At 46.6% G+C, this 1,103,016-nt stretch overlaps 3 protein-coding genes across 11 annotated transcripts; 2 read left to right on the forward strand and 1 right to left on the reverse strand.

The window, feature by feature from the left end:
* Window positions 1–28,172: 28,172 nt before the first annotated feature.
* On the forward strand, window positions 28,173–858,868 carry TBC1D14 (TBC1 domain family member 14). Of its 9 annotated transcripts, none has more exons than XM_078678510.1 (15): window positions 28,181–28,262; window positions 101,262–101,504; window positions 198,243–198,951; window positions 375,184–375,301; window positions 536,863–536,981; window positions 668,765–668,847; window positions 716,981–717,098; window positions 741,234–741,340; window positions 741,463–741,543; window positions 742,833–742,927; window positions 750,455–750,526; window positions 750,971–751,099; window positions 780,009–780,118; window positions 830,406–830,664; window positions 855,635–858,868. In XM_078678510.1, the coding sequence occupies exons 3-15, from the start codon at window positions 198,260–198,262 to the stop codon at window positions 855,698–855,700; spliced, it is 2,049 nt and encodes a 682-aa protein (XP_078534636.1). In that variant the 5' UTR covers window positions 28,181–28,262; window positions 101,262–101,504; window positions 198,243–198,259; the 3' UTR covers window positions 855,701–858,868. The 9 variants fall into 9 exon arrangements, with proteins under 9 accessions (XP_078534634.1, XP_078534636.1, XP_078534635.1 ...); XM_078678509.1 differs by having other exon boundaries at window positions 101,262–101,414; XM_078678511.1 differs by lacking the exon at window positions 101,262–101,504 and adding an exon at window positions 136,223–136,414 and having other exon boundaries at window positions 28,218–28,262.
* A 28,637-nt stretch (window positions 858,869–887,505) lies between these two features.
* On the reverse strand, window positions 887,506–889,756 carry CFAP184 (cilia and flagella associated protein 184). The gene has a single exon (XM_078678998.1). The coding sequence runs from the start codon at window positions 889,690–889,692 to the stop codon at window positions 887,623–887,625; it is 2,070 nt and encodes a 689-aa protein (XP_078535124.1). The 5' UTR covers window positions 889,693–889,756; the 3' UTR covers window positions 887,506–887,622.
* Window positions 889,757–1,022,191: 132,435 nt separating this feature from the next.
* TADA2B (transcriptional adaptor 2B) lies at window positions 1,022,192–1,047,426 on the forward strand. Its single transcript, XM_078678517.1, has 2 exons — window positions 1,022,192–1,022,600; window positions 1,040,764–1,047,426. The coding sequence occupies exons 1-2, from the start codon at window positions 1,022,331–1,022,333 to the stop codon at window positions 1,041,754–1,041,756; spliced, it is 1,263 nt and encodes a 420-aa protein (XP_078534643.1). The 5' UTR covers window positions 1,022,192–1,022,330; the 3' UTR covers window positions 1,041,757–1,047,426.
* Window positions 1,047,427–1,103,016: the final 55,590 nt, after the last annotated feature.

Raw genomic sequence — 1,103,016 nt, forward strand, 5'->3', positions numbered from 1 at the left:
ACTATCACATTCCCAACCACAGTTACGATGATAAAAAAAAACGGAAGTCAGGCGCTTTTGCCTGAGACGGGGGCGGGGCCTGCAATCCGGCAGGAAGTCCCGCCCGCCGCCGAGGAAGAAGTGGAGCCGGCCGACTGATGGCCTCTCCGCAGCCCGGGGCTCCCAGGTGCTGGAGGGAGCCCCGGAAGTGAAGTCCTGCCCCCTGGTACCAGCGCTGCCGTAGATGAGACACTCAACACGCCGAAAGAGCCCGGTAAGTGGTGGGTGTGGGGGTGGAGGGGTGGGGGTGGGGTGGTGGACGCGCGTGTGTCTGTTCGAATGTGTCTGTGCGAATGTGTCTGTGCGTGTGTCTGTGTGTGTGCGCGTGGGTTTGCGTGTGTGTATGCAGTGTGTGTGTGCCTGTGTATGGCTGTGTATGTGCGCATGCGTGAGTGTAGAGTGTTTGCGCAAGGGAATGAGGCAGGAGAGGGGCACGGCGCCGTGCGCGCTCACGAGGTCAAAACTGAGCAGATCTGCGCTCGTGCACCCTCTCCTGTCCACATTCCCAAAAACGGGTAGCAATAGTTGTCGAAGCACTGCAATCAATGCTTGCGCATTCAATGCAGGTCGTGCTTTGACCTAAAAAAGCAAACACTCATAGGGAATACAACTTAAAGCTTTTACCATCATCATTTTCAGAAATCAATGAGTATTTTTGCTTGAAAAGCTAACAACATAAAAAATAAAAGTAACGCTTCACTGGCAAAATCTGTAAGGTGGCGCTAATGTTTTTCTGTGTAAATGAAACCAATCCGGCGACTACTCTGTCTTGCTTTATTTAGTGATGTATTTATTGTTTATATTTAAAACCTTTTTTCTCTCCTCCTGAGGCTGCATTTTGGAGTAGAAAAATGTCAGACAAAGACATTTGCAGCAAAAGTGTTTCTTCTTTTTTTGGATCCATTTCATTGTGGTGTTTAAACCGACTTGCCTCTTGCCTCCTTTCTCAGCCCACCACAATAAAGCTCTTTGTTTGTTTCTCATTTTTTTTAAAAATCCTTTCTCGAAAACTTCTCTTATTCCCCCCGCATTCCTGGTGGGAGTCTGGTGAGGAAATATCTCGTGGCCTTCATGACCCTTCACCTGACCTGCCAATGACAGGCCACATCGCTGACCATAGCCACCCGCCCCCAAAACCAGAAGACAGGGACACCTAACACCTTGTGGTAAATAAGAAGAAGAATGTTACAAATAAGACGTTTCTATCACAAGAGCAGTAAATAAAGAAGATGCCAAAGCTGCGACCACTGTAGAGACAACGGCAGTGACCAGAGGCGCAACAGCTGCCACACAGCAGCTGCTTTGGTTATCCATATCGGTTGGAGCAAGGACAAGAGATTTTGTCACTGCCATAGTTGTTACTGCTGTATCCAGGCGTCGTGGGTGGGGCCCGATGATGAAGTATGTCACCAACTAGGTTGGTGAGTGAGGGCCTTACTATAAACATAATGTGTTTCCTTTCTAAAACAAACATATGGTAGGAGCACCCCCTCCAGAGCTAGTTCTCTTTGATAAAGCATATATACCAGGGAAAGTGAACTGGCTCCAGTACCTTTCCTCCCTCTCCTTTTGATTCTTTTCATGAACCAGCTTATACCAAAGACCCAGAGGCTGTGTCCCGTGCATATCCAATAACTGACTTACAGATGATGCATTTCGGAAAACAGTCATTCCTATCATACTACCAGGATAGTATTTTTTAGAGAGTTATGTAGCCTCTTTTCCTGAAAGATGGCAAACACAAGAAATCCACACTATGTATTTTTTAAAGATTTTATTAAATATTAAAGCACGTTCTAGCGCGGATAATACGAATACGCTTTTTGGCAGAAATAAAAATAATGAAAAGCAAAAATGTGATGCCTGTAAATATAAGATAAAATGGCAAATTATCCTATAATTGGTGGAACTAATCTGTTTCAGAACCCCTCCCCTCTGAACCTCTAGCTAATATATATATTAGTACCAAAAATGCAGTGTAAACAAGTTTCCTTGATTACATCTTTACACACATACCTTTCACTCATTGACTTTTGGTGTTTCTCAGTCTGCAGCAAGCAAGGCCAATCTCTCTTATTTGTCATAGTTTCTTGAGAAAGTGACAGATAGTTTCAGCTCATGCAAGTGTGTCCTACAAACAAACTATTGATTACTTTGATGCGCTCTCATAATTATGCAGAAAAAAAACAGGCCTCACAATTTGCGATGTCAGTTGTGAAATAGAAACATGAACTTCTTCTGCACATTTGCCAAAAATACTGTAATATAGTTTATTTAATTCAAGTGCTTAGTCAATTAAAACCTTTGCACTAAAATACATTTGTTAAAAAACGTTTTAAAGCAAAAGAATCATTGTGCAAAATTTAAATATGCAAATATAAACAAAAACTGTTGTGCAAGATAGAGTCAAATTAAAGTGCTTGATGTGCCGGACGTGTCCGTGATGGAGCAAATCAGCTTCAGTCAGAGGCTTTTACATTTTTGATAAAGTGGTAGTGCAGTCTGGATTTTATGTGAGCAAGGTCATAATACTTATGTATTTTCATGCGTTAGCCACTGACTTCTTATATGAAGAAATTCTTTACAGAACAAATCGATATGGCAAAAAATTCCAGTAAACAACTTTACAAGATCACTAATCAGTTGGCTGGAAAGGTCCCAGGGTTAGTACCACCACCTTGCCAATTACTCTGTGATGCATCGGCAAACTTTTTCTTTACGAAAGTAAATGAAATATACCAAGCCTTCTCTTCCGGAAATGATCCTTTCTACAGATTTCAAATACGCCCAGTATAGGACTACTAGGGCCCCACAACAGGCTACCTATAACAATTTCTTCGAGCCTGTCTGTAGTTGTGCACCACACTTCACATAGGTCCTGAAGAAGTGCAACCCGATTCTTTCCGAACACCCTGGCATGAAACATGTCGACCCCACTTTAGAGACTGCCCGCTAGAAACATTACATTCCCACGTACACACAACCCCCACGGTCCCCATACCCGCACGCACCCAACGGGTTCCTTTAAAAGATCTCCGACAAAGAGCCCTGGAAATGGTGAGCCCGTCGAGCATTGCAGCGCCGGCCCGACGAGGAGCAAGGCCCAATGATGAAGCTTGACACTTTTCGGGGTGTGTGAGGGCAACATGACAAATGCTTTGTCTTTTCCCCTTTCCCCTTCAACACCCTTTAGGAACTGCACCCCCCTTTTTGCTTCATGTTCTCCTTGGAGCCACGTGTGCAGGACCTGCTTAAAAATTGGCTCCCGGTCCCACCCCTCTCTCTTTCAAGTACTCCCCGAATATCCCTCATGTAACCTTCAGCAGAGTTCATGGAGCTGAGCTGTGTGCAGGGCAGTTAAAATGATGTTAGTGAATTTCCCAACCCTCGCTAGGGTTTGAGCAGTGTTGTTTGTGAAGTACATGTCTGATGCTTCCCTGCAGCGTCTGAGGAAATTGCCCCTGCAAAATGAGACCAGAAGGCGACGTTGGTATTTGGAAAGGTGGGGGCAACAGCATAGCAGATGTAGCCAGGACTCGTGGTGATAATTACAAGGCCTGCACGTTCGTCCATCCCTCTGTGCCCAGAGTGGGTTAAAGTTGATAATTGGAAGGACCAACAGCCTCATGTGAGTGATCCTGATGCATGACTGAGGTTGAAGATATTTGAAGTATGGTTGGGCTTTCCCCTTAATGTATGAGGCATCCAGAGCTATAAAGAGGGACTTTTGCTGCAGCCTTGCAATGTCTCTCTCGTATGATACTTGAATAATTTGTTTTTGGGTCTTGCCTGGCGTTAGCGCTCATTCGCTCCTCTCGCCATGAGAGGGCTTCTTGTAATCAATACGGTTCCAGAAGTTGTGTGTCCGCTCCGCCTTCAAGTTTTATTGGCATGCGTCGTTTCTCGTCATTAAATATGCTAAACCTACTTCGGTGATTGCACTAGAGGGTTTTTAGTCCTTCCTGGTGGCCACCCTGTCCGCCTTAGGCCATGCCCACCGGGATTTGATCTTTTACTTGCGGCGGGACACGGCCTCCTTCAATTACTCGTTAAGCACTATATTTGCTATCTCCGGGAAGTTACTTGCGCGGTCTGCTTTCATTTTTGGGACCGCGAGCCCTATATATATATATTTTTTTTTAGTAAGCACTATATTTGTTATTTTTGGTAAATTACATGCGCGGTCCGCTTTCTTTTTCGGGACCACAAGCACTATATTTGTTTTTCTTTTTTTAAGTGTCAGCGCGTGTTGTCGGGTAGGGAGGGGCAGCAGAAAGGGGGCACGGCTGCACTTCTCCTGACCAATACCCTTTTCCTTATTTATATTGTAAGGCGCTGACTTGTCATGGGGACACTTTGTAGCGCTATTCATGTTCAGACGTTTGGCTGTGGCGCCTTACAGACTTAAAGGCTAAAGCATCCTGCTTTCACTGACTGTCCTTGCTCACTTCTACGCCAGGGTTCACAGTGCCCTGCGAAGTTCAGAGGGGAAGCCTTTACAAGAGTAAACAGTTCCTTCACATCGCACAGGTGGGTTGCAAAGCTCTCCTCTCCTGGTCGGGTTGGGCCACAAGACCTCTTTGGCACTACATAGTGACTGACATACGATCCCCAGACCTCTTAACCCAGAAGACCCTCCCCGGCCTTGCATCTACTGATCTTTGCTAACATGAAAGGCCTCTGCAAGCTCTGTTCAGCATCAGTTGTGCTCCTGACTGCTGAAGAGCAGCGCGCAGGCCTGAGGGACTGAACACTCACTGAGCCGAGCTCTGCTAGAAGCCGTTCTCAGAGGACGCTGGGATGAGGCGCAGAGTAACCTTTCCGCCATTGCCACCTGAGAAACAACAAGCATTAATAAAAATGCAATATGTCTCGCCTTTCATTAAGTTAAAGCCATTTGCTTTGCTATAGAATACCATTAGCAAAGCAAATGGCTTTAACTTAATCAAAGGCGAGACCTATTGCATTTTAAATGCTTGTTTATTGTTCTGTTCCACTTTGGCAAGGGAATGTCTGGATTAGACAGGTTTGTAGTTTCGATCTTTAGTGTACCAATAGCGAAGTGCCAGGGGGAGAGTTCGTCAGCAAACATAGATTGTAGTTATGCTTTCAAAGATTGAGCAGGAGCACGCAGGATACGGATGCATTGTTTCACAAAGTCGCCTAGACAGTAGTGGTCTTCGCTTGCAAGCCCAACTCCAGCCTCAGTCTGGCCCTCCTTGTATGCTGGGAAAAGGAAAGAACTTTCTTATAGGCCGTTATTTGATAGTTCGCAAGATATTGGCCCGTTTTACCTGGGAAGGCTAGGTGGCCGTAGGACAGAGCTGGCAGCAATTTGACACGTAAAACGTTTAATATTGGCTCGAGAGTGGGGCTGTGCAGTTCGCGATTTATGCGTCTCAGGCTGTGTATCACCCTGGCTCCCTTGGCCATGAGATGTTCGATGTGGGCAACTTGGTTTGCCCTTTCATTGAACCAGACTCCTAGATAGTTGTAGGTAGTCCAGGTTGCGAAACGCCTATACATCAGGGCAGGGTTTTCTTCTGTGGATGATGGCTGAAAACCATTACTTTGGTTGACTGGTTCACCAGAAGTTTGTTCATTGTGTTGTACGTATTTTCAGCGTTGAGGCCTCTTTGTAGACCCGTTCTTGTTTGGTCCATGATGACGATATTGTCGGCATATTGCATGGTCTGAAGACATAAGCCCCCAAGCTTTGGGGCAACCAGGATAGCGCCAGCCAAAGGTTTATGCAGATCAGCGGTGTAAAAGTTGAAGAGTAACAAGGTTAATACACAGCCTTGTTTAAGGCCGTTTGTTGATGGAATTTTTACAGATACTATTAAAGCGCTGGTTTTGATCTTGATCCTCACACAGGTCTCCTGATGAAGTGACATTACTGCTGTGGGGAGTTTGGAGGATATCCCCCAGGAGTTTAGTTTGTGCCATTGAGTTCCCCTGTCGTACGGCGTGCTATAGTCCATGAAGCAACAGACTAGAGGGAGCTGTTTGTCCTGAGTGGCTCTCCACAATAAGTATGCCAGCGCTGTTATGTTGTCTGTTGTTGAACAACCCGATCTAAATCCTGACTGGGTGTGGGGAAAGATACTTCTTTCTGTGGCCCTGGTTTCTAGTTCGGCCAGTAGAATACGGGTGTAGGCCTTTGCTTCGATGCCCAATAGTGCAATTAGCCGGTAATTGACGTGGTTTGAATGTTTGCCTTTTTATGCATTGGATGCAGTATTGAGCCCTGCCATGTAGATGGAATGGTGGCAGTGAGAGATGCATAATTAAAGAGCTGTGTGAGGACCCCTTCCTAGAAGGTTTGGTTTGATTTAAAAACTGCTGCAGGTATTCCGTTGGGTCCCGGTGCCCCATCTCTCCTCATTTGTTTCATGGTTTTGATTACTTCAGCTTCTAGAATATCTGGGTCCTGAGTATTTGGGGGATTTCATATCTGACTAAAGTGGAGGGCTTGTGTTGCACCCATCTTGCCACTGTAGAGCTGTTTAACGTGGTTGAACTGGCCTGAACTGGCTGCCTTTTGAAGCCAGAATACAGCTGAAAATCGCCTGCATGACACACAAGGCGGTACACCTAAACTCACCCGGCTACCTCGCTCAGAAACTGACAATCTCTGGGGGAACTAGAAACACGAGAGGCACAAACAATCTTCTGCTGAAACCTCGAAGATTCCGGAAGGAAAAAACTTACAAGCGCTCCTTCTCAGGATTGGCGCCTAGGATTTGGAACTCACTCCCTCCCGAAACCAGGCTTATCTCTTCCACTACACTCTTCAAAAAAGAAGTAAAAGCTATCCTCATGGCTAAATACACTTGATCTATCATCTCGAACTCTGTCAACACCTTGCACCGATCTGTCTTGCATGTTTGACTCATTTACTTATCTGTATGAGTTGTTTTATTACTCACGTGATGGCTTGCAGCCACCTATTTGTACTATGTGATCTATTGATTTATTGTTTGACTATGTTCCCTCATGTACCCCTCTATGTAAAGCGCTCTGATATCTGTGAAGATCTTGTTCGCGCTATATAAAATTTTGAAAATAAATAAATTAAAATAAACCCATGCACTATTTGGTACTCCATTCTCCTTAGACTACCCTTGGTTGCTAAGTTGGTTGATGTAGTTCCATAGTGAAGCAGGGTTTTTTTCCCTTAAGAAGGGAGAAGATTTTGAACCAGACGGCTTCTATCCGTTTGCTTGTTGCTCCCATACACATTTCTTGTAAGCAGCATGGAGGGAACCAATGATACTTTATATAAATCACATTATTAAATACACAACAAATAAGTTATTGATGCACCATCAATATATAGCACAGCATCTCCCGATGAAATGAATATAAGCAATAAAATAATGACCAAAATCATGCATTGTTAGTTAATATTGCTATGGTGGGCTCAAAAACAGAAAAAAGACCATAACATAGTAGGACAATACCAGGAACCATAAAAATACTTTATTCCACTACAGCAGCTTTACAAGATATTTCTGAAAGTGATTTGGAATGCCCCACAATTTCTTGGAGGTTTCAAGATCCTTTCAAAGATGAATCTGGTAACGCAGGTAAGTCCAAATGTAGTTCTCAAGATGGAAAATATAGATATCTAGTCTCCTATTGAGTGATTCCTCCCCTGGCTTGTTTCCTTGGTGTATTTGTTTTCATTATGTTTATGTGCTTCCATGATATATTTGTTTTGGTTGACAGCGGGGTACAACTTTTTATGTGCGATCACATATCACTGCCATAATGAATAAGACCGTTTACACTGTGTTAGAAATCTACTAGCCATAGTACACAGTGTCAGAAATATTATCATTGATTTGAAAGCTTCACTGACAGATACCTTTGTCGTACTGTTTCTTCCGGACTGCCTGACTGACGGTTTTGCATATTTGCTTGAACCAAGGGTATACTTTTGTGAAGCCAGTTTAGTCGCAGCATAATTAACTGTAATCATACTGTAAATTCCTTTCAAGTGGAGATGGGTGGGGAGGAGATCAATAGGGCTGAATGACCAGGCTTTTCAAATTGTGTTGAAATGCTATCGTAGAAAATCCTCCAAATGTTGGTGGATTTTTTTGTGAATAGTTTTAAAGCATAATTGAATCTTTCCATCAACCAGACTAATTGAGTCTGATCGGGACTCACCCTGGGAGCCTTGATAAGAAGTGCCTTCTCAATTTTGCTTCATAACCTTTTATTGAAATGAAAGAGGGTCTTTCATCTATAAGAATCTCTTTTGAAAACTCAGTCCTGTGTAACAGAGCTAAAAGTGTGACGAAGTTTGAGGCCATTGTGATGGATTGAAGAAAAATTGCTTAGCAAAATTTGGTGACCTAATCCAAAATTGGTATGATGCATTTATAACCCTTAATGTGGCAATATAGAAGTCCTAAACAACCTGTGACCAACATGACAACAGTTTTAGGTGCACGGCTGCTGAAGGGGGGCCATAGGCCCATGTAACTCGAAGTACGATTAAAGTTATAATTTTTATCAATTGTGTCAGTTCAATATTTTTATTAAAGATTTGAATCTCCAATGAGGTCCACATAAAATATACATTCGATTATTACATAATAAATATAGAAAAATATAAGCTCAGTTCATTTCACAGTCCATTGTAAAAATATTGAAACCCTTCATAGCCAGTCTTAAGTTCTGCCTTGCATGGTATAGATGAAAAAATGTCCACAAGCAGATGGATGTAATCGATTGCCCCAATAAGCGAGGTGTAAATAAAGGTTATCATTGAGACAGATAAGCAGGCTACAATACCCTTAATAAATCCTCTACCAAAACAAATAGCTCAAAGTTAGAACCATACTATACAATAGCAGCTTCATAATAGATTCAATTTTAAATAAATAAAGTGCATCACAACAGCTACAATTTAAAACAGGAAAATATTCTAAAACAGCCAAAATATTTGTATAAACAATACATTTTCCTTTACCAACAAAACCTAAAAGCTAAATATATTCTACTTTTGTGCAAAAATGCTTTGAAATAGCAACTACATGTGCAAATTTCTAAAATATTATTCAGCATTGTACCGTAGCAGCTTCTTAAAAAAATCTAATTTTAAATAGCAGCAAACGATTAGGAGCACAATATATCCCAGTTGTGCAAAAAACAGTTGAATGGCAGCTATCGCATGTGCAAAATCAAATCTAAATATAATGCTAAAACTCCTTTGACCTGAAAGATGCCGAGGCCCAAAACTTAAAAGCATGATTGGAGGGAGAGCCATGAATCTAAAAAGAGAATCTGTTTAAAAGGCATTGGATCCCGGGCCCCCGTGGTGGTGAGTGGACAGTGGCAGTGTCCCAGCTGCTTACGGCGCCAGCGTGACCTGTGACTAGTTTTTAATTGGTTTTAACCACAAGGGGAACAGAGGGAGGAGAGCGATTAGGCTCCCTCTGTGATTGCTGTTTGTTTTTACCATTTGTGCTCATCCCGACTGCAGAGGTCTTCTGGCAGTCGCCCCGGAGTCATTTTAAACATCTGCGGGTGGCACCGCTGCTCTGCCGAGGTCTCCTACCTGAAGGCAGCAGCTTGGCATAGAGGGGCTGGTCTCGTTTCCTTTCTACCTGCCCCGTTCTGACGCCGGTGATTAGCACCGTTCGAGCAGAGGGCGTGGTAGGTCCGAGCCAGTCACTTCCGGTGCGTGGGGGAGGACGGGCAGCGCTCTAGTGTTGCGAGGCGCTGGGGGTGTTAAAAGGCGGATGTCTGCTCGGCAGCGCAGCGGGCGCGCCGGCGGCGTGCCAAAGGCGAGCGCGCCCGTCCGCGGGCCAGGGCCCCAACCCCTGGTCCGATGGGAGTCCGCACGGAGTGGAGCAGTGATCAACTCCTTAGCCTCCGCATTCTGAATCCTAACACGTGCTTACATGGCATGAGAGTGGAGGAGAATGTGAGTTGGAAACACTGTCAGTATGTTTTTAGCACAGGAGGAGAGGATAAGCAGGAGCACCCCAGTATTAACTGTGGTCTGCTTAACGTTAGATCCCTGCGCAAACACAGGCTAGACATCTATGACCTGCTCACGGAAAAACAATTGGATCTCCTGTTTCTTACAGAAACATGGCTTGACACGGACTCGGATCCAGATGTCATTGAGGCCTTACCAGAGGGGTATCTGATGGCCAGGCTAGACAGGCCCATCGGCAGGGGCATTGCTATTGCATTCAAGCAACCGCTTACCTGTCAAATGGAGCATATTACCATTATGGACAGTGAGGCTGGGGCCTTTACCATTAGTGTTAATGGTGGCACCACCGTGAAGGGTTTCTTGATTTATAGGCCTCCGGGTCCCCACTCCAGGTTTGTAGACAGCCTGGTAGAGGGAATTACTGAAGCCGCTGTTCGAAGAGATAATTTCCTTGTGCTAGGGGATTTGGACATGCACTTGGACGATTCCTTGGATAGAGGGGCGGCAGGGCTTTGCCAAGAACTACAGGCACTCCAGTTGGAACAGAAAGTGAAGGCCCCCACACACCAGCAGGGCCATCTATTGGACCCGATATTCGCTAGCTGGGGGAATGTAGAGACCAAACCCAACATCCCGGTGCCCTGGACAGACCATCTTCTTGTGCCCTTCGTGGTGCAGATGCTGGGTGCCAGGATATGGGAACAGGCACCCCTTAACTATCCCAGCCGGAAGTGGGCAAAATTCTCGCAGACGAGTTTTGACGAGGCACTCACCAAAGGAGGGAGGCTGGGTGGGCTGGATGTGGAAACAGCCAGTAGTAACCTCGACAAGCGCATCATAGAGGCACTGGACTGCACTGCCCCACTCTGTCTGGTTAAGTCAGGTCGCCGCACACATAGAACGGCTACATGGTACAGCGATGAGCTGTGGTTGGCTAAGTCGGAATGTAAGCGCGCGGAGAGGCAGTGGAGGGTGGCCTTTTCGAGCCAAACCAGACAGGAGTATTTAGTGAAGAGGCGGGCTTACCAAGGGCTGATTAGGAAATCGAAAGCAGCCTACTATGCAGGGAGGATTAGGGAGGCGGAGAATTCCGCGAAGGAACTGTTCCAAATTTATAAATCCATTTCGGTGGCTAAATCCTCCGTGGTACAGGGGGATTGCTCGTTGGATTCATGCAACCGGATTGCAGACTACTTTGCGGAAAAATCTATCGATCCTTCCCTGCCCAAATTACAACAGGGTCCGAGTTTGTCGAAGCTACCGGGGAAGTTTTTTGCGGACAGCTTGATTTAACCAACTTTACAACCCCCCCTCCGGAGGCGCTCAGACAGATCTGCAGATCGGTAAAATCTGGCTCCCCGAGGGATCCTGTATCACCCAAGCGGCTCGTTGAAAGCCTGGAGATCCTGGAGCCCTACATTCGGCATCTGTTGGATGTATCTTTCAGGACCCACACTGTACCCATAGGGTGGAAACAGGCGGTAGTACTCCCTCTCCAAAAGAAGCCGAACATCAGTTTGAGAAATTGGAGAATCTCCGCCCCATATCACTCCTACCCTATATGGCTAAAGTAGCGGAGAAGGTCGTGAATATCCAGCTGATGGAATTTGTGGAGGAGGCGGCCCTCCTTCATGCCACTCAGTTTGGATTCCGGCCTCGACACTCCACTGAGTTGGCCCTACTCATGGCAGTCGAGACCATTAGACAGGGGGTGGATGAGGGCCAAACCATGGCCCTGATTCTGCTTTACCTAAGTGCAGCATTCGACACTGTAACACATACCACCTTGCTACAGTGTCTGAATAAAGGCGGGATCTCAGGCGCTGCACTGAAATGGATCCAGTCCTTCCTGGTGGATAAGGGTTTTCAGGTTAGGCAGGGGGACTGCTATTCTAGAGTGGTCAACTTGGGTCAGGGCGTTCCACAGGGTTTGTCCCTGAGCCCAACCCTATTCAACCTGTACGTCTCCCCAGTGGCTACCATCATGAAGGGCCATGGGCTGCGCATAGTGTCCTATGCTGATGACACGCAGCTGGTCATCTCCCTATCGCGCGCGCCGGGTCTTGCTGCGGACAGCTTCAGAGCGTGCATGCAGGAACTTGCAGCCTGGATGTCTTCTAACTGCCTGAGGCCGAACGGCAGCAAGACAGAGGTGCTCGTGGTGGGGGGGCGTCTGTGTGGAATTCAGCATGGTGGCCATCCTGTTTGGGGTTGGCACTGATACCTCGTCAGGAAGCCAAAAATCTGGGTGTCTGGCTTGATACTGACCTGACGTTTAGGCCCCAGATTAACAGAGTGGTGGGGGTGTGCTTTGGCGCTTTATAAACCTGCCTATTATTATTATTATTAAATAAGATATACTGGAGGTTAAAATATGTTCACAAACTCCTTAAAAAATTGAATAATTTTACACACTATGTTTTAATCTTTGGACCAAAAAGAAATTAATGGGCTGATGTTAAATTTTTGATATAGTTTTGTAAAAACATCGGTTGATGCGAACGATGACGACACAAAACTAATGATGGGCAAACAAACAAGACATGATCCAGGTTCTGAATGCCCAAATGACATAAATTGCAAATTTTTTCCATTTTTCGTGGAGTGGGACCAATTTGCTGTCATTTAACGGTAAAAGATTCATTTGGGGGACTATCCGGGATTCATATAAACTGGTCTAAATCTCAAATCTTCCCCCTTTAAAGCATCAATCCCGGAGTTTCCTCTGCACTTTCCCATTGTATGGTGTGCTGAGGAGGTTAAGTATCTCTGCATTTACGTCTCCGCGAACTGCAACGAATTGATGCGGCTCAACTACGGTTGTGCTCTGGATGGGATAAGAGACAGTGTCACACGTTGGATTGCCCTTCCGCTGTCCCTTGCAGGACACATATCCCTGATCAAAATGGTGATTGTTCCTAGACTCCTTTATTTATTCCTGAACATACCTTATAATCCAGGTGGAGCCTTTTTCACGATGCTCCGGACAGAGCTGGTTCGCCTTAATTAGGGTGGTAAACAGCCCAGAATACAATGGCACGTTCTCACTCTGGCATACTTGCAAGTGGGGTTTCGACATACCAAATTTCAAACTCTATTACACATGCGCACAGGCACATTATGCACACTTCTGGTTCCACCCCCCCAGATACATGCCTCAGGTGGCCGCCGAACATTGGTTATCCGATCCCATTCCATTAGAGGGTGCCATATTCACAGACACTGCACCGCACGTTACTGACCCCTCTCCAATCATCAGTACTGTGAAGGCATGGAAACACATTGTTGCCAGCACACAGGCCCCCATGCTCTACTCACCCCGACTTCCCCTGGTGTATCACCTGAAAATGCCTGTCCTACAGAACGGCGTGTTTAGGAAAACTCAAGTCAAATATGGCATTAAAACCTGGGGGGGGACCTCTACCTTCATGGTAAATTCCAGCACCTCGCAACAACTGTTCTCCACACAAACACCTTCCCCCATGGATATTTTTTTATATATCCGATTGCGCCAGGGACTTAAGGAACATACCCCCACTTTACCTCGGGAACCCCTGGAAGTTACTTCTTTGCGCCTTATGTTAGATAAAGATGTGGCGCCCCACCTGGTTTCTTCCCTATACCACACTCTGTACACCACTCAGAGCATTACGCAGACTACTGCTAGGGACAAATGGTCAGTAGAATTGGGACTGGTCATTACCGAGGGGCAGTGGACCTATTGTTGCAAGCAGACGGAACACAGCATGTCCAGTTGCCGCCTCTGTATACTTCAGTACAAATTTCTACACCGCACATATTATACACCTGCTAGACTTCATCGCTTTAAATTGTGTGACAATGACAGATGCGACCGGTGTGGGATCACAGGGGCGGACTTCCTTCACTTAGCCTGGGATTGCCATGCTGTGCAGGAGTATTGGTCCTGTGTGCTCGAAGCCCTGGACCAAATGACCTCGCTACACCTTCCGCACACACCCCTTTTCGCTCTCCTTGGATACACTGAGGCCCTAGCAGTAAAACACGGGACATTTGTCTCATTTAGCCTCCTTCTCGCCAAACGGTGCATAGCATGCCGGTGGGGTCGGGCGGAGCACCTAAATTCTAGGATTGGATCCAGGACATGGTATTCTGGCAGGACACCTTTGCTGAAATGCTCCCTCTTACTTCCCGCCCTTGAGATAAATGGGGCCCCCTCACGGCATACCTACTGACACACCCTATTGAGGGATCCGAAATAACCAGGCTGATAATGTGGCATCTCCCTGAGCTCTCCATGTGGGTTATATGCTTCTGCCACCTCAAGACTGTATGCTGCCGCTGTGTGTACCAATAGTTATCGTCATTATGTCACCTCTGATGTTTCTTTTGTTCATGGATACATTGCTCAATGTGTTTTTTTAGCCTTAAATGCTAGATTCACTATTTAGTTGTATCGGTTTAACCTGTACACATGTCATGATACATTGCCTGTATTTATGTCTGCCTTTTTTCCTTTTCTTGAAACTGCATTAATAAATAAATAAATAAATGTAAAGGTAAAAGATTCATGCGGCATAGAGTAAGCCATCGTCAAATACCATGTTCTAAGTTCCAACATGAATATTTCTGAGAAATTCTCTGTGTATTCGACATAGCTTTTATCTTTAGCCTTTCTTTTGAACTACTAAATGTAACATCTCTATTGTAGCTAATCATACAACTTGTGGTTTTTAAAAAGCATTCATTTAAATTCTAGAAACGGGAGGGAAATCACTGACTCTTCCAGTTCAAACCAGATGAAACATAGATATTCATGTTTTCAAGATTTTATTAACGTTGTGATGTTTCCAATAAGTGACAATCCAAAAAAATTATTCCATTACTTATGACAGTGTGACTTAACCGCATAGTAAAAGTATATGCGATGCATTTCGAGAACACTCTTCTTCAGGCGTAACTGTAACATAAGAATTAAAAAAGAAGAATTCCATTATAACCATCACAATACAATCATGCATTGCACCTAATAATTAACACCCGATGTGACTTCACTATACACATACTGTTACTAAATCCCTAACTCCTCCACCCCCCAGGAAAAAATAATAAGTACCTTCTGTTGCTTCACGCTCCAGCTTATTACACACCATCACTTTTCGCACATTTCATCTCCTTCCATCATCTAGCCACACACTGTTACCCACCACCTTAGTGACTTGTTTGGGTTTGGACCATTTAGATAATCCCACTCTCTGACTTCCCACCAGATATGTCCTTACCCAATCAACTGCCGTGAACTTGCGTTCACAGCTCTTTACCTTGTCGTTATATCTGCATATATACTTTTCTTGATAATCTTGCACCCTGCGTACCAATTCATACCATCCTACACATCTATGCCGGTGTCTCCTTGGTAAACGGCCCTTAAGAAGACTAAACAGAGTTTCCTTTGTAGCCGTGTGGAACTCCAGAACATCTCCTTCACAGCACTTTTACAATCCACACCAGGCGTATCGGCCAATTGCACAAACTTTATTAACACATGGTTAAATCACGCCACCAGGCCATTTTCCTGGGATTATAGACTGCAGTGGTAAAGTCTGCCACCCCTGACCTTTCCATGTTTTTCTAAAACTCACCAGCAACAAACTGTGGCCCATTGTCCGTTATGATACACTCAGGATATCCCTCCCTGAGAAACACATCCTCACAGAACTCTATCACATTGGAGTATTTTGTCTCCCTCAAAAACACACCTCAGGCCACTTGGCAAAATAATCCACCAGAACCATGGCATATTTATTGTCTAAGCACCCAGCATTGAAGTGCCCACAGATGTCCACTGCCAGGGTTTGTCCGGCATAATTGTAGGTGATATAGTAGATTCCTGTGACTTGTCACTTCACATGCATGCCACACAAATACGTACACATCTCTCTATCTCTTTGCCCATACCTGGCCACCAGAAATCACACACAGCTCTCCTCTTCATTTCAGACAGGCCATTGTGTCCCTCATGTAACAACTCTAACAATCTGACATGTATGCCTGCAGATACCACTAACTTATCCACCCTCATGATGATAACATCCACAACCGATAATTCTGTCCACACCATCCTATAATCTGGGAGTTCCCATTTTATCAATGTATCTTGTCCAGTGTTTCCTCTCGGCCGCGCGCGCACCTCCCCTGACGTCAGCGCGCACCACCTAGCGTGGAGCGCGCACACAGGACGTCCATAGAGAGTCGTGCCGCCCACCGCTTTTAAAAAGCGAGCGGCGCGATCATGAGGCACTTTTCCGTGTGGTGGCGGAGCGGGCGTGAGGAGTTCAGGTAAGGAGGTGGGGGCGGGCTGGTGGCGATTGTGGCGCTTGCGGCGCTTACTGCTGTGTGGGAGCGTGGCAGACTGTGGCCTTTTGTTTAAGTATTGCTGATAATCAGAGTCCCTTCACAGGCTCCGATTAACAGCAATACTTAAACAAAATGCCACAGTCTGCCTCGCACTTTACTAACAAAAACGTAGACACTTTCCAAACACAGCGTGTGCTAAAGTGGTGAAGGGGCTCTGATTATCAGCAATACTTATACGAGAGGCTACAGCAGCTGGGGAACGAGCGGAACAGACGGCAAGATGGCATAAAGGCACAACAACGAGTGGGACAAAGGGCATAAAGGCACAAAAACGAGTGGGATAAAGGGCATAAAGGCACAAAAACGAGTGGGACCAAGGGCATAAAGGCACAACAACGAGTGGGACAAAGGGCATAAAGGCACAACAACGAGTGGGACAAAGGGCATAAAGGCACAATAACGAGTGGGACAGAGGGCATAAAGGCACAACAACGAGTGTGACAGAGGGCATAAAGGCACAACAACGGGTGGGACAGAGAGCATAAAGGCACAACAACGAGTGGGACAGAGGGCAGAAGGGCACAAAAACGAGTGGGGCAGAGGGGCACCAAAAACGAGTGGGGCAGAAGGGCACCAAAAACGAGTGGGGCAGAGGGCAGAAGGGCACCAAAAACGATGGGACAGAGGGCAGAAGGGCACCAAAAACGAGTGGGGCAGAGGGCACCAAAAACGATGGGACAGAGGGCAAGCGGGCATAAAGGCACAACAACGACAGGGACAGATTGCATTAAAGGCACAGCAACAAGTGGGACAGAGGGCACCAAAAACGAGTGGGGCAGAAGGGCACCAAAAACGATGGGACAGAGGGCAGAAGGGCACCAAAAACGAGTGGGGCAGAAGGGCACCAAAAACGAATGGGGCAGAGGGCAGAAGGGCACCAAAAACGAATGGGGCAGAGGGCAGAAGGGCACCAAAAACGAGTGGGACAGAGGGCAGAAAGGCACAAAAAATGAATGGGACAGAGGACAGGAGGGCACCAAAAACGAGTGGGACAGAGGGCAGAAGGGCACAAAAACGAGTGGGGCAGAAGGGCACCAAAAGCGAGTGTGACAGAGGGCAGAAAGGCACAAAAAACGAGTGGGACAGAGGGCAGGAGGGTATCAAAAACGAGTGGAACAGAGGGGCATTAGGGCACAAAAAACGAGTGGGACAGAGGGCAGAAGGGCACCAAAAACGAGTGGGACAGAGTGCAGAAAGGCACCAAAAAACGAGTGGGACAGAGGGCAGAAGGGCACCAAAAACGAGTGGGACAGAAGGCACCAAAAACGAGTGGCATTTGGCGCCGCAGACACGCGAGGTTCAGTTCCTTGCGCACATAGCCATGGTTGCAGCGCACAGAGACCCTCCACTGCCGCACACAGAGGAAAAAAATTAGAGGGAACATTGATCTTGTCCTGTTTTGTTGGACAACCCCTTTATTATCTGTTACATCACATCCTCCTCCGAAACTGCCCGTTTCCACTCATCCTCGCTCACAGCCCCTTTACACGATTCATCAACAGTTGCCATTAAGCACGCCTCCTTTTCATCACTTTCATCTTGATATGGTAATGGCAAACTAGATAAACAATCAGCATTAATGTTTTAATGTCCTGGCACACACCTTAGTTGGAAGTCATATTCTTGCAACCGGTATATCCATTTTGCAATTCTAGGAGTTGCTTTTCCAGCACCCTTTGTGGTGAAGATGTCAATTAAAGGTCTGTGATCAGTTCTTAGCTCGTTTGTTCCTCATACATATGTTTTGGAATAAATGACACCCCTCCAGCAAGCTAATGCCTCTTTCTCAATAACAGAGTAAGTTGCTTCTGTCCCTTTGAGTGTCCGTGAAGCAAAAGCTACTACCCGCTCCAGTCCATCTTTCCTGTGCATAAGTGCAGCGCCTAACCCATATGCTTCCACTACCACTCTGGACTTGTCATGAGGATCATATGGTTTGAAGGCTAATGCCTTCGTTATATCTGCTTTTATACCTTCAAAAGCCAGCTGACATTCATTGGTCCACAGAAACGGTGTTCCCTTTTTCATTAAAAGTCTCATATTGCGTACCTTGTTTGCAAAAAGCTGAACAAATGTTGAGTAATATTCAGCTAGCCCTAGGAAGGAACGTCATTATTCCGTGTCTGATGGTGATGGAGCACCCTCAATGGTCTAAAGTAGATTCTTCTTGGGCTTGACACCATCCCCAGATAATGTGTGCCTGAGGTAATCAATCTGCATCACCCCAAACTTGCACTTCTCAGCACACACAGTCAATCTTGAATCCTGCAATCTCTTTAGGACATCCTTCAAAACACTATCATGATTGTCCATATTCTCGCCCCAAACTAAAACGTCATCTTGAAATACTCATATTTGCAATTCCTTTTAGAATACTCTTCATGAGTCTTTGAAAAACCACAGAAGCGGATGCCGATACAAATGGCATACGCAAAAATGTGAACGCTCCTTCAGGGGGTATGAATGAAGATAAATGTCTGGACTCAGAATGTAACTTCACTAGGTGATATGCATTGGATAGATAGATAGAATGCTAGCTACCATCTCATTAATAAGTGGTAAAGTATGGCGATCTACCCAGATGTTCCTGTTCAAGTCCCCACACATGCGCAATTTGCCATCGGATTTGCGTGCCAAAACAATGGGACTAAGCTACTCCGACATCTCTATTAGTTCAATAACTTTGGCCTTACATAATCTGTCCAATTCCTGCCTGAGTTGTGCATGCAAAGCAACTGGCAAATTCCTGACTTTGTGTACAACTGGAATGCATCCTACTTTCAACACAATGCAGTGCTCAAATTTGTTTAGACAACCAAGTTTGCTATTAAACAATTCCGGATACTTCATATGCAACTTTGATCTTTCAGCGTCTTGAGTTAGCAAAACTTGATCAGGATGGTTAGGTTCAAGTACAATGCCCAAACTTCTCTGCTCTCTATCCTAAAAGAGCTCTGCCATTTTCTACTGCGTACACCTTTCCATATGCGCTCCTGCTTCTGTAAGATGCGACACATGAACTGACCCAACAATGGTAATTTTACACTACAGTACCCTTCGGGTTCTATATCAGGTGGTGATATATTGCTCATGTCTATACTCTCCCACATTTTTCTGTCAATTATAGTGTATGGGGAACATGAGTCTGCCCACATTGATACCTTGACTTTGTTCATCGTCAAAGACCACTTGGGCGGGTGATACCCTTATGATATTTCATTCACCGCATTCTCCCAAATCCCTAATACTTCAACACCATTGTCTTGTTCTTTCCCTTAATATTCTCCATTTTCCTTCACAAGATTCACAGATCTTCTCCAAGCTTCACTATTCCCAGACCTACACATTCTAGAAAAATGACCCCTTTTTTTACATTTTAAAAAACGTGACTTCTGAAGCAGGGCATCTTTCAGCTTCAGCAGTATGTCTGAAACTTCCACACCAGAAACATGTGCGTCTGGTTTTGCTAGTTGGTGCTTTTTCAACAAAAGATTTAGCTTGACTCTGAATTTTTGGATCCTCTACCACTTTTTTAGTTTTATGAATAACAATGATATTATTAGAATCACTTTTGTCCCTTCCCTGTTCACCATGGAGTTCCTTGACATAACTAGATGTATTTTCCACTCTTCTTGCTTTGTCAATGGTCTTTTGTAATGATGGATCCTTTAATTCTAATAACCTTTCTTGGACTTTGCAGTTATTAGTCTTATTGATGAATTGATCCCCAATACTTTCTTCGTGCAAAACCCTGAACTTGCATGCGTCAGCTAACACTCTTAACACAGCCACATATTGTACAGCTTCATCCACTAACTGTGCTCTGGAAAAGACCCTAAGCCTCTCTACAACTGTGTTTGTTTTCTTTCCATAGTTATTCTAACATTGGCATTGCAGACTCCGCGTGGGACTGGATGAAATCCTTTTTGGAAGAGCGTACCCAGCAGATTTGGATGCCTCCTCTTTCATCGACTGCCAAGAAAATGTCCACCGGAGCCCCTCAGGGTTCTATTTTGAGCCCTTTGCTCTATAATATTTATTTGACTCCTCTGATTTTTCTGTCTGAGGAACTGGGTGCAAAGTAATCGCATATGCTGATGACACCCAGCTCCTATTTACCTGGAAGGACTCCGACCTGTCCACAAATATTGCCCAGAACTGTCTCTCGTCTGTGATTAAGTGGTTGGCCCATGCCCAACTGAAATGCAACGAGGAAAAGTCCGAGGTCCTTCTATATGGTCAGTTTCCACCTGCCTTCAGAGAAACTTTATGGCCTCCAGACTTCCCTCGACCTAATTCAGAGGGTGCTCCAGCAAAGAACTTGGGGGTCTGGTTTGGTGAAGACCTGCGGTTTTCGGTGCAAATTAAGAAACTCACTGGGGTTTGCTTTGGCACCCTTAAGTCACTAGGAAGGTTCTTCACCTTGCTTCCGAGGCCAGCCAAGGAAATGATCGTTTGTGCTCTCATTCTCTCCCGCATAGATTATGCCAATGCTCTGTATATGGGTATTCCTGGATATTTGCAAAAACAATTACTGACCCTACATGATTCCGCGGCTAGACTTCAACATCTCTGGAAGATCTAGCGTAAAACAGCATTTACGCGATCTGCATTGACTTCCTTTGGCTCCGAGAGTGCAATTTAAAGCTCTTACCCTGGCGCATAGAGCCCTGCACGATCTTGGACCAATGTACATCAGGAAACGTTTTGCTTTCTATGTCCCTAATAGATCGTTGCGCTCAGCCACCCAACGATGGATGGAGATCCCCCAGAACGTGGTTGGGGGCCCAGTCTCTTTCTGTCAAAGCAGCTATGGCATGGAACTCCCTGACCCTGGAATTACAGAACACTCAGGACCTCAGACTTTTTAAAAAGCTACTTAAAACCTTCCTCTTCAAGCAGCCATTTTAAATTTTTCGCTCCACCAGGTCACTGTTATTTTGTGCGCTAGGACACTCTTGAGTATTTGTGCGCAGTATAAATCCATTATAACATAACATAACATCCTCCAATGCCTTTAAGGCCTCTACATATTCCTCAACAACTGATTCTTATGAACCCAACCCATCTTCCTCACCTTCACCTTCTTGGTTAGTTGAAGTGGCACATATGGGTTTTGGTAGAGTTTTCAACACTTTTCTACCATCTACGTCTAAATTGTGTTTTAACAATGCAAGTTGCCAAAAAGGTTTCCCCTCCTATGGCTTCCAGATATGTCTCAAATGATTTGCGCCAATCTTCCCTTACCATGGATGGAATTACTGGATTTTGTAAAAATTTGGGCGGAGCTAGTACTGATGTAGTATCCATACTTGTGCACAATGTCAAAAAATAATGGTAACTGCATTGGTAAATTCCCAAATTAACTAAGCAAATAGATATTACACGTGGTGACTATGTAGTAGGTGCCACCTGTCTAGCATGAATATTCAAATCAATGCAATAAGTTAAACAAACAAATACAGTTTATGCATGACAACTGAAATAAATGAAGTGGATGACGTAGTCACACTCTCAATGTACATCACTTGGCAACACAATAAATCAAAATAATTAAAGTCGTCACCGCAGTCTCCGTGCACACCATTGACACAGTCACCAATAATCTAGCTATGTGGCACTGATCACTTCTCCATGTCACGAAGTCCCTAATTGATGCAGTACAGAATCCGTGCTGCAGACCCAGCCGATCCACAAAGATGCACTGCGTTGCACTCTCCGCTCAGACGCATCTCCAGGCAACCGACTGCAGCATATGTCGCAGTCCGCGTCTCCTAGCAACTGACGCTTGACCTACGTCGCTGTGCTCTCAATCCCATATGCCACTACACACTGGAATGGCAACACGCTGGATGCCTGGTAATTCACAAGATCCCACTGAGCCGAACACAAGGTCCTGTACTCAAGGTTCCGCCGGCTCAGTTCCATGAGCTAGCCACTAGCTCATCAACAACAAGGTAAGCGCGAGCGTTTGAACACGCACAGACCTCGCGCATAGGCCTCGCCACTCTTCAAATCATAACAAGTAGACACAGACTTGGGATGTACTCCTACCTCCCTGGACCAACACCGGTCCAGTCAAATGATGTCTCAGGAAGTCCTGTCTGTATTCCACATGAATGCGCAGTTTGTAGGTTGCTCCCCCACGTAAACGGTAACAACACGTCCCAGGGTTTGTTAGACTCCTTCAAGAACACTAAAATAAGGTTCTCATCCTTTCCACTTGGTTGGGGTGCACATAAGGTTTCCCATCCTCGTCGCCACTCTTAAAGTGCACAGGAGACAAGTTGTATAGATCAACAAGTTTATTTGTAAGGCACAACAACCCCAGAGGTCCTACTTACCCAGCAACTGCCTGTTCTCTGTCCCCTGGATTCCACACTCCAGAATCTAGTGGCGATGGCAACCAGATGCGGAGGTTGCTAAGATACAACACCTTCGAACCCCCAAAACTAACCCTAGAATTTAAGACAATGAAATGCAAAGATAAAAATGAAAATAATAAAGTCAGCATCATCCTCTTATCCCATTTAACTCCAATGCCCGAGACTAAAATATACCTGAGAAAGAATCCACATTAACACTGCATCTAAAAATAAAACGTGTATAAAACATGCACCGTAGTGCAATGACCAACAGTGGAGAAGTGTAGCTCAATGGTTAGAACGGCAGACCCTGATGCAGAGGTCTAGCCCGGGACCAGGGTTCAATTCCCCGCCTCGGCGGGTCTTGGGCTCAAAAATTCCACGGACCTGATAATTATCGCCTCGGTGCCTATTCCAATCATGGAGTCCCACCCTGCAACTCTGGGCAATAGCTTGCTTAATCTCCACAACGGCCCCCACAACGCTAAGGATGCCTGGCCTCCACCTTGGGGGTGCCCAGGAGTGGACACCTCACAGGGAAAGCCAGGATGGGTTCCACAGCGGTATTCGTACAAGCGCCTTGAGACCCTTGCGGGTGAGTAGTGCGCTATACAAGTATCAATTTACATTTTACATTTACCAACAAACAAAAAGTGAAAAAATGCTCCAACTAACGAAAAACTTCAAGCATACATGCAAATTTAGAATTGAAGGAAATGTTCCAATTCTAAAGAAAAGCTCTGTTAACAGCAGGGGTAACAAAGTATCCTACGGTGTTTTCAAAAGAAACTCCATAAAATGTAAAAGCATCCACAAATGTGTGAGCCCACCCCTCGTCTTTCTAATACACACATACCGCCTGGGCTTTTGAAACCCAAACAATCAACACCACGAGCCCCACAGGCATAGTGAAAATATATAAAATGCTATTGCCCCCCAGAAGTCCTACCAGGTCAATCGCAATCAATCCTGAAGATTTTATAAACCAGCAATTATGGTCAATGCTCTCCCATATGCTTGTATATTATAATCTTCTAGAAACATGAGTATTCTCTTCAACACAGTAAGGTTTCTAACTTAATCTTTGGAGTCCTGTGTGTTGTGGATAAGTGTTTAACAGCATGAGAGTAGGTTTCATCCTCCCTCTAAGTAGAGCTGAGCGACATGGTCTACTCTTTTTTCTGTTTCTTTAGGTTCAGGCTGTCTATTTTCTTGTGGGGTTTGGGGGCGGGGAGGGTGGAAAAGGGTGCATTTTCCAGAAAAACGTTTAGATTGATAGATATTTTGACACAATAGGTTCGTCATATGTGACACTTCTGCCATAACAATGCACTGACCTGTGTTCTCTGCCCAATGTTAAGTTAGTGTGTGTCTCTTCAAGAATACTGTGGGCATTCCCATGCGTCAAACTGTAGATATTAAATCTTTCCAAGCAAATCTTTTTTCATACCCGCTTCGAATTACTATTCAATCTTTGGTGTCCAGAGGACACTCTCATGCTGTATGTTATAATTCTCCACAATCAAAGTATTGTGGTCCATTACTACAGGTCTTCTCCCAGTAAATAATCCAAAACAGGTTTTGTCCGATGGGTACAATTAGGGACCTCCTGGTTGCTTCTCTGAGGTATCTCGGATACAAAGCCTTTTTCAGTAATGCCAGAGAGCCAGCAGGGTTAGCCGGGGGTGGCATTCCCGAGCTACCCCAAAGCAAGAGGCAATGTGGGGTGCAAGGTCTGGACCGAGCACCCCCAACTACATTTTCTTTAAAAAAAGGAAAGTTGTGTGGCATCTCATCATATATTTATGCTCCCCACGAGGGAGCACCCCATAAGGCCCTGCAGGTGAGTTTTGGCAAGGAGTCTACTGCATGTCATGACCCCAGGATGGCAGGGCCACCCCCAACTGCAAAAAGGATAGTGTGTGGGACATGGCCCTATGTTTCTAGTGTTAGATGATGAAGTCACCTAAGCCCCCCACCCGCCCTTCGTCTTTCTCAGCTGAAGTTCAACATTTCCAAGCAGGAACTTTTGTTCAACATCCTGGAAGCATAGCGATCTTTATTGGATTATTCTGTGGCTGTAGATTTTGGTGCTTAAGCGGAATAGTGACGGGTATAGACACATGTATATGGTTTTACAATGCTTTATGCCAAATGTGTTGCTGACTAATGATTTTTCCTGAGTGTCTGAAAAGCTTTATTGCATGAATTATAATAACTGCAGATGGATTATGGATACAGAAGTCAGTGATCGACTGATGCATTATAATATGTGGTGCTCGGTCTGTAAATGTGATACCATTAATAAAGCTGATAGGCTTCCTTGATTTAGAGTGACACCATCCTAGATGGTTCTGTGCTATATTCTATGGTAGGGGGTACTGTGATTTTTTTGGATCATGGCCGGTTAGGGGGTCAAATATAATGTTTTAAAGGTATTTCCACCAACCTTATGTATATTTCTAAATTATTGTGTAGTATTATGAAGTGTATTTGTAATAAATGTAGTTTTGCTTTTCTAAAGAAAACACACAGACTGCACAATCATTTAGTGGGTTTTTCTTACTGTGTGCCAGTAAATGGTGATTACTAGACGACATCACCTCCACTGAGTAAACTTTGGACTGATCTGCTTTGCTTCCCAGAGACAGTCAAGAGCTACACTGGGGTGCTTGGTTCCCAGTGAGGGGGTTACTGTAAACCTATTACTTGTGCAAGGCTAAAAAATAATGGCCCATTTATTCACAATTGTGATAACTGGTCCCGTTTTAAATCTCTTTATTCTAACAATCTAGGCAAGGGCAGGCAGTAGATTCATGTTCAGGAGTTTTGGGGATGGCTAGAATTGTGAGAATTCGTACTTATCAGGCTTCATTCCGAGGTATATCATGGGGGTAAGCATACTCTGTCACAATGCGACTTAGTATGCTCACTGCCAAGATAATGGTCCAACCAGCCGATTTAGATGCAGGTGGACAATAGGTTTAATCTTGGCAGAGACTATATTGTCTCTGCCGTGATTAAACCTCTCCGATGGCCCTGTGGTGAAAGGGCCATCGAAGGAAGACCTGTAATTCCACTGACCTCATTTAAATGGGCAGAATTAGAGGTCGGTTTTCACTGTCCGTCACTGCCAGGAAAAATAGGGCAGAGAAAACTGCTATGTGCTCACCTCACCATTGGGGAGGACTCCCATGGTGCGGGAGCATTGTCTATTTTATTTTGAAAAAGAAAATCCAGTTTTGGGATTTTCTTTTTTAAAAGAAAAAATAAGTGTTTGGTGCTGGGCTCCATCATGGTGATGTAGCCCTGCTCCAAAAAGTGAAACTGGAACTGCCATGACTGCGGTTCCTGTCAATGCTTTATAAATGACCGCCTGCTTGGCGGTCATTTTTAAATCTGGCGGAAAGTGCAGGGATGACACCCACGTTGAAGGCATGGAAGAAAGACTTAGATTGGTGCCAAGAGGCGGAGCAAGTGAATTATCAGAGTTGGGGATGCCAACGTAAAGGAGAAAAGATATGGGGGGGGTGTGGGCAAAGTACAGAGGCCAATGGACACTGCTGTAAGGTATGTTACAGAAACTGCCAGGATGACCAGATGTTTACATACCCCTCGAGTGTATAGCTGATACCAGCTAGTAATTGATCTAGATATGTTATACCTTGGGTTACCGGTGGCAAATGTTTATCCTGTACAATCTCCATGCATATGATGATTATCTGAAGCCTGTTGTCATGTTCAATAAAAAGAATTAAAAACATTTTTTTTTTTTATCTGGCGAAAATCCTCCACCAGGGCAAAGACGTAATTTACTCCGTTTCCCTGGTAGAACAACGTGCCGTCTGCCAGAAAATAAATCAGGCCCAAAGTGATTAAGCCATGTACCTCACTTGGTGCTATGCAGGAGGCTCCTTTTGGTGCATGCAAGCAGAATATCTTCTAGCATAATGCCATGAAGTGCCTTTGCCTATTGCACTAGTGTCCGCGTCCACTGCGGCAGATGGGAATAAGCTTTATCAAAGGTCTTTGAGAAAGTTGTCCACAAAACAGAGTCTATGCCAGAAAGAGCAGTGTGGCACAAATAAGGCAGCCAACATAATACAAATCCCTTATGTTCCTGTTATTCTCTCTTTCTGAAAGAGTCACAATTATAAAATATCGAATATACTTATCTCCCACTAATAGGCACATGCATCCCAGAAAAAATGTACTTATAAATTACTACAATTCTTGATTATGCTCTAAATTTAGGGTAGCATAGTTTCCCCTTTATTTCATAGCATACAAATAGCAGCAAAGAAAACAGTACTTACAAAAAAATTCTAGCTGAACATGGCGTTGAGTAGTGACAGATCATTTCTTGAATGTTCTATGTACTGCATGCTTCAAATAAGCTGACTTGTGTTGTGTAAATTCTCAGCATGGACTCTCACAGAACCCACGTAATTGTTTCACGCTCACTACTACTGCTAGTATCTCTCAACGTTTAAAAAATAATATTTAGCTAATATGTCACAGTGCTGGCTCTAGTAAACATAAATATTATTATATACGACTGGTAGGACAAGTATGCATAGAATTAATTTAAAGTAATGGAATTCGATTTTAATAAAAAGCGTTATATTCATGTTTACATTTTTTAAAGTTTATTAAAATGTGTTAAAATGTTTTCTTTTTCGATAAATATGTTATCATTAAATGAAATGTATTTAGATCTTTAAGTATTTAAAATATACTAATTTGACATTTACGCCTGGAGTTCTAACGCTGTTATTTTCTATGGGAGTCTTTTGTAGTATCGATAACTGCCCACCAGTGGGTGCTGGTCTTACTACAGCTCATTTTAGTTGAAGTAACTTTATACTAGTAAATTTTGTTCTACCCATTTTCATGGGATAAATGCATTTAAGTCTACCATTTTGAAGAACTTTACACTCTTAAATAGTGAATAGCCAAAAATAACACGCATAAAGTGTAAGCGTAAACCATATATGCCAATATACCTGATTCAGGTCGGAGACTCCCGAATTTTGCAGCCAAAAAATAGCTTTATTTTGGCTGTGTGGAGTTCCACGAGAAAATGCCTCTGCTTTAATAGAAGTCAAAGAGGGAAATACATTCTCCCTCCCCATTATTATTTTTAAATCTAAGACTGCCCTCTTCTAAAGCGCTGGCATGTGTGTATGTAAAGACGTGTGGATTTACTCTTGTGACTAGACATTAGTATATCCACTGAAGGATGTGGCTGGGTTGCTGACAACTATCACAGCAGGTGTTCCAATAGGTCAGGCAAGAACGGTGTCGCACCAGGCACAAAGTGCTACAGGCTCTCTCCCGCTGCCTCCGCTGCAGCGGCCAATCACCGCCCGGCTCCGGACGTGTAAGGTGAGTCCTGCTGTCAGACACCTGCCGCTGTTGCCGCTCGATGCTCTCGGCTGCTCGATTACTCTGCCACCTCCCCGGGGACTCTCAAAATGGCTGCAGGTGACTGGGCGCAGGTAGGAGACGGTTTGAAAACCGGCGTGGGGTGGAACTGTAGTGCCGCCTGTGTAGCACACTGGGAAGGACGGCCAGAGGGGCGCGAAGAGCTTGCAGCGAGCCCCGTGACGACAGGAGCGGCTCTGCACGAAGCCGGTCACATGTTCCCTGGAGCCACTAAGTAGAGCAGGGAGCAAGTCGCTGGTGGGTGGGTTGTTGCCTTTAACTTCCGGGGGCGGGGGATGCGGTGCTGCCAAGCAGTAAATAAGACTGCGTGTAGCGCTATTTCTCATTGCTAATATGGCTGGTCCGAGCTCAATGGATCCTCCTGTTTTTTATTGTGTATTACGATCTTCCGTATTTTTGTGGCACAAACTGTCTGCGCAGTTTTCTGTGCTCGTCTTGCTCTGTTTAGTCACTTGTGTGACTGCCTGCCCCCGCTTTAAGTACAATGCTTCATGGCCCTCCGCTTATTTATTAAAGCGTGTCGCCCATTTTTGGACTCGAGTGCCTGTTCTTTGTTTCCGGGAACAAACGCAAGCTTCGTGCACCCTTCTTTGAGCTCTGCTACTGCTGCGTTTGCGCAGGGTTACGGCCAGATTTGATATTTAAAAAAAGTTTTTACGTTTACTGTAGTTTCTGGTTCGAGGTTGCTCCGACACGCCCCCCTCCTCTATTTGTAGTCACGATGCCCCGCACTCTTATCGCTGGTTTGTGTCCTGCATTTGAAAAAAATGTATTCCCTATCGCTCTGGGCACTTGGGGCTATCCAATACTTGTAGAAAGAAGGGAACAGTGGTGGGGTGCCCAAATAAATATTTTACAAAACGCGTGGCCTATGTAATAAAGAGCTTACCTTGAAACTTGTAAACTTAAAAATTGTGCTTCACGCAGCTAGACAACTGACCAGTGTTTGGATCCCTCTCTATGTTTGAGCTTTTTGTTATTTCATCCAGACATGTCTCACATGTACCTGGAAAAAGCCAAAACTATTAGCTCTGCCAATGCTTTTACAAGATACATGAACTGTAAAGATTTTGTTGTGAATAATCAGAATTCAAAATGTTTAAATTCTGAAAATGAGACAATAAATTAAACATTAACAAAGTCTGTGGCTGGGTTAGCAGTTTTTGGAGTGTCTGACAATCCTGTTGTCCACTTCATCAGCAGCCAAACAGAATATTGATTTCCTCACAGAATCCTGGGTACACCATCATTAGACATGATAGACCTAAAAGATCTGGTGGTGGTCTAGCCATAATTCACAAAATAGGAATACAACTTTACACATTAAGTAAAGGCTCACCTCCTATCAAATTCCACACCATCTACCAACTTCCTGGTGATTGCGCCCTCTTCGCAGAAGAGTTATCTGACCTAATTACTCGGTTCTCCTTACAAAGGATGTGTTCTTGGGCGATTTCAACATTAATTGGAACAACTCAGAAGACCCCTCAGTCCGGCTACTAACGAACTTTCTTGAAATTAACAAACTTAATCAACTCTGCAATGAACCAACACACATCAAAGTCTCCACTCTAGATGCTATTATCACTAAAATGACCTGGTCTCCCTCAGCTCCATCTCACCTATTGACTGGTCAGACCACTATCTAATTCTTTTCAGTATCAATACCCCAGTCAGACCCCTCCTAAATGTTACAAAGAAACCTAATCAAGTTGACCAGAAATATCAAACAAGTCCCAGTTCTTGAACTTGAATCCATGATTCGTGAACTACAGCGTCACCTCCTCGCGTACACTACTGGTGATCTCACTACAACACATCGATTTAGGATGTTCTCGATCAAGTGGCACCTCCTAAACTAAATCAACTGAGATCAATCAAATCAAAATTGTGGTTTAATTCAGATAACAGCGAAAGAAGACAACTCAGACAAGCAGAAAGGACATGGAGACAAAACCCCTCGACAAAGCATTTAGCACTACTTAGAACTACATGCTTATCATACAAGAAACGCATCTTTAGAGGAAAAAGCCTCCTTCCGCAACCAATTGGACCGTGCAAAGAATAGTCCCAGGGAGCTCTTTAAGACTGTCAAACGACAAACCACGGCTTCACCCCTCATGATATAATTGCCATTAATGAACGATGTGAAGAAATTGCTAGCTTTTTCTCTGACAAAGTTGCCAAAATTAAGTAATCATTCTTTCAACTCTCCAGTCTTCCCTCCGTCCTTACCACCTTCACCGATTTCCCCCCCCCTCCCCCCCCCCGAGCTTCACTTCCAGATCCCATTATTGACCAAATAACCCCTAAAGGAACTAATGGCTACCTTAGTCACTCCAAACTGAAAAACAACGCCAACTGGTCTGACTTCAAAGACTTGACTGAAACAGAAGTCTTCAATATAATGACAAAATTAAAGCCATTGGCCCACACTGAGGATCCCCTCCCATCCACAATGTCAAAAAATCTCAACCACATATTTGTCCCGTTCTGGACTATAATCTTCAATACATCTCTCACCTCTGGCTGTGTACCAGACTCTCTCCAACTAGGACAAATCACACCCATTCCCAAAAACCCCATGGCTGACCCTAATCTCAACAACCTCAGACCTATCTTCAACCTCCCGTTCCTAGCAAACTTTGGAAAAATGTGTCATACATCCACTTAATCATCATATACGAAAATTCACCTTCCTGGACATCTTCAATCCGGGTTCAGGAAAGGCTGTAGTACTGAAACTGCCATGCTCAATATCTCAAATGACATCCACAGATCCTTAGACGAGGGAGACACTTGACCTATCTACAGCTTTTGACGCTGTTAATCACCCAGCCCTACTTCAATCACTGAAGTTTCGCTTTGGTATCAATGGCACCATCTTAAAATGGTTCACATTTAGATACACCGATCGCAACAAATCAAAATCAACTCAAGTCTATCAAAATCTTGGTTTAACTCTAACCACTTAAAGCTAAACCCCAACAAAATAGAAATAATTCTATTCTCCTCAGAAAGCAACCACCTACCAGTCCACAATAGGCTCAGTGAGCTGAATGCTTTAAATCGTTCTCTCATTCTATCCAAGACCGCAAAGTCCCTTGGCTTCTTCCTGGACAACATGTCAATGAAAGAGCACATAAAAAATTCAGCCAAAGGAGCGCCTTATGCACTAAAACACCTCAAGAAAATTGAACCATTTATTCCCTCCAATGATTTCAAGACTGTGGTCCTCTCTAAACTGGACTATTGACATGCCATTCTCACCGGGACACCGGAAACTCACCTCGCCCCTTAGATCTGTTCTGAACATGGCAGCCTGGCTCATTACAGATGTTAAATGGTTTGTACACATCACTCCTGTCCTCAAGAGCCTCAACCATCTTCCCATCGAAGGAAGATGTACTAACAAGACTGCCTGCATCACCCACAAAGCCCTACACTCTCATACCCCTAACTACTTAGAAAACAAGCTTATGTAAGCTGGGATTACCAGATATTTGAGAAGCTCCAATGATATTTTTGCTCCAACCGCTCAAACTAAAAAAAAAATCGACCGAGTCTCGCTCTTTTTCTGGAAATGCACCGAGCATATGGAACTCTCTACCTAGCGATCTACTATGCAACACCTCCTTCCCTTTTTTCAAAAGAGACCCACAACTCCTCCTCCTCAACAAATACTTTAACTCTTAGCTTACTGAACTTGGTTAATTATCTCTTGTACAGGACTAGACCCTTGTCATAGTAGTCTATTTGCTTATGCTGTCTTTTATATACTCTCAAACTTTGCTCAGTTTTTTTCTTTGATGTGTACTATAATCTATTGAGTCTCCCTTCATATGTTATTACGTTCTTGATTTACTGTTTTCTTCATTTACTGTTTTCTTCACAATCATGTAAAGTGTTCTGATACCGTCAGGTCTAGCTAGCGATATATAAAAAAAAATCCACTTTTTCTTGCAGTCTCACTTTAAGACAATTATGCCCTTTTACACTCCATCTTTCCAGAATGCTCCATCTGCATATTTCCAACCATTACCATTGGCACATATGCAACTATAGCTCAGTGTGCCGTACAGAGGTCCACCTCAAATTCAGAGCATGCAATCCTACACAGTTATAAGCACCCAGCCACAGCCTGAATTCACTAGAACACCTAGAAGTGAATCTGTTCAAAATGTGCACTATACAAGAGTCAAACAAAATGTGAAAACAGCAGAAATGAAACGCCTTGGAAAGTCAAATACTTTTTGGGAATGCAAGATGAAGTGAAATGTAAAGAGGGATTTCATTGCTGAAGCACAACACCTCAGGGGTTTTTATGGTCTGGTTTAACAGCTCAGCTGCGGCCAGATAATTATGTATAACCAGGGAAGGGACTTAGGCCCCACTCACATGTTGTGAGCCATCAGTGTGTGTTTTGATTGGGCTGAATGTGTGATTTCACAAAAAGTGCCACCCCTCGACACAGCTGTGATCATTTGTATTTATCCAGCTGTCTGAGCTTGAACTTTCAGGGTCACACACGACATTCCTGCAAACAGTCTCAATTGGGTTATATTGGAGAAGATTAGAACTATTAAGGTATTCTAGATTGTACCTCCTACCAAAGGAAAATAGTTTTTTTTTTTTTACAGTGGGCACACATAAACAAGGTCTTATTGACGAAAATACCATGTGAAAATGCCATTTAGAACATTCTTTAGTGACTGAGGTAGTTTCTACCTGTTCATTTTCCCTGGTTGTTTTTTACTTGAGAAATAGGGTTGCTTCATGAGCATCTGGATGTAGACAGTTTTTTTGTGTTTCCATCTGGATCTTGTATTATGAGTTGCTTTGTTCTGTGCAAGTAGAAAATACTCCTGTTTCAGTTTGGTATCATTGCTTTTAGATGGCTGCTGCAGTAGCGTCGTGAAAAGGGCTAACTCATATCTTGTAATACCCTGGGTGTGTATTTCATAATATTTATTTGTTCCCAGTGAATAACAGGTTATGTATAGCAGTTTGATTCTGTACAATCGAGAAGACCGTCAACAAACAGCTGGCCGCCTTCCTCGAGTCAAATGGATCCCTCGACCCCTCACAGTCTGGCTTCCGAGCCAACCACAGCACCGAGACCGCCCTCATCGCTGCCACCGATGACATCCGAGCCCTGATGGACAACGGAGAAACAGCGGCCCTCATCCTCCTAGACCTCTCCGCGGCATTCGACACTGTCTGCCACCGCACCCTAGTGCAGCGCCTCAGCAACGTCGGAATCCAGGAGAAGGCACTGGAATGGATCACCTCCTTCCTCGACGGAAGAACACAGAGAGTCCGCCTACCACCGTACAAGTCAGAGGCCACCGAAGTCATCTGCGGCGTCCCTCAAGGATCCTCGCTGAGTCCCACCCTCTTCAACGTCTACATGAGCCCCCTCGCGGCCATCGCACGCCAACACAACCTCAACATAATCTCCTACGCCGACGACACCCAGCTGATCCTCTCCCTGACCAACGACCCCGCCGCCGCCAGAGCCAACCTGCACGAAGGGATGAAAGATGTAGCCGAGTGGATGACGACCAGCCGCCTGAAACTGAACTCAGACAAGACGGAGGTCCTCATCCTGGGCTCCTCGCCCTCCGCCTGGGACGACTCCTGGTGGCCCCCCGCCCTGGGCACCGCACCCAAACCGACGGACCACGCACGCAACCTGGGCTTCATCCTGGACTCCTCCCTCTCCATGACCAGACAAGTCAACACCGTCTCCTCGTCATGCTTCAACATCCTGCGCATGCTACGGAAGATCTTCTGGTGGATCCCCACCGAGACCAGGAAGACTGTCACCCAGGCCCTCGTCACCAGCCGACTGGACTACGGCAACGCCCTCTACGCCGGAACCACCGCCAAGCTCCAGAAGAGACTCCAGCGGATCCAGAACGCCTCAGCCAGACTCATCCTCGACATCCCACGAAACAGCCACATCTCCGGACATCTGAGAGACCTGCATTGGCTCCCCGTCAACAAAAGAATCACCTTCCGTCTCCTCACCCACGCACACAAAGCCCTACACGATCAAGGCCCGAGCTACCTCAACAACCGAATCAACTTCTACGCTCCCAAACGCCACCTCCGATCAACCAGCCACGCCCTAGCCGCCGTCCCCCGCATCCGAAGAGCGACAACAGGAGGAAGGTCCTTCTCCTACCTGGCCGCCAAGACCTGGAACTCCCTCCCGACCGACCTGCGCCTGACCCAAGACCACCTCTCCTTCAGGAAGAAGCTCAAGACCTGGCTGTTCGAGCAGTAACGGCACCCCCCACCCCCCAAGCGCCTTGAGACCCTACGGGTGAGTAGTGCGCTCTATAAATGTCTTTGATTGATTGATTGATTACAATGAGGGGCTTCTTGCATTGGAAGTGAAAAATACCTCTGTTTTTTAAATTTACCTCTGCCAGTCCAAGATGTCCGGCATAATAAAGTTAGTCTCAGGAAAGGCCTTAAGGCTCATCCACTATGATGCAATAGCGGTAACAGATATGTAAGGCACTTCATAAAGGAAGGTCAAATCTTTTGCTTCTGGCATAGTGAGATTATTGTGAATCCACACCATGTTGTGACTCTGTAGCGGTGAGGCATATAGGGATTGACAAGTTGTTTGATTGGGGTGGCTGCACTTGATCTCTCCATATTTTTTGTGATTATTTGGTAAAAGTTGGTACCAGTATTTCTTAAGGTGGCATGGCGGGTTTGCCAAAACATTTGTATTTTTTTTTGGTAGGAACATCGGTTTGTTCATACGTAGTGAGATACTATATGGTGAACAACTGGGCTGAGCATAGGAACTATATTTAGGACAGTAGATGCTTTTAGTAGAGGCATGCATATTGGAGACATACTTTTTGGAGGTACCTTGATTACTTTAGATTAAAAAAAATCATTCTTTTTGTGTATGTATGATTGGGTGGCTATGAGGTATAATGGACTATGATTATTTTTACTCTAGCCACCTGAATAAATAGGCAGGAAGCTTATACACGTAAGCCCTGGCGTGATGAGAGTAAAGCAAGGTCTAAATTAAGTGAGATTTCTCGAATGAGTAGGCGAGGTATTTATGTATGTGGTTGTTAATGGTACAGATAGTTCTATAAATGTTAGTAATGTTTCACAAAATGGTATACACTTTGTTGCATGTATGTATGAGCACGCTATGAGGTGATATAGTGATTTGAAAAAAGCGCAAATCGGTAAAGGGAGTGTTTTATTTTTTTGCTTTGTTGTTAAATTGCAATTGGAGTCTTCTGAGTGAATTTATTTGGAATTATTATATTTCGAGGTAGTTGTGAAATCTTACATGTCAACCATGGTTTGTTTTTAGGTGGGTAGTTGTTGGTGCCCTGAAGGTTTACAGTGTCAGACGGGTTTCCCCAAAACATGCTTTGGACACATGACTTGAACAACATCAAAAAGACATGAAGTTTTGATGTAACCTGCACAACACTGTGATTTATAGTAAAAAAAGACAAAATGACTTATATGTATTAGTGTAGATGTACAGGAAAAATACTTGATCTAAAGAGTCTATACTGATGTACAACCTTGAACAAATAATGAACATTATTGGTGTTGGTAACCTGTATGTAAAGAGTTTTTAGATGCATTATATTATATAAAAGATATGTGAGTGGTGGTTATGTATTTTATGAATGTATGTGCGGTTGGAGAAGTATATGTAATCACTGTTTAAATTGAAAATCAAAAACAACAAATTTCCTTTTCCAGCATTTTGCACAAAAGGATATGCTCCTGATGGGCCTCTATCTCAAAACAGTATTACAGAAATTCATACAATTTCATCAATTAAAAAAAAAGAACAAACAAACTGTCAAAACTGTAAAATTGATGAAAATTTATGAATTTCTGTAATACTGTGTAATGGTGCATGTTTTTAATGAATTTTTATGAATATTATGTTTTGATTTGTTTTGAATTATGATATACAAGGTATAATCAGCAAGCTCTGCTGTTTTTTTTTAACAAAACAATAACTCTAATAAATTGATGACATTTTAACACTCATGTCCTTTGAATACACTTATGTTGATTATTGCTGTTTTATATAAGCCTGTAAATTTGGTAACTCACGCATAGACCAGATCCAACATCATTGACCCATATTCTGTTTTGAGATAGAGGCCCATCAGGACCATATCCATTTGTGTAAAATGCTGGAAAAGGAAATTTGTTGTTTTTGATTATAGACCCATTCCTTTTCCGGGTGAAAGGGTAACTCCCTCCTTATTGTGGATCACTGTTAAATTGCACTCAATTATGATTACAAAAAATTAAGTATATTTTTTTACTTCAGAAATATGTCCTAATAAAGGAGCCTTTTTGATAATAGCAGATAAATCCAAATGAAATCAAGTTTGGTATAAGGAAATCTTTGGTATGAAGTAACTATATACTAATTTGTAAGGATAATTTTTTTAAGGTAGGTGTTATGTTTTGTTTGTACTGGCTTGACAGGGCATTCACAAGGCAGATATATTTGGATTGTCAAAGCTTGTGATAGTCTTTGTTGAGAAATCAATTAATCTTTTTGCCCATTAACTGAAGGACATGAAAAAAATAGCCTAATTGGGAACTGCTTCAAAATTCAGGCCACTTAAAGCCCTGTCTTGCTAGTATGGTCCCTTGAGGAAGAGGCAATAGATTAGAGGAGTAGTCTGCATTAGGTAGGTGGATATTGAATAGGGGGCAGAAAATACAGGCTGATGAGGACGAGTTTTAGTTTATTTTTTGAAGCAGGAGCTTGTGTGAATGGTAGTAGGATCTGAGTTCTAGACCCTAGGTCCGTGCCCTGAGAAAGATTAAAGGTTTTGTTGAAAGCCGGCACTTCTAGTAGTAAGGATTCAGACCTGTAGGGATGGTGAGTGCCCCCAGAGATCTTCAGTTTGTTGGTCAATTAGTGGAAGTTATCAGAATGGATACGTTTGTGAACTATGCAGGCCAATTTGTAGGTGCATCTACTTTTGATGGGAAGCCAGTTAAGAGAGTGCGGGACTGGGGGATATGATCTGAGCAACCAACCCCAGAGATAAGTCTGACAGTAGTGTAAAGGGAGAGTCTGAGAGGAGCAATATGCGTTTGAGGATACCAGATAAGGCTGGATTCTAGTAGTCTAATCTAGATATGACTAGTGCTTTGGTTACTTCCTTGAACTCTTAGTCTAGGAGGAAAAGTTTGATCCCCTTGACTCGATCATTATAATTTCTAGCTATTCTGTTGAGATTATTGTGATGGTTTAGTTTGTTATCAAGGATGTAGCAGAGCGATTTGGCAGTCTAACGATTGGCGATGTACAATCTAGAATGTTGATGGAAGCAAGCCATTACTGCACTGGGATGGAAGATGCTGCTGAGAGGAGTAGGAAATCTGTTTTATTAGGGTTCAGTTAAGAGATTAAGGACGAACATTCAGTACTGTATTTTGACTAAGGTAGGTGTAAACTGGGCAATATCATACAGAGTTGATCTCATCCGGTGCAGCTGGGCATCGTCTGAGTATTAATGGTAGGAAATGCCAGATTTTGTCAGGATGTCACTCGGGTGCGCAACAGAGATTGCAGGGCTGATGCAAGTACAGAGCTTATATAAAGAGACTACCAGCGTCCAATTAGAAAGTAAGTGGTTGGCTTTGACCATTTGTGACCATTGTCTGGATCGGCAGGCAGGAGTTCCCATTATCAAGACCCTACAGAGCAGCATCAGAAGTATGCAGAATGGCTGCCTCTGACTCTGATTCCAGACTGGAAGTCATCAAGAAGATTGTAATTAATGAACTGTTCCATTTGAATATTAACACAGCTTTCTAGGATTTTGCATAGAAATGGTAAGCCCCCAATAGGTTGGAAGTTGTTTAGTTTTCTCCAATCAGCAGAAAATTATTATTTGGTTTACAAAGGGAGACACTTCAATAACTTCAAGTCTGTTTGGAAATAGTCTTTGAGTTAGGTAGAGATTGCAGGTAGCTGGGTTTCTGTTGCAGTAATCCCCCACCTTTTGCCTGATTTCAGATGCACTTTGACTTGATGTGCCCTGGGTCCCTGTCAATCAGGTTCCCAGGGCATGTGTTCTTTCCAAAGACTGGACATTGGTACTCGCAGTCGGCACTTATCTAGCCACATGTAAGTCCCTTATAAAAGGTACCAGGGATACCAAGGGCACTGTGACCAGGGAAGGCCTCTAAGAGCTGTAGCCCATATTGTGCCACCCTTATAGGTCCTGTACACACCCACACTGCCATTGCTTTTTGCTTTTGCCATTTTGCCATTCCTTTTGACACTGTGTCTCATGACATTCTTCTCGGCCGATTGCAGAGAGTGGGTATTGGAGGATTGGCACTGTCCTGGTTGGAGAGTTTTCTCTCTGGACGCTCACAATCTGTCAGCGTGGGACCCTATCGTTCCATCTCTAGGGTGCTCACTAAGGGGGTGCCACAGGGCTCATTTACTAAGCCCCACATTATTTAATGTGTATGTGGCCCCCTTGCAGACATTGTGAGAAGGTTTGGGTTCACCCCAGTGTCATACGCTGATGACACCCAGCTGCTCTTTCCCTTCCATTCCCTCACACCCGTTGTGAAGAACAATTTTGCCAAGGGCATGAGGGCAGTGTCCAACTGGATGGCTACCAACTGCCTCCAGTGCAATGTCGGGAAGACCGAGGTAATGCTTTTTGGGAAGGCCAGCATGCTCTGGTCTCCCGACTGGTGGCCTTTAGATCTTGGACCTGTTCCATGCCCAAAGCCAATTGTTAAGAACCTGGGGGTGAAACTTGACCAAAATCTGAGCTTAAAGGAGCATGCCAATTATGTCACAGGAGCTTGCTTTAGAACAATTGGCCAGTTAAGGTGAGTCTTCCCTCTGCTGCCTGACATCCACAGGAAGACTCTTGTACAGGCCCTGGTGATAAGCCGCCTGGACTACTGCAACGGCCTCCTCATATTAGCAAATGAGGAGGCGCTCAACCGTTTGCAGGTAGTCCAAAATACGGCGGCCAGACTAATTTTAAATGCTCCTGCAAGAACCCCGTCCAAACCCCTGCTAAGTTACCTTCACTGGCTGCCCATACGACAACGTGTTAGATTTAAAATCTGCTGCTTAGTGCACAAATGCCTTTATGGACAAGGCCCTAGATACTTGGCACAAAAATTCCAGATATACAAACCTGAACGCCTCTTACGTTCTAGCAACCAGTGTTTACTGGAAACTCCCTCTATAAAAAAAGTCAGACAAGGTGGACGCGCCTTATCATTTATAGGTCCGACCATGTGGAACAAACTTCCATCCGACCTAAGACACAACACCAACCATTTGTGTTTTAGGAAAGCCTTAAAAACACATCTGTTTCAGGAAGCATAACCCACCCTGTGGTACTCCACAGAGGCAACGCATCCCTGTACTTACGCGAGCAAAGCGCGGAGATACCCCATGGGTCGATTCTGGCGCGATACAAGCAATTAAATAAATAAATAAATAAATAAATTGCAGGCTGCTTGTTTTTGTGCACAGAAAAATGAAGTCGACATGTCACACATACTTGTGTGCCATGCCTTTAACCCACTGCCTATGGTATTGGTAAGACACCACTCTAGCTGGGTACTCTCTAACACTGGTGAGGGTACAGTTGCATGAGCACTGTACCCCTACGGCGTCTAAGTCCATTCTTAGACATTCTAAGTGCAGTAAAGCCATAAAAGTGTATATGGTCTAGAATTTTGTCATTGCGAACTCCACAGCACCATAATGACTTTACTGAATTCTGGGAAGTTTGGTAGCAAATGTCTCCGCATAAACCCACACTGATGCCAGTGTGGGATTTATTATAAAATACACTCAGGGGGCATCTTAGAGATGCTCCTGAAAAACGACCAACCTCCGGTGGGTTCCCTGACTGGTAAACACCAGCCTGCCACCACAAGACATGTTTCTGGACCCCTGGGGGAGGGGGGGGGCGTGGGGGAGCCTTTGTTCCCTGGGCCTAGAAACTAAGCTGTTCCTGAGTGGAGGTGTACATATCTCCACCAGGTCAGGAACAGCCATCTGTGACGGGGGAGCTTCAAAGGCCTTGCAGCCTTTGTAACATGACCCCCAGCCTCTCCTGCTATCAGAAGCAGGCCCTCTTCCTGTCTCACCCCCTTTTCGGCAGGAAGACAGGCCGGAAAAATAAGAGCAGCCCAGATGGTGTGCCCACCTCTACCATCCCACCCTTCAGGTGGGGGAGGCATGCTGAAGCCCACTCTTCAGCTTCCGCCATCTTGCAGATGGCAGGCACTCTCCAATCAGGATTAGGATTGTGCTCACTCTCCCACGTGGGGTGAGCACACCAAGGGTGTAGTAGCCCTAAGGTGAGTAACTTATTGACTACTGACCTCAAGACCCCTAAAAAAGCCCCCAAAATACAGTATATAGGGGGCAGCCTTGAACCCAGAAGGCAGATTCCTGCGATCTACGAAGAAGGACGAAAGAAGACTCCCAGCAGAGGAGATTACAGAGAAGAACTGACTTGGTCCCAGCCCTACCGGCTCTTCTGCAGTTTCCAGAGATCCTACATTAAAAGCCGCCTTGTCCTACAGCCAACGACCTCCAGAACCCCTGGGAGGACTGACTGCCTTCAACAAAGACCGGATCGCCTGTGAACACAGCTCTTTTCAAAAGAATCACCAAATAAAAACTCAGAGCCTGCTGAGGACAAAGAAACCCAACCCTGGAACCACCAATGCAGCCGACGGCTATGACCAGAGTTCCAGTGGCCCACCGGTCCCAGCGAGGTCAACCAGCATTCCAGAGTCCGAGTCCACCATGTGTTGACCCCCTCCAGGACTCTCCAATGTCACTTGTAGCGTCTGCACGGAGACCCCCCTCTCTTACCCCAACCGCGAGTGGCCCAGTAGGGTGAAATTCAACCTCAAAAGGCACCCCTGCAGCCGACCGCCCTGGAGAGGAGGACCTGAGGTGCACCTACGTCCCGAGCCCTCCAACTTACCTGCCCAGCTTTTGGTTTCTCCTGGAAGACTTCCTGGACTGAGCCTACAGCCAAATCCCCAACCAGCAACTCCCATTGAAAACAAGTGGGCACCCGACGCCAAATTAGCACCCGGCCGCCCCTGTTCCGCTGTGGGTGCATCTTGTATGCTAAATTGGATGCCCCTTTGCCCTGAGCTAAACCCTAGGAGCTTTGCTCCTACATCCAAGTGATGTGCCCGTGAGCAGCTATCAACCAGGGGTCTCCCTATCCCCCGTTGGATAACATTGGGCCTCAGCACCCGGCCGCCCTAGTGCCCCTTAGGGTGCCCTTGGAGTGCATCCCTGACTCTGGGGGAACCCTTGTGCTAACCCTAGAAACCAACTCCTAAAACCAAGTACTTACCTGCAAACCGATAACTTCATTTCCTTCCATAGGATTGGATTGACTGCTTTTCCATGAAAAATGTTTTAAGTGTGGGGTTGGAAACTGTATGAAAACCTAAGAAACTGATTTACTTATTTTTTATTTAGGAAATGTCAGTGTTATATCTAGGCATATCGCACTGAGTAGAAAAAGTAATCTGAAAAGTAATCTAAAAAGTAATTAAACAGTAATTGCAAAGTAACTTAAAAGTAATTTAAACTGTTTCTGAATAATTGACCTACCTGTATCCAAACCAATTACATACATCTGCCTTCAACTGTATTATTCCTGCTAAGTGTTATTTCACTTACCTGCACTAGGCCTGGCTTGGTTCTAGAAATAAAATACAACTAAATAATATTTTTATACAAAACGAATTGGCCAGAGTTTAGTCTTTGAGTGTGTGACATAATTTCTTGCCTGAGTGTGTACAATAAATGCTTAACACTACTCTTTGATAAATTACTGCTCGCCCACACTACCACAAACCGAGAGTAAGGTAGTATCTACTTTTACCTCTGTAAACCTTTGGGGATCTACTGGACTCTGTGCACATTATACCTTACTTTGGTATAGTATATACAGAGCCAGCTTCATACAGAGATTGAGGGTCAGCCTGTAAGGGGAAAGAACAGGCTACATTTCTTTGGCTAGTTTGCAACAATATGGTCTGCAAAGGGGTTCGATTGATTGAGTTTGAAGATGAGTCTCAGAAGTTCAATTGGAGATATTTTTCTGAAGATGGGCCAGAAATTTTGCGATTTTCTAGGGGGAAAAATAGCTGGACGACAAAAATTTCTAGGCGTGAAAGGGACACTTCCATCATCTTTTCCTTCATTTCACAGGGAAGGGCAAATTCTTGGCAGGATCAGTTATTTTAAGAATTGGTATAGGGTTTGCGATGCATTTGACAACCTCAAAAAAAGTCATGTTATTCTTTTGGCAAGATGAATTTTAGATTTGAGGGTCTGTAATTTCACTACAAAAGTTTTTTTTTTTTTAAATGTTGTTCTGGCTGTGGAGAGGCTTACAAGATTTTCCCTGGTCGGGTGCTGTCTCCATTCATGTACTATTAATTTGAGACCTTTTTTCTGCTTTAAGTTTATTAGTATACCCTGGAGTGGATAATTTATTCTTGATTCTTTTCTCCTTTAATCGGGTATAGTCAAACAGGATGTCTGCCATAGTGTCATTAAAGTTTATAGCTTCGTTCGCAATTTGATCAGCCAGGGGAAGGTGTAAACAGGAAGCAAAACAATAGGTGAGAGTTTGTGGCTGAGATTATTAGTATTCCTGATTGGAGTGATGGGCCTCTTCTATTGACCACAAGTCGATGTATTTGGGAAGGACATGAGAGAAGGAATTGGTAATAAGACCAGTCCACTGGGAGTAGGTCTTCTGCCTGATATAAGTACTTATTCAGGATAATCAAGTCTAAGTTAGCCCCTTTAAATATGAGTGGCTTTAAGGGAATTTTGTGTCTGATCATTCTTCTATAGGAAAGAGGGGAGTAGTTGGCAAAAAGAATCAGTAAGTTTGCCTCAGGAGTGTGTGTAGCCTCCAACGATGCTGTTATTCTTGTACGGGATTAGTGAAGAAGTTATATTTTCCTTACAATGTTCAACAAAGGCATGATTATCTCCTGGGGAATTGTGGAAGATTTGATTTCAACTAAGACATTGAAGGGTGGGGAATGATTCAGTAGCCGCTTGTCGAGTTACTCTATATAATAGCTACTTTGTTTCTCATTCTAACTTCTCTATCAAGATGGATAATGGCAAAGTCAGGTGGATGAGTAATTCATGTGGAGTTGGGAATCATATTAAGCATTGTTTCAGTTGGTATTATGAGGCAAGTTCTAAGTCGACAATGTCTGCAGTCTCAATTTGGAGCTTCACGGCCAATCTGCAATTGTGCAATGAACATCTTTGTGTTCACACATGTCACTGAACACTCTCTTTTAGGTCTTTTGGGTCCCTCTCTACCCAAGCTCTCACTGTAGACAGCAGTATCAATACACTTGATCTGTAGAGCTCTGGCCTTCCTTTCTTTGGGTATTCCTAACTGCTTTGTCTCCACGTGGATACAGGTGTATACTTGGCGTCTGTTTTTGGGTACACATGTCTAGTTTCCTCTCATAAGGTGTACGTTTATTTGGTCCCCTCCCTAGATACCAGTTTCCATTTTCAATTTGCCTGACTAGGTATAGAATTCTTAGGTACTGGTTGGGCACATTTTAGTCCCCTCCCTGTGGATGCAGGTCGCCATCTTCTATTGGCTAGTAAAAGTTATTTGTCTCCTATTTTGGGCTCCCATTCATTTCCCAGCGTTAGGCTTGTCTGTGTATCTGGAACGGAACAGCAATCATTTCAATTCTTCTTTTTTTGAGCACAGCTTTGTCAAACTATGTTTGGAAGCAGCATGAGTCTCTTTTGGTATGCTCTGTAAACACATGCTACTACCAGTGATCTCCCTTTAGGCACTTTTCTTTGTCCAAATTGTTGTATTTAAAAAAACGTTTTTATTAAAGCTTGGCCATAGCGTCATGAAACATGTATATGAACACAGGCATTTCTATTGCATTGTCCAGAAGTAAAAGGTTGACCATGCTTAATTTCCTCTTTTCGAAACCAGAAACAACTTATTTTCCCTCCCACTCCTTCCATAATCAAATCAATAAGAAATAACTTAAGATCAGAAAGAACACATATCAATATTTTAAGTGAGTGTGAAGCTCTGGGCTTATTCAAACGGGCGCAATGTAGCAAGCCTCAGAACACATTGATTCTTGGCTTTACACCCACATACATGCTAGGTACACTTAGGTACATCTAGTTAGGGTCACATCGTAGGAGTACGCATTTTATTGCCATGTATTTTATATACTAGCCTGTAATCATTGTTTTAGCATGATGGTAGAAAGCTACCATCCTTTTACTCTGTTAGGGCTCATAATAATTTATATCTGTTTCTGTCTAATGGTTGTTTCAGCACACCTATTTTACACTACAATGACGCTGGTTTCAATAAATGCTCATTGAAAAACGTCCCCACCGTTTATTCTGTGTATCTTTCTGAGACTAAGTGAGCACGAGTTACTGATCGAAAAGTAATACACTGTTTCCATGATCCCTGATGGGACAGGGTTGTCATGCTGGATAGTTGCCAAGACTATTCTCTCCTTGGCAACAGGGGTTTCTAGTGGCACTGTGAGCTAGCTGGTATACAGGCGAACATACCCAGTAGGGGTGTCTAGAATCAGTCTAACACCAATCCTATAGTGTATGTTGTCTAAACGTGCAGGTCCTATATGAGACATTGGTCTATCCCACCCTCCTTAACCCTAACCAATAACTGCAATCTTGTCCTTAATTAAAAGAACAAAGAGAAACATGACCACAGTTTTTGGAAGTCTAGTACTGAGAAAGCCCAACAGACCATGTCACTATCAAGAGAGAGAGACAGAAAAGGGGGGATCAGTGGCTGTGTCGACCAATATCCTTGTCCTGGTCTCCCCGCCCGGCGCAAGGATAGCAAGTGGATGTGTCTGGAGAGAGCTTACTAACCCCGCCAGACTCAGAGGAGCTAAGTTTCAGTCACCTGACTGGGCCACATCGTCTATGGAGTGGCCGAGCTGTTCCAGGAGCTGGGGTTAGGGCGAATTTGTCCACCCCGTCTGGAGACCATTTGCCACCCAGAAGTCGACATCCAGAATTGAGACCCAACTGTAGGCGCCTACCCCTCCATCTGCATCCTTAGCACATGGGTCACCTCTGCCAGGGTGGTGCATGCAAGGGTCTGGTCCTCCCAGGTGAAAAGGAGACTAAATGGATTGCACCTTCGGTATTTGGTTTGATGGGTCGTGAGAAAGTCCTTTGCAGGGTTGAGGGCATGCCGCCTGGCCAGCGTGGCTGGTGAAAGGTCTTGGAAAAGTAGGAACTGGACGCTATTGAATTAAATGACCTTACTGCACCTTGGACATGATCGATTCCTTGTTGGTGAAGCAGTGGATACGGGCTAGAATGTCCGGTGTGCGCTTGTCTGTCCATGGGGATGAACTCCGTGCTCTGAAAATAGCTTGAAAATCGGCAGAATGCAAATGGAGATGCTCCCTTGAAACTCTCCTATAATTCTTCTTTGAAAAGAAAATACAGATCTAGACTTCAAAAATATAAAATGGCTATCGAAGAAGCCAAGTACTGCCGTTATTCCAAGAGGATCGGCAACAAACAAAACGTTTTTGAGAGTCATCGCTTAATGTTCCACTATCGTGTTTTTTTTGTTTTTTTTAGAAATATTTTATTTGCTTTTTCAACCAAACAACCAACGTGGTACACATGGTCACTCTCACACCCAAACACCCTCCCTCCCCCCAACCGCCTCCCATAGCATCATTTCCATGACATATTACCCACCAAAGAATCAGGTCGACAACCGGCAATACATTTGAATGTCCCATCCCCTCCCTACCTGTCCTCCCCCAGGGTCTAATACTTATGCCCCCTAGCAGTCTCGTGCCCAGCACATAATAAGGGTCGAAGTCTGACTATTCAGGGTCCAACCCCCCCATCCAGACCATGATATTTCCTCCACTTCCCCCATACCTTATGGAACTTTCGGGGGCACTCTCTTGCCGGATCTACTATCATTGTTGATATAAATGACCACTTTTGCTCCCCACAATTCTGTGACAAATTGTCAACCTTTTTTTGTCTAGGAAATCAAGAAAATCTATAAATTGTATTCTAAAGAATCCTTTGTCAATTCTCCTTCTCCTTGCTCAGATTCCTTATTTGCACAATATTGTCGTTTTTCCTCTTTCCGTTGATACATTACATCAGTTACTAGCACAATACAAGTTAGGCTTCCCTGTGGACCCTATGCCGGTTAAGTTCCTGCCTCTTATAAAAGACTACTTGACACACATTCGGGGAAATTCTTTACTTTTCTCGTTACAAAGGGTCTATCCCCAGTACACTCTATCAGCAAAACAAAGCTTGGACCCTCAGCTGCCAGCTACTTAACATTCAAATACGCTTCTACAGTGGTTGTCAAACATTTTAAAGCATTTATGGCTAAACCTCTTTGCCCATTTTTTTTTAACTTATAAAATCCAGGAGGATGTCCAGGCTGGATTTCTTTCCCAATGCAGCTCTGAATAAACCATGTTGGCAGTTGGGGGATAATATTTGCCAGGTGGTAAACAATGACCGTACCAATGCGCTGATATTATAAGATCTGTTGTCCACATTCAGCACTGTTTACTGTGGGATCCTGGTAAAAGTGGTAAAGTGCTAGGTTGGTCCACGTCCTTGTTTAAGTGAGAGAACCCAAGAGGTGTCATTGGGACAGTATCACTCCCCTCCCACCAAAAGCACATGTTCAGTCTCTTGGGGCTCAGTACCGTTGCCCAGAGGCGTCTATTCTTTATGTGAGACCTTTAGCAGTCAACATTTGGTCTTTTGGTCTCTACCTATACACTTATGCCAATGATACCCAGCTTTCATTCAGGTTAAGGAATGCTTGCAAGGACGTCCTTGCTTTACGTGTTTGTCTTTCAGCAATGCACAATTGGATGGTACTCCTTTGACTCAAAAGTAAACCTGGTTAAAAAACAATCTGATTCCTGGTTGCAACAGCTTGGGCAGTTTTCACTCTGGCAAACAGACTTTGGCTCGTGTCCTAAGCATTCAAGACTGTAAAAAGCGCGAGAGACAAAGCTGAGACTTTACTTCTGATCGGATCTTGAGTGCCTACAATCATAGTTTGTCTTCCGTATGAGCTATCTTCTCTCATTTCTAACTCTGGTTTCTCTTGAAAGCAGATACACTTGCCTTTTGACGCTGATAGGATTTAGACTGTTTGTTTTATTGCTTAGTCTCCTCTGTTTCAGTCTGCCTATATTTCTCCTGAGTCTGCCCACTGTCCCTTGTTTTTGTCCACTGCTATCTCACCGTGCTCTGTTCCCCAAACAACCCGTTCTCCCCCTCCCAGGTATCCGCAGTTCCCCTCAGTCTGCTCGATTTAACCTAAGACTTCCTCTTCTCTGCAGCCTGCCCCTTTCCCCTTCTAGTCGGTATGTTACCACTTTCTTCTCAGCCTGCCTGCTTTGAACCAGACAGCCAGTCTTGTTAAGAACTCCAACACAATGGTCAGATCAAGTTCTATTTATTATACGAACCAACACGAGTGCTCCTACAGTGGTTGGAGCGAACTGCCGCCAGCTCGGTGATCAGCTGATAACTGTCAGAAGTGACCGTTCCAGCTGATGACCTCACTGTCGTATGGTGTCCCGCAGGGACACTAACCTGAACAATTGATACGGTGTCCCAGGAGGGACACAAGTATCATAAGCATAACACACCCTCCCCCTTAAGGAACAAGAAACAACAAACACAAGAAGGAGCATGAAGCTCCACTATTCACAAACATAGTCCTTTAGTTTGGCAGGTGGTCCCAACAGTCTTCCTGCCCTGCTTCTGTCGATAGGTTGTGCGGGCCCACATGGTGGGACACAAGTATCATAAGCATAACAAGTCCGCTTTCAGTCTGCCCAAATTCCAGAGTCTGCCTACTTACCCCGCAGCTTGAATATATCGGTAAAATACTACGCACGGTTCAATTCACATTTTCTTCCATTGTCTGCATTATAACTGATCTCATTTTTAGAAAGTAAACGCCTGAGCGAAATCCTCGGTTGAAATACAGTTCCCAAAGAAAAAACAAAACTATATCTGCCTTGCAAGCCAGTTACGGTTTATGAACCCTAGTTAAAAAAAAAAAAGCTTTGTATGAATCTATTCACATAGGTTACATTTGGCACACGTTGCTTCATCTCCACTGTCTTAGAACACTGGTGTCTCCTTCTTGTCTCTCTCTACAAATATGTCCGTTCTGAACCATCATTGTTACTTCCTGCAGGGCCCGTTGTGTGGTAAGATTCGCTTTCCTTTTTCAAGCTGCTTTAGTGTCCTGTTCCTCTCTTTGGCATAGTTGCCACCTCTGGTGTCAAATGTGTCTCGTCTATTCCCAGCTGTCTCCTCACTATCATGAGAGGGCTCATTCTTCTATTTATAAAGAGCTCTACTTCTTTTTATTAGGTATATGTGTTTCTTCTGTGCTACCCCTTTAACCTCTCCGTAGGCCTGTATTTGTCTTGCTACTCATTGTTCTGGGGTCTCCTTCAGTCTCTTGTCACATGTATTTCCTGCCCATCTTTGGGCATATGTGTGGCTTACCCCATTTGTTTGATAGTACTTGAGTTGTCACATCACAATGTTAGGACAACTTGATTCTGTTGCTTTATTTTAGCGTATTTCTATAGTCCTTCTTCACCCAGAGGTATTAGAGTGCTGTACATTACAATAGTTATATTTCATTTAATATACTATGTATAGAAATAACATCATATTCAACAACAGGATAAAGGTGTGATGGGGAAGGGGCTAGGAGATAATGGGGAAGGTAGGAATAAGTATATCTATGATGATGCAGTATACCGATTTGCTGTTTTACATCTGGGAAGTGGGTTGAACTGACAGTTTGAGAAAGGGGCAGTACATGAAAGTAATGACATACAAATGTTTTTGAATAGGAAATTCTCGAAATGTTTTCTGAAGGAGATGTCAGTAGCCATTCTTAACTGCTGAGGCAAGGAGTTCCGAATTGTGGGCGCAGAACTGGGGAAAAATTGCCTTTGACCTAGTGAGGTTTTGAATTTTGTAGGTTTTAGTTAGTGTGAATCTTTGCTGCCGGATTTTCTGGTACCACCTGAAATTTTCAGCAGTTCATTGAGGTAGCTGGGTCTTCCTGTGAGGGGCACTTTCAAGGTAATGCATCCGATTTGGAATTTGATTCATGCTTCTAAGTGAAGGCAGTGTAGGTCTCTCAATATGGGCATACTGTGGTCGAACTTATTTTGTCCGAGACTAGATGAGCTGTGGAGTGAAGAATCACTAAGTGGAAGGAGTGCTCTCAAATGAATAACATAATTGCAGTTAGAACATACAGAAACCTCACTAAGGAAACCATAAACTCCCTCCTTTTTCCGTGACTTGAAATACTGAAAGCTCACCTTGATTCAAGACCTTAACTAAAAGCTGTTCAAAGATTATAAAAAACATTATTTGGATTATTTCGATTATTTGGAAACAACCCAGAAACCTACAGCACACATCATGGTTCAACTCCTGTATCATGAGCGGATTCAACCCTGACTCCCGTATGCCACTGGGTCAAAGCCGAGAGCAGCGCCACCTCCTTTGGTCATCCAGCATAATTTAATTGATTCAGCACACAATGCCACCTGCACTGAAGACCAGTACCTCTGCTGATGCGGACACCGCTGCAGCCACTATATCCACCTCTGATGGCGCCGCATCTGCAGGAGAGTCTACTACTGATGCCCCACCACACCAGAAGAGAGGTTCCGCGTCTCTTAGAAGAAGGCAGGTATTTCTTTGGGGGAATCAAACTCTCAAGAAGACCTCAGTGCAGTTGGTGAATTAGACTGCTCATTGGACCCAGACTTTGTGGAATTAAAGAATGCCAGAGGGATTGATAACCTGACCGGAGTGGGAACTTCTGTCTCTGTTATGTTATTAATATCTTACAGAGCGCACGTACACCGAGAGGTTCCATGGCGCTAAATCTAGCATGTGCCGGGGCCAGCAAGGATTATACGTGGGCCTGTGTGAATAGCCATGTTTTGAGCAGCCTCCTGAAATGTAGGAGATTGTTACAGGACCGAATCTCCAAAGGAAGGGAGTTCCAAAGTCTGGGGGCAAGAGTCGCGAACCTGCGCCTGCCCTGGCGATGGGGCTTGAAGGAAGGGGTGGCCAGAAGATGGAGATTGGCGGAACGGAGGTTGCGGGAGGGGATATACCTAGATAGAAGGTTATTAATAAATTGGGGCTGCGGCCATGGAGGGACTTAAAGATGATGCAGGCCGTCTTGAAAGCAACTCGTTGGGGAATTGGGAGCCAGTGAAGTTTTTTTAACAGGGGTCTGGCTGATTGCCAACGTAGTTGCCGATGGATCAATCTGGCCGCCTGATTTTGGAGCAATTGGATACGTTTGCCGAGGAAGAGTGGGAGGCCTAAATAGATAGAGTTGGCATAGTCCAGGTGCGATAGTGCCAAAGCCATCACCACCTGGATCAAGGCCGATCGGGTGAGCATCCGACTGATCTTGCGGAGCTGGAAGAAGCAGGAGGACACAATCGTGCCTACTTGGGCTTTTAGGGAGAGATCCTTGTCAATGATCACTCCTAGGGGAGTTATCTATTGTGAAAATTAGTTGAAGATCATCGGCATAATTGAAAGTGATGGCCTTAAATTCCTTCAGAGACTGGATCAGGGGGGACAAATACAAGTTAAACAATAAGGGGGACAGTGAGGATCCCTGAGGGACCCCACAGGATGTGGGGAGTTTAGGAGCAGTGAAAGGGGCTAGGCGGACCGCTTGAGTGCAGTCGCTGAGGAAGGACCTAATCCAACTGTAGGCCGAGTCGCGGATGCCGGCCTGTTTGACACGGTCCAATAAGATGGTATAATCGACCGTGTCAAACGCGGCCGAGAGGTCCAGGAGGACCAGGGCCTGTGGGATTCCTTTTATCTGCGTTTCCTCGAACGGTATCCATGACTGCAGTGATGACTGTCTCGGTGGAGTGGGCGGGGCGAAACCCAGCTTGGTGGGGGTCTAGGTAATTGGACTGTTCTATGAAAGTGGAAAGATGAGTGGTTACGTGCGCCTCAAGGACTTTAGCTAAATAGGGGAGAAGGGAGATGGGCCTGTAGTTTGAGGGGTTTAATGGGTCTGCTCCTGGTTTTTTCAAGAGGGGGACAACAACTGCCTCCTTAAAGGCTATGGGGACCCTACCCTAGAGCAAGGATTGGTTAAGGAGGGTCAGGACAGGAGACGCGAGGACCAAGAAGGTGTCCTTTAAGATGTGCGGGGGATAGCAGTCCCTGGGAGAACCAGATTTTACCCTAGCCAGTAGAGCCTATAGAGAGTGAGCATCTATGGGTGGGATGTGGTCAAGGGTGTGGGTGCTGGGCATCATGGCCGGGGAATCCGCCTCAGGACCAGCGACTGGGATGCTAGCTTTAATGGTGGCGATCTTATCTAGGAAATATTTATTGAGGGAGTCGCACAGTTGTTGAGTAGCCGTGGGTTTGGGGAGGATTCTCTCATTATCGGACAGCTCGTTCACTATAGCAAAGATGTCTTTTGATTTATTATTTGATTTTTCGATTTTTTCCGAGAAGTAGGCGGCTTTGGCTGAGATGATGGCTTTTTTATAGTCTGTGCGGGCAACCAAATATAGAAGTTTAGCATCCGGGGCATAGGCTGCCTCCATTTCCGCTCTTTTGGGCGGGTGTCTAGTTTTCGAGCCCTAAGGTCAAGGGAGAACCATTTCTGGGCTTCAGAGCGGCAGGCGATTTTGAGTTTCTTAAGTGGGGCATGTGTATTACTCGCTGCTAGTAGTCAGTCCGAGATGTTGGCTTCGGCTAGGTACACATCCAGAGTTTCTTCGGGGGTGCAGCTGGCTAAACTGTCCAGAAAAGCTAGTTTATCAAAGGTGCTCCACTTTCTGACCAGACCCCCCTCGGATGCCGGGGGCTTGCTGCAGGTAGGGGTGGAAATGGTGAACTTGATTAAATGGTGGTCGGACCAGATACAGGGAGATATAGTTGGTGAGATATAGTGGGTGTGGAGACTGTGACGTTCGTGTTCCATACCTGGTCCAGAGTGTGGCCTTTGATATGTGTGGCAGAGGAAATATGGTGACTAAGATTGAGGTTAAGAAGGAGTTCCATTAATTCAGTGGCATGGGGGCCGCCAGAATCATCGTTGCACCAATAATTGGGGTCGCCGAGTAGGAGTATTTTAGCGTAATCTGTGACCAGAGAGGCCAACTGCTCACTCAATGCGAGAGGGAATGAGGGCATATGTTGAGGGGGTCTGTATATTAGGACACAAATAAGTGGACCAGCATTTGAGTCAAGTTTGATAATCCTATTGTCTACTGCAGGGAGGTTTAAGGGAGACATAGAGGTCAAGGCATGGTCTTTGTGGATAATGGCTGCTACTCCGCCTCCCACTTTCCCTGGGGCCCGGTTGACATGTAGGATGTAATACGTGTCATGAAGGGCTGCCAGGATATCAGGGGTGGAGTCAGCGTTCAGCCATGTTTCCGTGATGAAGAAAATATCTGGTTTATCCGATAGAAGAAGAAAGATGTCTAATTGATGTTTGACTAGAGAGTGAGTGTTAAGATAGAAAATACGTAACGAGGGATCTCTGGCCTGCACAAAGGTGGGCCTCTGAGTTTGGCGGGAGATAGTAGGCAGGGGTCCTTGACGTACATTGTGCTTTTGAACAATACCTAGATTTTTGAGGCGTGTGTGAGTGGCAGGGCAGAGCGAGAGGTCTAACTGGTATAACCTTCTAAGATCTTCCGAGAAGTAGGCGGCAGTTCGTGCAGGGGGACTGGACCCGGCCTGGCGCGGACGGGCGCAGACGGGCTTGCCGCTGGCGCGCCACCGGCGCGCTCGCTGCGCTCCTGCGCTGTGTGCGACATAAATGCAGTTACCCGCCTCTGACTCCTCCCCCAAACGACGTGATTGGTTGAGGCCGAGGGGTGGGCTCAGGAGGGGGCGAGCGATCAATGCGTATAGCGTGCAGGTAAGATTTTAAGTCGTCAATCACTTGAAAACATAATTAGCAGCAAGATTTAAGTACAGTTTTACACAAATGCTAAAAAGAGATTCAGCGCAAAACTCAGCGGTCCACCGGGTAGCGGCACCGTAGCTAGAGTGCCGGTCTTCCTTTGGTGGAAGTGACCTCCTATCACTCAGTAATCAAGAGGACAGCGAACACGTTAGACCTGCTCCTAGGTCAAATCCAACATCCTCACTGAGGTCCTGCACTCCACCTCCCACACAGCAAAACCATTTCTTCCATTTAATGAGGTGCTGAAAGAGCCCATAATAGCCATATGGGATAAACTGACAACCTCTTGCGCTCTATCAATACGGATTGCTGGCAATATAAAGCAGCATGGGAGATCCCACCTTCTTATCAACCAACTCATCTCTGGAGAGCTTGTTGGAGTGGGCCTCTTGCTCCTCTAAAATGGCAGTGAGCTCTTTTCCCTTTACACCAGCTGACAGGAACTCGAAAAAGCTTGAGCAATTGACAAAAATAATGATTTCTGCAGAGAGTACGGCTTTCAGATCTATTAATGCCTGCCACCTGCTGTCTTGGTAGATATGTGCATGCTGTTAGATTCCACAAAGGCGGTCATCCCCATTCTTTCTGATGACCTGCAAACACACTTCACAGAGATGGTCAGGCTGTCACACAGCAGGTGATACAGTTTGGCCTGGATACTGTGGATTCAGTGGCAAGAGTAATGGGGACCTCCATCTCCCTACATCGTCACACCTAATTAAGAAATTCATGCTTTTCACCAAACACACAGCCCACTGTAATGGACCTTCCATTCAAAGTATTTTTGCTCTTCGGTGCCAAAGCGTACTCTGCACTGGAGAGGTTTATGGGCAGTAAAGCAACGGTCAGATCCCTGGGTCTCCATACGCAAACTAGAGACTACTTAGTTTCTGAATGTTTATGACTTCAACAGGGGCTTTTATTTTGAGACTGACAATAGTTTGCAACTCAGCAACAACATCAGACAAACTCTATCTACAAACACTAAAGATGACGAGGCAAGGGCTGAACATAAGCTATCCTGCACCCTACGACTCCTCTTCCCCAGCCACTGCAGGGAAGCAGACCTAGTTATTCCTTACCCGTAAACATACGGGCCGTTAATCCTAATGGGTGCAGTAGAGTTGATCTCAGAGCTACTCCGGGTACTTCCTGGTTTCTAAAAAAGGACGAAGGTCTACGCCTGACCTTAAGCCTCAGGCTTCTGAACTGGTTTCTCAAAAAGGAAAAGTTCACAATGTTGTTACTAGATCAGGTTCTACTTGTGCTGAAAACTGAAGACAGGATAGTGTTTGTCAACCTGTAGAATGCATATTTCTTCATCCCTAATCTGAAGTAACGCAGGAAGTTTCTTTGCTTCACGGTCTGAGCCGAACCAGTTTGCGGTCCTACCGTTTGGCCTCTTCCGCTCCTCACGAAGGTGATGGCAGTCATCCATCTCACATGGGTGGGAATCTCTGTATTCCCTTACCTGAACGACTGTCTCATCAAAGTCAGCTCTTTAGAGATGGTGTGTCACCAATTGCAGCTGACAGCCATGTTTATGTTTCTCCTGGACATTTTGATCAGCAAACCAAAATCTCTCCTGTTGCCCTCGATGCATCCTGTTCATGATGGCAGTACTGGACACCACATTGAGTCGAGCCCTCTCTATATGATTCAAGATATTAAGGCTATGATTCTGATGTTTCAGAGTGGAGCGATCATTCCACTCATGACGGTCTTTCGCCTGTTTGGTCTGCTAGACTCCTGCATTCTGTTGGTTCCCAATGCATGCTGGCACAAGAGGGCTCTTCAGTGGTGCCTCTACAATCAGTGGTTCCAATACAGTGGAGATCTACAAACTCTATATCAGAATCTCCAGAGACACTGCAGTGTACCTACAAAAGTGGAGTGTGAACAGCAACTTTACACAAGGAAAGCTGTTTCATCCTCTCTCTCCAGAGAAAACAGTGGTCAAGGATCCCTCCACCCTAGGGTGGAGGGCCCATCTGGAGAAACTGGAGATTGGAGTTCTCTGGTCTCCAGAAGAACAATTATTGCACATCAGTCTGTTAGAATTGTGGTTGATTCTTCTGACTCTCAAGGTCTTGCTCCTTTCCATTCAGTCATTCTGTCCAGATCTTGATGGACAGTACTACCACAATGTGGTTGGTACATCAACAAGAAATTGCAGTAGGATTGCATCTCCTCTGCTGAGAAACTCTGCTGCTGGGCTCAGCTTAGTAGCATATCACCTGACTTGAGTGGTCAAAGTGCGGCTATAGGAAACTCCTCAGCTAGGCCCATTTGCTGCGCATATGAACAGAAGAGTGCCAAAATCTACAATACATTTGACTGACGAGATACTGATATTAACTCCGCTGAACAACTGACATCCCCTTCATTGCTAAACAGCAGCTAAGCAACTGGATGCCCCTCACGAATGAAGGAGCCCCCTGAGACCCATGCCCCCACTTCACATTCTTGGATGAACCATAATCTCCCCTGCACTTATTGCTATCATCAACAACGCCACGTTCCCCTGTTGCTGGAAAAATGCAGAAGTCCCCACCCTATTGAAGAAGCCAACGGCTGACTGACATTCTCAACAGCTACAGTCCCATCTTGCTCCTGGCTTTTTGCAGCTAAAGTCATTGGGAAAGTCATCAATATCCAACTCGCAGACCAGCGAGAACTCCATCAACTCCCAGACAGCTCTTAATCAGGCTTTTTAACCAATCGCAGCACAGAGACGGCAATCATTTCAACCAAGGAGACATGGCCGTAATCAATCTTCTCGACCTCTCTACAGCTTTCAACACGGTCTCCTACCAGTCACTCATCACAAAGCTTGAGCACTTGGGATCAGCAGACTTGCCCTTAAGTGCCTATCCTACTTCTTCATGGACAGAACTCAGCGAGTTAGACTCAGAACCACACCTCAGAACCCAAGAAGTTCATCTGCAGAGTCCATCAAGGATTGTTACTTAGCCCAACACTCTTCAACAGCTATACAATGCCCCTTGTGGACATCGTCAAACTTCGCCAACTACATAAACATTGTTGCTGCCTGGATGATAAACAACTGCCTCCATCTCAACACAGGCGAAACGGAAGTCCTTATCTTCGGCAACAAACACTCCCCCAAGTACGCCTCATCGCGCCCCTCCGAACTTTGTCCCCCACTCACCCCTGCGGACCATGCCATAAACTTCTGGATCATCCTGGACACCAACCTCTCCATGAGCAGACAGTTCAATGCCGTCTCCTCATCATGCTTCCACATCCTGTGAATGCTACACAAGATTTTCAAGTGGATCCCACTGAACACCAGACGTATGGTCACTCAGGCTCCTATCACTAGTAGACTTGATTACTGAAACTCCTACCTCGGAATCCCAGCCCATGTCCTACGCTGACTCCAAACTACCTAGAACACCACCGCCAGACTCATCCTGAACATCCCACGAAATAACCACATCTCTCCACAACCCAACAATCTCCACTGGCTCCCAGTCTGGGAAAGATGTAAGTTCAAGATAGTCAGCCATGCCTACAAAACTCTCCACAACACCGGTCCAGCTTACCTCAACCTCCTCCTCAACTTCTACCAAGCCACCAGACAACTTTGATCTGTGTCCCAGGCAAGAGCACACCTTCCTCTCATCAAGAAGACCAGATGCAGAGGATGCTCCTTCTCATACCTTGCAGCAAGACCTGGAACAAACTCTCAAAACACCTCAGAACCTCTCCCTCTCTCATGGACGTCTGAAGGAACCTCAAGACCTGGCTCTTCCAGATGAAGCAGTCATGATCTCCTACTCCTACTCCTCAAGGCCGGATTGGCCATACCGGGCATCTGGCATTTTCCCGGCAAGCTTGAAGGTTGGGTGGCTAGTTTTGTTACTGGGGGGGGCGGTTTTGCAGTGCTGCACAGTAAGCCCCCAGTAACAATCAGCAGACCACCATAACCAGCACAGCACTCCCTTTCGTGTCCAGTCTCTCTGTTTTTAAAGCGGTGGCTTCAGAGTTGTTTGTATATAGAGCAACAATAAACGTGCCAAGATATCTCTGAAGATTAATCTTCCTGCTAAAGTGAGCTGGAGTTTTGTCTTGTGGCAGTTTTAACTCCTCAATAAAGTAGCGCAAAGGGTTCATATGCCTTCTGCAAAGAATGTGTACCACACAGATCACATAAATGTATTTTATGTGCATAGCTCTGTGGGTTACTGCTTTTGTCGCAAAAGATCCTTTTGTTTCTGTGCAGTTCATATGTTACAATAGTAATGTAGTACAGTGATCTAAGAACTGCCATCAAAGAGCTTCATGAAAACTAAATGGTACAGCTTAGAAATATGTTTTTTCCGTCTTTCATTATCTTAATGTTGCAAAAAGGGTTTGTTTGGGTATAAATAAATTCCCATTAGTAAATGTAACACTAACCACTGTAAGTTTTGAATCCAGAGTTTGGGCTTCTCCAGCCCAAGCATTATTAAAAAATGCCTACACCTCGTAGTGCCCTTGCCTTATATAACATTTCCTATACACAGACTTACACATATATTATTCATTGTCTCTCAGTGTGTTTGATGTAAAGTGCTCTGACACCATAATTTGGTATGAGAAGCACTACAAAACAAATAAAATACATGAGAGAGAGGCTATAGAGAGATGAGGGGCATTGTTGAAGGGTGATAGTGAAGAAAGCATTAAAGGGCCCAAATAAAGATTATTGTATCCTGGTGCACTGTAAGTCTTTCATTGCCTATGCGTTAAAAGCTAATTCAATTGAATATATGTTGAAAAATATGTTGTAGAACGGATAAAAATGCTGCATTTTCCCCAAGTTTCCTTCCACACACCCTACTTGTAGTGGTGCGGCTTGCTAGCTGCGCAACCTATGGGGGATGGTTTGACAAAATCTGCCAGGTCTGCGCTGGGTTTCAGGTCCATACATGCTCCTGCTCCCTCAGACCTGCCCTATGCCTGAATACCCTCAAGGGTGATTAGCTGTGCTCTACAAATTGACATAACATGAGAATACTTACTGCCTGAAATTCTGTGCCATCCAGTAGCCGACGTAAGGAGCACTCAGTGACACATTTCGCTTGATGTAGAACATTCTGCTTCACCTTGCACTTCCTCTCATACCCTTGATTCCTCGTGTTTTTAAGATTATTCTCAACCAGGCAAAAGTACTCCTATTTGCCCCAGACTGCCCATCCAAGGTATGGCATTCAGACCTCATTCAATATAAAAAACCTCAGGCAACTCTTAAATACTTTCTAGCAGATTGTACAATCTCAGAATAGAGATAAAGTATATAATAACAGATAGACAAGGCACAAGATGTATGTGAGGAAACATAAAAGTTATGTTGAACGGTTATGTTTTTTATTTATATATAAATGCATCAATATATTTCTGAGTGTAAAAAAGTACATACTGTAATCATAATATCATTAGACGTGTCATCAGTAACCTTTTATTCATACTCCATTCACATCAGCCTCAGAAAAACCCCACACATACATGCTGAAACTAACTCAATCATGTATGGTCAAAGACAGTTTATGTAAAACAAATGATATCTGAGGTGTTCATCAGTCACTATTGATACAATATTATTGGCAACAGTAAATTCTTGTTGTGGCTAGTTGACAAATGTCTTCCAAATTCATCTAAGCGCTTTTCAGTACAAGAGTTCCTTCTGCAGGAAAAGCCACTAGTAACCACTGTGTCAAATACTATATATGATGGAAGTAATTCAATAAACTCCAAAGCTGCGGTATTCTTGAGCTTAATAAACAACCTGAGTAAATGGTACATGAATGTCCATGTATAATATACTGCACTGAAGGGATCACAGTAGGGATGATGGTGAAAAAAGCAGCAAGACTGATGATCTATCCGATTCAGGATATTGGATATACATTCCACAGCGCCACGTGTATGAGAAAGAGGGAGAGTGACGCCAGATGGAGAAATATATTGATACATTTATATATAAATAATGAAAAAACATTATCATTCAACATATCTTTATCTCTTTCCTCACATACACTGTGTGCCTTGTCCATCTGTTGGTATTATATTCTTTTTTATCTCTAGTCTTAGATTGTACAAACTGCTAGAAAGTATTTAGGAATTGCCCTAGGTTTTTCATATTTATATATTTTCACACCTCTAGGTATGCATATTCTTTTGCAGGGGGTCCCTCCTCTTTAACTTGCAGACCTCATTCAACTTTCCCTGAGTCCTCTGCTCCACCTCCCTTACTAGGTAGACATCTTCTTGCGATTGCATGGTCTGGGTCTACACTCTCGCCTTCAGAGCCTACACCTGCATGCTTAGAGATTGAACGTGGCAGCCAGAGTTATTTTTGCCCACCCTCTGAAGTGGTGAATGTTATACTCACAAACGCAATCCACCAAAATGGTCTGTTCAGGCAGCTAGAACAAAAATGTCATATGGTGTTCTGATAACGTCATAGATCTCTTCAGGCCCGCTTATCTGATATTCTATGAATCATCCTCTTGCTGGCGCGACAGGACTGTCTGCTGGGCACTGTTAAAGGTTATTTATCTGTTTGATCGGCCTTTCAATGTTTGCCTGATCAGCTGTCCCTTGTTAAGTCACTTTTTGTTCTCAGATTCTTAAAGGGGCTTACTACCCAGTTTCACCATACTCCATTTCTTTATACCCCAATGGGCCTCAACCTTGTTCTAACATTTGTGTATCCCCCTTTGAGCCATTCATTGCACATTTGTCCTTTAAGACTATTAACTTTTTAATGTATTAATATTCGGGATCAGGTTGTGAGTGATCCTATGACGAGTAGAGCGTTAGTTTTAACTGAATATTGTATTGTAAAAAAAATGAAAGTGTTTCTATAAATAAAAGACCACTTTTAAGATGGGCTTTCTGAATACTACTATTTCAGTCAGGCGTGTTAGTGAGTTAGAGGTCTTATTTCTGGGGAAAAAATGTCTTTCTTTTTTTTGGTGCCAAACAAGCGGGCATTGAGAACCAGGGCTGCCTTTCTGCCAAAGGTGGGTTACCTCATTCCACCTAGTCCAGTCCACTCCCCTTCCAGCGTTCTGTCTCCCACCAGTGAAGGCGGAAGAAAGACTTCACCATCTTAACCCCAAGAGAGCAGTCAGCTTCTACATGAACTGGACCTGTGAATTCAGGCTATACAGTGCTGTGCATAAAATGACATTATATCATTGTCTCAACACCCACTACAATATCTCACAAACCACACCTGTACAACATTCTACCACACAACGGCACCTTCACTCGCATTCAAAATACCACTCTTTCCTATACCATTAACCAATCTACTCATCACCAACACAACCCAAATCCACACCATATCCCGTCTATATGATCTATCCCCAACTACATCCCATCCAGACACGCACACACTTGCTCTAATTACTCCTAACTGTCCCTTTTCTGTCACCAACAAACACATAGTCTGCTATTCCTCTTTTTATCCACCAACACCCTCCTCTTTTTAACAAAAACAACCCTTAGACTTTACTGCACCACACATTACCTCTTTTAGCAAACAAATCTCACACAAACACTCTTAACTTTTGTTCATCCTCTATCACACACTGCATACACTCTTTTCCAAAACACCTCACCGTCCCCTTTACCTTGCAGCTTCCACTCGCCAACAATACTTTACATACAAATAATTCTCAGAAAACACATACATCATTAAACACTAACACAACAACTCTCATTCAACCGCCTCTCATCCATTGGACAATTTAGAACCTTACAACATGACCCTCATTGTATTCCACCACCCCTAACTCATACACATTCCACCCTAAATAAACTAAAAAAAATAAGCATCATGCCACTATTCACAACTTTGTATCTCCATGTCTACTGCACAACGAGGCTACTCTACAAAAACAACACCGCTCACCAACTCACTCTCAACCACCATCTTCACCACTTAAACAAGCAGACCCATCAAAATGCCTTGTTAGCCTGCTGGATGAGGAATGCGATACAGAACAGCTACACTATTGCTATCCTCATACAGCTAATAGCAGCACTAAGAACACACCTGCTACAAGTTTACAAAATACTACTCACTCTTCTACAAAACAAAATCACACCATCACCAAAGCACAATCTCTAAACTGCCTTCTAATAAATGCTCAATCATTTTCTAAAAATAAGCATCACATCTTCGACCTTCTCACTGACACACAGCCTGACTTACTCTTCATAACCGAATCATGGTTGGGAGAGGACATGGTTTATTTGCATCGTAAGGTAAGTTCTCTGTTACCTCATCAAGGATCGAGGCCTACATGGTCTATCCCATAGAAGCAGATGCATGTATTTGCGCTTGTGCATTACGTTCTGCTGCATGTACTGGCATGGGTATCTGTTATCTCCTTGTTTGCGATCTCTAAAGTGTTTACTCATTTTCTCTTTTAGTGCCCTGATTTTGCTTCCCACATAGATGGGTTTGCATTTATATTCAAAAATATAAACCACATATTTAAAATTACAGTTAATATTCAAACGTATATCAAATATCGTCCGATCTCCTCCATTGAATTTCTTTTTTTTGTCTTGTGCCCATTTACACATGCCACAGTATCCACATTTGGGGAACCCCAATGTGTATTGGCTTATCCACTGTTCTTGGGTCTTGTAAATTGGATCACTGGGGCTTAATAATGACCTCACCGTTCTGCCCCATCATAATGTAATCTCTGGTCTCCCTGATGTGAATTCTTCTAGAGAATTTTCAGTACGTAAAATGTGCCAGTGTTAACGCATACCTCCCAATTGAACCTTGGACAATCCATTGTAGTCTCTTACCAGCTGTACTTTACTTGGTGTACCCTTTTTCTGTGTTCTTTCCCTCAGTGTCTTGCCTCTTTATTTTGGAAATCTTATTTTCCGCTAGTCTTATAGTTTGTGTATCCTCTAGCAGAGAGGTGTGCATTCATGTCCTTAATGCGTGTCCTTAAGTCTGAACCTTCACTACAGTTTTGTCTCTCCCTTTACCAACTAACCATATGATATAGCCCTGATCTGGTGTCTGGGGTGCACACTAGAGGCATGTAGGATAAAGTTACATGATGATGGTTTGCGGTATAACCCTGCTCTGTATTTGATTATTCTGTTTGAATAATTCCACATCCAAGAACATAATGTTCGTACAGCTAAGTTGATGTGTGAATCTTCTATCCAAGTAGTTTGTGTTTAGGTAGTCACAAAATTGTTTACGTTTATCCATTGTCCCAGATCATAAAGCAATCAACTATATAGCATCCCGAGTATATGATTGAGTTACACCACTCTATTCCCTTCAGGCCCCTGATCCACTTCTCCTCCAGCCACCACATAAAGAGGTTAGTTTAAGAGGGAGAAAATCTGGGGCCCATGGCGGCACCTTGAATTGGTCTATACCAATCTTTATTGAAGATGAACACGTCGTTGTTCAAAATCAATTCAGTCGTTGCCACTAGCATTTCAGTGTGTTCCCATTGGGTGGCTGGTTTGGTGTTCGGAGCCTACCTTAGTGCTCTTATCCCTAGTTCAGATCTAATACTTGTATAGAGGTCCATGACACCTAATGTCACCAATATCATGCTTTGTTCCCACGTCAAATCTGCTAGACTACTCGTAATATGTTTAGTGTCTCTAATAAATCATGGGAGGTTGCATACTAAGGGTTGAAGGAAAAATTTCCTGATAGTGATAAACTCTCAGTTTGACCCCCCAGGGCTGGACACAATAGGTCTCTCTGGTGGAAAGGACAAGTCCTTATGTTTTTTGGGTAGAGTATATAGACATGGAAATCTGGTTTGGTCCACCCTTAAGTACATGTATTCCTCATTGTTAATCAAACATTTGTCATGCCATTGTTTTAGGGCCCAATTGATTTTATCCGTAAGTTCCCACATAGGTTACCTTTTAGTTTTTCATAACAGGTGGGGTTGTTTAGTTGTGACTTAATTAATCGAAATAATCATGAACAAGAGATTATCACAAAATCCCCCCCCCCCCTTGTCTGCTTCCCTGATCATAATGTCGGTATCTTCTTTCAGCTATCTTAGTGCAAACCCTTCCCCTTTGTTAAGGTTGTCTCTATTCCTGGATTTGTGTGTAATCTGTTTATAGTTGTATTTATCCAAGTCCCCAGTGATCCGGTTATGACAAATATTTATAATGTTCCCACTTTAAAGAGTCGTGGTCCATCTAGATTTTTTGGGGACCCACTGGAGATCAATAGATCTGTGTGTATATTTAGATCATCCAAAACTTACAAAGTCGTTATGGGATCACTTACCAGTTCAGTAATAGACAATAACATTACTGTGCCATGTATTTCCCGGTATTAAGATAGGAATATTATCATTAAGTGACTGCTTTTGCCGGGCATCATGGCCTAATATGGATTTTAAATACCACACATCTATATTTGAATACAGGACTGAACCTACAAGCTAGTGACAGAAAAGACAGGTATGCAAGGGGTATAAGGGTGATGCCGCACTTGATTTGCATGACACAAGATGGATTTCTGTGTACTTGAGAGTGTACCACGCCTTGCAAGACTTGACTTTGAATTATTCACAAAAGTGTTTGCCTCACTGTAACCTACACATGTCTAAAATAGGTCTATAAAACTAATACACTAGTAATGCTTGATACAAATATGTCAATGTGCAACTTAAACATGGGTTTCCGCATACTATTACCAATGAAGATATTTCATAATAGAACTAAAACACAGGTGTGAATTGTTGTGTGCTGGCCACACACTGCAATTAGTATGTTGTCTTCTATTATATTTTTTAGCCCTAAAGAAGTTGTGGGGTACACCCTTCACGACGAAACACGTGTTGGCTAAAAAGAAGAAAGAAAATAAAGAAACTGAAAAAAAGAACAAATGCTGTTTTTCCTAATTGTGCTTGTAATATGATTTATAATTAAGTGTGTGCTTGGGGATTGATACAATTGTCAATATTTTAGCCATGTTGCTCAGCAGTGCGGCTGCTATGCATCATGGATAAAAATGCATTTTTTAAAGAAGCACCATGACTACGTCTAGCACATTTTCTTTTTGTTGCTGGCGATAGGGATCTATACCCTCTCTGTACAGCACATCTTTCCTTCCTCTGAGATGCAACCACTTTAAAAAAAAAATGCTATGACCCAGCCAGTGCTTGCCACGCCATAGCACTTTTTAAAAATGTGATATTTTTCAGCCGTGCTGGCAAAGTGAATAGCTTGAATAGGTGAGACCTATTGGCTTTGCCAGTGCTTGTTTACAGATGTCTCTTTGTCCTCTCCACTTTCTCTATTTATTCATCAGCGACAGTCTCAGTTTACAAGTCTTTCCATTTCTGTTTTAAGTTCATTGGTGGTGATTATTCCCTCTATATCTTTTCACAGGTGTGATACCCCTTTCTGTTTTTTAGGTCTTCTCCTACTCTCATCATGCTTAGAATATGCCATCTTTTGTTTATTTGTCTTCTGACTCCTCTCAAAGGCCTTTCTTGTATACTCAACCCGAGGTATCCTGCCAACAGTCTCCGAGAGCTCTGCCTTTTTTTCCATGCGTCTCTTATACCTTTTTCTGTTTGCAGTATCCTTTACCCCCACTTAAATCTGCAGATGACTTATCTTCTTCTTTGCTGCCCTATGTCCCTTTCTTGGCTCAAGGTGTCTCATCTATCAGTACTTGTTATACCTAAAGGTGATTTTTCCCTACACCTTTAACTTGTCTACTGGCCTGTTGACCTGGGTGGGTGACGAAGAAGTATGGGGGGGCCAAGAAGATGAAGGGGTGAAGCCATAAAAAACTACAAAGGGTTTTAGGAATCCTTTTGGCATTACTGATAAAACAAGCACCTCTCGACCAGCTATATAATTTTCTTTCCCTGTTTCAGTCAGTCAGTCAAAAAATTCTTTATTTCGGCATGAGCCATAAAAGAAGCAGCAAGAATAAACCATTTAGCAATATTTAAAAGATTAAAAACCAGGGAAATTCCATTTTTACAAAAGTAACAATAATAAATAATTAAAAAATCATCCCGATGTAAATTTTTTTGACCTTGCCCACCACATACGGCACAAAAACCTGGAGACTGCAAATACAATATGCAAGTCTGTATTTGTTTTTAAGAGTCTATAGACTTCCTTGCAGTGCCCAGAGCCCAAGTTCTTGCACAAGTTTATAAGCTCTTTCCGACGTATTTTGCAGTACCCTCGGCAGAAAAAGAGCATGTGCAGGTCCGTCTCCTACTTGGCTGGACAAGCAGGGCAGCCCAGGTCCCCCCCCCCCCCCGGGTACCCATTGATTTGTGTATGCATTGAGCGGGAGACAACCATATCGAAACTGCAAATAGAGTTTCCTAGCCAGGGTTGGATAAATAACGTCAAGTACAGTCTCCAACATGTATGTACATTTCACATCTAGGAATATAGACAGCCTGGAGCCGGCCCTAGGACTGAGATACAAATTACCCATTTGAACATCCCAGTATCATCTTATCAGGACCTTCCTGGTAATGCTTACACAGGCCAATCTGGGGTTCTCCCACAAATCACAGAATCCTAGAGCGATTAAACAGTTTTTGACATACATGAGCCATGGAAACTTTCAGTTCCCCGAAGTGCTAAGAATCTCCTCTAGCTCAGTTCTATACACAGCGAGTTCCGGGGTAGCCCATATCCTTTGCCAAAAAAGGAGTGGCCTACATCCTACAACCTGGGTGATTGGTCTTACTCCTAGGTCCATGCGGAGAGAGAATAGAGGGGTGCCCACCGGAAGACCAACTATTTGTCTTAGAAATTTGTTTTTGGTGATCAGCATTGGATTGATATTTGAGTGACCCCATATCTCAGCACCATACAGTGACGCACTTCTCACCTGAGTTTTGTAAATCTCTAAGACAGGGCTCATAGGTTTAGGATGGGTATCCCTAAAAACTTTGGCCAAGCCCCCCGAGATTTGGGTTAGTCTGAGATTGGCTTTAGTGACCTGGGGCCCCCAGGTCATTTTTTCATTTAGGGTGACCCCGAGGTACTCAAATTTGCTAACCCTCTCTAGGGGTGAGCCATTCAGGCAGGGGCCAGAATGAAGAGATTTCCCGGGGTTGAAAACCATATATTTGTTTTTTTGTACGTTTATCTCCAACCTCCTGTCCTTACAAAAAAGTGAAAATCCATCCATTATTCTTTGTAGCCCCATAGGGGACTTAGACAGGAGTAGTGGGTCATAAGCAAACATCAACGCTGGCACACGACCCCGAGCCAACTTCGGGGCATCGATGTTCTTGCATTGGCTCAGGGCGCGCACCAGGCCGTTGATGTAGATACAAAATAAGTTGGGGGCCAGGACGCACCCCTGTCTAACTCCCCTATTTTCCCTGTTTCAAGTAGCCCAGCCTTGCAGTTCAGGCTTTGGGGAAGAGGAGGTATGCCGCTTGTTGAAACGGGCACAATAACGCAAGAGTGCAACATGTGTTAGACTATGTGCTGCAGCAGAAAGGTTACAATTGGCACACACAGACTTTTTGCTGCTTTATATTTAAAAGAAAAACCTCAGGGACCCGCTCGTCACAAAGCTGTGGAGTTATAAAATTTGAAGCACTAAGCTATACAACTAGTGACGCACCCCAATTTAAAATCATAGTGTGTGTGTGTGTGTATCTATCACACACACACTTTGTTCACGTGAAATAGAACAAGACGCCAGCACTCCAAATTCGTCCAAGAAATGTATTCGCATATAAAATGGAAACGTCCACGTGTTTCAGCTGTACAACACAGCTTTGTTCAGGACCATGAGTGCCATTTTGTGATAAAATGTTATACTCAGTGAAAAATGGACATGGTAGAAGGAAAATATCTTAAAATTGTGTTTGGGGATTTCTTGTTTTCGCTGTCGCCATCCTTCAGCATGATGTTTATACACCATGAAGCTACATTATTCATTCAGTTCCTGTGTGGCACATTCTAAAAAGCATATTAACTATTTCAAACAACCGAAAGTATACAATTTAAATATATATACATATATACCCTCCACTACCCGCTGCTCCACATACAAGCCACAGGCCCTGCGGAACGGGCCGGTGTTTAGGGAATGGAGCCTCTCGTTGATAAATCCAGCACCACCTTCTTCTCTCCAACAATGGCTCACCAACACCAGCTAAAGGCTGCTTTAATTGCTTTATTAAAACACAGAGTAGGCACACAAGTAAAAGGAAACCCAACGTGTTCCTTTTGACTGACCACGTTTTAAAAACCGCAGTCCAATCATGCTTCAGAGTGCACAATTTCAAACCGTTGTATTCTTTTTCTTTTAAAGAGAACAGTGTAATTTTAAAATTTAATTTTAATGTCCAAAACGCTGTGCTCATAAATTTTAATTTATATTGTTTGATGCACATATTAAGCTGTAAACTTGTGTAATTCTGCTTTTATCTCCCCACGCAGCATTCTCCACATTTTAGCCCACAAGTAGATAAACATCCATCTTTCATTTCCTTGCCTGCTCCAATACAAATTTAATGTAGGATAACTCATGTCTTTGTTGCATGGAAAATAGGCAGGCCAGGCTCATACAGTTTTATTCACCATCCGCTGCTCCACATACGAGCCCCAGGACCTGCAGGGTGGGTCGGTGTTTCTTTTATCTTTAATAATTCCAAAACTACTGAACAGATTTACAGCAAATTACAAAAAGAAATATTTATGGACCAAGATCTAGCTTTCTGCCAAATTTGGTGTAATTCAAGTGGTTCGGCATGTAGTCGTGTCTAAAATCCCTGTGGGAAATTGCATGGGGAAAACAAGTTTTGGACCCCCTTTTTCTCTGACCTGCTTGACGAATCACCCCAAAACTTTCCAGACCGCTGCTGGAGTGGCAAACTAATTTACTCTCAAGGACGCCTGCTCTTCAGTTGCTGCCCACGGATTATCGACCACAGCTAGCGGAACCCGCTCCACGGGTCCCGCGTCGCAGGAGGGGGATAACTCCGGCTGTTCCTTGCTGGGCGGTGAGTGTGCGACAGGGCTGCGAGCTGCAACCCGGACTCAGTCTCCCAGGAGTCCCGGGTTGTCCAGGCCGTTCCAGCTGGCCTGCTCTCCCTGACCGCCCCGCCCAGCCCCACCCGCCTCATAACCAGCTGTAATTACCGTTTGCTCTGGGACTCTCAAGGACGCCTGCTCTTCAGTTGCTGCCCACGGATTATCGACCACAGCTAGCCGAACCCACTCCGCGGGTCCCGCGTCGCAGGAGGGGGCTAACTCCGGCTGTTCCTTGCTGGGCGGTGAGTGTGCGACACGGCTGCGAGCTGCAACCCGGACTCAGTCTCCCAGGAGTCCCGGGTTGTCCAGGCCGTTCCAGCTGGCCTGCTCTCCCTGACTGCCCCGCCCCACCCGCCTCATAACCAGGTGTAATTACCGTTTGCTCTGGGACTCTCAAGGACGCCTGCTCTTCAGTTGCTGCCCACGGATTATCGACCACAGCTAGCCGAACCCACTCCGCGGGTCCCGCGTCGCAGGAGGGGGCTAACTCCGGCTGTTCCTTGCTGGGCGGTGAGTGTGCGACAGGGCTGCGAGCTGCAACCCGGACTCAGTCTCCCAGGAGTCCCGGGTTGTCCAGGCCGTTCCAGCTGGCCTGCTCTCCCTGACCGCCCCACCCGCCTCATAACCAGCTGTAATTACCGTTTGCTCTGGGACTCTCAAGGACGCCTGCTCTTCAGTTGCTGCCCACGGATTATCGACCACAGCTAGCCGAACCCACTCCGCGGGTCCCGCGTCGCAGGAGGGGGCTAACTCCGGCTGTTCCTTGCTGGGCGGTGAGTGTGCGACACGGCTGCGAGCTGCAACCCGGACTCAGTCTCCCAGGAGTCCCGGGTTGTCCAGGCCGTTCCAGCTGGCCTGCTCTCCCTGACCGCCCCGCCCCACCCGCCTCATAACCAGGTGTAATTACCGTTTGCTCTGGGACTCTCAAGGACGCCTGCTCTTCAGTTGCTGCCCACGGATTATCGACCACAGCTAGCGGAACCCGCTCTGCGGGTCCCGCGTCGCAGGAGGGGGCTAACTCCGGCTGTTCCTTGCTGGGCGGTGAGTGTGCGACAGGGCTGCGAGCTGCAACCCGGACTCAGTCTCCTAGGAGTCCCGGGTTGTCCAGGCCGTTCCAGCTGGCCTGCTCTCCCTGACCGCCCCGCCCAGCCCCACCCGCCTGAATAACTCATCTATAAGAACGAGTCTTACACGCAGCGCGGGAGCGCGCGAGAGTGCCCGGGGTAAGCCCGGGACAAGGGCGGGACCGTCTGTGGCCGTCTGTGGCCGTCTGTGGCCGAAGGAGGCCGGGCTGGGCCCACCTTCTTTCGCCTCAACCCAGCAGGACTGTACTACAGGATTTAGCCATGCCTTCACCGGCCCAAGGTGAAACTCCATCAAGGGCAGGGGGTAGTAACACTGGGATCTGGACAAATTTTTTAAACCAGCGAAGGGGGAAGGGGGAAAAGAAAGCTCCCTAGAGAAGCGCAGGGGCGAACGCCGTCGCTCCATTGAGTCTATGAAAAAACGACCTATTAGCGAGATAATCCCCTACCCTATCTCCCAAGAGGAAAGTCCCCGTCATGGTACTCCGGACATATCAAATCAAGAGGGCGTCCCTATACTCTTACGGGATATTGTTTCTAATCCCGACACACTTCTTGAACAGTCCATGGAGGCTACCCCACCACCAATTGATAGTAGCGTGACGGTTGACTTGTTTACCCAAACACCTCCGGCAGCTAAAACTAAGAAAACCAAGCCTAAGCATTCAGTTGTGGTGGAGGTACATGGCCCTCCACCCAACAAGCGTAGAAGAAAGACAAGGGGCGGGCAGGGGAAAATTAAAATTCCCCACTCAGACTTTGGGAAAAACCATAAGCCGGTGCACTCCCCAGATAGGCCCAGAGTGAATGTACAAGTAGCTGCTCCCCCAAGGGCAACAACACAACTACTGCCCTTAATAACAGTGACCCAGGGATTAATTTACCTAATATAACATCTTCTGCTGTATCCCTCGGGAGCATAGAATCTTTATTAAGATCACTTCTGACGCCTATTAGTGAGAGTCTAAAAAAAGTAGAGACCAGGCTCACTACCTTAGAAGCCACCCTAATCAGTCTGAATGCTGCGACTAGCAAACTGACTAAAACTGCCGGGCCCAATCCTATTTCAGGGACCCTTCCCCATTCACAAACACCCCACCCCAATGTGGGCTTCATACAGGGTACTCCCATAGTTGCCCCATTGCAACCACTCATGTCTATTCAAGTACCACCCCCATTGAGCATCCCTAATATTGTCCCTCTTGAGAAAGCAGCAGCAGCCCCCCACGGTCCAGCCTTTGGCACAAACCACAGAACCCAACCAAACGTTAGCACTTCTCCCCCTCTGGCAGGAAGGCCCGCTCCTAGAACCAGGAGACCGGACTTGCCCCCGGAAACAAATAGCTTTATGGTGGTACTGGCGGGTGCCCCTTCCCTTGAAAGTGGTGAAAATGAAAATTTCTCAACACTTAAGAGGAAAGTCATCAAGTGGCTTAATTGGAACAGGCCCTTACCTCCCCATTTTAATAATGAGATCACCATGGTTAGAAGGGTACCTTGGTTGGGGAGGACGAGGAAAACAATAATGGGGGACTGCATTATGGTGTCCTTTCGTGACCCAGGCACAGTTTTACATATTTGCGCAGGGACGAATAGATCATTGGACTCCACTATACAGTCCCTGCCAGTCTCCTTCTTCTTCCCTCCCACCCGCATGCACCATGAGCCAGTACAAGGCAACTGGACAAGGGTAGAGCGGAGACCCAGATACAAGGAACATGCTGTACGCCCAGTTTATCAACTGCCGGATACACCTTTTTTTCCACTATAATCGGTTTAATTGTTTGGGGGGGTTGGAAGGGGTTGATTGACTGTCTACAAACACAGCTCCGGAATCTATGACCCTGGAAAATGGCCCCAGCGTTTCCCCTGAGCCAGTTGGATCTATTGCAGACAGCGCACCCGAAGTAACAAACTTTGATCTAACTGAGCCGGCTCTACCCGATATTCCCCCCCCCGCAACTTCGACCACTGAGCACCTGAGACTTATTAGCTGGAATGTCGCTGGACTTGCCAACAAGCTGTGCACCCCTGACTGGATTACATATATTGAGACAGGGGATGTTTGTATGTTTCAGGAGACCTGGGCAAGGGAGGAAGATACCCATCAGGGATACCAGTCATTCTTTATCCCGGCCAGGTGGGAGGGCAAAGGTCGTCCTTCTGGTGGATTAACAACATGGGTGGCATCCTACCTAGGCTGTGAGGCCTCACGCTTATCAGTACTATCGGACGATATCCTTGTGGTCCTACTGTCCTGGCCAAATCAAGTAAAACGTGTCCTAATTAACATCTATTCTAGGCCAGTGGGAGTTACTAGGGAGTCATCTACTATTGACGAGCTTGCAGCTTATTTAGCTGAAATACCGGGAGATTTACCCTACATAGTGGGGGGGGGGGGGACTTAAATTCCCAATTTGAGCCACTGCCTGGCCTCCTAGAAGGCTTCCCGATGGAGGAAGAGGCCAGGTGGTCAGTACCTCTGGTAGAAGCCCCTCCCCCGAAGGCATGGACTCCCGTAGCGTTACAGATTACAGCCTTAACCCTAAAGTTTGGAATTAGAGCCTGTAATGGGCGAACCAAGTCAGATGTACCTAGTAGAACAACTTTTAATAGAGCGGGAAGAAAATCCCGCTTGGACTATGTTTTGGTACAGATAACCAACTGGCCTACTATTTTGGATTTTAGGGTTACTGAAAGGCTGGAAAGCGATCACAACGCTCTAGAACTCGATCTCATCCACCCTGGCTTTCAACCCCCTGCAAAAACTAGAGAGGGAAATATACCTGAATTGCTACTGGCCAATAACAAAAAAAGGATCAGGTGGGAAAAAATAGTTGCGAGCCAGGAGAAACTCCCGAAGCTTTACGCTGGGCTAATCCCTATTATAGAGAGTGTAGGAGACCTGGACATTGAGAGGGGTAATACAGAAACACTTGGCAAACTACACCGGGCCCATGAAGATCTTATAAAGGGTGTGGCTCCCATCCTGTTTAGTAACGCACACAATTCAAGGAGGGGGCAACCACATAAATCTTTGTGGTATAACACAGCCTGTAAAAAAGCAAAACGAGAACTTCTTAGATATATTAAGGAGGGCTCAGGTGGGGAGAAAGTAAGAGAAAGCAGACGGGCTTACAAAAAATTACTCGCCCATGCTAAAACTGAATGGGAGGTGAACCAATGGGAGGAGCTCAATAACTCCCTTGTCGGTGTTGCTGGGATTGGCCTTGAGAGCAGAGCATTGCATAGTTGCGGGGGACTTTAACATCCGAATGGACGATCTGTCTGACCCCGCTGCTATAAAGCTGTCCAACACCTTGACTCCGCTGAGCTTTATCCCCTACTTGAGGGGGCCGACTCATGCTAAGGGGCACACGCTTGATCAGGTCTTCTCCACTTCGCCTCTGGTGGTGGAAGAGATTCTCCCGGTTGTGTGGTCGGATCACTGCCTTGCCAAATTTTCTATCACTGGCAGTGTTAGATCGTCCGTCCCTGCCCCTCAGCAACGGGCTGGTGTTGCCAGAGCGTTCAATCGAGTGACCCCTGAGATGTTGGCTCAGGCCGCTGTGGATCACCCCTGCCCGCTTGTCGGAGACCTCGAGAGAGACCTGGAGTCCCTGCAGGAGTGGCTTGCGGATAGGCTTGAGGATCTGGCCCCGGTGTTGCCTCCCCGCTTAACATCTAAGCGGGTCTCGGCCCCTTGGTTTACTGCAGCACTGCGGGCTACGCGGCAGCAGTGCAAGGTTGCCGAAAGGGCCTGGCGGGCACACTATGACATTGTGGACAGGTCTGCCTACAAACGCGTGGTGAATAACTACCATCGGGATATCCGCCTTGCAAAGAAAATTTATCTTGCGGACAGAATCGACGCAGCATCGAACTCTAGTAAGGAAATCTTTACTATTGTGAGAGAATTTACTTCTCCCCGGACCGTCACGTCGGAAGAGGTGCCCCTAGAGTCCTGGGCGGCGGACCTTGCCTGTTTTTTTACGGCCAAGATAAAGCTTATTCAGGATTCTTTTCCATCGGGAGCGCCTGAGGAAACATCGTCTATTTCCGCGGCTGGCCTTCCCTCTCCCGCTTGGCAGGGCGCCGTTTTGGCCGAGTTTCCATCTCTGCCGGCCACTGCCTCCTTAGCACTTATGGGCAATTTAAAATCGGGGTCGCCACTTGACCCATGCCCAGCTAAGCTTTTGGGTAAGTTGGCGGAGGTGGTTAACCCACTGGCGAACCCTCTTCTCAATCTTTCGTTGAGTCAGGGAGTGGTTCCGCCAGGATGGAAGCAGGCGATGGTCATCCCGCTGCTAAAAAAACCGGGGCTCGACCCGAAGGTCCCAGCCAATCATAGACCGATTTCGCTGTTGCCGGCCCTTGTTAAAATCCTGGAGAAGCACGTCCAGTCGGTGCTCTCCAATTACCTGGAGTCTCATGAGATCTTGCACGACTCCCAGTCTGGCTTCCGCACTAATCGTAGTACCGAAACCGCGCTCCTTGAGGTTTCTGAAACCATCAAGGGAGTGTTGGATACCGGGGGCAAAGTCATGCTGGTGTTGCTGGATTTGTCGGCGGCTTTTGACACCGTCCCCCATGATGGCCTTCTCGCAAGACTCTATGAGATTGGCCTGCGGGGGACGGTGCTCAAATGGTTTTCATCCTTTCTTGCCGACCGCCGGCAAACGATCTGGACGCCGCCTGACACCGCTGTGATGCCGCCATTGGGAGTCGGGGTCCCTCAGGGCTCTATTTTGAGCCCGACCCTCTTTAATATCTTTCTGTCCCCCTTGGCGGCGGTCGTGGAGTCTTTCGGTGTCCGGATCGTGTCATATGCCGACGACACCCAGCTCCTCTTCTCTTGCGAGAGAGGGGCTGACTTTGACGAGGAGAGTATCCGGAGTTGCCTTGGGGCTGTGTTTTCATGGTTCCAACTGCACAGCCTCAAGTGCAACTCCGATAAGTCCGAGGTACTCTTTTTCGGGTGCGATGCGGAGCCTAGCTGGCAGGCCTGGTGGCCCATTGACATGTTCCCTCCGTCCGGCTCTTCCCCTGTGGCTAAGAACTTGGGGGTTAAGATGGATGGGGGACTGTCAATGAAAGCCCAGATTTTTGGGGTGACCGGCACCTGCTTCGGCCTATTAAAAATGCTGCGGAGGTTCCTGCCTCTTTTGTCGGAGGAGCATAGGAGGCTGACAGTGCAGGCCCTGATAGGCTCCAGGTTGGATTATGCCAACATTCTTTACCTGGGCCTACCTGAGTACCTGCTGCAGCGGCTTCAGGTCGCGCAGAATGCGGCGGCCAGGGCCATTTTTGGTCTAAACAGACGCGCCAGTGCCTCTGGGTTAATTAGGACTTTGCATTGGCTTCCGATCCGTAAACAGATCGCTTTTAAGGCCATGATATTGGCCTATAAGGCACTCCACGCAGTAGGAGCTAAACATCTCCAGAAGAGAGTGGTCTTTTACCATCCGGGCCGCTCTCTGCGGTCTGAATCGCTGCTTATGGCGGCCGTCCCTCGCATTAAGAGAGCTCGCCGGGGCGGCCGTTCTTTCAGTCTGCTAGCCCCACAGATGTGGAACGCGCTTCCACTCTCACTTCGGGGAGCGACTAGTCTTTTGGACTTCAGGAGAGGTCTTAAAACCTGGTTGTTCACCCAGTAGGCCTCACTAGCTGCTCTTTTTTGTTTCTTTGTGTGTGCGTTGTCTTTTTGTGTTCTTTTTTAATTGCGTTATGTTATTCTGAATCTGTTCCCCTTACCCAAAGCGCCGGGACACTCTTTTTGAGTATCCGTTGCGCTATATTAAAAACATAAATAACATAACATAACAAAAGGAGATCACAGAATGTTCTGGAGAATAGTGAATGGGGGGTCGGGGAATCTTCTTTCAGCTATTGAGCCTAACATTGCAGCTGGGGTTTGGCAGGCTCATTTTCAAACCCTTTATAGCTCGAAGGGGGGAGACAGCACGAATGATACTGGCAGTGCCCAGGTGGCATATGAGGGGGAACCAATAACCGTGGGAGAGGTTAGGGCAGCAATAGCGGGCTTGACCTCGGGTAAGGCGCCAGGACTGGATGGCCTGCCTGGGGATCTATTCAAGCAGGAACCCGATGTTTGGGCCCCATACCTTGCCGTTTTGTTCAATGGAGTCTTAAGCGGCATGGAAGTCCCAAGTACTTGGCTGGGGGCGGAGGTGGTTCCCATATTTAAGAAGGGCTCGCCCCTGCTCCCAGCCAATTACAGACCAATTAGTCTGATTGATGTACCTCAGAAGCTCTTTGGGAGGGTACTGCTTAATCGGCTTCAGGACTGGGCAGAAGAAATGGGAGTCCTTAGTCCCTATCAGGCGGGATTCAGGAAGGGAGTATCAACGGTGGACCAGGTCTTCCGTCTGAACATCATTTACTGGTGGGCAGTGGTTTACGACGGTGGCAGCTTATACACAATATTTGTGGATCTTAGAGCTGCCTTTGATCTGGTGCCCAGAGGCAAACTCTGGAGTGTCTTGTCCGAGATGGGTGTACCTGCGGACATTTTAATAATCTTACAGAGGTTACACCACAACAACTATGCCCGTGTGCGGTGTGGGAAGTCAGGGGAACTGACGGACAGATTCCCCGTTGACAGGGGGGGTTAGGCAGGGATGTGTGCTTGCACCGACCCTGTTCTGCCTCTTTGTCAACGGGGTAATCACCCACCTGAACGGTACGGAACACACTGACGCTCCAAAATTGAACGGCAGCAGGGTGCCTGCAATCATGTTTGCAGATGACACCCTGCTGCTGTCCAAAACCCCAATGGGGATCCAGCGGATTCTTGATTCCTTTGTGGCCTTTTGTACGGACAGGGGCCTAGAAATTAATGCTGCAAAAACTAAATTTATGGTCCTGAATCCTAGTAAAAAATTGCGCCCGAATCCACTACTGGGAGAGTCACGGTTGGAGAGAGTCTCCACCTTCGAATACCTAGGTGTAACCCTGAATGAGACTATGTCATGGGGGGCACACAGGACCAAGGCCAACCTTAAATTAGTACAGACCACTGGGGGTATCGCGCGGATGCTGAAAAACTCTACTCATCGGCCTTTGGGACCACTCATCCAGATCTACAAGGCACAGGCCAGGGGCGCCACTATGTACGGGGCGGAACTGTGGGGACATACACCAATTCGCAGTCTGTCGGTAACTGAGAACAATTTTATCAGACAGATAACTGCACTCCCGCCAAGCACTCCGCTCCTTCCCCTGAGGCTAGATCTGGGATTGAGACCAATAGCCGATGAAATAGGACTCAGACCCATAGTCTTCTGGTGAAGACTGTGGAGCAGTGAAGCACTCTCTGCCTATAGGGCTGAATTAAGGGAGTTGTTATCCCATCCGAAAGCGTTACAGATCCCTTGGCTAAAACATATTCAAAAACTATGTATGGTACTGGGGTTTCCCGATCTTTGGTCTGATCCTGCTGATGCCTCACTAAATATCTCACGTAGAAATTTGGTTAATGCCTATCGCGCTCAGAAACTATCCACTGCCATGGAGTACCACCGAGAGGGATCACTGACATCTGTATTTATGCTAAGTAAGGATATATACAGGATGGAAAGGGTGCTGGACGCTATGTTCCCCGTGTTGGCCAGGAAGCTGTTTCTTCAATGGAGATACGGCATTTTGCCCCTGCGGGCTTTTACCAGCTCCTGGACAAACCCGCCCTCCTCTAAGCAGTGTCCAACATGTTCTTATGTGGAGGAAAGCGACCTGCATGTAGTTCTGTTCTGCCCCACTTACTCGAAAGCGAGGAAATACTGGCTTCTCCCACTCATTAGAAATCTTGGTGGTAGAGAGTATTTCCCAATGTATAGAATTTTAAAAACCGATCTTTCGAGTTCAACCGTGTTTGCACTGGCTAAATTTCTCACTAATGTCTGGCACATTCGTACTAGTTTTCTGAAGTCACAGTCCCTGAGTTAGCTCCAAGCCTTTTCTAAATGTAATCCTGTTAGTCTTAACCCACAGATATGAATGATTTTACAATGTATAAATATGTATTATTGCTATTGATGATGTTTTTATGGTGTATACGTTTTATCTTGTTGTATATCTTTGATGGCCGTATGGTCGAAATAAAGATTAAGAACTTGAAATTTTGAAAAATTCATAATGATTCATCAAATAGTTCCAAAGTTATTAGTAAAAACAAAAAACGCCTTTCCCATCAGTTGGTCTGTGTGTATATATATATATATATATATTTTCATTCATTCACTGAAAAAACCATAGGTTTCAGGGGCGTTATAGTTAGTTGGACATTTCGCTTGTACAAAACCATTGAAATTCCCCTGTTATAGTTAGTTCAGCTAAATATAACTTGTGCGCCGGCAATGCAAAGCTGATGACGTCAAATATTACATCACTCATGACATGGTCAGTGACATCACTAATGAAATTTCAAATTACATCACGGATGACATCACTGATGACATTATCCAGTGACATTGTGTTTTTCTGAAAATTAAATATGTTTTATATATGTATATCTCAAGGTCGATGGAAGAATAAATGGGTATATGTGTCTAAATGGATGGTTTCTTTTTTGTAAAATTGATTGTATAACGGACTGATTAAGTGTATCTTAGTGAATACATGGGTTAGTGAGTAATGTTTAAATATGTAAATATCTGTATCAGTCTCTCACTGTGTGTATAAGTGACTTCATGGGTTGGTGAGTAGCTACATGAGTGTCTCTATGGGTTATTACTTGGTTTTTCGGGTATCAGTATGAGTGTCTGAGTGTCTGTATGGTTCAGTGGAGGGTATTACTTAGTGCATAGATGCATGAATGAGTGACTCGCTCCTCGCCTACAAGCTGAGTGGTCGCTCCCAGTGTCTCTTGCAGGCATCTGGTTTTATCGCGCTGCATTGCTAGAAGTTTGAGCTTAAAAGCGCCTTTCATTTGCTTTCATATCGCCTGCTGTATAAATTATTTATTAGCGCTGCCTGTGTGAACTGCTTTGTGACATTCCGCCTGCTATATTAACTTTTACGTAGCGCTGACCTGCCTGCACTGCTTTAATTGTGTAATTGATTTGGACACTTCATCTGCTGTGTTGAATATTGCCGCTTTGATTCATTAGCGCTTAACTGGTTATTTCCACAGTGCTTTCAGTCCTATTAGCGCGCTAGACTGTAGCGCTACGCTGTGCCCCCCCCTCCGCCTCCATTTTGTTTGTTGTTGTCCTCGTGTGCCCGCCCCGCCTCCCAGCTGTGACGCCCTCGCCCCTCCCCCTCCACCATCCATATATGACAGGAGTTCCCGCGCGCAGCGTCTACGCGCAGCGTCCGCGCCCAATCCGCGCCGAAGGTGCGCCAAAGGTAAGCCCGTCTACGCCCGTCCGCGCCTGGCCCGCGCCCAGCGCCAGACCCCCTGCCCCTCGCACTACCCAGCCCTCCCGCATTACCTATGATGCCGCCTCCCTCCTAGCCCTTAACCCCGGCCGCGCCCCCAACTGCGTCCAAGCCGTTCCCGGACACACCCATGGACCATTCTCCTGCTACTCCTGCAAATTCATCGGCACCAACAACACCTCCGCTACGACCACTCCACAGATTCCCGACCCCAACCACCTTCAATGCATCCTTCTCAACACCCGATCGGTGCACAGGCACGCCATTGACCTTTGGAACTTACTAGACTCCTTCTCTCCAGACGTCGCCTTCCTAACAGAAACATGGATGAACGCTTCCTCCGCACCAGACATCACCATTGCCATCCCTGAAGACTACAAGATCACCCGCAAAGACCGTACCACCCACACAGGAGGAGGAATCGCTATCGTTCATAAGAAATCTATCCGCATCTCAACCAGCTCTGACGCCAACCTCGCCAACTCCGAACACCTCCACTTCCAAATCCACATCGACCCCAAAACAACACTCAGAGGCACTCTCCTCTACAGACCACCAGGACCCCGCGCAAAATTCAGTGAAGACATCACGGACTTCATCACCCCACACGCGCTCCCCTCCAAAGACTACATCCTCCTGGGGGACCTCCACTTCCACCTCGAAAAGATCAACGACCGCAACACCGCCACCCTCTTAGACAACCTCGCCAACCTCGGACTTAAACAACTAGTCACTTCCCCCACCCACATCGCAGGTCACACACTCGACCCCATCTTCACATCCAGCAATCATGTCTCTTTCAGCCACACTACGGATCTCCTTTGGACCGACCACAGCTGCGTTCACTTCACCTACAACAAGCCGAAACCCGTCAACCACTCCCATCCTACCCTTCAAAGAAACTGGAACAAAATCACCACGGACCAAATCTCCACATCGCTCCTTCGAAACTCCCCAGCCTTCTCTTCTAATGCCAACGAAGCCGCCGCCAACTTCTCCCTATGGTTATCCAACACCGCCGACACATTAGCCCCACTGAAAAAACGTCAAAACAAACCTGGCAGCAAGAAAGCCTCTTGGTTCAACGATGATCTCAAGAAGTCCAAGAAACTCTGCCGCTCCCTTGAAAAGGCCTGGAAAAAAGACCCAACCACCTGCACCAAGGACGCCTTCAAAAGCGCCACCCGCACTCACCACCAACTGATCCGAAAAGCCAAGAAAACAGCATTCAAGGATCGACTTGACAACAACGCCCACAACAGCAAGGAACTTTTCAACATCGTCAAGGAATTTTCCAATCCCTCGGCCAACTCCAACGACATCACCCCTTCTCAAACCCTCTGCGACTCCCTAGCCTCATTCTTCCACAACAAGATTGCAGACATCCACAACAGCTTCGACAACCAACCCGGAAACCAACCCACCCCACCATCTGCTGACCATCTTCCCCCCGCGAACACCCTTAACGCCTGGAACCCAATCTCCACTGAGGACACCATCCGCCTGATGAACTCCATCCATTCAGGATCCCCCACAGACCCATGCCCCCACCACATCTTCAACAAAGCAGACTCAGTCATAGCACCGCACCTCAGAGACGTCATCAACTCCTCCTTCAACTCCGCTACCTTCCCAGAAGGCTGGAAACACGCTGAACTCACCGCCCTTCTGAAAAAACCAACAGCCGACCCCACCGAACTCAAAAATTACCGCCCCATCTCGCTTCTTCCATTCCCGGCCAAAGTCATCGAGAAAGCCGTCAACAACCAGCTCGCCGCCTTCCTCGAAGCCAACAAATCCCTCGACCCCTCACAATCTGGCTTCCGAGCAAAACACAGCACTGAGACCGCCCTCATCGCAGCAACAGACGACATTCGAACTCTTCTGGACAATGGAGACACAGTCGCCCTCATCCTCCTCGACCTCTCTGCAGCATTCGATACAGTCTGCCACAGCACCCTTCTACAACGCCTCAATAACATCGGAATCCAAGGAAAAGCACTTGAATGGATCACCTCATTCCTCACCGGAAGAACCCAGAGAGTCCGCCTTCCTCCATTCAAGTCAGAAGCCTCTGAACTCATATGCGGAGTACCTCAAGGATCCTCACTCAGCCCCACCCTCTTCAACGTATACATGAGCCCCCTCGCGGCCATCGCTCGCCAACACAACCTCAACATCATCTCCTACGCGGACGACACTCAACTGATCCTATCCCTCACCAACGACCCCAGCACCGCCAAAACTAACCTACACGAAGGAATGAAAGAAGTTGCCGAATGGATGAAACAAAGCCGTCTAAAACTGAACTCAGACAAAACAGAAGTCCTCATCTTAGGTACATCCCCCTCTGCTTGGGACGAGTCCTGGTGGCCGGAAGCCCTCGGAAAAGCACCCATCCCGACAGACCACGCACGGAACCTTGGCGTCATCCTGGACTCTTCACTCTCAATGAACAGACAAGTCAGCGCCGTATCCTCTTCCTGCTTCAACATTCTTCGCATGCTCAGAAAAACATTTCGCTGGATCCCCTCCGAAACAAGGAAAACAGTCACCCACGCCCTGGTCACGAGCCGACTGGACTACGGTAACACCCTCTACGCAGGTACCACCGCCAAACTCCAGAAGAAACTCCAACGAATCCAAAACGCTTCAGCCAGGCTCATATTAGACATCCCACGCAACGAACACATTTCTGGTCACCTTAAAGACCTCCACTGGCTACCCGTCAATAAAAGGATCACTTTCCGACTGCTTACCCACGCACACAAATCACTCTATGACATCGGACCAGATTGCCTCAACTCTCGACTATCCTTCTACACCCCCTCCCGCCAACTACGCTCTTCCAGCCAAGCCCTCGCCACTGTACCCCGCATCAGCAAGACCACCATGGGAGGCAGATCCTTTTCTTACCTGGCTGCTAAAACATGGAACTCACTCCCCGCTTACCTTCGCCTCACCCAAAACCACCTAGCGTTCAGAAAGCAGCTTAAAACATGGATATTTGACAAATAATCTTCCTCCCCTTCCGAAGCGCCTTGAAACCCTCTGGGTATGTAGTGCGCTATACAAATTTCTTGACTTGACTTGACTTGACTCACTGTATGTGTTGAAGGCAGCATGTGTGCAGGACTGTATGGGTGTATGAGTGTGTGTATGGGTGTGTTAGTGAGTAAATGGCTGTCTCAATAGTGTCTTTATGAGTAACTACATATGTTTTAAACTAGTATTTGTGAGTTTTGGTGTATTATAAGTGAGTATATGTGAGCGTGAGAGATTGGAAGAATTACGGTATAAGTTAGTCTGTGTTTCTATAAGTGATTGTTTAAGAGAGTAAGTATGTATAAGTTTCAGTAGCAGTAAGTGGTGGTGTGTGTATAACTGTATATGCAATCTAATGGATGTTTGATACTTTGCATGTGTGACTACGTGTGTGAGTAACTATGGATGGGTGTCATTGTGTAACAGGATGTATAGGTGTATGAGTACATATGAGTGAGTACATGTATGAGTGACTGAATTGGACTGTTGGTGAATGAGTGGATGTGTGTGTAGATCTTGGAATTACTAAATAGGTGTGTTGTGACTAGTATTGGTATGTCCATTGTTTTGAAAATGTTAGTTTCTATTTTTGAGTGTGTGTATTAAAGGTTATATTAGGGTGAGAGAAGGTCTGCCACTCTATCACAAGGATGATGTCATCAGTGATGTCACTGACCATGTCATGAGTGATGCAATATGTGACGTCATCAGCAGTGCATTGCGGGCGCGCAAGTTATAGTTAGCTGAACTAACTATAACGGGGGAATTTCAATGGTTTTGTACAAGTGAAATGTCCAACTAACTATAATGCCCCTGAAACCTATGGTTTTTTCAGTGAATCTCTAAGGTTTTTTAAATGCTAGTTTCTGCCGAATGCCTACAAAAGGTACGACATGTGAATAAAGAAAAAAAACACACAGAACGAAGCAAAAGAAATGCAGAAAGAAGCAACAGAAGTCCTCAAAGACGAAGAAAAGTGCAGGAAGAAGTGCAGAAAGAACAAAACAAAGGAGCAGAAAGAGGCCTTGTTGCAAAATCATCCTGTACCCTCAATTTTTTCAGATGGGTACTGGTGGTAACTGACTGACTAACCAGTCCTAGAGCCAGTGCAATGCTAAAAGACACTTAGAATACAGTTAAAACACCTATATACACTAGGAACACTATGCGTCGGGGTACCCCTGTGATTACCATGGCCTCCTCTGTAAGCCGCTAGTACATAACAGGGCAGGGGGATTAAAGCTACCTCTTTGCACACTGGTGAAGGGAGTGGGTGGGGGGGGGGTTAAGGTGGCGTGTGCAAACACACCCTGTGGCCGTGTTAATTTCGGGGATATTCCCCTTGAATCCTGAGGGTCCCTAGGTTCCAACTAGCCCACTAGGTACCTCCAGTAAGCGCCACAGAGCTGTGTTGCAGAGAGGTGTAAAAAGGGGCACGGCCTGGACCACCTCCCTGCAGCGCAGCGGCAGTTACTGGAAGCACCTGGTGGGCTAGTTGGCCCCGATGGGCCCTCAGGATTGAAGGAGAATTATTTCCCCAACTTAAAACGCGCCACAGGGCGTGTTTGCAAACGTCACCTCAAGCTTAATCCTGATCCTAATCCTGAGGGTCCCTAGGGTCCAACTAGCCCACTAGGTACCTCCAGTAAGTGCCACAGAGCTGCGTTGCAGAGAGGTGTAAAAAGGGGCGTGGCCTCAGAACACCTCTCTGCAATGCATCTCCCTGGCGCATACCGGAGGTATCTGGTGGGCTAGTTGGCCCTCAGGGACCCTCAGTATTGAAGAGAAATTAATTCCCCAACTTACAACTCGCCAGGGGGCGCATTTGCACAATGGTGAAGGAAGGGGGCGGGGCCTGAGGTAACATGTCTGCAAACACACCCTGTAGCACGTTTTAAGTTGGGGAATTAATGTCCATCACTGTTAGTACAATTCTGGCCAAAATCAGGACAGCAAATCTCTTTAGTCATGTGTGATGTATAATGGGAATGAATGTCTCATGCAGCTGGATGAATATTTTTTGACTTCCACCATGGCACTTGGTACTATCGTTTTGCACTATCATTGGTGATGGTTGATACATAGTGATGTCTTTTCATTATGACTTCTCAATCAAGAATGAGGAAGTTTTCTGATGAATCATCTGACTTTGAGCTAAAATAAAGTCAGAATGTTCTTGAAGTACAATGCTAGGTGGTAGGCCTGTTTTAATGGGGTATGGCCCCTTCATTATTGAATGAATACAGGAAAGTACCACATCCAGCAGTCAAGGTATAGAACAAGCTCATGCAATCATATGGCGTGCTCAAAGAAAAAAGGAAAAATATTTCCCTGGATGTAGGGAGTGTGAGAAAGTGCCATCTTTCTTGCACTGGTATTTGCAGAGAGGTGTTCAGAGGCCACGCCCCTTTTTACCACAGGTGGTAGGTGTAGGATCTGAGAGAAAAGGGGGGAGTCTGACCCGCTGCGTTCTGCCGGAGAGGAAGGAGCGGACCCAGTCGAGGGCCTTGTCTTGGATCCTTGCGTCATGGAATCTGCGTATTAGGGTGTGGTGAGAGACTGTGTCGAATGCCGCTGATAGGTTGAGGAGGATGAGGGCTGCTGTTTCTCCTTTGTCCAGTAAGGGACGGATGTTGTCTGTTGTGGCAAGGAGCGCGGTTTCCGTACTGTGGGTTTTTTCTGAAGCCGGATTGGGAGGAGTCGAGGATGTTGTGCTCTTCGATGAATGTGGCGAGTTGGCTTTCTCGATGACTTTCGCTGGAAACGGGAGCAGGGAGATGGCTCTGTAGTTTTTGAGGTAGGTTGGTGTGGTCCGCCGAGGGTTTCTTCAGGAGGGGGTTGATCTCAGCGTGTTTCCAGTCGTCGGGGAACGAGGCGGTTGATGGTGTGGCAGAGCATGGGTGCGATGGTGTCGGCGGCTCTGTTAAAAATGTGGTGGGAGCAGGGGTCCGTGGGGGCCCCTGAGTAGATTTACTTCATCATCTTCAGTGTGTCTTCGGTGCTGTGGGCTGTCCAGTTGTCTCTCGCTGGCTTTAGAGTGTCGGTGGTGGTTGGTGAGGGTTCAGTGTGTTGGTTGTCTTCGAAGTTGTTGTAGATGTTCTTGATTTTGTGCTGAGTTTGTCACAGAGGTTGGACGAACTCCTTGATGATGTTGAAGAGTTCTTTGCTGTTGTGTGCATGAGTGGAGATTCTGTCTTCAATAGCTTTTTTCCTCGTTTTTCTGATGAGTTGGTGGTGGGCGTTGGAGGCGGCTCTTAAGTTGTTGTGGACTTCTGTGAATTTGGTGTTCCTCCAGGCCTTTTCGAGGTGCCGGCAAGTGCGTCTGGACTCTCGAAGTTCGTTGTGAACCATCTAGCTTTCTTGGCATGGGTGTTGTTTTTCTTGAGGGGGGCTATGGTGTTGGCGCTGTCGGAGATCCATCTGTGCAGGGTTCGGGCTGCGGTGTTGGCGTAGTCGTTTTCCGCGATGGTTGTGGTGGATGTGCTGAGTGATGAGTTTAGCTGGTCGTCGGTGATTCTGGTCTAGTTTCTTCGTGGGAGCAGGTGCTGGTGTCTGTGGATGGTGGATGTTCTGAAGGTGAAGTGGACACATTGACGATCAGTCCATAGGAGCTTGGTGGTGTAGATGAACGTGATGGAGTTTCCTGTTGTGAAGAGGGGGGTCGAGGGTGTGTCCTGCTGAGTGTGTGGGTTAGGTCACGATCTGGCAGAGTCCAATGTTGTAGAGGTTGTCCAGGAGGGATGTGGTGCTGGGGTCCAGTTGGTTGTCGAGGTGGAAGTTGAGGTCTCCCAGTAGGGTGTAGTTGGTGGACGCGATGGCATGCGGGGAGATGATGTCCGTAGTTGGCGAAAAGTCTGCGGGGTCCAGGGGGTTGGTAGATGAGGGTTCCACGGAGGGTGGAGGTAGGGCTGGCCAGTATCTTGAAGTGAAGGTGTTCCATCATGTCTGTGGGCTCGTCAGGGAGTGTGCTCAGGCGGAGGGTGGATGTGTGGACGATGGCGATTCCTCCTCCAGGGCGGGTGGGGCAGTCTTTCCTGGAGATCTTGTATCCTTGGGGAATGGAGATGGCGATGTCCAGTCCAGAGGTGGTGTTGGTCCAGGTTTCGGTAAAGAATGCTACGTCCAGGGTAGTGCTGTCGAAAAAGTCCCCGATTTCAGTAGCGTGTTTGTGGTGGGATCGGACGTTGAGGAAGATGCATTGCAGGGTCTTCGGTTCAGGTGTGTTCTTGCGGGCGGATTGCGCTGGGTCAGTGGTCTTGGTGGCGCTGCAGGTGTGCCGGCAGCGGTAACAGCTGAAGGGTCCGTGGGTGTTGGCTGGTGATGTAAGCTTGCATTTGTTGTTGCACAGAATGTTCTTTCTTTAACCCATTGTCAGTGCAGGTTACAAGGGTATTTAGCCAGCTCATGTATCCGGCAGCTGATTATTATTAATCCAGGCCGACCCTAGTGAAATGTGCTGAATTTGTTGGCAGTCATACACATTCAACAGCGCCTGTTTGTATACTTTCTGTTCAGAGCACCAACCTACAATAATTGAGGGGGGTCCTTATGTTCACTGAAAGGGCCACCAGCCCTCTTTTTGTTGAAGTTCTAGCCTGGCTGGGCGATATATGGAACCTAACACCTAGATCCAATGCAGTGGTAGTAGCCTGTCTTTGTAAGTAATGAAAACAACGAAAGAGTGTGCCTTCTTACGAGAAGAGCAAGCATGAAGAATCTTACTATATTCTTTTGAAATCCCTCACTCACCAACCTAGTTGGTGACATGCTTCATCTTTGGGCCCCACCTGGAGAGGCAGAGTGCCTCTCCGGTGTGCTTCAACGCCAGAATTACTGCGGAGCTGGATTGATTGGGTGACAGTGAAACCGAAGGTTGTGGGCCATTTTCCATGTACAAATTGCAGCGATTGCCAACTAACTACACACACCAAGGTCCTCAATCTGGAACAAGGCAAAACATGGACACAGTGTGCCCACACTAACTGCAACTCCCACTAATGTGGTATATCTTATCACATGCCCTTGTGAGTTGCGGTATGTGGGCATGACTACACGTAAGGTATGAGCAATAAGTGCGCTGTTAGGGAAAGCGACATGTCTGAGGGGGAGGGGGAGGTAGGGTTAGGAGGAGGGAGGTCGGGGGGGGGGGAATTGAGTTGAGGGGGGGAACGATGTTCTTTGTTCTCTGCTCTGAAGCATAGAGGCTGACAGTGCTTGCATAAGCAAGGAGCAACCCAATTCAGCCCTGTAGGACTGTACCTCAGGTCAACTGGGATATGGCGCTTACTATAGGAAAGGCCTCACTCCTTGTGTGGAACAGACTGACGGACTAAACAAGTTTAGGCGAGGCAAAGGCAGGCTGTGGGCACAACTATCGGACAAGTGTTGCAAGGCCAATGTATTGTGTATGAATATGTATGAGAAACGTTTGTGCATATTATGAAAACTTAATAAAATCTGTTTAAAAAAAAAAAAAGACTACACGTAAGGTGAAACAAAGACTTTGTGAACACAGAAGTAACATTAGGTGTGGAAGAGCCACAACTAAAATGAGTGAACATCTCCTTCAAACAAACCACACAACAAATGATCTGAGATGGACAAGCATCGAACAGGTTAGATCAAAGAAAAACACACAACAGATCCTATTCGAAAAGGAACAAAGGTGGGTCTACCGCCTGGGCGCGCACACACACACACACTCGGACTGAATGATAATATTCCTTGGGGTACAGCTTTACTATGCTAGTAACCCGCCCTTAGCTTTTTGGTTTCACTGCTAAGAGTAACATTTACATCCCCTATTTTGCATAACACCTGGGAACAGTTTATTGACTGAATTATAAATATATGAGACAGTACTTCCTATGCAGAAGGCCATCCCCTTCTGCATTGACAACCTTCTCCTTATTTTATTTTATCTTCTCTGTATCCACACCCTGAAGGCATTCACAATTTATGCATGCCTATCAATTGTCCTTTAACCACGGTAACTGCTGACAAAATGTGTCACCCTTGTAACCCTAACCCAATCTGCTTTGACAGTTATCCCTTTATCCATCACCCAGAGGCATTTACAACTGTTGCATGCCTCCCTTCTGTTTTTACCTTCATCTCTAGCTGTTTAGCTAATACTACTGTTTGATAATCTTTTCGAGTAGTTAAAATTACATGTAAAGCCCTGATGTGTGCTTGACACAGCGCATCACTAAAGTTGCATTCAAACTAGACCCAGAAAATATACGGTCAAGTTTTTCTGGCCGCAGGCTGATCACCAATTGGTGTACTTTTCTCAAAGCTCCAATACACGCCCCATGATTGGTCGCGTCTGTTACAATGTCTTACACTAAGACGCGATGACTCGCATTGACACGCCTATGGCCTCACCAGGGCTGCCTCGCTCCTTTATTAGACCGCGAGGGAACCGGACTAGTTATCATCGGGTTCCGGTTCCAAAGGGCAGAAGCAGGTACCGAGCGGGTGCCAGGCAGTGAAGATGTAAGTGAACATCGCGTGCCTACATAAGATAAGTAACCTTTTAGGGGGACACAGCTTTGAGTTTCCTGTTTTCTTTCTACTTACAGGGTGTATATTAACAACAAAGGAGTGACTGTGATTGAAATAATATCGAAAATAAAATAATGGGGTGTGATATTATTCCGCTTTGTGCCGCAAATGTGATCAATGCTCACACACGTGCAAGCACCTAGCAAGGAAATGTCTGTCTCCCTGTGTGCGCCCAGTAGGTCCTCCTCTGAGGAAGAAACCTGGTGGGCCTAATAATCACCCAGTGCTGGAAAGAAGGAGAAAGAACCTTACTTGTTAGAAGGACCCTCACTCACCACTAGTTGGTGACATGCTTCATCATTGGGTCCCCGCTGAGGTGACCGAGTGTCCCCCCAGCGTGCTACGACGCCTGGTTACAGCGGAGCAGGATGTGGTGAGTGCAACAGTGCCCAAATTAGGAGGTGACTAAGAGTGAATGTGTAAGTGTATTCAAAAATGCAAGGTTGTGCCTTTACAAAAATCTTTAATAATGGCCAGCCTGCATTGAATAAAAACAAAGTGGACGGACTCTACAGGTTCTGAATTAAGGAACCGGAGTCCTGGTCAGGATCAGAAATTGGTCAACATGTTTCTGCTGTAAGTTGCATTTAGCTCAGCATTCGTCAGGACCTTAGCAAAAGTCCTCCGGTGGTGTGCGCGCGCTAAGGCGTACCCTCCCAGGAGGCTCGAAATGTGAAAAATATATACAGTGTTGAGAATCAGGATAGTTTCCGTGATTTAATCACTACAATTTCAGTAGAGATACATAAAAAAACCTCCTTAGAGGCAAAATCATGCCCCTTCGGAACAGACAGCGTGGGACATCTTCACGCGGTGTAAATTTTGACCTCCGCGGCTCGCCTCTGTATACCTGCTCACTCGGCTGCTGTCTTCCGGGAGACTTTGTTTTTATTCAATGCAGGCTGGCCATTATTAAAGATTTTTGTAAAGGCACAACCTTGCATTTTTTAATACACTTACACATTCACTCTTAGTCACCTCCTAATTTGGGGACTGTTGCACTCACCACATCCTGCTCCGCTGTAACCAGGCGTCGTAGCACGCTGGGGGGACACTCGGTCACCCCAGCGGGGACCCAATGATGAAGCATGTCACCAACTAGTGGTGAGTGAGGGTCCTTCTAACAAGTAAGGTTCTTTCTCCTTCTTTCCAGCACTGGGTGATTATTAGGCCCACCAGGTTTCTTCCTCAGAGGAGGACCTACTGGGCGCACACGGGAGACAGACATTTCCTTGCTAGGTGCTTGCACGTGTGTGAGCATTGATCACATTTGCGGCACAAAGCGGGATAATATCACACCCCATTATTTTATTTTCGATATTATTTCAATCACAGTCACTCCTTTGTTGTTAATATATAATTAATTGGGGTACAGGAGTGCCTACTCATGCCCTCCCTCTCTTGTTGTTATTGATTACTTACAGGGTGTGCCATTTCTGCCACCACACCGCTTCCGAGACCCATGGTGTGATAAAAGATTACACCGCATGTGAGATTTTTTAAACATGGTGTTTTGTGTATTGTGTGTGGGACACTTGCAAAGCCGTACCGGCTCACTCGTTAATATTAGATTAGTATTGTCCACAATATAAATGATACCGCTAAACACCCTAGTAGGCGTGCAGGTGAAATAGCAGTCTAGCCAGCTTTAGTTGTATAGGTACTTCAGACATAGCGCTAACTATAATGCAAGGGAATGTTACCAGTCACCTCAATATACATTTGCACTCTGATCGACGCAGAAAGTGCACTATGAAGAGCACCTGACAATGATAATCCTGTGACAACAAACGCGCATAATGACTAATAATTTTTCACTCTGTGTGTTTGTCATCTTTCTTTTTTCCTATTACAAGTGCAATCTGGTTTCTCTAAATAGAGCAACCTTTTCTTTGATTCCATTGTTTATACTTTATTTTTCACATTCACGTCCTCTGGGGAGGGTGGGCCTTAGTGCGCTCATACCGCCGCGGTACCAGTCTTTGGTCCTGAAGAATGCCTGGTAAATAGCACCACTTAGGCAGAAACATGTTGACCTTACACAATGGGTCATAACTGAAAAGTCTCTCCCGTTTTCGCACCCCACTTTCTTTTTTAGCTTGTCTGGTTTAGACATTTTAACCACCACATTTTAATCACTACACTTACACTTTCACTGTCACCCAATCAATCAATCAATCCTGCTCTGCAGTAATTCTGGCTTTGAAGCACACTGGGGAGGCACTCTGCCTCTCCTGGTGGGGCCCAATGATAGTAAGATTCTTCATGCTTGCTCTTCTCGTAAGAAGGCACACTCTTTCGTTGTTTTCATTACTTACAAAGACAGGCATCTGACATTCTTACGGTGCATGCATCGTCACTCACAGGGGTCAAACAAAGTCAAAAGCCTTGCCTCCAAATCACAGTTTCTCTTAAGCACTTTTGACGAGATAACAAGAGAAGTGCCTTTGTTTACTACCACTGCATTGGATCTAGGTGTTAGGTTTCATTACCTTGACTGGGGGACCAAGAGTGCTCCTTAAATAATTTTCCCTCTCTCTCCTGTTGATAACAAATGTCTTTGTAAGTAATCGCTGTAATAACGACTCAAATAGCACTCAATAATTTGTCTATTTAATTTCTTTTATAGGGCTACTCAATCCAATGTAGGGTGTGGTAGAGGGTAGAAAAAGCTTTATTCGAGTTATACACTCATAAAAGCACACACATATAAATTCATACATTTCTTAAAAACATCAAACATTCTATAACAATTAATTTGTGGTTAAAAATACCTAATACATAAACATAAAAATCATTTATCAATTGGAATTAAAATAAGCTTTTTCATAATATGCGGAAACTAGATGCATGTTACAATATAGAAACCTCCGCGTTACGGACCATTCCCGAGTTTATACAATAAAAACTCATACCATACGTGTTAGCCGCATTTTAAAGTTAAAATTCATATATGTCTCCCAGTTGCTATCTGCAAAGATAAATCATACATAGGAATATGTAAAATTCAGAACACATTAGTGGATAGAGCCCTCCTCCTTATTGACCATGCCCACCCCAGATATTTGGCAGTTCCGACTACGATGGACATTTCAGTGGAGGAACAAATAATTCTCAGCCCCTCAACACCACTTAGGACACCAAGGTTCCTACAAACTGGAGCCAACCAAGATCTTCTTGGAGTTACATAAGCCACACATAAAAAAAGAAAGTGTGCGATGCTTTCATTGGGGGCCCCACATGACGGACAACACGCGCTACCTCCAGTTTTCCACCTGGACGTCATACACCTCAAGGGGAGAGAGCCTGCCCTTAACTGGAAAAATAATTTCCTATCTATTGGGACAGTTATATAGTCCCAGTACTTTTCTAAGGATGGTTTTTGTTTAATTTCCATGAATCTACCCCCCATGGATTCCGAGGTTACGCTCCTCCAAAGTTTTTGATCAATGTGGTTCCAATATAGTTCTTTAATACTGGATTTACTAGGGAATACTTCCCCGAGGGGGTTTTCCCACAATTTGGAGAGCCCAAGCTCTGCAAGGACATCCCTTAACGTTTTTAGCCAAGTGATTTTATGGAAAACATCTAGTTTGGCTAATGCTAAGAACCCCTCAGCATAGTGTCTTATTTCCACGGTTGTCCATAGCCGTCTCCAATAAAGGATAGGTCTCAGTCGGGCACGGTCACTAAGCGATCTTCTACCTAAATCTAAACCAAGCGGTATCAGTGGGGTACTTTGAGGGAGACTAGTTATCCCTCTCACAAACCTGTTCTCAGATCTTTGAAGGGTGGTAAGACTCTCAAAGCCCCAGACTTCAGCCCCATAAAGGGTTGCGCCCAGGGCTTTTGCGTCATAAACCATGAGAACAGGTTTTATAGGCCTGGTTTTGGATTTTACTTGCTCGACCCTGAGTGCTCCAGAAATCTGCTGGTGTTTCAACACCGCCTTCTCTATGTGTCTTGACCAACCAAGTTTACTTGATATCTCGACCCCGAGGTATGTAAAAACATTTACCAACTCTAGTTTGATATTGTTCAAAGACACATTGGGTCGAGATTGACGCTTTTGCCCAAAGGCCATCAACTTGGTTTTATTTACATTAACCTCAAGACCCCGTTCTTTACAGAATGAGTCAAAAATGTTTAAGGCTCGCTGGAGACCCGACGGGGTTTTAGACACGATCAAAGTGTCGTCAGCGAACATCAGAATCTGAACTCTGATGCCCGCTAACGAAGGTGCGTCAACCATTGCGTCCAATATCCTATCTACAATGCCATTAATGAACAGGGAGAACAGCAGGGGTGCCATAGCACATCCCTGCCGGACCCCCCGCTCGACTGGGAAGTTGGTGGTGGATTCCCCATTCCTCCCCCACTGAACCTTTGCATAGTTGCTTTCATGCAGACGCATTATCAGCGTGAGCAAATCAGGTGGGACCCCTATTTTGTACAGAACCTCCCACAGCGTGCGCCTGGGCACCAGATCAAAGGCGGCCCTTAGATCTACAAATGCTACATAGAGCCTACCTTTGCCCAGGAGTACAGTCCCCCACCGCAGCATGGTGAAGCGAAAAATGTGGTCGACCGTACTAGTTGCACGTCTGAATCCTGCCTGGAAGGGGGATAGAGCATTGTTGTCATCTACCCAGGCCATAAGTTTGTCAACCAACATCTTCCCCACCACTTTTTGCATGGTGGCCAACAAACTTATTGGTCTATAATTTGCCGGGAGTGACCGATCGCCTTTCTTAAAGATCGGTATTATTATTGCCCCCTTCCATATATTTGGGATTTTTGCCCCTTTCGCTAGACCATTTCCCAACAAGGTCGCGTATTTTGCCCACTGGGCCTTGTCGTGTTTGAAAATGTCTGAGGGGATTCCATCTAGCCCAGGGGCTTTCCCCCCCTGCAAACTTGCTATTACGAGTTCCGCGTCCTTGTATGAAAATAAATCACCCTTGCAGAATACCATAGGGATTGGTTCTATGGCCATAATATCCCTACTCTCAGCATACTGGGGTTTAAAATACTCGACCCACAACGCCTCATCGACATTGTAGGGTGTGTCAGAAAGCTTTATATCACTCATATATTTGAATGATTCATTGTCTCATTATATTATAAGTCAATGTACAGGAATTGTTACATAAAACAGTGAGTTGAAAGGTGTAGAAGTTGCATATTATCCGTAACAGTAGGTGTTATAAGTGTGGTAGGTCTGGAGAAAAAAAGTCAGAATTTTAAAAGTAACTCAGTGGTTGATGTTGTCGATACAGATAAGATTATTATTACCCAAAGGAACCCTTTTAAACCTAAAAATAATGAAAGATTGAGTAAAAAAACAACACTGTTCTAAACTTGTGCCTTGCAGCTTTGCCTTGATGACGGTTTATAGCTCACTGTGTCATATTTGGATTCTAACTTATGCATTGCAAGTAAAAAAGAGGTTCTTGGTAAAAAAAAAGCAGTAACTAATTAAGCGATATATGTAAAATATACATATCTGCTTTCCATGTTATACTTTGTACTTTACAGCTGGCACATTAACCTTTTAAAAAAAAATGTTTTTGTTGTGTCCTCATACCACCATAGTTTGCAAAGTCTAGCCAGCCAGCCGACCTGTACCGCTACAGGCTGTTTGCAATATCCTTATAATCCTGCGTACCAGCCCACCCAGTTTCCTGGTTGCTAGTTCCACGCAGGTGTAATCATAGGACTCCAAAACTTTTTAAGTTCTGATGGTACCATTCCAATTAAAAAATCATCCCATAACTCAGAGTGTGCACTGTTTTGAAGTCCTATGTCCATTTTGCAAATGCATTTTACCACCTGGAGCCATTCCATCCCTAGCGGCGGTACAGCGCCTGTGCATTTCTTACATATTTCTCTCCTTGCGAGAAGACACAAGTAAAATAATAAGGCCTGCCTTTTCATTGATAGGGGTAAAACCGGGTTCTCCTCCACCCCCATAATAACCAGAATTAAACTAATTTTTATGTTGGAGCAGAGAATTTCATTTATTACTTTCTCCACAGACATCCAATAATCCTTAATTGAGGGGCATTCAAAGAACATATGCTGATCACCCGTACTTGGCATTCCACGTCTATGGCATCTTGGGGCTACTGCTGTTACGAATTTTAGCCAGTTTTTTCTCTGTGTCCAATATAATCTATTAGCTGTAAAAAAAAGTGGTTCCTTTTCAAATTTGCTGGCTTAACCACTTTATACAACAATTTAAAAGAAAGTTGCCACATTCGCTGTGGTTTTGTCAGCTGAAGATCACCTGCCCAGATCTCATATGGTGCTTTCAGCTTCTTTTCTTCTGATATCACCAAGGTCTGGTACCAGACAGATACTTCTTTCTTTTTCTGGGCCTCATTATGTATTTCCTTCTCAAACTCCCAGCTGCCTCCTCCAATCCCTCCCCTGTTTGCCTTCCCCCAGGATAACAACTGCAAGTATGTAGCTGGCACATTAACCATCTAGAGCTGGGTGAGCTTAAAAATTAACAGAGAGAGCTGAGCCAGAGCAGGGGTCTGGCTCGGATCTTGGAGCCCGTTTACGAGCTAAACCCTGAAAATGTTTGCTATGTAAATCATAAAATAAGTATCACGTAAAATATGACCATGCCTTTTCAAGATTCAAAAAAGTGTTTTGATGTGGAAACTTCGACATTAATCCATCACATTATAGCACTGCACCAAAAGTTCCAGTTACATTACACCAGATGACGTTCATTTTTTTTTATCCCTGGAACATTAAGCGATTTGACCAGAATCATAGTATGGTGAGCCGACGCCAAGACTCTAACCTGATTTCCCCAGATCCAAAGTCAGTAACTCTGGCTGTAATGTCACATTCTGGGTAGCCGTAGGTTGGCAGCCTATAGCCACTTGCAGTTCAGCTTGTTGTGGGTTTGAGGTTCCTTCAGCCTGAAACCACACTTCAAGCTCGAGCTTTTAGTGGCTCGCCCAACTCTATAATCATCTATAATACTTTATAATAACTCAAAACTGTGACTAGACAAACCTATCTCTCGCCAGCAAGTCCATTAAGTATCAGAGTTATGTTACTGTCATTATCCCCTGAAATTGCTATACACACACAGTTCTCTACAGCCGGTGCCATAACCCTGTATGGTATTTTAAAATGCAGCCTTTTTGTGACCAATTAAGTAAGCCAGAACATATTGTCACATTTGTGGCTGGCAATTTCTTTGTGGCAGAGTTGTAAAAACATAAGGGTATAAGTTGACCTTCCGATTCAGCGTTTCATGACTGGCTGCAACTACATACCCCTAATATATGTGAACTCAGAGTAAATATTTGCTATTTCCTGCACTGCCAGTTGTTATGACACAACAGTTCCTTTATTTATTTCTTTTATTTTTAGGTCTCGCTTACTAGGCAGCACAAGCTCTTTTGGTTATGAGAGACCATTTGTGAGCTTAGCAAAAACTTACAGTGGGCTTAGAGCTTGCCAGTTGCTCAACACTGATTCGCTTAGTCACTCCTATTTGGTTGTTTCTTATTTAACGGCCTGTCTTCCTCATCTTGTGTTATTCCCCCCCCCCCTGGAGTGGATTGGCTGACTTCCACTGCTCAGTTTTAGGGAACTATGTTTTTTCTTTTTGTGAAGCAGACCGTGAGAGTGCATGTGTGTACCAGCTCTCTCACTCATGGTCTTCTTCGTTAAACACTCCATGAGTGTATGTGTTCCGGCTTCAGCCCTTGTGTGCTTCTCCTTCCTCCATACTATGTGCTGCATTCCACCTCGCGTCCTGCTCTCTCACTTCCTCGTGCTTTTCCTTCTCCCATCACCTTGTGCAGTGTTTTCTCACTCATGTGCTGCTTTTCACCTCCTCTCTCCACCCGGCTTTATTTTAAATTCATCCCAGTTCATCAGCTCCTCCTTTACTACGCTACCTACTCCAGTTTTGCTCCCCTAACAGACATTTACATTCTTTATTAAAACTTGTATTTATTTGTTGTGGGTGTCTGGCAGCTGCCATTTGCTCTGGGCTGTTTGTTACACAAAAAGCGATTTTCATGCTCTTAAACAATTTCATTTCTTTTACGTTTACTGTAGTGGTGTATGCCATTTTAGATAGGCCAATTTGGAAATAAGAGTGCCTGCGTTACCCCATAGGGCTAGTCCGTGAATCATGCACATGCATACTTCATAATGCATGTACTTGGCTAAAGAATAGTGCAGGCAGCAGCAGTAGCATCGTCACCAAAATTCTTTTCTTTTTGTTAATGATGTTCAGCACCAGCAAAAATTATTGAGACAGCCAATAGATTTACAAGGCAAGGCCTATTGGCTTGGTCAATGCCACTTCATGTAGTGCTGCAAATTATGAATGGCCTCGTAGGAGTAATAAAATGAATCAAACGACTACTAACCCTTATATTGTAATTGTTTGTACATCCTTTAATAGGGAAGGCAAATACGCATTTGTTTGATTGTTTTCGAATCCTAAGTAACTTTTTTTAGATTTTGCTTAGGCAGTGCTTGTGCGGTCTCTGTGAGACATGCTGTATTCAGAATATGGGCTTTAAAAGCTCCGCCCATTTTCAAGGACTGCCTGTTACATGTGTACTCAGAGCTAGTGAGCACTATTTCTTTAAGTTGAAGCACTGGATGTCAGTGCTTGTGGTTTACAGAGCTCTGTTGTAAATAGAGGTGTAAATCTTGCTCTTTTCTTGCCACATTTGCTGTGCAATCAAAGACCACGGTCTGTTTTAGCTACTGCTGCTTTCTTCTTCCTCCTGCTTTTGAAAGAAACGGCCCGGCCTCACGGTCCCTGTCTTCCTATGGCTAAATAAGCCTTTGTAAGCAGGAAGTCTCGCATTTGCAAGAGTTTGAGCTATTGACATGGTAAATGACAATGCCTTTTATATAAATGTTTTGAAAACCTGCAAACTGTGTGTAAACACGCACTTTGTACTTCTAGTCCTTGCTTACTGCGCCTTTTTTTTACTGCCAGCCTTGCTTCTCGTAAGGAAGGACTATACGCTTTCAGGTTTTCAAAACACATAAATAACAGGCGTTGTCATTTACAATGGCAAGAGCTAAAACTCCAGCAAATGTGAGACCTATTGCATTGCAAATGCTTGTTATTATAGTGGAAGTTTCGCATGATACCGCTACTGTTCATTTGTGCACGATGGCAGCTGCCTTCCTAGATGACTTTAGTAGCCTAAGTGATTGGCGTTTATTATGAAAATGTAACTATTAGGCAGAGACAGCGGGACTGCAAGGGATTTTTGCGAATCTAAATGGTGCAAGGGACATTACCCCATCAATTGATGGCCTTCGTTTAAAATGGAGGGGAGTGGATTGTGGGGCTATTCTAGATAGCATACAAACACTACATCCACATCTGATTGATTCTTGTTTGTTCCCAAGCGATAATTACGACCAACTAATTGCTGATTTTGAAGCTTTGTGCTCAACCATTAAAACCCTTTTGTCAGTCCCATTACCTAAGGAAGGTAAAGAGCCAAGGTGGTTTGATTCATCTTGCTCCGTGGCTAATAGAGAATTAAGAAAGGCTCTCTCTACAAAACCTAGGTGCAAAGTTACCGTACAATTAGCTAGGAAAAATTATAAAGCTAAAATACTTGAACGGAAATCTAATTTGCTTACTGAACAATGGGACTCTTTGGTAATTAGTGCAAACTTGGGTGGCAGCGGCCCGTTTTGGTCAGCTGTCAGAAAAACGAGGGAAATGGGAAAGAAGCTCACCCAAATCAGTTGTAATATAACAAGCTCAGCTTGGGAGACTCATTTTTCCAGAATTTATGCTGCCCCCCTAGAGGAGCATTCTCCTCTTATTTTTGGTCATTCAAATGGTTTACAAATTTTGGAACATGAAGTCAGATTAGCTATAAAAGAAAGCCTGGGTAATAAGGCGCCCGGACCTGATGGCCTGCCCATTGATATTATTAAATATGATGTTGACTTATGGACACCCATATTTCTTAATATCTTTAATAGTCTTCCAAAAACAGGCATGCCGACCACATGGGCAACCAGCATTATTGTTCCAATCTATAAAAAGGGAGACAGGTCTGACCCTGCAAATTATCGCCCTATCTCCCTTTTGGACAAAACGTTAAAAGTGTTGGGTCGCATAATATACCACAGAGTACTTGAATGGGCAACTGATACTGACTTTTTAGACCCTTGTCAGATGGGGTTCCGCAGTGGGGTAGGCACAGTGGAGCAATGCCTAAATTTCAAACTGATAATTGACAAATATAGTGTTGCCCGCTCCTGCCCCACCTATCTCGCGTTCATGGATCTCTCATCTGCTTTCGATCTTGTGAATAGATCGAAGCTTTGGTCTATCCTTTCAATCAATGGTCTTGATATCACCCTTGTAAGTTTTCTAGCCTATCTCCATACCGACCTGAAAGCACGGGTACGTATCGGGATGGGTGGAGAGGTATCGGGAGCCATTGATATAGGTAGGGGGGTGAGACAGGGGTGCGTTCTAGCACCCCTGTTGTTCATTATTTATATTAATGGCTTATCCACCTGCCTGAAAAAAGTCACTACAGATGTTCCAATGATTCTAGGGAAACCACTTCCAGTGCTTCTATACGCAGATGATGCGGTGCTTATGGCCCGCACTCCTAATGCCCTTCATCTGCTTGTAAATAGTTTTGTAAATTTTATGAGGGATTTGGACCTGAGTGTAAATTTTAAAAAATCCTTTATTATGTCCTGTGGCCCAGGCAAAAGGAAACTCAATACCATTCAGTTGGGTATAGACAAATTGGAATCTGTCCCCAAATTTCCTTATTTAGGGTTGGTTTTCGCTGCGAACGGCTCGTGGAGTGGGCATTTGGCCCACGACACGAGCAAGTTCTCGAAAGCCAACAACTCTGTTTTGAGTCTCCCCCGCCCAAAGAGAATAGGTGCCACTCGGGCTATTTTAAAGATTTTTAAATTACAGTGCTCACCTGTTGCCACGTATGGAGCAGAGGTGTGGGGATCAGAAAATAGCTTCTGCATTCAAAGGGAGGAAAATCGCTTCTGCAGAAAAGTGTTGGGCGTACCAATCTCCTCACCCAATTTTACTTGTCACAATGAATTAAACTTTCCACACATAAGTGACTTCATTAGAGCAAGACCAGCACTGTTCTGGATCAGAATCTGGAGGAATGATGCTGCTGCTCTTACACAAGATATTATAAAAGACTGCTTAAGTTGTGTACACGGAATGAAGATTCCATGGATTCTGGAAGTTTCTAAATCACTTAATGAATTCGACAGAGGCACTTTGTTCACTGATCCTATGACAATAGAATCAAAGGACAAAGGTGAGGTTAAACATGCACTATATGCACTTTATAATAGCGAAAGGCTACGAAGCGAATCACAAAAATCAAGTGTTAGAAAATATTTAGGAAACGGACTGTGTAGCCAAACACTGCCGCCCTACCTCTCCCTGCCTATGACTGGCTGGGAGCGATCACTACTGTTTCGTCTAAGGGCAGGCACTGTAAAATTTATGCTGTCTTTTCCATTGGGATATCGCCACAGTGCTGACTCTATTTTATGTCCATGTGATGTGTGAGCTTACAGGATGATTTGCACTTTTTATTTTTCTGTAAATTTTATCTTAAATTCATCAAATGGTTTTTAACTCCGTATTTTAAGAAATTCAGACCACTGTCACTCAAAGATTCATATAGTATGTTAATTGCTCTGGACAGTGACGAATTAACTTTTCGTACCAGTTCTTTTTTAAGACTGGCTATACAAGCACGTAAATCGATGGAAAATCCCTGAACACAGTAATTAATTTTTGTCACAATGGAAACGTATGATGATCTGATGTATATTGTATTGTCACTGTATGGAATTTAATGTCATATGTTATTTTATCATTTGTATGTATATATATTATTATTATTCTGTGTTGTTATTGTGATCGGTAGTTTTATGAATTTTAAGAAATTCGAATAAAGGTCTTTTGAACTTGAACTTGGGACTGCAGGTTTTTCGGTGAAGTTTAACAAAAGCTGGTTGACCTGTTGTTCACCTGCCAAAACTCTACCCGACCCCCCTCCTCCTACACCCCCCCAACCGACACCAGCCCCTCCCTCTCTCACTTCGCAGCTGCTCCCGCTGTATATCGTTCTCTAGCACGTATTCTCTTACTTCGCAACCCCCCTTTAATTCGGGTCTCTCGCATACCCCCTCGTTCTATCCCCTGTTAAATGTTCAATTGCTCTCACTTCCCCCGGTATCACCTCCTTCATGTCTCTCGGTTCTCATTTCTTTGTTATTTTCGGGGCGGTCTCCTCGTGCCGCCGCGTTCCCGCGTGTCTGCAGTCTGTTAGCCCGTGCATCCGCTCTCATCACGCGCCTGTGCCCTCCTGTCAGCCGCTTCGCAGGTGTGTTTCGTGTACTCCTTCCTTAGGTGTCCGTTCTTGTCGCAGGTGCCTCGTCCTTTTTGTCTCTAACCCTCCACTTCTCATTCGCTCCCCTCCCCTAACAGGTGCCCCTCTCTCTCCCTGTTCACAGGTGTCGGCCATGGTCCTATCCTCTCACTGGTGTCTCTTTAGCCCCTCCCTCCCGTCACAGGTGCTCGCCCTCTGCACGGTCGCCCTCCCTCCCCTCGGCACGGTATGCCTCGGTACCCCCGTTGATTCCTCGCTCATCTGCTTCCTCCTTCTGTCCGCAGGGTGCTCTGTGACCTGGAGGAGGCGGAGCGGGGGATGAGCCGGCAGCAGACCCCGCCCCCGGCGGCAGCTCCCGGTAGAAACCACGCTGAGGGGCCGGGCCATGGCGCAGCATGACCGAGAGCCGGAGGGCGGCGACCACCAGGGCCCCTAGGGCCAGGGTACCGCCTCACTTCGTGGACCCGGAGGTCGAGGCTGCCGCCTTGTCAGAGGCTCAAACATATCCTTTGTGGTAACTTCTTTAGGTATGACCGTGTCACTCATCTGCCTCGAGCAGGAAACCGGACCCTGCAGCCTACCACTGCACATCCCCGGGCTCGCATTACAGCTCCCATTCGAGCGTTTTACTCCCTGTTTTCAGGACTGCCTCAGAAACCACAAAAAAATCGGATGTGCGTTGTTAATTCTAAACCTAGTAGTGGGGTGCACAGGCCTCAACTGGCATTCTCATGTGATGTATTGAATCTGATGTGTGGCAATCCATATGTGGTTTGCAAACTCGCCCATGTCTGTCACATGCTCGGAAAAGGGTTTGTTTCTTCCTGTTCCTGAGTGAAGGATAAGCGGCCCTAAGTTTCGCTTTTGCAACTTTATCATTTCCTTCGCCATCTAAAAGAAGAAGAAACGTGTCTCGGAGAGTAACATTTTTGCCATTTGCAGCTAGTTGGTATACTTAAATGGGTTACTGTCCGATATCTGAATTGACTGGATGGGAATAAGCGTTGCTTGATGGAGGTTGATATTGTATTGTAAATTATGAGGTAGGGAATTCACAGTATGAACATGTAACACACAGTAGTTGAGTAGTACGTACCAGCACCGTTGTGCACCAAGAACAGTTTTAAATACAAAAAAGTCGCACCTGCCACCTAACTTCACCTTTAGGCATAACGTAAGTAAATGCATAAATTAAGTAGTGAGGATTTCCCTGGTTAGGGTTAGATACATTATTTAAACTAAGATTAGACCTGTCAGTCTGGTAATACCTTCATACTTTAGCCTACCTGCGCTTTTAGTCGGTCAACTGATAACAGAGAAGGACAGCCTTGTATGTTAAGGTATTGAAAATCTTATCAACAAGATGCAGGTTCATGTAGCAGTCTCGTAGAGCAATTACTGTAATTTGTTTTGGATGTCTTTTATATGCGCCTAATGTAAGCGTTGGATTTTGCCAATACGTTTAACATTAACTACATACACTATGAACAATACAACGTTTATGATTTGTGGTGACCTGGGTTATTTGCATCCACAGAATCAAGCTGTTGCTAACATTCAGCTGTTTTAGAGTAGAAAACAGCCTTTTGTTTACTGAGTGACTGAATTCTCTTGCGATCCTGTAATTTTGTTTGCCTTCCAAGTTACTTAGGTGGTCCAGCACATCACATTGTAATGAGCCATCACAAACTTGGAGGTTTCATGCTCAATTCTAAGTTCCTAAATCTGCAGATAGTTACAGCTTCTTCCTGACAGTCCTTACTTAGTACTAGCATTTAAAGCAACTATACAGAATGTGCTTCTTCTGTTCACCAGTTTAAAGCCTCCACCGCAGTATTGATCAGTAATCCTAGCACTGGTTCCCAGAATACCCTGTGAAGTCATTTGAGTTTTTTAAGGTGGTCCCCGTTGCACTATGTATGTTTAAACGGCACCTAGAACAACTGGGTGTTGATCAATATCAGGCAAACGTTTTACAGCATGCTCTTGCTGTACCCATCTTTAGGTGCTTAGTCCAATGAAAAGAGATGTCTAGTTCTGACATGCCCAGGCAGTACTTCTCCCACTAGTGGCTATCCAGAACTAATTTATTTTTGCTTCTACTTAAAAATTCTTATAAGTCATGCAGGCTACACAGTTGTTTGGCAATCCGTTATTCCTATCCTTCTGGCAATAGTTAGACTGCACTTGGTTCTAGATGGGTAAAGGACCACCAGGTATTCACAAAATGGAAAGGAAGTGGAGTACAGTTCTCTGAGTGCTGACAACCCCCCTCCCCAGGGAGAATCCTGACATAAAGCTTGTGAGAATGGTGAAACAATCCTCAATAAATGGATACGTAACTTAGACCAGAGAGTAGGTGTTTGCAACACTGTCAAATGCAGCAAGAAATTCTCAAAACCTGGTTCACCCTTTTATGGTATTATAGACAAAGCCTAGAAATCATACTTGTGTATTTCCAGGGTGTATTCAAGAGAGCAAAACAGTCACTCAGAGTCTCACCACTTGCCCTCCGGTCTACCTGTACCAGGCTATAGAGGACACAAATATTTGGCAGAGATTGCCCATGACATGTCTAATAGCAAAGGTCAGTCCTTTTGGTACCCTTCTTTAATGTAACTACAGCTATTGCCTAATCACAATTGTTGTCTTTATCATAGATTAGTTTGGTAAGTTAATTTGTGAATTCTCTGGGTGACCCTATGCTGTCTTCTCTCCAGCTATGTCATCCAGCAAGCAGGATGTGACATTTCTCAGATGCTGTAGCTAAATATAAGGCGAGAACTTTAGTGAGCGAGAATTAGCCCCACATCATTTGAAAGACTTGCATTAACTTTTATGAGAACATTGAAATGTTATAAAAAGGTCCTTGCAATGCTGGAGCAGGCTTTTAATAGCCTGTAAAGCCTGCTACGGCAGGCTCTTAGGCTATATTAGTACATTGGAATGTTGAAACTTGCTCGGAGACCATGAAGTAGATCAGGGTTCATAATGGCTGGCTTTATAATGGCAGGTATAAACCTTCTGCTCCAACAATTCAACGTTTGTCTTCATGTTTCTTACTCTTTAATTTAGACCATTCTACCCTTAGTTGGTGGAAAGTTCTAATAGCCTTATAGCCCTTCTTCTTCAGGCTATACATGTTGTTAAAGGCCTCTCCCTCATTATAGGCCCTCTCCTGCAAGTTGGGCCTATTGCTCTGGCTCAGGGCCTTTAACAACCGATATAGCTCTCAGCAGTAGCTGTAAGGCTATATTAGAACATTGGAATGTTGAGAGCGCCATTGAAGACAATGGAGTAACAGCTGCCTATATAGAGTGGTATAGGCCCTCTGCTCTCCACATTTCAGTGTCCTAATGCACAGCTTCTGCCTCTCTTTCCCATGACCCTCAAATATATTAACTAGGCAGAGACCATGCAGGAGGGGACACAGCCTAAACATTTCTCACCTCCTGTAGCTTAGTTGTACTAGGGCTACAGAAGGTGAGACGATGGGATGCTGCTCAGCTCCTGGGTCACCCTGGCTTGGCTGAACTACGAAAAGCAGTTCAGCCAAGTCTGGAAGAACCAGGGCCTAAATTAGGCCCTTTTCACAGCTGTTGCCATTAAAGGGGGGTCCTACCTTGCATGCTGCTCCACTTGACTGACGCCACAGACCTCTGCTTTCTGCTTGGGGGCACGCCGCATCTCTCCTGCTCATTCTCCTCCTGCGAGGACTGCCGCACTTCGCGCCACTGGGGCGCTGGACTACATCACCCAGAAGCGCTTACAGGAAGGGGTGGCTCCCGGTCATGCTTTAAAGGCTGCAAGGACATACGCGACATGGGACACGCGCAGGCGGCGCGGTGCTAAGCCCGGACCCGTTTGAGCCCATTAGAGACCGAAAGAGGCCGGGGCCCCCCCCTCTAACTCCAGCGGTCCAGCAGGTCTGTTTGAAATCCATCTTATGCAGTGTTTTTGGGATACTAACATTTTGGGCTTTCTTGTGTTTACTGCACTTAGCTTGAGATGAATACGTGAGCAGGAAAGAGTAGATTTGCACCTTCAGGGGGGAAGCGTCGCAGGGACTCTGGACCAATTTTTAATTAGGCCTAGTTCTGTTCTTGCACATGAGATCGCTCTGACCGAGCGTCGTCTATCCTTAGATGTTTTATAAACTAAACGCTCATCATTGGGCGCCCTGACATCTGCGCTTACACCTGAACGCTGCTTGGTCACAGGCTCTGACTCTTGTGGCTTAGTCGAAGGTGTTAGTCAGTCTTCACATGCCTCGCTGGATTTATCGGCAACAGTGGAGGTCCCAAATACTGCCCCTGCCGATGATTTGGCCCGTGAAGGTACATCTGTTGGCACCCTAACACGTGCTGCTACAAGGACTGTGCCCAAATCCAAACCTCAAACTAAGGAACCTATGGTAACTATGCCGAGTGTACTGTGCAATCTTGTAATCTCAAAACCCCCTTCGCCGACTACCTCAATATCCAATCCTAGGTTTCCATCTTCGAGTAGAATTGGCAGAGAAGAACCAGCTCCTGTTGCGGGGCTGGTTGCTCCAGGCGGTCAGTTGGATGAGGATTGGAACATTTCTAGTGAATTTGCCCAGTTAATACCGAGTACACCAAGGGGTAGTTCCCCGGGGTAGTTCAGAAAGTAACATCACACACAATCGCTCTAATCGAGGCATAGGCACTCAATTAATGCTGGCCAATGGACAGTCTGGCCGAAATCCCCTTCCCATGCATAATGGTTTGGCCAATAGCTCTGTCGAGGATGGTTTTTAGGGCACTACCCCTCCCACCAGCCGCTGCCCTTCTGGTAGTGGTCTTGAGGAATGTACCGACCTTGCAAGCCGGGCAGCTGGAATCAACTGACCAGCTACTGGCCAAAACTATGCACTGGCCTATATCGCAACTGAAGCTAGACGGGGATAGGGGCTGGGACATCTGCAATCAATTGATAATGGCAAGACGGGCTCCATGGGTTGGACACTCTATGAAGGATGGGGTGGCTGATTGTGTAATTGCCAACTTTAATAACGAGCAGGTTGTTAATTTCTACTGGAGCACCTAGGGAGTAGAAGGCAAGGGTGTAATCGTGGGGAAATCTCCCTCCTACCTCTAGGGGTTTTCTATAGACCCGGCCATCCTTCTCTGCTGGTGGAGATGATCCAACTGGCTATCTTATATAAAAACATTCGATATAATTGCCCTCCAGGAGACCTGGGACAGGGGGGATAATTTCTTGTTAGACGGTTTTAGCTCATACTTATTACCTGCATGTCCAGCTTTAGTGGGCAGAGCAAAAGGTGATCTTTTGTTTCTTCTTTCCTTGGACTTAAGGGGCTCTGTAAAAAGGTTAGAGATAGACTCTCCCCATTGTCTGATATTGGAGCAAAACCATCCAAAGCTTCTATTAGTGAATATCTACAACTCGGGGGAATGTGACTATGTAAATCAGCACCTAAGTACTTTGAATTATTTTCTTAATGAATATAAATTAAAGCAATCCACTTCTTATTATGTTTTATTAATGGGTGATTTTAATACGCACTTGTGTGACTCACATTGTTTATTTGAAGATCTGCATGGCTTTAATAACGCCACGGCCCCACAATTTGAGCACACTACACCGGGCGAGGGCCTTGAGTCCCTTTCAACTGATGCCGATCTTTTCGAAGTTAGTTTTGCTAACCCTCAAAATCGGTGCCCCATGCTTAAAGCCAAGGTTAGAAACACCATTATAGATTATATTTTTATGTCCCCTGTGTTATTGACCAAGGTCAATTTTTATAATGCTCAGGAATCTCCTTTGAGCGATCATAATCCGGTTATTTTAATCTTGGATATTACCTGTGGCATCCTGGGCAAAGGAGGTAGGGATTGGGTTCCGAATAAGGTGCTACCTTGTGATCAAGGGAAGGAGGCTTAGATGGGCCAATGTAAACCCGGATACATTCCTCCAGGGCCTGTGGGAGAAATGTACAGATAGCATCACTATTTGCACTGACCCTCTAAGCACTAAGGATGCACCACTTGGAGCTTGTGAGGGCATTTGTACTCAGATAGGCCATGACCTAACTATAAAATCCAAACCGAGAACCACATGTGGCCCAAAGTGGATTGATGAGAAATGCGCACCGCTCCTTAATCTTAGCCCTGAAAAAACAACCTCTGGATAGGAATCTGATAGCCGGGTGATGGAAGGAGTATAAGCAAGTACTTCACAGTCGGAAAAAAGTGTTCAAGGATGAGGCATGAATTCATTATTGTCCGTGGAGGTGTTAAGGGATAGCTCCAGGTTTTTGGCTATTATAAGTACCCCTTTCTTTTCTGGGGAGGATACTAAAGCTCAGGATTGTAATATCACAGACGCCCAGTGGCGCTCTCATTTTGAGGCGATTTATGAGTCCAGGGGGGCTTTGGACTGCACCCCCTGGCCCTCGCTCCATCAAGCTAGCACCCCAATTGAGTTTAATGAGGGGGAAATAGAGAAAGCCATAAGAGATACTGACAGCAATAAAGCGCCAGGCCCAGATGGCGTTCCTGCAGATCTCTATACAAGTAACCCTCAATTCTGGGCTAAAATCCTTGCAAATGTTTTTAGTGCTGTGGGTTCAGCAGGGTTCCCGGCCTCTTGGTTAAAATCAATTATTATTCCTATTTTTAAAAAGGGGCAGTGAGGGGATCCTCGGTGTTACAGGCCGATATCCCTCATTGATTCCTCTGTGAAAATTTTAGGAAAGGTAATCCTAACTAAAATTACAGACTGGGTAAGTGAGACGGAGATTTTGTCTAATATGCAATATGGATTTAGATGTGGGAGGAGCACTATGGACCAGTGTTTAAATCTGCATCTATTAATAGGCAAATACACTATGGCTAAGGAAGGTTGCCTGACAATGGCATTTATGGATTTATCCAGTGCGTTCGACCTGGTTAACAGGTTGAAGCTTTCGAACATTTTATTGGAAAAGGGACTTGACCCTTGTCTAGTTTATTTTTAGCTAATCTTCATCAAGACCTCTCTGCTTCGGTTAGGATATCCCAGGCTGGTGACAGCACCAGATCTTTTAATTCGGGCAAGGGTGTCTGGCAGGGATGCATTTTAGCGCCCCTGCTTTTTATTCTTTATATTAATGATTTGGACAAATCACTGGTGGAGGCAGCTCTGAATATTCCGTGTTGGAAGACTACCCAATCCCTGTTATCCTATACGCGGACGACGCAGTACTTTTAGCCCGTACTGCGGTGGGCCTTCAGCGGCTCTTGGATGCCTTTGGGGCGTACATGCACTCACTGGACTTGATTGTAAATAATGGAAAGTCACACACTATGACAGTAGGTCACAGAGCTAGAAAAACATTTTACTGTAATGGCGTGGAAGTTTCCTCCGTGTCCTCCTTCACTTACCTGGGAGTCCTATTTGATGATAGGTCATCCTGGGTTCTGCAACAAAAAGTTCAAAAGAACGCAGTCATACGAGCTTCCTCATCTCTTCCAGGGTTTGCACAGCATTTGGGGGCTAGAACGAGAGGCTATCCTAAAGGTTTATAAAGCCAAGTGCCTGGCTATTACGGCCTATGGATCCTCTATATGGGGCTATAAAGATCAGGCTGGGATACAGATAGCTGAAAATAAATTTCTACGGAGTCTTTTGTCTGTACCACAATCTTCCCCATCGTATGCTATACATCAGGAGTTGGGGCTAGGCTATGTCACTGACATTTTGAGTACAGCTCCGTTGCTTTGCTGGCTCAAAACTTGGCTGAATCCTGATTTAACCCTGAACCACATGATTTTACGGGACTGTGTTAAGTTAGATAAGTCCTCTAAAATCAAATGGTTGTCGTATGTTAAAAGCATGTTATCCAAAATAGGACGGCCAGAGCTTAATGAGGACCCTGATGAGATTCGGAAGGAGGATGTGATGTGGGTAAAATTGAATTTTAAGAATTTTTTGATGCTGGGCGAGAAGAACAGGAGCTATGTAAACCTTTAGTTAGGGCCCATTACTTGTTAAAAACATCTATTAACATGGAACCTTACTTGTCAATTGTTAACGAGCCTTATCATCGATGGCTCCTAACTAGGCTCCGTTTCAATTTGATTCATCTAACATTGGGGGATTATCAGGGATGGTGTAATCCTGATGATGCCGAACCCTGCCAATGCGATAATTTCTTATCCCAGGATACTTTACATTTTAAGATGTTCTGTGACTTTTATTCCAATATTTGCATGAGATTTCTGGTACCTAACCTGAGAGGAAGGGGTTTCTCTCAGGTTAGACCAGCGTTAGTTTTTCTACAGTCTTTGTGTAACCCTGGTGATATTGTTTAATATTGTATCTTTTCTGGTAGCGGCAGTGAGGATTAAGAATAAGAGAAATTTGATGATGATTTCTTTCTAAATAAGAGTTTAAAGTTTACTATTATTTTTTTAGGACAAGGGGTTTGACTCGGTGATAGTGTTTTTATCTAAATGAATAGAAATATCGTCTGTATTTTAAATCTTATGTTAAATGATTTGTAATATTGTCTGTTTGTGTTTTGTTTTATGTACTTTTATGATTTTAACTAATCGAATAAAGTGGATTGAGTTACTGACATTAAAGGCCCGCTCCCTTGTTAATGGACCTAGCCTTCAGCTCTGGCATTTTATTAATTTAAAACTTTTTTATGGGTTTTAAACATTTCAAGAGCAATACAGTTTGTTGTTGTGTATGATTACATATAAATAGAGTTGGAGATTGAATCGCACATGCCGTATCACAGTTACAAAGAGCAGCTTTGGGTACAGACATAGTGCTGGAGATGGGCGATGGCACACAGAAACTGATACTACCCACTGTGTGTCTCTGTCCTCTTGCAGTTATGCCCTCTAGTAGTATATATTAAGGAAGAGGATCGTTGCGGGGAATAACTGTAAGCGGGAGAGTATGACCAACGAACTCGGAGACTCACTGGGGAGGGTTAACAGATAGAGGTGGTGTAAGCATTTTGCAAGTGTTCTTGTTCATGGGGTTACGGGCGTAGATGAGGCGCAGTCTTGATAGGCCTCAGGGTGAGCTGGCTGTGGCAACCACTGGTGTGTGCTATATTGGAGACTTTGGGGGTGGGTGGGTCTGCTTGTGACCCTGAGAGGGGGTGTGCAATGTGGCGCCTCTGGCGATTGCAGTGGTGTAGGGGAGGACTTGGTATTTTAGATTGTGTGCCTGAAGCTCTGGAGGAGCGAGGCCCATTCAGTGGAGATGCGTTGTTCTCAGGATGAAAGAAAAGAAAAGATGTCTTTAGATTTAGCAGCAAAGCACAGAGTTTAATTATTCGATCGAGATGTAAGAATAGACAACTCCTGCATAGCTGTGACCTAAAGCTTCCTGTGGTACATGAGTACTCAGTGAAGTATATACTGTTTCATTTCAAAGGTGAATATGTAATGTGCATAATTATTGATGGAAACTTCCAGCAGAAGTCTTTGTTAAAGGCAATACTATTCTACAAAAATCACGAATCACATAATTTTAAAAGTTTGCACTTGGGGGTTGCTACATTTCTACGCTGACTTGGTCTCCTTTGCTTGTCTGGGTCTGAAGTGTTAGGTACTATTCCTACATGTCTGGGATTCTATGAAGCCTAACATCCTTGCTGCCTTGCACATCTATTCTACTCATATCAACATATTTTATTAAACATGTGTTCCCTACAAAGCAGGCCTGTGGCCTTCACCGCTACGGTAGCTGCCTAAATATATTTCTGTAGTCTACAAAAACATGGATTTACTTTTCTCCCTTCAAATTTTAACCCTATTGGTGCTGTTTTTCTTTCTGCTATTGTAGCAAGGCTAGCCCTGTACTGGTCTTTCACTACATACATTTGTACACATTTTCCAGCTGAGGTTTGCATTGAAACATACTCTTTCTCCATTATTTACACTTCTCTCCCTATAGTTGAATTTTCAACTACTTCCTCACCTTCCTTTGGCATAATTAAAGTGTGTACATTCTCTTCAACATCCTGCATTTTATTATCCACTCTATTAGTGACCATCCCTCCTATCTTCTGACTAACCCTCTTGTAACATCCTATCACAAAAAGGAAATATTGTATACATACTTTTTTTATTAATGTTAATAGACAATTCGATAAAAAATATATCATTAGCTACATGCGTTTAGACAATTCACATTTTGTATGTGTGTATTAAAAACATTGTCAATTCATGAACATTTTAATAAAATACATTGTTGTTAAAACAGAAGAACAAACTGTCAACAACGTGTTTTATTAAAATGATCATGAATTGAAAATGTTGTATACAATATTCCCTTATAGATTTTATGATTATGTTTTGATATTACTTCTTGATATTGTTGGTTTATTGTTCTGTTTATAATAGTTCGTAATTTAGAGACCTGGAAATTTCATTTAGAGCACGGTTTGATTGCGAATGTCTGGTAGGTCAGTCAGGCCATAGCACCAATGACATTTAAATCACAAATTTCATTTCAGGAAAAAATAACTTTTGTGTTTGTCTACGTATACCCATCCCTTTTCCAAGAAGTAGGGTACCTCCTTTACATTTTGAGCCTGTATTTCTAGCCATGGTTTAGCTTCTAGTCCCACTACTCCATCTAGCTTGCTTGCACCTCTGTGGGCAGGCCTCACTTCAACACATTACAAAATAACATGACATTTTCTCCAGTGTTTTCCCAATTGCAACCTACTTCTTGCACCCACCGTTCTTTCATTCTGGTAATGAATACTGCAATGTCTTCAGTTGGTTTCATACTTTCTGCCATAAGAGCTCCAATATCTGTTCTATCTGGATATGTTTGCCTTAGTGCATTCCACACATATTGTCTGATATTGTTAATAGATGATCCATCATATTGTGTGTCTATCGAGGTTATTTGAGGAAATCTTGCTTTAATAAAAATGGTATTTACCTCATCTCCTGCTAAGGAACTTAACAAGCTTTTAGCATCGGCCAAAGCACGGTTAGCTCTTGCAGTGTTTCTCTAAACATCGTATTCACTTTCCTTCTTCATCAGATAATGGAAGCAACACCCTCTTCACATTATCCTTATCTATTTGAGGCCATGGTTCATATGTGGGCACTGGCCCACCCTTAAAAATGAGGGGCAGGGGGGAGGAGCCAAGATGGCGATCGGAACGGTCGCATAACCGCCTCGCTCCGTGATCTCTTCCTCCCCGCCACCTATCCTGTATTTCATCCTGTTCGGGGTGTTCCGAATTTGGTCACTGAGGAAGAGCCGTCACTTACCATCCTTTTCCGGGGCTCTGGCGTGCAGTGATTCCGGCGTTCTGCCCTGGTCACTTTGTTGGCCTTCCCGGCCCTGACGCCGGGGCCTCGAGTGCTGTGCCTGCCCGGAGATGATCGGAGTGCCGGCGGTCCGGAACCGGTGGAGAGACCCGATGGTGGGAGCCTGAGAGCCGCGGGCCGGGACCCCCGGGGCAGACCCGCCCCCGCTGGTGGGCCACCCCGCATGTCCGTTCGCCTACCGGCCCGAAGAAGAGAAGCCGCGCTGTCCGGCACCCCTCAAGTGGGAAACCCACTCCTGTTGTTAGTCCCGCCCGGGATCCGGTGCTGGGCTCCCCCCGAGTGCTGTGGGGAGCACGCCCGTTCTTCTGGTGACTCTCCTTTCTCCGCCGAGCGCCATCCGCCGCGGTTTGGCGGTGAGCCCTGGGGCCGCCGGTGCTCCTGATGGACTTGGAAGAACCTGCGGCGATGGCGGAGGGTGCTGTACTTAAGATTGCGGATGGCCCCTCGGGGTGTCTTTCTCCTGGAGACAGGGAGGTTGCCGCATTTGCTTTCTCTAGCCCTCGTTTGGTTTGGGCGGCCCCTACTCGGAGTGCTATCTGGTTTGCCCTGTCTGCTCTGCGGATCGACCTGTCCTTGAAATGTCGAGCCTTGGAGTTGCGGATAGCTGCCATGGTGGCTCCGCCATTTTGTGACGAAGTGTCGTCTCCCCGAATTGTACTGCCTGAAACTTCGCCGGCGGCTGTGCTGGGATCTCCGGCTGGGTGCTCGATTCTATGGGATCTAGCGGACCCGTTGCCGATGCTGCAGTGCTTTCTACATCCTGTTTTCTTTGCTTCGTGCTGGACGGCCCAGATACTGTGCTTGACCACGTGGATCTTTGAGGAACTTTTCCATTCTGACTGTTGCCGAGTTCTCCTGGTTGCTTCTAGTTTGCCGGGACGGTGTTTTGCGGAGATCCCACCGGCTTTTCCTGACTGGTATGGACCCACTGTGTTCTGCTGTTTTTTGGCTGTGGCGGGGTTGGGAAGCTCGACTCTTCATAAAAGTGGACAGGGGTGATCGTGCCCGGATGCCTGTGGGACCCTTTTTACATGGCATCTCCGGGCCTCGTTATTCTGGATGGTTCCTGTTTACATCCTGGTGTAGGCTTTTCTTGACTCTCCTTTTCGACCTCGATTAGTGCATTATTGTTGCGGGGGGGGTAGTGTTTTATGTCTCGGTCGCTGGCTCCTCTCCTCTCTCTTTCTTCCTTTTCCTCTCCTTCCTTTTCTTATTCCCCTCTCTTTCTTCGTTATAATTCCCTTTCTCTTTTTCTATATTTCGGGTGACTCTGGGCGACAGGCACGCTGTTTAGTGGGGTAGGCCGAAGCCATTACAGTGATGTAGGGTGGGGGGGGGTGTTTGTTATTTTAGTTTGTTTTATTCTATGGTCTCTTTTTTGCCTTTTTCCAGGGGGTGGGCTATGTCCCTTGGTGTTTACTCCTCTGTTTCGCTAGCGTCTGCACTTTTTCCTTTTTCGGGGCGGGTGGGCTGTACGTGTGGCGTCCACTTTATTTGTTTGCTGGTATTCTTCCTCTATTCTGCACCTGGTATGGGCGTGTGAGGTCTTTGGGCTTTGCCCTACTGTGGTCGTCTGCTTGCGTGGGGGGCTATTTCCCTCCCGCCCCCCCCCTTCTTTTCTGTATATGTTGCATGACGCGCTGGTAGATATGGTTGCTGCCTCCTTTATATAATGTAAAATGAAACCTCTTTTATCCTGGCGCTGGCGATGTAACGACTTTATTTGCATCCATCCTGTATTCACCCTATCGTATACATTGCTTTGTTATTTTGATTCTCCTGACTTTGCGGCCGGCCCCTGTGGTTGTAGGCCAGCGCTTGTACTTATACGTGTCTTTCAATAAAGGTTTTTAAAAAAAAAAAAAAAAAATGAGGGGCAACTGAGTTATTGGTCGGTGACTTGTTGGTCTAGGGCCTAATCTTGGATCTGGCCTATTACTCCTGATCATTTCAATTGGTGGGTCTTTAACATACCTTTCCCATACTGAAAGGCATTCTTGCTTATAGGGGTAATCTCACTGTGAGATGGCGTGTCCCTGCCTTATACAATCTTCGGCAGTTGCTAAATCAAAGACCCTTGTGGTGGCCATTGCTTCCTGCCATGTCTTTTAGTGCATTTTACTAATTTATCAGAGATGGCCTGACAAAAATAACTATCCTCCTTTCATTCTATGACGTCTGTAGGTGTTCAGTCTGACCTTCTTTGATCCTTGTGATGTGTCTCTTAATGTCATAAGTGTCCCTTGCACAGGGCGTGGACGAAAATTTACCTGTTGAGCTGTACCTCTGTTCGATCTGTCATCCCCTTCTCTATCTTCCTCTGCTCCTCCTACATCTTGTAACTCATCTGGAGGTTCATAATACTGTGGTGTCTCTGTGTCCCTCTCCCATCCTTCTTCTTCATCTCTTTTTATTCACTCTTCAGCTGCTGCTCTCAAAGTTTCTGCAGATGTGTCTCCCAGCCTGAGAATAACATGTCCCGTGGTCCATTGCCCTCTAAGGGGGGGGACAGAACTTTACGCTCTGCTTGTCTAACAGTGTAATGTAATTATTTTATAAATCTGTCTCTTCGTTCGGGGTTTTGGTTGGTCAGAGGAGTTGTATGGTGAGGTAGGACTTTGTATCCCCTCCCTGTGAAGTTTGTCCCTTCTCGTCAGGCTAAACTCTAATAGGGTCTTGGTACCCCACAGCTGGCAGGACAGGGTAGAGACCATAAGGTGGGGGCTGCTCGGGGGACTGTACCACTTCTGGTGCTGTTGTTTTTGAATCTGTTTTTGCTCAACGGAATACCCTCCATATTGACAGGGTGGCTTCCCTTTTCTGTCTTTTCTTCCTACTATATTTAGAGTGCATGTAAGTCAATTATGTCTTCATCAAATGTCCCATCCTTTGGCCATTGTTTAGCCTGGCCCTTAGTACCATTATGCCATTGTTTACAATATTTCTGTATTTTCTTCTGATTTGAACGAACGGTTTTTATCATGTGTTCTAGAGGAGTCTCCATGGTCCTCTGTGGAGATATGTCACCTTTTAGTTCCTTATCCTATGTCCCTTTTAACCCTGTCTTCTTCTCTAATCTATCTGTGACCTATAACCATCACTAACTTATAATAGTGAAAACACGTGCTGAATTTTATGGATGGTACCTGATTTCACATATATTACAGTGAGGCCAAAGCGATGAACATCAAGTGCGCTTATTGCTAACCTGTGTAACACTTCTTCCATAGTTATATCTGGAGCTAGGGCATTAAAGGGGGGTCTAAGTGGATTTGTGCCTGAACAATACATTTCAATACATTATCCTGAATATAAACCGCTATTTGGGATCCTGGTGAATGTGATGTCCCATTCATTTTCAAACTCCTGACTCATAAATAACAGTATGAAATGCATCAATAAGGGCCTCTAATATGATGGGAGAGTCTGTTGCGATATGGATTCTAGGGCTATCACATGGACACATAGGTTGCCCGTGGGCCCACTGAAAGGTTAAAATGTAATTCAATCTCATCCGCTTGTTGCCACGGTAAATTATCAGCTTCACTCATAAGGAATTGTTTATTACTGTTTATCTTGGGACACTTAATACTGACTCTCTGTGATTTTATCTGAAATAATGTTTCCCCAGTTCCAGGATACCTTTGGGGTCTGAGTTTTGTTTTTGATTTCAATAACTTTTATTGGTTTTACAAAAGCAATACAAATAAAGAGGCAAGACAAAGGAAACGAAACTGCAATACCACTTCAAAGGTCAGTGTGCATATACGGAAGTAGATCTGGTAGTGCCCTTGGGCATAGGTTATTACAAATGGTACAGTAGTGATGGCTGAAATAGCAAACAAAACAGATAAGAGTACATATGTTTAGCTGTCTGTTGTAGTCTGGTTACAAATAGTGCAGTTGAGATTGCAGCGATAGTTTACCAAAACCATATAAGTGTACTCATGCTGGCTTGTCCGTTGCAGTCCAGGGTCCATCAAGCCTTTTGGGTAGGTCTAAGTAGTGACCGTGGAGTCCGATGTAACAATTGTACCAATAGTGAAAGCATGTAACATAATATTTACCATTCATGGTAGATATCCTCTCTCCTCCTTTAACCCCTTGCGTGCGCGCGTCAGCCAATGGCCATCGCGAGCACTGCCTCGGTAGTGCTACGCACGTCCGTTTGCTGACGCGGCCCCGCCCACTCAATTAAACTCCCGCACCGTGCGGAATTCACGCCAAGGTTTAGGCGTTAAGCATATAAAGAGGTTAAAAACAAAAGTAAGTAAATAATTAACTAACTGAATAAAAGAGCTAGCTCTGGGCCAAGGGGTACTCCTACTAACTATTTGGACCGGTTATTAAGCTGTACATCAGTGAGTTTCAAGGGGGTTTAAAAACCATGGAGGTGGAATCCAGAGATTTCCATATTTTCCTATCTTTAGGTTTGCATGGGGCGGTATGTAGGGCAATATTGTGCCCTCCTCTTATGAAGGTTAGCTATTCTTGACCCGTTTTGAATGAGATTTTTTCAAAACATGTCCTGTTACACAGGACTATTTTACATGCCAAAGTAAGCATTAAATCCATCAGAAAGCGTTCAGCTTCTCCCTTTAGTTCTGGATCTTGGAAGCTGGCTAAGATATGATAACTCTTTAACTGGGGAGATATTGCATGTCTGAGTGATGTATTTGAAGACTTTGTTGTCCAATGCTACAAAACGTTTGGCACAGAGACGAATGTGTGATAGGTCACCTGGTTGAGAGTTGCAGTTCCAGTATTGTGGGGACCGGACTAGATTAAGCTTATAGAGTCTGGCTGGGGTCCAGTAGTTCCTGTTTATGATCATAAACTTTGTTTGTGATAGAATAGGTGATATATTGTGTTTGAAGGGCATCATGTGGATTCATACCCAATCTATTTTAATTGCCTTACTGTTCGCTTCCGCTTCCCATTTTGCTTCATTACTCATATGGTTCTTGCGGGGTTCAGGGAGTAATGACTTGTAAATTCTTGAGACCATTTGACGAGTGTTAAACAGTTGGGTCAATTTGGAAGGGAGCGAAGGGGTGAATGGATTATTATCCAGTTTAGAGATTTGTACTTTTAGTTTCAGGAAGTTATAAAAGTCTAATTCAGTTAAACCGGTCTCTCTTTTGAGGACAGAGAAGGGGAAGGGCAAAGTCCTATCATAAAGGTCTTTGATAAAATTGATGCCTTTTTGAGACAACTCTCTCCAGTATATTGTATTCCTGTCTATTTTTATTATAGGGTTGTACCAAATCGTCATTGCATTTGAAGAGCCAATTTTTGTGTTGGATAATGTGTCAAGCCATGCTAGAGCTTTTTCAATATTTAATATGATGTATTTAGGATGCGCTAACATAGAGACCTGCATTGTCATGATTGCCGGGAGGGGGATATCCTTGATCAGATGTAATTCTACGTCTAGCCATTGGGGTCTGTACTCCAGCTTATCCATAAACTATTGTGCACCTTGTTTGCATAGGTAAGCTGTTTGGTAAGTCTTGAAATTTGGTAGGCACACTCCTCCAGAGTTCTTGGCTAGTCTAAGTTTACCTAAGGAAATCCTTGCTTTTTTCCCCTTGCCATAAAAATGTACTGATAACTTTATCTATTTTATTTAGAAAGGTGTCTGAGAGCATAATAGGTAGCATACTGATAAGGTAATTTATGAGGGGCGTTATTGTCATCTTGACAGTTTCAACTCTACCCCACCATGTTAAGAGTTTAGGTGACCAACCGTCCAGTAGATCCAAGATTTTTTAAATGCATAATAGTTTTGTTTTCCTCAATTGTGCCTGTCTGCCACGTTAGTCCTGGGTCCCCCAAAACCTCTCTGGTACCGCATAAGTTAAGTAATTTTACTTCTGTCTTATCCTTGTTGTGGGTGTAGCCTGATACTTCTGCGTAATCATGAATAGATTTCATAAGGGCTGGAATAGCTAGGGCAGCGTCTTTTGATACCACCAATATATCATCTGCATAGGCTGCAACCTTAAAAATGGTCTTGCCAAAGTCTATGCCGGGAATATCTTGATTCGCCCTTAGATATTGGAGGAAGGGTTCAATAGCCAAGAGAAAAAGCAGAGGGGACAGGGGGCAGCCTTGTCTAGTACCGTGCTGTAACAGAAAGGAAGGGGAGAGTGCTCTGCCTGCTCTCACTCTAGCTTTTGGGCTATGGTATAGTGCCATGATCATTTGAATCAAGTTATCTCCTAGATTGAATTTCCTAAGCGTTGCATGTAAGAATGTCCAATCCACTTTATCAAACACTTTTTCCGCATCAAGCGATATGGCAACAGTTGGGGAGCTAAGTAATTTGGCTTTTTCAATTGCATGGCAAAAAATTCTGGTTTGTCACTGGCACTGGTTTGTTTTAGGAAGCCAGTTTGGGAAGTATGAATAAGTTTAGCAATGTTTTTTTTTATTTGATTGGATATAATCATGGCATATATTTTACAGTCCAGATTAATGAGAGAAATTGGTCTGTAATTCTTACTCAGTAAACCATCTTCGCCCTCCTTTGGGATAACAGTAATTATTGCTTCAGCTGGGGTACCAGTTATTTGTCCAGAAGAAACAAATTGGTGGTAAAGAAGTAACAGTTGTTCACACAGGCGTTCCCTAAACGTTTTTCAATACAGGCAAAGCGCCATCTGAGCCCGGAGCTTTGCCTGTTTTGAGCTTCTTAATGGTGGCCTCAAGTTCTACCTGCGAGATCGGGCAGTTGATAGAGTACCTTTCCTGGTCTCTTAGGGGATTATGTGATGCCTCCTCAAGATATTTCTGAATCTTGTGAAGTTTCACTTCGGGGTGGGGGCTATATAGGTTTTGGTAAAATTCTTTAAATATGTCAGCGATTTTGTGTGGGTTTGTATGGATATTTCCTTTTTCATCCTTAATAGCATTGATCGTGTATCTCTGGCATTTGTATTTTAAGTAAGAAGCTAGCGTCTTATCGGCTTTATTAGGCCTCCCATAGACTAAGACTTTTTTGCTTATTTATCAAAATACCCGCGCTCGTACTAATTATCGTGTTGTATTCATATTTTTTATTTAAGTTCTTTGTCAGATTTCTTGGGTCATTTTTATGGATATGCATTTTTTTCAGATTGGAGCTATCCTTCTCTAATTTCAGTAACTGTGAGTTTGTCTCTTTAGTCATGTTAGCTTTGATTTTTAGAACTACTCCAACAGTGGATTTTAACGCCTCCTATCTTGTAAGGTGAGAGGGGTTATTCTCTTTATTCTCAATTAAGTAGTTATTAATCGTGTCTTCAATTACTTTTTTATTTTTAGGAGAGGCTAGTACCTAATCGTTGAATCTCCAAAGAAGTTCCTTGATCTATGTGGTTGGGTCTGTGTGTGTTCGTGTGAGACAAGAGTGATCGGATACCACTCTTGGTTCTATTGTTGATTGATCGACCCTGCTTATATCGTTCCCTGAAATTAAAAAAGTAATCTAGACGGTAGTATGAGTTGTGAGGGAAAGAGTAAAATGTGTAATCCCTTTTCAGTCTGATTTTGCAATCTCCAGGCATGTTGAATCTATTCCAGAGATGTTTAAGCTCTTTTTGTGATTTGTTTGGTTTGAATTTGCAGGAAGAGTTCCTATCTATACTCTGATCTAGTGGGAGGTTAAAGTCACCTGCAATAATTGAGAATAAAGAGACACTGAAAGAAAAATCAGCCTCAACAAGCACCAGACAATTGGGAGATCACAGCACATGATACGAGATGCCAAGGTCAAATACATATAATGCATGGGTTTCCACCTTACAGAGGAGATAGTATTTTTCTCCTGTCCGTATACATTTTCAGAATGGGTGACTACACAGTGGTGAAATGCCAATTCACCATGTTTTTGAAATAATGTGAATTCAATATTTTGTTGATATAGGTATTATCATGTTTCTTTAGCGGGGTAATCCCCTGTCGACGAAACACGTGTTGACTGTACGTAGAAAATCACAATCAACGCTTCTCTTTGTAAAATTACTGAAAATGTAATGTAATGTTGATACATGCTAGTGCATCGGATTGAGAATTAGCTTGAGGGTCTGTACTGAAATACCAAAAGTATCACACTGGTCTAGCTGCCTTTCTTTCTTGCACATGCTAGACTGTATAGCTGCTGGTGGGGAGCTCTGCCCTTTTCTACAATGTGTCCCTCGTGACTGTGGAGCACTGTACTTTTTCATTCATGGAAAATATCTACTTCCCCTCGTGCTTTTGGATTCACAGGGGAAAGCCAGTTGATAGCAGCAAATTGCTGTCCCTTTGCCTAACTGTCAAATTCACCAACTGATGCCACAGTTTTGGCTGCTCCTCCCTAGAGACCCCTTACAGAAATGTGGGGTTATAGGAGCTGAGCGTCTGACTCCATCAGAGTAAGGCTTGCCAGCACTGATAAAAAAAATTACTCTCTCTTTACCTCATCAGAACTCCTACACTTGTGACCCAGTCCTGTCACCATTGCTGTACTGATTCTCTAGGGCAGCTAGATCACCCCCCAAAAAGAGTGTCTCTTCCAGAAGCTTCCTTCTGGGTAATGCACGGAGCCTGATGGAGCACTTCTAACCGGAGAGTCCCTTCCAGGAGCAGTCTACTGCGCAATTCACTACTGCCCATGCATCAGATCACGCCCCACCCCAGGAGTGTCTCTTCCTTTCTATCTCAAAGGGAATTTCACACTAGCTAGTCTTCCAGCAAATACTAGGAATCACCATACATTTATAATTGTCACTAGAAAGACAAAAGAATCGCATTCATATTTATCATACAAAAGAGAAAAGAAAACCCCATGCATGCATTTTACATTTCTGTGATGCAGCTGCCAAAACCTCATGTAATTTAAACTGCAAGGAACCAACTTCGTTTCCCCCTTCCCCCCCCCCTTTTGTAACAGCAACGTGGGTCTTACCTGCTCGTTTCTGAACAGACTGACTTAGCGTAATACTCCGTCGTTTCTTACCTGATATTGCGCAGCCTCTGTTCAATCAACGGCACGCAGCTCTAGCCCGGAGACCGTCGGTTGTCAAGATGAACTCCTGGCCTGGTTCAGTCAAAATGTTCTCCGGATGAAAGAAAAGAAAACATGACTTTGATTTTAGAGGCAAATCACAAGTTTATTTACTCGATCGAGGGGGGAAGGATAGACCCCACTGCTCAGCTGTGACCTAAAGCTTCCTGTGGTACATGAGCGTGTAGTGAAATATATACTGTTTAATTTCAAAGTTAATTACGTCACATGCATAATTATTGATGGAAACTTCCAGCAGAAGTCTTTGTTAAGAAAGGCAATACTATTCTACAAAAACACGAATCATGTGGTTATAAAAGTCTGCACCTGGGTTTGCTACATTTCTATGCTAACTTGGTGTCCTTGGCTTGTCTGGGTTTGAAGCGTGAGCTACTACTACATGTCTGGGGTTCTATGAAGCCTAACATCCTAACTGCCTTGCACGTCTATTCTACTCTTATCAACATATTTTATTAAACACGTGTTCCCTACAAAGCAGGCCTGTGGCTTCACGACTACGGTAGCTGCCTAAATATATTTCTCTAGTCTACGAAAACTTGCATTTACCTTTCTCCCTTCAAATCTTGACCCTATTGGTGCTGTTCTTCATTCTGCTATTGTAGCAAGGTTAGGCCTGTATTGGTCTTTTACTATATACATTTGTATTTGTTTTCTAACTGAGGTTTGCAGTGAAACATACACACTTTCTCTATTTACAGCATCGTTTGCACATTCTTCTTACCTCTTTTTGCCTGAGCGCATCCTCCTGGGCCGCTCCCCACTTATGGACCGCTCCCATCCATGCCGCCAGAGGGGGCCCTGCAGGTGCTCACCAATGCATGGCGATACCTCATTTCACCAACAGGAGGGTCAGGGATGTGAATCGTGTTTGGACTTAGCAGTGTTTTCGACATCGGAATACACTTAATGCGCAGGCTTCCCATCTGCGCAAGTCTGTGAGGCCTGTGCGGGCTAATACTTGCTACCCCTATGTAAACCTGCCAGCTGTAGCGGGGGTGTGCAACAGAGTTTCTCGAGATAAGTGGTGGATTCTTATCATAAAGGACCGTGCCACTGTCATCTATATCGGGTAAGTTGAGACAGGTGGAGTCCCCCGTAGGAGCAGACGTCTGGTCGCTGATATCGGTAACGCCCTACCGTCCAGCGCGAAAGCCACTGGAGCTGAGCCGCCGCAAAGTATGCTTCGAATTCTGGGGCTCCCAGTCTATCAATAATTGCAATTTAGCCAGGGCGACCTGTTGGCGACTGCTACCCCAGATGAGGAGGCAAAGCATTGTGTCTAGTTCCTGAAAGAAAAGGCGAAGGAATGGCCAGAAGGTTTGCTAAATGATAGAGGCGTGGGACCTAAACCATCTTTGCTAAAGTTATTTTTTTCCTAAGGGGGCTAATGGGAGGGTCTTCCAAAAGCTAACTGAGGCTTGAATGCCCGCCAATACCATAAGGTGATTACCTTCATACAGATCTTGTGGAGTATTTTAAAGCCGTACGCCTAGGTAGCGTGGAGCCTGAGCACTCCAGGGGAGACTGACGCCCACAATGCATACATCTCGTGGGGAGAGGTTGGGGCTAAGTGGGTATGTAGAGGATTTTGTCCAATTGACTCTCAGGCCGACTACTGTAGCGAAGTCTGCAAGAGTGGTCAGGATGGGTTTGAGATTCATTGTGGTATCGTGCACGTAGAGTAGCAGGTCGTCTGTGTACTAATATACTGTGGGTGGCGGCGGCTATTGGGACATCCCATTCCATACCCTCCTCCTTAAGATGAACCACTAGGGTTCCATCGCCAGGATGAAAAGCAAGGGGGACAGCCGACAGCCCTGACGTGTACTCCTAGACACCGGAAGGGAGGTGAGATGCGGCGACCCAGTCGAACTGTAGACGTGGGATTTTTGTATAGTAGTTTTGCGTAGGCCCATAGTGTAGGGCCCACCCCCATGCGTTGGAGTACCACAAAGAGATATGGCCAGGACAAGGTATCCAAGGTCTTCTCCAGGTCCATGATCAGGCAAGCGGCCCGAGGAAAGCGGCCCTGTACCTGATCCTGGACATGAAATAATCGGCAGATGTTCTGGGAGGTACACTTGCCTGGGACAAACCCACACTGGTCCGGTTGTACCAGTGCTGGGAGGACTTGGGCATAGCGGTCTGCCAGTATCTGATCGAAAATGTTATAGTCTGCCGACAACAGTGTAATCGGTCTGTAGGAGGTCAGCTGTTTCGGATCTCGGTCTGGTTTTAAAAATGACACTAACAGTGATTCGCAAAGTGAATCCAGGCGTTCACCTTCTTTTTTGCACCGCCCCATTCAAAACTGCTAAGCAAGTGAAGAAAGTACAATAGTATTCTAACGGTAGGCCATCTAGACCTGGGGCTTTGTTTCGGGCCAGGGCTTGGATCGCCTGTTTCACATCTGTTGATGTGATCACCGCATCCAGGGAGGTCCTGTTGGGCTTGGCTATTTGGGGCAGAGCAAGGATGGTGAGGAATTTGGTCTCCTATTTCCAGGGCAGCCTGTCCCGGGGCCCTCTATGCTTCAATGTAATAGTCAAAAAAGGCCTGGATGATGTCTGCTTGAAAGCAAACTGTCGCCGCAATGGGAGTGATTATTTCCATTATGGGGCATGTGTCAGCGTCTTGCTGAATAAGCCAGGCCAACAGTGCTACCCCTCTGTCTCCCTCGCCATGCACCCTCTTGGCGTGAGCCCTAAAGTTGTATTGTCTCAGACCCGCTAATACTTCTGCATATGCAGTTTTTGCTTCCACTATCTGGGTTGATGATGCGCCATCAGCGTCCTCTACCTGGGTCAGGGTTGCCAATTTGCATTCCGTCTCTAGTATTAGTCACTCAAGTATAGCGTGGATCTCAAATATCTTCTGAAAGCATGCCCCTCTTATGACGACTTTGAAGGCTTCCCATTCTAGCATCCTTGTGGATGCCGTGTTGGTGTTTTTCTACAAAGTAGCTCCGAATGTTTTTGTCTTTCTCATGATGGAATACTTGGTCTTCAAATCGCGCATAAGTTGCCAAGTTGGGGGATGGTGGGGGCAATTAACAGTGATATGGTGTGCATCGTGGTCGGAGAGGACCTGTCCCAAATAATCTGCACACTGGATCATGGGAATAACTGCGGGCGAGCAAAGGACACGGATCTAGTTGTACCTGGAGCTTGTATAGGATGGAATGCATATAGTTTGTCCATGGAGAGATCAAGCACCCAGTTGTAGAGTCCTCCCAATATCCACAGCAATGTGGTGAACTGGGCTAGGATGCCCAAGAGGGAATCCCAGAATTTTCCCTGCTCGGAATTTGGTGCATAGATGTTGCCTATGACTATCGGCTGGCCATCCAGGAGTCCCCCAGGCGAGCAAACCGTCCATCTGTATCAACTACCCTTCGAGTTTCCTGGAATGAGACCCCCGGCTGGAGCCATATTAGTGCCCTGTGTGCGTATGCTGAAAATGTTTGCACAGACGGTGCCTCGCCATAGCTATGTGGCTATCTGTGCTTGTTGTTGATTGATGTATGAGTAAACGGCCTAGCGATTGCACACTGTGTGCGTGCCACCCACATTTAGAGTGTGGAAACTGGTAAATGTAAATGTGTTTGTATTTATATAGCGCACTTCTACCCAGAGGTCTCGTAGCACTGTATTCATATCGCTGTGGAACCCTTCCTGGCTTTCCTGTGAGAAGTCCACACCTGGGCACCCCCAAGGTGAAGCCAGGCATCCAAGCGCTGCTGGGGCCGTTGTGGAGATTAAGCAAGCTATCGCCCAGAGTCACAGAGTGGGACCCATGATTAGACTAGGCACCGAGGCGAGAATTATCAGGTCCGGGGAGATTGAGTCCAAGAGCCGCCGAGGCGGGAATTGAACCCTGGTCCCGGGTCAGACCTCTGCATCAGGGTCTGCCGCTCTAACCATTGAGCCACGCTTCTCCACAATCCGCTATGGGTGTCATGATGGAGCTTTGGTAGAATGGAAGGGAGGAGGCATGGGGGGAAAATGCCTTGCAAGCCTCACACGCTCCACAACTGTTGTGGATTTTTAAGGACTGTGGCACTTGCCCCCCTTGTGGGTATGGTCAGTATGTAGGGGATGGTGGAGTGATAGGGTGTAAACTGGGGATCGAGGGGAATGCTCTCAATACTGGGGACCTAGGGCAACAGGCAGTACGTCCAAACCAAACATGATGCTAGCACTCTAGTGTAGTGTGGGGTGAACCGAATTTGCTCTCTATCTAACAATGCAGTAGCCTATGGGGAATCTGGGAGGTTGGTGGGGCTGAAAGCTAGACTAAACTATACTACTGGTGGTGTAATTTTGTCTTGAAATTATCACAGCTAAGGTAGGATACTTTTTGGGGTGTTAGTTACTAAGGCTGACATTTTAAATGAGCATGTCCTCAGTTTGATGGGTCACCAAAGGTGGAGTCATTGATTTTGCTTGAGTTGTTTGTGTCACTAAGGTCTTATCCTGATGTGAAAATGTGTGTGCGCCTCTCGTCGTCTGTTGCCACTGAGGTTGGGCCTATGTCCACCGTCACCTGGAGGGCCTTCCTGCGTTCTGAGATCTGTTCCAGATTGGGGAATCCTATGATTGTGCGCTGCGGCAGGGATCTGGAGCGTTTCTTTATTTTCTTTCTAAAACCACGCCTGTTCCTAGGTTCTCTCGCTTGTTCAGTTCGCCCTGGTTCCTTCTGTGGAAATTCCTAAAGCTGCTGCTCTATCAAGTCGAACGTCTCGGCAGGGTCTGTAAAGAAGGTGGCGGTTCCGTCATATATTATCTTGAGACGTGTTGGGAATAGCAGTGAGTACTGTATCCCTCTTAAGCGGAGGCGGTGCTTTACTTTCAGGAAAATTGATCGTTGGCGTTGCACTACTCTGGAGTAGCCTGGGAAGAACAGGATATGTTTGTCTTCCACTCTTATGGGCCATTTTGCCTGGCTGCTCCTAGCACTTCATCTCTATCGTGGAAGTGAAGGAGCTTCACCAGTAGTGGTCGAGGTGGGGACCCCAGGGGCAAGGCAGCATTGTGGCACATGGTGCGCTGGCTCTATCCAAAAGGAAGGCTTTTAGTTGTGAGTCAGGTGGGAAAGATCTAAGCCATATCTCCACGTAACTAACTAGGTCTGATCCTTCGGCTCCCTCTGGTAGGCCAAGGACACGAATATTACTCCTCCAGTAGCGTCCTTCTAGGTCATCTGCTCGTTCCTCCAGCATCACAACTTGACTTTGTATTTCTCATAGTGTTTCTTGTTGCGACTTTGCCAGGGGCTGCAAAGTGGAGAGCGTTTTCTCACCATTTGCGACGTCGTCCTCCAATTTCCAGTGGTCATCACGTAAGAGGTTGAGGTTTGTGGCTAGGGCCCCAAATCTATCCTTCATGGTGACCCTAGAATTTTCGATGGCCGCTAGTAACTTATCCAAGTTGTCAGACATGGAGAGGGTGGCCTGTGCCTCCGTATCTCCTTGCTTTCTTTTTGTGACTTGAAAGTGGCTGTGTATTGGGGCATCCGATATTTGAACGAAGTGTCCCCATTTTCCACTGGGATGAAAAGAGGACACCAAGCTGTGTTCCGCTGTGCTGATATGCTGTAGCACACTCTCTCCAAAGGATGGTAGCTTGTTCACTTCACCAGAGTCCATTGGGGCCAGGTCTACTGGCTGGTGTCTAATTGTGGGCAGGGTTTCCTCCTAGTAGATCACAATGAGGGTATTGCTTGAGATCACCTCCTGTGAGGGACAGGGAAGGTGTCTGCAGTTGGTGTTATATGTGGTTTTGTAAGTTTGTAGGTCTGTGGTTTTTTATGGTCTCTAATCTGACCCTGCGACGCAATAGCGGTGCTGACTTAGGGTTTGAAAGGAGGGCACACTCGTGCACCTCCTAGCCTGGTGTCAGCATTGATGTGGGGCACTAGGGGGAATTGGACGGGGGGAGTTAGAGGGGTTCTGAGTTCGGGGCCTTGGTCACTCTGGTCATGCCCCCCTCCTGCTGCTGCTTCCGCCTCGCAAAGTACAGCCGATTACGCCGCAGCTCGATTATGGTGCAGAGCGGCTGGCCCACTCGTAAGGTGCTCCCTCCTGCGCTCTTCGCTCTGATGAGTTGCAGGGGGCCCAGCCGCTGCCTGGAGGCTCATTGAGGGACCCTGGTCAGGGGTGCATGGCTGCACATCTGGCTTGGAGGGGGAGGAACCACGTAGTTTCTCTGTACTAAAGGTAGGGATGGCCATCATGAGTGTACAGGTGTGCCACCGCCGCTTTATATATGGTCTCTCCCCATTACCAGCGGTCCATCAGTGGGGGGCCTTTGTATCTGAGTATTTCCTTCAGCCCGTGCTTCTGCCTCCCTGCTGCTTGTGGCATCGTAGTAGCAGCAACCGGGCTCGATCGCTGGCTCTCCCCACATGACCCAGGTCTGGCCACATGGTCCTCATCTCCTCTCCTCTCCTGCCACTTGCGTGTGCAACCTGCTGGGCCGGGGTCCTGTCGATCTTGCAGAGGCTCCGCACTCCTCCACTGAGTCGATCGCTGGACGCTAGGCACTTTGTCAGGTGTTGTGAGCTTTTGCCCCAAAAGCAACCTTGCATAGTCGGGTCTGGCCTCTCCTTAGGCGGTGCTCTGTCGCTCCTCGTGCTGCCATCTGCAGCCTTGCTCAGCTCAGGGTGCTTTGGGGAACCAGGTCTCTGCAGCTTTGCTTTGCCTTTGGGCGGTGTTACTATTCCTCCATCTGGGTGTGGAAATCTGTGGCGGTTTGCCACTACGTGTCAGTCTTGCCCCACAGTTCAGACCGTAGCATTCAGTCTGAATCTCTTTCCTCTTTGCCAACTGGGGCTCACTGTGATGTGAGGGGAGAGAGGGTGGTGGGCTTGGGTGTCATCGGCTGCTGCCTCTTCTCTGGGTTTCTCACCAGCCGCTGTCATGATGGTTAGGGCTGCTCTTTGGTAATTCCTCACTGCTCACTGTATCATTATCCCCAGATCTCGGCGTGGACGGATATTCTGTGTTACAGTGGCTCTGTTTTGGGGCCCCGCCAGTGCGGATGGTGGATGGCGGTCAGGCCGACCGCAGAGCTTCAGGCGAGAATGTCCGCCATCTTGGCCAGCGTATCCACACCCCTACCATCAGCTCTGGCCTTCAACACTGGAGCGGGCCTTTCCTAGATTAGACCATTTGAATGTTTAGCACTTCATTGAAGTCTTCTGCTTCAACATTCTAATGTTTGTCTTTCCATTTCTCCCTTTTTAATTTAGAACATTTTGCCCTCAGTAAGTGGAATGTTCTTATGACCCTTCTGCCCCAGGCTATACTGGTGTTAAAAGCCAATTCCCTTGTTATAGGCCTGAGCCATAGGGTTTAGGGCCTGCAACAACCAGTATAGTTCTCGGGAGTGGTCTATTAGGTTATAGTGGTCCGTCCTAACATTCTAATCTTCGAAAACCATTGAAAAGTTAAATGAAAATGCTCAGAAATGAGGATGATCAATTCCTTTTGTATCTCACGATCTTCCTAATTAGTACTAATGCTATGTGATGCAACACACGTTTATCGCAAGACCTACTTTCTCGCTTGGATTGTTAGGCATGAGAGGTTGAATTCAGTGGAAAGTACATCTCCACCCCCATCAACCTTCTGTTGTCTTGGGGAAATCAACCATATTGATTGGAAACCTCCTTATTTTAATATGTATTGGATGGTCCCCTTTCTTGTTTTTAAATGTTTGGCAATAAGTACAGTGGTTAAAGCAACTATGTTAAATGTTTAGTGAAGGTAATAGTACTAAAACATGTAAGCATCCAGGGATGTGGCATTCCTACAGCCTAACGCCCAGGACATATTGTTAAGTGTCAAGGGCAACAAGTTTTCATGTGTATTTTGTCATTGGTACAAGTAGGCCTGACCCTCCTGCAGCACAAACCCTTTGGCTGCCAGTTTGCAGTTCCACATTATGGGTCAGGGAACGGCACTGTGTGCAGTTAAGGTAATATTTTTGTCCATATGTTAATGCTGTTCAAACTTGTATTTATGGTTCATTAGTTGAAAGCCTTTATTATTAGGGCGAGTGCTCCAAGTAAATATTGTAAGCTCTGACTGCACTACTGAGAGTGGTTACAGTATAAAAATGAGTGCACACATTTTCAAAGTTTAGTAATATGAGGCTATGTATAATGCTCCCAGAATGCTCTCTGATTTGATGCAAATATTTGCAGAAGCTTGAAAGCAAGATTGTTGATTCTCTGCTTTCAAAATAAAATGTTCATAAAAAAATGAAAGCAGGAAAATAACATTTAGTTAAACTACCAGGTACCATTTCTTTGCAGTATCATTTAGTAACATGTGGTGGTGCATGCTAGTATTTCCCAAAAATATTCACAATGGAAAATCAGTGTAACCAGTTTCAATAAGATTATGGGAAGCAAAAATAAACTAGCATTGGCAAAGCCAGTAAGTCTGTTTTTTGTAAAAACCTTATTGGCATGGGAGCTGGTGAACCCTCGCCATTATAACAAACATTGGCAAAAACAAAAATCGTTTTTGGTCTTGAAAAGCACACACTACCACCGTAGTTACTGGCACTGAACAAAACTTCTTTGTGTGCCAATATGATCCTTGTGAAAGAGAAGAGTGCTGTCACTCACAGTGAAGTCAGCCGGTAGAGCAAGAGAATTTTAATACACGCAAAAGTCCGTGATCAACGGCAGACCAAATTAGGGGCCAGATTATTAAAGAAACTCTCAAAAGTGCACCCATGGTATATGTCCTTGCATTAAGTGCCGCTGTATGGCTTTCGTGAAGTCCCACGAATTTACAGAAGTAGGGCAAGAAAAAGTACTCCTAGAAAATATTTGGGAATTACATTTTAGCATGAGCAAATATGCATACGTAGATTTGCTCATGCAAGTTCAATTTCCCTCCAACCACTTATTTCCCAACTCTGGAAGAAGGTTTACGTCTGCCATGGTCAGGAGTAAATTTCCAACATTTCTCAGTATGGAAAAAGATTAGAGAAAAGTTGTTGAAAACCCTTAAAAAGTGCGAGTTAGTAGGTTTTGAACAGACTCAAAAGGGCATTCTAACCCTGGAACTATTGCTTACCACTACCTTCAGCCCCAGAATGTAGATCTGTGGAAACGTGACAACATAAGGGGATTGCAAGTATTCAAACACTACTATGTTATGAGCCCTGGCTTAATCAAGGATGCTATATCAGAGATCTTATATAATTAGATTGCTGCTATAATTTGTTGCCGCACTACATGGCACCAAAGGGACAAGTGGATTTTGTTACAGGACAAATAGATTTCTGAAGCAGCCTGCCCCATGGAGAAGATATATTTTATTAAACTCCACACCCCTGGCATCCCAGTCCATTACTTTCGACATTTAATCAGTTTGCTTGCTCTGAGGCACACTGACATAGTTTCTAGTATTCGTTAATAACCTGGACTCCATTTTAATGTGGTATTTCTAACCGAACAAAGAGGCCCCATACATTGTTTACATTTTTAATTAGGCGTTTAGTAGTAGCCACTATCTCGTTCCAAATTTTGGGTTGCCATACATTCACAGAGGCACAGAGGAAGCTTCTAGGGACCTTTAAGCTTGTAAAAGAACGAGGTGAGAAATTAGTTTGCTGGCTAGGGAACCCCAAGTATGTATGTTCTCTCTTATCTAGTAACGTTGGCTGTGGATTATTTATCGTTCCGATCCATTGTAAAACTGCCTCTCCAGAATAGCTGCGCCTTGTCACATATATACCAAATATGAAGCGTTGTTTGAAAAACGTTGCAGATCTCACCAAAACACTTAAGACATAATTTTTCTGGATTTGCAACTCTGATGGAATTTGACTTTTTTTAAAGTGCTGAATACGGCTATGGATTTGGAACAAAGATCTTTTATATACTGTGTCTTTCATTTAGGAGTTTGAGTTAAAAAAAATATATATATTTTGTGCCTGCCATTATTACCTGACTCTATTCTTATAAAATATGGTGCTGTCGCTATTGGACTGTTGATGCGAGTTGAGAAATGTGTTTGCTGGTTAGGAATGCCAAAGAATATGTTCTCCTGTCAGCTGGTATCCTGATTGAATTTAAAAACCCACTCCCAGAATAGATGTGATTTGTGACGAGTACACCAAATATCAAGTTATGTATCTGGTTGTTGGCATGCATTTCAGCATGTTGTGTTCTAATATATGGAGCCCCTTTTCCCAGTAGCCATACATTGGAAAGCATAACTCATAGATACTTCCTTTGAGTGACCTGACCTCTGGTCACTCCCCACGCCGCACGGCTCCCCCTAGTTGCCCGTGTCTGCCCCTGCTGCTGCTGCCAAGGGTTCGCCGCTGGTGTGCCCTGGTACCTGTCTCTGCTGTTTATTTCTTCTTATTGCTGATTGTTGCCCTGCTTTAATTGTTGGTTGCCCCTTAGTTTGCTGCCCGTTCTGTGCCCTCGCCCTCTGTGCCACCCCCCGCTCCCCACTGCTGCTCCCCTGCGCCCCGCCCCCTTTTGCCTTCTGTGCCCCGTGCCAGTCGCCCATTGGCCACCCCGCTCCCAGCTGCTCCTCCCTCCCACTTCGCCTCTTATGGAAGGCGCCGCGCGGAAGCGCAGCTGACACGCGCAACGGGCTTGCCGCTGGCGTGCCGAAGGCGCGCCAAAGGCAAGCCCGTCTGCGCCTGGACCGTGCCCACGCCAAAACCCCTGGCCCCAGCCGTTGCCAGGGCACCCGACTGAGGTACGACACCGCCACCCTCACCGCACTCAACACAGGACGGCCTGCCACCAAGCCACCCCGAAACGCACCCACGGACCCTTCACCTGCCAAGCATGCAAATTCTCCTGACTCCGAACCTGCGCCCCGCCCACCAAACACAGCAACGACAACAACCACCACTTCAAGTGCATCCTGCTCAACACCCGCTCCGTCCACAAACACGCCGTCGAACTCTCGGAACTCCTTGATACAAGAGCACCAGACGTCGCCTTCCTCACGGAAACCTGGATGAACGCCTCCTCGGCCCCCGACATTGCCATAGCCATCCCGGACGGCTACAAAATCACCCGGAAGGACCGCGTCAAAAAAACTGGAGGAGGAATCTCCATCATCTACAGGAACACAATCAGCATCACGACCAACGCCGAAAACACACTCACCGCCGCCGAACACCTACAATTCCAAATCCACACTGACCCCCAGACCACCCTCAGAGGAACGCTCATCTACAGACCCCCGGGCCCACGGACACAATTCAGCGAAGCCATCGCCGACTTCATCAGCCCGCACGCCCTAGCCTCACCAGAGTACATCCTCCTAGGGGACCTGAACTTCCACCTGAAGAAAAACAACGACAACAGCTCCACCACCCTGCTCGACAACCTCGAACTCAAGCAACTGGTGAACACCCCCACCCACTACACCGGCCACACGCTCGACCCCATCTTCTCTGCCAGCAGCCATGTTGCCTTCAGCCACTCCACCTGACTACACTGCACCGACCACAGCTGCATCCATTTCACCTTTAAGAAGACCACATCCCATCACCACACCCTACAGATCCCCCGCAGATGCTGGGGCAAAGTCACCACAGACCAGCTGACCACATTGCTGAGCCAGAACCCACCTGCCGACACCCCTGACACCAACGACACAGCAGACAATCTCGCACAGTGGATCACCAACTGCGCCAATGACCTCGCTCCACTGAAGAAACCCCCCCGGCAAGACTAGCAACAGAAAAACCTCATGGTTCACAGATGCCCTCAAAATCGCTAAGAAAGCTTGCCGAACCCTCGAAAAAGCTTAGCGCCACAAACGGACTTCAGAAAACATGACAGCCCTCGAGCGCCACCCACGAATACCACCAGATGATCCGCACCACCAAAAGGACATCGTTCAAAGAGCGGCTTGACAACAACTCCCACAACAGCAAGGAACTCTTCAGCATCGTCAAAGAGCTCTCCAACCCCAGCGCCAGCAACAACGACATCACACCTTCGCAAGACCTCTGCGATTCCCTAGCCGCATTCTTCCACCGCAGGATCGCAGATATACACAAGAGCTTCGGACCCCAGACTCCGCCTCCAGCCACCAAACCAACGACCCACACCACTAGCCTCAGCGTATGGACGCCCATCAGCACTGGAGACACCACCCGCGTCATGACCACCATCCACTCCGGCTCCCCCTCCGACCCATGCCCTCATCATATCTTCAACAAAGCAAACACCATCATCGCACCCCACCTCCGGAACATCATTAACAGCTCCTTCACGTCAGCCACCTTCCCTGGAAGCTGGAAACACGCAGAAATCAACGCCCTTCTGAAGAAACCAACAGCGGACCCCAAAGACCTCAAGAACTTTCGCCTCATCTCTCTTCTTCCCTTCCCGGCTAAAGTCATCGAGAAGACCGTCAATAAACAGCTGACTACATTCCTCGAAGCAAACCACTCGCTCGACCCATCCCAGTCCGGATTCCGAGCTAACCACAGCACCGAGACCGCCCTCATTGCAGCCACCGATGACATCAGGACCTTGATGGACAACGGAGAGACAGCCGCCCTCATCCTCCTGGACCTCTCGGCAGCCTTTGATACCGTCTGCCACCGCACCCTAATAACCTGCCTCTACAACTCTGGGATCCAAGGGAAGGCCCTGGACTGGATCACATCGTTCCTCTCCGACAGAACCCAGAGAGTCCGCCTCCCTCCCTTCCGCTCCGAGGCCACCAAGATAATCTGCGGCGTACCCCAGGGCTCCTCACTCAGCCCGACCTTCTTCAACATCTACATGAGCCCCCTCGCCACCATCGCACGCAAACACAACATCAACATCATCTCCTACGCCGATACTCTCCCTCACCAAAGACCTTCTCACCGCCAAAGCCAACTTCCAGGACGGGATGAAAGATGTCGCAGAATGGATGAAGCACAGCTGTCTGAAGCTCAACTCGGACAAGACGGAGGTCCTCCTCCTTGGACAATCCCCATCCGCCTGGGACAACTCCTGGTGACCCACGACGCTGGGCACCGCACCGACACCCATGGACCACGCTTGCAACCTGGGATTCATCCTGGACTCCTCCCTCACGATGACCAAGCAAGTCAACGCAGTCTCGTCCTCATGCTTCAACACCTTGCGCATGCTCCGTAAGATCTTCCGGTGGATCCCCACTGAAACCAGAAAGACGGTCTCCCAGGCCCTCGTCACAAGCCGACTGGACTACAGGAACACCCTCTACGCAAGAACCACAGCCAAACTTCAGAAACGGCTTCAGCGCATACAGAACGCCTCCGCACGACTCATCCTCGACATCCCTCGCTGCAACCACATATCCGCCCACCTGAGAAACCTGCACTGGCTCCCCGTCAGCAAGAGGATCACGTTCAGGCTGCTCACCCACGCACACAAAGCACTCCACAACATGGGCCCCAAATACCTCAACAACTGCCTCTCGTTCCACACCCCCACCCGCCAGCTCCTCTCCACCAGCCTCGCCCTCGCCACCGTCTCACGGATTCACAGAGCCACCACCGGAGGAAGATCGTTCTCCTACCTGGCAGCCAAGACATGGAACTCCCTCCCAGCACACCTACGACTGACCCAGGACCATCTCACCTTCAGGAGACACCTCAAGACCTGGTTATTCGAGCAGTAGCGGCACAACCCCCCCCACCCCCCCGCCCCTCCCACCCCTCTTCAGCGCCTTGATACCCTCACTGGTGAGTAGCGCGCTCTACAAATGTATTGATTGATTGATTGATTGATTAGAGCTGGGAGCATGTTGAGGAACTAGCAGCCCTCCTCTAAAATACACTTTTGTGTGCCTGAGATGTCTTTGTTTAAATCGGGTTTGAGGAAAGGAGTTAAGAGTAGCTAGAGTTTTATATAAAATGAATGTGACCCTCCCAGTGATGCCCTTAATCAAAATGTTTAATTCGGGTGAGATTTTGCAATTGTGAAACCATTTCCCTCTACCTCACCTTCAAGTTGAAATCTTTTGTACAGGAAATGAGATCCAGCAGTAAGCCATCAACATGAAGTCTCTTCAGGTTCTACATCCTATTGTGTTCGAAGTGCCAAAGGCCTGAGCTATCTAAGTTGGTGTGAAGTCTTGATTATTTTAATTTGGGTATGCAGGGATTGAAATGAAATAACACAATAGGGTGTTATAATTTTGGTTCAGTATTATAGACCGCGCCACTGGAATTTTTCACCAAGAAAAGGCAAATGATGCAAACCTTTGTGTGATACTATTTCTTTATTATTTTTACTCCTGTTAACACTGTATGATCAAATGTTTCACCTCATTAGTACCAGGTTAACACCCAAACAGCCCAATAAGCAACTGAAAGTGACCACTTAACCTTTGCGAAGGATCTTCCGCTATGCTGCTACATGTGTTGCTGCATTTTTAGTAATTTATAATCCGTTCAAGCTAGAAAGAAGATGAAATCTGCAGATTATGCAGCAAATGATTAATCGCATGGCAAATTCACAAATATGTGAAAAACACCAGAATTGCATAATTCCAGTGGCTGACTATAAGGTGGTGTCTATAGCGGTCAGTGGCTCTCCAAATTGATTACTATGTTTGTCTGACAACAAAAGATTACCTAGTGAGGTAAAATTCCAGTATTTGCTTACAGCTTTCTCCATCCTTTCTACAGATACCTTTAATTGTGATGCCATGACATAGTAACCAATTTTGAAAGCATTAAAGGTATGTAGGTATGTGTGTGTGTGTGTATGTATGTATATACATGTATATGTATATATGTATGTATATATGTATGTGTGTGTATATATATATATATATATATATATATATCTATCCCTATCCCTGCAGGCTCGGAGCCCCCAGTAAAATGGAACTCTTTGTGGCGATTTAATGAGGGGGATGAGCCGCTCACTAACGCTGCCAGCCGCAAAAGGATTTCCAGAGGCTACGTGGCAGTTTGTTTGAGTAAGAAAGGGAGAGGTGCCTTCCTCTCGCCTGCAACACCCCAGCGTCAGCATTTATTTGGAACACTACAGCATGGTGAGATTTACCTAAAACTTATTTCCATGCACCCAGCTGATGGCAGAATGTACTGTTTTAAGGGATAATATCACGCTATTGGCAAGATGCAGAAGTTCCTATTTACAAGCGAAATTACCTTGCTGGTGCATTCTGGGTCCCGTAGTTAGCATGCTGCGGGCCAAAGTCCACTTGGAACATATTGTGAACACACCCACCTGTGAACAAGGCGGAGTATCGCTGAAACGCGTCAGGACCAATCAATGTGTGTTTAACAGCTGCAGTGTTCCTGACGAAATAAAAGTCAGCTTTTGCATCAGTCGGTGTTGGGCTCCATGGTTGTTGTTCGTGTGGCATCACTAAGTGACAGGATTTCCATTCCTGTGTGAGGAGCCTGCCCTGCAGGCTCGAAGCCCCCAGTAAAATGGAACTCTTTGTGGCGATATATATATATATATATATATATATATATATATATATATATATATATATATATATATATATATATATATATATATATATATATATATATATATATATATTATATATTACATATTGCACACTCTCCTTCTGCGGGACCGGTGAGTTGCTTGAGATGCCAGAAAACCTTCCTGTGGTCACAAATCGGTGCATTCACAGCGGGAAAAAAATGTTCTTAAGGGGGGATTAATTAACTCTAGATCTCTGCCCAAACATGCACTACATATCTATGATCTATTAACTGAAGAAAATTTAGACTGTCTTTTTGTAACGGAAACGTGGCTCAAATCATGGTGTACTCCCGACATAGTGCATGCTATGCCACCGGGATACTGTATACAAAGGGCGGACAGAGAAAATAAACGGGGGGGGAGGATTGGCCATTATTTACAGGGACTCCCTTAATTGTACGGTGGTTGAACTACAAGATCTTAAGGAGGCTGACGGGATGGGCTTTCTCATCAAGATTAATGACACCTTCACATTTGCTGGTGCCTTAATCTATCGTCCCCGGGCTCATGTAAGGGCTTCCTTGAGAGTATTGGGGAGGCTCTGAGCACCCTGGCACTCCGGTTCTCCAACTTTACAATACTAGGGGATGTTAACATACATCTTGATTCTTCCACAGATGTGTCTGCAATTTCTTTTAGGGACACCATGGATGTGTTGGGGCTAACTACTCTTACCACACAGCCCACTCATGAGGCAGGCCACACTATTGATTGTATTGCTACTAATTTAACTGCTCTCAAGGCCAACGAACCCAGGGTCCAGACTTGGACAGATCATGTGCTGCTACCCTTCACTATATCATTAGAAGGGACTAAGAAATGCAAGCAATCGGGAAAAAGTAATCTGGTTAGACAAGAGGAATGGAAAGCCGCTTTGGGCCATCTGGAATTGGCCAAACTGGCTGGGGATTGTAGGCCCCACTTGATAGGACACCTGGATGTGGATAACAACACCTTTTAGGGAATGGATGTCCGAACTTAAAGACAAGGCAGGTCCCATGAGAAGTAGAAATAGATCAGGCCATAAGAGACAATCCGCCCCGTGGTTCGACCAATCGCTTAAAGCGAAACAAGGGGAGGTGCGCAGAGCTGAGTGTAGATGGCGGAAAAAATACCACGATGTGGAGCGCGGTAAATACACATCAGTTAGGAGCGCATACCATATAATGATTAAACAAGCGAAAAGGAATTTTTATACAGCAGCGATAGAATAGGCTAGGAACAAACAAAAAGCCATTTTTAAGATCGTTGACTGCTTCAATAAGCCCAAAATATTAGTGCAGGAAATCCCGCCCTTGGAGAGTTTCTGTGATACCATCGCAGACTACTTCGAGGAAAAAATACAGGGTATTACGAAGGACTTTGCAATCCCTGTGCTAGAATCAGAAGAAGGGAGCCAGAAGGGGAGTCAAGCGATGGATCAGCTAGCGGTTTTCCATCCAATTAGCATGGAGGAGACACATGGGGCAATATTGGCGACTAAATCTGGGTCTCCATTTGACCCGTGGCCCATTTCGCTCCTACATCGGATTGTAGAAGTAGTTAATCCTGTGATATATGAAATCGTTAATGCCTCACTGGCCACTGCTAATATTCCCGTTGAATGGAAATTAGCGGCAGTTAAACCACTGCAAAAAAAACAAATTCCCGATCCTAACACGCTGTCCAACCCTCGGCCAATTTCATTGCTCCCCCTACTGTGTAAAATCACAGAATCTTTTGCTAATCAACAGATTACCAAGTTTCTGGAGGACAGTGAGGCTTGGCACTCGAACCAATCTGGTTTCAGAGCACAGCACTCCACTGAGTCAGCGCTCCTATTTACCACCGATACCATCCGTATGGCGCTGGACCAGGGTAAGAAGGCCGTCTTGATACTATTAGACCTGTCGGCGGCCTTCGACACGGTCTCGCATGTCATCTTGATCGACCGGCTAATAACATCTGTCATTACTGGGACAGTCCTAGAATGGATTAAGAACTTTCTGAGTGGTAGGAGACAAGTGGTTACCTTGGGCGAATTTTGCTCAAAGGAGAAACCACTTACTATGGGAGTACCGCAAGGGTCCAGTCTGAGCCCGACATTGTTTAATGTCTATACCACCCCTCTGATTAGGCTGATATCATCATTTGGCATTGATGTGGTGGCATATGCCGATGATACCCAACTGATCCTAGTCCTTGATAATGACAATCAGGACTGGGAAGCCAATTTCTAATGTTGCCTGACTGCTACCTTTGAATGGATGAGGAGAAACCACCTGAAATGTAACACGGGAAAGACTGAGATCATACCGATGGGCCCGAAAAACGAATTTGTCCCCAGACTATGGTGGCTGGAGAAGGCAGAAATACCGCCTCACACTACAGACTCTGCTCGTAATTTGGGGATTAACTTTGACTCTGATTTGTCCTTCAAGCAACAGGCACTGAAGGTAGCGGGGACATGTTTTGGTATCATATGGGGATTAAGGAAGTTTTTTGATCTTTTGCCGCTGGAGGCTAGAAAAACGGTAACAGTCGCCCTTGTGACATCAAGGATAGATTACTGTAATAGCCTCTATGCTGGTACTAACAAAGTGGTTACCCATAAACTCCAGATGGTGCAGCATGCAGCAGCCAGATTGGTGCTGAAATGGCCGAAGAGATCATCTGCAACTGCTGCACTAAAAACCCTGCACTGGCTACCCATAATCAAAAGGGTCCTTTTTAAAATACTGGTCATCACCTTTAGACCTGTTCACTCCTCAAGGCCCAAGTACCTAAGGAAAAAGTTCATCAGGTATCATCCTGCCCGTACCTTGCGTTCCTCAAATGCTAATCTGCTGTCTGTTCCAACTTTCAGGCTTAGTACGAGAGGGGGTAAATCTTTACCAGTTCTAGGATCAAAAGCCTGGAATACTCTTCCTCCTTACCTTCGGGCACTGGAGAGTGAAACTGAATTCAGAAAAGAACTTAAAACTTGGATCTATAAGCTACAGGACACCATAGCTAGGACTTTAGTGTGAATGTTGGATTAGTTAACATTAGCAGCCGGACCGTTTTACATCATTGGTCATTCTGTTGGCGCCTAGATGCTCCTTGGAGCGATAGTAGCGCGGTATAAAAAAACCCTTACATTACATTACATTTACAGAAAGAATTTGGATCGCACTCCAGCAACTGGTTACAGGATAACAAATGTTTTATTCGCAAAGGTTTCCAAACGTCAAAAACACCAACGCGTTTCGAACGCCCTCATGTTTCTAGTCACATTTAAAGGTACCATGTTTGCATTGAGTTAGAAACTGACATCATCACATGGGGCATGATGGTAAATGTAGCACTCATATTTACAATACTAAAAGTCACTCTTATTTACTAATAAAATAATTGTGCACAAATTATTATAAAGTGAATGTGTAACACTAACATGTTAAACAATATGTAGAAGACCTGATCTTGGTTACAAGGTTTCATACTTATTGTCAATGTAAGTTGATATCAAAATAGGAACTATCATTGTTTTGCGGGGGTTTGTTGGGAATTTGCGATACCTTTAAATCGCTTCAGGGACAGCTAACTTTCCCATTCCAGATTGTGCACCGCATTTTTCTTTCATAGTATATATAGAAACCTCTGGTGGTTGTATAATAAAAACAAAATAGATTGCGGTGTCACACTTTATACAATTAAATTTCATTGTCGTTGTGCCTCTAGTGGCTTGTTCTCAACCGTTCTCCATCCTCCCACTTTCCTAAAACTATAGATACAAAAACTGCACTTTCCTCAGGTCACTTATTATCAAGTGATTAATGTACAAAAGGTTAAAGAAAAAATTGGTTTCTAAAATATTCAATTAACTTGATGAAAAAAGATCCCACCTATTCTTATACACTAGCTCAATCATAACTGCCCAATATTGTTGATTTAACTATTTCATGTTGATATCTACAAATGTATATACATTTCCTCACTCTGATTCAGTCCATGCGGGGTCATTGATCGTAGACTGAGAATATATCTAGATTATTTTCTTCTCAGAAATGTTTGTTTGAACCTATAGCTAACTACCTGGATTTCTTTTTGCTTCCTTATGTGTCAAAACTAAGCTCATTCATAAAGGACACGACATGCTGAAACAAATAAATGGAATTCCTGGAAATCAACATACAGGCTGATAACGATGGACGTGGTATCATTATACACAAACATTGATCCCGAAATTGGAATCACAGCCTGCAAATTATTTCTACAAGAAAGAAATATTCAGTTCTCTCACCACAACATCATGCTAGAGGAGATGATGAGACTATGTCTTAATCAAAATGTATTCCACTATGGAGAAGACAAAAGGGACTGTTATGGGATTTTCCTTTAGCCCTAGTTTTGTCTGCCTCACCATGGGATGGTGGGAGCAAAAGTGGGCCTGGCGATCTGAAAATGACCCACTTCTGAATAATGTGATACTTTGGTTGCGATTTATTGATGACCTCCTACTGGTGTGGGATGGATCAGAAAATGAATTTAAAGATTACTTTGAAATCCTTAACAAATCGCCTGCGCACTTCAAATTTACATACGAGATAAGTGATAAAAGAGTAATCTTTCTTGACACAGAAATTTACATTGAGTCAAACCAAGTACACGCTACTTTACACCGAAAAAAACCATCCACGAATGCAACCTTGCATGCCAGTAGCTTCCATCAGCAGTGTCTGTTTGAAAATATTCCATATGGAGAGTTTTTGCGACTTCGAAGGATTTGCTCGGAAGAAACACAATGGGAACAACAAAGCGCATCCACAGCAAGAAGATTCGAACGGAGAGGATATTCAAATAGTCACATAAATAAAGGTTGGGAAAAAGCAAATCAAAAAAACAGGGAGACCCTGTTACAATCAAGGAAAGAAGTATCTAACATTGAAGATTGTGACAAGGATGCTATAAGATTCATAACAACATTTTCCAATGAATCGAAACAAATCAGAAATATCCTAAAGAAAAACTGGAATATCTTAAAAATGGATGCCACCATTGGCCCAATTGTGGGAAACACACCACAGAGAACATACCGGCGAGCACCTAATCTAAAAGATCGGCTAACTCAGAGTCACTTCCATAAAGAAGAAAAGAAACCATGGCTGAAAGGAATAGGCTTCAAAAAGTGTTACAATTGTAAAGTGTGTCAGATTGCCAAGCCGGTGCAAAATGTAATTTTGTCAAATGGAAAAATCTGGAACATCCAAGAACTTATCACGTGCAAAACACAGTATGTTATTTATGTAATTGAATGCCCATGCAAATTGAAATACGTGGGAAGCACAAAATGCGAACTAAAAAAAAGGATTTTAGAACATGTAAGGGCAACCATACACCAGGACAGAAGTAATGCAGTTGCCAAACATATGGAGTCTCATCATGATAGCAACTGGAAAAGCTTATGTTTCTATGGAATAGACACTGTGAAGAAACCGCTGAGAGGTCAATCAATCAATCAATCACAGCATTTATATAGCGCGCTACTCACCCGGAGGGTCTCAAGGCGCTTGGGGAGGGGGGGTCCGCTACTGTTCGAACAGCCAGGTCTTGAGCTGCTTCCTGAAGGGGAGGTGGTCTTGGGTCAGGCGGAGGTGGGTCGGGAGGGAGTTCTACGTCTTGGCTGCGAGGTAGGAGAAGGATCTTCCTCCTGTGGTGGGTCTTCGGATGCGGGGGACGGCGGCGAGGGTGTGGTTGGTGGATCGGAGCTGGCGTGTGGGAGTGTATAAGTTGAGGCGGCTGTTGAGGTATCTTGGGCCTTGGTTGTGTAGGGCTTTGTGTGCGTGGGTGAGGAGTCGGAACGTGATTCTCTTGTTGACTGGGAGCCAGTGCAGGTCTCTCAGGCGTCCGGAGATGTGGCTGTGTCGGGGGATGTCCAGGATGAGTCTTGCTGAGGCGCTCTGGATTCGCTGGAGTCTCTTCTGGAGTCTGGCAGTGGTTCCGGCGTAGAGGGAGTTGCCGTAGTCCAGTCGGCTGGTGACGAGGGCCTGGGTGACAGTCTTCCTGGTCTCGGTGGGGATCCACCGGAAGATCTTGAGTAGCATGCGCAGAATGTTGAAGCATGACGAGGAGACGCCGTTGACTTGTCTGGTCATGGAGAGGGAGGAGTCCAGGATGAAGCCCAGGTTGCGTGCGTGGTCTGTTGGTTTGGGTGCGCTGCCCAGGGCGGGGGGCCACCAGGAGTCGTCCCTGGCGGAGGGCGAAGGTCCCAGGATGAGGACTTCCTTCTTGTCTGAGTTCAGTTTCAGGCGGCTGTTCTTCATCCACTCGGCTACGTCTTTCATCCCCTCTTGTAGGCTGGCTTTGGAGGTGGCGGGGTCGTTGGTGAGGGAGAGGATCAGCTGGGTGTCATCGGTGTAAGTGATGATGTTGAGGTTGTGTTGGCGTGCGATGGTCGCAAGGGGGCTCATGTAGACATTGAAGAGGGTGGGGCTGAGCGAGGAGCCTTGAGGAACGCCGCAGATGACTTCGGTGGCTTCTGATCTGAATGGGGGGAGGCGGACTCTCTGGGTCCTACCGGCGAGGAAGGAGATGATCCAATCTAGTGCCTTCTCTTGGATTCCGACGTTGCTGAGGCGCTGCTCGAGGGTGCGTTGGCACACAGTGTCGAAAACCGCGGAAAGGTCCAGGAGGATGAGGGCCGCTGTTTCCCCGTTGTCGAGCAGGGCTCGGATGTCATCAGTGGCAGCGATGAGGGCGGTCTCGGTGCTGTGGTTGGCCCGGAAGCCGGACTGCGAGTGGTCGAGGGATCCATTCGTCTCGAGGAAGGCGGCCAGCTGCTTGTTGACGGTCTTCTCGATGACTTTGGCCGGAAACGGGAGGAGCGAGATGGGGCGGTAGTTTTTGAGTTTGGTGGGGTCCGCTGATGGTTTCTTCAGTAGAGCGCTGAGTTCGGCATGCTTCCAGCTCTCAGGGAAGGTCGCTGTGTCGAAGGAGGTGTTGATGATGTCCCGCAGGTGGGGTGCGATGATGGAGTCGGCCTTGTTGAAGACGTGGTGAGGGCAGGGGTCGGTTGGAGATCCGGAGTGGATGGAGTTCATCGTGCGTAGGGTTTCCTCGGTGTTGATCGGGGTCCAGGCGCGGAGGGTGGTGGTGGGGGGTGCAGGTGCCGTCGTGGGGTGCGTCGGCTCTGTGCTGAAGCTGTTGTGTATGTCCGCGATCTTGTTGTGGAAGTAGGAGGCGAGGGAGTTGCAGAGGTCTTGTGATGGGGTGATGTCGTTGCTTCCGGCGCTGGGGTTGGAGAGCTCTTTGACGATGTTGAAGAGTTCCTTACTGTTGTGGGCGTTGTTGTCCAGTCGTTCCTTGAATGCGGTTTTCTTGGTGGTGTGGATCAGTTGGTGGTGTTTTCGAGTGGCGAGCTTAAGGGTGGTCATGTTGTCTGGTGTTGGGTCTCTGCGCCAGGCTCTCTCGAGGGCTCAGCAGATCCTCTTCGAGCTCTTGAGTTCGTCGGTGAACCAGGGTGCTTTCTTGCTGCCGTGTCTGCTGGGCGGGGTCCTCAGTGGGGCGAGGTCGTCTGCGCAGTTACTGATCCACTTCGTGAGGTTGTTGGCGGCCTGGCTGGGGTTCGCTGAGCTTGCGGGGGGGTCCTGGCTCAGGGAAGTGGCGAGCTGGTCGGCTGTGATCTTGTTCCATCTTCTGCGTGCAACCTGTTGCTGGTGGTGGTGTATCGTGTTCTCTTTGTAGCTGAAGTGGACGCAGCTGTGGTCCGTCCAGTGGAGTCCGGTGGCGTGGCTAAAGGAGATGTCCTTGCTGGAGGAGAAGACGGGGTCGAGTGTGTGTCCGGCGTAGTGGGTGGAGGTGGTCACCAGCTGCTTGAAACCGAGGGTGGCGATGTTGTCCAGCAGGGTGGTGGTGTTGCGGTCGTTGTTGTTCTCCAGGTGGAAGTTGAGGTCCCCGAGGAGGATGTAGTCAGCGGAGGGGAGAGCGTGTTGGCTGATGAAGTCGGCGATGTCTTCGCTGAATTGTGTGCGTGGTCCCGGGGGTCTGTAGATGAGGGTGCCTCTGAGGGTGGTCTTGGGGTCGGTGTGGATCTGGAAGTGCAGGTGTTCGGCGGTTGTGAGGGTGTCGTCGGAGTTGCTCGTGATGCGGATGGTGTTCCTGTGGATGATGGCGATGCCTCCTCCGGTCTGGTTTCCACGGTCCCTCCGGATGATCTTGTAGCAGTCTGGAGACAGGGAAACATTTCTGAGAAGAAAATAATCTAGATATATTCTCAGTCTACGATCAATGACCCCGCATGGACTGAATCAGAGTGAGGAAATGTATATACATTTGTAGATATCAACATGAAATAGTTAAATCAACAATATTGGGCAGATATGATTGAGCTAGTGTATAAGAATAGGTGGGATCTTTTTTCATCAAGTTAATTGAATATTTTAGAAACCAATTTTTTCTTTAACCTTTTGTACATTAATCACTTGATAATAAGTGACCTGAGGAAAGTGCAGTTTGTATCTATAGTTTTAGGAAAGTGGGAGGATGGAGAACGGTTGAGAACAAGCCACTAGAGGCACAACGACAATGAAATTTAATTGTATAAAGTGTGACACCGCAATCTATTTTGTTTTTATTATACAACCACCAGAGGTTTCTATATATACTATGAAAGAAAAATGCGGTGCACAATCTGGAATGGGAAAATTAGCTGTCCCTGAAGCGATTTAAAGGTATCGCAAATTCCCAACAAACCCCCGCAAAACAATGATAGTTCCTATTTTGATATCAACTTACATTGACAATAAGTATGAAACCTTGTAACCAAGATCAGGTCTTCTACATATTGTTTAACATGTTAGTGTTACACATTCACTTTATAATAATTTGTGCACAATTATTTTGTTTGTAAATAAGAGTGGCTTTTAGCATTGTAAATATGAGCACTACGTTTACCATCCTGCCCCATGTGATGATGTCAGTTTCTAACTCAATGCAAACATGGTACCTCTAAATGTGACTAGAAACATGAGGGCGTTACCGTGAGCAAGATCTCAGAGGGAGATCGAAACGCGTTGGTGTTTTTGACGTTTGGAAACCTTTGCGAATAAAACATTTGTTATCCTGTAACCAGTTGCTGGAGTGCGACCCAAATTCTTTCTGCTGACTAATGTTTTTCCCCTCTGAGGCGGAAGCCGGAGGTTAGCTTGCTCACTTGCACTGCTCTTTACAATTTGTGGAAACGATTGAATACTAATCTGTTGAATTTTAAAAATTGTATATATTTTAATCTGGTGCTATTTTACACCTCCGCCCCCCACCTCAACGCGAGATTAATTCGCTGAGGCATTTGATTTGTACATTGGCTCCCACAGCGCCGCTGCTCTCAGGCGCTGGGAAGCTTCGTCGAGCACTTTGGTCGCCATCTTGGTTTGGGAAGGCTGGCCGGTTTGCTCTGAACCCTCCCCACCCTCCCTGTTCCCGCCCAAACCATGCATAAAAATAACAGTTTTGCCCGGCCGCGCCGAAGGCGCGCCAAAGGCGAGCCCGTCTGCGCCCGTCCGCGCCTGGCCCGGGCCTAGGGCCACCCCACCTGGTTCATCTCCCCTGTCCCCTCGTATATATTACTCGGCCGACCAGCTTCAGCGTCTCCGCCCCAAGACCAGCCAAACCTGCACTATTTCCCACCCTAACTCTCTGCTTTCCAACTCTGTCACCTTCTGCCCGGGTTGTCATACTAGGATATTTCCTATCTGCAAAGCCCAGAGTGACAAGATTCACCCCATGAAATCCCATATCATAGCTCTTACCAATGTCCGTTCGCTTGGCAAACATAGCCAAGATATTCATGAGTTAATCCTTGACCACAAAATAGATCTTCTGTTCATGACAGAAACTTGGATGGGCCAAACTTCCGATCCGGACCTAGTTATAGCTGTCCCGTCAGGGTTTACCACCCATAGATTAGATAGGCAAACCAAGAAAAAGGGAGGTGGGATTGCCATCATTGCCCGTGACACCTACACTGTAAGGTTCACCATTATCCCACAGACTTCGTGCGAAGCCATAGAATTTGCTATTAAATTGTCCCCCTCATATACCTTCAAAGGGATACTCCTTTATCGCCCCCCAGGGCCTAGACACAACTTTATTAGTTCTTTTAGGTCCTTTCTGGAAACGTCTGTACTTGACAATTCTTTCACCATTTTGGGAGATTTTAATTTCCACTTTGATGCCCCTGACAACCCTGATACAGCTACGCTATCAGCTGACCTGGCTACCTTCGGCCTTACCCCCTTGGTCCACTCTCCCACGCACGAAGGAGGTCACACCCTAGATGGCATTTTTTCCAATGCCACAGACTTTCAAGTCAAACAAATACTTCCCCTAACTTGGTCTGACCACCACCTCATTCTGACAACTTTGTTAATACGCGATTCCCTGACCACCAAATCAAATCCCAACCCTCGCCAGCCTTATTTGGCATGGGATGATATAGATGAAAGCAGGCTAAAAACTACGCTCAACGATACCTTCCCCACCTTATCTCCTAACCCAAACATTGCCACCACCCAATATCACAACTGGATCAGCACCGCAGTCAAAGACCTGGTTCAAGTTAAACAACGGTCACGTAACAGATCCACCCCATCGGCCCCGTGGTATACAGATGAAATACGCACACAAAAGCAACTGTGCCGAAACAGAGAGAGACACTGGCGAAAAGACTATAATCAGGAAGCTAAATCCCTGTATAAAGAGTCGGTAGCTATATACAAAAATCTTATTTTTGACGCCAAGAAAAAGTACTACAGTAGCAAAATTGAAGCCGCTCAAAATTCAAATAAATGCCTTTATGAGACTACTAAACAACTAGCTGGTTCTTCTGTGGATCTTACACCTCCCCCGTCCCAAGCTCTCTGTGATGCTCTGTCAAAGTTCTTTTTTAGCAAAGTTGACGATATTTATCGGATCTTTGCCAATTCCTCAACTAGCTCTCACAGGCCCCCCACCCACCTTGATGGACCCACGTTTCATCAGTTCAGAGAAGTGTCTCGCTCTCAGGTATTAAACATCACCTCTACCATCAAATCGGGGTCAGCCCTGGATCCCTGTCCCATGAAGGTTTTACGACCTATCATGGAAACAGTTCTTTCTGCCATTACCGAAATCTGCAATTCCATGTTTTCGACAGGCACCTATCCGGATACCCTTAAGAAAACTCTCATAAAACCGCTCCTCAAAAAGCCCACCCTGGATAAAGAAGAACTAAAAAGTTACCGACCCATTGCGAGTCTGCCACTATTAGCCAAAATAGTAGAGAAAAGCATGAACGAACAACTCTCCCTCTTTATAGAAGAAAACAAATGTCTGGACGACTCTCAGTTCGGTTTCCGTCGATTTCACGGAACCGAAACCGCCTTGGTCAAGGCGGCGGATGACATTAGATCCATTCGGGATGCGGGAGGCACTGCTGTCCTGATCCTACTGGATCTATCGGCGGCCTTCGACACGGTCGACCACACCACCTTGGTCGACCGTGTCGAGAGTATAGGTATCCGAGGCAACGCTAAAAATCTTCTTGCCTCCTTCCTGGCTAACAGGACCCAGGTTGTCACTGTAGGACCATTTGAATCACCTCCTTTGTCACTGCCATGTGGTGTTCCTCAAGGCTCATCCCTTAGTCCGACACTGTTTAACATTTATGTGTCGGACCTTGCCAATGTCATCAGAGCACACGGGATGAGCCTAACATCCTACGCTGACGACACCCAACTGGTCCTTTCTGTTAAGAATGACGGGCCTCAAAAAGCTGATATATTCAATCAGGGTATGCAGGCAATTGGGAGCTGGATGGCCCACAATTGCCTGAAATTAAACTCAGATAAATCAGAGGTCGTTATCTTTGGCAATCTTTCCCCGGAATGGTCGCCCTTATGGTGGCCCTCATCCATGGGTCAGCCCCCAGAACCGGTTAATAAGGTGAGGAACCTGGGTGTGCTGTTCGACGATCGTTTGAACTTCCTCCCCCACGCCAACCAGATCTCCTCTTCTGCCTTCTACAAGCTACGGCTTATTAAGAAAATTCTGCCTTTCCTGCCCGAAAATGCCGCCAAAACATTGGTTAGTGCCCTGGTTCTCTCCACCCTAGACTATTGCAATGCTCTGTTCCTAGGTGCCCAGGAGAGAGTGTTAATGAAAATGCAGGCCATCCAGAACGCGGCAGCCAGGCTGCTAGGGCGAACCACAAAATACCAATCAGTGTCCCCCATCATAAGGCAACTCCATTGGCTCCCAGTGAAGAAGAGGATCAAGTTCAAGTCATTGTGCTTGATCTACAAGGCCTTACATAACGCTGGACCAGTGTTCTTCACTCAGAATCTGACCCACTACTGCCCTTCTAGAACACTGCGTTCCTCCAGTTCCTTTGACCTGGTGGTCCCCCGAACCAAAACGGTTCATTGGGGTGACAGACGATTTCTTGTAGCGGCACCGAAACTGTGGAACACTCTTCCACTTTCTATCAAGGCCAGCACTTCCCTCTGGTCTTTTCGAAAAAACCTGAAAACCTGGCTTTTTAACTTATGATCCTGACTCTCACCTAGGCACCCCTTGTGGGTTTAACATTTCAGTTATCAGCGCCGAGATGCCCTAGGGCCTTCGTTCGCGCTCTACAAATGCTGTTATAAATAAATAAATAAATAAATAAGGAGAGTGTGTAATTTTTGGTGGTCTGCCCGACCGCGGGGTGCCGCACGGCTGTGAAGCAGGGCCTGGACCGCGCCACGAGCACAAAGTGATTGAATATATATATATATATATATATATATATATATATATATATATATATATATATATATATAGGCGCTGCTTGACAAATATTCACTACATTTTATCAAACGTTCCCTTTTTTGGTTCAGCTGCTGGTGTAAATTTCGTTTTTTTTTCTTCAAGCAGGAGCCGAGAAAAAGGGGGGATCCCAAAACGTGTTTCACCCTGTCCATGAGGCCTTTTCATTTTTTGAACACTATTACAGACCGAACGCTGAATGGAATTACACCAAATTTGCCACAAAGCTAGATGTTGGTCCAGGAAGCGTGCTTTTTGAGATTTGGCGCAAATCTGTTCGTTCAGTGGATTCAGAGATATGTACGTTTAAAAAATTTAGATATCAGGGAGCCCAGCATCCTACTGAAATTTGATTGGCTGCCAACACTACAACCAGGAAATGTTGGCAGCCATCTTTGGACCAATATACATGATCGCACCCTATTGAATGCATTGTACTGAATGGCAGGTTTTGAAGGTCACAAAAAGGAGACTGTATAAAGTGTGATAACAGATTTTAGTTGCAGTATTAATCAATTATGGATGGTACCATACTCCTTTTAGGAATTGTAATGTATTCTAAGAAGATTTTACCCTGTGAAAACGCCTTGTGTAGGGATTTCATTAATCCCATAGAGGTTATTGAAGGTGCTGCAGAAGCTGAGAACAAGAGCATAGTTTCTGTAAATTTACACTCTTTCATCAGCCATATGAGAATGAAGTCTGACATTCTCAGTAAAACAGGTACTTCCAAAAGGAGCAACCTGTCAATTTATTCCGTTGTGTTCTACTGCATCCTCCCAGAGTGTTCTAAAGAACAGATATAGCGTTAACGGTATTACTTACCTATATATACCTATCTGAATGATGCCCTGAAACTGACTGTTCAATGGCTCGCCGACAACCAGCTCAAACTGAAAGCCCAAAAACTTAGTTCCTTCTCATTTCCTCCCACCCCTCAAAAAAAATCAAATGACATCCAGGAAAGGACAACTCAATCACAGCACTCAACTGCACCACTACCATAGTGGATTCTGCCAAATCTCTCGGGATTGCTTTGGACAGCAACATGAATATGCTTGAACACATCAACTCGATGGCCAAAACAGCCAAATTCTATCTGAGCTACTTGAGAAAACTAAAACCCTTCCTTGATTCTGCCGACCTAAAAACTGCAGTGCAGGCTTTAGTTCTCTCCAGAATTGAATACGGCTGCTCCACACTACCTTGCCTACCTAAGACCTCGACGGCCCCCCAAAACCTTGCCTCAACACAGCAGCTAGACTCTTATCTGGCTCAAGAAAATTTGACCACATCTTACCACATCGGAAGGGCTCGAACTGGCTTCCCCTTGAAAGCAGAATCCAACTCAAGCTGGCCTGCATCACTCACAAAGCATTGTACACGAATTCCCCGGCATATCTCACCCAGAAAATTGTGATATCTGGGAGATCCAGTAACTCCCGGTCCGCCAGAGACCGTGTGCTCTAGCCACCCCGCTTCCGCAATGTAAAAACATATAATCGAGCATTCTCTGGGGCTGCAGCAAGAATCTGGAACTCGCTTCCTTCCTCCATCAGAAGAATACCTTCTCTGGCGCTCTTCAAAAAAGAAGCCAAAACCTTTCTAATGAGAAAATTCTTCCAATAAGGCTCCTTTATTGTGCATACGCCTTTTTCTTGCTCTGTTTCTGTGCTTAATCTCCTTTATAGCTTGGCCTTCTCTGTGCACCAATTCTCACTCCTTCCAATGTTCTGCCGGTTCTCTCCGCCTTTCGCCATCTTCTGTCCCTTCGTATACATTTGCTGGTATTCTCTTGTGGTGCTGACATGTCGCTCACTGATTTTGGAACTCTACTGTTTATTGTATATATCGCTTGCTTTTGTCCTATTGTAATCATTTCGCTCGCTGATTTTGGAACCGTATTGATTATTGTATATATATCTGGCTTTGTCCCACTATTGCCATTTTCCTAACCCCCATCCTTGTATTTTGCCTATGCCATCCCGTACATAACTTATTTTTTCCAGTAAAGCGCTCTAATACCTTGGGTCATGTTCGGGCTATATAAAACATCAAATAAATAAAAATTACTTATGACAAAAGTATGGCACACCTGAAGCCATGTTGATTGAATCGTTCAAACTTGTAAAACCTAAACATTTAATTTAGAAAGGATCAAAATGAGAGTTCAATTTATCATAGAAATTATAGTTAGTGCTGTAGGAAGAAAAATTAGAACATTAGAACTCAGTTTAAGTCAGTTCTCAAATATCTTCCTCTTCTATTTCATTTAAACATTTTGACTAAGCCTGGACGTAGTTTGTGGAGTTTTGTTACGCAGAACTCTGCGAAGATCCGCAAGTGGCAGTGTAGTGCGAACTGCCGTTCGCGCTGGTCTTCTGCCGGTAGGGTAGAAATTCTACCTGAGAAGCAGCTCGCGAACTTACCGTTCGCGGAGGCGAGCTGGGAAAAAACTCTGCTGCACTACGCGAAGTGGAGTTTTATGCACTCTGTGAGCTCCACGGAGTGCAGAAAACTCTGCAAACTTCACGAAAGGAGAGGAGTACACCGCCCAAGCCTAATTTTGACATGACGACTGAAACTTAATATTTTGTTTTTTCTGCAGTTTTATATACTGCAGACTTGACCCAAAGGTATAGGAGTGCTTTATATGTGCATCAGTTACATTACACAAGGACATATTTATTTTGGTTTCAGGCATTGGGAGATTGTGATTTGCCCAGAATCACAGAATGGCGAGTTGAGGCCAAAATTCAAAACCTGGTTCCCCAGTTGCAAAGTTTGTAGCTCTGGTTGTAACTCCACATCCTCTCCCTTAAGTGTGAAATATAATTAAGTTATCAACTGGATAAAAATAAAGATAGCAGATTATTTAAAAGGGCTTTGTTGCTATTTGAGAACTCAGAAAATGTGTCCTCATGTTTGTTGTTTAGAGCACTAACCATAATTTCTAATGGAAAAGACCCTCTCATGGTGGAGGGTGCAGAGGCAACAGGTTGACAAAGCTGAGCAGGTTGGAGGGGCAGTGGTAGCACAACGGAACATCGAGAACAGGGAAAAGGGGTGCAGGGGCAACAAACCAGCCATGCAATACAAGCAAGAGAGGCCTTGGCTATATAAAAGTCCATTGAGGGCAGAAGGAAGAGGCAGTTGCAGGAAAACCTTACATGCCAACAGACCCGAGATTCAGGCTGGAGACACAAATTTAAAAAAGGGCTTTTTTAAATTTGTTTCCTGCCTAAAATCTCCTCTCCTTCAATGCAAGTCAGTGAAGTCAGTGGGGAAAATCAATTCCCAATGTTTATTTTCTTCATGTTCTCCCTCTTGCAAAGTTAAAAATGTTGGGAAGTTTGGTACATTGAATCACGGAGAGCATGAGGAATGGGGAAGGTACATAGACTCAGATGAGAGAGGGCAGGAAGGAGATGGGCAAGGGCACCAAACGGACCTTACAGGGCAGGCGTTGGGGTTTGCAGCAGCACAATACGTCACACAGGGCAAGCGGGACAGCCCTGCAGCAAACATACCATGGAAAGCAATAGGGAGGGAACAGGGCTACCCACATGAACAACAGAGAGCAGAGGGGAAAGAGGCGAGGGCAGCAAACTAACCATAGAAGACATACAGGAGGGACTGTTGCAGCATAACGGACCATGAAGGGCAGGGGAATGACAGCGGACCAAGCAAGGCAGGAAGGGGGGGGATAGAGGTCTTCATATGGAAAATGGTGGGCAGGGGGCAAGGGGGCAGGGCAGGAAAAGCAAGCTGATCGTAGAAGGCAAGTGAGATGGGCACTGGAAGCTCAACACACCATTGAGGGCAAAAATGAGACTATAATGCTATATCCAGAGTCAACGATGGGAGGGGGTCAGGGGCAGCAAACTGACCATACAGGGCAGGAGGGAGGGGCTGTGGCATCACAGAAGACCATGCGTGGCAAGCGGGCGGGTAAGTGGCAGCACAACAGCCATGGTAGGCAAGATGGAGGGGGCAGGGGCATGCACAAAAGACCATGGAGGACAGAATAGAGGGGTAGGGACTAAATGTAGACAGATGAAGGCAGGGGTAGGCACTTCACAACAGACCATGCATGGCAGACAGGAGGAGCAGTTGCAGCACAACAGAGCATGGAGGGCAGAAAGTAGTGGCAGCAAAATGGACCCTGGAGGACAGGTGGGAGGAGGTAAGGACATGGAACTTGGAGAGGCATGGTGGAGGTGGCAGGAACAGGTGGCAGCTATCTGACCATGCCAGGCAGGTGGGAGGAGCAGTGGCAGCTTAACAGAAAACTCAGAGTGAGGAGGAGGGTGGCAGGTCCTTGGAATATGGTGGGCAGACAGGAGGGAGTAGGGACATGCACACACAAATCAGAGGGCAGGGGGAAGGAGAGTAGGGTCAGCAAGCTAAGCAAAGAGGCTAAGTAGGAGGACAATGATGCTGCATAGAATAGGGGAATGGAGGGCAGAAAGAGTGAACAAGGATAACGAGCTTAATGGAAGGCAGTGGCAGCACTTCGGCTCATGCAGGGCTTGAGAGAGGGGCTGGTGTATGAACTCGGACAACAGAGGGTAGGCATTAAGGTGGATGAGGCTGCAAGCTAACTGTTTAGGGCAGGCCGGAAGGGCTGTGGCAGAACAATGGCCACACAGGGCTGTAATGAGGTAGCAGGGTCATGGACAATAGATGGCAAAGAGGAGGGGGGCAGGAGCAGTAAGCTTGGGTGGGGCCGCACAATGCCAGGCACTGCGTTTAACCCCAACCCCACTGTGCATTGCAAAGGCCATCTTGCTTCATGTTTAAAAAAAAAACCTTTCAAAAGTATTGTGTTGCATATTCATCCTGTGCCCTGGGCACCCCCCAACTTTTTGCTGACTGATACTGGTAGTAACTGACTCTGACTGACCTTGGGCTCTGCCTAACCAGGCCCAGGGCCAGTTCTATGCTGAAAGAGACACATTAAATACAGTTAAAACACCTACATACACTAGAGTACACGATGGTTTGGTGGAGTAACCATGTGATTGGCATGACCTACCCCATAGGCCCCTAGTATATAATAGGGCAGGGGGATTGAAACTACCTAGAAGTCTCCAGTACCCTCGGGCATGGCAGTTTAGAGGCCAGCAGCCTTTTTCTGCACTTGCATGTGTGCACTGCTGAGATCAGCTTAAAAGCAGCCCTGGGCGCCAGGACTGCTTTTAAAAAGTAAATTGTGCCCAAACTTGACTTAGACGTTTGGGGCACTCAAAAATGGATAACCTACAATGTTGTGGCATATTAGGGACCCCCTGGGTCTCCCCTAGTTATCCCAGGGGTGGTGGTCGGCGGGAGGAGGGGGGGGGCGCAGGTATTTATAAGGTACACCATTATAAAATGAGTTTTGATATGCCTAGTGTTAGACCTGTCTGGCTTTCTGCGTAGTCCCTCCAATTTATTATTTATTTTGCCCCTTTTTTGCCCCTCATACCTTAATTAATTTTTGTGTCCACTAACTTTTTCTAGGTGTTGGTCAAGGGGATAGGTGTTCTTTTCCCCCCTCATAGTTTTTCACCTCAGGCCTAGAGGCCTGTTCTGACAGGAATATAGTTGGAACCACAAAATGGTGGCTACCAACTGCCCTAACTGCCAAACCCAGAACTTGCCCATAGACTAGTATAGGGCGTTCCAGAACTTTCTGGTCCCTTCTGGACTCCTGAGGGTCAGCCTATAAAAGGCGGAATGCTGGACAGCCATTTTGTCTGTCAGTGAGGAGCAGTTAGAGTGAAGGCTGAGGTCTGGTAGGGGTAGGATCCTGAAGGGTGGATTGCTCTACAAGAGTAGCCCTCTGTCAAGGCTTTCCCACCGCCCATTCCTGTTGTCCTAGCCAAGCTAGTTCATCCTGCTGACCCTGGACAGTTAGGTGTAGGGGTTAACTTTCGTGATCTGGGAACTGAATTAAGAGGTCTCCTGTGCCCCTAAATCTGTCCAGTAAGGAGGGCTGGTGGTCTAGTGCTGAAAAAGTGCACTGTGGCTTAATCCTGTGGGAGCCCCCTTTTGATCCCCCCTCCCTCCCTAGGGCAAGTAGTAAGCTCCTGGCCTGGGTAGCGCTGGGCTCCTCTTACCAGTATCTGGACTTGAAGTGAGCAATCACTCTCCCAACTGTCAAGGTGACGGAGAGCGGAGAAAGGTCCCATTATGCCTGGGCAGTCTTGTGAGGCTATCGCTGTGATCGGGACCCCGGGGGCGCCTTCCGCGCTCTGTGACAGCGCCCGGCTGGATCAGGAGAGTGAGAGCGAAGTGCTCATGTCCGGCGCCAGCGCGCTAATTTCCCACTGAATTGGGGACTGCCTTGCAGGAGGGGCCTAGGGCCGAGCAGGCCCGGTGCGGAGACACTATACCTCCGCGCATGCGCAGAAGAACCCGTGTGTGAGAATCGACGATTTCCGCCGCTGAGGAGAGCTGAGAGGAGGAGGCGGCTTCGTCGAGTGGCTGGGGACCGATCCGAGCGCCGAGGGACAGATCCTTGTCGGTGAGGAGCAGCCCTGTTGAGTGGCTGAATCACCGTGACAGCGCCTCGGTTTTGCTCCTTGGAGGGCCTCCGCTCCTCTGTGAGGGGGCGGGAGGGCCGATCAGCTGAGGAGAAGCGTCTTGAGGCACATAGGGTGAGCGGAAGAACCGCCTGCTGGCCACCCTCGCAAGTAAGCAGGGAAGAGTGAGGGGTGGCGAGGGAGAGCTGGTTAGGCCTCCTGTTCGTCTGGCTTCCTCCTCACACTGGGCAACCCTGATTGAGAGGAAGAGGGTGGAGGGCCTGAAAAACGAGTGACATAACTTCCCAAAACTGACCGATTCAAGAAGCCTGGCTTTACCTGTGGGGTGAAAGGAATATAAAGGCCTCATTTAACCCCTGGTTCTTGACAATTAGTGACAACTTGCCCCCCCTGATGGAGTAGAATTATGGAGGAGTAAAAGCAGAGTACATTGTGTAATTATCTGATCTATGAAAATATTAGTGTTACCTGCCAGACATGGTTATAGTGCTTGACTAAATGTAATGTACTGAAAAAGCTAGTTGATAATTTGCTTAGCAGTTTATAAGGTATATTTGCTATTTCCAAGACAAACTGAAATGTCCTAAGCTGTAAATTTTGGAACAAAAGAGCAGAGATATTATTTTCTTTTTTATAAACCAGTACATATTTTTACATACATTGGTGTAGTGTCTTTTTTTGTGTGCTATTGCGTGGATTTACTGTTGGGTGGTTTGCAACCTTCACACTTAAGCCTCTAGTATTGTGTCTTACCCTAGGCCAGGCTACCCTAGGTAACCTGTCATCCCAGGTTCCAACACCTAGGTAAAGTGAAATTTCACTCCCTACATTGTGGTAAAGTGCTGCTCAAATTCGACTTTGATGCTAGGAGCACTGTGGAGGGAGACTCTGCAATATTTCTACAGATTCAGAAACCCTAGTTGCGCATGGGGTGGGGTCCCTGTAGATATAAGACAAGCACTTATAAAATATGTTTTTATAAGTCCTGGTGCTGGAAAAATTGTCATTTTTCTCATTGCAAATCTCCTGTTACATAGGTTAACATGGTAAGAAGTTATTGATTAATAACTATTGATAGGAGGGGGATAGAAATGCCATTCAAAGACTTCCCAGAATGATATTAATAAATCCAATAATATTAGGTAGTTGAATTTCCCTTAAAGTGTACATACAAGAAGTCATAAGACTTTCTTGTTTGTAAGTCCAAATTCAGCCTTCCAGTGGTCTTCCCTGATTGTTCAGAGTTAAGTGGATTAGCCATGCTGCCTTGTGGAGGTGACCAAGAGCCCCTGGGGTTAACCAGCTCTGCTGGCAGGGCAGTGTGCTGGTCCATAGGAATGCCAGGCCAGGGGGAGGAGTCGTAAACTATGTTCCTTAAAGAGGAGAGCAGAGACCAGTGTCATTGACAGCTCTGAAATTCCCACCTTAGGCAGATGGTAGGATTAAGGAAGGTACGAGCAGATGCAGGGGGGAGAGTCTAAGTAAATTAGCCATCCTAGGGGTGTGTTTAGCCAGCTCTTATCTCCTTGCTGGAAAATCAGCCATCATAGATTTGGAAGATTTGATGCACTCTGGGACAAAATAATGCCACGCTCTACAGGATGTGGTCATATATTGGAGGAGTTACCCTGCTCCCATTGGTCAGAAGTGACCTCCTGCTTGACCCAGAGAATTTGGAATAAGTATCTGAGAGGGGCAGGTCCCTCCAGATTTGCTGCTTGAAACTTACTGTGCAAAGATTTCTAAGGCCTGACCTCTGAAAACTGCACCATCTGAAATTACAGCCCTGTGGATTATTTTGCTGAAAAAGAACTAAAGAGTGGACTCCCTGAAAGCTACAGGTTAAAAGAGCTCATCTGGAACATCACCAAATAAATCCGCACTTTGGAGAACCACCAGTGGATTTGTAAGGGCTTTGTACCAGTGGATTGTGGAACTGAAGTCCAACCAGGTTAGTCTCGCTAAAAGTTCCATCGCTACAATTTCCCGAGATTGACTGGGACTACGGAAAATCTGAAGCTGGTGAACCCTTACTGGATCGGCTACATGAGGAGCATCGAGAGACCCCGCGAGAGAAAGCTCCAGAAAAGTTTCTAAGTCTGCTTGTAGAATAGGTGACCGGGAGCAACCGCGAAAGCCAAGCCGCCTGCCTTCCATCGTGTGCCGGCCTGGATTCCTGGGTTGCCCCGTTGAAGCAATCTTGAGAAATGTTCTAAGTGCGCTCCAGGGAAGTTGACTGGGACATCATCACAAGTCAAGCTGGTGAACCCTCACCGAATCCGGACTGGCTCGGAGCTTCGAGGGGCCTTGAGGAGAATACTGAGACCATGACCTGCTGTGAGCTGTAGCCGCTCATGGCTCCATTGCGCCCGGCCTAAAACTTTGACTTTGCCCCGGTCTATCGCGAGCAGGTATTACAATATGGTGCTATAATCTTCTAAGTGCTATATTTGAAAATTCATGTCTCCAGTTCCCTACATTGGATCTTTGTCGTTTTGGTGTAATTTTAAAGATAAAAATATTTCCTATTTATATAAATTGGTGTTGGATTTTTATTATGTGTTGTGTCTTAATTTTTTACTGAGATGGTGTTTTTTTTTTTTTTTTGTAAAATTTTTTATTTTGATTTGCAAAAAAAAAGAATAAACAGACAAACATCGGGCTGCGGAGGAACCGCACATTACTCCAGAACAGGGCAAATCATTGTGCATGCATCAGCAGTGACCCAGACTATATTACAAGCATATCCAGGCCAGGAGCGAGACCACATAGTAATTAGGACCACAGTACCAGTGGCCTACAAGCCTAGCAGTAGGCCAGGCCATCCAGGATAACCAGAGCTGCAATAAGCTGGGCCCCAAACCTCCAGGTTCCATACAAGCGGTGCAAATAAGCAGCCCGCGGACCCTCCACAGCCCATAAACCATGACAACCAACTGCCCCATCCCACCCCCACCCTCCCCCCTGGTAGTGACGCCATTCACTCATCATTCATTCCACATCCATATTACACTTGAAAGAGGTGCATCGATCTCAATGAAGCCGGACATACCGCCGAGGGTAACCCCTTAGAGAGAAAGTCCACCAGGGGACCCCACTGATATCGGAAGTTCTTATACTGGCCAAGGAAGATGTCCGCCACTCTTTCCAAACTGAGCAACCTCCAAAGTCGTGCATGCCATAGTGACACTGCCGGGGCATCCTTCTTTTTCCAGGCCGCAGCCAGCGTGAGTTTCGCAGCACCTAGGCATAGCCACAAAATCTTCTTATCGGCCCTGGTCTGATAGACAAGGCCAGGGTCACGCAGCCCCAGCAGAACACAAGCCATAGACTCATCAATGGGATAAGTCAGCACTTCCTTTATATGTGAGAGGATTTCCTCCCAGTACGGACGGATCACCGGGCAGTCCCACCAGATGTGGCGGAAGTCCCCCAAAAGCCCGCAGCCCCTCCAGCACTTATCCGAGGTCGCCGGGAAAATGCGGTGAAGCCTAGTCGGGCACATATACCATTGCATGACCGTCTTGAGGTGGGCTTCCCTCAGGTGCAAGGAATGGTTAAAGGTCGTCAGGTCTCGCCAAAGCGCCGACCATTCCACATCCGAGATATCGCGCCCCAGCATTTCTTCCCATTGCCCCATATAACGAGGTCGGGGAGCTACCGTCGATTTGAGCAACAACCGGTATATGAAGGAAATGGCCCCCTTCATGGCGGATGTGCGTAATATAAAGGTTTCAAAAGGAGTCGGCGGTCTCGTAGCCGCCTCCATCACCCCAGGTGACGTGGCCCAGTGAAGCAGCTGAACATGCCGGAATCGTTCAGTCTGGGGGACCCCATAATCTCTCACACAGTTAGCGAAAGTTAGGGTGTCCAGGCCGTGGAACAAATGGGTCAACGCCCGACACCCCCCCTCCCTCCACACCGCAAACGGCCCTTCATGAAGCGCCGGAGGGAAGGCCGGGTTGTAATGCAAGGGCGTAAAGGGCGAAGGGAACGTGGTCCAACGGTCGTCCGCCGCTAGCGAGTCCCACACCTTCAACACTGTGCTCGTAGGAGTGCATATATATGCGTTGAGAGGTCGGTCCTTCTTCGGTTTCCAGGCTAAGTCCCAGATCGACCTGCCGGCAACGCATCGGTCCATATGGAGCCAATGTTTCTCGGAGGTCTGTTGCGACCACTCCACCAACACTCGCAGTTGCGCCGCTTTGTAATATAACTGCAGGTCAGGGAGCCCGACTCCACCCTCAGGTCTCGGCCGACGGAGAACCGCATAGGAGACCCGTGCCTGACCCCCTTGCCAAATGAAGCGCAGTACTTGAGTCTTGAGCCGTCGAAAGAAATCGCTGTCTATGGGGATAGGCAATGCCTGGAACAAATATAAGAATTTAGGGAGGAGAACCATTTTCACGGCATGAATTCTGCCCAGCCATGACAGAAATTTCGGTTTCCACCTGTCCAATTCCGTCCGGGTCTTCGCCAACAAAGATGGGAAATTGGCCTGGAACAGCCCGCCCACTGTCGGAGTCAGATGGACCCCTAGGTAGACGATCGAACCAGTGGCCCAGGCCAGCGGAGTCAGCGGCCGTACCCGGTCCCTCTCGGCCTCCGAAAGGTTAAGATTCAGGATGTAGGACTTGCTATAGTTGACCTTAAAACCGGCCACGGCCTCAAACTCCAGTAAGACCTCCCTGATGAACTGCAGCGAGGTTTCCGGATCAGTAATAGAGAACAAGATGTCGTCTGCAAAGAGCGAAATCTTGTGCTGTTCCCCCGCGAACGGCAGACCTCTGATCCCGACGTGCTCCCGCACCGCTACCGCCAGCGGCTCGATGCTCAGCGCGAACAGCAGGGGGGACAGCGGACAACCCTGTCTAGTACCCCGAGCGTGAGTAAAGAACGCCGACGTATGACCATTCACCGCCACCCGGGACCGGGGGCAGCAGAAATTAGCCTTCACCATAGTGATGAAAGCCTCCGAGAAACCAAAGGCAGTCATGGTATTAAACAGAAACCCCCAGTCCACCCTATCGAAGGCCTTCTCGGCATCCAGGCCCACTAGGACCGCCGGAATACGAAATCTTTCTGCCTTTTCTATTAGATGCACCACCCGACGAGTGTTATCATGCGTCTGGCGCCCCTTGATGAAGCCAGACTGGTCTGGATGGATTAGCGCCGGCATAAGGTCTTGTAGCCTACGCGCCAGGATCGCCGAGTATAGTTTGGCGTCCAAATTAAGAAGCGCTATCGGGCGAAAGGAGGCGCATTGCGCTGGATCCTTCCCCGGCTTCGGCAAGACCGTAATCATCGCCTCCGCCAAGGAGCCAGCAGAGGAACCGGAGGAGGCCATGTCATTAAAAAGGGTGACTAAGAAGTCGCAGATCTCGGAAGCGTAGGATTTATAAAACACAGCGGTGTAACCGTCTGGGCCAGGTGCTTTGTGAAGCTTCAAGTTCGCAATAGCATCTAACACCTCCTCCCTGGTGATCGGGGCCCCTAAAAGCTCGTTCCATTCCCTGGACACCTGCGGAAGGTGCATACGCCCCAGGTACTCCCTCTGGGCAGCTGCTCCCAGCCTTTCCCCCCCGTATAGATCCGAGTAAAAGCGTCCGAAAATGGCCGCCTTTGTTTCGTCCCGGTGCTGCAACTGACCCACAGAGTCGCGGATCCCCCCAATGTACTCACGTTCCCGCCTGTCGCGAAGCTGTCGGGCCAGGTGCCTCCCCACCTTGTTACCACAAGAGTAGGACTGTCGGCCCAATCTCAGTAGCGTGAACTCCGCCCTGTTATTGTAGTGCGCCCTCAACTTCCCCCGTACCGCCGTGAGAGGCCGGAGGGTCACCCTCGAGGGGTTAAGTTTATGCGCCCGCTCGAGAGATGCCAGTTCAGCCTCCAGTGCCTCCCGATCCTTGCGGCGCAACCTGTTGAGGTGTGCGTTAAGGCTCAAGCACGTGCCCCTAACGGACGCCTTAAAGGCATCCCACGTGTTGGATACAGAGGTATCGGATGGCGGATTGAGGGTAAAGAACTCCCTAATGGCCACCCGCAGCGCCTTGTTAGACTCCTCGTCCCGAAGTACCGAAGCTGGGAAATACCATTTCCGTTGCCCGGTATCTGTCGACGACCAGCGCAGCGTAAGCACTAGCATGCTGTGGTCCGAGACCGAGATGGGCAGGATGGTGGAGTCAAGAACATCTCCTCTAAGAGCCTGGCTGAGGAATACATGATCCAATCGTGAATATGAGTGGTGTACATGAGAGAGAAATGTGTAATCTCTTGACGTTGGATGCATAAACCGCCACCCATCAACCAACCCCATTTCCGTAATCTTTTGCCGTGACAGCTCAGAGAACACACCAGTATCCGCCCTGCGAGCGCCTGAACAATCCAGCGCCCTGTCCCACACCAAATTACAGTCCCCCATGAGGAACAACCGCCCTTCCACAAAATCACTCACTTTATGCAGCAGGTCTTGCAAGAACTTATTCTGGCCAGTGTTAGGAACATACGTCACAACAAAAGTACAAAGCCTCCCCTGCACCAGCCCTTTCACCATCAACCAACGGCCCTCCCTATCCGTGCGTACCGCCACCGGTTGAAAAAGTAGCGAAGTATGGAAGAGGAGGGCCACCCCCTTATGCTTTGTGGACGCAGAGGATCTGTATATTAGGGGATATGCCTTATGCTTAAGACGCAGCTCATCTTTGCGTGCAAGGTGAGTCTCCTGAAGTCCCACTATGTCCAACTGGTGGTCAGTTATATACTTCCACACCTTTTGCCTCTTCTGCGGGGAGTTCAGCCCCTTAACATTCCAGGTCCCTAAGCTAACAGGCATCGTGAGACACCAAACTAGACTCCTCTATGACTCTGGAACCCGCCCACCACCCCCGCCAGAAGGAACCCTGGTCACAGCACATAAGAAAAGCATACTCCCGCCAACCCTCCTCCCCACATTCCCAACCTCGAACCCCACACCAAATCACCCCGCAACTCTCAAACCAACGGCGCCTCCCATCCACCCTCTCACCACCACATGATACAAGCCACAACACGTCCGCGTCACCACCAGAACCCCCCCACATCCCCAACCCCAACACCCCAAACAGCCCCCCCAAGACCCTCCCCCCCCCGGAAACCCCCACACACCCCATCCAAAGTCCACAAAAGTCCTCCCAGGGCTGGCGAGGAGACAGCAGCCGAAGTCCCCTGTAGGCCGAAGGAAAGGGAAACAGTGAAAGTGGAAACAAAACAGAAACAGAGAAGAAAATACTCATCAGTCCCAGTGGTCCACAGGTCACGAAGTTACGACCACGTCTGGGACCGGTCGGGAAGACCATCCCGGTTCCTCCCAAGGTCACGGTCTGGGGAGTCTTCTTCGAAAGTACATCCATTCACCCAGACCGGGGGGGTCCATGCCCCTCCAGCGCCGATCCGTAGTTTCAAGTCACCGTCACGCCGCTCCAGAGCTGGCCTGTGACGCCGGCACCGTCGCTGAAACCACTGATGCCACTGCACTTCCCCTCTCCTGCTGGCTGGCATCGCGGTCCGGGCGCCCCCTCGCCGGAGAGGACCCTACTCTATGCCACGAGGAGGACCGACGTCGCCTCCGAGATGGGGATGCATTCGACCCCTGGGACGGGGCAACCTCCTCCAAACCCAAGAGCTCCTTTGCCTCCCGAAGGGAGCGCATCTGCATCAGCCGATTCTGCCACCTGAAGATGATCCTGAACGGGTGCCCCCAAGAGTAGGCGATGTTGCGTTCCCGCAAAAAGGAAGTCACCGGCCGAAAATCCCTCCTCTTCTGAAGTGTAGACGCTGCAAGGTCCTGGAAAAGCTGAGGATGATGGCCCCTAAAGTGCAGCGAATCGATGGCCCTAGCCTTCCGGAGGATGCGCTCCTTCAATTGAAAGTCATGTACACAGACAAGGATGTCAGGGGGCGGCCCCCCCCCTCTCCTGGGCAAACCAACGCGATGAACTCTATCCATCTGGATATTCTTCACATCGTCCTCATCCAGAATCTGCAGCAACAGCTCCTGCACATAGCCTCGCAGGTCTCCCGACTCACCATCCCACGGTACCGCTTTAATGCGAATGTTATTCCGCCGGGAGCGGTTCTCAAGATCTTCCATGTGTGCCTGCAGGTCCAAGTTCTGCTCCGTGAGGCGAATGACATCTTGCTGGAGTAAATGGACATCATTGGCCGTGCTCAAATCATGGTCCTCAAGAGTCGCCACCCTTTCTCCAATCCCATCAACATCTCGCCGTACTTCCCGGAGATCAGAGGCCAGTTGCGCCCGCAGCTCAGAGATGTCCTCCTTAATGGAAGCAAAAAGTTCGGTCATAAAAGCCTTAGTGGCCGGGGCCTCGTCATCGGACATCCCGGCCGACCCACCTGCTCCGGGGGATGCCGGCTGCTGCGACGATCTAGCTGCGCCGTCCTTCAGCACGCGTCCCTTGCGGGCCTGGTTAGCCATAATGAATGCCGGGCGCCTTGCACCAGAGCAAACGCTCCACTGATCACCACCAGAACCAAGCAGCACCCAGATCCGGGCCTGCAGACGCAGCAGTTGGCCCCGGCGGGCAGTCCCACTCTGTGTCCGCCACACAGCTCCTGGCCAGAGGCTCCCAGCGAATCCCCGGCGCCCAGACACCAGGAAGTAGGGGTGCGCAAAGCCCAGTGGTCAAGAGGCCCCCAGTCAGCTACGAAAGCCCTAGAGAGGCGGTACACGAAGGCAATCCAGACAGCAAAAGTCCATGAGCGAGCGCCATGCACTCAAACAGCCGACTGAGCCAGGCAAAATGGCGGCGCCACGCTCCTCGACCAGAGCACCTCCGGGCCTCCAGGTATGCACCCCCAACAGCACCCCTAGTCCGCACCAGCTCGCAGCGTAGGACCGGAGCCTCCCCTGGAAGTCCTGGCACAGGCAATGGAGTCCAGCAGCTCTTGACCTGGCAAATGCGGCCTCTGGGAAGCGCCCGGGGCCTCTACCACACCTCCTGGCCGGTGCTCCCGGGCCCCCACACTTCTCGCCAGTCAGGACCTTCCGCCGCGCGGGTACACCCCCACAGCCAAGCGGCGCCGTGTCAGTCCATAGAAGGCCTCCAGGGCATGCACCACCCCAGGGGCAGTCACTAGGTCGCCGCCACACCAGGAGCCGGCAGCTCCCCCGACATGTCCCTCGATGGGCCCCTTCGGCCGGCCGGGCTCCCTCCGCACCTCCCCCGTCCAGAGCGGGGGGTCACTCACCAGGACTAGGTTTCCTGGGGTCCTCGCGGAGCCCGGTCCTCGCTGCTCCACAGGTGCACCTCCGGACCCCGGCGGGCTCAGCGGCGCCTCCCCACACCGAGGCCTCCGGGACCTCTCTGCTCTCCAGGTCGCCACTCGCCGGCACCCTCAGGCCCCACCGGAGATCGCAGCTGCCCCTCGCCGCCTCCGCCGACAGCCCGCAGCCCAGGCGGTCCGATGTCAGATGACCCAGGGCGGGGCGGGGCGCAAAATGGACCTCCTCCGTCGCGGTAGGCCCCGCGACTCGCCGGGCCGGCCTCCGCAAATCGAGACCGGGGATCCACAGGCCGCAGAGCTCCGCCGGTCCCGCAGCCTCCCTGAGCGATCTCTCTCCTCGCCGACGGCACCGCGCTCCACCGCAGTGTACCGGCGACCCCCGCCACCGATTAGGGGCCGAGCTGGGCACCAGGTGCCGCGCTATTAGCTGCTTTGCCGGATCGGCGCCGGAGAGACAGGGAAAAAGCGTCCTACTCCGACGCCATCTTGGCCACGCCCCCCTGAGATGGTGTTTTTAAATGATTTGCATACTTGTCTTTGAAGTTAAGCCTGTCTGCTGGCAGCCACGTTACCAAGGGTGGAGCATAGGAATAATTTTCTTAGACCTATGCTGAGTCCTATCATGTGTTTGTGGCCTTATTGCTAGTGGCAGACCTACATTTGCCCCTACCAATAACCCATTTTCCAACACATAGGAAAAAACAAAGGTTACAGGGACATTATAGTTAGGCTTACATTTGAATTGTACAAAACCAGTGAAATTTGACAGTTCTAGTTAGCTGAGATAACTATAACTTAAGCACCTGCAGTGCCCTGCATATGACCTCAAACATTACATCATTCATGACATGGTCAGTAACCTCACTGATGACATATCAAATGAAATCACTAATGACATCAGCCACAAAATCACCAATGAACCCACTCACACCCCCATAGAACCTTTCATACACCCACGCAATTCACAAACCCATACCAGGACATACACACTGACTCACTGATTCATAGATCTACACACACATCCTCTCACTCACCTATACAGCCACTCGTACACCCACTCACTAATACAGCCACTGACCTATCCATTTGTACACCATACAGCCACTCAGTCAGTCCCCCATAAAGCTACTCACTCACCCATGCAGTCAATCACACAATACTTACTCACCTATACAGTTACACATACACCCGCATACTCATACATATACAAACACGTGCTCACTCACCTATACAAACACTGACACAAGCCACTCTCACATTCACTCACTTAGCCATGACTCACTCATATACCTCATCACTCACCTTTACTGCCTTTTCACATACCCAATTACTCACTCATTTACCACTGAGAGACACTCACTAACTCATCTATCCAGGCCGTCTCACCCCCCCTAACCCTCACACACAGCCACTCATACAGATACTCGTACAACCAATCACCCATACAGACTCTCATACATCTACTCGTACACCAATCACCCATACAGCCACTCATTTACTGACTGACACACCCAACCAGCCACATAGACACCAACTGTCAGACTGATGCAAACATTCACACAACCAGTCACTCACCCATACATTCACTGAGACACCAAATCTCTCTCCGTTATACAGTCAGGCATGCACCCACTAAATCATCCACACAGGCACTCGTACACCCACTGAATTACCAATACACCCTGGTATATATATTTAACACTCGTAAAATAAAAAAAAACACTCAGTCACTGGATGATGTCATCAGTGATGTCACTGACCATGTCATGAGTGATGTAATATGTGAGGTCATAAGCAGTGCATTGCTGTAAAATAAGCTATAGTTAGCTCAGCTAACTATACCTACTGAATTTTACTGGTTTTGTATGAGTGAAATCTGAACCTAACTATAATGTCCCTGTAACCTTTTTTTTTTTTTCTGTGAATATTACCATTTGTTTCTGGATTTATGTGAGGAAGTCCATATTCTTAATAGGCAAGTAATGAGCAGTGTTGATAACAGAAGAAGATAAACCTGATACAGTTAATATTGCCTAACCATGAAGTGTCAAGTTTGCTTATTCAAGTTGTGGTATAACACCTCCATACGAACAGGGAAGTTACTTTCATAAATGTTCAGTCAATTTAAGTAGATCCTCACCAAGATATTTTCACTGGTGATTTACGCGTTGTTAGTCCCCTGCAGCATCATTCTTGTCAATGGCTTTTTTAGCTTCTGCTATGTTTAATTTTTTTTTCCAATGTAGATTGCTCTGTAATCCTAATCTCTTCAAAAGTTATTATACACATGAAGACCTTTCAGGGAGAACTCAGTTTGGTGCCTATATTTAGATTTATAATGGGGGGGAGCATGTTCTCTGACTAAGCTGTGATTCCCTCTGATTACACCTTGGGGTCCCAATTCAGCAGCAGGTTGGCTGCTTATGAACTGCAAAATATCCGCTCACTATCTGGTTCAGAGCTACTGTCATTGAATCAGTCACTTTGCTAGTTTACAGCGGAGCTAACTCCTTTGACCATATTAATGCTAAAAGTGAAGGCATAGCATAATGACATTGTGTGTGTGTTTTTTTAAGTCATTTCCAGACTTTTTTTTAATAACTATTCTCATAAGCTAGAATATTTTTGTTGGTCTCTTTGAGCAGAAGCACTCCATCTTGCTCCTCGTAGGGTGCTCTGTATGTTCTACAAGATCTGTAGCTTTGTGTTGGTCTGCACCAACCAACGTATTGTATGCAAGATCATAGTGATTGAAATTTGGTATGGGAGAATCTTGTTGCCTTTAACCACAAAATCAAATAGATCCAATAACACCAAGCTTATCAAAGTAAACTGTTCCAGTCTTTCTGTGAGTTGTGAGTTGGCAATGCATATATCTGAAGCCTCAGAGGCCAGGCCACAGTGATGGTGCAAGCTCCGGTATTTCATCCCTCGTCCTTGGAAATGGATTCATGGTATGCCTCCGCTATGAAATTTGGGTGCCTGTGTTCTACTAACCCACTGAAGGCTTCTCAAAGACTAGATGAACCCCAGAATATGATATAGCAGCATACTGCCCAAAGTTTGGGTAGTCCCTAACTCCTCTGCTACCATGTAGAGCACACACCCCTCCATCCACTACATGTCCATCTACACTTTCATCCTTGTCAAGGACGCCATAGAAGTTGATGGCTTCTACACAACCACTCTCCTGACCTTACCCAGACATAGCATTGGCTAGCCCTCCCTGGTACAAAATTGCCAGGCAAGACAAAATCAACAAACCGAGAGATTGACTCTCCATCATCTACTGTTGGGGAATCAACTGCTGCATCACCCTCAGCTGACTCTGGCAAATTTCTGGAATACTTGGCCTTCAAAATCTGCTTCCAATTTTAGGAGGAGCCCTTTCTGACATCAAGCAACTTGTTGGAATACATGGCCTTCAAAATCGGCATCCCATCATAGGAGTAGCACTATTCTTTAGCCCCTCAACAGGAGCCCCCCAACAGGAGCCCCCCCGTGCCCAGATCCTATTTTAGCTCCACACTCACAGACATTATCACTCAACCTGACATTCGCATCCATCTCATTCATCTTACTCGGTGACCTTAACTTCCACCTACAGGACTTGACTGACACACCCCACCACCACCCTGATGGAAGACCCCCACATCTTGGTACTCACCCAATAGGTGCACTACCCCCTCCACCCTATCTTCATCAACTTCTCCAACATTACAGTAGGCAAAGCCATTACCTCACCTGGACAAATCATTCCCTCATCCACTTCAGTTTGCACCTACCCAACCCAGAACTGCCAACACACAGACTTCCCAATCACTGAAACAAAGTCCCCAAAGACATTTGGATCTCTAAACTTCCATTTTGGCACCGGTCTCACCATGCTTGCCTAACTGATGCTATCACAAAAATCAATAAAAGTATCCCCCAATCCGCCCTCCATGCCACAGTCCACTTTGTACAACAAGTACCCCCGACCAATGAAGCGCCACTACAGGCTGTTTGAGCGACTGTGGCACCAATCCCGTATTAACACCAACTAAGGCTTCTACAGATTAGCTCTCTGGATTACCACCATGGTTCTAAAACTACCAAGTGCCTAGCACACACTGAGCAGATTTGGAACAGCAACAGCTAAACTCCACCAAAGAAATCTTCTCCATTGTTGAAGTCACAACCCCCTCTCCCGTTTGCCAGTGCCATCACTATTAACTCCTTCCAAAAACTCTACTCTAAACTATCTAACTACTTCTCAGAAAAAATCTAAACCATCTACTACAACTTCGCTAGCCAACCACCCCCGCCCCCCCACACTATTGATGACCTGTACTCTGTAGTCCGCAATACACAGAAACCAGCCTAAACTGTGGGACAACATCAGACACTCCACCCACTCAGGAGCCCCCTTGAACCTATCCCCATATAGCAACATCGCCAGGGGCATCAAACCCTACTGCTCAACCTCCAATCCGATACTCAGCCTATCAGAACTTGTTAGTGAAACTGTTTCCCTTCTCGCACAGCTCTGCCTGGTAGCTGCTGCCCCTTACCCTTGCTGGGTGGTGTTCAAGGCCCTCCTCCACCCGCTTTTGGCTCATCCCTGGTGATCCAATGAGGAGCTTCTCTAATCTTCCCTCTGTCTCTCTGCTTTTCTCTTTCCCTTCTTTAATTTTGCTTTGCTTTTTATTTACCTCCTTTCATTAATTTGTTAATTTCTGCCCATTGATGAAGACAAAATATAAAAAAATGCAGAGGGAGTACTACAGAGAAGTTCGCCTCTCCAAAGCCGCCCACTACAAAAATCGGATCGATGAGGCAGAGAACTCCTCGAGAGAGCTTTTTAAAATCTTTAAGGAGATCTCTGTACTTTCGTCTGAGAATACGTCGCCCAGTGACTCTGTAGACACCTGCAATCGGATTGCGAGATACTTTGCGGGAAAGATCTCGGACATCTACGCAAGCTTCCCTGGTAACCTTACCACCACCCATGACCTCGGGGTAAATAGCGAGGTTAGCCCCACGGAGTTATGTTTGCACAGTTTCCTGGTCCCTCCTCCAGAGGTATTGGTAAACGTGTGCCAAAGTGTCAAATCGGGCTCTCCCCGTGACCCTGCTCCTCCGAAGGTTCTGATAGCCAGTCTGGAAGTACTCGAGCCCCATTTTAGGCACATCATCCAGCTCTCGTTCTCTTCGGCTTCCCTTCCGGGAGACTGGAAGAAGGCCATAGTGTTGCCTATAAAAAAGAAACCTAACATTAGCCAGGACATACTAGAGAACCTAAGACCCATCTCCCTCTTGCCTTTCCTTGCTAAAGTGACCGAAAAACTGGCTAATATACAGCTCATGGACCATCTTGAGGCTAACCAGGCACTTCACAGCTCCCAATCTGGCTTTCGAAAGAACTACTCGACCGAGACGGCCCTCCTGCGAGCGACCGAGACTCTGCGGATTGGTGCAGATGAAGGGCACACTATGGCTCTCATTATGCTGGACCTCAGCGCTGCTTTCGACACTGTGGCTCACTCCATCCTGCTACAGTGTCTGAGCAGTGCTGGGGTCACCAAGGCGGCTTTGGGCTGGCTTAAGGCCTTCCTCTCTGACCGCAGTTTTCAGGTCCAGAGAGGCACGTTTCTCTCTGACAGCATAGCCTTAGAACAGGGGGTGCCCCAGGGCTCTGCCCTGAGCCCCACCCTGTTCAACCTTTATATGGCTCCATTAGCAGAGGTAGTCCAATCATACGGCATAGAATTAGTATCCTATGCCGATGATACCCAACTGCTCATCTCCCTATCACAGTCACCCACGTTAGCTGCGGCCAATTTTAAAGCCTGCATGCAGGCGCTTGCAGGCTGGATGAACCAACACTGCCTGAAGCTTAATGGCTCTAAAACTGAGGTGCTAGTGATAGGGGGAAAGGATGCCAGCTGGACTCAGGACTGGTGGCCCCCATGCCTTGGCCCTACGCCTATCCCTGGCAGGGAGGCTAAAAACCTGGGAGTCTGGGTGGATCCGAAACTGTCCTTTGAGAGCCACGTCAACAAAATTGCAGGGAAGTGCTTTGGGATAATGAAGACCCTTAACCGCACCCTGGACCTCCTGCCCCTGGAGGCCAGACGGACCATGACCCAAGCATTAGTTACCTCCCGCATTGACTATGCGAATGTACTGCTATTGGGGACTACTGAGAAAAACATTAGGTGGCTCCAGGTGCTACAAAACACTGCAGCACGGCTAGTTCTCAGACTCCCCAAAAGAACGCCGTCAAAACCCACTCTGTCTGCCTTGCATTGGCTTCCTAAAAAAAAAGGATCCTGTTCAAGGCATTGCTATTCTGCTACAGGATTACCGTTTCAAAAGCCCCTGATTATCTGAAGGACTTAGCCATCCCCTACCAGCCCACCAGAGCACTTCGCTCCTTGGGCATGGGCCTTCTGAAAGTACCACGTATTAAGAAGGCCAGAATGGGTGGTCGCTCCTTCCGAGTGCTGGCAGCCAATCAATGGAACAGTCTTCCCATCGACATTAGGCTGGCCACGACCGAAACGGTATTTAGGAAGCTTTTAAAAACTCACCTGTTCACTCAGTAGCCTCGGATGTGGCTTGCTCCGTCACTCTCTCCACAGCGCGGGGACACGCCGGGATGGCGTCACCAGTGCGCTTTATAAACCCCTTTATTATTATTATTATTTCATTTGCTTTGCTTTTTATTTGTATCGATTCCAACCTTCCAACTGTCCAAACCTCCCCCTCACTCTACTTATTGCGGCTGCTGTCTGGCCACTCGCAGTGGGTGTGCCAAAGGCGCGCCTGTATGTACCCATATGCACCCGTCCACGGACTCCGATTCTTGGACCGTCCACTCCTATGATGCCAACACTCTCCACGCTCTCAACACCAGATGCCACAACGCCTGCCGCTGGGCATTGCCGAGGGTCACCCAAGGCACTTTTTCCTGCCGAAATACAGCTGCACTTCCGCACGATCAACAAACACCGGTCCCGGCAGCCTCAACTACATCCGGCTAAACACACTTTCCCTTCACAAACACACCTTGGAGATCTGGGACCTGCTTGACTCCGTCAACCCCAACATCGCCTTCCATGGAGAAACCTAGATCAACTCTGCCTCGGACATCGCCACTGCCGTCTTCGACGGCTACAAGATCATCCACAAGTACTGCGTGAACAAACCATCGTGCACAAAAGCACCCTCTGCCTCACCAACCACATGGATGACTGCTCGGCAAACACGGAGTACCTCCGCTTCCAGGTTCACACCAATCCGAATACCACCCTCTGCGGCACCTTAAACTGCAGAACCCCCAGGACCCTGCCCACCTTTCAGTGATTCTATCATCGACTTCATCGCACCCCACGCTCTCGCCTCCACAGACTACATCCTTCTCGGCGACCTCCACTTTCACCTGCCAAGTCCTGTGGCACAAACTCCGGGTCCCTCTTGGAGAACCTCACCACCATCGGACTTAAAAACAACTGGTCACCTTCCCAACCCACTCAGCAGGACACCCGCTCGACCCCATCTTCTCTGCCACCGACATCACCTTTAGCCACACCACTGAGCTCCAGTGGACCCACCACCACTGCGTCCACTCCACCTTCACCACCACACCCACCACTACCCTTGCAACAGTTGGAACAAGGTCACTGAAGAACAACTCGTAACCTCCCTCAGCAAAACCCCTCCACCAACATCCACAGACGCCAACACCACAGCACTCAACCTCCACCGATGGATCTACGACTGCGTCAACACTTTGGTTCCTCTAAAGTAAGACCCAAGCAAGCGACACTACATCAAATGCAACTGGTAGACGACTCTAAGAGATGGAGGAGCAGCAAGACCCAGAACAACCTCTCCGCCTTCAAGACTGCTCTCATCGCACACCACCATCTCATCAGAACAATGATATACTGCTCACACAAAGTTCTGCTTGGGTTCTGGTTACAGCGATGACAGGAGGCCCATTACCCTTGGCTGTTTGAGTGTTGGGGAAGACATATCCGGTGGAGGAATTCCCTCTGCGATATTCCTCCATTTCCCATACAGTTCCTTTGGCTTGGGGATCTCCTTCCTCATCAGGGTAACACACCCTGTTTAATTGGGCATTGAGTCTTCCTACATCAGCAAAAACCTTTTGACTTATTTCAGAAGCCCACAACAATGCAAACCAGGCTCTACAGGAGCCATTATGTGAAAATGGCAAGGGAATAAAAGGCGTTCCTCCCTTCTGATGACCTGGCATCATTCCACATACCCAGCAGTTAGTAGTAGTCGTAGCGTTGTGGGTATGATGTGGCATTTGTATGAAAGTGTTATTGAGGTAAGACATTTGGTGTTTTTTCTCATGGTAGGGAAGAGTATAGTAAAAATGTTCTGTGGGGACAGGAGTAGTAGCGGGTAATAGGGTTCGAGCCCAAATTACTTTTTCCATTGTCCAAAAAACTGCTGCCAATATTATCAATAGTATGATCAGAGTCACCATACACAGTCTTATCTTTGTTTCGCAAATGCAACTTGGATCCCAATTTCTGCATCTTTCCCTCTCGGTATAGATACAACCACAGGTCGGAGAGAGATCAAGGTAGGCAACACTGAACACGTATCACAACCCCCTCTGAACATAGTTCAGCCGATTCTGGGATCCTACCGTGTCACAGCCGAACCATTCAACTAATTGAAACCGGTCCTCCGGTATCTGTATCTGCTCCTTCCCTTCCTTGGTCGTAAATCGCACCTTGTTGCTGAAGGCGTAGCTTGATCAGGAAACAAAGTATCTTCATTCAGAGGAGCAACACTTTTCTAAGTGTGTAAGATATCTTTCAGATCGTTTCTGCCTTCTGGCTGGAGAACAGTTACAGGGATTTGCTTGCAGTGCCCCACGTTCATCCAGTGGCGTCTGTTGGTGTTACGGACAGCAGTTCGAGTCGCAAGCCGGATCCGTTATGGATTCTTCCAGGGAGGCTCCAAATTCTTAGAACGCTGGAAGTTCTTTATAAGAACACATTTTCTTTATAAGAACAAATTCTCCAGGTTGAAGACCATGGGCCAGACCCTCTGATTTGTCTGAAATAGCTTCATGCACCTGCTGATGAATCAGAGACCGTTTTTCAGTCAAGTTTTTAAGGTAATAACTCAAAACAGGGTACTGTATTTCTTTAATCATATTTGGCCTTGGGGGTCCCCATATATTCATAGGCCTACCAAAGACAATCTCGTAGGGAGAAAGTCCAATCTTACTATGTGGGATGGAACAAGCATATAATAAGGCTAATGGCAGGGCATCTGGCCAATTAAGACCCGTTTTTGCTTGTAGTTTAGCTAATTTTAGTTTCAATGTGGCATTGTACCTTTCTACCAAACCTACTGCCTGAGGATAATTAGCAGCATGAAACTGCTGCTTTACCCCTAAACCCTTCATTAGTCTTGTGGGCAGATCATTGATGGCTGAGGAAACCTCTTCAAAGATACAACAGAAAAGGAGATGGATGCTGCTCCTTGACATAACAGGCTCACCTTAATTCAGCAGACTGGAACTGGCTTGCCCCCACTCTCAATCAAAATAAAATAGTTTGACACAATCGGAATTTCTATACTACATATAACCAAAGATGTTCAATTTTCCTCTGGGAAAATAAGCCTTAAATACAGCAATTCTCCCCGAACAGAAATTAGTTCATTCAAAACTTCACAATGAAAATCAAGTTAATAAGGCCCCTAGGTCAGCAACCATAATTTCATTTTTTTTGTCAAATCTATGTATTGGCATTTATATATTTCAACATTACATTGGGTGCACCATTATAAGTAAGACAGCTCTTCAACCTTGCTAAGCTGACAACGCACTGGCAATGCGGCATATCAGTGAGGCGCTACAGCAGGTACACAAAATAGCATGCAAGTGAATCTTGGGCGCCCAGGCATGCCCGCAGTATAAAAGAGTCAATGCGTCCCATATCTGTGCGGAGAGACAAATCTTACATGTACAGTTCAACTGCAAATAAAACATTTGCGATAAACAGAAACATCAAACTGCTGCACTGTCACCAGGATACAGTACAAATCGTCCCCATTCCCATCCCTTAGGCCCGCCCACCCGTCTAGTGTCCCACCCCCGCTCCCAAAGCATGCATGCCTCTATTTCTATTGCTTCCTTGCCTCGATTACATGTTGTGCACCAGTCAATGTGCCAGGTGTGCCGTCCGCTGCGCATCTCCCCCTTCCACCCACTGTACCTACTTAGTCCCCCGCCACCCCCTCGCCTGTGTTGCTCGCTGCCGCCTGCAAAGCGTTAAGCATGCGCTCCCAATGCTCCGCCATAGGTTCCCTGCGGAGCCCCACTGTTTCCTCCCTCCGGATGGCAGTCCATTCTGCTCGGGCACACGATAAGAGGGACAGAATACATGCCCGTACACTGGGCGGGTCACTCGCCTTCCATCTCCTAGTGAGAAGTCTTGCCGCTGTTAAAGCGGGACGATGCCTTATCCTTGGGCGACCGCCTGAAGTGGTGTAAGAGATATTCAGGCCAGTTACAAGGGACAGTACGACCAGTGCACTACGTGAGCAGAACACTAATGTCCCTCCAGTAGGTGCCAAGTCCAGGGCAGTGTCACAGCACATGAAGGAGGTCCGCATTCAGCTCGCCACACCTAGGGCAAGACGCGTCCGTCCTGCGGAAGTATTTGTTTATTAAGTCGGGGGTAAGATAGGCCCTGTGGACCATATATACTTGGATTTGGCGAAAGCTCATATTTCTGGGGATGCGCACCGGGCTTTTAAGGATCTTTTCCCATTCTTTGTCCACCAGCGCTCGCCCCATGTCCCGCTCCCACTTTCCGCGGAGCGGGGTCAGGTCTAGTTCCGTGTGTATCCGTAGGGATGCAGCAAACCACTTTATTAGATGCCTGCCCATGACATGCAGATATTGCACCGTCAAATGTTGCGCTGGCTCCTCTGCAACATCGCCCCATTTGGCTGCCATGTGGGCCGTGAGGGAGCGGTGCATTAGGAACCCCCCTGGGGGGTAGCCCAATGTCTGCGACTAGTGTCTCAAAGGGAATCAATGTTCCATCTTGGTACAAGTCGCCTAACGTCTGGACATCCGCCTCTTGCCACTGCTCCAGCATGTGGTGCGTGAGGACCCCCTTGCCCCCTGGCGAGCCTTCCAGCGGCACTGCAGGTGCGTATGGGAGCACCTAAGGTGCAGTGCCCTGCGGAAGCATTTGTATGCCACCGCCAGCAATAGTGGGGTGGGGCGCGTCGGCGCCGCTAGCGGGTGAAATAACGCGGTGATCTGCTCCAGTGTGTAGGGTGGCTCGTTCGTGGCGGTGTCTTCTCTTCCCCTGTCCGCTAACCAGCGGGCAGTCCATTGGAGCTGCGCTTCCAGGTAATCGTGTTCAAAACAGGGAGCGGCCAATCCACTTTTGTCTGTGGGTAAGAACAGTTTCCCGAGAGCCAGACGGTGTCTGGACGCGCCCCAAAGAAAGTCACGCAGGATTTTGTTAAGTTTGGAGAATAAAGACGCGGGTATGAACAAGGGCAGATTCGCGAAATAGTATAAAAGGCGGGGGAGCATCACCATTTTGGCCAGGGCTACTCTGCCCGTGGGCGTCAGGGGAAGCGTGGACCAGAAACCGATCTTCGTTTTGAGCGCCGTCACTGCTCTTCCTAGGTTCCCGTCCAGCAGGTCTGCCGGTTGGCTGTAGATCTGGATCCCCAGATACTTAAACGTGTCCGCCCGCCACTGGACTCGTGTGCCATGGAGGCTATACTCCGGATCAGCAACCTGACTTTTAAAGGCATAGAGGCACGACTTGCCTGCATTTACGCGGAGCCCCGAAAGACCGGCGAAGTGGCTTAACAATTGGGCCAGCAGCTCCGGTGTGCGGCCCACATCTCGGACAAAGACCAATAGGTCATCGGCGTATAGAGACACCTGATGAACGCCGTCTCCCAGTGGTATACCATCTGCCAGGAGTTGTCTCATGGCCGCAGCTAAGGGTTCCATGGCCAGCGCAAAGAGCAGCGGTGATAGGGACACCCCTGACTAGTGCCCCTACCCACCGCCACTGCTTCCGAGATATACGGCCCCAGCCGGACACGGTCCACAGGGTTCCTATACAAGAGTCCCACCATCTGCAGGAAGTTAACTTCCAGTTTGTACGCCTCCAACACCGACGACAAATAGCCCCACTCAAGGCAATCGAAGGCTTTTTCTAAGTCCAGCACCAGACACCCCGCTCTGGGCCAGGCCATTGTCGCCTCTGCCGCTACCCTGAAATACCTCCTGAGGTTCAGGGACGTGGATCTCTCTGGTACGAAACCGTTTTGGTCCGGGTGGACCAAATGCGGAACAGTCGGCGCCAGACGCTCTGCAAGGAGTTTGGCGAGTATCTTGTAGTCCGTGTTAAGCATCGCCAGTGGGCGATAGGAGCCCAGGGACATGGGGTCTCTGTCTGGCTTAGTCAGGGACACCAAAAACGCTTCCCTCATTGATGGCGGGTGGTGGCCCGCCTCAATCGATGCCCTGTACACATGGAGGAGCCAGGGCGCTAGGATGTCCCTGTTTGCTTTATAGTATTCGGCCGGTAGGCCGTTTGGCCCCGGTGTTTTCCCGGTCGCCAGTGCTTGGATCGCATCTCCCACTTCCTGCCGCGTGAGCGGGGCGCCAAGCTCTGCCTTCTGGCTCTCCGTGACAGCAGGCAGCGTAACCGACGCCAGGAATTCAGCCACCGTATGGGCATGGCCAGTGCCTCGAGCTCTATAGAGGTCCCGATAGTGATCAGTCAGCGCCCGGTGGATCTCGTGCTGCGTGTACACCACTGTCCCGTCCCCTGTGCGGATGGCACCAATCTGGGTATTGCGCTCTGCTTTCTGCACCAGCCAGGCCAGCAAACGGCCAGCCCTATCCGCCATAGCATGCGTCTTGGCGGTATGCGCTGCATAGTTATGGCATCTCAGTTGCTCGAGAAGGACCGCATGCTCTCCGCGAAGTTCCCCAAGCTTCAACGCATGTCTGCCAGTCCCTTCCCCTTCCCTCTCATAGCTGAGGAGCTCGATCTATGCGGGCCAGGGACGCAGACACCTGTGCGCGGATGTTCCATGTGGCCCCTATGCAGTGCCCCCGTATAGTCACCTTGTGGGCATCCCATTCCACCATGGGGTCGCTCGCTGAATCCTCATTCTCTTCGAAATAGGATAAGCTGCTGCTCATAACTCACCTGAGGCGGAAGCCGGGAGGTGTTATCAGATTTGTGCTTTTAAAAACTTTTACCTTTTCACTTGGTGTGCTGATCCTTTGTGTCCGCTCCCCCCCGTCACGTTGTGCTCACCGACCTTATCGTGGCGTTCTCTTCATTTTAACTACACCTTGCTGTGTCATGGGCAATTTATTTACTTTGCACACTGCTCCGCTGATGCAATTCTAAAGCCCCATATTCACGCACCCTGGGCGGTTCTCGGCCGATCTGAGGGCTGAGTCTCCCGGGCTGCGCAAATCGACAGCGGCCATATTGAGTAGGTCACCCCAGGCTCGGCGTTCTAGTCGCCAGTATTTAAGAAATCCGCTATGGCTCCGCGCAGCGGACGCGATCAGCGGTCGCGCCGCATTCGCACCGGAGTCGAGCCAGAGTCCAGCCCGTCTGCGCCCGTCAGCGACAAAGAGGCGCCAGGTATGCTGCTCCCCTGCTCTTTCGCTTCAGTGGAACCCCTATACTCTTTCTCTGCTCTGCGAGCATTGAAACCCTCCAAATTGCCCTGCCATCACTCCTTTGCCCCTGAAACGCTTAGAAACGTTCTAGTCTGCGGATGTAATGACATAGTTATCCAACATAACGCCTTGGATACGGCTAACTGACGCCCCTCCTCCAGTATGCCATTTCCTTCGCCTACCGCTGTTCATACGGGTTTCCTCATTAATTCCCGCTCGCTGGATAAAAATAATATCTCCTTTAGGGAATTCATCTCACAGAGAAAGCCCTCCTGGGTTTTTATTACTGAAACTTGGGCTACGGACTCCTCTGAACCGGATTTACTAAATGCCTTCCCCGAAGGGTATTCTCTGGCTAGAATGGACAGAGTGGGCCGAGTGGGAGGAGGTTTGGGGATATTGTACCACAGCTCTATAAAATGCCGGACTGTCCATCTGTCCTCCCCGCTCGAAAGTTTTCAGGTGATGCATTTCACTTTGAACCCCTCCCCCACGATCTCCTTCACTGGAATATTGATCTACAGACCCCCTGGCCTCAGGTCCGCTTTTAGCCAAGAACTCCTTAAGATTCTTGAGCCCTATATTGATAGACCTAGTTTAACTATTCTAGGGGACCTTAATTTCCATTTGGAAAACTACAGTTCCCCTGACACGGTCCATTTGTTGGACTCCCTAGCCTCCTGTGGCTTGCCGCAGTTAGTGACTAGTCCCACCCACTTAGCTGGGCATACCTTGGATGGGGTATTTAGCAACGACTCCCGTCTCCAGACTGGCATCCCCCTTCCCACGTCGTGGTCGGACCATTTCGCTGTTCCCCTTGAATTTGCTTTCTCTCTCCCCACGGGCCTCAGCCAGACCACACCAAGTGGGTATTGAGGAGGAATTTTGGGGAGATTAACAATGACACTCTTACTCCTTTTTTATCCATACTTAAGCCCCGACCTAGAGGGGATGCTCACACTGCGGCCCTTGACCTCTCTAACACCCTGGCGGAGGCTGTCGATTCTCTTGCGCCAGCCCTGCACCACTATTCTGCCAGGAAACGGCCTTCGGCCCCCTGGTTCTCGGAATCCCTTAGGATTCTTAGACCAGGATGTAGGAGGCAGGAAAGGCTTTGGAGGGCACACTTGGACCCCATAGAGAAGGATAAACATAAAATCCTTCTCAAAGGCTATAAAGCTGCAGTGCTGACAGAAAAAAAGGCGCACTACTCTAAATTAACGGCCTCGCTTAAGTTACCCAGGGATTTGTTCAAAATAGTTGATAACCTTTCCCTCATACAGACACCTGACCCTATAGCAGCCTCCCAAGTTCTGTGTGATCAGTTCTCCACGTTCTTCCATACGAAGATCCTGGATATTTACACAGACCTGGAAGCCCTCAATTCCAGTTCTCCATCCTCCACCCTTCCAACTGTAATTCCTTAAACTCAAACGCCTGCCCCCTCTCACTCCCTCTCCCAGTTCCCCCCCCTCACTTTTGATCATCTCAGTACGCTGCTGGACAAGCTAAAGTCCGGGTCACCGCTTGACCCCTGCCCTTTAAAGGTTCTTAAAGATTGCAGACAGGTTATTCTACCCCCTTTGGTGGAGGTCATGAATCTGGCCATTTCAGAGGGGGTTTATCCCCTTTCCTGGAAATTGGCCGTTGTCAAGCCCCTATTGAAAAAATCTACTCTGGATCCTGAGATATTAAAGAACTTTCGGCCCATTTCTTTTTTTTCTGCCCCTGCTAAACTCTCGGAGGCACACCTTAACCTTCACTTGAGTGCCTTCCTCGACAGTACCAACTCCCTGGATCCCTCACAGCACTGAGTCGGCGCTCACAGTGGTTGTCGATAGCATTCGGTCCAAGGTCGACACCGGCCAGACCACCTTACTGGTGCTATTAGACCTCACGGCGGCCTTCGACACCCTGTCCCCTACCATTCTGGCCAGCCGACTCAGTGCGCTGGGAGTCGAGGGTTCTGCACTCAGCCTCTTAACATCCTTCCTTGACCAACGGAAGCAAAGGGTCAAGCTAGGCGATTATAAGTCACCCATTAAGCCTGTGAAGTGTGGGGTCCCTCAGGGCTCTTCTTTGAGCCGGACGCTTTTTAACGTCTGTCGCCCCACTCGCCAGGCTCATAAGATCTTTTGGGCTAGAAGTTCTTTCCTACGCCGACGACACACAGATTATGGTCTCCATATCTAAATCTGTGAGCATAACTGCTCATAACTTTAAAAACTGTGTGGAGGCGGTCGCTGGATGGATGGTTAAGAACTTCCTCAAGTTGAATGGGGAGAAAACTGAGGTCCTCATTTCTGGGGGCAAAAACGAGATCTGGTCAATGGACTGGTGGCCTCCTGTCCTTGGCGCCTGCTCCTTGCTGTCCCTCTTTGCCCGCAATCTTGGGGTCATTCTGGACACCACTCTCTCGTTTGACAAACAAGTCAGCAGGACTGTGTCTACCTGTTGTAATGCTCTAAGGAGTCTAAGGAAAATTGTTCATTATCTTTCCCCTGATGCACGTAAACAGGTTGCAGTTGCGCTTATAGCAGCCAGGTTGGACTATTGCAATGCGCTGTATTTGGGCATTAGCAATGGTCTGGTCCAGCACCTTCAGACTGTGCAGAATGCGGCTGCCCGGTTTGTTGTGTACGCCCCTAAGCGCTCTTCGGGCACGGCTATCAGAAAACAACCTGCACTGGCTCCCCATGCAGACGAGGATCAACTTTAAGGCTCTCTGCCTCACGCATCGTGCCCTTAATGGGACTGGGCCTGAAGCCATTCGTACTCTTGTATCCTACTATACCCCTGGTAGGGCACTTCGCTCTTCTAGCAAAAACCTGCTGGCTGTCCCCCGAATATCCAAGGTCAGATGGGGTGGAAGGGCCTTTCGTTTCCTTGCGCCTAGACTCTGGAACACGCTCCCCAACGACCTCAAGGGCAACCCATCCCATGCCCTGTTTCGTAAAGCACTCAAGACTTGGTTATTTCAAGAAGCATATTTGTAACTCATCCCTTGGTGACTTCTGAGCACTCAGTTCACCATCGTTCAGCGCCTTGACGCCTACGGGTTTAGTTGCGCTTTATAAATTTCAATAAATAATAACAATAATAATAATAAGATAGCCGTGCTCAGCGAAGATCTAAACTTGGTGTCTTCTAGCGCGGCCGGCTGTAGCCGCCACGTGGGCACCGGGGGTCGGTCCGCCTCCCAGCTAATCTCGAACCATAGGGGGTTGTGATCTGAGTGCGTTCTACCTAGATATTCCGACTTGAGCGGGAGCAGGGACTGGGAGCCTACTATTCGATCCAGGCGGGCATGGAGATTGTGTACCGCCGAGTAGTATGAGTATGTAGGGTGCTGCGCGCGCCAAAGGTCATGAATATCCCAGTTTACTAACCAGTCCCTTAGAGCCTGCGCTGTCGATGTCGCTGCCACCGCTCGGAGGGGCGGGAAGTAACGGTCCAGGTGTGTGTCTGGTACCATATTAAAGTCTCCGCCTAGCAGCCAGGGAAGGCCCGCGTACTGCTGAAGGATGAGATTTAAGGACGCCAGGAAGGCAGGCTGATACGTGTTAGGGGCATATATAGAACCCTAACAGTATCTCCTGTCCGTTGAGCCCCCCCCCTTGCAAAGGAGTACCTCCCTTCTGGGTCTACCTTGGTGTCACTGCATGCAAAGGGGACGCCTGCCCCTACCCATATCAAGGTGCCGCGCGTGTGCGCTGAGTATGTCGTGCCATGCATCTGCCCCCTCCATCGTATGTGGAGCCGCACCAGCTCGGGACATGCGAGTCTCCTGGAGAAGCGCAATCCCCACCTGGTGTCGCTGCATATAGGTGAAGACAGAATACCGACGCGACGGGGTGTGCATGCCGCGAATGTTCCAGGTCGTAATGTTGGTGCACGCCATGTTTTTTGCTGTAGTGCAGTCACTTGGGGGGCCAGGGGGTTTGCCATGCTGGGCCAAGGGACGGGCTCACGGTCGGAAATCTCTAAGTGTCGCTTTTGAAACGTGTAAACTAGAACTAACATTGTAACATTATCGACGAATTCCCAACGGGGCATGCGTCCAAACTGGGTAATGTGACTACCTTTTAATGTGACGTGTCCGCAACTCAATTGTATGCGGTGAAGCGCGCAGCCAGTTATGCCATCAGCGTGCTCCCTCACCTGGGGCCCTTAGAGCTTCTGAGGTGTGTTCTGTGTAACAAAGCAGTGAAGCGTACCGGGCTAGCATGGGCCACCCATGAGGACCACCCCTCGTGTCATGCGGTAAACCTCCCACATATTGAGGCTCAACTGTGTACCTGCGTCGCACTAGCGACTCCTAATTCTAGGCCTGCGCGGGGCACCATAGCCAGCAGCGAAACATAACAGCATGTTGCAGTGGACATATAAAGGATACAATGGACTGTTTGCTGAACGCAGACAGTACAGCAGTCTATTTCAAGTCCGCCATCAGCTACATTATGAAGTCAGCTGTCTGGGGCGTCACCACAGGCAGTGTAGTGTCATCCGACATCACTGTGGATGGTTAAGTCGATCCACTTGCATCGATATCGCTCTGTTGTCGGTGATCCGGGCCTCCGTTGACATTCACCGCTCCCAGCGTTGCGACCGCTTCGAGAGCCTCCTGGCGCTCCTGCCGCATCTTCTCTGGGCTGGGTGCAGCCTGTCCCAGGCCCTCTCCTCGCTGGGCCCCTCTCTTCCTCTTCCACCTCCTGGAGCGCTGCTCTTGCCGTCCGCCTTCTCCTGGGCCCGCCGGTCTCGTCCCCGACCACTGCCCGGTCTCCTCCAGCCTGTTCCAAACTTCCGACGGAGCCTCGAAGAAGCGAGTGCCCTCCTTGGTGACCACAAGCAAGCGGGAGGGGATCAACAGTGAAATAGGGCAGTTCCAGGTCCCGCAGCTGTTTCTTCACTGCCATATATGAGCCACGCCTCCTCTGCACTGTTGCTGTGTAGTCCGGAAAGAACATCACGTGGCTATTGCCCACCTGGAGGTCCCTCATCTTCCGAGTTTCTCGGAGTACCGCATCCCGGTCCCGATAGTTGAGGAGCTTGAAGAGGAACGGTGAGGCCGAGCTTCAGGCCTCTGGGCTTGCGCCGGCACCCTGTGCGCCCTTTCCACCACAAAGTGCGGAGACAATGTTCCAGTTGGTAAGAGTGTCTGCAGCCAGGCCTCCGTGTATCGTTCAGGGTCTTTCCCTTCTTCTCCCTCTGGCAGGCCTACCACTCAGACATTGTTGCGCCGAGAGCGCCCTTCTGCATCCTCCACGCGGTCCTCTAGTGCGTGAACTCAGTCTATCAGATCTTGTAGAGCTGAGGCATGGCTATGCACCACTGCAGTTCCTGGACCGTTTGGCGTTGCGCAGCAACTGACTCCGACAGTTTACGGTGGTCCGCATGCAGCAGCGTGAAGTCAGACGTGACTTTATCTATCCTTACTTCCAGAGAGGTCTTAGTTTGCTCTAGGGTAGTCCCAATGCGTTCCACTGCCGCTAAAACAGTGTCCATTTTGGCCGCTAGAGTGGCTACGGGCTCCATGACCATTCGTCACTGTTCCTGCGGGAGGTCTGGGCCGCTCGCTTCCTGCTGCTTCGCCTGAGTTTTGTCCCTAAGCCTGCCCATTGCAAGCTGCTGCGCCGTGGGCATCAACACGTCTGGCTGTGGGTCCAGTGGCAACTGTAGGAGGTTGCTCCTTACAGCCAAATAGTCTATGATGTGCGATGACTAGGAGGAAATCAGCTGAGTTGGACCTCCACCGCCAGAAGCCGCCGCCTGGGCGCTCAAGGACAGTTCTTCTCCCAGTCCGGCTCCAAGTCTCCTGCATGAGCCCTCTCCCACCGGGGCGCGCGAGTGCAGGTAGCGATCTTCCCTCGAATGCTCCTTGGCTCCAACAGTGCAATGGGGGCGGGGGGGAGGGGAGCGGGGGGGGAAGAACCCCCCCTCCTCCGTATCTCTGTCGTGGACGCGCCGCCGGTGTCTATTGGTATCAGCTCAGGGGTAGAGGCCTCACAGCGCAGGGATGGACAAAATTGCGCCTGGTGCAAAATGGTACTCAAGTACCGAGTGTCTTGGTCTGACTCGCTCTCCTTGCCCCACAATCCACAGTCTTCAGTACCTTTCTGCGCCTCCCAGGCCCAGCTCCACTAACCGGAGCCTCCGCAGTTAGTAGCGTTTCCTATGGCAGGCCACATCCCCGTTTCAGTGCCCCAGCAGGCGGCAGTGCACAGCACCAGAAGCGTCGGGCGACAGCCTCTCGCTCCGGCCGACAGTCACTCTCTGGTGGCAAGCCTCGCCCTTGGCTGTGCGGCGCTTCGTGGGCCTGTTTCAGCGCTCCGCGGCTCCCTAGGCTTTACTGCGGCTGGGCGCGTGTATCACAGGCCGCGGTGCAGGGTCTCTCCACGCTGCCAATTTAACTGTGGCCAGTGGGCGGCCGGATCTCCACCTCCGCCGCCCACTCTATTAGAGTTCTTGAGGGTGTGCCAGGTGGGGGCCTCACCACGCCTTACCGCAGCTCTGGTCGGTCGCAATGTGCCTCCGCCAGCTCCAATCACCCCAGGGCCTGCCGCTTCAGCCTCAGCCGCTCCGGACCCCGCACTCTGGCCCCCTCTCGGCCTCCCCGGACGGCGCCTGGCAGCTCCACTCACGCTCCGGGTCCGCCGTCTCCTGCCACAACATGCCACGGGAGCCTGAGGGTCCGGGCTCAATTCCCTTCCGTCTCCTTCTCCACTCCAGCTCTGGGAGTCGCTCCGTATGCTAGGTCTCGGGCGAGTTTCGCGCCTTCCGGCTTCCCCGCCCCGCCGCTGCCCGATGGCCGCTCCTCCACCGCCGCCGCTTCTATGTTCGCCAAGTCTCGTATCGCCAAGGTCCCCAGACGGTCCTGCGCCTGTTCCGCCCGGTGCGGGGAAACTTTACACACTCTCCGAGGATAATTTCAGGAGAATTCAGGGCCCCACGAACGGAGCTCTAGAATGTTGCGTCCGCCATGATGCCTGGCTGGCCACGCCCCCAACAACCATAATTTCATGGAACATATCAGGCACAACTACTTTCAGATCCCAAACTCGAAAAATATCTGAGGAATTTTGATACTATATACCTGCAAGAGACGTGGAATGAGGGGGAATAGCCATTAGGAGGTTATGCGGAAACTCTTTTTAGCACAAAAAGCAAAGAAAAGTAGTCATCAGTGTGTCACTTGATAAAAGCTTCTCTTATACTTGCCTCTCAACTAACGCACCATTCATTTAAGGCATTATGATAAACAATTGGAAGTTTGGATATACTATGGGTCCAATTATAATTTTAAATATACTTGTTCCCCCAGTCCATTACACAAAAGAAGGAACATAAAATTCGTACAAAATCTATTTATGGAACTGGGAACCTCGAATGGCGGTATCTCACGTATAGTCACAGGCGATTTTAACTTGAATCCGGCTAATCACTTGGAAAGATGTGGTAACCTAAGAACAACAGATATGCATTGAGGAATCCCAATCCGAATCTCCAAATTTGGTTGTCAGTAAACTAGACCATGAACTATTAAGAACTTGGGTGGCCCTTAGACTCCGGGCACTAAATGGTCGCATACAAGGCCACCCCCCAATGACCTCGACAAGAAAATCTAGTAAAATGGAAACCGTCGTAGATTATACATTTGTGTCTCTCGAGTTTTTTCATGCGATCTCGTCATATAATATAACATCAAGGTGTGAGATCGATCACTCCTCACGGTCCATCAGGATTACAAATTACAATGTGAAGTATCTGGTTTACAAACCAATTGGTATTCAAGAACCCGGCACAAACTGGAAAAAAGTTAGCTGGAATAAACTCTTGTCTGCCCGCTGTGATGCCTGGGAATGATCAAGCCCCAATTATGACATTGTGCAAGACGCAGGATGAACTCAAAGCTACTCTCACAACAGCAAACATTCAACCTCCATTCCTATCATGACAAAAGAATCAAACCTGCTACTCGAGTGCTCTTGAACAACAACGAAGAGCACTGGATAAGGAAATGATATCCATCAATCTCCATCCTGACCCCCAGGCACAAATAACATTTCGAGAACTACAAAACTCTTAGGAAAAAAAGCAGTCACCTAAGCGAAAAGGACCCTTACCAATCATGACTGGTTTAACACAGTGCAAGCTTGCAAAAATAATTATAATTCCCTATGGTCACTAATAAACCATTTAGACAGATACCCTACTGGTCAGTAGGTAATAATGCAATGGAAGAAGTCGTCTCACATACACTCCCTATATGACATACAAGATGTGCATATACCGAATATAACTAAAACTTGATGTGATATACCTTTAACTTTTGCTCAAAGCGAAATCATAAAAAAGTTAGGGAAAAGCAGAGGCAATGGTGTGCCCGGCCCAAATGACCTCCTTGTTGCCATATTTAAAGAAGGCTGGGAGTTCTGAATCAGCCGCATCCATACCTTGTTTAATTTTTTTGGGCAGCAGAAGCAATGCCTGAAACATGGTGTGGCTCCATTTTCCAGCCAGTATATAAGAAAGGCTCCTGTAATTCTCCAGATGGCTATTGGATGATCACTCTTATGGATACAGTTCCCAAAATATTTCCAGGCCTGATATTGGCTGAATTGGAAGAAGGGTCTGAAAGTGGTTTTTTTTTTCAAAACAACTTCTATATACATGCTTTGTGGGTTTCTCCAAAGCCTTCGATCATGTTAACCAAAATCTACTATGGAAAAATGTTATCAACTGGAATATTCCTACAAATCTATTGCATGCAATGCAGCTCTTATATTTAATCACTGTGTTCAGGTCAAACTAGGTCAAAACAATGGCTTACAGGAAAAAATCCCACTAAAGAGAGGCTTGAAGCAAGGCTGCGTCTTGGAGTCAATTCTTTTTAATCTCTTCTTGGTGAATCTAAGTACATACCTAGATGCAGCAAATTCTCATCCTCCAAGCCCGGGTTTTCGAGAAGTGGCTTCACTATAATATGCTGATGCCTTAGTCCTGATGAATCCGACTGGGATTGGACTCCAAAGTTTACTTAACCATCTTAATTTCTACTGTATTAAAAACAAAATGACTATCAACCTCACAAAAACTCAGGTTGTGTTCTTTTACAGAAAAATCAACAAGAAGGGAAGTTGATCTTTCGATGGGCAACCAATCCTTTGAGGCTTGTCCTATAAATTTCTTGCCATCTAGCTACCACATTGGCTATCGCAACAACTCCACCAAAACTCACTGAAACCATGAATTTCTTCCTTGATTTCAGCGTTTCAATTAATACGTCGAAAATTACGTAGTCTGATTTGTCTGCCACTACTTACAGCAATAAAAGCCCAGTTTGCTATGGTACAGAAGCCTTTTCAGGAAAGTTTGGGGGTTTTCTTAACTGCACACAATAAGGTTTTCTGTCTCTTGTTCCATCTTCCCCGGAATGCGTTGCCTTCTCAGATTTGACTTAAATTTAGCCTGAATTGCCAATATCTAACTCAAAAAGGCTCATTTCACAAATATGTCGTATTTAAGGTATTCTGGCGAAGCCACACTATGCGCACTGTTGTGGAAAGCTATCTAAACGGGCTCTCAGTCAAATTCACATAACGGGACACATGCCCTCAATGCTGCACTGAAAGACCAGAAGGCAAAAGAGCTATGGGATCTGTCATTGCCTCTCAACTCCTCTAAGAATTATTGATTCTTACGAACAGTCTCATCCACTGACCTCTTTAACAACATTACTTGGATCTTACTTTTTTTGTTTTTTTGTTTTTGTTTTAGTAGTCCTCATATTTGACAAAGGCTATGAGCAAGATCTTCCTGAAGGTCTGCGAGATCTGAGAGCCAGGTACCTTCTAAGATCTATGCTGAGGCCTTTTCCACACACAGTTGATAAAGAAACTGGTGGTATCCACCACCGATCTCGTCAACCCATTGAGCTGGTCTTAATCCTTGGACAACAAAACGAGAAGAAAAACAAACACAAAAAAAAAATGATGTCATGCATGCTCATAACTACTTAAATAAGCTACTTGATCCGCGATTTGATGTATGTCAAACACAGGAATACATCCCTAAATGGCAGCTGAATTTACAGAGCACCAAGTGTAGACTGTTATTTATACGAAGAAAGCTTGCCTCACACTTTGATTTGTCCCATTCTTCAAACAAATGCAAGATAATATTAAAAATAATTTTCAATCACAATGAAATTAGAACATGTCGGCATGCCTTACTTTTTTGTATGAAAGGAGAAACTCCACAAATAATAGCTGCCTTTATAAAATTCTTTCTCGAAGCAAATCTGTTATTGTCAGCAAATGGCCTGATGATCGCCACGTAGTTTGTTAGTCTAACTTGATTTGATATATCTGCATTTTAGATGTACCTTGTGAATTGAATGGCACAATGTTATTTCTAACAACTTTTTTATCAGTATTGCTTACATCTGGCGGCGGGCTAAGGTAGTTTTAGGGGATTTTGCACGAACATGCTTGCACTTTAACCTGATGAGTCTTAACTCAAAACTCTCATATACTTTAGGTGATTTTGCTCGAACACGTCCTCACTTTGACCTGGAAAAGAGGTAGAACAAGCATTTACAATGCAATGGTCTCGGCATTATTAAAGGTAGAGCTATTGGCATTGCTCATGACATTTTCTTTCTTTTTTTTTAAACATAAATAAATGGTATTGTCATTTACAATGGCAATAGGTGAGCATTAGAGAGTATTCGCAGACACAGAGGAACACACCACACAGTGGATGCTTACATCAGTAAACCCACACTGTCCAACTCCATACTGCCCAGATGCTCTTAACCGCCCATGCGAGAGGCTCCAACCCATTTCCACATGCGTGGAGATTATGAAGACATAGTACTGTAAAAATAAGTCAAAGATAACTCACTGTGTTTCTTAACGCTTTCTTCAACTGATGGACTCGCACTTCCTGAGTTTATGATACTGTTATTAAGTTCCTATGTTACTGTCACCAGTAGTAGAACTGCCTAATAATATTTGATCTCTTCTGCTGCAAGACCTTGTTCATAAAAACCTTTCATGATGTGTCCTGATCTGGTGCGAGGCTTTATTCACACAACTTACAACAGTCAGTGTCCTGCCTGGCTGTAGAGACCTCTCCTTTTCTCCTGTGATATTGAGTTTTGCAATTACACCTGGCACTGGTCAGAGCTGCACCTGGAATGGGACCTTTGGGGCGAATTATTTGCTAGAGTACTTGCTTTTTTCTTACTATTATTTCAGAAACGTTGTGTAGTGACAGCGCATTCCAAAGCATTGATCCCACATTCTACTGAACAGCCAACGGTACGGTAATGACGAGAAAGGGAAAAGGATGCGGCCTAGAAGGTATGTGTAGAGAAAGAGAGGTGAGTTAGAGGCAGACAGGTAAAATAGTGAGGGATGTGTAGGGTGGTGCAAGGTAATAACAGCAGTGAGGTAGAGAGCAGGGCAAAATGTAACGTGGCATACACAGACATGGTAGAGAGAGTAGTGAGTGAGAGAGAGAGAGGGCTGATGAACAGAAAGAGGGGGAGGGGATACAGAGAGACAGAGGTGAAGCGGAGAGACCGAGATGAGGCAGAGAAAGAGTGGTAAGGTTGATACAGGTGTAAAGAGAGGGTGATCAGGTACATCATGCAGGCCCAGCGGGGCAGGGAGCCCCCACACCTCACAGGGCCCCCTCTAAACCTCAGAACTATGCATATCTGGGAGACAACAGAGATGCAGAGAGAGAGAGATTGTGGAGGTAGAGACAGGGAGAGGGAAATGCACTAAGAAAGGAGTAAGGTAGTAAAAGCGATGAAGTAGAGGGAAGAGCAGTAGAACGAGGATGGCGAAGCAGCGAGTGAGTGGAGAGAGGTGCAGCAAGAGGTTTGAGGAAGAGGTTAGGCAGAGAGGGTAGATTGAGGGGTAAAGATGTAGGCACATAAAGTGGCAGAAATGAAGTTGTGTGAGGTAAAACATACTGAGTTTCAAGAGGCATTTTGATAGTGAGTGATGAGGAGACATAAGTGAGCTAGAGAGAGTTGAGATGGGGTAGAGATGTAGAGAGAGGTAAAGTGTGAGGTAAAGCTAGAGGGGTGAGGCTGAATATGTGAGATGTAGTATATAGAGAGAGAGAGGGGCTAAGATTATTTTTAACGTATTTTTTTTTAACTACCTGCGAGCCTGAGGGTTTAGCTTGAGTAGGCTGGGCAAGTCCAGGTGCAAAGTTAACCAGCAAACGGCATTCCCAATCCCACGAGTGAGACACTAAAACATAATGTCCCATGTATAGGCTTACGGGCAGGTTGCAGGGTTAGTAGCAACATACCTGTAAGAAACAGGCAGGCTAAGGCAGGTGCGGCCAGCCAGAGCGTCATGGTCAACGCGAGCCAGCCGCCCTCCCTCTGTCGCCATGGGCTCGTCCTCTCACCGCAGGACCGACAGCAGCCCTCCATGAGCCGTCCCACTCATCGCGTCGCCCTGTGCAGTTCAGGGCGTGTTGCACTCCTGACGGGTATGCGGAGTCTCGCATGCCACGGGGTGCTGGGAGGCTGCGGGATACCCGGGGTGCTGCACGGCAGGAGGCAAGGATCAGGTGCCGCGCGGCAGTGTGCAGGAGTCATGTGCAGTTATTGAGGAGGCTATTGGTTTGGGCAAGGGATGTCGCGCGACAGTGCCATGGACACACAGACACAGCTCCCTCCGTACTTGCATGCTAACAGCCCAGGAGGGCAGCCGGGCGGGCAGCTCGGTAATACCCAGGCGGCTGCAGTCAAGCAGGTCCCCGGAGCAGGTGCAGTTCGGTGGGCAGGACGCTGAGGTGGCAAGTCCGAGCAGAACGAGGACCAGAGGGATCAGCATCCTGGAGGATCCGGCGTCGGGCTTCGCGCTGCGGGGCTCACAGCATGGCGGCGAGCATCGGGGGGGTACACAGATCCGTGGCAATGTCTAACGTGGAGCGGCAGAGAGCACGCCTGCGCCCCGATCTCAGACCTCTGGGGCACGGATCCTGCCAGCAGCAGACGCGTGATGAGGACAGCAGTGCTCTGTCTGTCACAGCTCTCGGTAGAGCCCACAACGGGCTACTGGCCAGCCGTGCTGCATGGCAGCTCCCGGGTGAGCAGTGCGTCTAGCTGCTGTCCAAACGCACACCCCTGCTGCACGGGCCGGAGTTTCAGCTGGTTCCCCGCTGCCTCACGGCTCCTGCCCCCTCCCGTCAATCCGGCTCACGAGCCTCTTTCTTGCCCAAGACAATGCTCGCTTCGCACCACAGCCTACAACGAGCCCTGCCAGGCGGGACCTGAATTACAACTAGGAGCGCAAGAGGCGAGAAAAGCGCGCGCCTCGCGCTCAAACAACAACAACAACAACAAAAATGGCTGCCGCAAACATCCGAAAATTTCGGATTCGGGGGCGTGTTTTTGGCGTTCTGAGTGACGGATGACGTCACAGTCGAAAGAACGCAAAAAAACACGCCCCCGAATCCAAAAGAGACGGGGCTTGAAAGGAGTGATGCCCCTCTCCTCCAATGTCTGGCCTCCGTTTAAGAAGCCAGCCAATGGAGGAGAGAGGCGAGTTCAAGCCCCCATACTCAAAATCATTAAATCTCCTCCCGGAGGCTGCGCAAGCGCAGCCTTCGGTCCTCGACCTAAAAAGGATGGGCGCAGCATCCCTTTAAAACAAATCGATAATTCTGCTGACTTAAGGTGACTTTGAACAACATGCCAGTGCTATAACTGGAAAACAAAGCAGAAATGGATGGGCTCAGCGTCACTCTAAACATCCCCAGAACTCCAAATGTATCTGCTATACTGTGTTATTGGCTCACGAGAATTGCTGCGGAGCACTAAACAAAGCAAAAGTAAGTTCGGTGATTCTAGTTTGCACCTGATGCTTACTGCATTCAGATATGAATTCTGTTATAATTTTTAATCTAAAGAAATGAGGAAAAGTTGGCGCTCATGCTGGCACACACGTTTATATACAATTTTTAGCCTCTGTATTTGAAATAGAAATGTGTTCAAAATTATACGTTTTAATGTTGAATTAAGTCTTTTCAGTACCCAGTGATTTTTAGCCTTTCATTGATAATATGGTTGTGATTAACTGAAATAAATTTACTTTGACTTTGGTGTGAATGCTGCACTTAGGAAGGTATATTCAGGATTACATTTGGCTTTTCGTACTGGAGTGTATGGAGCCTTCACAGCACAGTCAATGTTATCTGACACAATATTTCTCAATACCTGCTACTGGAAACGTATGCATCAGATTGAAAATTTCGACAAAATTAACGATTGAGCAGAAGTTCTCACAAGAAAGTGTGAGAAGACTAGATTCTAAAATATAAGCAAGCACGGACTCCATTACTTTTTGTAACTCGTGTGTCATGATGCCAATCTGCAGGATAAGGCTGTACTACTTAGACAGTGCAGTAAATGTGCAGTTGTAAAACTCCGAAAAACATAGCTTCTAGGAGAAATACATGAATCTTTACAAACATATTAGGTTTCTTTACACTTTAGGTTACAATGAGAACAATATTGTGATTCAGTCATGGAACATATTGCTACATTATAAAGAATACATGAGCATTGGTGTGTTCATAAAGTACTGGCTATAAAGCACTAAAATTAATTATTCCGTTTTGTTAGGGACTTGACCTGTTTTATGGATCCTTGTTTGTTTTTCGTTTTTTCGGTCGAGCCTAGAGCAACGCATGTGCTGCTTTCTCGACTTTTAGTAAGGGGGTTTTCAAAGTGCTACCCACAAGCTTTTCCTGGCGCATGCCCGCGCGCAGCCGCCATGTGGGTTTCTGTCAAGGCTCATTAAGCCTTGCATGCGCCTCTCCATGCTTCAATTCCCTCCCCCAGTACAGATCGCGTCACTCTGCTGGCCTCCTCTCGTTTCCTGACACTATTGGTCTGCTTTCTGATACTTAATATTCCTGCTTATGAAGCGATATATAAATACTACTGATTATAACATTTTTTCATTATTCTTCCTTTCTTTTTTTTTTTTATTCAAACCACGCTATAAATTGAAGCTGGTTGAACTGCAGCGTGAAAATAAAAAATCTGAGCTTAATCATGGCGTCTCTGCCTCCGCACTGTGTGGTTTTGAGCAAATTCTTTTTCACTAAGCCGCTTTTGTGTACCACATATGACTGCACCTTCAAAAGCGCTAGTTCAGAAAGTGAGCTATGGAAAAAAAAAACTCTCGGATTTTATTTAATAGTTCAGTATTAAATCGTAGAATAAATATCTAGCTCTAGGTTGTAGGAGAGTAGGGTCTGCTATCCTATAGTCACCCCATTTTTTGCTTTTTGCTTCTTGCTTCACTGGTTTTCGACTTAATGTGGCTGTGGGCCTGCTAATCAGACCCACAGCCCTGCTGTTCTCTCTCTAAATTCACACCATGTACTTTAGGTACATCACCAATTGGGATTTGGGTCACTCTTATGAGTCCCTGTACAGTGTACTATAGCTACCCAGGGCATAGGTGCACCCAAGGCCTACCAGGGGCTGCAGCATATCTTTTGCCACCCCTGGCTGGCCATCCAAACTGACACAACTGTCTGATCACTCAGCTGGGGCAAGGTCGTGTAATCACCCCTTGCTCAGATATAGTATTCCTATGTCTAACCTTAAATCTGGACACATATACACCTATAAGTCACTCCTAAGGCAGGCCTTAACAATCCTGAAGGCAGAGTGCTTGGTTTTATGTGAGATGGTGCTCTAGCATGAGCTGAGCCTGTCTGCAGCTTTCGGAACCATGTCCTTATAGCTGTTCCAGGATATTGCCATACCATATACTCTTTAACTGCATTATAATCCTCACGGTTATTGCTAACTTTGGTTTGGCTTTATCAAAACATGTCGTGTAAGGTGTCATACGCTTTGGAATACTACCCCCTTGCCAGTTCTGGCGACGGGGGTAGCATTCCACCCTTCTAGATGGAAAAGACATGTTACTTCCATTAATCCCGGTTAAAGTTAACCAGAGCCTCAGCATCACAAAATGGATGCTGCTGCCACAGACACAAGTCTGACCTCGTGCTGCTGGGAGTACTTCCAGCGAGGGAGGCTTGGACAATAGGTTTCCTGTCCCATGGAGGTGCTATTACTACCCCAGACAGGAGATAGTGGATTGGGGCAGGGAGGGCTGAATGAAATGAGACACTGCCTGGGGCACACAAGGTGTCCCATGCATAGTCCAGTTCAAACGGTGCTGGGGCACTCCAGCCCCAGCTCTGGCGCGAAACTGGACAAAGGGAAAGGGGTGTAACCACCCCCTTCCTGGGTCCCACCCATAGGAAGGACCTAGCAGGTAATCCAGCCCCTTGATTTGGAATAAAGGTAGAAGCTGTGTCCTTAGACTTTAGATCATCCTGACGGACACTGATACGAAACTCTGGACCCTTCGACATCCTACTCGGCGTAGAAGACTGAAGAATCTCCCTTGTGGTCAAGGAGTGACTACCCTGTGCAAGCAGGCACCGTCAAGCGCTCAACGGTTTGCTTTGTTGTTGCTCCCGCCGGTGCTTGAACACAGAGCCTGACAAGACCCGGACTTCCAGACTTCCTTCGACCCGATCCACAGCCACAGCAAAGCTGAGACCCGTGGAGGCAACGCGAGACGTGGGACCGGCCATCTTGGAAAGCCCGCGAATTGCTTTCCGTGCAACTTCTGAGGCACCCTCGATGTTGTGCATTGGGGATTGAGAAGCCCCAGCCCCAGCCCCGAGCACCAACTGCACCGAAGATCACCTCTCCACACTCACCGAGTGCTGCGTGGGGCCCTTTTGCATTTTCCTGCTCGATATTACTGTCCAGTCCCTCTTGAGTTTAGCCTAAGACTGCTTTCGTCCATGCTACCACTAGCATAGCTGGTCTATAAGGTTGACTTTACAACCATCACCATGAGGGTTGTTTGGACTGGTGCAAGGTGCTCACTAGAATAGTGAACATCATATACCAGGCCAACTTCTCACATAGGTAGACCGCAGGGCGACTGACTTTCATCTAAGGTCTAATTGCATTGTCATTCCGGCAAGGGCAGGAATGTTTCTCAGTTAATATTTATTAAAAAACTCACTTTTAATAAACACTTTTCTAGCACAGAGGTAATCTGTAATGCTCTGAAATGTGCCCACATGTTACAGAAATGCATTCTTTTAACTTTAAAGACATTTGATCATGTATTTGTTTTTTGTGTGATTTACATGCCGGAGTCTCAGGGCCGGAGCAGGCGCCCGCCTCAAGACTTAGCATTGCCTCGCCTCTCTGTGTTAATTTGTTGGGTCACCACCTCTCAGCATCCCTCCTCGCTGTGCCACAGCTCGCAAACCTTCACCCCCTTCCCTCGCTGGCTCTCTCTCTATTCCCCGCCTCCCCTTTGCTTTCTGCCTCCCCTCACTTCCCCTTCCATCATCTCCTCCACCGCCTCGCGCTCGCTCTTGCCCTCCCCTCCTGGCAGAGAGGTATTACCACCACCTGCAGGGCCCGCAGAGGATGCAGCTAATGAGGAGAGATTGTTGTCATTGAGCAGTAATTACTTCATTGAGCTCGGCGCCTGCATTGGGGAAACAGGGTGGTGCTGCCCACTAGGGGTCCCTGGCATCCGTGACGTCTGCAAGTCGCTATTGTGGCATCGTTGGGTGTCTCTGCTGTTAACAACCTTAACGGCCCCTGCTGTGAGCCCCCCCCCCCCATCCGCACGTGGTCGCTGGCTATCACGACACACTGCTGCTTCACAGCTCTGACGCTAAATATAACAACAAAGTCTGATAACTGATCTTTGAAAAGCACTCCAGAGCTTTACATGAAAAGTATAAAGAGAAAGGGGAGCTTAAGACCATGCAGTGGGATGAAGCAGGAGGGCAGCTACCACATCAGTCAAGGGGTTTAAAGCGCGTTACTCACCCGTGAGGGTCTCAAGGCGCTGGGTTTAATGGATTTAATTTATCACCTCTACCTAGACCGTCCTCTCTCCCTCTTGCAACATTGCTTATGCTACTGTATACAGGTGCATCTCAGTGATGCTTCCAGGCGCTATTTAGGTGTTATCTGTGGTTGCTGGAGATGTTGTGGGGTGTATATGGGGATACACCATTTATCATTTTCTCTCCCCATCTGTTAAAATGATGGCCCACACTGGTTACTGGCGGGGTCATTCAGAGTCCCTTCCCAGCGAGTTCTCTTCTTCTGCCAGAGGTTTGGAAATGAGTTCAAACCTCTTTCTCCTGACCATATTTCCTTCTATACCGATCTTCCTTTGACCCGGACAATGCAGAATTTACTAGTAACAATAAATCTACGGTTGAGTAGCAAATTATGCATGCACATTAACTTTATGGCGGTCCAAAACCACAAATTGCACATCACCTGTACCAAATGCCTGTTATAACGTACAAATTTAAAAATAGATTACCCGTTTCCAAAATATGCTGATTCTTAGAGTTTGTGACAAAGATACTGGCCCAGTTTATTGTACATTCTACAGGTAAAGAGAGCGCTAATTACAAGCTTTGTGATGTTCTCAAAACGTAGGCATACATGAGCGAATGTGTCTACCTTTTCAAGATTTTCTTTTGGTGTAATTCAGGTCTGAAATGATTATATTGTTTTTCCAATATTTATTGAAAAATCTGAAAGGTTAGATTTCAAAAGGTCCTCTACAGCAAAAATGAATAACAATTTGTATCTCCGAGCCTAGTTAGAACCTTTCATTTACACTTCACCAGTGCAATCACTGAAATCTGAGCTAGATCCGATACTGAACGTATTTTTTCACACTGTATATGTATTTGCAAAGTGAAAAGATCATGATTGAAGGGGTGTGAAATGTTTGCACTTAATTGTTACTTATAAACAACTTTGGTCGCTTATGGCATTTGAAATTCTTTATCACTTTTATGAATTTATAAATTAGTGTTTTATTAAATGTGAAAAGTTATACTTTACAAATACACAGTAAAACGTTCTTATTTGTATTTTTTTCTAGTTACAACATCGTCAAGTATGAATGAAATAAATGCATCTAACAATGTTAAAAGATCAAACTTGAAGGCGATTCAGGCATCCAGTGTGGACAGCAACATTCGTTCTTTGGAGAATCTGAAATCAAAGTGTCCAAGATCGCTGTCCTTGCCAGACTACCAACCCAACTATGATCAAACCAGCCTCAAGTCTGCAGATTCTGGCATTCCAACTCTTGAAATAGGCAATCCAGAGCCTGTGCAATGCAGTATTTTACCCAACAGGACCAACAGCCCCGAGATTGGCATGGTTGAGGAAAAAACATTCCAGAGTGAAAGCACACTCCCGTCATCTGTTCCAACACTTCCTGTAAGCACAGAGTATGACAATGGTGTGCGGAAATCTTCAACTTTTCCACGAACTGGATATGACACTGTCAAATTGTACAGTCCATCCTCTAGAGTCCAGACCAGAAGTGATGATATTTCAGTCTGTAGTGTCTCCAGCCTTAGTACAGAACTATCAACAACATTGTCAATTAGCAATGAGGATATTGTGGATTTCATGGTTACAAGTAATTCCAGTGCAATCGTGACTCTTGAGAGCGATGAAGCACAATTTTCTGATGTTACATTGAATTCCACTATTGAGAGCAACGATCTGAGTTCCTGTCAGGAAAATTACCTGGATAGCAGAATGAAAATCTTGGGGCCGTTCTCTAGCTTCTTTGCCAGGTAATATGATTTTAATTAAATAGCGGCGTACTACTAATGCATGTACATCATTTACTGGCTACTTCAAGCCCTCTGGTATGCCTGTTTCTATAGTCCAATGTCCTGTGCAAACACAGTTATTTCTCATTTTACAGTGGATAGGCAGAAAATCATTTAGGGCTTCCTATAGTATAATAAATGGTATCTTTACTTCTTTTCAGTTCAACGCCAAACAATCACAATAGATGTTAGAATGATAATGTTTCATGTACCATTTCAGCCACCAAAACAATGGCAAAAGACACAATTGATGGACGGGACCCACGTCTGGGCATACCCGGCGCACTTAGGGCGGGAAAGCAAAAGACTCACAATTGATGGACGGAATTCAGAACAAATCAAAACATTCACCCCCATACAAGAGATCTGAGTTAAATCCATCATTCTTTTGCTCACCATGCCACCCCAGTTTAGACCTGGCCATATGCAAATCAGTCTTGAACTTGTGCCTCCTGGGAGCAGTCCAGTCCAAACTGCTAAATGACATTGACGGCAGATGTATATTTTGATGATGTTACATAGATGATGTCAGCTGATGCATATACGTGGTTTCCTGTATTCCAGAGTGCCTCAATCCTGTATTTTTTACTGGGGAAAGAAACCTCAAGGTCATAACTGCAGGTGTTTGCCCTTGGTAAACAAGACTGCAATCGCGAGATTACATGCAGCAATCAAAGCAGTAGCACGGAGCCCACATGGTATTGCCAATTACACACTGAACTGTAGGAGATCAACTTGAGATCCCTTGATAATATCGAGACCCTGGTGTTACAGATACTCCTAGTATTGGTAACATCAGGTGGTGTGTTAACATCACTAATGTTAGGACCATTTGTAATAACTGCTTCCTATGCCGACATAAACTTGTTGAAGGCATTGGCCATGTGGCAGCGATAAGGATGCAAAATTGGTAATGGTGGAGATTTAAACATGAAAGGAGTGGTACAAAGAGCTTTAGATGGAAAGAGCGATAAGGTGAGCTGGTAAGACTAAGGAAGGAGTAAAGAAAAAGATAAAAATAGATCGATAATGTGAAAGCAAGTAGTATGGCTTCTCGTCATGGATAGAATAGGAGAAAAAAAGGTTAAGAAGGGGGCGAGATACAAAATGTGCACCTGGAATGTAAGAGGCATGAGCTCAATCCATAAAAGGCATAGGGTGCTAGCGCAACTCAATAGGAGGCGTGTTGCTGTGGCATACTTGCAGGAAACACATTTGAATAGGGATGAAGGTGCGAAACTGCTAAAGAAATGGAAGGAGCAACTGTTTGCTACTACTTACTCAGTGTTCTCCCGGGGGGCGGCGATATGGATCAGGAACTCGGTCCCTTTTAAAATGATGGAAGAGAGGCTAGACCCTGAGGGCAGGTATGTGCTTATCAGAGGATTGTTGGATGATTCCCCTGTTGTGCTTGGCTGCGTGTATGCCCCAAATACGGGACAGTTGGGTTTTTTAACCACGCTTAACAGAGTGCTAGCTGACTGGTCGGAAAATGTGTGGATTATTGGAGGGGACTTCAATGCAGTCCTAGACATATCACTAGATAGATCGCACCCACCACTGCAGGCTACTGACAGCAGGAGACAGGCAGAAGCACTCTCTCAATGGGCAGCGGGTTGGGGGCTGGCGGATATTTGGAGATGCACGCATTTGTCGGATAGAGAGTATACCTTTTTCTCCCCTCCCCATAGTCTGCACACGAGAATAGATCACATGTTTTGTAACACAACACTGATGGGGGAGGTGGTAGCCTCGGAACACATGGGCAAGACCTTTTCAGACCACAATCTGGTGGAAGTCATGATGAGATGGGGCAAGATACCCACACCGATACCGACATGGCGTATGTCCCCGGAACTGCTTGAAGACACTGTTTTTAAGACAACCATTGCGGAAGCAATCACACAACATTTCCACATTAATGATGGCACAGCTAGCACGCGTCAAATTGAATGGGATGCCTTTAAGGTGTCCATAAGGGGGGAAGCAATGAACACACGCTCGGGCATGAGGCGTATGGTCATGGAGCAGCTTAGCGAGGTGGAGGGCCGTCTGGCCATGTTGGAGAGGGAGGCTGCAGGTACGAATTTGCCTTTTACGCCTTTGCAGGAGGCACACATTCAACACGCTGAGCTGTTGGAAGAACTGCGTGTCCTGGATTACAAGGAATATACATGTAAACAACATACCCACGCTGACAAATCAGGGCCTCTACTGGCCCGATTGCTGCGAGATGCCCCTGCCCCTACTCCAATATTGGAGGTTATGGACCAAACTGGGAAGCTGGCTGTGACACAGTTCGATATAAACGCCGCCTTTCGTGACTATTATGAGTCACTGTACGGTCCACATCGACGTATGTCGGACGAGGCATTTGAGGAGTTCATGACGGGACTTGAGCTACCGCGCCTAGAAAGGACCCAGAGTGAGGACTTGGCGCGACCCATTACGGTTGCGGAGATAAGACAGGCAATACGAGCACTCCCGAGGAACAAGACCCCAGGAACTGATGGCCTACCGGCGGAGTTTTATGGGGCGTATATAGATTTGTTGGCCCCGCGATTACACGTGGTGTTCAACGAAGCGAGGAAAACCAAAGGGTTACCGCAGTCCTCACTGCAGGCTCCGATTGTTTCATTGCCTAAGCCGGGTAGGGACTGTTTACAATTAGCTAATTACAGGCCGTTGTCCTTGTTGAACACCGACCACAAGGTGCTGAGCAAGGTGTTAGCGACGAGGCTGGCACAATATATTCCGGGCCTAATCCACCCGGACCAATGTGGTTTCGTGCCTGGTAGAAGCACGGCGATGAATCTGAGGAGGCTTAGCCAACTCATGTTACACGAGCGTTCACCTATGGCAACAGAGGGCTGTATTTCGTTGGATTTGCGGCAGGCATTCGACTCACTCCGGTGGGATTATATGTTTGCAGAGCTGGCACGGTTCGGGATCCCGGCTGACTTTATTAATTGGATCCGATTACTGTACACCCGCCCCACTGCTAGGGTTCGCACGAACAGATGCATATCGCCACAATTGGACATAGCGAGGGGCACGAGGCAAGGTTGCCCACTATCCCCCCTATTGTTTATACTAGCACTGGAACCACTGCTGTGCAAACTTCGGCTTCAAGCGCAGCACAGAGGCATCAGGAGGGGAGGCGTAACTCATGTGGTATCGGCATACGCTGACGATATCATCCTCTATTTAAGGGCTCTGCACGGGAGTCTGACTCCCATTCCTGAGCTATTCGAGGACTTCAGTGTGCTCTCAGGCCTCACGATCAGCGAATCTAAGTCATATGGGTACTGCTTTAATGCCCTCGAGACAAGTGCCCCCTTGCCCTTCCCGCCCCATAGTTTTGAAATGGCGGAAACAACCCTCCGCTACCTGGGGATACAGATTTATAGAAGAGTGGCAGACATGCTTGATGGTAACCTGGGTCGAGCTGTAGCAGCACTGAGGTCGCAGGTACAATTCTGGACCACACTACCGTTATCGGTGGCGGGCACGGTGGCCATCTCTAAGATGGTAGTGCTCCCGAGACTTCTTTACTACTTTACGAACTTGCCCTTTATGGTGCCAGCTGCTGTATTTAGAACTTTGAATACTATGCTAACGGAGCTGGTCTGGGGACGGGGTAGACGCCGCATAAGTCTGGCAAAACTACAGCTACCTACAGCGGCTGGCGGGATGGGAGTTCCGGACTTATTGGCATATAACTATGCATGCCAATTGCAGTGGCTGGCTTATTGGCTAGCGGGACGCAACCTGCATGAAATAGGCATGTCCGAAGCGGATAGGGACAGGGGTGCCATACACACTCTTTTGCTGCCTAACGCTGCGCTCCCCGGGCGATCTCCTCCCTTGCTCAAGATGGCCATCACCTGCTGGAGGAGGGCTGCACGATACACGTCCCCCGCCTCCTCCTACACTCCCACGATACCATTGCTGGGGATCCCGCTGGGGACGAGAATATTGTCTACACGGGCGCTCACCACGTGGACCGATGCCGGGGTATCACAGGTGGGCGATCTATTCAATGATGGGCATCTGATGTCCTTTGGAGACTTCTGCACAGCACACCACACACCTGGGGGGATGTTCTTATTACATGGAGGGGTGCGCGGCTACATCACACGGAATTGGGCACCGGAAGGTAACGAACCAAATATAAACCCACTACACACGATGCTATACCTGATGGGTTCAGGGAGCAATTTAACAAAATGGATTACGAGTGGCATACGTGCCGGGAGGGCGATGTCGTTGCAGCCATTACGAGAAGTGTGGGAGAGGGATGCAGGCCGAGTGTTTCGAGTTAAAGAGTGGGAACGTGTCCTTAAAGTCCCCAAGAAAGTTTCGCGGAACCCAAAATTTAAATTCATCCAACTCATGATTCTACACCGCGCATACCTCACACCTCACCGATTACATGTAATGTTCCCCACCACACCAGATTCTTGCCCCCGGTGTGGCATGGAGGATGCGAGGATAATACACATGCTATGGGAATGCCCGAAATTAGGATATTTTTGGGCAACGATACACACCGCCTTACACAAAGTGTCCCCCAACAGACAGTACGACACTATAACCTCTAGCTTACTGGGACTGAGACCCACAGAACGTAAAAAAAGTGTGGCCACGCGGTTTACTGACCTCGCACTGCTAATGGCCAAGCGCACTATTACCATGAGGTGGAAATCGAGCAGGCCACCTGACCCAGAAGTGTGGAGGGCGGAAGTAGTGAGGTGGGGTAAGGCGGAAAGTATGGCACTGCAGACCGAAGAGCGTAAAGGCTTGAGAAGGATTCCTATATCACTCGAATGGAACGCTATAATGTTATCCTTTGAAATGTTAGATGGGGGTGCTACCTCTGTGAGGTCGTCTATGGGTGACTGAACTGAGTTGAATGCTTTAGGAACACCGCTTGCTTAGACTCCCTCATACATCCGAATGGCAAGGGAAAGCAGCTCATGCACAGGCACAGGTGCACTGTATAGGAAGACACTCAGATAGGGCTGAAATGTATTGTATAGGGACCTAGAGGGCTCTGCGACAAAGGATTGGATTAACAAAGAGTACACTGCAGATTGTACCGCCATGTAAATACAACATGCTATGCCTAAATAGAAGTGCCTGGGGAGGGATGTTGGGTGGGGGGAGTTGGGCGGGAAGTGTTGGGGTCGTGGAAGAGTATGAAAATAAGAAAAGGTAATATGAGCAAGTACAGTATTATCGGAGTATATCGCTGGAACATATGACAAAAAACAAAGAACAAAATTGAATGTACTGTAATACTTGTGCAATTTTATCCTGCAAATAAACAGCTTAAAAAAAAAAGGGGGCGAGAATAAGAAGAAAGTGTGACGGGGACGAAGAGACCTGAAGGTTACAAGGACGTTTTAGTTCATAGAACCATAACAAATTCAGCAGTTATAGTTCTCAAGAAACTAACTCGTACCCTAAGGTAACTATAACTCACGCCCTCAACATGCACTGCTAATTACCCCTCGTATTGCATCAGTCATGACATCTTCTATGACATCTCACTTATATCACTTTATAAAATTATTGAAGAGAAAACTGTACATGGCAGAGGCACAAATTATAGTTACCTTAGGGCATGAGTCGGGCGGTTTCTTAATAGGGGTGGGTGGGCTGCGCCCCTACCCCTTTTACCTTAATTTTTTTGTAATTAAATAAGTGGCTCCTACCTACTGCAGAAACCATCATCCTGCATATTTTCTCACCCTCTCTGTGAGCGAGGGTCAGGCAGCTTCAGACAGGCACATGCTCTTACTGCGCATGTGCGTTGTCGCAGGTTTTTCAGGGCTAGGGTGGCTTCAGCCCTAGTTTGAATCGTCGGTCAGAATGTAATGCCACTCCTGCTGCCTCACGTATTCCACCCTCGGTGACTGACTGCATCTTGGGTGCTTCAGGCTGCAGCCTGTGAATCAAAAATTAGCTAACTTGCGCGCCAAGAATTTTCAATTATATTAAGGACACGGAGGCGAGGGTTATGCTATCTCTTTCTGTACTGTCAAAATCACAGCAGCCAATAAACACAGTTTAATATACAAAAACTACATTGTCCATGATGCTTAGCCTTAGCCACGCCTCCTTAGCCCTCATAAGAGCCCTGGTAACAGTCCCAGCTTCCTCTTTCTTTGCTCGAACGTGCAGAAAAAGTCCAACAACCAAACAGTCTTAATATTCTCCAACATGGAAATAACTGGAATTCAGATCCAACTTAAATCTTCAACGGAAGAATATTCATTCTTTTTGCTTGTCAGCGCCTAGAAAAAATAAATATGAACAACCCGTTACTTCTGTCTAATATCAGCATAAGCTACATCACAATGGGCGGGTAAGCATGATCAAACATTGAACATATGGGATAATCCTCGCCTCCGTGTCCTGAAAATTCTTGGCGCGAAAGCTAGCTAATTTTTGATTCTATTACAGGACCGGAGGCTTCGGATTATGCTAGTTTAACGCTTTATCAAAGAGAACAGATGTATTGTCTCCCACCGGCTTATAATAAAATTGCTTGAATGTCGACTCAGACGGCCAGTCTGCACAATGCATAATATCTTGAATGTTAGCTCCTAACAAATATGACTTGGATGCCATGGCACCACGTACCGAATGTGCCCCAAACAATTGAACATCAGTACCAGCCTCTTTCATGATAAACTTAAGCCACCTGGCAATGGTGGCCGCTGACACAGGTTTGAATGGTTTTTGCACAGCAATCAAAAGTTGGGTTTCACCAGTCGGTCTCAGAGAACGAGTACATTCCTCGTAAGTCTTCAAGCATTGGACACACATAGTTTGGTATTATTGGGGAAAAGCATTATATTCAACATGCCTAGATAGAGTTTTTGTACGACCAGTAATAGTAAAAGCAACTCCTTCCGGAGTAAATACTCTACCTGTAATCTCCAGTGCGTGAACATCTGACAAACGTCTGCAAGCCGACAAACATAACAGCATAGCTAACTTTGCAAACAACTATTTTCTTGATAGCAGGCCGTTAGAAGGCCAAGATTCGAAGAGTTTGATCACTAAGGAAACATCCCACAACCCAGAATACTTGGGCTTAGGAGGATGTGCCACTTGTATGCCCTTAAGCAGCTTGCATACCAAAGGGTGCATACCCACCAGTTTCCCGTCAATGTGGATGTGCCCCGTGGAAATGGCCGATCGGAAATTATTCACTGATCTATAGGCCAGACCGCCTGCCACCTTTTCCGACAAAAAATTTACAACATGGGAAAGTCCTGCCCCCATGGGATCCAAGTCCCGTTCCACGCACCAACCCATCCAGCTTATAATAAAATTGCTTGAATGTCGACTCAGACGACCAGTCTGCACAATGCATAATATTTTGAATGTTAGCTCCTAACAAATATGACTTGGATGCCATGGCACCACGTACCGAATGTGCCCCAGGCTGATGAATATCGCTTCCTTGTGGATGGGGCCCAAGCCTGTTTGATGAAATCAGAAGCTGTTCCCGAAACTCCAGGCAAGTCCCTCTGTTGCCTGAAAGCCTCCATGCCATCAGCGACCGGCGCTGTGACAGAATCAACTGGTGTTGTTCCCCGAGAGGTCCCAGGAGAAGAGACTCCGACCAAGGGAGCATTCTGGGAAGGTCGCAGCACATCCCCAACAGAACCGGGAACCAAGGCTGCGACCTCCACAGAGGCGCCACTAATACAACCTCTGCTCTCTGCTTGAGAATGTGAGAAGTCACTCGTGGAATGAGAAGGAAAGGTGGGAATGCGTAGTTCACTGCTCCCGACCACTCCTGCAGAAAAGCGTCCGTCGCTGCAGCCGCTGGATCCGGCCTCCAACTGAAAAATCTGGCGAGTTGCTGGTTCAGCCTGGACGCATACAAATCGATCTGGAACGGACCTCACAGGTCCCGCAACCATTGGAACATTCTGGGAAGAAGCTGCTAATCGCTGTAATCCCTGAGATGTCTCGAATTCCAGTCCGCTACGACATTGGACTGTCCCGGAATGTACTCCGCTATCACCGTGATCTGACGATTGAGGCAATAGTGCCAGAAGTCCTTGGCTATCTCCACTAACATGGATGATCTCGCCCCCCCCAATTTGTTTATGTACTGTACCGCAGACACGTTGTCCATTCGAAGGAGAATGCAACATGAGGTCTGCTGGGGGGGACAGGGTCCGAATCACGAACAACCCTGCGAGAAGCTCTAGACAATTTATGTGTAAATCGAGCTCCTGAGGCGACCACCTGCCTCCTGTGGAAACATCGCCAAAGCGCGCTCCCCAGCCCGAACGGCTGGCGTCGGACTCTATAACCACCTCGGGTTTAAAGCCGAAAATGGCTCTGCCGTTCCATGCCTCAACATGGAATAACCACCAACGCATCTTGTCTCTTACCTCCTGCGACAGAGGAACTAGATCCGTGTAGGCCAGACCTCTCTCAAGATGTTGTATCTTGAGCCTCTGAAGCGCCCTGTAATGAAGGGGCCCCGGGAAAATTGCCTGTATGAACGACGCCAACAACCCCACTACTCTGGTGAATGTTCTGAGTGAGACCATCTGTTTGCCGAGAAGAGATACAATCTCCTTCAGGTCCTTCAACTTGGACTTTGGAAGGCTCAATTGAGCCGACAGGGAATTGATCACAAAACCCAGAAAATCCGTCGACTGTGACGGTGTCAGAACCGACTTGGTCTGATTGATCACAAATCCTAGGTTCTGAAGCAATGAAATGGTCATCTGCAGATGTTGGGCTACCAGCTCCTGACTGTGAGCCATGATCAGGATGTAGTCCAGATAAATTATCAAACGCACTCCCCGTTCCCGGAGATGTGCGACCACCGGCTTCAAAACCTTGGTGAAGCACCAAGGAGCCAAGGAAAGCCCGAAAGGAAGGGCCAAGTACTCGAACCACCGACCGTTCCAGTGAAACTGAAGAAAACGGCGGTGAGGGGGATAAATGGGAATGGACAGGTAAGCATCCTTGAGATCTAACCTGACCATCCAATCGCCTTGTTGCAGTAAATCTGCCAACAGATGGATCCCCTCTATCTTGAAATGGTTGTAAACCAGGAAGTAGTTGAATTCCCTCAAATTCAAAACCAGTCTGTGAGTTCCACCTTTCTTCTGAACAAGGAAGATATTGCTGCAGAATCCGTGTGGACTGTAATCGCACACCGCTATGGCGTGTTTTTGAAGCAATTCCTCTATTTCGTGGTCTATAAAAACTCTCTCTTGTTGGGAAAAATGGAGATCCCTCGGTGGTATATTCTGCCTGGGCGTTTCGTAAAACTCTAAGTGAAACCCCTGAACTGTCTGCAAACCCCACGCGTCCTGAGTAAGAAGACGCCAGTTGTGAAGAAAAAACTGAATGCGACCCCCCAATGGTAAAAGACAACAGTCTAGAGTGCTCACCTCATGAGTTCTGGGCGTGGAAACCAGCCCTGTTGCCACCTCCTTGGAACCTTCCTTTGGAAAATTTGCGTCTGGTGGGATGAAAGGTGCCTCCTCTCGTAGAGTCCCAGTCTCCTCTACCACGTCCATATCCACCTCTGGGGGGATCCTGATTGGCGAAGCGGCCTGGCGAGCGTCCCCTGCCTCGCCCGGCCCTGTTAAAAAGGTCCTGCTTGAATACGCGCTTGATCCCTGATTGCGCTTTACCAAGGGAGGTGAAGGTGCCCACGTACTTGGAGACATCTTTCACAAAGCGCTAGCCCTAGTGTTCGTGAACCCATGTCGTTTAGTGAAACTTTCAAGCTGCTTGGTGATTGGTTTCAGAGCAGCTGCCAATGCTTGATGCACAGTCGCAGGCACTGCGCTTTCAATTGCCTTGTTTACTGAGGATTGGACAGAAGCGTCCAGAGCCTCCACAATCTTATCCTCAACAACAGCCCCAGGCTGTTCCTCAGAATATCCATCCTCATCATAATACACCCACTCCTCCATAACCTATACTACAGTGGGGCAAGATAATATTAACAATGCTCACAGGAGGAAGGCAACTGGAGGAGTAATGGGGGGGGGGGTCAGCCCAACTGCACACAATTTGTCAGAATAATGAAACCAGTACCAGACCACCTCAGCAAAGCTGTAATCAAATTCTTGCAGCCCCAGGAGGGTCTAGGAGCCAAGAAACAAATATAAGGAGTGTGTGCGCACTCCAGAATAGGCAAAAATGATTGTGGCAACCAGTCAGGTGTCTTTCTCCACCAGCTCGTAGCAAAACGCGGTGAAAAAGTATTAAACCGGACAAAACCAGCGTGTGCAGCCCAACGTGCGCCCAAATCCCACCAAAAAATAGCCCTATGGGCGCGCGTCACGCTGCAAGCGCTGGCCGGGTGGTTTGCGGCTCCAGAAGTGCTTACGGGCGATTGGGGAGAGCCCACGCGCCACCTACTGAACGGCGGACCCGCTGACAGCAAGGAGAACGACCGCACTGCAGCCCGGTACCCAACGCGCTGAAGCACGACCTGGAGGACACAAGAACACGGAGCGGAGCTCCGAAAGTGAGCGCAGGAGCGCTCGATAAGATGCCGCGCCCAGCGGCCCCCACACCAGATGAAAGGCAGCAACAGCGCGTGAAGCACTCGCAATAAACAGTGAGTAAGCACAAAACAATTGGGTAATAACAAAAAACGGAGAATCGGGCAACAACAGCACAGCAAAGCAGTGTCAAATATAAGAGCAAGGCGCAAGAATCACACTACAAATAGGAACATGCCAAAGCAAGTCAATATAAGCAATACGAGTCGAGCACTTTTCTCGTGCTGTGAGCAGCAAAGAAAGAGGAAGCTGGGACTGTTACCAGGGCTCTTATGAGGGCTAAGGAGGCGTGGCTAAGGCTAAGCATCATGGACATTGTAGTATTTGTATATTAAACTGTGTGTTTATTGGCTGCTGTGATTTTAACAGTAAAGAAAGAGATAGCATAATCCGAAGCCTCCGGTCCTGTAATAGAATCCCAAGAGTGTGTGTCAATCAGCGAGGGTTCACCTTTCCCAGCTCGTCACATCATTAGGTGGATCAGCAAGCCTCGCTGATCCCACCCTTCTGTGACGAGTTGGGAAAGTGCGGCAGCTGTAGACGCAGAAGTTAGTGACGGTACTGGAAACAATGCGGAGCAAACGATGTTTGCTGAATGATACGTTAGAGCGAGCCGAGTAACGCTACTGCATGTTCAGCTCGGGTCCGTGCAGCAAATTTGTCTTCAGTCCTCTGTGACACGTGAGCAGTCTCCAAAAACGGAGGTTTTTAGTCATCCTGGGTGTCGGGTTGTGTTCATTTCGCCTGTAGCTAGAGGTGGCTTGGGAGGAGGGGCTCGAATCTTGTTGAGAACAGAGTTGGAAGTGGGAAAATTCTTCTGAATTGCCTAGAGTTATTTATGTTTTTCAGACAGCAACACAACGTGGAATACAGAATTGCTTCTTTATCACGATCTAATTTTTCATGTGCGTGTTTTGAAAAGTGCATTGCTTGTTAGTACGTGATCTTTGCTTCCCACGGTTACGAATTAGGCAAGGCGAGCAGTATTCTATATTTACTGCGTGTCCCGAACCATTCACATTCTAACTCAACACGCACTTGCTGACTTGATTTGTTTAAGTTTTCGGCTTGAAAGCTGTAAATTTCAGGCAGATCTGAAGGACCTTTAGTTTTATGGAATCTGCCACCAGTAGCAGTTACCTAGACACAGATTTTTAGGCCTGGATTCGTGATATAAAAGTCTGTTAAATACTGCCTTTTTTTTAGTCCTCACAAAAATGTATTTCCAAACGTTGGGCATTATCTTCCTAAATATTTTATTTAAGAGACATTGTTACCCACATTTCTATGTTTTAATACTGTAAGTAATTCAAGGTAAATATTGTTTGCTTTATTAAACCTGACTTCTTTGGTGACCAGAACATTATACAGATTGTAACAGTACTTTAATCTAAGAGTGGTGAGAGTGCACATGATGTCTTTCTACTGTAGAAATACAACTATAAGACAACCTAATGTCCCCAAGAGTGTTGTGTTTGACTACTGACGGAGTTTAACACAGTAATGCTGAGGTGGATGGATGAGGGGGCTTTTGTTGGGTGAGGGTTGTCTTTGTGCACTTTTATGGATCATCCTGAACTGGATGCCTCTCTCTCACACTTAATCATAGAGATGCAGCGTGCACGTTTAATTTTCACAGAACCATGCACACTGTATCAGTTGCATCTACATTTAATTCCATACTCTTACGGATGTTTACCTGATGGACTAGCCTGGAATAGCAGGTGGCGGACAGAGGCAACAAGCAAAGTGTTTCATCTCAGAGCAGTGGGATTGTTTTCATTCCCACATTTAGCCAAAGAATTGGCAGCTCAGTATCTGCTGCCATTGACCTGCAGCTGACATGTCCTTGAGGATGAATTAATTACATCTTTTAGGCTCAGATTAGGCAGAATTATGGGTGTTATAACATAAAGCAGAACATTGTTACCATTAGCTCAAGTAGAACAGCGCAAGAAACAGTTTATTTGCATGAATTACGATTCTGTTGCCAATCATTTCAGGCATAGCCATTTTGGCTTACGTTTTAAATAAAACAATTTTAACATTAAAATGCAAACTGTGTCTGATATGTACAGCTTGCACATTAAATGTTTGCATTAATCCATTTTGTAGATGAGGTAATTACATTCAACGTCTGTTCTTTAGAACATTGCTAAACCCAACTCAGCCTGATCCCATTATGCTAGTTTGGCACATGTGTTTTTTAGGTCTTGTGGCGTTAACCGCGCGAAAGCGCGGTCTCGCCAGAGACCTATTGTTACCGACGCAGCTTTCCAGGAGACAGGACCTGGCCACGCGCATGGCGATTGGAGAGGGCCACGCGCTCGAGAACGCGCTCGATGTGGCCATCTCCTGGGAAGCTCCAACACACACGCATGCGCACACACAGACACACGAGCGCCTATACACGCACACATACAGAGACCCCCCCCGCCGTCGCACACATACACACACGCGCGCGCGCACACACACACACACACACACACACACACACGAGCGCACCGAGACCCCCGCCGCCCCCTACAACTGAAGCCCACTTACCGCCACTCCGGACTTCTAAAGCAGCTACAACTCTCAGACGGGATACCAAAGAACGAACCCCGGAATCTACTTTTCGCTGATATTATTGCGCAGGCACGGCCCTGCTACCCTCAACCTTAAACAGCGCATGTGCACTCTCACGGTGTTTTTTAACAGCACATGCGTAGTTTGTTATTGGTACTAGTTACTTTGACGCATGCGCAGTGTTATTGTACTAGCTGGTAGGTGGCGCTGTATCCAGCTCTCCATGCGATGCTTGAGCCCTCCCAGCCTCTCTCCGCTAGACTGCCTAACTCGGGATTTTCTGAGTAAAGGACCATAGAGAGGACGTGACTAGAATCATGGGCTACAGTGAAATATCTCTAGTCTGAGTGATGTGGCGAACTGTTCTAGCTCCTTGCATTTTGGGCCATAGCTTCCAGATAAGTCTGTATTATGTGTGACACCAAAAGTATTTGTCGTACATTGACGTGAGCATCTATCACCATATTTGGAAAAGGAAAATCAACAACTTAAGAACGTAAATTGCCTGAAGGTGCCATACATAAACGGGTCCACTGGTGTGCTATGTTGTGACCTGTAGTTTTATTTTTAGCACAGTAAGGAGTGCTGGGAATGGAAGAAACGGGTACGATTCTGAAAGTTGAGAGGGAACCGGGATCCAAGGTAATCTCTACGAATTGACTTATCTGTGTTTCAGTGCTGCATGCCAGCAGCTGCATATTCTGTTTGCTCATGTGGACCTGTAGAGAGCTCATTTTCCTTTCCTGCACATAATGCACATCAGTCCTGAGACATGGAATGCAACAGTAAACAACATGAGTTAGGGGCACAGAGAAAGGGAATATAGAATGATGTGGTCATCAATCTGTGGTTAGGGCATAGAAAGAAAAACATGATGACATACTTTGCAGTATTCTAGCAAAAGCCTGAAAGAGAGGACAATTGAGAGGAGGGCTAGATAAGCCTCGCATACTGAATTCTGTGATAACCGGCCTCTGTTGTGGATCGTCTCGGATTACATTTAGTTACTGGCCTCAGTTAAAAAACATAGAGCGGAGGATAAACCAGCATGAGCCAAACACTTCATGTCCATGCTGTTGTGGTTAGTTATTCCTTTTACAAACATCCTAAAGTAGAAGTGGATATGCATTGAATCTGTGAACACCAGAAAGGTGTAGTACAACAGCCTTTGAACGTTTGGTAAGGACTCCAACGCAGCTCAGTTTGTTTTCTCGTTGGTGTTGGTATTTGCCTCTCTTTTAAGTTTCAAGGGAGGCTCAGAAATACAGGCACTTTCAGGAGGCGTCAGCCCCATGCGTGATGTGCATCATCAGAGCTGTTTGAATAATAACTGCGTCAGCCCCGTGCATGAGGTGCATCATCAAAGCTGTGTGAATAATAACAGCTGTGAGCCCGTGCGTGAGGTGCATCATCAGAGCTGTGTGAATAATAACTGCGTCAGCCCCGTGCGTGAGGTGCATCATCAGAGCTGTGTGAATAAAAACAGCTGTGAGTACGTGCCTGAGGTGCATCATCAGAGCTGTGTGAATAACTGCGTCAGCCCCGTGCGTGAGGTGCATCATCAGAGCTGTGTGAATAACAACTGTGAGCCCGTGCCTGAGGTGCATCATCAGAGCTGTGTGAATAATAACTGCGTCAACCCCCGTGCGTGAGGTGCATCATCCACATTCCTCAGGTCACCCAAATTCCTGCACTCTACCACACTGCTTTTAAGAACAGCATACTCTTGCACACACTCTCACTGCTCACCAATTCAAAGTTGGCTAAAAATTTTATGCGACGCATTGTCCTACACAATGTCAATAATTCAAACTTTAATGCCACGAGACCTATTGCATTGCAAATGCTTGTTGTTTGTGTAGCCATTCAGGGTAGTTTTTTTCTGAGGCACTCCTTCCCTGGAGCCTAGGTCTGCGAGCTCATCATGGAGAAGGAGCATCATGGTGAGAGAAGCGTGATGATATAGGTAAAGTGTGGGAGAAGTGGAAAGAGACTGATGGAGGCGTAAGGCAGATGCCTTGACATAGAAACAAGTGGACAGCAAAATATGGGAAAGGACAGTAAGAAGTGGAAATAAGGATGAGAACAGAGCTAGATAGAAATAACTTTAAGGAAGCTTTGGACATCTGAGGAACACATAGGCAAATTTATAGCCAGTCACTGGTTCAAGTGAATTTTAGGTCTCAGCTGTCGAAAGCAGCGCATGCGCTGCTCTCGGCATTCAAGAGCTTCTTGGAAACAATACAGATTCCAAAGCTCTCGGAGGCAGAGTTGAAGCCCCGCCCATCTACCTCATTGGTTGGCTTCATCCTGCAAGCAAAACGCAGGCTCAGCATTGAAAACTCCTGCCTCGTCTCCTTTTAGCCCCCGCCCACCGGGATTGGATCTCACTCCCGGCCTCACACACACTCCTTCATTACCTGCCACGCACTATGTAGTAATTTGGTGCCACAGCACAATGCGACGCTTTGTACACTCTCGCTTCGCTCTGCTGCAACAGACTCACGCTGCACAATGCGACGCTTTTTCCACTCTCGCTTCGCTCTGCTGCAACAGACTCATACATATTTAATAACGAGCTGGCAGGTAATGTGACTAATGGAACAACTTCCGTCACTCTGCCACTCAGTGGATGCTGTAAGCGATGATCGGTGCGGTGGGAGTTGCAGTAGACGATTCACACACCCAGTAAACCGACACACAGAGCCCCAGTCTTGGTGTATCAGACGTTGGCAGTGCCTGGACAGTGCAGCAGATGCTGTGCGCTACCGGTGCAACAGGCGCTGTAGGTGCAGCGGACGTTGCAGCAGTCATTGCTGTGTATGGGCAGAGGGGCTGACAGTGGCATCTTTTAATGGTGTCTCGGGCCCAGGGCTCCTGGTTACTGGATCTGCCAGGACTGGAGGGGAGGGGAGTGGAGGGGAGGGGGGGGGAGCTGGGAGCGCAGAGAGTTTAACTCTTTCCGCGCTAAGATCATGAGTGGAATCCAATATGCTGCAGGAAGCGGAGGGTGTGTGCGAGGGAGGGCATGGCTTCTAGTCTCTGGGAGATGTTGGTCTCTTCCTCCCAAGGTCAAGTGCAGCCGTCAGAGACTGTGACATTATTTGGAGGTTTTTGCCTATTACTGATGGAAAGAGAACAGGCGGTTCTTCATGCAATACAACACTCCCAGCTTCTACATATCATGGTATGGCGAGAAATAACGCGGGGTAGGGGGGTGAGACTGGGGGAGGGGGCACTCGTCGTGTCGTGGGTCACCACAGCGGACTAAGGTGGCGTATGTGGCTGGTTCACGGGTTTCCCCCTATAGCCCACCCCTACAAATAGCTGCCAGGGAAGAGATTGCTGAGGAGGCGGGGTAGGGGTTGCGGGGAGGGAGCACTGGACGTCTTGGCGCAATGCCCCAGACACTGATAGCCGTACAGAGAGGGTGGGAGTCGGGGGCCACCACGTGAAACTCTCAGTTCCAAAGATGGGTTTGGGGAGGGGCTTCTGGAAGGGAGCCGTGCCCATGTATCATATCCCAAAACAAGAGAAGCGGGCAGCGCCGCAGCCCTCCAGCCCCTGCGCCGATCGCTCATCTGTAATGTGCATTAGAACTGCCAGACCTGAATGATGCAGATGTGGAAAGCTCATAACTTGGGTTGCAGGCAACAGTCGCTTTGCGGTGCCCTCCTATTGTCACATTGACAATGAGAGTGATCTTGGCAAAGTCGACGCCTCCCTCAGCGTGCAGGGGTTTAATCCAAATGGAATGTTGAACACCAGAAAGGAGCCTCACCACCACTGACACTTCATACATTTTATGAGTCACAGAATGATAATCTTATGGACAACACATGGTGGTAGGGCGGCAGCTGCCACATACTTAAGTGAAGGAAAAAACACAACCAATCAAAAAAAGCTGTAGGGTCACAGGTTCAAACCCTTGGTGGACCCACGATGTGTTAATCTTTTCCGGTGCTGTGGGTCGACGACTTATTGCAACAGAAAGATAAGACCAAGCGTACGCAGTGTCTGCGGGGGGTCGTGCGTGACGTCATGAATGATGTCATCAGCACAAATATCAGGACTGCAGTTATGTTATATGTGATGCCATGAATATGAACAATTATTTTAAAGATGTGTAGTGCTGCTGTTTCAGAATGTTGTGGTGACACAGTGGTCCATATTGCTATCATATCTCCTCTGTCCACTTCAGTGCATGTGTGATGCCAAGTGATTATGTATTTTGTGATGTCACCCGTGATACAATCTCTAAGAATAGAGGTACTTTGTAAAGGTGCCTGCTGCTAAGGCAGATTATGCTGGCGTTCGAGTTGCTGCATTTTTGTTGCCTGTACTGTGTACAATAAGTGATGTGTTTGATGATGTCACCAGTACATTGAACAAGCCTGGCTAGAATTTTTAAATGTCCACGAAAAAGCCATCAATTAAAACCACAACAGCCACTTTTTATATATTCAACGAACATCTTTATTTGACTCTGTTTTATGTGCTGTGGACACTGTGAGGGCTTTTGTCTCTTTCACTAATTGAGATATATGAGCGGCGGTGGCAGCCATCCTTTCATGGAGGCAGACAAAAGTTGTTCGGCTTCTACAACAAGCATAAAAAATGCAATAGGTCATGCCTTTCATTAAGTTTAAGCCATTTGCTTTGCTATGCAATACCAGTAGCAAAGCAAATGGCTTTAACTTAATCAAAGGCGAGACATATTGTATTTTCAATGCTTGTTTGCTTTTACCTTGAGCAATTTCTTTAAACAGTGTTCTGTTACCTATGGGTCTGCCTTATGCAACTCTAAGTAAAATAAAGGAAGGTTGGTGAAGTGAAGGCTAGAGCGAGGATAAAGGATATGAGGACGAGGAGATGGAATTAGTTTACTATGTGTAGAGGGTTATAGAAAAAGGAAGAGAGTCATGAAGGAAAAAAAGGAAATAACAGCGCATAGAGGGCACGAAAGAAGGGATTTTATTTCTGAATACCATTCACAAAAATATTGTGCTCAGGAAATAGCCAGGCTATTACCTGCCAAAATATACTTCGGATAAGTATATATAGATGAGTATAAATTTACTATCCTTAATTCTAAACCGACATGCGTTGAGACACCCACACATAAAGTCCTATGGTGACAGTTGCACCTGCATGCTACATTCGTTCACACAGTCTAATTTTGGACTTGCTCTAAGCATCACCACTTTCAAAATTCACCAGCCGCCACTGGCACGAGTTCTAGTTTCTTGAGATAACTGATGAATTTCTGTGGTTTTCTGTGTGTAAAATCTGAACCTAACTATAATGTCCCGGAAACCTTTTGGGTTTTTAGTAAACAAAAAAAGGATATATCTATGTATCGATCTACATATATATATCTCAATAAGTCTTTATCCAGAGCAGTAATGTCCAAGAGTTCAAAAAGTATAATGGTCCAAAATCGTCTTCTTTATTTTCAAACGTTCACTCCATGTAGCTTGACAGTCAAGTCCGACAGTACAGTTGTTTCACTATTGCTAGTACAATGGTTTTTATAGTCGCAACCTACTGATGGACGTAGCTGCTAGACGTAGCTGTATGTAATACTAGTATGTCTAAGTACATGGTGTTCTAATGTTTTATCCGCATCTAGAAGGTGCCTCTCGTGACTTGACTCTTGCAACACATAACTCTCTTAACATGTCAAAGTTTCAACCGTCCTCTAATTACCCCTCACTCATTCCACCATCTCCCAAGTACCAACATTTCGGGGTCTATTTATGACAACTATATCCTGGATAAATCGGAAAGGTTTGTGTCCTCCCCTCCCAAACAAACTAACAAAAGATAACCAAAACTGTATCTGAGATCAACTATTCTCCCTTAACTTTCACTCTGATCCAGAAGAACTATTCCTCTCACGTCAATCACTCGCTAACTTAGTCGTTCTGTGTTCAGACACTCCTAAACACACTCACACTACCCCAATTCTCCGCTATTCCAGAGTTGGGTGGGGAGGGGGGGAAGGCCGACTAGCTTCTCTCTAAAGCCTCCAAGGGAGTCCATCTCTTGGGAGAGGGGGGCACCCCCTGAACATTTATCTGTTTGCCATGTTGCCAGAGTCTGTCGTTGATGTCCCCTGTGCTCTCTCGTGGCCTTGTCTCCTCAGGATGTTGGATTCTCAGTTTAGTCTTGCGTGATCTCCAGTGGATTAGTTTCTCATGTCACGATCTCAAGTTGTTGGCGTGTCTCTGCAGTGTTCTTCTCTCTGGCATATTATCTGCCTTCTCCAGTATCACTTGTTTGCTGATGCCCCTTCGAAGGGTTTCCTCGTCTAAGGTGGAAGTTCAGCCATCGCCTGGTCTGCCTTCGGGAAGTCTCTCCTGTGTTGACTTTCTCGCTTTCTTCAGTCGGGTTTGTTTACGTTTAACCGAAGTCCACGTCTTGGTTCTGACATCCAGTCTGCATCTGGTCCAAGGAGAGTTGTCAAGTGTTTGCGGTGGCTTCAGTTGTGGTCTCTCCTCTACCAGCTCAATTACTCTTCAGGTGTACTGAAGAAGTGTGACCTGTCATTGTATAGCACCTTCAATTTCGCTGTAAGGAGCAGCATTTATTCAAGAAGCGTAGCTTGGGATTGACTGAATAAAAGGTTTGTCTCTGGACCTCCCAAGAGTAATCGGGAAATATCATGATAGTGGATGATTCATATTTAAGAGGTACCCATGTGTCTTGCTTCTCTAAGGAGCATGTCTATTTCTTGAAAGTTCAGCAGGCGGGCTGTGATGGCTCTTGGGGCACTCCCCGATGGTGGTTTTTCTGTCAGTGCTCTGTGTGCTCTCTGTCACAAAGCAACTAGACAATTTCCCTGCGGTGAAGGTGGACCTGTTCAGTGGCTGAGGAATCTCATTATGTCCCTTTTTTCCACCTCTTCTGGGAAGCCCAGCAATCTTATATTGTTGCGTCTTGCCATATTTTCTTCATCATCCACTCTCCAGAGGAGGTCTTTGGCCACTTTCTTTTGTAGCTCTTTGACATCATTGGCCACACTCTGTGCCATGTCTTCAAGTTCATATACCCTTTCCTCTGCTTTTCAGAAACGATCTGCCGCAATGTGAAGGTTTTGGCACATTAGAGAGACTTCTGATTGTACTGCTCGGATCTTGGTCTCCAGTAGTGAGTGCCCTGATGCGGCCCACTGTTCTTCACCCCCCTCCTGCGGCGACACCCCTGTCAGCAACTCCTCTCCTCAACTGGGAATCAGGGGAGAGGGGCATTTACTGGGCACAGACTGCTCCCAGAGTCTCTGGTGCAGCAGAACACCCAGTCCCACAACATCTCCACGTCACCTCGTGGGCCGCTGCCTCAGGCCAGGGTGGGTCCTCACTCTTTTGGATCTCCACTGGTGCAGCCCTTGCTTTCACCCACCGTGTCACCACGATGGGGCTTCAATGCCTCCACACCGGTAAACAGTGGTCTCTGGCGCCACGTTCTCGGTCCTGACATCTGCCATGTTGGGACTAGGAAACTGCAGGACTCGTTCCGCTGAATTCTGCGGGTTATGTGTGGGTCGTTTCAGGAGTGCAGGACAATACTTAGTTACCTGGACAACTAAATTCGGGGTCAACGAGGCTCAGCAGGTGAATGTAAAAACAGGATAATCATTAGCCCATGGGGAGCTCTGAGACAGCACGTCTATTCTGCCATGTTGCTGGCTCTGACCCCACTTTCACCTTTTTTATATGCTATTGAGATTGATGGCACAGAAAGCCATAGTAAAACTTAGGGTACACAAATATATGATGCATATAGTCTGTGTGCTTCTGTGTGTCGGGACTATCCAGAACCTTGTACCATCTCTCTGCACCATAAGTACTAGAAGATCTCTAGATTCATAAGGACCTTGACTTGGAGAGAGGCCTGGAAGATTAAGAATTCCAAGATGGCCGATGCTCTAACAGAAACGACGTTCTAGTCTTTCTGAGCTGACTCTGGAATCCTATGTGAAGCGCTCAACTTAAAACGTTGGCGCACTTCACCTGGATTCGTCCCTGTTCGGTTGTGTTTGCCATTGTCCCTAGCTAGTTTTAGTCAGGAAATTCCCTAAGGGTTTGTATCACCAATTCCATACCTTAACGTTTCTACGAAGTCAGCCGGAGTTCATGGTACACTCGCGTTCATTGCGAGTTACGTTCCGATACCTTTTTTCCCTGTATGAAAACGTCTTGTTCGAGCACATGCGCATTAGGTAAAAGCTCGTAAAGATTCTAGACCGCTATGCGGCATCAGGAAAGGAACACATTTCCCTGCAGGAGAAAAGTCTTCTAGGAGCCCATGCGCAGTTGTGTGAAAGACCGTAAGGGCACGCAAGATTCTCCAGTATTGGGGTGTCTTTCATAGATTCACATGCTTGAATATTCCCCGTTGTCTAAGTGGGAGCCCCACGGTAAATAAAATAGCAATAACAAATATCATATATGTATAATAAAACATAATTACATACATCCCAAAACCATAAATACTCATAAGTACCATAGGTTAGCATAAACACATAGAACTTCATTAAAAGAAAAAGGCACTTCAAAAGCCTATCCATGTCGTTATGATAGTCCAAACTCCAGCCAATCAGGCATCAGCACCCTCTAGAACCTTCTCCCCAGAGGCTCAGGCCCTCAGACTTTCTACCGCACGCCGTGTGAAGGGAGTCTCCCTAAGCTCTGCTCAGTTTTCTCTACTTCCTTTTGGATTTTTCAGCTTTTAGGATGTCTTCAAGTAAGAAATCTCTTTTTCGACCATGTGCTTCTTGTGGGAAGTTGCGGCTCTTCTCTGAAGACCCTCACAAGAAGTGTATTTACTGCCTCTATCCAGAACATGAGGTAGGCATGTGTAAGATTTGCAGGACTTTTTCCACCAAAGACTCTTAAGGACAGAGAAGGGCGTCTCCTTCTGTGGTTACAGAGGCTGTTGGATAAGGAGGGCCCTCTTTCGGACGCAGAAAGTCTTGCGTCTGGGATGTCTAGAGCCACTTCTAAGCGTAGCAGTGTGCAAGAATTGCCCTCTCCTTTCCTTAAAAAGAGGAAGCTTCAGCTCCAGGAGGCTCCTGCAGTGTCTCCACCTCTTCCTGCTACGCCTACATCCCCGAGATCTGACTTTCAGGCGTCCACGGCTCCTTCAGAGCATGTTTCCGCCAATAAACGTGCCAAATCGTCGACAGGATCATCGACGATCTGTCAGACGACGAGATCTGCCGTTTCTGGCTCTTCGACGACAGTGACGATGATGTCTGCCAGAAGGTCGTCGACGACGGATGCGTCGACGTCTTCAGCGTCGACGTTGGTTTCTGTGAGGATCAAATCAGTCTTGTTAACGATTCCTATTTCCTCATCATCATCTAAGAAGGGGGTCTCGTCGACGTCCATGTCTTCGTCGACATCTTCTGGGAAGAGAGCCTCTTCGTCGGCGGGAGCTTCGGTGGCTCCGTCGATGACGGCCCCGTCGGCGGTGGCTTCGTCGGCGGGAGCTTCGTTGGTTGTTCCGTCGACGGCGGTGCTGTCGTCGACGGCTACTTTTGCATCACTACCTCTGGTGCCAGTTTCCACGTCCGGCTCCAGGACACCTGCCGTTGACCCTCCTGACCAGCGTAGTCATGTGTCTTTGGATCAGCTTCCGCTTCCGCGACACTCTCAGCCTCCATCACCTCTATTTGCCACGGGTTCGGAGCATGACTCTGGTTCTGATGAGGAGGAAGATGCTAGGTTCCGGGCAGCTCGAAGTTCTTCGGAATTGGTCATCAAGTGTCAGGATTATGATGACGATCTGGAAGATCATCACTTTCATGAGGAGGAACATTCTACACAGGTTCCCACAGCACAAATACTGCTTTCCCTAATTTCTAATCTCCAGTACATGTTGGAGGATTATAACAGACGTTTTTTACCGTCTCACCACGGCTCTCCTCAGATTATGGTGCCTGCCACTACAGCTGCTCCTTCGTCTCCTGCGCCGCTGGGGCCATCTGCGCCTTCAGTTCAGATACAGGCAGCTGATGAGGATGATGATGATGATGATGATGTTCTCCCGGATAGGGAAGACGGCGAAGTGGACGATCAATCAATCAATCACGACATTTGTAGAGCGCGCTACTCACCCGTAGGGTCTCAAGGCGCTGGGGGGGGGGGGGGTGCCGTTACTGCTCGAACAGCCAGGTCTTGAGCTTCTTCCTGAAGGAAAGGTGGTCTTGGGTCAGGCGCAGGTCGGTCGGGAGGGAGTTCCAGGTCTTGGCGGCCAGGTAGGAGAAGGACCGTCCTCCTGTTGTCGCTCTTCGGATGCGGGGGACGGCGGCGAGGGCGTGGCTGGTTGATCTGAGGTGGCGCTTGGGAGCGTAGAAGTTGATACGGTTGTTGAGGTAGATCGGGCCTTGGTCGTGTAGGGCTTTGTGTGCGTGGGTGAGGTGTGGTAAATAAATAAATAATACCCTATTTTTGACTAGACTTATAGCATAACAGATAGCTCAATAAATAAGAGTCAAGATTCGAGGTAGTAGGAGTTTCTGCAGGTTTATTACAGCATAAGGACAGGATCAGGACAACCTGCATAGGAACAGAGTGACAGGGCCCAGCAGGACAACTGGGGCCCAGCAAGGGAAAAGAGGCCCAGCAGCTGCTGGGGCTAGGTCTGGGATGAGCGCGCTAACATTCAATAACAAAACACAGGCATATATACATAGCGCAAACACATAGCATTACATTGCAGTAGGCGTAGCAGTGGGTGGAGCAGAAGGCGTGACGCGTAGCAGTCGCGAAAGATAACAGTAAAAGAGGTGTAACTGGGCGTATACATAGACATGTGATGCAAATGTAACAGAATATGTCATGAATGGGCGGAAACATAGGAGGGGGCTACCTAAGGAGCCGGGACCTCTAACCTAATGGTGCGCGAAAACTGGCAATGACGTGTTATTAGGAGAAACTGGGGGCTACGAACTCTGTGCTAGGAGCAGAGACTAGAGTCTGGAGGGTCGGAGCGACATGTACCTAAACCCTATCTGGTATCTGATGTTTAGGGAACATGTTGATATAAACTAGGAGTCATGAAGGGAGAGGCTAACTTGACTCTAAGACTGGACCATGCATTATTCTACATGAAATGCGTGATGAAGAATACTAAATGACCATTAAATACAGTATTTCTCTAACGTGGAGACGAGAAGGCTAGACAATGACGGAAACTATTGATGCAGTTCAGTAGCTTAGGAATGCAGAGAGGAGGACTGAACTGATAACTGGAACTATAACATACTTTTGGCAGACTCAGAGGCAGAGCCGGGCTGCACCGGGCACTGCGAGGCAGGAAGTAAGTGAAGGGTCGAGGATACAGGTGGGGGCTGTATCGCTCCTCAGCGAGGCTTTCAGGAGACAGGAGCTGAATCCAGGGTCCGGGCCCTTTTGAGGCCTAGAAACGGGGACTTTATAACGGAGTAACGTGCACACTGGGAAACGTGGCAACATTACTTTACATAGGCCTGATATTCGTAGTATTCACGAGGACTGGAAAATGACATATCAGAGGTGGACACAACTGTAATTGCGCCTTTAATCGGACATGGGGAATAACATATGCATATTGGTCATGCACACATAACATATGATGGATGAGGCGTAGGGACACAGAACATGGCAAAATTTACTTTTCCACATTCCCTCCTTGTCACTACGTTTCCATCAGGAAACATCAATTTTCATGATACCATCTATCATTTCATACAGTACCATTTGTTCGTCTCGAATTATCTTGGAACGGGATTTGGAACGGGGCTTGGGACTAGGAATACAAGAGGTAGCACACATACTGCAAATCGCAGGGCCACATTGTATACAGAGGCAGCAGCTAAATATGATCGCTACTGCAATACCTAGAAAGGACAGGACTTTCCATCCCCATGCGGAAATTATATTCCAGAACCAACCGGACCATGTCCAGGTGCCTGGATCTTGATGTAACAGATGGGCAATTTTATGGAGTCTGGTTATAGCTGAATAAACAGACGGCGCGTTATTTGGAATGAAAATGCAGCAACTAGATCCGATGACTCTACAGGCCCCGCCCCTATCGGCCAGTATGACGTCAAGGACGAGACGATTTTGCAAAACGACAAATCTCATAGCAGATTGTTCTTCGGTTAGGTTACCTAGAGCAGAAGCAGTCTCATTAACTACAGCTTCAAGGGTTCTTGTTAACCTACGGATCAGTTTACTATTCTGGACAGGTCCTACAAAGAAGAAGAAACCTTTATTGAAATCTGTATACTGTTCTAGAGTAGTTTCAGTATAATCGACAATTGGGGACTCCCTTCTATGTCTAATGTGTACTAGATGTGTGTTTCTGTGATAATCAGATGGGGCTAGGAAAACAGGTGGCAGTAGGAAGGCAATGTAACAGGTTCCCTCCCAATCGAGGGGCAGACGGACATATGCGGTCTGACCACAAATAAAATAAGAATGACGTGAAGCTTTGAAAACCGATTTCCCACTGTCACTATACTGGATAACAGTAGTACATTCACTATGACCTACATGTACAGAACCATAACTACGGACACATAATTCGCCTTTGACTGGTAGTACTGAAATAGCAGGTAAGTCTGGAGTAGTATCAGACTGAACATTCAGGACCATGAAATTCGACGAATAATTACCTAAATTATATACTTCGTTTTCTAGATCTAAACCTGTTCTGTGGGGGAAACCTTGCTTGTCTGAAAAACATGTACTGTTAAGAAAAGACATATCTGTTGAGGATGACGTTAACGTGGACCATGCTCCACACGAACCATTATGTGAGAATGGATAAGGAAACAGTGGCAGAACTCCCTTCGGTGTCTGGAAAGGGGGGAGTCGACCACACACCCAACAATTAGTGGCATTGCTGGTCTGGTGTGAATAATGTAACATACGGATAAATGTGTTGTTACGCATAGCGAGGCGGTATGAATATTCGTGAGGAGGCAGATCACTAAACGTGTGCTCTACTGTAGCATTAGTAGACATATTAGCATGAGGAACTGGAAAACACAGGAAAAGTGCGTAACTAGTGCAGGAAATCATTATGCTGAGAAATAATATGAAACTCAGAAAAATGATACATTGGAGTGAACTTCGACTGACTCTCTCACTATGGGGGTCTATTTTATACATGTCAGAAACAGTCCAACCGTTTCACCTAGGGGAGGACTTATACAATCAAACTGACTGACTTATTTTACTAGACCTGAGCTTTAACTTATACTCCTGCTGCGGAGTTTTCTCTAATAAGGGAGGGGTTGTAATAATGTCTTGTGCGGGACAGTCCTTTAAAACAATGTTCTGGCAATCTTTCGAATCCTGGAAATCCTTGGAAATGTTCTTGGAGACTGGTTTCAATCCTTTGAAAAGTTTTACATGAGAAAGGTGGACCCACCCCTTCCTGCCTTCCAACTTGACGGCAGTACGGGTGGTCAAGAGGACCTGACGTGGCTCCTTCCAACGTGGTTCCAGCGGACTTGATCTGTCAAAATTTCTGATCATCACAAGGGAGCCTGGAACGATCTCGTGCGGTGCCACCTCGGTATTGTCTGGAAATGCGGCAGCAACCTGTGAACGACATGAGTTGAGGGCAGACATCAAGGAAGCTAGGTAATCTGTCAGCATATTACATGAAACATCGGTAATACTTCGGGGTCTAGGAGTACCCCACATGTTAGGGGGGCGGCCGAATACGACCTCGTACGGGGACAGACCTGATCTGGAATGTGCGACCATGCGCATATAAAACAAAGCGACTGGCAGAGCTATTAACCAGTCCACACCTTTGTCTTTACAGACTTTTGCAATGCGGATTTTCAGAGTCTGATTATGTCTCTCTACGAGTCCGGCTGCTTCAGGATGGCGTACACAATGAAACTTCCACTGGTACCCTAACAAAAGGGAAACGTGTTTCATGAGTTCAGATGAAAATGGCTGGCCGTTATCAGAATATACGACTCTAGGGAGTCCGTATCTAGGGAAAAATTCACGAACCAACTGCTTGGCAGTGGTCGCGGCTGTGTAATCTGGGACTGGATATGCTTCTGTCCACCTGGACAAAGCGCATACAACTACAAGGACATACTTGAAACCTCGACATCGCTCCATTTGAATATAATCCATCTGGAGGACCTCAAAAGGGTGGTCAGGGGGCTGGAAACCACCTTGTTCCACCGGGACACTTTTACCTGGATTAAACTGACAACATATCATACAGGTGCGGACTTTCTGCTTGGCTGCAGCTCGTAAATGCTTGTTGAACCAAATGTTCTGGATACTGTCTAACATAGCTTTTTCTCCTAAATGTGCTGGACTATGTGCGGTATTGATAATGACTTGAACCATAGAATCGGGGAGAAACCATGTGGCTCTACCCTTCGTTAACCATCCTTGATCTGTCTGGACCCCTCCTTGTTCAGACCATTTCTTGATTTCATCGGGAGTAGCATGTAACTGTATATCTATGACATCTTGTGTAGGGTCCTTAACTGTCATGCATGTAATCAGATCTGGAGTACGTGTCTGATTAACTGGAATGTCTGGAGTCTGTGCTGTAAGCTTGGCTGTGCGGTCTGCTAGATCATTACCTTGGGAAATAATGTCTGTAACCTTCGTATGTGCTTTGCATTTCATGATAGCAATGGATGTCGGTAAATGTATGGCATCTAACAGGGCTTGAATAAGGAGACCATGCTGAATCTTGGTTCCATGAGAAGTCATGAAACCTCTCTCCTGCCAGAGCACTCCGAAGTCGTGTACAACTCCGAATGCATAACGTGAATCTGTGTAAACATTAACTTTCAGGTTCTTGGCATGTATACAGGCTTGTGTCAGAGCGACTAGCTCTGCTGCTTGAGCGGACAGGGTGTCAATACGGTGTGTTTCAATAACTTCAGTGTCAGTAGTCACTGCATACGCGGCGACTAGTTCTCCTGTACTAGTTCTCATACATGAACCATCCACATAAAGTGTCAGGTCCGGATCTGATAACGGAATATCTGTCAGGTCTTGTCTTGGCTTCGTCGTAATATTAACTACTTCCACACAGTCATGTGGGTCTGGATTTGAATTAACTGATGGTAACAGTGTAGCGGGATTCAGAACGTTGCAGCGTCTAATTTCTATGTGTGGCTGGAACAGTGTCAATTCATAACCTGTTAAACGTGCAATTGTCAAGTGCTGTGTTTGTGTTCGGTTTAAAAGAACTTCTACGAAGTGTGGAACTTGTACTGTCAGGGAATGTCCTAAAACTATGGAATCACTTTGTCTGATAGCTAGAGCTGTGGCTGCAACTGACTTGAGGCACGCAGGCAACGCCTGGGCGACTGGATCTAATGTGCTCGAAAAATAAGCACAGGGCTTGTATTGTCCTGCTTGATCTTGTGTGAGAACAGATAATGCTGTACCTTCGCGTTCTGTAACAAAAAGTGTAAAAGGCTTACTGTAGTTCGGTGTAGCTAGAACTGGAGCTTGACATAGGGCTTTCTTTAACTCGTTGAAACTAAGTGTATGTTCAGATGTCCAAGGGAGGACAGTCGATACGGCTGCCTCCTGTGTCGTTAACTGTATCAGTGGCTTGGCTAGAAATGCATACTGGGGAATCCATTGTCTACAATAAGAAGTAAGGCCGATAAAGGCACGTACCTCCTTCTGGGTTCTGGGCTGGGGAAGACTCGCTATTAACTGGATACGATCGGGTGTCAACTGCCTACCCCTCTTGGACAGCAAGTGTCCTAAGTATACCACTTGCTGGACACAGAATTGAAGCTTCGAAGGTGACACCTTGTGCCCCATCTCGGCTAGAAAATACAGAACTGTAAGGGATGCTCGTTCGCAGTCACGTTCAGAACGGGCAGTGATCAGTAGATCATCGACATACTGGAGCAGGGCAGTGTCAGTTGGCATGTGAATATTGTCTAGTTGTCTCTTAAGTGCTTGACTATAAATACTAGGACTTTCTGTGAAACCTTGAGGAGCGCGTGTAAACATATAGCTCCTTCCATTTAAACAAAATCCGAAAAGAAACTGGCTGTCTGGATGAATTGGAACACTGAAAAATGCATTCTTGAGGTCTATGACAGTGAAAAACATGGCTTCGGAATCAATGGCTGTTAACAGGGAAGAAATATCTGGGACAACTGGGTACTGAGGAATAATACATTTATTAAGCTCTCGTAAATCAATCACTAATCGATATACTGGGGGTGCATTCGGATCAGTACGTTTCATGACTGGAATGATCGGAGAATTGCATACATTGGAGTCAGTTTCTACAACTACTCCTTGAGCCATGAGCTCGTCAATAATTTTGGATAAGGCTGCTACAGCCTCGGGTGGCAATCTGTACTGTCTGATTCGTGGTAACACTACACCTGGCTTGAGAGTCACACGATGGGGTGTGATTTGCATGTAACCTACATCAGTTGGACCTTGCGCCCATAAATGCTGTGGAACATTAGACAATCTTGAATCAAAATCTCGTAATACATAGTGACCCTTAAAGTCACGTAGGAACAGACGTATTCCCTCTGGGGAACAGCAAATAACTGCACCTAATTCTTTCAGTGTCTTAATGCCTAATAGATTTTCTGGACATGACTTAGTAAGTAACAGATCAGTAGTGCGGGACAATGGACCTACTTCTAGAGTGACTGGCTTTGATATCTCGTTAACTATTGGTTTTCCTGAAAATCCAAGGGAAACATTTCTTGAGCCTGAGAGCGGAGCCCCTGGAACTTCGGCATGACTAATTGTGGTCCTACTTGCCCCTGTATCAATCAAAAACTTTCTGTCTTTCCCTAATACTTGACTGTGAACATAGGGACCTTCTTGATCTACAGGTATCTCGATGAGAGGCAAGCCTACCTCCCTCTCTAGGCTGTTTCATGAATATGACTGGTACTCTGGATACTCAGACTGTGCATACTGGTACATCTGCGATGTAACATGCTGTGTTGCAGCAATAGGCTGCGGTACTGAAACTGTCTGTTGTGCATTCTGTGGCTGAGGAATCTGTGAAACTTGTTCTTGTCTAGGCGGACGTGGTCTTTCTTTAGTCTTACCAGTAGCTATATTGTGTTTCAGAACTGCACACTCGTTTATAGAATGACCTGGCTGTTTACAATAATTGCAGTTCCCTTTAACGGAAGCTGCAGGATGACTGGCTTGATTCGGACCCCTCTTCTGACTGTCTTGAGGAATAGATTGTGCAACTAGCACTTTCATTTTCGTGTCTTTCATACGTTTTCTTTCGTGTTCTTGCTCTTCTCTGATTCTATTCTGGTGGTACTGGAGCATCTGGAGCATCTGGGACGGAGTATTTGCTTGCCAGGTGCTTTCTACTTTCAAGACTCGATTTTTAATTTGTGGACTTGAATTCTCGACTAATTTGGTAACGAAAAGATGAGGGTATGACTCACTACTTGTCTTGAGACCACTATTAATACTGAAGCATTTTTCGAATCTAGAATAAAAATCACTAATATCTTCATCTTGTTTCTGTTTACAGGCTGAGATTGCATCCCAGTCTTCTTTTCTCGTTGTCAATAATCTGGGTAAAACTTGAATCAATAATTCTGGTAATTCTTTACATTTATCTCCAAGACCGGTACCTGGTACTCGTGCCTTGTCTTCAGCTTCTAGAGCTGCCCAATCGATCTTTTTCTCTCCCACCTCCCATTCCTTTTCCTTTAACTTTTCATACACCCCTGCGGGTAACAGGACCTTTAACATTTTAATGATATCTGGGTAAGTGTATTCTCCCATACGGAGCATGTCTTTTAATTCTCTATGGAACCCTGCTGGATCTTTGTCATGACAGGGGATTAATTTCTTCATTTCAAGAAGTTCCATCTTCGATATTGGAGTGTATACAAACACTCGTTGCATTACGCCACCCGCCCCTTGGACTGGGTGGACTTCTCGTAACGGATTCTGTCTGTCTATGTAGAATGGTTTACTTTCTGGGGGTGAGACATGAACAAAATGCGGGTTCAGGAACGTTCTATATTTGTGGCGCTGTTCTAGAATGACACTAATTAAATCGGTACCTAGACCTCTCCATCTATACTGGAGTAACTCGTTCAGGACATCGTGTAACGGACCTGGATCAGAATGTTGACCCTCATACAGAGTAATGAGGTACTGGATCATATACATACCCACCAGTCGTTGCTCGGCTGGGGGCAGTTTCAGAAACATTTGTACCACTATTTCGTCTGGAAAAGTGGTAGAATCAGTAATCCATCGGACTGCTGATCGGGCTAGTTCTTGTTCATGCATAGTACTTAATTCACTGTAACCGATTCGTGATTTCAGAATGTAATCGGTAGCTTGAAATACTTGTTCTAGAGAACCTTGTTCTGGCGCTGAATGATGAAAAATAGACTTGGGTTCTAGACGTAAATGGCGATCTGGAAATCTGGATTTTCCTACATACGCTATTCTGGCGGGATTCTCGTTCTCTTCCTCTTCAGGATCAGAGATACTTTCTTTCTCGCTTACTTGTGCTGCTTTACGCTGGTCGTGTAACCTTATTATTTCTTTACGAATTTTCTTGTACATACTCTCCATGGCACTGACGGTCTTGTGCTTACCCTCGGCTATATTATCACTCCACCTTGTCAGGATTCTCATTTCGGCGGGATCTTTAGACGGGTAATCTTGTTCTCTTATTAGACAATTGATCAGGAACTTTAATATCATGAGCTGAATCTCGGCTTTCCTTTGAGACATAATCTCGCCAATACTTTCTGGATCATCCCCTGTACGGATGAAACAATATATTCTGTCTAGATCTTCTTTCATATTCGGTAAGGTGACTAGATACTCGGTCACTCTCCTTACACGTAAGGAATATAAAACCATAGTATATTCGCCTGGAACTGGATCATAGACACATTCGTTAAGGGCTTGCCTGATTTCTGTAACAGACTTATTACTTTTAGGAGTACGCTGTGATGCTTGAGCATGTAATTCGAGTGCTGATAAACGCTTGTGTGGCGGCGGGGTTTGAGGAGTAGCTCCTCCTGCGGCCCCTAGACTGGAGTCGTCTACTGAGGCTCTACGTCCTGGCAGAGTGGGAAATGGAACTGTAGGCTGGACCGGGGGTACCGTAACAGGTACTCCGGTGTCTGGAGGAACATGAATTACCTGGTTTACAGGGACTGGCGGAGCGCGAACAGGATTGGCATATTCGGGGACTGTGTCGTCCAGATAGGACGAAATAAAAATATCAGCTGCGGTCGGTTTGTGACGTAGTTTGGTCGGAATTAATGGTGGCTGGAAATTACTGGATGCCTCTGGGGTCGCTTTTGGCACTCCTTCGGCAAGAAGAGGATACATACCCTTAATAAGGGCATGCCTCTGTCTGTCTGACTGTTCGGCTTTGACTTGTTCACCTATCTCGATTAATTCTCTTTCTTGAGCTCGTTCTTGGGATTCTCTACTTAACTCTGACTTTCTGACTTCCTTTTCCGTTCTTCTATGCGCCTCTTTACGCCATAACTCGATGGCATCTTTCTGTGACTGTCTGGCTTTCTTTTTCCATAATGCTTCTTCTACTCGCATGATACATTCAGCATCCCATGTACCCGATACGGGCCATCTATACTTTTCTTCTAACTGTTTGGTATACTCTACCCATAAATCTAGATACATTATGGCGCTTATGCCATGTTTCTGATACATAAAGTGACCTGGACTGTCCCTAGGCGGGACAGGAACCGCTTCCTCTAACAGACCCTTTCTAGTTTTTAACTGACGTAACTTGGAAAATATAGGCATGACTGAACTGTAATCTGGACACAATACAATACACAATAAAAACACGAAATCACATCGCACTCATACCACAACATTAAAATACATAAAGAACATTATAAATAACAGTTCGAACAGAATATTACCTGGAATACTGAGAACAGAAATAGAACAGATTTTCTCGAGAACGGAACAGACTAGAATTACTGGATGCACTGCTGTGACAGTACGGAACATACCGGTCCCATAAAGGGACGCATCAAGACCCGTATCCACCTAGGTGAACACTTCGTTTGTGAGTCTGGGCACCACCAACCCACGGACCAGGAGTCAATTTAGATTGGTCCTGTCTAGATACTACCCCAGCAATGGTACTCACCGGGCAGCACGGAACGGAAGGCCTCGGACGGGACTGGACGACGGACGACGAACTTCGGACTTCAGACTTCAGTTACAGGTGGGCCTCCGGATACCTCGGACCTTGGACTCTCGGCTTGGGCTCTGGTCGGGACTCGCCGCGTTCCTCCACCGTCTCGTTCGGATGCTGGACCGCCTCCTCCGTCTCCTCCGTGGGCCTGAGGGATACTTGAGCAGAAATATCTGCCACTGCGCAGAAGAGTTCCGTCACGACTGCAGAGGGTCAGGGGGTCGGCGTGGCTTCACCGACGCGTGGGGAAAGGGCAAGTCCCTGTTCGGGCGCCATTATGTGGTAAATAAATAAATAATACCCTATTTTTGACTAGACTTATAGCATAACAGATAGCTCAATAAATAAGAGTCAAGATTCGAGGTAGTAGGAGTTTCTGCAGGTTTATTACAGCATAAGGACAGGATCAGGACAACCTGCATAGGAACAGAGTGACAGGGCCCAGCAGGACAACTGGGGCCCAGCAAGGGAAAAGAGGCCCAGCAGCTGCTGGGGCTAGGTCTGGGATGAGCGCGCTAACATTCAATAACAAAACACAGGCATATATACATAGCGCAAACACATAGCATTACATTGCAGTAGGCGTAGCAGTGGGTGGAGCAGAAGGCGTGACGCGTAGCAGTCGCGAAAGATAACAGTAAAAGAGGTGTAACTGGGCGTATACATAGACATGTGATGCAAATGTAACAGAATATGTCATGAATGGGCGGAAACATAGGAGGGGGCTACCTAAGGAGCCGGGACCTCTAACCTAATGGTGCGCGAAAACTGGCAATGACGTGTTATTAGGAGAAACTGGGGGCTACGAACTCTGTGCTAGGAGCAGAGACTAGAGTCTGGAGGGTCGGAGCGACATGTACCTAAACCCTATCTGGTATCTGATGTTTAGGGAACATGTTGATATAAACTAGGAGTCATGAAGGGAGAGGCTAACTTGACTCTAAGACTGGACCATGCATTATTCTACATGAAATGCGTGATGAAGAATACTAAATGACCATTAAATACAGTATTTCTCTAACGTGGAGACGAGAAGGCTAGACAATGACGGAAACTATTGATGCAGTTCAGTAGCTTAGGAATGCAGAGAGGAGGACTGAACTGATAACTGGAACTATAACATACTTTTGGCAGACTCAGAGGCAGAGCCGGGCTGCACCGGGCACTGCGAGGCAGGAAGTAAGTGAAGGGTCGAGGATACAGGTGGGGGCTGTATCGCTCCTCAGCGAGGCTTTCAGGAGACAGGAGCTGAATCCAGGGTCCGGGCCCTTTTGAGGCCTAGAAACGGGGACTTTATAACGGAGTAACGTGCACACTGGGAAACGTGGCAACATTACTTTACATAGGCCTGATATTCGTAGTATTCACGAGGACTGGAAAATGACATATCAGAGGTGGACACAACTGTAATTGCGCCTTTAATCGGACATGGGGAATAACATATGCATATTGGTCATGCACACATAACATATGATGGATGAGGCGTAGGGACACAGAACATGGCAAAATTTACTTTTCCACAAGGAGACGGAAGGTGATTCTTTTGTTGACGGGGAGCCAGTGCAGGTCTCTCAGATGTCCGGAGATGTGGCTGTTTCTTGGGATGTCGAGGATGAGTCTGGCTGAGGCGTTCTGGATCCGCTGGAGTCTCTTCTGGAGCTTGGCGGTGGTTCCGGCGTAGAGGGCGTTGCCGTAGTCCAGTCGGCTGGTGACGAGGGCCTGGGTGACAGTTTTCCTGGTCTCGGTGGGGATCCACCAGAAGATCTTCCGTAGCATGCGCAGGATGTTGAAGCACGACGAGGAGACGGCGTTGACTTGTCTGGTCATGGAGAGGGAGCAGTCCAGGATGAAGCCCAGGTTGCGTGCGTGGTCCGTCGGTTTGGGTGCGGTGCCCAGGGCGGGGGGCCACCAGGAGTCGTCCCAGGCGGAGGGCGAGGAGCCCAGGATGAGGACCTCCGTCTTGTCTGAGTTCAGTTTCAGGCGGCTGGTCGACATCCACTCGGCTACATCTCTCATCCCTTCGTGCAGGTTGGCTCTGGCGGCGGCGGGGTCGTTGGTCAGGGAGAGGATCAGTTGGGTGTCGTCGGCGTAGGAGATTATGTTGAGGTTGTGCTGGCGTGCGATGGCCGCGAGGGGGCTCATGTAGACGTTGAAGAGGGTGGGACTCAACGAGGATCCTTGAGGGACGCCGCAGATGACTTCGGTGGCCTCTGACTTGTACGGTGGTAGGCGGACTCTCTGTGTTCTTCCGTCTAGGAAGGAGGTGATCCATTCCAGAGCCTTCTCCTGGATTCCGATGTTGCCGAGGCGTTGCACTAGGGTGCGGTGGCAGACAGTGTCGAATGCCGCGGAGAGGTCCAGGAGGATGAGGGCCGCTGTTTCTCCGTTGTCCATCAGGGTTCGGATGTCATCGGTGGCGGCGATGAGGGCGGTCTCGGTGCTGTGGTTGGCTCGGAAGCCAGACTGTGAGGGGTCGAGGGATCCATTCGTCTCGAGGAAGGCGGCCAGCTGTTTGTTGACTGTCTTTTCGATGACTTTGGCCGGGAACGGGAGGAGTGAGATGGGACGGTAATTCTTGAGTTCGGTGGGGTCCGCTGTCGGTTTCTTGAGTAGAGCGCTGAGTTCGGCGTGCTTCCAGCTCTCAGGGAAGGTGGCGGTGTCGAAGGAGGTGTTGATAATGTCCCGCAGGTGGGGTGCGATGACAGTGTCGGCTTTGTTGAAGACGTGGTGAGGGCAGGGGTCGGTCGGCGATCCGGAGTGGACGGAGTTCATTGTGCGGACGGTGTCTTCGGTGCTGATCGGAGTCCAGGCGCGGAGGGTGGTGGTGGGTGGCGTTGCTGCGGTTGTGGCGTGCGTCGGTTGGATGCTGAAGCTGTTGTGTATGTCCGCGATCTTGTTGTGGAAGTAGGAGGCGAGGGAATTGCAGAGGTCTTGCGATGGGGTGATGTCGTTGTTTCCGGCGTTGGGATTGGAGAGCTCTTTCACGATGTTGAAGAGTTCCTTGCAGTTGTGTGCGTTGTTGTCCAGCCGGTCCTTGTAGGCGTTTTTCTTGGTGGCGCGGATCAGTTGGTGGTGTTCCCGGGTGGCGAGCTTGAGGGTGGTCATGTTGTCCGTTGTTGGTTCCCTTCTCCATACTTTCTCGAGGGCTCGGCAGTTCTTCTTGGAGCTCTTGAGTTCGTCGGTGAACCATGGGGCTTTTCTGCTGCCGGGTCTGCTGGGCGGGGTCCTCAGAGGGGCGAGTTCTTCCGCGCAGTTGCTGATCCACTTCGTGAGGTTGTCGGCGGCCTGGCTGGGGTTCGCTGAGCCGGCCGGAGAGTGCTGGCTCAGGGAGGCGGTGAGCTGGTCGGCTGTGATCTTGTTCCAGCTTCTTCGGGCAGCTTGTTGCTGGTGGTGGTGGATCGTCGTTCTTTTGAAGGTGAAGTGGACGCAGCTGTGGTCCGTCCAGTGGAGTCCTGTTGCGTGGGTGAAGGCGATGTCTTTGCTGGATGAGAAGACGGCGTCGAGTGTGTGTCTGGCGAGGTGGGTGGGGGTGGACACCAGTTGCTTGAGTCCGAGGTTGTCGAGCAGGGTGGTGGTGTTCCGGTCGCTGTTGTTCTCCAGGTGGAAGTTGAGGTCCCCCAGGAGGATGTAGTCGGCGGAGGGAAGGGCGTGCGGGCTGATGAAGTCGGCGATGTCCTCGCTGAATCGTGTGCGTGGTCCCGGGGGTTGGTAGATCAAGGTGCCTCTGAGGGTGGTCTTTGGGTCGGTGTGGATCTGGAAGTGCAGGTGTTCGGCGGTGGTTAGGGTGTCGTCGGTGTTGGTCGTGACGCGGATTGTGTCCCTGTGGATGATGGCGATGCCTCCTCCCGTCTGGTTGGCGGTGCGGTCCCTCCGGGTGATCTTGTAGCCCTCTGGGATGGCGATGGCGATGTCGGGCGCTGAAGAGGCGTTCATCCAGGTCTCCGTGAGGAAGGCAACGTCAGGGGCTGTGGTGTCGAGGAGGTTCCAGAGTTCGACGACGTGTCTGTGGACGGAGCGGGTGTTGAGCAGGATGCACTTGAGGTGGTTGCTGCTGGAGTTCGGCTTGGAAGGCGCTGGTGTCGGGTAGGTCCGGATGCAGGTGAACTTGCAGGCATGGCAGCTGAAGGGTCTGTGGGTGTGCTTCGGGGTGGCTCTGTGACATCCCGGGATGCCGCCGGTGTTGAGTGCGAAGAGGTCGGCGGCGTTGTAGGTTCGTCGGGTCGGCTTCCGTTGGCGGGGGCCAGGGGTTCTGGCCCTGGGCGCGGTCCAGGCGCGGACGGGCGCAGACGGGCTTACCTTTGGCGCGCCTTCGGCGCGCCCGCTGCGCGTTCGCACGGTCGCGAGGCAGTCAGGCAGGGCAGGCACACACAGCAGCTGGTGGCCGTGCGGCGCGGGGGTGTCCTAGAACTAGGTCACACTCACCTGCGTCGCACGGTCGCCATATATGGCCAAGTGCGCGGGGGGGCGGAGCAGCTGGGAGGCGGGAGCGGGGAGGGTACAGAAGGCAAAAGGGGCGGGGTTAGCGGCGGTGGCGGGAAGCGGGGAGGGAGGACGAAGGGCGGCAAAACCCCAGGCAATACAAAAGGAAAAACACAGTAAACTGGAAAAGAAAACAGGCACAATGGACAGACAAAATATCAGTAAAAACAGCAACGCCGACAGGGGCCGGTCAGGCGAGCACGGACCACGCCGCTCGGAGGCAGGGGGCGTGGTCATGCGGCGGTAGCGAGGCAGTCAGGCAGGGCAGGCACACACAGCAGCTGGTGGCCGTGCGGCGCGGGGGTGTCCTAGAACGATGATGATGGTACCATGGCGGATTGGGACAATTGCCAAATCCAAACACCGTCGCCGCCTCCTTCGGCGCCCATTGATATCGCCAGTTTTTACCAATTTATGGAAAGGGTGGCACAACGATTCAAACTCCCTATGGTCCTAAAGGATGAGGATTGTTTTCTTTATGACTTTAACCACTTCAGCGCTAATGACAAGGGTAACTCGTCATGGACTTTCCATTGATTTCAATGGAAAGTCAATGGAAGATCATCAGGTGCCTTAGCAGCCAAGTGGTTAAGAGTCAGCCTCTTAAACAAGTCCGTGCGGTGCCCATTATTGACTTCATCTGGAAGGAAGGCGTCAAACTGTTGCAGACTCCAAATTCCATTCCGGCACTTCTTCCACATTTGGAGAAGAAGTACAGGGCACCCGAGAACTCTCCAGCTTGCCTTGTAGAGCAGCCTATACCAGACTCCGTGATTACACAGGCTGTGCAGCACCGTTCCAGAAATCCTTCTTCCCCTGTTTTCGCACCACCTGACCGTGAGGGTCGTCGTCTTAATGCCATTGGGGTTCTACCACCGTGAGCGCTGCAAATTCATTGGCCATTCTGGGTTGTTATGACTACCAAATGTGGTCAGACATGTCCTCCTTTATCAATCTCATTCCTGAGCCTTCCAGAGCGGATGCTCTCAAGATTCTTCAGGAGGGGAAAGAGCGTCATCGGAGATCATCGACTGCTCTGTGGACATTGCGTGCACTGGTTTTCGTCAGCTAGCTGGGGCAGCTGTTTTGCGTCGTCAGGGCTGGCTTCGTTCCACCTCTTTTCACCAGGAGGTCAAGGTGAAAATCCTCGACATGCCCTTCGAAGGCGAATCGCTTTTTGCCAGCATGTGGACGAAGCGCTTCTAACCATTAAGAAAACACTGAGACGGCTTGTGCCCTAGGCACTTTGCAGTTTCGCAAGCAGGCTTTTCGTGGTGCGCGTGGACGCGGCACCTCCTCTTCTTTTTGCGGTGGATCCAGCCTGTACCACTCCTATAATCAAGGAAACCAAAGATATTCCTCTCAATCTCAACAATCTTATCGACAACAGTTCACAAAGTCTTACAGAGGAAAGTCTTCCTACAGAGGCTCCACTTCTAAGAAGCAATTACTTGCCTTCCCCTCTCAAAGTTGGTGGTCGAATCTCTTTTCTTTTCCAATTGGTCTCTAATCACTTCGGGCCGTTGGGTGCTAGGCATTGTGTCAAAAGGCTATGCCTTGGAATTTGTCAAGTTCCCTCCAAACACTCCTCCAACTGGCCACCTCCGGCTCACCTCAAGGCGCTCTTTCAACAGATTTGTCTCATGATTTAAAAAGGTCCATCGAAGTGGTTCCCAAAACTCAGAAGGGGCTCGGATTTTATTTTAGTTTTTTCCTAGTCTTCAAGAAGTCCGGAGAGTGGTGCCCGATCCTCGACTTGCAGGCCTTAAACAAGTTGAAATGTCAATCTTCCGCATGCTCACACTCACAGAAATCCTCCGCCTTCTCTCGAAGGAAGACTTCCTGACCACCATCGATCTCCAGAACGCCTATTTCCACGTGCCGATACTTCCAAGGCACCGGAAGTTCCTGCGCTTCCGGATGGGGAACAAGGCGGCACCAAGTCACCACTTCTCTCTCAGCTAGCGCAGAGAATCTGGGATTGGGCTCTCTGTCACCGCATTACCCTAACAGCGGTTCAGCTCCCAGGCATCTCCAACTTCCTGGCGGATTCGCTCAGCAGGTCCGTGTCCTCGACCCACGAGTGGAAGTTGCATCAGCCGACTCTGGACTTCATATTTCGGCTGTGGGGTCGCCCGAACCGGGATCTTTTCGCGAGCCCTGTGAACCGGAAATGCCCGTCCTATGCAAGCTGGCTTCCCCACCGCGGGTCGTGTGGAAATGCCCTTTTGATGGACTGGTGCAATCTATTTGCCTACGCCTTTCCGCTGATCCCGCTGGTTTCTTGTGTGCTGTGGAAAATGCGTAGACAGCCGTGCCACATTCTCCTGATCGCTCCCAGATGGCCTCGTCAAGCGTGTTTCTCGGAACTGCTGCTCCTCTCACAGTGCGAGCCCATCCTCCTTCGTCCTTGAGCGGATCTCCTCACAATGGACATGGGTCAGATCTGCCATCTGGACCCCTCCTCTCTCAAATTATTGGTCTGGATCCTCAGCATCTTGAATTTGCCCACTTGAATATTTCGCCGGCATGTAGAGACGTTCTTGCCAATGCGAGACCTCCGTCCACAGTAAAGACTTAAAAGCTAAAGTGGAAAAGGTTCTGTCACAGGTGTGCATCGGCCAACATCCATCCAGTGCATTCTTCTCCTGCTCAGCTTTTGCCGTTTTGTCTGCAATTGGCACAATCGGGACTTTCCCACTCCACTTTGAAGGTCTTCCTAGCGCCGATATCTCTTTTTCGACAGGACGGTTCTTCTTCTCTCTACTCTTCCAGAATCATTCGGCAGCTTTTCAAGGGGCTGTTCAGGATGTTTCTGCACATTCGGCGTCCTCCTCCTACCTGGCATCTCAATATTGTTTTGGCCCAATTAATGAAGGCGCCTTTTGAGCCCATCCACAAAGCTGATTTGAAATTTTTGACCTGGACGTTTTCCCTCCTTCTCGCCCTGACCTCGTCACGTCGCGTGAGTGATATCCACGCTTTCACCATTCAGCCTCCTTTCCTTCAATTCAAATCGGACTGTGTTGTACTTCGCACCAACCCAGCATTCATGCCTAAGGTGGCAACTGATTTTCACCTCAATGAACCAATGTTCGTTTTTTGTTTTTTTTGATAATCAACTTTATTGGTTTTACGTAAACAAACAAAATTCATTGGTTGCAGCTCAATAATTAGCACATGTAGTAGATCAAAGATGGTGGATGATACAGGTAGGGTCAGTCCATTCCAGTCCAACACAACACCTTGTATATCAGTTGCAGCATGACGTAGAACATATGAAAAACAGAAAATCATGGTGATATTATATTGAACCATTTCCCCCACATTTTGTGAAATATTTCCGGGCACCCCCGGCTTCAAATAGGGCCTCCTCCTGGATCCCGCACCAATCCACACCCCTCCTCCACCCCTTCACAGTAGGTGCCTTGGTCTGTGACCAGTGCAGCGGTATGTCCCTCTTGGCCACCGCTACTGCCGTCCCCAAGAGGCGTTTGTCCATCCTAGAACCGTCTAGGCCGTCTCAGACCCCCAGCAGCATCCGCAATGGGTCGTGTGGGACCACCCACCCCAGGGGGCCTGGGTGAGCTCCTGCTCCACACCGCCATCCCCCCCCCCCTCCAGATTGTCACTATCGCCGGGCAGAGACACACCATATGGTAGAAATCAGCAGGGGCCATGTTACATCTCGCGCAATCCGAAGAGGGTCGCAGTCTGGCTCGGAACAACCGTTCCGGGATGAGGTATGCCGCATGGAGGTAGTATATCTGTACCAGGCGCAGCTTGGAGGACGCGGTCAGGGTTCTGGGCGCTATGTAGGCATCTCTCCAATCCGCCTCCTCCAGGGGGCCCACCCACCCCTCCCAGCGGGCCTGAAGCCGGTCTAGGGAAGCGGGCCATTATTCACCAGGGAGCGGGCCATTATTCACCAGGGAGTGGTAAATGCGGGTCACTCCTCCTCTGCCCAGATTCCCCATCATCACCTGGGCCTCTAGTGGGTTAAACTCTGGAAGGGAGACAGGTGATGAGAGATGCGTGTAGAGGGCGTGGCGTAGTTGTAGGTATCGAACGTGCTGGGCGTGAGAAAGGGCATGGCGTTGCTGTAGATCCGCAAAGGAGCAGAGGTGGTCCCCCACCCAGACATCTCCGAGTCTCCAATAAGGTCCCAACGTTGGAACCCCTTCAGGGACGAGACCTCCCGCAACTAGGTCCCATGCCAGAGTGGCGTCTGCCGAGTTAGTTTCCGGTCCCACCCCACGTGTCGCAGGGCAGTACGCCAGGCCAGGAACACCGTTCTAGTGACTGGGGCCATCGTCTGTGGCACTGAACTGCCGTACAGAAGTGCCTGAACCTGTGGGAAGTCCATCTCGTTGAGTTCCACCCAATAGGCTGGGTCGGACCAGCCGCCCGCATACCAGTCGTGGATGACGATAAGTTTTGTGGCAAGGTAGTTAAGGTGGAGGTGGGTCACCCCCATACCTCCATCAAAGGGGGGAATGCGGCAGTGTGCCAGGGATATGCGCGATCTCCCGCCTCCACAGAGAAACCGGGCTAGGGCCCCGTCGAGTTCTCGGAACCAACTGCGCGGAAGTGGGATCGTGATGTTCTGCAGTATATAAAGGAAACTGGGGAGGACCATCATTTTGAAGAGCGTGCTCCTTCCCAGGGGGTTGAGGGGAAGAGCCTGCTACCTCTTGAGTTCTGCCTTCATCCGGACGACCAAGGGCGTGATGTTCAGGACCCACTCAAGCTCCGGCAAGAAAGCCACCCATACACCGAGGTACTTGACCGAGTGTCGACTGAGGGGAATAGACGACTGCCTGTCATAGCATTCCCTGGAAGGGTGTAGCGGGACCAAAGTGGACTTGGCAGCATTGAGACGAAGTCCGGAGACCTCCTCAAAGGCCGAGAGGACCTTCAAGCACCTGGGGCCCGAATCCGCTGGATCCGCCAGGTAGAGCAGCACGTTGTCTGCATAGGCTATTTTGTCCATGTGGCTCTCGTTCCAGGCCCATCTCTGAATATGAACCAATGCCCTTAAAGACATTCTTTGCCAATCTCCAATCTCCGGCAGAGCGAAGCTTACATTCATTGGATGTGAAAAGATGCCTTAAATTCTACATCAACAGAACAGCACTCTTTCGTAGATCTGATCAACTTTTCGTTGCTTACGGACGCATGCACAAGGGGCGTTCTGTTACCAAGCCAACTATTGCACGTTGGATTTCCTCAGCAATCTCGTTTTGTCATCAGAAGGCCGGCAAGCCTCTTCAATCTACAGTTAATCTCATTCCACCAGGGCGATTTCATCCTCTACTGCCCTGTTTGCTGGTGTGCTGATTCATCAAATATGTCGGGCAGCTACGTGGTCCAGCAGGCACACCTTCATGAAGCACTACTGCCTAGAGACGATCAACGAAGCTGATACAGCAGTGGGCCAAGCGGTGGGTGCTTCACAATCTCTTTAAATAAGGTGAGCCTCTTTCTTTCCCTCCGCCTGTATGAGTTGTCATCTGTCTGGCAGTCTTATGTTAGATCATTACATTTTCTGCCACTGCACAGCTATTACTGCTCACTATTCTATTCAAGCATGTGAATCTATGAAAGACACACCAATACTGGAGAAGAACAATTGTTACTTACCTGTAAACGGTGGTTCTCCAGTATTGATGTCTTTCATAGATTCACATGCGACCCACCCACCTCCCTTCAGATGCTCTCTCTCTCTCTCTCTCTCTCTCTCTCTCTCTCTCTCTCTCTCTCTCTCTCTCTCTCTCTCTCTCTCTTCTCCTCCTAGACTCTTTTATCACTCTTGTGCTGCGAAAATCTGAGGGCCTGAGCCTCTGGGGAGAAGGTTCTAGAGGGTGCTGATGCCTGATTGGCTGGAGTTTGGACTATCATAACGGCATGGATCGGCTTTTGAAGTGCCTTTTTCTTTTAATGAAGTTCTGTGTTTATGCTAACCTATGGTACTTATGAGTATTTATGGTTTTGGGATGTATGTAATTATGTTTTTATATACATATGATATTTGTTATTGCTATTTTATTTACCGTGGGGCTCCCACTTCGACGACGGGGAATATTCAAGCATGTGAATCTATGATAGACACCAATACTGGAGAACCACCGTTTACAGGTAAGTAACAATTGTTCTTCCTATGCGGTACCAAAAGGAAGAGGCATCTGCAGCAATCCATCGTCTTCATGGATTTGAACACCGGAGAAGAGAACCCTCCGAGATTCAACAGGACGAGCAATTCTTCGAAACTACTACTCACGACAGCTAAGTTATTCGTTAGAGTGTACAAGCAGAATATAAATCGTTCAATGAATGTTGAATAATTAAACTATACTTACAGATGATCCAGGCTTGAGTTCAGAACCTAAAAGAGAAAAAAAACACAATGTTAAAGGAAACATATCTTTTTCTGCTCTACTGAGCAGAAAAAGATATGTTAGGTATGTTTAAAGACTGTTAGAAAGATAAAAACGAAGAGGCATAACTGTTAAGCAATGTAAATAAAATTATTGATGTTTCGTGACAGAAAAGAATAGATAGAAGATTATATCAATCCAACACAGAAAAAACAGAAGAGAGGCACAGGCTGTAGTAGACATTGGTGGGTTATTCTTAAGAGTATTGGAGAAGAATTATAAAAGAAGACATAGAGAGAATGGGTTCTTATAAATGTTGTTTTATATCTAGCCTCCGGTAAGGTCCATTAGAAACCAGAAAAGCTGAAAGAAGATTGGAGAGGAAGCAAGACCAACAGCAGTCTCTTCTCTCTCTCTCTCTCTCTTTATTATTTTATCCACTCCCCCTAACCCCCCAGTGGAGACATTTAACGTATTGTTCTATCGTGGTGTGTTGGTGGCTCAGCGGAGGTGATATCTGGATTAAGGCATCTCTGTTCCTGCGCAAGATTAAAAGAAGTGGCTTTGACACTGTGTATGCAATCTATCGGCCATACCCGTTGATTTTGTAGTTAAGAGTATAGAAAAAAAAACTTGATAGCAAAATAGAATTTTTGGTTTCTGCGATGCATGTTTTTCTCACAATATTATGTATGGTATAAAGTGAGCTGACGGATAACCGCTCTCACGTTGTATAGAGGTCCAAACACTATCTGTTTTTAATGATTTACCAGTAGCCTTGGGGACCATAACAGGTTTTTGCATATAGCATTGCTCTTCCGTCGAGAAAAGCGATCCTCCCATTTTATTATATATTGTCAAGCCAATTAGTTGACATTTAATTCCATTAGTGACAAAGATTGACATCCAGCAATAGAATATGTCCTAAATCAAGCACCTTATGAAGACCCTTCATTTAATCATGTGTGCATTTGATTTCGTGCCAGTGGCACGTGGGACTTGAATGTGTCCAGGAACAGCAAGATTGTGCGGGTGCCATCTTTAGATTTTTAACCCGTTCTGTGCATCAGACGTCCGGGAGCCATCCGATGCCACACACAGTGTTTATGTACATAGGACGGCTCCCGGCCGTCCTCGCACATTGCACAAGAAATCCCTCTGGTACGGGTACCAGAGGGATTTCCTTTCAATCAAAACACCCTTCGGGAGCTGGTGAAGAGCTACCCCCGCTCCTGAGGGTGCTCTGATTGTTTCTCTAAAATGACGATCGGCGCACATGTGTTGCCCTTCATTTCAGAGAAACTGAAACTTAAACTCCGGTTCAGTTTCACTGCCTCATTGCTCAGGGGGCTGGCTATCTCAGCCCCCTGAGCACCGAGGCAGACAAGAGCGGTGTCATTGGAAAGGGGAGAATCTGCCCTTTACAATGGTACTCCACCCTAGCTAGTGGATCCCTGCTTGGGGATCGCCTCAGGAGGGCTGGCACAGAAGAGCACACTCGGCACCAGGGATTTTTTTTTATGTATACAGGGGTGTGGGTTCCTCCAAACAGGCATGCCAATGCCCCCACCCCCCAAATAAATTTGTCTTTCTGCCCCCACCCACCCCCTGGAGGCAGATGAGCAACAGCCCCGATCTGCCTTTCGGGGGAGGGGGGGGCAGAAAGCACACTATGCATCAGGTATTTATTTTTTTAATGTATATAGAGGTGGGGCTGGCCAACTTGGGCATGCCAATTCCCCCCCCCCCCCCCAACAAAATTCCAGTCTTTCTGCCTCCCCTCGGAGGCAGATGGGTGTAATAGCCCCTGATCTGGGGGGAGGTCAGAAAGCACACTAGGCACCAGGGATTTATTTTTAATGTATATTAGGAAAGGGGGGGCTGCCCAAAATGGGCATGCCAATGCACCACCCAAATAATTCTACACTTTCTGACCCTGACCCTAGGGAGGCTGATAGGAGCAATAGCCCCTGATCTGGGGGGAGGTCAGAAAGCACACTAGGCACCAGGGATTTATTTTTAATGTATATTAGGAAAGGGGGGGCTGCCCAAAATGGGCATGCCAATGCACCACCCAAATAATTCTACACTTTCTGACCCTGACCCTAGGGAGGCTGATAGGAGCAATAGCCCCTGATCTGCCCCTCCACCCCGGGGGCGGGAGAAGGGGAGGCAGAAATCCCACCAGGCACCAGGGATTATGTTGTTTATTTGTACGTAGGTGTGGGGGCCGCCCAGAATGCCCCCAACCCCCAAAAATGAACAGTCTTTCTGCCCCACCTGGAGCAAGATGGGGGAAATAGTCCCTTATCGGCCCCCCTGGGGGGGGCAGAAAGCCAACTAGGCACCAGGGACTTTGCTTTTTTATATACGTAGGAGTGGAGGCTGCCCAGAACGGGCATGCAAATGCCCTACCCCACAAACAAAATTGACAGTCTTTCTGCCTCCTTGGGAGGCAGGTAGGGGCAATAGTCCCTGATCTGCCCCCATGGGTGTAGAAAGCCCACTATGCACCAGGGATTTTTGTTTGTTATATGTAGGGGTGAGGGCTGCTGAGAATGGGCATGTGAAGAGGTGGACCCACATGAAGAAAGGCAAGTAGGCGTAATCTTAAGAAATAGGTCTTTAATGTAGCTCCTTACAATGAGACCTCATCCTTCAAGCAACAACTCCAACTGACCTTCAGTTTAAGTAGCAACATTCTATATAGATGGTATTCTAACTAGGAACGTGAGTCCATGGCAACAAGGGTGAATGGTATTGTAATGGTAACATAACATCAACTCCCCCTTTTCAGTAACAGAGACTAAAATAAACAGTACATAATTACATGAAATGAACATACATGAAATGCACTAAACACAATCTTGAAGACAAAGAGGAACTTTCCTCAACCTATAAGGTCTCCTTTCATCAGGATGTGGAAAAGCAGCAGGTATGCAGGAGGAGTTCTCCTCAGCACATTTGGAAGGGCATTTGACAATTCTGTTGAGGTTCCACACCCTATGATCTTGGGTTCTTACCGCATTACCCAAGAGTTTGATCACTTTGATTGGTTGACCAAACTTGGACTTTCCAACTCTTCTTTCAGGAAGTTTGACCCAAACCCAGTCACCAACCTGAATACCAGTTCTTTTCACAGCCTTTCTCGCATCAAACTCCTTCTCTCCATTTTCTCCAACTCACGGCTTTTCCAATCCACCGTGCAGTCAACCACACCACCAACTTCCATCCTTCTAGAGGTCACCCAAAGAGGATTGACTTGCGAACTAGGCACCCTTCCTTTAAATAACGTGAAAGGTGACACACCTGTAGAAGAATGAGGGGTGAATCTGTATTCACACACTTTTTTCCTGACAGCCTCCTCCCAGTTATAACTAGAGACAAGAGCCAATTGCATGGCTTCCTTGAGAACTCTTACAAACCTCTCAACTACACCATTTCATTCTGGATGATATAATGCCGCATGTTTGTGCGTGATCCCCCTCTCACTCAAAAACTTTTCTATTGCACCAGAGGTAAATTGCACTCCTTTGTACGTTAAGATGGAACCTGGTAACCCCTCACTTGCAAAAAGATCTTCTAGAAAACGGATCAAAGATGACGAATCAACTGTATTAACAATTTTTATCACTGGCCACCTGGAAAACATGTCTACACACATAAGTAAATAATGGTCTTGAGTCCTGACCTTTACCGGACCCAGGATATCCACTGCAATATCTGCCCAAGGACCAGAGGCTTGTTGCCTGATAACCATAGGTTGAGTTCTGCACTTGAGGACTTTGTCACTATTGTGGAGGAGTGTGGCTCAATGGTTAGAGCGGCAGACCCTGATGCAGAGTTCTGGCCCGGGACCAGGGTTCAATTCCCGCCTCGGCGGGTCTTGGGCTCAATTTCCTTGGACCTGACAATTCTCGCCTCGGTGCCTATTCTAATCATGGGCCCCACGCTGCAACTCTGGGCAATAGCTTGCTTAACCTCCACACCGGCCCCAACAGCGCTAGGATGCCTGGCTTCACCCTGGGGGTGCCCAGGAGTGGACACTTCACAGGGAAAGCCAGGAAGGGTTCCACAGCGGTATGAGTAATAGCGCCAGGAAACCGCTTGGTGGCAGTGCGCTCTACAAATACCTTGACATTTACATTTACTATTAGCACTTTGAGAACAGCGTTCCTGCCTTTCTATCTAGACATCTATTGCAGGCGACCAACAAGCCTCCCTAAGCCTTTCTTTTGTTTTGCTATCCCCATATGACTGGAATGAGCATTCACTACCAATTTGTCCCGTAGAATCGAAGGAACAACAAGTCTACTCCCTCTGAAAAGTAGTCCATTAGAAAAGTACAATTCCTCTTTCACACACCAAAATCTTTTGACCTGATCATCACATTCGCACCACACCACCCATAACGCACATAGCATATGACTTGCTGTAAGTCTGGGTCATCTCTTAAACTTGCATTCCATTCTTCTTCAGTCACCACACCCTCAGTAACCACGCATACTTTTAAATCTTCCCCAGAGTCCTCAACAGCAAGACAGTATTCATCACTCACTATCACCAGGAATAGCTGGACCACTGATCCTAGACCAACAATCCGCAAGGATGTTGTTAGCTCCTGGTAAATAGGAAACATGAAATTTTAAAATCTTGTAGCACCACAGCCCATTTCCTTGTTCTAGGGGATACACAATCAATCCCTTTCTTTTCAAATACCTCTTTTAGAGGCTTGTGATCAGAGACTACAGAAAAGTGTTTGCCCCACAGAAACTTTTTAAGTTTGCGAACCGCCCAACAAACCGCCAAAGCTTCCTTCTCTATTACAGATTAGTTGCACTCGGCTCCTCTAAGTGGCCTGGAGATGAACAAAATGGTGTTGTCGACCTTTTCACCAGGTTGGAAGAGAACAGCACCTAGTCCCTTACAACTAGCATCGATCATGACGAAAGACTCTTTTGAAGGGTCAAAACTGGCCAAATTAGTTGCCTTATTCAAACAACTTTTGATGAGATCAAATTCATCACAACAGGACTTACCCCATATGAATTCACATCCCTTTTTCAACAGATCTGACATTTTCTGTTTTTTGTGCAAAACCAGGGACAAATTTATTATAAAATTCTGCCATTCCTAGAAGTTCATCCTTGTTCACCGGATAGTTGAGATTGGAGATGGCCTCAACTAAAGATGGTTTTGGTTTGATCCCTGATCTAAGTGACCAAGATATTCAATCTCTTTGACATCAAACTTACATTTATCTAGTGTGAGAGTAAGTGCTGAGTCTTGCAATTTGGACAAAACTTGCTTTACCCGTGAATCATGTTCTTGCAAACTTACACCATGAACAAGAACATCATCCTGGTACACCTTGACACCATCAGTGTCAGCCAAAATATTTTCCATCACTCTTTGAAATACAGATGCGGCCGATATCAGACCAAACGGCATTCTGAGAAACTTAAAAGTGCCAAAGGGTGTGATAAAAGTCGTCCGATCTTGGCACGAGGGGTGGAGGCTGACCTGATGGTAGGCCGAGGAGAGGTCCAATGTTGAAAAGTGAGTGGCACCACCTAGAGAGGACAACATTTCAGCAATGTTCGGAAGAGGGTAACGATCAACAACTACAGCTTTGTTGAGCTCTCTTAGGTCAATGCATAACCTTGCCTCTCCGTTGGCCTTCAGGGCCATCACGACTGGAGAAATCCACTCAGAAGCTTCAACCTCTTGAGTGACCCCATTGTTTAGTTTGTCTAACTCAGCCTTCATTTTGTCTTTAACCTGCAATGGAACATTTCTCACTTTGGCTACTTTAAGCACAGAATTATTTTTCTCCAGTATTACATCTTTCATAGATTCACATGCTTGTATCTTCCCCGTCGTCATGGTGGGAGTCTCACGGTAACAGAATGACCAAGCAGTATCATAGAGAAGAAAAACTGCATAGAAAATCCCCATAGGGGCTGTATTATTTGGTAACCAGACCATATCTTTGTTTGGACCAAAAGCCAGCCAATCAGCATTGCTGCCCTGCCCTCACACTCCCCAGCAGAAGCTTCCTGCCTCAGATTTCCAACCACCTTCGTGTGATAAGGAGTCTCCCTGAGCTCTGCTCAGTTTTCTTTCTGTTCCTGAGTGAACTTTTGACCCTTTGGAATCTTGTTTCCTGTCGACTAGATTGAGGTATTGTGTGTACTTATTTCTCTCATGATGGCTGACAGCTCTAAAAAGAGGCTGTTCAGGCCATGCAGGTCCTGTGGGAAGGCCAGACTTTTCTCTGAGGACCCACATGAGGACTGCCTTTACTGTCTCTACCCTAAACACCTGGTGAAAGACTGTAAGCTTTGTAGAAAATTTTCTGACAAAACTAAAAGAGACAGAGAGGCTAGACTACTGTTATGGCTTCAGAAGAAGAAGGCCACATCAGGCTCAGATTCTGAGGAGGAATCTTCTCATTCAACTCCCAAGAAAAGAAAGGCTTCTGTTTCTGTGGAGAGAGTGGAGTCTAAAAGGAGTAAGCCTAAGGAGAAATTAACCTCATCTCTTCCTATTACTCCTCTGGAGAAACAGTCCAGTCTTAAGGAACCTGGGTCTGCACCTTCTACCAGCTCGCTGGCTTCTGCTCCAAAGCCTGTGGTGAAGACTTTAGCTCCGTCGACGACAACTTCGTCGACGACTATGGCCTCGTCGACGATAAGATCTAAAGCTACGTCGACGACTGCGACGTCTACATTGACAACATCGACAAGTAAAATCTCACTGTCGACGAAAAGGCCGTCGACGACAACCACGACGACTCCGTCGACGACAGGTTCGACGTCGAAGATGTCGACGGGGGCCCCGTCGACGAAGGTCCCGTCGACGAAGGTCCCTTCGACGAAGGTCCCGTCGACGATGGTCCCGTCGACGAAGGTCCCGTCGACGAAGATTCCGTCGACGATGGTTCCGTCGACGATGGTTCCGTCGACGAAAGTCCCGTCGACGACGGTTCCGTCGACGAAAATCGTGCTATCATCTGCAAAAGCGTTCAAATCACCGCAGTCGAAGACCATGATCTCGATCCGGTCGTTTCAGTCGACAAGAGGTTCGTCTACCATCAGTGAAGCTGCAGAGTTCACCTCATGGACAAAGATTTCTCCTTTGCCGCCATCCTCATTGCTGGAGCAAGACTCAGATGGCGAGGAGTCCTCAGGTGCCGCCTACAGTCCTTCTCAGCTTCAGATAAAGAGCCAAGACACGGATGAGGAGGAGGTTTATTCCTTCAAGGACAGACCACAATCTTCCAGATATGAGTCATTTCATGAATCTGGTGATTACGATGAAGAGGAGGAGGAGCAGCATGAGGACTCAAGGGAGGAGGAACGTCAAGAGACGATTTCTATACCCATCACCCTTGTCTCTGATCTTAGGTTGATGTTAAACGACTACTACCGTCGCTTCCCAGAGGCGAATTCCTCGCAACCAGCTAGGCAGACGCCTTCCTCGCAGACACCTGAAGCACCTGCTTCCCAAGAACAAGGGGTGAGATCGCCGCAGGTTGTTACTATAAGGGACGACCTAAAGGAATCCGACGAGGAGGAACAGCCCGAAGAAGGAGAACTCGTTCATGATGCTTCGGGGCAGGAATGGGACGAATACGTTTTACCATCGGCTGCATCGCCTGACCCACTCAAATCTACCTCCCCTCCTCAAGACATCGGAGGCTTTCACGATCTCATGGAAAGGGCGGCCAAAAGATTCAGTCTGGATGTGGAGGTACAAGAGACGGATTGTTTCTTGTACGATTTCAAAGATGATAACAAGAGGTCGCTTCGCTCAATTCCGATTATCCCTCACATCTGGGAGGAGGGACTAAAGATTCTGAAAACACCTGCGTCTATAGCGGTTTCAGTTCCCCGCATTGACAAAAAATACAGAGCTCCAGAGTCCACAGCAGCCTGCCTCATTGGGCACCCCAGGCCAGAATCAGTTGTGACGCAGGCGGCGCAAAGAAATTCAAAGAACCCGGTGGCTACTTCCCTAGTGCCACCAGACAAAGAAGGAAGGAGAATGGATGGGGCAGGTAAGAGGTTTGCGGTCATGGCTGCCTCTACCATTAAAGCGGCAAATGCTATGGCACTGATTGGACGCTACAACAGACAAATGTGGTCTGATATTGCACCCATACTTTCTGCACTCCCAGAGGATAGAAAGGAGGAAGCGGCAGCCATACTTAAGGAAGGAGCTAAATCTGCTGCCGAATCTATCGACATCGCCATGGATGTCTCATCTATGGCCTTCAGGCAGATGGCTGGAGCGGTTTCGCTTCGCAGGCAGGGCTGGCTCAAGGCGACTTCTTTTCGTCCAGAGGTGCAGGCGAAAATTGTCGATATGCCTTTTGACGGTGAAAACTTATTTGGGAAGCATATCGATGAGGCGTTGCAGGGCATAAAGTCGGACACGGATACAGCTAGAGCGCTAGGATCTCTTCAGCAAGGAAGGTTTCAGTCCTTTCGGAAGAGGGGTACAAGAGGTCAATTTAATCAAAGATCCTCTTTTCAGTCCAACCGATATCAGCCGTATAATCAACAAGGATATCGACAGTATAATACTAACAACCAATTCAGGTCCTCCAACTCCTCTTACCAACAACAGTCCAGAGGCAAATCTAACACCAGAGGGAAACCTCAGCAGTCTAATAGACGTCAATGATTTCAGGCCGGCGCTCCCCACACAACAGATCCCGGACAAAGACCACTATCTGTCTCAATATTACACCAACTGGATGTCCATAACATCGGACAAATGGGTTTTAGATGTCATAAGCAGGGGCCACATTCTGGAATTTGTGGAAATACCTCCGGATCACCCCCCAGTACTCAGGCTCAACAAACATCGCCAGGAAATGCAGAAGGAAGTTCACTCGCTTCTGCAAAAGGGAGCCATAGAGGAAGTGCCGCAACATCTCAGAGGGAGAGGCTTTTACTCGCATTTCTTCCTCATCAAAAAGAAACAAACCCGGAAATGGAGACAGGTATTGGACTTAAGGGATCTAAACCAATACATAAAAAAGATACCCTTCAGAATGTTATCGTTACAAGAAATCCTACTACTGATAAAAGAAAACGACTACATGGCGTCCTTAGATCTCATGGATGCGTACTTCCATATTCCCATTCTTCGGAAGCACAGGAAGTATCTCAGATTTGTCGTGGAGAGTCGCCACTTCCAGTTCAAGGTCCTGCCATTCGGACTCAAGTCAGCCCCGAGGGTATTCACCAAATGCATGGCCCCGGTGGCGGCCCATTTAAGACTGCAAGGGCATTACATTTACCCATATCTGGACGACTGGTTGGTGACAGGTCCATCTTTCAGGGACGCAGCAACATCTCTTCAGAGCTGCATCCGGCTGTTTCAGCGATTGGGCCTGAGGACCAACTTAGAGAAATCCTCGCTGACTCCGGCCAAGGGCATCCAGTTCCTGGGGGCATGGATATGCACCAGAGCAGGGAAAGCCTATCCTTCCGAAGAACGAATGGGAAAGATCATGAGGCTAACGGCATCACTTCAAGCAAAAAGGTCCACTTCCGTGAGGATATACAAATCCATGTTGGGGATGATGTCATCCTGCATCCCACTGGTACCAAACTGTCGGCTTCGAATGAGGCCTTTGCAGGAACAACTGGACGAGCAGTGGGTCCAGGCCAGAGGAACCTTCGAGGATCGCATTACCATCACGAGCCATATGAAGGTGGCAATGTCATGGTGGAAGATTCAAAAGAACTTGGATCAAGGCTTGAGCTTTATTCCTCTACATCACGACTTCGTGATGACAACGGATGCTTCGCTGAAAGGATGGGGTGCGCATCTTCAGGAGCTGGAAATTCAGGGCCTTTGGTCAGACTGGGAAGCTCAGCTTCACATAAACATGTTGGAGCTCAAAGCGGTGTTCCTAGGCCTTCAAGCATTTCTTCCCAGAATACGCCAATCGTCAGTACTTATCCAAACGGACAGCACCACGACCATGTTTTACCTACTAAAGCAGGGCGGAACGAGATCCAAACAGCTGTCGACATTGGCGCAAAGAATCTGGAAATGGCTCATAACCAACGGAATTTCAATTCAGGTTCAGCATATTCAAGGAGTCCTCAACACACGGGCGGACGCCCTGAGCCGTACTACCAAGGCGACGCACGAGTGGGAATTACACAACACTCAGATTCGCTCCTTGTTTCAAAGGTGGGGCACTCCCACATTAGATTTGTTCGCAACGCAAAACAACTCAAAGTGTGTTCAATTTGCGTCCAGATACCATCAACAGGGCTCCAAGGGAAATGCATTCCTCATGGATTGGACAGGAAGGTTTGCATACGCGTTCCCTCCCTTCCCGTTGATAGCGCGAATACTGCGCAAGATGAGATTGGAACCGTGCCGGATCATATTGATAGCACCAGCCTGGCCGAGACAGGTGTGGTTTTCAGACCTACTTCTATTGTCGAGGGGCGAAAAAATCCAGCTCCCGACATTTCAAGACCTCATCTCCATGAAAGAAGGGCAAATTCTGCATCCGAATCTGCAATCACTAAAATTGTCAGCATGGAACCTCACGAGCGGGAGTTTCAAAATCTAGATATTTCGCAAGAATGCAGACATATTCTCTCACAAGCTAGAGCTGTATCAACAAACAAAACATATGCAGCGAAATGGACCCGTTTCTGCCATTGGTGCAGCAGACAAAACTTGCATCCGTTTGAAGTACAACCTGAAGGTATCCTTCCTTACCTGCTGTCACTATGTAAGGCAGGTCTGTCGCATGCCTCGGTCAAAGTACACTTGGCAGCAATATCGCGCTTCCGGCGGAAGCCAAATGAACCATCTCTCTGGTCCTCCAGAATAATAAAGGAATTTATCAAGGGACTTTTTAGGGTTTACCCACCCATCCAACGCCCTCCTGTGCCGTGGCACCTCAACACAGTCCTATCGCAGCTTATGAGGCCTCCTTTCGAGCCTATTCACAAGTCAGACTTACAGTTCCTGTCATGGAAAACAGCCCTCCTTCTCGCCTTAACATCAGCAAGGAGGGTTAGTGAAATCCAGGCCTTCTCAGTGGAGGAACCCTTCTTACAATTTCGTCAAGACAGGGTTATATTAAGAACAAATCCTACCTTTATTCCCAAGGTGGCAACATCTTTTCACCTCAATGAACCCATTATTTTGCCTACTTTTTTCAGCAATCCTTCATCGGAAGCAGAAAGAGCCTTACACTCTTTAGACATTTCCAGATGCCTAAAGTTCTACATTGAACGGACAAAAACGTTCCGCAGGTCCAAGCAATTGTTCATTGCTTTCGAAGGGCAAAGGAAGGGTCTTCCTTTGTCAAGACTGAGTATTGCCAGATGGATCTCCTCAGCTATCCTGAAATGTCATGAAAAAGCGGGGAAGCCGCTAGATTCTAAGGTGCATGCACATTCCACAAGGAAGATGGCTACTTCGATGGCCTTGTTTGCAGGAGTGGCGCTGCCTGACATCTGCAGAGCAGCAACGTGGAAGAGCGTGCACTCATTTACGAGACACTACTGTCTGGACACTGCGTGGAAAGAGGACACGGCAGTAAGACAAGCTGTTCTGAAACGTCTATTTCAGTAAGGTATGACATAATGGCATGATTTGTTGTCTATGCAGTACTTTGATTTATGTGTCAACATGCATTTATCGTATTTCTTATATACTGATGTGTATTGTTATACCTTTGTCTTACGGCAGAGCTTCCTTCTTAGTTCTGTCCTGGAAACGCTACAAATTTGGTGAGCACTGCTTACTACTCTGATACAAGCATGTGAATCTATGAAAGATGTAATACTGGAGAAGGAATTAGTTACTTACCTGTACACTATAGTTCTCCAGTATTATCTTTCATAGATTCACATGCGCCCGCCCGCCTCCCCGTTTCTCAGGCAGATCCTGTTTCTCGGTATTTATCCATGTCTCTCACTCGGGGACGGAAATCTGAGGCAGGAAGCTTCTGCTGGGGAGTGTGAGGGCAGGGCAGCAATGCTGATTGGCTGGCTTTTGGTCCAAACAAAGATATGGTCTGGTTACCAAATAATACAGCCCCTATGGGGATTTTCTATGCAGTTTTTCTTCTCTATGATACTGCTTGGTCATTCTGTTACCGTGAGACTCCCACCATGACGACGGGGAAGATACAAGCATGTGAATCTATGAAAGATAATACTGGAGAACTATAGTTTACAGGTAAGTAACTAATTCCTTCAGCTTGATTGGGTGTATATCATTTTTAAGACAACCTAATTTGTTATCAAAAGCTTGGGAAAATTAGCAATCCAGGTGTTGCGATCAGGGACAGAAGCAACAGAGGGTGGTTCTCTTAAACACACAGAGGGAGACTCATTAGGATCAAGGTAAACTCCAAGATCACGTTGATGAGACCAACTCATCAGAGAATCTCCTTTCAGTGATTCATATATTTTCACTGCAGTGATCCTACCTTTGAAATCTATAGTACCCATGAAGTAACCCAGCAGATTAATAATTACACCTCCATAACCTCTCGGTACTATGTCTGGTTTAAACAGCTTAACTTTTCCAGATACGTGCTTCTCATAAAATATTTTAGGCACCAGAGTGATTTTTGCCCCAGAGTCAAAGAACATCTCAACAGAATTATCATTAATTTAAACATCTTCCATGGGACCATCATTGACCCGATCATTAACCTGACAGACAAAGAAATTATTGTCATCTTGATAATAAATATCTACTTCCCTTACTTTCTTTTGATCCCTGTTGGATCTGCAACATTTAGAAAAATGCCCCTTTCTTTTACAGATGGAGCAAATTGATTTCCAGCCAGGACAATCTTTAAAATTAGCTACATGTCTTGTATTCCACAAAGGAAGCATTTTACAGGAAAAGATTTAGTACTAAAAGTAGAACATATTGATTTCGAGGCAATATAGGCGCCCTGTGGAGAAATTTGAGTGACTTGCCAGAAGGGAGAGTTTTAATCTTTCACGTCAGTAGTGGAACTCTTATGATTGTCTGCGTCTTTGCGAATAGCCTCAACGCAGGCCTTGGCGTGCTCATGGATTTTTAAGGTAGTGATCACATCTTGAAGTGGATGATTATCCTTCTGCCAAAGAGTTTCCTTAGCCTCGTCTATAGAGGAACCTAACATGAGTTGGTCTCTTAGCCTCTTATCTAGACTCCCAGTAAAAAAACATGTGGAAGCAAGTTTGCGTAAAGCTGTGACATTGCTCAACAGATTCATCTTGCCTTTGTATCCTCTTCACAAAGTGATAACGTTCTAAAACCATGCCCATCTTGGGAAGATAATACAAGTTCATTTTTTAATGCAGATTTCGTATTCATTAAGAGAGTCTGCTTCACCATCAGGAAGATCTGGTAGGTGTTCAAAACTTCCTGTCCCTTCGATCCTAGACAATGAAGGAACAGGGAAGACTTCCTTTCTGCACTTAGAGACGTACCACAAACCCTGGCATAATTAATAAATACTTTTTTCCATTTCAGCCAGGGTATGGTAGGTTCTCCAGGAGCAGACAGAAAAAATGGAGGTGGAGTAACCTTTTGCATGGCAACAGAAGAAAAATGATACAAGGTAATAATGTAAGAATTAATGTAATAGCAATACTGGAGCTCTGCTGACCAGCGTAGGACCAGCAGCATCAAAATCACCATGTAGCGTAGGTTGCGTAGAACAGGGAAATACTTTAAACTGAACAGTAAACAGGTAGCAGAGTGCCAGCTGTGCTGATCAGCGTAGAAAGTGCAGCACCTAAAATTACTTAGAGGGGAAACGCTGTACAGATCAGCCCAACAATCAATACAATAGAATTTGTGACTCCAGAGTGTAGTAGAAACAAAGAATACATTTCTACAATATACAACTAATGCACACAAAACACAGCGACCTTATAGCTACGCTAATCAGCGTGGAATCTGCAATACAGGTAACTTCGTAGTAAACGACAGTTGTGCAGATCAGTGTGATAAATAGGGCTTATACCTTCAGAAGAAACGTATGTCTCACACAATGAAACCTGATATCCTGCGGGATCAGTTAGTCTTGTTTTCCTCTGTGTGATCACGCGGGATCAGTCAGCCTTGTCTTTAGTTGTACTAACGTTGATTAAGACCACTTCAAAATGGCTGTGCATGCAGACGTTGCGTCTTGACGTAGACGTCCCGCAACAAAGCGTGATGGTTGTCAAGGCTGCACCGCTAAGAAAATGAAGAAGCCAAATCAAAATGGCCACTCAACGTCTCGTCCTGACGTAGGCCTGTGTGATGATAGTCAATCAGCGTCGTAAGATCGAAACAGTAACGGCAGGCATAGTCAGGCAAATCCGGTTGCTAGGCAACAGGAACCGGTAAGCCGATTTGCCTTTGTACCCAATCCACGAAGAGAAATGGAAACAGGAAGAAACTGCTGAGGCCGTGCAGGGAGATACAATGAGAACTGCTAGACAGGCGTAATCTTAAGAAATAGGTCTTTAATGTAGCTCCTTACAATGAGACCTCATCCTTCAAGCAACAACTCCAACTGACCATCAGTTCAAGTAGCAACATTCTTTACAGATGGTATTCTAACTAGGAACGGGAGTCCATGGCAACAAGGGAGAATGGTATTGTAATGGTAAAAACACCACATCATGCTAATGCACCCAACCCCAAAAATTTCTTTTTGCCTTGTCCAAAAGGCAGATCTGGGGCAATAGCCCCTTATCTGCCCCACCCCCCCATGGAGGGCAGAAAGGCCTCTAGGCACCAGGGATATGCGTATGGGCATGTCAGGGAGAAGCCCCGTAGGCAAGGGTCACTACCCTCTTTAGGTCTCGCCTGCGTTGCAGCACATGCGCTGCTTCGCCTTGGAGAGATCTATTGTTGTTGCTTTTGTGTCCGGCTTCTCTGGAAACGGGGTTGGTGTCCGCCCTGTCTCCATTAGGCCCTGCCCACCTTGACTGGCTATTTTTCTAGACTTGCTCGCGCTTTTCAGGAAGCATTCTGGGCATTCGTTGGTGTCAGCCCTTTCTCCATTAGGCCCGCCCTCCCTGACTGGATATTTTTTGCCGTGCGCTTGTTGTGTTTAGGAGGGGGGAAAAAATTATTTCAACCCGCCCACTATTTACCATTCTTATTCGGCAGCCTTGTAAACTTCACTTTCTTTTTAATCTGATTCATGGAGTAAAGTAAGTAAAGATTAATTTATTTTAATGGGTCTCTCCGCTGCTCATACTTTGATTTGAGATAGTATTTCTTCTCAGTAGGAAAACGTTGGGGAATCCATGCAAGCCATACCTCCCCAGACTCCCCCTGGTGTCTAGTTTTCAGAAATGTCTGGGTTTCGGTAGATGGCTTGGGCCAAAAACCCAGGTGAACCCCCTCCCCCTTGCAAAACCAGGTCTTTTTGATTGTTACATTTGATGTCCCCACAATACGTTTTGGGCCCTTCCCTGCCGCGGGCACTTGGCCCACCCACACAAGTGAGGTACCATTTTTATCAGGAGACTTTGGGTAATCCTGGGTGGGTGGAAGTTTGTGTCTCCACGCAGATTCCAGAAATTTCTATCACAGAGATGTGAGGAAAATGTTTTTTTTTCTTTTTACAAAGTTTGAGGTAACGGAACCTGGTTAGAGACCACACAAGTAACCACATCCTGGATTCCACTGGGCGTCTAGTTTTAAAAAGAGTACAAGCTTGCTAGATTTCCCTAGGTGCCGGCTGAGCTAGGGTCCAACATCCATAACTGGGCACGTGAAAAAAGGGTCAGTTTTCACTAGAGAAATGTGATTTATCCATGTTGCGTTTCAGGCCGCTTCGTGAGGTACCATTTTTATCGTGAGACTTAGGAGAACACAGAATTGTAGAACAATGGTTATTAACTATTGACATTCTATGCATTTCTGCCTTCCAAATGTAAGACAAGTGTAAAAAAGAAATCACTTTGAAAAATGTCCTCTAATTCACATGCTAGTATGGGTACCCACAATTTCGGAAATGTATAAATAAGTACTGCTTCCAAATGTAAGACAAGTGTAAAAAAGAAATCACTTTGAAAAATGTCCTCTAATTCACATGCTAGTATGGGTACCCACAATTTCGGAGATGTGTAAATAAGTACTGCTTCTAAAATCTATATTTAGTTCTCATTTCGGAAATACATAGGTGTCCTTGATACCTATTTTTCACTCTTTATATTTTACTAAATTAATTGCTATATACATTGGTACACAATGAAAACCCATTGCAAGGTACAGCTCCGTTATTGGCTCTGGATACCTTGAGTTCTTGGTGAACCTACAAAAATTTGGTTGTCTGAAATGTCTGCCTGTTCCTGAAAGCTGGGAAGATGGTGTTTTCAGCACCACAGCACCTTTGTTGAAACTATTTGCAGGGGAAAAAACAGACGCTTTTTTCTGCAGCTTCTTAGTCCCCTCTAGGGGCATCCGCAAACCCTGGGTACCTTTAACATCTTCAGGATGTTGGAAGAAAAGGACACAAATTTGGCGTGGATCCCTTATGTGGACAAAAAGATACAGGGGCCTAAGTGCGAACTACCCCAAATAGCCAAAGAAGGCTTAGCACGGGGCCGAGGCCTAGCAGCACAGGGCTTGGTGCTTGGTGAGCTACTGTAACCACTCTAGGAATCTGTTTGACCTCATGATCACAGGTTGAATCATATAACTTACCTTTCATCCTTCCGAGGAGGATAAAATGAGTACCATTTACTTAAGTAGCTATAAACATCTGTTATGCCCCAAGTGGTGACTGTGATTTACAAATGCACCTTAGTCATTGTATCTGAAAGAAACAGGTTAGTGTTAGATTCCTTACCTTAGGATATCCCCAGGCGTCAGACTGGATCCGGAAAGTTTTGCATAGCAGTACCCCTGCGCGTCGGTAGGCGTCGTCTGACGCTCCGCATCCGTCGTCGGCGATGTTGGCGCCGGGATGACGTAGTTGGAGTACTTAGACGCCGCCCTCGCGCGCTGACATCAGTTCTACTTTTTTCCGCGCCAGCAAGCGCAGATCCGGAAAAAGCAGTACTCCTTAGTCACTTTTTGACTAACTTTTTCGATCTTTTTGATCCTGTTTCGAGTTGTAAGACTATCGGTGCCGTTAGGGATGCCTGGGTTCAAGCACTGTGCCGATTGCAACCGACTGATGTCGGTTACCGACCCCTATCGCCGGTGCCTGTATTGCCTTGGGGCCGACCATGACGACAAGTCGTGCCCCGACTGCTGGGCCTTGGCGTCGAAGGCTAGGCGGGAGCGGTCCCGTAAGCGCCGCGAGCTCTGGCAGTCGATCCCGCGCCGTTCATGGTCCAGGTCGAGGAGGAGGTCGAAGGACAGGTCGTGGGGCCACAGTCATCGAAGCTCGGCGAGTCTACACCATTCGTCGGGCTCCAAGTCCTCAGGTAAGAGGCACAAGAAGTCGAAGAGACGACATCGCTCTTCCGACTCCCCCGCGATGCCGCCGGGGGTTCGGGCGACACTGCCCACGCGGCTCCGCCGGAGCTGCTGCTAGCTCCATACCCGCCAGTCCCTGGGCTGAACGCGACCCTGGAGGAGATCGATGCCTTCCTCGTGGCCATGAGGTCGCTCTCTCCTCCGTCTGGTCCCGCTGTGGCGCCTTCGGGCCCCGCGGCCACCACTGGGAGCCCAAGCGGGCCGGGTGCTCCGGCGCCGTTGACGACTCTGGTCCCGATGCCGCAGGGCCCCACCGGATCCAGGTCGCTGCTGGTCGACCTTACGACCCCTCCGCCGGCGCACCCCCAGGGTGTCGCCCCCGACACCGTCCCAGGACGACATCGTCCCCGGTCCCTCCCTCGGTCCGGATCCGGCGTCACTCGACGCAGAGAGAAAATCAATTCTTCTATGATCCGGCCCCATCCTTTGAACCTGACTATCAGGAGATGGGAGGCGAGGGGGATTGGGAGGGGTCTGAGGACCCTCTGGCACGAGAGTGCCAGTCGTTTCAGGACTGGGCAGTGGATCTAGGGGAGGCCAGTGGTTTGGACACTTCGCCCGACACTGGCTTTGTCTCCCCTCCTACCGTGGCTACGGAGGAGGGGGGCTACTTACAGCGTGGCAAGTCCTTGAGCTCCCCGTTGCGGCCGTGAGCACTAACCTCCTCACCGAGGTCCTTAAACCGCAGGCAAGCTCTTCTGAGCCTCTACTGCCATTTAATGAGGCCCTTACTGACGTTCTGTTGGGCACTTGGTCCAGGCCCGCTACAGGTACCCCTGTCGATCGGAACGTGGCCAGGCGCCAACGCCCGGCCCCGGGTGACCCTAGCTTCCTGTCCACTCACCCCACCCCACCCCAGAGAGCCTGGGTATCCAGGCCTCTAACTCCCAGACCGCATTCCCGACTGCACCACCTGATTGGGAATCCAAAAGATATGAGCTGTTCGGTAAGAAGCTGTTCTCCTCACTTAGTTTGGGGTTGCGGTCGGTCAACACTGCTTGCCTTTTGGGCCGTTAGACCCACTCTCTGTGGTACACGGTTGCGGACGTGCTGCCAGCTTGCCCGGAGGAGGGTCAAACTCGCTCAAGCACTTGCGGAAGGGCGGGATGCAGCACGGTATTCTATTCGATGTGGGCTGGATACCACGGACTCGCTGGGCAGGGCGATTTCCACGACGGTGGCGGTTCACCGCCACGCCTGGCTGCGGTCCGCCAACTTTTCAGCTGATGTCCAGAATTCCCTCATGGACATGCCGTTTGATGGCCGTCGCCTCTTTGGCGACAAGGCAGACAGTGCGCTTGAGCGTTTCAAGGACTCCAGGGCTATGACCAAGTCCTTGGGCCTGTCGGGCCAGCAGACTTCTGCCTTTCGCTCCTTTCTTGGCCACGGAAGGGATGTCCCCTCACGTCCTGCCAGCAACGGGCCGCAGACTAACATCCAGTGCGGCGGCGGACGTGTTAACCGCTGTGGCGGTGCCAGGGGACAGCGACGAGGCCAGTCCACATCCACCCCCACAGCATCCGCCTCAAAGCCTTCCTAGTCCGAGCTTTCAAGCCCATTCGACGCCAGTGGGGGGCAGTGTTCGCCATCACCTCCTCCACTAGCGCTCCATCACATCCAACAGGTGGGTGCTGCAAATCGTCCGAAGGGACTACTCCCTCCCCTTCGAGGCGACCCCTCCAGCCATGCCACCGCAGTACCACCGCGTGTCGGGGGATCACTTGCAACTTATGCAAGAGGAAGTTACGGCCCTCTTGGCCAAGGGTGCCATTGAGCACGTTCCTGGGCCAGAAGTAGGGTGTGGTTGTTACTCCCACTACTTTCTGGTTCCCAAGAAGGGCAAAGGGGCCCGCGGCCCTATCTTGGACCTGCGGAACGTCAACGGCTTCCTTCGGAAGGAGAAGTTCAAGATGCTGACTTTGGCTAGGGTCTTAGCTGCCCTAGACCCAGAAGACTGGATGGTAGCGTTGGACTTGCAGGACGCATATTTTCACATCCCCGTCCTGCCGGCTCACCGGCGTTACCTGCGGTTCATGGTAGGCCGTGAGCACTTTCAGTTTACCATGCTCCCCTTCGGCCTTACCAGTGCCCTCAGGTGTTCACGAAAGTGATGGAGGTGGTTGTAGCCCATCTGCGCAGATTAGGGGTGTCAGTCTTACCCTATCTCGACGACTGGTTGTTGAAGGCGGGCTCGCCCCAGACAGTCGTCAGCCACCTCCAGACTATGGCCGACCTCTTGCACCTGCTGGGGTTCTCCATCAATGTGCCGAAGTCACACCTGTGTCCCTCTCAGAAGCTCCTCTTAATCGGAGCGGTTCTGGACTCGGCGCTGTTTCGGGTTTATCCTCCCGAACAGCGGGTTCGGGATATTCAGCCTCTGATTCCGATCTTTTGGCCTTTATCCCGAGTCTCTGTCTGGTTGACACTGCAGCTTCTGGGGCTGATGGCCTCCTGCATCCTTCTGGTGCATCACGCCAGGTGGCGGATGCGGGCTCTGCAGTGGGACCTGAAGTTTCAGTGGGCCCAGCATCAGGGCAACCTGTCCGACCACGTCCTGATCTCGGAGGGCGCTGCGAGACAGTTGCAGTGGTGACTCACGGACCACGATTGGGTCTACGGCAGATCCCTCTCCCTACCCCAACCGGAGCATGTTGTAGTGACGGATGCGTCCCTCCTGGGCTGGGGGGGGCCACATGGGAGAGGCGGAGATCAGAGGCCTCTCGTCTCCGGCGGAGTCCCGGCTCCATATCAACCTTCTGGAGCTGCAGGCGATCCGACTTGCACTAAGGCATTCCTTCCCTCTGTCCGTCGAAGTGTAGTGCAGGTGTTCACGGATGTGAGAAGTTGGTCTGATGTATGATGTCTCCAGTTCTGGGGGGGCACCTTATATCAGTCCAAACAATCCCTTATGGTGGTGGTTGTAAGTCAACCTTATAGACAAGCTATCCTAGGGGTAGCATGGACTAAGCAGCCTTAAAGACTTAACTTCAGAGGGCGAGTGAAGCGAGCTGTTTTACCATATGCAATCCTGTAATACCAAATGAAAGGACACCACACAAGTTATATATTATCAAAATATATGTATTTATTCTTAGAATAATCCCCACTACTCTTTATGAGCAATGAAGCACAAGCGTTTAAATAAAAGCACAGTATAACATAGACAAGTTGCACGTTTTGGATGAGGCCGGTGGCCACTCAAACCATATATCAATAAAGTGGTATAACAATCACTAATCGATCGGGGGTAAGGCCTAGGGCCTTGGGAATCGCTTGAACTACGATGCACTAACAGTAGTTAGGACGGGAGTAGCCCGCGGGAGTCGGGTGCAGTGCATAAAGCACAAGCTTGCACCAATGTAAAGTCAATGGTGCGTAAAAGTTATCGAGTTACAGTTTTAAGAGTCTTCCGACTGGACTAGAAGGACAAAACTTTAGAGTTAGACACTAGAGGTGTAAACCACTATAGGAGCACCGGCGTTCAAGAGTTACCTCACCCACAGGAAGCGGGTGCACAGGTGCAAAGATGTGTCGGGTTTCGTCACGAAGATCTAGGGTGCCTGGAGATGAAGATGCTGCAGGCGTCCAGAAGAGAAGTGTCCGTTGCAATCCAAGGGTGGATCGAAGTTGTAGAGTACCTGAAAGCAGAGGGGACAGAGTCTGGGTCACTAGCCAGTGACCAGGAAGGAACCAGGCAATGCCGGGCGCAATCAGGTCGATGTTGTGTCGCTTCTCTCCGCTGCCACGTGGTCTCTGGGGCACCGAGGATGTCCTGGAGTGAATCACGAGCTGTCCCACGAAGGCTCTCGCTGTTGGCTGTGTCTGCTTCAAGATCGGAGTCAACAGGCTTTGGCAAATGCAACCCACGCAGGATTCGAAGATGGCTTAATACTCGGACCAGCAAGGTCTGAGCGGGTGCTCCTTTTTAGGGGAGCGAGGGCCAGTCTGGAGCAACCAGACTAGCTGTGTAAATTCAAGGTTTCGTCGGTACTGGGGCCACTAGCCAACAGGCAAGCGACCGGACCCACGCGTCTAGCAGGAAATGCAAAAGGGCCCCACGCAGCACTCATCGAGTGTGGAGGGGTGAGCTTCGGTGCACAAGCTGCTCGGGGCTGGAGCTTCTCAGACTCCAATGCACAGCTTCGAGGGAGCCTCGGATGCTGCACGGTCAGCGCTTCGTAGTTCCTCCAAGATGGCCGCTCCCACGCTTCAGGTCGCCTCCACGGGTCTCAGCTCTGCAGGGACTGTGGATCGGGCTGTTAGAAGGCAGGCATGCTGGGTCTTGTCGATCTCTGTCGCTCGAGTTCCGGCGGGAACTGCAACAAAGCAAACGTCGAGGTGCTGGATGGTGCCTGTTTGCACAGGGTGGTCACTCCTTGACCACAAGGGAGATTCTTCAGTCTTCCACGAGGAGTGGGATGTCGAAGGGTCCAGAGTTTCGTTTCATAAGTTTCAGTCAGGATAATCTGCTGTGCATTGGCACTAATCCCACCTATATTCCAAATCTGGGGGCTGGACTACCTGCTAGGTCCCTCCTATGGGTGGGACCTGGGAAGGGGGTGGTTACACCCCTTTCCCTTTGTCCAGTTTCGCGCCAGGACTGGGGCAGGATGGCCCCAGAACCGGTTTGACTGGAATCTGCCCAGGGACACCTTGTGCGCCCCTGGCAGTGTCTAGTTTCATTCAACCCTCCCTGCTACAATCCACTATCTCCTTTCTGGGGTGGTGTGACACCTCCCTGTGACAGGAAACCTTGTCCAGGCGTCCTCGGCCGAGTTTCGGTCAGCAGGAGGAGGCCAGCCATGTGTCTGTGGCAGCAGCATCCATTTTGTGATGCTGGGGCTCTGGTTAGATTAACCGCGTTTTCAGTAAGTATTCCAATGTGTATGACACCAAACACGACATGCTTTGATAAAGCCAAACCAGAGTTGCAATAACCGTAAGGATTATATTGCACTTAAGAGTATATGGTATGGCAGTATCACTGGAACAGCATTAAGGAATTGGTCCCAACACTGCAGACAGGCTCAGCTCATGCTAGAGCACCATCTCACATAAAACCATGTACTCTGCCTCCAGGACTGTAAAGGCCTGCCATAGGAGTGACTGATAGGTATAGATGTGTCCAGATATAGGTTTAGACATAGGTATACTACATCTAAGCAAGGGGTGAGTACACCTCCTTGCCCCAGCTGTGGGAACAGCCAGTTGTGTCGATTTAAGTACCAGCCAGGGGTGGCAAAAGATATGCTGCAGCCCCTGGTAGGCCTTGGATGCACCTATGCCCTTGGCACCTAGTGTGCACTGGATAGGGGCTGACAAGGTGTCCAGTACCAAATTGGTTATGTACCTATAGTACATGTCTGTGCATTTAGAGAGAGAACAGCAGGCTGGGGTCTGATTAGCAGGCCCACAGCCACATTAAGTCGAAAACCAGTGAAGCAAAAAGCAAAAATTGGGGTGACCATAGGATAGCAGACCCTACTCTCCTACAAACCCCCCCCCCCCCCCCCAAACGCAGGGACATTAAACTTAACCTTGACCAGATAAGTCTTCATGTTCATGTTCTAAGTGGAAGTACCTGGAGAGAGACCATCTGCATTACCATGGTCAGTCCCTGGGCGGTGCTCCACTGTAAAGTCCATCCCCTGTAGGGAAATGGACCACCTGAGTAGTTTGGGGTTTTCACCCTTCATCTGATTGAGCCACAAGAGGGGCTTATGGTCTGTCTGAATTAGGAAGAGATTACCAAACAAGTATGGCCTCAGCTTCTTCAGGGCCCAAACCACAGCAAAGACCTCCCTCTCAATGGCTGACCAACGTTTCTCTCTGGGGGTCAGCCTTCTGCTAATGAAAGCAATGGGCTGGTCTTGACCATCTACATTAAGTTGTGAAAGCACAGCTCCCACCCCCAACTCTGAAGCATCTGTTTGAACAATGAACTGTTTGGAGTAGTCAGGACTCTTAAGGATTGGTGCAAAGCACATGGCCTTCTTCAGGTCATCAAATGCCCTTTGACAGCTAACTGTCCACTGAACCTTTTTGGGCATCTTCTTGGATGTCAGATCATTCAATGGTGTCACAATGGACCCATAGTTCTTTACAAATTTCCTGTAATACCCAGTCAGGCCCAAGAAGGCTCTGACTTGTGTCTGGTTAGTTGGAGGAGCCCAGTCCTGTATGGCCTGGATCTTGCTCTCCAATGGTTGAACTTGGCCTCCACCTACTAGGTGGCCCAAGTACACAACCTTGCTCTGCCCTATCTGGCACTTGGTAGCCTTGATAGTCAGGCCTGCCTTTTGCAGGGCCTCCAGAACCTTCTTCAGGTAGATCAGGTGATCCTCCCAGGTAGAGCTAAAGACAGCAATATCATCTAGATATGCTGCACAAAAGTCATCCAACCCAGAAAGGACTTGATTCACCAACCTTTGGAAGGTGGCAGGTGCATTCTTCAAACCAAAGGGCATCACCACAAACTGATAATGTCCACTGGGGGTAGAGAATGCTGTTTTGGCTTTAGACTCCTCAGCTAACCTGATTTGCCAATAGCCAGCTGTCAAATCAAATGTGCTCAGAAATTTGGCAGAAGCCAACTTATCAATGAGCTCATCTGCCCTTGGAATGGGATGAGCATCTGTCCTAGTGACAGCATTGAGACCTCTATAGACCACACAAAATCTCATTTCTCTCTTTCAATCTGTGGTATGAGGTTTTGGCACAAGGACTACTGGGCTGGCCCAGGGGCTCTCTGATGGCTCAATCACTCCAAGGTCTAACATTTTCTGCACCTCAGCCTTTATACAATCCCTGACATGGTCAGGTTGCCTGTAGATCTTATTCTTCACAGGCAGACTGTCACCAGTGTCCACCTCGTGGGTGCACCAGTTAGTTTGACTGGGTGTAAGTGAAAACATGTGTCTATGGGCTTGCAAAACCTGTCTGCAGTCCATCTGTTGCTGGTCAGTGAGGCTGCCTGCCAAGGCTACTCCATCAACTAAGCCATCATCAGGGTTTTGGGAAAGCGGGTCTGGGAGAGGGTCAATCTCTTCCTCCTGATCTCTCAGCGCCAGGATGCCCTTTGGGTGACAGTTGCGCTTAACAAGCAATAAATACATCTGTAGCCATGAGCAAGCCCATGTCTTCCCTGTCAACAAATGCTTTCAACCTGTTTACATAGAGCACCCTGTGGGGGCTCCTAGGGTTCCAAGATCCACCAAGTAGGTGACCTCTCCCTTCTTTTCCAGTATGGTGTAGGGTCCAGACCATTTCTCCTGGAGAGCTACTGGGCCCACTGGCTCCAACACCCACACCTTCTGCCCTGGCTGGTACTCGGTCAGAACAGCCTTTTGGTCATGCCAAGCTTTCTGTAATTCTTGGCTGGCCTCCAGGTTTTTGGATGCTTTCTCCATGTATTCAGCCATCCTGGAGCGGAGACCAAGTACATAGTCCACAATATCAAGTTTAGGCTTTTTGAGAGGTAACTCCCATCCTTCCTTCACAAGACACAATGGACCCCTCACAGGGTGGCCAAACAAAAGTTCAAAAGGGCTGTAGCCAACCCCCTTCTGTGGGACCTCTCTGTAAGCAAAGAGTAAGTAGGGTAAAAGGATATCCCATCTACGCCTGAGCTTTTCAGGTAATCCTATTATCATTCCCTGTAGGGTCTTGTTGAATCTCTCCACAAGCCCATTGCATTGAGGATGATAGGGTGTGGTGAACTTATAGTTCACACCACACTCTTTCCACATTGTTTTTAAGTATCCAGACATGAAGTTAGTACCTCTATCTGAAAGTACCTCCTTTGGAAAGCCCACTCTGGAGAAAACTCCAAGTAAGGCCCTTGCCACAACAGGAGCTGTTGTGGTCCTCAGGGGAATTGCCTCTGGGTACCTTGTGGCATGATCCACTACCACCAGTATATATCTGTGCCCAGATGCTGTTTAGGGATCCATTGGTCCAACAATGTCAATCCCAACTCTCTCATAGGGCACCCCCACCACAGGTAGAGGTATAAGGGGGGCCTTTGTGGTGCCACCTGATTTGCCACTGGCTTGGCAGGTGACACAGGAGCGACAAAACTCCTTGGTATCTTCTGACATGTGAGGCCAGTGAAAGTGAGGGACAAGCCTGTCCCAAGTCTTGTTCTGGCCTAAGTGTCCTGCAAGGGGAATATCATGGGCCAAGGTTAGAAGTAAGCCCCTAAATTGCAGAGGTATAACCAACCTCCTGGTTGCACCAGGCTTGGGGTCTCTAGCCTCTGAATAAAGGAGCCCATCATCCCAATACACTCTATGGGTACCTTGAGCATTCCCAGCAGCCTCAGCAGCAGCCTGCTGTCTGAGGGGTTCAAGTGAAGGGCAAGTCAACGGAGCCTGCCCCAGGTCTGCCCTTGAGGGTCCCCTTGTCCCCAGAAACTCAACCTGATCAGGTTCAAGCTCTTCAGAGACAGTCTCCTCTTGGATCACAGAATCACCCTCATGTGAGGTCTGATCGTCAACCTGGGGCAAGTGGGAAGGCACTGCCTTGACCCTGTTGCTCCTTCTCTTGGTTTGTGGTTGGTCTATTGTTTCAAGATCCACCACAGGTTCAGGTAGGCACTTCTTGGCCTGGGACCTGGTTACAGCAAGGACATGGGCTGAAATCCCTAGCATTTCTGCGTGAGTCCTGTACTCCACTTCTGACCATAAGGCTTCCTCAAGATCATTGCCCAACAAACAGTCAACTGGGAGGTCTGCACTAACAACAACTTTCTTGAGGCCAGTTACCCCTCCCCAGGAGAAGTTAACAACAGCCACACTATGTGTAGTAGTGGCATTGCTTGCGTTGGTCACTAGGTAATTCTCACCTAGTATCATTTGTTCAGGGTCCACAAAGTTAGGTGTCACCATAGTGACACTGGCAGAAGTGTCCCTGTAGGCCTGAGCCAGCTTCTCATTAATTAAAGGCGTCTGTCTGTACTTGCCCAAGTTATTAGGACTTATAGTAGAGGACATAGCTATGTCCCCCTCACAGATCAGAACTGCCTGAGTAGGGATTCTGACTAAGCCAGATTCCATCTCAGTACCCAGGGTTAACCCCACTATAGCCTTGGGTTGGGCACTATCACTGCTAACTGTACTAGGGGGTGCAGGTGTCTTAGGGACTGCAGTGGTAGGGGCTGGATTTCTCTTAGTGCATTCACTTCCCCAATGAGAAGTGGACTTGCAAAAGTTGCACCAAGGTTTCTTTGGGCCATCATTCTTCTTTTTCTTGTTACCATTTTGGGAACCACCCTCCTTATTACTATTTTGGGGGCCTGTAGAAGACTTCTGGTCTTTTTCTTTCTTATCTCCACCCTTCTGGTCTGCTTTCTTCTGATCACCTCCTTGGTTCTGGGGTTTCTGCTTAACCCTTGTTCTGACCCATTTGTCTGCCTTCTTTCCCAATTCTTGGGGAGAAGTCAGATCAGAGTCTACAAGGTGTTGATGCAACAGCTGGTTTGTACAGTTATTAAGGATCTGTTCTCTCATTATAAGATTGTACAATCCTGTATAGTCTGAAACTTTACTTCCCTGCAACCAACCCTCCAGAGCCTTAGTGGCACAATCAACAAAATCAGTCCAGTCTTGAGTCTGTGCTTTTTGGGTGTCTCTGAACAACAACCTGTATTGCTCAGTGGTTAGGCAAAACCCTTCAATAAGAGCACTCTTCAAGACAGAGTAGTTTTAGCATCCTCAGGTCTAACTGTGAGGAGCTTATCTCTCCCTTTCTCAGAAAAGGAGAGCCACAAGATTGCTGCCCACTGATCTTGGGGGACCTGCTGTACCATGCAAGCCCTCTCAAGAGCAGTTATCCATTTGTGGATATCCCCATCTCTATAGGGGGGGGCACAATCTTACTCAGGTTTCTATGTTCATAGGACCTGTCTTTATCCCATGGGATAATGCTGCCACCAGTGGGGATCTCCCCACTCAACTTCTGCTCTCTTGCAAAAGCTAGTCTAGCTTCGGCCAGGGCTAATTCTTCTCTTTCTATTTGGAGATTAACTGCTCTCATCCTGGCCTTATGCTCTCTTCTTTGAGGGGGAAGTCATTCCTCTCTGTGATTCTCTTGAGGCACTAGAAATGTGAGAATCCCTGGAAGGGGTTCTCTCTCTCCTATTGCCTGGGAGAATTCTGCTATTGGGTCTGGGGAAGTGTCCTTCGCCATTCCCATGTAGGGCCAAGTTGGCTTGGCTAAGCCTTACCACTGGCACCTGGGTATCCCTCTGACCATGATCTGACTCTTCACCTTCTGATTCAGGGTCTGCCTCCTCATTGTCTACTTCTGGGGAGGTGTTCTCATTATCTGGGGGATTCACTCCTTCTCCTGACACTGAGGGAACTATTCTATTTCTCTCAAGATCATCCTTTTATAGGATGGCTATCATGATAGGAATGGTAGGGTTGTGACCCTTTCTCAGCTTCCTTGCAGTGCACAAGGCACTCAAGTCTCTGTGGCTGAATTTGTCATAGTTGGAGGTTGCCTGTGGAGGGTCAACCGTCACAGGTAGAGAGCCTGTAGCTTCACCTGTGCCAGACATGACTCTAGTGTGGTGTAAGTGATGCACCTACCTACACTAAGTGTTTTCCTACTGTACCTTGCTAGTGAGATGTTGTCAGGGTGTGCTAAGCCCTTCTACCTACAACTACTAAGTTCAGTAGAAATTAAATATGCTAAGCTTTTATTTATATGTACCTATGGTACTTAATGTGATCTTTCAATTTGATATAAGATTGCAAAGGTAAAACAGCAAAGCTCGAATCCGTACCGCTGCTCACCAATGTGAGAAGTTGGCCTGATGTATGATGTCTCCAGTTCTGGGGGCACCTTATATCAGTCCAAACAATCCCTTATGGTGGTGGTTGTAAGTCAACCTTATAGACAAGGTATCCTAGGGGTAGCATGGACTAAGCAGCCTTAAAGGCTTAACTTCTGAGGGTGAGTGAAGCGAGCTGTTATCCAGTATTTGGGTGTCTTTCATAGATTCACATGCCTGAATCATTCCCCGTCGTCAAGACGGGAGCCTCCGGTATATAAAAAGTAATGTCCTAAAGACATACATAGAAAAGAATAGGCCCAAAGGTCTCACCTTAGTAGCCTATCCACGTCCTTTTGCAGGAAGGACCAAACAGAGCAGGCCCCAAGGGTCCCACCTTGGTGGCCTATCTGGGTCCTTTTGTAAAAAGGACCTGTGAGAAGTTGGCCTGATGTGCAGTGTTCACTATTCTAGTGATCACTATATATCAGTCCAAACAACCCTTATTGATGATTGGTTGTAAGTCAACCTTATAGACCAGCTATCCTAGTAGCATGGATACGAGCAGTCTAAGGCTAAGACTCTAGAGGGCGTGTTAAGCCAGCTGTTTTACCATCACATTACCCCTTGAACACCCAGTGAAAGGACACCACACAAGTGTTATGAAAATAAACAATGTATTTATTAGAATCACAACAACCCTGTACTCTTTATGAGGACAGGGTGCTAAGCACACAACAAAACTCTTACGAAAATACTTTTAAGTTAGCACGTTACACAAATGCCCGAGGGGCACGAAAAACCATATACGCTAAAAGTGGAATGCGAATTACTAGCAGGTAAGTAACGATTCTCAGAGGCTTTGGGATCGCTAGGACTGGACTACTGAACCTTTAGATTACTAGCAGGAGGCCTAGGGAACTCGGGTGCAGAGTGTGCACTCTCACGCGGGATGCGGGACAAAGTCTATGGAAGCTAGAATTCACAAAGTTAGTGTTCACGGGCGAACCCGACCTGGTGGGAAGAAAACGACAGTGGATCCTGACCCTAGGATAGTGAGGCTATGCTGGGACACCGAAGTGCCGAAGTTACCTAGCCCAGGGGCTGCAGCTGCATAGGTCTGAAAAGACGTCGGGGATCTCGTTGCCGGACCAGGAGCCTGGAAGAAGAAGTTGCTGGCAGGCGACCAGTGAAGGAAAGTTCGATGGATCCAAGCCTGGATCAGGGAAGAAGAAAACCTGAAAGCAGAGGGGACCAAGTTCTTGAATCACTAGCCAGTGATTAAGTGGGCACCAGGATGGCACCGGGCGAAGTCACCGCAGTCAGGTGAGTGGGCGCTGCTGGGCTCTGCAGTCTCTCGGACCAGGAGGCGTTGTCGGCGACCAGGATGGAGGTGCGAGCTGTCCCACGAAGGATGAAGTCTTTGGCGTCGAAGTTACCCAGGATTGGGCAACAAGCCTTGGCTAATTCAAGCCCACGCGGTGGACTCAAAATGGCGTCTTGAGTGGACCAGGAGGGTCCGGGGTGCTCCTCTTCTGGAAGGGAGCAAGGGCCAGTCTGGAGCAACCAGACCAGCAGCAGAAATGTCGTCGGGCGTCGTCAGGAAGGCCACAAGCCAACGGGCTAGTAGCCAAACAACGCGGTGAGCAGCGGAAAGCAGAAGGGCCCCACGCAGATCGTGGAGATGCTGGGGGGCTGCACTTCGGAGCTGGAGCTGCTCAGAGTCGGGGCTTCTCGGACCCCAAAGCACTCACCAGTGGAATACTCGGCGGGCTTGCTGTGCAGAAGTCGTGCAGTCTTGGCGATGGCCGGTCCCTCGAGGTCTCGTCGCACCCACGGTTCTCAGCTGTGCTGTAGAGGTGGGTAGAGGTCAGAGGTGCCAGGGAAGCCGGGTCTCGTCGAGCTGGGCAGTCGGATTCCGGAGGAAGGACGTGCAGCAGACCGCAGTGTTCTGTAGATGGTGCCTGCGGGTGCAGGGTGACTACTCCTTAGTCACAAGGGAGAAATCTTAGGAAGAAGTCTTGAGTTCCTTTCGCAGAAAGTAGTTTCAGGATTCAAAGATGATCTGATTTGGAAGGGGGCCAGTCTCTACCTTTATCCTGTAAAAAGGGGCTGGCACGCGACTAAGTCCTGCCCTATGGGTGGGACTAGGAGGGGGGTGGTTACACCCACTTCCTTGGCGGGCTTTTCCCCAGCACAGGGTCTGGAATGACCCTGGAACTGGTTCAAGCCGGCCTATGCATAGTGAGCACCGGGGTGCTACTTGCAGTCACCTTCCTCTAAAGCCCTGCCTACCTACAATACACAAAACCCTGTCTGGGACGGTGCTGGCACCGCCCCTGGCAGGAAACCCTTTGTCCTTATCTCCTGCTCTGGGAGGACTCCCAGCAGCAGGAGGGCAGACTTGTGTCTCGGTGGCAGCATCCATTTTGTGGATGCTAAGGCTCTGTCTGACGTTTAACCGGGTTATAGGTTACAGGCATGTCGTGTCCCTCTAGAAGGGTGGAATGCTAACCCCGTCGCCAGAATTGGCGAGGGGTTAGTATTCCAATTCGTATGACACCTTACTCGACATGTTTTGATAAAGCGATACCAGAGTTGGCACATAACCGCGAGGATTATAATGCACTTAAGAGTATATGGTATGCGATATCATGGAAACGGCTAAGGGATGGATCCCGAAAGCCGCAGACAGGCTCAGCTCATGCCAGAGCACCATCTCACACGATTCCAAGCACTCTGCCTTCAGGATTGTTAAGGCCTGCCATAGGAGTGACTGATAGGAGATCTGTGTGTCCATTTTAGGGTTAGATATAGGTATACTATATCTAAAGCAAAGGGTGAGTACACCACCTTGCCCCAGCTGTCGTGCAGCCAGTTGTGTCAGTTTTAGTTAGTCAATCCAGGGGTGGCATAATACATGCTTCAGCCCCTGGGAGACTTCTGGGTGCACCTCAGCCCTGGGTACAGGGACTTGGAGAGGGCCCAGTGCCAATTCAGTACCTGGGTACAATTTGGATAGAGAGAACAGCTAGGCTGTGGGTCTGATTAGCAGGCCCACAGCCAGGGAAAGTCGTAAACCAGTGCAGCAAAAAGCAAAAATCTGGGTGATCATAGGATTGCAGACCCTACTCTCCTACATGACCCCCCCCCAAACTTTGGGACAATAAACTAACCTTGACCAGGTGAGTCTTCTTGCTCTAAGTGGAAATACCTGGAGAGCCCATCAGCATTGCTGTGATCAGTCCCAGGTCTATGCTCCACTGTAAAATCCATCCCCTGTAGGGAAATGGACCACCTAAGCAGTTTGGGGTTTTCACCCTTCATCTGATTTAGCCACAAGAGGGGCTTATGGTCTGTCTGAATGGTGAAGTGAGTGCCAAACAAGTAGGCCCTCAGCTTCTTCAGGGCCCAGACCACAGCAAAGGCCTCCCTCTCAATAGCTGACCAATTTTTCTCTCTGGGTGTCAACCTCCTACTAATGAAAGCAATAGGCTGATCATTACCATCAAAATTCAGTTGAGACAGAACAGCTCCCACACCCAACTCAGAAGCATCTGTTTGGACAATGAATGGCTTGGAGTAATCTGGACTCTTGAGGATAGGTGCTGTGCACATGGCCTGCTTTAGGTCATTGAATGCTTTCTGACAGCTTGCTGTCCACTGAACTTTCTTTGGCATCTTTTTGCTTGTCAGGTCATTAAGGGGGGTCACTATGGACCCATAATTTCTGACAAACTTCCTATAGTACCCAGTCAGGCCCAAGAAAGCTCGAACCTGAGTCTGGGTGATTGGAGGAGTCCAGTCCTTGATGGCCTGTATCTTACTCTCCAGTGGCTGAACCTGGCCTCCACCTACAAGGTGGCCCAGGTATACAACCTGTGACTGCCCTATCTGGCACTTTGTGGCCTTGATAGTGAGGCCTGCCTTTTGCAGGGCCTCTAACACTTTCCTCAGGTGGACCAGGTGATCCTCCCAGGTGGAGCTAAAGACAGCAATATCGTCAAGATAAGCTGCACAGAAGTCATCCAGCCCAGTGAGGACTTGATTCACCAACCTTTGGAAGGTGGCAGGTGCATTTTTCAGTCCAAAGGGCATTACCACAAATTGATAATGCCCTCCAGGGGTAGAAAATGCTGTCTTAGGTTTGGCTTCCTCAGCTAACCTGATTTGCCAATACCCAGCTGTCAAATCGAATGTGCTTAAGAAGTTGGCAGAAGCCAATCTATCTATAAGCTCATCTGCTCTTGGTATTGGGTGGGCATCAGTCTTAGTGACTGCATTGAGGCCTCTGTAGTCTACGCAAAACCTCATCTCTCTCTTACCACCCTGGGTGTGAGGCTTTGGCACTAGAACTACTGGGCTAGCCCAAGGGCTATCTGAGGGCTCAATGACTCCCAGTTCCAACATTTTCTGCACTTCAGTTTTGATGCAGTCTCTAACATGATCAGGCTGCCTGTAGATTTTACTCTTGACAGGCAGACTGTCTCCAGTGTCAACATCATGGGTGCACCAATCAGTTTGGCTGGGTGTCAGAGAGAACATATGTCGAAAGGATTGCAGAACTTGCCTGCAATCCTGTTGCTGATGTTCAGTGAGGCTGCCACAAAAGACAACACCATCAACTGACCCATCATCAGGATTCTGAGTGAGCAGGTCTGGGAGAGGGTCACTCTCTTCCTCCTGTCCCTCATCTGTGGCCATGAGCAAGCTCATGTCCTTCCTGTCATCATATGCTTTGAGCCTGTTAACATGGAGCACTCTGAGAGGGCTCCTGGGAGTTCCAAGGTCCACCAAGTAGGTAACCTCTCCCTTTTGCTCAATGATGGTGTGGGGCCCAGACCATTTGTCTTTCAGAGCTGCTGGGGCCACTGGCTCCAGCACCCACACCTTCTGTCCTGGCTGGTACACAGTCAGTACAGCCTTTTGGTCATGCCAAGCTTTTTGAAGTTCCTGGCTGGCCTCAAGGTTTTTAGATGCCTTCTCCATATACTCAGCCATCCTGGAGCGGAGACCAAGTACATAGTCCACTATGTTGGTTGCAGGCTTTTTGAGAGGTCTCTCCCATCCTTCCTTCACCAAACACAGGGGTCCTCTTACAGGATGCCCATACAGAAGCTCAAAAGGGCTGTAACCAACCCCCTTCTGTGGGACCTCTCTGTAAGCAAACAGGAGGCAGGGGATCAGGACATCCCATCTTCTCCTAAGAGGTTCAGGTAGTCCATGAATCATCCCTTTCAGGGTCCTGTTGAATCTCTCAACAAGCCCATTGCATTGTGGATGATAGGGTGTGGTGAACTTGTAGTTCACACCACACTCCTTCCACATGGCAGTCAGATATCCTGACATGAAGTTTGTACCTCTGTCAGAAACGACCTCCTTAGGGAAACCCACTCTGGAGAACACTCCAACTAGGGCTCTTGCCACTACAGGGGCTGTAGTGGTCCTAAGGGGAATAGCCTCAGGATACCTGGTGGCATGGTCCACCACCACCAGTATAAACTTGTGTCCTGATGCTGTCTGGGGTTCCATTGGACCAACAATGTCAATCCCCACTCTTTCAAAGGGAACCCCCACCACAGGTAGTGGTATGAGGGGGGCCTTTGTTGTGCCACCTGACTTGCCACTGGCTTGGCAAGTGACACATGAGCGACAAAACTCCTTGGTATTCTCATTCATATGGGGCCAGTGAAAGTGTGAGACAAGCCTGTCCCAAGTCTTTGTCTGACCTAAATGACCTGCAAGGGGAATCTCATGGGCCAAGGTGAGAAGGAAACCTCTCAGAGACAAGGGGATGACCAGCCTCCTGGTTGCACCAGGCTTGGGGTCTCTTGACTCAGAGTACAGGAGTCCATCTTCCCAGTATACCCTATGGGCACCTGTGGCATTCCCTGCAGCCTCAGCAGCAGCCTGCTGTCTGAGGGGTTCAAGGGAAGGGCAGCTCACTTGTTCCTTCCCCAGGTCTGCTCTGGAGGGTCCCCCTGAGCCCAGAAACTCAACTTGATCAAGTTCAAGCTCTTTAGGCTCAGTTTCCCTCAGCTCTGCTAGATCAGCCTCCTCAGAGACTTGATCCTCGACCTGGGGCAAGGGGGAAGGCAAAGCCTTACCCTTGCTGCTCTTCTTCTTGGGAGGTGTCTGGTCCATAATTTCAGGATCCAGCACCTGTTCAGTGGGGCATTTTCTGGCCTGTGACCTAGTCACAGCAAGCACATGTGCTGGCAAGCCTAACATCTCCATGTGAGTCCTCTGCTCCACTTCTGACCATTGTGATGACTCCAAATCATTGCCCAACAAACAATCAACTGGGAGGTCTGAACTGACTACAACTTTCTTTTGTCCCTTCACTCCACCCCAGGAGAAAGCCACAATTGCCACACTATGACTAGTAGTGACATTGCTGGCATTGGTCACCAGGAAATCAGTACCTGGCATGATCTGTCCAGGGTCCACAAAGTTAGGTGTCACCATGGTGACACTGGCACAAGTGTCCCTATAGGCCTGAGCCATTTTGCCATTAATTAAAGGTGTCTGCCTGTATTTGCCCAAAGTATTGGGACTTATTTCAGGGGACATATCCATATCCCCTGTACAGACAAGGACAGCCTGAGTGAGTGTGCCAACTAAGTTGTCAGACCCCTCAGTACCCAAGGTTAACCCAACTAATGCCTTGGGAGTGACACTACCACTACTGACTGTACTAGGGGGTGCAGTTGCTTTAGGAGCTGTAGTGGCAGGAGTTTGTCCTCCTCCTCTTTTGGTGCACTCACTAAACCAGTGAGATTTACTTTTGCAGTACTGGCACCACCTTTTGGACTGGCCTTCTTGAGTCTTCTTCTTCTGGGAAGCCTGACCCCCACCCTCTTTGGTTTGTTGGGGACCTGGTGAAGACTTCTGGTCATTTTGCTCATTCTTAACATTACCCTTCTGGTCTGCTTTCTTCTGACCACCCTGGTTCTGGTTCTGGTTCTGCTTGATCCTTGTCCTGACCCATTTGTCTGCCTTCTTTCCCAATTCTTGGGGAGAGGTCAGATCTGAATCAACAAGGTGCTGGTGCAGCAACTGGTTCTGACAATTGTTCAAAATTTGTTCTCTCATCATTAGATTATACAATCCTGTGTAATCTGTAACCTTGCTACCCAGCAACCAGCCCTCCAAAGCCTTAGTGGCACAATCCACAAAATCAGACCAGTCCTGAGACTGAGTTTTCTGGGTGTCTCTGAACAGCAACCTGTACTGCTCAGTGGTTAAACCAAACCCATCAACCAGTGTATTCTTCAGGACCTGGTAATTGTTAGCATCCTCCACTCTTGTAGTGAGGAGCTTATCTCTACCTTTACCATCAAAGGAGAGCCACAGTATAGCTGCCCACTGACTCTGGGGAATGTTCTGCACAGTGCAGGCCCTCTCCAGAGCAGCCATCCATTTCTGGATGTCATCCCCTTGCTTAAAGGGGGGCACTATTTTAGTCAGGTGTTTAGTATCTAAACCCTTCTCTCTATCTCTTGGGAGATTGCTGCCACCAGTGGGAGCTAGCCCACTCATCTGCTGCTCTCTTGCCAGGGCAAGCTTCTCTTTGGCCAGGGCAATTTCTTCCCTTTCAATCCTCAGTTCAGCTTGTCTCATCCTAGCTTCATGCTCCTTTCTCTGAGGGGAAGTAAATCTCCTCTGTGGAGGATTCCTTCTCCCCTGAGAAGAGGCATTAGAGTGCAGAGATCTATTGGAGTCCCTAGAAAGAGATCTATCTCTCCTAACTCCAAGGTTAGGCCCACTTCGGGTTAGTACTGGGGGGCCCCCAGATCCTAGCCCAAGTAAGTCTAAGTTGGTCCTAGTTAGCCTTCTGACTACCTCAAGACCCTTGTCTACCTCATCCCCAGAGAGTACCTCCTCATCCTCCTCCTCAACTGCTGAATCAGTGTTGGGGAGGTCTGGATCCCCAGAGGTTCCCTCTAAGGCTGGCATGCTCTCATGTAACTGAGAGAGCTTTCTGGCATCATATGTCTCTAAGAGACCTATCAGAAAGGGTAGGGTGGGGTTAGACCCCTGTTTCAGTTTCCTGGAGACACAGAGTTGCCTCATCTCCTGGAAATTGAGAGCTGCATATCTTGAAGTGACCTGTGGAGGGTCAACACTGACCAGGGGAGTCTCAGCAGAGTCCCCCTGAGTCGACATGCTTTTCTAGTGAGGTGTAAGTGGTGCACTTACCTACACTATATGTTTGCCTACTGATCCCTTGCTAGAGTTGTAGTTTAGGGTGTGCTAGGCCCTAGGAGCTACAACAGCTGGTTCAGTAGAACTCAGAGTATTCTAAGCTAAGTTATATGTACCTTTAGTACTTATGTGATCTTTCACAAGATATTCTTAGGGCATGTGTGGTAAAACAACAGCAAGCTCAAATCCCAACCGCTGCTCACCAATGTGAGAAGTTGGCCTGATGTGCAGTGTTCACTATTCTAGTGATCACTATATATCAGTCCAAACAACCCTTATTGATGATTGGTTGTAAGTCAACCTTATAGACCAGCTATCCTAGTAGCATGGATACGAGCAGTCTAAGGCTAAGACTCTAGAGGGCGTGTTAAGCCAGCTGTTTTACCATCACATTACCCCTTGAACACCCAGTGAAAGGACACCACACAAGTGTTATGAAAATAAACAATGTATTTATTAGAATCACAACAACCCTGTACTCTTTATGAGGACAGGGTGCTAAGCACACAACAAAACTCTTACGAAAATACTTTTAAGTTAGCACGTTACACAAATGCCCGAGGGGCACGAAAAACCATATACGCTAAAAGTGGAATGCGAATTACTAGCAGGTAAGTAACGATTCTCAGAGGCTTTGGGATCGCTAGGACTGGACTACTGAACCTTTAGATTACTAGCAGGAGGCCTAGGGAACTCGGGTGCAGAGTGTGCACTCTCACGCGGGATGCGGGACAAAGTCTATGGAAGCTAGAATTCACAAAGTTAGTGTTCACGGGCGAACCCGACCTGGTGGGAAGAAAACGACAGTGGATCCTGACCCTAGGATAGTGAGGCTATGCTGGGACACCGAAGTGCCGAAGTTACCTAGCCCAGGGGCTGCAGCTGCATAGGTCTGAAAAGACGTCGGGGATCTCGTTGCCGGACCAGGAGCCTGGAAGAAGAAGTTGCTGGCAGGCGACCAGTGAAGGAAAGTTCGATGGATCCAAGCCTGGATCAGGGAAGAAGAAAACCTGAAAGCAGAGGGGACCAAGTTCTTGAATCACTAGCCAGTGATTAAGTGGGCACCAGGATGGCACCGGGCGAAGTCACCGCAGTCAGGTGAGTGGGCGCTGCTGGGCTCTGCAGTCTCTCGGACCAGGAGGCGTTGTCGGCGACCAGGATGGAGGTGCGAGCTGTCCCACGAAGGATGAAGTCTTTGGCGTCGAAGTTACCCAGGATTGGGCAACAAGCCTTGGCTAATTCAAGCCCACGCGGTGGACTCAAAATGGCGTCTTGAGTGGACCAGGAGGGTCCGGGGTGCTCCTCTTCTGGAAGGGAGCAAGGGCCAGTCTGGAGCAACCAGACCAGCAGCAGAAATGTCGTCGGGCGTCGTCAGGAAGGCCACAAGCCAACGGGCTAGTAGCCAAACAACGCGGTGAGCAGCGGAAAGCAGAAGGGCCCCACGCAGATCGTGGAGATGCTGGGGGGCTGCACTTCGGAGCTGGAGCTGCTCAGAGTCGGGGCTTCTCGGACCCCAAAGCACTCACCAGTGGAATACTCGGCGGGCTTGCTGTGCAGAAGTCGTGCAGTCTTGGCGATGGCCGGTCCCTCGAGGTCTCGTCGCACCCACGGTTCTCAGCTGTGCTGTAGAGGTGGGTAGAGGTCAGAGGTGCCAGGGAAGCCGGGTCTCGTCGAGCTGGGCAGTCGGATTCCGGAGGAAGGACGTGCAGCAGACCGCAGTGTTCTGTAGATGGTGCCTGCGGGTGCAGGGTGACTACTCCTTAGTCACAAGGGAGAAATCTTAGGAAGAAGTCTTGAGTTCCTTTCGCAGAAAGTAGTTTCAGGATTCAAAGATGATCTGATTTGGAAGGGGGCCAGTCTCTACCTTTATCCTGTAAAAAGGGGCTGGCACGCGACTAAGTCCTGCCCTATGGGTGGGACTAGGAGGGGGGTGGTTACACCCACTTCCTTGGCGGGCTTTTCCCCAGCACAGGGTCTGGAATGACCCTGGAACTGGTTCAAGCCGGCCTATGCATAGTGAGCACCGGGGTGCTACTTGCAGTCACCTTCCTCTAAAGCCCTGCCTACCTACAATACACAAAACCCTGTCTGGGACGGTGCTGGCACCGCCCCTGGCAGGAAACCCTTTGTCCTTATCTCCTGCTCTGGGAGGACTCCCAGCAGCAGGAGGGCAGACTTGTGTCTCGGTGGCAGCATCCATTTTGTGGATGCTAAGGCTCTGTCTGACGTTTAACCGGGTTATAGGTTACAGGCATGTCGTGTCCCTCTAGAAGGGTGGAATGCTAACCCCGTCGCCAGAATTGGCGAGGGGTTAGTATTCCAATTCGTATGACACCTTACTCGACATGTTTTGATAAAGCGATACCAGAGTTGGCACATAACCGCGAGGATTATAATGCACTTAAGAGTATATGGTATGCGATATCATGGAAACGGCTAAGGGATGGATCCCGAAAGCCGCAGACAGGCTCAGCTCATGCCAGAGCACCATCTCACACGATTCCAAGCACTCTGCCTTCAGGATTGTTAAGGCCTGCCATAGGAGTGACTGATAGGAGATCTGTGTGTCCATTTTAGGGTTAGATATAGGTATACTATATCTAAAGCAAAGGGTGAGTACACCACCTTGCCCCAGCTGTCGTGCAGCCAGTTGTGTCAGTTTTAGTTAGTCAATCCAGGGGTGGCATAATACATGCTTCAGCCCCTGGGAGACTTCTGGGTGCACCTCAGCCCTGGGTACAGGGACTTGGAGAGGGCCCAGTGCCAATTCAGTACCTGGGTACAATTTGGATAGAGAGAACAGCTAGGCTGTGGGTCTGATTAGCAGGCCCACAGCCAGGGAAAGTCGTAAACCAGTGCAGCAAAAAGCAAAAATCTGGGTGATCATAGGATTGCAGACCCTACTCTCCTACAGGACCAAATAAAGTAAAACAGCCAATCAGCTACTACCTCCTTCTAGAACCTTCCTGCCAGGAGCCCAAGTCTCTCAGATTTTCTACCGCACGTTGTGCTAGGGAGTCTCCACCTGAGTTCTCCTCAGGAATTTCTCTTTTTCTTCAAAAACCACTTTAATTATTCTCTACAGTTTTGTCTGATAGTCAGAAGAAGGGTCTTTTCCGGGCTTGTTCCTCCTGCAGCAAGAAAAGACTTCACATTGAGGATAAACATGAGACATGTTTATATTGCCTCTACCCTCACCACCAGGCAAAGGACTGCAAAATATGTCGGACCTTCTCCAACAAGACCCTCAAGGACCGAGAAGGTCGACTTCTGTTGTGGCTCAACAGGCTCAAGACCAAGACTGATGACTTGGTGTCCGAAGGTGAGAGTGTGTCTGGAGTGTCGCATTTTTCCTTGAAGAGGCCAAGGGTTTCTTCCCCTAGCCCCACAGACACCCCTCCTATGAAGACTTCTAAAAAGTCCTCAGAGGGCAAGCCATCAGTGTCTGGCAAGGACCTGCCTGTCCCCGGGAAGCAGCCACTGGTCCCGGCGACGACGACGACAGCGTCGATGGTGCATTCAGCACAGAAAACCGTCTCGACGTCGACGACGACAGTGTCGACGACGACGGCCTCATCGGCTTCCTCGACGACGAGGAGGACGCCTTCATCGTCGGCGAGTAGACCTACGCCGTCGACCATCCCGGTCACTCCATCGACGACGAAGATATCGTCGTCGACGACGAGACCCTCGACGAAGGCGCCGACGACGACGACACCGTCGACGAGAACAACGTCGTCGACGAAGTCTACCTCGTCGACGAGGATCATCCCGTCGACGGTGGGAAAGCCGTCGACGATGAGTACACCGTCGACGGTGGGGACTTTACCGTCGACGAAAATGACGTAGAAGAAGACATCGTCGTCGCAGCCACCATCGACGACGACTAAATTACCGTCGACGAAAATACCTACCACGACACCGTCGCTTCCAGAGTCGACGTCGACAGGACCCTGGAAGGAGTCTGCACTCCTATCCCACGCCATGGATGCCTTTCCACCGCAAGTGAGCCATGTCACTGTGAAAATTACTAAACGGCCTATTACGCCGCAGCAGACCTCGCCCGGTAGGATACAACAACTTCCTCCGGCCTGTCTACTACAAGGTCAGGAGTCGGACGAGGACTCCTTTACGCAGGCTACTAGTCCATCGGACCTAGTCCTGAAATGCCAAACCACAGACGAGGAGCCGGAAGAGGAGGAAGACCTTCTACAACAACAGGTCCAACCTCCATCCCAGACACAGGTTACTCCTATGGTGTGTCTCCCCACATCCATCGTCTCGGACCTACAATTCCTCATCCAGGATTATAAGGAAAGGTTCCCGGAGAAACATTCTGCGTCAGCACCTCCAGCTGCACAGGCGCCAGCTCCTTCATCTCGCCATAGACCAACTCCCCTGGTCATTGAAAAGACACAGGTACCAATTCAGGACGCTCCCTCATCTGAAGATGAGGAGAGGGAACAGGAGGAAGGTGAAGTCGATGACGACCAGTCGGACCCGGATGCAGACCAAGATTATTTGGCACATTCTCCAGCATCTCCGGATCCACAGACCTCGGAGTCTCCACCCGCAGACATCGGTGGATTCCACAACATCATTGAGCGGGCTGCCTAGAGGTTCCATATGTCCATGGAAACTCAGGAAACTGAATGCTTCCTTTATGACTTCAAGGAGCCCACTAGGAAGACTTCAAGATCAATCCCCATAATTGAATACATCTGGAAGCAGGGCAAACAAATCATGCAAGCACCTGCTTCTATACAGGTGGTGGTGCCCAGGCTTGATAAGAAATACAAGGCCACCTCCACGGCACCGGCATGCCTGACAGGTCACCCCAAACCAGATTCCGTGGTGACTCAAGCGGCGCAGAAGAACTCTCGAAATCCAGCCTCGCCTCTATCGACGCCACCTGATAAGGAGGGCAGGAAACTGGATGCTGTTGGCAAACGCTTTACTACCACTTCGGCCATGACGGTCAAAGTGGCTAATTCAATAGCCCTCCTGGGCCGTTACAATCGCCAACTCTGGGCGGACATTGCACCCTATCTTTCAAATCTGCCGGAGGATGTCAGAGAGGAGGCACATTCACTTCTCTTGGAAGGACAGACCTCTGCCTCAGAGCTCATCGATTGTGCCATTGATGCCGCCATGACTGGTTTCCGGCAACTGGCAGGGGCTGCAGTCCTGAGGCGACAGGGCTGGCTCAAGGCCACCACTTTCCGCCAGGAGGTGCAAACCAGGATATTAGATATGCCTTACGATGGCCAGCATCTGTTTGGGGAACAGATTGACGCGGCCCTTACCACCATAAAAAAGGACACGGATACTGCCAAGGCTCTGGGTACTTTACAATTCCGGACCCAGTCCTTTCGTGGCAACCGGGGAAGAGGCCAACCTGCATACAAAGGTTCCTATCCGAATCGGTCTTCGTACACATATTCACAGTCCAAGCCGCAGTTTCAACAGCGACAACCTAAACAAGGACGACAGTCTTCCTACGGCAAGTCCAATTACCGGGGAAGAGGCCAAAAACGACCTGCTGGCAACAGACAATGACTTGTCTCTCTCGCTAGCCCCTCCACCACTACATTCTTTAAGACTTGGAGGGAAAAATAAATAATAATAATAATCCACATTTGTATAGCGCACAATCACCCGTTAGGGTCTCTAGGCGCTGGGGGCCGTCGGGAAGATTAAGCAAGCTATTGCCCAGAGTCGCATGGTGCTGGGCTAATCTGCCGCCGGTGCCGGGGATCGAACCGTGATCCCCAGATTCCAGAGTCAGTCGCCCTGGCCGCGGCGCCACACCTCTCCCACCTCAATACTTCCATCGCAATTGGCAAACTATAACAACGGATCGGTGGGTACTCCAACTCATCCGATTTGGACATTCCCTAGGATTCACCTCTATCCCCCCAACAACGCCACCGTGCCAGCGATCACACAGGCACCTACGATTACTTCTTCAGGAAATAGCTTCCATGCTGCAGAAGGGAGCGATAGAGAGAGTTCCACGGGCCCACAAGAATCAGGGTTTCTACTCTCACTTCTTCCTAATCCACCAAAAAGGAAAGAAATGGCGACCAATCCTGGATCTCAGGGCACTCAACGTGTTCCTAAAGAAACAATCGTTTCGTATGGTGACTCTGCAAGAAATCCTTGGTCTGCTGGAGAAAGGGGACTACATGACGTCCTTAGACCTCCAGGACGCCTACTACCATATACCTATTCTCAAAGGGCACAGGAAGTTCCTCAGGTTTGCGGTGGCAGGACAGCACTACCAATTTCGGGTCCTTCCATTTGGCCTCAAATCGGCCCCGAGGATCTTTACCAAATGCCTATCACCAGTGGCAGCATTTCTTCGTCAACAAGGCCACCAGGTATTTCCATACCTGGACGACTGGCTGGTGAAGGCACCGACGGCGGCCGCCGCAGCTTCATCCTCCAGCGCCTGTCTGGATATTTTCCACCGCCTAGGACTGACCCTCAACACCGCCAAGTCGACTCTGGAACCAACCAAGGTCATCACGTTCCTTGGAGCGACTCTGGACACGGACCGTGTCAAGGCTTTCCCCTCTCAGGAGAGAAAAATCAAACTCATCTCCTTGGCCAAGGCAGTGGCTTCGCGGAAGACTCTTCCGGTCCGCACGTTCAAGTCCCTCCTTGGCATGATGTCTTCATGCATACTGCTCATTCCACACTGCCGCCTAAAAATGCGTCCACTTCAGGAGGCACTGACAAAGCAATGGACTCAAGCCACAGGTTCTTTCGAGGACCGCATACGAGTCACTCGACCCATTATCAATCATTTGCAATGGTGGACATCTCTCCACCATCTGTCAAAGGGTCTGCCGTTCCTGCTCCCAGCAGAGCCACACGTAATAACTACGGATGCGTCCCTGGAAGGCTGGGGAGCAGTCCTCCAGGAACTCCAGATCAACGGCAAATGGACGACACAGGAAACCAAGCTCCATATCAATCTGTTGGAGTTACGGGTGGTTTTCCTAGCTCTACAGGCGTTTCTTCCACTCATTCGTCACTCCCCAGTGCTCGTCAGGACGGACAACACCACGACGATGCACTACCTGAACAAACAGGGGGGGACGCGTTCCATCTCGTTATCTCGAGAATCGCAAAGAATCTGGAACTGGCTTCTGGCACATGGAATAGCGTTGAAAGCGGAGTACGTCCCGGGCAAGGACAACGTCTTGGCGGACGCACTGAGCAGGGAGAAGTCTCCTTCCCACGAATGGGAACTGGACAGGGAGGTGCTGGACCGTATCTTCCAGGAGTGGGGCACCCCGAACATAGACCTCTTTGCCACCAGAGAGAACGCCAAATGCCCAAGCTTCGCAAGCAGGCATCACCACTCAGGAACCCTCGGGAATGCATTTTCCATCGCATGGCGCAACGTCTTTGCGTACGCCTTTCCGCCATTCCCACTGATACCCAGGGTTCTCAGGAAGATGAAATCTGAACCCTGCACTCTGATCCTCATTGCTCCGTCCTGGCCGAGGCAGCACTGGTTCACGGAGCTTCATCGCCTCTCTGCCCGGCCCCCTCTTCGCCTGCAGCAGTTTCCGGCCCTGATCACGATGTCTCAAGGGCAGGTTCTCCACCCGAACCTGAGCTCTCTGAAGTTATCAGCCTGGCTCCTGAATACCGCGAATTCAGCCATCTGAACATCCCGCAGGATTGCAGAGATTTCCTTGCGAAAGCTAGAGCGGTCAGCACTAACAAAACCTACTCACTAAAATGGAAGCGATTCTGTTCCTGGTGTGTGGATCAAGGCTTGCACCCCTTCCATGCCACTCCACAGCAGCTGCTACCATACCTGTTACACCTTGCGCAGTCAGGCCTTGCGCATACATCCATCAAAGTGCATCTAGCGGCGATTTCAAGGTTCACAAGGACGGCTGCAGGCCCATCTTTGTGGGCGGACAGGCTCATCAAACAATTCCTAAAAGGTCTATTCAGGTCCTTTCCACGACCTCGGCCTATTCCTCCATCGTGGCACCTCAATGTGGTTCATCAACTAATGAAGCATCCCTTCGAACCCATCCATAAGGCAGAGATCAAGTTCCTCTCTTGGAAAACGGCCCTCCTCCTGGCACTAACCTCTGCCAGAAGGGTCAGTGAATTGCAGGCTCTATCCATCCAGGATCCTTTTCTTCAATTCAGAGAGGACAGAGTCATTCTGAGGACTAACCCTCGCTTCATTCCAAAAGTCCCCTCGGACTTCCATCTTAATGAACCAGTGGTGCTTAGATCGTTCTTTCCGAATCCTACCACGGCAGCTGAAAGAACTCTACATTCTCTAGATCTAAAGAGATGTCTTAAATTCTACATCGATAAGACACAACACTTTCGAAAGTCATCCCAGCTCTCTATTGCCTTTAGTAGACCAAGGCTGGGAATGCCCCTCACAAAGCAGAGCATCTCAAGATGGATTTCTTCTGCGATCACCTTTTGTCACGACAGCCTTTAGACTCACGAGTCAAAGCTCATTCGACTAGAGCCATGTCCACGTCTGCGGCGCTGTTCGCTGGAGTGCCGATATTGGACATCTGCAGAGCGGCGACATGGAAGTCCCCGCACACCTTCACCAGGCACTACTGCCTGGATACTGAGGTGATGAAGGATGCAGCAGTGGGCCGAGCAGTGCTTCGCCATCTATTCCAGTGAGGTGAGCCCTACTACATCCCTCCATCCTTTACGGGTATGCACATTCTCTTACTGTATTTATATGTCATTGCATTTTGTGCTTTATAGTCATGTGATATGTATTATCTGCATGTTCATACCTGATGTTCATACAGAATGTGCATAATGTATTGCTCGCTACTCTGATTCAGGCATGTGAATCTATGAAAGACACCCAAATACTGGATAAGAAATGCGTTACTTACCTGTAACTGCAGTTATCCAGTATTAGTGTCTTTCATAGATTCACATGCACCCTCCTGCCTCCCCTGGCTGGGCTCACCTTTCTCTCTAATGAGTTTACGCCTAACTAGCTTGGTGCGTACGAAAATCTGAGAGACTTGGGCTCCTGGCAGGAAGGTTCTAGAAGGAGGTAGTAGCTGATTGGCTGTTTTACTTTATTTGGTCCTTTTTACAAAAGGACCCAGATAGGCCACCAAGGTGGGACCCTTGGGGCCTGCTCTGTTTGGTCCTTCCTGCAAAAGGACGTGGATAGGCTACTAAGGTGAGACCTTTGGGCCTATTCTTTTCTATGTATGTCTTTAGGACATTACTTTTTATATACCGGAGGCTCCCGTCTCGACGACGGGGAATGATTCAGGCATGTGAATCTATGAAAGACACTAATACTGGATAACTGCAGTTACAGGTAAGTAACGCATTTCTTTTACCATATGCAATCCTGTAATACCAAATGAAAGGACACCACACAAGTTACATATTATCAACATATATGTATTTATTCTTAGAATAATCCCCACTACTCTTTATGAGCAATGAAGCACAAGCGTTTAAATAAAAGCACAGTATAACATAGACAAGTTGCACGTTTTGGATGAGGCCGGTAAACCTATCAATAAAGTGGTATAACAATCACTAATCGATCGGGGGTAAGGCCTAGGGCCTTGGGAATCGCTTGGACTACGATGCACTAACAGTAGTTAGGACGGGAGTAGCCCGCAGGATTCGGGTGCAGTGCCTAAAGCACAAGCTTGCACCAATGTAAAGTCAATGGTGCGTAAAAGTTATCGAGTTACAGTTTTAAGAGTCTTCCAACTGGACTAGAAGGACAAATCTTTAGAGTTAGACACTAGAGGTGTAAACCACTATAGGAGCACCGGCGTTCAAGAGTTACCTCACCCACAGGAAGCGGGTGCACATGTGCAAAGATGTGTCGGGTTTCGTCACGAAGATCTAGGGTGCCTGGAGATGAAGATGCTGCAGGCGTCTAGAAGAGAAGTGTCCGTTGCGATCCAAGGGTGGATCGAAGTTGCAGAGTACCTGAAAGCAGAGGGGACAGAGTCTGGGTCACTAGCCAGTGACCAGGAAGGAACCAGGCAATGTCGGGCGCAATCAGGTCGATGTTGTGTCGCTTCTCTCCGCTGCCACGTGGTCTCTGGGGCACCGAGGATGTCCTGGAGTGAATCACGAGCTGTCCCACGAAGGCTCTCGCAGTTGGCGGTGTCGGCTTCAAGATCGGAGCCAACAGGCCTTGGCAAATGCAACCCACGCAGGATTCGAAGATGGCTTAATACTCGGACCAGCAAGGTCTGAGCGGGTGCTCCTTTTTAGGGGAGCGAGGGCCAGTCGGGAGCAACCAGACTAGCTGTGTAAATTCAAGGTTTCGTCGGTACTGGGGCCACTAGCCAACAGGCAAGCGACCGGACCCACGCGTCGAGCAGGAAAATGCAAAAGGGCCCCACGCAGCACTCGTCGAGTGTGGAGGGGTGAGCTTCGGTGCACAAGCTTCTCAGACTCCAATGCACAGCTTAGAGGGAGCCTCGGATGCTGCACGGTCAGCGCTTCGTAGTTCCTCCAAGATGGCCGCTCCCACGCTTCAGGTCGCCTCCACGGGTCTCAGCTCTGCAGGGACTGTGGATCGGGCTGTTAGAAGGCAGGCATGCTGGGTCTTGTCGATCTCTGTCGCTCGAGTTCCGGCGGGAACTGCAACAAAGCAAACGTCGAGGTGCTGGATGGTGCCTGTTTGCACAGGGTGGTCACTCTTTGACCACAAGGGAGATTCTTCAGTCTTCCACGAGGAGTGGGATGTCGAAGGGTCCAGAGTTTCGTTTCATAAGTTCCAGTCAGGATAATCTTCTGTGCTTTGGCACTGCTCCCACCTATACTCCAAATCTGGGGGCTGGACTACCTGCTAGGTCCCTCCTATGGGTGGGACCTGGGAAGGGGATGGTTACACCCCTTTCCCTTTGTCCAGTTTCGCGCCAGGCCTGGGGCAGGATGGCCCCAGAACCGGCTTGACTGGAATCTGCCCAGGGACACCTTGTGCGCCCCAGGCAGTGTCTAGTTTCATTCAACCCTCCCTGCTACAATCCACTATCTTCTGTCTGGGGTGGTGTGACACCTCCCTGTGACAGGAAACCCTTTGTCCAGGCGTCCTCGGCCGAGTTTCGGTTAGCAGCAGGAGGCCAGACATGTGTCTGTGGCAGCAGCATCCATTTTGTGATGCTGGGGCTCTGGTTAGGATTAACCGCGTTTTCATTAAGTAACATGCCTTCACCCTCTAGAAGGGTGGGATGCTATCCCCATTACCAGGACTGGCAAGGGGATAGTATTCCAATGTGTATGACACCAAACACGACATGTTTTGATAAAGCCAAACCAGAGTTGCAATAACCGTAAGGATTATATTGCACTTAAGAGTATATGGTATGGCAGTATCACTGGAACAGCATTAAGGAATTGGTCCCAACACTGCAGACAGGCTCAGCTCATGCTAGAGCACCATCTCACATAAAACCATGCACTCTGCCTCCAGGACTGTAAAGGCCTGCCATAGGAGTGACTGATAGGTATAGATGTGCCCAGATATAGGTTTAGACATAGGTATACTACATCTAAGCAAGGGGCGAGTACACCACCTTGCCCCAGCTGTGGGAACAGCCAGTTGTGTCGATTTAAGTACCAGCCAGGGGTGGCAAAATATATGCTGCAGCCCCTGGTAGGCCTTGGATGCACCTATGCCCTTGGCACCTAGTGTGCACTGGATAGGGGCTGACAAGGTGTCCAGTACCAAATTGGTTATTGACCTATAGTACATGTCTGTGAATTTAGAGAGAGAACAGCAGGCTGGGGGTCTGATTAACAGGCCCACAGCCACATTAAGTCGAAAACCAGTGAAGCAAAAAGCAAAAATTGGGGTGACCATAGGATAGCAGACCCTACTCTCCTACAACGGACAACACCACCGCCATGTGGTACTGCAACAAACAGAGCGGGGTGGGGTCGTGGACCCTTTGTCAGGAGGCTCTGCGCCTCTGGCAATGGCTGGAACACCAGGGCGTCACCCTGGTGGTTCAACATCTGGCAGGTTCCCTGAACGCCAGGGCGGACTAACTCAGCCGCCGGTGCATAATGGATCACGAATGGTGTCTGAACTCGGACGTGGCGGAAGGTCTCTTTCAGCGATGGAGAGAACCTTGGTTAGATCTATTCGCCACCGAAGAGAACGCGCAATGTCATCAGTTCTGCACGTTGGAATTTCCAAGGCAGCACTCGCTCGGAGGCGCTTTTCGTCGCGAGTGGAGCTGCGGTCTATTGTACGCCTTTCTGCCTACCGGGGATGGTATTGCTGGGGTATCTATTCTAAGGTAAGGAATCTAACACTAACCTGTTTCTTTCAGATGTGCAAGTTACTTACCTTCGGTAACGATATATCTGTAAGAAACAGAAGTTAGTGTTAGATTCCCTACCGCCCCACCCACCCTCCCCGTTTTGCTAACCGATATCTAGGGTTAAGGTTCTTCCCTTTGAGGGCCCTAGTTTCATGGCACCAGTGTCGGTTTTTATCACGGCTCTGCGTTTCTGGCGCGGAAAAGCTGTGTATAAGACCTGATGTCAGCGCGCGAGGACGGCGTCTAAGTACTCCGACATCATCCCGGCGCCCCAACAGACGCAGGGCCGTAGACGATGCCTACCGACGTGCGGGGGTACTTCTACGCAAAACTTTCCGGATCCAGTCTGACGTCTGGGGATATTCTAAGGTAAGGAATTTAACACTAACTACTGTTTCTTACAGATATATCATTACCGAAGGTAAGTAACTTGTGCCACTGGTTCATTTAGGGTTGAATGGGCTGTACTGTACTGTGCTTCTCTGCTTGAAGCAGAAATATGGGAGATATATAGGAAGAGTAATTTAGATTCTCCTCTACTGGAGAGTCTGGCTGCCTGGTCCTGTTGGTGTGCAGTTGGGATTTTCCCTGCAGGGAGGAGCAGTCGCTAGTATGCTTTAGCTGGAGATACTACAGAGTCTGGTTACAGGTCCCTTATGTGCAGTTGGAATGTAATTTACGCAACAAATGCACATTTCCATGGTTCCCTCCATATATTCTCTTATGCTAAGGAAATGGTTGCTAATAATCTTTATTAACCAATCTTTAGAGATCAGAGCTGTTAAGAGACCCTTTGTAACCCACCACACCAGGAACAAGGTTAACCAATTTTCCACGCGGGCATGCGTTTCCACCTTTGTACTTTGTGTTCTACTATTTACATGTAATGGCTGTTCGTTGGTAGTGCTTATATTGCATTACGTATGATCTCACGATGGAAGCTTTGATTATTTTTTAAACTATTTGCTATTTTACTATCTCTTTCGGTGTTATCTGAATTTTATTTCTGTTACATCTTAGCTGGTTACTTTTAGCACTAATCGGGTTTGTGTTTTTTCTGTGTATGGCAATGCTAGCAATTATGTTGATAAGGGTTTATGACCACATGGGAGGTGTTACTGTTATTGAAAACCTATGTATAGGTGCGCCAATTGCTTTACTACATTTCCAAATTATCCAGGGCAATGTGCACAACTCTACATAAGCCTAATGTGTTGGACAAAGTAGCAAGTGGTAGGAGAAATGGAGGTGTTATGTTTGTGAAAGTTTTTTGTTAGGGTTATATTTTTTCCGCATTATATTTAACATGGAGTATTAATGATGTTTGAGGAATGCTATATGTAAACAATGAAATAGTACATATGCAGCCAAAATGATTTTAACATAAGATTTAGAAGTGTTCTCGTGTACTAGGAGAGTGATAACATTCAAGGTTTTTTCCTCTGTGTTTTTGTGGCAAAATTAATTTCAAACATTGATGAATAGTTTTTGTTAGATGTTGCAAGTTATATTGCAAACTTCTCCAGAAGACTGCATCACTGGTATGCATCCTGCTTACTTAGAAAATCGGTTAGTGCTAATATATAATGCCATTTACGTGATATATTCTGATTTGCCAGACTAAATGTTACATGGATCACGCCATGCTGAATCTGTGCTTCTAGCTTAATCTTGTTTGCAAGAATTATGTAGAAGAACCCCTAATTTGGGGAATGAGACATATTTTCCTTGCAGACTTTCCTATTCTGTTGGGGATGCTGTCTGACATCTGCTGGATTTTGTTGCTCATTTGATACTTCTACGGAGTAGTCAATAAATCAGTATAACTTTGCATTTTTAAGCCGTCCTAGCATTATTTTGTGATTTTTGTAATAACGCTTTTACTTTCCCCTGATCTAGAACTCCATTATTCAGTGGTCTTTATGATCTACTATGTTACTCTGCTAAACTCATTCTGGGTTTGGTGTTCTCTTACGCAAGATCAACCCGAGTGGGAAAGCCTGAGGGAAATGGTGATGAAGATTTTACATGTTATGATTATTGGGGTACACATCCACTTCCACATATGGGAACTGGTTAATTCATGATAGAATTTAATGGGTGGTGGTTGGAGATTGATGGGTGGTTTTTTTTTTACTCTTTTTATTAACAAATGACAAAAATCAGACACAAATAAAACCAAAAAAACCATCAGGTGATACAGTACATTTTCCTCCCCATGGGTCCTTATGGACAAAGTCAGAATCACAAGATCAATGTTTCACACTTGGATCATAGGGATTCCTGCGCCTCCAGTTCCGGACCTGGCAGCGGTGGCTCACAAATCTCTCCTCTGTGACCATTCCACGCCCCCCAAATCTTCCCCCACTTTTCCGGGCAGCCCCTGGCTACGTATACTGATTTCTCCCTAAACATACACCAGTCCAGGTCCTCGGCCCACTTAGAGACTCGGGCGGCTGACTTGCACCCCAAAGCTGAGCAATGTTTCGTTTAGCCACCATATACGCCAGCGTCACCCATTGTTTCCGATATACATTCAAATCTGTAGGTTCCCATACATTCAATAGGCATCTACGGGCCTCTGGGCGGATCTCCTCACCCAGCACCTCTTTTAATTTGTCATGTATCTTTGTCCAGAACATCTGTATCGCCACGCAATGCCAAAGAATGTGCATGAAGGTGCCAGATTCTCTCCACACTCTTCTGCACGTCCCACTCTCCCCTCGCCCCATTCGCACCAACCTGGGTCCAGTTATGTATGACCTATGCAGTATCTTCAGTTGCACCAGCCGGAGCCGCATCTGAATCGCCACTACTTTTGGGGAGGAAACTGCCTCCACCCAATCTTCATCGTCTAGTTCTAGACCGTCTGCGCACCACTAACTCGCCCAAGCGGGCTCTCCATATTGTTTACCAGTTTCCTATATATCATAGAGATAGTTTTCTCAGGTATGTGTCCATCAAGCACACAGTCCTCAAGAGGCGAAGCCTCCGGGAGCACCGTGCCCCTAGGTATGTGAGCAAGGAGAGAATGTCTCACCTGCCGATATCGGAAGTGTTCGTTATCATGTAAACTATACTGCTTTTGAAGTGACTCGAATGTGCGTACCGTGTCTCCTCCCGAAACATCCTTTATCTGAGTAATCCCGATGAGGTCCCATTTATCAAACCCCTTGGTTCTCCACAGTTTCCCTAATTTCTCTGAATTCAAATGGGGTGTAGCCAACGTCAACTTGCATTCCCAACCTAGACATCGATTGGCGGCATGCCACACCTGTATTGCATGCGCAGTCGGGCCACATAGAGCAAACTTCCCTGGCTTGTCATATAACGCTCTATCCAACATTCCACCCGGGGCCAGTTCCCGGTCCATGGCGTACCCCGGATCGCCTGGGGCCCGTAAACAATGTGGTTCACAGCGGCTAGCTGTGAAGCCCAGTAGTACTTTCTCAAATCTCGGAGTCAGATTCCACTATCGTACCACGGTAGTGTCAATTTAACGAATGCTATTCGGGGTCTGCCCTCTCACAGAAGCTGCCTCTGAAGTGACTCAATCTGCCTGAAATAGGAGGCTTGTACCGGGTCCATTGAATTCTGCAGGGCATAGAGGAATCGGGGCAAAGCCATCATTTTAAAAAGGGCGGCTCTTCCAAGCAAAGAAAGTGGAAGGGTCTTCCAGCGTTCCACGTCCTTCTTACATCTATTCAGCGGGGAGGCCAGATTTTTGGCATATTGTAACTGCGGATCAAGCGTTATGTAAATTGAAACCGACTATCTCAATCTGGATTGGGAACTTCTGCGGGATCCTCGGCGGTTCTCCCACTAACACAAAAAGCACCGACTTTGACCAGTTAATTGCTAATCCTGAATATCTACCAAAAATGGTGAGCACATCTAGAAAATTCCCGAAGGACTCTCTAGGTTTAGTACGATAGGGCGTGGCTTGGACGCCGATCGGGATGGCGGCGTGAGCTCGTAGCTCCGCGCAGGATCCCGCTAATTCTCCTGTTTTCGGAACCCTGGGCGGCCCGGAGACGACTCTCCTGCCCTCTGAAGTGTGAGGGGACAGCTGGGTGCACTTGATGAACTGCTGGGGGACTGCCGCCCCCGAGGAGACCGTGCTGAAGCAGCGGCTGAGGTGTTGCCGAGGGTGCGAAGAAAATGGCGGCGGGGAGGTCGGAAGGCCCCGAACTTCAGCCCTGAGCCGAGTTGTCGCCGACTGGCGAGGGATCCTGGCGAGAGATCCTGCAAGCCGCTGACTGGGGCGCTAGGGTCGGCGGGACTGTGATCTGAGGCCGTGGTGCGCTGCCTTGGCTCGTCCGGAGCTTGGGGACCCTAGCTGGATACCGTCTTGGGACTTCTCCTCTTCCCCTCAGGCTCCCGTGGGGGCGGCCGAGTGGAGTGGGCGTCGCAGGCCGTGGCTCTTGTGCCTGTGAGTGTCGGTGGAGACATTGCACTGCCGGCGACCGGTGCTGCCCACGGGCGCCGACGGTAACCGAGCTCCTGGACTTGTAACGCAGCACCCTGGAATGGCGGCGACGAGTGGGTCGATGGCCGCGGGATGCACTGAGGGGGACTCGGCACCTTCCACCCAGCTGGGCGAGAGTCCCTCCTCGGAGCTCGATCGGGACCAACGGCTGAACCAGCGACTAGATGCCATACTTGATGCGATCGCCTCGACTAAGGACGTGTTGCACCAAGACATCGCCCAAGTGGCCGTGGGCCTGGGGCTGCTGCGCGCAGATCACGCGAAGCTAGCGGACAAAGTTAAGGACCATGACCAACTATTGCTGGACCTGAAACCGTCGGTGGTGGCCGCGGAACATAAGATCACTGATATGTTGGCCCGGTTGGACGCGTTGGAACGGAGGGCGGAGGATGCAGAAGGCCGCAATAGGCGGAACAACGTGCGGGTCGTCGGCCTTCCGGAACGGATTGAGGGGGAGGATGCAGTGGCCTATATGGAGAACTGGTTCCGCACTGTGGTGGCGCCGGAGGGGCTCACTCCTTTCTTTACGCTAGAGAGGGCCCACCGGGTACCTGCCCGCCCACCGGGGCTTGGTCGCCCCCCCCGCCCGATGGTGGTGAGACTCCTCCACTACAAAGACCGGGATCTTCTCATTCAGCGGGCCAGGATGTCGGGCCCCTATGACGTGGAGAATAGTAGGGTTACGATCTTCCCGGACTACACCCAAATGGTCCAGAAAAACCGGGCGTCGTTCCTGGCAGTGAAAAAGGAGCTCAGGGAGGAAAGCATTCAGTACTCCTTGCTCTACCCAGCTAAGTTGCGGATCATGTTGGATGGGTCTACGCACTTTTTTCAGCCTCCGGACGAGGTTTGGCAATGGCTGGAGTTGTACAGGGCGGGTACGGACAGATCGCATAAAAGCAGGCGAGATGAGCCCAAGCAGCCCCGGGTGAGACAATCGCAACGCATCCGATCCCGCAACAGGCGCCAACGGGAGAGGCGGGAGGCCCAAATGGCGGCGGAAAAGAGGGATGCACTCGCAGCGACGGCGGCCATTACAGGGTCGCAACAGAACAGTGAACGTGCGGACACTGACTCGGGAGGAGAAGGCGGCAGGTCGGGAGAGGAACTTTCAGAAGCGGACAGTTCGAAGGGGCCGGAGGTGACCCCACAGACCTCGGATGGTATCTTTTGCGGCTGACATTGGGTTGGATTGAGCTAGATCGGGACTTCATGGTGGGGTGGTATCCTGTTGATAGGGGGCCGGGACGCCGGGAGGGGGGGATCTGTGCTTCAAGAGGGATGGAGGCGCGGGGCGTGGGCTCCGCTCGCTGAGGTCTGCGGTGACTCACCCCCCTTGGGCCCTTAAGGCCGCCTGTGGTGGAGACCACAGGGTTATGAGTGTGAGAAGTTGTTTCAAGGTTTGGATGGGGGCGGACATTGGGTTCGTGTGCTCTGTCCTGGGGAGCGGGGTTTGGGAAGTTTTTCTGTTTTGGGTGTGTTTGGGGGGGGGCAACTGCACTGGGGGGGTTATGAACATTCGTTATTTGATTTGGACTGTACGAAGTTGGAATGGGGACATTACCTAATCTGAAATGCCTAACGTGGAATGTCCGGGGGCTGCGAACTATGGTGAAGCGTCATAAGGTCCATGCATATCTTGTACGCAGGGGGGTTCAGATTGCTATGCTTCAGGAGACTCATCTCACTAAGAAGGAATGTACTGCCTTGCAGAAAAGATGGCGGGGCCAGGTATTTGGCACCACCTACTCAGCGTATGCCAGGGGGGTGCTGATCTGGGTGAGGGCGGGGATACCCTTTCAATTGCTGAATCAAGTAGTGGATCCGGATGGCCGGTTTGTGGCGGTGGAGGGGAGGTTATATGGCCGGGATGTGGTTTTCTGCTGTGTGTATGCGCCAAACACTGATCAAGCTCGATATCTTGATAGCCTCTCAGGGGCGTTAGCCTCCTTCCTGGCGGGCCCGATAGTGCTAGGGGGGGACTTTAACTCGATTACTGATGTGGCTCTGGATAGGTCCCATCCCCCTCTGGTGGACTCCCCGGTGCGCAGGCTGACCGCGCACAGGAAGGACTGGCAGGATAGGTGGGGGCTGCTGGATGTCTGGAGGGAGCGGCACAGGGAGACCAGGGATTACTCCTTTTACTCTGCGCTTCATGACCTGCATGTCAGGATTGACTCGGTGCTCTGTGGTGGATCCCTAGCTCCGTTGGTCTCCCATGCGGAGTACTTAGCTAGGACTATCTCAGATCATAATCCCCTATTGGTGCACATTCAGTGGCAGAGGGAGCGCTCAGTTATACCAACGTGGCGGCTTCGGCCGGAGACACTTGAGGATCCTGTCTTCCAAGACGTGGTTCGGCAAGGCATTGATAGCTATTTCGGAATGAATGCGGGCACGGCCACGAGTAGGTCCATTGAATGGGATGCAATGAAAGTGGTGGCGAGGGGAGTGTGTCTGGGCAGGTTCTCGAATGCTCGCACGGCTGTGTTGAATGACCTCGTGACAGCGGAAGATAGGTTGAGGGACCTGGAGCGCCGCAGGCCGGCTAGACCGGACTTACAAGCCCAGCTATTAGAAGCGAAGGAGGTGGTTGCCACTGAGACGGAACGTTTGCGATGCTATGACTATAAGCAGTATATCGTCAGGGCGCATGCGGAAAGGGACAAGGTGGGTACCCTCTTGGCCAGGCTGGCCAACCCGGAACTTAGGGGCTCCCCGATCCTCGGCATTCGCACTGCGCAGGGGGAGATGGTGTACAACCAGGCAGCGATATTGGAGTGCTTTAGGGGGTACTATGAGGAACTGTACCAGAGTCAGCTGGCGGTGGGGGTCCAGGACATTGTGGAATACTTGGGGGAGAGGCAGCTTCCGGTCCTTGCTGAGGAGGACTCGAAGGAACTGGGCGGCCCGGTAACGCTCACGGAAATACGGGCGGCCATAAAGCATATGGCCCGCAACAAAACGCCCGGGGTGGACGGATTACCGATTGAATTTTATCAGCTGTATGCGGATATTTTGACACCCAGATTGCTGACGGTGTATGCTGAAGCATTCGAGGCTGGGGCGCTGCCCGGATCCATGCGGGAGGCCTTGATTGTGCCGCTCCTGAAGCCAGGCCGGGACGCAGCGGACGTGCGGTCTTACCGCCCGCTGTCCATGCTGACGGTGGATTATAAGATTCTGAGCCGGATACTGGCCACCAGGCTGGCCCCGTATATGACGGGCCTGGTACATAGGGACCAGGCCGGGTTCATACCCACGAGGAGCACGGCGCTGAATGTTCGCCGACTGGTGGGGATAATGGACGCCATCTTGGACGGGGAGGGTGCCCCTGCGGTCCTATCTGTAGACATCGAGAAGGCCTTTGATAGTTTGGAATGGCCGTTCCTGGACGGAGTTTTGGAGAGGTTTGGTATGGGCGAGGGGTTCCGCAGGTGGACAAGGGTCTTGTATGCATCGGCGACGGCGAGAGTACGTTTGGGCGGCCTGGTGTCTGCGGCGTACCCGGTGGGCAGGGGCACGCGGCAGGGGTGCTCTCTGTCTCCCCTGTTGTTTGCTCTGGCAATGGAACCTTTAGCGGTCCATGCGAGGTCGGGTGTCGTGTACTTGGGGATAGCCAGGGGCGAGCAGTGGCATTATATATCGCTTTATGCGGATGACTTGCTCCTGTACCTGGCTGACACCTCCCGGGCGTTGGCCGGTGCTATGGAGCTGCTGTCGGAGTTCGGCCGGCTGTCGGGCCTTAAGGTCAATTGGGCGAAGACTTGTGTGTTCCCGCTGCGAGCGGGTTCACCTGCTCCTGACGGAGACTTGGACGTGGTGTGGGAACCATCTTGTTTCACCTATCTGGGTGTTCGCATTTACCACGCTACCGCAGACCTATTGGAGGGCAACATTGGTCGTTGTGTCCGGGCACTGCGGGGCAGCTTGTCTTTCTGGTCGACCCTCCCGCTGACGGTTCTAGGCAGGATTGCCCTTCTGAAGATGGTGGCACTCCCCCGCTTTCTCTATTATTTCCGGACGCTGCCCATATGGATTCCCCAAGGGGTCTTCAGAGACCTGAGGTCGATGATTATTGGCTTTCTGTGGGGGCATGGCCGCCGTAGAGTGGCCCTGTCCACGCTCCTCCGCCCGAAGATGGAAGGGGGTATGGCTGTGCCTGACTTTGAGCTGTATTACCTAGCGGCACAGCTGCAGGTTCTAACACAGAACGTGGCTAGGGTGTTCAGGGGTCCGGAGGAGGACCGGGATCGGGGGATGCAACGCCATGTGTTGTCCTATATTATCATGCAGCAGAGGCTTGAGTTGCGGGCCCTCACCGTGGAGGAAAGGACGCTCCGTTTGTGTTGGCAGAGGAGCCTTCGGAGAGCGAGGGCTTCGCGGCCTTATGCACCGGAGATTCCGATCGGCATGTTGACGGCCTTGCCGCACGGGGGTGATTGGTCCCCGTTGCTGGCTTGGGAAGAGATGGGATTGCAGGTGGTGGGCGACCTGTACATAGATGGGGCGTTGGCACCGTTTGAGGTGCTCCGGGACCAGTTTGGGCTGCCTGACGGGGGGTTCCTCCTACACGCGGCAGTGGTGGCTGCCGTACAGAAGCACTGGAAAGGGGGGCTCGTAGAACCAACGACGACTATGGCGTGCCAATATGTGGTGATGGCAGCTGGTACGGTTAAGGCTGTGACGTGCCTCCATAATAGGATGCTGCATGAGGGTCTGGAGCCGCTCCTGGGGCTCAAGTCTAAATGGGAGGAGAGTGTGGGCCGCCCCATACCGGATGCGGCGTGGGGACACATCCTGCGGCGTACGTGGAAGGGCACGAGAAATGCGCGCTTTCAACAAGTGCATTTCTATGTGCTTCATAGGGCCTATTTAACCCCGGAGAAATTACAGCGGTACTTCCGGGTGCCGGATGCCCGATGCCCACGGTGTTCGTCTTTGGGTGCGGACATGGATCATTTGTTTTGGGGGTGCCCGCAATTGGGGACCTACTGGGCTGAGGTAGGGGAACTCCTGAATGAAGTGTCTGCCAGGGAGGTGGACTTTGATATGGCGGCGTGCCTGTTGCTCTGGTTCCCGCACACCAAACGCACCAAGGTGACGAGCAAATTTATTGACCTGGGTCTGATACTGGCGCAGAGGGAGATATCGTGGCACTGGAAGTCCAGGGGGGGGCCCTCGCTGCGTAGGTGGAGGAATGAATTGCTGCGGTGGTCTGCTTGCGAGAGTGTGCTCCGGATGAAACAGGCTGTTAAGTTGGGGAATGAGAGGGTTCTGGACGCGGCGCGTGCATGGGAGCAGGTGGTGCAGGCCTTGCGTGACTCTATGGTGGATGACGGGGATGGAGAGAACTGAGCCGGTGGACACCACGGGGCGCACACAGAAGAGCTAATTTCCGCGCTGTGGTAGATCCATCCAACTCGACAGGGCGAGGGGTACTCCTAGCAGTTGCCAGGGGGGGGGGGGGCCTTGGGGGGGACTGGTTTATGGGACTTGGGGTGGGACGGAAGCCATTAGGGGGTGGCTAGCCTGGGTGCCTAGGCTCTATTAGGGAGGTTGCGTGCTGTGGCAGTGGGGGAGGGCTGGGGGAGCGGCCAGGCGAGTTGGGGCGGGGGCGCTTAGGGGGAGCCCCGAAGCGCGGGATGTTACTGCATTAGTTTTGGGATGGCTGACGGAGATTTTGTTGTGGGGGGGGGGGTAAAAAGCAGATACGTACGATGGCTCTTCGACCATGGTCCCTGTGGGACTTGCACTGTGATTTTCTCCTATTGCTTGGATCAACATGCCGCCCGGCCTCCGGGATGCGGGCTGAATGGCTGTGTACAGTTTGGATTTATTATTGGACAGTGGGGTGTCGCGGGGGCACGGGTTGATTGTTTGTATCCTGTGGTTTCTAACTCTGCAATAAAAATATGTTTAAAAAAAAAATAAAAAAATAAAAATAGGTTTAGTACGATAAAGCAAGACGTCATCCGCATATAGCGAGATCTTCCCATTCCGGTGTCCATCGCAAGCCTTGTATCGATCTATCCCATCTGAACCAGGTCGCCAACGGCTCCATGGCAAGGACAAAGAGCAACGGGGACAGCGGGCATCCCTGTCTTGTGCCCCTCTCCAATGTAAAAACATTCGACCTACAATTATTGACGACCACCCTGGACAGGGGCTTCACATACAATAATCGCACCCAGCCAATAAACTCACAGCCGAAACCCAATTTTGCTAATACTGCAAACAGATAATTCCATTTGACCCTGTCAAACGCCATCGAGGCGCCCAAGGACACCAACACCGTTGACTCATGTATTTTCGAGGAGCCCCCAAGGATACCATGCAGCCTCCGCAAATTCAACGCCATGTTCTGACGCGGCATAAAACCAGATTGATCCGGGTGTATCAAATTTGTGATTACTTTTACCAGCCGAGTAGCAAGCAGCTTCGCCAGAATTTTGGGCTCTGCATTAAGGAGCGAAATAGGCCTATAAGAGGCGCATTGTGTCTTAGGCTTACCCGCTTTATGTATGACAATTATCGTTGTATGTCGTTGATCATATGGGAGCTGGCCCTTTTCCTTGCTCTCCCGAAACATGGCTTGTACATGCGGGGCGATCCTATTGGCATTTAATTTATACAGCTCAATCAGTATCCCATTAGGGCCAGTCGCCTTACCGGACTTTATCTGTCTAATAGCCTGCGCCACTTCATCATTAGAGAACGGAGAGTCCAAATAGGACCTATCGTCCTCCGACAACTCAGGCATAGCAATATCCCTAATCATTGTGCTGTTTTCAGCCTCGGTAAACTCACTGTCAGCGGCATAGACCTTCTTATAATACTCAGAGAATGAGTCTGCCACAGCTTGTGGTTCAGTAACTTTATCTGACTCCGGTCCCTCCAACTCTGGTACCAGCCTCGATGCCCACTCCCCATGCTCAAGCCACGCAATCAATTTACCGGCTTTATCGCCATGCTCATATATGCAGCTGTGTACGGCATTATTTTGAGCAATCGCTCTGATTATCGCTAGCGCTTTGTACTCTTCCTGCCGGAGTCGCAATAAGTGGAGGTCCGCCGTCGGGTGCAACCTAGCAGCTCCCTCCTCTAAAGCTATGACTTCGGCCTCCTTCTGAATTAACTCCGCCTGTCTTTTCTTCTTTTTCCCCGCAACCAGAGAGAAGACCTCCACTCTTGCGACCGTTTTGTAAGCTTCCCAGAGGGACTTCGCAACAGTCCCCTCATTTTCCAGGAAGTAGCGTTCTGACATTTGGAGCACCTCTTTCTTAATGGCCGGATCTCTCAACTGCCAAGCACTAATGGGAGCTACCCGACCAGCCGTCTGCCGTCCGAGAGTGAGCTGCAACCATAACGGAGAATGATCAGAGATACCCCTGCCCAGTTATCGTGCGTCTTGAATCATGGTGGCCATCGCTGCCGGCAACAATATGTAGTCCAGCCTTGACCAACTATTGTGTGCTGCTGATATGTGAGTGAAATGTGTCTGCATTGGATTACGGACTCGCCAGCTATCAACCAACCCCAGCATCTCCAGGAAGTCTGGGAGCCATCTCTGTGACTGTCTAAGCACTCGTGGCGGGCTACGGTCAACCTCCCCATCCAGTACGGCATTAAAGTCGCCTCCCAAAACTGATTGATGGGTGTTTAAAGGCTTTGAGAAGATAATTGTAGCTGTTCCTAGTATTCTTTTGGCGTTTGATGTGCACATAGGGATTTGAGAATAAAGGAGCGTCTGTACTTAGCGAAGCCATTCTTTTGAATTAGTAAATTCTGTTGGGTTACTGTACGTGTTTTTCTGTGGATAATGTAAGTGATGTGTATTTGATATAAAAGATTTTATAAGCAAATGGGTTGCTAGTGGGATCAGTGGTGCACCAGCCACCAGAGATCATTGCCTCCGCCGGTGGCATTCAAAATTTTAACCAGACAGATGGACACTCAGAATAAAGTCTTTCGTCTTGTACCCTACCTGATCTTTTTTTAATAACTTATCTTTTTTCATTAACACCTGCACTTATCTACAGCTAGGGCTCTACACGGGCACTTCTCATAACTGCCTTGGATGAAAGATCTGTGCTAAAGAGCCCCCTTTGAGGGTGCCAGTCGATTATTGCAGCAGCATCCAATGAGGAGCTAAGGCCCTATGATGAAGCATGACACCATGTAAGGGTGTGTGAGGGGTCTAATTCCAAAAAGGAACCACACCCCTTGTCTTCGTACACTACTCGACTTGTTAGGTGTACTCTAAACGTTACTTCTATTTTCTACAGGAATTACATACCTTTGAGACTACTAGCACACCTGATACCCATAATTGATTGGATGTTTGCTCCGAGAACTCATCCAACCTACATATTAGAGAGGACCTGGTTACTGCCAAGCACTATCTAGATGAGGGGACCGGTAGGAGCAATTTGCTGCCGGCTACACAGGTGACACTTAATGCTTGGAAAAATGCCAATAAGGCCATTGATTGAATGTCTAGGAGTCAATGCTGTGGAAAGGCGACTTGATGAAAGAACTAGAGAAATTACGAGGCTTTGAACCCTGGGATTTAATTGGCATTTCTAAGGCAGGAGATGTATTAGAAGGTGGAAACTTAATACCCTTCCCCTCTTAGCAATGGGAATATCACCTTCATCAGAACCAATATCTAAAATTTGCAGAGCTCCGGCATGCGTGGTTGGCCAAAGGGTTAGGGGTTAGACACTGAAGACATTCTGGAATATCTCTCCTTGAAGGTCGGCTGCTCATGGGGCAGTTTGGGAGCAAGGCCATCTCATATACCTACAAAACTATGAATAGCCATATTCCTGACAAGCTTGGTAGGCTCTGAGACTGATGGGTGGCAGACATTGGGAAGATTGAAGCTACAGATTGGGTGGTGGCCCTGATGCATCTTTGGGAAGTGGCAGTAAAATCACGACTCAGCCTCATACACTTCAAGATACTTCATCGGGTCTACTATGGAAGAGCCAGGTTGCATTGGATGGGTAGGGCGGCCTCCCTGTGGTGTCTGCGCTGTGCAGGGACTAGAGGCGATTTCCTCCACACACTTTGGGGCTGCCCACACATACAGACTTACTGAACCAGAGTGATCCAATGTGGGGTCTCTCGGTGATCTACTATGGCTTGGGCCCCGAGGTAGATGGGGCAAGTGCAACAAAACCAGATGCTATGGGCACCCAAATGGTGATGTTTGGCTAGAATTCTATCCCCAGATGAGTGAATTCTGGTCTCTTTATTTTCTTTGCTGTTGGGGCATTGGTGGGTGTGGCTGCTGACACGGATGTCTTCGGGAGAGGTACTGTTGATCCTCTTTCTCCTCCCCTCCCCCTCTGATGTTCTTTATGCCATTGCAGTTTTTGACATAATACGCTTGCTGTCTTGATAAAAATGTATCCTTTGACAGCACCATTTTGGGTCCTAAACGATGCCTCAGTTTGTTGGTTTTCAAAAGCAAATATAAATATTTCAAATCAAAAAAAGAGTGCGTGGGGTAGTGACAACATGACAGTCCAGTGGAATAAGTGTAGTATGGGGAAGAGAGGCCACGAGGGGGACTCAGGCGCAGAATTCTCTAGCTGGCGGGCTGCTACCCATCGGGCCACCTATTGAGGTGTGGTGCAGCTGACTTCGGAGCACAGGGTTCACGGTTCGATCCCCGGCTCCGGCGACAAAGTCAGCACCATGTAACTCTGAGACCCATGAGGGTGAGTAGTTCGCGCTTTACAAATATTGATTTTAAGCTGGGAGTCTAGATAACATTGTTCCAAATTTGGTACGCCTAGGCGGTCTTGTTCAGTAGGGAGGTAGAGCTAACTAGCGCCACCCTTCTCCGCTTGCTGTGCCATATGATGTTGCCGGTTAAGTATAGAAGGTATAGGGAGGTGTAGGTTGGCAAAGTAGTATAGCAGTCACAGCAGCACTACCAATTTGGTGAGAGCTATGTGGCCTGCATATGATCGTGGTAGGGTCTGCCAAAATATCATTTGTGAGCACAGGGAGTTGACTGCCTGGCCAAGGTTATGTTCCAGGAGGTCCGCCGGGTCATGGGAGATGCATATTCCCAAGTCTCGGCATGTGGTAGGCTACCATGGTTGTGGAGTCTATTGATCTGGTGACTGGTGTTAGACATGTTGGCAGTGAATGGGCAGAGTCTTGACATGGTCCAATTGACTCTGAGACCTAAGCGAAGCTGAGTAGTGTACTTGTTATTGTGTCCAGTACCTCTTAGATGTCCTTAAGGTATAGAAGCATGTCGGCCACAAAAAGTGACACTGCCTGGATGCTGTCGCCTATAGGTATTCTCCAGCATTGGCCTTGCTTGCATAGAATATGGTCCAGCTGCTCCATGGTGAACAAGGAGAAGTGGAGATAGTGGGTATCACTGATTGGTGACACGTTGTATCTGTAGTGGGGCGGATGGAGTTGCCCTGTTTTGGTCCTGGTCTAGGTGTTGGTGTAGAGAATATTGACCAGGCGATTAAAGCGGCCCATAACCCATGGCAGGTGAGTAGATCAAATAAGTAGGTTCCTTACAGGGAATCATAGGCCTTTTCTAAATCGAGTGCAAAGCACCTTGCATGAGGCCACTGAGTAGGGGTGTATTCGAGTACTCTAAAGAATCAGCTGAGGTTCAGGCAGGTGGTCCTGGCAAGCACAAATCCATTTTGGTCTGGGTGTACTAATTGTTGGACCATGGGGGCTAGACTATCCACCAGTTTTAAGCAAGTATTTTGTAATCGGTATTGAGGAATGCCAGTGGCATATAGGATGCCAACTCCGCCAATGCCTGTCTGGCTTAGGCAACAAAATGAGCAGCGCCTCTCGTCGGCCTGGTCATATAATGTTTTCAATCTAGGGGCCAGTAGTGTTGAGTAGGCCTTATAGAATTCAAGCAGTAGCCAGTCCGGGCCTGGCGTCTTACCGGTGGCCATGGCCTTTATGGCTCCCTCCATCTCTGCTAGTGTGATGTCTCCGTTGAGTTCCTCCCTTGCCTCGGGTGGTACGTAACAGAGTTTCACAATGGCCAGAAAAGGCTCCAGATCCGTTGGTGTGGCAGTGGTTTCTGACCTGTCCTGGGGAAGCATAGTGTTCAGTGAATGTATCGTGGATGTCCCTTTATGGGCCATCTCCCTTCTAGTGGAGATTCTCTCACTCTCTACATGGTCCAGTCTTACCTGTTTTAACTGGCGTTGTTGTAGTACTGTCTCATAGCTAGAAAAAAAACTCTTGCTACTACTCAAAAATAACATCACAAAGTGAGAGAAATAGGTGTTTGATCTTTACCCTGCTCTTTGTAGGCTACCCCTTCTCTGCTTCACAGAAACTATGTTGCCTACTCGTTCATCCATCCAAACTTTGATTCATGGTCATATACAGCCACACAACCACAAAAAAACTTGCCTTTTAGAGAATAACCACTTTCACCTATAAAATTGCCAGGCACAGTTGACTTTGCCATTGAAGAGAGGGTAAGACCCAATAATAAAAGACTGGCAAAATTCCACTCTTTAAACGCATATCTAAAATAAACCGATTTCTATAATTATGGATTAAGTGCAATTATGGATCTGCCAAAAATCCATTATTGCCTACTTGTGTCAGTTATGGATTCTTGGCAGATCCACAATTGCCAAGAAGGCCCATTGATCTGTGGGGTAGGGGCATACCTATAAGAGCAAGATGTGTCCCTGTAAATTTAGAACAATGTGGGGTCTCTCGATGAACTACTATGGTGTGGGCCGGGAGGTAGATGGGGCAAGTGCAACAAAACCAGATGCTAGGCTACCGTTTCTTTCTATGGTATTGAATCTGACTGATGATCTCAGCCCCACCCTCTTCAACGTCTACATGAGACCTCTCGCTACCATCGCACGCCAACACAACCTCAACATCATCTCCTACGCCGACGACACCCAGCTGATCCTCTCCCTCACCAGAGACCCCGACACCGCCAAAACCAGCCTCCACGAAGGGATGAAAGACGTCGCCGAGTGAATGAAGAACAGCCGCCTGAAACTGTACTCGGACAAGACGGAAGTCCTCATCCTGGGACCATCACCCTCCGCCTGGGACGACTCCTGGTGGCCCCCAGCCCTGGGCACCGCCCCCAAGCCAACAGACCACGCACGCAACCTGGGCTTCATCCTGGACTCCTCCCTCTCGATGACCAGACAAGTCAACGCCGTCTCCTCATCATGCTTTCACACCCTTCGCATGCTTCGCAAGATCTTCCGATGGATCCCGACCGAAACCAGGCGGACGGTCACCCAGGCCCTCGTCACCAGCCGACTGGACTACGGAAACACCCTCTACGCCGGAACCACAGCCAAGCTACAGAAAAGACTCCAACGCATCCAGAACGCCTCTGCCCGACTCATCCTGGACATCCCCCGACGTAGCCACATCTCCCGCCACCTGAGGGACCTGCACTGGCTCCCCGTCAACAAGAGGATCACGTTCAGGCTCCTCACCCACGCACACAAGTCTCTCCACGACCTGGGCCCCAAGTACCTCAACGACCGCCTGACCTTCTACACGCCCACCCGCCAGCTACGGTCTACCAGCCTTGCCCTCGCCACCGTACCACGCATCCGAAGAGCCACCGCCGGAGGCAGATCCTTCTCCTACCTGGCGGCCAAGACATGGAACTCCCTCCCCATCCACCTTCGGCTGACCCAGGACCACCTCGCCTTCAGAAGACAACTCAAGACCTGGCTGTTCGAGCAGTAGCGGACCCCTTCCCCCAAGCGCCTTGAGACCCTTCCGGGTGAGTAGCGCGCTATACAAGTGTTATGATTGATTGATTGATTGATTAAGAGTTTATTTGGCTGATTGCTGTGATTTTATTGCAGTTATTTTAAGTTTGCTGTGATTTCTGAGATTTAAAAAAAAAAAGTATATTGCACCTGTTTGAAGGGGGGCTCACCTTTTTTAATTGCCTGCATTCTGGGTCACAAGCACAAATCCCCGGTCCCTCACGGCTTCAGTGTGCTGCTTGAACGGAGGGACGTCACTCCGCCCCTCTTACTTCCTCACTTCCCGGTCCGGCACCTCTATATTACACACGTGGGCGCCCGGATGCGCAGCGGGCGCGCCATAGGCAGGCCGGTCCGCGGCCAGCGCCAGCCATAATGCACGGCGGCCCACTGGCCTGGTGACCTGTTGATCTAGGGACGCTTTGCTGTCGCTGAGAGGCAGGTCATATACTCGGGCCCATGCTATCAACCTTGCCGTAGATAGGCGGCTTGCTCTTGTATGGACTGCTCATGGGAGCTTGGGGAGTACACAGGACTTGGTGGGAGTATTGATGAGGCAAGAGTTATTCAAGGGCAAGTCGGCATCTCGGCCAGGATCAAGGCATGCTTGATAAGTTGTAGATCATTGTCTAAGCATGCCGAGGATATATGGCTTTTGCTAAAAAATAATGTGTGGGATGCCATGTTTTTAACAGAAACATGGCTGGACACAGATTCTGTTGTAGCAGTGGCACTGGCCGTCCCTACTGGTTTTTAAATGTGCTAAGCTAATCGGGAGACTCCTGTGTCTTAGCAGCATCAGCACCCCTTAATCTGGAGGCGATAGAGGGGCTTAACTTTTGTTAGCAAATTAACCCTTCAACCTCCTTCTCAGGCACCCTTATCTATAGGCCACCGGACTGTGTTCCTAACATAATCCATGAGCTGTGCAATTATATTGCCCAGAAATCACTAATGTACTCAAATTCCACTGTTGGGTGATTTTAACCTACATGTTAATGACACTTCCTGCACGCAGGCAGCTAATTTAGTGTCATCACTCAGGGGTTCCAATTTAACGCGACACGTTATGTCCCCCATGCACAAGGCCGGACACACCCTGGACCTCGCTTTCTCTAACTTGGCTATTGTGTGCTTAACCGCCCCTATCAAACTGGTCGGACCACTGTTTGATTCCATTTTTCTTTCGGGTGGACAGATCATATCAGTGTAAGGGTAACCAGGCTTATATCAAAAGAAGCTGGAAAATCCTGACTGCAGCGTCCTTGGACCCTATCCTACAGGCCAGCCAACCCATACGATCCAAATGCGGACTCCTTGGCTCTAAATCAGTGGATTTCGACAGTTGTTGAATCCGTGGCCCCGGCCAAACCCGCTAGATCTTCTAGGCTCTGCCCCTTGGTTTTCAGAATCACTTCGGTCTGCCAAGAGCAGTTGTAAATGACTGGAACGGCAGTGGAGGGTAAATTAGTGTGAGGGGGCCAAGTCCACCTATATGCTTTGAAGGAGTTGCACGGCCTGATGAGGGTAGCTAGAAGGGATTACCTAGCTAGCCGCATTTAAAAGTCTGACAACTCTACCAAGGAGGTGTTCAGGGTGGTCAACTCCTTTCTCAAACCTAGAGCAGCAGAGATCGATGTGCAACGTTCCCTCTCCCTGTGCGAAAGTATCTCTGTCTTCTTCGACAATAAAATTATGGAAGTGTATAAGGCAGACAGAGCAATCTGACAGCAGGGAAGGTTGCAGCCGAGAGGCGGCACTTACAGACTTTATCCCTATCTCCCAGCAGGATGGGCTGGCAGAAATTATGAGGTGTAAATCGGGGCACCCGATGATCCCTGTTCCCCCAAACTTTGGAAAGTGATGGCACACTCTATAAAGCACGTGCTGACGCACATATGGAACTTTTCCCTTAGGTCCGGCTCCTTCCCAGAGTTCTGGAAACATGCCACGCTGATCCCCTTGAGGAAAAAAAACAAATGTGGATCCATGGGATTAAAACAACTACAGACCTATCTCTCTGCTGCCAGCATTAGCAAAGATGCTGGAAAAACTGGTGCAGCGTCAACTGACAATCTTTATTGAGAGTAAGGGCATTTTACATGATACTCAATCTGGCTTTAGGTCAGGCATTAGCACCAAGACGGCCCTTTTGAAGGTGGCTGAGTCGGTAAGACAGGCGGTGGGTTCAGGGGCATCCGCAATGTTGGTGCTTTTGGATCTATCAGCCGCACTTGACACCGTCGATCACACCTCGCTGTCACGGAGATTGCAGGAGATGGGCATTAGGGGTACGGCACTGGCCGGGCTGAACTCCTACCTGAACAATCGCTCCCAGAAGGTTGTGCTGCAACCCTTGTGTCTAAGCCGAAACAGCTCTGGTGTGGAGTCCCCCAGGGTCAGCACTGAGCCCGCTCCTGTTCAAACTGTACCTGGTGCCTCTGTTCTCCTACATAGCCAACTGGGGGGTAAAAGCAATTTTCATACGCCGATAACACCCAGTTGATCTTCGCTTTTAAGGAGCTGTTTGAGGTAGCCGTTGCGCTTTACAAGTATCCGTATTATTATTATTATTATTATTATTATTTATCAGGTGTGGCTAAAAGATGCGTTGAGAAGCCCCGATTTGTGACTAGGATAACATTCCCTCTCCCATAAGTACACCCACTCTTCTCAACACAGCTGTAGTGTGACCAGCACTATAATTGTGAATTCCTGGAAGGACAAATGATCAATGGTTCTGGAGTTCGGTGCAGCTACTTTTATTTGGGGAAGTCCCACCTAGTCCACGAAACCATGCTGGTTTCAAATAACTGCGGTGTTACTTGGTGTGGAGTTGAGCATATATTCACGAGACTGAGAGTGACCTTCAATCCGCGAGGCTCTTACATGAGAAGTTTAGCAAGCAGGAATTTTATCTAGGAAACCGTGGCAGGGCGCTTACTGAATTTATCAAGTATTCTGGTATCCTTGAGGCCAATCCTCTTCGTCAGGCACGCGCAGTGCATGTGCAAAGAATGTAACCCGAGAGGTGTAGTACAAAGTTTTCAGAGGGCGTGTCAGTGTTGGTTCTTTTGTAATTTATCCACTCCCTCTGACTAGTACAGAGTGCTGCTATGAGCCATTTCTTCCTTCCTTGTTGACTGAGCAACTGCAGTCGCCCAGAAGCAGCGTCTCTTTGCCTCCTGCATCTAACTTTAGTTTTGTGCTTGGTTGGCCCCGGGATCTCGCATTCGAGCAATAGCCATTTCAGCAAAAACACCTTTTGAAATGTAGTTCCGAACAAGCCCCTGACTACATCCGGCCGTGAAGCTCTTACCGTTCCTCAGTGAAGCCATGGCAGCTCCGTCATTGCTTCTATTTACCGACAGGTATGTACACAGTGCAACCTTGTAATTTCATAAAAGCCAGCTTCCAATGCAGTATTTCATTTGTGCGTTTGCCTTTTTTTTTTAGTAGTTCCAATAATTGCACACATTTTCGAAAGCGTTTGGCAATCAATCGTATATATCGTATAACTGAATGGTGTGAATGCCCTATACAAATTCACTGTACCTTACGTACAAGCAAAGTCGGGAAGCTCTGATTTTTGTTGTTGCCTTTTTTAATTAAGTTTGATAAAGTCTGTTAATGTTTCACGATTCCTCGACATTTTACCTTAGTACAAGTAAGTTTAAAGGAGATTGCTCCAGAGACGTTACATGAACTGTTTGCTGTCAAGTAGTGGACTCAATATTTCTATAGTTTATTTTGCATGTAGCAACCGGTTTTAGATTACGAATGCTAGAAATTTCAGCTTTTGACATTTGGTGCATATTACCGATTGTTCTGTTAATACAGTTTTTCTACATTGACATCTGATTGATTTGTATTGCTGTGCTGTGCTTGCTGTACAAACTAATCCGTCTAGCACAGTGCCCGGCTGCTATAATTCACTAGTCACACACGGTCCTGTTCAAACTTGTAAAAGGTTTCCTATGGCAGGAACGTCTGTCATGTTCTCTTTTGGTATTTAGATGTCAGTCGCTAACTCTTGGGTAAAGTTATTGCATTACAAATTTTCCCTTATGTTATATATAAAACCATAGTTCAGTATTTTGAGGCCGGTTTGATGCACAGTATACATTTCATCAGTGCGCCAGCCTGTATCGATTTGCACTTTTAATTCTCCTGAATAATAGTTTAGATTGAAAATCATATGGTATAATAATGTTTAAATAGCTGGCTCGTAATTGCTTGCCCATAACGTATGTGCCTGTTTGTCTGATAGAAGCCTCTTTATGAGTGTCTTTGTTCACTGTGTTATGACCTTTGTGGATGTCATCTTTTGTCTATGTTTTATATACCATTAATTAACATCTTCTGTGATTAATTTGTTAAATTTAATCTATTTGTTGTGGTTATTAAGCTGCTGTTGTCGAAAACTGTTTGGTAGGTCTGCTGTTGGCTAAGACCTTTTGATTGTACTAACCTTGTGAGTGTGTATATGTGTTACTTTATTTCTTATAAGGGCTTTCACCCATTCACTTCATCCATTAGTCTATCATATTCCCATTACCCCTACCACCCACATTACATCATGGGGCCGAGGGTCAGCCACTTGAGCCATTGGTTCCTTTGTGAGTGACCACATTCTACTGTTTCACAGGTGCACATCCAAAATGTGGTTCCTTTTAGTACTAGAGACTACTATGAGTGCTATTGAAGAACAAAATAAGTTTTGCTTTTAGATTGTTATATATACGTCCAAAGCGCAACTTCCCTTCCCTGTGACAAGGACGCATTTCGTCGATCGAATCGCCTTGTTCACAGGTAACATGAAACACATCACGTGTTGCTGTGCCCATACCCAACACTTTCCGTGGTGATTGCAGTAAACCTTTTGATGCAAGCAGCTGAGAGTGTGCGTATTCCTTTCCTTTAGGAAAAATTGGCCTTTGGATTTGCATCGGGTCTCATTACTGTGTGCTCACTGCTGCTGCCCGGGCCAGGGATCATTTTTGAGGAGGAGGCTTGAATAAGAGATATATATATATATATATCAACAATTCCGTTCCTCTCCACACAGTCTCCAGGGCAACAAGCATTGGCATAGCCCATAGGTCTCGCATTTGGGACCTTCTAAGTGTTTAGCAGTGCAACGGTTGATGTTGTTGCACCAAGGATATTGTGCTGGATAACTAAACACTTATAAGGTCCCAAAGGCGAGACCTATTGGCTATGCCGATGCTTGTTTATAAAGTCTTATATAGCGCAACCCACATCAATGGCAACAACGGTGCTTTACAATGAAGTGACCATACATATAAACAATCATTTTAAAACAAAATGTGTTAGGGTCAACTTGTATTAAAAATAAGATTGTAGATATGATATGTTGCAGAGTGCATGTACAATTATGCAGTGTAATGCAGCACATTTCAAGTCTTAAAAGAGCACCATTGTGTTGCCGTCTGTAGAATTTTGGCATTTGTTCTGGGAACTCTGCCTCACTACCACTAATATATGCGCATTTGTAGTTGACATTTTTTATGTTTTATATATTTAATCAGTTTTAGAGTATTGTCGTAAATGTTCTATAATTAAGTCTTTCAGTGTGTCACAACTGTTCCGTAGTGTTTATTGGAACCAGCTCAGGGTAACTACAAAATAGGAGGGGCTGTATCATTGAGAGCACATATCCATGAATGTGTTGGGATTTTGGGAAGACTGTTTAGGTCAGTCCAAAGTATTTTATTACACATTCGTCACACTGGAATCCCGCCATGGTGATATTTCTGAAGCATGTTCAGTTAGTCTTGGTAGTTACATTGTACATGTTTTAAACTACTGTTTATGTTGCAGTTGCCAAGGCCTTTTCCATGCATGCCTCTTAATCATATACAAGTAATAGGCGAAACCTAAATGCATTTACCAGTGCTTGTTGCATTCCATTCACTTAAAGCCCTGTCCGGGGGCGCAGAAGAAACGCACGACGGACACCTACAAAAGAAGGATAGAACTAAAAGAAACATCATATCCTAGCTGAAAGGCAGAAGAAATACCCATTCAGTGCATGCAGGATTTGGCGAAAGGACTACTCCTAACCTGCCGGGATGGAGTTTCACAGGAAGCATGCAAGCATTTGCTTACACATTTTTTGAAACTGCTGTGTTGGAAATGGGCTCGGGGAAAAGGCAGACATAAGCAAATTTGGGCTCTGTGTGCACAGCGCCGCGGTGCCTTTTCTTGAATGACAAAGGACGAGTCTTAAAGAAAATCTTTGTATGAGAATGAAAAGGTCAGCCGCTTTGACCTTTAGAGAACCCAGGCTTTGAAGCACTAATCTAGCCCCTCCAGTACATATGTTGTGACTGAGGAACTACAGCTTTCATTCCCTCAATCCTACATGACAAAGGAAGGAGGGCCAGTTTGGCAATAGCATGAATGGATGGATGTTTGCAGTGATGCCAAGCCAACATGTCTGGTGTGCAGTTAACAAGGACACTTAGAGGGTATTTGCCAATGTTATGTTCTCGTAGTGCGCAAATCATTGCATTGATGTAATCATTATGAAAGCCCACGGTTGGAGAGCAAAGTTGCGCCACACTGCGCAATCCTTAGTAGATCTAGGCTTAAAAGATTTGTTTCATCAACGTGAGCTTCAAGGGCGAAGACTACATAAGTGCAAACACCGACACACTGAAAACCCACTGGGGCTTATTCTCAAGTCCCTTGCGCCGTCAGTGCCTCACTTTTAACATGGGGAAAAAGTGATCTACCGGTGGCGCAAGGAGCTTGTAACTAAGCCCCTCTGTGCTTCCATTGTGAATTGATATTTGGCAGACTTATAGATCACAATCTGATTGGGAATCACTACACTAAAGTAGGGAAAAAGTGTATCAGTACTCATTTACATATTGAAAAATCATAAAACTGTCACACCCCATCAAATGATATAGCTTCTTAACATCGTAATAAAAAAAAATATGTGATGAAAATGCATGTTGTGTGTACAGAAAATCAGAAAACACGCCAATTCTGTTATTATTTAATACTATTTTAAGAGAAATAATACACCCCATTCTTACCACAGGCTCAACAGCCAGAAATTTAGGAAGAGCTGAAGTGAGAATTCAGACCTGTTTTTTATGCGGATGCTATTCAGAGCGGTGCATTGTAAAGTTTAAATTGGATGCAAGAAATTGTATCTAGTACTGCACCTGTCTGGTGCTGGGAGCCATCCTAAACTAGCATTTGCTGGGCAGATTGATTTACTAGCTTTTTTTGTCTCCTTTCAAAGATGAGCAGGGAGATATTTATAGCTGAACGCAGGTTTAATTTAATGGGCTTGTGATATAAAAGATAATTATTAAAATAAACAAATTAAAAACTGCATTACCATATGCACTTTGAATGTATTTTCGTGCACCAGGCAAAGCAAACACATTGGAATGTCTGAAAGAAAAACGTACTTGTTGCACTGCTAGGTCGGTGGAAATGTTTTACCAGGTAAAATAGCTCAGTGAGTTAACCACTGTCTGTGACCTGCAGATTTGTAGTCCGAATCCTGGCAAAACCAGCTCAAGTCTTCCATTATTCCCCATGTCACCTAATTGGGAATCATTATATTACTTTAAGATATGTAATTTACAGCGCTTCAAACTACAGGAATGCGCTATGAAGTGCCATATTTAAAATACTGCTGGTGCAAAATTTCACGACAAGACTTTCTCTCTATCGAAACTGGTCCCCAAAGACTTTTTTATTTTATTTTAACAGCGACCGGTAATTTGGCATTGAAATGTGCACCACTGACTGAATTTGGTCCTCAATTTTTTTTGTCCAAGAAAAAGAAGGAACTGTGAATAAAGTAACTTAAAAAATAATCATATTTTAAAGGTATAAAAGTATATTTTTTTTATTGGGACTTTTTAATGTAGTATTACCAAAGTAACACTCGATCATTCGGAATTCGATAATTGATTTGTTATTGTTTACAGTCACTTCTGTACACAAAGGCTACAGACAGGTACCTAACTGGATACGATTGCATTTGACTCAGAGGGCCCATTAAGAGGGCCGCTTTAGGCAAGGGAACTCCCACAGAGTTATATGTAACCTAGTTTGAATTCTCAGTACAGCATTCTCCACGGGGAGGGGTAAAGTGCTGGCTTACACTTGTGAGCTAATGCACTGTTGTAGTGATGTATTAACATTCTGTATGCAGACCCTCTCCCCAACACTTGTGCAAGATGGTGGCAGCTGATCTCTTCCTGCACTTGACAAACATGTTATCTTATGTCAGTGGGGTGCCCGGGAGGGGTGAGGGCACCCCATGTCGAGACCTGCTTTCAGAGAGTGTGTGACGCATTTGTAATTCTGTTGGCTGCTGGTGGCGCTTAATGTCTCTCACTAAGCTTCCTTGTAATTCCTCTCAGCTTCCCTTGTTATTGCTTTGGAAAAACGCGACTGGATTCGTACAGTTGGACTTCCTGCCAATTTAAGGTGACCGTGACTGCGATTATCTTCTGTGTTGTAAGGTTCTTGTGATAAACAGAAAGAGAATAAACTGTTTAAAAACAAGCCCGGGATTGATGCGCGCGCACTGGGGAGAGTAGTCTGCTGTTTTTCCAAGCACATACTCATGCTTGTGGCACGCCGCTGCGCACTACCTCAAGGCGTATGCCACCGCTAGCACGAGTATGCGTTCAGAAAAACAGCTGCACGATGGCTGAAGGTCTCCTATGCAGCAAATGCGCACTGCGTAGGCGAGACCCAAAAACGGATACGGACAACAATAGTAGGTGCCGATTTTAATTTTTAATGGTGCATATCGCCATGACTCGTTTCACCCTTCCTCGGGGCTTGATCACATGACAAAGTATAACATTGTCATAGGATTTTTAAAGTGACGAGTGCAAGTTGAATCATTGACACGTAACTTTTCCAACAATAAATATTAACAAAAGACTTTGTAATTCGAGGTGTTGTAGAAAAAGGCATTTCATAAACAGTGAATACATAATATAAAACCTTTTATCACAATTTGACCCTACATTGTTTTTATCCATTTTCGTTTGCAATACCAAATACTGTAATTGTTTTATTTGATCAAAGATATGCAGATATTCGGTAAATTAAATTTTTGTTTTGTTTGATTGTGCCAACAATTCCCAAGCTGTGCAAATTACTTATAAAGTTCAAATGAAAGGGCATAAGGTTTCTTAAAATATTGTAACATCTAATAAATCGCATGAATGCTTTATTGTGTTGTTTTTTTAGATTTGTTTTTTTGCGTCTATCTTTATGCAACTACTGGTCCTTAGTTTGTTTCCACTTTTTACTTTTTTGTACGGGGGCCCCAGCTTTCTGTACTGTGCAGTTAGCTTTAATAGTGTTTTATATTTTGTTATACTCTAGTTCCTTGCAAGTATACCATTTCTTGCAGTTTAAATACCTGATTTTTCACTATGCTATTATTAACGTCTTTTATTACGTGTAGTATCCTAGTTGTAAACTTAATGACATTATTTCTGTGTTCATAGACATTCAATATATATATCGCCACACCTCTGATTTGTCTTTATAACAGGTTGTTAAACATAACTACGTTGTTCATTAGACGTGATTCAACCATCTCAATTAACATAATTTTGTGTTCAACTGTACTGTCCAATTGTTTTTTTTTAAACATTTTATTTTTGAAGACTTTTTGCCATTATACATACAATATCAGTATAACAGATTCATCCAACTCAGTACATTGCTTACACAATTCTTAAATACAATACAAAGTGAAACAACGATGCAAGTGATCAAGGGCAGGTCCGGCCATTTAACATCTTTGGGACGGCAGACCATCATGCAAGGGGGCATTCTAGTTCTCCAGTCTTAATGATTCCGTAGGAGCGACATACAACGTGATAGCTCCTCAAACAACATTATGTAACACTAGGTCTCTTGATGGTATTATACAGTTATGGAGTAATACCAGAGGGCAGATATCAATTTCGTAAAAAACACTTTTTCTGCAGGGGCACTATTACCTGGATAAACATACAGCATTGAATAAAGATTACATGGTCAGGTCTCCAGTCTTACCGTCTCCGCAGTCACACCTTCCTCATTGCTCATCGAATAAGACTGTAAAGGACCCCATACATCCTTTGGCCTCGAGGACATCGGTAGCAGTTTCGCATATATAGAAGACTGTTCCTGACATTATATAAGCTCATGTATCCAATCTTTAAATTTCGGAGCTCTCCCCCGCCCCCACCTACAAGCAATTCTACATTTTGCCCATAGGAGAGCAATATCGAAAAAATATTTAGTCTGTTTAGGAATATGCACTGTGTATCCCAATAGCATCACCAAGGGGTCCATGTCAAATGTAGCGCCCACCATGTGTTCAAGTGCCTTATGAACCTGTGACCAATACGCATGAATAGCTGGACATTCCCACGCCAGATGTATGAATCCCGCCCCAGGTCTCTGACATCTTACACACCTGTCATTATCTGATAAGTGAAATCGATATTTCTTGGCAGGAGTGTAGTACACATGTTGCAGAAATTTATAGTGTATAACTTTGAATCTACAGCTAGCAGATACATTTTCTGTGATACTACAGCAATATCTCCATTGCTCGTCTGATATCTCCTGACACAGGTCTTCCGACCAGTGAAGATGACCTGAGCCGGCGATACCTGTCCTGCCCGCCCGTATTGTTTTGTACAGTTTCGACACTAAGTGTTTCCCGTCAGGGGAACTAAGGATGAGGTGCAATGGGGCAAAAGTCTCCAGTTCAGAAGGAAACTCTGGAAGTTAATCCGCATTCCCTGTCGTAGTTGGGCATATAAAAAGATCTCCAACAGTGTGGGAGGAGTATCTTGGAAAAGTGCTCCCTCGTCCGAAATTGGCCATCAGAGAACATATCCCACCATGTAGTAACATGTAGGCGCTTACACATAGCACGGAACCCTGTTTCCTGCATTATGACCATGCTCGGGTGGTAGGTAAGGGGAAGGCGCGGCAAATACAAAAGGTGCAATCCCATGATGCGCGCTATGCGTCGCCAGCCACCTATTGTACAGGTGACCGTTGTAAAAGGTGTTTCCACGGCGCTGAGTGGACCATGAATTATGCCACTAAGTGGGATCCAGCGAGCCACCCAATCTTCAACAGCTTGCTGGGGCATGAATGGTGTAGGCGCCATCCAGTGATACGCATAGTGTGTTTGCGCACTGAGATAATAAGTCTCAAAATCCGGGTTATGAAAATCTCCTTTCTCATATGGCTGTGTGATGATTGCCCACTTGAGACGAGGTTGACGACCACCCCACACCAAACGTAGCAATTCAGATGGTAACGTCTTAAAAAAGAAGGTACCACGGTAATATGGGATATTGAGAAAGAAGTACAAAAATGGGGGAAGTACCACCATCTTCACCAGCCAGCGATAATGGCAATAAGATCCACCGGGTGACTCTAGCCTCTAATTTAGTTATTGCTGTGGCATAATTCAATCTAAGCGTTTCCTCCCGATCTCTGGATACCTGTATCCCTAGATATTTAAGGTCACCATCACACCATTCCAAAGGAAAATCGAAGGGGAATTTAGCAATGGCAGGCGTAAGCAGGAAGAATTGTGATTTTCCCCAGTTAATGTTAACCCCTGAAAGCTGCCCAAAGACTAAGAACTCCCGCAGAAGGGGGTTCAGATTTCGCTCAGGGTCCCCCACATAGAGTGTAATGGCATCAGCATACAGCGATACCAACAGTTGTCGCTGATAACACTGGAATGCTTTGTCATTATGAAACTGTCGCAGCCTGGCCGCTAATGGCTCAATCGTTCTTGCAAAAAGCAATGGTGAGAGCAGGCATCCTTGGCGCGTGCCCCTGGTGAGTTCTATAGTCGAGGACATATGACCATTTATCACTATCTTAGCTGACGGCTTATAATACAGCAATTTGAGCCATGACACAAATATGGGCCGGAACCGCATTCTCTGCAGCACTTTAAACAAGTAGCTCTATTCCACAGAATCAAATGCCTTTGAGGCATCTAAAAAAAACTGCCGCAACCGGAAATTTAGGATCTATCGTTTGTATCAATGAAAATAGAGTGCGTAAGTTGTGAGTTGTGGCCCGCCCCGGGATAAATCCCGATTGCTCAGGGAGAACTATCTTATCCATTAGTAATGTTAACCGAGCAGCTAAGACTTTCGCCAGAATTTTGGTATCGCAGTTGATAAGCGATAAAGGTCTATAGGAATCCGGCTTCTGTGGAGGCTTCTCAGATTTGAGCAGTGATGTAATGATCACCTCCCTCATCGAGGAAGGCAGGACCCCTACCTCCATTGATTCCTCAAATATTTCACGCAATACCAGTGCCATGATATCCACAAAGCATTTATACGATTCGGTTGGCAAGCCATCCAGCCCCGGTGCCTTCCCATTTTGTAAGGACATGATCGCCTCCCGGATCTTGTCAGTTTCTAAGGGAGCTCTCAGCCAGCACAGTGCCACATCCCCTAAAAAACCCTCTAGGTCTACTTCATCATGCCTTTGTGTAGTGTAAAGAGCTGTGTAGTGCGCCTTAAAGGTGACTAGTATTCTTTCCGTGTCGTGCCGTAGACTGCCCTCATGTGTTTCTATCTCCAAGACAGTGTTGTTGTATCTTGGCCATCTAGTAATCTCTGCTAAAGCCCTCCCCGGGCGCTCCCCCTCCCCGTATCTACGTGCCACCCAATGTCTTCCTCTAAATTTAGCTTCCCTGGTGGCCTCTTTCTCATATGCAGACAACTTGTCCCTGAATCCACCCAGTAGTGTCCCCACCTCCCCCCCACCATGTGATCCTCAATATTCTTCATATCGCGTTCTAGATTCCTTAATGTACGTTGGATATCCCTCAGTACCCCAAAACTCTTGAAGATGCAGTAGCCATGTATGGTGACTTTAAAGGCCTCCCAAATACTTTCAATACTGTCCACAGATCCCTTATTCCTAACTAAAAAATCCTTTATCTCCTCCTCCAATTCTGTTCGGAACACTAAATCAAGCAGTGCTTTCGGTTGTAGCTGCCATGTAGGCCTTGGTCTATCGAGCCCAGGTATATTGAGAGTGAGTTTCTCTGGAAAATGGTCCGATTATGTACGAGGAAGGTGCAAATCATTCACCAGGCCCATAACCATTCCCCTAGACAGCAAGCAATAATCCAGCCGTGCCCACCATCCAGTGTGTGATGTAAAATGTGTCCCCTCCCTCCTATGTGGGTATAGTCACCTCCATCCATCCACCAAGTCCCCCTCTGTCATATCAACCAGCAGCTCCCGGGATCTATTATGGTAATGCTCCGTTCTATCCACTGCAGGAGCCAAACTGACATTAAAATCACTACCCCATATTATATGCACAGACCCTATGTTAACTATTTTCCCCCATAACGTGGCAAAGAAATCCGGGGTTTCTCCATTAGGAGCATAGCAGTTGGCAAGCGTCACCGTGTCTCTGCCCAGCCTCCCCCAACATAACATATCGACCCTGAGGGTCAGACAGTGAACCTACCGTTGCAAAGGGAACACCCTGTTTTATCAAAATAGCAGCCTCTCTGGTATATGAGGAATAAGATGAGAATATACGAGACGATGCCCACCTAGTAGCAAAGGTATTCTGTGACTGGGGGTGTAAATGTCTCCTGCAGCATCGCTATCTGGATTTGCTGTCTATTTAAATACGCCAATATCTGTCTACATTTACGTGCATCATTTAGCCCCCTCACATTCCAAGATAAAATATTCAAGTCAGAATCCTTACCCCACCCCTCCATGCACCCAGTCTCCCTCATATCGATAATACAGCCTCTCGTTGTAGCGCATCCAATACCGAGTCCATACATGCAATGTCTCTTCTTCATTACAACCAAGCCTAACCGCAACAAAACTCCCCCCCCGTATCCCGACATCCCTCCTCCCACTGAAGCATCCCAATCATGCCAGTAACCCCCATTCCCCCCCCCCACCCCACCAACAACGAAAAAAGACATCTTAGTAGGGGTATTCCCATTGGGGGAAAGACCTCCTGGTGGCTCACGTGTTCCTCGCCCCAAGACAGGAGAGCGTCGTCACCCACGCCACCTCCCCTTGTGCCGTGCGGTTGTCCAGCTCCAGTCTCAATAGATTCCTGCGCATCCATCTGATAAGAAGACAACAGCCTTCACAGCAGACATAATCTGGTGTGTAGAATCATAACAGTGTGATTTCCAGAGTGACTGGTGGGCCGTTACATTCCAAATTTCCGCCGGTTCAGAGCAAATGGTGGATTTCATTCAACATCCGAGAGTTGGGTATCACTGGCGGCACCCTGCTCCGTAGTCGCTGCCTTCTGCCGTTTCAATGTCCGTATGAAGTCTTCCACTTGTTGCGGTTTAGTATAAATCGTTTGCTTCCCCTGGAAAGTAACTCGCAAGCGTGCAGGGTACAGCAGGGCATATTCCACCTGTGCCTGTCGCAATTTTTGTTTAACAGCAGTGAGCCTTCGGCGCTCTTCGTGTACAAGTGGAATAAAGTCTGAGTAGACGGTAAAAGTCACTCCATCATAATTAAGTTGTCGTTTCTCTCTGGCCACTCGTAAGTACCGCATCCCGGTCTCTATAATTAAGGAGACGAGCGATAATGGGCCTAGGTGTACTTCCTGGCGGAGGTCGGGCCCAAGAGATCGGTGGGCCCGTTCCACTACAAAATGCGGAGATAGAACGTCCTTGCCAAGCACCGCTTCCCGCATCTGTACCACATACCCATCCAGCTTCCTGTGTTTGTGCTCTCCGGCACGCCTAAAATTCGAATATTATTTCTTCGGTTGCGAGCTTCAACGTCCTCGTTCTTTGCATTAATAATTTTCATCAATTTGTCCATCTGGGAGACGGCGGTTTTCAGCTGCGTAGTGGCATCTTCCGTGTCCGAAATCCGTTGCTCCACTTCTTTCAATCTCATGTCATGTCCGTGCAGCGTGCGAGCAATGGCATCCATGCGCGTTGTGACATTGTCTATCTTGTCAGCCATCGTCGCAAACCCTTGGCGCATCTCACACAGTATGGTTCGCATGTCACTAGACATTTCAGCAGCTTGCTCTGTGGAGGTTTCTCCTTCACTCTGCACAAAGTCAAGCCAGAGGGCATCCAGGCTTTTTAGTTTCGAACGTCAACCGTGGCTGACGGGCCATCTTCCGAGAGTCAGGCCCACGACCCTCGCCAACAGTCTATTTTAGATAAGACGTCCCGCCGCAGCAACAGCTATAGATTTCGACCCCCTCTCCTTAATGCATGTCCACCGCACCTCCTTACTTCTGAAGCAGGCCACACATTACCCCTCCGAAGTTATGTCAACAGCAGCGACCTTCAGCCAAAATTCACCACAAATCTCCTCGTTGATCCTCCTCCCGGAGTAGGCAATGGTTATTGACAAAAAGCACATTCAGGGAACTCCGCAGTTTCCTATGAGGAGCACTCCAGAGTGTATAATGCCACTTACAGCGTTCAAGGCACCCCCCTACCACGTGGATTACGGGAGCAAAGGCCGTCGCATATACTGCTATGTGAGGTCCAAAAGAGTATAGGTAAGCAGGCCGCCAGCAATCACCCAAACAGTCCCAAAGTGAATTTGAGGCGACTTAAAACGCACCACTGTCCTGTGTGTCTTGCACCGGCCAGTCCTTATAACACACACTCCTATCGATATGTCAATTGACCCCAGCAGAGTCCCAGCCACAGGTCTGTCGTCTAGACCTCTCACCCTAGAGCGCTGAAATCCACCATTTTATAGTCAGGTGCCCAGGAGGAATCCCCCACTCCTACCAGCGAGCCGTGCAGCATCAGGGTCCGCAGCTGTAGTCAGGGCCGCTACTGCAGCCGAATTGGGTACCTCCTCCTCCTGTCAGATAGTTCCCGGTGGCTCTCCTGGTGTCCTTCTTCCGGCGCCTCCAGTCCGTCTATGTGCGCTGCGCGGCCTTCCAGCCTCGTGGCAGCCGCGGCGCTCCCGTAGCTGCACGGCCCAGATTCAGCACTAGGGCAAGCGCATGGACGTCCCGGTCGGAACAGAGCGGCAGCCGCGGGTCCACACTCACTGCTCCTCTGCTAATGGGATCGGCACGGCAAGCCGCCCCGATGCCTCCTCAGCCGCTGCAGGGATATCGGCAGCAGTAGCACATCAGGAATTTAGGATAATTGTAGGATTAAGTAGCCGGACGTCGGGTGCCTCACAGAAGTGCGGCCATTCTGAGCGTGCACCACCTAGCACCCCCCAACTGTACTGTCCAATTGTCTATCAAGATAATGGCCTAAAGCTCGCAGTCCATCTGCATGTTGAATGCTAGTATATATCGAACTTACATCAAGTGCTATAAACAAGTAGCTCTGTTGCCATTCAGTCTTTAAGTTTCCTCAAAAATTCGCTAGTGTCCCTGACATATGAAGGCAACGATTTGACCATATCTTGAAGAAAATGATCCACGTATGGGGACATGTGTTAAAGTAGACTTTTTTTGGCAGATATGATGGGCCTGCCTGGAGGATTCAATGCATTTTAGTGGCCTTTCAGCATATAATATATTGTTGGTACAACCGGATGGTAATTCTTTAAAAATTTGAACACCTGTACAGTAATCAGATTGTTGTTTTTCCATGTTGTCAATTTCTTGTAAAAACTTGCATACACAGTTTTAAATTCCGATGCTTTGCTTTTCATATAGCATGTTCTGTCATTAAGTTGGTTGTAGGCTTACTTAGTGTAATTTTCCTTGGACATAAGAACAATATTCCCTCCTTATCTGAGTTGCGAATTAAGATCGTATTGTTTGCTTTTAATTTTTTCATGAGTTCATTGTAATCATGGTTTTGTTTATTGAATTTCATTTTCATATTATTTGTCTTTATTTTCAGTTCCTTCAATTGCTCTGTTATCCTCTCATGGAATATATCAATAGAAACACGTAGCCATAATTGGATTAAATGTCGATTTCGGTTTGAATTGGGTTGATGGGATCTTTGTCGCTACATTGCTATATTGTTGGGATAATTGACCTGCCCCAGATAACGATATATCAAATGTGTCTTCCTCGTAATTTCCTATGGTTTCATTGTCTTCCCATAATTCCTGCATTTCATTGGCAAATGTTATATCAGTTTGTGTTAATGGGTTTGAATCCAAATTTTGTATGTTGATTTCCCCACTTCTTGTTGGATTTGTCTTGATCTCATCTTTTTTGTTCATCAAATGACATTTTTTGAGTTTTTTAATTTCCTTGTACTCATAAAATATCCAATCTAGTTCTCGAATAGTTGAAATTTCTTGCCGGTCAGTATGTCAAGCTCAGATTTAAGACTCTATTTTGTCATTATCACTAAATTACACATTTGAAAGATTTACAATTGTCTTATTGATGGTCTCCATATCCGTTATTTTCCTCTCCTCCATCCCCCTCTTTTCCTTTGATTGTTTCCTGTTTCTGTTGGCCTTCTTTCGTTGTTTACGTTTGCAGCTTTTGTTTGGCGTAATTTGTTCTTTGCGCACGCAGGCAGAGGGTTTGCCTCCTGTCCTCGCATAAAAAACTTAATTCTTCGTCCAATGTATGTTTTTGTCTTGTTTGATTTATAATGGGTTCTTGTTCAGATTCAATATCCGGAGACGAGCTTAAATTAGACTGTGAAGTGCTCGAGGTGGCTTCACCTGATCTTAATGTGTTCGGTCTCATTGTAACAATGTTTTTCCTCCATAGATCTTAAAGCCTCATATTTTTTTGAGAACGTGAAAATTTGCCCTACATCGTAGTCCTGTTTTGTCCCGATGAAATTGTACGTCTTGCGCTCCTTTATTTTTTCCTCCTCTTTTCTTAGTCCGATTGCCATTTCCTGGCGTAATTTTGTTATTTCTTCAGTCTGACCCATGTTTTCCAATACCTCATTAATTTTAGCTATCTCCTCTAATAAAGCCACACGGTCAATGTCAGCATATTTGATTAAAATTCTCATTAACCGCTTTGAGGACTCCAAATTGCACTCGGCCCATTCTTGCATCATTAAAGGATTTGGTGATTCATAACTGGGCGCTAGGAGAATCCTTAGTCCCTGTGGAACTCTATCAACGTCCAGGTATCTCTGCAAGGAACGTAACTCCCACCATTTGCTCTGCTCAGAGCCCATTTTCTTCTCTAATTTTTCTTTAATTGAAACATTTTGCTCAGTAGTTGCCGTAGCTGTACTTGTCTTTGTGTTCGTCACTATTCGGCAGTCATCGAACATCTCTAGAGCTGCCGCTTCTCTTACCCTCACTATGTCAGCCGACATTGCACCGTTCTAATTTTAATTTTAAAGTTACAGCGGGAAAGTCGTATCTGACCATGCAGTTTTGTTTTCCCTACACAACCGCACACCTCTCACCCCTTCTTCGCCTTCTTGTACACGTACCTGAGTATACACTAGATTCACTGATTCCTTCGGTCTGCTCCAGTTCACTCAGGGTTTGTTTGTGTTTCTCAGCAACGGGGGGGTCCGAAGCACAACTCCTTCCGGGTTACACTTTCTCCTTTCTGGAAGACCTGGAAGCCTTGTCTCTCCTAGTGCTTTGTCCTGTTTCGAGAGGGGGTCCGGTCCGTAAATATGCCGAAATGAGACTCCGTCGGCTTGCAATATCAACAATTCCGTTGCTCTCCACACAGTCTCCATGGCAAAAACGGATACGGACCACAATAGTGGGGGCTGGTTTAAATTTTTAATGGTGCAGATCGCCATGACGCGTTTCAGCCCCTTCTCTGGCCTTGATCACATGACATAGTATAACATTGTCATAGGCTTTTTAAAGTGACGAGTGCAAGTTGAATCATTGACATGTGACTTTTCCAACAATAAATACTAACGAAAAACTTTGTAATTCGAGGTGTTCTAGAAAAAGGCATTTCATAAACAGTGAATACACAATCTAAAACCTTTTATCCCAATTTGACCCCACATTGTTTTTATCCATTTTCGTTTGCAATACCAAATACTGTAACTGTTTTATTTGGTCAAAAATATACAGATATTCGGTAAATTAAATTTTTGTTTTGTTTGATTGTGCCAACCATTCCAAAGCTGTGCAAAGTATTTATTTATTGATATATAATCTGCTTGCGGTCACCAGTAGGAAGTCCTAGTTATGTTCAGCTGCTGTGTTGAAAGTTTTGGGATCCGTCAAGCGGGGGCTGAGAAAAGGGGAGGGGGGGGGACAAAAAGCTTTTTACCCATGCATATCCCCATAGGTATTTTGAAAACAACTACAGCCCAAACTGCTGAACGGAATGACACCAAATTTGGCAGAAAGTTTGATTTTGGTCCTGAAACCGTGCTTTTTCTGATTTGATGTAAATCCGTTAAGTAGTTTTCGAGATCTCAAAGGGCAAAAAATATGGACATCTAGAGATGCGGATCCACAGTCCCCAGGCTGACATCTGATTAGCTGGAAGAAGGGGTTGTATTTGACCCAGTTTGCAGAGCCATAGTAGTATGGGCCACTGGACTTAAAAGATAAACCACTACGTCCAAGTTGTAATTCATCTCTCATTTTGGAATATGCATTTTTTGGCTCATACAGTCAAGAGTTTCTTAGGATAGCCTCTTGTTGGGGATTTAGTGATTATCTGTTCTTTCCTCTAAATATATTGACTGAGTACTGGAGCTGCCTTTTACTCTGATAAGTTCTCCTTGTGGAATACTCTTACATTTAGTAGATTGAAGCTATTGACATGGAGAAAGTGTTTCCTGTTTTTTCAGGTGATTAACCTGTTTCTGCCTCTGCCAGTCTTGAGTCCAAATCAGTTTTGTTGCTGATCAACATCTGTGCAAGGATGGTTAACGCTGTTTGTCCCAACTTCGTACATTGGGTTCTGGGTCTGGTAGTCCGGACAATTTTTTGAGGCTACAGTCTTGTTCCACTCGCACTGGCAGTCCGCAGCCTCGATAAAAAAGAGCTGCGGACCCAAAACACCTAAGATGGCATCCATATTCCATGGTCTAGCTGTCAGAGTCCCAGATTACGGGTTCCATCATTAGTGTATAGAGTTGGCCGCAGACTACTAACATTTTAGGTTCACTGACTATCATGCATGGTTACAAATTTTAATTTACTTTTAGCTAAGGAAGGGGTCTTTGAGGTCACACCTATGCTATGGTCGGAGCAGCCTGGTGTGTTTTTCTTGCAGCTTTTTGTTGCTATTACTATCATTTTCTGGAGGCAGGTACCATGACCCATGTCCTTATTTTTTCTTAATTGAGCATTCCATGTCAGTGCATGTAATTTCTGGCTATCACCCTTGTTTTCCACACACACCAACCACTTTCTTTACTCTTTTTATTTTCTCTCTACCAGTTTCCCAGCCCACTCCTCATCTGTCTAGACCGTCTTTTTAGTTTTTTGAGGATCCGGCAACTGCAAAGTGCTGTTAGTTACCTTTTTGCACGCCTTGATGGTATTCATAGACTGTGTTTTTTGTTTTTTTATTGAAAACACATTCCAAGATTGCAAGCCAAGGTTTTGGAGGGTGCAAGGCAATAGTGTAGTAGTGCCCAATGCGTGGCAGCATGCAGAACCTAGTATGTGCTGTGAGGGTGAGTGCAAGAGTAAAGACTTTGAAGGCCTCTGAAAATGACCCAGAAGTGGAAGTGGAGGTTACAGCTGTAGACCATGAACCTGGACGGAGGTGAGGTTCTTAGACACTGTGTACAAAGGTAGCATGGGGAAGAAAGGGGGAAAGTGTGTGGAGGGCAAAAGGGCAGTGCTCCAGTTCATTAAAAACGGTATCCCTTATGTGTGCAGCGAGTTAAGAAGTGAATGGCAGGGTAGAGGTTGCCTAAGTAGTGGGGGGAGTGGAAATGACTTCTACGGGTTTGCTTGGTGGCCATAAACTCTGAGCCTGAGCTCCAGGGAGGACAAAGCCTGCTGTGCTTTGAGTTGTAACTTGGAAGAATCCTTGAAGAGATGATCTGAGCGTGTAAAGGAGACCCTTACATGTTACATCGGTTGGAAGGAGGTGTGGGACTTTCTAGCTTTATGGTTGAGGTTCTTCTAGGGGTGCACAGTGCATTGAGATTTTCACAGGTGAGTTCTGAACCTGGGAGGGGGTACACCTTATAGCAGCATGGGATAGATTAGGCATGGAGGCCACAAAGCATGGTCAACTACAGAGGGACCTTCAGTCTGGGAAATGATGGGTGGAACCAAAGGCATATGGGATTGGATCCCTGGGCACCATGACTGAGGCTGGCTACTCTAAAAGCTGTGGGCTCTGTAGAGGATGGGAATGACTCGTAGAGGAGGTGACCGGAAAAATCTCTTAAAATAAGGCATGATTGAGAGACCATGAGTTTGTGTGGTAGGTAGAGGAGGTCCCCAGACACTGAGTGCTCATTGTAGTTGGATGCAAGGTGGAGTGTGGGATTCATAAGGTATAAATATGTGCGAGCGTGACGGAACCCAAGTACGGGTGGAGACTGAATGACCTGGTTTGAAGAATAAAGTTACACCCAGTGTTACACGGCATTTCGCACCTGATTTTAGACAGTGGGCACATTTGTGAGCATGGAGAGAGTTGTCAATGGCTCAGGCAGGTGTTTAACCTATTTACAAAAGAGAAGCAAGGACACTCGTCTATTAAAAATAAATAAAAAATTATGCTTTCCCAGCTGCTATCAAAACTTTTGCTGCCACTGAATATGTACAGCAATGAGAAAGATTTGTCAAATGAAGCCCTCTTTTGGTGTCTGAAAGAATTCAACTCAGATAGGAGATCTCAAAAGGTAGTATCAATTGTATAAGGCGTGCAAGGAGGTGTTCATTTTCGGTAAATGAGTCCTCTCCCAGAATAGCCAGTGGACATCTTGTCCACAGTGCAAGAAAAACTGGGACATAGGGTGGTGACTTTATAATATAATGTAATTTTACGAAATATGCAGGACTTGGAGTATCTTTCTAAAACAAATTATTTCCAAATAAGAAGCGGTGGAAGCGAATTACAATCTTATGTTTAGATGGCTTGGGCAAGCTATTGCAGAGTAGTCTGTGATGAAGGGCAAGGAAGATCCTTCGAATGGATGAAGAGGGTAATACTGGAAAACAAGAGTCAGCAGCAGCTTCTTCTAGCTTTGCAGATGATGTGCAATAGCAAGCCACCCAAAAAAGAAGCAGAGATACGGTCTGTGCCAGGCCAAGGCTAAACACAGAAAAGCACTGATTGGAGAACTTGGAAGATGAACAATTAAGCTTGTTGAGAATGTGATGACATTGGGGAGCAACCTTTTGATGCCAAAATAAAGTTGCTAGATTCATGAAGTCTGGGAGGAACGTGGAGGAATGGGTGTGATATCATTAGCTGGTACATTACTAGTCTGAATTGAATATTGTAGAAGAATAAGGTTGGGGGAGGGCACATCTGTTGTCCTCATGTTACTGTATTGGGCTGTGGAGCCAAATTGTTCTGTTCCTGTTATGTTTATCAGCTTACCTTAGATCACGTATTGACACTTGGAGACTGATGACCGTGTATAAGCGAAACACTTGCCAAAGAGTAGGCCAATGAATGTCTGTGACTGGCCGGCGTATACAATCGGTAGAAGTCAGGAGAGTTTTAAGACTACTTTATTATCTTTTTTTCTTTTGTTCCCCTCTGTAAAACCACATAGATATAAACAATAAAGTGTCAAACCAGTAAATTCATAATATATGGAGTAAAACTCCAATTACATTACATGTTACAAAGGTAAGACATTTCTGACTTAGCGCTTTAAGGAAACTGGAAATTGCAGAAGAGATTAATTAGAAAATATTTGCAGATAAATAAAAGCTGGTCTGACTTGTCTGACTTGTCTAAAATTCAAATTCTATAACCGGTAATAAAAATTATGTAGATGGTTTAAAAATAAAAAAACATAATTTAATGCAAAGTTGATTGTACTCAAACATAATCAGAAATGCAGGGGGACAATTAATCTTCCGATGCCCAACCGTTAGGGAAACTCTTCCGCAGAACATATGAATGTACTGTCTATTTTTGAAGGTCCGTTCCCTTCCACAGTCTAAGGTCATGAAAATCCGATTTTGCCTAGAACAGCTCATGTTTAGTCATAGGTCTAGTCTGGTTTTAAGATGCCTGAGTCAGGTAATCCAAAGTTCCCCATCAAGGGGTAGGCAGTCTGTTATTGTTAATCTATTGAGCTCCGTTGTGGGCATGGTCGTTTTGTATGGTTAAGTCTAGGGCAGTAGTACTCGAATCCCCACAAATGGGAGTATTGACCAACACCATAAGACCCCACTGTTAGTAGGCATGACCTCCACTGGCCTGAAGTGATGCAGTTAGATAGAGCCATTTTTTGTGGACAGACAGTAAACAGGAATAGTAGGTTCCCTAGTATTATAAAGCAAAAGGATAGGGTTATAGACCGCTCTCAATGCGATCACCCATATCAGTCTATTTGTGCTTTAGATGGATGCACCCAATCTGATAGGAAGTACACCTGTGCTCTGTGTGTCTAAAGAGGAGGAATTGTTAAAAAAAAATAAAAGAAGGAAAAAAAAAGTACAAAATTAGTCTCACTCGCAGTTAAAGGCTTTAAACCTGCCATGGATAGAGCCAATAGTGCTCAAAGTTACTACACTTGTTAACTGCATAATCCAGAGGTAATCCTTCCACAAAAGAAAAAAAAACAGTCCAACAGGGAATGTAAACCTACCAAAATCTTCCATGAAATGAGAACAGCAAAAAAAAACAGATTGTTTCAAAAACCAAAATCTGCCATGCTGAATCAGCATCTGACTTCATTCCTCTGGTGCCTAAATAGCCTGTCTGTTTTACGTATACATACACCACAGTATGGTGAGCTGAGGCATCTAGTTGACCATCATACTGTCTCACCCCGTCTTCCTGCCCATCTACTCTCCCTACAGAGTGAGTGCTGGAGAGTGCACTCTTGTGGACCAGGTAGACATGGTTGACACAATGCTGTGCCAGGGTAGTAAAAGATTACTGGTAAATGCTGGGAGACCCAGGGACAACATTGAGGTCTGGGGCTGCCAATGTTAAAGAGATTGTTTCTCTTAGACATTATATTTTGTTATCTTTGGGGTGGACAGTTTGGAGAGGTGGTGGCAGTTCTCTCACTACCTTGGAGTTGGCTAGGGTTGTGCTTACAACCAGTAAGACGTATCAAAACATTGAAATATTAAAAACATTGCAATATTCAGTTGTACTTTAGATAGTCTGATATTATGTTTATATTCAGGTTTTGACCAAGAGAGTTGTTGTTGTGCATGTGATGATCCAGTGCACATTAGTAATTGTTTGCCATTACTGCAATAACACCTAATTTCTCGTGCTGTAACACCGCCTAGCACATTTTTAACTGGACACTAGGTCTTCTAATAATATTTTATTGCCTACTTCTGCAAGTAACTATATGTAGGTGCAGTGCTGCAATAATGGGGCACATATACGTTTTCTGCCACTCTTACTTTTTGAGACCATATAATTATTGCTTTTGTTTAATGAATTAAATATTGCACAAACCAGCGGTGAAATGCCACTGAACTTTGGAACATACAGTCAATATAGAAAACATTCATACTAAAGTCTGCATCCACTTCTATCTCAGTTTGTTGGATGTTTGCTGATCTTGTACTTTCTGTGCATGACATCTTAATATTCTTGGCTGTTCTTCGAGATCCAGTGTTGTAAGATAGCTCATCAGGTACTACTTTTATGCAATTAAAACTCATTCAATGTATTAGTCATCGGATTAATTAATAGCATAATCGAGCCACTCTTGGATTCAGGCTTCTAAGTTGCGTAACTTTTTCCTCTCAGAAGCCCTCCTTCTCAGAATTCCATTCCCTGTCTGGCAAGCCCAGCAGGGTTTGAAATTCACTATATGACAAAAAAATATATATTGCACCTTGTCAGACCAGTTCTGTGGCACTCTGAAACAACTGGCCAATCCTTGTGACACGTTTTACCGGTTAACCCTGAAGCAATGGGAACCATATACAATTATGAGCTCAAATATTTGTTGGACTGTCATGGAACACCAGTAATACATAGTTAACACTCATTATTATCCAGTCAGTGTTATTTTTTGTGTGAAATAGGCTTGTATTTCAGTTGGGTTCAATTGCTTAGAAATAATGGTGTTGTAGCTTACAGTAGGCAGTGTTACATTTCAAACAAGCATTGTTTGGGGGAGCACTCTTAATACTCTATGCATATTAACAAATACCGGTAGAAGTGGGATTACATGTTTGAAGCAGTCTAAATGCAGTGTCTGTTCTGAGTAAGAAAGGCATAGCGTGAACCTGAGTGTTAAACAGTCTTCTTTAGTTCAGGCGCACATCCTAGTGCAACCAAGTTTCCAGTGGTAACCCCTGCTCAGTGTTGGCTTGTAGTGGATAGAGGATGCGGCTCCTGTCAGACTGTCTCTGTGACAGGGGCATCTTTAGTTGCTAGATGGGCTTCTTGGCACCTCATGAAGGAGATGTGCATGCACAGCAATGCTTTGGTTACTGTGGTCGCGTCCCACCAGGCTAGCAAAGCTGGTCGTAAGCGGGGAAAGGTCAGCAGAGCACATAATATGCAGGAGCCAGGGACAGAGGAATGAAGAGTTGCCTCCATGTGTCTTTAATCATGGTCCTCCCTACAAGGGTTCTTGAACTCCTCCGTCACTCACCATGCAGGTGGGTATTAGATGTTTATATCTTCTCTTGCAGAGATATGGACATTATGTTGAATACTTTGCTCTTGTTGATCAGTCAGCGACATCATAGGCAGACGTCAGGCAGCACTTTGAGCTGTCCCTGTAGTTAGGGGCTAAATAAAGAAGGTCCTCAGTCTGTCAGGCGGTCTCCCTTCTCTTTCCCGTCTCTGTAGCAGCCGGTCATGTCTGCAGTCCTGGAAAAGGATGTTTCCTAGCCCTTGAGGGGTCATGGTCAAGACTGCTGTCTTTTCTTAAGCCTTTTCATCTGTGGTGGTGTGCAGGGCTCGTTGAAATTCATAAGTGTTTCTGCACGCTTGGCTCACAGGACAAGCTCATATGCGGAAACTAAGACAGTTTTGGACAAGACTACTAGGTTAGGATAGGATGAGGATTTATAAAGCACACTAAAGTGCCAAGGCGCTGGGCGGTAGAGAGGAAGAGAGGAGAAAGACGGGCTGCTGACTAAACTGAAAAAAGCCAAGTCTTCAGCACTTTTTTGAACACCGGAAGCGATTCTACCTGGGAAATCAAGGAAGGTATGGTATTCCAAAGTTGTGCTGCCGCCACTGAGAAGGAACGGCCGCTCATCTGGCTTTGCGGAATCTGGTGATGATGAATTTTCTCTAGTCACCTGAATTGAAACCTAAACATTTGTAGGGATCCAATCATTGCCAATACCTCATTAGCCCCAAATAGCTGCATTAGATGAACATTATCCCCATTCACAAAAGTCAGAAAACCAAATGGGTAGGCCATGTCTGATTACAGATTTTAGTGTTTAATCCAATTATTATACAGATAATGGTCTGTAAATCATCAATGCATTAAGCATACTTTTGGTAAAATTGTATTAACCATTAACACAATACATTAATTAACTTTTATTTAATTGGGTACAAAAAGTGTCCTTACACAAATGACAGATACAAAAATATATTTGAGCAAAGAAATTGAAAGAAGCTTCAGGATTAATTGTTCAATATTTGATTAAAAATGTGGGGGCACAAAAGCAGGTAACCTGGATTGGAGAATAAAGAACATTACAATAACAAATTACATTGACCAAATGTTGCCCCCACTCCATCTTCCTATACCACCTACAGTCACAATTCTCTTCATCGGCTACAAATGGTTGCATTAGGCCTGTTTTCAACACTGAGTTAACCTGACTCAACAGAATTGTGCAATTTCCAGGCAACCTTTTATTACATAATTGTTCCAAATAAGCAGGGTTATCACCCAACCTGTTACATGTTTAACAAATACACTTTTTCCCAATCATGTTCAAGACTTGGAGGTTGGATAGCACCAGTGAAATATTATGTCTTTTACTTCAAGAGCAGAAGCAACTCTAACTGGGATTTCAACATCTAAGGCAGTTTCTGAGGAGACCAGCCTACGTCGTGGAAGTTTAGCAAACTTGCAAAAGCTGTTAACTTTATAAATCTTACTTTTTCTGTGTCTGTTTGTGTAACAATATTAAACGTTGTTTGTAAGTCAGCCCTGACCAAGAACTAAGGGCAAGTCCCTGCTCGAATAGTCTTTACCATAGTACTCCAGGGCAGATATAAAATGTAATTTAAGCACTTGCCCTAAGATAAAGTAGGTTTGTTAGTTCATTCAGGCGAAATGGCTTACTGTGTTTCTTATTACCAAAAAGCAGAAATGTATTCTTCACTGTATTTACAATTGGATTATTCCCTACCCAATGGTTCTGCAGTAGATCGAATATCCCTTGTATCACCACCCAGATATAATCAATGACTACAATGTTTGCTACATACGTCAAACATGCCCGCCAAATGGCGCATCATCATTATTATTATTGTTGTTTTAAAGTGAGTATTGAGTAATCATTGGGGTAAACAAACTAAAATAAAAGGTCTGTCTTGTTTTAGATTTTCACACAAATTCATTGTAACAAGTGACCAAAGGAACTGATCTCAAGTTGCTCTCAAGTATCACTATGTAAAGTGTGTAAAATAAATAAAAGGCCAGGAAAAATATTGGATGTCTACAACTCATTCCAAAGTGCCACTCGATCAACTGAACATAGGCCACCCAAAAGTCGATAAAACCACTTCATAAGTGATTAGGTGCGTTGTTGAATAAAGCCCACTTGATCCGGCTCGATGAGATGGGGCTTGTGCATGCTAAGTCGTTTCGCCAGAATTTTGGTATATAAGTTGAGATCTGTATTTAACAGAGCAATAGAGCTGAAGGAAAAGCAGAGTGTGTGGTCCTTCCCAGGCTTTGGGATGAGGGCAATTTCTGCCATTGCCATATCTGGGGATGGCCCGAAAGCGTCTGTAAAAGAGTTAAAAAGGCGTAGCAGATACATTTGGAGTTGCGGCAGGAAGGTGCGATAGAACAAAACTGGGAGCCCATCCGGGCCAGGCGTTTTACCGAGTGGGAATTCTTTCAGGGCACTAGTTAGTTCCTCCAACGTAATTGGCTCCTTCAAAATCCTGGAGTGGTAGTCATTCATGGGGTCCCATTCGCAGGCGTCCAAGGCGGTTGATATGAGTTCAGGGGTGGGCGGATCTCATGCGTATAAAGACGCATAGTAATCTTGGAACATTTGGAGTTTGTCGGATTCTGTGATGGCCCATGATCCATTCCCTAACTTTAGTTTTGCAATGTGAGCTTTGGCTGCCCGCGTTCTCAGACGATGGGCTAAAACCATACCCACCCTCTCCGTCGTAGTAGCGCTGACGCAACGCAAGTAAAGCGCGTTCCGCCTTGTTCGTCCTATGTGCCCTAAGCTGGCCTATGAGGACAGCCAAGCGCCGTTTGTGCACCTCCAAAGGGCGTTCCTGATCCAATTTCTCCAAAGTTTTGATTTCACGCATGAGTTTGGTCTCGTATAAGCGAGCTTCCAGCGACCTAGCAATAGATGTAAGGGCACCACGGATCGTAGCTTTAAATGCATCCCACAATACAGGGAGGGGCGTTTCCGGAAGATCATTAGTTTCAAAATAGGATGAAATGGCAGTTTGGAGTTCATACCTATCCACTGGGTCCCTGAGGTTGTGGGGCGGAAATCTCCATCTCGTAGGGCACTTGGGGTAGGCGAAGCGCTTGTGAAGGAGAAGTTCCACATGCGTGTGGTCGGAGACTGAGATATCCGAGATGTCCGCGGAGAGGGTATCTTTAACCAGGGAATGCGACACAAAGAGAAAGTCAATGCAAGAATAAGAGCGGTGCGTGCGGGAGTAGTATGTGTAGTCGCCACTCTCAGGAGAGTGATAACGCCATGCCTCTATAAGGTTTAAGGCAGTAAAAGATTTTTTTGTTGCTGCCGACATTGCACCCACCCCATGAAACGCTCCCCCACTGCGATCCAGCTCGGAGTCCCATACCAAGTTTAGGTCTACCCCACTATGAGGTCCGTACTCACCGGTACTACATGCTCCTGTAGGATCCCGCGCAAGAAAGTGTCTTGGCCCTGGTTTGGCGCCTACACGTTGCAAAGAGTAAGTGTGCGATGCCCTCTCCTGACCTCCACCTTAAGAAATCGTCCCTCAGTGTCCTGGACTACCTTAGTGTCACCTTGTGGAATGCCTGCCCGGCAAAGGATGGCTATGCCCACTGTCTTGGTGGCTGCAGAGGACCAGAACTGGAGGGGGAAGCGCGGGTGGGACATGCGCTTTACATCAGTCCTGAGGAGGTGGGTCTCTTGCAAGAAGATTGTCTAGGTTTTGCAACAACAGGTACCTCCATATTTGACGCCTTTTGTTGGGAGAATTTAGTCCCTTCACATTAAGGGAAAGAACTTTCAGATAGGGTATGGAGGCCATAGTCCTCTACCTTCAGGTCGCGACGCTGTCTCAGACAAATGATCTATAAGGCTAGGTATCAGCTGGGAGCACTCCCAGGAGTCCAGGTGCCCCCCCGCCAGGGAAATGGGTAGGGAAAGGTAGAAATAGTTGAAGCAACATAAATACTGCAACGGCCAACATGGCCAACACGTTCCTAATTCAGTTCAGGGAGTAGCCAGGCACTCCGGCACAGGCTGTCCCGGAAATGTCACTCTTCCAGGAATAGGAGTGGGGGGGTCGGTCATCGCACTGAAAAGTGTTTCAGAACACTCTGGATCGCGGCCCCAGGCCGCCGCCGCTTTAGTGGAAGCTAGACGTCCATCTGTAAGCCTGCCTAAGTGCAGGCGAGATGGGTGTATCGGTTACCCATTGGCAGTTCAAAACCTATCCCCAAGCACAGAGTAAGCATCGAACATGGCAATTAGGGTTGGAGTAGTTCGAGTGGCAACACACGTATGCAGAACTGAAGGCGATGGCCCGCTATCAAGGGATCCTGCTAGTTGTAGTACATCCTGCTATTTATGGCGCAAGCTGCCACAGTCACTCGCGGGCGTGTGTCCGGCATGTCATGTCGCATGTCCTGATAGTTGCAGCGGGGGGCTCGGGGAGGTCCCCTGCAGGGCTCACTGAGGGAGCATCGGGGAAGTGTAACATCTGAGCTGACTCTTCGCCAGATCGCAGCACCCACCGAGCAGGAAGGGAAAGAACATTGTGACTCTAACCTCATGAATAAGAAACCCCCCAGAGACAAATAACGGGCATTCAGGGTATCATCACAAACTTCAGCTTAGGCACTTGGTGGTAGAATCTTGTGAACCTGCGGGGGACGGCACTCCAGCCAGAAGCCATGTATACTGAGGTTTATCCGGCTTACGTTACGCAGTGTTGCTGCAGTCATTTGCAGGTGAAAGTCTGGTATGGCACGTTGCGGTCCGCTCCCGCCCCGGCTGGGCTCGGTCTTATGGGAATATGTGCACAGGATTTGACAGTGGGGCAGCCAAATAGTTGTAAAGTAGATGGTGGGGGGAATCTCCCGTATGGCGAGGAGTATATCTTTTGAGTTGAGCATCAATCAAAGGGTCTAGTTACTTGATGGCAGCTGTTTGCGAGTTTGTGGGTGAGTGGCCTCCTTCGAAGGTTTTGATGTGTTGTATTATGTCCTGCTTCTCTTGGCAAGAACTGCTGCGATCTCTGGAGGAGAGGGGTGTCACGCATGGCGCACCAAGTTCCACTGTGGCTTTAGTGGGACTTGGGCCTCAGCAGGCATTTGGTTGGGACATTGACAATTGGAACAAATTGATATGCATTTGGGAAAAAAATATATATATATAATTTAATCATTACAACCGTGTTGGAATTATCAGCGGTTTTGCGGTAAGTGCACACATTTCTGTTTAGTTTAAATATTAGGGTATTTACATGACTACATTATTGTCCGTTTACCTTTTGCTTAAACTAGCTCCATTTTGCCTTTTCTCATTAGAATTTCCTTACCCCATCTTCCAAACTTACAGATATTTTATATTTTTTTATCCGTGAGCTAGCCTCCTGCACGCATTATTATCAGTAGGTCCCTGCTACTCCATTTGACCAATTTCTCCACTACACTTCTGCTTTTCCCCCTCAGCGGTACTCTTTTGTTCTGCCCTTTTCGCAAATCTAGCTTTCCTTTCTCCATAATTTTGATCCCTCACCCTCTATGTCACGCCATTTTTATCGGACATGTCGAGCATTTACAGTCTCTTCATTTGCCGAAAAAGTCACATATATTTTTCGAAATGCATATCAATGTGTTCCAATTGTCAATGGGCACATTCTTGAACGAGTGCTTTTTATGTTTCTGCCTTTTGATAAAAGTACTGTTACAGTCTCGCTTTACATTACCTACATTTAGCCTATCAATATTTCTGCATTTTTGGTGTTCTTCGTGGACGTTTTCTTTTCTCTTCTGTTATGTTTTCCATCCTTAGCCATCATCTTGTTGCCTTTGTCACCGTTATCGTGATAATCAAATATTTGTTAAATGGTCACTGCTACAGAACTTGCGTTCACTTTTTGTATTTTATTAGTTTACCTGAAGAAGCATTGTTTACCTTTATCACCTTAAGTACTACTTCTGCACATTTACGCTGGTTTATTTCAGGCTTGCCACTGTGTGAATTATTTTGTCTTCTTTTAGATTGATGAACACTTGTGCGCAACCATCAACTTTTAAAATTTTACTTATGTTGCACACCACTCACCCACGAAATTGTTATCTATGTGATAAGATGTCACCTTGTCAATGTACTTTATACACCATAGGGTTTCCACGTGTTGACAGGTGCATTCAGTGTGATCACCCGTGCGTATCATATCTCTTGTTCTTTGAAACAATGCACCCCTTAACATTTCTCTTTTCTTTTATTTTTTTTATTTGTTTATTTTGTCATTCCCAGCCCTGAAGAATCACAATTGTACCACTTTGTGACGAAACACGTGTCGGCTGGTTTGTTTTCTTTCAGTACTGACCTGGATTGATATATAAATCCTCCTACATGAAACTCCTGATGTCGACCTTTTTTATTTTCTCAAGAAAAATTCAGTAGTAATTGGGTTTTTACATTAAAACCTACTATCCACATACGTGTGCACAGGACTTTGCTCTTGGTCCTGACGATGACAGCTAGCCCCGGTCGGGCCGTGCTCCAAGATGTTGTTCGCTCCGGGACGTTTCAGAGCGGGTGGCGCAAAATGGCAGGCGCTCTCCTGCCGAGCGTCACCAGCAATCTCCCTCCAGGGCGCCCCCAGCAATATTAGCGAGAGAGCAGCACCGGTCTGACTCAGCTCTCGCCAGCCCTCGCCAGAGACTCCGGGGCAGCACCTCCGATATTCGGCGCTGAGCTACAGTGTGCCATCAGGGATCACCCACTCGGGAGCACCCAGGCATCACAAAATGGCGGGCGCTCCCTCTAAGGCTGGAGCCCTCTCCGTCCCCCACAGCTCCCGCCGCTGTCCGCCAGTCCAGGGTGTCACCAGGCCCCAAGGAATCAGCCTGAGTGTTTCCTTCAATCAGTCGTCCCCAGGTAAGGCCCCACCGGCTTGGATTGCAAGCTGAAAAATGCTAATTTCACCAGCGGCGGACAGGAGCTCTCAAAGCGTATGTCTCACTCCATCTGTAGCGAGACCACGCCCCACAAACATACTTTTAATAGAATCCCAGCACTGAGTACTCCTTTTACTATTCTCTTGTTTTTAAAAAAAAAAAAATTTTGATTGGTCAAACAGACCCAATCAAGGGAATCAATCATCCAGTGTATTTTTTAAAAAGATTTTCTAAACCAATCCCTTCAGTGGGTTTTGTGTTTGCATTGCATATCTCCTGATGGAAGATCGGATTGCCCTATTATGTGTTACACTGCTGAAGCTCAACATAGAGAAGATGAAGGTGGTACTCTCGACAAGAGCTCCTTGCTGTGCACTCCACCTGGTGGCCTGTCTAACTTGGACCTCCTTCCCCGATCCTGGCAATCCATGCAAAGAACCTTGGAATAGTAATCAACAACCAACTCACCTTGACCATCCAAGTGAATGCTGTCTTTGTCGGCACACACTCAAGATGCGCAAGAAGATCTTCAAATGACTCCCCACCAACACTCACAGAACCATTCACTCAAGCACTTATTACCAGCAAACTGGACTACAACAATGCACTCTATGCTGGAATCCTAGTTCAACTGTCCAGCAGACTCCATACCATACAAAACTCGACCAGGCTCACTCCCACCACTTACTCATATCATCCTACACCTCAAATTGACCACTGGATCCCAGTCCACAAACAAGCACTCTTCAAACTCCACACACATACTAAGCCTTACATGACATTGGCCCCTCTTACTGCATACCTTCCACAAACCTACCAGACACCTCCACTCGGCTGGACTCCTACTCGCACACCCCATGCCATCACACCCACATACGCAGAACCAGATCTGGTGGTTGTGCATGCTCCTAAAGCCTGGATCAACCTGCCCTTCACAATCGAGCCTTCTCAGTTCTTGAATTCCTCAAAGTGAAGACCTGGCTTATCACCTAGTGAAACCCTGACTCTGCCCATACAGCTCCCTGGTTCAGTGTCTGGATATATTTGAGAGAGTTGTGCACTATACAAATGCATATAACCGAAAAACATTGAAAAAAGGAGAGCAAAACAATTAAAAAAGAACCTGCGGGAATGAGATAAAGTGGCAGGGAGTGTTGGTGGTGAATTAAAGAGGCATAATGTGGATTCAAGACTGTGTATTTGGTAACCCGACCTTTGACATGGCTGTGGGCTGCTGAACAAAATTGTGGGGCCCTGCACTTATACTTTAGCAAATGAAATACTGCTAACAAATGCAGTACTGAAGTGAGATCTGTGACATTATTTGTACATAGTATTCCTAAAGTTGGCATTTGACCAAAGCTACATACCCAAGAATAACAAGGTAATGAGTTCATTTCTTGAACTTGCGGGTTGTGAAGCTAAGTTCATAAACGATTTCCATCCTCTCAAGGAACTGATGAAGAAAGGTTGTAAATATTTATGATCAGATGAGTGTCAAAGACAGGAGTGATGAGGCACCATTACAGCGGTAGGATGGAAGTGGCTATGAAACTTTCAAAAACGTTTCTATGAAGAAAGGGTTAGGATTAGCCTTGTCATGGGTAGTGTATGGAAAAAAAAACAGGTTGTAGCTTTTTTCTTCAAGAGCTCTTAAGGGGGCAGAAAGCAGTAATTCTGTTATGGAACTGGAAGCTTGATGAAATCCTTGCATTTTTCTGCTTATGTATTTCCTAACAACCTCGGCTGCATTTCGTATATGTCATATATTTATTGTGCATGCTTTTAATTTATGAACTTATATCGAATTCAAGTCTGTCTGCACATGTATAACATATAAAATGTCCTTCGTTTTAGGTTGATAGTGCCCTGCCCTTTTCAAAATACCTAGAAACGCGTATTTAACCTGGACACAGTCAAGTGCAAGGCAAAGAAAGTCTTCATTCTAGGAGACAGATTGAGCAACCAGAAGCAGTAAACACCCTTTGTGAAGCCATCAGGCAGGCAACTGTGAGCTACTCTGGCCTTATCGGGTTGCTAGGACGCCAAAGCTCCAGAGCTAGACAACGACCTTCTTCATACAGAACAACACTTCTGTTCCACTATCACAAATCATTTGATTAACTGTATGAAGCAACAACAATACCCCTAATTACTATCGTACAAAATGTGAGCTGAAATACCAGCACTGCTTCTCCTGATTGCTTCTACCCCTGTGACCGGTGCAAAGGGCACACTTCAACCAGTACAGCGCTGAGCTGCTTCCACTCTGACAGGTAAAACATAAGGCGGTGTTTAGAGAGTTTCTTGCTGTACAAAAACATTTAACAAGAATCAGTAGATGCCAATACAAAGTCCATTGGAAGATGCGAACTTGAACTGACCTACAGGTTCCCGCTTGTTATACCAAGTAGTGAACTCATACATGAGTGGATTGTAGCCCTAACCTTTCCTGCATTACCATGTCACTGTAGGAAGGTGGTAGCCAGAGTCACTATTTTACACTACTCTAGATAACAGGAAATCTCACCATTGAACTAAGTAATATTTATTTGTACATGATTAATTAAAATCTTTACAAAAATATAAAATACCAGTAGCAACATTAAAAACCATACTGTAATTAGAATTAAAAAGAATACTGCATTACTGTGAGCAGATCAGAAAATGTCCTCAGGTGCTAGTGAAGAACTTCAAACGATGTCAAGTCTTTTTTTTAATGAGTCAAAGAACTTCACGACCTGGCAGTTAAATTTTGTGTTGCTAGAAGTAAAGCATAGTATAACTGCCTGCCTACAGGTCCGTACAGCATGTGCCTTAAAAAATGGAAGCAGGAGATTGCGCCTCAGGTCCCTCAGTCTGGAGCATATACATATCACGTGGACAATATCCTCCGTGCCAGACTTGTACAGGCGACACTGTTGCAAAGCGGGTGGTCTCACCCAGGGGGGAGGTGTGGCAATATCGGGATTACACCGAGGCGCAGTTTCAAGAACTTTTCTTTGACTTGTATTTTCATCCCGATGTTAAGGTATGCTTGTGACTGTATTTTACCATATCCACCCAGGGTTGTCCATCCGTGCGCTCTGTTTGCTAGGACTTTCTTGTCTTCAATCGCAGAGATGATGCGTGCTGATTTTTAGCCAGTTTTTTAAAAGACTGGAGGTCTGTAGACGTATCCCAGGTGTCAGACAAACCTAGGACTTCAATTGATTCAAAAAGATAAACTCTATGCAGCGACGTGCGGTGCCGTAGTAGCTCAGACCATATGTTGGCGTTTAGGGAGTCGGCTTCTGCGTTGCGGATTTTGCGCCAGGTTGCTACATACGCACTCCGCCTTTCTAGAGTATGTTTGATGATGCTGAATTCCAAACTAATCTGGGCAGGGGAGACATATGTAGGAAGGTTGAATATGGCCCTATAGGAGTTGGCTATGACCGTGTCAAGCAATTCGGCATCCTTCCCATAAAGTGATTCACTCCCATACGTGAGAGTTGATTGTAGTTTCGCACGCAAGATTTCAAGAAATGGTTTTAGTGTGAGATCAGGGAAGTTTTGCCTTTAGAGATTTTAATGCCAGGTAAGTCATTGTGGCTTTCCCTCGGATGGAATGGAGTTGAGGTCTAGAGTTGTTGTTTGAATCCAAGAGGACACCCAGATATTTATATGAGGCTACCCTATCAAGTTTTTCTCCATTCAGACACCAGCAAGGGTTCAGTTTTTTCCTATAATTGACCGTCATGGATTTTGACTTATGAAGATTTATTTGGAGGGCGTTCTTTGTTGAGAAGGCATAGGTTGCGTTCAGGAGGTGCTGGAGGCCTATTTGGGAGCGGCTTATCAACACAAGGTCGTCGGCGTACAACAGATTTGAGAGGGTGATGTTCCCTAACTTGGGTGCGTGATTACGGCATTTCTCTAATTCTGCAGGCAGATCCGCTAGAAAGAGATTAAATAGGATGGGCGCTAGAAGGCAACCCTGTTTTAATCCCTTTGTCGTCCTGATCGGCTTCGAGACGTGTGTGCCAGCACCAAGCTTGATTTTAATCCAGGTATTGGAGTGGAACAGTATTAGAACGTCTAGGAGGCGCTTCGGAATGCCCCAGTTGTAAAGTTTCAGCCAAAGTTTGTTGCGATCAACGTGATCGAAAGCTGCAGAATAATCGATAAATGTAAGGAATAAGGGTGACTTAGCTACTTTTGCTGCGCTCATCAAAAGGGACAGAGCCATGATGTTGGTTATGGTCCCTTGACCTTTGCAGAAACCCGTTTGGTTCAAGGGAATGATGGCATTTTCGGAGGCCCATGATGTTAATTCCTCCAGGATAAGTCCTGCAAAGTATTTTACTTCAACGTCAAGCAAAGCAATGCGACGGTAACTATTTGGATGGCTCTTGTTCCCGTGTTTGTAAATAGGACTTATGACGGACCCATGCCATGAGTCCGGAAGTGTCAAAGTGGAGTTTATGTTGGTAAATATTGGGGCCAGAGATGCACTCCAAAAATCTGCATCTGATTTGTACAACATAGATGGTATTCCATTTGGCCCTGGCGCTCCATTAGGTCTCCCTTTTTTTATTTGCCGACTGATGTATGCTGGGATAATTTTCATTCGCTCTTGCTCGGCACCCTTTGCTAGACTTTCTTCCTCTTTTAGATAGTCAGATTTCGTTGGCCTTATTACATCACTCTCCCATGTTTCCTGTATGCTCGCGATCTCGTGGTAATTGAATTGTTCCTTGTTCCCAGGCCTTAAAGGTGTTAAGCCAGGAGGCATTGTTGCCGTGACACCTAAAGCGTCATTATCATTGAAGTGTGATGATAGGTATTTTGTCCATACTTCCACAGATATATGAGAGTTGGTTCTGCAATCTTTTCACCATTCGCCAAAACCTGGAGCTGTTTTTCTGCTTCCCCTCGTGGACAAGTTTTATCCAAAAATCGTCATTTCTTTGCTTTCGACTTTCCCATTTCATCCGTTTAAGCTGTTTTTTAGCTTCCCGGAGAACTGTTTGCAAGCTACAGTTTGCCTGGTCCTTTCTCATTAGTCTCAAGGTTTGATTTATTATTCGTTTTTGTACTTTCATGTCCATGGTTAAGTGGTTCTCGATCGAAGAACCCTTTATTTGTCCTGGGTTTTTGGACGCCATACCTTTCATTTTCTCCATCATGGCGTCGCAGAAGTTTTGCCAGATGCCCGTCAGCTTGGTGGAGGACCCAGAGATTTGAGAAAAAAGGGTTTTCGCGATGAGGCTGATGGACACTGTGATGGGTGTGTAAACTTTAGGCATAGGTTTTAAAGGGACCTGTAGCTGAGCCCAGGTACTGTGTGTAATATTTTGTTTTCCTGTTCTCTTAAAGGACTTCTCTTTTTTTAAGATGAGCACTGAGCTGAACAGCCTATCTGGCCCCTGGACTACTTTCTCGAGAAGCCTTTGACTGCTTGTATTCCATAACCTGAGAGTGATGTGCGAAAAGGGTGCACTTAACCCAGTTTGCAGAGCCATAGTAGAATGGACTCCAGGACACCAGAGGCAAACGATCCCAGCCACCTGTTTGTATCCTAGTAGCCCCTGGCTGCCCAATGCCCCCCCCCCCCCCCCCCCCCCCCCACCACCCGAACAGGATTTGACCCCCGTGTTTCTCTTTATGTTCCTCCGTGTTTTTTTTTCACTATTCTGCCATCTTTGTTTAAAAAGATCTAATAAAATTACAGCTCTTCTGCCTTAGGCTATTCATGTTGTTAAATGCCCTATCTCCCTTTAATTGCCTCACCTCCAACTCGGATCTATATTTCAGAGAGAGAGCCCTCTGCATTTGCATGTAACACCATAATTTGCAATGTCATTCACGTTTAAGAGATATTATGGTTGAATTCGCTTGGTATATACCTGTGCTAACAACTATGAACTGCAGAGGCACTGATCAGTCATTGCATGGGTTCTCGTCAGCTAGTTATTACTAAACCCACACGTTATTAGAGGATGTCAAACCTAGAGCTGAACGTGTTATGGAAATGCGTCATCCCTGTGATTCCTGTACTTCAAGAAAGTTGGTAGAATCTGTCGTGGAGTTATTAGCTTGTTGTCAGAATGGATTCTTTACTTAATGTGCATCAACACTGTAACAGAATTCAATAAACAAACATTTAAAGGTAAATTAACAATGTGTGGTAAGAGAATAAAGTGAGAGTGGGACAAATTGCAGGGAAGATAAAGTTTTCCCTGGTGGAGAAAACGTTAAGTGTCAAAGCAAGTTTCTTTTACTCTCACGTATATGGATTTTCCACAGGTCTACGTTTATTAGTAGAGATGTAATTATTGAAAACTACAACTTGAAATTGATTCCGTTACATATTCTTGGAGATATGAGAGTCCTAAAAGTTAGAAAGCTCCTTAACTTGTAAACCAAAGTCTTCAAGCAGAATTTTGACCTTTATTGTAGTAGCAGAGCCCTGATGCAAATAAACGTCCAAACCAGGAAAAATACAAACAAAGGACATGAGAGGGAGCCCCCACAGGATAAGTAAAAATTGGACAGTAGCTCCAAAAATGAGTAAAGGGCACCCACAGATCAGTTCAAAAAAATATTTATTTATTTATCATCATTAGTTATATTTAGAAAGGAAAATAGAAAAACGTGTTTCTTTATATATAATAAAGTAAACATACATCCTACAAACAATAATATATAGACTACATCAATCCTCATGAGACAGAAAAACAACCCACAGAAACGATTAACAAAGGCTATACACACTATATGGACATCTAACTAATTAGCAAATAGATCAAACACATACATCATGGACATAATCATATACAACTACCAAAAAAATGACACAATGCAGAACAATATACAATAGAAGAATAATGCATACATAACATCTAAGACATACAAAACAACAAAGGAGAAAGGCGCAGACGCACGTTACAAGGATAAAAATAGCAAAGGCTAAAAACGTCACATTGATCAAGAAGTTCCATGCTGAAAGGGATATGCGTGAAAGTGGAGAAAAATGATTCAGAACAACCAAGTAAAGAATTATTCTAAAGCCCAAAAAGATGACGTGAAAACATAACCTTATGGCCCAAAAGAGTGAAAAACAATCACGATCCCCGTACACTGAGAAGGCAGGAAGCGGGGCTACACTTTCCGGTGGAGGAGTGTGCGAGACATAACGGTGAGCGCTATTGTGTGCAGCGGGCCGGTTTTTGTCCAGTAAATTCAATTCCTCAATATATTTGTGCACTATGGCCGCTGACGCTGTGCGGAGCCTTGAGGAGGCGGCAGCAGGAATGTTTGACGATCTTCCGATCACGGAGGTGCCGAGCAGGGCACTTTCCAATGCTGTTTCAACTGGGAGTACTGAGTTAAAGGACACATTCAGATTGCTAGAGAAAGCTAGGCGCACGGAGCAATTGAAGTGGTGGGAGCCTAGGTCTCTCTCACGCTACCTGGAGGTGGGACGTATTCCACGCGGCCTCCGGATCATGCTGGCTCCCAGCTACGAGAATCCGGACCTTAAAAAGCTGGATGAGTGGGCAGAGTGTAACCTTGAATCATCCTGCCATCTGGTCAAAATTTTAATAAAATATGCGGAGTGTGACCGAGCCTCCACACAGATTAAAATTGACGAGCTCAATGAAAAGATTTCTAAGTTGGGTGATCCCGCCTTAGAGAAAAAATATCGTGAAGATGTGCGGGGGCGCCTTGCAAAGGAGGAGGAAATTATAAAAAAGCGTAAGGCTTTCAAATTTCAGAGAGACAAGTTGGACTATCAGAATGGGCAAATATTTACCTTTGCGAGGAAATTTGACTCTCTTAAGAAGGCCAAGATGACAGCACAAACACAGCTGGTACCTGCAAATACAAATGAGTTGGTGCAATCATCATGATTTGAGCTCTATACCTGGGAGTGAATCTGAAAATTAATCAGTCTCATCCAGCTCATGGTTGGGGTTTACAAAATTTTCCCTGGCGCAGGAGATGGACTGCCTGCGCCAGGATCACAGACAAACCCTTAGACCACGCGCCCCGAATTCACAACAACACAAAGAGCAAACATCAAGCGCCGCCAGCGCAGAAAATGCCGCAAAAGCCAGCACCAGCGGGAAGCCCAGCACCTACAAAAAACCACAGAGGAAATGGAATCGCAAATGAACGACAACATGGGTGACTCACTCTCGATAATCAATCTGACTGACATGCATCTCACTGATAATGAAAATAAGATTCTGTCACTAGGCTTAACATACTGCCCCCTGAACGATTTTGACTATGCGCAGACGCGCATTGACTTGTATAAATACACACGCAAGCTAAAACTGCGAAAGTTCTTTTTGCTCAATAAATCTAAACCACCGATGGCACAAGAAGGTGCAGCAGGGGTATTGGTAAGTCCTCCTTTAATGACTGTAAATGAGTTTGAGTTACTATGTGACTTACAGGATTTGAACAAAGAGGGCTCATTAGATGACACTATCACCAGTACCATCGCTAAGCCATGATTGGATATGCCGGGTTTAACCAATTTCAAACCTTAGTCAACTTTCAACCCCATCAGGCTCCACGATAATATTGATATCTACAACGATTTGGTGACTCCTAAACTCAAAAGGTAACATGTGTCGACCTTACAAACACAACAGCGATGTCGCAGGCAGAACAACTGCTATGGCAGCCTGATGAAGAAGCTGCAGAGTAACAACAATGTAGTAGTACGCCAATCTGATAAGGGGGGCAACATTGTCCTGTGTCCGAGAACATTGTATATGGAGGAAGCTCTTCTTCATTTAAATGACGGACAATGTTACAAGCGCAGTGACTGGCATACTGTGAAAAGTGCTTGGAGTGAGTATAATTCCAAATTGTTATCTTGGAAAAGTGCCGGCCTTCTTAGCAACGACGAGTTCAAATTTCTCAAGGTAAATCATCTGGCCATTCCAGTTTTTTATCTGATTCCAAAAATCCACAAAGATCCCAAATGACCTCCGGGGATACCTATAATCTTCGCAAGAAATAGCTTATTGGAGAACACCTCTAGATACATTGACTTCTTCCTTCAGGAGCATGTCAAAAATCTTCATATTTGCAGGATACGGGTGATTTCCTGAGGAAGATCAAGACCATCAAATGGCAGGACGATTACTTACTAATAACTCTGGACGTTACAGCCTTATACACTAGTATTCATCATAGGGATGGTGTCAAGGCAGTTGAATTTTTTCTACGGACAAAACCTTGCTACATGTCCAAACACAACAAAAGGCTATCTGACATGATCCAGACCTGCTTAGATAACAATTATTTTTTGTTTCAGAGCCAGGTGTTTCAGCAGCTGAGGGGTGTGGCGATGGGGGCTTGCTTCTCCCCCAGTTACGCATGTTTACACATGGGACTGTGGGAGGAGCAAGTCCTCAAAGCAGGATTTGACTGCATTCTGAAAGAGCGTATAGTGACTTGGTATCGTTACATCGACGATCTCTTCCTTGTTTGGAAGGGGTCGGAGTCAGCAGCATCAGTGTTTATTGAGGAGATTAATGTCAACAGTCTCAATCTGAAATTTACTGGTCATGTCAGCAAGGTTTCTGTAAACATTTTGTATGTTGAGGTGTATGTTTCTGATAATTGCCTGGCATCTCGGTTACACCGCAAAGCTACCTCCGGCAATACGGTTCTTCATGCCCCTTGCCATCATCCGGATCACCTGATACGCAGCATCCCCTATGGGGAGATGTTGCGTATCAGAAGCATCTGCAGTGTTGACTCTAAGTGTGTGAAAGCACAGGGTGAGAGCAAGCTTAGATTCCTAGCCAGGGGTTATTCTGCCAACACATTGGACATAGCAATCAGAAAAGTGAACAATGTCCCTTATGCCACCGCTCTCAGCCCGAAACTGGTAGGGGTACCTGCGAGTCAGTGATATCTTGGAACTCCCCTGGTTAATCACACAATTCAGTCGCTAGCACAACAAATTGCGTACGATCATTAACAGCAATTGGTTGGTTGTTCAGAGTGATCCGGTCATTGGACATACCCTTCCTAGGAATCCGGAGTTAACTTTCCGTAAGGCACGCTCCATGAGCGATATGCTCGTTAAGAGCAGCCCAGAGGCAACCCCTGCCAGTTCTTGGTTATAGCAAACTAAAGGCTTTATTAAATGTGCTTCTTGTAAAGCATGTAAGGTGGGAAAGAACAAAATGACGTACAAGAGCCCCTTTAGTGATGATCCTAGGGTGATCTGCAAGAAACTCACGTGCAAATTTGATTATGCTGTGTACGTACTGGAGTGCACGTGTGGCCTGCAATATGTTGGCATTACCAAGTTGCAGGTCCACAAACGTGTGCTCCAGCACATGAGGGCCATTCGCAACAACGATGCCACATATTCAGTGGCCAGACATTTTAAAGAGACCCACAAGAGTAGCTTGGAACATCTTAGCTACTTTGTGGTGGACATGGTGCCCCTCTTCGCCAAGGTGGGGACCGTGAGGCCTTACTCAGGAAGCTGGAAACCGATATATCCTCGAGCTGGATACTAAGAGCCCGAACGGACTCAACTCGAGTGAGGATTTTTATACACACTTATAATTCTCCTCCCAGCTTCATTGCAGGTGATAGACATTTGTTGTTACTGATCCAATGCTATCTGTCTCACTGTAACGTGCTTTTGTAGACCGTAGATACTCTTCCCGTGTTCATGTTTTAATCACTTTTCCCTCTTGTTTACATTTCACTCCTCCTGTTTTTTACATTTATCAACATGACCTCAGTGGATCTTCTTGGGTATTGAAGCCATATACGGGTTTATTCAGCTATCTCGGGATGCACATGATGGAGTTTCCCCATGATTTGCCCAACATCTTTTTGATAACGCGATGTTTACACTAGGCCTACGGCAAGATATTTAAAAAGAACCTGACTCTCCAGGAGTGAACCAGTTGTAGTGGCTTTGTGAACAACGCAGCTGGTCTCAAATATGGCATGACCAAGTAAGGTAAGTTAGTGGAGTTACATTAAGGTGAAGTAATGTTGAATTTCTACAGTCCCTTGACCAGGCATTCTGCAGGGTGTATGATGCCTTTCCGCCACCCTCCAGATGTAAGAGTACGGGGGCCTGGTGCCAGTTCTGAGAGGAATAGTTACATTTTCTTTAGTAGCCATAGCTGGTATCAGGATGCCTTGGTCTTTATGGTGATGTGTTCCTTGAGGGAGAAGTTGGTGTTTAAGGTGAATACGAGCAATTTGGCCTTTGGATGTAGGTGCGAGATAAAGCTGTACAGATTGAGGTTGTCCAGCAAGGTTTGGGCTAGCTATTTGTTGGCCAAAAAGAGGGATTTGGTCTTAGTGGAACAGAAGATCAGGAACATTCTACATATTGAGTACTGAATGAGCTACAGGCAGTTCATGAGTTGGTAAATGTATTCATATATTTTATCTTTTAGGTGTTGTTTTGTAGCGTGGGCCAATCCCAGTGGGGTGACAGCGCTTTACATAAGATTACTTTTATACATAGGTTAAATATATTTTCTCACTTGCCAGATAGTCCATGGAGGATTGAGGGCATCTATACATGAAGTGTATCTCTGCCTGGGCAAAGATACAGCTGTGAGTGCAGCCACACTGCATGAACTAGTGTCTCAGCGATGTTGCCCCAGTAGAAGGCTAATCATCAGTACTCAATGCAGGTAACTCAGTGTTCATCTTAGTCTCTCCTGGCTAGACTAATTGTTCATTGGCCGACGGGAGTCACCCTAGCACCTGCTCCAAAGTTCCAGTTCAAGAGACCGTGCAGAACATAAAAGCAGCCTTTGCATACAGGGACAGATTCATTTTATGTAGTTTCCATTGCTCAAAAAACAATAAAGAAAAGGGGAACCAAATTTGCACTATGTTTACGTACTGTGGAATACTGACTTGTATGCAAGTGATCACATACAAATACATTAAAAAGCACTGTCATTGATATCAAGCAGAAGTGTAATTAGAAAGCGTTTAGGTAGAGGTGTGTGGTGTTGGAATATTGTCATTGATGAGTAGAGTTTCAAAGGGCTCTGTGCATTCCCCTCTAGGCCCAGATCAGTCAGTCCAGCCTGAACTGCCAGGACAAGTCCTCAGATCAAGACCGGGATTTCAAGCCTATAAAGGACACATAACTTCATTGGCACACGCTTTAGAAAATTCACATGCTAGGTAATTAATTCAGACGTGTGCGTCATATAAACAGGAACAAAAAAGCAGCGCTGCCCACAAAGGATATTGTGCTGCATAACTAAATACTTATAAGTTCCCAAAAGCGAGACTTATTGGCTATGCCATTGCTTGTTTCTCTCTGTCAATTCTCCCACCCTTTCAGAACACCGGCAGAGTGTTGAGAGGTGACTCAGGAGAGTGGGGAATGGGGTGGAGTTTGTACTAAGAACCATATAAAGAAGTGTGGTAAAGGGTCAAAAGAAAGGGCCACCATCTGGAGAACGTACTGTAGTATTCCAAGAGGCAAGGCAAACGCGGTCGTCATCTTGGAACTAGAAAGAAGCTGGTTCGTTTCTTTAATCAGCTCCAGCTGGCAGGAAGGAACTGCAGGATTAAATCACCTTATACAAAGGAAGCATGGAGGATCTGAGACCAGATTTTGAAAAACTAACAGCTCAGTGCATACTTTGAGCTGTTGACTAGTAACGGCGGAGGAGCAGAGAATCGGAGACTGAAATGGATCAGTGCAAGGATGGGGCAGCAATGATGGCACGAGATGTTCTGCAAAACAGCTTTTTTATAGTGGTACCCCCAGCACAACTGCCTGTTTCACCTTGAAAGTAGGAGGCAGTTCATAAAGGTAGACTTCATAAGGGAGTCCTGTGTGGCTTGGACAGCAGTATTGCTCTGGGTTGCAGAGTGGCTTGGCTTGTGGGAGGGAGTGCCTCGAGTAGAACAGTGCATAAATGTAGACCGAGCACATGAAGACATGATCTCAACTGGACGAGGACAGACTGCTCCAGTGATTAGCTGCACTATGGAGAGGAAAGCTGCACACAGCGGGCGTTCCCGCCGGCACAAAAGGGGACTGACATTACAGACAAGGGAAAACACTGAATAGAGCAGCAGGGCCTCAGAATGTTCATGAGCAAATTACTAGAGTAGCTTAGGGGTACGACATCAGCAGAGTTGAACCATAAAAGACTAGCCGCTTTAGGTTACCTAAAGAGAAGTACACATTGGGGAAGATTCTATTACTAAAGGGGCAGAAGATATTTCATACCCACAGGAAAGGTGCAGATCAGAGGGGTAGTTCTTTCTAAGCCGCTGCCCCACCCAAGGGCACTTGGATGGTGGCGCTGTGGAAAGGGGCAAAGGTTATTTGAGCAATATATGACTCAAATCAGTTGTTTGTTAAGCGCGATTACTCACCCGCAAGGGTCTCAAGGTGCTAGTGCTGTTGGGGGAGGGGGGTTTGCAGGTTTCAGTCAGTCAAGTAGGGGGTCTGTCGAAGAGCCAGGTTTTCAGGTTTCTTGCGAATATGGGGAGCGATGTTATCTGTCTGAGGTGGAACGTTCCAGGCACTGGCCATGCGGAAGGAGAAGGAGCGGACTCCCGATCTGGTCTTTCTTGTGCGGGGGACCACGGCGTAGGAGAGCTGGGCTGATCGTAAGGTCCTTTGGGGTGCGTGGAATTTGAGTTGGCTGTTAAAGTATGCTGGTCCGGTGTCGTGGAGGACCTTGTGAGCATGGGTTAGCATCTTGAAGGTGACTCTAGCTTCGATAGGGAGCCAGTGTAGTGTGCGCAGGTGCTGGGAGATGTGGCTTGGCAGGTTGGGAAGCAATCTAGCGGCGGCGTTTTGGATGTTCTGTAGTTGCGGGTGAGGTTTTAGAGTGTGTGGCCGTAGTTGAGCCTGCTGGTGACCAGGGCGTGAGTGACGGTCTTTCTGTGTTCGAGGGGGGATCCATTTGAAGGTCTTAAGTAGGAGGCGGAGGGTGTGGAAGCAGGAGAACGAGACTGAGTTGATCTGGTAGTCCATTTTCAGCTCTGAGCCCAGGATGATTCCCAGGTTGCGTGCGTGGTCCGTGGCTCTGGGCGGGCTTCCAAGGGCGGAGGGCTACTAGGTGTCGGTCCAGGCGTCTGGGTTTGGGCCCATGATGAGTACTAGCATTTTGTTTGTGTTTAGTTGTAGGCAGCTGTTTTTCATCCATTTTGCGACGTCTTCTCGAAAGTTGTGTCTGACGGTGTTGGGTTCATTTGATAGGGAGAGGATAAGTTGGGTGTCATCTGGGTATGACACAATGTTGAGTCTGTAGGTTCTGACGATGGGGGCAAGCGGAGCTATGTAGACTTTGAAGAGGGTAGGGCTGAGGGAGGACCCCTGGGGGACCCCCCAGTTGGTAGCTGTAGGGTCTGAGAGGAAAGGGGGGAGTCAGACCAGCTGAGTTCTGCCGGATTGAGAGTGGATCTAGTCAAGGGCCTCGTCTTGGATCACTGCTGTTGTGTGCATGAGTGGAGATTCTATCTTCAATCGCTTTTTTCCTCATTTTTCTGATGAGTTGGTGGTGGGCGTTGGAGGAAGCTCTGAAGTTGTTGTGGGCTTCTGTGGATTTGGTGTTCCTCCAGCACTTTCGAGGCGGCGGCAAGTGCGTCTGGACTCTCGAAGTTCGGTGGTGAACCATCTAGCTTTCTTGGCCTGGGTGTTGTTGTTTTTCTTGAGTGGGGCTTTCGTGTTGGCGCTGTCTGAGATCCATCTGTACAGGGTTCGGGCTGCGTTGTTGGCGTCGTCGTTTTCCGCAATGGTTGGGGTGGAGTTGCTGACTGATGAGGTTAGCTGGTCGTCAGTTATTCTGGTCCAGTTTCTTCGTGGGAGCAGGAGCTGGTGTCTGGATAGTGGGTGTTCTGAAGGTGAAGTGTACGCATCGATGGTCAGTCCATGGTAGTTCAGTGGTGTGGCTGAAGGTGATGGAGTTTACTGTTGTGAAGAGGGGTTCAATGGTGGGTTCGGTCTCGATCTGGAGGCATCCAATGTTGTGGAGGTTGTCCAGGAGGGATGTGGTGTAGGTGTCAAGTTGGTTGTCGAGGTGGAAGTTGAGGTTTCCCAGTATGGTGTAGTTGGTGGACGCGATGGCATGCGGGGGAGATGATGTCCTTGATGGAGTTGGCGGGTCCATGGGTTTGGGTGATGAGGGTTCCACGGAGGGTGGAGGTAGGGTTGGCCAGTATCTTGAAGTGAATGTGTTCCATCAGGTCTGTGGGCTCATCGGGGAGTGTGCTCAGGCGGAGGGTGGATTTTTGGACGATGACGATTCCTTCGCCAGGGCGGGTGGGGTGGTCCTTCCTGGAGATCTTGTATCCTTGGGGAATGGTGATAGCAATGTCCAGTCACGAGGTGGTGTTGTACCAGGTTTCGGGAAAGCTATCCTGGCTCTTAAGGGTGACGGACGTGGTTGGCAGGGCTCTGTCAGCACGGACGTTTACTTTAGAAGCGGTTGCTGAATTTTAATTGCCGCGTTTTTAAAAAAGTTGGTCCTTGTTTTATTTCATTATCTGCTGCTATAATTGTAAATTTGCACTGCCCTTACCTTGTGGCGGACCGGAGTGGTCTCCTTGGGCTCCTGTGTGCCTACCCTGGTCGGGTCTGTCCGTGCGAGCGGACCACCCATCTTGGGGGTAGTTGGGCCACGGTGTAGTGGTTGGGGCTGCACGCTCTGGGCTCCATAAAAACATCACTGGAGCGAGCTTGCAAACCCTATCCTGGCTCTTAAGGGTGACGGACGTGGTTGGCAGGGCTCTGTCAGCACGGACGTTTACTTTAGAAGCGGTTGCTGAATTTTAATTGCCGCGTTTTTAAAAAAGTTGGTCCTTGTTTTATTTCATTATCTGCTGCTATAATTGTAAATTTGCACTGCCCTTTCCTTGTGGCGGACCGGAATGGTCTCCTTGGGCTCCTGTGTGCCTCCCCTGGTTGGGTCCGTCCGTGCGAGCGGACCCGCCATCTTGGGGGTAGTTGGGCAACGGTCTAGTGGTTGGGGCTGCACGCTCTGGGCTCCCTAAAAACAACACGGGAGCGAACGAGCAGCGGGCGCGCCTAAGGCAAGCCCGTCTGCGCCCATCCGCGCCAAGGAGGCGCCAGGAGGCAGTCATGCTGCCCGTATTGGCCATTCTGAAGAACGTTGACTACCATCTGGCCCTCTGTACCCTAGAGAGACTCTCTTACATATCAGTAAGCACCACGCTGACAAGGGGACACTCAGGCTGTTGCACTCAGCCTTCCCACGGGCAGATATTCTTGCCGATGATCTCTTGATGTGTGGGCTTCTGAATGTAAGGTCCCTGCCTAAACATAGCGTGGAGACTCAGCTGTTGATAGAGACACATGAGCTTGACGTCTTGTTTATGACAGAAACTTGGACTCGCCCTGATTGTATGGTTGATCCCTGGTGGGCTTGTCCATCTGGTTTCAAATGTATACATCTCCCCAGGCCAAAAGGGAGGGGTGGGGGGGTAGGAGTCATCTATAAAGCAACTTGGAAGATTGGAGCCATTAACATGGACCCTGCCGATGGTATGGAACTGTTGGGCCTATCTATTCAAAGCTGCTCCGGGACTATTTTTACTAGTGTTTTATGTTATAGACCTCCTGCGGCCTTTTGTGCTCAGCAGCAAAAATCATTACTAGCTACCCTCACTAACATGGCAGCTACCCACGATAAGCTGATAATTCTGGGGGACTTTAACCTTTGGTTAAATGGTTCCTTAGACCTAGGCTTAGTATATCTGCTCCACTCTTGCGAAAGCTTTGGTCTTTTTCAGCAAGTCAAAGAAGCTACTCATAAAGCGGGGCACCTCCTTGATCTGGTATTCACTGTTCCAGACTTACTGGTTATGGGGGAAATCTTGCCTATGGATTGGACAGACCATTCCCTCGTCGAATTTTATGTCAAAATCAAGGGCTCCCAGACTAGGGATCCTCAGGTAACTAAGGAGTTTTTGTGCAGAGACTAGAAGGCTCTTGCTCGAGTGAAGTCTTTATTACTTGGTGTTTAAAGTTGGAGATTGTTTTGCTCTGGATAAGCAAGTGGAGAACTATACCTCACTCTGCGCAAAAATTATGGTGTCACTGGAGTCTTATGCCCCCCTTAAACTTCGTAGTTGTAAGAGGAAAACCTCTGCCCCTTGGTTTAAAGACACGTTGAAAAACCTGAAGCGGTGTTGTAAATAAGCGGAGAGAAGTTGGACGCGTGATTATGAGGAATCTAATAGGCTACAGTGGAAGAATAAAATCTGGGAATATAAGAGTCTGATCAGGAAATCTAAGGCTGACTACTTTTCGTCCTTGATTTGTAATGCTACCAACAGCTCTAGGAGTATTTTGAACATACTAAACAGTCTCACAAGTCCTGAGTGTGCCAAGAACTCTATTGTCCCGTCTCAGGAACTCTGTGAGAGTCTTGCCAAATTCTTCAAGGAGAAAATTGAGTTAATCATTGAGGATTTGGAGGACTCCCCTGAGAGTGGTGGACCCTTAGCCACCGGACAGGGGTCTCCGGTTGATAGGACTAATGATCCAGTTTGGCCATTGGGTGAACCTTTACTAGAGCTTCCACTTCTGACGAGAGAAGCCTTTAGTGGGCTGGCACGGGGGATTTCCTCTGGATCTCCTTTGGACCCCGTGCCACACAAGATTTGGAAGGAGTATGAGGAGGAATTATTTCCGACTCTCCGCCTAATCTGTAATCAATCTCTTGCCACTGGTATTGTTCCATCCCAGTGGAAGCAGGCTGTGATGTCTCCCCTGTTGAAGAAGCCTTCCTTAGACGCTGAATGTTCCAAAAATTACATACCAATCTCCTTGCTGCCTTTCCCAGCCAAAGTTATCGAGCGTATGGTCAGTTCTACTCTCTCAAAACACCTAGAACAGCATCACTTATTAGAGGAGGATCAATTTGGCTTCCGGCCAGCTCATGGGACCCAAACTGCATTGGTCACCGCCGTGGACGAGCTTCAAAGACGTGCAGACAGGGGACAGGCAGCGGTTTTGATTCTGCTTGACATGTCTGCCGCCTTTGATATTTATTTATTTATTTAATTTGAAGCTTGTAAAGCGCACGGCTACCCCCAACGGGGGTGTCCCGGCGCTGCAGACGGCAGGCTAAAGTATAATAGAGTCACTTAATGGCTAATGAACATCCAGGTTTTCAATCTACTCCGGAACTCTGATTCAGAAGAGATGAACCTAATATCTAATGGGAGACTGTTCCACAATTTGGCGGTCACTACTCCAAACGCTCTGCCACCCATTCTGGATAGACGAAAGCATGGGGAACCCAGGAGGCGTAAATTGTTCGACCTCAGTGATCTGGTGGAATGGACCAGTTTGAGCCTGTTTCTCAAATAACCCGGGCCTAACCCATTAAGGGCCCTAAAAGCAAAGATCAGGGCCTTAAATTGGATGCGCCGGGTAATTGGAAGCCAGTGTAACTTCTTTAGATAGGATGAGACCGAGTGGCGATAGGGAATATTGCCAATCAGTCTGGCCGCCGCATTTTGTACAATCTGCAGGCGCTCAATTTGGTACAAGGGGGCGCCTACATATAGACTGTTAGCATAATCTAAATGCGAGGTGATCAGGGCATGTATGATGGTTCTACGAGAGTCCAGCGGGAGGTAAGGGAAGATCTTCCTGATCATGTGCAATTTGCCGAAACAAGCTGATGTGACCTTATTAATTTGAGTCTTACAGGATAACGTATTGTCGAATTGAAAACCCAGGTTTCGAACTACTTGGACTGGGACTGGAGGTGGGTTGAGCTCTAACGGCCACCACTGAATGGCCGGCAATGCAGTTTTCTGATTAAAGAACAAGACCTTTGTCTTGTCGGTGTTAAGTTTAAGATGATTAGAGGTCATCCAGGAGGAGATATTGCTAAGACAGTGGCGGAAGTTAGTAAAATTAATGTCAGTGATCTCTAAATGAAAACACAAGCCGAGTATCGTCAGCATAAGAGATCACTCTGACCCCCCAGGATTCCACCACTTTCGCCAGTGGAGCCAAGTAGACATTAAAAAACAACGGGCTCAACGCGGAGCCCTGCAGCTCACCACAGGGCAATGGTTTCCCCTCTGATTCAAAAGGTCGAAGAAAGACCTTCTGAGACCGTCCTGTGAGAAAGGATCTGATCCAAGTCAATACAGAGCCTCCAATTCCAATCTGACCCAGTCGATCAATCAATATCTCATGCGAAACCGTGTCGAAAGCTGCGGACAGGTCGAGGAGAACCAACATGGCCTCCTCGCCCCTATCCACACACTCGCGAATCGTCTCCGACACCTCGAGAAGAGCGGTCTCGGTGCTAAAACCAGATCTAAATCCAGATTGCGAGTCATGCAGTAGTTGATTCGCTTCAAGATATTCTGCCAGTTGTTTCTGAACCGCCTTTTCCAGGATTTTGGCTGGTTTAGGAAGGAGAGAAATCTGACGATAATTACTAAATTGCGAAGGGGGCGGAGCTTGCCGGCGGACATGCCAGACGTGTAAGCACTGAGCTCCCCGTCTAAGCCCCGAATAACTCCGTAAAACCCATCCTCCGAACAGCCTGCTGGCACCACAAATCGCTGGGGACTACTGACCTACGCCTGGGTCGAGTGGCGAAACTTGCCCTGCCCGTTTTCCGGTGAAGGAGAGCCGAGTTGAGAACTGATCGGCGCCGAGACGGACCAGGCCGCGATCCCCGAACTTTCCTGTGCGGCTGGCCGAGGTACGTCGCGCGACGTGCGGTAGGCGGAGCTGCGGACAGACCGGTCCTCTCGGACGACTGCTGTGCGACGGATCCTGGTGAGCGCCGCTCTGCACGGTTCTGGGGCAATACCGGAGGGAACTTGGAGAGCCCTGACGGATACACCTGATTAGACGCCCACGGACACTCGGGTCGGGCTGGGGAGACTTGGTTCTCTGGCCTCGTGGTGGCTGAGACGCACACCCTGTGAGTACCGAACCCCATGCTGCCGGAGAGCGGGCGGCCTGGGGATTTGTGGACACCGGGGGTGGAGAAGGCACGCTCGAGCGTCTACAGGGTGGCAAGGGCGGTGGGACAGTCTGTCGTCCTCCTGGGTGCCGGGCCTGGACATAGCTCGGAGTGTGACGCCGCCATATTGGTAACAGCGCTTACTGCCTCATACGCCGACCACGGGAGACTGTTGCTGGCGCTACCCCCTCCCGGCCTGCCCCCCCACACGAGCAACTTACCTAGGGCGCCTGGGTGCACCGGCTGCATGAGCACCAGAAACGCCATGGGGAAGGGGGACAGACAACAGCCCAAATTATCGTTCGAGCAGAAGAGGACTAAGGGTGCTGAAGGCGCGAAGGGTGCTGGGGGACCAGCCATGGACGCCTCGCCAAGACAATCTTCCTCCGAAAACACCCTCTGTGCGGAAATACGAGGCATGCTGGGGGTCATGGAGAAAGGCCTGCAGGACAGTATGGCATCGATAGGCACTAAGATTGACGCACTGACGTATCGAATGGATCGCATGGCCGAGAGGGTGGACAAACATGCGGAGAGGCTCGATATGGCGGAGAGACGGCTAACGGAGGCGGAGGAGGCCCAGTCGGAATGGGATAAAGACCGTAAACAGTTTGGGAGGCTGCTCCAAGTTATACAAGACAAGGCGGAAGATTTGGAGGCGCGCTCGAGGCGCTCCAACATCCGCATCACGGGAGTGGCAGAGACAACCAGTACCGGCAAGATGGAGGTGTTTGTGGAGAAGCTGCTGCGGACCCTGCTGGGTGAAGAAGTCTTCTCCCCCATGTTTATTGTTGAAAGGGCGCATCGCTCTTTGGGACCGAAACCGCAGCCAGGCCTACCCCCGAGGCCGATCATCGCGAAACTCTTGAACTACAGGGACAGGGATCTGGCGCTCCGACTGGCCAGAGAGAAAGGGGACCTGCAGTTTGAGGGAATGAACGTCTCCCTATACCCTGACTTCACAGCGAGGGTTCAGGAGGAAAGGAAACGCTTTGCTCCGTATAAAAAACAGCTGAGAGAGCTTGGGCTGGACTACGCGATGTTGTACCCTGCGCGACTCCGTATCAACAGGCAGGGTCACTCGCACTTCTTTACGGATCCTGCGGAGCTTAAAAAGTCCCTGAAAGACTGGTCAAAGGAGCAGCGCAATTGCCCGAGGAGTCCGCGAAGGGATGACGTTGATGCTGAGGCAATGGAAGAACGAGAGTGAATAGGGGAGCGGTAGTGGATTGGGGCTTGCAAGGCCTAGGCGCCTTGTGACGCCTGAACATTTGGAGTGGGCCCGACTGTGAGTACGCTGGTGTGGTGATGTTCCGGATTCCCTCGGATAAGGTACTGTTTACCCTGGTGGGCGGTTGGGCTGGTGTCACACTGGCGGCGAGACACTGCAGAGGCGGCTCTCCTTGTGTACTGGAGCCGCTTTGGGACTAAGAAACATTGTGCTGGCAGGATTGTGGGGAACAAATTGGACGGGGCGGGGACGGGGGGGTGTTTGATGTTCAGGGCCCTTGGCCCACTTTATGCTAGTAACCTAGCCGGGCACCTCTGCCTCTGCGCTTTTGGCATTTGGCTCACTTGGGAGCCGTCCGGGGTTTGTAGTACTTGTTGATACCTGGGGAAGGGTCGGAGGGAGGGGTTGGGGCCTGTCTGACCGGGTTGGGGTTGGTCGGCTGTGGGAGGGTGGGTGGTAGTGAATTGACTTTCATGTTGGCAGTTGGGTTTGGGGTGTTGGGGTTGGTCGGCTGTGGGTGGCTGGTTGTTTGCTATGTCTTTGTGCTGCTGCTGATATTTTGGGTGGGGTTCGGGGTCAGTTGGGAGGGGGGTCTGTTTATGCCGATTACTGCTATGTGTCCGCTACATCGCCTGCTTTGTCCTACTGTTTTCTTTAACCTGCTATGTCGACCGCTGAAACTCTAGAACCAGAGAGCGCCCTGGGCTCTCTGCGACTGCTGTCATGGAATGTGAGAGGGCTTAACGATTTCCGTAAACTCAGGAAGGTCTTGGCATACTTGCAGCGCCACCGGATTGACCTTGCTCTGCTGCAAGAAACACATCTGCCGCTGTCTAGTCCTATGTTGCAGATGAGGGGTCTTGGTTCCGCTTGTGTTGCTGCAGGGTTCACCACGCATGCTAGGGGGGTACTCACCTGGGCTAATCCCAAATCCCAATTGTCGCTACGGCGGGTGGCGGTAGACCCAGAGGGGCGGTATGTGGTTGCACGGTGTGTGGGGAAGGGTCACGATCTTTTGTTGGTGAATGTGTATGGCCCCAACTACGATTCCCCAGACTTCTATGCTTTGTTGGCTGACAGCTGTAGGCAGTTTGTGGGCACTAGAATGCTGTGGGGGGGGGGACTTTAACTTGGTGTTGAACCCAGAACTGGACAGATCGGCGGGCCTCCCTAGATCCCCGGCTGCTTCGGCGTTACTCCTATTGTCGGAATGTGTGCAGCTTGACTTGCTTGATGTGTGGCGTCATAGACACCCGGGACGGGGTGGGTTCACCCATTACTCGGCCTACCATAACCTCCATACACGCATAGATTACTGGTTTGTTTCCCGCTCACTGATTGGTGCGGTGAGAGGGTGTACGGTGCTGCCTCGCACACTGTCTGACCACTCGCCACTACTCTTATTATTGGTTGCTCCTCCTAGGGGGATCCCCCCGTTTACCTGGAGGTTCCCCCCGTACTCCCTCCTAGATGAAGTTTTCAGAGGGGAACTGACCGAGGATATAGAGACCTATTTCTCAACTAATGTGGGATCGGTAGATAGCGTCCAGGTGCTTTGGGATGCGTTTAAGGTGTACATCAGAGGGATGACTATGGCTAAGCACTCTGGGGTGCTCAAGGCTATCAGGCACCGGCTGCAATGGCTTGAAACGCAACTCACCGATCTGGAACGGCGGGCGGGAGACTCGGGTGCTGCCACAGACGCAGACAGACTTCAGTCTTTGCTGGAGGAATTTCAAGAGGAGGCGGACAGGGAAATTAAACATATGGGCAAATATGCCACGGCGCGCGCGTATGGGGAGCGGGAGCGACCTGGTGCTCTCCTGGCCAAACTGATGCGCAACACCAGGCCCCCATTGGTTATCGAGGAATTGGTGACTGCTGCTGGGGAGGTGGTGACGGAGGAGCAGGATATCATAGCGGAATTTCACTCTTACTATACGGCGCTCTACTCCTCACGGGATAGCCGCCTTGAGGCGGAAATCGACGACTATCTCAGTTGCCTCCAAATGCCCTTCTTAGCCGACTGGCAGAGAGAGTTTCTCATGGCCCCAATCCAGAAGGAGGAGATAACGGAGGCACTGGAGGGCATGAAGTCCGGTAGCGCCCCTGGAGCGGATGGCCTCACGGTGGCGTTTTACAAGGCCTTTCAGGACAAACTTGTCCCGTATTTGATGCTCCTATTTGATGACATTTGCCAACAGGGCAGCATGTCGAAATCCATGAGAGAGGCGCTACTTATAACCATCCCGAAGCCAGGTAAACCACCTAATCAATGTGGCTCTTACCGCCCTCTATCGCTGATCAATGTGGACGCGAAGTTATATGCAAAAGTACTTGCGACCCGTTTGGCGCTTTTGGTCCCAGACTTGGTTGCCCCGGAGCAGGCTGGGTTTGTCCCCTCACGCAATCTCACTTATAATATCCGCACTGTACTTGGCACGATACAACACGTCAAACAAGAGAACAAAGCTGTCGCCGTCTTTTTAGACATGGAAAAGGCCTTCGACTCTGTTGAATGGCCGTTCATGCTTAGGGTCCTTCGTAAGTTTGGACTCGGTGAACCGTTTCTACAGATGTTGGGAGCTCTATATTACAAGCCCACTGCGAGATTAAAGATAGGGAACTTAGTCACTGCTCCTATCGAGATTGGAAAGGGCACCCGTCAGGGTTGTCCCCTTTCTCCGCTGTTGTACGCCATGGTGGCAGAACCCCTCGCTTGCGCCATACGAGAGTATCATCGGTTCGAGGGGATTAATTTTCCGACGTACCAAATTGGTATCTCAACATACGCGGATGACACTCTGCTATATGTCCGTGACCCGGAGACAAACCTCTCTGCGGTGCTGCGGGAAGTGGTGAGATTCGGGGCCTTGTCGGGCCTTCGGGTCAACTGGAATAAATCGGTGGCGTTACCCTTGACTCCGGTGACACTCCCTTTTGACTCGGAGTACCCATTGCAGTGGACCACAGACTCTATCCGCTATCTGGGGATACGAATACATACTGACCCGGAGGTCCTGATACGAGAGAATTATGGGTTCGCCTATTCCAAACTGGTAGATGATGTCGAAGTGTGGTCCAGACTCCCGCTTTCTCTCATGGGCAGGATAGCGCTCATGAAGCTGGTAGTGCTCCCCAGATTTCTTTTTCTATTTACGAATATACCGGTGGTCCTCTCCAAGGCTTTTTTCAGACAACTCACCCAAACGCTCATCCGCCTGGCGTGGGGGGGAAAACAGCCGAGGGTGCAGTGGCAAACGCTCATGCTTCCGTATGAGCAAGGGGGTCTTGGGGCCCCAGACCTGGAGCGGTACTATAGGATCGCTCAGGGAGCACATCTCCACACATGGATTCATGGGGATCCTGGCATCCCTCATGTCAAACTGGAACGACTCTTTGCAGACCCCATCCCTCTCCCGGCCACGGTATGCTATCCGCCCGCTCGGAAGGTCGGCATTCTGGATTCAATCGCGGCCACGAACCACGCTTGGCATGCACTGGTTGGCTCCCGAGAGAGTGTACTGCTGTATTCACCCTTGCTCCGTGTGGAGTGGGCAGCCTGGTTGGCTCCGCTGACGGAGAAAGGCGTCCTGAAAGCGCTACGTGAATTGGGTATTGTCACTGTGGGAGATCTCTTTTTAAACGGCACCCTGAAGACGTTGCAGCAGGTCCTTCAACCCTGCCCTGGGGCAACGCTATTACATAGCTTTCAATACCATAGGGTCCGTAAAGCGGCACTGGCCACATTGGGCCCGGAACTGGCTGAACCCCAGGAAGTGCTGGAGCTCACGTATGTAATCAGGACCCCCTCTTCTCGCAAACTGATAACGGCTCTGAGGGCGCTGGGCGATGGACTTCGGCAGTGCCCCACCTCTAAGGCCCGATTGGCCTGGCAAGCTGACCTCCAAACTCCTATCTCAGATGAAATGTGGCGTTATTGCTCTACCAACACTAGAAAAATCTCGCTAAACAGTCGACACCGCCTGATACACTTTAAATTTCTACAGCGTGTCTACTACACGCCCGTGAGGCTCCATAGGTATGGGCTGAGGGAGTCGGCGGAGTGTGAGCGCTGCCACTTTCACACGGCAGACTTTCTTCATATGGCCTGGACTTGTCCTGCTATTCATAGGTACTGGGTAGAGGTCTTTGCGGATCTCAGCTCTATCATAGGCGAGGAGATCTTGCCCAACCCGGCGCTCGCATTGCTCGGATTTTCCAAACCACTGCCGGTGGCGGTGCGGCGACTTGCGGACATGGCGCTGCTGATGGCGAAGCGTCTGGTTGCCTTGTGTTGGATGCGGGGACCGGTTCCCACGAAGAAGCGTTGGGAGGCGGATTTACTTTACTGCTGCACGCAATCAGAGGCGTATAGTGAACTACTTCCCCCGAAGAGTCGCCCCAAGAACTTCTGGGGGTTGTTTAAGGCGTTTCAGAGCGCGCGAGAGGAAGATGAGTCTGATCCGGAAGGGGAGGAGCTGGATGTACTGCAGGATGATGGGGTTGTGGCGGCTGAGAATGTGGAGAGTGGTCGCTGAAGGTTTCGGTGTTATGAGTGAGTGGTGGATTGTGCCTGGTCTTAGCGGTGCCATGCATTGGAGGGGTGCTCGGGTTGGCTGGCCTGGATGTAGATAGACGCCATCCCCACTGTACCTAGTTTCGCTCTCATGGATCCGTGAGTCGACACCCATGGCCCTGTAGAGGGGTTTGTGGAAGTGGTGAATGGTGGGTGCAGGCGTGTGGACACGGGCTCAGGTAGTCTGGCTAGTTTTTGGGGTGGGTGGGCTTGTGTTTGAACGGGGGTTCTTAGTTCTTTCTTTTTACACCTTTTCCTGGTCTCCATCTTGAGGGGCTCAGTCCCTGGGTCCTCATGCAGTTGTTACTCTGTACCTACACCGGTTGTCCCATCCTGGCACGCTGTTTTTGAGCTTGGAACTGGCGCCGCCGGGTGGGCCTTCCTTTGTCATATTGAGGTCAATCATCTGCTGCTTCAATAGACTGATGCTACTACACACTTCTCTTACACCTGCAGTTACGCCGCCAGGCCTCCGGGCTGTTGGTATCATGGCTGTGTGTTTTATCTTTTACCCAGGGGTTTGAGAAATGACCGTTTGCTGCCGCCGGCCTCCGGGTTGTAGGCGATGATGGCTGTGTGTATACCTCGAAGGTGTAATAAAGTAAAAAAATTTAACAAAAAAACAAAAAAAACAAAAAAAAAATTACTAAATTGCGAAGGATGAGCCTCGGCTTTCTTCATAATAGGGACCAGCATGGCCTGTTTCCATGCAGTCGGAAATTGGCCAGTGCGTAACGAGGTCTTCCAAATAGTGAGGAGTGGTTTAATCACTAAAGGAGCAAGATTACACATCACCTTAGCAGGAGCCGGATCTAACGGAGATCCTGATTTGCACTGGTCAAACAAAATTGAAGCAGCCTCAAAAGTAAGGTCTTTGAAGGAAGTCAAAGACACTTTCTGCGCATCATGGGTATTAGGAACGGGGGAAGACCTAACAGGAATAAATGCAGATGTAATTTTAGTGATTTTTTTCCCTGAAATTAGTCAGAGAGGCCGTTACATAAGGTCTGACTAGGTGTGCTCTGTGACACCATAGCTGGGGGATTCACAAAATCCTTTAGGATATTAAAGAGGGTTTTTGCTGAATTGTCCGCATTCTTAATTTGCTGGGCAAAGAAATCCCTCATAGTGCACCGTTTTAATTTTTGAAAATTCTTTAGAGCTGTCTTGTAGATAGTTTTAGACTCAGTATCATATGTCAATCGCCATTTGCGTTCCAATTGTTTGCAACGGCTCTTCTCCTCCTGTAAGGCGGAGGAAAACCAGGGTGCAGATGGCCGAGATCTAGAGGAGGTAATAGATTGTAGTGGGGCAATAGCATCTATGGCAAGTAGAAGGGTGGAATTAAGTTCAGCTACTTCTTTATTGAGGTCATTCGAGGAGTGTTCTAACTGCTTGGGGAAGATGGGATCCAAGGCGGCACATGTGACTTTATGCCATTTTCTCCCACGCTCCCTACCTAATGCTGAAGGGCTAGGTAAAAGAGGTAAAGTTAGGTCGAAAGGGATGAAATAATGATCTGACCAAGTGAGAGGAAGTGAAGGATGAATGATGATCCCAGAATGATTTGTAAAATTCAATCAAGAGTATGGCCCGCTATGTGGGTAGGGCCTTGAACAAGTTGAATCAAGTTCAGGCCCTGCATAGTCTCTAACAGATGGGAAGCTTGGGTGCAATAGGTTTTCTCAACATGGAGATTAAAATCACCTAATACAATAAAATGCGTATGTCTGAGGGAAAGATCCGCTATCATATGTAGCAAATCCGCTAGCGAGGAGGATACTGCGCTGGGCTGGGGGGGGTTATACACTAAGATACCAGCCAAAATCACTGAAGTCTAATCTGAAATGGTGAAGTACATGGCATCAATGCGACCAATTTTAGTGATTTTCCTAATGGTCATGTGGTAGTGTGCCCGTAGGATGACTTCTAATCCTCCCCCTAATTATGTGCTCTCTAGATTTATTCCCACTAGTCGATAGCCAGAAGGTGTTGCTAAATGAATATCAGGTTTAGATGTTTCTTTTATCCATGTCTCGGTAAGAAACAGGATATCCCAGGCATGGGTAGAAAGTGATATCCAAATATCACTGGCGTGGCGAGGAAGAGAGCGACAATTAATCAAGCCCGCCTTCAGCGTCACCGGCCGATTAGGTCGCTTGGCCTGATTCAAATAATGGGGAGCCAGTTTGGTCCATGGAAATAAAATAAAATTACAATGTGGGCATTTAAATGAGTGTTCCTCAAGGCTAGGAGGGCAACAACAAGTGGCTGGCGAGCACGTACCTTCTCTCATCTTTACGAGCTGGGATCTGGACCAACTAGTCTAGTTTTTGAGCAGCCGGCATGGGGCTGCGGTTAACCACGAGATTCTACTGGGCCGTTTAAGTGATGCTGGGGTGAGAGGTAGTGCTCTGCTGTGGTTTCGGTCCTTCTTGCAGGACAGACAGCAGGCGGTGTCGTTGCCTCCTTTTCAATCTGGGTTTTCTCATGTTCCACATGGGGTGCCACAGGGATCAGCAATTAGCCCCATCCTCTTCAACCTACATTTAAGACCTCTGATCTTGCTTATCAAAGCCTATAAAATCAAGATAATAAACTACGCGGATGACACGCAGATGATCTTCTCCTTTGAGGGAGAGGAATCGATTCCTGTGGAGGTATTCCACAATTGTCTGCGGGATACGTCACGCTGGCTGAAGAACAACTCTCTTCAATTTAACGCTGGGAAGAGGGAGGTGCTTTTTAGCACTGGGAATAAGATTTCCCGCCCTTTACCAGAGATGTTTTGGCCCCCTGAGACAACGACCACAGTGCGGCCAGTGGAATCAGTCCGCAACTTAGGGGTTATGCTTGATCAGAAGTTGAGCATGGAGACTCATGTTAAAAAAACGACCTCCTGCTGTTTTGCTATCCTGAGCTCTTTGCGGAAGATCATGCCATTACTTCCACTTCAGGCTCGCGCCCAAGTGGTTAGGTGTACTATCCTTAGCAGGATAGATTACTGTAATGCCCTACTATTGGAGTCCCCTGGCTTTCTGTTGGATAGGCTTCAAAGAATGCAATCAGCGGCTGCTAGGCTGGTCCTGAGGCTTCCTAGGAGAGCACATGCACCGGTAGCCCTGGCGAAACTTCATTGGCTCCCGGTGAGACAGAGGGTACAATTTAAGGCCCTATGCCTAGTTTTTAAAGCACTTCATGGACTAGGTCCTCTACCCCTGCAAGCTAAATTTGCCTGGTATACCCCAGCCAGGCGGGTTCGCTCTTCAGCGGCTAGGCTGGTGAGAGTGCCTAGGTTTAGGAAGGTTAGATCTGGGGGTAGATCTTTTGAGGTGGCTACTGCCAAATTATGGAATCTGCTCCCGTGCGAGATTAGGCAAACTGAGGAGCTTCTCCCCTTTAGGAAAAAGGTTAAAACTTGGCTTTTTCCCAAGTAACGTAATCCGACTGTCCTGCTCCGTCTGACTTTCGTCCTGTCCTTCTTTTGAGCTTCCAGCGCCAGGATGCCTGCAAGGTGATAGTGCGCTTTATAAGACTAATAAATAAAATAAATTATGCTAATTACGGGGTAGTGCTGTCGAGGAGGTCCCAGATTTCGATGGCGTGTTTGTGGAGGGATCGGACGTTGAGGAGGATGCATTGCAGGGTCTTCGGTTCGGTTGTGTTCTTGCGGGCGGATCGCTCTGGGTCAGTGGTCGTGGCGGTGCTGCAGGTGTGCCGGCATCCGTGACAGCTGAAGGGTCCATGGGTGTTAGCTGGTGATGCTAGCTTGCAGTTGTTGTTGCGGCCGGGATTGGGAGTGTGGAGTGTCGCTGGATCGTAGCGTTGGTGGTGCAGAGATCCAGGGTTCCTGGCGCTGGTCGCAGTCGGGTCGCGGATGGGCGCAGACGGGCTTGTCTTTGGCGCCCCGGCCACGCGGCCGCCATTAAGTAGGGGTCGGGGAGGCCTGGACAGCGGGGAGGGGAGCTGGCTTGGACCGGTCGCACTGGTCGTGCTGGGGGGGCCGCGGGGGCAGCAGCAGCAGGAAAAAACAGGCTAAAAAAGGGAAAGGAAAAATGCAAAAAGAGAAAAAAATGCAAATAAGGCAGCAAAAGTTCAAGAAAGAGTGGAGGAAAGACACAGAGGATACAGGAGAGTGAAGGGGGGAGCTTGAAATGAGGGGGAAACGACAGAAAATGGAGGTTAAGACCCAGAAGGAGAGTGAAGGGGGGGAGATAGAAGTGAGGGAAAAAACGAGTAAAAAAGGAGAGAAAAAGCGGAGCAAGAGAATGGAGACAGAGGTCCACTGGACCACCAGGAATGAGGCACAGGTGAAACCTGCGGGTGGAGGAGGGCCTCGAACACCAACACTAGAGAGTGCAGGGGCTCGGGGGAAGGCCTCACTTAATGGTGGAGCTGCGAGGGAGGGAGAGCAATTTCACTGACAATGAGTCAGTGGTCTTGCTCCTATGACTACATTTTAATCCAGCTCAAATGAAGGCTCGAAATAGTTAATTGAGAGAGAGAGCTGTAAGGTAGATTCTGAAAGGCTACTTTACTATGACAGATTAATTAACGAGAATATGGCTTATCCTGTGGCTAACATAACAGAGACTGAGATGATATATGAGAAGAGAAGGGGCAGTGTCATGCATATATCCCGAGTGACGTACCAAGCTAAAAGGCCCGTCCATTAATCCATCACTTAATACTTACTCTACAATAGTGTTAAAGGTGTGTTATGAGAATCTGGGGGAAATGTTCATACATAATCTCTGCTTGCCAATCGTAATCCTATGTTAGCACCAAAATCAACCAGGCAGCTACTTTTCTCTGAAGCACTGACTGGAAGTTAATAATCTGCACATTATTCAACACCGAAAATGTCTGAAGCTACTCTGGAGGCCATAGTGAAGGAGCTATCGGTTATCTGTACTAAATTGGGCTCCTCCAATGCAAAAATACCTGAAGTTTCCTTAGAAGTTAAATTGATAATAACAGAACTGGCATCTATGCACCAAACCATGGTCAAGATAGATCAGAGATTAGAGGAGGTAAAGAAACATTTGGACTCCGAACTAGACTGTCATTTAAAAAAAAAAACACAAATATCGAAGAGGTCTTAATGGGATAATACCGTTTATATGGCCTATTGGTGCTGCTGGAGAAAGGAGACCGTGATGTGGTTAAAGAATTTATCACAAGTTTAACATACCTGCAGCTCACGCAACAACCTGAATTCCAAAGAGCAGGTAGACTGACAACAAGGGACCTCCATCAGTATGATAGGCAGAGAACTATAACCAACATGTTAGGGTCATCAGGCAAGATGTCGAAAAGGGTGGCCATCCTTTCATTGATGTTTGTCTTTATACCCACGTCAGAGCAGATAACTCCTATGACGTCAGTGAAGAAAAAGTTCCTTGCACTCAGTCGTAGACTACGACAAGGCAATGTAAAATTTGGGCTCCTTGAATTGGCTCTCCTTATTACCACTACTGACTGCAATACATCAAAAATGACAGAGCCAGATGATATAGTTCTGTCAGCCTGCATCGAGATAGAACCACCGGATTGGGGCTCCGAAGCAACCTGTCCCGCGAAGGGAGGGATTCACGAGACCGACAGACCCGCGGGGTTTTGTGAACTCTTCGTCCACAAGTCTGCTGACGTATGCAAATGAAAACATGCACAGATCATTACACGGAAGCGCACAGGGGACAGGTAAGGCGGATGGGCTCACCCGGCTGCGGAAGGATACATGCGTGAATAAACCTAATCTACTGGCACTGCGCTACAGGGTTATTACAAGGGGCTACAATTCAAGCATTCCATCCATCACGTTTGTGTTCTCTCAGGATTTTCAAAATGTCCCCAATTATGCAAATAATCTTCGCTGAAAATCTGATTTCTTTTTTTCTCAAATACATTGATTGTCTAGAATATGACAACCGGACTGGATTTTATTACAGGCAGATACGCTTGCCGACCCCTGCAGACAAGCTTGAAATTTGAATGCAGGCACGAATGCATGGGCAAATACACACATTGAAAGAAAAACATGCATTGGTCGCATGGCCGTGAAAGTGACACGTCCGCACGGCCCCTAAAGTGAAAGTGATCGCGATCAAGTGCGGTGAGCGATGCGCTTAATGAGCATGACGAGGAAAGCCACATGGCGCCTCTGCTCGTGTAAGCATGCTCCCGCGTGCGTAACAGCATGCTCTGGGCCACTGTGGTAGCATTTTCTGAAGCCCTTACTAAAAGTCTCGCTAGACCTAAAAAAACAGCAGTGTTACAAAAAGACACCCAGACATGATCTGCCAAATGAATGTAATTATCAGATAGAACTTTTGCATTCCCAGACTGATAATGGCCTATGTAGATGTCATCCGTCAGGAATAACTTGAATCTTGTAACACAGTGAACATGGGATCCACTCCTGATAAGAATCAGAACAGTGCCGGAACCTTAACTGACGTGAAGTATAGCAGAAGGCCAAATTGAACCAGAGTATGCTTTATCTTTATTGGACTAAAGATGTAATTCCTAATTTCGACATATACGGGGATTGGTTACTTTTAGAGCAGGTTTCCTCCTGTTTACAACTGTCCACAACCAGGCCTGTCACTGTCCGGCAAGTATTTAGCAAGCAATGTGGGATTATACATTCTCATCAGTGACCTATAAATGATGAGGCTTTTGAATAAATTAGTACTGAATGCTAAGTGGTTAATTCAAGACTAAGCTCTTTCTGTGCATCCATTTTAAGTGAGCAACCAAATGGATTGCTCTTGGTAAGAAGCACATGTAACTGTAAAAGCACTTATTTAACACTTATGCTTTACGAATAATCCAATGTCGGCTGTACATGGGCAAGTGTTACCTCACTCCCACTCCAAAAATGAAGATGACTGAAATAGTAAAGGACAACCAGCAGCATTTCTTCATAACTCTACTCACAGACTTTCTTAACTCATATTAAACGTTACTGCATTTCTGGTTGTCCTTTTAGATACCCGTCAAATTCCACCCCGGATATTGTTTATTTTTCTCTTATTTATGAACATTGTGCTTGGCATGCCGCTGATACCTAGGGGGATGTATGTTCATGCGTGGATGTTCTCGGTGTTCATTTGTGCTCTTCGTTTTGTGATTTATATCTTCTGCTTTTAGGGCTGGAGTGTCTGTTACTCCAGGAGATCCAGATTGTTGCAGATTGTTGCTAGATTTTTAGGATTACTACCGATATAAATTAGCTCTATTAATGTTCATCATTTGAATGATTTTCTTAAGTATATGTGCTGGTCCTAGACTTCACAAACCCCTATTTTGAAGGGTCAACTGCTTTGATTAGAAAAAGGTTCAATCACTATTTGAAAAACGATTAATAAGTATTATGTGCTTGCTAATACTATTAAAAAAAATCACAAATGTCTTGTTCTGCAGGAATGTGTTTGCTAGAAAGAAGAACTCGACAACTGAAAAACATGAATTGGGATGGAAGCTGTTCGGGAAAGTTCCCCCTCGAGAGGGACTCCAGAAAGACCCAAAGAAAATACAACAGGTACAGTGAAGGTTACTTCTAGCAAGTAAACAGGCGCCGCTTTGATCTCTGGCGTCCAGGCTTGCTTGCAGTTTGCTTATCTACCCTGCTGCCTGACCGTTCTAACACGCAGAATGTTATCTTAATCTTTACAGTTCCGATTTTGTGGTTGCACTTTAACTACGTTTCTAAAGTGGCGGGGGTTCGATGTTTCCTTTCACTTGAAGCTGTTTTATGGATACCATATTTGATTTTTAGATCAGTAATGTTAATTGTCAGAATTTTGGAGGTGGTGAATCCAGATTTATGAAAGCGCAAGACGCAATTTCGGTGACATTTATTTCTTTTGTTTGAATAAGCCCGGTTACCCTTTGCTGCCGACATGAATCTTGCACACGTTAATATTATTTAGAGATAGTATGGGCTGTTCTGCTGCGATTCCGTTTGTAAAATCTGACTTACGCTTCAGAAAAGCAAGTTTCCAAGTATGCAGACTCAATTACTTGATGATGCCAGTCTGATCTTTACAGGTATTAAGGAACCACATCGTAGGAGTGGTCACAACTTGATACATGGGTAGGCTGGCCTAAATTATTAATCCACATGATCAGGTTTTGGAGCTCTGTTAAGAATGCTATATCTGGTGTCGGGCAGAGCGCAGATGTGCGAAAAGTTTACAGTGACTATGTAAGAGAGCGAGGCAAAACACACAAGATGATGGACGGAATGTTGCACAATGGCAAAAGATTCACCCCCAGTCACAGATCTGGGTTTAATCCATCGTTATTTTGCTCACCAAGCCACCCCAGTTCAGACATGGCCATATGCAAATCAGTCTTGACCCTGTGCCTCATGGGAACAGTCCAGAACCAACTGCCAAGCCATGTCTTCCCTGGACCGCAGTCAAGCATCCTAGGACCGGTTTCTGGCTATCAACCTTCATCAGCCAGCATAGCTTGACTCCAGTGGCCTAGTGAGCACGGGACCCACGTCTGGGCATACCCTTCCCACATAGGGTGAACAGCAAAACACACAAGATGATGGACGGAATGTTGCACAATGGCAAAACATTCACCCCCAGTCACAGATCTGGGTTTAACCCATCGTTATTTTGTTCACCAAGTTACCCTAGTTCAGACATGGCCTTATGCAAATCAGTCTTAACCTTGTTCCTCATGGGAACAGTTCACACCGAACTGCCAAGCCATGTCTTCCCTGGACTGGAATCAAGCATTCTAGGACCGGTTTCTGGCTATCAGCTTTCATCAGCCAGGATAGCTTGACTCCAGTGGCATAGTGAGCACGGGTCTGTGGTGAGCACGATGGATTTAGACCCAGATCTCTGTACTGGGGTGAATGTATGACATTGCTCTGCATTCTGTCCATCATCTGTTGTTTTTGCATTTGTCTTCCCGAGTGGGACGGGTATGCTCAGACGTGAGTCCTGTGCTCTCCACGCCACTGGAGTCAAGCTATCCTGGCTGAAGATGGCTGATAGCCAGAAACCGGTCCTAGGATGCCTGGTTCCGGTCCGGGAAAGACATGGCTTGGCAGTTCGGGCTGGACTGTTCCCATGAGGCACAGGGTGAAGGCTGATTTGCATATGTACAAACAAGAATATCCCATGGTCTATAGGCTACCAATGAATAGGAGTTATTACTCCTGGATAGTACGGCCAAATATGTATTTAACTGAAAAAATACGCATTATTTTCTCGGATTCCCATCACTCACCCAGGTGGGTGACATGCTTCATCATCTGGGTCTCCTCTGAAAGCCAAACTAGTGGCTTTAAGGGCTACAACTACATCATAATGGTGAAGGAGCCCGAGGATGTTTTATTATGATTTGCATATGGCCATGTCTGAACTGGGGTGGTGTGGGGAGCAAAAAAACAATGGATTTAGGCCTAGATCTCTGTACTGGGGTGAATGTATGACATTGTTCTGCATTCTGGTCATCAACTGTTGTTTTTGTTTATGTAAGAGAGCGAGCCTTTGTTTGGAAAAGGCTTTATAGCGGGTAAAATTTAGTAAGCAGTTTTCATTCTTGCGACATACACATTTAGAAACTCTAGATTTCTGGAGGGAAAAAAAATCTATGAGAAGTGTAGAATTGAATGTCCCTTACTGATTGTTTAAGCTATCCTATCCCCACCACTTGACTCTCATAATGAAGTCACCCTCTATTTTAGGTCGCGCCCGGGGAGCGCATGCGCTGCTCTGCGAGTCATGCTGTATTCAAGTAGGGGCTTGAAGCTCCACCCACTCTTCCCCCCTATTTTTCCATTGGCTTTACTCATTGTCCACTGTAAACTGTGGCTGTTCATTGGTCAATAGGCTTAGTGGTGCGACCATAGTGCACCTCATTTTGTAACCTCCCATGGTGACACCCACACCCATGTTATGTGTGTTACTTGTTAGGCTGTAATTACATCCTCGAGCACTATACACACTCTCTCCTATGCAATGCAATATTGCGAGAGTTTAAACTATTGGCATTGTAAATGACAATGCCTTGTATTTATCTGTTTTACAAACGACACATTAATAAAAGGCACGGTCATTTACAATGCCAATAGCTCAAACTCTCGGAAATGTGGGACCTTTTGTATCTCTAGGCTACAAATCTGCTGCACTCTTGGCCATAGCCTAAGACCGTGGCGATGCTAAATTGGTCTGCACACTCCGTAGTCTTGAAAAGGTGGTACTCGCACTTTTGCCCACTACAAACTACCTGTCTGGGGGCAGCATCTTTGTAGCTTTACGCTGTGTTAGATCATACATTAGCGACAGTTACCTAGTAATGGGTACACTTGATTTTGAAATTTATTGAGTGGCAAGGAGTGCAATCTTTGCAATCCATATCTGGATTACATTTGCAGTAACGAGTCAAAAAAATCAGAACCGGTCCTTACAGAAGACTAATAGCTATCCCCCTTTGGGTACGCCTATACTTATGGTTACCATAGATGTTCAAGGACATCTGATCGATTGTACAATGGATAAGTGTTGCCCATATAGTGTTTGCACATCGCCCCCCCACTTCTTGCTCCATTTTGCTTCTTTTGCACCCAGAATCTGTACGGAAGGAATTCATAAGGGTCCCACCAGAGTTGACCAACTGAGAGCGTACCTATCTGGTGTTCTGTAGGCATCAGCCCTCCCAATGCTTGGTGAGAAACATTAATAACAACAGAGGGTGAGGCTCTAATCAGTAAGGCTGAGCCCAGTAAAGTTAAACAACGAGAAATAAACGCCAGTACTGATATCTTCTTTTAAACCACAATTTTCTTAGGAATGCAAAGACAACTGTACAATGCAACCAGGTGCTATTTAATAGCTGTTTATTTCGAAGATTGTTATTTAGAATATCATTTGAAATTCAGACAAAGGTCACAATTAGATTATATACCACCAATGAAAATGGACACTAAACATGAACAAAAAAATTACACAAAGCTTCATTCATCACTAATCAAACATTTCACAATCGTACCTCACACATACACTCAAACAAATACTCACTCAAGCGGGGAATAAATGCACCAATGGAGTAATAAGTCTGCCAGCAACAATATCTACATCAAAAAGTTATTTAAAATACACCATATTCAATTCAATTTCAACAGTTGAATTCTTTCAAAAGAAACTATATTCAACAAGGTTGGGTGTATTGTTGCCACACAAAAGATTGCAAAGAAATTAATTAGCACAAACGGGCAACTTGGCAGACCCGACGGTCTACGCGTTTCGAATCCCTTCAACTAGAGGGATTCTCCTCAGGACCAACCAAAGCCAGTGTGGAATGGTAGAATCACATCAATCTTATGCCACCATATCTAGTCCTCCTAATAAAGGTCCAACAAGATTATTCGAAGAACTGGTTTAATAGAATAACGAGGCCCACTCGACCTTCACAGGGGTAGTGGATGCCTCCAGACGCCGAATGGAGCTGGGCAAAAGAGTAGTTCCTTGCACGGGGAAACAGGGATGTAGGGGGGTCTTCTTAACTGTGTACTCGCTATTAACCCCATCCGCGCTAAGCGTTTTCCCGCTGTGCGCTAAAGATTCGCAAATACCGCGTTACATGACGAGCTCAGCTCGTCATGAGCGTTCGACAGGCGTACCTCATGACGAGCTGAGCTCGTCATGAGCGTGGAAGGGGTTAATGCCAGGCTGGCGTGGAGTGAATCACGAACGCCAACAACAAACGCCGGGATCAGTCGCGACTAAATAACAATCTTCGAGATAAACAGCTATTAAATAGCACCTGGTTGCATTGTACAGTTGTCTTTGCATTCCTAAGAAAATTGTGGTTTAAAAGAAGATATCAGTACTGGCATTTTTTTTCTCGTTGTTTAACTTTGGTGAGAAACATGGCAGGCTTTCTCTACCCAACATCCTATTCTAGGAGGAAAATTCGGTCCCAAACCTGATTGGTTAAATTTTCGAACTGAAGGAATGCAATATCCCTCATTGCCATTGTGATGTTTGCCAACAGCTGAGGGCTAAATAATTAAACTGAACCATTCTGCAAAAGAGATTTTTGTCTCCTGCTCATCTTGCCTGTGTGAAAGTCCCAGCCAGCACATGAAGGCGTAAAACAGCAAGACAGAGCGTCAAAAAGCACTCCGCCCCCTCACAAGAGCACAGAGGAGGGCTTCCCAATATACATAAAATGAAGGTGAGCGAAGTCCTGAATGCCGGCCCTCTCTGTGCCGAAGCTTTTCTCACAATTCTGAGGCCCCTTCACCCCATCTTGTCCTTTTGCTAGTAACCACTAACCTTCCAGTGTGAGATTGAGCACAAGTCTATCGCAACCCTCATTGGTGCCTGTGGCAAAGGAAGTGGCCAGAGCCACATTTGGGGATTCCCTAAGCCTACCATCTTGTTACCCAGCTGACTTATGCACTAGCCGGAGGCCCAAACTTTGAGAGGCAGTATACATTCCTTGTTGCGTGTTCTTTATGTAGGATGACCCACACTCCAAATTCCACTAAGGTGTAGACCCCCAAGAGCACCTTTCTGCGCTAAGACCTCAACCTTCTGGATACTGATCCGATGCTGCAAGTACCTTTGTGTTGGGAGTTAGCCATTTTCCCCATATACGATGCGCATGTGGTTATAGTTTTAAAAATCAGCATAAAATAATGGCCACAAACCATATTTTAGATGTTCTATTTTTAGTGGAATGATAGTGAACCTTGTTTCCAAGGAATTAAGAACAACAGTGTTCGTAATCAACTAGTAATTGTAGAGGGTTTAGAGGGTTTATATGGAATGTGACCCAGTGTTTATATTATTGTTTCATTTGTGATGCTTTGTTTTAACTTGTTACCGACATTTTTATAGCACCTCCTACCATTATTTGTAGCACTTTGTTGATGTGTCACTGTTAGTTGCATTTGTTAACCCCCCTTCTGACAGTGGTATATAACTGTAGTGCTTTCTTAATATAGGTACCGGTTTCGTATAGGTTTTGGATTTTCATTCGTCGATTTGTTTATGGGTGTTTGATTGGCAGAGGCTTATTAACTTCCTAGCTAAGTAATGAGTCCTGTTGGTTAATGTGAAAGTAAAATAAGTTCAGTCTACTATGAATTTTAGTAGTGTGATAACCGGATGAATGGATGTGAGAGGACTTTTTTTATTGCGACAGTTGGTTGTCCATTCGTTACTGTTTCCTGGACAGCATTATTAGCCATGTAAATAAGCTACTATGTCATGTGTGCTATGTTTAGAATCATTTTATGTGAATGGCCCCAAGATGTATGCTAGTCTTATGTGGGGTACAGGTGTATTGCCAAACAGAAGCCATGTGCTCTAATTCTATTAAATGTTTCAGCTGAAGCACATACTTAGTGCTCCCCATGGTATGCATTTTTCCCCAATACATAATAAACACCCACCTCAGATGGAGAGTTAATATTTTGAGGGGCAGTGTGTGTATACAATTTTGTTTTAAGATTTAAAGCGTTACTTCATATTGCAATAACCTGACAGCAGCACACATAAATCAGTTGCAATGTCTCAGCATTCAGTGTTAAATTTAAGTTGATCTAAATACACGAAGGGAGCAATGCTTTGGCTTCTATGTACTACATCAACTAATGTTACAGAAAAGGTGGATGCACTGGCTATTACACGAAATTGGTTGACCTCTAGCCCATTTCCAAACGGCTCTACAGGTTTTTAGAACTCCTTTTTATTGTTAAAGTTTTACACAGTTGCTTACAACAGTATTATATACCACATCACATCAACAGCATTAGATCATCTTTTCCACTGACAAGCAGGGGTACATTATTCGTTTACAGTTCGATACGCCCTCCTGCTCGATGTCTATTGTCAGGTCTCCCCCTCCCGGGAACAGTTGGGGTACATATTTGTCTTCTGTAAATGTACCATTTATTCCAGATTTGTTCCCATTTCTTGGGACCAACGCCCAGTCCGTGTCTCTCTCCCATTCTGCCGTAGTGGGCGGTGTCTCTGCTCCCCACTTCCTTGCGATGTTTCATTTGCCTATTGCACAACCTAGTGCGACCAAGAGACACTCCTTACTAGTGAGGTCTGTCGATCCCCATTTACTGAGCAGAACTAATTGTGGTGTTTGTTGCAGTTGCTTGCTTAGCACCATTTGTAGCTGTCTCAATATTGCGCTCTTGTATCTCTGAATATGAGGGCAACTCCACATGATGTGAAAGAACGTACCCTTCTCCCCTCACTGTCGTCTGCATTTTTGTCATAGTGTTACAAGAGTAATATGTTCTGTGTAGAACTTTGAGGTGTATTAGTTTCAGTCTGGAGCTAATGGCTACTTCTTTGGGTGAGGAGAGTGCTTCCTGCCAGTCCTCTTCTTCTAATTCACCTAAATTACTCTGCCATTGTTCCCGCAGTTTTGTAAGGGGGTCTGGCAAGGTGTTCAATAACTTTAAGTAGATCTTTGATATGGCTTTACTCTCCATTTGGTCACATAAAAATCTGTCCTCTAACGGGGTTGATTCTGGAAGAGTTAAGCCTGACGGGTGAACCGACGGCTGTACAGTTTTGAGCGGACATGACAAAATATGGAGAGGTAACGGGTGTGCTCTGTTACCAAACCTTTGTGTGGAAATAACCTTAAATACATCTAATCTTGAAATGAAAGTGTGAAGTCTTCCTTAAGAGCATGTTTGAAGACCAGCATTAGAATTTGTGCCCAAGCAAGAATAACATTGATATACTGTCTTGTTGCATTGTACTGATAAGGAGAGTGCTTAATTATTGACTTGAGTAAAGTTGGAAATATCTTTTTTTTGCAACAGTTCTTGTGTTATTTCAGATTGATATTTTAGAGTTTCACACGTTCTGCAGACAGCAGTGCCTTCTTTGTTAGTTTTTCATTTTAATATTTTGCATCCGGGAGTCCATGAGACGTCACTTTGACCAGTATCCAACACTCTACTCCCTTAAAACATGTACATGATTGTTGTTCAGAAAATATGCTGGAGCTACTGGAGAGCAAAGTTTGGGTAGGTTTAGTTCTGTTGAAACTGAGTACCTAAGACATGGCATGTAAGGATCTAAGTGTTTTAACGATTATGCCATCTAGACAGAACGATTTAGAAAACTGCTTAAGAATGCCGTATTTGATTTCAGTGAGATCAGGCAGAAGCATGTAAAAAGGTTGAAACCATAAACTATTAATGCTGCATGTTTAAAACCATTTAAAATACATATTGTGCTGTTGGTGAGAGTAATTATGGGGTTGGGTCTGGCAGTGTTGTTGCTGTGAAGTGATACTTTCTCGGGGCTCAACGACGTTCAGGGAAACAGTGCAATTACTCTATTATTGAGAGAGAGTTACTTGCGTATCCAATGGCCGTGAAGCTCTACAGGATTTTTCTTTGAGGGGCTGAGATTTTATTTTGTGAACTAACTGTAAGCCATCAGTTAGCATGTTAGCTTACTAAGAAAGGAAGAAGGAGAAAGGAAATCTTAAAACTCTCGGCTGGAGAAGTGCATGAATCATATTGGGGCTGGAATGCCTCCTTAATGGTTCCCAGTCATGTCCCATGTCGTGCATGTTAGAACTGTATTGGTTATTCTGGTTTTTGGATTTTGGCAATAGCCGCGCACTAATCTAGTGTGTGTTCAAAGATATTGGCCTACCACCAGCCCACCATAGGTTCTGGACTTGCCCTCGACCTGGAGTGCACATTAGGCAAACCTCACACAGTGGCCGCTGGATAACAGTTCCTGTAGTGGGGTGGAGAATTGTAGCTTAGTGGTAGCAGTGTAGTGTAGTTCCTATTATCCCAATAGGCTCTGCGCATTGGAATAATATCTTCAATAGTATAGACGTAGGACAGAGGTTAACTAGGTCTTCTACTGACGATATTAGACTTAAGTTTTGTGTGCCAGCTAGCTCAGAGTTCACTAGAAACTTTCTCGAATAGGCGAGGAGGAGTTTAACCTCCCTGGATAGACAAGAAGGGATTTAGTTTCTGACAACCATAGAACATGACAACTTTGCTCTCCCTAATCAAGAGTATATCTCCAGAGTCGTGTGAAAACAAAAGACAACTATTTTACTCAGTCAGTACGTGCATACTTAGTTCCACCAGATTGTAGAGAAAGAAGAGATGGGTGTGTTCAATAAAAGGTGTTATTTATTGATCAGTCTCTTTTTCTCATACAAGAGAAATGAATCGCTACAGTAGCAATACTTAAGGTTAAGTAAAGTGCATACAGTAAAAGCAGGATTATAAAATAATACTGTAAAAGCATTGATATGGTTTCTTAGCCATATGATACTTTAAAATGGATAAAAGATATATATACATATATACATTGACTAATCGTACTAAACTGGTGCTTCTAACTACGCCTACCCCGGTGTACCTGACCTAAGCCTAATAGGTGGGAGGGAGTAAGTAAGTAGCAGTTTAAGTTAAGTTTGTTTTGCCAAGAATCTGACTCAAGAATTCTCTGTAAAGGGTTAGTCAGTTCAGTACCTGGGATTTTAGAAGGCAGGAGGGCTGGTATCTCTCTCTCAGGACTCGGTATCCCAGTTACCCGCGAAGGTAAGCCGGAAACGCCGGAGGCTGGATTTCTCGGCAGGAGAAAAGACAGCGTCTCTCTCAGCGCGTCAAAAGGGAGGGGCAGCGTCCGTGGGCTTCCTGCATCAGCTGGGCTCTCCGGCAAGTAGCGCTGCTCCAAGCTCATCACCAACGTGTCTTTGCTTAGGGCAGCGTTGGTATATTTATACCTGAAAGGTGCCGTGTTTGACGTAAGAATGGACATAATACGTCAGTAAGGATGTCATAAGAACTGGTCGTTCTTGCATTCTTTACAGGAGTTCTCGAATGAAATCAAAACAATAGCTACGGGGGATTTCCCAGGTCTGCTGGAGGTTTGGTTTGTTTTGAGAACTCGGTGTGCTTTCTAGGGGGCTGGAGGAATAGGGCTTGCTTAATGTGACAGCATGCGCTATGACTTAATTTGAAAACGGGATTCTGTGCCGTTGTATGGATATTAGTGAATTATTAACCGGACAAGGGTCAGAAATAGGAGTATCGATATAGGTACCTAGATAAAAACACTACACCCACTCCACGCTTTTATGTCCATATTTACTAACTAAGCAATAGTAAACATAACTAATAGTGCATGTGTATACCGAACCACCCCAAAATACATTTTTTGCATTTGAAAAATGGCAAATGCGAAATACACAAAAATGAGTATAGGTACTGTATGCATTCAAGCAGTATAATCATTCAAAAAGGAGATGCACATTTTAAATCAGCATGAATGATTTGCGAAATTACACATGAAATGGCTCTAAATACAGAAAAAAAGGTGCGAGACCACTTCATCACATATAAATACAATTACTTGTACATAAGCTAGAGGTTGAGGTAACGTATTGTCCCTAGAGTTCCTAAAAATAGAAGCTCTGTTCTCTAAGAATAGTTCTACTGTAAGCAGAAGACAAGTGCTTAAAAAAAAGTAAATATTTGGGATTTTTGGGAGAAAAGTTTTTGCCTTTCAGGGGAGAGGAGAGAAAAAATAGTTCACAGTAGCTTTGTTTTCCCAAAGCTGAAGGCCAAATTCAGAGTTCAGGGAATGCTGTGTGTTCGTTTGTTTAAAGTTATTCTCTCTGGTCGGGTGAAAACATAATTTCAGACAGACTCTCGAAAAAACAGTCTACCGCTTCTGGTGAAAGTTCGACCAAGTTGGAAAATGTCGCTATCATGCAGTCATGCGCATGTTCGCTTTCAGTGATGTTTAGATCAGTACTGCTTACAGAAGGTCGTACCTGGTTGATGCTGCTCTCATCCTGTACTTCACTACCCTTCAATCGTAGTGGTGAAGTCTCCACGAATGCCGTCATCAGGATAGGTAGCCGCTGGGGACAGCACAATGCATGAGCCTTTACTGGACCCAACAAAGTATCTGCATCCAATGTGTCCGAGGGGCTCTGGAGTACTAGGAGGGTCGACCACCGGTGTGGGGGTTGCTGGTTCGAAGAGAAACACGGGGGCTTTAAGTAAGGGTTTCAAGGAGGGTTTTATTGCAATATATGTTTTCTTCATGAACACCGAAAGGAAGTCTCTAGTCTTTGTATATCTGTAACAGGCGTGGTGCCTTCTGGTCGTGGAGGTCCTCTTCGTGATCCGTCTCAGTCCGAGTGTCCCACGAGGTACCACAAAGAAAGAAAAAGAGAAGGCGGATTACTGCCTGTACTCTGGCATTACCACCAAGGACCGGGAGTGAGGGAAATGCACCCGAGTGAAGTGCTCAACTTAAAAACGGGCGTGCTAGAGGGTGCTTGTGCTCAGGACGGGTTGTCTTTGCGGGGAGTCTCACACAGGGGGCTGTCTCCGCCTCCCAACCCAACCCGCGACCCGGCCCCGTACCTCTCTTAGCCACGCTCCTCCCGTGGGCGCGTGGCAGGGCGAATCGTCCGACCGTTGGCCTCCCGGCTTGACGTTCACGTCTGCTTCTCTTCCTCGTTCTCGCTCCGAACTGCCCTCCGCCTCGATGTCCTCCGCCTGGGAAACGCCGTCCGTCTTCGATCCGGGGTTTCCGTCTTTTGACGTCACTGGGGGCGTGACTCCGCTGTCACCACAATCGGCCTTAAAGGAGCCGTACACATTTACGCCAGAGGGCCACTCAGTCTCGGTGTCTCCTTCTTCCTCGCGCCAGGTATCAGTCTGCTGCTGTGGAGACAAGGCGCCGGGTGAAAGTGTGGAGGCGCACCACCAGTCAGTAGAGGCAAGGGTCTCTGGCAGGTCAGACCCGTGACACACCACCCCCCCTGGCTTCTCCCGATCGGGGAGAGGGAACACCCGGGACAGAAAGTCTGCGTTAGCATTGTCCTTTCCTTTCCTATGGTGGACCGTGAAAGAATAGGTCTGCAGGGACAGAAACCATCGTAACACCCTGGGGTTGTGACTGCTGTTTTGGTGTATCCACTTCAGGGGAGCGTGATCAGTGTGGAGAATGAAGGGTTTGCCCTCCAGGTAGTATCTCAACTTTTCAACAGCCCATTTTATGGCTAAGGCCTCCTTTTCGATGGTAGAGTATCGGCACTCCCTGGGGAACAATTTCCTACTGACGTATAGGATCGGATGTTCTACGCCTTCTTTGCTTTGAGACAGCACAGCTCCTATCCCCAGATTGGAAGCGTCTGTGGACAACAGGAAGGGTTTGTTATGGTCCGGTGGAATCAAGACAGGAGCCGTTGTCATTGTGGTTTTCAGAAGGCGGAACGCCTGTAAGGCTTCTGTCGGAGGGTTGCTAAAGTCTTTTGCTTTGGCGTCTTTGCGGAGCAAGTCTGTTAGGACAGCTGCCAACTCTGCAAAGCCTGGAATAAAGCGCCTATAATAACCCACCAGGCCGAGGAAGGCTCTAAGATCTCTTTTATTACTGGGGAACGGCACCGCTGCTATCGCTCTTACTTTATCGCTCTGGGGAGCTATGGTTCCCTCGCCCAACACATACCCTAGGTATTTCACGCTCTGAAAAGCCGCCCTTGATTTTCTCGCGTTGATGTGTAGTCCGGCTGACCGTAGGGCTGTCAGTATGGTTTGTAAGTGCCTTAGATGTTCCTCCCAATTCTGACTGTATATTACTATGTCATCCAGGTAGGCTGAACAGAAGTGGGAAAAGGGATGCAAGATCTTGTTCATCAGGCGTTGAAAGGTAGCCGGAGCACCATGTAAGCCGAACGGTAGAACTGTGAACTCAAAGGCTCCTTCGTCTGTTACAAAAGCGGTTTTCTTTCTGTCTTCCTCATGAAGGGGAACCTGCCAATACCCCTTTGTGAGGTCTATGGTAGTTATGTACTTGGCGTCTCCGATTTTTTCGATCAAATCATCGACCCTAGGGATTGGATAAGTGTCGAATTGCGAGACTGCATTCAAGGCCCTAAAGTCCATACAAAACCTTTTGGTACCGTCTGGTTTTGGTATCAGAACAATCGGGGACGACCAATGACTCTGTGAGGGGCGTATGACGCCCAATTCGAGCATGTCCTGGACTTCTTTCCTGACGGTTTCTTTCCGGGCTGCCGGTATGCGATAGGGACGTTGCTTTACAACTTCTTCCAGGAAGGGTTTCTATGCAGTGTTCAGCTAACTCCGTTCTTCCAGGCAAGTCAGAAAACACATCCGTGTACGGGGTTAGGGTTGTGATCAACTCATGCCGTTCCTTTGAAGACAGCTCGGGGTTCACGACCAATTGTTCCAGAGTGGAGGTATGTCGGGCGTCCATCTGCCCTACAAGACGCCCTGTCCGGGGTATGGGCCCCAACCACTCCTTCAAGAGGTTGATGTGGTAGATTTGAGTCTTGGTAGAGGTTAACCGGAGTCTGTAGGTGGTGTTTCCAATCTTTTCCGTAACCCGATAGGGGCCTTGCCACTTGTTCTTGTGCTTGTGGCTGATGGAAGGCAATAGAACGAGAGCCCATTTTCCCACCTCCAGGGTTCTTAGTCTCTTGCCCTTGTCATAGGATTTCTTGTACCTCTCTTGTTGGTGTTCCATGGAGGTATTGGCTAGTTCTCTTAACTTTCCTAGCCTGGCTCGGAGCTGTGTGGTGTACTCCAACATGGACTTTTGCTCCTGGGACGTCTCGTGTTCCCACATCTCTTTAGTGATGTCCAGGAGGCTCCGGGGCAGCCGGCCGTATAGAAGCTCGAACGAGGAGCACCCTAGGCTGCTCTGCTTCTGTGCCCTTATCACATACAGGGCAATAGGTAGGAGTCGATCCCAGGTGGGTCCTTCTGCCGTCAGCATTTTCTTTAGTGTTTGCTTCAGTGTCTGGTTGTACCTCTCCACCAACCCGTCGGTTTGTGGATGATATACTGAGGTCTTCAAATGTTTTATATCCAGCGAGGCACACACTTCCTTCATTAATTTCGAGGTGAAAGGGGTTCCCTGATCGGTCAACACTTCTTTAGGGAAGCCCACCCTTGTAAATAGTTCCACGAATTTTTCAGCTATGGAGGCTGTGGTAGTCGTCTTCAGTGGAAAGGCTTCGACGAACCTGGTAGCGTAATCTACGATTACCAACGCATACAGAGAGCCTCTCCCCGTCTTCGGTAGGGGCCCTATTAGGTCCATGCCCACTCGCTCGAATGGGACCCCGATTATGGGCATCCTTTGTAGGGGAGCAGCGGGAGGACGCTGGGTGTTTCTACGTTGGCACACCTCGCAGCTGGCACAGAAGTTTTGAACGTCCTTGTAAATCCCCGGCCAATAGAAGTGTCTTAGGATGCAGTCAGTGGTTTTTTCCTTGCCGGCATGTCCGGCCATCAAGTGGGCATGGGCAAAGAACAACACTTGATCTCTAAACGACTGGGGTACCAACAGTTGCAACTCAGCTTCCGTGTTGGCTTGTCTATACAGCAACTCGTTTTTGATCAAGAACCTAGGGAATCTGTGGGACGACTGTTCCTCTGCAGAATGGGCGGATTCCCAGGCATTGCATAGTGTTCTATCCTCGGCCTGTGCGAATCTAAAGCTACGATCTATAACCCAGGGTTCTTGGGAGAGGTAGGATGGACTAGTCGCCCCAGGCCTTGGTTGGGACAGGTGTTCCCTAAAGAGGGACAGGAACTCAGGATTATCGGTCCCCAGGATCATGTCTTCAGGCAGAGAATCAACCACCCCCACGATAACCTTACAGGGGCCTCTATCTTGCGGGGTAATGGTGATCGAGGCCACGGGGTAGGGCTTCACGTCCCCATGGACACATCTTATGTACACGGGACTATTGTGCTTCGTCTGGACAGGAGTAACGAACCGTGACTGTACAACGGATTGTCTGCACCCTGAATCCAACAATGCTTTTAGTTGATACCCATTCATCCTTATACTCACGTAAAACGTGCTGCCCAGTTCGGCGGAATACATCACAGTCCGGGGCAGATACCCGACTTCCATGGATTCCTCATGGCTTCTTCTTTTGGGACACATCCGGGCGATGTGGCCCCACTCGCCACAATCGAAGCACTGGGGTCCTTTTGTCAACGGAGCCATTATTCCGGCCGGTTTGAACGGCCGGGGGGCCTCGGGTACAGGTTTCGGCCTCTTATCCGTTTTGGTGATAGGAACAACTTTGGATGTCTTTTCAGGCTCCCATGGAATGGCCTTAGGCTGGGCCCTGGCATACTGAGACGCCATTTCTATGGCTTGGTCGACTGTCAGGCCCACGTGCTGTTTCAGCCAGCGTTGGGTCGCATATGGTAGCGCCTCCATGAACTGCTCTACGTAGATTTTGTTCAATATCTCCTCCTTCGTACAGACATCCGGTCGTAGCCATTTATCAGCCGCCATTTTTAACCGAAAGAACAGAGTTTTCGGGTTTTCCCCTGTAACCCCTTTCTCTTTTCTAAAGCGGACTCTATATGCCTCCTGGTCTAGCCCCAGGTGATCCAGTATAACCATCTTAATCGTTGCATACGGGGTTGTCCCCAAGGGATTCGCTGCTTGGTATGCCGACTGTGCCTCGGCGGTTAGGAGAGGAGCGAGAAAGAACGGCCATTTCTCTTCAGGCCAGCTCATGGCCCGAGCCGCCCTCTCAAAATTCACTAGGAAGGCGTCAGGATCCTCGCCTGGTACATATTTCTGTAGGGCCATCCCAGGAGGGTGGGGGGTGTGTATCCGTCCCTTGCCCGTGGCAGCATGTGGGACGGGGGTCTGGGGTATCGACTTAAGGCCCTCCACGTGGGCTGACATGGTTTTAGTGAACATATCTCTGTCTGCCTGGGCAATGGACAGCTGGTTTTCCACAGCCCACTCCAGTTTTTCCTGTCCTTTGATGAGGTGGTCGATTAGGGTCTCCATCTTGTTCTCGCAGATGGTTGGTGGAGGCGTGGGTTCGAATCCCACTTCTGACACCACTTGTCCCAGGGGCTCTGGAGTACTAGGAGGGTCGACCACCGGTGTGGGGGTTGCTGGTTCGAAGAGAAACACGGGGGCTTTAAGTAAGGGTTTCAAGGAGGGTTTTATTGCAATATATGTTTTCTTCATGAACACCGAAAGGAAGTCTCTAGTCTTTGTATATCTGTAACAGGCGTGGTGCCTTCTGGTCGTGGAGGTCCTCTTCGTGATCCGTCTCAGTCCGAGTGTCCCACGAGGTACCACAAAGAAAGAAAAAGAGAAGGCGGATTACTGCCTGTACTCTGGCATTACCACCAAGGACCGGGAGTGAGGGAAATGCACCCGAGTGAAGTGCTCAACTTAAAAACGGGCGTGCTAGAGAGTGCTTGTGCTCAGGACGGGTTGTCTTTGCGGGGAGTCTCACACAGGGGGCTGTCTCCGCCTCCCAACCCAACCCGCGACCCGGCCCCGTACCTCTCTTAGCCACGCTCCTCCCGTGGGCGCGTGGCAGGGCGAAGCGTCCGACCGTTGGCCTCCCGGCTTGACGTTCACGTCTGCTTCTCTTCCTCGTTCTCGCTCCGAACTGCCCTCCGCCTTGATGTCCTCCGCCTGGGAAACGCCGTCCGTCTTCGATCCGGGGTTTCCGTCTTTTGAAGTCACTGGGGGCGTGACTCCGCTGTCACCACAATCGGCCTTAAAGGAGCCGTACACATTTACGCCAGAGGGCCACTCAGTCTCGGTGTCTCCTTCTTCCTCGCGCCAGGTATCAGTCTGCTGCTGTGGAGACAAGGCGCCGGGTGAAAGTGTGGAGGCGCACCACCAGTCAGTAGAGGCAAGGGTCTCTGGCAGGTCAGACCCGTGACACAATGGTACTTCTGATTGTAGTGTAAGACAGGTGTCCAACATGCATTCTTCACCGCATAGCATGCATCTTAATACAGGTAAGACACAATTCTGCCATATGGGAACGAAAGAAACCAGGTCATATTTAGATCCCTTAGCCTGGCTAATCCAAGGACTTTAGTTATGCGGTCCCGGTAGCGTATAGCTAGGATCGTTTCTTCCATTGTTGCTGGAGTCTTGTCCGTGACATGGTTTGCCATAACGAAGCAGGAGTAGCAAAAATAAAATGCCTGCTACGAGTCCCAACAGGAGAGGAAGTCCGCCAAAGATGGAATGGACGAAATTTGGAAAAATACCCAGGACTGCTTTGAATGGGGTTAACAGTCCCGAAAAAATGGTCTTAAATACACTCGCGATACCATTTGTATCAGAAATATTTCAGATTTCGTTTAGCATTTCTGCGAAGTGTAGGGGGCAATTTGTTGATAACAAGGCATGTATCTCACCCGTTGTCCTTGCAACTTGGAGATCACACGTTTCTTTTGATGACGTCAAATGGGTTGGCGTCTGTAGGAGCATAGTCTTCATTCTGCTTAAAGTATCAATTCGAAAAGAAGAGATATTCAAACTGGGCCAAATTTTTCCCTCCCTGTCTGGAGTGTCATTCGGAAACAATATTCGTTCACAGCAAATGACCATGGAAGTCACGCTTACTAGAGAAGGTTTTCCTGGCAGCAAGCCACAACATCTGTGATCTACAATTAGAATGTAACTCCCGTTAGAAAGTCTTCTAAAGAATGGTTCTATTCGTGCTGCAGGTGTGCCGAGCTGGTGGCATGAAAGGTTATTTGAAGTCCCCTCGCAGGCCCCATGTAAACTTATTCCCTGACACAGAAGTATACCACTTAGTGATTTTTCACAATTATTACCACTAAGAAATACACTTTGTCCCTTATTACTGTAACATGTGTGTGTATAAGGTAAGTTCCATGTTGACTTAATGTATCCTTTACCCAACCTTTCATACTGGCCTGCCTGTATATATTTTTGACAGTATCGAAACTGGAAAGTTGTTATCGGAATAGTTATTATCCCATGTATTATCCATTCAATGACAGGTAGCTCTGACATTGTCAATGGTAATCTCTCAAGTTTTTCAATGCTCAGAATTGTATACTCTGCACCCTTTTGTGCCAAACTGATTTGTGTATCAGTAAGGTTAAAGATACTGAATAATGACGTTGTGTTGATTAAAAGCCAAGGCACGTAGCCTGAACGCAGATTTTGTAACGTCCAGCCAAGCTGTACAATAGAACGCAATTGAGACTGACCGTGTTGTAACATCAGTAAGTCTTGTTCAATTATATCGATTGCAGATGATACAATACTGTCCAGTGAATATATTCTGGAAGACAGTCATTAACCCATTGTCCACAACAGTGATTTTTCCAAATTAACACGGTCAATTTCCCGTATTTTCTCTGCTGTTTCAATTTGAGTTACTTTCCAAGCTTCATTGTAAGCTGCATATATAGAGGCCGCTATGAAACGTTTTTGACGCTGTTTGCGTGGTCCCATAATGAAATCACGCAAGTCAGCACCTTCTTTAAGTAAAGTCAAGTGCTGCTTAATTTCTGCCAGTGTGGATGTTTGTAACCATTCGAGGCAGCGTTTCCCTACACTGTAAGTAGTTACAATCCCTGGATGTTGTCTCTGGGAGTATCTAGGGTCTGGCCTGGTCAATGTGAACCCCTGTTTTTTGTTCAGGAATCTATCTTGACAGTTATTTGTGTCTGTGGGCCAGATCAACCATTTCTTCCAATCAGGATGTGTTCTGTTTTGGTTTAAAATATGGGATACGTCTATCTCAACATCTGTAGTGCTATTACTGTCGGGTGTTGGTTTTGGAATAGACGATTTGTTTAAGTCTTTAATTTTGGCTAGGCCAAGACAGGTTGTCTGTTGAATTGTATCATTCAAAAATATAATTTGTTCTGGGATCATGCAGGCTCTAAATAATGATTCTAAACCTTGCACTTGCCAATCTTTTGTACCCCAGATTGTCTTCGTTTCAATATTTTTGTTCCAGAAATCAAAACCGAATGTTTTCATTTTTTCAAAAAATGTCTCTGAATAGATCAATTTTGTGTTTGTAAGCATGGTTTTCATTCCTATCTTATTTAACAATTTGAAATAAAATGTTTCTGCATCACTTGTGTTAAACCCTGAGAAATAAGAAAATTTTTCATAAAATGTTTTTGAACTACCTTTTGGTGGAGTAGCACAATGTTCCCATTGGTTATAATTTAAAACATTTCTAGGTTGAGCAGATTTACGCAGATAATGGTTACCATAGTGGTTATAACAATACATCTGGTCATAATTAGATGAAGCTTGTAAATAATCATGTCCTGTAAATTTAGCTGACATCACTAGATCTGACATCATATCATTAATACTTTCAAAGTCCCAATCATCAGCGAATGTGCTCGGTTTTACAAAGTCACTCAATGAAATCTTGAATTGATGAGGATACTTCAGGAGCTCAACCGGACCATAGATTTCGTAATCAGTTTTGTCCCATGCTACCCCACCGGGTATAGGATTGGCTGTGAAGTTTACTGAAGAAAGATCTCTTTTCTCGATGTGTGAAGACTTGTGTGGTTTCAGGACCAAGTTGATATTCTGACTTGCTGTGTCCATTGTAACATATTTTCCCTCAATGAAATGTCCCAAGCATAGTACCATGATGAGCCAAAGTATGGGGATGAATACTCCTAGTGCCACCCAAAGTTCAATCCATGGAGAAATCAGATAGGTTTCTTTTAGTTGATGAAAGAGTTCCTTTGTTTTGTTTTTAAAAGTTTTTGTTGTTGGTTCTTCCTCAGGTTCACTTGGATCCTCAGAAAAATCATCGAAGTTGATGAAGTAGCCAGATGCTGTTCTGTCAATTGTTTCAATTGCTTCTGGATTCTTTTTTGCCTTTAGAATTTTCTTTGTTTCATTAGCATAGTCTGTGGTTACATCATTGTAGACTGATGTTTCTTGATGTAAGGTTTTGATTTGGGTTTCAAGAGGTTTAAGTTCCATGGCTTTGTTGCATAGTCCTTGTTGATTCACTGTAGGTTTATCAATTGTGATTAGTCTCTCAGTTTGAACCTCTGTATTTGTAGCAAACTTTGGTGTTCTACTACTTCTTGGGAGTCCACTTGGCCTACTACTTGTTATCGGCCACATGATTGTGGTTTAACCAGGTCGATGGATACAACTCGGTTCTCCTTTTTACCAGCAAGGGGCGGTAATACTACTGATCTTGTCCCGTTGACAGACAAGACAGGTACTGCTTTTCTGTAAGAAGGCCCAAATTCCTTCTTTACCGCGATCAGAATTCTCTCTGACCAGATCCCCGATTTTTGGAATCCAGACAGGTCTTGCTGGGACAGGTGGTTTCTCTTCAGTGGTTGTTGGCTGTTGCTTCAACTTTATGTTGCTCAGGTCTTTTCTCTTTTCGTTTAAGTCCTGTAAAATAGCCAAATGATCTTTGATATCAAAGCATTTTTCTTTAACCACTGAAGTTTGACTGTCGAGGTCCTGGATTAACATTCTAGTCCCAAACAATAGTTCGTACGGACTGAGACCCTTCAGAGAATTTCTTGGCAGATTGTTAAGACTACGTTGGACACTTATTAAATGTTTGACCCTCCCAGCTCCCGAACCTAATACCTTTGCCGTTATAGATTGCTTTATGTCACGGTTTTTTCTTTCCACACTTCCGTTTCCCTCAGGATGAAAGGGACAAGAGTACCGCAATGCAATGCCCATGCTGTTCATGGCCTCTTTGTAAGCTCGAGAGCTAAACGCAGGACCCTGGTCAGAATGTAGCATGCCAATTGCGTATGTGCCGATAAAGACTCGCAAATCTTTTATAACAGTTCTGGCGTCAGCCGAGCGCTGGGGCCACATCCAAATGAATCTCGTGCATGAATCCACTGCGACCATGATATATTTATAGTTACCGTCCCTTTGTAAGGGACCGCAGTGGTCCAGGTAAACACAGGTTAATGGTTTATCTGAGATTAGAAGGGGCGTCTGTGCTGGTCGTTTCACTGTTGATACCTTCATTCTTTGACATATTTCACATTCTAGAACATAGTTCCTAGTTTGTCTTCTCATTTGTGGCCACCAGTATCTCTGTTTTAATAACGATACTGTGGCTGAAACGCAGCATGTACAGAAGCAAGCCCTTCGTGTGCCGCTATAATGAGTCCTAACCTATATTCCATGTTTGGAATTGCCCTATCCCCCACTCCAGGGATTCGAGCAAATGGAACGTTATTCGCATCAGTTATGTATGAGTACTTTACTGGAAAGCCTTTCGGGAGTGTTTTTATTGCATTTTTTCCTGTAGCGCTGACAGCCTGCAATGTTTCGCTGTCTATTTTTGTTTTTGACCGGGTGATGGCAGCTACGGAAGCCGTTAGGACAGCTGACTTTGCTGCCTCATCAGCCAATGAATTCCCTACAACGTGAACGCCATCACGTTGATGACTCAGTGTATGTATCACGTGAGTCTTTTGTAGTTCCTTTTGTAAAAGAACTACTTGTTCCCAAAGCGTTTTATGCTTGATTGTGCCACCTTTTGCATCTTTAAAACCGTTCTGAACCCAGATCTGCAAGTATTCATTGTAAGACTGAACGCAATAATATGAATCGCACACTGAGTGTGGGGAATTCGCGATCCGTATTTTCAAGCGCCATCTTAAATGCTAGTAGTTCAGCTCGCTGAGCTGTACAGTCTCCTAGTGATTGCCTTTTAGTGACCAGTGGTTTAAATTTTCCTTCGTGCCAGTGACCTTTAACAATCGCGCACACAGCACTGTAAGCTTGTTTACCCCCAACTGCGGGTTGTGCTGATCCGTCCGTATATATTATACAGCCGTAATGTTCTAGAGGCAGGATTTCGGTCGGCAGAGTACATTCAAATTCATATTGGAGAAATTCTTGTGTTTTTAAATTAGGATCAAACTCGTATACCACGTCTGTTGCAGCAAGAGAATTAACCCACTGTATCCATCTCGGATGTAATGCTTTAGCATTTGGAATGCTTGCCTTTGTTACCGCCTCTAGGGCTGGTATTGGTGTAACGATGATTATTCGTTTACCTTGTGCTAGGGATCTTTCTTTCGCTACAGCAGTCTGTACCGCTGTTAGAATTTTTTCCGTTGGGCTAAATTTTATTTCAGCTTTTGTGTACAAATGTGATTTGTAAGCTATTGGTACCGTTTCTCCCTCATTAGAGGTTAGGTATGTGAATCCGCATCTTCCTGGGATGACCCGAATCACAAGGTTGCGTGTGTTATCGCGTGTTTGCAGTTTTGTTTTAACTAACATGTCTGTTTGTAAAGATCTCAAAATTTCTGTGTGTTTTTGAGTCCAATTGATTCTTTTAAAATCTGGTCTTATTAAGTCATAGAGAGGTTTAACCCTCTCCGCGTAATTTAGAATGTAAGTTCTTCCGAAATTCAGGAAACCTAGAATTGACTAAGTTTTTCAGCGTTCTTGGAGCTTGGATTACAGCACATTTCTCCAGGAAATTGTCTGCCAGGCTTTTGCCTTCACTTGATAATTCATATCCTAAGAACAGAACAGTTAGATGGGCAATTCTTGACTTTTTGAAGTTGAATTTGTAACCCTCTGCTGCGAACCCAAGTATTATGGTGTTCACTCTTTTCAAGTGAGTATCCAAGTCATCATCTGTTAGATAGATGTCATCAACATAAGATAATGCCTCGTCATCATACATTTGTAGTAACTTTGTTACTCTCGCTGAGAATAATCCTGGGCTGTTCTTGAACCCCTGGGGCAAACGACAGACATTTTCCTGCGAGCCATTTATTGAGAAAGCGGTCAAATATCTGCTTTCAGGTGCTATATTTTGACAAAAGAATCCATTAGAGATGTCTAATGTTGTTTTGTATTTTTTGCGCACTATGCTATTCATTAGTGCTGCACTGTGTGAGTTTTGTACTGCAAAGGTTTTGCAGCATGAGTTAAGGTGTCTGTAGTCCAAAACTAGACGATATGAATCATCTGGTTTGGAGACCGGAAACAAAGGATTGTTCATTTGTGAGGTGCATGTTTCAATCACCCCCTGGTATTCAAGTTGATCTAAGATCTCCCTGACCTGTTTTTTTAGCTTCTTGCTTAATTGGGTACTGCCTTTGTGCAGTTGGTTGAGATTTTAACTGGATGTTGTGAGGAGGTGAGTCCTCATCCCATCCTACGTGGTTTTTATATAATGCAGGAGCTTGGGCTACTGCCCACTTTCTTGCAAGTGTATATTTTCTATGTATTGGAATGTGATTTGAGAAGGCAGGCATAATCATTTCTTCGCCATGAGGGCACTCCCTGACAAACTCTGGTGGCCAGTCTTTTTCAGCTAAAAGGATGTCATAGCCTTTGGAGAGGTTATCCCAAAATAGACCCCTTATTTTCCTAGTCTTATCTCCCTCTATACGTAAAGTTATTTCATATATTTTATGAGGTTTGCTAACTCTGGTATCTGCAGTTTCCACCTGAATGTACTCATTCGTGTCCACTGTCTCCAGATGATTCATCAGGATCTTGCGAGCTATGCTCACTTCTGCCGCGCTGTCTAGCATTGTCTGAGCCCACTCTCCGTTTTTCAGCTGTGTCCTCAGGATCCTCGGCATGTTTGATTACTTTAATACTGGCTACCTTCTTCTTTGGAAATTGTAACTTTTTATTTTGATGAGCAGGGTCCTTGTCTTTGGACTTGACGTGCTCTTCCCTGTGTTCTGACCGTCCTCTTCTTTCCGATTTCTGCGAGGAAGTCTGAAAAGATCGAGATGGACGTGTATCAATATCTTGATATCTATCAGGTTTCTTCAAATTATCCCTATTTCTAAGGTTGTATTTTTTCTCAGAGGGCTCCCTCTGGGGAGACTTGTGTCCTTGGTCTGGAGATCTTTCTCTCCTCCGAGGAGACCTTCCTCTGGACTGGAATTTCTTCTCTTTGGGAGTGGATTGTTTATTTCCATCCCAGCTCTTTTTTGGAGTGTTTAGATTATTTTTAATAAATACCTTTTCAGGATTTTCAGTTAGTTGGGGTTTCACTGGTTTTCCACCCAAACTATCTCTTCCTAGTTCTTCATAGGATTTTTCTATGATTCTGGCAAGTTCAAAAGGTTGTTCTGCTATATCTGTTTCTTTCAATCTTTGGCGGATCGCCACAGTTGCTGCTTCCCCCTTTATGTTGGCTAGTAATATTGCCGAGACCTGCTTGAAGTCTTTCAGTAATTTCATACCCAGAGTTAAAGCAGGTTCTGGACCGTATTCATTTTGAATCTGTTTTAGCACCTCTGGTATTACCGCCATGGACGGAACACCATGTGTTTTTGTGTAAATGGAAGCAAAGACTGTACCCCAAGTGTCACAGTCCTCCACATGTGGAGCGATCCCCATTGGAAGACAGTCAGAATTCTGTGTTTCTCAGTAGGGGTAGTGTCCGGAAACACGGCCTCTATCTGAGTGATTTTTTGTGCTAACCAGAATGGAATTTGTTCCCTTTTAATGGGTACTTTACCTAGACAGGACTGTATGTTCTGTGGTGTGCTTTTATTTGTGTTACCCTGATGAGGGGTCAGCTGTGGAATTTTAATAGCTGTTTGGACTGTTTAAGTCCGCATTACATATTGGACTAATTGTCTGTGTATTTTAATCAGTTGTTTTAACTGTACTAAAAGTTCTGGTATTGACATTTTTTCAATGTCTGATGTGGTGTGTAGCTGGCTAGAACCGGCCACGTTGCTCCTGGTCTACCTAGTGGACCGAGCCTGGTGATGTGGTCATTATGTTTTAGGGCGCCTTTAAACCAGAGCAGTGCTCTTGGTATTTGAGTGGGATTTCCACCTCCTCGAAAGGGGTGTATTCATCCGGTGGTTCCTCTATTTTGTAATAGTGGAACTCCTTTGTTACAGCGTTTGCTGCTGGAAAGTTTATCCATGAATAGAATACCTCTGTCTGCCGATATTCATGTGCCTCAATTACGAATATGACTGTACCACCTCTTGATGTCAGTCCATTTTCTATAAGTTTTAAAGTTATAGTTTTTCTTATGCTGACCGGGATGAGTATTGCGTCCAGGTCTTGCTGTAGGAGACTTGTGTCATCCGCTAGGAGTTGAGCTGCTAATCCAGCTGTCTCCCTATCTCCTTCACCGTCTGACATTTTACTGACAGGAAGGTTTTTTGTTGCAGATCAGGTTTCCACGGAAACAAAGATTAGGTGCACAATGTTTTGGAACAGTGTATCCTTCAACGTTGAATAAACCAAAAACTATACATAGGAGTCTCCTCCTACTAAGTTTGGCGGATTTAACCTTTGACCCACTCCAGACGTCTTTGGAGTTTTTATGGGAGAAAGGGTCTGTGTGGAAAAGCACGACTGAGTTACTCTAATGCCTTGCGTTAGTTTTATCGCCTTACCAAACCGTTGGGCGCCATGTAATGTAGTTCCTATTATCCCAATAGGCTCTGCGCATTGGAATAATATCTTCAATAGTATAGACGTAGGACAGAGGTTAACTAGGTCTTCTACTGACGATTGTAGACTTAAGTTTTGTGTGCCAGCTAGCTCAGAGTTCACTAGAAACTTTCTCGAATAGGCGAGGAGGAGTTTAACCTCCCTGGATAGACAAGAAGGGATTTAGTTTCTGACAACCATAGAACATGACAACTTTGCTCTCCCTAATCAAGAGTATATCTCCAGAGTCGTGTGAAAACAAAAGACAACTATTTTACTCAGTCAGTACGTGCATACTTAGTTCCACCAGATTGTAGAGAAAGAAGAGATGGGCGTGTTCAATAAAAGGTGTTATTTATTGATCAGTCTCTTTTTCTCATACAAGAGAAATGAATCGCTACAGTAGCAATACTTAAGGTTAAGTTAAATGTATACAGTAAAAGCAGGATTATAAAATACTGTAAAAGCATTGATATGGTTTCTTAGCCATATGATACTTTAAAATGGATAAAAGATATACATACATATATACATTGACTAATCGTACTCAACTGGTGCTTCTAACTACGCCTACCCCGGTGTACCTGACCTAAGCCTAATAGGTGGGAGGGAGTAAGTAAGTAGCAGTTTAAGTTCAGTTTGTTTTGCCAAGAATCTGACTCAAGAATTCTCTGTAAAGGGTTAGTCAGTTCAGTACCTGGGATTTTAGAAGGCAGGGCTGGTATCTCTCTCTCAGGACTCGGTATCCCAGTTACCCGCGAAGGTAAGCCGGAAACGCCGGAGGCTGGATTTCTCGGCAGGAGAAAAGACAGCGTCTCTCTCAGCGCGTCAAAAGGGAGGGGCAGCGTCCGTGGGCTTCCTGCATCAGCTGGGCTCTCCGGCAAGTAGCGCTGCTCCAAGCTCATCACCACCGTGTCTTTGCTTAGGGCAGCGTTGGTATATTTATACCTGAAAGGTGCCGTGTTTGACGTAAGGATGGACATAATACGTCAGTAAGGATGTCATAAGAACTGGTCGTTCTTGCATTCTTTACAGGAGTTCTCGAACGAAATCAAAACAATAGCTACGGGGGATTTCCCAGGTCTGCTGGAGGTTTGGTTTGTTTTGAGAACTCGGTGTGCTTTCTAGGGGGCTGGAGGAATAGGGCTTGCTTAATGTGACAGCATGCGCTATGACTTAATCTGAAAACGGGATTCTGTGCCGTTGTAAGGATATTAGTGAATTATTAACCGGACAGGGGTCAGAAATAGGAGTATCGATATAGGTACCTAGATAAACACACTACAGCAGAATGCCGTGTTTTGTAGTGATTATAATCTGACTAGGCCTTTTTTACCTGTATAGTGTGAGAGTGCCTATTGGCCCTCTCACCCAAAGTTATGCTTGTTAGAGTGAACCTGCAATCTTAGTGCCAATAAATGGTGTGCAGATATGGGTGTATGAGTGGATCAGAGTTAGAGAAGTAACAAGAACCTTCTTTACTTCTGGTATTTGTCCATTAAATATTCAAGAGCAAAGCAAATTTCGTTTTTTAGTCTCTAAAGCTTGCACAAAAATATAGCAATGTCTAATTTTAGGTTGGTATGATCCTTTCAGACTTTGTTTGAAATAAGTGTACTTATCAGTCATACTCTCAAACAATAAATGTTTGAGCAAAGCATGTATTTCTTTAATCAGTTCATTATATCAGTAGGATTCCTCAATAACAAATAGATTTTTTATACAGAAAGCCCTCTAATCCAAAGTTTATATAGTCAGTCCATTTTATAGATAAAAACATAGTTCCTATTCAAAACAAAAGGTCCCGGTATTAGTCAAGATATGTTTGTTTTCTTCCTTTGCAACGCAGAACAGTGGACTTATTGAGTTAGTGACTCGCCCTATGTGTTTCATTTTGGAAGCCTTTGGCTTGTTCATGTGTACAAGATGGCAGTCAGCTTGCTTTCCCAGACAGAGGAAGTGTACTGCTGACATTCCTGAGACTGGTGAAAGGAAAACCAGATACTGCAGTGAGCAAATGGAAGGCAATCAATCAATCAGAACATTTGTAAAGCGCACTAATTATGCGTGATGGTCTCAAGGCGCTGGGGGGGTGAGGGCGGGGGTACTGTTACTGCTCGAATAGCCAGGCCTTGAGGAGTATTCTGAAGGTTAGCAGGTCCTGGGTCTGCTGTAGGAGGATGGGGAGGGTGTTTCAGGTCTTGGTGGGGAGGTGGGAGAATGTTCTGCCACCGGATGTCGGATGCGGTGGACTGTGGCGAGGGCGAGGTCGGCGGAGCGGAGGAGGTGTAGAAGCTGAGTCGTCTATTGAGGTATGCTGGTCCGGTGTTGTGACGTGCCTTGTGTGCGTGGGTGAGGCGTTTGAAGGTGATCCTTTTGTTGACGGGGAACCAGTGCAGGTCTCACAGGTGGGGTGTTATGTGGCTGCGTCGAGGGATGTCGAGGATCAGGTGTGCAGAGGAGTTCTATATGAGATGCAGTTGTTTCAGGAGTTTGGCCGAGGCTCCTGCGTAGAGGGCGTTTCTGTAGTCCAGTCTGCTGCTGACGACGGCCTGGGTGACTGTTCTTCTTGTTTAGGTGGGTATCCACCTGTAGATCATGCGGAGGGTGTTGAAGCAGGAGGACGAGACGGCGTTGACTTGTTTAGTCATGGAGAGAGTGGAGTCGAGGATGAACCCTAGGTTGCGTGCGTCGTTGGTGGGTATTGGAGCTGTTCCCAATGCGGTCGGCCACCAGGAGTCGTCCCAGGCCGAGGGGGTGGAGCCGAGGATGAGGACTTCCGTCTCGTCCAAGTTTAGTTTTAGTCGGCTGTTCTTCATCCTCTCGGTGATGTCTTTCGTTCCTACGTGGAGGTTGGTTTTGGTGGGAGGGGGTCTTTAGTGAAGGAGAGGATCAGCTGGGTGTCGTTGGCGTATGAGATGATGTTGAAGTCATGCGAGTGGTGCCATGTAGATGTTGAACAACGTCGGGCTGAGGGATGAGCCCTGGGGTACGCCGCAGATGATCTCGGTGGCTTTGGAGCGGGAAGGGGGAGGTAGACGCTCTGGGTTCTGCCGGAGAGGAAGGAGGTGGTCCAGTCCAGAGCCTTGTCTCGGATCCCAGAGTCGTGGAGGGGTGTGCTTAGGGTGCGGTGTTAGACTGTTTCGAAGGCGGCTGATGGGTCCAGGAGGATGAGAGCCACGGTTTCTCCGTTGTCCAGCAGGGCCCTAATGTCACATGGGGTGGCGATGATGGCAGTTTCGGTGCTGTGGTTGTGGCGGAACCCGGACTGGGATGAGTCCAGGATGCTGTTCTCCTCGAGGTAGCGGGTCAGTTTGTTGACTATCTTCTCGATGACCTTCGGCGGGAATGAGAGCAGGGAGATGGGCCGGAAGTTCTTGAGGTCTTTGGGGTCAGCCCTGGGTTTCTGGAGTAGGGCGTTGATCTTGGCGTGCTTCCAGCTCTCCTGGAAGGTTGTTGTCTCGAAGGAGATGTTGATGGCTTTCCGGGAGATGGGGTGCGATGGTGGTGCTGGCTTTGTTGAAGATGTGGTGTAGGCATGGGTCTGACAGAGATCCAGAGTGGATGGTGTTCATGATTTTGATTTTGATCAGGATAACCCTTAGACATTCGAGCAGGGCCTTTCAGAAACAGAAGGCTGCTGATAAGTCAGCCTGCAACAGCTGGTGGATGGCAGGGGTGTAGGATGGGAGCTGCAGTATCAATTGGTAGTGTGTGGAAGGTCTTTAGAGTTGAACCATCTGTTTGTTTCTTCCCGATCACTGTCAGATGTGGTTGTTGATAGTCAAGGTGCAGTCAGCGCACAGAGGTTTTTGCCTCTGTTGTGGTTGTTCCAGCCTGTAAGCAACCCTGCTGTGAGGAGCAACAGTGAAGACCAAGACGGAGTCTAGAGGGCAACCTGCGGAGGGATCCAACCCAAACCAGTTCTGAAAACGTAGACTTGGAATCCTCCTACCCTATGTTCGAACACTATGTAAAAGTGGTAGCAGATGACCTACTTGTTGTACCAGTTCCAAGTTTACTTCCGCTTAGGAGGGGATAACTAGTAGAACACTCAAAGGACTATTGCACAGCCAAGGGCTCGTGGCTTACTGTCAGCCAGCTGCTCAAATGTGGCAGGCCTACATCTTGGAGTCCAAACTGATGAAAGGAGTTTTCACGTGTCCCGATACCCAAGAAGCTCTCCCTCAGTGAGTGAGAAGGAAAGCACCAACCCTGCAGCAGTCCCTGGGAAGGGCTGTAGCAGTTGACGCTGGTGCAGGGATATGTCCTACAGTGACTTGCAACCTGAGCTTCCAATTCAGATTTTTTTTAGCTGCTCAGTCAATGCAACTGCAGCACTGCCAAGTTTGCCGGGTGGTATCAGGTTACTATCCCCTTTGTTGTGGACAAGGCACTAAAGCTTCTGTGCTTGATTTTCTGGCATGGTTTTGGAATGGATAGGTAATAGCCTCTGTTACCAGTTGTGTCAGAGGACAGTGTGAGTGTGACCTGGTCAGTATCTGCTGTGTGGCCTTGACCACCTCAAGGAAATAAACACTGCAATCCAGAGTTGCCCTCGACAGTACCTATCTGTGAGTAGAAACCCCGGGCACTGCCCCAGAAATGCCAAGTAGCAAGCCTTACTCTGAAGATCTGAGTCAGCCTTCTTTGTGGCACTATGTGCTGATGATCGCTTCTGGCAGCTGTGACGTGGAAGGACTTAGTGGCTGATCAGGGTACTGCTAACTTAACCCACGACGTGCCCTGGAAGAATCGGTCGTTGGAGCCCCACACCTGGCGAATAGGACTGCCAACTTCCACTTGGGTAGAGATCTGGAGAACTGACCAGAATCCTTCCAGATTCATGGGCTCTGACCTGCTGAATCCTCGAGGTCTGCCTGTGGTAGCAATCATTGGTGCTCAGAAGAGGGCCTACTAGAAAAGCACCAGCTTGCACCGCATTCTCTCTGACTTGTTGTGCGACTGGCAACTGCTTACCTCTATCGTAACTGTTGTGTACTGTGTGGGAAGACCATATCCACCAGCGGTGAGCCCTCAGCCACAGGAAGGCTCAATATGGCCCCCTACTGTATCATCACAGATTGGTGAGAGACTGAAACTAGCCCAGAGCCCTTGAAACTTCCCATTGAGAGAAGTGGGGGAGAGCACTGCTGTCATGCTAGAGACTACACTACATTAACCCTGAGAAACCTAAGACTGAGACAAAGGAAGGGGGTAGGGGTGGAGTCCCACTCGAAAGTCGGGCATTCCAGATTTATTGTAACCTGTAGTATTTTGCTTTCTGTGTACTAATAGGTGTGTCTTTTAAAAAAAAAAGGACTAGACTGACTGGACAAACCTCATATTGCACTGCTGAGGATAGTGTTGAGTGCTGAACCAGCGTAACCCCACTCAAACCTCTCTACAAAACCTGTGACTGCTAGCCTTTGCTGCTCCTGAGAGTCAAATGCTGAAAGCATTGTTCTTGGCTGAGTTGTTAGGACCTAATGGACCAGATGGGTCACTGACTGCACCAACACCATTGCCCCCCTCAAGAAAACCTCCAACCCCCACACCAAGAAAACCTGCTGGTTCTCCACTGAACTCTGAGATTCTAGACGCACCTGCAGGCGCCTTGAAAAGCTATGGAGGAGCTCCAAAACTACAGAAGACTTCGACAGCTTCAAAGCTGCCACCACAGCCCACCACAAACTCATCAGCACTCCTGGACAGAATATCCACCCACGCGCACAACAGGAAGGAAGTTTTTGGCATCATCATAGAGTTCGCCAAACCAAACAGCGAGGCCACCGACATCCACCCTCCCAGGACCTCTGCAACATGCGTAGCTACTTTTTCCTTCTCAGAATCAAGACCATCTACAACAACTTAGACAACAGCCCCCACGCAGAACCCACACCCACTACCTCTTGCAACACACAGCCGATACTAGACAGCTGGACCACCCTCAGCATTGCAGACACCTTGAAGACCATGAAGTCAACCAACTCCGGGGCGCCCACAGAGCCCTGCCCCTACCACATCTACCACAGAGCCGCTAACACCCTCGCCCCAGCGCTGAAATGAATCATCAACTGCTCCTTCAAGACCGCCTCCTTCCCCGACGACTGGAAACACGACGAGATCAACACCCACCTGAAAAAATCCTCGGCAGACCCAACCAACTTCAAAAACTACAGACCAATCTCCTTACTTCTGTACCCGCCAAAAGTCCTGAAAAAAGCAGCCAACAGACAACTCGCCTTCATAGACTAAAACAACTTCCTCGACTCCTCCCAATCAGGCTTCAGGGAGGACCACAGCACCAAAACCACCCTTCCCGCCATGACAGACTACATTTGCTGCCTCCTCGACAGAGGAGAGGCTGTGGCCTGTACCCTGCCACTGCCACATCAGCAAACACTTACAGACTCTGCGCGGGCTCCCCGTCGAGAAGAGAATCGCTTTCAAGCTCCTCATCCACGGCCCCAAAGCCCTCCACAACCACGGACCAGCCTACATGAACCACCGCCTCTCGTTCCACGCACCCCAAAGATCCCTCCGCTCAGCCCAGCTCTCTCTTGCAATGGAACCCTGAATCAAGAACACCAGAAAAGTAGGACGCTCCTTCTCCTACCTAGCAGCCAAGGCATGGAACACCCTCCCTCTCCACCTCTGGCAGACACCCTCTCTCATAAAGTTCCTGAAAGGACTCAAGACATGGGTCCTCGCCGATGCTTCGTAGCATTCCGTTGACGTGCGGTCCCCCAACCCACCCATTCCCGGCGCCTTGAGACCCTTTTGGGGGAGTAGTGTGCTCTATAAACCCTGATTGATTGATTGATTGAAAGGATCCAAACCTCCACAGCTGTGGTACAGTAGCTCCAGCCTGGACTGTAGTTTCCTGAATATGGTCTGACTGATCATGAGGGAAAATGAAAGAGACGGATACAAAATTGGACAGTTTGTGGAAGTAAAGCTTCCAAGATGTGATGGTAAAGGAAGGGCAGGTTTGTTGGAGCCTGTTAAAGGATGAGATGAAGTAGCATTATTGACAATGTGGATATGTCCACAGTATGACTGGACTATCTTATAATGCCACTTTGCTCAATAGAATCCTGAAGTTGGTGGACGTGTTGGATTTAGTGAGTAGGCTGTTTGAGTTCTTAATTAGTAACAGAGGTACGAAGGTATGCTGGAAAGAAATGAACTCTAGCCTATTAGAAGTAAATTGTAACATGTCATGGGATTCATTTGTCTGCCTACAGTTACTTAACATATATATCTCAAGCAATTGATTGTGGTTGCAAGTTAATAACTATGCTCAAGGAAACCTGATAGTCTTCAGACTTTGTGGGTATTGTGTTCCAGATCGGAGGCTTACCAGCTCAGTATTCTTGGAAATTCAGAGTTGAATGAACAGTAATTTGTAAATTTGCAATTAGGAAAAAATTGATTTCTTTAATCTCTGTTAATGATTTTTCATTGGATCCGGGCTGTGAATTTCAGGAACATTACGTTGTTTCATTTGGTAACTACCACCAGAGTCTTTTGTAAAGTTTTTGAATATTTATTGTAGAGAAAAAATGTGTACTAGTTATAGCTGTTAACAGTGAAGAATGATTATTCTTCTGAACCGAAACCAGATAAAACACTTATCTAGTTACCTGCAAAGCTAGTGCCCTTGCTGTGGACTAGCTAAAATGCAAATTTCCCCTTAAACTAAGAAAAATTAAAGTTTAAAAAAAAAATGCAGTTATTGTTTTCAGTAAAACACATGTAAAAACTATGTTCAGATAAGAAGTGTGAGGAAATTCCTACTTTTGTGTAATCACCCCCATTTCTTTATTTGTTTTTTGCTGAATGGTGTTGCTGGGTTTTGAAATCTGCACACTGGGGCATTGCTATCCAGTCCCCAGTGTATGTAATCTGACCCTAAAACCTGGTAAAAGTGGCTAATCCCCAAATGGCATTTAATTAACTTTCAGGAAAGGCCATTGTATATGGTGCAGGAAAACACAACAGTGACATTTAAAGTTAATGTCATTTGCGGTCTGCAAGAAAAGGTAAAAGGTGCCTGCAAGGGAATTTATTTGCAACAAACTTATATAAGTATAAGATTACTTGGAGGGTTAGTCCATCCGGAACAAACACCAAAGTGTCATTAGACAACACCAACCAATGCAATTTGTAAGCACGGAAAACACGGGAAATCCTAAAGGTTTGAAAGTATACATTTTTTAGGTATAGAAAACAATTAAAAGGGAGTACAAACACATGAGATAAATCAGCATAAGGTCATAAAAAAGTGAAATGAAATTAACCTAGCAATTCATGACAAACAACTATTCCAACAAAATCACAGGCAACAAATCGCCTTATGAGAATATGTCGCTCGAGAATAACATTTCTCAGGAATAGAAGGCGGAGTCGACGTTTCGGTCTTTGTGGCTTCAGTCCATCTTCAGGACAATAGTTTATGCTAAAAAAGACTTCTATTGTTTATGCAAAACATCCTAGAACCATGAACTTTATCTATGGTCACAGCCGTACACTTACAGCTGACTTTTATAAAGAGTACGTGTTATTTGGGGGGTCAGCAGAAACGTCCGTATCAGAGAGTAGAACAATCTTCCTTGCGTAGTATTTCATACAATATTCGGATAATGGGTGTAGCGTTGAAGCCGGCGTCAGTCCAGGAATCAAGGCAGACCATTTGTGGTCTGCAGCACATATTCTGCCATCTACTAGGTTGACAAAACATATCTAAATCTGCCTGTGTGGCCTGACTGCTGCAGCTTTTAAATGTTTATAGTGCTAGAGGCACTCTTATGGTTTCACACAACGCGATGACCTTTGACTACCATGGTTTTAATTCTTTTTTGACCCTAGGCTGAATGTACGACATCCTGCATAAGCCTTTTTCCCTTGAAGGATTCCTTTTTGTAATCTTGTAGTCTTAAAGTGGGAGCTGTCAGAGTACAACAACCTTGCCAGTAACAGATGTTGTGGGATGTGCATTTAAAAGCAAGAGAGAGATATGTGGAATGTACTTTCTGGTCTCGAAGTATAGTGTTATGAGCAATGGTGCTCAAATGTGCGTTGTGTTGTATATTGAGATATGAAGTGTGTGATGCTATAGGCAGTGGTGCACAAATGTGCATTGTGTTGTTCATTGGGAAGTATTATGAAGTTCTTACTATTGACTTTGACATGCCCTCATGTCATCTTGAATCCTGACTCTGTCTTGCTAGCTCAAGTTGTTTGAGTTATTCACGATCACAGTTGCTTTGTTTTTGGAGAGGAGATTGTTGAATGTACCCGTAAAGGGTTTCGTAAGCTTCGCTGGGATAATGTGTGGGAAGTGTGCTTGGTGCCTTTCAGAGCAGAGATTGTTGTTGCAAGAGAAATGTGTAGAATGTACAGCTGTCTCAGGAGTCAAATACAGGGGCCTGGCCAGCTTCTGTCTTGACCTTGGCACAGACAAGGACGGTCAGCTCAGTTTTTCGAAACAGAAGAAAGGGGGCAAGGTTTCTAGAACCTTTGCCTTCGGTTGAGTAAAATGTATTAAAGGCGGTGGATCTTGACAGATATGACCTCATAAAAAAATCTGGGATTTGAGTCCTGTTCTCGGGTCCCGGCCTGGCTGTCGACTGATTCCTCCAGCTTGAGTTGGCAAGGACGTTGAGTGAACGATCAGGTGAATTGATTTGTTTCTGATTGTTGTCATTGTGAGGTGTGGTTGTTTCATCTGAGGTGGTTTCTTTGTGATGTGTGAGTAAGTCAGAGTGCACATCCAAAGTAATCATTTGATGTATAGAGTGTATATATCTTTCTGTTTTCTTGCAGGATGTCAGTATTATTTGCTGCTTGTTTATTCATATTATTATTCATGCATTCAACAGTTGCATTTGCCAAGTGTTGTTTGTTTGTGTGTGTGTGTTTGTGTGTGTGTGTTAGTGTGTGTGTGTGTGTGTGTTAGTGTGATTGTGTTAGTGTGTGTGTTAGTAAGTTCATTTGACATCTGGGAAAGCCTTTCTGTTAGAGAGCATTGTATAAATGAAACCCTAACCCATATTCTAAACAAGCATTTACAATGCAACGGTTTCGCCTTTGGAAAACTTTGAGCTATTGGCATTGTAAATGACAAAATTTGTATTTATGTGTTGGTTTTGAAAACAGATAAATAAATGGCATTGTCATTTACAATGGCAATAGCTCTAACTTTTCCAAAGGCGTGCCTTTAGCCAACAATTTGTGCAGAGTGATACATGCAGGCACGGGGTAAAAGATGATAGGGAAATAACGGAATGGGACTCTTCCCAGTAACATTGCAGTTTTACGTATTGGCATGGGGTTTTGTGGCTAGGTTAGCATGTTTGAACAGGAATCAGACTATCACAAGCAAAAGGGGCCGAGAAGATATTCCATGACCAGCAGGATCAAGCGCTTAGTCTAGTAAGGCAGTGAAGTTCTTGAGAGCTTGTAAACCAAAGTGGGGGCCGAGGCAGTCAGTAAGGCACAGCAGCTGTAACAAAGTGCATGGGAGTCATGAATGTATGGCCACTAATGTCAGGGTAGGAAGAAAGAGGAGCTAAAAATCTTCAAATGAAGAACGGTTTATCTTATTAAGTGGTTTTCCAGGTGGCGTAATATAGGGTGGCCCTTTTTGAGGAAGTGATGCAACACTGCATATCAGAAGGGTTCCACCGGAGAAAATTGGAAGGTATCCAGCTTGCAGGCAAGAACATAGGAAATCCAGCAACCTTGCAGAAAGTCACAGTGTTTGGCTCTATAGTGTCGGCTTATGCTTTTTCTGTGTACAGATAACGAATCAAATCATCCTGTTAGGGCAATGTAGACAGTTGTCACTTCTGCAATATCCATGCATTTGTTGGGAAATAAATGCATGACTTCTGTGCCAACAACATAACTTGTGTTTTCCATTTTGCTTCTCTCATGTCGGCCTCTAAAAGGAAGGTAGGACTGGGGAAGTAGTCAGTCACATAACAGCCAAGTGTCTCCATGTACATACCGTGTGTAGTGGTAACCAAGCCCTGGTTTCTCTGTACAAAAGCACTTTTCATGCGGAGACTTTGAAGCACAATCGTATTATGGAAAAAGCAAACCTGCAAGTTCCACTAGACATGCTGCTGGTAGAAAAGCACGAACTGGCTGAAGGTGTCACCCAAGACATGGGACAACTTGGAGGCTCCACAGAAATGTGTCAGGATCGTCTCCGGAAGGTAGGCAGAGTATGAAGAGCGCAAATCAAAAGGTGAAAGGATGGAGAAACAGTACCTGTGAATTACACACCAAGTCCACCAGTAAAAGGACAGTAGGAATGGGTAAAGTTAGTCACATGAGAGACTTTGCTCGTAAAGTCAGATTCAGGTTCAACCAAATAACAGAACACTGACATCACTTTGAAATGGCCGACTGGATTTTTGAAGATACATAAGTCAATGATGCATGTGAATGAGGACTGAGCTGGGGGTAAAGGCAGACAAACACCAAGCATCCTCTTACATCGAACTGACTCTTCCACATCACTATTGTATCGCATGGTGAAAATTAAAGTATGTAATACTATTGACAAACTGAACTACACTTCTGGGTCAGAACGAATCACGGGTGGAAGATGTGGGAAGGGTGCTTTCAGCTCAGAAAACTGGGACTGTTTAGCAGAAAAATTGGGCCGACCAGGGCCTATCGTATTATGGGTCAAGAAAGAATGCCGAGGTACATCAAGGGGAAGAATAAAGGAAAGCTTGTGTTACTAGGCCCATCTCACGTGTCTTTGATGAACAGTAGGTGAACTAGGACAGTTATTGTGGCGGCATAAATGGTGCCTTGTGAGGCCCGGCGGCTCCCGAGTGATCGGACCTGCGGTGCTGCGGGGGAGACTCTGGAGGGCATCCCAGAAGTGTGAGCACCCCGGGCCAGTCGTCTGCTTGTGTCCGCACCCAACATCCAGCACAATGGCTGCGGAGGGGTTGGGGGGGGATTTAGTGGGGAAGCGCTGGAATGAGAGGCCGGGGGCATTAAAAAGAAAAGTAAAAAAAAAAAAAGAAAACTTACCTGACTGCCGACTTCAGAGTCTCTCTCTTGCCTGTTTTCGCTGATGGGCACAGCTGACTCGAGTTGCACGAACGGGAGGGGGGCGGGAGAGAACACGGACGACGGGAGGGGGGCGGGAGAGAACACGGACGACGGGAGGGGACACGGACGACGGGAGGGGGGCGGGAGAGGACACGGACGACGGGAGGGGGGCGGGAGAGCACACGGACGGCGGGAGAGGACACGGACGACGGGAGAGGGGCGGGAGAGGACATGGACGGCGGGAAAGGGGAGGGAACAGGAAAAAACGTAACTCCGCCCTGGGAAAAAATGTCGGGAACGCCCCCGAATCTGGTCCGGCCTTGACGGACAGATCCGGCACTCAATGGCTAGCCTCCATTTATGGAGCTAGCCAATGAGAGCCGGGGGACGTTCCCGAAGTGCTTATTGGGGACATAGGATTTCACCTGCGCTGAAAGGCTGCGCAGCAGCCTTCGGCAGGCGAAACCCAAAAAAGCTTCATCTGTTTTCACAATTGTATATGTTCAGAAATATGTGATCCGCAAAAAAATAATCACCAGCAGAAAATTCTGAAAAAACGCCTTACATTTTAACTAAACTTCCAGCCTCCAAAGTACTGCAGAGGAGTGTAAGGGCCACAGTCCCATGGCGCAGGTGTCTCGGGGCTATAGCTCTCAAACACAGAGAAAAACGTCCAATGGTCTTAGCTCTTGGTCACAGCGACAGAGGACCTAGATCTAAGTCGCAGAGGCCAGGACATAGCTCTTGTCCAGACAAACAACATTTCTTAGTACTCGCCTCAAAGGAAGGAGAGCCAGGAATGCAAACATGCCACCAACCTTTGCAAAGGATGTTTCTTTTTTTTTTTCGTTTAAATGACGTAAATGACAAATCTACGCACAAGCATCTTCAGAAACCACTCAATACAACAAGGCACATCTACCTACCGAGCAGCAGACCAAGCCTCCTCAACGTACCTTCCTCAGAAGAGCTAGGTACCTCTCCAGCTACAGCCCAGCAAACTCAGGCCTCAAAACCAACCTCATTGCAAGCCAAGGGTCGCACATCCTTGTCTCTCAAAAAGTATTAAGAAATTTGTCAGACGTGCTGCTCAACTGCCATGCCAAGACTTTGGACGAATAATATAACGCAGCATAAACGTTTTAGGTTCAAAATGGGTACGAGTCCACCCATCTGATGAGGCTTAGCAGGGGAGTATCTCTCTCAGGGGCAGGGTAAATCAGATGCCTGAAGCAGTTTGACAGGGAACTGAACTTATGACATTTCTCATTACTTTCATCATAGAATAATAAGGAAAGGCAATAAAACTATAGATGCGAGGACCAGTAATTTAAGTGGTAAGAATGTCCATTGTAGGACAGAGAATGCCAGGGTAAGTTAGTGATGATTCTAAAACTGAAGTGTTTCGCTTCTCTCCTAACTGATTGACTGCTCACCCTTCACCACACCAAAATCCTTTTGCACCACCTATCAGGCTCAGCCGCACAACAGGCATCCCAGTATGAACTCTGTATAACGACCTTGTGTCTTGCCTATTACATTAATCACCCACCAAAGCATAGGAAATGTAGTAACTAGTTACCATCCCAAACAAGGCCTTGGGGTCCTTTGACACCTCAAGTGACCCCTCCCCCCCAACTGACTCTGGTTAGGCAGAGGGTCACGTACCTGCCCCCCCTTATGATACACCCCGGAGAGGCAAACCAACCATATATCACAGGTTAGGATGACAGATGGCAAAACCAACCTTCTCCCCTGTGGACCAAGAGAGCAATTTGTGAAAGCGATGTACAAACAAGCATTTTCAATGCAATAGGTCTCACATTTATGAGAGTTTGAGCTATAGGCATTATAAATTACAATGCCTTTTATTAAAGTGCTGTTTTTAAAACAAATAAATAAAAGGCATTGTCATTTGCAATGCCAGTAGCTGAAACTCTCGCAAATGCAAGACCTATTGCATTGCAAATGGGTGCTATAACATTTTTTTTAAGTGTTAGGAGAGAGCGTGCCCTGCCTGCAACAGCAGGCAGGATAAAGCTATTTAAGAAAATAGTGCTTGGAGGCTGTAATTAAAGCCTATCAAGCAACAACACATGTAACGGGGGTGCTACCATGGGAGGTTACAAAGTGAGACAAGGTGATACTAAGGAGTGACTACTAAGCCTTTTGACCTAGGATCAGACACAGTTTACAGTGGACAATGACATAAGTCAATTAAAAATGTGGACGGAGAGTGGGCAGAGCCTCAAGTCCCAACCTCAATACAGCATGCCTCGACCTACAAAGAACTGTACTGTTGTGAAAGAGGAAAATTGTACCAGAAAATTTCTGCTAGGTCTCAGAGTCATCTCCTGACTATGTTATTGGGTTTGATGCCTTTGGGTTGGTCTGCGCTTTACAAATTTCAAATCAAATCAAATATAGTAAAGTTCCTTTTCGGTGGAGAAATAACAATGCTACATTCTCTTGTAACGCCCTATTTCAAGTTTGGGGACATAGTTGTGGGAAAGTGAACACAGCTTGCATTGAACCAACTTGTTGATTATTTCAGATAAAATGGGACATTTCCATTTCCATTCACTGTCCGAAACTGAAGCTTAAAGGTGGAGTTTAAAGCTGAATGGCGAAGATGGGCAGTAATATTGATGGGAGAGAAGGGGTGCATATTGTTCCAGCACATGCCCTATGAAACACGGCCAGAAGATATATTGATAGAACAATCTGTAGGTTTACCTTAAAAGGGTGAATGTACTTAATGAAACTTAGCCCCAACCCTCAAGTAAGGGGTGTCCGTCACCCAGGTGTTGACTGGCAGAGTGTCTTTATTTCGTTAGATAGCTCAGCTGGCTGAGTGCTTCCAATGGATTTCCGTTAACAGGCAGAGCCTGGAGTTTTCATGTCAACTAGAGGCTGGAGATTTGAATATCTGCAGCGCCGACACAAGGTTTCATCTGTCTGTGTTTTTACTTACCGCCTGGGGTTCTACATGAAGATCTTTTGCATGAATAAATAACGGGAGGCAGATTTTATGCGCTAGAAAAGTATTGAAAAACATCCTTTAACAATAAGTAAAAACGTATACTGTTAAGAGGCTGAGACTCCGATAATATACAGCCCTAGGTCGGTGATGGTCTTGTAAAAACCTCAGGCCAAACACTGCCAGTGTAATAAAACAGACCGCAGCTGTAGAATCTGCCCAGGGCAGTTGGCTACCACCGTCCAGAGGATGACTCCCAACCACAAACCAAGCAGCACTTAATTAATTAGGCACTGAAATGCCCTGTGAGCCAGCAGGTCAGATGTCAAACTTGCTAAGTGAGGTCAGGCACGTGTCGCAGTAACGCACACCAATGACCCCCGGGTCAGCCGAGAAGCACAGGTCATCAGGAAGGAAAAAGAGAGTAAAGTAAAATATCCCACTTGCGAGGCACGGCAGGGTGAGGTAGCACCTGCAGGCACGGCCAATCGCTTTCTTGAAATGTACACAGAAAGCATTTTTCTGCACACAGGGGACCTGGGGGATTGTGGGGAGCATACATACCGATTCTGCAGGTCTGTGGGCCTAGTTAGGAAAGATGATTCTGCGTGGCGACTGGGGACGTCTGGGTGTGAGCAACTTTAAGCAGCTGGCATGGTTGTGCGTGGCTGGTGTTGTGGGAGGTTGACGTGGCTGATTCTGGGCAACTGGTTGAGAGTGCCCTTCTGATAGGCAAATGAGCGCGAGTGGCTGTTTAAGGACGTCTGGTTGTGCATTTCCCTGCTAACAATTGCCGTTGGTGAGCACGCTGCAGCCTAGAATTTCCACTAAATACCACACAAATAAATTTGCAGGACCAGTGCACATAATAGTTTGTCTGTCACATAGTAACACGGGGGCTCCACTGTAGCAGTAGCGAACATAAATAAGGCTTTCTGATCGGATGGCATGTAATAGGCTTATCAAAAATTGCAACGCAAGGCCAAAGTGCCTTGTACCTGGCACAGGCTGCAACCGCTCGCTGTCTCCAAGGGTGTGTGTCGGGCAAGCACAATGAAAGGAGCCCAGTTAACCAAAGTGCAGTACGTCACGGGTCCGTTGATATGGAAGGGCAGTACAGAGCAACATCACACTACGTCTGACACAGGCATCCAGCCAATCAGGCAAGGACGGTGCTTTAAGTAGGATGAAAAAACGTGGGGGGTTCAAAGGGGCGTCGTCAATGTAATTAAGGGCGTGTCATAAAACACGCAAGCTAAAAATGTGTGCTTAGCATACATAGTGTGCCGCCCGACTTGTAGTTTGCTGCTTGTCATTGCATCCAAATATGATACAACACGTAAAATCCTACCTACAACAACTCAGGAGCATTTCGTTTTCGCGATGGTTGTTAGCTGAATAAGATAAATAAGCAGCAACTATGGCTGGTTTATAATATTGAAAAAGCTTCCACTTACAGCCCTGGTGACACCACGACAATGTTGCTGCTCCACACTTTCAAAAAGAGAAGGGAAATACAGAGAGAAAATGACTCTCTTTAAAAGGGTTTCCCTTCCCCTAGAACGCTAACCTGGCATGACGTACCTTCTCCAGAAGTGAGTTGTGAGCACGCGCACATGGATGTGCCTGCTGTCACTGAAGTCTGGGGAAAAACGGACGCCTGTGCCAGGGCACAAAACAGAGCCCGATAGAGGCCCGTTTCGAGGCCTCCTTTAAAAAACTTCCGGTGCGCAGCACCGGTGATACCCGGCCCGCTTAAAGCCCTGGGCATGGACATGTGGGGCAGGCTGCCAGCACGAGTCGGGCACCGTAGACCTGCACGCACCTCATTAAAGATTCCCGCCCCAAAGTAGGGTTACAGACCCGTGGAAGGAGGGTGTGAGGGACAGTTGCGCACCATGGCAGGGGCAGCGCATCAGCAGACCATAAAGTGCTGAGCAGAGGGGGTCAGATAGATGGCGCCAGCAGCTCCGACACAACGTGCAACAACAAAGCTTAATGTACGAAGAGGCAGTCAGGAACAGTTGAAAGTACCTGGGCTCCGAAAGACCAGGGCACCACAGCAACTACGTCTGTAGAACTCATTCAGGGGAGGAAATATTCAGAAAACACAAAAACGCACAGCTTTAAGTGCTAAAATTAGGCCGACCGTGGGACGGCGCTTCTGTCGTTGCAGAGACTAAAAACAAGTCTGTGTCAGTATATTTACCAGAAAGAGACGCATATTAATGTGTGATTCATATAATGGGAACAAAGCGATCCCGAGCCATGGCTGCACGCCGAATCCACAAAAAGGCAGAGAAGCCTTGCTAAAGAACACCTCAAAGGGCAGCGGGGCCTAGCGGAGGATCTCGGGAAGATCCAAGTAAGAAGAGCCTCACCGAGCTGAACCTCAAATGGTAGGGGATCTAGCTGGTAATCACGCCGGGGGCATTAAAAAGAAAAGTTAAAAAAAAAAAAGAAAACTTACCTGACTGCCGACTTCAGAGTCTCTCTCTTGCCTGTTTTCGCTGATGGGCACAGCTGACTCGAGTTGCACGACGGGAGGGGGGCGGGAGAGAACACGGACGACGGGAGGGGGGCGGGAGAGAACACGGACGACGGGAGGGGACACGGACGACGGGAGGGGGGCGGGAGAGGACACGGACGACGGGAGGGGGGCGGGAGAGGACATGGACGGCGGGAAAGGGGAGGGAACAGGAAAAAACGTAACTCCGCCCTGGGAAAAAATGTCGGGAACGCCCCCGAATCTGGTCCGGCCTTGACGGACAGATCCGGCACTCAATGGCTAGCCTCCATTTATGGAGCTAGACAATGAGAGCCGGGGGACGTTCCCGAAGAGCTTATTGGGGACATAGGATTTCACCTGCGCTGAAAGGCTGCGCAGCAGCCTTCGGCAGGCGAAACCCAAAAACAGTCTTTGATGTGCTCCATTTTTTAAAGTGGAAACCCCTTTCTAGGTGGTGGTGTGTTATATGTATTGCTTCGTCGTGTTTGAGCCATCGTGTGGGAGTGGTATTTTGGGAGGGCAAAGCAAGACAATATTCAATTAAACCTATCAAAATAACCCTTTTTTAAAGGAAAGAATTCCCCCTAAGTAGTACTTGTAGCCCACAAGGTAGAGTGCCTAGTATTTAAAAGTTATACATACATGTGACCACTCAGGTTTGGGGTAAGCTTGAGGAGGAATTCAACAACTTTGTTTTTAATATTTATTAAAAATACAATTCATTTATGAAGTCCGAGTTGTGATAAATATTAGGAAAACAGTGTTCTCCCTTAATCATGTGTGACAACTGTTCCCAGAGCTGAAACAATGGCTAAGGGCCATTTGTCAGGCAGACCTGGGTGGAAGGTATGCTCACTTCAGAAGGGCCATTGGGAATGGTTCAGGACTTCATTAACATGTAAGGGATCAACATGAAGCCAACTCTTTCATAGTTAAGTGTAAAGGGAAACCTAGAAAAGAGCAGCCTTTGTTTCCTGGGCCAGCTGTAACCATCTTGACACCACCCCAGTGGTAGGGGTATTGGTCCCAGAACAAGTTTGCTGGTGTTGAGAAGGAGGAGACTGCTCATTATTCTAAACACACTCCTAGCTGCGACACCAGAAGATTCCAGGTATATAACGGTTCCTCCAAGTTGAATTTTACTCAGAATAAGGCACTGTGAGGTAGTTTGCAGTAAGGAAACTGGGAAGGATTGCCCATGGGAAACCTTTTCTTATTGGTTCCGAGTGTATCTAGGAGGAGTCCCTCCCCACCCACTGGTTAGAGATGCCTGCAAAACTTCCCCCTCACCCACAGCTCTTCAGTAAACACCTGGACCTGTAGATGAATAGAAGAGGGCTTGACCTGTTGTGTTTGAGCTGTGTGGAGGCCTGAAGTGGGACCAGCTACCACTTGAACCCAGGATTGAGAAGTGGACTGCAGGAGGTCAATTGTTTAACCTCCCGTGTGGCCTTAGGGTAACAGCAAGCTGAGAGACTTATTTCCTGTAACTACCAGCTGACTAGTAGCAACTGAGCCTGGACTGCACCCTGCTGTCTTGCGAGTGACTTGCGGTCAGTCTTTTCCCCATTTCTTTTATGTCAACAGTGATTGACTGTTTCAAGGGCAGTAGGGCACTGTTCACTATGATGTACAGCTTTTGACAAAAACCATCCGGTTGAAACGCTTCAGCCAGCTGATTAAATCGACATCCTGGAATGTGAGCTGTTTTCTTGGGCTGATTGCCAAATAGATCTATATATTTTTTTAAGGTTCACAAAGTGTATCAGTTATACCCAGGTACCATATCTAGACTTGCTAGTCTACTTTGAAGCTAACACTCTACATGTATCCATCAAGAGAAACGTATGTGCCGCTTTGTTGTAGGTGTCATGGCACATGCTCAAAACCAAAGTGTTGTAAGTGAAGTATATGAAAGTGATGGTGTAAATGGAGAATGTTATATGGCAGAAGAGTGTGTGGTGCAGTTAATGTAATTCTAGGTGGATAGATACACAGAGAATGTTCTACACTGTTAACGATCAATCCTCTTTCCCCTCCCCCTCTTAGCTTTAGCTGGAGTTATAGGCCTCTACCTAACCATTAGTCTAGACCCCGTAGACTCCAGCCTCCGCTATCGGATGAGGACATTCTCGCTCTGTTATTCTCATACAGTGGCTCGAGGACTCTCTCCTCCTCTTACTCTCAACATCCCTACCATCCCCTCCTACCCAAACAGGGAACCGAATGTCAACTACAGATCAGTTAAGAAGGAAAACCTACTTCAAATAACTACCTCTCATCATGAAGTGATCACTACCAACCATCACATCAAATCGATGCTTCTCAACTGTAGATCGGCTGTGAAACATGCATATAATATTTCAGAACTCATCATTTCCCAAGACTTGGCCTTACTGATTCTCACTGAAACCTGGCTCAACGATGCCTCCTCCCCAGTGCTTGACTTCTTATTCCCCCCAGAATACACCATTATCGACACGATCAACTCATTTTAACGGGGCGGGGGGCATTGCATGCATTCATCGCTACAACCTCACCGTAAAGCAATCGCAGTGCGCTGTCCTCCTGTGAGCAACTGGTTACCGAAATTTGGAATAAGGGCAAGAAGACCTGTGTGCTTCACTCTGTTTATCACCCACCATATGTAATCTGACCTTTATAGAGCAAATCATGGAGGTCATTAGATCAAGCTCGGACCAACTCTGCCAAATCTTCCTCGGAGATTTTAACCTACACTGGAATGACACAAATGATCATTCAATCAGCTCCTTTAAGGCTTTCCTCTTAGATCTTAACTTCTCACAGGTCTGTAAGGGTCCTACCCACAACAAAGGCACCACTCTTGACCTTATCATTGCCAAAGACAATAGCATACAACTGGGCGACATCCTACCATGTGACTGGTCGGATCATGATCAAATTTCCTTCCACATCTTAGAAATGGTCTCGTGTAGATGGGGCCAATCTCTTAAAGCTAAACAACCGATGTGCAATATGAGAGACCTCAACATCAATACTCTCCCAATAATAGACTTCAGCCCCCTCCCAACATGGCCAACCTTGACGATCTCTCTGATCACTACATTAACACTATGGCTAACATTCTGGATACTATTGCACTGAAGCAACTTAAAAGGATTCCAGTCAAAAAATCCAAACCTTGGTTTAATGGTCACCTAAATGATGAGCGACGCAATCTTAGACTCTTGGAGAGGCTTTGAAGAAACACGCTGTTAGACCTGGCATCATTGGCGTGCGTCTCCCTTCCATTTTTTGACGGGTTGCCTCCTCTGTTTTGATATGTTTTTCTGGTTATATGCTTTTGGCACTGTGCCACTGCTATTCAGTGCCACAGTGCAAGTGCTCCCTATGTTAAATTGATGTACTAATTAGTGATTCCATGATTGGGTTATTTGATTTTACTTGTCAGACCCTAGTACAGTGCACCATGTGTGCCCAGGGCTTGTAAATCAAATGCTGCTGGTGGGCTTGCAGCACTGGTTGTGCCACCCACAGAAGCAGCTTGTAAAGTATGCCTCATGCCTGCCATTGTAAGGCCTGTGTGCAGTCTGTGACTAGACAAACGCGGCGATTCAGGCTGCGGGTGTGTGATTGCGCTACTGCTGATTTTAACTTCTTCATTAAGCTGATTACTAGCTGCCTTTTAAAATTGAAATTACTAGTGTAAAGTGTTTTGTGTTATTTGTTACTGGGCACCGGGCCTGGCAACTCTCTTACCTGCTTCCTCGCGCTCTTGACCCCGTTCCGCCCCGGCATTGTGCCTTTTGTGCGGAGGGTCGTTCAACCGAGCGCCACTTCCAGCCCTTACACCACTTCCTCCCTGCCTCTCCACCTTGCAGGTTAGCGGTCTAGTGGCTCACTTAACTATCTGTATAAATGGCGGCCTGGCGGAAGCGCAGCGGACGAGCGCCGACTTCGCACCGAAGTTGCGCCTAAATTAAGCCCGTCTGCGCCCGTCCGCGGCCGGCCGCGTCCAGCTGCCACGCATAATGTCCGTCGCATCACGTATTCTTTTCAGGAATTATATTCCCTCCAACGCCCTGGGCCTCTTGACCCCCGCGCTGTTGGTATTGCTCAAGCCTGTGGCATTTTGAAATCTCACCGCACCCACCCTAATTTCGCAGACGTGCCTACTCCCATCTCCTGTAACAACTCTGTCCCCCTGTCCCCTGTGGATAGTTCACCAGCATTCCATCTCATCTCTATTGTCTACCTAAATACTCGCTCGCTACCCAAGCATCAACTTGAAGTTTTCCAACTGCTAGATAATAGTAATATTGATATTCTTCTGCTTTCCGAGACCTGGTTAACCGATGACTCCACCCCCGACATCCTTGCTGCCATCCCCTTGGGCTATTACATCTTACAGTCCAATAGGGTGACGGGCAGAATGGGTGGGGGGGGGGTTGCTGCTATCATCTGCTCCCAATTCCATTTCACAAATTTGGTAACTACCTCCATTCCAAACTCCGATATCCTCACGTTGAAATTCACCTCTCACAAACTCTTTTATTTGTGTCCTTGTTTATCGTCCTCCCGACAATATGCCTCTTTTTTCCCTACAATTCGGCGGCCTCATTTCCCGGTTAGTTATTAATTCTGCCAGAATCCTCATTATAGGCGATTTCAACTACTGGCCACTAGACCCCGGGAAAGTAGTCTGTCTTCTGAATTTACAGATCTACTATATGGCTTGAACTGTAAACAGCACATTTCAGTAGCTACCCACACTAAAGGTCACATTCTCGACCAAGTATGGACGGCCAACCTTGACATCTCCCCTCCCCTAGTCTATCCTTGTACCTGGTCGGATCATTCTTTTATTTCTTTCTCACTGAAACTTACTTTATCCACCCGTCCCCCATCCACTACTAACTTCATGGCACGTAACTGGAAGCGAGCTGATATTTCTCATTTTCACTCTATTTTGCTCACTACAACCCCCAGCGACATGACTTTGATTAACACGCAAACAGCCATCCTCGATCAATGGTTGATACAGGCGAGCGATGTGGTCGCCCCGATGAGAACTATTAAAACCAAACGCCCGCATGACGCTCAGCGCTGGTTTACTGACCAACTCAAACTGGACAAATTAGCTCTCAGACAAGCTGAGCGCCGGTGGAGACGTAACTATGATCCTCTACTAAAAACGGCCTACATTGACCTATTAAAACTGTATAAATAATCGATTATATTGGCCAAATCCTTTTATTTCTCCAAGAAAATTCTTAGCTCAGCTTCCAAAACTAAGGAAATTTTTTCAATCGTAGAAGAACTTTCCCTGCCCGACCGTGTTACTGCACAACCCCAACCCTCACAGGCTCTCTGTGATTCCCTCAATTCGTTTTTTATTGATAAGATTACCACCATCAAAAATAACATTCCTTCCCCCTCTTCAGTCAATGCTTGCTCCCTACCTTCCACGAATCCTTGCCGTTTGTACGAATTCCCCCCCATCTCCCAGTCTGAATTCACCTCCTTATTACACGCGGTCAGTTCTGGCTCCCCCAATGACTGTTGTCCCCCTCAAATTCTGAAAGCTGCCTTCTTGGCCTGTCCGGGTCCCCCGCTAGCTCTTCTTAATCACTCACTCGCCACAGGCTCTGTCCCCGATGCTTTCAAACAAGCAGTTGTTGTACCTATACTCAAAAAGCCTGGTGCTGATCCATCTGTTTTAAGTAATTACCGGCCGATCTCCCTCCTCCCCTATTTGGGGAAGGTTTTGGAGACCCATGTCACCCGTTGTCTCAGCGCTTTCATTGAAAAATCCCACTTTCTTGACGACCAGCAGGCTGGATTTAGACCGGCCCACTCAACGGAAGCAGTCATCGTGGCTGTAATGGACGTGCTGAGACAGGGTGCCGACAAGAACCTGGCCCAAGCCCTTGTTCTATTAGATCTGTCGGCTGCTTTCGACACGGTCGATCATGCCATCTTGATCGACCGTGTCGGAAACGCGGGCATTCAGGGCTTGGCCTTAACATGGATCAGCTCCTTCCTGCACCAGCGCTCCCAATCGGTTCATCTATCCACCTTCTCTGCCCCCTACTCTTCACTCTCCTGTGGTGTCCCCCAGGGTTCTGCTCTTTCGCCCCTCTTGTTCAATCTTTATATGCAACCCCTCTTAGCCTCCCTCCGTCACACCCCCGTCACCATTTTCAACTATGCGGATGACTTACAGTTAATCTTCCCCATTGACTCCTCCCTCTCTTCCTGTACCAACTTCCAATCCACTATGCTTACCATTTCTGAGTGGATGCATTTTAGCCAGCTGAAGCTCAATCCCAGCAAGACGGAGTTGGTATTGACAGGAGGGTCTTCCAACCCCTGGAGCTCCAGTTTTTGGCCCCAATCTCTCGGCCCCCCACCCTGTCCCATCAATACCGTGAGGAGCCTTGGCGTTATTATCTCTAGTGACTTATCCATGAGACCTCAAATTAATGCAGTCACTTCCGCTTGCTTTTACCATCTGCGTAGAATTTGTAAAATTCGAAGGGACAGGAGAACAAATGTGGGAGCTCTGAAAAACGAGCATTTTTAAAATATAGCGATTGACAGCTATTTTTAAATCTTTACTTGTGTCAAATCTAAATTGTCTAATATTGTGTGTACTTCTGGGCTGATTGAAAAACTCGGGGGTCACCTACCTCTGCTACTCCCGCCCCGGTCCGCCGCGTCCATTGTGGGCGTTTGTTGCGGAGGGCGTGGAGGAACCCAGCACTTCCGGGTTCTGTGGGGTCAGGTCAGCGCTCTAGCTGCCAGTCCCCTCTCTATAAATGTGTATGGGTAAGCGAACGCGCAGCGGACGCGTGCAGCGGGCGCGACGAAGGAGCGCCGAAGTGGCGCCTAAGTCAAGCCCGTCTGCGCCGAACGGGGCAAGGGGCCCGCCACTCTGCTCTTTGTCTCACATACTCCCGTTTCTCTCTTATTATGTGTCACAATGCTTTACTCCCTCCCCCTGAGTCCTCCCCTAGGCTCGCCTCACTAGGCCTGCTTATGGCCAGGAAATCCTTTCCAGAGATTACTCTCTCCCCGACCATTGCCAGACCCCCAGCCTCGAGGCCTAGGTCCTGTATCTCCCCATTAGTAAGAGCCCCGAAGTCTACTCTGTCAGTAATGTATCTTAACACTCGGTCCCTGGCCAGCCACCAGTTAGATATTTTTCATCTTCTGGGGTCGGAACAGCCGGACATTTTGTTTCTGACCGAGACTTGGCTCACAGACGACTCATCCCCCGACATCCTGGCGGCTATTCCCCCGGGTTATTATATACTGCAAGTAAACCGCCCCTCTGGTAAAGCTGGTGGCGGCGTTGCAGCCATCATTAGGCATCCTATCCGCTTCTCCCTAGTGCCCACTTCCACTATTCCTATGACTGACTGCCTGGTTCTCAGATTGGAGCAGCCAGGGTCGTCTCTCATATGTGCCCTGGTTTATCGCCCCCCTCAACCCATGCCCAGTTTCCCAGCCCAGTTTGGTGACCTTATCTCCCAGCTCACCATTAATAACACTAATGTTTTGGTTCTGGGAGACTTCAATTACTGGCCCTCGGACGCCCACGAAACTCCTTGCTCTTTGGCCTTTTCAGCTGTCATGCTGGGTTTAAATTGCATTCAACATATACACTCGCCCACTCACGTTAAGGGCCACATTCTAGACCAGGTCTGGACTTCCTGCTTGGACATTTCTGCACCCCTTATTCTCCCCTGTCTCTGGTCAGATCACTCTTTAATCACTTTCACTTTAGCTACGCCCCACCCTGTCACCAATGTCCGAGAAACCAACTTCATGGCCCGTAATTGGAACAGGGCTGACATGAACAGATTTACTTCTCTTCTCAGCATATCCGTCCCACCTAATGCTGGACCCTCTGTCTCCATTGATTCCCAGACACAGGATCTCACTCACTGGCTTACCTCTGCCGCTGACTCCGTGGCACCTTTAAAACTAGTCAGAGCGAGGCGTAGCCACGATGCTCAAAGGTGGTTCACCGAAGTTCTTAAAGCCCAAAAACTTGGGCTCCGACAGGCAGAACGGCGCTGGCGCCGGGGGTATTCCCCCGAGACCAAACAGACATTCTCCTCCTTGCTTAGAGAGTATAAATCAGCGATAGCTTTGGCTAAATCTCTCTACTTTTCCAACAGAATCCTGGACTTCTCCAACAAATCCAAGGATATATTTTCAATCGTTGAGGAGATGTCCAACCCGGTGAGAGTCACTATTGCGCCCCTTCCTTCCCAGCCCTTATGTGATTCTCTAAACCATTTTTTTGTGGACAAGATCATTAAGATAAAAAACAGTATCTCTGTTCAAGTCCTGTCAGTCCCCTCTCTGCCTGTTGTCCCTTGCCACCATTCCAATACTCATATCTTAACTCAGATTCCCCTCATTTCGAAAGTTAACTTTTTTTCCCTTTTGCACAAAGTTTCCTCTGGTTCCCCTAGCGACTGTTGCCCCCTCTCGGCTCTCCGGGAAGCCTTCATTTCCTTCCCTGAGCCCCCCCCTGGCCCTTTTGAACAACTCTTTGACCACCGGGGAGGTTCATTGCTCCTTTAAACAGGCCAAGGTGGTTGCCATTCTGAAAAAACCTTCGGCAGACCCTACCATCATGAGCAACTATCGCCCCATATCCCTCCTCCCTTTCCTCAGCAAAGTCTTGGAGTCACATGTAACTCAAATTCTCAGCACTTTCGTTGAGGACTCGTGCGTCTTGGACCCCCAGCAGGCTGGGTTCAGACCTGCGCATTCCACAGAGGCAGTCATTCTCTCTGTGATGGAGGAATTGCGCAGAGGGGCCGACACCAACATCTGTCAGGCCCTGGTCCTTCTGGATCTGTCGGCCTGCCTTTGACACGGTCGACCATGGTATTTTGGTCGACCGTGTCAGAGAGGCCGGCATCCAGGGCACCGCCTTGGACTGGGTTCAGTCCTTTCTGACCAAACGCCATCAAGCAGTCAGACTGTCCCAGTTCTCCGCCACTCAAGTTGGGTTGACTTGCGGTGTCCTGCAGGGCTCCTCTCTGTCCCCCCTTCTTTTTAATTTATATCTGGCTCCACTAATCCGTTCCCTCCGTGGGTTGAGTGTCACCGCGTTTAATTACGCGGACGACATCCAACTGGTTTTCACTATCGATTCGTCTGACGAATCAATCTCCACCTTTCAAAATACGCTCTGTTTTAATAGCAACTGGATGAGCTCAAACCACCTGAAGCTCAACCCCGACAAGACCGAGTTGGTTCTTGTCGGGGGACCTTCCAATCCTTGGCAACCTTTCTTCTGGCCGGCAAGCCTGGGCAGCTCCCCTTGCCCAGTCAACTCAGCCAAAAGTCTGGGAGTCGTCATTAGTAACGACCTTTCTATGACGCCCCAGATCAGCGCAGTAGTGTCTTCCAGCCATTTCCAACTCAGGAAAATTCGTAAAATCTCTCGCCTACTTACCACCGAGGCCCTCACTTTGACCCTGCTTGCATTAGTCATTTCCAGACTCGACTACGCAAACGCTCTCTATGTAGGCATCCCTGAGTATCAAACTAAGAGACTTCAGTTGATCCAAAATCAGGCCGCTCGCCTGATTTATCACCAACCTAGGGATCAACATGTTCGTCCTCTTTTAAAAAGTCTCCACTGGCTCCCGGTCTCTGCCCGCTGCAAATTCAAATTAGGCTGCATCATCTCAAAATCTCTTACTGGTCATGGCCCCCTTTTTCATCTCCTCTCTTCTTCATCCGTAAGTTCCTCCTCTTAATCTTCGGTCATCTCAGATGGTCTTGCTTTCAGTTCCCAGATTCAAGAGGAAGAAACACGGTGGCCTTAGGTTTTCTTTTTTAGCTCCCTCTTTTTGGAATTCCCTCCCCCTCTCTCTTAGGTTGTCCTCTCCATACACCAGGTTCAGATCCCTCCTTAAAACCTTTCTTTTTACTGAGGCCTATAATTAGTTCCCTTCCTCCTGCCTCTTTTCACTGTTCCCTCAGCACAAGCGCCAAGAAACCTAATGGTGTTAGTCGCGCTCAATAAATTCTTTTAACATAACATAACAATGCAGTCACTTCCGCTTGCTTTTACCATCTGCGTAGAATTTGTAAAATTCGAAGGTTCCTCACTACAGAGGCTCTCACACTTGTCATAATGGCCCTTGTCACCTCCTGTATTGACTATGCCAACTCCCTGTACGTGGGGATCCCTGCCTACCACCTTCATCGGCTCCAGCTGGTGCAAAATCAGGCGGCCAGACTGGTCTTTCAACAGTCTAAGCACCAACATGTCTCGCCCCTGCTGAGGAGACTGCACTGGCTCCCGGTTGCCTCTCGTTGTATTTTCAAAATGGGCTGTACTGTTTTTAAGTCACTCCTCGCTCTTGCCCCAGCCTTCACTTCCATCAGCCTTAAGCGTCACATTCCCCTGAGGAATCATCGGTCTTCTGCTCACAACCTTCTAATTGTCCCCAGGTTCAAACGGAAAAAACATGGTGGCTCCTGTTTTTCCTTTCTTGCCCCTTCAACCTGGAATTCCCTTCCCTCTACTATACGAGACTGTCCCGATTACACCTGTTTTCGCAAACTTCTTAAAACCCATCTCTTCCAGCTAGCCTACGAATAAACCTTACTGCCTACCCTCCCTGCTTTGTCTATGAGCGCCATGAAACCGACTGGTGTACGTGCGCGGTAAAAATCCCTTTAACATAACATAACATGTCGACCTAGCCAAATGCACCCACTTGCCAGTCCCTAAACATTCCCTTTGCTTCATATCAGACAACCCTATGGTAGGCCCAAGGGCAGTCTGCATTGTAAGTATAAGGTAGGACATGCTCTGGTATGTGTAGCATGTCCTAATAATGAATTACAGCCATGTTCTTTTTTCACTATTGCCAGGCTACCTGTTCTCTTCAATGGGCTAGAATAGGCAGTTTGATAATTACAGTCTTATAATCCTAACTGACTCAGGGAACATGGTAGAAATTCGAATTTAGTATGCTTGAACTCAGAATGATAAAATACATCTTTTAGTAAATTTGGGTTTAACATTCTGTGTTTGAAAATGCCACTTTTAGAAAGTAGGTATTTTCGTGCCTAACTGTCCAGGCCAGGCTCTGCTAGGTTGTGTATTCCTTGTCTGGAGTTTGTGAGTGACAGGGCTGGGGGATTCCAGGAGACACGCTGGGGGAGCCCAGTAGTGAATAGAAAGATCTGCATCTGGATGGGAGGGAGAAGTTGCACCTGGGACCTGAATAGGGCTGGGCCTTCCCTTTACAATGCTGGCTCCACCTCCTGTGGTGTGTCCGATGTCTCCACCCTGCACTGTGAAAGGAGAGAAGGAATCATGTCAACAAAGTGCTCCTTAGCTGTGCCTACCCTCCCCTGTGCTGGCTCCATCTCCTGTGGGGCGGCTGATGTCTCTGCCCTGCACAGTGAAAGGAAGGACGGAGTCATGTAAACAAAGTGCTCAGGAACTGGTTTGGACTAGGCAGAGGCCTCTCTGCCTTCAGAGAACAAAGCATTTGGGGGTCTAAATATTGGGACCCAGTCCCAAGAACTTTAGATCACTTCTGGAGCAAGAAACCTTTTGCCAAGGAGAAGAACCAAGGAAGTTGCAGGAGTTTGACTGCCCCTCTGCCAGTGTGCTGTTTGCTGGGTTGGCCTGCAGTGGTTGCTTCATTGCCACAAGGAAAGGAGAAGGAACTTTTTAAGGACTTTCATCATCTACAGAATATTCTCCAAGGGCTTGAACTGTGCTTGCCTCCTGCTGAAGTCTCAGGGACAAAAGACTTCATCTTTAGCTCCCCTCTGAATTACCTTGCTGGGAATTCTATCTACACACATTTGCGACTCGCTGGGAGCTGGAAGCGCGATGCATCGAGAGGAAGCGTGTCGCCGCTGCAGCGGAAATCGTCTCATCGCCGGAGAAGCGAGCCTTCGCCGCAATCTCCCTGGAAGCGTGTCTTCGACAAAGCTGCCTGCTGTCGCATCACCGGAGAAGTGTGACGCCATCGAGAGTCGCCATCGCATCACAGGAGAAGAAATCGCCAACATGCAGCTGACCCGCCACCTCGAGGACAACCACATCCTAGACTCATCCCAGTCTGGATTCAGACGCAACCACAGCACTGAGACTGCCCTTATTGCCGCCACAGACGACATCAGGCGCCAGCTCGACAACGGCGAAACTTCAGCCCTCATCCTCCTGGACCTGTCAGCCGCCTTCGACACGGTCTGCCACCGCACACTAAGAACACTCCTCCAAGAAGCCGGAATCCAGAAGAAGGCCATGAACTGGACCACGTCCTTCCTCTCCGGCAGAACCCAGAGAGTCCGCCTCCCGCCCTTCCGATCCGAAGCAACTGACATCATCTGCGGCGTACCACAGGGCTAATCCCTTAGCCCGAAGCTGTTCAACGCCTACATGGCCCCCCCTCGCACAAGTGGCCCGCCAGCACGACCTGAACATCATCTCCAACGCCACCCAGCTCATCCTCTCCCTCACCAAGGACTCGCACACCGCCAAAACCAACCTCCGCGAGGGAATGAAGACCGTCGCCGAGTGGATGAGGAGCAGCCGCCTGAAACTGAACTCGGACAAGACTGAGGTCCTCATCCTAGGCCCCACCCCCTCCGCATGGGACGACTCCTGGTGGCCGACCACACTGGGAGCAGTCCCAACACCCATGGACCACGCATGCAACCTAGGATTTATCCTAGTCTCCTCCCTCTCCATGTCGAAGCAGGTCAACGCCATCTCCTCCTCCTGCTACAACACCCTCCGCATGCTTCGCAGGATCTACAAGTCGATCCCGACCGAAACCAGAAGAACAGTGACCCAAGCCCTCGTCAGCAGCAAGCTGGACTACGGCAATGCACTCTACGCAGGAATCCCAGCCAAACACCTGCGACGACTACAACGCATCCAAATCGCCTCAGCCCGACTGATCCTCAACGTCCCCCGCCGCAGCCACATCACCCCCCACCTAAGAGACCTGCACTGGCTCCCAGTCATCAAGAGGATCACCTTCAAACTCCTCACCCACCAGCCTACCTTAACGACAGACTCAACTTCTACACCCCTGCCCGCCAGCTCCGCTCCGCCAGCCTCGCCCTTGCCGCCATCCCGCGCATCCAACGAATGACCTCCGGCGGCAGATCCTTCTCCTTCCTCGCCGCCAAAACTTGGAACACCCTCCCCACCCAGCTACGGCAGACCCAAGACCTGCTCACCTTCAGAAGGCTCCTCAAGACCTAGCTCTTCGAGCAGTAGCAGCACCCCCAAAGTGCCCCCCGCGCCTTAAGACCCACACGGGTAAGTAGGGCGCTTTACAAGTTCATTGATTGATTGAGAAGCGTGTCGCAGGGCCCATCGTGGCTCCAAAATACAGAGTCTTCGCAAGGCTGCCAGGGTGTCTACGCATCATCATTTCATCGTCGCTTCAAGGGCACCTTCTTCTCGCATCGCAACCGGATCATCGCATCGCATCACATCAAGGCGACATCTTGTGCATCGCAACGGGCCCGCAGGCCGAGAATCTACGCATCAACCCTGCTCGGGTAAGGATCCCGACGCATCCCCTACTCTGCGCAAGCATTGAGGTACGACACCTCCTTTCCCCCGGATCACGGAACTGATGCATCTCCCCTTTTGCAAGCCTTTTTTGTTTTTGAGCAGATGTTATTTAGGAGTGTAATCCCCTTATCCTGGCTTAGAAGTAAGGGACCCTAGTTGGACAAAGGTGAATACCATTGCCAACTAGAGACCCCTAGATCTAACATTGGTGGTCAGCGGTGAGGATTTGGACCTGCATTTGTGACTCATATAGAGTGATTGGTGTACACTACTAGTGAGTGCAGACCAAACGCGACCACATACTTTTTTTTGGGTAGAATCTTTTTCCTTGGACTGTTATTTTTTCCTGAAAACTCCCAATTCTTACTACCATGAGTAAACCAGCATCTGTTGCATCTATGGATCTTGAATTTGAAAAAGAGAGGTTGGAAACCTACACTTTGAAACAGCTCAAACATCTCTGCAGAAAATTGAAAATTGCTACACCAGGCATTTCTAAAAAGGAATACTACCAAAAGGCGCTGAGGACCTGGGTAGAAGCAAGAAATGCCCCTGATCTTGTGGTGGAGCCAGTTGGGGATGCAGATGGGCAAATTGATAGGCCAGTGTTTTCAGCCAGGGGAGGGGGACTTTATACACCTGGCAGCAGTATCTCTTCCAAAGACCTGTTCCCCAGAGAGTTGGAAGACAGGGAGAGAAATAGGACACGCAAGCTGGAGTTGGCTAAGCTTAGGATGGAAAGTCAGAGGGAAGCAGAGAATAACAGGTTGTCTTTGAAAAGAGCGAGAATGAGAATGGAACATGAGAGGATGTTGAGGGAGTTAGAAATCAAGGCCAAGGGCTCAGAAATCAATCCCTCTGGTGGCAGCGTACCATCTGTGCCTTCAGAAGGCAGGCTATATATTCCCAAGGATGTCATCAAGGATTTCCATAAAAGTGAAGATATTGGGCTATGGTTTGCAGCCTATGAGATAGCAATGTTAGCTGAGAAGGATTGGGGAGCTGGGTTGTGGGGCCGCTTTGTGACGGAGGGGAGGGACACTTTGTTAGACCTACCCAATAAGAATAGGATGTCTTATGCCCACATGAAGGAATCCCTGATGACAAGGTATGGTTTGACTCCAGAACTCTATCGACAGAGGTTCAGGAATAGTAAGAAGCTGGAGGGAACCACTTGGGTAGAATATGTATATTACTTTTGCAGAGCTATGGATGGTTGGGTGAGGGGTAGCAATTTGGATAATTTTCAAGCGCTCTGATTTGATTGCCAGGGAGCACTTGTCTGCTAATTGTTTTCCAGAGCTAAGCCAGCACCTTATTGATAGAAGGTTGACTAACTCTAAGAAGCTTGCTGAGGAGGCGGACCGCGGGGTCAGTACCAGGGTCCACAAGGGTCTTGTGGGAGACTCCGCCAAAGGTGGGCAGCGGAAGAGTGGGGGGGACAAGGGTAAACAGAGGGAGTTCCAGAAAGGGCCCCAAAGTAATTCCCAAGGGAACCAAGGTAAGGGTTCCCAACCTCCCCATGAGAAGAAGTTGAGATCCCCGACAGGTAAACCTGTTCATAGTGGGCCTGTTACCTGCTTTCAGTGTAAGCAGGTGGGACACCGTTGGTATGATCCCCAGTGTACCCAAAAGGGTCAGTATGTGCCACCCTGTGAACCACCCCGTCAGATGGCCAGTGTAGCCCTGGGTGGGGAGGAGATGGGTGCCCAAGGTGGGTGGGGTCCCGCAGAAATGTCCCTTGACTCATTAAGAGACTTTGAGATGGTCCCAAAAACTCAGCTGCCTGATAACACTAAAAATACAGGCAGTGGGTGACCATCAATGGCCATAGAGTGGAAGCTTTGAGAGACACCGGAGCCAGTGTGACAGCTGTGAAGTGTCACATAGTGTCTGAAGAGCAGGTGGTCCATAATGTAATGCATTCTTCCCAGTTGTTGCCGCTGACAACACAGAGAGCCATTGCAAAGTGCCTCACGTTCCCTTTAAGTGGGGGGGGGGGGTCTCTGGTACTCTTCAAGTAGCTGTGAGGCCAGCCATGCCTGTTGATTGTCTGTTAGACAATGATTTGGGAAGCTCCCCTTGGGTTAAGGTGGAGAAGAAGGTTCATTTAGGGAATATGGGTCTGCCTGAGTGGGTGTGTGTGACCACTTAGTCTATGGCAGCTAAGGGTGTTCAAGAGGCCCTGGAGCCTGAAAGTATGGCCCAGGGACCTGCCTTAAAGAAAAGAGGTAGGGGGTGCTGAAAACCAGCCCCCATTGTTCCCATGGTCCAGGAGGAGGCAGACCTTGAGGGGGATGCCCTGGAACCTACAGGGGAGCAAGTTTCTTATCTGGGGAATCTACCTGAGCTGACCCATTGGCAGCAGGGAGGGGGTCCCTCCAGGGAGGAATTTTGTGAAGAGTAGCAAAAGTGGCCTTCTCTTGTGGGTTTGAGGCAACAGGACACAAACCAGGCAGCAGGTGATCAGTCTGGATCACATTGGATCTACTGGGATAACGGTCTCCTGTATAGCGAGCCTAAGGTTGCTGAGCCTGGGTCAGCATGTGTGCTGGTGGTACCCCAGTGCTTCAGAGCCTTCCTACTGGGTTTGGCTCATGACGTTCCTTTAGCTGGACATCTGGGGCAGAACAAGACACTTGAAAGGCTTGTCTCCCACTTTTATTGGCCCCAGATGCGAAAGAGTTCAGATACTCATTGTAGAACTTGTCAAACTTGCAAGGACAGTGGGAAAAGTGGAAGGAAGCACAAGGCTCCTCTCCAACCTTTCCCTGTAGTCAGTACCCCCTTTGAACGAGTGGGCATTGACATTGTGGGGCCACTAGACCCCAAGACAGCCATGGGCAACAGTTTTATCCTGGTCTTTGTGGACCATGGTACCCGGTACCCGGAAGCCATCCCGCTCAGGACAGTGACGGCCCCCGAGGTGGGACGTTCACTGATGGGGATTTTCTCTCGCGTGGGGTTCTCCAGAGAGGTCGTGTCTGACCGAGGTACAATCTTCACTTCCAATTATATGAAGTCTCTGTGGAAGGAGTGTGGTGTTACCTATAGTTCACCACTCCTTACCACCCACAAGGTAATGGGCTGGTTAAAAGATTCAACCAGACCTTAAGGGCATGATCATTGGTCTTGAGGAACCAATGAGGCGAAAGTGGGACGTCCTCTTGCCATGCCTTCTGTTAGCCTACCATGAGGTGCCACAAAAGTCCCTAGGGTTCAGCCCCTTTGAACTGTTGTATGGACACCCGGTAGGAGGACCTTTGAGTCTGGTCAAAGAAGGCTGGGAGAAAACTCCCAGGAAACCTCCCCAGGACGTATATAGTTACATGCTGGCCTTCAGGAACCAGACTCTGCGATTCAGAGATCTCGCTCAGGCGAATTTGGAAGCCAGCCAGGAGGAAATGAAGCGGTGGTATGATCAGAATGCCACTCTGATTGAGCTTCAGCCTGGACAGAAAGTTTGGGTCATGGCCCCTGTAGAGCCTTGTGCGCTCCAGGGTAGGTGGACCGGTCCACTCAAGAGTGATGTCACCTATCTGGTGAACTTGCAGATTCCCAGGAACCCTTTGAGGGTCCTGCATGTTAACCGCCTGAAGCCCCACTTAGAAAGGTCCAAAGTGGGCATGCTCCTAGCGACAGATGATGGAATGGAGGAGGAGACAGAGCCTCTTCCTGACCTCCTGTCTGCAACCGAGCAAGATGGGTCAGTGGATGGTGTCAGCCTCTCTGCCACACTGACCCCTGAAAAGCAGCAAGGTTGTCGCCAACTGTTGGGGGCAATTCACTGATCTATTTTCCTTGGTTCCTGGTGTCACAGAGTGGTGCGTCCATGATGTGGACACTGGAGACAGTCCTCCTGTGAAGCACAAGGCTTACAGAGTGACTGACCAGGTCAGAGCTTACATTAAGGAGGAAGTCTCCAAGATGTTTGCTTTAGGGGTAATTGAGTCCTCAAACAGTCCTTGGGCCAGCCCAGTGGTTTTGGTCCCAAAGGCTGCTGCACCGGGTGCCTCAACTGTACTCCAGTTCTGTGTGGTCTACCCAGGGCTCAATTCAGTCACCAGGACTGACGCACACCCCGTCCCCAGAACTGATGAGCTCATTGATCGGTTAGGGGCTGCACGGTACCTCAGCACGTTTGATTTGACGTCGGGGTACTGGCAGATCGCCTTGACTGATGGGGCCAAAGAGAGGACAGCATTCTCCACACCAGATGGGTACTACCAATTCCGGGTTATGCCCTTTGGGATGAAGAATGCTCTTGCCACCTTTCAGAGGTTGTATAGAAAAAGGAAAAATGGCACAAGGAGGAACAGATATGGACAAATTTTCACAATAGATGACAATAAATTCTCCTATTGGTCCTGTGACTAACGTCCACTGCGGAATTATTCAAATGTTTTACAATATCATCACACCCACGGGAGGATAAGATTACACATTTTATTTCTTGTAATCTATTCAAATTATACTTTTTTCATTTCTTTTATATATATCACAAAACACAAGCGCAAAATCCTCTCAAAAATGTATACATTCTACACGACAAACCTACCTATGTACATACTTATATACAACAAATATACACAATGGAACAATATATACACTTTATACAGCAAGAACATATAACAAAAAACAATATATGACATAAAAGGGAATGGTCTAATTTATATACATATCTCTGTTAAGTACTTCCTATCTAACACCCTATAGAACAGTACTACAAAAGTGTCCTCCTATTAATTCTAGGTGGTACACTGGGAGGAAGTCGAACACACCGGTTCCAAATGAAAACTTTGTGGAACCCCACTCTTCACATGTGTCCAGTGAAGTATTTTTCACAAATAAATTGAGAACAACAGGACTCCTCCAATGGGGAAAGTGTTGACGCGGTCGCGTTTCGGCCTTCCAAAGAATTAGGCCTCCTCAGGACAGGGCGACAAAAATAGGGGGAAACAAACTGGAACTTCACGGTGGCAAGCCACCCGCTATCTCGAAAAAACGCCAACTATTTCTTGCGTTGTCTTATCTTTTACTTATGGGGGTCAATCGCAGGGCTCTAGAATCATCCTGTGTGCACGAAAAATCCGATGTCGGCAGTCCAAAGTACTGCAGCAACACGTCGCCATGAAGGTCCTTTCAGAGGTTGGTCAACCAGGTGTTGGCTGGACTGGAGGATTTCAGTGCCGCCTACCTGGATGACATTGCAGTGTTCAGCGCCAGTTGGGAAGAGCATCTGCACCACCTCTGGGAAGTGTTGATGGCACTGCGCAAGACAGGCCTCACGATTAAGGCGAGTAAGTTCCAAATCGGACAGGGTTCCGTGGTGTACTTTTTAAAAAAAAATTGTATTAAAAGATTTTCCATCAAAAAATACAGACAAGCATTTGCAATAAGCATAAAGGAGACAAAGCAAACACAATTCGAATCACAAATCAGAGACATATCTGGACATATACAAGTGGGAGGTCACATGAAGTATCTTGAGTTCGTACACACCACAGATGAAGTAAGGGCAGTCGAAAAAACAAAGCAACAAATTATACATTTGCTGTCATCATTTGCACTAAGATTAGAACGCCAGGACTTATGACAATGCAGTAGGGTGCAATGTTGGACAGGTAGGAAGTGCTGAAGTAATAATTAATTAGTATATGGAGGAAAAGACGCTGACATGTTTTGAGACGCAGCATTTTCTACATGAGGATGTTCTAATAAATATGTCTGCAGCGGTCCCCAGATGTCTCGGGGGCGAGAAGAGCATGGGAGGAGTTAATCATATGTGTTGAGTGGATTTTGCCATAGTATCAAGTCCGATAGCCAGCCTTAAATTTGGGCGCCCGTCCCCTACCCTATCGACAGGCTATGCGCCGTTTAGAAAGCACCAGGTAGAAGGACACAAAACGCCGATGCTTAGCAGGAAGTTGCTCAGTATAGCCCAACAGAGCGAACAGTGGAGACCTCAGAACCGGTATAGAGGCCATGGAGTCAAGGGCCGTGAGGACATCATCCCAATAAGTGTGGATATCAGGACAGTCCCATGCAAGGTGCAGGAAGTCGGCATGTTCTAGATTACATCCATCGCACCTGTGTGTGTCTCTCAAGACAAATCTGTGAAGAGAAGCTGGGGGGTAATTAATCGTGGATCACACGTGAAGTCAAAGCAAACATCGCCGTCTGTAATGTTATAAGTGGTAACGGCAAAAGTCTGCGGCGGATCAAGATCAGGTAACACTGTGGAGGAGGCACAATAGTCATACACTGACAGCTGACTTTTCACCGTGTCGATGTTAACACTGCTATCGATATTTGTAACATTGAAAGCATTAATTAAAACAGCCGTCTGCGTTGGAACTGAAACTAGGCATGTGGACAAAATGTCAGGGACGCTTCTCATGTTGGACATGCAGAAATAGGAATGATTCAGTGCTCGTTTTGCCAAATTCTCCCAGATGTTTGTAGAGTCAAAAAAGGATCGAATCTGTTCTGCATTCTCGGATGATCGTCTCGCTTTTATATATAATTATAATACACATTTGTAAAGCGCGCAATCACCCGTAAGGGTCTCTAGGCGCTAGGGGCCGGGTCCTCCGCGGCCCATCTCAGCCCCAAAAGCACCATGCCGAAAGGAGTCCAGCGACGAAACATCCCGCGGCGACAATCCATATAATGACCTAAAGAAAACAAGTCAAAAACAGGCATTATTCATTCTCGAAGATAACATTTGTCCGCTGGGACATGGTCCCATTTTTCCTGTCCAGGTTTCATGACTAATATTGTGTTATCACTGCCCGTGGCGATTATTTCAGTCGGTTCAGGGGGTCGATTAGGCGACTGTACCCACACTTTGGCTCCTGGGTTTTTATCAGTTGAGGAAAAACCTCCTTCTCCACGTACAGTTATGAGGGTTGAGGCAGTCCCTTTCTCACCACTCCTCCAAGAACTGGCATTATAACCAACTGTGCAACTCAATCACAAGGTTGCACTGTCAAATCCAGATCACCACTGTTCAACAGAATAATTTTGATTTCACCTTGATAATCAGAATCAATTACACCGCTCAGCACCTGGATGCCTTTCAGCCCTAATCCAGAGCGTGGGGCGATCAGACCAAAGTGTCCTGCTGGTATTTGGACACCAATTCCAGTTTCAATGAGGACAACATCTCTTTGCTTTAACACATGTTGTTTCAAAGTATGCAAATCTAAGCCAGCAGCTTCAGGAGTCGCTCTGTGCGGAGCCACGGCTCCGGGAGTGATTTCCTAATTTCCCAATAAACAATGGTAGCCGCTGCCATATGGGGTTGCACATTCACAGAAGGAGACAACATTCGCATAATGGGTGTATCAGAATTATGTAAAGGTTTATTGTTGAGAATTTGTAAGGCATCAACAAGATGATTTCTCCAATAGCGCAATGAACCGTCAGACAGCTTTTCCAATTGATCTTTTGAAAGGCCATTCATCCTCTCAATCAATCCCGCTGCCTGTGGGTAGTAAGGAATAGGAAAAACCCATTCGATATTGCGTCGAGCACAATATTCTTGCACCATCTTCTCTTTAAAATGTGTGGCGTTGTCCGATTAAATTTGTAAAGGCACCCCATTAAAGAGCAATCCAATCCAAAGTCTTCAGTGTATTTACCGGGGTAGCACTTTTGTAAGGGGATGCAACCAAATATCCTGAATATGTGTCTACTACTGTACATACATATTGACAACCTCTGCATGTTGGTAAGGGACCTATGTAATCTATCTGCCAGATTTGTGCTGATGACTTACCTCAATGTAACTGACCCCTCACTATCTGTAGTACCTCTCGTTGTCGAGAATGCTGGCAAATGGGGCACTGTAAGATTACTGTTTTAACCATATCATGGGGAAGATGTATCCCTCTATCTGCTGCCCACCTGCTAGTAATCTTTTCTCCAAAGTGTCCACACTTTTGATGTGCCCACCTCGCCAATCCAACCAGGTCAGAATTCTGCGTTTCCACCTCTGCCTCAGAGATCTTAGCATTTTCGTCTGCAATGAGGTAAGACCACCTATCAAGTGAATCAACAGAAGAGTGAGCGTCTACATGAAAGACAAATACAGTACTTTGAGCATATCCCACACCTCTTTCCACAATACTTTTCCCCATAGTTCCCTCCTGTTAATTAGCCAATTATGAGCGTGCCATGTGGGAAGCCAAGTCGCCAATCCATTAGGGGTCGACCAGGAGTCAGTGTAAATATGGCAAACTCACGGTAATTCCTGTTTCAAAGCCTGATAAACAGCATAAAGTTCTGCAAACTGACTGCTCTTTCCTTCACCAGTTGTACTTAATAATTTCTGGGTAACAGGGTTATAAGATACTGCTTTCCATTGTCCCTTTGCTCCAACATACCTGGCTGAACCATCCGTAAACCACACATGCTTCCTCTCCTCCACGGAGAGATCGCTAGATGGCTTACCCCTCTTAACAGGGGATTCCTGTACTATAGGTACGTTGTACTCCACATCAGTCTCTTCTATTGGCTCCTGCGCCACCTGCTCATGTAACATCATGTACCCTTAGGACCCACTCGAGCCCTGTCCTGTATGTACCACTTCCACTTGATCACACTAGCTTCCTGTGCATGTCCAATTCTATGAGTTTTAGGGGAGCTCATAACTCATTGCATGATCGGAATCTCAGGTCTCAAATTTACATGGTGTCCCAAGGTCAATTGTTCTGTGTCTTCCAAAGCCCAATAACATGCAAGTAACTGTTTCTCAAAAGGTGTATAACGCTCACCAGCATCGGGCAATTTCTTCGTCCAAAATCCTAGAGGTACTTTTGTCTTACATTGTTTTTGCCATAAACTCCAATTTGCATATAGACCCTGTACAGTCACATTCAAATCAATATCACCATCTTGCACAGGCCACAAATCCAAAGCATGCTGAATAGCCTCTTTAGCCAGTTCAAATGCAGTCTGCTGTTGCTCACCCCACTCAAATGCATTTTATTACGAGTAACCTTGTACAGAGAGGCCAAAATCTGACTCGGATGGGGAAACCCAAACAAGCCAATAAAGCTCTGAGTCTCTTTCCTGTTTCGGGGTACTGCAAATTCCTTAACTTTCTGTCTCACTTGTGGGATCACCTCTCGATTTTCCTGATGCCACTGAATACCTAGGAATTTCACACTCTGTGCTGGACCCTGTAATTTATCAGGATTAATCTCTCACCCTTTGCTTTGCAAATGAGTTACAATTTGATCTAATTGAGTTTGAACTTGCTCCTGTGTTTCGCCTTGTATAAATATATCATCAGTGTAATGACAAATTTGAACACCAGAAGTTATTGGTCCCTCATCTAAATGTTCTGCCACCAGCCGGTGACATATCAGCGGACTATGCAAATAGCCTTGTGGCAGACTTCGAAATGTCATTTGTCTGCCACCCTATGAAAAACTGAATTGTTCCTGACATTCAGGAGCTGTAGGAATGGAAAAGGAAGCATTGGCAATATCAATAGTCGCGTACCAAGTCCCTGGATGTTTTTGAATTCTCTCAATGAAAGTAACAGTGTCAGGGACAGCAACAGTCAAAGATGGTGTATGTTTGTTCAATTTGCGGTAATCAACTGTCATGCGCCATGAGTTATCACTTTTGCGCACCGGCCGCACAGGATTGTTCCATGCAGAAGTAATCGGAACCACAACCCCGGCGTCCATTAAGTCTTGAATAGTACACTGATCTCATCATGCCCACCAGGGATTCTGTACTGTTTCATCGAGATTACTTTAGTCGCCTGAGGCACTTTTACAGGGGAAATTTTCAAGCGACCTACTCTCACAGTATTAGCTGAGATATAGCGTTTTGTTCCAAATTGGTAGTATCCATCATCTAAACATAGTGTCATTCCTTTTAAGATGTCAATTCCAATAATATATTCAGAAAGGGGCACAACTAGTACATTATATTCTCTTCTTGGTATTTGTCCGATTCTTAATTGGAGAATAGTTGGAACTGCTCGGGTCTCTTTACCACCTAATCCTATAATTGTAAAATACTGTTCTCTAAATTTCTTGGGATTTCCATATATCAAAGTGGCCTCCGCTCCTGTACCTACTAAGGCTCGGGCCGTTGCATATTACGATGCCCCCAAAAATTTCTGTCTCTACATAGGGTCTATGATGTTTGCGAGTCCAATTCTATACCGGAGCTTGACCTATTTCCTAGTCGTTTTTGTTCCTGTCTTGCGCCCAGGACAAATCAGGATACAGACTCTCATATCTTTTAGGAAGTACGTCTTCCTCGTACACTCTCTCTTCATAATATGAATTTCTCATATTCCTGCCACTCGGTGATCTTCGATCAGGAGACCTACCTCTTTCATTTCTCATTCTCAGTTCAAGAGATCTACCGCTTTCATTTCTAGCCCTGCGTTCTGAGGAGTCTTACCTCTTGTATCGTGTTCTATGTACTGGAGATCCTTCCCTTCTCCCCCTATATAACTCGTCACCGCTTCCCTGTGAATGTCTCTTTTCATGATCTGTTTATTAACTCTCCTACTCCCTTCTTTTCTATCCAAACCTCGTTTTCGATATATAGTCCATAGCTTCTGAGTAGGTTCCCCATCTATGTCTTCTATTCTCACCCCGTCCTTCATTAAGGCTGTAAAGAAATCTTGTCTAGTCAATTTGTTATCTGTACGGACCTCAGATCTAGATGGTCTTTCTGTCTACATCCAGTCTCCCATTTCACCCAACTCACGCACTGCTTCAATCACTTGAGCTAGTGTGTTTCCTGTTTGATTTATTAACAATGTCATCATTACCTGCTTATAAGCAGGAGGAGCCGTACGAATGATCTTATTCCTTACAGAAGTGTTAAGTAATCCTTCCGTTAGTCTGTGTGCGGTATCTAGAAAAATAGATGTTTTCATCACCTCTTCCTTTAATCTCTGTGTCGCATCTCTCAACGTATACCACGGCTTTTCATTCACTGGCCAGTCTGATTCAGTCGGGTATTTATGACTGCATCCGGCCATTACCAATTGTAATAGGCTAATCTGATCGTTAAGCCCATAGTTTCTAAAATGTTCCTGAATTGTCGGGTCTGTGCTTATCGTACAAAATTTTAAAGCATCTCCTAGGTCTAGCATTAAGCCTGCAGCACCCAAGTCATAGATGCGAACCATCCATGTAAGCAAGTTCTTATCAGGTCTCTGCCGAAACATATCCAAAATGTAATTTATCTCTTATTGCGTAAAATCCTCCAAGCTGTCTAAAACCAGCCACTGGTGATGTTGCTGACCACCCTGCAACTTTCTCCGATGTATCGGCTGCGCATGCACCGCTCTACGCTCCTCTGATTTATTTTCGGTCTCAGTCTTAATAGGCTCTGTTTTCTTGTCCTCTTTCTCACCCGAACCTGAAAACTCTGAAGAATCCCAAATATTTCCATCCCACTTCTCGGGGTCCCAGTCAAGCCCTGCTTTTTCAATGACTAAGTGTACCTTCCTCTTACTAACTCTCCCTTGCTTGTTCCTGTACTTGTACTTTGCAATGCGCACTGCAGCCCTTTCCACTACGGTCTGATAAGTCTCTATCTTGTCCAAAAATAATTTATTTTGACATGTTAACAACGTAGTGGCATTCTTTGCTTCAACATACTGTTCTTCCAGTTCTTTACACTCACGCTGTAACTTCACATATTTCTCACGTATCATTCTGTAAGCGTTTAGCAAAACCCATCCTCTCCGTCCTAATATAGGAAGCTCTTCTCCTCTTGTTACCTGAAAATAGGAGACGGTAGTTAGATAAGAACAGCTAGGAAATAAGAGTTAGTCGTACACCTCACCAAGTTTCTACACATCCCGCTTCCACTTCGCCAGAAGGGAGCCCATTTCTCCAGCCGAATCAGGATTCTCTTCTCCACTGTCACAGCTGCACGTCTGCAACGTGATGGACTACCAGTGGTCGAGACCCGAACACCCCCTTTAGTACAAGTGGAAACGTTGGTCGAAGCTTCTAGAAAGCCTCGCCCCCTGTTCCCATCAGATTCCGTACCTCTCCGCGCCAATGCCACAGCATCAGCTAGCTAGCCGTTTGTTATGACTCCGGGGCAGAGCGGGCACATTCATCCGACAAGAACTGGCTTCTACCAGCATATAAAGTGCGGAAAACAAGTGAGAAGTAAAACATGACTCCTCACCCAGAAAAGCTTGGAAGATGGCGACAGCTAAGAAAATGGAGTCGCTTAAGCATAGGCCACTATTCCCATAAAGAGCCCAAATTAGTATGCAAGATGGCATTATAGTATGCCAATGCCAATAGGTAAGCACTGCCTTTGAGCAAGATACAGTTAAACACAGAAAGAACATTAACAGGTCTTACTTTATAGCTAGTTCATATTATGCAAGCCTACACAGCATTATATTAGAGCAAAATATACGGAGATGGTAGTGGGCAACGGTCATAATCGAGCCGTTTCCATACAAAATGTCTCTATCACTACACCACCCAAGAGTTAAGTCACAAAAATAAGGAGGGAAGTCGGGAGGGGACGTGCGGTGTGAGACGTAAAGTTCCGAGTAGTATGCAGTGAAAATACTGAGGATGTCCAAGCTGTCTCTATAACGCAGGGCACTATCGTCCACCACGTCTAATATGTGGTTGGAGAAACGGGGCATTTTAATGGTGCTCGCAAGTGCCCGACCAGGTACCTCCCCTTCGCCATAGCGGCTAGCGGTATAATATTTACTTCAGAATTTTTCCTCCCGGTTCGCAGTGTCGGTATACTCCGTTAAAAGCTCGCGGAGGGCAGCCTGTTTATCTCCAGAGCTGGTCGCCCACATGTCCACCTCCAATCGTTTAATTTCAAGTTCAAGACGTTGCAAGTCTCTCCTAAGGGCACAAAGCACCCCAAAACTCTTAGACATACCGGCACCTCTAAATGTAAATTTAAAGGCTTCCCAGAGCAAGCCAACATTGTCGACAGAGCCTTTGTTCCTATGAAAGATGTCTTCTATCTCTTTCCCCTATTCAGTTTGGAACACAGTATCCAGAAAAATCTCCGGGACAAGCCGCCAGCAGCGGGGAACAGTCACAGAATCGGGCGGTGTTAATTCAAGGTGCACTGGAGCATGGTCCGAGTATGTTTGCGCCATGTCAGTGGCCATTTGGATCCATGGGACAACCCCCGGGAACACAACCAATAGTCTAATCTCGACCAGGCAGCATGCCCAGCCCTATAAAAAGTACCATACGTGGTGGTGGGATGTACATGTCGCCAAGCATCGACGAGACCATGTTCCACAAGCAACCCTGAGAGGACTTCATGTGTTCTTGTGTAGTGATGTGGAAGAGGGTTAGAGCGGTCCATAGACGGACACAGGACAGTGTTGAGATCCCCGCCCCGTATAACGTGTGGAACCTATCTTCAGCACATGCCCCCAGAGTGTCGTGAAATAGTCCGGATCATCTTTATTAGGATCGTAGCTACATAGAAGCGTGACCGATTGCATGGCTAAGGTACCCCAGATGAGACGGCTACGGCCAGAGGAGTCAACTTGCGTACCTCCCAATCTGAACGGTGTGGTTTTCTTTATTAAAATAAGTGTGCCCCGTGAGTGCGAATAGTAGGAGGAAAATACTCGCACAGAGGCCCAGCGGGAGCCAAAACATGTAGGCCGCGCAGGGTCAAGGTGCGTCTCCTGGAGAATAGCAATTTGTATATGGTGTCTGTCTAAATATGACAGTATCTGCCGATGTTTGCGAGGATCACGGAGGCCCCTAACATTCCACGTAAGTAACTTAATTAATGGGGGTTTATCTGCGTTAAAGGGGCAGGGAAGATGGTGTTTTACTATAATACCGCTGAGGCAGTACATCGGAAGTTTCCAACGTGTAATAATGTTGATGATGAGCATTGTGACGCAAGCGCATGTGTGAGTGATGTAACCAGTAATTCTCCCAGTCAGGCCCTGTGAACGAACATAACATAGGTGCATTGTCTCTGGTAGGAATTAACAGTCCCCAGTACCCCCACCTCCCTCCCCTCTCCCCCCCAACCACATCGGCACCCCAATCGTGCCGGGATACTTCTTCCCACCCACTTTCCCAATTAGAAAAACAGGCCAGTCCATTCTAACAGGACTAGGCTTTGGTAGCAAGAAATGCGTAAACCAATACAAGGCAACAGAGTAACTGCAATGGGGGATTTCCCATGTAGGGGGCACCAGATGGCAGTCATCCCTTCCCGCGGCTAGCCTCCAAACAACTGCAGTGCAGTCCCTGGGTTACGACCCATGTAGGGTAGGAAGCGGCCTAAGGGGGGGGAAGGGTGCTTGGCACAGTGTCACGGTTCTACTCCTTAGGAATCAATATATACCAGCAGCAGGCAGGGACAAAAAAGGGAAAAATATTACAGGATATAATGAGCAAAGCCTAGTTGGCACTTATCTGTCTCGGAGTTTAATCTGGACGTGACGTCATGATCATAGCTGCAAGCTGAAAATGGCAATTGTTCCACCTCGGATGCGAGTCAGTAACGAGCGTCACTCTGCAGCCCGCATGAGCGGAGGTCTCGTAGATAGCTAACCCTGATTAGTGAGTAACATGAGGCTCCACTGTAGGCTGGACTAGTCATCGGCCGAGGAGGATGTGCTGGAGTCTTGATCAGGACGGGGTGAGCATCGCGCAATGGTCTTCAGGAAGTCTTCCACTTGCTGCGGGTTGGTACAGAATACATGCTTGCCATTGTGCGTGATGCAAAGCCTCGCCGAGTAAAGCACCACGTACTCCAGTTGGGCATTACGGAGTTTCTGCTAACTACATTAAAACATGTTTGTTCTAGTTGTGTATAGGCTTCCAATGCATCTAAGATATGGGGGTAAAAATCCCCACGGCGGGTAGCTAATATTAGCCTACATCTGTGCTTCAAACCCGGGGGCGCGACGCAGAGAGCTCAGGGGACCGCTTTGACGTCCCAGAGGGCTGGATATAGAAACACACGGCTGCTGAGTGCACGAGGCCTGCTCACGCCTCAGGCTTTCCCAGCCCTGCTATCAGAAAGCAGCGCTGCTCCCAGCGGACCGCTTCCAGCCTGGCAACGGGCAGCGGCAGAACACAGTGCTGCGCCTTCACAGGTAACGGCTGAACCGGCCTTTGACTATTTTTTCTCAAACCTCTGCACAAATGCGGACACATGCTTAACCCCCATCAATGTTTGTGAACGTGACAGGTTTTTTGTGACGGAAGGGTTGGTTAGGGGACAGCAATTTAGGCTGAGCTAAACTCTCACGTTTTCCAAGTCCTTATGTAACAAGATCACCCGGGCCTCGATTTTTCTTTGCATTCTGGTAATTGTTTTCCACATTTAATAATTGTATAAAAGGGGACTACAAATTCCAGAATGTATCCAGACTCGATGACCAGGACAACTTGAGATCTGTATTTTTTCCAAATCACTGTACAAATAAATTGAGTTATGTTATATTCATGCTTCTCCTGTCATTCACGAGCGTGCATGAGAGTCTGTAATCATCATTGTAGAATTAGTTTGATTCCAGATTCTCTGCATTCTGGGGAAGGCGGTTGCTGAGGCAGGATGATTGGAGCATCTTCTGTTAACCAAGTCTATCAATAAACCCAATTTTAATCCTGCAATCCTCGTTACCTGGATTTTGTATCTACAATATTTTGGCGACAATCCTGTTCTCCTACCTCGTCCATCTGTGTCTACGTCCTGCTCCCGATCCACAGCTTTGTGAGCTTCGTTTTTCTCCGATTTTTCATTTGCTGTTGGCAACTACCCTGGAGAGCTTTGTTTCTTCAGCTTTAATTCGCTGGTGTCAGCTATCCGAACGGTACTGTTTCTCCGTGTTGTGTTGTTTGGCAATTTTGTCCTCCACGCACTATCCATTAGTTGCGAGACGCACTTTGATGTGCACGCGCAGGCAGTAAGTCGCGTTATTCAAGTTTGTGACGTTATTGCGTCACGACGCTTAGCGGCCATTTTCTGACTTTATCTTCGAATTGCCAATAATTTCTTGCCAACCACGCAACGCATCTACACGGAACCAACGTGATTTTGACATTTTTCACGTTTTTGACGTTTGGCGGCCATTTTCTTGCATTATTTGACTGTTGCCAACCACGTGTTTGTAAAACACTCGTGTTTGGATTGTGAATTACATTTTTTTTTTTCACGTTTTTCTTATTGTGATATTTTACTACATTATCTCCTGCCTCAGCCTAATTCCGCATACAGTACAGTAATATTTTTCTTGGTGCATATTATACATTTACATATCAGGGCTCGACAAATCCACACGCCCGCTCGCATTTGCGAGGGAGAATGGATGAGGACGAGCTATTTTTAGGTCCTATTCGCCATTTCTGGCGAGTAGGAAGACAAACTCACTTTTGTCCTCTGTCTTTGAAAATGGAGCAAAAGTGTCAAGATAACAAGATTTAAAGGCATTTTTATTGCTGACAAAGGGACTGCGCAATAAAGATGCCTTTAAATCTTGTTAACTTGTCACTTTTGCTCCGTTTTCAGAGACAGAGGTCAAGTAGGTTGCAGTTGGGTCGAGGGGATTTTCCAAGATACTAGACCTGCAGGACTAGTACAATTTTTCAGATTTGTCGAGCCCTGCATATACTTATCTTTCATGGCTACTACAGCTAATTCTACTATTGCACCGCCACCTCCGTTTTTAATTGTTGGTGATACTCCTACCATTGAATGGGAGGAGTGGCTAAGTATTTTTGAAAATTATTTAGAGGCTCTTGATGGGCTTAGATTCCCTGTGTCAAGAAAGAAAGCAATTTTGTTAAATTCCCCTGGTAAAGGAGGCCAACATGCTTTCAAATTTTTGCCAGAACTAGTTGGTGCGGATGGTCAACCTGTGGATAATCCGTATAATGAAGCTAAATTGAGGCTTGAAGAGTATTTTGGGAAACAAGTCAATATTGTGAGGCAAAGACACAAATTTTACACTGTTCCACAAAAAGAGAAAGAAACTGTTGACCAAATGGTAACTCGCCTAAGGGAGCTTTAGTTGAAATGTGACTTTGGTGCTATGACAGATCAACTTATCAGAGATCAGTTGATCGTTCAGTGCAAAAACAAGAGGATGCAACAAAAACTTTGGGCAGCCAAGACTCCAACTTTAATGGAAGCCATTGCTATTGCCAAGGTGGTGGAAGAAATGCGTACCTCGGAGTTGAAAAAGGAGGATTCAATTAATATTGTTAACAAACTGGATAAAGACTCTGCTTCTACTGATGTTAAGCCCAAATTTTCTACTTTCAAGCCGAAGCCTAAAAGTTTTTTCCTGAAGGGAAAAATAAATTTGTTGGTTGCTTTCGCTGTGGGAGCATGTCTCATGCGGCGGATTTTGTAGGTTGTTTTGCTCGAGATAAAACTTGCAGGAAATGTGGGAAAAGGGGACACATCAGTAAAGCTTGTAAAAATCCTTCTGTTAATAGAGTTGCGTATGTTGAAGATGACATCGTTCCCCATGATATGGCTTTATGCATAGAGGATTGTGCTTGTGTTGGTCTTCAAAGACCTAAAGCTGTCTTTGTTTTGAATGGGGTTTCTGTAACGCTCTTAGTTGATCCTGGATTTATGTTCACCATTATCCCTTTCCGCTTGTTCAAAGAATGTTGGCCCCATTTGCCGTTATCCGAAAATGATATCACCCCGAAGGGTTATGGAGGTGAAGTTATCAATATAAAGGGTGTTATGTATACCTCTTTCGAATTCAAGGGGAGATTTTCTTCTGGGAAAGTGTATGTTTCTGATGATGGTCCTGCTATTCTGGGTTGGACGCAGCAACATGATTTGCATATCATTCTAGATCCTAGATCTGTAGATAAAGTTCTTGTTATTGATGATTTTCCAAATGTTGATGCTATTCTTGCTAAGTACAATGATGTTTTTCGCTTAAGTTTGGGTAAATTGAAGGGTTATGTGCATGAAATTAAACTTAAAAAAGATTGTTTTCCTGTGAAACATACCCTTAGAAGAATTCCCATTGCTAAACGTAGTGAAGTTAAAGAAATGCTTGATGATATGCAGAAACAAGATATTATAGAGCCTGTCGAAGCCTCTGAGTGGCTTTCTCCTGTGGTCGTTACTCAAAAGAAAGATGGTAAACTTCGTTTTTGTGTGGACCTTAGGTCTCTCAACCAAAATATTATTGTAGATAAGTTTCCCCTCCCTAATATCTCGGAGATGGTACTGTTGATGGACAAGGCAACATTTTATAGTAAACTTGATCTTAGATCAGCCTAACATCAAGTTCTTTTACACCCTGACTCTAGGAAACTTACTGCGTTTGTAACTATTGATGGCGTGTTTCAATTTAAAAGATTGCTGTTTGGGCTGGCCTCAGCAGCCAGCGTATTCCAACGCATGATGCATTCGTTGTTGAAAGACCTAAAACATGTTCATTTTTTTGAAGATGATGTATTAATTACTGGTATAGATGCTAACTTAGCTAAAGTTTTGCATATCTTTTCGAATGCTGGTCTTACCCTAAGGAAGGATAAGTGTCAGTTTTTGTTAACTGAAATTGATTATTTGGGTTACACCATTTCTCATTTTGGTGTGAAGCCAAAAGAAGATTTATTGAAAGCCATTAGGTGTGCTCCCATTCCCTCAAATAAGGATCAGCTAAAATCCTTTTTAGGATTAGTATAGTATTACTCTAAGTTTGTTTAAAATTTTGCTCACAAGACTGAAGCTTTGCGATTATTACTTAGAAAAGGGGTACAATTTGTTTGGGGTTCTCAACAATCTGAGGCCTTTGAGAAAATTAAACTTGAGATTGTTAATGCAGGTATTCTTACCACTTTTGAACCAGGTAAAGACACTTTTGTAAATGTTGATGCCAGTTCCCATGGTATTGGTGCCATTTTATCACAAAAGAAAAATGGTTTCGAGAAGATGGTTGCTTTAGCTTCACGCACTCTTAGTGCTTCAGAGCGCAATTATGCGGTAATTGAGCTTGAGGCGTTAGCTGCCGTTTGGGGGGTTTCACATTTTCGCACTTGTGTGGAGCACCCAATCCTCCTTAAGAACTGATCACAAGCCACTCATTAGAATTTTGTCGCCAGGAGAAGCTAATAATGGTTCTCCTCGCTTAATGAGATTTGCTGCCAAACTGCAAGAGTATACATATAGTTTGGTATATATTTCTGGGTGGAAAAATATACAAGCGGATTGCTTGTCTCGGTTACCTATTCAGTCATAAAAATGTGATGATTTTAATGATGAAAATGTGTGTTTAGTTGCTAGCTTTGATGTTGCTTGTTCAGGCGGTTTCAATTAGATCTCTAGGGATGAGTGGCATCGAGCAGTGGTTGAGGATCTTGATTTTGGTGACTTAATTAGTGCTATACGTCTTGGTTGGAAACGGGAGGGTGAAGTGAAGCCTTCTCTACGGAATTTTGTTAAATTGCAAGAAGAGCTCAGTTTGGGTAGTTCTGATGATTTGGTGATGAGAGGTCAAAGATTTATACCTCCGAATTCTCTTAGAAGAAGACTTTTTCTTCTAGCGCATGAGGGTCATCTTGGCCAGAGTATGAACAGTAAACCGCTTAAGGTTAATTTTTGGTGGCCTGGAATGGATGACGATGTTAGAAGTTGGGTTGAAAATTGTTCTCTATGCCAAGAGAGTGAAAAGAGTTTGAAGATTGATTCACGTACACAGGGTTCCATTTCGTGTGATAATTACTTACCTTGGCAGAAAGTCTGTTTGGATTTTATTGGTCCTATGGATTATTTGTCTGGAGATTGTCGTTTTGCTTTGGTTTTGGTGGATGTGTGTTCTCGTTGGATGTGTGTTGAGTTCATGAAGAATATTACCACAGAAAGTGTTATTAGTCAACTCAGATCTATCTTTTTGAAGGAGAGTTTTCCTTGTATTTTGCTAACGGATAATGGTACTTAATTGACTTCGTCATCCATGCGTTTGTTCTGGTCTAATCATGGGATCAAACATATTTGTACTTCCTTGTATAATCCACAAGGTAACGGTATTGTGGAGCGTATGAATAGGATGGTGAAGGGTACTATTCAAATGTCTGTGCAAGGTCAACGTGATGTTCGTAGTGCTGTGGAAGAGTTAGTTTGGTCGTATAACACTACTGTTCATAGTGTCACCAATGCCATTCCTTTTGAGCTTATGCGTGGTAGGGTTCCCAAAACCAAGATGGTTCCTCAGTAGTTATTTGAGGGGAAAATACCTTTAGATGTCAGTACTTTCAGTGGTAAGTGTGGGGAAAATGTAAATTCTTCCAGTGGTAAAGTGGGAAAGTTGATGTGGGTGATTTCGTCAAAATTAAGTTAGGCAGAAAGGAGCATGGTGTTAAAAAGTTTTCAGAACCTTTTAGCGTTAAGGAGGTTCACAAGTGGCATGTTGTTTTGGAGAATGGGCAAAATTGGAACTTCAGAAGGATTGCCTTGTATTCTAAAGGAGGCTGTGTCACTGATTCCGGTTGTGTTGCTCCTAAGAAAGATATTCTGAGTAAAACAGTTCTGGGGGGTAAGCGAATTCTGCACAGCAATGTCGTGTACCAAGAAAATATGATGATTTTAAGTTGTATTAATTATTTCCTGAAATATAGGTTTTTATGTCTTCTTTTAAAAATGTTTAGGAAACATGTTAATTATAGAATGCATTGTTTGTTTTCTTGATTGTAGAATGTTTTGATTGTTTCCTTGAAAGCAAAAACAAAAATTAGTTTTTCTTTCTTTTAAGTTGTAGTGCGTAATGTGCTAATGTAACTAATGTTTATAAGTCTAGTTTATAGAATGTATTTTGTGCTTTTCGGGTAAGTGATTCTGTGACCATTTTTATTGCTTGTACTTTCTTTTGCTTTATAAGGAAAGAAGATATGTTATATTCCTGCTTCTCCTGTCATTCACGAGCGTGCATTAGAGTCTGGAATCATCATTGTAGAATTAGTTTGATTCCAGATTCTCTGCATTCTGGGGAAGGCGGTTGCTGAGGCAGGGTGACTGGAGCATCTTCTGTTAACCAAGCCTATCAATAAACCCAATTTTAATCCTGCAAACCTCGTTACCTGGATTCCGTATCTACAATAAGTACCATTGCATTGAACATTTGTAACACGTTATTTCTAGCTCTTAGAACTGTTAAAACTGAGACACGAGGCAGTATTAGTGGTTTTCGTATTGATGACAATGATGTCTCCACTGATCTTCACATTCTTGTGTTGCAGGGTCCTTAAACACATTTCTGCAGTGTTGCACAATGTCCTCTTTTTAACAACGAACAACCACAAACGTTTTTTTACAAAAACGGAACATAGTAAATTTAAAAGATATAGATGTAAAAACGGTGCTTTTTGAAGTGACAGCAACTTTTTTCACAATCTCAAATGGGCAAATGTGTGGTACTCAAAAAGGCTAGTTTCAGAACGCATAGCTCTCTTGTGTTACCATACCAATCGGAATCACAGTTAAGCATCAAAGCAGGGCGGGCAGGTGAAATCATTGCACACCTGAGCAGTGGCTGATAGGGATGGGAGTGAGATGGAGCGATTCAGACCCTCAGCCAAGGAGTCTTTAAAAAAAGAGGATTTTGATTCCCCTTTTAAAGGTGGTGACACTGGAGGGCATGCAACATGCTAGTGTAGTGAGAAAGTTATAGATCCTTGCAGCACTTCTTGTGATGGCCTGTTACATTCAATGTTCTTTCTTGGAAGTGAAAGGCTCCAAGAGAAGGGACAGTGCCTTCCTCGTTGTTTAGGTTATTAGCTCCATTATGGCTTTTAGCTCATACAATCAACAGAAAAAATAACGCTTGTCCTAGCTGGAGGAGAAGATGCTGGAAATCCACTCCCAAGCAAATAAGTACACTTTACATTATGTAATGACTGAGTAGCACTTTAAAGTAAATGAACCCTCTCTGACTGAGATATAGGTTTAAGGAACTGCCAAAGTACAGCATGTCGTAGCCTACCTACCATTTGGAAAAAAAAACCAAAAAAAGTAAAACTCAGTTTGTACACACAGACACACACACTTTTCTCAACAAGCTTCTTAAAATAAGTCAACTAAAAATGAAAATGTGTTGGTTATCGTTTTCTTGTTTAACAAGTTCAAATGATATACACTCAAATGTGCATTAGCACATGTTTGTAAAAGTTTCCCATTTTAAAGAAGCAGTCATGGTACTAATTTTTACATAATTCTATAACAAGTACGGAAAAAACAATGCAATAATTAAAAAAACAAATAAGATAAAGGGCGTGTTTGCGCAGCGCTTGCAGGTTTTTAAACACATAAATAAAAGGTTGTCACTTGCAATGCCAAGTGCTCGACCTATTGCATTGCAAATGCTTGTTATTCTTGATTTAGAAGTGTTTTAGAGATGGATTTGCTCTCCCTCTGCCTAATTCTTTCCCTCCCTCTCTCCCTTGCAATTTGCTTAGTGAAACTAAAAGGTGAAAAACACACAAAGAGAGACAAGGGACTGAAGCTTCTCTGGCTCCCTTATTCACAATATAAACACACACAACAGAGAAGCCCTGTATAAAACGCTCTAACCGGTACACTGTCCAACCACAGATTGAGATTATTGATCCTATAGTGATCCAACGGGGGAAGACAGAAAATAGAATATATGCTGCCCCCTAAGACACATCTTTTTATTTTTCTCTCTACCCTCATCACTAACCTTTGTCTAAAAAAGATTGCTCTCCATCTAGTGAGTTGGTCTGCACCTAGATGTATGATGCAGCCCAATGATAATGCATGACACTGCAAAGTGTGTGAGGGCAGTATTAAGACATGTGTTCTCTTCCCCTGTTTTGTCTTAGGGATCAGTATATATTCTATTTTCTGTTTTCCCTTGTTGGAGAACTATAGGATCAATAATCTCAATCAGTGTACAGATTAGAGCGTTTTATACAGGGCTTCTCTGTTGTGTGTGTTTATAAACTAAAGGGTGAGCCTGTGGGGGGGATGAGCACGTTTGGAAGAAAACCAGGTCCTGGGTCTGTGCCTGAGCCTTTTGTATCTGGAAGAATAAGACTTGTATCTGTGTGTTGTTGTTTACTTGTACTTTTCCTTGCAGTCCACTACTTGAGCAAATCCAGGAGAAATGCGCTGTGTGTTTTAGATATTTTCTGTGACATTTCCTGTTGATGATTGTGCTCGCCGTTTGCAGCATGAGCAACCAATCCATTACCTATGTAGTGCTATTGCTGTATAAGGTTAGGGAGGCTGCACGTCTTGCGTTTTAGTGCATTCATCTTGCACTGGTTTTGTCCACACTGTTCCTGTTCATTGTGTGGAAAGGATCCTCAGCTAGAACTGTGCTTTGTGTGAGAGAGGCACCTAGCTGCTACCTTTGCCGTGCAGGTGAAGAGTGTTGCTACGTGGGTCGTTCCTAGAGCTCTGTGTGTAGTTTTCTGTATATGTCCTCTTCGTGGAGGGAAGCATGTAAATCTATCAATGGAAGGTGGCATGCATTTGTTTTTGTGCGGGTAGACTTCACTTCTGCGGTCTCTACTGCACTGTTGCAGTGAAAGGAAGCACACACTGCTGCTGTCTTCGGTAAGCTAGATCTGTTTTTGTAGGAGTAGCTTTCAGTGCTGCTTCCGTGTTGTACCTGTCGCATGTTGGAGATCCGATGATTTGGTTAATAGCTAGCTAAGCTCCGTGAAATAGGTAGGTTTGAGGTTCATGCTAAATCAGTGGTAGTTTAGATTATCGAATTGGTTTGAACAACTTTCCTATCCTTTAGAGAATATAGATAGTCACACTTTAAGTTTGCCGGTTAAGCCTCTATAATTATCTGATTCGACATTTGAATCGTATAATGTGCAAGTTAAATCTTTTGTGGCGTCTACAGCAGGTTTTGCGACTAACTAAAAAGCAGTGTTACTATGAGGCATTTTTGTTTTAAATGTAAAATCCCTTCTGTGATGTCTTCTGTATTTTCCATTTTCAAAAAGATTGGATTTACTTCTGTTTAAGGAACAGGTTGTACCTAATTGTAGGCACATTCTTTATTATTTATGTTGGGGTGGACACACTAAAAATTGTTCTGCTTTGTACTGCAACTTATTTTTGTACATGCACCATACCATTTAAAAAGACTCCTGTTAGAAATGGGATTTCTGGCTAGCTGAAACTTGCGCCAGAGCGAGGCAGAAACCACCACTCTAGTCAGGATAAGGGAGTTGCACTCCTAAAATAACCCCTACTCACCCCCATGGTAGCTTGGCACGAGCAGCTAGACATATCCTAGAGGCAGTGTGTAAAGCGTTTGCACATAACCAACAGTAATATCGTGTACGCACTACAAAAGGACACCACACCAGTTTAGAAAAATAGCCAATATTTTTATATACTTTAAGACAAGACCAAATACAATAAAAATCCACAATCCTATACTTAAAAATCTGCCGTTACCAAAATAAGTTTCAAACACAGTTCCTTGATGACGATAGCTCTATCCGGGTCTATCACGGCGTCGTGAACAATAAATCTAACAGTTCTAGCTGGTCGCGGGCCAGCTACGGTGTCGGGAAGACCCACCAACAGTACCTGTGAAAAATGCAGGGCGGTGGGGCCCTCGAAGTCACTTGCATTGCAGGTCGAGCTCCTCTCTGATGGAATCAGGAGAGCTGGCGCTGACAGGCGTCGGGTGCTGCGGTGCGAAGTGCAGCAGTGCGGCGTGCGGCGCCCTCAGGTCACGGTGCGAGCAGCGGCTCGGTGCTGGCGTTTGAGTTGGTGTTGTCGGTGAGACCAGGGTCACGGTGCGAGATGGAGGCGGTGCTAGTCCCGGTGCTAGCAGGTCACAGTGCAAGCAGGTTACGGTGCAAGCAGCGCCGTCATCGTCGCAGAAGCGTTGTAGGCTGACGAATGGGAGTCGATGGCGTTGGTATGCCATGGCTGCGGTGCGGGATTAGGGCGGTGAGTGGTGTGCCTTACGAGTGGTGCCCTCGAGCCATGGTGCAAGCAGCGGCGTAGACTTCGGCTTGGAGCGGCGGCAGCAGGGAGGCCAAGGCGTCCTCGTGGAGCCAGGCAGTGCAGAGTGCAGTGTCCAAGTTCAAGTTCAAGTTTAGCATTTGTATAGCGCACTACTCACCCAGAGGGTCTCAAGGCGCTTGAGGGGGGGGGGGTACTTTACTTATCGAAGATCCAAGTTTTTAGTTGTTTTCTGAAGGAGAGGTGGTTCTGTGTAAGGCGGAGGTGGGTGGGGAGAGCGTTCCAGGTTTTGGCCGCTAAGTAGGAGAAGGATCTTCCTCCCATGGTGGATCTATGGATGCGTGGAATTGCGGCGAGGGCTTGTTTGGACGATCGTAGTTGGCGGGTGGGGGTGTAGAAGGACAGGCGCGTGTTGATGCATTCGGGTCCTAGGTCGTAGAGGGCTTTGTGTGCGTGGGTGAGGAGACGGAATGTTATTCTCTTCTTGACGGGGAGCCAGTGGAGGTCTTTCAGGTGACCGGAAATGTGAGCTTGGCGGGGGATGTCTAGTATGAGTCTGGCTGAGGCGTTTTGGATGCGTTGGAGTTTTTTCTGTAGTTTGGCTGTGGTTCCGGCGTAAAGGGTGTTTCCGTAATCCAGTCGGCTTGTGACCAGTGCATGGGTGACCGTCTTTCTTGTTTTGGTGGGGATCCAACGGAAGATTTTTTTGAGCATACGTAGGATGTTGAAGCATGATGATGAGACGGCGTTGGCTTGTCTGGTCATCGAGGGGGAGGAGTCCAGGATAAAGCCTGGGTTACGTGCATGGTCCGTGGGTGTGGGTGCGTTTCCCAAGGCCGGTGGCCACCAAGATTCGTCCCAGGCGGAGGGGGATGATCCTAAGATGAGGACTTCCGTTTTGTCCGAGTTCAGTTTTAAACGGCTGTTGTTCATCCATTCAGCTACTTCTTTCATCCCTTCGAGTAGGTCGGTTTTGGCGGTGTTTGGGTCTTTGGTGAGGGAGAGGATCAGCTGGGTGTCGTCTGCGTAGGAGATGATGTTGAGGTTGTGTTGGCGCGCGATGGATGCGAGGGGACTCATGTAAACGTTGAAGAGGGTGGGGCTGAGTGATGATCCTTGTGGTACGCCGCAGATGACTTTGGTGGCCTCTGATCTAAAAGGAGGGAAGGCGGACTCTCTGGGTTCTTCCTGCAGGGAACGAGATGATCCAGTCCAATGCTTTTCCTTGTATTCCGACGTTGCTGAGGCGTTGTATAAGGGTGCTATGGCAGACTGTGTCGAAGGCTGCTGAGAGGTCGAGTAGGATGAGGGCAGCTGTTTCTCCGTTGTCCAGTAGTGTTCGAATGTCGTCTGTTGCTGCGATGAGGGCGGTCTCGGTGCTGTGTTTGGCTCGGAAGCCGGACTGTGAAGGGTCGAGGGATTTGTTGGATTCGAGGAAGGCGGCGAGCTGATTGTTGACGGCTTTTTCAATGACTTTGGCAGGGAATGGGGGGAGCGAGATGGGGCGGTAGTTCTTAAGTTCAGTGGGGTCTGCTGTGGGTTTCTTCAGGAGGGCGCTGAGTTCGGCGTGTTTCCAGCTTTCTGGGAAGGTAGCAGAGTTGAGGGAGCAGTTGATGACGTCTCGGAGATGGGGTGCGATAATGGAGTTTGCTTTGTTGAAAATGTGGTGGGGACATGGGTCTGTTGGCGATCCTGAGTGGATGGAGTTCATCAGGCGGATGGTGTCTTCAGTGGTGATTGGGTTCCAGGCGCAAAGGTTGTTGGAGGGGCGTTTTGGTTCGGATGTGGGCGGGGTGGATCGGTCTTCGGGCTGGTTTTCAAAGCGGTTATGTATGTCGGCGATTTTGTTGTGGAAGAATGAGGCTAGGTAGTCGCAGAGGTCTTGGGAGGGAGTGATGTCGTTGGTGCCGGCGGTGGGGTTGGTAAATTCTTTGACGATGTTGAATAGTTCCTTGCTGTTGTGGGCGTTGTTGTCTAGTCGATCCTTGAATGCTGATTTCTTGGTGGATCGGATCAGTTGGTGGTGATTGCGGGTGGCGTTTTTGAAGGTGGCCAGGTTGTCAGTGGTTGGGTTTTTTCTCCAGGCTTTCTCGAGGGTGCGACAGATCTTCTTGGATTTCTTAAGGTCATCGTTGAACCAGGGGGCTTTTTTGCTACCTTGTTTGATTTGATGTTTTTTCAAGGGTGCTAATTCGTCAGCGCTCTGGGTGATCCATTGTGTGAGGTTGGTGGCTGCAAGGTTTGGGTCCGATGAAGTAGTAGAAGGATTTTGGTGAAGAGATGTGAAGAGCTGGTCGGTGGTGATTTTGTTCCAGTTTCTGCGGGGAATTGGTTGTGGGCCGTAGTCTTTTTGTAGTTGAAGTGAACGCAGCTGTGGTCCGTCCAATGGAGAGTTGTGGTGTGGTTGAAGGAGATGTGCTTGCTGGAGGTGAAGATTGGGTCGAGCGTGTGCCCGGCATAGTGGGTAGGTGTGTCTACAAGTTGTTTAAGTCCGAGATTGGCGAGGTTGTCCAGAAGGGTGGTGGTGCTGCTGTCGTTGTTCTTTTCCAGGTGGAAGTTGAGGTCTCCCAGTAGAATGTAGTCCTCGGAGGGGATGGCGTGTGGGCTGATGAAGGCAGTGATGTCTTCGCTGAATTGTGTGCGGGGTCCTGGAGGTCTGTAGATGAGGGTGCCTCTGAGTGTAGTCTTGGGGTCGGTGTGGATCTGGAAGTGGAGGTGTTCGGCGGTTGTGAGGTTGTCGTCGGAACTGGTCGTGATGCGGATGGTGTTCTTATGAGCAATGGCGATGCCTCCTCCTGTTTGGTTGATGCGGTCCTTTCGGATGATCTTGTAGCTGTCAGGGATGGCTATGGCGATGTCGGGCGTTGATGAGGCGTTCATCCAGGTTTCTGTAAGAAAGGCGACGTCCGGCGATGTGGTGTCGAGTAGGTTCCAAAGTTCAATGACGTGACTGTGGACCGAGCGGGTGTTGAGCAGGATGCACTTCAGGTAGTTAGTGTCGGAGCTCTGTTTGGAGTTTGTCCACAGGTCACCGTACGAGCAGCGGCTCGGTGGCGGCATCAACAGACGTCGCCGGTGAGACCAGGGGTGCGGCATTGCGGCGGTGCTCTCTACGGTGCCAAAGCGAGGCGTGGTGCGAGGAGGTGCGGATTGCGGTACCCACAGGTTGTGGTGCGAGCAGTGGCTCTCTGGCGGCGTCAACAGGCGTCGTTGGTGAGACCAAGGTTGCGCTGTGGCGTTGCAGCAGTGCCGTCTGCAGTGCCTTCAGGACACGGAGTCGGCAGCGGCGTCGTAGACGTCGTCGAGATGCGTTTCCTCTATTTGCAGCACAAAACACACAGTCCCCAGTGCTGCCGGCAGAAGAGCTTGAAGTCTTTGAGGTTCCTGAGACTTTGTGAACAGGGGGCAGGCAAGCTCTAAATCAAGCCCTTGGAGTGACTCACAAATTAGGTTGCAGAAAGTCCAGTCCAGCTCTTTCACTGTCCAAGACAAAAGCAACCACTGCAGGTCAGCCCAGCAAAGCACCCAGCAAAGCAGTTGTTCCTTTTGGCAGCTTCTCCGGCTCTTCTTCTTGGAGGAGTTCTAAAGTTCAGGGGTCTGGTCCCCAGTATTTGTACACAAACATCCTTTGATCTTTCAGGCAGAGGGTGTCTGTGTCCAGCCAGAACCAGTGCGGCCTACTCTGGTGTGATTTCCTGGCAGGAGGTGGAGACTGCTTTGTCAGAGGCCGACCAGACCCTTTGAGGTGCAAGGAAATCTCCCCCTTTCTTCCCCATCGCAGCCCAGGTCTATTCAGCCCCTTCTTGCCCTGCCTAGACTATCTGTAGCCACACCCGCTCCCCAGCCTTCTGTCATCCAAACCCCAGACAGGCAATCCACATTCCAGCAGAGGCACACTGGACTTTCGAGCAAAATAGTACCCACTTTCTAAAAGTGGCCTTTATGAATTCAGAATGAAAAGGGCACCCTCGCTAAAAGCTGCGTCTTTAGATTCTGAGTTCAGGCATACTAAACTTAATTTCCTTACCTCCTTCCTCGGGCCCATTGGATTTATAAGATGCTAAAAACAAACGACCCGATTCATCCTACGGGGGAAGGGGTGACCTTACATTAGTTCTGAGCGAATTTGGCTGTATTCACGATCAGGAAACGCCACACACACTCTGGCATGTCCTGCCTTTCACATACAATGCACCCTGCCCATAGGGGTACCTTGGGCATACCTGGGGGGCACCTGACATGTAAGAAAAGGGAAGCTTCCGTGAGGGGCCAGTGTGGGCACCAGCCGCGTCAACATGGCAGTCGCAACTGCGCGCAGAGTCTGCCATGGCAGGTCTTGGATACCTTTTTCCGGGCTATGTACGTGGGTGGCACAATCCGTGCTGCAGGCCCACGGGTAGCATTTGATTCGCCAGCCCCTGCACCCATAGTGTCTGTTACTGGGGACTGACATGTAAATCAAATATTCAAACAACAAGATCCACCTCTAACATTTTCTGTGAGCCAAGATATGACAGGCATACACAGTATTTGTTAAAATACCCCTCACACACCAAAAGGTCCCTTGGTGTCATGCTTCATCATCGGGGTCTTCCTGCCCCGCTGCGGGACGGGGCGTGCTACAACTAGCGACTACGCTGGAGCACTCATATATTGTAAGTGCTATGTGAGGTGTATTGTTGTGAGTGTAAGTAGGGTCAAAAAGTGATAGGAAAAGTGAGGTTAAAAGAATACCTGGCCTTTTGAAAACAAAAAAATTCTTTATTACTCATAGGCTGGTATTGTTAAAAATTGGTGTGGCGGAAAAAAACACAGCTTGTCAATGAGCTAGTTCTGCTGATGGTGTCAACATGTTTCGAGGCTACCTGCTTCTTCGTCAGGACGGGGTCAGATCCCTCTATCTCTCACTAATGTTGCCATCAATGTGTGTTATGTGTATATACAGGTGAAACGGATATTTTAATACCTATGTGGTATGCAATTAATTTACAGTTTATAGAGCCCTAACAGTATTACTGATTCATGGGCTGAAATAAGTTGGAGACAATGCCCAGGAGCCGATCAGGAATGAGGGGTAAATGAAACTTCCATTCAACCTCAAGTTCTCCTCGCATCCTCCCTCGTCCGCGGCTTCCGTGATCACGAAGATGATGACGAGGCAGGTAGCCTCGAAACATGTTGACACCATCAGGAGAACTAGCTCATTGACAAGCTGTGTTTTTCTCCGCCACACCAATTTTTAACAATACCAGCCTATGAATAATAAAGAATTTTTTTGTTTTCAAAAGGCCAGGTATTCTTTTAACCTCACTTTTCCTATCACTTTTTGACCCTACTTACACTCACAACAATACACCTCACATAGCACTTACAATATCTGAGTGCTCCAGCGTAGTCGCTAGTCGTAGCACGCCCCATCCCGCAGCGGAGCGGGAAGAACCCGATGATGAAGCATGAAACCAAGGGACCTTTTGGTGTGTGAGGGGTATTTTAACAAATACTATGTATGCCTGTCATATCTTGGCTCACAGAAAAACCTGTTAGAGGTGAAACTTGTTGTTTGAATATACCATTGACTGGAGAAGGGTGCATCCACCCCAGTGCTTTTTAAGCACTACCTCTTCACTCCCTATTTTGATTTTTGCTTGCTTAATGTAAATCAAATATCCAATCATGAAAATATCAATCCATAGCATACTTCACCACAGGTGCACCTGCACTTTACCACTGATTAGCAGTGCGCAAAGTGTGCAGAAATGTTACGCCAGCAAAAACAGAGTCAAAACTGGGAGGTTAGAAAGCAAAAACTCAGGGGAAACACGCCAAAAGATGCCAAGTCCAACAACTCCTATTTGTCTTGTATGAGCTTTTGTTTTCTAATCAGTTTTTAACAGCTAGGCTAGCTTCACAAGACTATGTTGCAGAATTTCTCAATGAACTGAGCATCACACTATTTCTTACACTTTTTTCCCTTACAATATTGACTTTTGCAACATTCTTCAAGAAAATTGCAAAAGTCAATGCTATGTGGGAAAGAATTGTTTGCATAAGAAAGTCAAGACCCTGAGACTTCATTTTATTGACCATCTGCTGAGGCCAACTCTGATAATTTAACCTTATTCTTTACAAGGTCAAGTCCACAGCGCTATAGGGCTTAATTGAGATTATTAATCCTATCCAATGCCTGTATGACTCATCGTTTTTTGGTAAAATAACCAGTTCAATATAATATCTGGACTTAGGACATCTGAAATAGTCTTGATTTAGGTTCCTGTTCCAGAAACCCTCCTTGAGCCCAGTGGATCCAGCAAATTCTAGATGTAGTGCAAAAGCAGCTTTTAAGTGTGAGATCATTGAAATTGTGGTCAAAAGACAACCAACTTTAAACCTCAAGGCCATAAATCTGCTAGGTGATTAAGTAAAACCGTAATCTCCATTGCAGTACCTGCTCTGCTTTGATGGATGTTTAGGAGAGGCTGTTTCAGATAGAGGAGAACAGTTGGCTTAGCGGCCTTTTGTTTGCTTCCATAGGTCATGAAACGTATCTAAAAACTGTACAGGAGATTAGTGAGTTTTCTGCCCCTTCGCTCAGTTAATTCAAGTATGTGCTTTGTCACAGAACCAGGAAGCGTTACCAGTGCCAGAATCAGCATTTTATTGTAGAATGTCTGAAGACTCTCCCATTAGCCAGTGTATTTTTCAAAGTGTATAGCAAATCCCTACATAACATCCTGGAAGTATGAAGAGGTAGGTTTTTACTGAAGAGCTGATGGTACACAGCTGGTGATAGGCATGATTTCCCAGTCTCTCTTCCTGTTAAGCCTGGTGGATGAGATTTATAATTGGAGGCATTAAAGAGCAGGTTCTGATGTAACAAAAATAACTAGGGTATTCTTAGTAGTTTGTGTGCAGCTGTTAAAAATGAGACTTGATTGAGTTCCAGTTGCGGGGTCAAATTTCATGCATTGCTCATGGTGCACAAAACCATCCATCAGAACGAAATTACCTATTGTGAAAAATAGGTCAAACCACTATCTTTTGGGATGCTCACTGCACTCACAAGATGGATAGTTGGAGGTTCCCTGAATTCAAAAGAAAAACTCGATGGGGGTGTTAAGATGTTACAAGACTTCCTGATGAGATAGTGGAATGGCCGCCCATCTGTATGAGAGAGATAATGATTAAAGCTTTCAAAGCACAACATTTCACAATTTTGTCAAACCGCATCAGATCAGTGGGTTACTTACAAGCTATCTTATTTGTAGCTGTCAGTTGATGATGGGGTCAAGAGCTATGAACATGTGATACCCACATTTTTCATCACAGAAAATGAGAAGATTCGTATGGGCTTGCTTCTAATCAATCCAAAAATGACTACCATACCTTCCAGTTACACCATATAGGAAATTGGGTAACTGGTTGAAGGGGTTGAAACTCTGCTCAAACAGCAACCACATTTCTTGTCAGGGTGAGACACAAGGAAACCCCAAATTAACCTGTGCTTTCCCCTCTGGTAGCTTGACACAAAATCAATTAGGCTTAACTTAGAAGCAATGTGTAAAGTATTTATGCAGCACACAGACCGTAACAGTGACAAATCACAATAAAAGAAAAATTCCACAACAATTTAGAACAATAGAGTAAAAGTTTAAGAATTGACACCAACATGACAAACATCCAATCACTAGAAACTGAGATACGCAATTTTAAAGGTTTTGGTAAAAAATAGTCCTTAAAAGCTCAAGTTCCAACAGTGGTTATCTGGTTGCTCTGGCCCAGGCCAGATAGAGGGACCAAGTTAGTCCTGCTGAGAATTGTACCTTAATTCCTGGTTGCTGAGTATTGCTCCGCACAGCCGCTGACCCAAGGAGCGATGCCATGCCTGCATCACAGCGGTTACGATGAGCTGCTAGCACTGCAATGTGGGCTTGCATCAAGGATGTGTCTGTTTCAATGAGGAGGTGTGAGGTCTGCGTCGAGGATGCATTGCTCAGCAGCAGATCTGAGGAGCTGCAAGGACTGAGATGAAGGCTTGCATCAGGGCTGCGAGTCCATTCCAATGAGGCGCTGCGAAGAGCTGCGTCGGGGTCAGGGTTGTGCTGTGTTGGTTCTGGTAGAGACCACAGTTGGCTAGTAGAGCATCTTGAGCACCACTTTCATGTGTTCAGGACTGCAAGTGCACCACTTGGGGGTTAGGATTCATGGGAGGCAGAGGGCAGGTACAGGGGTAAAGATGGCTAAAGCCTTTCTTTCCTGAGACTCTGATCAGGAGGCAAACCAACTAGGCCTTGGAGTCACTCTGGTGGTCCTGGGGTCAAGATGCAGGTCCAGTCCTTCTCACTAGGAAAGCAGGGTTCCTCCCCCCCTCCAGAGGAGTCTGGAATTTCCTGCCTCAATGCCCTGGCCCCAGCTTGTCTCAGAGCACAAAAGACTAATGTGAAATCCTTTGTGAGTGCATAGGGGCAGAGTTGTTATGCTGTGCAAGTGTGTTAGGTGACCGCTCCTCCACCTCATCAAGCCAGAGATGGTCCATCCTGCTAACACCAATTGCCCCCTTTGCTTCACTGTCTGGGAGTAAAACAAAAAGACCAATTGACAGCTAAACCTAGTCATGGGACCCAGGATACAGGCTGCTGGCGCCAAATGGTTGGGACAAGAAAATGCCTACTTTCTAAAAGTTGCACTTTAATAATTATTACATAAAATCTGAGTTTACCATTAATGAGGGTTTTAAATTACAATTCTTAGACCCCAAACTCTACATTCCTATCTGCTCCCAATTGAAATATATCACTTATGAACTATAATAAAGTAACCCAATGATATCATATGGGAGAGGAAGCCCTTGCAGTAGTGAAAAACAAGCATTTGCAATGCAATAGGTCTCCCAGTTGCGAGATTATGAGCTATTGGCATTGTAAATGACAATGCCTTTTATGTATGTGCTTTAAAAAAACCTGTATTAATAAAAGGCATTGTCATTTACAATACCAATGGGTCAAAGCTTCAAAAATGCGAGACCTATTGCATTCCAAATGCTTTTTGTTTACAAGCGCCCCATGCCGCGCTTTCGTGCTAAGTGACCACGCCTCTTTCTTTAGACAAGCCGTATCTAAAGAAAGGTCAGTGGCTGCTATTAAAGCGTGGTATGGGGCTGCCTGTGCTGCCGACCCCGGGACCAAAAACGCAGATGTCCCCTATCTATCCTATCTATCAGATAACATCCTGGTTTTGCAAGGGGGTACCTGCGATTTTGGTCCCACGTTCGGCAGCCATCTAGGGGAAACCTACAAACCCACACATTTCTGAAAACTAGACACCCGGTGGAGTCCAGGGAGGTGAGGCTAGCATTGATCCCCCTACGTTTTCCTACCCAGAATCCCCTGCAAACCTCAAATTAAGCTGGAAAAAATCACTTTTTTCTCACATTTCTGTGTGGGAAAGTTGTCGGATAACTCTGCTGACACAAATTTCCTACCACCTAGTGTTCCCCCAGGTCTCCTGATAGAAATGGTACCTCACTTGGGTGGCGCGCCAAGTACCCATGGCAGGGAATAGCCCAAAACCTATTTTGAAGGCATCAAACATTATCTATCACACAATTAACTGGTTTTGCAAGGGAACCACCTGCGTTTTTGGTTCCGGGCTCGATGACCATCTAGGAAAATCTACCAAACCGAGACATTTTTGAAAACTAGCCACCTGTGGAAATTCAGGGAGGTATGGCTTGCGTGAATTTCCCCAGGATCCCCTGAAAACCCCAAATGTTGCTAAAAAAAATCACATATTCCTTACCTTTATGTGTGGGATCACTGTGCTGGCACAAATGTCCTACCACCTAGCGTTCCCTTGGTCTAAGGTGAAAAATGATAAGGTATCATTTTACTCGGTAGACCAAAGGGAACGCTAGGTGGGAGGACATTTGTGCCGGCACAGTGATCCCACACAAAAAAGTGTGGAAAAAGTGATTTTTTTTCAGCTAAATTTGAGGTCTGAAGTGTATTTTGGTTAGGAAAGCATTGGGGGATCCACGCAAGCCCTACCCCACTGGACTCCCCATGGTGTCTAGTTTTCAGAAATGTGTAGGTTTGGTAGGTTTTCCTAGATGGCAGCGAGCCCGGGGCCAAATAAACAGGTGGTGCCCTGCAAAACCAGGTTGTTTTATGATCAGTAATATTGAAGTCTCTACAGTACGATTTGGGCCATTTCCTGTTGCAGCCACTATGCCTCCCACACAAGGGAGGTAAAGTCCAGTCCACATTTGTAAAGCGCACAATCACCCGTAAGGGTCTCTAGGCGCTGGGGGCCGTCGGGAAGATTAAGCGAGCTATTGCCCAGAGTCACATGGTGCTGGGCTAACCTGCCGCCGGAGCCGGGGATCGAACCGTGGTCCCCAGATTCCAGCGTCAGTCGCCCTGGCCGCGGCGCCACACCTCTCCACATACCATTTTTATTGGGAGACCTGAGGGCACGCTAGGTGATTGGAAATGTGTCAGCCTGGTGATCCGACAACTTTACCACACAGAAAAGTGAGGACAATAACTCATACCTCACTGGACTTCCCAAGGTGTCTAGTTTTCCGAAATGTGTGCGTTTGGTAGGTTTCCCTAGATGGCCACTGAGCCCGGGGCCAAAAAGCGCGGGGGTACCCCCCCCATTTGCAAAACCAGGTAGTTTGTGACGGGTAATTTTTATGTCTCCACAATAGGTTTTGGGCCCTTGCCTTTTCAGTTTTTCCTATTTTCACCTGGTTGTTTCTATAAAAAACCTTGAAGGATCTACACAAATGACCCCATGCTGAATTCAAAATGTTATCTACTTGTCTGAAATGTATAGCTTTCCAGGATCCATTATTGCTTTCATACCCATTTCTACCATTAATTGGAAGGTGGTTGAAAGGTCAAAAAAATAGGCTAAAATGCCAAACCAGAGTCAAATATTTTGGTTTTCTGAACAAAGTCTGTCAGTCCCTGAAAGCTTGGAAGATTGTGATTTCAGCACCACAAACCCTTTGTTGATACCATTTGCAGGGAAAACAAGCAGATGCCTTCTTCTGCAGCACTTTCTTCCCATTTAAAAAAAAATCAAATGTAGCTGTATTTTGGCTAATTTCTGGGTCTCCTCCAGGGGAATTAACAAACCCTGGGTACCTTTAAAATCCCCATCATGATGGAAGAAAAGGATACAAATTTGGCCAGGATACCTTATGTGGTCAAAGTTACAGGGACCTAAGTGTGAACTACCCCAAATAGCCATAAAAAGGCTTAGCGCAGGGGGGAAAAGGCCTGACAGAGAAGGGGTTCATATATTTTGTAAAGTCTGCCAAAGCATGAGTTGTTGAGTAACTTTGGATTCCATGTGGATTACTTCCAACACTTTTCTTGCACTTCTGTGCCCCTCACTAGTAGGTAAACTCAGTGTGTGATGGATGAAAGTATGGAAGTTGGTTTGGATTTGTTGTTTTCTTTAAAAAGAAAAAAAATGCTTTTCGTTATACTATTAACATCAGACCTTCAGGCGCATCACTGATATGTTCCCTGGAACTCGTGAGTGAAGTGGGTCTAGTTTTCCTCAACACACCGCTTCGGACCAGTCCTCAGAGGTCGTTTTGTATTAAATCTGTGCTGCGGAATTATTGTTTGCTGTTATTCGGTTCAGAATATCAAAACGAAGAGACTCCTCAAGGCTTACAAATAATGACCACAAAAACGAATGTTCATTTCATGCATTTCTTCTGAACGCTTAAGGGTAAGATGGAGATGGGATGCCATCCAGTACACAATGCGGACATTGATTATTACTTGTATGTGAGCTTAATGATACTCAATGTATAACTTGCTGCAGCGGTTGTCTCAGGTTTGATGTGTTAAACTGGGCCCCGTCAATATCGCAGGTTATTGCTGGCGCTTTGTCTTGACTACGCTCATCCCTTATTTTACGGGAACGTTTACCTACCCAGCTGTACTTTTATATCACCACTGTGTAGCGCAATCAAGAGAAGATCTCTGAGGCATGCGCCTTGCAGAAGACTAGCGGAGCACAGCCACAGAACCTCGAACACTGCTCTAGGAGAAGTGTGGCTCACTGGTTAGAAGCGGCAGACCCTAAAGCAGAGGTCAGGCCCGGGACCAGGGTTCAATTCCCGACGCGGCAGAGTCTTGGGCTCAATGTCCGCGGGCTCGATAATTCTCGCCTCGGTGCCTACTCTAATCATGGGTCCCACTCTGCAACTCTGGGCAATAGCTTGCTTAATCTCCACAACGGCCTCAACAGCGCTGGGATGCCTGGCTTCACCTTGGGGGTGCCCTGGAGGGGGCATCTCACAGGGAAAGCCAGGATGGGTTCCACAGCGGTATACAGCGCCAGGATGCCCCGAGATGGGGCGGCAGTGCGCTTTACAAGTATACACACATTTACATTTACATAGTAAACGTCAGGACACTGCCTTTGCTGACCAGAAGCAGCGCCCCTGACACGTGCTCTTCACTCATGCCCCTCACGCCATCCAGGCAGTCTGGGTCCGCTTAAGTTCTAAAATGACACTTAGTGGGGTACATAGTTATGAATGTTATGAAAAGCGAAAAACGTGTTTACTTTTATAGGAAAGCTACATTTGTAAATGTTTATCTTGTGTTTTTCATTGTGTGTGTTTTTCGCTAGCAACTTTGTGTGAGGTGGTATGTAATATATCGGTAATATTTCATATTCATATTACCCTCACATTCTGGGTTTTTATTTTTGGTCTGTGGCATGGAATCCAGCGTGCTTGTCGGTAAGAAGTGTGATGGATATTGGTGCATATTTACCATTTGTGTAATGTAGGAAAGTAGAGTATTATGTATTGAGGGGACCAGGGTGTAAAGACTGATTTGCATATGGCTGGGCCTGAACTGGAATGGCATGGGGAGTAAAAAACGATGGATTTAAGCCCAGATCTCTCTACTGGGGTGAATGTCTGACATTGTGCAGCATTCTTGTTCTTTTTCCATTTGTCACCCCTAGTGGGGCAGGTATGCCCAGACGTGGGTCCCGTGCTCTCCATGCCACTGGAGTCAAGCTAGCCTATCTGAGGAGGGGTGATCCGTGAAACCAGTCTCAGGATGCTCGTTTCCAGTCCAGGGAGGACCTGGCATGGCAGTTCGGGCTAGACTTTTCCCATGGGGAACAGGGTCAAGACTGATTTGCATATGGCTGGGTCTGAACTGGAATGGCGTGGGGAGCAAAGAAACAATAGATTTAAGCCCAGATCTCTGTACTGGGGGTGAATGTATGACATTTTTCAGCATTCTATCCATCAATTGTTCTTTAGGCCTCACAATGCAATACTCTAAATAACCCAAATATGATCATTGTGTTCACAATAATAAATCCTTAGCTCAATTCTAGTAGTGTGGCAAAGAGCAGTCAGTCTTTACTAGAGGAACATGTTAAGCATTTCAGAGTACTAACATGGAGGATAAGTAATTCACACAGCTCGAAAGACATTTTACATCAATATATTTAAAAACACTATGATTTTTAGGTAAATTTATTTATTTATTTAAAACTTGTAAGGCGCAACAGCTACCCGCAGTGGGTTTCCCGGCGCAAGGGATAGACTAAAGAAGAAAAACAACAACACTACTGAGTATTTGGCAACAAGAACTGCAAAAGGTAGTTAAAAAAGTAAGGTTTTTAGTTTTTTGCGGAAGCAGAGCATGTTAGTCTCAGTCTTCAGGGCAACGGGAAGGGCATTACAAATTTTGGGACCTAGATGGGAGAAAGATCTTCCTCCCATCTTCACCAGTTTGAATCTGGGAATGACATAATCACAGTTGGCCGAAGATCTTAAAGTACGGCTAGGCCTGTAGGGTTGGACTAGACTCTGGAGGTATAGTGGAGCAGAGCCCTGTTTAATTTGAAAAAGGTAACATAAGGCTTTAAATTTGATACGGCTCGAGACCTTGAGCCGTTTTAGACCGTGAAATGAAGTAAAACCAAAGTTGTGGATTTTAGAAGCAAAAATAATTTGGTGCGAATCAATCCTCAAAACTTTAGCATTGCGGTCAATGGTAAAAAGCAGTAGTAACAATCGGTCACTTGCAGATCGAGTTGCATGGAACTCAAAGAGGGTTAGGGTGATACGGTTCCCAGCACCAAGCCACAACAGTCAGTTTGATTTTACCTCGCTCGAGAAGCCCATTGCAGAAAATGTCCTGGCTGTACGTGGTGCTGAAACAGGAGCTGCAGGAGATCTGGTTTAACTGCTATGTAGGCGGTTTAACCGCTTACATGGGGGCACTAACTGCATCGGTTGAAGATGTAAGTGTTCAGTTGAGGTGCAGCGTTGAGTAATGATGATGGTTGCCGGACTGGCCACCAACAAGCCATGGTAGCGGTAAGATCAGCAAAAAGATATGTCAAAGTTCAGAGGTCGGGGGCAAACGGTAGCCACCTGAAACCTGTTGGCGGTCAGAACTACGGTTTGGGCGAACCCTCTGAGGGCCCAGTAGGCAGCGTTTTTTTTTTTTTTGATTCTGGTATGATGTTTTTACCTGTGGCCTTCATGGAACAAGTGCCATGAGTCAAGGGATGTGTGGAGTTGCCTTTGGCTCTCGAAGGAGTTCTTCTGTCTGAGGAAAACCGGTCTTTGGTTCGGGCCGAGGCACAGTCGTGCAATTCCAAGAAGGTTGCCACAGGTGCAGGGTATCATGCCTTTTTTTCTGTTTAGCTCCTATTGTCGCAGGCTCTGGTCCCCTCTGTGTCCTTTGATGCAAGTGGTGGTGTGGGTGCCAGTAGCCAATGGGCTACTAGCCGTAGCGGATAATCCATCATTCCCTGGGTGTCAGCTTTTCTACCAAGAACCTTCTGTTCTACCACTTTTAAAAATGGCAGATACCTTCCTTAGCTGTGCAGAACAGGTAGCCCACCCTAGAGGTGGGTCGAGCCTTCTGGGGATGTGCACCTCTTGACTACACAATTTTCCTGCCTGTCCCGGTACAAATGTGCTTGGGGACAGGGTGACAGCTGTTCTTTTCTTTTTTGAGGCAACCTGAATTCATATCAGAGGTGGTGAAAGTTTTGAAGCATGGTGCCTTGATGAGTTGCTTCTTTAGCCATCTTGTCAGTTAAGGAGGTGTCACCACCTTAGACCATTTACTCCCTGGAGAGTTCACACCTCCTGGTAGTGGGGTCAGATTCTTGTATTGGCTGCTGGCAGCCAGATCACAGGAAGGGCTTGGGCAACCTCTAAGGTAGCCACCTGGGTGCATGCCACATTAACCTCAACCCAAGAATAAGGTTAAGAGTGATGAGGCACGTTATTTGATACCACACATGACATATTTCCGCAGTACCATAATGGAGCTGGCGACCTTGAATTTGCTTGGGTGCCAGCCCATGTTATGCTAACGACCGCTGATCACCCTTAGTCGCCTTTAATGGAAAAGGCCACTATAGGGACATATAATCGTGCACTTATATGTCCAAACTTTAATATAATGCACCCTGCCTCTTGGGCTCATATGGCCTTCCTTAGGGGTGGCTGGCTTATATTAAAAATAATGCATTGACCTTGCCACATATGGTGTATGCAACGTTGAGTTCAAGCAGTTTGCCTTGCTTCTGCAGTCTTCGATGGCAGGACTCCTGTCAACAGTTTACTTGGGTCATTCATGGTGGCACAAGCAGTGCTTCAGGCCCTGGTGACCCCTTTAACACCTATGCCCTGGGTACCACATACCAGGGACTTATAAGTTTATTAAAGTGCTTACCGATTGGGGTGCCAATTTACATGTATAATTTTTAGGGAGAGCACACTGGCACTAGGGCCTGGTTAGCAGGTTTCAGTGCACTGGCGGTGGAAAAAAACAGCATCTCGTAGTCCAAATGGGGGCAAAGTGGGGGGGACACCTACAAAACACGGGTTTACTCCAGTATTGGAACTTTCATAGATTCCCATGCTTGAATCATTCCCCGTCGTCGAGATGGGAGTTCCCGGTATACATAAAATAGCAATAGAAACCTTTACAAAAAAGGAAACTAGGCCTAGGCCCATTCTAGTTTTGTAACATAGCCACCGCTTTTTGTAAAAGAGACCAAATAAAATTAACAACCAGTCAGATAAGCCTCACCCTCTAGAACCTTCCTGAGAGAACCTAAGACCCTCAGATTTTCGACTGCAAGGGGGTCTCCACTGAGCTCTGCTCAGTTTTTTCCTATCAATCCTATTTCTACAGTTTTTTCGCCTGTGTTTCTACATGCCTTGCTTGGACTACATATTAACATGTCTGACAAGGAGAAGAAAGCCCTCTTTAAACCTTGTACAACCTATTCTAAGAAGAGACTTTATGTGGAGGACAAGCACAAGGATTGCATTTACTGTCTGTACCCAGACCATTAGGCAGCAGAATGTAAGATATGCCGGACCTTCTCAACAAAAACTTTGCAAGACAGCGAGGGGCGTCTCTTGACCTGGCTCCAGAAGCTTAAGTCAAGGAAGGAGACAGTCTCCAGTGATAGTGGTGAGGCCTCCTCCGCGTCATCTTCTGGAGGTCTGTGAAAAGGGGTAGGTCTTCTCCTTCACCTTCTAAAGACCGTCCCTGTAAATCATTGAAAAAGACCTCTCATAGGTCTGAAAGGCGCAGTCCTAGCAAATCCCACTGAGGTGTAAAGGAGAGGGAAGGACTATCAAGAGGAGTGACATCTTCTTCTCCGGCAGCTCCAAAAGCCTTTATAAAGCCCTCATCTGTCTCTTCTGATGGCAAGCCTGTGAAGAAAATTAATTTGTCGACAACGCTGTCGACGAAGACTTAAAAGATACAGTCAGTGTTCGTCTCCTTCAGTTCTGACTCCGTCAACGGGCTCGTCGTCGGTGATTTCCTCGTCTCCTTCGCCTACGCTGCATGGTTCAGCGTTGACTGCATCAACAACGGTTGTGGGCAACTCTGTCATCAACGATGTCGACGTCGACGCGGATGACTACGGCTGTGGTGACGGCAGCATCTGCTGTAGTGGTGACGACTATCTCGACTGTACCGTCGATGGCGTTTATGTCTTCGTCGACGACACTTACATAATCATCGACGACTAGGTCGTCGACGAGGGAAAAAATTGCAATAACTAAGAGGAAGTGTTACATTACCCCTGAGATGACTTCCCCCCCAGCAGGGTGACCCCTCTACCACCTGCACTCATCCTCATCAGATCCCTCCTCTTCAAGGAGGACGGGCCGTATGGGTATGCGAATAGCCCGTCTCAGTTGCACGTTAAGTGTCAGGACACAGATTTTGAGGAAGAATACTTTGAGGACCAGCAATATGATCCTCCCTTGGGTTATCGAGAGGACTACCAGCAACAGATGGTCTCTATGCCTTCCTCCCTACTAACAGACTTACAATTTATGCTTTCGGACTATAGACGGAGATTCCCAACACAATCTCTGGCTCCAGTTGGGGTGCCAGTTACAGCTGTTCCACCTGTACTGCCTTCTACCCCTCAATTGCCAACACCACCACTGCCCGTGGCTCCAGATTCACCGCCAATCGTCCCTCTCATCCAGGATGATACCTCTGATGAGTACCAGGGCAACGTCACTCTTCCAGATCCAGACACAGAGTGGATTGACTATATCATTCCTGATCCAGCTTCGCCTTCACCAGCTCCAGTGGATTCTCCCCCTGGAGACATAGGGGGTTACCATAATTTGATAGAAAGGGCTGCTAAGAGGTTCGAACTGCCCATGCCCATGGTGCAGTCAGAATGTTTCCTTTATGTCTTAAAAGAGCCTTACAGAAAATCAGTTTGGACCATTCCTATAGTTGGTCATGTCTGGGACGAGGGTCTAAAGGTGATGAGAAGTCCAGCCACGGTGCTTCCAGTACTTCCAGAAATATAAAGCCCCTGAGTATAGCCCGGCCTGCCTGCCTGGTCAGTCAGCCTAAACCGGACTCTGTCATCTCCCAGGTGGCCCAAAGAAAGTCTAAAAGTCCTTCAGCTCCCTTCACGACACCTCCAGATAAAGAGGGCAGACGCCTGGATAACGCCGGCAAGAGGTTTTCTCCATGTCCAGCCTGATGGTCAGGGCAGCAAATGCCTTAGCAATACTTGTTTGCTACAATCGGCAGATGTGGTTTGACCTTTTCCTCATCTGGATCAATTGCCAGAAGATGCGAGAGTGGAGGCAAAAAAGATTCTTCAGGAGGGAGAGTGAACCTCTTCAGAGGTAATTGACTGTGCAATGGACAGTGCAACGACTGCGTTCCGCTCCCTAGCGGGAGCTGCTGTCGTCGCCAAGGCTGGCTCCAAGCTACATGGTTTTGTCCGGAGGTTCAAAACAACGCAGAATCCTTAGGGACTCTCCAATGCCGCAAGGTCCCCTTTCGTGGGGGCAGAGGCCTTCATACCTGCAGAGGAGGATACCAGCAACAACGGTATTCTTCATATGCATCAGCCTCTCAATCTTATCGCCTGCAATATAACCAGCGGCAGGGTCTATCATCCTCTTTCTCTAGATCTAAGAACAGAGGACAACAAGGTCGGCAGGTTAAGTACTCCTCTAAGCATCAATAGCGGCTTGCTTGGTCTTACTACTGTTCCTTCTCCTGTAACACCAGTAGGAGGCAGAATCTCACATTACTTCAACAACTGGCAGCAAATAACATCGGATCGTTCGGTTCTGAATATCATTCATTACGGTCATACTCTGGAGTTTGTCCATGCACTGCCTCCTAATCCCCCTCGCGCCACTGAGTCAAAACATCTTCGTCTTCTACGTTTAGTCCATCAAATGCTCCAGAAATCGGCAATGGAGCCGGTTCCTCTCACTCAACGGGGAGAAGGTTTCTACTCCCAGTTCTTTCTATTTCGGAAGACCTTGGAGAAGGGGGCACCCTATTCTAGATCTAAGGGCGCTCAACACCTATCTCAGTCGTTCCGGATGGTTTCCTTGCAGGACATCCTTCGACTCATCAACTCAGGAGAATACATGGCCATATTTGATCTAGAGGACGCATACTTTCAAATGCCCCTCCATCCAGCCAAGAAGGAAGTTCCTTTGCCAAGAGCCACTTTCACTTCAAGGTCCTACCATTTGGACTCAGATCTGCTCTGCGGATCTTTACAAAAGTACTAGCTCTTGTGGCAGCTTTTCTGCGAAAGCAACAGCTTCAGGATTTCCCTTACCTGGACGACTGGTTGCTAAAGGCTCCTTCCAAGCACATGGCAGAAGAATCAGTGGCAGCTTGCACACACCTTTTCGACAACCTGGGTCTTTTTCTCAACACGGAAAAGTCGACTATGTGCCTATCCAGGACAGTCCGGTTCCTGGGGGCCATTCTAGACACGTCCCTCGACAAAGCCTTTCTGTCCCTGGAGAGACAAGAAAAGCTGATGGTCATGGCCCGTCTACTCATAAGAAGACAGTACCTTTCAGTTTGCCTCTACAAGTCCCCCCTAGGGTCACTTTCTTCCTGCATTCCTCTAATTCTTCACTGCAGGTTACGAATGCACCCTCTCCAGGAGGAGCTAGACTTGCAGTGGCGCCAAGTGGAGGGATCCTTCGAGGACAAGATCTTCGTTACCGTGTCCATGAGGGACGCCGCATCATGGCGGACGAGCAAGGAAAACATTTCTCAGGGCCTCTCCTTCAAGGTCACCCCAGCTCCTCAAATAAAAACCACAGATGCCTTGCTGGAGGGCTGGGGAGCGGTCTTGCAAGACCTTCACGTAAGTGGCTGTTGGCTACCCCAAAATCGTCTTCTGCATATCAATCTGCTAGAGCTCAGAGCGATTTGCCTGGCCTTACAGGCTTTCTTCCTGCGGATACAGCAATCTGCAGTCCTCTTACGAACTGACAATACGCCAGCCATGCATTACATAAACAAAGAGGGCAGTACCAGGTCTCGTCTTTTGTCAAAAGAAGCTCAGACAACCTGGGAATGGGCGATCCAGCATGCGATATCGCTAAAAGCAGAGCATCTTCGGGTGTTCTCAACGAGATGGCGGACAGGCTGAGCAGACTGAAATCAGTCAGCCACAAATGGGAACTGGACCAGCCCACTCTGGAGCAGGTGTTTAGCCTATGGGGCAGGCCGTCCATAGACCTCTTTACCACGCCAGAGAATAAGAAATGCTTATTCAATGCAAGCAGGCTTCACCATCTGGGATCATTGGGAAATGTGCTTTCGATGGCCTGGTCAGGTGCCTTTGTTTACATTTTTCCCCCCATTCCTCTGATCCCCAGACTTCTCAGGAAGCTCAAGGCGGAGCCTTGCAAGATGATTTTGATAGCTCCTGTGTGGCCCCGCCAATTTTGGTTCACAGAGCTGCATCTCCTCTCCCTGGAGCGTCCTCTTCCTTTGCAGCCGATTCCTTCGCTGCTGACAATATCCCAGGGCCAAGTCTGGCACCCGGATCCTTGATCCCTGCAGTTATCGGCATGGCTCCTGAGCACCGAGAATTTCTCGGTTTGACCCTTTTGGCAGAATGTAGAGACGTACTTTCTCAGGCATGAGCTCCAAGTACCAACAAATCCTACCGGCTAAAGTTGAAGCGTTTCTGCCATTGGTGCCAGCGGGAGGGCATTCATCCACTTTCTTCCGCACAGCATGAAGTTCTTCCTTACATTCTTTCGTTAGCAAAAGCAGGGCTGGCTCACTCATCCATCAAAGTTCATCTTGCCGCCATTTCTCGCTTCAGACGCACATCTTCTGGTCCTTCCCTCTGGTCGGCAAGGATAATCAAACAGTTTCTCAAGGGCCTTTTTAGAGTTTTCCTTCCAGTCAAGCCTCCGCCGCCTCTTAAGCACCTTAATTTGGTTCCCACCCAGCTCATGAAACATCCCTTTGAGCCTATTCTTAGGGCGTTTTTGTAATTCCTCACCTGCAAGGTGGCTCTTCTTCTAGCCTTAACTTCAGTCAGGAGAGTAGGTGAGTTACAGGCACTCACCATGCAGGAGCCTTTTCTCCAATTTAAAAAAGGGACAGTGATACTCCGTGCCAACACAAAGTTCATACCGAAAGTGCCTTCAGACTTTCATTTGAATGAGCCGGTCATACTTAAAACTTTTTCTCCTCAACCTACTACTCCAGCGGAGAGAGCACTTCACTCACTGGACATTCAGCGGTGCTTAAAGTTCTATTTCAACGTACTAAGGACTTCAGGAAATCACCTCAGCTCTTTGTGGCTTTCAGCACCCCTCATAAGGGTTTTCCCCTTTCCAAGCTGGGGATTGCTCGTTGGACTACCAGCGCTATCCAGTATTGTCACCGAGCAGCGGGCAAGCCCCTTGAAGGTCGGATCCGTGCTCACTCCACGATGGCGATTTCTTCTTCGACTGCCCTCTTTGCCGGAGTTCCTATCCGGGACATCTGCAGAGCAGCAACCTGGAGCAGTACTCGTACATTTACAAAACATTACTGCTTGGATTCTTCAACACAGAGTGACACAGCAGTGAAGGCAGTCCTGAGGAACCTCTTTCATTAAGTGGTGAGCTTTTCCCTTTCAACCCTCCTTCCGTCATTCTGTTTAAGCTCCTTTGCACATTCTTGAAGTTCATTTGCTTCTTTCTTCCTTTTTCCTTATGTTTACAGATGTGTTTATTTACCTTTGAGTTTATGATTTTGGTGAATTGGCAATTTCTCTTTTCTAGCTTACACTTATTAATGTCTCATGGCTTTCGGTTTTAACAATCAATAATAGATAAATAAGGAATCAAGGTTAAAAAAATGTGTTCATAACTGCTAATTACTCTGATTCAAGCATGGGAATCTATGAAAGTTCCAATACTGGAGTAAGAAAACAAGTTCCTTGCCTGTAACTTTGGTTCGCCAGTATTGGAAACTTTGATAGATTCTCATGCGACTCACCCTCCTCCCCTGGGAAAGCTCAACCTTCAGCATCTTCAGTTATATGATTATGCAAGACTACGAAAATCTGAGGGTCTGATGTTCTCTCAAGAAGGTTCTACACGGTGAGGCTATTCTGATTGGTTGTTCATTTTATTTGGTCTCTTTTACAAAAAGAGGTGGATATGTTACAAAACTAGAATGGGCCTAGGTCTAGTTTATATTTTTTTGTAATAGTTTCTATTGCTATTTTATGTATACTGGGGACTCATCTCGATAAAGGGGAATGATTCAAGCATGGGAATCTATGAAAGTGTCCAATACTGGAGAAACAAAGTTACAGGTAAGTAACTTGTTTTCTTTCTTATATTTAATGAGTAAAAATTAATTCCCAAATACTGCATGGATGTGATTGACCCAGCCTAAACGGATGTTAAGGTATCGCCTACCAGACAGTGCAAGCTGTCTTGTTGCTTAAGATTTTATTTTATTTTATTTTATTTATTTGAAAAGTTTTATATAGCGATGGCTAGACCCGGAGCTAGACCAGAGCGCTTTACATGAGGATAAGCATTATTTCAGAGCATAGTTACAGGTTACATAGTTACGCAGTTTCAGATCACAGTTACAAGTTGCTGGAGTGTAGTTACATGCGTTAAAAAGCATACGTAAGGTAAAACAAAGGTAAGGGGAGAGATTCAGGGGCGAAGGGATAGGAGCAGGGGAGGTAGACAAAGAATGAAAGCGGGAAAGAGGTGGGGGAGGGTGAAAGAAACACAACTGGGAGACGAGGAAAACAGTGTCCAACGACTGGTGTGCTGTGATCCCAGTGGAAATTGTGTCATTCCCACACCTCCGCTGTGTGTGGCTCTCTTTACACTGTGGACTCTAGCAGAGGGGTCTCTGAGACTACAGGGTATACATACTGGATCCCTCCCCAACAAGGGGAAAGAGAGTGCGTTGACCTCCTTTATAATCCTGCGAAGCATTCAACCTGGTCATTTCCTTCTGGGTGGTGTAATGATACTCTCACATGCTTAATGCCACAACCCCTCAAAAATGACTGCTTTTTTCTGATGTCAACTGCATTCCGTTATCTTAGACCAAAATCTCTGGAAGGCCTTCTGTTGGGAAAACATCCTCAAGAAATTCAATGACCATGTCAGTGATAATATTACCTACTATGCGCACTTCCGGCCATTTGGAATAATAATCAAAAAGCACTACAGCAAATGCTTCTTTAGAAGGTAAGGTTGAAAATGGCCCCATAAAATACAAGGCTAACCTGCGCCATGATCTGTTTGGAAACTCCACCATTTCTAAAGGAACACTCAATGATTTAGCCACCTTGTCACTAGCACTACACGCACCACAACTCCTCACCCATCGGTTAACCATGGCATCCAATCCTGGCCACAAAAAACTCTCCTTTATTTTCTTCCCTGTGCTCGACATTACTCTGTGTCCCTCATGACTTGGTTTGATAATGCTTTGAGTATTCCATATGTTGGTACAATTCTGTCTCCCCTCAAGATAATAATATTACACATGGATAACTCCTCCTTCACTTTAAAAATGCACCGCACTCCCCCTGTAGGTGACAATCCTTAGTCCAACCACCAGAAATGTACTCTTTGACTGTCCATAACACCACATCCTTCTCCATTTCCTGAATCCACACAACTTCAGATAATTCCTGCCCATCTTCAAGTCCCATTTCTTTACCCAATATAACATTCTCATATGTGAAAGCTACATCACACTTGCTTTCAACGACTACAGATTCATTATCGTGTTCCAATGGCAACTGTGATAACCCATCAACACCACTGTTCTCCTTTCCTGGTGCATACTCAATCTCATAATGGTACATTTGCAATTTGGAAGCCAACCTTCCTAATCATGGTGTTAGGTTTCTTCCACTACGTGCCTTCAGAATGTTTAGTAATGGTCTGTGGGCAGTGCACATTTTTTATTTCCTTCCCCATACATATAATCTAAAATGTTCCACCGCCCACATTGCTTCTAGTAACTCTATTTCAGTCCCTGAGTAATTCCTCTCAGCTTGTGTCAATGAATAGAAAGCATACACTACAACCCAATCAGACCTACTTTTTTGTGATAAAACTGCACCAACTCCATAACCACTAGCATTCACCAATATTATACAGTCCACCCCATCACAAACTATTTCAAACAGGGTGCATGCAATAGCTCATTCTTAATTGCAATAAAACGTTTTACTTATTCCTGGGAGCAACACAATTTCACATTTGTATTCAATAAAGACGGTAAATGTTCCACTTTGGTAACATCATTTTCTTTAAACTGTGAACAGAATTCCGTCAATCCTAAAAAAGACATACATTTTTCCTTACTTGTAGGTTTAGGAGCATTTACAATAGACTCGACATGGCTAATTTTAGGACGAATGCCTACATGACTTAGGTCATTCTACTTGCTGCTTCCCAAAGGTACACTTCTTCCTTTTCACTGTTAGGCTTTTCCTGCTCATTGCTCACCATTGATTAATTTTATTGTCACTCATTTGTTTCTTTCTTTTTCAATGACTTGATTTCCTCTTAGGCGTGATATTAGCCAAAACACTTTGATTTTACTAACATTATGCCTATAGTATACGTACTAATAGGAGCTTCCATGCAACCCCTTCCATGCATTCGTCAGCCAACGGCCGTCGTGAGCACTACCTCTGTAGTGCTGCGCACGTCCGTTGGCCGACGCGGCCCTGCCCACTCCGCTAAAGCGCCGCACAGCGGCAAAATTGCTGCCGCGGTTAAGCGGCTACACCAGCTCCATTGTTTTTGTTGTTGTTGTGTGAGTCACATTTTTCTTCTACCCATTGTAGCATACAGGATGGCCTAACTTAACTGTGAGTGACGGTGTTCTGCATTTGCACAAAGACCACAATCACACACAAAGTAGTTCTCTTCACTGCCATGGTGTACTATGCCAATGTGTGCTTTTTGAGACTGAAATGTTATATTTTTGTTTTCAGACGTTTTTTATACAGGTAATGGCATGGCAGTTCACCCAACAAATTTTTACAAGCAAATCTGCCTCACCATACCGAATACCTGTCCCCAAGCACTGTTGACATCTCTTTCTCTCGTGCTGCTCACTCTTTTGTGCTTCTCCAGGCCTTGTCGCTTTCTTCCTTCGGAGAGGTTTGGCGGAAAAGACACGCGAGAGGTCGTGTGTCTTTTCCGCCAAACTCCTCCGACATTCTCGCTTCTTTTGATAATGTGCTTCTCCCCCTCTCCCTGTGTTTCTCTCTCCCTTGTGTGCTGCTTTCCCCTTCTGCCCCACCTGCTCCTCCATAGCACCCTACCACCCAGGACTGTACTGTGAACCAAAACTGGCCCTGGTAAAGAGCTCGGCCGGCCCCCCTGGGAGCGGCTGAGCTGTTTGCTAGGGCCGGTTTTGTTACAGGGGCCTATTTCGCAGCTACGCTGCAAAAACGGCCCTGTAACAAAAGTGGCCCCCAGGGGCCCAAAATCGGCCCCCACCCTAGCCGCCCACCGGGGAAATGCCCGGTGCCCGCTACGTCCAGTCTGGCCCTGCTACCACCCAATGCAGTCCTTCTTTATTTTTATTTTGCATGAACATGTTAAAAACAATAGTAATTTTGTTCTTTACCCATCTGTGTCAATCGCCATCTTAAACTGGTAAGTAAAAATAGGAACAGACACTCTTGTCATTCTGTAGGCAGGTGCATGTGTGTGTGTGTGTACATAATGATGTGATCGGCAATAATAGTTGTCATTGCACTTTTGTTTCTTTTACACAGATGTGCATTTGTATGTTGGCAACTGGCTGAATGCTTTCAAATGTGTCTGTTGGGTCCACAGTTTCAATGGAAATTTGCAAATGTGTATTAGGTTTGTCTACTAGTCCATTGTGTTACGTTCAGGTCATTTCAATAGCAGCTTTATTTGGTTAAATTGAACAATATACCCAAAACATAAATATATATTTTTAAAAAGTACAATTAGATATCATAATGAGTGCAAAATCCCAAAATACAATAATTCGAGCAAACACGAATCATATAACCATTGAATCAGATACTTAGTTCCTTGAGTATTATAAATATAAAATGCAATTACAATTATTAAAATTTGATTACCATGAATATAAAACCACAAGAGAGACAAACCTGATCAAGACATTTTTACTTGCCCACCATCTTTCTATCTTTCACCACAGCAGATAGAAGATTTGTACACCATAAAACAGACTTGATCAGTTAGCAGTAATTGTGGATAATTCATGGCTGATTTACACTGTTTAAAATTATGCAACTTTAAGAGAGGAATTAAAAATTGAGATCTCTGAATCCGGTATATTCTTATATTCAGTACCTTCCATCATGTTACGTAGAAATGTGTTTTCTGAACATGTTTCCAGTACCTCTGTGAATTGTGGGCATGTGCGTATTCGGTTAGTGTAGAATATGTTTCTCATGTTGTGTTTTTCAACTCTCTTCCAGACATTTGTTCTCTCAGATGTCAAACAAAACTCTGCATCTTCTAAGCAACAAAATGTGCTTGAATATCAGTGGTGGGCATACCTTATTGTCTGTATTGAGCAAAGTGAGTAAGACTGCTTGCTGTAAGAGTTTGTAGTTCTTCCAGAGAAGATTTGGAAAATTATAGACTACATGTTGTATTTCACCGCACACATTCAAGGGATTTCTAGAAAATAAAAATGACAGATAATTCTGTAAGGGAATATGAAATATCCCAACAAGTCATGGTCTGCTAAGAGTCGAAGCAAGTAAATGGCCAAAAAGTGTTGGTGTTAAGTATGACCTGGGCTCCCACTATGACCAGTAAAGTATGACCAGTATACTATCGAGGATGGGCAAGGTGGAATGATGGATTTACAGTTATTCTAATTATCAGGTATTTGACGTTAAAGCGACCATTAAAAAATATCACCTGGGGTTCATCAGTATTACAGACTCAGGTATTGAATAGTAGTTGCATGTAGAGGGGATTGAACAAATCGTATACACTCTTATTTGTATGGATGATGAAGTACATCCGCTTGAGTCCTTAAATGCTGCAGTTGTAAAGACTGTGCCATATTGCACCAAAAAACGAACTGATTTTGATTATCGCTCAAATTCCAGCTTTTAGAAGCACACGTTTACCCCAAAAACATCAGCTTGCTTTTACTTGAGCAATGCTAAAATTAACATTAACAGTTTAATATTTAGTAAATACTCTCCTTTTTGCCAAAACTTGCTTGCTGTTGTCCTCTCAATACAGGGCGCATCTTTATCCGTGGTTAAGAGTCTTGTTTATCCGTGGTCAAGAGGGTGTTGCTCAGTGATTTGTAACTTTCCCTTTATAGTAATGGAACATGATCTAAAGCCAGCTCGTTAGTCCCACTTGCGTTTTTCTTTATTAATTGACTGATTAATATCACAAAACTCCCTTACTTAATTTATTGGTCCCTTCAGCCATAAAAGAGTTGGGCCTCTTAGAAGAAAATCTGCGTACATATAACTGCATGAATTTGCTTGCTGAATGACTTCAGGAGGTGTGTTTTATTGCTTTGGATAGCACAACTTATAAATAAATTTAAACAAAATAAAATTAGATTCAGGACACCGACTAGTTTCATGACATTATGTAACATTATTTTTTCTGCACATTGACAGTGTCGTATACCAGCTAAGATGAATACATTTTTCAGCATGAAAGGTACAGCTGATGAACTTTAACAGTCCCCTGTTAGAGTTAATTTCTTGTTAAGTAAGAAAGTCCGGGGGGGCGTGGCCTGGAGCCGAAGATGGTGGACGGGTAGATCTTGAGCTCCGTCCGTAGCCCATAACACTCGCATATTATCCTGCAGCCCCAGATTGCAACCCGCCTGATTTTGCTACCGGAGACCCCCGGGGGGGCACTGACAGCAGCGGAGCGGTGTCTGTCCACCCGACCCACAGCGCGCGAGCGCTGCGACATTGGGACCCACAGCGGCCTCCTGGACGAAGCGAAGCCCCGGGCTCGAGTAGGTGGCCTGCCCGACTCGCCCTATACCATCAGCGCGGTCCGATCGGGGCCCCGGACGGAGGTGCTTGCGGCCATCAGTGGAGGTAACGGGGCGCGGATGGGCACCCTCGCAAGCCCGTGGCCCTACTGCCTGCCTCCTGGCACTGAGCCCTGCCCGGCCGCCCTGCTGTGGGGTCCGTGAGACACGCGGGAATCTTCCCGGATCGGCTGGCCTGCTCACCATTCACACTACGGCGCCTGCCCTCAGCAGAGCTGTCCTGGGCTGCAAGTGGGGCGCCGCCAATCACCAAACATTGGCGCAGGGAGCCAGTCTTTACCCGGACCCCCTTGAGCACGTCGGATCTGAGGCGCAGTGTCTCTCGCCGGCGCCATTTTGCAGGCACATCTGAACAGTGCATTGCCCTCCGGGACTGGGACTGTGGCGCCTTGCATGTGAGGTGGGATCCTACATCGCAGTGACGCATTTCTGAGACGGGACACCCCGCAGTGGCACCCGTACCCCAAGAGCCCCGGATTGCTGACACCGGCCCACTGACCAGGAGAACGACACATGCCTTGAAGCCTGGCCATATAACTCCAGCACGGCCGCCCGTCGTGTTCCTGATAGGGTTCTACGCCTCAACTGATGTTACCCAGGGCCCCTTGGTCCCTCTTCATTGGCACTCTGGACGCAGGGGTCATACCTGCCCGTTCGGCCACCAGTGGACGTACAGACTCTCCACCCGCAGTGCAGAGCGCATACACCCTGCATAATCTCTGCCTCCCTGACCACTGCATTCTGTACACTCGGTGGACGTGGTACTACGTTCTGGTTGGACACTAGAGTAAGCAAAGGCACTTGGAAGTGCCCATTACAACGCCACCCTGCTAACGAGATCCATGGGCAAGCACAGGGGCAGAACTCATGACCAGGGAGCCGCAACGGACATGCAGTTCACGGGCTCTGAGGACCCACTGGCCTCCTCTGATGTGGACATCATCCCACCGACCGGGAGACGATCCCAAGACGCAAAGTTGGACCTCATCCTCAATGAAATACGTGCGACGCGCTGGAAACACGAATAGACAACATGGCGACTGGCCTGTCACTATTGCGGGCTGACCATAACAAGCTGGCAGAGCGTGTAGCGGAACAGAAGATCACTTTGAATGACCTTGTGCCACAACAGATGGAACACTCCACGAAGTTAGAGGGTATGGGGAAACAGCTTAAACAACTGTGGGATAGAGTGGACGATGCCGAAGGACGGGCCCGCCGCAATAACGTCCGCATCCTAGGCATTCCGGAAAGAAGCGAGGGGAGGAACCCTACCCAGTTTGTGGAGGACTGGCTGCGGCAGTTAGTGGGCCAGGAAGACCTCACTGCCCTATATAGTGTGGAGCGGGCACATAGGATGCCACCGCGCCCCCCCAAACCTGGGGCGCCTCCTCGTCCCCTGATCGCGCGCCTTCTTCACTACAGAGATCGTGACACTGTCCTAAGGGCGGCCAGGGAAAAGGCGCCGATACGTTTTGAAGACAAGAACATCTCAGTCTATCCTGATTTCACTCCTACTGTACAGCGCGCCAGGTCCACCTTTATGGGTGTGAAACGCAAACTAAGGGAAAGAGACATGAAATATGCACTACTGTTCCCAGCACGGCTCAAAATTATACATGACAACAAATCCCACTTCTTTGATTCACCAGAAGAAGCAGAGGAATGGATGGAAGTCACTTTACCACCACCGACCTCACAGGACCCATTTGAAGATCGCCACGGCGGAGACCGCAGGAACCCTCCGGATCAGCGGGGCGACGCTTCTGGCCCAGGACAACACTCTTCACATGGTACATCAGCGCAGCCGCACCCTTCTAGTACCCGACTGGGCGGACACCCGTCCTCATCGCGGCGTCAACAGCTAACAGAGGAGGCACTGGCCGCACACGACGCGGAAGCGATCATAGATGGACATACAGTCACCACTGACACTCACACCGAGGTGTCCGGATCGGTTGACAGCTTGCCGCTTTTTCCAAAGGTCACGGCCCAGATGGCGGAGGAGTTCTGAGCTGCTACACGTGTGATCCCCTCCGGGTGGTAACGTATAACTGTTCCCCCCCCCTCCTTATATAGTATGTGGTGGGTTGCATGGGGGGCCCACGGTATGGAGGGCTCTTGAACCGATACAGGCCGTCCAGTGACTATTGACAGTGGCCTGTCACCCCCGAAATGCACACAAACTTAACTGACTTGTGCCCCCGTTGGGCACCATGGTTTGGATCCCAGGCACGTTGGCCTGGGGACCCTTCTGTTCAGGGAATTCAGGGTTACAGGACACTCATCTTTTCATGGAACTGAACTGACATGGGTACCTGGGTGTTTTACCTGGCACCACCACATAGATGGAAATGGGGCCGCTTAATAAATACCAAATGTGCACTTGGAACGTGCGTGGCATGGGGGCAGTGCAGAAACGCCATAGGATATTAGCACAGCTTAACCGCAGGGGGATACAGATTGCTTGCCTACAAGAGACACATTTGAATGCTGCTGAGACCATGAAACTGCGCAAGAAATGGAGGGGGCAGCTCTTTGCTACCTCCTATTCTGCGTTCTCAAGAGGGGCAGCGATCTGGTTCCGCAGCTCTGTTCCCTTCCAGATGTTGGAGCAAAGAATAGATAATGAGGGACGATATGCATTTGTGCGGGGGCTGTTGGACGGGGATGCTATTGTATTTGGGTGTGTGTACTCGCCGAACTCGAATCAGTCGGAGTTCCTGATGTCAGTAAATGGGGTACTTGCAGATTGGGCGGATTATCGCTTGTTGATTGGTGGGGATTTTAATGCTGTACTTGATGTTTCGTTAGATAGGTCACATCCCCCTTTGCAGGCAGCTGAGAGTAAGAAACAGGCGGAGGCTCTTGAGAGATGGTCTGGGGGCTGGGACCTGGCAGACGTGTGGCGTAGCGCACATCCACGAGACAGGGAATATACTTTTTTCTCCCCGCCCCATCAGCTCCATACTAGAATCGACCACATTTTCTGCTCCCGTTCCCTGGCGGATTCCATAATCCAGACCCAACACATGGGGAAAACCCTGTCTGATCACAGCCCTGTCGAACTCATCTGGCGGTGGGGTAGGCGTCTGGCCCCCATCCCAACTTGGAGACTGTCTCCAGATCTCCTTGAAGACTCTGTATTTCGGGCCTCCCTATCAGATGCTATAGTTACCTACTTCTCCACAAATGCCAACACGGCCAGTACCCGGCTAGTAGAGTGGGACGCTTTTAAAGTTTGCCTGAGGGGGGCGGCAATGGCCACAGGGATGGGTAGGAAGCGAGAGGTAATTGCTCGACTGAAGGAAGTGGAGAACTCACTTGCGCCCTTAGAAAATGAGGCAGCCGGCACCAATGCACCCTTCACACCACTACAGGAGGCTCACATTAGGCACGCGGAGCTGCTGGAAGACCTGAGGCTCCTAGACTACAAAGAATACACGAACAGGCAACATACACAGGCGGATAGGGCTGGTCCCCTTCTAGCTCGTCTTCTGCGTGACTCCCCAATTCACCATCCCATTCTGACTATCCTAGACCAGGCGGGCAACCCAACTAACACCCAACTCGGGATTAACACAGCGTTTAAGGACTACTACACTACACTTTACAGCCCCCCGCAGCCCCTACCCGAGGATGCATTCGAGACCTTCATGAGGGACCTGACTCTGCCTCAACTCACTGAGAGGCAGGCCAAAGATCTAAAGTGCACCATTACGATTGCCGAAATTAAGCAGGCGATAAGATCTCTTCCAAAGGGCAAAACTCCTGGTACAGATGGCCTACCGGCTGACTTTTATGGGACATTCATAGACCTTCTGGCGCCGCGGTTGCACGCTGTTTATATAGAGGCCCTACGGACGACGTCCCTTCCACAGTCCTCCATGCAGGCGTTGATCACGTCCCTATTGAAGCCTGCCAAAGAGGGGCTACAGATGGCTGACTATAGGCCATTATCCCTTCTCAATACTGACTCCAAGATTTTGAGCAAGGTACTGGCGGCGAGGCTCGTGCAATACGTACCGCAACTGGTCCACCCGGATCAATGTGGTTTTATTCCGGGCCGCAACACGGCCATGAACCTTAGGCGTTTAGCCCAACTAATGCTCGGAGACGGGAGGGATGTGCACTCCGAGGGCTGCATATCTCTGGACTTGAAACAAGCGTTCGACTCCCTTAGGTGGGACTATATGTTCGCCACTCTGTCCAGATTTGGGATACCATCTGAATTTCTCGACTGGGTCAGATTACTGTATACCGCCCCCACGGCTAGAGTGCGCACCTCTGGCCATATATCGGCCCCTATAGCCATAGCGAGGGGCACCAGGCAGGGCTGCCCGCTATCCCCGCTCCTCTTTGTCCTTGCCCTCGAACCTATGCTCTGTCGGCTTCGGTCGATGGCTCCCCGCCATGGCATACGTAGACACGGGACGGCACATATTGTGTCTGCTTACGCAGATGATATTATATTGTATCTCCGAGACTTGAGGGGAGACCTGAGCCCGGTTTCCCAGGTCTTTGAGGACTTTAAGTCGATCTCTGGTCTGACCATAAGCGAATCCAAGTCCTATGGCTTCACATTTGCGGACACAGGTCTGACTACTCCACTACCCTTCGCCCCTCACGTGTTCCAGATAGCGGAAACCACCTTTAGATACCTGGGGATGCAAATCTATAGAGAGGCTGAACTGGTGATTGACGGTAACCTTGGGAGGGCCATCAGAGCTCTGAAGTCACAGATACAATTCTGGTTGACACTGCCACTTTCCATACCCGGCAGAGTAGCGATATCGAAGATGGTGATGCTTCCCCGTCTCCTCTACCATTTCACCAACTTACCGTACCTGATCCCGGCGGCGACATTTAAGACCCTTGACACTCTCCTCACACAGCTAGTATGGGGACACGGCCGCAGGCGTATAAGCTTGTCCAAGTTACAGCTCCCCTCTGACGCTGGTGGTATGGGCTTGCCAGACTTTAGAGCTTACAACTATGCGTGTCAGCTTCAATGGCTGGCTTTCTGGGTGGCTGGTCGCAATCTCCATGAGATCGACATGTCGGAAGAGGATCATGGTAGGGGGAGACTACACACACTGCTCCTGCCCAACTCAGATTTGCCGAGAGATGCCCCACCACTTCTTAGATTGGCGATCCTTTATTGGAGGAAGGCACTGAAATACACTTCCCCTAAGTCATCTTATGCCCCCACGATCCCTCTCTTGGGCATCCCATTGGGCACAGGGACTCTCACGACGACCTCGCTAGCCACCTGGCATAGAGAAGGAGTAACGCATGTGGGCGACCTGTTTGCGGAAGGACACTTGTTGTCCTTTGAAGACTTCAGAATCACACAGGGCGTACCTGGGGGCTCATTCCTGCTGCACGCTGGTCTCCGCAATTATATCACACACAAATGGTCACCTGAGGGCCAAGAACCTGACACGAACCCTCTCACAAAGATGCACTACCTAATGGGATCGGGTGCACATCTAACGAGATGGCTTACTGCTGGCATCAGAGAAGGGAGAGCGTTCTCTCTCTCGCAGCTTAGGGAGACATGGGAGGAGGATATTGGTAGGCCCATGAGAGACAAAGAATGGGACCGCGTCCTGCAATTTCCCAAGAAGGTGGCTAGGAACCCCAAGTTCAAATTCATTCAATTAATGCTGCTGCATAGAGCCTACCTGACCCCGCACTGCATACATACGATGTTCCCCGATGCGAAAAGCAATTGCCCCCGCTGCGACACTGAAGACGCATCACTGATGCACATGCTGTGGCAATGCCCCAAGCTAGGATACTATTGGACCACGGTCCATGCATCACTTGAGAGCGCAGGGGCTCTGTCCCGATCTCCTACACTAGAAGGCACTCTATTGGGGCTGGGGCCCTCCCAACGCAGTAGTACAGTGGCGACACGCTTTGCAGACCTGGCCCTATTATTAGCGAAGCGAGCAATCACGATGAGATGGAAGTCACCCAAGCCACCCAACCCTGAATTATGGAAGGCGGAAGTAGTGCGCTGGGGTAAGGCAGAGGGAGAAGCACTGCAGCGCGAAGAATACAGAGGCCTACGGAAAAAACCGATCTCGTTGGACTTGTTTGTCACTCTGGGCGCGTTTGAATCTGGAGACGATGGGGAAGAGGGGGATACCAGTGACACACAGAATGTGGAATAAATGTGTCCGGAGCCGGACGTGCATGCACTGTTATTGGCTGGGATGCATAACTATGGGAAGGGGGGCACCCAAATGCTGACCTGTGGCCTCGCACCGTCTATGTGTACAGTGAGAAGAAGTTACACGTTGTAATACCTGGAGTGACCCAGAGGAATGTTCATCCAATTTATTCAATTAGATACCTGTCATGAGAGTGTCGGGTGGGTTGATCGAGGGTGGTGGGAGGGTTTGAACATGCCGGGGTTGTTTCGTTGCGACAGTTACGATCGCCACAAAATGTAAATTTAATATGGTGATGCAAATATATGTTTTAAGCAGGCACATACATGTTTTACTCTGCTTTCCGGGACTTGGAAATTTATGGAACTGCTTTAACCACTATGCTAATAAACAGATTTTCAAAAAAAAAGTAAGAAAGTCCCTGTTGCCAATTTCTGTATGACACTGCCATTTTAAGACATGTCATGGCATGGCATCAAAAATGCTGTCTTTATTACCGTAGTTAGCTTGCTTTTTTTGCAGATATGCTTCTCTAATTTGGTATAATTCATCCAGGGACTCGTCTCCTCGTCATTAACATATACACCTTCTCCAAATATAATTGGAACATCTAGATTGATCCGATGTATCATGAAAAACATCTGCTTTAACTATGCTATGGCCTGATAACCCTTTTCGCCTGTCCATGACTTGTATGCACATTTCTTAAAATGATTTATTCCAACTTTAGTTTCCGAACATTGTCACAAGATCCTTGGGGAGAGTTTTGCCTCACGGTGAAGGGCGACCTCCAGCTAAGATGGCCACCTAACAAGGTAGCTCCTGTCTGTCCTACACCAAATCTGTTAATATCAGATGACAATTTCGGCTGAATTGGTAATCTGACCAAAGGGAAGATTACTATATTGTCCCGTCCCAAAGATCATTGTGCAATAATGCAGGGAATCCTAAAATTTTAAAGTGATTAGAAGCTGTATGACTAACTAGATAGCAAGTGAGAAAAAAGCAGATCTGCTGCTAAAAACCGGAGATAGGGACTGGATAGTGTGTTCACCATAGTGGTGCCTGTACTGCCTTGAATATAAGTCCTGGAGTTCACAGTGAAGAAGGAATTGATGATTGGACCTACCATCTTGAATTTGATGACTTCCCTATTATTTGAAGAAACTCCTGTCTGTTGCAGTGTGACCAACTTATCCTCCTGGGTACCCGGGTCATTGCATGTCTATGCAGTGTAGTGTAGTGTGAGGAACAAGGGTGCTGCTGCTCTCGCTGGGGGTTCGCTGTTGGGGCTTGCATGCCACTGGCAGCAGCCACGTGGTGAAGCTTTAGAGGAGGGCTCTGAACTAATGCTACCTGGAGACTCACTCGCTGCAGTGAAACCTGTCTGTAGGCTAGACCTTGAGGCAACTTTATACAGGTACCAATAATGCTTGTTGATTTTCTTGGGGGCCTAAAAAACCCGGTAGTGGTTGGACATACTGACAATATTTTGTTAAGCTATTAAGACGGTGCATTTTTGGAAACCTTGGACTTACCAGGACTGCTTTGTCATTGTTACACTGACACAGCTCCATCCCTATTTTCATCCCTGACTCTGAGCCGGATAGGCGTCGCCCGACGCCGTCTCCGACTCCAACTCTGGTAGGATCCTTGTATCATAGATTGGAGCCTGAGCACTATTCCCTTTGACAGGCCTTGGCGAAGACTGGGAGGGGTTGCTGGCCCCCTTAGAATACCAGCCCTATCCGTCCACCTAATTTAGATGGGTGGACATACAAGTCAAATTTCACTGTCCATCACCGCCAGGAAAACCTTTGAGGTAAGGGGCAGTGATAACTTCAAAATGACCCCATCACTATGTGAGATAAGCACTAATGTCAAAGAGGAATTGTTTGTTTTTTGTTGCTTTTTTTTCCAAAAACAAAATCTTGTTGTGGGGTTTTGTTTTTGGGAGGAAAAAATAAATAACTGCTGTATGGATTCATCATGTTTGATGGGAGTCGTATGGCAAGGTTACAATACATTGGCAGGAACCACCTTGACAGCGGTTCCTGTGAATGCTTGAAATGTCGGCTGCACTGACTGACATTTAAAAATGTGGTCATTGGGACCCGCCAGGGCCGTGGAGTAATTTGCCCTGGCAGAGGATGTGCCGACAGCCAAATTATAAATTCTGCCCCAAGTTATTAATGGAAAAAAAATAAAAAGTTAATCACCAATCTCTACTTGAAAGGTTTCAACTTTCTAACCCTGTTAGAAAGTTAAACAGATACGAGGGCAGCAACTCCCCCAGAAGGATGGCATTGTAAATTTAGAAAAGCCTTTTTATGGAAGATTGGATATCTATGTACAGCTGGGACGCTACATCGCTTTCAGGAACCGAACCTCAGATACATCAAAATATTAAATGGTATTCAATTTACTTAGAAGCCTTACGTGCTATGAATTTAGTGTGAGCCCCGACGACATTTTTAGGGATGGGCCACACCACCCTAGGAGATCTGTGCCTCAAAAGGGGGTCATAAATGTACTCTGGGAGCCAACCAACCCTTCTCATTAGCTTTTTTGTTAAGCCCAGGCACCACATCTTATATCTATTTTTCTAACCTAGTGTAAGAGTCTGTCGATCATAATTGTGTACCGCAGGCGGAGTTTTGAATTTGTGGTCTATACTTCTTTAGGTCGAGCCTGGGCAGTGCTTGCACTGCTCTGCGGCATGTTGTATTGGAGTACGGAATAGAAGCCCAGCCCACTCTCCCCCCATATTTGTCATTGGCTTATGTCATTGTCCTTTTGTAAATGCTAGCTTCTGATTCGTTATTAGGCTTGTTAGTCCTGCCTTAATACCACCTTGTCTTCATTTGTAACCTCCCATGATTACTGGGCCTTTTACTTCCGTTGTTACACGGTATGGCTTTTTTTTTAGTCTGTTAACACTATTTTCTTTAAAGAGTTTCTCCTACTGCAGGCACAACATGCTTTCCTGCAACATTCAGCACACTATGCACGCTTTCACTTTCCAAGCAGCCCGGGACAATGGTGGCTGCTTCTTTGAATAGGTCTCGCATTTACAAGAGTTTGTGCTATTGGCATTGTAAATGACAATACCTTTTATCTGTGTTACTAATCAAAACAGATAAATAAAAGGCATTGTCATTTACAATGCCAATAGCTCAAACTCTCGCAAATGCGAGACCTATTGCACTGCAACTGCTTGTTTCTTTTAGAAACGGAAGCAATTTTCACGCTACAGCGCGTCTTCTCTATGTAGTATCTTAACGAATTAACATAATCACTCTTGCTGTACATTAAAGACTTAGAAGCATAAACCTAAGCTATTCAGCTCAATGCATGCGACAGAAACAGTTTCCACCCAGAAGCGGCAATGCTGTCGTGCCTTACTGCTCTATCAAGGCATTACAGGATGAGCCCGAGAAGCTGATCGGGTGCATTCCATCTGAAGGCGATTACAGTGCCTGTTACAGGCTGCTTCCTCCGAATAGGAGCATCTTGCTGCTGACAGCCCTGGATCTGGGATGAAGAGGAAGGAAGGTGGAGCAAATGATAACCAGCTAGTGATCCTCGTATCCGGTGTCCTTGCTGCATCGGGTGCCAGGGAAGACCGTTCACTGACAGCGCGCTGTGGAGCTCAGTCCCTCATCCCACCTCCCCTGCTGCTGATACTGCGAGGCCTGAATGATGCACGGCAAGCTAGGCTTTCAGTGTAATGGTTTCTGAGAAACTGCAGCTTTCATGGTGAGTGGGCATCGCACAGTGTGAATCGAATGTCATCACCGCTTGCGTGTTGGCTCTCAAACATATGTCCCTGCATTTCTTCTACTTCAAGCAGAAACCGGTACCTGCATGGCATGTTCTCCTCAGCTGAGAAAGGACTAGAATCGCATTTGAATTTGAGAACGCATTGCAAGAACCTACCGACATTGCCGGTTTAAGAAATAGGATACGGGAACGCCTGCATACCGTTCAAAATCTTGTTTCCACTCCAGCGGGGGCTTTCATGTTGTATTTTAATCCGGCGTAAGTGGTATTGTGGGCTCATAAAAATGTTGAAAACGTGTCTTGGAGATTTAAAAAATACTATCTGGGACAATATGTGAGTGGTGGACAAAAGACCTTCCTTCAGTAAATCTGACAAAAAAGCACACTACCGACAGATGAGGGTTGTGCTAAAAAAATATGCTTTGCGAAAATCAAAGCTGCCTGATTATCTCTTTAAGAATTAATCGAGCACATGTATAGTGCAGTCGTAGTGAACTGGGTGATTGCTGTGGAAGGCACGATAGTAAAATGATTACGTTTTCGGTGCTGAACTTGGGTTTAGTTTAGCCAACTAGGGAAAACCACACGGTAATTAATCGCTGTAACCTCCCCAATTGTGGTCGTTCAGTTAATTTGCAGATGTTCGTTAAGTATTACAGGGAAAAGTCTGAAGCATGAGTCATACTGCAGACTTGAGACACTTTGCCACACCCATAGTGATGGATGTGACTTTTTAATCCTCTTTTATGCTCCCTTTACTGCGCTGTTGTGTTGGTTAGTGAAAGTCTACGATTAACCACTAGAGCGCCATCCGTAGTCTGTTATTTTAAACAGCACATCTCTCACACTTTACCACCTTTCTAATTGTCATCAGTGTGCATCAGAACTTCACTCCTGCGTGTCATGACTTTCCCCTATGGTGGTAAATGGCACTGTCTAAAGCTAACCAGCGATTTCAATTAGAACTTGTGATGGCTGAATTTAGCAGAAACTTTCAGAAGTGCAAAACATGGGCTTAAGTGTAAACATTCACCCTCTAAATCAAATTTACACTACCTAATGTGAAGTCACTTACAATTTGTTTTAGTATATTCTTATTTCACAAAATTTAGAATGTAAGGCTGTTTGTGGACAGATTCCAAATCGACATAAAAGCAGCTTATCATTCCAGCTTCCCTTAATAAAGGTAGTGTTCGTAGTTATCTTGTACATCGGCATCTTACTACCTAGTTTCTTGGTTAATCATATTCTGAGAAACCTCAGTGAAAAATGTTATCAAAATATGTACATGTTGATTAAATCATGTCCTGATTTTCAGGTGACCGTTATGCCTTGCAGTGTAAGGCTGCTCTAAAGTATGATGCTAATGCAATATGAATTGTAGTTTTGTCACAAGACGCTCATGACTTCGCTATTCTTTTTTTATCGCCTGCTGAGCCTTTCCTTCATACGTCTTTCAGTGGTCTGCAGAGCTTTCTTATTTGACTTATTAAAGAAATGGTTTTATCTTCAACATTTAGCATATCAGTTCCTGCTTTCACTTCCTCTTAACCAGCCCTGTTTATTTATCAGCACGTTTACTCAATTAGCTCTAGTAAGCAACCCAGGGCAGGTTTCGCCCATGTTATGGGCTTACCAGCCAGGTATAGGTTAGTTTCTGTGACAGTGTGCACAGGAACCACGTCTGGGCATAACAGACCCACTTAGGACATCAAAAGCGGGTATGCCTCAATGTGGGTTCGGTTCAAGAAAGACCTGTCTTGGAAGTTTAGGCTGGATTGCTCCCATTGGAGCAGGGCCAAGACTGATTTGCCAATAGCTGGGTCCAAACTGAGGTGGCATGGTGTGCAAATTAACAATGGATTGGGATTCAACCCGAATAATTACCTGTGGATGAGATTAATTCAACTATTCTATCTATCACTTTTTATGTACTTAGTCTTTAATCATTTGCCCTAAGCAGGATAGGTGTGCCTGGACTCCTGTCCCATTCACACACAGTCACATGGAGTCACTTGAAGCATCATGATGACAAGAATTTATTTTCAAGAAGTAATGTATGGATGCTGAGTTTTGGAAAGTGACCTTTTAATGGACTTATAAAAAGACCTGCACTAGGTACAACCTGGTTAGATATCAGAGATGTGTATTTTTTGAAAGCACTTGTTTTATAATACAAAATGCCACTGAAATTCTACAGCAGCTGCATTTTTCACATACTTATCATTTTGATGCATTTTCCACAAACTCCGCCACCTGCTGTGTAATCTACAGATTTTAACAAAACAAATGCAGTTTCCAGCTCAACTGGATCACACGTTACTAAAGTGTGGGGATTTATTTGTGCGCAGCAGAATGTCTTTCTCAAAGGATAACTGGTCATTTTTTATTTGCTTATTTCTGTATGTGGTTAAATTGTTACTAATGAGTTGAAATCTTTGCCCAGAATGAACTATCATCTGATAAATTGTCAAAATAATGAAATACTAGCAAAAAATGTGCCCCAATATAGATAATCATTCGGTGCCCTCGTACCACATAATTTCAGCGACCCTTACCAGTTACACAAAATCATTGTGTGGCAGCCTATCTTATACTGCATGTAATACAATGTTAGAATAGTGCCTTACTTATTCTGAGTGCCTTTTTTTTACATGCTGCGACCTCATAGCACTATAAATACACAGGCTACCATCCTGCACTGCACCAACCAGCATTCAATTGCGACAAACTCTGGTCACACATACAGACATTTGCAGCGATCACATTCACCAAGTTTCATAATGTGAAAGAGTGCATTTCCTATCATTTAGTTTTATGTGCATTTATTTGATTTATTTATTTTATTTATTTATAGAGCGCAACATTCATCTGACAGGATATCCGGGCGCTAGAGTAGCGGGATCTCATGGTAGAAGTGGATTGGGGCACAGGGTGCTGCTGGAATGTCTGACATCAGGCTTTGAGGAACAAGTGGGTTTTGAGCTTCTTTTTGAATGCCATGTAGTCAACAGTGAGACGTAGATCCTGGGGTAATTTGTTCCAATGCATCGCAGCCAGATATGAAAAAGTGCGACCACCTGCCCTTGCCTTTATTATACGTTTTGTCTCAGCTTGTGCCTGATAGCGTGACCTCAAGCACCTGGTTGGGGCATAGAATTGAATTTTGTTCTGAACAATTGTAGGACCTCATTGATGTAGTGCCTTGTGTGCATAGCACAGAAGCTTAAATCTCGCTCTTTGACGTATGGGCAGTCAATGGAGCTGTCTCATGCAGTCAGATGCTGAGCTGGGTCTGCCTTTGTTGCACACCAGTTTGGCCGCTGCATTTTGTATCACCTGCAGGCGTGCGAAGAAGTAGTCCGCCATGCCCACGAACAGTGCGTTTCCATAATCTAACTTACTGATAAGTAGGGCTTATGTGATAGTTCTCCTGCATTCTAATGGAATCCAGGGGAAGTGCCATTTTAGGAGCTTCAGAGTTGCAAAGCTTCTTCGACACAGGGTTCGCACATAGTCCGGCATTGATAAGGTGTTATCAATAAGGACACCCACGTTTTTTGCACACTGCTTGGGTGCCGAGGCATCTTCCAACAATTGGGGCCACCATGATGCATCCCAGATCAAGTTGGCTCCTCCAAAGAGCAGGATTTCAGATTTTTCAGCGTACTGCTTTAAACAATGTTATGACATCCAGGTCGCGATCTCGGAGAGGCAGTTGTTTAGTTTAATCCTGTTGTCCGCATGTCTTTTTTCAATAGCTATCAGTTGTGTGTCGTCCGCATAGGAACGGATACCAAAACCCCATTTCTCGCTAATTCTTGCCAAGGATGATACATAGGTGTTAAAGAGCATGGGGCTCAGGGAGGCTCCCTGTGGGACACCATAGCTGATGATTTTTTGGCTTGAAGAGAATGCGCCTATTTGTACATTTTGTGTTCTATTGCTCAAGAAAGAACTGAACCACTGAAGGGCTTTCGCATGTATACCTTTTTCATAAAGAGTTTTCAGCAGAAGATTGTGAGACCGTGTCGAACGCCGCCAACATGGTCTAACAGAATCAAGGCTGTCACCTTCTTCTGATCGATCAAAGCTTTTATGTCCTCTAGGACGGCCAGGAGGGTTGCCTCCGTACTATTAGTGGCTCTGAAGCCGGTTTGGGTGGGGTCCAGTAGTTTGTTGGTCTCAAGATAGTTGTCTATAAACCAACTTCTACATTACTTTAGAAAGATAAGGAAGTTGGGAGATTGGCCAATAGTTGGCTGGGGTGTGGATATCTGTGCCTGCCTTTTTCCGTGGAGGCGTCACTATAGCCTTTTCACAAGTTTTAGGGAAAACTGCAGTCTCTAGAGATTGATTGAATAGCTGCGTGACATATGGGCATAGTGCAGGTATGACCCGAGCGAAAATGTGTGGGCAGGGATCAAAAGGGGTCCCTGATTTAACTCCCCCCGCTCCCCCCCCATTGCCTTTGTGATCTCTTCCTCTATAAAAGGGAGAAGCTACACAGCCGTGCTAGGGCATCGGGGTGGGGGTCCAGGTGTTACCAATTTGGGGTGTCAAGTGGAATATTGCTACTAAATGATGAGTATATTTTGCTGATTTTATCAGAAAAGAATTTGCTAATCTTTTCACAGCATTCTTCTGAAGGAGGCACGGTCTGGGACATACTGGCTGGTTTGCAAATTTCTTGTACTATTCTGTACAGCTCTTTAGCCGAATTGCTAATTCTCATTTATTCGCTTTGCGAAGTAAGTTCTCTTGGCCTTCTTAATTGCATTGTTATAACTCCTCATTTCTGTCTTATATGCCAGTCTGTCCGTGTCCTGTTTAGACCGTCTCCAATTATGTTCCATTGTTTTGCACTTTCTTTTCAGTGCCCTGAGTTCCGGCGAGTACCACTTCTCTACTTCTTTATAGATTTTGATTTTAGTTTGGGTGCACACTGATCCAGTGTGTCTGTGATCTCAATTTTACACTTAAGGTGTGGATTATTTTTTTATGTAGTTGCTGTAAACGTGAAAATGCAAAAAAACTACTAATAGAATATGTTGTTGTTTTTAGCCATGCCTTTGACCCCTGCTATCAGAGGGCTCCAAATAAGTTACCTTAGGTTTTATGCACCTCAGCTTTCATGTAAATGAAGACAGCTAGAAACCCAGAAAATAAAGAGTCCAGTTTCCAGGCCATCCTCATATACAAGTACTTACTGAGGCATTTGCACTCCCTGGGAACCATGGACACTCAGAGGTACGTGTCCCCTACATATATGTCATTTAGGGGTTGTCATGGTTTGCAGCTGCCAGCCCTGGCTTGCCCTTTGCGACACCTGGCACTGCCTTAGTGACCCCTGGCCTCAGAGGTGGCAAAATCAGTCCCTGGTACACAGTAGCAGCTCGTCCCAGTATATTTTTGGAGCTGCATTTACCTGGTTTTCTGTCACATTTATTACATAAATAGTGAATATCATTATTCACTATTAGTGTGATTAAAAACTTGAGTATAATTAGGTAGAATATGAGCCTAACGGTCAGCTGAGTTAAGTAAAAAATGCTTTTATATGAATGTTGTGTTCATGCTTGCAGCTGATTGTGTTTATCTGAGAGAGAGAGAGGCAGAGAGAGAGAGAGATAGATAGAGAGAGAGAGAATGAATGTGTGTGTGTATGTTTAAGCCTGTGTGTGAGAGTCAAAGTAAAGGTCAAATGGGGTGTGATGTCGCTTCTGCTACCCCTGGCATTTTGGCAAATTGACACCAGTAGCCTCCCAGTTTGAAGATCTCTGCTATAATGTAATATAACTTTCTTCAAGTAATTTTGCAATGTAGCATTCTTCAAGTAATGTTACTCCATTCCATTATTTTTTTTTACATTATCTTCTACAGCTTTAGCCCTCCTTTTCAGTTTTTATGTTTATCATTTAATGACGCCTGTGTTTTTGTGTATGACCTCTGGTTGTAATAATTTTTGTTTGGTTTTACTGATACTAATGATGTCAAATGTTCATCCCTTCAACCCTTTGCTGCTTAGATTCCCCCGACCCCCCCATGTTAAGCCTTTTTTGGCTATTTGGGGTAGTTTGCGCTTAAGCCTCCATAACTTTTGTCAGTATAAGCTATCCATGCCCAATTTGCATCTTTCTTTTCCAGCATCTTGCAGAATCTAAAGGTAGCCAGGGTTTATTGATTCCCCTGGAGGGGGACTGAGAAATGAGCAAAAATATAGCAAACTATTGTTTTTTTGGGGGGAAAAAGAGTTGTAGAAGAAAGCACCAGGGTTTTTTCCTGAAAATGGCATCAAAGAAGGGTTTGCGGTGCTACAATTACTATCTTACCAGCTTTTGGAAACAAACCGACTTAACGCAAACAACACATTTTTTTAACACAGTTTTGGCATTTTACTGAGAGTTAGCCCATTTTATCTATTTTCTGTGCTTTCCTCCTCCTTTCAGTTTTTGGTGGAAACAGGTGTAAAACCTAAGGTGGATCCTTGAAAGCTATACATTTCTGAAAACTAGACAACATAGTGAATTCAGCAAGAGATCATTTGTGTAGATCCTTCAAGATTTTTCAATAAAAAGTAACAGTGGAAATAAAAATTTAAATAGTTGACAAAACACAGCCGTTTTTACCTGTAACAACTTCTTACTATGGCAGAATTTCAAAAGCAATATACCTCTACATCCGCTGGGCCCTTCTGGTTGTGGGGATATATAGGGCTTGTGGGTTCTACAAGAGCCTGAGGTACCCAGAGCCAACCATGGAGCTGCACCGTAAACTGTTTATTGTGTGCCTATTACATAGCAATTCATATGGTAAATTATAAAGAATGGAAAAAGGATTTGAAGGAAAACTCTGTATTTCTGAATTGTACACCAGATACTGAGTTTAGGAGCAGTGATTGTTTGTACAGCTCTGAACTATTGGGTGCCCATGCTGGCATGTGTTTCAGAAGTCATTTTGTAAAATGTCTTATTTGTTATGCACTATTTTTTGAAAGGCACAAACAAAGAGATATCCAATTGGTAATAACAAATATTCTGCTATTCTGTATTCCCACAGGTCTCCCCAAAAAATGGTGCGCCACTTGTGTGGCTAGGCCTTGTACCTGCGACACAAAACACGCCAAAATGTGACGGAGTAGACCTCATATTTTACCCAGCAGAAAGCATGATTTGTTTGCAAAGTGGCTGGATGTGGATTTTGGGCCCCAACTCAGCCAGCACCTTGGAAAATCTACCAAACCACACTTGAAAACTAGACACCCGGGGACTCCAGGCTCTCAACATTTTTTTTAAATTTTTTTTTTACCCACAATCCCCTGCAAAGGTCAACTTTGTTGAAAAAAATAAGACATTTTCCTTGCAAACACAACGTAGACACATTACATTTTCCACTGAAAAACAATGTGTTTTGCAATGTGAGTAGCTGTGGATTTCGGGCCCCAGCTCAGCCAGCACCTAGGTAAATTTAGCAAACCAGCACATTTTTTAAAACTAGACACATGAGCAGTGGCGTAGCTTGGGCCGGGCCATAGGGGCGGTTGCCCTGGTTGCAAAATTCTGAAGGGGCGCCAAATTTTAAAAGAAAATTTGTGTGGTAGTCCACTGTCAAAAACGTGTCTGCAGTGCGCGGTTCATGCAGTCTGCAGCAGGCTCGGGGGCAACTGGCTCAACTCGATCTGGGCTGGTGTAGGCAGGCTCTGACTACAATGTAACGAGTAACTTCCTTCCCCCCCAAGTCATTCAGTTTACTGAAGTGAGGTACATCACGGAGTGACTCAGTTTGCAAATGCAGCCCAATGCCTACTGCCGAGACAGCCAGAAGACACATATTACACAGATAGGTGGGTGGCTGGCCAGCGCAGCAGACAACTGCTCACACCATGCCTTGTTTGTTGTGCCAACTGTGCCGTAAATGACACTGTGACAACCCGCGGGCTGCCTGACCTTGTACGAAGCAGCCATAATTTCAGAATGGCACAGTAATTGTGCGACTCAGTCCTGGACTGTGCAGTGGGGAGTAGTCACGCTGCCTGGCCTTTACTGTGACGTCGATGCTCGCTACACAGAAAGTAAGTACCTTGAATCTGCGCTGGGGCCTCACATCCTCTCGCCAGGTTTTTTTTAACCAGAATCCCCTGAAAAACGTAAACTATGCCTAAAAAACACATTTTCTTGCAGTTTTGTGAAAATGAGTTCTGGAATCTGCAGGCAGCCACAGATTCCTACTACCCAGCATTTCCCCAAGTCTCCTGAGAAAAAAAGGTGCTTCACTTGTGTGGGTAGGCCAAGTGTCTGTGACACAATAAGGTGCTGAAACACAACATAGACACATCACATTTTTACGCTGAAAAACAATGTGGGTACCTGTGGCTTTTGCGCCTCAGCTCAGCCAGCATCTAGGGAAACCTACTAACCAGCACATTTTTGAAAACTTGACACCCGGTAGAGTCAATGAGAGGTGTGGCTTATGTGGATCTCTCAGCGTTTTCTCACCCTGAATCCCCTGCAAAGCTCAATCTTTGCCTAAAAAGCACATTTTCCTTGCATTTCTGTTAGGAAAAGTTTTGAAATCTGCAGGCAACCACAAATTTCCTACCACCCAGCATTCTCCAAGATTTGCTGATAAAAATTCTACCTTTCTAATGTGGTTGGGCCAAGTGCCCACAGCAGGGATGGGCCCACACTGTGTTATGGTGATAATGATAACTATGGTAGGTGTACTAATTAGTCATGGGGTCGGCAACCATATAGGGTATTCTTTATAAGAAAACATTGGGGGATCCACGCAAGCCACGTCTCCCTGTACTCCTCAAGGTGCTAAGTTTTCAGGTATGTCTGGGTTTGGTGGGTTTCCATAGATGGCTTCCGAGCCTGGGACCAAAAACGCAATTGGCCCCCTTGCAAAACCAGGTTGTGGTAAATAATTTTGATGTCTCCACAATACGTTTTGAGCCCTTCTTTGTCACACAAGTGAGGTAGCATTTGTATCTGGAAAACTGGGAGAACGCTGGCTGGTAGGAAATGTGTGCAGGCCCAGTGATCCCACAACTGTCCCACAGAAATGTAAAGATTTTTTTTTTGTCAATGAATATAATTTACAAGGGTTTCTGGTTAAGTAAACCATGAGGAAACAACATACTATTGACTATGAGGCAAGAAGTTCAGTATAGAGAGAGTATACACTGACGGCAAAAAGCAAAAAAACACCAAAACATTATTTTACACCCATCCGCTAGTAGTCACAGGCATACTGGTTGGATCTAGCACGAGGGTAAGTTAACAGTTTATAAAAAAAACTGTATCCACCAATGACTTCCGGAAAACCAATTTTTATTAATTTAAACATTAGATCAGGGAACCAGTGACTTATGGCTTGTAAGCCCTTGGGGGCAGATGTACCTAAAAATATTGCGGGGGCAGGAAACAGCCAAAGCAATGAACACATTATTGGGAGTGACCTGTGCCAAAAGGACTGCTCCCCTACACAAAATCTGGCAAACCTCACACAAAACAAGCATTGGCATAGCCAATAGGTCTCGCTTTTGGGACCTTATAAGGGTTTAGCAATGCAGCACATTATCTTGGGTGCTGTGCCTGCCTCACCAAAGACCAATGTAGTTTAAATGTAAATCAGTGCCAGACGTTTTAATGCTTTACCACACATTGAGCATGTATTCCACATGGTTAATAAGGGAAGCTTTAGAACGTAACTTATTAAGTATAACATGAAGCCGCATAAACCACGCTTAGCCCTTTACAACTTGCAAGTATCAAGGTATGAATGCAGTCCTGTCACTGCTTTACAAAGCCATCATCACACAAACATAAAAAACAACCACAAAACCACAGTTGATATGTTCACAGTGTTTAACAGCAGCCAAAGCAACACTGCTTTTTACAGTGCATCCTTCAATGCAGCGCTTGTCACATATGACGTAAATAGTAAATAATAAATTCTCTCTCTCTCTCTCTCTCTCTCCCTCTCCCTCTCCCTCTCCCTCTCCCTCTCCCTCTCCCTCTCTCCCTCTCTCCCTCTCTCCCTCTCTCCCTCTCTCCCTCTCTCCCTCTTTCCCCCTCTCCCCCTCTCCCCCTCTCCCCCTCTCCCCCTCTCCCCCTCTCTCCATCTCTCCCTCTCTCCCTCTCTCCCTCTCTCCTCTCCTCTCCCCGAGCACTTCATATAGTCATTTTAATTGCACAGCTAGCCGAGGCAGCTTTCAGACAGGATTTCGAATTGCAAACAAAAAAAAGCTTTCCCTTAGGCCTTCCTGAAAGCAGGGGCCAGCGAGGCCAATTCACAGTCTTGAGGGGTGGAGGTGGGGAAACCTAGAAACATTTAAATGACGGCATTCAGCTGATTGTGTTTTCGTTGTTGGTAACACCCCCGTGTTTTGATAGCGCATAAGGAGAATGGGCTTGCTGCATCCTGCGATAATAAGGAATAAACGTGAAACACTGCCCGAAAGTCACCATGATGTAGCAAGGTCGCTAGCATGCAGGGCAATCTGGCAGTGCCTGGTTCTCCTACAGAAAGCTTAACGTTGGGAAGTTGGTTTTGGGAGGGGGTCAAAATTTATGTGAAAAGAGGGGTCCCATTTCCAATTCATGGCAGCCTTCAGCGCTACCAAAAAAAACCGCAGTTGCTGCAAACATTAGCATAAAGTAAAAGATTTCATACACTTAAATCTCCTCGACCTGGTTACAGGCACACCATTTTATCTTAACAAACACAACATCAGTGCATAAATATTAACTAAAATACAATTAAATGTAATTGGGGCGGAAATAAGCTACAAATACTACCACAAATGCTAATTTAAAATTTCAGAGTAAATTCAAGAGATTCTCGGGCTGCCTTTTCAGGAGAGGGTTTTTACCTAATGTATGATTTTCTGTGGATCAAAAAAAGTTTGCTGTTGCCCAGGCACAGAGAGATGCTTTCATTCACCATAAAGGCCCCTTTCTACTAAGCCGGTCCAGTAAAACTGCTTCTCTACACTGTTTTGAGAGTGGCTAATGCAAACAAGAATGGACGGCGTGAAGCAGACGCCGCAAGAGCCTCGGAGGTACCGGCCACCATTGGGCAGGAAAGTGGAGAGCAGGTGGGGTTGCGGGAGCAAAGCAACAACAACAACAAAAATTAAACAAGCGCGGCCGCGAAAGTGAAAGCGACCGCGCTGTGTTTAATTGGTAACATGATCCACGACAAAGTAGGAATGCAGCTGCCACCCTGCGCGCTGCTGCTCGCTCCCGACAGCAAAACGCCGTGGGGGGAACCTTTAGAGAAGAGGTGGGACATGAACCTGCCTTTGGCCATTTGCGTGCTTTCATTATTGAAAGCCACACGCAAAGGCCAATCAAATGTGTGTGAGTTGCCAGACCCACAGAGAAGTTTCGGGGACGTTTTGAGTACTCACAAGAAGCCTCCCATAGAGCAACGCATGCGCGCTGCGCAAGGCTCAACCTAAAAATCTCTGGTGCTAGTGCGTGCTTTCCTGCTGCACGATTGCAGCCCCAACTGCGATCGCGCAGCAAGAATGCACTGCAAAGAGACACTGGGGGAGAGGAAAAACTCTTTCATATCCCCTCCAGTGCCTCTCTGTACTTCCCAACCCCGCTCAGGAGGAAAACTCACCTCCTTTGCATGCCACTAAAAGCAAATGGCTTACAGCGCCTCCGGCCTACTCTGATGTGCACATGCTAATGTCAGCCTGGGGGAGAGGGGTAAAGGTGGCAGCGGAAGCACTTCTCTACCATCCCTGGTGGAGGCCTGTAGAGGGCTTCCCGCGGTGGTGGGTGCGAGGACCATTTGGAGCCATCGTCAGCACATGCCCACTGTGGCTGAAGACAGCTCCAGGCCTTCCTCCACATGGAAAGGGTTAAACAATTCTGTCAAGTGAATGTGAGTGGGCAGGTTTTTGCATAGTTGGTTGGTGCAAATTACCGGTCTGCAAAAAACACAGACCGGTAAAGTCAACATAATTAAGCGCAAATGCAGAGATCTTTTTGTAGCACACTAGTTACAGCATACATACCAGGGATTTGGTAATTTGGCTGGCTCCAAATGTGCCCTTATAAAGTCATACGAGACGGAAGAGCCAGGTCTTGAGGAGTTTTCTGAAGGCCAGTAGGTCCTGAGTCTGTCGTAGGCTGGTGGGGAGAGTGTTCCAGGTCTTGGCGGCGAGGTAGGAAAAGGATCTGCCGCCGGCGGTGGTTTTCCGTATGCGAGGAACTGTGGCGAGGGCGAGGTTGGCTGAGCGGAGGCTTCGGGTGGGGGTGTGGAAGCTGAGTCGGTTGTTGAGGTATGTAGGTCCGGTGTTTTGTAGGGCTTTGTGTGCGTGGATGAGGAGTTTGAAGGTGATCCTCTTGTTGACAGGGAGCTAGTGCAGGCCTCTCACGTGGGGTGTGATGTGGCTGCGTCGAGGGACGTTGAGGATCAGTCGTGCCGAGGCGTTCTGGATTCGTTGTAGTCGTTTCAGGAGCTTGGTTGTTGTTCCAGAGTAGAGGGCGTTCCCGTAGTCGAGTCTGCTGGTGACGAGGGCCTGGGTGACGGTTTTTCTCGTGTCGGGAGGGATCCATTTGAAGATCCTGTGGAGCATGCAGAGGGTGTTGAAGCAGGACGCGGAGACGGCGTGGACTTGCCTGGTCATGGAGAGGGTGGAGTCGAGGATGACCCTCCAGGTTGCGTGCGTGGTCTGTGGGTTCCGGGGCTGTGCCTAGAGATGTGGGCCACCAAGAGTCGTCCCAGGCTGATGGGGTGGGTCCGAGAATGAGGACCTCCGTCTTGTCTGAGTTCAGCTTCAGTCTGCTCTCATCCAGTCGGCTACTGCCTTCATTCCTCTGTGGCGGTTTGCTTTGGCGGTGTGGGGGTCTTCTGTGAGGGATATGATCAGCTGGGTGTCGTCGGTGTAGGAAATGATGTTGAGGTTATGTTGTCGTGCGACGTGGGCGAGCGGTGCCATGTAGATATTGAACAGCGTCGGGCTGAGTGAGGATCCCGGTGGGACGCCGCAGATAATCTCGGTGGATTTCGAGCGGAAGGGTGGGAGGCGGACGCTTTGGGTTCTGCCGGAGAGGAAGGATGTGGTCCAGGCCAGGGCCTTCTCTTAAATTCCGGCGTCATGGAGGCGTGCTGATAGGGTGCGGTGGCAAACTGTGTCGAAGGCTGCTGATAGGTCCAGGAAGATGAGGGCGGCCGTTTCTCCTTTGTCCATCAGGATCCTGATGTCGTCAGTGGCGGCGATGAGGGCGGTCTCGGTGCTGTGGTTGCTGCGAAAACCGGATTGGGAAGGGTCCAGGATGTTGTTGTCTTCGAGGTAGCGAGTTAGCTGTTTGTTGACAATCTTCTCTGTTACTTTTGCCGGGAACGGGAGCAGGGAGATGGGCCGGAAGTTTTTGAGGTCCTTGGGGTCCGCCTTGGGCTTCTTCAGAAGGGCATTGATCTCGGCGTGCCTCCAGCTTTCCGGGAAGGTTTCTGTCTCGAAGGAACTGTTGATTGTTTTTCGGAGGTGGGGCGCGATGGTTGTGCTGGCTTTGTTGAAGATGTGGTGAGGGCAGGGGTCAGATGGGGATAGGGAGTGGATGGAGTTCATGGTTTTGATGGTGTCTTCTTCGCTGACGTTGGACTAGGTGGTCAGGCGGCTGGTACGGGTGGTGGTCGCAGGGGTGGTGCACTCGGTGGTGGGTGTGGGGGTGTCGGAGTTGAAGCTGTCGTGGATGTCGGTGATCTTGCGGTGAAAGAAGGTGGCCAGGGAGTTGCACAAGTCTTGTGATGGTGGGATGTCGTTGGTGTTGGAGCTGGGGTTGGAGAGTTCTTTCATGATGTTGAAGAGCTCTTTGGTGTTGTGTGTGTTGTTGTCTAAGCGTTCCTTGAAGGCGGTCCTCTTGGCGGCCCTGATGAGTTCGTGGTGTCTGCGGGTGGCGCTCTTGTGGGCTGTGTGGCTGTCAGGTGTTCGGTCATGGAGCCATTTCTTCTCCAGCTTCCGACAGGTGTGCTTGGAGATCCGGAGGTCTTCGGTGAACCAGGTGGCTTTCTTGTTGGTGTGGTTGGTTGTGGAGGTCTTAAGAGGGGCGAGGGTGTTGGCGCAGTCCTTGATCCACTGTTTGAGGTTGGTCGCAGCGGTGTCTGGGTCAGTGGGGTCGGCGGGTGGTCTCAGGGCGAGGGTGGTAGTCAGTTGGTCCTTGGTGACCTTGCCCCAGCAGCTGTGTGGCAGCTGTTGGGTGCGGTGGGTTTCCTGAAGGTGAAGTGGATGCATCTGTGGTCGGTCCAGTGGGGTTCGGTGGTGTGGCTGAAGGAGACTTGGCGGCTTGTGGAAAAGATGGGGTCCGGCATGTGTCCAGCGGCGTGGGTGGGTGTCGTCACAAGCTGTTTGAGTCTGAGGTTTGCGAGGTTGTCGATCAGGGCGGTGGAGTTGGCGTCGTTGTTGTTCTTGAGGTGGAAGTTCAGGTCCCTGAGGAGGATGTAGTCCGTGGAGGCGAGGGCGTGGGTGCTGACGAGGTCGGCGATGGTGTCGCTGAACTGTGGTCGTGGTCCGGGAGGTCTGTAGACGAGTGTTCCTCTGAGGGTGGTGTTGGGGTCGGTGTGGATCTGGAAGTGCATGTGCTCGGCGGTGGTAAGGGTGTCGTCGGTGTTGGTCGAGATTCTGATGGAGTATTTGTGGATGATGGCGATTCCCCCTCCCACTTAGTTGGTGCGGTCTCTGCGGGAGATCTTGTAGCCCTGTGGAATGGCTATGGCAATGTCAGGTGCTGAGGTGGCGTCAGCCAGGTCTCCGTCAGGAAGGCGACTTCAGGGGCGGTGGAGTCTAGGAGGTCCCAGAGTTCGATGGCGTGCTTGCGAGCGGAACGGGTGTTGAGGAGGATGCAGCGGAGGTGGTTGGGTTCTCTGGTTGGTGGTTTGGTGGGCTAGATGCTGGTGAATCTGCAGTTCTGGCAGGCGAAGGGCCCTTGGGTGGGCTTCGGGGTGGCCCGGTAGCAGGGGTGGTCTCGTTCGGTGTTGAGTGCGTGGAGTGTGCTAGAGTCGTAGTGCAGTCCGGCGTTGATGGGGGCGCGGGGTCCAGGGGTTCTGGCGCTGGGCGCGGTCCGGGTGCAGACGGGCTTGCCTTTGGCGTGCCGGCGGTACAAAAGGGGGTGGTGATTGACGGAGCATCTGAACCAATCAAACACTCGCACCCAGTCAAAAGATCTGGGTTTGATCCATCACCGTTCTATAGCCCACTCTGCCACCCCAGTTCAGACATGGCTATATGCAAATCAGTCTGACCCTGTGCCTCATGGGAACAGTCCAGCCCTAACTGCCAAGCCATGCCTTCCCTGGACCGGAAACAAGCTTCCGAGGACTGGTTTCTGGCATCTGAGCATACCCTGCCATAAGTGTGGCAGGGTATGCTCAGACGTGAGTCCCTTGCTCACTTTGCCACTGGATTCAAGCAAGCCGGGCAGAAGACGGCTGTAATGCCAGAAACCGGTCCTCGGAAGCTTGTTTCCGGTCCAGGGAAGGCATGGCTTGGCAGTTCGGGCTGAGCTGTTCCCATGAGGCACAGGGTCAGACTGATTTGCATATAGCCATATCTGAACTGGGGTGGCAGAGTGGGCTAAAGAACGGTGATGGATTAAACCCAGATCTTTTGACTGGGTGTGAGTGTTTGATTGGTTCAGATGCTCCGTCCATTACCACCCCCTTTTGTACCGCTTTTGGCCGCCATAAGTGTGGCAGGGTATGCTCAGACGTGAGTCCCTTGCTCACTTTGCCACTGGATTCAAGCAAGCCAGGCTGAAGACGGCTGTAATGCCAGAAACCGGTCCTCGGAAGCTTGTTTCCGGTCGAGGGAAAGCATGGCTTGGCAGTTCGGGCTGGACTGTTCCCATGAGGCACAGGGTCAGACTGATTTGCATATAGCCATGTCTGAACTGGGGTGGCAGAGTGGGCTAAAGAACGGTGATGGATTAAACCCAGATCTTTTGACTGGGTGTGAGTGTTTGATTGGTTCAGATGCTCCGTCCATTACCACCCCCTTTTGTACCGCTTTTGGCCGCCATAAGTGTGGCAGGGTATGCTCAGACGTGAGTCCCTTGCTCACTTTGCCACTGGATTCAAGCAAGCCGGGCTGAAGACTGCTGTAATGCCAGAAACCGGTCCTCGGAAGCTTGTTTCCGGTCCAGGGAAAGCATGGCTTGGCAGTTCGGGCTGGACTGTTTCCATGAGACACAGCGTCAGACTGATTTGCATATAGCCATGTCTGAACTGGGGTGGCAGAGTGGGCTAAAGAACGGTGATGGATTAAACCCAGATCTTTTGACTGGGTGTGAGTGTTTGATTGGTTCAGATGCTCCGTCCATTACCACCCCCTTTTGTACCGCTTTTGGCGCGCCGGCGGCGCACCCGCTGCGTGCGCCCGCTGCGCGGCCTCCATAAGAGCCGAAGTGGGAGGGAGGAGCAGCTGGGAGGCGGGAGCGGGGCGGCCAGTGTATGCTTGGTTACGGCAGTGCCGGATCTAGTTGCTGGAGTGGGCTGGCTGAAGAAGAAGCAGGAAGAGGAAGGCTCGAGAGGAACATGGTGACGTAAGTGGGGCTTGGTTTTTATGTGTTGGGGCAGTTTTCAGGGCTGGGGGGGCCGGAGTCGTTTTTACGGCTTGGGATAGTTTTTAGGGCTCAGGAGTCGAGGTAGCTTTTAGGGTTTGGCGGCTTAGGTAGTCTTTAGGGCTCGGGGGGTCAGATCATTTTTAGGGTTTGGGAGGCTCGGGTACTTCTTAGGGCTTGGGTAGTTTTTTAGAGCTGGGAGGGTCGAGGTCGTTTTTAGGGTTTGGGAGGAGGTTTTGGGTCGTTTTTAGGGCTTGGGGGAGGGTCGGGTCGTTTTTACTGCTCCGGGGTAGTTTTAGGGCTCATGGCAGGAGGGTAGGTCTCAGGAAGTGGGGTGGTTACACTTACCTGATAAGTCCTTTAACATGCCTATGTCTTTGCCATACATACCTTAACACCGCCTATTTCTGTGTAAAGGCATGCCTGATGAAGGTATATGCGTGGTTAACACCACATGGAACTGGCATGCGTTGTAATCGCATGTGTGGTTCCGTCACACAACCCAGTTAGATAGGCCATTTACATTAGCAGAAGCAATGACTGCATTAAAAGAGCTGAATACCTGTAGGACACAAGGAATGGATGGTCTTCCGACAAAATGGTAAGAGACCTACAATGGGAACCTGGTTAACAAAGTCCTCTTGGTCTCTCAGGAGGCCATAGCGCAGGGTATCCTACCAACATGTATGAAAGGGGCCTTAATGATTGTTCTGCTGAAGTCTGTAAAAGATCCATTGGACTTTGAGGCAAAGTCGACATGGCACACATCGCTGTATGCCATGCCTACAAACCACTGCCCTGGCATAGGTAAGCCACCCCTCTAGCTGGGTGCATTATACCAGTGGTGAGGGTATAGGTGCCTGAGCCCTGTACATGTACAGTGTCTGAGTCCAGTCTTAGACATTGTAAGTGCAGTAACGCCATAAAGAGTATATGGTCTGGGAGTTGGTCATTACAAACGCCACAGCACCATAATGGCTTTACTGACAAATGGGAAGTTTGACCAGTGTGGGATTTAATGAAAAATGCACTCAGATGGCAACTTAGAGATGCCCCCTAAAAAATGACCAAATCTAGTTTCCTGGCTGAGTGGCTGCTCTCCAGCTGCCACCACCAGACATCTTTCAGGACCCCTGGGTCGAGAACCTGCCGCTCTCTGGGTCCTGAAACAAAGCACATCCTGGGTCAAGGTGCCAAACCTCCTCCCCCAGGATGGGCAGGGTCCACAAAGGGGAAGCTTCAAAGGCTTGCTGCCTTTGTATGCTGCTCCAGCCATTTGCTGCTCCCAGCAACTGCCCACCACTGGTTCTGACCCACACTTTGTTGCAGGAGAATCAGTGGGAAAACCAAGTTAGGAGGAGAGTTGTACCCACCTTTGCCAACCCTACCCCTCGGGGGGGAGGAGGTGGTGAAGCACAACTTAGTCCCTACCATCTTGAAGATGGGGTGAACCCAGCCAAGAAGAGTGAGGCTTTACCTACCTGAAACACTCCTAAATGTAGTATTTAGGGGCAACCCTGAACCTTGCCTCCTCAGACAAGAAGATATAAGAAGAAGGACCGAAGGAGCCATGCTAAAAGCAAAAGAGTACGACACTAACTGACTTGGCCCTAGCCCTACCGGCCTGGCCCCACCTCAAACCTGCTCCGGCGAAATCCCAGAGTGTTTCGGCACCCAGCAGCCCCCAAGAACCCAGAGGACCTGCCCTGCCTTTCCAAATCAAGACGTTGTCTCCTGTGAGCACCGGATTTGCTCATCAACAGACTCTGGCTCCGGCTAAATCTGCGAGTCTACACCCGACACCCACGGCCCGAGTTCGAGTGGTTCAACACCACAAGGAGGTCTCTGGGATCCTGACCTGGGAACTGGTGATGCCTGACCTACCTCAAGTCTACATCTGACGCCTGCAGCCCCTTTCTGGAGGATCCCCGCGACCGCAGCCAGTAAGAAAAACCAGACACCAAAAGACACCCCTGCACCCAACACCCCATGGCCTTGGGTGGCCAAACCAATGGTGTTTCGGCATCCCTCAACATCCCAACTTACCTCTCCAACTGTTGGTTGCCTCGAGAAGATCTTTGTCCCCGAGCCTGCAGTGATTGTTGCAACCAGAGAATTCCCATTGAAAACAACAGGGCACCCAACGCCACACCAGCACCCTGCACCCAGCCGCCCCAGTGCCGTTGCAGGTGCGCCTTGTGTGCTACAACGGATCCCCCTTTGCCATAAGTTTAAGTGCAGGATCTTTGCTGCCACAACTTTGTGGCCTGCTCATTAGCAGCCACCAACTGGAGGCCCCTTATCCCGCATTGGATAACATTGGGCCTCAACATTCTGCACCCGGCCGCCCTAGTGCCTATCACGGTGCTTGGAGAGTGCATCCTTGACCCTAGGGGAATCATTGTTCTAACCCCAGAAACCCAACTCCCAAAACAAAGTACTTACCTTGAAATTGATAACTTCATTTCCTACCATAGTATTGCTTTGACTGTTTTTCTATAAAAAGTGTGGAGTTGGAAATTCTATGAAAAAGCATACATGTGTTGTGATAACAAATCGCATTACTTACCTTTATCCAGGGAATGTCCCAGTGTGGCATCTAGGTATACCACACTGAGTAAGAAAAGTAAGCTGAAAAGTAACTAAATATAAATCCCAATAGTAACTGTAAAGCAATTACAATAGTAACTGACAAGTAATTGTCAATGTTGGCTAACCTGTAAACAAACTAGTTGCATTCTACTGTATTTCAACTGTGTTGAACTGCATTATTCTTGTAAAGTGTTACTTTACTTATCTACACAAGGCCTGTCTTGGTTCTAGAAATAAAATAGAGCCAAATACTATTTTTATACAAACAAATTGGTCTGAGTTCAGTCTTTGAGTGTGTGACATAATTTCTTGCCTGAGTATGTACAATACATGCTTAACACTACCCTCTTATAAAGCCTTACTGCTCTCCCAGACTAAAACAAATACAGAGTTAGGTATTATCTACTTTTACCTCTGCCTACCTTTGGGGATACACTGGACTCTGTGCACACTACACCTTACTTTGGTATAGTATAAACAGAGCCATCTTTCTACACTCCCTTCATGCCATCTTTGATTCTCTGCCTTCTCTGGTGAGCGTCTTAGCCCCAAGGAGGCCAAAGGAGCCTTGATTGATACCACGTCCTCAGCATCAGTCAGGCCCACTGGATCCGTTGTCTGATCCTTGTTGGCTCCGGTGCACAGTCCTCCGGGGTTCCTACCTGCAACGCCAGTGTCTGATCAGCCGGCTATGACACAGACTTCGGTGCAAGTCTACGCTACTATATCTCTGTTCTCTGACACCGAGGTGTTGCCACATCGACACACACAGCCTCAGGTCGGCGGGGAGGTTCATCTCGGGCTACCTTCTTCGGAGGAGCCCCCTACTGTTCCTCCTTCAGGAGACCAGTGTTTTGGTGTAGATGGAGATGAAATTGGGTTTCTTCCAAACATAACTGACACTATTCTGCCTCCTCTGGACATTAACTGGATATCTGAACTGGATGGGGTTAGTGGCCTTGAGTCTTTCCCTTCCTCAGGCTTGTTTTCTCCTCCCAGCCTCGCTACTGAGGATATCTCTCTGCTTTCGCTGATCTTCTGAGGAGGGTGGCTGTGGATCTGGAGCTGCAGTAACCTTCTGTGAAGGTGGCCAATGACTCCTTAATTGGGGTGCTTTATCGGGACCAAACAGGGGTTGTGCCTGTGCTCCCCCTCATTGAAACCCTATTTGATATATTGTTAAACCCGTTTAGGGGGCCCCAGTGGACCGATCTATAGCTCATAGGCCCCGTCCTGCCCCTGGAGAACCGATCTGCCTCCACCGGCAGCCTACTCCACGCTTTGTGGTTCAGGCTGCTACAGCATCCCCTGACATCAGCACTCTTCCTGATGTCCCTCCAGACAGGCAGTCTAGGGGTCTTGCTTTTTCTAACTAATATATCTCTTCTGCCACCGAGTTCCGTCACTTAATTTGTAGTGTGTTTATCTAGGTACCTATATTGATACTCCTATTTCTGACCCTTGTCCGGTTATTAATTCACTAATGTCCATACAACGGCACAGAAACCCGTCTTCAGATTAGGTCATAGCGCATGCTGTCACATTAAGCAAGCACTATCCCTTCAGCCCCCTAGAGAAGCACACCGAGTTCTCAAAACAAATCAAACCTCCAACAGACCTGGGAAATCCCCGCGACCATTGTTTTGATTTCGCTCGAGAACTCCTGCAAAGAATGTAAGAACGACCAGTCCTTATGACATTCTTGCTGACTTCTTATGTCCATCCTTACGTCAAACACGGCACCTTTCAGGTATAAATATACCGACGTTGCCCTAAGCTAAGACACGGTGGTGACGAGCTTGGAGCAGCGCTACTTGCCGGAGAGCCCAGCTGATGCAGAAAAGCCCACGGACGCTGCCCCTCCCTTTTGACGCGCTGAGAGAGACGCTGCCTTTTCTCCTGCCGAGAAATCCAGCCTCTGGCGTTTCCAGCCGCCCTCGCGGGTAACTGGGATATCGAGTCCTGAGACAGAGATACCAACCCTCCAGCCTTCTAAATCCCAGGTACTGAACTGACTAACCCCTTACAGAGAATTCTTGAGTCAGATTCTTGGCAAAGCAAACTTAACTTAAACTGCTACTTACTTACTCCCTCCCAAGTATTAGGCTTAGGTCAGGTACACCGGGGTAGGCGTAGTTAGAAGCACCAGTTGAGTACGATTAGTCAATGTATATATGTATGTATATCTTTTATCCATTTTATCCCCTTCGACGCTCATGACGAGCTGGGCTCGTCATGCAGTAGCCTCCTGCTACGCTCATGACGAGCCCAGCTCGTCATGAATGTGCGAGGATCGCGAAATCCCAGCACAGCAGGGGAATTCCCATAGCATCCAAGAGGTTAAGTATCATATGGCTAAGAAACCATATAAATGCTTTTACAGTATTATTTTATAATTCTGTTTTTACTGTATGCACTTTACTTAACTATAAGTATTGCAATAATAGCGATTCATTTCTCTTGTATGAGAAAAGAGACTGATCAATAAATAACATCTTTTATTGAACCACGCCCATCTCTTATTTCTCTACAAACTGGTGAAACTAAGAATGCACGTACTGACTGAGTAAAATAAGTTGTCTTTTGTTTTCACACGACTCTGGAGATATACTCTTGATTAGGGGAGAGCAAAGTTGTCATGTTCTATGGTTGTCAGAAACTAAATCCCTTCTTGTCTATCCAGGGAGGTTAAACTCCTCCTTGCCTATTCGAGAAAGTTTCTAGTGAACTCTGAGCTAGCTGGCACACATAACTTTAAGTCTAATATCGTCAGTAGAAGACCTAGTTAACCACAGTCCTACGTCTATACTATTGAAGATATTATTCCAATGCGCAGAGCCTATTGGGAAAATAGGAACTACACTACATGGCGCCCAACGGTTTGGATAGGCGATAAATCTAACGCAAGACATTCGAGTAACTCAGTCGTGCTTTTTCACAGAGACCCTTTTTCCCATAAAACTCCAAAGACGTCTGGAGTGGGTGAAAGTTTAAATCCGCCAAACTTAGTAGGAGGAGACTCCTATGTATGGTTTTTGGTTTATTCAACGTTGAAGGATACAGTGTTCCAAAATATTGTGCATCTAATCTTTGTTTCCGTGGAAACCTGATCTGCAACAAAAAATCTTCTTGTCAGTAAAATGTCAGACAATGAAGAAGAAAGGGAGGTCAGCATAAGAAAAACTATAACCTTAAAACTTATAGAAAATGGACTGACACCAAGAGGTGGTACAGTCATATTCGTGATTGAGGCACACGAATATCAGCAGACAGAGGTATTCTATTCATGGATAAATTTTCCAGCAGCAAACGCTGTAACAAAGGAGTTCCATTATTACAAGATAGAGGAACCTCCGGATGAGTACACCCCTTTCGAGGAGGTGGAAATACCACTCAAATACCAAGAGCACCTGCTCTGGTTTAAAGGCGCCCTAAAACATAATGATCACATCACCAGGCTCGGTCCACTATGTAGACCAGGAGCGACGTGGCCGGTTCTAGCCGGATACACACCACATCCAGACATTGAAAAAATGTCAGTAACAGAACTTTTAACACAGTTAACACAGTTAAAACAACTAATTAAAATACACAGACAACTAGTCCAATATGTAATGCGGACTTCAACAGTCCAACCAGCTATTAAAATTCCACAGACCCCTCATCAGGGGAACACAAATAAAATCACACCACAGAACATAGTCCTGTCTAGGCAAAGTACCCATTAAACGGGAACAAATTCCATTCTGGTTAGCACAAAAAATCACTCAAATAGAGGCGGTATTTCCAGATACCACACCTGTGGAGAAACACAGAATTCTGACTATCTGTCTCCCAATGGGGATCGCACCACATGTGGAGGACTGTGACACTTGGGGTACAGTCTTTGCTTCCATTTACACAAAAACACATGGAGTTCCATCCATGTCAGTAATACCAGATGTGCTAAAACAGATTCAAAATGAATACGGTCCAGAACCTGCTTTAACTCTGGGTATGAAATTACTGAAAGACTTCAAGCAGGTCTCGGCAATACTACTAGCAAACATAAAAGGGGAAGCAGCAAATGTGGCGATCCGCCAAAGATTGAAGGAAACAGATATAGCAGACCAACCATTTGAACTTGCCAGAATCATAGAAAAATCCTATGAAGAACTAGGAAGAGATAGTTTGGGTGGGAAACCGGTGAAACCCCAACTAATAGAAAATCCTGAAAAGGTATTTATTAAAAATAATCTAAACACTTCAAAAAAGAACTGGGATGGAAATAAACAATCCACTCCCAAAGAAAAAAGATTCCAGTCCAGAGGAAGGTCTCCTCGGCGGAGAGAAAGATCTCCGGACCAAGGACACAAGTCTCCCCAGAGGGAGCCCTCTGAGAAAAAATACAACCTTAGAAATAGGGATAATCTGAAGAAACCTGATAGATATCAAGATATTGATACACGTCCCTCTCGATCTTTTCAGACTTCCTCGCAGAAATCGGAAAGAAGAGGACGGTCAGAACACAGGGTAGAGCTCGTCAAGTCCAAAGACAAAGAACCTGCTCATTCAAAGTAAAAAGTTAAAATTTCCAAAGAAGAAGGTATCCAGCATTAAAATAATAAAACATCCCGAGGATCCTGAGGACTCAGCTGAAAAACGGATAGTGGGCTCAGACAATGCTAGACGGCGCAGCAGAAGTGAGCATAGCTCGCAAGATACTGATGAATCATCTGGAGACAGTGGACACGAATGAATACATTCAGGTGGAAACTGTAGATACCAGAGTTAGCAAACCTCATAAAATATATGAAATAACCTTACGAATAGAGGGAGATAAGACTAGGAAAATAAGGGGTCTATTTTGGGATAATCTCTCCTAGGGCTATGACATCCTTCTAGCTGAAAAAGACTGGCCACCAGAGTTTGTCAGGGAGTGCCCTCATGCCGAAGAAATGATTTTTTGTATTTCAACAAGACACACACTCCTCGGCACGCTGGGGAAGAGAAATGAGAGGTCATGCATTTTAAACAGGACAAATGTATTTTGGAATCGTTTATGGAGGTTCTAAGATTTATCAGCATGTCATGATGCCCCTGACGAAGGGAATTCAGTCCCGAAATGCATTGGGTTTGTCAAAACATAATAAATCATGACATGGAACCCACCTTATGCTTCTGAGCCTTCTTGAACATTAACGTTTAACATGGATTGAATAAAATGAATTGAAAGCAAGAAAGAATGATGAAAATTAATGATGAAAAAAGGGAAAAAGTAGATTTAAACATATGAATTTGATTCATTGGATTCAGGCAGCGATGTGGCTGTGCAGCTTGGTGGAACCTATGAAGGTTCCTTCGTTGTTTAGTAATGTTGCAGCGCAATGGGACGAAGCGCGAAGCAAGTTTTGCACGCTGATAATGTTTGAAAGGAGTAATAGTTTACACTTGATTAACTTTTGGATTACTAGGAGTGCATCTCATCCCCACTCAGCTCATTGAAGAAATGATTATGCCTGCCTTCTCAAATCATATTCCAATTCATAAAAAAATATACACTTGCAAGAAAGTGGGCAGTAGCCCAGGCTCCTGCACTATATAAAAATCATGTGGGATGGGATGAGGACTCTCCTCCTCACAAAATCCAGTTAAAATCTCAACCAACTGCACAGAGGTAGTACCCAATTAAGCAAGAAGCTAAAAAACAGGTCAGGGAGATCTTAGATCAACTTGAATACCAGGGGGTGATTGAAACATGCACCTCACAAATGAACAATCCTTTCTGTAGTAGGGGATCTCTGTGTATAGTCATAATCTAGTGAATAGTCCCGCCCATGTGCGTGGACCCCGGCAATCAAAAATAATCTCTTAAGTTGTCAAAAAAGTGCAGAACTGCAAAGACACTTAAGAGAAAATTTAAAGACAAATAATGCAGCCTATATCCACAGGCTACACTGTCCAGTACTTCAACTAGAAATTCCACCAAAAATCCACAAACAGCAAAGCCTGTCCAGATTTCCCTTGCTTTTACTGCAAAAACCCCTCAGAAATGATAGAGAGGAAGGCCTGGACAGACAAGCCCCATAGGCTGCCATTATGTGGCTTAAACAGGATACTGTGCCTTTAAGGAAACCTTCTAGAACCTTCTCCCAGTATCCCAGAATGCATAGCAGGTCCCACTGACTTCAGTTCTTTTTTCCGGCTCCTGCTTACAGGACCCTGGCATTGAGCTCTCCCTTGTTTCAAGGGGTTATTGCATGTTTTGGCACTTTTGTATACTAAAAGTGTTGCAGTTTACTTTCTTGGCTTTCTCTTCTCTTCTGTGTGCTGCTTCAGGTGTTTTAGGGCTCTAAAATGCCTGGACTCTTTGTGAAGTGTCCAGCATGTGAGAGGAAGAAGGCCAGAGGTGATCCCCATGATGTCTGCATCGTCTGCCTCCCTGAAGATCATGTCCCTGAGGAGTGTGTCATCTGCCAGCAGTTTACGACTCGCACTCTGAAGGAAAGGGCGAAGATCAGGCTGTCTGGCCTTGAGGAGAGGCGCCTGCAGGCTGCAGGTGGGTCTGGGCAGTCGGGGAAGGTTCCCTCTGCCTCTGCTGAGGCCTCTGGGGGGCTCCCCAGAGGCAGGAAGCCCAGCAAGCGATCCCGGTCTCCGTCGACGTCGATAGCCTCGACGACGACGTCGAGAGGGATGACGGCAGTGTGCTCCCCTTCTCCCCGGGGCTCCGGGACGAGACATCGGGACGACTCGACGTCGAAGCCACCGCGGACGAAGCCGCCGTCGACGTCGTCTTCGACGTCGAGGGCTTCTTACCGACGTCGTAGACATCGGCGCTCGCCGTCGAGGCGACACCGCCGGTCGACGTCGAGGGGATCCTCGACGTCGAGAACATCCAGACGACGTCGGCGACGCTCATCGTCGAGGAAGGACCGTTCGGCGTCGAGGAGACGTGCGACGTCGAGGAGAGAGAGGTCGACGTCGAGAAGAAAGAGGTCGACGTCGAGAAGAAAGAGGTCGACGTCGAGGGATCGGCGCTTGACGTCGAGGGATCGGCGTTCGACGCCGAGGAAGGAGAGGTCGACGTCGCGGAGGCGGCGTTCGACGCCGGAGTCAAGGAAACGCCCTTTGACGCCGGAAAAGCGACGCTCGACGTCGAGCAGACGGAGGTCGACGTCTAGGAGTCGGTCAGGCTCTCCGAAGCGTCGCAAGAGGGATTCTAGTCCCAGGAGTCACATTGCTTCCAGCGGGGGACGCAAGAGGAAGCGGTCTCCGGCTGAAGGGGCGGGCTCTCAGCCCTCTTCGCCTCAAGGATCACAGGGCACGGTGTACTCTGCGGTATACACTCCTTCTCGGCCTCGGTCGACGCATACACCTGGTCCGAAGGCGGTCACTCCTCCTCTCCCTCCTCTGCCTCGAGAGGACCCGCCGACGCTGCCTCCACTTCCAGCGGACGACCCGCCTCCACCGGTTCCTCCGCGTGGGCCGGCACCGCAGCCGGAGGTTCCTCCTCCGAGGTCCACTTCGCTGCCGTTTTTGCCTGTACCTCCTAAGGGGACCCCGAAACCTGCGCCCAAGGAGGCTCCGAGGAAGACTCCACCGCGGAAACCGGTGGGGAGGCCACGGACTGGCAGGTCTCGCTCTCGCTCTCGCTCTGGGAGACGGGACAGGTCGCGGCACAGATCGTCCTCGCGGTCGAGACGCCGCCATAGGAGGCGCGAGTCTCGCTCCCGCACGGGATCCTCTGGCTCCAGGGATCGTTCTCCTACCCTGTCGGGATCACCGGATACGAGGGTGTCCCCAATTGATGACCTGGTGGCGTTCCAGGATGTCCTCTTGAGGGGCGCTGCGAAGCTGGGCATTCCCCTGACAGTGCCCACGCCGAAGACGTCCGTAATCTTTGAGACGTTGCACCAAAAACACTCGTCTCGCCCTCTCCTTCCTCTGGTACCGGGCCTGGAGGAACCAGCTATGGACCTTTTCCTCACCCCAGCGGTGACAAAGGCGGCACCATCTAGGTTGCTGAGGAAGTACCGGGCCCCGGACTCGGACCCGGCTTTTCTGAGAGCAGAACCACCTCCGGACTCCGTCATTGTGACGGCGGCACGCAAGCAACATGCCTCCGCTCCGTCATCCACGGTTCCCCCGGATAAGGAGTCCAGGTGGATGGATTCGGCAGGGAGAAAGGTCTGTGGAACTGCCGCCACCTCCATGAAGGCTGCGAGTGCCACGGCTCTGCTGGGTCGGTACGCCCGCTCCCTCTGGGACTCCCTGGAGCGGTTTGCGGAGCACTTGCCTCGTGAACAGCGTGAGGATTTTCAGGAAGTGCTGAGTGAAGGGATGCTGGTGGCCAACCAGATCATCAGTGCGGCAGCGGATTCTTCCCTGTTGGCTGCTCATGGTTTTTGCCATGGGGTCAACCAGAGGCGCCACGCCTGGCTCCGTCTTACGTCCCTGAAACCGGACGCACAGCAGAGGGTGGCCAACCTGCCGTTCTCCGGCAAGTCTCTTTTTGGGCAGCATGCGGACGACGAGATGGCCCGCATGAAGGCGGAGGCCGAGACGCTCACGGCGGTGGGCCTCGAGAAGCCTAAGGAGACGAAGAAGCCGTACCGCTCATTCCAACGGCGGTCCGGTCGACAAGGCCGTGGACGTGGCCAGGCTTCGGGACATTCGCAACAGCAACAACAGTTCCGTAAGCCGTTCCAGAAACGCCAGAGGGGCAGGGGAGGCCAGCAGTCGGCTCCAACGCCCAAGGGCCAGGCTGGGTCTAGGCCCTAGGAACTTACTTCCCCCGGATCCGTTACCCACTCCGGTAGGGGGAAGCATCCAATTTTTTCCGGCAGAGTGGAGAAAAATTACTCAGGACAAGTGGGTGCTGAATATTGTTTGCAATGGATACAGTCTTCGGTTCACCAGCCCGCCTCCATCGATTCCTCCGGTCAGCTCGCGGTTTCAGCTGCTCGAGCTCCAGGTGGAGGCCGATACCCTGTTAAGGAAAAGGGCGATAGAAGACGTGCCTCTGTCCCAGAGGGGACGAGGCCTGTACTCCCGGTTCTTCCTGGTTCGCAAGAAGGACAAGAACGAGTTCAGGCCCATTCTGGACTTGCGACAGGCAAACAAGTGGATTCGCAGGGAAAAGTTTCGCATGCTGTCGTTGCATCAGATTTATCCTCAGTTGCAACAAGGGGACTGGCTCTGTGCCATAGACCTACAGGATGCCTACTTCCATGTGCCCATTGCGCGCAAACACAGGAAGTTCCTGCGGTTCCAAGTCGGCACCAATCATTATCAGTACACAGTACTCCCATTCGGACTGAAGTCTGCGCCGAGAACATTCTCGAAGTGCATGGCGGTGGTGGCGGCGCACCTGCGGAAGAACAAGGTGTTTGTCTACCCGTACCTGGACGATTGGTTGATCAAGGCATCCTCCTTCTCGGAAGCGCGAGCACACTTCCAGAAGACGTGCGTTCTCTTGGACAAGCTGGGGTTGCACATCAACATGGCCAAGTCGGTCCCGACTCCGGTCCAATGCATACAGTACTTGGGAGCCTCCATCGATACGCTGTCAGCAAGCGTGTCTCCTTCGGAAGAGCGACGATTATCTCTCCTTCGGAAGGCTCAGGCTCTTATGTCGACTCCATCTACAACAGTGAGGACGGTGTCTTCTCTACTGGGTTCGATGGCCTCTTGTATCTTCCTGACGCCGCACGCACGACTGCACATGAGACCGCTGCAGGAGTGCTTGGAGGACCAGTGGGATCAGAGGACAGGATCCTGGGACGACAGGATACGACTGTCTCTGCATGCTCTTCAGTCTCTGAAGTGGTGGTGTTCAGCGGAGAATCTCCTCAGAGGGGTTCCTTTTCACAAGGACATTCCCACGCAGACTGTCGTGACGGATGCTTCTCTCCTGGGATGGGGAGCGCACTCCGGGACTCTACAGATTCAGGGAACGTGGTCACCAGTGGAGGCCACGTATCACATCAACTTCCTGGAACTCAGAGCTGTTCACTTGGCGCTGAAGGCCTTTCTTCCGTCCTTCCAGACCAGCTCCCTGCTTGTGCAAACGGACAACACTACCACGATGTACTACCTCAACAAGCAGGGGGGCTCGAGATCCCGCACTCTGTCACAGGAGGCGCAGGCGATCTGGCACTGGCTCCTGGCCAGAGGACTGACGGTCACGGCTACCCATCTGCCAGGTGTGCAGAATGTTCAGGCGGACGAACTCAGCAGACTCATTCAGGAAAACCACGAATGGGTCATAAACGACGAAGTGCTGGGAGAAGTCTTCGCAAGGTGGGGAACTCAAGACGTAGATCTGTTCGCCACCGCCGAAAACAGCAAATGCCGAGACTTCGCCTCCAGGTACTACCAGCCGGGGTCGCTGGGGAATGCGCTATGGATCAGCTGGTCGAACAGCTTTCTGTACGCTTTTCCTCCCATTCCCCTGATTCCGGCGGTACTCATCAAGCTGGCCCGGTCCAGGGCTCGGATGATTCTCATTGCCCCGGAGTGGCCCAGGCAGTGGTGGTTCACGGACCTGCTTCACCGTTCTCTCCTTCCTCACATTCGGTTGCCGTGCAGGCCGGACCTTCTCACGAAGTTCGGGGGGCGGATGTTGCACCCCAGCCTCTCGTCTTTGAGTTTGGCGGCATGGCTCCTGAGATAGTGCAGTATGGACATCTGAATCTGCCCGCGGATTGCATGGACATACTGAAGGAGTCTAAGAGACCTTCCACTAGGACTTCATATGCTTACAAGTGGAAGAGGTTTTGTATCTGGTGCCAGTCTAGGAACCATGACCCTACGACCTGCAAGGAAGATGTCATCCTTCCTTACCTTTTACATTTGGCGCAGTCTGGCCTTAATGTTCATTCCATTAGGGTTCATCTTGCTGCATTGACTGCCTACAGGAAATGCCCTTCACAGACTTCTTTTTTCCAGATCCCTGTGATCAAAGACTTTCTGGAAGGATTGAAGAAGGTGTTCCCTCCTGTCAGGCTTCCCTCGCCTTCATGGGAATTGAATGTGGTGCTGTCCAGATTGATGAAGGAGCCTTTTGAACCCATTCACAAGGCTTCGTTGCAGCACCTGTCCTGGAAGGCGGCGTTCCTCGTGGCCATTACATCGGCCCGCAGGGTGAGTGAAATTCAGGCGTTGTGTTGTACTGAACCTTATACTGTATTTCATGCTGCTAAGGTTGTGATGCGTACTCACCCTAAATTTCTTCCCAAGGTTATTTCTGATTTTCATGTCAACCAGACCATAACTTTACCTACGTTTTTTCAGAATCCTTCCTCTCCGGCGGAACGTTCTTTGCATTCCCTGGATGTTAGGAGGGTGTTGAAATTTTATCTGGATAAGACCAAAGATATTCGTAGGTCAGACCATTTGTTTGTCAATTATGGATCAGTCAGGACGGGTCTTGCTACCTCTAAGCAGTCCATTTCTAGGTGGATTGTGTCCTGCATTCAATTGTGTTACCAAAAAGCTAATAAGACCTTAGGAGGTAAGCCTAAGGCTCATTCCACCAGGGGCAAAGCTGCCACGACAGCCTTGCTCCGTAATGTGCCGATTGCAGAAATCTGCAAGGCCGCCACTTGGAAGTCGGTTCATACCTTTGCTAAGCATTACTGCCTGGACTCTGATGCCAGGGCAGACGCTCAGGTTGGGCAGGCTTCGCTGCGGAATTTGTTCGCACAGTAGTGGCATCATGTTTTTTCTCCACCGCCGCTTTGGTGTGGGGATGGGCTTGCCATTCTATTCACTAGATTATGACTATACACAGAGATCCCCTACTACAGAAGGAGTAGTTTCTGTTCTGTAACTCCAGTTCTGTAGTAGGGGTATCTCTGTTATAGTCATAAGCGCCCGCCCTCCTCCCCGGTGGAGAATTGTTCATGTACTTAATGCTACAGGTCTGGCGTTTTTACGCCTTCAAAAAGAACTGAAGTCAGTGGGACCTGCTATGCATTCTGGGATACTGGGAGAAGGTTCTAGAAGGTTTCCTTAAAGGCACAGTATCCTGTTTAAGCCACATAATGGCAGCCTATGGGGCTTGTCTGTCCAGGCCTTCCTCTCTATCATTTCTGAGGGGTTTTTGCAGTAAAAGCAAGGGAAATCTGGACAGGCTTTGCTGTTTGTGGATTTTTGGTGGAATTTCTAGTTGAAGTACTGGACAGTGTAGCCTGTGGATATAGGCTGCATTATTTGTCTTTAAATTTTCTCTTAAGTGTCTTTGCAGTTCTGCAATTTTTTGACAACTTAAGAGATTATTTTTGATTGCCGGGGTCCACGCACATGGGCGGGACTATTCACTAGATTATGACTATAACAGAGATACCCCTACTACAGAACTGGAGTTACAGAACAGAAACTACTCCTTGTTTCCTGTCTCCAAACCAGATGATTCATATCGTCTAGTTTTGGACTACAGACACCTTAACTCATGCTGCAAAACCTTTGCAGTACAAAACTCACACAGTGCAGCACTAATGAATAGCATAGTGCGCAAAAAATACAAAACAACATTAGACATCTCTAATGGATTCTTTTGTCAAAATATAGCACCTGAAAGCAGATATTTGACCGCTATCTCAATAAATGGCTCGCAGAAAAATTTCTGTCGTTTGCCCCAAGGGTTCAAGAACAGCCCAGGATTATTCTCAGCAAGAGTAACAGAATTACTACAAATGTATGATGATGAGGCATTATCTTATGTCGATGACATCTATCTAACAGATGATGACTTGGATACTCACTTGAAAAGAGTGAACACCATAATACTTGGGTTCGCAGCAGAGGGTTACAAATTCAACTTCAAGAAGTCAAGAATTGCCCATCTGACAGTCCTATTTTTAGGATATGAATTATCAAGTGAAGGCAAAAGCCTGGCTGACAATTTCCTAGAGAAATGTGCTGTAATCCAAGCACCTAGAACACTGAGAAACTTGCAATCAATTCTAGGTTTCCTGAATTTCGGAAGAACTTACATTATAAACTATGCAGAGAGGGTTAAACCTCTCTATGACCTAATAAAACCAGATTTTAAAAGAATCAATTGGACTCAAAAACACACAGAAATTTTGAGATCTTTACAAACAGACATGTTAGTTAAAACAAAACTACAAACACGCGATAACACACGCAACCTTGTGATTCGAGTCATCCCAGGAAGATGCGGATTCACATACCTGACCTCAAATGAGGGAGAAAAGGTACCAATAGCATACAAATCACACTTGTACACAGAAACTGAAAAAACATTCAGCATTAAGGAAACCATTGTTCACGCGGTTACAAACAGCTGTAGCAAGAGAAAGATACCATGCTGACGGCAGACAGATTACGGTCAGAACAGCAGAATCAGCCTTTGAGGCATTAACAACCCCATGTAATTTACCTACTATGGCACTGAATCCTAGATGGATACAATGGGAAGATTCTATTGCTACAGACAGAGTGAAATACTATTTTGATCCAGAGTTGACAAAATTAAAAAATTGAGAATATGAAAGAGAATATCCTCTGCCAATCGACATTCTGCCCATCCGACAGTACGCCTGTGTAATACATACAGACTGACATGCTCAGCCCTCAGTTTGGGGTGAACAAGCTTATAACGCCACATGCGAGATTACAAAAGACGTGTGGCGCGGAGGTAAATTAAGACCTCTGTTTTCAAAAACACACTCAGTGGAAAACAATTCAGAACAACAAACTGACATAATAGCGTTAAAAATGGCGCTAGATAATGCGGATCGCGAATTCCCGACACTAATAGTGAGCGATTCATATTACTGCGTAAAATCATACAATAACGACTTGCAGAAATGGGTTGAAAACAGGTACAAAGATGACACAGGTGCAACAATAAAGCAAAAATCGCTTTGGGAACAAATAGTTCTTTTAAAGAAAGATCTACCAAAGACTCACGTGATACACTCACTGAGTCATCAGCGTGATGGCGTTCACGTTGCAGGGAATTCATTGGCTGAGACAGCCAAAGCGGAAGCAACTAAATCGGCTCCCGTAGCTATAAAAAAGCGTTCAGTAAAATACATTGACGGGGAAACAATGTTGGCGGTAAAAACGTCATCAAAAGGCGACTGCTCAGCGCTACCCCTCATGTATCCACTCAATTATACATACATAATCGATGTAAACTCCGTTCCTTTTGCTCGAATCCCTGGAGTGGGGGATAGAGTGATTCCAAACATGGACAGGAGAGGCTTGTTAAAAGCAGACGCACATATGGGGGTGGGTCTTAGACACCTTACACTTAAGGATTCTCTAGAAGAATTACAATCCACATACTGGTGGCCAGGAATGAGCCTGCAACATCATATATTTGCAAAAAACTGCCCAGACTGCAACAGAGATCGCAGTGGTGAACGAAACGGTGTACTGCCATGGCGTTTCACCCAATAAGGATTAGGCTATCGACATGAAATACCCAGTATGAATAATGCGTCATATTAACATGTAGAGACTATTTTCACTTAAAATGTAGACCCCAGCTCTCGGCTGACGTCTGAACTGTTATACAAAGATTTGCGAGTCTAAAATGGCATATACGCAATTTGCATGCTACATCCTGACCAGGGTCCTGCTTTTTAGCTCTCGAGCTTATGAGACGGACATGGCCGGCATGGGCATAGCATTGCGGTACTCTTGTCACCTCCTTCCTGAGGGAAACGGGATGGTGTAAAGAAAAAACCAGGGCATAGAGCAATCTATAACAGCAAAGGTATTAGGTTCAGGAGCTGGGTGGGTCAAACATTTAATAAGTGTCCAACGTAGTCTTAATAATCTGCCAAGAAATTCTCTGAGAGGTCTCAGTCCGTACGAACTATTGTTAGGGACTAGAATGTTAATCCAGGACCTTGATAGTCAAACTTCAGTGGTTAAAGAAAAATGCTTTGATATCAAAGATCGTTTGGCTATTTTACAGGACTTAAACAAAAAGAGAAAAGACCTAAGCAACATAAAGTAGAAGCAACAGCCAACAGCCACTGAAGAGAAACCACCTGTCCCAGCAAGCCCTGTCTGGATTCCAAAAATCGGGGATCTGGTCAGAGAGAAGATCGCGGTGAAGAAGGAATTTGGGCCTTCTTACAGAAAAGCAGTTCCTGTCTTGTCTGTCAACGGGACAAGATCAGTAGTACTACCGCCCCTTGCTGGTAAAAAGGAGAACCGAGTTGTATCCATCGACCTGGTTAAACCACAATCATGTGGCCGATAACAAGTAGTAGGCCAAGTGGACTCCCAAGAAGTAGTAGAACACCAAAGTTTGCTACAAACACAGAGGTTCAAACTGAAAGACTAATCACAATTGATAAACCTACAGTAAAACAACAAGGACTATGCAACAAAGCCATGGAACTTAAACCTCTTGAAACCCAAATTAAAATCTTAAATCAAGAAACACCAGTCTATAATGATGTAACCACAGACTATGCTAATGAAACAAAGAAAATTCCAAAAATGAAAAGGAATCCAGAAGCAATTGAAACAATTGACAGAACAGCATCAGGCTACTTCATCAACTTCGATGATTTTTCTGAGGATCCAAGTGAACCTGAGGAACAGCCGACAACAAAAACTCTTAAAGATAAAGCAAAGGTACTCTTTCATCAACTAAAAGAAACCTATCTAATTTCTCCATGGATTGAACTATGGGTGGCACTTGGAATATTCATCCTCATACTTTGGCTCCTCATGGTACTATGCTTGGGACATTTCATTGAGGGAAAATATGTTACAATGGACACAGCAAGTCAGAACATCAACTTGGTCCTGAAACCACACAAGTCTTCACACATAGAGAAAAGAGAACTTTCTTCAGTAAACTTCACAGCCAATCCTATACCCGGTGGGGTAGCATGGGACAAAACTGATTACGAAATCTATGGTCCGGTTGAGCTTCTGAAGTATCCTCATCAATTTAAGATTTCATTAAGTGACTTTGTAAAACCAAGCACATCCGCTGATGATTGGGACTTTGAAAGTATTAATGATATGATGTCTGATCTAGTAATGTCAGCTAAATTTACAGAACATGATTATTTGCAAGGTTCATCTAATTACGATCAAATGTTTTGTTACAACCATTATGGTAACCATTATCTGCATAAATCTTCTCAACCTAGAAATGTTTTAAAATTTAACCAATGGGAACATTGTGCAACTCCATCAAAAGGCAGTTCAAATACATATTTTGATAAATATTCATACTTTTCAGGGTTCAACACAAGTAATGCAGAATCATTTTATTTCAAATTGTTAAATAAGACAGGAGTGAAAACCATGCTTACAAATACAAAATTAATATATTCAGACTCATTCTTTGAAAAAATGAATACCTTCGGTTTTGATTTCTGGAACAATAACATTGAAACAAAAACGATCTGCGGCACAAAAGATTGGCAAGTGCAAGGTATAGAATCATTATTTAGAGCCTGCATGATCCCAGAACAAATTATATTTTTGAATGATACAATTCAACAGACATCCTGTCTTGGCCTAGCCAAAATTAAAGACTTAAATAAACCGTCTATTCCAAAACCAACACCTAACAGTAATAGCACTACGGATGTTGAGATAGACGTATCCCATATTTTAAACCAAAACAGAACACATGCTGATTGGAAAAAATGGTTGATCTGGCCCACAGACACAAATAACTGTCAAGACAGATTCCTGAACAAAATACAGTGGTTCACATTGACCAGGCCAGACCCAAGATACTCCCAGAGACAACATCCAGGGATTGTAACTACTTATAGTATGGGAAAACTCTGCCTTCAATGGCTACATACATCCACACTGTCAGAAATTAAGCAACACTTAACTTTACTTAAAGAAGGTGCTGACTTGCGTGATTTCATCATGGGACCACGCAAACAGCGTCAAAAACGTTTCATAGCGGCCTCTATATATGCAGCTTACAACGAAGCTTGGAAAGTAACTCAAATTGAGACAGCAGAAAAAATACGGGAAATTGACCGTGTTAATTTGGAAAAATCACTTTCTGTTGTGGACAATGGGTTAATGACTCTGTCTTCCAGAATATATTCACTGGACAGTATTGTATCTTCTGCAATCGATATAATAGAACAAGACTTACTGATGTTGCAACACGGTCAGTCTCAATTGCGTTCTATTGTACAGCTTGGCTGGACGTTACAAAATCTGCGTTCAGGCTATGTGCCTTGGCGTCTAATCAGCACAACGTCACTATTTAATATCTTTAACCTTACTGATAAACAAATCAGTTTGGCACAAAAGGGTGCTGACTATACAATTCTGAGCATTGAAAAACTTGAGAGATTACCATTGACAATGTCAGAACGACCTGTCATTGAATGGATAATACATGGGATAATAAATATTCCGATAACAACTTTCCAGTTTCAATACTGCCAAAAATATATACAGGCAGGCCAGTATGAAAGGTTGGGTAAAGGATACATTAAGTCCACATGGAACTTGCCCTATACACACACATGTGTCAGTAATAACGGACAGAGTGTATTTCTTAGTGGTAATAATTGTGAAAAATCACTCAATGGCATACTTCTGTGTCAGGGTATTAGTTTACATGGGGCCTGTGAAGGGACTTCGAATAACCTTTCATGTCACCAGTTAGGCACACCTGCAACACAAATAGAACCATTCTTTAGAAGACTTTCGAACGGGAGTTACATTCTAATTGTAGATCACAGATGTTGTGGCTTGCTGCCAGGAAAACCTTATCTCATAAGCGTGACTTCCAGGGTCATGTGCTGTGAAAGAGTATTGTTCCCGAATGATGCTCCAGACAGGGAGGGAAGGTTATGGCCCAGTTTAAAAATCTCTTCTATTCGAATTGATACTTTAAGCAGAATGAAGACTGTGCTCCTACAGACGCCAACCCAGTTGACGTCATCAAAAGAAACGTATGATCTCCAAGTTGCAAGGACAACGGCAGAGATTCATTCAATGTTATCAACAAATTGCCCCCTACACTTCGCAGAAATGTTGAACGAAATCTTAAATATTTCTGATACAAGTGGTATCGCCAGTGTATTTAAGACAGTTTTTTCAGGCGCTTTAACACCATTCAAAGCGATCCTGGGTATTTTTCCAAATTTCGTCCATTCCATCTTTGGCGGACTTCCACTCCTGTTGGGACTCGAAGCAGGCATTTTTTTCTTGCTACTCTTGCTTCGTTATGGCAAGCCATGTCACAGACAAGACTCCAGCTACAATGGAAGAAACGTTCCTAGCTATCCGCTACCGGGACCGCATAACTAAAGTCCTTGGCTTAGCCCGGCTACGAGATCTAAATATGGCCTGGTTTCTTTCATTCAGACCCATCTGGCAGAATTGTGTTATGCCTGTATTAAGGTGCATGCTATGCGGCGAAGAATGCGTGTTGGACACCTGTCTTACACTACAATCAGACGTACCATTGGATGCAGATACTTTGTTGGGTCCGGTAAAGGCTCATGCATTGTGCTGTCCCCAGCGGCTACCTATCCTGATGACGGCATTTGTGGAAACTTCACCACTGCGATTGAAGGGTAGTGAAGTACAAGATGAACGCAGCATCGACCAGGTACGACCTTCTGTAAACAGTTCTGATCAAACCATCAATGCAAGCAATCATGCGCGTGACTGCATGGTAGCGACATTTTCTAACCTAGTCAAACTCTCACCAGAAGCTGTAGACTGTTTTTTCGAGAATCTATCTGAAATGATGTTTTCACCGGAACAGAGAGAATGATTTTAAACAAACTTGCACACGGCGTTCCCTGAACTCTGAATTTGACCTTCAGTCTTTTGAAAACAAAGTGACTGTGCACTAATTTTTCTCTTCTCCCCTGAATAGCGAAAACTTTTTTCCAATTCCAAAATATTTACCTTTTTGGCACTTATCTTCTGCTTAAAGTAAAACTATTCTTAGAGAACAGAACTTCTATTCTTAGGAATACTAGAGTAATTACATTACCTCAACCTCTAGTTTATATGCAATTCATTGTGTTTATATGTGATGAGATGGTCTCGCAATTTTTTTTTCTGTATCAAGAGCCATTTCATGTGTAATTTCGCAATTCATTCATGCTGATATAAAATATGCATCTCCTTATTGAATGATTATACTGCTTGAATGCATACAGTATCTATACTCATTTCGTGCATTTCACATACACCATTTTTCAAATACAAAACAAAAAAATGTTTTTGGGGTGGTTCGGTATACACATGCACTGTTAGTTATGTTTACTATTGCTTAGGTTAGTAAATATGTACATAAAATCGTGGAGTGGGTGTATTGTGTTTATCTAGGTACCTATATTGATACTCCTATTTCTGACCCTTGTCCGGTTATTAATTCACTAATGTCCATACAACGGCACAGAAACCCGTCTTCAGATTAGGTCATAGCGCATGCTGTCACATTAAGCAAGCACTATCCCTTCAGCCCCCTAGAGAAGCACACCGAGTTCTCAAAACAAATCAAACCTCCAACAGACCTGGGAAATCCCCGCGACCATTGTTTTGATTTCGCTCGAGAACTCCTGCAAAGAATGTAAGAACGACCAGTCCTTATGACATTCTTGCTGACTTCTTATGTCCATCCTTACATCAAACACGGCACTTTTCAGGTATAAATATACCGACGTTGCCCTAAGCTAAGACACGGTGGTGACGAGCTTGGAGCAGCGCTACTTGCCGGAGAGCCCAGCTGATGCAGAAAAGCCCACGGACGCTGCCCCTCCCTTTTGACACGCTGAGAGAGACGCTGCCTTTTCTCCTGCCGAGAAATCCAGCCTCCGGCGTTTCCAGCCGCCCTCGCGGGTAACTGGGATATCGAGTCCTGAGACAGAGATACCAACCCTCCAGCCTTCTAAATCCCAGGTACTGAACTGACTAACCCCTTACAGAGAATTCTTGAGTCAGATTCTTGGCAAAGCAAACTTAACTTAAACTGCTACTTACTTACTCCCTCCCAAGTATTAGGCTTAGGTCAGGTACACCGGGGTAGGCGTAGTTAGAAGCACCAGTTGAGTACGATTAGTCAATGTATATATGTATGTATATCTTTTATCCATTTTAAGTATCATATGGCTAAGAAACCATATAAATGCTTTTACAGTATTATTTTATAATTCTTTACTGTATGCGCTTTACTTAACTATAAGTATTGCAATAATAGCGATTCATTTCTCTTGTATGAGAAAAGAGACTGATCAATAAATAACATCTTTTATTGAACCACGCCCATCTCTTATTTCTCTACAAACTGGTGAAACTAAGAATGCACGTACTGACTGAGTAAAATAAGTTGTCTTTTGTTTTCACACGACTCTGGAGATATACTCTTGATTAGGGGAGAGCAAAGTTGTCATGTTCTATGGTTGTCAGAAACTAAATCCCTTCTTGTCTATCCAGGGAGGTTAAACTCCTCCTTGCCTATTCGAGAAAGTTTCTAGTGAACTCTGAGCTAGCTGGCACACATAACTTTAAGTCTAATATCGTCAGTAGAAGACCTAGTTAACCACAGTCCTACGTCTATACTATTGAAGATATTATTCCAATGCGCAGAGCCTATTGGGAAAATAGGAACTACACTACAAATTCTGCTTGTGTTATAAGTCATTTTTCTCATGTGTTGTGGGGTTCGGCCTCGATCCTTCTCCCCTTGCTCCCAGATGAATCTTACTCAGTTACTTCATGGTGGCTGACAGGCAGCTAGATTGCGTATTCAATGTGCCATGGATACCACAGAGTTTGTCGGGTGAGCCATGGCTCTTTCAGTAACACTTTATTGGCCTGCTTGGCTACGCACCCCTAGTTTGTCGGAGGCTGTTCAGTCCGCTTTGGTGACTGTCTTTTAATGGTCAACATCTGTTAGTCACTCAACCCGACTCAGCTTTATGCCATTTTCAGGACAGTCGGAGTAGAGCAGACTCTTAGACCCTGTTTACTATACCTTCTGTTCCTCTTCTTCCTCCCATACTGAGCTTGTATGGGTACAGGCTCTTTGATTACCTTAATATGTCAGCCATTCTAGGGCAGTGCTTATTGGCGCTTTCTTTCAGACTTCACCTATGGGTGGCACCCAGTGAGGTGCTCCTGCAGGTATTTTATTGCTTCTTTAACTGTCAATGACCGGTTATGGTCCCAGTTATTTTGGATGCTTATTGTTTTATGGGCATATTGATTTTCAGCGCCTGTTGATGCAAGGTGTTCTTTTGCTTTTATACCCAGGTTCTAGTTGGGGTATTTTGCTGTAATGTGCGGATGCACTGTAGCCTTGTTCCTTGTCCTACAGGGTACTTCATCTGTATGCATTCCTACCTATGTTTCTGGCACTTTAGTACCCCTTATAAGGGACTTCAAATTGTGTGCTTTGGTAAGATGGTGCAAGAGGTTTCTCCTTGCTTCTACCCCTTCCCCTGTTTTGTTGAGTTTATTCTCCTCACTAGCCAGGGGTATTTTCCTTACACACTATCTGGTGCCATTTCTTTCCAAGCAGACTCAAAGGAAAAGGGTATAGTTCTTAGCCTATAATATACTGTCTGATCCTATCCTAGGCGGTATTCCTTCTTTAGTCTCTTTCAGGCGTTGGCACTCCTTGCACTAGCTCTCGCTATCCACTGACAAGAAGAACTCTAATCTTTTCTATTACTCTCAAGGCTTCAAGTGGGTGTACCTCGTCCACATCCTAACATTGGCGGAGTACTCTGGCAACTCCTTCCCTTCTATGCCACTGCATAGACCATTTTTCATCTACTTTGGCCATGTGCAAAGCTGTTGTTGCTTTTTCTCTTTTGGGAAATGTTTTTGTGCTTTTTTGGAAACCTTTCCATGACAATTCCAACCCCAACCTTTAGTTACTGTACTGGTTGTTTTTTTCCAGATGTTGCCTTCTATCCCTCTTATGGGTTTATGGCTGTTTTTTGTCTTACGTTTCTTATTGAACATGTGTTCCTTGACTACCCTCTCTTGGGTTTGTTTCATAAGGAGGTTTGGTGATCATTTCGGAATCATTTTCCTGAGCGTTTCTTTCACTTCTCGTGAACGCAGCTAGGGTTCAAACCCTGGGCGTTCGTTATCTCTTGAACCAATGGGAATGTAAAGGGACGTAAATCCGAATTGGTTTTGGTACTCTGTGCAGTGTCTTTGAACGCAGTACATTTTTTTCAAAATAACATCCAGTGTTCGATTTTTGGTAAGCTATCGCCTTTAGTTGATAGGTGTTGGTGGATTTCGCTTTGTGTGCTCAGTCAGTTTTGAGATCCTTGTCCTTAGATTCTTTAATTTCTACGATCTTGCCACAGAGTTTCGGCAAGAACCAGGAAGCAAGCTGCCCAAGGAGAGGGCAAGTCATTACCTGATGAGTTAATTGCCACTGTACATTGTATAGTTGCATTGCCACTATACAGAGCCACAGTTAATGTTCGCATTAAGAAGAGCTTGTGCCTTAGTTGGGAGGAGTTAGATTCAGACTGGTGTGACTGTATTTTTTACACACCATGGTAATTGCACTCAGTGGTACTTGCCCTCAAGTGTATTTGCACAACACTGTGGCTCTTCCGGACCCACTCACCTTAGCAGCTTTGGCATCCCTTCCGTGTTCACAGGGTTCCACACCTAACAACTCCTCAACCTGAGAATAAGAATCTCCTGGTTTGAAGGTGGTCGGGCAACAGTGCTGCCACCAGCATCATAAGTTGTAGACTTCACCCTCTCACAGTCCTGAATGGAGAAGCCCCATGATGTGAGTCATTCTGTGAAGTAGCTGGGCCTGTGGAGCTAGCCTGCGGCTGACAGCTGTAGGCAGAAGCAATCCGAGGATATCCAAAGGACCAGGACTCCCCTGCCCCCATCTACAGCAGCAGACCGCGCTGACCATCGTGTGAGTAAGTGGGGTGGCGAGGAGCAATTCACAGAAACTGTTGCTTAATTTTAGGCCAACAATCAAATGCACAGGCTGCCGCTAATAGCCGAGGTGTGTGTTGGCGGAGTACTGAGGCTACAGTTATAAGGTGTTGAAGGGTCACAGAAGACAGATTGTGGCAATGCATTGTAGGGAAAGCGACCAGCAACAGACTGTGAGGGCTACATAGGCATGTCATCAAGGTGCCGACATGATTGTGGCTGGAAATATGGACATGTGAGGACGAGCTTGTAGAATGCAGAGATTTGTAAGTGCAGCTCACCACATCTCATTTTTAGCCAAAGCACACTCACAAGTTCACAATTATAGGTCCAGAACCTCCACAGTCAACCTTTGTCACAGATCCTTGGTCAAGTCAGTTGTGCATACATAAAAGCCATTGGGGACCACACCATCTCTCATTACTTATACTGGATAAATAGAAACGAGCTATTGCAGACTCAATACTCTTTTTGGTACATTGAGCTCGTTCACAGTATCTTCCTAATAATCTAGCATGCCAATTTGCCATAGAAATATATTGTGTGTCCGTATAGTTCTTTCTGATTTATATTTTTACTTAAAATTAATTTGAAAATAAAGTGGAAATTCCTAGATTGACTAAATGTAATCTGATTCTGTTATTGTAGCGTACATTATAGCTACAATTCGTATGGTATCTCGCCAAAGACTGATTTAGTTAAGTTCAGGTATGTAATGTTATTCCAACTTAAGACCAATTTAATCTCTCTGGTTTCACAGGAATATGAAGAAAGAACTGGGCGAGCTCAGAAGTCCCCACCTCCCAGGCAAAGCGTGAGGAAGAATCTGGACTTTGAACCTCTTTCTACAACTGCACTTATCTTGGAGGACAGACCTCCGTAAGTCCTATCTTATTGTCTGTGATTCTAGTGAAAAGTAAATATGAATATAGAATACAACTTGCTCGTTGTTAATTGTGCATATTCTTTGTTTTTTTCTCAATATACTAATGTGTGCTGGGAATAACAACACACAGTTGAGCAACTGGGTCTTAAAAAGTTAATTTCCTGGGAATATCCTCTACTAATACATGGGTATTCAGCTTCCCCACCTCACTACACATACTGTGCTCTCTACCATACCATGGGAATTCTACTTTACCCTACAATATTATTGTCACTCCAGTTCCTGTTCAACACCTTTGGTATGCCTCTTCCAGACTTCATTTTTTCACTTCTCTGATTTCCCCATTTTCATCAGTTGCATCTGACTGTACATCATGTGGAGGTTGTGCAAATCTTGTACACAAGTTGCTCGTAAATATTTATTTATCCCAAGCAATGTAATTATTCCAAATTGTGCACTTGAAAAGTACCAGATGTTGTATTACCAATTTATTTGCATCAATGCTTAATATGTAAATAAAACCCAGATAATTACTGGAGTTTAACTCCACAATCCGAATGTGTATCTGCTCATAAAATGCTACACCTAATTCCATGTCATTATTCAAATGCACACCTAAATAGTACCCTTCAGCTTATTGTTTGCAAGTAAGCATTTAATGTAGGACGGACCCGAATGCCCTCTGGTCTTTGTGCATTTCTGCTTGCCACTTGGATACGATATAAGCATGCCTTATAGACTGACAAGGCAGCCAGAAACATCCTCTTGATAAGCCGCATAAGACCATAATAATTCCACACATTCTCGAATGTCTTCTGCTAGCAAGCACAGCTTCTGCTGTGGCACGGCTAGGCAATTGTTACTTCCACAGCACAGCTCATAACAAATGTAAGAGGTCTTCCTCAACTAACACATGCATCTGAAATCAAGGTAGCGTCCCATCACAGTGGGTGTTAAATTGCATGTACAACTAAGAACAAATGATAGTTCCAGCCAAGGTTTACTGTTGTACAGTGCTTTGCTCTTCCTTGAGCCTGCACTCTAGATTCCTTCTTGTGTTCTGTATTCTGGAGCGCTCTCCCTGCCTTCTTGGCAGTTGGAGCCCTGGTCGGACTTGGAGCTGACCTACTGTCTCTGTGCTGCAATAAAGCTCAATTTAAGCTTACCTGTGCCTGTGGACCTTACTTGCATTTTACATCATTTGGCGACTTGATGTGGTGTGAACTCCGATCACTGTCTCCTGTGTCCGCTGCAGCCTTAACTCGCTTTCCAGAGAAGTAGTGCCTCAACTCCATCAAGAATCTGCGCGTGTGATTCAGCGTTGATGAAGAAGTGTGGCCTCCGTTTCTTCGGCGATAGCGACTTCGTGGTGATCCTCTTCTGGTAATTTCTCCCATTTCCTGCTTTCCGCGCAGCGTTGACGTCATCTTCACCAACGTCTACTCTGCTGCAACGCGTATCCTGGCAACGCGATCTCCTCAAGCAGCGACGTCACCCGAACCAACCTCCTTTGTTGGTGAGTTGCTAAGCAACGCTTTGCCTCTGAGCGCGTTCGTCAAGGGCGCAGAAGCTATTGACTTGCAACGTCGGCGTGTGACGCGGGACGCTCACGCACGACGCCACGACGTTGTCAGCCATTTTGGACAGCTTTACCGTTACCTTGGTAACGCGCCGATGTAACGCGCCGAGGTGCACAAGACCTTCGCGTTCAACGCGTAATCTTCAGCAAGTGCCTCCCAGCTCCGTTTTAAGGCATTTAACGCTACATAAGTTGATCTGTACTGTCAAAAACGAGCATTTCAAAGCGCTTGAAACGAGTGTGACAAAGCTGACAAAGCTGTAACCAGACCATCAGCTGCATTAACAGTAAGCATTTGCTTCATACTTTTGTTTGCTCCACTGTTAGGTGTACTTAATTCTCTATACCTGCTGACATTTGCTAAAAGTCATGTCACAATCAATCAATGTTGCCCTTCCTCCTCAATTCTTGTCAGAACCAGGCAATCCTCCTATAGCATGGGAAGACTGGATAGTTATGTTCCATAACTATATAGAGGCTCTAGATGGTGAGGATTATTCGCCTAAACGTAAAAAAGCACTGTTGATGACCACGTTGGGCAAAGAGGGGCAGCGTTTGTTTAGATACCTACCACAAGTACTACCTGCAGGTTCACAAGCCGATTTTGACGAATTTAAAGAAGCTGTCACAAGACTTGAAACTCGGTTTGGCAAAGAAGAGAATCTCATTCTTCAGAGATATAAATTTTATAAGAATAAGCAATTGGCTGAGGAAAGCATTGACGAATTCGTAGCAAGACTGCGTGAATTATCTATTAAATGTAACTTTGGGCAGATGGCAGACGAGCTAATAAGAGACCAATTGGTGGTGCAAGCCAACAATAGGAAGGTGCAAGAACGCCTATGGGCGGCTAAGAACCCAACATTGAAAGACGCAATAGAGCTGGCTAAAATTGTTGAGGAAAGTGAAAAATGCATGAGAGAACTGCAAAAAAGTGGGTTAGAGTCCAAGGTGACTGAAGTCTCTCATAAAAGTATTGTAAGTGACAATAGCGATGAAGAATCTGCTGCCATCGCAATCGTCAGAAAAAAAGGTTACATTCTTCAAAGAAAGAATGTGCAAGCAACATCTCTCAACAAGAATTATCATAAAATGTGTTCAAGATGTGGTACTTCTTCTCATCCTTTAGATGGGAAGTTTTGTTATGCTAATAACAAAGAGTGTCTAAAGTGTGGTAAAACGGGACACTTTGCTAAAATGTGTAAGAATAGGAATTACTCTAAAGTTACAGTTGTTGATGAATGCGATGTTTTAAGACGTGATGTGAACAAAATTTTAGTTTTGACTGACACTGTGTGTGCGTGTGATAACCAGAGGGGTAATCCTTTCAAGGATGATTTCATAATTGATGGCAAAACTGTTACACTCATGGTTGATACAGGGTCGAAGTGGACTATAATTCCCTTTTCCCTTTTGGAAAATGTTTGGGGAAAAAGAGCTTTGAAAGAGTGCGACATCTTCCCGTCTGGTTACCAAGGGGAGAGAATAGACATGCTGGGTTTCTTTGAAGCTGAAATTGTATTCAAAGGCAGATCAGCATATGGGAAAATTTATATATCAGCTGACGGTCCAGCAATCTTGGGCCGTCATCACCAATACGATCTCCATATAGTAGTTGATCCCAGGTCAGATAACCCAGTTTCCATAGTTGAGACTTCATCTGTAGAAGACATTTTGGCCAGATTTAAAAATGTGTTTAGAGACCAGTTAGGTGAGCTTATTGGATACTCTCATCGCATAATTCTCAAAGAGGGAAGTTTGCCTGTACAGCACAAGGTTAGAAGAGTGCCCTTTGCTTTGAGGGATGAAGTCAAGGCCACTCTGGAGGAAATGCTCCAAGGGGGGATTATTGAGCCCATTGAAGCATCCCCTTGGATTTCGCCTGTTGTGATCTCGCAGAAACCGGACAACAAGATCAGGTTCTGTGTGGATCTTCGTTCCCTCAATAAGTGTGTGGTAGCGGACGTGTTTCCCCTCCCCAACATTGGCGAATTGGTGTCAACCCTTAGAGGTGCAAGGTTCTTTAGTAAGTTGGACCTTAAGCACGCCTACCACCAAATTTGCCTGGACGATAGCTCAAAGCATTTAACTGCTTTTATCACTAGTGAGGGCACCTTCCAATTTACCAGACTACCTTTTGGGCTAGTCTCAGCTGCCAGCGTGTTCCAGAGACTTGTCTCTGAAGTTTTTAAAGGTCTTGACAAGGTGCTATTTTTTCAAGATGATATTTTGATTTATGGTAGTTCTTTACAGGAACACAATAAAATTCTACAGGATGTCTTACATAGAGTAGACGAGGCTGGGTTGACTTTAAGGAAAGAGAAGTGTGCTTTTCTCTTGAAAGAGATAGAATACCTTGGTTTTTGTTTGTCAGAGGATGGCATTAAACCCAAAAAGAATTTGATTGAGGCTATTGAACTTGCACCCCCCCCGGTTGATAAGGATCAACTTCGGTCCTTTATGGGCTTAATCGAGTTCTACTCGAAATTCGTAAGAGATTTTGCCTCTAAAACAGCTTCTCTTAGATCCTTGCTCAAAAAGGGTGTCAAGTTTAACTGGACCTCTGATCACCAATCCTGTTTCAATTTGATTAAGAAGGAACTCAAATCTGCCAATGTTCTCACCCCTTTTGACACTACTCGGTCCTCCATCTTGATGGTAGATGCAAGTGCCATTGGGCTGGGCGCTGTTCTTCTACAGAAACATGGCGGTGTCGAAAAGACAATCGCATTCGCTTCTAGACCCTTGTCCTCTTCTGAGTCTAACTACTCAGTAATTGAGCGCGAAGCTCTTGCTGCGGTCTGGGGTACAAGTTACTTTCGAACCTACTTATGGGGTTATAAATTTGTGTTACGTACCGACCACAAACCCCTTGTCAACATCCTTGCTCCTGGTGGAGCTGGTAAAGGTTCTCCCAGGTTGGCGAGACTGGCTTCTCGGCTACAGGACTTCCAGTGTGAGGTTGAATTCATTCATGGGTGGAAAAACATCCAAGCGGATTGTCTGTCTAGGCTCCCCATGCCTTCCACTGACTGTAGTTCTGGGACCAAGTCCGATGATCTCGCAGTTGCTGTAATAGAGGATGTCTTGTCTGTGTGTGGGGGCACATTTACTCGTGATGACTGGTCCAAAGGTATGGAGGAGGATCTGACCTTGAAGGCCGTCATCAGTCTCATTTCTAATGGTCCCAGGAGAGAGAGTGCAGTAAATCCCTCAGTCAGGCCCTTTTTAAAAATTTTGGACGAACTTTCCTTAGAAGGTAAAGATATTCTCATGAGGGGTGATCGTTTTGTTCCCCCTGTTTTGTTGAGAAAGAAAATTCTAGACTTGGCCCATGAGGGACACCTGGGTCAAAGTCTCACGCAACGTCGTGTCAAATTGAACTTCTGGTGGCCCTCTATTGATAATGACGCTGTGGATTGTGTTTTGAAATGCAATTTCTGTAAGGAGGGTGAGAAGCGCCTCAAAGTTTTAGGCTCCCACTCCTCTCACAAGATTTCTTTTGCTAATACTCCCTGGCATAGTGTATGCATTGACTTCATAGGCCCCATGTGTGAGCTTCCTACCGATCACAAGTTTGCAATTGTCCTTATCGACTGTTTTTCAAAATGGTTATGTGTGCAGTTTGTAAAGGAAATCACTACAGATGCTACTATTAAGTTTTTGAAGGGTATTTTCAACAACGAGGGGTATCCTTCTGTTCTCATTTCTGACAACGGGACGCAACTCACGTCCTCTAAAATGACTTCTTTTGTTAATGATTGTGGCATCAGGCATCAGAAGACGAGCCTTTACAACCCACAGGGCAATGGCATTTGCGAAAGGGTGAATCGCCTGGTTAAGGGCGTGATTCAAATGTTTGTGGATTCTGGCTCTTTTTCTAATGAGCGTGTCCAGGAATTGGTTTGGGCTTACCGCTCCACACCCCACAAGTCTGGTGAAAAGTCTCCCTTTGAGTTAATGCGGGGTCGGTCACCAACGAGCAAATTGACCCCTTCTTGGCTGAATTCCAGCCATGAAATTCCTTTGGTCCATGACAGTGCCTCCTCACCCATTTCCGTGGGTGACTTGGTCAAAGTTAAGCCGGGCAGACTTGCTAAGGGCCTTAGTAAATTTAGAGGTCCTTACAAAGTTAGGAGAGTTTTTCCCAACTTCATTGTTCTATCCAATGGTGAGAGCTGGAATTACCGGAGAGTAGCTCTCTACCAGAAATGTAAAGCTTCTTCTTTTGATGACCTGCCTCCTGCCAATGTAGATGGTTGTAATGGCTACTTATTGTCCTCTGGTTCTCCTGCTGCTCCCATTCCACTGTCAGCTAGTCGGAGGGAGGTGGGTGGTGGTGATGCTTCCACTTCCTCGGGTACCTACCTCAATAGGTCTGTTCTTGATTTCAGTTCTACTACTCCTGATGCTCCTTCCTTACCTTGTACTCCTGCTCCTCCTTCCTCTTCCTTATCTGATGTCTGCTTGAGGAGCCCTCGCTCCCGACGCCCTCCTTTGTATTTGAATGACTATGTACATTAGCATTTCCTTTTCTGTTGCTCTTTGTCTCTTATTTTTATTGCAAGGAGAGGAGATATGTTGTACAGTGCTTTGCTCTTCCTTGAGCCTGCACTCTAGATTCCTTCTTGTGTTCTGTATTCTGGAGCGCTCTCCCTGCCTTCTTGGCAGTTGGAGCCCTGGTCGGACTTGGAGCTGACCTACTGTCTCTGTGCTGCAATAAAGCTCAATTTAAGCTTACCTGTGCCTGTGGACCTTACTTGCATTTTACATCATTTACCACCCTTAAAAATCTGTTAGAAATCATTAAGGGAAATAATCCATGATCATAAAGGCTGGTCAGGGACTTGTAACCCTCACTTGGGCTATATTTTTGACCTCACCCGTTTAAACATTTGAATGGGTGCAGCCTTATAATAAAGGCCACTGGATGTAATCATCCAAGGAGGACCAAATTATGAAATAGTGCTGACTAAATTATGCCTGAGGAAACTGCTTACATGTTTTGCATGCTTTTGCAGTATTAACGTGCTATTTTGTTGTTTTAAAACCCATTGATACAAAATGGGTTCCAGTGCTCTGCAAAATTCAAATGGTTATTATGAAAGAAAAGTATACATGTTAACCAGATCATGTTTATGGTTCAAATATCTTTATTGAATTTAAACACGCAAGCATTTCCATGTACAGTTAGCTGTCTTCAAACAATATTGAAACAGTACAGCCGGGCAGTGCCAGCTGAGAGCGTGAATTCAGCCCTCGAGACAGCATCTGCCCATTGCTCGTGCATGGAATAAAAACTATAAGAATAAACAAAGGGAAAAGAAAACAAAGGGAACCCCTTTTTCTTAGGTACCCTCCTCCCGTCCAGTGCTCCCTGTCTCTCGCTAACCCCCCGTTCCTCCCCCACCTATGCTAAGCCCTCAGTGACCTGCTTAACATTCTGTCTTCCGAGGGTCTGTGAGGCGCAGCAGCCTAAGATATCGGGGACATGTGACTTCTCGGAATTCAGTGGCCAAGAGTGATAGAAATGGTTGCCACAGGTCATCATATGCGGATCCCTCTCCAGCCATAGTAAGTGACAGTTTCTCCATCCTGAGCACGTGCCATAATCGGTGAAGCCATCCTACAAAGGAGGGTATAGTGGGAGTACGCCAATGTGCAAGTATATTTTGAACCGCTGCGCCTAGTGCGGTAGCCATCTGTCTGCCCCTGTGGGATTTTAGAGGGTAGGTCAGGGATTAGGTAGACCTAGTCCTAGTAGCACATAAGCTGGGAAGCGCGGGATTTCTGTCTCGAAGTGCTTATCTATTTCATCTAACACTTGAGCCCAATAGGACCGAATGTGTATGCATTCCCACAACAAGTGCACCAGGTTGCCAGTCTGGCCACAGCCACGCCAACAAGTCGCCTCTCGGCTGTGGTCCATCGCATGTAGTCTGTCTGGGGTATAATACCAATATGTCACAACTTTCGTGAATGTCTCCGTGAGCCCCATGTGGTATGCAGAGTGTCTGGCCCTATAGTATATCCCCCCCCCCATTCTTTGTGACTGAGGGTCCTGCCCAGCTCTCTCTCCCATCGCTCACTACCCGGGTTATGATTGTACACCTGTGTGGTCTGTAACATCTTGTAGAGGTCGGAGAAGAGTTTGGAGTCTGTCGTGCGGGTGATGAGCCATCTTTCGTATGAGGATAAGCGTCTATCTGCACTAGCGCGGACCTGCGTGTGTAATGCCCAATGCCGCACCTGCAGATACCTTAGTCATTCAGTCTCCGGAAAGCCGTACTCCTGCCTAAATTGGGAAAACGGAACAACCCCCTCAGCTCCATACATGTGATACAGAAACCGGCAACCAGCAGACCTCCAATGTGCAAAAGCAGCCCCTTCTGCGCCCGGAGTGAAGTCGGGGTTATCGACCAACGGGGTGAGGGGAGATGGGAAGGTTGTAAGGTCGTGTTCGATATTAGTGGCATCCCACACCTCAGGAGGAACCCGGGTTATGTGCGAGGCATACAGGTTAGGTGGCCTGTGGGGCTTGCGCAGGAAAGAAATTTCCTACAATGGACGTGCCGCCACCGCCTGATCTTGAATTAACCAATGTTTCTCTGATTCCCATCTGCTCCATTCAACTAGGTATCGCAATTGTGCCGCTTGAAATTACAGTTGGAGGTTGGGAACGCCCAATCCTCCCATTTCTGGGGCAAGCGTCACCAGTGATCTTCGCAATCGCGGCTTCCGGCCATTCCAGATAAACTGGGCCAAGTCTTATTGCGTCTGACGAATCCAGCCAACAGGGAGGGTGCGGAATAGGTAAAGGATCTGGGGCAAAATAGTTATTTTAACCGCCACGATCCTGCCTAACCAAGAGAGAGGGTTGCACTTCCACCAGCCAACCTCGCGTCGGATTTTCCCACGAAGGATGGCGTAGTTGGTGGCAACCATAGCAGGGAGTGAGGAGGCCAACTTTATATCCAGATATGGGACGGTATCCACCGCCCATTGGATGGGGAATAGTCTCTGCAGATATTCCCGGGCGGTAGGGGACAGTGAGAGATCCAAGGCTATCAACTTGTCTGTGTTTATTTTGAATCCGGCCACCCGAGCAAAGGCGTCCAAGTCTGCCATGCACGCCGGTAAGGCTGTCTTCGGGTTAGTTAGTGAGATCAGCACATCGTCAGCATATAAAGTGATTTTGTGGATATAGCCACCGAACTTGATCCCTTCAATTGACGGGTTCTGCCGCATTTTCTGGGCCAGGGGCTCCATGTACAGGGCAAAGGGAAGGGGCGACAGTGGGCACCCCTGCCTCGTGCACCTCTCAATGGTAAAACTAGCCGCGGTATGTCCATTCACTCGGACCGTGGCCGTAAGGAATCTGTAACAATTAAAAATAAAGGTGCAAAATTTCTCCCGTATCCCCACCCTCTACAGTACTTGCTCCAAATAGGCCAGTTGAACGCCTTTTCGGCATTTATGGCCAACATCATATATTCCCCGGGCACTCGAGTAGCTTTCTCTGTAAGGTGGAGAATCCGCTTGGTATTATCTGACGTCTGGCGTTCAGGTATAAAACCCGCCTGGTCCGGGTCAATGAGACCGGGCATATGAGGAGCTAGTCGAGCGTCCAAAATCCCTGTATACAATTTAAGGTCAGCATTGAGAAGGGAAATCGGGCGAAATGCACAGCATCTAGGTCCGTCCTTCCCAGGTCTAGGGAAGACTGCTATGGAGGCTCCTAAAAGGCCCTTGGTATCGCTTCTTGTTCAGCAAATGGATTAAACAGACAGGTGAGGATTGGGGCAAGCACCGCGCAAAACGTCTTGTAGAAAATAGCGGAGAAGCCGTCCGGCCCTGGGGCTTTCGCCAACTTAAGGGGAGAAATAGCAGCGATAACCTCCTCCGTTTGGATGTTTTTATCGAGGTGTTCGGCCTGGGATGCTGTCAGAGAGGGCAGGGAAACAGAGTCTAAAAAGGCAACTCCCGCAGAGCTATCTGCTGGGCTCCCAGCGTAAAGAGTAGCATAAAAATCGCGGAATGTTTCCACTATCTCAGCCTCCTCAGATACGCAAGTCACGTCAGTCCTGACAATCTCTTTGACCCCTTGTTGCTGGTGAACCTCTCGCAACCTATTGGCCAACTGGCGCTCGCACCTGGCCCCCCGGTATAGTAAGCGTGTCGCAGTCGTAAGGCCGCATACTCTGCTCTATCTTGGTCGAGCGCCGTTAATTGGTGGCGCATAGCCTTAAGCTGTCGCCACACTCTCGGGACTCCCGTCCTTTGGTGCATTTGCTCCAGTTCCCGAATGCGTTGTGTAAGGTTATCGTGCTTGCACTGGCGTTCCCTATTGTCTGCAGTCGAGAGGGCAATAAATTCCCCCGAACCACCGCCTTCAGCGCCGCCCATTGGACTGCAAGGGTTGTGTCTAGGTTTGCATTATGAGAAAGGTAGTCAGTAATGGTGCCTTGTTCGTGCTTCACAACCTCCGCCCTGTGTAAGAGAGTGTCCCTAAGACGCCATACCCTGGATGGGCGCGATGTGGGTGGAAGGGTGAGAGTGGCGATTACCAGGGCGTGGTCCGAAAGTGAGGCTACCCCCATCTCGACTGTGGCCGTAAACCCGCGTACTGGGGTCGAAGTCAGCAGATGATCAAGTCTTGCGTAGGTCTTGTGTGCATTGGAGTAATAAGAGTATTCCCTTTCCAGGGGGTGAAAACTACGCCAAAGATCATGTAGGCCCAAGTCATGTAAACACAAGATTTAAGTCGCCCCCTAGGATGATATTACGGTCTGTAGTGGCTATGGTTTCAGTAAGAGCAGTCTGTAGGAACTTCTCCTGGCCTTCATTTGGAGCATACAAGAAGCCAACAGTGAACGTTAGACCACCTAAGGTGAAGCGGTAGGTCAGAAGCCTCCCCTTAATCTCAGCACCTTTATGCAGTACCTCCCCCTTAAACCGCTGGGCCACTAAAATCGCCATCCTAGCCATCTTGGTAGAGCTGGAGGAGAACAACTGAGTGGGGAACCTGCGGGACCGCAGCCTATAACAATCGCGCGCCAGCAAATGGGTCTCCTGAAGTAAACATAGGTCAGCTTGTGTGTTCTCTAAGCATGACAGTACCGCCCTGCGCTTTACTGGATTAAGTCCCCTCACATTGAGGGTAAGAGTCCTAAGGGTGGAAGCAGGCATACTCAATAATCAGCAGGGTCAGGTTTGTACCTGAGGAGCTATGTTTGGTGCCTCTAATGCAGGCAATCCCTAGATATGGGAAGGCAGCCCTTACACTCGGATCTACGCTAGCACTAGATAAAAAGCGAACATGGAGCACTGGACACCCTCCCTCAACCCCTCTAACAATTCCTAAACTGCAAAACATGTGAAGGAAACAAAAAAAGACAAAACTACTTAGTCCATCAACCATAGTTGATCAGTGAAAGGATATCAGTGTGATTCTCCAACAGGAATGTCCCTCCCGCCAACGGCCTGGGCCTTAGGAAATCAAACAATAGGCCAGGTATAGAGTCTAGAGTCTGTCGGGCTGGGTGCTGGGAAGATCAGTAGAAACCGCCTCCAAAACTGACCTCCTTCCCTCCATGACTTCTGCGGCTCGGGGTTTCCTGAGACGGCGCCTGCAGCCCTATTGACGCCATCGGGGTCTGGAATCATCAGTCTCCTCCTTAGAATCCTCGTCTCCACCTTCCGACTCTGGCAGTTCCACACCCAGCAACCCGCTAGTCTCCGACAAAGAACGCAGTTGGTACAGCTTATTATCCATGCGGAACACCAGCCGGAATGGATGGCCCCAGCTATAGGTGATGTTGCGCTGCTGGAGGTGCATAGTGATAGGTTTGAAGGTTCTCCTCTGTAGGGTGAGGGCGGATAGATCTTGATAAAGTACAGGGGACTGTCCCCGAAACTGCAGAGGCTGCAGCTGCCGCGCCTTTTAGAGGTTGGCCTCTTTGGTACGAAAGTCTTGGACACAGACTAGTATGTCTGGCGGCGGGCCAGACGGTGCTCTTGGGGGCCCCACTCTGTGTGCTCGGTCCACTTTCAGCTCTGTTTTCCAGTGGCCTGCCCAGGATGTGATTGAAAAGTTCTCTGAAGTAGGAGAAGAGATCTTTCGTGTCCTCATCCACCCTCACCCCTCTGATGTGTATATTGTGGCGCGACGTGTTTGGAGGTCCACCTGTTGATCATGGATCCGGAGAATCTCCTGTTGCAGAGCCGGTATCGCCCTGTCTTTCCCGTCCCTTTTGCCTTCCAGATCAGCGACCCTCTCTCCAATGCCATTCATCTCTCGTCTGACCTCTCGAATCACTAATGCGAACTCTTGCTTGAGGGTGTGAATGACCTCCCTTAGAGCGACAAACATGGATTCGAGGAATACCGTCCCATCCTCCTTCCCTGGCTTCAGGCCCTTGCACCCCACCGCTGTGGTGGAGGCCATTGTATCTGCTTGCGCTTTTCTTCCCTGTTTCTGGAGGAGGACATCGCACTCTCCGGATAAGTTCAAGTGAATCGTGGAGGGTCCCCCCTTGTCGCCGTCGCAAACACCCACTCGCCAGCTGACGTCGGTTGAGTACTCCTCCAGCCCCCGAAGTAGGCCGTACGCCTGAGTGGACCAGAGATGTAGGGGAGTTGTCACCGGTCAAGACCCGTAGCACCCCGGCTCCTCAAGGCTATGCCAGCTACCGTGCCTCCTGTTAACCAGCGGTCTCACCCCCCAAGGTCAGGCTTCAAGAAGGGCACCGGTGGACCCAATAGGCCACGTCACCAGAGGGCCGCACCCAGCACCGGCACCTCACGCCCTTCAGGTACGATCCTCAAGCTGCGGCAGGGACTCCCCAGATTGCGCCAGCTCTCCTCCACCTCAACCGCCACCTCAGAGCCGCACTGTTGGCCACCAAACAGTCCTCTAGCCCCTAGCTAGGACTACGTGGGGTCCCCCACCTCCGCTCCTCCGCCTGCCGCTCTGACCTGTAGGCCAGTGGGAAGCGGCACGCCAATCTGTGCTGCAGCTCAGCACCGCTCCGCCATCCGTAGCCCCACTCACCAGCGGCGTCGGCAGGTTCTCGTTAATGGGCTCCCCCACCGTCCTTTCCTGACGACCGACAGGCTCGTCGATAGGCCCGACCCCAGGCTCGCTGCTCACCAGCGCTCCGGTGGACCTCCACTCCTGCAGACTCGAGGTGCCGTACGTCCCTGCCGCACGAAGGGCTCCAGGCCCCCCCAGCCAAGTGCCGCTCTCCAGGCCCTCCGCCCGGCGGCGTCCTCAGCGGGCTGGCGCCGGGCCAGTCCCGGCAGTTTCCTCACAAAATGGCACAGAGAGGGCCACCAAGCATCGCCACCAGACCAACACGGAGGGGACCAAGGCTCCGCCGGTGATCCTCTCTGTCCCCGAGCACACCAGGGGCAGTGCATCTCTGCACCCGGCCACCTCCAGCACTCCGGGCCGTTCACAAGATGGCGGCCCGCCCTGGTGACCCGCGGAGCCCCAGGCCCTCACCTCGGGGGGACACCGGACCTCCTTCGTCCGCACTCCCGCAGAGCGGATCCTCAGCGCAGGCCGCGTCCCGCGCTCTCGCCCACTCAAGCAGGGCAAGAAGCAGCGTCCCAGGCCCTCCGTTCCTCGGTCGCGGCCACTCCACTCTGCTGGTCTGTCGCTGCAAGCAGTTCCCGGCTCGGAGCCAGAATGCCACTCCGGCCGCCTCCTTTCGCCCCCAAACACTGGACTCCAAGCCCGGGGTCAAGTCCCCGCACGTTTTGGGCCGTCTGTAGCTGGTATGGCCAATATGCTGGTGCTGATGTAGGCCGTCGGCGGGAGCTCCGGAGCAGTGCGACGGCTCACTCTGCCATCTTGGCCACGCCCCCCCAGATCTGGTTTAAACGTTATTCCCAACAAATAATGAATTTGCTTTGCATGGAAGAACTGAAACACTTTTCTAGTAATACAGGCACATGTAACTCACAAAGTAAATAGTTTGTGTGAAATATACAGTGTTGTACTTGGCCGAATACAAGATTGAATGTAGACTCTTAGTAAAAATGAAAGCACTGCCTCTTCTATTCTCTGTATCCGAGTTAAGTTTTAAAGCTTTTATTTGTTTTGTGTTTTACTCTGTCCACACTGTGGGTCTTTAGAAGCAGTACATTATTATTATCAGAAGGCATTGTGAGAGTCGAGAAATGAGACCTTAAAAATTAAGTAAACAGTACTTGGAGAAACTCAATAAAGAACGGTGTTGTTATGTAATATAAATTTAAATGAATAATAAAGTCGATATTTTCCTGACAAATTAGACCATATTTCCACCCTGTTTACCGCTTCCGTGCGGCGCGTTAGCCGCGCCCTGTGCTGGACATTCCAGAACAGGGCGGGGTCGTGACGGAACCGTTCCGTCATCAGCACAGCTCAGCCGTAACTGATGACGGAACGGTTCCGTCACCAGCATCGAAGGGGTTAAATTAGATTTAAATATTTGTGTATGTTTTTCATGCTGCAGATAAAAGCCCTTCCCCAGGTCATCAGTCGGGGATAATACTGCTTAGCAAATGTCTCACCTCATCAGTACCAGTTTAACACTTGAATACACCAGTCAACACTGAAAGCTTACTCGTTAATCTGGGAAGCGTAACCATCTTAATTTCAAACCTATTCTGTATTTTGAAATAATCATATCAATAAAGTTACTGTTTCTTGCCTCTTTCTGTCTTTGAGCTCTATGAAAAACATCACTCTTTGACCTTTGGGCTTCTGTAAGATGGTGATTCAAGCTGTGTCCTAATTTCACCAGGACTGTTGCAATTCCCTGGATCTTGGTTTATCAGCTTCTTATTCATCTTCAAACAAATATGATCTTGTCATCTAGACTCATATTTGGTGACCTCCTCATTCACGAATTTCTTTACTCATAAGCCTTACATTACACCTGTATTTGAATGCATCATGTTTACGAGTCTTTGGGGTGGATTTAAATTTCACCAAATTGGCAGTCATTTCTAAAGCATTGTCTTGAACTGCAGGCACAGCAATTACTGTCGATGCTTTCTTTTCAGTTTGGGGCAGGGCTCCATCAATGTGACGGAGCCTTGTACCACAATGGCTTTCTTCTTTGTTTTCATAAAGAATCACAAAGCTGTTTTTTTGTGCGAAAATTATAAAGAGAATCCCCTCCTCCATGGGAGGCATCACATGGGGTAAATTTTTTGTTTTTACTATCTTTTACCGCCAGGGTTTCCCTGGTGGTTATGGACAGTAAAAAAACTGCTATATGTTTACCCTTCCTAATCGGACGGACATATAGCCAATTCTCCAATGGCCATTACTCTGTCGGGCCATCAGAGAAGATTGGCAATGGCGGTGATGTAGCCACACCTATGGTCCACCCTTATATAAATCTGGTGAGCGACCACAGTGTTGGCGGGGAGGGAACTCAGTTGCAGTGGAGTTCCTCTCCGCCAATAATTTAATTGGTCGCTTTGTTTTTGCATCATTTATTTATTCAGGTCTGCCTCGCATTTGCTTCTCAGGCTCCCCTGGATCAAGAAAACCAGGTCAAGTGGTCACGGTTTCCCTCATTTGGGAGTCAAACACTGTAATTAAGCTCCCTGTGGTTGCCCACGAATTGATAATTTGACCTTTTGCAAGGCTCCTAAAGACTGGCTTTTCTTTTTTATAATCTTGCTTCTGACTGTTAAGCTTAAATTTGTTCAGTATGACGTAAGTGTTTTGAGAGCTCCAGGATATCCTTCTGGGTGCTAGTTTTTGTGCTTTATAAACTTCCAAATCAATCAAGTTATAGATCTGACTGTATGCTTAAAAATATTTTGTAGCATTATTATGAGTAATTGTAAAACCTGGATAACAAGCTGTGAATCGCAATTAGGACATCAGTTATCCTACCGTTTGTACTTCTGGCCCTTAATCTCCTCCTATGTTTTTTCTTCTGATTGTCTGTATGGAGTTCAAGCTTTTTGGCATTTTGGAAACCAAAAAAGTAGATGCATTTACCTTAACGTAATTTGGCATTTGTCGAGCGGAAAAAGAGAGTGCACAAGGCGTGTTTTTCTGCAAAATGTGGGCGCATTGAACATTAGCTTGTTTGTCATTTTGTATTTAGGCAAAGCCTTGTCAAAAGATGATAGTTTGATGTGTTGGATTACACCTAACAAGAAAGCATTAAAGAAGCTTGGACAAGTACCTTAAATGTTATTGATATGTTGGGCTGATGGCAAATGATGTTGTTACAGTTTGGTTCTAAATTGTTCAGTCTGATTTGTGTTTTTGATGAGTAATGTGAATTTATCTGTCACTGAATAGCAGTAGAATCTAAGGCAGGAAGGAAAGAGAACTACATTTGCAATATAAAGCTCTACAAGTTATATTTTCTATTAAGGCAGTAAACACGCATCTGAATTAATGGTTTAAACTATTTTTAAAAATGAGGACTAGGGAAGTAATCCGCAGAACTCAGCAGGCCCATCCCAGTGGACAAAGATTGTAGTAGATTTTTACATATATGTGTTTTTCATGTTTGTGAATGAGTAGTATCAAACACATATTTCACAAAAAACTAGAGAAAATGTTTCGTTGTTGCCTGTGAAATAGGTGTTTCATAATAATGACTCCGTCCAAACCACTCTACAACTGTGTACTATTGTTAAAGCTGCAAGGATTATGCTGCATGGAAGATCAAATTAAGTGCCAAGGTTAGCTGATTTAGGCGAGAAAAAGTGACAAATTATGCGTCACTTTCTTTGGCAGTCGTACTTAATTTGAGCTAGCAGGATTTTTTGTTATATCTGCAAATGACATGGCAAATCTACAGTTATGCACTAAATGCTGCAGCCAAAGATCTGCATGCAGCCAAAGATCTGCGTGCACCCACTGACCTCACAAGTATCAACAATATATTAATATACTATGTATTCATGAAAGGTTAGCAGCACATGAACAATGTTTTTCTAATTGGGACCCTGTGGTTTTCTGTACCCGGTGGGGGTAGGAGGGGGGTTTAGGGGAGGGGGGGTGTGTGCTTTATCAACGCAACTACCCCCAAATAAAATGTAACCTACAAAGGGGTAACTTGTGTTATGTTACTGTAATGCTAATTCAGAGTCCTGAAGACATTTAATTCCATGGTCTGTGTTACCAGAACCCTACATTACACAGGGCCTCATTAAGAGTCTATTGGTCCATGGACTTGTGGGGGCACGGCGGTGGTGGTCACCCGACTGCCCTATTATGACCAGCGCAGTCAGGCTGCCCTGGGATCGCCGCAACCGCAAGAGATCAGAGATCCCCGACAGTGACGTGGCAATCTTGAGGCTGCAATATGCTTAGCTGTCTGCCGTGGTCCCATCAATCATATTACAAGTTTCCTCTCTGCCACAGTTTTCTCAAATTCATTTTTTACCTCTACTCTTTGGCCTAGCATGAATACTGGATCACCAGGCTGACATCAAGAATGACAAGGGTTACAATAGTATGCCGAATGGGTCAGAAAGATTAATTGTACAGACTCGTTGGACTAATGTGTGGCTATAGAGATAAATCTGTATTCTAGCAGGATGAAAGCCGTGTTTAGCTGCTCTGCTCAACGGCTTCTCTGTCATAAGAACCAGGAGAGACCAGACTAAATCGGATACCTGGCTTAAATGGCAGCAGATAAAGAGCATCCAAATATAGAGGCCTGAGCCAACTAAATTTGTTTTTGGATTGGCCATGTTTTTATTCCTTACTATCTGGCTATGGGATTGATGATGATATTGTATTCACAATGGTATAAAACATTTTAACTATTGAAGGGGCCAAAGGGAAAGCTCTTACGTCATCTCTATTTGATCCAACCCTAGAATTCCAAAGATATTCCATTTTAAGCCCCAGCATTGGCAGAGGGCTAATTAACAGGATGTGTCTACCACCCCTGGGTGGTCAGCTCCAACCTTGAGGCTCATTGGTTACAGATTTTATGTTTGTAGAGACACACAGAACGGTACCGGAATGTTTTTGAAGGGAATAGAGCTATGAGTTAGTAGGGGATGGAGAAGAACAATAATAAAGTAGTGTGCCTCCCTTGCAAAACTTAATCAGTGGCACATGCATGGGGGGTACACATTTTAGAAACCGAGCAGGGGTTTGCACTTTATTTATGCGTTTTTATATAGCGCAGACTTTATCCGAAGGTGTCGGAGCGCTTCACAATAGGAACAGAAATCATACATGAGGAGAAAATTACAAGTGAACAAATTACAAAAGCAAACGTTAAGTTACATGAGGCAAAAGTGACAATAGTGAGCAACCAAAATACAAGAGGTAGCTAACGGTACATTACAGGTGGAAAAAGTGATGTGTGCAGGTTACAAAAGCGTACAAAGTACAAGTAGAGGTATAATACTGCAATAAATGGCAGACACTCCAGCACAAGAACAAACGTTACTTAGGCAATGGTGGCACTTGTGCAAGTTTCTAAAGCAAACAAAATGTGAGAGGTAGCAAACAGTGTGTTACAAGAGAAAAGTGATGTGTGCATGTTACAAACGAGTACCAAACACAGGTAGAAGGATAATACTGCAATAAATGGCAGAACACACTGGGAAGGCACTTCCATAGTCATGGAGAATAGAATTTTCAATAATAGGAGGTCTTCCTTCAGATAATAGAGAGGGCGTGAATTAAATTTTGAGGTGTCTTTGGAGGAGGAGAACTTTGAGGTCCGTTTTGAAGGCCTGGGAGGAGATGGTGGTCCGGAGCTGAGGCGGAAGTGAGTTTCTCACTGCGTTGCCTGAAAAGGTTTGGGCCATCGATCTTTCCTTCTTGAAAGTGGGAGGTTCAAGCAGTACATTTTCCGCATTACGAGATGGTCTAGAGCCTCCAGAGAGTTTGTTTATTTGCCAGGTAGTGAGGAGAGGAGGAGTGCAAGGCTTTGTGGGTGATACAGGCAGTCTTGTAGATAGCTCTAGCCTCGATGGGAAGCCAGCGGAGGGTGAATAACATCGGTGTGATGTGGTCGCTTCTTTTGGCCCCATAAATGAAACGGGCTGCCGAATGGAGAACAGATTTAAGGGGGAACAGTTGGGATTTGGGGAGGCCAGTAAGAAAAGAATTGCAGTAGTCCAGTCTGGAGAGGACCAGCGATTGCACCAGGGTTTTAAGGTCTTGCTCCGGGAAAAAGCGACAAATTCCCAAAAGAAGGTGCAGTTGGTATCGAGCAGACTCTGCAATGGAATGGATGTGGGAGATTAGATTGAGTTTTGTGTCGAGTATGACACCAAGGGATTTTGCGCTGTCGACAATGATGGGTTTATTGGTAAGTAGATTCATCTGATCCATTCATGATTGAACCGGGGGAGGAGAAAGTGAGGAGGAAAGGAAGAGGAATTCAGTTTTGGAGGGATTCAGAATCAGTTGATGAGTTGACATCCAGTTTTGAATGGAGTCGGGAGTAGATCTTAGGATGGCGAGATTGTGAGTGGAGGCAACCTTGAGGTAGATTTGAGTGTCATCTGCATAGAGATGATAGTGGATCCTGGATTTACTTGGGAGATTTCCCAGTGGTTGTAAGTAGAGATTGAACAAAGTGGGTGCAAGTATAGAGCCTTGAGGAACACCTTGACCTACCGCCAAAGGAGATGAAAGACTGTTCGCTATTTTGATCATTTGGGATCTTTCCGAGAGGAAGGAGGCAAACCATTTAAGCACAGTGCCCTCCATGCCCATTCTCTGTTGCAGAGTGTTGAGGAGAGTGTTGTGATTGACAGTGTCAAAGGCTGCAGAAAGGTCAAGGAGAATTAAAAGACAGGACCCCCCCGAATCTAGTATCCTCAGCGCGTTATCAACCACTTGATGTAGGGCTGTTTCAGTGCTGCAGTTTTGGATGAAGCCGGACTGACAATTGTCAAGAAGATCATTGTCCTTGATATGACGAGAGAGTTGTTTCGCTACACATCTTTCTGTGATCTTCGCAGGAAAGGGTAAGTTAGTGATGGGGTGGAAGTTGTTGAGGTCATTCGCATCAGCAGTGGGGTTTTTAAGCAGAGGGGTTACCTGCCCAGTTTTGAAGGAGACAGGCAGAGAGCCTTGACTGAGGAAGAGGTTGACCAGAGTGGGCCAATAGGAAAGAGAATGGGAATAGAAGTCAATGGCAATGGCACTGGGGATGGGGTCAAGAGAATGGTTGGAGGGCTTTGTTTCGAGGATGCAATTGAGGAGGGCATCTTCAGAGATGGGATCAAAGTTCTGCCAAATGGCTAAGGATTTGCACTCCTCTGGAGGGGTAGAATGAGCGACCTGATCCACAAGGGATTTCTCTTTTCAGTCAAAGAATATAGCAAAATCCACTGCTTTCTTTTTAGAATCCTCCAACTTGGAGGTTGGGGAAGAGCAGTTCGGAATCTTGATGAGATTGAATAGTTTTTTGGATCTATTTTTGGCTGAGTCAAGGAGGGTTCTGAAGTCCGACGCTTTCCCAAGGAAGATGTGCTTGTGGTACTTGGATCTTGCTGAATGAAGCGTGGCCAAATAATCGGTGGAGGGCGCTTGTTCCATTGTTTCTCCAGGAATCTTAGCTGCTTCCTTTCTTCATAGAGGGATTTGTTGAACCAAGGTGCTGAGGGAGTGGGCCTTATCTTTTTGCTTTGGGGAGGAGCGACGTTATTGATTTCCACTGCAAGGACTGTGAGGCATTGGGAGGTGAGTTCGTCAACATCTAGGTTCGGGTCTAGCCTTGGAAGTGATAACAAAGCTGATTCACAGAGGGAACTGACATCAATATTTTTAGCATCACGGAACCAGGAGGTAGCCCTCTTAGGTTGGCCAAGAGTTATAGAGTGTGATAGTTGAAGAGAGAATGGGATGAAGAGGTGGTCAGACCAGTCTACATGAATAGGGGTAGTGATAGAAAGCATGTCTGCTTTAGAAATAACAAGGTCCAGGATTGAGTCCTTAGAGTTGATTCTGTGCAGCGTTGGATAAGATCGTTTGCAGAGAGGAAGGTGGCCAGCGAGTTCTCAGAACAGTCTTGCGGTAAGCCCCAGTGGAGATTGAAGTCACCCACGAAGGTCTGATTGTCACTTTGCGAGTATTGGACGCTGATAAAATCAGTGAGTTCCTCCATAAACGAAGGGCCGCTACAAGGCGGGCGGTAAATAACATGGAATCTGAGGGGTGAGCGGTGGTGCAATTGAAGCTCAAGAGAAAGGCATTCAAAAGTGTGGAAGGAGCTGATAGGAAAAGCCTTCAGTTGAAGGGAGTTTCTAAAGATGACTGCAACACCTCCCCCAACGTTGTCAATTCTGTCAATATAGAATAGCCTGTGGGTAATAGGAGATCAAACCTAGAGTGAGAGATATTGTTGAACTAGGTCTCTGTGAGGAAGAGCATGTCAATATTGTGAAGGGTGATGGTATCGGAGACTGTTTTGGTGACGGGGGTACTTGGGCTCTGAAAGGTGATCGGGATATTGTACTTAAACAGGGGTGCTCGGGAGGGTTTAGGTGGATGCTTGGTTCTGACAGAGGAGATGGTCGGAATAGAGTAGATAGTAGGGTTACTAGGAGATGCAGGTTGAAGAAGGGTGGCGTTCAAGGGCGTGTGTGAGTTAACAAAGTTTGCAGACTACAGGTTGAGCTTGGCTATAGTGGGGTGAGGGGGCGAGGTGCATCTCGTGGGAAGGTGAGGGTTTTCCAAATGAGTAGAGGTGTATGAAAAGGTGGAAATCTTGGAGCTTAAAAGTGAAATGGCAGCTACAAGCTGGGAGATGGAGGTGATAAGAGAGAGTAAGGCAGAGCACGGAAGGTTGGGTGGCTCGATGGAAACAGGAGGGGGTGGAATTGGTGGTGGAAGGCAGGGAGAGGTGGGGGGACAGGAGGAGAGTTGGGGTATAGGGTCCAAAAGTGAGGAAAGGTGGAGGTTGAGAGCGGGAGTTGGTGAATCAGAGGTGAAGGGAGAGTTGTCTTTGTTGGTGTTGCAAGAAGGAAAGGAATTAAGGACATATTTAGGGGGAGATGGGTGCGGATCAAGGTGGTAGGGTAGAAGGAGAGGGGAGGACTGTGTGGCGTCATGGGAATGTTGGAGGTTTGGGAGGAAAAGAGGGGAGGTGGTTGAAGAGGTCCTGTCCGCTAGAAGAGGTGGCTGTGAGGGAACAGGCATCTGGCAGAGTGAGGGGGGTTGGGAGAAAGGGAAGTTGAACAAAGGAAGGGGTTCTGCTGGGCCGGAGGGAGGGAAATGGAAAGGGTTACCCAGGGGGGAAAGGGGGTAGCACAGCATTGCTGGAGGAGTGGGGGGAAGGAGAGAGATGCAATGGGTTTGTGGAGAAATCGGGGTGAGTAACGAGGGGAGGAGGGGGTAGAGAAGAAGGGGGGAGGCAGGAATAAGGGGAGCGTAGGGAAAGTTAACTGGGGGAGAAGGTTGGAGGAGAGGTGGACTAAAAAGGGAGGTGGCAGGTAGGAATATGGGGGAGGAGAAGAGATTGGAGTACCTGGATGGTGCAGATTGGACGAGGAGCGTATTAGCTAGCGGTAAGGCTGAAGTGACGAGAGGGGGGGCATACTGTGAGGGGGAGGAATAGGAGAGGAGGGCACAGGGGAGGGGGAGGGAAGAGGGCCGACCTGTGCTTCTCGAGGGTGCAGCTTATTGGAGTGTAGGGGGGTCCGGGGAGGAGGAAGGGAGTAATGGGTGGAGCTAGATAAAGAGTCAGGGGATAACCCGGTCGCAGAGGAGGGGAGTAGGGAGGGGAAGAGGTGGTCAAAGAGCGAGAGACAGGTGTCTTTGCCTTGGATCATGACAGTACCCTTGTTATAGAGTGAGATAATGAGGTAGCCATTGAAACACGCAGAGGGGGATATTTTTAGTTGTTTCCCATGAGTGATAGAGGAGGAGGAGGTGACGTTAAGGAAATTATATAAGCTGGTGGACCAAGAGGGGGTGTCGTGAGTGAAGAAAATGAAATCGTTTTTGAGCCCCCCAAAACGACCTTTGTAAAATTGATCAACAAAAAGGAATCCGGGAAACGTTCAATAGTGTTATGCTTCAATCATTTTACTGCAGCTTTAGTCTGGTCGGGAGGATAAATGATTTTGTAGCAATTAATTCCAGCCTTAACTCGAGTGGTGGCCATGTTGGGAAAATGAGGCGGAGGAGGGTGGGGGAGATATGAGAAGGGTGTTACTAAGAAAGCGGTGGTGAGGAGAAGTAAAAGGACATAAAGGGAGCACATATTCCAGATGTTGGGTGAAGATATCAGAATTAATGTGCCGTCCGGGAAGTGAGGTGGGTATTTGTTGGGCCGTTATCTAGGTATACATGATGTCACCTGGCACTAGATAATATTTACAAGGGGCCTGTAACAGAAGCACATTCGGCACCAACCGCATTGTACGACCATAGTCTCAACAGACCACTATCGGACCCTAATCTCCTGAGAATCACTAACATTAGGGGCAAAGAGCATAGGGTGGAACAAAATCTGATTAGCAAAGTCTAAATATGCACAACAACCTCGTCATCATAAGACCACCTTTAGCGGTACTCAGAACAGGGTGGGTTAATCATACTACATGAAAAACATTTCTTAGCACCACATACACGTACAAGGGCCTGGCGCCCTACAAACCTCACAGTCTCCCTGGCCAACTGGCCATCTCAGAGGGGGGCTCAAATGCCCTGAATCCATAATGTCAAGGCTGCTGCCAATGCAGCGGGAGTCCTAACTCAATCAGAACTGTCCCCATGAATAAAGTAGCCTAAACTGTGCAGCTGGCACTACTTGCTGCACAGCTGTATAAGGCCTAAACGGTGCAGCTGGCACTACTTGCTGCGCAGCTGTAAAAGGTCTAAACAATGCAGCTGGCACTACTTGCTGCACAGCTGTTAATGGCCTAAATGGTGCAGCTGGCACTACTTGTTGCACAGCTGTAAAAGGCCTAAACGGTGCAGCTGGCACTCCTTGCTGCACAGCTGTAGATGAGGCAAAGGCTGCCAGGGCACTCCAGCTGCACCGTTTAGGCCTTTTACAGCTGCGCAGCAAGTAGTGCCAGCTGCACCGTTTAGACCTTTTACAGCTGCGCAGCAAGTAGTCCCAGCTACACCGTTTAGGCCTTTTACAGCTAGGTAGAAACGTTGCAGCTGCCCACGCTGTTGCTGCACTTGATCTATTGTCCGATGGAAACGTTTTATCAGTGGCACATGGAAGATGTTAAGAGGAGAATTCCTGAACGAGATATGTGGGATACTGTCAGTTTGTCCATTCCAAGATGGCCCCCAAATGCAGAGGGTGGAACCAGCCCATTTCACTCTCTATGCACAGCCGAGCATAGAGACCAGGGAGGAGGGAGCACCCCTCTTCAGTTTCTTTTCCCAAAGGACAAGATGGATGCCCAAAAGCAAAGAATATAGATGAACAAAATGGGCGACGTCCCTCAATGTATACACCAGAGCTAGGGAACACCAGACCATGTGCTTGATCCTTAAATGTGCCCACAAACACACAGGTTAGGAAGTAAAGGAAGTCTCAGCCTTTCAGGCAACTCTTGATGTGATCCAGAGCATGTGTCTGGGAAATGACAGAGCGAAAACGGGGGTTCTAAACAAAAAAGGAAATCTGAGCCTTACAGGCGGCACTGCCCACGCGCTGTGTGTGTGATGAGAGAATTCAAGTATCCTGAGCACTTTGATGGGCTCAATTCGATCACGCATTCAGGAAGGGAAAGCTCTTAAAATATTACTCACTGACGAAAAGACTGAATATACATGAGTTGCGCGCGCACAAAAAGACCCCTTTCTTTACCATGGAGTGCTGTCTGCTCGTTACTGTAAACAGACGCCGTGCAACAGATGGGTGCACACGCACCAGGTCACATGCTCCATTGTAACTTTTAATGGTGTTTACACACATATGTTCCTTCTGCACCGACGGACGATGCCCCTGCTGTTCTGAACCCTTCAATACTCTTTCAAAGCTAATTCCGCGGCCAGCGACAATGAGAACATGCCCCCAAATGCGTGGTAACTAAAACGGGAAATGTGACGCAGGCCCCTGACACGCTTGATCTCTTCTGATCAAGAACAGGCCGGCGGGATCACCAGGAGAGGGGGCCTCGTTGGTAACTGGCCATTCCTTGTAAAACGGCAACCCGCCCCAGGCAGCGATATACACACAGCGGCTCAGGACTTCGGTCCGAGCATTACCTGGGGTTGCTGGGTTTCCTTCGAACTCTTTTACACCATTGTTTATTTATGCTGTGTATTTCCAGCCTAACTTTTTTTCTTTTTACCTTTTTTTTTTTCTTTTACATGTGTGTGCTACTTTGCCGCTTTTCTCTCTAGGACTACAGCTGCATGATTAGCAGCACAGCAATATGGGGAGGAAGTGGGCTGTGTCTGAATTCCTTTCCCCCTCTCAGTGGCCTGCCTCGCTGTGATGATTTTGTTTTTTGTTGTTGTTGCATTTAGTTACAAGTGTCTTGTGCCCTTTTTAGGTCGAGCATTCGAGGCCTCTTCAATATACTTATTTGTGTGTGTACTTTCTGGGCTCTGGAGATCAGCCCTAGGACTTGTCTGCTTCCGCTTAGGGACTTTTTTTTCTGTTCAGCTGCCTCTATTTAACTTTCTTGATAGAAAACGACCAGCACAGGTCAGTAAAATACCAAAATCACTTTAGCATTCTCTAGATCACAGTCCATAGAAATTGTCTACAGGTGCTCGTGGTAGACAATAATATTTTTTTCAAATCTTGTATTTTCAGTGATATGATCACCGAAGGCCCTGATTTTATATTAAAAACCTTGGACTATACCATTTCCCGGAAAGGCAATATTTCTCTCCATTTGTTCCCATACCTGGCGTGTCACGCAGTGTGGTGCTTACTTTCCCTCCATGTTAAAGAACAGTAGATGTTTCAGCACCCAGGCTAATGTGCTGAATAGTTAAATACATTGGCGAGACCAATTGCATTGCAAATGTTTGTTAGGTTGAAGCATACCATACAGCAGAGCTGTCTGGTTTCCTTAAGACGTCTTGGGGACATTCAGAAAGCTTCCATGGGAATGCATTCCACCCATTGCGTACCATTGGCTTTGTGGTTTGCAAAACATATTTTCTTGCTTTCTATTTGTTGGTTTTATTTGTTTTAGGTTGTCCAGGTTCAGTTTGTCCCTCCCAAGGAGCAAAGCCTTTTCACACTACCTCTCCTTGTTTATTCCTTAAATGCTCATTACTGTAAACAGGTCTGTAAATCTTGTTCTTATCTTGCCAGATTTGCTGTTCATTCAAAGACGGCTGTCAAATCTCAGGCTCTGTCTACCAGAGAGCTTGGTGTTTACTTTTCTTTCTCTGACTTCAAAGTGATAGGATTTATGTGACTATCTTGCTTGATACCGGGGGTAGAGAAAAGTTTTTTTCCTAGCACACAACATTTAAATGAACTGTGCTAATATTTCAGAATATATCAGAATGAGCAAAGAGTAAATGAAGCACATTTTTGTTAGTTCTGCAGTGTGTTGGAATAAAATACTTTAATATGATCAACACTAGTCAATATACTAGATGATGCCATTTCACTCATTATTTTTCGTGTGCTTTATAGTTTTATTAGTACAACTGTATGTTTGTGAAAATGTAATGGTCATTTCAATTGAAAATGTGTAATGTCATTGTGCTACCACATCATGCATACTGCACTCTACTCTGCACCACACCACACCACTGCACTCTACTCTACTCCACTTTATGCCAAATAACTCTGCACCAATGCCCTCTACTCTGCACCACCCTGCTCTGCATCACTGCATCTTCACTCTACGGCAGTGCACTCAACCCTGCTCTTCGCCTATGCACTCTACTCTGTGCCCCTGTACTGTGTGCCCCTGCAATCCACTGTATGCCACTTTAATCTACTGTGCACCACTGCACTCTATGCCACAGCACTCTACGCCACAGCACTCTACACCACTTAAACCATTACTTGGGAGAGGAGTTGGCCTAACGGCTAGGGCGGTCGACCTTGAATCTGGGGAACCGGGTTTGAGTCTCGGCAATGATGCTGAACGTTCTGTGATTCTGTGCAAATCCCTTAATCTCCCCGTGCCTAACAAAAATGAATCTGTCCTCATGTAACACAACTGATGCTATGTAAAGCTCTCTGATACCCGATACTAGGTCAAGTTTGCGCTATATAAAACTCTGTTAAAAACAAAAACACAAACAAAAACTCTCCGCCAACGTATTCTACCCTCCACCAATCCACTTCACTAGGCCCTGCACCCCTCCACTCACTTTACTATGCCCTGCACCACTCCACTCTGACAGATCCACTCTGCGCCACTGTAGTCTTCGCCACTGCTCTGTATGCCTGTGCACACAACTGACTCTACACCACTGGACTCTGACACTCTACTCTGCACTCTCCGCCACTGAACTCTATGCCACTCTACTCTACCCTACACTACTGCACTTGCCACTGCACCACTCTGCACTACTTCAATCTGTGCCACTCTACACCCTACACCACTGTATTATACGCCACTGCACTCTACTATGCACCACTCTAACCTAGAACACTGTATTCTACAACATTTCATTGTACAACAAGTTGTTTCTCCATTGAAATCCTGTGACTGTCACCCTATGTCAGTATTGTTACTGTGGTTATGAAAATCCCAATAATAGACTATACATTAAAAAACACTGCATTGTATTCTCTTAAATTCTATGCTACTACACTACGCCACTACCTTGCAACTCTATACACCAGTCCTCTCTACACTACTCTGCGTCACTGTACTCAATGCCACTGCACCCTGTGCCACTCTGCTCTACACTGCTCTGCCGCTGCACTCTTCAACAATGCACTTTTGCCACTCTACACCACTCTACTCTGCAACACTCTACTCTGCAACACTGCGTTCTTTGCCAGTGCACTCTGCAGCACGCCACTGCACTCCAGTCCACTATAATTTACTCTGCACCAGTCTATGCCACTCTTCTTCTGTGCACTATTCTAAGCCACTCTACTCTGCACCAGTCTACGCCCCTCTACTCAGCATCACTAAGCCACTGCACTCTTATGCCACTCTACTTTATCTGCACCACGGCACTCTGCACCACATCACTCTAATGCAGCACTTTAATGCACATCACTGCATTTTACGACACTAAATGCTATGCTGCTGTCCTCTACACCACTCCACACTACTCCACTTTGTCACTATAATAAACAACACTCTATCCCACTCTACGACACTCCACCCAACTCTCCTCTATGCCACTAACTTTTAGCTATGCTGAACTGCAGCCACGCTGGTGTAAAACCTGGCTAAAACACATTGGGAATGTCAGTTGCTCTTGCATAGGTGAGACCTATTGGCTTTGCCAATGCTTGCTTCGTATCTCCTGCTGCTGGCATTTCAGCACCTGCTGTGTTTTTTGTTTTCCTCATTGGTGTGCTTGTGGTGAGGTGTCCAATTCAAAGTCCACTAGGACGACTAGTAGTGCCTCAGAACAATCGTACAACAAAAAATGCAGCAGAAGGAATGATTTTCTAAGAATAAGCAAGAAATTTGATTTGTTTGGTGTCAAACAATGTAACCAATTAAAGTGAATAGATCACGTAAGCAAGTAAAGACATTTGTGAAAGCATACTTTGTGGAGCTACATAAAACATAAGGTTTATTCAAATACCATTTTTTCAATATATATATATTTTTTTTAATTCTTTTTATTAAAGAGAAAAACATAAAAGCCAATAACAGGTACCTTACATTACGGAACATACTACAATTATACCATCATAGAATAAAATCGACGGGTGTTCCCCGGGGCAAAAACAAAGTTATGAATTGTTGCTGTCATGCGGTCGCAATATATACAGGAGAAACGTTATTTCAGGTCAGCCAGCATCGATCACAGACCCCACCACCCCCAGGGACCAAAGCGTAGTAAACAGGATAATTCCAAGTGGCAGGAGTGCGTAAGACAATAGAACTAAAAGTGAAACTACGACCACGACAAGCATGCAAGAATAATACACAATACATTCTACAGGAAATGCGAACAATGTCACCCCCGTGACCCGTCCACCCATCGAGCAGGATTACCCCTCAGGAAGGCACCTAATAACAGGATATTAATAGGATATTGGACATATAAACAAACAAAGACAATACAAAACACCCCATCCCCCCACCCTGCACCCCTGCATATGGCTTTCGCCTAACCCCAACTAGCAGTGTGCCTGTCGCCCCAACTGAGTACTAAAAGTAGAAAAAAGGGTGGAGGAGGATATCTTCATATAGGCTCCCAGTCTCCCCTCACCCCCCCCCCCTCCAGAAACAAGCAACCCCCGTGAAATAGCTAGAAAGTTAAAAGAACGTCGACAAAACAGACAGGGGAAGCCGTAAACACCACCCAACTTATCATAATCATGATGGTGACAAATCCCACATCTATTGAAGCCACAATAGTAAGCCCAGTCTGTCACTCTCATCCTTGGCCCTTCCGATCTTTCATGCGAACCGTTTCCATTCGGACCACCACATTAACAGGAGAGTCAAAGAGCATCAAGAGTTCAAAAAAGTTCAGCCTGGAACGAGTCAAAAGTGTTAAATCCCTGTGGGTTCCTCCAGCGCTGGAGATCTCCCTCACCCAGTTTAGTTCCCAATGTCGTTTCCTTCTCGACCGTGATAAAGCAGCCAGGGAGGGGGAAGATGGTATTGTAATCCGGGAAAGAGCACCAACAGCATCCAGGGACGGAGAACCGACAGGTCCTCCCTCGGTCGGCAGCGATGTTAAGGATAGCAATCTTTCCGAGGCCATGCGCTCATTATTGTTTATCGGCACACTAACCAAGGACGTCAATATTTCTTTCTGCACGGGGCCCATATCAGTTGTTAAGATGTTCACCGTGGGAATCATGGCTCGCTGTAGATCTCGCAATGGAGCAGGGTCCGGTCTCATACATCTCATCACTAGTACACTGGCGATCATTTTGTGGACTATGATTTCCACATGTTGGTGTAGTACCCCGATGGCGGCCAGGACGGTCTTCAGCGACGGCTCACACTCCGTCCGAACCTTACCCTCTCGATCAAGTTCGAACATAGTCACTTTCCCCAGAGAGCCGGGTCTCTCTGGGGGAACTGCCAAGAACGGATCGGACGGCTACAGAGGGTGACTTGTCAATTACCGCCGGCAGCACTCCGTAAGTCCGCTACCGCGAGCGAAGAGCCCGACCCAGCGAACCCGGCGGCAGCAAACCGGGTCTCCGGGACAGAGACCTCCGCCCACAGCCTTAGACATGCTTTGTCACCTCTCCTGCGATGGTATATCTAACAAGTAACCGCCATCAAGATTGGGCAGGAACAACCTCCACAGCGAGAGACCGGACCCCACCAGGGTCCCACGGCCGATGTTGTTCATCTGAAACCCGGCTGGGTCAGTACTCGAGGCCCCGGCTCACGATCTGGGTTAGGCCGTAGATTAAAACACGACGTATCTCCGTCATTCAAGCCGGTAAAATTCTCAGGACTTCACCATCAGACTCTGCATCGGTTCATGCACACGAAGGTTGGGCGTAAAGTCAGGATATTAGGCAGGATCGTCCGGCTGGAGAAGGAGGTCGGCGGAGCCGGGAGCCTATGCGGCCATCTTGGTTGCTAGCGTAGCTCCTCCTCCCATTTTTTCAATATTTAATCAAGGTAAAAGGGAGTAAATAGGCATAAAGGGGCAGATCAATAGCACACACTGAAGAATGCCGCACATTGATGATATTTATAGTCCATCTACAAGAAAGTGTCGCAAAATAGTGTAGCTCCACTTGCGAAAGGAGTGTTTAAAGAGTCTCTAATTTCAATTCTAGATGGCACCTAAAAAACGTTCCCAAATCAGTATAGAATAGACTGCGACTTTTAAGTTTAATTTTTTTGCCAGTATGTGAGGTCATCCTCAGTACCTTCTGTTGAAATACCAAAATGGCCAACCCCTGTGAACCAGAATGCATATCTCAAAAAGTATATGCAAGTTGGTGGCCAAAATGCAGAGCAGTGGGCAAAAGATAACCTCATAAGTATACACAGAACCTGTAATTTTCAGGGCTGCCAGGCAAATAAAACCTTGCATAACCAAAACAGCCAGAAGCAATCAGTCATACAACCGTGGTAAACAGAAGCACCGGCAGGCATCCGCCATTATATATGACCAAATATGTTGTATGTAGTCTCGTTCTACACCGAGTACTTTGTGACAAATGTATTTGTTTATTTGCCTGTGTAATCTATTCCTTCGATTTGGTTGTGTTCTTTTGAAACCAGCCTCCTGCAATTTCTTGATTATTCCTAGTAAATGATTCCTTCGCGAGAGTGTTTTGTGTTGAAAGTGGTGACATTTCCTAAACAGAGTGGTACCCGGCCGAATTAGTTACACCAGTCTCTGTAGCCAGTTCACTTGAACTTTTAAAGCGTGTGACGGGTAGGACAGCTGTTGTCTGCTACTGGGGATATGCACTCCTGGAGGAAACAAAATTGCTGGGATTTCAGAAGGCGTTACACCTAGCAGAAGACTGTGGCCTATGACATGATTGAGTTCTCAGTGTGGATGCCAGAAGCACGAAACAATTTCATACCTATTGAATATAGAGAAGCCTGCTGGACCTTACATAGGATGTTGGTTCTATATGTCTAGTAGCCGAGAAGAGCCTGTTGCAGGGGAATGCTGGAAGCATCATGTGAGCTAGTTCCAATGAATGTACCGCATTGGAAACTTTGTGCCATTGGTCTCTTTAGAATCTGTTCTAGAGGAAATCATCTCTAGTAATACAGTAAGGAAATCCTGTGCATAGTTGGACTAGTGAACCGTTTTCAGTGTGACAATTGAGCAAAATCTCTTACATAAGGGTTTCCTGAATGGTAAATTAGGGCGAACGTAACTTCCATGTTTCACACACCCATATCCATTTATATGAGTCGTAAACCTAGTGTGAATGTCCCTATACAAAGCTTACTGAACTTGCTCTTCTTGTAAAGCAAGCCGCATTCTTTGCTTTCATATGATGACTTTTCTGTCGATGGTGTTTTATCAAAGTCGATTACTTTATACTCTTCTAGGACGACAAGATCAAGAGTTCCTTGCATGTTTGTTACTTGGACCTGTGGCCCCTTAGGCTTGCCCATCCATCACCAATAACTCCATTAAGTAATTATTATATTAATGACTACTTGATGCCGAACTGAAAGGTGTAAAGAAGTTGAATATAGTGGGCAGCAGCCGTTAATGGCATATTGGGAGACAATTTAAATGAAAAGGTGATGTTTCTAATCATATTGTAATGTAACAGTTTGATGTTAGTGACTGCATTTAGTGGAAGCGCAAGAAAGGAGCACTTAATCCTTGAAAAGCTAAATAGACCAGATGTACATTGTACATGAGTTGCTCTGTCTGTCTTACAGTACCACACGCTAGAACATAAGGGTGCTATTTCTGAGATGACTGTCTAAACAAGCCAGCAAGGTCACTGTGTCCTGGCTGCTCTGCAGATGTCAGATTACCATAAATAATGGAGGGCATTGACTATGCACAGCACTTTGCTTGAAGACACTCAATTCCCGCGGGCAGGCACTGTCAAGTGTTTCTCTTTTAAATAAGCCCTGCAAGATGTACAAATCCTGTAACTTTTGATCTTTCGAGTTATTTTGATGCATTGACAATAGAAAAACAAGCATTGGCATAGCCAATAGGTTTCGCCTTTGGGACCTTATAAGTATTTAGTTAAGCAGCACAATATCATTGGTGCAACAACATCAACTGTTGCATGGCTAAACACTTACACGGTCCCAAAAGCGAGACCTTTTGGCTCTGCCAATGCTTGATTTTCAAGGGAAGCTAAACCCCCACTGTACACTCATCACACATATGGCTATTCATTCTATGCCCAAAGGGAACATAAACTTCTGTAACCCAAGGAGAGTCTGGACGTATGGAGGCAACCGGGACAATTCAAGTTAGACAGCATAGAGTATGTGCACCAAATTCCACAACCGATTCCGGTCCAAGAGAGTTTGTGTGGAAAGTATCCCAATAAATAATGAAATGAGAGAGACAGAAAGACAGAAATTGGGAGTAAGAGTATTAGTGAGCGGGAGAGAAAGACCGAGGGAGCGATAGGGAATGAATGACAAAGAAGCTGACACAAAAATATAGAGATGGAATTTTGGAATTAGGAGATTATATGAGGGGAGGAAGGAGAGAAAGGAAAACTGCGGGGTAAAGAGAGAAGGCTGGAGGGGAGGAACAGCAAGATGAAATAATGTAAGAGACAGAGGTGGGTAAGTATTGAAGAGATAATTCTGTGAGAGAGAAAGAGACCAAGAGAATGCAAGAAAGTGAACCAACCCGATAGTGGAGAAGACCGATAAAAATGGGGATTTGGATAGAGAGGAAGGGATTTTGAGGTGGGAGAGGTAGAAGGGGAGAGATCAAATGAGGGAAGTAAGAGAGAAAAGCATGTCAGAGGAATATAGAGCTTGGAGAGAGGTGTCAGCTAGTGAGGAATGAGGAGATATGGAAGTAGTAGGAGAAGGAGAGATCAGTGGGGAGGGATATAGAAATAGGAAACCTGGAGGTGGGTGGAAGAAAAAGAGTGAAAGAAAGTGAAGTAAAGGAGAAACGGGTAAACAGTGGAGGAGGAGGGAGTAGAAGAGGCAGTGGGGACTTGGGGAGGAAGAAATACACGGAGAAGGACTTAGAGATATGAGAGTGCAAGATAATGAATACTATAGATATGGGAGAGATAGTGCAGGCGAAAGAATGAAAGGAGGAGTCTTCTCAGGTAGAGTTTGGGTCGAAAGAAAGACCAAAAGAAGGAAAAGGAGAGTGTAAAATACAGAGGGTGGTGTGTGCTGAGTGAGAGAGAAGAACGCTTATAGAGATGTGCAGACAGTTGGCAGAGGTAAAGGGAGATGAGGAGAGCATCGAGGAGGGGCTAATGGAACTAGAGAGGGAATGTCGAGCAAAGAAGTAAGTGAAAGGTCTAAAGAAAATAGAGAGAAATAAAAGAAGAGGAAGGAAAAAGGATAGATGCTTAGTCACACAGACTTGAGCTGTGAGATGCTAAGAGTCAGACACTACGGAGCTGTGAGATGCTTAGATACAGAGTCCTTAGCTGCGAGTCGCTTCAAGTCATATAATCCTGAATTGTGATAAAATGTGGGTCTCATTTATAAGCCCATTGCGCCACCGGCTGCATCACTTTTTTTACGCAGCCGTGTGTGATTGCCCACATTTCCAAGGCCACGTGAAGTCCCCAGCGTGACTTTTCATGGCCTTGTAAATATGGACCACTTTTACGCATTACTTTGCATGAAAGGGGCGTTCCATGGGTGCAGCTGTGGGAGTTCCCATGCAACATCCATGAAACCTGACAAATTCCTAGATTTACAGCATTTTGTAAAGCTGGGAATGTGTTGGAATCCATGCACCAGGGCAGACAGAGGAGTGGCACAACAAGGAGAAATACTTTTATTTCTCCTCGTTTTTTCCTCTTTCTATGCATGCTGCATTCTGCAGCACGCATAGAGAGAGGAAAATGCCATCAATGATTGTTTATGTTCAGGATGGTATCCAGCTAAAAGGCATATTATGTCAGAGTGAGCAGGAAATTCCGCTCCTCCGTTGGTGTTTACAGAGTTTTGCCACTCAGCGCTCCGTTTGGAGCTCTCCGTTTGACAAAAACTCAGCCAACCGCTGTGTGACAGTTTACCAGCACCCACCCCTACTTTTGATCCATCAGTAATGTCCTGTGATGCAGCTGACATTCTTACGGAGGCGCACTCAGTGTACACAGAGAGGGGATAGTCAACATCGGCAGCTATAGGAGATCGTGCGGAGCCGTGGCAAGACACCGTGAGGCTTCTAGTCACATCTGCCCCTGGCCTTGGCCCCAGCAGTAGTGGTATTGTGCAGTTGTTATGCTGCTGAGCAGACTGCAAGCGGCAATAAAAGCAAGCTGTGGCCTGCACGCGTGCCAATCGTGGCACCGGCAGTAAGTATTGTCCACCTGCTGGCACCTTCATCTCAACCGGCGCTCACCACTGAGCACCCCTCCCCGCATGTCTACCCATCTGTCTGCCACTTGCAGCCTACTTGACATCCATCAATTTGCCACCGCTCGCCACCTCGCCCCATCTTCCGTCTCTCTAGTGTATCTATCCAGGACAGAGCTGCTGAGCTTAGTAAAAAGGCGCAATAAGCAGTATGAGGCTGGCAACTACTTGAAAAAAATATATGCTTTTCAGAAAATACCCGATGAAGGCAGATGCCAAATGAGGAGAAACTGGTTTCCACCAGTGCCCAGTGCTTTTCATTTTTGCATATGTTGGGCTCTTCTTCCGGTGAATTTAATGATGCCTACATGCGAGTTGAAACCGCAGGTAAGGCAAGCTATACAGCGAGCTGTGAGGAATTAAGGTGAGAGGTTGGGGCTCTTTCTTGGGCTTAGGGGTATGGTGGGTGTGAGAAAGGTGTTGAGATGAGGTATGGGGCATATGCTGAGGTTGAGTTGTGGGTGAACGAGTTGCGAAGCGAATCCAACATTAGGTGCCACAAAGCATGAAGTGGGGTGTGAGGCATGATGTGAATTTCGTTGCGAGCTTACATTCGATGCACCTTTGACGAAGATATGTCGGACAACGAGGCACTGATCAACAAGAGATGTTATATACATCGCACACAGTAATGGTTTCCCATAAAACAAAGCCACCATTTTACAATGTACCATGGCATATAGGTCTATGCAGGTGCTGGGTTATGATGAGGTAAAGCGTTAGGCATTGTAGAAAGCGGGCTCTCTGATGAGGCATGAGGCACGTTGCAAGCAGTGGCATAGTAAGGGCGCCTCTGCCCTAATGCGAGCAGTGATAACGGTGCCCTGGGTCATGAGTAAAGAAGAGGTCTTCACTTTTCAAGCATTCGCACTCGTGCTTGTGGCGGTATCGACCTTGCGGGAGCTAGCAGCGGCCATATGTTTGTAATTGATGTGGCCACGCCGCTGCTCGCTCCCGCAAGGTGGATGTCGCCACAAGCACGAGTGCAGGGCTTGAAAAGTGAAGATCGATGGCTAAAGGCCCTCCTAGGGCAGCGCGTACGCACTGGCTAGGCGAGACCTAATGAACCTTTTCAGTTTCATTTTTTAAAGGGCAGGCAGTGGTCCCTGGAACCGCTGCCTGCTCTTAAATATTTTCTCACATACTCACAAAGGGGAAGAGGTTCCTTGGGGACCCCTTCCCGTTTGCGAGTGGTTTACCACCTATTTAAAGTAGGTGGTAAACTGCGAGTGTTTTCCGGGCGCAAATGCTGTCGCAAAAACAATTGTACATGACATGGTGATTTGCTATTAGGAAGGGACGCCCCTTCCTAATAGTGGGAGTCGCAAATGCTATTTTGCGAGTCAGTAACTAGCAATATAGCATTTGTACATGTCATTACCCTTTTTTGCGGTCCTAAACAGGAGCATCTCCCGTCTGCGGCCGCAAAAAAGGGTTGTACATCTGGCCCAAAGTGGGAAAACTGTGAATTCATAAGCTGGCTTATAAACCTGCAGTATTAATTGGCCTACATCTGGCTGTGATTTTATATATATATATATATATATATATATATATATATATATATATATATATATATATATATATATATATATATATATATATATATATATATATATGAGACAGATATGAGCACAACATTATGATAATGTATGGGCTTCCTTCTCCTCTTCAAGACCTTTAAACTAATGCACCCCACGCAAGTCCTTCGCTGACATTGCAGGTTTTAATAGCTTTGAGACATCAGTCATTTCTTTCTGATAAAAACTTTTGCTTTGTAGAAGCCTGCACAAAACTATATCTTCACTCAGCTTGCTCAAGACAATTGGACTGCTGAAAAGTTCTCTCAGTGCCAATTTTAGTCTATAGAGAACCTAAAACTGAGCCCCCAGCACTTTTTTTTTTCCAAACATATTTTTATTGGCATTTGTTTCAGTATCCATCAGGAGCTATGGCACTCAGTGGTAATTATTATACCATATCACATCACTTCTGTAGCGTATATAAACATGCCTTAAATTATCTCCAGTTGCAATTTTTTTTAAAAAGTCACGAAAGAAGTTATCAATAAGCATATATGCATTTTTTAATTATTTTTGTATAGCATATTCTTATTTTGCCTGTTGCTTTTTTTTTAGGGAAGGACTAGTCTTATATTGTATGAGGTCATATATAATGTGCCATCATATAAATATCTCGCAATTTACGAAAAACTATGTAACTTGTATAACATACTAAGTGTCTAACTATGCAGCGGGGCCAAGGACCTGCGTGTAAAGCAGTGGTTTAAGCAGATTGTCCGGAGTGTGTGGGGGTGTAAGGTGTGCCGGGGAGTCAGGAAGCTGGTTGCCCCTTGCCGGGCTGCATGCTCTCACCGGCCTCAGGCCATGCATTAGCAGAGCTATAAAAACATATGTAGTGTGAGGGGGCAGTACCTATATCTGTTCATTACCTTGAAATATGTCAGAGTCAGTGTGTGGTGGTAGTTTTTATTAAGGTCATCTCAGCTGTTAACATTTAGGTGGTTTCACCTTGGTCTTGCTCGTCGGTATTTTGTCGTCACTCCCCCCTCTTTTGCTCCTATCTCTGTTTGCATTTTCCCATGCCTCTAGTATCTCTCTCCAAAATTCTGCAATAGGGCGTTTTCTCAGTCCTCTCGACTCCTTTCTTGCCAACACCCTGCCCTCTGCCCCAACCCAAAGAGTTATTTCAACAGCTGGGCTAGGACCAATACTAGATCCAGGAATCTGTTGCCTACCTTCTGTTTAGGTGGGCGAGGGAAGAGCCCCAGCAAGCGTACCCCGACAGTTGGCTCCAACGTGCGTCCCACCGCAGCTCCCATAAGTTGTAATGTTTCCTCCCAGAATTTACGGAGTGGGGCACAGTCCCAGGTCATGTGTACAGAGTCTTCATCTACATAGTCGCATCTCTGGCATTTACGCATATTGCCTCATCTGAAGTTTGATGGGTCATGTATGTCATGTGTGTAGTTGAATTGTGTGTATTTCAGTCTGGTATTACGTGAGACTTTTTTAGGATATACCAGGATTTTAAACCATTCTGGGTCTGAGATGTCCCTTCGCAGGGCCATCAGGGGTGTGCAGGCTATCTCCAGTTGTGAGGCATAAAACCATTTTACCTGATGCCTCACAGTGCCTAACGTGAGAATCAAGTGTAATACCGCATGCGGCTTAGGCTCTTCCAGGCTCCCTCCACACCGCTCCCTGAAGGTGTGCAGCATGATCTCATAGGTTAAGAATTTGCTCCCACCATCTCTAGTCCAGCCTCAGTGCAGGGTTTCATCAGTACTAGGGTTAATATCATCTTAGGGTTCCCATGGGTGGGGGGGCTACCAGGGGCAGGACAGAGGTGTACAAAGGAAGCTTCCCTGCTCTAAATGGACAGCGTTTCCAACAGCTTAGAGCTGTGGTTTGTAGCAGCGATAAATCCGGAATGGTCATTACAGGGTCAAGCATCTGGACCAGGATACGGTCTGTACGGGTTACAAGATCGGTTCTTTCTGGACCCGTTTCTGCCGACCACTGCGCTAGCCACTGTAACTGAGAGGCTAAGAAGTAAACCTCGAAGGGTGGCACTCCGAGTCCCCCCTCTTCAGATGGGCATTGTAAAGTCGTCCGGGCCACTGGCCTGCTCCCCTTTCCCATATCAGGTCTCTCAGCATGGGGTCTAGTTGTCTAAACCATGATGGGGGGATTGTGATGGGGAGATTAGTGAAGAAGTGTAACAGACGCGATAGCATAAGTTTTAGAGAGGGGAATCCAGGCCATAATAGTAGTTGTACCGAGCACCAAAAGGAGACGTTCGATCTCAGGGATCTGAAAGCTCTTCCGAGGTTGCTTCATGTAAATCGTCCAGCGAGTGGAAGACTTGTATCCCCAAGTATTGGGAAGTTGTGGGAGCCCAGTTGATGCCCTCCACATGGTCCAATGGGTAGGTTATACTGGCAGAGACCGGAAAGAGATAAGTCTTGTTACGGTTAACTTTAAGGCTGGATATTAACTCAAACTGCCCCATCAAACTTATGGCAGTCCTGGTTCCCACCTTTGCATCGCTAAGATAGATCAATAGATCATTATCGTACCGAGAGATAATATGTGAGTTCCCCCTTGTGTTATACCCAGCCCCTCGCTGCTTCATCGAAACTGCGCTGCCAGTGGTTCTAGGAGCGACAAGAGGCAGCCCTGATATGCATCTCGGAAGATTCCTTATTGTGTGGACACCGTTTTACCCGTTCTTACTCTGGCTGTAGGAGGTTCATAGAGTAGCCTTACCCATTTTACCCAGCCCTCCCCAGGCCCATGTGCTTCATGGTTTCGAACAAATAGTTCCATTGCACAGTATCAAAGGCCTTTTCAAGGGCTGCTTGCGGCAGGTGTCGGGCATCTGGGTGGTAAAGCACTTAGCACATCCTTCGCAACTTGTACAAGGTGCTCCGGGTTGTGAGGAATCCATTCTGATCCATATGGCCCATGTCTGGCATGTAGGGCATAAAGTGGTGCTCTAGGAGCTTGAAATCCATGTTTAACATGGAAAGTGGTCGGTAATCTGTGACCTTCGCCTCTGGTGTCGGTTTCTTGGGGAGGGGGACAATTAATGCATCTTTTTTTTGTGGCTTTGTCAAGAAGAATGTAATTACAGTACAGCATTTGTGAACAGGAGACCATGATCTACGCAGGCACATCTAGAATTGGCCATAGTTGTAGCAAGGAAACCTAAGACCACCTGCGCAGGACAGCATTTGAGGAAACCATGTCATGAAAATATTAACATAAGCACTTGGCGGCAGAGAAACGCCATACATATTATACAAAGCGTCCACAGGACAACTTGCAACATACTTGAAGGCTAGGTCCATCAGAGTGTACCATGCGTGACATGTGCCTGGTGTATAAGAAGTCGTTACTGTTCTGATATCTCCAACTCGTCAGGCGAGGATTCGGAAGATCGTGCAAGAAGGTAGCTCTGTAGGGGACCCCATATATTTCGTGGTTTCGAGGTCCTGGGCAATGTTTCAGCATACAGAATCAATTGATCTGACAATTAATGCATCTTGCGTTGTCTCTGGTAGGTGCCCCAGTTTCAGGGATTCTGCATAAAGCTTTTCCATTTGTGGAGCAAGCTTTGAAATATAAGTTAGATAAACTTCAACAGGGAGACCGTCGGGTCCTCCCTATAGCCATGCTTTTAATTGCAGCTTGAATCTCATGGATTGTCACCGGCCCTCCAAGCATGTCTCCCATCTGTTCGTCAAGGGTCCGAGGGGGTAGCACTTTAAGGAATTCTCTGAGTTTCTAAGGATAGCGGGGGTCTTAAACAATGATGTAAAGTATTCACGAAATACGCCATTGATAGCCGCGGGGCCGTAAATTGGGTCACTTACAGTAGGCCACGCCAGCTCCCCTCTTCTTCCTGCACTTTAGTAAGGTAACTTCTAAAGTCGTGGCATCTCAGCAGATTGAGGGATTGATAATATAATATGCGCGTTTGCTTCTGGGTGTCTGGTGCATCTGGTCTGGTTCCCTGCTCGTTATCTAGCCTATGTAGGTCACCCTCTAAGGTTTCCAATTCCTGATGGAGTTCCCTCTGGGCTCCCAATGACTCCCCCATGCATTTCCCCCATAGGACCACCTTGAATGCCTCTCACACAATCAGTACGTTGGAGGCTGTTGTGCATTATTGTCAAAGTTAGTGTCTATGGCTGTGCCTGTGGTCTCTCTGAAGCAGGTATCCTCAAGTGCCTGTGTGTTTTCAGCTGCCTTAGTGGTATCAGTGGGCGATTTTCCCATAGGCTGGAGTGTCCGCAAGAGTGGACTATTATCAGAAAGTGTACGTCCTAGATATTCTATATGTGTAACTAAGCAGCCCAGGCATGGTGTACTCCAAAATATGTCCAACCTAGTGTGTAATTGGTGCAGGTGAATAGTATGAGTAATCTCAGTCTCTTGCATGTTGTGTCCTCCAGGTCCCCAATGCCCCCGCCCATTCTCAGAATCCCGCTGTTGTACGGTGTGTTTGGGCGCTCGGCAGTGGGGAATGTGAACAATTCAGATCAGTATCAGTAACGCAATTAAAATCTCCCTCCAGAGGTATGCTTGAGGTTAGTACTGCAGCCAAGGGGCCCGAAAGCCCCTGGAGGAACAGCACTTGGTCCTGATTTGTGGCATATACACTACTCAATGCGTTTTCCTGGCCAAAAAGTCTGCCCTTCAACAACACATATCCACCCTCTTGTCTATAAGTACCTGCAGAGGTTCACGTGGTATGCTAGCCTAGGAGGTCGCAAATACATACCTCTCCATCTCTCCATGAGTAGGGTGTGTTTCCTGAAGGAGTGCTATCTGCACCCCCCTCCTCTGCAGATATCTGTGTATATTGTGGTGCTTGGCGGCTGAATCCATTCCTCTAATTTTCCATGTCAGCCGTTATAATGTATGTCGCTCTGTGTGTTTTTTTCAGAATCTAGGCGCCTAGATCGTCCCCGTCCCCCTCATCTTGAATGCTTTAATGTGATAAGCCAAGACACCACCTGAATAAGAATAAAAAAAGTAAACACAAACGTGTGAAAATGAAAAACTCCCACAAACCAAACTCCCTCTTCGCCAGAGCAGCCTGGCAGTGGTCAGCCGGCCAAGCTACAGGTAAATCGCTGGTACGCCCCCTCCATGTGTAAGTGGGGCCTTCCATGGGGGCCGGCTATCGTGGCCATACAGCCGTCTGCATTCTTAGGTTCCTGTGGGCAGTGCAGCTGGCGCCGGCCAATGAATTCCGTACCTCCAGTTGCATCTTCCATGGCCACAACTAGACGTTTCATAGCGTCTTTCCGTATGAATCTGTAGCAAAGAGTCTCTGTTCGACTAGAGGTCGCCTGCCAATCTGGGGTTAACAATCAGCATTGTGACACTGGTTGTTTGCGAGCTGTCCAAATCGGAGCCCCCAGTTCCCTTAGTTGATCTAGATCCAGGCTATGAGGCAGTGTTGGTGGGTTTCACGATTTCAGCCACCGCTTGCAGGGCTGCAGCTCTCTCCTTCGCAGTTTGGGAGGGGCTTGGTTTTTTAGGCAGTTTTTGCTTCAGTCTAGTTTGTATTCTTTTCCCTGACTTCGCTGTGCCACGTGGGAGCTCAGCGCTGATGTTCCCAGGGTCTCTACCAGCTTTATAGGATCCGAGCCGTTCCCAAGCTGTTTCCGGAGGTTCACATAAGTGTGTTTTTCCATCCAGCATTATATGAAGTCTGTCAAGGAACATAAAGGAGTATTGTAGGTTTTCTTCTCTTTGTGCTTTCTGAATCGCCAGGTATGAGGCACATAGTCTCTGTACTTCAGCCATGTAATCAGGTTAAATGAACACACTGGAGTTACCCACAGTGAAAGGGCCTTCTGTTGTGCTTTTTGCAGGACGATGTCCCTGTCTTTGTAATGGAGAAGTTTTGCCACCACTGTACGTGGCGGACCGCCCGGAGCCTGGGGGGCGAGGGGGCGAACCGGAGCCCTGTGTGCCCTTTCCAAAGTGTAAAAAGCAGAAAGTCCTTCAGATGCAACTACTGTACGAAGCCAGGGTTCTAGGAAGGTAATCTTGTCGCCGCCCTCTGTTCCCTTTGGTAGGCCTACTATCCTCATGTTATTTCTTCTATTGCGTACTTCTGTATCCTCTGCCCTTCTTTCCAGAATGCCAACTCTTTTTTTAACATTTTCATTTGGTATAAGACTTGCAATAGCGACATTTGCGAGATGACAAATGAACATGACAGTTTGTTTTTCAATATACATCTTTTTCAATCGTAGATTAACATTATATCTTAGCTCCAACTACCAGTTCCCACTAGTTGAGTCAGCACACGACCGCACACGAAAGGTGGTAAGCCTTTTAATCATTGTATGGGAAGGCTTCTGTTCTCTGCTTGGATAAGACAGTCAATTCCTCCGCCTGACGCGTTTCGTAATTCTTACTTCCTCAGAGGCTTGTGGAGTTGAATGCGTGCATCATGGTTTCAGTCCCTTTAATGTTGTTAATTACGCCCTCGGATTGGCCAGTCAAATGACTGTTGCATTGTGGGGATTTAAGTCCTGATGTTTACTTCCGTTGATGGTGGCACTAATTTCTGTCATCATTTCAAGCCCGCGGATGGGCCGCAGCTAACAGCGACTTCCCTCAATCCCGCGTGTGTGGCTTCCAGGCCACGTGTCCCTCACTCTTCGGGCAGTGCGCGACTCAGCGGCCGGGCAGCCGCTTAACATCTGAGCTCCAACTACCAGTTCCCACTAGTTGAGTCAGGACACGACCGCACACGAAAGGTGGTAAGCCTTTTAATCAGGGTATGGGAAGGCTTCTGTTCTCTGCTTGGATAAGACAGTCAATTCCTCCGCCTGACGCGTTTCGTAATTCTTACTTCCTCAGAGGCTTGTGGAGTTGAATGCGTGCATCATGGTTTCAGTCCCTTTAATGTTGTTAATTACGCCCTCTATCTTATATACATCGCAGGCCAGTTAGTGAATGCATAGTATTCCGGTTCAGTCATCATCGTCTGATAGTGGTTCTATAACTGGTGGGATACAGATACCTCCCTTGAATTTATTCCATTTTCCCCACATCTGCTCCCATTGTTTGAGTCACCCTCTGTGAACATACATGGCCTTTTTGGCCGCCTAGGCCATATCCTTGCACCATTCTCCCAGTATTGGGGCAGTTTGTGCTCCCCAAAGTCTAGCAATGTTTCTCTTCGCAATTACCATACCTAGTGTGGCCTAAGCTTAGGCCGTGTGGATCAGGTCTGTTGCCTACCAGATATTCAGGAGACAACGATTGGGGTCCAGTGGTACAGGTGCTTCACTAACCTGGGTGATTGTGTTCATAATTGTCGCCCAGTATGTTTTAATTGCCGGACAGTCCCATAGTATGTGGTAGAAGGTGCCAATTTCGCCACATTGTCGCAGGCAGAGTTGATCTTAGGCCCTTCCTATCCTGCATAATGTCTCTCTTGTGAAATAGGTCCTATGGAGCACTCTCAATTGTATCAAGACGCAACCGTGAGGATACCGCCACCTCTCTTGGGTACTCGAGCGCCTCCTGCCAGTCAGTGTCGTCGAGGTTGCCCACATTGGCCTGCCATTTTTCCTGTAGTGTTTGTGTAGGGTCCGCCTGATTATTAATGATTTTACGATACGTTAGGGATATGGCTCTTGTATCCATATATTCCGTGAGGAGCCTATCCTCCAAGGGGAGGCCTCCAGAAGAACAGTGTCAGGCGGATAATTGGGTCTTTTTTATCCAGGCTGCCAACGGCTCTAATATGAGGGCAAAGAGAAGCGGTGATAGGGGGCAACCATACCTCGTTCCACATCCTAGGGGAAATTAATTGGAGATATGCCCGTTAGCTACTACATGTGCCAGCAGTATGGTGTACAATAGTTAAACCCAGGAGCAGAATTTTGGCCTGAACCCCAGATGTTGAAGGACTGCAAAAAGCAAGGGCCATTCAGCTGAGTCAAAGGCAATGCGTGTGTCAAGCGACAATATGACGGCTTCCTCTTGGATAGTGGGTTTACGTTTCAGGACATTATGTAGGCGTCTGAGATTTAGCGCTGAATTTTTGCCCAACATGAATCCGGATTGATCCGGATATACCAGCTTCAATAGATGGGGTGTTAGTCTATTTGCTAGTGTTTTGGCCAGTATCTTAGCCTCTGCATTAATCAAAGAGATGGAACGGTAGGAGGTGCTCTCTCTGGCCGGTTTACTAGGTTTGTGAATGGCTACTATGGTCGCTATGCGTTGGTCTTAGGGAAGTTCTCCCACCTCCAGACTGGCCTCGTACATTTTCAACAGATGGGGGACGAGTGTGGTGGCTGCTCGCTTGTAGAGTTCAATGGGGATGCCATTAGGGCCTAAGGCTTTACCCAACTGTATATTTTTAACGGCTAGTGTTAATTCATCTACTGTTAAGTCAGTTTTCAGCAGTTGGGCATCATCCTGTGTAAGTGTTGGTAGTTATATATCTCTAAGGAATGCTGTTGCATCCTGCAACTCTCTTGTGGTCGTCGGGGCATAAACTTGTTCGTAGTGAAGCGCTAGTGTGTTCACTATCTCTTGCAGGTCTGTCGTAATTTCCCCATTTTCTAGTCAGAGTTCCTTCACCCATCTGTCCACTCGTGTGCATTTGTTTAACCAGGCCAGTAGCTTACCGGCCTTATCCCCAGCTTCATATACTCTGTGGCGGGTTTCTGCAAGTCTGGTTTTGGCAGCTTCCCATAAATACTCTGTGTATTCTTGTTGCTTTAAATGCAGTTGATGTGTATTTGTGTCTGTTGAGTCTTGGTAATGTATTACCTCCAGTTGGCCCACCTCTTGCTCTAGGGCTGCTACTATTGTCCCCTTCTCTCTTTTATGACCTGGAATCAGGGATATGGCCTACCCTCGAAGAACGGGTTTATATGCTTCCCATAGGATCAGTTGGAAGGAGACTGAGGGTTCATTTTCTGTAAAGTAGTGTTCCGTAGAAGTGAGTAATCCTTTCCAGATCTTGGGGCTCTGTAAATAGCCAGGACATATAGGGAATATGCATCGATGTGTCGGGGAATATAGAGCATGTTGAGCAAAAACAAGGCAATGGTCCGAGATACCCCAGGGTAAGTGGGTTACCTCCTGGAGTCTTCCCAAACCATCTGCTGATACGAGCATGTAGTCCATTCTGGAGAGACTATTGTGTGCATCAGTGTGCTATGTGTGTTGATGTACCTGTGGGGATTTGAAACGGCAAGCATCTATCAGGTCTAATGCTTCCAGAAAGTCTGCAAGGTTAGAGTGTGTACAGTGTTGCCTTCTAGGGGGTGTTTGGTCCAGAGTATCGTCAAGAGTAGTGTTGAAGTCTCTTCCTATCAACAACTCTCCCTCTGGGAGTGCTAGTAGGAATGCACCCAGCGCTGGGAAGGCCAGTGAGTGGAGTGTGGGGGGAATGTACACAGTGACTAGATTAAGTGTGCGTCCTTCCCATTGGCATGAGACTGCTGCAAAGCGACCTTGTTATCCGTGTTGGTGTGTTTTATGATCAGTGGGAAGTGCTTTCTAATCAGAATCCCTACACCTCGTTTGTACGGGAACTGTAATAAGTATAGTTTATCCTTTAATTATATGCTTGGCAATATCTATAAACATCTTTACTTAGATGGATAATCTGCAGAGCACACACGCGTCACAGTGCAGTATACAAGGGAGCTAATGATGCAGCTTCCAGTCTTTGGAGGGGAGACACTTTACCTTTCTCAGCGCCTCTCGAGCAATTCACCGTTGGCGGAGGTCGCTTCTTCCGGTGTAGATTGCGTGATTTCAGGCGGGTGGCGAGACTTTTTGTTGCCCGCCTTCCCAGGTTTAGTGACCAAGTGTCAGTATTCGAGCCATTCCCGGGCCTCCTCCGGTGTATAAAAGAACCACGCTTTCCCTTCCGCCTCTACCCTCAACTTAGCCGGGAAGAGCTTGGAGCATTTCAATTCTCTATTCCTCAGTTCTTTTTTGATGTCAAAGAAGCTATGCCTTTGCTTTGTTACTGCAGCTTTATAGTCCGAAAAAAGGTTACTGTGTTGTGTTCAAAACGCACCGGTGGTGCCACTCGCCATTTGTATAATGGGATCGCGATCTTGGAAGTTAAAAATGTGGACCCGAATGGCCCTGGCGGGGGGGGGGGGCACCTGGTCTGGGTCTACCGCTCGGGACGCAGTGTGCTACTTTCCACTGCGAAGTGGTGGGATACGCCTCTAGGCTGTAGATGCTGTTTGATAAGCTCTTCCATGAAGAGGTCCATTGCCGGTCCTCACACCCCCTCGTGTACACAAATTATTCGGACGTTGTTGCGCCTTGATCGGCCTTCTTAATCGTCCAATTTCGCAGCCATTGCTTTGCTTTCGGTCTGTAGCTGGCGCACTTGACGTTTGAGTTCCGTGGTACAATCGCGCAAAGTCCCTGTTTTTGTTTCGACTTCTGCTAAGCTTGCTCTCATTTTCTTGAAGTCGGCTCGGATCAGTGAGAGTTCCACCAATATTGTGCCAATCCATGTATCCAGGGCTGTGTGTACTTTATTCAAGGTAGATAGTATATCTTGTAATGTGACCTTTGACCTTTCTGGTGAGGCATCATCCAGTACGGGCGTTGCAGGCTGACCCCTCGTTTCTGGTTGGGTTTTGGCACAATTTCGTCTGGTGCGCTGCGCACTGGCCCCGTCCTCTCATCTCAGCGATCCTCGAGCCGCGTTGTCCTGCAACAAATACGAGGGTGGTGGTACTCGCCGCCGCCTGCCTGTGTGGCACATCGTCACATGCGGCCCTTAGGGTTTCCCACCGCTAGGTAGAGGCGCTGTTGTTTGAGCACAGCAGGCCGAGGACCACACTAAGGTCTCTTGGGAGGCTCAAATTGCAGGTGTGGGTAAATGCGTGATTTTCGACAATAGAGGTGACTGGTTTGCATGTTTCCCTCTCAAGTACACCTCTCTGGTTGCAGGTTCTTTTCTCCGGGTGTAGGAGTCTCTAAACCCCTGTGGGTGGCAGTTCATAGATGTAGTCTAGCCCCCCTCTTACCCACTATTGAGCCAAACGTGGTTGTGTGTGAAGCTTTACTGCTTCTCTACCTTACTGTGATACTGCCTCATCAATTCAAAGGTGGCAGATAGCAATGGGGGGGGGGAGAATGAGGCGGGACTGCAGTGTCTCCCGTTTTGTGTCTCGCCGTGCTGCGACGTGTCTCCTACCTCAGATGGTTGTGGCGTGATCGTTCCTGCCTGCGGTTCGCCCCTGTAGTGGATCGCTCTGGCTTGGGACCAGCGTGCTGGGCCGAGAATGTATGGCCATGTGGACCGCAGGTCAGATCAATTCAGGTCGAGGGGAGCAGTGTGCGATGTAAGCCAGACTGTCACATCCCTATGGTGACCAACTGGCATATGTGCAAATTCAGGACGGTGAGTGTAAAAATTTAGGACAAAAGGAAAAAATTCAGGACAAAACTTCAGGACAAAAGGTCAAAATCCAGGACAAAACTTCGGGACAAAAGGTAAGTTGTACAGCTTGCCAGAGGTGGTCGCGCAATAGTATATAAGTAAGTAAATAGACACCCATCTAAGTACAAGTCAAAATAAGTTTATATTAGGTTGAGACAATCGTGAACTTCACGGTTTTTCAATATGGCCGCAGCTTGTTACCTTAGATGATTCAAAATTCGCATCTCACTCCTGCAGGTGCATTAGTCACCAGACAGTGGTGAACCCCATCTGAATATAGGTGAGGCCGCTTTTATTGTTGATTGAAAACTACTGGATATACAAGGAACTTTGCAGTGTCAGCCTCCAGTAACAAAACTGCCTCTCTCTCCCCCCCCCCCTCCTTTCCAACCTTCCAGGGAAACACCCGATGCCCGGTCCGGCCAGTCCTGGCTTGCTACCACCCTTCAAAGTGCCCCTCATCTTCACTTAGACCGTCTCTCATGTGTATTTAATTTCTCTTATAGTGTTACTCATCCCAATTATGTAGGACCAGGTGTCGGAGTGTGTTACATCACACACATTATATAGAGACAATGACTCATATTAACGTGAAAGTCAATGTATAGGACATGTTACTTAAGATACTGGGTGCTACAATGTGTAATCATTCTTTTATCTATTATCAGTCTTTCACCATTCATTCTGTCCTGCCATCTATATGCCCATTAATATCCAAACATATTCAAGTATTTGCAAACCTATCCATAATATATCCTTCCATCCATCATTTCACTCATCCATCCCTCCATCCACCCTTTCACTCATCCATCCATTATTCATCTACCCACCCTTTCACCCCATTATGCCGTACAGTCATCCATCCACTCTTCCACCCACTCTTCCACCCATCCATCTATTCACTCATCCATCAGCCATTTACCCTTTCATCCATCAAGCCATTCAATCAATCAATCAATATACTTTATTCGGCATCAAAACAATACCATAAAAGTGCAATCATTAAAAATATGCAAATGTCACAGTTATCAAGGTAAAACAGGCCCAACCCAGAATTCACTATAAAAGATGTTCACTGTTAATACCCCTTCTCTGCAATCATTCATACAGATAATTAAAAAATATCATGAGTTAAAAGAGAGATGGTATAATCAGATGAGATTCATAATACGTTCAAGGTACAGCCTCCCAGCAGGGAACACAATGAAAGGACATTACTTTGGGGGTACCTTTTCCCACGCAATTTATTACTGAGACCTTTGACCTAACCATACTACAAACACTGTAATCAGTTTTCTCCTCTGGTGTTTGAGTCGCCATGCAGACCTTAAAAAATGTCAGGAAAGAGTTAAAATCTCTGTGGACAACTTCAAATACAATAGGGCCACCTTAGCCTGCTTAAAACCAGCTTTTTTAAAAATACCTTTTAAAAATCGCTTCCTAGGGTGCACATAGTAGGGACACAGTAAGACCATGTGAAGGGTATCCTGCGGAGACCGTTGGTCGCAGCGGCACAGGCCCTTCAACTCTGTGGTTTTAGTGTAACCTGCCGGCACTGCTAGGCTATGATGTAACAAATTTAGCCTGAACCAGCTTTTTTAAAAATACCTTTTAAAAATCGCTTCCTAGGGTGCACATAGTAGGGACAAAGTGAAGGGTATCCTGCGGAGACCGTTGGTCGCAGCCGCACGGGCCCTTCAACTCTGTGGTTTTAGTGTAACCTGCCGGCACCGCTAGGCTATGATGTAACAAATTTAGCCTGAAGGGTGTCATTAAAAATCTGTCTTGTGCATTGTGGACGGCAGACAAGTAAGGCTCAATGCCCAAGCAAGACTTGGTCAGAAGGTGCGCTCTCACAGAGGGTTTGCTCACCTCTCTGTCTTCCCTGCGGTCAGCCATTCATTCACTTACTTATCCATTCACCCAGTCACTTATCCTTCCACCCATTCACCCTTTCAGTCATTCATCCTCCCTTTCTCTCTCTATCCCCCTTTCACTCATCCATCTATCATCCACCCACCCATCCATCTGCTCATCCATTCATTAATTCCATCCATTGATCCTTTCACTCATCCATCCTTTCACTCCTCCATCCATCCGTTCTCTCATCCATCCACCCTTTCACGTCTTCACTCATCTATCCATCCTTTTGTCCATCTACCCCCTTTCAGTCATCCATCCATCCACCCTTTCACTTATCAATTCAATCCATCCATCCTTTCACTCCTCTATCCACCCATTCACTCACCCATTATCTAAGCTTTCACTCATCCATCCATCCTTTCACATACCCATCCACCCTCTTACCCATCCATCTACCCTTCCACCCATACATTCATCTATTTACCTTTTTTCTCATCCATACTTCCACTCATTCACGCACCATCCATCCTTTCTTTTAATATCTATCCAGTCACCCTTTCATTCATCCTTTCAGTAATCCATCCAGCCATTCACACATTCCTTCACTTATTTACTCACCCACCTTTTCACATTATGAGCTGAGCCTTTTTCTGCAGAGTTGCAGACAGAAGAGGCCCCTCAAGAACTTCACCTTGCTGTAGTTCCTAAAGCAAGAGATGGGGTGGGGTGGGGAAAAGTTCACTATGCCCCTGCACTTAGGCAGTTCGAAATCGTAGAAGTCAAGAGTCATGCATGATGCACAGTGCCATGGTGTGAGGTGACTGTGACATGGTGTTGTTTCCAGTGCTTTAAGTGGTGTAAAAAAACTGTGGGGTCTCTTCAAAGGGGGTGTTCGATGTAATTAAGGGTGTGGTTTGAAACACCTAGTCTAAAATTCAGCGCTTAGCATAGTGTTTCGCCCGACTGGTATTATGTTGTTTGTCATTGCATCCAGATATATAATACAACAAGTATCATTACACCAACAACAAGCCAGGACTATTGGCTTTGTCAATGGTTGTTAGTTGCTTAAAATAAAAAAGCAGCAACCATGGCTTTGTTGAATATTATATTGAAAATACTTCATTTAAAAAATGATGAGACAGTGAAAGACTGATAACCCGTTCTTTTTAACTTATTTTAAAGGCTTCTTTATATAAACTGTTTTCTAACGTTGCTAAAGTTGCAGCATTAGCGTTTTACCTTTTATCTTACATAATGCCCTGCTGTACACTGAGGCAGGAGGAGGCCGCCACATGCTTTACCAGCCCAGACTGCCCCATTGTCATTCTGTAGGTGGCAATCAGCCCCACACAGAATGACAATGGGCGGGGTAGGGCTGCTCTCATGCTCGAGGAGGAGTGCAAGGCGCCAGCATCAAGGGGGTTAAGGCTTCTCACAGGAGAGCAGTGCTGCTTGCCGCTGTTATGGCAAAAATTACGGACAAAAGGCATCTGTAAAAGGGATCCTAACGGACGTGAGGTCCAAATTACGGACTGTCCGTGAAATTTACGGACGGTTGGTCACCCTACGACATCCCCCGTCTCACTGGACTGAGAAACTTCTCTGGCCTCAGGCAGTTAAAGGATGGCCGTTCGCGCCTGCGGGGCGGTCTCTGTGCAGGAGCGCCAACTCGCTGCTTCGATACTGCTGCTCCTGTGTAGATTGCGCGTCAGGTGAGCTCAGGTCAGAGGAGGAAGCGTTGGTGTATGCCACCAGACTTCCCTGTGCAGAATCATGACCTGCGGCGCTGCGGAAGAACCTTCATTTACCACTGTTCCGGCCCTAGGGGGAGGGCCCTCTGAACAAGGCTGCGGGTCTCAGGATTACTCCTGGTCCCGCTTCTATTTGGTGCAGAGATTGCCACCACCTTCCTCGATGCGTCCGCCTTTGGGGAAGCTAGTTTCACGCTGCCGGCCGCTCTGTACACGCCTGTGTTCTTCAGACGTCCATTTCACCGCCTGGGAGATTGAGTCACAGATTATTGTACGGATATGCTGGGATGTCTGCGTGGGTTCGGAGCAGCTCTCGGTGGTGGCCATTTCGTTCGGCTGCTCCATGCCGACTCTTTTGGTAAGCTTGTATACTTACAAGTTAATTTCTGTTTTGTGCGGTGTAGTTCCGTGATTGAGACATAGGCCACATTCACTCTTCTCTTTTTTTTTTTTTTTTAAGTTTTCAAAACCTTTATTGGTAGGTGTTTATAATACATAGCTGTTCGCCTACAACCAGTCTCTGGCCGGCAGCATCATAAGTCTTTCAACCTGTAGATCAGGCAGTAATGATAACACAGCAAGTCGCCTACAACCTCTCCGGGCCAGCATCGTTGGAATACTGTCACGGTACTCTTGTGTTTTGGGGTGCGTTGTGTGTGCAAACCATTACCTCATGACATTCGCCCTCAGGGACCCTCAGTACTCAACATCATCTATAATCCTGGGTACGACATAGACACACTCAACCCGTGCATACTAAACTTCAACTTCTGTGGCGCTGATATGCAATAAGTGTACGCACAGCAGTGCACACGCAGGCATGCTATGTATTGACACCTTGAGGTCTCAACTGTAAATGAGTTACCAGTGGTGCCCATATGTCTCTGGGTCTAGATGTCTCAGGCAATAACTCGGCTTTCAGGGCAGATTCGTCCTGGCAGTGTATCAAGTCATTGAGCCAATCCTTAAACTTTGGCGCCCTCCCCCTGCTCCACCTACAGGCCACTCGCCTCTTTGCCATTAATAAGGCCAGTGCCATGTATTTACGACATGCAAGCGGAATATGTTGGACATCACTCAACAAAGCGACCAGTGGTGTGGCTTCTATGCATATACGAGTCATGTGTTGTATAGCCTCAAAAACCCGGTGCCAGAAGTCCTGTATTGCTGGGCAATTCCAGGACAAATGCAAAAAATCGGCCTGTGGTGCATGACATCTATCGCACCTATCATTGTCCCGAAGGTGGTACACTGACCGGGGTGTAGTACAGCCTGTGGAGATATTTATAGTGTATGATCCTCAGACTGCTGCTGGCCGAAATCCTTTCGATTTGCAAGCAGCAATACTCCCATTGTTCTTCCGTTATGGGAGTGCCTAGGTCTACCTCCTATTTGGAGCAGGACGGTGTAGCCTCCGAGGGTCGCTGGGTGCGCATAGTGCGATAGAGCAGAGACACCAATCGTCTCGGCGATGGTTGTTGCAGGAGTATCCGTAGGGGCGCAAGCTGCGGAGGCTCCTCCGGGAAGTCCGTATGGAGAGAGCGAATTCCCTGTTTAAGACGGATGTACATAAAGACATCCAGCGGTGTGCAATGAGCAGCTTGAAACATGCTTTCCGAGGAACGGAATGTCCCATTTTCATACAGGTCCCCCCAATTCCTAATGGACGTGCGTTTTTGCAATTTGTGAAAGAGGGTTTCCTGCAAGAGAGACAATTTGGGATGGTACACCAGGGGCAGTAGCGGCGCATATAGCACCGGGACGTCGAGTTGGCACGCGATGCACTGCCACGCCGTAACCGTGGCATTCACCGTTGTCTGAGTGCGCTCTCGGGCATTCAGAGTCATATAGATGACACCCTCAATTGGTATGGGATGGGCAAGCCAATGCTCCGCTGCCAACTGCGGCATATACTTGGGCTGATGTATCCAAAAATATAAATAATGTGCCTGAGTGCAGGTGTAATATTGCTCAAAATCAGGTACGTCGAATCCACCTGTCGAGTAAGGTCTAGTCAGTACAGACCACTGCAGTCTAGCCTGCTTACCCCCCAACACCAGACGGATCATCACCGACCGAATGGCCTTGAAGAAATGTCGCCCTGGAAAAAAAGGGATATTCAGGAATAAATATAATAGCTGGGGTAAGATCACCATCTTAATCAGCGATGCCCTGCCCGCCATGGACAGTGGGAGCCTAATCCACCTAGTCACCTTGTCCGTTATGCGGGTAAGGGCTACTCCGTAATTAAGTCTCCTCAAGTCCTCTTTATTTCTGGTAATGCCAATCCCTAAATATCGAAGGTCACCTGTACACCACTTCAACGGGAAGTCCAGCGGGAAACGTGTCACTGCATCCGTCAGAGGGAAGATGCAGGATTTCCCCTAGTTAATCTGAACACCAGATAGGTGCCCAAAAACAATAAACTCACGCAAGAGGGTATTCAAGTTATCCTGCGGATCTCGCACATATCGGGTGATGTCATCCGCATACATTGAGATGAGGATTTGGCGCATGTTACATTGCAGAGCCGTGGCGTTGTGATGCTGACACATTCGGGCCGCCAGTGGTTCCGTGGCTAGTGCAAACAAGAGTGGGGTCAGGGGGCACCCCTGTCACGTCCCTCTAGTAATTGAGAATCTCTGTGACATCCGGCCATTGATAAGCACCCTGGCTCCTGGTCGATGATACAAAAGGCGGATCCAAGACAGGAAGAGCGGAGGAAACCCCATACGAGTCATAATCGCAAATAGATAGTGCCATTCAACAGAGTCGAAGGCTTTGGTTGCGTCCAAGAAAACCGCGGCGAAGGGCAATTCGGGGGCAACATTATTCATGACCGTGAAGAGAGTTGTCAAGTTATGGGAAGTGGCCCTTCCTGGGACAAACCCCGACTGGTCCGGGAGGACAAGGTATTCCAGTAGCAGAGACACACGTGTAGCAACTAATTTCGCCAAAATCTTTGCATCGCAATTAAGCAAAGAGAGCGGTCGATAAGAGCCGCATAGATGGGCTGGTTTATCCGGTTTCAGCAGGGATATAATGAGGGCTTCCCTCATTGACGGGGGGAGAGAGCCCACTTCCAAAGACTCCTCATAAACCTCTCTAAGGATGGGGGCCATAATATCTACATAAGTTTTATAAAATTCAACGGGGATGCCATCCATCCCGGTGGCCCTACCGGATTGTAACCTCATTATGGCATCACGCACTTCGTCCAGCTCAAACGGTGCGCACAGAAATCTGCGATGCACGTCACTCAGCCACCCAATAGCTACATCTCCCAGGTAGTCATCCAGCCGGACATTCGGGGTCCCTGAGGTAGTATATAATCCTTCGTAGTGCGCTGTAAATTCTGTTAGTATACCTGCCGTATCACAGCAGCGCGACCCGTCGGCTTTCTCCAGTTCCACCACATAATTAGAGTATTGCGGTGTACGGACAACATCAGCCAATGTCTTCCCCGGGCGTTCCCCCTCACCGTATCTACGAGCCTGCCAATGCTTGTCCCTGAAGTGCACCTCCCTCTGTGCCTCCTCCGTGTATTCCGTGAGTGCAACCCTAAATTTCTCCTGCGTATCCAGATCTGGTGCCCGTTGCAGCGTTTCCTCCAAAGTTTTTAGTTCCCGCTCTAGCGTACAAAGCTTATTAGTGATATCCCGAAGTACCCCTGTCCCTTTGGAAATGCAGTACCCCCTCAGTGTGACCTTGAAGGCCTCCAAAATAGTCTCCACGTCCTGCACCGTATCCTTGTTGCGCTCAAAGAAATCCAAAATCTCTTTGCGCAGTTCTTCCTGGAAGACCGTATCCATGAGCATTCTGGGGTTCAAACGCCACGCACTACGCGGCGGGCTAAGGTCCGCCGAAGAGAGCACCAGTTTTACAGGGGCATGATCAGAGTAGGTTTGGGCCAAGTGCTGTGCAGTGCAGATGGCAGGCCCAGGCCCCCTAGAGATGAGCCAAAAGTCCAGCCGCGCCCAGGACGCTGCGTGTGCTGTAAGATGTGTATCTTCTCTTTTTGTTGGGTGTATGTGTCTCCATGCGTCCAGGAGTCGATGTTCTGTAATGATGTCTCTAAGCAGTGTACTTGCTTTGGTGTAATGATGCGGGGCAGGGTGTGATCTGTCCATAGATGGAGCATAAGTAACATTAAAATCCCCGCCCCAGATGATTGGATTCGACCCAACTTTCCTAACCTCCTCCCACAAGGTGTAGTAGAAGTCCGGGTCATCAATATTTGGTCCATAACAACACACCAGGGTAACAGATTCCGCGCCCAAGCACCCCCAAACAATGCAATATCTGCCCATAACGTCGGACAGGGAGCCCGCTGGGGAAAAGGGTACGTGCTTCTTAATCAATATAGCGGTGCCCCTAGCGTAGCTAGAATAAGAGGAGAAGACCCTGTGCACAGCCCACCGAGAGGCAAAAACATTTGAGTGTTTGGTTGGAAAGTGGGTTTCCTGCAACATAGCTCTATGTGTGTTATGTCTATCTAAATATGCCAGTACCTGACGTTTTTTGCGAGGATCCCCGAGCCCCCTAACATTCCATGTTCAGTTGTGTTCTAATGTCCTTAGCCATTCAGCCGTAAGTGTAAAAAACATTCCACTCGACGCTGCCCTCCTCAATATCCTGTGATAAAAAACATCATGAATCGCTGTGCAGTCACCAGGTCCATCACCTTCACCAGCAATATGCGTAGTTTAGAAACAAGGCTGTGTATGCCTACCAAGGTCAAACCATGCAAACCCCAAACAACCCCACACCTCCCCCCCTCCTCCCACTGAAGCAACCCCAACCTGCCAGTATCGTACACCCCCCTCCCCCCCCTCCTAAAAAGGTCCACAAACCAGGGACCGGACATTGTCCCATTTGTAGGGAATTGGCAAAAAGCCATAGGGTATTTCCCGCTGGGGGTCATATCCAGGTGGCGACACGACAACCCCTCACACCCACAGCAGCCACATCAAAGGCTCCAGCCTCGATAGGTGTCGACGAGGGGTGCCCAGCAATGTGTTAGTAGGCACTTCGGGGATTAAAAAGTACCAACCCAATCATCTTCCAGAATAAATTACAAATCCCCCCCCCCAAATACACACAATATTACTCACACGGGTGTCCATCAGTTCAACGAGCACGACCAGTCCAGGAAAGTTCACTGTCCATCCCCTTCCATCTCCTCCCGCGGAGAGTCTGGAGGTCCCTCCATCACATCATCCGGTTTGTTTGACCGCTTAACTTGCTTGATGAAGTCCTCCACTTGCTGCATTTTTGTGAATAAATGTTGCCGACCCTGGTGCGTGACCCTCAAGCGCGCCGGATATAGTAGAGCATAATCAATTTGCAGGTTGCATAGCTTTGCCTTTACATCCAGAAACTTCAGCCGCTCATCCTGAACCATTGGAGAGAAGTCAGGGTATATGGTAAAGGAGTTACCATCAAATGAAAGCATCTTTTTGCTGCGAGCTGCTTGCAAGGCTACATCCCTGTCCCTATAATTCAGCAGTCTGGCAATGATGGGTCTGGGGGCGGTGCCAGGCTTGGGCCTGGGACCCAGCGAGCGGTGTGCCCTTTCAACTATAAATTGGGGAGAGAAGGCCGCTGACCCAACCGACGCCAGCAGTAGCTTCTCAACATAGTCCTCCATCCTGCCCGTGTTGGTAGTTTCTGGAATACCTAAAATACGAATGTTGTTGCGTCTGCTCCTCGCCTCCAAAACCTCATTCTTAGCCGCAATTATTCGTAACAGGTTGTCCATCCTGGAAAGCTGTGAGGTATGTCTAGCCATGGTGTCATCTGAGTCCGATATGCGTTGTTCCGCCTCCTTCAAACGCTTCTCATGAACATCCACTTTATGGACCATGGTATCCATTTGTGAGGACAGCCTGTCGACCTTGTCCGCAATCGTGGCAAACCCCTGGCGGACTTCACGAAGAACGTCTTGCAGGTCGGCAGCCGGCGTTGATGAACCTCCCATTGCTCCGCTGGTCCCCGCTAGGCCTTGCTGATCTTGTCCCGCGCGGATCGTCTTTTTAGTAGCCTCAAAATTAAGCTTCGGTTGTTTAGCGTCTGGTCTGCCCATGTTTGTTGAAACTCGTGCTGGGCTGCCTCACCCCACAGGTAATCAACACTCGAACTTCTTCAGCCTACACTGCAGGCCAAAATGTGGGTAATGGGGGGCAGCGCGATCGGGAAGGTGATGGCACGAGGTAGTCACAACTCTTACCAGGGCGCAGGGCCTCACCGTCAGCCTCCTTGGGTAGTGCTCTCAGGGTATGGCTCCACAAGAGCCTCCAGATGTCGCCTGCCGGGTCTAGCAATGCTCGAGGGCCAGAGGTATGTGCACTCCTCCCTACCGCAGTTTTCGTCGGGCCGCAGTTCTCCTAACGTGCCCCCCGCTCGCCTCTCGTCCAATAATGCAGCACCAGGATCAGGGGCACTTCCAGCTTAAGCGGGTGTAGGCTGGGACTGTTTCTGCCTGTGACGCCGCGCCGGTGCAGGCACTTTATGCTCTGGAACCGCCTCGTCCCCAGGGCCTGTGGGATCCACCTTAAATGTAAGTAGGGCCGTATCCCCCGTCAGAATACCGACGAGTGGGCAAGAGGAAGAGCGCCTCATTAATGGTGGCGGAGCTCTCGGCGGGGGGGGGGGTGTGGCCAGCACACACCGTGCGCGAGGAAATGCCGGGGTCCCGTCTGTCTCACCGTTTTAGTTCACTTCCCGGTGCCAGCCGCCGTGCAGTCACGGGGGGGGGGAGACGAGAGAGATCCCCGATGCCTCCGGTGCAGTCTCTGTACAGGTGCCGGCGAGTAGCGGTCAGCCGAGGCCGGGGTCCATAGCTCTTCACTAGATGTGGCCCACAGCCTCGTGGGAAGCCGCGGGCTCGCGTAGGTTGTGTGGCCGGTCACAGTTGCAGCCACCTCCACGGGCCTGTCGCGGTGAATCTGCTACAACGTCTCGTAGCCGCAGTTCCCCACCGATGAGGCCAAAACTCGGCCAGGATGTGTTGGGTGGCCCGTACTACCTAGGGATGCGATCACAATCCCCGAAAATTGCTTAAATCAGGATATTATGTAGGATTTGTGTCGCTGGGCGGCGGGAGCCTCACACAAAGGCTACCATTTGCTAGTGCGCCATCTAGCTCCCCTAGGCCACATTCACTCTTTCTGTGAACTTATGGTGTTTGGCCTGAAGCAGGCCCAGCCACACCGACACCGTTCTGATATCTTGATGTAAGGTGGCTTTGGTGTCTGCTATTGCGTCCAGGATGTTAAGTAATTGTTGTTGCCCTGGGTCAGCCATTGTTGACAAGTCCATTGGAGCCTGTTGAGGGTCCACTGTATCTTCTCCTCTGTCTGAGGAGGTCCCCGCTGTCTTCGTTCTGGGTTTCCCCATGTTGGGTTTGTTTTGTTCTCCCTTGGTGAAGAACCACAGGTTGTCAGCGTATTTATCCTGAGCAGCGTCCCCTCTGGGCCAGGGAGGTGGACCAACCCCCAATCGCCGAGGTGATGGTTAACCTCTGGGAGGAGTGGTACTGGACTGGTGCTGCAAGATATTGCTTACCAGGGTGTATGTGGGCAGGCCACAGGCTGTCTTTGATGATCCCATCTGCCTCTCCTGGCCTATGTTTTGCACGAGGCGAATGCTGGGACACACTCCGGGCTGTAACCCGCCTCCCAGCCAATCTGGAGGTTGCCCTGCTTTAATATGTCCCACTCAGTGGCCGGGCCGTCCGGGATCTTCCCAGACCACTTCTATTCAATGAGGCTTACCTCACACATCTCCACCCAGGCCTCTACGACTCAGTCTCCCTCAGTGTGGCAATATTGCATACATCTCCAGGCCACTATTCCGCGGTCTCTGGGAAAATTCATGTGGGACGTGCTATAAAGTCCAAGCAGGCTCTCTCGGGCAGCGCAGTCCCATCACTCCGGGCAATGTGGGAAGTCAGGACAGAATTCACCCGCTCCGACCCCCAGCTCTGTCAAGGCATGCCTCAGCAGTCCACCGCCGCAGTCAGTGCCACCCAGGAGCACGCACAGTCCACAGGCTCTTGCTCCCCACTCTCCCTGGGTCCACGGCGAACATAGAGGCCCCGCCCTCACCGCAAATCTAGTCACCAATGGAGTGGGTAAATCTCAGGCCTACTGTGTACAGGCAGCCTGCCCACCTCCGCGGGCCCCTGGCATCTCCACCTGTCTTCCCTTTCTTTTTCCCCAAGCCTGAGGTGTTTGCTGGGGCTTGGCGTGAGCTTAGAGTGTTGCGGAAGTCCAGGCTGGGGTCCCAAGCCAGTTAGATCCCTCACCTCTGTTGACATGAGCAGGTTTGACCGATATCTTTTAGGTCCGTCCCGCAGGATATGTCACAGCAGTCCACTGCTACGGTCGGTATCTTATGGGTCGCCCGGGGCGGCGGGCCTCGTCTCCACTTCTGTCGCACACCCTGGGGCACGCCCAGTCCGTAGGGTCACAGCCTCACACCTCCGGCTGGATCACTCACAGAGCTAACAAGTTCCGAGCTCTCATGTAGCTCGCCTGCTGTCGTGGGTCTCAAGGGATCTCGACTCCACACTTCTGGCGAGAGGGAAGAGCTACGTCTCACCATCCGCCAGTTGCAGCCGCCATCTTGCTGTCCAGAGCACCAGATCTTTTCAGAGCCCAGCATCATCTCTCGGCCCTCCGTTGCGCTTCAAAACATCTTGGCCGGTCCTCCAGGCTTTTTCTCTTCTCCTCCGTCATCCTGATCTCGAGTAGCACAGGCCAGGACTTGAAATGTGGTAGAATATATGTTGGGCCGGCGCGGAGCTGCAGGCTGACGCTTCTCCCTCCCCTCCCTCCCCCCCACTCTCTACGGACTGTTGGGGGAGGAATATGAAATGAATAGGTGGTGTTACAGGCCTATCTATTTAACTGTTGCTCCATGTAGCCAAGCAATCTTGGTCACACTTAGTAGATTTTCCAAGTCCCCATGAAATGCAGGTATTCCATCTTACTCCATTTGGAGTTGAGAAACAGGTAGGGTGACCCTTGACCTCTCTTATAACTTTCCTGTAATAGATCCATGATATGAAAAGATTAACCTGCTAGAAACTGCGAGTCATATTTTCCTGGGTTTCCTGCTACCTTGTTCGTCTGAGATAAAGAACACACACACACACATTTACGCTCCACCCCTATCTGGTCAAGTGCTGTTTTATTTGAAGCCAACCTAGGAAAAAAACATATGTAAAACAAAGGTAGAAGTAGCACGCCTACATAGAAAATGTAAAAAACGTGAAAATTATTGAGAGATAACATGGTATATTTTGATATTTTACATTCATATTGAGTCAGTTTGCAATCAGCAGCTAAAAGATGAGAAATTGTGAAAGGTAGAATAGCAATCACATATGTGGAGTAGTAAAGCAGTGTCTCTCAGTAGGGCACTACAAGCAGGCTTAAGATCCTGCACATCAAGTAGGGGAATCGAGGAATTGACATACATGCTTTACACAATATTTACTTTTTTTTTTTTTTGACAAGTCATTTTTCCTAACTCCCATAATTATTCTGGTCAAGTACAAAAATTGGGATTAGGTCAGAAGCTTAGTTAAAAGAGAGCACCTTGTACTATGCTTCAGCTTTTAAGAGAAGGGATTGGTTTGCTCTTTCCTCTATCAACCCCATATCTGCTGCCCCCGAAATCGCTAATCCCTTTTTATTAGTTATTTGGGGTAGTTCGCGCTTAGGGCTCTGTAACATTTTTCCACATAAGATATCCATGCCAAATGTGCGTTCTTTTTTCCCAACATCTTGGGGATTCTAAAGGTACTTCGGGTTTGTGGATTGCTGTTTAGGAGACTACGAAAATTGACACACTATAGCTAAAGTTTGATTTATTCAAAGTAATTTTCAGTCAGAGCCATCCGACAACATTCGAGGACAAAATGTCGAGGTGTTTGAAAATTCCAATCTTCAGAAAATAGAGTATCCTCCAGCATTTGTAGTGTTTCTTGCTGGGGCAAACTAGTATATAATGACTCCACGTCGAGTCCTACTAGTAGCATGGTCGATTTATCAAAAGGCATCTCAAATATTTGGTTGAGGAGGTCACGAGTGTCCTTCAGATATGTTGGTGTTTTTTGGACTAGGGGTTTTAAGAATTGGTCTGCAAATTGTGATAAGGGCTCTTGTCGGATGGCTCTGACTGAAAATTACTTTGAATTTGATGGAAATCTGTTTCTACAAAGACATGGAACTTCCATGGGAAGTGCGTTTGCCCCGTCGGTGGCAGGACTGTATGTTAGCCAATTTGAAAGCAAGTACGTGTTTTCTGAAACTAATCCATTCGCTACCAGTATCTTATACTGGAAGCGTTACATCGATGATGTCCTGATGATTTGGAAGAAAGGGAATGATCTTAACCAATTCATGGAATGGCTGAATATGAGAGATGACTGCTTGAAATTCACCTACTCATCAGATGACACCAGTATAGACTTTCTAGATCTAACAATCTTTGTAAAAAATTGACAACTGGAAACAAAAACCTTTACAAAACCGACAGCGAAAAACAGCTTACTATCGTACAAAAGCTTTCACCCTAAACCCCTGAGAGATAACCTGCCCTATAGTCAGTTTTTAAGACTTAAAAGAAACTGTAGCCAGCAAAACGACTATAGGAAACAGGCACAAGAACTGAGCATGAAGCTCCAGAGACGTGACTACAATAAGGCCACCATTGCTAAATGTCGAAAAAGGGCGAACAATCAACCGAGAACTGCCTTACTGGACACTTCTGTAAAAGAACCTATCAAAGATCTGGTCACCTGCGTCACCACATACTGCCCTGCATCATACAATGTCCAAAAACTGGTGAACAAAAATTGGCGAATTTTAACATCAGGAAACCTATCTTGGCCAAAACCTAGATTTGCAAATCGCAGAACTCGCAACTTAAAAGATATGCTTGTCCACACTCGCCCCAGGAAACAGCTCACTACCGGCATTCTAAGGAATCCATCAATGGCAATTATAACAGGCCATTTTCCCTGTGGGACTTGTCTTGTGTGCAATCTGACAACCATCAGCAAAACGTTACAACTGTCAGAAAGTTTAATCTGGACCCAGAGACAACACACCACATGTAATTCGACACACGTCATTTACATGATCACATGTCCGTGCAAAAAACAGTATATCGGAATGACGTGTCGCAGGGTGAAATTAAGAATTGGAGAGCACAAAAGCAATATTAGATTGAAAAAGAACAATACAAAACTCTGCACACATTTCGTTGAGACAGGCCACAAAGCTGAGGAGTTAAAATGGACTGTAATCGAAATGGTACAAGACAAGACCAGGAATGTAGAAAAAACCCTTTATGAGAAAGAACAAAGATGGGTCAATAGATTGAAAACCCATCAAAATGGACTTAATGATAATGTTCAGTGGCATCATTTTGCTTAAATTTCATATAAATTTACTCAAACTTTGAAATATAGACCCATTTAACAAGAAGGAACTGTATCTTGTATTAGAACGTAAGTCCTTTTTTGATGCTTACTTGCGGACTACTTCCTTGAGTCCGTCGTCTGTCACCATGAAACTGTGAATACAAATATTCGGCTGTGACGGCATTTCCGCGTCCGGGGGCAGCGCCAGCACCAGACGCGGAACTCGCCTTCCTTAGCGGGTGAGACAGACGCGCGGCAAACCACCAGCCGCAATAACATCATGGGTGAGCAACTTCTTCTTGTTGAAACGTTAAGAATCTAAATCCGTTACCCTCTTGTGTCCACAGCCTGGGATCGAAGTGTCCATCTCCCCCGAGGACACGTAAACCGTTACTTGAAAGGTAAAATTTACATGATTGTTTAAAATGTGTATGTGCCTGATAACTAGATAACACCACGTTATCACACTTAGAACAGCACTAGACCACACGAAAACATATACAAACTGGTTTTTACTGTCTTAGGTAAATTCGTAGCCAAACTAACGAATTTTATATAAGAATAATTTAACCAATATAGTTTCTATTCTCTGCCGAATTTCTGTCGCATAAATAAGAATCTTATTTGTTCTCACGCATAGCCCCTCAGTTGCAATTCGCCAACTCAATCCTCCACACACACCAACAATGTTGAAAAATTCAGAAAAGCAAATTTGTTCGCACACGTAAATTAGACTGAACTGCGATATAATGAAAACTGACTATGCTAAAGTAGACAAGCCACAACAATTAAGCTATGAATGTAATTGTGATCTCTTTTTCAGGTCAATTGAGCCTTCAAAATAAACCAAAGTGGGTACAATTACACCCCCTAATATACTACACAAAGAGTGTAAGTATTTATTTTAATTTTGTTTTTTGTCCTGACGAATGCTCCACAGACCCGGCTGGGCCAAAGGGAGCAGAAACATGTTGACAGTTTGTTCCAAGTGATATACAAGGATCCAGTAGCACAGTCCATCTGTATACCCAGAAGTGTATTTTAATAACATACCACATCCTTCTCTAGAATAAAAACAGTTATTGTGGTTGTAGGTATGTCTTTTACATAAATTCTCTTCATGTGGCGTTACTTTTCTCTGGACACTACTACGCTACTCCAGAGTTGACCTCAGGCTTGAGGCTGGCATATAGCACAATAGATCACCCGATGACAAATGCCACAACGTCTATGTGGGGCGGAGAATCAAAATAAACCGCACACTAAAACATAGCGTTTATGAGGGTTATCTATACAACTATGTGTAACGTAGTTACAAGTGTCTCAGTCCACATTTGATTAAAGTACCCAAATAAACTAGTTAAATCAATTTATAGTGATAGTTTCCTCAACTGATGTGTTGCTGTTGTAGTTTAATCCCAGAAGGTGGTGGTGGTGGCATAGGTCTACATAGAGTATTGTATTTCACAATTTGTATACCGTTTCATACCCTTGAAGAGGCCACGGAGAGCTCTGGCATGGTATACGAAGTATGCCATAAAATACACAATATAGAAAACAGGAGAGCGCCAGAGTGCCTCGCTCCAAAATGACTGCACTTCTCTAAGGCTCGTTGTGCTAGGTCCGCCATGTGCTGAAATTAGATCCTCCTTGAGGCCCTGGGATGCCATTGTGCTGCACGAGATGATGGCTAAAACATGCAGAGATCTGCCAGCATTGCCAAAAAATCCAGCTGTGTTGCTGGCAAAATCTGCTGAGTTGATTGTCTCTGCGTACGGTCCAGACAAGATGACTGCGTCCATGCTGCGGGCCACGTAAGGAGTGTGCTAATGCAGTGCCTGGTTTGCGGTGCCAGGGATGGAGCACTCCTGACTGCGGAGGGCAGAGCGGTGGATTCCATGCCCGGTAGGGGCGTGTTGTCAACTGCCATTGAGCTGGGGCTCGCTGGGATGACCGGCTGCTGAGATGAGGCGGCGAGGATCTGTATGCAGCTGTAAGTGGTGCATTCACCCCATGCTACAGTGATTCGACTGGGCTGACCCCGTCCCCCCGTCTAATTAGGGTTGAGAGAAGCAGATAACTGCCCTTCCTCGACCTCATCTGTCCCCTGTGATTGCCTGAAAACTGCTGAGAGTGGAGGCTGGGAGCACCCCGCAAGGGGAATGTGAGACTTCCTTGAGGTGCTGCGTAGCAGTGGGCTCCCTGCGGCTCAAGATGGTGAAAGGCGATCAACAACTAGCCAAGCTGGCATTTGACACCAAGTGTTCTAAATGGGCCCTCTTCCCAGACCTAATGGCCACTTTTAGCCAAGCTGTTGATGGCACAGTTGACCCAGATGTGAAAATGCTACTGCTCTACATACAACTCAGTCTCACTACTGTTAACAGTAAGCTAGATACCCTTACATCAAGGGTTAACAAACTGGCAGTCACACTGGTCAAACATGACAAATGCATGCATGCTGTGGAATCCCACATCTCCACCCTAGATGCAGCAAAAACCCACAAGACCCAAGTGGAGATGCCAAAAGTACTCCACGTTATACAGGCCAAGAATGAGGACCCGGAGGCCAAGTTGTGACGAAACGCCCTGCACCTGGTAGGCATGCCAGAGTCAACCAACACTGGCCTCATGGCAATCTACATCGAAAACCTGCTGAAGTCTCTTTGACCAAAGTGTCTTCTCCCCTCTGTTGTCGGCAGTGAGGACTCACAGGTCGCTCTAGAAAGGGAAACAACCTTTGTCACTACTCAGGAACAACGAGTTCCAAAGTCACGCAAGCTGAACAACGATTTGCCCGAACAACGACTCAACCTTAACCACACATGGGTGTGTTTAAGGCAGATTCTGTCCAGTGTTCGGGCAGGGTGAAATTCGGATGAGCGTCACACAGGTAAGAGGGGTTTGTGGTTTGTTTCAGGGGTTTGTTTTCAGGGAGTGGGGGGTATGGGGTTAGTTTTAAGTGGGTGGGAGGGTTTGGGGTTAGTTTGTAGGGGTACAGGGTTTGGGGTTAGTTTTAAGGGAGTGGGAGGGGATTGGGGTTAGTTTTTAGGAGTTTGAGGGGTTTGGTGTTCATTTTTAGGGGTTGGGTCCTTGTAGTTCGTTTTTAGGGCGAGGCCTCCGCCCACGTAAGTGGGAGGAGTTTCGAGATCCTAATGTTAAAGAAGAGAAAAAAAAAGTATCTCCTAGGGCTTTGGCGAGACAAATTCCACACATTCTTTAGTGTGTTCTGTCATCTGGCCAGTGATTCGTCTTCGTTGTGTTGTCGTTTTAATAGGCTTGAAGTGATAGGGTAAATGTAGTTTTGTTCCGCCATCTTGGGCATTTTTCGTTCGTGCTCGCGCAAAGAAGTACATTAATTATAATTAGGAGCTGTCAGGGTGCCTCCGTAAGTGAATCCAGATGGCCGGGCGCGTTCACCATTCAGCAGCGCTCAGCGCGCAGCTGCTCCAGTCCCGAGCTGCCGCTAATTATCCTCGTAGTCTGGGAACTCCTCGTATTCCGATAACTCCACAAGCTCACAGGGTCCCAGCGTCCGTGGCAGGGAAAAAGCAGAGGGTTTGTAACAGCGGCAAGGAAGAAAAGAAAACGCCAATGTTCAGTGTTCTACTGCGAGCGGCCATCCGAAATAATTGTTCACTTTCTTGTACCGTGCAAAGAGTAGCTGATTCACCCCTCGTTGTAGCATAGTTTGGTGGAGCTTTTCTGTACCCTGTGTTCGGCTGAAGAGAGGTGCGAATAGGGAGCGATTACGAAGCTGTTTTCCTTGCCATTAGTGGAGAAGGCGAGGCAGAGAGGGCCTCACAGTGATCATGGAAAGGGCGCCCTGCAGCAGCCGCCAGGGAATGGGCATTCACGCCTGGGGGGAAGAGATAGGAGCAGCCTTGTTCAGTCACACTGTCCTGATAAGCGGGTTTGCTGACAGGAGGCCTGATTAAACTGCCAAACTTGCTTCAAAGAGTCAGATCACAGTATGAAGGGGCCGAAAAAATGTCGAATGAGTGTGCCTCGGGAAAAATGAGAGGCCAGCGGGTGTAGTTGAAATGTCCAGCCTGCACACACCCAGCCCACCTTTACCACACTGCAGCATCCGCGGCGCAAACCTTTCTTTTTAGTGGTCGCTGGTTGTTACTAGGTGCGAGGTATCTTACACAAGTTGCCAGTGGTAAGCCATGTTTTTGTTTTCTTGAAAATGGCTATTTTGCATGCGTTTCTCGGTTATTCTGGTTTGGTACCGACTGGTAACTTTTGTAGAGTTAAAGGATGATGTCTGTTGTCGGCTGCTAAAGGGGAGGCGTGTGGGTGTTTTAACACGTGTGCCTAGTTGCCCTCAGTTAATGCAGCCGTGTAGCCATTTGCTGCTGCCCAGGCGTGGTATTGATGCAGACACCAATGAATCAGCTAAACATATTAAGGAGTTGCAGACCTACATAGATGTCTGGCGACCTTCCCCGACTAAGCCCCTGACCCTTCTTTGATTATATTTGAAATCGCTTCGAGAGAAGGAACACACACAGTAGGGGAATTGCAACATGTACACGACATGATGACGTTTCAGCAGATTTACATTCTTGCCATGTTTTAGTGTTATTACAAATAGCGTAAATTTCGCTTTGCATGTGATGGGAAAAATACCCTTTATTTGTAAGCCCTAGAAAGCTATGGTAAACGAGTCCTCTGGTACAAGTAAAAGTGCAGTTTGAGAGCAGTTTGAGAGTGCAGGTTGAGTGCAGTTTGAGAGTGCAGAGTGCAGATTGAGAGTGCAGTTTGAGAGTGCAGATTGCAGATTGAGAGTTGAGAGTGCACGTTGAGAGTGCACATTGAGAGTTGAGAGTGCAGTTTGAGAGTTGAGAGTGCAGTTTGAGAGTTGAGAGTGCAGTTTGAGAGTTGAGAGTGCAGTTTGAGAGTTGAGAGTGCAGTTTGAGAGTTGAGAGCAGTTTGAGAGTTGAGAGTGCAGTTTCAGAGTTGAGAGTGCAGTTTCAGAGTTGAGTGCAGTTACAGAGTGCAGCATGAGAGTTGTGAGTGCAGTTTGAGAGTGCAGTTTGAGAGTGCAGTTTGAGAGTGCAGTTTGAGAGTGGTGTTTGAGAGTGCAGAGTGCAGTTTGAGAGTGCAGAGTGGAGATTGAGAGTTGAGAGTGCAGAGTGGAGATTGAGAGTTGAGAGTGCAGTTTGAGAGTGCAGTTTGAGAGTGCAGTTTGAGAGTGCAGTTTGAGAGTGCAGAGTGCAGATTGAGAGTGCAGATTGAGAGTGCAGATTGAGAGTGCAGATTGAGAGTGCAGATTGAGAGTGCAGATTGAGAGTGCAGATTGGCAGTGAGTGCAGATTGGCAGTGAGTGCAGATTGGCAGTGAGTGCAGAGTGACAGTGAGTGCAGAGTGACAGTGAGTGCAGAGTGGCAGTGAGTGCAGAGTGGCAGTGAGTGCAGAGTGGCAGTGAGTGCAGAGTGGCAGTGAGTGCAGAGTGGCAGTGAGTGCAGAGTGGCAGTGAGTGCAGAGTGGCAGTGAGTGCAGAGTGGCAGTGAGTGCAGAGTGGCAGTGAGTGCAGAGTGGCAGTGAGTGCAGAGTGGCAGTGAGTGCAGAGTGGCAGTGAGTGCAGAGTGGCAGTGAGTGCAGAGTGGCAGTGAGTGCAGAGTGGCAGTGAGTGCAGAGTGGCAGTGAGTGCAGAGTGACAGTGAGTGCAGAGTGACAGTGAGTGCAGAGTGACAGTAGAGTGCAGAGTGACAGTAGAGCGCAGAGTGACAGTAGAGCGCAGAGTGACAGTAGAGCGCAGAGTGACAGTAGAGCGCAGAGTGACAGTAGAGTGCAGAGTGACAGTAGAGCGCAGAGTGACAGTAGAGTGCAGAGTGACAGTAGAGTGCAGAGTGACAGTAGAGTGCAGAGTGACAGTAGAGTGCAGAGTGACAGTAGAGTGCAGAGTGACAGTAGAGTGCAGAGTGACAGTAGAGTGCAGAGTGACAGTAGAGTGCAGAGTGACAGTAGAGTGCAGAGTGACAGTAGAGTGCAGAGTGGCAGTAGAGTGCAGAGTGACAGTGAGTGCAGAGTGACAGTGAGTGCAGAGTGACTGCAGAGTGACTGTAGAGGGCAGAGTGACTGTAGAGGGCAGAGTGACTGTAGAGGGCAGAGTGACTGTAGAGGGCAGAGTGACTGTAGAGGGCAGAGTGACTGTAGAGGGCAGAGTGACTGTAGAGGGCAGAGTGACTGTAGAGGGCAGAGTGACTGTAGAGGGCAGAGTGACTGTAGAGTGAGTGCAGAGTGACTGTAGAGTGAGTGCAGAGTGACTGTAGAGTGAGTGCAGAGTGACTGTAGAGTGAGTGCAGAGTGACTGTAGAGTGAGTGCAGAGTGACTGTAGAGTGAGTGCAGAGTGACTGTAGAGTGAGTGCAGAGTGACTGTAGAGTGAGTGCAGAGTGAGTGCAGAGTGACAGTGAGTGCAGAGTGACAGTGAGTGCAGAGTGAGTGCAGAGTGACAGTGAGTGCAGAGTGAGTGCAGAGTGACAGTGGGTGCAGAGTGACAGTGGGTGCAGAGTGACAGTGGGTGCAGAGTGACAGTGGGTGCAGAGTGACAGTGGGTGCAGAGTGACAGTGGGTGCAGAGTGACAGTGGGTGCAGAGTGACAGTGGGTGCAGAGTGACAGTGGGTGCAGAGTGACAGTGGGGGCAGAGTGACAGTGGGGGCAGAGTGACAGTAGAGTGCAGAGTGACAGTAGAGTGCAGAGTGGCAGTAGAGTGCAGAGTGACAGTGAGTGCAGAGTGACAGTGAGTGCAGAGTGACAGTGAGTGCAGAGTGACAGTGAGTGCAGAGTGACAGTGAGTGCAGAGTGACAGTGAGTGCAGAGTGACAGTGAGTGCAGAGTGACAGTGAGTGCAGAGTGACAGTGAGTGCAGAGTGACAGTGAGTGCAGAGTGACAGTGAGTGCAGAGTGACAGTGAGTGCAGAGTGAGTGCAGAGTGACAGTAGAGTGCAGAGTGACAGTAGAGTGCAGAGTGACAGTAGAGTGCAGAGTGACAGTAGAGTGCAGAGTGACAGTAGAGTGCAGAGTGACAGTGAGTGCAGAGTGACAGTGAGTGCAGAGTGACAGTAGAGTGCAGAGTGACAGTAGAGTGCAGAGTGACAGTAGAGTGCAGAGTGACAGTAGAGTGCAGAGTGACAGTAGAGTGCAGAGTGACAGTAGAGTGCAGAGTGACAGTAGAGTGCAGAGTGACAGTAGAGTGCAGAGTGACAGTAGAGTGCAGAGTGACAGTGAGTGCAGAGTGACAGTGAGTGCAGAGTGACAGTGAGTGCAGAGTGACAGTGAGTGCAGAGTGACAGTGAGTGCAGAGTGACAGTGAGTGCAGAGTGACAGTGAGTGCAGAGTGACAGTGAGTGCAGAGTGACAGTGAGTGCAGAGTGACAGTGAGTGCAGAGTGACAGTGAGTGCAGAGTGACAGTGAGTGCAGAGTGACAGTGAGTGCAGAGTGACAGTGAGTGCAGAGTGACAGTGAGTGCAGAGTGACAGTGAGTGCAGAGTGACAGTGAGTGCAGAGTGACAGTGAGTGCAGAGTGACAGTGAGTGCAGAGTGACAGTGAGTGCAGAGTGACTGTAGAGTGCAGAGTGACTGTAGAGTGCAGAGTGACTGTAGAGTGCAGAGTGACTGTAGAGTGCAGAGTGACTGTAGAGTGCAGAGTGACTGTAGAGTGCAGAGTGACAGTGAGTGCAGAGTGACAGTGAGTGCAGAGTGACAGTGAGTGCAGAGTGACAGTGAGTGCAGAGTGACAGTGAGTGCAGAGTGACAGTGAGTGCAGAGTGACAGTGAGTGCAGAGTGACTGTAGAGTGCAGAGTGACTGTAGAGTGCAGAGTGACTGTAGAGTGCAGAGTGACTGTAGAGTGCAGAGTGACTGTAGAGTGCAGAGTGACTGTAGAGTGCAGAGTGACTGTAGAGTGCAGAGTGACTGTAGAGTGCAGAGTGACTGTAGAGTGCAGAGTGACTGTAGAGTGCAGAGTGACTGTAGAGTGCAGAGTGACAGTGAGTGCAGAGTGACAGTGAGTGCAGAGTGACAGTGAGTGCAGAGTGACAGTAGAGTGCAGAGTGACAGTAGAGTGCAGAGTGACAGTAGAGTGCAGAGTGACAGTAGAGTGCAGAGTGACAGTAGAGTGCAGAGTGACAGTAGAGTGCAGAGTGACAGTAGAGTGCAGAGTGACAGTAGAGTGCAGAGTGACAGTAGAGTGCAGAGTGACAGTAGAGTGCAGAGTGACAGTAGAGTGCAGAGTGACAGTAGAGTGCAGAGTGACAGTGAGTGCAGAGTGACAGTAGAGTGCAGAGTGACAGTGAGTGCAGAGTGACAGTGAGTGCAGAGTGACTGTAGTGAGTGCAGAGTGACTGTAGTGAGTGCAGAGTGACAGTGAGTGCAGAGTGACAGTGAGTGCAGAGTGACAGTGAGTGCAGAGTGACAGTGAGTGCAGAGTGACAGTGAGTGCAGAGTGAGTGCAGAGTGACAGTAGAGTGCAGAGTGACAGTAGAGTGCAGAGTGACAGTAGAGTGCAGAGTGACAGTGAGTGCAGAGTGACAGTGAGTGCAGAGTGACAGTGAGTGCAGAGTGACAGTGAGTGCAGAGTGACAGTGAGTGCAGAGTGAGTGCAGAGTGACAGTAGAGTGCAGAGTGACAGTAGAGTGCAGAGTGACAGTAGAGTGCAGAGTGACAGTAGAGTGCAGAGTGACAGTAGAGTGCAGAGTGACAGTGAGTGCAGAGTGACAGTGAGTGCAGAGTGACAGTGAGTGCAGAGTGACAGTAGAGTGCAGAGTGACAGTAGAGTGCAGAGTGACAGTAGAGTGCAGAGTGACAGTAGAGTGCAGAGTGACAGTAGAGTGCAGAGTGACAGTAGAGTGCAGAGTGACTGTAGAGTGCAGAGTGACTGTAGAGTGCAGAGTGACTGTAGAGTGCAGAGTGACTGTAGAGTGCAGAGTGACTGTAGAGTGCAGAGTGACTGTAGAGTGCAGAGTGACTGTAGAGTGCAGAGTGACTGTAGAGTGCAGAGTGACTGTAGAGTGCAGAGTGACTGTAGAGTGCAGAGTGACTGTAGAGTGCAGAGTGACTGTAGAGTGCAGAGTGACTGTAGAGTGCAGAGTGACTGTAGAGTGCAGAGTGACTGTAGAGTGCAGAGTGACTGTAGAGTGCAGAGTGACTGTAGAGTGCAGAGTGAGTGCAGAGTGACTGTAGTGAGTGCAGAGTGACAGTGAGTGCAGAGTGAGTGCAGAGTGACAGTAGAGTGCAGAGTGACAGTAGAGTGCAGAGTGACAGTAGAGTGCAGAGTGACAGTAGAGTGCAGAGTGACAGTAGAGTGCAGAGTGACAGTAGAGTGCAGAGTGACAGTAGAGTGCAGAGTGACAGTAGAGTGCAGAGTGACAGTAGAGTGCAGAGTGACAGCACAGTGACAGTGAGTGCAGAGTGACAGTGAGTGCAGAGTGACAGTGAGTGCAGAGTGAGTGCAGAGTGACAGTAGAGTGCAGAGTGACAGTAGAGTGCAGAGTGACAGTAGAGTGCAGAGTGACAGTAGAGTGCAGAGTGACAGTAGAGTGCAGAGTGACAGTAGAGTGCAGAGTGACAGTAGAGTGCAGAGTGACAGTAGAGTGCAGAGTGACAGTAGAGTGCAGAGTGACAGCACAGTGACAGTGAGTGCAGAGTGCAGAGTGACAGCACAGTGACAGTGAGTGCAGAGTGACAGACAGTGAGTGCAGAGTGACTGCAGAGTGACAGTAGAGTGCAGAGTGACAGTAGAGTGCAGAGTGACAGTAGAGTGCAGAGTGACAGTAGAGTGCAGAGTGACAGTAGAGTGCAGAGTGACAGTGAGTGCAGAGTGACAGTGAGTGCAGAGTGACAGTGAGTGCAGAGTGACAGTAGAGTGCAGAGTGACTGTAGAGTGCAGAGTGACTGTAGAGTGCAGAGTGACTGTAGAGTGCAGAGTGACTGTAGAGTGCAGAGTGACTGTAGAGTGCAGAGTGACTGTAGAGTGCAGAGTGACTGTAGAGTGCAGAGTGACTGTAGAGTGCAGAGTGACTGTAGAGTGCAGAGTGACTGTAGAGTGCAGAGTGACTGTAGAGTGCAGAGTGACTGTAGAGTGCAGAGTGACTGTAGAGTGCAGAGTGACTGTAGAGTGCAGAGTGACTGTAGAGTGCAGAGTGACTGTAGAGTGCAGAGTGACTGTAGAGTGCAGAGTGACAGCACAGTGACAGTAGAGTGCAGAGTGACTGTAGAGTGCAGAGTGACTGTAGAGTGCAGAGTGACAGCACAGTGACAGTAGAGTGCAGAGTGACTGTAGAGTGCAGAGTGACTGTAGAGTGCAGAGTGACTGTAGAGTGCAGAGTGACTGTAGAGTGCAGAGTGACAGCACAGTGACAGTAGAGTGCAGAGTGACTGTAGAGTGCAGAGTGACTGTAGAGTGCAGAGTGACTGTAGAGTGCAGAGTGACTGTAGAGTGCAGAGTGACTGTAGAGTGCAGAGTGACTGTAGAGTGCAGAGTGACTGTAGAGTGCAGAGTGACTGTAGAGTGCAGAGTGACTGTAGAGTGCAGAGTGACTGTAGAGTGCAGAGTGACAGCAGAGTGACAGTAGAGTGCAGAGTGACAGTAGAGTGCAGAGTGACAGTAGAGTGCAGAGTGACAGTAGAGTGCAGAGTGACAGTAGAGTGCAGAGTGACAGTAGAGTGCAGAGTGACAGTAGAGTGCAGAGTGACAGTAGAGTGCAGAGTGACAGTAGAGTGCAGAGTGACAGTAGAGTGCAGAGTGACAGTAGAGTGCAGAGTGACAGCACAGTGACAGTGAGTGCAGAGTGCAGAGTGACAGCACAGTGACAGTGAGTGCAGAGTGACAGACAGTGAGTGCAGAGTGACTGCAGAGTGACAGTAGAGTGCAGAGTGACAGTAGAGTGCAGAGTGACAGTAGAGTGCAGAGTGACAGTGAGTGCAGAGTGACAGTGAGTGCAGAGTGACAGTGAGTGCAGAGTGACTGTAGAGTGCAGAGTGACTGTAGAGTGCAGAGTGACTGTAGAGTGCAGAGTGACTGTAGAGTGCAGAGTGACTGTAGAGTGCAGAGTGACTGTAGAGTGCAGAGTGACTGTAGAGTGCAGAGTGACTGTAGAGTGCAGAGTGACTGTAGAGTGCAGAGTGACTGTAGAGTGCAGAGTGACAGCACAGTGACAGTAGAGTGCAGAGTGACTGTAGAGTGCAGAGTGACTGTAGAGTGCAGAGTGACTGTAGAGTGCAGAGTGACTGTAGAGTGCAGAGTGACTGTAGAGTGCAGAGTGACTGTAGAGTGCAGAGTGACTGTAGAGTGCAGAGTGACAGCACAGTGACTGTAGAGTGCAGAGTGACTGTAGAGTGCAGAGTGACAGTAGAGTGCAGAGTGACTGTAGAGTGCAGAGTGACTGTAGAGTGCAGAGTGACTGTAGAGTGCAGAGTGACTGTAGAGTGCAGAGTGACTGTAGAGTGCAGAGTGACTGTAGAGTGCAGAGTGACTGTAGAGTGCAGAGTGACTGTAGAGTGCAGAGTGACTGTAGAGTGCAGAGTGACTGTAGAGTGCAGAGTGACAGCACAGTGACAGTAGAGTGCAGAGTGACTGTAGAGTGCAGAGTGACTGTAGAGTGCAGAGTGACTGTAGAGTGCAGAGTGACTGTAGAGTGCAGAGTGACTGTAGAGTGCAGAGTGACTGTAGAGTGCAGAGTGACTGTAGAGTGCAGAGTGACAGCAGAGTGACAGTAGAGTGCAGAGTGACAGTAGAGTGCAGAGTGACAGTAGAGTGCAGAGTGACAGTAGAGTGCAGAGTGACAGTAGAGTGCAGAGTGACAGTGAGTGCAGAGTGACAGCAGAGTGACTGTAGAGTGCAGAGTGACTGTAGAGTGCAGAGTGACTGTAGAGTGCAGAGTGACTGTAGAGTGCAGAGTGACAGCACAGTGACAGTAGAGTGCAGAGTGACTGTAGAGTGCAGAGTGACTGTAGAGTGTAGAGTGCAGAGTGCAGAGTGACTGTAGAGTGCAGAGTGACTGTAGAGTGCAGAGTGACTGTAGAGTGCAGAGTGACTGTAGAGTGCAGAGTGACTGTAGAGTGCAGAGTGACTGTAGAGTGCAGAGTGACTGTAGAGTGCAGAGTGACTGTAGAGTGCAGAGTGACTGTAGAGTGCAGAGTGACTGTAGAGTGCAGAGTGACTGTAGAGTGCAGAGTGACAGCACAGTGACAGTAGAGTGCAGAGTGACTGTAGAGTGCAGAGTGACTGTAGAGTACAGAGTGACAGTAGAGTGCAGAGTGACTGTAGAGTGCAGAGTGACAGTAGAGTGCAGAGTGACTGTAGAGTGCAGAGTGACTGTAGAGTGCAGAGTGACTGTAGAGTGCAGAGTGACTGTAGAGTGCAGAGTGACTGTAGAGTGCAGAGTGACTGTAGAGTGCAGAGTGACTGTAGAGTGCAGAGTGACAGCAGAGTGACAGTAGAGTGCAGAGTGACAGTAGAGTGCAGAGTGACAGTAGAGTGCAGAGTGACAGTAGAGTGCAGAGTGACAGTAGAGTGCAGAGTGACAGTAGAGTGCAGAGTGACAGTAGAGTGCAGAGTGACAGTAGAGTGCAGAGTGACAGTAGAGTGCAGAGTGACAGTAGAGTGCAGAGTGACAGCACAGTGACAGTGAGTGCAGAGTGCAGAGTGACAGCACAGTGACAGTGAGTGCAGAGTGACAGACAGTGAGTGCAGAGTGACTGCAGAGTGACAGTAGAGTGCAGAGTGACAGTAGAGTGCAGAGTGACAGTAGAGTGCAGAGTGACAGTAGAGTGCAGAGTGACAGTAGAGTGCAGAGTGACTGTAGAGTGCAGAGTGACTGTAGAGTGCAGAGTGACTGTAGAGTGCAGAGTGACTGTAGAGTGCAGAGTGACTGTAGAGTGCAGAGTGACTGTAGAGTGCAGAGTGACAGTAGAGTGCAGAGTGACAGTAGAGTGCAGAGTGACTGTAGAGTGCAGAGTGACTGTAGAGTGCAGAGTGACTGTAGAGTGCAGAGTGACTGTAGAGTGCAGAGTGACAGCACAGTGACTGTAGAGTGCAGAGTGACTGTAGAGTGCAGAGTGACTGTAGAGTGCAGAGTGACTGTAGAGTGCAGAGTGACTGTAGAGTGCAGAGTGACAGCACAGTGACAGTAGAGTGCAGAGTGACTGTAGAGTGCAGAGTGACTGTAGAGTGCAGAGTGACTGTAGAGTGCAGAGTGACTGTAGAGTGCAGAGTGACTGTAGAGTGCAGAGTGACTGTAGAGTGCAGAGTGACTGTAGAGTGCAGAGTGACTGTAGAGTGCAGAGTGACTGTAGAGTGCAGAGTGACTGTAGAGTGCAGAGTGACTGTAGAGTGCAGAGTGACTGTAGAGTGCAGAGTGACAGCACAGTGACAGTAGAGTGCAGAGTGACTGTAGAGTGCAGAGTGACTGTAGAGTACAGAGTGACAGTAGAGTGCAGAGTGACTGTAGAGTGCAGAGTGACAGTAGAGTGCAGAGTGACTGTAGAGTGCAGAGTGACTGTAGAGTGCAGAGTGACTGTAGAGTGCAGAGTGACTGTAGAGTGCAGAGTGACTGTAGAGTGCAGAGTGACTGTAGAGTGCAGAGTGACTGTAGAGTGCAGAGTGACAGCAGAGTGACAGTAGAGTGCAGAGTGACAGTAGAGTGCAGAGTGACAGTAGAGTGCAGAGTGACAGTAGAGTGCAGAGTGACAGTAGAGTGCAGAGTGACAGTAGAGTGCAGAGTGACAGTAGAGTGCAGAGTGACAGTAGAGTGCAGAGTGACAGTAGAGTGCAGAGTGACAGTAGAGTGCAGAGTGACAGTAGAGTGCAGAGTGACAGCACAGTGACAGTGAGTGCAGAGTGCAGAGTGACAGCACAGTGACAGTGAGTGCAGAGTGACAGACAGTGAGTGCAGAGTGACTGCAGAGTGACAGTAGAGTGCAGAGTGACAGTAGAGTGCAGAGTGACAGTAGAGTGCAGAGTGACAGTAGAGTGCAGAGTGACTGTAGAGTGCAGAGTGACTGTAGAGTGCAGAGTGACTGTAGAGTGCAGAGTGACTGTAGAGTGCAGAGTGACTGCAGAGTGCAGAGTGACTGTAGAGTGCAGAGTGACTGTAGAGTGCAGAGTGACTGTAGAGTGCAGAGTGACTGTAGAGTGCAGAGTGACTGTAGAGTGCAGAGTGACTGTAGAGTGCAGAGTGACTGTAGAGTGCAGAGTGACTGTAGAGTGCAGAGTGACTGTAGAGTGCAGAGTGACTGTAGAGTGCAGAGTGACTGTAGAGTGCAGAGTGACTGTAGAGTGCAGAGTGACTGTAGAGTGCAGAGTGACAGTAGAGTGCAGAGTGACTGTAGAGTGCAGAGTGACTGTAGAGTGCAGAGTGACTGTAGAGTGCAGAGTGACAGCACAGTGACTGTAGAGTGCAGAGTGACTGTAGAGTGCAGAGTGACAGTAGAGTGCAGAGTGACAGTAGAGTGCAGAGTGACTGTAGAGTGCAGAGTGACTGTAGAGTGCAGAGTGACTGTAGAGTGCAGAGTGACAGCACAGTGACTGTAGAGTGCAGAGTGACTGTAGAGTGCAGAGTGACAGTGAGGGCAGAGTGACTGTAGAGTGAGTGCAGAGTGAGTGCAGAGTGCAGAGTGACTGTAGAGTGCAGAGTGACTGTAGAGTGCAGAGTGACTGTAGAGTGCAGAGTGACTGTAGAGTGCAGAGTGACAGTAGAGTGCAGAGTGACTGTAGAGTGCAGAGTGACTGTAGAGTGCAGAGTGACTGTAGAGTGCAGAGTGACTGTAGAGTGCAGAGTGACTGTAGAGTGCAGAGTGACTGTAGAGTGCAGAGTGACTGTAGAGTGCAGAGTGACTGTAGAGTGCAGAGTGACAGCAGAGTGACAGTAGAGTGCAGAGTGACAGTAGAGTGCAGAGTGACAGTAGAGTGCAGAGTGACAGTAGAGTGCAGAGTGACAGTAGAGTGCAGAGTGACAGTGAGTGCAGAGTGACAGCAGAGTGACAGTAGAGTGCAGAGTGACAGTAGAGTGCAGAGTGACAGTAGAGTGCAGAGTGACAGTAGAGTGCAGAGTGACAGTAGAGTGCAGAGTGACAGTAGAGTGCAGAGTGGCAGTGTTAGACGGACCGGGAGGGTCGGCCGAGGATACGGGGAGAGGTCTCCGGGGAGAGCCGTCTCCAGTGAATCGTACAGACAAGTAACTTCCCCCCCCACAGACGGACACCACACAATGATAAAGTTCACGATACTTTATAGATAATTCTTCAAGTACGGTAGAATGGTACAAGGAGGTCTGGACTCAGGGGTCCCCTCTATTCTGGTCTCTGTTTGGGAAAAGGGTAGCGGGACAGTCTTGTTACCAAAAGATGGAAAATAGCTCTCAATCCTCGAGCTCGGGGGTGTAGATGAACGGGCCGCGGCGGAGCCAGCAGGTCCCGAGATGGATGAAGGAAGACGACGGTCCGCGGCAGAGCCAGCAGGTCCCGATGAAGGTGGTGGTTACAAACGGTCCGCGGCCACGCCAGCAGGTCCCGACGATGATGAAGGATAGGGTGGTTCCCAAAGCCGCGGCAGCGCCAGCAGGCAAGACGAGGGTGCACAAGACCGAGCTACGGCAGCGCCAGTAGTCCGTCAAGGATGAGTTCTTCTTTGCGTCTCTCGACTCCAAGATACAACTCCCGTCCTGCTCTGGAGCTGCCCCAGTTATAGGGCTGGTGTGCTTTGATGTCCGGACCCTCGCACTTGGAGGTCGGGAGGTCCGGGATGAGGGGGTTCAGACACCCAGCAGGGGGGTGGAGCCAGCGCCCGGGGAGGCGATGGGCGAGCGGCACTTGGCGGGGGAGAGCCATCGACACCTCCTGCTCCCATTGACTGACCAAGTAGCCCGCTCACCTCCTGGGTGGATGTTGGTGCCGGAATGTCTGAGGCCTGGCCGGGCCCAGGGTTGAGGTCGATCGGGGGCCAGGCGGCCTCGTGGTGGAGTGTCCAAGATGGCGCCCAGGATGGGCGCGCAGGCCGGTAGTGGGTCGGCCTACGCGGTCAACAGGTTCGAGTGTAGGGGTCCCTGCGGGGACGGTGGACGTGCAATGGTGGTGTGTGGTACTTGCGTGGCTGGTTCGGGCCTGGTTGGGCCGGGGGGAGAGCGGCCCTTCATGTGGCCTGTCCAACATGCGTCCCCCCCAGCTGAAGGCGGGGAGAGCTACCCACTCTCTTGGGGACTCTTCTCGTCGAGGCGGAAGAACCGGGACAGGCCATCTGCGTTGGCGTGATCGGGCCCAGGCCGATGTTCAACTGTGAAGTCCATCCCTTGTAGGGAGATGGACCAGCGTAGTAACTTCGGGTTTTCCCCCCGCATCTGCATCAGCCACTGCAGGGGTCGGTGGTCGGTCTGTACCCGAAAGGGTGTGCCAAAAAGGTAGGGCCGGAGCTTCTTGAGGGCCCATACCACCGCGAAGGCCTCCCTCTCTATGGTGCTCCAGCGTTGTTCCCGTGGTAGGAGTCGCCGGCTGATGAAGGCCACCGGCTGGTCATGGCCTTCGGTGTTCACTTGGGACAGGACTGCCCCAATGCCATGGTCGGAGGCATCCGTCTGGACGATGAACTCCCGGCTGTAGTCGGGGGCCTGGAGCACAGGGGCGGAGCACATGGCGGCTTTCAATTGTTCAAATGCAGCTTGACACTCTGGGGTCCAGTTGACTTTCTGGGGCTGATTTTTTGACGTGAGCTCTGTGAGGGGCCTCACGATAGTACCATAGTCTTTCACGAACCTTCGGTAATAGCCCGTGAGGCCCAGGAAGGCTCGTACCTCGGTCTGGGTAGTGGGGGGCTGCCAGGACTGGATGGCGGCAATTTTTAACTGCAGAGGGGCCACCAGGCCGCTTCCCACCTGGTGCCCGAGGTAGGTTACAGACCCTTGCCCAATTTGACATTTGCTGGCCTTGATCGTGAGGCCAGCTTGCTGAAGGGCGTGCAGTACTGCTCGGAGGTGGTGGAGGTGCTCGGACCACTGGTTGCTGTATACAGCGATGTCGTCTAAGTAGGCGGCGCTGAATCCTTCGAGCCCCGCCAGGACCTGATTGACGAGCCGTTGGAACGTTGCTGGGGCATTCTTCATGCCGAAGGGCATGACTGTGAAATGGTAATGGCCATCGGGCGTGGAAAAGGCAGAACGTTCTTGTGCCCGGGGTGTGAGGCCGATTTGCCAGTAGCCCGCCGTCAGGTCGAAGATACTGAGGTAGCGGGCAGCTCCCATGCGGTCGATTAGTTCATCTGCCCGGGGGATGGGATGTGCGTCTGTCCTGGTGACCGCATTCAAGCCCCGGTAGTCGACACAGAACCGGAGTTCTGGTGTGGTGCCGGGGGCAGCTGCTTTGGGGACCAGTACTACAGGGCTGGCCCAGGGGCTGTCTGAGGGCTCGATGACCCCGAGCGTGAGCATTTTGGCTACTTCCTCCTGGATGCAGGCCCGTACCCGATCTGGCACGCGGTAGGCCCGGTGGCGGATAGGGGGACTGTCCCCCGTGTCCACATCGTGCGTACACCAGGAAGTGACACCTGGGGTGAGGGAGAACAGGCTGGCGAATTGTGACAGGAGAACTTGGCACTCCTGGTGTTGCTCTCGGGTGAGGGCCTCTGAGAGTCGGACCCCATCTACGGAACCGTCTTTCTCCCGCGTTCGTAGGAGGTCCGGGAGGGGCTCGGAGTCCTCTTCAGCCCCATTGTCTGTGGCCATCAGGAGGCTGAGTTCTGTCCGTACAAAGTGCGGTTTCAGTCTGTTAGCGTGGAGGACCCGGAGGGGGTTCCGGGAGGATTCCAAGTCGATGAGATAGGTAGCCGGACCCTTGCGCTCGACCACTTTGAAGGGCCCTGTCCACTTGTCTTGTAGGGCGCAGGGCTCGGTGGGGGACATCACCCATACCTGTTGCCCAGGTTCAAATTCGATGGAGGAGGCATTCCGGTCATACCACCTTTTCATGTCCTCCTGACTGGCCTCTAGGTTGGCTTTTGCTAGTTCTCGGAATCGCCGGGTCTGGTTGCGGAGCGTTAGGAGGTAGCGGAAAACATCTGGTGGGTTCTTTAGAGGGGGCATCTCCCAGCCTTCCTTAACTAGGCTGAGCGGCCCGCGCACGGGGTGTCCATATAGCAATTCAAATGGGCTGAAGCCCAGGGACTTCTGGGGAACCTCTCGATATGCGAAGAGAAGGCACGGCAACAGTACATCCCACTGGCGACGGAGGGGCTCTTCCAACCCCCCGATCATCCCTTTGAGCGTGCGGTTGAACCGCTCAACGAGTCCGTTTCCTTGAGGGTGATAGGGGGTCGTGAACCGGTAGGTAACCCCGCACTGTTGCCAGAGAGATTTCATATATTTCGAAATAAAGTTCGTGCCTCTGTCACTGACGACCTCCCGGGGGAAGCCCACCCGGGAGAAGATCCCCATCAGAGCCCGGCCGACTACCGGGGCTGTCACAGTCCGCAGGGGAACAGCCTCCGGGTAGCGGGTGGCGTGGTCCACTAGCACCAGGATGAATCGATGGCCTTGTTTTGTGCGCGGGTCCAGGGGCCCCACGATATCGATTCCGACCCTCTCGAACGGGGTGGCGACCACGGGAAAAGGTTGCAGGGGGGCTTTCAGTTTGCGGCCGCTCTTCCCACTGGCTTGGCACGTGGGGCAAGATCGGCAATGCTGGTGTACATTGTCCCTCATTTTGGGCCAGAAGAAGTGGGTCACCAGGCGGCTATAGGTTTTGTCTTGACCCAAGTGTCCTGCCAGGGGGACATCGTGGGCCAGGTTTAGCAGAAAGTCTCTAAAACGGAGGGGCACCACTAGGACTCAGCTGGCCCCCAACTCCGCGATTCTTTGCTCACTGTACAGCAGATCATTGTCCCAGTAGACCCAGTGAGTTCCGGAGGTATCCCCTGCGCTTTGGGCTAGCGCTTGCTGGCGGAGTCCCTCGAGGGAGGGACAGGTCTTTTGTTCTTGGCGAAATTGTTCTTGCGTGGGCCCCCCCTCTTGAGGCCACTGGTCGAGGTTAGCGAGGTCTGGAGGTTGAGCTGGTTCGGGGGGGACGTCACGGTCGGTGGTTTCGGCGGGGGCGACCGGAGGCGGTGGCGCCGGCCATTCGAGTTCCTCGGGGCGGGTGTTGGCACGGGCGGTCATGGACCGGGTGGTGACGCACGCCCAGTCCGGGACGCCCAGCATCCCCAGGTGCTCTTTTCGCTCGACTGCTGCCCATGGAGAGCTTTCCAGGTCATTACCCAGGAGGCAGTCTACGGGGGCATCATCTCGGACCGTCACCTTCAACATGCCGGAGACCCCTCCCCATTCGAAGGGGACGCAGGCCATCCGACACAGACTTTCTGAGTTATCGGCTGAACGTACAGGGCAGAGAATGTTTGGTAAGTATTGTTCGGGGGTCACCAGGTGACAGCGGACGGCTGTTACACTGGCCCCAGTGTCACGAAGGGCTTCAGCCCGGCGTCCATTGATGCCCACCCATTGGCTGTACTTCTGGGTATTAGCGGGTAGGGGGACCCGCGGGACCATGTCTCTCCCCCCTAGGCAGGCGAGAGCCATGGCGGCTGGCTCCCATTCTTGGTGTTCCTGTTCATATTCTTCTTGTTCCTCTGAGATCCGTTCCTCCCCCAGAGCAGCAGCGGCTACTTGGCGGGGTCTTGGGCTCTGGTACTGGGGGCAGTTTGGGTCGTTTGCATAGTGTCCGACTCGTTGACATCGATGGCAGGTAACATTGGTTCGATGTCCCGGTCGCGCTGGGGTGCTGCCCCGGTTGGCCGGGGGGGTGGGGCTGGTAGTGGGGGTGACCGGAGCGTTGCTTCTTCCGCGTCCTTGGCCTCCACCTCCTCGGGGACGGTGCTGACCATTGTTGTTCCGGTTAGGTTCGGAGGACCCATTTCGACTCACTCTGGTGATCTCCCACCGGTCTGCTTCGGCTGCGAGCTGCCGGGGATCCGTTAACTTGCTGTCGAGGAGGTGCTGGCGGAGTTCAATGAAGCAATTGTTCGACAGATGCTCCCATACCATAAGATTGAACAGTTGTTCGTAGGTTGTGACCTTGCTTCCTTTGATCCAGCCCTCGAAGGCTCGGCTAAAGTAATTGACATAGTCCACCCAAGTTGTACCTGGGATGCGGGTGCAGTCTCGGAACCTCTGACGGTACATCTCGGGTGTGAGGCCATAGCGGGTGAGGAGTGCAGCTTTCATATGGTCATAGGAGGTCATCTGCTGGTCCGGGAGTTGCAGCAGGGCGTCGCGGCCCTCATTGAGGAATCTCCCCCACAGACCGGCCCCCCAATCGCTTCTATCGATCCGGTGTGCAGTCATAGCGATTTCATAGGCCTTAAACCATTGCTGGATGTCGTCCTCTCGGAAGTATTCTCGAACGACATCCTTGGGGATGTGTACCTTCTTCTCTGTTGCCCCTGGAGTGTGGGGTTGCTCGGGCACCCCTGTTTCTTTATTCTGTTTGCGTAGGTCGATTTCAGCTAATTTCCGCTCATGTTCATATGCCAGTTTCTTTTCCTCGAGCTCCCTTTGTCTCTGTTTCTCCTCTCTTTCTTCTCGGAGACGCAGGTGCTCTAAGTTGATTTTCTGTTCGGCCAACTTTAGTTCAACGTCCATTTTGAGCCGGGCCATTTCCAGCTCGTGTAGTCGGGTTCTTTCTCGTTCCTGGATCTCGTCTGGCGAGAGACCCGTTCTTCGTTCTTCAGGGGCCATGGGGGTTTGTGCTGCGATGTCTTGATCGGGGGTTCCGGCAGCCCCGGTTTCCGCCCAAGATTCCAGGGCCTGCTTAAAGTCATCTTTGGTATTTAGTCCGGTGGTAGCGATACCTAATTCGATACAGAACTGTTTAAGTTCACGATGGCTGTACTCGCCCAATTTCTCCATCTGGAATTTCTCCGTTGATCCGCTGTCTTTAGTTGACATCGTGATTCGTCGTGGGGTGAGCTACTCTCTGTACGGTTTATGCGGTGATTCGGATCCCGTCGCTGCCACCAATGTTAGACGGACCGGGAGGGTCGGCCGAGGATACGGGGAGAGGTCTCCGGGGAGAGCCGTCTCCAGTGAATCGTACAGACAAGTAACTTCCCCCCCCACAGACGGACACCACACAATGATAAAGTTCACGATACTTTATAGATAATTCTTCAAGTACGGTAGAATGGTACAAGGAGGTCTGGACTCAGGGGTCCCCTCTATTCTGGTCTCTGTTTGGGAAAAGGGTAGCGGGACAGTCTTGTTACCAAAAGATGGAAAATAGCTCTCAATCCTCGAGCTCGGGGGTGTAGATGAACGGGCCGCGGCGGAGCCAGCAGGTCCCGAGATGGATGAAGGAAGACGACGGTCCGCGGCAGAGCCAGCAGGTCCCGATGAAGGTGGTGGTTACAAACGGTCCGCGGCCACGCCAGCAGGTCCCGACGATGATGAAGGATAGGGTGGTTCCCAAAGCCGCGGCAGCGCCAGCAGGCAAGACGAGGGTGCACAAGACCGAGCTACGGCAGCGCCAGTAGTCCGTCAAGGATGAGTTCTTCTTTGCGTCTCTCGACTCCAAGATACAACTCCCGTCCTGCTCTGGAGCTGCCCCAGTTATAGGGCTGGTGTGCTTTGATGTCCGGACCCTCGCACTTGGAGGTCGGGAGGTCCGGGATGAGGGGGTTCAGACACCCAGCAGGGGGGTGGAGCCAGCGCCCGGGGAGGCGATGGGCGAGCGGCACTTGGCGGGGGAGAGCCATCGACACCTCCTGCTCCCATTGACTGACCAAGTAGCCCGCTCACCTCCTGGGTGGATGTTGGTGCCGGAATGTCTGAGGCCTGGCCGGGCCCAGGGTTGAGGTCGATCGGGGGCCAGGCGGCCTCGTGGTGGAGTGTCCAAGATGGCGCCCAGGATGGGCGCGCAGGCCGGTAGTGGGTCGGCCTACGCGGTCAACAGGTTCGAGTGTAGGGGTCCCTGCGGGGACGGTGGACGTGCAATGGTGGTGTGTGGTACTTGCGTGGCTGGTTCGGGCCTGGTTGGGCCGGGGGGAGAGCGGCCCTTCATGTGGCCTGTCCAACAGGCAGTAGAGTGCAGAGTGACAGTGAGTGCAGAGTGACAGTGAGTGCAGAGTGACTGTAGAGGGCAGAGTGACTGTAGAGGGCAGAGTGACTGTAGAGGGCAGAGTGACTGTAGAGGGCAGAGTGTGACTGTAGAGGGCAGAGTGTGACTGTAGAGGGCAGAGTGACTGTAGAGGGCAGAGTGACTGTAGAGGGCAGAGTGACTGTAGAGGGCAGAGTGACTGTAGAGGGCAGAGTGACTGTAGAGGGCAGAGTGACTGTAGAGTGAGTGCAGAGTGACTGTAGAGTGAGTGCAGAGTGACTGTAGAGTGAGTGCAGAGTGACTGTAGAGTGAGTGCAGAGTGACTGTAGAGTGAGTGCAGAGTGACTGTAGAGTGAGTGCAGAGTGACAGTGAGTGCAGAGTGAGTGCAGAGTGACAGTGAGTGCAGAGTGACAGTGAGTGCAGAGTGAGTGCAGAGTGACAGTGGGTGCAGAGTGACAGTGGGTGCAGAGTGACAGTGGGTGCAGAGTGACAGTGGGTGCAGAGTGACAGTGGGTGCAGAGTGACAGTGGGTGCAGAGTGACAGTGGGGGCAGAGTGACAGTGGGTGCAGAGTGACAGTGGGGGCAGAGTGACAGTGGGTGCAGAGTGACAGTGGGGGCAGAGTGACAGTGGGTGCAGAGTGACAGTGGGTGCAGAGTGACAGTGGGGGCAGAGTGACAGTGGGTGCAGAGTGACAGTGGGGGCAGAGTGACTGTAGAGTGAGTGCAGAGTGACAGTGAGTGCAGAGTGACAGTGAGTGCAGAGTGGCAGTAGAGTGCAGAGTGACAGTAGAGTGCAGAGTGACAGTGAGTGCAGAGTGACAGTGAGTGCAGAGTGACAGTGAGTGCAGAGTGACAGTGAGTGCAGAGTGACAGTGAGTGCAGAGTGACAGTGAGTGCAGAGTGACAGTGAGTGCAGAGTGACAGTGAGTGCAGAGTGACAGTGAGTGCAGAGTGACAGTGAGTGCAGAGTGACAGTGAGTGCAGAGTGACAGTGAGTGCAGAGTGAGTGCAGAGTGACAGTAGAGTGCAGAGTGACAGTAGAGTGCAGAGTGACAGTAGAGTGCAGAGTGACTGTAGAGTGCAGAGTGACAGTGAGTGCAGAGTGACAGTGAGTGCAGAGTGACAGTAGAGTGCAGAGTGACAGTAGAGTGCAGAGTGCAGAGTGACAGTAGAGTGCAGAGTGACAGTAGAGTGCAGAGTGACAGTAGAGTGCAGAGTGACAGTGAGTGCAGAGTGACAGTGAGTGCAGAGTGACAGTGAGTGCAGAGTGACAGTGAGTGCAGAGTGACAGTGAGTGCAGAGTGACAGTGAGTGCAGAGTGACAGTGAGTGCAGAGTGACAGTGAGTGCAGAGTGACAGTGAGTGCAGAGTGACAGTGAGTGCAGAGTGACAGTGAGTGCAGAGTGACAGTGAGTGCAGAGTGACAGTGAGTGCAGAGTGACAGTGAGTGCAGAGTGACAGTGAGTGCAGAGTGACAGTGAGTGCAGAGTGACAGTGAGTGCAGAGTGACTGTAGAGTGCAGAGTGACTGTAGAGTGCAGAGTGACTGTAGAGTGCAGAGTGACTGTAGAGTGCAGAGTGACTGTAGAGTGCAGAGTGACAGCACAGTGACAGTGAGTGCAGAGTGACTGTAGTGAGTGCAGAGTGACTGTAGTGAGTGCAGAGTGACTGTAGTGAGTGCAGAGTGACAGTGAGTGCAGAGTGACAGTAGAGTGCAGAGTGACAGTAGAGTGCAGAGTGACAGTAGAGTGCAGAGTGACAGTAGAGTGCAGAGTGACAGTAGAGTGCAGAGTGACAGTAGAGTGCAGAGTGACAGTAGAGTGCAGAGTGACAGTAGAGTGCAGAGTGACAGTAGAGTGCAGAGTGACAGTAGAGTGCAGAGTGACAGTAGAGTGCAGAGTGACAGACAGTGAGTGCAGAGTGACAGACAGTGAGTGCAGAGTGACAGACAGTGAGTGCAGAGTGACAGACAGTGAGTGCAGAGTGACAGTAGAGTGCAGAGTGACAGTAGAGTGCAGAGTGACAGTAGAGTGCAGAGTGACAGTAGAGTGCAGAGTGACAGTAGAGTGCAGAGTGACAGCACAGTGACAGTGAGTGCAGAGTGCAGAGTGACAGCACAGTGACAGTGAGTGCAGAGTGACAGACAGTGAGTGCAGAGTGACTGCAGAGTGACAGTAGAGTGCAGAGTGACAGTAGAGTGCAGAGTGACAGTAGAGTGCAGAGTGACAGTAGAGTGCAGAGTGACAGTAGAGTGCAGAGTGACAGTAGAGTGCAGAGTGACAGTAGAGTGCAGAGTGACAGTAGAGTGCAGAGTGACTGTAGAGTGCAGAGTGCCTGTAGAGTGCAGAGTGACAGCACAGTGACAGTGAGTGCAGAGTGACAGACAGTGAGTGCAGAGTGACTGCAGAGTGACAGTAGAGTGCAGAGTGACAGTAGAGTGCAGAGTGACAGTAGAGTGCAGAGTGACAGTAGAGTGCAGAGTGACAGTAGAGTGCAGAGTGACAGTAGAGTGCAGAGTGACAGCACAGTGACAGTGAGTGCAGAGTGCAGAGTGACAGCACAGTGACAGTGAGTGCAGAGTGACAGACAGTGAGTGCAGAGTGACTGCAGAGTGACAGTAGAGTGCAGAGTGACAGTAGAGTGCAGAGTGACAGTAGAGTGCAGAGTGACAGTAGAGTGCAGAGTGACAGTAGAGTGCAGAGTGACAGTAGAGTGCAGAGTGACAGTAGAGTGCAGAGTGACAGTAGAGTGCAGAGTGACTGTAGAGTGCAGAGTGACTGTAGAGTGCAGAGTGACAGCACAGTGACAGTGAGTGCAGAGTGACAGTGAGTGCAGAGTGACAGTGAGTGCAGAGTGACAGTGAGTGCAGAGTGAGTGCAGAGTGACAGTAGAGTGCAGAGTGACAGTAGAGTGCAGAGTGACTGTAGAGTGCAGAGTGACAGCACAGTGACAGTGAGTGCAGAGTGCAGAGTGACAGCACAGTGACAGTGAGTGCAGAGTGACAGACAGTGAGTGCAGAGTGACTGCAGAGTGACAGTAGAGTGCAGAGTGACTGCAGAGTGACAGTAGAGTGCAGAGTGACAGACAGTGAGTGCAGAGTGACTGCAGAGTGACAGTAGAGTGCAGAGTGACAGTAGAGTGCAGAGTGACAGTAGAGTGCAGAGTGACAGTAGAGTGCAGAGTGACAGTAGAGTGCAGAGTGACAGTAGAGTGCAGAGTGACAGTAGAGTGCAGAGTGACAGTAGAGTGCAGAGTGACAGTAGAGTGCAGAGTGACAGCAGAGTGACAGTAGAGTGCAGAGTGACAGTAGAGTGCAGAGTGACAGTAGTGTGCAGAGTGACAGCACAGTGACAGTGAGTGCAGAGTGCAGAGTGACAGCACAGTGACAGTGAGTGCAGAGTGACAGACAGTGAGTGCAGAGTGACTGCAGAGTGACAGTAGAGTGCAGAGTGACAGTAGAGTGCAGAGTGACAGTAGAGTGCAGAGTGACAGTAGAGTGCAGAGTGACAGTAGAGTGCAGAGTGACAGTAGAGTGCAGAGTGACAGCACAGTGACAGTGAGTGCAGAGTGCAGAGTGACAGCACAGTGACAGTGAGTGCAGAGTGCAGAGTGACAGCACAGTGACAGTGAGTGCAGAGTGACAGACAGTGAGTGCAGAGTGACTGCAGAGTGACAGTAGAGTGCAGAGTGACAGTAGAGTGCAGAGTGACAGTAGAGTGCAGAGTGACAGTAGAGTGCAGAGTGACAGTAGAGTGCAGAGTGACAGTAGAGTGCAGAGTGACAGTGAGTGCAGAGTGACAGTGAGTGCAGAGTGACAGTAGAGTGCAGAGTGACAGTAGAGTGCAGAGTGACAGTGAGTGCAGAGTGACAGTGAGTGCAGAGTGACAGTGAGTGCAGAGTGACAGTGAGTGCAGAGTGACAGTGAGTGCAGAGTGACAGTGAGTGCAGAGTGACAGTAGAGTGCAGAGTGACAGTAGAGTGCAGAGTGACAGTAGAGTGCAGAGTGACAGTAGAGTGCAGAGTGACAGTAGAGTGCAGAGTGACAGTAGAGTGCAGAGTGACAGTAGAGTGCAGAGTGACAGTAGAGTGCAGAGTGACAGTAGAGTGCAGAGTGACAGTAGAGTGCAGAGTGACAGTAGAGTGCAGAGTGACAGTAGAGTGCAGAGTGACAGTAGAGTGCAGAGTGACAGTAGAGTGCAGAGTGACAGTAGAGTGCAGAGTGACAGTAGTGACAGTAGAGTGCAGAGTGACAGTAGAGTGCAGAGTGACAGTAGAGTGCAGAGTGACAGTAGAGTGCAGAGTGACAGTAGAGTGCAGAGTGACAGTAGAGTGCAGAGTGACAGTAGAGTGCAGAGTGACTGTAGAGTGCAGAGTGACTGTAGAGTGCAGAGTGACTGTAGAGTGCAGAGTGACTGTAGAGTGCAGAGTGACTGTAGAGTGCAGAGTGACAGTAGAGTGCAGAGTGACAGTAGAGTGCAGAGTGACAGTAGAGTGCAGAGTGACAGTAGAGTGCAGAGTGACAGTAGAGTGCAGAGTGACAGTAGAGTGCAGAGTGACAGTAGAGTGCAGAGTGACAGTAGAGTGCAGAGTGACAGTAGAGTGCAGAGTGACAGTAGAGTGCAGAGTGACAGTAGAGTGCAGAGTGACAGTAGAGTGCAGAGTGACAGTAGAGTGCAGAGTGACAGTAGAGTGCAGAGTGACAGTAGAGTGCAGAGTGACAGTAGAGTGCAGAGTGCAGAGTGACAGTAGAGTGCAGAGTGACAGTAGAGTGCAGAGTGACAGTAGAGTGCAGAGTGACTGTAGAGTGCAGAGTGACAGTAGAGTGCAGAGTGACTGTAGAGTGCAGAGTGACAGTGAGTGCAGAGTGACAGTAGAGTGCAGAGTGACAGTAGAGTGCAGAGTGACAGTAGAGTGCAGAGTGACAGTGAGTGCAGAGTGACAGTGAGTGCAGAGTGACAGTAGAGTGCAGAGTGACAGTAGAGTGCAGAGTGACAGTAGAGTGCAGAGTGACAGTAGAGTGCAGAGTGACAGTAGAGTGCAGAGTGACAGTAGAGTGCAGAGTGACAGTAGAGTGCAGAGTGACAGTAGAGTGCAGAGTGACAGTAGAGTGCAGAGTGACAGTAGAGTGCAGAGTGACAGTAGAGTGCAGAGTGACAGTAGAGTGCAGAGTGACAGTAGAGTGCAGAGTGACAGTAGAGTGCAGAGTGACAGTAGAGTGCAGAGTGCAGAGTGACAGTAGAGTGCAGAGTGACAGTAGAGTGCAGAGTGACAGTAGAGTGCAGAGTGACTGTAGAGTGCAGAGTGACTGTAGAGTGCAGAGTGACAGTGAGTGCAGAGTGACAGTAGAGTGCAGAGTGACAGTAGAGTGCAGAGTGACAGTAGAGTGCAGAGTGACAGTGAGTGCAGAGTGACAGTGAGTGCAGAGTGACAGTAGAGTGCAGAGTGACAGTAGAGTGCAGAGTGACAGTAGAGTGCAGAGTGACAGTAGAGTGCAGAGTGACAGTAGAGTGCAGAGTGACAGTAGAGTGCAGAGTGACAGTAGAGTGCAGAGTGACAGTAGAGTGCAGAGTGACAGTAGAGTGCAGAGTGACAGTAGAGTGCAGAGTGACAGTAGAGTGCAGAGTGACAGTAGAGTGCAGAGTGACAGTAGAGTGCAGAGTGACAGTAGAGTGACAGTAGAGTGCAGAGTGACTGTAGAGTGCAGAGTGACAGCACAGTGACAGTGAGTGCAGAGTGACAGTGAGTGCAGAGTGACAGTAGAGTGCAGAGTGACTGTAGAGTGCAGAGTGACTGTAGAGTGCAGAGTGACTGTAGAGTGCAGAGTGACTGTAGAGTGCAGAGTGACTGTAGAGTGCAGAGTGACTGTAGAGTGCAGAGTGACTGTAGAGTGCAGAGTGACTGTAGAGTGCAGAGTGACTGTAGAGTGCAGAGTGACAGTAGAGTGCAGAGTGACAGTAGAGTGCAGAGTGACAGTAGAGTGCAGAGTGACAGCAGAGTGACAGTAGAGTGCAGAGTGACAGTAGAGTGCAGAGTGACAGTAGAGTGCAGAGTGACAGTAGAGTGCAGAGTGACAGTAGAGTGCAGAGTGACAGTAGAGTGCAGAGTGACAGTGAGTGCAGAGTGACAGTAGAGTGCAGAGTGACAGTAGAGTGCAGAGTGACAGTAGAGTGCAGAGTGACAGTAGAGTGCAGAGTGACAGTAGAGTGCAGAGTGACAGTGAGTGCAGAGTGACAGTGAGTGCAGAGTGACAGCAGAGTGACAGTAGAGTGCAGAGTGACAGTAGAGTGCAGAGTGACAGTGAGTGCAGAGTGACAGTGAGTGCAGAGTGAGTGCAGAGTGACAGTAGAGTGCAGAGTGACAGTAGAGTGCAGAGTGACAGTAGAGTGCAGAGTGACAGTGAGTGCAGAGTGACAGTGAGTGCAGAGTGAGTGCAGAGTGACAGTAGAGTGCAGAGTGACAGTAGAGTGCAGAGTGACAGTAGAGTGCAGAGTGACAGTGAGTGCAGAGTGACAGTGAGTGCAGAGTGAGTGCAGAGTGACAGTAGAGTGCAGAGTGACAGTAGAGTGCAGAGTGACAGTAGAGTGCAGAGTGACAGTAGAGTGCAGAGTGACAGTAGAGTGCAGAGTGACAGTAGAGTGCAGAGTGACAGTAGAGTGCAGAGTGACAGCAGAGTGACAGTAGAGTGCAGAGTGACAGTAGAGTGCAGAGTGACAGTAGTGTGCAGAGTGACAGCACAGTGACAGTGAGTGCAGAGTGACAGTGAGTGCAGAGTGACAGTGAGTGCAGAGTGAGTGCAGAGTGACAGTAGAGTGCAGAGTGACAGTAGAGTGCAGAGTGACAGTAGAGTGCAGAGTGACAGTGAGTGCAGAGTGACAGTGAGTGCAGAGTGAGTGCAGAGTGACAGTAGAGTGCAGAGTGACAGTAGAGTGCAGAGTGACAGTAGAGTGCAGAGTGACAGTAGAGTGCAGAGTGACAGTAGAGTGCAGAGTGACAGTAGAGTGCAGAGTGACAGTAGAGTGCAGAGTGACAGTAGAGTGCAGAGTGACAGTAGAGTGCAGAGTGACAGTAGAGTGCAGAGTGACAGTAGAGTGCAGAGTGACAGTAGAGTGCAGAGTGACAGTAGAGTGCAGAGTGACAGTAGAGTGCAGAGTGACTGTAGAGTGCAGAGTGACTGTAGAGTGCAGAGTGACTAGAGTGCAGAGTGACTGTAGAGTGCAGAGTGACTGTAGAGTGCAGAGTGACTGTAGAGTGCAGAGTGACTGTAGAGTGCAGAGTGACTGTAGAGTGCAGAGTGACAGCACAGTGACAGTGAGTGCAGAGTGACAGTGAGTGCAGAGTGAGTGCAGAGTGCAGAGTGACAGCACAGTGACAGTGAGTGCAGAGTGACAGTGAGTGCAGAGTGACTGCAGAGTGACAGTAGAGTGCAGAGTGACAGTAGAGTGCAGAGTGACAGTAGAGTGCAGAGTGACAGTAGAGTGCAGAGTGACAGTAGAGTGCAGAGTGACAGTAGAGTGCAGAGTGACAGTAGAGTGCAGAGTGACAGTAGAGTGCAGAGTGACAGTAGAGTGCAGAGTGACAGTAGAGTGCAGAGTGACAGTAGAGTGCAGAGTGACAGTAGAGTGCAGAGTGACAGTGAGTGCAGAGTGAGTGCAGAGTGACAGTAGAGTGCAGAGTGACAGTAGAGTGCAGAGTGACAGTAGAGTGCAGAGTGACAGTAGAGTGCAGAGTGACAGTAGAGTGCAGAGTGACAGTAGAGTGCAGAGTGACAGTAGAGTGCAGAGTGACAGTAGAGTGCAGAGTGACAGTAGAGTGCAGAGTGACAGTAGAGTGCAGAGTGACAGTAGAGTGCAGAGTGACAGTAGAGTGCAGAGTGACTGTAGAGTGCAGAGTGACTGTAGAGTGCAGAGTGACTGTAGAGTGCAGAGTGACTGTAGAGTGCAGAGTGACAGTAGAGTGCAGAGTGACAGTAGAGTGCAGAGTGACAGTAGAGTGCAGAGTGACAGTAGAGTGCAGAGTGACAGTAGAGTGCAGAGTGACAGTAGAGTGCAGAGTGACTGTAGAGTGCAGAGTGACTGTAGAGTGCAGAGTGACTGTAGAGTGCAGAGTGACTGTAGAGTGCAGAGTGACTGTAGAGTGCAGAGTGACAGTGAGTGCAGAGTGACAGTGAGTGCAGAGTGAGTGCAGAGTGACAGTAGAGTGCAGAGTGACAGTAGAGTGCAGAGTGACAGTAGAGTGCAGAGTGACAGTAGAGTGCAGAGTGACAGTAGAGTGCAGAGTGACAGTGAGTGCAGAGTGAGTGCAGAGTGACAGTAGAGTGCAGAGTGACAGTAGAGTGCAGAGTGACAGTAGAGTGCAGAGTGACAGTAGAGTGCAGAGTGACAGTAGAGTGCAGAGTGACAGTAGAGTGCAGAGTGACAGTAGAGTGCAGAGTGACAGTAGAGTGCAGAGTGACAGTAGAGTGCAGAGTGACAGTAGAGTGCAGAGTGACTGTAGAGTGCAGAGTGACAGTAGAGTGCAGAGTGACAGTAGAGTGCAGAGTGACAGTAGAGTGCAGAGTGACAGTAGAGTGCAGAGTGACAGTAGAGTGCAGAGTGACTGTAGAGTGCAGAGTGACTGTAGAGTGCAGAGTGACAGTAGAGTGCAGAGTGACAGTAGAGTGCAGAGTGACAGTAGAGTGCAGAGTGACAGTAGAGTGCAGAGTGACAGTAGAGTGCAGAGTGACAGTAGAGTGCAGAGTGACAGTAGAGTGCAGAGTGACAGTAGAGTGCAGAGTGACAGTAGAGTGCAGAGTGACTGTAGAGTGCAGAGTGACAGTAGAGTGCAGAGTGACAGTAGAGTGCAGAGTGACAGTAGAGTGCAGAGTGACAGTAGAGTGCAGAGTGACAGTAGAGTGCAGAGTGACTGTAGAGTGCAGAGTGACTGTAGAGTGCAGAGTGACAGTGAGTGCAGAGTGAGTGCAGAGTGACAGTAGAGTGCAGAGTGACAGTAGAGTGCAGAGTGACAGTAGAGTGCAGAGTGACAGTAGAGTGCAGAGTGACAGTAGAGTGCAGAGTGACAGTAGAGTGCAGAGTGAGTGCAGAGTGACAGTAGAGTGCAGAGTGACAGTAGAGTGCAGAGTGACAGTGAGGGCAGAGTGACAGTGAGGGCAGAGTGACAGTGAGGGCAGAGTGACAGTGAGGGCAGAGTGACAGTGAGGGCAGAGTGACAGTGAGGGCAGAGTGACAGTGAGGGCAGAGTGACAGTGAGGGCAGAGTGACTGTAGAGTGAGTGCAGAGTGACTGTAGAGTGCAGAGTGACTGTAGAGTGAGTGCAGAGTGACTGTAGAGTGCAGAGTGACTGTAGAGTGAGTGCAGAGTGACTGTAGAGTGCAGAGTGACTGTAGAGTGAGTGCAGAGTGACTGTAGAGTGCAGAGTGACAGTGAGTGCAGAGTGACTACTGAGTGCAGAGTGACAGTGAGTGCAGAGTGAGTGCAGAGTGACAGTGAGTGCAGAGTGACAGTGAGTGCAGAGTGACAGTGAGGGCAGAGTGACAGTGAGGGCAGAGTGACAGTGAGGGCAGAGTGACAGTAGAGTGCAGAGTGACAGTAGAGTGCAGAGTGACAGTAGAGTGCAGAGTGACAGTAGAGTGCAGAGTGACAGTAGAGTGCAGAGTGACAGTAGAGTGCAGAGTGACTGTAGAGTGCAGAGTGACTGTAGAGTGCAGAGTGACTGTAGAGTGCAGAGTGACTGTAGAGTGCAGAGTGACTGTAGAGTGCAGAGTGACTGTAGAGTGCAGAGTGACTGTAGAGTGCAGAGTGACTGTAGAGTGCAGAGTGACTGTAGAGTGCAGAGTGACAGCACAGTGACAGTGAGTGCAGAGTGACAGTGAGTGCAGAGTGAGTGCAGAGTGACAGTGAGTGCAGAGTGACAGTGAGTGCAGAGTGACAGTGAGTGCAGAGTGACAGTGAGTGCAGAGTGACAGTAGAGTGCAGAGTGACAGTAGAGTGCAGAGTGACAGTAGAGTGCAGAGTGACAGTAGAGTGCAGAGTGACAGTGAGTGCAGAGTGACAGTGAGTGCAGAGTGACAGTGAGTGCAGAGTGACAGTGAGTGCAGAGTGACAGTGAGGGCAGAGTGACAGTGAGGGCAGAGTGACAGTGAGGGCAGAGTGACAGTGAGGGCAGAGTGACAGTGAGGGCAGAGTGACAGTGAGGGCAGAGTGACAGTGAGGGCAGAGTGACAGTGAGGGCAGAGTGACAGTGAGGGCAGAGTGACAGTGAGGGCAGAGTGACAGTGAGGGCAGAGTGACAGTGAGGGCAGAGTGACAGTGAGGGCAGAGTGACAGTGAGGGCAGAGTGACAGTGAGGGCAGAGTGACTGTAGAGTGCAGAGTGACTGTAGAGTGCAGAGTGACTGTAGAGTGCAGAGTGACTGTAGAGTGCAGAGTGACTGTAGAGTGCAGAGTGACTGTAGAGTGCAGAGTGACTGTAGAGTGCAGAGTGACTGTAGAGTGCAGAGTGACTGTAGAGTGCAGAGTGACTGTAGAGTGCAGAGTGACTGTAGAGTGCAGAGTGACTGTAGAGTGCAGAGTGACTGTAGAGTGCAGAGTGACTGTAGAGTGCAGAGTGACTGTAGAGTGCAGAGTGACTGTAGAGTGCAGAGTGACTGTAGAGTGCAGAGTGACTGTAGAGTGCAGAGTGACTGTAGAGTGCAGAGTGACTGTAGAGGGCAGAGTGACTGTAGAGGGCAGAGTGACTGTAGAGGGCAGAGTGACAGTGAGGGCAGAGTGACAGTGAGGGCAGAGTGACAGTGAGGGCAGAGTGACAGTGAGGGCAGAGTGACAGTGAGGGCAGAGTGACAGTGAGGGCAGAGTGACAGTGAGGGCAGAGTGACAGTGAGGGCAGAGTGACAGTGAGGGCAGAGTGACTGTAGAGGGCAGAGTGACTGTAGAGGGCAGAGTGACTGTAGAGGGCAGAGTGACTGTAGAGGGCAGAGTGACTGTAGAGGGCAGAGTGACTGTAGAGGGCAGAGTGACTGTAGAGGGCAGAGTGACTGTAGAGGGCAGAGTGACTGTAGAGTGCAGAGTGACTGTAGAGTGCAGAGTGACTGTAGAGTGCAGAGTGACTGTAGAGTGCAGAGTGACTGTAGAGTGCAGAGTGACTGTAGAGTGCAGAGTGACTGTAGAGTGCAGAGTGACTGTAGAGTGCAGAGTGACTGTAGAGTGCAGAGTGACTGTAGAGTGCAGAGTGACTGTAGAGTGCAGAGTGACTGTAGAGTGCAGAGTGACTGTAGAGTGCAGAGTGACTGTAGAGTGCAGAGTGACTGTAGAGTGCAGAGTGACTGTAGAGTGCAGAGTGACTGTAGAGTGCAGAGTGACTGTAGAGTGCAGAGTGACTGTAGAGTGCAGAGTGACTGTAGAGTGCAGAGTGACTGTAGAGTGCAGAGTGACTGTAGAGTGCAGAGTGACTGTAGAGTGCAGAGTGACTGTAGAGTGCAGAGTGACTGTAGAGTGCAGAGTGACTGTAGAGTGCAGAGTGACTGTAGAGTGCAGAGTGACAGCACAGTGACAGTGAGGGCAGAGTGACAGTGAGGGCAGAGTGACAGTGAGGGCAGAGTGACAGTGAGGGCAGAGTGACAGTGAGGGCAGAGTGACAGTGAGGGCAGAGTGACAGTGAGGGCAGAGTGACAGTGAGGGCAGAGTGACAGTGAGGGCAGAGTGACAGTGAGGGCAGAGTGACAGTGAGGGCAGAGTGACAGTGAGGGCAGAGTGACAGTGAGGGCAGAGTGACAGTGAGGGCAGAGTGACAGTGAGGGCAGAGTGACAGTGAGGGCAGAGTGACAGTGAGGGCAGAGTGACAGTGAGGGCAGAGTGACAGTGAGGGCAGAGTGACAGTAGAGGGCAGAGTGACTGTAGAGTGCAGAGTGACTGTAGAGTGCAGAGTGACTGTAGAGTGCAGAGTGACTGTAGAGTGCAGAGTGACTGTAGAGTGCAGAGTGACTGTAGAGTGCAGAGTGACTGTAGAGTGCAGAGTGACTGTAGAGGGCAGAGTGACTGTAGAGTGCAGAGTGACAGTAGAGTGCAGAGTGACAGTAGAGTGCAGAGTGACAGTAGAGTGCAGAGTGACAGTAGAGTGCAGAGTGACAGTAGAGTGCAGAGTGACAGTAGAGTGCAGAGTGACAGTAGAGTGCAGAGTGACAGTAGAGTGCAGAGTGACAGTAGAGTGCAGAGTGACAGTAGAGTGCAGAGTGACAGTAGAGTGCAGAGTGACAGTAGAGTGCAGAGTGACAGTAGAGTGCAGAGTGACAGTAGAGTGCAGAGTGACAGTAGAGTGCAGAGTGACAGTAGAGTGCAGAGTGACAGTGAGTGCAGAGTGACAGTGAGTGCAGAGTGACAGTGAGTGCAGAGTGAGTGCAGAGTGACTGTAGAGTGCAGAGTGACTGTAGAGTGCAGAGTGACTGTAGAGGGCAGAGTGACTGTAGAGGGCAGAGTGACTGTAGAGGGCAGAGTGACTGTAGAGGGCAGAGTGACTGTAGAGTGCAGAGTGACTGTAGAGGGCAGAGTGACAGTGAGGGCAGAGTGACTGTAGAGTGCAGAGTGACAGCACAGTGACAGTAGAGTGCAGAGTGACAGTAGAGTGCAGAGTGACAGTAGAGTGCAGAGTGACAGTAGAGTGCAGAGTGACAGTAGAGTGCAGAGTGACAGTAGAGTGCAGAGTGACAGTAGAGTGCAGAGTGACAGTAGAGTGCAGAGTGACAGTAGAGTGCAGAGTGACAGTAGAGTGCAGAGTGACAGTAGAGTGCAGAGTGACAGTGAGGGCAGAGTGACAGTGAGGGCAGAGTGACAGCACAGTGACAGTGAGTGCAGAGTGACAGCAGAGTGCAGAGTGACAGCACAGTGACAGTGAGTGCAGAGTGACTGTAGAGTGCAGAGTGACTGTAGAGTGCAGAGTGATTGTAGAGTGCAGAGTGACTGTAGAGTGCAGAGTGACTGTAGAGTGCCAGTAGAGTGCAGAGTGACAGTAGAGTGCAGAGTGACAGTAGAGTGCAGAGTGACAGTAGAGTGCAGAGTGACAGTGAGGGCAGAGTGACAGTAGAGTGCAGAGTGACAGTGAGGGCAGAGTGACAGTGAGTGCAGAGTGACAGTGAGTGCAGAGTGACAGTAGAGTGCAGAGTGACAGTAGAGTGCAGAGTGACTGTAGAGTGCAGAGTGACTGTAGAGTGCAGAGTGACTGTAGAGTGCAGAGTGAGTGCAGAGTGCAGAGTGACGGCACAGTGACAGTGAGGGCAGAGTGACAGTGAGGGCAGAGTGACAGTGAGTGCAGAGTGACAGTAGAGTGCAGAGTGACAGTAGAGTGCAGAGTGACAGTAGAGTGCAGAGTGACAGTAGAGTGCAGAGTGACAGTAGAGTGCAGAGTGAGTGCAGAGTGACAGTGAGGGCAGAGTGACAGTGAGGGCAGAGTGACAGTGAGGGCAGAGTGACAGTGAGGGCAGAGTGACAGTGAGGGCAGAGTGACAGTGAGGGCAGAGTGACAGTGAGTGCAGAGTGACAGTGAGTGCAGAGTGACAGTAGAGTGCAGAGTGACAGTAGAGTGCAGAGTGACAGTAGAGTGCAGAGTGACAGTAGAGTGCAGAGTGACAGTAGAGTGCAGAGTGACAGTAGAGTGCAGAGTGACAGTAGAGTGCAGAGTGACAGTAGAGTGCAGAGTGACAGTAGAGTGACAGTAGAGTGCAGAGTGACAGTAGAGTGCAGAGTGGCAGTGAGTGCAGAGTGGCAGTGAGTGCAGAGTGGCAGTGAGTGCAGAGTGGCAGTGAGTGCAGAGTGGCAGTGAGTGCAGAGTGGCAGTGAGTGCAGAGTGGCAGTGAGTGCAGAGTGGCAGTGAGTGCAGAGTGGCAGTGAGTGCAGAGTGACTGTAGAGTGCAGAGTGACTGTAGAGTGCAGAGTGACTGTAGAGTGCAGAGTGACTGTAGAGTGCAGAGTGACTGTAGAGTGCAGAGTGACTGTAGAGTGCAGAGTGACTGTAGAGTGCAGAGTGACAGTGAGTGCAGAGTGAGTGCAGAGTGACTGTAGAGTGCAGAGTGACTGTAGAGTGCAGAGTGACAGTAGAGTGCAGAGTGACAGTAGAGTGCAGAGTGACAGTAGAGTGCAGAGTGACAGTAGAGTGCAGAGTGACAGTAGAGTGCAGAGTGACTGTAGAGTGCAGAGTGACTGTAGAGTGCAGAGTGACTGTAGAGTGCAGAGTGACTGCACAGTGACAGTGACTGCACAGTGACAGTAGAGTGCAGAGTGACTGTAGAGTGCAGAGTGACTGTAGAGTGCAGAGTGACTGTAGAGTGCAGAGTGACTGTAGAGTGCAGAGTGACTGTAGAGTGCAGAGTGACTGTAGAGTGCAGAGTGACTGTAGAGTGCAGAGTGACTGTAGAGTGCAGAGTGAGTGCAGAGTGACAGTGAGTGCAGAGTGACAGTGAGGGCAGAGTGACAGTGAGGGCAGAGTGACAGTGAGGGCAGAGTGACAGTAGAGTGCAGAGTGACTGTAGAGTGCAGAGTGACTGTAGAGTGCAGAGTGACTGTAGAGTGCAGAGTGACGGCACAGTGACAGTGAGGGCAGAGTGACAGTGAGGGCAGAGTGACAGTGAGTGCAGAGTGACAGTAGAGTGCAGAGTGACAGTAGAGTGCAGAGTGACAGTAGAGTGCAGAGTGACAGTAGAGTGCAGAGTGACAGTAGAGTGCAGAGTGACAGTAGAGTGCAGAGTGAGTGCAGAGTGACAGTAGAGTGCAGAGTGGCAGTGAGTGCAGAGTGGCAGTGAGTGCAGAGTGGCAGTGAGTGCAGAGTGGCAGTGAGTGCAGAGTGGCAGTGAGTGCAGAGTGGCAGTGAGTGCAGAGTGGCAGTGAGTGCAGAGTGGCAGTGAGTGCAGAGTGGCAGTGAGTGCAGAGTGGCAGTGAGTGCAGAGTGACTGTAGAGTGCAGAGTGACTGTAGAGTGCAGAGTGACTGTAGAGTGCAGAGTGACTGTAGAGTGCAGAGTGACTGTAGAGTGCAGAGTGACTGTAGAGTGCAGAGTGACTGTAGAGTGCAGAGTGACTGTAGAGTGCAGAGTGACTGTAGAGTGCAGAGTGACAGTGAGTGCAGAGTGAGTGCAGAGTGACTGTAGAGTGCAGAGTGACTGTAGAGTGCAGAGTGACAGTAGAGTGCAGAGTGACTGTAGAGTGCAGAGTGACTGTAGAGTGCAGAGTGACTGTAGAGTGCAGAGTGACTGTAGAGTGCAGAGTGACTGTAGAGTGACAGTGAGGGCAGAGTGACAGTGAGGGCAGAGTGACAGTGAGGGCAGAGTGACTGTAGAGTGAGTGCAGAGTGAGTGCAGAGTGCAGAGTGACTGTAGAGTGCAGAGTGACTGTAGAGTGCAGAGTGACTGTAGAGTGCAGAGTGACTGTAGAGTGCAGAGTGACTGTAGAGTGCAGAGTGACTGTAGAGTGCAGAGTGACTGTAGAGGGCAGAGTGACTGTAGAGGGCAGAGTGACTGTAGAGGGCAGAGTGACTGTAGAGGGCAGAGTGACTGTAGAGGGCAGAGTGACAGTGGGTGCAGAGTGAGGGCAGAGTGACAGTGGGTGCAGAGTGAGTGCAGAGTGACAGTAGAGTACAGAGTGACAGTAGAGTACAGAGTGACAGTAGAGTACAGAGTGACAGTAGAGTACAGAGTGACAGTAGAGTACAGAGTGACAGTGAGTGCAGAGTGACTGTAGAGTGCAGAGTGACTGTAGAGTGCAGAGTGACAGCACAGTGACAGTGAGTGCAGAGTGACAGTGAGGGCAGAGTGACAGTGAGGGCAGAGTGACAGTGAGGGCAGAGTGACAGTGAGGGCAGAGTGACAGTGAGGGCAGAGTGACAGTGAGGGCAGAGTGACAGTGAGGGCAGAGTGACTGTAGAGGGCAGAGTGACTGTAGAGTGCAGAGTGACAGCACAGTGAGAGTGAGTGCAGAGTGACAGTGAGGGCAGAGTGACAGTGAGGGCAGAGTGACAGTGAGGGCAGAGTGACAGTGAGTGCAGAGTGACAGTGAGTGCAGAGTGACAGTGAGTGCAGAGTGACAGTGAGTGCAGAGTGACAGTGAGTGCAGAGTGACAGTGAGTGCAGAGTGACAGTGAGTGCAGAGTGACAGTGAGTGCAGAGTGACAGTGAGTGCAGAGTGACAGTGAGTGCAGAGTGACAGTGAGTGCAGAGTGACAGTGAGTGCAGAGTGACAGTGAGTGCAGAGTGACAGTGAGTGCAGAGTGACAGTGAGTGCAGAGTGACAGTGAGTGCAGAGTGACAGTGAGTGCAGAGTGACAGTGAGTGCAGAGTGACAGTGAGTGCAGAGTGACAGTGAGTGCAGAGTGACAGTGAGTGCAGAGTGACAGTGAGTGCAGAGTGACAGTGAGTGCAGAGTGACAGTGAGTGCAGAGTGACAGTGAGTGCAGAGTGACAGTGAGTGCAGAGTGACTGTAGAGTGAGTGCAGAGTGACTGCAGAGTGAGTGCAGAGTGACAGTAGAGTGCAGAGTGACAGTAGAGTACAGAGTGACAGTAGAGTACAGAGTGACAGTAGAGTACAGAGTGACAGTGAGTGCAGAGTGACAGTAGAGTGCAGAGTGACAGTAGAGTGCAGAGTGGCAGTGATTGCAGAGTGGCAGTGATTGCAGAGTGGCAGTGATTGCAGAGTGGCAGTGATTGCAGAGTGGCAGTGATTGCAGAGTGGCAGTGATTGCAGAGTGACAGTGATTGCAGAGTGACAGTGATTGCAGAGTGACAGTGAGTGCAGAGTGACAGTGAGTGCAGAGTGACAGTGAGTGCAGAGTGACAGTGAGTGCAGAGTGACAGTGAGTGCAGAGTGACAGTGAGTGCAGAGTGACAGTGAGTGCAGAGTGACAGTGAGTGCAGAGTGACAGTGAGTGCAGAGTGACAGTGAGTGCAGAGTGACAGTGAGTGCAGAGTGACAGTGAGTGCAGAGTGACAGTGAGTGCAGAGTGACTGTAGAGTGCAGAGTGACAGCACAGTGACAGTGAGTGCAGAGTGACTGTAGTGAGTGCAGAGTGACAGTGAGTGCAGAGTGACAGTGAGTGCAGAGTGAGTGCAGAGTGACAGTAGAGTGCAGAGTGACAGTAGAGTGCAGAGTGACAGTAGAGTGCAGAGTGACAGTAGAGTGCAGAGTGACAGTAGAGTGCAGAGTGACAGTAGAGTGCAGAGTGACAGTAGAGTGCAGAGTGACTGTAGAGTGCAGAGTGACAGTGAGTGCAGAGTGACAGTGAGTGCAGAGTGAGTGCAGAGTGACAGTAGAGTGCAGAGTGACAGTAGAGTGCAGAGTGACAGTAGAGTGCAGAGTGACAGTAGAGTGCAGAGTGACAGTAGAGTGCAGAGTGACAGTAGAGTGCAGAGTGACAGTAGAGTGCAGAGTGACAGTAGAGTGCAGAGTGACAGTAGAGTGCAGAGTGACAGTGAGTGCAGAGTGACAGTGAGTGCAGAGTGACAGTGAGTGCAGAGTGACAGTGAGTGCAGAGTGACAGTGAGTGCAGAGTGACAGTGAGTGCAGAGTGACTGTAGAGTGCAGAGTGACAGCACAGTGACAGTGAGTGCAGAGTGACAGTGAGTGCAGAGTGACAGTGAGTGCAGAGTGAGTGCAGAGTGACAGTGAGTGCAGAGTGACAGTGAGTGCAGAGTGAGTGCAGAGTGACAGTAGAGTGCAGAGTGACAGTAGAGTGCAGAGTGACAGTAGAGTGCAGAGTGACAGTAGAGTGCAGAGTGACAGTAGAGTGCAGAGTGACAGTAGAGTGCAGAGTGACAGTAGAGTGCAGAGTGACAGTAGAGTGCAGAGTGACTGTAGAGTGCAGAGTGACAGCACAGTGACAGTGACTGTAGAGTGCAGAGTGACAGCACAGTGACAGTGACTGTAGAGTGCAGAGTGACTGCAGAGTGACTGTAGAGTGCAGAGTGACTGTAGAGTGCAGAGTGACTGTAGAGTGCAGAGTGACTGTGAGTGCAGAGTGACTGTGGAGTGCAGAGTGACTGTAGAGTGCAGAGTGACTGTAGAGTGCAGAGTGACAGCACAGTGACAGTGAGTGCAGAGTGACAGTGGGGGCTGAGTGACTGTAGAGTGAGTGCAGAGTGACAGTGAGTGCAGAGTGAGTGCAGAGTGACAGTGAGTGCAGAGTGACAGTGAGTGCAGAGTGAGTGCAGAGTGACAGTGAGTGCAGAGTGACAGTGAGTGCAGAGTGACAGTGAGTGCAGAGTGACAGTAGAGTGCAGAGTGACTGTAGAGTGCAGAGTGACTGTAGAGTGCAGAGTGACTGTAGAGTGCAGAGTGACTGTAGAGTGCAGAGTGACTGTAGAGTGCAGAGTGACTGTAGAGTGACTGTAGAGTGCAGAGTGACTGTAGAGTGCAGAGTGACTGTAGAGTGCAGAGTGACTGTAGTGAGTGCAGAGTGACTGTAGTGAGTGCAGAGTGACTGTAGAGTGCAGAGTGACTGTAGAGTGCAGAGTGACTGTAGAGTGCAGAGTGACTGTAGAGTGCAGAGTGACTGTAGAGTGCAGAGTGACAGCACAGTGACAGTGAGTGCAGAGTGACAGTGAGTGCAGAGTGAGTGCAGAGTGACAGTGAGTGCAGAGTGACAGTGAGTGCAGAGTGACAGTGAGTGCAGAGTGACAGTGAGTGCAGAGTGACAGTGAGTGCAGAGTGACTGTAGAGTGCAGAGTGACTGTAGAGTGCAGAGTGACTGTAGAGTGCAGAGTGACTGTAGAGTGCAGAGTGACTGTAGAGTGCAGAGTGACTGTAGAGTGCAGAGTGACTGTAGAGTGCAGAGTGACTGTAGAGTGCAGAGTGACTGTAGAGTGCAGAGTGACTGTAGAGTGCAGAGTGACTGTAGAGTGCAGAGTGACTGTAGAGTGCAGAGTGACTGTAGTGAGTGCAGAGTGACTGTAGAGTGCAGAGTGACTGTAGAGTGCAGAGTGACTGTAGAGTGCAGAGTGACTGTAGAGTGCAGAGTGACTGTAGAGTGCAGAGTGACTGTAGAGTGCAGAGTGACAGCACAGTGACAGTGAGTGCAGAGTGACAGTGAGTGCAGAGTGAGTGCAGAGTGACAGTGAGTGCAGAGTGACAGTGAGTGCAGAGTGAGTGCAGAGTGACAGTGAGTGCAGAGTGACAGTGAGTGCAGAGTGACTGTAGAGTGCAGAGTGACTGTAGAGTGCAGAGTGACTGTAGAGTGCAGAGTGACTGTAGAGTGCAGAGTGACTGTAGAGTGCAGAGTGACTGTAGAGTGCAGAGTGACTGTAGAGTGCAGAGTGACTGTAGAGTGCAGAGTGACTGTAGAGTGCAGAGTGACTGTAGAGTGCAGAGTGACTGCAGAGTGACTGTAGAGTGCAGAGTGACTGTAGAGTGCAGAGTGACTGTAGAGTGCAGAGTGACTGTAGAGTGCAGAGTGACTGTAGAGTGCAGAGTGACTGTAGTGAGTGCAGAGTGACTGTAGTGAGTGCAGAGTGACTGTAGAGTGCAGAGTGACTGTAGAGTGCAGAGTGACTGTAGAGTGCAGAGTGACTGTAGAGTGCAGAGTGACTGTAGAGTGCAGAGTGACTGTAGAGTGCAGAGTGACTGTAGAGTGCAGAGTGACTGTAGAGTGCAGAGTGACTGTAGAGTGCAGAGTGACTGTAGAGTGCAGAGTGACTGTAGAGTGCAGAGTGACTGTAGAGTGCAGAGTGACTGTAGAGTGCAGAGTGACTGTAGAGTGCAGAGTGACTGTAGAGTGCAGAGTGACTGTAGAGTGCAGAGTGACTGTAGAGGGCAGAGTGACTGTAGAGGGCAGAGTGACAGTGAGGGCAGAGTGACAGTAGAGTGCAGAGTGACAGTAGAGTGCAGAGTGACAGTAGAGTGCAGAGTGACAGTAGAGTGCAGAGTGACAGTAGAGTGCAGAGTGACAGTAGAGTGCAGAGTGACAGTAGAGTGCAGAGTGACAGTAGAGTGCAGAGTGACAGTAGAGTGCAGAGTGACAGTAGAGTGCAGAGTGACAGTGAGGGCAGAGTGACAGTGAGGGCAGAGTGACAGTAGAGTGCAGAGTGACAGAGTGCAGAGTGACTGTAGAGTGAGTGCAGAGTGAGGGCAGAGTGACAGTGAGGGCAGAGTGACAGTGAGGGCAGAGTGACTGTAGAGTGAGGGCAGAGTGACAGTGAGTGCAGAGTGACAGTGAGTGCAGAGTGAGTGCAGAGTGACAGTGAGTGCAGAGTGACAGTGAGTGCAGAGTGACAGTGAGTGCAGAGTGACAGTAGAGTGCAGAGTGACAGTAGAGTGCAGAGTGACAGTAGAGTGCAGAGTGACAGTAGAGTGCAGAGTGACAGTAGAGTGAGTGCAGAGTGAGTGCAGAGTGACAGTGAGTGCAGAGTGACAGTGAGTGCAGAGTGACAGTAGAGTGCAGAGTGACAGTAGAGTGCAGAGTGACTGTAGAGTGACTGTAGAGTGACTGTAGAGTGACTGTAGAGTGACTGTAGAGTGACTGTAGAGTGACAGTGAGTGCAGAGTGACTGTAGAGTGCAGAGTGACAGTGACTGTAGAGTGCAGAGTGACTGTAGAGTGCAGAGTGCAGAGTGACTGTAGAGTGCAGAGTGACTGTAGAGTGAGTGCAGAGTGACTGTAGAGTGCAGAGTGACTGTAGAGTGCAGAGTGACTGTAGAGTGAGTGCAGAGTGAGTGCAGAGTGACTGTAGAGTGCAGAGTGACTGTAGAGTGCAGAGTGACTGTAGAGTGCAGAGTGACTGTAGAGTGCAGAGTGACTGTAGAGTGCAGAGTGACTGTAGAGTGCAGAGTGACTGTAGAGTGCAGAGTGACTGTAGAGTGCAGAGTGACTGTAGAGTGCAGAGTGACTGTAGAGTGAGTGCAGAGTGAGTGCAGAGTGAGTGCAGAGTGACAGTGAGTGCAGAGTGACTGTAGAGTGCAGAGTGACTGTAGAGTGCAGAGTGACTGTAGAGTGCAGAGTGACTGTAGAGTGCAGAGTGACTGTAGAGTGCAGAGTGACAGTGAGTGCAGAGTGACAGTGAGTGCAGAGTGACAGTGAGTGCAGAGTGACAGTGAGTGCAGAGTGACAGTGAGTGCAGAGTGACTGTAGAGTGCAGAGTGACTGTAGAGTGAGTGCAGAGTGAGTGCAGAGTGACAGTGAGTGCAGAGTGACTGTAGAGTGCAGAGTGACTGTAGAGTGCAGAGTGACTGTAGAGTGCAGAGTGACTGTAGAGTGCAGAGTGACTGTAGAGTGCAGAGTGACTGTAGAGTGCAGAGTGACTGTAGAGTGCAGAGTGACTGTAGAGTGAGTGCAGAGTGAGTGCAGAGTGAGTGCAGAGTGACAGTGAGTGCAGAGTGACTGTAGAGTGCAGAGTGACTGTAGAGTGCAGAGTGACTGTAGAGTGCAGAGTGACTGTAGAGTGCAGAGTGACAGTGAGTGCAGAGTGACAGTGAGTGCAGAGTGACAGTGAGTGCAGAGTGACAGTGAGTGCAGAGTGACAGTGAGTGCAGAGTGACAGTGAGTGCAGAGTGACAGTGAGTGCAGAGTGACAGTGAGTGCAGAGTGACAGTGAGTGCAGAGTGACAGTGAGTGCAGAGTGACAGTGAGTGCAGAGTGACAGTGAGTGCAGAGTGACTGTAGAGTGACAGGGAGTGCAGAGTGACAGGGAGTGCAGAGTGACAGGGAGTGCAGAGTGACAGGGAGTGCAGAGTGACAGGGAGTGCAGAGTGACAGGGAGTGCAGAGTGACAGGGAGTGCAGAGTGACAGGGAGTGCAGAGTGACAGGGAGTGCAGAGTGACAGGGAGTGCAGAGTGACAGGGAGTGCAGAGTGACAGGGAGTGCAGAGTGACAGGGAGTGCAGAGTGACAGGGAGTGCAGAGTGACAGGGAGTGCAGAGTGACTGCAGAGACAGTGTGTCAGGGTGCACATTGTGTGAGTGTGCAGAATGAGTGTGCAGGGTAAACAGTGTGTGACTATGCAGGGTGACATTGGGAGTGTGCGGGTGAGCAGTGTGTGAATGTGTAGGGGCAGTGTGTGAGTGTGCAGAAAACACCACACACACATACACCACACACACATAACGCACACACAAACCACACACCTCAGTCTCTCAACACCACACACTTGTCACCTCTCAACACAACACACTCACCACCACACTCACTCCCCAGGCTCACCCCCACAGACTCACCGCCACACACTCACCAGCACACAGAAAACAACACACACAACAACACACCCCCAGCCGTCAATGAATGCTTTCACCATGCACAAACACCATCAACCATCATCCATCTGTGCACGCTTTTACCAAGCACACACCCACCAGCCGTCAGTGCACCCTTCCACCAGGCACACACACCTCCAGCCGGCAGTGCACTTTTCCACCAAGCAATCGCAGTATGGTACACTTTACTTTTAAACATATTCATATAAAGCACAGCATGCCACCATTGGTAAAATTACAATTCAACCAACATACTTCCACTACACACCACATGCACACACTCCATAACACATGGCAAAAAGACATTGGCATTTACAATGCCATTAGCTCAAACTCAAATAAATCCGAGCCCGATTGCATTTCTAATGCTTGTTAGGGTGTGTGGGTGATCTTATTTATTTTTAGGGTGTGGGGAATTAGTTTTTAGAGAGTTGGGGGAGGATCGGGTAGTAGTTGGTAAGCATTTCTTTTAACACGCATTCCTTTACCACGAAAAATCACAGTAAAGGAATACGTCAGTAAAAAAATCGTGGTTTAGACGAGGTCTTGGTAACGTCCTTGTTGTCACCGAAGTCGTGGTGGAACTCGTTGTTCCAACACACAACCCTCTAGAAATGCTCCTACAATTATGATAATAAAGCAGGCTTGAAATTAGCCCGATAATTGTGACAAAAACGTGAAGGAAACTATATTGAGATTGTCGTGCCGTCCTCCGACAAGAGAACAATTAAATGTACAGCCTTTCAATATTCCTATAAAACTCTCTACATGAAAGATCATTGCCTCTGATCCAGTTGCTTAAACTCAGTATTTGCTGAGCAAAGGGAGGAATTGAAGATGCCCTTCATGGCAGATGAGGTCATAGAGATCAGGAAGTCTCCCAAGCTGCAGAAAGCTCCTGGACCTGATGGCTTTACGACCATTTTCTATAAAACGTTTATAAGTACATTAGAGCTGCATGCAGTGGTTCATTTCAATATCAGGTAGCAGCAATAACCTCAATTATGTCAGAGACACATAGTTCTCTCACTTGAAAAACCAGGGAAAAATCTGCCACAATGCTCCCCGTACATACCTATTGTACTCTTCAACTTGGAAGCTAAACTTTTTGTACACAAATTGGCAGAGGCAAGAACCCATGTTGCCCTTATGTATGCATCCTGACCAGTCTGGGTTTATCTTGAGTAAGTAAACTCATGATAATATGGGGAGGATAGTCCATCTGGTTGAGAAGATGAAAGTGATTTCAGTGCTGCTTCTAAATTTAGATGCAGGAAAAACATTCGGCCAGGAGAACTGGGGCTTCTCGTTTCAAACCTTGAGACACTTTGGATTCAGCACCACATGCATTAAGATGATAATGATGGGATATGAATCTCCTACTTCTCAAATGAAAGTAAATCTAACTCCATTACATCCTCTGCTATTGAGCAGAGGAACAACGCAAGGAAGTCTGCTCTAGCCACTTCTCTTCGCTCAGTATAGCGCTTATAATGAGGTAAAAGGTATCCAGTTAGCCTGCTACGAACATAAAATAACTTTTTGCAGATGATCTCCTGTTGTCACTGACCTCATCGGAGACCTTCCTGGCTCACTTTCAGCAGCAGCTCAAACAGTTTGAAGAGGTATATAGCTTCAAAATTAATACAGATGAACCTGAAATCCTTAACCTCCCCTACCCCAGGAGGTGGTTTATGTAATAACCATACAAACACTATTTCACTGGGCAAGTACTTCCTTAAAAAATACTTGGGGCTATACATCACCGCTGACACAACCAGTCTCTTTACAGCGCCAATTATCCATGATAAATTAACTCACTGAGGGATGATATACTCATATAGCCACCACTTTATTTCTTAACTGGGGAGAAATAATACTATTAAGAGGAATGTGATGTCCCAAGTCCTCTATCCTTCGGGCGCTTCCAACATCAGTCATAAGATATTTCTTTATGAACCTAAAGAAATTGATATTACAGTTTATCTAATAAGGCAGAAGGCAATGAATGGGATATCACATTCTGAGGAAAACAAAATAAAAAGGATGCATCTCCATTCCAGATTTCCTTCTGTGCTACACAAGGCAGCTTAAAATAGTAATTAGACTTGTCCCTGTGGATAAACACTGAGTTAACGTGGATAGGGTAGTAGTGGTTGGGAGGCCTATCTGAGATTTTATCTGGAAGCCAACACCGGATGAGCCCCCAAATGTCTACCTAAGCATCCAAACCTGCACCACATTTGAAATTTGGGATAGTTTACCCTGGTGAAACACAACAGAGACCTTCCCTTCACCGCAGACATATATCCATGTTAACCCAGACCTGATGCTACCGCTGTGCCCTGGCCCATTCCAGAAGTGGCTGCAGGGGGAGTGCCGCACCATATAAGACTTGTTTGAAAGGGAGTTAAACCCTTTAATTTCAGGCCTGTAAACAAAAGTTACACATAGAGGAAGAAGAGCTTTTTCACTACATCCGAGTACGCCACTGAGCGATGCACCTGTCCTCCTAGGTTATGGGCCCTGAATTTGTTCCTTTATCAGCCCAGTGAAAGTTGACTCCTGGCATTAAAACAACTTGTATGTTGTACTATCCTTTCACAAGGGACAGGACCTGAAAACGTCCTTATCCGCACTTAGGATGTGTCAGAGTGGTGTTCTCCAGGCCCTCTGCTTGGGAAATGGGGGATGAAGAGGAGAGTTACAAATTGAGGAATAAGGAAAGTAACACTGAGAGCATTTGTTAAAAAATTTGGATGGAAAAATGCTTGACAAATTGTTGCTAAAATATGTGGAAGACAGAAAGAATGACGTATTTAATAAAAATGTATAAAACAGTTTGGGGTTAATCTTTGGCTGAAAAATATCATGTTATCCCCAATCTTATTAGAAAAATTATGGCCCATTAATAAAAATAAAAAAAACAATCACTGTTTAGGCTTTTTGCCTATCAGCAAACTGGGAGGAAGCGACCGTATTCGTGCCGCCACTGCTGCCATCATGAAGGGGGGGTATTATCAAAAAACAAAGGCTCATGTGGACACTTAATGAAGTAATATCAATTTATATGGGCACAATGGCAATGCAATGGGTTAAGTGATATTGGAAAGAGAAGGAAGCGAATACACCTCAGGTTTACGTTCAAAACACAATTGGTTATATAATCATTGTAGGAAGGGGGAGTCTCTGGTTGGCGCAGTGCAACACTGGCGACAAGCAGGGCCTCTCTCTTCCTCGTCAGGGCTGAGGGGTACCTTCAAGACAACCTCTGCTTACCCTCTAGGTAGTGTGGCTTAAGCAGTCTTAGGCTAATCTCTGGGGCATGTAGGGTTAAACATTTGCAATATTACACCATCACCACCAACCCACCACACAATGACACCAAACTGTATTTGTAAAAATATATGTTCTTTATATAAATCTCAAGCAGGCTTGTAAATACAGTTGTCAAACTTTCAATAGCGGTTCCAGTTTACTTAGGTTCAAGTTGCCACAGTTCTTTCTTAGCAATAAGCAATCTTTTGGGCCTTCTGCCCAGGTTCCAGCAAGGTTCAGTGTCTTGTAGCGCCTCAATGCGCGTTCCGCTGTCTCCGCTCGCTTCAGAGAGGAGAACGGGCCCGGCCGGCTAAAGCTCACGCTTCCCGCGTGGGCCTCGTCGATCTGGCACAGTGCGAGCCTTGGTTTCAGGGGCGGCTCGCGCTGGGAAGCAGGGAGCGCGGTGCGAGCTCAGGACGTAGGACGCTCGCACCGCAAGGACAAAGAACACAGTACCTTGGCTTGCTGGTAAATCTTGGAGCGGACGGCTGTCCGGGGATCTGTCCCACGTCGCGTTGTCTTCCTGGAGGGTGCGGCGGCCTGCGAGTCTCAGCGCAGGTAACAGGGCACCCGGGATGACGGTGCAGATGCGGGGCAGGAGTCTCCGGAGTCCGGCTCACTCGCACTGAAGGGGGGAAGCTGCAGGCAGGCGGAGCTGAGGGGGGTGCACTCCACGGAGCGCGGGGCACAATTCAGGCACGGCTCCGCAGCGAGTCACTTCCAGCTGCGGGGGCCAGGGGGTCTCAGCGCCCAAGTTACGAGGGGCACAATCTTGGCAGTGCCGGTCTTGGCGGAGCAGCCTGTACCTCGGGGGTCACACAGGCGGCGATGCTTGGACCGGACAGGTCCTCCCTTTCCGTTGCAAGGGCGGCTCAGCGCGGACAGTCACGGCGCTCGAACCAGCGCGGGGCTGATCCTTACTTTGCGGCTGGCACACGAACAGGCCGCAGTCACGGTGGTTGGGGAAGGGCACAGCTGCACAAATTGGTAGAGAGCGTGGCGGCAGGCACAGCGCTCTCAACTCTCCTTTCCTTGGCGCTGTAGAGACACACAGCACACGCCAGCAGCAGCTTTCCTTCAGGGGGGTAGCGCTCACTGTTCCTGGAGCGCTGGTCAGGGGGCAAGTTCACAGGCAAGCCCTTGGAGATCTTTTAGCAGAGTTTGGCACAAAGTTCAAATAAGCAAAAGTCTTTGGTAGTCTTTTCTTTCCTCTCCTTTGGCAGCAAGGCACCAGACACAGGCCAGAGACAGCACTCCTCCTTGTAGTCCTTCCAGGTCCTTCTCTTCGGGCAGAGTTTCTTCTGTAGCACAAACAGGATCTAATTTACAAGGAGCAGGGCTCCTACTTTTATACCCAGTTTCTTTTGTTCTAGCAAGCCAGGGGGGCCTCTGCATAACTGCTCCAGTCTCTGAGTACTTGTTGTGGGTACTTGTGACTTCTGCATTCAGTGTGAGGGCAGGCACATCAGCCGCTCCCCAGGGGGGCGGAGCCGGCATTGAGAGGGCAGGAGTGGCCTGAGCACTTTGTTTACGAGCTTCGGTCCTTCCTGGGCCAGGTGCAGGCTGAGTCATCAGTCGCTCCCCAGGAGGGCGGAGCCAGCATTGTGGTGGCAGGGGCACAGCCTGATGCATCATTCAGGGCAAACTCCCACCACCCATTAAGGGGTCCTCCTGCTAATCACTACCTGTCAACTCCCAGCCCTGTCACTCACACACACCAGACAGTCAGATCCACATCCAAGCAGAGGCGGGCTGAAATGGTTAGGCAAGCAAATGCTAACTTTCTAAAAGTAGCATTTGCAAACACAGGATATTAAAATAAACTTTACTAAAAGAAGTATTTTATTATTCTGAGTTCAGGCATACTAAACACGAATTTCTACCATGTTCCCTGAGCCTGCTGGGATTATAGAGTGTAATAATTCCAGCAGCTCATCTGGCCTAGAAGGGAACAGGTAGCCTTACAATAGTGAAAAACGAATTTGGTAGTAATTCACTATTAGAACATGCCACACACATCAGGGCATGTTCTACCTTACACTACAATGCACCCTGCCCTCAGGCCTACTATAGGGGTGACTAATATGAAGTTAAGGGAAGGTTCAGGGGCTGGCAAGTGTGTGCACTTGCCCAGCCAGGGTGACAGTACCAGACTGCACGCAGGATCTGCAATGGCAGACCCTAGACACTTTTTAAGGCTGCTTCTGTGGGTGGCGCAACCAGCGCTGCAGGCCCACTAGCAGTATTGGCATTCACAAGCCCTGGCACTCCTGGTGCACTTTACTAGGGACTAACAGTAAATCCAATGAACCAATCATGGACATCAATCACATGTACACTTTACAGTAGGGAGCACTTGCACTGCGGCACGGGTTGGCCGTGGCGCAGTGCCCTGAGTAGCAGACACCATCAAAACATTTGAGGCACAACAGCAAAAAGTGGAAGGGAAACTCACGCCAAGGTGCCAGGTCTAACACGTGTCCCCTCCAGCTGAAATGTGGGGAGAACTACCCTTCCCCAGGGAGTTCCTCATCACTAAGGCGGAAAAATCTGGACAGACCATCAGCGTTGGCGTGATCTGTGCCAGGGCGGTGTTCCACCGTGAAGTCCATACCCTGTAGGGAGATGGACCACCTCAACAGTTTTGGGTTCTCACCCCTCATTTGCATTAACCATCTGAGGGGCCTGTGGTCCGTCTGAACCCGGAAGTGAGACCCAAACAAGTAGGGTCTTAGCTTCTTCAGCGCCCAGACCACAGCAAATGCTTCTCGCTCTATTGCACTCCACCTACTTTCCCGTGGAAGTAACCTCCTACTGATGAAGGCTACGGGTTGGTCCCAGCCCTCCTCAGTCATCTGTGAGAGAACAGCCCCTACACCATGCTCTGAAGCGTCTGTTTGCACTATGAATTCCTTGGAGAAATCAGGAGCCAGGAGCACGGGCGCCGTGCACATGGCAGTCTTCAGGGTGTCAAAAGCCTTCTGACAGGTGTCAGTCCAAATCACATTCCTGGGCTGCTTCTTAGAAGTCAGTTCTGTCAAGGGGGTCACAATAGTGCCATAGCCCTTGACAAACCTCCTGTAATACCCAGTGAGCCCCAGGAAGGCTCTCACTGCAGTCTGGGTCTTGGGGGGTTCCCAAGCCAGGATGGTCTCAATTTTGGGTTGCAAGGGTGCCACCTTGCCACTCCCCACTTGGTGTCCCAAGTACACCACGGAACCCTGCCCAATCTGGCACTTGCTTGCCTTGATTGTGAGGCCTGCCTTGCGCAGCGCCATCAACACTTCCCAGAGGTGCCGCAGGTGTTCTGGCCAGGTGCCACTGAACACTGCGATGTCATCCAGGTAGGCGGCACTGAACTCGTCCAGCCCGACCAACACCTGGTTGACCAACCTCTGAAAGGTGGCAGGGGCATTCTTCATCCCAAATGGCATAACCCGGAACTGGAAATGCCCATCTGGTGTGGAGAATGCTGACCTCTCCTTTGCCCCATCGGTCAAGGCGATCTGCCAGTACCCAGACGTTAAATCAAACGTGCTGAGGTACCGGGCAGCCCCTAGCCGATCAATGAGCTCATCAGCTCTGGGGATAGGGTGCGCGTCAGTCTTGGTGACTGAATTGAGTCCTCTGTAGTCCACACAGAACCGGAGTTCAGGTGTGGCTCCCGGCGCAGCAGCCTTTGGGACCAAGACCACGGGGCTGGACCAAGGACTGCTGGAAGACTCAACCACCCTAAGAGCAAGCATCTTGGAGACCTCCTCTTTGATGCAGGCCCGTACCCTGTCAGTTACCCTGTAAGCCTTGTGCTTCACAGGTAAGCTGTCCCCTGTGTCCACATCATGGACGCACCAATCTGTGACACTAGGAACCAGGGAGAACAGGTCTGGAAACTGCCCCAGCAACTGGCGGCAGTCTTCCTGTTGCTCAGGGGTCAGGGTGGGTGAGAGGTTAACTCCATCCACTGACCCATCTTTCTCACAGGCCACTAAGAGGTCAGGAAGAGGCTCAGACTCCTCTTCCATTCCATCATCAGTGGCCAACAGCATGCCCACTTCGGACCTTTTCAAGTGGGGCTTGAGGCGGTTGACATGTAAGACCCTTAAAGGATTCCTGGGCGTCTTCATGTCCACCAAGTATGTCACTGAGCTCTTGCGCTCCACAACCTCAAATGGGCCTGTCCACTTATCCTGAAGTGCACAGGGTTCCACTGGGGCCAAGACATACACCTCCTGTCCAGGCTGAAGCTCTACCAGAGTGGCATTCTGGTCGTACCACCGCTTCATCTCCTCCTGGCTTGCTTCCAGATTTGCCTCAGCAAGTTGTCTGAAGCGCCGGGTTTGGTTTCTGAAGGCCAGCATGTAGCTATATACATTCTGGGGAGGTTTCCTGGGAGATTGCTCCCAGCCTTCCTTTACCAAACTCAGTGGTCCTCTCACGGGGTGGCCATACAGCAGCTCAAAGGGGCTGAACCCTAGAGACTTCTGTGGCACCTCGCGGTATGCAAAGAGCAGGCATGGTAAGAGGACGTCCCACTTACGCCTCATTGGACCTTCCAGGCCCATGATCATGCCCTTCAGGGTTCGGTTAAATCTTTCAACCAACCCATTTCCTTGGGGATGGTACGGTGTGGTGAACTTGTAGGTTACACCACACTCTTGCCAAAGGGACTTCATATACTTGGATATAAAGTTGGTCCCCCTGTCGCTCACCACCTCTAGAGGGAACCCCACTCTGGAGAAAATTCCCATCAGTGCACGCCCCACCACGGGGGCCGTCACTGTCCTCAGAGGGATGGCTTCAGGGTACCGGGTGGCATGATCCACCAAGACCAGGATGAACCTGTTGCCCATGGCTGTCTTGGGGTCCAGAGGCCCAACAATATCAATACCCACTCGTTGGAATGGCGTACTGACCACAGGGAAGGGTTGGAGGGGAGCCTTGTTCTTCCCTCCGCTCTTCCCACTTGCCTGGCAAGTTGGACAGGTCCTACAATGAGCATCTGAGCTCTTGTGCATTTGGGGCCAGTAGAAGTGGGTGACAAGCCTGTCATAGGTCTTGTCCATCCCCAAATGTCCTGCTAAAGGCACATCATGAGCCAGTCCCAGTAGGAAGGCTCTGAACTTCTGGGGTACCACCAGCACACGGGCTGACCCAGGTTCAGCAGCCTTAGGCTCTGAGTACAGGAGGTCATTCTCCCAGTACACATAATGTGTTTTGGCCTGAACACCATTGGCCTGGTCTGCAGCCTGCTGCCGCATACCCACGAGAGAAGGGCATTCTTTCTGCTCCCTGCAGAATTCCTCCCTGGAGGGGCCTCCTTCTTGCTGCCAATGGGTCAGCTCAGGCAGGTCCCCCAGTTCGGCAATCTGTTCCCCAGTAGGCTCCAGGGCATCCCCCTCAAGGTCTGCTTCCTCCTGGACCGTGGGAACTTCAGGGGCCGGTTTCCCGCGCACCCTGCGCCTTCTCCCTAAGACCGGTTCCTGGGCCTCTCCGTCAGGCCCCAGGATCTCTTGATCACCCCTACTGGCTGCCATTGACCGGGTGGTCACGCACGCCCAGTCAGGTAGACCCACCATCTTCAGGTGAGTCGTCTTCTCCACCTTTTCCCAAGGGGAGTCCTCCAAGTCATTCCCTAGCAAACAGTCAACAGGCATGGTTTTCCTCACACAGACCTGCAGAGTACCAGAGACCCCCCCCCACTCGAAGGGAACTTGAGCCATCGGACACTGACTCTCTGAATTGTCAGCGTTGACAACCCTACAGTAGGCATGGGGTACAACCTGCTCCTGAGACACCAGGTGATGCCTCACTGCAGTCACACTGGCTCCTGTGTCTCTAAGAGCCTCAGCTTTCTTACCATTGATGGTAACCACCTGCCCATATTTCTTAGTGTTAGAGGGCAGGTAGCTTTCAGGGACCATCTCACTGTCTCCTAGTGAGACTAGGGTCATCTGAACAGGATCTCCACCCCCCGGGACCATCACTTCTTCTCCTAAGTGAACACTGGTCACTTGTCGGGGCGGAGCACCAGTGGGTGCTGGTTTTCCAAACAGGCGACACTTGGGGTCACTGGCTATGTGCCCCGGGTCACCACATTTGTAACAATTGAAGGGCCCCTTGGGAACAGGTCGACCTGTCGGGGCCCCATTCTGCTTAGGGGGTGGGGGAGGCTGAGAACCTTTCTGCTGGTCCCCTTGGGGATTACTTTGGGGGCCTTTTTGGAACCCTTTCTGTTTTCCCTTGTCCCCCCCACTCTTCTGCTGGGGACCCTGCCCACCCTTGGCGGAGTCTCCCACTGGACCCTTGTGGACCCTGGTGCTGAGCCAGCGGTCCGCCTCCTCAGCAAGTTTCCTCGGGTTGGACAACTTGCTATCAATCAGGTGCTGGCGTAACTCAGGAAAACATTGATCAGACAAGTGCTCCCATGCAATTAAATCAAAGAGACCTTGAAAATCATTCACTTTGTTACCCTTCACCCAACCATCCAGTGCTCTGCAAAAAAAAGTCACAAACTCCACATACGTATTCCCAGGCCGCTTATGACACCCCCTAAACTTCTGCCTATACATTTCAGGGGTAAGCCCATACCTGGTCATTAAAGCTTCTTTCATATGGGGATAGGATCTCTGGTCTTCAGTGGGCAAATCTAGCAGGGTGTCCCTTCCTTCGCTAAGGAACCTTCCCCATAACCCCGCTCCCCAATCCTTCTCAGGGACCCGGTGGGAAAGCATGGCTACCTCATATGCCCTAAACCACTGTCCTATGTCATCCCCCTTAAAGAACTCTTTAACTACATCTTTGGGGATGTGCACTCTTGACTCTACCTGCACCGGCGTTGTGCTGCCACCAGAGGGAGGACGATCCAAGGCTTTCTCTTTTAGACTCATCTCCCTCATTTTCATATCAAACTCAAACTGGAGTTTTCTTTCTTCCAGAGCCATTTTTTTGCTTTCAAGCTCCATTTGGCCCTTCAAATTCAATTCTGCCATCTTGATCTCATGATCCCTGGTTGCCTGTCTGTCTGCCAGCTCCTCTGGCGACAGGCCTCTGCCAAAGCTAAGAACGCTGTCTGGTTTTTCCAGACCCACAGGATCCACAGGTGCATTCTGATCCTCAGGTGCCTTCCTAGATTCAATCCAGGCTCTCATGGCCTTGTAGAACTCAGGTTTGTTTCTGCATCCTGCGTGTGGAACCTTGAGTTTCCTGCAAAAATAACTCAACTGCTTCTTTGTGTAGTCATCCAGCTTTGATGCATCCCATTCTAGCCCCTGCGCACTAGAGGCTATGGACTCTCCTCCATCAATGCTGTTTGTGCCAGGCATGTTTGCAACACTAGGGATCTTCTTCTTTAGCAAAATCAAAAAAATCAAAAGTCTGTGGCTAAGTTACTGGACTGTAATCACTATGCAATGGTCAGTAGCTAAGGTAAAACACTGCAAATGTAAATTCGCGAATCCTCACCGCTGCGTCCAATGTAGGAAGGGGGAGTCTCTGGTTGGCGCAGTGCAACACTGGCGACAAGCAGGGCCTCTCTCTTCCTCGTCAGGGCTGAGGGGTACCTTCAAGACAACCTCTGCTTACCCTCTAGGTAGTGTGGCTTAAGCAGTCTTAGGCTAATCTCTGGGGCATGTAGGGTTAAACATTTGCAATATTACACCATCACCACCAACCCACCACACAATGACACCAAACTGTATTTGTAAAAATATATGTTCTTTATATAAATCTCAAGCAGGCTTGTAAATACAGTTGTCAAACTTTCAATAGCGGTTCCAGTTTACTTAGGTTCAAGTTGCCACAGTTCTTTCTTAGCAATAAGCAATCTTTTGGGCCTTCTGCCCAGGTTCCAGCAAGGTTCAGTGTCTTGTAGCGCCTCAATGCGCGTTCCGCTGTCTCCGCTCGCTTCAGAGAGGAGAACGGGCCCGGCCGGCTAAAGCTCACGCTTCCCGCGTGGGCCTCGTCGATCTGGCACAGTGCGAGCCTTGGTTTCAGGGGCGGCTCGCGCTGGGAAGCAGGGAGCGCGGTGCGAGCTCAGGACGTAGGACGCTCGCACCGCAAGGACAAAGAACACAGTACCTTGGCTTGCTGGTAAATCTTGGAGCGGACGGCTGTCCGGGGATCTGTCCCACGTCGCGTTGTCTTCCTGGAGGGTGCGGCGGCCTGCGAGTCTCAGCGCAGGTAACAGGGCACCCGGGATGACGGTGCAGATGCGGGGCAGGAGTCTCCGGAGTCCGGCTCACTCGCACTGAAGGGGGGAAGCTGCAGGCAGGCGGAGCTGAGGGGGGTGCACTCCACGGAGCGCGGGGCACAATTCAGGCACGGCTCCGCAGCGAGTCACTTCCAGCTGCGGGGGCCAGGGGGTCTCAGCGCCCAAGTTACGAGGGGCACAATCTTGGCAGTGCCGGTCTTGGCGGAGCAGCCTGTACCTCGGGGGTCACACAGGCGGCGATGCTTGGACCGGACAGGTCCTCCCTTTCCGTTGCAAGGGCGGCTCAGCGCGGACAGTCACGGCGCTCGAACCAGCGCGGGGCTGATCCTTACTTTGCGGCTGGCACACGAACAGGCCGCAGTCACGGTGGTTGGGGAAGGGCACAGCTGCACAAATTGGTAGAGAGCGTGGCGGCAGGCACAGCGCTCTCAACTCTCCTTTCCTTGGCGCTGTAGAGACACACAGCACACGCCAGCAGCAGCTTTCCTTCAGGGGGGTAGCGCTCACTGTTCCTGGAGCGCTGGTCAGGGGGCAAGTTCACAGGCAAGCCCTTGGAGATCTTTTAGCAGAGTTTGGCACAAAGTTCAAATAAGCAAAAGTCTTTGGTAGTCTTTTCTTTCCTCTCCTTTGGCAGCAAGGCACCAGACACAGGCCAGAGACAGCACTCCTCCTTGTAGTCCTTCCAGGTCCTTCTCTTCGGGCAGAGTTTCTTCTGTAGCACAAACAGGATCTAATTTACAAGGAGCAGGGCTCCTACTTTTATACCCAGTTTCTTTTGTTCTAGCAAGCCAGGGGGGCCTCTGCATAACTGCTCCAGTCTCTGAGTACTTGTTGTGGGTACTTGTGACTTCTGCATTCAGTGTGAGGGCAGGCACATCAGCCGCTCCCCAGGGGGGCGGAGCCGGCATTGAGAGGGCAGGAGTGGCCTGAGCACTTTGTTTACGAGCTTCGGTCCTTCCTGGGCCAGGTGCAGGCTGAGTCATCAGTCGCTCCCCAGGAGGGCGGAGCCAGCATTGTGGTGGCAGGGGCACAGCCTGATGCATCATTCAGGGCAAACTCCCACCACCCATTAAGGGGTCCTCCTGCTAATCACTACCTGTCAACTCCCAGCCCTGTCACTCACACACACCAGACAGTCAGATCCACATCCAAGCAGAGGCGGGCTGAAATGGTTAGGCAAGCAAATGCTAACTTTCTAAAAGTAGCATTTGCAAACACAGGATATTAAAATAAACTTTACTAAAAGAAGTATTTTATTATTCTGAGTTCAGGCATACTAAACACGAATTTCTACCATGTTCCCTGAGCCTGCTGGGATTATAGAGTGTAATAATTCCAGCAGCTCATCTGGCCTAGAAGGGAACAGGTAGCCTTACAATAGTGAAAAACGAATTTGGTAGTAATTCACTATTAGAACATGCCACACACATCAGGGCATGTTCTACCTTACACTACAATGCACCCTGCCCTCAGGCCTACTATAGGGGTGACTAATATGAAGTTAAGGGAAGGTTCAGGGGCTGGCAAGTGTGTGCACTTGCCCAGCCAGGGTGACAGTACCAGACTGCACGCAGGATCTGCAATGGCAGACCCTAGACACTTTTTAAGGCTGCTTCTGTGGGTGGCGCAACCAGCGCTGCAGGCCCACTAGCAGTATTGGCATTCACAAGCCCTGGCACTCCTGGTGCACTTTACTAGGGACTAACAGTAAATCCAATGAACCAATCATGGACATCAATCACATGTACACTTTACAGTAGGGAGCACTTGCACTGCGGCACGGGTTGGCCGTGGCGCAGTGCCCTGAGTAGCAGACACCATCAAAACATTTGAGGCACAACAGCAAAAAGTGGAAGGGAAACTCACGCCAAGGTGCCAGGTCTAACAATCATTGAAAATAATTATTCATACATAGTAATATATCTGAGCTTATAGTTCTGAGTGGGTGGTGTCCCAGTGAAAAAAATGGAACCAAGAAAAGTGGTGACAAAAATGTGACACATATACAGGTTTCCAATGCTACATATAAACGACCATTAACAGATATATATACAGTGAACAGCGCTTGATACAATGATCAGTGCTAGTATACAATGGTTCGTTTATGCAAATTGTTGACGGCGTTTCGACCCTGTGTGCAATATAGGGTCTCTTCAGGACCTACGGGAAGATGAGGGATAATATCAGTATGTGGCGCAATGCGAGAGCTGCGTAAAAAGCATGTCTTGTTAGAGTAGTACCTGAAGGGTATTGGCCTAGCTCGTGTGAAGGGTGAGGCACTGTGAAATAGGTAAAGAAAAAGTACTCCCATTGGTCCCAGCTGGGTGCTGCACATGTGAGATAATTACACGGAAGGTTAGCATTCAAATACTGGATGTTGGAGGCATGACATAGTGATGCAACATGGATTATGATCAAAAACTTACCCCAAGTGTGAGGTGAGTGTAGAGCAGGCAAATAAAGCGAATGAGCACAGTTATGGAATCCCTTGTGCGGGAAATGGCCAGGATAATGCGCTGTCCAGGGTAGACTGTAGCTAAGGGAGCATGTGCACCGGAGTTAATCATATAAGCGCTGTGGTGGGGTAGACATTTAATTAAGATGTAGCTCAAGCGCTTACCTAATTTCGATTCTAAGCTCATTTACGGAAGCAGGCTTTTTCCTTCTGTCGTAAATCACGACATGGCCTTAATTATCTCTTAGGTAGAGTGAGTACATTCTCACTGCGATATCTGAAGGCAGATATCAAAGCGTTAGAGTTACTTGGCCATTTCCCGTCGTGAAGGGGGGAGCGGGACCAGGACTGCAAGTCCCAAGCTCATTCGCAGCTTGCGGCCTCCACCACTGACGCCTGTATCCAATGCCTGGAGGCGCTACAAAATACCCGGCGGGCTCCCTCAGCGTGGGACGTAAGCGGGCGTACCCGGATGAAGCCCGGACCCTTCAGTGCCCGTCAGCGCCTAGCAGAGACTGGGCTGGGTCAGCCCCCTTTTCGTTTGTAATTCATCATGGGTAAGCAAAAACTACCCTCTAATTGTGATGGGGACAAGTGAAAGCCAAGATCCATAGAAATTGTGCCTCCATCATTTCATATTTGACGACAGCTGTTGAGGCGTCAAGTCAGGAAATTCATGTTGTGGAGGAGCAGCTGGGAATAGCGGGAGGGTCTAGAACTGATAACTCACATAACCCCCAACCCCCTGTGAAACTGCACGATCTGAAATACCTGGTGTTATCATTGAAACAGACTCTGAGGTGGAAGAGGCTGTGTCTTCCTGGGTACTACAAGACATTTTGACTACTGTTCAGGATCCTGTGACAGACATCGGGGGAAGGCTGGGTGGAGATGTATCTGCTGCCTCAATGGTGGCCCCAAACAAGAAAAAACAGAGAAAAGGCATGAAGCTGGGGTCTAATACAGCGGCCCCTCAGCCCGGGGCGGGGAGCAAAGGAGTCTTGGGCATAGAAGCCTGGGCCAAAGATCATCTCACTACCGTTGTTGCAGATTCGATTCAAACATTCCTTGAGACTTTTTTGGGGACTCTCAAAGAGGACTTGACTTCTTTTATCAAAAATGTCCTAAATGTCATGGTAGTCAAACTTGCTTCTATAGTCACATTTAAGCAATTTGAGGGAACATAAGTTTGGGTTGAATGAGGATATCGTACGGAGTAATGTGTCACTGGGTGCTCAAGTTGGTATATATTATACACAGGCAGAACCATCCAGGGGGTTCAACATACTGCCCAATACCCTGCAAATCCAAAACCTGCCCACAATAAAATAGCTAACAATAACAATAAGTCTCAACAGCTGGGCGTTAAATCAATTCATATGAGGTCCAACCTACTGCCTGAACAGTTAGAAACGTCTGTTCGTAGAGAGCAGAGCACTCCGTCTTCGTTCAGGTATGGAAATTAATGCAGGCTCCCCTTACCCCCGGAGGCAACCCCACTCACAGCCGTGCTAGTTGGGGTTCCTCACCTCAAAGATAACACTGAGACCCCTGACGAATTGATTCGTAAAGTCAAATTTTGGTGCACAAGGCTGCTTGATGGTGGGGCCAAAGCAGCATCACACATTATTGTGGCTACGCAAGTGTGGTAGGGTTGGTCAGGGCATGAAGATGGATGATGGCGATTGCGTTGTTAACTTTAATCCGGCAGATGTTGCCTGTTTCCTTTTTAAAGAGTGCTGCAATTGAGGTCTGGGGGAGATTAGAGCGGTTCCCTAGGGCATTTTCTATCGCCTACCTGCGAGAAACCAAACCGGTAATTCCACATCTCTGCTTGGTTACTCCGCAGAAAGGTCATATAAAGGGCCGGGCCCCAGGCGTATTAACAGAGAGTCATCTGCTCACTCTGAACCCAAACCCACAACCTATACGTCTGTTAACATCTGAGGCTGTCCCAAGTCAAAGAGAAGAGAAACAGGGAATACTTTAGAATTGGCTAACACTTTTTCCCCCCTGAGCCAGTTAAATTCCAATGATTGACTATCAAATCACCCCTCTGCACCTGGTTTGACCCACCTGAATCAGGCCACCCTTAACATGAGTATACCAACAAGGGAAGTAGAAAGACCGACAGAAACTTTGAAAATACTTAGCTGGAATATTGCGGGTCTAAAAAACAAATGCGCTGTTCCCAGGTGGCTTGGCCTGGTAAGGGAATATGATGTAGTGGGGTTTCAAGAAACATGAGAGACTGAAAACACATTTTGTCTTGATGGTTACACAACTTACATGGAGGCCGCGCGACCGACGGTAGCAGGCCGTTCGAGGGGCGGATTATTAACACTGATTTCCTAAATGTGAGTGGCAGTCATAGCAAATTGGATACAGTGTCTACAAATTGTTTAGCGGTTAAGATTAATCCAGCATATGCACCGAAGATACTTGTTCTTAATTTTTACAATTCTTTTGTAAAGTTATTAACAAATGAACATTTATGCAGTCTAAATCACTTTTTAGATTTGTATATGGAAAAGCCAGTTACCCAGTTCTCGTTTATTTTACTTGGAGATTTTAATATTCATTCAAGAAAAGTGAAGGAGTCCTATTTAAAATTGAGGATGGGAGTCCTACCTGTAAATCAGCATCTGCCGCCTTGGGAACGTATAGAAACAAAAATAAACTGCGTAACCTGTGGATTTTAAAGAGGACGTCCTGCATACATTGTGCAGTTGTACAGCTTTAAATAATGAGCGAAGACTTTTATTAAAACCACTGTGGAGCCAAAGAGGACTACGAACACGCAGGCAAGCACCAATAGCCAGCTTCGATGGAAACGATACTCAGCTAGCATGTAGGCTAGTCCTATTTATGAATATAGCAAAAACCAGGTTAAATTTAACTGCTAACTGATGATACGCTCAAAGTAGGCGTTTATCAAAAAACAGATTAAGCTGCATAAACTAGAATTCTGAAGCTCTGCCTAAAGTTTTAGATGCAGTCTATTGTAACGATAGAGCAAACCAGCCTTATGCTTTAAGGTATTGAGAGCGGATTTCGACAACAGCTAATCAGGAATGTTCTGGTTCATTTATTGTACTTTTAACCTTGCACAGACATGGAATTTCATATGTACTTTTAACACTTTTTACCCTGTCTAATTGTAATTCATGAGTATTGTTAACAAAGACTGCTTTGAATGTGTTTTTTCTATTGCAAGTATTTTAACTAATCAAGCAATAAAGATTTTTGTACCTTTTGTACCTTAAAAAAAAAATTTCATTTGTGTAATAAAATTTGCCAGGTCTTTGACGAACTTAGTACAGGTTGTAACCTAGAGACCCACTTTGAACATACCACCCAAGGGGGATGCTTAGAGGACCTTCTAGCTGATTTTGGGTTGGCTCACCCAAACTCGGCTGAAGATGGTGTGGGTAGCCCCTCCTTTAAGGGCAGGGGTATGTTCTCTACAATTGATTTATATATTTGTCAACACAGCTGTAAATCCCTTTGTCCTGGATTATGCTGTGCAGTGGTCACATTTCAGTGACCAAAATCCTATTCACATTAGTTTACCAGGGTGTCTGATGGCCACAGATACACTGGAGATTATGGCCCCAGCCCGTATAAAAATTTCAGTGGATCAAGGTTGTAGATTGAAATGGGTCAAGTTTGTTCCTGATCTTTTTTTTTTTAAATGATTTAATAAACATTGTAGGGACTGAGATAGCCATATGTCAAAATGGTACCCAAGGGGGAGTGGAGATTACCGCAGAATTTGATAGGATTTGTATGCAGGTAGCCAGTGCCCTCTCCCTACCTACTAAAGATTGAATCCACAAAGAAGAGAGGTGGTTTGACCATAACTGGACAACTGCCCATCGGAAATCACTATGTGCCCTGAAATTAAAACCCCAAGATAGAATTCTAATAGCTGCGGCAAAGCTAGAGTATAAGCAGAAATTGCGAAATTGGAAATTAAACAAGAAGCCTGTGATGAATTGTTGTCTGTTGACGTGGTCAAGAATATTTTGGGATATCGTCAACAAACCTTTTTTCTCTGGTCTTGGGGGTAACACTGGTGAGTGTAACATTTCGGAAGAGCTCTGGTTTAATCACTTTAAACAAATTTACAGTGACCAGCCAGATCAGGCAGACATAGGCCCCATATGGATGGCTGCAGTATACAGCATTCATTTTTCAGAACAAGAAGTGGCTGTGGCCATTGCTCAAATGACATGTAATAAAGCAACGGCCCCGGATGGGGTCCCTGTCGACCTCTTGTAGAAATTAAATGTTATCAGTCTCACCGGTGCAGGGACACCCTTCTTGTCTACGGGTTCAATAAATGAAGATCAACACTGGAGTGGAACAAAACACAAGTTTAGAATATCCCATGAGATGGCTCCGTCATACAGACACCTACAAGTGCCTGAGGGGGAACAAACTAAAACAGCTTGTGGCCTGCCTTTTATACACTCTAGATACCATAGGAATTCATTAGAATACCCCTTAGTCATGGTTACATCACACTTTGCAAAACCTTCTTATGACATTTTTACATAATGCTTACACAACCCCTACATGCTATACTGTACAATCCTGATAAACCCCTACCCACGTCACTTTAACAGATAAGCAAGGGAGGTTACATGTGTTGGTGGGCTAACAGTTTAAGCATCTGTGCTCGCAGGCCTTTCGGCAGGGCAGAGCAGCTTACTCTGACACACGAATGTTATCAGTATGACCAGCTTTCAGTTACCGTGCAATTTCTAACTTGGGAAGTCAAAACACAAAGTGGGGCTAGAAAGCAAAATGAAGAAGAGCAGAGGCTAAGTTAACATAATACAATATTTTTAACTGCTTAACAGTCCCTCCTTTTAGCCTCTGCTAAATGCATTTTGCCCAATCGAGAGTATATTTTAAAGATATATATATATAAACTTTCAAATACTGAATACAAGGAGAGTAAAAACCCAAATCAACATTATACTGCAACAGTCAGAGTTGCTCTCTCTACATCATTCAAACGTTCCGTATATATTTTCATAAATACATCTATTTGTTGCTGAAGTATAAGCTGCTTATTAACATCACAAATATTCTCTTTCTTAGGGATACAGGACATACATAAAGAAGTACAGAGGGGGCATATAATAGGCATACATTGAAAACAAAGACAACATCCTAGAATTGCACCTACTATACAAGCTGGGAGGTTACAGGCGTTGGTAGGTTAACAGTTTAAACATCTGTGCTCGCAGGCTTTTCGGCAGGGCAGCGCAGCTTACTGTGACACGTAAATGTTATCAGTATGACCAGCTTTCAGTGAACACATAATTTCTAACTTAGAAAGTCCCCGTAAAAACACAAAGTGGGGCTAGAAAGCAAAATGAAGCGGAGCAGAGGCTAAGTTAACAGAATGCAATATTTTTTACCACTTACCACTTTTTAAGACCGATATTATTCTATGGTCAAAGATATTGGCCAATGTTTTAAACACGGTATGCCAACAGGGTCTGCCAAAATCCTGGTCTAAGTCAATTATTGTTCCAGTCTTCAAGAAAGGTGAGAGAGGTGATCCTAGGTGCTATAGGCCAATATCTCTATTTGAGTCTATGGTTAAGGTGTTGGGCAGAGTGGTTGTCAGTAAATTAACAGGATGGATACGGCTTTAGGAAAGGCAGAGGCACCATGGAGCAGTGTCTTAACCTTTATCTCTTAGTAGAGAATACACAATAGGAAATAAAGGGACACTTCATCTCGCTTTCATGGACCTATCCTCTGCTTTTGACCAAGTGAATAGATCCAAGCTTTGGGACCTGTTGCTTGCAATGGGTATGAATAAAAACATTGTGTATTTCTTGGCAGACCTGCACAGGGATTTCTTTGCAACAGTAAGGTTCGGCCAAAAGGGTAACCTTACGCAAAAGATTGATATTATAAGAGGAGTCAGACAGGGTTGTATTTTGGCCCCTTTGTTATTCACCCTTTATATTAATAATCTAGATTCGGCCCTGTGCGGAGCCAGTAAGGATATTCCTTGTGTGGGGAATAGATTGATTCCGGCACTACTTTATGCAGACGACGCTGCTTTACTGGCACGCACAGCAGTGAGGCTCCAGCACCTACTGAACTCCTTTGCTGATTTTATGGGCTCACTGGATCTGAATGTACACTTTTCAAAATCTCATACCATGATTATGGGAGTGAAGTCAAGAATACTCAAAACACATTATTGCGATGGAAATGAAATAACTAGGGTTACCACATTTCCGTATTTAGGCGTTTTATTTGATGACGGGTGCTCATGGGCCTCGTAAAGGAGGGCGTAGAGAAACACCATGGTAAGATCCACAGGTGCGGTGCTTGATTTTGCTTGGAGGCTGGGTGCTAAGCCTGTGCAGGAAATGTTAAATATATATAAATATTAGGCGAAAAAGATCTGGCGTGGGCTAAGACCTAATTTTTACATGTAGCGTCCGTAGAAAGAGAGGCTATTGAGCTATTAAAACCCACTGTCCGTGCTCACCAGATTATAAAAACTGCTTATTTTATGGAGCCTTATCTGGATATAGTTACTAAGCCCCAACATAGTATTCTTTTAACGAGATTGAGGTTTAACATTCTGCATTTCTTATTGGCCGAACCCCTGGGCTGGAGAAAGATAGAGGATCTATGACCCTGCTCTTGCGATAGTTTTTTGAGGCAAGATACTTTGCACTTTGTCCTGTATTGTGACCATTATTTGCACATTCGCAAGCGTTTTATTTTTCCAATTCTATAGGACAAAGGTTTCGTGCAGGTTAGACCGGCCCTAACATATATGCAGATGTTGAGTATTGCTAGCTTTTAAGTAGCGGCAGTCAGAGCAAGGATAAAAAAAGAGAGGGAGGGCCCATGTGACTTGACCTATTAAAAGTATATCTTTTTCTTTTTAATGTGAAATGTTCTTCTCTCATACACTATGCACTTTATATTACAGTGCTTGAATTTTTAGAGAGATATTCCATTATCATGTGTATATCCCTCCCTCCCTCCCTTTTTAATGTGAAACGGTCTTCTCTCTTACAAAATGCACTTTATATTTCACTGCTTAAATTTTTAGAGAGTTTTGTTATCGTGTGTATTTTGATATGGAATTGTATTTTAATCGGGATTGATTTCTGCTTTATGATTGGGTAATATTTGGCTTTTAAGTGATGGATATTTTAACATGCTTTTATGGTTTTAAATAACCGAATAAAGTGATTTTGACTGACTGACACATACCCAAAGCTGGCTCCCCAGAACTACCCATAGCCCTCCCCTTTTCTTTAATATTACCCATATCCTGGCCCTAAACTGAAAACTTGATTTACTGTAACTCCAGTTCTACTTCGAACTGTTTCGCTTACCCTCACAGGTACCCCAACCTCAAACACTAACCCAAACATTAACCCTATTCTTATCTAACACAAAATCTAACACTAAACCCGGCATTTTCTTTATCCAAACAGTCAATGCAGTGCTTTTTAAAAAGTTTTTTTCTTGCTACTTTAGTGTATGTTTGATGTACTATTGGAAATTCGCAGAACACGTGGTGTGACCTGTGTGGTGGAGCACTTCAACCTTTTACATCTTATCATAAACATTCGACATTTGCTGAATAATTGGCACTTTTGAAGGTGACTCTAAATAGTACTTGTACATTCCTGTTAACGCTTCAATGATTTAACGATTTCATTTGTATTCGTGAAGTGCGCCATTACCAGGGACTGGGTGTCCTGGTGCTGTTTTTAGTAATAGGTTCACATCTAAAAGACCAATTAACCTCTAGAACATGGCCACCTCGGCTTCATAATAGTGGCATTACATCTCAGCTCAGCCTTTAGACTTTCCGGTATGGTCTGTTATTTTCCCCTCTCTGTATGCACCGACCGCTTGCATTTCTCTGAAGTAGCCTTCGTGCTTTTTTAAAAATGTTTAAGCATTTCTCAACAGCTTGTATACTTGATGCTTAATACTATTGACGTTGCACAATTATTTATTCCAACTGCATCCAGTATCTAACATTCAGGAAGTATCTCCCTGCTGTGAAATCCTCACCAGCTGTACACTGACGTTGTACTGTTATCACCTGCTCAGTCACCACCCAACGCACGCTTTTGGAGACATTGTCTCACCGGTCCAGTGAACTTTGCAGAGCTCTCATTGACCCGAGAGACGTGAGGCCAGGTCTGTCCTCCTCCAGACTACTCTTCCTCTCCAGTCATTTCATGCTAACTCAGCTGGACTTGAGGAATTGTTAGGCTGAAGTGCAGTGTCTGCTTTTTTTGTAGGAATGCAACTCTGAAACAGAGGCATGTGTTCATCTCGTAGATCATCTCCTGATTTGTTGCTGTAAATAAATAATGCTGTGGGGTACTGTACCTGGCACTGAAGTATTGGAATATTTTCCCAGTTTCATTACGGTACTACCTGTAAATTATATAGCTTGTAGCCAATATATTAAAAAAATGTGCCGAGTCCTGTAACCTGATGTAAATTAGAAAACAAGTTTCGAGTGGAGGCATTATCCCACCTGCTTCTTCACTCTTACGTCCCTAAGAAGGATGTTGCATCTTATCTCAGTGGATTTTCGAAAGACGATTGTCCAAGCCTGGATTACCACTAGGTTTGATTAAGCTAACAGCGTGTATCTGGAGCTCCCGGCCTTTGATTCGGTGTATCCAGATAATTCACAATGCTGCTGCCCTGCAAATTTCCAAGGTTCACCCCCCGGTGACTGTGTCAAAACACCTACTTCATCTACACTGGCTTCTAGTGAATAAAAATATTCAGTTCAAGGCACTCACCCTTGCTTTTAGGGTCTACAACCACAAATGCCATCTCTATCTCAGGAGCCACTACAAGCCTTACGTCCAGGAGAGATCTTTGTGATCCAACAAGCTAAAACTCCTCTAACTCCCTCTCATTTACAAGGCCAGAAGAGAAGGTAGATATTTTATTTTGCTGGCAACTAGGTTGTTGAATGCACTACCGCTTGGTTTGAGAAGCAGCCCATCTGAAGCTGAGCTTATAAACCTAACTCGTTGACTCCTGCTTAAACGTAATTTAACATCATTGCTGTTCGTTTTCCTGTGGGTGATCCGCTAGCGCCGGGACGCCTCCTTGGAGGTAACTGTGCGCTTTACTAATGCATTGTATTGTAAGCGAGTCAAAAACCTCTCAGAGAAGCGCGGGCTGTGTTTGCTTGCTGTTTGCCCATTCCATGCAATATGAGGCCTGCTTTAAACCATTTTCACGGGCTCCTGTTGGTTTCTAGTCGAGACCCGATTGGAGTAATGATCTCTGCCTGTTCAGTAAGTGACAGAGAACACTGAAGTGGTCATGGTCCACTGGGCTCTTTCAACTCAGGTGCTGATGAATTTCAGGAAGATTAATAGCTCTCATAGGCTTATAAGTTCATATTCGTATCTTTGTTGTCTCTCCCGGCAAAACCTGGAGGGAGACAATGCAGTCATGGCAATATGCAGATTATCACTGTTGGCCACTTAAGTTGACCAACAAGTGGATAACCTCACTTTTTAACGAGATTAAAATATGTGATTCCTTCGAAACTGCTAATGTGGTATCTATTAGGTAAGTGAACCTTTTAGATACCTCTGGGGCTTGTATACAGCCAATAAAGATTCATTCTCCGACATAGTTGTGTTTTTAGAGCAGGCGTTATGAGCCATGTGGGATTTGTGTTTCGAGGATAATGAGTGAGACGGGTAGTAATTCGTCATAGAAAGAATGGTAAGTGCATGAAATTTACTTCCATTAGCTGGAACGATATAAAAATCAATAACCTATTTCAAAAAGACTTATGACAGTGTGTGTAGCTGATACATTGAAAGAACTTCATGATAACTGAACAGTTAATTTGGTCTTGGGTTCCTGTGCCAATTGGAATGCGGTTTTGAAAAAGATATCTAGGTAGTTTATGTCCTGTATGTTATCTGACAAGTCAATCGTTTAAGGTCATCCCTTAGCTGCTGTTTGAGACTGTTTGGAGATGAGCTGTATTAATTGCTTTGAAGGCTGGTGCAAAACTTCCTCTAAGCATTAGATTTTACTTTACCTAGCTCTTTATACTGCATATCTAAGCGCAGTAAATTATTACCCAATTTTTCTCAGCTCAAAAGGATAGAAAGCGGAGTTAGCCTTGCCAAGATTAACAATTCTGACTGTGGATCACAGCAGATGCCTACACTGAACATTTTACTAATTGAGCCATTTTACATCAGTCAATGGACCTGAATTTCAAATATGTAGGCATGACTCCGCATTTGCCCTCACAATACAGTTATTAATGCTTAATACTTTGTGCAAATTACATCCCCAGATTACATGTTAATGTAAGTAACTACGTTTTTGTGTATTGCTGTTGTTCTCTTTATAGTCCGATGTGAGTCATACTATTCTCCCATTATGAGACAGAGAACACCAGTAAACATTTTACTTCTTTGCTAAGAAGGAATCTAAGAAAGAGTGACTGCATTAGGACAAATAGTATTTTATGCATCAGTATAATGGCCCTTACAGTAGCCATTCCAGCCTCACAGGCCTATTAGACTACAAAACTCATTGTTTTGAAAGTCAATACATCTTCGTGGTACCAAGAGCTATGTTCACAACGTAAGTTCTCAAGTGACAACAGATTTGACTTGTAGGTAAGCTATCCCTATATATCAATTGTGCGATATCATGGCAGTTACTCTTAACATACAATAACTATTTTTGAAATTATTTTTTTGTCTTTGTACAGTAATCTTCCAGCAAAGCCAGTGGAGGAATCACAAAAACACAGACAAGAATACGAAGAAATGGTGGCTCAAGCCAAGAAAAAGGGTAAACGTACCCCTTTTAACTATACCCAATATCAGACATTTTTGGCCGCTTAACTCATTGAATAAATACCTTTGAAATGAATATCTCACTGTAAAAATGTACTCTGTGATTTTATTATTTTTACTTACTATTATACTATTAGGCATTTAATTATTCTTTGTTATAGCAAGAGTAATTGTAGATGGTGATTGTTATTTATGTGCATATGTTAAACTGATTAACCAACCTACCATAGGCTGGGCACACCTGCTCAGTGCCAGGATTCCCTTGCAGGTGATAAGTGTATTTGTAAAGTGCACTAACAAACATTTTTAAATGTATATGGTCTGGCTAAATAAACCAACATTACAGCATGGAAAAATGAAAGGCTTCCCCTATTTACCAATAATGGGAGCTGATAGGGTATTTTGATGATCTTAGGGTATTTTGATGATCTTGAGATAAGCGGTCCAGTGGTGAAAAGATCGTGCTGTCTTAAACTTTCTCAATGCCTCAGCTAATACGTTAAGGTGTTTAGAGTGGTCTTGTTGGACTGAAAGAACCAGTGTATCCATTAAGGAGTGGGGAGAATCTCAAACAGGGGCAGATGAGCAGGTTAAATTATTATATACATTTAGCAGACATCCAAAATAGGACATGGACATAGCTGGTGTTAATACTAATGTTTTATGACGTTGAAAGCAATGGAATTACAATGATCAACGTACTGAAAACATGCTGAACTACGTAATGTGATAAATGGCCTAATCATTATTTTTTTATGTACTCACATGGTCACACTTTACAGCTTTTTAACTTTTCTAGTTTCCTCTCCATGCCCTCCCTCCTTAACTCCCTCTCCCAAAATAAGAGGTTTCTAGTAGGTTAGTTTAATCTACCAAATAAAATTTTCAGCTCATCAACAGTCACTAAAACATGAGTAAGATGGAGGCTAGGTCCGCAATAGGACAATGTATCCAATATTTGACTCAACCACTTAAGGGAAAGAAGGATATCCCCATCCGGGTGCTTTTAAGATTAATCCTGATGGCAAAATAGCCTCACCCCTCCCAAATGATTGGTGACCCATAGTACCATCAGAGGAAGCCTCCAACAATGCCAAAAGGTGTGTAGAAGCAGATCTCCAAAGATGTGCAAGTTATGTTTAACATTTCTTGAAGCGTACCTAATGCAAATTGGCATTGAAGTGATCTAGCCACGTGCTGGATGAGGCAAGAGCCATAAGTCACTCTGTAGTGGACAACAGGTAGACAATCGAGATATAAAGGGACAGAGAGAAGATGAATTATAGGAGCTGCACCACAACTCTTACAAAATACAGGAGGTTAAAGACGGCCTATTTGACTGAAAGGAATTTAAATGTTTGCAACGAAGAGAAATATTAGAACTAGTTGAAAAGGCAGGCTCCTGATGCCTTTGGCAGTTAGGCAGGTAGTAATGGCGCTGACTCAAAATCAAAGAACTGGGTTTGAAGGGGCAAGGCATGGAAATCAATATGCCAAAGAGATTGGAGCTTCCTGAGGGAGTGATGTCGAATCATTTTCTGGTTTCCTTAATACCATCATAGAAAGACATATTCTACTGCAAGGGACTACAACTGTATGAGGTGGCTAAAGCAAGCTGTGATTAAAAGTAGCATCTACAGGGTAGATTTTGGTTCACCCGGTGGGAGTCGAAAATTCTGATTTTAATATCAGTACCTGCCTTTCTCAGTGATGCTTGAGCAGTTCAAAGAGTGAGGGAGATAAAATACTGGACTCAATACAGCGGCACATAACTAAGAGGAATTACCCTACTCCCCTGCCCCAATCTCTCTGGCAGGCAGGTTCATATCCTCAAATTTCAGTCAGTCATGTTTGCACAGTTTCTGTCATGCATGCCCAAACCCAGTTGCACCATCCCACTGAAACTGTATGCAAGGGAGCTTGCCTTTGACTTGCCAGACACACCGCCTTGCATTCATTGGTTGCAAGGCCAGATTTACTAAAGTAGCATAACCTGGCTTTTCCCCAGATCTTATAGAAAAGCAAGGACAAACAATGGGTATATATCATGAGACACCACCATGTAACGTGTATTGTAACATAAAGCACTCATTTACATGCTGACCCTGTGCTGGTGTGTAGACCAATGTTTTTGTACTGAAGGCTGTGTCTCCAGTACAGTCCCAAGGTAGACAGTGCAGAGTCTACTTACAGTACAGTCTACTTAGGGCCATACACAGGGCTCTGCATGGCATACAGCAGCCATATTTAGAAGGAAAGGACAGACAAATTAACTAAAGGGTCTAGCTATATATGTACACCAATGCGTAAACAACTATTACCCAATGTGGGCTAACCCTGTAACAGTGGTTGTGGTTCTCTGTAAAAGCAAATTAAAAAAAAGAACAGCCATATTTAGCACGAGCAAATGACCTAGGCTGGTTGTTCACACAATGCTGCACAGCCTTGCATGAAGGAAAGGAAATCTAGACTAATGCGTTTTAGTTTCTTTAACAGTGTATTTTTAAATCACAAATTTCTTTTTAAAAAGCCATGTCTTTAGTAAGTTGAATTTAATTTTCAATTGCAGTAAAACACTATTACAGGCATTAAAGGCCATAGAAGTGCTTGGTTTTCTTACATTTCCTTAAATTCTTCCTTGCTGTATCTTCCACCATACCCTCTGACAGCCTCTTCAATTGGGGAGTGTTGTTTTTTGGATTTTTCATCCAGATGAATTCCTGATGGTGGTTGAATCCTCCAATAAAAGGAAAGCCTCATTCAGGCCCTGTGTTTCATGTGGGCTGATATTGGTCTGTTATGATGAGCCCCACAAGGAATGTATCTATTGCCTCTGCCCTTTTCACAAACCAAGAGATTGCAAAACCTTCGACTTCCATCCAGCAAAGATTTTGAAAGTTAGGAAAAGCAACTCCCATGAGTCACTGAAAAGTCAACAACTGAGGCCCCTTGTACGGGACCGAGTTTGAGAAGTGTTTCCCTCAAAAAATAATTTAATTTGACTCTTTTGAAAGCTAAGTGCTGAAAAGGGGACTTCTGCATAAGTTCTGCTGTCACCTCATTTGAACCACCTGCTAAAATGAGGAAAAAGCTAAAATGTTCTGTAGACCACAAGGGATAATTAGTGAATATTCTGTCAAAATGATTTCATGGCTCTGTCAAGAGCAAGTCTTCTAAGACCAACTCGTCACCGTCATCCTGGCCCTCCCCCGCACTCACTTAATTGTTATAGAAATCTCGATCTTCTCCCTCTCAGAGAGCACTTTGTCGCCAGTTGTATTATCAGTGGTGACCTCCTCTGGGCAAACCTTGTTGAAGGCTGTTTCTCCTTTGACAACGATATAGGGCATAGATTGTCTCTTTGACAACTCAAAGCTTGTTTTAACCTCCTACGCAGAAGACTGCCTATTTCAGGAGGATCACTATGTCCCTTCTTCCTATTCATACCTTGCCAAGCAAAATACTGCTACTCTTCTACACTGTTAATAGAGCAGAAAGAGAAGGAGGTGAGACCGGCCCTTACAGGGCAGTTTACATGACTGGGTAGTTTAGTGCCTACAAGAAGATGGTAGTGTTAAATTAGTGTTTCATTACCACTTCCTCACCAAGATCAGGGAAATGAAAACTAACAGTATGGGGTTCTTGTTATCTCTATTTTCAGGAAGAAGTTTATCAAAGCAAGAGCTATAACAATCCAGTGTTCAAAACCCTACTATGACGAGAGGAGTACTTTTGAAGAGGCCTCTTTTGTACAGGTTCTTAGCATACTTATCAGAGACATGTTAGTGATGATGCAGGATTCATACACTATATTATTGAATCCGTCTCAGCCCGGCACGTCTCCACTACAACAATCTGTGCCTCCAGTACCTCCAGCACTGCCATAATTCCTTAGTAGTTTGAAAGCATAAATGATGCATAAAGTATCTTGAGGCTGTGAATATTGTGATCAGTTGCTGTCATGTGGCATTACCAGCTGTACTGATGACGTGCGTAACAGCAGCCCTCTAACCCCCAGCCCTCTCATTCCCAGGTATATTACAGATCTCTGCAGAGGTCTCCTATTCCAGATAGCCTTCTCAATGCAAATGAGACTTTCAGTTCACATCACAGTATACAATTAAGACCTTAACTTCTCTCCTGTGCCAGCCGCTGTTTCTCAAGCCACCTTCTTGTACTATCTAGTAGGAGGAGAGTGCAGAAGTACCTTCAGCAATGGCAAACAATGACATCAGACTGGCGGATCCTAGGTTGTAACCAGTTGGAACGCACACTGAAATTTGCTGAGACCACCTGCTGTGGAAGAGGGCCATCAAAATCTCAGGCTCTTCCATGCCAAAATCCTTCATTTGCAGCTGAAAAGGACAGGGTAGCCCATACCCAGTTTGCATCAAGACAAGGACTTTTATTCAAGATTTTTCTCTAGGGTCGTCCAGGAGGGGCGAAATGTTTGTGTGATTGGTCACAGCCCTCTCCCTCCTCATCTTATAGACTATCAGCAAGATCTAGAAAGAACCATTTGGATCATTCTCATTGCTCCAGTTTGGCAGAGACCGTGTTCTTTCACAGACTTCCTACACCTGTTAGACGTACCATAGATCCCATTTGGCGCACTCCAGCATTTTCTCCACAGACACCAAGGGTCCAATTCAGTATCGCAATTTAGTTAGTCTCACTTTGAAGGTCTAGCTCCTGATACCGTCGCAATCTCTTGTTTAGACATCCCTGATGAATGTCAGCATATCCTGGCACAAACTAGAGCCCTCTCTATCCTGAAAATATATGTTTACTCAACCATAACTTGAATAACAGCATTTATTGATTTATTAAAAACTACACTCTAACTGTGTATGTAATCCCTTCTGAACGGTAGGTTGATGAGTGATGTGTGCATAAGGGTCTGTGGAGGCAATTTGTTTTTCACAACATAGTATTATTGTTGACAGCCAAGACACAGAGAATGCCTCACAGGGTACCCAAAGTACGCATAGAAGATGACATATATGGATATCAACATTTTCAACAATGACATGATATTGGTCATAAAAGGAATAAATTGCAAAGAAAGATGGTAACAGAAAAACAAACAACTGTGCCACATTGACTCTGTTTGACAAATAGAAATATCTCATATATAAGGAGAGTTTTTGCCACCCGTAGCCACATCCAGCATGTGCGCTACGCATATTCCAGTCCGCAGGATTCATAGCAATGGTTCTTCAGTATCAGACGGAGAGGGGGGGCTCCTGATATAAACCCTTATAATCAGCCCACCTTTTCCAAAATTTGTAGTGTTTCCGAGGGCACCCCCTTGCTTCGAAGACCGGGATTTCCAGGCCCATATAAAAGTCCAGACCCCTCTTCCATACCCCGATCAACGGTGGAGATTCATCTTTCCAGGCCCGGGCAATGTCACCTTTCTCCATTGTGGGGCCTAGAAATAAGAGGTGCCTCTTGTACCTGTTTCCAACCAGATCCCCTGTAATATGTAGCATGACCAGCCTCGGAGAGGATGGAACGTCCCACCCCAAAACCTCAGATAGACATGCAAACACCCCCCCCCCCCCCCCTCCAGAACCTTGATAGTGTAGGGCAGAACCACACGGAGTGCAGGAAGGTACCCTCCATAGACCCACAGCGCAAACAATGCGGGATGCAATTAGCCCAGCACGCCACAGTCTGTGCCTGGTATAATAGGCTCTATGTAGATACTCAAACTGGATAAGATGCAGGCGGGCTGCGATTACTGCACTGTGCAGGGACTTCAGGGCCTCCACCCAGTCATCTTCCTCTAAGGAACCCAGATCCTACTGCCATGCCTCTCTAGTTTTATGTAATGTGGTAGGCGTGTTATTAATAAGTGTACAGTATATTTTGTGGAGTTTCCCTGTTGAGTTCCCCCCCACCAACTCATCAGACAGAGCACAGACTTCCAGATCTTTTTTTAAAAAAAATATTTTTATTAACAGCTTAAAAACCATTGGTGGTCATCACATTTGAACAATACAATTAGTACAATGCACCGCAAAGACACAGAGCATACATTTACCATCATTCTCAGAGTGACTACTTCGGCTTGTGTATAACAACTTACAATACTGCCTCCTTGCCTGTTTGCCTGGGTTAGGGGGCTCACAGATATTGCCCCTGTACTCTTTCCAATTAGACCACACCACCTCCCACTTCTTGGGGCATCCCCTAGCTATGTACACAGTCTTTTCTTGGAGCATGCACCAGTCCATGTCCTTTTTCCACTCACTGATCTTCGGGGGCGCGACTGCCCCCCCACATCCTCGCAATGTTCCGCTTCGCCACTGTTTGCCCCAACGTGACCCATAACCTCCCTTTTGCTGTTAGATCGGTGGGTTCCCACACATTTAATAGGCATCTCTTAGCCTCCAGTCGTAACTCAACCCCCAACACTTCTTGCATGCAACGAAGCACTCGCCTCCAGTAAGTCTGCAACCTTGGGCATTCCCACACTATGTGGAGGAAGGTTCCCACTGTTGTAGTTCTATCTAGGACCCTAAATTCGATAGTCCTGATTTATGCCCTTATGTGGTTATAATAAATAATATCTCTATAAAGGCATAAGAATCATATCCATATTTAGTCATAGCCCATGCTGTCCAAGTTAAGCAAGGCTACTTCCCTAGGCTCCTAGCAAGTACGAGTTCTGTAAACAAACCAAACCTCCAGCAACCTGGGAATTCCCCATTGCTTTTGTTTTGATTTCGTCCTAGAACTCCTGTGAGCACTCTAAGAACGGCCAGTTCTTAGTGACATCTTTATTGACGTCTTATGTCCAACCTTACGTCAAACCCTGCACCTTTCAGGTATAAATATACCAACGTTGCCTTAAGCAAACACACGGTGGTGGTTTTGGAGCAGAGCAGCTATCTACTTGCCCGAGAGCCCAGCTGATGCGAGAGCCCACGGACGCTGCCCCTCCTCTTTGACGCACTGAGAGAGACGCTGTCTTTTCTCCTGCCGAGAAATCCAGCTCCGGTGTTTCCAGATACCTTCGCGGGTTACTGGGATATCGAGTCCTGAGAGAGAGATACAAGACCTCCTGCTTTCTATTAACCCAGGTACGGAGCTGACTAAAACCTTAGAGAGAATTCTTGATTCAGATTCTTGGCAAAACCAACTTAACTTAAACTGCTACTTACTTACTCCTTCCCACGTATTAGGCTTAGGTCAGGTACTCCGGGGTAGGCGTATTTAGAAGCACCAGTTGAGTACGTTAGTCAATGTATATAAGTATGTATATATTTTATCTATTTTAAAGTATCTTATGGCTAAGAAACCATATCAATGCTTTTACAGTATTATTTCTTAATCCTCCTTTTACTGTACGCACTTTACTATGAGTATTGCAATTGTGGCAATTCATTTCTCTTGTATGAGAAAGAAGACTGCTCAATAAATAACAACCTTTTATTGAAAACGCCCGTCTCTCTTTTCTCTGCACTCTGGTGAAACTAAGTATGCACACTTGACTGAGTTAAATAGCTGTCTATTGTTTTCACACGACTCTAGAGATACACTCTTATTCTGAGGGAGCAAAGTTGTCATGTTATATGGTTGTCAGAAGCTAATCCCTTCTTGTCTATCCAGGGAGGTTAAACTCCTCCTCGCTTATTCGAGGAAGTTTCTAGTGACCTCTGAGCTAGCTGGCAAAACTTAAGTCTAATATAGTCAGTAGAGACCTAGTCGACCTCAGTCCTACGTCTACACTGCTGAATATATTATTCCAATGCGCAGAGCCTATTGGGAATATAGGAACTACACTACATGGCACCCAACGTTTGGTAAGGCGATAAATCTAACGCAAGACGTTAGAGTAACTCAGTCGTGCTTTTTCACACAGACCCCTTTTCCCGTAAATACTCCAAAAGACGTCTGGAGTGGGTAAAAGGTTAAAATCCGCCGGAGCTTAGTAGGAAGAGATTCCTATGTATAGTTTTTTGGTTTAGTCAACGTTGAAGGATACAGTGTTCCAAAATATTGTGCACCTAATCTTTTGTTTCCTTGAAACTTGATCTGCATAGAAAAAAGACTTTCTGTCAGTAAAATGCCTGACGGAAATGAAGAGAGAGTTGCTACAGCATCTCAACTGTTGTTGGAAGACACAACTCTCCAATAGAATGACCCGAATGCTATACTCATTCCGGTCAACATAAGAAGAACTATAACTATTAAACTTATAGAAAACGGACTGACATCACGAGGTGGTATAGTCATATTCGTGATAGAGGCCCATGAATATCGGCAGACAGAGGTATGCTATTCATGGATAAACTTTCCAGCAGCAAACGCTGTCACACACGACTTCCACTATTACAAAATAGAGGAACCTCCGGAAGAGTACACCCCTTTCGAGGAGGTGGAAATCCCACTAAATTACCAAGAGCACCTGCTCTGGTTTAATGGCGCCCTAAAACATAACAATCACATCACCAGGCTCGGTCCACTAGGTAGACCAGGAGCAACATGGCCGGTTCTAGCCAGCTACACACCACATCCAGACATCGAAAAAATTTCAGTACCAGAACTTTTAGTACAGCTAAAACAACTGATTAAAATACATAGACAATTGGTCCAATATGTAATGCGGACTTCAACAGTCCAACCAGCAATTAACATTCCACAGCTGACCCCTCATCAGGGGAACACAAATAAAATAACACCACAGAACATACAATCCTGTCTTGGTAAAACACCCGCAAAACGAGAACAAATTCCATTCTGGTTAGCACAAAAAATTACTCAAATAGAGGCAGTATTCCCGGATACTACACCTACTGAGAAACACAGAATTCTGACTATCTGTCTTCCAATGGGGATCGCACCACATGTGGAGGACAGTGACACTTGGGGCACAGTCTTTGCTTCCATTTACACAAAAACACATGGTGTTCCGTCCATGGCGGTTATACCAGATGTGCTAAGACAGATTCAAAATGAATACGGTCCAGAACCTGCTTTAACTCTGGGTATGAAACTACTGAAAGACTTCAAGCAGGTCTCGGCTATATTATTAGCCAACATAAAAGGAGAAGCAGCATCTGTAGCGATCCGCCAGAAATTGAGAGAGACAGATATAGCAGACCAACCAATTGAACTTGCCAGAATCATAGAAAAATCCTATGAAGAACTAGGTAGAGATAGTTTGGGTGGGAAACCAGTAAAACCCCAACTAACTGAAAATCCTGAAAAGATATTTATTAAAAATAATCTAAACACTCCAAAAAAGAGCTGGGATGGAAATAAACAATCCCCTCCCAAAGAAAAAAGATTCCAGTCCAGAGGAAGGTCTCCTCGGCGGAGAGAAAGATCTCCGGACCAAGGACACAAGTCTCCCCAGAGGGAGCCCTCTGAGAAAAGATACAACCTTAGAAATAGGGATAATTTGAAAAAACCTGATAGATATCAAGATATTGATACACGTCCCTCTCGATCTTTTCAGACTTCCTCGCAGAAATCGGAAAGAAGAGGACGGTCAGAACACAGGGAAGAGCACGTCAAGTCCAAAGACAAAGAACCTGCTCATCAAAGTAAAAAATTACAATTTCCAAGAAAGAAGGTAGCCAGTATTAAAATAATTAAACATGCCGAGGATACTGAGGACACAACTGAAAAACGGAGAGTAGGCCCAGACAATGCTAGACAGCGCAGCAGAAGTGACCATAGCTCGCAAGATCTTGATGAATCTTCTGGAGACAGTGGACACGAATGAATACAGTCGGGTGGAAACTGCAGATACCAGAGTTAGCAAACCTCATAAAATATACGAGATAACTTTACGTATAGAGGGAGATAAGACCAGGAAAGTAAGAGGTCTCTTTTGGGATAATCTTTCAAAAGGCTATGACATCCTTTTAGCTGTGAAAGACTGGCCACCAGAGTTTGTCAGGGAGTGCCCTCATGGCGAAGAAATGATTATGCCTGCCTTCTCAAATCATATTCAGATTCATAAACAATATACATATGCAAGAAAATGGGCAGTAGCCCAAGCTCCTGCATTATATAAAAATCATGTAGGATGGGACGAAGACTCTCCTTCTCACAAAATCCAGTTAAAATGTCAACCCACTGCACAAAGGCAGTACCCTGTTAAACAAGAAGCTAAAAAGCAAGTCAGGGAGATCTTAGATCAACTTGAATACCAAGGGGTGATTGAAACATGCACCTCTCAAATGAGCAATCCTTTGTTTCCTGTCTCCAAGCCAGACGATTCATATCGTCTAATTTTGGACTACAGACACCTTAACTCATGTTGCAAAACATTTGCAGTGCAAAACTCACACAGTGCAGCACTAATGAATAGCATTGTGTGCAAAAAATACAAAACAACATTAGTCATCTCTAATGCATTCTTTTGTCAAAACATTGCACCTGAAAGCAGGTATTTGACCACTTTCTCAATAATGGGGTCACAGGAAATTTCTGTCGACTCCCACAGGGATTCAAGAATAGCCCAGGGTTATTCTCAGCAAGGGTAACAGAGTTACTACAAATATATGATGATGAAGCATTATCTTATGTCGATGACATCTATCTCACAGATGATGACTTGGACACTCACTTGAAAAGAGTGAACACCATAATACTTGGGTTCGCAGCAGAGGGTTACAAATTCAACTTTAAAAAGTCACGAATTGCCCATCTAACTGTCCTGTTTTTAGGATATGAATTATCAAGTGAAGGCAAAAGCCTAGCGGACAATTTCTTAGAGAAATGCGCTGTCCTCCAAGCACCAAAAACGCTGAAGAACTTACAATCAATACTAGGTTTCCTGAATTTCGGAAGAACTTACATTCTAAATTATGCAGAGAGGGTTAAACCTCTCTCTGAATTAATAAAACCTGATTTCAAACCAATCAATTGGACTCAAAAACACACAGAAATTTTGAGATCATTGCAAACAGACATGTTAGCTAAAACAAAATTACAAACACGCGAAAATACACGCAACCTTGTAATCCGAGTCATCCCAGGAAGATGCGGATTCACGTACCTGACCTCTAATGAGGGATGAACGGTACCAATAGCTTACAAATCACACTTGTACACACAAGCTGAAAAAACATTCAGACTTACGGAAAACATTGTAAATGCGGTTCAAACTGCTGTAGCAAAAGAAAGAGCCCAAGCACAAGGCAAAAGAATAACTTTTAACAGCAGAATCCGCCTTTGAGGCATTAACAAGCCCACGCAATTTGACTAACGTGGCATTAGATCCAAAATGGATCGAATGGGAAAATTCTCTTGCTGCAGAAGACGTGAAATACTATTTTGACCCGAACATGAAAAAACTAAAAAAATTAACATATGAAAAAGAATATCCTCTGCCAATCGAAATTCTGCCCCTACAACTTTACGCCTGTATAATATATACAGACGGATCAGCACAACCCGCAGTTTGGGGTAAGCAAGCTTACAGTGCTGCGTGCGCGGTTGTTAAATGCCGGTGGCACGGAGGAAAATTGAGACCACTGGTCACTATAACTCAATCTGTAAAAGATAGTTCGGCTCAACGAACTGAACTACTAGCTTTAAAAATGGCGCTCGATATTGCCGATCGCGAATTCCCGACACTAATAGTGTGCGATTCACATTACTGCGTCAAACCTTACAATAATGACTTGCAGAACTGGGTTCAAAACCATTACAAAGATGACACAGGTGCCACAATAAAGAGTAAAAAACTTTGGGAACAAGTAGTTCTTTTGCAGAAGGAACTACGAAAGACTCACGTGATCCATACACTGAGTCATCAGCGTGATGGCGTTCACGCTGCAGGGAATTCATTTGGTAACCCAGCCACAGCGGAAGCAACTAACTTGGCTTCTGTAGCCACAAAAAAGCGTTCAGAAAAATACATAGACGGAGAAACAATGCTGGCGGTAAAACGTCTTTACAAGGCATCTGTGCAGCATTACCCGTGAACTATCCACTCAATTATACATACGTAATAGATGCAAACTCCGTTCCTTTTGCTCGAATCCCTGGAGTGGGGGTAGAGTGATTCCAAACACGAACAGGAGAATCTTCTTGATTCAAGAAGCACATATGGGATTTGGTCTGAGGTACCAGGAGATCTTGACATCTCTGAAAGAATTACAATCAGAATACTGGTGGCCGGGGATGAGCCTGCACAACTACAAATTTGCAATGGGCTGTCAAAACTGCAACAGAGATCGCTGTGGCGAACCGGCCGGAGTATTGCCAGGACCCTTCTTTTAGAAAGCATAAGGCTATCTATACGCAGAAATCCAATAGGAGAAATGCGTCCCATTTATGTTTAAGACTAGATTCACTTAAAATGTAGACACCAGCGCTCGGCTGACGCCAGAACTGTTATAAAAGATTTGCAAGTCCATATCGGCACATACGCAATTGGCATGCTACATTCTGACCAGGGTCCTGCTTTTAGCTCTCGAGCTTATAAGGAGGCCATGACCAGCATGGGCATTGCATTGCGGTACTCTTGTCCCTTCCATCCTGAGGGAAATGGGATTTTGGAAAGAAAAAACCGGGACATAAAGTAATCTATAACGGCAAGGGTATTAGGTTCGGGTGATGGGTGGGTCCAACATTTAACAAGTGTCAAACGTAGTCTTAATAATCTGCCAAGAAATTCTCTAAAAGGTTTCAGTCCGTTCGAACTATTGTTCAGGACTAGAATGCATATTCAGGACCTCGATAGTCAGACTTCAGTGATAGAAGAAAAATGCTTTGATATCAAAGATCGTTTGGCTATTTTACAGGACTTAAATGAAACAAGAAAAGACCTGAGCAATATAAAGTTAAAACAGCAGCCAACAGCCACTGAAGATAAACCACCTGTCCCAGCAAGGCCTGTCTGGATTCCAAAGATTGGGGATCTGGTCAGGGAGAAGATCGCGGTGAGGAAGGAATTTGGGCCTTCTTACAGAAAAGCAGTACCTGTCTTAGCTGTCAGCGGAACGAGATCAGTTGTACTACCGCCCATTGCTGGTAAAAAGGAGAACCGAGTTGTATCCATCGACCTGGTAAAACCACAATCATGTGGCCAATAATAAGTAGTAGGCCCAGTGGACTCCCAAGAAGTAGCAGAGTACCAAAACTTGCTACAATACAAGAGGTTCAAACTGAGAGACTAATCACATTTGATAAACCTGCAGTGAATAAAAAAGGACTATGCAACAATGCCATGGAACTTGTGCCACTTGAAACCCAAATTGCAACAGTTCGTCAAGAAACATCAGTCTACAACGATGTAGCCTCAGACTATGCTAGTGAAACGAAGAAAAATCAAGAAGCAAATAAAAATCCGGAAGCGATTCCAACAATTGACAGAACTGCATCTGGCTACTTCATCAATTTCGATGACTTTTCTGAGGATCCAAGCGAGCCTGAAGAACAGCCAACAACAAACACTTTAAAAGACAAAGTAACAGAACTCTCATCAACTCAAAGAAACCTATCTGATTTCTCCATGGATTGAATTTTGGATTGTGTTAGGTGTACTTTTCCTCCTGCTTTGGCTCATCATGGTTCTTTGTTTAGGAAAATTTATTGAGGGAAAATACAGTACAATGGACACAGCAAGTCAGAACATCAACTTGGTCCTAAAGCCACACAAGTCATCTCACATCGACAAAAGAGAACTATCATCAGTGAATGTCACAGCCAATCCAATACCCGGTGGGGTAGCTTGGGACAAAACGGATTACGAAATCTATGGCCCGGTCGAGCTCTTGAAATATCCACACCAGTTCAAGGTTTCATTAAGTGACTTTGTAAAACCTATTACATTCTCTGATGATTGGGACTTTGAAAGTATTAATGATATGATGTCAGATTTAGTAATGTCAGCAAAATTTACAGAACATGATTATTTACAGGGTTCATCAAATTATGAAGAAATGTATTGCTACAACCACTTTGCACATCACTATTTGCATAAATCTACTCAACCTAGAAATGTTTTTAATTATAATCAATGGGAACATTGTGCAACTCCACCGACAGGTAGTTGTAAAACGTTTTATGAGAAATTCCCATATTTTTCAGGATTTAACACAAGTGATGCAGAAACGTTTTATTTCAAAATGTTAAATAAGACAGGCATGAAAACAATGCTGACAAATACTAAATTGATCTATACGGAGACATTTTATGAAAAAATGATTACATTTGGTTTTGATTTCTGGAAAAACAACATTGAAACAAAAACCATCTGGGGTACCAAAGATTGTCAAGTCCAAGGTTTAGAAGCATTATTTAGAGCCTGCATGATCCCAGAACAAATTATATTCTTGAATGACACCATTCAACAGACAACCTGTCTTGGCCTAGCCAAAATTAAAGACTTAAACAAACCGTCTATTCCAAAGCCAACACCTGACAGTAATAACACTACAGATGTTGAGATAGACGTATCCCATATTTTTAACCAAAACAGAACACATCCTGATTGGAAAAAATGTTTGATCTGGCCCACAGACACAAATAACTGTCAAGATAGATTCCTGAACAAAACACAGGGGTTAAAAATGACCAGGCCAGGCCCAAGATACTCCCAGAGACAACATCCAGGGATAGTCACAACATACAGTGTAGGGTAACTCTGCCTCGAATGGCTACAGAAATCCACACTGGCTGAAATTAAGCAACACTTGACTTTACTTAAAGAAGGTGCTGACTTGCGTGATTTCATAATAGGACCACGCAAACAGCGTCAAAAACGTTTCATAGCGGCCGGTATATACGCTACTTACAACGAAGCTTGGAAAGTGATGCAAATTAAAACAGCAGAAAAAATACGAGAAATTGATCGTATTCATTTGGAAAAATCATTTTCTGTTGTGGACAATGGGTTAATGACTCTGTCCTCCAGAATATATTCACTGGACAGTATTGTATCCTCTGCTATTGATATCATAGAGCAGGACTTACTAATGTTACAACACGGTCAGTCCCAATTACGTTCTATTGTACAGCTTGGCTGGACGTTGCAAAATCTGCGTTCAGGTTACGTGCCCTGGCGTTTAATCAACACAACGTCATTATTCTCTATCTTTAACCTTACTGATACACAAATCAGTTTGGCACAAAAAGGAGCAGACTATACGATTCTGAGCATTGAAAAACTTGAGAGATTACCATTGAAAGACCTGTCATTTAATGGATAATACACAGAATAATCACTATTCCGATAACAACTTTCCAATTTAAATACTGCCAAGAGTATATACCAGCGGGCCAGTATGAAAGGTTGCGTAAAGGGTACATTAAGTCATCATGGAAATGACCTTATACACACACATGTTACAGTGAAAAGAAACAGCATGTATTTCTTAGTGGAAAAAATTGTAAACAATCACTAAGCGGTATACTTCTGTGTCAAGGTATTGACCTGCATGGGGCCTGTGAGGGGACTTCAAATAACCTTTCATGTCACCAGCACGGCACACCTGCAACACAAATAGAGCCATTCTTTAGACGACTTTCTAACGGGAGTTACATTCTAATAGTGGACCACAGCTGTTGTGGCATGGTGCCAGGAAAAGCCTATCTCGTGAGCGTGAGTTCCATGGTCACTTGCTGAATGCAAGTATTGTATCCAAACAGCACTCCAGATACGGAGGCAACAATTTGGCCTTCTTTGAATATCTCTTCTATTCGAATTGATACTTTAAGTAGAATAAAGTCTGTACTTTTACAGACAACTGTGCCCTTAACGTCCTCAAAAGAAACGTATGATCTGCAAGTTGCAAGGACAACGGCAGAGATACATACCCTTTTATCAACAAATTGCCCCGTGCATTTCGTAGAAATGCTAAGCCAAATTCTAAATATGTCAGATACCAGTGGTATCCCACATATATTTAAGACAATTTTTTCGGGACTGTTAGCACCCTTTGAAACAGTTCTGGGCATTTTTCCTAATTTTGTCCATTCTGTCTTTGGCGGCCTACCACTTCTGTTGGGACTCGTAGCAGGCATTTTATTTTTGATCCTCCTGCTCCGATATGGCAAGCCAAATAGCAGACAAGACCCCAGCAACGATGGAAGAAACGATCCTAGCTATACGCTATCGGGACCGCATAACTAAAGTCCTTGGATTAGCCCGGCTAAGAGATCTGAATATGACCTGGTTTCTTTCATTCAGACCCATCTGGCAGAATTGCATCTTACCTGTGCTTCGATGTATGCTATGCGGAGTAGAATGCGTGTTGGACGTCTGTCTTACACTACCATCAGCAGTACCAGTGGATACAGATACTTTGCTAAGTCCAGTAACGGCTCATGCATCGTGTTGTCCCCAGCGGCTACCCATTCTGATGACGGCATTCGTTGAGACTTCCCCACTACGATTAGGGGGTAGTGAAGTACGAGATGAGAGCAACATCACCCAGGTACGACCTTTTGTGAGCATTGCTGATCATTCTCACGACTGCACTGTTGCAGCATTTTCAAACTTGGTCAAACTTTCACCTGAAGCCGTAGACTGTCTGAAATGATGTTCTCCCCTGAACAGAACGAATAACTTTTTAAGCAACGTGCACACAGCGTTCCCTGAACTCTGAATTCGGCCTTCAGCTTTGATAAAAAAAAGCTACAGAAAATATTTGGAACTATTTTTTCCCCTGAAGCGAAATTATTTTTTTTCCACTTCCAAAATATTTACCTTTTTCTGGCACATGTACTCTGCTTAAAGTAGAACTATTCTTAGAGAACAGAGCTTCTATTTTAGGAACGCTAGAGACAATATATTACCTCAGCCTCTAGCACATGTACAGCATTTGTATAAAAATGTGATGGAATGGTCTCAACCTTCTTTTCTGTATTAAGAGCCATTTCATGTGTAAATTTTCGCAATTCATTCAGCTGATATATATATGCATTTTTTAACTGAATGATACCACTGCTTGAAAAACGTACAGTACCATTACTCATTTTTGTGTGTTACCTTATACCATTTCAATATGCAAATTTATGTATTTTGGGGTGGCTTGGAAAACACATGCATCAATATATGTATACTATTGCTTAGTTTTAAGTAATGAGGGACATTAGATCGTGGAGTGGGTGTTGTAGTTCTATCTAGGACCCTAAATTCGATAGTCCTGATTTATGCCCTTATGTGGTTATAATAAATAATATCCCTATAAAGGCATAAGAATCATATCCATATTTAGTCATAGCCCATGCTGTCCAAATTAAGCAAGGCTACTTCCCCAGGCTCCTAGCAAGTAAGAGTTCTGTAAACAAAACAAACCTCCAGCAACCTGGGAATTCCCCATTGCTTTTGTTTTGATTTCGTCCTAGAACTCCTGTGAGCACTCTAAGAACGGCCAGTTCTTAGTGACATCTTTATTGACGTCTTATGTCCAACCTTACGTCAAACCCGGCACCTTTCAGGTATAAATATACCAACGTTGCCTTAAGCAAACACACGGTGGTGGTTTTGGAGCAGAGCAGCTATCTACTTGCCCGAGAGCCCAGCTGATGCGAGAGCCCACGGACGCTGCCCCTCCTCTTTGACGCACTGAGAGAGACACTGTCTTTTCTCCTGCCGAGAAATCCAGCTCCGGTTTTTCCAGATACCTTCGCGGGTTACTGGGATATCGAGTCCTGAGAGAGAGATACAAGACCTCCTGCTTTCTATTAACCCAGGTACGGAGCTGACTAAAACCTTAGAGAGAATTCTTGATTCAGATTCTTGGCAAAACCAACTTAACTTAAACTGCTACTTACTTACTCCTTCCCACGTATTAGGCTTAGGTCAGGTACACCGGGGTAGGCGTATTTAGAAGCACCAGTTGAGTACGTTAGTCAATGTATATAAGTATGTATATATTTTATCTATTTTAAAGTATCTTATGGCTAAGAAACCATATCAATGCTTTTACAGTATTATTTCTTAATCCTCCTTTTACTGTACGCACTTTACTTTACTATGAGTATTGCAATTGTGGCAATTCATTTCTCTTGTATGAGAAAGAAGACTTCTCAATAAATAACAACCTTTTATTGAAAACGCCCGTCTCTCTTTTCTCTGCACTCTGGTGAAACTAAGTATGCACACTTGACTGAGTTAAATAGCTGTCTATTGTTTTCACACGACTCTAGAGATACACTCTTATTCTGAGGGAGCAAAGTTGTCATGTTATATGGTTGTCAGAAGCTAATCCCTTCTTGTCTATCCAGGGAGGTTAAACTCCTCCTCGCTTATTCGAGAAAGTTTCTAGTGACCTCTGAGCTAGCTGGCAAAACGTAAGTCTAATATAGTCAGTAGAGACCTAGTCGACCTCAGTCCTACGTCTACACTGCTGAATATATTATTCCAATGCGCAGAGCCTATTGGGAATATAGGAACTACACTACACCACCTCCCCGCATTCCCTCCTGCATAGACCCTCCACACTGCGTCCCATGAGCTTCAACCTTGTGCCTGAAATGTAAGCCCGATGTAGTATCTTGAGCTGGATGAGTCGCAACCTGGACGATATGGCCACCTCCTTAGGGGAGGCTAGCGCACTCCTCCACTCCTCCTCGTCAATCTCTAAGCCGTTAGCCTCCCACTTCCTTTTTAAGGCCAAAAGCAGGTCTGGAGAGTTGTTTATTAGTTTTTTATATGTGAGGGAAATGGCATGCTCCGTAATGAGACCTTCCAGCAGCCTACCCTCCAGAGGGGAGGCTTGTGGGAGTGTGGTCCCCGGTGGAATGTTCTTCTGAAGGGAATGCCTGACCTGCATGTATCGAAAATATTCCGTCTGCGCGAGGTCGTGTGTTTTTTGGAGTGAGGCAAAGGACTTGACCCCATCTGATCTCCATAGGTCTCTAACTTGGGAGATGCCAATTAGGTCCCATTTTCGGAACCCCTTGGTGCGGCCCAGATTGCCGAGCTTCTCAGAGACCCAAAGTGGAGTGGCCAATGTCAGGGTGTTAAACCATCCCAGTTTTCGCTGCACGATGTGTCACAGTTGAACCGAATGCTGAGTTGGCCCCGTGAGCTTGTACTTACCGGGCTTTGAGTACAGCGCCGCCTCAAAGTTCCCACCGGGAAGGAGCCACTTGTCCATGCCATACCCCAGGTCATTGCCGTCACAGTACATGCCTTGGTTAATGGCCGAGAGGTGCACGGCCCAGTAGTACTTACGGATATCCGGGAGCGCTATCCCCCCGTCGAACCACCCCAGTGTTAATTTCTGTAGGGATATTCTGGGTGTACCGGACCAGAGGAGGTCTCTCTGTGCGGCTTCTACAGCTGCAAAGTATGACTGCGGGACAAGGTCGGGGTAGTTTTGCAGGGTGTAGAGGAAACGAGGCAACGCCATCATTTTAAAAAGTGCCGCCCGGCATAGCAGAGACAACGGGAGTTTTTGCCACGCCGAGTAGTCCCGTTTAAGCCGTTGTAAGGGCGGCAGAAGATTCCTCTCGTACATGGTGGTTTTATCTTTGGAAATAAAAATCCCCAGATACTTGGAACCTTCCTCGGCCTCCTGAATCGGGCAGTCTCTGGGGAGCACCGGGTGGTCTCCGTGGAGGATGTAGAGGAGAGATTTGCTCCAGTTGATGCTATAGCCTGAGTTCTTCCCAAAGTTAGTGAAGATGTCCAGAGCCACCACGAGGGACCTCCGAGGCCGTGTGAGGTAAAGGAGGATGTCGTCCGCGTAGAGCGAGATCCTGTCCTCCCACCAATCAGCCCACCGAAGACCCTTTAAAGACACATCCTGTCTGATCAACACGGCAAGTGGCTCAAGAGAAAGGGCAGAGGGGAGAGGGGGCATCCCTGCCGCGTTCCTCTCTCAAGGCCAAAAGCCTCAGAGGTTTTATTATTGACGGTGACTTCGGCCAACGACTCCGAGTAGAGGAGGCGCACCCATTCTACAAAGATCAGGCCAAACCCCATTTTTCGAAGCACTGCAATCATATAGGGCCATTCTAGCGTGTCGAACACCATCGAGGTGTCGAGTGACACCACTACTGCGTCCTCTTGGAGAGTGTGACATCTCCCCATCACTCCATGAAGGCGCCGGAGGTTGAGTGCCCTGTTTCGGTGGGGCATGAAGCCGGACTGGTCCGGGTGGACCAGTGTAGTCAAAACCGGCTGCAGCCTATTGGCAAGGACCTTGGCCAATATTTTGGGCTCTGCGTTCAACAGAGATATGGGCCTGTAGGAGGTACACGTATCTCTCGGTTTCCCTTCTTTTGGGATGGCCACAATAATAGCCAAACGTTGGTCCCGCGGCAATACTCCCTTCTCCTTGCTTTTCTCAAACATCCGTTTGAGGTAGGGGCTAAGGCTATCAGGTTTGAGCCTGTAAAGCTCGATCGGGAGGCCATTGGGCCCAAGTGCCTTGCCTGGGCGTAGAGCTTTAATAGCCCGCTCCAGCTCCGCCGTTGTGAGGGGCTCCTCCAGGGTCTATGGAAAGAGCTGGCATCCAAATATCAGCCAGCAATGCCACAGAGTCCTCCTCTGGGCGGTCATACCCCCTACTGTACACCCTCTGGAAGTGCCATGCAAATTCGGTGACTATTTCACGGGGTTCAGTGACAGTGGTACCGGATGGAGTCTTACGTTTGGCCACTACTTTATTTGCCTGCTGCTTTTTGTCGAGCCAAGCAATGAGCTTACCTGCCTTGTCGCCTTGGTCGTATATATTCTACCCTCCCTATCTCTGGCTAAAGTCTTGGCTGCCTCCGTAGCCAGGCCCCTATACTCCGCCGCCTTGAGTTTCAACCTATGATGAGTTCCAGGATCCTCATCAGTCTGCGCAGCCTGTTCCAGTGCATTGAGGTCAGTTTCAATAGCCACCATCTTCGCCACCCTGTCCTTGCGCCGGCCGGCGATAGCCGACAAGGCCTCTCCTTTGAGGACGGTCTTGAAGGCCTCCCATAACACCACCGAGGATTCCACAGATCCGTCGTTACTCTCGAAGTAGCGGTCTATCGAGAGAGTGAGCGTCTTTCTAAGATCCTCATTGTGAAGATACCAGGCGTTAATAGGTGCTACGCACCCCTCACGTCTGTTCCCGTTCGTGAGATGGGCCAACAGTGGGGAGTGATCTGATATACCTCTGGCTAAGTGCGTGACGTCCTGAAGTGTTGATGCAGGGGAGCAAGAATGTAGTCTAAACGGGAGAAAGAGCGATGGGGCCCCGAGAAAAAGGTGTATTGTTTGTCCATCGGGTGTTTAAAACGCCAGACATCAGCCAGGCCAAACGCATCTATAAAATCAGCCATCCATTTGCGTCCTGGTGGGATGTCCCTGGGTGGGTGCCTGTCCAGATCCCCTGAAACAACAGCATTAAAGTTGCACCCCCACCAGAAGTTGACCGTCAGGGAGGGAAAGGAGAAGCATGCCCAGGTCCTGGTAGGACTGGGTTTTTAGGCCCGACGGGATATATGTTGATACAAGGGTTAGCCTACGTCCCTCCCACTATCCGGATAAAGCAGCGAAACGACCTTGTGGATCAGTGTCTGTGTGGTCGATGAGGAGGGGAAAATTACGACGGAGAAGGATTCCCACCCCCCGGGACCCAGATGTGAAGCCTGAGTGGACCGCCAAGGAGTACCCCCATCGTGGCACGTGTTACCCAATAAGTGGGTTTCCTGCAGCAATACAGCATTAGGGAGGTGACGTTTGACAAGTTGCAATACAATGGTTCTTTTTAGCTTGTCCCCCAATCCGTTGACATTCCAGCTCAACACCTTGAGGCTCCTGTCCCATCTTTTAGCCATACCCACTCCTAACTGAGGAAACTACCCTGTGTACTCAGGTGCATCTCATGACTCTGTACGTACGTTTCTGGTGTGACCAAACCGAACTATCACCCACACCCCCTGCCTTCCCTGATTCCCCTCTCCTTTCCCCAACATTCTGCAAATGAATGTCAAAACATTTCCAATGTAACCATTTCAAACTGCCCCCTCCTCCCCCCCAGCCTCCTGCCCCCCCAGTCCACCCAAACTCCCCCCACAACTGAAGTTCTCCCCCCTAACAACAGGAACACACACCCCTCCCTGCTCCGTAGGCTTGAAACTACCCACATCCCCAATTAGCAGAGTGCCTTTTGCCCAATACCCCAACCTAGAGTGGGAAACAAATCCCCCCTCCTGAAAAACTTGTCCTAAAAGGAGCGTGCACCGGCCCCAGCTCCAGCCGCCACTCACTCCCACCCTTGAATATATTACTATGCACCACTCAAACCTTGACTCCTAAAGTACATAATGCCGATCATTACTAGTCCCAGCCCATCTGTGTTTTGACATTGTCTCAGCCCATCACAGGACAAAATCTACAAGAAAGCCACAGTGGAGAAGGGGGGCCTCGCTGATCGTGTATGCCCTCTGACGCTACCCACTGTCTTCCTTTGGGAGAGCCTAGCCGCGTCCCCCAGTCGCTGTCCCCCAGCGAAAAGGCCCCACTTACATAATTAGACCCAGCAATATGTTACAGTTTGTAGAGGTTCTTCTCCGCCGGTTCGTCACCGCTACTACTCCGCCGCCTCTCGGAGGGTGTCCCAACGAGGACTGACAGACCTGGACCTCCATGAGCGCTGACTCTGCCCTCCCACATCCGACTGTCCGGCAGCCGACCCCGGTGGGGCAGCCTGTGTGTTTCTCCAGCTGCCATTGGCAAGTCGTTCCGGAGTACTTGACGATTCCTTATCCAGCCACTCCTGCACCTCTGCTGGTGTGGTGAAAAAGAGGGATTTGCCCCCGCGAGGACTTTGAGCTTGGCAGGGAAAAACATCATGTATTTAATACCTCTGTCGTGCAATGCTGCTTTAACGCCTGTAAAGGAACGTCTCTCTCTCTCTGTACCTGGAGCGTAAAATCCGGGAAAAATCTTATTGTGGCGTTCTCGTACTGCAGGTCCCCTTTTTGCCGTGCCGCTTGCAAGATGGCGTCTCTGTCCCATAGTTAAGAATTTTCGCTATGATTGTCCTGGGCGGCGCCCCTGGTTTCGGCAGCGGGATGGGCGCACGGTGTGCCCGTTCGATGGTGAAAATGTTGGATAGGCGCTTAGGCTTTAGCTGGTTTAGGATCAGGTCTTCTAGAAACAGTTTCATGCTAGGCCCCTCAGATTTCTCCGGAACGCCTAACACGCATATGTTGCTCCTTCGCGCCCATCCTTCCTGGTCCTCAAGTCGCAGGCGTTGCTGGTGCACTAGCTCATTGACGCGATGTTTCAACGCCTTCGCAGATGTCTGGAGGTCCTTGATTCCGGCTTCATTTGTCCGAGGTTTTACCGAGTTCAGCACGAAGAAGATTCACCTCGATAGAGACTATTTTCGTCTCTAGATTCGTGTCCAGCGCCTGTGTAGCTGCCATTATGGAGGCTAGCGATGGTTCCGGTGGTGCGGAGGCATCGACCAATGCGCCCCCCCCCCCGGGGGGACCCCTTTTGAACGGCATATTTGTCAAGTTTGTTGGATTGCGTGGGAACCTAATTTTGAGCCTCATGTTTCAGAGATGCGCCTCCAATAGTTAACGTCCTCGTGGCGCTCACCGGACCGCGCAGGAGGTCCCTGTGTCGTCGGCGTTACCCACGGTGTGCCAGCGGGGTAGCACCGTTGCGCAGCCTTCACAGCCCTTCCAGTCGATTGCTACGGGTGGGCCACCAATCAGTCTCCTTCAGTGATTCACCCAGCTGCCGTTGGTGGCACCACACCATGTTACAGTGTCCTAGGGTGTATGTAGGGGCGACCCGCCAGCACAGTCCCCGACCCTCTGCCAGACATGTCCACTGTCCCGCGACGTCCGCCCGCAGCAGGTGTCCGCAAGGCCGTGCCCCCACCGACCTTACTTGTCCAAGATAGCCAACACTGTTGTGGATCTTGGCCAGCCCCGTATTCTTCAAAGTGCAGAAGCACCTTCTTCCACCCTTCCAGGGGACACAGGGGGGCCAAGGTATGACCGATGTCCGCTGGCTGTGATGTATGGGTAAGAGGCCTCGGGCCACCCCCCTTCTTGGCGTTTGCTCACCTTCTCCGCCATGGGTGCCGGCCGATAACGCCACAAGCCGCCTCTGCCTCATGCGCTCCAGGTCTTCGTGGCAGCCCGGCTATAGCTCCCCCAGCTTGCAGTCTCTCTCAGGGGGTCCTCGCCGTACGCTCCGCCAGCCGTGCAGGGCAATGCGATGGGCCCCGGTTCCAGCCCCTTCTCACTCCACCTCTCGCAGGCTGGCCCGCGAGCCGGGCCTAGCGTGGTTTTCCTAGCCGCACCTCCGTACCCCAGTGACGGCCTATAAAGAACAGGCTCCACACGGCCGCTACCTGGAGCTCGCAATCTGCCCCTGAGGGTCTCCGCAGTGTCAGCGGTCTCAATCACCACCACCTCTGGCAGCCGGCGTGAGCCAGCAAGCCGCGACACTTGCCTCCGCCCACGCCGTCACTCGCGGTCAAGGCCCAAAAGCTGGTCCCTCGTGTAGCCACCCCTTTGCCACTCCTGAAGCGCCTTCTCGAGAGTAGGGCCCACCCTATAGGGCCGGTTCTCAGTCCAGGAAGCAAGCTGCGTCACCGGCGCTGGATCGTTGGATGCCGCTGTGCGACACCGGGCCGTAGCAGTGTATGGAGTTCAGCAGTGCACGGATTCCGTCCGGATATCAATGGGTGAGGGCTCGGCTCCCCGGAGCTCCCGAGTTAGGCGGCCATCTTCACTGGCGCCTGGCCACGCCCCGACTTCCAGATCTTAAAGATTGTGACTGTAGCGGGTGGTAGCCCCTTAAGCAGCGCCGCTGAATAGAGAACCATGTGGAGGGCATTGTCTCCCAGGAACCAAAGCTCCACGGCATACACCAGGTCTCTGCAGTCGCTGTACCCCCAGTCATTGAGGACGAGGAGGTGTGAGGCCACGTAGTACGCTTGGACATCTGGGGTGGTCACTCCACCGGAGTATGTAGACTGGAAGCCGGTCATCGGGGCTACTCGCGATGCACCCCCTCCCCCAATGAAAATGGGCGACAATAGCGTTTAATGGGCAAAACCACGTCCGCTTTATTGGATAGGGGTGATTCTGCAATTGATTAAAAAGACGAGGTAGGGAAATCATTTTAAAAATGGCAAACCTGCCAAAGAGAGATCGGGCAGGTGAGACCACACGCGTGTCTGGTCGCTCACCTGTATCCACAGGGGGGCGAGGTTCTTCTTCCACGCCAATGTCTGAGATGCTGAGAGAAATACGCCAATATACTTAAAGCCGTCTGGGACTACCACTACCTCCTGTGACCAGTCTCCCAGCCGATCCCCGCCCTGCAGCGGCCACAGAAAGGATTTTCCCCAATTCATGTAGAGGCTGGAGTTCTCACCAAAGATCTGCATAATGTGAAGAAGGCGCGGACCGATCGAGATTCGTGAGAAAAACAAGACGTCGTCTGCATAGAGTGCTATGCAATTGGAAACTCCCGGTGCCCATTCAAAACCGTGCGTCTATTCGAATCCAAGCCACAATCGACTCCATGGCGAGCGCAAAAAGATAAGGGGAGAGTGCGAAGCCGTGGCGCGCCCCCCGCCCGATAGGAAAGTGTCTGGAAGCTGAGTCGGCCACTCGGACCGAGGCGGTTATGTCTGTATACAACAGGTGAATAAGATTCCTGTGGAGGTAATTTTCATTAATGAAAGATATCTCCTCTGCTGCTGTTGGAGAACAGGTTTGTACCCAGGTCATCCAGACTTGTTTACGTTTGTATGGAGAATGGGTGATGGCAAACAAAGTAGAATACTTAATGACGGATTAGTCTCTAAATGGAGAAAGGTTTTGGAGCCCACATTAAATGGGTTGGTACGCTTACTCAGGATATACATTTTGCGCAGAATCCAGAGGCCTTACCCGGGAGATTTCTTTTAATTTCACTCTCTTGAAAATGTGGCATAATGGATATGCACATTATTCTCCTGTTGAGTCATGCAGGAGAATAAACACCCAGCATGAGTTAAGCAGCATATTTCTGGTTAAAGCGTTGAGACAATGGCTTTTTGCAAGTTTGCCCCCACTTATTGCTTGTAAGGTACCGGTGTAATGACTCTGTAGTGCAATGTGCCCTTTTGTGCAGGACTCTGTGCATGCACTATAACTCTTAAAAGTATATGTTTAATTGGTGTAATCCCAGTTGGCATAAGTTTACTTCTAAGTCCCTGATGTATCCTACTGAGGTGCCTCGGGCCTGCCTGTAAGTTAAGTGTCCCTCATGGACTACTGCCCTGGTTTTGCCACCTCGAGTATGACAAAGTAAATCATGTCTCAGAGTCTGCCACTTTTTAAACTGCTAAGTCGATGAGCCATTCAAACCAACAGCAAAGCCAACACCTTCCTTTACATGTCCTGACAGTAAAAAACCCTTGTTTCTACTGTGAAAAGGCTAGTAGCCCCATAAGAGAGTATGGAGTTACATGCTGACAACTCAGCAGTGGTAACTTCCAAATGGGACTGCTAAATATGGTACTTCAAGATCCTGAATTAATCTTTTTACTAAACCTAACTTGTTGCCAAGTTGAATTTCATTTAACTTTTGCATATATGTGAACTTTAGAAAGTTGCCACTATGTTGCCCAAAGTTTGCAGTAGTTTCCAGTTGCACACAAGCTGCTGTCCTCGAGACAGCCTTCTGCCCTCCTGGGGAGCGGTGAGAACGACTATCAGTAAGAGGAACAAAGGACCTTCTGGGGGAAGAGGTGTGACCTCCTCTTGGGAGGATGGACAGACTGGGCTTGAGCCCAAAAGGCGAGCTTTATAGTGAAGGCCGCCTTTGAAAGGAAAATGATAGTCACACATGGAAAGGAATTCATAGCAGACAGACTGGCATCTCTGGTAGGGAGGGAAAATCCATTGTCTGACATTTTTCAAAGCAAGTGTAGCCACACCTCAGGGTTGGGCTAGATAGCTCCACACACAGAGACGGTTTCTACCTTGTTGGTAGTTGGTAGAATAGTGCATTCTGGGGTAGCTAGATACCACACTTCACAGAAAGTATTAATCAGGGGACCTGGTAGACCATTGTCCAGTTAGTCACCACATTCCATTTGGCTCATGGTGGTCATAAAAGTAGTACCCCTAGTACCTAGACCAGAGATAACATCTGGATGGGAGAAAGGACCGAAGAAGGACTGTCCAGTTGTTCACTGGACCCAGCAAAGATCGGCTGCACTGAAGGCTGAATTGCACCTGCTGTGCCTTGGGCTGACAAAAAAAGGACTGTACCTTTAATTTCCTGCCATATGAAAAGTCATCCCCGAGCACCAGACAGAGAAGCTTACTCCAAGATTCAATTGGCTAACTCCCTGATACAGAGACAGGGCCATATAAGCTCAGAAACCTGCACTCTTGAGAGCCCAGGGCCAAGAAGCCTGATAGCTGATGGATGCCGAGGTGTAGCCTGGGAGAACGAATTCCGATAATCGAAGTCGCACCCTAGTCTTCTGGACTCGGTATAGTCATCTGAGTGCAGTTTGGTCACCAAACACAGACAGTACTGCAAATTAAAGGGATCCACTGGTTTGCTGTAACCGGAAACCAGTATACAAGTGGCAGCTGGTTTTGTGCTGGACTTCACTCATACTTTGTGGGACATCGACCTCTGAAGCCAAAGTTGGGCATCTGTGTTTACAGACCATGGGGTGGTCCTATGAAGAGCCGTACATAGGCTTAGTATCCTATAGCATATTCAGTATCTTGCATCAGGACCACTCTGTTGACTACTATGCTTGTTCACCCATAGGGGTATCCAACAGAAGGCCCCTTGAAGAAGGGAGAGGAGTACGGGGGACAAGGAGCTAGTTTAAAGAGGTCCAAAAGCCTGTGCTCCTACCAAGAATTCGAAAATCAAAAATAGGGCTAATGTTCCTGAGAGAAAAGGAGAGAGGGGAGAGGCATTGTCTCTCAGAAAGTGGAGAGTGTCTGGGCCAGATTATTGGAACGGGACAGTCAGCAGGACTGTTCCTCCAGTATTGAATCTTTCATAGATTCACATAGATTATCCCCCGTCATCATGATGGGAGTGTCACGGTAAAAGAATAACCATCGCAGTAAAACAAAAAACAGCATAGAAAACCCATAGGGAAGTATAGAGTTTGGTAGCTTATCCTCATTATTATGTGGTCCAAACACCAACCAATCAGCTGCCAGCCGCTAGATCACAATCCCCAGAAGAGCGACCATACCTCAGATTTCCAACCACCGTCGTGTGAGAAAGAGTCTCCCTGAGCACTGGTCAGTTTTTGGTTACTTGGTGAACTTATGAACTATCTACAGTTTTGGATTGGGGTACTGTTTTTCCTCAATCTCTTCACCATGTCCAACAGCTCTAAGAAGAGGCTTTCAGACCTTGCAGATCTTGTGGGAAGGCCAGATTATATTCTGAGGATCTTCACAAAGAATGCTTATACTGCCTTTACCACAAGCATGTCCCCAAGGAGTACAAACACTGTCTCACCTTCTCAGCTAAAACCCTGACAGAGAAGGTCGCTTGTTGTTATGGCTTCAGAAAAAGACCACCACCTCAGAATCTGAGTGTGATGAAGGATCTAAAGGGCACTCCTCTAAAAAACATAAAAGGGAGTTGTCTGAGGATAAAGCTGAGGTGAAGAAACAGAAAACAGAAAAATCTAAAGTCAAAGAATCATCGTCATCTTCTTTGCCACATACACCCCTCAAAAAGCCTTCAGAGACAAAGACTCCGTAGTCGCTCCAGTCGACGAAGACCGGCGTATTTTCTGTCACGACGCGGAAGACACCGTCGACGACGGCGATCATCTCGCCGACCACTGCATCGTCGACAACATCCACGATGACAACCTAGTCGATGACAGGACCGTCAACGACACCGTCGACGACGAGTGGACAAACCTAGTCGATGCCCTTTCTAATACCATTGTTGTCTCTATCGTCGACGGGCGCTGCATTGACTGCGAATTTCAAATCACCGATAACAAGATCAACAATCACAATAAAGAGATTTCCTCAGTCGGCGGGCTCGTCGACAGACAAGAAAACAGAATTCACTACATGGACCAAGATCTCGTCGCTTCCCCCTTGGAAACTCCTGGATTTACAGGAGTCAGAAGATTACGGTCCGTGCGGAGTGGCTTATAGTCCCTCGCAGCTCCAAATTAAAAGCCAGGAGACAGATGAGGAGGAAGACCAGGAAGTTCAGGAAGAACTGTCATTTAAAGATCGCCCAGTACAAGGATCCAAAAGACATGAATCGTTCCAGGAGCCTACGATTACGACGTAGAAGAGGATGATAATGTCAGGGAAGACGCAATATCCATGCCTATCTCCCTAGTCTCCGACTTAAGGCACATGATTCACGACTACTATTGCTGTTTCCCAGATGCCAATGCCCCTGCCTTCAACACCACAAGTGTATTACAGCAGGTGGTTTAGACCCCGGTGATTCAACCTCCGCCTCCGGTGCAGAAAGTGCGTACCCCTAAAATAATAACGATTAGGGATTACTTTGTGGAAAGCGAGCAGGAGAAGCAGCCAGAGGAAGGGGAATTACTGCAAGACGACCCTGTGGTCGGTGAATGGGATCAATATGTTATTCCTTCATCGCCATCTCCGGCAAACTCACCGCCGGAAGACATCAGTGGCTTTCATGACTTAGTGGAGAAAGCTTCCAAGAGGTTCGAACTTCCTTTGCCGCTAAAGGAAAATGATTGTTTCCTCTATGCCTTGAAGGAAACTACAAGAACATCTATAAGGACAATACCAATAATCAACCTCATCTGGGAAGAAGAGCTGAAGATTATGAAAAATCCGGCCTCGGTTGCAGCCTCAGTTCCTGGGATTGAGAAAAAGTATTGTGCCCCCGAAACCTCATCATGCCTTGTTAAAGATTGCAGGAATCTGTTAGCATGAGCTGAAAGCCATTTTGTACTTGGCAGCCATCTTGGTTAGCCATGTGCTTGCCATGTGCTTTTTCCCTCTTCCAGAGTCTTGCACATGCTCAGAAAAGCCTAGCTGATAGAATGCACCTGCTCCTATTATGTAACTGTCAGGCTATTCTTGCTGATGTAAGGAGAAATGTCTCTCCTCCCACTTTGTTGAGCAAGCACATTTTGAATACCCATGTTAGTCATTTTACGTGCTGGTATCTGCCAGGACCTCCACTTGGTTTTATGCTGACTAATGTAACCTATGCATATATAAGGCCCCTGTTCTCTGTACTCCTTAGAATGCCTCCTACAGTGGCCTGAGGGTACTGTGTGAAGCAATCTCCCTCATCTGAGGTTAATAAAATGTTACTTTTATATTACAGCTTCTATGCCAAGTTCTTATTTGTTGGTTAAAAGAACCAGGCGTATCAGTGAGCCCCTTAGGAGGTTTATATTTCTTCAGCCTGATTAGTCATCCCCGACCTGAATCAGTAGTTATACAGGCGGCGCAGAGACACTCCAAGAACCGGCCTCTACTTTGTCAGCTCCTCCTAACAAGGAGGGCAAAAAGATGGATGGCGCAGGGAAGCGCTTTGCAGTGTTGGCAGCAGCTTCTGTCAAACCACGAATGCATTGGCACTTGTCAGCCGATTTAACCAACAGATGTGGTCGGACATCGCTCCACTTTTGTCTCATCTTCAAGAAGACAAAAAAGAAGAGGCAGCAATGATCCTGCAAGATGGAACTAGAGCAGCTTCTGAGTCCATCGACATAGCCATCTGTCGGATTCAGACAGATGGCTGGAGCTGTATCGCTTCGAAGACCAGGGTGGCTACATCTTTCAGGCCCGAAGTCCAGACAAAGATCGTGAACATGCCCTTTGATTGGGAGAACCTTTTCGGAAGACATAGATGATGCTTTGCAAGGAATAAAAGCTGACACAGACACCGCAAAAGCCTTAGGTTCCCTACAACAAGGAAGATTTCAGTCATTGGTGGAAGAGGATCAAGAGGCCAGTTCAAATCAGAGATCCTCCTTTCAATCTCACAGGTACCAACCTTATCACCAACAGGGGTACAGTCAATTCTCCAACAACCAGCAGTTTCGCTCCTTTAACACCTCTTACCAACAGCAGTCTATAAGAAAGCCTGCTGCGAGGGGAAAGGCACAGGACTTCAATAGGCGACAGCTACGATATCAAGGCGTCATCCACCTCGTCACGCCAATCAGATCCATTACCTCGCTCGCTATTATCATCAGCGGCTGTCAATAACATCGGACAGATGGGTGTTGGATATTATACAATAAGGCCACACCCTGGAGTTTATACAAAAACTTCCAGCTCGACCTCCCATTCACAGGAATCAAAACCATCTCTCAGCACTCAAGGCAGAAGTCTTGGCCCTCATTGTGAAAGGAGCAATAGAGGAGGTTCCACCTCAACAGCGCGGAAAAGGATTCTACTCACATTTTTTCCTCATAAGTCCACTAAATGGAGGCAGGTAATGGATCTCAGAGGCTTGAACAAATATATCAGGAACATTTTGTTTCGTATGCTGTCGCTACTGTAGCTACAAGAGATTCTCCTAATGTTGCTCAGAGGAGATTACATGGCATCATTAGATCTCTTGGCTGCCTATTTTCATATTACGATTCACATCAGACACAGACAGTATCTATGGAGCGCCACTACCAATCCAAGGTGTTACCCTTCAGTCTCAGATCCGCCCGGAGGGTATTCACGAAATGCACGGCGCCGGTCGCGGCGCACTTGAGACAGCAAGGCCACCATATATATCCGTATTTGGACGACTGGCTCATAAAAGACGCATTGTTACAGGACTCACTGCAATCCCTAGAATGCTGCATGGATTTGTTCCAAAGTTTAGGACTGTGGATCAACATGGAAAAGTCTTCCCTTGTTCCAGCGCAGTTGCTTCAGTTCATAGGAGCCAAATTACAAACTCAGGAAGCAAAAGTGTACCCCCTTGGAAGAGGGCACGCCAAAAATAATGGAGCTGACCGCACGATTAAAATCAAAAAGGTTCACTTCAGTAAGAATCTTCAAATCATTGCTGGGAATGATATCATCCTGCTTTCCCTTAGTCCCCAATTGTCGACTACGCATGCGGCCACTGCAAGAACTTCTCGACAAGCAATGGGTACAAGCCCTAGGATCCTTCGAGGACTGAATCACTATCAACCCTAAGATCAACGATGCACTGTCATTGTGGGGTATCAGGAGCAACTTATCAAAAGGTCTGCTTTTCGAACCCTAATCTCCAAGCTATGTCATGATGACAGACTCCTCATTACAAGAATGGGGAGCACACCTTCAGGAACTGGAAATACAGGGCCATGGACAGATCAAGAGGCCAGATTACACATCAACCTGCTCGAGTTAAAGGCGGGTTCCTGGGCCTGCAAGCTTTCCTACCCAGAATTCTAAACTCGCCTGTTCTAGTCAGGACAGACAGTACAACAACAATGTTTTACTTACTGAAGCAAGGGCGCACAAAATCAAAACTCCTCTCGGCACAAGCCCAGGAGATTTGGAACTGGATGTTACAACACAACATTTCTCTGCAGGTTCAACATGTCCCCAGAGTACACAGCACGAGAGCGGACTGCCTAAGCAGGTCAGCCTCAATCTGCCACGAATGGGAACTAAATCAAATCCAACTCTTAAGAATATTCAGTTTATGGGGCACACCACCCTTGGACCTGTTTGCAAATCAACACAACAAGAAATGCAAACATTATGCAAGCAGAATCCCTAAAGCAGGGTCTTGGGGAAATGCGCTACACCTTCGTTGGACTGGGATGTTGCATACGCGTTTACCCCGTTCCCTCTCATACCGAGGATACTACGGAAAATGAGATTGGAACTGTGCCATCTAATCCTAATAGCCGCTGCTTGTCCGAGACAGTTCTAGTACTCGGAACTCCTCCAGCTGTCAGTGAATCCCTGAGTGCAGTTCCTATTCATTCAGGATCTGATCTCCATTAGAGAAGGGCAAGTTCTTCATGCGCAGTTAACCTCACTGAACTTGTCAGCCTGGAACCACATGAACATGAATTCTATTCCTTAGATATCCCTCAAGAATGCTGGGATATCTTATCGAACTCTCGAGCAATATCAACCAATAAGACTTACACAGCAAAATAGAAGATATTTTGCCATTGGTGTTCTGATCAAGATCTGCATCCTTTTCACTCTTTTTGGAGCAGATACTACCTTACCTACTACACTTAGCCAAGGCTGGACTCTCTCATGCATCGATAAAAGTACATCTTGCGGCTATATCAAGATACCACAGAAAACCAAATCGTCCATCTCTTTAGTCGCAGAAGGTAATAAAGGAGTTCCTACAAGGACTGTTCAGAGTGTTTCCACCTATTAAGCAGCTTTCCATTCCATACAGTTTTGTCACATCTCATGAAACCCCCGGTCAAACCGATTCACAAAGCTGAGTTACAATTTGTCTCTTTGAAAGTGGCCTTTTTACTCACCCTCACTTCAGCCAGGAGAGTCACTGAGATCCGGGCGTTCTCTGTCTCAGAGCCATTTCTTCATTCAAATCAGACAAAGTCATTCTCAGGACAAATCCTAAATTTATCCCCAAAGTCCCTAGGGCATTTCATCTCAACAAACTAAGGGGCCGATTAGGATGGCGGACGGACTTGCGTCCGTCCGCCACCCTTGAGGAGGAGGGAACGTCCGCAGGGGCTGCGGCGTTCCCTCCGTGCTGATTAGGATGTGACCGCCAGGGTGGCGGTCACATCCTCTATATTTAACATTGCGGCGGGTGCAGCTTCAAGCTGCACCCGCCGCAATGTTAAAAAAGCATGTTTTACATTTACATGCACAAAGCGGCCGGCACCGCACGGTGCCTGCTGCTTTGTGCACGCAAATGCAGGGGGGTACCATAGGTACCCCCCATGTGCACCCCCCACCCCCCATTCACCCAGGGGGCCCGCAACGGGCCCCCAAAGTGAATGTCCGTATGCTTTTCCATGGCGGAAAAGCCGCCGTGGAAAAGCATGTATTCACGAACATCCTAATATGGCGGACGGTGTCTCATAGACACCGCCTGCCATGTTATAGCTTTTCCGCCACGGTCGGAAGCCGACCGCGGCGGAAAAGCGGCGGACGGAATTCCAGACCCACCAGCCATCCTAATTTGGCGGTGGGTCTTTGGAGGCTCCGCAGCGGTTTTTCCGCATCCTCCAGGCCGGCGGACACTTCCGCCGGCCCGGAGGATGCGGAAAAACCGCCATCCTAATCGGCCCCTAATTGTATTACCCACTTATTTCAAGAACCCATCTTCTGCAGCGGAAAAATCTCTGCACACTTTGGACAGGAGATGCCTCAAATTTTATATTGACAAATCAAAACCCTTTCGGAAAACAGACCAGTTGCTTGTCACTTTTGCTGGGCCTAGGAAAGGCTTGGCTCTGTCAAGATCTACCATTTCAAGATGGATAGCCTTTGCCATCACTTTGTCATGACAAGGCAGGATAACCTTTGCACACCAGAGTTCGCGCTCATTCGAGACGAAAAATGGCAACGTCAACTGCATTGTTCGCGGGAGTATCGCTCCCGGACATCTGCAGAGCGGCAACATGGACAAATGCACACACGTTTACCAGGCATTACTGTCTGGACACAGCATGGAAAGCGGACTCCGCAGTGGGGCATGCAGTTCTACAGCACCTGTTTCACTAAGGTACCTCTCTTTCTGTATATTTGTATGTTTACATATATACACATATTCAAGAGATTAGTTGTGTTTGTCGATTCCTTTACTCTGACTGTTTGTTCAATTAGATTTACTTTTATATGCATTGTCGATATTTTGTTTCATGTACAATATTACCAGGGTGATATGCACTGAGACGCATACCTTTGTTTGTGGGTCAGTACAGACAATAAGATATTCTAGTACTAAGGAAGCAGAGCCCTAGGAAAAGGGGGTCTATCCTAGAATCGCTACATGGTATATGGTCTGCTGACTATTCTGATACAAGCACGTGAATCTATGAAAGATTCTATATTGTAGAAAAAACTAGTTACTTACCTGTACACTATGGCTCTCCAGTATTGATATCTTTCATAGATTCACATGCTTATATAGGATGTCATGCTTCGTCATAGGGCAGTGCTCCTCGTTGGCCGAGCGCTGCAATGCCCAACGGGTCGCTTTGGCGGAGATCTTTTTTAAGGCTGCCGTATGAGTGCGGGTGAGGAGGCTCGTGAAGTGGGGTGTGGATTAAAGGATAAAAATGGTGAGGGAGATCCAACACTATACTTTAATGAGAGGATTGCCCTTTCAGGGATAAAAACCTATGGTAGGTGAGTACTACCTCTGGGTTTGAAAGGAACCCAGGTAGTCTGAATGCTGAGATGAAGTAAGAGACCCATGTCGAGAAAGGGACCTAATTCTGGTCACTCCTTCACAAGTTTGTCGACATGTTTTGCGCCTCAACTGGTCATAAGGATCCGGGGCGCTTCATCAGGAAAAAAAAAACAAATTGTGAATAAACAACCCCACACTAAGAATGGCTCCCTTTGGTGCTACCTACTGTGTATGTGTTGTTCTGGGTTTGAGTTGAAGGGATGGGAGTGCATAGTGACAGAGACCTTAAAAATACTAGTAGAGCGGTTCCTGATCCACCAGGAGATTCCCTTAGTCATGAACCCATACACTGGTACCCCAATCGAGTATAACTGTGAAAAAGAGGTGTTAAAAAGCATGTAAAAGGCATGTGAGGATACATTCTTAAATAAAAATCCTAAGACTCGAGGTAAGTACTGTTGTGGGGCACCCACTGAGGTGAGCTGAGACAGTGATGTCCGCAGAAGACATTGTCACTGCGTCTGTGGTACTCATAATCCACATACATCATACTCCTTAGTAGCTGGAATATGTATCTCCGGCATGGCCTTGTGAATGTAATTAGTCACAGGCAATCAGAAAGATATCACTGCCTCACCGAAACTGGCGGGAGTGATTCACTAACATATATAATGCTCTTCAGGCATTCAGAAAAGATTGGGGGTTCCCGGTTTACATATTTCCCGTCTTGCAAGCAAAACAACATAAAACAAAGTTGGATTCTACAGCAGAAACTTGCATTTTTTGATCCAAACTAAGTCCAAAGAAAATTAAACATGGTGTGACTTTTAGTTGCGTCGTAATGATTTCACCTAAAAAAGCAATTATGACATTCCAGAAGGATGCAATTTTTGAACATGACATGAACATATGTTTATCATCTGCCTCTACCTGCATACACCTGGGACACGTATAAGCATTGCCGGGGACCTTCGAGAGTTTTACATGAGACCAATACACCCTATATGTGGCAAACAAATGATTTTGCTTTAATGGGGCTGATTTTACTAATTTTCTTAGTATTGCGTATGATTTACTCCTCATTATCCTCAGATCCCAATTTTCAAACTCCTCTCCCCACAGTTTTAGGATTTCATTCTCTGTTTCCATCTGGTTCCACAAAGGCCAAGTACCAATATGATGTTTCCGTGCGCCACTTATCAGTTCTCATTATTTGATCCAATTTATCTTCTTCAATCTCAGCCCAATCCTGCGTTGCCCACCATGAACAAAGTTGATAATATTTAAACCTTGTAAGCCGACCATTAGTGCAAGTGCTTAGTGCTTCCCAGCTCATCAACTAGCTGCCAGCCCTAAGATCTGCCCAACGGCAAATGCCTCCTGATCTCAAAGGTTGGCTCAGTTGGTCCCTCAAACACTCAGGTGTACCCAGAGAGTCCCAAATTGGTGCCCATGATGAGAAATATGGGATTCTTAAGATTTTTCGCACATGCATCCATGTGTTCAATGCAGCCCTTAAGTCGTACGTTAAAAAAAAATTAGGGTCCCCAAACTTAAAAAGAATACCACTTTGACCTTGGGATACATCCATCAATAATGCTTCAAATAATGCGCCTATTGCTGAGTTATCAACTTTGTTAGCTAGCATATGGATATTTTTTAATTGAAAAGCGTAGCAGTTTACCAATATATCCGGTAATGCAAGTCCCCCGATGTCTAATCTCCTGCGTAATTTTTTCCAGGAGATCCTGGAACCTTTTGATGCCCAAATAAAACTCCCTATTCTTCCCTGAAGTTTTGCTGCGTCTTTCTTAAGAAAAGTTAATGGAATGGAATTGAACAAAAAGGTCACCTTGGGCAAAATAATCATTTTTATGAGGTTAACCCTTCCGTAAATATTTAGTGGTAAATTCACCCATTTGGAAAGCAAACTACACACTTCGCGACTGACTTTCTTCCAATTTACTTTTATACAGTCCTCAATATTTTGAGTTAATTGGACTCCTAAGTATCTTATCTAGTTCTTCACCCCGCTACTTACTATTCCCTGATTCCTATACATTATTTCGGTTTTGTCTGGGTTTACTTTATACCCCAAGATTAGTCCAAAAACCAGCCTTTCTCATCAGATTTGGAATAGCTTCTTGCGGGTTACTTGTATAAAGCAACAGATCATCTGCATAGAGCCCTAACTTAACTTCAAAGATACCCGATTTAAATGGAAGAATAGTCATATCTGCCCTGATCAAATTAGCTAAAGGTTCAATATATATATATTGAAAAGAAGTGGAGAAAGGGGGCAGCCCTTCCTCGTCACTCTATGAATTTCAAACCAATCTGACAATCTCCCATTTAATAAAGCTCTAGCTTTGGGGTCTAGATATAGAGTCTGAATCGCCTTTACCATTTTTAATGGAAGACTGAAACTTCCTAAGTACTCCCATAAATATGGCCAGTGTACCTAGTCGAAAGTTTTAGCGGCATCCACTGCCATTATTGTCAAGGGTAATTTCTGAGTCTTGGCCAGATCTGTGGCCCCTAATAACTGAAAGGTCAACTCGTTCAGTTGGCGCCCGGGATAAAGCCCTTTTAGTTAGAGTGGATAATCTTATGTATTGCTTTAGCCACCGAGATGCTATGATACCTGAAAAAATCTTGTAGTCCGTATTCAGTAACGAGATTGTCCTTTAGGATTCTAGCTTCCGTGGGTCTTTATTGAGTTTCTGTATCATAGTGACTGAAGCTTCTAGCCAGGATTTAGGAACCTTTTTCCCGCCAGTGTATTTCTTATTAAATAAAGCTAATAAACAGGGGTTATGATCTCTATAATACACAGAAAAACTTCAACTGGGAGGCCAACTGGCCCGCTGCCTTTCCCTTAACAATTTTGTTGCATTGGGCCCTTTCTCCCTCTCCTTAATCTCTCCTTCTAAAATGTTGGACTGCACCACAGATAGTTGAGGGAGGGCTATTAACCCAAGCCACTCCTTTATGTCCACTTGATTAGGTGCTATGTCCTCCTCGTACAATTCCTTCCTATATCTACAGGCCTCCTTACACATGTCTGAATTAACATTCAGGAGGTTCCCTGATTCGCCACAGATCAATTCCGATATTGTATTTCTAGCCTTAATTGTCTTTACTTTCCAGGCTAATAGTGATCCACACGTCTCACCATAGGCGAAGTGTTAGTTTGCTCGCCTTCCAGCTATCAAGTGCTTTTTTTGCATCTATGTTGGCCTTAAATGCAGCTTGAAGCCCCTCTAGCTCCTTGCTTAGTGCCCCCTCTGTATTGGAATCGTCCATTGATGCCTTCTGTAGCTCATACTCTTAATTTGTTTAATCTTTGATCGCGCCTTGTCTAGCATGTTTCTCTACTCGATGTTTCCCTACCACAATAGATGTTATGGTCCCCCCTTAGATAAGCTCTGAAAGCTTCCCTAACTATATCCTCTTTTGCTGAGCCATTATTTATAACAAAGAAATTATCCACTTTTTCCTTTAAATCCTCGATTACCCCTGCATCTAAAAGAATTACCCTGGCCAATGTCCCTCTTCTACGCTCCTCCGCTTGATGGTACTTTAGAGATAGTGCTACGGCCGAGTGGTCTGATATTATTGCGGGGACATGTCACCTCAATCCCTTCTCCGTATAGCTCCTGATCAACTAAAAAATAATTAATACGAGAATGCTGTCTATATTTTTTACTGTAAAAAGTAAATTTTCTCGTATCTTTCTTTGTAATGCGCCATATATCTACTAAATTGAGTTCTCTCATTATGCTAATTAGTCTAGAGAAGGTTTTAGGCGGGCTGTTATATTTAGCTTTAGACGTCCTATCTAATTCTTTATTTAGAACCAAATTAAAATCTCCTCCCAGCACAATAGGGACTGTTGTCTCCAGTAAGCAAGACTCAAGTTTTTCTAGCGAATCTGGGTTATCGTTGTTTGGCCCATAATAAACTGTGCATTCCAGGGGCCTACCATGAACTAAAAAGGTTGCCACTATCCACCTTCCCGACTGATCTGACTCATATTTAAGCAATCTTATTTCTTGATTAGTTTGAACAATTATGGCAACTCCCCTGGAATTCCCTCTCTGATCCAAACATAATGCCTCCTGTACCCATCTGAATTTCCCAAAGCACTACTTACTTTCTATTCTTTCTAAATGAGTTTCCTGTAATAATAATATTTAGCCATACTATCTTTACAAAATTCAGCGAACCGTGACACTTTTTTTCTAGATCTTAGTCCATTCACGTTCCAGGTTAATATATGAATTATTTTTATTGTGGTCATTCCCCTAAATAGAATGGGTCCTGGAGCCCCTCTACCTCAACAACCCCATCTGGTTCCTCTCCAAAGAGGTGCTTGAAGATTACAATAATGAGGACACAGTTTTGGGGGGTTTTCTCCCACTGCACCCCACACCCAGTGACCCTTACCCCTGGAAACCCCCTTTCTATCTCTTGGGCGATACATTCGGCCCTTCATGAGCCCCCATCTTGAGAGGACATGGTCAGAGGGGACATCCAAACAAAACAGAAATAGTGGAGAGCAAAACATGGTAGCTGGCTGAACGCTGGTCGCTGGAGCTCCCGGACTGAGAGGAGAGGAGGCGGACAAAGGCACAGCGAAAAAAAAGTGAAGATATGAAATAATGAAGTCATAAGGAGACAAACCTAAGATTTCTGTACGGTGCTCCGGTTTCTATTAGTCTGGCAGCAGCGGCGGAGAGAGGCTACGGAGTCTGGCGACGGGCGGCCATGCTTCTAAGGAAGGCTAGAGCGGTAACCTCAGCGATTGGCTTCCGGGTCAACTGGAGAAGTGTAGCTGGACTTCGGCGCGAGGGCAAAGGTGTCGGCGGAAAACAGCAACGAAGGCAGTGAAGGTAGCAGAGACAAACATAAGTGTACCCCAGTACCCACCAGTTGTGCATACAATTTCCCAACAACTGCAAATTAAGGGCTGTAGTGGGGTGAGGGTAAAGAATATACAGGCGCAGTGGCAGGCTCCGAGTGTGCAGAAACAGATGGAAGAGCCCCCTAATATGGCCATCAATTCCGGTTACGATCTCTGCCACAAGGGGGGAGGAACTGCCCTTTCCAGCGACATTGAAAAGAGTATGAGAGGAAACCAACCTCACTATATCAGACACCGTACATAGCTGCCAAGGTTTCAGATTGCTATGTGTGACATTTTCATAATTTTACTGTAATTATGAGTGACATTTCAATGTCTGAGTGACACTTTGTCGCGAGCAAAATCACGTGATGAGTGAAACATAAATATCAGAAAATACACCCATTTGAGCAACAAGAAGCTCCAAGATCTTAAAACTGTTGAAAAACACCAGAAATAAGGAGTGTGAGGCACACATTACAGCCAACCAGGACACTGTATTAGCCTTGACTATACTACTGATTGTTCAACCCTAATAAAAGTGATTACCAGCACTGCTGAGAGGTGTCCGCCCCAGTTGGAGCACACTGCCTGCTGCCCAGCCCCGCAGCAACAGATGTACAGAGTAGGCTGTGAGTGCGGCAGTCCCAGAGCTACTAATATAAACCAGGCAGGCTCTTGAATTAAACTAAGCGACGCCGGCCGTGCTGAAAATTGACAGGCACCAGCATGGTCACTGCATGCTGGCGCTGTCTGCACTGATTAGGACTGCCTGGGCCTCCGGTGCTATCTTGTTCCTCGAAGGAGATACCTCAGGCCAATTCTCTAGGAATCTATGTGCTGCCCACAGTGGCTCTGGAGATTGTGCCAAGAGGTTTTTTTTGCATGGCACCCTCGTTAATAACCCCCGTTTCATACCAGGGGGTTTCAGGCCTTTTATAGTGTTTCGAGTGATTCACAGCTTTGAATTATTCTGTGTTTTTGTTGTTTCTTCTTTTTTTTATTGCACATCCATTTAGTGAACCTATTATGTTATGTTAAAGATCACTTGCCACCAAAAAGGTCTCTGCGCTGGGGTAGAGGAGGCCACTGCTGTTGTCCTAGTTGTTTATACATAAGTTTGTCTAAACAGCCAAGTTTTCTGTTTTTTTGTCTAAATCCCTATTTATTCGCAGAAGATTGTATTTCAAGGGGGAATGTAAAGTGGTCCAAGTGAAGGAAGACAACACAGAAAACCTGACTCCTTCAGTCCCTGTTGCTTCTATGAACAGGATATGTTGGCCTAGATGGGGAGTGCTTCACTGCCTGCTGCCCAGCCCCGCAGTGACGATCGCAAGGTCATTCCAATCCGATCGGAACATTGGGCTCTCAGCTGTCTCAGCAACAGGCGAGTTAGAGGCGTTATGGTAGCTGCGCGCTGTGGTCCTATGGTTAGGTAAATGTAAGTGAAATCAGTAACTTACGGTTTTGCAGCCTCCGTGTGGCCGTGGCAACTGCTCCATGGCAAGCGTCGGCCCGGCCACGATTCTGTACCTGGCTCTGCAACTCTGCTTGCACTGCGGTGTGAACTTGTGCTTTGATACCGGGTCACTCAGACACCAGGGCCTCGGACGGCTCCCTTCGTTCACATTGCATGCTGGATTATTGTAACTGCATAATTGTGGTGTCCAGTCTTAATGAATGCGGTATGCGAGGTGCAGGTCAGCTGCCATTGCCAGTGTGCTTGCTGAAGTATAATGCGGATGCCGGGACACAGACAGGAAACAGTCGCGAAACTGCCCGCCAGCAGCGAGCGCGCAGCATGTCTCCAGTCCCTGCTTCCTAAATCCCGGACCTCACTTCCTCCCAGGACCAGTACTTGATGAGGTCATACACAACGCTCCTCCCCGCCCGCGGCGGCAGCGCCACAGCCAGTGAGCACTTTCTTTTCTCTAGTGAGTGACTTACAGTGTTTGTGGGCGGTAATTCAAACCCGCAGGCTATTAAGATACATAGTCGCAGCAGTGCATAATAGTTGGTGGCAGCAGCCCGCTGGCAAGTCTCAGGAGCAGCACAGAGCCGGCGCAGGTCAGAGGCACGCACGGTAGCATCCTGGCATGGCCTACAGCGCTGCTAGTACAGCAGAGTCTCAGTGGAATTAAAATGCGTGACAATGCATTTCAGTGCGGTAATGAGGCACACCACACTGAAATGCGTTAAAGTCACACTGATGCGTGATACTTGGCAGGACTGCCCGTAAGTGTACCTGCACAAGGTATACCGCAGGAGTGAGAGAGAAGTCTTTACCAGTTAAGATCACTTCTGGAGGGGAGAAAGAAAGACAAAGGCGGTAAAGGAGGGGTAACTTGGGAACAGTCACCAAAGGAGGTCATAGTTGTAGCCCCAGTACCCCCATAGAAAGAAGAAAGTTCCAAAGGGCGTAGGAAAACCCCGGCGCTGTGGGCTGAAGGAGGCACGATCTCTTGTAAAACCAGCCCCCTCTTTAAAGTCGTACTTTAAAATTATGGAACAAGTAACAACAGCACAAACTAAAGGAAAGAAAACCCAGACGCAATTGAACCCCATTTCTCTTTCCATAGAGAACAGATTCTCGCCTTTAGCTGGATTGCTTCCCGATGATCAAGGGCAACAGACTGGAAATGATAAGGTCTCAGCTAGTGTTGTTGCTGATTCAAATCTTGATTTAAATCCTGACCTTGGTGTATTTAGCACACCTTTTAGCCTAAATAACAGACCCAACACTAGTTCTAACCTGGGTACCACCTCTGGCCCCATAAGTATGGCACAGACATCTCTAGAATCCCCGTATAGTGAGATAGAATGTTCCAATCAAGGGGAGAAAGCTGAGAAGCGTACTACTGACCAAAGAGGGGGGAGGATGGCGAAAAATCCATGGAATAACTGTTCCTGAGCCTGCGGCAAGACCTTTTTGACAAAGTTGATATATCTGAGTCTAACCAAAGGGGGATCCACGACAAATGTGAAGCCTTAGAGGAGAAAATGTATGATATTGTAAGTCGCACCTGTACCCTAGAGGGGGAAGTAAAAACCCTGTCAGTAACGGTCTCGGAAAATGCAAAAGAGATTTGAATGTCTAAGGAAACAGAATAGAGTACTACAAGACAATTTAGAAAGGCTTGAAACACAATCACGCCGTAATAACCTGAGGTTTTTAAAAATACCGGTGGGGGCAGAGAAGGGGGATGTGAAATCCTTCATTTGTACTCTATTAAGAGAGATCTTACCTGACAGACTGGACATTGAGAGGGAAACTGAGATACAAAGGGCGCATCGGGATCCCTTTGTTAAAACCAAAGAGGAAAACCCCAAGAAAAATGTTGATCAACTTTGAGTTTCACTTTGAAAGAGTTGATATTGGGAAAGGCATTAAAAGAAGGTTCTCTTAAACACGAAAGCTTTATTTACCAGATAATATCCGATTTAAGTAAGAGGACAGCCCAGAGACTGTGCGAGTTAGGCACAAGGATGATGGAACTTAGAGGAAAGGGAGCACAGGTGCAACTAATATTTCCAGCCATGTTAAAAATAATGTGGCAGAATAAAATGCATACTATTAGTGATCCGGACAAATTTGACACATTTATACAACAGATAAACAAATGAGTTATTGAACGTTGGTTAAAAGAGTTATCAATACGAGTTGCAGCGTGATATTTAACTGTTGACACACTTGTGAAGGAGTGACCAAAGTTAGGTCCGTCTCTCGAGACGATAGGAGTGTCTCCTACTTAATCTCAACATTCAGACCACTTGGGTTCCTTTCAAACTTAGAGGTTGCACTCCCTAGTATAGTGTTGGATCTCCCTCACCAGTGTTATCCTTTTATCCCCACACCCTGCTTCACGTCACGAGCCACCTCACCCACTCATCATACGCCAGCCTCAAAAAAGATCTCAGCCAAAGTGACCCTTCGGGCAACCCGTTGGGCATAGCAGCGCCAGCCCAACGAGTAAATGTGTAAATGTGTGACTGTCCCGTTCCAATAATCTGGCCCAAGCGCACTCCACTTTCTGAAACGCTGTGCCTCTCCCCTCGCTCCTTTTGTCTGGTTCACCTATAGGACCTGGAACTGAACTGGAGACTGCTCAAACTACAAGGTAACTGTTCAAATGGACCTGACTGATTCCAGTTACTGGCTCCCTGTTGGAGCTGGTTCCCACAAGAGTCCCCCTATATCAGTTTCCAAGTTACTTGTTGTGGCTAACTCTAAACCTCAAAGTACAGTAAATTACAAAGATGTATTGCATTCAGTGATAAGCAGTGGTTTGTTTTCTGGAAACCTCTGGTTTGAAGTTTAGTTTATTATGCATAGTTAATTAACCTTTGCAGTGCGTATTACAGAATTCTTAAAACCTCATTGTTTAAAACCATTAAAATGAATCATGAAAATTAGGAAATTTACACAGAAGTAACTCAATGAGACTATTCAGCACACTTTTACACTGAGTGGAAACAGTACAGGTCCTCCTATTTCGGATTGTTCCCATCTTGTTCGCCCGTGTGCTGTTTTAGCCCCTAGCATTTTTGGAAACCTCTGGTGGATTTTTGTCATTGAGGTGTCTAAAAATAAAAATGCAATCTATTTTTATGAAAGTGTCATATTTTGATTGTTTTTTTTCTTTTTAAACTGTTTTGTTACTTTTTAATGCTTTACACCTTGTTTCTTTAATAAAGCCTGACTACTCTGAGCCACAGCTACCTAGGATTGAGCTTGGGTTTTACAAATGAAACTGACTGGATCTGATACGGAATTGCGCCTTTATTACACAGTGAGGTTGCACAACCAAACCATACATTACACCACTTTCCTCACGCACATGAATGTAGAGAAGAGAAAAAACTCATTCAGTGGGGCTAGGCTTACCTAAAACAAGATCTGAAGAAATTTTGCAGTTATGTATTGCGTGACCTGAGTACAGAGGCCTGACTTAAAATGTATTCTGTTGCCTCTTAGTCTTTGGAGTTAATGTAGTACATCGGGGGACAGAGAAATGTCTCACATTACAGCTCTTTAAAGTAATGGAATATCTATTTGGTGGTAGCATCAGTGGTTATATGGGGAGTGCCTCATCAAAGGTCCAAATCTTCAAGGATTGCCAGATCTGCCAGAGCCAAACCTCAGAACATAACTGATGGAGTAATTGTGTAAGAAAATCTGAACGTGTCATCGTAAAATTGCAATACGAGGAGAAGTCTCTAGAAAGATCCCTTCAAGTGCGTGCAAAAAAACCAGACGGTCAGCAACACGAGCGACGCTTTTGCCACCGAACTAAAAGATGCTTTAAACCATACATACAGCAGATTTTATCCAGTCTTAGCCCTGAAGAAAATCCCAAGAATCAGATTGGGATTTTAAACGCGTCTGCACGCTTTACCACTGGGGAAACAATTGCATGGAAATAGGATTTTCTCAAAGGGGATTATTTTTACGTTTTGTAAACCCCTTAAGCTTGAACTATTGTTCCCGTTGTTCGGCAACCCCCGGATGAACCATTATAACAATTACAAACCAAGAAGAGTGTTGCTGTGAAAATATGGACTGGTTTAATACTGGAACTCACTTGTAATTGATTTGTCATATTTTGTAAAAAAAATTAGATTATTGTTAGTTTGTCTTTATTTTCACTGTTGAAACAAAAAGTGTTTCCTATCGTTGTTCTCCGAAACCTAATGAAATGGTTTTCCTTAACCCCTTCTGCGCTGATGACGAGCTCAGCTCGTCATGAGCTTTACCTGTCGTGCGCTCATGATGAGTTGAGCTCGTCATGAACCGCGGGGTTTTAAAAACATCAGCGCGCAGCGGGAAAAACCGCTGCACGCATGTGGTTAAAACAGGTCTGAATGGTCAACATAATAAATTATGGAGACCAAAAGACCTTGAGTTTGGTCTCAGTCTGTTGAAGTAGAAAACAGCATTGTAAGCCGTCAGCTAGATAATTTGTTCTTTTGCATTTACCGGCCCGTTCTAGCTGTGTGAAATAGGGGCAACCCCCTCTTTTGGAGTAAAAGTTTATGCAGAGCTGGTTTGTGATGGTAACTGGAATTTTAAGGCTTTTGATATTGACTATTTGAGTCATATTTTGACATTTTATATCTATAAAAGATTTTATCAGTATGTATACCAGCATGATTTGTGTCCATACAGTTCTATATCCGGGCATTCTTGGAATTAAAGTACCACATTTGAATGTACATTTTCAATCTTGTGAGTCTCCTATATGCCTAGAAGGAGATGCACGATTGGAGTTCGGGAAGGCTTCATAATATGTGACAGAGCTAAGAAACAAAATGTAGCGTTGTCTGTGTGTGCTTAGATATCGCAGATAGATATAGCAAACAACTGTTTTGAATGTATATATTTCAACTGTAGGTAGGGGATGCGGGGTGTGGAACTGAATAAAATATAAACTTGTTGACTGGACAGATTGCTTTATAAATCGACTTGTCCTGTGAAAAAACCTACTTATCCCTTTGATACCATGTAGTGTGGCGACAAATTATAGCAGCAATCACATTATATGAGAGGTCTGATAATAACCTCTGATTTTGCCAGTGCTAATACTATAGAAGGAATTGAGTACTAGCAATTTCCTTATTTTGCTACCTTTCTGCAAATTTACATACTGGGGCTAGAGGTTTTGGTAAGCAATAGTTTCAGGGTTGGAATGCACTCTTGAGTCTGTGCAAACCTACTAACTTGTTTGGTTTAAGGGTTTTCACCAGCTCTTCTTCTCTAATATTTTCCCATACTGAGAAAGTTTGGAAATCTGCTCCTAACAAGGGTCAGAAATAAAACTTCTTACCGGTTTGGGGAAAAATGTGGTTGGAGGGAAAGTGAACTTGTAAACGCTCAACACGTTAACTCTCAACACATTTTCCCATAAACAAATCTCCACATGCATATTTGCTCGTGCTAAAAATACAGTTCACAAATATTTTCTAGGAGTAAGATTTCCTGGTCATACCATGAGTGCACTTTTATAACTTTCTCAAAGAGCATAATGGCACACAAAGTAGTTTTGTTCAGTACTACGAACTACTATAATGTGTGCTTTTTGAGACCAAAAAATATTTTTGCTTTTTGCCAATATTTGTTACAATAGTGACGGCCCAACAGCTCCCAAACAATAACGTTTTACAAAAGCCATGACAAAACAAGACATGCATTCACAAAACCAAAAGACCGGCCACCAGTGTCGATTTATTGGCTTTGCCAATGTTGGTTTATTTACATGTTTCTCATACACTTGTTGAAACTGGGCACACTGACTTTCCTTTGTGAATATTTTTGGGAAATACTAGCATACATCTCCACATTTTACTAAAAGATGCCTAAAAAAAATGGTTCCTAAAACTTCACAGTAGTTTAGCAAAACTTTTTTTTCATAGTTGCATTGTTTTTGTGAACATTTTACTTTGAAAGCAAAGATTCATCAATCTTGCTTTCAAGCTTCTGGAAATATTTTATTCCAACCACAAAGCATTCTGGAAGCATTATATGTAGCCTCATAATGTTAAACTTTGCAAATGTGTGTACACGTTTTTAATGGAAGCACTGTCAGTAGTGCAGTCCTAGCTTACATTTAGAACGCTTACCCTAATAATAAAGGCTTTGCATTAATGAACCATGAATACAAGTTAGAACAACATACAATATTTATTTAGAATACTCACTCTAATAATAAAGGCTTTGCATTAATGAACCGTACACACATGTTGGAACAGTGTCAACATATGGATACAAATATTACATCAACTGCAAACAATTCCTAGGGTTTGTGCTGCAACGGGTTGGGCCTACTTGTCTCAAGGACAAAATAAACTTGAAAACTTGTTGTCCTTGTTCGCAAACAATATGTCCTTATGGAATGCTAATACTGTTAATGCATATCACAGGCTTTATAATGTAGGACACGTATTGTGGCATTTACAAATTTGAACATTCCTTTTATTGTGCAGAACAAAAAGAAGCTCAGAGGAGGAAAAAACAACTTGAAGAAAGATGTAAACTGGAAGAAAGTATTGGGAATGCTGCATTGACATGGAACAATGACATATTACCCAACTGGGATACAATGTAAGATTTCACATTTTACTTACGTTTACAGACGTAATACAACTTTTGCTTTTTAACTTTTTTGCTAAAGTATAGTCTTTGCCTGTATGTTAAACTTCACAAAAAATGTTTTGATACTTTGCACATGAGAAAGCATGAAGGTGGGATTTCCTGCTCAGTTTCTTAATGTTTTTTAAAAGCGAATAGATGTCAAGTACACCTCAAAAGTTTGATTTTTCATTTTTTTTTGCATTTATTGTGGTTTGGGGTTTGATACTTGGTATATGTACGCTTTATTTTTGGCGATTTATTTCCTCTTTCCTTCCAGCCTTTGTGTTCTGTGCATCCGCAAGCTTTCTTATGAAATGCTGATCAATAAACCAATATTCTAAATGTGATCTGACTCTGCCTTGTGTTGTGCCAAAATGTGTGGTACTGATATGATATGTTTTGCCATGTGTTTCCTGCATGGTCCAGTGAAGTTTTCCCTATATTAACCTAATTGTTCACGTTGTAGGCCTCATTTTCTTTTGCCCACGTTACTGTATAAACAGAACCTACGTATATTTTCGTGTTCTGTTCTTTTCCTGGGATATAGTCTGAACACCACAGACTAAGATAAACAACAATGCCCCTTGTCATTCTCTCTGGTCAGGCACTTGCACCGAGACAAAACACGAGCATGAAGTTGCTGCTTATGAGCATACGTCTTGTCATATAGCCGAGCACAGGAGTTTTGAAAAGAGACTGAGTGAGGGTCAGAGACAAGATTGCTACGTCACCTGAGATGTGAAACATCCATCTGTGTATGCTAATTTACAGGGTCAGCCACTAATCCCAGAGATCTTGGATATAAAATCATCTAGGTTCAGTAGAAGCGAGGTGGTTTAGGATATTCTGTCTTATAACATGACATGGCTTTTTATAATGAATGGTTTATTGTCTAGTCTAGCAGTATTTTTAGTATGTCTTTGTTTTCTAATTGTGGCATGAATACTGCATTTAAGGACACCATAGTTTGATTAAATATTCTAAACTTCCTTTGTGTCTCTAGTTTATTTTATTGTGGTACGAGTGAGAGAGCAAAAGGGTGTGTCCTGTTACCGCGATACCGGAGAGGATCGAGAGTGTTGTGTTCTGGGGTGATAATTCACTTGTTTCTCTGGTAAAGTTAGGAGGGCAAGTGAGGCGCTACAGCTAATCTGACTCTGGCTCATAGATACTGAGGTGGTATCATCACTCCGTCCCTACATGGCGATGGTCTACGATCCCAAGAATAATTCTGTTCCTGAGTAGAATTCCTGCAACATAGCGCCACCAACGTTTTGGTCAGGAACTTACTTGCGGAAACCCTGAGCAGTGCGTGTGTTTGTCCACAATACCTTTGCCCCTTTCATCAGAGATGTCCATGATGTTGGGGATTTGTCCTCGACTGTTTTTAGGGAACACCTAGTTGTGTTGGTTATTCATGCTGTAATATTAAAAGATTTTACACCCTGTTTGTGCTACTCTTTGAATCCATTACAAATTAGTTATGGCGCAACCCATTGCTATTGCAGTTAACTGTTACCCAGCGGTAACTCGACATTCAACACAGCATGGTGTGCCTGCCACAGGTGCTCCTGTGATTTTTGTTGTAGAAGCGGATGAAGCATTCCACTTTGAAGTTTTTTATTCCTGGGTCACATTTCCAGCTGTGAACACCAATGATGATACTTTCATGAATACACAACGCCCCAGGCACCTGCTGCATTTCACCCATATGCACTTGTTGAAATTCCTCTTACCGTCTGGGAGCACCAGACTTGGTATAATAACGCCCTTCCTTATGCGCCGGGTTATTTTCTAATGGACCCCCTAAGTAACGAAGGGACCATGTGGCCGGCACTAGTGGGTTATATCCCGTATACTGATTTAGGTTCATTTGAATTTGGTACAAACTTGTGCTTGTATAGTGTTCTTGTCATCCTACATGGACTTCTTACTCAATATATTTCATGTACTTTGCTAGCTGGTCCGGTTAGAATTGGCCTGCAAGCTCAAGCTCAGTTTCCTGCAGCCCCTGTCATTAGTCCTGTAATTGTTCATTCAGTTATGGGAAAAAGGCCCACTATTCTTGAAGAGATCCAGTTTTGGATTGCCAAAAAAATACATATCAACTGGAAGCTCTGTTTCCCCTTCCGGGACCACAAGACAAGCACAGAATTCTCACCATGTGCTTACACACTGTATGTGGACTGCAATATGTCGGGGGACTATTTTTGCCATAGTCTACACTTTGTTATGGCACTCCCTCAATGGCTGTTCTACTGAACGTCCTCAAACAAATACAGAATGAACATGCAGCAGGTCCTGCCTTAGATTTGGGAATGAAACTTGTGGGTAATTTTCCTATGGTCTCTGGAGTGTTTCTTTCTAATGTTAAAGGTGAAGGAGCGTCTTTGGCTATATGGCCACGACTTGTGGCGGTAGTGGACTGCGAACGCAAGTTGCCTGTCATAATTGCTAATGTATTTACGTCTTTAGGACATAATAGTTTGGGAACCAGACCTTCAGTATCGCCACTTGACAAGCCTAGCTCTGACAAGGATGCCAGACCTAACGGCAAGATAAATGTAAACAGGAGCAACAGGAAGGTACACCGCGTGGAGGTTTCCCACCGCCGGAGCCCTCTGAAAGACCTATGATTTTCGTGATCGCAATAAAATCAAAATCACTGAGATATCAGATTCCTGATATATGTTCACCCCGTTCCTTTCAGGACTCGACTGACCAATAGTACAACAGAGGAGCGTGATCTAACTGCAAACCAGAAGAGTACGTGAAACCAACAAGGGAGACAACCCTCTTTGATGTGAAGATCAAGAAGGAGGACAGGCCTCCTCCACATAAACCCCCTTTAAAAAAAAGAAAGTTGCAGTTTTAACTGCAAAATATGATTCAGACAGTGAGAATCCTCTTCATGATCAGGCGTTGGACAGTGACTCTCCTTGACAGCGTGTCAGAAGTCACCATAGTATGCCGGAATATCCACCAATTTCTCGTGGCAAAAGCAACGGAAACCTTTATTACGGTTGAAACCATAGACACCCACATAGCCTTTCTGGACAGACTGTGGGCCAGATGTAGGAGAGAAAATACCGGTCAGTAACGGCTGATTTCGGCCGTTACCGACCGGTATTTAGGATTTGGCATGTAGGGGCCATCATTTTACAGAATCGGTAAATTTACCGATTCAGTAAATTTACCGATTCTGTAAAATACCGAATCGGTATTTTTACCGATTTGGTAAATCCACATGTAGGTGACACTCCTAAGAGTGTCACAGGCCCTTAAGAATCGGTATTTTACCACCCAATCCAATTGGGTGGTAAAATACCGAATTCAGGTGTGCATGCACATCTGTGCATGCACACCTGTGCCATGTGACACACAGACATGCCTTTAGGGCATGTATATGTGCCACATAGCACACATGCCTGTATTTGGGGTGCTAGAGGGTGTCAAAGTGACACCCCCTGCACCCTTGCAGGATTCGGTATTTCGAATCGGTATTGCCCATTGATTCCTATGGGCTTCAAGGCCCATAGGAATCAATGGGCAATACCGATTCGGTATTTACCGAATCGGTAAATACCGATTCTTACCGATTCGGTAAATTGAAAAATAAATTTACCTACATCTCACTACTTCTATTTTACCGAGTCCTAAATACCGAATCAATAAAATTCGGTATTTATGAATCGGTAAAATAGAATTACCTACATCTGGCCCAATATCTTTTAAATATTCAAATTGAAGGTGATGTTAAACACACAATAAAAGCAATATCCTGGGATAATTTAACTACATCTCATGACATTCTCTTGGCAGAGGTCGATTGGCCCCCAACTTTTGCTCTTGCATTCCCCCAAGGTGAGGATCTCATTCTCCCTTCTTTCTCTCATCTCGTCCCAGACGAAGTCAAGCAGGCTTATGCATCTGAATGTTCCCTTGCTTTGGCCCCTGCTCTTTATCATAACCATACTGGTTGGGATAAGGATTCCCCTCATGTTAGTCCTATTCGATCCACACCTCGGGTACAACCACACTATCCTATTAAACAGGATGCTAAAGCACCCCTTAAAGAAATTCTTTCCCAACTGGAGTACCAGGGAGTCATTGAACCCGGTGTCTCTCAAATGAATAATCCTCTTTTTTTTTCCTGTTCCGATACTGGATCATTCCTATCACATAGCCTTAGACTATAGACATATGAAAAGTCCTACATGCACATTTGCAGTGGAAAATGCACATAGTATGGCTCTTATTAATAATGTAGTCTCTAAAAAATGCAAAACCACTTTACATATATTTCCAATTTTTCAGTCACAATTTGCCTCCTGAGAGCAGTGACTGGTCTGCCTTTAGCGCCTTAGACTTTTGAATGCGCTATGCACAATTTCCTATGGGCTATAAGAACAGTCCGGGAGTTTTTGCTGCACAAATCGTGCCAATTCTTCATGAAATTGACCCTGATGCACTGTCCTACATAAATGATATCTACCTGATGGGTAATGAATTAAACGCCGATCTAGCAAGAGTGGATCGCATAATATTGCAATTTGCTCAACTTGGCTGCAAGTTTTTTAACTTAAAAAAAATCGAACCTAGCTTTTTTGAGTGTCCTTATCTTAGGATATGAACTTACCAATGAGTGAAAAGTCTTGCACCTCAATTTCTGGACAAATGTGCACAATTGCAGCCTCCGAATACAGTTAAATAAATTACAATCCCTTTTAGAATTTTTTAATTTTGGCTGAACATCTATACCTGATAATGCCCAACGTATGAAACCACTTTGTCTTATTATGCCCTGAGTTTACTTACTTGAAACACGCCACTTGCATAACATGTCAATATTACAAATTTAGTCATCCACATTTTGCCGAATGCAATTGGATTTGCATATATCATATGTTTTTTGTTTCTACTGAAAAAATACTGACTGCTGTGCAGATGGCCATGCTTAAAGAACGACAACTTGCTCAGTGTCAGTCTTAGAGGCTGTCACGAAAGCTAGCCTTCCTAAGTCAAAAGCCCTCTATCCTGGTTGTATACAATGTGAAACATCCTTAACAGCTGTGGATGTAGACTTCGTCTTCGACCCTTACAAGCGCAAGAATTGTTGCAATATGAGCATGTTTAAATTTTGCCTTCTTCAATTCTGCCTTTTGATCAAGACTGTCATTTATACTGATGGTTCAGCACAACCGGCTATAGGTTCCAAGCAGCAGTATTCTGCTGCATGCAGCATTGTTATTGGTACTATATTGGATGGCGTGTTTCACCCCCAAACAACACGCATATAGTCTCTCAGAGACTGCACTGCACAGTTGACTGTTGGCTTTACTTCTTTCACTTGAAAATACAGATCCTAAATTCCCTACACTTATTGTGCGATTCATATTATTGTGTGCAATCTTTTATGATAATTTACATTTTTATCAACAAAATGAGTTCCGAGATTCCAAGGGTAGCACAATCAAGCATAAACTGCTTTGAGTTAAAGTGGCGAATCTTAAGGATAGGTTGCCACAAACTCATGTTATACATGCATTGAGTCCTCATCGTGTGGGAGCACATGCGGTAGGTAATTCTCATGATGAAGAGGCCAAATCTGCAGTAGCCACACCTAAATTTGCAGCGGTAATACACTCTAAAACTCGTATCGACAATGATATTTTGGCTGCTGTGAACGCATTCAAGAATGCCACCCCTTTACCGAAGGGCTTTCCTTCTAAATATTCTTATCATTTAAAAGTCCAGAATGTTCCTTTTGTCACTATTCCAGGTGTTGGCTATTGTGTGATACCCAATGCAAACCTCAATCATGATCTGATTGTAGCTGCACATGAAGGTATAGCGTCCACTCACACGGGATGTGGTTGCCACTATTTTGCTCTTACAGTGACGTCATTGGTGGCAGGGTTTATACCAGCATACTAGAAAATGTTTTCTGTTGTGAAATCAGCCAAAAGATGAAGAGTTCTACTGTGTCTTGTCCACCGCAAACATATCCTTTTATTTCTAATAAACCTTTTGGCTGTATTTACCTGGATCATTGTTGTCATTTGATTTCAAATACTGCCTTCAAATTTATCTTGGTTTGCAGTTGATTCTTGCTCCCGATTCCTCTGGGTTTGGCCACAGCGCTCGGCTGAGGCTTGTGCTGTTATTAACGATTTGCAAGTCTTTATCAGGACTTATGCCTTCTGTGCATTCCATTCGGACCAAGGACCGGTTATCGCAGCTAAAGCGTACTGGGATTCAATGAAGTCCATGGGTGTACAAGTGCATTATTCTTCACCATTTAGGCCCAAGGGTAATTCTGTTGTGGAAAGAATGAACTTGACTTAAACAGTCCGTAATGGCAAGGGTATTTAGGTACAGGAGGTGGTTAGGTGAACCATCTCTGTTGAGTTCAACAAGCATTAAATAATCTCCCCAAACGATCTCTGGATGGGTTGACCCTATACAAAGTGCTTTTTGGCATCAAGATGTATGTTCCAGACCTTGACAGTCCAGACATTGTGATGGCAGCCGCAGCCTTTGACATAGATACCCATTGTGCTGTCTTACAGGGCCCGCAAAAGTTCAATGAGTCTCAATCTCACAGATACTTTCCTGCATCTCTCTCTTCGAATACTAAAGATCCACTTCCAGTTGGCTTCTGAGAGTTCGGGATCTTGTTCGAGAATAGGTGGCAATCAAAAAGGAATTTGGCTCGACGTACCAAGCTCCTGTTCAAGTTCTTAGCATACAAGGTACACAAACTGTGATTTTGCCACTACTTACAGGATACAAAGACAAACTCTTTGTCTCCTTTGAACATGTCAAACTGCACCATGTTGCTGATTCTTCATAGTATGATGCAAACTGTGCATACCCTTCCACAAAACTTTCCTTTACAGCCTGTGAGCACCACCGATGCTGATTCCCTCCTGCTGGGGGAAGGCTGAGACCTTTGCCGACAACTTTACCTACACAAATCCTGTTTCTACTATTATGTCTTCTACAACGGATTTAGTTTATACAGTTCCACCATTGGCTAATCCTTCTGTTTTGCATTTTTCTAGCCATACTTCTGAGTCACAGCCTCCTGTTTTTCCAACTGAGTACCTCCAGGTACTATATAGATCACGATGAGTTTTCTTCTGACAGTTCCTCTGTGTTGCACCCACCTCCAGCACAGATTTTTTTTTTATTTCAAGGTTAAAACGCACTCATCTAGTCCTGCCTTGGATTTATGTCTGGATCATACTCTCCTTGGTTTTTCTGTTCATGTGGATTGGATTTGTGACTTTCTTTCTTGTTAATCAATGGCCATTACCTTCCAGAACGTTCTGCTACTGAACTGGTCAATGGGGTTTCGGCCCCTCATTCTTCATCGCATAAACTGAAAAGAGGCTTGTGCCTCGTTAACATTTCAGCCAATCCAGAGACTAATGGCTTTTTTCTAGGATAAGGTTCCTTTTCGACCTATTCGGCTCTACGGAGATCCTGCAAATTCCATATGTGCTCAAAGTTTCTATGGGTGATCTAAGAGTAACAGGATTTTCATTCAGGTGATTGGGATGTTGACACTGTAAATTCTATATTTTCTTGACTAAAATATTATACTGATTTTGAATCGGAAGATCTATATCTTAATTCAGCTAAGTATGCCGATATGTTCTGTTATTATTATGGACATCATTTTCTGCACAGAGCCTGTGGACAGCGTCCCCATTTTAATTATACACAATTGGAATATTGTTCAACTCCCTTACAAGGGAGTTCTAGAAAGCAAAAACACAAATTCATGTATTTTACACAATATGACACTTCAGTCCATGTGTCATATTATTTCAAATTAGTTCCACCCCCACCAAATAAATATATGCTAAGCTTCTATATACAGCTACTTTTTGTCAACCAGTTAGCCCTCAAAGTTTATGATTACTGGAGGGACAACACTGCTTTCAAATTGATTTGGGGTACAAAGTCCTTGCAGGTTAAGGTAACGGAAACCTTATTTCGAGCCTGTTTAATTCACACACAGATAATTTTCTTGAAATTAATGATCCAACAGACTACTTGTCTGGGATTGGCAAAAATTAAAGAAAGAAACACCCGAGCATTCCCTCTATTGCCCGCTTCCATAATTGGCAAAATTTGACAAACTACACTGAAGACCAATAAAATAGCATGGTGCAGAATGGTACATTTAATTCTTCATTTGCGAGTCCTGGCGGGTGAGTGTTGTCGCCAGTGGACACAAATGATTGTCAGGCTCGTTTTCGTAATTCCACACCTGGATTTAAATCGAGCAGACCTGATCCTAGATAGTCACATTCCGTTATTATTACCACCTATTCGGTGGGAAAGTTTTGTCAACAATTGTTGAATCATCCCACACTGTCTGCAGGTAAACACCAACTTTTGGTCCTGTCTGAAGACATGCATTTATCAGATTTTCTTTTAGGACCCAAATTTCATTGTTCTGAAAGATTTATATATGCCAATTGTTATGAAATTCGGAAATTGTCCAAGATAGAAGCTGCTGCATGTTTAAGACAAATTGACCATTTAACTATTGACTATTCAACTATTGTTGATAATAGTATTACTACATTGTCAACTCGTATTTACAATTTAAACAATATTGTGTCATCTGTTGTGGATATTGTGCAAAATTACATGTTCATGTTTTCATGGGCAAAGTCAGCTAAGATCTATTATGCCGTTTAGCTGGATGCTTCAAACACTCATAAAAATTATGGTAACTTGCCATTGCTTATCGTTGTGAATGTACTAATAAGGACATTTTTATTACTGTAGAAGAATACGACTGTACTGTAAAAATTCATGGCACGTTTAACACTTCAGCGCCTAATTTAGCTTATTTGAAAGGAATTCTGGTTCCCGCAATTTCCCCTTTCATTACAGTACTCTCTAATGGGAGTTATCTTAGCAGTCAAGACTGTTGAGTGATGCGGGCTGGAGTCCCATATATTTTTTCCATTTCCCAGTTAGTCACTGGTTGCAACAATGTCTTGTTAATACCAGCTTTTTTCCACTCCATTTTTTCTAGTGTATTTGGAGAATCCCCATTGCTGCTGTTCCTCATTTTTGGCATTCTCATCCTTTTCCTGCTTCTCGGCAATGGATGCTCCTTCTGCAGGCGCTCTGGAGCTGGCACTGCTCCAACACTACTGTGAGCATATGCTTCAGATCTTTAGAATGTTTCTACTACAGAAACTGGATCTTGATTGGTCCCTGACATTTCGATATGCCTGATTTACCTGTGTAGCTTGTGTTGCACTGTATCTGGTGCCCCTTTTAATGGGCACTGTAAACGTGCCTGATTTTGCAGACACCCGCCACCTTGGACATTAGACTGCTAATGAGTTCCTTACCGATCCATTTTCAGGACTGTCCTTTGGGGTTGCGACTTCTTCACAATGCAAGGTTTGAGCTACTAGCCTATGAGGTGACATGTGCATCGCCACATGGATCACAGGATATAGGCTTTGCTAACATGGATGCAGGTTGCCTGGTAACTGTCTCAGCATCGGCTTTGAATGGATATCGGGTCTATTCGTTGGAGCTTGTGACTTTGGCAGCTGACCAATCATCATGTGCGGAATCAGACTCCTTTATTTAGTCTTTAGACTTTTCGGTGGTGAGTGAGTCAATGGATGTCTTCAAAGCACCATAATTTGATTATTTTTCCCAATTGAAATTTTCTTCTATTTGTTTTCAGTAACTCTCAGTTCTAACTTATGCTTTGAGTATGTTTACCTTCTGATTACATTTAGTATTCTCTTTAGTGCTATTATCCTGACCAAAGTGAGGGTGTCATGTGTTTCCTGCATGGCCCATTGTAGTTTTCACTATGTTCGCCTAATTGTGCACGCTGTAGGCAGCATTTTCTTTTGCACACCTTACTATATAAACATGTTTGCTTTCATGCCACGTTGTACTTTCGCATGGAACCTGCATATGATTTTGTGTTATGTTCTTTTCCTGGGATTTAGTATGAAAACCACAGACAAGGTCAAACAACAATGCCCCTTGTTATTATCTTTAGTCCTGCACTAGCACCTAGACATAATTCGAGAATGCCGCTGCTGTTTATGAGCACACGTCTTGTCATGGTTGGGTCTGGTAGCTCAGTGGACTAATGCGCCCACTGCAGGGGCGTGTGTTCGACCTTTCACAGGTTCAAATCCCAGCAGGTCCACTCAGTCTTTCACCCATCTGAGGTCGATAAAATGAGTACCATTGAGTTGGGTAAAAAGAAACATCTGTTGTTCAGCCCCAAGATGCCTTCGGGGAAACATGCGCTTTACAAATACATATGTCATATAGCCAAGCACAGGAGTTTTTAGGAGAGACTAAGCAAGGGTTCTGAGACAAGATTGCCACATGAGATGTAGAACTTCCATCTGTGTATGCTAAGGTACGGGGTCTGCCGCTAATCCCAGAGATCTTTGATATATAATCATCTATCTTCAGTAGAGGGGAAGGGGGAGTTTAGTATATTTTGTCTTATACATGACCGGGTTTGTTATGATATATGATTTATAGACCATCCTAGCAGCATTGTTTAATATGCATTTATTTTCCAATTGTGGCACGAAATACTGCATTTTAGAACACAATAGTTAGAGTAATGATTCTAAACTTCCTTTGTGTCACTTGTTTCCTTTATGGTGGGCAAGTATGAATGTCAGAGCGAAAGGGTGTGTCCTGTTACGCGATCCCTGAGAGGATCAAGAATGTTGTGCTGTGGGGTGCCAATTCACTGGTTTCTCTAGCAAGGTTAGGAGGGCAAGTGATGCACTATAGCTAGTTGGAATCCTGCTCATAGATACTGAGGTGGTATGACAACTCAGACCTTACATGTCGATGGTCTGTGATCCCAAGCATAGTTCTGTTCCTGAGCAGAATCCCTGCAACACTTTTAATCAGCTGTAATGCATCCACTCCTTCCTGATCTACTAGCACCTCAGGATCCTTGTTATATGTGGTACTGTTAAACATCGTCTCTTCTACTTTGTAATGGGATAAATATTATTGTTATCTAGGTTAATGAAAAATGTCCTAGCTATCTTAAAGAAAAGTTTCAATTCTATTAAGGTCGCGGATGCGAGGATTCGGCTGATCTTTTTCCACTTTATTCATTCCAGCAGCCATCGTTAATAACAACATAACCAAACTAAATGTCCCATGATGCCAAGGGGAATGGAGAGCAAAAAAGTCCAACAATTATTATTATTATTGTGGGTTTATAAAGCGTACGGCTGCCCTAAGGCTTCCCAACGCTAAGAGACAGCTAGTTGGGTGGTACTTGGAGGTCCTAAAGAAGTTGTTTATTCAACCATGTTTTAATTGCTTTATGGAACTGTGGTTCTTTGTCCATCATCCGAAGCTTGCGTGGCAGGGAGTTCCAGAGTTTGGGGACTTGGTGCGAGAAAGATCTTCCTGCCCACCTCTCCCTTAAGGCCCTGGTTGGTTTTAGGAATGCTACTGAACCTGATCTCAAGTGCCTATTAGGAGTGTGAAGGGATAAAAGACTCTTTATTTTCCTTGGGCCTTTGTTGTATAGGGCTCTGTTCGCCATGACTAGCACCTTAAATTTTACTCTGGCTTCTACTGGGAGCCAGTGAAGACCTTTTAAGTGTGTTTTCACGGACTCTCGAGCGGGAACATTGCACAGTAGTCTTGCTGTCGCATTCTGGGCAACCTGCGGTTTGGGGTCACATATTTCGGAGCCCCCAGGAATAGCACATTTCCATAATCTAGCCGCAAGGTGACCAAAGAGTGGACTACTGTCTTCCTGTGCTGCGTAGGAATTCGTTCTAAGACTTTCTGAGACTTCTTAGGAGTCCAATGAGGGTCGCCGCAACTTTTTTGGCTTGAGTTGTCATAGAAAAATCTTTGTCTAGCCAGAAGCCCTGATTTTTAATAGTTTCTTTAGGTACAGGGGGGCTACCTAGACAGTCCGGCCAGCTTATGGGATACCTGGGGATTTGTTTGTTCCTGAGGACCATTAACTCGGTTTTGTCTCCGTTTAGCTTTAAGCACCTTTTAGTCATCCACTTTTTAATTCTTTCCATACAAGGCGCTAGTCTTTCAGAGTCCCTACTGCTTCTTGGATCCAGGGAGATTACCAATGGGTGTCGTCCGTATAGGATGTCATAAAGATGTCAAATTCTTGGACAATCTCCACCAGGGGCTCCATGTACACATTAAAACGTGTCTGGCTCAGCGAGGAGTCCTGTGGAACCTCACAATTCATAGACATTGTCTTCAAGAAGGTTGTGTTCTCTACGACTTGGAATGTTCGTCCCTCCAGGAATTATGTTAGCCATTTGAGCGCCGTTCCCTATATCCCGATGTCCAAGAGTCTCCTTCCTAGAATATGGTGGTCTATGGTATCGAAGGCAGCACTCCAGTCCAAAAGGAGTAAGGCCGCTGACTTACCCTGATCTAATGATGCTCTAAGTTCCTCCACTACTAGCACCAGGGCGTACTCCATGCTGTGTTGTGCCTGGAATCCCATCTGGGTTGGGTGGAGGCATTGATTTGTTTCTAAGAACTCTGCCAAGGATCTATTAACATGCTTTTCCACCATCTTGCCCGCAAATGGCAGCAGGGAGATGGGGCGGTAATTAGCTAGTTCTGATGGATCTGCATTGGCTTTTAAAAAAAATGGTTTTATAATGGCATGTTTCCATCCCGCTGGGTCATTGCCCGTCTTCAAGGACTGGTTCATGACATTGATCAGGGATGGTAGGATGGCCGATGTGACTTTCTTGAGGATATGGGGCAGAGCTGGGTCTACAGTTGAGCCAGACTTCACTTTATTCATTAGGGATTCTGCTTCCTTTGCTTCCATTAGTGTAAGACTAGTGAATGTTTTTGGCCGACTGGCTTCTTCCTGATCCTTCTCCCCCCCCCTGAGGTTGTCTCCCTACTTGCTCCAAAGGTGCCGTAGATGTCGGTTATCTTTGATAGAAAGAAGGAGGCTAGATCATTACACCTCTCCTTAGATGTCTCTAAGGGATGGGGTCCTGCTTGGGATTAGTGAGCACCTTAACTACCTCAAACAATTCCTTTGCGGAGTTCTGAGCCAGTCTGATTTTTTCTTCATAGAACTTGGCCTGCATACTTTTTAGATTGTTGTGGTAACTTCTTATGGCAGTTTTGTACTTCATTTTCAAGAGAAGATCATAGTTTTTCCTCCACTGCCTTTCGACTCTCTTACAGTCTTTCTTCAGCTCTAACAATTGGTAGTTGTACCATCCAGCCGCTCTGGGCCTGGGTTTTGATTTGGTGAGGACTTTGGATCACCCAGTCTCTGGATGAAGCTGTTCCCAATCTTCCCATATGGAATAAGCTTCTTCTACCTTTCCTAGTTTGTTTTGTGCAATAGTGCCCGATCCTGAGCCAGGACCACCAATGACTTCCCCTTGAGGAGGCTCTACCCTCCTCTTTCTGTGTGTGACCTCAGCATGCAAGTCTTTGAGTTATTCTTGTTTGCTGGCGTCCGAACCAAAGTCAAATAAGGATAGGTTATAAGACCGGAATATGGGAGAACATGTTAATCGTCAAACAGCAGTAATGTTCACAACCAGAGCAAATCAAAATTACAAACAGGTTAACAAAGAGTAACCATAGAAATCAAAAACAAGTTACTCACCACGCGTAAGTAGGCGTTCTGGGAGGGATTCTAATTGGGTGGGCTAATCCTCGCCTCCACGTCCTTAATCAAATTGAAACCATCCTTTACGATAGCTAGGACATTTTTCATTCTATGTCAGTACCGGATGCTTCGGATTAGGCTAGTTTAAAGCTTGTCCACCACCAGAGAGGCCAGTGATAGCATTTGCTTGAAATAGAATCTCTTGATGGTGGAGTTTGAAGACCAGTTGCGGCATTAAGGAAATACTCCAGCCGTACCCTGAGAGAAAAAGCTTTCTATGCCATTGCACCCCGGACAGAATGAGCCCCGAAATGAGAAGTGGCTATCCCTGCTTCCTGCATAGCCCATTGAACCCATCTCGTGATCGTAGGAGAAAAAACGTCCCCGTGTGGTTTAGTAAGAGCTGTAAACAATTGCCTTGCACCCAGAGGACGTATGTCGACTGTTGCCACTTCATAGGCTTTAAGTGCTCTGATTACACATAATTTGGGGACATCCGGAAAAGCTGAATAGTACACTGACTTTGAATGACATTTGGTTCCTCTGGAAATATGAAAGGTAACTCCCTCTGGAGTGAAGACTCGGCCTGTGAGATCCAAGTCCCGCACATCGGAAACCCTATGGCAGGATATCAAACATAGGAGAGTCGCCAGTTTCGCTGACATTTGCTTTCTGGAGAGATACTTATTCGATGGCCAAGATTGGAACACGTTTAAAACCTTGTTAACATCCCAAAGGGCGGAGTACCGAGATTCTGGAGGAGTGGATAGCCTGATACCATTCAGTAGTTTACAGACAAGTGGATGTTCCCCTACTGGATGGCATTCCACTGGCATATGGCCCGCCGATATTGCAGAATGGAATGTGTTGATTGACCTGTAGGCCAAGCCCTCCTTTGCCAGGGAGGTTAAAAAATTAAGGACGTAGACAACCTCGGTCCCTATTGGATCCACCTGTTTTCGAAGACACCAGCTCCCCCATCTAGATCAAGCTGAGCGGTATCTCTTGTTAGTGCTCTCTACCCAAGACTTCGCAAGTAGTGAGGCAGCGTCCACCAAAAGACCTGGCACCTTCAACGTTACCTGTAACCTGCCAGGCCATCAGGTGAAGACCGCCTTTGAGAAGGAGGTGATGGGAATTCCCTTGAGGATCCATGAGGAGACCCTGAAACTGGGGTAGACCGATTGGAAAATCCCAAGAAAGTTCCATCAGAACTGGAAACCATGCGTGCGACCTCGAGATTTGGGTGATCACCACTAGATCCATCTGCTATCTCCTCAGCTGAGTGGACACCCTCATTATCATCGTGAAGGGGGGAAGGCGTAACCCTGTTCCGCACTCCAGTCCTGCAGGAACGTATCCACCGCCAAAGCCTCAGGGCGCCAGCAGTAATACCGCTGCAACTGGGTATCCAGTTTGGAGACACAGAGGTCTATCGAGAAGGGGCCCCAAAGAGATTGGAGTTCTTGGAAAACCTTGGGGTGTAATTTCCTTAGGCTGGTGTCCTTCCGATGGCTGGAACACCAGTCCCCAACCTGACTGCACGTTCTCGAAAAATGTTCAGCCAAAAGTAAAATCTGGTTGGACAGGCAGTATTCCCAGAGGTCTTGTGCCAGATCCAATAAGGCTCTGTATTTCGTTCCCACTAGTTGATTGATATACCGTATCTGTGCCACATTGTCCATCTTGAGTAGGACGCAGCATTGGGCCTAGTCCCCTGTCCATCATTTCACCGCGAAGGACCCTGCCATCCGCTCCAAGCAATTTATGTGAAGACCCTGCTCTGCGGTGAACCGTTTTCTGCCAGTAGAAATGGCTCCACACCGGGGACGCCAGCCTGAGCCGCTGGTTGGAACTATGTACGTAAGGCTTTTGCGAAGGTGAGAGCATTTGAGACGATGAAGGCCCTGTAGTGAAGGGGGCCCGGGAATATGGCCTGTATTGATGATGATAGGAGGCCCCCCACTCTGGCTAGTTGGCGAAGAGATATTGTGGACTTGGCTAGAGTTGGTCTCAGTTTGTGCCTGATTTTGGACAGTGTGCGATAAAGAAGGCTTAGAGTCGCCTCGACCGAGTCTACCAAGAAACCCAGGTATTGCATCCTTTGGAGCAGTTGAGATCTGACTTGGATTCTTGATCACAAACCCCAGGGACTCTAACAGATTTACTGCTTGCTGTAGCTGGACGAGCAAACGTTGAGGACACAGATTCATTATGAGGATATCGTCCAGGTAAACTATCAGCCGGACACCCTCCAATCTGTGAGGTGCTCCAGCACTGGCCTCCTCACCTTGGTTAAACACCACGGAGCGGAGATAGACTGAAAGGGAGGTATGGAAACTCAAATATCTACGAATTCCACTGGAACTGAAGAAAACGTCTGTGAAGGAGAAAGATTGGGATCGTAAGATACGCATCTTCGAGGTCTAGGTGGACCATCCAATCCTGACTCTGGAGAAGGTCCCTGATGAGGTCGATACCCTCCATTTTGAGGTGGCTATAGATGAGCCACTTGTTTAATTCCTTGAGGTTTATTACTGGGCGGTAGCCCCCATCGCGCTCCTCCACCAAGAAGATGTTGCTGAGGTAACCATTGTTCTGCTAGGGGGTGTTGCTTTGGAATTCTGGACTCTTCTCAACCCACAGCCCTGCCCCTTGCCCAATGAGTGACGTCCCATCTCCAAAGTCCTCCCGAGGGTCTATTGGATGACTTCCAAGGCATAGCTATCTGCCCCTTTGCCAGTATTAAGGCAAGGTCTATGAATCTGTTGCCCACTTTTCTCTTGGGGGGCCTGGGAAACAGTCCCATCAGGCAAACTTCTTTTGAAGACTCTAGTGTGCGCCCTTCTGCTGTATTTATCTGTAGTAAGACCTTGTCTCAGAAGGGGCGCAGTCCTGCACAGTCCAAGGTCATATGTATAAAGTCTATATCGTCCTGATTGCATCTTGGGCATTTACGTGCCACTCCCCCCCCCCCTCCGTAGCTTCTGAAAGGGAGTAAGTGTGGCCCCTATCAGTGATACATAAAACCATTTCATTTGGTGTCCGGCCGAACCCAATATGAGTAATTAGTGTAGTACCGAATGCGTCTCAGGTTCCTCCCGGCCCCTTCCCCACATCATCTCAAAAGTGCGAACTAAGGCTTCATACTGCAAGAATTGCCCGGTTGGTAGGCCGTTTCCCTCAACAAGTTCCTCAAAAGGTGCTAGGACCTTCTCTTTATAGCAGTCCCCCACTGCCTCCACCCCTACCTCCAGTCACTGTCCGAATTGCTCTGCATAAAAACTGTCTGAGGGTTACCATGAGGCAGGCCTACCAGTGGTATCGTCAGTGTGTATCATGGCGTCCAAGCCGTTTTAGCCATGCATCTTTTCTAACATTGCAGGGCCACTGCTTGTAATACCGATCTATACGGGTCAGAAACTGTTGCGACAAGTATTTTAGCCAATAGGAGGGGGGATAGTGCTTCAGCTGCCATTGTAAAAGTCCCCTCCGGATTCACCCCTCCCAGCCATTGTGCTAGCCATTGCATTTGAGCTGCCAGAAAAGATAATTCAACATTCGGTACCCCTAATCTGCCTTCCGGCATGGGGCGCTGCATTGTCTGTAATGAGACACTTCATCGCCCCTCCACCCAAATCAGGTCCCACAGCAGTGAGTCCAGCAGGCGGAACCAACCCACCAGTACTGATATCAGGAGGTTAATGAAATAATCGAGAAGACGCTGCAACATTACAATCTTGGTCAGAGAAATCCTGGCCATAAGGGGCTTTAAGAGATCGGAAAACACCATCTAAATTTCCTTCCCTGAGGTTGTCCAGTGAGTGAAAGATATGGATCCTAAAATATTTAAAGGTGTTAGGTGTCTAAGTTCTGCAGGGATGTCCTGGGGGAGGGGCAGGGAGGGAGGGCGGCAGTTCTCCAGGAGTAGGTAGGTCTTGTCTTTATTGACCCGTAGGCGCAGCAATTGCTTGAATCATTCTTGACGAGATAGCGCTATGCCGGAGCCCTTCACCGTATCTTCCAGGTATATCAGCAGGTCATCTGCCTATAGGGATATTATATGTTGTCTCTCATCCACCCTTATTCTCAGCCCTTCTCCCCCCCCCTCCCATCCCCCACCTTCGGAACCACGAAGCTAGTGGTTCAATAGCCAGGGCAAAGAGGAGAGGTGAAAAGGTGCAACCCTGCCTCGTACCCCAAAAGATTTCATATTGGGTAGACACCACTTTTCCAGTCCTGAACGCGCAGTTGGACAATCATACAGCAGTTCGACCCATTTGACCCAGCCTTCTTCAAAGCCCATGTGCTCCATCACTGCGAGTAGGTATTCCAATCCAATAGAATTGAAGGCTTTTTCTAGGTCAATGGACAGAATGGCGCTCGTGGAAGAGCGTACGCTTCCGGATGATATAATACCAAGTACAGCCTGAGCAGGTTGAATGACGTGTTCTGGAATGGGATGACCCTATTTTGGTCTGTGTGGATTACAGCCGACATATAAGGCTGCCAGCGCTATGCCAGGACTTTACTAAGAATCTTAAAGTCCATGTTGAGCATAGAAAGGGGCAAGGAATGTTTAACTCTTGCGCCTGAAGTGGTGGTCTTAGGGAGCGGGATCACAAGTGCATCCTGTGTGGATGAAGGGAGAGGCCTAGAGGATTCAGCTTATAGGGTCACCAGATGAGGAGCCAATCTGGGAGCATACATTTTGCAAAATTCCCCAGGGAGTCCATCCGGTCCCGGTGTTTTCCCTGTGGCCATTCCCTTAATAGCTCCCTGTATCTCCTGCAATGTAATTTCCTCCCAGGGCCTCTTGGATTTGTCCATCCAGTCCCTGAATCCAAAAAAAGGATAGGAAACCCCCACCTCCTTCAGCTCTGCTGGTGCCGGGGCTTTGTATAAAGCTTCATAATATTCCCGGACCAAAGAGTTTATCTCCCCGAGGTCATTGCCGGACAAGTATGATCGAAGCCCGACAGGCTTCAGGCCTGATCAACCAGACTAACAAGCGCCCTGGTTTCCCCTCCTCCTCTTGCACTTTTGTGAGATGTGCCCTGAAGTCGTGGCATCTGAACCGTTCCAGCGCCTCATCGTAAAGGGCACGCACCTCCCGTAGGGTTGTCCGAGGCGGGGTCCGCCACTAGGGCATAATCTAATCTGTGCAACTTGCTCTCCAGATCTTCATATTCTCTATGCAATTCTCTCTGTACTCATATTGAGCACCCAAACAGTACACCCTCACTACCACCTTAAATGCCTCCCACTCAACCAGTACCGAGTCAATAAGAGCACAAAGATATTTGGTGTGTGTAATTGAGCCAACAAGACTGGTAGAGCAGAATAAGACAAGAGTCGTGTATGTAGATGATGCATGGGAGAGTAAAAAGAGTAGTCCTTATCTGTGTATTACGTTCTCCAAATGTCTATTAGCCAATAGTGTTTCCACCAATCCCGGAACCCCGCCGCAGTGCGGTGAGCCTGAGCACCAAGTAAGGGTGGGAGTGAGCGGTCTAAAGTAGTGTCTGATACGCAGTTGAAATGTCCTCCCAAAAGCATAGACTTGATGGTCAAGTTAGTCATACGGGCTGATAGATCTTGGAAAAAGGTCACCTGGTTCTGATTGTGAGCATGAATACTACCAAGTGTTATGTCTCTACCATATAATTTCCCACTAACCAGGACGTATCTTCCATCCCGGTCCACCAGTAGTTGCGCTGGCTCAAAGGGGACTCCTCTTTCACCCAAATCAACACCTCCCTGGCGTATGCCGAATAGGAGGTAGCAAAAAGCTGCCCCCTCCACCGTCTACGAAGGTTCTCCACTTCCCCCTGCAAAAGATGTGTCTCTTGTAACAGAGCAATCTGTATACCTCTGCATCTCAAAAATCTATGGATATTGTGCCTTTTCGTCATTGAACCATCCCCCTTGTATTCCATGTCAAGAGCTTTAGGGCAAGATGTGTGACCAGTTTTTGCAGTCGCAAATGTGTTTTAGGCCTGTTTGAAACAGCAAAAACTGTTTGGCCCATGTACCAACCCTATTTTGCGAGTCGCAAACCATTTGTGACTCAAAATAGGGTTTAACGACTCGCTATTAGGAAGGTGCGTTCCCTTCCTAATAGCGAGAACAAAAGCTTGTAAGAATGTTTTGCAACCGCAATTGCAGTTGCAAAACACTCGCAGTTTACCACCCTTCTGAGAAGGGTAGTAAAGCGCTCACAAACGAAAAGGGGTCCCCAGGGGACCCCTTCCCCTTTGGAAATGCATGCGCAAACATTTTTTAAGGGCAGGCAGTGGTCCCAGGGACCACTGCCTTCCATTAAAAAATGAAATGTTAAATTTTTATTTTTTAAATGCATCCCATTTTACTTTAAGGGAAACGGCTACATTTTAAAAAAAAAGACTGCTTTATTTAAAAGCAGTCCCACACATGAAGGTCTGCTGACCTCAGCATGCCACAATCCCTGGGAGTGCCAGCCATTCCCAATGGGGTCGCAAATTGTGACAGCCTCATTAATATGCATGAGGCATGCCATTTGTGACCCCATTGGGAATCGCTAACAGTGTCTCCGACACTGTTGTATATTGATGTTTGCTACTTGCAAATTGCGACTCGCAATTCAATGCTATTTGCCAGGCGCAAACATCAATGGTCGTACATCAGGCCCCGAATGTGTTACGTGTGGATGTCTTGGTAAATCATAATCAATCAGATCAAGCACCCCCTCTGCCCCACCGCCCCACCCCCCCAGAGAAGTAAGCAATGCCACCCTTGGTAGAACAACAACCAAGACCAAACATAGAACCCCCTTTAACAACAACTCCCTGTCCCCAGAGAGGAGTAGCATTTACATTCTGTGACCGTGGGGCTCGATGTTCTCCCAAGGGACCAGCCCTGGGGAATTGTTTTCCAGACATATATGCTTCCAGACATTCCCAAGTCTTTTCAGGGTCTATGCGCAGTCGGGCCGGGAACATCAAGGAGTACTGGAGGCCTTCCTCCCTCAATGTCTTCTTGACCTCGAGGAAGGAGGCTCGCCACCAGTGAGTCTCCTTAGTATAGTTGGAAAATATAGAGACATTGCAATTGTCTACGACAAACGAGCCCTCCGTCCGAGCATCAGTACATCCCTGTCTCAGTAGTGCTTCAACCTGGCTATAATCACCTGTGGGGGGCGCCCCGATGCCGGCGGGAGCGCCGGTACCCGATGTGCCCTCTCAAGGGTATAGAATGTGGATAGTCCCTCCGGTGGGATGACTGGTCACAGCCATGGCTCGAGGAATGCCACCATATCACCATCTTCCGTTCCCTCTGGCAGGCCCATCACCCGTATATTGTTCCTCCTATTGCAGCCTTCCGCATCTTCACCCCTATATTCCAAGGTGTGGACTCTGTCAGTGAGCTCGGCGACCTGGTGGGTCAGTGTCTGCTGTGCAGGGTGGAGATCCACAATCGAGGTTTCTGCAGTTTTTACCCTCTCCTGTAATTTCGGCTGTTCCGCCTGTAATAGCCAGAGCCCCACCGACACTGAACTAATGTCTTGATGAAGCGTCGCTTTAGTGTCGGCGACAGCTTCAAATATTTTCGTGAGCTGCAATTGAACTGGTTCCGCCTCAGGCAGCTGGTCGAGTTTCACCTGGCTTTGATCCGTTGTGTCACCCTCTTGGTATGGCGGGGTCCACCCCGCCTTTGCACCAGTTTTGCCCATTGTGGCTACAAGAATAACCAGGTGGGGGTAGCCAAGGGTCTTCTTCGGTATGTCGACCCACAGGGGGCAAGTTCAGAAGTGGGGGCTAAAGGTGGAAAGGAGGCGCCAGAGTCCCCCCTTTGTTTTGGATCACAGGGTTACTGTGGGCCTGCTGGTCTCCCAGCTAGCGACCCTGAACAGCGTCCACGCCAGTGGCCCCACAGGGGAGGGTGTAGCACCAGGGAGGGAATCGCCACAGGGCCACTGCGCATGGCCAAGAAGTCTTTTCAGGTGTCCTGCACTGGCAGCCTAAACTGCCTACATTATTCCAGCGCGCCCCCAGGGGCTATTATTAGTAAGGGGTTGCATTTCCTCACAATGAGCTGGGTATAGGTGTTTGCGGGGGTGTGAAGATAGGCCTGATTATTCTAAAGGGGGGGGGGGAGTGCTCTCCCCATCTCCTCTCCGGCTCCCTGGGCCCGAGTAATTCGTGCTGTTTACTGCTCCCACTCTCGGCGTCGCTCTCACCTCTTAAGCTCCCCGCCTGGGCCCAATCCCTCCCCAGGAGCCTCTGCAGGTCAGAACGCCCCCATGCGTCACTCACTGTTCACCTATCTGTTTCTCACCCGGATCAGCTCTAGTGTGTGAAACGTCCTCCGGACTGCAGCAGTTCAACAGCCCAGACTTCCAGGGCCCTCGCGTCTCGCCGCGATATCTCAATGCCTCAACTGCGGGGCCGGCAGCACTCGTTCTCTGCTGCAGTATCTTCCTGCCTAAGCCACCGTGCGACGCCCTTTGGTGTCCACCGAGGGTGACTGGATCCGCTTCACTCCATCCTCTGAAGTCCTTCCTATACTGTGACTCAGACCTCGGCCACCATCTTGGCACATCTTTGGTCTGGGTCTCGCTGTCTCGCCTCTCCAGGGCTTCAAGTCTCCGCAGTTCCTGGGTGCCATCCACCATGCTCCCAGCCTCCCCGAGGATCGTCCGACAGCAAGTGACTCTGCATGTCCGAGATTATGCAGGATTTCTGTCAGGCCAGCATGGAGCAGCTCACTCCCACATCCACCATTACAAGCGGTCAAGCCACGTCCCCCTTCCTCCTCATCATTCTTACAGTAACTCAAAACGTTTCTCATCTGTCATTCTGGATAATGTTCAAGTAGGCTGCTGGCCTCCTTATGTAAGTCTTTTTGCATGTACATCCTTTCAGCTAATAATTCTTGTTGATCAGCACACTACTAGTCCCTTTGTAGATCTTATTAACTGCAGGTGGTTGCCAAAAATGATTAGGCCACAGTACTTTAAAGCTCCGTTTTGAAAAGACAGATTTTAGTTTTCAAAAGAAAGTAGGGCCCCTGGTAGTTTGAGTGGAGAAGTGAATAACTCGTAATGAATACATTCGAATTAACATTAATTTGAAAACATCATCATTTTTCAATTTATTGTTCAGCAGAATCATTTTTACCTTCATCTTTTTGTAAGTCTTGAACCCCAGTTTTCCTCTTCCACCACTTCACACCCCAGTCTACCACTCTCTGCCTGTACACACTTTGTACCCTTAACGATCCCCGCTGTAGTATTTACTTTTTGGGGAAAACCCATTTTCCTTTCCAGCTATCACTGGATCACCAGTATGTTGTTAACAAAACACATGATCCTACCACATTGTTGCCCGTGTATCATATTGTTTCCCTATACACATCTTCTGTGCAGCTTAATCATCTTGAGCAGACTTCACCTATCATCAAAATGTGAAGCTCCATTTAATTGATACCCATATCCTTGTTCACTTTTCTCATTACTTATCCTATCTAAATTGCTTTGTAACTCCACATTTCTTTTTTTATTATTATTATTATTTTTATTGATTGAAAATCAGGGCAAAAATACCTTCATACGATATTCACGAGTGGCTGCAATACATACATAAGATATTCACGAGCGACTGCAATACAGTCATGAGATATTCACTAGTGCCTGTAATCTGAGCAAGACATCAAATCAACGCTACACGTTCCCACTGCAATAATTCGGAAAAAACAATACATTTGGCCCTCCTCCCCAACCCACCGGCATTACAATCATGTTACGGGGATACCTCACCTGCGTCGAGTTCTGGTGGGTCACAGATATATCCTCTAAACTTATTCCATGCTCCCCATACCTCCTCCCATTTTCGGGGACAACCACGATGGATAAAAACCGCCTTTTCGGCCACCATTGCCTCATCCATATCCTTGCACCATTTTCGGAGTGTAGGCATAGCAATGTTGCGCTTAGCGAAAGTCATACCTAGCATCGCCCAATCCTGCTCTTGGTGAGTGAGGTCGTTTGATTCCCATACATGTAATAGACAGCGTCTTGGTTCTGGCAGTATCGAGATATCCACCGTCTGAGATATGGTGCGCATTACCTTGGCCCAGTACGCTGCTATATGAGGACAGTCCCAGACAGTATGAAAAAATATACCCTCTTTCCCACATTTCCGTAAACAGTATCGGTGTTGGGCTTTCCCTATTGCATAAAGTGTCATTCTAGTGTGATATGTGCGGTGTAACTCCACATTTCTGTTTGAATTTTTAAATGAATTCTGTTTAGGCAGAGTACATCGCTCATTGTTTTCATTATATTGTATTCGGTACCCTTTAGTAATTTGTTGCTCTTACCTCAATTGGTACACACAAATGTGATCAGTTTGTCAATTTATCCATCCACTTTACTTTACCAGGTGCTGTTCTCGAAGAGTTCGTGATTTGTGGTGGCAAGGAATTCCTCCCAGTGTAAGAGGGAAAGTGTGGAGTTTAGCAATAGGCAATGAATTAAATATCACTGCTGGTGAGTTTACGAAATATATAGATGTAATTGAATAAAGAAAGTTTTTTGTTTTTTTCTTTTTTGCAGTTTTTTTAATGTTACTATAAAGCAAGTAGTCGAATAATAGTTCACTTATTTTTCAGAACTCTTTGATATTTGTCTATCCAGAGCCAAAGATAGGTGGAAATCCTTAAGTACAGGAAGTTCAGAATTAGAGAATGAGGGTGAGTATGCATGTTTTCTAAAGATTTTAACCCACTGCATATTTTTCTAATACTATTGGATTTCAGTCAGCCGACTAGTTATGTTGAGGTTCTGCATATTTCTTGACTTTTTGTAAGCGTCTGCTTAAATGACAGGTCTTTCTGTGCTGCATTCATTTTGGATTACACATTTCTAAGTTACTGCACTGTTATCAAGATACTCTTCAGTAATTTTCACGTATATAAAATGAGAGAATAATTTTAGTAATACTCGTAAGCGATGTTGCTTTTAGAGCAAATTTATTGGGGCAGCTTCATGTAATTCACCACATTACTCTGATGATATGCAATATTTTGTGTATTATTTTTTGCATCATCTTTTGTTCCTGAAGCATGAGACCCATTATCAAGCTCATGATTGCATTTTTGCATTTTACTGGAAGGTGCAGAGGGTAATGTCCTGTATACTCCTCTTAGCCACTAATGAATGGATGGTGGACCAAACACGGTCCTATCCTAATGGAAATTTGATTCTAACTTAGGCACATATGCTGCATCCAGTTGTGTTTTTTTTTTAAGAGCAGAAGAAACTCCTCATTTAAGAAGATTAAGGACCGTATTTGTAACAAATGGTGACTAATTGTAGGTTAATAATTTTTGAAGAAACCCTATGTGTTAGCCTGGGATGCCATATTCTTCGGTGATGCATACTTTCTACAGTCCAGCGCTGACCTATGTCCGCACAGGGGTACTGTTGACTGCAGAAAGTCCGTATTTGCGATAGAAATATTTAATAACCGTAGTATGGTGGAAGAGAATGTCCTTTCGTGGAATAAAGCCTCAGTTAACTTGATTAGGTGATCAACAGCCATCTGCTATCCTGGATTAATCCACAATCTGCCATACAACCTTTAGTGAAGTATACAGCAGAGGTTGTGAAAACTATCCAGGCAGATTAATGTAAAGCCGAGTGGCATAAATGACTGTCCTCTACATCAGTAAAACAGTAATGACTAATCAGAATGCATTTATTGTATGTGAATATTGTATTGTGGGTGTCATGCAATAAAATGAAACGTAGATCTATTTTTTGCATCAATTACTATATAAAGTATTTTAAGGAATCAAAACTTCAGCTAAAAGTTTTAGACATAAATAAGTGTTTTTTAAAATGTACTATCATTTAGATTCCATTTTGTAGTCAACACTTAATCCCTACAGTATTTGGTAAATCAATTTATTTCTTTTACAATATACTTGGGACCCATTTGTTGAGATTTTAAACGTGCAATAATTGTTTTTATTTCTAGATTCTGGATTATCTGCTGGGGACAGAGAAGCAAGTTTGGAATTAATTAAATTGGATATTTCTAGAACATTTCCAAACCTCTGTATTTTCCAAAAAGTATGTATTTTGATTGAATAATATTTTGCCAACTCTTTTATTAACTAACTGCATATTTTTAAATTGTCTAGCAAGTATCTGTGTTTAGTGCTGCCCCATGTATTATTACCTAACACATCCACCTTCAGCCCGGTGTCAAAAGACCAAGATAGGCACTGTGTGCTGCAGCGTGCCAGTGGGCAAATCTAATCGATGTGATGGATTCAATAATTACAGAAAAAAGGAATATATTACTGAATGGTGCATGTATATGAATATAGTCAAAAGTGAGCTATTACCAAAGGTTTCAGGTGTGGCTTCTTTCACTTAAGTCTATCAGGTTAACCTCAAATAGGTCAGTCGCACTCCCCTCATGTAATGAGGACTGATAGTGGAGTCCAGGAAGAAATATGATGTCTGAGTGGTAAGTGGCCTGATTTGGCTATAGATTAGAAGGGAGTTATAATGTATCAAAGAAAGGAAGGGAAAGGCAGGACACAGGAAGTGCGGTGTTCCATGCTTAAACGCCAGAAATAAACAATGCCCATCTTACATCAGAGAGCATGAAGTATGTGATGCGGGTATACTTGGAAGGGGAAAAAGAAATGCTTGTGTGGTGGCCCCTTCCAAAACTTTAAGAGGTGATGTGGGTAAGTGAGGATTGTCCAGTTTGAACAGACAGTCTTTTATAAAGTGGAGGATTCAAAAGTAACAGGGAGCCAGTATAACCTGACATTGTATTGTGATAGTTTTTGTGAGTATCAGCTAGTCCTAGTGTGCAAGGGCTAATCATCTTCCTTGTGGTATTGGATGCTAAAGTCAGATGGAAGATTGTGATATGACCTCTGGATTTGCAAGTATGATGAGGACTCGGAGTGTTTGTGCACAAACGCAAAGGACAGTGTCAGAGGTAACTTTGACTTGTCCATGTCCTTTAAAGGCCATGTTCCTCTGTATTCTCTATATGCCAGTGATAACTTGATGCAACTAATTCTGCTGTAATTACCAACACTTCCCTTTGCATTTTTTCTGAGTTGGAAGTGACCAGTGACTTGAGAAGCATTCGAAGTCTGAGGGTTTGTAAAATTCTTTTGCTTCTCCATCAAAAATTATTACTATTGTGGCCAGTTCCAGCTAGTGAAACTGGACAGCCCACTTCTTTATCACAGGTCATAGACTCACAATCTCTCCTATTCCAGTTTGTTTCTCTGAAGAAAATGTCTGAAATGTGGATGCTACTGCTCTATGGAAGGGACAGCTTGTTGAATGTGGCTATGTCACAGTGTGTGGACTAAGTCGATGGAGGACTTGATTTACAAAAGCCCTGCTTTTTAACGTGCCCATAGAATGGTGCACGTCCACATCTACTAGTTTTGCGGTCTTATGTTTAGAGTAATCACTTTGAGACAATAAGTTGTTTACTGACGTGGTAGGAGTGAAAATGATGAGCAGTCTCTTGGCCAAGCACCCTCTGTGTGAGTGATGTTTGAGCGTCCAGACTACTGCCTGGAAACATTAATAACATTAACGATTTGGTCTCTGATCACTTCCAGCAGCCATTGGTTTTCTTCACCTAAAATGTGCATTCAGTCTACTCCCAAATGCTCTCCACCTACAATGTGTCATTCAATCTACTCACCATGTAGGGATTCAGCATTATGCGCAGATACAAGTCTTCCCAGAGATACTGCAGGGGAAGTGGTGTCTATCTTCTGTCATGGGCATTGTAGATATTACATCTTGGGTTTACAGGGCTACCCTCTACCGGTATGAGGGGAAATCCACATTCCCTAGGTCTAACATTTCGCCTGATACCATAGTGCACTGTGGTCCAGATGGAGTTACTGTGCTGCATTGCGGAAGCATCTGGACATGCTTGTGACTACTCCCACGTTTTTGTTGCCTGACTGCCTACTTGCCTGCAAGACTCCCAACCTTTGCTTTTCCAGATGTGAGACTACGATGCAGGCGGTGATGATGGTGAGCACTTGAAGACTACATTGTAGCTTGAGGAGTCAAGAAAGTAAGGGGAATAAGGTCCTTTACCTTTCTTACTGCTACATAAGGCTAGATAAAGGCACTGACCCCCCCAAGGCAACTAGTGATCATCAATAACTAACGGGTTACCAACAAAGGAGCAGTTGTCTTAAGCTGCTCATGGCAACAGCATGTGAACATACTACCACAGGCATTGCACTTGTCACTGTTTACAGATTGCTACTGTATACTAGCATATTGAACCTTATGCATGTTTGTTAAGGACTGTTCATCGCTTATCCGGGCCCTTAACAGGAAGTGAAGTAATGCAAAGCAGAGTACTTAGAACTTCGGTATTCTTTGTACTGAATCAATTGGTATATTGAAATTATTCAACAGATCAACTGCCAGAGTGATTGACGGAAAACAATTTTTGGCTTTGATTGGTCTTTCTCAAATGTAGCAATACATGGAAAAAGCCGGATAAGACCCACCAGTGAAACAAACTACTCCGTAAACTATAAGAACTAGCCTGCAATAAAGGAAGAATCTGATACGGAGTTGCCCCTCTTCTCAATGACACATGGTCAAAATTGAGATCAGCTCACACGTTTTCATTCCCTTCGAATGCCCTTTGCGGAAACACATTTAATAAAAAATATAAAAAATTCTATGAATAACTGTGAGCTGCCTAAGGCAAATCACAAGGTAAACGGCGTAAAACTGTTCATCATAAAGTCCCTAGCAAGATAGTTTACACTAAAGATGTCCAATATATCAAGGCTCACTCTTAGGACAACACCCCACTGTCAAGCTCTACTCACCAAATGCAAATGACCCTAAGCGGTAATCCTGTATGGTAATGGAGCGTATTGAGATAGGGAAAGTGTACTTGCTAAGGTGATATTTCATTTGCTATTGGTGCTGCCAGTACTCGTTAAAACACGACCAATCGTCTTCCAATTGAATTTTGGTAACAAGCTCTCCGCTTGAGACTGATTTTATTCTCCCTGACATACCTTCTAAGGCTCAGAATAACATTTGTACTACCTAAACTGTAGAAGCTATAGCGCACCCAGGTACTGAAAATCACCTGTAGCATTGACAGTGGATGATGGCTCAGGGCTACAGCTGGGAGACTCAATTTTGGAGAACTCGCCTTGCCAAAACCAATGTCATAGACTCACCAAACAGCTCGAACAAACAGAACTTCATCCCTTAAATTCCAATAAGAAGAAAAAAAACTTTTTTTAAAAATTAAACCGTGGTTGTATAGTGTCTTAAAAAGTTCTTCTATGAAACTACAACAAGACCTAACTCGAAGATAAGAAAGAGTAATGGTTGATGCATTAAAGGGAAATAATCTTGAAACCAATGAGGTGGAAAATTCCAGAACTGCTGATGGCAAAAACTCCCTATATGTGTATCCGATTTTCTCCAGGGGTGGTAAGAAGGCAGCTAGTACAGGCAGCAGTATACAAATGGACAAAGTGTGAAATCAGCTGCCAAAAAAGAGAGAGTTTGGTATGATCATTAAAACAAATGTATGCACAAATTCAGATGGCGCAATTCTGGTCTATTAAACTCCCTTCCATCATGAAGGGCCCCTAAAAGTAGTGGCTATAGAAGCTAGTGAACAATAATTAAATCCACTAGATGCCTTTTCTGTGGGGAAGGAAGATGTGGGAAGCAAATTGCTAAATGATACAGAAAAATGTGATCTTATGTCTAGAGTCAGTGCCAACACATGTAATTATGAGTTCATTGATTCATACCCAGTTGTCAGTATACCAAGAGGACTGAATAAATCAAACCTTCTAACTTTATTTTATGCAATTCTCTTCTACTCTGACTACTGCTTAACCATTTCAGAAGGGTTGTTGAAGAGGGTAGAAAGTGACCATGACCCCTTAATAGTAAGTCTTGCTATAAGTGGTAACAGGCAGAGAACACATAGAATGTAACTAGGTAGCACTTCATCTAGAGATCCTCCCGACAAATAGGAGCACATGCGATGGACTATGAAAAGTAGCACAAAGAAGCTCCGCACCTGTCTGCCATACTATCCAGGTTTGGCTATATAATCCTGGATAATGCAGAGGAAATAATATAATATTTGACTCCTTCCAGCTAACGCTCTTTGAAATAAAATTATAATGGACTTGCCCTGACAAGTCACCGAAGACCTGATATTCTTAATAATTATGGATGGTATTATCTAGAGTAGTTTAATATAAAATGCAAGGTTTAAAAGAGTTAGTACCACCTTCATCTATCTAATGAATTGTATTTCCAGCAAATTAGAAGAGTATAAAAATCAAATTAAGATTAAAAAAAGGAAAGTCCAATATAATTTATGGATCAAGCTAAAAGACGCAAAATATAGGAAGGTTTGAAAAAGGTTTTGGGAAATTGTTACTTATGCTGGGGTGAGCGAGGTCAATTGACAGGAATGCCATATTGAGGCTAGAAGTGAGTTAGCTGCTTTAGTAATCTGTACAAGGGAGAGAGTTCTGGCATCAAAATAGAGAGAATTCGTAGATCGAAATAGAATGGGAGGTGATCTTTTGAAAATCTTTCCCTGACTCTATTGGCTCGAAAGTAGAAAGAGCATTGTTAAGTATGAAAATGATAAAGCTCCTGGTCCTGATTTAATTCCCTTAGACTTGTACTATCCTGAATCCAAATTGTTATTCATGTGTGTTATTTCTGGTTTTAATTCTGTTGTAGCTTCCAACGCTGTACCTCCCCCCTGTTTGGCCTCTGCGAACCTGGTCCCTTTACTTAAGGCAGCCGCAGAAGCCTATCTAATTATCAAGCCAATCTCAATACTGGACTGGACTTTCAAGATAATTGGGAAGGTCTTGTTAAATTGACTGCAAGGTTGGTCAAATGCCAAGAATATATTGTCTGATGCACAGTCCGGTTTTAGGGCATGGACTGGACTGGCTGGCCAAGCAGAGCTACGTGATATTTTTGAAATACACTGTAGCCAAATAGACTTCAGTGTAACTGACCTTCGTTGACCAAAAGTCAGCCTTTGACCTTGTCGGTTGTGGAAAACTATGGGGTTTGAGGATTCACATTTGGTTGCAATTAATAGATTACATGCAAATAATACTGCTGAAGTCTGCTATAGCCCCCATGGAGAATGTAGAAACAGGTTTTTGGTGGGCAAAAGAGTTAGAGAGGGTTGTGTATTAACTCTGGTTTTATTTAGCTTATTTTGAAACAATGGTGTACGTTATTTCATGGAGGCTGATCTAGATGTCCAAAAAATAGCTGTCAGTAAGTCCGGCGTCCTCTTGTTAACAGACAATACAGTCTTGCTGCCTAGAACTGAAACTACAATGTATAGGCTGCTAGAAAGATTTGCAGTCTACTGTGTGGAGAGGAACTTGGCAACAAATACTAGTAAATCTAAGTCTATGGTATTGAAACAGTCTCCCAGGCTAAAAAGACAATTTAGGGTACAGAGTGAGCTGATAGAATGTATGGCCGATATTATTATTTAGCGATACAAAAGGGGATGATGGACGGAGCGTTTGAACAAATCAAACACTCACCCCCAGTCAACTGATCTGGGTTTAATCCATCACCATTCTTTAGTTCACTCAGCCACCCCAGGCACAGGGTCAGACTGATTTGCATATAGCCATGTCTGAACTGGGGTGGCTGAGTGAACTAAAGAATGGTGATGGATTAAACCCAGATCAGTTGACTGGGGGTGAGTGTTTGATTTGTTCAAACGCTCCGTCCATCATCCCCTTTTGTATCGCTTTGTTCGCCCTAAGTGTAGCAGGGTATACTCAGACGTGAGTCCCTTGTTCACTTGGCCACTGGATTCAAGATAGCCTGGCTGATGAGGATTATGATTCCGAAACCGGTCCCAGGATGCTTGTTTCCGGTCCAGGGAAGACATGGCTTGGCAGTTCGGGCTGGACTGTTCCCATAAGGCACAGGGTCAGACTGATTTGCATATAGCCATGTCTGAACTGGGGTGGCTGAGTGAACTAAAGAATGGTGATGGATTAAACCCAGATCAGTTGACTGGGGGTGAGTGTTTGATTTGTTCAAACGCTTCGTCCATCATCCCCTTTTGTATCGCTTTGTTCGCCCTAAGTGTAGCAGGGTATACTCAGACGTGAGTCCCTTGTTCACTTGGCCACTGGATTCAAGATAGCCTGGCTGATGAGGATTATGAATCCGAAACCGGTCCCAGGATGCTTGTTTCCGGTCCAGGGAAGACATGGCTTGGCAGTTCGGGCTGGACTGTTCCCATAAGGCACAGGGTTAGACTGATTTGCATATAGCCATGTCTGAACTGGGGTGGCTGAGTGAACTAAAGAATGGTGATGGATTAAACCCAGATCAGTTGACTGGGGGTGAGTGTTTGATTTGTTCAAACGCTCCGTCCATCATCCCCTTTTGTATCGATATTATTATTTAGGTATTTGATTCAAAGGGAACTAAAATGTAAAGGGTACACGGGAAAGGCTAGTGCTGTACTATCGCAAACTAAGAAAGCTTTTCTTGAATTTAAAAATAAGGCGATAGCCAATTTATAAAACACAATCCTCCAGATTTATAAGCAGAAGATAGTGGCAGCTGCAGTTTATGGAGTGTTCTAATGTGTTATGGCAATTTAATCATGCTACAAGTGGGGGAGAATATTTCTCAGCTCCTTGTTAAATATGTGCCTGGGTACACCTCTAACGTCTTTGTATGTATCACTCCCAATTTTGATATGATTGCCCTCAGACCTGTATTGTACTGGATACGCTTGCATAGGAATCCCTGTGCATCCATTATTCAAACTACTGTACATTGTAAAATAGATGTCAAAATATGGAGGCATTGGGGAAAGTAATTGGATATCCTAAATCAAGAAATGTTTGGTAGCTTCATAGACAAGTCATTTTAGGAATTATCTTACTCCAGTTTGTACCGGTACTATAGCAGTTGTTAAGAAATGGTACTGGTGTCTCAAATTTTTGGAAAATATTTCTAGGGCTAGGGTAGGTAGCATTGTGGCAAGCTATCTTGAGAACAAGGCTGAAATAGAATTTGAGCAATACTTGGATTTAATTGATCCAGAAAAGCAGCGTTCCTTATTTTAACTCTATTTGTCTTTTATGCAAATTGGTCGTTTATGCTTAGGAATTTAATTATTTTCATTTTGATCATTTCATCCATGCATTGTAAGGCTATTTCTGATGACCATAAACTGTAAGCAGTGGCAGATCACTGAACCAATCTTTAATAACAGGTACATTTTCAAACAGAACAGAATATTGTATTGGAATTTTCAGTTAGCTTTGATTGTTTTAATATTATATCTATAGTTACTATTTTTGAGAACTGTTTAGAGTTTTGTAGAACTGCATAAAATGTTTCCTGTACGCTGGACCTACATAGAAAACGCAATAAAATAGGGAAACCCATATTGAAGAATCAATTGTGAAACGATTTTCTATAGCAACTTATTAACAAGCTGCAATACAACTTTTCCTTTCCTGTTACAAGCTTTTACATGAGAGAATTCATTTTACGTCTTACTTTCTCTCTTAGGGTGGTCCTTACCATGACATGTTGCACAGTATTTTAGGAGCCTATACTTGTTACAGACCGGACGTTGGCTATGTAAGTCGAGTGCTGTTCTTTACAGTTTGATTACTTTTGTTAAACAATTGGTTTTGCATGATGGCAGTTGTGAAAGACAATCCATTTTCTTTTTGTTTAATTCAATTCTGTACGTAGAAATATCATGTTGATGAGCTGTATCTGATTATTTTACATAGTTCCTCTTTCTTCTGTAGATCCTTTAATGAATGGAGTAGAAATGCATTGCCTTTTTTGGTTGCTCAGCTGTAAACATCGTCCAGTGTGTGGGCAGCTGTCTCTCAGATCGAGATCCAGTATTCTATTATTTCTAAGCTGTTTGATTGTCGAATTGGTTTCATGCTATGTTAAACCACACGTTTTAGTTATTAAGCACAATAGTTTTGAAGTGGTAAATGCAGATGTGTGCCCACAAAACTGCCGAACTCCAATCTGCTGTCTGTCTTGTGTTTCTTTTTTTAACAGGTTCAGGGCATGTCGTTTATTGCTGCTGTATTGATTTTAAACCTGGACACTGCAGATGCCTTTATTGCTTTCTCTAATCTTTTAAATAAACCGTGTCAGATGGCATTTTTTCGAGTGGATCATGGTCTGGTGAGTATGCAGTGCATTTTTCTTCCTTTTACTTTAGTACGTTATGTCTTGGTTGTTTTTTCAGAATCCTTTCTGGGTTTATTTTTGTTCTTCAGCCTACTGGAATACCAGATATTTTGACTTTCTCCTCTAAAATGCTGTCATAACTTTTTGTTTCCTAAATGATCAAACTAACCCTACTCTCTTATGGCTTCAAAGTTTTTGAGGAACTCCTCTTCAGACTTTTTTCCGACCCCACAATGGTTACTCTATGCATGTGCATGTACCACTCTTATTAAGTTAATTTTCTCCTTGTTATAGCAATGGGTCTGTAAAATATTGGGTAGGCTCACTAACCGAGGGTGGGCAGATTCCTTTGAAGACATGAAGAATTCTAACTGTAGGCTGAATATTATATACTTTTCTATTATAGAGTGGATCTCTAGTCTGAATAAAAGGTTTCTGCAATATTAAAACACCAAATTGCTTGGGCATGCGGCTTAATCACTGTCTAGATCAAGACTTTTTGTAAAGGCCAAGACCTACTTTTTGACATGTTTAACATCCGAACCAACAAGAAAATCATACAGTTTCTTATACAGCAAGAATAGAATTTAGTGGAAACCAGTGCTCTTTGTTAGAGACTGGTACTACTGCAGCACAACAACAGTTGAATTGAGAAGGTTTTTTGTTTGGCTAGTGATGTTTCAAGAAATGTGGGAGTGGATACCGCACCCTCTCCTTTCAAATTTGTAAAAACACGTGAAAAAAGCAGGTATTGTTTCTCTAATAGACACATATGCACTTCTGCTGCCTGGCATAGCCATGCCTTCAGAGGAGATCACCCTGTGGCTGGGATTTGTCAAAGCAGATGGTTCTCCAAGCCTTAGGAAGCTTCTGGACTACTGATTTGATCTATGATGTGTACATGATATGGAATGGAGGATTGGGAACGGCAGTATAATGTTTGTCCTCTGCTCACAGGTTGACAACTTAATTTAATTGATATCTGCAGAAGCCTAGATCCCAAAGAAAGAAAGGTCGCAGGAAGATTTTCTGTGCCTTGCGCAACTTCCAAGAGTTCACCCGTATTTGTAGTCTTGTAACAGTTGCTTAACGGACTGCTGCAGCTGAGTGACACATTTTTAATATAAAGTAAGTTATAACAGAAATGAAATGAAATGAAAAGAAAAAGTAATTTATATTGCGCAACTAAAACCCGAAGGCATCAAGGCGCCTATCAAAATATTTCAAAGCGGCAAAAACAAAACTACAGGTAGGCTTTAGCAAATAGCCGAGTCTTCAGGGCCTTTCTAAAGGACTGCATAGTGGGGAGGGACTTAATTTCAACAGGTAAAGCGTTCCACATTTTCGGGGCTAGGCTAGAAAAAGCTCTGCCACCCCATTTGGCTCTGCGGACACGAGGTACAGATAGCAGAGATTTATTAGTGGAACGCAAGTTTCTGGAGGGAGTGTAAGGAGCCAAAAGGTCTCTTATCCCACCTGGCCTATTTCTTGCTAAGGCCCCATAGGTCAGACACATTATTTTAAAGGAAATCCTGTCCTCAATCGGGAGCCAATGTAGAGATTTCCTTGCAGAGGTGGCTGACGTACGTTTGGGTAGGTCTAACACAAACTTGGCGGCCGCATTCTGGACCATTTGTAAGCGCTGAAGCAGCCCCTTATTGAGTCCTGCATACAGCGCATTACAATAATCAAGTCGGGAGCCTATGAGTGCGACCACGACTTGCTTTCTCGCCTGCTGAGATAGATAGTGCTTAATCTTCCTCAAGATGTAGATTAAGCCCCAGCAGGTAGAGATTGTTCTGTTCACCTGCTGACGCATACTGAGGGTAGGGTCAATCAGGACTCCCAGATTTTTAGCTATGGCAGCAGGTACCGGGCATACTCCCAATGATGCGGGCCACCAATTTGCCGACCAAATGTCATCCTTTCCTCCGAACACCAGGATCTCCGTCTTCTCACCATTTAATTTCAATGAATTGCAAATCATCCATTGAGCGACTGCCTCCATACAGAGTCTAAAATTGGAGGCAGCCGAGCTGACAGGCTGGGAGAAAGATACCAAGATCTGGGTGTCGTCAGCATAGGAAACTACCTCCATCCCAAAAGATCTAATAAGTCTGGCAAGTGGGGTCACATAGATGTTAAAAAGGGTCGGACTTAATGCCGAACCCTGCGGGACCCCACAGTGCACAGGCAGGGATGGAGATAGAAATTCCCCCAGCTTAACTCTCTGTTCCCTCTGGTCAAGAAAGGAAGTCAGCAAACTAAGTGCGGACCCCTCTACCCCAATCTCCCTCAGACGAGATGTTAACACCAAGGGAGAGAGGGTATCAAACGCAGCCGTAAGATCTAGCAGGATGAGGAGGGTGGTCTGGCCCCTATCAACTCGGGTGCGGATGTTATCCAACACTATGGTAAGGGCCGACTCAGTGCTGTGCCCCCTCCTAAATCCATGCTGCGAATGATCCAAATGACCAGAGTTTTCCAGAAAGACTGCAAGATGCTGGTTAAGATGGGTTTCCAGCATCTTAGCAGGAGCGGGGAGCAGCGAAATCGGACGAAAGTTCTTAAGAACCCCTGGGTCCAATGTTGGCTTCTTAAGCAATGGCTTTATCACTGCCTCTTCCATTGCGAGGGGAAAATTCCATCCCTCATTGCCCTATTCATGATATCCAGAAGGGGAGGCAGAAAGGTCTCCTTGCACAGCTTAAGGAGCTTAAGAGGGTAGGGATCCAAAGGGGAGCCCGACCTGGTCTTATTTAGGAGGTTATCTAATTCCTGAAGTGAAAGGGGTGGAAAAGAAGATAAGCAGCCTACAGAGATATCCTCCACCGGAGTTGTAGCAGAAGCAGAGGGACCAGAGGAATCATTGATTAAAGCCTTCTGTAGCTCTAAGGCCGAGTAGATGTCAACAATCTTTGCCTGAAAGAACAGGGCTATGTCGTTGCAGAGCTGCTGAGAGCCAATAACGGGATCAGGAATCTGAAGGGAAGTATGGGAGTCAACAATTTTGAAAAGCTCTTTCGGGGAGGAGAGTGAAGTGGTGCGAGCAGTAAAGTATTCCTGCTTAGCTCTTATTACCTCCGCCTTATAGCCCCTCACTAAGATTTCATGGGCTTTTTTCTCCCTCAGATCCCAGCTAGCCCGCCAGAGGCGCTCCTGCCTCCTAACACCCTGCCTAAGGAGTCTTAATGGCTCCGAGAACCAGGGGGCCGACGGCTTTTTCCTGGCAGAGTAGTGCATACGGACGGGGGCAAGTTCATCCAGCGCCGTTATGACGGCCTTTTCTAATTGAGAGACCGCCAAGCACACATCTTCTTCCTGAAAGATGGTCGCACTGGGAATTCTAGGGGCAAGAGTGTCATTAGAGATGTTCTTGAAATTCCGCTGAGGTTCCAATTTACTCAAACCCTTACCATAGCTATTCATACTGAAACAGGACACCTCTATCGGGACAGCATAGTGATCTGTCCATGAAAGAGGGAGAGGATCTTTAACAGTCAACCTGCTGTCATTTGAGAAAACCCCATCAAGCGTATGGCCCGCTTGATGTGTAGCACCCCTCAGAAAGTGGACTGTTGTTCCACCATCCCTAGCAGTGCCAGTCTTCTCTCCCCTTGTGCACTAAAATGAAATGAGAAATAGCTTTAAAGCGCTCACATGCTCGATTTCCTAAATAAAAGATAATTGTTTAGAAAGACAGTGAAGAACAGCAGAGTATTCCAAAGCTTCGCAGTATCATAAGAAAAAGATTCACCACCTCATCTGGCATGCTGAATTCTGGGCACCACAAGTAATTTACTGGAGGAAGAACTTAGTCCCGTCCTTGAAGGGTACCAGTGTAACTTATCTCTAAAAAGATTTAGGGCCACGATTATGCAGTGCCTTATGTGCAAGACACAGTAACTTTAACATAATATTTATCCGGGAGGCAGTGAAGTCTCTTGAGCTCCTGTGAAATCTGCTTAAACGTATTGATATCCAAAATCGGCCTATCTGCAGCATTCTGCACTGTTTGTAGCCTATTCAGTGAACATTGTTTGGCATTAAGATAGAGTAAGTTGCAGTAGTCAAGACCAGAGGAGATCAGAGCATGTACCACCTCTTTCCGAGAGAAGGTAAGGCTATAAGGGAAGATCTTCCTCTGAGAGCGGATGATGTTGAAGTACGCTGAGACTGCCCTATAATTTGAGAATCGAAATACCATTTATTATCAAACATCTCCCCCTAGTTCTTGGCCGAGTAAATTTGGGAAGGGGGCAAGCCCAAAGCATCAGGCCACACGAGTGAATCACAAATAATGCTGAGCACCAAAGAACAAAACATCTGACCTGTCTGCATTCAATTTGAGGCAATTCTTCATCCAACAGCAAATCTCCTGCATGCAGTTTTTAAAATTAATAGCCGCAGAATGAACATCATTAGTGATAGTAAAGGTGACGTGTCACCAGCATATGACAGCATACGCCAAGGCACCCTTGGGTATTCGAGTGCTCTACAAAACTTAAAATCAAATCATACAGATACCAGTTGGGACAAAGGCATGACATAGAGATTAAATAGTGTGGGGCTAAGGGACTACCCCATAGAAATCCCACACAATAGAGATAAGGATTTAGAGAAGATCAGAACACACATGACCGAATGCAACCTTTCAGAAAGGAGGGATCCAAACAGGCTCAGAGCCTTCCCAGTAATACCTACGCCAGAAAGACATTAGATCAGATGAATGAGAGAGACCGTATCGAAAGCTGTGGACAGATCTGTGGATGTAGATAACGCAGAATTTTTCAACAGTTATCTGTGGTTGGGGGCTGCAGCCTCCCCTGTCAACCACAGATCTTATACTGTCTGCTGTCATGACTAACGCAAATTCTGTGCAATGTTAACTATGGAACCCAGTTTTAAGAACGATCAAGTAGGTGATAAGTTTCATTCAAATGTGTCCGTTCTTTATACAGTTTTTCTAGCATCTACGCCGGGAGGGAAGCGGTGTGATGGGACACTACTTTTTAAAGCCTTTGGGTCAAGATTGTTTTTTTAAGCAGAGGAATTCCAATGGCTTTTTTCCACTGCTTCGGAAAATAGCCTGAGTCAATCACAAAATTAAAATAGGCGTTCGATGCTTGGACACACATTCCGGTGGCACGTGCAATATCTTGGGAGGACAAGGATCTAACGAGGAGCCAGCACTATTACAAATAAGAGCTTCCACCTAAAACGAGGAAAGTGGACAAAAGGATAACAACAAATACTGGTGAAAATATCCTAACCAGGACTGTACCACACTAGCAGGGCATATGCTGAACTTGATGGAAAGGTTGATACATGGCAGAGAAGAGCATTGTGTATGCCCACCTTAACCTTTGTATGAAGCGTCTTCTTTGATACAACATTGTGTGCTTGCATTGCTAGCCAACCACGGTATTAAAATTTCTGACCACATACAATTCAGTTTCAATTCTCCCCAAGCAATGGCACTTTGTTGGGTACCTATAAATTGCAAGCTTATCCATGTATTTTCTTCTTCCTGCATCCTCCTTGCCACTCATCCCCAATTAGATGCTTGAGTGGGTGGTTAATGTTTTAGAGTCTGGTGTGAAGGTACTTTTGGTTACCTCGTTTTGATCTGCAGCCACATAAGATGGAACGAAATATCAAATTCTTCTGTATGCGCTGCTCAACCTTGCCAACGGTGACCCCTAGATATATTCTCCCATTTCATATGGGATCAGCATCAGATCTGTACTTATCAACATCTATAGAAGTATCTTTAGAATGAACACACTATTGTCTCCTCTGATTTGAGCTCATCCGCATCCTCAGAACTTGTTCTTGACTCCTCCTCTTAGCTGGAAGACCGTGTGTCTTTGTCCTAAATGCACACGCCTCTATGGCTACAATCATTAGTTGCAGGCCATCTTGGAAGAGTTAGAGCATCTTTTGGGGGTACCTGTTTGTCTAACAAGATAATCGAGGCTTCTATCAAACAGCAGTTGCATTTGACGTTATTTGCAGCAGTAATTTCCTGGGGTCATGATGATTGCCACTCTGCTGTGTTATCATACCTCATGATGAACTAGAGCCCATTTTAAGAGGACCCAGCAACCTGTACTCGGAACTGTTCTATTTAGATTTGTTGCTGCTCAAGACGTGGTTTTGCTTCTGAACAAATGTAGAAATATGTTCGAGGCATATGAGCTGTAGATAATATACTTGCATAGATCGCCATCTGGTGTTGGGCTCGGATGTTTGCACTTTGTTTTTTCTTTGTAGAAGTCTTTGTAGTCACAAGGTGGGTGACTCCTCCTTAGGGTGATAGTACGCATGGGCATCAACTCCATCTCCAGATTGTTTTTTTCCACCATCAGGTTCGGATGTGATTTACTGCCCTCTGGGTCGGTGTCATTCTCAAACCCCCCTACGGCGCACAATTCCTCACCACTCGACGGTATTGTTTCGATCGCGTTTCCCTTTCGACGTGCATCTTCGGAAACTATAAAATTCTCGACCTAGATCTTTGACGTGGGCCTTTGGGCCTTTCCGCACCGACCACGCCAGCAGTCAATGAAAAGGACTCCTTTTAAAAAAATGCCGGGGAGTGGTGCCAAGTTACTACACATAGACCTACACAAGGTTTGTAATCTCTGCTTCTCCCTGGAGCACGAAGACCAGAACTGCGAGGCCTGTTCATCTTTCAGGTCGAAGAAAACCATCCGAACAACAAGCTGATGAAGGAGAGCTCTCCGTCTCCGTGGCCGACGACTCCGACATCGAAGACAAGACAGTCAGCCTGGCTCAACGGTCTGTGAGTACCGAGACCCCTCTCCTAATAAATCCCAAACTAAAGGATCCAATAACACCTCCACCCTCAGGTCGACATCGGCAACACATTTGAGACGCCCCGCCCTCGGGCCTGGCGATGAAACCAAAAGGAAAACCTTGCGGCTCGGGCTCGAGCCAACCCCATTCCGGTGCAGACAAGTCACCTCCGGCACCAAAGCCCAAAACTAAACCTGTGCCACACCTTTCTTCGTCAGCACCAAAAACGACCTTGACGCCAAAGCCATCGGCGTCGAAACAAACAAAGGACAAGCCTACAGATCTGAAACAGGTCAAATCAAACATTCGGAGCCGAAAAAGGTCTTGGAACTACACACTACTACACCGAAAGCTAAAGGGTCCAAGACCCAGCATAAAGCTTAAGAGACAGAGTCAAAGGAACATTCTGACCCTAACCCTTCGGCACCGAAAAAGGACATTGTACCCAAACAACAGTCTATGCCAGATTTTTCGGATCCAAAGGAGAAAACACTACACATTGACCCAGAAACCGGTCATGTTACCACCAAGCCTCCTAAAAAGAGTAAACTGGACCAATCAGAAGACTCTGAAATGCCCATTAAAAGGAAGGAAATGGGCACTAATGCTTCTCTACCTTCCTCTCCTTCTCCAGCTGATCTCAATTTGTTAATTTCTCCAGCACACTCCCCGCAACATACATTTTTACCTTAACCACAGGATGATGAAGATGATTATATCGATGTGGATGGGAACGGAAATCCAGATTGGGATGTTCACGCACATACTATCTCACACGATACAGACCCTTATGATGATTTTAATACCTATCCCGATCCACACAATGACCCAGACCTCTACTCCTCTAGGCTATCACTAACAGATGATAATATTGGGTTTGCCCAACTAATTATTAGGGCTGTCCAATATCACGGGGTGCAACTACACTCTGATCCCTTAGAAGAAGACTTCTTATTAGAAACATTTGCACCCTCACAAAAGTCTACACACACCATGCCAATGCTAAAAGGCATGCTAAAACATGCACCAGAAGAGTTTAAAGACCCTGTCAGATCCAGGATCCTCAACTCCAGGTTAGACAAAAAATATAAGGCAGCTCCCAATGACCCAGTATACATCAGATGCCAGGTCCCTTTAGATTCTCTTGTGGTGTCTATTGCACGCAAGAGGGCTAATTCATAGAGCACAGGCGACGCCTTGCCGCCTGATAAGGAATCAAAACTCAGACTCATCCGGCAAACGAATTGCGTAACAGGCTGAAAATCATTGGCGGATTGCCAATGCCCAAGCTTTGTTGGCTAGATATGACAGAACTCACTATGATGAGCTTGAAAAGCTTATGCAACATCTTCCTGAGCAATATAAAAACAAAGCTAATGACCTTATACAGGAGGGTATACTAATAACCAACACATCTATAAAATGTGCCCTCGATGCGGCTGATACAACATCTTGTGCTATTAATACCAGCGTTTTACTACACAGGCACGCTTGGCTCCGGATATCCGGATTCAAGCAAGAGGTGCAATCCACTATTCTTAATCCACCTTTCGACCAAGAGCATCTTTTTGGGCCCACAGTCGATACATCTTTAGAAAAGATGAAAAAGGATACTGAGACTGCCAAGTCCATGGGGGCCTTGCAATTGTCTTCCCCTATAGGCTCTTTTCGTCGCTCCTTTTACAAGGCTGGCTCTAAAACTACTGGCTCAGAACATCCCTCTTCATCATATAAAAGTCCCAATCAAACTACCTCCTCCAGAGGATATTTTTGCGGAGGATACAGGGGTAACAACGATAAGGGAAGGAGCTGCGGTAACACCTGCAGCTCCCCTACCACCAAGCAGTGACTTCCCTTCACTTCCCCTGATTATTCCACTCCTGTCGGGGGATGTCTCTCACAGTTCCTACCTGTCTGGAATTCCATCACAACAGACAGGTGGGTGAGACATATTATCCAGTATGGTTATTGCCTGGAACTCACCTCCACTCCCCCAAACATCCCTCCCAGACAATGTCCAATGTCCTCAGAACATCCGACTCTTCTAAAACAAGAGGTTCTCTCTCTATTACAAAAACATGCAAAAGAACCAGTCCCTTTGCCTCATCAAGGCACAGGGGTTTACTCTCTATATTTTCTAATTCCAAAGAAGGACGGCTCTTTCAGGCCAATATTGGACCTCAGACAGTTAAACCTTTACATTCAGTCAGACCACTTCCACATGGTCACTCTCCAACAGGTGCTCCCACTGCTTCAACAAGGCGACTTTCTCTCCACTTTGGATATAAAGGATGCCTACTTTTATATTCCCATTCACCCCGCTCACAGGAAATATCTCAGGTTAGTGGTAGACGGTCAACACTACCAGTTCAAAGTCATCCCGTTCGGGGTGATCACAGCACCTGGAGTCTTCACCAGGTGCCTCGTAGTAGTGGCAGCTCACTTACAAAGACAACATATTCACATGTTCCCTTATCTGGACGACTGGCTCATAAAAGCCAAGTCACACAGCAGCTGTGTGCAACACACACACAAAACAATCCAGTTGCTTCACGACTTGGGATTCACTGTAAACCTCACCAAGTCCCACTTCCAACCGTCCAGCACACAACAATATCTAGGAGCTACAATAAACACTTCAAAAGCTCTAGCATACCCCAAACCGATCAGGATATGCAACATGCAAGCTCTAATAACACAATTTCAATCTCAACACTCATTACAAGCTCGAGTGTTCATACAGTTAATCAGGATGATGGCCTCTTGCATTCTCATTGTCCCTTATGCAAGACTCCAAATGCGTCGCTTAAAGGAGTGTTTGGCACGTCAGTGGAACCAGGTTGAAGGTCAGCTAACAGATCTGGTGTTGGTGGATAGCCGCACACATCGCTCTCTGCAGTGGTGGAACACACAAAACCTTTCCAAAGGGCGGCCGTTCCTCGACCCGGTTCCACAGATAGTGCTAACAGACGCAGCGCTCACCGGCTGGGGAGCTCATCTTCGAGACCATACCATACCATTCAGGGCATATAAACACATCAGCAAAAACAACTCGACATAAATTACCTTGAACCTCTGGCAATTTTTCTGGCATTAAAATCGTTTCAACTCCATCTGGTAGACAAAGCTATCCTGGTCCAAACAGACAACATGACAGCAATGTCCTACATACAGAAACATGAGGGACACACTCTCTACAGTTTTCATACCTAGCGGAAAGCATATGGAGATGGGCCATCCCGCAAAACACATATCTCCTTGCAGAACACCTCCCAGGAGTACACAATCAAATTGCAGATCTGCTGAGTTATCAAAGACAGCAGATCTTCGAATGGGAACTTCATCCTCATGTTCTTCTTCCATTCTTTCACATGTGGGGCCACCCATAAATAGATATGTTTGCCACACAGCAAAACGCAAAATGCCCAAGATTTGCGTCCAGGTATCCACACCCATTGTCCAAAGGCAATGCGCTATGGATGAACTGGTCAGGCAAATTTGCTTACTCTTTTCCGCCTCTCTCGCTCATTCCATTAGTGGTTCGGGAGCTCAAACAGCATTCCCTCACAATGATCCTGGTTGCTCCAACATTGGCCTGACAACCATGATTCACAACCCTCTTGGAACTATCAGTAGTTCCTCATCAAAAGCTACACCTCTCATCCAAGCTTCTCTCAGAACCATGGAGAGATAAGGCATCCAGATCCCAGTCAACTCAACCTGCGGTCTAGCACCAGAAGTCTTAGAGTTTGGCTACCTCAATCTCCCTCCAGACCGCATGAATATCATTAAAGAGGCTAGACGTCCTACCACCAGAGCAAGCTACGCCGCAAAGTGGAAATGATTTGTAATTGACTATTCAAATAACAAAATCAATCCACTAGATGCTTCTATTCAAAACATTATCTGTGATCTCTTGCGCCTACAACATTGTAACCTAGCATATACATCCATAAGACTACATCTCGCTGCAATAGCAGCTTATCTCCAAAACAGACAACACTTGCCTTTGTTTAGAGTACCCGCTATCAAAGCATTTATGGAAGGACTTAAAAGAATAATTCCACCCAGAGCTCCACCCTCTCCGGTATGGAATCTACATATTGTCCTTACCAAACTCATGGGTCCCCCATTTGAACCTCTGCACAAATGCGAATTACAGTTCCTCACTTAGAAAGTAGCCTTCCTGGTTACTATCACATCTCTTAGAAGAGTTTGTGAACTCCAGGCATTAACCATACAAGAACCATTTTTGCAAATCCATCATAACAAAGTGGTTCTTAGGACTAACCCGAAGTTTTTACCTAAAGTTGTGTCTGCCTTCCAACTTTTGTTAAACAAAGGGATCCACCCTTATAAACTTGGAAAAAAGTGTCCCTCCAGAATTTGTGTGTCTCCTACGTTCAGGGAAAGCACACAGCTTTGTTAAATTACCCTACACCCACCAAAAGGACCCTTGGTGGCATGCTTCATCATCAGGGTCTTCCCCCTTGCGGGACTGGTCGTGCTATGGCCTACAACTACGCGGGAGCACTGATTACAATACTGTGTGAGATCTAGGAGTGCGAGTGGAAGGGCCAGAAGTGATTGAAAGTTATGAATAATTAAAAAATTCCTCACTCAGCGGAAAAATAAACTTTAATGTTACTGTAAGCTGGTATTTTTAAAAGTGGGGAAAGAGACGGAGGTACTATGCTTTAATGGGCAGTACTTCCTTTGCCGACATGTTTCGAAGCCCTCCCCTGGCATCTCATCAGGACCTATCGAGATCCATTCTACACTCTACTAAAAATAAAAAGTGAATTCTTTATAAGGTAATCACTATGTGGTGCATATTACAATCTACATGCACTGTGTAATGTACCCCAATAGGTATTTTGCTGGTATGGGTCTGGAAGAACAAAAAACACGGATAAAATAATTTAACACAAACACCCTACACCCTATGTGGTGGAGACCTGTAAGACAAAGTGATATATTTGATTGTGATCCATTTTTCTCATTCCTTGCGTGTTGTAACAGGTGCTGTTATGCCGGCGGGATAGACAATACAAGACAAAAACAAACATTGAGCAAAAACCACGCACTCTATAGTTAGGGACCGCTTAAATAGCAAACTGTACCTATTTACAGAAGCAGCCTTTCTCTGCTCGTATGTGGCTCTGCTGTACTCACGTCATCAAGGTTGCTACCTTGCCTGGATACTACCTCACCGCGGCTCAGTGGAACACTGAGCCTGCGTGAGGAGTTCCGTTTTAAGCTCTGTTCAATTGGCAGTTATGTGCGGAAAACACTAATTGATTGCAACACTAGACTGTTACAAAATAAAAATGGCTCCCTCAATATGAAACCGTGGAGGTGGAGATCTCGTCACCACTTCCTGTTTGAGCCCGTCCGGTAGTGGAAAAACTAGTGCGTGTACTCAAAATAGCCCCTGAGAATGGGTCCTCCCCAGTGGGGGAGAGTTCTACTCCTGGTTCCACTGCGAGACTGTATATGGGAATACAGATGCCCAAGGATTATGATAGTTGTCTTAACCTTGTGACCTTAAGTGAAATTCTAAAGGAAGGGTTTTTAAATTAACCTCAGTATGACTTTTAGAAATATGGAACCCCAAACGGGAGTGTATGGCCACCGTCGATTGGTTTCAGACTCCCAACAGACTTGTGCGAGTCTGAAAAAGAAGAAATGGGCTTACTGCGGGATATAATACCCTGTCCTATTCACACCTTTACTAATGCAAATGTGGAAAGAATAACAAGCATTGGCATAGCCAATAGGTCTCGCTTTTTGGAATGTAAGTGAATTTTCATAAGATTTATTTTTGTAGTGAGTTGTATTATGTGTAGTGTCTGTGGTATTTATTATTTTATTAATATGTGTTATGTAATTATATGGTTGTGGTAGAGGGGTAGTATAGGGGTAGAAGAGGGTAGACGGGTAGAGGGTTATAACGTTAGAGGGGTAGAAGAGGGATAGTAGAGGGGTATTAGAGGGCTAGAAGGATAGTAAAGAGGTAGATGGGTAGGTGAGGGGGGTGTAAGATGGGTATAGCAATAGTAGAGTGTTTGAGGAGGGGTAGTAGAGTGTTAGAGTGGTAGAGGGGTAGTAAAGGAGTAGATTTGTAGAAGATGTGTAGAAGTGGGATAGTATAGGTGTAGAAGAGGGCCGGGGCTATCAAATTACTGTCTGTGATGGTACTAGCTGGTGTATGTTTTCTATTACGGGTGGAGATTGGTTATCATCCTGTACACAAGGGGGATACATTGCCTTAAATATAAGAAATGGGCCTCAATGGCTTCTCATGCTTAAAGGTCAGGCCACGCCCTCAAGTTGATTCTTCCTGGTGCCCACAACTTAATTTGGTGTGTCAATTAGTACACTTGTAAAAACACACTTTAAACTTAAAAATAGAATTAACGTCTACCAAGATACGAGTGATCTCTCGATCAATGGTGATAACTATGGAATGTGTTAAGGTAAGAACTTGGGACATTCCTTACATCCAAGGGACGGCAATAAGATGTATGATTTCAGCCAGAGACGATCATAGAGCCCAAGAAGCCAATGTTTTCCTTTTAGGGGGCACAACACATGCCTGGATACTCACTCTCTATAAAATTTAGTTTGAAGTATGATGAATTGGTATTTATAAAGTGTATTTATATATCGTATTTTGTTTTTGAAAATGTATGTTTTAAAGACTGTCTAAACATTAATAAAGAATGAACTGTACTGTAAAATTCAATAGATGGGCAGTGGGGAAAAGAGCTTCAAATGCACTGTCCTCTTAATCTGAAAGTTACTGCTAGTATACGTTCGCTCACCTCATTTTTTCTGTCAGTCTAGCCGTGTTCCAGAATTCTTTTTTTTTTTTTGTGAAGGAACAGCAAACTCGACAGTAGTATGGCTTACTGCATGATGGCATGCAATTTTCTTGCCTGTCATGGACCACTATATTTTGCTAGCATAGCTTGACTGGTGGTTTCTCTATATCCTTCATTCTGTGATCCTGATTTGTGCCAAAGAGGAGCTTGTGCACAGACCAGTATTCCAAATTATGCAATAATTAGCACACATTGTAATTTTTTAGTGATGGTAATTACGATCAATTTTCCCCAGGTTAAGAATGATTTGCAAAACAATAATGTAGATATGTCCTGCCTTCTTCCAACCTGCAGTAACGACCACATCTGATAAATAATCAGTGGGAAAATGTAGTAATGTTTGATTCCAGCAAACAACAAAATTCACATGTAATTCCTACCTTTCAGCAGTAAAACCTTTAATTGAGTTATAGAGAGGGTGACCAGACGTCCCGGATATCTCCTGATACTCCTTGTTTTCAGTGGGCTGTCCTGGTGTCCCGAAGCTTTTCTCAATTTTGAATACATGTCCTGGTGTTTGGGACAAAGGTCAATTCATTCTGCAAGCGAGAATTGGTCTTGTTCAGGCTGCGCAGAAAGGAGTCAGTGGCATAACAAAACTTGAGGGGGGGCCTGCAACGTCTATGGAGGCCCCCCCAACTCTCCGGACATGCATCAGCAGGGGGGAGACAGAGTGGGGAGGAGGGCAGGGGGCTCGGGTTAGAGGTCCTGCCATTGCTAATGTTATGCAAGCTCAGCGGTTAAATGTGTGAAAATGCATATATATAAATATAATATCGGGACAGGCCAGACACCGTTTTTTGCTTCTCTAAAGCTGGTCACCCTAGTTCTAGATCACATCCTGTGGTATCTGTGTTTACAAGTGCAGCAAAACCCTCACTCAAAATCAAAGCTTAAGAAGTGTTAACATCCAAACAATACTACTTGTTTCCCTTCCTGCAGTGCGATGAAGGAAATATTCGCAGCGGATAATAATGAATCAAGAATCACAAGAAATAATGCAGTTAGTGACAACATATCTGCGTAGTGAACGGCGCAGGAAAACCTTCACAACCTCTTCTTAACACAGCGACAGATACTTGCGCCAAATGATGATAGGCTGATTTTCCATTTTCAATGGTAGTTCAGACCGTAGCCACCAGGTGGCAGACTATACACATATACAAATCTTTGGGCGCCTAGGACTGCCGAATATTGATGTTACTGAATGACGTTCAGTTTATTAGGTCGAGCGACCTATCTCAATGCGCATGCGCATTGAGCGGGAGCTCGATATATAGGGGCTTATCGAGAGTTTACCTAACTGGCGATTCCACTGCGATTTGATGCTGTGCCCGTGTGCTTTTAGGTCAATGCACAAGCGCATTGACCTAAAATGCGCGTGCACATCATCAAATCGCAAGTCAATCACCAGCAGCACTCCTCCCAAACCTTTGAAGTGAAGCTTAGCTTCACTTCAAAGGCCCCCTGCTGCTTCACACCCTCATGCCACTCTCCCCGCTCCGCCCCCTCCCCTGCCCGCCTTGTCGCATTTCTCCTCCCCCCCCCCTCCCCACAGCAATGCCCTCCGCCGGCCGTACTTTCACTTTGACGGCCGCAGGCCGTCTCTCGTGTTTCTCCTTGTTATTTTATATAGCTTTTCGCCTTCCCTCGCTGATCCTCAGGCTTTGATTAACGTACCCCCCTACACAAATGCCTGCAAGTCGGGCTCCTACATAAGGCCGTGCTTGTTCCTCTTTCCCTTCCTCCCAATCTCCTTTCCACCACCCTCATTTCTACTTCCCTCTGTAACCTCCTCGATTCCCGCAACTTTCCCTATTTCCCTAACTAACCCCCACACCCGTCCCTTCCCGTGTGCTATTTTCCCGTTCACTATTACCGCCTCCCTAGCCCTCTTCCCTTACCGCCACTTCAATCTTCTTTCTTCCCCACTTCCACATCTTCCCCATCTCATTTCACTCTACACTTTCTCACCCCTCGTACCCACCTACCCCGACACGTATTTTTCATCTCTCAAACTTCACCCTTTCTCCCTGGCCCTTCAGTTTGTACTTTCGCTCTTCGCACACTATGCCTCTGTCTCTCGCGCGCCGATCCCTCCCGCCTGTCCGAGTTTGGAACGATGACACCTCTTGGCTGGTGGATTCCCCTTTGAAACTGGAGCCCGGATTACGGGCCGCACTTACTACATCTCCTTTTATCAGAGGATAAAACACAGCCGCACTCAGGGAGGGGCCGTCCCTTACCATGCCAATCACTTTGAACAGTTTAGGGGGCAGATGAGAGCACCGAGTAAGTACAGAAAAATCGCTTAAAGTGGGCCTTGAAAACAGTGTAACATGCATCGCCAGTGTGCACTGTTATGTGAAGAACGTGCATCGTAACAGTGCTGTGTGCGCCGTGTGCATTGTGATGTGTGAAGAACATGCATTGTGCTGCACATGTAATGTGCATCGTCACTGTGCTGTGTGCATTGCGATAAGTGAAAAACATGCATTGTGCTGCACGTGTAACACTGTTATGTGAAGAACTTGCATCGTAACAGTGCTGTGTCCGCAGTGTGCATTGTGCTATGTGAACATGCATTTTGCTGCACGTTTAACGTGCATCGCCACTGTGCTGTGTGCGCAGTATGCATTGCGATATGTGAACGTGAATTGTGCTGCCGTTGTAACGTGCATCGTCACTGTGCTGTGTGCACAGTGTGCATTGTGATATGCGATGAACGTGCATTGAGCTGCATGTACAGTGTGAATAGTGTTATCTGAAGAATATGCATTGTGTCGTGTATAACCTGCTTCATGGTATATGTAGAATAATCATTGTGCGCTGTCCATAATGTGCATTGTGCTACATGTGTATCATTCATCGTCATTGCGCTCTGCGTATAGTGTGCTATGTATGTACCGTGCATTGCCACTGTGCTACGTGTATGTGCTACATGTATAATATGATTGTACTATGTGCATAACTTGCATGTACTATGCGTAATGTGCGTAACGCACAAAGACTGTAAACACCTCACTGCTTACATCACTTCCAGGGTGAAGGCAGCTGAATACACAGACAGTAAGCATGCTTGTAGTGTGACCTGGGCCCTAATTGTGAGGTCCCTTCATATGATCATACTCTTAAGCAAGGCACATTCTGGCCAGACTCAATTCTTTCACAACATAGGACTTCCTAAAGTGCAAGTCCGTTTAAGAGCAAGCCCCGGAACAACAAAACATTAGCTAAGCCAAAAGGTCTCACCTTTAAAAGACCCAGCTATCGACTTTGCCAATGCTTCTTTCCCTTGACAGTATGAAAAAGGATAATTACAAAATGGCTGCCAGTGCATCACAAAGCATGCATGTGCGCCATTTTGGCCGTTCTACAAAAAATATATAATTTACCATCCAAGATGGCAGACAGCCATTTCAGAATAGTACATTTTAAAAACAAGCATTGGCATAGCCAATAGGTCTCGCCTTTGGGACCTTATAAGTGTTTAGCCATGCAACAGTGCTGGATAACTAAACACTTATAAGTTCCCAAAGGCGAGACCTATTGGCTATGCCAATGCTTGTGTATTTATGTTTTTGTTGTTGTAAAAGCTCTCGCTGCAATCTGCAGACAACAAGATTGTGGAAACTTGCTTTACGTCCCCTCCAACTCCACCTCTGCCACATCCAGGGAGCTCTCGGTAATCATGTCATTGGGGTCATCGGAGCAGGTTAACTCTGAGTAACTGTGCAGGATGTCGGCGCTGGGGGCATGCTCCACGATGACAACCGGGAAAATGGATGGGTCGCCCAGCTGCAAGACAAAACAAGCGCGTTACACGCGCTAAAAGGAGGCGGGAGGGGCGAGAGGAGAGGAGGGGGCGTGAACATTTCACTTGCGAGAGCGAGCAGCGCCAAGAGCGATAATTGCTCCCATATGGCGCCGCGCGCTCCCTCAAGTGAATCTCCACACGCGCACACGTTGCCATTGAAGGCAATGGAACACGTGCACGTTTTTGGCTGAAAAGCTGTAGCGATCGCAACATGTCTTTTTGCCTTTGTAGCGCATGCACGCTGCGTAAGCGAGACCTAAAAAACGGCATGTTCAAAAGATCTATAAGTATTAGGTGTGTAAGGGGATGCACAGAGGTTTTTCCCAGTATAGGTGCTTATTGCTGGGCGATGCAGTGTTAGGGATACCCTAGGAGACGCACTGGGCATTGGGATTGTTCTGATTTCTGGCGGCAGAGCATTCCATATTCTCAGAGTAGGACCGGAGATCGTTGTAAGTTCTCCTCTTTTTGAACTTTGGAGGTTTCAGCAGTAGAGTGTTTAAACTTCTTAGTGTCAGATTCCCACCAGATAGTTCGTTTATTTGCTAGGTACGTGGGTGTGTTCTGATGCAGTGCGTTGTGAGTCAAGCAAGCTATCTTATACTTGATCCTTGCATCAATGGAAAGCCAGTTCAGTTGGCATAGAGCAGGTGTGATGTACTCAAGCTTTCTTTAGCCGGTGATGAGTCTGGCAGCAGAGTTCAGAGTGGCTCTTAAATGGGCCAGGCTAGTTTTGGGGAGTCCAGCCAAGTTTTGGGGAGTCCAGCCAAGGTCGCAATTCCGTAGTCTTAACGGCAGATCACAAGGGACTGGACAGCTTGTTGTTGGTCAGAGGGCAGCAGGAACTATTTAATTTCCCTTAATGTGCAGAGTTGGTGATTGGCTCCTCTTGTTGTATCACTGACGTGAACCTGCATATTTAGGCATTTGTCCAGCATTAGGCCTAGTGATCTAGTGGAGCTAACTACACATGGGGTGCAGTTCAGGGCTGTTAACTGTATGAGACAATCCTGAATGGGCGCAGTATGATTGTGTGGGGCCAGCAAGAGGAATTCTGTTTTGATTGAATTTAGCAAAAGGTGGTTGTGCAATAAGCACGTATGTATGTATGTTTGTATAGGTATTCTTATATAGCGCATTAGCTGTCACCCGACGGGCATCCTGGCGCTTAAACATGACATACAAGATGTTACCAGCATCCGAAAACTCTATGACAGCAGCCTGGGGAACAAGTGGGTCTTCAGGTTTTTCTTGAAGGAAAGGAGATCTGCCATACCCCTCAGGTCCAAAGGAAGAGAGTTCTACAGTCTTGCTGCGGTGAACCTGAAAGCCCGACCTCCCATCCGGGAGCGTCGGATCTTAGGCACTACTACCAGATAGGCTGAGGCAGATCGAAGTGGTCTTCCCGGGGTATACCAGGAGAAGAGATTCTGCAGTGGGAGTGGACCTTGAGCATGAAGAGCCTTGAATACCAAGCACAGGGCTTTAAAATCAATTCGCTGCGAGATTGGCAGCCAATGGAGATCACTGAGAGCCTCAGCAGAGGAGTCCAGACGACGGCGCGAAAGTGCCAATTTCGCGGCGAAGTTCTGCACTCGCTGCAGTTTCCCCAGTAAGGTGGCAGGCGCCCCCAGAAGCAGTGCGTTGCAATAATCAAGGCGACTTAAAATAATGCTCCGCACTACCTCTGGCCTGGCCTGTGGGGGGAGCAAGGGTAGAATCTTACGCAGCGAGCAGAGCAGTGCCATGCAAATGGCTACCGTTTTGTTCACTGCTACATCTAATTGCAGACTGGAGCTGAACATCACACCCAGATTCCGCACTGATTCGGCAGAAGAATCAGTCCCTTGGAAATCAGGGGGCCAGAAATCCAATGGGAGAGGCCTAGGGGTGCGGTCCATCGAGCAATGTAGCACCTCGGTTTTCATGCTGTTAAATTGCAGGGAGTTGTTGCCTAGCCATGCTGCCGTGGTGCTCATGCATCGGTGGAAAACCTCCTGGGATACCGCCTTCTTGCCTTCAAACGAGAAGACAAGCTGGGTGTCGTCTGCGTAATTGGTGACTGTTATGCCGAAAGATGTTATCAACGAGATCAGGGGACGGAGGTAGAGATTAAATAAGATGGGACTAATGGACGACCCCTGTGGTACACCCTGCCCCACCCTCCTGATGACAGATTTGAAAGGAGGCAGGGATACCACCTGGTACCTGTGGTCGAGATAAGATACCAGCCACTGTAGGGCCAGCCCAGACACTCCAACCTCCGTCAGTCTCCTAATCAAGATTGCATGGCTGACCGTATCGAACGCGGCCGACATGTCAAGCAGCACTAGAAAGGCTGCTTGACCCTGGTCGGCCAGCGTCCGAAGGTCATCGAGAACAGTCACCAGTGCCGACTCCGTCCCATGTGCTGGTCTGAAGCCAAACTGGACCCTATCCAAGCACCCGGTGGACTCCAGAAAGTTAGAGAGATGCTTTGTGGCCAGTTTCTCCAGGATTTTGATTGGAAAAGGCAACAGGGAGATCGGCCTATAGTTGGTTGGACACATAGGGTCCAGACTTTCTTTTTTCAGCAGTGGGGAAACCACTGCCAATTTCCAGCAGTCTGGCACTCGAGCGGAGCCCAAGGACTGGCAACAGATCGAGAAGAGTGGGGGAAATATCTCAGCACGAAACAGTTTCCAGAACTTCGGTGGGAGCAGATCGGATGGGGATCCAGAGGACACCCCATCCGCCAAAGCGCAGAATTCCTCGAAGGATGGTATTGGGAAATTGTTCAGCCCTGTAGATATAGCGCTCTCCTTTCTGATTTCGCTCAAGGAGGAGTTATCCGCCATCTTATCAGTGGACGGGGCAAGATTATTTAAGATGGAGGCAGTTTTGTCCTCAAAGGCTTGTGCCAACGAGTCACAGAGGGCCTGAGAGGCCGGGATAACATTTTTGGTGCAGGCTGGATGGGCTAAATCCTTCACGATTCTGAAAAGAGCCTGTGATTTGTTCGCAGCCGACTTCAACGAATCCTCTAAGAACCGACACTTAGCCTGCTTGATCTGAACTTTGTAGTTTGCCAATGCCTGCTTGAAGAGGATACGTTGCGGTTCTAAGTACTGTTTCCTCCATGCCCTCTCGGCTTGTTTACACTGCAACTTAAGCTGCCGAAGTTCTTCAGAATACCAAGGCATCACAAGGTGAGTCCTAGCTCTGATGGTACGCATTGGAGCCAAGGAGTCAAGGGAAGATAAAATTCGCTGACGAAGGTTCTCATAACTCGCGTCCACGCTAATTCCCAGAGTGAAGCCGTCCGGGAGCAGAGTAGGCAGTGTAGAGCGTGCGAGAATTCTGGACCATTGTCTGCCCATCCTAGTGCCACCCGTCCTGCCCTTCTTAGTGGCAACGGCTGTACACGAAAGAGAGAAGAGGACAAGAGCGTGGTCCGTCCAACACTGAGGTAGAACGGTCTTCAGGGTTGCTAGGCCTGCATCAACGAAGAGCAAGTCCAGGATGTGACCTTTGGAATGAGTCTGGGTGAGAACAAGCTGTTGCAGCTCGATATTACAACAAGCTTGGGCCAGCTCTACGAAGGCAGAGTTCGTTGGACCCTTAGGCCAGAGGTTGAAATCCCCTAGCACCATCAACTTAGTATGGGTGTGGGAGAGGTCATAAATTAAGTCAATAAGCTCCGGGACCGACGATAGCGAACTAGCCGGGGGTCTATAACATAGCAGCCCGGTGTATAACACCCCTCCCTGGTCTTTAATAGAGAAGCCCAGGAGTTCACATCCAGAAATAGCCTTGATTGGAAGCTGAGAGAAGTCCAGTGTCTCCCTAAATATGAGACCAGTTCCACCCCCTCTAGCTCCCAACCGTGGATTGTGAATAAGTTTAAAACCAGGAGGGCAGGCTATTCCCAATTCCACCGAGCTGGTTGAGGTGGTCCACGTCTCAGTCATAAAGAGTACATCTAGACCATGAGATTCTATCGTCCGCGCGATTTCCTCGCAGTGCTTAATGAGAGACCTCACGTTCAGCAGGCCACAGGCCAGGACATCTGAGTGCCTGTCGGTGGACCTCCGCTCGCCAAGTGGAAGAGTGCCGGGATTCACACGTAGCAGTTCGTCGCGAGAGTAAGAGAGTGCGGCCCGGTGAGATGGGACAGAGGTTCCGGCGCCCGGCGCGTCCTGTGCTCGAACGGGCGCAAACGGGCTTACCTCTGGCGCACCTCCGGCGCTCCACTGGCGCACCCGCTGCGCGCTTTGGGGACAGCCATTTTTATGGCCGTAACCGCGGAAGCCCTGCAAAGCTAACAACTAGCCCCCCAACCAAGATGGCGCCTGCTGTTCGGCACTCCCTGGTTCCCTCACCAAGATGGCGGTATCACTCACCGCAGCGCGATGTCCCAAGAGCGAGATGCCCTGAAGCGCTCTAAATCCCACAAAGAGCGGGTGAGGTCACGATTTAAATGCAGGTGAGACCTAAAGTTCTAATGTATTCCCCCAATGTAAAGCCGAGAGAATATTGCGCATAGCACCACAATCTTCAGCGCGAGAGCGCAAAGGAGCAGGTAATTTTTAAAATGGTTAAAAGCAAGTAGGCAATGCAGCAGCAGATTCCTTCAGCGCGCGTTAGTCATGTAATCTGACCTGTCGGCGAAGAAGTTCCGCTTTTAAGCCCTTCCAAACACGGGAGCCCTGCAAAGCTAACAACTAGCCCCCCAACCAAGATGGCGCCTGCTATTCGGCACTCCCTGGTTCCCTCACCAAGATGGCGGTATCACTCACCGCAGCGCGATGTCCCAAGAGCGAGATGCCCTGAAGCGCTCTAAATCCCACAAAGAGCGGGTGAGGTCACGATTTAAATGCAGGTGAGACCTAAAGTTCTAATGTATTCCCCCAATATAAAGCCGAGAGAATATTGCGCCTAGCACCACAATCTTCAGCGCGAGCGCGCAAAGGAGCAGGTAATTTTAAAAATGGTTAAAAGCAAGTAGGCAATGCAGCAGCAGATTCCTTCAGCGCGCGTTAGTCATGTAATGATTGTGTGGGGCCAGCAAGAGGAATTCTGTTTTGATTGAATTTAGCAAAAGGTGGTTGTGCAATAAGCATTTTCGGGTTTTTATGAGTGCAAGGTTGAGAGTAGTAATGTCTTCCAGTGAAGTCATTTTCATACACAGTTGGGTATCATCAGCATACATATGATATTGAATGTTCTATTGTTCAGTGACAGGCTCCAGATACAAGTTGAAAAGTGTAGGTGATAGTGCGGATCCTTGTGGGACTCCACTTGAAACCGGAATACTGTTGGAAAGGTCATTATGTACTTTGAATCTTTGAGTTCTACCTTGAAGGAACAAGATAAACCAATTCAGCACTATACCTGATATCCCATTCCTTGGTTCAAGTAGGTCAATTAATTTTTTGTGTTTGACCATATCAAATGCTGAGGAGAGATCCTACAGTTTAAGTAGGCATGGTTCATTCTGGTCTTGTAGTCTTAGCACATTGTCCACAATGTGTGTTCAGGCGGTTTCTGTACTGTGACCCGATCTAAAGCCAGATTGGTATTGGTCAAGGAGTTGAAAATGATCAATGTGATTACAGAGTTGAGTATGTACATATTTCTCGAGTAGTTTAGATAGAGTTATGATAGTAGAAATGAGTCTGTAGTTGTCAGGCTCAGGTAAATCTGCCTTAGGTTTCTTTGGTATGGGGATGACTTGACCAAACGTGCGGCCATCTGGAATGAGGCCTTGTGTGAGAGATTCTGTACAATCTTCGACCAGAGAGGGAAAATGGATGAGGTAAGCTCTTTAAAGAGTTTGGTGGGCATAGGATTGTTGAGGTGATTTGATGGTTTTAATGTAGTTAATATGTTAAGCAGCTCAAGATCATCAAGACGTCTGAAGGTATTCCATGAAGCATCATTTTTTGGAGTAAAGACAATCTGAGCGATCATAGGAAAGCTCATCCATGGTGAACCAGAGGCCGGGGAGTAGAGCGCTTGATTCTGCAAGTCTGGTAAGGAGAGTGGCAAATCTAATTCGATCTTGCTTGTGTTTTTCAGTAAAATGGCCTGAGAACTCCTCACTGCTTGGGATTGAGTCTTTAAGTGGCAAGAGTTGATTAGAGGTTTGGTTCGATTGTTTGATGATTTTGAATTATTTTTTTCGGTCTATTTTTAGCCTTGTCATGTTGGGATATAAAGTGATCAGAATTAGAGCTGCGTATATGTTTGTTATAGGCATTTTGAGTCTTCCTTAGTAGCTTGAGGTTAGCTAGGGAAAGAGAAGTTCTCCATGATCTATACGCGAGCCTAAGATTACGCCGTATCTTCTTTAGGAAGCTGTTAAACCAAGGTTTAGTAGGGATTCTTTTGAGATGTAGAGGAGCAATTGCATTGAAGATATCCGTCATGGAATGAGTGTAGTGGTCCGTGAGATCGTCCAAGTTTGCCATGTTGTGGGGTGGCTGAAGAAGAATATTGCTCATATTGGTAAGATCATTTATGTTGTTGTTTCTCAGATCGCTAGACCATTGTTTGTGTTTTTCGAGGTTGACCTTGTCTGATCAGCATTTTTTACATGATACGAAATCAGATAATGAGGTGATCTAACCAGTCGCATGGTGCGAACTCGTCAAGATGAATATCATCTGTGGCTATGATAAGATCTAGGGTGTAACCTTTGATATGCGTAGGCTTGTTGCAGAATTGAGTAAGATTCAGGTCGTATAGGAAGGTCTTGAAGGTGTTTACTAATAGATAATTTTAATTGATCCAATGCAGGTTGCAATCCCCAAAGAAGATCTGGTTGTGAGATTGGTCCGTGTTCACTGAAATGGTCTCCATCATTTGTTCAGTGAACACAGGGTTATCTCCAGGAGGGTGGTAGATGCACGGTAGAGGCGATGGGGGCAATGTTTATTCTGACACCTCTGGTATCCTGGGGCAATTTGTCTCACACTATAAAGATATATATATGGGAGCAAACCCACAGCAAGTGAAGAGGAGATAGCACAATATTTGGACGATGTGGCTCTGGTCTGGTTGTCGAAGGGGCAGCAAGATTTTCTTATGCATGCGCTGATGGCCAAAGAGCTCAGGAATGCCATCACTGCTCTGCCCAACGGTAAAGCGATAGGTACGGATGTGCTTCCGGCTGAGTTTTATAAGGAGTACGTAGATATATTGTTGCCCCATTTAACGACCATGTATGATGAGGCCTTTGAACAACAGAAGCTTCCTGGCACACTCAGAGAGGCATTGCTTGTCACATTATTAAAGCCGGGTAAACCGCTGGATCGCTATGATTCATATAGGCCTCTGTCACTTATGAATACCGATGTAAAGATCCTGGCAAAAGTCTTGTCGACGAGGCTGCGATTATGGTTACCAGTGATTGTCTTGCCAGACCAGTCTGGGTTCATTCCCAGCATAACCTGTGTACACTATTTGCTGTCATGCATCTTTTGAAACCCAAGTTACCAGCTGCTGCGGTTCTTTTAGATACCGCAAAGGCGTTTGATTCAATAGCCTTTGACGTATATATTTGCGGTGCTGCATCGAATGGGTGTGCCGTACTTTTTTACCAATTGGATTAAACTCCTTTATACTGACCCTGTAGCCCGAGTGCGGGTCAATGGACATACTTCTGATGTCTTTTCAATTAAACTTGGCACCAAGCAGGGTTACCCATTATCCCCCCTGCTGTTCGCGGTTGTATTGGAACCCCTGGCCCATGTATTAAGACAGAGACATGCGGGGACGGCGCTGCGTTTTTGGCAACGTCCATTAGCAATTTCCATGTATGCTGATGACATGGTTTTGTAGGTAAGGGAACCAGCACAGCATCTGGAACAGGTGATTCCTGAATATATACGATTCGAGTGGTACTCTGGTCTGGCCATTAACTAGAATAAGTCCATAGTATTTTCACTCACGGATTGAACTGAACACTTTGAACTTAATTATCCCCTAGAGTGGTCTACCGACCCTGTCAAGTACCTGGGTGTTTTAATAAATAGGGACCCGCAAGTTGTCGTTAGATCTCATTTTGGTACGGCGATATCTAAACTCGAAGATCAGGTGTCTCGCCGGATAAGGTTGCCTTTGACTTTTGCTGACAGGGTTGCATTGATTAAGATGATTGTGCTGCCAAAATTTCTATATTTGTTAGTGAATGTGCCTGTCCTTCTTACGTCGCATATTTTTCCTCACTGCGGTCTCTGTTAATCACTCTCGTATGGGGGGTAAGAAGTCACGGGTCAGTTGGGACACATTAACGAAGTCGTACGGGTTGGGTGGTTTCACGGTTCCTGATGTGCACCTGTACTATTTGTGTGCGCAGGCGCAGTACGCCTATTATTGGCAGAATGCACCTCCATTCACATCGCATGTTGCGGTTGAAGTTGGGGCGGTTCACCGGATACCATTGAAGGCCATGATTGTGAACACGCATACCGTGTTTGAGCGTGAAGAAATTGACACGGTGCAGTGCACAGCTCGTGCGTGGTCCGTCATGGGGAAACGTGCGCATAGGCTTCCACTGTATGCCCCAGCCATGCCCTTGCTGCATCATACAGCACTTTCTGTAACTAGCGAGACTGGCTCCCTTAAGATATTGCAGGATGTTGGGATGCGACTGGCTGGGGGGTCGTATTTCCTGGTGGGAAGTTTATCACCTTACAGGATTTTATAAAGGAAGGGGTGAATGTCGTTATGCCAACGTTTGTTTACACTAGGCTACGATCTGCTATGCGAGCCCTGTACCCGTGCTTCCCGGAAGAGCCCTCAGCGTTGGCTGCTTTGCAGCTTATTTACACAAGGCAAACCAAAGTTAAACTGGTTTCCCGCTTATACACTGCCTCACAGCTAGATGAAGGTGCGACTGGACAGAGCTCTAGAGATAAATGGAATGCTTTTCTCCCGCAACCCCTTACAGATGATGAATGAGAAGAATGTTGTGTGATGACTGGTCGTTTATTATACGCCAGCGCAACTTTTTAAATATGGTTTGAGGGATTCGCATTGTTGCAGACGCTGTAGAGCTGATAACGCAGACTTTTTTTCATTTATCATGGACCTGTCCAAGATTGGCAGCCTTTTGGGAAGATGTGGTGGCAGCACTAACTGAAATGCTGGGTGAAGTAATTGTATGTGATATGAAGCTGTGTCTGTTGGGCTATGTTCTGAAACTTCCTGCTGGTACTCGAAAGTTTGTGGCACTATCTTTACAACTGGCCAAACGTAGAGTTGCAATGCATTGGGATGGCAGGCCGGCACTCAAATTGGCACAGTGGGTGCATGATGTTACCTATTTATTTATTTATTTTATTTTATTTTGAAAGTTTTATATAGCGCGGACAAGATCCTTGCAGATATCAGAGCGCTTTACAGAGAGAAGTACATGAGGAAGCATAGTCAGACAGATAAATCAATAGGTCAAACAGTACAGATAGGTGGCTAAAAAGCCAAACACGTGAGTAATAAAACAATTAATACAAATAATCAAAAAGTGTCAAACATGTAGCACATATTGGTGCAGAGTACTAACAGTGTTCGAGATAGTAGTTCAGGTGTATTTAGCCATGAGGATAGCTTTTACTTCCTTTTTAAAGAGTGTAGTGGAAGAGATAAGCCTGGTTTCGGGCGGGAGTGAGTTCCAGATCCTAGGCGCCATTCCTGAGAAGGAGCGCTTATAAGTTTTTTCCTTCCGGAATATTCGCGGTTTCAACAGAAGATTGTTTGTGCCTCTAGTGTTTCTAGCTCCTCCAGAGATTGTCAGTTTCTGAGCGAGGTATCCGGGTGAGTTTAGATGTACCGTCTTGTGTGTCATGCAGGCGATTTTCAGATGTATTCTGGCTTCAAAAGGCAGCCAGTTCAGGGATTTCAAGTCAGGGGTAATATGGGAGTGCTTTTTTGACCCAGTGATGAGTCTCGCTGCAGCGTTTAGAGAAGCTCTTAGGGGTGCAGTTGTAGTTAGGGGGAGTCCGCAGAGGGCGATGCTGCCGTATTCAATTCGAGGGAGGACTAGTGCCTGTACTGCCGTTTGGAAGTCTTTGGCTGGGAGGAAGGGTTTAAGTTTCCTCAGGGTGTTGATCTGGAAGTTCGCTCCCTTTGTTGCCTTGCTGATATGTTGCTGCATGTTCAGATTGGTGTCGAGTGTTATGCCTAGAGATTTTGCTGAGTCCACTATTGCCGTGATCAGCTCATTTGTTATGCAGAAGAGCTGCCAGCTGCCTCCAGGCCAAGTAATGTATGGGATCCATTCACTGCCTATTTGCTGAATTATTCTGCTGACCGTTGATCGTCTTTATATGTATGCTGTGGACATTATCAGATTGTTCTGGCTTTATGATCTTCTGATGTATTTGCTTATGTACTGTTTTTTGTTTTTCTTTATACTAGCAGACATGTATGGGGCACCAAGTGTATTTGTAATGTCTGGCTGCACTTTTGTTTCTGTTTGAAAATTCAAAAATAAAAAGTATTTTTTTTTTTTTTAAGTGTCACGAATTCTGTGAGAATTACAGTGCTTTCATGCATTTTACCAATTCAGTTGCTTTATCAACTAGGCCCTCATTCCCCCTGTGAGCATGCCATTTCCCCACCACTACCACAAGTGGCAGTTGCCCTCGATTGCAGGCACAGGAGACTGAAGTGGCAGTGTAAAAAAAATAAGTAGGGTTGTGCATGCAAGCTTTCAACCTTGAGCACTTGGCATGCAATACAAACCATTTGAGAGATCAGGGCACTAGGTAAGTGGTTAGATAGAAACTGGAACATGTCTCTGCCTGTTTACTCGTATCTGCAGATATAGTTGTTTTTGGATTCACTGCCTTTGGTTAGAGCCAAATTTCGTCCACAGCCTCATTTGAGAGTAAGAGTGTAAATATAAACGTATAATTCATCATTGCAACTCCTCAAAGCCTGTGAGGGTGCTATCTTTAATCACAAGTATTAGAGATGCATATGCAACCCTCTTTCTCTCTGGAAGGCTGGTGCAGTGTTCTTTTTCACTCACTTCATATCATCATGTGACATTCTTGACTCAAACATGGATATTGCTGTGACGACAAATGGCCATTTGCCATAAGGGTGGAATTAGTAGGGTTCTGATGGGTTCAGATAGGTTTCAAGGAGTATGGAGAGAGAAAGAATTCAGTTGTAGCAGATGTGTTCTAGACGGGCAGGGTTATTAGGTTGACACAGAGCTGAGGTGAGTTTGATGCAGTTTTGTGTTTGGATGTGAAGCGTCAGGCATGTTGCTAATTGTATTTGAAGGAAAATAGATTTCACATGCCAATGAGTTGGTAAAGATTATTATTTTTCTTTTTATCACTAAAGATAACACATTCTTGTTGTTTTAATCTTTGATCCACAGATGCTGACATATTTTGCTGCCTTTGAAGTGTTTTTTGAAGAAAATCTTCCCAGGTTATTTGCCCACTTCAAGAAAAATAATTTGACTCCTGACATATACTTAATTGATTGGTAAGTGTGATTATAAAATATTTTGGTGCAGTGTGTGTGTCTGTGTGTCTGTGTTATTTATTCTGGAGTGTTAATTTTAACTACTTGTACAGTACCGTCAAATCTCAGTCAACCAGTTGCTCAAAAGGTCAGTAATCGAGACTTCTAAACTCTACATGTTCTGCTCTGTCTCCTTTCTCCAAAATCCATGCATGGCCTGTCTTTAATAAATCAGAATTGGCCAAAAGCCCTCCACAAACACCTCTTACCCATGTCACCAACCTGCTGACTGTGGTACACCATAACTATCTAACCTCCTTTTTCAACTTTGATATCGTTGTCCACAACATATTACTAACAATCATGCTTTATCTTGGCACCACATTTACTTAGTTATGCTGCTGAGCGAGATGGCTGTTCCTTTTGCATGGTATGTGACACTTTTGCACCTTAAAGTCATCTGGGAAAGACGGATTATTTCTGTTCTGTTTTACCAGATGGGTAGATTGGATAACCCCAAAAATGAACAGCTTTGAGAAAAAAAATCCCCCGTCCATGACAAGAAGCACGAAACATTGTAACGAAGCAAATCATCTGTGTCATTAACTTTGCTCTCTGAGTCAGGAGAGTCAGATTTCTTATATGAGCCCAGAACTGGCTTCCTAAAAGTATGGCTGTTCGCAGATAGATTAGAAAAATTATAATCTAAATGTTTGATTCTGTCATCAGTATCGTCAGGTACAGCATCAAAGCCGGTCATTGTGAAGATTGCAAAAGAATCTGCTCTGTGCCCAACCACTAGATTGTGGTAAATAAAATATTACCCTATCATAATTTCTATAATAAACAAAGTGTCATGCATTAAATGAGAGGCAGAGTCCGTGGTATCCGAGTCAAAGGGCTTTATTCCAATAACTCGAGTTAAGGGAGAATCTGTTCCATCACCTCTAAGGTTCAGGAAGGGTCTTCTAAACATTATTTTCTGATTACATATTTATACGTGCAATCTTGTACATAGGGTGAAACGCTCCAGGCAGAGCAAGAGAAAGAGAGATAAGAGCATGTGGGCGTGAATATGGGCGTGCATTTGAGGAGGAGTCATAGGTGGGTCATAGGTGGGTGGATACATGGAGGGGGGTTGCAAGGCAGTCTGGAACTTTGCCCTACTTGTGCGTGCAACTTGATCATGACGTGCAACTGACGTGTGACTGGGGGGAGCTGACATTCAGTCTAGTAGAGAGGCCTTTAGTGTCAGGGCGACCAGCACGTCTGGTATTATCTGATATCTTGAGTCCGGGGATGTTTTATCTGAAGCAAAGGTCGCTCATCACTAAGAGCCAGAGAGGGCATATATTTCTTCGTGCATTGCATGGGGGCCGTGGGCTTTCTACGGATGCAAGCTCTGTAATTTACTTAAACGGAGACAGAAAGGCTAGGCCCTTTCTCTGCAGACGGGTTCTGTTTACCTTCTTCACTGGGCAGGAATGTGATTCTGTACAACAAGCAGATAACTATTTTGCAAAACACTGTCTTGGCACTCCGTGCTGGGCCTCGGCTGAGCCAGAAGTATGCGAGGTCAGGGATACGTAACTGTAGCTCTCAGAGTGTCTGAGCCATGAAAACCCTAATTCAGAAACTGGCTCAGGCTGAGCCACAAAACGGGTTCATCGTGACTTATTTAAAAGTGCACAATGCAAATACATGGGCCTTAAATGCTAACTTAATATTTCTTACATGGGAGACTTGAAGACTGGCATCCTAATGCAGGACGTAAATGCAGAGGCCTTGTGATTCAGGCCACTTAAGGGAAAATGCATGTATGACATGCACATACATTAAACATAGGGTACACGCAGGGGACATATTGGTCATGTAAAATTTCATCTTCCTCATTCCCTCCTTGTCCCCTACTTTACCCTTCAGGACACATCTATATTCATGAGACCGTATAGTTGATCATACAGCATCATTTGTTCATCTTTGATCCTTTGTACACGTTGATGTGGTACACAGGCAGTCGCACACAGGCCGCAAATGGCCAGGCCACACTGCAGACAGAGACAGCAGCCGAATATCATAAGCAGTATCATTCCTAGGAACGACAACACTTTCCATCCCCAAGCCGCTATTACACCCCAGAGCCAACTGGACCAAGTCTATGTGCCTGGGACTTGATGTATATCATGAGCAATCTTGTGGAGTCTTGTTATTGCTGCGTACACAGATGGCGCGTTATTAGGAATGAAAATGCAGCAACTAGAGCCGATCACTCTACAAGCCCCGCCCCTATCCGCCAGGATGATGTCAAGAACAAGGCGGTTCTGAAGAACAACAAGTCTCATGGCAGACTGCTCCTGGGTCAAATTCGCCAGAGCAGAAGCAGTCACATTCACTACTGCTTCCAGAGTCCTTGTTAACCTGCGTATCAGTTTACTGTTTTGGACGGGACCTATGAAGAAAAAGAATCCTTTGTTGAAATCTGTATATTGCTCCCAAGCTGTTTGTCTGATCGATCTCTGAGGCATCGGTCTCTCTCCTTTGTCTAACATGCTCTAGTCGTGAATCTCGATGATAATGGGATGGGGCTAGAAAGACTGGTGGCAGCAAGAACGCTATATAACATGTCCCACCCCAGTCTGGGGGCAGATGTACATAGGCTGTCTGACCGCAAATGAAATAGGTATGGCGTGATGTTTTGAATGAAGACTGTCCTTTATCGTTAAACTCTACTACAGCTTTACACTCGCTGTGTCCCATATGTACTGAACCTTTCTTTCTAACACATAAATCACCTTTTACCGGTAGGACTGAAATAAATGGTGGACCTATATTTTGCATGGGCTGAGCGTTCAGCATTACAAAACTAACGGATGCATTTCCTTGCTCGTACTCTTCATTTTCTAGATCGGTTCCCTTCCTTTGGGGAAATCCGTCTTTGTCTGGAAAACATGCCTTATTCATTACTTGATTCAGGTTTCCATATATCCATTCATCTTGGTAAACTATGGACTTTTTGTCTAGTGAGGTCATTAAGGCAAACCATGCTCCGCACGAACCATTGTGGGAGAACGGTAAAGGGAAGAAGGGCAGAACTCCCTTCGTCTTTTGATAAGGTGGCAGTTGGCCACATACCCAGCAATCAGTCGCATTGCTGGTCTGATGAGAACGGTGTAACATTCGAATGAAAGTATTGTTACGCAGGGCAAGTCGATATGACAGTTCATGAGGTGGCAGTTCACTGAATGTATGCTCTACGGTGTTGTTAAGGGAAAAGTGCATATGTGAGGCAAGAGGAGGAAAGAAAACATGTAGTATTAAACTAACACAGATTATAACGATACACAAAAAAAATAGAATAATCAAAGAAACTATACATCTACTATGTAATAGCTTACAGTATTTCTCTTTCATTTTGCTCTTTTTACTATTGTCGTATGCGATCTTATACATGTCAGAAATCTAGGCTAACCGATTCACCACCTAGTGGACTTAAACAATTAAACCTCGTCTGACTTACTAGATCGTAACTTAGACCTATACTCTTGCTGTGTAGTCTTTTCTAGCAAAGGCGGCGCAAGCGGCGCAAAGTCTTTAATGTCTTTATTCTTTTCAAAAGTACCAGATTGTCCAAAGTATCTCTTGCAGTGATGAGCGTGAAGCCATCCCTTTCTTCCCTCGACCTTAATCGCAGTCCTCGTGGTCAGTAACACCAACTTCGGCGTCTTCCAACGTGGCTCAAGGGGGCTTGATCGATCAAAATTCCGGACAAACACGGAATCTCCTGGTGCTATGGCATGCTCCTTGACCTGGGTGTTGTCAGGGAAGGCGGCAGCAACCTGTGAACGACAAGAGAGTAGTGCAGACATCAAGGAAGCCAGGTAATCTGTCAGCATGTTACTGTCAACATCAGTTATTTTCTTAGGCATAGGTGTACCCCACATATTTGGCGGTCTACCGAAAACTACTTCATACGGGGATAGGCCTGTTCTGGAATGAGCTACCATGCGCATGTAAAAGAGGGCAACCGGCAAGGCTACCATCCAATCCACGCCCTTGTCGGCACAGATCTTCGCTAGTTTTGTCTTAATTGTCTGATTATGTCTTTCTACAAGGCCTGCTGCTTCAGGGTGTCGTACACAATGGAACTTCCAATTATATCCTAACAGAAGAGACACTTGTTTCATTAATTCAGAGGAAAATGGCTGACCAGTGTCTGAGTAGATGACACGGGGCAATCCATATCTGGGGAAGAACTCACGCACCAATTGCCTGGCGGTTGTCACAGCAGTATAATCTGGAACTGGGTACGCTTCTGTCCATCTAGATAGTGCACACACAACTACCAGGACATACTTGTAACCTCTACATCTGTCCATTTGGATGTAATCCATCTGGAGGACCTCAAAAGGGTGGTCAGGAGGATGAAATCCGCCTTGTTCCACCGGGATGCCTTTACCTGGATTGAACTGGCAACAGATCATACATGTTCGTACTTTCTGTTTCGCTGCTGCACGCAGGTGCTTGTTAAACCAGATATTCTGTAAACTGTCTATCATTGCCTTTTCTCCCAAGTGTGCTGGACTATGTGTTGTGTTTATGATTACTTGTACCATGGAATCTGGAAGAAACCATGTGCCTTTTCCCTTAGTCATCCAACCTTGGTCAGTCTGGATCCCTCCTTGTTCAGTCCATTTCTTTATTTCATCTGTAGTGGCATGTGTCTGTATGTCGAGTACATCTTGAGAAGGATCCCTGACTGTCATACTTTTTGTCAGTAATGGTACTTCTGTCCTTGTCGTGTCTGTTGGTGTCTGGGCTGTAAGTTTAGCAGTTCGGTCTGCCAGGTCATTACCCTGGGAAATGGTGTCTGTAACTTTGGTGTGAGCTTTGCATTTCAGGATAGCTATGGCTGTAGGTAAATGTATTGCTTCCAACAGGGCTTGAATAAGCGGGCCGTGCTGAATCTTGGCCCCATGAGAGGTCAAGAAACCTCTCTCCCTCCATAGTACTCCGAAATCATGAACTACGCCAAAAGCATATTGTGAATCGGTATAAATGTTCACTCTTAAGTGCTTAGCTCTTATGCAGGCTTGTGTCAGAGCGATGAGCTCTGCTGCTTGTGCTGACAGTGTGTCTATTCTTTGTGTCTCTATGACTTCAGTAGCAGTGGTCACGGCATATGCTGCTACTAACTCTCCTGCACTCGTTCTCATGCATGATCCGTCTACATAGAGTGTTAGGTCAGGGTCTGGAAGTGCAATATCTGTCAGGTCTTGTCTTGGTTTCGTCACTATATTCATTACTTCCACACAGTCATGTGGTGGTGCATTTACTGTACTTGAGGGCAAAAGTGTAGCAGGGTTTAGAATATTACATCGTCTGATCTCTATGTGTGGTTGAAATAATGTCAGTTCATATCCTGTCAGTCTCGCTACAGTCAAATGTTGTGTCTGTGTCCTGTTTAAGAGAACTTCCACTGCATGTGGTACCTGTACTGTCAGGGGGTGTCCCAGCACTATCGAGTCACTTTGTCTTATGGCTAGGGCTGTTGCTGCAACCGATTTCAGGCACGCAGGCAGAGCCTGGGCCACTGGGTCTAGTGTACTAGAAAAATAAGCACAAGGCTTGTGTTTTCCTGCTTGATCTTGTGTGAGGACAGATAAAGCTGTTCCATCCCGTTCAGTTATGAAAAGCATAAAAGGTTTACTGTAACTAGGAGTCGCTAGAACTGGCGCTTGACATAATGCTCTTTTTAATTCCTCAAATGCCAAGGTATGTTCTTGTGTCCAAGGGAGGACAGTCGAAGACGCTGCCTCCTGTGTTGTCAATTGTATGAGTGGTTTGGCTAGATAGGCATACTGGGGAATCCATTGCCTACAGTATGAAGTGAGGCCAATGAAGGCCCGTACTTCCTTTTGTGTCTTAGGCTGTGAAAGAAATGAGCTGTATACGGTCTGGTGTTAGCTGTCTACCATCCTTGGACAGCAAGTGTACACCACTTGCTGTTCACAGAACTGTAACTTTGAAGGGGACACTTGTGCCCCTTGTCTGCCAGAAAGTGTAAAACCGTCAGTGATGCATTTTCGCAGTCTGGTTCTGATCGTGCTGTAATTAGGATGTCGTCTACGTACTGGAGTAGAGCTGTGTTTGGAGGCATGCTAATACTGTCCAGCTGTCTTTTCAATGCCTGACTGTAAATGCCAGGACTCATTGCAAGAGCGAAACTCCTGTCAATTATTCTGTTTACACTACGAGGGAAAAACTATTCATTTGCAAGCATGCCTTATCTGAAACCAATGAAGCTTTCAGTGCTGACTGTAAGGAAGAGCAACTTGACCCCCTCCTTATATAAACATTTCCTCTGCGGCTCATCAAGTTTTTTTTTTTCTACACTGCCTTCCCCTTCACCGTGATGTCACCCACAGGGCTGTTCCTCCACCCTTTCAAAACTCTGAGAGCTAAGAACAGCTGCCAAGTTACTGAAGAGAGAGCTTGGTCAAATTGCAAGCATTCTTTATCTGCATGCGAAGGAAGCCTGAGTCAGTTGGAGGACTGTCCGCGGAAAAGAATTGGAGTATGGCCAATAATAACAAGACAGGCACTGCTCGGCGCTCCAAGAGGGAAAAGCCCTCCCTTTACAAAATATCTTTCCCTGGGAGCCAGGCCACCTCAAGGTCGAAAAACACATTCTCTGTAATTCAAAACACATCTGTACCCAGGCCAGAGAGCTAACCAACATTCTCTAACTTAACTGAAGCAAATCTAAAACGTGATAAAAAGCATCCTAAAATCAGTAATTAATAAGGACATATTTTATTTCGTAACCTAGACACATGCTAGCATTTTACAATAATTATATCATAAAATATTGTTACTAGCTGCAAAGGAAAAAAAGAAACAGAACAACATGACATGGAAACACGTCACATTTTACTTTTTGAAAATAACATGTGAAACACCATAAGTCTGCATAGCAGAACCAAGATTTTCATAATTAAGTGTGCAAGCTCTTCTATTCTAGCTATTGAAAGGGCCAGATTCATCATTTTTCAAAAAGCCATGTTTTCCAATTGAGTCGATTAACTGTCACACGCTATTCTAAAGGGCAGCTTGCATTGGGAAAAATATTAATGTATATTTTGTAGAACACACTGTTGCATCACACTAATTAAAAGCACATTCTATGATGGGTCGGTTTTATATTTCCTTCTCAACCGTGAAAACATTAAAGCACCCTCCGTGCAAACCCTTATCTCAATCCGACTGGTTTATTTACAACTTACCGACCTCTGAGTCAAACACAGTAAATCAAGTGTTCCAAGGCAAACCCACACAAATACACGGACGCATTTGAAATAGAATGTTAAATGAACACTTCTTTACTCTCCATGCAAGACGTTACCATTTCAGTCAGCAAACTGACAAAGCACATAGGCAGACCCAGCAACCAATGAAAAAGTTAAATCAAACCATCAATCAACTAAATACTCACTGACTTTTAGTGTCAGCTCACATAACCATGCATGTTAAACAGCATGTTAAAACAAATACTGCCTTCTCAATACAAGATATTAACCCTTTGGCAGCTGAAGCACAATCTTTCCCCAATGACTGCAGTACATGGGAAAGTCATGAACCCATCTCTCCACGTTATCACATAACACGTACGCACATCTTCAAAACGTTTTCTCCAAGCACTTGAAAGAGATCCAGCTCTCTCCTGCCTAACGTAATGATAACATGCACTGCACAAACCATAACTACATGGCGCTATTCACAAGCCATATTCACAAGAAACTCAACAAGTTATAATAATGACATGCTCTTCATAAACCATATTTACAAGGAGCTATTTACAAGGAACTACACAGTAAACTTATATGGCAGATGGGGGCGGAGGGAAATTTGCGTTTACGTAGTCCGGTGCGGGCTCTTCTAGATAGGAGGAAATAAAAGCCTCTGATGCTGTCGGCTTCTTTCTACATACTCTAAAGGGTACAGGTGGTGGCGTTCGCGACCTACAGGGTGTTTCTGAGGGGGTCACTCTAGCTAGTTCTTCTGAGAGGACGGGATAAATACCAGTAACGACTGCATTTCTTTCTCTATCAGCCTGTTCTAATTTGACCCGCTCCCCCTCCTCTCGCAGTTCTTTTTCTTTCGCTTTTTCCGCTGCTTGTTTAGTTCTCTCTGCTTTATTCAATTCTTTCTCTGTTCTCCTATGTGACTCTTTGCGCCATATCTCAATGGCATCTTTCTGAGAGGGTCTTGATTTCTTTTTCCATAGCGCTTCCTCTACTCTCATAATGCATTCAGGGTCCCATGTTCCCGAGACAGGCCATCTATATTTCTCCTCTAAGTCCTTTGTGTAATCTACCCATAAATCTAAAAACAAAATGGCGTCTAGCCCGTGCTTATTATACATAAAATGACCAGGTGTGTCTCTGGGCGGGATGTTAACTGACTCTTCTAGTATACCTTTCCTGGTCCCTATCTGACGCAATTTCGAAAACAGCGGCATGTTGAAACCAACACAATGGAAATACAATACACATAGAATAGACTGAAACAATCAACAATCATTCACACTACAACATTAAAACACTAAAACAGATACAGTCTAACCTGATACATGGAATAAAACATGTACTTGAAAACAGTTAACTTTAGGCACTGGAATACAGTACAACCATACCGGTCCCAAAAATGAGACACGTCTTTACCGTGCCCACGTTTACCGTGGACCCGTCTTTACCGTGCCCACGTTTTACCGTGGACCCGTCTTTACCGTGCCCACGTTTTACCGTGGACCCGTCTTTACCGTGCCCACGTTTTACCGTGGACCCGTCTTTACCGTGCCCACGTTTTACCGCAGACCCGTCTTTACCGTGTCCGTGTGAACGGACACGTCTTTAACTTGATGCGTTCCCCATAGTGGTACTCACCGGGAAGCAGAACTTGAAGGCCTCGGAAACTTGATACTTGATACCACGCATGCGCCTCGGAACAGGTGGGCCTTCGGAACCTCGGACCTTGCTCTCTCACGGGTTGGGCTCTGGTTCGGATGATCCGCGATCCTCACCGCCTCGTGTGGACGCCTGGTCGCAGTCCGTCTCCTCCGTGGGCCTGAGGGAGTAAGCAGGAAATCCCGCTGTGTGCACTTCGGAGTCCGTCACGGCTGTAGAAGGGGGCAAAGGCTGGACCTACGTCACCGGCGCGTGGGGAAAGGGATTAGTCCACTATTCGGGCGCCAGATTAATGTGGTAAATAAAATATTACCCTGTCATCATTTCTATAATAAACAAAGTGTCATGCATTAAATGAGAGGCAGAGTCCGTGGTATCCGAGTCAAAGGGCTTTATTCCAATAACTCGAGTTAAGGGAGAATCTGTTCCATCACCTCTAAGGTTCAGGAAGGGTCTTCTAAACATTATTTTCTGATTACATATTTATACGTGCAATCTTGTACATAGGGTGAAACGCTCCAGGCAGAGCAAGAGAAAGAGAGATAAGAGCATGTGGGCGTGAATATGGGCGTGCATTTGAGGAGGAGTCATAGGTGGGTCACAGGTGGGTGGATACATGGAGGGGTGTTGCAAGGCAGTCTGGAACTTTGCCCTACTTGTGCGTGCAACTTGATCATGACGTGCAACTGACGTGTGACTGGGGGAGCTGACATTCAGTCTAGTAGAGAGGCCTTTAGTGTCAGGGCGACCAGCACGTCTGGTATTATCTGATATCTTGAGTCCGGGGATGTTTTATCTGAAGCAAAGGTCGCTCATCACTAAGAGCCAGAGAGGGCATATATTTCTTCGTGCATTGCATGGGGGCCGTGGGCTTTCTACGGATGCAAGCTCTGTAATTTACTTAAACGGAGACAGAAAGGCTAGGCCCTTTCTCTGCAGACGGGTTCTGTTTACCTTCTTCACTGGGCAGGAATGTTATTCTGTACAACAAGCAGATAACTATTTTGCAAAACACTGTCTTGGCACCCCGTGCTGGGCCTCGGCTGAGCCAGAAGTATGCAAGGTCAGGGATACGTAACTGTAGCTCTCAGAGTGTCTGAGCCATGAAAACCCTAATTCAGAAACTGGCTCAGGCTGAGCCACAAAACGGGTTCATCGTGACTTATTTAAAAGTGCACAATGCAAATACATGGGCCTTAAATGCTAACTTAATATTTCTTACATGGGAGACTTGAAGACTGGCATCCTAATGCAGGACGTAAATGCAGAGGCCTTGTGATTCAGGCCACTTAAGGGAAAATGCATGTATGACATGCACATACATTAAACATAGGGTACACGCAGGGGACATATTGGTCATGTAAAATTTCATCTTCCTCAAGATGTCGGAATAAAGCAGAGCCTGCAAATGCAGAAAAGTGTTATGCTACAAAACATATTCTTCTAATGCATCCTCTGCTCTCAGTTTTCTAGTCCTTGATACCCACATCAAAAGGGATCTAGTGACTTCCAAGACACCATTCAGTATTAAAACGTGATGCATCACTGTAAGAATTCAAGCAGTAATGTGTAGTGTAAGATTTGGGGATCTCTAGTTGGCAGAGGTAGGTACCTTTGACCAAATAGGGACTCTTGCTTCTAGTCAGGGTATGGGGGTACGCTCCTAAAATAACCTCTGCTCACCCCCTTGGTAGCTTGGCACGAGCAGACAGGTTTATCTCAGAGGCAGTGTGTAAAGCATTTGTGAACACATACAGTAACCCTGTGACAACACTACAGATGGACACCACACAAGTTGTAGTATAAAAATAAGTATTTTTATATAGACTTAACACAAGACCACAAACGACAAAAATCCACAATGCTGTACTTAGAAATGGTAGAATTAGCTCAATTCTCTTAAGATGTAAAATGTGACACTTTGAGTTCAATGTACCTTACGATGAGTAACACTATACAACGAAAGTGTTGCAGGGAAGGTGATGCGTTGGTTCCTTACACGCAAGAACGGTGATGCGTCGGTTCTTCTCTGCGAGGGGAGGTGATGCGTAGGTTTCTTACTGCGCTTCCGTGGCGATGCGACCAGCAGCGCCGTGATGTGACGAAGATCTGGTGCAATGAACAAAAATGGCGTCTTCTCTTGGATGCGACAGAGATGCGTGCACGCCCAGTGGCCTTGCGGCGACTCAACGATTCTTTTGAGCCGCAACAGGCCCTGTGACACGCTTCCCAGTGATGAGGCGGCGTCTGCTACAACGTCGATCCTCTTCTCTAGCGATGCGACCGCTTGCAGCCGCGACACGCTTTCCCAGCGACGCGAAGGCTGTGATGGCGACATGCTTCTCCGATGATGCGGCAGCATCAGGTGCCACATCGATCCTCTTCTCCGGCGATGCGATGCGAGGCGCTTTCGCATTGTGAAGTGGCAGTTCAGCTACATGCTACTCCTTCGTGAGTCGCGCTGCCAGCTTCTTGCGGCACGCAGTCCCTCAGAAAGCCCTACACAACTGCAGGCACTTCCAAAGAACTCTTGGGGAGCTGGTGGGTGAAGTCTGTTGTCCCTGAGACTTCAGCAGGAGGCAAGCACAAAGTCCTTTCTCTTCTCTTTGGCAGTCAGGCAAATACTGCAGGCCAATCCCTCACACTTAGGGATAGTCTCTCCTCAGTCTCTCTGGTTCCTCTCCTCAGCAAAGGTTTCTTCATGTTTCCCAAAAGTGATGTAAAGTTCTGGGGTCTGGGCCCCCCCTTTTATCCTCAATTTATTTGTTCTCTGAAGGCAGAGAGGCCTTTGCCTAGTCCAAACCAGTTCTGGTCAGTCCTGGAGCACTTTGTTGACACGACTCCTGCTTTCCGTTCACAGTGCAGGGCAGGGACATCAGACGCACCACAGTAGGTGGAGCTAGCATTGTGGAGGGAAGGCACAGCCCTATTTAGGTCCCAGGTGCAACTCCTCCCTCCCATCTGCATGCAGCTCTCTCCATTCAGCCGTGTGCTGACTCACCCTGTCTCCTGGAATCCCCCAGCCCCTGTCACTCAAACTCCAGACAAGAAATACACCCTAGCAGAGGCAGGCTTGGATGGTTAGACAAGAAAATACCTACTTTCTAAAAGTGGTATTTTCAACACAGTGTGTTAAAACCAACTTCACTAAAAGATGCATTTTATCATTCTGAGTTTCGGCATACTAAACTCGAATGTCTCCCTAGTTCCCGAGTCAGTTAGGGATTATAAGAAGTAATAATCAAACTGCCCATTCTGGCCTATGAGGAACAGGTAGCCTTGCAATAGTGCAAAACGAAAATGCTGTAATTCACTATTAGGACATGCCACACACACCAGGGCATGTCCTACCTTTTACCTACAATGTACCCTGTCCTTGGTCCTACCATACGGTGACTAATATGCAGAAAAGGGAAGGTTTAGGGACTGGCAAGTGGGTGCACTTGCCCAGTCAACATGGCAGTACCGGACTGCACACAGGCTCTACAATGGCAGACCTGAGACACACTTTTACAGGCTGCTTCTGTGGGTGGCACACCCAGTGCTGCAAGCCCACCAGCAGTATTTTGTTTACAAGCCCTGGGCACACTCAGTGCACAGTACTAGGGTCTGAAAAGTAAACCAAACCAACCTATCATGGAATCACTAATCCATACATCAATTTACCATAGGGAGCACTTGCACTGGACAGCAGTGGCACAGTGCCCAAAGCATTTATAACCAGCAAAAACACATGAGGCAACAGCACAAAAATGGAAGGGAGACCCACACCAAGGTGCCAGGTCTAACATGTAGTAAACTAAAATACCCCTGGGTAATGTAGATGAAGTCGTATTCTCTCATGAAATGGTATCTGCTGATTTCAGGTGGTTCTTAGGGTTGTGTCTGATTCACCCCTGTCATGCTTGAGGTATCAAACATAACATACATTGATGCAGTCATGCCCTATCTTGAAATAGAGCGTGCTACCTCAATCACTTTTTTGCTTCTCAAAGTCATTCTTTCAGCTCTATACTTAGTCCTACACTCGATGTAGAAGCTCAAACCCTTCAAAAGGTCAAGCTTTTATAACCACATTACATCCTTGAAGGCTGTGAAGGAAGAAAGAAGTACATAGCAACATAATCTCATCTGTAAGTAGGATACATTTTTATGATGAACTAGTTGGGAAACCTCAAAAATGACCTTTTTTGGAGAACTAGAGTAATGGTTGTTTCAGATAAAATACTTGTAGTACCCCAAAGCACATAGCCAATGTTCAGGCTATCAGTAATGGTGGATTGAATGGTTATTGTCTTTGAATATATGCACTTGCTTTTCACACTGCTAGAAGGATTGCACTTGTTCAATGAAAGTGACACAAAAAAGAGATTTGAAATGATACTATAGACCATTATAGGAATGATCTTCCAGGTAAGCTCAGCCACCCATTAGAGAAGCTTTCATAACTACTGTTAATAATTGAGTGTGTGGTTAAAGGTCTGCAACACTTTTAGAGTCTCTATTTTTTTAACAGCACTGCAGATCTGTAGGTGAGGGCAGAGACACAGCAGTCTTGTTGGGTAGTTCTCTAAAGTTATTGGAATGGGTAAATACGATTTCAATAAGTACCATAATGTGTGCAGACCAGGCTACGACAATACCAGCAAATGTAATGTCAACGTATGCCATAACCAGTGCCCATATGACAACTGCCGTGTTTATAAATACAATTCAATGTATGTCATAATCTATGTGTGCACAAAAACAATGATACCGGCAGAAGCAATGTCAATGTATACCATAATCCATGTACAAACTGCAATGTTGTTAGCCGTAAAAACGATGTCAATGTATTTCAGATCTAGGAATGTATAACTATGTCAATATTGGTAAAAATAATACCAATGTATGTCTATAACTGTGCACAAGTTATTGAGAATGTCCATAAGACTGACACCAGTGCCATATTATTTTTAGGAGTTTCATTGAATTCTTACAATTGCTGTCGATTTTACCCAAGGTGACATCCCCATCAACCCAGAGTCAGCTACGTGGTCAGACAAGCCCTGCGACCTGCAACCACACCTATTGAATAACAGGTCACTGGTGGAGTCTCTCCTAACTCAAAGATAAATGCACGCTCAGGGAATACCTTGATCGACCCCACAGATAGGTAGTTGCACCTCTAACTGGTTTGTGGCAATTGGCCCCAATAAAATATGTTTGGCCAAAGGCTCACAGCCCACAAACATACCACAAAGCTAGATACCACATGTACATAGAAACACTCAGCCAGTCAGGACATGACATGAGCACCACAAGTAGTGATCACGCATCTCTCAAGTCTGACATCTGGAATCATATACATAGGCCCACACTAGCTCTCCTGCAGGTCGATAGCCATCTGTGTCCTTATCAGATGCCCAACCTAGTTATTTTACGACTGTAATGCCTTTAAGAATGCAGAAATCATTTATGTATATGTAGATGTGTATAAAACTAGCCAAAACTTTGTACACAGAAATACTTTCCTAAGATGCATTCTTTCAAGACTCCCGGCTGCTGTGTTTAATTAAACCAACTTTGGTACTGTTTTGCAAAACGCCTCTTGTCTTCATTCTTTAAGGTAAATTCATATCCAAACAACAACGTATTGATTCTACTTCTCCCAGAAAGCAATATCTGAAAGAAGTGATCTCATCCTAAAGTTCTCTGGAGGCATCAGACAAACACAAAAAAATATTAGCCTCATGAGATATAGAAAATGAATCTGATTCAGTTTGGTGGTCAGGAGAAAAAAGACACTAAGCACCCTTTTCACTGTGGCCAACAGGTTCCCTAAACCCGGATTGCGTGGAGTAAAGGAGATTATGTTCCTCCATGTACTCCATTAACCTGTTTCTCTACTACCTTGACATAAGCAGGGAGAAGGGAAATTGGTCTATAGTTAGATGGATTATTGGGGTCTGCATTAGGTTTCTTCAGGAGAGGCAAGATTTTCGCCTGCTTCCAGACAGATGGCATGACGCCCGTTTCTAATGAGGAGTTGAGAACCTTATTGACTGGCACGTTTAAGGTGGCTGCTAGTGTTGATATAATTTTAGCAGGACATGCATCAGTAGGTGATCCCGACTTGAGACCTGAGAGATAAATGAGTGAATCTTCCAGTTTGATGACTGGGAATTATGACAGTGACGGCCTTTGTAAAAGTACCTTCGAAGAAAAGATCGAAAGACACATTCCACCTGTGAGTGGTGGGAGGGTGAGATTTCTTCCATCTCCGAGGGGAATTACTGTTGGATTGCCTTAATTTTATCATGCAGTTAGCATGCCACCTGCCTTGCCCAATCGGCTGAAGGTGGTGCTACTTTGATCTCTGCTTTAGGGTTTGTGAAAGATTTAACAAATTAAAAAATGTCCTTGCCTCTGTTAGTATTAGCAATTCTACCTTCAAAATAACTCATTTTGGCCCTCCTTACTAGTTTGTGGTGTGCTTTTAGCGCTGCCTTTTAGATATTACTGTCCTCTACCAGATACTGCCGCCGCCATTCACTCTCTAATCTTTTACAATTACTTTTGCTGGGTCTCAGCGATTCATTGAACCACTGTGCCGAGTGGCCAGTTCGCTGAGAGGTGCGTTTGGCCAAAGGAAGTAGCTGCCTCAGTGTCCCTCCCTCCTCCATGTCATTCTTCAGTACCGCTAAGGCAACGCGACTGTGCCTCGCAGCCCATACCAGAGCAATCACTAAACCATCCAGGCACTGAACAAGACCCTCCTGAGGGGAAAAATTAATTCTGGATAAAGTATAAACAAGGGGGAGAACCTGTAAGTACTCTGTCCACGTTGAGGCGTCTGTATGTGTCCTCTGTGTGTGCTACCCACCGCCCCAAATAGCGAAAGCCTGTTCTCTCCCAACGGATCCAGAGGTCATGCAAGTGCTCGGGTTGCACTGCAAACAATTTCCCCAATGGAATAATAATGTCTTATTAATATTGACTCTCAGACCGGAGACACAACCATACTACCTCATAAGTTGAAACAGGCGCAGAACCAATTCCACGGGCATGTGAAGATAAATCAGTGCATCATCTCATACAAGGAAATTATGTGTTTACGTCCGCCCACCTGTATACCCCAAGGCTCCAGATCCCTGTGCAGTAAAATCGACAAGGGCTCCTCTGCCAAGGCAAACAAGAGTGGTGAGAGAGGGCAACCCCGCTTGGTGCCCCTCCCAACCACCCTGGCCTCGGAAAGCTTGCCACCCATTCACAGACTCACCACGGGTCCGTATAACAGTTGTATCCAACCCAGGAACATTGGCCAAATCCTACCTACCCTAGCGCTGCCATAAGGTAAAGCCAACTAAGCGTATTGAAAGCCTTCTCTAGGTCTATCAACACTAAGGCCATATCCTGATCACTGCCATCGGTTTCATGCAAGACATGCGTCAGTCTCCGCAGATTATAGGTTGTACTACGAGCTGGCATAAAGCCACATTGGTCTTTGTGAACCAAGCCAGTCACCACCTCATGCAACCGGTTTGCAAGTATTTTAGAGTTGACCATAATCAAGGGATGATAAGACGACAGATTCTCTGGGGTACCCCCGGCTTCAACATGAAACAGATGACACCCTCATGCATAGTAAGAGGCAGTGTCCCAACCGCCCCAGCCTGTAAGACCACCTCCAGCAATTTCTCCGTAAGTGCTATGGAAAAACTCTGTAGTGACTCAGCAGGAAGGCCGAAGCCCCTGACCACCCACTAGCCCACGGGTGCCTTTGACGCATTAAGCTCCTTGAGTGCAAGCCTTAGTTCCTCCAGAGAAACAGCTGCCTCTTAGGTCGGTGTCTGCAGTCCTGATATATGATGTAGAGTTAGTTCAGAAAGGAACCGTTCTATCAACTCCAGACTGTCATCTCCCCGACATGGTATACCTTTTTTAAGTGGTCTACCAGGACCACCAAGTACCTCCCGACGCCTTGTCATGTATCGATCACCAAGAGCCGGCAAACACAAAATAGGTGGGAACTCACATTATCATTTCAATATCCAGGTAAGTAACCGACTAGCCTCGTCTCCCTCCCTATGCAAACGCCTATGACAGTCAGTGTGCGACAGTCTAGGTATTCCCAGTTTTCACCCAAAGTGCGTTGGATAGCCACTTTGTTCGTCCGGACCCCCTCTGAAAGTGCTTCCCCAGCTAGAGTTCAACAAATCTAGATTCACCAGTGGCAATGTCCGCAAGCAATTGTGGACGCATCCCGCTTGTAATGCCTATACAGGCACCTCGTACTACCGCCTTAAGTGCATCCCATTCCATGGCACTGGACGCATCGGTGCCCAAATTGCCCTCCAAACCGTTGCCAACGTCTCCCAACTGGTAGAATCAGTCAGTAGATCAGAGGGCATGTGCCAACTCTGCACCACACGTGTACCTCTGCCCCAGCAAAGGCGCAACAGTACTGATGCGTGACAAAATTTTCCCCAGGTGTTCCACCGTATGAATCCTCTCTGAATCCACTCCCGCCAATAAGTCGATCCAGTTGACTGTAGGTGTTGTGTCATTGACCGACATGTAAATTCATTCGAACTCTGATGTGTGTGCTAGCTCTCTATCAGGCCTAGATTATCCAAAACCCTAAGGGTGTGACCCCGTCAAGGGAGGTTTCGTGCCCAACTGAGGAGGGTGCCTATCTCTCTCCATCTAGGATACAGTTGAAGCCCCCTGCACAGATTATGGGGGCCCGAACACTGCCCTCTAACAAGGCCTGCATATTGTCAAAATAATGAGCATCATCATTGTTTGGGCCATATGTGTTCAGTATGGTATTGTCCTCCCTGTCGAGGTTACCCTGGAGCAATAGATAACACCCTTCTACATCTGCTTAGCTGTAGGTGTGATGAAACGGAACCCCAGGAGCCACCCATTTGGCTACCCCGTGCATAGGGTGAATGCGTTGCCGTGAAGAGCTATCCCTCAATTTATTTGCCAAATTGTGTATCTTGTCCCCCATGAGATTTGTCTCCTGTAAACAGACTAAACGTATTCAGTGACATTTCTGAAATGAGTAAACTCTGTAGCCCTTAGTATAAATTCTGAGACCTGTGCCATTCCAGGTTACAATACCAACATAGTCGGCCATTAGACACAACTATTTCACCTTTCCTACCCCATCTATTTGAACCCCTGAAACAACATAGGGCAACCATAGCGAAAGGCTGCAGTACCCTGAAGAGTCCCTGCATATGCACTGCAATGAACAAAAAATCTTCCATCTGAACTCAGGAACTAAAATGAACATTCAATTGGTTAACATCCCCCTTCCCAGACAAACCGACAGCCTAAACTCTCCCTCCCCAACTAAAGCCTACCGCTAAACGTGGGAGATCCCCCACCCCCAGACAAATCATGCATGCAATCTGTTACATACAATAAGCAATAACTCCTCAGATTCAGTCATGCTATCAGAGACCACCACTTTGGGTGTTGCAGATGCTTCAGGGTCCAGAGCATCAGTCTCAGGATTCTTCAGCGCCATGGTGCCATCCCCTCAGACAATGACCCTCGCAGGATCCCTGCTCACCCCTGCCCCTCCTCCTCATTCCCCCCCATCCATCTGGCTGTTCCCACTTCCCGCTTTGACTCTTCAGTTGGAGTGCTTAGATGCGACAGCGACAGACCCCCCACGACAGACTTCCAGGATGCATGTCGTTCCTTCAACACTTTGTCCTATATCTCCAGCCACCTCCATACAGCCTCAGCTGTCTCAAAAAAGTGTGACTTGCCCTCTGAAATTGCTCTCAGACGGACCGGAATCGGGAGTATATACTGAAAAACCATGCTCCTCAGCTGTCTGTTAGCCTCCAAGAAGGACCTACGCTGGGCCTGTATTTTTTTTGCTTATAATCTGGGTAAATGGAGATCTTCTGATTCTCGTACAAGAGGTCAGTACCTTGCGAGCTGTCCAAAAAAGATATCTCTATAGTTCAGGATGTGCACTATAATAGTGAGTGGGGCCCCTGGTCATGGGGGGGCCACCCTTGCATCATCCCGCAAACTCTCATGACGCGTCCTGCCTGGGGAGCGGGTGTGTGCATGGTGTATAGTCCAATGATGCTCCCCTGAGGAGGTGCACGCAGTTTGCTCCTGCCCATGTCGAGGACCAGTTGGCAGAGAGTGTGCAAAAAGACAGGCGAGGTAAGAAAAGAAGTGCCATTTCAAATGAGCGTCTCCCTGCGCCTCAACACTACGTTGGCAATTCTCCCCAAGTCCAGCCTCAGATCTAACAGCACAGGGGGGAATCAATGGCGCCCCCCACTCTGCGACTCAGCCCCAATCCAACAGGGTATGATTATGCCTCAAAGGCCAGCTGACTAAATCTTAGTTTTCCATTGTAATGCAGAGCTGGCTGGGTATCATCAGAGTTGGCTCCATGGCCGTAAACCAGTAGCCACCCTCCAACAGTGTCCCTCTTCTCTCCCTAGCTCCCCCTCCACCCCATGACCTCTTCCTCAGATTCCCTCACTGCCACCCTCCAACAGTGCCCCTCATCCCTCCATGGCCCCCCTATTGACCTCCTCCTCGGATTCCCTCACTACCACCCTCCACCAGTACCCCTCATCACTCTGTAGCCACTCCCCCTAATGACCTCCTCCTCAGACTCCCTCACTACCACCCGCCACCAGTGCCCCTCATCTCTCCCTAGCTCCCCCCTCCACCCCATGACCTCTTCCTCTGATTCTCTCACTGCCAACCTCCATCAGTGCCCCTCATCTCTCTGTTGCCCCTCCCCCTCATGACCTCCTCCTCAGACTCCCCCACTACCACCCTCCACCAGTGCCCCTCTTCTCTGTCGCCCCCCCATGGACCTCCTCTTCTGATTCCGTCACTGCCGCCATCCTCCAGTGCCCTCATCTCTACGTAGCCACTCTCTCATATGCATTTCATTTGTTGTATAGCGCTACTCATATCAGTGTAGTGTGTGTTAGTACTTTACACCACGCACACATTATACAGAGACAAGTATGTAAATCAGTCTACAGGGAATGTCACATTAGCCAATGAGGATTACAAGGTGTAGGAATCACATCATCCATACTGGTGGGCAGTATATTTTAAAAGGGTTTGGTCTGGGGAAACACAACCGTAGGATTTAAAAAGTATTCCGCGGGGGTCAGCTTTACTGATAAAAAATGTATATCTGCCCAAACATACTCATTTTAGCAACATTAGAATAATGAAAGACTGAGGAAGTTCTAACTATATCACAAAACAAAAAAGCAAAGTTCTAACTATACCATTCATGTTTGTATGCAGCTCTTAGGTGACAGTTCATTGGTCTCTGTCCTGTTAGGATTGTACCTTCTGAACTGCAAGTAACACAAGGATCTCTGTGACAGAGGCAGTAATCCACTGAGCTTCCACATAAAACACAGTTTATCTGCATTTAAAAACTACTAACAGACAAACGATTGCTCTCCAGCAGATCATTAATCACCAGCATTATCTGGGTATTTTGTATTGTCTTATTGTCCTGCATCAGCCATGATAATGATAAAAACGGTTTAAATGAAGCGCACATGAAGTAGGTGTGGTGCTGGGCCTGTGCAGATTTTTAAAAGAAAAACAAATAGTTACACATTCTCCAGTATTACATCTTTCATAGATTCACATGCTTGTATCTTCCCCGTCGTCATGGTGGGAGTCTCACGGTAACAGAATGACCAAGCAGTATCATAGAGAAGAAAAACTGCATAGAAAATCCCCATAGGGACTGTATTATTTGGTAACCAGACCATATCTTTGTTTGGACCAAAAGCCAGCCAATCAGCATTGCTGCCCTGCCCTCACACTCCCCAGCAGAAGCTTCCTGCCTCAGATTTCCAACCGCCTTCGTGTGATAAGGAGTCTCCCTGAGCTCTGCTCAGTTTTCTTCTGTTCCTGAGTGAACTTTTGACCTTTTGGAATCTTGTTTCCTGTCTTCTACATTAAGGTACTGTGTGTACTTATTTCTCTTATAATGGCTGACGGCTCTAAAAAGAGGCTGTTCAGGCCATGCAGGTCCTGTGGGAAGGCCAGACTGTTCTCTGAGGACCCACATGAGGACTGCCTTTACTGTCTCCACCCTAAACACCTGGTGAAAGACTGTAAGTTTTGTAGAAAATTTTCTGACAAAACTAAAAGAGACAGAGAGGCTAGACTACTGTTATGGCTTCAGAAGAAGAAGGCCACATCAGGCTCAGATTCTGAGGAGGGATCTTCTCATTCAACTCCCAAGAAAAGAAAGGCTTCTGTTTCTGTGGAGAGAGTGGAGTCTAAAAAGAGTAAAACTAAGGAGAAATCAACCGCATCTCTTCCTATTACTCCTGTGGTGAGACAGTCCAGTCTTAAGTAACCTGGGTCTGCACCCTCTACCAGCTCGCTGGCTTCTGCTCCAAGATCTGTGGTGAAGACTTCGGCTCCGTCAACGACGACTTCGTCGACGACTGTGGCTTCGTCGACGATAAGGTCTAAAGCTACGTCGACGACTGCGACGTCTACGATTACAACATCGACGAGTAAAATCTCAATGTCGACGAACAGGCCGTCGACGACGACCACGACGACTCCGTCGACGACAGGTTCGACGTCGAAGATGTCTACGGGGGCCCCGTCGACGAAGGTCCCGTCGACGAAGGTCCCGTTGACGAAGGTCCCGTCGACGAAGGTCCCGTCGACGATGGTCCCGTCGACGATGGTCCCGTCGACGAAGGTCTCGTCGACGATGGTTCCGACGACGGTGGTTCCGTCGACGAAAGTCCCACCGACGATGGTTCCGTCGACGAAAGGCCCGTCGACGACGGTTCCGTCGACGAAAATCGTGCTTTCTTCCGCAAAAGCATTCAAATCACCGCAGTCGAAGACCATGATCTCGATCCGGTCTTTTCAGTCTACAAGGGGTTCATCTACCATCAGTGAAGCTGCAGAGTTCACCTCGTGGACAAAGATTTCACCTTTGCCGCCGTCCTCATTGCTAGAGCAGGACTCAGATGGCGAGGAGTCCTCAGGTGCCGCCTACAGTCCTTCTCAGCTGCAGATAAAGAGCCAAGACACGGATGAAGAGGAGGTTTATTCCTTCAAGGACAGACCACAATCTTCCAGATATGAGTCATTTCAGGAATCTGGTGATTATGATGAAGAAGAGGAGGAGCAGCATGAGGACTCGAGGGAGGAAGATCATCAGGAGACGATGTCTATACCCCTCAACCTTGTCTCTGATCTTAGGTTGATGTTGAATGACTACTACCGTCGCTTCCCAGAGGCGAATTCCTCGCAACCAGCTAGGCAGACGCCTTTCTCTCAGACACCTGCAGCACCTGCTCAACAAGAACAGGGGGTGAGATCGCCGCAGGTTGTTACTATAAGGGACGACCTTACGGAATCCGACGAGGATGAGCAGCCTGAAGAAGGAGAACTCGTTCAGGATGCTTCAGGACAGGAATGGGACGAATACATTTTACCATCGACTGCATCGCCTGAACCACTCAAATCTACCTCCCCTCCTCAAGATATCGGAGGTTTTCATGATCTCATGGAAAGGGCGGCCAAAAGATTCAATCTGGATGTTGAGGTACAACAAACGGATTGTTTCTTGTATGACTTCAAAGATGAAAACAAGAGGTCGCTTCGCTCTATTCCAATTATCCCTCACATCTGGGAGGAGGGTCTGAAGATCTTGAAAACACCTGCGTCTATTGCGGTCTCAGTTCCCCGCATTGACAAGAAATACAGAGCCCCAGAGTCCACAAAAGCCTGCCTCATTGGGCACCCCAGGCCTGAATCAGTTGTGACGCAGGCGGCACAAAGAAATTCTAAGAACCCGGTGGCTACTTCCCTAGTGCCACCTGACAAGGAGGGAAGGAGAATGGATGGAGCAGGTAAGAGGTTTGCAGTCATGGCTGCCTCTACCATTAAAGCGGCAAATGCTATGGCACTGCTTGGACGATACAACAGGCAAATGTGGTCTGATATTGCACCCATACTTTCTGCTCTTTCAGAGGACAAAAAGGAGGAAGCGGCAGCCATACTTAAGGAAGGCTCTAAATCTGCTGCCGAATCTATCGACATCGCCATGGATATTTCGTCCATGGCCTTCAGGCAGATGGCTGGAGCGGTTTCGCTTCGCAGACAGGGCTGGCTCAAGGCGACGTCTTTTCGTCCAGAGGTACAGGCGAAAATCGTTGATATGCCTTTTGACGGTGAAAACTTATTTGGAAAGCATATCGATGAGGCGTTGCAAGGCATAAAATCGGACACGGATACAGCTCGAGCGCTGGGATCGCTTCAGCAAGGAAGGTTTCAGTCCTTTCGGAGGAGAGGTTCAAGAGGTCAATTTAATCAAAGATCCTCTTTTCAATCCAACCGATATCAGCCGTACAATCAGCAGGGATATCGACAGTATAACACTAACAACCAATTCAGGTCCTCCAACTCCTCTTACCAACAACAGTCCAGAGGCAAATCTAACGCCAGGGGGAAACCTCAGCAGTCTAATAGACGTCAATGATTTCAGGCCGGCGCTCCCCACACAACGGATCCACGACAAAGACCACTATCTGTCTCAATTTTACAACAACTGGATGTCCATTACATCGGACAAATGGGTTTTAGATGTCATAAGCAGGGGCCACATTCTGGAATTTGTGGAGATACCTCCGGATCAACCCCCAGTACTCAGGCTCAACAAACATCGCCAGGAAATGCAGAAGGAAGTTCTCTCGCTTCTGCAAAAGGGAGCCATAGAGGAAGTGCCGCAACATCTCAGAGGGAAAGGCTTTTACTCGCATTTCTTCCTCATCAAAAAGAAACAAACCCGGAAATGGAGGCAGGTATTGGACTTAAGGGATCTAAATCGATACATAAAAAAGATACCCTTCAGAATGTTATCGTTACAAGAAATTCTTCTACTGATAAAACAAAACGACTTCATGGCCTCCTTAGATCTCATGGATGCGTACTTCCATATTCCAATTCTTCGGAAGCACAGGAAGTATCTCAGATTTGTTGTGGAGAGTCGCCACTTCCAGTTCAAGGTCCTGCCATTCGGACTCAAGTCAGCCCCGAGGGTATTCACCAAATGCATGGCCCCGGTGGCAGCCCATTTAAGACTGCAAGGGCATTACATTTACCCATATCTGGACGACTGGCTGGTGACAGGTCCATCCTTCAGGGAGGCAGAAACATCTCTTCAGAGCTGCATCCGGCTGTTTCAGCGATTGGGCCTGAAGACCAACTTAGAGAAATCCTCGCTGACTCCGGCCAAGGGCATCCAGTTCCTGGGGGCATGGATATGCACCAGTGCAGGGAAAGCCTACCCTTCCGAAGAACGAATGGGAAAGATCATGAGGCTAACGGCAGCTCTTCAAGCAAAAAGGTCCACTTCCGTGAGGATATACAAATCCATGTTGGGGATGATGTCATCCTGCATCCCTCTGGTGCCAAACTGTCGGCTTCGAATGAGGCCGTTGCAGGAACAACTGGACGAACAGTGGGCCCAGGCCAAAGGTACCTTCGAGGATCGCATTACCATCACGAGCCATATGAAGGTGGCAATGTCATGGTGGAAGATTCGAAAGAACTTGGATCAAGGCTTGAGCTTCATTCCTCTAGATCACGACTTCGTGATGACAACGGACGCTTCGCTGAAAGGATGGGGTGCGCATCTTCAGGAGCTGGAAATTCAGGGCCTTTGGTCAGACTGGGAAGCTCAGCTTCACATAAACATGTTGGAGCTCAAAGCGGTGTTCCTAGGTCTTCAAGCATTTCTTCCCAGAATACGCCAATCGTCAGTACTGATCCAAACGGACAGCACCACTACCATGTTTTACCTACTAAAGCAGGGCGGTACGAGATCCAAACAACTGTCGACATTGGCGCAAAGAATCTGGAAATGGCTCATAACCAATGGAATTGCAATTCAGGTTCAGCATATTCAGGGAGTCCTCAACACACGGGCGGACGCCCTGAGCCGTACTACCAAGGCGATGCACGAGTGGGAACTACACCACACTCAGGTTCGCCTCTTGTTTCAAAGGTGGGGCACTCCCACATTAGATTTGTTCGCAACGCAAAACAACTCAAAGTGCGTTCAATTCGCGTCCAGATACCATCAACAGGGCTCCAAGGGAAATGCATTCCTCATGGATTGGACAGGAAGGTTTGCATACGCGTTCCCTCCCTTCCCGTTGATACCGCGAATACTGCGCAAAATGAGATTGGAACCGTGCCGGATCATACTGATAGCACCAGCCTGGCCGAGACAGGCGTGGTTTCCAGACCTACTTCTTTTGTCGAGGGGCGAGAAAATCCAGCTCCCGACATTTCAAGACCTCATCTCCATGCAAGAAGGGCAAATTCTGCATCCGAATCTACAATCTCTAAAATTGTCAGCATGGAACCTCACGAGCGGGAGTTTCAAAATCTAGACATTTCACAGGAATGCAGACATGTTCTCTCACAGGCTAGAGCTGTATCAACAAACAAAACATATGCAGCGAAATGGACACGTTTCTGCCATTGGTGCAGCAGACAAAACTTGCATCCGTTTGAAGTACCACCTGAAGGTATCCTCCCTTACCTGCTGTCACTATCTAAGGCAGGTCTGTCGCATGCCTCGGTCAAGGTACACTTGGCAGCAATATCGCGCTTCAGGCGGAAGCCAAATGAACCATCTCTCTGGTCCTCCAGGATAATAAAGGAGTTTATCAAGGGACTTTTTCGGGTTTATCCACCCATCCAACGCCCTCCTGTGCCGTGGCACCTCAACACAGTACTATCACAGCTTATGAGGCCTCCTTTCGAGCCTATTCACAAGTCAGATTTGCAGTTCCTGTCATGGAAAACGGCCCTCCTTCTCGCCTTAACATCAGCAAGGAGGGTTAGTGAAATCCAGGCCTTTTCAGTGGAGGAACCCTTCTTACAATTTCGCCAAGACAGGGTTATCCTAAGGACAAATCCTACCTTTATTCCCAAGGTGGCAACATCTTTTCACCTCAATGAACCCATTATTTTGCCTACTTTTTTCAGCAATCCTTCATCGGAGGCAGAAAGAGCCTTACATTCTTTAGACATTTCCAGATGCCTAAAGTTCTACATTGAAAGGACAAAAACGTTCCGCAAGTCCAAGCAATTGTTCATTGCTTTTGAAGGGCAAAGGAAGGGTCTTCCTTTGTCAAGACTGAGTATTGCCAGATGGATCTCCGCAGCTATCCTGAAATGTCATGCAAAAGCGGGGAAGCCGCTAGATTCTAAGGTACATGCACATTCCACAAGGAAGATGGCAACTTCGATGGCCTTGTTTGCAGGAGTGGCGCTGCCTGACATCTGCAGAGCAGCAACGTGGAAGAGCGTGCACTCATTTACGAGACACTACTGTCTGGACACTGCGTGGAAAGAGGACACGGCAGTGGGACAAGCTGTTCTGAAACGTCTTTTTCAGTAAGGTATGACATAATGGCATATTCTGTTGTCTATGCAATACTTTGATTTATGTGTCAACATGCATTTATCGTATTTCTTATATTATGATGTGTATTGTTATACCTTTGTCTTACGGCAGAGCTTCCTTTTTTAGTTCTGTCCTGGAAACGCTACTAATTTTGGTGAGCACTGCTTACTACTCTGATACAAGCATGTGAATCTATGAAAGATGTAATACTGGAGAAGGAATTAGTTACTTACCTGTACACTATAGTTCTCCAGTATTATCTTTCATAGATTCACATGCGCCCGCCCGCCTCCCCGTTTCTCAGGCAGATCCTGTTTCTCGGTATTTATCCATGTCTCTCACTCGGGGACGGAAATCTGAGGCAGGAAGCTTCTGCTGGGGAGTGTGAGGGCAGGGCAGCAATGCTGATTGGCTGGCTTTTGGTCCAAACAAAGATATGGTCTGGTTACCAAATAATACAGTCCCTATGGGGATTTTCTATGCAGTTTTTCTTCTCTATGATACTGCTTGGTCATTCTGTTACCGTGAGACTCCCACCATGACGACGGGGAAGATACAAGCATGTGAATCTATGAAAGATAATACTGGAGAACTATAGTGTACAGGTAAGTAACTAATTCCTTCTCTTACCTACTACTCCATTAGTCAAACTTTGTGTCACAGACAGCCTGATGTGATAAGCAGCTGCAGGAGTCGGGAAAGGTGAATAGGAATAAGCAAACCTCTTTTCTCGTGCACTGCATAGAAAAATATCCACGCTGCAGAACAGTAGGCAAAGGTTACCATTGTCAAAGAGGATTTGTCGCCTTTCACCATGTGGAGATGAAGGGGTGAAAAAATAAACAAATCCTTGTTTATATGTAAATGGTCTTTTAAAGACCTGTGAAGTACTCTGGTGCGGCTGTGATAATCTCACAAACTGTCTGTGTGTCTTTGCCCCCTGGGAAGCTGTCTCAGCCCGGGCGCGCACACACAAACACACACAGACACCCTTTGAGGTCAATGCCGGTGCGCGCCTGCCTTCAAACCCTCACTGCGAGGGCCAAGGCTCCTGTTTGGGTGGGCCAGGTTCATGTTTGGGTGGCCTGGCCCACCCGCTATAACCGGTCCTGTACAGACATCAGGTACGCCAGACGAGGGGCTCGACGGCGCATCAGCCGCAAGGGCCACATGGCGGTAAGAGGCGGTCCTGGTCCTGGCCCGACTCATACCATAAGGATTTAGGGCCTAAATAACAGCAACGGCTTAGCGCGCAGTACCTGCTCCTTCAGCACTTTTCATTACATTCTACTCCCATTATACTACCACCACTGGGGCACGGAGGTACTGGGGTCCGCCCCTGCCTGGATACAAAGGAAGGGTGTATAAGGAGGAAACTCCCCATTGCAATTCAGTGAAGGATACCAAAGGATAATAAAGGAAATCCAAGAACACTGTGGACATTAAGGCGGGCAATACAGTCCGCACAAGCCACACGCTGGGACTGGGTCGGAAAGACCAATCAAAGCATTTGGATCCACAGAGACAGAACAAAAACCAACTAACCAACCTAACAATCTGTCTACCTCATTTAACACCCTTCTAACAACCACTGAAGAAATAACTGAATCTTTTGATGTAGGAAATCGCGTGATACCATTATTAAAAAAACATCAGAAAGGACGGGAGCCCGGGACCTCATGGCCTACCTGGACACCTTTTTAAAGAAGACTGTGAATATTGGGGAACCCTATTCACTCCACTCTATCAGTTTTGCTTGGACAGCTCAGTGATCCCCGAAACCTGGAAAGGTTCCCGGCTTCAACTGATCCATAAAAAGGGTGACACCGGAGATCCATCCAACTATAGGCTGATGGCTCTTTTGAATATTGAGGCAAAAGGATATGCATACCTCCTTCAAGACCTGCAAAATTGAGCCAACGACAATAGAACTTCTAAGTAAAGACTCAGTCAAGGACTAGAGGCAGATTATAGTTTTAATCTACTGTTTTCACCTTTTTACTTGTTGCTCATAGTCTAGTGTTGAGACTCAGATTTGTTTACCAAAATGATTACGTTTTATATATGATTAATAGATTTTCTAAATGAAATGACTATGTTTTATCTATGATTGAAGAAAGCGCGTGGGCGAAGAGATTCCCTCCCAGTTCCTTTTTGTAACAATTTTAACTAATTGAAACAATAAACAAATTCATTCATTTATTCACTAGATTGCAGAACAATGCTCAGCATTTGAATCCGGGACATTCTTAAAGCAACAAAACTACTCCTACTGATAAGTAACCTTATACTGGACTCTGTATTTCCTGCTTCTAAGAAAGTGATTATTTCAAAATGCTTTTCTGTTGGTTAGTTCTGTCTTTTTAATCCTTTCCTCTGTGGTGCAGCAGGTGGAAGCATCCTCACTACTGCAGGTTGTGCCATTGACCCATGATCTGCATCTGAAATTGACATGATGCAGCTTAATTCCTATTTAGAGGTATTAATTTGTGAGCCTGAGGAAACAGTTAGCATGAGCATAAATAGACCATGCTCCCACCTCAAAAGGTCTCTCCTGCTACATCTTTTGACCTTTGATTACTGGGCTTTCCTGCTGGAATCTATGGAATGTTGGACTATGAATGATAATTCATGTGGGCCTGAGTCTGTAGCAGTGTGGCACTCTGACCTCAAGATGGCTACACGCTCATCTTGTGGCTCGAGGGGCCATTTCACCAGTCTGTGCAAACTCATTTAATTGACTCTTTTCACTTCTCCTTCCTACAATGCCCATTGTACGATGAGTTGCTGTCCTACTGCTGGTGGAGCACACTTTGTGCATGTAAGAAAGTGTCTCTGTATATACTGGACCAAAGTAAGGTACAGTGTTCAGAGTCCACAGTCCCCTGAGGTATGGCTGAGGCTAAAGTTAGATATAACCTTACTCTCTAAAGTGGTAGCTTGGTCAAGTAGTAAGGCAGTATCAGAGGACAGTGTAAAGCATTTGTTGTACACACTCAGTCAGAAAATGGTTTCACACACTCAAAAACTGAACTCTAGGCCAATTGTTTTGTATATCAAAATATATAGTTACTTTATTTTAGAACTACAGTAGGTATCATAAATACTTTCTCAGAATGAGATGATGCAATTGAATTCTTTCAAATAGCAGTTAACTTTGAAATGCAATGGTTACAGTTGTTGCAATATGCAACACATGTTTAAACACAATTTATCATTGAGTTCAATGGACGTTTTTAAGTAAATGCAGTAAAATCACTTTACGTATGTTTTTCTAACTTAGGGTTGGATCCTGGATTCAGCCATGGTGCATTTCCTGTTTGTTATACAGGCGATTTTTAAGGAATATTTGTAAGTTTGGAAAATGGACATTTTGAAGATTTTCTGGTAAAAACCAGGCAATGTATTCCTATGGAGGAAAATTGAGTTAACAGTAAATCACAGTTATAATTACTTTTCAGGTTCAGTGCTGGGCTGAAAGTTACAGCACTAGGATCTCTCCTGATAACAGGTGAGTAATTCGTTGTTCGGCTGATTTTTAGTGAATATTTTAAAGTTGCAAAACTCCACACTGAAAAGAAATTCTGAGTGAATCTTAGCCATTGTTACCCTACGGAGAAAATGAAGTTATTGGTCTTTGGGTAAGTACTCGGCTGGCAGAGTTAAGGTTCTGGGGTAGACTCAGTGGTCTCCCAGGGTCAGGTAAGTACAGTTGTTACATCCTCAGTGGCACGGGGGCAGCCGGGTGCAGAGTGAGGAGGCCCAATGTTAGGAGGATAGGGGGTCTTCGGTTGGTGGCTGCTAGCAGGCAGACCACTCGGCTGTGGGAGCTGAGCTCCTGGTCACTTACACAGGGCAAGTGGAAAAGTAGGCTGCAGGCTCGGGGACGGAGATTCTTCCTGTACGACCACCACTTCGAGAGGTAAATTGGGATCTTGGAGGATAGGTAGACACCCAGGAGTTAGGTGCAGGGGGCCGTGGGGCGCCAGGTGCAGGGTGTCTTTGGACGTCGGGAAATCTTACCCTCAGCTGGTCGCGGTTGGAGGGGTCCCTTGTTGTGAGGCTGCAGACATCGTCCAGATCGTCGAGGAGGGTCTTTAGGCACTGGATTCCGGGGCACAGTCGCCGGGGGGGGACTTCCTCGTGGTCTTTGTCCACTCAGGCACAGGCAGGACTCAGCGGGTGCAGAGTTTGCTGGATTTGCAGTTCCTGGCTGGCACCAGGGGTTGTTGCTGTTTGAGCAGAACCACTGCTCACGGGAGTCCCAGTCTTTACATGAGCAAGGCAGGCAGGTCCTCCGGGGTTTTCAAGGTTGCTGTCCGCTGGAGACGCCGGGGTATTTGCAGGAGCAGGTTCAAGGATCAATAGGCCGGTAGGGCTGGGGCCAGGTCAGTTGGTGTCGTCCTCTTGTTAGCAGCTGCACAGCAGGTCTTCTTCTTTCTTGTTCTTCTTTCTTGTTTCAAATCTGGATCTGAGGAAGGAAGGTTCAGGATGCCCCTAAATACTAAATTTAGGGACGTTACAGGTAGTGCAGGGGCAGGGACCAATGGGTCCCTGTCCTGGGGTGAGTACACCCCCTATCCTGCTACTCTCCTGTAGGAGGGGGGCAGGGACCTATTTTTTATTTGGCAGGGCTCCCCATTCTCAAGATGGCGGGAGCCCGGAGTTATGCTTCACCTCGCCTCTCCCACCTGAGGGTTGGGGTTGGCAGAGGCTGGCACACCCCCTTTCCTCACTTAGGATTTCCCGCCTGTCTTCCCGCCAGAGTGGGGTCAGAACCGATAGGGGCCCGCTGCTGAGTACATCAAGTGGCCTAGAGAAGCTCACTAAGGCGGCATGCCTTTGAAACTTCCCCTGCCCATCCTGGGGGAGGAGGCTTGGCACCTCGTCCCAGGATGTGCATTGTTTCAGGCCCCGAGAACGGCAGGCTCTCGACCCAGGGGTCTAGAAACATGTCTGGTGGTGGCAGACTGGGTAGCCACGCAGTCAGGACACTGGGAGTTGGTTAGGTTTCAGGGGGCATCTCTAAGGTGCCCTCTGTCGTGCATTTGGCATTAAATTCCACACTGGCATCAGTGCGGGTATAATGTACTGAGAAGTTTGATATTAAACTTCAGTCTTCAGTGTAGCCACCATGGTGCTGTGGAGTTCGTAAAGACAACCTCCCAGCACCATATACTCCTAATGGCATCATTGCACTTACAGTGCCCAGGAATGGCCCTGGGTACTGTAGGGGCACAGGGCTCATGCACCTGTGCCCACACCACTGGCATAATGCACCCAGCTAGAGGGGTGACTGATGTTTGCCGGGGCAGTGTGTTTGTGGGCATGGCACTCAAGGATGTGTGCCATGTCGACTCTTTGTTTAGTTCTGTACCAGGACACTCAGCCTGCAAAGGCAGTGTGTGTGTGTCAGGGTACAGGGCCCCTAAGGGTGGCACAATAAGTGCTGCAGCCCTAAGGGGTCTTCTCTGGTCACAGTGCCCTGGGTACCTAGGGTACCATTTGCCAGGGACTGACCGGTGGCCAGAGATGCCAATTGGGTTTTAGTTTCAACACAGTTTTAGGGATGGAACACAGACCCTGGGCACCTGATTGGCAGGAGCCCAGGGCATACTCAGTCAAAACACATCAACAATTCAGCAAAACGTGGGGGGCATACCATGCAAGAAAGATGGCACTTTCTCACAGTGTAAGACTGTGCTGTAGCATTGCTGGTGTGTCTTGACAGAGGAACTGTGACATTCTGTGCTCTCTTGCCCCTTCTCATCCTGCTTCTCCAGACCCCCATTGGGTGCTTCTTGGCTGGCCTCTGCAGTGTCTGTGGTAGTCACTGTTTTTGGAGTTATAAAACAGTGGCTACACTGGTGCTTTTAGAATGGCAATCACTGCTTTTTTAGGTCGAGCGTAGCGAAGGGACCTCGTGTATACTTTTAGTATACTTTGTAAATGTGGGAGGTGCACGCGCTGGGACTGGGGAGGTGCACGCGCTTTCCGTCGTGGCTCTCGGATTTGACCTCGTGAGCGCGCATGTGGCTCTTAGGTTTGTTTTCCTAAGCGCATGGCAGAGTCGCGCACGCACACATGCGCGCTCACGAGGTCAAATCCGAGCCGCCGAGCCTCGGTAATGCCAGCATGAACGTGAGATTTCAACGAGTGGGAGCTGGGCCAGGACACGAAGCGCCGAGGGACAGCGGCAGAAAGTCGGAGCAGGGGCCCGTGAAGGCGGAGAAGAGGACCAGGGTGCGCCGGGTGCGGGAGCCGGGGGGTGCCGAGGACAGCAGACCCAGGTACACAACACTTCAGGGACGGGCAGCGGGAGCGGGTTGAGCTTCTAGCGTCATCCAGGACGAAGTTTGAAACAGGCGAACTTTCTAGTTCTCTCTAGTCTTGTTAGTTAAGGAAAAGGCTATATACCTACGCCGAGGCTTCAAAATGTTTAATTCAAGCGAATTGAATAGGGAAACACTGCTGCCTACTTGCTGTTTTCACGTGCGACACCTACTAGTAAAAAAAACTATAAAAAAAGAGGGAATTTTTAGAACATGACTTGACTTTCCTGAACTTGTTCTAATAGCGCACATTGACATGAACCCCATTCAGGCACTTTACCCTTCCTGCCAGTGAAAACTGACTGAATGGGGATATCGTGTCTCGGTGTCAAATGGAATTCCTGTTATCACCCATTGAAGTGGTCCGCTTTTTATCAGGAGACCTGTGAAAGTCTGAGTCTTCGAGCGTGACCTTCAGGTTACACACAGGTCTGAGTGGGGGCGTGTTTAGGAGGAGAGGTTGGAAGTTATAAATGACATTGCAACATCCACGTAAGTGCACCTGCCAACTGTAACTTTGCGAATACCATGAATTTGGTTAATAGGAGCACCTTTCGTTTATTTAAAGCGCTGAGAAACGCCAGAAGTACGGCAAGAGGCGTCATATAAAATAATAATATTTATTAATATTATTGTTATTAGGACTACTAGTAGTAGTAGTAATAGTAGCAGTAGTATAGTAGAAGTAGTAGCAGTACTAGTAGGAGGAGGAGGAGGAGTAAGCCACTGCCTCTAATGACGTGTTAATTTACTACTCTAGCCTCATGTTCACTAGGACAGAGAGGAATGTTGTGCTTATTGCTAAAGTTAAGGTGCCCGCACACACTCTAATTGCATTTGAATGTAAATATATGATAAACACGGTTATTAGTGCTCACACCGATCATGTGTGTCTGCAGCTTTCTGTCTTAGTCATCGCCATGAGGACCATTCAAGACCCTATAGTAATGGGGGCATGCGCCCTTGCTAAAACACCTACACCGAAATAATAGATCTGCCTATAATAAATAAGGAAAACAAAACACCATGCATTGCTGCGTGATGTTACCCGGGCTGTAATCGTGAAATAGAACAAAAAATGTGTCTAAAGTAGAAAAAAAAGACTAAATTGGACATCGCCATACACATTCTTGTAAACACACGAAAAGAGGATGCAGTGTGACTGAAATGGCAAAAACGCAAGTGTACTTTCCAAATCTGTGTCCACGTTTCAATAGTTCCCTTTTCTTCGTCCACAGGGAAATATCAAAATACGTTGATTTCTGTACTATTAATTTATGTGCGCACTCCAATCCCCGCATGAACATTTACTAGGTATGCTGTGCAGTGTCATGAATGATGTACAAAGCCCTTGATCGTAAAGCAGGCGATGTATCCAAATTAATTGAGACAAGCATGGCGGGGTTCGGAGGCGCTCGGGTGCACACTGGGCTCTCTAAGACGCACCAGACCACAAATATCCTGGCCACTGTATTTATGCGATTCTGCGACTGTGGCATATGCCACATAATTATGGATTTGCCGCATTTGCCACCAAATCGATCATTCGATGCATACTCTGCGAATTGTAATGCAATAGGTCTCGCTGCTGTGATAGTTTGAGGTATTGGCATTGTAAATGGCAATGGCTTTTATTTACGTGTTGGTTTTTAAAACATAAATAAAAGGCTTTGTTATTTACAATGCCATTAGCTTAATCTCTCGTAAATGCGAGACCTATTGCATTGCAAATGCTTGTTTTCAGTAGGTGTACCAGGGTGGCTAGGTAGTAGGACTGCCCAAATGTGGATTTGTTTGTACCGATTGTTTTTTTCTTTACATTTATGCATCTTTTTCCAGAACACTGGGCTATTAGCTGCAAGGATTTCCTAGGTCACAATGCTTTTTGGTCCATCATCTGATGCTCTCCTTTTAAAGGGTCATGGCTCTTCTAACTGCCTTTTTTGGAGAAGGGACATCCCTCTGCTGGCTAAACCACTGCTGAAAGCGTGGAGACTCCCTACCTGCATTACAGCTTCTCTCTTGGGCCAGAGCCTGAGTTTCCCTTTTAGATTGCCTGTGAATATACTCACTTCAATTGATCTAATGCAACATTGCGACTACAGTCTAAATGAACAGGGGACACTCTGGGATGTTTGATAGATATTTGACTGGCCTACTCTCCTACTCTGGCTCACTCCATTTGGCTCACTTATGCCAGTCATCATTGACCCTCTTACCCACCTCCCAAACTTCTTGTCTTGTGTGGGTGATATTCTGCATGAGATATACACCTCTGGCTGCTCAACTGCAACTTCTGCTGACATGACCAAGCAATGCAAGGCACTGAGGAGGTTATAGTCCTCACATCGTTACTGTGCATAGGGGAGTGCATTACCTCTCCATTAAATTCTATGTGAGATTAAAGCTAAACATGCAATACCTACTAAGAAATGTAAAACATTAGCCTTACAGATGTAAAGTATCTCGTTTACTCTGTAGTAGATGACTGGGCAAATAGGGAGGCAAATAGGGAGTCTAACAACAGGAAATCTGCTGTTGAAGTTCAGGTTACAAAAATAAACGACCTTACAAAGTATGTTGAAAGGTAGCTCCAGCAGTTAGCATCTGTATATTAAATAACATTCATATTATCATCATTCGGGTCAAATTAACAAGTGATTGATTCCTATAATCTTGGACATGTCTGGCCTTCATCGTCATCTCTGTTGTGGAAAAGGCCTAGAATGTATTTTGATGGGACTCGAAGGGTCTTGAGAGCATGGGAAATAGCATACGCGGTTTCCTGCCAAGTTACAGAGTGCAATGTTTGTTCTTGGTGTCAGGACACACTTTTCGATGTTCCTAAAATGAAATCTACCCATTAAAAACGCCCATGTTCCTTCTCTGAGATTGGATTTACAGTCATCACACCTGATGTCAGACTCAAGTCTGGTGTAAACAATTATATTCATCTTGCAGAGCTTTATATGTTTTTGCCAGCATTCCTTAGGTACTTGCTGACATCTTGATATGATGTGTTATTCTTAATGCTAAAATCTTACTTTGGTTGGTAATGGGTTCTTGATTTCATTGGAAAACTTTTTTAGAGTTCAATTCAGTACAGGGTACCTAAAGGTCTCTTTCTGTTTTTGAGATAACATAATATTTGATGATTGGTGGCCAGATGATGGACAAGATGGACGTGCAGTCAGCGAGCTCCGCAGGCCTCGTCTGCCCTTTACTATCCTGCCTCATCTGAGATCCCCACAGATTGGCTCAAACTGCCTCAACACCTACCCTCAGTGGGGCAGTGCCGGAGCCGGATCGGCGGGTTGAGACTTAATTGGACCACGCAGGTGGCTTTGCCAGCGGTGGGGGACTGGGGCCGGCATTGTTCATGCGGCGCAAGCGCCTGCCAGAGGAACATAGCTCTCTCTTTTGAGTCCAGGAGCAGCAGTGCAGGGGGACCGAATGCCCCGCAGTGCGGCTGCATCCGGGCCCTGGGACACCGGGTCATCGACCCACTGGGGGCAGAAAATTGAACTGGATCAGGCACTCCTGCACAAGGCGAGGGATGATGTTCCCCCTGCAAGTGATGCCCAGTCATGGCCTGCACTGGCCCCATAGTGATGCAGAGCATCTGCTTGGAGGCTCATACCCCCCCCCCCGCCCCGGGCCCACTTTCTCAGAAACCCAAACTGTTCAGATGCTCTGACTTCAGTGGGCCCTTGAGGTCCTGCTGGGCTGACTGTGGGTCTGACCCCTGAGGGATCACTGCCTAGCACTACATAGGTGAACTGGGAGCCATGCTGCAGACCTGGATAAGGACTGGACTGTGATCAGGAAGAGGCGGTTGTTGCTCACTTCAGGGAGCCAGCAAAACAGTGGACTGGGCGGAAGAGCTGAGACTAGGCGGAAGAGATCCGCGGCACTGCAGTGCCGGGAGTGGGATTGACCTTCTGAACAGCCCAGGCATTGCCTCACAGTGATGTGGTATGTGAGGCAGGCTTGCAAACAGACTGGGCACCCTGTCCTGGAATATGGCCACAGTGGCTCCCCCTGGACCTCAGCAGTCCCTGCTGACTCTTGCCTGGGCTAGTAGAGGCCTTTGCACATATACTTGGAGACATGAGTACTTGCTGGCTTGAGAGTTGCAAGGTGCTGTGATCCCTGTACTTGTCCCGCGATATGGCTCCCATGCGGATCACCCTCTTGCTTGGCATTCAAGTGAGGACTGTGCAAGTACTGGGAGTCCTGCTACCGCTATAACTATCACTGTTGGTGATTTGCCCAGGGGGGCAGGATCGCAACCCCTGGCCCCTGCTGACTTCTTGGCCCACACAGCCTTCCTGTGCCGAGCACTTGCCTTGCCACCATGGTCAAGCAACTTGGCCCGAAGGATGGCTCAGAGATTAGCGGGGGGGGGGCGGGTGCTGCATGTTGTGGTGTCCCACGAGGCCGGGCCTGGGCAAACCGAAACCTGAGCTCCTGGGGGAACCCAAGATGGATTCATTGATGGTCGAGATGAGTTTACTGTGGGCAAATCAGGGCAGACTGAGGCATAGGGTGGAATCCAACAATTTTGCACGGGCTGGCATATGCCCCTTAGTGTTGGACAGGCAGTCTCTACTGAATGCCCTTCAAGCAGAGGTGGCCTCACTGCACAACCGAGTAAACGACGTAGATGGCAGACTGCGGCACAACAATGTTCCTATAGTGGGGCTCCCTGAGGGGACAGAGGCCCCCAACAGAACTTTTCCTTGAGGATTGGCTGCTCATACTAGATGGGGTAGGGCAACTTTCTTCTTTGTGGAGCATGCACAGAGGCTACCTGGCAGGCCACCTCTACCTGGGTCCCCCCCGTGGCCCATGCTAGCCCGGCTCTTCAATTATCGTGATAGGGACCACATCCTAGAAGTTGCGTGCACAAAGGTTCTGTGGTGCATGGGGGTCTCATGTAGCTTTGACGGGGCTAGTGGGCTGTGTAATACACACGTTCGGTACATCTTGAACCATTGCCTCTTCAACCTTGGTGGACCTTGTTTGACTTGCACTTTTTTGATGTTTTGTCCTCAGTCAGAGTCTTGTGCCTGCTTCGACATGGGGAGGGGAGTTGGGGCTCATGTTGTATTTAATGTTGTTGTTTCTTTACAATTTTATGTCTGTGGGCTATTGCAACCAAGGTGGTGGCGGGTGGTGAGTTAAGGAACTGCAGGTGGATGGAGGGTGGGCGAGCATGTAGGCGACACACCTGTGGCAATACGAAATACTGATTCTCCAGTTTATAACTTTTTCTCCTGGAACATTAGGGGAATGGGGAATCCCAGGTGGCGACACGGTACACCTATACATGAGAGGCAGACACATCCACATTGCTTACCTTTAGGAAACCCACGTGATGTTGGTTGAGTTGTCACGCTTTCAGCGCCTCTGGAGGAGTCCGGAGGTATGAATATGCTCGAGGGTTGATGATCTGGGTGGCACAGGCAGTACCCTTACAAATCGTGTGCCAGAAAGTGGACTCAGAGGGGCGTTAGGTGGTGGCAGAGGTGCAACTAGGCGGCTCGCCCATTGCACTGGATTTACTCTATGCACCTAATTCACACCAATCCCACTTATGGAGTCCCTCTGGTCCACATTAATTCAAGACCTACACGCCCTCGCCTTAGGGACTTTAATCGCATATCTAACATGCACATCGATATGTCCATTCTCCCACTTAGAGGCATGCTGGCAATCAGGATGGTGGGCTTCCTAGTGGAATGGCTACGGAACGGTAGACTCTCCCTACTGGTTGCATTGAACTGGAGGCAGGCGTTGGGCACCGATCCCCACCTGGAAAACTACCTAAACACACACTTCAAGACACGGGGTTTTGAAAGACTGTCTGCACGTCACACAATACTTTGAGCTCAATGCAGTAACCATGTCTGACAGACTGATAGAAAGGCAAGCTTTTAACGAGGTCACTGCATCAAGACTGAATTTGGTGTAAAGGAAACCCTGCAGCGTGAGTTGACTATGAGGGAGGCAGCGATTCGGGACGCCGAGATTCGTTCGGGGGAGAACAAGATGACTTTTCTGGCCACCAGCTGTGGTCCCATACAGAGGTGTTCTTCCCGAAGATCAGTTTTTCTGTTTTGTTGGAGTTTGAAGTTGAGGGAGCTGTCACTCATCCATTTGGTTATGTGAGTCATGTTGCTGCAGAACTCTGCTTTGGTAGGGTCCTCGGTGAGTGAGAAGATGATTTGAGTGTCGGGCTGTAGTTTTTTAGGTTGCTTGGGTCGGCCAAGTTCTTTTTCAGGAAGGGTCTGACCTCCGCGTGCTGCCATACATCAGTAAAGGTTGCTGAGGAGATTGAGGATGCTGGTGAGCTCTGTACTGATAGGGTTGGGTCCAAGTTTGTAGAGATGTTGGGGCCAGGGGTCAGTGGGCGCCCCTGAGTCGATAGATAACATGATGCTAGAGGTGGTCTACGCAGTCAGTGGAGACCAGGTGATTAGCGTTCGGCTGGTTGCTTGAGGTTGTCGAAGCTGGGGGTGGTGGGCTGAGGGTCGAAGTGCTAGATCGTAGCTGTCTTGCTATGGAAGTAGTCTTGAAGGGAGTCACAGACTTCTTGGGAGGTGTTGGATGGTGGACTCTGTGGCTGGAGGGTTGGCGAATTCATTGACATTCTCGAATCGTTCCTACACTTGGTTGCCCACGGTGTTGATGCAGTCGGTGATGGCTGCATCAACTTGGCTTCCTTGATGCGCTAACTCTGCTTTGTAAGCAACTGTCGCCGGAGCCCTTGGAAGCTCGCCATCGCTTCTCGAGTCAGTAGCAGTTGTGCTTGGTAATTCTGAGCTTCAGGGTGTACCAGTTGTCTTGTTTCGAGCCTTTGTTGGTTTTAGCTGGTTTTAGTGGTGCAACTTTGTAGGCGAATTTTGTTATCCAGGTGGTGAAGTTCCAGACAGCCTGGTTGAAATTTGTTGAGGTTTCGGGTAGTGTGGTGTTTAGGGATTGAGTCTGCTATGGCAGGGGAGGAGTGGTGTGCCCACTCCTGAGTGCACAAAGATTCTTTGGTCGGCCCTCTCAGGCCGCCCAGACCAGTCATGCGCACTTTTCCCTTCTCCATGCAACCTGCTTGTAGAACATGCCCACCATATAAGCCCCTGGCTGAGCGCTGTGTTACGGCATTCCATACCAATCACAACGCTGCTTAGGAGAGGGAGTTTGGCTGGCTGCTTTCTGTTCCTGTCGGGAGCAGGAGCACAGAAGACGCGGGACCCAGCCTCAAGGTAAGTTTAAATTATATATATATTTTTTTTAATTAAAACACCCCCAGCGTGACCTCCCCTGCACCCCCTCCTGCCCGCGTAACCCTCCCCTGCGATTTCCCCCCATGCCGGCCGCAACTGCTTGGTGACTTCCCCCCAACTGCGGTGGTGTAGCACTGTCGTGCTTGGTGGTTGTCTGCTGAGCTCTGCCGGTGATAGTAAAGTGGATGATGGCGTGGTCAGTCCAGGTGACCTCTGTCACATGGGTGAATTTAAGTCTGTCCCTGGAAAGGAAGATAGCTCCAATTGTGTGTCAGACTTTGTGCGTGGGTTCAGTGACTAGTTGTGGGAGGACAATGTTGTTGAGGTTCTCTAGGAGGGAGGTGGTGTTTGTGTCGGAGTCGTCAATGTGAAAATTGAAATGGCAGAGCAGGAAATAGTGGTGGGAGTTGTTGGCCAGGGAAGCAATGAGGTTAGAGATGGTGTTGCAGAAGGCTGGTCAGGGTCCCGGTGGTCTCTAATCGAAGGTGCCTTTATCTTGATCATGGCGTCGATTTGGAGTTGGAAGTTTAGGTGTTCCATGAGGGTTGTGGGTTAGTCATTGGTGATGGTGCATCAGATGGTTTCCTTAAAGATTATGGCAATACCTCCACCTTGTCTGTTTGTGCGGTCTCTATGTATCATCTTGTAGCTGATGGGTGTGGCGGTGTCAGGGCTCATGATGTGGTTGAGCCACATTTCAGTTATGAAGGCCACGTCAGGGGAGAGCATGGTGATTGTGTCCCAAATTTCTGTTGCATGTTTGCAGAGGGAACAAGCATTGAGCAGCATGCAGTGGAGTGGTGCCAGGTGCCTCATTGATGAACAACTCCCTGAGACACCCCCGGGCATGGCCCTTTCATTAGGTATTGAGAAGGCCTTCAACACTGTAAGTTGGCTTTACCTTCATGAGTTGTTGTGAAGCATGGTGCTGGGCCCAGGAATAATTACATACAAACCTGGTCGCTAGAATCCACTCTCTCCCCTCTTTTTTGATCTACCCTTGGAGCCATTGGTGGGCCCCTTCCGAACAGCGGGGCCATAGTGGGGCATACAGAGTGGCGTGTCGTGGGAGGTGATTTCACTTTATGTAGACGATGCGTTGATTTCTTCAGGACATCTGTCTAAACCTCCTCGGGTGAAAGAGGTAATTAAAGATTTTGGTAGGGCCTGCAGCTGAACTGGTTGAAGTCCTGTCTTTTCCCACTTCATGGTATCCCAATGGCAGAACGTGAGGTCTCCCACCAATCCGGACTGTTAAAGCAATTTGACTCATTTTGCTGCATCGGTGTCTACATCTATTTGGCAGAAAGTGACTTGGTGGATGGTAACCTGGTTAGAGTACTGGCTGGTGTACGCCGCTCTCTGACTTTTTGGAATTCTTTGCCCCTCTCCGCCGTGGGCAAGGTGTTCGTCGCCAATATGCTGGTTTTACCACTTCCTGGCCCTGCATATATCTCTCCCCCAGCATTTTTTATGGATCTGAGCTTGTTCCTTATCGACTTGATGTGAGGCCGCAGGAGGAAAAGAGAGGCACTAAGAAAGTTTAAAGAATTTATACAATTTTGAGAGTGCACCTTCTGCTTTGTTTCTATATTTCTTCTGTTCACGCATCCCAAGGCAGCGGATGTTGGAAGAGTTTGCACCACCATGTATTAGGAACTATACGAATCGTTGTGCATGACCTGGTTTGCTGCTTTGGTCCTTCTGTCTAACCACTAAGAAAGTTGTTTGCCCCCAGCAAAAGAGCTTAGGGGTACCACAATATGAATTGTACTACGTGGCTGCCCAGGTGCAGTGGCCCATGCGCTGGCTTGGCCAGGGCCATACACTAGAAAGGGCATGTGCTGCCACAGATATCCTTGATTGCATATGGGCCCCAGATGCTGTGCGAGAGGGATAGAGTGCCTAACCAAAGAGGCCAAATACTGCTGAGTCCAATATGTACCTCCGCACCTTGGCCCCGTCTTTTATGTCCCCTCCCTGCCATTGTAGATGCTCCTGGCATTTGAGGATAGCTGATAATGAGACGGGCACATGGATAGAGGCAGGGGTCGACAAGTTTGGGGATATTTACAAGCACAACCTACTCATGCCTTTCCAAGATCTACGGGGAAAGTACAACATCCACGAGGGCCAGTTCCTGACCTATTATTCGCTGGTGGCAGTAACTGGCTCTGCGTGAGAGCCAGATCGTTCAGTGTCCCCCACATTCTTGGCCTTACAGACGTTACTAGAATATGGTTCAGGCAGACGCACAATCATGCTGCTTTGCAGCAGACTTTTGGAGCCCTGCATGCCCACACATCAGGTATTGCGGGACCTGACAGACAAACAATGGGGCCAAGTGTTGGAACAGGGAAAGGATGTCTCTTGTAACTCCCACCTGCAGTACACCCAATTTAATTGTCTACAAGACATACCTGATGCTGGCGCATCTCCATCATGTCTTCCTGGGCATCTCTCTGGGCTGCCCCTGTTGCACCTCTGTGGAGGCGGATTTCTACCATAGGGTCTGGGACTGCCCAGTGATCGCTTCTGGGGAGAAGCAGTTCAGGCCCTCTCCGAGGTGATGGTCCATCCCCTGTGCAGTGTGAGTTGCTTCAATGTTTGTTGGGCCTCACCACTAGGACATCCAAAAATAAGTATGCGGCTCAATTCATTGATCTGGCATCAGTCCTTTTGAGGCACCGGATTGCCATGACCTGGAAGGCGGCTGTGACACCGCTGCTGTCTCCTTCATTGAAGGATCTCCTTAATGGGCAGCTGCCGAGATAGTGATATGGAGATACTGCCAGTGACACTGGGGACAGTGCTTAACCCTGGACGCCTGAGATACCTACATGGTTAAGCTGTTGGCCAAAGAGACAAGTGACCTCCCTGAGAGAGGTGTGGGGTAGGGTTACCCCACTCGAATACGCTAGTCTACAATGTTGCAGGTGGACTCGGGCTTCTGGTAGCCCTCTCACCACCCCCCGACACTTGTGAGTTACATGGTAGGATAACTGCCCACCCCCATTATTGTTATTTCTGCGTAGCTCCTGTCAGCAGCTGCTGATCCATTTTTTTCTTCTTTCGGTTACAGCATAGTCCATATCGACACCGCTAACAGCTGCAGATTGTCAGTACTGTCTATCGATTGTTGATGTTTTTTCTTATCGCAGGTCTACATCCTTCCCTTTAGTTGCACTAACTGATCGTTTATTTCCAGGACATTGACTCATATTACACTTGTCTGCGTGCCTTGCCAGCATGATGCTCATTGTTATGAAGAAGGCTATATCGTGGGTGTATGTTACAATATTGATTACTCTGTATGTATCTATCAACAACTGACTCAAAAATAAAAAAGAGCTACATGTGGGAATAAAAGGATAATATTTGATAGGTGGAGGAGGGAAATGGCTAATAAAAGACCTTTATCAGGTCTCTATTTCAAAATAGAACACCAAAGGCAAAAGTGACCCTGCAAAGGTGAGGTAGGAGCCGTCTTGCACGAACAGACTTTGTCAAAGTAATATTTCGAGAAACCCTAAACAGACTACACATTTATTTATGGCAGTCTCCTCATATGCTTTCAGGGATATGTGGCTGGCTGTTGCTACTACTCTTAAAGAGCTCTCATGACGAACACAAGCATGCTCTACTCAATTGTCTAGTTGTGATTGATTGCAGATCCAGAATGGCACTACTCGGTTTTGGGATGTTAATAGTGCAGCTCTTTTGATGAACACATTTCAGATTCCTCTCCATTTGAATATTCCCCAGGTATCAGACTTGGTCTGGAAACCTTTCAGTAGTACATTTGTGTGCTGGTAGCAGGCTCTGTTAGACTCCGAAACCATGCCATTCTGTTCCAGAAATGAAGTGCAGAGCCTATATAGGTGCAACTCTTGCACGCTGATGTCAGTACATTACTTTCCGTGCCACCAGACGTGGATCCGAAGTTATCTCTTTTTCTCCTTGAGATCTTTACCGTGATTAAAATTTCTATTTTCAGTCTGAAAGGGAATGTCACTTCCCAAAACTACAGGTTGTATGCCCTGTATGACTTGCACGAACAAATGTCTGTGACAGATAATCATCAGATTTGCCTGTGATGCCGGAGATCGAGTCACAACTTTAAAGGCTGCTGTGACTGCGTCTCAGTTATTCTAAAGGCCATACTAGACTGTGAGGTGAAATTAGACAGCAGCAAGAACGGAAAGACTCAGCAGCTAGACTAATCCATGTCAAAAGTTCAATCCTAGTACCATTCAAGATCCAGAAGTTGCAGTTGTCGTTCCAGAGGTCATACTTCGTCATGGTCCAGGTAGTCTGGTAAGTTGAAGAAAGAGAATTTGAAATCTAAGCAGGGCTCAGGCCCTTCACGCCACTCACACAATCCTGAGAAGACGCAGGGCGGCCTCATACATCTCGATCGCATGCCCTAAGTAGGTCAACATCTGAGGCTATCCTGCAACTTCTACTGGCTCAATCCTAGTTTCCAGGGCCATCCATCGCTCTGAAACAGATTGAAGAGTTTCACAAGGCCATGCTCCGATTCTTTGGACCCTTGCTAGCTCTCTCTGGCATGCCTGCGGGCCCCACGGAGTCGAGAGGTTCTCCATTTGAAATACTGCAAGCTAATTCACTCTTGGTGCCAGTTGGTCCCTCCAAGACCTTCTCTGGCTCCAGTTTCTACTCTGGTGCCCAAACATGTTCCGATGCTTCAACACTGATGAAGACTCCATCGATGCCACAAGGTTAGGTTTTATGTAGAGTCAGTGTTTTGATCTTCACCGAGGCTGGGCTGGGCCATTATGGCATCCCCTCTCCTTCCACTCAATCTGCCGCCTCCGCATTCTCTTGTCCACACTGATTCAGAAAATCTTGCAATGCCTGTAATTCGATTGGCCAGCCATACTATGAGGAGAATTGGTATGATGACCTTCAGGAGGCTAGTAGCCTTGATACTTCCCATGAGTCAGGGTTCCTCTCAACCCGTGATCCTGCCACTGAGGAGAGTGCTTCTTACGCCGTGGTAATGTGCAGGGCGTCTGAAGTCCTTGACCCCAATCTCCCCACATTGGAGGTACAGACCAATTTTCTGACTGAAATGCTCCATCCGAGGCAAATATCCACTTAGCCCTACTGCCCATTCAATGATGCACTTACGAATACCTTATTGGGGCATGGACCAAACCTTGCTCTAGCCCTCTGATCAACCAACATATTTCTAGACACCACTGCCATGCCCTGGGTTACCTTGTGTTTGGTGGTGCAGGCGTATACAAGTAGGACTAGCGCAAACACACTTTCAACTACTTCTACCTTTGGAAAGCGAGTCTTGTCGTCCATGAGCTTGGTGCTTGGATTTGTAAATGCATCTGTTTCCTAGGGTACTATTCCCACAGCCTCTGGTCTCCAAGAGTCCTGGATCCATATCGACCTTCAGGAGCTGAGGGCCTTCCACTTGGCATTGAAAGCCTTCCTTCCATCCGTAAAGCAGAGGCTGGTGCAGGTGCTCATGGACAATACCAATGCCATGTAGTACTGCAGCAAACAGGGAGGGGCGTGGTCACGGACCCTCTGCAAGGAGGCTTTGCACCTCTGGAAATGGCTGGACCAACAAATGTTTTTCCTGGTGGTGAGCCATCTGGCAGGATTGTTTAATGTGAGGGCAGACAAGCTCAGCAGTTGGCGCCTAGCGGATATTGGATGGCAGATACACCCGGAGGAGGCGCATGGTCTGTCCCTTGAATGGGGAAACCTTGGCTCAATCTATTCACTACTGCTGAGCATGCATACAATTCAATACTTCTGTATATTGGAGTTTCCAATGTGTCTCTCACTCTGAGATGCATCCTGCCTCAAACGGAACTCAGGACTACTTTCCTCCAATACAACTCCTGCCTGAGTTCTCAAGAAAATCAGGGCCAACTGTGCCCAAGTCTTCCTGTTAATCTGCCGCACACCACCGTCTTCCTAAACAACCTTGTTTTGAGCACACAGGCATCTTTCTTGCCTCGAGTTATGGTGGCATGCCACATCGGTCAAAACATGCCTTGCCGGGATGCTATTCTCCGCCTCACCGGTCGGAGGAGGAGAGAGGCCACTGTTTGAACCCCAAGCGAGCTGTAAGCTTTTATATTGACCGTACCAAAGAACCCAAAGTGGACGGTCAGCTTCTTGTGGGGTTCTCTGGAGTGAAAAAAGGTAAGGCTGCACAAAATAGAATCATCTACAGCTGGATTGTGCCTTGCATTGAGATCTGCTACGAATTGGCAGAAAAGCAGCCTCTGATCATTATTCCAAGGCTGGAATTTGCTCAAGTTGCTACCTATTTGCCAGGCGGCTACATTGGCGTCCCTCCATTCATTAACAAAGCACCATTATCTGGACAGTCAGTTTGCTGATTGGCATATTTTGTTTACTTGTTCCTACAGGACTTTGTGGTTTGAGTCCATTCACAGACCCACAACCGAATAGGTACCATGGTACTATGGTATCTATTCAAAAGCCACGGAATCTACAGGTAGAAGTCTCTATCAGAAGAACAAATTACTTACCTTGCGTAAGTTCTGCTAGAGAACTTACTCTCCCATCCTCCCTTTTCTGTGACTGCACTTTATTCATTAATAAGGTCCCAAGTCTAGAAATCTGCACACTGGTCACAACCATTTTGCTGTTGAGGCTCTGCCTCTTTAAAACAACTGACAGTGTGCGGGAGTGGTGCCTGTTTCGTGTGTCATTTCTAGAGTGGAATGACGCCACCTACTGGTGTGCAAATTTACTGCTGAAAAGTTTCCAGATCCAATCTGACGCCTGGGGAATATTCAAAAGGTGAGGAATCTGCAGTTTGTTACTTTCTACCAGCAAGAATGTTACAGAAGATAAGTAACTTGTTCATTCCCATCATTGACTCTTTGGAGTGAAATATTATGAAAGTATTGGGGAAAAGTTTATTGCTCATCCTGATGTTGCCAGAATATTGAGGTCGTTTTAGAGAAGCCTGCTGAAGCTTGTTGGTGCAGTTACAAGATTACCTAATTTAATGCAATAATGGCAGTTTGACACCTAGTGGAATTTACCAGTAGGATTGAGAGTTGTTAAAACAACTAGCTGAACAGCATTCTGAGGTAAGGTAAGTAGGTAACCCTAGAATGGTTTGTGAGAGATACTGGTTCTGTGGACAATCACGTGATGCCATTAGGGCCCCTGTGTGGGTCGGAATGACAAGAGGAAGGGATTCTAAAGTTGCTTGGATTGGCACTTTCACACCTTAAATGTGAGACTAATCTCTGTCAGCACATCACATCCTACTCTTTTTTTTTTTATATAGATATATATTTTTTATTGAGCGTAAAGAACAGACATAGTACAGAAGAATTTGCAGACTCTCCAAACACATATAATAAATAGACAATAAGTTTAACAAATTTCATAGTCCACTAGTGCATAATAAATATGATCCACAATGTAAACTAAGTGGAAGAAAAGATAAAAACCTATTGCATATTAGTCCCATATTTAAAGTGCATAGTAAAAGAAAACGTGAGTTCATGCTCCTTTTTACATGATGTATAAAACCAGCATTCTTGACATCAAATCTATGATGGCATGTGACCCCAACCTAAAAACCTATATAATTACAATCTGCGCCTTAAAATTCCACAGTAATAAATCATATAGTATTTATTTGTGTAATTATTACATAGCCCTTCCATATGATCTCAAATTTCCGCACCGCCCCTATCTTTTTTGCGGAGACCTCCTCGAATTTGTAAGTCCACTGCATCTTTTGTAGCCACAAAGTCAGTATAGGTAGTTTCTGAGATCTCCAATTTTGTCAAATTAAAGATCTGGCTACTGCTATGGCAAGGGACACAAAAAATTGCTCATATAGTGAGAGCTGATTAACTATGTAGGAGAAGCCAAATAGCGCCAGCGATGCTGATGGAAGAATATCGAATGAAAAACAACTACTAATAAACCCCAAAACCTCTTCCCAAAAGTGTTGTAGTTTCAAACAAGTGAAAGAAATATGTCCAGTCCCCTGCCTCTGGCAGATTACATCTAAAACAGTCATTTGGTAGCGTAGGGAACCATTTAGACGTAGACGAAGGACAGACGGCGGCACTAATTCTCCTCGATCTCAGTGCCGCCTTTGACACTGTAGCTCATCACACACTGCTACAATGTCTAAAAAAAGGTGGGTGAGAGGAAAAGCTTGGGAATGGCTTCAATCATTCCTAACTGATCGCACCTTCCAGGTCGCACAGGGCCAGTTCAGGTCCAAAGAAATTAAACTCAAACAGGGAGTGCCTCATGGTTCCAGTCTCAGCCCCACCTTATTCAACTTGTATTTGGCCCCAGTTGGAGTGATCACAGACAAATTTGGGGTTGAGACAGTGTCGTACGCAGACGACACGCAATTGATTGTGACCTTGACGCAACCAGAGGCGCAATGTGCCATCAATTTCATGACCTGTATGCAGGAGGTGGCAAAGTGGATGGCGGACAACTGCCTCCGACTTAATGGGAATAAGACGGAGGTATTGATTGTAGGCAAATCCCCATCAGTGTGGACATCAGCTTGGTTACCGGACGAACTGGGTGAACTACCCACACCCAGCAGTCTAGTGAAGAACCTAGGGATATGACTAGATAAAAACTTATCGTTCGACCACCAAACCAAACAAGTGGCAGGCACCTGTTTTGGTATACTGCGGGTCCTTAGAAAAACGCTGGACCTTATGCCAATGTCGGTACGCCAGACCCTGGTCCATACCCTAATAACATCCAGGCTGGACTATGGAAATGTACTGTATCTTAGGACCAGCGTAAAATGCTTCTCGAGACTGCAACGTATACAGAATGCAGCTGCCCGCCTGATCCTACAATTGCCCAGAAGGGCATCAGCACAAAATGCACTGAGGACCCTACATTGGCTCCCGATTAAGGAACGAGTGACTTTTAAGGCCCTCTGTGTAGGACATCGCATCCTTCATGGAAGAGGCCCGAGGTATCTGCATGGCCTTATGAAACGGTATGAGCCGACCCGCCAGCTACGATCACGCGGCACTGGGCAAGTGCAGGTCCCAAAGGCAAAAAGAGCTAGGATGGGTGGAAAATCCTTTAGAGTCATGACCACAAGGATATGGAACAAGTTACCAGAAAAGCTGCGTCTGGAATCCTCTGAGTCCATCTTTCTAAAAGACCTGAAAACAGTCCTCTTCCCCAAAGACTAGTGCCAGACCTAAAACATATTGCCTTAGACTTTTATGAAGCATCTGTAGCAACCAGCACAGGAACACACTTGCTAGTGTAACCAAGCACTTTATAAAATATATATCAATAAATAAATAAATAAATAAATAAATTTATGAAACCTAGACGGAGTGTAATAGGCCACCCATCTAGACAGGAAGGACATTCTTTGAAGGCAGCTGCTCTCAGTCCCCCTTGGCCAAGCTTACAGACTCTTATCCATTCCTGTCTACTAAACCTGCAGTTAGTTTCCTGAGCGATTTTTGTGAGCATTAAATCAATAAGGTTCTTGTTCCATCATGCATGGCGGAATATTGTAATTTTTATGAAATCGCAGAATGCGGTTTAATAGTGTATTTACCACCTTATATCTTGTTTTGTTTGGTAACTTTGCCTGTCACAAGAATACTGGTAATTTAATAGCACTCTTCCTTAGCATGTGATTAATTAAAAAACTATTAAACTTCGAGAGAGGGGACAAAAGGTTAAGTAATGCATCCTGGTAATAAGTGGCTAAGTGAGGTACTCCAAGACCTCCCTGTTCTACATCAAATTGTAAAATAGATAAAATTGTTCGAGATTTTTTCTTAGCCCATATAAACTCCAGAAACACCTTATCGACTTAATTAAAATTTGAGATTGGAATCTTTAAAGAAAGATTTGAAAATAAAAATAACAACAAAGGAAGAATCAACATTTTCATCAGAGAGACTCGACATATTATTGACAAGGGCAATAATGCCCATCAATCTAACAGACTTTTTATTTATTCACACCCTACTTGTGAATCCCTTGTAAAGTTCCGTGAGGCTCTGCAGGAGATAACTTCAGTTCCAAAATACAGCTTCTCAATCAGACACCATGCAGTCCTAAAATTAATAGCCTGTCAAAACCAACTCCACGCTAGTGCAGCACCAAACATGTAGTCTATGGAAAAGCCAGAACAATTGTTTTTGTCAGTGATACAATTGCTCGGTATCGTGCTTTAACCTTTCATTTTTTTTTCTCCAGGATTTTCACTTTGTATAGCAAATCTTTACCACTAGACTTGGCATGTCGAGTGTGGGATGTTTTCTGTCGTGATGGAGAAGAGTTCCTTTTTCGCACAGCCCTGGGAATCTTAAAACTTTTTGAAGACATTGTGACCAAAATGGATTTTATTCACATAGCCCAGTTCCTAACTAAACTACCAGAGGATTTGTCTTCAGAAGACTTGTTTATATGCATTGCTGCAATTCAAATGCAAAGTCGGAATAAGAAATGGGCTCAGGTAATCTTTCTTAAAGCTTCCTAAGCTCGAAGATGTATATATGTTTTCATTAGTAAAACCTGAATTGGAGGGTAATGTAACGTGTACAAATATTAATATAATATTAGCAATAATTTGGGTAATAAGAACAGGGTCTAAATGTACACTCAGAAATACTGTTACGGAAATTACTTAGTTTCAAGCACCCATTGTTTTAATATTTTATCAGATTTTATGTTAATGTTATGGCATTCTAAACATAGACTAAAATCCCTACTCCTTGTTCTCTGGCAGTCGTGTTGCATGTGTTGCCACCCAGCAAATCCAATTATGTTTTCAGTTTCTCGGCATTCTGTACAAGTTAGTTTTCTATATAACTTTTGACACGAGGAACAAAATAACAAAGCTCCACTGTGCTTGAATGAAAGGAAGGGCGCATAGATCAAGGTAACATTCTGAATGTGTTTCAAATTTTAAAATTAATTAATCTGCAACTATAAAAAATCTGATATGAAAAAATATAGTCGCACAATTTAATAGAAGTTTGAGTCCATCGATAATACTGCAGATAGTTGTATGTCTCGTAAACTAGCAGTAATAATCTGTGGCAAATGTAGTTTAATTTTGTATATACTTTTAAATATTTTCCTGTAATTATATAGATTGTGATGTTTATAAACTGGCCATATTACGTGTGGGATTCAGTATGTGGCTTGGGAAAACATAATCTTGTTCAGTTTGGCCAGTTTAGTTACGATGGCTGCAAAAAATACTGAATTGCTGCTGGAGTAAATCTGATGATTTATGGATGTGACTAGAAAAAAACACACTATGAAGAAACACCAACACTAATGCCAACTTTAGAAATGTATAAGTAACTGGTGATATCGTTTGAAATATTTTTCAGTTCACTTAAGTTACAAGTTTTTATTTGCATCTGTTTATTGCTTACAAGTATGCAATTTTTTTGATCCTTCTACTTGCATAAAATATGAAAACCTCACTTGTGCTTCTCAGGCATACAAGGAAGCCATTTGTTTAAAGCTATTTTGCCATCCGTTTATTTTTATACTAAAGGGGCACGCTTCTAAGACCTAGTAATTCACAACCTGCTGTTTCTCCTAGATTAACCCCATAACATATTGATGGGTATAAACGTGGCATCTGATGTAGACATTTCTAAGTTAATATAAAATGTTATTGTGGATGTAAACTAAATCTTAAAAACAAATCTTTTCTTTTTTTAAGAAATAACAAAGTAGAGAGGCCCAAATCCATCACCCTTCAGCCGAAAACCTAGTGCAAGACCTAATAGGAAAAAACTATTTTAATACAATTTGCTTTTGCTACTTTTGTAGGAATTACCAGATTTCATCTCCTTTCGACATGTTTCAGGTTTTAGGAAACTCTGTATTCTGTCTGGTCATATAACATTTAAAAGATTACATGTGTATTAAGTTTGAGAGTAATATTTTCTTTTTTCTGAGATCTCTTAGAATCATGAATGATAAATGTTGCTATTGGTACCCATTGCTGAAGTGTACGTTGAAATATCATCATTAGGGTACTCTTATGTTCTGTCTTTGAAATAATGCCAACTTGTGTCCCCTACACCTACTGGCAAGACTGGAACAGAAAGTACTTAAAAATAAAAATACAAGTGTATGAAGTAAAAGGCCACCTACAAATGTGTATCCTTGATAGGGCCTTGTTTGATATTAATGTCATGGAGTACCTCTGCTCTTATGCAGTATCATTGAGTAAAATTATTTTTAATCACTAAAAACGTCTGTCTATGGGCATATCCGGACCACGTTTCTATATTTTTGTGATGGAAGACCTGGTTTGGAAGATTGTTAAAAAGAGCTATGTGCTTTTAAAACTCTCTCGCTTCTTTCATTTTAGAAAAATCTAAAAAAGGTGAAAAAGAAATGAGCAAATGGACAACATCACCTCGTAATGTTAAAAACAAAGTTGAACATTGGGGATGAGGCGAAGTGTTTAAAGAAACATTAACATACATACTGATGGATAAGCTAACACTAGAATGAGGACTACCATAGCCTCTCTCACTAATCTAATCCTTCGAATACTTCAGTCTCTGCCCCACTTTAGGAGAAGATATAACAGATTTTTGATTGCTCTTTACCACACTCATTACCTTGATTAGCCACAGTACTACACTCTAAATCATCATTATTTCCAGCCTTTCCTGTCCCCAGTCTTTGGCAATCAAATGTACTCCTGGTTTTTGGCATGAACTCTTCTATCTCTGTTCAGTGGCACTCTTGTATTGGTATGGATGGTGGTTCTGCTAGCCCATAATATGTTTTTCACCGTCTCTTCACTTCAAGGCATTCACCAAGTATAACTGCAACTGTTCTTGGACTCAATTCTGGCATTCCACCAAGCCATTACTTCGTATTTGATGTAAGGCAGTCTTAATGTGCTTGATACAATAATTTTTTTTTTCTTTTTTTTTTCTTTGTCCTCATTTGCCATCTCTTCGCCCCTGAGTTTCGCGGTACCGCCCTAGGGCAACTTATCTCATATGAGGGGTTTTCTTAGCTCTTAGGAGGAAGTATACCACCTTTCTCGGTCTTCCACAAGACTTTTACCCGCTGAGATCTGAGAAAGCTTAATCATAGGACTTCAGAAACACCTTTACCTTTACCGTTACAAACCCGCCCTACACCCAAAAAATAACAGAAAAGGAGTCCAAAAATTGTATCTCTTCTTTTGCCGATCCACAATATCCAACCTAGCAATAGCACTCAACGCTCTTAACCAACTCAACTCTGTCGGAGGGTCTGTTGAAACCCAGTTTCTGCATATCTCTCTCCGGGCCAACAATATAGCATAGAAAAAAATGTTGTTTTATCATCCAGGCCCTTACCTTGTAGGTCCAACATTCCTGACATGACTAGTTCAGGGCTTACCTCGATCTGCTGGGCAAGTACAGCTGATAAATAAGAACTTACGGCATCCCTGAAGGTCTTTATCGCCGGGCACGTGGCAAACATATGTAAGTCATCTTCGTTTAAGCTGTTACATTTAGGGCATGCCACCATTCCGCCAGTCTTGAACTTCGAGAGTCTTTTGGGAGACCAATATGCCCTGTGGAGGGTGAACAAGTGATTTCTCCTTAAGTTTGCAGGTTTAACTACTTTATATAAAGTAAACATAGTTACTTGCCATTGGTCTGCTGTTGCGATCTTCGGCAAGCAATCTCCCCACAGGGTCTCCGGCAAAGTAAATGGTCCATCTTCTAGCTCTACGATCGACCAATACCATAATGCGACTTTTTTTTATTGGCCTCTCCATCCCAAGCTTTTCTTCAAACGTATTATACTGTCCAATTAGATCTGCCTTGCCGGCCGCCCAACTTTGGATCTGTAGGTATTTAAATCTTGAAAATTTGTGCCCCCACTCCTCTTCACAATACCTCCAGGGTAGCAGATCCCCTTCTACAAAGAGTTCTCCCCACCTCTGGGGCCCCTCAGTCTTGAACACCAATGCCAACGCATCTTTAGTCCAGAGGGGGGCTCCTGGCATGTCCCAAATTGTTGCCCTAAAACTAAAATATGGTATTTTCGTTGCCCTCCTGATTTTAAACCACACCGTTGCTAGATCCTTCAACACTTTTAACTTTATCTTTTTGAAAAATTTGGGATCGGCAAATTTATACATGAACCCCTGTTGCTTCAAGTTCTCCATCTTTAGCAGAGCACTCAGCATATTCCCAATGTCCGAGCTCGCTAGGGTGTCCAGCATCATCCTACAGTTCTTCAACAAAAAAGCCTGGAGATCCGGGGCCGCCAGTCCACCCTTCAACAATTTCCTCCTGATCTTTTTCCATGATATGAGAGACCCTTTTGAAGTCCAAATAAAAGACCCTATCTCGCTCTGTAACCTGGCAAGCCATTCTTTTTCAAACAAAAGAGGTAATGAATCAAACAAAAAGGTTATCTTGGGTACAATCATCATTTTCACCAGGTTAACCCGGCCAAATATTGTTAGCGGGAGGTTCACCCACCCCCGCAGAGCAACGGATATCTCTTTCCTGACCTTGTCAAAGTTAACTTTAGTAAGCTGCCTTATATCTTGCGTTATTATTACCCCCAGATAGCAAATCTCTGATTTACATTCTATACCCCCTGGCTGCATGTTCCAAGCCATGACCTCAGTCTTCTCAGCATTTATAGAATATCCCGAAACTTTCCCAAATTCTTGTGTTATTCCTTTTAGGCATTCCATCGATTGGTGCTGGTTTGAAGTGGAAATGACTATATCATCGGCGTATAGCCCAATCTTCTTAGCCCATCCCTGGAATGTAAAAGGTGGGATCCTCTCTGCTTCTCTGATTCTGCAGGCTAGGGGTTCAATGTAAAGGTCAAATAAAAGTGGGGACAGGAGGCACCCTTGTCTCGTGCCTCTCATTATTTTTATTGGCTGAGTTAATATTCCATTCACTAATACCTTAGATGTGCGAGCTTGATATATTTGTGCCAATGCTGAACTAAAATGTGGACCCAGGTTAAGATGTTTTATCAAAGCACTTAAGTATATCCAATTAACCCGGTCAAATGCCTTGGCGGCATCTAACGCGATGACCGCCAAGGGAAGATTATGAATAGAAGTAACATCTATACTCCTTATAAGAGAGAAAGTTAGCTCCTTCAAATACCTGCCCTTGATAAAGCCCTTCTGATCATCCTGTATTTAGTAGGGGATGACCTTCCCAAGCCTGTCTGCCATGATCTTCGCGAAGAGCTTATAATCACTATTTAAAAGTGAAATTGGTCTATATGAGTCCAAATATTTGGGTGGCTTACCCAGTTTTGGTAATACTATAATATTTGCCTCGTTCCATGATTGCGGAAGGGCAGCCCTCCCCTTAAAAACATCATTGAACACTTGAGTCAATATAGGTGCTAAACTCATTAACAGAGCCTTGTAGACCTCTGCAGGCAGCCCGTCAGGGCCCGGAGCCTTCCCTTTCTTTACTTGCTTAATTACCAGTTCTACTTCTCCCTGGGAGATTTCACGATTTAAACCATCCCGAAACTCTTCTGTTACTTGTTTCAACACCTTAACCCATTTGTCCACTGCCTGAATATCTGGTTCAAGATCTTTCCTGTATATCTCCTCAAAGTACCTGTGAAAAGCTCCCATAATTTCCTTATTATCAGTAACCAAATGGTCACCCACTTTCACTTCCTTAATCAGATTTCGAGCTCGATCTTTCCTCGCTTTCCATGCCCACAGTTTGCCTGTCCCTTCCCCATACTCAAAATGCGCCAGTTGGCTGGCCTCCCATTTTTCCTTAACTCTAAGGTTTAGCACCCTTATCAGTTCGATACAAATTGTTTTGATATAGTACTCCATTTCTCCTGACACTGTTGGGAGCCATTGACTGGCACAAGTTCATTCGTGCATCCTTCCGTCTTGAAGACATGTTCCATAAACCCTGTTAAATTCTTGGTATTGTAAGACTCAGCAAATTTGACATTTTAACATATAGTTGATCTTTACTGTTGCATACTTTGCGGTTTCTGTCAGCACCTCAAATGATGCTCAAACATCAAATGCAATTTTCACCAAGGTAAAATAGGGGCCTCAACTATCTAAACTGGTGATAGACTTGTGTGTAGGGACTTCTCACTCAGAATGCAGGAATTGCAATCCCACTCATAGTGTTCCACAGCTTTGTCTAAGCTGTAAGAAAAATCCTCCACTTTCTTTTTTTCTTTTCATAGCATGGATTGCAATGTGGCCCACATGCACCAACTAAAGAAGACATCACCTTTGGCCTTACCTACTACTCTAACCATTTTACCACACATTTCACCAATGTCAGGTCATTGGCAATCTGGCTATACTCTTAAGTTCACCTACAATGCTCTTCACTATGTAGTCTTCAACTTTACTAAAAAAAAAAAACTGGTATTCGTCCGAGTGATTAGCTGCACTATCAACATCGATTGATTGATTTATATAGCCCTTGGGTTCCCCAAAAACGTGCTACGGTGTGGGGAAAATGGTTGTCCTAAAATGTACTGGATGGGGATTGTGTTTAAGGAGGGGTGGAAGGTAACAGCTGGGCATAGAGATTTATATGGTTCTTTGTTAAGGGTTCCCTGTGGAGACCAGTAAAGGGTGTACATTCTTGGTATTTTTGCTAAAATAAAAACAAAACAATAACAAGTGTTCTTATCAGAAAAGAATCTTTCCTGATTTCATTAAAAGCATTCTCACATTTGCACTTCACACAGCTAGTATTCATTTTCCTAAGATCACGCAAAGTTATCTTAATAATAATTTGCTAGCCCATGGACAGACCTCAGTTGCCTCCTATTAGTTTTGCGTGGTGCTTCCTCAGTTGCTCTAAACAAACTTTTCTTGGGTTCTACATATTTACTAGATACTTGATGTCCTAGGTAATTAATGCCATCTTCAGCAAACCTATATTTTTCCTTTTTCAGCATCATTCCATTTTCCTTTAAAGTGGTACATCTTTTAATCTCTCAGTATGTTGTTCTCTATCGGTGCGCCATACCAAGATATCATTGCGTAAGAATTCCACACAGAATCAGTCTTTTAATAGGAGTGACGATATCTCTTTGAAACACTGTGGATGCCGATGCCCAACCAAATGGTACGCGCTTATAGCAATAGACATCCTCATCTCTTATAAATTAGGTGAGATGCCAAGATTGGTGAGTTAACTTTGTTTGATATGCTGCTCAAACATCTATTTAGGTAAACACACTAATATCCTTTAAAGTGACCAACATTTCTTTTATGTTCGGAAGTGGCTGGTTTTTCGCCAAATAGTTTTGGGGGGGGGGCAGAAGGGGGGGGGTTGTCCTCATTCACCTCCGGTTATAGTTCTAAGATCTTACTATGTTTTCACCGTTGTCTTAGAGGAGCCACCGCACCCATGGCATAGTTTGCTTTTTCTTCTTTATACTATCGCTATCCACCAGGTAACGAAGTGCAAGAGAAGCGGGTAGGTGCAATCATGGGACAGATCTATAAACTTCCACCTTTTGTACAAATTATGCCAATTACCCCTCTCGTTCTAACCACCTTGCCAGTGATGCTCAGAACGTATTCCTTCTACTTTTCAGGTCTGCAGTATCCATTTTAAAATTATATTCAATGATCTTGGCCAATCAACATAAGTTGGTGGAGGATTAGGTGGCAGCCATTTCCTACATATCTCCCTTCGGGTCAAGAGGATCATATAGAATAGCAATTTCACTCCATCCTTATTAATTTTGGCCTGCCTTTCCTGGGTACCAAACATGACAAGAGATAGGCTTATCTGAACTTTTAGTCAAGAATGTCAATTAGAGCATTACTCACAATATTCCAGAAATTTTGGACTCCCATGCAGTCCTCAAACATATGAATGTTGTCAGCTTTTTCTAGCCCACATTTCGTGCAGCTCACAGTTACACCTTTCCCCAACTTTGATAATCTGTAGGGGTTCCAATATGCCCTAAGGAGAGAGAAAAAAGATGGTTCCTCCTTATATAGGCAGGCTTGATGGTGCTGTAAAAAAGATTCATATATACTTGCCATAAATGATCTAACTGAAACTCCGGCGAGTGTTTTCTCCACAACTCTCTGGCAATATGGAATCTTCGTCTGCCAAGTCTATCGTCCGCCAATACCATCTTGAGACTTCCTTCTTCTTTGGTGTCCCTTGGTTTATTGTCTCTTCCAACTCATTTGAACCTCCTATCTCTACATTTGACATCTGAGACCAGCTTTTTAATTGGATGTAGTTAAACTTTAAAATTACATTATTCCTCATTTCACATAGCGCGTCCCATGATACTAGCCTACCTTCCTGGAACAATTGGCCCCTCCTTTAAATACCCGCCTCTTTTAAGTTTATCTTTGACCCACTTGGGGGAGCCTGGAGAATCCCAAAGAGGTATGAATTTGCTGCAATATTTGAGTTTGGTGGCCTTCTTAATGCCATACCATAGTTCGGCAATGCCTTGTAATACAGTGAGTCTCACCTTCTTATAGTTCTTAGGATCTCCAAACTTGTATGCAAAGCAAGAGTCTCTACCCCAAGTGTCCCTCAACATAGCTTTGCACTTAGTGCCTATATTGGAGATTTTTAAACTACCTAACACCATCCTTCCATTCTTTAACATGGATGCACAGGCATAATATCGCAAATATGGGAGCGTCATCCTCCCTTTTCTGTTTTCCTTTGCAATTTCTTCCAGGCCCCTTTGAGGCCCAAATAAAGCTGTTGATCCTACCGAGCCATTCTTTCTTGAAAGGTAGGTGGATTTCATTAAATAGAAATGTGAAATTGGCCAAAATAGACATAAACCGGATATATTCTCCCATATATGGTAAGTGGTAAATGAGCCCAGCTCGTCCTCGCTCATCATCAATTTACATGCCTCTGTCATACCTCTTAGAAAGTTCACTTCTGGGAGTTTCATAATATTCTCCCCTGTCAGGTTCCAAACCTAATTTCTGTCTTTAGGTTATTTACAGAATATCCTGCCACCTGGCCAAAGCGTAGCGCCAGTCTCTCAATAATCGGCAACGCGTCCTGTAGGTCGGATGTATAGATCATAAGATCATCTGCATAGAGAGCAACCTTTTATTTACCGGCCATTACACCTATAGGGGGAAACTACTCCCCAAATACATTTGTGAGAACTAGCAACAGAGTATCAGTCAGGACTTTATATACTTAATGTGGTAGGCCATCGGGGCCAGCTGCCTTTCCTAGCTTACCAGACTGAATTGCTTGCTTAACCTGTAGGGGGTTTATATTACTATTGAGATAGAAGTTTTTAACTTCATTCAATGTGCCTATACATTCTTTTTGTAACCAGGTCTTCACCCCTTCTTTTATAGTCACTAAGTCTTCATGATATAATTCTTCAAAAAAAGGTCTCCAAGTCTACTTTTGCTTTCCAGATTGATAGCCTACCACAGTTTTCTCCATACTCAAAATGACTTTACTTGCTAGCTACCCACCTCTTTTTAACTTTATCTACCACCATTGCCGCTAACTTAACTTTTATGTTTTGCAAAGAGGTCTGTAGATTTTCTATCCCACATGGTGTTATGTTGATTGAAACCATTTCGCCTCTACCTCCCGTATTTTAGGCTCCAGTTCATTAACCTCTCTAATGTATGCTTTCCTTTTAAACAAGACTAAGCTAGTAATATCCCTTTTAACCCCTTCGACGCTCATGACGAGCTGGGCTCGTCATGAGGTAGCCTCCTCGCACGCTCATGACGAGCCCAGCTCGTCATGTAAAGTGCACTTTACAGATTCCCAGCGTACGGGCGGAATTCCGCCCGCACGCATGCGGTTAAAAAGGCTTTGTAAGTGTCCCAAACCATTCAGAAAGAGGTCGCACCTAAATTAATGCGGAAAAAATCCTCTATCTCAATTCGGAGTACTTTTACAGCCACCTCATCAAGCAGAAGAGTACGGGCCATTGTCCACCTCCTCTGCTCCACCCTACTGTCTGGGATCAGAGCTAGAGACACTGCGGAGTAGTGTGAAATATGGGCCCATATATGTTTAACCTCTTGAACCGGTCTCGTTTTGCTCTGGTAGACTAAAAGATCATCAATTCTAGACTGATGGCCATATTTTTGTTGTAAGTGAATCCTCTTTTGGATCCTGCCCTCACCCTCCATATATCACATATCCTCATCTGCTTCTTCAAGAGTTTAATTTGATCTAACATTTTCATGTTAGTTATTGATTTACGTTTTACCAATCTATCTAGGGCAACATTGAAGTTGCCTTTCATTATAATGGGGGTCTGAAAAATTGAGCAGAATTGCTAACGGTTCCCTAAAAAGTCCTACATCATCCACATTTGGACCAGAATAGCCACCAGGTTATTATTCTGGTCACGCCCTGCTAACTTTGTGATGACCCATCTCCCTGCTTTAGCCACAGCAATCTCTCTTTGGCCACTCCCCTCTTGTTAGTATTGTGGCCTGTACAAACCAATTGATTTATCCATTTTCTTCGTTTATACACATCCATGCATTCTCTCTGTTAAGTGGATCTCCTGCAAAATAATATGGGATGAGGTTTATTTTTTTAGTATTGCAGAAATCTTCCTCGTCTGTCTTTCACCCACAAACCATTTATGTTCCAGGATAAAATTTTTATGTGGACAGCTATATCTCAAACCCCTCCCCCCCCTTCTAGAACGAAAATGTACCCATGGATAAGATGTCTAACAGATAACAGCGTGTCTGAGGAACCTGAAGCACCTGAGGTTCTTTTTATCTTTTTTCCCCAATGCTCCTCACCCAGTGACCTTGCTACTACCTCCACCCCTAGAGAACCTGCCCTGTCTTCCTCATAGCCTACTTCCTTATGGAGCACTACTAACAAAGTGCACATTAATATCAAGAAAATTAGGGGCCAAATACTTCCTTTATGATTTGAAAAAATTAAGAGGAGGGCAAGAGTAAAGAGAATGGTCATAGGTTGAAAGAAAATGCAGAATGCTGCTATTTTCATCCTTTGGCTTCAGATCTAAATACTGCTGATAAAAGTAATACTTTTAATAAAATCATCAATCTCTTTGTGGCACCTGAAGTGGTACATCTTACTATTATGCATCACTCTAAGAGCGGCAGGAAACTTCTGCTGAACTGTGGCCCCCAACTTCCATAGTGGATGTATCCTTTTCCCCAAAACCCACTGCTTATTTAGAGCGATCCGTGAAACATCTGATTTAATTTCAAAAGTTATGCGGTCACCCAATTGTTTTGATTTAGGTCACTCAAGTTGGCTCACAGTTTTAACAATCTGCCCATCTTGCGTACCAAAGACACAGGCACCAACCACAATGCACTCTCTATCTTCAAAGATGTTTTAAAATGCACCATTTCTTCAACTCTGCCATCTGTTTATTCATTAGGCTTCAGGGTACTTTGTGAACCTTATGTACCATCTGCTTACCATCCTTAAAACTATTTTATAGGTTGAATACCTTTAATTTTACAAAGTTCTTTGAATACTTATGGATAGTTGTTTATCCACTTCATCCCTTCGTCCTTTCCTCCCCTATCTGATTGATAAATTACATGCATAATCTAGATGGCACTTTATAGCATTGCCTGTCCCTCAACGCACTTTCTGCACTTTCTTTAAATGTAAGTTCCGTCTCAAATTCTTCCTACATTTTCTCATGCTTTACCCTCATAAGCTAATTTCTTAATGCACACAACTTCAATGTGATTTTTGGGATCTTTTTGAACTTGTTTCTTATCAAAGTATAGGGAGAACTCCAGCCTACTATAATCCTTATTTTTTATAATTTATTTTTATGTAACGATTAGTTGTTTACTTAGTCCTAACACCTATTGCCTTTACTTATTCTTGTTCTTCATATTCTAATAACAGCACAATTGTAACTCCATGACTAAATGTTACTTCTGAAATATTACTCACGCTGACTTTTAGATTTCTTGTGTATGTCATTGTTAAAAATTGGGTTACTGGTTGACTGAGGTGTGAGCTTTGGTCAAGCCCACAACCACAATCCTAGTCAGGGTAAGGTAGAAGCAAACCCCAAATTAACCTGTGCTCACCACCTGGTAGCTTGTCACTGAGCATTCCGGCTTAATTTGGAGGCAATATGTAAAGTACTTGTGCAAAACAGTTTAACAGTGAAAACAGCACACAAAAGGGTCCCACTCCAGTTTAGAAAAATAGCTTGATTTAATAATTAAAAAAGACCAAAGCAACATAAATCCAATCGGTAGAACCAGAGTTATGACTTTTTAAAGAATTAGGTGCAATATAGCACCTAATAGCATAAAGCCAAACCGCAGCTATCTGGTCACACTGGACTGGGTCAAAATAAAACGTTCAGGCCAACAGTGATGAAACACGCGCTGGATACTGTCCCAGGTTAGTCCTGCTAAAGTTTTACCTTTTTAACTATTGTACCAAGTATTTCCTTTGTGTTGGAGAGGGTCGCGGGGAGCAAAGAGCTTTGCAGGCGGTAGTCGGCGTTGTGCGAAGAGCCGGCCGGGCGTCGCCGATGGGTGGGCTGGTGTTGAATTGTCGGTCCCCGGTGGACTGTCTGCTGCTGAGCGAAGAAATGAGCTGGTAGCTGCTTGCGCACGGGATGATGTCATCAGTGATGTCACCGATCATGTCATCAGTGATTTAATATAGGAGGTCATAACACTGCATTGCTGGTTCGTATGTTATAGTTTAGCTCAGGTAGCTATAACTGCTGAATTTCACTGGTTTTGTACGAGTGAAACCTGAGCCTAACTATAACGTCCCTGTAGCCTTTGGTTTATTAAGTTAATTTCCAAGTTTATTTTGTAAATGACTGAATAGGTTGGGACTGAGTGTGTGAGTGGTTATGTGGGTGTCTGAGTGGCTGTATGGGTCTGTGAGTAGGTGTGTGCGTAGCTGTGTTTATGTGTGAGTGGCTTTATGGGTCTGTGAGTGGGTGTCTGAGTGGCTGTATGGGTCTGTACAGTGAGTGGATAAAGGGGACAGGGCCTCCGAAGTCCTTACACCAATCACGCTCTGTGGAACTTACTGGATGTAACATGAGGGTTTCTTGGTCACCAGGGACTATCACCATACAAGTGGACTTCATCTCCCAACCAGTAGTGCACCAGGAGGTGCATTTGCAGAGTGGTGGAGGAAGGGGGAGCGACCTTTGAGCTGAGTCAGGATTCGCGGTTCCACAAGGGATGTGGGTCACATTGAGCTCTGCAGGGGATCCGTGGATTCCTGCGTGTTGAGACAAAAAACACTATATGGCAATTTATTGGCCTTTGAGTCCGTCTGTGATCTCTCTAACACACTCATGTGGTCAGGGTACCTCTACCCTGACCACATTAATCACTTTGTGCAGAGATTTTCAGCCCCAGGGACTGTTTCTTGATAAATAAAATTATGACCACAACTTCCAAGTCAGTTCACGGGCAGCCAATCGGGTCCCTGCTGTAGTGTGTAGATCAGTGCCCCTAGATATACAAATTTGGATTTTGGTCAATATCTCTGAAACTACTGAACAGATTTACACAAACTACCAAAAGGCACTTATCTGGACCAAAATCTACCTTTTTGCCAGATTTGGTGTAATTCCGTTCAGTTGTTCGGCTGTAGTCCTGTTAAAAACTCCTATGGGAATTACATGTGGAAAACGTGTTTTGGGACCCCCTTTTTCTCTTTCCCTGCTTGACGAACCACCACGAAACTATCAAGAGAGCAGTGACTGGCAAATTAGTTTTGAAAATGTTGAGAAGATTAATCGAATTTATTAACAAAACAAAAAATGCTTTTCCTGTGGAAACTAGTTCCGAACTATAACTACCTACGTATGTGTCTGTGGTGTGTCTGTGTGTGTCTGAGTTACCTTGTTAACCCATAAGCCCCTAACCCCACATCCATCCTACACATTTCTTTCACACCTAATAACCCATGCCAATCCTAAAAATACCCTTTCCACCCAAAAACCTTTATATATTCCCTAAAAATACCCGTGCCACCGAAAAACCCACACCCACCCTAAAACCCATACCCACCCTAACCCCTAAAAATATCCTTGCTTCCCAAAAGCCCATATCCACTATAAACCCTAAAAATACCTTAACACCAAAACGCCCACTCCCACCCTAAATCGAAAAAACCCTTGCCACCCAAAAATATACACCCACCTTAAACCCGAAAAATACCTTTGCCACCCACTAAATACTCTTGCATATATTTCACTAAAAACCAAAGGTTACAGGGATGTTATAGTTGGGTTCAGATCTTTCACAGACAAAATCATAGAAATTAATCAGTTATAGTTATTTCAAGGAACTATAACTTGTGCCCTAAGGTAACTATAACTTGCGCTGTCGCCATGCACAGTTTTATCATCAATAATTTTACTGTAAATGTTATAGTGATTTTATCAATGATGTCATAGAAGATGTAATATCTTGGGTAATTGGCGAGGGTGCGAGTTATAGTTACCTTATGGCACGAGTTATAGTTACCTTATGGCACAAGTTAAAGTTACATAAAATAGCTTCTACTATAACAGCTGAATTACTATGATATTGTGCGTGCAAAATCTGAACCCAACTAAAACGTCCTTCTGACCTTTGTTTTTTTAGTAGATGTTTATGCTTTTTTTAAATTTGGTCTCCAAACTATAATGTCTGTGTAACCTTTAGTTTTTTTCAGTGAATTTCTAGTTCTTTTTTTATGCTAAGTAAGATGCCCATCACATTGCAAAGGGGGGGGGGGGGGTTGGACCCAGGCCCTGGCCTGGAGTTGTGATGCCTCCACCCAAGCTTGCTGCTCCTGCCCCCTCCTTGCCATTGTCCAAATCCATGCCCTTGCTCCCTCATTACAGCCCTGTGTGGCTCTTGTTCTGCCCTTCCTGCCCGCCATGAAGTTAGCCCCCCCCATCCCCTCCTCCCTCTCTCTATTGTCCGAGTCTATGCACCTGCCCTCTCACTTCTGCCCTGCATGGTCCGATGTGCTGCCACTGCCCTCCATTTAGGTTGATATCCCTATACACTCTTCCTGCCCTTTATTGCCCGAATCTATGCCCTATCATTGCCCTCCTGCTTAGCCTCTGGTGCTCAGCTTGCTGCTCCTACTCTCCTTCCCCCAGCTCTCTGATGTCTGTGTGCATGCCCCTGCTCCATCCTTTTAGCCCACCATGTTCCATGGACCTGCCACTGCCCGTCCTATCTACTCTGAGTATTCTGTTGTGCTGCCACTGCCCCTCCCACCTGCCTAGCATGGTCAGATGGCTGTCTGTCTGAGTTCCATGCCCCTATCCCCTCCCTCCTGTCCTCCATAGTCCAGTTTGCTGCTTCTCCCTTCTGCTTCTACTCCCTTCTGCCATCCATGATTTGTTGTGCTGCAACTGCTCCTCCTGCCTGCTCTGCGTGGTCTGTTGTGAAGCCTCTTCCCCCGCTCGCTCTTGTCTGTGTCCAGCCTCTTCCCCTCCTGTCTGTCCTCAGGGTCCTTTGTGCATGCTGCTGCCTTCTCCCTCTTGTCTCCATGGTCGTTGTGCTGACACTAACCCTCTCACTTGCCATGCATGGTCTTCTACGCTGCCACAGCCAGCCCTTCCCACCTGCCCTGTGTGGTCAGCTTGCTACCACTGTCTCACCTTCTGTCTGTTGTCTGTGTGTATGCCATTATAGTCTCACTGTTGCCCTTAATGATATGTTGTGCTTCCAGTGCCCATCTCGCCTGCCCTCCATGATCAACTTGCTTCTCCTACCCTGCCCCTTTGCCCCCACTCCCAGTTTTCCTTGTGCAGGCCCCTATCCACTCTCTCCTACCCGGTCTTGTCCTTTATCATGCACTTGCCCCATCCCTCCTGCCCTTCATGGTCCGCTATGCTGCAACTGTCCCTCCTGTCTGATATGGTCAGGTTGCTTCCCATGCCTCTTCCCCTCTCCTCTCTGTTGTCCATGTGCATGGCCCTGTCCCTCTCTGTTGCTTTTCATTTTCTGTTGTGCTGCACTGCTGTCTTGCTTGCCCTGTGTGGTGTATTGTGCTGTTGCAACCCCTGACGCCAGCCCTGTGAGGTCAGTTTGGTTCCCCTGACCATCTCCCTCCTGTCCTCTGTTATCAGAGTCCATGTCCCTACCCCTTTCCTTTTGCACTCCGTTATCCAATGTACCAAACGTGCCAATATTTTGAGCTTTATAAGAGGGAGAGTTTGGGAAAAAACAACCTGGGGAATTGATTTCCCCCCTTGACTTACATTGAAAAAGGGTTGTTTGGCAGGAGACAGATAATGTAAAGCCCTTTTGGGCCTAAAAACTTCAGAAGTGCCTGAATAGGGTCTGTTGGCATGTATGGTTGTACAGCCACTGCCTCTACCTTCTGCCCTCAATGGTCTATTATATTGCTGCAGCCTCTCTTGCCTGTCCTGCATGGTTGGGTTGTTGCTCCTGCCCCCTTTTTCTCTGCCCTCCTTGGTACGTTGTGCTGCCACTGCCCCTCCCGCCTGTCCAGCGTGGACATTTTGTTGCCTCTGCACCGTCCTCCCTGCTCTCAATTTTCCGAGTATGTTCCCCCTGACCTATGCCTCCCCACAGTATTTTATTGAACAACTAGACTGCCAACATTCTATATTTAATACAAAAATGTGGCATGCCTGACGTCATCTTGTTATAATCAAAACTGTAGTACCCAAAGCATTCCCTTTAGAAATTATAACAAGCATTTGCAATGCAATAGGTCTCGCATTTGCTAGAGTTAGAGCTATTGGCAGCGTAAATGACAAAGTCTTTTACCTATGTGCTTTCTTTTACAATGCAGTGGCCTTTGGGACCTTATAAATGTTTAGCAATGCAGTATATTATCCTGGGTGCTGTGCCAACAGGGATTGAATAGCTATACAATTACTACACACTGGGTCATGCCGGCTGATTCAGGAATATAAGCAGTTAGCTGAATGAAGTCAAGTGACGGAGTTTATTTAGCTAGGTCACTGATACTCAAAATATAGCCCGTGTGCCGCTGGTAGCCGTCATGACCTTTACATGCGGTCCCACTCAGGTTCCTTGGCGCTGAATAATATTTCACTGCTAAAAGAATTGCCAATCTCCATATTGTAAGGGGAAAATGATAAAACACAGAGTTTTCAAACTTTGGACAGAAAAAAGTGCACAGTGATCATTATCAGTGTTCTAAAATCAGGAGCTCGATCATGAAAGAGGATACAGTAGCTACCACTTACTGCTGAGTACTTGGTGGGGGGTTCGGCCTGATGTGCAGAACACATCTTAAGCTGCATCTCTGGGTGCTGCTCTATGGCAACCTGAACTTATAGTAACAAGTAGGGCCTGATCACAAAGGCAAACTTACACTCTTGTGTAGGTTTACAATTATTTGCTATTCACAAAGCGATTTTACAAGTAGTGTTTTTACAACTGCAGGGTCTCTGCACATAAACAAATAGGACAGTCCTATCTTGTTATGTGCGGAGACTCCACTGTCATAAGGCTACTACTGTTAAAATACTTTTGTGAATAGGAAACAATCATGAACTTACACTAAAGAATATGTTTACCTTAGTGAATCAGGCCCCTAGAGTCTACTCGTTTCATGGTATGCACTAGATAAGAGTCACGTGATGGATGGAATAAAACAGAAACTCAGGGCCTGATTCACACAGAGACTTACATGTATTAAGTTACGAGGGTGGAGTCTCCGCACTCATATCGGAATCCCCACACTCATGATGGAATGTCCATGCGCCCCACCATGATTTGTGAATCAGGCCCTTACTATTTGAAAAAAACAAATGGGCCTTAATCAATCTTTCACCTGAAGGGAGTTTTGGCTTAACAGGCCTCAGCTTTGTGCAGTCAGCTCGTGGGTGTAAAGGAAATTCATCCCTGTCAGTTAAAGATAGCAAATATGCCGACCTTTCAAGGCAGCCTTTGAGGGCCATCAACTGTACCAGGCTGCGACAAAGATTAGGGATCAAGGCCAATGTGCCTGCACCTGTACTGAAATACCACAAATATAAGTTTCAAAAGAAGGTGCTAGTAACCAGGAATGCAATCCCTATACGTTCCTAAAGGGGAAAGGTGAAAAGAGCCCTATTCCCTTAACAACATTCACAAAAGATGGCTATCCATTTTAAACAGAAAATTGAATAAAGAATTGATCTCAACCGAAGAGCCTCCTTTCACTTTTCCTTGGGAAAACTTTCAACTATTGATGAATTGAAAATAATATGATCATTGTCCAGAATACCTAAGCAATATGTAACATCTGAAGGGTGCAGGGCCATCTTTTGTGAAACTGTACCAGGCAGTCCTGGAAGAGCCACCAGTCCTGCCAGGAGTCCATGAGTGATGCAGCAGCGCTGCCAAAAAACCATGGGAGAGTCATCAGTTCTGCCAGACCTCCACCAGAAGGGCATATTTGTGCCAACAGTCACTGGAGATATACCACCTTCTGTCCTAGGAAGCCAATCATAACTGGACCTTATTGTTTTTCACAGCTGTGCCAAGCGTTCTAAAGACAATCACTGTGTGCAATGGGCTGGTAAGGATAGAAGCTCAGCCACCAGCTCTACCTGTCATTGCAGGGAAGCTACCAACTCTTTCAGGCAGGTTCCCTAGATACCCACTGCCTGATCTCAGAAAACTGTCCTCCACATGGCGTTTCTTCCTTTCTCAAGGCTTTTGATGGGTGGGCTGACTTAGCTATTTAGCATTCCTGGCTTCGAGTATTTGCCTTTATGAATCCAGAAATGCCAGTCAGTTTTAACTTTCATGATAAGAGGTAATACTTTTACTCTTGGCTATGTGTTTGTTTATTTCTCTTTGAAAAATAAGTGGGGACGTATCTCAGAATATTTACATTGGTGGGAAAAATAAAAACCAATGCAAAGCATTGGTACTATGTTTAGTACTTGACTAAGTTAGGAATGGAGAAAATAGATTTTGCTTTTGTATATATCAGAGAAAGAATTTTCCATTAGGGCAAAAGTGGTGAAAAGTGATTCGAAAACATTAAAGCAGCGTATTGAGTGTCATGTTTGCCTTGGCGGAAGTCTTATTTTCCGCCTGCTTCGGTACTACAAAAAAACATAAGTGGTGCAAATGAATGTGCTATGTTGTTTTTGTCCACCGGTTTAAAGTTAGTGAAGTACAGTCCTGGGTCTCCTCCCATTGGATAAACCTCAACCTTATCCTTAATAGTAATATAATTCTAATTTCAAGCTTTGCTGGAGTAAATCATACTTACTGTAGCAACTAAGAATCCCTACTCTCCTTCGGAAAGCAATGTTGCCATCTTTTCACAACCCTCCCTTCCCATTTCTCCCGACTGACTCTTGCTTGGTGGTTTTCAAATAACCCTATTTGTGATTTAGTGTCATTTACTAGAAGTGTGTGGAAAATGCTGGAAGACTTCTTTTGTCAAAGAAGCAAATTTACCGATATTACTGTCCGACTAAAGCCCAAGCCATGTATGGAACTGTGAAAGCTGCTGTGAGAATGAACGGAGATGCAATACAAAGTTAAACATGAAATGTAAACGGAACTGCCCCTCAAATAGATTACCTCCAGGGACTGCACTAGCCCACTGACTTTTAGGGCTGCCGACTCGGATGCAGTTGTGTGACTCAACCAAGTCAATCTTTTCACCAGGAAGAATGAGGTCTGATCACTACACCTCGTATGTCGCATTTCAGGTGGTTCTGAGTCTAGGCCGGGCTCCGACCGGTCCTGCAGGGTTCACCTACAAATCTCTATCTCCTGAGTAGTGATGCATGCTCCTCAAAGGACTGTTGTGATTTGCTGGGAAGATCACGTTTCCTTCCGGGGGTCATATGGCGCCACCCTGTCAGGACAAGAAAGGTAACCACTTCATGCGCAGTGTGACCTAATTACAGCAAGGTGTCAAAAGTGCAAATTGTAAGAAGCTGGGCTTGCAATGCCCAGAACGCACAAGATCGCAGTGGACCGTGGTCTTCGTATAGCACCTAGTGCAGTAAAGGTGTGATCAGTGGTCCACTTAGAGCGCAGAGTGCGGTGAAAGTATAATGATTTAGTCAGTTGTCAGTGTACAGGGCGAGTGCAACGCCCGCTGTGCAGTGAAAGTAGTATGATTGGTGAGCGCAGCTATCCAGACCGACTTTGAAACTGGGTCTGGCTGGAGATTCAAGCATCCTGTGACTATCTCCCCAGGTCCAAAAATAAATGTGTCCATCTGTAATGCAGGTGGTGCACCTGTAAAGCACTTTGATAGCTTCTGGTCAAGTTGGCGCTACATAGAACTGTAGGGACAGCACGGGCAGGGTAAAAAGGATGAGGGAAGGCTCGCCTTGCAGAGCCCGGTACCTAGTGCATTTATCGTCCGCCTGTACAGCCTCCAACCTAGAAAACAATTACTATGTGAGGGAGTAGAGAAACCAAACCGGAGGACCAATGACTGCGAGGCGGAATGGGGGTGCAATCAGGTGCCAGGAAGGGAATCCGGGGTTGCTCTTTGAAGGAGGTAGCTACTGAGGCAAAAAAATAAAACTAGCAACAGCCGAAGGAAACGAGTGGTGCACGCGAGCAGCCCACCTCTTTCCTTCTTTCATTTAGTTGCTTCCCTGTGAAATGGATCCAAAAAAGAAGAAGCCCGAGAGTGGTGCGCGCGCGCCACAGCGAGACTTGTGGTTTCAATTATCGCGCCCCTGTCTGGGCACGATAATTGAAACCACATGGCAGCGGTGCGCGTAACAGACTCCAATAGGCCATGGGCGGAGCAATGCGTCTGCCTTTGGCCAATTGTGTGCGTCTTTGATAAAAAGACGCACGCAAAGGCCAATAGCGTGGCCCAAAAGGAAAAGCACGAGCATGTGAGATTTCTAGTTCTGTTTTCAAACCCCCTACATGAGGTATCTCACTGCGCGAGCAGTGCTGCGCAGTGCTGTGCAGTGCTGTGCAGTGCTGTGCACTGCAGCACACTGCAACGCAGGCGCGAGACCTAAAAATGAGAGGGTCATCCGCCCATAGAAATTCCTGTTAGCCATAGAAATTCTTGTCAGTGCCCTAAATAACTAGTTCTCAAATAGCGACAGAGCACTTAAATTTTAAAATTATTTGCTTTTTTTTTTACCTTACCTTGTTGATCACTTAATTATGTTACACAGAGGATATGGCATTACGGCCAAAACTGCAGACTTTGAAACTGGGGAATCAGGTTCATGTTTCGGTGTCAGCTTGACATCCTGTGATTTTGGGGAAGTCACTTAATCTTCCCAGTCCTAAAACCAAAATGTGTCCTTGTGTAACGTAACGGATGCTCATGAAATGAACTCCAATACCTTCGGGTTAAGTCTGTGCTATTAAAAAACTGTAAAAAAAAAACTAAAGAAATTAAGTGGTTTGCACATTTCTGTCATTGTGTATACATGTTCTACATTTGGATGATTTTTTTTTCTCTGGTGTCCATCCTAGAAGACTTATTTCTTATGAAGTTCCCTAATTTCCTGTTTTACTGCTGTCCCCTCAGTAGAAAATGGTTTCAGTTTTCCACCTCGATTCCATCAAGTTAGCATTCAGATGTGCCACACTTTTTGCATAAATTCAGAATGTTAGCATTCTAGTTGCTCATTACAACACTGTTGTACAGCTGCTGATCACCTGGCAGTCTGCTGCTGGTGTTGAAAGTGCATGTTTCAGTCTGTATGTCAAAATTATTTAAAGAAATATAAGAGGAAGATATTTGACAACTCACTTAAAATGTGTCCTTATTTTTCTTTCTACAGCACTAACTTAAATTTCTGTGACTACTAAATTAACCCCCTATTTGTGTTCCTTTCTAAATTAAATGTTTTAAGATTTACCAGTTGGGTTCAATCAAGATGGCTTCATGTGTGCCATACTTTAGTCATTAGTAAAGCTGTTAGCGCTCTAGTTGTTCTTTTGAACACTCTGGTAGGCTACAGTAGTACACAATGGAATAAACTGACAGGAGCTGGAAGTACATGTTTTACTGTGAAAGTCAGACTTCATTCTCGTATGGCTGAATGTACAGAATATATGCTTGCGTTTTAGCTTTTGCAGCACCTTCGAGACCTTTTATGGGATTAATGAAAACATAGCAGAAGGCTTTTTCACAGGGTAAAATCAACTTAGAAGACACCACAATTCCTAGAATGTATATGGCACCAACAACAAATTATTTATATTGTAACTAAAGCCTGTTATCACCCTTTATATATTCTCCTTTTTGTGACCCTCAAAACCTGCCATTCACTACAATGCATTTTAATGGGGTGCTGTCATGGATATTGGTCCCAAGATGGCTGCCAGCACTTCTCTCGTTTTAGCTTCCGGAGCACCGCCCATAACATTTATGGGGAAATCATGAGAAAACAGTTTTCTCTCAAACATGATTCTTAAAAATCCAAGCAGAAGGCTTTTCCACATGGTAAAATACCTTCGAATACATCACAATTCCTAAAATGAGTATGGTACATCCACAATTGATTTATATTGTAGCCAAAATCTTTTATCACCCTTTATACAGTCTTTTTTTTGTGACCCTCAACGCTGCCATTCCTACAATGCATTTCAATAGGGAGCTATAATGTATATTGGTCCCAAGATGGCTGCCTGGTTGAAGTGTTGGCAGCCAATGAAATTTCAATGGGATTTTGGGCTCCCAGATATCTATATTTTTTAACCTACATATCTCAAACCAATTAACAGATTTGCACCAAATCACAAAAAGTAGTATGGCCTGAGGCCTGCTTTGCACGCATGTTATGTTAGCATGGCTTATTAGAAGTTTAAACACCATTTTACCTTTTGCTGCTTTTGCACACGACACTGCATGGCTGTTTTTGTACTTTAGACTTCACAAAGGTCTATACATGAGAAAAGGTTTGTTTTCGGCATCTCTAGACTTACATCGTGCACCTAGTCTGAACAGTGAGGTCTGAGCCGTCAAGGTTATCAAAAATGTTAGCTGTTTTTCGACATGTCCGTGTAACGCTCTCTAGAAACACAACAGTTTGGCAGCTGTGAGCCAAGTAAGATTCTGGTGTCCTTATTATCTCACACTCGCCATGATTTCACACACTTGGAAGATTCTCGTTTCCAGGGCTGTAGAGAGACTATGCTGATCCAGATGTAATTTACTCTTGCTGAGCGGAAAGGTAATGGGGTCCCCCAAAACAAACCCAAGAGACCTTCTTTAGTTTATAATACATAGTTCCTATATAGGGAGGATGTTAAAACTAGGCGCCATAGGACCTGTTTTCACTATCATTGTAATATGATTACTCCTTTTGTATTTTATGCTGACCATAGTGTCTCTTTTTTACTCCTGTTGTGGACTGGTATGAGAGAATAACCAAAGAGTGTTCTCACTTCCCACCATTCCTGAGATGGTCCTAAGTCACATGTTTAAGGTAGTCTAATCATTGGTTACTTTGCTATAGGACGAAGAGCTAATGTGACACTGATGCTAGCTGGTTGGAGTTTTTCTAGGTATGAAGGTGAGTTTCTGGTACACCACAATTCACTGACGTCCTAGGTCTCTGTGCACATTTCTGGTATGAGCAGGATCCTTGCAACACACGCTTCCTGAACCAACAGCTAGCTTTCTGCCAATTTTGGTGTAATTCCATTCAGCGGTTTGGGCTGTAATTGTGTTAAAAAAATTAACCCCCCCCCCATAGACATAACATGGGGAGAAACGCGTTTTTGGGATCCCCCTTTTCCTGGCCCTCACTTGAGAAATCACCCTGAAATTTTCAACGCAGCAGCTGAACCAAAAAAGGGAACTTTTGTAAACATTTAGTGAATATTCGTCTAGCAGCGCCAATGTTATTGGCAAAACAAAAGAAAGCTGCCTGTCGACATACCTATTATGTTTTTTGAAAATTGGTTACTATGTCATATCATCACAATTAAAGGTGGTTGTGGAAAGGATGGAGAAAGCAGTAAGAAAATACTGGCATTTTCCTCCCTAGGTAATCTTTGGTTGTCAGGCAAACATAGCAATCAATCTGTAGCGGCACTGACTGCTATAGACACCACCTTCTAGTCAGCCACTGGAATTATGCGATTTGGTGTTTCTCACATATTTGTGAATTTGCTGTGCAATTCATCATCTGCTGCATAATCTGCAGATTTCATCTTCTTTCTCGCTTAAACGGATTAAAAATTACTAAGAATGCAGCTACACATGTAGCAGCATAGTGGAAGGTCCTTCATAAAGGTTGAGTGGTCACTTTCTGTTGCTTTTAGGGTGTTTGGGTTTTAACCTGGAACTAATGTGGTGAACCATTTGCTCATACAGTGTTAACAGGAGTAAAAATAATAAAGAAATAGTATCACAAAATGTTTTGCATAATTTTCCTTTTCTTGGTGCAAAATTCCAATGTCCCTGTCTATAGTACTGAACCAAAATAGTATACCCTATTGTGTAATTTCATTTCAATCCCCGCGTACCCAAATAATCAAGACTTCACACCAACTTAGATAGCTCAGGCTGTTGGCACTTCGAACACAATAGGACGTAGAACCTGAAGAGACTTCATGTTGATGGCTTATCCTTGGTTGTCATTTCTTGTAAACAAGATTTCAACTTGAAGGTGAGGTAGAGAGAAAGGGTTTCACAATTGCACAATCTCACAAATTAAACATTTTTATCAAGGGCATAACTTGGAGGGTCACATTAGTTTTATATAAAACTCTAGCTACTGTTAACTCCTTTCCTCAAACCTGATCTAAACAAAGACGTCTCAGACACAGAAAAGGGTATTTAAGAGGAGGGCTGCTAATTCCTCGACATGCTCCCAGCTCAAAGGAAGTGTCTATGCGCTATGCTTTCCAGTGTAGGTCCACTGGGAAACTTGGCTCCATATATTGGAACACAACATGCTGAAGTGCATTCCAACAACCATGATTCTTAAAAATCCCAGCAGAAGGCTTTTCCAGAGGGTAAAATCACCTTGGAATACATCACAATTCCCAAAATGAGTATGGTACCATCCACAATTGATTTATATTGTAACTAAAATCTGTTATCACACTGTGTACAGTCTCCTTTTTGTGACCCTCAAAACCTCTTCCTAGTAATACAAATCTAATGCAATCCTTTTTGGCCAAAAGAGCCTCTAAAGACAAGATATCATTTGATCATCCTCTTGCTGTGATATGCACAGGATGCCACGTCCTTGAAAAGTGAAAGTAGTACCGTTAACCAGATATATTGCTCTTTATTTTTGGTGGATTGTTGGAAGAGTACTGGCTCGATTGCGAAGGACCCATTGTTGGGAGCCCTAAATTTACCATAAATTAGTCACAGCTGTTGTGTTTTGTACTTCAAGTGGAATGAAAATATGGTTTAATTTTAAATTTATGGAGACTTCTGATAATAATAGCATCTGTAGAAGTTAAAAAGTTAAACTTCGCTAATACTTTTGTATTTTTGTTTAAATTTTAGGTACTAGCTGCTTTACAGAAAGACAACCGGGAAATGGAAAGAGGAAGTCCTTCTCTGAAACGCTGAAATGGCATTGGCATGAAAGTGTTCTGGGACATTATATAAGAAATTGCAAAGCTATTTCTTTAACTGACTTTTATGCAGTGATGAACAACTTTATTTCGGAGGTTTTGTTTTCACACTGGAGTTGGCCTTAACAAAAGACATGTTCTGAATAATTAACCCAAGGCTAAGCCTTAAGAAACTCAGTGGATTGACCTATTGTACTGTATTCTCTATACCTTTGTGCACCATTACACCATCTCACTTTATACCGTCTTAAAAGGGTAAGGAAGACTCGCACCCTTTTTCCGTTTTTTCCCATGCTGGTTCATTTGTGGGAGGCCAGTCTGCAATTATGTTGACCAGTGTTCTTTCACTAGCAAAGAGGAAGCTTGCAAGGGGTTGTCTGACCAAATTAAGAACTAGGCGTCCTTTATAATGCTTAATTCAGATTAATCTTTCTTATACAGTACTGGTTTTGTTTTCAAATAAATAGCAGTGCATTCGAACCTTTCATGAAACACGGTGTGACCGAGTACTCAATCCGAATACCAAAGAAAACATCAAATGTTAAACCTTAAATTATCAGTGGACTGAGCAGAAGCAAATATTCATTGAGGCAAGAAACCAATAGATGGAATATAACCAAACTGTATAAGGGTATCAACACCTTGGGATAGAGTTGCCTGCGTGGTAGGTGTGTTGTTCACAATAGGACAAACTTCATGAGACTTGTGTTCACCGGGTCTAGCTATTACTTTCACAGTAAAGAAAAGAATTAATAAGTCTGAAGGACGTACTGAAGAACTGTTACACTAAACGCAAAAAAGTTATAAATATTCACATTTACGAGTAGTTCTATACAGTCAAAAGAAAAATGACAGGCAAGAGTTGAGGGACCATTTTATGAACCGTCGTTCACCATTCTGCCATAGATTAAAGTGACTATGGTGCAACTTATAAAGAGTCTTTGGACCATAGATTATGTGAGGCCACAGTAGAAAAAGATTGACATCTAACAGGAGTGCTATAGTATTTTCAGAGGTGGTGTTCGTTTTTATACCAGATAGTTATATAAGATGGAACCTACATTTGAAATCCACATTGCAGAGCTGCTAAGAAAAATGGTTTGTATCGGAGTCCTGTAAAAGCTTCTTATCAAGTTTACTAATAATCTGTTATGGTTATCTGATTGTATTCCCCCATTATTAACTTCATGAAAGATCAATATGCTTGGTAAATCAAGAAACGAAAAGATTATGTGTTAACAAGTAGCTGCAAATAGAACTACATGGTAAATCCGTGTAGAGTGATCTTTTTTGTATTTTGACACTAATGGTTTAAAATGTAATATACAGAAATGCCAAGAAGTGCAGTGGTTCTTTTCACTGCCTGTGTGCAAGGTAATACTTGAAGCTTATGGCCTTAAGTGCTTCATAACTTGAGCAGCTCAGGCAAAGTCACCAACTACTTATTTCTGGCAATAATTAGATCTGATCGGAAAACCAATACACACAAGATGGCAGACTTCTTGGTTTAAATTAAATGGTTGTGTTTCTTTAGCTTTGCTTGGTTTAGCTTATCTCAGAACGCAGGTTGTGTGATTCAGTAACGGATGAAATAAAGGCCTGAGTTGTGTGGTGTTAGTTTATTATGAGCCCCTTGCAACGAAAGCGTGCAGGCAAAACATCCAAACTATTTGCACTTTATTAAAACAGTTCTTTCCCATTGAAACTGTATCGTCCAATAAAATGAAGATTATTTTCCGTTGTTTGTCTAATAAAAAAACGTACATATGTGCTTCTACTATAAGGCAGATCTTCATAGACCTCAGCTTGCCAGGTATCTTGCTACTACTGTCCTCTTCAGTTACAGCATTTTGGGTGTTTCTTTGGCGAGGGTGGCGTTGAGTTAAGAGGCATTAGATGATGATAGCGTTGGGGATCACCCAAAAAAGTGTCCAAATTCACTTATTACTTCGATGCTGCTGAAAAAGCCACAATGACAATGTGCTCTGATTTAACATAATTTGTTCAGTGTTGAGTTCAATTCCTATTCTTTCAGCACTTTAAATTATGGCTATGGAAGTAGGCGATCCATCCATTGCTTCATTTGATTTCGGTGACATCTTCGTGATTGTTTAGCAGGACAATTCTAATTGCAAATCAGTGTTCACTGATAATGTAATGAAGAATAAAATTTATATTGTGTAACATGCTGAGGTGACCTGGCAGAACAGGCCTGATAAGATACTAACTGGTTTTCTTGCACTGTGACATTTTTTTAAAAGTGTAAACATTCTTAAACCGTCCATACATTCATGTTTTCAAAGTAAAGGCACTTTTTGACCACTGTAGAGTTTTCTTTCACATCATTAAAACATTGAATGTAATAAATTGAGAATATTTCAAAAGTGAAAAAGTTCCTACTGGCACATATGCACTGTTAATGTATAAATGTAATGGCTTGTTGTTTTTGATTTGGGTTTGATGTGTATATATTTTTTACCTTTATTTCTTTTAGAGTACAGCTGTGTTCTTATAATGAAGAATAACAATGCAATAATGACTTTTGCACAATCTTTGTTTTTAAACGTAGATCTGGGATGTTTTACCTGGGGAACAGTGCTGGTATAGATACTCAGTCAAATGAAGTGAAAAGTTACTGCTATGATCAGAATGAGATGGGACTCATTTTTGTGACCTAGGTCAACTGTCTTTTTACAGTGAAGTCAAAAGGTTCTTGATTTCCAGTTAATCATGATGCCAATATGGGTACTTGTTCCCGTGTACAAAGGCAGAATGTTATATTAAACAAGTTTCCTGAAACTCTTAGTATGCGTGGCTCAAAAATAAGAGGTGTTTTGGTTTCTTTATGATGCTATTTCAGTACATAAGATCTAATACGGAGCTTAGTACTCGAACACCATTTTATTCTTCATGGAAGAAGTTTAATCTTAAATCAATAATACACTTTGTATTTCAGTTAAATAAATCATATAAAGGGTACTTTGTTTTTCTACAATAGTAGATTGGATTATCAGCGCTGCCTCGCTGCTTTTCCCTTTTACTTTTTTAATGTACAGCTAAAGTTGAAATTTTTTGTTTTATTGAGCTAAAAGGGTGTATCAAACTGAAATTGTAACTTTTTTGGACTGTAATGTTTTTATTAAAGTCATGCAAATAATGTTGACGTTGATGGACTTTTTTCAAAATTAATTATAAATAGACTCCACTAGTATATGACTTTAATTGCTGTGAAGTAAAAATAACTATCTTGAGCGACGGTCCACTTTTCCATGGTTTCTTTGAGGAGTGGCTAACGACTTTGTGCTTATCCTGGACCAGACTTCTCCAGCTGATTATATTTTCTCCTTCAGTTGGTCGTTTAACATATAGATGTGCCTGTAATAAAGTGATATATTAATTGATATTGCATTCCAAATATAGTGCAGTTTACATTTCTGAAAACCCCCAAAATAGCTGCTTCCAAACGGTCATAATGTTTTTCCAAAGGATTCCAGTATTACTAATTATTGTGAAAGGGTGGATATGTGAATTTGGAAATGTTTTGTCAGTCACAAATGTAGAACATGGGTCATACTGAGAGCTTTGTCAAAAACTCAGAATTATAGGTGGCCAATATAAGATGTAGTTACATTTATGCAATTAAAACTGCACTACATATGGGACCTAGTAGTGGCCAGTCTGTGTCCTGTATGCTGTAAACACTCAACTGATTTCTCTTTTATTCTTGTTGGTGCTTCCGATATCGTACATTGTTTTGCATGCACCTTTTGCTCCGGGAGCGAGAGGCCTAATGACATCCAGACAACGTGCTCTAAGGGCTTTGTGACCATGCCTGTTGCTATGGATCATGAAAATCCCTGTATTGTCTACCAGTTAAAGAAACTGAGTTTCCAATAATAGCTGCCCACAGATCGCAAAGAAGCACAGTGTATTGCAGGTATGGATGAGGGAGGTTGTGACATCCATGTTCTTTTCAATCTATTTATTTTGAAATGTTTCTAGATAAAATGTCTGCACAGCGAGGGAACCCGGAGACCAGAACAGACTCTACCTGCTGCCTATGGGTGTAAAGGCTTGATTGCATTCTCAGTGTTTCACTTCCCTCATCCTCATTCCTACCTTGCTTCTGGCTCTTGGAGACTTCTGCAGGACATCACCCATGATCCTAGATGAAAGAAGATGTTCGAGGCATATGAGCTGCAGATTACATACTATGCATAGATGGCCACCTAGTGTTGGGCCTGGATGTTTGCAGTTTTTGTTGTTGTAGAAAAGTCTTTGGAAGTCACAGGGTAGGCGACTCCTCCTTTGGATGATCCTGCACATGGGCATCGGCTCCATCCCCAGATTGTTTTGTTCCGCCACCGGGCTCGGATGTGTTTCCAGCGCTCCGTGTTGGAACCGATTTCCTTCGGCACGCAATCGTCACCAACTTACAGAAATTAGGTTTCGAACGCTTTTCCAGTCGACGCTACTCTTCAGCACCAAAAACTTCGATTCCGGTCGTCGTCGACGGCCTTCGGGCCTAACTAGGCCTCGACTGCAGCTCATGGAAAGGACGCCATTTAAAAAGTGTCCTCAATGTGGGTCGAAGTTTCCCCACACCGACCTTCATGAAGTGTGTAACCTTTGCCTCTCCCCGGAGCACGAGGCCAAAGACTGTTCCGCTTGTGCCTCTTTCTGCTCCAAGAAGACTATCCGGGACCGAAGAGCGAGGCGAACAATGGCTCGATCTTCAGCTTTGATTCCGGATGACATCTTCAAGGAAGGCGTCAATGTTCCAGAACAACACGACGTCGACAGCAATTCCGAGGCAGAAGACTCCGACGTCGAAGACATCACTCCAGCACAGCGGTTCGTAAGTAAGACAGTCGACCCAACCCTTCCTCGACACACCCAAAGAAGGCCCCGGTCACACCCTTGCCCTCGGGCGCACACGACACACTGCTTCTACTGCCCCACCTTCGGGCCCGGCTAAGAAGCTAATGAAGCCTTCAGGCGACTCGGGCTCGAGACGGCCTACGCACGGTGCCGACGCACATTTACCGGCACTGAAAAAGACAACTTCACCAGCCATGCCAACATCCACACCATCGGCGCCGAAACATACCACTACTCCTTCGGCACCAAAACCCAGGTCGGAACCAAGCAAACCCGCTTCTGATTCGAAAAAAACACCGGAACCGAACAAAACAGCGGATCCTAAAAACATACCGGAGTCGGAAAAAACCCTCGGAACCGAAAAAAGCTTCGGAGCCGAAAAAAGACTCCTGCTTCTCCGGTTAAAGACATTGCCAAAAAAAAAACGCTTTGTTGCCAAAACCTTCCTCCGCACCAAAACACCGGCCTCCTGCAGAGGACTTACTTTATCCAGATCCTGCTTAAAAGACTCTAGCTAAAGATCCAATCAATGAACAGCTGATTTTGGCTTCAAAAAAGCGACCACTGGACACTCCAGCTCCGCATTCAAAGAAGAAGAACATGGCTACATCTTCCTTAAGACTGCCTCCCCCTTCTCTTTCACCTGTACCATCACCACATCCTCCCATACCGCAACATTCCCCAGCATCCTCTATCATACCAGACGATGACAACAGGGATGATAGCTCTGATGAAATGGGGGGGTGACATGCCTGATCCAGCTACTCCTACAGGATCACCTGACCCGTGGGATGATTATAACACCCAATATGTCCCAAATGTCCCTCAGGATGACATATACCCCTAAAGGCCTTCCCCACCAGAAGACACAATGGGTTTCAATCAATTAATTCACAGGGCTGCGCAATATCGTGGGGTAGACATGCATACAGACCCTGTAGATGAAGACTTCTTAATGGATACCTTTGATAGTGCACAAAGGTCCTCATCCATTTTACCAATGCTTAAAGGAGTGATTAAGCATGCTCCTGAAGTCTTCAAAGACCCAGTCAGAACTCGGGTCATTATCCCTCGCATAGAGAAAAAATATAAAGCTGCTCCCTCAGACCCAGCATATATTAAAGGTCCTGTACCACTAGACTCACTTGTAGTTTCCAATGCACGCAAGAGAGCAAACTCACAAACATCAGGTGAAGCTCCACCACCAGATAAAGAGTCTAAGCTACTTGACGCATCAGGGAAAAGAACGGCGTCTCAAGCAGCAAACATGTGGCATATCGCCAATACCCAGGCATTATTAGCCAGATATGACAGGGCACATTATGATGAATTAGAATCATTAATGAGGCACCTCCCTGAGAAGTACAAGGAGAGCAAATTAACTTATCCAAGAGGGGAAAAACATTACAAACACCTCTATTCGGTGTGCACTGGATACTGCCTTTAGGGCAGTTAACACCAGCGTACTATTACGTAGACATGCCTGGCTACGCATATCAGGGTTCAAACCTGAAGTACAAAGTGCCATTCTTAATCAACCCTTTGATGAGCAACACCTATTCGGACCTAACGTAGATGTATCACTTGAAAAAATGAAAAAGGATGCAGATACCGCCAAATCTATGGGAGCCCTAAAGTCGCAGGCTCCCAGACGTTCATTTCGACGCTCATCCTATCGAGGTGCCACCAGGGGATACTCTTCGGACACAGCTTCTACCTCGTACAAAGCCCCTACACAGTCCACTTACAGCAAGGGCTTCCAAAGGGGTGGTTACAGGGGTAACAATAACAAAGGCAGAGGTAAAAATAACAACTTCCGCTCTGCCTCTACCCCTGCCTACTCCCTTCCCCTTCCCCCGTCCCATTCCACTCTTGTCGTGGGAAGACTTCAACAATACCTGCCAGCCTGGGAAAACATCACATCAGACAGGTGGTTGCTCCAAATAATTCAGTCAGGTTACTGTCTAGAACTAACATCCACCCCCCCCCAAACATACCACCCAAGCAACGTCCAATGTCACAAGAACATTTAACACTGCTCAGACAGGAGGTAATATCCCTCCTGCATAAAAATGCAATAGAAATAGTTCCAGAGAATCAGAAAAACAAAGGAGTATACTCCCCATATTTCTTAATACCAAAGAAGGACGGCTCTTTAAGACCCATCCGAGACCTCAGACCTCTAAACATTTACATACAGTCGGACCATTTTCACATGGTCACATTCCAACAAGTCCTTCCACTTCTGGTACTAAACGACTTCCTGGTCACCTTAGATCTCAAGGACGCCTACTTCCATATTCCCATCCACACAGCACACAGAAAATATCTCAGATTTGTGCTAGACGGGCAGCGCTAGCAGTTCAAAGTGCTCCCATTCGGAGTCACAACAGCGCCAAGGGTGTTTACTAAATGCCTAGCAGTAGTAGCAGCACACTTAAGAAGACAAGATATTCATGTCTTCCCATATCTAGATGACTGGCTCATAAAAGCCAGCTCATACAACCAGTGTGTACAACACACTCACGCTACTATTCAACTGCTTCACAACTTGGGATTCACAGTAAATCACACCAAATGCATCTGCAACCCTCGCACATATAACAGTATCTCGGCGCTACAATAAACACCCAACTAACACTAGCTTATCCCTCCAGCCAGGATAACGAGTGTACAAACTCTCCTAACAAAATTCAAACCGCAACACTCGCTACCAGCTCGAGTGTTCATGCAGCTCATAGGAATGATGGCATCTTGCATATTTGTAGTACCTCACGCAAGACTACAAATGCGTCCACTTCAAGAGTGCCTAGCACGCCAATGGAACCAGGCTCAAGGTCAACTAACAGACCTAGTTTTGGTAGACGGTCGGACTCATCGTTCTCTGCAATGGTGGAACACCAAAAACTTTTCCTAAGGGCGACCGTTTCTAGAGCCAGTTCCTCAAATAGTCATGACAGCGGGCGCATCGCTCTCCGGCTGGGGAGCTTTCCTACTGCATCACAACATGCAAGACAGGTGGACACCGCAACAGAAGTTACTCCACATCAATCATTTGGAGTTGCTAGCTGTGTTTCTAGCCCTAAAAGCATTTCAAATGCAAGTGTCAGGCAAAGCGGTCTTAGTCCGCACAGACAATGACAGCTATGTACTACATAAACAAACATGGGGGAACACACTCTCTGCAGCTCTCTGTTAGCACAGCAGATATGGAGATGGGCTATACCACTAAAGATCTTCCTCTTAGCACAACACGTCCCAGGAGTACAAAACACTATGACAGATCTGCAAAGTCGACAAACACAGCAGATCCACGAGTGGGAACTTCATCCACAAGTTCTTCATCCGTTCTTTCAAATGTGGGGACAACCTCAGATAGACCTTTTCCCCACCCACGAAAACGTAAAATGCCCAAGCTTTGCCGCCAGATACCCACACCCATTGTCCAAAGGCAATGCGATATGGATGAACTGATCAAAACTATTTGCGTATGATTTTCCTCCTCTCCCACTACTTCCGTTAGTGGTACGCAAACTAAAACCACATTCCCTGATGCTCATTCTAGTCGCTCCAACTTGGGCCAGACAACCGTGGTACACCACACTGTTGCAGATGTCTGTAGTACCACACCAAAAACTAAACCTATCTCCACGCCTATTAACACAGAACCATGGAGAGATCAGACACCCGAACCCAGCTCAGCTCAACCTGGCGATCTGGCTCCTGAGCTTATAGTCTGGTTACCTCAACCTTCCTCCAGAATATATGAACGTTATCAAAGAAGCTAGACGTCCCACTACTAGAGCATGTTATGCTACTAAGTGGAAACGCTTTGTCATATACTGCCAAAACAACCAAATAAATCCCTTAGACGTGTCTATTCAACTCATCATAAAATATCTATTACACCTTCAAAGTGTAATTTAGCCTATACGTCTATCAGGCTACACCTTGCTGCCATTGCAGCATACCTACAAAATAGACAACATCTATCTCTTTTTAGAGTACAGCTATAAAAGCTTTCATGGAAGGACTTAAAAGTATAATTCCTCCCAGAACGCCACCTGCACCAGTGTGGAACCTAAACATTGTTCTCACAAGGTTAATGGGACCTCCCTTTGAACCATTACATAAATGTGAATTGCACTTCCTAACCTGGAAAGTAGCTTTCCTAGTAGCAATTACTTCTCTCAGAAGGGTTAGTGAACTACAGGCATTTACCATTCAAGAACCTTTTCTGCAAGTGCATCATAACAAAGTGGTTCTTTGTACTAATCTTAAATTCCTTCCTAAAGTCATTTCACCGTTCCATCTAAATCAATCAGTTGAGCTGCCCGTATTTTTCTCGCAGCTTCAAACAGTCGCAGAAAGAGCTCTACGCACCTTAGATGTCAAAAGAGCATTACTGTACTATATCGAAAGGACACAAACTTTTCGTAAAACAAAACAACTTTTTGTGTCTTTTTCACCGCCACATAAAGGCAACCCCATATCAAAATCAGGGATCGCTAGGTGGATTGTTAAATGCATACAAATATATTACCACAAAGCCAAACTACATTAACAATTCCTCCAAAAGCTCATTCTACAAGGAAAATAGGCGCTTCAATGGCATTCTTAGGTAACATTCCCCTAGATGATATCTACAAAGCAGCTACATGGCTTACAGCGCACACATTCACAAAGCATTACTGTGTAGATGTGCAACCTAAACAACAAGCCACTGTGGGCAGGCTGTACTGAAAACACTGTTTCAAACAACTGCAACAGATACTGGTGGTCGCCGCTAAGTGTGGGTACTGCTATACAATCTATGCATAGTGTGTAATCTGCAGCTCACATGCCTCGAACGGAAAATGCTACTTACCAGTATGCATCTGTTCTTGGCATGTAGAGCTGCAGAGTTACACACGCCCACCCTCCTCCCCGGCTACCTTTATCTGTTCCAGTATTATCTTAATTAGATACAAATCACATGGACATCACTACCTCTTGTACAGCTCCATCACTTCCCTAATGGCGAAAAACAATCTGGGGATGGAGCCGATGCCCATGCGCAGTATCATCCAAAGGAGGAGTCACCTATCCCGTGACTTCCAAAGACTTTTCTACAACAAAACAAACTGCAAACATCCGGGCCCAACACTAGGTGCCCATCAATGCATAGTGTGTAACTCTGCAGCTCTACATGCCAAGAACAGAGGCATACTGGTAAGTAGCAGTTTCCTTCTACACCTTCCTATAAGCACTATATCTGCTTCTTGGACCATTTATATTCAAAGCATGTCCTTTCTGTCTTACCAAACAGATAAGCAGTTCACATGGTGGCCTGGGGAACAAAATGTAATTGGTTAGATTAGAATTAATCAGTGACTTTGGTGTGGAGGGGTGTGGAAGAAAATGCATAATACATTGGTATTGAAATGAAGAGGAGCAGTCCTACTTCGAAGTTCAGTTTATTACAACTGATTTCAATGCACGAAGTTGTGAAAAGAGTAAGACTCAACTTACTATAAGGATCTTCATTCAAAGGGATGCAGCTCTTGTGACCGTCCTGGCTTGCTCAGAAGCGGTCGCTCCTCACGCCCCCTGGTTCATCTGGGTATCGTAGCGCCATTCTGCTCAATACTGCTTAGATTAATTTGTGCATTACTCCTATTGTCGAGATAGTAGCGCCATCCTGCTCACTGCCGCTTTTAATTAACTGAGCTTTACTCTGATTGACTATCGTTAGCGCTGTACTATTGACTGCTGCTTTTATTCAATTGCATTACCCGCATTGCTTATTTAAATTTTCTGTGCCTGATTGTGCCGGTGCCACTGCCCATAGCATAGCGTTATTGCAGATTGTGCCCCAATCTCGTCCTGTTTCGCTTTTGCTGCCATCTTGTTGTTGTTGTGCCTCCTAGCCCATCTCTCCACCCTGCTCCCGCCTCCCAGCTGCTCCTCCCTCCCACTGATAGTTAAGAATCGTCCCGTGTGTCCAAGCACTGTGACCGTCCTGGCTTGCTCAGAAGCGGTGGCTCCTCACGCCCCCTGGTTCATCTGGGTATCGTAGCGCCATTCTGCTCAATACTGCTTAGATTAATTTGTGCATTACTCCTATTGTCGAGATCGTAGCGCCATCCTGCTCACTGCCGCTTTTAATTAACTGAGCTTTACTCTGATTGACTGTATCGTTAGCGCTGTACTATTGACTGCTGCTTTTATTCAATTGCATTACCCGCATTGCTTATTTAAATTTTCTGTGCCTGATTGTGCCGGTGCCACTGCCCATAGCATAGCGTTATTGCAGATTGTGCCCCAATCTCGTCCTGTTTCGCTTTTGCTGCCATCTTGTTGTTGTTGTGCCTCCTAGCCCATCTCTCCACCCGCTCCCGCCTCCCAGCTGCTCCTCCCTCGCCCCGCCCCCCTCCACTATCCACTTATGTCAGAGCAACATACTCGCAGCGGGCGCGCCCTATGCGCGCCGAAGGCGCGCCAAAGGTAAGCCCGTCTGCGACCGTCCGCGCCTGGACCGCGCCCAGCACCAGGCACCCTGGTCCCCGCATAGTCCACTCCACCCGCATAACGTACGACGTCACCCCCCTTAATGCACTCAACTCCGGCCGTCTCCCAGACTGCTACCAAGCCGCCCCAGGACACACCCATGGACCCTTCATCTGCCACTCCTGCAAGTTCGACTGTATCAAGACCCACACCAAATCCACCAACTCCAAACAGAGCTCCGACACTAACCACCTGAAATGCATCCTACTCAACACCCGATCCGTCCACAAACACGCCACTGAATTATGGAACCTACTAGACACCAATACGCCGGACGTCGCCTTTCTTACAGAAACTTGGATGAACGCCTCATCAGCACCCGACATCGCCATAGCCGGACGGTTACAAGATCATTCGTAAAGACCGCATCAACCAAACAGGAGGAGGCATAGCCATCGTCCATAAGAATACCATCCGCATCACAGCCAGCTCCGACGAGAACGTCGCTGCCGCCGAACACCTTCACTTCCAGATTCACACCGGCCCCAAGACCACACTCAGAGGCACCCTCATCTATAGACCACCAGGACCCCGCACACAATTCAGCGAAGACATCACCGACTTCATCAGCCCACACGCCCTCCCCTCCGAGGACTACATTCTACTAGGGGACCTCAACTGTCTGGCGGTACGGGCAGACTCAGCCGGGGACCGAGGAACTTTGGACCTAATCGCTAGCGACAGGATAGCGAAATCACACGTCTCTGCTCCAGCAAACACTTAAAACGTCTTCGGTGCAGCCCCCGACCACCCGCCTTGAATCATTAAAGCCTTACCAGCGGAAGTGACATAAGTCGCCTCATCTGACTCACCCAACATTTGACTCGCCCTGCATCTTTAAACTGTGTGCCATGCTCACATGCTCCACGCTGGCTCCATCTTGTGTGCCCTGCAGACTCATGTGCTTCTATCCGTTTGATGTTTCCGTTCTCTGAAAAAATAAGATTTCAGATTTGGTCCTGATGAGAATCGGACGAAGGGTCCGGTTCGAAACGCGTCGACCTTTTTATTGCGGAATCCTATGTCAAAATTGAATTATGTTGATGGTCTGAACAAAAGTATACCCCTAGTATTGGGAATGAGGGATAATATTTGGAACTAGCTTGATCCCTGCATCACTTGTTTTACAAGCTAATTCATCTCTAAGAAAAGATTGTTCTTGACATAGGTCCAAATTCTCTTCCTCTGTTTTTCGTCTTTTTTCTTTGAAAATTTGTTGGTTTGAATGTTAGCTGAGTCAGGTTATGTCTCAGATGTCAAGTATGAAAGGGGATGTTTGAATTTTGATATATTTCCACGGTAATGTTTGTGCACGTCTGTCTTTAAAAACTGTTTAGGTGTCACACATATTTATTGAATACAAATTGTATGGTTGCTCTTTTGAACATTTAAAAATACATAAATTGTGATGGATTAAATCCAACTCTGGACTAGAAAATTTGTGTTTTTTAGTCTGTTGCAAAGGTCTTTTTTGTTGCAGTAGGACTCAGTATTGGCGCTTTGTGTTGTTGGTTTAAGTATATAGACTCTGTCTTACTGAGGTATAGTCAAAGCCCTTGTTTTGGTTATTGCTTTTAGAAAGTGGACATTTTTCTGCTTGTACTGCTCTGTGTGCCTTACAGCCTATCTCTAATACACGTTTGGGCTAGGTGACAGATCCCTGTGTGCATTTCTTCTAGACAGTCACAGATACATGAAAGGGCTGGGTGTGATTTAGTACCCATCAGCATTCCGATGGGTCTTCCTCGGCAGATGGGAGGAAGGGGCTCAGCCTTATCCTTCAAAGGGTAGTGGTCTGACCTCATACAAAGGATTGATAACCCACCCACTGGTAGCTTGGAGTGATGACCAGGAAAGAAAGGGATACTGTGCACTTCAAAACCACTCTTTGTAGTTTCTCTCACACCAAAGACCCATTTGGGTATAATATACCGGGTCTCTGGACCCATCAAATCAGACACTTCTGGACCTACAGCCAATCTCTGTCGGAAGAACTGCGGTGCTATGCAAAGGATTCAACTTGACTGTTTTTCTGGAAGGAGATTGTTCCTGCTTGTTGCCTTGCACCCTGCTGCTCTCTGACTCTGCTGGAAGGAGAGCGGGACTCTGGCTTCCCTCCAAAGTGATTTCCAAAGGCTTGTTAGCCTTTCTCCTGCTTCTGAAGTCTCAGGGACGCAAAAGACTTCCTGCAGTTCTGCTGGTGCTGCCGGACTGTGCCTCCTGTAAGTCCTACTCTTGCCTGAGGTGCCTATTCAAAGTTCTGTCCCTCAGAAGTGGTTCTGCAACCGGGTTTCTGCCAAATTCAGCGGCCAGCAGTGTGAAGCCCTGTAAAACCTCGCCACACAGCTGACAGCTTTCGGAACCGATGCCGGACGATGCAAAGCATCACAAAGCCTCACCGCCCAACCTCTCTGAACCAACGTAGGTGACGCAAAGGTTCACCACGATGACTGTGCCTCAGGTACTGTGTTCAGCCGGCCCACGTGGGTCCCCTTAGCCGGTTCGTGCTCCATCGCTGTCAGCCTGAACTTTGAATTTACACCGGATCCTCACGACCTGAAGTAACCTTTTTAGTGCTATCTGCTTCTACGCGCTTTTTGCATTTATTTCTTCAACATTCAATAACTCAACTTCTACTTGATGAATTTTGATCGTTTTGGACTTGTCTTACTCAGATAAATAGTCTCTATTACACATTGCCTTCTAGGTTAAGCCTGCCTGTTCTGTGCCAAGCTACCAGGGGGTAATCACAGGATAATTTTGGATTGTGTTGTAGCTTACCCTGACTAGGATTGTGGTGCCTACTTAGACAGGGTGCATACCTCTGCCAACTAGAGACCCGATTTCTAACAATTAACACAAGGATTACTGCCTTTTTGAAGGCATGTAAAATGGGGAGGTTACAACAAAGATACTGGGACTCTCTACTCTGGGAGTTGGTTTCAGGAAAATGCAGGGATAGACTCCGGACACTGGGTGAGGCAGAAGCTGAGTCTTATGACCTCATGAAAGATACCCTGATTGAGGGCTTTGGACTCACCACTGAGGAGTGTAGAATTAAGTTCAGAGAGACTCACAAAACCACAAGTCAGCCCTGGGTGGATTTTGCTGAAAAAGTCACATGAAGGGGGTGACCAAATGAAAGGGGTTGCACCCCCATCCCCCCCCCCCCCCCCGGAAAGATGTGGGACAGTCTAAGGAAAAAGGTAAAGAGTCTTCCAAAGGCCCCAAAAACCTGTTCAGGAGGGTGGGCCCAGAGACACTTTTTAATCCAAGGGTGTATACCAAGGTAAGTACTGGGATCCCAAAAAGGCTTGGTTTTTTAATTGTAAAGCCAATGGACACCGAACTGGAGACTCATCCTGTCCCAAAAAGGCTTCCTCTAGTGCACCCCCAGTTACCACTGGGGTGGTAAGTCTTCAAAAGGAATCCTTGGTGGGCCGTGGCCAGCTCCGAGAGCACACTGGAGCTACCTTAATCTCAGAGGGTGGGGTGGATCTAGCTAACCTGGTTATCTGGCCCAGTAATCCTGAGAAGTACTGATAACAGCCATATACCAATGGGGTTAGGGTAGAAGTACTGAGGGATACAGTTGCAAATGTCACCATGGTGATCTTAAAACTGATATCCCCAGAGCAGTATTTGGCTGGACAACGTATCCAGTCACCAATGCTGACAACCACACTAAGGTACATTACATGGCTATGGTGTCATTAGAGTGGGGACAAGTTACTGGCCAAAAGAAGGTGGTCGTGTCCTATGCAATTCCTATTGAATATCTGCTAGGGAATGATCTGGAGACCTCAACATGGGCTGAAGGAGAGCTACAATCCTATGCAGCCATGATGGAAATACCTGAATTGGTGTGCATAAAAACCAGAGCACAGAGCAAAGCTCAGGGTGAAAAAGAGGAGTTAGTGTGTGGAATAATGGCCCAACCCTCCAAGAGAAAAGGTAGGAAGTCTGGGTAACCAATGTCTAAACAGCCACAATCTCAGGTTCCTCATGGAGAAGACCTGTCAGCCCCAGATGGAACTGAGTTCCAGGAACTTGTGACTTTCCAGGCAGAGCTCCTAGGCCCAGGGGGGCCCTCTAGAGAAAATCTGTGCCAGAGACAAAGAACCTGTCCCACTCTTGAGAGCCTGTGCCTGTAAGCTGTTGCACAAGAAAAGGGAAATGTCAGTGACTGCCACGGGACCTATTGGGAGAAGGGCTTCTGTATAGAGATTCCAAACCTGGTGCCACAAGGAGAGTAGTAGGGCCTTGGCAGTATAGCTAGTTCTTACTCTCATTGGCCCATGACATCCCCTTAGCTGGGCATCTTGGGCAGACTAAGGCTTGGAGTAGGTTAGTATCCCACTTCTACTGGCCAAACATGTCCCAGAAGGTGGAGGAGTTTTGTAGCTCCTGTGTTACCTGTCAAGCCAGTGGCAATACAGGGAGCCATCAAAGGTCCCCTTAATTCCACTCCCAGTGAATAGGGTTCCATTTGAGAGGGTAGGGCTTGAAATAGTGGTTCCCTTGACCCTCCAACAGCATCAGGAAACAGATTTGTACTGGTGGTAATGGATCATGCCACCAGGTATCCTGAAGCAATTCCCCTAAGGACTGTCCCTGCAGTTGCTGTGGACCTCATCAGTTTCTTTACTACAGTGGTGTCTGACAGAGGTACAAATGTCATGTCTGGCTACCTAAAAGCCATGTGGGTGAAGTGGGGGGTGACATACAAGTTTACAATCCCATATCACCCACAAACCAATGGTCTAGTCGAGAGATTTAACAAGACCACGGAAGGCATGATCATGGGACTCCCTGAAAAACGCAGAAGGAGATGGGATGTAATTTTGCCATGCCTGCTTTTTTCCTACAGAGAAGTGCCACAGAAGGGAGTGGGCTTTAGTCCCTTTAAACTTCTGATTTGGTCACGCTGTGAGGGGGCCATTATGTCTAGTGAAGGAAGGCTGGGAGAGACCTTTTAAAGAGCCTAAACAAGATATTGTAGGCTATGTGCTTGGCCTGCATTCAAGGATGGCAGAGTACATAGGTAAAGCAACCAAAAACATTGAGGCCAGCCAAGACCTCCAGAAGCTCTGGTATGACCAAATGGCTGCACTGGTGGAGCTCAAACCAGTGCAGACGGTATGGGTGTTGGAGCTTGTGGCACCTAGGGCCCTCCAGGACAAATGGAGTGGTCCCTACGTATCCTTGAGAGGAAAGGTTCACCTGGGCACTTGCAGGAACCCTCACAGGGTCATCCATGTAGACCCCCTGAAACCTTTCTATGGAAGGGCTGATGTGGCCATGCTGATGGTTACTGGTGAGTATCAGAAAGAGAGAGCAAACCTCTCTCTCCCTGACCTCCTTTCCCACAGTCCTAAAGATGGGTAAGTTGAAGGAGTTATCTTCTCAGATACCCTCTCTGCCTAACAGCAAGCTGACTGCAGACAAGTTCTGAGGCAGTTGCTGGCCTCTTTTTCCTAACCACTGGTCAGACAACCTGGTATACCCATGATGTGGACACTGGAGACAGCCAACCCATCAAATACAAAATATATAGACAGTCTGATCAAATTAAGGAAAGCATCAGGACTGAAGTCAACAAGATGCTGGAGTTAGGGGTGATTGAGTTCTCTGAAAGTCTCTGGGCTTGCCCAGTGGTCTTAGTGCCCAAACTTCATTCCAAGTGTGGTAAACCAGCGATTAGGTTTTGTGTGGACTATATACGTCTCACCGCTGTCACCAAGACAGATGCATACCCTATCTCTAGAGCTGATGAGCTAATTGACAGGTTAGGGGCAGCTGCATTTCTTAGTACTTTTGATTCAACATCGGGGTACTGACATATTGGTCTGACCCCAGGAGTTAAAAAAAAGTCAGCATTCCGACCCCAGATGGGCATCAGCAGTTCACTGTAATGGCATTTAGATTAACGAATGGCACTGCCACCTTCCAAAAGTTGGTAAATAAAGTCCTTGCTGGGTTGAAGACCTTTAGTGCATCATATCTTGATGATATTGCTGTGTATAGCTCCACCTGGCAGGATCACCTGATCCATCTTGCAAGGTCCTTGAGGCTCTGCAGAGTGCAGGCCTTGCTATCAAGGCAAGCAAGTGCCAGATGGGGCAGGGATCTGATGTATACCTGGGCCACTTTGTACGTGGAGGCCAAGTTCAACCCTTACAGTCCAAGACCTAAACAATTGTGGACTGGGTAGCTCCAACAACCCAGACTCAAGTCAGGGAATTCATTGCTGGGATTGCATATTAAGGGCGGCAGTGGCATTGTAGTCCCTGGCCTTGGTATGCAGATTCACTAGCCGGAGGAGGTGTGAACACCTTCCTTAACAACAGGCATTATTTCTGGCATCAGAGAGCATGGGCTCTCACCTGCAGTTGGTCAGAAACATGCCTGTGGTGGCAGGCTGGATGTTACCAGTTAGCCAGCATACTAAGAGGTTGATAGGATTTCAGGGGCCACCTCTTAGGTGCCCTCTGAGTGCATAATCATTATAATAATGCTCAGATTTGTATAAACCGGCTTATCACCCATGAGGGTATCCAGGCGCTATTCATAAGCATGGGGAGATTAAGTGATTGTGCCAAGAATCAGAGGATGATGAGCTGACGCTGAGACTCGAACGTGGATCCCCAGCTCCAAAATCGACAGCCGGTTCAATGATTTGTGTGCCCGTTCCACCTTGAGGAGATACGACAGCTTCGCAGTTGGTATTGACGTTTTGATTCAGTCTTCCTGAAATATTTCTGGGGCGCCTCTCTTGGCCCCTATGGAAATCCCAAGAAACGCTTCTACTGGGCTGGCCTTCAGCACCTTCTGCCTGAGCCTCTACCATTTGTGATCGGGACTCAAGAGAGGCGACCATGGGGGGGAGGAGCCACGCTAGCGACCGTGATGGCCGCTTAGGCTCTCGGCTCCGCCGAACTTCTTATCCTGCCCGCCCATCCTGCAACTTATCCTGAACCCGAGTCACAATTTCACTGCGGGGAAATGATGCTGCCTCCGGTGGTATGCTCCCGTGATCTCTACCAGTCGTAGAACCGGAGAACTGTCCTCGCTCGGTCTCCGGCCCCGCACAGCCTTGGAACCGGGACTTTGGGTGCGCAAGATGGCCGGCCCCTGACGCGACCACTGTGGCCATCTGCTTCGGGGCGGAGTCGGCCTACCGGAACGAACGGACTGAATTAATCACCTTTGCCGCAGCTAACCAGCTCGCCACACAGATCGAGTGCTTGCGTTACACCGTGGACCCAGGTGCTCATATCTCATTTTTCCTGCCCGTGTACCGCACAGACGCTCCCTTTCTTTTTCACGACGTTGTTGTGGGCTCCATTTTGGGCATCACGAGGGCTATGCCTGGGCACTGAGGACTCTAGTTTGTGATAGCCGTCCTGGCGTTTGTCGAGTCAGCCTCTACGCTGCTGTATATAGCGCCATGGCGTCTGCCACTCCTCTGGTCGCCGCTCGGCCGTATTTATGTGGGCGACAGGATGGTGCCCGGCTGGACGCTCTGGAGCGCGACGTCCTGTCTGCGGAATCACAGCCGGCCGGGGAGCTCCCTGCGAGGTGGAGTGCTGCGGCTCATGACTACGGAGCAGCGCCAGGGATTGGGGATGTTATGGCGGCGCTTGGTGCCCTGCGTGTCGCCCTTGATTGCACCGCACGCGACCTGGGGAAAAGGCTGGACGCCCTGACTAACGCTGCGAGACACACTATGCGGGATTGCTCTCGGATGCGGGACACTGGGTCACGCCTTGTACCCGGGCGGAGTGTACTGTTTGCTCCGGCGGACATGGAGATGCTGGAGTACCGGGACCACACAATAGCTACTGGGCTGATTGCTACCGGTAAGGAGGGGCCCCAAGGTTTTGGCCCTGCACCGTGGGTGGGGACTCGGCTCCGGATGCTGCCTCCGACATTCCAGCTGTGGATCGATGGGAGGCCCCTCCCTTTTCTCCCAGAATTGGTCTTACTGTGCCAGATATCATGCATTGGGGACTTATGGTCGTGCAAGGAACTTTCCCACACTGACTTTGACTGCACATTGTTGTTTCCGCCCGGCCGTCATGGGCAGTCCGCTGATTTATCCTGGTCACCCTGGTCTTCCGAAGTACCCAAAATGGCGGACGGCCAGCTGGACTCTGTATGTTCGATTGATCGCACGGGCCAGGGCTGAGGATGTTTCGGTGCTTTCTGGTGTTTGTGTGGCTGGTGACAAAGTGGGACACGTTTATACTGAGTATCACGACTAGCGTCATGTGGCACTATATGACTTTCATTTCCATATGTTACTTGATTGTTATTCTCGAGATTGATCCGTGTGCTCATCGCAACAACTCACTTATATTGGGGAGGGGGTCTTCGAGATGGAACGTGGGGGTTTCGGCTGAACTTGATTGGACATTGCTGCAATGTTTCTTTTGTCTTTGCTGGGTCATAGCTATGGGAGCGAGGGCCAGACGTGGTTCTGAGTGTTTGATTTCTTTGTCTGCTGTGTGCGGGACGGGTTTGCTGCCTCTGTGGTGCCGGGATTCGGGCGGGATGGTCCTTTTTCTGCTTGCTGCTCCCCTACGACATGTCTTTTGATTTGCTATAACTTGCTTAACGTTACGGTACGGGGTGTCTGCCTTTGGCCGGGGGTTGGGAGTCCGGGAGCTCGTACTGACTTGTTATACTCTCCTCCTCCACCTTTTTCCCTTCCTTGGGGTGTAGTTTAGGGGGCGACAGGCACGCTGCTAGTGGGGTTAGGTCGTAGCCATCGGCTAGGGTGGGGGGTTGTGGGGTTTTTTTTTTTTTCCTTTGTTATTTTCTATGACCATTCTATTTCCCCTTTCCTTCTTCACAAGGGCTGTGGCGTATTCTCCTGCTTCTTGACTGAGCGTATTCGTGTGTCACGTGTTTGTTCCGTATATCCTGTATTCCTGGTGGGCGGGTGCTGTTGATGGGTATCTGCTGTCATCGCTATCCAATTGCTTGCTTCTGGTTCGCACTGCATTTGTTTTTTCTGCTGCCTATGGCTGTACATTATTTCGTCCCTTCATTTGCCCATCTATAGCTATGCTGTATTTTGTTTCCTGACACCCGATATGTCTATGTATATTTCCCTCTTGTGTTATAATAATAAAACGTTTTCAAAAAAAAAAAAGAGAGGCGACCATGGCCCTCATGGCTGCGAGCTCCTCTCGCATCTTGGAGACATGTTGTAAAGTTTTGACTGCTCTCTCTACAAGCTCTTTGCCCAAAATCTGTGGTGTCATGTAATTAGACTCTTGCATGCTGCGAGAACAGAAAACGGGAGGGAAGGAGTAACCCACAATTGGCACACTTACTATTAGCAGTAAGTGGATTATCGCCTAATTGTAGTACTGTACCACATTTGCATATCTTGAAGTGGGGACCATTATTTCATTTATTTGTCTTTCAAATCTGATACCAATGTGACAGGAGGTATTCATTCTTGTACTTGTAAATTAAGTATTTGGCCATTAATGTCTTAAATAGCTTTCCTAAAGATTTGTATTTGGGCTACAGCCTGTTCGGAATGACACTATGTTTGATGAATCCTGTGTATACAACTGGATTGCAGTAAAATGAAACACAGTAGAAGACAATAGGTACTTCTCAGGTATGTACTGGTCTCTAAGGCTACCTTTTTATAACACACCCGATACTCTAATGTAGTGGCCATAGAGACCATGGAAAAGACAAGAGCCTTTGTCTGCGCATTCACACGTGAGGAGCAACAATTCAGCAAGCTGGTCTTGGAAACCCACAGACCATTGCAAAATGTCTAATTTTAAGTCAGTTAATTTAACTAGGAGTTCTGCACATTGATGTGTGGCTTTACTGGTAAACATTTGTATAGGGAGAGGTTTTGCAATCTCATTCTGGTCACTTTTATTATAGCAAACCTCTTTCATCTGCTGGAATAAATTATACTGATGCATACAGCACTCTTGCACTTTACTAGCTATTTCCAAAATGAGACAATTAGTGCCTAGGCCATCATTGTAGTTAGGAAATAACGATTGAAAATGTCTTAGGCCAGACACGACCACGTGTCATACAGGAAGGAACTCCTACACCTTCCTGGGGATAATATTGCATATAGCTTGGTGAGCATTTGTCAAGCCTCTATACGAAGTCTGAAATATGTTGTACAGTGTACTCTCATGCATTATAAGCTGGAAATCACGTTACAAACTTGTTATGCACAAATTGAGGAAACACAATTGCTAGTTTCTATACTGGTACCCTATCATAGGCTGGTGGTCTCTTTGGTGCCATCAAATTACCTCCATTCTTGTCTTTCGAATTCTGTGCACAGGAAATCGTGAGAGAAGAGCAGGTCAGTGTAGCAATATCCTCTTTCATAATGAAGACAGATGGAAGGCTTAAATATTGCCAAGATCTACCCCGTTAAGTTCCTCATTTAGGAGCTTGTGCAGCTGTGCTCGGCACCAGGCATCCTCAGGTGAAGACAGCAGAGAGGGTTTGTCACTTTCAGGGGAGTTTTGATCTGCAGGAGTCTTTACAACCGGTGCATAGGGAGGGGAGGGGTTAAGCATCCAGTAACGATGCCCTCTAGCAGAGGATCTGTGCCCTCCCTGTCGCTCATGGCAGTGGAAGACAAGGGTACACTCCAATGACCAACAGAACTGGGGGTCTGATATCAGTAATGTCAACTAATGCCTCAGCTTGGATTCCCATCAATTATCGCTGTGATCAATCTTATTTGGTTATCCACCCATATGGATGATATGTCTCTTGATCATAGAGACTAACTTCCAAACCGGGGGAATTTCGCTCAATGGGAACAAAACAGGAGCCGGAAAGAAAAAAAAGAACAAGTTGTACGTTTCTTAATTCAAGACCACATGGGAATTGTGTGCAGTGCAAATGAAACAAAGGATATGGTGATTAAAATAGGGTTGTGAGGAGAAGAAACAGGATTTTATTAGGAGTATCACCCCACACCCTAGTCTAAAAACAGAACAGTGCAAGAAGCAGTGTTAACAAATAACTGCAATTAATAAGGCCAACATGTTTCAGCCAATAGGGTAACAATGCCCTCGGCTTTCTTCAGGGCCTCTGTTCTTAAGAGTTTGCTACTGCAAAAAAATTAATAAATAAAAGAATGTTGTGAATAATTACAGTGAAGAAACGAACATCATTAAGAGGGTGGAATAAATACAACCTACTTGTACCGAACCTCTGTTTCAAAGGATGCAGATGGCAAACGTCTTGACCAGGGACTGGACCTCACCTCACCTGGACCTAGCTCAGGATATCGAGGCCCCGCTCTGTCCGTCGTTACCTCAGACGTGTACTGAGTATTTGGCAATCGCAAACTATTACCTTTGTATGTGTAGCCCTAAAAGCCTCTGTGTGAATTAGCGAGTGCAAACTAAGGAATAAGTAGGGGAACCACGATCTGAATTACAGATTCCTCCAGTACATCATCAACCTCAGGGTCCCCTTAGAGAGGAGGAACTACCCAGGCAATCCCTGTTGATTCAAAACCAATGCACAAAGTATCGGTAAATCGGTGGTGGACGAGAGGCTGGCAGAGTTTATGAGTCCCAGAGTGACTATGGTAGAGAGGGAGAGAAGGTGCTAAACCAGAGCAAAATGAGGAAAAGGCTATGAACAAGAAGATAAGCAGATAAGCTAAAAGTAAAAGCACTCTTGAGAATAGAAAAATGAAACAGACCTTCATGGTCCCCTACAAAGAGGAATGGTTAGGAATTCACAGGAAGGCACAGGCAACACAGAATGCTTTTAAACAGTCTCTCTAATGAGCTGACACGAGATGTTGCATTGCAAGAGTGCTGACTGAAGTGCAGCCCATTTAATAAGTGGAGCCTTGGATGACCAGTAAGTAAAGGATCACCATTTTAGAAATAAAAAATAAGTCGTCTTGGAGTGGATGGGCATCAATTCAATCCAGGTTGAAGGTCCACAGAACAACAAAGCCTTATTCTTCATAAGTGAGTAATAGGCGATGACTGGTGAGACCTTGGTTCTGGGCGATTGCACTGAGAAAGACAGTGCAGGGCAAGAACATTGGGAGGGGACCACCCTAGAGCTTAAACATGCCATTAGCTGAGCAGAAATGGGATGTCCTGTGTGAAGGGCTGGTAGTTGGTGAACGATGACCTCTAACACCCATGTGGGAGTGCTCGCAGGCGAGGGCGGCCGCACTAGGACATGATACACAGGGTCTTAAGAATGGTAGGCTGAAACAGGCCATAGTGATCACTGGGCTGTGGCACACTTGGATGGTTTGTATAAGCTCTACTTGCTGATTCGCACCAAATAGGACTCAATCTTTTAGCCGGGACAGTGACTTATGAACATAGAGATCTCTCTGCCGCCACATGCCAAGTTTTTACTGTTGTAATGAATTTTATCCATTACTGTATTTTATATTGTAATGATTTTATTTAATCTATCAATAAAGTTTTCTTGACTTGACATGGTTAAGTTTACATCCGGTACTCCGAGGACAATATACTGTTCCTATGATGAAAGGTATAACAAGTCAGTAAAAAAGAACCAGATGTGCATGAATATTTTCTGTTTTCAGGTGATTTTGCAAAACATAAGAGCAATGTAGAGAAATTCTGCATTCTCAAATCTTAGGTTTTATAATATAAAAGAAATCTTGTTCATAAAAACACAACTTATATGAACAGACTCACAAAGCAAAATATATGATCATTCACCAGAGAAGCAAGAAATGGTAGAACTAAACTAGCAAACTAATGCAGAACAGCATTTGCAAAGAAATGGTGAACATTAATAAACCTCTAGAAGCTGATCCTACTACAGAAGATATAAGGAAGTTGATTAACAATATGAGAGCACCAATAGGACCAAGGGGCATATTTACAAGCCCCTATCGCCACAGGAACGTCACTTTTTCCGTCATTCTGTGGCGATAGGGGCTTCACCTTATTCAGAAGGCGGCGTTAAGCCACTTTAACACTGCCTTGTGAATAAAGCCCCCTTTCACGCTACACTTAGCGTGAAAGGGGAGGGCAATGAGTGTTGCGGTGGGTGCTCCGCCGCAACATCCATTGATTATGAAGCTGCCCCATATTTACAAGGGTTGCTTAAACATGGGGCAGCACCAAAATTATGAGCAGGGGAAACCTGGTCTTAACCTGGTGAAATGTATTTCTCCTAGTTGCTGTTTCTATGTGTGCTGCATTGTGCAGCACACATAGAAACAGCAAAACGCCAACGGTTGTTTATGTGCAGGAAGGTGTCCCTTCTTGCACATAAACAATCACTATAAAAATGACCAGTTGAAACTGCTAAGTGGGCTGTATTCTGAAGCACACATAAAAGTTACGAAACGCCATTACTGATTGTTTAAGTGCAGGAAGGGGCACCTTCCTGTACATAAACAATATTTCCCTGCAACGCATGGTGCAAGAATGCCTGCGTTGGCGCTAGGCAGCTACATTTAGTGCCAGCGCTAAGGGAAAGGCAGGGGGACACCGTATTCTTGTGAATATGGCACATTCCTATCTATGGAAAGAGTCAGAGCACGGCATTAGCCTTCTTGGCTTAACGCCGCGTTCCAACAGTTTTCTAGAAAATATGTCCCTAACTGCGTCGAGTCAGAGCGAGGCTTCTGCTGGCCTCTCTCATCCCCGCTGGAGTCAAGTGGAGCAGGGACAGCAGAGGCATGGAGTGTTGTGGGTGGTCATGGAGCTGTCACAGTGGTGCTGTTCCCCCAGAGGTTTCAGGGAAGCATTCATAGGGACACAAAGGTGCCATGAAGCTCAATGCAGTCACAGGCCTATTGATTTGTTGTGCCAGTCCTTGACTGGCTTTTGCTGCTATGTATCGCATATACAACACTGCAGATCGTCATTTGTTCCTTCTTTACGTCCCATCAAGCAAGGTACTTATATAGACTATATGGCCATCAGGATTTTTACCTACTTTTTTAATAATTTCTGAACCGGTTATAATATAGTACAAGTGCTCTTCAACAATCTTGATTTAACATATCAATATGCTTGTTTTGCAGATTCTTTTTAGAAAATCACATAATCACTACCTGTTGGTTACATATTTAAAATTGCTTCAACAGTATGGTGTTCACCATAGGTTGTATATTATTTCAGTGAAACCCACTTATAATGTTACAGTCCCACATTCTCGTCTCTAGACCTAATACTTTTTAATTGGACCACCAAGTTTGAGGTACTGTGAACACCCAGATTTCTTAGGGGCATACTTACAAGGAGAATGTCACTTTTAGCGTGTTCCTGTGGTGCAATGCCCTTCTCCATATTTACAAAGTAGTGTTAAGCCACTTTTTGTGGCTTAACACCGCCTTGTAAATAAGGCCCCTTTACACCTATCACTTGGCGTGAAAGGGGCGTGCAATGGGTGTTGCTGTGGGCATTCCACTACAACACCCATAACTGTTGACGCTACCCCAGATTTACAAGGAGGTGTACATCTGAGGCAGCATCAAAAACTAACGCCATGCAAGAGCAGGCGTTAGAATGGCGAAACAAGGACAAATACTTTCAATTCTCCTCGTTTTTACTTTTATAGGTCGAGCTCTGAGCCAGCTGCTCTGGGGTTGATCTGGGGTCGTTGAGTATGGGACAGAAACCACGCCCACTCCCCCGCCCATCTTTTTCATTGGCTTGTGTCTTTGTCCGTTACTAAATGCTGCCTTCCATTGGTTTATAGCCCTCTTAGTCCCTCCGTATGATGGCCATGTCGTCATTTGTGTCCTTTATATGGCTACTGGCCCCTTTACTTCGAGTACTATTTTCCCCTGTACCTTCTCCCCCCTCCCACAGTACGTGCCTTTTTGCTCCTCTCAGCACTCCTGGTGTTCATGCCTTTGTGCCCCGCTGCCCCTCGCTCGCCCTTTTGCAATGCAATAGGTCTCGTGTAAATGCGAGTCCTATTGCATTGCAAATGCTTGTTTTCTTTAAAATCGCTCTACGGCTTACCATTGTAGTTGGAAGTGTGCAGATACCAGACATATCTGATAATGATTGATTGTACCTTCATAAGCCATTCCAAGATGGCATTCCAATGCTCATATTTCTTCTCATCATCCTTACCCATATTGTGATCGTGAGGCCCGCACCCGTAGATCCTACTAGTTGGCCCTAGGCAGTAGTTCTAGAAACATATATTTATGTCTGACGGCAGTCTAACTGTTTGAAATATTACCCACATTATTCTGTATGAGTCGTCCGTACTGGGCGGAGTATCTATTTAACCAGTATAAGATGGTGCCCGATATTCTATCAGCGGGTGCTCGGATCCTTGGTATAGATCACGTGACTAGTGCTCGTTTTTGTCCTTAAAAATGCCCAGCGTTTTATCCTTGCAGGCTGAAGCGTGTATGATGGTGGAATGATCCTGACGCTGTGCATGATGGACAGTAGTGGACACAGTAAGCAGCTACCAGCGCCAGGCATTATAGGTAGAGACTCTCAGTGAACTTTGTTATTTACGGGGTTCAGTTGATGAGAAAATCCCAGCCTTTTAATGATATTGTTAGATTTAGGGAGTTTCCTCTGAAGTCGTTTTTTTCTAATCGGTATACAACATAGGCCCACGAATGTAGAGCATGTTTTTAGAACATCGCCAGGCTTTTCGCATTGTTCCCACTTCCTTTCTGAGTGCCCATGAGTTGCTGAGTTTTCTACTCTTTGCCATTTGAGCATGTCGAAAAGATCTAAATAGGAAAATATGATTACAACAAGTGTAAATTGAGCGTAACACATCTTTAATGGGCATGTGCTACTGTTGTTATATGCCCTATTATGTCTTAGTCAATCTTCTTTCTGCTACTTATCCCTAGCATTGAGATCATGTCCACATATGGAGGAATGCTAACTTGGGGGCATATGCTTCCAGTTACGACCTGACCTTATTAGCGGCCTCACCAGAACGAAACAAATCCCAGCAGGCACCTTTTGGAACAGCCATTTTCCTAGGACTTGACATTAGTGGAGGCTGTGTGGGCAGCTTCATGGTAAATCAAATTTACTACGTTAGTAACCAATGCATATTCCCTCTATTTTTATAGAGCAGCCCTAATTAGACTCATTTTTTTTGTACTCACAGCTAGGCAAGAATTGAAGTCGTTTCTGGATCCAGATGCACAGACATATTATCTAGATGGCATTCAGTTTAATGCATTCACATATGCAAAGATTGAACATGTAGATGCTACGTATCCTCTTTTATGGTCAGTCGTTGATAAACGCTGGCGGCCTTACATCTTGTATAATGGTAGCACATATGAAGTTTTCACTCATAATCAGAGGGCTATGAGGTTCATGCACAGTCACTTTTCATAAGGATCGCGCAATTACGTTGGTCACTTTGCATACTTTGCCTAACATGTGAGATCTCTCTCTATATCCATTCAATACTGATAAGGGTGATGGTCTCCCCACAAAGACGTAGGAGTAGTATTCACCGCTTACAGGAAAATGATAAATTACGTTTTGATATTGGGGCACCCTTAATGATGCTATGCATTTTATTCTTAGATCCCCTCCCGCTCACCTCTGTAAAAGTATTCAGAAAGAGTGATCCTGTAGAAGGTGGACACTATTAGCTATGTCCACTGAAACGTACGTCGACCGGAATTTATTGGATCCCAGCTGGCAACACAATCATGGATATCAATGAAGGGTTCTCTCTGTGATCTCATTAGTGTATACCGGCCATGGCTGGGTAGTATATGTATGTGATGTGTGTTTGTTAGTGTGGCACTGGTATGAAAGGTTGGGATGTGGGTATGGTCACAGTATGGGGACATAATTTTATGTTTATGCATATCTTATTACAAAAGATTTACTTCACGTATGTCATATATGTAGAAATTGCTTATTTGTGTTTGCTTGAAATTTAGCAAATTGTCTTATGTCCTTTCATGATTATGCCTAATTTAATTTTTGTACAATTGTAATTATGTAATTTTGGGATTAAATGTAAAGCTGCTATGCATGTATAGCTGAAAAAGAATTGAAAAATAACAATGGATTACAAATATAAATGGTGAACCCATTGATTTGTATAGCAATGGGTAGCCTAATGATCTATGAGTAGCCATAAGTAAACAGGTATAGGTTGGATGGAAGTTCCTCTCTATTTTATAGTATTGTTTATTCCCCTTGCTCCCAGACCTACAAACTAACCTCAGGGGGTACCTCCTTTGCTTGAATGGGTAGACATGTGGGGAGCCCTGAGGAGCACGGACCCCGGGTCAGAGTTGGTGTACAAGAGTACACACCTGAGGTACTACCCCATAGACTGCTGGAGAATAAGTGGCAAGATCAGAGAAGCTGCGGCTTGCCCCCTTTCTCCTGAACACTAAAAGCTGCATTGAGCGGAGTTCCCTTGTTTGCTAAAAAAAGCAGATGTGATGATGGACAAACCCCCTAGAGGGGGACAGGCCTACAAGATTGTACAGTACACTGTCTCTGGGGCGGGGGGAGGGACTGGGGAGTGGCGCCACAGCCGAGGCTTGGAGAACAAGCACCGGGCATGGCTGAAATACTGGGAGCTATAAGGGTTTCCAGAGTAGCACTTGAGGCCAGAATGGATTCAATGGCAATGGACATCAATCATCTCCGACTAGATCTGTGCAAAGTGGCAGACAGGGTCACTACAACGTAAGAGCACGTGGCTACATTAAAACAAGCATTTGCAATGCAATAGGTCTCGCGTTTGCGAAACTTTTAGATTTTGGCATTGTAAATGACAATGACTTTTATGTGTTGGTTTTTAAAACAAATAAATAAAAGGCATTGTCATTTATAATGCCAATACCTTAAACTCTTTAAAATGCAAGACCTATTGCATTGCAAATGCTTGTTTTAAGTGTACTGCAGTCTGCAGTACACATAGAAAGAGCAAAACACCAATAAAGATTGTTTATGTGTAGGAAAGTGTCCCTTCCTGCACATAAACAATCAATAAATAAAGATTACTTCTATGTGTGCTGCATTCTGAAGCACACATAGAAGTAAAAATCACCATTAGTTATTGTTTATGTACAAGAAGGGAGACCTTCCTTCACATAAATAATCATTCCCTGCACTGCAGGCACCCTTGAACTATGGTGCCTGTATTGGCGCTGGGCAGCTAAATTTAGCGCCAATGCTAGGGAACACACAGGGGTGCACAGTATTCTTGTGAATATGGCGCATCCCAACATTTTGAAAATGTCGGAACACGGTGCTGCCAAATTTGGCACAGCTCTGTGCTCTGACATTTTCTCGTAAGTATGCTCCTGAAGGAGGTTTATTTACCTGTTTTATATTATGGACTAGAAAGGTTATGGGCCTGAGAACCTGCTGCATACAAAATGTTTTCTGATGGAGGGATGGTGAAGAAAGGCAGAGCATAAGAAAATATCCCCCTTCATATGTTCATGTGATAAGAGATTTATGTTGTGGTGAGAAGAAGCTCTCAATGCCAAGGAGTGGTAAAGAATTTCGAATTAGAATTATAGCGTTTCTCAAGGGACAGCTGAGAAGGAGTCATGAATGTATTCTTGAATGGTGGCATGAGGGAACGGGGTTAATGACAGACACAAGTGACCAAAGAGGAACTACTGAGAGGTGTGCGAAGGCTGAACGCAAACACACCTGGAGGGGTGACTTCTTGCTACATTTTATTTCACCTCTAACAATGTTGCATGCACGTTTCTACTGTTAGTACTGGAGGCTATGCCTTTTTCACCACTCCCACGATAAATGCAGAAGCCACCAATCTTGTGGAATCCTGTTTAATGTCACTTAGGTAGTACGAAATTTGTATAACGTGGTTTAACAATGTCCAACTGTTAGCCATGAAAATGTCCAACCTTGATAATTCCTTATTTTTATTGAAAGGCATCAATTATTCGTACCAGGAATGTGGTCTCTTAGCTTCATAACGTTTTGCACAGGAGAAACGTGCTTCATCAGACCCGAAACCGGTCCGTGCCTGTTTCCAGTCCAGGGAGGACCTGGCAGTTCGGGCTGGACTGTTCCCATTGGGGAACATTACTATTGTTGTAAATATCTTTGAGTATTTGAATAATAGCTATTAAGTTTCACAATGCATAACATGTAGTGCGCTCTGACACCTTCGGGTCTAGCTAGCTCTATATAAAACTCTAAAATAAATAAATAAATTGGGAACAGGGTCAAGACTGATTTGCATATGGCTGGGTTCAAACTGGAATAGCATGGGGAGGAAAAAAACAATGGATTTAGGCCCAGAGTTCTGTACTGGGGTGAATTTGATTGTTCTGCATTCTGTCCATCAATCGTTCGTTTTGCATTTGTGACCCTGAGTGGGACGGGTATGCCCAGACTTGGGTCCCATGTTCTCCATGCCATTGGAGGCAAGCTAGACTGGCTGATGAGGGGTGAAACCCTGAAACCAGTCCTAGGATGCTTTTTTCCAGCCCAGTTTGGGCTGGACTGTTCCCATAGGGAGCAGGTCAAGACTGATTTGCATATGGCTGGGTTCAAACTGGACATTGTTCTGCATTCTGCCCATCAATTGTGCTTTCTGCATTCATCAGAACTTAGGTAGGTAGCCTTAACAGCAACTTGCTTCACTTTTATTGACATACCCACAACCTGTGGATTCAGGTTTATAACTTTTGCCTACCACCACTCCTTATATTTAGGTAGGCAAGCATTCTCCCCAGCCTGGTCCAAATGATGGAATGTCCACTACTGAATATCAGGAAGAAAAACTCCTTGATAGCGTTATTAAAGATACTCACCTACTTGGTTTCACAAAATGTTTCTTTACATTTCCTATTGGTGCCACCTACGTGTAGCTATCCAAGCCTTAAGTTTCAAAAAGGCCCATTTAGTCTAGAACAATATAAACCTGCAACAGAACCACATAAAATATATTTGCATTTCCCGATCTAAAGCTATGCATGTCCTATTCATTTTTGATAACAGAATGTTTTTTTTCAGAAATAGAATTCAGTATCCTGGGATACATGCCAAAAAACTGTATATAATGGCTAAAAATATAAATAAAAAATTTACAAAATGAACCATGCTTTGAATGCACCAGAAAGCTGCATTAACGAACAGATATTGTAAAGACACCATCTCTTGACAAGGACCTTTTAATAATTGAGAGCTACAGCTTTTTGACATGTGTGATATTTCCTCGTATTTATCTATTTTTTTTATTGAATGTGTACTCAGTTATGACTCATTTTCCCCAACTGTGATGAATGTTCCAAACACAGCTTCTCCTTAGTTAGTTCTACCATACTTTCATCAAACAGAAGGTTCTCGCGGTACAAAAAAAGCTGATCGGATTGAATTCTGAAAGTATCCTTTTTTAATTTATAGAAACCTTAATACATACAATGCAATCATTGTTGCATTGGACGTCTACACAAATACAATGTTTTTTTGGTTTTCTTTTACAAAAGAACCTTTATGGTTGCGCAAAGGATTTGGTCACCTCAATCTTTTTCTTGAGCCCATTGCCGCTGAGGACCAGCTCTGCATGGCGCCGTTTCAAGTTTTCTAACTTCTGACCCAGCTCTTCTGTGGCATCCACGTTGCCCTCAAAGTCCCTCAGCAGCATCTCATTCCCCAACAGACCACACTTATTCTGCAGCTTCACGTTACTGATCCGCAGGCTGTCCCTGGCCTGCTTCGTCTTGGTGAGCACGTCCCTCTTCTGGGCCACCACGGCTTCCATCTCCATCAGCCGCTCCTTCTTGACCTGGTTCTCGGCCTGCACGAACTGCAGCTTCTCCTTCAGGTGGGACAGCACCTGCACGGTGCCCGTGATCTTCCTGCGCAGTTTCAGCAGCTCCTCGTTGCGTTCCTCGATCTTCTCGTTGAAGTTCTGGTTCTCAATTTTCAGCTGCTCGAAATCAATGAGGTGCAGCCCATCAGCCAGCTCCTCCTTGGCCTTCAGGGTCACATCGAGGCGGGTGATCTTGTTCTTGAGTTTGATGTTCTCCAGACGCACCAGGATCAACGTGTCTTCCTTCTGCTGCTCCTTGGCCTGCAGTTCCTCCAGCTCCTTGGCGGCCACGTGTCGTCCCTTCTTCCCGGTCATGACGGACAGAACCACGTCTTTTTTCCGCTTCTGGAATAGCCTCCACTCCTCGTTTACCTTGTCGACTTTCTCCTTGGACTGGGCACGCACCTCTTCCATCTGTCCCTGGTAAAACTCGGTCTCATTGGCGTACTGCTGTCGAAGTTCCCCCAGGGTGGAGAGGTGTTGGATGTACCGCTGCTCCTGGTCCGTCACTGGCTTCTGCTGCTCCTGCAGAGTGATCCGGCGCGCGGTTTCCTCGCTCTTTTTCCGGCGGAAGTAGTAGTACAATTTCTGTTGAAGTTGCCCATTTTGCTGCTGGATTTGCTCCCGCTCCGCTATCAAAGATTGGCAGTGTTCCAACAGCTCGGCGTGCACTTCCTCTTCCGTGAGGAGCTCTTCCTCCTCCTCTGCCTCCTCCTCTGCTTCCTCCTCTGCTTCCTCCTCTGCCTTCTCCTTTGCTTCCTCTTCTGCTTCCTCCTCTGCCTCGTCTTCTCCCACGCTTTCCTCTTCCTCGCGTATTGAGTCGATGGCACGCGGGGATGGCTTCTGCTCCTCGGACAGATCGCCTTCACCAGCTTTGACCTCGGTTTCTGCCTCTTCAGGAATAGCATCATCCTTGGATGGGGGTTCTAATATTTTACTGGATGCAACCGTCACTTCTAGCGCCTTTCCTGTTTCCGGGGTCTCTCCTGGTGTTGGGATGTCACTTGGTTCTGCTGTGCCAGGCAAAGGAGTGTCCACAGCTGGGGTGTCAGACGCCAGAGTGTCAACGGGGGCTGGTGCGCCAATCGCCGAGGTGTCACTGGGCGCTGGTGGTGCTCCATGCGCCGGGGTCTCGCTGGGCTCTGGTGTGCCAACAGGAGCTGGTGCGCCATGCTCCGGGGTGTCACTGGGCGCTGGTGCGCCATGCTCCGGGGTGTCACTGGGCGCTGGTGCGCCATGCCCCAGGGTGTCACTGGGCGCTGGTGCGCCATGCTCCGGGGTGTCACTGGGCGCTGGTGCGCCATGCTCCGGGGTGTCACTGGGCGCTGGTGCGCCAACAGGAGCTGGTGCGCCATGCTCCGGGGTGTCACTGGGCGCTGGTGTGGCATGCTCCAGGGTGTCACTGGGCGCTGGTGCGCCATGCTCCGGGGTGTCACTGGGCGCTGGTGCGCCATGCTCCGGGGTGTCACTGGGCGCTGGTGCGCCAGGCGCCGGGGTGTCAGGAGTTGGGGTGTCAATGGGTGCCGGGACGTCAGGCGCTGGGGAGGGGATGGGTGTTGGCGTACCAGGGACGACTGAAGATGCTGCGTCTGCTGGTGCGCCCTGCGCCGAGGCCTCGACGGGTGCTGCGTGAGGTTGAGTTGCACTCATGGTTGCATGGGCTTCACCCTCCTGCCCGGATTCTGTCACCGACGACTTGTGGGGTGTCTCCTTGAGATCCCCTTGCTCTGCAGCGCCGTCCGATGCCATCCTACCCTAGGGATCAGCGTGCCGACGGGTGCGCTCTACCGATGTAGCTAGGTGCCTTTCTCTTCTCAGGTTTGTTTATGTTTCAGCTGTTTCCAAGGCAACCGACAGTGTAGGCTTTGCCGTGCGCAGTCGCGATGGAGTTGAGAAAGTTCTTACTGCCGAGACTGGCAAGAGCGGCATCACCAGCGCGCGCAGCGTTCTCTCTGCATAGTTGTGGCTTTGCTTACAGCATTTTTATTGATTTTTAAATTCTTTAACGGCTTGATAAATAAACAATCATTGGTAAAGGCATTATGTCTCGCGTCTTAGTTGCTAAGGCCGACTGATTGGCTTTGCCAATGCTTTTCAGCAAAAAGAGGACAAAAGTGCTTTTTGCTAATGCAACATCTTAAAAAATGCTACTGACAGAACTTAGAAAAGAATGGGCTGTAATTATATGCCACATTCTTCTTCTAAGTCAGTGATAATCCTTTGCCACCGTTTTTTTTTTGCCACCGTTTTTTGAATGAAAGCTAAATCAAATTATATCAATCGTCATCAAATTCAACAGTTCTTAGGTGCAGTCAGTAATGAGAGTTTTGGATTGGTTTTGAATTCATACATATTACCGTTTTTTTGTTGTGACTTAATCCTTCCTTTCCCCACAGTGTTTGACTACAAGCGCTCCTCCCATCCCGTGTTGAAGCTCATGGGGCCTTAATTATATACCCAAAGTGTACATTACCTATTACTATGACTTTCATAGAAGATGTTGGGAATTTGTCACACTGTGTTTTCTCTCCTACTTAGATAACAACTGGTACACTGCACGTATGCATCAAAAATGGCACCGTCTCTGCCGGATGACAACTCACTTAGAGTGTGTGTTTTTCGTTATATGTTTTGTATGTCTAAATGAACATTACCTCTACGTCCCTCGTCCTCGACCCAGTCATCACTCAAGAGGTATTCCACACGACAGGAAACAAAACAGGAAACGCTTTCTGACTCCACCCACCCTCCTGTCAGGTGCTATAATACACCTCACCACCAGAAGCAAATCCTGTTTTGTTTCCTGTCGGTTGGATTCTGATGGGAGACGCTTGGGTGAGTGCCGGGCTCTTACCTGCTACGCCTGTCCTGTGGTTTCCTCCTTTGCTGGGCATTGGGGGTGCTCGTGGACCTCCGTGGGATGTGGAAACCGGGCTGCTGGGCTTCCTGTGCTTTCCTGGATTGCTGGGGACCTGGGTTGCGGGGCCTCTCGGGTCCCCGGGGATTTCTGCCTTTCACTGTGCTGGCTGGTCGCTGGGTGCGTGGCTATGGCTTCTCGCATGCGGCTGTGGTCCTTTGTCCCTGAGTCCGGTGTTCGGACCTTTCACCGGCTTCGCTCGTGTTTCGTCGGATTTGCCTGTTGCAGGAGGGGCTCCGCTGGATGGGTGTGCCTGTGAGGCGCGCCGCGGCTCCTCGCGCCCCGGCCATTTCTATGCCGGTGTTATTTCTGCTGGGTTCGATCGCCCCCTGGGACGGGGGGGGGGGCCGTTCCTGCCTCGGTGCCCTTTCTGGATGTCCGTTACTTGGCGGGCCGTTTCTCCCTCGGAGCTCAGTTTCTGCCTCGGAGCTCGTTTCTGGATGTCCGTTCCTCGGCTGCGGGGGGGCTGGAGGCTCCGGGAAGTGCGGGAGTCGGCTGGGAGGCCGGTCCTGGATTCTGTCCCTCATTGGCCTGTGCTAGCACCCGGGTAGGCTCCGGGTTGCTTGTCTTCCGTCCTGATTGGTGGATGGAGGTGATGTCATCGATTCCTTTGCTGTTTCATTCGCCGGCCGCTGCTCGGCCCCTCCTTCCCCCTCCTTCTTCCTCGACTGTTCCTCTCTGTGGCTCAGCTGATGGGTGTGTGTTTCTTCGTATTTATTTGGCGGGATTCTGCTGTTCTTCGATTCCTTCGGCTGCTTGTGGCTCCGCTGGGTGTCTCACGTCTGCTCTGTCTACTGGGTTGCTGTGACTCGTGAATTGCTGCTTTGCTATGGGGAAGCATCACGGGAAGAGAAAGCATGTCTCTCCTGTTCGATCTTCTTCCTCCTCCTCTGATGGTGGTGATTCTGCCCCTGCTGCTCGGAGTGGCAGTTTGGGTGACTCTAACCTTCTGCAGCGCCTAGTTTTGGAGACGCTGTCTGAACTCATGGCTTCCAGTATGGGTTCTGGGGGTCGCTCTGAGGCTGCTGCTCCCCTGTATTCGGATATTTCGTCCTCTGCATCCTCTGATGAGTCCTCTTTCGGCGCAGCGGAGCTGCTAGGCAAGTGCTTTTCCGAGGACCTGATGCCTGTTCTCCTTTGTCATGTTGGGGAGAATATGGGTTTCCAGAGGTCTCTGTGCCCAGCACCTCCCAGGACTCTGTTCTGCCGCAGTTTCGGAAGCCTGTGTCTTCTTCCATGCCCGTTCACCCCTTTGTCATGGATGTCCTCCTTGAGGAGTGGAAGGACCCGGACCGTATTTCTCTGCCCAGGTTCATGTCGGAGCTTTATCCGTTGCAGGATTCGGAGGTTGCCCTGCCTGATTCGGTGCAGGTGGATTCTATTGTTGCTTCTCTGGTGGGTCGCCCTTCCTTGGCTGATGATATTATCCTGAAGGATGGGGTGGATAAGAAGATTGACTCTGCTCTTATGGAGTCCTATGCTGGCTCTCACCTGGCTCTTCGGTGGGGTGTGTATGGTGCCTGTGTTCCGCAGTCTTTGTTGGCTGTCTTCAAGACTTTGTTTTCTACTATGCAGGGGGGGGGGCACTTGTCCAGAGTTGCTGGAGTCTATGGCACGCCAGTTGGAGTTCCTTTCGGACGTTGCCTTTGACTCGGTCAGGGCTTCTGCTCTGTCTTGTGGTTCCTCTGTGGCTGCCCGTCGGACTTTGCTGCTGCGTGGTTGGGATTCGGTTGCTGCTCAGCGTTCTGTGGCTTTGAGGTTGCCGTTTTCTGGTACTCTTCTTTTTGGGGACGCCCTGGAGGACATGCTCCATAGAGTCTTTATGAAGAGGAAGCATTCGTTGTCCTTCCATCCTGCCCCTTCTCTTAAGGGGTCCTCCTTCTCGAATGCCCGGTCCTTTCGCCAGCCTTCCAGGTTTTCAGCAGTCTTCGTTTCGGGGCCGGCGTGGTGCTCGTGGGACCTTTCCTAGGCATTTCCAGGTGAAGCCCCGTCCGGGTGGTGGGTCTGGCGCTCCTCGTTCCTGACTACGCCGGTCCGGTGCCCGTTCTCGCTGGTGGTCAGCCCGCGGTTGGTGGGAGACTGCGGCTGTTCCTCCATGCTTGGCTGCTGGCGACCTCCGTCCAGTGGGTGCTGGATGTTCTTTCTCGGGGTTACCGGATGGTATTCCTGTCTCCTCCTCCTCCCTCGGGTGTGGTGGTGACTCCTTTGCCTTCGGACCCGTCTCGCCGTCTGGCGTTGCAGGAGGGTGTTCAGTTGCTGTTCGTCAAGAGGGCGATTGTCCCGGTCCCCCCCCTGGAACGTGGGTTGGGGACTTATTCCATCGTGTTTGTGGTTCCGGTGATCACGGGGGGGCTTCCGTGTTGTCGTCAATCTTCGGGCCCTGTGCTTGTTTGTACGGAAGTTCCCATTCATGTTGGATACTTTGCAGATGGTGATTCCCCTGATCCAGGAGGGTTGGGTGTTCACCTCGCTGGAGCTCCAGGATGCCTACCTTCATGTTCCGATGGCGTTGGTGGATCAGCAGTTCCTGCGCTTCTGCCTGCAGGGTCGTCTCTGGCAGTTCTGCGTCCTTCCCTTCGGTCTCCGGTCCGCCCCCAGGGTGTTCACCATGGTGGCTGCTCCCTTGGTGGCTCATCTCCATCTCCTGGGGGTGTCCGTGTTTCCATGCCTGGACGATTGGCTGCTGCAGGCTCCGTCTCCGGAGGTCGTGTCTCGCCACCTTTCCTTGACCGTGCGTACGCTCGGGGATCATGGTTTCCTGGTCCATCTACCGAAGAGTCGCCTGGACCCTGCTGCTCGGAGAACCTTCATTGGGGCGGTGTTCGGATCTGTGCGGGGCACGGTCTTTCTCCCAGATTCCAGGATTCTGCGTCTTCATTTGTTGCTGAGGAGGTTGCTTTTCCGGGATTCTGCTCCTCTCCTGCAATGGCTGGTGGTTCGGGCCACTTGTCTGCCACTGTGTTCACGGTTCCCTGGGCCCGGGTTCATCTTCGGCCTCTGTTGTGGCATATTCAGAGGTGGGTGCCCTTTCCTGTCCGGGACTTCTCGATTCCTGTGCCTGTGTTCCCGGAGTTGGTGTCTGCTCTCCAGTGGTGGCTGGATTCTTCGCATCTGTCGGAGGGCATGTGGTTCCGCCCTCATCCCCCTTGGTGTTGACGACAGGATGCCAGCGCTTCCGGTTGGGGTGCGTCTCTGGGCCCTTGGGCGGTGCAGGCCCGCTGGCTTCCTTCGGAGTCCCGCCTTTCTTCGATTTGGAGGGAGCTGTCTGCGGTGGAGAGGGCTCTCCGCCTTTTCAAGGATCGTCTTCTGGGGTGCAACGTGTTGGTGAGGTCAGGCGACACTGTGACCGTGGCCTACGTCTACCACCAGGGCAGTTCCCGCTGCCTTTCCCTGAGCTTGGTGGCCCGTGCGGTTGCGAGTTGGGCCGGGTGTCCTCTGGTGGGCCTCTCTGCTCTGCATTTCGGGATGTGGACACCGTGGTTGCGGTTTCCTTGAGTCGGCGGTTCCCGTCCTCCCTCTCCCTGTGTCTGGCCCCTCGGATTTTCCGCTTGCTCTGTCGGAGGTTCGGGACTCCTGTGCTGGACCTGTTTGCCTCCCGGACCGATGCCCTGCTTCCCCTGTTCTGCTCCAGGTCTCCGGAGTCGGGGGCTTGGGGAGTGGATGCCTTGTCTGTCCTTTGGCCTCCTTGGTTCCTCTATGCCTTTCCCCCCTTTTCCTCTGATCCCTGCTTCTTGCTGTAGGTTCAGCGGGTGGGGACTCGGGTGGTGGCTGTTCTCCCTTTTTGGCCTCGCCGCTCCTGGTTCCCTCTGCTGTTGCGTCTGGCGGTGGCCCCTCCGTGGATCCTGCCGCGCTTCCCGTCTGTTTGGGAATTTCTCTCTTTCTGCTCCTTCTGTCCGCTCTCCGGTTCCTCCTTGGGTTCTCTCTTTGGTTCTGGGTGCCTTGCAGTCCCCTCCCTTTGAGCCTTTGGAGTCCGTGGAGTTGTAATTCCTGTCTTTCATGGTTGCCTTTTTGGTGGCTGTTACGTCTGCTCGGGGGTTGGGTGAGCTTACGGCTTTGCGTTGTTCTCCCCCCTTTTTTTGTGGTTTCTGGATGACGCTGTGGTCCTTTCCTTGGACCCCGGTTTTATGCCTATGATTCGTTCACGTTTCCATTCCTCCCAGGAGTTGATTCTTCCTTCTCTCTGTCCTTCTCCTTCCTCTCCTTCTGATGTCCTGCTGCATTCTTTGGATGTGAGGATGGCGTTGTCTGTTTCTGTTGGTCGTTCTGCTGGGTTTCGGTCTTCTGACTCCCTCTTTATGTCCTTTGGTTTGGCTGGTAGGGGTAAGGCTGCCTCTCGTCTTACTTGGGGTCGCTGGATCTGGGCTGTGGTCTTGTTGGCTTACCAGGGCTCTGGTTTGCCTTGCCCGTCTGGGGTTCAGGCGAGATCTGCCAGGGGTGTGTCTGCTTCCTGGGCTGCTTTCCGTGGGGTTCCCCTTGTGGTGATCTGTAGGGCGGGTACCTGGGCGTCCGAGTCCACTTTTGTGCGACATTTACGCTTGACTTGTGCTCTGTCTGGCCGCCCTAATTTTGGTTCTGGTGTGTTGCAAGCTGTGGGGATCCCCCCATCTGTGTGATTCAGTTTATTTCTGTTTGTTATTACACTGTGTCTTGCTGCACGCCTTGGTGTCTGTTCTGTTTCTATTTGTGGTGTGCCAAAGGCCTTTGTGGGGTTGCTTTGGTATGCCTCTTGAGTGATGACTGGGTCGAGGACGAGGGACGTAGAGGTAATGCTATGATTACGTACGGTAATCCCCATTACTCTTAGTCCTACTCGTCCTCGACCCAGTCATACGACCCGCCCGCCCTCCCTTTCCAGGCCTTTGGTGCTTGGTACATCAGGATTTGCTTCTGGTGGTGAGGTGTATTATAGCACCTGACAGGAGGGTGGGTGGAGTCAGAAAGCGTTTCCTGTTTTGTTTCCTGTCGTGTGGAATACCTCTTGAGTGATGACTGGGTCGAGGACGAGTAGGACTAAGAGTAATGGGGATTACCGTACGTAATCATAGCAACAAAAGGGCAGCACAACATGCACGTGAAAATAACAATGAGCATTCGTGCACTAAGTGAAAAATATATCACTACTTGACCTTTCACTAGTGTGGTGAAGTGGTTTTAGTATATTCGAGTATATACTACAAATAATAACTATGGGGCATATTACCAAGCCTGGCGATATTACATTATTGCCTCTTTAGCGGCCGTTTTCGGCCGCTAAGCGGTGATAATTATATCGCCCTATTAGCAAGCTGTCGCTAACTGATGTTAGCGACAGCTTTGAGGCGATAGCGAGCGGTTTGGGGCCCGCTTTGCATGGCAGCGATATTTATCGCTAATTACATGCAAAGTGGGCGCACCCACCACGTTAGCGACTGAAAGCAGTCGCTAACGTCGCTATCGCCTATTAGCAAGGCAGGCGTAGCGATAAAAAAATTAGCTCTAAGCGCGAATATCGCTTAAAACTAATTCCTGCTCAGACCAGTTCTTAGCCATTATATCTAATGGGAGGTGGATATTCTGGCTAAGACCCTATTGGCGATGACGCGTGAATATCGCTGGTTTTCCAGCGATATTCACGCATTTCGGCGCTATCGCTGGATATTTTATCCCATTGGAGATAAACGTTGCTAATTTTACGTTATCTCTTTAATAAAATCCGGCGATGCTTGGCGATTAAAAAAAATGTCGCTAAGCTTCTTTAGCGATAAATATCGCTAGTTGTTGATAATATGCCCCCTATGTTCTTACTCTATCCTTCAGTGGCTGTGCGTCCATTGGGGCGCTGCCCCAATTAATGCCATGGCCCCATTCATCCTTTAACAAAATTACCAATAACAAATTATTCGTTCCACTTCTGATGATAATTCCAATCAAGACTCCTTATTGGAATTAGCGTCAGAAGTAGAACAAGGGACGCTGAAGGGGGTGGGGATGCTGCAGCAATGAGGATTTGAGTAACAGCGCACTACAGCAATAGTGCGCATTTTCGGTTTTGGGCTGGTCATTTTCACGATCAGCCCGAACATGCGCACTGCCTTCCCCTTAGGAGAGCAAGGGTTGCTTCATGCCGCGCCCCGGTCTCCTAATGGGTGGGGAGAATCCCTGCTCAAGCTAATCCTGGCGCTGCTGGAGCAGCGTCTGGATTGGCTGAGAGGGGTTATCAGTCACTATAGTAACAGAGAAGAGGTCGTTAAAGGCGCCAAAGTAGGATCCCTGCAGCAGAGGCGGCGCGGACCCGGGCGGTCAGGTACGTTTTCTTTGTTAAACGTTATTTTTAATCCCCCCCAGTGCGACCCCCCGCGAGTATTGCGAGCCGCGACTGCATTATTGTAGTGCTATGTTACACTCCGGGGACCGGGCTTGTGCTGGAGATGGCTTCTCCTTTTTAGGGCTCGCCCCTTTCCTATTTCGCAGAAATAGAAAACAGGGGTGAGTCCTTATGTTGCTGATCCAGTTCTTTCCCCAAAGGCTCTCTTCAGGCAGCTGATTGGCTCTCAAGGAGGATTTCCAACAGTTCATGTGAATCCCAATCATGTGACTTGCTCTCATGCACGAGCCTTCAAAGCCTCAGCCATTTGCTTCCCAACCAGCGCTGCAGGCCGTGACTCGCATCAAAGGCAGCCCAGCCCAGCTTCTCCCAGCAGGCAGCCCACCCCCTCCCTCTCTTGACTTTCAGTGACTTCACACTTCGTGCCCCTGTCTCTTCAAGGCAGCCCCTCCCTCTCTCCACCTTCTCTGCTTCGTCCTGTATTTCTTCTCTCTACCGCCCTCTCTTCCCATCTTCCTTCACTTTCCTGCTGCCTGCCCAGCCTCTTCCCCCACCATAGCCTCCCAGGCGCACACCACTGCTCGCAAACCACTCCATTTCACATTCTCTCGGTGACAATTCACACTTCGTTCAAATGCTGTGAAAATGCTGCCTGTCTGGCCCTGTTGCGATTCTTGGCCTGGCAGACCGCCCTGGGCCAGGCAGACCCACAGATGTCCCTGTGCCTGTTTCCCGGGCCTTGCTCCGCTGACTTTCATCCTTCCGTCAGCCTTTCCGCACGGATTTCAGATACTATCTGCTGTCGCCATGTGTGCTCTTGGAGTTTGCATCAAGTATGCGCTCCAGGGACGTCTCCAAATCCGTCTCGTCTACGGATTACATACCGCCTGTGGTCATCTCTGTATGAAAGCACTTTGTCTGCCAACCAGCACTGTGCCTCCGGCTAACATATATTTTAGTTGAAAAACAGATTTCTCAACAAAGAATGCAATTGAAGAAAGTATTTTTCAACGCATTATTATTGTAGATTCATGCAAGACATTGAAGGTGCTATTCAATACCACCCGTATGCTCATTTATTCTCAGAGGTGGGTTTCACGGTATTGAGTCACTTCACATTCTCCAGTTACGTTGCAGATAAGGAGGAACGGCTCATTGTTTGAACGTAACACTTAGGAGAGTGTCTCAAGGATTCCACGCCTTTCATCTTCATAAGGGCACGAACATTTAGTTGGAATTTATTTTCTGCAGTCTAATATTTAACGCCCCCACCTGAAAGTCTTTATCCTGCAGGCATCTGAACGAGCCGCCTGCCTCGCATCATTGCATCGGACCCGCCAGCACAAATGCAGAGAGCTTCACTTCAAAGGGATCCGATCCCCCCTGCTTCACACTTTGCCGAGAACATTTCCCGGCAGCTTTTAATTTCATTTTGTGGCCGCTTTGCGCGCGCTTGGCCCGTTCCCTCCCACTCGCTCGCATCCGGCCCCCCCACCAGGCTCACGCTTCTCCAGCGCGCGCTTGTTTCTCCTTATTCTTTCTTTATAGCATTCTATCATTCCAATGCCTGGCTTAAGTTATATCTTTCACTACTGTCCATTCTCTGGGGCTTTTCTCTTTGTGCATGTTTAAATATGCTCCTACAGCCCCTTTTCTGTATTCATTGCAATGCCTTCTCAAAGTCCTTATCACTTTTGTCACAATTTGCATAACACCAATGTTACACGTTATGCCACTTTACATTGTGCTTCTCTTCATACGCTTATTTATACATTACATCATGTCCGCCGTTATAGGCACTGTTTCTGATGGAATTTACCCTTACGTCCTCACGTCAACTGGATGTGCTTTTTTTTTTTGCTTTTTACCCGGCATTGGTCCAGTGTCTTCTCCATGTGAGACCGCGTCCGGCTGCCCTACTCACATGATCCTCTCACCTGCTTAGTGACGCCCTTAGTCATCACCTACATCAATTCTCACTCCCCTGTGTGTCATATACATTTGTCTTTAATTCTACAAAGATGGACGCTAAAGCACAGACTTTTTACATCCCCCATTGCAGATATCTGTCTTCACCATTGATTACCGTTTAACACTTGTGCATTGGCACGTGCATCCTCCGACTTATGCCCAGTCGGTGGGTAGATGTACGATTGTCCCTTTTATTTTGGCTCCACATATCTTAAAAGCAGCCATGGTTACACCATTGTATTTCGGCTAGGTATCCCCTAGGGCACGTGTCCCTGCTCATTTGCGTTCATATTTCTACATACATTCATGGCTTGGTTGGTTGTTTTTCTGACGTTTTGTCTTATCCATCCTTGGACACACATCCATCTAGCCATCTTGTAACTGCGGTTCGGGCCCACAGAGGTAATACCCTAGCCTACTTGTTATTTTATTGGTATCCCACCCAGAGGCAGGATCCCGTCAGGAAGCGTGCCGGCCATCTGCCGCCATCCGCCCTCATCTGCTCGCCGCAATTACAAGCAACAGTGAGGAGACAGCGAGCCGTGTCCCGAACAGACGAGCAAAGAACTGCTTGCTCCTTAGGGCACATGTGCCCATTTATGACTTGATGGTAAATAAAATGTCGAGTTTTAATTGTCTCTTCCACCGGATGTGGCCCAGCGGCCAGAGCTGCCGACTTTGGAGCTGCGAAATAGGTTTGAGTCCCTGATTCTGGGCAAATCACTTAATCTCTCTCTGCCTACCAAAAAATGAATGTCTCCTTGCATAATGTAAGTGGTGCTCATTTAAAGTGCTCCAATACCTTTGGGTCGAATTCGCGCTGTAAAAAATGTAAACAAATTTTTTTGATCACAGAATTGCCGTAAGTATCCGTTACCTCATGCGCCCTACCTAGCGCTCCGATTTATAGTTGATTCCAAGTACACAGGTTATATCTTTTTACAGTACAAGGCTTTCATTGCACTAATTACTCCTTTCTGTGAGTTTCACTCCTGCTTCACTTAAACTGAACCAATCGGACAAATGCGTCGAATTATAATATTAGCTTCTTAAAGGAAAGGCCATGACTGAAAACATGGTGTCTTGGTCTAACAACCATACCTCTCTATCCACCATGGCCCTTTCATTCAATATGCAACCATATAAAAGGTCAAATGTCCTCTACCCCCTTTACAGCGCCTATCGCAATTATGTGTTTTGTGACAAGCGAAATTGGTCGGAGAAAAACATATCCCAGCATTGAAAAGCCTGTGCCTTTATAGTTGTCAATTGAGAACAGGCGGGTAAGATGCAAATTACTGGTAGAATCCATCAAGGGTGCACTCAATGCAACATACACTTCAAATACCACTCAGTGCCACATAATTACACGCCACATAATTACACTGCACTCAATGCAACATACATTCCAAATACCACTCAGTGCCACATAATTACACACCACATAATTACACTGCACTCAATGCAACATACACTCCAAATAACACTCAGTGCCACATAATTACATGCCACATAATTACACTGCACTCAATGCAACATACACTCCAAACAATACCACTCAGTGCCACATAAATACACGCCACACAATTACACTCTACTGAATACAACATACACTCCTCATAATACCACTCAGAGCCACATAAATACACACAACATAATTACACTCTACTCAATGCAACATAAATACACTCCACATAATACCACACAGTGCCACATAATTATATGCTACATAATTACATGGCACTCAATGCAACATACACTCCAAATAATACCACTCAGAGCCTCATAATTACACGCAACATAATTACACTCTACTCAATGCAACATAAATACACTCCACATAATACCACACAGTACCACATAATTATATGCTACATAATTACATGGCACTCAATGCAACATACACTCCAAATAATACCACCCAGTGCCACATAATTACACGCCACACAATTACACTCTACTGAATACAACATAACCTCCCCATAATACCACTCAGTGCCACATAATTATATGCAAAAATAACATAATAAAATAACATAATAACATAATTACACTGCACTCAATGCAACATACACTCCAAATACCACTCAGTGCCAGATATTTACACACCACATAATTACACTCTGCTGAATGCAACACACTCCGCACAATACCACTCAGTGCCACATAATTATATGCTACATAAATAAAATGCACTCAATGCAACATACACCCCAAACAATACAACTCAGTGCCATATAATTATATGCTACATAATTACACTGCACTCAATGCAACATACACTCCAAATACCACTCAGTGCAACATAATTACACGCACAAAATGACACTCTACTGAATACAACATACACTCTCCATATTACAACTCAGTGCCACATAATTACACGCCACATAATTACACTCTTCTCAATGCAACATAAATACACTCCACATAATACCACTCAGTGCCTTATTATTACACACCTCATACTTACACTCTACTCAATGCAACATAAATACACTTTATCTATCTGTCTATCTATCGCCCTCACTCTATCTGTCTATCACACTCATTCGATCTATCGCTATCACTCTATCTATCTTTTGATCGCCCTCACTCTATCTATCAGTCTATCTATTGCCCTCCCTCTATCTATCTATCGTCCTCCCTCTATCTATCTATCGCCCTCACTCTAGCTATCTATCGCATTCACTATATCTATTTATCGCATCACCACAGTATCACTCAGTACCACCACAGCATCACTCAGGGGCACCACAACATCACTGCACTACCACAGCATCACTGAACGCCACAGCATCACTCGTCGCCACTACAACTTCACTCAGCGCCACCACAACTTCACTCAGCGCCACCACAGCATCAATCTGTGCAACCATTCAACAACAACTGGTTCAAATATGTTCTCTCAATGTTTCAAGCTTTATTGAAAATGTCACCAAAAGATGTTAATATTTCACTTCTGTTCTTGGATTTTCGTCACAATAAAATAAAATGAACATAATCTTCACAAAAGTTATTTACAAAAGCTATTGCCATTATAAATTACAATAACTTTTATTTCAGTATTAATTATTACAAAAATTAAAAGCCATTTTTATTTGTAATATCAATACATCTACGTCACGTAAATACAACACATATTGCATTACAAATGCTATAGGTGTCACTTTAGCGAAAGTTAAAACTATTGGCATTGTAAATGACAAAGCTATTAATTTCGCAATTTTCAAAACCAACACATAAATAAAAAATGTGTCATTTACAATACCAATAGCCCAAACTTTCCTAATGCGAGACCTATTGCATTGCAAATGCTTGTTTTAGGTGATAACTGATACTGGGGCCGGTCTGTGTCTGTAGAGGAGCTATGAGCATTAACTTAGACAGCAGGAAACCTGTTTAAGTGTCCCCTCTTTTTGCTGACCTTCAGAAGACCTGTTTGTTTTTGACCTGTGGGAAGTACGTATGCTAGTCATATTTAAAATTTGTAAAGCTGTTTACACCAGTTTAAGGTCATCCCAGAGAGCTGGCAGGACTCACATTTTAGAAAAACGTATGTCTTTGTTCCTAGTTTCCAAGAATGGTTTGGGGTGGGGGGGGGCGTTTTCCTCGCAGGCACTTTGCGCGCCCTTTTGTGCACATCAGGGCCCAGGGTAAAAAAAGTATGTGCACGGGGGCGTGGCTTGGATGGCAAGGAGGCAGCAGACCTAAGTCCGGAGCTCCCGACCCCCAAGTCAAACGAACGGCGAGCAGGAGAAGAGAAACGCTAGGAAACGTGACAACGGTCACAAGGAGAGGTGCATGAACACAAGGGGCACCGCCAGAAGTGTTCAAGTCGGACCACATGCACTGGAGAGGCGAAGAAAGGAGAAAGGAAAGCGGGCTGAAAAAAGGAAGGGGGAAGCGCAAGATGGCGGAGAGATCCTAGAGAGGAAAGACCTGAGACGCAAGACCACCAAAGCCACCAAGTAAGAGCGCCCGAAGATCGACAACGCAGAAGCCCAAGCCCCCGCGAAAGAAAGAAAACTCCCCTCCTGGCGTTATCCCATATGCAAGGTATCGAGTGACTCTAATTTCCCAGACGAAGAAGACACCACACGGAAGGCAGCCATCTTGGGAGAGGAGCGAAGCTAGGGGCGGCCATCTTAGTAAAACAAGACAAAGGCGGGCTTTCACAACCGAGCGAAATACCGAACTACCCAGAAACTGCTACGGAGGACATTTGGAAAAGAAGGCAGAGCTACGGTTCGAGAAAAGAGGTGGGAAGCGCAAGAGGTCCTAGAGAGCGGAAACCGAAGAACGCAAATCACCACCGCCACCCAAGTAAGAGCGCCCTAAGCAAGAAACACCCCCGCGAGCGAAAGATAAGCCGCCGATGCATAGCAGAAACCAACCATAACCTAACTGAAGATGAACGAACGGGTATACGGCATCCACCTTGGGGAGGCACAGAAGCAGGGAGGCGGCCATCTTGGGGAAGGCACAGAAGCAGGGAGGCGGCCATCTTGGGGAAGGCACAGAAGCAGGCGCGGCCATCTGGGGGGAGCAGCGGCACGTCACGGAAGCGACGGACCTCCATGAGCAGAGACAGCAGCAGCGCACAACCAGTCCAGCGCGAAGCAGCTGGCTAGAACTAGCCCACACCCACGCAACCCCCGAGCTTAACCCCTGAAGCGAGTAAGCGGATAACGTGGCGCAAACGCATTCCCCTGCGATACGACGGCCATCTTAAACAGTGGACAGCAGCAAGCAGGCAGTAGTTGGAACAACAGCTGACACGAAGCAGGGTGCAAACAATAATCTGCCAAACAGACGCACACCAAGGGAAGTAAATCAACCAGAAAGGCGCCAAGGGCAAAGCGCAGTCACGCCGTAAGCGCAAAAGCAGCAGACCGAACCGAGGCAGGGCAGAAGGAACGGCGGAGGCCCGCTAACCATATAATCACAAGCTAAGAGATAGGCTGGCACCCCCAGCAAGCGGAACAACGCGCTCAAGAGCAGCTAACTAGTCGACAGCCCCAGCAGAAGCAACAGAGCAGCAAGAAGCGGAGACTGAAAGAGTGTAAAGAAGGCAAGACGCCAGGGAGGGGGATACCGCAAGAGGCTGGCGGAGTCCAGGACCAAAACTAGAGTGGTCAAGTGGCCGCCCAGGTTCAGGGACAGCTCCCCAACAGCAACAAACATCCTAAGCAACAAAGAAGAAAAGGGACCAAAAAGGGTCGCCACAAAACAACAACTAACAGAAGGGAGACCCCAGACGCACCAGGTTAGAAGAGGTTTCGACACCATGGCAGGGAGAGATGGTAAACAGGTCACAAACGACCTGAAAAAGAGCAAGAACGACACCCTTGCCTCACCAGCCAAGGAGCGTGGCAGCCAAGGCGACGAAACTATCACACTTGACACACTTCTGAGGAAGATAACGGAAGGAAACGGTCTAGCAAAGGCCACTAAAAAGACAGTGGACAGTATCCAGATGAAACTGACAGCAATCAGAGCGGAGCAAAGCAAGGCCAACGGCAGAATGATGAGGCGGAGAAAAGGATAAGCCAACTGGAAGACCGCGCTAATGTGACTCACAAGGACCTGGGCTTGGTTATAAAGAGAACCACAGCATTACAAAGAACCATGGCGGAGCAAGAGGACAGAAGCCGCAAAGGAAATATAAGACTCTTGGGAGTGCCCGAAGAGGAAGAAGACACACCAGGGGCATGCGCCCTAATGCTGGAAACCATAATCCCCAAACTTACCGGTTTCACTCCTGCTTCACTTAAACTGAACCAATCGGACAAATGCGTCGAATTATAATATTAGCTTCTTAAAGGAAAGGCCATGACTGAAAACATGGTGTCTTGGTCTAACAACCATACCTCTCTATCCACCATGGCCCTTTCATTCAATATGCAACCATATAAAAGGTCAAATGTCCTCTACCCCCTTTACAGCACCTATCGCAATTATGTGTTTTGTGACAAGCGAAATTGGTCGGAGAAAAACATATCCTAGCATTGAAAAGCCTGTGCCTTTATAGTTGTCAATTGAGAACAGGCGGGTAAGATGCAAATTACTGGTAGAATCCATCAAGGGTGCACTCAATGCAACATACACTTCAAACACCACTCAGTGCCACATAATTACACGCCACATAATTACACTGCACTCAATGCAACATACATTCCAAATACCACTCAGTGCCACATAATTACACACCACATAATTACACTGCACTCAATGCAACATACACTCCAAATAACACTCAGTGCCACATAATTACATGCCACATAATTACACTGCACTCAATGCAACATACACTCCAAACAATACCACTCAGTGCCACATAAATACACGCCACACAATTACACTCTACTGAATACAACATACACTCCTTATAATACCACTCAGAGCCACATAAATACACGCAACATAATTACACTCTACTCAATGCAACATAAATACACTCCACATAATACCACACAGTGCCACATAATTATATGCTACATAATTACATGGCACTCAATGCAACATACACTCCAAATAATACCACTCAGAGCCTCATAATTACACGCAACATAATTACACTCTACTCAATGCAACATAAATACACTCCACATAATACCACACAGTACCACATAATTATATGCTACATAATTACATGGCACTCAATGCAACATACACTCCAAATAATACCACCCAGTGCCACATAATTACACGCCACACAATTACACTCTACTGAATACAACATAACCTCCCCATAATACCACTCAGTGCCACATAATTATATGCAAAAATAACATAATAAAATAACATAATTACACTGCACTCAATGCAACATACACTCCAAATACCACTCAGTGCCAGATAATTACACACCACATAATTACACTCTGCTGAATGCAACACACTCCGCACAATACCACTCAGTGCCACATAATTATATGCTACATAAATAAAATGCACTCAATGCAACATACACCCCAAACAATACAACTCAGTGCCATATAATTATATGCTACATAATTACACTGCACTCAATGCAACATACACTCCAAATACCACTCAGTGCAACATAATTACACGCACAAAATGACACTCTACTGAATACAACATACACTCTCCATATTACAACTCAGTGCCACATAATTACACGCCACATAATTACACTCTTCTCAATGCAACATAAATACACTCCACATAATACCACTCAGTGCCTTATTATTACACACCTCATACTTACACTCTACTCAATGCAACATAAATACACTTTATCTATCTGTCTATCTATCGCCCTCACTCTATCTGTCTATCACACTCATTCGATCTATCGCCATCACTCTATCTATCTTTTGATCGCCCTCACTCTATCTATCAGTCTATCTATTGCCCTCACTCTATCTATTGATCGCCCTCACTCTATCTATCAGTCTATCTATTGCCCTCCCTCTATCTATCTATCGCCCTCCCTCTATCTATCTATCGCCCTCACTCTAGCTATCTATCGCATTCACTATATCTATTAATCGCATCACCACAGTATCACTCAGTACCACCACAGCATCACTCAGGGGCACCACAACATCACTGCGCTACCACAGCATCACTGAACGCCACAGCATCACTCGTCGCCACTACAACATCACTCAGCGCCACCACAGCATCAATCTGTTCAACCATTCAACAACAACTGGTTCAAATATGTTCTCTCAATGTTTCAAGCTTTATTGAAAATGTCACCAAAAGATGTTAATATTTCACTTCTGTTCTTGGATTTTCGTCACAATAAAATAAAATGAACATAATCTTCACAAAAGGTATTTACAAAAGCTATTGCCATTATAAATTACAATAACTTTTATTTCAGTATTAATTATTACAAAAATTAAAAGCCATTTTTATTTGTAATATCAATACATCTACGTCACGTAAATACAACACATTTTGCATTACAAATGCTATAGGTGTCACTTTAGCGAAAGTTAAAACTATTGGCATTGTAAATGACAAAGCTATTAATTTCGCAATTTTCAAAACCAACACATAAATAAAAAATGTGTCATTTACAATACCAATAGCTCAAACTTTCCTAATGCGAGACCTATTGCATTGCAAATGCTTGTTTTCGGTGATAACTGATACTGGGGCCGGTCTGTGTCTGTAGAGGAGCTATGAGCATTAGCTTAGACAGCAGGAAACCTGTTTAAGTGTCCCCTCTTTTTGCTGACCTTCAGAAGACCTGTTTGTTTTTGACCTGTGGGAAGTACGTATGCTAGTCATACTTAAAATTTGTAAAGCTGTTTACACCAGTTTAAGGTCATCCCAGAGAGCTGACGGTGTGGCAGGACTCACATTTTAGAAAAACTTATGTCTTTGTTCCTAGTTTCCAAGAATGGTTGGGGGTGAGGGGGGGCGCTTTCCTCGCAGGCACTTTGCGCGCCCTTTTGTGCACCTCAGGGCCCAGGGTAAAAAAAGTATGTGCACGGGGGCGTGGCTTGGATGGCAAGGAGGCAGCAGACCTAAGTCCGGAGCTCCCGACCCCCAAGTCAAACGAACGGCGAGCAGGAGAAGAGAAACGCTAGGAAACGTGACAACGGTCACAAGGAGAGGTGCATGAACACAAGGGGCACCGCCAGAAGTGTTCAAGTCGGACCACATCCACTGGAGAGGCGAAGAAAGGAGAAAGGAAAGCGGGCTGAAAAAAGGAAGGGGGAAGCGCAAGATGGCGGAGAGATCCTAGAGAGGAAAGACCTGAGACACAAGACCACCAAAGCCACCAAGTAAGAGCGCCCGAAGATCGACAACGCAGAAGCCCAAGCCCCCGCGAAAGAAAGAAAACTCCCCTCCTGGCGTTATCCCATATGCAAGGTATCGAGTGACTCTAATTTCCAAGACGAAGAAGACACCACACGGAAGGCAGCCATCTTGGGAGAGGAGCGAAGCTAGGGGCGGCCATCTTAGTAAAACAAGACAAAGGCGGGCTTTCACAACCGAGCGAAATACCGAACTACCCAGAAACTGCTACGGAGGACATTTGGAAAAGAAGGCAGAGCTACGGTTCGAGAAAAGAAGTGGGAAGCGCAAGAGGTCCTAGAGAGAGCGGAAACCGAAGAACGCAAATCACCACCGCCACCCAAGTAAGAGCGCCCTAAGCAAGAAACACCCCCGCGAGCGAAAGATAAGCCGCCGATGCATAGCAGAAACCAACCATAACCTAACTGAAGACGAACGAACGGGTATACGGCATCCACCTTGGGGAGGCACAGAAGCAGGGAGGCGGCCATCTTGGGGAAGGCACAGAAGCAGGGAGGTGGCCATCTTGGGGAAGGCACAGAAGCAGGCGCGGCCATCTGGGGGGAGCAGCGGCACGGCGCGGAAGCGACGGACCTCCATGAGCAGAGACAGCAGCAGCGCACAACCAGTCCAGCGCGAAGCAGCTGGCTAGAACTAGCCCACACCCACGCAACCCCCGAGCTTAACCCCTGAAGCGAGTAAGCGGATAACGTGGCGCAAACGCATTCCCCTGCGATACGACGGCCATCTTAAACAGTGGACAGCAGCAAGCAGGCAGTAGTTGGAACAACAGCTGACACGAAGCAGGGTCAAACAATAATCTGCCAAACAGACGCACGCCAAGGGAAGTAAATCAACCAGAAAGGCGCCAAGGGCAAAGCGCAGTCACGCCGTAAGTGCAAAAGCAGCAGACCGAACCGAGGCAGGGCAGAGGGAACGGCGGAGGCCCGCTAACCATATAATCACAAGCTAAGAGATAGGCTGGCACCCCCAGCAAGCGGAACAACGCGCTCAAGAGCAGCTAACTAGTCGACAGCCCCAGCAGAAGCAACAGAGCAGCAAGAAGCGGAGACTGAAAGAGTGTAAAGAAGGCAAGACGCCAGGGAGGGGCATACCGCAAGAGGCTGGCGGAGTCCAGGACCAAAACTAGAGTGGTCAAGTGGCCGCCCAGGTTCAGGGACAGCTCCCCAACAGCAACAAACATCCTAAGCAACAAAGAAGAAAAGGGACCAAAAAGGGTCGCCACAAAACAACAACTAACAGAAGGGAGACCCCAGACGCACCAGGTTAGAAGAGGTTTCGACACCATGGCAGGGAGAGATGGTAAACAGGTCACAAACGACCTGAAAAAGAGCAAGAACGACACCCTTGCCTCACCAGCCAAGGAGCGTGGCAGCCAAGGCGACGAAACTATCACACTTGACACACTTCTGAGGAAGATAACGGAAGGAAACGATCTAGCAAAGGCCACTAAAAAGACAGTGGACAGTATCCAGATGGAACTGACAGCAATCAGAGCGGAGCAAAGCAAGGCCAACGGCAGAATTGATGAGGCGGAGAAAAGGATAAGCCAGCTGGAAGACCGCGCTAATGTGACTCACAAGGACCTGGGCTTGGTTATAAAGAGAACCACAGCATTACAAAGAACCATGGCGGAGCAAGAGGACAGAAGCCGCAAAGGAAATATAAGACTCTTGGGAGTGCCCGAAGAGGAAGAAGACACACCAGGGGCATGCGCCCTAATGCTGGAAACCATAATCCCCAAACTTACCGGTCTCAACTTCGACAGGCCGCTCGAAATCGTCAAAGCCTACCGCATACCAGCCAAGAAACAAGTGAATAGTAACGCTCCTAGACCAATAATATGCAAGCTGTTAAGAGACAATCACACAGACGCAATCTTCACTGTGGCCAGGAAAGGCCGCCCAATGTTGATAAACGGGAAGAGGGTAACAATCACCCAAGATTTTTCCAGGCTAATAGTTGAAGTGAGGAAAGGCTTCCTAGCCCTGAGAGAACATCTGCGAAAAAAAAACATTACCTTCACCTTTGCAGGCCCTTCCAAAATGAGAATATCGGACAGGCACGGAAGCAGAATCTTTGATGACCCCAACGACCTACAAAGGTACCTGCAAGGCCCGGCTCCAGAAGAAATGGAGCTACAAAGCCCAGGAGCAAAGCGAAGAGCATCCTCAGACGAAACCAACGGAGAGGAGGAATGATGAAGGCGCGGAACGTACACTTATGGAACTCGAACTTAAACGAACTTATCTACCTCAGACAAACGCACACACAATCAACCGCAGCTACCTCAACATCGCCGCCGACAACTACGGGAATGAAGGAGAGGGGGGAACGACAACAGCCATATCCTTTTTTTGTTTAATTTTTTGCTCTTTCCCTCCACTCTAGGCGGACTTTTTGTGTATGCACCAACTCAGCAATAGAGACTATGCAAGGACTTGGGGGGAGGGGAGTGTGAGGACCCTTGCTGTCGCACACCCGGTTTTCTACTGGCGGAGGGAGGGGGGGAGGGAGGGAGGGGGGCGGACAGAGGGGGAGGGCGGGACAGGTGGACAGGACGGCAGACGAGACAGCAGGCATTTGTGTAACAAAAATTTCCCTTTTCCTTTCTCATTTTTCCTTTCTCCTCTCTCACTATATCTCTTCCTCACCTTTCATCCCAAACCGTACATTCCAAGCCCCGGGGGGGGGGGGGGGGGGGTCACAAGGTACACCACGGAACACGGACATACAGGCCAGCACCAAAACGTAAGGAAAACCGAAACACCAGCGATAGCCCTGCACCACCATGACAGACTCAACAAGGGCTAGCCTAACCACGAACCTGAAGGTGGTATCCATGAACGTTAAAGGCCTGAACCATCCGATCAAACGCAGGAAAATACTAGAACATCTGGCCAAACTAAAGGGCGACATTTACACACTGCAAGAGACTAAACTCTCAGAGGAAGAAGCAAAGCTACTCAAAGCAAGATGGATAGGGGACATACTCTGCTCGCCGGCAAAAGGGAAGAAACGTGGAGTAATAACCATCCTGAGCAAGAGGGCCAACCTAACCATACAAAAGACAAACGCAGACGAAGACGGACGCATGCTAATAACAAGCGTCCAGAAAGGCAAAGACCAAATACATGTAGCCAACATCTACGGACCAAACTCTGAAGATAAACAATTCTGGCAGGAAGTGGACAGCAAACTATCCGACCTACCGCAAGAGGACCTCCTGCTTGTAGCAGGAGACATGAACAAGACGATGGATCAGGCCACAGACAGGCACCCAAACAGACCAAGCCATGACTCCCACAACAACAACACCCTGAAAGACCTGTGCATCAAACATCACCTAGCAGACCCATGGAGGCTACAGCACCCAACGGCGCGCGAGTACACTTTCTACTCGCACCCACACAATTCCTACAGTAGGATTGACTACATACTGATGTCCGACACCCACACGCACCTAATAGAGGAAACGGAGATAGCTCCAATAACCATCTCAGACCATGCGCACATATCACTCACTCTGAGCGGCAAACACAACGAAAACCCAACGAGAAGATGGAGACTAAACGACGACATCCTGCAGAACAGAGAAAACTTGAAAGAAATCGAGGAAGCAATAAAAGACTACCTCAAACACAATGACAATGGCGAAGTAGGGAAGAGCACCATCTGGGACGCCCTCAAAGCAACACTAAGAGGTAAATTGATCAACATCAAATCAAGGATGAACAGAAGCAGGAACAAAAAAATCTCCGAAATAGAGGAGGAGATAAAAGCACTGGAGAGAGGTCATTGCGCAAACATAACAGACAAGAACACACTCACCTTGCTCACAAAGAAGAAATACGAACTGAACAAGATTTTGAGCGAAAGAGCAGGCTCCTGGCTGACAAAATTCAAATCTGTGAACTTGTGCGCAGCCAACAAAGCAGGGAAACAGCTGGCAGCCTACCTAAAAGCAAAACAAAGGCAACATACAATCGCAGCGATAACAGACAAAACTAACAAGTCCCAAACAACAAACAAAGGAATACTAGAAGTCTTCAGACAGTTCTACCAAGAAGGATAAGAACCTGAGCAAAGACGGAGGACTCACTCTTCTCAATGACACCAATCTGCCAGAACTCAAAGAGGATGAGAGGGTGTCGCTCGAAGCCGATATAACAGAAAAAGAAATTGAAGCAGCAATCAGCCAGCTAAAACAGAACAAAGCGCCAGGACCAGATGGATACTCCACCATGTTCTACAAAACTTTCGGCGACAACATAAAAACGCTACTGGCAGAAACATACTCGGCCTGCATACAGAACGGCAAGATGACGGAGGCCATGAGCGAAGCCAACATCACAATAATCCCCAAGGAGGGGAAAGACCCACAGCACCCGCTGAACTACAGACCCATCTCGCTAATAAATGTCGACTGTAAAATCTAAGCAAAGATACTGGCCAATAGACTAAACAAAGTCCTACCAGACATCATCCACAGCTCACAAGTGGGGTACATCAAAAGCAGGCTATCGCAAGATAACACAAGGCTACTATGCCATCTAATCAATCACACAACACAGAACAGCGAACAGGCAGTCATGATAGCGCTAGACGCAGAGAAAGCCTTCGACAGAGTCTCGTGGCCGTTCCTAAGAAACTGCATGGGAAGATTCGGCCTGGGGGAGAAATACATAGCAATGGTGATGGCCCTCTACAACAAACCAAAAGCAAAAATAGTGGTGAACGGCAGTACATCCGAAACGCTCACACTAGGGAGAGGCACCAGGCAAGGATGCCCCCTCTCACCCGGCCTCTTCCTGCTGGCACTAGAACCCCTACTAGCCAGAATTAGAGACAATACGGAAATAACGGGCGTCAAGGTCAAAGAGAAGACAGTTAAACTAGCGGCGTATGCGGATGACATCCTAATCACAACCACAAACCCATCTTCGTCAATAAAAGCGCTCATGGACACAATAGGAGAGTACGCCGAAGCCTCAGGGTACAAACTCAACAAAGACAAATCGGAGTGCAAACCAATGAACGTCCACACCACAAGAGAGGTCCTCGGGGACTCCGGCCTGGCATGGCAGACAAAACCACTCAAATACCTAGGACTGCACTTTGGGAGAGACCTAACATCCACGCTTCAGCACAATGAGGACTTAACGCTGAAAAAAATAAAAGAAAGACTAGAACTATGGTTGCCAAAATACATAAGCTGGTGGGGAAGGATAGAAACTATCAAGATGATGATAACGCCGGCGATAAACTACACGCTAACCATGCTGCCACTCCCGATGACAGAAGCTTTCCACAAGAAACTAGACAAACTTATTAACATCTTCCTATGGAAAAACAAAACACCCAGAATCAGCCTACACAAACTGAGACTAACCAAGGACCTTGGGGGCCTCAATCTGGCAAACTTCAAAACATACCAAACAGCTTGCCTGGCAAGGCAAGGTACAGCCTGGATAGATGACACCCAAACCTACAAACCAGTCTGGCTAGAGGTGGAGAAAGACATCCTAGGAGGCCTCAACCCAATAGCTCTTCTAACAGCAAACAGACACCCCCAAAGATCCAACCCAATACTGAAACACACGAGGGAAGCGCTGGTGAAAATAGACAGACGCATGATGCAGAAGTTGAAAGGCACAGCATGGGAATCTATCTGGTTCAATACAAAAGTAACTTACCAAGGGGCAACATGGAAAACGACATATGGATCGAGAAGGGAATCAGTCTCCCCAAACAGATGGAAACCAAGCAGAAACCGCTGACATTCCAAAACATACAGCAACTACACGGTCTCCCAAACCAGCAGCTCTACAACTTCCTCAAGATCAAGACAGCCATAACGAGAGCTAACCTACACAGAGAGGAACCAAGCATCATCAAATATATGCAGACCCTCAACTCAGCAGGCCACCAAACTGCAAAGATCTATAAGTTCCTGAGCCCCTCCACACTGTCGCAAAACAAGAAAATAACCAACACATGGGAAACACTCCTAGGTAGGCAACTAAATGAAAAAGAACGGGCAAAAATGTGGGGCTCAGCAACAACAAACAAAGTAACCCCACAACTAGCACAAACCAAGTTCTGGCTCCTCCACAGGGTCTACTGGACCCCTTCCAAGCTCCACAAGGTCGGCATTGCAGAGTCGGGCAACTGCTGGAACTGCCAAAAAGAGGAAGGCACCCTCGAGCACCTCATCTTCAAATGCGTGAAAGTCAAGAAGTTCTGGACACAGATCAACACCTTCATAAACGACATGCTCAAAGCAGACCTAACAATCAGCTTTGTAAGCCTAGCAACAGAACATCTGACCGCAAACCTAAACAGCAGAGAAGAGAGAGACCTACTAGACCTGCTCCTCACAGCGGCCCTAAAAATAATCCTGACAAACTGGAAGAACACTGCCAAAGCAAACTTTAAAACGTGGATTAATTGGGTCACCTTCCTGAGAGGAGCAGACAACATCACAGGCAATTTCTCTAAGGAGCATAACCCCAAAGTACATATGTGGCGCCCACTCGACGAGCATCTGAGGAAGACCCAGTAACCACAAGTGGGGAACCCTCGACGAGCATCTGAGGAAGCCCCCCCCTTTCTCCTCTTCTCTCTTTTTCTCCTTCACTCTCCCCCCCCCTCCTCTAACCTGGGGGAAAACCAAAGGAAAAAGCGTGCATTCACAAATGGACTGTATATATAAGAACTGCCAAATGTATATTCCACTTATATTTTTTTTATCAATGAAAATTTATTAAATAAAAAAATAAAAAAAGTATGAGCACCATATGTCGTCTGCGTGCCCCTCAGATTCCCCCTACCTGACCCCCTGGGCCTAGCCTTGATTAATAAACTGTTTTAAAGGAAGCACAATCACTCTTGCTTCCAAAACGGGGATGTAATTTACATTCCGTTTTGGAAGCAAGAGTGATTGTGCTTCTTAAACAGTTTATTATGTTCATCACCAAAATTGCAGTTTATCTCACACTGCAAGGCCTTGTACGAAATTGTTTGTAGTTGGTAGTTCTTTGCTGTGACTTGTGCTTGTCTGATAGCGGCGGTGAGCCCCAGTGATGCGATAACTATAAGGGGGTGCTACTCACACTTCCCTGCCCTTCTGAGGATGACAAAAAGGCTGGTAGTGGTGCAGCGATGCCAACGTGCCCACTGCACCTACAGACAGATGGCGAGTTCAAGATGGAAACACAGAAACACAGAGCATGATAGATGGGTGGGCAGGCCATCAGGACGGACGGATCAAAGGACAGACAGCAGTCGGATTTAAAGATGGGAAGGCAGGCTGCTATAGAAACCAATTGAGGCACAGAGAGGACAACCACGTGAAAGGGACCCTTTTCTAGTCACAGCCCCCCGAACTGAGGGGCTGGATTGGGCGGCAGTGTCAGTGTCTCTCATTTCTCGCCAATGGACGGCCTGAGTGGCCATCTGACAAACTCAATGAGGGTGCACACCAATGTGTCTTTTGTGACATTCTCTTTGATGTAACTATATTGTAATTGCACATAAAGAACACAGCTGAGACGGTCACAATCATTATTTATTTTAAAATAGCACACCAGAAATAATGAATACAAAAGGAAAATAACATTTTTAATCAAGTCCCAAATGTTTATCGTAAGAGAAAATTAGCCTTAGGGTGACATGAATGGCAGAGGTTGGTTCTCCTGTCCGCAATCTTTATTTCAATGGGCAGTAAAAATTCACGAAGGCCGACTGAATGCTTTAATTTGAATGAAATGCATTTTTTTGTTGAAGAAGAGTCTTGCAAAGCTGCATTGCTCGTTGATTTCTTCCAGCTACATTTCAAAATTTGGTGTGTGCCTCCCAGTGCATTTATTTTGGGGAGGATGTCAATAAAAATCAGATTAGGGGTTATAGATTAAGGGAGAAATTAGAGTTGGAAGCCTGGACTCTGCAGTCACAGCGGGAAAGGCACCTAGGATTTATTGATGGGGCAAAAATAGAAGGAGCATCTAGGCACAAGGGATTGCAAACAGGATGGACCATAAAAGGTGCTTACTGGGGCACAGATAGAAGCCGCATAAGGGGGTGGTTAATTGGAGTGGAAGGACGGAGAGACGTGGCATCAGAAACTGAAGGATGGTTTATCAGGGTGCACTTAAAGCAAATGTTTGGTGTTCAGGTTGGAGATATTACACAGCATCTGCATCAGCATCTGAATACTGATAGGCCACGGTTAGCTGAGCTCTGGGGATTGCCAGAGTGATTTCAAAAATGGTGAGGAGAACCACCGAGCTCCCCTTATGGCGGTCAGGCTCGCTCGCTAGGCTCACTCACCACTGGCACCACTCACCCTGAACGTTTACGCCTCACCACTTTCAAATGTAACCAGCTGCCACTGCTACCCTTCCAGATCGTTTTTTTAAAAGGAGAATACTATGTAGGTATTTGATGAATTTATGTTGACCTAATGTATATTAGCCCTCGACATTGACCAGGCTGACCATATGAGGTATATATTTAGAGTGGTACAAGGGATCAACACCCTTTGTCCTGAAGAGAAGCTTAGGGGTAGGCTTCAAAACATGTAGACCTGAGAGGAAACTGCCCATTACAGCACCCCTTCCTCCGTTTCCCCACTTTTTATTAATACCAGCTATAGGGAGTATTAAAGTTTCGTTTTCCACGCAGCCAGTTATTTTTCAAATCACAATTTCCTGACCCTTCTGTCGCGTTCTGCCCTAGCAAATCAGACACTGGAGTCAGAGCTGAGTTTTGATGCTTCCATCTTTATTCCCTGCCAGGTCATAACTGGCTTACAAACTAAACTCTCTTTCCGGTTCCTGCTTCCTGGAACTGCCCTTTCCTGCTTGCCTGCTCTGTCTCACAGCAGAGTCAGGCATAACGACATGACATCTCCCCCTTTTTTACAAAGTCTCAATGGCCCTCACATTTCTTCGACAAGCCGTTTGGGTTCCCTTATCTGGCGTCGCGGGCGGCTCTCCTGTTCTGGTGCTTGAGCACGTTGACTGGAACTGCCGATGATCCTCAAGGGGCTGTGGTGTCGGTGATTGCTGCTGTCGATCTATTCCCGAATTGTCTATAGTTTCTTGGTCAGCTGTACAGGGCTGCATCCCGTCTGTTTGAGTTGTGAGACACATCTCCCTCACAAACTCAAGCTCTGTCTGTTTCTCACGCGTCAGTAGGGTGCAGTCTGTTGGAGATACTTCGTCGTGTCTTTCTGGCTGTCTTGACAGGAGTATCGCTTCTTGTGATGTGGCTGTCGCTGTCTCCGCTAGATGTCGGCTGTCCGTATTCTTTTGTAGTTCTTGTTTGAGTGGCACTTGATCTCTTACATGTGTGTCCGTTGTTTTGGTTCTCTTCCGAGCGCCTGCATGCACTTCTACTTCCTGTTGTCTTATTCGGTCAGGGGTAACACTGTCCTCCTGTCCGTGGACAGGCATACCAGACAACATCGGTGTACATTTCCCTTCTAACTGATGGTGGTGATGACCTCTCTTTCCCAACGTGTTGGCCCTGCTGGGTGGGGTGACTGAGTGGTCCCTTCCCGCCCGGCGGGTACAGTCACCTGCATCTGTGCTTCTTCTGTGCCCCCTTTGCGTAAGCCTTGCTGACCCCTTCAATGGTGCCGGTATATTCTTCACGTCATGATGTTCCTGGGGCTGACATGGCATGTTGTTTTGTGGGGAGTTTAGGCATTGTGTGTTGTTGGCCTGAGGTGTGTTGTTTCGGACAGGGCTGGCGGTCTTTGCTTCCTCTGTGTTTTCAAGTGGTGGACACCGTGACCGTTGTCGGTACCAGGATTCTGTTGATTTCAGTGATTGTCCGGACATGCTTTCTGAGCCGGTCGATGACGCACTCTTGGAGTCGATGCTATCGAGGAGACACTCCTCTGGGGGCATCTTTTGAAGTGTCTTTTGTGTCATTGCTGTGGCGGGTTTGTTTGCTAGCCCCGTATTTACTTCCTTGGTTTGGTCTTGGGATAATATTCGACTCTTCTCTGTTTTCTCCTGATCAGAGATGACTTGAGCGTATGCGTCTTGAGTTGTTCGAGTGTGTGTGTATATCGGTTTTTGGAGATGGCGTGGCTTGTTCCTTCGCTTGTGTTTGGTCCTTTCCTCATAACCATTGAGTCCACTGTCGTCGGTCTCCTCTGTGTGGTCTGTGTCTCTGCTTGATGTTTCTCCAGAATTGTATGTTAGTTTCCGGAGATAACGTGACTTGTCCCCTCGCCGGTGTTTGGAGTTTTCGTCATAACCGTTGAGTAGACTGTCTTCGGCCTCCTCTGTGTGGTCTGTGTCACTGCTTGATATTTCTCCAGAGTAGTGTGTTGGGTGACTTCTCGACGTTCTGTCAATCAGGCTGCCACAATTCCTTGTTGTCCCGGTCTTTCGTACACCCTTATCCATTGTCCTTTGTGTTGGTGACTTAGGGGGTCCCCTGTCGCTTTGTCTCTCACGTTGTCCTTTCTCTAGTCCGCCTTCTCTCTCCCTCTCTCGTGTTTTGATTGTCTCCTGGGCTTTCATCACGGACATGGGGGATATCTTTTTCCTTTCCTTTGTCCTTTGTATCGTTGACTCAGGGAGTTCCCTGTCACTTTGTATCTCATGGTATCTTGTCTCTGGTCCGCTGTCACTTCGTCTCTCCTGATGTCTTGCTTCTAGTCCGCCTTCGCCCTCCCTCTCTCGGGTTTTGTTTGTCTCCTTGGCTTGCCTCACGGACGTGGAGGATGTCTCCTTTCTTCTCTTTTTGTTTCCTGCGTCCTGGTGAAATTCTTTGGATGTTTTCCTCGCTGTCACCCGCTCTCCAACTTCGGCTCTTCTGATGATCTCTTTTAGTGAGAACCGCCCTTGAATGATCTTGCGCTTGGTGTCGGGTTTTGAACAGCCTTCAATCACCCGCAGTTGGATCGCATCTTCGTTTGTGAAAGTGTCGAAGTGGCAACATTTCACTAGACGATGCAGCCGGGTAATGAAGCTTGGTAAGGATTCTAATGGTTCCTGCCGTGCTGCGTTGAAAGCAATGCGTTCATGATCCACATCTTCCGTTGCGTAGAAATAAGCGAGCAGTGTCTCTCTGAGTTCCCTATATGTCTCTGTGTCTTTTGCTGAAAATTTTTTGATTAGGCGTCTGCCTTCGTGACCCACCAGCTGAAGCAATAGTAGTCGACATTTGCTATCCCGTCGCTCACCAGTCGTTGCGAGGAATTCGTCCACCGATTCCAGCCACCTTGACCACTCGGGACCTAAACAGTGGTCGCTGGTCTGTGCCACTGGAGGAGGTACTCCGATGCAGGGGTTGGGTTTATGTGTGTCTTTCCTCATTGGCATGATGGTGGAATGCGCAAGCTTCAGTTGGACGGGCTTGGTTTCTTGAGATTAGCTTGGCCGTCACTCACCCGCTGGCGGTATGATTCTTTGTTCGTATATGCTTATGCTTATTGTTTGTACTCTTTTGTGGTTTCCTCTCGTCTTTGCCACTTTCTTTGTTTTTTTTGTTTTTTTTTTGTTTCTTGCTGTTGCTTGTAACTGCTTGTGCTCGTGTCCGATATTTCTTCTGTGCTTGCATTTGCCAGTGTTTGATGTGTTTCACTTCTTGTCTTTACCAGTGTTTGTGTCGTAGCTGCTTGTGCTTGTTTACTCTACTGTCCTTGCTTGTGCTTTTCTTATTCTATAGTTTTGTATTTACGCAGGCTTATTTTATTGCCTGTTTGTCGCGCATTTACCACTGCTTGTTGTGTGTGTGTCAGTCTTATTCTGTTGTTTCAGGCTCTTTGCCTGACTTCAAGATGGCCGCCGATGATCCCTCGCAGGGGATTGGTCAATATTGCCTGACTTCAAGATGGCCGCCGGGCATCTCGTTTTCAGCGAGATTTCGGTCGTTTCTTCGACCGGAGCCACAGATTCACTCGGCGCTTCGATTTTAGACTCACCACTCGTCGTTTTCAGCCGCGATCCACCGCCAGAGTCACTGCTGCAGGTGAGGTTTCTTTTCTTCGTCTTTTGCCGCCGGAGTGGGCTCCCGGTTGGCTTTTGGTTGTTTCTTTGTTCACTCCTCACACGTGGGGCGATCTTCACTACTTCTGCCGCCGGGTGGGCTCCGGTGGGCACTTTTGCTCGAGCCTCACACGTGGGGCGAGCTTGGCTTCTTCTGCCGCCTCTGCACGGCCTTTCGCGCCGTTTCCGCGCTGATTTTCACTTTGGCCACTCCTGGCTAGTTGAGGCGTCGCACGCCGGGCGTCTTCACACTTCTTTCTCCCTCAATTGCGCTTTCTTTCTTTGCTGCAGCGGGACTCATCCTCGCATTTACGCTGTCTTTCGCGTCTCCGCGGTTGGGCGGGACCTTCGCGCTTTCCGTAATGCTGCTCGGTATGTGGGCTCCTCCTGGATTATTTTCCGGTGAGGCGCGAGCTTCTTGCCTGCTCCTTGATTCTCGAGCAGCAGCGCGGTGTCGTCTGGCCAGGTCTCGGCTTCGAGCAGTCTCCAGCGCCGGTTCCGTTTCTCGCGCTTTTCCTGCGCCGCCGGTGAGGTAACTGCGGACTCGTCGTTTGGGCCGCGTGCATGCGGCTGGGCTGCGCGACTCTATTCGTGGGAGTATGGGGATCCCACCCTCGTCGCCATTGTCGCATTCTGCCCTAGCAAATCAGACACTGGAATCAGAGCTGAGTTTTGATGCTTCCATCTTTATTCCCTGCCAGGTCATAACTGGCTTACAAACTAAACTCCCTTTCCGGTTCCTGTTTCCTGGAACTGCCCTTTCCTGCTTGCCTGCTCTGTCTCACAGCAGAGTCAGGCATAACGACATGACACCTTCCACTCTCACATCTACTTCGGTCGTAGCATGCCCCATCCCACTGCGGGTGGAAGAACCCGATGATGAAGCATGCCACCAAGGGTCCTTTTGGTGGGTGAGGGTTATTTTAGAACACATATTGTTTTTCCTATTTAGGAAACCCAATAGTTCTTCTTGGTTTAGTCACTTTTGTAAGGATAGTATTGTTTTCAAATTAGAGTGGACTTTCTTAGTTTTTTCATAACTTTTAGAGGAGGCAGAGTCCACGACTTATTGCACCTCTTCACTCCCTCTTATGTTTTTGTTAGATTTTATTGAAGACATGGAGGCAAGTATTATGCTTTAAAACTTTTCCTGCATTTATTATAGCAGCCAAGATGAAAAAACGACAATACCCAGAAAACCCTGGGAAAATGAACTACTAAATGACATCACAATAGTGTAACCAAAAAGACATTGAGTACAACAATAACTATCTGGACTGTAGGCGTGGCCGGTGCAGGTAAGAGCGTTGGTGCGGGGCAGGGCGGTGTGATGGGACAGGGCGGGGTATAGTTGACAGACGAAGAAATAGGGGAAAATAAATAAATAAATAAAACCACTTACCATGCACTGACCACATCGCCGATGCGGCGAACGCAAGGTAAGTGGTTTTCTTTTTTTCATTTTACTTTCCCTATTCCGTCATCTGTCGATTTACCTCCCGCCCCACCACTCTTACCTGAACCGGCCATGCCTGCTTGATTGAGAGCAACAAGCTCTCTTTTCTTGCGAGAATCAATCAAGATGAGATTCAGAAAACAACATTATAACCCCACATAAAGTTAAAATCACAGTAATCAAATCCTTAAAGGTGTCCATAAGGAAAAAAGTGCTACATCCGATAATGAAGAAGAAGGGAGTGAAATCCGCCAGGAGGAATCCAGAGGAGGAGATACTTCAGTTGAGTTAATTGGACAAAGTCGAACTTATTGAAGGCAATGGGACTACAGATAAACGAGATCAGGGAGGGTTAATCAAACTGTGGTGGGATAAAACTTGCCTCCGTGTCTTTAATAAAGTCTAGTCTTTCAGACACTATGGCTAGGAAAATCTGAATTTTATTGCAAGACCGGAGGCTTATAATGTGCTTGTTAAAAGAAATGATGTAACAGAGTCAGACAGATGAAAAATTGGTTTACAGTGACAAGTTCTAAATATATTAATGTTTGACCAATTTGCAGATCTGAGAATATCACGTAAACATTCCCCTGCCCAGCAACCCCTAAGGCCATAGCCCCCTGGCTGAATGGGCGCCACAAGAAACTGTGGAAATGCCAGCTAAGGACATGACACATCTAATCTAATGGGACAAAGTAGGAGCAGAGACGGGTTTATGGGGTTTCTGAAAAGAAATAAGGAGTTGTGGGGAGGAACTTCTGAGATATGCAGTTCGTGAAACTTACGTTTTTAAACAATTACGAACACCTTATTTAGGTTAGGAGGTGAAAAAGGGATAATGAACTGATGATACATTAGTTTTGGTATTGATCCAGCTACTTATATTTTTCTCTGCTCACTATAGTATCTCTAGTGTGCTAGCGTGGAAATTTGTCTCTTCAACTTTTTGTCGATAGTTCTTATTTAGCAGCATGAGAGGTAAGGAACTTCACAACTCGTTAACCCCAAGACAGATATTTTTCAAAAAACGCAGTTTCACAACTGGATTCTGGTTAGTCAGTTTATTGTAAATTTTGAAACAGATTCAGATATATCAATCTTAGCATGAAAGTATAGAAATACAAAGAGAATAGGATGAAGCCAGATCTCCGGAACCGATTCACCCAATAGAACAAAAAGAAATCTACCAATTAGGTTAATGCCACATAGGTTATTAACCCCTTCGACGCTCATGACGAGCTCAGCTCGTCATGAGGTACACCTCTCGTACACTCATGACGAGCTGAGCTCGTCATGAACCGCGGGTTTTAAAAAAACTCAGCGCACCGCGGTAAATCCTACCGCGGCTATGGTGTTAAAAGACAAAAAGGTAAGCTATATTGGATTAAACACTTTGAAGGGGAAGTACAATCCCCAAAGTTCCCTAACTATCCCTACACTACACGTAAAGTGGAATTCTAGACTAAGCAAGGTGGAAAAGGAAAGCATAAAATGTGTCAGTCATCAGAGTCCTCCTAAGAGGAAACTCAGTCATGTAGCCTAATGCCAAAATCAACAAAAGAGGTCTGTACTTCGAAGCTTCTCCAAGAGACGTGTCAGCTGTCCCTATCTTCATTAGTACAAAAGCAACGTCCAAAATAGAGGCACTTCCTACAAACTTTGGGTAACTTTCCATCATCCCAGCAACCTTCAGTGACTCCTTTCTCCACCCCCTGCTTCCCACGGTAAACTTCCCACACGTCATTTTTGCCATCATCGTCTCCCAGGAGTATACATCCCTCCTTTGTTATCACACTCCTTCCCAGGCCTATCTATTGACTGAACAATAGACTCTTCTCCAAACTAACAAACCAATGCTACCCCAGTTCAGAAAGGACCTCAAGAACTGGCTCATTGAATGACCTCAGTACTCAGTATCTGCTCCCCACCTCCCCCCAGCGCCTTGAGACCCTCACAAGTGAGTAGTTGCGCTTTACCAATCCTTGAATGATTGATTGATTGATTAATTGAACGATGTCTTGTCCACCTGCGGTGGGAACACAAATACAATATTTCACAGTACAGGCAAAAAGCAAAGTTAAATGCAAAGTCAGTGAAATGAAATAAAACACAATTCAGGGGTACCATAGGGCTAAATTAACATCACACAGGTTACAATACATCTTCTCTGCAACTCATAAATCATGTTATGTCAAAATTGTCATCATGAATAACCAATTCTACTAAGTTATTATTACAGTGGTAATGTTAGATAATTTCACAAACACGTTTTAAAGGACACGTTATACGTAGGTGCCAATATGAGATTCAAAGTATTCATACATACAATTGAACAGAGAAATACTTTGACATCTTGAACTTTAACTCTTTTAGTCCTAAATTAGTCCACCGAATTCTAAATGACTGGTTCCCTACATCTGTGCTTCTTTCACTTGGACCTAGGCATTTTCTTTAAACTTATAGGCAAAATTCACAAAGTTCGATCTACATCTCTTATAAGTTCGGACCCTAACTCATGTATGAGAAACAGCAACACATTAGCTCTTAATTCTACAATCTCCTCTATGAACTGTTCTGGATTCAAATGGAGAAAAACAATGTCATTCAATATTAGGTTTTGCAAGCCACCCAATCTTGGTGGATAAGGAACGGAAAATGAGAGAAGATATGCAAATCAATCTCCAGAATCATCAGGAAAATGTCAATGATCTGCACTGATGTTCCAGATTTCGTTCTCGTCGGCATTAGCAGCTAGTTAGGTCCAGTCAGGAGAAACGTACTTCCGACGAGGCACCCTTTGTCTCTTGGACCTCTGTGAACCAGATTATTCTACTTCACTTACACTTTGCTCAGATTCGGACATCTCTTTCACAGATGCAAGCTCCGCATCAGGGGACAATCGTAGACCTCTCCTTGGCAACACCTATGGCCAGCTTTCTTCTGCTTCCTATTGGCCCACAGCACTAGTTCCCTTTTCAGAGGTAGAACTTGACTCTCATACTGCCTCGGCACCATTTGTTCTTGAACCACTCACCACACTTCGCTATTCTGGTCCCACTTCAGTTTGCACTAGTGCACTTTTGGAGCCAGGGTCTTCCTTCACAGCTTGGCTGAACCTCTCCCATGGTCTCTCAACCACTGCTGGCTGTCTTCTGGAAGAGGAGCTGTTTCATCGAGGGGACATGGAACCCTGCATGTATGAGAGGTGTGCACCCAGTTCGGAAGGCCGCCATGCTTCACAGCTGTTGTTGTCACCGGAATCATCTGGAATGGCCCACGCCAGCGAAGTTCTACACAGCTCTTCCTCACATGCTTTTTGACAAGCATCCAGTCCCCTAGGGCAAGATCGTGACACTCCTCCTGGTGAGGCGGTGCAACCGCGGCATCGACCTGGTGAGACACAGAATGAACCACGTCAGCTAGTCCTTTGCGATAGTCGAGCACTAGATCGTTTGAGATATTTACAAGTATGTTGCCATGCACAGCAGTTAGCCTCGTAGCATGCCCCATGAGGATATCATGTGGCGAAAGGCCAGTCTTTCTGTCCAGAATGCTACGGAGGCTTATCAATACAAGCGGCAAGGCATTAGGCAATTTCAGGGAGGTTGAATTGAAGCACACACCTTGGCAAGCCTGGATTTCAAGGTCCCGTTATTCTGTCCTACAATGCCAGAAGCCTCTGGCCGGTAACTGCAATGTAACCTCCGCTCGACTTGTAAAGAAGCACACAGTAGTTTAATTATTTCATTATTAAAATGAGATCCTTGGTCTGATTCCACAGTAGTCAGAAACCCGAATCTTGGAATGAGCTCCCTCAACAATAACTTTGCCACTGTCAGACTGTCACCTCTCCTAGTAGGGTAGGCCTCCAACCAACAAGAGAATATCCACACCACCACTAGAATGTATCTCAGCCCATTACAGACAAGCATTTCCACAAAATCCAGTTGCATTCAAATAAAAGGTCCTCCTGACTTTCCAATATGACTCAGTGTAACGGCTGTCCCTTTTCCAACATTTATCTGCTGACATGTATGCACCTGTCGCACAGAGCTTCAACAATCACTCAAAATCTGGGATTAAACCAAGTATGCCTCAACACTTTCATCATATCATCTCTCCCTATATGTGTCAGCCCATTGAAATGTCTCGCCATTGGTGTAACAAGCTATTTGGTAACACCGGTCTTCCATCACCAGAAACCCATAAGTCACCTTCTCTTTTCACACATCCAGCCCTGACCCATTCAGCTTGCTCTTCCTCAGACACCTCCTCTTGCAACCGTTTCACCGCATCCCAGGTATCCACAACTGTCAACAACAGGTTGAGATCGGTCTCATCAACTTGCTTATTTATGTATTCCCCAGTGAAGGTACAGGCATTCAGAGAATAGTAATGTGCAACGGCATCGGAGTATCTGTTTCCAATGGCAACAAAGTCATTCCCTTTACAATGAGCAGGACATTTAACCACAGCCACTTATTGAGGCAATTGGAGAGCCTCTAACAGTCTTCTTACCACTTCCCCATTCCTAATGGGTGATCCCGACGAGGTCATGAAACCCCTTTGAGAACACAACCGTACAAAGTCATGCACCATGCCGAAGCCATTGTGGCTCTCAGTGAAGATGGTCACTGTTAGAACTGGCTATTTCTGGTAGGCTAAGGCTGACGCCAAAGCCAGGCAGAAACCACCATTCTAGTCAGGGCAAGGAAGTCACACGCCAAGATAACCCCTGCTCACCCCCTTGGTAGCTTGGCACGAGGAGTAAGGCTAAACTCGGAGGCAATGTGTAAAGTATTTGCGCCAGCACACAACAGCAACAACATCCTAGGCACACCACAAAAGGAACTCCACACAAGGTTATATAAAAATAACTTCTGTATTGTCAAAATCACATCAGATAGAAATCCCACATGTACATTGTGCCAACTGGCACGGGCAATATTCACAAGGGATTATTCACAAGACAGGGCCACATGGGCCACTGTCAGAATCAACACTTTTAGAAATAGAAATGCTGTTAGAAATTAGAATAAAAGGATATAAAATCACTGTAGCACAAATTAGCAAGAATAGCTTACAACCAGTAACTACTGGTAACAGGTAAGTACCACCTACGCAACCCTAACCACCTTAGGAGAATGTCACGCAGGGGACCAGGACCTCACTAGGACCACCTGTACTGGAAAGAACAACCACCTAAGAATAAAATACATTTAGGGGTATCAGCAAGAACACATTACACATGATGCATCACAACATTCAGAGGTGTAGGGAAAAAGGTAAACACATGATGTATAAAAACACATGCAGCGGTGTAATAATAAGGCACATGATGCATCATAAACACATTCAGAGGTGCAAGGAAGGAAAAACACATGATGCATAAAACAACACATTCAGAGGTGTAAATTCAAGGGAGACACATGATGCATAAAAACATTCAGAGGTGCCAGAACACAACTCAATAGCGCAAAAACACATGATGCATGAAAACACATTCAGAGGTGAAATAAAACCACACAATTGCGCAAAACGTACATAAGCCACTACCTGTGGCAGTCCCTAGGCCAACTGGCCTTGTTGGGGCTAGGACGCCCTGTGTCCCAATAGTCAGGGCCTACACGGTGCAGCTGCCCACAAAGTGCTGGGCAGCTGTGTCATCAGTAAAATTATGGCATGCGCTCTCATTAGCCCTTGAGCAGAACTGCGCCACAAGGTAGGAGCCACACAGGCTCTTGAACAAATATGCCCCCACGAGCCTCTCTGGGCCCGCAACCAAATTGCCCCCACGAGCCTCTCTGGACTCGCAAAACTCTCATGTGGGCAGGGAGCCTCTCAACACAAAGGGCGCCTTGAGCCTTCTGTGGCTCGGGAAACAGATGTGGCGCTGTAAGCTGGAGTCCCCCTCCCGGGGACTCCCAAAGCCAAAGGTGCTCTTCGAGCCTCTCGGGGCTCTCAGCAATAATGCGGCCGCCGTCGGAGTCCCCCGCGGGGGACTCGAGCACAAGCAATGCCCCTGAGCCAAGACGCCCGCACTCACCAGTTTCCCTGTGCGGTGGCAGCTCCTGGGCGGCTCTCCTCCGTGCGGGGGCGGTACTCGGGCGGGGCTCCCTCCAGGACAGGGGAGCCCCGCTACACCTCGGCTTCTCTCTGCTGCGCTAGCGGCCCCAATCACGGTCCCTTAGGTTATCTCCGGTCTCCCTCGGCATTCGGGAGACCGGAAAGGCGGAAAATGGCTTCTCTTCACGAGGAACACGGGCGATCCACCAATCGATGCGCAGCTCCGCAGGCGAGCCCCCAGTGACACCGGAACTGCAGCCACTCACAGCGCGGCTTTCCCGATGACGCGGCGGCCCGGGAACCAATCCCAGCGCGGCGTTGCTGAGGGGGCTCGTCGCTCGCAGCCAATGAGGGAACAGCTGCTTCGATCTTGGTCTCCGCGGCCCCAGCAAGGGACAGCGAGGTCGTCGGGGGTCTCCAGGCTACTGGGCAAGATCGATACTCGGCGGCACCGGGTTTCTGGGGGCGCAGGTCGCAAATAGACCGCCCTCACGACTACCGATCTTCTTTGGGGCAAAACTCACGAGGGGAGACACCACGATCCCCTGGACCTCGTAGAATGCGTGCCGATGAGCACACCGATCTCGGTCCCAGGCATAAGAGAAAACAAAGTAAAGCGCTATTAAGCGCTGGGGGGCCAAAATCAAGCGCTCCTAGCGCTAAAGGCAGGGATAAAGCGCCCCCAGGCGCTAGGGGTGAAAGCAAAGCACTCCCAGTGCTAGGGACAAGTAAAGGTCCTCAAGTCCAGCAAGGTCCTTCAGCAAAGGGAAGCAAAGGGGACCCAGTAAAAGGACTCCAAAGTCCAGGACCTCAGCAGTCCATCAGGTATCCAGGGGCTGGTCAGGGCCCAGGGATTCCCCTGGGCCCAAGCAGCAGCACGCCCCTGGCAGATTCAAGTCCAAAAACAAGAACATCTTGGAAGGGGACACAGCCCCTTTTTATACAGAGAAAAGTCTTTGAAGTCTTAGTGCAAGTGGGCCCTGAACCCGGTCTAAACCAGTTCTTGGGTGTTGCTGGAGCCCTTGGGCTTCCTGGCTTCCTTCTTTCTTTCAGTATCAGGGACAGAGGTGACAGTCGCCCAGCGGGAGGTGGAGCCAGTATTGTGGTCAGGCAGGCACAGCCCTATTCACTCCTAGGTGCTATCTCCTCCCACTTCCCTGGCAGCAGATGCAGCCTTTCGTCCACGGGCTGACTCAGACAACCTCCTGGGGGCTCTGCAGCCCCTGTCACCCTCAAACCAGACAGTCAATCCACAAGCAGGCCCAGGCACTCTGGGCCAGGCTCACCAGCCCATCACACGCCATGCACAAATTACACAAATATGCCAACTTCTAGAAGTGGCACTTCTACATTAGACACACTCATGCCGCATATACCATTACGCAGCATTCAATCTCACGAGTTCGTACATACCAAACTCGACCCTGCACTCCCCACACATCAGGAACTACCATGGGTATACATATTCCCCATTCATTCCTATGGGAGGGCAGGTCACTCACCACACATACACAGAGAGCTCACGCACTTTACACTGTGCCACAGTGAAAAAGTGCCCAGAGGCCTAAAATCACCAACACCAGGTCACAGAAACAGGCTAGAAAAAAGCAAAAAGTCTCGGGGTGAACCTGCCAAAAGGGCCGGGTCCAACAGTCACCTACAATTGGTCAGACACACAGCATGCGCATGTTGATGCAATCAACTCAGCCACCTGTGCGGACAATACTACTTGTAAACAGGCAGCCTTCACCACCCCATAGCAGTAAAGACAGCATAGGCAGCCCTCAAATTCCCTAGGTGATCTCTTAAACATGACCCATCTATGAACAAGGTTTGGCCAGCCTTGAGTAGAGGCTCGTCAACAGTGTCAGGATGGGGCTTGGTGCTTAATTCTGTGACATCAAGGCAGTCATGTTCTCCGTTGGGCTCACTGTCATCACCTTCTGGCACTGGCAACAAAGTAGCATGGTTCAGTGTAGACCAGCGTTTCAAGGTGACATTCTCAGCAGCCAATATAACCTGCTTGTAACGAGTAAGCCTACTGTTTGTGAGATGTTGCGTGCGTTTCTAGTAAGCAACAACTCTACTGAATGAGGAATATACACTGTGAGTGGATGATCCATCACAATGCTTTTATACCTGTCCAAACTGACAGCTGTTGCAGCAACGGACTTGAGACATCCGGGCAATGCAGACGCTACTGGATCTAGAGTAGCATAAAAGTAGGTAACTGGTCTATGGGCACTTCCATGAGTCTGGGTTAACACTGAGAGAGTGCAGCCTCCTTTCATAACAAAAGAGCGAAAGTGCTTTGTTGTAATCTACCATTTCCAGCGCTAGAGCACGGTAAAGGCTCTCTCTCAGCTCCGGAAATGCACTCAAGCAGTCATTGTCTCAAGGTACCAGATCGGACACATCGTTGTGTGTTAGGCTCTCTAATGGCTTGGCCATTAGGGAGAAGCAAGGTATCCACTGGTGACAGTAGCCCACCATTCCCAAGAACATCCTAATCCCTTTCTGCATGATTGCCGATAATCTCTCGTGTGACACCTCTTGTACACCTTTTGCAATCTTGCGCCCTAAATATAGAACTTCTTTCAGACAGTACTGTAGCTTATTTGGGGGCACCTTATATCCATTCTCAACCAGATGGTTCAACAAGGTAATGGTATCGGTGCGGCACTCATCCTGAGTATTCGATGCAACCAATAGGTCGTTGATATACTGCATCAGGACTAAGTTGCAGGGCATAACTGTGGATTTTAGGTTTTTCTTCAAGATCTGATTGAAGATAGAAGTACTTTCTGTATACCCTTGTGGGACACAATACCACATTAAGACGTAATCTTCTGGGGGGGGGCGTGGCTTGAGCGCCATCAAGTATGGACGACTGAGCCCTGAGCTCCGCGCCGATCTCGGTGATTATCCTGGATTTAGGACTCCCCCGGTGGCGGTCACTGTCCTGTGTGGCGCCCCGGAACTGCTGGGCACCCCAGCGGCATTTGGGTGTGACAGGGAGATCCCGGCAGTAGCAAGTGAGACGGAGGGCAGGACCCGGCTCGGGGGGACCGGCCATTTTGCCCGCGGCCTACAGAGACCTTCCAATCCCCAGCCTGGAGTGACGGAGCGGCCGTAGAGGAGATCGGACTGGCGGCTGCTGGGGGAAGGAAGCGTTGGGACGCAGAGTGTGCTCCGACCACGCATCAGGCGGGCGCCCTGAGTGAGGCGGCGCCCGCGATTCCCCGGCGATAGCGTGTGTGGATGCTGGCAGTGCTTCGGCTGCGGAGTCCGGTGGTCTGTGCCGCGGCCTGGAAAGGGCCCAACGCTCCCGCTCTGCGGCGGCAGTAAGATCGGCGGCCGGGAGAGGCGCCTTGATAAGGACTTGGCCCGGCATCAACCAGCACGCGAAGTGGGACGGATCGCGGGCTGGTACGGAGCGGCACGGCTGGTGGCCTGCGGGAGCAACCTGGATTGGGCGGACAGCTGAGGTGCTCTAGGCGGTGGGCAGCGCGCCACGCAACAGGCGAAGCCGCGCAAGTGGACTGCCATCTTGGTGCTTGGCGGCTGATGCTCTTGAGCTGTGGGCTGGATTCTGAAGAGGGCGCTTTGTCTGGAGACTGGCTGTAGCGCAGGCGGAGGGGATCCTGATCACCACCGGAGACCGCCCTGGGTGCCTGGTGGGAACGGGCTGCAACCCGGAGGGACCAGGCAGAACTTCAGTGGTGGTGCTGAGGGGGCGTGTTCGCCGCAGGGGCTCTCAACAGTGGGCGCCGTGTCCCGCCTTCACATCCTGCTGACTGCGGAGAGGGACAGCCTGGGTCCGCGGCGGGTCTACATCGAGTGCGGAGGCCTTCAGTGGGATTCTCCCGTGTGAGCCGGGGCTCCACGGGACGGAACGCCAGCCTGCTTCCTTGGCGCAGGGAGCTGTGGCCATCGCACGCCCAGAGCGGTCCTAGTTGGAGGGTGATGTGACTGGCAGGAGGCGCCCCCACCAGATCGTTGAGCGACCGCGGAGACTGAGGCGTTGCCACTGAGAGGGGAGCTGGCCTCTAGGACATTCTGCACAGGAGGCTGGCGTGACCTCGGTTCTGGTGGACCGATCAGGCGGCCGTGACGGAGTGCAGGGAACACGGCCCTTACATCAGCCAAAGGCACCTAGAGAAATTGGACATCCGAGGTCGGAGAGAGCGACGAGGCCTAGCGTGGCACCATGGGGAAGCCGCGGAAGGGGATGGCACCGGCCGACCAAGCGGACGAATTGCCGGAGACCCAGGAACAGGGCCCAAGAGGGTCGCGAACGCAGGGCTGCAACAGCAGCAGATGGACCAGATCCTCAAGGCCATAACAGATACGAGGGACGCGTTGCGCCAAGACATCGCACAGGTGTCGACGGGCCTAGGCTTACTGAGGGCGGATCACGACAAGCTCGCTGATCGGGTCAAGAACACGGAGTTGGTGTTGGGGAAACTGGAGCCGGCCCACAAAGCGACGGAAGCCACGATGGATGACCTGTTGCGCAGAGTGCGCCAACTGGAAAGGAGGGCTGAGGACGCAGAAGGACGCAACAGGCGCAATAACATTCGGGTGGTGGGATTGCCCGAAAAAATCGAGGGGAGTGACATGGTCTCCTATCTGGACAAGTGGCTGCGGGATGTGGTGGTCCCTGAGGGATTGACGCACTTTTACACATTGGAGAGAGCTCACAGAGTGCCGGCGAAGCCTCCGGTGCCGGGCCGCCCTCCCCGACCCGTGGTTGCACGCCTGCTACACTTTAGGGACCGGGATATTATTCTATGACAAGCGAGGGTGGCTGGCCCGTATAAGGTGGACAATGCTTCGGTCTCTCTCTTCCCCGACTATTCTCAGGAGGTTCAACGGAGCCGCTTTTCCTTTCTGGCAGTCAAAAGGGCCCTTCGGGATGAGGGAGTGCAGTACTCCCTGCTGTTTCCGGCACGTTTGAGAGTGATGGTGGATGGGATAGCGACCTTCTGTGACACACCGGAAGACGCCTGGCAGTGGCTGGAACGCTACCGGGTAGGCAAGGACGGCGCTGGCAAATGGGATAGAGCAGCGGAGGAGCGGCCAAAGCCGCGCAGGAGTAGACGCAACCGGAAACGCACCCTGAACAGAGGATCCCCGACTGCGTCGCAGACAGAAGTGGAGAGACAGGCCGCCCTGCAAGCGGTGTCTGTTATATCTGGAGTGGCGACGGAGACCCCATTGGTGGACTCAGGCTCTCGACAGGGGTCAGACGAGGCGGAATCTGGGGGCTCTGATGGGGGTCCCCGGGGGGGCCCCGGAGATCTGCCTCAGGTTACCCCACAGACAGCCGACGGCTTGCTGGATGAATGACCCGTATGGATACAGCGTGATGTACAGTAAGGGGGCATGATTGGTCTATGACATTGTACCAGTAGGTGACACTCGGGACCATTTCTATCGGGGCGATGGGAGGGCCGCCTTTTTTCCTGTGCAGAGGGTGGATTGCCGGGGGGGAGCGCTGGAAGGCTGGGGGGTGAGCATGGGGTGAGACGCTGCCAGGCTGGGAAGGTTAATACATACGAGATCGGACTGACACGGTGTGATGGGCTGATCGCTGTCCGGCTCGATTGACGTGGGGTCACCTCATCTACCTCACATAACTTGTGAGTCTCTGGTGGTTACCAGAGTTTCCCCGTTAGCGGGGCTTCGGTTTGGATGGGTAACAACTGTTTGGCGCCTGTTCTGGGGTAGGGAGGGTTGAGGGCTTGTTGGGGTTGTTCCAGGTTGAGGGGGTTTGTCAGTGTGCCTGCTAGGCTGTGTGGAGCTGGATCCGGCTGTATACCTCCATATGGCGGCCAGACTTGAATTGAAATGCATTACATGGAATGTGCGGGGACTCAATTCAATGAGGAAGCGATATAAAGTGCATGCATATTTGGTCCGCAGGGGGGTCCAGGTGGCCTTTTTACAGGAAACACACATTAATCAGGTAGAAGGGCAGGCGCTGCAGCGGAGATGGAGGGGGCAACTCTTTTACACCACTTATTCCGCTTATGCTAGAGGGGCCTTGATCTGGGTGCGCGCTGGGGTCCCTTTTCAGCCCCTGACCACGGTGATAGACTCAGAAGGAAGGTTTGTTGCTGTGTTGGGACATCTGGATGGCCGAGATGTTACGCTCTGCAGTGTCTATGTCCCGAATTCCGATCAGGCTGCGTTCTTTTCGAAACTCTCGGGGAGGTTGGCGTCCTTGCTGGTGGGCACAGTGTTTATGGGGGGGACTTCAACTCGGTGGTGGACGTGGAGGTAGATCGTTCCCACCCTCCATTGGCACAATCGGCGGTGCGCAGGGTAGCGGCGGCGCGACGGAGTTGGCAGGAGAAGTGGGCCTCATAGATACCTGGCGGACGCACCATCCCACAGACAGGGATTATTCGTTCTATTCCGTACCCCACGACCTTCATGTGCGCCTTGATGCTGTTCTCTGCACGTCTGGGGCCCAGGAGCTCACGTGTCACAGCGAATACCTGGCGAGAACCATTTCGGATCATAATCCTTGCCTGATTACGGTCCTCTGGTCCCGACAACGGCAGGTGGTTCCCACATGGCGACTGAACCCGATGGCGCTGGAGGACCCGGTGTTTAACGCAGAGGTCAGGGAGGGCATTGAACACTACTTTCAGGAGAACTCGGGGACGGCGTCCTCCAGGGCACATGAGTGGGACGCCTTCAAGGTTGTGATGAGGGGCGTGTGTCTCTCGTCCACAGTGGGGGCACGTCGGGCCTTGCTCTGCGATTTAGAGCGGGAGGAGACCTGCCTGCGTCAGGCGGAGAAAGATAGTCATGTCACAGCGGGCAATCAAGAGGAAGTGCTAGCAGCGAGAGAGCGAGTGGCCGCCCAGGTTGAGAGACTTCGTTGTCTCGATTATAAAGAGTACATGGTTCGGGCGCATGGGGAAAGGGATAGGGTGGGAACACTGCTGGCGTGGCTAGCCAACCCACACACCAGGGGTACTTCGATTGTGTCGCTCGCTACACCCACGGGGGGCCTGGTCTACTCACAGAAAGAGATCAACGACCAATTCCTGGATTATTACACGACACTCTATCAGAGCAGGTTGCAGGTGGCCCCGGATGGCTTGGATGCCTTCCTGGAGGTGGCGCAGTTGCCACGGTTAGAGTCGGAGCAGAGCGCCGCACTGGGTGCTGCTATCTTACTAGGGGAGATTAGAGCGGCAATTAAGCACATGGCCAGGAAAAAGACGCCGGGGGCAGATGGCTTGCCGGTGGAATTTTATGCCGCATATATCAATCTTCTTGCACCACAACTACACCAGGTGTACAGAGAGGCTTGGGAGCTGGGCAGGTTGCCGTCATCGGCCAGAGAGGCGATTATAGTGCCGCTATTGAAGAAGGGCGGGTCACCCACTGCAAGGACAGCTTATCGTCCGCTCTCTATGCTTACAGTGGATTATAAGGTGTTGAGCAGAACACAGCGACGTGCATACGACGACTGGTGCGGGTCATGGGAATAGATGGAGGGGCTCTGCCGGGAGCAGCGGTGCTGTCGGTCGATATCGAAAAAGCGTTCGATAGTGTGGAGTGGTCGTACTTGTATCGAGTGCTCCGCAGCTTCGGACTAGGGGATGATTTCATCCGCTGGACGCAACTGCTGTACAACTCCGCTACGGCCAGGATTAGGATGGGTCGTTCAGTGTCAGCGACATGCCTGGTGGAGAGAGGTACCCGGCAGGGCTGTTCCCTGTCTCCGCTTTTATTTGCACTGGCGATCGAACCGCTAGCGGCACGGGCCCGGAAGGGACGACACTATGAGGGGGTGCTGTTTCATGGTGAGCTACATCATATATCCTTGTACGCCGGTGACCTCTTACTATACCTGGCTGATGTTGGGACCTCGGTGCGAGGGGCCCGAACCCTCCTTCGGGAGTTTGGTGAGCTGTCTGGGTTGCAGGTTAACTGGACCAAGACTTGTCTGTTCCCATTGGCTCCAAGTTGCACCCGGCCCTTGATGCTGGAGGGTCTGCGTTGGGAATCGGAGTGCCTGCCATATTTGGGGGTTCGTATATATCATAGCCACTCGCACCTTTATGAGGGAAATGTAGGAGGAGCGCTGAGGGGAATCAGAGGCAGTATGGGGTTCTGGCGTACCCTTCCGCTGTCAGTAGCTGGACGAAAAGCCTTGTTAAAGATGGTGGTTCTCCCGCGGCTGCTATATTTATTTCGTACACTGCCAGTGTGGATCCCGACGTCCTTTTTCAGGACGTTACGATCAATGGTGATAGGGTTCATCTGGGGCACGGGCAGGAGACGTGTGGCGTTGAACACCCTGCTACGACCCCGGGAGGACGGGGGACTGGCGGTGCCAGATTTTGAATGGTACTATCTGGCAGCACAGCTGCAGTGGCTCACACAAGCGGTGGCACGGGAGTTTAGGGGCCCGGACGGGCCGCAGGGCAGAGTCATTCAGCGCCATGTCCTGTCCTTTATAGTGTTCCAGCAGAAACTCAGGCTGGATCAACTCACTCTCGAAGAGCGCACCATCAGACAATGCTGGCTGCGTAGCCAGAAACGGGCGGGAATTCCTATCCCGTATGCCCCAGAGATCCCTCTGGGCATGTGTACCGCCATCCCGCATGGCGGGGATTGGTCGGCACTAGCGGGCTGGGAAGAATGTGGAGTTCACATGTTAGGGGACCTATATAGGGATGGTGCTTTGTTACCATTCCGAGAGCTGCAGAGCGCCTTTGATTTGCCAAGGGGAGACTTTTTGCTGCATGCTGTTCTAGTGTCGGGAATCCAGAGACATTGGAAGATGGGACTGGTGGAACCCCCCATATCGATGGGCGGTCAGTATGTCACGATGGCCGCTGGCACCTACAAGGCTATCACCTGCTTATACAGGAGATTGGCACTGGAGGGACTGCCGCCCCTGGATAGGCTGAAGGGGCGATGGGAGGAGGACCTGGGCCAGTCAATACCTGAGACGACCTGGCCGCAGCTCGTACGGAGGGCCTGGAAGGGCACGCGCAATGTCCGGTTTCAATTGGTTCAATATTTTACGCTACACAGGGCCTATTTAACGCCGGTCAAAATTCAACAAGTTTTCGGGGGAACAAATTCAATGTGTCCCCGATGTCTTGCGGAGGGGGCTGATTTTGGCCATATGTTCTGGTCCTGTGCGGCGTTGGGTACATATTGGTCTGATGTCGTAGCATGTTTGAACAGGGTAACGGAGCGTCAGATTGAAGTAGGCATGGGGACTTGCCTTTTACTTTGGTTCCCACACACACCCGCCACAAAAATCACGAGTAAATTCTTCGATTTGGGGTTGATTATGCCAAAAAGGGAGCTCACCATGCACTGGAAGTCCAGAGGGGGTCCTAGCTTTCTGAGATGACCAGGGAGCTTCCAACAATGGGCGAGCAGTGAAGGGACACTCAGACTGCAATTAGCCAGACACACCTCCAATGACAAGGCGATGGATGCGGCCAGGGCGTGAGGCATGCTAGTAGTAGAACTTCAGTCAATGGCAGAAGTTGATGAGGGGGATGGGACGGATGCGCCAGCGAGTCAGGCATCAGGGACTGGAGGGGGGAACGCCAGGGAACACACAGGAGATGGGGCCAACTAGACCTTAGAACCTCACCGCATGTGATGGTCACCGCATATTAGGCTGAGGGAGGAGGCGACCACGATATGGAGACATGGAGAGCGCATACACACTTAATTGGGGTCACCGGACTCCTGACTGGATGTAGTTGCACATGACTTCGAGAAGGAGTTGGGTGCTGGAGCACAAAGGGTTTCTGTCACTCCGCAGGAGGGATGGAGGTAGGCACACTGACGAGGGGGGGGTGGGGGTAGAGGGGGAGGCAGGAGAGGGTTTTGGATAGGGATCTGGGGAATGACATAATGTTGACTCACATTCTGGAAAAGGACCTGTTGCAATGATGACCCAACGATTGTATGATGAAAAGATGATTGAAGAAATGGTAATAAAAATCTGTTAAAAAAAAAAAGACTTAATCTTCTGGCTTAAATACGAACAAAAATTGGCTGGTTTCAAGCAATGGGACAGAGAAAAATGCTTGACAAAGATCGATGATGGTGAACCATTCGGCCTCACATGGAATCTGAAACAATATCACAGATGGATTCAGTACCATTGGACACCAAGGGACTACAATATTGTTGATTTTTCAGACATCCTGTACAATACGCTACTTGCCAATGGGCTCCTGCAGGCCAAAATGGTAGAGTTACATGGACTTCCCAGAATCACATTCAAAATCCCCTGCTCGAACATGGACTCGATCACAGTTGTGATCCCAGCAATTGTTTCCTGAGTCAAGTTGTATGGTGGCATTCTGGGATACTTCGCATCAGGCTTAATCTGTATATGAGTAGGCTTGACTCCTTTAATGAGACCGATGTCCTTTCCTGAGAAATCCTAGACTTCTTCCGATACTGTCTCTTTGAGATCAATGGGCAGATCGTCTATGGTTAACAAAGAGAACAATGAAACTCTTCCTTCTGATTCGCCAATTTGTACACTACATCCTCATCTTTCGTTTGGATCTCAATGCCCGTACCTGGGTACTGTATATAGTACAATTAGGATTACACAGCAAGTCCCATCCCAACAAACTTACAGGACTTGAGTCGCACACTACAAACTGGCGACTGTCCTCGAAGGTCCATATTCTTACAGGGACCTACTTGGTCAAAGGGTTTGATATTCTCTCATTAGCTACGCCTACAACTTGGATTGTTTTTTGCAAGAAGGGTAAGTTGGGAGCCTCTGGTGTTCTCACAGTAGAGCAGCTAGCACCATTATCAACCAGAAAGATAACAGCGTGACAAATCAAATATGGGAAAAGATAAACTTGGGCAAGGTTAATGACAATTGAATACGGGCAACACAATTTCAATGTGACTAAACCATTGACAATCACTCACCAAATATTATATTCAAAAATAGATATTTATTTGGTAGGCATATATATATAAAACACATTTTTTTCATACAAATATACGACAGTATTTTCAAGAACATACCGTCAGTTCCTGATCATTGTGTCTATCTGTAAGTATACTGTTTTATAGCTGAGAATGTATATACTATTAATGAATTGTCTATTGAATTGTTCTATTTGCCAAAACACTGAATGATTTCTTGAAAAAGTTAAATAATTCTATTCATATATATATATAAAAAGTGAAAATTCAACAGATCAACTAGTTTGACTATAAAAAGTGAAATAATAATAAAAAAAATATTTGTATGAAAAAAAGGTTTTATATATATATATATATGCCTACCAAATAAATATCTATTTTTTAATATAATATTTGATGAGTGATTGTCAATGGTTTAGTCACATTGAAATTGTGTTGCCCGCATTTATTGTCATTAACCTTGTCCAGGTTTGTCTTTTCCCATATTTGTTTATACCCTGTCAGGGCACAATTATCCTGCATACAGGGGCCCCAGCTCTTTTCAAAAATCATTGTGACCATCTACATTAGCGTCTACATAGGGTCCACTCTGGTCTACTGCCAAGACTGCGCCAAGTGTACAGTCTTTCTCCCCTCTCAGGCACCGTCATGAGGTTGGATTTGTCTCTGAGCCATGGAAGGTCTCGAACATGGAGTACTGTTGGACCGAGGCATTCCCATATGAAACATTCTGGAAAGCTTGCGGTGGCACTGATGGTTGGGGCACCTGCATTATAGACCCCTGTGATCCTCCCATATTCTGAGGTCTTGGCCTGGTCATATGCTGCGATTGTATGAAACTACCCTAGGAAGGGTTAGATCCTGATCCTGGTTTGCAGGATTCAAACGACATTCACGCTTCCAGTGCCCCAACCTATTGCAATAGTGGCACGGGCTGGTTTTCTTAAGGGTCGCAATGTCTATTCCTGTTTTCAGGTCTATCGGACCACCTCTGCCTCTTCCTTGACCCTGCACTCTTCCTCCTTACGGCACCTGTACTCCTTGTGGGAAAGTTCCTGACATAGGGGCATGTTTCCGCTGTATGTCTGACCCTGACCCCCTCTCTGCACAGCATTCATTTGTACCACCATCAACTTGTCCTTCGTCTTTTTATGTCTCCCACCAATTTCGTTGCTAAAAGGATTGGCATAACGCAGAATTTCATTGATGGTCTTGTTTTGCCAACATATGAAATGCTGTTGGATCATTAAACTGATCACAGTTTGCAACCCAGTTACACATTTAGACACAAACAGTTCCATGTCCTTTGATTCTAGAGAGCAATACTGCTTAAAAGCCTGCAACAGCCTCTCATAATAGGCATGCACTGTCTCTTAAGGTTCCCTGGTGGTCCTGTCTACCTTAATGCAGTCCACATCCTGTAGAGCCACCATAGCTTTTAACCATGTGATCACCTGATTATATTTCTTCATCACCACAGGTGATGGACCCTGTCAAATGTCAAATGTCAAACGTTCTTATATAGCGCACAAATCACCGTGAGGTCTCATGGCGCAGGCAGCAAACGAAGACGTTAGGTCAGCTAGCAGTCCGCAACTAGAGGCTGCTAAGGAAAAAGCCAAGTTTTGAGTTTCTTGCGGAAACATTTGTTGTCAGTTGTGGAGGAAATGTGTTCGGGTAGTTTGCTCCATAGTGAGGGGGCCAGGTATGAGAAGGCGCGACCTCCATTATGTGAGGTTCGAATACGGGGCTGAACAAGATACGGTTTGGAGCATGACCTTAAAGTTCTACCGGGTAAGTACCATTTAAGTTTATTTTTAAGGTAATGTGGACCAGCCCCGTACACTGACTTATGAACAAGACTAAGGGCCAGATGTAGGAAGGCCTTTACCGGTCAGTAACGGCCGAAAATCGGTATTTTCGGCCGTTACCGACCGGTATTTAGCATTTGGGATGTAGGAGACCGAAAATCATCCGAATCGGTAAATTTACCGAATTGGTAAAGTTACCGAATCGGAAATATTACCGAATCGGTAAATTTACCAAATCGCAAAGGTTTGCGAATCGGTAAATTTACAGAATCTGTAATATTTACCGAATCGGTAAATTACCGAATCGGTAAATAAGAAGTGGTAAAAATGGATATTGAGATGTAGGGAAGCTATGAAATACCGATTTTGCTTGAAATTCGGTATTTAAGAGTCGGTATTTACCATGGATTGGAATCAGGTGGTAAACAGGTGCAACCTATAAAAATGGACCCAAAATGCAATTCTTCTTGCACAATGGCGGCATTTTATGTGATTGCAAGACGGCTAAGGGTACAGGAGGAAGGGGAGAGGGAATGGCAGAGAGAGGAGCAGGTCTACAGACAGAGGATAACCCTGTTCATGCTCACAGAAGCAGAGATACTCCAGAGGTACAGGTTGGCCCCAGACACCATCACTGACCTCATCAGGGACCTCCACCCACTGTTGGAGCACACTACCCCAAGGGCACACGCTATTCCTCCCCACGTGCAGGTGCTGTGCAGCCTACACCTGCTTGCCTCTGGGAGCTACCAGAGTGTGGTTGCTGCGGTAGGTGGGGTGACCCAGAGCAGCCTGTCAAGGTTTTTCCACAAATTCCTTGACGCAATGTTACAGAGGATGGAGCATTACATATCATTTCCTGCAACCCATGCAGAACTGGTCCAAACAAAATCAGACTTCTACCAGATGGCACGTTTCCCCAATATCATTGGCTGCATTGATGGCACGCACATTCCCATTTGTCCCCCTGCTGCCACAGAATATATCTACAGGAATAGGAAGTCCACCCACACCATCAATGTGCAGGTGATCTGCAATGCAAAGTTCGCCATTACTGACCTTGTGGCAAAATTCCCTGGGAGTACCCATGACTCCTATATATTTCAAAACATTGGCATCTATGCACGGCTGACTGCAGGTGAATTTGGTGAAGGATACCTCCTAGGTAAGACACAGTGTGCGACCCCTATAACACCTATTGCAGTAAGCAGTACATGTATGCATGTGATTAAATCATACCCATTTTCATTTAGGAGACAGTGCATATGCCCTCCGCTCCTTCATACTCACCCCCTACCTCAACCCCTCAACACCCAGCCAAAGGAGATATAACCGGGCACACAAGAGCACACGCAATGTTGTTGAAAGAACATTTGGCATCTGGAAAAGCAGGTTCAGATGCTTGCACAAGAGCGGAGGTGCAAGGCAGTATACCCCCATCACCTGCTGTAAGATCATTGCTGCCTGTGCCATGTTGCACAATCTGGCTGTGAAGAGGGGGACTGAGGTGGAGTTGTCAGACTATGAGGATCATGACGACGACATTGCTGTGCCTGAAACAGAACCTGCTGGAGTCTCAACACCAAGTGATGGCAGATACAGACGTGAGGAAAACACACGCAACTATTTCTGAGTAAGTGATGACACTGAAACCTATATTGAAAGCACAAGCTTTTGTTTAATTTAGTATATTTCCAGGTATGTTAAAGAACAAAAGTGCAACAGTAAGCATTTCACAGCAATGCTCACAGTGAGCAAACACACACACACAGGTGTTGAATCCACCCACCATAGTTGTATATTGTCACTAGGCAGGTTTAAATGGCACAAATGTGCAACTTAAACTTTTTGATCTATGATTATAATGTCCAATGGCAGTAGGCCATATTATCAACTGTTTATTTTCGGCCACGCTTTGCACTAGCAGGTGTTTGTGGCTCAACCTGTTCACTGGGCGTTTGGCCTGTAGCCTCACCCTGTCGCCTGCTGCTCCTCCTTGTCTCTACGACATGGGGGCTTGCCGTGCTGCTCCTACTGGTGCTACCTTCAGTGTCCGGCACGTAAATGGCAGCAGTTTGTGCACTTTGGGCATTGAGTAGAGCTTCCAGCGCACCGGTCATTCCGGCTATGCCCCTTGTGAGCTCATTGCTGTTATGAGTCAGGACTTCCTGACTATTCATGCTACGTCTGCATAGCAGGGATGTGGCTGTTGCCAGACGGTGTATAGATTTCTCAGTTCTCTCTGCACGCTGCTTCTCCCTGCGCCTTGAAGTAATTTCAGAGTCCAGTTTTGTGCACAGTTGCTGCATGGATTGTGACATGTCCTGTATGCCTGTTGCCATGCCCTTGTTCACTTCCACCAGCTCCCTGATGCCCTTGCCAATTTCCTGCATGTTGATGTTGAGGTTTCGCATTTGTCTTTGACAGGCCATGATGCCCTTGCCCTGCATCCTCTGAATCCTGACCATGGATCCCTCCAGGCCTTGGAAGACACTGGACCCCCCCCACGTGCATCTACACTCCTTCCTTGTACTGTGCGCCATCTAGTGGTGCTTGGTACAGGCTCTGTGCTGGGCTGCAGTGTGACAGAGATGGTAGCTTCAGCCAAATTGTGTGACTCTTCACCCACCATTTCACCAGCAGCTGTCTCCATTTCCAGCAGTGGGGAAACAACATAGCTCCTGCTAGGGTGTGCAGCAGGTGTTTCTACCTCCAAGGATGCTGGCATTTCGGGTGATGAAAGCAATAGTGGGGACTGTGTTGGTATTGGGGAGGCCTGCATTTCTTCACTGACGTCAGGTTCTTGGGAAGGTGCCTGCCCACTCGGAACACCTGTGTCCTGTGATGCACTGGGACCTGGCTCATGACTGTCATCCCTCTCGGGTGCCGTGCCTTCTGCCTCCTGAGACTGCCTTCTGGATGTGTGACCTGTGGACATATGAGCACATATCAGCTAGGTGCAAATGTCTCACAGCCACTACAATTAAACATATGTAATAGCACTTAGTACATGCTGCCTGCCCTTCATTATGTCTGCATTCATTTGAATAACTTGGTGGTTACAGTGCTGTGTGACATGCTCTTTCATTAACTGACTACGTGTACCATGATGCATTGCTACAGTTTGGCATAGACACCCTGGGACTGGGGTAACTTAGCTGCAAGGGGTGAGGGATGGATAAGGGTGTGAGGGGGATTGCTGTGCATGCATCTTACCGTTTTTAGTTGCAGCTTTCGCCGAGCTGTCCACTTCTCCCAGTCCATGGACACTTTCAGGCTCCAGGGTTGTGGCTACCATCTCCTCCAGGTCGGTGAGGGGGGTGCAGTGTTCTTTCCACCACCTGTTTGGGAGGCCTGTTTGTGGTGGTCAGCCAATTTCTTTTTTGTGAGGCTCCTTAGGTCATAGAACCTCTTTTTTAAATCTTCAGTGACTCTGGTGGTCACTCCCACTGCATTTACTTTCTCCAGGATTTCCAGCCAAATCTTCCTTTTTGCTGATTCTGGCACAGTAAGGGACTGCTTACCAAAACGTCTGTGGTGAATCTTAACCACCTCCTCAACAAGGACCTGTAGCTCCATGCTGCTGAATTTGAGCTTTCTTTTCCTTTAAGCCTGCTCTGTGTCCTTGCTGCTTGCCATGTTTTAATTTGAAAAGAGCACAAACTCTGTCTGCTGCTGCTCCCAGTCTCTCTGCTCCAACTGCCTCTCCAGAACCTTCTAATTACTTGCAGCTGCCTGTGTGGCCACTTCCTGGTAGGAAGGGGGAGGGTGGTTGCACCTGATTGGCTGTTGTGTTAAGTTTCACTTTTGCTTGCTGTCCGATTCGGTACTTACCGAATCGGTATTTACCGATTCGGTATTTACCGATTCGGTATTCCCAATGCATTCCTATGGGCCAAAAGGCCTATAGGAATGCATTGGGAATACCGATTCGGTAAATACCGATTCGGTAAATACCGATTCGGTAATTTCCGATTGTCCGATACCGAATTTTACCGATTCGGTAAAAAATACCGATTGTTTCCCTACATCTCATTTACCGATTTTTGAATACCGAATCGGTAAAATTCGGTATTTAAGAATTGGTAAAATCTGATTACCTACATCTAGCCCTAAGAATTTTAAATTGGCATCTTTGACGAATTCGAAGCCAGTGGAGGGTCCAAAGATTCGGAGCAGATGGAGCTCTCTGGGGAAGATTAAGGACCAGCCTTGCCGCCGTATTCTGAAGAATCTGGAGCTTGGTCAGCAGATCATCATTCAAAGCTTAGAGCAAGGCATTACCGTAGTCTAAACGGCTGATAACAAGACTTGCAGCAGTGGTTTCTTTGCTTCCGTGAGTAGCCATTTGAAATTTTTGCGAAGAGTACGCAGAATCCCATAACAGACCCCTAATACCTGATTGACATGGGGTTTCAAGGACAAAGAATTGTCAATGGTGATCCCCAGATTACGTACAGATGATTTGGGAAGAGGACACGTGCCTAGTTCCGAGGGCCACCAATCCGGCGACCCAAATTCCTCTGCCTTTCCAAACAAGATAATTTCTCATTTGCTACTGTTTAGTTGTAACTTGTTTGCACTCATCCATTTGTAAGCAGCTCGTTGATCGCTGCTACAGGAGGGAACGGTAACGCTTTTGCCTAACGCTTATGCTGTTTTAAAATCGATTTCAGTGGGTGGAGGGCACACGTATTTTAATAGCTGTCGCTCTGTTTTTTAAAACTTGCCCTGAACCCTTACCTGATCTAACTGTCTGCTCTGTTGCCCTGGTCCACCGCAGCCTTGTGGCTGATTATTGTGGAGGGCTGAAAGAGGAGCAAGGACCTGAAACATCCACTTCCGGTAGCGCGCACTGACCCGCCATTTTGGTCGGCGGTCTAGTTGCTCGCGCTTCGCCTATTTAATCGGTGCTGGAAGTGGCAACATCACCTTGTAAGCAGCTAGTTGATCGGTGCTACAGGAGGGAACGGCAACGCTTTTGCCTAACGCTTATGCTCCTGTTTTAAAAATCGATTTCTGTCGGTGGAGGACACACGTATTTTAATAGCTGTCGCTCTGTTTTTTAAAAATTTGCCCTGAACACTGACCCGATCTCACTGTCTGCCGTGTTGCCCTGGTCCACCGCAGCCTTGTGGCTGATTGTTGTGGAGGGCTGAAAGAGGAGCAAGGACCTGAAACATCCACTCCCGGTAGCGCGCACTGACCCGCCATTTTGGTCGGCGGTCTAGTTGCTCGCGCTTTGCCTATTTAATCAGTGCTGGCAAGTGGCAACATCACTTTGTAAGCAGCTAGTTGATCGCTGCTACAGGAGGGAATGGTAACGCTTTTGCCTAACGCTTATGCTCCTGTTTCAAAATCGATTTTAGTGGGTGGAGGGCACACGTATTTTAATAGCTGTCGCTCTGTTTTTTAAAACTTGCCCTGAACACTTACCTGATCTCACTGTCTGCTCTGTTGCCCTGGTCCACCGCAGCCTTGTGGCTGATTGTTGTGGAGGGCTGAAAGAGGAGCAAGGACCTGAAACATCCACTTCCGGTAGCGCGCACTGACCCGCCATTTTGGTCGGCGGTCTAGTTGCTCTACGTCCCCTAGCATTTACTATTTAAGGGCATGGAGCGTGAGCGCAGCAGACGAGTGCAGCGGGCGCGCCGACATCGCGTCGAAGGCGAGCCAAAGGCGAGCCCGTCTGCGCCCGTTCTCGCCAGTATGTCGCCACTCGCCAGAAGTGCTGTCCGAGTTAGCCCAGAAAGACGCACCGACTCGAGAGAAGCTCTGCTTAATGTGCGTCCGCTAGGCCATCATTGTACGAACCCCCCTCTACACCCCTTGAGCGGCCCTATTAGATGCTCGTATGGGAGGTTTTCACTTGACACACCCATGCCCCTCTCTATCCCCCTGCTACCTCTTCTCAGCGTTGGCTGAAAATCCTCCAGTTAAATGTAAGATCTCTTGTCAAACACTACGCCGAAATATATGACCTCATTATCGTGAAGCCCCTGATATATTTTTCTTGACAGAGACATGGCTCAAGGATGATATGGTTGCTGAGCTTAATCTGGCCCTCCCCCCTAAATACTCGATATCTATGATCAATCGGGATACTAGGGGAGGTGGCATAGCAGTGATCATAAGGTCTTGCTACCCCTGTCTCTTTAATAAAAATCCATAGAGGGCTGCGAAAGCGCCAGTTTTTGCATTTCCGTAAACCCTCTCCTCACTCTCTCAGGGCTATTGATCTATAGACCCCCAGGACTTGACACCGCTTTCAGAAATGCCCTGCTAGGGATAGTTGGTCCACTTGCTATGGGAACTGCCAACTTCAGTATCTTTGGCGATTTAAATCTACATTTTGACCTAACTCAGGCCCAGACTATCAGCAGCCTGCTCTCTGATTTAGGGGCTTTTCAACTCCACCAGGTGGTCATCAGTCCAACTCATGTGGGTGGCCATCTGCTGGACCCCATATTTACGAACATGGAGACTGCAGTGGTAAAGACCCCTACCCCGGTGGCATGATCTGACCACCTGATGGTCGAATTGTCCCTTCCCGTATCAGAACAACTCCATAAAAACATAGAACGAACTGTCTTTAAACGTCCTTGGAGGAAGCTCAAACTTGAGAACTTTCACCATCTCCTTAGTGAAAATCCCCTAGACCCCTTCGATGATGAGACAGGGTATGATTTATTCTGTGCCTGGATTACCCGGGCCCTCGATTCTCTGATCCCAGCAACCTGGAGCAAATGCCGCTCTCAGGAACCAAGTCCCTGGTACAACGACACACTGACATCACTGAAGAAGACATGCAAAAAAATGGAGAGAGACTGGAGAAAAGACTATGACCCAGGGAAAAAAGCACTGTACCTGGTAGAACAAAAAGTCTATCATAGAGCCATTTGTAAGACGTGAGCAGCCTATTACGCCAATGAGATTAGACTTAGTCCTAACCCTGCTAAATTCATTTTTAAAGTCCTTAAAGATCTTAGCACTAAGAAGGTCACAGCACGTGCAATTTCTTCAGAATTTCACTGTGAAGAACTAGCCTCCTTATTTTTTGGAAAAAGTATGGGCTATTTACCGGTCCTTCCCTGACGTAATTTCATCTCAGGAGTACACCTCCCCTAGACCCAGGCAGAGCTCATGCCTCACCTTTCTCCCAGAGATCTCCGTCGAAGAACTGTGTAAAGTATGTGTTAAAATTAAATCCGGCTCCCCTGCTGATCCGCTTAAGCCTGCACAGATCAGAGAATCTTCCTCGCTCTGTCTGACACCTCTGCGACAGTTAATCAATGCCTCCTTTGCTTCTGCCACTGTACCAACTAAGTGGAAACAGGCTTGGGTCACCCCCATCCTCAAAAAATCCACTCTGGACCCGACCAAGCCTGAGAGCTATCCACCAATCTCTCTCCTCCCTTGGGTGGCAAAAGTGGCCGAAGCACATGCTAACAGCATACTCACCAACTTTTTACAGTCTAATAACATTCTAGATGGTTCTCAACATGGCTTCCGTGCTGGCCATAGCACGGAGACTGCCCTCCTTTCAATGACAGAACATCTCCGGTCCATGCTTGACTCCGGTCAAACGGCGGCACTGATCCTGCTAGATCTCAGTGCCGCCTTTGATACGGTCTCACATGAGGTCTTGCTTCGCCGCCTGGAGGAGATTGGGATCTCTGACCTAGCCCTCGAATGGTTCAGATCGTTCCTGACAGGTAGATCCTTCTGTGTCTCTACCCCTCCCTTTCAATCCCAAGCATATCCAATCAAGCAGGGCGTTCCCCAGGGCTCGGCTCTGAGCCCCACATTATTCAATCTTTATGTCCAGCCACTGACTGCGGTCGCCAAGCAATGGGACCTTACCATGGTTTCATATGCTGACGACACGCAGCTAGTGGTGGCTCTTTTGGATGGCTCTAGCCAGGTTGCCTCCAAGTTTAAAAATGGTCCGGCTGCGGTGGCAGATTGGATGACATCTAACTGCCTACAGCTGAACGCGAATAAAACTGAGGTCCTGATAGTTGGCAAAAACACCGAGACATGGAGTGACCAGTGGTGGACCACTGTCTTAGGTAAGTCCCCTAAACCTAAAAATGAGGTTAAGAACTTGGGGGTATGGATAGACCCCTCCCTCAGTTTCTGTGGCCATACCAAAAAAGTTGCGGCCACGTGTTTCGGCATCCTGCGTGACATTAAACCGATTTTAAAATTCTTCGACGCATCCACTAGGCAGCTGATAATTCAGTCCACCATTCTTTCTTGTCTGGATTACGCTAGCTCCCTACTTTTGGGGGCTAATCAAGCCGAAATTATCCAGATGCAGCGTATCCAGAACACAGCTGCAAGGGCCATAGTCGGCCTTCCTAGGTTCTGCTCTGCCACCGAAACCATCCGGAAGCTTCATTGGCTCCCGGTGGCACAAAGGTTTCAATTTAAGACGCTGTGTCTGTCCTTTAAAATTCTGAAGCTGGCACTCCTAAAATTCTTGACAACCTGCTAATTCCATACGTACCGCCTTTTGCGCTCCATTGGACAGCACTGGGTCATGGTGCCCCGTATTAAACGCTGCAGAGCGGGGGGTCGTTCCTACCGCTATCTGGCAGCAAAATTGTGGAATTCGCTTCCGATCCACATCAGAGCACTGGATGACCTACTGTCCTTCAGGAAGGCAGTTAAGACTCATCTTTTCCCTACCAAAAAATAACACCTTCTCTCACGGTATTTGTCTTACTGGGCCTCCATAGCTGTATTTCCTTTCTGCTACAAGCACCGGGACGCCCCTTCGCTGGGGCAGCTGAGCGCTATATAAATTTCCATAACATAACATTTGTTAATTTGAACCATACAGTTCTTAAAGCGGGTTTGGGTACTGACGAGTTCAGAGTCACAGGTGACCAACAATTGGGTATCGTCAGCGTACAACACGGTCTGAAAGCTGTGTGCTCTGATGATACCCGCTAGAGGGGTAAGGTAAAGGTTAAACAACATGGGACTGAGTATTGAGCCCTGTGGAACCCCAACAGTTACCGGGTAACTACAGGAGGTCATTGAGTCGGCAACCACAGTGGTAGACCTGTCAGCCAGATAGCTCTCAAACCAGGCAAAGGCTTTTCATCTGACACCCACCTCCCACAGCCGATGTTTCAAAATGCTGTGGGAGATGGTATCAAAGGCGGCAGACAGATCTAAAAGAACCAGGATTGCCGACTCCTTTTTCTCCAGGGTAAGCCTTATATTGTAAACGATCTGAATAACCGCGGTCTCCGTACTATGGGAGGCACGAAAGCCAGATTGTGAGGAGTCGAGTAGACCGTGTTTCTCCAAATGGACAGTGAGCCGTTTGTTAATAAGGTGGTCTAACACTTTCCCAAAGTATCTCCGGGTCTCTTTTGGGTTCACCATCAGGCCATTCTATAGCTATTTTACAAGCTGACCATAGTTCTCTCTGAACCACAATTTCAAACAACGTGTTAAGATCGACCCACAAAACCTTCAATATTTTCACAAAACGTTCAACCTGTTAACACCACTCCACAGGCTTTTCTCTCAACCTCTGGAAATCATTTGTAAATGCGGCCAGGTCATCCCTACTCCAGAGCACGTGTACATATTTTCTGCTCTGTACCTCTTGTAAAGGGAATGCCTGAACACCCCCTCCCCCTTTCCTTTGTAGCCTTCCTTTTCGTCCCTTTTTCCTCCCATTTTTCAAAGCAACTTTAAACTCGGATGCATAGTATGAGCTCCAAATTACAGTTTTAGTCCTGGTAGCCTCAGATTCTTGATCACTGTACTCAAGCCAATGATTTTTCCACAGCGCCTTTGTTCTTTCTATATCCGCTTCAAATTCTTTTTTTTTAAATCTTTTTATTTTATAAAAGAACAACAAAAGGTGCTCATCACACACAAGGCATACATTTGGTACATGATTTCTGCATGAGATTTACAGGAATTACAGGTCCGTCCGCGCACATCTAATCACAGGATTAAGTCTATCGTTACTAAGATCATAAGTCGCTCCTCAATAGGGGCAATCAGGGGTGGTTCACATATATTTCCCCGGTAGTCATTCCAATTGGACCACACCACCACCCACTTCCGTGGACATCCCCGGGCCACATATACCGTCTTCTCCTGAACCATACTCCAGTCCATATCCTTCTTCCAGGAGCTGAGTGTTGGTGGTGTAACAGCCCCCCACAACCTCGCAATGTTCCTCTTTGCGATCGCTAGGCCTAATGTAGCCCATACTTTGCCTTTTGACGAGAGGTTAGAGGGCCCCCAGATGTTAAGGAGGCACCTCTTAGCCTCAGGGCGCAGCTCCACCCCCCACACCTCGTACATACAATTGAGCACCCAAGACCAGTAAGTCTGTATCACTTGACATTCCCATAGTATGTGTAGGAAGGTACCAACCTCCCCACATCCCCTGCGACAGAGTCCATCCTCACTACGACCCATCAGAACTAGCCTAGTACCAGAGACATAAACTCGATGCAAGATTTTCAGTTGGATCAGTCGCAGTTTTGCCGAGATTGCTATCTCCGTAGGAGATGCCAACGCCTCCCGCCATTCTTCATCATCTATTTTGAGTCCGTCTGCTTCCCATTTCCCCCTTAGAGCCAACAGTGGGTCCGGGGTATGGTTTATGAGTTCCTTATATGTCAGAGAGATGGCCCTCTCCGGGAGGTGGCCATCCAGTAACCTGTTTTCAAGTGGCGAGGACTCCGGGAGTTGCATCCCTGGAGGAATGTTGGCCTGGAGTGCATGCCGGACCTGCATGTAGCGGAAGTGTTCCGACCTAGGACAGAGACGCGCTGGTGTTAGACAGATCATAAATTCATTAGTATGGAGTGAGTGGTTGGAAAAGAGAGTGACTGAGAGCCTGTAAGAATGGGAAATGCTTTGTCAAAGAAGGAGAAAGATGTAACTAAAGAGGAAAAGTTTTCCCCTAAAAGTACCTAAGCTATGAAAGGACTGCCAAGAAAGGGTTATGCATGTGTATGCGGCTTAGCCAGTGTGACGAATACATATCCAAAGATGGTAAGTTACGAGTCACATTCAGGTGGACCTTCCATATCCCTGGAATAGAGGATTGAGGAGGAGAATGTATGACTTAAAACCACAGCTAGGCACACACAATCTGAAGCCCTAAACCTTTTGAGAGCAAATGGAAAGCAAAAAGAAAAAAATGAAATTTGACTTAGAAATCGGCAATAGGTCTCATGCATGGAGAAGCACGCAGGCTGAAGAATGTCAGAGAAAGTGGAGGGAGGAAGTCATTGAGACCGTTGGGGCCTACCCCTTGATAGAAAGCAAAGAGAAGGAGAAACCAAAACGGGAGACAGAAACAGAGAGTAAAGAGGAAGACGCCTTCATAGACGTTTGTAGTAAATAATTTCCAGAAAGTACAAAAATGTATGAAATTTATTGTGGAGGAACACAGTACCACATCTGCTCCAGCTAGAGACTGTGATAACTCCTGTCTCTGGAACGTGGAACATTACAAAACCATAGCAACAGATTGTAATGAAGATTTCAAGGATAAACTACAAGCATAAGTATTAAAGCAACAGTATCTATATATATATAAACACAAATGTATGTCTGTCTGTCTGTCTGTCTGTCTGTTTGTCCTTTATGCATTAATACACCATTCATCCGATCGCCATGAAACTTTGAGAAGTTGTAGAGTACACTCCCGCGAAGGTTTCTGGCATAAAATGTTTTTAAATATCGGCCCCCCCAGGGCCCTCATAATCTTTCGAATACTGATGTACGCACAAGACGGAAAAACAAAAAAACGTGTATCCACAAGCACTCGAATAAATAAATAAAATTAAAACAGCATTCATCCGATCGCCAGAAAACTTTGGGAAGTTGTTGAGTACACTTCCGCGAAGGTTCCTGGCATACATTTTTTTTCAATATCGGACCCCAGGGCCCTCATAATCTTTCGAATACTGATGTACGCACCAGACGGAACAACAAAAATCGTGTATCCCCAAGCACTCGAACAAATAAATAGAATTAAAACAACACTTTGAAATGTTTTCCATATTAAAATGAATGAGTTTCATTAAAAATGACACAATGTAAATTGAATGTTATCATAACGAGTTTCCTTGAATTTCCTTTCTTCGGAGATCGCAGCAACGCGCGACGGGTAAGCTAGTTTAACATAAAATATACAACACAACTTATCCCTGTAAAAATAAAATACAAAAACTACAGGATTAAATCTTAATCTCTGAATCTAATAGGAAACTTTATAACTCTTTTAGCATTTTTAACTCTTGAAGCCACAGAACTAGTTCCAGTCAGATTAGTATTATGAGAATCACACTTTGGGTTTCGTTTGAATATCAATGGACCAGAAGAATCCTCAAAAGAAACTAAGTTTCTCTAACCAGCATCCTGACATTTCACAACACATCTGACATTCCATATTTTCCCATCATTTGGTAACCACACTATTAAGATTGACTTTAACCACTCTGCGTATGGGTCAATATTTTGACGAACCCTTAATGAGAAAACCAGGTTTACGCACCTTTACCAGATCACCAATCTTAAAATCAGGAAATTTTACATTATGTTTCAAATCATGATATTCCTTCATTTTATCTTGGTGGCGTTTGACTCTCAAAGAAATACTGTCATTATCTTCAACAGTAGAGCAATGTATCTTTTCCTTGATCCACCATGGACACAACTTTGAGACCGGTTCTCTTCCCCTTAAAAGGCGAAAAGGACTAAGTTCGGTTACAGAATAGGGAGTAATTCTGTACATCCACAACCTCTCTCTTACAACACATTTCCACTCTCTTCCACTCTTCCTAGCCCATTCCACACACACGATTAAACCTTTCCACCTGACCATATCCTTGCGGTTCATACAAAGGAGTAGTAACATGTCTGATCCCACAAGAACTAAGAACATTTTCTAGTTCTTTAGACTTGAGTTGTACACCATTGTCCATGATAAGAACTTCTGGACTTCCTTCCCGAGCAAATACTTCTCTAAAGAACTCAATAATGACCTGCGAAGTAGCATGAGAAACAAACCTAACCTCAGGCCATTTAGAGTGATAGTCGATTAAGACCAATGCAAAACGAGCTTCTTGTGGTAAACAATGGAAAGGCCCAGAAATGTCAAAAGCTAATTTGCGCAATGGATTTTATGGCCATGCAATAGGTATTAAGGGAGCTGGATGCACCTTCAAAATCTTATCACTATTCATGCAAATGGGGCATATTCTAACCATCCTATCAATCATCTTATCCATTCCCAGCCACCAAAAACTAGATCTCACTAACCTTTTCATGGACGACAAGCCCAAATGTCCCTCATGAGCAAGTTTTAAAATTTCACCTTGCATTTCCTCAGGAAGAACACACTTTCCTCCTTTGAAAATGATACCATTATCAATTTCCAGTTCATTCTCAACTTGCTGAAAAGATTTAAACTCAGGATGAATCATGTTGACTCTAGGCCATCCTTCCAAAATAAATTTCTTCAACATCATCCAATTCTTATCTCTTACAGAACAGTCCTTCCACTTTTCTTCAGATATGGCAGAAAATTCTTCAGCAACAAAATCTCCTAAAGAGGACACAACTTCCACCTCATCCATTCCATCACTCTCCTTCTCCGGAATGCAGGGTAACCTGGAAAGACAATCGGCAGTTATATTCCCTCTTCCAGGAACATATTCTATAGAAAAACTGTACTCCTGTAACCTGGACAAGAGTCTACCAATACGAGCAGTAGCATTGCGACCACCACCTGGAGATAATATTGAAACTAATGGTTTATGGTCAGTCTTTAAAAGAAAACGACTACCCCATAAAAAATCACGGAAGTGCTCAACACCCCAAACACATCCCAAAAGCTCTTTTTCTATCACAGAATATTTCCTTTCTGTTTCATTGAGTGTTCTAGAGGCAAACGCCACACACCATTCATCTTTTCCACTCTTCTGAGACAAAACTGCCCCAAGTCCATACTGGCTCGCATCAACCGTAACAACACATCATTTCTTAACACAAAATGGTTTTAAAGTGGGAGCATGAGCAATTTCAACTTTGATAAGCTGAAAAGCTGATTCTTGTCTCTCGCCCCAAAATAACTCCACATTTTGTCTTGTAAGTTCCCTCAAAGGTTCCTTTTTCATTGCAAAACTCTTAATGAACTTACTTTAGTATTCGCATAGGCCAGCAAAGGATAGAAGTTTTTCCTTGTTGTCTGGATGAGGAGTTTTCAAAAAAGCCTCTACGAGAGATTTCTTAGGCACAACACCATTCCCAGAGAGTGTGTGCCCTAGATACTCTACTTAATCACAAAACATTTGACATTTCTCATCTTTAAGAGTAAGCCCATGTATTTCTAAACACTTACAAACTTCAATTACATGTTCCTTATGCATTTCATTGTTAGGAGAAAATACAAGAATATCATCTTGGAAGCACTTCACATACCCCTCTAGATCTTTAAAAATATGATGCATAGCTCGTTGGAAAACGGACGCCGCAGACGCTAGTCCGAAATGCATCCTTTTATATTGAAATAACCCCTCTGGTGCTAAGAACGCAGTCAAATGTTGGGATTCTTCAGTCAGTACAATTTGGTGATATGCAGAGCGTAAGTCAAAAGTGGAGAATACTTTCGCTCCTTCCAGCATGCATACAAACTCATTAATCTTTGGCAAGGGATGGCAATCTACAATTAAGTTAGCATTTAATGCTCTCAAATCTACACATAATCTCAAACTTTGATCAGACTTGCGAGCCAAAACAATTGGTGAAACCCACTCAGAGGATTCTATTTCCTCAATGATGTTATCATCAACCAATTTTTTTAACAAAAGTTTGAGATCCTCTCTGATAGTAATAGGAACATTTCTCAATTTTTGTTTAACAGGAACTGTTCCTTCCTTAAGTTTGATCTTGTGTTGAAATTTTTTTAATTTCCAAGCTCTTTAGAAAACACTTTTGGAAATGATTCAACTATGTTGTCAACAATTTTACCATCTCTGACCACACCTTTGATAAAATTAGATTCACAATGGTGTTCATCAATTGCCATCACGGATTCACAACACCTAGGGTTGAACATAATCCCTAGACTTCCTTGATCTCTCCAACCAAGTACATTCACTCCCTTTATGGCTACATAAAGTTTCACAAACGCAACATGTCCCTTGAACCGCATATCCATCCCAACATACCCCTCCATTTCAATGATGGAACCATCAAAAGCTCTAGCAATTATGTCCGATTCCTTGAGATCTTGAAAAGTAATTATGTCCTTAAACATTTCAACAAAGTATTGCTTAGTAATGATGGTCCAAGGTGAACCAGAGTCTGCCATTAGCTTGAGAGTGACACCAAGAACTTCTACCAGGCGGAGCCGGGCCGGCGACCAAGATGGCCGCACTGGGTCCCGGCTCCGCCGACCTTCTTCCCTCCTCGCTCGATCTGCTCGCATGTCCTGTACACAGACCGAGCCTCTGCGCGTTGGAAGGGCTGCGGAGCTGAGGCATCTGACTCCGATGAAAATCTGCGCTCCATGGCCGGAGCTGTGCTCCTTCGCGGGGTGCGGCCCGCCCGCTGCCTGCAGCCGGGACCTTGCGCTGTACTACACCCGGCCGCCAGTTGCTTAATAGCGGCCACACGGGCCGGTGGGACGCCGGTCTCCCGTCATGGTGACCAATCTACTCCACACCGCATCTGGCGCCCATAATTGACTTGATGCTCTCTCCCCCGGTGCGGTTTGCTCCTTCCCCCCCCCCCCCTCGGCTTCCTTCATCGGTGGTCGGACGATGAGACCTGCTCTTTGTTTCCCTGGAGGTACGCTGTTGGCAGTTTACATTGCATTGCTATTGATTCTCCGGCTCTCTGTTACCGGTGGAGTCATGATGTTGCTGCGGTACTCCTTGGACCGGGGGGGCCCGTCTGCGCGGACCACTGTGTGGGGAGAGAGGCGTCTTGTGTTTATTTATCAACGGGGCACCGATGCACCTAGACCTCCTGTCTGGCGGGGACCGGCGGTCCCGAAGTTCGTCCGCACTACGCCGAGGGAGTGCTCCCTAGAACATGGCGACTCGATGGGTTCTGCCTAGTCATGGTGGCGGCCGGGTGTGTTGGATACCGGGAAATGGCGACTCTATGCCCCTCGGGGATCAGAAGACTACGTTCTGGAACTGGCGTGAGGATGTTTTGATTACCATTGGATCGATGATTAACTGTGAGCCGACATCAGCTTTGCCCGTCACTCCTTGTGGGATGAAGGTCGCAGCTCCCTGCGGGGGGGCCGCGGCCGACCGTGGATGCGACTTATTACCTTGTGTGCTCCAGTATGTACTTTGTAGCCCGGCCCAACTCTACGTGCCTGGTGTAACCTGTACTGTTGTTCTTGCGGGCCCGTGGGACTCGAGTGCGCTCGGGGCGCCATTGTTGCTGCTTGGGGAGATCTATACTCTCCTGTGAGATCTGAACTGCCGAACGAATAACTCTATCCTGATTTAACTGGGTGCTCCCGCTGTTGTGACTCTACTCTCTAAACACTTTGGTCGTTACGTTACATTATCCTGTTTCAATGGGTGCTCCTGATCTTGGGGCCCGAGCTTCCTTGTGCTTCCCTTTTTGAGACTACCTCGCGGGTGGGTGAGTTCGATGGGGTGGGCCGGGGTGGGAGGAGGTGATACTGCGCAGAGGCTGTTAACTGATTTTGTATTGTTTCTCGTACTTTAAATGAGCGCCGGGTGGGGGGGGTCGGGGGTTGGCCTGGGGCCCTCCTTTGTCTTCTTTGACACTATTTTCTTTCCTTCCTTGAGGACTTTTCTTTTTTGGGGTTTTAGTTCTCACGGGCGACAGGCACGCTGTTAGGGGGGGTAGGCCGTAGCCATCTACAGTGGTGCAGGGTGGGGGATGGGTTCTTCTTCTTCTTGTCCTTTTATTATTTCTATGGCCCTTTTCTTCCTTCTATTTCCTTTCTTCTTCGGGATCTGGGTAGTATGTCTCTTTCATTCGTTGCTAGTCTGTTCATTGGGGGGGATGCTCCTAAGGGGCTTATAGGCATTAGTTAGGGATGTTTTACCGGTGCTGCGCGTTTTGTTTTTTTGGTTATCCTGTTTCTGATGTACCGGAGCCGACGTCTCCTTCACAGTGATCCTGTCAGTGTATACCCTGCTCTATTGTGATTCCCTATTTTGTTATTGATTTATTCTACGTAACCGGATCCTGTTCTTCTTTACACCTTTAAAAATAAACCTTCCCTGCTCCTGTCATATCTGTGTTCTGCTCAGGGTGAATGTTCTCTTACTTTGTTCCAGGGACTGCGGGTGGAGAACCGTCGTTTATATGGTATGCTTTCTTTGTCTGGACCTAACTGTACTAGCGGCCGGCCACGCAGGTTGTAGGCCCGTACCTGTACCTGAGTAATTCGAAAATAAAGGTTTTCAAAAAAAAAATAAAAAAGAACTTCTACCAAGCACTCGGGTTGTTTTAAAGTAGTGTAGTGGGGAAACATCCTTTACAACGCAACTTTTACCTCTCAGTGCTATAACAACGCATGTTTTACAACAAAAACCATTACAACGCATTGCGCTGGGGGGCGCTCTAGGATAGGGAATAGATTTAATTTACTATCCAACACCTTCCCTAGTGTCCACGGGGACTGGAGTTGGAATAGTAAATTAAACTATTCACTATCCAGCACCCCAAAGCGCTATGCGTTGTAATGGTATGCGTTGTAAAAACAACGTTGTAACACCATGCGTGGTAAAAGCATGCGTTGTAACGTCATACATCCAGTGTAGTGATCACCCTGTTCACAATTAGTAATTGACACCACACTCCCCCTCTCATACTCTGTTCCTTCACCTTCTTCATTATTCAAAAACAAAACTCTCCCTTTGTTGCTATTACCTGAAGACACATTACTTGAGGAGTAATTCTTGCATACACTAGCAAAATGTCCACGTCTACCACACTTTTTACATTCTTTACCTATAGCAGGACACCTTAGGAAAGAAGCAGCATGGTTAACACTTCCACACCTAAAGCAATGAGAATCTCTATAATTTGTTTTGAAAGTGTTTTGATGGTTGTTAACATTCCGTATAGGATTGTTTGCATTTGAAGAATTGTTCGTATTTGAGGAACTGGGTACAGGTTCTGCCTTGACTGCACAAACTTCATCCCCTTTCTCCTTTGAATTTTTATCCAAACATTTCATCCACTTGTCAGATTGTTCTAGAGCTTTTGCTGTAATAATGACATCTTTCAAGTCTGGGTCACCCATAATCCATAACTGTTCTTGGATTTTTTAACTTTTAGTATGAACAATAATCTGATCTCTAATCATCTCATCAGTGATTGGACCAAAATTGCAATTAGTGGATCAATAACGTAGAGCAGTTAAAAAATCCTCTAAATTTTCCGATTCCTCTTGGGTTCTAGTATAAAATGTATACCTATTCAAAGCAATGCTAAAAGTAGGTTTAAATCTAGTATCAAGGCATAACATGGCATCTTCAAAAACATTCCTATCTCCTGACCCATCAAGTTGTGGTAAAGTTCTAAATACTACTTGTCCTTCGGACCCTAGTGAATGCAGCAAAATGTTCTTCTTCCTCTCTGCAGAAAATCTGTCGCCATCTATGGCCTTCAAAAATGTTTACATTTCTTCCTTCCATCTATTCCAAGAAATGGGTGGATCGCCTTTGGTTTGAAGAAATTTGGAAGGAGGATCAAATTGCATTTTCAACAAAAGTTTGAATAAAATGACACAAGAGATATGTAATCAGAAAGTCATGTGGACAGGAAGTGTATTCTTTAAAAATGCATGTTGATGTCTAGTCTTGTGAACACAAAATAAATGTAATATAATCCAAAACTCAATATACTGTAGGTTACAAGCAAAAGTAACAGGTACATTTTTTTTTTAAACGGAGTATAATTATGTGCACAAACCTATTGTCGGTAAATGTAGAGGAATATCTAGTTTCTGTATTGCAGTGAAGATTTTGAATCCTTTTCACGAAGATATCCTTAACCGCTCGTCTGCCCGAAGTCTTTGTGGTTGGTATGGCAACCAGAAAACAAGATGGCGCTCACGTATGCGCATTTGCATCATGCGCGACATGAGGCAATATTTAAACAATAGAGAGTTGGGCTAGAGCGGAGGAAGGAAGAGTACCTCTCACATCTTGAGACCGATGCATTGCTTTTGGAACCGCCTCTGTGCAACACTTTTCCTGGTGCAAGCTTCCTGCATCCCTTGTCGACGGCAGCCTTGACGATGAAACCCCACATCCCAGCTTCACCGATCATCGGAACTGACACATCGCCTTCACTGTGCCTCGATTCCTCGACATCTGACTTTGCATCGCAAGCCCTATTGACAGAATCCTCGATGTCGATGCATCTAGACCGCACACTGCAGCCTTGCCGCATCTTGGAACCGATGCATCGTCTCGAATGTGCGACACATCTTCAATGCAATGCTCCGCAACAAGGATTTAAGGTGTTCTGTTCAGTGGGCGTAAGTGGGCCTCTGTAGCTGGCCGTGCTCTATCGCATGGGTCCGAACCTCAGACTTTGTCTCTGTCCGGTGTGGCAATAGTGTTTTGTTCTTCTTGGCGATATTTTTTTCTATGGACTATGGAGGTTAAAAAGGATGAAAGCATTGGAAGAGGAGAAAATGTTACTGGCTCATGAACTTAGTCTGAAAGAGCTGAACAACAATGCCAGACAGGCAGATTCGAGCAGTGATAGTGGTAGCATGCCCCCAGTGTCTGAGGGAGGCAAAAGAGTTTGCATTCCCAAGGATTTGGTATCCAGTAATTTGGAGGGAGGCGACATAGACAAATGGTTTTAAGCATATGAGGTAGCCCTGAGGGTCCACAGGGTCCCAGAAGAGCACTGTCGGGGTGGGGAGGGGCTGTAGAAACACATGGCTACTGTGGGGTGGGACACCACAAAGGTGGTCAGGGTTCCATTCAGAAGTAGAGGGGGCAAGAACGTAAAAATATATAGTTCTCTAAAGGACCCGAAAATAATTCTCAAGCGAGTAGTGGTAACTAGTCCCAGTCCCAGTCCCAGTCTGATCCTAAGAAGACGTAGGGATTATGTGATAAGCAGAGGAGGTGTGTAGCTCAATGTACTATAAGTATGGACACTCTAAGGGTAGTTCCAGATGTCCCAAGGGGGCACAGCCCCCCCACCGATGGGCAGACAGCTGGGTTGCAGAGTGTAGCCCTCGGGGAGGGGGTAATCCCAGTTAGCTTTGGGGAACAGATATAGATAACCCTAGTGTCCCTGGGGATAAAGAGAGGGTGCCAAAACCCATATGCCTGCCAATACTTCCAAGTACCGGCAGTGAGTCACCATCAATGGGCAATGTGTGGAGACTCTGAGAGACACAGGAGCCAGCATGACTACTGTGAATAGTCAGACTGTGTCCGCAGAGCAGGTCCTCCCTAGCACATTCCACTAAGTTATAGTCACTGACAATCGTGGGAGTCGTCTACCAGTGGCTTTGGTGCCCTTTAGTGGGGGGGAGGGTCTCAGGTTCAATGAAAGTAGCAGTGAGCCCTGCTATGCATGTAGATTGTCTGTTAGGCAATGATCAGGAGCACACTTGCTGGAGGGAGGTAGAGCTCATGTCACACTTGGTGATGTTGCCATTGCCTGAGTGGATCTGTATGACCACACGGTCCATGGCTGCCCGTGATGGGAGCCAACGGTGTCTGGGGCCCGGAACTATGGCCCAGGCAGCTGCCAAGAAAGATTGAGGCAAGGGGTGTGGGAAACGAGCCCCTGAAGGTCCTACAGTTGAGGTTGATGGGGCACCTGTGGAGGAGGCCCCCCATGTCAACTGTGAAGGACTTTGCCACCATGGGTGACCTGCCTGAGGTTCCTGGTTGACAGATTGAAGGGATTCTGCAGCTTGAGGTGGCAAGCCCAGGCAGCAGGTGACACCTCTGGGGATCACCTAATCTATTGGGAGGATGACCTCCTCTATAGTGAGCCTAACGCTCCTGTTTCTGGGTCAGCTCGTGTTCTGGTGGTCCCCCAGTGTTACAGGACTTTCCTATTGGGTTTGGCTCATGATATCCCTTGGCAAGACATCCATGGCAAGACAAGATCTTTGCCAAGCTTGTGGCCCACTTTTATTGGCCCTGGATGTAGACAGCCTCAGAAACATTCCATTCTGTAGGTCCTATGCCACCTGCCAGGCCAGGGGGAAGTCATGGAAAAAGCACAAAGCTCCCCTGACCCCATTACCTATCATTGGCACTCTCTTTGACAGGGTAGGCATCAACATAATTGGACCCTTGGGACCTAAGACACCCTTAGGCAACAGGTTTGTCCTGGTATGGTGGATCATGCCACCCGCTACCCAGAGGGCATCCCTCTGAGGTCAGTGACTGCACCTTTGGTGGCCTGAGCTCTGATGGGGATTTTCATCTGTATGCGGTTCCCCAAGGAGGTAGTGTTTGACCAAGGCATTAACCAAGGCATTAACTTTATTTGAGCATAGCAAGTCCATGTGGGATGAGTGTGGGGTAACCTACAAGTTTATCACATTCTATCACCCCAAAACTAATGGTTTTGTGAAAATAGTCAACAAGACATTGAAAGGCATGATAATGGGCCTGCTAGAGCCCATGAAGCGTGAGTGGGACATCTTCCTTCCATGTCTTCTCTTTGCCTACAGGGAGGAGTCATAGAAAGGAGGAACGTTTAGCCCCTTCAAACTCTTTTATGGCCACCCTGTTAGGGGACCTCTGAGTCTTGTAAGGGAAGGTGGGAGCAAGCTCCCGGGAAACCTCACCAGGATGTGCTCAGCTAAATGCTGGCCCTCCGCAATCAGATGCACCGCTTCGAGAAAAAGGCAGAAAGCAACCTTGAGGCCTGCCAAGGGATTATGTAGCTCTTGTACGACCACAAGGTCACTCTGGTGGAGTTTCAACCTTACCAGAAAGTATGGGACATGGAGCATGTTGAGTCCAGAGCTCTTTAGGATCACTGGTCGGGCCCATACGAGGTGAAGGAGCAAAAAGGGGAGTCCAGCTACCTGGTGGATCTCCAGACCCTTAGGTACCCCTTAAAGGTGCTCCACATGAATCGCCTCAAACCTCACTTCAAGAGGTCCAAAGTGAGCATGCTCCTGGTGACAGGGAGTGGAAAAGGAGAGCAAGCCTCTCCCTAATCTCCTATCCTCCCAGGAACATGATGGGTCAGTGGAAGTTGTCAACCTCTCCCCTACCCTGAACCCAGCGCAACAGAGCGACTGATATCAGTTACTGGGACAGTGTGCCTCTCTTTTCTCCCTCACCCCTGGACTCACACACCTGTATGTACATGACATGGACACTGGAGCCAGCCCACCTGTGAAGAACAGAATTTACAAGTTGTCAGATAAGGTGAGGGCCAATTTCAAGGGGGAGGTCTCCAAGATGTTGGTGTTAGGGCTGACTGAGCCCACAAACTGTCCCTGGTCCAGCCCTGTGGTGCTGGTACCAAAGGATGCCCCAAGGGCACCACTCCAAAACGTAGGCTCTACGTGGACTACTGAGGTCTCAATTCTGTCACGAAAACCGATGTACAGCCCATCCCCTAAACTGATGAGCTCATTGACTTGCTCAGCACTGCCAAGTTCTTCAGTACTTTTGATTTGATACCAAGTACTGACAGATCACTCTGACGTAGGGGGCAAAAGAGATGTCAGTATTCTCAATCCCAGCGGGCCACTTCCGATTTCGGGTGACACCCTTTAGCTTAAAGAATGCCCCTGCCACCTTTCAGAGGTTGGTTAACAGGGTCCTAGCTATAAAGGAGCCCTACTGTGCCACATACCCAGATGACATAGCTGTCTACAGCTCCAGCTGGGAGGAACAATTGCACCACCTCCAGGAGGGGCAATTGTTCCAGAGGTGCCAGATAAATATGCAATTTCTGTGTGAATGTTTTGGAGCTACCCAATGATTGTGTAGGGCAGTGTTCCAATTGTGTGTGATCAAACACTGCACATGGAGTACTAGTTCTGTGTAAGCAATGGTGCTCATAATGGTGAAAACAAAAGATGTCATCACCATTAGATGTTCGCCTTTACATATCTTCACTTTCAAATACAGTATAATGTAGTTCATCAAGCATAGACGTGACTGTACGAATGTCCCAATCATTAGAGATGCGGCCAGAAGTGATAACATCATTCAAAGATTTATTTATTTTTATTTTCTTAATTAGCATTTCAAAAAATACATCGCACAGTGAAATCTAAAACATCAGGCACGGGGAGGAAATGGGGAAAAAGGGGGAGGTCGAAGAGGAGAAGGCCTCGCACATAAAGGGTGCTGAGAGAGAGGCAGCACACTGTACATAACGTATTATACACAGGGTTGGATTGGGATTGAAAATCGGCCCGGGCACGCCCAAAAAAAAAAATCGCCCCACATTTGCATAATCACTCCTCAAATCACTGCTTTGGCGTAATCTTATAAAAAAAACTTTAGGAGGGGGAAAAAATGCATGCGTTAATTTACAGTGGTGAAACAAGTTAGGCCACTTCTACTCAGGCCCCCACCCCCCACTCAGTGTGTGCACACATTAATGGGCCGGCCAGCGAGACAAAGGGAGTGACACCTCTTGCTAAACGGAGGTAATGAGCGCCCATCTGCCTCTAGAAAGGCCACTCAGAGACCTACTGGGCCGCTGGCGGCATTCGAAAAATAGAGACAGCGCCCAAATGGCCCCCCAGACTGCTAAAAAAAGAGGCCCACAGCACCACTCGGACACCGGCCTCTCGGGCATTGCCCGAATGCCCGCGTTACCAATCCGACGCTGATTATACAGCTACATTTCCATTATTATCCACAGGTTCCAAACATGACAAAGCATCCGAAACACAGGACAGCACGAGCTAAGATATTGCAGATTGTGCATGGGAACATATTGTCGTACACCCCCTCCAGCGAGCGCAGCCAGAGCAAATATAATCTACGCCCTTGCCCGAAGCCATCCCAGAGATACCGAGACTTTGTGGCCCGATGCAGACGCTGAAGGAGGGTGGGCTGTACCCCTGCTGGCATAAAAGTAAGACTGTTCCTTTTGAATCGTTTGAAAGTTCCAGAGACTATATTCTGAAATGTTGTACAGCTGTGTTATGATTGTTTGGTTTTCACTTCGGGGTAAAGGAGGAATGTAGTGTTGCCGAGTTTGGACACTACCATTAGGGCACGCTACTTAGAAACAACCCTCATGCACCGCCCCCTCAGGCGTGAAGTGTTTTGGTTTGGCCCGACGTCTTTACGGAGGGCACGCACCATTGTTAATAAAGAGCCCAGGACCCTGGGCGTGGCAGGCAGTGTACTGACCACCAACACTACATCACGTGTGGTCCCCATTCATTACTAGGCCTCATACAGGGACATTACATTGGCGACGAGAGTGGTCTCGCCACCTCATCGCGTGCCACGCACCGCCGCTTCTTTGCTTACAGAGCCGACAACTGCAGCCCCTGCAGTTTCCCCCACACGGCGCTCCCATCGCGCCCCTCCCGGAAGCGTGGTCCCTGCTACCCGGCGAGCAGCCTTACCGGAAAGCGGCCCAGCCGCGCACCGCCACGGTCCCCGTCCATCTGGACCCACCACACCGCTGCCCCGGAGGCGATCCGATGGGCAGGAGCATCCGGCTACAGCAGTCCTGCCTCTCCACCCTGGCAGGAGGCCTCGCGAGCCTGAGGTGCGTGTTATGCTTGCCCCGGCGCCACAGCCGCCTCCTCCGCCCACCCGCTCTTGCATCCAGCCAGGTGCCAGCCTCCTACGCTGCTGGGCCCTCCACGTGCGCCGAGCGTGCGTTTCCTCACGCTTCCTGCGTGCAACGCTGCGGACCCGGACGTCTCCCACGCATCTCGCGTGCGACGACCCTGCCATTCCTCACGCATCTCGCGTGGGACGCTGGTTGGACGTCCCTTGGCCCCACGAAGCCGCCCCGAACGTGCTCCTGCGCTCCTGGTCCTCTGGTTGGCGGGTGAGTCTTGCTGACAACTCCTGCAGGTGCCCTCAATGGCCATGGCCACCGTGCCCCCGCTTCAGCCATTCGCAGACACTGGCACGCCTCCGTCCCAAGCAGCGCGATGGAGAAAATGGGTGGAACGCCTGGAGAACTACTTTGTGGCGGCGGATATCGCAGTTGAGCGGCGGCGTGCGATGCTACTGCACCTAGGTGGTGAGGCAATCCACGACATTTCGAAGGACGTGGTGGAGGGAGGCCCGCCCCGGAACTACACCACACCACACTACGCGACGCCATAACGGAGTACTTTGAACCCTTCGCCAGCGTGGACTATGAAAGATTCCTACTCCGCCAAGCCCGCCAGCTCCCAGAAGAGTCGGTGGACGTTTTTTACGCTAGACTAAAGAAGCTGGCCAGCACGTGCACCCTCCCGGATGCAGACGACGAGATCCGCGCCCAGTTCATTCAAGGCTGCGCTTCGTCGAAACTGCGTGAAAGAGACCTGGAAACGGACAACATGCCCATGCGCGACATCCTGGCGTTAGGGCGGTCCAAGGAATTGTCGAAAGCCAGAGTTGCACACATGGAGCCGAAACCAGCAGTCGCAGTCAAAGTGGAACCGGTGTGCGCCATCAAAACCAGTGCCACCGAGAACCGCACGAAGCAACCCCGGCGAGGGCGACCAGGGCCAGCTCATTCCTCCAACGCCCCACAACGGAGCATGTCCGGCACAAGGCAAGATCTGCAGCGCCTGTGGAAAAGCCAACCATTTTGCAAGCGTGTGTCTGTCGACACAGAGGAAGAAGCAAGGTGGCCCACCCCGGAGAGTGAGACAGCTTGAACCACGGCCCAACACCTCCACCAGCAGCGACATGGACGATGACGAAGCAGACGCGGTCTCCGTCCACGTCGTGCGAATGCTCAACACCCTGGCAGCCACACCATCCGCAGAACCCATGTGCACGGTCAACGTGCAGGATCAAGCTGTGGCGGCCCTTATTGACACCGGAGCGACGATCAACCTAATGGCGGCCAGTGTGTACAGGACATTAGACAATCCACCAGTGCTCCACCCCACGAGAGTGCAAGTATATGCCTACGGCACCAGCCGCCCACTACGTTTGTGTGGGGTCTTCCGGACAGCCCTGTCACACGACTCCACTCACCTGCACACCAAAATCTACGTGTCGCAAGAAGGATCTGGATTCCTACTTGGGTGCAGAACGGCCCAAGACCTAGGGCTGATACACTTTGCACTCACAGTCCAAGCCCACAGCCTCGACCATCTCGTGCTAGAACACACCTCGCTGTTTGAGGGGATCGGCTGTTTGAAAGGACCCGCCATCCATCTCCACATAGACCAATCGGTCGCCCCAGTGGCCCTCCGGCACCGACGTATCGCGTTCCACCTACGACCCAAGGTAGAAGCGGAACTGAGGGTACTCGAGAGAGCTGGAATCATCGAAAGGGTAAGCGGGCCCACTCTATGGGTGTCGCCCATTGTGGTAGCCAAGAAACCGAAGCAGCCCGACGCCGTGCGGATCTGCGTTGACATGCGCATCCCCAACTTCGCTATCAAGCGGGAGCGCCATCTGACGCCAACCATAGACGACATCATTGGAGAGTTGTCTGGCTCAAAGTGGTTCTCAAAGATGGACCTGAGGTCAGGGTACCACCAAATTCCACTACACCCAGACTCCCGCCCAATTACCACCTTCTCCACACACGCAGGCCTGTGGAGATATACCCGGCTCAACTTTGGGATATCGAGCGCAGCAGAGGTGTTCCAGAACATCATTCAGAATGTCCAGCAAGGGCTAGACGGCGTGCTAAATGTAAGTGACGACATTTTGGTCCACGCGCCGACCCTGGATGAGCACATCCGGCGCCTCCAAGCAGTGTTTGCCAGGCTACAGGAGCGGGGTCTAACCCTCCACAGGGAGAAGTGCGAATTCCTACGAAAAGACATTAGCTTCTTTGGCTACAGGTTCTCCGACCAGGGCGTAGGACCGGACCCCGAAAAGGTCAAGGACATCCACGAAGCTCCCGCCCCAACATCGGTAACCGCCGTCCGCAGTTTTCTCGGAATGGTCACATACTGCGGGCGGTTCATCAAAGATCTATCAGACCTCACCGGCCCTCTCCGCGATCTCACAAAGTCCACAGCCACTTGGGAGTGGGGGCTAGAACAGCAAGAGTCATTCCAGAAAACCAAAGCGGCACTCTCTGCAGACACGACCCTGGCCTACTTCGACCCCCGCAACGAATCACAACTTGTGGTGGATGCCAGCCCGACAGGCCTAGGAGCCGTACTGACTCAACAACAAGCATGCGGGGAATGGGCCCCCGTCGCATATTCGAGTAGAACCCTCACGCCAATGGTACTCGCAGATCGAAAGGGAAGCCATCGCCTTCTTGTGGGGATGCCGGCATTTCCACATCTACTTGTACGGACACCCGTTCGTGGTGAGTACAGATCACAAACCCCTCGTCCCACTCTTCCAGGGGACCTCCTCACGGCCCCCCCCTCGCATTGAGAAGTGGGTGCTCCAGCTCCAGGAATTCCAATTCACAGTGGAGTACCGGCCAGGCACTCGAAACCCGGCCGACTACCTGTCGAGGCACGCCCGCCTAGTCACCGAGGCGGAAGCGGCGGAAGCCGATGCCACCGAGGAGTATGTTCGGATGATCGTGGAAAGATCCAGGCCCCTGCCGATCTCCCTGGAAGACGTGGTGCAAGCCACCAAAGACGACGACTGCCTGCAGATCGCCATCCAGGCCATCACGTCGGGAAACTGGAAGCCACTCTAGAGTCCAGCATCCTACCGCACCCTGGATGCCCAAACGACGCTGAGGGCACTCCACCAAGTCCAAAGCGAACTGTCTATATCTCCGGAAGGATGTCTCCTGAGGGGCCCTCGCCTAATATTGCCCGAGAGTCTCACCCAACAAGCAGCCCTCCTAGCCCATGGCGCACACCAGGGCATCGTAAAATCAAAAAGCTGCCTTCGAAGCAAACTCTGGTTCCCAGGCCTCGACAAAGTTGTGGAGGAAGTCGTCCAGCGATGCCCCGTGTGTTTAGCGACAAGCTTGCCCAACCCTCCGGCGCCGGTGATTACGGAGGAAGGACCGACGTCTCCATGGGTGCATGCCAGTGCAGACTTTGGCAGCCTCCCCGGAGGAAAGTACGTGTTCGTGGTAGTGGACGATTTCTCACGATATCCCGAAATAGAGATCCTGCCCTCCACAGCAGCATCCGAGGTGATCCCCAAGCTGGAGAAAATAATTGCCACCCATGGCCTCTTTGCGGAGCTACGCACAGACAACGGTCCTCCTTTCAACAGCAGTGAACTAGCTGAGTACCTGCAGTCACACCGCATCAAACACCGACGGATAACCCCGAGATGGCCTCAAGCCAACGGGGAAGTCGAGAGGCTAATGAGGACTCTGAACAAGACAGTTCAAATCGCGCTGGCGGACGGCCAAAGCCTGGAGCTGGCCCTCTACCAGTTCCTACGGGAATACCGGCTGACACCCCACTGCACCACCGGGGTTCCTCCAAGCCGCCTGTGTTTTAACAGGGCAGTCATGGACACTATCCCACACCACCTCTTGTGGGCGACGTCACCAGCTCCTCACAACTGATCCATGGAGCAGCGAACAAAGACTAACTGTGAGGCGTCCCGCAGGAGTAGAGCTGCTGACAGCCCCATACAAGTTGGTGACCAAGTGCTTGTGAAAGACCGCCACCCAGGTGGGAAGTTTCGTTTACCATTCGAACTAGACCCATGGACTGTTACCAACGTCAATGGCACCATGGTCACGGCAGCCAAGGGTAGAGAGAGAGTCACAAGGAATGTATCATTCTTTAAGAAAATCCGGAATGGAGAGGAGGAGGAGTTCTTCGAACCAGGAGAACCCTGCCCAGGACCATCCCAAGGCCCAAGAGAAGCAGCAGAAAGAGACAACCCCAGCGAGGAGGAACGCTCAGGAGATGATGCGGCCACACCGACCCAAAGCGAGCCTGTGTCACAAGGGGCCCAGGGCAACCCAGAGGAAGTTGGGACAAATGGCTCTGAGGACCTGTTCCAAACCCCCTCCAGCGAGCGCAGCCAGAGCAGATATAATCTACGCCCTTGCCCGAAGCCATCCCAGAGATACGAGACTTTGTGGCCCGATGCAGACGCTGAAGGAGTGTGGGCTGTACCCCTGCTGGCATAAAAGTAAGACTGTTCCTTTTGAATCGTTTGAAAGTTCCAGATACTATATTCTGAAATGTTGTAAAGCTGTGTTATGATTGTTTGGTTTTCACTTCGGGGTAAAGGAGGAATGTAGTGTTGCCGAGTTTGGACACTACCATTAGGGCACGCTACTTAGAAACAACCCTCATGCACCGCCCCCTCAGGCGTGAAGTGTTTTGGTTTGGCCCGACGTCTTTACGGAGGGCACGCACCATTGTTAATAAAGAGCCCAGGACCCTGGGCGTGGCAGGCAGTGTACTGACCCCCAACACTACATCACGTGTGGTCCCCATTCATTACTAGGCCTCATACAGGGACATTACAGGGGGCTCGTGAACGCATAAATGATAAGAATGGATCCCAAATGTCTTTCGGGCCAGACTGTGTAGGTATCATTTCCCAGAAGTGGTCCAGCTGGTCCTGGCAATAAGTGGCATCCCGCAGCCATGTCAACACGAAGGGAGCCGCCCTCCTACCCCAATGCTTGGCCAAGTTACACTTAGAAAGTATTAAGAGAATTGCGAGGAGACGGCACGAGGCGGGCGGCCCCTCCCTTATGTACCCAAGGAGGAAAACTGAAGGGGTGAAGGGAACTGAATGTTCCAAGATTTGCTGCAGTGTTCAGTGCATCCTGTGCCTGTAGTCCATGATTAAAGGGCACTCCCAAGCCAGGTGCAAAAATGAGGCCTGAGGCGCACGGCAATGCAAACAGCTAGCCTCCTCGTGCAGTTCCAGCCGTTTAAGATGTAAGGGAGTGTGATACAGCCTGTTTAGAAACTGAAAATGTATAAGACGCAGTCTGTAGTAGGGCGACCAGGCTGCACTCTGTGTGCAACAGTAGGACCATTGCTTATCGGTCCCAGGGGGTTCAATGCCTCGTCTCCACTGAACCTGAGTGGCAGGGCCACATATTGGTGCTTTGTCTTGCATTATTGTGTAACGTCTGGTGGTAAGCCTGCAGTGTGAAGTATGCGAAAGAATATGGCATGGAGTGCGCAGCATGCAGCCCTAAGTTGAGTGTAAAGGAGAGTGTCCAATATGCTGGGTGTGGAAGTATCAGTCTGTGTAGGTGCTGCTCATTCAGGTACAGGTCTGCAAATTTATAAAGGAGGTTTTTCTCGGCTCGTTTACACATTCTGTCATCCATCATTGTGGGTAGTGTGGGGTTATGTGCTATAGGTATAGAAGATCATGCAGTTAATCAAAATAGATACGTCTGGAAACCATAAATTACTACACTTTTTTTGGCCTGCAAAAAATCCTTTTTATTGATTTTGGGCAATTTATTTCTTTTTTCTATTTATTTTAAGTCTTTTTTTGTTTGATGTTTCATACACCTGAAATCTTTTATATTATTATTTTTACATTACATGAAAACAATTGTATTACAGTACATTTATATACAGATCATACATCATTCTTACATTTACACATCCAACATAAAGAACAAGTGTCTCTTTACATAGAAAATTTTCTTTTTGATATAGCTCCTTTTTTTCAAACAAAAGTTAAATTTCAAGAGTCCTATCTAATGATGATTGGCTGGGACCCGGACTATCTCAGTCCTCGAAGTGTCCTGTTTTTTGAAGGTCCTATATAGGGTCGGAGGTTTTTTTTTGGTCTCTTACAGAGGGGCAAAAAATGGTTTTCAATCAGCTGCCCTATTGGGGTCAGTTTTTCCTTTTTCTCAGATTTCTCCAAACCTCTATTCTTGTTCTGCCGACGTGTTTCAACCTTATGTATATGGGACCTGGAACTTCAAATTTGTACGGTCTTCCTCAGGGCTCTGCTTTTAGTGTTGTAGGACCTCTTATGTACATATCGGTGAAGACGCACTCATACGTCTATTCCGCATCTTAGTTTGATTTTAATGTGTCGCCACTGTATTTAGTCTCAATGGTTGTAAATGTGATCAGGCGTGGGAGGCATTCTGTACCTCTTTGGTCCGTGCTTTTATACATTCGGTACCTCTCATTCCGAGAATGTCCATTTCTCATTTCTCTCTTCTTCCCCTCGGCTCTGTCTCTGCTACATCATTTCCGGTTCCGACGTAAGGGCTTACCTGAGTGTGGGGCCCCAGATTCGTGTGGGACAAGATTCAGATCAGACACTACTACTACTACTTCGTCTACCATCTGGGCACCATAAGATTTACCTCCTCATTGTATTCCAAGAACATGTCCCGTATTTTCTCCAGGATGCCCCTATCATTAGTTTGGGATAGAGCAAGCTCCAGTGCTCTCAGGTCTGACTCCTGGCGCAGAAGATGCACACTAATGTCTCTCAGGACTCCTGCTTCTTTTGCAATGCAGATCTCCCGAATGACAGCCTTGAAAGCCTCCCAAAGAACAAGCTGGGACTCGACTGAGCCAGCATTCAGCGCAGAGTAATCAATGATTGCGGCCCGTATCTCAAATCGGAATACCTGGCCCATAGCGCGCTGGCTGGCAGGCACCAAGAGAAGGCTTGCAGGATCGCAAAGGGCAGCGCCAGCTCTAGTAGTACCGGGGAATTCTCTGAGAGTGTGCGAGGGAGTGTCGAGATACTAGTGGTCCATGTCAGGATTTCCCTAGTGATGAGCCAATAGTCAATATACGACCACGCTCCCATAGCAGAAGCGATGCATGTGTCCTCCCTGAGCGTGCCGTGTAGAAATCGCCAAGCGTCGAACAGATTTTGGTCTTGTATTAGAGTGTGAAGCTGTGTCGCCGCCCTAGGGTACAGACAGCTAGGGGCTCCAGAACTATCCATATCTGGATCTAGAACAACATTAACATCTCTGCCCCAGATTATCACTCCTGGTACTAGGTTTACGATGTGCTGCCATACTTCACTGAAAAACTCAGGGCAATCACTGTTGGGACGATATATGCAGGCAAGTGTGATTGGGTGTTGATGTAGTGTGCCTTCTAGGAGTACAAAGCGATCTTTTGAGTCCAACTTGGCTTGTGTGAGTTTCCGTGGCAAGCTTTGGCGTAGTAATATGGCAACTCCATGAGCATAGCAAGAGACATGTGTCTCTGCGCACCATCGAGCCCGTAACAGTGGAGGCAGAGAGGTGAATCTCCTGCAAAAAATATATGTCTACTTGCTGTCTTATGAGGTGTGCATGCACGAGGCAGGCCTTTCTAGCATCGTTTAGGCCACGGATGGTCCAGGTGAGGCATTTAATGCCTGTGGTCATGCTGCGATTCGGCAAGCTTTGGCGTATTAATATGGCAACTCCATGAGCATAGCAAGAGACATGTGTCTCTGCGCACCATCGAGCCCGTAAGCGAGTAACAGTGGAGGCAGTGAGGTGAATCTCCTGCAAAAAACATATGTCTACTTGCTGTCTTATGAGGTGTGCATGCACTAGGCAGGCCTTTCTAGTGTCGTTTAGGCCATGCATGGTCCAGGTGAGGCCTTTAATGCCTGTGGTCATGCTGCAATTCAGTGGAAGTAGATAGTCTGATGGCGCCTATTGTCCAAGTGCTTTGGTGCATGTTGGGATAGCTGCATGATGCAGTGGTTGCCAGGTGTGCTTTCACAGTATCCTGACATTAGCAAAAGCTGTTCCCTCATTCTTCCACTGGGGGGGGGGGGTTGAGGGGAAGGGACCAGGAAAATGGCCTGTGTATGGATGTGCGCACTTACAAACAAAACGGCAACACACTGTGAAACAGTAACCCACCCCCACCCACTCCAACCCCGAACTCGTTTGACATACCCTTACTCACCCGAAACCCACTCCAAACCCCTCCAGCTGCAACAAAACTTGCATGCTAGGTTGCAAACAATTCAAGTTCAAAACCACAGATATAGGACTCATCCCAGAGGGGCAGGAGAAAGCCAAACGTACACTCCAGCCAAGTCTAGGCTGGGTGGCTGAATCAACAGTTGTCGCCTATAGTGTGAAAACATCAGGGGAGAGAATCAATTAGAGTCTACTTGCGATAATTCTTAATCACATAGGCCCGCCAATGATGACACGGGATGCCATGTAGCAGGGACGCCGTTCAGGTAGGATCCAGCATAAACTACATATAAGAGTGGTACTAGTCATTGTCATCCAGCGACGCCATGGCCAGGTTCATAGCAAATCTATGGGCTGCCTTTGCACTGGTTTTCCTTGCATGCTCAATTCTCAATTCGGTGGGATACAGGAGGACATATTTAATTTCCGCTTTTTGCAAGAGTCTTTTAGTGGGGAGGAATTCCTTCCGAGCTGTCTGGACTGCAATAGTAAAATCTGGATAGAAGGAAATCACATTACCTCGGAACTGCACCTCTCCGCGATCCCTCGAGAGGCACAGCACTACATCCCTGTCCTTGTAGTTTAGGAGGAACACTATTATAGGGTGCGCTGGAGCTTCCAGAGGTGGCCTCGGTGCCAGAGACCTGTGCACTCGCTCCACGACAAACACAGGGAACAGGGAAGCACCAAAGAGTTCCTAGTGCATTGTCGCTACATAGTCCTTTATGTTGTTGATGGCTGTGGACTCCAGAAGACCCACTATTAGCAATTTATTGCGCCAGAAATGGGCCTCCAAATCCTCATTTTTGTCTTTAAGAATGAATAGGACCCTGTCCATGCAAAGCAGCTGCTCGCTAGTCGCAGTTTGGTTATCATCGATGTCTGAGACTCTGGTTTCGAGTTGATCTAGGCGGTCCCTGTGCTTGTCAACCCTCTCACTCATTCTGTCCGGACGCTGCGCAATTTCATCCAGTTTAGCATCAATTGCTTTTAGGCTAGTTTTTACATCCACCAAAATCTCCTTTAGGTCATTGTCTCTACTAGCCGCCCCGCGGAGGTGTCCTGGTCATGAATCCCAAGCTGCTCCAGCTCTGCTCGGCGCAAATAGTTTGTGCCTTCAAACAGGAGTTTGTCTGGCGGGTGTCAGGCTTACCCATCTTGAGAGAGTCGGGTATCCCTCAGTTGGCACTTCGCTGTGTATGGGCTCGGACAGCCCAATGCAGAGGCAGGGACCGCCTTGGCCAAGATTGGCAAGCTGATCTACCTCACGGTCCAGAGCTCGTGAAATCAGGATGTTTAGGCCGCACAGACAAACAGTTACAGGTTGGTTCGCCCATCACTTTGAGTTCAAGGGGGAGGGGGAAGGCCTCACCAGTGTTTTATCACGGTGGGGGGTCGCACTAAAAGGATATTCACAGGGGGGCAGCTCTGGGACAACCTCGATCGCTGAGGTCTATGACCCACACAGTCAGCCAGGAGCAGCAGGTGCCAGATCAAGGGGCTTAGGCAGAGGCCCATGGCCAGCAGGCCAGCTGCCCAGAGATTAATCCCAGCTGCAGGGCCCAGTAAGCTGCACCGCCCACAGTCTTCACTGGCCCGCCTGATCCTCCTCACCTCAAAGTGCGGGCCATGGGTCTTGGCCCTCGGCCACGACTCTATCGCCTCGCAGTGCCCCACAAAGTGCTGCAAGCACCACAGTGGTGGCTCCGGCAGTCCACGGGGCCCTAATGCACCCGAGATATGAGGCATACCACAAGTACCAGGCTCAGTATCACATCAATAGGGCCCCTGAGCGGAGGCCACAGCAACCGGAGGGGCAGCAGCACGGGACCCACCAGCCAAAGTTTGCTTTGTCCTCATGGGTCTGCACCAGTGCAGGGGCAGGATACTTTTACGGGGTGCAGTCATCAACCCACAGCTCAGGCCGCGCTCTGCGGTCTCATTGCGGGTCCAAAAATCCAGCAACCAAGTGCTTTGTGGTAGGCTGGTTGGCAACGGGGATTCCACCCGACCCCGCAGGCTCGGCCACAGCTCCAAGATATCGCCGCGCAGGTTCGGCGTCACACGCCTCAGTCAGGCCCGGCCACTCTCACTGACGTCTTCACCACCCCAACCCCAGGCCCATCGTCTTGGCAATCTCACCAGGGTGCCCCCATATCAGCCACACACATGCCAGCGAAGATCTCTCCCCGATGTGCCCGGATTAGGGAGGACAAGTAATTCAGCTGGCGGAGCCCATCTATCGAGTGCCCATCTCACTGCTCGGCTAAGCTCTGCCCCATTTCAAAGAAATTTTAAACAGATATAATAACTGCAAAGTTTGTCGGTCCAAGAATATCATTTGGTACTGTATCCCAAACAATTCCATTAATGACTGGAACAACCAAAATGTTAACCAGGGGCAGGTCTCTTTGCACATTGTGTGATGAATAATGAGGCTTCAATATCTTGGTTACCAGTTCTGGGAGATAGTGTCCAGTCAGAAAAGCAACGAAATGTAAATCCAAATGTAGATCTAAGGTGGAATAAAATATGTCTTTTTAAGCCAAATTATAAATGCATGAGTTTCATATGGTTGTGGGTTTGATGAATCAGTGGAAAAGTCATCAATGTCAATAAAATAGCCTGAGACAGTATATGCAAAGGAAGGGACCTCGTGGGGTTGTATAGATCGGGCAGTTTACTCCAATGGTGGGTCATAAAAAACAACTATTTTGTTGGCATGTGGTGTCAAAACCTTTGAATTTCCATCCGGGGATTGCATAGTGTTATAAGATGTGACTGGAAGTAGCATAACTTCTGTGTCAGATGTCCCCAGCCGGGGAGAAGAAACCTCAGTGATGGTTAAAGCTTGTGATGAGATTTTCTGTATGCTAGGATTGTCAAGGTCTGGAATCCACATCTTATCCCAACATAGGACCTCATAGTGAGTCTGACCACCCAAGGATCTTCATGGCAGATTATTTAAGGCTCCCTGTATCCCATACAGGTGGTGGACCCTACTGTGACATGACCTAATACGCTAGCTGTTAATGACTGCTTTAAGTCACGGACCTCACTTACAACAAAATGACACAGTGCTGCACTGCAAGCCATTTTTCTGCGCCAAGCTCTATCACTAAAAAGGAAACAGGAGGAGGAGGAGCCTAGCCGCAACCATGATGGCCGCTTAAGTCCTCGGCTCCGCGGACCCTCTCGCTTTCCGCCCGCATTGTACCTTATCCTGTATTTTATCCTCTATATGAACCGAGTTATCAGGACCGGGAAGTGACCCCGCTTCTAATGGTGTGTTCCCCGGCGTCTCTACAGCGGCGGAGGTGGTGGGATGTCCTCGCCTCGTCCCGGCTCCTACTGGCGGTGAGATCGGGTCTTTGTTCGTGAGGGACGGCCAGCCTCGATCACAGCAGCGGCGGCCATCTAGGACGGAGAGGAATCGGACGGCCGGACTGGGTTGCCGCACTGCGCTTCCCGCTGCGGAGATCCACTCTGCTCCGCGAGTCTACACGCCTGAAAGGTATCGCGGCTGCATGTGATACATTGTATCGTCTCCCCAGGACAGCTCTTTTATCTCTCCCTACGCCGTGGTGGGAGCCATTTTGTGGGTCGCACGCTCCGCACTTACACCTGATCACCCTGGGCAGCTACTGAAGCTCCAAGTGAGAGCCGGCATTACATCAGCGCTGTAAGTGGTGTCGAAATGGAATCTGCTGTTCCTGCTCCTCTGGCTCGGTCGTACTATGCGGAGAATCAGCGGAGTGACCAGATGGTGGCGGTGAATGCTGGCGGTCAGCCTCGAGGGCTATTACATGCTTGTGAGCCTCGGGTGCAGAGGAATACGGCATCCTTTCGTCTTGGGACGCAGCTGATGATCAGCGATATTCTGGACGCTCTTGGTGCTTTACGCAATGCCCTGCACGATAGTGCCCAGGATCTGGGGAGCCGGCTAGATGCTATTCTAATTAATGTGCCCTCAACTGGACGTGCTTGCTCTCGTGTGCGGGGCGCTGCGCCACACCCTGTTACCGATTGCAGTGGACTCCCTATCCGGGTCAATACTGAGGCGTCGGAGGAGCGGGGTCGAGCTGTCGCTGCGGTGTTGACCACAATGGTCGTGAAGAGGTCTGGTGTTAGTGGATTTTTGCGATGGCTGGGGAACCGTCTCCGGACGCCATGTCTGGCAACTCCTTGGTGGTATGATGGCGTGACTCCCCGTCCCTTCCTGGAGCTGATTCTACTATTCTGGCCAGCCGGCCTTTGGGGATTGCTACTGTGCGTTGCTTCTCTCTGTATCGTGACTGGACACATTGCGTTGGTTTGGTCGGACTTTGTTGGACGGCATCCTGTTCTTATGTGGCCCTCCCGCATCCCTAATTCATCTAAGATGGTGATAGAGCGCGCGAGGTCACCCAGCCAATGATTCCGCCGTTTCCGGCTTCAGGGCCCATATACTTTCAATTCACACTATTCATTGACAGGGCGACTTCACGGGCTGCTACCAATTGTGTGTGTTCCCTACTGTTATCACTCAGTGTACCCGACTTACCATCCACCGACACGGGTACCTATGACGTCAACGGATCAGGGGCCTAGCTGTAAAAGGAAAGGCAACAAATGCAAATTCAAATGACATTCAATACTGTTGTAAAATGACCACGGACAACTGGAAGTTTTAAAATATTTATCTAAAGTTCGTTTTCATCAAGCATCAAACTTACAAGAATAAGGCAATCAATAACCAAGATAATGAAAAGTACATAACTATAGAGAAATAAAGTCAGGGTAACCATTCAAATGAAAATATGAGAGGCAAGGGAAATATGCTATGCATTCAAGGCAAAAATTCTTTAGAAAATTTAAGTAAGGCTGTTCTAGACCATATTAGAAAATGACAAACTGCAATGCAAAATATGATTTCTAAAAGGTAGGATAGCATAGGAACAATTTAAGAAAATATGCAATTGACTTTAAGATTCAATAGTTGCGGCAAAAGCATGGAAAATCAACATGTGCAAAGGTGTGTCTTTATTAAAGCAAAGACAGAAAAATAGAAAGGTGCAAGTTTAAGGAACTTAGAGCAGTATTTACCTAGACTGGTGTAGAAACCAAACCCTGGCCACGGGTCAGTTTAAGGACAGGAAACCCTCAAGGAAGGATACCCCTCAAAGGACAGCAGGTGCAGAATGGACATCCAGGACAGGACAGGATACCCTCAGATTAGGAATCAGGACAGGACCTCAGGACAGGACAGCAAACCCTCAGGACAGGACCGCTCAGGACAGGACCTCACCCGCAGTTTGGAAGCAACGCCTGCGCTCCACCCTCTCTGCAGCTATCGATCAAGACCCCGATTGGGTCAGCGAACTCCCAGCAAAGTGCTTCGCCAGCACTTTAAGGTTCAGTAGAACCTTAGTCTATGGTCAATTTCGGACAGAGTGCTCCGCAGCGCTCTGTATCTTCAGTCACCTATTGAGTATGATGGGTCAGTGACAGGTCAGCTAAACCAGACAAGTCGGACAAATTCCCTAGGTGAACCCAGGGTAGATATACTGTTTTGGGACAGGGTACCACCCCCCAAATGTTGCAAAGTGTCAGAATCCCCAATTTCAATTGGTCCTAAGGTAGGATTTGGGTAATACACCAATCATAACACACTATTTGGATGCTTCATTTACATATCTGGGTACCGCCTAGCGAGATTGGGGTTCCCATGAGAAACTGCAAAGAAATACAATGACAATTGTACAATGTAGCTGAACAGGGACATGTGACTCCGCTCAGCCGAGTTCGCAGGTCAGTTCTCAGGAGCATCTTGCCCATCACTGCCAGCTGGCTAAGTTCCATCAGCCAAGGTTGTCAGGTCCCCGAAAAGTCGCACATGCGCAGAAGGAACCTCCAAGATGGCTTTCGGTATAGACAGACCCCCATTCCCCGGGGTACATGAAAAGCAAGCGAAAACAAATTAATACATAGAAATAACATTATGAAAACACATCATTTGGTTTTGTACTTTCAACTTATCACTATAAAATATACTTATGCAGTCTAAATGTTAGCTACATATAACAGGCACAAGAGCAGTGGCACGAGCAGTACCACGTTACTGGCAAAGCTATGTATTACGCATGCGCATAAATTTCCCTCCAACTCTGCAGACACGTCAGGACACGTGAGTGTGACTGACGCATGCGCGGTAACTAAAATACAAGCAGCGGCCATGCTTTACGGACATGGATTAAATGCATTAGGAATACACATAGGCAAGCTTCATAAACTTTGCTTAAACTAAATATAAACGTTAGTAAGACGTACACTTATTACCTTGTTACACACAAACGAGGTTCATGAATACAGCAAGTCGCAAAATATGCGAAGCTTTGCTTCATCAATCCCCTCTTTGATGATATTTACTATCATCACAAAATTTTAATGGAACCAGATGCCAACTTTCTTTCACACTTTGTACAACTCTATCTCTTCCAGCAATTTTTCCAGTTTTTCTCTTTCAGTTTTGGTAGGGTGAGAATTCTTCACCTTTTTATAGATCTGATTATTCACTTCCTCCAATTCGAGCTCATCCACACTTCGTTTCACCCCTCTTGCATTCACTTCATGCTTTCTGGTGTGCTTACGGCATTTGCAACAGACAAATATGAAAAATAGGATGAGACCTATAATTCCAATTGGCATCAGTACTTTAAACAATAAGCCTTTACCTATACTAGCAAACCAATGACCTACATTTGAGAGACCATCTACCAGTCTCTTCCAGGCACTATCAACCTCGAGTGGTCTGAGTTCCTTTGCCAAATTAGTAATGTTTCTCACATATCTTTTGAGCTGCACACTTTTGTCCGGAATATAAGTGCAACAATGTTGCGCCTTCAACATCCGGCAGACTCCGCCCTCTTTCGCCAATAAGGTATCAAGAGCAAGTCGATTCTGCAAAACCATTGATCTGATCGCAACCATTTCGGTATTGACCAGCAGAAATCCATGAGCTGTCTCAGTCGACAACACATCCACTATAGTGGACAATTTGCAAATTCTGTGAGTGTTCAGAACCACTCCCACTCCAGGTATCAGTGCACTGAAAATACTACCCATTATTTCACCTATGCTTTCTCTTTTACTACGCACTAAGCCATTAGTATTTTCACTGCTTCCAGCAACTCCATTCACATGGTATATTTTCGGGAAGACAATGCCGAAATAGCAGCTTCCATACCAGTGATCCGGCAATTTGAAATAAGCCTTGTCCCCACAGATATAATAAATTCCAGGAAACACAGGCTCTGACCCATTTTTGAAACCCCAACCTCCAATTACCTTGTAATTATGTTCGCATTCACTGGAACCAATGAAAATGTTATTATAATAGCTAGTCTTCTCGCGGTGAAGACATAGCTTGCCTTTCTTTTCAAAATCCAGCAACAGAGCAGGACCCGCCCCACCAGTTGAGGTGCCTTCCATGTTCTCTGCCCACCTTGGTCTTTTCTGACTCTCGTCATTTGCTTTCTTTTGTATTTTAATTCTCCTTTTCTCTGCCATGTTCAGGAACATCTTTTCCTGCTCATGCAAAGAACAAGTCAAGTTATCTCTGTGTGCTTCACCTATGTCAATATCACCAATAGTCAGAAAGTAGTCTCCCATATATCGTATTACGTCGCTTTTGGTATGTACAGGATTCAAGTTCCCACGTATAGGAAGCTCAGAAAAGATCACGTCATTGTTAGAGTAATAGTACTGTAACGGTCCTCTTTTGTAAAACAAACTAGCTAAAATGCTACAGGAAATTCCGTATGTCAGAGGCAAGTGATGGTATGTCACGCCTTCAGCTACAGAAGTAGGTAGCTTCATGCAGACATAGCAATCTTCAATTTCCATAGTCTCTACATAGTGTATTAATAAGTTTGCGAAAACATTTAAGCGCGTCTTATTTTTAATTCCATGATAATGCAGTTCTCCCTCATCTGATGCTTCTAAGTCTTGTTTTGTTTGTCTCAGTGCTCTCTCATGTCTGGCTACACTCTGTGTTGTCAGCTCCTCACTGTCAGTATTTACAATTTCAGTAGGGACAATATTAGTATTTTTGCTTACAGCAAAGGGAATGAACACTGTTAGTCCTATCCAGAGTAATATCAGTATAACTATACTACATACACATACCTTGCAGCATGTTTTGCAACGACTGCAACTAGGTCTACCATTCACGTTTGTATCAGACATTTTGGCTTCAGAAGAAGTTTCTCAACCCCTCTTTGTGTCTCTACACAAGTATCTTACTTTGTGCAAATTCACGGTGGCTCTTCTTCCTCTTCGTCAGAGTACTCAGGGACGGGCTCTCCGTCGCTTACGTCAGTGATATCGAGATCTTCAAGTTCTTCTAACACAAGTGTCCATTCAGGTGACTTGTACTTTTTGTTTTGTCTCTTTATCCGATCACTCCTTCTTTTGGAAGTGTCTTCTGGTTGTTCTGCTATGCGAGCACTTCTCCTTTCTTCTGCACGTTTTTCTTCTACTGTTTTTATTCTCAGTCTCAATTTCTTTATGTATCTAGGCTCAAGATGCTTTCTTTTGTTAAGTCTTTTTGTTGGTACTTGAACTTCGTTCCCTTCTCTTGCCCTTTTGTTCTCATTAACTGTTGGCAATTCTGTCTCAGTTTCTTCTTCTTCTATCTGACTAATTCCAGGGCTAGCATCTGTTTCTTCTGCCTGGGTACTAATCTGGCCCTGTTCAGGTAAATTCAGTGTTTGCTCTTCAAGTGTCTCTGACTCTGTTTCCTGAACACGTTCTTCTAATTCTATCTGATCCTGTTCAAGCACTTCGATCTCTGGACTTTCTTCTGCTCGAACTATTACACTATGTCTAGTCTGTCCCTTCCCGATATCAGGTGTCAGTGGAGGAGTATCAATCACTTGTTCTGTATTCCTCTCTTGTTCAGGATCCTTCACTTGTTCAGTATCGGGCACCGGCTCTGCAGCATTCACTTGTTCTGTATCAACCACGTGCTCTGTCCCTGTCTGACCTTCTCCTTCCTCAGTTTTGATGTGAATCTCAAGAGTCTGAGGTTCTTCACCTGTGCCTTGCTTTTCCTCTCTAGTCCACTCTCTACCTTCCCACAGTCGTTCACTTGTTCGAATGGGGTCTTCGGTAAGATCAATCAAGGGAATCCACTCCTCTGGCCATATGCTCGGCAGCTCGTCTTCAGCTACTTCTGGCTCAGCTTCTTTGACCCCTTCAGCAGGCTGGGCTCCTAGTAGTTCGTTGTCAACTATTCTTGGGCCAACGTCTGCTGATTCTGCAGCTCGACTGGTACTGGGCTGTACGTCGTCAGCTACTTCTGGTCTGGCTCCTGCAGAGTCCTCTGCGGGACGTCCTTCTGTTTCAGGCACCTCGTCTGGTGGTACCTTCTGGGTGTGGCTGGCGTGTACCCAGCGTGGAACTCCTGCACACTTTACTGCTGTGGTAGTTACCAGGATCACCTGTCGTTTTTCTCCCCACCTTGGCTCCAGGCAGCTCTTCCGAGTATGCTTCTTTATCTTCACCCAGTCCCCCGGGACCAGTTTGTGGAGAGGAGTCGTTGGATTGAGGATGGCGTCTTCTCCGATCTGGCGAGAGATAGAACGCACTTGGTCACCCAATCTCTTGCAGTATTCAAGCACCAAATCATCAGTAATACTCAACAGTTTGCTTCCAGGCACCCATGCTTGTCTCATCACTCTTCCCATAATGATTTCATGGGGACTTAGGCCTGTTTTGCGATCAGGAACACTTCTGAGTCCCATCAGGACCAAGGGCAGGGCCTTCACCCAGGTCAATTTAGATGCATCACACAGTTTTGCTAGTCTGTTTTTGATAGTTCCATTTATTTGTTCCACTACTCCAGAAGCCTCTGGACGGTAGGCACAGTGAAGCTTTTGTGAAATTCCAAAGGCCTTACAGAGTTCGTCGATCACTGCATTCTGAAAATGTGAGCCTTGATCTGATTCAATAGTGACTGGAACCCCGAACCTAGGTATCAGTTCTTTTAATAAACACTTAGCTACTGTTTTTGCGTCATTTTGGGGAGTAGGGAAAGCTTTCACCCACTTTGAAAATAAACAGACCATGACAAGGACATACCGCTTCCCTTCACAACGGGGCATGGTGAGGAAATCAACCTGTATCCTTACAAAGGGACCCCCGGACCTCCCAATTTTTCCCAGTTCCACCACAGTCCTCTTTCCTGGGTTCATCTTTTGACATGACAGGCACCTCTGGCAGAGGGACTCTGCTACTTTCCTGAACTTTTTACTGTACCAAGTCTGTTGGAACACTAGAATCATGGCATCCCTACCAATGTGTGATCCTTCATGTATCAACCTCGCCATTGTGCTAAGTAGGTGTCTAGGCAACACAGGCATACCAGTTGGACCTAAGATGACACCATCCACACGTCTTGGTCTACACCCATCGTCCTTCCACTTCTCTCTTTCTTGCCAAGGTGCCGCCTGCTGCCACTCTTTCACTTCATCCCATGTAGGCACTTCTTCAAACACCTGAAGTTGGCAGCTGGTTCCTGGCCCCCCTCGTTTTGGATTTACGATATACCGATCTCTGGCGCACCATTGGGCCACTCGGTCAGCATAATCGTTTCCCAGTGATACTTTGTCCATGCTCTTCTTATGAGCAACACATTTTACCACTGCCAGTTCCTTTGGTAACTGGATTGCCTCTAAAAGGTCCTGAACAACTTTTCCATTTCGAATAGGGGTACCTGATGAAGTCAGGAACTCCCTCTGTAGCCACAACTGGCCAAAGTCATGCACAACCCCATAACAGTACTGGCTGTCAGTATACACTGTTATGCGTAGGTTTTTCCCAATTTGGCAGGCTTTTATCATAGCGATCAATTCGGCTACTTGTGCGGACTTTATGTGATATAGATAACCTGCTTCTTCAATTTTGTCTAAGGATACTACCGCATAGGCAGCACTCAGGCCTCCTTGTTCATGCCTTAGACATGAACCATCTACAAATAATTCTTTGTCATGCTCAGGCAATGGCGTTTCTTTTATGTCTGGGCGTGGCTTGGTGTTGAACTCTGTTAAATCAATACAATCATGTTCATCATCCACCCCACCTTCCATATCCATTGGGTCGGGAAGTAAGGTGGCAGGGTTCAAAATACTGCACCTAACAATGTTTACGTTTGCAGCACCCACCAGAATCCTCTCGTATTTAGTCAGCCGACTAGGGGTGAGATACTGAGTCTTTGTTCTGGTCAGTAAAATTACCACTCCATGTGGGACATACACAGTTACCGGATGTCCCATGACAATGGACTCACTCTGCTCTAAACTTGCGCAGGTAGCAGCTACTGCTTTCAGACAACCTGGTAATCCAGCAGCCACTGGATCCAGGGTGGCAGAGAAATATGCCACAGGCCTTCTCGTTGTGCCATGATCTTGTGTCAGGACTGACAACGCACAATTATCACGAGTGTCACAGAATAGGGCAAATTCTTTGGAATAGTCTGGCATTCCCAATGCAGGGGCTGTACACAGACAATCTCGCAGTTTCGTGAAGGCTGTTAAGCTTTCATCATCCCACTCTACAACATCTGGTGTTCCTCTCTTGGTCATTTTTATCAAGGGCCTAGCTAGGACTGCAAATCCCAGAATCCACTGCCTGCAGTATCCTATCACACCCAGGAACATTCTGATCTCTTTCTGAGTACGGGGTAACTGCATCTTTTGAATTATTCTCACTCTTTCTGATGTCACTTTCCTGACCCCTTTCTCTATCTGGTTCCCCAGATATTTCACTGATTTTGCACAGAACTGTAATTTGTCAGGGGCCACTTTATGTCCCTTCTCACACAGGTGATTCAGTAAGGCAATGGTGTCAATCACACAATCCCTATGACTTTTAGACGCCACCAAGAGGTCGTCTATGTATTGTACTAAGACAGATTTCCCAGGTAAGACCAAAGTTTCCAAACATTTTTTCAAGATCTGATTAAAGATAGAGGGGCTCTCTGTGTACCCTTGAGGGACCCTGTTCCAGCAATACACGTGACCATTGAAGGCAAATGAGAAAAGAAATTTGCTATCTGGATGCAAGGGAATGGAAAAGAATGCATGACACAGGTCTATCACAGTGAACCACTCAGCATCCCAGGGAATCTGATACAGAATCACTGCTGGATTCGGGACAATAGGGCAACAGGGGACCACTATCTTATTGACTTTTCGTAGGTCCTGCACTACCCTGTACTTGCCACTAGGCTTCTTAATGCCCATAATCGGGGAGTTACATGGGCTACTCATTACTTCCTGTATGATGTTTCCTTCTAGCAATTTCTGTATTTCCAGAGTAACACCAGCTTTCACTTCTGCATTCATTCTGTAGGGTTTAGTATTGGGGTATACTGCATTGTCCTTGATGGCTATCTGTATGGGGTCCACATTTTTCATTAACCCTACATCTTTCCCAGTAAAGTCCCACACCTCTGGCTTCACTGCTTCTTGGAGTTCTTTCGGTAAATCCTGCATGGTCATTCGTTTAATTTCCGAGTCAGGGCGGACTAACATTATTTTATAAATGCCGTCTTCATCTGGGGTCTGAATTTCAACACCCTTTGGTGTGCAAAAGATGGTACAGTTCATTTTGCACAGCAAATCACGTCCCAGCAAGTTCACTGGACTGGTGTCGCAAACGACAAATCTATGCATTTCCTTAAAGTTTCCAATTGAGATCTCCATGGGCTTGGTAACAGGAGTACTAATCAATTGATTAGATACACCCACTACTTGGATGGCTTCTCCCGAGAGGGGTAGGTTTGGAACGTCCACTGTTCTCACAGTAGAACGGGTAGCACCAGTGTCCCACAGAAAAGTGACATCATTTCCGTCAACCTTTCCTTCAATGTATGGTCCGGACTGGTCCACCGGCAAGGAGGCGCCAAGTACGCACTCCTCGTCCTCCCCTCTCAGGCCCCGTCAGTACTGGTCATCACAAAGGAAGGTATCATTTAATAGATACTGCGAAGTTGCTGCATTTCTGTTCTCATTGCTTTCCCAGACTTCTATCTCATCTCCCTCTGCTTGTTTTCCCTTATATACCTGCTTTGGTGCGCGGGGCACCTGCACTGTCTTTACCTGTGGTTGAGTCTTTCTTGGTCTTTCTTTCTGCGTCTGTGGAGTTAAATCAGGTGTTTTGGGGTTATCATCGGGCAAGTAAGGACACTCGTTACGCCAGTGTCCAATTTCGCCGCACTGATGGCAGGGAAATTTCTTCATAGCCTCCTCCCTGCTCATTCTGGGCCGGGGCTTACTTCCTCCCCCACCCCCAGGACCTTCGTTCTTAGCATTTTTGACCATTGTACTCAACTGCTTTTCCTGCTGTTCTGCGAGCTTCACTTTCTCCTTGAGAGCCTTTTTCTTTTCTGCCATTTCGTCCTCGCAGTACTTTGCGTACCGTAGGACCTCGTCTACCTTTTTGGTATGCCAACAGATTTTATTATCTTTTATCCACTGACAAATTTCAGGCCTTAAACCGTTTACAAACCTGTAAATGAAATGCGTCATATCCTTCATTTCGATGTTATCTATACCACTGTATGTTTTAAACACCTGCAACAGCCTTTCATAATAGGAGTGCACTGTCTCCTCTCTTTCCTGCGTTGTTCTATCTATCCTGGTCCAATCAGTTTCCTTTGCTGGCACCTTGTTTTTCAAATGCTGAATCACTTGTTCATATTTTTTCATCACTTCAATTGACGGCTCCCCTGTGGCGGAGTCCCTCGGGTACTCCTCACTAGGCCAACCTATGCCTATCTTACACTCGGTCCATAGATCGACCGGGACCACAATGTCGAAAAATCCATCCAGGTCTTTCCATAGGCATTTTTGCACCTTTACGAACCTTTCCACCTGCCGGTACCAGTCAACTGGTTTTTCGCGCAGTTTCGGGAAATCGTTAGTAAAGGACACAATATCCTGTCTGGACCATGGAACGTGCACATACCTCCCACCTGGTACTTCACGCATGGGGCATAATGTTTCGGGCTTGTCTACTTCTCTCAAAGGGAACTCAGGGGTGGCTTGTCTGGATCGAGACTCATCTTTCTTTCGTGCCCACCTGCTTTTCCATTTCTCTACGTCTCCCCATTTCTGCAAAATTGCTAACAACTCTTTAATTTGCAACTTTTTCCCTGACACATTCAAGTTCTCTATATCTTTGTCTGAGAATTCAGCTCTGTAAGGCTTTTGTAAGGGCTTGGATCGGGAAATATCTACCCCCATACTAGCTGCAGTGTCTGTCAACTTTTCGTGGAGCACCCTAGTACTTCTGGTAAGGCTTTTACACATAAACAGCAACTCTTCTTCAGAGTAGGTATTTAATCTGTCCAATCCCACATTTCCTGCCATTAATTCCTCTATTTCTACCCTCAGTTTGTAGAGGTCTAAAGGTTTCGTTTGCGGAGTCTGTTTTTCTAATTCACGACTCCAATTTTCAATTTCCTCCGGAGTTACCAAGGAAACACTCCTAGTACCTGACGTTGATTCTAATTTAATTTCTTTCGCATTAAAAGGATTATGCCTCTTCTGCACTCCCTTCCCGGTCGGTTTGTTTGGCAGGTCCAAGAACACAACTTCGGACTCGCACTCACTGGACTGATCGTCTATCAGTAGGGGCTCTTGCCTCGGCGGGGCCATTATCGGGTTCATAACTGGAGGGTTCGGACTCCCTTGACTATTCCCATACAACGGGACTACTGGTCCGATCGTTACCGGAATAGTCAAAGCCTCAGGACTGGTATTTAACTGGGAGATTTTCTGAATTATTTCTGTCCTCTGTCTAGCTAGGGCCTCTTGCTCCCTTTCATCTAGTACTCTTCCTAATGTCCGGTCAGGTATCATCTGTGGGGTCAGGTGAGGGGTAAGACTCGGGGCAGTAGGATGCGTTTCACTTGGTCCTCCACCATAATTTGGTTTTGGGAACAAAGTTCCTGTGCCAAATGACCTGCGCTCCTCCCCATATGGAGGCTGCAAAAAAGGTACTCCTGAACCTACTGGCTTTTCTTCGTTTTCATACAGAGGTCTGGGAAAAAATGTTCTTTCACGGGAATATTTTTCCTCTGAGCTCACGGGCATTCTAGGATATATATCGCGTACCTCTGCGGGTCCGGGGTTCTCAAAATAGGGCAACACCTGGCCACCTCCCCCCCTACATAGGGATCTGTCCTCCTCCTTAATAGATGGACGCTGGGGATTCTCTCCTGCACTGGAAGGTCGGGCTCCCTCATTATAAGGGGGCGGACTTCTCGTAAAGATGTCATCTAACAATTCATCGTCTGACTCCCCAAGGGCCCCCCAATGCTTACTCTTTTCTGTCCTTTTCTCTCCCCCAGAAGGGTTACCTGCTGGCATCATGGGAAACAGACCCTCAACAATCATGCTCTGCCTCCACTGTTTCATCCTCTTGTCCCTAGTCTCCTGTTTCAGCCTTGGGTACCACTTGGTCAGACCTTTGTCCATCCGGGGTTTCTCTCTTTCAAAAGCCTCAATCTCCCATTCCTCTAATGCCTCATACTGCGTTAGTCTCGGTCTGGGATGCAATTCATTCATTCGGGTTCTCAAATTAAATACAATTCTGCCATTGAAAGTACCGTCTAACGGAAAAGCCAATACTCCGTCATCTTTTGTGTACCTTACCCAATTCTCCAACCACACACAGGTATTGTACCCTCGGTCAAACATCATGAATGAAGCAGGAGTATTCGGTGGCGGGATAGTAACGCCCTCTCTAGATTTAATCGGTTTGTCTGTTTTGAAATAATTCTTTACCCTATTTACAAGGGACATCTTTCTCTTAGCTCCGTACATAATATCGTATCTATTAGCTTTCCACTGATCCCTTTCAAACCCTTGGTTTCTTGGATCGGGTCTAGTCTCTGGACAATACGAGTGCCACATATAATTTCTACGCTTAACTCTGTTTACAAAGTCACCTCCAATCAGAACGCGTCTTGTAATTCCGTGCGACCAATGAGGTGCACGCGTTCAAGTATTTTCGGCCAATGGGTACGCGGCCCCTTCGTGAGACTGTTCTCACGCTCCGGCGCTTCACCCCTCCTTTACAATTCCAGTCCCGCTACCCGCCCGCTGCTTCTACCAATCCCAGCGCGGCACGGAGTGACGTCAGAGGCGCTTCGCGACTGACTCCCTCCCTTCACAAGGTAACGGAAACTTTCTTTCCTTTTAAAGTGCTCAGTGCTTGGTTATTTTACAACAAATACACATTCGCCACAGTGCTCAAGTGTCTAGACAGGATAGCTTTGTTTTACTGCAAGTAAACTACTTCCATTTACTTTTCACGCGCTGCGGGTAGATCTCTTCCGCCTACCCTTCACGCTAGCATCGGTGAACCTGTTATTCCCCTAAACTCATCCACTTCTCCGGGATATATCCGAGTCTAAGGTTTCCCAGCGGACCCCTCTGCTTTCACCCTAGCTCCGAGGAACCTGCTACTCTTCCGATGTGACCCTTACTAGGTTACGCCACTATGGGAAGTTTGCCAATGAACCTCGTTACTGACATTTATTCACACATGTATTCAGAAAACCCTAGTTAGTGCTTCCCGGTTATCCTAACCTGCACCTAACTTTCCTTAAGCCTGTGACCTCAGGACAATGGATTCTATTCACCACTTGCCCTTTCAATTCCCCGGGGAGTTCGGACAACACAATACGAGACGATTTACAAATGCATGGATTAATACATATAACAATATAAGAACAAGAATAATAATGAAAAAACAATTCATTGATTTCAGCAGCGTATTCACAAGAGAGTGATCGGGTCCCTCTGAACAGCCGCTCTTATAGCAGCATTAATGTACTAGCAGCTACCGAATTAACTAGCCTAACTAATCCTGCCTAACCTTTAGCTAGTCCCTAACCATCCTCTGATCTACCAGAAAACTGATAGAGCGCGCGAGGTCACCCAGCCAATGATTCCGCCGTTTCCGGCTTCAGGGCCCATATACTTTCAATTCACACTATTCATTGACAGGGCGACTTCACGGGCTGCTACCAATTGTGTGTGTTCCCTACTGTTATCACTCAGTGTACCCGACTTACCATCCACCGACACGGGTACCTATGACGTCAACGGATCAGGGGCCTAGCTGTAAAAGGAAAGGCAACAAATGCAAATTCAAATGACATTCAATACTGTTGTAAAATGACCACGGACAACTGGAAGTTTTAAAATATTTATCTAAAGTTCGTTTTCATCAAGCATCAAACTTACAAGAATAAGGCAATCAATAACCAAGATAATGAAAAGTACATAACTATAGAGAAATAAAGTCAGGGTAACCATTCAAATGAAAATATGAGAGGCAAGGGAAATATGCTATGCATTCAAGGCAAAAATTCTTTAGAAAATTTAAGTAAGGATGTTCTAGACCATATTAGAAAATGACAAACTGCAATGCAAAATATGATTTCTAAAAGGTAGGATAGCATAGGAACAATTTAAGAAAATATGCAATTGACTTTAAGATTCAATAGTTGCGGCAAAAGCATGGAAAATCAACATGTGCAAAGGTGTGTCTTTATTAAAGCAAAGACAGAAAAATAGAAAGGTGCAAGTTTAAGGAACTTAGAGCAGTATTTACCTAGACTGGTGTAGAAACCAAACCCTGGCCACGGGTCAGTTTAAGGACAGGAAACCCTCAAGGAAGGATACCCCTCAAAGGACAGCAGGTGCAGAATGGACACCCAGGACAGGACAGGATACCCTTAGATTAGGAATCAGGACAGGACCTCAGGACAGGACAGCAAACCCTCAGGACAGGACCGCTCAGGACAGGACCTCACCCGCAGTTTGGAAGCAACGCCTGCGCTCCACCCTCTCTGCAGCTATCGATCAAGACCCCGATTGGGTCAGCGAACTCCCAGCAAAGTGCTTCGCCAGCACTTTAAGGTTCAGTAGAACCTTAGTCTATGGTCAATTTCGGACAGAGTGCTCCGCAGCGCTCTGTATCTTCAGTCACCTATTGAGTATGATGGGTCAGTGACAGGTCAGCTAAACCAGACAAGTCGGACAAATTCCCTAGGTGAACCCAGGGTAGATATACTGTTTTGGGACAGGGTACCACCCCCCAAATGTTGCAAAGTGTCAGAATCCCCAATTTCAATTGGTCCTAAGGTAGGATTTGGGTAATACACCAATCATAACACACTATTTGGATGCTTCATTTACATATCTGGGTACCGCCTACCGAGATTGGGGTTCCCATGAGAAACTGCAAAGAAATACAATGACAATTGTACAATGTAGCTGAACAGGGACATGTGACTCCGCTCAGCCGAGTTCGCAGGTCAGTTCTCAGGAGCATCTTGCCCATCACTGCCAGCTGGCTAAGTTCCATCAGCCAAGGTTGTCAGGTCCCCGAAAAGTCGCACATGCGCAGAAGGAACCTCCAAGATGGCTTTCGGTATAGACAGACCCCCATTCCCCGGGGTACATGAAAAGCAAGCGAAAACAAATTAATACATAGAAATAACATTATGAAAACACATCATTTGGTTTTGTACTTTCAACTTATCACTATAAAATATACTTATGCAGTCTAAATGTTAGCTACATATAACAGGCACAAGAGCAGTGGCACGAGCAGTACCACGTTACTGGCAAAGCTATGTATTACGCATGTGCATAAATTTCCCTCCAACTCTGCAGACACGTCAGGACACGTGAGTGTGACTGACGCATGCGCGGTAACTAAAATACAAGCAGCGGCCATGCTTTACGGACATGGATTAAATGCATTAGGAATACACATAGGCAAGCTTCATAAACTTTGCTTAAACTAAATATAAACGTTAGTAAGACGTACACTTATTACCTTGTTACACACAAACGAGGTTCATGAATACAGCAAGTCGCAAAATATGCGAAGCTTTGCTTCATCAATGGCGACTATGCACCCGGACTCAGTCGATGCACCTGAACGACGGGGGCAAGGTTGAGGATGTTTACATGCTTACTGTTGCTTGCATTGCTGGGATTGTGAAGGACGGACGATACATTGCTTGGACTGAACATTGGTATTACACCGGTTTGGGGGTCCGGGGTTGAGCGGCTGAGAATACTTCTGTTGGTTGTCCTCCTCCTCCATCTTTTCTTCTCTCTCCTTTCTTCCCTACCTATCCTTCGTTTGTATTTCTCACTACTATGGGGCAGTTCCGGGGCGACAGGCACGCTGTTAGTGGGTTTGGCCGTAGCCATTACAGGGGTGCAGGGTGGGGGGTGCGGGGGGGGTTTGTTATTTTAGTTTGTTTTGTTCTATGGTCTCTTTCGCTCTTTTCCGGCTTTGGGAGGGTTCTTTCCTCTCTGTGGGGTTGGCTGTTTCTGGGTCTTGCACCTTTGCTCTTCCTGTGTTTTAACAAATTTTGTTTCCTATTCCTGCGGGTGGCTCTCTGGGTTTACGCTTCGAATTGTTGCTTTTTGTAATACTGTTTATTATCCGGTCTTATAGGTGCGGCTGCTTAAACCTATATAGCTGCTGTCTTTACTGCCTAACTTTGATCGTTAATGGGGTACGCCCCTCTTGTTGCGTTTCTTTAGTGTTCTTTGATGTCAGATGTGCAGTCCTTCCTGTTGCAGCCCCCTCGCTTTATCTAAAACTTTAAAATGAAAACCTCCTATCCTGTGTTGCGCGCCTCGTAATTCCTTCTGGTATACCTTGCAATATCCTGATCGTATATTGACCTATTGCTCTCCTGTTTTTTCTTTCATCATTTATCTTTGCGGCCGGCCGTGATGGTTGTGGGCCTGCACATGTATATCCTATTTTTGTCTCAATAAAGGTTTTTCGAAAAAAAAAAAAAAGGAAACAGGAAACAGGAATGCGTCATATTAACAACAATACGACGCATTCCTGTGCTTTCCCCAGCGCAGGCACACAATTGGCTGCCATGTCCCAGCGCAGGCACCCTTGTGTCATGTTGCGAGGGTGCCAGAGTTGTGGGGATGACTGTTTTTGTGCAGAAAGGGTAACCTTCCTGCACAAAAACAATCATTGATGGCATTTTCCTCTTTCTATGCATGCTGCAGAATGTGGCATGCCTAGAAAGAGGAAGAAATGAGGAGAAATGAAAGTATTTCTCCTTTTTGTGACACTCCTACACCTCCTCTGTAGAGACATAGGATTCGGATGCATTTCCAGCTTAAAAAAAATATTGTAAATCTGGGAATGTGTCAGGTTCCATTGATGTTACGTGGGAACACGCACAGCAGGAATCCCCCTTTCATGCAGAGTAATGCATGAAAGGGGCCCATATTTACATGGCCCTGAAAAGTCACGTAGGCCTTGTAAATATGGGAAAGCCCATTGCACCATCGGTGCAATAAAAAAGTGATGCACTGGTGGCACGATGGGCTTGTAAATGAGGCGCATGGTCTTTCCTTTCCAAAATCGAGTTTCTCTCTGAATCATAGGGGGAGTAATAGTGAACAATCACACCCAATGTTCCCATGGTACCCAGGTAAGCCTTAGATGCAAACACTGTGCCCTGGTCCAAATGTAATGCGGTTACTGCATGTATGCCAATGAAAACATGCACATCTTTTATAATAGTTCGAGCATCAGCCGATTGCTGTGGCCATACCCATCGGAATCGAGAACAGGAATCCAAAGCTAACATAATGTATTTTAAAAAGCCATGAGTGTGTAGGGGCCAGAAGTGGTACAGGTAAACGCAGGCCATAAACTTGTTTGAAATTAAGAGACGTGACTGTGGTGGACGCGCTGTAGTGAAAACCTTTATTGGTTGACAAATGTTACATTTAAGAACAAAGATCCTGATTTAGATCTTGGTGGGACTTGGTGGCAGAGCTTACAAGTAATCCTTCGAGCTGACTGATTCCCGCCTGCCGTATTTTGATGTGGGCTACCTGATCCATAGTCCGCATTTAACAGAGTGTTTCCGTTGAATAAACGGTTCACCGCTGTTGATGCCGTGGACTCCTCTGCAGGCTAACATTACTCCGTCACTGAGCCTATTTAGATTTCACAGTTGTGCTACCATTGTCCTAGCATCGGAATGCCAACGCATGGATGGATTGCAGGACGTGTTCAACATTGTACTATCCCTGTGGCTTTTAGATGGAAGTAGGCTTCACACAACTGATGTGTTTTGGCTAATAGTGTAGACCAGCATACCTCACTATCAAACACACTCTATTTCAGACCATGATCCTTTGCCATTCCACTTCAGCAGAACATTGTACCTGTGAACTTTTTCAGTTAAGTAAGGTGATTTGTTGGCCTTCTCTGCTTTTTGTTCATTTCATTTTTTATGATTAACTTGTGGGTCATTAAATAAATGTAAGTAAATTTTTTCTCATGCACCTCACCCCCAGCCCCTGTCGCTCAGCTGCACGGAATGAGGAGGTTATTGACCTCTTACACAGTATCTCTGTAGGCCAGACTGCGATAGTCAATGGCATCCAGGACCTTATATCCCAAATACAACAAATGGTTGCATTTCTGGAATGCATTCACAGTTCAATGTCTGGCTTGGAGAAATTGTTTGCCAAAATAGCAGCATCCTCACTCACCTCAGCCTCCCAACTAGCCCAACCGTCCGCCCTAACTCAGGTCCCTTCCCCAATCAAAACTCCCACCCCAATCCCACTCACTTCTTTGGAGGCACCCACTACAACAAACATAAGCAGCACAATCACACACACACATATACACAAACACACAAAGAAACACAAAAAACATACACACACTACTGAAACTACACCCACAGGCACCACAAGCACAACACCCACAACCACCAGCCCAATTATACTCGCCAGCACACCCACAAGCACCATAACCACACCAACCACCACAACAACACACTCATCAAAATCAACACTAACATTATTATTCATTCACAGTTCATTAATTATTGAAAATGTTAATCAGGAATATGTTAAGATTTTAGTGCAAGCTTTCATGATGATAATGGACATTTACATCAAAAATATATTTTTTATTTTTAAGTGTTAATACAGTTGTATTTTAACTTAATTAGTGACAAAAATAAACACATATCCATTACACCCTGAAAAAAAGTAAATTAAAATTGAATAAAATACAGAAAATGCACTAGACAAGGAGAAATGTTGCATAGATAAATATAGACAATGATTTAAGTTGAGAACTAACATTGAATTTACATTTATTTTTACATAAACATTTTAACTTGTCTAGTGCAGTTACTAAATTATATAAAATTTAACTTATCCAAAATGCATGTAATGCATGTTTAGAATTTGATAGTTTACAAGAAATAAGTCACCTGTATGAACACATCATGGATATTGATTAATGTCAAATTTTGTGTATGTGTCCATTATCATGAAGACAGCTTGCACCAAATTTGGAAAATAAAAATATGAATGCAGGTGTGTTTCTTTACACTCTTCAACTACAACATTACACACACACATGCATTACACATTATAAACATATTTCTTGAAAGAGAGGCTTAAAAATGAACGAGTTCAGAGGTAATGTATGTACACAATTAAAAAAGAAACAAGTAAAAAGAAGCTTACCTTCGATCAATGATTTGATTCGAAGTCAAGTTGCAGCAGCAAAGGAAGGGCTTGGATTATCAGGTTGAGGGTGGAAAAGAAAGTGGAAAAAGTAAAAAGGTAGGTTTTTTTTAATTTTATTTTTATTTCACCAAAGCAGCATCAAGGCACAGATGATTTGCAACAATTATACAGTTATGTATCCAGTTCTCCAATCAAATCTTTTCATTACATTTAGGGGCGATTGTACACAATAAGTAATTACCTTAAAACAACATTTTCGAACATTCGCTAGATCTAAATAAACAATAATAGGTTAGGACACCAGTCAGATGTACTTATACATTGTACAGAGTACTGTGTGACATTTAAATACGGGGCAACGTACCAATTCCAACCCTCGGTTGATGAAATCCTCACCAGTATTTGGCTCACATTCTAGATGCAGATTACTGGTCATCTTGTTGTTGCTGTAAATATTCTACAAGAGGTTGCCAGAAATCCTTTGGTCTGGAGGCCTGAGGTAGTTCCTCCTCATATGTGCCCAGCATTTCCTTACATTAAAGCATATCAGTCAGCCAGTCCTTAAATCTGGGCGTGCGTTTGCTACCCGACTTAATGGCAATACGCCGTTTTGCAAGTAAAAGTGCAACCGCCAGCAGCTTCCTTCTCCTAATCTGCCTGATTTTATAGATACCCAAAAGGCATACCAGTGGGGAGTGCGGGATGTGTTCAGTTAGCATGTGCGTGAGTGCAGTCGTCACCTCTTGCCAATACCTGTTGAGAGCAGGGCAAGTCCACGCCAGGTGTAAAAAGTCAGCGCGGGGGGGCGGAGCAACGTTCACATTTATCATCTGCTCTAAGGCCATACTTGTGCAGTTTGACCTGTGTGTAATATGTCTGAAGTAAAAATTTAAAATGGATAATGCGCAAATTACAATTGGGAGTGAGTAACTTCAATTGTGCACAGCTATATCCCCAATCCTCGTCCGATATTGTCATTCCCGTCTGTTCCTCCCATCTCTTTTGCGAGTTATTCATGTCCTCCCTTTGTTCATTTTGGGGCGCCGTGTACAATCGAGTGACCAATTTAGTTCTGTAGGGCGAGCAGCGTCGGCGCTTCAGCCGGGAAAGTGTCATATAGATCTTTTATCGCAGCTCGCAATCTATAATATGCGAACATTTTCAGCGGCGTTTGGTGGGCACAGAAAGTCGGGCTTTGAAATGGGATAAATTCATTGTGCGGAAACAACTAGCTCATCGTCAATATTCCCATATCACCCAGTACAGTTCTCATTTTCTGTTCAGTTGAGACTGACAATTTAGGGTGATTCGCCAGTGGGAGTGCCGGAGCATAGAGCGGTAGTTTACTTGCTCGTGATGCCAAAGTGTGCCAGGCACGTGATGTGCATTTAACCGGTTGTATCGTGTCATTTGCATAGTAACTGACAGGATCTACAATGTATTGTGGTAGACGGTTCGGATGAACACTGTCCGTTTCCACTGCTATATGGGGTATATGTGCATGAGGTTGTACCCAATAATGAGCATGTTGTGCTTGTGCACAGTAATAGTATAACTGTAGATCCGGAGCTGCGAACCCTACCAGGTGGAAGGGTTTCGTGAGTGTCTTCCAGCTTACCCGTGGTTGCCTACCTGCCCATCTAAGCCTTTGTAATGCGGATCGCAGCCGTGTGAAGAAAGCATTCGTGAGCCAAATCAGGATATTCCAGAATAAATATAAGAATCGAGGCAGTACTATCGTTTTCTGTAGGGCAATTCTATCTGCTATCGATAAAGGCAGCTTAATCCATTTTTCTACTGTTTCCTCCAGTTTGGTCATTGCTACCCCATAATTCTCTTTGAGTACCACCTCTGGATCTCGATGCACCCAGATCCCTAAATACTTTACTGGACCAGTGTCCCATTTCAGTGGACACTCCAGCGTGGGTTGTGGAGTCGCCACCGTCAGGGGTATCACCACCGATTTATCCCAATTTATACTCAGGCCAGAGTATTGTTCATAGCTAATGTATTCCCTTATCAACGGGTTCAGATTGACGTCTGGATAGCGTATATACAGCACCATGTCATCCGCATATAGTGATATTCCTATTGGACGAAGGTTAAATTGTAACGCTGTTTCTGGGTGCTTCTGTCTAATTTTACAAGCCAGTGGTTCCAGCGTTAGCGCAAATAATATAGGGGACAATGGACATCCCTGTCTTGTTCCGCGGCTAATGTCCATGTGATGTGAGGTATTGCCATTTATCCGAACTCTAGCCCTAGGTTCCTTATACAGTAGAGCTATCCATTTCAAGAAAGGTTGCGGGAATCCCATTCTCACCAGTACCGTGATCATGAACTCCCACTCCACCAAATCGAACGCTTTTGCTGCGTCTAGGAGAGCCGCAGCCGCCGGCAATTCGGGGTTCAAACTTTGGAACATTGTGAAAATGGTGTGTAGGTTTTGTGTAGTGGATCTGGTGGGGATGAAGCCCACCTGGTCTGGCAGTACCAGAGACCCCAGCAGCAGCTGTATTCTAGTAGCTAATATCTTAGCAAGGATTTTGACGTCTATGTTTATGAGGGAAAGTGGTCGGTAGGACTCACATCTCCTGAGATCCTTGCCAGACTTTGGAAGGGCTATCAATAACGCTTCTCACAGTGATTCTGGCAGGGCACCTTCCTCGTACGCCTCCTTGTACATCTGGGCTAGGTAAGAGAAGGTCTCTGTATTCCTTATAGAATTTGCCCGGCAGGCCATCTAGCCCCGGCGCCTTGTTGTTCGGCAGTGAATTAATGGCATCTTTAAATTCGTCTTCAGTCAAATGATGACCTAGGAATTCTCTGTGCGTGTCTGAGAGCCAGGCTAGGCCTACGTCGTCCAAGTATTCGTGGATATCTTGGCTCGTTTTTGTCATCTGTGTGGTGTATAGCTTAGAATAGAACATCCGGAAACAGTCCAATATGGAGGGGGTATCATAAACGAATTCTTCTCGATCATTCATTATGTGCGTTATTAGTGTATTCTGTTGCATGGATTTTATCTTGTGCGACAACACTCTGCCTGGTCTACCCCCTTCTCCGTATGCCCTAACTTTGGAATTCTTTGTCAAAAATGTTACTTCCGTGTCAGCGAACTTGTGATATTTGTCTACTTTACGACGTATGTCTGCTAATATGGAATCCTGCAGTGTGGCTGTGTAAGCAGTTTCTAGCTCCTGAATATCCCTTTCTATCATTGTTATTTGTTGTCTAATATCTCAGAGTATCCCTGAGTGTTTGCCTATGCAGTGTCCTCTCATGGTAACCTTGAATGCCTCCCACAGTGTCCTAGCGCTATCTACCGAGCCCTCATCGGTCTGAAAGAAGTCAAATAATGGCTTGGCGCAATTCACTGTGGAATATCTGGTCCTTCAATGCCGACTGCTGGAGTCGCCAGGTGAATTGCTTTGGGGTGTGTGTAGGTATCGCTAATTCCATACGTACTGGGGAGTGTTCAGAGAGCATTTTAGGCAGATGTTCCACTGTAGTCACCCAGGTGCTGACTTCCTGTGTGGTCAACCAGTAATCTAGTCTCGACCATGTGTTATGTGTCAATGAAGTGCATGTACCTTCTCTACAACTTGGGTGGTGCAGCCGCCATATATTCACCAAAGACCATTCTTCCATACCGTCTAGTAAAGATCTGGTCGCCTTTTTACCTTGTCTTTCGGCATCAGTCGATCTGTCTAACCTGGGGTCAAGGCATGTATTAAAATCTCCCCCCCATATAACAGAAGTCGGTTGTATGTCTCTCAACTTGGCACACATAAACTCATAAAATTGTGGATCATCTATGTTTGGTCCATATACGGATACTATGGTAATATCTGTGCGCCCAAATTCCCACGCAAGATAACATACCTTCCCTGATCATCAACAAGCGTATCTATAAGAGTAAAGGGGATATTACGTCTAATCAGTATCAGTACCCCTCTGGCGTAGTTTGAATATGACGAAGCCACTCTAACCTGCGCCCGTTTATAGCCAGTCTTACTCTCTCGTTGGGGTGATATATGAGTTTCTTGTAGACAGGCCACATCCACTTTGTGTCTATCCAGATATGCAAGAACTTTCCTGATTTTTCTTGGATCTTGGAGTCCCCTCACATTCCACTTTAGGAAAGTTAGTGTCCTAACCTGTCTCTGTTCAGTCGCCATAATTACCATTTAACTGTTCTTCAATACTGTACCCCTGCATAATTACAGAACTCATGTAACAATTACCAGTGATGCTGTAACCCACGATAGCTGCCCGGTGATTTTCATGCTTGCCCCCCCCTGCCCACCACCTCCCACTCCGTCGTGTGCCCACCAACGAAGACAATTCCCTATGCATTACCTTACAACGAACCCACTTCCTCCACATATGTTGCCCAACCTTTACCAAACAAGAACAGTTGTGAAGTACACAAGAAGGCAGGAGCTGCCGAGACTTTACCCCTCTGTATCTTGAGGCAAGGGGGGGCTATTTAGAAAACATATAGTAGCATCAAAAGTGTGAACAACAAAAGTTCCCCAAAACTTCAAATGGTATATATCTAAACATATTCATATTACTATTTATAGCAAATATTTCGCAGTTACTACCACTGCCCAACAATTTAACAGCAGTTACACTCAAGTATTAACTTATCTGAGCATCCGGATCTCTTCTCTGCCGCTGTTCTACAGTCCGACTCCTGCGTATTTTGGGGCCATGATAGCTTCCAGTGGGCAGGTTCCTGCCAGGTTTTTCGGTAGTAGGTTACCCACCATCTAATCACCGATTATTATTGGTCCCCTTAGTCATGGCGCAGGCATTGCAGTCCAAGTTATCCATTAGCAAGGGACAGTTCTCATTCCACATCTGACAGGGCATCCCGTTCTTACAGTCTATCTCGCGGCGATAGTCCACGCTCACCTTTCGGCTTCCTCTGTTGCAGGTATTTCAAAACGTCTTTAGGTTCACCGAAGATTTTTGTTGCACCATCATCCGTTATCTTTAGACGTGCGGGGTACAGCATTGCATATGGTATTTTCAGGTCACGAAGTTTCTGTTTTGCCAAACCATGTTTCTTCCTCGCTTCCTGGACCGATTGGGTGAAGTCAGGATATAGGGCTATGTCCATGACGCAGTGTCCCCAATTCTCTCGCTTTTCTCAATGCTGCGTCCCTATCCCGATAGTTTAATATTTTAGCAATAATGGGTCTTGGTCTAGTACCCACGGGAGGTTTGGGGGCCAGGGATCTGTGGGCCCTTTCAACGAGAAAAACGTCCAAGAAGGTGTCTCTCCCCATCAGAGCGATCAGGAGTTGTTCCACGTACTTTTCCATTGGACCTGTATTTGTAGTTTCCACAATTCCCATGAGGTGGATGTTGCACCTTCGAGACCTAGCTTCCAAATCCTCGGTTTTGGCAACCAGCACAGCTAATTGTTTGTCCACTCCAGATTGTTTAGTGGTCATTTGATTTTTAGTGTCTTCGACATTTGAAATTCTACGTTCTGCCATATCAATGCGTTCTGTATGGCGGTCCAATCTTTCGGACATGCGGTCCACTCTATGAGTGAGAGAGTCAATTTTACCATCAATGTTTGTTAGTGCGGTTTGTATCGTTAGGAACATCGATTGAATGTTGTCCGCTGGGACCCGCCCGTTTGTGACGTTGCCTGTGGGGGCGCCTGCTGATCCATACCAGAGTGTTCTGGGATTTTTTTGTGGAGTCAAAGTTTATTTTGGGTTGGTTTTTATCCGGCTTTCCCATTTCTGCGTTTGATTACTGTCCGTCTATCCTACGTCTCAGATAAGTCGGGTATCCTCCACACCACCTGAGGTAGTGGACACAGCGCTCCAATGTAAGCTCGTTGTATCGAAACGCTGGCAATCTACCATCCACTCCTACATGTCATGCTGCTGGAGGTCGCCGCCAGTCCCACATGCGTTTACTGTGCTCACTATATTCCCAGTTCGTGGCTCTGCTCAGCTGCCTCGCGCTTTCTACAGGCTTCAGCGTGGTTGTCTGCGACCCTAATGCCTGCAGCGCCGGATGTTCTCACTTCTCCGGCGCTCGTGTGGTTTTCTCCTAGGTGTTTAACACCTCTCTTAGTTGTATTAATTGGCATTGAATGTGTGCTTATTTTCCTGAATTTGTGCAAGATAATTTCATCATAGAATGCTGTGGATTGTTGGGTATAAGAAGCTGTCAGCAGTGAGAGGAAATAAAAGAAAGAGACTTGACGTGAAGTTGAAGAAATAAAAAGTGACCTCTATGACACCTTGAAGGACTTGGTAGAATCCAAGGAAAAGACTCCAAAGTTAATGAATGACTTGCTGTAATAAAGAAATGAAGTGATTTAGGAATCATCAGAGAGGAGGTTGTGAGAGTTCTTTTCCTTTTCCTCACTTTAAATGCATTAGAAACTGGGGTTATGCTAACATGAACCTGTGTTTGCACTGTCCTCCTTCTTGCATCGATGTCACAATACATCAAGTGATGAACATTGCTGTTGTTTCTTTTTCTAAATACAGAATTACAAGCTTTGCTCTATTAAACGGAGAGTGTTCCCAGAGATCTTTTTCTGCACTGCACCTAACCAAGGTCAATGTCTCAGGCTATCGGTGTAGAATGTATCAATTCGCATGCTCGAATAAAAGGTGGGAAAGACTGATATCCAATATACTACCGTGAGAGAATCCTCAAAATAATTTTGTAGTAAAATGTTTCCTCTTGCCTCATTCTTATTGGTTCATATCCTGAGACCCATCTACTCATGAAGAAATATATGGAAGTCTTTGTCTAAAGTCGTATAAAAGTACACACATTTCTCTGTACCAATAAGCCCTCTACCTCCCACTTTTAGAAGGCAATTCTATGCCGGATTTTATATAGAACTTTACTGAGTTCATTTAACTTGTACGATATTCTGCTAAGTTTACTCATGGCATATTGCATGTATTTTGACTATTAATTCTTTATATAAAAAGTCAAACATCAACTTGTGTCTGTCATTCTTATTGAGAATGCCTCAGTACTGATATTTTATCTTGATCTCAAATGTATTATTGATGTGTCCAATCAGGGAGCACCAAAGTCCATACTGAGGCTACAACACTCCTGGTCCTAGCTGTTGGGAGTGCTGTGGCATGATCACTTGATATAAATTTACATGTTGACACATATGTAATGACATTGCAGTCATTTTGTTTTAACTTACCATGCAAAGATGATGGATGCCCATGTTGGAGAAGTAAATTAAAAACATATATATAACAAGTGCACCAAAGCTAAGTGATTTTTGGAAAGGAGTAAAAATTGAGACCTGTCAACTTATAAATACATTCCACTGTGTGAAGAGGAGTTGGGGCCTTGAAGTAGGCAGAGCCTCGTGCAGAGAGATACCTAAAAGGCACTCTGCCTTCCACCATTCCCTCATCCCGTTCCACCAAAAAATCAACTACGGGCAGCTAAGGCTGTCGCAAATGTTCTGGGGTGTTTTCACACCTCTTAACGGACATCGGCTGCTTACAGCCTCCAAACACGAGTTAGAAAGGTGTTTTGTGCAGGGGTTTCCAGCTCATCTTCACTGCCACCGTGTGTGTTCAGCTCCTTACCTTGTGACTGTGTGAAGGGAGCCGAAATCATGCGACTTACACCGTGGAACCGTGTGAGTTTGCAAGTCTGCAAATTGCAGCTGCTGGACCATACATGCCAACAGACCCGATTCAGGCGGAAGAGTCCTGATTACCCGCCTCCCACCTAAAATTGCATTCACTTCAGTGAAAGTCAATAGCATAGATTCTAACATTTTAGAACACAAGTGTATGGTATTTTTTAAAATAAGTGGGGGAAGGGCTCTGTTCAAGCAGAGGCATTTGCAGATGGGACACAGCCAAAATAGAGCCAGTTTTGGCTTCCTAAATTGGGAGCTGCCCTCCTGAATTGGTTCTTTAGTCAAGTATGGTCAATGAGGAATATAAAGTGCCCTGATGTTTTCCTTCATAAGCTCCATATTTCATCTTCCCAAATGTTGGCAAGTATGCTGGACCTTCCCAAAAAGGGAAAAAATAATAACAATATAAGTTGTATTTAAGTATCATGTCCAGGCCTTTACAAAATCTTAAATCCTGAACAAATGGATGGTATTTTTCTCTGGAAAAGCAGGCAAACAAAGGGGGAGATGGTGTAAGCACCAATGAGCAGCGGGGAGGAAGCAACGGAGAAGGTGATGGTGTGAAACCAATAGAGACAACTGAATGGAACGGGGAGGGGTGGCATAGCAACGGACAAAGGGGAGGAGAGGAAGCAACACAGAGAGTACAGGGGGGTTTGAATGGGGAACCAGCAGTCAAGGTATAGAACAAGCTCATGCAATCATATGGCGTGCTCAAAGAAAAAAGGAAAAGTATTTCCCTGGATGTAGGGAGTGTGAGAAAGTGCCATCTTTCTTGCACTGGTATGCCCCCACTTCTTTCAGAACTGCTGATGTGCTTTGACCGAGTGTGCCCTGGGTTCCTGCCAACCAGGTACCCAGGGCCTGTGTTCCTTTCCTAAAACTATTTTGAAACTAAAACCCAATTGGCATCTCTGGCCACCTGTCAGCCCCTAGTAAATGGAACCCTAGGTACCCAGGGCATGGTGACCAGAGAAGACCCCTGGGGACTGCAGCACTTATTGTGCCACCCTTAGGGACCCTGTACCCTGACACCCACACACTGCCTTTGCAGGCTGAGTGTCTAAGTACAGAACTAAACAAAGAGTCGACATGTGTGCCATGCCCCCAGAACCCACTGCCCTGGTATACTTCAGTCACCCCTTTAGCTGGGTGCCCTATGCCAGAGGTGTGGGCACAGGTGCATGAGCCCTGTGCCCCTACGGTACCCAGGGCCATTTCTGGGCACTGTAAGTGCAGTGATGCCATTAAGAGTATATGGTGCTGGGAGGTTGTCATTATGAACTCCACAGCACCATAATGGCTACACTGAAGACTGATAAGTTTGGTACCAAACTTCTCAGCACATTAAACCCGCACTGATGCCAGTGTGGGATTTAATGAAAAATGCACCACAGAGGGCATCTTAGAGATGCCCCCTGAAACCTAACCACAATCCACATCTGGGCTTAGTGGCTGCAGAAGCTGCAGAAGCTGCCACACAGTAGACATGTTACTGGACCCTGGGTGGAGAGCCCCCCGCTCTCCTGGGCCTGCAACAATGCACATCCTGGGCGAGGTGCTAGGTCTCCTTCCCCAGGATAGGCAGGGGGAAGCTTCAAAGCCTCTGAGAGCTTCTCCAGACCATTTGCTGTACCCAGCAACTGGCCCCCACCAGTCCTGACCCCCACTCTGGCGGGAAGACTGGCGGGAAAAACTACATCAGGAAGGGGGGGTGCCAGCCTGTGCCAACCCCACCCCTCAGGTGGGGGAGAAGAGGTGAAGCACGACCCCGGGCTCGGGCCATCTTGAAGATGGGGAGCCCTGCCCAATCACAGCTAGGCTCCTGCCCCCCTCCCACAGGAGAGAAGCAGGCTAGGGGTGTACCCACCCCCGGCCAGGGACCTATTGGTCCCTGCCCTTGCCCTACCTTTAACGCCCAGTATTTAGGGGCTCCCTGAACCTTCCTTCCTCAGATCCTGATAAAAAAAGAAGAAAGGAGACCAAGAGGAAGAAGACCCGCAGTGCAGCTGCTAACAACAGGACGACAACAACTGACTTGGCCCCAGCCCTACCGGCCTGTCGATCCTTGAACCTACTCCTGCCTAAATCCCGCGACTCCTGCGGACAGCAACCTTGGGACATCCAGAGGACCTGCCTGCCTTGACCCTCTTAAAGTCTGGGACTCCCATCAGCAGAGGCTCTGCTGCAACAACCCCCAAAGTGCCAGCCAGGAAGCTCCGGACCAGCCCACTCTGCAGCCACCGAGCCCGGCCCGTGCCCGAGTGATCCAAGACCACGAGGACGTCCCCCCGACGACTGGGACCCGAAGTCCAGTGCCCAAGGACCCTCCTCGACGAATCAGACGACGACTGCAGAACCAGGGGCCACCCCAACGCGACCAGCTGAGGGTAAGCTTTTCCGACACCCAAAGACACCCCTGCACCCGGCGCCCTACAGCCCCCTGTGCCTTTCTTTGGGGTACTTACCTGTGCTCCAGGATCCCAACTTACCTCTCGAAGTGCTGGTCGCCCCTGGAGAGTCTCTGTCCCCGAGCCTGCAGCCTTTGTTCCCTCTTTACCTTTCCCATTGGATAACATTGAGCGCCCGACGGCTCAAAAGCACCCTGCACTCAGCCGCCAGAGTACCACTAGCTGTGCCACCTTTGCCCTATCCTGCTTCCCCCTTTGCCCTGAGCAAGTGACCAGGAGCCCAGCTCCCACAGCCGCGTGGCCTGCTAGCCAGCAGCCACCAACCGGAGGCCTCCTGTCCTTCATTGGATAACATTGGGCCTAACTACCTCTGCACACGGCCGCCCCTGCGCCGCTGAGGCTGAACCAAGTGTACCTACCTGACCTTGGGGGACCCCTGAGTCTATGCCCAGAACCATACCTTCACCAATCGAGTACTCACCTGGAAACCGGTAACTCACTTACCTGCCATGGATAACATTGACTGGTTTGACTCAAAAAATCTTCTAAGAGTGAAGTTTTAGAAACTTAAAATATGGATATAAATTCAACCAAACTCCGAATTCCGAAGTACTCACCTGTGATCAGGAGAGAAGCTAGTACTGTACCTTGTAGCCCAGTACTGAATCGCAAAAGTAATCCTTACCGGGGTTACTAGTAACCTGAATTTTCTCCATAGGAATCCATTGTCTGCTCTTCTATGAAATTTCTTCTGTCTACTTTTGAAAACTTGAACTATTCTTTAAAAATCATACGAAATACTGAAACAAAATGACTTACCTGTTTTTAGTTGAGATCCCAGTGCTGGACCCACGAGCCCAGTACTGTATTATCAAAGTAACGAGATCGTACTTTACCTGCAACCTGAATTTTCTCCCTTTGGATAACATTGCCAGATTTCTGTTGGAAAGTTTTTAAGTGTGAACTTTTAAGATAGCTTTATATTCCTGAAAAATCACTGCAATAACTAAAACGTTTTTACTAAACTGTTTTCAGCTTAGTCCCCAGGACTGAATCTAGGAGCCAGTCCTGGAACTAGCAAAGTAATCTACAAAGTAATCAACTGTGTTTATATAAGAAAATCCATTGAGCTCAATGCTAAATTGTGTGTAGAATTGTGTTGCCTACTGCAACCCCTGTACCTACTGTGTTTACAAAGTTTATTGCCTTTTTGCAAAGTACTCATCTGAGACCTCTCATATTGAGAACAGTATATTTTGATACCTGTTGGTTCTAGAAATAAAACAACTATATCTTTGATATAAAAACAATTGGCCTGGAGTTCAGTCTTTGAGTGTGTGAAACCTTTTGCTGACTGAGTGTGTACAACAAATGCTTTTCACTGTCTTTTGGTACTGCCTTACTGCTAGACCAAGCTACCACTTTAGAGAGTAAGGTCACACCTGGCTTTAACCTCTGTTATACCTCTGGGGTTTGTGCACTCTATACACACTGTACCTCATTCTGGTCCAGTATATATAGAGCCACTTTCTCACAGGGAGTGGAAGGATATAAATCATCCAACCCAAAGAATGCTAAAGAAGCCAGCTTCATGGGAGTGACAAACACTAGAAGAGGAAGTAAAGCCATCACATGAAAAGCTAGCAAAAGGGATTGACAAGACGGTCAACCATTGGTAAGCCATTGCCCGACACGTAGCCCACTGTAAGTATTGCTATTGTCACAATACATTTTCAACAACAGTTAAGACCTAAAAAGTGTCCATGTTACCAAAATACAGAACTGTGGGCAACCCAGCATAACAGGGGGCCCCACATTCCATGTCATTCAAGGGGGCTCCAGGCTCCCTCGGACAGCTGTCATCTTCACTATGAAAATGTGTCTGGGTGGATGTGGCGCTTCCTCGTGCTGTGCAGGCGGGGCACCTCAGGTTTCATTATGTCACTTTTGCTTCCTTATCCACAGTAGTCACGGAGCTATGGTGCCTGTATAGACTAAGGTAGTTCATACCCATGATTTATCAATCATAGTGCACCTGGGGGCTTGGGAGCTGGGGAGAGTCAAGCTACTTAAGATTCAGTAACCATCCTTCTAATTGTCGGTATATACCAGCAGGGGAAACAAGGCAAAGTAGATAATGCTACATATAGCGAGAAGCACGCTAAAAATTAATTTGCATTAGTTGGTTGAGGCCTTGCAGTGATGCAGGAAAATTTCATAATGTTACACTTGGCAAGGTTGTGCACTGCAGCAAAGTCCAAACTAGTCACATGATTGCAGTGTTACACAGAATCTGGTCACCATGATGCTCTTGTTGTACCCTCTATGAAGTATGGTATATATCTAGCAAATGTTTAATCTTTAGTCAACAATTCATACAAAAAGCAGAACTAGGGATGCAGAGCTGGTCAGTAGCCAAGAGGGCTGTAGTTTTAAAAAACAAATCTGTGTACAGCTCCTTACCTCCTTTTTTGTCTGATCCAAGAACCAACAGCGGCACTTTTTATCCCATGGGCAGTAACACTAGTCATGTCAGGGCTTACCTTGGTAGAAGGTGACATAATGTCAGACACCCCAACAGTGCCTTTAAGACCGATTTGGGGCCCTTCATTGCAATGTGGCAATAGGAAATATACTGTAGGCCTATAGCCATGAAAAGTGCAGAGATAAGAGAAGGACTTCTTCATGTCTTAACTGTGAAAAAATGGAGAGAAATGTGAGAAAAGGCGGATGTGGCAGAAGGTGAGGAAGAGAGCCAGAAAAGTGTGATGGTGGCACTAGTTCAGATAATTCACAAGCCTGAGACAGTAAAAAAGATGACTGTGTTTGTGGAGCCCTTCAGGGTGGTGTAGAGAACAAGAATGGCATCAGTGAAGGAACTGGGCTCCAGGTTACCACGGATGGAGTTCTTGGTGAGGAATGTGGAGAAGGAACTGGGAAGACAAGCAGGATTTAGAAATGGAGTAACCAATGCATGTACGGAGCCAGCATTGTAAAAGCCTTTGCAATGGAGCCCTGATGGGGTGAGATACTTTGGGATATGGGTTACACGGGACTTTGATGCCCTGATCCACAGTAATTATGGCACTGCCTTCAATAAGATTAAGGCGAACATCGAGAGGTGGATTGAACTCCCTTTATCTCTCCTTGGAAGGATCTCCTTAATAAAGATGGTGATAATGCATAAACTATTTAAGCTGTTCACAAACATCCCTCCAGCATTATTTTTTCTGGCAATTGCGTCAGGCAGTCTCTTGGCTAATATTGTGTGGGGGCCAACCCTGGACACGCTGGGAACGGCTGATGCAGCCAAAGCAGCATGGTGGACTCGGGCTGACGAACGTATGCCACAGACACACTGTTCACTCTAGACACCTCATTCTAATTTTAATGTCCATCACTGTTAGTACAATTCTGGCTAAAATCAGGACAGCAAATCTCTTTAGTCATGTGTGATGTATAATGGGAATGAATGTCTCATGCAGCTGGATGAATATTTTTTGACTTCCACCATGGCACTTGGTACTATCGTTTTGCACTATCATTGGTGATGGTTGATACATAGTGATGTCTTTTCATTATGACTTCTCAATCAAGAATGAGGAAGTTTTCTGATGAATCATCTGACTTTGAGCTAAAATAAAGTCAGAATGTTCTTGAAGTACAATGCTAGGTGGTAGGCCTGTTTTAATGGGCTATGGCCCCTTCATTATTGAATGAATACAGGAAAGTACCACATCCAGGTCAATACTGCACCCCCCATTGAGCGATTCTTTGGTTTCGCAATGGAATTCTATTCTCTTGTTGGGACGCGCATGACACCCACTTCCACATTTTTCTCCAGTGGCCTTCGTTCACTCTGTACCTTTATCACTTCCTCCTGCTGGTAGAGTTTCCGCCGTGGTGGCTTGCCAGTTGGTACAGTGTTGACCACACCTCAGGAGGTCATCTGTGGATGTGTCAGCTTGCACTCAGATGAGAGTCAGATTACTGTCTCTTCTACATTTCTGTACCAATTTTCTCTATACATCCATTATTCTTACATGTTTCTATCATATACAATTTAAACCATTATCATCTAACTGATTAATTCTTTCTGGACCAGACGGTGGCAATTTTACTCGTCACAAAAATCCACTACAATAAAGGTTAGGCCACTACCAATTTGTGCCTTGTAAACATTTCTACAAAGGACATTCCCTTTGAGGTCGAGGGTGTAGTCCTAATATTTAACAATATTAAAGGTAATTATAAATCCCAATTTTCTTAGTTTCTTGTACAAATTTCTTCAACTTGAAGTTGGATTTTAAGATCTGAAAATGACACTTTTAGAAAGTTTACATTGTGTTGTCCCAACTCACTGTGCCTTACTGTCAGTGTCCGGGGTCACATGGCTGTGATTGGCTCTGCTGTTGGAGTTTGGGTATTGCTTCCAGACAGTGAGACAAAGGGGTTTAGGTATGGAAAGGATAGGCCATCCTGACAGGTTGACAGCGGGGAAGCTGTACCCAGCCTCACTTATACATCAAAGGGCTTTGCCATTATCCCACACAAAGCCTGGCTGCTTTTGCACCAAGCTACCAGAGGGTTAAGCACAGGTGAATTTAGTGACTTTTGAGGTTCACTCTGACAAGGTTTGTGAAGGTTGCTTGAGAATGGGTTTCACCCCTCCAGCCAATAACCCACTTTACTACGCCTACCTAGATGACCAGCTGATCCATATTCATTGGAACACAAAATTCTACAGTAGATGGACTTAACAACATAATTCCTGAATTGTCAAGGATTTCTGCTAAATACTATGAAATGTAGGAACAGAACATTGAGATAAATTACTTTTATGCGGTAGGTTTATGGCAGATTTGGGGTAGGTGCTCATTCCTGGAGAGGAAGCAGTCCACCTATGTCTCCAGCTATCTACCCTGCTGCCTCTTCATGAATCTACAGCAAGAAAATAAATGGAGGCTCTGGGTGCAATGACAGCTTGTATTTTCATGTACGGCCGAGCCTCCATCTTCATGAAATACTGTGGCATCTACTGAAGGATGGAAACTCTGAATCCGGTAACACTGGAGATGAAATTGCACCTTCACTGGTGTGTGGAACAGATGAACTTATCCAGGAATAAGGTGGTACATTCAGAATCGCTGAAAGTGCTTACAGATGCAAGTTCTAAGGGACAGGGAGCAACATTGGATACCCACACATCTTAAGTCATGTTCTCTGTCAGGAATTGCAAATCCTTATATTGGAGGGCACTCACAGCACAGGCCTCACAGCAGTGTTACTAAACTTATGGCACTTCCAACTGCAAGTATTTCATTGCAGTGTTGTGATCGGGTCAGACAACAATGGTAGCATACATCAGTCATCAAGAAGTACTCATTCTAATGCATTGAATGATGCAGTAGCCCAATTAAGTTCAGAGTCAGAGACTCACCATCTTACAATTTAGGCAAAACTCATATGAAGGCAGGAGAATATGTAAGTGGATCAACAAGGTAGATTATTTCTATCTTGTGAGAACCTATGGTTATCCGAGGCAACATTTGAGTTATGCACGAGATTTGGAACGCCTTTCCTGAACCTGCTTGCCTCAAAAAGAATACTCTTCCGCCCATGATGATGGTTATTTATTTCCAGAAGAGGGAGCATGAGCAGTTGATTCACTTCTTGTGAAGTGAATCAAGATGTTTATCCATTATTCTCCAGAGTTTCCCCTAATTCCAAGGCTCCTTCTAAACATACAGGAGGAGGGAGGATTATTCCCCACTTCCAATCACCTCACAAGAATCCAATTCTTCTTCTTCCTCTCAGACTGTCTCTATTGGCCTGTGAATTAAAAGGTTAAACTTAAAGATGATTAGCCTTCCTCTTCATTTAGCAGAAGCAATACAAAATGTTTGACTTTGAAGTCATACACTAGACACCAAACTTCTTTCCACAGGTGGTGTGCTGAACATTCGGTGTCTCCAATTTCATGTTCTCTCCATTCTATTTTGTAATTTTTGTGGAACAGGTTCCACCTTAACTTTCTGGGTCTAATTTGAAAACTCCCTGACTTGAAATTAAGGAACTGTGTGAGCTTAATAAATCTTTCAAAATGTTGAAGTCCTGGTTTCTAGGTTACGAGTTTCTCTCTAAACCTTGTTTCATCCTCAAACCTCTCTTTAGTTCTTAAATCTCTTCAGCTCCATCCTTTTGAATCTTTCATTTTGACCACTTTGAAACTCCTTTCTTACACAGCTGGTTTCCTTGCGACTATTTTGTCACTCCACTGAGTGGGAGACAGTACGGCCCTATTATGTCACCCTTTTATAAGATTTTTAGAAGATAGAGTGATTTTGAAACATGACCTTTTCTTTGTTGTCCTTTTATTCTTCCCAGGAGATCATTCTTCCTACTTTTGTCCCTTTTGTTGCTGATGAGGAACAGTTAATGCATTGCCTGAGTGTTAAAAGAGCTTTGTCAATTTATCTTGACAGATCCAGTTCATTGAGGAGATCATTTCTTTGGCATAAGTGGCCTGCCTGTTCTGGGAAACATTCAAGGAAGATCAACAAGGGGAGCTTTGGCCTCTTGGACTGAGTTTCATGGAGTTCCATTACAAGAGATGTGTAGAGCTTGGAGGTGTCCCTCAAAAATACTTTTGTGAAACACTATTGTTTGCAAAGAATTTGAAATTTTGCTGAGAGGTTTGGTTCGAGGCATCTTAATTTTGCAGAATTATAATTACATCTAGACTATTATGATTGTATCTGTGATGTTGATATTTTGAAAAGTTTGATTTCACTATTAGGTATTACAATTCAAACTTTTGCATGCAGGTGAGTCTTCTGGGTTTTTGTGAAAGGTCATTAGGCTTTGGTATACCACACGAGTAATGACCAGGGCGAAGGACTTTGACAAAAAGGCATGCTTACTTACTGGTCGTCTTCATTACTAATAGCCCTACCCACCTTCTCTCTCCTCCCTTCCAGGCCTTTGACAGTATGTAGTGACATCAAAGTGCTTGTACCTGCATACCTCACCTACTGTGATGTGATTGTATGTGCCACCTATAATGTCTATATTTCTCTGTTCCTGGAGGTTGTGGCATGTGGAGCTGTCACCTCTCACTGCTACACTGTCTACGTAAACATTAAATACATTGAGCATATCTGGTCTACTGTTTTCATTCCACTGGAAATATAAGAATGTAGGGGTTGCCAGCTGTATGTATCTCACTGTTCAGCGAAGGCGCTGCTGAAGTAGTTACAAGGAACCCAAGACATACAGAGTGTATCCTGTGTCCCTGCCTCCCAGGTGTGGCAGTGACAGCTAGCGCTTGGATCGAGTGTCCTAGCATTTGGTTCTAGCCTTTTGCTGGGAAGTCTCCACGCCTTTCCTTAGGGCGATATGTGTTCTGTTGTGTCTTCCAGGGAGAAGCTTCAGATGGAAGGCAAGTCTGTTTATCAGTCCTGTGTACAATCCACAACTGGCCTGATTAAGTTCCTGTCTCTTTCAGCTCTTGGTTTTCCAGACCTCTTTCTAAGGCATGGCAGCTGTTTTAAAGGCTTCATTAGACTGCTGAGTTGTGGTGCCTACATTTCCGTACATCTGTTTCACCAAGCGGCACCTTAAGCCTGCTGGGGAAGACCATTTTTTTAACTGGGTACAGGCACTAAGCAATATTTTTTTTTACTCTGTCGTGCGTACGCAACCAAGATGCTATTGTGAGAAGTGCATACACTGTGGTGCGCATCCATGTTACTTTACTGGGAATTCTTTACACTGGGATGCTCGTATAACCTTTAGACTGCTGCGAAAAGTGCATACACTGCGATGCATATGCATGTTTAATCAACAGGGTTTGCAGCTTGGATGCCAGTTAGAAGATAGTGTGCAGAGAACTTTAATATCTGGGGCCACTGCGCATTCAGTGAAGCCCGTCCCTGACATTGCCACAGTGTATATCGAATAGGCCAATTCTATTTAAAAAAAAGTTTAACAATTGCATTTAGATCGCTAATGTTGCTTAGTTTCTTGCCAAAGCAGTCTGCAAAGTGTCTTATAAAAGAGTAATTTGTAGGGATGTGCTAGTAGTTGTTTTTCTTTTGGGTATGAGCATTTTCCTGGTGTGAGTCAATCAGACTTTTGCTTTGATTCTCACTTAAATTACTGGGGTATACCAGCTCATATACTTATATTACGAACATTGGCTTTGTAATTATTGGCACCATGGAGTATGCACATGGTTTGTCAACTCCCCCATTATTTTTGGGATGCCTGTGGAATCAAAAAAGAATGTAAGAGTTGGTTTACCAGTTATCGCACTGCTATGGAAGGGGAGACATTCACAGCTGACAGGATGTTTTCTATACTGTTCAAGAGAAGGTCAAAACATTTTCAACCACCTGTCGGAGTATGTCCCAAAACAAGCTATACGTTTGACATTTATGAAGAGGCTGTGATGCATTTGTATAACCACTTTGTGGTTGATAGAAGGAAATCTATAATGTGTTACTAGCAGGCTCTTGAGTCAACTGAACAGTATACAGCTGCCCTGGGTATTCTAGCAACGAAGTGTGAATACAAAAACTTTTTGAACCAAGTGATTAAGGACCAGGAGCTCTGCCATTGCGATACTAAAAAAGTCTATGAGAGACTCTTGGCGTACAGGAGCCCAACATTGGCTCATGCCATTGCCATAGCCAAAGGAATTGATTATATGCTGTAATTTTGAGTATTTAACCAGCAGTAGCTTAAGGGGCACAAATCTGCAAGCAAAAGATTTACACTGATTGTAAGAAACTTTGTAATGGAGTATGGCAGGAGGGACTGAACAACAAACAAAGTTCAAATGCTTTATGTGTGGCTACAGTCACCAAGAGTCACAAAGAAAACTATGTCCTGCTAGGAGCAAAGAATGAAATGTTTGTGTAAAGAAGGTGCATTTTGCAAGGATGTTTGAGAACAAGCATGGGCAGAGAGGGTATGCAGTTGATGTCATGGAAGAAGTGGAGGCAAACTTGAACAACCTGGGTTCCTTTAGTCAAATAAAGGGTGATGACAAGCCCAGTTGTGTGCCAAGGATACAGAATAGAAACATTGAGTGTATGCTAGATGCTAGCCATTATAGATGGCATTAATTTTGAAGGAGTTGCTGGCCATTGAGTTATGGGAAAGGGATGGGTATATTAGCTCTGGTGCATATCAAAAATCCACATCATACTTGATGGATTTTTTGGGACAAAGAAAACATGTAACAAAAGCTTGTCAGACCCAGATTGGGGGCCATGGGGAATAGCATGGGCCACTGGGCCTCAGCCCTGTAGACTGAGGTCATTTGCCGCTGATGTTCTGGGGTCCATGTGTCCATCCTACTTTGGATTTGAAAACTGGGCTAAGTACAACCCCATTCACCACATGACTCACAGTGGTAATGATGGAGAGCACTCATGCTTCTCAGGAAGGTAGAGCAGTGGGTGCGTCAAATACAGTACTCAACAAATATTCTGCAGCGCAATAACTGATCGCCCATCCCAGTGGTTGTCTCTTTTATAAAAGAAACTATTTTAATACACCTGAAAATGAAATACAACTTAAGCCTGATTGGCGCAATTAATTTTCACATAAGGCCATAGTATATTTCCCATTGACTGGTCCAACCACCACCTCATTCTGTTCAAGATTGATGCACTTGTCAGCCACCAACCTATTTGTGATGACAAACCTAAACACTGGATCAGAAACATCAAAGAAGTCCCTTTATCTGAACTTGAATCCAGGATTCATGCCCATCTTCAACTCCAACCCTCATCATGGACGTCCGATGACCTCACTACACACTTTAACAAGCATTTACAATGCAACGGTCTCACCTTTGCCAAAGTTAGAGCTATTGGCATTGTAAATGACAACATTTTTATTTATGTGTTGGTTTTGAAAACAGATAAATAAATGGCATTGTCATTTACAATGTCAATAGCTTAATCTCTCGCAAATGCAAGACCTATTGCATTTGCACCCACACACACACACACAGAGCCCCACACACACACACACACAGAGATCCCTCCATACACGCACAGAGAGCCCCTGCACACACACACACACAGAGAGCCCCCCACACACACACAGAGAGCCCCACACACAGAGAGAGCCCCACACACACACAGGGACCCCCACACACACACACACAGAGAGCCCCCCCCACACATACACAGAGCCCCCCACACACACACACAGAGCCCCCCACACACACAGAGAGCCCCCCCCCACACACAGAGCCCCCCCACACACAGAGAGAGCCCCCCACACACACACAGAGTCCCACATACACACACAGAGAGCCCCCCCCACAGACACAGAGCCCCACCCACACACACACACAGAGTCCCACACACACACACACACAGAGAGCCCCCCACACAGCCCCACACACAGCCCCACACACAGCACCCCACACACACAGCGTCCCACACACACAAATGAAGGATTAGAAGTAAAAAAATATTTTAAAAAACAGTGCAGTGGCACACATGGAGGTTGAGTTTAAAAAAACAAAATCATGAAGCACACATTAAAGGGTTGCATGCAAGACTGTTTCTATGAGGTACAAATAGAGCACTGTGTCAGAAGTCAAGATGCTACTCTTCTGAGCATTAAATAACGTCTCGCCAATGGCCCCAGCTTCTGATCTGCCCCCCTTTACAGATAATTTAGACCCTTACTGATGTCAGCAAACAAACTGAGATGCTGTTGCGAATGCGGTGCCCCCTGGCGAGTGGTTATAGTTATGCAGACCCCGGCTGGTCATATTGACCGAGTTCTGCCCAGCATCCCGTTACACCCTCCCTCCCTCCCCGGGTCCTAGGGATGAGGGCGGCACGTCCTGCGAAGAGCGATGCTTACATATGGGAAACATCCTTTACGACGCAACTTTTACCACGCAGTGCCTTTACAACGCAGGTTTTTCAACGCAAGTCATTACAACGAATTGCGCTGGGGGCGCTCTAGGATAGGTAATAGTTTAATTTACTATCCAACACCTTCCCTACTATCCACGGGGACTGGAGTTGGAATAGTAAATTAAACTATTCACTATCCAGCACCCCCCAACGCAAGTCGTTGTAACGACTTACATTGAAAAACCTGCGTTGTAAAAGCATGCGTGGTTTAAGCATGCGTTGTAACAACGTACATCTTTTACATATGCATAGCTCCAGCACGTAAGCATAATAGGACCAGAACACCACCAGCGCGATGAAGACCACCGGGACCCAGCCCAGCACCCGCTGGCAGCACTTGAGGACGTGCGAGGGCGCTATCTTGGCTCCGGTGCGGTGGGCGATCAGGGCGGGTCCGCGGGCTCGACGGCTGTCATCTGCCGGAGGAGGCGTGGGCAAGTAGAAGCTGTGTGACGTCAGCACGCAGCTCGGATGCCATACCAGACTAAGAAGGAAAGGGCTGGATGAGTTAGAGAGCGGAGGAATGCCTGTTACTATGTTGTAACATACAGTGACTCGGGAGATACTCAAACGACTTCTGAGCTTGTGTTGTCCCTTTTATAGGTATCCGTCTGTCAGCGTATACATCAGATCGCTACTATTGGCACTTTTGATGCGTGGGTTCATATTATTACAAATCTGGTACTGTTTGCTCACACGTTACATCTACGTTCACCAAATGTATATCAGCGATGCCCACCAAAGCCTTTATAATGGTGGGGCCAGTGTAATAAGTTCTGTATAGAAATAAATCATACCTTTCAATCTCCTCTCTTGCCTTCCGATCTCCGGAAAATTCCAGCCAATGGGAAGAGGAGTGAAAGAAAAGAGAAAGAAAGTTAAAAACACACCCCCGAATCTCAAAAAGACGGGGCTTGAACGGAGTGACGCACCTCTCCTCCAATGGCTGGCCTCTGTTTAGGAAGCCAGCCAATGGAGAAGAGGGGCGGGTTCAAGCCCCACTCTCTGAAACATCAGTTTTCTCCCATTGAGAGCTGCGCAAGCGCAGCCTTCGCTAGGCGAAACCTAAAAATTTAGCTCCACTCAAACTCAAACAATTGAGGCGAACCAAATCTAAACCCTGGTTTAACATGGATCTGAATGAGGAAAAGTGTCAACTCAGACAAACAGAAAGATCTTGGAGACTAAACCCCTTGACCTCACAACTAGCGCAACTTAGATCTGCTCGGCAGGCAGATACAAAAAACACATTTTCAGTGAAAAGGCGTCTTTTTTCCGTAGCCAACTAGATCTGGCGAAAAACAGACAAAGAGAACTCTTCAACACTGTCAAAAGCTAAACAAACTACACTCCCTCTCAAGAAATCAAAGCCACCAATGAGCGATGTGAAGAAATTGCCACCTTCTTCACTAATAAAGTCTCAAAAATGGATCAATCCTTCATCCGAACCGCTAACCCTCCTTTCCTCCTAACCTGCCCCCCCTTTAACCACCCTTCACCATTCAGAAAGAGTTCTTAACAAGGACAATCAGGCCTGCCTCCAGCTAAAAAACAATATGCATTGGTCCGACTTTGAGCTAATGTCGGAAAATGAGGTCTTCAGTATAATTTCTAACCTAAAACCTTCCTCCCACACTATGGACCCCATCCCATCCACAATTATAAAAGAACTCAACCACACAATTTCCCCTTTCTTGACAAAAATCATCAACGCCTCTCTCACCTCAGGCTGTGTCCCTGACTCCCTCCAACTTGGATAAAACACACCCATTCTCAAGAAACCAGGGGTCGACCCTAATGATCTTAACAACCTCCCATTCCTTGCAAAAACATTGGAGAAATGAGTTCTCCACCAACTCAACAAACACATTGATGAGTTCAACCTCCTCGACACCTTTCAATCAGGATTCAGGAAAGGCTGTAGCACGGAAACAGCTATGCTCAACGTCTCTGATGATATTCACAAGGCTTTAGATGAAGGTGATGCCTGCCTACGCATCTTTATTGACCTATCTGCGGCATTCGACACAGTACATCATCCAGCGCTTCTGGAGACCTTGTTGAAGCGCTCCGGCATCAATGGCACAGTGCTAAAATGGTTCACCTCCTTCCTTCAACACCGCTTGCAACAAATTAAAATCAACTACTGTCTCTCGAAGCCAACAAAAGTCACACTTGGGGTCCCGCAAGGCTCAATCCTCTCCCCGTCCCTCTTCAATCTCTTCATGGAGCCCCTCACAATCATCTTCAAAAAAGCTGGAGTGAATTACCACCTTTACGCTGATGACACCCAAATCTATTTCAAAATCAAGTCTCCCAGCGACATCCGACACCTTAATGCCGCTCTAACCGAGATCCAAATTTGGTATAACGCTAACCACTTAAAGCTCAACTCAGATAAAACGGAACTAATCCTATTCTCTCCAAAAAGCAACCATCGTCCAATCCAAGAGTGGCTCAAGAATCTGGTCACCCTAAACTGCCCCATCGTCCTATCCGACTCCGTTAAGTCTCTAGCATCACTCTTGACAAGAACTTATCTACGGAGGCCCACATCAAAAACTCTGCAAAAAATGCTATTTTCTCACTAAAACACTTGAGGAAATTAAAACCTTTTCTTCCCCATGATGACCTCAAGACAGTAGTCCAATCCCTAGTTTTCTCTAAAATCGACTTTGAGAACGCCATCCTAACATGGACTCCAAAAGCTCAACTAGCCCCTCTAAGGGCAGTGTTGAACATGGCCTCTCAGCTCGACTTGTATCTGGAGTAAAAAGATTTGAACACATCACTCCAGCTCTCAACTCCCTCAACTGGCTTCCCATGGAAGCAGGGCTCGAAAAATCTGGAAAATGGTACTAGTCCTGCAGGTCTAGTACCTTGGAAAATGCCCTTGACCCAACTGCAACCTACTTGACCTCCGTCTCTGAAAAAGGAGCAAAAGTGACAAGTTAACAAGATTTAAAGGCATCTTCATTGCTCATTCCCTTTGTGAGCAATACAAATGCCTTTAAATCTTATCTTGTCACTTTTGCTCCGTTTTCAAAGACAGAGGACAAAAGTTAGTTTGTCTTCCTACTCGCCAGAAAGGGCGAGTAGGACCTAGAAATAGCTCGTCCTCCTCAATTCTCCCTCGCAAATGCAAACAGCAAGTGGATTTGTCGAGCCCTGTGGAAGGGGGGTGTATTTACAAGCTAGCCTGCATCACACACAAAACCCTACACTCTCCGGCCCCTAACTACCTGAACAACAAACTGGTAAGTGCAGGTCAATCCAGAACTCTGAGAAGCTCCAAATCATTCCTTCTTATTCCTCCGAAACTGAAAAAGAAAACCACACAATACCAATCGTTTTCTGGCAACGATCCCAGGATGTGGAACACTCTCCGTAGAGTCCTCAGATGCAACCCCTCCTTCTCCTGTTTCAAAAGGGACCTGAAACTCTATCTCCTTAACAAATACTTTCCTGACCAACGTCAACTAACCTAGACTTCAATATCCGAGTTTACTCCTCTCTCTTGACATTCAAGGATAGTTGGTGACTGGACTGTGTTAACCACCTTATTTTTCATGCTGTATTTTTGTATCCCTGGCTTGCTTCCTTACTGCCTGCCTACTATGTAATGCAATTTCCGTCTGTTTTTTTACAGTGTATATGTAAAGCGCTCTGATACCTACGGGTCAAGCTAGCGCTATATAAAACTTTTAAAATAAATAAATAAAATAAAGTATATGGTGCGGAAAAACGTCCCTGGCTTGGAAAGTTAAGTGTCATCTGTTGACTGCAGCACCTAGCGTGCCATCCACTATAGTGTTAGTGAAAACGTGGCCTTTAGACCTACTGTATGTACCCTGACAGCAACAGTTTGAACCCTACAGCACAAAATTGTCAAAATCCCACTTCTGACAGGTAGGAAAACCTGATTTTAAATATTAAATAGGTCATCCCTAAGTACATCCTGCTGTAAAACAGAGTATGGTGCAATTTTTTTACGACAGGAACTTGCATTATATTAGAAATGGAATGTTTCCGCAGTGACTAGGCATAAACTGGCGTTGCGCTGGTCAGGCACATCTGGCAGACAACTAAAACTCAATGTATAGATACCTTTCATTTATACAAAAGCCCAGCCATTGTCCCCATAATAAGGCAGGAACCAAACCCGATGGATGGAAAGATACCTTAGAACAGGTTTTGAGTGACCACAGAGGAGGAGATGTCTCATTACCCTGGCCCTTGAGCACTGGTTTATTTCAGTTATTACGAGTACGGTTTCTATTACAGGTGCAGAGCAGAAAGGCGAGTAGCCAATCGCTGAGGTCGTCTTGGAAGACGTATGCTACGTTCTACATCACTGGAACCTGCAGTTCCTTCTACAATGTTCTTGGTTGCTGTTTACCAAAGTTCTAAGTGTGGCTTGAAAAATGGACAATTAAATCTTGGACATTGCTCGTTGGGCAAAGAAAGAGGAAGTATTCTTGTGGAGAGAGTCATTTATAGGACTAGTCGTTGTGGTTGTTACATTAAGCATTCTGGGAAATGTCTTTTTTTTAACTTTAATGTAAAACGTTCTGATTGGCTCCTGTTAACTTGTAGTAAAGAAAGAGAAGGCATAATCCTCGCTTCCATGTTCTTAATAGAATTGAAAATTCTTGGCGCGAATGCTAGCAAACTTATTCTGCCCTTCGCAGGGAACAGATCCACATAGAAAGCACTCCTCTTCTGTGCCATGAAGAACAGAGGTTGGTGCTTTTTTTTATTAGACCAAAAGATATTTTTGCTTATAGCCATTTTCTTGTTCATTAAAGCCCAGCAGCTTCACAATAAAGTTTGGAAAAACTATGACAAAACCATGAACGCATTGACAAAGTCAAAATATGTGTGAAATCACACCACTGGGAGAAAAGAGCAGTATTGCTGGGGGTGAAACCATCACTTTCGTCAGATCCGATAATCTTGACTTTCATTCTTCTTAAGATCCTCTACGTCCAAAAGAAAAACAGCCACTCGACACTAGCTACTGGACTGCTACCCTCGCCTCTTTGAAGTTTTGCCGTGAGGCTCCGACCTTTGAAATATGTTATAGTTAAGAGTGGCCTCCTTAGAAGTTTGTTTGAAACCGGCCTTCTCGCTAGGCCCCGCCTTCCCGGAAGCCGTCTCCCACTCTCATTCGACCCCCGCCTACCAGTGAGGCTCGTGTCTCTCACCGGCTCGTGGTCTCGCGGCAAGCCCCGCCTCCATTGTCTTCTAAAGTCTCGTTTTCATGCTCGCCTCCTCCGCTGTTACGCCACGAGGCCACGCCCCTACGAGGCCACGCCCTTCGGAAGGCTCGCCGCGAGGCTCCGCCTACCCAGCTTTCACCGCCGTGTTCTGAGTTGTGAGTGTGGGCCGTGGGAGCGGCGGCGGCAGGCCGGGCCCAGCGGCAGCGCCATGGCCGACCTGGGCAAGAAGTATTGTGTGTATTGCCTGGCGGAGGTGACGAGTCTCCGGTTGCGATGCACAGAATGCCAGGACATGGAGCTTTGCCCGGAATGTTTCTCCGCCGGCGCCGAGATAGGAAGCCACCGGCGCTGGCATGGGTATCAGCTGGTGGACGGTGGCCGCTTTACCCTCTGGGGCCCAGAGGCCGAAGGGGGCTGGACCAGCCGCGAGGAGCAGCTGTTGCTGGATGCCATTGAGCAGTTTGGCTTTGGAAACTGGGTGAGTGGGGGCTCGATCATCCCATTATTACACTCTTACCCCCCACTCTGTAGACTGTTGCCATTAACCAGCAACCTCTCTTCCTTTCCTACTTACTACAACCGTAACTTCCTGGTAATCCCAAAGATAAAACCATCCCTCAGCAAACGACATTCCATGGAACGCACCCTCCACTGAGTCCAGCAACAGGCATCCCAAACCACTGGCAACACCGACTCCCCTCCTGTCCAGCAACATTTTGCCTTTCGTACCTCCCCAAACACTGACATCTGCCTATACTCTACCATTCATCACACCCTATACACATTTGTATATCTCTAAGCATTGACATTACCCTACTTCATCTAAAATTCCCACTCAGTAGATCCAGTTTAGTCATCCCGCTTACTGACATTTCCAGTATTTCATATCCTACATTACGCTTCAAACTTCCCCCTACTCCCTTATTCCTTGACAGCGCAATCCATCTTTTACCCGCTACTAGATTCTTTATCATGTACCCAGTTGACACCTCCTATCCAATGTACTTCTATTCTTCCATTCTCTAATTCTTGGCCTCAACCACTCTTTATACACCATTTTTCCAACACACCAGATTAACAGCCCCTGCACAGGTCCACATTCTCTCCTTCTTTGAAGGCATTCCCTTTTCTTAAACTTTCCATGTTCACTTACCACTTACTTAAAATGTGTGTAAAGTCCATGCCTGTAAAGCGGTACAAGGGTGGCTGTTAAATATGCATCTTGGCATGGCTTCCCTCCTCAATGTCCACTAGTCCAAGTCCATATACTTTAATATTGACACAGACTTACAATTTCAAGCCTATTGCAGCACACATAGCAGAGACTGCTACCTGGCATCGATTAGTCCTGCTACACAGTGAATTCCTTCTTACAGAAGATAGATCTTGGAACTGCTGTCTGGGCTCTGGTCCATTCCCATCTCAGTGGAGGTTAGTTTTCTTTTCTGTTAGCAGGTTCTTGGGAAGCGTATTAGTCACAGAAGAGTACCTTCCATGCAACTGCACTACATCTCAGGATCACACCTGACTTCAGACAGTTTAACTGCCTCCCATTGTCTGCCCACATCACAATCATTACTTACTGCACCATGTATAAGACAGTCAAATCTGATAATACGCAGCTCCTGGACACTAAGATTAAGGTTTTTGATAGCTCACTTATAACATCCTGCGTCTCTAGACTGCAAATTAGAAAGTGTAGGAAGAAGAAAATGAATGTGCCAACTATTCTCAAACTAAGTTTCTAGGATATGAAACACCAGACCAGCTCCAGATCTTATAGAAACGCTCGCCAATCATCGCAACAACCACCAGCTCTGCGATGCTACTGGACAAAGTAATGAAACAGCACTCATTGCCACTACAGATGACATCCACTGGATCCTTGACAGAGTAGACACTGCAGCCCTCGTTCTCCTGAACATCTCAGCAGCATTTGACACAGTCTCACACCCCATCCTCATCAGGCATCTGCTCAAGATTGACATCCAGGGACCCATTCTAGGCTCTGCTCCTTCTTCACAGATAGAATATAAGCTGTCAACCTGGCACCTTACTCCTTGGATGCCCTCAAACTCACCTGTGAAGTGCCTCAAGGTTCATTGCTCAGCCCCACCCTCTTCAACGCATATACATGGTCCCTCTGGCCAACGTCATATGCGCCCACATCTACATCCTCTCTTATGCGGGTGACAGCCAACTCATACTCTCCCTCTCAGACTAGACCCTCAACACAAGAAACAACTTCTCTGGCTATAACCAAAGTCTCTAACTGAATGAAAGTAATCTGTCTCGGGCTTAGGGAAGACAAGAAAGAAGTAGTGATCTTCGGCAAAATCAACTCGCCATAGGACTCCAACTGGTGGCCAGCTGAACTTGAAACCATGCCAGAAACTGCTGATTCATCATTGACTGCATCCTGCTTTCCCATCCAGAAGATCCTCTTCAAATAGCTCCCAAGCAACACTAGAAAACTGACACACCCTGATCGCCAGTAACTTTGACTATGGGGACCTCCTCTGTGCCAGAATCACCACACATCTCACCAAAAGAATACAAACCATCCAGAACTCTGCTGCGAGACTCACCCTCAACCTCCCACACAGCTCTCATCATTCCACACCTCTGGGAGCTCCACTGGCTCACCAATCCACAAATGCACTTATTTCAAGCTCCTCACACACATTCAAAGCACTACACAACTTAAACCCACCTAACTGAATAGTGGCATCTCATTCCATCAATGCACCAGGAACCTCTAGTTTTCATGACTGCTCACACACATCCCACGTTTACACAGAACTAGATCAGAAGGACGGGCGTTATCTTACATCACTGCCAAAGTGTGAACCAGCCTTCCACTCCAAATCAGAGCCTCCTCCTCTTTTCTAGAAATTCAGCAAGAAGTTGAAGACCTGGCTTTTCAATTAACAACCTGCCCCTGGGAGTGCTAGGCACTCATACCTGCTTAGTGCAAGGGTGCCCTCACGGGTGATAGTGCGATATAGAGATACACATAACATCCACTGTGTTCCATTCTTTCTTCACTTCTATAAGAAACTGAAAGCCCCTCTCTTCAGTCATTCATCTGGCTGCATGGCAGTTCTGTGAGATTTACCTACCATCATTCCACTCTTCACAGTAACCAGTCACCTTTTATGTACTTTTTCAGTTATCCAACTCCAGCTTCTGACCTTCATGCATCACTCTGCTTTGTAGAAAGATTTGCACTAAAATTCACAAGTATACAGTACAGCAATGATGTCCTTTATAGGTCTTTCATAGCTTTTCAGCGCCATGCGCTGCTTACTTTGCGAGACATGCAGTATACACTATAGTGGGGGAAGCTCCTCCCACTTTCCAGCCATATTTTTGATTGGATTCAATCATCAATTCTGCATTGTGATTGGTTTTTGGCTTGTTAGACCCGCCTCCTAACGGCCATGTCGTCATTTTTGTTCTTCCGAGGCTATCAGCCCCTTTACTTTAAAAACCGCTTTGTTTCCCTGCCTCTCCCCGTTCCCTCCCATAGTCCGTAACTTCTTGGACCACAACCACCACCCCACCTGCTCGTGCCTTCTTTGATGCCCGCACTTCAGTTGAAAATGCAATAGGTCTCACGTAAATACGAGACCTATTGCATTTTCAATACTAGTTTGTCATGTGATTGGTGGGTGAATTTGCACTATATTTTGCCTGACCTGTCCAGAACACATGCGCAATACACACAGCTATCTAACGCATGCGTGGTGGATGTCTTTCAGTGTGCTCACGAAGCGTTAAAGCCCTTCTGCAATCATCCAGAAATTGCTCCATATCACTGGTTTGACAGCAGTGTTAGGGTAAATGGAAAACACAAACTTTTGCAGACAGCTGCGGGCTTTCAAGGACCCAATATATACCCTCCGGTGGCGAAAAAGATTCAGGCAAGGAAGTAAGCCAGCTGTGGCGACCGATTGGACGTGTATGCGCCGGCACACATTGAATACCTCTTCCGTTAACCATGATGTAAATGAGGGGCTGCTCTGCTTGGCCGGTGTTAAAAGGGGCAGAGCTCCCTTGGTCTAAAGGCGACAGCAGCATTGATCCAAATATATTTACAGCACGCGGGCTTGTCAGTCGACGTGTGCTATTGACCGGCCTACATGGGTGGTTGCCCGGTCCCCGAAGCTCTCTGAGGAACAATCACCATTGCTGTATGGTATCTGAAACGCTTTAAAATATCTTTGTGTGTGAAGTAGCCACTATTCTCCAAGACCATTGAGTACGGACATCACTCGTGGCCCTGTACTAGCGCCATGTCCATATGCATAGAGTTTCAAGCTGCTAATAGCTGCTGGTGTGAACTTCACTTGCCTGGTCGTATTCTGGGGTCTCCGATTCTCCCACTGCCGATGAGCTGTTTACATTTCTTACTAGCCCTGGCACGTTTTCCCGTAGCCTGCATCGGCATACACAAGGCATTTAAATGGCATAAACAAGACCTATGAAACAAACCCAGGAGTCCGGGCTTTCGGCTCTCCCTTGACGCCACTACTGTCATGTTTACATCAACATGTCCACAGCTTCTGTATGCGCCTATCCGTTAACATTTCCACGCTGAGATGCTTTTATTTTCAAATTTGTTATTGAGCAAGATACTACGGACAAGCCTTTCCCTGATGGACTAAGAATTTGTGAAAGAAAACAGTTACCCTGCAGACTCAAACAAACTGAGCTCCTGTGCCCCAGCCACCCACAACTGCCCTCCGGAGCCCAGTGCTGGCAGCTGGGAATATCTGGCTGCAGTCAGCGCCATTCCCTTTTCCCTGAAAGCTGCAGTAGTGTAGGCTTGCTGCCATCTGCCTTGTGGCCCCATGCAGAGGAGACCTCACAGTAAATAACAGGTGCACTGCAGGGTTAGCTGCACGCGCTTCCTGAGAGGTGTCATGCAGACTCTACCCCTCACAGCTCAGGTCCTGCTGCGGCGTGAGCTTCCTAACAGAGTACTCACGCCTGCCCTTTGAGCGCCATCGCAGCTTCATACCAGGCGCTGCCCCTCCCAGCACTTGTTTCTGTGGTTTTCCAGATTACCACAGTTTTGTCATCTCTTCTACATGTGTTGTGTTAACAGTAAAAATTAATGCTAACCAACAAAAAGTATATATTATGTATATGTTTGCGCCCATTTTTCACATTTGTGGAAACCGGTGGGGGGGGGGGGGAGTGAATGTAGGGAAACAGAATTTATCATTCTGTTCCTGATAGCTGTTCTGGGTTTTCATCTAGCAGCAGAATGCATGCTGGGACTTGTAGTTTTTCTTTTCACGTAATATGCATAGGCTTACAATATACTTACCCAGGGCGTTAAGTGGGATGAAAAAAACTGGGGGGGTGGGGTGTCTCTCAAAATGGCTTGGCCAATGTAATTAAGGGCGTGGATTAAAAACACATAAGCGAAAAACCTGTGTTTAGTGTGCCGCCCGACTTGCATTTTGCTGTTTATCATTGCATCCATATTTACATAATGTTGAACCAATGCCAAAACCAGATGCTGAACCTCAAACCTGGTTCACCTGTGCCAAAGTCGGCAGCTCTGGCCATTAAGCCACACCTTTGCATTCACCTCTCGGCACTGGCTCAATAGTCTGTGATTATGGGCAGTTGTATATAGTGCAAACTATTGGAGCGCTTTACACAGGCACCAGTTACCTATGCAAGGACACATTCTCTCTGGAGATTTATCCGAGTTTATATTATTTCGTAATGAGGCCTCTTAAATAAATAAAGCTGCTGAAAGTCTCCTTGCACAAACGCACATTCGGTTCTTAGCTGCTCAGCACCCTGCTTTCCTTGTACTTATCCCAGTCGCACCAGACATACATTTTAAAGTGTTCCGAAGCTTCATTTAGCCACAAGGTGCTTTATAAATGTAACCAAGTAGCGAGGAAACCAAGTGCAAGTTCGTATTTATTTGTATTAAATTTGCTATTACAAAGGGATTTGGTATAAGTGGCAGAGGTGGCTGGCACTTCGGCCTCTAGTCGTAGTTTCTCCTAAAAAAGGAAATAGAACAACATATTTTCTTTTGAAGAAGCCATTTGTTATCCGGAATAGATAAGTCCACTAACATATAAGGTCCCAAAGGCGAGACCGATGCATTGCAAATGCTTGTTCAACTTTGAATTGAATTGTGGAAAACGTCTTCACACTGTTTTCCATTAACACCTGAGAAAACTCAGGTTTTAGCTATCACACCAAAAGCTGTTGCTTTGAAGCTATATGTTTTAGGCACAAAAACAAGATTGTATTCTAAATTGCATAAAATAATTCAGAAAATATTTTTGAGGGGAACAGGGCATTTTTGCATCCTCCGGGGGGTTAGGAATTTCTTTTAGTCTTGCTTTAGGAAACAGATTGTTAGATTTCAAGGACCAGAGAGTCCTCTATCTTTATATTAGTTATGACTGAGCTCCCACACAGGTAAAGCCAACTCTCTAAGTGTGTACAACTGTTTGGCCAGCCAAACTGTCCCTCGCACTTTGCATCTTTACCTCCAGGCTGCATTACAGAGCCTGGTGAGGGATATGCAAAGCCTCCAATTCCCCCTCTGTACACCGAACCACGGCACTCAGACCAATCACAACGCTTCATTGCAACTTTGTGATTGGCCCAGGGGAGCTTGGTAGCCCGGTGCTTCCTGCTGCCTGCCAGGACTGCAGGAAGAAGGAAGATGGAGGACAGAGGAGAGGCGGCAGCTGGCCGTTAAAGGTAAGTGTTTTTAGGTCTCGCGCCTAGCAGTGCACTGTGCAGCGAGAGACATTTTGTAGCTGAAAAACTGGGAAATCAAGCTGCCCTAGGAATTGCACACGCTTGTGCGTGTGCGATTCCTTTTGTGCTACGCAATTGGCCTTAGCGTGCGTCCTTTTTATAAAAGACTGCACGCAATTGGCCAGAGCCAGGCGCATTGCTCCGCCCATGGCCTATTGGTGTCTATTACGCGCTTGGTGCGCGAAATAGACACCAATAGGCCATGGCTTGCAGTGGCGCGAGTGCACCACTCACTGGCTTATTTGTTTTTGAAGCGATCGCGAAAATGAAAGCGATCGCTTTCTCTGCTGTTTGGTTCTTCTTGCTCATCTCTCCATTTGTGCTATTTCTCTCCCATTGCCCAATTCTTTCAATTCTCCCTTTTTTCTCACTTGACTGATGTTAATCCAGCATGGCCCTTCTTTGAGCCCCTGCCCACACTTCTTGTAAATTGTGTCTTTGACCCTCTGCAGGTAGCCGGGCTCCCTGACAGGCCTTGCACGCGGCCTGCCTCTGCCTGGCTTTCTCTGCTCCTTCTGTCACCTCCTCTTGGGGGGGAGGGGGGCGTACGTATCGGTCGATGGTGCAGTGGCACAAGGGTCCCACTGCGCCTCAGATATTGCTGTGTCTTTAGATACAATAAGCCGTGCACCTAGGGCCATCTCTCTAGCTCGCATTAGCTCCATGGCATTTTTCCCCCCACCACTGCTAATTGGCACTGACAGGCTGTAGTGCCACCCTGCCGTTTACCCTCTGAAGACCCCCAGACTTCCTTCAGTTGGGATCCGTTCCTAGGGTGCCCCATTAGCAGTGGACTTCAAACGGGCGCAGCCAGTTCTATTTCCTGCAGCTCCACTCTTCAGAAGCTTCTGTGACAGGAAGTGTCTTCGGCACCTGAGTCCAAAGGCGGGCTCGGCGTCGATAGCTGTCAGCACCAGCTGCCTCTTCTGGGACCCCCTCACCCCAGCCTCTGCTCAGATACTTCTTGTAGTTTCAGGGACCTTGCTTTAAAACGTACGCTGACACGTCAAGGCCAATACTTAATTTGTAAAATAAATAACTACAATAAGTACCGCCACCCTCTTTCAACATGGTATCGCCCACCTGTGCTTCAATGTTTATAGAAAGGAAATGTCAGGAAAAGGACTGTGCAGAGGGAACCCACCCTCCGCCCAGCTGCCTGGCGGGGGTACGTGACAAGAGGAAATTAAAAGCAGGAAAGACTGACAAATCTTTCGCCGGCGACATTGCTGGACCGGAGGGGTCAGGAGACTCCCTCGCACTTATGGGTCTCGCCCCCTCCCACTCAACCCAGTCAAAGGCATGATTAAAACTCCGTTATGAATTCACAATTTCTGATTGAAGGATATATATCTCTCTCACTCACACACACACACACACACACACACACACACACACAACCCATCTCTCTCTCACTCTCTCTCACCACACACACACACTCTCTTCTCTCCTTTTCTTTTCGGTCTCTGCTTTTCTTCTCTCGTCTTTTTCGCTTTTCATCTCTCTCTCGCTCCTTTTCCACTCTCTCTCTTCTCTCTCGCGTGCTCTTTTCTCCTGTATTAACCAGGGCACAAGTCTTATAAAAGAAGTGGGGGTGGGAGGGGGAACAGACAATATGCAAATGACCTCATGAAGTCACGTGCTGAACGTGTCCCGGTGTCTGAAAGTAACACCGGGACACGTTCATCATATATATGTGGGGCCCAGCTTCTTCGCAGGGGGGACGGCGTCCACCCTGTGTAAAGAGTGGAGGGACGCTGTGTACCTGCGTGTACCCCCGACTTGAGCCCTGGTATTAACAGAGCACACCTTCGAATGCATGTAGTAATCTGTGCATGTGCGCACGCTAAAACAAGAAGGCCAAGGTGGCATTGCATGTCCTTTGACGGTATGGTGACGCCACAGAAATTTAACTCTCGTGACCTTTAAACCCAAGGACAACCCAAGCAACTATACCCTACAAACATTGACCCCCGATAAACGTCACAGGAATTGGATAGCAAGATTCAGCTAGAAGTATTACACATAAATAAAATAAATAAAATGTACAAATAATTTACAAATCTTGCTGCAAAAGCTAAAAGTGGCCATCAAGGTAAAAGGGCTGTGCTCACCCAACATTGCACGGTCAGCAATCCCCAGCATTAACACTCCCAAGTTTGAGTCAAATTCCCTGAGCGATGCTTGGCTACAGGGCCGAAGGAAGGACCGGGCCCTACATTCTGGGAATGCCACAGCGTTTGTCCGCTACTTTGTGGAGCTTTGCATTCCTCGGAGGCGCTCAACTTTTATGGGACTTTTACAGGGAAACGCTCATTCGAACGCAGGTGGAGTGGTGTGGCTCACTGATTAGAGGCAGCAGACCCGGAAGCAGAGGACGGCCCGGGACCAGGGTTCAATTCCCGACGCGGCAGGGTCGTGGACCAGGGTCAGCGGACTCGATAATTCTCGCTTCGGTGCCTACTCTAACCAGGGATCACACTCGGCAACTCTGGGCATTAGCTTGCCTCATCTCCACAACGGCCCCCCACATACACCGGGGATTCCTGGTTTCACCTTGGAGATACCCAGCAGGGATTATCTCACAGGGAAAGCCAGGACGGGTTCCCCAGTGGTCTACAGCGCTGGGGCGCCCCATTGCTGGGGTAGCCATGCACTTTACAAGACAACCTAACATAACATACGTTGTGATACGAGGCGCGCGCCCCCGCTTGGTCTAACCCGAGTCAGCCTTAGATAGTGGAACGGAATGAAGGGGTCCTGGCACAGGCTTTCCTTCTCACCAGGTAGAAATTGCGAATTCTTGCAAACCCGTGATCGTGCGCCGGAACTACTTCTAGGCGAAACGTGGTGCCCAACAAGATATCTGAATAAAGAAGACAAAAATATTTTTTGCATTGGGCCAGGCAGCCCAAATAAAGCTGCGGAATGCGGGCCAGCCTGTCCTATCGTGTAAGTTTGCAACACCGGGTGTGCGACGCACTGCAGGCGCCCGAACCATGTACCATTTCAAGTGAACCCATTCCAAGAGTGGTTGGATTGTATATAAATTATATGACTACTTCCGGTTCTCCAGATGAGGAGTTACAGGTGAATCTGGAGTATACAGGACAGCGTCCCAGCCAGCCCATGTGGGCCGAGGGCAGCCTCTCGGTGAGCCGGGTGAAGGGAACCAGATGAATGACCTCTGACCCCCCATATCGCCCCGTGAGTCTGCCTTTGGCTTTAGGGTTCATGCTCCGTTGACAGTTAACAGCCCTCATGCCTGTTCCCACTCCCCTCCAATCAGCGTGCTGTCGCTTCCTGCCTTCAGGAGCTAGATTCATGAGCCGGCCCACTCCTCCACCCCCATCCAGACCCCCTCCAAGGAGAACAGAGGGGGCTTGTAGCAGACATGATCTTTAATTGCTGGGAGAGGCTTCTGCTGCAGGGATGGACCGTCCAGAGCATCTGGCCGCTCGGACACCCCTCAGAGGGCAGGGGGGGGCGGGGCTGCTGGCCACGTGGCCTACAGGATGACCGGGTTACACCATCTTACTGTTGTCCCTGCTGGAATGGGCTGCATGTCCCAAAAAGGTTAACCATAGGTAAGGCGGACTCTTCCTCTGCAGCCCAGGGGTCTAATAACGGGTCGGAAGGTAAGACAAGGCCTCTTTATTTTCCGCATTGCGACCCCCCCCCTTTATGGGTTAAAAAAAATAACAATTTGAGTGTTATTCTTTCAGAATCTCGTGGTGAAGTTACAGGGCGATCCTCAAGGCCTCCATATAGTGGATCTTGGAACCAAAAGGAAATTCCTCTTGTCTGAGAGTTGAGAAGATGTAACGGCTCATCTTAATACCTCAAGAGACACTTCACATCCTGGGCACCTGTGTAGAACGGCCTTGGGCCTTCTCTGACTTGTCAAGATCATGATGCAGAGGAAAGAAAATGGCAGGAATAAGCTCTGTAAAATTGAAGAGCATTGGCGCTGGGACCACCAACACGGCAGCTCTAGTTTTATTACAATGTTGGCGGGTCAGTGACCTCACTGCGGACACCTGGATCGTCCGTAAAGTAATCCAACCTGTGATCACACATCGGACACCGTTTTATCCACAAAAGTTTTGTCCATGTAATTTATTGTGTTGCTTGTATGGTATTTGTAAGATCACCTTCTTCTCTTCACATGGAATAAGGATAACCTTAATCCAGTGGGTGTCCGCCAATGTTTGTCCTCTGTATTTGCCTGGCTTGCTCAGGCAGGCCTCAAATGCAATGAGGACAAATCTGAAATTCTATTGTATGGCCAATTCCCAGCAGACTTTAGGGAATCCATCTGGCCCATTGGATCATCGTGCCCTAGTGGCGATTGTGGGGTGGCAAAGAATTTGGGTGTTTGGTTCGGAGCAGACTTGTGCTTCCGCGATCAAATTTCGAGACTGGCGGGTACTTGTTTTGGCACCCTATCTATTCTCCGGAAGTTCATCCCCCTTCTCCCCCAAGTGGCTAAGGAAGCGGTAGCTAGAGCACTTGTGCTCTCTCGACTGGACTACGCAAATGCCCTCTACACCGGCATTCCGGATTTTTTGATCCGGAAATTACAGGTAGTCCAGAACGCGACGGTGAGGCTCCTCTTTAATATCCCTAGGAGACTCAGCGTTCGCAAACAACTTAGAGAGCTCCACTGGCTACCAGTGGCCCAAAGAGTGCGCTTTAAGGCCCTGGTCCTTGTATTTAAAGCCCTACATGGCCCTTGCCCCTCCTATCTTAAGCACAGATTTGCTTTCTACCAGCCAACCCGCCAGCTGCGATCTGCCTTCCTCAGACATGTGGTTATTCCCAGATTCAAGAAAGTTCGACTGGGGGGGCAGTCTCTGACGGTTCGTGCAGCTCAGCTGTGGAACAACCTACCTGAGGCCTTAAGACACTCGTCAAATCTTGCTAGCTTTAAAAAATTGCTAAAAACCCACTTATTTATGCAGACTATGTAAGCTTTCCCTTGCTCTAGCTGACACCATGACCTTTTTCATCGCGCCAGGACAGTTTCGACTAACAGCGCGCGCTACAAATAAACATATAACATAACCTTTGTCCTCCTCTCCTCCAAGGCCTAGTCCTAGCAGTGCTAACCAGGTAGTGCAACTAGAAATGTCTTCTCCCAGTCTGGCGCGCCATTCATAGCCGTCTTCCAGGCTGGAACTCTACCTGCGCCTTCTGCGGCTGCACTTGCTCTCAGTCTGGAGCTCTGGTTGTGCCATCTAGAACTCCACTGTGCCATTCCACTTGCCTGGGGCAACACTACCTTCCTTTGTAGTCATTCGCTCCACTCATTCCTTCTCCCCAGTCTGTTGCACTCGGGACATCCTTCACCCAGAATGGAACTGTGGAACATCTATACTTCTGAATAAAGCCCCTGGGCATCTTTTGGTCACTACGAAACCCATTCACGTCTTCCATGTCTAGGACCCAAAGGTCACCTTCTATAAGGAGGCACACAAACCCCAAAACGGCTTTGAGTTTGCTTGAGTTTCTGTTTGCAGAGAGAAGTGATCCAACAGTTCTGGTTGAACTGTTCCTATTGGAGGAGGATTAAGCCTGATTTCCATATACCTGATCTTTGCGTAGAAAAACATAATCCGCAAAAAAGGGTGGACTGGAATGGAGCCACAGCAATTGCTAGTGGCTCATATTAATTGAAGCATTCCCTCAATCTTTTTTTGGTCGAGTCTTTGCAGCGCATGCAGTATTGGAGTATGGATTGGAAGCCCCGCCCACTCTCCGCCCATATTTGTCAATGTCTTGTGTCCTTGTCCTTCATAAACCCTGGCTTGCGAGTTATTAGGTAGGTTAGTCCCTCCTTGGTACATCCTTGTCTGCATTTGTAACCTCCCCTGGCGTCTGGCCCTTTTACTTCTGTTGTAACACAATATGTCTTATTTAGTCTGTAAGCACTCTTTTTTTTCTTTCATGGATTTCTTCTACTGCAGGCACAATGTGCTTTCCTCGCCATGCAGGCGTTCGCTTTCATGCAGCCCCAGACATTGGCGGCCGCTTCTTTGAAGTGAAATAGGTCTCTCATTTACAAGAGATTGAGCTAATGCCATTGTAAATCACAATAGCTTAAACTCTCGTAAATGCGAGCTCTATTACATTGCAAATGCTTGTTTTCTTTTTTCGTTGTTGATTTCCGCTCCATCACCTGGGTCCGGTAGTAGTGGACACATCCTAAAAGTAAAAGAGTTTCTTTGAGAAATCAGCAGCTTACCTTGGTAGTTTGGCTTGATCTACATGAACACAAACATCAAAATAATAATACATTTTGAAAAGCAGGTTAATATTGCCAAAGTAGGTTACTTAAAAAGAAAGCAGTACAATGACTCCAATAATGGAAAAATGAAGAGGAGAATAATTATTGGAAAAATATACTTAAACACAATTTAAAGGGTTTGGCCGTGCACACAAAAATGGCAGATGCTTGATCACAGGCTCTCACCTGACTCATCTCATCTGATCCTGGGAATCACAGTTTGGGTTCGAGTTGCAGTTGTTTTTGTAATTGTAAGAGTTACAGGTTGATATCGCATTTCAGAATACTTGGAATTGCACAGTAAGTACTCTTTGATAACTTCCGGTTCACTTTACAATGGTGCTTACTTTCCCCCATATATTACCAGTTCTATATAGAACACTTTCTAGACCCAACATTTCCTACTATGGGTGCTTGTGGGAGGAAAAGTGGTTATCGAACTTGGAGGTAAGTCTTTTACTTAATAGGTTGAGGTTTCGGGGTTAGGACCAAGGTTCCCCAAGGTCTAGGTGGACACTCTAGTTGCACCACCAGTGGCCGGGTGCAGAGTGCGGGGCCCAACATTAGCCAGTGGGCTAAGGGGGCCTTTGGGTGGGATCTGCTGGCAAGCAGGTCACTTGGGTGGGGGAGCCAAGTTGCTATGGTTCCAGTCGACACTACAGGGGCCAACGACTAACACAGGAACTGAAGCGCCAGCGTCACCAAGGTGGCCAGGTGAAAGAGGTAATGCGGACGTCAGGGTCCTTGGGCTTCTCAGGGGAGACCGTTGGTTTCAGGAAGCTGCAGGCTCTGTTGGGGGGACTTCTTGGAGGCGACCCACGACTGAAAAGGCGTTTGGGGATTTGGGCAGATGTTTGGAGATCGTCGGTTAGACTACTCAAGACCGGGAAGGCGTTGGTTTACTTAGGCCGAGATCGGTCGCTGTTGGCATCAGTCATACAAAGGCGGTCAGACTTCCTGGATCGCTTTGGTCAAGGGAACAGTTGTCTTACCGCCTTCGGTTGCGGTCGGAGGGGGGGGGACCCTTCAAGTAAAGGCGGCAGGTTTAGTTTAGAAGCCTGTGGGGTGGCGGGGGGGATCCCAACTTAGAATCAATGGGGGGACCTCTTCCTCGCTGTAGGCAGGTCGTGGTTTGGACAGGCGTGTAGGGCTGGGGCCAAGCCAGTGGAGTCCTCGGGTTCTTTTTGGGTCAGCACGGATCTTCGGACCTTCTTCTTTCTTCCTCAAATCTGAGAGGCAAGTATCAGGGTCTCCCCTAAATACTACATTTAGGGGCATTTAAGGGGTATGTAGGTTGGAACCTATTTATTTTATTTGATGGGCCACTTCCTTACCTACCCCCTACCATCCAGTCTTCAAGATGGAGGGGACTGATATTTGTGTTTCACCTCGCTTTACCCACCTGAGAGGTGGGGTTGGCAACAGTGGGCACACCTCTTCCTAGCTTCGATTTTGCCACCAATTCTCCAGCCCAAGTGGGGGTCAGAATTGGTGGGAGCTAGTTGCTGGGGGAAGCAAAAGGCAGGGATAGCCTTCAAAGGCAGTAAGCCTTTAAAGCGTCCCCTTTTGTGGGCGCAGCTCATCCTGGGGGAGGAGGCATGACACCTCTGCCCAGGATGGGCTTTGTTTCTGGACCCAGAGATTGGAGGCCTTTACCCAGGGGTCTAGAAACCTGTCTGGTGGTGGCAGTTGCAGGCAGCCACTAAGTAACCACACCATGGCTAGTCCATTTTCAGGGGGCATCTCTAAGATGCGCTCTAAGTGCGTTTTACATTAAAACCCACACTGGCAACAATGTGAGTTTAATGTACTGAAAAGCTTGCTACTAAACTTTCCAGTTTTTAGTAAAGCTTTTATGGAGCTGTGGAGTTCGTAGTGACCAACTCCCAGACCACATTTTCTTTATGGGTTTACTATACCTACAATGTCTATGAATGGACTTGGAAACTGTAGGGGTACAGGGCTCATGCCTCGGTACACTGGCCTTCGTACTAGTGCACCCCGCTAATGGGGAGACGTACCTAGGCCGTAGGCAGTGGATTGCAGGCATGACATGCAGGGGTGTGTGCCATGTCAACTCTTCACTTTTCTCTGTACCAAAACATGCAGACTGCCTTTGGCAGAGTATGTGGTTTAATGTGCCGTGCCTCTAAGGGTGGCATAATAGGTGCTGCAGCCCTCAGTGGCCTTCCTTGGTACCTTTTACAAGGGGCTTGTCTGCGGCCAGGGATGTGCCAATTGTGGATACAAAGGTACAGTTTTGGGAAAGAACACCGACCCTGGGAACCTGATTGGCAAGTACCCGGGGCACATCAAGTCGAATTGTATCAGATATCAGGCAAAAACGGGGATAACCATGCAGAGAAAGAGCGCTTTCCTACATGAGTACTCTTATGTTTCATCATCAGTGCTTCTCAACAGAAAAAAATGATCTTGTGTGGGAATACGTAAACCAGAAGTTATAGGTTCGACAACTTATATGGAATGCTGTTAGGTAGTTGTCAGTGGGATGGTCAGCCAATAACTGTCCTCCGTCTGTGCCCCCGACCGAGGGCAAGAGTCTTTGCTGCGTAGGACCATTCAGGAGATGGTGGCCTTTACAGTAGGACCCTTAAGCATAAGGGGGCATGAACTTAGTTATGAGCCTGGAGTAAGACCAGATTCAACAAAGGCATGGAGGACTCTGGCAATCTCAAAGGAGGGTAGACAGTGACTGCAAGAATTAGTGCTAATTAACATGTGAAGACACTACAGTCTGCTTTTCACAGATTTTACATTTGTCAGCAGCACTTCTGCATACACCCGGATACACTACTTGTTAACAGATGGTCAAATTGCTTCCTTTTTTGACTTAGTTGACCAAAGCAGGCAGATGCACTTGGATCACTGTCCCATAACGGGCACAGTGACAGAGCTGGCCTTTTGAGGGGAGGATGAGAGGCAAGGCGGTGTAGGGGTAAAGGGAAAGGGGAACTGAAGACAGAATGACTGATCACTCAGGGACCTGATTGTGGTAGAAACTGTTCACAAGCAAATTAAAGCATACACTGCTGTTAGTTCTCCAAATGCTCAGCTTTGGAACAGCAGCAAAATATGATGAAGGGGTGTCTCCGGTGACCGAAGAGTGAACTCTTAAAGGCTTTTATTTGTTTTATAATAAACTGAATACTGCTGTTCATACAAAGCCACTTGTGCAGCAGCAGTATATAGGCTCCACCAATTTAACCAAGTTTGACTAAGCGAATGCTGAGTTTCTTGAAGCCCTCATTGCTAAGAAAAAGTTGCTTTGGGCTATCTGTGCTCCAATAGCTCTATACCTAGATGGCTCCACAGTGACTTTCTATGAGACTTTTGCTCCCACTTGTTGGAGTTGATGACAGCGGTCTTTTAAGTATTTTGTTACACAGAAAGTTGGGCCCTGGCTATGACTGAAAAGACGATATCCATTATACCAAAGACAGGTATGCAGCCCCACATTTTGCAAGTACTTCTGTCAAATATCTTTATTGATAAGGACATGAAAGTGTTCATAAGAATCATGGCTATTACGTTAGGGGACATTCTGCCCTATCCAATCCATGCTGCCTATATAGGCTTCATTAAAGTGTGTGGCATAAATGAAAACAAGTAGAAAGTAAAGCATTTGCTAGATAATGCTAGGCAGGCAGAGAGGGAGGCTGTTGTGCTCTGCCTTGATGCTGCAAAGGCATTTGACCAACTTGCCTGGGGTTTTATGACAAGTGTTTGAGTCTGTGGGATTCCGGCGGCTCTTCATAAATGGGTTCAGGCCACCTAGCTTTGCTCAAAGGCAATGATTTAGTTGAACAGGTGGCAAATGGGTCCATTGGAGATATGGAGAGAGATGAGGCAGGTTTGCTGCCTCTTACTCCTCATTGCTTTTGTCCTGGAGACATTTTGTTTTTAAGCGAAGATCAGGGACTAGTCTAATATCCAGGAAATCTGGTCAGAGGGGTCTGATTGTGACTGGAGGGACAGCGTTGTTACAAAGCCTACACATACATTGTTCTGCTGGTCGGCGGCAGGCATATTGAGAGCAGACTGACCCTGAATTTACTTATATATGCAGCTGAAATCTTCATCTTTTTACACTCTGCTAAAACCTCAGTAGTCCTGAAGGAAACAGATGCTGTCTTGAGTAGTGGGGGTGGGGGGTCGGTGGGGGGTGGGGGGGTAGGATTGCGGCCCTACACTGTACTTGTTTCAGAGTCTCCCGCTTCGTTTAATTTGAGACCTATTGTCTGCCTGCTAGTTTCTGTCCTGCATACATTTGGGAATGGACAAAACAGTCTGAACTTGAAGTAGTGTTCAGATCACCAAGACAGGGAGGTTTGAGTGTACCCCAGCATTCCCCACCTTGGACTAGCAAGTCTGTGGATCTGAAAAAAAGGGTTAGATGGGACATTACCTGGGAGTTTGGAACAGACATGTGGTGTTTGGTCGGTTTGTCCATGTGAACATGTCATGATCCTGTGATATTCCACTGAAGGGAAAGAGGCTGATGCTCCTGGGCAAGTGCGGTTAGAAAGTGGAAGTCTACACTTAAAAGGGCACACCACTGGACAGGGAGAAAGATGGGGGAGCGTTCTTTCTGAGGGTAAAGAAGGGAACAACCAGGAACATGAGTGTACACTGTATTCTGGAAGCCGAGGTACTTTCTTATGGGGGTTGGATGTATGTCGGCTGACCTGCTACTGTCAAACCTCTTTGATTAAACCACCTGCTTCCTGACAATAAGAGGTCTGCTGCATCCTTGTTGGTGGAACAAATCAAACAAGGATGGAATCGGACTTCATGGCAGACCACAGTACCCATACCCATAGAAATGGCGTGGAGCTCTGAAAAAGAAACAAGAATGCTAAAAGGCGTGGTCAAAGAACGTTCTGGCCAGTTCTTGCTTTTAGGAGAAGAGTCCTTTCTGTTCGGTGGGTTGCACCTAGTGCTAATTTATTTAAACTGGAAAGCACAATGTAATCTTTTAGTTCCATCAAATCACAGTCTGAGTTCTGTACTCCTGTAGAAGAATTATGTATTGGAAATGTGCAAGGGAGACCTAAATTGCATAGCCAAATAGTGAAAGACCTTTTTGGAATAGTCTATGTAAGTGCATCGTCACTTTTCAGATTGGTTTGTGTTATAAAAGTGCACTTAAATACTTTTAGAAAAATACCTTGCAGCAGCCATAAATATAAAAAAAGACTTTTTTTGAGGTAGTAATGGCCAGGGCTTGGAGGGAGAGGCCGTGCTCTACCAGAATGCCCTGGTTGTAAACCGCTGTAGTAGGGCTAGTATTCATCGTATTTCAGCTTCTTTTCAGATCTGTATGTGAACAATGTGTAAGGGGTCGTGAAACTATGCATAAGCATGCTACATGGTATCAAAATGATGTCACCAAATATTTTTTTCCTGTCCTTGGGCTATTCTAAAAAGCAGTTCAGAGTAAATGCATGGATCAAATGTTTCTGTTCATTGGTGCCAAATGTTTGTGCTGATATACACCTTCTTTGTCCTCTCTTTGTTATAGGAGGATATGGCAGCCCACGTCGGTGCCTCACGAACTCCACAAGAAGTAATGGACCATTATGTAAGCATGTACATCCATGGGAATCTAGGGAAAGCCTGCATTCCTGATACTATCCCTAACCGGGTGACTGACCACACATGTCCTAGTGGTGGTCCTCTTTCCCCCAGCTTGACCTTACCTCTGCTTCCTTTAGACATAACTGTCACTGAGCAGCAGCAGTTAGCTTATATGCCACTTCGGGATGACTATGAAATTGAGTACGATAATGAAGCAGAGACTCTTATCAGTGGACTTTCTGTGAACTATGATGACGATGATGTTGAAATAGAATTAAAACGGGCCCACGTGGACATGTATGTCAGGAAACTAAAAGAGAGGCAAAGACGAAAGTGCATCGCCAGGGATTATAATTTGGTTCCTGCCTTTTTGGGGAAGGATAAGAAGGACAAGGAAAAGCCTGCAAAACGTAAAATTTCAAAAGAGGAGAAGGAGCTTAGGTTAAAATTGCGACCTCTTTATCAGTTTATGTCCTCAAAAGAGATTGAAGATTTCTTTGAGAATGTTCATAAGGAGCGCATGCTTCGAACAAAGATCCGTGAACTGCAGCGTTATCGAAGGAATGGAATCACTAAGATGGAGGAGTCTGCAGAGTATGAAGCTGCCAGGCATAAACGAGAAAAGAGGAAGGAAAACAAAAGCTTGGCCAATTCCAAAAGAGGGAAGGAAGAGGGCAAAGATGGAGAATTTTCCTCCATTGAAAATTTGACTGGTTTTGAATTGTTGTCAGATAGAGAAAAGGTGCTTTGCAGTACTTTGAACCTCAGTCCTGCTCGCTACTTGACTGTAAAAACTATAATTATTAAGGACCATCTTCAAAAAAGACAAGGTATACCATCTAAAAGTCGCCTTCCTAGTTATTTGGACAAAGTTCTTAAGAAAAGGATTTTAAATTTTCTAACAGAAAGTGGTTGGATATCCAGAGATGTATCGTGAAGACTATGTTGTGGGGACACAATGGGCATAAGCACAAAAGGTTCATCTTTCAACAGTTTACTTCCATCTCCAATTGTGTTTTACATTTTTAAACACTGGAGAAGATGTTATTTTTCTTGCTGTCTAAAAATGTAGCAGTTTGTAAATAAGCAAACATAAATACTATACATTTTTGACTTCCATACGTTGAAACACCTCTCTCCAAATTAACCTAATGTAAAAGATCCTATTTGTAGTTGTTTTTGCACAAATGGAATTTTTATAAAAAAAAATGTTGATTTATTGCTACTTGTTTTTTGTGTTTTGCTGCTGTTCGTACAACTTGCATTTCGAGAAAAAAAGATCGTGCAGTGATTTTTAGCAAACGTTGTAGTTTGTTGTTTTGAAACGTATTTCAATTTCCCCATGGAATATTATATTCTGTATAAATCACACATTCGTTTCAGAAACATCGTTTATTTCTCATTCAAAGCCATCTTTTCGACTTTTATACTTTAAAACAAATGCTGGTTTAACGTTGATGAATACACATTCATTTTGGCTAATCATTCATTTCAGAAACGTAGTTTATTACCCATTCATCTCCAACATAGCTATCTTTACGACTTTCAAAAAAATGTATGTTTAATGTTGGCTAATAGAAATTCATTTTGGCCAATCCCACATTGTAATGTAATTACTGCTTTACTTCACAGTTTACAATTGCTATTATATTTAGATTAATGACGAAACTGGATTTTTTAAATCCTTAGACAAGAGCAAAAGCAAAATTAAAAAATATACAGGTAATCCTGTTTTCTGGCTCTTATATTCAGGTTTTAGCTTGGCCTTCTTGACCTCAATATTTGTATGCTACTTAAAGAGGAAACGCTTTGACAGCCTAGGAACATGCGCCTAGTTACCATCCCCACCCACCTGCACACTTTTTCTTAGATTGGCTCCTATTTGTGTTTAAGGTGATCGGACAAATATTGCACTGCAATCTGGGCCTGTGCTTGCACTGCCATTTCTCATTAGAGGAGACCACAATCTACAACTGTGGATTATTGAATGTTATTAATTCCGTAATTTGTACAGAGGCATACGATTCTTGCCCTGTTGCTTCAATATCAGAGAATTGTTTTCACTTTTGAGTGATTCGGAGGAAACCCCTGTTTAAAATGTGTATGCGGTGAATTTAAAGGTATTATCGGGAAAATCAGGCATGGCTAGACCTCCTTTATCTACATTGGAACCCTATGTTATGTGCTTCAATGGTACCCACACCCCTTGCGTTTCCGGGAGTCTTCAGAACTGCTGGAACAGGCTCCTCAGCCAGGAACCTAAGGGTTCGCCTCACTAGGCCTGTGGCAGCCATAGTTTCTTCAGGTGACTGGATATGAAAAGTTTGATCTATTTACTAATGGGTTGATGATTAGAACTTCCAAAAGCCAAGTCCTCTCAGCGCTTTGGAACGTCACACCTTAATTTGGCAAAAGAATTGCAGTTTTAGGGTAGTGTGCTATAAGATTCAACGCTAAGTTCAGACTTCCTTAAGATGAAGGTTCTATCATATCACTTCAATCTGTCCACCTTCCCATCACTCCCCAAACACAATCTTGCATAGTGTTAACACTCAGAAGAAGCAGAGACTCGTTCATTTAAATTCTTATCCTTTGTACAGGAGTTAAAACAAACTCCATCTACAGGAAAACGTTTGTAGAATCCCTTTCTATGTGTGTATTAAGTCTACTTTGCTATATTAAACTGTAGCATATAGATGTTGAAGGGCCTGACCAAATTACTCTGACTGATACGCTAACTGGCATTCTGATTAAGGTTGGCCCTTGACCATGTACTTGAAGAATAAATATTTTGCACAGCTATTTATATGCCAACAAGAATCCGATATGCCAGTACAATTTGTCCTCTTTCAGCTTGAGTTTGGCGCTTTATGGTTGCTCACCAAGGTTAAAATAACTGTTGTGGTTTCTAGGTTAGACAACTGTTGTGGTTTCTTTGAGGAGATACCAGTGTATTTGTTTCTCTAGAAATCCTCTTCGCTCCAGGGTGTCATAAGCTGGCAATGCATATGGTGTTAACTCCACCATAGGTGAACAAAGTAAAGTTCTCTGGTGCTGGCACAAATAGCATCTCTGAATAGGAAGGGCTTTCCATCTGCTGTGGACGTTTGCGACACGTCACAGTTTTCATTTCGCTACCCTCAACGCCACCGCTGCACGGCATCTGCGTCGAAAAGTCTTCCCACCCTGATATCAGGGTATGTCATAGTTAAATTCATCTGTTGCGGCACTGAAAGAGAATAAGTGTACATTATCACTTTTGGGCCCCTGCCAGAGTTGTGGTTGTAGGGTAAACTTCAAGTAGAAATCTCCTTACTCTGGACAGATGCATTGTTTTCCTTTATGTCCCACTCATCTCTGCATCTATGTCGAGTCTGAGTCCGCTAGGTCCCATCTTTCAAACAGTCTGAAGCTGAAGGCAAATTGCTACAGGATTTTCAGCCATGTGGAGAGCAAGAGAGTTATTCTACACTAACTTTACCATTGCAATGTTTTCTTTTAACACACAGGAATGAACACATGCACTAGTTTTGCTTGTAGGAAATGATGTTATTGATGTAAGCTTTTGGAAAGAAATTACATTTTCTACCTACTTTCTAGATCAGGGTGTGGGGTAAAAATGTTCAAAGAGACAGTTGCAGCAGACTAGGTTTGTCAGCACAGTTGTACGGTGACAAAACGTTCAGCGTTCTGGAGAAAACAAGCACACAACTTTTTTGACTTCAGACCCCCTTGGAGTAACGTTTGCACATGTTTTCCCATTGGCCCTCTCATTCCTTTATTGATTTGCAAATTTCGAATAGTTATGCATGCCCAGTGGTTCTGGTCATCCCCATGGTTTTTGATTCTTAGATCTGTGGGATTTAAGGAGTACAACAGAGTGGAATCACCTGTTTGAGAAGAAGGGCTTAGTCCTCTGCCCTTTCCCTTAGGAGAGGAGTTTAGCCTTCCTTTTTTCCTGAATCGCTTGCCTCCTGCCTTCTATTGCCATTCCCATTGTATCAAGATTTCACAGGTCGACCAGGAGCAATTCTCCATGCATCAGTACAAAATGATATCACGAGTGGCTAATACTATTTTTAGCACGATACATATTCATGCAACAAACATGGTTTCTCACACACAAATAGAACAATATCGAAAAGAAAGATACAAGCATTTTCTCAAAATGAGTTTATACACATAGGTGTGTCCTCGGAGGTTGTGCAGTATTACTTTCGTGTAATGTATTAATATTTTGTTTTTATTGAATGTTATAACTATTTCTGTGAATTGTAGTGCTTTTTAAGTCCAGATCAGAACATTGATCTAGGTCTCCACTTCTAGAATGTCTTCAATGTTTCATGTGTGTTCACAGACCAATCAATTCAGTAGTATTTATATAGCGCGGCCAATCACTCTGAGGGGGTATCCAGGCGCTGTGCTGCAGGTATCCGTTGAAGAGCCAGGTCTTGAGTCCCTTCCTGAAGTGGTTCAGCGAGTTTGCGGAGGTGGAGGGTGTTCCCGGCTTAGGCAGATGAAAGTAAACGGACCTTACAAGAAGTAGCTTGAAATCGCCGTCATGCGCTGCAAGGCTTTCTTCCTGCTCTGATTTAATGACCAAATAGGAGTGGATAATTTAAATCCCATGCTCATTAAATCCTGTACTTCACAGGTGGTATGGCTAATGGATTCCAATGCTGATGTCAGAATACCTTTTTTGAGTCCAAATACTTAGCCAAGTTGTTTACTGTTCTTTTGTCCGCTCTCTGCATGAGCATTTTAGGGATGTTTGCCCCATGACGCTTCATATTTTATTTCTAAGAGCAGCCCTTAACCTGAGAGAATTGCATGATATTTCACTTGGGTGGAGTTAGTATTTCATGCAATATCAACACTGCTCTGGAAGTATGATTGACTTCAACCATCTGGCATAGCTTTTTTAACATTTTGATTTCAGCCACAGGAATGATGTCTAGAAGGCTGACAGCACTTAAGCTTGATGTATTGTCTAATGTTCTGTTTAATAGAACGTTCTCTGTATTTAACTGCCAGCTGATATTGCCCTCAGGCTGAGAAATCTTAAAATTACAAGATATGAAAAGATATGTACCTATTTGTCTTATGGGTATTTTGAAAGCTGAGAAATATCGGTGATTATCTCTACCTGCACAGCATAGTAAAACAATCATTAAGTCGGTTAATGCTGAAAAGAATGGTTGCTTCATTTTGATCTCTTGGTGGTATTTTTAAAGTTGATCAATAACGTTCTCTCCATTGGATTCCCTACATGCTGGCCATATAAAAAGTGAGTGTAGATTAAGAACTTGCAGCTAGAGGGCTGAATTTTCATAGCCTTTTTGTGAGAAATGTTCTTAGCTATGATTGGGTATAGATTATTCCTGGGTTTACAGACTAACTTCACCCAGAATTTGGTTGTGGCTTGCTCCTAAATGTCCAGCAGTAATACCTGCTTATTCACAAACTACATTCTCAAAATATTCATCTGCAAGTAAGCATACCCGTAGATTTCATGAGTAATCAAGTCTTATGTCTGGAGTAAGTAGTCGCATAATGTGGTTTGTGAATTTGGCGTGTAAATTCAGACATCATTCTAAATGGTTGTAATACAGAAATTCTCATACAAAAAGATTTGTGGACCAGGTCCGCGCTAACGGACCCAGTAGGCATTGGTTTACAAACTGGACAGATTTGTTTTTGAAATTGTCTATTTCCACATGTCCACAGCCCTAAAGTTTTAAAGCTGGACTCGCAAATCGAATAAAAGAAATATTTTATTATGAAATGTCCCATCCATAGCAAAAAAGGGATGTGCCATCTGCATCACTCTGAAAATGAATACCATATTCAGGTTTAAGCAAATCTATATTTTCAGGCTTTATCGAAAAAGAGTTGGCCCTCGTTCCGAGGTTGCAGTGTGAAAAATGCATTTTAATGGTTTTGGCTTGCTCAAACCAACAGTGCTTGGTGCATCAACTCCGCCATAAACGACAATCTTGACTTTGTGCTGTCCTTCCGTGGGCATGTGTTCTAATGCATCCTGCAGGCTATATTGTCATAACAAGTGGGCTGAGATATATATATATATATTATCGGAAACGCATAGACTCGTTTGAGAACTGGCCGCCCGAAAGTGCCGTCTGATTCCCTAAGACTTGAGGTAAGAGTATAGTGGGATCTTGGAGAAATATAGAATATTTTTTGTTGCATTAGTGGAATACAGCCCTATTGTCATCTAGGTGTGCCGCAAGCGCTGCTATAATGTATTAATTTTACATTGCAATATATATATATATATATTCCATTAGAGAGAGTGACTTGTCATCATACCTGTTTTCTCCACACCTCTTCTGTGAAGTAACAAAGCATTAATGTGGGGTTTGCTAATGAAATTCTGCATTGCACCTACCGTTGTTAGCAAAATAGTCTGGAAAACTTTATAAATCTCAGGAAATGTTTTCAAATGTGAAGCTAGCAAAGTTTTCCCTGTAGAATATTTATTGGTTTCTGCCCTGTTCATCTTTTTCTTTGTCTCTTGACTGATCCCTTTCTTATGATCACAGCCAGCTCTTTAGCACTACATTAAAACTACCTACGAGAATGGCCACAATTTCCGTGTTCGTGTGTTTCTTTACACAATTTATTTTTTTAAAGTACGGTATAGAAAAACAGAAGTGTGGGAAATTAGCAGTCTTGTAAAAAAAAAAAGCCATACTAGAAGAGGTCTAACCCAAACAATATCAATGCCATAGTTGAGGGAAAAATCAAAATGTGTACGTAAGAACTTGAACTAAAGTATTAGTGGCATGTCTATCCATCAGATATAACACTACTTTTGTAGCCTGTTTTAAAGTGTACTCTGCTTGATGGAATTATGTACGTAGTCTTTTGATAATTAAGAAAACTACAATGCTGGTATGGTGTTTGCTCACACACTCACGTAACTGCACAAACATTAGGAAAACTATATTATAATAGTAAAAATAAACCTCATAAAAGAATTGACTCATGGGAGAGTTACAAACGTTCAAAATAGTTTGCTGTTATTACTCTTGCAAGTTTTTAAATAAAAACATTTAAATATTTGAAAAGTTTTTGTACTTTAATTGGTTTTTTTCACATAAATTGTGATTCTGGTTTTCAAACTGTGAAAGAGCAGATCTTCAGCTACTGGAATCTTAATGTTTTCAAAACTTTCAGTGAACAGTTGTGCATGTGTCTCACTGAAACCACTAAGGTGGGTTACGTGCTATCTACCAAATTGAATGGTGGTTCCAAATGTTCTCCAAAATTGCCTTTCAGAAGCAGCCCTTAAACATCACTCAAGAACTAAATAAAAGCAATACAGCTTATTACATGTATGTAGTTGAATATTGGCAATTACTGTATCTTTTGGCTGCTGCCAATGTATAGAAGGAACGCAACCTGTGAAACCAATTGTTCAAACGTTTCTCCCATGAAATGTCTCTTCCATTGAGGCTGATACTTTCGGTACATTTTTCACCAGGGTTGGGTCCTGTAGTTTGAATTTCAAGAGGTTTTACATCAAAGACTGATACTCCTACCATCAGTTATGCTGGGTTTGAAAAATGCAGGCTCGTTGCTGTGGTGGTTCACCTGTTAGTGTTGTACCTGTTCTGTTTATAGATAGCTTTGTGTACTTAAGTGGAACATAAGGTACCTTATTGCCTTTGGAATGTGAGATCTATGTGTAGCACAAAAAGGGTGGACTCCTATTTAAGCCAGTTTTCTGGCTACTAGCATAGTAGCTTGTTTGCTTACTGATTAAGTAGCTGTTCTACTTTAGACACTCTAGAAGGCATAATGTCCCCAGATTGTGAACGGCTGTGGTGCTGCTTGTTTAACCGCATCCATGCGGTGCATTTTCCCGCTGTGAGCTGGAAAATTAAAAAACCCACTTTACATGACGAGCTCACCTTGTCATGAGTGTACCAGAGGTACACCTCATGACGAGCTGAGCTCGTCATGAGCGTCGAAGGGGTTAAAGGGTGCATACAGGCTCGCTGGCTCCCTCTTGCTCTATTTCTGGCATGTCATCCAAAACTCATGGACTGAAGTTAAACCTTGGTCTTTCGGGTTCCAAAGATTGGTAGTGGAGATATTGTTGGTGCGGTACAGCATCTGTGCATGGGGATATGCACCCAGTAGGCGTGAGAGAAGAAGACAGATCACCATTTTAACCTCAGTAGGATTTTTCTATGATGAGATTGATTAGGAGAATTTTGTAAAAGAACTACTCTCATCCCGCCAACCCTAATCACCAAAGAAGGAAACTCCTATTTGTTGAGTACTGAATACTCACCCTGACTCCCCTCCAGCACTGTCCCCAATCCTCCGTTTGATTTCATTACTAATTTGTACTACTGTGTCACTGAATTCACCCTTGATCCTGCTTGGCAGGACCGTATTCAAGCTCATGTATGGCCCCTGGTTGCTTATTATTTGTGTTAATTTTACAACAAAAAACTGAGAAAATGTATATTGTAGCTCAGATTTTGAAAATGTACTTCTTTCTTTCTCTATGCTGTTAATTATATGCTTATAACTCAGGTTTACGCTTCTTTCACTGACCTTAATACTTTTGTAGTGTAGTTCCTATTATCCCAATAGGCTCTGCGCATTGGAATAATACCTTCAATAGTATAGGCCTAGACCAGACGTTAACTAGGTCTACTACTGTCGATATTAGACTTAAAGTTTTGGGTTTGCCAGCTGTACCGACAGGAAGCTTATTTCTTTTGTTTGCAGATCAGGTTTCTTATGGAAACAAAGATTAGATGCACAATATTTTGGAACAGTGTATCCTTCAACGTTGACTAAACCAAGAACCATACATAGGAGTTCCCTCCTGCGAGGTCTGGCGGATATGACCTTTCACCCACTCCAGACGTCTTTGGAGTATTATGGGAAAAAGGGGTCTGAGTGAGAAAGCACGACTGAGTTACTCTAAATGTCTTACGTTAGTTTTATCGCCCTTCCAAACGCGTTGGGCGCCATGTAGTGTAGTTCCTATTATCCCAATAGGCTCTGCGCATTGGAATAATACCTTCAATAGTATAGGCCTAGACCAGACGTTAACTAGGTCTACTACTGTCGATATTAGACTTAAAGTTTTGGGTTTGCCAGCTAGCTCAGAGTTCACTTGAAACTTTCTCGAATAGGCAAGGAGGAGTTGAACCTCCCTGGATAGACAAGAAGGGATTTAGTTTCTGACAACCATAGAACATGACAACTTTGCTCTCCCCTAATCAAGAGTGTATCTCTAGAGTCGTGTGAACAAAAGGCAATTTATTTTACTCAGTCAGTACGTGCATTCTTAGGCTCATCAGATTGTAGAGAAAAGGAAGAGACGGGCGTGTTCAATAAAAGATGTTATTTATTGATCAGTCTCTTTTCTCATACAAGAGAAATGGATCGATATTATTGCAATACTTATGGTTAAGTAAAGTGCATACATTAAAAGCAGAAGTATAAAATAATACTGTAAAAACATTGATATGGTTTCTAAGCCATATGAAGGTTTAAAATGAATAAAATATATACATACATATATACATTTGACTAATCGTACTCAACTGGTGTTTCTAACTACGCCTACCCCGTGTACCTGACCTAAGCCTAATACGTGGGCGGGGATAGAAAGTTACAGTTTAAGTTAAGTTTGTTTTTGCCAAGTGACTGACTAAAGAATTCTCTGCGAGGGGTTATTCAGTTCTGTACCTGGAATTTAGGATGGATGAGGGATGGGATCTCTCGTCTCTGGTCTCGATATTCCAGGCTGCCTGCGAGGGCTACCCGTAAGCGCCGGAGCTGGATTTCTCGGCAGGAGAAAGCAGCGTCTCGTTCTCAGCGCGTCAAGAAGGCGGGGCTGCGCCAGCGGGGTCTGCTCTGCTCTGGGCTTCGGCAAGTCTGGCTGCTCCGATCTCGTCACCACCGCGTGTGTTTGCATAGGGCAATATCGGTAATATTTATACCTTTAAGGTGCCGAGATTGACGTAAGGATGGACATAGATACGTCAATAAGGATGTCATACGACTTGGTCGTTAGCACATTCTTTTGCTGAAGTTCTCGATGAAATCAAAACAATGGCCGCAGGGTTTTTCCCAGGTTGACATAGGTTTGATTTGTTTTGAGAACTCCGTATGCCTTATCAGGGGCTGGAGGAATATCGCTTGTCTAATTAGATGGCAAGCGTTATGACCTAATCAGATAACACGTTCCTGTGCCGTAGTGTGGCTTTATCAGATAACGGTTCCTGCATCATGGGGGTTTTCTGCCTCATGGGATGGCTGCTAGTTAACTTGTTAACCAGAATAGGGTCAGGAATAGGGGGATCGATACAGAACCTATAGGAATACATCACACCCACTCCACGCTAACTATGGACATATTTACTAATCTATGCATAGTAAAACATACTGTAGAGTATTGTGTATACCTAACCACCCCAAAATACATAAATGCATTTTGAAATGATCAAATATACGGAAAAATGCAGTCATATGTATAGTATGCACTCAAGCTGTAATATTGCTACGCATATGTATACATTATTGCTAATTGGTATATGAGAATTTACACATGAAATGGCTCTTAATACAGAAAAAAGGTTCGAGACCATCTCATCACAGAATAAAATAAGTATGAACATACCAGCGGGCAGCTAGTGTCTATAAAGTATCTAAAAATTGAAATTTTTAGTTCTCTAAGAATAGTTCTTACTTTAAGCAGAAGATAAGTGTCCCGAAAAAATCGTAAAAATATTTTTGGGGCTGCTGAAAAAATTGCTGTCCGTGAACTGGAGGGAAAAGTGTTCATGGTATTCTGTTATTAAAGTTGAAGGCCAAATTCAGGGAACGCCGTGTGCGAGCTTGCTCAAAAGTCTCTATTTCTGCTCTGGTGAGAACATCATATCATTTAGGCTTTCGAAAAAGCTGTCAACAGCTTCCTGGGAGAGTTCCACTAACTCGGAAAAAGGTGTAACCATGCATTCGTGCGCATGATTGTCTCCATTGACGTTCTGATTTGGATTGCTGACAGAAGGTCGTACCTGATCGATGCTGCTTTCATCTTGAACTTCACTACCCCTTAATCGTAGTGGTGAAGCTTCCACGAATGCCGTCATCAGGATTGGTAGCCGTTGAGGGCAGCACAAAGCATGAGCCTTTATTGGACTCAACAATGTTTCTGCATCCATTGGCGCATCCGATTGTAGCGTCAGACAGGTGTCTAACACGCATTCTTCTCCGCATAGCAGGCACCTTAATACAGGTAAAACACATCGTTGCCACATTGGTCGAAATGATAGAAACCAAGTCATGTTCAGGTCTCTAAGCCGGGTTAGTCCCAAGATTTTTGATATCCGGTCCCGGTATCTAATGGCTCGGATTGTTTCTTCCCTTGTCGCAGGTGTTTTGTCTGTGACATGGTTTGCCATAACGAAATATTAGGACTAGGAATAGGATTCCTGCAATCAGTCCTAAAAAGAGGGGAAGTCCGCCAAAAATCGAATGGACGAAATCTGGAAAAATACCCAGTATGGCTTTGAATGGTGTTAATGCCATCGAAAATACTGTCTTAAATACTTTTGAGACTCCACTGGTATCAGAAATATTTAAGATTTCATTCAGGATTTCTGCGAAATGTATGGGGGAATTAGTTGATAACAATGAATGTATCTCTGCAGTCGTCCTTGCGACTTGGAGATCATACGTTTCTTTTGATGACGTGAGCCTGGTCGGCGTCTGAAGAAGCACTGTTTTCATTCTGCTTAAAGTATCTACTCGAATAGAAGTAATTTTCAAGTTGGGCCATGCCCTTGCCTCCCTGTCTGGAAAGGAGCTGGGGAACAATAAGTGTCCACAGCACTTGACCTTCGCAGTCGTAGTTACGAGATAAGGAGTCCCGGGCATAAGACTACAACATCTGCGATCTACAATTAGAATGTAACTCCCATTATAGAGTCTTTGAAAGAATGGTTCTATCTCTGTTGCAGGTGCGCCTTGCTGGTGACATGAAAGGTTATTTGAGTTCCCTTCACAGGCTCCATGCAAACTAATTCCATTACACAGAAGTGTACCGCTTAGTGACATCGCACAATTATCGCCACTAAGAAACACTTTCTGTCCTTTATTACTGACACATGCATGTGAATAGGGCAAGTTCCATGTTGTTTTAATGTACCCTTTTCCTAATTTTTCATACATGCCAGCCTGTATATATTTTTGGCAGTATTGAAACCTGAAGGTTGATATAGGAATATTAATTATCCCATGTATTATCCATTCACTGACAGGTCGTTCTGACATTGTCACTGGTAATCTCTCAAGTTTCTCAATGCTCAGGATTGTATAATCAGCACCCTTTTGTGCCATACTGATTTGTCTATCAGTAAGGTTAAAGATATGGAATAGTGACGTTGTGTTGATTAAACGCCAAGGCACATAGCCTGAACGCAGATTTTGTAACGTCCAGCCAAGCTGTACAATAGAACGCAATTGTGACTGACCGTGTTGTAATAACAGTAAGTCTTGCGATAATATGTCGATTGCTGAAGACACAATGCTGTCCAAAGAAAAAATTCTGGAGGACAGAGTCATTAACCCATTGTCCACTACAGAAAGTGATTTTTCCAAATTAATACGGTCAATTTCCCGTATCCTTTCTGCTGTCTCAATTTGAGTAACCTTCCAGGCCTCATTGTATGCTGCATATACAGAGGCTGCTATGAAACGTTTTTGACGCTGTTTGCGCGGTCCCATAATGAAATCACGCAAGTCAGCACCATCAGTAAGTAAAGTTAGGTGTTGCTTAATTTCTGCCAGTGTGGAAGTTTGTAGCCATTGAAGGCATAATTTGCCCACACTGTAGGTGGTTATTATCCCTGGGTGATGTCTTTGGGGATATCTAGGGTCTGGCCTGGTCATTTTGAACCCCTGTGTTTTGTTCAGGAATCTGTCTTGACAGTTATTAGTATCTGTGGGCCAGATCAACCACTGTTTCCAATCTGGATGTGTTCTGTTTTGGTTTAATACATAATTTACGTCTATCTCTTCATCTGTAGAGCTATTGCTGTTCATTGTTGGTTTTGGAATAGACGGTTTATTTAAGTCTTTGATTTTGGCTAGGCCAAGACAGGTAGTTTGTTGAACAGTGTCATTTAAAAATATAATTTATTCTGGGATCATGCAGGCTCTAAACAAAGATTCCATACCCTGTACTTGCCATTCTTTTGTACCCCAAACACTTTTCACTTCAACATGTTTGTCCCAATATTCGAAACCAAAAGTATTCATTTGTTCAAAAAATGAGTCTGAATATATCAACTTTGTGTTAGTTAGCATGGTCTTTGTCCCTGTCTTATTTGACAATTTGAAATAAAATGTTTCAGCATTACTTGTGTTGAATCCTGAAAAGTATGAATATTTGTCATAAAAGGTTCTTGAGCTTCCTTTTGGAGGGGTTGCACAATGTTCCCATTGATTATAATTTAAAACATTTCTAGGTTGTGCAGATTTATGTAAAAAATGGTTACCATAGTGGTTGTAACAGTACATACTATCATAATTAGTCGAACCCTGCAAATAATCATGTTTGGTAAATTTAGCAGACATCACTAGGTCAGACATCATATTATTTATACTTTCAAAGTCCCAATCATCAGCAAATGAGCTTGGTTTTACAAAGTCACTCAATGAGATCTTAATTTGGTGTGGATATTTCAGGATTTCGACCGGACCATAAATTTCGTAGTCAGTGTTGTCCCATGCTACCCCACCCGGTATAGGATTGGCTGTGAAGTTGACTGAAGAAAGTTCTCTTTTCTCGACGTGTGAAGATGTGTGTGGTTTGAGGATCAAGTTGATTTTCTGACTTGCTGTGTCCATTTTTGCATATTTTCCCTCAATGAAGCGTCCCAAAGTTAGTACCATGATGAGCCAAAGTATGAGGATAAATGCACCAAAACCCACCCAAAATTCAATCCATGGAGAAATCAGATATGTTTCTTTCAGTTGTTTCAAAAGTTCTTTAGCTTTATCTTTAAAGGTTTTTGTTGATGGCTGTGTTTTTGATTCACTGAGGTCTTCCAGAGGAATCATCGAAGTTTATGAAGTAGCCGGATGCAGTTCTGTCAATTGTTCCAATTGCTTCAGGATTATTGTTTCTTGCATATTCGTTTGTTACTTCATTGTAGGTTGGTGTGTCTCTACTAAATGTTTTTATTTGGGTTTTTAGAGGTCTGAGTTCAAATGCATTGTTGCATAGTCCTTGTTGTTGTTCTGTAGGCGTTTCGAATGTGATTAGCCTCTTAGTTTGGACCTCTGTATTTGTAGCAAACCTTGGTGTTCTACTACTTATCGGGAGTCCACTTGGCCTACTATTTGTTATCGGCCACATGATTGTGGTTTTACCAGGTCGATGGATACAACTCGGTTCTCCTTTTTACCAGCAAGCGGCGGTAGCACAACTGATCTTGTCCCGTTGATGGACAAGACAGGAACTGCTTTTCTGTAAGAAGGCCCAAATTCCTTCTTTACCGCGATCTTTTCTCTGACTAGATCCCCGACTTTTGGAATCCAGACAGGTCTTGCTGGGACAGGTGGTGGTTCTTCAGTGGTTGTTGGCTGTTGTTTCAACTTTATGTTGCTCAGGTCTTTTCTTGTTTCGTTTAAGTCCTGCAAAATAGCCAAACGATCTTTGATATCAAAGCTTTTTTCCTTCACCACTGAAGTCTGACTGTCGAGGTCTAAGACTAACATCCTAGTTCCAAATAATAATTCGTACGGACTGAATCCCTTCAGAGAATTTCTTGGCAGGTTATTTAGACTACGTTGGACACTTATTAGATGTTTGACCCACCCAGCTCCCGAACCTAATATCCTTTCCGTTATAGATTGCTTTATGCCTTGGTTTTTTCTTTACACCATCCCGTATCCCTCAGGAAGGAAGTGAGAAGATTCCCGCTGTGCTATGCTCATTTGGCCATGTTTCCCATCAGGCTGGAGGGCTAGAGTGAAAACAATGGGCAAACGTAGCATGCTCTTAGCGTATATGCCATTTAGACTCGCAAATCTTTGTATAACAGTCCAGACGTCAGCCGAGTGCTGGTGATCTACATTAAAAGTGGAAACTAGCCTGTATATGTTAATCGCAAGCCTTGCTTTTTACTGTTGATTTTTTTCTGGAGTGAAACGACACGGTATTACACCGTTTCTCTCACCACTGCGATTCCTGTTGCAGTTTGGGCAGTTTTTTACAAACATGGTATGATGCAGGCTCATGCCTGGCCACCAGTACCTTGATTGTAATTCTTCCAGAGAATCTTTTAGTTTGAGGTGTCTGAGACCCTCGCCCATATGTGTGTCTGCGATTAACAAGTTTCTCCTGTCCATGTTTGGAATCACTCTATCCCCCACTCCAGGGATTCGAGCAAAAGGGACGGAGTTTGCATCGATTATGTATAATTGAGTGGATAGTTGATCGGTAGTGCTGAGCAGTCGCCTTTTAATGACGTTTTCACCGCCAGCACTGTTTCACCGTCAATATACTTCACTGTACGCTTTTTCCGAACTACGGAAGCCAAATTAGTTGCTACCGCTGTGGCTGTTTCAGCCAATGAATTCCCTGCAACGTGAACGCCATCACGCTGATGACTCAGTGAGTGTGTCACGTGAGTCTTTGGTAGTTCTTTTTGTAAAAGAGCTATTTGTTCCCAGAGCAGTTTCTGCTTTATTGTTGCATCTGTGTCATCTTTGTAACCGTTTTGAATCCATGTCTGCAAGTCCTTGTTATATGATTTGACGCAGTAATATGAATCGGACACTATAAGTGTCGGGAATTCGCGATCCGCATTATCTAGCGCCATTTTCAATGCTAATATTTCAGTCTGTTGATCTGAATTAGTTTCTACTGAGTGTGTTTTTGTTAATAGAGGTCTTAGTTTACCTCCGCGCCACACTTCTTTTGTAATCTCACATGTGGGGTTGTATGCTTGTTCTCCCCAAACGGAGGGTTGAGCATGTCCGTCTGTATAGATTACACATGCGTATTGTCGTAATGGCAGAATGTCGGCTGGCAGAGGGAATGTTCTTTCATATTCTAGATTTTTTAACTCCTTTAGTTCTGGATCAAAGTAGTAGTATACTTTGTCCGTGGTGATTGAATTCACCCATTGTATCCACTTTGGATTCAATGCTGTGGTTGGTAAATTACATGGTGTTGTTAATGCCTCAAAGGCGGATTCTGCTGTTCTGACTGTGATACGTCTACCGTCAGCTTGATCTTTTTCTCTAGCTATTGCGGTTTGAACTGCATGAACAATTTTTTCTTTAATGCTGAATTTCTGTTCAGCTTCTGTGTACAAGTGTGATTTGAATGCAATTGGTACCTTTTCTCCCTCATTAGAGGTCAGGTATGTGAATCCGCATCTTCCTGGGATGACTCGAATCACAAGATTGCGTGTGTTATCACGTGTTTCTAATTTTGTTTTAATTAGCATGTCTGTTTGTAAGGATCTCAGAATTTCTGTGTGTATTTGAGTCCAATTGGTTCTTTTAAAATCTGGTTTTATCAGATCATAAAGGGGTTTGACCCTTTCTGCGTAATTTGCAATGTATGTTCTTCCGAAATTTAGGAAGGCTAGAATTGACTGTAGGTTTCTTAGTGTTCTAGGTGCTTGGAGTGCGGCACATTTCTCTAGGAAATTGTCAGCCAGGCTTTTGCCTTCACTTGATAATTCATATCCTAGGAACAGGACTGTCAGATGGGCAATTCTGGATTTTTTAAAGTTGAATTTGTAACCCTCTGCTGCGAACCCAAGTATTATGGTGTTCACTCTCTTCAAGTGAGTCTCCAAGTCATCATCTGTTAAGTAAATGTCATCGACATAAGATAATGCTTCATCATCATATAGTTGTAGTAATTCTGTTACTCTCGCTGAGAATACTCCCGGGCTGTTCTTGTACCCCTGGGCTAACCGACAGAATTGTTTTTGAGTGCCATTTATTGAGAACGCAGACAAATATCTGCTCTCTGGTGCTATGTTTTGACAAAAGAATCCATTAGAGATGTCTAATGTTGTTTTGTATTTTTTGCGCACTATGTTATTCATTAGTGCAGCACTATGCGAGTTTTGCACTGCAAAAGTTTTGCAACATGAGTTAAGGTGTCGGTAATCCAAAACTAGACGGTATGAATTGTCTGGTTTGGAGACCGGAAACAAAGGGTTGTTCATTTGTGAGGTGCAAGTTTCAATCACCCCCTGGTATTCTAGCTGATCTAGTATTTCTTTTACCTGTTTTTTAGCTTCTTGCTTAATTGGGTACTGCCTCTGCGCAGTAGGTTGTGATTTTAACTGGATTTTGTGAGGAGGAGAGTCCTCATCCCATCCTACGTGATTTTTATATAAAGCAGGAGCTTGAGCTACTGCCCACTTTCTAGCAAGTGTGTATTTTTTATGAATTGGGATATGATTTGAGAAGGCATGCATAATTACTTCTTCGCCATGAGGGCACTCCCTGACAAACTCTGGTGGCCAGTCTTTTTCAGCTAGAAGGATGTCATAGCCCTTGGAGAGATTATCCCAAAATAGTCCCCTGATTTTTCTAGTCTTATCCCCTTCTATACGTAATGTTATTTCATATATTTTGTGAGGTTTGCTAACTCTGGTGTCTGCAGTTTCCACTTGAAGATATTCATTCGTGTCCACTGTCTCCAGATGATTCATCAGGACTTTGCGAGCTATGCTCACTTCTGCTGCGCTGTCTAGCATTGTCTGAGCCCATTCTCCGTTTTTCAGTTGTGTCCTCAGAATTCTCGGCATTGTTAACTATTTTAATGCTGGCTACCTTCTTTTTTGGAAATTGTAATTTCTTTTTTAGCTGAGCAGGTTCCTAGTCTTTGGACTTGGCGTGCTCTTCTCTTTGTTCTGATCGTCCTCTTCTTTCCGATTTCTGCGAGGAAGTCTGAAAAGATTGAGAGGGACGTGTATCAATGTCTTGATATCTATCAGGCTTTTTTATATTATCCCTATTTCTAAGGTTATATCTTTTCCCAGAGGGGTCACTTTGGTGTGACCTGTGTCTTTGGTTCGGAGATTTTTCTCTCCGCCAAGGAGACCTTCCTCTGGACTGGAATTTCTTTTCTTTAGGATTGGATTGTTTGTTTCCATCCCAGCTCTTTTTCTGTGATGATGAATTATTATTAAAAACTATTTTTTCAGGACTTTCAATCAGTTGTGGTTTTACTGGTATTCCACCTAAACTATCTCTACCTAGTTCCTCATAGGATTTTTCTATGATTCTGGCAATTTCAGCTGGTTGGTCTGCTATATCTGTCTCTTTTAGCCTCTGGCGGATCGCCACGTTTGCTGCTTCTCCTTTTATGTTGGCTAATAATATAGCCGAGACCTGCTTGAAGTCTTTCAGTAATTTCATACCAAGAGTTAAAGCGGGTTCTGGACCATATTCGTCTTGAATTTGTTTTAGCACATCTGGTATTACCGAAATGGATGGAACACCATGCGTTTTTGTGTAAATGGAAGCAAAGACTGTACCCCAAGTGTCACAGTCCTCAATGTGTGGTGCGATTCCCATTGGAAGACAGATAGTCAGAATCCTGTGTTTTTCTAACGGGGTGGTGTCTGGAAACACCGCCTCTATTTGGGTGATTTTTTGTGCTAGCCAGAATGGTATTTGTTCCCGTTTAGCCGGTACTTTACCTAGGCAGGATTGTATGTTCTGTGGTGTAATTTTATTTGTGTTCCCCTGGTGAGGGGTCAGCTGTGGAATTTTAATTGCTGGCTGAATTGTTGAAGTCCGCATCACATACTGGACTAATTGTCTATGTATTTTTATTAATTGTTTTAGTTGTACTAAAAGATCTGCTGCAGGCATTCTTTCGATGTCTGGATGTGGTGTGTATCCGGCTAGGACCGGCCACGTTGCTCCTGGTCTACCTAATGGACCGAGCCTGGTGATGTGATTATTATGTTTTAGGGCGCCATTAAATAAGAGCAAATGCTCTTGAAATTTAAGTGGTACTTCCACCTCCTCGAAAGGAGTGTACGTTTCAGGAGGTTCCTCTGTTTTGTAATAGTGGAAGTACTTTGTTACAGCATTTGCTGCTGGAAAATGTATCCATGAATAGTATACCTCTGTCTGCCGATATTCGTGTGCCTCAATTACGAATATGACTGTGCCACCTCTAGGTGTCAGTCCATTTTCTATAAGTTTTAAGGTTATAGATTTCCTTTGGATGACCGGGATGAGTATTATATCCTGGTCTGCTTCTTGCAGTGCATTATCAGCTGCTGCTATTTCAGCTGCTAATCTAACTGCCTCTCTTTCTCCTTCACTGTCTGACATTGTACCGACAGGAAGCTTATTTATTTTGTTTGCAGATCAGGTTTCTTATGGAAACAAAGATTAGATGCACAATATTTTGGAACAGTGTATCCTTCAACGTTGACTAAACCAAGAACCATACATAGGAGTTCCCTCCTGCGAGGTCTGGCGGATATGACCTTTCACCCACTCCAGACGTCTTTGGAGTATTATGGGAAAAAGGGGTCTGAGTGAGAAAGCACGACTGAGTTACTCTAAATGTCTTACGTTAGTTTTATCGCCCTTCCAAACGCGTTGGGCGCCATGTAGTGTAGTTCCTATTATCCCAATAGGCTCTGCGCATTGGAATAATACCTTCAATAGTATAGGCCTAGACCAGACGTTAACTAGGTCTACTACTGTCGATATTAGACTTAAAGTTTTGGGTTTGCCAGCTAGCTCAGAGTTCACTTGAAACTTTCTCGAATAGGCAAGGAGGAGTTGAACCTCCCTGGATAGACAAGAAGGGATTTAGTTTCTGACAACCATAGAACATGACAACTTTGCTCTCCCCTAATCAAGAGTGTATCTCTAGAGTCGTGTGAACAAAAGGCAATTTATTTTACTCAGTCAGTACGTGCATTCTTAGTCTCATCAGATTGTAGAGAAAAGGAAGAGACGGGCGTGTTCAATAAAAGATGTTATTTATTGATCAGTCTCTTTTCTCATAAAAGAGAAATGGATCGATATTATTGCAATACTTATGGTTAAGTAAAGTGCATACATTAAAAGCAGAAGTATAAAATAATACTGTAAAAACATTGATATAGTTTCTAAGCCATATGAAGGTTTAAAATGAATAAAATATATACATACATATATACATTTGACTAATCGTACTCAACTGGTGTTTCTAACTACGCCTACCCCGTGTACCTGACCTAAGCCTAATACGTGGGCGGGGATAGAAAGTTACAGTTTAAGTTAAGTTTGTTTTTGCCAAGTGACTGACTAAAGAATTCTCTGCGAGGGGTTATTCAGTTCTGTACCTGGAATTTAGGATGGATGAGGGATGGTATCTCTCGTCTCTGGTCTCGATATTCCAGGCTGCCTGCGAGGGCTACCCGGAAGCGCCGGAGCTGGATTTCTCGGCAGGAGAAAGCAGCGTCTCGTTCTCAGCGCGTCAAGAAGGCGGGGCTGCGCCAGCGGGGTCTGCTCTGCTCTGGGCTTCGGCAAGTCTGGCTGCTCCGATCTCGTCACCACCGCGTGTGTTTGCATAGGGCAATATCGGTAATATTTATACCTTTAAGGTGCCGAGATTGACGTAAGGATGGACATAGATACGTCAATAAGGATGTCATACGACTTGGTCGTTAGCACATTCTTTTGCTGAAGTTCTCGATGAAATCAAAACAATGGCCGCAGGGTTTTTCCCAGGTTGACATAGGTTTGATTTGTTTTGAGAACTCCGTATGCCTTATCAGGGGCTGGAGGAATATCGCTTGTCTAATTAGATGGCAAGCGTTATGACCTAATCAGATAACACGTTCCTGTGCCGTAGTGTGGCTTTATCAGATAACGGTTCCTGCATCATGGGGGTTTTCTGCCTCATGGGATGGCTGCTAGTTAACTTGTTAACCAGAATAGGGTCAGGAATAGGGGGATCGATACAGAACCTATAGGAATACATCACACTTTTTTTTTTTAAATACTTTTTTGTTTTCTACTTATGCAACAAAAAGAAAGAGTAACATTTGAATCTGCCCATTATTCTTCAGCAATTTCAAGATACATTCATACATTGATATCCTATAATACATATAAATGGTTTCTTAAATTGTTTACTTTCCAGTACTCCTTGTTTTTTTTTTTGTCCTCATATCCACCATGGTATAAGAGAGCCATCTAAAACAAGCCATTGAACAGCTGTCTCAGTGTTATACTGGATGGGATCTTATGAAGTGGGGGGACCAAGCATCCCTCAGCTGTCACTAGCTTAGTCTCATTCAAATTTTTTTTTAGTCCTCATTCACGCCCTTGGTGTCCAAATAATAGTGCGTGGAGATAGGCGTACTGTCACAGATAAACTGGTGGGGGCACTGGATAATACGAGGTGGGTCGCCCATCAGTACTTTTAATATACTCCAACTGTACCACATCAGAACAACCATCGGGGTGGTATGCTGCAGTCAAATACCCAATCTTGTATCGAGTCACCCTATTGGGTATACAAACACTGAAAAGAGAGAATGCCAAGCAGCGTAATCATTGGACTTTGGGGGGGGGGGGGGGGAACAAAAAACCCATTGGTCACATACTCTCAACTGTAGCCAGTTTAATAAAAACCAGAAGTTTCTCTTGTCTGGGTTTCCTGATCTTAATAGGTCCATTTTTGATGTTTGTAGCACCGAAGTGCGCCAGTCCTGCAAGGTGGGGGGTAACGGGTCTTTCCATTTCCTACAGATCTCTCTTCTGGCTAACAAAATACTAAAAAAGAGTAAGTTCTTTGCTGAACCCTGAAACTCTGGTGGAACCCCAAAAATGATGAGAGGGACATAGCCGGACTTGGGAGCCTAAGGCAGTAGTGAGTGTGAGGCAAACCGCATTCCAAAAAGGCCGTAACAAAGGGCAATCAAGGAACATATGCGGTCAGAAGCTGCCATCAGACCACATTTAGGGCATGCCACTGCTGAGTTGTTTGGAAACTTTGAGAGTCTCTCTGGCAAATAGGCCCTATGTAGGGTAAAAAGGTGGTTTTGGCGCAACCAAGATGGTTACACTATATTCCACATGATCTTAAAAGACTCAAACCACAAGTTCTCCACATTTTGATTGGTAATATGTGCGGCCCACAATGTGTCGGGCAGATGGAACTCACTCTCAACCTCCTCCAATAGTAGATTGTACCAAAATGAAACCTCTTTTTTTGTTGGAGGCTTATCTATTAAGAGGGAGACCATGTTGCTATCGCCCCCTAACAAACATTTGCCCTTAGCAGAAACCTGTGAGTGTGCCCAGCTTCGAATTTGCAGGTATTTAAACCTGGAGAGCCCTGGCCCTATTTTAGAGAATAACACCTCCCATGGGAGTTAGCTACCCTCCACAAAAAGGTCCCCCCACACCTCCAGTCCTGCCTCTCTTAGAGGTACTGCGAGACCATCCAGGAGCCAACTCGGAGACCCAGGTGAATTCCACAGTGGAGATCTACTAGAAAAATAATCAATTTTTATGGAACGCCTGAGTTTCACCCATGTTTTAGATATATCTCGCAATACCTTCAATTTGATTTTTTTCAAAAACTTGGGGTTGCCGAACTTAAACAAAAATGCATGCTCAGCTATTTTTTCCCCTCTAAGCAATGCTGCAAACATATACCCACAAGCAGAGTTAATGGGTGATTTTAGCAATATCCTGGCATGGGAAAATTGAAAAGCCCACGCATATAGCTGTATATCGGGACCCGCCAAACCACCCTTTTCTCTACGACGCCTTAGTTTCTTCCAAGCTATTCTAGGGATGTGGTCATTCCAAATAAAAGAACTTATATCGCTTTGAAGTTTGGCTAACATAGAGGGTTAAAAAAAAAAAGAGGGATGGTATTAAACAAAAAGGAAACTTTAGGAAGGATAGACATTTTAATTAAATTGGCTCTACCCAATAATTCTAAAGGAAGCGAAGACCATGATTTCATCAATCTACGACACTCCTTAGCAACGGACGAAAAGTTTGATGGAACTATTTCGTTTATATCATTATATATATTTAGGCCCAAGTAGCGTAAAACAGAACTCAGCTGAGCCCCTGCCACCGGCTCAGGGTCGTTCCAGACCATGATATCAGTCTTCGAGGCATTTATTTCGTACCCAGACACGTTACCGAAGTCCTGGGCCAAAGCAGTTCTAGCTGGAAGAGCCGAGCGGAGTTCAGAGGTGAAAACAAGGACATCATCCGCATACAGGGCTACCTTCTTCTCCCATCCTTCAAAAATAAAGGGCTTGATGTTGCAGTCGTCCCGTAGCTGTTGAGCGAAACGCTCAATATATAGGTCGAATAGGAGGGGAGAAAGAGGGCAGCCCTGGCGGGTACCCCGCGTGATGTTAAATGGGTTAGTTAATTCACCATTGACAAGTAAAGAGGCAGATGGATTTTGATACAAAAGTCTCACTGCACGCCTAAATTTCTCGCAGATGTTAAATTTCCCCAAGACCTCCGATAGGTAGATCCAGTTGACCCTATCGAAGGCCTTGGTGGCGTCTAGGGTGAGAACAGCCATAGGGAGTGATTTTACAGAAGCCATATCAATGGCTCCTATGAGGTCATAAGTCAACCCATAGAGCTGGCGACCCCTTACAAACCCCTTTTGGTCTACGTGCAAGATACTTGAAGCAACTGCCCCCAACCTGTTTGCTAACACTGATGCAAAGATTTTATAGTCAGAGTTCAAGATAGAGATTGGTCTATAAGACCCACTGCAAGTTGGCGGTTTTCCTGGTTTCAGTATCAATGTTATTGAAGCGCTGTTCCAAGAAATGGGAGGGGGCATTCAGTCTTTAAGGATATCATTAAACAACTCAGTCAAAAAAGGGAGGGTTGTTGAGTTCAAAGCCTTGTAGATTTCCGACGGCAGGCCATCAGGGCCGGATGCCCTACCCTTTTTACTACTGATAATTGCCAATCTAACTTCTTCCTGGGAGATTGGATCATCCAAAACAGCACGTTGTTCTAATGAGTGCAGGAAGAGAAACTCCCGCCAGCCAATCTTCAACTTGTTTGATTTTGATATTTTTGTCTTCACGATATATTTCACTGAAAAATTCCCGGAGAGCCCCCCTAATATCTGCATCGGTAGAGTATGTTATGTCACCGGAGATAATTGAGTAGATATTATTTCTGACCTGCTCAGCCTTTGTCTTCCAGGCTAGTAACTTTCCAGCCCCCTCACCATACTCAAAATGAGCCAATTTACTTACTTCCCATCTCTCTAAGACCCGAGCGTTCAGAACTGAGCCCAACTCCCCTTTTAGAGTAACTACTTTATTTTGCCATTCCTGTACTGTGGTCGCAGGGGCGTCCGGGTGCATGGCTATTTCTGTCTGCACTCTGGCTATTTCCATTTCCAAAGAAGTCACAGCTTCTCTATAGATCTTAGGATAGCAGGCGGGTGACCCAGTGGCAGTGGGTCCTAGCCTGTGGTGGGAGAAGCGGATGCGCTTTCCTGGCGTTTTTAAAATATAATACTGCATTTGTGGAACTTTTAGTAGCGCTCTGCTGAGCTGATAGCAGGCGCGTGATTCTTTTATCTGGATCTCATCTTTCCTTCAGTTTGCCCCACTAACGCTTGTCCTTCGTAGTTATTACAGGACACTAACTTGTTTCTTTTCCTGGGAGCCCCGGCGGCCGGCTGTGGGCCGATCGTTCCCGGCCGGCTCACAGCGGTCGTGGGCGCCATCTTAGGGCGGGTTGGCTAGGCGAGTTACATCATCGCCACACCCTCCGAGATCCTGCCCTATTTAAACGTATCCTATGTGTCAGCGCAGCGGACGAGCGCAGCGGGCGCGACGAAGGCGCGCCTGAGTTAAGCCCGTCTGCGCCCGTCCGCGTCCGACCGGGGCTTGGGGCATGTCATTCTGCCCAAATTATCACCTACACATCCTTCCAACTGCGCAGCCTTCATGGCTTGTTGCCTCTGCCCGCCTCCACGCGCTCACGCCTATCTAATCTCGACCTGTTCTCTGCCATGTCGCCTCCCCGTTCTCTTGCTTCCCCTATCCTCCCCGACTCCCCAAGGGAGGAAGCTAGCCCAGTTCCACCAAGGACTCTCTCGGCCTATTATCTTAACACCAGGTCGGCAGTGGCTCATTCCCACGAACTGTCGGTGCTGCTGGACCTTCATGCACCTGATCTCCTTTTTCTAACGGAGACTTGGTTCAGTGACGACTCTCTCCCTGCCTTACTGGCCACTCTCCCTGCTCCGTACTATGCACTACGTGCAGATCGCCCTGCTGGCAGGACTGGGGGTGGCGTTGCCGTCATTACCCGGTCCGATCTTCCGTTCCAACTTTTATCTTTGCCAGATATTGCCACTACCGAGTACCTTGCTATTCGAACAACATCCATCACTCCCCCCCTTACTTGCGTTCTCATTTACCGCCCTCCCCAATCACCCCTACTCTTCCTTCCTGATTTTCAGGATGTGTTGGCTACACTTACGGTCAACAATTCTTCCATTCTAGTACTGGGAGACTTTAACTTTTGGCCTTTAGATTCGGCGGAATGCCAATCTTCAAGAGAGTTTTCAGACACACTTCACTCCCTCAATTTTGTGTCACAAGTACATTTCCCCACTCACGTCAAAGGACACATCCTGGATCAGATTTGGTCTCTGAACTGTCCAGTAGACTCCCTGTCCATTTCGCCCTGCACCTGGTCAGATCACCATTTGATCTCGTTTACCCTCCCCATTTACTCTATTGCCAGGCCTCCGCTCCCCAAGAACGTTTGGGCCCGCTCATGGAGCAGAGTGAACCCGGACAATTTATCCTCCCTGTTAGTTGCTTCCTGTCCTAGCCTATACGGCATATCTACCCTCTCCCAGGCCGACGCCATCAAACACTGGCTTTCCTCGGGTTATGACCCTATTGCCCCGCTGAAGCGAGTGTCATCCCGGCGGGAGAAGGATGCCAACTTATGGTTCAATGAGGATCTTAAGACCACCAAGCTAGCGGTACGCCGAGCTGAGCGTGCCTGGAGGAGGAACTATTGCCCTGTTCTTAGATCTGAGTACACCATTCTTCTGTCTCAATATAAGAAGGCTATCTTGGCCGCAAAAACGGCCTATTTCTCTTCGAAGATTCTCGCGGCTGAAAACCAGCCGAGGGAAATCTTCTCGATTGTACATAACTTGGCATTCTCCGACAGAACATCTCTTAAGCCCTCCCCTTCCCAGGATCTTTGTCATTCTTTAAATAACTTTTTTCTAGATAAGATCATCCTCATCAAAGCTAACATTCCCCCACCCTCCCCGACTTTTGTTGACCCTCAGTGCCCTCCATCCAAGGGACAGCTTGACGCTTTCCCTCTTCTTACTAAGGAATCCCTGCTCTCTATAATTCCCCTTGTTAAATCCGGTTCCCCGCTGGACACTTGCCCCGCTCACATTCTTCGTCACATCTATTCAGTTTGTCCTGACCCCCCCCCTCCATTTCCTCAATAGTTCTCTTTCCCAGGGGGTTGTAACCAATCTACTGAAAACAGCTGTTATTGTTCCCATCTTAAAAAAGCCTGGCGCGGACCCTTCGGTCCCTGCCAATTATCGCCCCATCTCTCCCCTGCCATTCTTGGCTAAAGTGCTGGAGCGCCATGTCACCAGGTCCTTAAGCACTTTTGTGGAGGAGTATGGGGTCTTGGCTCCCCGCCAGGCCGGCTTCCGCCCCGCACACTCCACAGAGTCCGTAGTACTTTCGGTCCTTGACAACCTCAGGGAGGGTATGGATACCAATCAAGCCCAGGCTCTGGTCCTCCTCGATCTCTCAGCCGCCTTTGACACGGTCGACCACACCATCTTGCTTTCCTGTGTCAGGGCGGCGGGGATCGGGGGCACCGCCCTGGTGTAGTTATCCTCCTTCCTGAGGGACCGCACCCAGGCTGTTCGCCTGGGTGGTTTTTCTGTGGACTTCCGGAAAGTTCAGTGCGGGGTCCCCCAAGGTTCCTCCCTCTCACCTCTTTTGTTTAACCTCTACATCGCCCCTCTTATTTTTTCTTTGCAGCAAATGGAGGTCAACGTATACAATTACGCGGATGACCTCCAACTTGTTTTCAATCTGTCTTCTTCCTCTGCTTCCATTTCTAATTTTCAGTCCATCATGATCTTTATCCGGGACTGGATGAACTACAACCACCTGAAACTTAACCCAGATAAGACCGAGCTGGTTTTGACAGGTGGTTGTTCCAGTCCCTGGTCCCCACTGTTTTGGCCCCCCTCCTTCGGTTCTCCCCCGGTCCCTTCTACCTCTGTTAAAACCCTGGGTATTAAACTCAACTCCCAGCTTACCCTTCACTCCCAGGTTAGCTCCGTGGTGTCCTCTTCCTTTTTGTCCCTACGCACCATCCGCAAGGTATCCCGATTTTTTTCTTTCGATGCCTTGAAATTGATCATCTTGGCGATGGTAATTTCCCGCCTGGATTATGGCAACGCCTTATACGCAGGTATACCTGCATATAGTTTAAGCCGTTTGCAATTGATCCAGAACCAGGCGGCACGGTTGGTGTTTAATCTCCCTAAATTCCATCATGTAACACCCCTCCTCAAATCCCTGCACTGGCTCCCTGTCCGCGAACGCGTCCAGTTCAAGCTTGCTTCTATCATCTTTCAGGCTCGGCTGGGTGCGGCCCCGGCTTTTATCTCATCGGAGCTCGTTCCCTATGTTCCAACCAGGCAGCTACGTTCATCCACACAATCCTTATTGTCAGTTCCCCGCTTCAGGAGGAAAAAATGGGGAGGATCGAAGTTTGCGACCCTTGCCCCAGTCCTGTGGAATTCCTTGCCTTTGGAGCTCAGATCTATAACTGTCTACCCCCAGTTTCGAAAAAAACTCAAAGCTCACTTATTTGCTAAAATTTTTTAAATAATTTTTTAGCTGCCTCTGTTCCCTTTTCCTTCTTTTCTTATCCCCACGGTTCCCGTTCTAGGGACCTCCCTGCTGCAGCGCCATGAAACCGCTGGTGAAAGTGCGCTATATAAATATTTTAAACTCAAACTCAGATCTTATTCTTATATGTAACTTTATTTGTTATAAGGCCCCTTAAGAAGGCCTTTAGTGAATCCCATACGCCACCAGGGGAAGCTGTTCCAACATTATCCTCCAAGAAGTGCTGCACCTCCACATTAAGAGCATTGATAACATCCAACGAGGAGAGCAATGAACGATCAAATGACCAGTTTCTCAAACGACTCTTAGGAAACCCCTCCAGTTCTAAATAAATAGCCGCGTGGTCTGATAAATGAAAAGGGAGGTGAGAAACTGATTTCACCAAATTAACTAAAGGTTGACTAATCAAAATAAAATTGATTCTTGATTGGTGGTGGTATCTATAGTTGCGGAAAGTAACACCTCTTCGTTGCCCATGCAATGATCTCCAGATATCGTTATACCCTAATTGTTTCATACTATCCTGCAGAAAAGACCTAGTTTTAGATAGAGACCTGGCTCTGTTAGAAGGAGACTTATCCAATAGAGGATCCAAAACTATGTTAAAATCTCCTGCAAGAATAACCGGCTTAGGAAATAAATAAAGTGAGAGAAAAGGGTCTTCAAAGCTGACGGGTCGTCCTGATTTGGACCATAGTATCCTATTATAGTAATTGGGGACCCTGCTATGATCACTGATGCAATTACCCATCTTCCGCCAGGGTCAACCAATTTAGACACCAACCTAGCTTTTATTGATTTAAAAAAAATTATTGCCACACTTCTAATATGTACAGATTGCGACGTCATTATACATAGATCGATCCACCTATTCTTTTTAGCCAACAAAAGTATTTCAGATTCAGCAAGATGAGTTTCCTGGAGTACTATAATCTGTGCATCTGAGTCGCGAAGATACTGCATTATATTATTTTTTCTAGGATTAATACGCAATCCATTAGTATTCCAGGAAAGAATCGCTAATTTACTCGTAATAAAGATCCCACGCCAAGACCTTTACCATCAAGAGCAACACAATAATATCTGCAGCGACACTGCAGGGTTTATCAGGGCAAGCCCGCCAGTATACATACCACCAGAATAAAGAACCAGCATTTACAATGCAATGGTTTCGCCTTTGGAAAAGTTAGAGCTATTGGCATTGTAAATGACAAAATTTGTATTTATGTGTTTTTGAAAATAGATAAATAAATGGCATTGTCATTTACATTGCCATTAGCTTAATCTCTGCAGTCACTCTGCAGTCCCTAGTCACTCTGCACTCCCCAGTCACTCTGCACTCCCTAGTCACTCTGCACTCCCTAGTCACTCTGCACTCCCTAGTCACTCTGCACTCCCTAGTCACTCTGCACTCCCTTGCACTCCCTAGTCACTCTGCACTCCCTAACACTCTGCAGTCACTCTGCACTCCCTAGCACTCTGCAGTCACTCTGCACTCCCTAGCACTCTGCACTCCCTATTACTCTGCAGTCACTCTGCACTCCCTAGTCACTCTGCACTCCCTAGGACTCTGCAGTCACTCTGCACCCCCTAGCACTCTGCAGTCCCTGTGCACTCCTAGTCCCTCTGCACTCCTTTGCACCCTGCACTCCCTTGCACTCTGCACTCCCTTGCACTCTGCACTCCCTTGCACTCTGCACTCCCTTGCACTCTGCACTCTCTTGCACTCCCTAGTCACTCTGCACTCCCTAGCCACTCTGCACTCCCTAGTCACTCTGCACTCCCTAGTCACTCTGCACTCTCTAGTCACTCTGCACTCCCTAGTCACTCTCTAGTCACTCTGCACTCCCTAGTCACTCCCTAGTCACTCTGCACTCCCTAGTCACTCTGCACTCCCTAGTCACTCTGAGGCAAAGCCAAGGTCTACCGTGTCAAAATTCACTTAGAAGTCCCATAATTTAAGCATGCACGTGTGGTGACCTGATGTTCTGGTGGGTGTTTGTCAACAGTGAGGCTGGAAGCCTGACTGTCAGCTGCAGAGCACGCTGAAGTACTCGAACTGTGATGAAAGATGGGAGGTGGTCACTATTTCCAAGCATGTTACGGTCGCAATTGGCCTGTAGATGGACAAGTTACCGCGGTCAATATTCTACATCTTGAGGCGGGTGCCTATTTTGTATTTCAGTACCATAGTGACTGCATCTCTTGAAAGAGAGCCATCTAATCTATTAGGCAGTGACAGCTCAAGGATGTGAAGGGCCCCAGCAAATTATATTTTCTGGCCCCCTGTTTGGGACAACTTTAAATGTATTGCCCCTCGGCTCATTCAACGCCTATGATGAAAAGCAATACTGAATTGTATGTTAAACTATATGCAACAGCACCGGCCAGCTAAAGAGAGTAGTAAGGAAGAGACCAAGGTGATTCTGCTGGACTTGTCGGCGGCTTTCGACACGGTCGATCACTCTACCTTGATCGGCCGTGTCGAGGCCATCGGTATCAAACATAAGGCCAGAGACCTTATAGCATCTTTCCTGGCCGACCGTAAACAGGCAGTTAAGCTGGGCTCATTCACTTCCCCGACATTCGCCCTTCCTTGCGGTGTCCCACAGGGCTCCTCGCTGACTCCGACCCTTTTCAACATTTACGTGTCGGACTTGGCGAGGGTAATAAAAGCGTACAACATTAATCTGACCACTTACGCCGATGATACCCAGCTGGTATTATCTATTCACAAAAATGGACCCACTATAGCGGCTAACTTCAAAGACGGCATGCGGGCCATCAGCTGCTGGATGGCCTCTAACTGTCTGAAATTGAACTCTTCTAAGACCGAAGTTATGCTGTTTGGTAAGGTTCAGCCAGCCTGGTCTCCCTTATGGTGGTCGGAGGAAATGGGCCCCCCACCTGAACCAGTCAGCAAAGTGAGAAACCTAGGTGTTATATTCGATGAGAAACTCCATTTCCATCACCATGTGAATTCTGTAGTTTCTTCGTCATTCAACATCTTGCGAAAAATTAAGAAGCTTCTGCCATACCTACCTACTACCGCTGGCAAAACTCTCATTTCAACCCTAGTGTTTTCTCGCACTGATTATTGCAATGCCCTTTTCCTCAACGCTCAGGAAAAAGTAATCTCAAAACTGCAAATGATTCAGAACGCCTCCGCCAGAGTTCTACTTGGTATTCCAAAATTTACCTCTGTCTCAACACAATTAGCTCAATTGCATTGGCTCCCGGTGAGGAGACGCATTAAGTTTAAGTCCTTGTGTATTGTTTACAAGGCAATAAACAACATGGGTCCCAAATTTCTTACAAATTCCCTTAAGTCTCTACCAACCCCCAGAACGCTTCCTTCCAACACCGCCCACCTGCTTCAAATCTCTAGAGCAAGGAAAGTCAATTGGGGTGATAGACGTTTTGGTATTGCAGCAGCAAGATTGTGGAATTCTCTTCCTCTTAACATTAAATCTAGCCCCACACTGCTTATTTTTAGAAAGCTACTTAAAACATGGCTGTTTTCTCAATAAACTAACTAGCAACTTCAGATATAGAGCTCTGCTTCTGTCTTCTGAAACACTGGTAATAGACCTAGCTCCCAGCGCCGAGACACCCACGGGTAATTGCTGCGCTTTAAAAATCACAAAAATAAATAAATAAATAAGGTAGAGAGAGGTGAAGGGTAGAAAGAAAAATTTAGTAAAAGGAAGTTGAGAGACAGATGTGAAAGAGAGGTGAGGTTTATACAGGAATAGAGAGTTATGGGAGGAAGAGATGGTGAGGTACAGAGACCTATAAAAAAGATTGAGAGATACAGTTTAAGTGGAATGGGTGTGTTGAGGAGGAAGTTCAGATATAGATGTGTTTGTGTGTGAGAGAGAGGGGAGTCGACGATAGAAAAAAGGAAGTAGAGGCAGAGAAACACAGTCAAAAAGGAGTAAGATATTTAGTACGGAAATGGAATGGAAACGGAGGTATAACAGAGAAAGGGAATGTGGATTGGTGAGTGGTGATCTAATGGTGAGTTAAATTTTGAGTTTAGGTAGTGGGAGAATGCAGTGGAGTCGAGAGAGGTGATGTAGTGAAGGAGATGTGCCTTAGGTCTCCGCACTCTAGTCGGGTCACAAAACCTGCAGTCTCGCACGCTCTTTCTCCCTCCCTTTGTGGAATCCCGTGCGCTCATTACAAATGTCAAAACAGTAACATCCATGGGCACCAGGCACACGACCCCATGGAAAAATACGGCCAGCATCAAATTGAACAGCGGGGGGAGGGGGCAGGAACGGGCTCACGGACAGCGGGAGGGGGGGGCAGGAACGGGCTCACGGACACGGGGGGGGTAGGAACGGACAGCGGGACATCGCGCAACCTACCCCTACAAACGACACTCCCAAAATGGCAAAAACAAAGCTTTAAAAAAAAAAAAACGCCGCCCACCGCCTCATGACGATAGCAAGGGGGCGGGATGAGTAAAAATCGCCGGAATGCCCACGAATCTGCTCCGGTAATGACGGACAGATGTCTGTTCCAATGGCTAGCCTCCATTTATGGAGCTAGCCAATGGAACAGAGCGGCGGAACAAAGGCACACAGTGTAAGACATAAGATTTCGCTCTACGCGAAAGGCTGCTGCGCAGCTTTCGACAGGCGAAACCTAAAAAACAACCTTACTCCTTATTAGAAGATCAGTTATCCCAGTATGCAGCTTTGCCTTACTCCCCTTTTAGTATATCCTTTTATGTCTCCTGCTTCCAAAGTCTAATTCATCCAAGAAGTATGCCAGGCAGCAGGGAAAGATCACTATCCATTCAATCACCACTAATTTACTTCTATTTTCTCTTAATTCTTGGGCATCCCCTACCTTTTATATATCGCTTTCTCTGCTGTTACCCAACAGTCCATTTCATTATCCCATTCTTGTATTGTGTATCTTTACTGCCGCATTTTTTGGATTATATTCTTTTTTGCAAATGCTTATTTGATTGGTATCCTTTTTTTATTTGTCATATACGAGTTATACTACATTTCTAGCAGTGTCAAGGGTCCATCTATATGTATTGGTGTGTCTGCAGTGACTCCCAATCTCGTTTTTAGGTCCAGCCTAGCGGCAGCGCGCATGAACCACTCCCTCTGCGAGACTGCTGTAGCAGAGTATGAGAGAGAAGCTGCACCCACTCCCCACCCATATTTTTGATTGGCTTGTGTCAGTGTCTTCCGTAAAGGCTACCTTCGGATTCATTAATAGGCTTGTTAGTTCCACCTTAGTACAGCCATGCTTCATTTGTACCCTCCCATGGGGACTGGCCCCTTTACTTTGGTTGTTACATGGGACCTGTTATTTAGTCTGTAAGCACTATTTACTTTATTTAGTTTCTCTTACTGCAGGCTCAACATGCTCTGTTTCAGCTGAAACTGCTTGTGTTTTTTAAGCAGCATGGCCACCCCCGTAACACAGCGCCCGCTTTCAATCACTTTAACCTGGCATTGTCTTGTTTGTTTCAACCCCCCCTCCCAAAGTAAAATGGATTTAGAAATGATTAGCAAATTAAGTAATGTGAATTCCAAATAGCACATCATCCTGTGCTAATGGACTGTTGAACAGCACGTCTGTGTTACATGTCATCTATACTAAAGCCACCTGACAGGTTGTTTTCAAAAGCCTGTTTTATTAACACCACCACCAATACATCCACCAAAACCACCATCAATACCACCACCACCACCAATACCATTACCGCCACTAATTCCCCCACCAATACCACCACTACCATTACCACCTCCAATACCACCAATATCAGTACCACCACCAATACCACCATCATCAATACCATCACCACCATCAATACCACCACCGCTTCCAATACCGCCACCACCAATACCACCACGACCACCACCACCACCACCAATACCACTGATCCAGCAAAATGCCAGGATGAATATTTCACAATCAACAAATCTTCAAAATAGGCCCATATACAAACTCACTCTTCCTGGCCGACTTTTGCGGGTGGTCAAGTTTTATATTCACTTTGATCTTGATTAATGAATGTCTAACTAATCTCCACGGATCAACTTTTCTTCCTTTGGTCAATGGACCATTAGTCGAAATAGTTGATGGTGATATTAACAAATGTAACTTATAACCCTCAATAAAATAATCATAGACTCCGGGTAAGATTCAATGAATTTTATTTAATACCTCAGTCAAAATGAATGCTCATTTGTACAGATTCACAGTGCAAACTCCATCAACTTTCATGGGAGAGAAAATTAATTTATCAAATACATTCAATTCACAAACTCATTCAACAATTCAATGCATTTCGAGTGGATAGATGAAGAGACAAAATACATAATTAATCATACATTTGCAAAAGATATGCAAATTTAAGACTGAATCATATTTACCCAATGGTGAAACGGAAACACAACCCTCTAGCCTAAGGACTGGTGAAGATCACCTGATTAAGAATTGAATTTGAATTTAAAACATTTGTAAAGCGCATCATATACCCTGCGGTTTCTTGGCGCTGTATAGACAAAGTTTCGGCAAAAACGGAATTGTGGCAGACTGGCCCTGAAGTAACATGAGCAAGATTTACAGGGAAAATGCTTGTTTAAACAAAAAAGTTTTAAGATCTTTGCGGAAAGAAAGATAGTGGGAGGCGAAACGTAAATGATCGGGGAGGGAGTTCCAAAAAGTGGGAGCCAGAGTTGAAAAATTGGCACCTCCCCACTTCTTTCGTTTGAAGCGCAGAATTTGGAGGAGAGATTTGGACGAAGAACGGAGCTCTCTGGCAGGAGCGTATTCATTGATCAGGGAGGAAATAAAGGCAGGAGCAGACCCCTGGCGAGCCTGGAAGATCATGCAACCAGTTTTAAAAAGGGAACGCTCCTTGACAGGGAGCCAATGAAGCTCTCTAAGGAGGGGTGTGGAGTGATGAGAGCGCGAAAGACCATACACCAATCGTGCCGCTTGGTTCTGAACCAGCTGGAGCTTCCGCAGGCTGTACGCAGGGATGCCGTTGTAGAGGGCGTTGGCGTAGTCCAGCCGCGAAATCACGAGAGCGGACATGATCAGCTTAAGTGCCAGAGGGGAAAAGAAACGGGAGACAGTGCGAATGGTACGGAGAGTGAGAAAACAAGAGGAGACGACTGAACTGATTTGTGAGTGTAAGGTGAGTTGGTTATTCACCCTAACACCTAGAGTTTTGACAGTGGAGGAAGGAGTGGGGGAGGGCCAAGCGAGGAGGGCCAAAAAGAAGAGTTCCAGGGACTGGAGGAACCACCTGTGAGAACCAACTCTGTTTTGTCCGGGTTCAGTTTGAGGTGGTTGTGGTTCATCCAGTCCCTGATGAAAATCATGATAGATTGGAAATTAGAAATAGAGTGGGGAGAAGAGGAGAGGTTGAAAATGAGCTGGAGATCATCTGCATAGTTATATACGGTGACCTCCAGCTGCTGGAGGGCGAAGATTAAAGGAGAAATATATAGATTGAAAAGTAAAGGAGAAGGTGAAGAGCCCTGGGGGACACCACAGGTGACGTGAAGTGGGGTAGCCGTGAATTCTCCTAACCGAACCGCCTGGGTGCAGTCCCTCAGGAAGGACGATAGCCAGACCAGGGCTGAGCCCTCGATTCCCGCCGCTCTGACACGTGAAAGCAAGATGGTATGGTTCACCGTGTCAAAAGCGGCGGAGAGATCGAGGAGCACCAGCGCCTGATGTAAATTCTGGTCCAACCCCTCCCTGAGGTTGTCCAGGACCGAAACCACAACGGATTCGGTAGAGTGCCTAGGGCGGAAGCCGGCCTGACGAGACGCCAAGCCTCCATTTACCTCTACATGGGTGCTGAGTACCGAGGTGACATGGCGCTCAAGCACCTTCCCCAGGTAGGGCAGTAGGGAAATGGGGCGGTAGTTGGCTGGAGTGGACGGGTCAGCGCCGGACTTCTTTAAAATGGGCACTATTGTGGCTGATTTAAGTGCGGGGATCACGACTCCCTGGATAAGAGAGCTATTAAGAGCCAGGAGACAAAGACTATAGGACAGGATCAGGACAGGGAAATACTTACTACACTTCTCTAGAACCCAGACGCACCGGAACGCATCCCTCTTATACTCTCTCCCTCCTCGATATTCTTCCGCAATCTTCAATCTAATCGGGTTGTCTTTCAGGAATGAATCTTCCCAGTCTGGTCTCTTCTTTCCAGCAGCAGCTCTCACCTCTCTTTCTCTCAGCATCGATCAAACTAAGTAACTAATCTTCTGTCACTCTAGTTATACTCTTTAATTCTCCATGTTCCACCCTCAAAATTGGAAATATCAGAGGATAATGGACTGTGATTGGGCAGGGGAGTTGTCATCACCTTAAGCTGTCATATTCAATTTCTTAATGAGCCCTTTTGTTTAACAAACTCTTCCCATTTAAATTATTTATTTCTCCATTCCATATCCTTTCACACACATTTAAAGTAACAGATTAAGTACAAATTCATATGTAATTCCACAGTTGAAAAGAGTTCCCATGGCTCTTGGCAGTCTGTCAACGGTCCGGTCAGCGGGTCACACCATAACTCTAGTGTGCAGACTCAGCTGGTTTCCCTTTCCTGCCGCCATCTTTTTCATTGGCTTAGCACATTAGGCCCAAACATACACTATTCATAAAGGAAACATAAACAGATGTTAATTTCTCAAATATGTGATTGTCGCTGTTCACCACCCACTTTTATTCTATCCCATGTTAAATTCTCTTTCTTTCAGCAAAAGCATTAGCAGCAATGTCTTTTAAAGTTCAGGCAAGCATATGCCAGGCCTCAAGACCTAAGGTTAGTAATACTTGCGCATGCGTGAGAGTTTTCCTTCTCAAACGAGTTAGTCACATGGTTATATACGTAGGCTTTGATTTGCACATGCGCAGACGCATTTTTCGGTTTCAAGCGGGATTTGGTCGCGTTGCAAATTATTCTTTGTTGTTTAAGCGTGCCTGAAGCTCTCTTCCCCCATATGTAAATGTTGTCCGCATTTTAATTTAATCTTTAATTTCTACTTCTAGTGATTAGTACTTGTTAATGAGAAATTGGTCCGAGCAAGTTTCGTTTTCTTGAATTCTTGCTCCATCACCTTCATCAATCCCACCACCTCCAATACCACCACCACAAATACCAATACCACCACAAATACCAATGCCACCACCACCAATGCCACTACCACCAATACCCCACCACTAATACCACCACCACCAATAACTCTACCACCAATACCATCACCACTACCAATACCACGACCAACTCCACCCCCACTAACAATACCACCACTACCAATAATACCATCAATGCCACCACCAAGGCCACCATTACCAATACCACCACAAACACCAATACTACCACAAATACCACCACCACCAATGCCACCACCACAAATACCAATGCCAGCACCACCAATGCCAACAGCAACACCACCACCAACACCACCACCACCACCACCACCACCACCTCAGCGCCTCTCACTCACTAGTAATAGCAAGGGCATTGTAAGAGGCCAGAGCTGCAGCCGAGACCATCCATCCCTCCCTCCATGCCTGCCAAAAAGCACAGCCTGCCATGCACCTGGAGGTGAAGCTAGGACCCTACTACAGCTGGAGTGTTTTTTATTAGGCCAAAGGTAGCAATGACCTTATGTAATGCCACACGCAAATCAAAGATAGGGCAGGAAATAGCCCCCCCTCCCACTCTTCCTCCAGAGCCGCAATAGTGTAATCACAGAGCGAAAGGTGTTTGAGCGCTGTTTTAGTGTTTATAGCTCGGATCATATGTAACTATCACATCACAGTTTGTGTGTGTGCAATTTACAACACTTGCACATCTTCTTCACTGCACTATTTATCACTACTTTGAAGACATCGCAGGCCGGTGTCTTCCTCTGATATTTACAATCTAACAAGCTTTCGAGAAGGCCCTTTATTGCAATGCAATAGGTCTTGCATTTTTTAGAGTTTAAGCTATTAGTATTGTAAATGACAATACCTTTAATTTATGTTTTAAAACCCAAAACCTAAATAAAAGGCATTGTCATTTACAATGGCAATAGCTCAAACTCACGTGAATGCGAGACCTATTGCATTGCAAATGCGTGTTTTTTAAATTTTCAGCAGCATTTTGGAGTTTTGGGTCATTCCCTTATAATGTGTAAATGTGTGCCGGTCTTTCCACAATTACACACATATGTCATCTACAGTCCTGCCGATTTTGTTCATTAATGTTCTATTGTATATCCTCTGAAGTATTTTTTTTGTTAAATCTTTTTATTGAACCTCCATTCACACAGCTTCATCAGATTGTTTGAATTACATTGGGCAAGTATGTGTCCGTACTTGCATCACATTTATACACATACTTTTGCATAATAGCTTCAAACGAAGAACTATATGATAACAGTCCCCCCCACCCAAGCCTAACTCCCCTCTCCCCCACATTTCACTGCAGACTCCCTCCTCCCACCGACTTTTCTCAAATGTATTCTGGAGTAACCCATTCTTGGGACAGAACCCCTGGTACAGCTCACTACCTGTACTTTCTATCCTCGTATGTTCCTGCATCTAATTCGCTAAAATTGCTTCTGCTATACCTCACCCCAGTGGAGAAGTGTGGCTCACTGGTTAGAGGAGGCAGACCTGGAAGCAGAGGTCAGCCCGGGACAAGGGTTCAATTCCCGGCACAGCGGGGTCTTGAGTCCTAAAAATAAATGTCCATGGACTCGATAATTCTCGCTCCGGTGCCTACTTGATTCACGGGTTCACACTCTGCGACTCTGGGCAATAGCTTGCTTAATCTCCACAACGGCCCCTCGCGGTGGGATGCCTGGCTTTCACCTTGTGGATACCCTGCCGGGGTTATCTCACAGGGGAATACCAGGACGGGTTCCCTAAGCAAGCGCTTAGAAACCGCTCGGTGATTTGCGCTATATAAATTCCTGTACATTTACATTTACCCCTACTAGCCCTTGTTTGGTTGAGTCTCCTCATCGTGTATCCCCCTCCCCCCCTCTCCGTTTCTGCATCACACCCTCCCCCTAGCCATGCTGGCCATAAACGCTGCCCACTCAATTATGTCCTCCTCCAGTTTGTCGTCCCTACGATTCTTTTTCATATATATATATTTACTCCGCTCGTGTCCAATCTAATACGGTCTTGTGCCACAAGTCTATGGAGTTTGTCTAACAGGGGAGTGATTCAATTAAGGACAGGGAAGACAGGAATCAATGCATAAAGAAACAAATTGGGGGTAGAGCCTCCCAGACCATCACTCACTTTACACTTTAAATGAAGAAACCCACGTATTGTTCCTTCAGTTGTCTGTGTTTTGACTCATTATTAAATTTTTCGCCCGGAGTGTACATTCGGATATATCACGCCTGTGTATATTATTATCAACACTTAATGAAATAAATCACTGATCCTTATTCTTTGAGTCCATGCCTTTTTTACATGTGTTTTTTTAAAGGAAGATACTTATACAATTACAAATATAATGACAAAGGACAAGACTTGTGATGGACATAACTTAAATGACAACACTTCTTGATTACATAAACAAAGTTAATTCAGAGAACAATTTATATGAACCACAAATATATATCACCACAACTTAAATGCATTAATTTACAAACATTCAACCGAACTTGTGAAGTTTGCTCATTGGTGTCCTATGGTATATTATCACAGGGACTTTTGCTACTTCGCTCCTCTTGTGTGTAGTGCTAAACACTACTACTGGGCCCTATTTAGGTTTGAGGTCAGAGCTTGGGTTGATGCCAGGATGGAGTCCTGGATTCAATCTCTGGTGGTCCACAGCTTTTGTGCACATAATAAACCAGTTTATGATTGCCTTTGGCCACGTGTTGTTTTCACGCCGACGCATTTCGACCTTCAAAGGTGAGCCTTAGATATATTGCCAGGAAGGTCTTCAGGCCTGGTCACTTAGTGGACACATTGTAGGACCAGCTTTGTGGGCGCCTTGTTAAGAGCGTCTGGGTGGTGTCTGATTGCGCGCTCCTGTTTAATCATGGAGGTTGAACCTTTTCTTTGGGTTTAGCTGGGACCATTCATCTGTTATGGACCAGATTCCTGCTTGAAAATGGTCCTCCGCTGGGTCCTCAACCAGTTTCTTGCTTCAAGTTTGGTACTAGTGCGCCGAAGACCTAATATCCTTGATTGGCCGGCGTCTCCCTCGCCTTCTGGTGAACTCTGTGGTTCATATAAATTGTTCTCTGAATTAACTTTGTTTATGTAATCAAGAAGTGTTGTCATGTAAATTATGTCCATCACAAGTTTTGTCATTATGTTTGTAATTTTATAAGCATCTTCCTTTAAAAAAAACACATGTAAAAAAGAAAAAATGCATTGACACAAAGAAAAAGGATCAGTTATTTATTAAGTGTTGATAATAATATACACAGGCGTGATATATCCGACTGTACACTCCGGGCGAAAAATTAAATAATAATGAGTCAAAACACAGACAACTGAAGGAACAATACTTCTTCATTTAAAGTGTAAAGTGATTGATGGTCTGGGAGGCACTACCCCCATATCGTTTCTTTATAAGTCTATGGAAGTCATCCTCGCACTCATCCATCCTATAGCCACCCTCCTTTTTGCCAGCACCAACGCTAACTGCAGGAATTTCCAGCCTATTTTGCCCTCTCTGGGTTTCTTAACTATGCCCAACAGGTAGTCCCTCGGAACCACTTCCCGGGTCAGTCTGGTCACTCACCTCATTTGTTCCACCACTTCCTGCCAGTACTGGAGGATTGCCTGGCACTTCCGTGCCATATGGAAGAACGAGGCCCCATCCACCCCACATATGGAACAAACTGCCCCCATCCCACATATATTTCGGTAAGTTCGGTGTCATATATGTTCGATACAAGTCATTAAAGTGCGTCCACCAGAAGCGCGCATTACTTGACACTGTCTGAACCGAATGGAAAGGCATTAATAGAGCGCATGGCTACTCGGGAGCATCCCAGCGCTAATAGCGTTGCAATTCAAACTACAGACAGTTTTAGGGGAATAGATAAGTTTTAAGTTGCTTTCTAAAAGTCAGATAGTTAGGCTCAAGGCGGATATTAGTGAGTAAGTGATTCCATAGTTTAGCAACATTAATTGAGAAGCGGCGTCCTCAGCTTCAAGTTCTTTTTATTTTTGGAATTTCCGCCAGTAGTTTATTATCTGACCTAAGAGATCTCTTGGGACGATAGGGGGTAAATAATGCTTCTGATAATGTGGGGCCTTTGCCTGAGACAGCTTTGTGCATGATACAAAGGGTTTTGAATTGGACCACTTCATGGAGGGGTAGCCAGTGTAGTGATGATGGTGCAGGTTTAGCTGAAAGGCATTTAGGGGTGTTAAGGAGCAGGCGTGCAGCACAATTTTGAACTATCTGCAGTTTCTTTATAGTTTTGGCTGGGGTTCCTAGACAATTATTTATTTATTTTTTACAATTTGTAAAACGCATACGTATGCCCATGGGCATCTTGGCGCTAAGATTTCACTTAGGGTCTCTGAGAAGGGGCAGCCTATCACTAAAAGGAGGAAAACGGACTCGTTACTGGTTGAACAACCACGTCTTCAACAATTTCCTGAACTGGAGAAGGGATTGACTCGATCTGATTATTAATGGAAGAGAGTTCCAGAGTCTGGCTGCTGTCACCGTAAAGCGCCTGTCTCCCCAGGTGACCGTCCTAGTGCGAGGTACCGCTAGTTGATGCAGCGTCGGCGATCTTATTTGTCTGGACGGACGGTAAGTAGAAAGCTGCTCTTGGAGAAACTTCGGCCCTTGGTTATGAATAGCTTTGAAAGTCAGGCAAAGCGATTTAAATTTAATCCGGTTTTTGATTGTTTGACTGATCGGTTTAAATTTAGGGGTCCTGGAGAGTAATCTTGCTGCCGCGTTCTGAATCATTTGAAGTTTGGAGATTACCCGGGCTTGCGCATTGGCAAATAGGCCATTGCAGTAATCTAATGAAGAAAGCACAAGTGTGCTCACCACAGTTTTTCCAGCGCTTTCTGAGAGAAACGGGATAATCTTTCTTATTAGTCTGAGTTTATTATGTGCATAAGCCACTGTTTGATTAGCGTGTGCCGCAAAATTAAGCTTCTCATCAGACAATTCTCAGATTTCTGGCCCTAGCGAAAGGCGTTGGTAAGGCTCCCAAAGGAGGAGGCCACCAAACTGATGACCATTGTGGGGAGATCTTCCCAAAAATGACCACCTCTGTCTTCTCAGAGTTCAGCCTGAGGCAGTTGGCATTCATCCAGATATAAGGTTTTGTTAGCTGGACAGCCCCACAAGGGCTGTCCAGCAAACCTGAACCAGGGACAATCAATCTATACATCTAACATTTGGTTCAAGAGGAAGAACATGTACAATATACAAGTCAGCACAACAGATTTAAAATTGTAAAAAATAGTAATCAATAAACAATGAAAAAAGAAAAAAGGAAAGGGAGGAAAAAATAAAAGAAGCCCTTCATTCAGAAAATTCACTATTTATGGTATAAAAAATAATAATTTATTAAATATAATCTAAAAATCTTGAACATAAACGCTCAAGGCAAAATGCTGGTGTACAAAAAAAAAAAATCACAAACCAGACAGATGGCAAACAGAACAATACATGTTACAATAAAGGTACAACATAGATGAAAATAATGTGTCCTTATATCGTTTTATTTAGTGTAAAGTGGAACTGCACTCCTGTACTCGATGGTTAAGCTAAGTTGTGTGGATGGTAAAGAAATCTTAGCGTGCTTACTAGTGTGAGGGTTGTGTGCCAAACTCCCTCCTAAGTAACAATCATGTAAATACAAGCCCTGGGCAACCCAGGACTGCTAGTAGCACAGCAATTGGGCTGAACGCCTCTGTAATTTAAATGGAACTGTTACACGAGTGTTAAAATTTCAGTTAAACGTTTTATTTTTTCAAACAGAAATTATCTGTCTCTTCCACATTATACATCAAGAAGTATATTTTTATGTTTACTGATTTCACAGAATATTCATGATCAAAAGCATAAAACACTTGAAAATATTAACACAACATATTTCCAATCCAAATGAAATTGTAACAATAATTCGTCAATAATTGAAATTCGAAAAGCAAAACCCAATGCATTTCGGGTGCTTAATGCACCCTTCTTCAGGGGATTAAACGGTTGCAAACAAAATTCAATAATCCTTGAGTGATTGATGTCTCAAATTGCAGATTCAACAGGATCTAAAAAACAACAACAAGCCAAACTCTAATGAGTGATTTCATATATACAGATTACATCTCGCAATTATATGCTGGAGTGAACACTGAAGAGAAAGCAACCAAAGGTACACGCCACCATCAAACACCCGTGTCTCGTAAAGCCATCACTAGATTCAAAAGGTGCAAGTCTAAACAACTTATAAAAGAAAGTGTGTTTGAGTGAAAATAATTACATACTCCTGAAGGAGAGCCATGCTCCTAACTGTGACAACTAATTAAGCATGCTGATGGTAATCACACCGCGTGAACTACTGGTAACCATTAACCCTGAATTGCCAAGAGAAAACAGAAAAATACGTACGGTCCTATTAGCAACTTTTCATTGCTCCTAGTTATTGTCCTGCGAAAAGGCCTCTCTGTGCCAACATCTAAGCAATACATAAGTAACGACGTGTTACTACTACCATCCAACATACTTTGAATCAATCACTGTTTAACCCTAACCAAATAACTAATCTTACCGCTACTCTTCCATGCAGGTCCCCGCACTGTTCACAAGTATTTGACGTGCTGCTCTCTGTATGTTAAATAAAAAACTCTTGGTGAGTTATCTATTACGAGGCAACCGCCCTTATCTAGAGTTTCAATCGCTGCACAATACAAGCACTGACCTGGCGCCTCCAACAACGGCGTCCTGAATGATTTCCCGGTGCGAGTCCCCCTGTCGATCACATGGTGCGGAACTCGCCCGGTGCAGTTGTTTAGACTTGCACCTTTTGAATCTAGTGATGGCTTTACGAGACACGGGTGTTTGATGGTGGCGTGTACCTTTGGTTGCTTTCTCTTCAGTGTTCACTCCAGCATATAATTGCGAGATGTAATCTGTATATATGAAATCACTCATTAGAGTTTGGCTTGTTGTTGTTTTTTAGATCCTGTTGAATCTGCAATTTGAGACATCAATCACTCAAGGATTATTGAATTTTGTTTGCAACCGTTTAATCCCCTGAAGAAGGGTGCATTAAGCACCCGAAATGCATTGGGTTTTGCTTTTCGAATTTCAATTATTGACGAATTATTGTTACAATTTCATTTGGATTGGAAATATGTTGTGTTAATATTTTCAAGTGTTTTATGCTTTTGATCATGAATATTCTGTGAAATCAGTAAACATAAAAATATACTTCTTGATGTATAATGTGGAAGAGACAGATAATTTCTGTTTGAAAAAATAAAACGTTTAACTGAAATTTTAACACTCGTGTAACAGTTCCATTTAAATTACAGAGGCGTTCAGCCCAATTGCTGTGCTACTAGCAGTCCTGGGTTGCCCAGGGCTTGTACTTATATCGTTTTAGCCACATAGGCGTTGACTGCGTTTCAACCGCTGTATCACTTTATGGTCATCAGCAGGACTCACAATTCACTTGAGCGTTACAAATCAGTATAAAACAATCAGACCAGTCTGTAAATGACGGTCGTCCATAAGAGTTCGAAGAATATAAATTGCAGAAAGTAGCTTGAACAAGTCAAATTGTGAAGTGGACACTGAATTGTATCTGTCCAGAGTGTCGGAGAATAAAATTCCAGAATCCGCAATATTATCCGCCCAATAAATCAGCGGCACAAAGCTCGCGCAACAAACTTCTGAGATTCGAGTTCTGGTCTGACTGTTTTCATACAGATTTGTAACGCTCAAGTGAATTGTGAGTCCTGATGAGGACCGTAAAGTGATACAGCGGTTGAAACGCCGTCGACGCCTATTTGGCCAAAACTATATAAGGACACATTATTTTCATCTATGTTGTACCTTTATTGTAACATGTATTGTTCTGTTTGCCAACTGTCTGGTTTGTGATATTTTTTTTGTACACCAGCATTTTGACTTGAGCGTTTATTTTCAACATTTTTAGATTATATTTAATAGATAATTATTTTTGATACCATAAATAGTGAATTTTCTGAATGAAGGGCTTCTTCTATTTTTTCTCCCTTTCCTTTTTTCGTTGTTTATTACGATTTTAAATCTGTTGTGCTGACTTAAGATATAAGGTTTTTCGCATAGTCCAAGTGTGACAAAATCAAGGCTTGGACTAATATCTTTTTAGCTAAAAAAGGGAGCACAGGGAGGATATTCCTTATCATTCATAATATTCCAAAGCAGCAAGCTGCCACCTTACTTGCTTGCTCTTTGAGATCTAACTTCGAGTCAAGCCATACACCTAGACTCATAATATGGTCCTTTGGGGCGGGAGGGATCCCCAAGCAACTAGGCCAGAAGGATCCTATAGTCAGTGAAGTGGCGTTACCCAGGAGCATGACCTCAGTCTTAGCTCCGTTTAACTTCCGTTTAATCGTCCATCCAGCTTGACACCTTTTCCAGGCATAAAGCCAAATATGAGCCTGTATTCTCTTTCTGATTAAGGTCAATCACAAACTGGGTGTCGTCAGCGTAGGTGATAATCTGGATGCCTAAAGGTGCAACTATATCTGCTAGCGAACTCATATAGATATGAAATAGGGTGGGGCTCAGGGACGAGCCCTGAGGAACCCCCACATCTGAGTGGCAGTCTCTTGGAGATAATTCCTTCTTCAAAGACTGTCCTCTAGACAGGTTTGCAGCCATTTTAATGCTGTTCCTGCCACTCCAATCCTTCTCAATCTTTGAACCAACAATTGGTGGTTCACCGTGTCGAAGGCTGCGCTGAGATCTAACAGAATAAGTGCAGTGCAGCCCCCTCCATCTAAGATTTTCCTAAGTTCTTCCACTGCTATTAGAAGTGCAGTTTCTGTACCGTGTTATTGTCTAAATCCATTCTGTGATGGGTGCAGACGAGATTTGTCTTCGAGGAAGGAGGATAAAGTCAGATTAACGTGCTTCTCTGCTAGTTTACCAGTACCTGGCAATAAAGAAATAGGGCGATAACTGGCCAAAACATCGGGGTCCATATTGGTTTTTTTTTTAAGTGCTCTCACCATGGCCTGTTTCCATTGAAAAGGCACTGTTCCAGTTGCTAAAGAAGCATTTATCATATTTAAAAGAACCGGGGATACCGTCTTGGTAATTAGATTTAAGATATTAGGGGGAGCTGCATCTGATGTGCTCCAGATTTAAGCTGACTGAGAAGTCCTTGAAGAGAGGGAAGACTTAAAGGAGGAATAACCTCCAATAGAGGATCTCCATCTTGGCCTGTCTCTTCAGGTACCGGTAGGTTATGGGGGGCCAACACTTGAGGAAAGGAATTGTAAATCGTTTTAATTTTATTAAAAATTATTCTGCCATATCATTACACCACTTCGGTGTGTCTAGAACGGTGATGGGAACCGAAGGGGGTGGGGGGGTATAAGAGCCTTTACAATCCGGAAAATTTCACTTGCACGATTTGTCGACATCACAATTTTTTCCTTGTAGCCTTTATTTCAATTTTGTAAATCTTTATAGCCTCTCAATTTTTGGTTTTAGTAATTGCAGAGGAATGTTTCCTCCACATTCTTTCTAGATTTTTGCTAGATTGTCTAAGCTCCCCGAGTTTAGGCATATACCAAGTATTTTGGTTGGATCCCGGTTTATTATGATTCAGTTTTTTTGGTAAGACCTTGTCAAGTGATGACTCAAGCCAATTTACTAGGTTTTCATTCCCGGTGACTGGATCAGTTTCCAGATTGGGGATCACATTTTCCAAGATAGTCACCCATGATTTTATGGGCAGTTTCGACCAGATCTGCCCCAACTTGCTAATTTTTTGGAACAGAGCAGATCCAGCCTGTATTATCCAGGACCATGGTATTAAAAAGTGATCAGTTCAGGATATTCGAATAGGATCGTTGACCAGAAGATCAGAGATATTTGAAAACATTGTATCCAATAGATGGCCTTTACAGAGAGTAGCAAAACACACAAGATGATGGACGGAATGTTGCACAATGACAAAACATTCACCCCCCGTCACAGATCTGGGTTTAATCCATCGTTATTTTGCTCACCAAGCCACCCCAGTTCAGACATGGCCATATGCAAATCAGTCTTGACCCTGTGCCTCATGGGAACAGTCCAGCCCGAACTGCCAAGCCATGTCTTTCCTGGACCGGAATCAAGCATCCTAGGACTGGTTTCTGACTATCAGCCGTCTTCAGCCAGGATAGCTTGACTCCAGTGGCTTAGTGAGCACGGGACCCACGTCTGGGCATACCCTTCCCACATAGGGTGAACAGCAAAACACACAAGATGATGGACGGAATGTTGCACAATGACAAAACATTCACCCCAGTCACAGATCTGAGTTTAATCCATCGTTATTTTGCTCACCATGCCACCCCAGTTCAGACATGGCCATATGCAAATCGGTCTTGACCCTGTGCCTCATGGGAACAGTCCAGCCCGAACTGCCAAGCCATGTCTTTCCTGGACCGGACTCAAGCATCCTAGGACCGGTTTCTGGCTATCAGCCATCTTCAGCCAGGATAGCTAGACTCCAGTGGCTTAGTGAGCACAGGACCCACATCTGGGCATAACCTTCCCACATAGGGTGAACAGCAAAACACACAAGATGATGGACGGAATGTTGCACAATGACAACACATTCACCCCTAGTCACAGATCTGGGTTTAATCCATTGTTATTTTGCTCACCAAGCCACCCCAGTTCAGACATGGCCATATGCAAATCAGTCTTGACCCTGGGCCTCATGGGAACAGTCCAGTCCGAACTGCCAAGCCATGTCTTTCCTGGACCGGAATCAAGCATCCTTGGACCGGTTACTGGCTATCAGCCGTCTTCAACCAGGATAGCTTGACTCCAGTGGTGTGGAGAGCATGGGACTCACGTCTGAGCATACCCATCCCACTTGGGGTGACAAATGCAAAACAACAGTTGATGGACAGAATGCAGAACAATGTCATACATTCACCCCAGTACAGAGATCTGGGACTAAATCCATCATTTTTTTGCACTCCACACCACCCCAGGTCAGACATGGCCATATGCAAATCAGCCTTGACCCTGTGCCTCATGGGAACAGTCCAGCCCGAACTGCCAAGCCATGTATTCCCTGGACCGGAATAAAGCATCCTGGGACCGCTTGAATGCAGACATACTTCATATGCTCATGCTCATCCTCAGAGTCTCCGGTTGGAGTGCTCTGAATCTATTTTTCGGAAAGGCTTGAAGACCCACTTGTTCCCTGCAGCACAACTTGATCCTGGTACTAGGCCCCTGTGGATGCTTTTTTTTAGCTGTTACCTCAGCGCGGGGACACACTGGTCCCCGTGTAACCAGGTGCTTTACAAATGCAATTATTATTATTATATGCTGTGGCCTTGCCCTGCCTTAGGAGAATACTGAAAAACAAAAGGGGAGCTTGGCCCTGATGGACAAATGGGGAGGCTGGGCCTAATTAAATGAATGAACATGGAAAGGTGCCCCCCCACTTACTTTTTAACCCACTCTTAAGGAAAGTTGAAGACGCTGTTTGTCGTACTCAACTGGGTATTTTTATTTATACCAATCGATTTTTTGATTTCAAATTCTATTTTGTCAAAAAAACCTTATTATAGACAGACAAACACATATATACAATGTACATTAAACATGTAGTGTGGCTTATCTACACGACAACGTGTTACCAAACAAATTATATTCACTATTGACAAAAAATTGAATGCAGGAACATTTTACAACAGACAGTAATATTTACAGTGTAACGAATGAAAAACACATTATCAAGTGAATAAGACTTTGTGCAAAACACAAGAAAATTGGTGAAAAAGTAGGAAAATTAGGAAAGGAACGTGAAGGCAAATTCGAAATTAATTATCAGCCAGCGAGTGCTGGTATCCAAATTGTCCTTTTCTAATAGGCCGACGCGTTTCGAATCCAGGAGATTATGTTCCGGATTCTCATCAGGGCACAATTACTCTGTCTGTGAAATTTAAAAGAAGAAATAACGTTTTTGAGTATTTAGGTTGGAAAGACAGGGCTCCCTATGAAGTGACATACAGCAAGGGGACCTACCGGGTCTTCAGCAGAAACAAATTCGAGGGACAGTTGTGAGTGCAGGCTGGAACGGCTCCAAGAGGAGTCAGAGGGGCAGAACTTCCTGCAAGGAGGTGGATTTACATTAGCACAGCTAGAACATGTAACAAGCAGAGTTCGGTTGGAAAGAGGACTCAAAAATGCACATACCGTCACCTAATTCTCTGCTTGACGGGGGCAGTCGCCTTTGAATTGAAAATTGGATTCTTCGGTGGAATCTCACTGAAGGTGAAGTCAAGACGCTGTGTATATAAAAGTGCGGAATTGATATGTGTGGCTGCAGTTTGCATGGTCACCAAACACTGTACTCAGTGGCGAGGGACATACCTTTTAATTTCAATCACTCGGTGCGGGGGGTCTAGCTCTGCGGGCAAACTTTACTTCGATGACCAGCGTATGCGATTTTGACCGGGCTCCAATTCACTGAAAGCAAGCGGGACCGGGTTAGTTTGTTTACGCGGTGAGCGAGAGTGAACAAAAGGTGATGGCGTGGCGCCGCGGGAGCGGTGCTTACCTCCGTGTTACTCGGTGAAAATTTCCAGCATTCTGCATGGATCCAAAGATGGACGCCACCGATGTTGCCATGGAGAAAAGCACGTAGCTGTGTGCTAGGGTTTGTGGGATTTGTAGTTCATGCTGCGCAATGCTACTGAGAGAATTCGAAGGCGATGAGTTCCAGCATGGGGCAACCAGATGGAAACATCAAGAATTCTCTAATTGCAAAACCAAGAATGTTGTGTACCTGGTGCAGTGCCCCTGTGACCAAATCTACATTGGCAAAACTAGACAACAAGTGAATACACGTATTTGCCAACATCGGTCCCGAATTAAAAATAAAATCACGACTGCCCCCATGGTTGAACATTTCTTGACTGCCAACCACGATGCCAATGATCTTAGGTGGACGGTACTGCATACATTACGTCCATCACAGAATAACGCAGATCTGGATAGAATGCTCCTCAAAAAGGAAGCGTATCTCATTCTGAAATTTAATAGTGTACGGAAGGGCCTGAACAGTTTGTCCGAAATTGCGAGACTATGATTCAGTTGTGCCTCCAGTCCTGTTGCCCGGACTGGTCTCGTCTCATTTCTTCCTCACCAATACATTACATGGAATTCTCTCAGTAGCATTGCGCAGCATGAACTACAAATCCCACAAACCCTAGCACACAGCTACGTGCTTTTCTCCATGGCAACATCGGTGGCGTCCATCTTTGGATCCATGCAGAATGCTGGAAATTTTCACCGAGTAACACGGAGGTAAGCACCGCTCCCGCGGCGCCACGCCATCACCTTTTGTTCACTCTCGCTCACCGCGTAAACAAACTAACCCGGTCCCGCTTGCTTTCAGTGAATTGGAGCCCGGTCAAAATCGCATACGCTGGTCATCGAAGTAAAGTTTGCCCGCAGAGCTAGACCCCCCGCACCGAGTGATTGAAATTAAAAGGTATGTCCCTCGCCACTGAGTACAGTGTTTGGTGACCATGCAAACTGCAGCCACACATATCAATTCCGCACTTTTATATACACAGCGTCTTGACTTCACCTTCAGTGAGATTCCACAGAAGAATCCAATTTTCAATTCAAAGGCGACTGCCCCCGTCAAGCAGAGAATTAGGTGACGGTATGTGCATTTTTGAGTCCTCTTTCCAACCGAACTCTGCTTGTTACATGTTCTAGCTGTGCTAATGTAAATCCACCTCCTTGCAGGAAGTTCTGCCCCTCTGACTCCTCTTTGAGCCGTTCCAGCCTGCACTCACAACTGTCCCTCGAATTTGTTTCTGCTGAAGACCCGGTAGGTCCCCTTGCTGTATGTCACTTCATAGGGAGCCCTGTCTTTCCAACCTAAATACTCAAAAACGTTATTTCTTCTTTTAAATTTCGCAGACAGAGTAATTGTGCCCTGATGAGAATCCGGAACATAATCTCCTGGATTCGAAACGCGTCGGCCTATTAGAAAAGGACAATTTGGATACCAGCACTCGCTGGCTGATAATTAATTTCGAATTTGCCTTCACGTTCCTTTCCTAATTTTCCTACTTTTTCACCAATTTTCTTGTGTTTTGCACAAAGTCTTATTCACTTGATAATGTGTTTTTCATTCGTTACACTGTAAATATTACTGTCTGTTGTAAAATGTTCCTGCATTCAATTTTTTGTCAATAGTGAATATAATTTGTTTGGTAACACGTTGTCGTGTAGATAAGCCACACTACATGTTTAATGTACATTGTATATATGTGTTTGTCTGTCTATAATAAGTTTTTTTTGACAAAATAGATTTTGAAATCAAAAAAATCGATTGGTATAAATAAAAATACCCAGTTGAGTACGACAAACAACGTCTTCAACTTTCCTTAAGAGTGGGATAAAAAGTAAGTGGGGGGGGGGCACCTTTCCATGTTCATTCATTTAGGAGAATACTGGGCAAATGTGGCAACTATACTGACCAACTGTACAGCCTGCAACATTCCCTTTCGCTGGAAGGTGTACATACTGCATCTTTTTAGTAGCAATAAGAAAAAATGGACAACCTTCCGATTTCTCGACACGAGACTGATCGCAGTAAAACACTTGATCACCAAAGATGGAAATCCCCGATAGCACCTCACAATAACTTGGCACCGTTCCCTACTCAATTGGGCTAGGGCGGAGGGGGTAGCGTTGTGCCAATAGGATCTGCTGGGGATCCGCAAGTTCCCTCTGGTGAGTCACTGGGAGAATATAGTGTTGGACCTGCAGGGCCTGGATACTACCACGGAGGAGCTTCAGGAGGGGAAATATGACCAGTTGCCCAGCATTTAGTCTCAGAGAGTACACATATGGAAGATTAGGAAGATCAAGCCCCACTCACATAGCTTAAGATCCTACATCAAGGAGCTGTACCCAATAGGTTTTAGCAGGACTCTCCCTTTCCAATGCTCTCAGCACCAGGTCTTAGACGACTACCCAATCCCTCATTTGATTACTTTGTCCTCATTTTGTTGTACCCTAAGCTCTCAGTTTAATTATGTAATGCGCAATGTTTAGACTGTAAGCGTGAGACATATTACAATGTCTCATTAACACCATTAAGGTTATTATAATGCTACTCCTTCAGTACCTATTTGAAACGTTGCATTCGCCAACTAACTTGCTTTCACGAGAATTTGTACTTTGAACTGCATTGCCTACATGTTGTCATAGAATATGGTGTCATTACGCTGTTCGTGTTGTATGATATAAGAAAATGTCAACAAAAAGATTTAAACAAAAAAATAGATAGACAATAGCTTGCAGGGCCCAACTAATGGGGAATGACTTGGATATACTCTCCTGGATTCCAGGACCTACTGTAGGTCCAACTCCTGGGATTTAGAGATATTACTATGAAACTCAGAGACCTCACCAAATTCTTGTGCCTCATCCAAGAAACCCGTGAGTGACCTTGCCGGTTCCCTTAGTGCCACTAGTACATCATCTGCATACAGGGTGAATAAATGATCTTCCCCATCGAAGGTTACTCCCTTCACCCCTGGATTCTCCCTCACTCTCTGGGCAAACAGCTCCATATACAGAGCACACAAGAGTGGAGACAAAGGGCATCCCTGACTAGTGCCCGCCTAATCGGGAAGCATTGTGAACTATGGCCATTTACCCTAACCGAGGCCACTGGAGAATCATAGCCACTCCACACCCATGCTCGAAATCTGTCTCTCAAGCCAAAGAGTGCCAGCGTCTTCTTAAGATAGGGCCAATGGACCCGATCAAAGCCCTTCTCTGCTCTATGGAAAGCAGCATAGCTTTGCTCTTCTTGCGAGTGACCTTGTCTATCAAGTGAAGAATCCTTTATGTGTTGTCTGCACACTGCCTAGACGGAATAAACCCTGCTTGATCTGGCTCTACTAAACCTGGCATCAACAGACCCAGACAAGTTGCTATTATCCTTGTTAGCAGTTTCCAGTCAACATTTAGAAGTGAAATGGGCCTGTACAACCCACATTGGAGTTTGTCTTTCCCTGGCTTAGCTATCAGTGTAATGGACGCTTCTGCCATCCATGGAGGCAGAGTGCCTGGGCCCTCAATAGAGTTAAAAACTGGTCAAAACTCGGGGCCAATTCTTTACAAAATGTTTTATAGAGGACCTGTGTGATTTTAATCAGGATATTACCTCCTCTATTCCTATGGGTTCATCAAGGGCCTACGTTTGCTGTTCAAATAGTGTCTTGATGTTAGCTCCCAACAGATAGCATGCAATATTGGGAGGTCAGGTAATCCTGGGGCCATAAAGAGCTGTGTAATGCGATCTAAAATTCTCCGCCATCTGCTTATCCCCAATCCCCCTTATTGTCCTCTCTCAGGGCTGTAATTGTATAGGACTGCCAAAGGCCCTTAAGCTTATTTGCTGGTAACCTGACGCATGCGTTACACCCCCCCCAACATAAAAGTAATGTTTAAGGCGCAACAGGGCATATTCCGCATGGTCCAAGTCAAGTCCAGCAAGTGGTTTCCCAGCAACTTAACTGACTCCAGACTCTAGGCACCCCCGTACGGCGGTGAACCCGCTCCAGCTCTCAATTGCTGTTGAAGGTGTACCCGTTTCTCATGCCGTGTCTTATTGTCTCCTGTTGAAATACTAATAAACTCCCCCTGTATAACTGCCTTCAACGCTTCCTATACCATGGCTGGTTCCCCCTCCGGAGTGTCATTAATTTGCATGTAGTTTTCAATAGCCATTCTAATCTGCTCCACAACGTATTTCCTGCTTAGTAAACTCTCCCTTAGCGTAAACAGACATGATCTCCTACCCTAGGGAAAGATACTACCATAAGAATCGTGGAATGGTCAGACAGTCTGTGGTTCTTATTCTGCCTAGGGCCTCGTGTACCACCCAAGTCCCCAATAAATAGTCCAGTCTAGCATAAGATTTGTGCGCATGAGAGTAAAAAGTGTAATTGCTCCATAAGTCGTACAACCCCAACTCCTGTAGCCATTGAATACCTTCCCTTGATTTTGTCCCGGTTCTGCCCTCTCTCTGTACTGAGAGATCCAACTCTCTGTGCATTACTAAATTAAAATCTCCCCGAGGACCATCCCCTGTTTTTTGTAGGCATATTCGCCATAGCCCCTTTTATACCCTTCATTAGGCAAATAGATCAAGCCCACCACCATTATCATCATCTGCATGCCCACCTGCACCTGGTATCCCAACAAACGGCCTTTTATCACTGCTATTTCTGCTCCTACTTTCCCTGAAAAAGAACGTGCAAAGAGTATGGCTACCCCTGCAGCTTTACATGGTATCGAAGAGAAAAACTGCTGGGGGAAGTCCCCAGACCTCAACCTGTGTCAATCCCTTGGGAGTAAGTGTGTTTCTTGGAGAAGACAGATATCTGCCTTAGTCTTTTCTAAATACGAAATAATGGCCCTCGTCTTTACGGGATTGTTAAGCCCCTTCACATTAAGAGTCAACACCTTCAGACCTTCCATTATAAAAGGCAACGGACAAGCATGCGTCTACGTGCCATCTCCCCTCCCCAGCGCCAATCATCTCCCCCGCCCGCACCAAAATCCCAATGTCTTCCCACATAGTGGTATCAACCACTAAAAGCAAATATAGCACCCAGAAACATCCCCCCCTCCCCAAGAACAAAAAACAGTAAGTGTCCCTAAAGTGAAGGAAGAGTTAGCAGGGCAGACCCCATTCCAGCGGATAAGTGTTGTAGGGGGACGCAACCATCCCTCCCAGAACTTGCACGCCGAACTACCCGGTTACCCCTTCAACCTTGTGCTCTCAGACAGGTCCCTGTGAGCTGGAGTCTTCTGAGAGCTTGTCCAGCAGGGCCTTTCTCTCCGATGCAATGCACTCAGAATCTGGCCTGGAGACTCCTCGTTTAGGAGCCACTATTTTCCACTGCCTGTATCCCTCCGATCGCTCACTCCACTTTTCGGCACTGCTTTTCTCTTCTTGTCGAGTATCGATTCTGCAACAATGTACATGCCCCTGTCAAGGATCGTAGATGGTGTAATCAATCCTGCCAACAGACAGTTAGCCGGAATGGGTGACCCCGCGAGTGAGGGATCTTCTACGCTGACAGTAACCGGTTTGAACTCCTTTCGCTTAAGAAGTGTGGACGTGACTAAGTCTTGAAAGGGCTGTATCTGGTTACCTCGGAATGCCACGTGAGGGGTTACTCTTGCCTTTTGCAGGATTCTTTCCTTGAGGGAGAAACTATGGACACATGTCAAGATGTCTGCTGGCTGTGTTTGCCCCAGTCCACTTCAGCCGACTCTGTGTGTCCTATCTAAGCGGATCTCGGTTGCTGAAACGTCCCTCAGCATCTGGGCAAAGAGCACAACGACATATTTTTCCACTTCTCCTTGAATCCACATCTCGAGGGACTCCTCTGATCCATAGATTATTCAGTCTCGAGCGATTTTCTGTGTCGGCCTGTAGGTCAAAGTGTTGCTCATTAAGACAAATCAGTTCCTGCTGTAGTTGCGTGATCTCTTCCGCTTGAGCTGACCCTTGGGTCTCGAGTGTCCACCCAATCCTCTTACACTGACTAGAAGAAAGTGTCCTTACTTGGACAGATTGCAAGCCACTGCCGTCTACAAGATACCCCCATTTCTAACAGACTTTTATTAACCCCTTCTGCGCTCATGACGAGCTCAGTTGTGCCGCTCGCACGCTGATGACGAGCTCAGCTCGTCATGTAACGCGGCTTTTTGAAAAAAGCTGCGCAGCGCAAAAATAGCAGCCGCACGCATGCGGTTAAAAGAAAATCTAAAAGGAAATGAGCAAGTAAATAAAAATGCAAACTCTTGGTGCACTCATGATCCAGCTAAAAGTTACATTCCAAATGTGTGAACATTAAAAAGGTAGAACACTATGATAATAACTGGTTGCGCCTTTAACTAGGAGGTTGCAATTGCATCCTTTTCAAAACGACTGGCACATTTGGAAAACAATGAGATGATGTGCTGTCATAAATCTGCTCTTTATTCTAGTGTGCACCAGAATGGAGTTTCGTCACCAGAAGGAAGCTTCATGGGATGTCAACAGCAACAACCTACAATAGTATGTCAAATGCACGGTACTAACACCATACAAGGACTAGACAATGGTGTGATTCGAAAAATCCTACATATTATTCATAACTGGTTAAGATAGAGGTGGGCAATGCCATTGTGGAAACAATCCTGGACCATACTATCCTCCTCTACATACTTTATAATAGAATGGGCATTGCAGGCACAGAATTTAACAGGCTCAAGTCATACCTCTTCAAGTAGAATGCATCAAAATAGGCAACTTATTGTCGGCCCTTATTGCTATACCAGAAGTGCCCATCCTTACTACCTTACTGTTCAACTTGCACGCTGACCCAATAGCTCATATTTTCACTAACGTTTCTTTTGACTTCTGCAAATATGCAATTATACCTTAAAACTAACATCATAGATAACATCGATACACATTCCCAATGCCTCGGACGGTAACTTAACGGTTCCCCCGATAAACATCAAGCTAAGTGAAAAGAAAAAAAAAGCCTTTTTCACTATTGCTCAATCTCCATGGTCCTCCCCACCAGCCTAAATTGCAAAATTACAGGCCCATAACATCCTCCCCTAGACTGTCAAGCTCGCAAACTCTTTGACGCTGGAGAGACAGTTCAATTTCAACATTATTTCAGAGAAATTAGTAAAAGTGCATGATTTCAATTAATGTTACTCTACAATATTAGAAACTTCTTCACAAAAAATATTTCAAAACAGCTGTACAAGCACAAGAGTACCAAAACCCAGTCTGATCACTCTCAAAGCCATCCTCCATTCTGCAGCCAGATTGATCACCAGGTACAAGAAAATCTTACAGAACCACTCTTGCCATTAATTATCTAAAATGGATTACTCTTGGGGTGAGTTCCATCTACATGACTCATGTGTAAGATGTTGCACCACGTCTTTCCCCCTCCTTACATCACATAAAAACTGGATTTTTTAAATCAAAAATAGGAACCTAGGAAGTAAATAAACTGCCTCACATTACTGTATTTCAAAAACACCTATCTCAAACGCAAAAATGTGGAATGCATGACTGAAATTGATTTTATAGAGCACAACAGCTGCCTCGAAAGGAGGTGTCTCGGCGATGGGCTATGCCAGAAAGCAGGACTGACCAGTAACATCTCACAGAAGAGAGGGGTCTTTCAAATGCGCCTTAAAAATATGTTCCTTGGAGATAGAACAAAGATAATACAGTAAGGTCTTCTAAAGCCTGGGGCAAGAAAAGAAAACTATCTACCTCCTGCTCCAGTTTTGGGCACTTTGGGTATAAGCATGATTATGATTGGCAAGGCCCTAGGGAGAAAATATTTTGTGACTTTTTCCTGAATGTAGCATGGACCAATTCTATGAAATGCCCTGTGAGAGATCATCATTGATTTACATTTAATTCTCAAATTAACTGGCAACCAGTGCAGTTTCAAGCCTTATCAAATAGGTTGTCTTTTGGGAGTGTTTAATATAAGATGTGCTGCTGCAATCGGAATGCCCTTCCCAATGCCAGACTAGCTTCTCCAAATCCTACCAAGCCCTCCCCGAATCCTTGTCAGAGCGAATCACAAAAAGTCAATAAATTATCTAGTGCTTAAACCTCTGGTAGGCTGGCACAAAAGCAGTCAGACTTAACTTAGTGGCAATGTGTGAATAATTGATGCAGTACACAAAGTGAACAGACTACACAAGAAAAATCCAACACCAATTTAGAATAATTGAGATTTAATACATTTGACACCAAAATGACAAAAATCCAGTCAGTAGACCCAGAGATATGCAATTTGAAAGACATGGTAAGTATAGTGCCTAAAAGCACAGAAACCCCACTTATGGTTATGTGGTCGTGTGATACCAGAAGATAGTCACAAGTTCAGGCCGACTGCAGGGAATCACAGCCAGATGCAGGGACCAGGGTAGTCCTGGTGAAAAAGTTATCTTCTCAAACTCCAGTGCGAAGAGTCCAGTTCACAGTGGAGGAGGCCGCGAGGAGCAGGGAGAGTGTTGCAGATAGTTGTCGCTGAAGCACTAAGAGCAGGACGGTCATTGATGTAGTGAAAAGATCCTGTCGAGTGTTGCAGATGGTCGTTGCGTTGGCAGTCACAGCAGGCTGTCAATGCTGTAGCGCTAAAGTCAGATCTTGTGTGCCGATCGTCACTGGCGATTGCTGTAGCACAAAGAGTTTGGTTCTCAGGAGCTTCAGGTTGGCAAGATCTTGCCCATTTGCGATCATGAATAGCCCAAAACTTCAGAATGTCTCAATGATGCCACACCAATGGTCCAGCACCAGAGAGGCACCTCTTGGGGATCAGGAACTTTCTACAGCAGAGGCTCAGGCAGGTACAGTTGCAGGTCCACAAAGGTCTAGTGCAGCAGGTCATTTGTAGGGAGGCCTCTGGAACTTGTGTCCCGGTCACTCAGAACAGGAGGTCAGTCAGCTGATCTTTGGAGTAGTTTCAGCCTGTGATGAAGGGAGCAGCTCCAGTATTTCTTCTCAGACAGCAGGGCAGGTCCACTGCAGCAGGTCAATTGGTCAGTCCTCCTTCTGTAGTATCCACAGGCCCAGGAGCATACTGAAGAGTGAGTCTGAGGGTCCTAGTTTTATACCTGGTGCCCCCTTTGAAGTGGGAGAAGATTCCGGAGTTTTCCCTTACCAAAGTCTCTGGAATTTCCTGGTCCCAGTATGTCTGGGGGCACAATAGACTAGTGAGAAGTTCTTTGTGAGTGTGCTGGGACAGTGCCTTTGAAGTACAAGTGTGGTAGGTGACCACTCTGCATCCCCTCCCCCAATCAAGCCAGGATGGCCCACCATCCTGCCAACACCCAGACCCTCTATTGTGATACTGACTGGGAGGAATACACAAAGTCCAACAGCCAACTACACTTAGCCATGAGACCCATAAGCAGGCTGCAGGACCTAAAAGGTTAGGACAAGCAAATGGCAAAAGTGGCATTTTCAGAATTATAACTTAAAATGTGACTTTGCAATCAAAGAGTGTTTTAAAATACAATTAATTAGATATCAAAAAGGGCCTTTCTACATGCGCCCACACAAAAGTTATCACATATTAAACGTAATCCAATGATATCCTATGGGAAAGGTAGGCCTCACCATAGTGAAGAAAAAAAATTAAAAGAATGAGTTTTTCACTACTAGGACATGTAAAACATCCCAATCTCGAGGGGATGGTAGCTTGTCCGCCACTGTATTTCATTTGAATGTACCTAGATTACTGCTATTGGAGAACTCTCTTATTTACAGTTCACAGAATATCCACGGAACAAGTTCAATTTCCAGCCACAGAAAATTTGATCTAAAATTGCAATATTTAGACAGGTCTTCCTCTTGCTTAAGTCAGTGTAATCCATAACACACATCTCAACTAAAATACTAAGCATTATATATATATATATATATATATATATATATACACACACACACAAATAACAAACGAAGTCTCCGCACTTCCCCACACGGTCAGCCAAACAGACAACACAAATCCTCCAGGTATAGGCACTGATGTTATTTATTAGTTAAAGAGCTGCAATCTGACGCGTTTCGGACAGGAATGTTCTTGCTCAGATAGCCAGATAAAGCCTGCCATGTTTTTACATATGCTGTGTGCACACCATGTAATTAAAAGACAGACGAAATACTATACACACATCAAATGCGAAAAACTGGTCAGTTTTGTTTTTTAATAGATAAAAACATGAAATCGTATTTGAATGTGAGATCATAAATATAACATACAAACATATTAGTAATGAACTTGTAGTCCCAGGAAAAAGTCATTAGATTACTGCTCAAATGCCGTATTGGGTCATGTGCAAATATCGCGAACAAAATGTGAAAACATGAACCTGAGTACAAAAATGGGATCATCTCGCCACAAAATTGTGAACGTCTGTGATAAAGTTATGTTGAAGAAAGCGATTGCCACAATCGATCAATATATATATATATATATATATATATATATATATATATATATATATATATACCAGCCCCTGCGTGTGCAGCATTCTTTTGGATTAAATATCCTGTGAACCTGGAGCTGTAATATATATATATATATATATATATATACACACACACACACACACAAATTACTATGCCTTCAAAAATGTACTCGCCCACTGGCTATGGTGATACCAAAGGGGATGATGGACGGAGCGTTTGAGCAAATCAAACACTCACCCAGTCAACAGATCTGGGTTTAATCCGTCATCATTCTTTAGCTCACTCCTCCACCCCGGTTCAGGCAAGGCCATATACAAATCAGCCTGACCCTGTGCCTCATGGGAACAGTCCAGCCCGAACTGCCAAACCATGTCTTCACTGGACCGGAAACAAGCATCCTGGGACCGGTTTCGGGTTCATAACCCTCATCAGCCAGGCTATCTTGAATCCAGTAGCGAAGTGAGCAAGAGACCCATGCCAACTTAGGGCGAACAAAGCGATACCAAAGCAAGGCCATATGCAAATCAGCCTGACCCTGTGCCTCATGGGAACAGTCCAGACCGAACTGCCAAGCTATGTTGACTGGAGGTGAGTGTTTGATTTGCTCCAGCGCTCCGTCCATCATCCCCTTTGGTATCGTACTGGCTATGGTGAGTCAGATTTTATCAGGTTGAGCCATATTTAGGACCTACTCACCCATTCTGGCGTCTTGACAAAGAACAGGTGTTCTATTCAGTCAAAGTGAAGGAGCCATAAAGATGCCTTTAAATCTTGTCTGCATCTTGTCACGTTTGCTCAGTCTTCAGAGACCGAGGTCAGAATTCAGTTTACAATTACTTTTCCTTCTCTGCCTGCTGAGTTCCAGGATTTGTAAAGTGAACTGTCTGACCTGGTGTACGAAGTGTGGACAAAAGGCTGTAGGTATTAGGTTTTTCCTAACACACATTTAAAGGTCAACTGTACAAACATTTCAAATATATATTTCAGTAGTAGCGAAAGTCCATTTTTTTGCACTTGTGTGATTAAAAACAAATATTTTAAAAAGATGAGAAACAAATCAGAACACTTGGTAATGTGCAATTTATAAATAGGTTTTCTGAAACCCAATTTTCTCAGATTGTTAATACACTATATACTTTTATCAATAAAGCTGCAAAGTAGTGGGAAGGTTTTTGGCCATTTCTTGGAAATGTACTCTGTAAATGACGTGACCACATCATTCTTTAGTAATATATTTATTAAAAGTGAGTGTTTAAATATGAACTGAGAAACACCCCTGCCCTGATGGCAATGCTCCTATTAGGAAACTGAGAGTCATTGTCAGAGATCATGTGTACCCTATATGTTGGCCAGATTCTTATTACACGTGGAGCAAACGTTAAGTCTATTTAATCAAACATAAAAGTTTTGTTTTGTACAGCAGAAATGCTGAGCCCGTATATACTAAGGTGCACTCATGTGAGAATGAAGAAAATGGCGACTATAAAATATTTGCCAATGATCACACAATTTGAGACAAGTTTATAGGTCAAGCACATTTCAGTTAGGTCGAGTAGATTTTTCATATTACTCAACCGGCAGCTCTAGAAAATTGTAATGATTTTTTTAGGCCCGATAAATAGATCTACCCTGCACACACTGACCCTGTAGACAAGTTCTTTCCCTAGAATCCTTTATAAATTATTGATAGCTCATGCTTACCATTTACCCTCCGTCTGAAGTTTTAACCACATCACAAATAATTTTTGTTAATGCACGTTGCTTTTTCACTAGTGAGTGTAGATCCCAGTCTGGTGGAAATGGTATCTTGCCCACCGGTATATTTTATTTGAGTGTACCTGGATTGCTGCTATCGGAGGACTGTACTTACCTAGAATCTATTATATAAGCAAGTGTTTCCTTCCAATTTCCACCACA

The sequence above is a fragment of the Lissotriton helveticus genome, chromosome 2_2, assembly GCF_964261635.1.
Source record: "Lissotriton helveticus chromosome 2_2, aLisHel1.1, whole genome shotgun sequence".
Lineage (NCBI taxonomy): Eukaryota > Metazoa > Chordata > Amphibia > Caudata > Salamandridae > Lissotriton > Lissotriton helveticus.

Bases quoted from the DNA above. Each gene is read 5' to 3' on its own strand.
- TBC1D14 (XM_078678508.1), top strand. From the start codon at position 198,260: ATGAATGAAATAAATGCATCTAACAATGTTAAAAGATCAAACTTGAAG. The intron at 717,099-741,233 runs GTAAGATTTCAC...TTACTTTACCAG, and splicing joins TTACCCAACTGGGATACAAT to GTGCTGTTCTCGAAGAGTTC. The intron at 742,928-750,454 runs GTATGTATTTTG...TTTCTCTCTTAG, and splicing joins ACCTCTGTATTTTCCAAAAA to GGTGGTCCTTACCATGACAT.
- CFAP184 (XM_078678998.1), bottom strand. From the start codon at position 889,692: ATGGCATCGGACGGCGCTGCAGAGCAAGGGGATCTCAAGGAGACACCC.
- TADA2B (XM_078678517.1), top strand. From the start codon at position 1,022,331: ATGGCCGACCTGGGCAAGAAGTATTGTGTGTATTGCCTGGCGGAGGTG. The intron at 1,022,601-1,040,763 runs GTGAGTGGGGGC...TCTTTGTTATAG, and splicing joins AGTTTGGCTTTGGAAACTGG to GAGGATATGGCAGCCCACGT.